This window comes from Rhynchophorus ferrugineus, unplaced genomic scaffold, assembly GCF_030347505.1.
Source record: "Rhynchophorus ferrugineus isolate W39M unplaced genomic scaffold, kcgeb_rfMv2 rfM7, whole genome shotgun sequence".
In the NCBI taxonomy this organism is placed as follows: domain Eukaryota; kingdom Metazoa; phylum Arthropoda; class Insecta; order Coleoptera; family Curculionidae; genus Rhynchophorus; species Rhynchophorus ferrugineus.
Window position 1 is genome coordinate 28,255,201 of NW_027472586.1, and position 1,153,433 is coordinate 29,408,633.

Sequence of the window (1,153,433 nt, forward strand, 5' to 3'; positions counted from 1 at the left end):
TCCCATTGGACGGAGACGTAAAAAAGACGTAATATTCGCGTTTAATTCTGCGTTTCCTTCCCTGCCAGATGTTCATTGTAGTTCGAAAAATAAATTGATTGATGCCACTTTTTTCCTACGCCGAAACTCGTTGATGTTTTCATTATCAAGATTTATGATAATTTATTAACAACCAATATCTACTGATTTATTGATAAACTAAAAACAGTTGTTTGTTAGAAGTTATGATATAAATTAAAAGATATATTTTCATTCTTGTTTCCTAAATATCTCTGAAAATTATTATTCCTATACATTATTATATATAATTAATTTTAGCCGGCTTGCTAATGCAGTAGTAAAGGCGATGGGACGGTACTCCTACTGTTTCGATAGCCGCGAGTTCGAATCCTGATTTGGGGCATTGTCGAAAATTTATGTTTGTGACTGTTTAAAATTTGTGAATCTTCTAGACAAAAGTGTAAAATCCGACAAGGAAAATGATCCCAGTCACGCCAGAAGAAAGCAGAAAAAAGATGAAAAGAAAAGAACTGGAATTGAAATAGAGGAAAATGTAACTGGCTAATTGGAAAAAATCACAATTGTCAGTACATAATAAATTGCTATTATATAAGCAAATACTGAAACCTATATGGATATACGGAGTTCAATTATGGGGCTGTTGTGCAAAGAGTAACATAAATAAAATACAAATTTTTCAGAACAAAGTCCTGAGAGGTATTGTGGGCGCACCCAAATACTATAGGACTGATGACCTACATCGAGACCTTCAGATACCCACAGTCAGTCAAGAAATCAAGAGAATTGCAAGGGGCCTGAGTAAAGACCCCATTGTCATGATAACATATTGAAATATTGCAGCTTTTGTATACCACCAGAACAGGACACAGTTTCAAAAGAATCAAACCATGTCATCTTGTGTAGTGTTGTGTAGTGAGATGCATATATATATATATATATATATATATATATATAATATGCATATAAAAAATACACCAGAGACTGAGATAAGGCAGAGAGGTCCTCCTAGTTATATACCTAGATTTAAGTTATCATAAAGACAAATTTTATGTTAGACGGAAACGACTAGTAACAATGTATTAATTAAATTTTAAAAAAATTTAAGATATGCAATATAATTGATACAGATCTGGCCCCCAACGACTATTTTCTCATTTCTCAAAAGCTGAATTGAATGCTGAATGGTCTCAAAAGAATGCTCGCTGGGGGGGATATTTTCGTCGAATGAAGAAGTGATCGCCAAAACTGAGACCTGTTTTGAATCAAAGGACAAATCGTTCTACAAAAATGGTATTGAAAAGTTGGAGGGTCGGTATAATCAGTGTGTCACACTTGAAGAGTGACTTCTTTGAACTTCTTTTTTTGAATGAAAAATACTTATTTGTAACCATATTGACAATCTTATACAAAACGTGTCATTGTACAACCTATTAGCCTTTAGAGGATATTATCGTCTAAAACCCTAGCCCTCTTAATGGATGTGTAAACACAATCATGTCCTATAAAAGTTACAAACTCATAAATATTTCAATAATATTCCCAATCAATAATATATCCGGGTCAAAGAGGATGAAATATGACATTTGTTGGACTAACAGCACATAACACATAAAAATATAAAATATCCGAAACGTGACCAATATACATTAATTTCTATATAGTGGCGAAATAAACCAAAATTTCTGTATAAATTTAAAAGCTATGGGTGTATTTTACGTAATTTATCGCATGAATTCGGTTTCAAAAATTGTCAATTACTAAAAATCACGTTTAATTTTTGTCAGTTAATAGCATCAAGAAGATTAAAATAAAAATATCTCACCACTAAGAATAAAGAAAACCCAACAGTTCGCAGTCTCAGACCAGAAATTTCCTCAACTTCTCCTTTCAATATCAGATATTCAACCATATTGATTAAAATACCGATACCAATAAAAAAAATGGCAGTAGAGGTACGGTTTTACCATCACGAGGGCAACTTATCACTCCTAAAATAATTACACCACTAATTGAAATCGTCATTCTCTGAAAGATACGAAATTCTGAATGTACAACCACCTAAATAGCTTCCAGCAACTTTAAAAGCTTACAAAATTCACTAAATTTCTTCTATTTAGAAAAAAGCGTTCATCGTTATTATTGCATAAAAGCTACTCAATCAGTTCCCTCTAACTATCATCTAATTAGTTTCCTGAGTTTGTTATAAAAAATCATCACTCCCGCAGAAACTCGAAAAACTTAACAGCACTTTTCTAGACAAAAGCCTGTAAGATTTGACAAGCTATGGCATCGCGGTTGTTTTCAAGGCATCAAAATTAGATATCCCTAGTCATATTAAAAAAATACCCGTCCAAGTTGTCAGATCAAAGCCAGCAATCCATTATGAAGGGTTAAGGTGTATTGAGAACACTACTTCCCGTCTTATGTAGATCAAGCCAACTACCAATTTCAATTAAAATTCCATATTTACATAGTTTGCTAGTATGCACAAACATTCTAGCAGAAATTAAATCCTATAGAAGTAACCTATCTCTTTTAAGATTTAAAAGTTATTTAATTCGAACTTTTGTCTAAGAAAAACAAGGCCACGACAGACGCCCAGTATGTGACGAACCGAGATGGGAGTTTGAAGGCAGAATTTGTAGTATGGTGGTAAATCAGAGGATCCTAGTAAAATAGTAGTAACCTAGTCTCAACCGATTCCTTATCATCGCGTCGATGGACGGCAAGGAAGTCTTACTTAACATTGTGCATTACTGTAGAGTTGATGGCCAATACTATAAACTTAATAAAAATCAAACAATTTTTAAACTCAAAAATCTCCTATAAGTGTATATAATGTTATAAACAAAAAAATGCAATATTTTTAAAAAATCTAATTAATAATCTGTATCAATTTTAACAGTTGGACAAATTTCGCTTTCATTTCTTCAACAACAAAATTGCGTTTTTCATGAGCTTGTGAATTAGTAAAGAAAGTAAATGGAAAGGTTTATTTAATGTTTTTGTTTTCCTGAATTTCTGGCATCAATAAAGTGATTACATACATGTCCACAATGGGTAAGTACTGCCCCAATGGATTCAGATTTTACTTATACATATTTAGCAATCAGAAAAAGTACCTTCAACATTAAAGAAAGTGATAAAGTGATTTTTTCTATATTGAAATTAGAACTAGAAAATTAGATAACTATCGAAACATATAAGTCGCCTATTAATAAGATAAAAGAATTAAAAAAACTCGCTAAGAAACAAGCCGGGAAAAGCTGTTGCGTCATTCGATGGGCAATATTTCTTTCTTCATGGTTCATATGTCATCGATATAATTAGATATAACGTTTTGATATGTAAAAAGGGGAGTTAGGTTAAAATTGAGTTTTAAGAAATGCATGTAAAGAAAGAAGCAGTATGTATAAAGTAAGAATATAAATCATTAATCATAATATGTAGAAGTAAAAATAGTGAATAAGCTCCATAAACAATTAAAATATAAAATTAAATAGTATGTTAACACGTTCGCTGCCAATTACGCTTCACCGCGTTATATATGCTGTTGTCTTTCTAAACATTGTATTTAGTTCGGCAGTAGGAATATGCACGTAAAGTTGTATCGGCATTATCTAAAGACTATAGGTGAGTCATTTTCGTGCTTCGTTTCGGTTTTTTTCTGATATATATCAGGACCCTCTCGTCCTAAATATGGAAAAATAGTTATGAAACCTGCCCTAAGATATGCTGAATTACTAGAAATTTTAGAGGACGATTTGTCGGACCATGTGAATGAGGATTTTGATTGTGGGATCGACGAGTTTGTGCTTAACGGAAGTTCCAGTGATCCTGATGAAAATACAAACTAGAAGGAGAAGACAAGATGTTGAAATAAACTCTAAACTTCTGCCTATAATAAATTATAACAAGTATATGAGTAGCGCCAATAGGCAAGACCTAATGTTTGCTTACCACCCGTGTAAAAGAAAAGTGATCAGAGCTCATAATGATTAATGCATATCAACTTCGCAATAAATATTCAAGTAATTGTATTCCAATTTGCGACTTTCGTCTATCATAAAAAGGTTACTAAAGAATCCATGCAAACCTACTTCCAGCGCGGTTATCATTACATGTTTTGAAATTACAAGAGGAGAAGAAAGCAGGAAAGGTAATGAGAAAACAATGTAACAATTATTATTTACAAAAAAAAAGAAAAGAAAAGACACTATTTTTGTAGGCACTGCATATCCTAGAAACGCTGGTTACTGTTTAGACTCCGCAAAAATTAGTCAAGAGGGGTCAGTCATAGGGTTTTTATTTATTTTTTTTGAGTTGTAGTGAAAATTTGAATTAGTTTGTGATCATTCGTTTATTTCTATTGAATAGATATTTTGCTTGTTTGTATCTCGTTATCTCGTTTTTTCTGCTCAATATTTTTTAAACTTATTTTAGTAGTTTTAGTAGTTAATTCCTTCCCATTATATATATATATATATATATATATATATATATATATATATATATATATATATATATATATATATATATATATATATATATATATATATATATATATATATATATATATATATATATATATAATTTTGTTTTGGCATATTAAATTATATCTTCTAATCAACAATGCATTTTCCTATTTTATCCATTTTAATTGGCCACACACTCATGCATTATGCGTCCATCGGCAATAAAAGATTTTACCTCAGTGCCGGCTCAGATCAGGCTCTGGCGCGTGACACAAAAAAAATAAATTTTGTATAATAATAAAAAAAAATTGTTAAAAAATATTAAAATCTATGCAGGACCCATGTTGAAAAACGTTATTAGGAATATTTTATTGTTGTAATAAGAAAAAAACATAGTTGGCTTCTAGTAGTATTTGAGTAGTCGGTATTTGATCCCAGATCGGCAGTGAACGTGTTAAAAGTAAATTGGTTCCTCGAGCTTGATGCAGTTGTTAATTTTCGTACAGTCAAATGTTTGGTGAATCGAAATCGCAGGTTAAAAGTCCCAACAGCTATAAGCTTAAGAGAATTATGGAAGAAAAGACCAAAGTATTAACAACTAACTGATCGCCTGCTATTGTAAGTCCGATGGAGATCATATTCTTAGAATCATTAATACAGGAAAAGAAAGTGACATTTACTGCTAAAGTAATAAGCCGAAAGAACCGTGCTGCCAGAGCCGCTTCTACAGGATAGTAAGTGTAGAAGAGAGTAATTAGAAATGAAATAATTCGTTTAAGATGCGATAATCAGTGCACAGTTAAGTAACAAATTCACAGACGCATATTATAATAGTTTGGACATAGCTGTCGAATGAAACGTGAACGAGTTCATCACAAACATACTTGTCAAGTCGACTTTTTAAGTGAATGATGCAGCGAACTTAAGAACACCTCCGAAAAAGACCTAGATCAGTATCAATGAAAACGATCTAGAATAAGAGACTAACATTAACAGAGGTCAGAATAGTTGAGGCTGATCGCCAACACTGGCGAGATTTGGTAAAAAATACCTTGGTAATAAATTTGATCTCTCGTGCGTTGAATGTGGCATAAAAAATTGTTTAAAAAACTATCAATAATAACCTCGTATTCGGTGACTAAAAATTAATCATTGACAATTAGAGACTTTGTTAACATCAATTTATCATTGGCTCCATTCTCCTTTTATTTGACGCCAAATATATTGAAGATTTTGAAGAGAAAGTTTTGCTCCTAATATTTCGTAAACAAATTAATTGATCCTACTTCATGCCAGTCTGGCATCGCGTTAAAAGTGTTTCCAGACGAAATAATTTTGTATATGTAATAAACAACATGTAACATCATTTTATGTCAAAATTTGTATATCACTACATAGTATAAAACAAAGTCGCCTTTTCTGTCCCTATATCCCTATGTGCGCTTAAATCTTTAAAACTACGCAACGGATTTTGATGCGGTTTTTTTCAATAGATAGAGTGATTCAAGAGGAAGGTTTATATGTATAATACATGCATAATATACTAAGGCAACATTGCTAATTTTAGAGGTTTCTAACGTGATGTCGTAAATTAACCTATTTTTTTAGGCTTATTTAGAAATTAGCAAAAACGCTGCCTAACCCTACGAGTTAGATCAAATTAATGTACTACAGTATTGTACACCATAAAAAGGTCTACAAAAAAGTCCGAGATGGAATATGTTTATCTTTTAGGGATAACCCACATTAACCATTTACATAACCATATACAGTGTGCAATTAATATAGATCAATATGGTTCCTTACAGCATCTAAATTAAACAAATATTTTCGGAGATATTACAAATTTAAAATTTGCGTTTAAAAATGTGTAATGTAATAAAAATTGTATGAATTTAGATATTCCAAAGATAGCAGGAAATCTTCATAGTAAGTATAGGGGAAGAGGAATTGTTTTACTCCAAATTTAATGCGTGCAGGCCAAGGGCAGTAATGAATGAACCAAAAATACTGGATCGATTTTAATCATGTTTTCATTGAGTGACATAGGCATATATATTTTATGCCCGTGCAAAGTCGGAGCGGGCCGCTATGTTTTTGTATACAACGTTCATATTTTTTCTGTAGTGTATTTAATTTAGTACCAGCATTGCACCCGTGCGAAGCCGGGGCGGGTCGCTAGTTTTTTTATATATCGCAGTGTGTTATATTGATATATTCATTATATTTCAAATTAACATTAACATAATAACTATGACGTTTACATCCTTACAAATTTAACATTTGTAAAGCTATCTAAAACATATTTTTTAATTTAAAACTTCGAATTCGGGACGTGAATAATATCCTTCGATGCTGTTCTGGACTTATTTCTTTCTCTCCCCCAATCCAATTTCGCCGACAGGTTTTTACTTGCCGGCAGATTTTTATTGTACCATTAAATTGGACGATCTTTTTAAAAGTGTAATATTTTTGTCGTAAAAATATCCCGCTGTTTATCCCGGAAAATTCGCCTTCAAGCGTCAAGTGTTTTCGCTGTTAAAAACTTTCGAGAGTTTTTATTTCAGAGGAAAATTTCAACGGGAATAGGGGGGAATAGTGAGTGATAGGCGACAACGCGGAATATGTTAAGAATATTTTAATATAGGGCACGTCATTTCGGCGTTTTCTTCGTTGTTTAAATTCTCCATTTAAGTCAGGTTTTGAGAAAAAACGTTGAAGCATCTGGAAATCTTGAACCTCTTAGTCAGGGACATTACTTCTGATAACAATATTTTGTTTATGACTTATTTTTTTTGTACAAAATTTGGCAGAATAGGTAGCAAAGCTTCAGACCATTAAACGAAAAGTCTATATGACTTATGTGAACTTTAAGAGTTTACGATGCCAACTAGTAAACCGCACATTTGGTACTAAAAAGCACGGCGATCAATTTGTAATGTTTTGGCAGCAATGTTATATCTTAAATTATAATGTTATTGATACAGAGATAAGGGAAAAGACTACATGGCTACATATAGTCTATTCAAAATAACTCTAAACTTACGTCATCAAGATATTTGATGTATTACCTGACGTAATTTTTTGATTCCTTTTAGAATCAGACAATATTTCCCTTCTCATTTTATTCTAGATAAATAGAGATACGATGCTCTCTATTACTTGCGAACATGTAACCGAATCTGCCTACGAAAAGTTGTCAAACATCTGCAAAATTTTGCAAAATATCGAATTATAACCTGCTGTTATAGGTTATAAACTATCAAACGGTGTTTTAACGCTTTGCTTGTTTTGATAAACTTCAAATCGCTGCTTATGTTTCTTATATTAGTCTGATTAAAGCCAGACAGAACATTGATGACGATGCTGAAACCAGACAGAGCAGATTACGTCTCTAAACAGTTACTTAGAACAACAACGAGATAGTGTAAAATGCTTCTTATTTTACGTCCAGAGAGGTAAGCATTATTACTGTAAAACATTAAGTGATTAAAATATCTCAAAATATGAAAAATATAACGTTGATCAATATCAATCAATATCAGCCTGACGTTAGCTCTATCAGAGATCAAAAATATGAAATGTATATAAACAGTGAATAGTTTTTTTCATATACACATAATTTAGTACAGTTAATGCACAGCTCTTGACAAATGATGGAATTGTGAACAAATGTTAGATAAAATAGAATGTAACAGTTAAGTTATTCACTGAAATGAAATGAAACTTTCTGAATACAGGATAATCATTCAACGTTGTCAATTGCCAAGACTATATAATATACGATAATTGTAGGAAATGGTACTGAAATGTGTGAAAGACTTATGTGTTCAGATATGGCAATTTCATTAGGGAGAATGCAGTGATTAAATCTGGTTTAATCAAGAAACATGTACACCAGTAGTAACTGAGCGAACTAAGGAGATTTACAGTGACCTTAATATGACTTTACAAAGAAACACTGCACCAAAGAAACAAGAACTAAATGTAAAAGGTAAATATACCCTCTGATTAAAGTAAAATATATTACTTGGATATACAAATGTTACTTAGATGGATTAGGCCTCTAGGGGATATATCACTACATAAAAAACGCGCCTACAACTCTACCTCATGGGTGATGTGGAAAACAGTTCCAATGTAAATATAATAAAACACAATCCTAACCTACAAACTACTGTAACTGAATAATCGTAGTTTTAATATGCATTAGACGTACTATAAGGTTAAAATAAATTATATTTGATAAAACTAACACTATTTTTGTTTAATTACTTTATTTAGATTATAATTTTGTTGTGTATTACAGCAAAAATGAATTAAATCTCACAGTCGATGCGGCAGTATTGCGATTTGACGCCGTCAATTTTGATAACGTGAGTTCACTATTTTATTGAACGGACTACAGAATACCAACAAGAATAATTGAATAACACAAGCTTACAAGTTCGAATGATCTTTTTGATTCGAACAGATGAGAAGGATTCTTAACGTTATTGATGCCCTGATCTCAAATCTTCTATGCGGGTAGTGATTCTAGTTTTCGGGCCAGCACTGCGTTATTATTACGGCAGCTGACGATGTTGCATCACACACGACATACTTTACAGCTGTGGTTGTGCCTTGGAACGTGTAAAAATGCAAGCAAAATGTTTCAAAGCCCAGTCAAAGTGTTTTTTTACATTGTTGGTGCCATATGATAGATAAATGTGAAAAATCATGACTAATACTTCCAAAGGTGCGTATTAGCAGTACTTTAGCTTTGCTATGCAACACTGACAAGTCATGAGTACCACAATTGTTTTGTAATGCATGAAGAACAAAGCTATACAAGTTGCCACTTGGAGAAAATGTGTACTTTTCATTTTTTTTGCCAGGGTTATAGAGATAACAGAAAAGTCATATAGATAATTGCTAGTTTTGTTGAATTAATGCCGTCGGTATATATGCAAAAAAATAGGCAATAGACATTATAAATATCCTGACATATCATCAGTGTCGAAGTCATTTCCACGTACGAACAGTGATCCATTACCAATTTGTCCAGGTACCAGAGCAACACATATATTTAGATATTCGGCTTCATTACCGGCAAAAATAAAAGACTATTTCTTATGGAAAAACGCATTTAATTTCGCATAGTGAACTGATTTATTTCGATTTGATTTTATCTAAACAAAGTTTGCAGAGTTCCTCCCATCGCGGTTGCAAGAATTGAAACATCATGACCCCCCAAATCAAATGATTTTATCAAAGAATAGAATGCCTTGGGTTTCTGCAATTGTACCAAATGTTTATTTGATGCAATGAATACACCATCTGATTGAAATGAATGGCGTTTGTTCATATATAGTTTCAAATTTGCGGGCGGTTCTACTTAACATTGGAAATTAAAAAAATCCATTTAAAAAATCAATTTTATAAATCAACTGTACTTGATTTTAAAACCTTAATTTATTTACATATTTGTTTTACTTATTATTGGCCTATAGGATAGGATGGAGTCTGAATTAACAGAATTTTGCAGTTTTTTGTGTCAGTGGGACAGCGTGTAGTTGGTCATCCCTATGTGAGAAAAGTGTGACCGAGTCGTACTCACTACGAGACAGGACGACAAAACGTGTTCTGTGTACTACATGTGAACCTACCGGATGTTTTATTGCCACTTCTTATTGTCTTCTTACTATTGCCTCACATTAAACTTTGTCGAAGCACTCAATAATGAAGGACCAGCCTTCCAGCACTTAACCAAGTTGTTTCCAAAACTAAAATACGCAAAATCAGAAAAGGAATATTTGTCGGACCTAATATTCGAATACTAATGGCTGTTTATAATATGTTTAGTCCCTGATAAAGCAGCAGTATCGACACAGTTTCACAATGTTGATCACAACCTCCTCGGTCCATCACAACCGCAAATCAACGGATTACAAACACGTAATCTACAATTTTCTGCAAAATTGGAGCTCGAATGTCTCTCAAAATTCATTGCCTGCATTCACATCGTAATTTTTTCCCAGAAAACTTGGCTGACACGAGAGACAAGCAAGCCGCTACACCAATATATAGCGAAAATCGAAAGGCGATACCAAGGATTTTGGGACAAAGACATGATGAACTATCACGATAGTGGACCCTAATACGTGAAGCAGATCCCAAGCTGTATAAAAAATTCAGCTCAACATCTGTTCATTTCTAATTTGTACTTTTTAATTCGTTAAATGCCCGTTAATGGTAAAAATAGTAAAATACTTAATATAATAAAATATTTCGAAAACTATAACCAATTTAAAAACTGTCTTCTGATTTCGATGTACTTTAAAAGCATCTTTTGGTTGTTCAGATCCAAAACTGTGTATACTTATGTAATTAAAGAATGCTACATGAAGAAATAAAAATGATAAAATATATACAAAATCATGAAATGTGAAAACTTCTAGGTACTCCCTAGAATAAATAGAAAAACACTCGAAAAAACGAAAAGAGAGAAAATATGTATTCAAATTACAATTGATACAAAAGTAACAGATAGAGATATAATAAGAAGAAGCAGGCGGCTGGCTGTTATTAAAGAAAAAAGAAGAAAAGTGATATCGAACTTAGTCACCAGCAGGGCTTTGAGTACCTTCCACTATTGCAGATGCTCCTCTGGATGAAGATTCAAGTTAGATCGAAATAAAAAGCATATTTGTGGAAGGATGATGAAGAGGTTTTTAATATAAATGCTAAACATAAGATGTCAAAAAAACACATCATCTTAAATTTATTTCTCCATTGTGAAGTCCTGGAAAGTATAGTCGACAGTGAATAGATTAAAATAAGAAATATTTTCTTTATCTGGGGATAGAGTTAGAGTAGGATCCATTATAACTAACAATGAGAGGACATAATGACACTAAATGTGGAACCCTTTAATATATACTTCTTTCATACATAACGCACAGATTAGTCATAATAGTATATATTAAAATGAGACTTCAAAAATTATTATTCTAATATTATTATTAACATAAAGCTTTTAATATTACCAATTTTCTCAAATTTTAAATAATTAGCGTTGTTATTTTACACTATGTTGCATTAGATATATCTTGCGTGCAGAGCTAGGCAAAATATATGCTTTGCTGTAATTAAGATACAAATTACAAAATATTATCTTTCTTGTATTTAATATAACTATTTTAATTTTTATTTTAATATAAAATTCAGAATAAAAATTATAAAAAACAATCGGTATATAGCCAACCTATTAATCAGATAAAGAAGAAGTTCTTTTCATGAATACGAGATTACCAGATGTACCATCAGATAAACAGGCTCTCCTTGGGTAATGAATAAAAGCTGCAAAAAAATTCCTACAGGTTCAGGTTTTTTTTTTAAATTTATTTTGTAGCGACCGCTATAACCTACGTCAAAGTGAAACGTTGGCAACGCTGGTGGATTGGTACCATGCAGTTCCCGGCGGTAAAAGACTATCACGACGACGCCTCGCTCTCTTTTCTTTTTTTTACACCCTTGTAACAGTACCACTTCCACGGCGCTACAGTACTTCCTTTACGACGACATGTATCATTTAAGATAGAAATAAACAAGTATTTATTCAACCAGTGTTTTCAGTTCTGGAACGAATTACTTCCACAAAATAGTAGTGAGTGATCGGACAAACAATCGCATCGACAGCCACACATTCCGACCGACCAAAAGAACATTCCTAAAATTTATTACAATTTTGCTATTCGTTGGCGACTAACCTACATTTTGTTTTCACAATTACTTAAATCTAGATGTATATCTAGTATAAGTAGATGTATATGTATATGTATATCTATATTAACACTACTTTTTCTATTAAAGGCACCTCACTACACTATACTGCACTGTACAAGATCTAAAGGTTTGATACTTTTGAATATGTGTTCTGTGGTGTTATTCAAGAGTTCTATTACTTCGACAATGACATGAGAATGAGGTCTGTCCTCACGTCCCCTTGCGATTTATTCATTTCCTGAGTCACAGTTGGTCTCTGAGGATCTCGATATAAGTAATCAGTCCTATAGTATCTGGGTGCACCTACAATATTTCTGAGGACTTGTATTGTATTTATATTACTTTCAGCGGAAAATCGCCGTAATTGAATTCAGTATGTCCATATAGGTTTTAACAATTACTTATATATGATTGTCGAAATTTGATACCTTAACTTATATATCGTTGGAATTCGTATATATCACCACTATTGAAAACAGGACTATGTAAAAAATACAAAAGTTACTCAGAAAATATAATGTTATGCAAAAAGTGTCCAGACAGGGGTACAACTATGAACAACCTGATTCCTGGTGTAAGAGTTAATGTGAATAATGTGTATACCATATGAAAGTCTATTTGATTAAGATTGGAGAGACAATATCGATTGTATAATTGATAATCCAATAAGTTTTCATTCTTTTCGCAATAAAAAACAGAATATTTTACCCTTTCGGGGTCAAATCCTTCCAAGTTGTGAAAAAAAATCTTTCTATTGTAGTCGTCTTTTATAGTATTTTTAAAGATTTTTGATATAGAAAAAAATAAACATAAGGTCTATCTTTTCCAGAAGGCTTTTCACTCTAAGCGTGTAGAGTTCAACAGCGAACTCAAAACAAAAAACCTAAACAACCAAGCTAGTCATTATAAAATTTTAAAAAACAGTTTCTGAAATCGCTCGGCGGTTTTACTTCAATGTGAGCTCAGTTAGCTATTATATTTTCTACCAGAGACCGCCATCCACGTATTTGAGATTCCTTGTGTAGGATAAGGTAACAGCAATTTTCTGTCGAAATGTTAAAAGATCCAATACGTATTTTCTTTAACACCAATGAGTTCGGTTTGTTTTTTATCCTGCTTCCAAGAATTGGCCAAAGCTAGATCAAGAGCATGTATTATCATGCGTAGTTTTCACTTTCTCAATCTTACCTGGGATAGTCACCCGCTCAGTAGAAATTATTATTTATCGACTCGACTCATGTTGCTGTAAACATGTATAAATGTGTATACTTACTTCACTAAGTGATTTACTGTACAACTTATAATCTAAATCTTATTCTAGCTTATTCTAAAGATTATTAAATCTCACTCTCTGTGTCTATTAATTAGTTCGTATGGCAGTTTGCGTTTGAGTCTACGCACTTCACTGTCATGGCGCACAGTTAACTGCTTGGTGAGTGCATTGGGATGCACTAATAGTGTTTCAGAGTACTTAACACTCCGAATCACACTCGTTATGGGTTCTATCGCGCTGAATCAGTTTGTTGGACAGGTAATATGGGGCACCGACGATAACTCGCAACACTTTATTCTGGAACCCCTGGATGATATCCATGTTAGATTTGCTAGTAGTACCCCACAGTTCAGTTCACAGTTATTATAGGTCCAAATAGGCCTAAGTATTGACTGATACGACAAAACCGTGCTATCACAATAGATACAATAGATAGCACTCATTGTTAATAGCCCGTGCGCTTCCTCAATGGTTACACTGGTGGCTTGTAAATATTCCTCGCTGAATATCTCTCTTTAACAATGTTTTATGTTTTCATGGATAATTATACATGTTGCTCCATGTACTTGGGTACATGCATCTGGGTGTTTTATGGGATACAGCTTGTATTTCGAAATCCGTAAATAATTTTTAGCAGTGAAATGTGTTTCGGATACCATCATGATATCAATATTTTGTTCATATAAGAACATTTTAAGATTGCTGGCATGTTGCTGGAATCCATTAGCATTTCAGACGGCTATTTTGTAGTTGCTGTAATCGCTATCAGTTATTATGCTAGCTTGGTAACAACGACGGTGAGTAAATTCATCATTGTACTCATTTGCTCCATAAGTTTACCCATCATTTCCTCTAATTTACTAATATTACTTACAGGTTCAATGATGATTGGCGTTGTCTGCGTGTTTAGATAGCTGTAAGTTTATTTTTTCTCTCTGTGCTGGTTAAAACTTTTGTTGCAACGCTTTATGGACTAGGCATCCTCTATAATTTTCAGGATGGTCAGCGTCACAGTTGACGCATTTTACTTTATCGTCATTTGCACGTGTAATCATTGGTCGCATCATCTCTTGCACATTTCACACATCTCTTCAACTTGCGACAAGTGTATGTTTTAGTATGCCCATACGCTTGGCATCTGGCGCATTGTGGGATGATTCTTTTTGTGTATCGTGGCTCACATTTAATAACATTATTGTCCAAATACTTAACCTCGTAAACATGTTTATTAATTCCTTTTGGCTTCAAATCTATATAAAACATTGACAGTGGCTCGTTTGTTGCATGATGTTTAATATTATGCATATTTACAACTTCGTGGCCTTGTTCAGCTAGGTCTGTTTTAATTGTGTTTGAATCTGTGGCGTGATATAGTCCTTTTATGATGAATTTAATTTTTTTTCAGACTTGTCCTATTCTATATTCTCTTGAAATGTTCAGGATCAAACATTTGAATCTTTATTGTTTCAGATCAGATTTTTATTGTGTAATTATTACATATCGTCTAGAGTAAATCATGCAGATATTTTACAACAGCTATTTTATATATTGTTATTGGGAGTGGTCTGGGAATTTCTTTTGGTTGGTTTTCTTTGCTATTCTGGTTTTCTTCTGTCTCTTTTGTCAGGGCACTGAAACTATTGTATGTTTGGATGGGTTCTTGAAACCAAATAGTCCCTGATTTTCGTTTGTTTTCAAACGACTTGTTTTTCGGGATTTCTCAAGCATTTTTTGTTTGTAACCAAGTTCCATTCGTGCATTTGAGAGGTCTCAGTTATTGGCAGTTCAGCGTTATTTCGAATAGCGGGTTATTAAATTGATAAATCGACAGAAGAGTATTATGGATTAGCCATTATGTATTGAAATTAACCATACAGATCACTTAATAGTTATTAAATGTTTGATTTAATTTTTTTTACGCGCGTCATGTTTTACTCGCCCGATTTACCGTTCCGAAAATAAGAAAGAATTTTTCGGTTCCCACCCCTGACCTTCATCGAATAATACTTCTATATCTATACTCAAACATCATGTTCAAGTATTTGCAATAGTTGTAGGAGTTTTTCTATGTCATCTTGAGCTAGAAGCAAAATATATATCTCGATAAAAAAGACCTAAAAATATTTTTGTCAACGTTGGACATAAGAAATATCGATGGTGTCTTGGAGGTTTTAGGTAAATTAAATATATTCAAAACGTTAGATTCATTAACTTACTTACCTTCTATCAATAATTCCGTCTATATCTGCCAATATTTTCACTATGTGTCACTCAAATTCAAGAGTGTGTTCCGTTTCGATCACAAACTACGAAACATGCATCACTATAATGTCGAGCGGAACTTTAGTAAAATAGTCAGAGATATCACTAATTCTATCAATGTACACAATAAGATGTAGCAACCGCTACAACCCTTTAGGCCACTACGTGTTCACCTACACCAAATTCAAAGGCTGGCAACGCTGGTGGATTGTTCGTTCTCTTTTCTTTCATCTACTACCCTGTAACAGTACCACTTCCATAGCGCTACCGTACTTCCTTTACCTAACCTAATATCCTGTCAATTCTCTCCTCGACCATATGTATCATTTAATATCGCAATAACAAGTTTTTTTTCAACTAGTGTTTTCAGTTTCCATGCGAATTCCTTCCACAAAATAATAGTGAGTGTTCGGATAAACAATCGCATCGACAGCCATACATTCCGACCGACCAGACGAACATTCCTACAAAGAGTCCATCTGTGTGGACATCTAGTTTTCATATTGAAAGTAAATTACAGAGATTAATTGAGCTGCATGAAAAATCGTTTCCTCTATAGCCCGAACTAAAATTGCAGATCTACAACTCAAAAATAAAACTCCCTATCGAATGTTTCTCGTTTTTTCCGAACATAAACTTTCCTTATCCCCTGGTGTCAATTGCTTTCAAAAGCCCAAAAAAATGTTTCTCGCTACTCATTTTGTATCGAGTCGAAACACCATTTTCCGACGGTAACTTTCTTTTTACCGAATGCAACTGTTACACAACATCGCGAAAAGCAATAAGGAAGTTTCCTCACGAATTTTCTGATCGAGATAACGGCGAGGCAAGCTGGCGTCCTTAACTAGGTGTATTGTTTATTTTGCGATGATATCCGAAACGCCCGACAACTAAAATTAAGCTTATTTGTGCGCGATGTTATAACTTTCTATCGAAATAAAAATGCCAACGTTAATATTCCTCGGTAGATCCAGAGGTAAAACAGCTTATTATCTTGTCTGTTTCGTTTAAATTTAAAGTTAACTTTACCCTATTGAATAGAGATGTAATTTCGCGTAGTTTCCCGTGCATCATAATGAAACGTGTAGTGTTTATTTTAAACCCCAGGGCGTAAAATAAAGATTATATCTAATGGAACAATAATAAACAATTGAACATCTTAAATAAATAAGAACAGAAGTCAAAATAAATAACATAGCAACTCCTTACTGAATAAATGGCCAAATAAAGCAAATTAGCGTGCGAGATCTTGATGTCGAGGTGGTCGGGTGATAGTTCTGTAAACGAAATAAAAAAGTACCTGCTCAACCAATTTTCAATGACAAAGGTGAAATTAAAAATATTCATGAAATTTAATGAAATTATCGGTGATTGTTACGATAGATACTTCTGATGTCAAGTAATATTGAAATATAACGGTAGTGACAGTTAATATTCTCTTAGTTAATAGTACGAGTAATTAATTATAAATATAAATATTAGTGTCGATAAATAAATGTATCGACAAATATTGGTAATGAATGTTATTAATATTCTTGGATTAATTATTGTAATTACTAATTACTATGATAGGCAATAACAATGATAGAAAAACTAGGACGGTTAATAATAATCTTAGTCCATAATAGTCAGTAAGATTGAGGGACAATTATTATAAAACAGACAATAACGGTAGCTGATAGCAATGATGCTAGGATAAAGTATGACCTGTGTACACGGTACGAAGGGAAAGTAGCGCACGACCTTACCTTAACACTAACAATATTGGACGTGCAATGAAATCAAGGGAAGCGGATACACGAGATCCTGCCATTAGTGCTAGTAGTATTCACTCGGGAAAAGCTAAAATCTTTAATACATGAATATGTAAATACGTAAGTAAATATATCAACAAATAGGCAACACTGTTGCTATTGTGCACTGACTTCTCCTAACACCTACTATGATGAACATGCAATGCGTACAAGGGAAAAATTCAGAAGCAGACACCCTAGATATGCTGTCACCAAGAGCGCCGGAACCACAATTCGTGGCGTTTATGTATGCTTCAGATTATCACTAAACAATAATTATAAAATATAGCCAACAAACAACATAACAAGTTAATTGAAAAGTCCCCGACCTGACACTATGACAGATGGCGCTACTAGAAATAAATCCATATGTTTTTAAATTAGCACTAGCTCTCAAAAGATGCATGTATAAATTTGACAGCTATTGGATCATTAGTTTGTGAATTATAAATAGCATTTTGAGTGAAGCAACTGAAGCATTTGAAGTATTGTTATTGTGAAAAAAATGTATAAAAAGGAATTTCGCGTGTTAATAAAATGTGGCTTTTCGAAAGGAAAGAATACAGTTGAAGCAAAGACTTGGCTTGATGCCTTTTCGGTATGCGAAAATTAGACGTGGTGAGATGAGCACCTAAGACGGTGAACACAGTGGACGCCCAAAAGAAGTTGTTACCAACGAACACATTTAAAATATTCACAAAATGATTTTGAGTGAACGTAATTTGAAATTGAATGAAATAGCAGACACTCTAAAGATCTATGATCAACTGAACTTGTACATCATATCATTCACGAATATTTGGGTATGAGAAAGCTCTATGCAAAGTGGATGCAGCGCGAACTCACTTTTGACCAAAAACAACGACGAGTTGATGATTCGGAGCAGTATTTGAAGATGATCATGTGTAATAAAACCGAGTCTATGCATCGATATATGACAATGGATGAGTCATGGCTCAATCATTTCACTCCGAAGTCCAATCGACAGTCATCCGACTATGTATATATATATATATATATATATGTATATATATATATATATATATATATATATATATATGTATATATATATGTATATATATATATATATATATATATATATGTATATATATATATATATATATGTATATGTATATATATATATATATATATATATATATATATATATATATGTATATATATATATATATATATATATATATATATATATATATATATATATCTTTAGTCGAGCTGATGGATCTCGGCGGTAGTTGCCACTTTTTTTCTTGTATTAGTGGCCGCAAGTACTTTACCAACTGGGTCCCGTTCACATTTATAGGCGATATATTAATTGTTAGGACTTTGAATTTTGCTTCATTAATTCTCAAGGCATATAAAATACTCTACGGAGCGAAATATATCTTAAGGAATGCCTAGAAGCCTCAATAAATGCATCGGGATTATGAAGCTATAATCACTGAACTTCCTATGGATCAATGCGTTTATAGCATTCCGTTAGATGCCACGTCTACTTTTTGAGTAACTGCATACACTACTATATTGAAAAGCATTGAAGAGACGACATATTCTTAGCTAACATTGGCTCGGACGTCAAATGAATTTAACAAGTCATTTCGCGCTGATACACAACTAATGGGACCATCGTCAAACGCCTGAAGCTAAAGCAGAGCGAAAGTCAGTAAAAACAACAATCGCAAGCTTACCACATCTAATACGTTTCTTCGTCAGCTAGTATAGTGCGGAAGTATTATCTACGTAACCTTAATTGGGTTCAACATCCATCACTTCTTCCTTGGCTTGTCTTCTCGCCAGCCTTTTGAAGCCTCATTTATATGATCTTCATAAACTCCTTTTCAACAATTGATATTATTTATGCTTGAGTGATTCTTATACTATATACTATCGTCTTCCTTGAGAATATGTATAACTATCGTTTTCTTCTGTGATGACTATACTCTCTCCACCAAATGTGTGTGAGAAGCCCTTTAAACAGCCTTGTCCCAACGGTCTTGATTATTTCTGTCGCAACTAGATCGACACAAGCGGGCTCATTTTTACTGTTAGCTCTTGATCAGGAAATAAAATTTCTCGGAATCTCAATTGCTGGCGGAGTTGCTAATCCGTGTGGTGGGTCATGGTTGTAAAATTGCACGATTGCATTGTTCCATCAGCTATTTGAATGTTGTCGTTTCGGTCACTTACCGTCCCTAGACATTCGTTTGATATCTATACATGTGTTTTATAACGAGCTGGTGAATATAATTTATTGGCACACTCAATAATTGAACAAGCTCTAATAGCAATAAACACTAAATTGATTGAAGGAATATAGTGTAATTGGCATACATAATGTTGATACAGCTGTTCGAAAGTGAGAGTTTTTCATGAACCAACAGCCATTATTGACCACCGTCTCTAAATTCAAATTTACATGTCGTACTTATCCCCAAATCATATTTATGTCATGGAAGAAACTTCCCAATGTTTATGCGTCTTTATAGTAAATATTTTCGAATTTGTTGATAGTTCTTGGGAAACATATTATTCTCTCAGGGTGGGATTGTATAGCCACCATGTTAGGATCCAGCGAGAGATAATGCTATGAAACCCTCGTGATCTGGAAGTCGAGTTTGCTGACTTAATAAATTAATAGTAAGTACAGTGAGTGATTTATTGTTTGAACTTTTTAAAGTTAATTAGTACTAATAATACAAATGAAAGGGCTTTAAAGACAGTTTCACTAAAGGGCTATCGAAGAAGTTCTCCAATATCAGTAGGAGAACAATTTGTTTAATATTCTTTGCCCATTGAGGCGGAACAATTACTAGAGAAGAAAAGTTATTATATTTAACTGTAGTAACAGAGATGCAGTAACAACAGGATAAATAAAACGGATTATATCCAAATTTTAAATTATTACGCCGACATTGCATCGCTACGCCTTTTTAAAGTTATATCCTTCAGTTAAGATAATTTAAAAGATTGCTTGAAGATATAAGCAATCAGTAAGAATGATTCCTCATCCAAATTAGAAATCCGGTAACAGAATTTTTGGAAGCATCCACGAAATTACTACACTTTAGCACAAAAAATCAAGAAACCTATTCATGACCGGATAAAAGTTAACAGTCTTAAAAATATAATTTCTGAATTACAACAATCCTAACTTCAGCTAATCTCCTTTTTTTTAGATCACTCTCTATAGTTTTGATCCATTGTGAGTGATCATTACGTCGTCAATCCGAGAGATCTATTTCAGTTTGGTCTATAAGGAACTCAATTGTTTTATTATTAATATGTATTAAAAACCCGTGAGCCTTGGAATTTTTAGTTTCATTGTTATATGTTTTGTGGTACACTTAATTTAATAATAATATTTATAAATTAAGTTAAGTGTAAGTTAAGTTAAGTACTTAATGAAGTCAAAATTATAGTAGTATTTATAATTCTAGGTAACAGATATTACTAGAAATGTATAATAAAATAAATAGTTGTCATAGTGCTTTATTGATGTGAGTGGTAACCTTTAGCGCACTCATTTTATCTTAGTGAAGATTAACGTATTATAAGCGTTTATATCTCCCTGTATAAGTCACAGTCTCTGAGGATGGTGATCAAGTTATCCAAATTGTCTATATCAAAGTTGTTTTTTAGATTTTACCCAATACCATATTTTGGTTTTAGTTGTATTTCCTGCATGATATCAGTATATGCTTAGCTGTGATTGCTAGGGATTTTGAACGAGAGTTTTGAAGATCATTTGTTTTGAGGATTGCAAACCCCCCCCCCCCTTCCATGATCATCAAGTATATTTTGCGTGAAAAAGTACGACTACGAAAGTACGAAAGTAAATAAATATTTATTATATCGATATTTTATAAGTTATATTAAAAAGCAGCTGAGAGAATAATGTCAACTTCCAGAAGATGACAAAATCGGTTTATTATCTTCTCAGTTGAATTATTCTGTTCAAATTGCGAAACGCTTCAAGTTCTCCGTAAATTTGTAGTTTGATTTGAATAAATTCTGCAAAAACTTATCAAGCACTTTTAGAAATTTATGGTGACGCTCTACCAATATGTCTGAGATAGCGGTGTTAGTTTTGACGGTTTAAAAATGGTGATTTCGGTATCAATGACAAAAAACTCCCTGGAGGACCAAAAAAAATTCCGAAGAAAGGGAACTTTAAGACTTATTGAACAAAAACCGAGCTCAAGCTATCAAAGACCGTTCAAGCAGTTCAGCAATGGACGAACCAACTCTTTTCAGGAGTTTACATACTAAGAGGAAGATCTATTGTAGGACGTATTCTAACCGGCGATAAAAAGGGAATATTCATCCCCATAAATTCTTGCTGTGCATATGATGGGATCAAAAAGGTGTAATTAGTAATGAGCTGCTGAAACCGAATTAAAAAGTTACTGCAGATATATACCCAAGGTCAATTGACAAAATTGAACGATATATTGCTACAAAATTTACCGGCAATAGCCGGCGGTATCCATGTATTTTGTATGTCTCTGGCAACAAGGTTGAAAAAGCTACGGAAAATAATGAAAAATTAAATGGACTAATGCCAGTTATTCTGAATAAAAAAGGCGGACCTACCATATCAAATTTTAAATAAATATTTTATTGAAAGAATTCCATCTTGGAAGAACAATGAATCTTTCGAGGCTATCCACGAATCAACCCATTTATTGGTATCTTGATAAGAAGTGAAATGATGTTCAGACAGATCACAACTCATATATCGGAACAACTAGTAATCAGTAGATCTGAATAAAACAGTACTTTCCATTTTAATATTTCCAATAATGTTTTCATTGGTTTTGCAACTTATGGTCTAGCGTTGTTATGCCGAAGAATATCTATATATGTACTCAGTCGATTTATTTGGAATTAATTCAGATATTTTCAAAGCACCGAATAACGTTTTTGTTCACACTTCGAGGAAATGACATATACTGAAAAGTGAAGCCTGTCAATGAGGCTTCTACATGAAGTTGGTTACAAATATACCCAAATTTAATTTATAGGCCTCTGCTTTTAAACATTAGAAGATTATGCTTCTTCGGCTAATTTTTCACCTTTCGTTTTTTATATACTCTAGAAGATACCGTAAAGTCCTGCTGGGCATACCGGACGATCCAAGTACTTTAAACGGTACTTTCCATTGTAATGTTTCCAAGTATGTTTTCATTGGTTTTGCAACTTATGGTCGAGCGTTGTTATGCTGAAGAATATCTATATCTGTACTCAGTCGATTTATTCGGAATTAATTCAAATATTTTCAAAACACCGAAAAACGTTTTTGTTCACACTTCGAGGAAATGACATATACTGAAAAGTGAAGCCTGTCAATGAGGCTTCTACATGAACTTGGTTACAAATATACCCAAAATTAATTTATAGGCCTGTAGTTTTAAACATTAGAACATTATGCTTCTTCGGCTTATTTTTCACCTTTCGTTTTTTATGTACTCTACAGGATACCGTAAAGTCCTGCTGGGCATACCGGACGATCCAGGAGATGACCGTCTGTTGCCAATTTCGTCCGCGTCACTAATTTATGCTTTAATTAAGTTAGCTGGCTGTGAACCATTACTTTCGTTTCGGTTAAGACGGTTTGTTTCGGCTTACGTAAGCCGGGCTGTTAAGGGTGATTGTTGACGAAGTGGAGGTGGTGTAATCCAGCTAATAAGCACGAGGTAAATGGATAAAACGATTTAACTAAACCTTTATTGTTCCAAAGATAATTGAAGTGTATTTAACTAGTCGGTAAATAGCACAAAACTAAAATTTTATTCAATTTGAATAAAAGATCACCACCATTTAAAGACATTATCTTAACTTTTACTGTTGAAATGCTTAGAGTTCTTAATTTTCTTTTTTTATGCTAAAACTGGTAATAGTTTAGTTTTTATCATTGGATAATAAGTCTACTTCAAACTGTTCAATTTAAACATATTTACTTACATAAAAAAATCTTAAATATTTAAATAAATAATCGATCCGTGATAATACGGTTAAGTTAGATCTATTCCATGAATATTGACCTATTTAAAATGTAGTAAGTGTGATTTGGAGAAAATGTAAAGACTCAAAACGCGTTTCCTACATAGAACATTCAATATATATAACAGTAACTGCAGAATGATCGTCCTCTCATTTGAACAATCGAACGTCAACATGTCTTCACTTCACTCATCATAATATTAAGTGAAAGACACAGTTTTCGTAGCCAGAGCCGTATCGGTCGCGTATTATAACGTACAGGTATGAGGAAATATAGAAACTAAAAAGTAGCTTTGGGAACTATCGACTGAAAACAGCCGAAACAGTGGCTAGTCGCAAAACAGTCGAAACAGTCGATAGTCAAAAAACTTGCTACTAAAAATAGTACTTACTATTTTCACTCAAATGCACGGTTCGACTGTTTTTTTCCAATTCGTGATGTCAGACGAAGATGTACGAATCCTTTCCTGTATAAATTGTAAGAGAGGAAAGGACGGAGATAATTGCTTGGGGCAGTTTAATTTTATATGTGGTTATATTTTCCAACGGCTGTATAAGCGAGACGGAGATATATAAATTCCTTCACGAACTAACTTTAAAAAATAAAAGAAAAAAAAAATTACTGAATACTATTAACTTACAATTAATAATTTCATTTTTAATGAAGAATTACTTTTTTATTTTAACATTCTGTGGATCTGTATGTATCTGTAGATCTATGGAATGGAATAATACCCCACAAATATGCTATTTTTAAATGATATACCATAGTAAATATATTCAATAGAAATTAAACAAAACCTAAAAAATAAAAATGTAAAATATCCATAAAAACTATATAAAAATTAAACATATACCTAATCATAGAAAAAAAATAATTACCATGATATAATTAAAAATGATCTGAATAAAATGAAAAGCTTCATTTATTATTGAACGAAAATGTTTTTTAACAAAAATCGAGAGAGCAATCCAAATATTACCCGTTTTTGTCATAAAAACAGTCAAAAGTATTTTACTATTTATCATTCAGAATTTTAATCGTTTTACCCTATTATATTAAAAATCTTGATAAATATTGTAACAAAACGCTGTAATATTAATATACAATATATTGTTATTTGCAAGCAAACTACCAAAAAAATCATAAAACTACTATATACTATATACTATATACTATACTACTATATGTAAGCATAAATTCGGTACATTTTTGTCAAGGTCGCGGCTAGGATGACAGAGCCAGAGCGTTAAAAATAAGTCGAATGAAACTAGTAGAACCAAAAATAGTAACTAAAAGTACGACTGAAACAGTCGATAGTAAATAGTAACAAAATCATTCGGGCCGAAAATAGCGACTGAAAACAGTCAGCGGTAAAAAGTAGTAAAATCAGTGGAAACAAAAATAGCGACTGAAAGTTAATGGTAAAAAGTAGTCAATTACTAAACACTCGATAGTCAATTTCAGTTGGTAGCTCTCAACACTACTAAAAAGGTATCTGGATAAATTAGTTTTAAAATATATTTATCAAATATATAGTATATTGTTAGAAATTAGAATTGAAATAGTATACTCGAGCGGGTTTAACACATATATTAAAAATCTTCTTTAAATAATTACAATATTAATGCAAACAATATATAAAAACAATATGTTTATTAGAAGAGAGATGTGAACAATACGAAGTAGTACCGACGCATATGTTCTCGACCTCTTTGGTAATCCACGCCAAGGATAGATAGGGTAGGTAGTTCATCCAAACTGACAATCATGGATCGCTAACAATATATATTATCGTTAAAAGAAACAAGGTAAAAGTTTCTAAGAAGCTCAAAAATTGTAGTGGTTACCGGTACAGTAATCCCCACGACAAATTGTTATTATACGAAGAAATTTTGATGTCAGTGTGGACCTACGGTATGCAACTATGGGGAAGTAAGAACAAGTCAAATATTAATATTTCAAATACCAAACTTATCAAAAGAGTTCATCGGAGACTCTTTTACCCTCTGGCATATTCGAATTGAGTGTGTGCCCAAAGACCTATGGTAACAAACGATAAAACGCCAAAAAGCCTTTGAATTAGTATAGTTAAGTTATGCGTGAAAAATGTGCAGTGCTTTAAGTTTATTTGGAGCGCACCCAGTGATATATCCATCAAATTCTTTTTAAATTTGGATCGGAAATCTTAGATCTAGACTAAAAACAATAAACAACAAACATGTAATATATGTGCCATGTGATTTCTTTAAAAATTAATTTCATCATACATTAGATGTGCTTAGTACAATCTTAATTTACAAATTAATTTATTAACACTATTCTGTTGTACTTACATTAATACACAAGCAAGGCGAGTATGGAATTAATACATTACCATTTATTTATAAAATCACTACATAGTATAAAACAAAGTCGCCTTTTCTGTCCCTATATCCCTATGTGCGCTTAAATCTTTAAAACTACGCAACGGATTTTGATGCGGTTTTTTTCAATAGATAGAGTGATTCAAGAGGAAGGTTTATATGTATAATACATGCATAATATACTAAGGCAACATTGCTAATTTTAGAGGTTTCTAACGTGATGTCGTAAATTAACCTATTTTTTAGGCTTATTTAGCAATTAGCAAAAACGCTGCCTAACCCTACGAGTTAGATCAAATTAATGTACTACAGTATTGTACACCATAAAAAGGTCTACAAAAAAGTCCGCGATGGTATATGTTTATCTTTTAGGGATAACCCACATTAACCATTTTTATTGTTTACTTTTTACGTGAGAAAATGGCTTATTTACGAAGCTATTTTAAGCAATACGGCATTAATCCTTATCGAATTAAGTACCTTAAATACAGTGTGCAATTAATATAGATCAATATGGTTCCTTACAGCATGTAAATTAAACAAATATTTTCGGAGATATTACAAATTTAAAATTTGCGTTTAAAAATGTGTAATGTAATAAAAATTGTATGAATTTAGATATTCCAAAGATAGCAGGAAATCTTCATAGTAAGTATAGGGGAAGAGGAATTGTTTTACTCCAAATTTAATGCGTGCAGGCCAAGGGCCAATGGATGAACCAAAAATACTGGATCGATTTTAATCATGTTTTCAATGAGTGACATAGGCATATATATTTTATGCCCGTGCTAAGTCGGAGCGGGCCGCTATGTTTTTATATACAACGTTCATATTTTTTCTGTAGTGTATTTAATTTAGTATCAGCATTGCACCCGTGCGAAGCCGGGGCGGGTCGCTAATTAATATATAAAACTAATCTTCTTAAGCTAAAGTTAAGAATACACTTAAATACCAAACTAAACAAGTTCGTATGGTTTGGTACGCTTCAATCTTCTAACTTCCTGCGTGTTGTCCAGTAGCTGTATTGCTTCCACGTTGCTGTTATTTGGCGCTCTTATTTCATGTTTTAATACGAAATCTTTGATCACTTCGTGAACCCATTTGATTCCCAGGTCATCATGTTGATTACGTAGCGATACGTACTGGTAATTCATCGTAGAACTTTGTTTTGGGTACGTTGGATTACTAGTTGGTTTGATGTTTTAGTGCAACCACCTATTTGCGCCCCATTGGTATGTGATTTTTAAACAAAAATATAGTCTATACGTTATTTAGTGCAATAAAAATTGTAAAAATATCCCAAGATGGTATATACCTTTAAGACCTGCAAAAAATAATCTTTTTTGGTGTATTCATAACTAAATAAAGAGAAAGACAATATATTAATAACTATTTACAATTGTTCACAATTAAAAAGTTGCAAGTAAAATTATTTCCAAAACTGTAGTAGTCTAGTGACTATCACTAGTTCCGATCAGTATGAGTCTAATCTGAGAAAAAATCGAAAACTTTATAAAAAATATTTTATTATAGATAGTCCTCTTTCTCAAATATCTCCTTTCCCTGCTCGAAGAAAAATAATTTTTTAGTTCTTATAGATCCGTTAATATAGCCTATCTATATATATATATATATATATATATATATATATATATATATATATAGCCTATCTATATATATAATATAACCTATCTATTAATATTAACCTAACTACCAGGGGTACCGGAAAGTCATTACCGTTTTTTTCGAAGAAATGTCTTAGACTCAAACATACAATATTAAGGTTTAACACATACGTTACTTTATTCTACTGACATTAAGCTTCAAACTTATGCCTGTTATATTTTGTGGAAGTAACATCATCATAAATTTATACCTCTTCGTAAATGTCAAATTTCGTGCCTGAAAACGTGCATTGCGGCACGCCTTACTTTTCTTATTTAATAAATAGAAGAAAGTCCCTGAAAGTTTTGAACATTCAAAAGTGGTAAATTCGATGTGACAAACAAAGAAAGGTCTGGTAGAGCGAAAAGAGTTATTGTATGAAGACCCAACCCAAACTCAAAAACAACTGGCAGAAGCATTAAATGTGGCCCAAAAAACGATTAGCGACCGATTCGAGGAATGTGGAATATCCAAAAGACGGGATGATGGGTACCACATCAATTGAATGACAAACAAATGAAAAATCCAAAAATCGTCTGGAGATTGCTGCCTGAAAGTTATGTGATGTAAAGTGGATTTACTTTGAAAACCCTATGTGAGAAAAGCATGGTTATCATCTGGTGAAGCCGGCCAATCGGCTTCAAGGCCAAATCATTTTGGTCGTAAGATAACGTTCTGTATTTGATGGGACCAGAGTGGCGTGGTGTATTACTAACTGTTGAAACCTGGTGAAACAGTTAATAGTGATCGCTACCGACAACAAACGATCAATTTAAGCTACGATAACGAGCAGTCTTATAAAGCAAAACGGGTCAAGGAAGCATTGAAAATATTTAGACTGAACATATTATCTCACCTACCGTACTCTACCGACCTTGCCCTGTCCGAATATTAACTTTTCGCGTCAATGGGACACGCACTTGCAGAGCTGCATTTGGCAGTTTCGAAGAATTTAGAAAATTGCTCGATGAATTTGATGGTTTTGCTGAATGGAGAAACAGGTTTTTGTGATGGCATACATAAATTGTCTCATGACCAATACTTTGAATAAATAAATGTTTCCATTTTCTTGAAAATCATTTAGCTTTTTTCCTAAAAAACGGTAATGACTTTCCGGTACACCTGGTATGTTAATTAAACGAGTGTCATCGACTGAACACTAACAGCACTAACAAGTGGCAATAACTAAAAAAACTAGCGACTTAAAATAGGAGTTACTATTTTCACTGGACCAGAGTGGCGTGGTGTATTACGAACTGTTGAAACCTGGTGAGATACTTAATAGTGATCACTACCGACAACAAACGATCAATTTGAGCTACGATAATGAGCAGTCTTATAAAGCAAAACCGGTCAAGGAAGCGTTGAAAGTACTTGGACGGAACATATTATCGCACCCACCGTACTCTATCGACCTTGCCCTGTCCGAGTATTAACTTTTCGCGCCAATGGGACACGCGCTTGTAAATTTAGAAAATTGCTTTATGAATTTGATGGTTTTGCTGAATGGACAAACAGGTTTTTGTGATGGCATACGTAAATTGTCAAATGATCAATACTTTGAATAAATAAACGTTTCCATTTTCTTGAAAATCATTTAGCTTTTTTCTTAAAAAATGGTAATGACTTTCCGGTACACCTGCTATGTTAATAAAACAAATCGATCGAGTCATCGACCGAACACTAACAGCACTAACCAGTGGCAATAACTCAATTTAAGTAACGTCAAAAATATGATTAAATTTAATTAGAAACATACAAAGTGTCTCTTAAGAAAATTTATATTTGTTTAGCTTTCTATGTAAATTCAACGGATCCCAGGGTTATGGGGTTTATCACTATATAAAATCCATAAATCAATAACAGGGGTTTTAGAAATGATATCGAATTGAATATATAGAATTTATATCGCAATATTCCTCAATTATTCAATATCAGTTAAGGCCATTAAGAATGTTAAAAAACGTGAAGAGTGTTAATCACTGTTTTTGTGACGATCCAAATAATTCAATTTGTAATTGGGCAAGCATAGATCATTGCATGGAATTTTAAACAAAATCTAAACTAAAACAACCGGCTAACGATACAATTTCGTAAATCTAACAATGGAGCCGTTTTCAACGATCATACTGACATGATCGTATGTGCTGCGATATTAGCATCAATTATTATCGGCCGTTGTTTTCTCCTATTTAGACAATTCATACAAGTTCACATGTAAATAATATAATTTCTAACAAATTCTCAAATTATGTACTCTAATAATTTGTAAATATTTTTTTCGATAGATTGATTCCATAGATAATAAATATAAACTTTCTTTGGAGATAGATGATATTTTCAATATACACTGACCTTCAGATTTTGTTACTATACTTATCCTCCAAATATCTGCAGTTTATTTTATGTGACTCAAATTTTTATTACAATATTACTATCGCTTGATGTTGTCGATTTATTACATATGTAAATGTACGACTCATGCCGATTAGTTAAATTATCGTAGAACCTAAACTTTATATATATATATATATATATATATATATATATATATATATATATATATATATATATTAATTACATATGCATAGTACAATCTTAATTTACAATTAATTTATTACTACTTTTGTGTTATACTAGCATTAATACAAAAGCACGGCCAGTGCGGCATTAATACATCAGTATGTTTTTCCCAAATTAAAATAAAAGTAATCTACTAAATCTACTTAAGCCAAAGTTTAAAATGCACTTATACACTAAGCAAATTCGTGTGGTTTAGTACGCCTCAATCTTTTGACTTCCTGCGTGATTTAGCAACCTTATTTAATGTATTAAGGCGAAATCTTGAATCACTTCATCTATCCATTTGATTTGGAGGTCATCGTGCAGCTCTTCGTTGGTTACGTAGCGATAAGCATTGGTAATTAATCGTAGAACTTTGTTTTGGGTGCGTTGAATTACCAGTTGGTTTAATGTCTTAGTGCAACACCATATTTACACCCCATAGGCCCGAATTGGCTTTATGATTGACTAATAAACTAATCTCGTTGATTTTAGGTCAAGTTGAGAGTATCTTTCGACTAACCAGTTCTAATCTGCTCTGCGTTTTGTATAACGTGATGTTTTTAATGTATATGTGTTATATAAAGCGGCCGTTACGGACCTGATTTTAGGGACTACCGGAATAGTCAAAGAATGAAATCGGTTTGACCTGTTTTCTATCAGGTAAATAATTATATCACTTTTTTCTTCTTCGTCTCTTCTTTCTCTAAATAATTAAGTTTTTAAAATATATTAATAGTTTTTGTGTTCTAGAGCCTTTCCCATTTTATAACTTATGTGTTTGCAATAAAATTTGTTGTCGTTTTTAATAAACATGACTAACCTAATACTTCCAAAATAAAAATAGCAACAATTTAGTTATTATCAGGAATTATTAGTAGGACACTATTACAACGGAGAACTTGCCAATATAAAGTCAATATAAATATTTTCCTCATCTAACTTTAAGTTATATACGAAGAAAAAGCTAGATCCTATATAATATCGTCGAATTGAGAGCAATGTTTTGGTCGAATCTCGTGTAAGTTGTTTGTAACAGTTTCGCGAAATACGGGGAATTACCTGATAGGAACGGCAGCTTGTCGCACAATTCTCCCGATTGGAAAATCGCCGGGAAAACTTCATTATTGCCTTTCTTTCTGTTGCTGGTTGCACTCATAAAAGAGAACTTTTGTTGGCGACAAATGAAGTTCCTTCCACCGATATATAAAGTAAGAGCCGGGAACTAATAAAATTGTCACGCTGGAAAATAAAAACCGCACGACTGGAAAGAAACATTGATTTTCCTTTCCTTTCAAACGTGCCAAACAACCAATCGACACTAACGATGGTATATATATATATATATATATATATATATATATATATATATATATATATATATACGTGAGTATGTATGTTAAGAAATACATAGAGTTTAAAAGAAATACTTTTAGTTTACTTAGATATAGAAACAAACACCAACATAGCGTTAAATATGTCGAAAAGATAAACGAGTAATAATCCTTTGCCAATATACCGCTTTTACTGTATCATTTTTATAACTTTATGGCGGTATCTCCGCCATATTGTCGGTCTGTATTAGTTTTGTGACCTCTACCTGACATCTGGCTTATTTGGGATATGGAAAAACCCTTATAATTGACCATAGGCCAGAAGAGAAGGTTTTTTTATTTAATTATTAACATTGTTACTAATCGTTTCCAACTCACTTAAAGTGTGTCTTTGTGATAATTTAAATCTAAGTATATAACTAGGAGTATCCATTGGCCCTATCTCAGTCTCTAATGAAATAATGTTTATACATGTCACTGCTATATTTTCATTAGTTCCGTGCTAGCTCTCGAAGAGAACGGTCGTGTCCGGTCCGCCGAACCTACCTGCGCTTCCGAGAATTACCCGAAACTTTCCCTAAGACGGTCGACCCGTTATCTCGTTTCACCAGTGCCTACGTAAAAAAAAAAAAAAAAAAAAAAAAAAAGCGTCTGTAAGCGCCGAAAAGGCGTTTTTACAGACAAGGCAATGGCGTCATGTACGTCAGAGCCGACGTCGCCTCCTGAACATAATCCCAGTGTTTCAAATTCAAATGGTCCATCTTCAGAAGACAGCCGAGAAGTGCTTATAACGGAATTGAGAAAACAGAACGAAGACCTGCGAAAGCAGATAGCTGACCTTAAAACGTTCGCAAAAGCCCAAACAGACGCCCTGAACAAACAGACGGAAAAGCTGGAAAAGAGCGAAAAGGCTTCCGAAGAGCTCAAGGAAGAAATAAAAACTCTCACAGCTACGATAACACAATTCATGAAGCATCAAAGAGATGCCATGGAAGTAAAGATTCCCGCTGCCATAGAAATTCAGTCCCAGACACCAGCTAAACCGACACAACACTTAGACCAAACTGAAGACTCAGAAGACGGTTTCACCTTGGTGGGAAAAAGGAAAAGAGGGCCCGTCACTCCACCTCAGGAAAGCCAGCTGCCGAAGGCCGGCAACAAGGGAAAACAGGCTCCCAAATCACAACCCAATCCGGTAGCCAAGCCAGCCACTAAATCTACCCAATCGAAAGCCAAGGCTAACGTACAGCCTTCGATTACAAAATTTGCCACCAGACCAGTGCAAAACAAGCCGACCACCAAGACGGCCCCACAGCCAGTACCGAAACAAGTTACCACAAGACCAACCCAAGACCAGCCTACGCAGGTAAGTAGCCAGGTCACTAAACAAGTCTTAACCTCCACAGCAAAAACAGTGCCAACCGTTTCGGCGACTGTTTCTCAAAGTCCCCCAAAGGAAAAAATTCCGCCTATAGTGCTCCGTGATAAGAAGAGGTTCATGGAGCTCATTAGAATTACTAAGGCACAATCAATAGACATTATAACCCGAAATAAAAAGGACGGCATTTTCTTATTCGTCGCCACAAGCGACAATTACCGTAAACTTACTACCCTGCTCGAGGAAAGGAATTACCCTTACCATTCCTTCTGTCATCCGGAGGAGAGAGCATTCCGGGTAATAATAAAAAACATCCCAGAATCACTCTGCATTGACGAAGTACGTGAACTTCTCTTTGATCAAGGCTTCCATCCCAAATTTGTGCAAAGATGGAAATTAAAATCCGGGATAGAACTACCAATTGTTCAGGTAGTTGTCCCTCGCGAAGAGCGACAGATCATATATATGACCAAACTCGGCGTCATCACAGTGAAGGTCGAGGTCCAGAGAGGAAACGGCCAGCCAGTGCAGTGCTTCAACTGCCAGCTTTTCGGGCACTCCAGCTCATATTGCCGAGCCCCCCCACGGTGCGTCAAATGTGCCGGGCATCACGACACTAGATCCTGTACCAAAATCCCAGAAGCACCTCCAAAGTGCAGCAACTGCGGTGAAACTCATACCGCAAACTTCAGCGGTTGCACCTGCCGTCCTGCTCCAAGAAAACCAAAAATTCCGACCGAAACCAGACCTCCACAAGGTTCTGCATGGAGTAACCAAGGTGGCAGAAAGCTAGCCCAAAAATTAGCCAGCGCTACCCAGCCTGCTCCAACTCAAACTCCTGCTCCAACCAATACACCGGACCTTAACTCCACAATGCAGGCGTTTACTGACCCGCAGGCTTTCCTACAAGTGATCGCCCTGGCTCACCAACTTGCTCGTCTTTTTCCAAATGTCGCCGCCTAAGCGGCAACACTTACCTGTCTCTATAACTTTCAGCAGCCTTTAACTCTTCGAAATGGCTGTTCCGAAATCTCTTATACTGATGACATGGAATGCAAATAGCTTACGCGGAAAGCAAGCGGAATTGGAGGACGTCATAACATTCTATGACGTCGACATCGTGCTCATCCAGGAAACTTTCCTGAAACCTTCGCATCGTCTCTCTATCGAACACTTTTTTGTCTACAGAAACGACAGAACTCCGGGTCGAGGAAGTGCAACCGCCATTCTCGTCAGAAAAGGAGTCAAACACGAGCTCATTCCAACGTTATCAGTAAACAACTTCGAAACAACCTCCATTAAAATCGATATCCAAGAACGTCCCTTCGTGATTACATCCCTGTACAGGAAATCTTCTGCATTCAACTATGCCGAATACCGATCACTCGTCGAAGGAAAATTTCCGAAAATAATAGGTGGCGACTTCAACGCCCACCACCCCACCTGGGGGTGTTCCAGAGCGAATCCCGCAGGTAACGCCATCGTAGCTCTAAGTGCAGATCTGGGCTACGGTCTTGCCTTGCCAGATGAACCCACCCATCACCCTAGTACAGTCTCTCAAGGCGCAGCAAGAATCCTTGATTTCTTTATTCTTCAAGACGTAAATCGCGATTCCGAAGTTCGAGTCCTTGACGAACTAGACTCTGATCATCGTCCGATCCTTCTCAAACTCGGAAACTGCGCCACCACTCAAGTCCCACTAACAAGATTCAGGAAAAAAACCGACTGGAAAAACTACCAATCTCTTCTCCTGAAATCCGATCCAATTCCGAAAATTAACACACCAGAACACCTCGAGGAAGCCGTACTCAAGCTAACTCGCGATATTCAGTCTGCTCACGAATCTTCCACAGTCAAAATTTCATCACAACCCCAGCCGTGGAAAAACAATCTTCCCGCTTCTCTTAAACGTGAAATTCGCATCAAAAACGGTTTATGCAGATTAGCTCGATTCACCCTTGATGCTGCAGACAAAAGGGAGGCGAACAGAGCATGCAAGAGGGTAAGGGCGGCCGTCTCGACTTGGCGAGCAATGAAATGGAACTCATTTCTCGCGGACCAAAGGCTGGATGGCCCCCCTTCCTTCTGGCGTGTCTCCAAATGCCTCGTGGGGAAGACGCACAATGTCATCCCTCCCCTGAAGTCAGCGGTTACAGGAAATTTTGCAGTCACTGACCAAGAAAAAGTCGAGCTCCTTGCAGAGACCTACGAAGCTCAAATGAAATGCCTCCCACCCGCACAGAACACTAAAACTAAAGACATTGACACTGTCATCAACGAATCCAACTCCGTCAAAAGACCAGTAACCCCCGCCTTTCTTCTCAACCATTTTGTATCTCCAAAGTCTCTACAGACTATGATCGGCAAACTTCAAACCAAAAAATCTCCAGGTTTCGATGGAATATCGATTACCCAGTTAAAAAAGCTCCCGCATAAGCAACTCGCAGAACTGGCAAACATTATTAACTCCATCATGAGACTGCAACACTTCCCGGCGTCTTGGAAACACGCACATATAGCGGTTATACCCAAGAAAGGAGCAAAATCATCTCCATCTGATTACAGGCCTATCAGCCTTCTCAGCGCCATTTCGAAGCTTGCCGAGAGGGCAATACTCTACGCTCTCAACTCTTTCACAAAGGAAAACAACATCATTCCAGATGAACAATTCGGCTTTCGCGCTCACCACTCATCCGTCCATCAAGCTTCCCGTCTGGCTGCACACATCCATCATGCTCTTGACCAACGTAAAAAGCTTGGAGCAGTTCTTCTGGACCTAACCAAAGCCTTCGACAAGGTCTGGCACGACGGATTGTTCGCAAAGTGCGTGCGGTTAGGCCTCCCAGAAGACCTAACCGCTCTCATCAAGTCCTATCTCTCGGACAGATCTTTCCAGGTCAAGATCAGGGCGTCACTTTCCAGTCGTAAACAAATCGATGCTGGCGTACCTCAAGGTTCCCCGCTGGCCCCAGCCTTATTTAATCTCTTTATTTCAGATATGCCGAGAAAAGAGCATATTGACGTCGCCTTTTACGCTGACGACACTGCTTTCTTCACGGCCGCCAGGTTCGAAGTTACAATTCATGAGCGTTTACAGAAGCAGCTCGATCATGCGGTCAAGTGGTTCAAATTCTGGAGGTTGCAAATCAACCCCCTGAAAACCCAGGCCATCATTTTCCACAAGAAGCGTTACGCACTGCGCGTCTCGCAACTCAAGATCGACACCGCAATAATTCCATGGCTGGATAACGTCACGTACCTAGGTCTTCACTTCGACCGGCGGTTCGGTTGGCATTCCCAAATCCAGAAAGCAATCCAAAAAGGTTCGGGGATAGCAAACCTGCTATCTCCTCTGATCTGCCCTTCTAGCAGGCTTCCCATCTCCATCAAATGCTTATTTTACAAGATGTTAATTCGGTCCGTACTCCTCTACGGATCTAATGTCTACTTCAAGTTTGTTACACCCAACCAGGTCAAACGGCTTCAAGTTTTCCAAAATAAGCTCCTCAGGAGAATATTAAACGCTCCATGGTTTATCAGAAATAATCAAATCCATAGGGAAACTGACACTCCAGAAATCAAGCACTTCATATCTCAATCATTCCACAAACAACAACTCAGCTCAAGTTCTTCTGAAAACGCGCTTGTTCGCGAGCTGGTTGACATGCTGGGAGCTTAGCACCGCGTCACCGCTAAGCTCTCCCCCTTTTCCAGGCTGAAACGACCTCATCCGTCGCTACAGTCATAACTTTTGCCCCCATACAACAGTACCCAGTTGTGTGTTAACTCAGGTTCGCGAATCAATAGAATCGCCGGGCTCTCGTGCCCAATAACGGCTGCCCGATCAGCGGGTGCCATATCCCCAAATTTAATGCAGTAGCAGTAGTGATCCACAGGGGTCAACTGTGAGGCGGTTTCGGTTTAGTGTATTGGTAAGCCCAGAGGCAGTCCCACATAACCCGGTCCAACTTGTCACTCCAGGGCAAGTCTCCGCGACCAGGTATGCGTCATGCATTCCACCGCCTGGTTTTTAGGCCAGAACAAAAAAAAAAAAAAAAAAAAAAAATATATTTTCATTACATGCATATACAACCTCACTACACAACATTACAGAAGATCAGATGGTTTTATTCTTTTGAGTCTGTTTCCTGTTTTGGTGGTATCCAAAAGCAATACTTCAATATTCTCATGAGAATGGAGCCTTTCCTCATGCCCCCTTGCAATTCTCTTGATTTTTTGACTGACATGTGTATCTGAGAGTGTAGATAGAAAGTCCTGTAGTATTTAGGTGCGCCCACAACACTTCTCAGGATTTCGTTCAGAAAAATTTGTATTTTCTTTATGTTACTCTTTGCAGAACATACCCATAATTGAACTCCATACGTTCATATAGGTTTCAGAATTTCTTTATATAATAGCAATTTATTATGTACTTATAATTGTGATTTTCTTCCAACTAGCCACTATATTTTCCTATATTTCAATTCCAGTTATTTTCTTTTCTTCTTTATATGTTCCTTCCAGCGAAGTTTTATATCAAGATTCATTCCGAGATATTTAGAGATGAATAGATCTAACTATCGTTAATTTTTATTCTGTCCTTGTGTCCAATAATTTATATTGTCACTTGCCTGTTGTAATTTTCGTTTAGCTTCTTCACTATTGTTTCCGACAGCTGTAATCACAGTATCAGCAAATGTAGCCATCGTAATATTATTCATTTGTGGTATATCGCAAGTGTAAAGTAGATAAAGGATTGGCATCAGTACATTTTTCTTGTGGTACACCAGCTTTAACTTCTTTTATTTTAGAGTATACTTCTCCTTGTTTAACTATAAACATTCTGGCTGTAATGGACGATTTTAGTAGTTCGGTGTGTTGTTTTGGTAACATTTTCTGTAGTTTATGAACAAGGCCTTGTGCTACATCTAAGAATATAGATGAGCATTCTTTTTTACTTTCGTAGGCTTTTTCAATAACATCTGTTGTTCTGTGGACCTGGTCAATTTTTGAATACTTGTTAGTAAACCCAAACTGGTGTGTTGGTATTAGGTTTTTCGCTCTATGATCGGTTTTATATTCTTTTCAATGAAAATTTTTCAAAAACCATAAATATTGCTGGCAAATGTAGCCATCGTAATATTATTCATTTGTGGTATATCGCAAGTGTAGAGTAGATAAAGGATTGGCATCAGTACATTTTCTTGTGGTACACCTGCTTTAACTTCTTTTATTTTAGAGTATACTTCTTCTTGTTTAACTGTAAACATTCTGGCTGTAATGTACGATTTTAGTAGTTCGGTGTGTTGTTTTGGTAACATTTTCCATAGTTAATGAACATGGCCTTGTGCTACATGTAAGAATATAAATGAGCATTCTTTTTAACCTTCGTAGGCTTTTTCAATAACATCTGTTCTTCTGTGGACCTGGTCAATTTTTGAATACTTGTTAGTAAACCCAAACAGTGTGTTGGTATTAGGTTTTTCGCTCTATGATGGGTTTTATATTCTTTTCAACAAAAGTTTTTCAAAAACCATAAATATTGCTGGCAGCAGTGACATAAGTCTATTGGATTTTATTTCGTTTGGTGACTTTAAAGGTTTTGGGATCATTATAATTTCCGCCAAATCTTCCAAATAGCTGGAACATACTTTAATTAGATTTATGTTTCAGTTAGAAGAGAAGGTGATTGGCAAATGCAGTACACATTGGGTGTAGGCGTGACATACATGCCACCTTAAATAGTTCGAGCCGAGGTGTTCTAATCCTCTTTCAGTCCTTCATCCTTTCAATTACGTTCGTTAAACTCACAATTCGCGATAATTCGTGAGGTCGGAGTCGAGAAGTCTAGATAGAAAGAAAGTCTAACTGAAATCGTTATAATGTATCTCCAAATTTATTTTGGTTATTTTCGGGTTTAATTTTTTCTTAGATTTGAATCTTATTTTCCTCATTTCCGATTAACTTTTATTTTGTTTCATAAATTTGAAGAAATCAGCAGATGGGGCATATGACTTGTTCTTATAAATTGTTGGTAATGGTGACTTAAATTAAAGAAGTTATTAAAGATGTTTTCAAAAACTTAAGGACAGCTTAAGAAGAATTTGACTTAAAAGGCGAAGTCATCATGAGCGATTACTATAAATTAAAATAGATAAATTTGCATCAAGATCTAAATACAAGCAGTGACTATAAAAGTAAACATACGGTAACGTGATTTTGCAGCATCTTGCATAGCCCTGAAAATCTAGATGTTTAAATAAAATCCTATCCCATTCTGTATTCGACAGAACATGCTCCTTCCCACTGTACCGTGCTTTCGTCAATGACTTGACCCGACATTTCGCTTCATTTTTTTATGAAAAAATCAATAATTGAGGAAATGTTAGGGCTGCTTGAAAAAAAAAGGAAACATTTATTCAATTCCGATTGTATATGACTATGTCACTATTAATAGAAATAAGAGTGGTTGGTAGTTACCAAAAAATTTAATAATAATTTGAGAAATGATTGCATATGAAACAGAGAATACAATTTTATATACCTTACCATATATGTTAAACGGATGCTATATTTATCATGTTTTTATGTTACCCAGAAAGGGGAGATAAATACAAGAGCAATTAAATGTTTCTCCTCCAAATTGCTTTACCAAACCACATAAATCCATGTGAAAATATGACACATCAGAAACTAAATGCGTAGGGTCTGACGTTTTTTCCTTTTCAATCTGATCACGCAATCCTAAACAAGTTGTTTTACTGTGTACATATATATTTATTTAAAAAAAAACTCGACGTTCATCAATTTTCCACAGTCTCTCTATTTATTATTTAAGTAATTTATTTAAAAGCCATTTTTATTTTTATCTATAAATTTTAAGGAAATGAAACATTGATTATTTTTTATATATATTTTAAAGTCTCCTTTTTACCAACGAAGGTTTATCTGGACTGGATCTATTATTTGACGTGGGCTCCGAACCACGGTATTCGACATTAAGCCTATCGACTGGCGACTGACCAACTTAGAAATCATCCCAGAAGACATCCAGTCTTACCCAGCCTAGTTACTGGCGTTACTGGGATCATTATCTTTTTCGGATTTTACAAACTTGTCTAGGATAATCACAAATATTAAAAAATTACAAATATAAATTTACGACCATGCTCCCCAGCAGTTTTCAACCCGCGACTACCGCAACAACTGTCCTATCCCCTTTACCACTGGGCCAACCTAGCCCGCGAAAAAAAGTAGTGTTAGATGTATAAATAAGTATTTTGAGGCATACAAATAGTATGAACATATGGAATTATTCCAAGAAATGGCCTAAAATACATAAAAATATTATTATTTATCCATTTTGTATTATTTGCAAAGTAGGCCTTCCAAAATAATATACCAAACCTAAATTGAACCTTCCGGGCTATATGCATTATCACTGTATTATTGCGGGAAAGAAAACAAGGTTGTAAATTAAATACAATTTATTTTCTCTCTTCCTTGAGTAAATTAATACCCAAAGACCAGTTGTTAAATTGATAATAAGGAATACATATATATACATATACCTACTATTAACGAAAGGTGTAGATTGGCTAATATAGACAGTAATTCTATGCTTCAATACTACTTCAGTTAATACAATGATTTCTTTAATGTTTCTTCAATTGAAGCTCATTCAGTTCTTTCTTCTTCAATTCAATTCAATACTTTCTCTCAACAATACTTTATTCTTCACATTTTTAATAACATTCTTTTCCTCGGTGTTCATGCAAATTACTGTCAGACTGTCTTCTCGTTGTGGATGCACAGTGTTTTATCGCTGAAGATCCCCCCTCGGGTTCTTGGTGGTGGTGGACAAGGCTGGTCCAAGAAACCCTTTTGTGTACTAAATAATTTCAACTGTTCTTCGGGTTTGAGATTTTTCTGCCTCAATATATTGTTATCATTACTAAACTTATTATTTGCACGTTCTACAGTAAGTTGCTGCGACAAAGTTTTCCTTTCTGTATCAAATAATTTCAACTGTTCTTCCAGTTTGAGATAATTCTGTCTTAATACCCTATTATCATTACTAAGCTGGATATTATTTTCGCGTCCTGCAGTAAGTTGTTGGGTCAAAGTTTTCCTCTCTGTATTAAATGATTTCCAGTCTTCTAGACTTGTTCTATTTGCTTTTTGTGCTATCTGATTGGCTCTCTGGCTCCATCTTCTACTTTCTCCATCTTCTCCTTCTGCAACTTATCTGTTTTATTCATTAAATTACGATTTCTTTCCCGTAGCTGAAAGACTTCTGATTCAAGTTTTTCCGATCGAATTCTCAACGTAGTTATTTCAACCATTTCATTATCGTGCTCTTGTCTTAATGTATTACTGCGAATCTTCATTTGAGAATTTATTCCTTTTAATTGTTCATTTGCGGAACTACTGGATCTAATAAATTTTTCAGCACTGCAAAGGCAATTGCAGTAGAGGACTTCGATTTCTACGCATTCAGTTATATGCGCGTCAAGATCATCAGTCAACACATCTATTTCATACTGGATTAATTCAGTTTCTGCTATTTGCTGTTTAAGTGTATCATATCGCTGTTTTAGAAGCTCGATTCCATGACTTTGATTGAAATTATCAACGTATTCCTTAAATTTTGTAAAACGTGTTTTCATCTCCCGTTGTATTTTTACTAAATTGCATAACAACATTTCGTTAGTCATTTTGAAGCGATTTTATGACGCAAAATAAAATATACAAACAAATATAAAGTTAAAAGATATCGTGCGATAATAGATAATCGGAGCAAGACTTAATTTTGTGAAACTAGCTGCTGAAGTCGGACCACTTGCTCGGTCCCGTCTTTCTTGATGGATAGCAACCTCCGCGGTCGCTGGACTGCCAGTGGTCACTAGGATAGTCGTCAACACTTGACACAAAATCCCCGTAATTCCCAGGTTAAAACGCAGTAGAATTCCATGTCAGTTATCAATAAAAATTATAGGCAATACAGCTATGATTTATAAAATCCTTCCACCATTAACGTACGCAAGTAAATGTAAATAAAAATGGACCAGCTATATCCATGACTGATCCGGCTCGAAGGACCATATGTTGAGATGCGGGAGAGAAAACAAGGTTGTAAATTAAATAAAATTTATTTTCTCTCTTCCTTGAGTAAATTAAAACCTAAAGACGAGTTGTTTAATTGATAATAAAGCATATATATATATATATATATATATATATATATATATATATATATATATATATATATATATATATATATATATATTCAAACAAACACGAATACTGATGTATATTTCATAGTCGCGGAATCAACGTTTTTATAAAACACTCAAAGGGAAAGTTACAAAGCCTCCAAAGAAATATCTTTCAGATAATATTTTTCAGACACATTATATGAGCATTTAAATATTGTATAACTGATGGAAAAAAACATATTCCTAAGTTATAATAAATATTATTACATAATATTGTTTCAGATTCTGTGAAATGTAACATTAATTTTTCTTCAATAAATTTCTAAATATAAATTAAAGAAGACACAAAAGTATGTTTATATAATTAAATTAACGTATGCAAAATGTTTTCATTATATTATACAACTCGATTATACTATACGTACCCGGAATGCGTTGCAATGAAGCGTACATAAAAAGTGTTTGCTTTTATATGTTTTATAATTGGGCATCACACTTTGTTTCTTCTTCATTACTTATTATTCATAATTTATCACTCACTTATAATTACGCAATCAAATGTAACAAATTTATTGAACTAGATTTATAAGACAACATTTTTGCTTGAGAATTAAATATTGAATTTTTATTATTTATTTTTATTACTTAATTTCCTATATAATTCCGAATTTACAACTTCTTGTTACTTGGGATTTGAAGACTGAAGTTTTTTTGTTGAATTGATTATTATTTTGAGAAGACTTCTTTAAATTCGCTTGCTTTGTTATTAATTCTTTCAGTTATTTACTGAATATTGAAACGATAACAAAACGGAAAGTGAATTTGTTAAACATTATTTAACAAAGTTATTTAATTTCGGCTATTCCCGTATTGTTGGAATTATTAAAGAGTTATGGCAAGTGTACCTTCATATATCAGATAATAGCATGTTAAACATTCATCAGCGTCACTACCACTTATATAAACTCTGACTCGTATGTTAAATTTTATATGCTTTTTCTATTATACGTTACGTTATAGTAGAGGCTATGATTGGACAAAAGAACAAAAATAGTGTTTTGTTCAATATTGTATTGTCTTAGATATATACTCTATATATGATATATATATATATATATATATATATATATATATATATATACATTTAAAATTTATTAATTAATAATTATATTTGGAGGATAACATTGTTTTGTTTTTGAAGCATCTAAGAAATATATTCTATATGAATATGTTATAGTAAGAAAATAGGCATTAAAATTTTAATTTTCTATATATTTAAGTTTTCATTAAGTTCTGTTGCTTTAAGGAATTAAACAATCTTTATGTACACATATGTTTTAAAAGAATAGCGCAGATATAGGAAAGTAAAACAAACAATACATAAAGAAATCTATTCTAGGAAAGCTCCTGGTTTCGACCTAATAACTGGAAGAATCTTTAAGAGCTGCCAGGGAAGTGCATCAAATTAATAACATTCATATTTAATGCCATCCTAAGACTTAATTACTTCCTAGCACTTGGAAAGTGGCTCAAATCATTATGATTCTTAAAGACTTCTCCCCTTAACGTCCTATAAGCCTGTTACCTGTGATTTCTAAACTATTCGAAAAAATATACATTAAGAGTCTCAAAATAATCGCTGAGAAGATAATTATTATTCCAGACCATCAATTTGGCTTCCGTAATAAACACGAAATAATAGAACCAATACATTGATTAGTTAATCAAATTAACAAAAACTTAAACGATAAAAAATATTGCTCCGCTGCATTTCTCGATATTTCTCAGGCCTTCGACAAGGTGTGACAGTCCAGTGAATGTTAAATTGAAAAAGATTTTACCCTATACGAACTGAAATCCTACCTCACAGATAGACATTTTATTGTCAAATAGGGTGACGAATACACTGACCTATGTGTTACACCCAATATATTCGGGTGTTCCGTAGGGCAGTGTTCTTGGTCCATTGTTATATCTATTGTATACAGCTAACCTGCCGACTTCAAGAAACACTACTGTTGCAACATATGCTGACGATATAGCGGTTTTATCATCACAAAAGTATCCAATATCAACACTAAAAAACCTCGAACTTCATTTTAACAAAGTCGAATTGTGGTTGAAAACGCAAACGCGGTGTATCAAAGCAAATGAGACAAAATCTACCTATGTCACATTCACCTTTTTGTAGAAGAACATGTCCATCAGTAAAAAATTAATAATCATGAACTTCCACAAGCAGACAACTTAAACTAAACCAAATGTACTGGTTGATAGGGCGTAAATCTAAATTATTATAATATAACAAGGTTTTGCTGTATAAGTCAATACTTAGGCCCATTTGAACCTATGATATTGAACTGTGGGGTACTACTAGCAAATATAACATAGATATCCTCCAGAGGTTCCAGAATAAAGTGTTGCGAGTCATCGTCGATGCCCCATATTACGTGTCCAATAAACTGATTCAGCGCGATATCCCCATAGAACCCATAACGAGTGTGGTTCGGAGTCTTAGTGCGAAGTACTTTGAAAGAGTATTAGTGTATCCCAATGCACTGACCAAACAGTTAAATGTTCGCGATGACAGTGAAGTGCGTTGGCTTAAACGCAAACTGCCATACTAACTGATTAATAGATACATAGGGTGAGATTTAATAATCTCTAGAATAAGCTAGAATAGTTTTTAGAATAAACTAGGATATACTTTAAAATAAGTTGGAATAGTATCTAGAATAAGATTTAGATTATAAGTTGTACAGTAGATCACTTACTGAAGTGATCTATTACATGTCAGGATAGTTATATTATATAACTGAAATCATATAATAATACTTATTGCCCACGGCAGATTGTTGACGTTCTAGGAGATTAAAAAAGGAATATCCTGTACATATTTATTTATTTGTTCCTTTACCGTTATCTTTATGCTATTCTATTTAATAAAAAAAAAAAGATAGAGGGAAGCTATTACATAATTTAAATAACAACATCCATCCAAACTCTTAACTATTAGTTTCGTTTTGGTTAAGACGGTTTGTTTCTTCTATATATATATATATATATATATATATATATATATATATATATATATATATATATATATATATATATATATATATATATATATATATATGCATTTAAAAGTTATTAATTAATACGCCATGGGAAAAGGATTATGATTCAAATCGCGTGTACTTACTATTAACGAAAAGTGTAGATAGGCTAATGTAGACAGGAATTCTATGCTTTCGACAATACTTCAATTAATGCTCATTTAATTCTTTCTTTTTCATTCAATCCAATACTGTCTTCTCCAAACAATTCAATACTTTCTCTCAGCAGTACTTTATTCTTCTCATTTTTAATAACACTCTTTTCCTCGACGTTCTTGCAAATTACTGTCAGACTGTCTTCTCGTTGTGGATACACGGTGTTTTATCGCTGGAGCTCCTCACTCGGGTTCTTGGTGGTGGTGGACAAGGCTGGTCCAAGAAACCCTTTTCTGTACCCCGATTTACTGAGAATATCTGGGTGGTAAACACTCTTCCGGCTAGGAACTTCTCACGCTGATAAACCATGTGCGTTTCTTTTACTCTTAAGGAATTCCCAAAAATTCCACGATTTCGGGTCTTCTTGATATTTATGATTAGGCACCATAAAGAGTCCTGTACCAGGTCTAACATCCAACACGTCTCGTCTAGCCTCGGTACTTAAACCCTCGTTATCCTAAACACTCGACAACGAGCCGATGGGAATCATTCTTGTTGAACACGTCTGTTCTTGGTAATTTTTTGCCTGTCTATATTTACCAGATATTCAATATACTGCGAACGTTATGTTTTTTATCAGGTCATAATTGTTTTCCATGTCATATATATTAAAACTTCAGTTAAAAGGTCTAATAAATTAGACCCTCTAACAATAGAACCGAAAGAATTCTACAATTAGCGTAACTTACATTTTACAGGGCTGTCCCAACCATTCATAATAAATTTGAGTCGCAACAAGCTATATCTCTAAAAATAATGTTAATTTTAAAAAATATCTTAAGACGTATTCTTAAAAAGTTAAGCTATGAAAATATGAATATATGGAACGACTTTTTCAAATCTCTAATCTAAAATACCCCCATACCATATATTCCTTGTTCATGTTTTTATAAATTACAAAAATTGTAAAACAAACTTGAAATGAACTGATATCATCGAGCCTTGTAAAAAACTAAATTTCCTTCAGCGGATTTTTCAAATTACCAATTCCCAGTACTTTTTTGATAAAATGTAAATATCTTCACGGTCTTTCAATGAATTTATCTGTAGATGTTACTCGAAAATTAAGATTATTATCGATTATAACAAGTGATAATCGGAATGTCTGATGAATACATAATGCCTCTCCATAAATTTCAATTAACTTTTTACGGCTTTACGCTAAACAGTCACACCGAAAGACTCGAAACAGGGAAAAATATTAATATCCTTAGAATAATTAATTAGTAGTCAAGAATAGAATTTATAATTGGGCAGCATAACTGGCATCAAACAAACCTAGCGCTAAATATTGGTGTATTCGTTTATCTACTGTTTTAATTTAGCCCCATTATCTTCGAGGCAATAAAGGTTTAGTCAAATGATTTTATCCGTTCACCTCCTGCTTATTAGCAGGATTACGTCGCCCCCATCCCGTCAACAATCGGGCTTAACGTCTCAGTTTACGTAAGCCGAAACAAACCGTCTTAACCAAAACGAAACTAATAGTTAAGAGTTTAGATGGATGTAGTTATTTAAATTATGTATTAGCTTCCCTCTATCTTTTTTTATTAAATAGAATAGGATAAAATAGATAACGATAAATGAACAAATAAATAAATATCTACAGGATATTTCTTTTTTAATCTCCTAGAACGTCAGCAATCTGCCGTGGGCAATAAGTATTATTATATGATTTCAGTTATATAATATAACTATCCTGACATGTAATAGATCACTTCAGTAAGTGATCTACTGTACAACTTATAATCTAAATCTTATTCTAGATACTATTCCAACTTATTTTAAAGTATATCCTTATTTATTCTAAAAACTATTCTAGCTTATTCTAGAGATTATTAAATCTCACCCTATATATCTATTAATCAGTTCATATGGCAGTTTGCGTTTGAGCCTACGCACTTCACTGTCATCGCGCACATTTAACTGTTTGGTCAGTGCATTGGGATGCACTAATACTCTTTCAAAGTACTTCGCACTAACACTCCGAATCACACTCGTTATGGGTTCTATGGAGATATCGCGCTGAATCAGTTTATTTAGTTTATTGGACACGTAATATGAGGCATCGACGATGACTCTCAACACTTTATTCTGGAACCTCTGGAGGATATCTATGTTATATTTGGGGTACCACAGTTCAATATCATAGGTCCAAATGGGCCTAAGTATTGACCTATGCAGCAAAACCTTGTTATATAATAATAATTTAGATTTCGCCCTATCAACCAGTACATTTGGTTTAGTTTAAGTTGTCTGCTTGCGGAAGTTTATTATTATTCATTTTTTACTGAGGGACATGTTCTTCTACAAAAGATGAATGTCACATGGGTAGATTTTGTCTCATTTGCTTTGATACGCCACGTTTTCAACCACAATTCGACTTTGTTAAAATGAAGTTCGAGGTTTTTTAGTGTTGATATTGGATCCTTTTGTGATGATAAAACCGCTATATCGACAGCATATGTTGCAACAGTAGTATTTCATGAAGTCGGCAGGTTAGCTGTATACAATAGATATAACAATGGACCAAGAACACTGCCCTGCGGAACACCCGAATATATTGAGAGTAACACATAGGTCAGTGTATTTGTCACCCTATTTGACAATAAAATGTCTATCTGTGAGGTAGGATTTCAGCAGTTGAAAGTTTGTATGGGGTAAAATCTTTTTCAATTTAACATTCACTGGACTGCCACACCTTGTCGAAGGCCTGAGAAATATCGAGAAATGCAGCGGAGCAATATTTTTATCGTTTAAGTTTTTGTTAATTTGATTAACTAATCGATATATTTGTTCTATTGTTTCGTGTTTATTACGGAAGCCAAATTGATGGTCTGGAATAATAATTATCTCCTCAGCGATTATTTTGAGGCTCTTGTTGTATAGTTTATGGAATAGTTTATAAATCACAGGTAACAGGCTTATAAGGGGAGGAAGTCTTTAAGAATCATAATGATTTGAGCCACTTTCCAAGTGCTAGGAAGTAACTAAGTCTTAGGATGGCATTAAATATAAATGTTAATAATTTGATGCACCTTCCTGGCAGCTCTTAAAGATTATTAAAGTTATTAGGTCAAAACCAGGAGCTTTCCTAGAATTGACTTCTTTATGTATTGTTTGTTTTACTTTCCTATATCTGCGCTATTCTTTTAAAACCTATATGTACATAAAGATTGTTTAATTCCTTAAAGCAACAGAATTAATGAAAACTTAAATATATAGAAAAATAAAAACTTTAATGCCTATTGTCTTACTATAATATATTCATATAGAATATATTTCTTAGATGCTACAGAAACAAAATTATATTGTCCTCCAAATATAATATAAAACAATTTTTATGTATGAAAAGCACGTTGTCATTGTGAGGCGTAATCTTAAATTATCTGTATGTGTGTGTCGATTGCCTATAGCTAACCATTGTCATGTCGAGGATCTAAAACGTCTTAAAAAGGAATATAGGCCGGTTTTGTAACCACATTGGTCAAGACGACAAAATGGTGCGATGCTGTCGAAAATTATGGAATAGAAAAACTTAATCAGTTCATGACTCACTTTGATTCTCAACATCCAAATATCAAATTCACCATGGATACCGAGAATAATACCAATATACCTTTTTATTATATTTTATCGTCATTTTACCAACTAGTATTTATCTTAACTAGATGTATTGCTTAAAGTAGGGTCAGAACTGCGGTCCTCGGGATTCAACCTACGGACTGACCAGTGACCAATTTAGAGACTATCCTAGAAGATATGTAGGCAAGTTATTAGGATGTCTGGGATGCTTATTCCTTGTGATATTTTACACGTTGGGTAGAGACATTTGCAGTCATATTCACAAACATAAAGCACAACCAGGCTATGCAACAATCGTCGCCTTAACCTCCTAATGTTACCTTACACCAACAAAACATGTTATTGCTCATAATACACCATATAATAACTATTTTAAAAGCTATATTTTTACCGGAACTATGTTAACAGAAAAACTAACTAATTAAGTAACTAACTAGTCCTCTCTTCGTCTGCCACGAACTATCGTTGGAGCACTTTTATTTGTTTTGTAGGAATGTTTGTCGGGTCGGTCAGTCGGTGGAAATGTGTGGCTGCCGCTGCGATTATTTGTCAGAACCCTCACTACTATTTTTGGAAGGAATTTGCACGAGAACTGAAAACACTGGTTGAAGAAATACTGTTTATTTCAATATTAAATGATACATGTGGTCGACGGAAGAATTGAAAGGTTATTAGGATAGGTAGAGGAAGTACGGTAGCGCTGTGGAAGTGGTACTATTACAATGGGACGGAGAAAAGAAAAGAGAGCGAGACGTCGTCGTGGCCTAAAGGGTCGTGGCGGTCGCCACAGTTTATTGTTGCTAATTCACTCTGCGCCCTGGTTGCTCATAGCCGACGATTTCAGAAAATTCAGAAACACATTAATTTACACTACTTAGTTTATTTGCACTAATTGCAATTTAAGTAAACTAATTCGTTCTTTAATACGGGTCCTTCTATATAGACTTTTCGGCCCTGATTTCAAGAATTAGGACGAATTGCAAGTTTAACTAATTGAAGTGAAAGAGTGAAAGAGGATTAGAATACCTCGGTTCAAACTATTTAAGATTACATGTACGTCACACCTATTCCGAAAATATACTGCATTTGCCAATCACCTTCTCTTCTAGCAACTGATCAATTATAAAGGATTTCCCATAATACAAATAAGCCAGAGGCCACCGGTAGCAGTCACAAAACATGATCAAATGCTGATCGACAATATGTCTGAGAAACCAAAATAGCGCCATAAATATATAGAAATGCAGATTTTATAAAAGTGGTATTTTGGATAATGACTATTAGAATTTTACTAATGAAAACTTACGAAAACTAATTTAAGTAAGCAAATATTATAGTGAATTAGAAGAGGGAGTATACTAATAAGACAAAAGTACAGAAGATAAGACGTTGCATGTTTTTTAAAATGGAGAAAAGTATACAAAAGGTAACTTCGCAATATTATTACAACAAATGAAAGAACGCTGTATAGTGATTTTATAGGTGTGGTTCTGGAAATATTGATGCAAAATATCAGTCACATTATGGTCATTTAATAATTGAAAAAATTAATGAAGTATTTAAAACGTGTCATAAATATAAAGTCATCCACTAAACAGAAAAGTTCCAAAGTGAATAGGAAGTAAGGTAATTAGAGCTTATATTATAAAAATGACCGACCACACACTTCTTTGTTGACCAGTCTAAAATTACGAAAACTTTAACTTTTGTCTGGAAATTCTTAATACGTGACATATTTTGACTACACAAGTAAGTGTACACGTAAGTTCAATATAAACGGTTTTGGACGCGACCAACCAAAAGCTGTTTATATATAAATTAGGTGATGAAAACAAAACAGCTATCCATTTTTTAAAATTGGTTCCAGTTTTCGAAATATTCAATAAATTCATTATTTTACTATTTTTGACCTTTAACGGTCATTTATTTAATTAAAAAGTATAAATCAGAAATGAACTGACGCTGAGCTGGATTTTTTATATTGCTTGGGATCTGTCTCACGCGCTAGTATTCACGACTAATCGCACATCATGCCTTCCTCTCAAAGTCTTTGTTATCGTCTTTCGATTATATTTGCTAAATATTGATCTAGTCGCTCTCCTTGCTTATCGCGCGTATCGCTCAAGCCTTGTGAGCAAAAACTTAGTGTGAATGTGAATGCGTAAAATATATTTTTAGAGACATACGAGCTCCAATCTTGTGGCTATTTTGTATCAAATATAAAAGTGAGTTTTTTTTGTTTGTTGTTCGAGATTTTTTTTCCTTAAAACACAGATAAAGACATGTACAAGTAGGGAAATCATAAATCGTTCCGAACATCCAAGGTACTTACAATTCCATCTGCCAGTTCGATATTTTAGACCTTTTAAATTTTGGCTCGTTTATGTTTTTTTTTTGGTTTGACGATCATGTAAAAGAACTAGGCAAGATTGCCGCTTCTTTTTAATTGTGTGATTTTTCGCCATTACCATGAGTTTTACAATTATGAATTACCATGAATGGCGACATTGTTGATCTTTCTTCGGCGGTTGTATTTGCTTCATAAGTGTATGAAACTTCATATGGAACATAGAACTTCATAAGAGTTTATTTTATAAAGACGCGACGGCCAGGGCTACTACGTTCGTCATATTCAGTTTATTTTACAGTGTTTTGTGCCACCCAAGCTGAGTCTCATCAAATGGTGTGTTTGTTCACAGAGTATCCCAGTTTTTTCTTTTTAAATTATCATTTATTATTTATTAAATCTCCTTTTATTATATCCTATTTAGTATTTTATATTTATTAGTGCTCGTCTATCATATTCTATTTATTTTTATATTTTATTATATTATTATTTATTATATTATATTTATAATTCTCTATTCGCTATCTTATTATTTATTTATATAATTTTTTTTCGTTTATTTATTTATTTATTTATTTATCCATTTACAGTTATCTATTTTATCTTCCTCTATTTTATTATTCCTCGAATCATCGTATGTTTCCTATAATTCTTAAAGTATCGCAAATCAAAGATGATAGTTTATGGTGGCAACTGTAAATATAAATTATAATAATTTCATAAACTAGAAACTAACGCCGAATTGACCAGAGCTACTGACGTGTAATTACGATCTATGGATAACTTGAAGCTTATATATGTATGCCACCGAAAGTGGTTTCTGCTGGCTCTTGGTGGCAGCGTATCTAGCGTGTAGCCTTTAACTTTCTCCCCTGTACGCATTACAAGAGCATCATAGCTGAAGCTGGAGAAGTGACTGCATTAACGACAGTAATATTCATTTATTTATTTATTTCAGAATTTAGTTTAATCGAGGCCTACTACCCTTTACCTCATTGTAACAAGTCAATTGAAAAATCCCCGGCCTACCATAGTAAAACACATTTTTGAGGCAAAATTAGTTTTTTTATTCAACATAATTCCAGGGTGATACACTGATTATAGCTACCGTCCAAATTTTCGATCCCATTTTTGTGATACGATTTGTCCTTTGCTTCAAAATTTTTCAATTTCGGATATCACCCCTTCATTCGATGAAATAGTTTCCCAGCGGACATACTTTTGAGATCTGGGGACAGAAAATAGTCGCTAAGAGCCAGATCTGGAAAATACGGTGGACAAGGAAGCAATTCGAAGCCCAATACATGGATTTTTGCCATCGTTTTCACTGATTTGTGACAAGGTTTATTGTCTTGGTGAGGCAGCATTTTTTTCTCCAAATGCGGCCGTTTTTCGGCGATTTCGTCCTTCAAACGGTCCAATAACGCTATGTAATAGTCGCTATTGATGGTCCTTCTTTTTTCAAGGTAGTCAATGAAAATGATTCCATGCGCATCCCAAAATACAGACGCCATAAACTTGCCAGCCGATTGTTGCGTTTTTCCACGCTTTGGAGCGGGTTCATCGTGTGCAGTCCACTTGGATGACTGTCGATTGGACTTCGGCGTGAAATGATGCAGCCATGTTTCATCCATTGTCACATATCGACGCAAAAACTAGGGTTTATTACGCTTGATCATCTTCAAACACTGCTCCGAATCATCAACTCGTCGTTGTTTTTGGTCAAAAGTGAACTCACGCGGCACCCACTTTGCACAGAGCTTTCTCATTCCAAAATATTCGTGAATGATATGATTTTGTGGATTTTTAAAATGTTTTCATTGGTAACAACCTCTTTTGGGCGTCCACTACATTCACCGTCTTCGGTGCGCATTTCACCATGTCTAAACTTACCATACCATTTCTTGATGGTTGATTTTCCTGGGGCAGTATACGCAAACTCGGCATCAAGCTTTTTTCGGCATAAAGCATCAAAGTTTTTGCTTCAACTGTATTTTTCCTTAAAAAAAGTAATATTTTATCAACACGCGAAATTCCTTTTTATCCATTTTTTCACAATTACAAAAGTTGCTTCACACAAAATGCTATAATTCACGAACTAATAATCCGGCAGTTGTCAAAATTATACACGGATCTATTGAGGGTTAGGGCTAACTAAAAAGATATGGATTTAATTCTAGTAGCGCCATCTATATGTCAAGCCAGGAACTTTTCAATTTCAATTCATACTTTATCCTGGTATAGTTTATAATTGCTATCAGTGACAGTTATTGTCTATTTTATAATGATCGTCCGTCAATGTTTTTGACTATTATGGACTAAGATTATTATTAGCCATCCTGGTTATTCCATCATTGTTATTGCCTATTATTGATATCGTGTTTTATTGAGATTATTAATACCATCCGTTACCAATATTTGTCAAAATAATTATTTATCTATACTATAATTGTTGATAATATTATAGCTGCTATTATTGCAACTCAGTACCGATATATTTCCAAATTAACTGACAATAGATGTGTCTATCTAAGTATTATTTAAATTATATTTTAATTTCACCCTTGTCATCAAGATCTCGCACGCAAGTGTTTTTATATCATTTATTTTGATCTCTGATTTTATTTATTTAAAATTTTAGATTATTTTATATAGTTTTATTAAATATAATTTTTTAAGGCCTGTGTTTAAAATTAATCTTTCACAAATTGTCGAATCCGGTGATTTTTGGTTACCAAGAAAGTTGTGAACAACACTTTGACATGCTACTCCATAACTCTGTCTGCTTTGTCTATGCTGCTGCTTCATCAAGCGTTCAATATATGGTAAACTTTGCGTCAGGTCTTAGTTTCCGAAGATCAAGTCCGACAAATATTTCTTCCCTTATTTTTTCATATGACAGATTTGTAAACAACCTATGAGAAATGACACAATATTGTTGATAATAATGTAGCATATTCTGTTTATATTAACTCCAATTTACCTAGCAGACTAATCACAAATCATTCCCTATAATTAATCTATTATAATAAGTTATTGCTAAAAAAACATTTTCATATTTATACCCTTCCAAGGCTATAGAGATGACAACATAGTAGCGTTAGATATAAATATTAACGATCCTGCTTCAAGCTACAACATTGACACCTTTCTCAGGATCGATTAGCATAAAAAGGGAAATTTTCATCCCCAGTTCAATTTATTTAAGCCGATTATAACTGACACAGTTACCAGCGCGTGCTAAACCTCTCGCCTCCCCCTCTCATACCGTTTTTGCTCCACATCTTATATCACCTCTAGACCGCAACATCGTTAACCACCCAGATGACATATTCTCCTCCAGTGCGATCTGCTGCATATATTTCATGCTAACACTGCGAAAACTGATTCTTATTAGTGTGCTGATATAGAACTTCGTGTCGAGAATGGCGGGAAATGATGTGGGTAAAGCCAAAGAATTGCCATTTTTCATCTGAGATTTTCCTGTAGTTACAGTAAATTGATTAATTTCTCAAACATGAAGCAAATTGTCCTTTCTTCTCGCGTGTTTTTTATATTGAATACTAAGAGATAATTATACGAATTTTAAATGAAATAAATGTATATAACATGTAAGCGCTTTTATTATTTTGTCTGTACTTTCTCTCTTAGTAAGAGTGCCGCCTATTAATACCTTTGACTTTATCTGAAGCTTGTTTCGAATAATATAAAAATATACAGCATTAAGTATAAATATACGGCTTATTGAAAGTATAAAAGTGGTTGTTTTTTTTCTCTATTCTCTTTTAATAGTAGAAAATTTTAATATGCATAGGGTGCATGAAGAAGTTTTGAAGAACTACAACTAAGTATTTTTTATAACATCTTTATTAGATACGCTTAGTACAATCTTAATTTACAATTAATTTATTACTACATTTCCTATGTACTTGGATTAATTAACAAGCAAGACGAGTGCGTGAGAGAAATACATCAGTATGTATTCCTCAATTGTAAAATTATAATTATTTATTAATTATTAACTTATAGCTATAGTTTACACTAAATGTTCGCACAAGTTCGTATGGTTTTGTTCGTTTCAATCTCCTGACATCCTGCGTGCTGTCCAGCAATTATATTGCTTCCACGTCAGTATGATTTAGTTAGTAATCTTCTCTCCTGTTTCAAGGCGAAATCCTGCACAACTTCGCAAATCCATTTGATTTCCAGATCATCGTGCAGTTCTTCATTGGCTATATAGCGATAGGCATTGGTAATCAATCGAAGAACCTTGTTTTGACAGCGCTGTATGACTAACTGATTTGAATTTTTAGTGCAACCCCATATTTGCACCCCATGGGTCCAAATTAACTTTATAATTGTATTATAGATCAACCTCTTTGATTTTATATCAAGTTGAGAGTATCTTCCGTTAACCGTTGTTTTATTTTGGTTCTAATGTGTTTTGCTTTTTGTCTAACGTGATGCTTCCAATTTAATCTACCGTCAAGATGGATTCCAAGATATTTTGCTGATTCTGCTTGAGGAATCGTGCATCCATTGAGTGATAGAATTAAGTTTTTATTATTTCGCCTTAATGCAAAATTAACGTGGACAGATTTGGAGCTATTAAGTTGAATTCTCCAATCTTTTGTCCATTTGTAGATTTTGTTAACTGCCACTTGCACTTTTTCTATTGCCCTAGGCGGAGATATATCTTTTGCCATAATAATTGTGTCGTCAGCAAAGGTTCCAAGAAGTGTTTCTTTTGTTGTTGGAATGTCAGCAGTGTAGAGCAAATACAGGAGAGGTTCTAAGACGCTACCTTGTGGAACTCCAGCCGAGATACTTTTAAATGTAGAGAACGCCATTTCGTGCGATACTCTAAATTTTCTTCTGAATAAATATGACTCCAGCAATTGACAATAGTTACGCGGTAACAATTTGCTCATCTTACAGATTAATCCCAAATGCCAAACCCGATCAAAAGCTTGTGAGACATCCAGGAATATTGGAGGGCAGTATTTCTTTTCTTCAAACGCTCTTTCAATAGCCGCAGTTACTCTGTGCACTTGATCGATTGTTGAATGGTGATTTCGAAAACCAAACTGGAAATCTGGTATTGTTACCAAATGTATAACACGTTTAAATATCAGTTTCTCAAATAGCTTTGATATTGCAGGTAGTAGCGAAATAGGCCTATAAGATTCGACTTGTTCTGTAGGTTTGTCAGACTACAACTAAGTAGCTAATTTTTCCTTCTTTTGTTCTGAAAGTCTAGATCTAAAATCAGATCTAAGCTTAATTCGACTATTGGCTAATGCACCATGGGGTGTTAATAATGTCGTGAAGAACTTTGTTTTGGTTACGTTAAAGTTTAGATCATCTAAGGGTAGGCCCACACACTGGCACATTGTGGAGTTTTAATTTTGTTGTTGTCCAGGGAACCCACAAATTTTTTGATTCTCAAGGATTTCAGTGACGCAAACAATATTATATCAGAAATTGCCATTAATTTTTATATAATTATTCAAAATCATTATATTTTCCACCAGTATTGTTGATACTTACCTGATATTTCAGATCAATAACAATATGCCTCACGATTAATTTTGGAAAACCTTTCTGGAATGTATTAACCCCTTCCTAAACATATATTATCTCTGCAAGAGGTAATGACTTTCAGGATAAATAAACTTTTTCTATTATATGACTAAAAATTCTCAAAAATACTTTCGCCGGTATCATTTCACATCAGTTCTAAGTAAATAAACTGTAATCGTCCTTAGCCAGTTCATCAAGTTCATTTATTTGCCTATCCATTAAGGGTTCTAAACTATATAAGTGGTGTATAATCCCTTATTTTAATAATACATCAATAAGAACGTGTAAGAAATGGTTATCGTGACCAAATATTAACCAGTCCTATGCAAGACAAAGCAAATTAGGTGATTTGATAACGTACGATAAAATTCAACAACTATAGTTCTAAGCTGTATAAAAGCTTATTTATGTTAAGATTATTTCAATGTTTTCGAGTTTTTACTTTATTTTACATATTCTAAATTTATGAATGAATTCGTTTTATTTAATTTACCTTTTTACCAAAGCAACATTTCTGCATAAAACCTAATCTAATTAAAATACTTAACATTTTATTAACATTGGCTGTGATTTAGGAAACTTCCAATATTATTTAGTTAATTTAAACTACAAAGCTACTCATATATATTATTTATTTAATTTAACTACAAAGCTACTCATATATGTGCCTGTAGATAATAGGCGACAGTAAAAAACCTATACATAAAGTGTTGGCTGGCTAGAACTGCACATGCACATTTGTTCTAATCCAACCTAACAGTTTTCACAACTAGGCATCCTTTTCTATATACGCCTTGTTGTTTACCAGAATTATAGTTAGTAGTCATTTTTAGGTTAATTTTGTATTTACATTTTGTTGAGGTAATATAATTATTTCATAGGCAAAATTAATGGCAGATAATGCGAAAATAGGTGTATAAGATATGAATTATTAGTAAATGATTATCATTTCATAACACTAATTTTGTAGATTGATATGGAACAAAGGGTATATCTTGATGTTAAATAATATGGAAATTATTTGAAGATTATAGTAAAGATAAGAATGAAATATGGTCATGTTTGTATACACTTTCTGTTTATTTGTTATTATTCTTATATCTTTCTGATTTTACAGATATTTCAAAAGATAAAAAAGTTAAATGTTTACAGGAAGTGCCATGAATTCTCAGAATAGTGAAATATAAGGTGTACTTAATAGAAAACATAGAAAAGGATGCGTAGTTGTGAAAACTGTCAGGCTAGATTAGAACAAATGCGCAAGTGTTGTTCTAGCCAGTCAACACATTTTGTAAAAGGTCAATTGAAAAGTCCCCACCCCGAAACATAGATGGCGCAAATATAACTAACTCCATATGTTTTTCAGTTAGCCCTAACTCTCAAAAGATGCGTGTATAGATTTGACAGCTGTCAGATCATTATTTTGTGAATTATAGCATTTTGAGTGAAGCAAATTTTGTTATTGGAAAAAATGGTTAAAAAGAATACTGCTTTTTGAAGGGCACTGCCTCAGAAAAATAAACCATCAAGGATTGGTATTCTATGTTTAGAAATGGTGAAATGAGCACCGAAGACGATAAACACAGTGGACACCCAAAAGAAGTTGTTACGGAAGAAAACATTAAAAAAATCCACAAAATGACTTTAAATGACAGTAAATTGAAATTGAATAACGTAGCAGACACTGTAAATATATCAACGGAACGGAATATTTGGGTATTTGAAAGCTCTGTTCAAAGTGGGCAAGCTCGTTTTTGCGTCGATATGTGACAATGGATGAAACATAGCCCCATCATTTCACCAATTCAAGTCCAATCGATAGTCATCCGAGTGGACTGCACACGATGAACTCGCTCCAAAGCGTGGAAAAACGCAACAGTCGGCTGGCAAGGTTTTGGCGTCTGTATATTGGGATGAGCATGGAATAATTTTTATTAACTACCTTGAAGAAGGAAGGACCATCATCAGCAACTATTACATAGCGTTATTGGACCGTTTGAAAGACGAAATCGCCGAAAAACGGCCGCATTTGAAGAAAAAGGAAGTGCTACTTCACCAAAACTTTACACCCTCTTACAGGTCAGTGAAAACGATGGCAAAAATCTATGAATTGGGCTTCGAATTGCTTCCTCATCCACCGTATTCTCCAGATCTAACTCCCAGCGACTATTTCCTGTTCTCAGATCACAAAAGAATTCTCGCTGGGAAGAAATGTTTGTCAAATGAAGAGGTGATCACCGAAACTGAGGCATATTTTTATGAAAGGGACAAATCGTACTACAAAAATGATATCGAAAAGTTGGAGGGTCGCTATAATCAGTGAACCACCCTTGAAGGGAATTATGTTGAATAAAAAAAACTAATTTTACCAAAAATATTTGTTTTACTATGGTAGGCCGGAGACAATATTCATCCAATATAAAGTCTAAAGTTAATATACATAAAAGTACATTAAAAAGTAGATTTTACTGCTTCCAAACCTTTGAATTACTCTTTTTTTAAGATTAGTAACATAACTACATTGAGTTTTAATACTTCTAAAATCTTTGTTAATATTTCTAACCAAAATACTTTTTTTTCCAACATTTACAAATTAGAGTAGTTGCCTTGGTAAATAATTCTGTTATGGCTTTTGGTAACTTGAAAATTAATCAAATAATATTTAGAATGCATGAAAAACTTGGTAGACACAAGCAAAAACCATCATAAGCGCAAATAATCGCAGAGTTCGTACAAGAAATATCGTTTGAATCAGTTTACTTAGAACTGCCCTTTTATTATTTTTTTTTATTAATTTACATTAATCCTATTTCATTAGGTAAATATGATGTTTTAAAATATATTCATAGATATTAATTCACACACATTTTAAATTATATTATTATTATTTGACTGACCCGGTAAACGTTGTTTTGCCATGTAAATAATTTTTAAGGAATTTCTAGTGTAGAAAAAAAAGTAACTTATTGGAGGTGTGTAAGGATGTGGTGTGTGAGTGAACAAGGTATAGAGCGCTGTGAAAGATGAGGGGATAAAAAATTAATAAAACACCAAACATAATTTTTTTTAATTTATTATAATTTATTTTTAGTAATAATTAATTATATCATTAATTCATTACATAATATTAATCTCTCAATGCTACAGCATGAACAATATCTTTTGTTAGCTCGTTTTTTAGCTAATACAAACAAACTTGATGTTTTACCCACTCGAGAGCATGCAACGTCCGTGTAAAAAACATGGTGAGCTCAAATGTAAGCCACAAAGAGACATTGTTTGGCCGTGGGACTTATTAATAGTCATTGTAGATGCCAATCTAATCGGAAATTGAATACCCTTAAATTGAATTGGCACATCTGTGGGTATAATAAGTATTCGTGGTATAATATATTTTCACCTCGAAACTTGCCATTTAAAATGGTGGCTTCCATAACGTTTATCATTAATTCTTTAATAACTAATCGCGTACCGGTGCACAACCGTGGCGTGTTCAAATAACGAAGCAAAATAATTAGAGATCCAACCTTCATTTGTAAGTTATGCGGTGCCATGCCTGGCAAATCCAGTGAGTTCTAAAAATCTGTTGGAAAACTTGCAGCTTCGGTGGCATCGCAAACTGTCAAATCAATAGATTTATGTGATACCACGCCCCCTAGCAATATCTGTTGTATCTTCAGATTCTAAATGCCAACGTCCACATCTTTTGCCGCTAAAATTGCTCTTTCTGCAAGCCACTCGAGATATTAATGTAATTCGTATGTACATCGGGAAATATTTGTTCAATGAGTGCATCTTGCGTTACAATGATTGTACATAAATGAAATAATTAACTGATTGTGTTATTAATAAATAAAGAATAAAATTACTTGAGAATATATTTGATATTAGAGTTACATGATATAACAAAAATATTTAACTACTACGCTTGACGCATAAACACTAATAATAGCCGAAAACTGTAGAATGAGTGAGAGAAAGCTTATTATTTGAGAGAAATAAGAGACCATCTTTGTTGTCATCTCTACTCCGTTCTGTTTATTGGGTGAGAAGTGATACTTGTTGACACATGGAGGGGATAACTTACAAAGTGATAATAATTGATGTTATAGAGCTAGATAAATAACGATAAAATTATTAAAATGACTATTAAAACGCAGGGGTTGGTGATAAAAAAGTTAAAATTTAGGGTTGTATGTATTTTTTAACTCCACATAATAAAAAAAATATTTAAAAAAATGAGGTTATCACTTAGGACTTTGAAAAGTAGATGGTAGCCGATTCTCAGACCAACTGAATATGCATAAATAATTTCATAAGAATCGGTCAAGCCGTTTCGGAGAAGTATGGGAACGAACATTGTGTCATGAAAATTTTATACATAAGATTTTGTTATATATTTCATGAGTTATCCTTTAAAATGTTATACATTCAATTCAGCATAAATAGGAACACAATATCTGCATACCATAACAGTCCTCTTACTCTCCTTATAACCAATATCTGATTGAATATTTAAATACTACATTGTCAATCAAGACGGGGCTTGTGGACGTAAAAAATCCAGAATTTTTGGAATTAGTGTCCTTTTTTACATCCCCTTATACATCAAATTCCTATATTATATCATCCCCCAATAAATCGGGGATTATGTAGATTACTCTGGGATAATTTCGTTACCTTTTATTAAGAATTTTGTAATCGATATTAAAAATACTCAGCTACATTATAAAAAAATACAGGATGGTATGGAAAAAAAATTTACTGAAAAATATAAAAAACGTAGCTGTAATTTTAGTGACATAAGTCTTTAACATAGATGTTGTTGATGTCTGTCATCTGTTACGGCTATTGTAGATTGGTTGCTAGTTACCACATCGTTTGTATAAAACTTTCGTAAGTTATTCAAACCTCCTTCTGAACATCCTCTTGTTTTTTTTATAGCTAATTTTGTAGCTAATAATATAATTTTGTTTTATAGCTAATATGTAGCCAGATTTGTTGAGAGTAAAAGTCGAAGAATGTAAAATTCAGAGAATCAGAAAAGAAGAAATTAGAGAGTATTTTGCTAAGTAAGATAGTAAGATGGTTTAGTTTAGACACCCTAATGGTTTAGTAACAAGGAAAATACAATTCATTATTATATAAGAGTGTAGGTAAATAAATTATTGTTTTGTGAATATAATGATGTATTGACTGAGATGTTAATATGTTAATCGAAAGCTCGAGGTAGTCAATTTATTAATGTGGTTTGTGGATCAAGAATAGTAGCGATAATGTTATTACTGCTACTTTGATAACTGATTGATTACTGCTTTCATATATGGTGGTGACTTTTCGTTTCATTTTAACTATATTGGCTATGTTTGATCTAAAGTATTTTGGCCTTTTAGAATAGTAGCAAAAACTGGTAATAATTAGATATTTATTTTAAACATAATATATTTCAGTAATGATTTAAATTTTATAGCTAATATGTAGCTAGAACTTGTTGAGAGTAAAAGTCGAAGAATGTAAAATTCAGGGAATCAGAAAAGAAGAAATTAGACAGTATTTTGCTAAGATATGAGAACAACGTACAGTGATATTTTGAAATAATTAAATTTGCTAACAATAGTAGACTTGGTTGAAGTAAACAAAATATAAAACCACTATAACGACACCCTAATGATCTAGTAACAAGGAAAATACAATTATATAAGAGCGTAGGTAAATAAATTATTGTTTTGTGTATATAATGATGTATTGACTGAGATGTTAATATGTTAATCGAAAGCTCGAGGTAGTCAATTTATTAATGTGGTTTGTGGATCAAGCATAGTAGCGATAATATTATTACTGCTACTCTGATAACTGATTAATTACTGCTTTCATATATAATGGTGACTTTTTCGTTTCATTTTAACCATAGTGGCTGTATTTGATCTAAACGATTTTGGCCTCTTTTATGTTAATGTTTATTTATATGGTTATTGGAGTTCTTGTTTAATTGTTCAAATATGTAACTTTATTTAAATATGGTGTTTTTATAAAAATAGATTAATTATATTTTTATTATTTCGTTTTATTCAATACTTTCTTAAATACAAAGGCGTAATTTCTAAAATTTTACCATTTTTATTTACCTCCTGAACCTACATACCTGCTTAATATATTGGACATTAAATCCAATAATCACGTTAAAAAGTAAATAAATAAAGCTGTATATACGCGTGCGCCAAACTCGGATTATTCTCTGTATTCAAATAAAATGGAACCAATATGGGCATGCGCCAAATTCGGAGATGTTGGGGAATAATGTATCCCCATTCTATATGTCAATGTTTTGTGGTTTAAGCTTTCCGTTTAGTTTTTGTGTATTAATTTCAAGTATATGGTGAATCGTTTTTTAAATAAAGAGAATTATTAAAAAAATAACAGGACGGAATTTAATTAGTTTTCTTTTCAGGGAGATGCATTAAGTTTTGGGGATGCACGTGCACCTGTGCACTTATTGAGGAACCGTCGCTGCTCGGTAGGTGTAGTCGTTAAGTCCAATCCAGATAAAGTTTTAAACAGTTTAAGAGGCCCTAAAATCTAACAAAAGGTCAGTTTTAAAACCAATGTAACCGAGAAATTTACTTATAGTATTACTTATCCGTAAATTATTCAACCATAAATTTAAATTGATTTATTTGATGAAAACATTATTTAACTTTAGGTTCTATCTCCCTTCTAGTAGAGGATAAAAATATATTTCGATAATCAAATGCTAAATATTTAAAACCGAAAATCACTAAAAATTTAACAATTCGCAAAGCAAATAAATTCAAATTCATCATGAACGGTCAACAAAAAATAAATAGGCACTCTCCCTCCGTCCCACATCAATCCTCTGCATATTTTCGCTATTTTTTGCTGTGCTTTTGGAATAAAATATTTTGTTTCCCCCCAGTAAATTAAATAATTCCCTTTCCTCCGAAAGCAAACGTTTTTATCAAGCATTCCGCGAATATTTTAACATATTTATATGTGCGTGGGTAAATAAAATATTTTCTTGGGCAATATCTCCCTCATAAATTAGTCCGGATATTTTTTAGTGCCCATATATAATATTTACTATAAATTTAGATATCTTTATTTCTGAATTACAGTGTAAAAAGTTGCAAAGCAATAGCATATTATCTCAAATAATATATAAAAACTTCACCTAATATTTTAACTCTAATGTAATCTAAAAAATAATTTTATATATTTTATTATATATAAAATATAATACAAACTTGGTTTATATCAACCAATGATTACAAGATAACCGATTATTTAGACAAAATTGCAGTTGAATATAGCGTACTTTCGTACTATATGTTAATTACAATGAACGTTTACAGAAGCAGCTCGATCATGCGGTCAAGTGGTTAAAATTCTGGAGGTTGCAAATCAACCCTCTGAAAACCCAGGCCATCAATTTCCATAAGAAGCGTTACGAACTGCGCGTGTCGCAACTTAAGATCGACACCGCAATAATTCCATGGCTGGATAACGTCACGTACCTAGGTCTTCACTTCGACCGGCGGTTCGGTTGGCATTCCCAAATTCAGAAAGCAATCCAAAAAGGTTCGGGGATAGCAAACCTGCTATCTTCTCTGATCTGCCCTTCTAGCAGACTTCCCATCTCCATCAAATGTTTATTTTACAAGATATTGCATTCATTGCAGTGCATTCGGTCCGTACTCCTCTACGGATCTAATGTCTACTTCAAGTTTGTTACACCCAACGAGGTCAAACGGCTTCAAGTTTTCCAAAATAAGCTCCTCAGGAGAATGTTAAACTCTCCATGATTTGTCAGAAATAATCAAATTCATAGGGAAACTGACACTCCAGAAATCAAGCACTTCATATCTCAATCATTCCACAAACAACAACTCAGCTCAAGTTCTTCTGAAAATGCGCTTGTTCGCGAGCTGGTCGACATGCTGGGAGCTTAGCACCCCGTCACCGCCAAGCTCCCCCCCTTTTCCAAGCTGAAACGGCCTCATCCGTCGTTACAGTCATAACTTTTGTCCCCATACAACAGTATCCAGTTGTGTGTTAACTCAGGTTCGCGAATCAATAGAATCGCCGGGCCCTCGTGCCCAATAACGGCTGCCCGATCAGCGGGTGCCATATCCCCTAATTTAATGCAGTAGCAGTAGCGATCCACAGGGGTCAACTGTGAGGCGGTTTCGGTTTAGTGTATTGGTAAGCCCAGACGCAGTCCCAGATAACCCGGTCCAACTTGTCACTCCAGGGCAAGTCTCCGCGACCAGGTATGCGTCATGTGTTCCACCGGCTGGTTTTTAGGCCAGAACAAAAAAAAAACTATATGTTAATTTGATTAAAATAGAGATCTGTGATATAATTAATCTTAATATAAATAATTATTTTCTGTGTTTTGTAGAGTACGTCCAATATACCTCTTGTAAATACAATAAACCTTTTGATAATATTATTCTTGGCATTAATTATTGCCGGTTAGATAGCCGCAATAATTAAAGCAACAAGACGGTCCTCCTACTAATCCAGCACATGCTCTGTTGATGATGATGGGTATACTTTATGTTTGTGATTGTAATTGTGAGTGTCTTATTGTGTCTGTCTTCTGGAATGGTCTCTAAGTTGGTCATTGACCGGTCGGTAGGTTTAATGCCGAAGACTATGGTTCGGAGCCCACGTTAAGCCCCCTGCCAGATAAAACTAGTTCAGCCTCGTTGATAAAAAATGCTTTATTTAAACAGAACAAAATTGAAAATTTGAAAATTTTAAATCAAAACATAACAATTAATGTCTCAATATTTTAAACTATAAATATAGTATTCATTATATTTCATAAACATTGGATTCTAGGCATTCTAGGGCGTTTTTTATTCAAATCACCAATAATACATAATAAAACAATTTATATATATTTAATGCACAACATGAATGATATACAACACAAAACTGAACTTAGTTATACTTAAATTCCTGAACTATCGATATTCTACTACAAAGCTCTAAATGAACGGACTAAATGATCAAATATAAATTGACCATTGTATTGTTTATATTAATAGCTGGATATCTGTATGTATGTATAAAGTAAAGTCTAAAAAATTATTACGCATCCAATATTATACAATAGTCGTGGGAAGTTGAATGAATCTTCAGTAAATATTTATAAATGTGTTTTCGACAACTGGATCTTTCCTTTACTTAAAATAACAGGTCAATTGAAAAGTCCTTGGCTTGACACATAAATGGCGCTACTAGAATTTAATCATACTAACCCTCAAAAGATGCGTGCATAAATTTGACAGCTATCGAATCATTAGTTTGTGAAGTATAACATTCTGAGTAAAGCAACTTTTGTTATTGTGAAAAAAATGGATAAATTGAAATTTCGCTTGTTGATAAAATATTGCATTTTGAAGGGAAAAAATACAGTTGAAGTAAAAACTTGGCTTGATGCCGATTTTCCGGACACTGCCCCAAGAAAATCCAAGCTTAATAAACCCGAATTTTTGCGACGATATGTGACAATGAATGAAACATGGCTCCATCATTTTACTCCGGAATCCAATCGACAGAAATCCGAGTGGACTGTATACGATGTACCCGCTCCAAAGCGTGGGAAAACGTAACAGTCCGCTGGCAAGGTTATGGCGTCTGTATTTTGGGATGCGCATGAAATAACTTTCATTGTCTACCTTGAAAAAGGAAGGACCATCAACAGCGACTATTGCATAACGTTATAAGGACGAAATCGCCGAGAAACTGCCGCATGTGAAGAAAAAGAAAGTGCTGCTTCACAAAGATAAAGCACCGTGTAATAAGTCAGTGAAAACGATGGAAAAAATTGATGAATTGGGCTTTGAATTACTTCCTCATCCATCGTATTCTCCAGATCTGTTGGCCCCGAGCGACTATTTCCTGTTCTCAGATCTCAAAAGAATGCTCGCTGGGAAGAAAACTTCGTCGAACGAAGAGGTTATCGGCGAAACTGAGGCCTATTTTGAAGCAAAGAACAAATCGCTCTACAAAAATGGTATCGAAAATTTGGAGGGTCACATCAGTGTATCACTCTTGAAGGGAAATGTTGAAGGCTTATGTTGAAAAAAAATTAATTTTACCACTTTTCATTTGACCTGTTACAGGTATTCATCAAATTTTAACTCGATAATGATCTCAAGATACAGTGACCAAATCCTCTAATTACAAGTGATATGAACCACATTTATTAGATGTATTTTAGCAGCGATATCTATTGGTGAGCAAATATCAATGTAGATATAGATTCTCTACTTAAAATAACTGCCTGCCAATTAGCATTGTTGAGCTATTCAGTTTATGCAGACGCTAATTGTTAAACTGTTAAGCCGCTTGGTACATTTGTATTGGCATAATGCAGGTAGGATATGTTAAAACCTATAGTATATTTTTCTATATCCTTTATAGTTCATCCGTGATTATATATTGTTGAGATTTTAGGTTATTAATTGATAATCTTTAACAAACATCTTTATTGATTTAATACACCTATATAAACTTTAGAAGAGCCTATAAATACAAAATGAATAATATATAACAACAACGTGGTTTTTCTCTTAACTGGTAAAGAAAAATATTTCACTCTCACCGCAATCCCAATTCACCACACAAAGCCCACACAACGAGAGCTATGAAATGGTTTGGTCATGATGTCGGCCACCTGGTGCTGTGTCAAGACATGTTGAATTCCGAGTCTTCTGCAAGCTTCTCTCGGATGAAAAAGTGTTTGTTTGATATATGTTTAGTTCTGCGATAAAATTCAGGATTTTGTGCCAACTTTATTGCTGCCGTATTATCGATTCTTAAGATTGGAGTATCCTTGCGATCCTGCGGAACAATCGAGCTCAGCTTCAGCAGTTGACGTTGCCACCGCAGCTTGTCTTTGACTTAACCATGAAATTGTCCTTCCAGAATACGTTATGACAACACCGGATGTCGGTCGACCTGTTTATTAGCGACCTTCGAAACCTGAATCTCTATAGCACTCCAGGCTAGCACTTTGCGGACTCGATCTGTACGTAATTCCGTAGTTAGTTGTCTCTGCTACGAACGTTTTCAGTCGTATTCCATCTTCAGCGGTAGAATTTTCGAGATGTCTAAACAAGACACTCACACTATAGGCCAGATCTGATCTAGTCCCAAATATTAAACACATAAATGCTCCGACTCTGTACGAAAACTTCTGCTTTGCATTGTCTTATTTCTCTGATTGTGAAGTTTCTCCAAACTTCAATATTGGAGTAGATATTGATTTTCACTCTGAAAAGTCGAAGCATTTCCCAAATCCAAATTCTAAACCGTTCATCACCATCATATCCTATCATATCCTACGTGCCCTTTTACGGCTTTTCTATCGATTTTTCTTCACTTTTGAGTAGGGATATCTTTTAACTATAATATGTTGAACCAATGTTTGGTTCGCGCTTCTTTCCATTCCACAATTTGTGAGCATTAGCACTATGATTTTCCCATTCTGTTCAGAATATACACCGCAGTGTTAACTAACTTAGCCCATAATCCTGCTGGATAGGTCACTTTTGTATTTGGACTTTTGAAGGTCCTGGCTATTTCGACTACAGTTCTATTGTCTCGCTCACAAGTTCCATTCTGCTCGGGAATGCAGGGCGCCGTCAACCTTGGTATAACTCCATTTTTGCCTAATATAGATCTAATTTCTCCATTGTCAAACTCCTCGCCATTATCACTCAGCATATCTTTTACTGAATATCCCAATGTCTTTGTATGTTTTAGAAAGTCGTTCAGTGCTTCAATTAGCTCTGACTTTTGCGCAATAAAATACCCATTCCTAAATTTTGTATAACTATCCTTAAACAAAACAAAGTAAAGTGTCTTTCAGAATGATTCATCAAAAGGTCCACGCATATCTGTGATATTAGTTCACCTAGAGTTTTTGACATCTCTCTTGTACCAAATGGTAAACGATGTGCCTTTTCATATGTTTCTGCATAATTTATTTTGACATCAATACAAAAATCCTTCTTGAGTTTTGATTTCATGTGACGTTAATCTTGATGGCCCCACTCTCATGATAGAACTCTAACAGATCAGATTTCTACCGAGTACCATTTACTGCATCATAAGTTACATAATCTTTATAGAACAGGACATGATCATGAGCAGCTAGAACAGAAAACAAAGTTTTGGAAATATTCGGTACATTCCAGACATCCTTCAATGTTTTTTCAGATCTGCCTTCAACTGTTGATGAGAACGGAATTGTTCCTTTTCCATAGGCGTTTTAAAAAAATTTCCGCCACTTTTAATACAATATGATTGCCTGAATGCTTAGTAGCTGACAAAATAATCTAATCTATTTGTCACATGTTTCATAGCCCCATTGTCAATCCAACATTTGTTTGCATCTACTTCTGCAGAAAAAATCTCACTGCATGTCGCCACTAGTACTGTATTTCCCTCCACTGTCTTGTCCTTTTCCTTCTTCAGTGTTGCATCGATAGATGGTCGTCCATCAGCAAACCACTTTTGACTTTGTCTAATCCAATGACCCGCTTGTTTGCAATAATTATAAGTACTTTTGCCGTTAAACTTATTTCTAATTGTTTTATTCTGATTTAGCTTTTCTATACAAATTTGATACTTCACCATCTTGTCATCACCGTCTGCCGCCAATGCGCCCGATTTCACCAACTTTCCGTCGATTGCACCTAAAGCTCCCTCGTGGTAATCAACCAAATCTCGAATTTTACGCTTCCACATCGGCCAGTCCAACTTCACTGTTTAGCGCTTTAATGTGCTTAATTAAATCCAATTCACTATTTAATCCCAAAACTAATAACCTCAAAGAAAAAATATGTATTTTCTTTTTGGCCACGAAACTCTCGCTCTGTTTTCTTTTCTCTACCCCGTTGTAACAGTACCACTTCCACAGTGCGACCGTACTTCCTTTACCTAACCTAATATCCTGTCCATTCTCCCGTCAACCACATGTATCCAAATCCAAATGAACAAGTATTCGTTCAACCAGTGTTTTCAGTCCCCGTGCGAATACCTTCCCCAAAATGGTAGTGATAAACAACCGCATCGAGAGCCACACTCACGACCGACCGACAAGACGAACATTCCTACAAAATATAGCTAAGTTGCGCCACCTATTCAAGTCCGTGAGAACTGCTTTACACTAGTAACCTATTTCTATAAAAATAGCATTACTATAAATTAATTTTCATAAAAATTAAATTAATCCAGGTAATTTAAGCTTTAAACCAATAATGTCGAATTCCATTTTCTCTTCGTAGACATATACAAAGTTGCTAAATAATCTACTTAATTATTTCAATCCCAGAATTTTTGTTTATCGTTTGATTTACTGGTTGCGTAACGTAGACAACTTCAATGATGGCTAATACATATCTTTTATGGGTTACGGTAATAACGATACAACAAAAACAATGAACACGTTTCTATTAACAATTTATTTTGATAAAAATAGGTAAAAATATACCAACCAAGTTCAATCGGATTTAATAAACAATCTTCTCAATTATTTCAATCCTAGGATTTTTGTTTATCGTTTGAATTACTGGTTGCATAATGTTGATAACTACAATGGTGGCTAATACATATCTTTTATTGGTTACGATATTAAGGATAGAACAAAAACAATAAACACATTTTTATTAACAACTTATTGTGATAAAAATAGGTAAAAAATATACTAATCAAATTCAATCGCATTTAATAAACAATCTTCTTCATTATTTCAACCCTAGAATTTTTGCTTATCGCATAATTTACTGGTTGCATATTATAAGTAAATACAATGGTGGTTAATGCATTTCTTTTATGGGTTATGAATTTAACGACAAAACAAAAACAATAAACACATTTTTATTAACAATTTATTTTGACAAAAATAGGTAAAAATATATTAACCAAGTTCAATCGGATTTAGAAAATTTTAACAATATCTTTAAAAAACAAGACTCGAACCTAGCGACTATTTACATGAATCGTGGTAAACCTACTTCATGAATAATCTTGCGCGCAACGCAACGTTGTCCAACGCAGTCAGTAATCCAGTAAACGGTAAAATCCCAGTTACCGTTTACTCGCATCGACACAGAAGGAAACAGGAAAATTACAAACCGATCATGGGATCCATGAATGAGTATAAAACAATGCGATATAAAAATTAATTACTGTACTTCGTAAATAATATTTGTTTGAATTAAAATCGATCGAGAACGAACATACATAAAAAATGACAATTAAAAAGATAGAAGGGGGGAAGAGGATAATAAATAGTAAAACAAAACCGTGGTTTCTCGGTCACTATTCACTTCAGTTTACTTTCATGGAGAAATCGAGAATTACCTTCATATACAGAACCGATGTGAGACAACACGTCCTGATTGAAATGGAATGATTTTAACTTGATAACAATTAAAACGAACAAGAATTAACTAAGATTAGAAAATATTTTAAGCACATATTAAGTTAGTACTTTTTTGTACTTGACCCTCGGCTCTTTTTCTTGTTAGCTCGAACCGTAAGGGGTCGCGGGGGGTACTATGACACACTACCAACTAAGTGAATTATTTTAAACTAGGAAACGAATGAGAAATCCCTTCGTTTCTTTATTCTCTTCCTTTAGAAAAATATTAAGTTAATGCTATATCAATATTGCCTAAAGAAACAAAATTGAGCAAGATGCCACATCGCCAAATCCCATAACCTGAGGTTCTTTTCTTTACTAAACCTACACCCATTAAGGATTCCATAATAGTTTACAGCGAATCTCTTTTGCTTTATATAGAAGACTAGATTTCACTTTTAGGTTTTTGCTGGTGTGGGAGGGGGAAGGACGAGGACGATAACGTTAGGGGAATAGACAAACTATATATAATCAAAATGACACAGCACCGAGAGGTATTAAAATATTTGTCTTTTCCCCGTTTTCTTGTGTTTCCCTCCATATAATATCACGTATGGCTTGGTTGCTGTTACCGTCGATAGCATTGGTCGTCGACGACGTCGATTTCCGACCAATGGCTGGCATCACAGGCACTAATATGGATTCCCTAGCTATGTCCTAAGATCTAATATCGTGAAAGTCCCTTTAAAGTCATTGGTGTTTCAGCCTATTGTGAAGCTCGGATGCACTGGCGATTCCATTGACGTAGTAGTCGCTGGCGTTTTTCACTACACCGTTGGAGTAGCCGTTGCTCGTGCCGTTCTGGGTCGCCTTGCTGCCGGAACTCTTTGCCCTGGAGATCTCGCGCCTTTTGTAGGTCTTCCTGTAGAAATCCCGGAAGAGGAAGAAGAAGAGGACGGCGTGCGAACCGATCCACAAGGCGAACACCTTCGGGTAGTTGCATTCGGTGAAGAACAATTGAAAAGCGTGTACCATAATTGCTACGAATTGCACCTGGAACGAACACCATACATTGATGCTTCCATCTGATCTGCGATTACATTAACTTACCATTTGGAAAGCAGTAAGATATTTCTTCCACCACAGGTATTTCTGCACCTGTGGTCCTAAGGCAGTGAGGAAATAGTAGAAGTACATCACGACGTGAACAAACGAGTTCAGTAGACCGAAGAAGGTACTGTGGCCACCTGGAATGAACAAAATTAATTAAATTATGATTATGATTAACGAGTTATTTTTGGAGACAATTCCAGCGATAGACCCAAATAAAAAATAAAAGAACAGGTTTATGTATAAGAGTTGATCTATATTGAAATAGAATGAAACAGGCTATGTATGATATATTAAAGAAATTTGACAGACCCATCTATGATATTATGTATCACATAAAACATCCTTCGAATGTCTGCAGCGGCTTCTGACGGTAGCACTGACCTTATTTTGTTATTAATTTTCAACGATTCTGGCGTATAAATCCAATTGAATTTGAGAACTGTTTGAGTTATGTTGACTAGAAGGACATTGATTAATTGTGGCTTGATATAGACTTGCGACTTCAGAAAATCTACAAGTCAATCACAAGTAAATGTACATCACCATCGTCAGTACGTAACCGGAGCTCGAGGAACTCGAGTACTTTACCCAATTTCGCCAATCTTGACATGCGATCGCAACTATTCGGGCCTCAAAAAATGTTAATTTCCTGTTATTCAGATTGTCCAACAGGTGTTCCAAAGATCTTTTCCAAAGGTCAATTTCATCACCGAAGTCTTTAATGAATTTGTTTCATTCAAAAGACCATTTCCAATAATTCGACCTAAACCATGGTAATCTGTATCTGTGGATTTGTTCATTAACTATAGACTAATTTTTGCACCGAATAAAGTCTTAAATATTACACTTGGCACAAGTATCACATCACAATATTCCAAGCAAGCAACACGTCAGACCCTAATAGTAACCAAGTCATGCAAAAGGAGGATTGGCAAAAAAAGGTCCAGCAGATCATCTCAATCGGCTTATACTTTAGACTGTTTGACATGAAGATCGGTCTACCTAAAATCGCTCCTATAGAATGTCAATTGTGGAGTTAACTGTGTGGCATGGTATATCCATGTTCATGTCGTTCAATTTGAGTCGGATTGAATCGAATATCGTTGTTCTGAAGTGCCTCCTGCCAAATTACTGACAGATAACTTCGCTGACACAAAATAAGCACCAAACAGTACCTTTTCTGGATGCATTACCATTTGATGAACCGCGTGTAGGACGCGTCCATATATAAAAATTATGCTTCTTGGCTTAGCTTGTTCCTAATATGCCTTCCTGCTAATTCATCAGTCCAGGCAAATATTTTCTCTCTCATTCAGTGATACTCAACACTTTCATTTTTAGAAAATTAAGTGATTCAATCGAAGTTCATTAAATGCTATCTATATGTTAAAAGATGAAAATTTACCTTGTAAAGTTAATCCTTCTATCATAATTAATTTTAATTATTAAACATTTACGTCCCATGTTAAAATTTGTCAGGTTAATTAGATGAACCGACGCTTTCTTTCGTATCTTCATAAGCGCTGCTCAGGCAGGCCGCGGTTCATATGTCGGAACAAGTAGTAATCAGAAGAAGCAAGGTCTGGAGAGTACGGCGGGTGGGGTAGCACTTCCAATTTTAATGAATGAATGTTTTCAAATATATTTTCACCGGTTTCGTACTATGTGGTTGAGCGTTGTTGTGCTGAAGATAATATTGTTGTGTTTTCGCTCGTATTCCGTCAGTTTCTTTCGTAGTTTTCGGTCAAACACTTCAATTATAGTCAATAGCGATCCCCATTTATTTCTGTTTAATTATATTTTAATAGCTCATAGTATGTCACGCCAAACTGATCCCACCAGACTACAGATCATTAACTTGGAGCCATGGGTATGCGGTTTACCGTTAATGTTGATGGCCACATCTCATCACCAGTAACAACACGATGCAAATGCGATGCTTTCCGATGTTGCCGTTGAAGTAGCATTTCACATATGGCCAAATGCCTTTTGATATCTCTTGGCTTCAACTCATACGGCATAAAATAGCCAAGCTTTTGGATCATGTTCTTCAAGTGATTGGAAATAGTTTCTTCTGTTACTCCAAACAATTCTGCGTATGCATATTCATTTTGTGTTTTATCACCATCATAGAAGTGCCTTCAAATCCTCATCTTCAAATGCTTTTGACGATCCAGAACGCTCTTTGACTTCGATGTCGAAATCACAACTTTTAAAATCTCGAAACCAGTATTCATATGTTGAAATCGATGTAGTATGGTTGCCATAAACTTCACATAGCATTCGATGACCTTCAGTCGGCTTTTTCTTATATTGAATTAAAAAATAAAACTTTTCGCAAATGCGATTTACTCGGTATAAATTCATACATTTTCAACGCACTGAAAAAAAACTTTTTTTCACACTTCGACGTATTGACACGCACTGTAAAGTGAAACCTGTCAGTGACGCTTGAGGAAAGCTGTCAGTGACATGAAGTTGATTACAAATGTACCCAGTACGATTTAACATAAAGTAACACCATCTGTTGTAAAATTAATTTATAGGACTAATATTTTGGAAAGTATCATATATTCTCTGCCTTGCTAGGAACATTTTATTGAAAGGTAAACTCTTCTTTAACTATTTATGATAATCTGTGTGTTTCTAAATCGGCTATTAGGACAGCATTGTTCGGAGACATAATATTCTCTCAGGATCTGTAAAACCCGTCACGCAATGACGCAAACAGTTCGCAGGTGGTTTTACTACAATAAACTTCGCTAGTTCGCTTCCTTTGCAAATATATTAAATTTTAACTTCAATTTTAGTTATTTCATCAAATATACTTGTTTTATAAGAGACTGCGAATGTTTATTTATGAAGAAGTATAGGAACAAAAACTAGAACTTAAAGATTCATAAATTCTTTAAGTTAGGGACCAGTCTGTGAATATTTGGTATAAAGTTGTCTTACCGAGCGGCAATGTCTTACAATAATTTTCGCCTCAAGCCCATTTAAATGTAGAATACCTTGCAGAATTCTCAATATAATCTTTCAAGTTAGATAGAGAAGTTTCAACAAGATGACTGTTTTCATTTTCACCAAGTAAAAGTGCCCTAGTTATATTTCAGTACGTCATAATATTGCATTTAAAGTACTTAATCTCTGAAGTGTAAACACCTTCAATATTAATTATTGTTGTTAATTATTACAGAAAAACAATATTTATATCCATCTCAGCACACGTCAAAACTTATTATAGGTATAATAAACAGACATCCATTCAATTACTTGAAATTAAAGGGTTTTTTACATACTTATAATTATCCGATTTATATCAAATTCATTTCAGACCACTTTTCTTCGATATCTTGTTGCCATTTTGAAGCTAATTCAATTATTCATCATAGAAGTCCTTGTATCTCTCTTGTCTCGTGTCTTTTGTAGCAAATGTTTTCACCAGCAAGATAGATCTCCTTGGACCGAAACAAAAGTAATCACTTGCTGGCATATCCGAACTGTAAAGCCTATGCATACGAACCTGCCAATCAGTCTCTGGTAGCTTCTTGCATGTCGTTATTGATGTGTGACCTGGTGTTGTTTTAATTAATCATAATTTCTGTCATAATAGCGCAAGTTGGCCATTTTTGTGCGATTGATTCCTTCAGGTTTGAGTTAAGAATGTTGCCCGTAGTGGAGCAGCTCATAACAGTCCTTGCCAAGCTCACCAAATCTTTTCTTTTTTGGTTCTTTTTGACATTAAATCCTGGATTAGCCATCACCTGCATCATCTCATCGCATTAAGTGATCCACTTTTTACCGTCAGTTTTACCATCCTGTTCAGGAATGGGTCGATTTAGTTGCAGTTTATAACGATTCACAGATGGAAATTTAGTCATGTGGCGCCCATACCTTTTCAAAATGGTTCTAAATAAGTTTTTTTTTGCAATTTTTAGTTTCTAGGTTTATATAATAGTTGGACTATGTTCATGACTTTATCCATATTTTCGATAATTGGCCTTCCAGTACGTAGTGTATATTTGACTTAGAAATTATCAGAACAATGTCAACTAAACCGAAGTTGATTGGCTATTACAGTATTAGGACCATAAATACTATTCAATTTTAAGCCGCCTAGCTTGTATTGTACTTTGATAGAAGAATAATTTTTAAGCATATTTTCTATATTTTGGTATCCATATTTAACTTGAGCTTAAACACAACTAAATCAATCATCTAATCACAAAACTAACAATTGAGTCCTTTTAGTACGAAATCTCATCACATCTTTCTAATTCCCTCTAATATGAAGTTTTTACAGCAGCTTTCAAGGTTTTAGAGCACGAAATACAATAATAAATTGTATCTGAAAGCTATCTATGGCAAAACCATGGATTTATTTTTACTAGACCTAATGTAAAATATTGGCGTAATATATCAGCGTGTTATATATATATATATATATATATATATATATATATATATATATATATATATATATATATATATATATATATATAAATATTCTGATATTTTTAATCTAGTAAACTAGAGATGCATTATTTTATTCTTTAGTGACTAACCATTGACGATTAATTGTTTTTATTGTTCGTATTCCACATTTAACTCACAAAAAATTAGGTTAATTTAGTTAAAATGATGTCACACGTGATTATTCTTCTCTATATAGTATATCTTACTTTGAAATAGCAATAATGTAAAATGTTTATTTTAATTTTTTATGAACTTATTTAATTCCTACTGATAACTGATAACTGTTGAGCATATGAGAGAAACTGTGTATGCTTTTACCTGGGCAGTATTTAACTCCAAACCAAACAGACATGGGCATAATACCATGATGGATAACGTGCAAAGTATTGATGTGATCGAATTTCTTCCTTAACACGAAAAATATCTAAAAAAATTGAACATTGATGATCGGTACAATCGAACTTGTTTATTCCAACCTTACCGTATCGAAAAAGTCCGTAAATTTCGAGAAAAAGTACCACCATGACGCATGCACCATCTAAAAGTATCAAAATTATGTTTACAGTACATTAAAATAGTGTTGATTTGAACTTACCCGTATTGTACTTGGTTTATTGGAATAGTCTACTGGTTGACATCTCAAACTGTATTCACCGGTAAACCATCCACCCATGCCAATCTGCAACCCAGACAATAACACCATAAAAAGACGTAAATTCATTAAAACTAACAATGTAACATATTTCACTGGATATCTAGGTCATGAAATTACCCAACATAACCAACTAAATAAATCTAAACGATATTACTGTTTATCCATTCACTATTCAGATAAACTGCATTTACAAAAACAGACATATCATTCACAATAAATCTCATTAATTTTCAGAAAATTTCAAAAGATATAGACAGAGATACAGAGATACAATAAAAATTAAATTACTGGAAGTGGAAGTAAAAAAAAACAGTTAATTTATGGTTTATAATATAAATTTTTTTTTGTTTTCAGCATAATTTTTCTCAACGTCAATACGCTTATTCCTTCAACCCTTCATCCTTGTAACATAGTAACTTTATGGAATGTTTAAATCATATATGTAAAATAATCCTATATAACAGCTATTACCTCTTCGATTAATGAAAATACTTTTTTCCAAAAGAACTTTTCAAGAGCCAGAAATGTAGCGAATAAGCTGGCTATGATTAAACAATTCGTACTTTAATTTTTACGCTTAACGTTTCTAGCGACACATTTTTATGAATGATTTTATGTTCTGCATCAAAATGGTCCAAATGATTATAATCAAAACCCAAGTTTATTATTTGACCAGTGGTGGTCCAATAACGCTGTTCGAGAGCTTATTAAAGGTGATCGCCGGTTAAGGATTGAAAAAATCTCATCATAATTGTGTATCAGCTATGGAAGTGTTCAATCCATCAGCACTAATCAACTTGGCTATAAAAAACATACCGCAGTTTTAAAAGGAATAAATCGGAAAAAATGAGCTGGGAAACCCTCAAGCACCCTTCTTGATTGAAGGGTGAGCCCTGACTTGTCACCTTGTGATTATTTTTTGTTTGAGCCCTTGAATGCTTTTTCAACATTTCATAACGATGAGGAAGTAGAGGATTATGTGAGCAATTGGCTGACAACTCGCCCTCAAACTTTTTATGAAGAAGGAATATTCAAGCTTCCAAATCGATGGCAAAAGTGTGTAGAGCACTGAAGTGACTAAATTGAAAAATGTTAAATATTTAGCTTGCGTATACCAGTGATCAATAAAGTTATTTTACGAAATTACCGATTTTATTTTATTTCCCCTCGTATTTCACAAATGTGAATAAATCAGACTCATCTTTCTCACTAATTTGTTTGCCATCTTGCATTCGAAGCTGTTGTGCCATACTTTATCGTGATATTATATTATATATGAAGGTTTAGGCCAAGTCTAAAAATACAGCTTAACAAATTTCCTTTTTCAAAAGTTTCCTCAATTAAATCCTTAATAGCATATACCTAATTATCAAATGTTAATTTCTACATCCAAATTGGTAAGCAGAGACGAGTTGTTTTTATTTAATAATTAGCTTGAGGCCTTTTAAGAATAACTTCTCTAAAAATCTAGATATGATAGGTATCAATGATATCCGTTGATATGGTATTTTATCGCTGATATTGAGACTTGTCTGGTTTAGGGATCACAATAATCAATCTTCCACTGCATAGAGACATATTTAAATCGCAGTGTCTTGTTGAATAAATGTGCAAGTTTTATTATTCCTTTATTTGTAGATTCTTAAATATTTCACTGATATTAAACATTTGATATTGAGATTTATTTGAATATCGACAATTTAATGACAAATTCCTTTGGAGCTATTGGATTTATATCTTTATTTCTATTTGGATTAGGTAAAGAATTACGTCCACCAGTAGGGTTGTATGATATTTGCTGCGTATTTAGCAGTTAATAACGCTTTCTCTCAATCTCCATTTTCTTTATGAATTGGCAAGTTTTGATATTTTGGTCGATTTTGTTTTGTGTAAAGCAGAACTGGCGTGAAACCTATATGCCGGCTTCGACGCGAGCTAGTGACTAGAAATTAGATACAAAGTCAGTATTTCTTGGAATACAAAAGGTTTATTATGTGAGATTAACTCAAAGTAAAAAATCATGAATATTAAATATGGACACAAATATAAATCAACAAACATAACCATAACGAAGTAGAGACTGTATAAGTGGTAATGATTATTTGGTCAGCCACATATATTTCAGCATAGGCTAGACTTTATGAAGATAATCGATTTCTCGAAGAAATCTGAGGAGTTTGTCTATATTTTCTGCTATTAAGGAATTTCTAAGGTTTCACAGCCGAGTCGTCCAGAATGGTTGAATTTCTGTTTTTGGAAACATTCGAGGGCATGTAATGAATGATAAAGCTTTGAGTATCGTAAAGAGTTCAGTGGTAAATATTGAATCCCGTTCAGGGAGATTGAAACGGAATGCCAGACAAATGATATTTATTGTTTATGTATGGACAACTGGTAAGACAATAAAATCAGATTGGAATTGACATTTTTTGGACTATTTGATACAAGGATTTGTGAAAACACAAAATTCGACATATAATGGAAAAAAATATTTCGTTTATCGCTAAAACAGTTCTTTCAACATCTAGCTCATTAACCAGGTTTAGTTATATTTGTCTTATAGGTGTTATACCATAACATATTCTTTCATGTCAGACAATTTTCATCACAGGAATGGATAATAGATACCGTACAGGCTCATTTACAGACTTTCCAGGAAATTGCTTATTCAAAAATCTACAGCGACGGCATATTTGGAATAAATATATTGTAGTTAAAGGAAATTATACTGTACTACACAATGTTAACTCATTTTCATAACTATAAATTCAATTTTTCATTTATGTTTCAGGAAATCTCCATTTCATGCTAATAGCAGAGTTATAAATAACGAATTACCAGATATCCGGATAAATAATGATTTCTTAAAGAATAGAACTGAAGCAATTTAATGTCATGTTTCTGATACTTAATAATACTTTATTTACTGTAGTATCCTTCACATTGACTAAAAATAAAATAGATGTCGGTGTTTATGCCAACTGTTCCATCTATAATGAAAACCGAGGACGTGTTTAGATAAACTTTTTTAATAGCTCTGATAGACATCTCAGTACGATACGTAACACTTCAGTACAAGCACCTAACAATATATTTTAAATTAATTTTTAATTAAAGTGTTATTTATTTATCATTAATGTATGTGTGTTAACTCACCGAATAAAATATCCATGCGCTAAATATTACTTGGAATAAATTGTACGAAACTAGTGTGTTCTTTAAATGGAACGGTTTTCTATTCTCCATAAATTTGGGACCTAGGAACTGAAACAAGGAATTTAGATTTTAATTATACATATATGGTCTAATTGGGGTTTCCTTTATTAATTGATTAAACTCACGAAGTTATTTACCTTTACTACGAACACGTATGACAGGCATATCGTTAAAGTGTGGAGGGGATTGGATACTAAAAGCCAATCAGCTGTTCTAGGATCTGAAAAAAAAAGTTAAATAAATACATTTTCTGACTGAAAATAATGAATTATGGAAAACGTTTTTTATATATAGGAGAAAATAAAGTATATAAATATATTATATTATACATAATATATAATACAACTTATTAGAATATTTTTTCAATTAATAGAAATACAATTGTACATACTATTATAAAAAAATTGAAACTTGATTATTGGAAATAATGAACGCTTTGACACATTGTTTAATGCTGCGAAAACTGGTAAAAATGCAGTGAGGGGAGATGGTCCACTCTCATTACCAATATGATATAAATATGTGTTAGCTGTATAACTTAATAGTAAAATAGTTATTACTATTTTCAGTCAAATGCAGGGTTCGACAATTTTTTTGTCAATTCGTGATGTCAGACGAAGATGCACGATCCTTTCCTGTATAAATTATGAGAGAGGAAAGGACAGAGATAATTGCTTGGGGAAGCTAATTTTATAAGTGGTTATATTATCCAACGGTAATGTAAGCAAGACGGAGATGTACAAAATCCTTCACGAACTAACTTTAAAAAAGAGAAAAAGAAAGCAGAATTACTTTTATATTTCTATGTTCTGTGGATCTGTAAAAAGGAATGAACTTTTTCTATGGATTGGAAAATAAACCACAAATGTTTTATTGTATTTTAATGTGTTAATTGCTAATTCTAGATAATATAAAACCTAAAATCTAAAGATGTACAATAACCATAAATTCTATATAAAAATTAAACAAATATCTAATCATAAGAAACTAATTTGTGACATAATTAAAAATGATCTGAATGAAATGATATAAATGCTTTATTTATTATTGAATGGAAATACTTTTTAACAAAAATCGAGAGAGTAATCGAGATATTACTTATTATTGCCATAAAAACAGTGAAAATATTATACTATTTATCATTCCCAATTTTAATCTTTTTGTCCTATTACATTAACAATCTTGAAAAATATCGTACCAAAATGCTATAATGTTAATATACAATATATTGTATATCAATTATTATTGTTTACAAGCAAACTACCAAAGAAACATAAAATTACATATATTATATATGAATCTATGTAAGCATAAATTGGATACATTTTTGTCAAGGTCGCGGCTAGGACGACAGAGCCAAAACGTTAAAAACAGTCGAATAAAACAAGTAGAACTAAATATAGTAACTAAAAGTACGACCGAAACAGTCACTGGTATGAAGTAGTAAAATCAGTCGAACCAAAAATAGCGACTGAAACAGTCGATAGTAAAAAGTAGTTAATTAGTAAACAGTCAATAGTCAATTTCAGTCGATAGTTCCCTACACTACTAAAAACGTATATTGCTGAATTTTAATATAAATATAAAACTAAATTTTAAGTTGAATTATAAAATATAAAATAATTGAGCACAAAAACAACCGTAGCAATACATTAAGAACTTACTTTATATTCCAAAAACCGTAACATTTGTACGTAATAGCTGATTTCTTTTATCCAATTTATATATTTTCACAGAAACATGTTTGATTTTGAAATAATACTTATCTAATATCTAATAATAATATCTTATATGTTTATTTTTTATAAAATTCACGTACAAGTAATAATAGTATTTGAATAATTCCAGTAATTTGCATGGGACTTACCATCATTTGATCACTCGTTTTATACTAAATGAATATTTAATTACAGCTGATAAGAATATTCAAAGAAGAGTAGGTTCTATAACAAAATAGGAATCTTCCGACTAAAATTAAGATAAAACCTTAAGGAACAAGTGTTCTGTGTATAAATGCGAATGAGTAAATATTCTCTCTAATAATTACTTGCTACTGAAGGTGAGTTTCCCCAATTCTACAGTATCTTCCTGATATCTTCGTCCCTGTTTAGCCTAAATTACCTCTCTGGTATTTTTCTTTCCCCTTCTTGCTTTCCAGGGCCTCTAACGGTCCTCTCTTTCATCTTATTATAACCTTCATAGGCTGTAAGTGTTTCAACGTTTCCTTTTTCTTCTCTCTCCGTATAATTTGTTACTCTTCTGATTTACTCGTCTAGATAACTGATTTACACTTCCAATTCTGGCATTAATTTTCATCTCCTGACCTTCACTAATTTCAATTTCTATTCTCAGAATAAATAAATAAATTCGAGTTCTTAATAAACTGCTTTTATTAATTAATTTAATTGCTCTTTCAATTTAGATTTTCCACTATTTAATTTTTTATATATTTTGATATCATATATGCAATCGTGTTTTTACGTTATAACATTTCTTTATTATCTATACAAAAATTAGGAAGAAATTTGGACTTAAAATCTACCTATCTTACTCGTGCTTGAGTTCCGAAATTGATATCTTGTTGTTTGTAATTACTTCATGCGTATTTCTTTCATGTATTTCTTCTATTCTTATTATTCTGTTTGTTTTAACATAACCAATAATATTGTTCTATTTACTTTGACAACTGCCTTTTCCAAATCTATATATATTATGAAACAGGTCAATTAGAAAGGCCCCGGCCTGACACATAGATGGCGCTACTAGAATTAAATCCATACGTTTTTTAGTTAGCCCTAACCCTCAAATGATGCGTACATAAATTTGACAGCTGTCGGATCATTAGTTTGTGAATTATAGCATTTTGAGTGAAGCAACTTTTGTTATTGTGAAAAAAATGGATAAAAAGGAATTTCTCGTGTTGATAAAATATTTATTTTTGAAGTGAAAAAATACAGTTGAAGCAACAACTTGGCTTGATACCAACCATCAAGGATTGGTATGCTAACTTTAGACCTGGTGAAATCAGCACCGAAGACGGTGGACGCAGTGGACGCCCAAAAGAGGCTGATACCGACGAAAACAATAAAAAAAATGCACAGAATGACTTTGAATAACCGTAAATTGAAATTGAATTAAATAGCAGACGCTCTAGAGATATTAAATGAACGTGTCCATCATATCATTCACGAATATTTGGGTATGAGAAATGCCGCGCGAGCTCATTTTTAACCAAAAACAAAAACGACAAGTTGATGATTCTGACCAGTATTTGAAGATTGTCAAGCGTAATAAACCCAAGTTTTTGGGCAGATATGTGATAATGGATGTAACATGGCTCCATCATTTCACTCCGAAGTCCAATCGACAGTCATCCGAGTGGACTGCACAGGATAAACCCGCTCCAAAGTGTGGGAAAACGCAATAGTCAGCTGGCAAGGTTATGGTGTATATTGGGATGCGCATGGAATAATTTTCATCAACTACCTTGAAAAAGGAAGGATCATCAACGGCGACTATTACCTTTAAGGCGCTAGGCCGTTTTAAGGACGAAATCGCAGAAAAACGGTCGCATTTGAAGAAAAAGAAAGTGTTGCTTCACCAAGACCAAGACTTCAGTGAAAACGATGGTAAAAATCCATGAATTGGGCTTCGAATTGCTTCCTCATCCACCGTATTCTCCATATCTGACCCCCAGCAACTATTCGCTGTTCGCAGATCTAAAAAGAATACTTGCTGGGAAGAAAATTTCGTGAAGGGGCAAATACTACTACAAAAATGCTATCAAAAAGTTGGAGGGTTGCTATAATCAGTGTATCGCCCTTGAAGGGAATTATGTTGAATTAAAAAAAAATTTTCCCAAAAAATGTGTTTTGCTATGTTAAGCCGGGGACTTTTCAATTGATCTGTTACTCATATATTTGTTTTTTCGCGGTTGTTGTTTCTATTATTTCACTCTTTTTTTACGATTCTGTTAGTGTATTGTCTGTTTCTGATTTTAGACGGTTTATTTATCAAAAAACTATAAAGTTCTTTAATACCCTAGAAATCTTACTATTTATACTTATTCGCTGATTTGTACTATTATTGTATATTATCTTTCTACATTTTTATAAAATTCATGAAAAAGTCACATATTTTGGATATATTATTTGAACTTCAAAACAGTATTGGAATTTGATACACAACCAACCTTGAGGACACGCCAACATTTAATGACATACTAAATTAATATTTAATTAACTCTGATAAGAATTTTTAAAGAAAAAACTGTTTTATAAGAAAATAATGTCCTTACTTAAATTAAGGTCACAATCTTATTAGTTGGTCTATGTTTGGTGATTACTTAACATTCCCTTGTTGTAGGTTAATTATAGAGAAATTGATGAGAAATGATTTATGATGATAATTATGAGAAAATGATTTCTAGTAATGATTTTAAATTATGATATGAAACAAAGCAGCAGAAATGAACTTGAAAATGCATCCATATAGTAAATTTGCATATATTATTAATTATTTTTGATTTTTATATTAATTTGTTACTTGTTTTAAATATATTACATATCAATATTATTTGAATAAAAGCAGTAATGAATACTGATCAGCCTTTCAAAACAGGTTTTATATTAAGTAATATTTATTAAATATCTGATAAGTATTTTAAAAAAATAAATGTTCTGCTACTGAAACTAAAGTCACACCTTTATCAGACTGTTTATGTTTGATTACTGTTTAACATTAACGCAAATTAATGAATTAGAGAAACTACACGCCAAAAATAATTAGTTATTATAAACTTTTTAAAATTATATTTTAGGTATTGGAAAATAACTCCTAAAATAATGCTTGCTGTATCTTATATACATATTGTTGTTGACTTATGTAGATAGAATAATATTTTATACAGTAGAAATAGTTATCAGAAAATCAAGAACTTTATACAACTTTATGTTCAAAACCATTTCTGTTATATTAAATCGTTATATAATTTAACTAATTAATCTTAACGAATTTTTTTAATTTTAGTTACCAATTTTAATATTCAACACTATAATATCATATATTATGGGTATATTATATACAACAATTAGTATTCAAATTATACTAAATGACTGCTTAATTGTTTTTGACAAGAATTTTTAAAGAAAAAAATATTTTATAAGAAAATAATGTTCTTACTAAATTTAAGGTCACAATCTTATCAGGTGGTCTATGTTTGATGATTACTTAACATTCCCTTGTTGTAGGTAATTGAATTATAGAGAAATTACAGAATTATATATTATTGATTTAGTTAAATTAGGTTTCTAGTAATGATTTTAAATTATGATATGAAACAGGCCAAAAATAATTATTTATTATAAACTTTTTAAAATTATATTTTAGGTAACGGAAAATAACTCCTAAAATAATGCTTGCTGTATCTTATATACATATTTTTGGTGACTTATGTAGATAGAATAATATTTTATACAGTAGAAATAGTTATCAGAAAATCAAAAACTTTATACACCTTTATGTTCAAAAACATTTCTGTTATATTAAATCGTTATATAATTTAACTAATTAATCTTAACGATTTTTTTTTATTTTAGTTACCAATTTTAATATTCAACACTATAATATCATATATTATGGGTATATTATATACAGCAATTAGTATTCAAATTATACTAAATGACTGCTTAATTGTTTTTGACAAGAATTTTTAAAGAAAAAAATATTTTATAATAAAATAATGTTCTTACTAAATTTAAGGTCACAATCTCATCAGGTGGTCTATGTTTGATGATTACTTAACATTCCCTTGTTGTAGGTAATTGAATTATAGAGAAATTACAGAATTATATATTATTGATTTAGTTAAATTAGGTTTCTAGTAATGATTTTAAATTATGATATGAAACAGGCCAAAAATAATTATTTATTATAAACTTTTTAAAATTATATTTTAGGTAACGGAAAATAACTCCTAAAACAATGCTTGCTGTATCTTATATACATATTTTTGGTGACTTATGTAGATAGAATAATATATTATACAGTAGAAATAGTTATCGGAAAATCGAGAACTTTATACACCTTTATGTTCAAAAACATTTCTGTTATATTAAATCGTTATACAATTTAACTAATTAATCTTAACGATTTTTTTTAATTTTATTTACCAATTTTAATATTCAACATTATAATGTCATATATTATGGGTATATTATATACAGCAATTAGTATTCAAATTATACTAAATGAATGCTTAATTGTTTTTGATAAGAATTTTTAAGGAAAAAATATTTTATAAGAAAATAGTGGTCTTACTTAATTTAAGGTCATAATCTTATCAGTTGGTCTATGTTTGATGATTACTTAACATTCCTTTGTTGTAGGTAATTGATTTATAGAGAAATTACAGAATTATGTATTATTGATTTAGTAAAATTAGGTTTCTAGTAATGATTTTAAATTATGATACAAAACAAGCCAAAAATAATTATTTATTATAAATTTTTAAAATTATATTTTAGGTAACGGAAAATAAATCCTAAAATAATGCTTGCTGTATCTTATATACATATTTTTGGTGACTTATGTAGATAGAATAATATATTATAAGAAAATCAAGAACTCTATACACCTTTTTGTTCAAAAACATTTCTGTTATATTAAATCGTTATATAATTTAACTAATTAATCTTAAGGAAATTTGTTTTATTTTAATTATCAATTTTAAAATTCAACATTATAAAGTCACATATTATGGGTATATTATATACAGCAATTAGTATTCAAATTATACTAAATGAATGTTTAATTGTTTCTGATAAGAATTTTTACAGAAAAAAAAATATTACAACATAGTTACGTCACGACGTTATCTCCCTCTGTATGTTTGGTGACCGCTTTACTTACTAATGAGGTAGATCATTATCTCTTTTCAACTACTTTTCGCAGATTTTCAATACTGTTATCAAAACTAAACGGAAATATATAATATATACGGATTATATATATATATATATATATATATATATATATATATATATATATATATATATATATATATATATATATATATGTAAGCACAATTAATGATAAATTATTGCTGTAAATCTGAACTATATTCATCAATAAATTAGTGGTATCCTTTAATTATTTCTTTTCCGCTAGTTAATATTATACTTCCCATTGGTCAAAGATCTGAATTATTCCTATATGGTGTTTGGATTTATAAATAAAGAAGTTTTGTACTTGTCTCGATAGAAAATGTATATTTACTAAACTGGCTAATACAGATACCTTACGTATTAAGCTATTTAGGAATTTATTTCCCAAATTTAAGATTGTCCAAATTGAACATTATAATCTTTATGCAAATGGAAAGCTTTCTGATGCTTTTATTTCAGAGTCGGTGTGCTGTAGTATCCTCTCAATCCCACTTATGTGTACCTATTAAGATAGAAATCTACCTCATCGAAAAACATGATGGTAAACCTTGAAAAGAACTCAGTTGACTTGTTTGTGAAATTAAGTTGCTGACTAGTATCCTGCGACATTAATTCTTCATTAATTAATTTTTTTAGTGGTGCGGCTTTAGATTATTGTGCAAAATGCAATGTAAGGATAATCTATCCTTCTTTCTCAGATGTGTGAATATTTTTTTATTCAATGGAATCCTTGAAGCATAATGCTTGGCCTGTAATTGATGCTGAACACTTCCCTCTCAACATAACTGTGTTCGTATCACTTCTTAACTATCATTGATGAAAGATCATGTTGCATGCCTCATCAATAGTGGCAAAAATTATGTTCTAAAATTGTTTTATTCCTTCCTATCATATCCAAATGTACGTTTGTACCATTATTAGCAAATACGACACCAATTGTGCATACAGCTTATTGTCTTTAAATTAAAAAAATATAGTTTGATTCTAGAATTTTCTTTGTTTACTTATAAAGAATGAGATATGAAGCTAGCGTCGTAATTAACGTTTACTGTTGATGATAGATACTCCAGAAACTTATACTGTAACATAGTGAATAATTATTTCGATGATAATAACTCCCAAAATATGGGATTATTATCTTATGGTTGTATATTTGCAGAAAATCTTTAACAATATAAATGTAATAGTTTTGTTTATTTATTCCAAGATAAAATATTGTGTTGGCTGATAATTTTTAGCAATTTTTAAGAATATATATTTAGATTTATGACCAATAGAAAATATATACATGTTGAAATCAACATATAAACTAGGATAAAATACACTTTATATAAGATCAAATCACAAGAAGGCAATTAAGAAACATTCGAATCAGTTCCGACAAACTCCCACAAAACTATTTATAAAATTATTATTGAACATTTAACAACAGTAGAGAAGATAATTATCATTATTTCCCAAATTTCGATATAAAGAATTGATTGCGTTCGTAACTGTAGCAGTACTTGAAGTAAAAAGAAATAAAGCCGATTTGATTATAGGTAATAGGACGGTCCTCCTACTGTTACGATAGCCGCGGGTTCGAATTGTTGTGATAGTTCTAGGCAAGAGTGTAAAATCCTACAAGAAAAATGATCCCAGTCACGCCAGTAATGAGGCTGTGTAAGACCCCATGATGTGTTTTGATCAGCGATTCCTATTGGTGAAAATGTGAAATATTAATGGAAACAACCTGACCTAAATGTTAGTCCCATTTTCTGGAAATTTCTCTAAATAAAATAGTAGTTTTCGAATTAGTAGCAATATATTTAAGTAATACTTATGGAGTATTCAAAATTATATTTTTGACAATGAATATTTTATTATTTGATTTAAAAAATTTATCGAAACCCATAAATCACTTTTAGACACCTATGGTGATGCTGCTCTGTCATATTCCCATAGTTAGTTTTATTTTCAGCTATTCAAATGTAATGATGACCAAAAGCTCGAAGACAATGACTTATTGTAAGAAAGACCAGCGCAAAATCTCATAGTAAAGAACCAAAAACAGGGAAAATTACTATCACACGAGTTAGCTAAAATACTACTTCGAACCATTTCAACATCGCGGCTTGCCAGGCAAGAAGAAGCTTTCCGTGACTTATTTAGATCGGTGGTGGAAAGTTAATTTACTATCAAGTCATTGGTTAGGCGAGGAGAACCGCCTATATCGACACCGAAGCAGCATATTCGTGCTAATTATATTCGTGCTAATTAAGTATTGCTATGCATATGGAGGCATGAGCAAAGTGTCATGTATTACGGCCCACTAAAACTGAATGAATCTGTTACTTGGTATATCTACCGACGTCAATTGGATAAATTGAATAACACATATTTGCAAGAACAGCACGCGTCAGGAGTTGTGAATGATAAACTGTTGCAGCTCGAATGAGAAGTTCTACGGCGCCTAGCGTACTCACCAGAAATAAAGCCTTTCGATTGCTCCTATTCCAATCGATGCAACATAGCTTGAAAGACACACTGTTTTGAACTGCTGAAGAAGTACGTAGAAATATTGATGATTGGATAGCTACTAAACGAACATTGTTCTATCGACTAGATATATTCATGATGACAGAAAAGAAGTAACGGTGATGGGAAACATTATATTAATATATATCATACCAATTTTATTTTGAAAGTGATAAAATGCTCAAAATTTGTCTAATAGTCTAATAGCCAAAATTGTTCTACAATTTATTTATGCAAATTGAGATATTCCGCATTAGCCGTTGAATGTTGATGGACCAAACCAAATTTTTACGAATAAATATAAGAAAATTATCAAAAATCATAAAGTGTGTATATATGTGTATCACTATATGAACATTCGAAAATTGTTTGCAAAGTTCCAAAATTTTGTATTTTACACTATATGTGAAAGGTAAATAAAATAATTTAAAGCTTGTTCAACTATCAGCATGGCGCTAAATATTCAAATGCTTTAAACTGCAAGGTAACAAAAAAAGACTAAACAACACTGCCCCCAATTGATCTAAATCAAGCGAGCAGGAGAATTGCAACAACATAAAGCAAACAACGAAGTTCAGCACAGTAGAGATTTTTAATGAACAACGAGATTTTTGTTATCTCTTTTTCAAAGTAATAAATGCAAATAAAGTTGTTAAGAAATATTGGTACTAAACATTGATATCTAAAATTTAGCGTACAAGAATCTCATAACAAGTTTCATTCGAGAATCAAACGAAGTGATTATAAAAGTTCAGGGATGACGAGATTGTTTGCACACGACATCGGCTTACAAACTGGTTTTGAAATCTATGAACTTTTTACTTTGGACTATTGAAAAAGAACAAAACTCTTATTTGCAATTACCCAAGAACGAGAAGGTAATAACAGACTTAATGACAAACCAGTTTCGATTACGGAGAAGAGACATTTTTTTATAATCATAAAAACATGTTTACTTACCAGCATTAACGTTGAACAGTCCACTAGAATAACTATAATCCGTAGTTGCATTCACGCGTGTCATCGTAATAACCTGAAAAGGAATAAAAGAGTGTTATTTAAGAGCATCACATTATCTTCATCAAAAGTTTTAATAGTATTTACTTCAAGAAATAACAAAAACCAATAATATATTTTGTTAATTGACTCGAAAGGTATATTAATGTTAATACTAAGATTGCTGAAGGATTTATGTAAGATACAAATAAGTTTTGAGGTTATATAGTTACCTCATCAAACTATTACGCCTACAACGATAATATTGTACTCAATGCTTGACTCAAATGCATCAGATTCAACTTATAACTTATACTGTCTTGATGATTTAATTGATTTAAACTTTGAATGTTACGTCTTCATACACCTTCGACCTTCAACTAAGTTACAACTTCAACGCCTTATTGAATTTATGGCAGCATTACCATGTGTAAAAAGATGCTTCGAAAAATATGTAAATTTATTAAATTCGGAAGCAGGCAAAAATTACTCGCAATGGAAAGAGGTTTAAAAGACCAATTAATAGAGTACCGCCTATTAAAAATGATCAATATGAATGGGTTCGACGTAACGATGAAAAAGCTGAATTATTCGCAGAACACTTAGCTAACGTATTCCGACCGAATGATATAGAATCTAATATATATATATATATATATATATATATATATATATATATATATATATATATATATATATATATATATATATATATATATATGGGGATGTACCGCTAAATCTCAAAATTTCTCCACTGGAAGTTGCCACAGAAATTGAAAATAAAGTGAATACTAAAAACACTTCTTTAATTTATGATACTTCACCTGAGTTATTAAAAAAGCTTCCACGAAATGCAATAATCAAGATAACATATATATTCAATGCCTGTTTCAGATTGAAGCATATTCCGGAATGTCTTAAGAATGCTCGAATAATAATGCTTTAAATACCTTAAAAACCGACAGAACAAGTTGTGTCTTACCGGTCCATTTCCTTGCTAAATGCGATATCAAAATTGATTGAGAAACTACAGTTAAAACGTATGAAACTAATTATAGAAATACCAGATTTCCAATTTTTACCGGGTATGGCATTTGGGATTAATCTACAAAATGAGCAAATTGTTACCGTGGAATTACTGCCAACTGCTGGAATCATATATTTTCGAAAGAAACAACAACGAAAGAAACATTTTCATTATACTTGGAACATTTTCCGACGACACAGTTATCATGGCAAAAGCTGTATATCTCTCTAAGGCTGTAACAAAAGTACAAGTAGCGGTCAACAAGATGTACAAATGGACTAGACACTAGAAAATACAGCTAGATAACTCCAAATCTGTCCATGTTAATGTTGCGTTTTGGAGAAATGGCAAAAACTTCAAATAACAAATCAAATAGATACACGAAGTTCTCGAAATAGATTACGCCTTAAAATATGATATAAAGTTGTTAAATTACAGGCATTTGGAAACAATACAGTTACTAGACAACACACAAGAAATCTAAAGATTGAAACGAACCAAATCACACGAATTTTGGTGTATACTATTTGGTGAATAAGTGTATACCTAACTTTAGCTTAAGACGATTAGTTTTATTTTAATTTGGGAAATACATACTGATGTATTAATCCCGTACTCGCCTTGCTTTTGTATTAATGCAAATACAACAGACCAGTAGTAATTAACCAATTTATAAATTAAGATTGTACTAAGCATATCTAATGTAAAATATAATTAATATAAAAATTAAAAAATGTTTCCAAAAATAATATGTATGTCTTATATGCAGAGGTCTCCCAATTATAGATAAACTCCCAAAATATCCACGCACATCTTCGGCCCATAACACAAATAGAAAAAGAACAAAGATGAGATGAGATGAGATGAGACACAAAGTCATTAATTTTTCATGTGACCATTGAAATGTGTCCTATCGTACGATAAGACGCCTAATTTTGTTGAACGATCTTATTTATACTGTTATTATATTCAAGCTGAATCTATGTTACTGACATTTATCTAAAATATGGTCAATATATATTTTTAAAGATTTAATATATGTATATATATATATATATATATATATATATATATATATATACATAGTATATACGTAGTATATACTATGCATGTATATAAAAGTTTTTTCGTTTGGCTCTATAGTGTATTAGTTAACCAGTAACTTAAGTTGAAAGGATGGTATATCATTGAAAACTTATTATACAATTCAATTATTATAATTAAATTTATAATAATTAACTATATTGTTTATAATTTACTAAACATTTTGAACAAATATCATAATATTTTATAATAATATTAATAAACGAAATAACAGAAAAATGTCAAATTCGTAAAGCTGGAGTAGTTATAGGGTTATAAAAAAAACAGAAATGTCAATAAAAGCTTCTGTAAATTATATAATTGTAACAACTGATAATATAGAATACTCACAAAAAGAGTAGATGGATTGAAATATGTAATGATAAAGAATAATATCAAAACGAATCGTGTGGTAATGGTAGAGGCAGATTTAATATATATCCTATTTAAGAGCTTAAAAATAAGATAAAAAAATATATTTAAGTATTTGGGTATAAGAATTGAAAGTAATGGAAGACAGAAGATGAAAATGAACGCAAGAATTGGAAAATCATCAACTTATACTTCGCGATAAATAACAAAGTCATAAATAAAAAGAAAAATCAAGCAAAACTAAAATGGAAGTATACAAAGTAACTTACAGACTAGGTATTGTCAAATAAAATACAAGCAATTCTAATACCCTAGAAGAGCAAGAGGATCATCTAAATTGGATCAGTGGAAAAATACGTAGAAAAGAGACAACCCAAAATAGCATCAAAGAATATGGGAAGCAAAGACTTATATAACAAAATTCAGAATGAATGGGATGAATTTGTCACAGAAATACATCAGAAGGGAGGAAAAACTCCGGCCAAATCAAAAAGACTAAGCAGAGACAGAAAAATAGATACGGAATTTATACATTTCGAAAAAGATTTTAGATAATAAACATTGAACCTCTATAATGTTCTTAAGCAACAGTGTAAAAACTTTTTCAAAGGAAATCACGCCAGTAACCAGGCTGGGTAACACCGTATATCTTCTGCAATAACCTCTAAGTTGGTCACTAGATAGACAAAAAGCTCAGAACCATGGTTCGGAACCAACATAGGTTCAGTCCAAACAAACCATAAAAACAATAAATATAAGATATATTAATTAAAAGATATATAAACATTTTATATCAAAAAATACAGCTTTCAAACGCATTTGTAATAATACATGATTACCATGATAATAATGAGAAAGCGAAGAAAGTGATTATTATATAAATCTTGTTAAATAAATGAAAAACAATACCGAGAATATAAAGTCCGTAAAAAAAGAATATATAAGATAAGCAAAGTAAAAATAAAAATAAGGGTCAGATAAACAAAGCCGAAAAAAAACATGTGAAAAAAACATATCGTCCAAATAAATAATTCAATAAGCTTATACAGACGTACTCTTAATTGAAAACAGTAAAGTAACAATGATTACTAATCATAATTTATGTAAATATAATACTTAGGAATATTAACAAGCTCCTAAAACATAAACATAACAAACTAGACATTATGTATGGATTAAATTAATTTTTTAATTTTATGTACAATATTTCATTGCCCTGCAATTCTCTTAACATTACTGTAGATGGTTATATATAATGACGTCGTGTTTAATCAATTTTTCTTAGTATATAACAATTCTTTGTCTAGTGCCTTGATAAAACAAAAGTGTGAAATCTTATTTAGAACAATGTTTACTTAATCTATTCTAGATTATATCTAATGTATTCTCGAAACGTAAAACTCACATCATGATATATTATTTACATATTAGTTACGTAATTTCGTTTTTTACTTTTGCTAAATTAATTTCTAAAAAATATGTAACAAGCTGGCAACGTTTCTTAATATTATTCGATTGCAAAAATTAATTAGAAAGAGGAATAAAACAAGAGCAAATACAACCTGATTTTTTTTCGGGCTACCAATTTAACAAAATCCAAGCCCACTATCACATTAATATAATTCGAAGGCATTATTAGCGCGTGAATTTCATAAAATGATGTGAACTATAATAGCAAATAAAATAGGAACTAATATGTATATTACAAGAATATAAATAAGGTTTCATTTAATATTATTGTAGATAATTAAATACACAATCAGACCAAAAATATTATACTTGAATATACTAGAGGATACATTATTATTCTTGTATGGTTTATTTTTTGAAAGTTTTTAATATATTTCATTATGTAATATAGTTGATTATAAGTTATTTTTTATATAAGACCCGAAAAACATATAGTTTATACATAATATTAAAAAAAATTGTTGATAGTGAAAGTCCTGATATATATAAATATAGGAATATTTGACAATGACCTATATATTCCACTATTTTTTTAAAATTCAGCCTAGCTTTCTTGCAATTATTTAAGGAAATGTGAAGGTTATATATTTCGGCTTTTGGCCGCTGCATGTGCTTGCTTCTCCTTGTCATTTTAAACTTATTTAATTTAATTGTTGAAAGTATTATTTCATAAACGTAATATTCTGTAGAATTCTATAGAAATTCTCATAGAACTACCAGATTCTGTGTTAATTATGTGTTAAATACACACATTGTGCATGACTTTTTGTAAAGTTATAAAGTAAGACTAATAATTTGAACAATATTTTTATTAATATAAAAATATTTTCATTTTAACATTATTATTTACTCTTAAATTATTATTATAATAGTCAGGACATCAAAATTTTTAAGTTTGTCTTGGTGGACATTGAATTTTTTTTTACATGTACTCCACAATATTTTCATCTTTCTATCTCGTGATCTGGCACAAAAGCTGCATCTTCGATTTGCATGATGTTGAATCTCTCTAGCATGATTTTCTTGAATCGTGAAATTGTTGCTCGCAAGAAATAAATCTATTGCAGTTGTTACAATTTTGTGAAAATTTTTGTTATTCTGTTACCTGCTTAGAATGTATGGGAATGCAAGTTCTTGTGCCAAGTTTTGTAAAAAACTTCTTCGTCTACTTCGGTCATTACATTTCCAATTCGGATCAATTTTATTTCAAATAATATAGGCATTGAGTGCAACCATATCAATAATTTCCATAAAAATCCTAAATGGCCATATTCTAGTTGAAGGAACACATAAATATTCTCTGTGTCTTACGATGAGACATAAAACAGGTCAATTGAAAAGTCCCTGGCCTGACACATAGATGGCGCTAATAGAATTAAATCGATATGTTTGTTGGTTAGCTCTAACACTCAAAAGATGAGTGTATAAATTTTAGATGATCGTTAGTTTGTGAATTATAGCGTTTTGAGTGAAGCAACATTTGTTATTGTGAAAAAAATGGATAAAAAGGAATTTCGCGTGTTGAAACTTGACTTGATGCCGAGTTTATGGAGATTACCCCATAGGATTGGTATGCTAAGTTTAGACATGCCGAAATGAGCACCGAAGATGGTGAACTCTGTGGACGCCCAAAACAGGTTGTTACCGACGAAAACAGTCAAAAAAATCCATAAAATGATATTGAATGACCGTAAATTGAAACTGAATGAAATAGCAGACACTTTAAGATATCAACTGAACGTGTACATCATATCATTCACGAATATTTGGGTATGAGAAAGCTCTGTGCAAAAGGGGAGCCGCGCGAGGTCACTTTTGACCAAAAACACCGACGAGTTGATGATTCGGAGCAGTGTTTGAAGATGATCAAGCGTAATAAACCCGAGTTTTTGCATCGATCTGCGATAATGGATGAAACATGGCTCCATCATTTTACTTCGAAGTCCAATCAACAGTCATCCGAGTAGACTGAATATAATGAACCCGCTCCAAAGCATGGCAAAACGCTTGGGCTGAAAAAAACAGTGGGCTGACAAGGTAATGGCAAACAGCGACTATTACATAGTGTTATTGGATCGTTTGAAGGACGAAATAGCTGAAAATGGCCGCATTTGAAGAAAAAGAAAGTGCTGCTTCACTAAGACAATGCACCGTGTCAAAAATCTATAAATTGGGTTTCGAATTGCTTCCTCATCCACCGTATTCTCCAGATCTGGCCTCCAGCGACTGTTTCCTGTACTCAGATATGAAAATAATGCTCGCTGGGAAGATATTTTCGTTGAATGAAGAGGTCATGGCCGAAAGTGAGGCCTATTTTGAAGCAAGGAACAAATTGTACTGCAGAAATGGTATCGAAAATTTGGAGCGTCGCTATAATCAGTTTATCATCCTTGAAGGGAATTATGTTGAATAAAAAATACTTATTTTACCAAAAAAAATGTGTTTTACTATGGTAGGCTGGGGACTTTTCAATTGACCTGTTATTGTGTGCGTAGGATTTCCATACGCCGCAGGCCGTGCGGGAAAACGAAGGTACCTCACGTAGTTAAATTCAGTTTTTCGTCGCAAATTTCAACTAAATTCCATTATTTGTTTAAAAATGGGCTTAGTTATATATTTTCCAGGATTATCTGGAGGGAAAAAAAATATTTCCAAGGTTATTAAAAAGAAACCGTATCTGTGGTACCAAAAACACCTCGCTCGGCCACGGAAAGGTTAATGGTTTGACGTCATAGCCAAATTACAACACCAAATCATACTATCATAGTACACTAAATTAATTTTTTTTAAGAAATGGTTTTGTAGCGATTTATCACTCAGTCACTGACCATCGTTCAGTTCAAACTTATCACTATTGACTGCCCAAGCATCTCTCAGACAAGCTCTCCCATGAGCCACTGCCTTTTATCTATTTGTAAAATTTTATATAACATCAATAAATATATGATATAATAAATTATTACACTTTAGGTAACTATCATTATATATATATATATATATATATATATATATATATATATATATATATATGAAAAAAGTTTTGACTTCAATTTGTAGAAAATGGCGGTTAAAGGTGATAAAATGCTGTGTGAAGCTTATAACAACCATGCTCTATCGATTTAAACATGTGAATACATATTTGTACGTCTTAAAAGGGGCGATTCTCATACCAAAGAAAAAGAGCGATCTGGACTATTCCACATATATTTTAAATTTGATTTTATTGGCTCTAAGTTAAACTTGTTGTTTCACATGGCATAATTGCTCATTACTTTTCTCCATCAGGAAGTGTTGCTATTACAACAATCGTTTAGTGTAGTCACGGGGATTTCTCCCCAGAGTTATTTGCGATTGATGCCCTCTATCAGGAAAAAGCCAGGCAAATCAAATTATAACTAACAGGTAGCAAGATAAGCTCGTAAGTTATCGAGTTAATCGTAAATTCAATAAATATATGGCGAATAAAATATTAAGAGTTATGTGATACAGCCCTTACGTTTTGTATTTTTTTCCATGAATAGCTCCTTATTATTTGGAATAGTCAGTTGTTAGGTGGTATCAAAAAAATTGACATAATTTTCTGCTGATAATTTTTGACGATATCCATTATTTTAATCATTTCGAAACCGTGTAAATCCACTCCATGCTACATCTATCTCAACAAATTAATCAGAAAATCTGTGCAGAGCAATGGATGCACGAAATCTTCCCATACAGATTGCAATGATATAATTCACAAGAGATTTTTCCATGATAATTTCGTTTTGAATTATTATAGTACATTGATACGTTTTTCATTGTCAGTTACAGTGCACCACAAATATTCTTTTGTGGCTGGTTAAGAAATAAATTGCGATAATGAACCCATGGTAGCATGTTTCTTTCTTTTTGGTTCTTTTAAATCTATTCGAAAGTTTAGCAATTTTCATAATTTTTAGCTAGTTCGAAAAACGTTTTTAGACCTATTTTATCTAATAATGCTCCCATCTCATTTAGTTGGTTAGTTCATTACTTATGAGTTACATCTTTTTTGCCTGAACAAGGCCCCATTTATTAATGAAATAAACTAGAATATTATGAAATATGCATAATAGTCGTCAACCTACACAAAAACCTTCATGAAATGATAATCTTCGGTAGCTGAAAATCTTTCAAATAATTTAAAACAAGTGGGAAATGTAATAAACAATTTTGAGTGTTTATAAATAATATATAAACGACTGAGAATAACCGTAATATGTCACTTACAATATAAAAATATAATAATAGCAAATTTATATCAAATAAATAATAGTAATAATTAATTTACTAATAAATTAACAAGAAATAAAATATAGCGATGCTTCCAATAGATTCGTGGAAATGAAATGCACATTTCTACCATTTTAATAAAGAATCAATTCCCTGTAGCGATAATAGCCTTCTTCAGCATCCTTACCTTGCCCTTACCATACCAAGCACAACGTATATATGATATATATATGATACTCGGTAAGTAGTAGCTGGAAGAAGCAATGCCTGGTGAGCGATGAAAGATGCGAACCGAACATTTTCATGTAGAAAATCGCGCATCATCATCTTCATCGAATTGTTACTTTTTCAACGACCATTTGTATTCAATGCCTGACTCAAACGAATTCATTTTAATTTATGGCGACCTCCCATGACGATTTAGTTCCGTTTGAATTTAAAATTCCGCGCCTTCGTGTAGTTTCCACCAGTTTTTAACTCTGAAGACAAATTTATAATTCTCAAGTTCTTGGAAACATACCCCAATATTTGTTACACATGCTAGTTTAAGCATTATATTATATTAAATCCGAATTAAAATATAAAAAAATGAGATACTGATACAACATCCCTAATAATTCAAGGTTGTGTTGTTGATAGATGGCGACGTGACGTTTTAACTGAGAAAATTGGGCATTACTTAGCTGCTGGATTCTTCCGCCTACCTTAAAAGATATATTGAATATATAAAACCATAAACTTTATCTGTATTATATCCAAAACTTACTTAAACACTCGTCACCATAAACATCACATTATTTTCGATTGGTCTACTGAATTTTCCTTTTTTGGAAGTAAAAAAGCAAACTGTAACGATAATAACATCCTGGAATATCCATTTTCAATGCGCAATAACTTTTAGCTAAGTACAAGAACGATACTTTGAATGATAATACTGAATTGATATTACTAGAGATACGAGATTTCAAAGCCATTTATTAGAAAAAAAACCGACGTTACTTTTCCATCAAATCGTTACTAACCAAAACAAATTCAAAAAGATGTATTTAAATCCGCAATATTACACAATTCGTACACCTCACACACACATGGATGGAAAATATAAATGAATTTCATGCGAGCGTAACATGACTCAATCAAATTTCACCTACACAAGGTTACTTCATTTTAAGGTTACATCACTAATCGCCATGGAACGTTGCTACACTGACAATGAGATATGGATATAAAGATTTGAAAAAAAATACGCGCCAGAACCTACCAATTTAGATATAAAGAAAATTATTTAATGAATGAGTATTTTCGTCAAGGCAATTCGTTTTGATCTTACTATATGCAAGGTCGTCGATGTTTACCAGAGAATCTGATAGTTTCTGTGAGAGTGTCAGCAATATACTCATAGCCATGCTCGACGTCGTTGAATTTGTCGTCAAATGGTTTTTTTTTAATAGATAACTGTTCGTACATTTGTTAGATTACGTGACGTTACTCAATTGGCCTCATAAATAACTTTCAGCTTATAAAATCGATATTGTTTTTCTCTGGAATTATTTAAAAAATTGTTACAATTATTTTCCTAATAACTTTCCTAAATAATTTGTTTATATTTATTTCCTTTATTTTATATAATTTATTTCCTAAATAGTTTGCTTGTTCATGCATATACTATGACTGGCTAGTTTTGCCTACAGAAAAGCATTAAAATATTGTGACAATTTCATAAATTTAAAAATATAGGGACTTAGTTAAATACAAGAATTAAAAACATAATTTCGACATTGTAGACATTGTAGATCTGCTGTTATTTCTTATCGTAAGTCATAAGATTGAACCAAATGATTTTCAAAAACATTGAATGAAAAAATTTATGAAATATATGACCAGATCGATTAAATTATGATTTAAAATTCATTCCCGCCAAATACTCAACACCGTTTTGGACGTTTTACGAAGCTTCCTTGGACTGGAAACTCCGTAGAATAAATGCTTCGATGATAATTCATGTGTAACATAATTATCGAACTTCTTTTGTTATACAGTCTCAGATTTAATGATATACATACAGTATGTTTATGTATATACAATTATCGATGTACTTTTCTCCCTTTTCGAAGATAACAAGCGAATTTTACCCCTTTTGCAAAACCGAATAGTTTTTATTGAGAAATATTTTATGAATATTGGAGCATGAATTTTATCTTTCAAACCCGCTTAATATAGCTTCATTGCAAAAGTTTCACGAGAAATATGTGATTTTAAGTCCCATCTATTAGGAAAATGAGAATTGAGGTGATTTTAAGACTGCCCCACATTTTGAACAAGGAAAGATAGAAATACAATTTATGGGAAAATTAATGGTATAACTTATATTAAACTGATGAGCCAATAATTAGCAACATACGGAACCCAAATTACCAGTCAGAATTCGAAATTAAGTTAAACTAAACTAAACTTTTTTGTCTATATTAAAAAATTGGCGAGCACCATCCCTTGATTTGAATATTATTGAAAATTGGCAAAGTAAGCTAGCACGTGCTGTCAATAATAAACAATTTACCATTGTTCAACAACAAAAATGTTATCTTGCTATATATGAATGGAACATATTGGATTAAAACTTTGTTAAAAACCGATATGAAACGCTACCAAAAATACTGATGGAAGTTGTGAAAAATAGAGAACGATGTAACCATTGTTGAAACAAAAATGACAAATATTGATCAATTATTTTCTATACTGAAGAAATCAATTGAAATGTCCCCGGCCTACCATAGTAAAACATATTTTTTTGGCAAAGTTAGTTTTTTTTATTCAACAAAATTCCCTTCAAGGGTGATACACTGATTATACCGACCCTCCAACTTTTCGAGACCGTTTTTGTAGTACAATTTCCGCTTTGCTTCAAAATAAACCTCAGTTTTTGCGATTACCTTTTCATTCGACGAAAATTTCTTCCCAGCGAGCATTATATTGAGATCTGCGAACAGGAAATAGTCTCTGGCGGCTTGATCTGGAGAATACGGTGGATGGATGGATTTTTGCCATCGTTTTGTTTGCGCTGACTTGCGACACGGTGTATTTTCTTGGTGAAGCAGCACTTTCTTTTTCTTCAAATGCGGCCGTTATTCGGCAATTTCGTCCTTCAAACGGTCCATTAACGCTATGTAATAGTCGCTGTGGATGTTCCTTCTTTTTTTAAGGTAGTCAATGAAAATTATTCCATGCGCATCCTAAAATAGAGACGCCATAACCTTGCCAACCCACTGTTGCGTTTTCCCACGCTTTGGAGCGGGTTCATCGTGTACAGCCTACTCGGATGACTGTCGATTGGACTTCGGAGTGAAATGATGGAGCCATTTTTCATCCATTGTCACGTATCGATGCAAAACTCGGGTTTATTACGCTTGATCATCTTCAAACACTGCTCCGAATCATCAACTCGTCGTTGTTTTCGGTCCACCCACTTAACACAGAGCTTTCTCATACCGAAATATTCGTGAATATTATGAAGTGCACATTCCGTTGATATGTTTAGAGTGTCTGCTATTTTATTCAATTTCAATTTACAGTCATTCAACATCATTTGGTGGATTATCCTAATGATTTCGTCGGTAACAATCTCTTTTGGGCTTCCACTGCGTTCACCGTCTTCGGTACTCATTTCATCTCATTTTCATTTTCTTTTTACTCATTTTTCTTCATACTCATTTTGGCTTCAATTGTATTTCTTCCCTTCAAAAAGCAACATTTTATCAAGACGCGATTCCTTTTTATCCATTTTTTTTAAAATAACAAGTTGTTTCACTCAAAATGCTATAATTCACAAACTAATAATACGACAGGTGTCAAATTTATACACGCATATTTCGAAGGTTAGGGCTAACTAGAAAACATATGGATTTAATTCTAGTAGCGCCATATATGTGTCAGGCCGGGGACTTTTCAATTGACCTGTTAATTGTATATAGTTCTGTCTTTGTAATGTTTACACGAAACGTCGAATATAAAAATTAAAGATTCATTCTTATTAAGAATTGTACTGAAAAATCTAGTGTATGCTAAAGTTTTTTCGGATTGTAGTCACACTGAAATAAGCTGGAAAAAGAAAGCTAGAAGAGAATATATTATCAAAATAAAATGACAGAAAAACATTTAAGAAATCGAGCATAAAGAAATATCATTAAATAGCTGACAATGACATAGAGTAATATAACTATTCGAAAAAAAAGATCGACGTGAAAGTTTTAATTAAAAAAAACAGTAAACGGTAAAAATGAGCGTAAATTATAAATGCTTGATTCTTAACGGTTGGACTCAATGATTATAACAGATATTAAACAAGGAACAGTTGCATCAAATAACCATTTAGACTAGTTTAGGCGGTTACGGCTGTGGAAATCGATTCGTTTAAAACCATCGTTAAAAGAATTCAGCCTGGTCAATTGGTTACGTCGAGAACATTTCGATTCGCTATCGATTTGAAGGTCGACGAATATTTGTGCAATCCAGATACAGTACCATATTACACAGCGGTTGTAGATTGTGACACCAACGAAACGAACGCCGAATATTAATTGGAAACATGTGCATCTTCTAACGCGTAAATGCGTACGTATTTACGACCAGATCCACCGATTTTTTATTAATATTTATATGTGGGCTCGAATGCAATTAAAATGAATCACAATATAGATCATGAAAACTCAGAAAATATACCACACTACCGAGAAAATGGATTATTAGGTCTGCATTAGAAAATTTCTTATAAAACTGAATAAAAATAACATAATTTTTATTGTTACTTACATATATTAATGTTACTTTTAGTAATACAATAAAAATATTATTCCTATTGACAAAAATATTATATATATTATATATATATATATATATATATATATATATATATATATATATATATATATATATATATATATATCTTTAATACTGAAATATAAAAAAATAAATTAATTCAATATTATAACACACAAAAAAATATGGAAAAAATATTTAATAAGCTTTAGAAAAGGCTTAGTTAAACTTAGTTATTAAAATATAATATAGTACAATGAAAATTACTTATTATATTTGCACCAGACGATTAAAAAAACTGAATAAACCTAATTTTAAATGAAAAAGTTATTATATTTAATAAGCTAAGCTATATATATATATATATATATATATATATATATATATATATATATATATATATATATATATATATATATATATATATAAGTCTCCTTTTACCAACTAGGGGTTTAATACAGAAGTTTAATAATAATACATAGGTAATATTAAAAATTATTTATATTAATGCTGTTGAAGTAAAACCCAAGAAAGGAAGAAAGAAAAATTGAGTAAACCTCTTATAGGATTCAGTTAATATTGATTATTAACATATATCACAACTATGGAAATTGAAAATCTGCATTGCAATAATAAAAAAACCGAATAAAAATAAGCTAATTATAAAAGATACTAATTTTAATTAAAATATTTTTCTAATTTTAAAATTAGAAAAAATCACTATAACTAGTGTTGGGAAGTATCGACTGAAATCGTCTACCGACTGTTTAATAATTGACTACTTTTTAGTATTGACTGTTTCAATCGCTATTTTTGGTTCGACTGATTTTACTGCATTTTACCAGTCACTGTTTCAGTCGACTGTTTTCAGTCGCTATTTTCGGTCCGACCGATTTTTTTACTAATTACTATCGACTGTTCCAGTCGATACTTTTATATACTATTTTTAGTTATACTAGTTTCATTCGACTGATTTATTACGTTCTGGCTCTGTTGTCCTAGCCGCGACCTTGACAAAAATATGCCGAACTTAGGCTTATATATATTTATATGTAATATATATAGTTTTACAATTTTTTTAGTAGTTTGCTTGTAAATAACAATATATTGTAAATTACTACAGCAGCATTTTGGAACGATATTTTTCAGGATTGTTAATGTAATAATGTAAAAAGATTAAAATTATGAATGATAAGTAGTAAAATAATTTTGACTATTTTTACGGGAATAATAGGTAATATTTCAGATAATTCTAGATTTTTGTTAAAAAATATTTCCGTTCAATGATAAATAAAGCATTTACTTTATTTAAAAAAGCTTTAGTGGTTATTGTGCGATCATTTTTAGTTATATCATGAATGAATTAGATTTTTTCTATGATTAGATATATGTTTAATTTTTATTTAGTATTTATGGTTTTTGTACATCTTCAGTTAGGTTTTGTTTAAGTTCGATTGTATTGCCTATATTTATTATAATATATAATATCAAAATAGCAATTAACATATTAAAATACTATAAAACATTTGTGGGGTATTATTCCATTCCTTAGAAAAATGCCATTACTTATTACGGATCCACAGAACATTCAAATATAAAAGTAATCCTGCTTCGTTTAAAATGAAATTGTTAATTGCATGTAAATAGTATTCAGCTATTACTTTTTTTTCCTTTTCTTTTTTAAAGTTTATACGTGAAGGAATATAAACATCTGTCTCGTTTATACAACCGTTGGAAAATATACACATATAATATTAACTTCTCTGAGAAATTATCTCCGTCCTGTCCTCTCTCACAATTTATACATAAAAGGATTTGTACATGTTCGTCTGACATCACGAATTGAAAAAAAAAACGGGCAAACCGTGCACTTGACTAAAATAAGCTAGTGTATAAGTAATATTATAAGTGGTAATAATGAAAATAGTAATTACTATTTTCATTCGCTAATATTGGACTATCGACAGTTTCGGCTCTTTTGCAACTATCAACTGTTTCGACTGTTTTCGGTCGATAGTTCCCAATGCTACTAAAAACCTAATTGATATTTGCTACAAGTTGTTAAAACATCGAGCCATTTATGAGACCTGTTTATATAATCCATTAGTAAGCAATCTAACTTAATTATTTAGGCTTTATCATTACACCTGCATCCTCAAGGATACCAGCTGGGATCTACAATTCCCAATACTTCGAACATAAAGTTGGTTATAGAACATAGGATTTGATAATGATAAACTAAGCAACGTCATATATAGCCAAAATGCGTACCTATGTTCCATACTTACAATTTATACTTGTGTTTTGATTATATTTATTTGTACTTAGCATTACATTTGTTTGTATTTCAATGGACATCTAACTTATTATCTACATATTATTTTCATATTATTAAATTTGCCGTATGTATAATAATAATCAATAAATATTTCTAATACCAAAATACAAATGTATTCAATACGTTTGGAGTATCTATATATAATATCAAATGATTACATAAGCTATTAATATTATTTGCTTTACTAGTAAATATTGTATAATGTAATAAATATATGTCTTTTCAAACCAAAATAATTACTATTGTGAGCTTTTAAAAAAAATATTTATTAAAATATGAATCAAAACAAATACAGAGATAAAATAATTCTATAAACGTTTACCTAAAACTAGTGGCTGATTATTAATATTATCATTAATATTATCAATAATATTGGTATATTGTCTGCATCCAAATAAATCTTTCGTTATTTCGCAAAAATAGAACAACAATAAATACCGACAGTGATACAATTTTTGGTTTTCGAATGAGAAACTAATAATATGAATAAGCAGCTCCTGAGTTTTTGGAATCTTTACATCTTTTTTAATCAAATATAGGTTTGCGATTATCTATATTCAATGACATCACTCCAGGTGTTAAAGAACAACAGTAATGTAAAAATAAATTTCAGCGTTTGACAAAAAATGATCCTCCTGCTTCGTCATATCGCATCCATCATATTCGCGAGATTTAAAGGAAGGAAGCAAATATTCGGAGGCGAGAATCTATATTTTTCCACCATTTTGCTTTTAGTGGTGCAAGATTTCGAATATTCTTCACCATTGCTAATGATTTGTATCGACTGTGCTGTTATCGACTGTTATTATCATAGGAATTATCTCGCTCCCATTCATCAGCTATTTCCTTATTATAGATCTGTTGAATGGGAGACCTTTCTCTATTATCAATTTATTATAAACTACTCTAATAAGTATTTATATTAATTAATATGCAATAATCAACAGTGTACAATTATTCTTAAATCCATCCATCATTCTGACAAACATAAATCGCTCATCATCTGAGGCTGCTTAAAAACCGTCTTGTTTTTTCTATGTCTCTGCGTCCGGGTTTTTTTTTTGGATATTTTCCATATTATCTCACTCTTCCTTATTTAAATGTATCCAAACTATTCTTTATTTATACGATAATGAAAAGCAAAATGTTAATTTTATTGAAGATTTGAAAGGATTGTACTTAGTAAACATTCAGTTTGAGACAAATAGAAGAGAGGTTCTATTCTATGAAACTGACGGCATAATTATCGATGTCGATCCTGGCTTCGAAAATGCTTATAACGACTAATTCACAGCAATGCATCGCATATGTTAATACGAACTATCATATTTTTTTATCCAATTAATGATGATACATCAAGCTTATTTGTAGTAATTCATGATATATGAATACATCCGGCTTCCTTTTATAGCAACTTTGTATGCAAAGACTTCTATGGATAATGACTAGCTTCAAGATATTGATGATATACATATTTTGCAACTATGGGAGTGTACAAAGAAACCCTATACCAATATGATCCGAATTAATCAAAGTTAAGTGAAAACGTCGAAGTACTATACTGCTCGACAACAGTGGTACTACCCAGAGGTTAACGAGGTAAAACTTGTGGATTACCCCGGTGGATTGATGGGTATAGATCAAACTCTAATTATGTTTGTGCTTGACATCTTAGATCTAGACTTTAAGAAAAATATTAAGAAAATATGATTCTTTCATATATTTTAAATTACCAGAACAAAACTGAGCAAACTATGAATTCAAGTGCCTTTAGGGTACATGGCACCATTTCTTTACAAGGTTCTGCAGCGTTTTTATCATTGCCGCAATAATATTCAATAATATCTAAGGCAAATAACTTTCCAACTATTTCCGACAACGAACTTCTTCCCCGAGCCAATAATGAAATAGACAGAAAACCATTGAACAATACCATCCTTGATATGTCGCAATTTGTTACTTAGATTTAAAGACTAAACCTGCTAGTACTAATTAAAAACCTAAAATTACATTTTTACATTCAATAATAGCCAATTTCCATTCATCAGCATTGACATCTATCTGAAAGCCGTCGTGCCATAACTAGTTCAATTGTTTAAATGATTTGTCAGCAATTTACATTAAAAAACGGATTCTATTTTATAACGAAATCAAATTACTTTTAACGTGTGTATGTGTTGTGTTTGTTAATGTGCTTACAAGTAGTACAATTTTGTTGTTTTGCGTCAGATATGGTTTGGGTTTAAACCGTGCTAACAAATTACTGCACAGAATTACCAATAGTGAACTGGTCATGTCTAAATAAAACGAATAATGTGAATATTAAGAAAAATTAGGCTCATAAATAATCATTCTCGAATAAATATTTTTAGAATTTTCTCATTCTTTATGTATATAGATGATATTGCCCGATATTGAACGCAATATTAACTGACATAAATATTATTATTAATATACTTTTATTATAATTAACTTCAATATGAAAAAAAAATTAAAAATAAAAAACCAAATAAAAATGTATTACGTGTATAATATCCCAGTATAGATCATATTTAAAAGGATTATTTAAAGAAGCAAAAACGCTACATCGCAGCTCAAGATTAACGCTAACTAATCCAAGTTCGTACAGAAAATAAAATTTCTCTAATAATCCGACAGTGTTACGTAAAAGATACAGGAACAACTTGCAAAAAATCTAGTTTAAATACTCCATAGTAACATTTAATTCAACAAATTGTAACAGACTTTCCAATATAAATACGATCGGCTTGCTAATAATTAAAAAAGAACAAGTGAAAGTCATAATAGAATGAACCCTGGTCTAAAATAAACCCGTAAAAGTATTTCCGTTGCACTGAGAGTTTCGTCTACAGTTAGTCTAGAATATCTAGGCTAGAATTATTATACTTTTAAATACAAAATATAACATACTTACAAAACATCATAAATTGGAGAATAAATAAGAATATCTGATATTAAATTAGAAAAATTTACTATGTATATTTCGGCGAATTAACCCGTTTTAAAAAAAATATAAAATAATAATAATTGAATGATTTTCATTCATTGATTTTTTTATCATAAAAAATTACTTCAAAAGGTTCATTCGCTAAAAGGTCAAAATAATAAGTTATTCGATAGTATTAATTCTACATATAAAATGTAGTTATTGGATCACTTCGATGGAATCATCACAAATTCATCAACAAAATAACTCAATGTTTATATTGAATTGTTTTTATGTAAATGTTTCGTGAGAAAATCATATCATTTTCTTTAAATTATTTCGATTACACGAAACGATTACAGATCTTCGTTCCCTTTTTAATTGATAAAAAATACTACTAAAGGATCATTCAAAGAGCAACGTTTGTATATTAAGCAGAAATCAAAAGATGTATTAAATAATTTGATTTTGCAACAGCGCAATTCTTGGACATACAGTAGTAACCACGAAAAAAAAAACTAAAACCATTAATGATGTCACTTCAGTCAAATATAATAACCAGAGGAGTACTTATCGAATGACATGAAATAAAAAAGGTGCCCGAAATATGCTAAAAAAAATAATAACTAGAAATGGATAACCCTTTGAACCATAATAATAAAAGTCACAATATTTATTAATAAACTCTTGGTTATCAAAATATATCCCGCAAAATTAATTCACAGTCTTTATAAACATAAGAACATCATGTTATCTATGAAAAACAAGGTGATAACATATTGTACAACACAAAAGATTTATAAAATTTGCAGAAAATTTTTCTTCATAAAATAATAGATTTTTCTTTAATATTAATAAGTTATTTGGGCGTACACAGACGTTAATAATGAAAGTTGATAGTCAAGAATGAGTGTTGATGTTGTTGACATTCTATATTTGTGTTGTTTGATTTGACAAAATCTGCTGTCAAAATCTACGAAACTCTTTTAGAAACTTAGAATGATGCTGATTGCAATTTTATGATTTGGTTTTAGAGATTGAAAAGCGATGATTTAAGCTTGTAATTAAAGACACCATCGAGAGGCCCAAAAAGGTTTGGGGATAATGAATTACAGGTCTTATAGGACAACTAGCAGCTGAAATAACCGTTATAACCAAAAAATCGATTGTTACCGTTTTGTAATGCAAATTGTTGATAGGGCATCATCAACATCATTTTCTTAATATAGCTAAGTATAAATCAATACATCTCAAACCCAAACTCCCGACTAAAACAGTACATTTCCAACAATTTTCCAACAAAAAACAATGACGAGCTGATGATTCGGAGCAGTGTTTGAAGATGATCAAGGGGAATAAACCAGAGCTTTAGCGTCGATGTGTGACAACGGATGAAACATGGCTCCATCATTTCACTCCGAATTCCAATTGACAGTCATCCGAATGGAATGCACACGATGAAGCCGCTCCAAAGCGTGGAAAAACGCAACAGTCTGCTGGCAAGTTTATGGCGTCTGAATTTTGGGATGTTCATGGAATAATTTTCATTGACTACCTTGGAAAAGGAAGGACCATCAACAGCGCCTATTACATAACGTTTGAAGGACGAAATCGCTGAAAAACAGCCGCATTTGAAGAAAAATAAAGTGCTTCTTCACCAATAAAATGAACCGTGTCACAAGTCAGTGAAAACGATGGCAAACATCCATGAATTGGGCTTCGAATTGCTTCCTCATCCACCATATTCTCTAGATCTGGCCCCCAGCAACTATTTTCTGTTCCCAAATCTGAAAAGTATTCTCGCTGGGCAGAAATTTCCATCGAATGAAGAGGTGATCGCCGAGAGGACAGATAGTACTACAAAAATGGCATCGAAAAGTTGGAGGGTCTCTATAATCAGTATATCACCCTTGAAGGGAATTATGTTGAATAAAAAAAACCAATTTTGCTAAAAAAATATGTTTTGCTATGGTAGGCCGGGGACTTTCAATTGATCTGTTAGAGCAATTTGAATTTTTAATACAGCCGTTCATCTAAAAAGGCGCCTTGTCACTCTTAATAACATTTTTAGATAAAGTGGATAAAAAAGTCTACGAGAGACTTGCCAAAAGAGTAGTCTTCAAATGACAAAAAACGAAGAGGCTACAATGATAGTTGAAATGCTCTTGTATACAGCAAGAAATTAACTGCCTTAATTTCTCCTACGCATTTTCAAGGGTCCTTGAAACACGAAAGAAGATTACTAAATCATAATAACGTGGAAGCAATACAACTACTGGACAGCGCGCAGGATGTCAGGAGATTGAAGCGAACCAAGCCATACGGACTTATATAAAATGTATACCTTTAGTGTAAACTATAGCTATAAGTTATTATAATTTAATAATTGAGGAATACATATTGATGTATTTTCTCGTGCGCGTCTTGCTTATGAATTAATCGAAGTACAAATGAAATGTAGTAATAAATGAATTTATAATTAATATTGTACTAAGGGTATCTAATAAAGATGTTATAAAAAAAATTTAGAGGGCAAATGTGATGTCCCCGTTTTGCATTTCTTTGACTACTGATTTTATAAAGAAAAAAATTTAAGGGACTACCACATCTATAGTAAAACCGACACAAAGCGCCTTTGCAATAATGAACACTCATTTTTATAATAATTTACGACTGAATGAGGTTAAACAAACTCTACCAAAACGAACGACCCATGCCAATCGAAAAAAAATGTGTTCAAATCCGTCATCGAATGTTTATGTTAGATGATTATCAATCATCAATAACATAAACTAAAAGAATGAAATTTTGAACTAGAAATCTATAAATACTATAAGATATTCTTATAGTCGTAATTTAAAAAATGTTATCACCGCTATTGCATATTCAAAAGGTTCGCTTTTAATACAAACGCGTAGGGACCACCTAAGAATAATAATTTCGATTAGGCAACGTCGGACGAACCTCGGCAAAACGTCTTTTGTAAAAATGGTTTCTGCCACCGTCCAACCAACCAACTTTCATAATGCGTTAAATATGTTGTAATATGCAAATCCGTCGACAATTAGTAACAGGTGTAATTGGTATGGCTAGCTGGTTAGACAGAAACCTTGACTATGTTTGAAACGTTGTGATACGCAACCTTGACACGTATAATGTTAGAAACAATATCGATATCAGGATATGGGGCTTTCTTCTCGGTTTCGACATTCGGAATTGATTGTTGATCATCACTAGTAAATGTTACACTTAATATGATTCATCATTCTCAGGCTGTCTCATCTTAATTCATTTCTGAAAAACGATCTTTGCATAATTCGTTGCCTTCAAATCGGATTCAATGACCCAGTTTCTCTCTTTTTCTTTTAATAAAACGTTTGAGAACTTACTTGAGTTAATTTTAAGAAATTTAAATTATATGGCTTAATTTAAGGTTCTCTAATTATATTTCTTTCAAAGCCTCAATTATCACTTGCCATTTATCTTAAAATTTATTGACGAGATCAAAAACTATCAAGAATTTTTGAATTTTAATAAAATATTAATTATTGCTTGAGAACCGTAAGTTAATTTTAAGAAATTTAAATCGTATGACATAATTTAATGTTCTCTAATTATATTTCTTTCAAAGCCTCAACGAGATCAAAATCAAGACATATTTATATACATTATTTAAAGAAGACAGAACACTATTCCTTAATCACCCTAATAGCATATCAAAAGTAAGCCCAGAACAACAAAATTAAACCAAGGCAAGTTAAAACTCGAATAGTGTTTGAGTATTGTATCTCGTTAATATTTATGTGAAGGTAATCAGTGACTATCTTCTCGCGAGACATTAATTGTTCGAAATGTTTTAACCAAAAATCGTCAACTTATATATAATCCGTATGGAGGACCTAAAGTGAAGGCGCATATTTGGAATCCATTAAAAAAATTAAACTATAATTATTGGCTATTTCGAATACTCGAAAATTCTTTTTCATAAAACTATGCAAAGGGGATTATATTGAAGGGTACATTAGTTTCGTGGAAATCTAAATAACTCCTACCAAATCTTTTTGTTTAACTTCTCCTATAGGTAATGATATTGTGAAGTAAACATACATACTGTGATTTCTCTATGATTACAATTGATACATTTGAACTAAAATTTAGAAGAAAAATCATGACAGTCACAAACCCTTGATTTTGGAACCACATGGTTCACATTTCTATAATTTATATTCATGTTTATTAGTATTGTACACAAAATTTATACAAAAGAATAATATTCAAATTTAATTTTTTTTAGATTAAGAAGTTGTAGAATAACAATAACATTATATTGGTTAAACAGTTTAAAAATAATAATAATAAATAACAAATATTACTAATTAATATACATTATGACCACTGTAGTTTCTGAATCAAAAATCAAACATATATTCTATGAATAAAGGCAATCTATAAAATGGATAGGGTTAAAAAAAATATAAATCTCCTAAAACACTATATCTCGCAGCTAGACATAAATACATCCTATTTTTACGAACAATAAATGTTGTATCACGCTATATAAAATTCCCCTCCCAAAGAAACCATCTATATCCGGCAGCTAATTACAGTTGTAGTAAAATTCAGATTGCTATAGTTTGCCTTTGATAAACTTCCGATTTGCATTGCTTTTAGTTAAATTTTCATGGCGTCTATATAGAATGGTCTCAAAAGTTTTGGTATTCAATTTCCAGTAATACAGATGAACAACTGGGCTAATGCAATCTGCTTTGGTGGCCATACACCCTGAACTGCAAGCTTCTGCCCAATTCCAAAATTACTTTGCAACAATTTCAGACCGCTTTTGGTGGCTTTACACTATGAACTGTGATGTTTGTGCCAGGAATCACCAAGTAGGGCTCATGGATATTTATTCAATTTAACGTAAAGTCTCTTTTTCTCTTGATAAGCAAGCTGATTGGGAACAGATAGTTGCAAGTTCAAACGGAGATCAAAACCTTTTAATTTACCCAAAATCATACTAACTGCGCTATTTCCGAAAACTATAGACTTTTAATTTACTTGAAAACTATTTAATTTTAACAGAAATTAATGTCGCCTTGCCGAATTAACGAAATTAATTAAAACAAACGATACTGCCGACCCATTTCTATTATAACATAAACTAAAACCTTAATTCCAAACACTTTACTTATCACATTCTCACCACCAGGCATCATATAACACATCTTCTAATAAATTTAATTACAACAATATGTTCCTAATGAAAATGTTAAATTTTTGCCGTATTAAATATTCCGTACACGGTAATGATGATGACTCAAGCGCGAGCACGTTACTTTTTCGATTTAGTAAAGACGAAACATTTTTATAAAATAGATACACATACGTTCATCATGCATACAAACCAGATCTGGTCATTGTTCTTTACGAGCTCGTAACTATATAGCACTCATCTATTTGTTTTAATGATTCGTAAATCTGACTAAGAATGAATAGCAAATAGTTATGGGGATAACCAATTTTTTGTTAGGTTTCCTCAAGTTGTTTATGATAATATGTTTCAAGGATATTTATAGGAATGTATTGGAATTTATCATTAGTTCCTACTAATAAGCATATAGTAGTAATGTCTTTACATTATTAAACATTTAATATTGATATAAGCTTGTCTGTTATTCTTAATCTGTACAATCCTCATCCCTCAGAAACAGAAACGCATAACACCAGATATTGTAAAATTATTTGTCGAATGGGAATAAAGGTTTTGTGTGTGTTGTATCTATTTTTTATGTATATTTAATGACGATTGTGCCGCTTAAAATATGATTTTAATGGATGTTCTTGACTTCCTCATTCTTGCTTGATAGTATAATGTATCTGATAATTTATATGGCAATTAGGCTAAATATGTTCACTACTAAACAGCTTCACACAGATCTGCGGCTATTTTTAAAAATGTATAATTTTGTATAAAACAATGTACATTTTGTATGTATGTATATATAATTAGAGAATATATATATATATATATATATATATATATATATATATATATATATATATATATATATTCTCGAAACAATCATCAGGCAAGAAATACCAGGTATTCTGATAAGATTTCACTTAAATGTTACTGAAAATTATACGTATATACTGTTTGCACGTAAATGAATAAAGAAATTTATTAGATTTATGATATAAAGCTAACTTTCTAAAATAAACTAATTATTAAGCGTACTTTTAGGTAGGTACTATATTTACTGAAAAATATAGGCAAATAATTATATCTGTAATATGCTAAAACACCTATTTCAATAGAGAACAATAATATGATATACAATAAAATGCCACTTAATTTTTAAATTGCATTTTGGTTAGGAGAATACTGTCGTAATACATTCAGATTTCATGACTGTGTTTTTTCTGCCTTGTTATCAAGCAAAACAAACTTTGTGCTAGCAACCCAAGCGTATTGCCAATATATGACCGATATATCAAGTCAAGGACAAATTGCTTAATTAGTTCTAGCGTTAGAATTTTATATCTGTATTGGTACAAATGAAGTATTTATATAACTGTAATCTTTCACTAACAAGGGAATAACAACACATTCAGATATAATTTTAAACTGTATTAATAGGAATTTTTCTCCATGTCATTGCATTATAAAAACTGAAGCAAAACAAGATCTAAAACCCAAAAGTGCATGTTTGATATTTGTCCAGAAAATGCCGGTCATGGTCTACCTCGAAATCGGTAAAATAATAATCTTGATCCCATAAAATGCAAAAAAAGGAAGACAATATTTTATCAAAATAATGTGTCGGTTAATACGGCTTAATAAACTATAACCAGAGAATTATAGCAGCTATTGTTAAATATCCAGCTTATTCGACATATAAAGTTCCTTCTATATCGAAGCTCGACGCACAATTAAAAAAAATAGTTTCAGTGGAAAATCATTTTCACTATTAGAAAAGTTTTACCTTCCGAAAAATCTACTATAATTTCGTCTTCTTTCTTTCTACTATAATGGTGGATTATTAACGTAAAGCTGTTCAAATATTGGGTGTTTACTTCTTATTGGGCTTTTCATATTGGTTACAACCACGCCCAACTATTAAATTCGACAGTTTTGATATTTCTGTACATAAAATAACAGATTCCCATTCAATTTTAATTATATATTCAGTATAAAGAGTCGCTAATCAAGGAACGTTCAAAATTATATTTTGACATTAGTATATGTATAGTTTGATTTGAAGAAATGTGCTACCAAATCCCATTAAACAATTTTAGAATCTTATGATGATGCTACTCCATCATATAGCGGATAGCATTGTCGGTTTTGGTTACAATGACTTATAAGTGGTTGTTACAAAAAACGACCTAGATAACCAAATCGAATGAAACTTTTTTGTTTTAAAATAATGAATTTCAAAATGTATTAAACTAAACTAAGTTCAAACCGTCAAAAAACTTCCAGACACCTTAGGGCCTTAGGATGAATCAACTATTTCCAGAGATGTAAGATGCAATAGGAAAAAGCCAAATGGAAGGAAAATTGATAAAATTGTCAAATCTCATGGGATGGCTGAAAATGGCATTTCAACCGTTTCAACAACGCGATTTCATGGCTTGACAGGCTAAAAAGGAAAGTTTCCTGTGGCGCGTTATGAATGGCGATGTAGAGACAATCTACTACAATAACATCAAGGGCAAAACTGTCATAGTTTAGTTCAGACCATAGATTAGGACCTATGATTATTCATGACTATAAAATATGCATATCGTGGAAAGTGTAAAAAAGCGAAAAGAAAACCAGAATACATAAAAGCCCTAATAAGTTATATATAGTTATTTTTAGGACTCCAAATTCGCTTATTTAACAACATAAAAGTTTCACAATTATAGAAATTTATAACATCATCTTAAAATTTTTCCTTTGTATAAAACTTGTTAAGAAATAATTACAATATAAACACTATTAATTAAATTTGTATCTGACTGAAATAAAATTTTAATGATGCGACTATACGACTCATAAAAACAGTTGGAAATGGCACCGTGTATATGTGGTATAATTGCTATCGTAACTGTATCAGTTGGTAGGTAAACATAACGATTTTGTTCCAATTAATCAGTACTAAAAATAACTAATATCTTTACCAAATTCCCGATGAACTTCAATTAAAATTGCGGTAATATAAACTTAATAAGATGATAGAATAAAACAATTTTCATATTTAATTATTTACTAATTGTGACCGCTGGGGCATAATATAATTAAGAAACAATAAAAAATAAACGTATATATATATATATATATATATATATATATATAATTCAGTAAAAAAGTTTATTTTTAACGCTTAATAACTTTGTTCAAAAAGCTTATAGACTTTTAGTTATGTTTATAGCATTTAAGTAAGTAAGAAAATTTAATTAAACCTATTTAATATAGTATAGACTCTTGACACTAAACTAAAATGTATAACATTAATCATGATATAAATATTTGGGTCAAAATTAACTCATTATTTTCAATTGAAAATCTCTCTAGATAGAAGTTAAATTAATTTAAAATATTAACTTAACAATATTATTATAACAACTAAATTAATGTTATAAGATAAATGAATTAAAATTAGTATGTATTTTTTTCGCATACCATATTTTATCAGACATTAGAACAGAAGCATTAACTATGTCTAGTTAAATACTCGAGAGTACACAATTTCAAGATTACGATTTCTGGCAATACAACCTTTAAGACAGTAACTAGTAGAACATCAACAATCAGTTTTTTTTCAAGTTTGTTTCACTATTACGGGTAAGATTTGAATATACCGTTATGATTTGGAATGTAGGTATAAATAATCTATATGGATTATTACTTCGAACTTTTGGGAAAATGTTAAAAATCCATATTTACACAGAAAACATCAATTTTATGCTCATTAATAATAAATGAAGTACAAATTGTTTCAATCAGCTTATTCCTCAGATTTAGCTTCCTTGGGCTTTTGAATTTTTTTTTCGTGTAAGACTATTTTCATTAAGAGATTAAGTTAAGAATAGAATTATAATAATTAAATTAATACTAAGGATACATGAAATGGTATGTACACTTTTCGTAACAATTCAAACACATAGCATATTTTAACAGACATTGAAACAACAGACGCATTAACTATGTCTGGTTGTTTAATAAGTACACAAATTTCAAGATTACGATCGTTAACAATACAACTTTTAAAACAATAGCTAGTAGAACATACACTAAAGTCCCAAATGTTTCAATATTAAGCTCGTTCCCCGGATTTACTTCCCTTGGGACTATAAATTGTTGTCCATAATTAGAGTGATATTGCTACTATTGATAGTGATGTTGTGCTATTGCTATTACAGTGATTACTGTTTGCTGGATGTGTAATCTCGATTTCGTAACAGAACTAAATTAACTAGCTTCTTTAGTTAACGTGGCTAACGGATAAGATTTAGTATCAATAGGTGATCTAATATTCAGAATAAAAAAGGGGCGGCAGGAAGATACAGGCCGAAATCAGAATAAAACCAAACGCAAAAAAAGGGTTGACTGCAGGTAGATAACTATTAGTGTAAGAAGAGTAGCAAGAAAGTCAAATAAAATTGTTTTTCCTACGTATCGTCTCATCTCCGACATCAGAAACAGCACTGGCTACAAATTGAGATGAACATAAATCTAATCGTGTTTTCACAGAGTTTCTTTATTTTCTAGATACAAATACAATTGCGGAAAATAGATGAATATCATCTTCAAGGAGTAGAAACTGTAGCAAGAGAACTATATTGGACGAATTGGTCTGTTAAGCACAGTCATATGACTTAAGTGACAAAATATCTCATATTAATTAATTTAACAATAATTTAATAATTAATAATAAGTTTGGAATAACTGTGTTATTTTTATAAATAATATTAATTATTTATATATTAATTAAAATTTACGTATTTGAAAACAATTTTAGATATTATATGTGCTTCTATAGAAAACACACATACTGACTACTCCAGTAATGAATTTATTTAATGAATATATGTCTAAATTAATTTAAATATTTTTTGCAATGTGTATGTTTCATTAAATTTATTTCAGATATAATTACGCTTGTGTCACATTTATCATAACATTAATTAATTACTGAATATTCTCTAATGAATGTTATATCATCTTTGAAATGTTAAATGTGTATAGTCCGAAGTACTATAAATGATTAAAAAAGATAATGAGAGAATAATATTTTAATTTACCTGAGTGAAATCGATCAATCAAATATCCGAGTATCACCAAATTATCAATTAAGAAAAAAACAGCAACAGCAAACAACCAGCAGGGAACGAAATCGACACAGTTGAGCTCGGTACCCGCACACTAGAACCAAAAAAAGAGTACTGCCGTCGATAGGACTTCCTTCTTCCGTACGCGTTTTGCGTTTTAACAGATGCTAAGTGATACCATAGGCGCGTCGGGCCGCACTGATAAACTTTTAAGTCTGACGGTCCGCTTTCAGGGTACCACCTCCCACTATTTATACATTTTTAACATTGTAGGTACAATTCTCGAAAAATTTTACACTTTGCTCGGTGGCGTTTAACTTGTTCGAAACACTCTGACTAAAAATTGATTTTTTACCTCTGGTAGTGTCATTATTGCAAGCGGGTTGTTGATTCGTTTGGACACTTTGTCTTGCTGATTGATGTAAACTAATTTCGCTGAATATTCATTCGACCTTTATTGTTGTTTTGTCGACCTGTGATATTTTTTATTTTCCCAAAATAATTATCGGTATGTAATTAATAAAATTTTAGTTATCGATACTGACATCCCTCAGTCAGTTATTATATTAATTAAGAATTTTTATACAATTAATAACAACACAAAATTTTTCGTTAATTTTATATATAATACTTACGCTTTATAGCATTTCAAACGACATTTTAACTGAATGGATTGGACGTTGCGTAGCAATTTAAACATTGCCTATAAGAGGTCAATTGAAAAGTCGGCCACCTGACACATAAATGGCGTTACTAGAATTAAATTCATATGTTTTTCAGTTAGCTCTAACCCTCAAAAGATGCGTGTATAAATTTGACAGCTGTCGAATCATCAGTTTGTGAATTATAGCATTTTAAGTGAAACAATTTTTGTTATTGTGAAAAAATGGATAAAAAGGAATTCCGCGTGTTGATAAAATATTTCTTTTCGAAGGTAAAAAATACAGTTTGAAGCAAAAAGTTGGCTTGATGCCGAGTTTCCGAAAACTGCCCCAGGAAAATCAACCATCCAGGAGTGGTATGCTAAGTTTAGGAATGGTGAAAGGAGCACCGAAGATGGTGAACGCAGTAGACACCAAAAAGAGGTTGTTATCGACAAAAACATTCAAAAAATCCACAAAATGATTTTGAATGACCGTAAATTGAAACTGAATGAAATAGCAGACACGCTAAAGATACCCAATGAATGTGTACATCAAATTATTCAGGAATATTTGGGTATGAGAAAGATCTGTACGAGTTCACTTTTGACCAAAAACAACGACGAGTTGATGATTCGGAGCAGTGTTTGAAGATGATTAAGCGTAATAAACTCGAGTTTTTGCGTCGATATGTCACAATGGATGAAGCATAGCTTCATCATTTCACTCCGAAGTCCAATCGATAGTCATCCGAGTGGACTGCCCACGACGAACCCGCTCCAAAGCATGGGAAAATGCAACAGTCGGCTGGCAAGGTTATGGCGTTTGTATTTTAGGATGCGTATGGAAAAATTTTCATTAACTGTCTTGAAAAGGGAAGGAACATCAAGAGTGACTACTACATAGCGTTATTGCACCGTTTGAAGGATTAAATCGCCGAAAAAGGCCGCATTTGAATAAAAATAAAATGGTGCTTCACCAAGACAATGCATAGTGTCACAAGTCACTGAAAACGATAACAAAAATCAATCCATCCACCGTATTCACCAGGTCTGGCCCCCAGCGACTATTTCCTGTTCTCACATCTCAAAGAAATGATCGCTGGGAAGAAATTCTCGTCGAATGAAGAGGTGATCGCTGGAACTAAGGCTTATTTTGAGACAAAGGACAAATCGTACTACAAAAATGGTATTGAAAAATCGGAGGGTCGCTGTAATCAGTGTATCACCCTTGAAGAGAATTATGTTGAATAAAAAGAGAAACTAATTTTGCCAAAAAAATGTGTTTTTCAATGGTAGTTCGGGAAATTTTCAGTTGACCTTTTATGTTTCTTGAACTAGGCGGAATTTATGAAGCTTCCTGGTTTAATATGTGAACGGAATCTTTTTCTTCTATATATTAATCGGCTTAGCGAAAATGTTGCTTCCCTTTTCAAGGAAAACACCTGGAGGTTTGATATTTGGCACGGTTAAAGTTTATATGGAGGAAGAATTTTACGCCTAAAATATTTGCATAATATGTGCTACGTGATATAAATAAATTTTAATAAAACTAAGTACGCTGAAATCAAGCAAGCAGGATAAGCTGTTAGATCATTTTCACCCTATTATGAGAGAAAAATTATTAACTTAATAAATTCTACTCAACCACAGAGCAATCACAAGTAAAAATGAATATCGCTCAAAAAAACAATAGCCCTTAAAAAAAATTGCGTGAAACTTCCTAAACTTTTTAAAACTTGAAAAACTGTTATTATCACCATTACATAATAAGGCTAAACTTAATGAAACAATTTATAAAGTTTTGTCTAAAGGTGGCGTCTGTTATATATTTTGTATTTTAGTTTAAAAAGCATATGACATACATATGGTGTCTAATTGTTAATTACAATTATCTAGTAATTTTTATTTCATATTGTTCTTAAAGCCAGGAACTAATATTTAAAAGCTAAACTTAATCAACATTTGATTAATGTACTCCCATTGGTGCGCTTCATACAAGTCTAAAACATAACATAGTTTCCTAGAAACAATGAAGATAATGCGGAAATGTTCTCTAAATACTTTTAAAAAATATATAATCCGTACCCCTCTGAAATAACCGCAGCAGAAGAAAATGACATAGTTGACTTTCTTAACATTCCATTTCAAATGGATAAAACAACCAATAATGAAAGAATCAATACTAAAAAGGCTCCTGGCTTTGATTTAGTTACTGGAAGAATCTTAAACGAGCTCTCAGAAAAGTGCATCAAGTTATTAACGTTTATATTTGATGCCCTCCTCTTACCGTCCTATAAGCCTGTTACCTGTGAACTCTGAACTATTCCAAAAATTATACAGTAAGAGACCCAAACTAATCGCAGAGGAGATAATTATTAATCCAGACCATCAATTTGGCTTCCGTAATAAGCAAGGAACAATACAACAAATGCATAGAATGGTCAACCAAATTAACAAAAACTTAAACGATAAAAAATATTGATCGTTGTATTTCTCGAGATTTCACAGGCCTTCGACAAAGTGTGGCACATTGAACAGCATATTAAATTGAAAAACCTTTTGCCCCATACACACTTTCAACTGATGAAATCATACCTCACAGACAGACATTCTATTGTCAAACAGAGTGAGGAATACACTGATCTACATACAATATCTTATTGTGTATAGCTGACTTGCCGATCTCAAGAAACACTACTGTTGCAACATGTGCTAACGATACAGCGCTCTTATTATCACGTCACAGCAGGATCTAATATAAGCCACAAGAAACCTCCAACTTCATCTAAACAAATTAGAATTGTGGTTGAAAACATGGCGTATCAAAGCAAATGAGACAAAATCTCTCCATGTGGTATAGTTTAGTGGACTGCCATTGGGGCCTTTTTATTTATTGCTAATTCACCTTGTGCCCTGGTTGCTCCCAACTGACAATTTCAAGAAGATTTTCTTGCTAATTACTGAAACACTTTACTTTACACTACTTAATTTATTTGCACTAAATGCAATTTGAGTGAACCAAGGCGAACATTCTTATGGATCTTTCGATTTAAACTTTTCGGACCTGACCTTACGAATCATCGCGAACTGTGAATTTAAAGGACTTAGTTAAAAGACTGAAGAAGTGAAACAGAATTAGAACCCCTCGGTTTGAACTATTTAAGGTGGCATATATGTCACGCCTACCCTCCATAATATACTGCATTTACCATCACTTTCTTTTCTGCTCAATTATAAAGATTTTTTCATATCCCAAATAAGCCAGAGGCTAGGAAGCGGTCACAAAACCTGATTAAATACAGACCGATATTATGCCATAAAGCTATAAAAATGCTGATATTTTAAAAGCAGTATTTTGGGAAATGACTTTTAGAATTTTAGAAACATAATTAACGATTTTACTCATTTATGTTTAGAAAATATTTAAAAATAATCCCCCTAATTATCTCGTTTCTGTTTGAAGTAGCTGACTATAGAGGCAATCTGTTTTTAACTGACTATTTATTGGCTTCGATATTTTCCGTTACTGTAATCACAAACATTAAGTAGCAATTTGAAATTTATTAAAATATACAAACCCCAAAACGTTGTATAACGTCTGATAATAATTATTAACAGTTAGAATAATTTTACAGATATTTAACACAGAGACTAATTCTATAGGCTGATTCACCTGCATGTTCGGACGAATCAGACAGCATTATATCTCTTTTCAACTAGAACACAATGAGTAGTAAAAATACTGTCCCAATTTAAAATGAATTAAGATATTGTTATAGGTAGCGTTGAGAACTATCGACTGAAAACTGTCGAAACAGTCGATAGTCGTAAAACATTTGAAACAGTCGATAGTCAAAAAACTAGTGGGAAAATGAAATGATATAAATGCTTTATTTATTATTGAACGGAAATATTTTTTAACAAAAGCCGAGAGAGTAATGGAAATATTACCTATTATTGCCATAAAAACAGTCAAGATATTTTACTGTCATCATCATTCCCAATTTTAATCTTTTTACCCTATTACATTAACAATCTTCAAAAATATCATACCAAAATGCTATAATCTTAAAATACTATATATTGTTATATACAAGCAAACTACCAAAAATTTTATAAAACTGCATATATTATAAAAACCTATGTAAGCATAAATTGGAAAAAACGCGAAGATGCGCTTGAAGAGAATTACATAGAACTTTTGTCGGTATAGAAAACAATTGTACCAACAAGCTTATCTTAATAGATCAATTAAAAAGTCTCCGGCCTGACATATAGATGGCGCTACTAAAATTAAATCCATATGTTTTTAGTTAGCCATAACATCAAAAGATTCGAGTATAAATTTGAGAGCTGTCGGATCATTAGTTTGTGGCTTATAGCATTTTGAATAAAGCAACTTTTGTTATTGTGAAAAAAACGTATGAAAAGGAATTTCGTGTGTTGAAAAAATATTGCTTTTTGAAGGGAAAAAATAATGTTGAAGCAAAAACCTGCCTTGATGCCGAGTGTTCGGCCACTGCCCCAGGAAAATCAACCATCAAGGATTGGTATGTTAAGTTTAGAGGTGGTGAAATGAGCACTGAAGACAGTGAACGCAGTGGACGCCCAAAAGAGGTTGTTATCGACGAAGCCATATAAAAAATCCACAAAATGATTTTGAACGACCGTAAATTGAAATTAAACGAAATAGCAGACACTCTAAAGATATCAACTGAACATCTACATCATATCATTCACAAATATTTGGGTGTGAGAAAGCTCTATGTAAAGTGGGTGCCGCGCGAGCTCACTTTTGACCAAAAACAACGACGCCGACAACGACTAGCTGATGATTCGGAGCAGTGTTTGAAGATGATCAAGTGTAATAAACCCGAGATTTCACTCCGAAGTCCAATCGACAGTCATCCGAGAGGAATGCACGCAATGAACCCGCTACAAAGCGTGGGAAAACGCAACAGTCGGCTGGGAAGGTTATGGCGTTTGTATTTTGGGATGCGCATTGAATAATTTTCATTAACTACCTTAAGAAAGGAAGGATCATCAACAGCGACTATTATATACCGTTATTGGACCGTTTGAAGAACGAAACCGCCGAAAAACGGTCGCATTTGCAGGGAAAGGAAGTACTGCTTTACCAAGATTTCACAGTATCAAAGATCCATGAATTGGGCTTCGAATTGCTTCCTCATGCACCGTATTCTCCAGTTCTGGACCCATTGGCTATTTTCTGTTCTCAGATCTCACAAGAATGCTCGCTAGGAAGGAATTTTCGTCGAATAAATAGGTGATCGCCGAAACTGAAGCCTATTTTGAAGCAAAAAGCAAATCGTACTACAAAAATGGTATCGAAATGTTGGAGGGCCGCTATAATCAGTGTCACCCTTGAAGGGAATTATGTTGAATAAAAAACTAATTTTGCCATAAAATATGTTTTTCTATGGTAGGCTGGGGACTTTTCAACTGATGTGTTAGCTAAGATTTTTCTGTTTAAGGATAATTTTAAAGCTATGTGTACATAATTCTCAATAATATGAGTATATTCTACTTTAATTTTGCTATTCGACATATCGATTTTGCATTCCTTGCATTATTTTAATTCAGAGTCATTACGGCCATGAGCTAAGTCTCATCCATAATTATGATATGACGACCAACTTTTTTAGAAATGCGCTTTTGTTCCATTGTTATCGAACACGACACTCATTGTATACAAAACTTCTCAAAACCCAAAATATAAAATATTTCTCAGTCATATTCCTAATCTACTAGTCATATTGTTGCAACAATTTCCCTATTTTTTATGCAATTTGACTTTTTATAACAATTTTTTTTCTACTCAGGTGAAAATTCATAAAATATATCTGTCAATACCATTGAGTGACTTAATAGTATATTTTCCAATAACTTTATCCATCAACTCCCCTAAAAGAAAATATATTTTCAGAATATAAGTATAAATTTATTTTGTTTACCAGCAGCATAGCCCACTAATTAAAAAATGATAATGATTGGGCTAGAAGCGATAAAGAGAAGGCTGTAGATTTTCTTAAACCACTTAAAAAACACTCATTGTATATAAAACTTCTAAAAACCCAAAATATAAAATATTTCTCAGTCCTATTCCTAATAAGATTTTCTCGATCAATCTAAGATCTACTAGTCATGTTGTTGCAACAATTTCCCTATTTTTTATGCAATTTGACTTTTTATAACAATTCTTTCTTTCTGCTCAGGTGAAAATTCATAAAATATATCTGTCAATAGCATTGAGTGTCTTAATAGTATATTTTCCAATAACTTTATCCATCAATTCCCCTAAAAAATATATATATTTTCAGAATATAAGTATACATTTATTTTGTTTATCAGCAATATAGCCCACTAATTAAAAAATGATAATGATTGGGCTAGAAGCGATAGAAGGCTGACATTTTCTTAAACCACTTAAAAATGTACTTAAGCTTTTCCTGCCTGACCTATAACAGCAATAAAACACCAGCTTCCTATAGTCACTACCTGACCTGTCACATGGAAAATGACTATCAGAGACCTTAGTATTTGAAAATAACCAAACGTAATAATGATTTTCAATCTAGAGAAAATACCGAAGATAGCATCTCCTAACTGCCAATAAGTTTACTACCAATAATCTCGAAAGTTTTTGAGAATTATACATAAAAGGACTCAATAAAATACCAGAAAAAAGGAAACATTATTCCAGAACATTAATTTGGGTTTCGCAATAAGCACAGGATTATAGAATAAGTACATAGACTTGTAAACAAAATAAATATGTCCTTAAATGCTAAAAAAAATTATTCGGCTGCATTCCTGGATGTATATAATGCTTTTGGTTTTGTTCGTTTTCTTTTTGGCACACTTCCGCATTTTCAATTACTAAAATATTATCTCACAGATAAACATTTCACTATAAAGTAAGACGATAAACTCACTGAATTATTGCAAATATATTTAGGACTTTCGCAAGGAAGGCCCGATACTGTATCTCCTATATACAGCCGATCTATCGACCCCAAAAACCACTACTGTAGCAAAATATGTAGGCGACACAGCCGTCTAAATATATCATGAAGACCCAGTAACAGTACCAAAGGGCCTCCAAACGCACCTTATAAAATCTACCCATGTAACATTCACTCTGCGTAGAAGAGCACGCCTATCAGCGAATATCATGCATGTATGTATCTAGAGCGAAGTCTGACCTGAAAAAAGTACATACTTGCTAAACGAAGACATCTTGGACTTCAACTAATCAAATATCTTATCGGGCATAAATCCAAGTTATCCTTAGATAACAAGGTATTGCTATACCAAACTAAACTTAATTAAAAAATTATCTTCTTCATATCATGTATATAATATGTATTATAATCATAACAAATCTGTATAGCCCACTGGTCAGATCGTTGAACTACTAAGAGTAAAAATTTAAAAGAAAATGTTTTACAAAACACAAATACAATTATGAAAACCTAATGGAGGTGATGGTTGTGTGTACACTGGTCTATTTATGGACCTAAATCCGTTGAATAAGTATTAATAAAAACAGTTGTATGATTTGCAGCAAGCAGAGTCACTGTTTGTAGAATAATTTACATTAGCTCATTTAACAACAAAAAATTAAATTGAATAGGAAATATTGATAATTTAATAACAAAAATGAAATATTACCTCCGAAAAAGTATCAGGCTATAAATATAAGCTGTGAGAAACATAATAATGCAATTATTAGAGATCGAAAATCCATTCAAATTAAAATATTTGGAAAAACCAAATATCACGATAATAATTTTCAAGAATTGTGTAGCGATAATGTTTCAACATCACCGCTATTAAAAATATATCCTTTAACAAAGTCATAGTAAGAATATTTATTAAAAATAACAATGAATTTGATAAATTGATTATATATTTGGTAATATTTTGCTCTAAAACTTTTTTATTGGGAATTGCCTTAGCTTTATCTTAATTATTTTATTCCACTCACAATAACATAGTACCTAAAACAAATCGTTACCATGTCTACTTATGAAAAATATATTCAAATTATCTACTAAACCATGGCTCATGTAGAAAAAAGTTATATTACAGATATTAATTTTTAAATAAAATAAACTAAACACTTATTTTGTCACACTTTGGTGATGTAAATGAATAAATTTTACCAACCAGATTTATGTTCAGTATGAAAATGAATCGACATGTTATTAACACCTAATATTGGTCTTAAACAAACAAATTCTTAAATACTAACATGTAAGAAAGACATTAAACGATTCGTAAATAGCAACATGCGTCACTGTAAGGAATATATTGGCTAAAGGTCGATTCGACCTGCCCGGAAGATATCTGTAGGATTTATGGAAAACAACATTAAAATATCATCATTGCCATCTAAAATTTAATATGCAATTTCGGTTAAGTTTAAACAATATATACCAGGTGTGCTAGTAGTTACTTTCCGGTTTTTGTAACAGTTTACACTAGCAACAAGTAGTGCAATGTTATGATTTGTAACACATAGTCTATTCAAAATAGTAGTGAAACAGTCTGTAAAATTCTTGAAAATAAGACTACAAATCGGCAAACGTTGTTTCAACGCTTTGTTTTAATAAATTTCAATTCTCCACGGTTTTTATTCAAAATATTTTTAGCGTGTTGCAGCTACACTGAATATTAGTACGAAAAATAGAAAACAATATAACCTTAAATTCACCAAAAAGAAACCGTCTTTATGGGTGATACATCAAGATCAGCTTAAGAGATGTATTAGAGATCAAGTATACTAAACGTACAAAAACAGTAAGTAGTTCTCCAGTCGAAACACTGTTGGGTAATATGTGATTTAAATGGTGTAAAGATGACCCATGAAGAGGTTTAATAGAACTTCTAGAAATTGTTTTTGATATAATACAATTTTTAAAAACATATAACAAAATCAAGGATGAGTTATTATTTCAATTTTTATATTACGATGAGACATGTATATTTCAGAATGGTGCATTAGGTCACTCATGGCTGTTTTGTGCTTGAGAACGTGCCTTTGCGGCGCGTATAACTTTTCTTCTTTCATCAAAGGAAATATGCACAATTTTCTGATTTACAGTGATTTACGATTAACGTGCTCCAACCATAAGAATATGCGAAACGTGGTTTCGACAACTGAAATATAGTGATTTCAAAGTTCAAGACACAGAACATACTGGTAAGCTGAAAACTTTTGAAGATGTGGATTTGCAGGAGTTTGATTGGACAAAGATTCACAAAAACTCTAAAATAATTGAGAGAAAAGTTGAACGTGAGACGAGTCGTAATTGGTGAATGATTATAAGCAAATTGGGAAGGAAAAAAGAATTATCTTAAAAATGGGGAAATGGGTGGCGCATGAACTGAATGATAGGCAATTAGAATAACTTCTGCTTCAAAAGTTTGAAAGGAATTCGTTTTTGCATCCAATATCAACGGGTGGTGAAAAATTGTTTTATTTTGAAAATTCCAAGTGAAAAAATTAAATAATCATCTTGAATTGCACGGTCAAATCGCTCTATGTCTGATGGAACCAGATTGGTGTCCTATCTTATAAATTGATGAAACCTAGATAAACAATTGATACCGATCGCTAAAGGCAACAAATGATCAATCTGAACCGTGAGTTACTTGAAAAATTTCCACATGCGCCATGATACAGCAAAACAAGTCGAAGAAATGTTGAAATCATTTGTATGGGAAGCTTTATTGCACCCGCTCTAATCTCCAGACTTGCTCCATCCGATATCTTCACATCGATTCGAAGAAGTTAAAAATGGTGTTATGATTGGTTTATCTCAAAGGAGTAACTGGTCTTTTGGAATGGCATCCATAAATTGCCTTTAAATTGAGTAGAATACATTTTAAAAATCCATTGTAAATAGCGTGTTTTATGTGTGCCTTCCGATATTTTTGTGTTCTAAACATGTCATCAAATGGGGCTTTGGGACTTTAATTGTAAGAAAAATGGGTCGATTGAGGTTTGAACCATATGGACGACACTTCCATATGGTAGCATCAATGACACTAATCTCTTATAGATATACATATACATATATTTATAAAAAACTAAAGAAATATTTCAAAAGCGACAAATCAGCTGGTGCACAAGCATATTACTATATATTATTCGCCATTTTCAATACATCCAAGGACGTACGGACAGATATATCCGCATTCTATTGCAATTGTCCCCAATGCACTTAAGAGAACATCGTCATCTTCATCATTGGTACAAAAAACATTTCAGGCCATATGAACATTTAAATCAGCTTCTCGTATTGTCACATGCTTCAAGACACCATATATGCTTTCAGGATCCTTTGACAGGACAGATAAAGTTAGAAACCTTCGGTAGTGTTGTTTGGTGGCAGATACATGACAACAAATGACACGTTATGGCTCATATCTATCTCTATCTCTATCTCGATCTAACAGTAACAACGCTTTTATTGGAACGTTATGTATCCTATTAGAAAACATTTTCCAATAAATTAAATACATCTCTATTTTAAAATCATAAATAGAACATTTGCGATTACAAAATTAATGTCATACCTGAGACACCAAACGTTTCTGAAACCACTTCAGTAACATACTGCTTGTCATCCAGGCGGTTTTTGAATAGTCATAATCAAGAGGGATGTTAACATTTTTCAAAGAGCGAAAATTTTTTAATTTGTCTATTATCATTGGCTTTATTTGTGTGGACTATTTTTCATCAATTATTTCTTGAGTGATTGTATTAATTTTGGTTGTGCTTACAGATAGAAATCTGATAGCATAACTTGTTTGAAATCGTTGTAGCCAGCCATTACTAGCTACGCAATTTTGAGTTTCTATTTGGTGTTTCGCCTCTAACTGGGATATATACTCATAAAGTGAAATTTCTATTTAAGGCAGCTCTACATTTTTTAAAGTTTGTCTATTTCTCAAGCTTCAAAATGTTTGGTAGGTTTAAAATGTGTTTATTAACTTATTATTTAAAATTGTTTTAACGCTTGTGCGACTTCCATTAATCCATTTAGGGTCCATTTAATCCTATGGCACAGATTATGTGTTTACATTAATGAAATAGATCTAGTATTGGCTGTTTACGTTATCGAGCGTCTGTTATATTAAAAAATAATTTCAAAATAATCTTGTATAATACAGCACTCGTTAACATGTAGATAAAGAGATTAAAATTTATGTTGGAACATTAAAATGAGATATTATACACCGCCCGCCAAAATATTCTGATAGTTATCCTTCAGGTTATGGTCTATTGCAGCTAATGGCAGACACTCTGGCAGATCAACAGTTTAATTCTTTTAAAGATACCCAAAAATTGGATCTATTCTTGGATAGCATCCAAAGAAGACACCTTTTACCATCACGGAATCCTCATGTTACCCGAAATATGGACTAATTTTCTGGATAATATATTTCAGCATAAAAAGTTTTTTGTATAATTAAATTTTTTGTATAATAAATTTAAATTTTTCTATAAATAACGAACAAGTTACAACAAAATCTTCAAAAGTTTTCCGCACACTCTATATAAACAGACATTTAAAATTTTAATTATAAATATATTTGGCTTATTTACAAGGTCAACTAAATTTACAATGTTTTGATAATTTTCATTAGGCTTTATGTCTAAATAAATGCTAGGCATTATAAATTAACCTATAATTTATTATAGAAAAAGATATAAATTATAACTCCGCGGTATTTATAGTTTCCAAAAAAGACGTCATTGAATGTCACATGTTAAATAAATTAATATATGTTGATTAGTATTTAAAATATTCTCTGTTTATGTATTGCGTAACATCGGATGTCTCAAAATTTACGGAAAATTTTAATTAAGTTGGAATCTACATAGCATAATGTTATAACTGAATAACACCTAAATACTACATAGGACAAATTCAGTGGCACAGAGGGTTCCGACAAAATGAATCATAATGTCCAATATCCGAATGTACTGAAATAATCATAACTAGAAGATATTTCTCACACATCAATACCTTTGAAGTCGTTGCTTTAACCTGTTGTAGGTAGTGTCCTACCATCATACAGTTTTTTCAGACTTAACATAATTCCCTTCAAGGGTGATACACTGATTATAGCGACGCTCCAACTTTTCGTTACTATTTTTGCAGTACGATTTGTCCCTTCCTTCAAAAAAAGGGCTCAGTTTTGGCGATCACCTCTTCATTCGACGAACATTTTTCCCCAGCGAGAATTCTTTTGAGATCTGAGAAAAGGAAATAGTCGCTGGGGGCCAGATCTAGAGAATATGGTGGACAATGGTGGAATATGGTATAATTCATGGATTTTTGCCATCAACTCGGTTTTATTACGCTTGATCATCTTCAAACACTGCTCCGAATCATCAACTCGTCACACTCAACACTTTGCGCAGCGCTTTCTCATATCCAAATATTCGTGAATGATATAATGTACACGTTCAGTTAATATCTTTAGAATGTCTGCTATTTTATTCAATTTCAATTTACGATCATTCAAAATCATTTTGTGGATTTTTAAAATATTTTTGTGGGTAACAACCTCTTTTGGTCGTCCACTGCGTTCACCGTCTTCGGTGCTTATTTAACCACGTCTAAACTTAACATATCAATCCTTGATGGTTGATTTTTCTGGGGCAGTTTTCTAAAACTCAGCATTCAGCCAAGTTTTTGTTTCAACTGTAATATTGCCCTTCAAAAAGAAATATTTTATCAACACGCGAAATTCCTTTTTATCCATTTTTTCACAATAACAAATGTGGCTTCACTCAAAATACTATAATTAACAAACTAATGGTCCGACAGCTGTCAAATTTATACACGCATCTTGAGGGTTAAGGCTGGGACTTTTTATTTGACCTGTTATAGGAAGCAGCCGCTATAGTTAACATGTTGAATCACTTCAAATAAAGGAAAACTTGAAATTGAAGTAAAGTATCATTTAGAACATCTTCTGGCTTTAATTATTTTACGCAAACTATTTACTTAAAATTTAACGTATCTGATGACGAAACATGTTCTGTTAATTTTTTTTCTTTAAACTTGCGACTTCAGATTTTATTCAAACCTAGATTTATTCCGTAATAAATCAGTATATTTTTATTGACTAATCACCGTAACCTACTGTTTTAAACTTCTAAAACGTCCAGAGTCGGTTGGGCTCACATGGATTTTTCCATTAATGTGGATTATGGCCAGAAATTGTGAAATTTAGGCCACATCGCGTGACTTTATTGGCACATTCGCACTCTTATCAAATCGTTTCCTGGCCATTTTCCATACCATCACCTAAATGGTAATTGTAAATATCGAAATGATAAGACCCAATGGTACTTCCGCTTCAAAATCACCAGAATAAATCGATACGTAGTGGATCCGTTTGGTTTTCGACTATCATACAAAAGTTGTCTACACCTCAAATGCATAGTCCACTATAAATAAGGCCATAAATTTATTAAGAAGTGATGCAAAATTCATGCGCAACTTTTGAGACACTCTTTATAAAAAATTTAAAGAACACGTAATTATATTTTAAGCTTTCTGTTTACTAGAATATGGTTTATGTTGTTTTTGTTATTAAATTTATTGTAAAAAGAAACCATTATTTGTTAATTACACTCTTAATAATATATAATAAAACAAATATAAATAACAAACCTTTTAAGTTAATGCAATTTTTTTAGAAGCAATCAAATAATTATACTCTTAGGACAATTCAAAGTATTATATGTTTTTTTGTGAATGTCTAAAGTCTAAGATAAATTGCTTGAATAAGCGGTAAAATAATGCTAACGTATTAATATTTTTAGTGCATATTCGTAAAAAATAATATCTCTGCAATTATCTAGTCCCATTAAAAATATTTTGGGACAGAAAATATTAGGACGCTTACAAGCAACATGTGGAGACCTCCTTTTATTGGGGTATAGAAATTAATACGGAATCAAACAAATCAAAAAGAAGTTTAATCAAGAGAAATTAAACTTACTCATTGCGAGAAAAATCAGACAGAATGAAAATTATTAGGGTAGTAAAGTAAATAGAATAAATATTATACATGGATTGAGCTAAGTTTTTGGGCGAAATGGGATTATTGAGTTGTTAAGGCGAGAAAACAAGGTTTTAAAATAAATAAAATTTATTTTCTCTCTTCTTCGCGTAAATTAATACATAAAAACGAGTTTGCTTATTTAAATGAATAATATTAAATTATATACATTTAAAGATGTTAAATCAATGCGTTATGAGGAAAAGAATTATTATTATTTTTTATTTTATGGTCCATCAGCCTCCTGGGCTTTTTAGGGCCGAGTCCAAATTCAATTACAATTAATAAGAATCATAATAAATATCAGTATATACAAACGATTATATTTAATAACAGACCGCAAGATATATAAACATATAGAGTATAAATAAAATATATAAATAAACAAAGGTATAATTATGTAAGTAGACAATGCAATTAACATGATTACATAGAATGACTTATGGACAAACTTAACATAATTTCGATAAAGCTTGACAGGCTATAGTATATCCGCAACTGCAAGGTAGTTGATTAATTGATTCAGATTTCAGTTGGACCAAATACTCCATGGGGTCCGCCACTCCAAGTCGCTGTCTGACATAGATGCCTGATAGATATATGGCGCTACTAGAATTAAATCTATATGTTGTGTAGTTGGCCCTAACTCTCAAAAAAAGCGTGTAAGAATTTGATAGATATCGGATCATTAGTTTGTGAATTATAGCATTTTGAGTAAAGCAACTTTTGTTATTGTAAAAAATTGATAAAAAGGAATTTCGCGTATTGAAAAATATCGCTTTTTGAAGAGAAAAAAAAAGTTTAAGCAAAAAGTTGGCTTGATGACGAGTTTCTGGACACTACCCCAGGAAAATTAACCATCAATGATTGGTATGCTAAGTTTAGACGTGGTGAAATAGAGCACCAAAGACGGTGAACGCAGTGGACGCCCGAAAGAGGTTGTTACCGACGAAATCATTAAAAAAATCCACAAAATGATTTTGAATGACCTAAAATTCAAATCGAATAAAATAGCAGACACTCTATACATATCAACTGAACGTGTACATCATATCATTCACGAATATTTGGGTATGAGAAAACTCTGTGCAAAGTGGGCGCCGCGTGAGTTCACTTTTGACCCACGACGAGTTGATGATTCGGAGCAGTGTTTGAAGATGATCAATCATAATCAGTCCGAGTTGTGTGTTGGGGCGATATCTGACAATGGATGAAACATGACTCCATCATTTCACTCCGAAGTGTAATCGACAGTCATTCGAGTGGACTGCAGACGATGAAACCGCTCCAAAGCGCGGGAAAACGCAACAGTCGACTGGCTATTTTGGGATGCACAGGGAATAATTTTCATTGACTATCTTTAAAAAGGAAGGACCATCAACAGCGACTATTACATAGCGTTATTGGACCGTTCGAACGACAAAATCGTCGAAAAACGACCGCATTTGAAGAAAAAGAAAGTGCTGCTTCACCAAGACAATGCACCGTGTCAAAAATCCATGAATTGGGCTTCGAATTGCTTCCTCATCCACTGTATTCTTCAGATCTGGCCCCCAGCGACTATTTGCTGTTCTCAGATCTCAAAAGAATGCTCGCAGGAAAAAATGTTGGCGAATGAAGAGGTGATCGTAAAACTGAGGCCTATTTTGAAGCAAAGGACAAATCGTACCACAAAAATATTATCGAAAAGTTGGAGGGTCGCTATAATCAGTGTATCACCCTTGAAGGGAATCATGTTGAATAAAAAAGCTAGTTTTGCCAAAAAAATATGTTTTACTTAGACCAGGGTCTTTTCAATTGACCTGTTACTCGCGACATTCAATTAGTAAATGTTTTACACTCAATAAAGCTTCAGACACTCGTTACACATAGTAGGTCTTCCACTTTTTAGTAAATATTCATGCGTAAGCCTTCTTAGTCGAGAGAAAATGCTCAATTTTTGCCTTCTTATATCTCGAATATTGTGATTTTGATAAAAGTCTTTCTTGTTATATCAGTCTTCGTTATATCAGTCTTCCAAAAAAGAAAACTCAATCAATCTGAATCCTCTTCCTTTCCAGCGAGGTAGTCGGCTCTCTCATTACCCGCGATACCACTATGAGAGGGAAAGATATTTGAGCCGCTTCTTGTTGTGGTAGTGTGGAGTTCACTGGTGATCTCTACCAAAGGGTGACTCATCCGCGCTGATCTGAGACTCTCCAGGGAGCTCTGGGAGTCCGTGACAATTACTACAGGTCTACATCTGGCTTATTTTGAATGGACAATAAGGCTTTGTATATTGCTAGTAGTTCAGCACTGTAAACGCTAGTCTGGGAGGGAAGATGGAAATGCCTCTCCGCGATTTCGGATGTAAATGTTCTTCCTACATAATTTGCTCGCTTAGATCCATCCGTATAGACAGCCAAATGATTAGGATAGCTTTCATTACAGATCTGACGGAAAAGATGATGCGGTCCAAAAAAGCTTACCGCATCTTTATATGTAGAGCATGCGTGGACAAGTCTACATATGTGCGCAACGCCACGGTGGTATTTCTGTAGTCCTCTTATATTCGATGGGGATAGCAAATAACAGACGGCCATAGATTTTTATGAAAATTTTGAAATGATCCCTTATGTCGTGTTCTACTGAGAGCGTAACAATCAGCGACAGGAAAAAAGAGCTAAACTGATTCAGTTGTTGCTTGAACCTTAAAGAGCCCGGATAATTTAATAATAAGAGCTCTCGCCGGGAACTGAAAGGAGGGATCTCTGTTTCACAGTGTAGACTGTCGATAGAGCTGAGGGGGCCGCTGAAATGTTACACTGAGTCCCCTATTCAAGTTTGTACCGCATTAAGGTCTTATATGTATTTAATAAAGATATTCGATGGGCGCTCCAATGAAAGTTGGCGAGTGTCTTAATCAGACTAATATCTGCCAAGCATCTATATCTAAAGTGATTAATATGAGGCCAATTGACACGAGAGTCAAACACTACCCCCAGAAACTTGTGTTCAGATTTGTGTATGACGTGTTTGCTCTCCATATCCAGAGTTGTTATACGGAGCCAGTTTCTTAGTCTACAGAAGTGGACACTGCTAGATTTATCTGGGGAGGACCTGAGTCCGTTCGATTTTGCTCAAGTTCAAAAGGCATCAATTATAAACTAGATGAAAATTACTTATTAAATCGCAGACCTAGTTTTGGATAATTCTGATTCATCTGACCCAACTGATTATTAAACACAAGATATGAATTCTACAATTCTTGCTTCATTCTGATTCTGATATTTCTTTGGTCAATTCCTCAAATTTCTAATCATCTAGCAAAATCTCTTGTCAATTATTTTACCAAATCTGATTTTCGATTCGTTCAGGAAATCGGGCTGGGAAAGACTCCTTCAGCTAGGAGGTTCTCACGCTGATAGAACGGTTCGTGCGGTTCGGGCTCTTGAGGAATTCTCGAAAAATGCACGATCTCGCACCTTCTTGATGTTTATGGTTATTGCCACCATAATGAGTTCTCAACCAGGTCTAACTTCTAACACGCTTCGTCTGGCCTCGATAGTTGAACCGCTATTATTCGAAGGTTTCGACAACAAGCGGATGGGATATCATTTTTAGTGGACAGGTATTTTCTGTATATTCGGTGCCTTTCTTGGTCGGTCTAGTTGCCTAGTACCAGACCTTCAATTTAATGCGACAATTTATGTTGTCTCAAGTCATAATTATTTTCCCATGTAATAAATATTTTAAAAAACCATGAAATATAAAGAATGCAAAAGAAAAAATATTACAATTTTCGTAAAATTAAATCTAAACAATTTACTTAAATATAAATAACTATAAATGCGTCGAACAGGGATGTCTGAGCTTCGCTGGGAAGTGTCGATACAAAAGTGATGATAACGCTGACAATATTAGAAAACACTGCTTAGAAGAAAATAGAATTCGATCCATAAGTGAAGTAGGAGAAAATTAATAAGTAGTTTATTGAACCGGCGCTGGGTTGTGAAGCCTGAGCAAATTAGGCATCTAAGCTGAAAACATGAAAAAACAGTTAAATAACAGCTTTTATTTTTAGACCAGACCACATAATTGATTGCTCTTTGACTGCTATAGCTCGGGATTATGATTGAATAAGTTTGCGGGTGACAGAAACAAGTGGAGGGAATGTTATAGAGATACAATGAGAAACCTCACAGAGAGCATGTTCGTGAAGATTTTCATTTTCCAATGAAATACTTGTCTCTTGGTGGATTTTTACTTTTCCCATGAAGCAGGAGCCCTAAATAGCGCAGGCACATTCTCAGACTTAAAGACCTGAAGTTGGTCAAGCTGTCTATCGGAGATATACCTGTCCAAACTTGGGCCCACTATACTAAAGAGTAGGTTTCAGGGGAATTAGAAATTTGCTATTTCTGGGGAGTAATTGAAATAGCTTACTATATACCATTGATTTTGAGACGAAACTGAAATTCGACACGGCCAAAATTTCATTCGTTCACACTGCACATGCGTACCCTCGAAATTCTTTTAAATCCGTTAGAGCGCGAACAATTGACAGAACCTGATTGAAACAGCCATGTGATTGGAATAATCGTATATCTCTTTTGTATCTGATAGTTTTGATTAGTAATATAAAAACTAAGATATGTGGATAACTATGAATCTAATAATTTTATACAGTTTTTCTTTGTGAATTATCCTATCAAAGTAATATACTAGTAGATAATATAAAAGGAAATGTATTATTTGAAAAATGTCCGAAGGCTATTAGGAAATCTGTACAAAAATATATGTTAGAATTAAATATCTCTAATAGTTAGGATCGAAAAAGAAATGGGTAGAAAGCCATAACAAAGGTAATATTTAACAATTTTTATACTTAAGTATGTTTATTTTTCTAATGTAATTGTAGATGTCGAAAATAGATTAATATATAGCAAGTAGTTAAATAGCAATAGCTAAATTCTCTTCGATATTTTTAAATGAAAAACCAGTAAAGATATGCTGAAAGAAAGGGAAACAGAAAAGTATCTTGTATAAAAAATAGCAAGTTATTGTAAATTTTTGAAATTACCTCTTTTATTATTAAAAAAATTTGTAAAACTAAAATTAGTAATTATTTTCGTATTATTCTTATATCGTAAATATTACTAATACTTTATTAAAATTAAATATATTCAAAACTACTTATTAAAGAGAAACAAAAAGCAATTTGATTTTAATTTGAAAAAATCAATCTCACTTTTATTTGAATATTCAACATGAAGACTAGATTTATTCTTAATGTAAAGGTAATGTGATGTTTACTAAAAACTTAATGAACATATCTCTATTGTTTATACTCCCCGTTTATCCTATAAGACTGAAAGAAAAGACTATCAAAAAACTGACTCTACAATTAAAAAAAGAACTACAACACTAAATCACTAGTGCAACATTTAACTCTTATAGAAAACAGTTAACTCTTAAACAGATATTTTAAAAGTAATCTTGAAGCAATATATTTTGAACGGTAATTTCGAAATAAGTATGGACATAGTAATCGTGCGCAGTGTAAACTAATAACAGTAAGTGATACCATATAACTATTTCGATCACGTGACTAAATATTCCAATCATATGACTGTTCTGGCAATCGTTGGGCTCCTACGGATTTAAACAAATTTCGAAAGTGCGCATGTGCAGCGTAGAGCAATGAGATTTTGGCCGTGTCGAATCTTAGTGTCGTCTTTGATTTTGAATTTTGTAGGTAGCGTGCTAAATTTGGGTTAACCAGAGAAACCTGCCGAAAAATAAAGATATCGAAATACATGACTTTCTGGTGCCCAGTGCGGGTTTAACTTAAATAACCAGAACTTGTATCACTTAACGCTAAAAGCAATGAAAATATTTTCTATTGAATATCACAATCATTTGTAAAAAGCAAGAATATCTCAAGAACTAAAAATAAACAGAACCGCGAAAGAAGTATTTCTAGGGAAATACAGGAAAGCAAGATTAAATCAAGGACGGAACGGCACAAGTATTCAAAAAATTAAATAGGAGGCAAAAGAAAACTAGTTTTACTTTAAAAACTAACATGGACAAAACAGGTAGCTTTTATATAAGTAAACCAAACTGGCTTTACAGATTATTGTTAGTATTAATATAAAACGTATAAAGAGGTAATGTCAATTCAAAAGCAATCACTATCATAAAGTTGTAATGAATAATCAGATAAAAGATAATTAGATAAGTAAAGTAAGAACAAAAAAATATAAGAGACAAGAAATAGACTTAAAGATAAGTAAGAACATGGTAAGAAAGGGATGGAATTAAGGATATTTAACCGAGTATTCAGAGAAAGACTTTCAAGAATGAAAATACACCAAGCATATTTTATAATTTAGAGGACGCTAAGATAATGAGCAAAAAGATTTAATTTCAAAAACAACAAAGTATTATTTATTACTTAAGGGACTCTATTAGATCAAGAACATGTTAGGTACATGTCTCAATTTTATATTAAAAGATATACCGAAAGAGAAACCGAAGTGTACAGTGGACTCCATCATTCATAGAGAGAGGACAACTCAGTTATTGCAACTATTTACAGATAGTGTCTAGCAACACAAAGTAGAAATAATATTTTATATTTTTCACGATATAATTATATATTATTTTATATCGCAGACATAATGAAAAAACATATAATTATATAATGGGTTAGAAGAAAAACAATTTGGATTTTTTCATGTTTTTCGTGTTGTTAAAGTAAATTTATTTATGCGACTTTTGTTAATTCTCACTAATAATATATGTGATCTTTTCATTGATGACCTTACCACTTTACTGAAAACCACATCAAACATCATTCCATTAATGGTGATCCGTGGTAGTAAGGTTTTTAGGTAAGACAAGTTATTTTCACAGACTGGAATAAGTGGTGATCAGACAAGGATCAAGATTCGTAGTATAGGATAGATTTTACAGAGTCGGAAAACGTGTGGTCAAGCGTTCTTCCGATGAAGAACAAAGCCTTCCTATTAATCAAACTTGGCTGCTTTATTATCTGCTTCAATCGAAATGACTGTATTAGCTCTCTCTTGGTGTCAGTGAGAACTTGTGAAGGTTATACGAACTTTTTAACCGACTTCGACTGTTGGGGGGAGGTGGGGGGTTAATCGAGGGAAACGATGAAATTGTAAAGATTACAAATTCCAAACAATAGAAAACTAGTAATATATGTGTGTATATAGTAGAATATAAAATACGTGTAGTAGATAAGATAAATAAGGTTTTTTAAAAATTTTATTTAGTTATTACAACGATTATTATGTACATATTTTATCTTAATAATTTTTTTGTATTAAAAATTTAAATAGTTTGGTTATTTTTTAATATTTAGTTAGTTCCTTATTTTTTTCTTGAAGTCCGTTATAAAATGTTTCACTGTTAATTTACATGGATCTCAAGCCTGATGAGTCTATGCTGCGTTTTTCTTTTTTCTGAAATAAAATAGCAAAATATGACGAAGGTGACCTTCTAAATCACCGTTTACAAAGCACAGTAAGTTTTATTGAGTGGACGGAAGATTCCTACATTTATATATAGAATGTTCGAGGTTGTTATCTTTCGCTAAAATACGTTGAAATATTATTGAACAAACATTTCTTGATGAATAAACTGATTTAATCTCCGAACTTCAACACAATAAATTAGAAAAAATATGTTTACCGTGATTCAGATGATCATTAATTATTAATACCTCAAGGATTTTAATTAACATTTTTAAATTTTACCTAGACACCTAGATCTAGGGATATAATAGACCAACACATAGTACAAAAACAACATTGATTGAAGAATGGCCTACAAAAGTATCAATTAAACGGTATTCTAGGAACAATGAAAGCAATTTATGACATTTTACGTAGCTGTGAAAAAGCATAATATTGAAATAACGTAAGAACTAAAGTCACTGAACTAGTTGAAACGCCAGGTGCGAAGGTCAGCCTATAATAATTAAAAATAGAAATAATATTACATGTTTTTAACATTCATTTATGGTAGCAGATATTACTATTTCCACAATTTAAAGGCAGTGAGCCAGTTGTCGTTAATTCTTACTAGTATCGCGTAAGTATTGAAGGCGCATATTCCTATATATAAATCTGGTGAGTAAGGAAGGTGTTACATAATTGTGATTATGTGTTCAGCTAAATACTGAATAAGTATGTTTCCTTTCTAGAAACTTAACTATTTTACTGTGCATTTTACAAATGGTCTCCACCACCCGAGATATCTATCGTTGGTTGACTAACTATACAGTAATCCCTCGTTATACGCGGTCTAACCAACCGCGGTTTCGCTCCCTTGTTTTATATTATAACGCTTCAGGTGATTTTATGGTGAAGCCAGTGCTTGTTTACAATTAATTAAATATACGGCCTCTGAAAAATAAAAATAAGGACTGTCTGTCTGTGTTTTGGATAGCAAATTCTAATGCTTGGGTTACGATTACGCTGGTTACAGACTGGTTTACTAATTGTATTGTGTCTAGTGTTAAACAGAATTTGGCCTCAAAGTCACTTAATGATAATGCGCCCGGATATCCGGGGACCGTAAATTTAATCGACCCCAATATGAAAATATAATTTTTATCTCCCAATACAACTTTGCTTCTGCAACTATTAGATCAACATATAAAAGCAGCACTTAAACAATATTGCCTAAGGCTCACTGGAAGCAGATCCTTCGTTGACTATTACCGAAAGTTGGAAACCATTTAATATTGCTCATTGCATAACCATTATCAAAGATGCAGTGAGTGACCTGACACCATCAACTATAAATGCATGCTGGAAAACCTATGAGTGATTAAGTGGTTATCGATATTCCCAGGCAAAGAAGCCGAAGTCACTAACATTTTACAAGTTATGCATCAAACATATGATAACAACAGATGTTAAACAAGTTTTAGCCGCTAATAACCATTAACTCACAGAAGAGAAACTCGTTAAAATTTTGAAAAGCAATACAAATAATGAATAAAATGATGATGGTGATAATTCTTTTTAGTCAAGATAAATAAGATTTTGTCACCTTCTTATCAACTGCTTATGATTTTAGACCTGGATCCATCACTGGAACGAAGTATGAAGCTTGATAATGGTCTAAAGTGTACACTAGAACCGTATAAACAAGTGCAGAAAGACATTAATAAAATAATGAAACAGCCAACAATCCTTTCAATTTAAAAAACTTAACTCTGTTTAACAAAACATACAATAACAATATTTGTATTTTCTAAGTAGATATAATTTTGTGACTTGCGTACAATAGGTGTTTTTTGTTATTTTATTTCTTTATCAGCAACTGAAATATAAGTGAAGATAAATTTTATATTTACGTACATATGTTCATAGATATTTCTTCTTTAATGAATAGACGAATAAAATGAACTATAAATCTAACAAAATTACATGTTTTTCTCCTTTTAATCCGTACATTTATGAATATCTCGTCAATTATCTAATCGGAACCTAACCCCGGCGTATAACGAGCGATTAATGTAATACGTTCTTTTAATTTTAAATCTGCTAAACTTTCGTGAATGAGTGACATAATATTAGACCAATTCCAATAACCGCTCAACAATACAACACGATTAGAAGGTATACACGGTAAAGAATAAGGCAACTAGTACACTTAACAGCTTAAAGAGCTTAAATAACTTGTTGGAAAATCTGTACAAAAAAAAAATGCAAAAAAATTAATAAAAATATCTCTCGTGAAAAAAGGCTGAGACAACTAAAAAAGAGGATACGATGATAATGTTTTGGGATTGAAGCAAACAGTCAGGATGTGCTTTATATCGTCAGGGAAAGTTATTGACGGAACAAACTAACAAGTAAAATAATCCTTCCTATGATCCCTGGGTAGCTCCTTTTTCTGGGGAGATTGACGACATAAACATTTTAAATAAGCGCAAAGGGGAATGAACTCGAACGTGTAATTAGTGAGAAATCAATTCCTCCTAACGTCTACTTGTTTAATGGAGTCTGATATTCAAAATACTGATGACAAAAATTTTATTATAAAATCTTCTATGTATCAGATCAATTAAAAAGTCCCCGACCTGACACATTGTTAGATGGCACTACTGGATATATGGCACTCTGGATAAAATATTGCTTTTTGAAGGAAAAAATACAGTTAATGCAAAAACTTGGCTTGATGCCGAGTTTCCGGACACTTCAGAGGCAAGTCAACCATCAGGGAATGCTAAAGGGTATGCTAAGTTTAGACATGGTGAAATGAGCACCAAAGACGGTGAACGCCGTGGAGGCCCAAAAGAGGTTGTTACCGACGAAAACATTCATAATTTCAAAACAATAATCCACTTTTTAAAAATAATTATTAATAATTAATTATTTAATTATGTTAATTATGTGAAGTATGCGATTAACTTTGACTATATTTGATATCATATCGTTCGAAAGATTTTGTTTGCTGCTACTGGAAAAATATCGTCTATAAAACTAATCTACGGTCAATTATTAAAACAAATATTAAAATGTTTCAGTTGTTCATTATAGGTACAACAATTGACAATTATCGTTTTTTTATGAGCCCAAATTCCGGAATTTGCAAGTGTATTATAATTAATTGTTATGACAAACTATTTATCACTGTTAACATGTTATATGGTTGTACATCATAATATTAACGGGTCAACTAGATACAAAATATAAGTTGAACGGAACGATATAATAAATAAACTTTCTTCAGAGCAATTGACGACTATTAATCGAATAATAGACAAAACAATAAATTCAGCAACAGGAATAATAATTTATAAATGGATTGTTGCATCATAGTAATTATTTCATGGGTAAAAATAAATGATATAAATACAGTTCAATTTCAATTTCTATCAATGAAATATTGTTATTTTAAGTTTTCTCGAAATTAGATAACATACGTGTGATTCGGCGAGTATATTAGTAATAAATAAACTGCAGTCAGGTGACAATTACGACCTTTATCATTGAATTTAAAATAACACATATTTTTGAACTGACGAAACAGGAATATGCAGGTACAAAAAGTTTTTACCAATCGAGAAAATACCAATTATTAAGACAAACTTGTCTATTTCAAGACGCCATATTAAAAAGACTGGACGTTTGTCAAAAACATAACATTGAAATACTACCAATATTGCTTCAACAAACAAGCAGTTAAAGAAGAACATGTTAAGTATTTTCATATTTTTCAAAACTATCTTATTCATATACATTTTAAGCACTCATCAATGATATATAGTCAGTTCAAAATAACATTGAAATCACGTCATCAGTATGTCTAATGTATTGCCTATCGCAATTTGTAAATTCATTTTAAGATTAGACGGTATTTTTCTTTCTCATTGCATTCTAGTCAAACAGAGATTCATTGCTGTTAGATACGTTTGAATACAAAGGAATCAGCCTACAAAAATTGTATGCAAAATTCTACAAAGCATTAGCGATAATAATCAGAGGTTCTAAGCCGTCAAATGTTGTTTTGGTACTAGTTTTCATAAATTTCCAATTCTTACATTAAAAATTCTGATTAAAAATACCCAAGCTATTGAATAGTCCGAGTCAGAAACAGACTACGTCTCTAATCAGTTACTTCGAGCACGAATGAGATTATGGAGAACACCTATTGCCATTTTAGTGGCATTAGAGTGTTAAGTATTGATACTGTTGACTATTAAGTTACTGTTGTTGCACATTGTTTTTATTGGAAATATTGTTAGCATGTTTCAGCTGCACTGTGACTAAAATATCGCAAAAAGTTAAAAACAACATAATCTTGGATTTACCGAAAAAAAACTCTTCTCATACGAAGCTGATGACGAATCAAGATCAGCTAGATTTTAGCGCCGTCAGGAAATAAATTTCTTAATGGTATATAAACAGTGAGCAATTTTTTCAATAATAACATAATTTAATACAATTATTTCAGAAGATACTGTTAGTCTGGAAAGTATCCATAGAAAACTTAGAAATGTGGAGCTTTTCGAGTGATGCAGAACCTCTCTTCATACACTGTTGGGAAATATAGGATTTAAATGGTGCGAAAACAACACACAAAGAGATCTAATGGAATTTCCAGACATTGCTTTTGAAAGTATACAATTTTGAAAAGCATATAATAAAATCAAAGAAAAGTTATTATTTTAATTTGTGTATTTAGATGAGACATTGATATATCAAAACAAATTCGGTCACTCATGTTGAGATGATAATAAAAATAGTGCAAAATACAACAGTAGTTAATGGAAAAAGTAATCGTTAGAATAACATTGCATTTTAAATAATAATTCATTGCAGAAATATTGCTCTTCATGCTGGAAATACAAACGATTTTATTCCTCGCACAAAGTTGGTGTTTTCCTCCAAGTACAAGGGCGGCTACCCTGCAGAAATGAACCATAATATATTTGTGCTCTAGTTTGAAAATCAGCTGATAACGAACTTGGAGATACCAGCAGTCATGGTTATGGATACTGTATATTGGTGGAAAAGATTTCAACAAGTGCATCGACAAAAGCTATAATTAAGTAATAGCTTGCAATACATAAACTAAGTTTTCAAGAAACCATGTTAAAGAGTGAACTATTTCAAATTATTATTCAATAAGTATAAACGAAAGGTTTAATTAAAATTGAATATTTAGATATAGGCCTGAGAAAAAAAATGATTACAAATTACAAAATTACAAATTAATTATATTACCATTTAATGAGTAAATCAGATACTTAAAGGAATATTAACTATTTATTTTGTGGCAAATATAATAGTAGTAGAATGTTAGTAACAGAAAAAACTAAGTAGAAATACAGTGATATCAAAATGACTTGACATGGAACCACTGCAATAAGGAAAACAAGAACTATACATAAAAAGGTAAATATGCTCTCGGATGAAAGTAAAATATATGACTTGGATATGTAATTAGAAATTGGTGGATAAGGTCTCTAGGGGATACCACTAGATGAAAAACACGGCTAGAACTCTACCTCATATCTCATAGGTAGTGTGGAAAAGAATTCAATGTAAATATAATAAAACACAACTCTAACCTACAAACTATTTTGGCTGTTTAATTAACTGTAGTTCAAATCCTTGGACAGTGTACATTAAATGTTAATTTTTTTATATTAGAATTTTGTTATAGTCCAAAATGCCAAAACTTAAACTCATAGTTGATGCGGCAACATTGCGACATTTTAACGTCATATCTTTACATGATGTAACTTCACTGTTTTATTAAATGGGCTATATATGACATTTTGATCGATAATATTTTGCCAATTTTCATAATAAATAATTATATTTCCATCACCGTAGGTTATCTTTGTTCGAAACTTAATTCACAAAAAACTTTTTCAATAACCTTGTGATAGCAACGCCTTTGTTATTGATTAATTCCTACCCTTTCTTTAATCTTTTATCTGCAATAGTGAGTAAAATGAATGGTTTGGCCATGTTTGACAAGCTTCATGCTGTAAAATTCTTTTCCAATTCTCACCAAATACTCAGTATTACTTTTATTGATGACAATTCAAACTTTGCAACAGTTCTTGAAGATTCTATCAACTTCTACATGATCAAATTCTCATTACACGTAAACATTAGTTTGGAAAATAGCTCGATTTAATTACATTTCAGCAACGATTTACAAATGGAAACTGGGTCTATTAAATTTTTTATTGTTATACGTGGAGCCTAGTTTAAAAATATCGAGTTTCTTCTGGTATCCAGTTGTATTTAAATACTTCAAAACTATATTATATTTCGTAGATGCACCATATTTAATTATTAATATTTAATTACATAGCAATATTGTCAAATGAAATATTTATATGTTATATGTTTATGTCACAACGAAAACGACTAAAATCTGCTGACATTAGTATTCACTATCGCACTAATAACCATAAACACCACATATTTTTCAATTAACAGCCCATTTCTGTAATAACAAAAATTTTGACAAAAAGCTCAATTTCAAATTCCCATTTTTAAATCACTATAAGTTTTCTCCAAGTAAACAAATATATTTTTATATCCATTATGTTCTATGGACTACGGTATAATATAGCTTCAGTGAATTAGTACTAGAGATTGCTTACCAGGCATAGCTCCTTCCATTTACCATTTTTTTCGAATACAAACATGACTAATCTGAATAAACTTCAAAAGATAAAACAATCTTCGAACTTGGTAACCATATTCTGCTGAGAGAAAGATATTTAGTAAATTTGATGTACATGTTCAGTTTCCGTTCTTTCACAAAAAATGCTCAAGTTTTGGCTTAAAAAACGACACCAGCTCTTAGTAATTGATGTTTATAATTATTTTTCCTAATTTTTACATCATGTACAATATAATTTTAAGGCATACAACTGATGACATATTCAAAGTTATGCACAACAGGTTGAATTGGTTTTACCACTACTATCACCGCAGTCAATGACTAGTTATTTTAAAAATATATATAACTTTCTCTTTGCACTTCGATGGTAATAGTTTTAGTTAATGCAATATTATTATTATTAGAACTAATAGAAAAGCACTAGTTTTAACAATATATGAATTGACAGTTTTGAAAAAAATAGCAAGCACAATATATACCCTCTTTAGTAATCATATATATAGTAGTAAGTAGAGAGATTTTTACGACTTTATTAAAGCATTCAAGTCATTAAAATCAAAATAAATAATTATTAAAGCATTATCAGGTTGCTGTCAAGTGCGATTTTTATTGTTGTTTTCGATAACATAATTTTTCATATCGCGGTTATTCATTTGCGCGAAAAGTTTTTATAGATTTATATATTTAATCGCCTTCAATAAACTTTAGGTGTTCAATGATTTATACAAAGTTTGAATTAAATTAAAATCGGTTTTGTTATATTTCAGAGACTACTTTTTACCAAATAGGGTTTATCTGGACTGGATCTACTACTTAACGAGGACTGCGAATCACGGTCCTCTGTATTATGCCTACGGACTGGCGAGTGGTTAAGTTGGTGATAATCGCAGAAGGCATCCGGTCTTATCCAGCCTGGTTACTGGCCTGACTAAGATCATTTTCATTGTCGGGTTTTACATTCTTGCCTTTTGAAGAATTGCAGTTATAAACAATCACAATCATAACTTTACGACCATGTCCCAGCAGGATTTTTTTTAAAGTGCGTATATCTAGATTGGACCGTATAGACCCTACGTAGAGACCATCCCAGAAGACATTCGATCTTACCCAGCCTGATTACTGGCGTGACTGGAATTGTTGTTCCTTGATCCTTTTCCATTGTTGCCCAAAGACATTAACAATTACAATCACAAATTTAAAGTACATCCATGACCCAGAAGGATTCCAACCCGCGACTATCGCAAGAGTAGGAAGATCGTCCTGTTGACTTGACCACTGCGTCACAATTACTGATTTCCACGAAAAATTTTAGTCGATTTTTGTCTTTTTCTTCATCCACTTTCAATAAAATTAGGGTGACCAAAAATTCTCTAATCTCTAAGTATTTCAAAAGGGATGCTTGAGACAAATTTTACATATTTCTCCCCAAAACCGAGTTAGAAATGTAGTTATTTGTTTAAGATGTGAGAATTAGTATACAGTTGAGCAACAAATTCAATGGTTTGGAAATATCCGTCAGCATGTTCCCCTGATAGGTGAACCAATTCCTCACAGATTTATGTCGCGAAATAGAGAGCATATTCGAGAAAATGGCATAGATCAAGATCATAGAAGGCAATGTGAAAGAAAGACTTACGTTGTCCGATTGGTTATTCCTCGCTATTCGAAACCCTACAATACCAACAGGATTGTATTAGTTAAGAAGTAGGCACTCCTTCCGGCTATCAATTGATGATGTTGAAACTGCATATCCTCCATATTAATATCTTTCTTAAGAAGAAATAACTTGATTTTCATACCTCGATATGGAGAACCACATTACCCAACTTCATTTTCGTGGAAGTAATCATTTTAAAGGATTACCTAAGACACAAGGTGAAAATGAACTTCATTGCTTAGGAAGAATTTGTTAAAAATATTAACATTTATTTGTTGCTGCTCATAATCCCTACAGTGGACACTACTCGCTGTGCATGGTCATTAGGCTCCAGTCCTTCCGTAAATTGTCCTTGAACTTATTGTTAAGAAAAGTTAAATCTTTAGTAACTATACTCTGTAAAGAACCTCTTGTGACTTGCTTGTCCACGATTCATGTTCCTACACCTTCGCTAGTACTATCCTATTATACTATAATATGCTATTAGTGCTATATATTTGAACCAGCTTGATACAGAACAGCAATTTCGTTTGAAATCACTGCTTCATCCAGTCCTTCTCAATTGTACAATTACAGTCTCTTCATAGTTGACAAAGTTAGTATTTCTACCATATTTTATGTTAAAATTACGAACTTCTAACGGACATCTAATTTGTAATAAGAGTAATCTTTTTAATTTTCAATAAATTTTACTCTAATACAAATAAATTTATCAAATGAAACACGTTCGTCTACTTCGTCATAAACACTTTCACTTTCTGACACATCAGATTATGCACGGAATTTTAGCGCCTTTATGAGAATATTTTACGATCTGTATATTTATATTTGGGGCATTCGTGTTACACGTCTATCAACCCGAAGAAATTACCTGAATATTTCATTGGATCGGGGCTGAACTGCGAGAATGGAGAGCATTAATATTGGATGATCAAGTGGTATAATAAAAGTCGGCCTAACCTGTATGTGTGCATAAGTTATAATATACTAGCGTGTTTATGTTGTTTCATTTGATTATTTTTGAACACAAAATAGTTTACATGCATAAACATGTATGTAATAGAGGCGTGAATAAGTTATGAAGGTTTTTGTAGTAGATGGAATCACTTTTGATTACCTGGCTGGCCATTAAATTCTTATTTTGCGTAATTTTGCTGAAAGTTAAAAAAAACCATGACAGATCACAAAAGCTCATTCCCAGCCATAAAATACTAACTTTCCAACTTTGAAGACAATATCATCAAGGCTCGAAGAGAGTATCCACCACTCAAACAATAAGCTACAATTGGTGCCGCAAGACTTAGAATATTATTTATCAAATCTCGTCACGGTGGGTAATTGTTCTGACCTCAAAACGTTAATCTTCTATTTTCCACATAACTTTTCTGTGATTTTGATCCATGCTATTTTCGGAGCTGCTTGCTGTATCATTCGCCACAGAAGCTAGTAAGGAATTCGTTCACTTTTCATTCGATAAACATGTCATTGAAGCTTTGTTCAAGGAAATTGCTACAACGTTTTATCCATAGTTAGCAACGACCATCTTTCAAGAACTATACGAAATCGGCTTTAAAAATTTCATCCAGAAATAAACCTAATTTTCGGCATTTCCATCAAGACTGAAATACTGCTTGAATTGCATTGATTCAAACAAGTGGTTATCAGAAGGAGCAATGGAACTACACCAAATGGTATAGAACATCCCCTAAAACCACTTGAAAAATTTTGAAAGATCATTTTCTTTATGGAACATTATTTTTTAGGTCACATCATGTCTTTTGGCATATTGAAAGCATAAAAAATATTATTGGTAAAATCCTAATAATGGTTTCATTAGGTTAGAGTAAATCACAGTTTATGGCTGTTGGTTGATTCCAACAGATGGATGATAGTGCTTATTTCATTGAACATTTAATTTAGCCATTAACGTTGATGCGTTTCATAATCAGCCTGCGTTTCTGTAATCACAATTCAATTTAAAAATCTTCTAATTATACCTTTGAATCAATAGTGCACCCATGAAACAACAGCTATAACTTGCAGATATATTGAAAGGAGAGCGTCTATTAACTCGCAAGATCTCAACTCAACTTTCTGCAGTTTAGTCGTATCTATTATTAACTTGTCTTGTGTACCAAAATATACCTTATTTTTCATTTCAATCACAGTTTATGGCTGTTAGTTGATTCCAGCAGATGGATAGATAGTGCTTATTTCATTGAACATTTAATTTAGCCATTAACGTTGATGCGTTTCATAATCAGTCTGTGTTTCTGTAATCATAATTCAATTTAAAAATCTTCTAATTGTACCTTTGAGTCAATAGTGCACCCATGAAACAACAGCTATAACTTGCAGATATATTGAAAGGAGAGCGTCTATTAACTCGCAAGATCTCAACTCAACATTCTGCAGTTTATTTGTATCTATTATTAACTTGTCTTGTGTACCAAAATATACCTTATTTTTCATTTCAATCACAATTTATGGCTGTTAGTTGATTCCAGCAGATGGATAGATAGTGCTTATTTCATTGAACATTTAATTTAGCTATTAACGTTGATGCGTTTCATAATCAGTCTGTGTTTCTGTAATCATAATTCAATTTAAAAATCTTCTAATTGTACCTTTGAGTCAATAGTGCACCCATGAAACAACAGCTATAACTTGCAGATATATTGAAAGGAGAGCGTCTATTAACTCGCAAGATCTCAACTCAACTTTCTGCAGTTTATTTGTATCTATTATTAACTTGTCTTGTGTACCAAAATATACCTTATTTTTCAATTCAATCACAGTTTATGGCTGTTAGTTGATTCCAGCAGATGGATAGATAGTGCTTATTTCATTGAACATTTAATTTAGCCATTAACGTTGATGCGTTTCATAATCAGTCTGCGTTTCTGTAATCATAATTCAATTTAAAAATCTTCTGATTATACCTTTGAATCAATAGTTCACACATGAAACAACAGCTATAACTTTCAGATATATTGAAAGGAGAACGTCTGTTAACTCCCAAGATTTCAACTCAACTTTCTGCAGTTTAGTTGTATCTATTATTAACTTGTCTTGTGTACCAAAATATAACTTATTTTTCATTTCAAAAATTATAATAAATTAAATGATTGTAATATAGAATTACTGAATATTCAATTCATTTTAAGTCAAATATTACAATATTAATATATTAATTAATAACAAAACATTAAAATTAATAACATATAAATATATTTAATATGTAAAAAAAACTGTCTAATGTGTGTAATGATGGAAATATTTACTTTGCTTAAGCTATTTTATTATAAGAATAAGAAGAAACGATTTTATGGATCCACCGAGGCTCCAACAACATTACCTATCAGTTCACACTTGATTACAAAAGAAAGTTTACAATGAAATTACCTCGATCACTATTTAAAAATAAACAACTAAACCTTTTCCACGAAATATTCCAGAAAGTGTATAGATACAGGTGTATTTATTATGCATGATGGAGGATGGGTTCATTAGGATGTCCCTTTGTCTTATGCCTACAAGACAATCTTCCGTACATACGAGGGTAAAAATGGTTTCAAAATGTTCTACTTTTATGAAGATATTCTTCGATAGGTTTAAGTATATTAAAGGAACCTTTTTAGTTATTGTCAAACGGGTTATGAAGGTCATCAAAACAATAAAATGCAATAATGCTACTTATTCGATTCTCGATCAACGTATCTAATATAAAGACTTCGTCGGTGACCAAGGAATAGACAATTAATCAAGAAAACATTAGCTAATATATTTTATTTTTGGGATCTGAGTTTCGATTTGAAGGCCACGTGCTTAATACTATTTGAAGATTACGTGAATTGCAATTTGGAAAACTAATGATATCCAGTAAAAAATAGATATTTATCTAATGTTCAAAACACACTTGTAGGTAGGGTTGTTTTGAAACACAGCGCGTAAAATAAATATTATATTTAATAAAAACAACACACAAAATAGATAAAGCAAATAAGTATGCCAATTCTTGATGTCGAGATGGTCGGGTGATAATTTTGCAAACATAATAAAATGTGTCTGAGTAACCTATGTTCATGGCAAGGGTGAAATTAAAATATACTTCTAATGTCGGGTAATTGAAATAAAATCATACTGAAATACTGTCAGCTATAATATTAGTATCGATAAATAAATGTATCGACAAATACTGGTACTGAGTGGAATTGGTAAATCTCAATAAAATACGATAACAATGGTAGGCAATAAAAATGAATGAATGAATAAACAGAATGGTTAATAAAATTCTTAGTCCATATTAGTCAATAACATTGACGGACAATTATTATAAAATAGACAATAACGATAACTGATAGCAATGATAAACTAAACTACAATGAAGTATGATATGTGTACACGGTAGGAAGGGAAAATAACGCACGATGTACCAGCTTATGTCCTAACACTAACAATAATGGCGTGTAATGAGATAAAGGGAAGTAACGCGCAAGATACTACCACTAAGGTCAGTAGGCCTCGCTAGAATTAAGCTAAACCTTTAAATAAATAAATAAATGAACAATACCGTTGCTAATGGACTGACTTCTCAAGCTCCAGCTTTGATGAACGTGCGATGCATACAAGGGAGTAAACAAAAGGCCACCCGCTAGATACGCTGCCACCAAGAGCCAGCAGAAACCAATTTCGGTGGCGTTTATGTTGCTTCATGTTTTCCATAGATCATAACCAAACATTAGTCACTCTGACCACTTTCGCGTTAGTTTCTGGCTTATAAAAGAGTTACAATTGATATTTACAGTTGCAAACATAAAATTATTATCTTTCATTTGGCATAATTTAAGACGCATAGGGAACATACGACGATTCGAAGAAATAACAAAATAGAGTAGAATAAAATAGATTGCAATAAATGGATAAATAAATAAATAATTACAGGACAATGAATAGAGAATAACGAATAGAAAATAATAAATGAAGAATAATTATTGGAAAATAGCAAACAGAATATAATAAATTAACACTAATAAATATATAATAATAAATACAAAATAATAAATGGAGATTAATTAATATATAATAAATGAGAATTAGATAGAGAAAACTGGAATATTCTGTGAATAAACTCATTTGATGTACAAAACACTTTAAAATATACTGAATAAGAAAAACGTAGTGACTCTGACCTTCGCGCCTTCAGAAATTAACTGTTATGAAGTTCTATCGGCCTTAGGACGTGATCACCTCTGGCAAATACAACCCCCGAATAAAGATTTAAAATGTTGTCATTCGAGGTAATTATATATGTTGCTAAGTATTTGCAAAGGCAACAAATCATATAATTAAAAAAAAGTGCCAATCCCGCCTACCGGTACACGTCTATATGTTTTAGGAAGAAAGTCAAGAAAATATAAGCAAATAAAACTTGCTTTTGCACACTGGAGACTGAGATAGGTGGATGGGTTCTCCTAGATATATACCTAGATTTAAGTTATTTTAGAGGCAAATTGAAGGTTAGTCGGCAACGACTAGTAACGATGTAATAAAAAAATAAATAAATAAAGCTACTATAACAATTTGTAGCTAATTCCAGTTGTCATGATCGTTTATAGCCGGTTCAAGTGAATTATTTCATTGCCTACAAATAAACTACATTCAAACTAAAACCTATTTTGTAAGAAAATACGTGGTATTGGCGCCTTGACTGGAATATCGTATAGTTCCGTAGAGTCTCTCGAAGAGTATGTAGTTGACGTAGTTGATAGCCGAATGTTGTATCACCGTTGTAACACATTGTATATTATAAACATAGTGACCTTTATAATATTTTGTTGAACATTTGTATTTTATTTACCAAGAACTAAAAATATTTCTTACAATTCTATTCATATATCCATATATGGTACATTCCAGCTATTGTAATATAAAAAGCTTTAAAAAATGCATGGTGTCAAGACCTTATGATCAGGTGATTTTCGACAATGCCATACGCAAACGTTATTGCATAATATAAACCTGATTTTAAGTTTGGCAAACAAGTGATAAACCGTTATCCCATCATGTTATATTGTGATAATTTTATCAGTGGAACTGTCGGCGCGAAATTAAAGATATTAAAGAAAATATAAACATTCGTCCCTATCTAATGATAACAATAGTAAACATCACAAATTTTCGTTGATATTAGGCACCTGAAATATTTATAATGTCTGTTCAATCGACTTATTTTATCGATTTGTTTTTCTACAGACAAAGAGATCGATCTATTATTATCTATATAAGGGTATTAATATTTCAAATAAATTACCACATCTATATATCAATAAGATAGATAAAATAATACGTTTTAATTATTCATAAACATAATTTGATGATGAAGCACTAACAAGAGCTTTTATAATTTCATCTAAAACCACATCATACATAATCTGATAATACAGGCACAACATGTGACTTGGTACCTAGGAAGATCAAATCACTTTCAATACTATTGTGGTAATACTTTCAATCCCGTGGATTTTCATAATCATTAAATTATAATAGAATATATATTATACTGGCTTAATATAAATTATTATTAAAAACATACATCAGTGTACATACACAGAAGTACAGTGATTATTGTATATAATTTGTCTTATCTCCCACGTGGGAACTAACAACTCTACAACAAATGAATTAGAATTCTATGAAGCTACTTTATAATTGTTAATTTTATATTCTTTATAACATTCATTTTAACTCTTAATTGATTGGTTAGTGCTTTGTTAGGAAATCCATTTACTAAAGAAACCTGAAATGAATTAAAAATTAACAGCATTAAAATTAATAGAAAAATCTTATCAACCCTTAAAATTACCTCTAGTGCAATGATTGACTTTGTGAGTTCTTAAGCAACATCTATTTTTCTCAACTGTTCTGTGTTCACCAGATATCAAATTAAATCAAAAGCTGTTTGCAGAAATCTAAATCCCTTATAACAAAGAGAACTCTCGAATTTTGTTAATATATGTTAGGATGAAATGTTCGCATATATCTGCTTTTTCTTCCATAGCTGTATATACCTTTCGATAAATCGGACACATTAATTTGTTATTTCTACAAAGTCTACATGATCATACATTCTTAATCGTATTTTATCCCAACTTACCATAACTCTTTAATAGTGCCAAATATACAGGAACGAAGAAAGTTTATTCCCGATTATCAATTTGGTTCCCATAACAAGCATGGTATGATGGAACAAATACAGAGTGTTTGATCTTCTACCAGATACATGCTAGAAATCTCTATTTTTAATTTATTAGCATTTTAATATTTGTGTACGATGGCTGTAGTGTTTACAAATATGCCAATTATCTCAAGTGGGATAAGTTGCACATAGGTTTTATTACTTGTTTAAAATAATAATAATTCGTTTTGTAGAAATGTTGTAAGAGGATAACTTTAACATCTGATTTATCTCCACACTTACCCACCGTTTTAATATTTGTTTATACAATAATAATGTATTAAGAATTTCTTTGCAGTCGAGCTTGGGTTGTTGTCTAATAATTTTGTTGAAACCTAGCACAAAGTTTTCCGTAAGATCTTTTATTAATCTCTATATGTATGTTGTAAGGAAATATACATATGTAGATTCCATGGCATTTACCTCACCAATTCCTGTTATTCTTGTTAATTTATTTGTAGTTATGTGAATGTTACTACATGTGACTAGTTAGGTAGTATCATCACCGAATGTCCCTTTTAATACTCCTTCACATTTAGGGATATTACTGTCGGAAATGACAGCCAGATATAAAAGACTGACTTGCCTAAGTAATTAATTTGCTAAATTGTATTCGACGTTCATAATTTATCAAAGGTTTGGCCCATCATTTAAAAGTGTCTAAATCATTTAGAAATATATCTGAGAATTTGTTATTTTAAAATTGTCTTCCGGTTTTATTCAGAGTACTATATACTTGACTAAGTGTAATTCTAATTCTTTGTTTAATTCTACATCCATTTTTTAATTTTTTAATTATTACATTGTTACTAGTCGTTTCCGACTAACCTACAATTTGTCTTTATGATAACTTAAATCAAGGTATATAACTAGGAGGGCCCATCGTCCCTATCTCAGTCTCTGGTGAAATAATGTTTATACATGACACTGTTGTATTTTTTCTTAAAAGCACCTCACTACACAACACTACGCAAGATCAGATGTTTTGATTCTTTTGAGTCTATGTCCTGCTCTGGTGGTATCCAAGACTTGCAATACATTAATATTCTCATGAGTATGGAGTCTTTCCTCATGCCCCCTTGCAATTCTCTTGATTTCTTGACTTACTGTGGGTACCTGAAAGTCTCGGTGTAGGTAGTCGGTCCTATAGAATTTGGCTGCGCCCACAATACTTCTCAGAACTTTGTTCTGAAACAAACCTGTTTTGTTTACGTTACTCTTTGCAGAACGTCCCCATAAATGAACGCTGTATGTTAATATAGGCTTCAATATTTGCTTGTATAATAGGAATTTATTATATTTATAAATTACAATTATCAGTAAATGATAATTGTAATTTTCTTCCAATTAGCCAATACATTTTCCTATATTTCAATTCCAGTTCTTCTCTTTATATGTTCCTTCCAGCGAAGTTTTGCATCAAGATTCATTCCGAGATATTTAGCGTTGTTGCTATATGGAATGATATTATTATTTAATATTATTGGTGCTTGTACTGTCTGATTGTAGGTGAACTGCACAAGTACAGATTTACTTTCATTAATTTTTATTTTCCAAGCGTTTGTCTAATTATTTATATTGTCAGTTGCCTGTTGTAATTTTCGTGTGACTTCTTCACTATTGTCTCCGACAGCTATAATCGCAGTATCATCAGCAAATATAGCCATCGTATTTTTCTCCATTTGTGGTATATCACAAGCGTAGAATAGATAAAGCATTGACCCCAGTACACTTCCTTGTGCTATATCTGCATTAGCTTCTTTTGTTAAAGAATAAGCTTCTTCTTGTGTAACTCTAAACGTTCTGACTGTATTATACGAATTTAGTAGTTCGGTGTGTTGTTTTGGTAACATTTTCTGTAGTTTATGAACAAGGCCTCCATGCCAAATTTTATCGAAGGCTTGTGCTATATATAAGAATATAGCTGAGCATACTTTTTACATTCGTAGGCATTTTTAATAACATCAGTTATTCTGCGGACCTGGTCAATTGTTGAATGGTTGTTAATAAACACAAACTGGTGTTTTGGTATTAGGTTTTTTCTCTCTATGATCTAAATCCAAATTGATGAGCGTGGAGGAGTCTTTTCTTCAATAAATTGTTTGGTTTTGCATTTTAAATATAGCTTTTTAAACTGTTTAGATTTGGTAAGATTTTATTTCGTTTTCTTTCGTAATTTTTCACTCCATAGCTACATCTGTACAAGATAAAACTGCATATAAAACAAGGCTAGAAAAAATTAATTATCCGCAACATATGATTTACAATGTCGTTAAATGATAACAATGGACGCGATAACTCAATATTATGGCTTAAAGATATTACATATAAAAGTATACAAATATAGTATATATACTATGTGAATATATAAAAGTATATATATTAATCGACTTAGCGGAAAATTTTCCTCTCTTTTTGAGAAAAACGGGGGCGTGAAATTTGGCACTCTTAAAACTTATGTTAAGGAATATTTTTAGGCCTAAAATTTGTATGTAAATTGCGTTACAAATAAATAAATTCCAATAAATCGGAATACGCCCAAATCAAGCAATCAGCAGTAAACGAAGTTTTAAGAATTCTAGGCCGTGTTATTTAAGATTATGTATTATTTTCGGTTATTCCCGTATTGTTGGAACTATCAAATAGTTATGGTAAGTTTTGAATCGAAGGAAGAAGTAGCTTTTGAAGTTTAAAAAAGCATTAGTAATAGTATGATCACATAAAATTATATTTTACATTTTTTGTAAAGACATCAAATTAATGTACCTTCTTTGTCGAAGGCATATGCAGCTGTGAAAGAATAATCGGGAGCGAAAGTTTCATCCCAACATGGATTAACAAAATTCGGGTATAAAAAGAATCATCGAATAGAATTTTTTTCTGTAAATTTTGGTGGTATTATCTTTTGATTCATTTCAGGTTTCTTTATTAAATGCATTTATTAATAAAGCACTAACCGAATATTGCAGGTAATAAATATGTTAATTTGTGCATTAATGAATGTTGCAAAGAATATTGGCAATTATAAAACAGTTTCAAAGAATTTGAATTCCTCATTTTTTGGTAAGTTATTAGTTTCTACGACATAAGAAAAAGTAGAAAGTAGTAGATAAACGTTGACAGGCCATTTAGTGTTGAGCTAACTGCAAAGGTGAGTTCGAAAAGTAAAATAAATAAACAAAGCAAGATACAATTTTATTTTTAAAATTAGTTAAAAAATTATACTTTTGAAACAGCCTGATGTATTTATTTCTCTTAGAATATGTTTTTAGGATAAAAGATAAAATATAAAAACTAAATACATAAATAAAGTACTGAATATATGCAGCGTTAAAATGAAAATATCTACATCTTGCGCATAAAGGGAATACAGAACAAACAGGAGAAATTATTAATAGTAAATTTGTAAAATGTTAAAAGCATTAATACATATTAAGGTATTAAACGATTAATATAATAAGATCAATCAAGTATCAATTATATTAATTATTTACTTATTAAGTTTTGAAAGAATCAGTAACCAATTTAATGATTGTAAATAAATTCATTTAATATACATTTCTTAATAAACCTAATTTTGTTCGTTATTTTTTTAATATTATATTTAATATTAATATTGTATAAATATGTTTTATAAAATCAAATATCAACTTCAAAATTGTTTAATTCATTTATTTTATGTTTTAATGTACAAACATGCATTTCTTCATGGATTATTCTATATTAATATTTATAACATAAAAGTGACATTTATTATTTTAATTAATGTTATATATCAAATATATTTCTGATTTTATATTGAAAATACTGTAAAAACAAATTTTAGTAATAAACACACAATTTTTAAATAATTTCCTTTACTCTGTTATGAGAGAAATATTATTAATTTAATAAATTACGGCCGAATTTCGACCACAGAGCGATCACTTATCATCACGTATATATAAGCTTTCATTAAATCCTTTATTTTTATCAAAATTGCTTGTTTAAAAAGTAATAAAAAATTATTACAATTTTAAATACATTTAACACAACCCACATTTATATTGATAGTTATATTCGAGATGAGATGAAAAGCTGAGTTACGAAGAGGAAATGAAGCGAGAAGGAAATAAATTCCTGCTAAACAAGACGAAAGTTTTAGTCGAGTTAAAAAGTTTCACGCTTTATGTTAACAAGACATAAAACCCAAATAACAATCCTTGTTGGCTAATTTCTTGTGGTGAGAAATTCTTATCATCTTACCTTTTTTTATCAAAATAACTTCTTATACGAATTGGGAAACTTACAGGCAATACAGCTCAAGGAAGTGAGCAAGGAAAAGATGTATTCCTTTGTTTTACCATAAAACATCAACATATGAGGGATGGACGATTCCTCCAACTGTTGAATCAATGGATCTAACGCGTTTAGTAGCATATTAAACCAATTTTTTCTGTGGCAACTTATTAACTTATCAACTTTGTGGCCTCTTTTCCCTTTTGTTCCAAACATTTCCATCTCTTGATTATATTCTGGAACATCTAATATATGGAGAGTATATAACCAGTTTATTTTTATTTATATAGATAGCCTCCGAATAATGATAATGTGTTGGAGATACTTTGAACCACAATATTAATCAATCAATATTTTCGCGTCTACATCATTATCTCTATTGCTTCCCCGATATATTTATTTGAGGGATCAAAGTATATGTCTTTCAAGACAAGCTAATTAATTGGCAATAGATCCTTAGTGTATATAATTGGTTTAAATAGCTTGGAGTAAAACGCTTCACGCTTTATGTTAACAAGACATAAAACCCAAATAATAATCCTTGCTGGCAGTTTTCTTGTGATGATATATTCTTATTATCTTGCCCTTTTTTATCAAAATAACTTCTTATACGAAGTTGGAGACCTGCAGGCAATAAAATTCAAGGAAATTGGCAAAGAAAAGAAGTATTCCTTTGTTTTACCCTAAAACATCTACAGAGGAGGGATGGACGATTCTTTCAACTGTTGAATCAATTGATCTAACGCGTTTAGTAGCATATTAAACCAATTTTTTTCGGCGGCAACTTATTAACTTATCAACTTTGTGGCCTCATTTCCCCTTTGTTCCAAACATTTCCATCTCTTGATTATATTCTGGGACATCTAATATATGGAGAGCATATAACCAGTTTATTTTTGTGTACATAGATAGCCTGCGTATAATGATAATGCATCGGAAAGACTTTAAACCACAATATTAATCAATCAATATTTTCGTGTTTACCATTCTCTCTATTGCTTCCACGATATATTTACTTGAGGATCAAAGGATATGTCTTTCAAGACGAGCTAATTAATTGGCAACAGATTCTTAGTGTATATAATTGGTTTAAATAGTTTGGAGTAAAACGCTTCACGCTTTATGTTAACAAGACATAAAACCCAAATAATAATCCTTGCTGGCAGTTTTCTTGTGATGATATATTCTTATTATCTTGCCCTTTTTTATCAAAATAACTTCTTATACGAAGTTGAAGACTTGTAGGCAATAAAATTCGAGGAAGTGAGCAAAGAAAAGAAGTATTCCTTTGTTTTACCCTAAAACATCTACGTAGGAGGGACGGACGATCCTTTCAACTGTTGAATCAATTAATCTAACGCGTTTAGTAGCATATTAAACCAATTTTTTCTACGGCAACTTATTAACTTATCGACTTTCTGGTCGCTTTTACCCTTTTGTTCCAAACATTTATATGTCTTGATTATATTCTGGAACATCTAATATATGGATAGTATATAACCAATTTATTTTGTTTACATAGATAGCCTCCGAATGATGATAATGCATTGGGGAGACTTTGAACCACAACATTAATCAATCAATATTTTCGCGTCTACATCATTATCTCTATTGCTTCCCCGATATATTTATTTGAGGGATCAAAGTATATGTCTTTCAAGACAAGCTAATTAATTGGCAATAGATCCTTAGTGTATATAATTGGTTTAAATAGCTTGGAGTAAAACGCTTCACGCTTTATGTTAACAAGACATAAAACCCAAATAATAATCCTTGCTGGCAGTTTTCTTGTGGTGATCACCTTTATTATCAAAATAACTTCTTACATGAAGTTGGAGACTTGCAGGCAATAAAATTCAAGGAATTGAGCAAAGAAAAGAAGTATTCCTTTGTTTTACCCTGAAACAACTAAAGAGGAGGCAAGGACGATTCTTTCAACTGTTGAATCAATTGATCTAACGCGTTTAGTAGCATATTAAACCAATTTTTTTCTGCAGCAACTTATTAACTTATCAACTTTGTGGCCTCTTTTCCGATTTGTTCCAAACATTTCTATCTCTTGTTTATATTCTGGAACATCTATGGAGAGTATATAACCAGTTTATTTTTATTTACATAGATAGCCTCCGAATATGCATTGGGGAGACTTTGAACCACAATATAATCAATCAATAGGTATTTTCGCGTCTACATCATTATCTCTATTGTTTCTGCGATATATTTACTTGAGGGATCAAAGTGTATGTCTGCCAGTTACGACGAGCTAGTTAATTGGATCCTGAGTGTATATAATTGGTTTAAATATGTATAAAATATTTAAATTAAATATATATAAATATATATATAGTCGTATTGTTAGCATTATTTTTTAATATTTGTTATAAACAAAAATCAATATTGAATTTTGAATGGATAATGGATTTTGTGTATGAATGTAATTTTATTAACGATCTGCTACACTAAGGATGGAAATTTCGTTAATTGGATGGTAATTTTCCGATGGTCTAATAGACTTATTACCAGTTAATGTAGGAATAACAAAATTTAAACGTTCATGTCTTTAACATAAACATTCCATAACACGTTAATAGTTTCTTAATTTTCAAATATTCAAATAGGAATGAAGATAAATTTCATAAATAAAACAATGAGTAATAAAAACCATATTATTGAATTATATTAAAAAACCGTTATAGGTTAATAAAATTTTTAATAAAGAAAAATTTGTCTTCTCGAAATGATAGTTGAAATAAAATAAGTATACTAAATCATTTTCAACAAATATATTTAGTTATATATCGTTTGAGTTAATTTAGTTTTTTTTTTTTGGAATATATCAGAAAAGGCCGAGATATAGTTTTTTGCTGGAATTCGACTGTAATGCCAATATTCTAAACATTACTGTTGCTTTTTTTTCAAGCAGCATGACCAACTGGGTACCTGAGACTTTTACTGATGTCGTTTCGGATATGAGAAATTAAATTTTGCGGGCGACAAATACACTGAGATACGACTGGGATTGGAGTTTATCTACCGCGAATGATGAGTGCGTAGGGCTTTAATCATTTTTTTTTCAGCTCAAGATTACTGATGCAGCGCAGCTTTAACTATGACGCAAACTTTGCACTGGCCATTTCCAAAGCTATTTATCCAGTATTATATGTGGAGAATCGAGAAGATTGGGAAAGACATATGTTTGGCCATCATGTAAACACTTACTTATATAGTGAAAAAGATGGTAAACTCAAATGGCGAAAAACTTATTAAGGCCTTCCCGCTGATCTACGTTGATTTAATACAAAATAAAAAAAGCAACACCATATATGACGTAAAATATATAACATATTGTACAATAATAGTAGAACTCCCGAAGAAAAATAATAGTAAAGTATGCTAGTAAACATCACACAAATCAATGCCGAAAGCAACGCAATAGCGCAGCAACGGTGCATTATGCAACGGAAAATGACAGTTAAAAAGGGTGTGCAATGCACTAGAAAAAAGTAAAAGAACTTCAGCCAAATAAAATGACAGCTGTACAGCTATTAAGACAACTCGACAAAGCTCAAAACTCTGAGAAACCATCTGCCATTTAAAACAGAAAACTAAAAGAACCAACAATCCCGACAGCAACAAATAATCAAGCTTAGACTTATAAAGCAGAAACAAATCAGTTTAAACGTAAGAATCAAAACTATAGACGATCTTGAGCTGCAAATCCGAACTAAAAATTGAACAAATTCGGTCTGATTTAAAAGAAGCTAACCTAACATCAACCGAGAAATCACAATATGAGGTAAATTGTCAACCTGAAATTAGGGAATTGATAAAAGAAAGACGAAAAGCTAAAAGAGAATGATACAGAATCAGAAATGCTGTAGACAACAACAATATTTAATAGAATCAGACAAATCAAAATATTAAAGAATATAAACAGAATTGCTCCGAAAAATATGTAAATGAAATATGAAGTGAAATATGTAAGCCCGACAGCAGACACAGATTACTCGCTATGGAAAGCAATTCGAAGATCTAAAAGAACAATTGTTGGTATACCGTCTATTAAAAATGATCAAAATGAAAGGGTTCGACACAAGGATGAAAAAGCTGAATTATTCGCAGAATATTTAGCTAATATCTTCCAAGAGAATGACACAGAATCTACAACAGATATAAATCATGTTTATCAGCCCGATATAGTTGTAAATCTGATTTTTCACCCACTTTGCACAGAGCTTTCTCATACCCAAATATTCGTGAATGATATAATGTACACGTTCAGTTGATATCTTTAGAGTGTCTGCTATTTCATTCAGTTTCAATTTATGGTCATTCAAAATCATTTTGTGGATTTTTTTAATGTTTTCGTCCGTCTCTATTGGGCGTCCACTGTGTTCACCGTCCTCGGTGTCCATTTCACCATGTTTAAACCTAGCATACCAATCCTTGATGGTTGATTTTTCTGCATTATTTTATCAACACGCCAAATTCCTTTTTATCCATTTTTTTTTCACAATAACAAAAGTTGCTTCACTCTAAATGCTACAACTAGTGATCCGATAGCTGTCAAATTTATACACGCATCTTTTGAGGGTTAGACTAACTGAAAAACATATGGATTTAATTTTAGTAACGCCATCTCTGTGTCAGGCCGGGGACTTCTCAATTGACTCTGTTATTTATGGGCGAAAGATTCTACAAAATCATATTTAACAAACATTCTTATTCCGATATTGTCACCAAATGATCTTTTAAAATAATTAATTGCACTGTAATTGTAATTGTACCTGGGCAAAAGCAAAATAAGAAAATAACAATTAGGTCTTGCGATCTGGTGGATGAAATGAATTAATAGGATTGCAAAGGGTAAAAATTCATATTGCATGGCAACATATTATATGGTTAGTGTCCAATTAGGAACATATAAAAATATATAAAAAAGAATAAGATTATATATATATATATATATATATATATATATATATATATATATATATATATTTGGACCTACTCTTTAACGTGTGCTCCGAACTACGGTATTAAGTTTACCGACTGGCCAGTGACCAACTTAGAGAGCATCCAAGAAGATTTCGGGTCTTACCTAGCCTGGTTACTGTCATGACTATGATGGTTATTCCATGTCGGAGTTACCACTGTTGCCTATAAAGATATTTACAATTACAATCACAGACATAGAGTACATCCATGCCCCAGCAGGATTCCAACCTGTGACTATCGCAACATTAGGAGGATCGTCCTGTCGCTTCGACCACTGCGCCAACCAAACCGACAAGAGGAGGTTTTACAAACCAAATTGTAGCATGTAACGGCAAACTATTTTTTAATTCATAGTTTTTTACTTTTTAATATTTAAGGCAATAACAATGTACAATTAGAAAATAAACTATTAGTTTTCAGATTAGATATTGTTTTTAGATATATCTTGAAAATATTTTATACAAATGTTAACTAGTATTTAAATAAAATATTTTATTAAAATTGTATTTCTTAATTTTCAAAAAACTGTATTGAACACAAGAAACGTAAGATATTGTGTAAATAACTACACTATTTGCAATGTTACAATATATCCGAATGAGATAAAATAAACTTTTAGCGATTTTTCATGAAAACAAGCCAATGTTATTGCATGGAAACAAAAGATCGATTTTCTAAAATAACACGCACAGAAAATCGTTTGATAACTTAAGGAATATTTTAGGAAAATCACTCGATACGTGATATGTTTCTTAACATATCCGTGATTTTTTTGACCTTCAAAGGATCCTCGGATAATTTAACAATTTGAAATAATTTATGATGGCATGTAACATTTCACAATATATCTATGTTTGAAAAATAATATTCGTTCTATTTTACTTAAATACGTTCTTAACATTATATTTTATTGCGTAATTTTTACACATTCGCTATCGTCATTAGGATATTTTAAGGACCAAGGACCTTTCAAGTGGCTATAATTCTTGTTTAATACATCAGTGTAGTATATCATCACCAAATATAGACTTATATTATACTGCGTAATATTCTATTATAATATTTTTGAAATAATGGATTTTAAGTTATATAATATGAATATAAATATAGCAATTATGTGTTAACTTTACCTCGGTGTGTTGCTATTTATTGCCACCTGCCATTTTCTGGCAACTGTTAAGGTTTGCGAGAAAAAATTGTATGTTGTTTAAAGCAATATAATTTTCGACTCATCATCAACTTCTCTATGAGATTGAAATTAAAACTTGTTAAAACCAAATCAAGTAATAGTTTAAAAAAATGTACGCGGTTGTTCATATCTAAAATTTTATTTATTTTTTGTTCTGGCCTAAAAACCAGGCGGTGAAATGCATGACGCATACCTGGTCGCGGAGACTTGCCATGGAGTGATAAGTTGGACCGGGTTACGTGGGACTGCCTCTGGGCTTACCAATACACTAAACCGAAACCGCCTCAGAGTTGACCGCTGTGGATCGCTACTGCTACTGCATTAAATTAGGGAATATGGCACCCGCTGATCCGGCCGCCGTTATTGGGCACGAAGGCCCGGCGATTCTATTGATTCGCGAACCTGAATTAACACACAACTGGATACTGCTGTATGGGGGCAAAAGTTATGACTGTAGCGATGGATAAGGTCCTTTTAGCCTGGAAAAAGGGGGGAGCTTGGCGGTGAGGCAGTGCTAAGCTCCCAGCCTGTCGACCAGCTCGAGAACAAGAGCGTTTTCAGAAGAACTTGAGCTGAGTTGTTGTTTGTGGAATGATTGAGATATGAAGTGCTTGATTTCTGGAGTTTCAGTTTCCCTATGAATTTGATTATTTCTGACAAACCATGGAGCGTTTAATATTCTCCTGAGGAGCTTATTTTGGAAAACTTTAAGCCGTTTAACCCGGTTGGGTGTAAAAAACTTGAAGTAGACATTAGATTCGTAGAGGAGTACGGACCGAATTAACATCTTGTAAAATAAGCATTTGATGGATATGAGAAGTCTGCTAGAAGGGCAGATCAGAGAAGATAGCAGGTCTATCTCCTAACCTTTTTGGATTTGGGAATGCCAACCGAACCGCCGGTCGAAGTGAAGACCTAGGTATGTGACGTTATACAGCCATGGAATTATTGCGGTGTCGATCTTAATTTGCGAGACGCGCAGTGCGTAACGCTTCTTATGGAAAATGATGGCCTGGGTTTTCAGGGGGTTGATTTGCGACCTCCAGAATTTGAACCACTTGACCGCATGATCGAGCTGCTTCTGTAAACGTTCATGAATTGTAACTTCGAACCTGGTGGCCGTGAAGAAAGCAGTGTCGTCAGCATAAAACGCGACGTCAATGTGCTCTTTTCTTGGCAGATCTGAAATAAAGAGGTTAAATAAGGCTGGGGCCTCATATCTAAATTAAATCTTTATAAAATTCTAAAAATTCAGATTATATCCAAAAAGCATACTAATTCATATGTTTCCAGTTCCAAGAACATTTATATGAACAAACCTCCGGCACTGCTATGGGTTCCCCTGCATCCCCTATCATAATTAACCTCTTCATGGAACATATTCAAATTTCATTTTAAAAATACGACACTTTCCAGCACTTAGACACACCACACTAAAACTCTTCTACCAAGTTTAAATATGTGAACGACACCTTTATCATTTAGAATTATGGAAGATGATTATTCATTCTTCATAAATCAAATGCGAACTTACAACAAAAGAAGATAAACAGAAGTAGATAAACTCCATAGACTGATAGAACATCATCGATTACTGAGGTATAGCTACACCGTTCAATCAGCTTTTGCTGAATATTGGATTGATACTGATAAAACACACATCTCAATTATATCTAGGTTTCAGCTACTCCAATGCCATTTTGATGGAAAATATAAAGAGGGTTTTGGGATTTATAAGAACTAAAATAACCTGAGCAAAGAATAGGGTTATAACCCTTCAGGTGTTTGTACTATTATTCAACGAACCATACAGAACAATCTATGAGAGAGCCTAGCCCAAGAGATAGAGAGAAGATGAGTTGAATGTGATTTTTTTTATTTGGTGCAAACACTTGTGCTGTTTGGGTGGCTCCTAACCGACCTATAATCTCTTGCTGCATTTCAGTTGGGTCTTCATCTTGCAAAACTCATAAAACTTCGCTAAAATTAGATTTAAGGCACAAAGTGTTTCAACATTCTTCACATCTGAAAACATGTAAATTGATAATGACATTACAAAACTTTCCAAGTCATCCACTAATTCTTTCTAAACGGCGCTTCACCTGCCATGTTCATATAATCATATTACGCTACTCACAGATGCATTTGCGGTTTCATTTTCAGTAATTTATAAAAATAAAGTTTCTACAAATCCTACTTCTTTGTAATTCGATTTAGTATTGTCAACACCACAAAATTCGAGATATTTTTCTAAGTTAAATATTATTAATTAGTTAGTTATTAATTATTATTAGCCGAAATTTTAAAATTAGTTCTTGTCGAAGCCCCCAAACAATTCGAAGCTGCAATCTGTTGCAAAGCCCATATTGATGCCCGATGTAATGGTTGGTGTGATTGCTAAGGATGTTATGTTATCATGAACTATTGGAACGATCAGAAATAGTCAATAGGAAACATGAAGTCTTTCTTTCCGACAACCCTAGAACACATACATCTTTACGGACTCCTCTACCTCTTGTTTCCACCCGTATATTGCTTCAAAAGAAGCTTGTTAAATTAATTTCATTTATTCAAACAAATATCCCAGTATAATTTATGATAACTGTGTTTATACCAGAAAAGCGGTCGATGAAGTCAAAATGGCATATATAAAGGGTCAATTGAAAAGTTCCCGGCTACAACAGTAAAATACATTTTTTGACAAAATCAGTTTTTTTTTATTCAACAGAATTCCCTTCAAGGGTGATATACTGATTATAGGGACCCTCCAACTTTTGGATACCATTTTTGTAATACGATTTGTCCTTTGCTTCAAAATTGGCCTCAGTTTCAGCGATCACCTATAAATTCGACGAAAATTTCTTCCCAGCGAGCATTCTTTTGGGATCTGAGAACAGGAAATAGTCGCTGGGGGGCAGATCTGGAGAATACAGTGGATAAGGAAGTAATCCGAGGCCTAATTCCTGGATCTTTTCCATCGTTTTCACTGACTTGTGACATGGTACATTGTCTTGCTCAACCAGCACTTTCTTTTCCTTCAAATGCGGCGTTTTTTCGGCGATTACGCTTAATCATCTTCAAACACTGCTCCGAAGCACCAACTCGTCGTTGTTTTTGATCAAAAGCGAGTTTGCGTGGCACCCACTTTACACAGAGCTTTCTCATACCCAAATATTCGTGAATGATATGATGTACACGTTCAGTTGATATATTTAGAGTGTCTGCTATTTCACTCAATTTCAACTTACAGTTATTCAATATTATTTTGTGGATTTTTAAATGTTTTCGTCGGTAACAACCTCTTTTGGACATCTACTGCGTTCACCGCCTTCGGTGCTCATTTCACCACGTCTAAACTTAGCATACCAATCCTTGATGGTTAATTTTCCTGGGACAGTGTCGAGAAACTCTTCATCAAGCAAAGTTTTTGCTTCAACTGTATTTTTTCCCTTCAAGAAGCAATAGTTTATCAATACCATCAATATCATCGAAATTCCTTTTTATCCATTTTCACAATAACAAAAGTTGTTTCATTCAAAATGCTATAATTCACAAACTAATGATCCATCAGCTGTCAAATTAATACTCACATGTTTTGAGGGTTAAGGCTAACAAATAAACATATGGATTTAGTTCTAGTAGCGCAATCTATCTGTTAGGTCGGGGACTTTTCAAATGACCTGTTATCATTATAGCAAAAATTTAAAATATAGAAAATTATTCGCCCAAACAATTATTTGTTAAAAATAAAAATTAATGATAGGTTATGATATAAAAGCATTTATTTTCAATAAAAAGGTGATTTTTTTTGGAAAGACGTAAATTCCGGTCTCGATTATATTTTATTAAATTATTGTGTAAAATTATAAATATTCTAATATTACTTTTATATACTATTATAAAATATATACTATTTTGCGAATATTTTGTTTTTCGAAAAAACTGTCCGATTTTAGGCGACCAAAGTGTTCAATATCATAAATTTTTACATGACCTCATTTAAATTAAACGTATCATTGATAGTTAATTTCCTTGTCGAATAATCCCCATAATCCTTGTTAAGCTACACTGGCCTTCAATAATATTTTCTCGGTCAAAACAACAAATATTTAATAAACAGGCATTTTTAATGAATAATCATTACAACTTTTGTTTTTCTTTTATTTTATGCGATAACCAAAATTCTTTTATTGAAATCACTGTCAGCTGTATATTAATATTTTGAATCACATGAAATTTTAACTTTACTTTTGCACTTTAATGTTAACCATAACATATATAGTGCCATCTATGTGTCACTCCAACAACTATTGATAAAAACATAGCCTTGAAGGTGGCTGCTGATAACTCAGTAACAGCTGGCACTGCCACTGGTACTGCTGTACGTATCACTGTTTTAATAATAATAAATTAGTATGGAATTGATTCGTGATATGAATAATTGTTATACTCTAGCTTAACCGCTTGAATTTGTGATAAAGATGTCAGATTAGGAAATAGTTGTGATTGTTAATAGGCGTCTGTGTAATATTTGTTATTACCAGTCAGGCTGGGTAAGACTGGATGTCTTCTAGTGTGGCTTAAGGTAGTAAATCCAGTTATTAAAGAATCCGGATTTATTTTTCGATAAAATGTTTTGTATGAATATGGGGAGTTAATAGAATAATTAAAAATAGTGAACTATTGTTACAAGTGTGTCACCTTTAATTAGAAGAGTGCTACACAGAGAGAGGTTGTTGGACTTGGAGATAATACATATCCAAAATCAGATATACAGATAAAATCAATACCAGAATTTTCTAGGAAATATCCAGCAAAATGAATACCGTAGTAGAAGCCTCGACAAGTTTTTAGGTTTCAGTGCGAAAATAGTCTGGGATAGTTTAAAACATGTTTTTTGGTCAGTATTTTGGGATGTAAAGGAGATTTTTCTTGATGGATTATCTCAAACAAACTTAAATTTTTAATACAATATTCTAGACCATTTGTATGAAAATGCCCGTGAGAAAAAAAAACAAAAACAGAAGAAATGAATAGATTATCGTCTAGGCAAGGGATCATTCATGAAGTAACCATCGTAAAAACTGCAATTAGGTCTCGAAAAATCGTAATTGCAATCTGAAAATTGAATTGGTTGAAAAACCTGGCGAAATATTGCACATACAAGACATTAAAAATTCATAAGCTTTTAAGTGATGTCATTTAACAAGTCCGCAGCCTCCTACTCTGTTTACCACTAAATTCTATTTAAACATTTAAATATACGAATATAACAGAAAACATATATATAAATTAAATATTATTCAAAAGTTATTAGTTGAACATAATAAAATAAATTAAGGCCAAAGTACACCATAATACAATTAACATTTAATAACCATCCAAAGGTTATATAATAGCATATAATAAGGTTATATAATGGCGAGTCAATCTGTAATTATATTTAATAGAAACATCTAGTTTCCAATTCAAAACAAGTGGTTGTTTATTACATAATGTAAATAATGTTAAATTTATCAATTTCGGCTAAGAATTATTTGAGAAGTTTTACAGCTTTTGTTTTTGCTAAAGAATAAGGAAAAATAATTATTAACGGTAAAGAATAAATAACAAAACTAAGTCTTTTTAAGAGAGGCATAGATATCGACAACATATCCAGAGAGAGTTTCGCTATATTAAGAAACCAGACAGGGCCAACATAGGTATAAAGAAAACATCTTGACATTATAGCAATATCATATCAGAGAAGGATTTTTCTACTTTAATAAAGATAACATTTTGTAACATACCCCGAAACATTAGTAATAAAGTTTCTGGTGTGATATTGAAAATCAGCATTCACTAAGTGAGTCAATAAATTATTGAAATGTCAATAAATAAATGAAAATGAAAGGAAAATATTAATCCAATTCTCTATTTTATCTAAATTGCATCGAATTGAAGAAATAAAGCGGTTTTTGAGTCAGAATGCAGTGACAGGACGACAGTGTTATCAGCGAGAGTCACAGTCATTGCGTCTTTATTAGTTCCTCAGAATAAATCAGGTACAAGATCGGTTCTAGTACACTCGAACGTATTTCATGCAAAGCAGAATATTTATCATTACACTTCTTATAACTATCACGAAGCTTCTTCCATTGAGGTACGACGAGAATATGCGATAATATGTATATGGAAGCGTTTTTTTTTTAGTTTTTATGCCACTTCATCATCTTGGATGCTGTTAGAACTTGATTTATATCGAAACAGTAAAAAAAAGCAGTGGAGCAGTACTGTCAATTGTCCGGATATCTACTAATGACGTCTAGAGTGATGTACTGCAATTTCCAGTGGCAATAATGGAACAATTATTTTCAATAAGTATTGTCACTATGTCTGCTGTTCTTGTGGAGATATACTTATACACAATCAAATTTGGACGTCTACACAACACAATGGTTAAAACGAAACTGAGCTAAACGTCATATAACCAACGCCCTATATTATTCAATGATCAGATCGGAATACAAATTGATGCATGGGATTTATTTTGTTTAAGTGCCCTCTCATTCTCTTTAGAAGGATTTCTTCCATTAGTTTAAAAATTACTGTTAGGAGGCTTATGAGTCCATTAAAGATCCTTTCTTGTGATGGATTGCCTATATTTTTTGATTGTCCTGAAAAATGTTCGAGCTCATAGCAGCCATTGAAGCTTTAGACTAGGCTCATGAATGAACCTTGAATGGTAGATGACAGCTGTTAAGGATAGCGCAAGAAATCAGAAGATTGAACTGAACTAAACAATACGAACTTGTATAGCGTAAAAACATAATGGCTAATCCACAACATCTTTCTGTCGATTCATCAATTGAATCACACGCTATTCGAAATTACAATACACTGCCAATAACTGAAATCCCTCAAATTCACGAATGGAAAACGGTTACAAACAAAAAACGCTTAAGCAGTCCCGAAGAACAATTAGTCCTGACAAGTGCCCTGGCGGAAGGGACAGAAGAAAACCAGAACAAAAAAGAAAAGAAACTAAAACAATTCCCAGACCACCCGCAATAACAGTATATAAATTAGGTGTTATTAAACATCTGTATGACTTCCTCAAGAAAATATCTGAAACAATAAAGATTCTAATGTTTGACCCTGAAAATTTCAAAATTTTAATAAAACAGTTGGACAATAGAAACACGCAATATCATACTTTTCGACCAATATCCGAAGAAACAGTTAAATTGATCATAAAAGAACTACACCACGCAACGGATACAAATACAATTAAAACAGCCCTAGCTGAACAAGGCCACGAAGTTGTAAATATACATAACACAAAACGTCGTGCAACAAAGGAGCCACTGTCAATATTTTATATTGATTTGAAATCAAAAGAAAATAATAAACATGTTTACGAGATTAAGTATTTGGACCACAGTGTCATTAAATGTGAACCACCAAACACAAAATGAATCATCCCACAATGCGCCAGATGCCAAGCAGATGGGCATACCAAAACATACTGTCGCAAGTTGTATAGATGCGTGAAATGCGTCGGAGAGCATGCGATCAATAATTGCACACGCAAAACATGTGGCGACAAAGTAAAACGTGTCGACATTGAGAGAAAAAAGAAACTTACAGCCACCAAAACAGCCCATACCATCTAACTCGCCTAAAGCACCAATACATCCTCACATATCAACCGCACACACAGTAACCAACAGTCAGACCCAACCTAACACGCAGACAATGCCAATTACCACTGAACCTATAAGTACTATTAGTAAATTAGAGGAAATGATGGGAAAACTTATGAAACAAATGAGTACAATGATGAATTTACTCACCGTCGTCGTTACCAAGCTAGCCTAATGACTGATAGCAACTACAGCAAGTACAAAATAGCCTTCTGAAATGCTAATGGACTCAAGATGCCAGGGAGCTTAAATGTTTTTATATGAACAAAATATTGATATCATGATGGATTCCGAAATACAAGCTGTACCACACAAAACACCCAGATGATAAAGCACATGGAGGAACATAATTATTCGTGAAAACATAAGACACCGTGAAAGAGAAAAATTCAGCGAGGAATATTTACAAGCCACCAGTGTAACTCTTGAAGAATTGCATGGGCCATTAACAATTAGTGCTATATATTGTCCACCTAAACACAACAACAAGGCAGAACAATACCACGGTTTCTTTAACGCGCTGGGTAATAGATTCATTGCCGGAGGAGACTACAATGCAAAACATGTTATATGGCGTTCAAGACTAATAACACCAAAAGGCAGAGAATTGGTCAAAACAATGAAGGCACTTAATTTACAACATATTTGTACTGGTGAGCCAACATATTGGCGTTCAGGTAGAAAAAAAATTCGCTATACCATAGACTTTTATGTTACAAAAAATATTGATACCAAAACATGCAAAGCTGAATCATGCTTCGATCTATCATCTGATCAATCACCAGTTATTATAACAGTGAACTCAAATGTTCACAACAAAACAAAATCACCTTCTTTGCATAACACTAAAACCAACTGGCAATTATTTAGAGAAAACTTACACAGTTTATTTATCACTAAATTTACCTCTCAAAACAGAAAGTGATATAGAAATAGCAGCATAAAATATAAGAAAATATATACAAGAGGCCGCATGGTACGCAACACCTAATAGAGCGACATATCAAAAGTTTAATTATACTTATATTTCGTCTACAAGTAAACAAAAAGTAGCTGAAAAGAGAAAGCTGCGAGAAATCTGGCAACAAATTAGAACAGAAGAAAACAAGAGAAAATTCAATAAGGCCACAAAAGAGCTGAAAGAGCTAATAAATAATGAACAAAATCAAGGAATTCAAAACTATTTAGAAAACTTATCGCCAACTGATGCAACGGAATATCCTCTGTGGAAAGTAACAAAAAAGATTAACAAACCTCAACAGCATAATCCACCTATTAAAAGGGACAACAATACCTGGGCTAGAAATGATAAAGATAAAGCGGAAGTTTTCTCTAAACATTTAGAGACCGTATTTAATCCGTACCTTTCTGAAATACCCGCAACAGAAGAAAATAACATAATTGACTTTCTTAACACTCCGTTTCAAATGGATTTGCCATATAAGAAATTTACTGTTAGGGAAGTAAAACAAACAATACTTAAAGAAATCTATGATAAAAAGCTCCTGGTTTTGACCTAATTACTGGAAGAATTTTAAAAGAGCTCTCAGGAAAGTGGATCATATTAATAAGATTCATATTTAATGCCATGCTAAAACTGAACTACTTTCCTAGCACTTGGAAAGTGGTTCAAATCATTATGACTCTTAAACCTGGTAAAAAATCAGAAGACGTCTTCTCTTATCGTCTCCTCATTAGCCTGTTACCTGTCATCTCAAAACTTTTCGAAAAAGTATACATTAAGAGATTAAAATTAATGGCAGAGGAGAGAAATATTATTCCAGACCATCAGTTTGGCTTCCATAATAAACATGGAACAACAGAACAAATGCATAGAGTAGTCAAGCGAAATTAACAAAAACCTAAATGATAAAAAATATTGCTCCGCTGCATTTCTCGATATTTCTCAGACCTTCGACAAGATGTGGCACACTGGAGTGCAGGTTAAACTGAAAAAGCTTTTGCCCCATACGCACTTTCAATTGCTGAAATCGCACCTCTCAGACAGACATTTTGTTGTCAAACAGGGTGACGAATTCACTGACCTACAGCCCATATATTCGGGAGTTGCGCAGGGCAGTGTTTTCGGCCCATTATTATATCTTATTTATACAGCTGACCTACCGACCTCACGAAACACTACTGTCGCAACATATGCTGACGATACAGCAGTTTTATCATCACACGAGGATCCATTATCAGCCACAAAATACCTCCAATTTCGTCATCGTCGATGCCCCATATTACGTGTCCAATACACTGATTCAACGCGATATCCACGTATAACTTATTACGAGTGTGATTCGAAGTGTTAGTGCGAAGTGCTCTGAAAGACTGTTGGTGCATCCTAATACACTCGCCAAACAGTTAAATGTGAGCGATGACAGTGAGGAGTGCGTAGGCTCAAATGCAAACTACATACGAACTGGTTAATAGACACATGGAGTGAAATTTAATAATTTCTAGAATAATTTAGAATAGTCATTAGAATAAGTTAGGATAGACTTTAAAATAAGTTAGAATAGTATCTAGAATAAGATTTAGATGTACTAATGATGATTTAGAAGTTGTACCGCAGATCACTTACTGAAGTGTTCTTCTACATGTTAGGATGGTTATATTATATAACGAAAATCAAACAATAAGACTTATAGCCCACGGGTAGATTGTTGACGTTCCAAGAGATTAATAAAAAAAAGTTGTCTAATATATTAATTTGCATGATGATTTGAATTGATGTATTTACAAAAGAACAAAAGCAATAAGTTAATGTTTAAATTAAGGTTCTACTAAACATATCTAATGTATGATATAAATAAAAAAGGTGCTACATAGCAGCGGTAGTTCTGTCTCATTTAACTAGGAAGAAAGAACTATAAATAATTTAAAAATTACGATGAAAAATTGTCAGTTGGAAGGAGATACTGATATCACGTTGAAGTTTTATTTTAGATTAAGTTTTATTCATAAAGATAGTTGACTTTTAAATTACGAAAGGAAAATGCTTTCTTGTGAACTGTAACTACTTTAACGTAATCAGATTAAACATTCTGAGAACGAGAAATCAATGTTTCGATTCCCACTATGATGACAAAAATATATGATAGAGAAAACGCAGTTGTTTTTATAAAACAACTACGATTACATTTATTTTAGTGCAACAAAAATGCAAAATCGCTATATTAGGTCAAACCATTATTTGGCAATTTGTTCCCAAGACTCGTTAAGGCGAACAGCTTAAAAAAGAATCCACATTATGTTGAGAGGGACTTTGGCATCAAGCAATAGCATTTACTTAGTTAAAGTTCAAATTTTCTATGCATATATTGCCTATATTTAATAATTAGGATACAAGTAAGAATTCAAATATTCAGAAAAATTCGTATTTTATCCTTATTACGCCGTTATATGCAAAAATATTTTTTTAGTTTCACATGGTTAATACGCATGTGAGTATGTACTGCTTAAGCGTGATTATGGATATGAAATTAATTATATATAAGTAAAATATCACCAGAACATGCAAAGTCTGTACAATGTCTTAGTAGTAGCGGACCCAACATCACAAATACCACATATGATTGATGATCTGCGCAAAGAGCAGAATGCTTAAAAAACAAGTGACACTATCTTCATTTTTAGAAATTTCTATAGGCTGTTACCTTTCAAAAGTGCTATATTATGGTCTCATTGAGCAAATATTGCTAAATATATGCGAAATTTTCTTATATACGCTATCAGATTTTATTAAATTTTGTATTTACGTTATGAACTTTCGATGATTTTATGTTTAACATCATTATATAAAATAACCATACAGATTGATGATATATATCACGTTGCTATCGCCCTATATTGTATACCACACTTATTGACGTGACTATAGTTGAATGAATATTATTGCTATTGCCATTTAAAAACGAATTTAATAAACAACGATTTACTAATGCGTTTTAACATTAACCCACAAAAGTATTAGTGTAATGTAAATATGGCGCTATACTATAGTCTCATTGAGCAAATATTGCTAAATATATGCGAAATTTTCTTATATACGCTATCAGATTTTATTAAATTTTGTATTTACGTTATGAACTTTCGATGATTTTATGTTTAACATTATTATATAAAATAACCATACAGATTGATGATATATATCACGTTGCTATCGCCCTATATTGTATACCATACTTATTGACGTGACTATAGTTGAATGAATATTATTGCTATTGCCATTTAAAAACGAATTTAATAAGCAACGATTTACTAATGCGTTTTAACATTAACCCACAAAAGTATTAGTGTAATGTAAATAAGGAACTGTCTAGCCGATGTGAAAGATGGCGTATATACACGTATGATGTTCAAGGATATATTAAAACACACTAGGACAAAATCCACTATTTTTCATTTATTACCAAGCTGATCAAAATCTTTCCGATGATTATAATATGTTAATTTGCTGTTTATTTTGTTTTTTTTTTTAGTTATTTAATTTTTTGGTTTTATAACATTATTTTATTATTATATTTATATTCATTAAATGATAATTGATAAATTTCATTTAATTTATTCACGTTCAAATTCTACCAAATATATTTTGTAGCGCTGGGAAGTATCGACTGAAAACGATCGAAACAGTGGATAGTGAAGAAACTAGCGTGATGTCAGACGAATATGTACGAACCCTTTCCTGTATAAATTGTGAGAGAGGAAAGGACGGAGATAATTGCTTGGAGCAGTTAATTTTATTTGTGCTTATATTTTCCAACGGTAGTATAAGCGAGACGGAGATGTAAATATTCCTTTACGTACTAACTTTAAAAAAGGAAAGGAAAAAAATAATTACTGAATATTATTAACATGCAATTAATAATTTCATTTTAAAGGAAGCAAAATTCCTTATACACTTGAATGTTCTGTGGATCTGTAAAAAGGAATAGATTTTTCTATGGAATGGAGTAATATTCCACATATATTTTATCGTATTTTAATACGTTAATTGCTATTTTTAATTAATATACTATAATAAATATAGACAATACAATATAACTTAAACAAAACCTAACTGAAGATGTATAATAATCATAAATGCTAAATAAAAATTAAACGTATAGTTAATCATAGAAAAAAACTAATCCATGACATAATTAAAAATGATCGCCCAATAACTACTAGAGCTTTCTAAAATAAAGTAAATATTGAACGGAAATATTTTTTTACAAAAATCTAGAGAGTAATCCAAATATTACCTATAAATATTATAGCCATAAATACAGTCAAAATATATACTATTTATCATTAATAGTTTTATTATTTTTAACCTATTACATTAAAAATCTAGACTAGTACCGTTCCAAAATGCTGCTATATTAATATACAATATATTTTTATTTACAAGCAAACCACCAAAAAAATCGTAAAACTATATATATTACACATAAATCTATGTAAGAATAAATTGGGTACATTTTTGTCAAGGTCGCGGCTAGCACAAGAGAGCCAGAACGTTAAAAATCGAATGAAACTAGTAGAATCTAAAATAGTAATTAAAAATGCACGACTGAAACAGTCTATAATAAATAGTACCAAAATCAATCGGACCGAAAATAGCGACTGAAAACAGTCGACTGAATCAGTCACTGATAAAAAGTAGTAAAATCTGTCGCACCAAAAATAGCGATTCAAACAGTCGATAGTCGTTTTCAGTCGATAGTTCCAAACGCTAATATTTTGTATATAACTTAAGAAGAATATAAGATAATATTTCATACAGAAGATTGCTTAATAAAGTGATTTTCTACATGTCATGTATATATAATATAAACATAAGAAATAGTTATTGCCAATAGGGAAGATTTTAGAATCACAAAGAGTAAAAAAAATATATGAATTTATCCATACCAATTTCAGATAAGGCTTCGGAGTTGCGCCTCTATTTTGAAGAGAGAATAGAGAATGTCTTGAGCTTCCACCAAATATATTTCGACTATAAGACGATCTTCAGAACCATATACTCTCTGCGATGATATCTAGTATTCATTTTGGACGTATTTTCAATAAATCAGTGGCTTGTACTACCGCTGTTGAATGAACCAACCACTTATTAACAGAATTGGCTAAGATATCTATTGTTTCGTAATGAAGGTTATTTAATGACTTCAGGATGCTTAATCGGAACAACTGATTGTAATACTAAAGTAACAGATTAAACCTAAATTTTGATTATGTCCTTAAAATGTCGCAAAATATTTAATTCTACTATTGGTAAATATTTTTACTATATAGTTATATATTTATATATTTATTATACCTCAAATATACAGCAAACCACCGGTTCTCACCAAAGGTTCAATTGTACAATTTCTTTCGCAGATTAGTATTGGCTTCCGTTATAAAGGTTTTCGCAATCTCGGTCCTTCCATGAATATTAACTTTATGGAGCTTAACCCATACTGTTTTGTCTATATAATAAATCAATGCTCACTCAATGATGTGTCAACCTATCGAATTCCAAGAAGCAGTCCCATATGTTCGATGAATATTCTTCCAACATAGCTGTCCTTAAGAATTTAAAAGCATTTGCTCCACTTAAGACATTATTATCGTGCGCTTCTAATAACCAAAATATAAAGTGTTTTATCTGAAGATTCCTTTATATTAAGGAAGTAAATTTTCCAACAATGGCGCTTATTCAGTTCCAAATGCAAAGACGTTTGATAAAAAATAAATAAAATAGATTGGCTTTTGCTGATGATAAAATACTGACTTGTACACCTGTATTATAAATATCATAGCTACGCCAGATATTGAAAATCTCTAAAGAATAATTCACTGTTTTCTATTTTATAATAAAACGGATAATCAATTCATCCCGGAAATTATCTGTCCTTCATCAAAGCTTGCTTTGAAAATAGATCTTCAAAAATGTAATAAAAACAACTAAAAGCTAAATATACTATTAAAAACATCTCGAGCTAAGAATATTATTAGTCGAAAACAATAATATTAAAAACTTATCCAATTATACTTTCTGGGATGTTTTTATATATTTAATAAGGATGAGAAAGAACAATTTATTTCAAACAATATTTACATAATTATATTGTGCTATCAGTTTGATACTAAAATACAGCACACATATGTCTGAAGATAGTAGAGTATTATTTTACTATTAATTTTCGATATATATATATATATATATATATATATATATATATATATATATATATACCAATATAGTATTTAACCCCACATATATCCAAGTTATTTATAAATATATCATAGAAAGACATTAAGCACTATATGTAAATTTAAATGGGCTATTTTATATGTAATCACAAACCGTATTTTTGTTGGCATCTATTCAAAATAATCACAATTTGCCATTAACTTGTACATCTAATAGATAGATAAATATTATATACACGTAGATAATCGATTAGTCTCTGAAACAAATAAAGATATGTTTACCCTGTGATAATATTTTTTATTTTGATTTTATTATTCGAGATATAAAACCAATGCTGTATGAGAAAACTTGTTATTATGATGAAAAACACACACATAAACAAGAGTAACATTTAAAAATATTAGTTGTTGGTGGTTTGGCAGGGATTTGTAATGAAAAACGCTGGTCCATTGATTGGTCCGATATTTCGAAATCGCTTGCATAAATCCATATCTCATCTTTAATAATGAGCTTGATGTTACTTCAGTAGTTAAGAATAATGATATAATTGACATTAACCCTCTGCTATTTGTTGAAAAATTAATTATTTTGGGTTTCATGAATTTTTTGTTTCTTTCGAAACATGGGGACTGGCAGTTGTCTTTTAAATTAGTTAGAACTAATTTATCTGGTAATTTATAAGTGTCGATGCGATGCCAAATGCTTTTTTTATTTGGAGTGGTTTTCATCGATAGATATTGATCAGAACCTGGACTTTCATAGTCAGTCCTCCACTAGTTCTCTCACTTCTTTAAACCGTTTACACACAACAAAAACACTTGTTCTGGATGCAAAATCATCACCAAATGACTAAATAACATTTCAGTCATGTTCAAAAATCTGTAGGTACTTTTGTTCTTTTTGTCGAGTCCAAATTTCATTAACTATTGAAGTTTGAGCGAATTTATATGACACAGATAAAATTAATGTGAAGTTCTTAACGATCTAACGAAAAAATAAATAATAATTCGGTTTGGAAGTACCCATGCGATTTAATAAGCCCATTTGGTATTATTGCTACAGTGGTAGAACCAATAACTTCCAACTTGATAACATCCAATTAGTGATTTTGTTGCGACAAGTTCTTATTATCGAAAAATGTTTAACCATTTAAAATTCAAAAAAACAGACAAAAAATATTTCATCAACGTCGATACAACCGTTTAGGAGGAGTTCAATAATATACGCACGGACAGAAGAATTGTATATATAGAATATTCAAAGTTTATTCATATATACCTCATCGAAATTTGTGACGTCAAAACGTGGCAAGACTGTCGCATCAACTGTGAGTTTCAGTTCAGTTTGGCGTTGGCATACAACAAAATTCTAATCTAATTAAAACAATTGAACAAAAATGTTCTCAAATATAATTTATTTTAACACTAGAGTACGTCTAAAAGCTACAGTTAATTATACAGCCACAATAATATATGGGTGAGTGTTATAACATCTTAGCACTATTGCTTTCAAGAATTTTGCATACGTTTGACAACCAGACGCCTTTAACAGACTCATTCGTTTACAGGTTCGAACTAATCAGACAGCATTGTTGGAGGCAATACATTAAACATCTTTATGACGTATGTACAAGAAAACTTTGAAGAGACTATATGCTATGTAATGCCTCCTTACGGCCTTGACTATTGCGGCCATCTGGCTTAGAGCTATGTTACCTAAATAGTGAACGAATGTGACGAGTTGGTCTGTGTTCTAAGAGACAAGAATCCTCAGTTTCGCTTAGTTTCGCCATTCAACAAATCGTCTCTTCTTTCTGTAAAACGAGACAGTTTTTCAAGTTAAATAATAGTTTTTTTTGTTAGCACCCTTTCATGTATTTTAACTGGCGCAGTGAATGAGATTTCGGGAGATCGGAGATAGGAATGTTCTCTCTTGAATTCAGTCAATTAACCGGCATATACATCACATTTCCAATTGCAAGGCCACCAAAGGCGAATGGCACTAGCTCAGTTTCTTTGCCGTTTACTATTGGAATATGGAGTCACTAAAATTTTGAAAACCGCATCGTAGAAGGATAGCAGGGAACTTTGGATAAAACAGTGCCATTTGGAATATCTTCAAAGGCAAACTGGTGGACAAAGGTACAACCGATGCTCAAATACAACATTTATAACAACTATACGCTGTCCAGGCAGAATAACGACCACCTACATTCCTGTGGCCGTTTTTTTAGGAGGGAAGTATTATGTAGTGCCTGGTTATGGCCTTGGCTATCACGGTTTAAAATTATTTAAATGGTGAACGAATGAGACGGATTTTTTTGTTTTCTAATATATAAAAACACTCTTCCTGTAAAATAAAACAGAGTTTTAAGTAAAATAACAGTTTTTTTTGTTTAATGCCCTTTCACACATTTTAATTTATATGGAGATATATTAGCTCTACTCTTAGAAATGGTATATTTTACATTTCCAACATATGCGAAATTTGTTCATCAACATTGAAAAACAAATAACATAGCTATTAATAGATTATATTATTACCACACTGTCAATTTCATAGTATTTCTGTTACAAGTTGACCAGAAGATACTGTTTTGGATTGTTATAAATACTAAAATTTGTTACGTTAATATACATCATCAATGCGTAAATTCCGTCTATAATCTTTATAATATTTGTGGCCAAATAACGTTTTACTTATAGCAAAATAGTTTATACTCTCCTATGAAAACTAGTGGTATTATTTTGATATGAAAATGAGCTGAAGAGTCTCATACTTGTTAACACTATCACATGCACAGCAAGGCTTCGGTTTCTATGTGGATGGCTCTCCTAAATTTACCCATACCTTTTTCCCCCTATTGTTAGCTGTCAGTAATATTAACTCTAAGTATTATCACTGATGATTACCCTGTGGTCGAAATTCGACCACAATTTATTAAGTTAATAATATTTCTCTCATGACAAAGTAAAGGAAATAATTCAAAAATGATATGTTACCAAAACTTGTTTTCACAGTATTTTCAATATAATATCAGAAATCTATTGTAAATATATGTTCACATTTCAAGAACTAACATTCACTAAACTTTCTTAAATGGCATTTAATTAAATCCAATTTTCATTAAGTGTCAATAATCAACAAAGTATTGGTAAGTTTTAATTACTACACTACTTAACATTATAACAATATAACATAAGTCGTAATATTTCCAGAACTGTAAGTCCAAAGCCTCAAATATATGTATACACGGACTTTTTTAAATTTATGTTACAAACATAATTATGCAATAATAAATGAAGTAATATATATTTGTATATGAAAATGGAATATATGAATAAAACAATTTTAAAATTGATATTTGACTCTACCATATAAAACTATAATAATATATTATGTAACAATTAATGAACATAAATAGGTAAATTATTTTTTCCAATATCTTATAACATTAATCGTTAAAAATTTAATAATTTAAATTGTTTACAAGTTTACTGATAATAATTCATAATTTCTTCTCTTGGTCCTATGTGTTTCTCCATGAAAATCATGTAGTTAGTTTCATTTTAGCCGCTGCACATTTTCATTAAATTTTTTTATGTATTCATATAGTATTCGGCTTTTATCCATATTTTTCATCTAAAATATATATTGCAAAAATAATAAATATACTAGGTTGATTAAAATTTTAAATTAAATTAAATTAATTTTTAATTAAAATGCCATCGTTTTTTGCTTATTTATTCCATTCATCGATCTCAGACTTCCAGATAGAACATCGTTCATTTGTCAATTATAGCTTTCATTTATCCACTGCTTTTTTACTTTGTTTAATATCCCAAGTGGGAACTAACTATTCACCAATAAATGAGGAATTAAAATTCTATGAAGATTTTTTCATAACTGCTAATATTATTTGTATTTAAAATGTAAATAATAAAGGTTTCATTTTATTATTATTTATTATTGCAACTATTAACTGCAATATTGGGTTAGTGATTTGTTAAGAAAAACATTTACTCAAGAAACATGAAGTGAATCAGAACCAAATATCACTCAAATTATTAGAAAAAAGCGTAATAACCTTTAGAATTACTTCTAGATATTATTGCATATACCATGCCTCCAAAACCCTATTAATTATTATTAGTCCTTAAGCAAGAACAATTTTTTTACCTGTTCTCTGCTCACCAGACATTAAATTTAATCAAAAGCTGATACCAAATTTCTAAATATATTGTAATTAAAGAGCATCTTTTTCTTTCACAGCTGTAAATGCATTCCGATAAAGCGGACATTAATTTGTTCTCTCCAGAAAATATGTAACGTAATCATGTAATAATGTAATAATTTTACGTGATCATAACAGGTGAATTGAAAAGTCCCCAGCCCACCACAGTAAAACAAACTTTTCCAACTTTTCGATACCATTTTTGTAGTACGATTTGTCCTTTGCTTCAAAATAAGCCTCAGTTTCGGCGATCATCTCCTTATTCAACAACATTTTCTTCCCAGCGAGCATTCTTTTGAGATCTGAGGACAGAAAATAGTCGCTGACGCCAGATATGGGGAATACGATGGATGTGAAAGCAATTCGAAGCCCAATTCATAAATTTTGTCATCGTTTTCACTGACTTTTGAAGCAGCACTTTCACTTTCTCCGAATTATCAACTCGTCGTCGGTCAAAGTGAGCTCACGCGGCACCCACCTTGCACAGAGATTTCTCATACCCAAATATTCGTGAATGATATGATTTACAAGTTCAGTTGATATCTTTAGAGTGTCTGCTACTTCATTCAATTTCAATTTACGGTCATTCAAAATCATTTTGTGGATATTTTAATGTTTTCTTCGGTAACAACCTCTTTTGGGCGTCCACTGCTCTCACCGTCTTCGGTGCTCATTACAGCTCGTCTAAACTTAGCATACCAATCCTTGATGGTTGATTTACCTGGGGTAGTGTCTGGAAACTCGGCATCAAGCCAAGCCATTTTTTTTTCACAATAAGAAAAATTGCTTCAATCGAAATGCTATAATTCACAAAATAATGATCCAACAGCTGTCAAATTTATACACGCCTCTTTGAGGGTTAGGGCTAAAAAACTAAAAAAACATATGGATTTAATTCTAGTAGCGCCACCTATGTGTCAGGCTGGGGAATTTTCAATTGATCTGTTACTCTTCTTAATCGTTTTTATCCAAACTTGCCCTAAACTGATTGTTGCTGCAATACGGAAATAACCCAAAATAACACAAAATCTTAAATAACACTCTTTAAAATTAAATAACTTTAAAATATAATATTATTTTAATAGACTCAGTTTCTGTTTTATTATCTTTTTAAATGTAAAATGTGGGGATTTCCCTTTCGATTCAAAATTGGTTGCCGGCATTTTGCGGTACTACGTACTGCGATTTTAATTTTAAAAATTACGCGTCCGTAATTTATTTAGGTACATCATAAGCGACGAATAATCTACCGTATAAGAGTTGAAGCTAACAGCGCGTCGGTCAGAGCCTAAAATATATCTTTAACATATATATTTGGTGCCACCGATCTGACGGCTATTCTTGGTTGCTTGATTTGGACGTTTTTCGTCTTATTGGACGACGCCTAAAAATTCTTTCTCGATATATACTTTAACCGTGCGAAATTTCACGCCTCCAGGTGCTAGGTGATATTTCGTTGATACCTGACATTAGAACTATCTGTCGTGATAATCACAGATCCTGGGTATATTTCATATGTATGTTTATTTTCACCCTCGTCACTGAATATTGGTTGCCCAGATACTTTTTCATTTCGTTTTCAGTACTGTCACCCGACCACATCGCGCACGGTTAGAATTTCCGTTATTTATTTTACCATTTATTGTGCAACTAGCCGTTATATCATTTATTTTCATCTCTGATTTTATTTATTTAAGACGTTAAATAAATTCGGTCTGCTGCAAAAGAAGTTACCCCAACATCAAGAGAGATATCAGAATTTGAGATAAATTACCCCCTTGAAATCAGAGAATTGGCAAAAGAATGACGGAAAGTTAGAAGAGTATGGCACAGAACCATAAATGCTGTAGACAAAATAATATTTAATAATATTAGTAACCAGACAAATCAAAATATTAAAGAATATAAACAGAGATGATTCGAGAAATATGTAAGTAAATTAAGCCCAGAAGCAGACATAGATTACTCGCTATTAAAAGCAAATCGGAGATATAAAAGACCAATTATTAGAGTACCGCCTATTAGAAATTATCAAAATGAATGGGTTTGATGCAACTGTGAATAAGCTGAATTATTCGCAGCACATTTGGCTAACGTATTTCAACCAAATGATATAGAATCTACAAGATATATAATTCCTGTTTATCAGTCCGGTGTAGCTGCAAATCTGATTTCTCCAATGAAAGTTGCCACAGAAATTGACAATAACCTAAAAATCCTCCTACAAAGGGTCCTGGTATTGATGCTATTTCACCGGGGTTATTAAAAGATCTGCCACGAAAAGCAATAATCATGTTGTTATATATATTCAACACCTGTTTGACACTGAACCATGTTCCGGAATATCTTAAGGTTACTCGAATAATTATGCTTAAAAAACATGGTTGGATCTTACAGGCCTATTTCGCTGCAACGTGCGATATCAAAATTATTTGAGAAACTGCTGTTAAAACGCATTAAATCTGCCGACTTCTGGAATCATATCTTTTCGAAAGAAAATTCGAAAGAGTCTCTTCTGAAGAGGCATTCTCAACACTTAAACCTATTTCGGCTGGAGTTCTACAAGGTAGTGTCTTGGGACCATTTCTATATTTGCTCTCTACTGCTGATATCCCAACAACAAAAGAAACGGTACTTGAAATATTTTCCGATGACACAGTTATAATGGCAAAGGATGTATCTCTGTCTAAGGCTATAGAAAAAGTAGAAGTAACTGTCAACAAGATCTACAAATGGTCTAGATACTGGAAAATACAGCTTAATAGCTTCAAATCTGTCACAAGAACTTAATTGTATCACTTGACTGAATAACACTTTCAAAGAGATTTGTTTATCAGTCAATCTTAAAGTCTATTTGGAGCCATGGAGTGCAAATATAGGTTGCACTAAACATCAAACGAACTAGTAATCTAACGCACCCAAAACAAAGTTCTGCGATTAATTACCAATGCTTATCGCTACGTAACCAATGAACAACCGAACCATGATCTCGGAATAAAATGGATACACGAAGTGATCCAAGATTTCACCCTAAAACATGAAACAAGGTTATTAAATTACAGCAACGTGGAAGCAATACAGCTACTAGAAAATACGCAAGAAATCAGAATATTGAAGCGAACTAAACCACACGAATTAGTTTAGTGTATATGTTAAGTGTATTTTTTAATTTTTTAAGTTCAGCTTAAGTATATAAATTAGTTTTCTTTTAATTTGGGAAATACATACTGACGTATTAGTCCCGTACTCGCCTTGCTTGTATATTAATGCAAGTAAAACAGAACAGTAGTCATAAATTTATTTGTGAATTAAGATTATACTAAACATCGAATGTAAGATGTAATTAATAAAAAAAAAGAAGTTAAATTGTTTTATTAAATATTTTTACTTTGCGCTCTTTCTTTTTCTGCCTGAACCTAATTATCCACAATATTGATTCATATATCTGTATTTACTGACCTTGTTAGTGGCCAAATTCAAACGATCGAGGTAAACAACCTTTTTCTCAACCTACCGAATCCGATTTACGCGCCCAGGTCGGGACGAGAAAGGCTTTTCGGACACTTCTCGCCATCAAGGTCCACCTTGATCGTCGGATTTCAGCGACCCGATCGGAATAAAATTAATTCATCGGAAGTTTACGAAAAAATCATACGACACCGAATATTGAGCGAATATCAAGCATTTCAAGGAGATTCTCGTCAGATTCCCGGTAATTTATATGTTTTATCGAAGGCCGAATACTTAATGAGGAAATACGAATCGTACGAAGCACGAAGGCTTGATGGGAACAGAGATGTTTTGTTAAAATATGGAAATACTCGTGGAAGTACTAAAAACGCCCACTAAAAATAGTTTTATCGTGTTAATTCATCGTTTATAATAAAAATAAGCGTTCGGTTCACAATAAATTTACCATTAGTAAATAAATATTAGTGGGCACTACGAAGGTTATCCGAATTTATTGTTTAAAGCTGTCTGAACACCTTGTGACATCTGTGACCTTGTTGAAAAAAAAAAGCAGGAAGGAATGATACCATGATATTGGTCATTGCCATCTAGTATGATATATTACATCAAAACTAAAACAATAATAATTTATGAAGATTTAATGATTAATGATGGATAATTAATCAATGAAAACTAACACTATTAATTGACAAATTAATTAAGTATTTAGTGAGCAAAAAAGCTACAAATATTGTTCAATAAAAGCAATATTAATCATGTTTTATAATTTTTTCTAATCTTTTTGTAAATCTGACGACACGGTGTCGACAGAACCGTGATTGAAGATTTTTAATTTCGTCTTACATTAGATATGCTTAGTATAGGGTGGGGCAAGTCAAAAAGTGTTTCCCGCTACCAATTTGATTGCGCGCCATCTTGGTTATGTGACGTTTAGCTCAGTTTAGCTTTAACCATAGTGTTGTGTAAACGTCCAAATTTTATTGTGAATAAATGTACTCGACAAGAACGAGCAGAAATAGTGACAATATTTATTGAAAATAATCGTTCCTTTATTGCTACTCAGCGGAAATTGAAATTGCGTAGTGGAATAAACCGAACAGTCGGTTTTGGCGAATACAGAATTCTCAATTAATTAATGAAACAACATTGCATCCACTAAAAATGGTGTATGGTGTGGTATTCATGCTAGAAACATCATGGGTCCCTTTTTTTTAATGATCAAGTTGTTGCAGTTACTGTTACTGCTGAGAGGTACCAAAACATGATTCGAAATTTTCTTGTGCCTGAAATGGAAGAGCAAGGACTAGAAGACATGTTCTTTTCAGCAAGATGGCACCACAGCACACACAGCTCGTTCAATAATTCAATTATTAATTGACGATTTTTCACGAAGATTAATTTCGCGAAGTGGCGGATTTAACAGCACCAGACTTTTTCTTATGGGGTATTTTAAAATCAAAAGCATATGTGAATAAGCCCCAAACGATTCAACATCTTAAAGAGAATATTCGTCACGAAAGTGAAGAAGTTGCCTTAAAAAGAGCCGAAAGTTGCATAGAGAATGGCGGTCACCGGCTTAATTTGCAATGTAATTTTTCAATCATAAGGAAAAAAAATTCAAAGACCAAATAAACTTTTTATGGAAACCAAACTTACTGATCTTTTCTTTGAGCAAAGTTATAGGCAATCAAAATGGCAGCGGGACTTTTACCCCACGTTATACAATCTTAATGTATAAAATTAATGTACTACTATTGTTCTATTATACTTGCATCAATACACGTATCCATGTTAAATTTTCCCCATGTTAAAATTAAATTAGACTACTTAAGCTAGAGTAAAGATTAAACTCTTATATACTATACGAGTTCCTGCCTGTTGTCCAATTGTCCAAATGTTGGATTTAGTTTAGTGTTGTTCTTCGTTGGTTAGCAATCAGCTATTAGTAATTAACTTTAACTAACATCGTTATATTACTAATTTGTTTGATTTCTTAGTGCAACTCCATATTTGAACCCCATAAGTCCAAATAAGCTTTATAATAGATTAATAAATCAATCTCTTTGATTTTAGACCAAATAGTTATTATTTTCCCTCAAACCAGTACATTATTTTGATTTTAGTCATTTCACTGATTCTGCTTGAAGAATCGGACAACCTCAAAATTTTCATGTACAGTTTTGAAGCTATTAAGCTATATTTTCCAACCTCTAGTCCATTTGTTGATCTTGTTGACTACCACTTCTACTTATTCTACTGCCTTAAGCAAAAATATATGTTTTGCCATAATGGTGGTGTCGTTGGCAAATATTTCAAGAACTGTTTCTTTTGCTATTGGGATATCAGCAGTGCATAAAAGATACAAGAATGATCATGAGACACTGCCCTGGGGAACTCCAGTCGAAATAGGTTTAAGTGTTGAGAATACTCCTTCATGTGGAACTTTATATTTTGTAAAGAAAAGATATATTTCCAACTTGCTCGTCTTATAGATTTGTCCCAAATGCCAAAACCGGTCAAAAGCTTGTAAGAGGTGTAGGCATACTACAGAGTAGTAGCTGTTTTATTCAAACGCCTTTTCAACAACCTCTATTACTCTATGCAGTTAGTCGATTGTTGAGCACAATGTAGAAAACCAAACTGGAAATCTGTTATTTTTGTAACTGATTTAACACGCTTTAGTAGCAATTTTATAAAACACTTTGCATATAGCAATAATTTAACACATTCGCTGCCAATATCGCTCTAATGCATAATGTGAAGCTTTCATTGGACGCCAATTACGCTCCAGGACGTTACATGTGCGACAATCTTTCTAAGTTTTGTATTTATTTCCGCATTAGCAGTGCCCATATACTTGTCTCGGCATTATCTGAAGACCATAGGTAAATCATTTGCGTACTTGGTTTCAGTTTTTCCTTTTTAATTCATACGTATTACAGAATTGCATATGGCGGGAAAAATTTCGATATGTCAGGGACGTGTCGTCCTAAAAGTGGGAAAATATATATGAAACGTGCCCTAATTTTTCAATAAATGTTCAGGCAGTCGTATCCCCATTTACGATTTTCGTTTGTCTATCATAAGAACGTAACTAAAGGGTCCGTTCAAGACCGGTTGTCAGTGAACATGTTTTAAAAATACGAGAGGAGAAGAAAGCAGAAAAGGTAATGAGGAACAAGCAATGGAAACATTGTTATTTACAAAAAAAAAACATGAGTGACCGCTTGATCTTGATGATTTATCTGAATATGGTTTTTATTTTTTTTTTGTGAGTTTTAGTGGAAATTTGTATTAACTTATGGTTGTTCAGTTATTTCTATTGACGCAATCTACTTGAATATATATTTTCTTTGTTTGTAGTAACATTTATTAGTTATTTTTTCTAGTTTTTCTGCTGAATATTTTTTTTATTATATGCTCTGGGGAACTCCAGTCAAAATAGGTTTAATTATATATATATATATATATATATATATATATATATAATTTTGTCATGGCATATGAAATTATATCTTTTAATCAACAACGTATTTTCATATTCTGTCCATTTTAATTCCCCGCGCGTTCGCGCCAGTCAGTGCCGATCACGCTCCGGTGTGTGTCACAAAGAAATAAATAACAAAAATCATAGTTGGCCTGTAGGGTAAGTATTTGATCCCAGATCAGCAGCGAACGTGTTAAGCTAATAATAATAATAATAAAATCACTAATAATAAGTGATAACAAAAAGCTCTGCTGAGTAACTGTAAAAGAAATACGGTTCTTCATTCCAATTATTCATATGGTTTTGGTGAATCTCAGCAATAATAATTTGGTGCACTCTTTATTAATGTTACCAAATCATATATAGTTATACATTCTAGTAATTGTAGATATACCATTTCATGAACAGAGAAGAAGAGGGTACAGAAAACACTTATTTTTTTACTATTACATTTTTTTGTTACATTTATTTTATACTCCAGAACATTATTTATCAGTAACATAAAATGTATCGCCATAATCTTGCAAAAGCGTTCGATTTAAACAAATAGTAATGAATCAGTCCCTATCTAGCCTGCGTAAACAAAATAAAAGACTAATAATGTCGGGCTAAATGTCACTCATACCAAATATAGGTCAAATCTCTGTAGACGACACCTGATAAAAATTAATTCATATGTCGTTGTTGTTAAATACATATGGTAATAAATTATATTTTCGGGCTAGTATGTTACTAAGTGTGCGTTTAATTATACCATTAGATAATAAATTATATTCCAATATTAACCTAAATTAATGAAACTATTGTAAGGTGCAATGTTGTTGGATTGTATAACACTATCAACTAGATGTTTGACTAATTATTTGGACCCAAAACATACAAGTTATATAATTGTACTAATTGCATGTATATTATCTAAATGGGTGTTAAACGTTTAAACAGTACATTTCTTCAGTTATTTATATCATTTCTTGCTTTATTCAAATATATTTTTCTCTTTTATTTTAGTGTATTTTTACTATTCCTCTATATATTATAATAACAAACTCTATATATATATTAAAGCTCCTTCATTCCAATATTATTAGTGAAATATTACTCTGCAATATAATTTTTTTGATTTGCCCAAAATGTGTCTTATTTTAACATTATTTGTCAATAGTTTGACTTGTATTAATAATTTTATTCATATAATTTTCCGAATTTCTGAATTACACTTTAGAGATATGATTGTTTCCCTTAATAATGCTTTCAATAATTGCTGTAAGTTTTCACTTTTCATTCTTATATTAATTCTAAACTTGTGCATTGTGAAATATTTATAATAAAAAGCCTTTTTTGGCAAATAATTAATGAAGTTAGTCTTATGTTAGTTATTATGACGTATTTTATTAGGTACTATAATCGCTATTTTAAATGTGATATTTTGATTTCTGATTTTTAGAATAGTTTAATAAATTAATTATCAAAAGGTATTTTATATGAGACTTGGACCTATCTATCAACAAAAATTTTAATAAAGAGTCTACAAACCCAATATTTCCAATTATGAATTAGCTAAAAAGATATTACTTAGCTTTTGAGATGCAAAATGAATTTTGTTAATGTATTGTTTCCCTTACATCTCCAAGCATTGTCGTCCAAGAACATCCATTATTTTAGTTAAAAGTAGCTCCCTCTTTCTTTTCTCGATCTATATGGTGGTCAGAAGGGGCCACATTCGGCAATATTCCTAATTCTACATTCAAATTTGGGTTTATATATTTCAAGAAATTATATTTGAAGCCATAAAGTCACATTTTTGTTATCGAATGACAGAATATATTGAACCTACCTAAATATTGAATCCACTATATTAATAAGAAAGATAAATCATTAGACCTTTTAGGTTTAGCTACCACTTTTTCTATTGAATTCCCAGAGAATTATTTACTACATCTATATTATAGATAAAAACATTAATATAACTATTTTATAACACATCTTGATACTATGAAAGTATTCAGTGAATTTATTCATTAGATAATGTCGATTATTACTTGTCTCAATCAGTAGCCAATATTTTTATGAAAATTGAAACCCATAATATTGAAAAAGAAATCAAGAATTTTTTTGTCAATCTCTTAAAATAATTTTACTGTTGAATTATAAAATATCTTATTATCTGTTATTTTTGGGAACCTATATATTTTTCTACATAACACTTAATATTATTTTATAAATGATGCGCTATTTGTAAATTACTGCTAATGAATCGGAAAAAATCAAAATAAATGAAGGACATAAACCCACTACAGCCCATGTAAACGATGTAAGGTCCAAGGTAACTAAATACAAGTTACCTGTAGGTTTACGGTCCATACCGAAAGTTGAGTTAAATCAAAAAGTAATAATATTGGCGGAGCTAAAAATTTGTCTTTGGAAATAGCTCTAAAGAAGTCATTAACGATTAATGAATGGAGAAGAAGAAAATAATAATAACAATATATGTGTAGCGACCTTGAGGCATGTCGAATTTTACATCGTGGAATAACGGTCTACAAAATACCCAGAAATATAATCCCAGATGTTGAACAGGGGCGGGGTGCCAGCAGCGCCAACTAGAACCCGACAACGAATAGCTGGCGGCAAGCCCGAGAGGCTTATCTGGGATGTTATTGGAGGGTATTTCGATTCATTCAGTGATCAACCCTCGTTTGGTTTAGACGTGCCACCATCGACTGCCCAAGCCTCGTCACCAGGTAACACCGCTGCCATCCGTTTTATTATTTGTATTTTTCACATTTTTTTTATATAGCCAATAAATAACTCCATTCACCGAGCCACATAATTTATCCTAAATATGTGACAACGTGCGACGTATATCAACAACATCTTTACATCTTTAAATGGTGTTGACACTTATTTGCCTTGAAATAAAACATTGTTAATCTGGAATAGTTTAATTATATTTCAAACCCATCTAATGGATGTCCGACTGATTCCTCAAGCACCATCAGCTGAATATCTCGGCGTCCATTTTGATGGCAAGTTAAATTGGAAACAATATATTAGGAAACATGTAGCTCTATACCCAATGAAGGGCTGCACGATAACCTCTGAAATAATGTTATTAGATCACAGCAACCTGGAGTTATACTACTAATAAAGAAGACGAAGGAAATCATAAGATTGAAACGAACCAAACTACGTGAACTTGTTTAGTGTATAAATGTATTCTTAACCTTAGCTTAAGTAGATTAGTTTTATTTTAATTTGGGAAATACATACTGATGAATTAATCCCGCACTCGTTTTGCTTGTGTATTGATACAAGCATAAAAACTGTACTAACATATTAATTTGTAAATTAACATTGTTCTAAGGATATCTAATCTGAGATGTAATTAATTTTAAAAAATATTTCAGATCCCCTATATTAATCATCCGATGTTTGATTCGAGTACACGGTACATTGCTATTATTTTCGGTCTTTCTATTGGTAAAATTTAAACATAGCTTTGACTGGAAAATTAGAAAAAGTGTTACTTTCAAATTTAGCTTAAATAATTTTTTAGTCTAATATTCGAAATACTTACTGATGTATTTATCGCATACTCATCTTGCTAACAAAACTGTAGTAATAAATTAATTTGTAGATTACGATTATACTGAGCATATCTAATGTGAAATGTAATTAATTAAAAATATATTTCAGATCTCCTGTAATAATTATCTGATGTTTGATTCGAGTATACGGTACATAACTATTATTTTCTGTTTCTCTGCTGTTGCAAATTTTAAAGAATGCTTTGGATGAAAAATTGAAAAAAGTGTTGCTCTCAATTTTAGCTTAAATAAGTTTATTTTATTTTAATTTGGGATATAATTACTGATGTATTTATGCCGCACTCGTTTTACTTGTGTACTGATGCAGGTACAAAAACTGTAGTAGTAAAGTAAAGTAAAACGTAATTAATTTTAAAAAAAAATTTAGATCTCCTGGAATAATTATAAGATATTTGTTTGATGTATATGGTAGTATACTGAGTCTAACTAACATTTTCAATGTTTGTTATTATTGACTTGTTATATTTTAATCGCTGCCAATAATAACCAAGTGTACAAAGTTGTCGGAAAACTGACATAAAAATCATGACACAGTCTTATTGTAAGTAAAAAAATAAGTTTTTTGTTAATTTGACGTATTTCTTCCTTGCACTAATAATATTCTCCATAATATTTCTGGATCATCTCCTTAAAATGATTAATGATCTATAATTTTAAGCGTTGTACTCCCTGATTGATGCTTTTAAATATCAAATAAAAACAATCGAAAAAGCAAATCGGAAAGGTCTTAATAGTCAGGTGATTCAGAGCTGACAAATAAATGGGAACAAAACGCGACCACGCGCCGTAAATATCGCTAATTTCGTCCGTAAAAACCGATATTGTTATGACATAATATCCTGCGCGGTGCGTGCGTCACTAGTATTGTCATAGGTCTCAGCCACTGATTCGTCTGCACCGAACACCGTATTTATAGCGACAAGAAAATATAGGTTAGGAGGGTATACGACCTTGCTACTTACATAACACCGGCAACGCTGTCCACTATTGCGGTCCGCACCAAATCGTCAACCCGCTGCGAAACAAAAGACGGCGGTCGAACGGACGACCGAGCCGCGAAGTGAGGAGGAACCGCGCGGGGGGAGACCGTTCAGCGGATAGACCCTCCGCGAACGCCTGGCGGAGGTGTCGGGGGGCAGGAGGGATAGGGGGAGGAGGTAGGACGGCGCGGAGCGGAAAAAATCGGGAAACGCAAAAGAAAACGAGAACGCAACGAGCAGAGGGAAAACGAAGCGAGCGGCTGGATGGGACTGGGCTTGATTAAACAGGCAACTCGTCGCGACTGGAGACGAAAATAAATGGGTCACGTGACTGGCAGACCGGCGTGATCGCGCGACAATGTATTGAGCGGTCGGGGGAGGCGAGGGGGACCGGCGATTGCTACTGTACCGCATCAGCTGATCGGGACGATCGAAACTCACTTTTGTAAGAAAATACAGATCGGCATTGTTAACGAACTACGTAGAGGGCACACTGACTCATTCAAGCAAATCGAGGTGGTATCGGGCGGGCGATGGGAATGCTGAGATGTACACTTTTTGGATACAAAGGCCATTGCCTTGATTGGAGATCATATAGTTTAACATCCTTGATGGTTGATTTTCCTGAGGCAGTGTCTGAAGACTCAGTTTTTACTTCAACTGTATTTTTTTCCTTCAAAAAGCAATATTTATCAATACGCGAAATTTCTTTTTATCCATTTTTTCACAATAACAAAATTTGCTTCACTCAAAATAGTATAATTCACAAACTAATACTCTGACAGCTGTCAAATGTATACACGCATCTTTTGAGGGTTAGGACTAACTAGAAACATATGGATTTAATTCTAGTAGCGCCATCTATGTGTCAGGCCGGGGACTTTTTAATTGACCTGTTATAATTGAACCGTTGTGGAACTTTAGAAGCAGAAAGTAGGCAGTAGATTTCCATTTCCAACATCATTGAATGAAGAATGGGACAACATTCTGTTGGATTGATTGTTGGAAACTATTCACACCGTACGAATATATTCCGTAAACAGTTTCTACTGTTTAAGCAACCAGTAGCTCTATCTATGTGTCAGACCGGAGACTTTTCAGGGAAAAACCTCAAATTTAAAAGGCATGTATAAAGTTTTGACATATTTTTTATCTAAAACAATCAGATATTTGTTTGCTGAGCTGTTGTGACGAAAAGTCGGAAGTCATTCACTGTAAAAGCCATTCTGTTTGCTTTTTACGCACTAACCATATGATATGAATAGTCATAGAATAATAGCAGGCAACTGCTTCTATAGTGTAGTGGGTAGAGCGCCCAGCTCACACGCGGTTTACATAATAATCGTTGTAATAACTAAATAAAAATTAACAAAAACCTTATTTCATCTATCTACTACACGTATTTTATATTATATTATATACACACAATTTGGCTTAATGCGTGCCTAAATATATAACATATAACTAACATTACAAAAATAATAATATAAATTTGTGACACAGAGAGAAAATTAAATTAGGAACAAAACAGTTCTAATTTTTTGCTCGGGAACGACTTCAAAATCAGTCGGTAGTAGTTAAAATAATATTGTAAATAGATAAATAGGTTTAGGTAGATATTAAGCTAAATTGTGTGTATATATTAGAATATAAAATACGTGTAGTAGGTAGGCGAAATAAGGTTTTTGTTCATATCTTTAAATACTTTTTTAGGGTAAATGATATGGCTCGGTGAATGGAGGTAAAACGAAATGAAACAGTGGTGTTTACATTATGTGACCATTATTTATTGAAGTAATATAAAAATATGGAAAATACAAAATAGATAAAACGGATGGCAGCGGTATTACTTGGAGACGAGGCTTGGGCAGTCGATGGTGGCACGTCTAAACCAAACGATGGTCGGGTACTGAATGATTGAAAATACCCTTCAATAACATCCCTGATAAACGTTATCGGGTTCTAGTTGGCGCTGCTGGTACCCCGCCCGTGTTCAACATCTGGGATTATATTTCTGGGTATTTTGTAGACCGTTATTCCACTATGTAAAATTCGACATGCCTCAAGGTTGCTACACTTTAAAGTCTCCTTTTACCAACTATGGGTTTATCTGAACTGGACCTACAGTTTAACGTGGGCTCCGAACCACCAGCATTAAGCCTACCGACTGGCGAGTGACCAACTTTAGAAATCATCCCAGAAGACATCCGGTCTTACCCAGTCTGGTTACTGGCGAAAATATTTGGTAGCGTGTTGCAGCTGCACTGAATATAATTATGAGCACAGTCACTGAAATATCTTAAAATATAATATCGGATTCGCCGAAAAGAATCCTCATACGAAGCGGGTGATGAATCAAGATCAACTTGATGTTAGCTCTATCATAGATCAAACATATTAAATGTATAAAAACAGTGCGTAGTTTTTTCAATTTCAAGTTTTTTCAAACCATACCAAACCTAAGTTAATACAATGATTTCAGAGAAAACAGTCATTCTAAGAAAACTTAGAGATATGTGGCTCTTTAAGGGACAGTGTATGAAGAGATATAATATCCCTTAATACACTGTTAGGTAATTAATATTAAACCCACGAAGAGGTATAATGCAACTTCCAGACATTGCTTTAAAATAAATACAATTTTTAATAGCATATAATGAAATCAAAGAAGACTTATTAATTTCAATTTGCATATTTGGCTAAGACATGGATATTTCAGAATGGGACCAATACACCCAAGTTAAGACAACAAAAGATTATGGAAAAATATAAACGTTGAAATAACAATAGATTAGGTTCTTCTTCAAACACCTTCTATTTTGATGAACTCGATCAAACACATCGAAGAAGAAATTGACAAATCATGAAATTGCGAACAAATGTTTGATAGATTAGAAATTAACATCTTAGTTATTCAGTTGACTGAAACTTTCTGATTATGAACGAATGCTGACAATTTTCAAGGGTAATAAGAGTAGAACCAACTAGAGGTGAGTATATTTTAGTATGGTGAGTATACTTTTTGTAGAGTGTGAAAGATTTATCTGCTCAGATATGTGTCTACTTGTTCAGAGTATATATGAGCTTTTGCTTAAAATGTGTGAAGAGAGAAATAATAGTAACTGTTTTACAGATATAACAAATGCTTTAGGGAGAATGTAATAATTAAATGTAGTTTTATCAAAAAAAGGTAGTAAAAGTGATATGAAAATGACTTTACAATGAAATACAATACCGAAGGAAACAAAAACTAAGCGTAATCTAATGAAAGAAAAATATATTGCTTGAATATGCAATGCATTAAAGAGGTGGCTTAGGCCTCGAGGAGATACCACTACGTAAAATATATGAGCCTAAAACTCTACCTCATAGGTCGTGCGGAAAAGAGTTAAATGTAAATACAATAAAACACAACCCTAACCTACAAACTATAATAACCGCATAATTAATTCAAGTTTTAAGTCCTTTGATATTATATACATTAGATGTACTATAATATTAAAATAAATTATATTTGATAACAGTATTTATGTTTAATTATTTACTAAAACTAAAACTCAATATCAGAGTTGATACGGCAACATTACGACATTTTGATGTGATCAATTCAGATGACGTGAGTTCACCGTTTTATTAAACGGACTACTTATCGAAACTTTATTCAAAGTATTGCTCATCGATGACACCTAATATTTCTCATATTTCAGACAATTTACGGAATCCATCTCTAAAGAACGATGTATATTTTGAGGCTATCCATGAATAGACCCATGTTTTTAGTAACTTCATAAAAAGTAAAAAGCTGCTCAAACAGGTCACGACTCACATGTTAAAACAAAGTAGTAATCAGATAGAGCAAGGTCTGGATTATACGGCGTATGGGTAGGACATCCTATTTTAATGTTTACAAGCAATTTTTCACCAGTTTTGCAATATGTGATCATGCTAAAGAATAATCCTGTTTTGTCTTTGCTCCTATTCAGGCTGTTTTTCGCACAGTGCTCGATTCAATCGCATTAATTGTAGTCGATAACGATATTCGTTGATAGTTTCATTAATTTTCAGCAGCTCATGGTGTATCATACCAAGGTGATCTCATCTAATATAGAACAATAGCTTGGAGCCTTGGATATTTGGCTTCGTCTTTGATTTTAATGCATCACCATGTAGTTCCTAAGCACCTTTCAATGTCTCTTGGATTCAATTCATACAACACAATATATCCAAGCTTTTGAGTCATTTCCATTTTCTTTAAGCTAATGAAAATATTTGTCAAAGTTTCTTGTATTACCTACAACAATTCTCCATGTTGTTCTTGTATTTTACGCGGATCATTATCGAATACTGCCTTCAAATTGTTTTGGCTGTCCAGAACGCTCCTTGCCTTTGGTGCCCACATCACCACTTTGGAAACGCTAAAATCAAGATCCACGTATTTAAATCGATGGAGAATGGTTGTCATAAGCTTCACATAGTATTCAATGACTTTCAGCAGTCATTTTCTTCAAGTTGATGTATTGACTTTTGTGTAGACAACACAAAAATATTTTGTTCACACTTCGACGTAACGATACATACTGAAAAGTAAAGTCTGTCAGTGAAGCTTCAACATGAAGTTGGTTACACAATAACACCATCTGTTGGAAATTTGTTTAAATTAATTTACAGGCCATTACAAGGTATAGACCTAATAATATAAACACATAACATATACACCATATCTATTTATTAATAAGTTATTGAGTCACAATATGAGGTTTAAAAGAGATGTAATTCTACGCGAAATAGTTTACAACAGAATTAAGTCAATCATGTTGGAAATAAAAACCTACTCTTCAATATATGCTCAAAATTTCCCACAACGGTTCAATTATGTTGAGTTCTGGAGATTGTGCTGGCCGTGGAAAATATTTGATGATATTTTGATGGTCTTCAAGCTGAGCTTTTTGTCTGTGTGTATGAACATATTTTTACCTTGGAATATGGCAGTGCGTGCAAGCAATATGCTACTCATAGTAAAAACTTCATTATTTGAGGATATTGATATTCATTTGAATGAGAGGAGGAGCTGAATATTTCCTTCCAAATTATGCTTGATTATAGGAAACAAGCAGTTGAGTTCGTGGGCTTCTTTTGGGGTTCTTCATATATTAACCCAGCCGATTGTACGAAATATTGTAAACGCAATTCCCAGTTATCAAGTATCTATGTTTTATGACAATTGCAGCAATTCCTTTGCAGCTTAGCATTGGCTTCCGGTATAAAGAGTTTTGCAATCGCAACCTATCCATAAATATTAGCTTTGTGGAGTCCCTGCCTTACTATTTTGTCGAAATAGAATGTTTGTCAGTATCTGTCAATTAACTTTAAATTTTGCCATTGTTCCTGTTCGATGATAATATTTTGCAGTATTTTGTGTATCATGTGATTATCGAAGATACTGTCGCTTATTAAATGTTAGAAAATTCGGCTGTTTTGCGTCACTGACATTCCCGCTGCCCGAGTAGCAGCAATTTGCTCTTTTCCGAAGTCACGCATTTCCAGCGATCGCTTGTTTTAACCCTCGCAGAACAAAGCCTATAATATGCTCAAATGTAACCTACAAGACTTGCAACACAGTATATATGTAAACTGCATAATACATACGCGTCGCATTATTTACGCAGAAGCAATGTTGCCAACATACAATAAGATATACTGTTATAAAAATAGGGCGGCTCTAGAGCTGCATATCTCTCTAGTCATGATTATTCAATGATGATATACTATAGCGCGTTTGAAAGGAAAGAGATTCTAGTACCAAAAATGTTTAACAATTTACAAGACTGTAATTGTGTTCTACCCTAATTAGTAATGAAACTTGTTTCAAGTTGTGAATCGCTGCTGCATCGAACCAAACTCGAAAACACCGTGGTCGAAGTTCGAAGAAGGTGTCCGTGAAATCGTTAGTTCGACTCTACGCCACCACCAACTAGTGCGTTTCAAGCAGGGGAACCTTGCCTATCCATCTACCATTAGTTCAAGTCACCGCAAAATTATCTTAATAGAGTAAATTAGATTCCAAATAAGCTTACAAAAATCACTTCGTTCATTTATTTACCCAGAAATCTCAGTAATCAAGTATTATAATTTACACAATTACAAAAATTATTGTTTTTGCAGAAAATCCAACATGATATCGTAACATTATCAATGTACTGTAGTTTAATACTCTTCTACAAACTAACAAGTATAAAGCTAATTTGTATTTACATGTAAAATGCCAGTTGGTTCGTCTAACTTACCCAATGAATAACTAGAAGTTCCTTAAATTGTTGTCAGCAATGCTGTACTAAATATTTTCTTATATTTGCCCTGAAGTCTGTTTTGTCCCCAGAACTAATTCGAAAGCAAAATGCGCGTTGATCTTCTAGGGTATGTATATGGCTATGTAACATTTTAATTCGCCATATTGAAAGGTTCCTTGGATTTCTGCATCAATTTTAAACTTCATTCTCTGCAGCTTCAATACTAATTTTCTGAAAATACACCAAATATAATTTTCCCGTTGTTACTATGACGTTATATCTACATCAATATATTCCATCAATTCAAAGTTTCTATTTATCCGATCCACGTAGTCAATAACAGGTCAAATGCAAAGTCCCCGGCCTGACACATATAAAAAACGCTACTAAAATTAAATATACTAGAAAGGAATTTCGTGCGTTATAAAATATTCCTTTTTGAAAGGAAAATACACAGTTGCAGCAAAAACTTGTCTTGATGCCTAGTTTCCGGACACTTCCCCAGGAAAATCAACCATCAAGGATTGGTATGCTAAATTTAGACGTGCTGAAATGAGCACCGAAGACTCTGAATGCAGTGGACGCCCAAAAGAGATTGTTACCAACGAAAACATTTAAAAATCCACAAAATTATTTTGAATTACCGTAAATTGAAATTCAATGAAATAGCACACACTCTAAAGACATCAACTGAACCTGGACATAATATCATTCACGATTATTTGAGTATGAGAGAGCTCTGTGCAAAGTGGGTGCCGCGCGAGCTGTCTTTTAACCAAAAACAACGACGAGTTGATGATTTGGAGCAGTGTTTGAAGATGATCAAGCGTAGTAAACCCGATTTTTTGCATCGATATGTAACAATAGATGAAACATGGCTCCATCATTTTACTTCGAAGTCCAATCGACAGTCATCCGAGTGGACTGCACACGATGAACCCGCTCCAAAGCTTGGGAAAACGCAACGGTCGACTAGCAAGGTTATGTTAGCTATGTCTCTATTTTGGGATGCGCATTGAATAATTTTCATTAACTACCTTGAAACACGAAGGGCCATCAACAACGACTATTATATAGCGTTATTGAATCGTTTGAAGGACGAAATCGCCGAAAAAGGCTGCATTTGAAGAGAAAGAAAGTGTTGCTTCACCAAGACAATACACCGTATTACAAGTCAGTGTAAACGATGGCAAAAATCCATGAATTGGGCTTCTAATTACTTCCTCATCTACTGTATTCTCCAGATCTGTCATCCAGCGACTATTTCTTGTTCTCAGATCTCAAAAGAATGCTCGCTGGGAAGAAATTAAAGTTAAAGAGGTGATCGACGAAACTTAGGCCTATTTTGAAGCAAAGAACAATTCGTACCAGAAAATGGTATCGAAAAGTTGGAGGGTCGCTATAATCAGTGCATCACCCTTGAAGGGAATTATGTTGAATAAAAAAATAATTTTGCTAAAATTGTAGAGACATAAATAAATATAATAAATACAAATCTAATAGGCATTGTATTCGCTAAGGTCTAGGCCTTACCATAATCGTCAATTATTCAAAAACACCACCTATGACTAATCACCATATCACCTGGACTTGAACATCAGCTGGTCTTCTTTGACTTCTTTTAAAACTTCTAGACAGTAAAAATCAATAAAGTATTCTTAAATTATTTATAATTCGGGTCAAATAATTGTGTTACATTTAATCACAACTATGAGTTTATTCATAACATCATCGATTTGTAAGAGATACTGTTATTTATTGTTCTATAAAATATAAGCAAACAGCAAAATACTAAAATGGTTGCTACTTTGACATTTTACAAGAAATTACAATGGTGCTATTGGTCTATATACTATATATTAATCTATTCGTCTATAAACTATGTCAACAAGACACTCTATGGTTAACGTTCCCAGTCAAAATATCAGCTTTTGAACGCAAAGAATATGAGTAGCAATACGGTTACCTAATAATAAACCATAATATTTTGTAAAAGTTTAATAATCCGGCTAAGTTACGACAGTTGAAGCTAAATATTTAGCAGTAAATGAAACTTATTACAAGAAAAAATCTTATGAAACTGTATTCTTTTTCTATTTTTCTATTCTGCTTTGTACTTTTTGGGCCTATCCTAAATATTTTATTAAGAGCAGGTCATAAATAAGCGCAATCTTCTATAGCTAGGGTGTTACTTAAACTTCTTATTTAAACATTTTATACCACTTCTTCCTAACTAGCGATTTCCAGCACTCAACCTATGCGAATTTTACATATTCCATATGAATACTGTTAAGATTTACGATAACTAATGTCAGTTGTAAATACCTGACTATTTGACTGTGTTTATAGTTTCATAAGTGATGAGAGTTGATGCTGCAATGTTCTGACAATGATTCTTAATAAAAAAAAAGCGAAACGACATTAATTTATATTGTCTTAATAACAAACGAGTTTAATAAAACAAATTAAATCGCAGTTAGCTACAAGCGGTTAAAGATCAACTGGTTCTATACCGATCCCATTATACAAATTTATTAGTATATTTTTAATAAAAGAATTATTGCAGCCACTTCTTTTAATGTCGTAGTCAAATAGTGTATCTAAAGTACCACCGAACATTGAACTATATTGTTAAAATAATTCATATATTTTAACATTTTTCTTTCATTATTTTATTTGCATTAAAATGATATAATATATAAAAGCTAAATTAAACTAAAAGCCAAAGTTTAATGCGGCAACATTACGACGTTTTGACATCTTAAATTGAGATGACTTGAGTTCACTGTTACTTTCGATAGACAGATAAAATACTAATAAATTGTACACTCTATAGTATTTGTTATATAAGAAGAATCAATCTATTAGAGGCATACTATTAGAGCAATCAAATACCATAAAGCAATATACAGTGACAGATCCAGAAAGATATACACCAAAAAGCTTGGTTAGGACTATATCTATGTTTTTGGGTGAAAAACTTTCATTCAATTAAGCCGAAATCCTAAATCCGCCATTGGCAATAGATGATATGTAAATTATACCATTTAACAATAAAAAGTAGAAAAAATAAAAATAAAATATTAATATATACATAACAACTTCTTAACAAAACAAGAATATAAAAAGAACATGATTTTTGAATAATATGTCACTAAATTTATCAATATATGCAACTGCGTCTATAACAGAAATTAGTAGGTGGTTTATTACGTGGCTTTTATTACGAAATAAAATGTAAATTTCCGGAAACTAAATTAAAATATAGATTCATCACGATAAAAATGACTTTATTTCTAATAATTTACCTTAGTTTCAACATACTTATTTCAACAATCCTCGAATTTCATACATTGTTTTACCACTAATCAGCTCAGAAGTTTACAGTAATTGAACATACACATTTAATAAAAAGTATCTATTTAAAATATAAAGTATAAATAACGACAAAATAAGGTTCACTAAAACGACACACTATGGTAAACATAAAGTATAGATCAAACCAGACCATAAAATAGGTTTAACTTAGGTGTGTGATTTAATGACAACTCATAATCACAAATGAATTGTGGTTATTAATAAAGGTTCTTGGCATGTTTATTATTTGCTTTCCACGTAACCTATACCAACGAAACAGATTTGTTTCTTCAATATAAACAGTATATTAAATTGTTCTAAACTACACAGACAAATGTACTTATAGGAAAAAACCTTAGAGAAAGTTGAGTTAAAATTAACTTATTGTTTCTGACTGCGACACGCAAAATACTTTCTGTATTATATTTCTTATTTCTACATACTTTTGTTCAAATTATGCTTCATCGATCCTCAGCATTAATCGTACCAACTGGCGAGCCACCAACTTGGAGATCATCCCAGAAGACATTCAGTCTTTCCCAGCGTGGTTACTGGCATGACTGGGATCATTTTCCTTATAGGACAAAGCATTCTTGTCTAAAGACAATCACAAACATTAATTTACGACCATGCCCCAGCAGCATTCAGCCGTTCAGCATTGCCATTCTGTCGCCTTTATCACTGCGACAACCAAGAAGATTCAGTGTTCTTATTATAACTTTAGGGTAAATGATGTGGCTCGGTGAATGGAGGTAAAACGAAATGAAACAGTGGTGTTTACATTATGTGACCGTTATTTATTGGCTATATATAAAAAAAATGTGAAAAATACAATTAGATAAAACGGATGGCAGCGGTCTTACCTGGAGACGAGGCTTAGGCAGTCGATGGTGGCACGTCTAAACCAAACGATGGCTGAGCACTGAATGACCCGAAATACCCTTCAATAATATCCCAGATAAATGTCTCGGGGTTGCCGCCAGCTATTCGCTATCGGGTTCTAGTTGGCGCTGCTGGCACCCCGCCCGTGTTCAACATCTGGGATTATATTTCTGGGTATTTTGTAGACCGTTATTCCAAGACGTAAAATTTGACATGCCTCAAGGTCGCTACATAATCATTATCTATTACTATATCGCCAATTTATTTAGGTTTTAAATTGATTTTACGATATACTGGTATTATACGGAGAATCTGATACCACATTTTTATAACTATTGCAATGAGTTTTTGTTATATTTCAACTTCTTCCTTTTAGGATTTATCTGAAGTGGACTTGCTGCCTAAAGCAGGGCCCGAACCTCGGTTCTCGATATTAATTCTACCGACTGGCCAGAGATCAAATTAGACAGCATCCGGTCTTACCCAGCCTGGTTAATGACGTGATGTGACTGGAATACTTGTTCATTGTAGGATTTTATCCTGTTGCCTTTTTCCTTTTTCTTCAACTTTTTTTCACTAATGTTTAGCGAGTACTCTATCACTACGATCTGCCTTTACACACCAAAATAGCTCAAATCCTCTTGAGTCATTTTCTCCAATCTGCACTGTCAAAAAGCCGGAATGTCTCAAAATTAATATAGTGTACGTGTCTTTTAATTACTCTACTCAAATTTTTTAATAGCCCGGTAAATAATGTTCATGTATGTTTTCCAAATATCTTGTTTCGAAAGACATATATCACCCCACAACATAAAACCGTATAATTTGAAAAAATATAAAGTGGTTTTAAAAAGTTAAATTACATTATATAAATTATCTTAATTACACAGGGCTGCAATAAAACTCTCCTTCAAAAATGTTTTAATTAACGGCAACTGTATCATCTCTCTCTTTCTCTCTACCCCATACAAATGTTGTTTTTATTATATTTTCTAAATTTATAATTCTTAGAGTTTTGTTTATACTCTTAATATTTTTAAATAGCGTTCGTGTAAAACTCATGCAAACAAAAAAAAAACATAAAATAACTTTTCATTCTAGTTCGTCTTCAAACACTAAGTGGTGGAGACAAGAATTAAAAACATGAATAGTTTAATAATAAATTTAGTTTAAGTCATAAAATACCAAAGATCACAAACTTGGCGATTTAACTAAAAGACGTCAACATGAACATGATTCTCGTCTAGAAACTCAATTAAGTTACTTCTTCATCTTCATGTATATATCATGTATGTATTACCCTACCCGTACAATCAATATAAATAAGCAAAATAGCAAATATTGTGTCCCAACTAATCCAAGAAATATATGAAAGATTGTTATATAGTTCGATGGTAACTGATAAAAAGGTTCTTTACGCTTTTAAAACTTCAGTAAGAGATTAAAAGATAAGAAAAGCCTGTTAGAATGGATGAAAAGTTTCTTATATATTAAATATAATTGGGAAAAATTAGAACAATATATTTTTTTATTAATTACATCTTATATTAGATTTGCTTAGTATAATCTTAATTTATAAATTAATTTATTACTACTGTTGTGTTGTGCTTGCATTAATACACAAGCAAGGAGAGTAATGGATTAATACATCAGTATGTATTTCCCAAATTAAAATAAAACTAATCTCAAGCTAAAGTTAAAAATATACTTATACACTAAACAATTTCGTGTGATTTGGTTCGCTTCAATCTTCTGATTACCTGCCTGTTGTATAGTAGCTAGATTTAGCAACCTTATTTGATGTTTTAAGGCGAAATCTTGGATCACTTCGTATATTAATTTGATTTCGAAGTCATCGTGCAGTTCTTTGTTGGTTAGGTAGCGATAAGCATTGGGACTTAATCGTAGAACTTTGTTTTGGGTACGTTGGATTACTAGTTGGTTTAATGATTTATTGCGACCCCATATTTCATCCCATCGGTCCAAATTGGCTTCATATTGACTGATAAACCAATCTCTTTGATATTAGGTCAAGTTGAGAGTATCTTCCGACTTACCAGTATAGTTGCTTGAGTTTCTGTATTCGTGTCTCTGTATTGTTGTTGCGTTTTTTGTATCTTGGTGCACAGTATATAGCTCCTATGTTTATTTCAGCGCCGTTATTTTCAACGCCAACTATCGCAGCTTGTATTTTTCCTTTTTTATCTCATCTTGTTGGAAATGCTGCAGATTTTGTCTCGCCTCGAGCACGTTCACTGTGGTGTACGGTCCAGTATGCATCATAACCATGATATGAGAGCTATATCTATGTTATTTGTTCAAAGAAATTGTTCTAGTTCCCGCACTCGCAGATTTAGTCCGTTTGCCTTCCATGTTATAATACTTAAGAGCGAATTATTCCTTTTTGTTTTTCTTTAACTTGTTTTTGCCCTGTTTGCTAACTGACTAAAATTGTGTCGTATTGCAAAGTCCCCGGCCTACTATAGTAAAACACATTTTTTTGGCATTTTTTTTATTCAATATAATTCCCTTCAAGGCTACACTTCAAATACACTGATTATAACAACCCTCCAAATTTTCGATGCCATTGTTGTAGTACGATTTGTCCTTTGGTTCAAAATAGTCTTCAGTTTCGGCGTCACCCCTTCATTCAACGAAAATTTCTTCCCAGCGAGCATTCTTTTGAGATCTGAGAACAGGAAATAGTCGCTGGAGACCATATTTGGAGAATACGGTGAATGAGGAAGCAATTCGAGGCCCAATTCATGGATTTTTGCCATAGTTTTCATTGACTTGGGTGACACGGGGCATTGTTTTGGTGAAGCAATACTTTCTTTTTCTTCAAATGCGGCTGCTTTAGGCGATTAAGTCCTTCAAACGTTCCAATAATGCTATGTAATAGTCGTTGTTGATAGTCCTTCCTTCGTCAAAGTAGTCAATGAAAATTATTCCATGCGCATCCCAAAATATAGACGCCATAACCTTGCCAGCCGACTGTTGCATTTTCCCATGCCTTGGAGCGGGTTCATCGTGTGCAGTCCACTCGGATGACTGTCAGTTGGACTTCGGAGTGAAATGATGGAGCCACGTTTCATCCATTGTCACATATCGACGCAAAAACTCGGTACTTTAGTACGCTTGATCAACTTCAAACACTGCTGCGAATCATCAGCTCGTCGTTGTTTTTGGTCAAAAGTGAGCTCGCGCGTCACCCACTTTGCACACTGCTTTCTCATACCCAAATATTCGTGAATGATATGATCTAAACGTTCAGTTGAAATCCTTAGAGTGTCTACTATTTCATTCAGTTTCAATTTATGGTCATTCAAAATCATTTTGTGGATTTTTTAAATGTTTTCCGCGGTAACAACTTCTTTTGTGCGTCCACTGCCTTCGCCGTCTTCAGTGCTCGTTTCACCACGTCTAAACTTAGCATACCAATTCTTGATGGTTGATTTTCCTGGGGAAGTATCCGGAAACTCGGCATCAAGCCAAGTTTTTGCTTCAACTGTATTTTTCCCTTCAAAAAACAATATTTGATCAACACGCTGAATTAAGTGAACCAGACATCGATAATAAATGTCAACGAGAGTAAGTCAGTGCATATTGAATTCACATACAACCAAACTCTTCATATACCAATAAATATAAGTAATACTATTATCCCTTACAGTAGCAATGCTAAATCCTTGAGATTAATCTTGAGGCAAAATTTCGTTGGAAGGAGTATATAATAAAGAAAAGAAAAGAACTCGAATTAAATGACAAACAAACTATTGGTTATTTGGAAGAAAATCTAAATTGTCCCTACATAGTAACTTGCTGCTATAAAATCATGCAGCCTAACTGTGAAATTCAGTTATGGGGAAGTTCTACGAGAAGTAATATCAACACAATATTTCAACAAGTATTTCAGATTAAATTCCTAGGAAGTATCTTGGATGTACCCAGATACTATAGAAAAAATTACCGACACCGAAACCTTCCGATTCAAACAGTCGTAGAGGAAATTTAGTCATAGGTTAATTAAATCGAAACAAGATATGAGAAAAGGCTCCACCCCCATTTTAACACAGAAGTGCAAGTCTTGGATAATATCTAGGACAGAGGTTCATCAAAACCAAACCCGGTGATTTTGTATAGTCATACAGTGAAGTACACTATGTGATTAAAACATTGAAAAGTGCTACTAACTTTTATTTTATTAGAGACTAATAAAGGGCCATAGGTCTTCCTAGATAAGAATCTAGTTTTAAGTTAGTGTAGAGGCAAAGTGTAAGTTAGGCGGCAACGACTAATAAGTATGCTATTAGTACTATTAGTGATCGCCCTGTGATCGAAATTCGACCATAATGTATTAAATTAATCGATAGAGTAAAAGGACTAATTTAAAAATGATATGTCACTAAAACTTGTTTTCACAGAAATTTGAATATAAAATAAATATCTGAATATTAAAATATATTAAATTATATGCAAACTCTCCCAATACCCAAAACTCACTAACAATTGCATTTAATTAAATCTAATTTCCTTTAACTTTCAATAATCAACAAAGTATTAATAAGTGTAACAATTGTTGGAGACATATTTATTTTAGAGTATCACACGAAAGCGTTCTCAACATTTAAAAATATCTCGGCTGGAGTTCCACAAGGTAGGACCTCTCCTGTATCTGCACTACACTGCTGACATTCCAACAACAAAAGAAACACTTCTTGGAACCTTTGCTGACGACACAATTATTATGGCAAAAGATATGTTTCTGCCTAGGGCAATAGAAAAAGTGCAAGTGGCAGTCAACAAAATCTACAAATAGACGAAAGATTGGAAAATTCAACTTAATAGCTCCAAATCTGTCCACGTTAATTTTGCATTGAGGCTAAATAATAGAAACTTAATTATATCACTCAATGGATGCCCGATTCCTCAAGGAGAATCAAGCAGAATACCTTGGAATCCATCTTGACGGTATATTAAATTGGACGCATCACGTTACACAAGAAGCAAAACACATTACAATCAAAATAAAACAACTGTACTGGTTAGTCGGAAGATACTCTCAACTTGATCTAAAATCTAGGTTAAGGTTGATTTATAATACAATTATAAAGCCAATTTGGACCTATGGAGTGAAAATATGGGGTTGCAATAAATATTTAAATCAACTAGTCATCCAACGCTGTCAAAACAAGGTTCTTCGATTGATTACCAATACCTATCGCTATGTAACCATCGAAGAACTGCACGATGACCTGGAAATCAAATGGATTTGCGAAGTTATCCAAGATTTCGCCTTGAAACATGAAAGAAGATTACTAAATCATACTAACGTGGAAGCAATACAACTACTGGACAACGCACAGGATCTCCCAATACCCAACACTCACTAACAATTGCATTTAATTAAATCTAATTTCCTTTAACTTTCAATAATCAACAAAGTATTAATAAGTGTAACTGAACGCCACTAAACGTTATAGCAAAGTATCATATATTAAATTATTTTCAGAACTGTAGCAACTCCAGAGCATCAAATGTACATGATGCATGCTCTTTCTTTTCTTTTGTGTTACGTAAGTATAGAATAATAAATGAAGTAGTACATGTCTGTATTTTAAAACAAACAATATATCAATAAAACAATTTTGAGAGTTAGGTCTGATTTTAGCATCTATATTAAAAGAATAATAAGTATATTAATCACGAAATTAACTATTGATTTTCCAAAATTAAGGTCTATTAAGTAAATAAGCAAAATAATTGATACAAGGTTCATTGATACATATTTCTCTCTTAAAATATATATTAACAAAAACAATAAATATGCCCAGCCGATTGTAAGAAGAATTTTTTACATAAATTTCGTTCTTCTAACTTCTAACTCCGTTTTAATATCGTTTCAAATGTTCACTTAAGAATTTCCAGCCGGCGTTTTACCAAAACGGAAACAACGAGCCGGTTTGGTGGCGCAGTGGTAAAGGCAACAAGAGGTCAAGTCCTGCTATTGTTGCGATAGTCGCGAGTTCGAATCCTGCTGCTGCATGGTCGCAAATTTATGTTTGTGATTATTTAATATTTGTGATTGTAGGTGCAGTACAGATAAACCCATAGTTGGTAAAAGGAAAGTTTAATATATATATATATATATATATATATATATATATATATATATATATATATATATATATATATATATATATATATATATATATATATATATATATATATATATATATATATATATATATATATATATATATATATATAAGAAAAAACGAATAATTTTTGTTGGAAAATATTTGTTCTAATATATTTTTTAAAAATTTATGTATGTAGTCGTGTTATTTATAGCAACTTTAATAATTCCCTTAATTTTATCGAACACTATCCTATATAGCCCCAGCGAGATTTGCTAATAGGACGTTATTGTCGGCGAGCTAAACTCTTAGCTTGCAAGCCTACCCACTAGGTTTGTTTTGACGACTATTCCTGTTGATTAATATAGAAAATAATAAAAAATGTTTAAGTTCGTTCGTATTAAAAACGATACGTTCTAGAATCAACGAAATAGAGGCCATTTTTATCCCCAAGCGCCTTCGAACTCCTTAATGTACTACGCACTATTGGAAACAATAGTATAATTAGGCATAATTAGTAAAGATGAAAACTACAGCAAATGGGAAACAGTAGAGTCATGTTTATTTAAACGTTAACATAGTTACATGACCATTCGCTATTTAAATTTGTTTTTAGTTTGATTGTTGTTTGCTTGAAATTGACCGACAATGTAATACATAAAATACGCCGTAATTATAGTACAAAAATTTTTCGAATTTTGCGTCTTATTTTTCCAAGTCACTTATTATTCATTAATGATATTAACCTTATAAAACCGTAGATGTATTTTGAAGATGCTAATAAAAATTTAAATTTAAATTTTTAGTGCAATTTCAACAAAAAATAACCTGAAATATGTTTAATTTACTAAAAGTTAGAGTGGATTATATTGGAGGTGTGGGTTGAAATAAATTTATAAATTCGCTAAAATAAGGAAAATTGTTTTGTGTATCAGGTTGTTCAATATAAGAGCGTTTGAGGAAAAGAAATGCTGCCCTGCAATATTCCCGGATGTCTCACAAGCTTTTGATCGTGTTTGGCATTTGGGATTAATCTGTAAGGTGAGCAAATTGTTACCGCGTAACTATTGTCAATTGTTGGAGTCAGATTTATTCGGAAGAAAATTTAGAGTATCATACGAAATGGCGTTCTCGACATTTAAAAATATCTCGGCTGGAGTTTCACAAGTTAGCGTCTTAGGACCTCTCCTGTATTTGCTCTACACTGCTGACCTTCCACCAACAAAAGAAGCACTTCATGGAACCTTTGCTGATGACACAACTATTATGGCAAAAGATATATCTCTGCCTTGAGCACTAGAAAAAGTGGCAGTCAACAAAATCTACAAATGGACGAAAGATTGGAAAATTCAACTTAATAGCTCCAAATCTGTCCACGCAATTTTGCATTGAGGCAAAATAATAAAAACTTAATTATATCACTCAATGGATACCCGATTCCTCAAGCAGAATCAGCTAAATACCTTGGAATCCATCTCGACGGTAGATTAAATTGGAAGCATCACGTTAGACAAGAAGCAAAACACATTAGAATCAAAATAAAACAACTATACTGGTTAGTCGGAAGATACTCTCAACTTGGTCTAAAATCTAGGTTAAGATTGATTTATAATACAATTATAAAGCCAATTTGGACCTATGGGGTGGAAATACGGGGGTTGCACCAAATATTTATCGAAGTTATCCAAGATTTCGCCTTGAAACATGAAAGAAGATTACTAAATCATACTAACATGGAAGCAATACAACTACTGGACAATGCACAGGATATCAGAAGATTGAAGCGAACCAAACCATACGAACTTATATAAAGTGTATACATTTAGTGTAAACTATAGCTATAAGTTAATGATAATAATTTTATAATAATAATTAATAATTTTATAATTGAGGAATACATACTGATGTATTTTCTCTCACTCGTCTTGCTTGTTAATTAATTCAAGTACATAGGAAAAGTAGTAATAAATTAATTATAAATTAAGATTGTACTAAGCGTATCTAATAAAGATGTTATAAAAAAAGGTTGTTCAATATATTGGCCGAGCAACATTTATTCGTCAATGATATAACTATAAATTGTGTACCATTTTAACCAAAATATAACCTTTTTACCAAAACTAGATATAATCAGAATATTATTTAGAGGTGTCAACTAGTTCTTTATTTACAAGCCATTAAATCTTGGTATAATGCATATTTATACATATTTTTCTATTAATTAATGCTAATTTTATTTAAATATAAATGTTTTCAAAGCGAATCATTCAGATACACTAATCAATGAATCAAGTAGATTCTAAGATTTTCTAAACCGTCTCTTGGAGTCCCCTCAAGGCACACCAAGAGTCCTCGATTTCTTTATTCTTCAATATGTAAATCGCCCTTCCGATGTTCGAGTCCTTGGCGAACTAGACTCTGATGATCGTCCGGTCTTTCTGAAACTCGAAAAGTCCCACTCACAAGATTCAGGAAAAAGACCGACTGGAAGAACTACCAATCTCTTGTCCTGAAATCCGATCCAATACCGAAAATGAACATTCCCGAACCTTTCGAGAAAGTCGTGCTCAGGCTAACTCGTGACATTCAGTCTGCTCACGAATCTGCCAGAGTCGAAAATTCATCACAATCCCAACCGCGGAGAAACAACTTTCTCACTTCACTTAAACGTGAAATTCCCATCCAGGTGAATTGAGCTAATCTGCATAGATCATTCATTCATAGATTTTCAGATAAAAGGGAGGCGACCATGCGGGAGTAAGGGAGGCCATCTCGACATGGCGAGCGATGAAATGGAACTCATTTCTCGCGGACCAAAGACTCGATGGCCTTCTTTCTTTCAGGCGTGTCTCCAAATGCCTCGTGGGGAAGACGCACAATGTCAACAACCCCCTGAAGTCAGCGGTTACAAGAAATTTCGCAGCCAGTGACCAAGAAAAAGTCGAACTCCTTGCAGAGAACTACGAGGCCCATGATGAAATGCCTCCGTCCCGCAGAGAACACTGAACCTAAAGATAACGACACTGTCATCAACGAATCCAACTCCATCAAAAGATCGGTCATCCTATCTTTTCTTCTTAACCATTTAGTTTTTCCAAAGTCTCTACAGACTATGATCGGCAAACTTCAATATAAAATATCTTCAGGTTTCGACGGAATATCGATATAAAAACTCCCGCATAGCGGCTCGCGGAACTGGCAAACATCATTAACTCCATCATGAGACTGTAGTACTTCCCGGCGTTTTGGAAACATACATATATAGCGGTTATTCTCAAGAAAGAAGCAAAATCATCTCCATCTGACTACAGGCCCATCAGCCTTCTCAGTGCCATTTCGATGCTTGCCGAGAGGTCAATACTCTATGCTCTCAACTCTTTCACAAAGGAAAACAACATCATTCCTGATGAACAATTCAGCTCTCGTGCTCACGACTCATTCGTCCATCAGGCTACCCATCTGGTCGCACACAACCATCACGCTCTTGACCAACGTAAAAAGCTTAGAGCAGTCCTTCTGGACCTAACCACAACCTTCGACAAGGTCTGGCACGACAGTTTGATTGCAAAGTGAGTGTGGTTAGGCCTATCAGAACACCTAACCGCTCTAATCAAGTCCTACCTATCGGACAGATATTTCCAGGTCAAGATCAGGAAAACACTTCTGGATGCTGGCACTCGAGGTTACAATTCAAGAACGTTTACAGTAGCAGCTCGATCATGCTGTCAAGTGGTTCAAATTCTGGAGGCTGTAAATCAAGCCCCTGAGAACCCAGGCCATAATTTTCCATAAGAAGCGTTACGCACTGCGCGTCTCGCAACTTAAGATCGATACCGCAACAATTCCATGGTTGGATAACGTCACGTTTCTAGATCTCCACTTCGACCAACGGTTCGGTTGGCATTCCCAAATCCAGAAAGCAATCCAGAAAGGCTCGGTATAGCAAACCTGCTATCTCCTCCGATCTGCCCTTCTGGGAGACAAAATGTTAAAATGTTAATCCCGTCCGTGCTCCTCTACGGATCTAAGGTCTACTTCAAGTTTGTTACACCCAACCACATGAAACGGCTTCAAGATTTCCAACATAAGCTCCAATAGTAGAGAACCAACGGAAAGAATCTAGTAGGAGAAAACCTAATAACACTGGGTTGGAGAAAAATTACTTTTGTTTTGAAGAGAACCAGCTTTTTAATACTAAGAGAGTTTGGAAGAAATGGAAACAAGTAGTATTCTGACGGTGGAGACGCATCATTAGTCCTCTCTGCATCTATGTCAATATTTACCGAGTCTCTAAAGATGTGTGCGGTCTAGTATTGCCGTGATGGAGGGAAATGCTTTTCCTATTTATCATTTCTGTCCGTTTTTTAATAACCATATTGAATTATATTGATCCCTTGACCATAGAAAGTCTAATCAATGGTTTGCTGAGTTCAAGCAGTACACTAATTCCTTTCGAATCCCATCAAGCATTTAGCATTGCATTGATTGGTGTCGATGCGGGCTTTACAACCGTCTGTAAAGCTTCTTTGGGCATCAAACAGGATTTTTATTGTCGAAAGTGATGCATTTTTTAACTCCCGTATTCATTCGTTTCACAAATAGTCCAAGTTTTTCTAGATGACCTAAGCTCTTACATATAAGATCAAAGGCTCAGAGTGTAACTTTAACATCGATATTTCTGGAATGAAAACAAGTAAACCATTTCTGACATTAGTTTTCACGAGATGACGGTGTTTATTTTCCTGCACTGGATATTTTAATTTTCAAAAGAAAAAATGCAAAACATGCCGAAAATGACCTAGAATCTCCATGTTCAAAGCGCAACCGCTTTTCACTGAATAAAGGAATAGTACTACCTTTACGTCCCTAATATTTTATGTATAGTTACCTCGTATGCACGTCAAAGCATGGATCATTAAATATGTATCTTCTTCTATATATTAATCGGCTTAGAGAAAATTTAGAATAACAAGAACCGTCTGTCCTCTTTGTTTGCAATATATTTAGATTTTCGAAATCAGCTTTTGATTTAATTGGATATCAGGTTAAGAGTTATAGTAATTAATATGTTTCTGGAGAGACAGTATATCATGGTACCAAAGGTATTTCTAATGGTTACTAAATTAACATTTTTCTATAAATTTTAGTGGTATTAACTTCTGATTCATTTCTGGTTTCATTAATAAATGTATTTCTCAACAAAGCACTAACCTAATATTGCCGTTAATACTCGTAAATACGTTAATTTGTGCATCAAGTGTTAAAATGAATTTTGCAAAGAATATTAACAATTATGAAATAGCTTCATAGAATTTTAATTGCTGATTTGTTGGTCGTATGTTAGTTCGCATGTGGGATATAAAACAACGTAGGAAGCCGAGGAAAGACGAAAGCCATAGAAGGCAAATTAAAGATGACCTATCTGGAAGGACGAGATCGAAAATATTTTGTGTTGTATACAAGTTTTAGTGACATGATTTTATTCTATTATGACAGAAAATTCAAATGATTAACTTAATATATTGTGGGAGAATTTCGACCACAGCGCTATCACTAGTTAGTAAATATATGCGATTTTATAGTCAGCTATTAGGGAAAATCTAAATTTACGTTTCCTCCATTCTTATGTTTATACTATAACCATAACTAGGTTTCGTGCACCATAACCTTGAATAGGCTAAGGTGTAATGTGAAATTTTCGATATCTAAGATTTAATGTATATAAATTTGCTAAGAAAATGTAACATGAGTCATTAAGATTCAAGAAGAATTTTATTCTTAGTTTATTAACAAACTATTCTTGGGTTATCCTTGAAAACTTCTGGATCAATTAGATGCAATAATTCGTGAAAGGAGATCCGGTTTATAGGGAAAAATCCATAAAAATAAAATCTCTACTCACACAGCTCAACCATCGCTAAAATCATTGATATAAATATTGACTTGCTACGAGGGGGGATCAAAAATAAACGGTAAATTTGTAAATTTAATTTATTGATCAATGGTAAACACAAACAAAACATTTAACATTTTTCAATGTAGACACCTCCGTGCTCTACACACTATTGCCACCGATTTGAAAATTTGAATATTACTTTTTCATAAAACGTTTGAGGGCGAGTTGTCCGCCAATTGCGCTATTTCAAATCTTTTGCCCCCAAGTGATTCTTTCATGGGCGGAAACAAAAAATAATCACAAGGTGACAAGTCGGGATTATAAGGAGAGTGGTCGAGGGTTTCCCAGCGCATTTCTTCCACTTTATTCCTTATCAATTATAATTACGGTGTGTCGCCTGGCCTTTTCATGAAGGATGATGACGTCTCGAATGGGCGTAACCTGTCGTTTGCCATTCGATACGCCATTTTTGTCGACAGTTGTGTCGACAGAAAGCTCTTGTCATTTCTGAGACTTGTTGGTGGACGTGGATCATAACTTTCATTTTCGACACGTTCTTGTCCATTCCTGAATTCTCTGACCCAAGTATACACTCGATTCTGAGACAGACCCAAACTGTGCCTTCAAATGAGTGAAAATTCTCAGATTTCTGTAGATCGGAATTACGCACTAAACTAAATAGTAAAATTACCGTTTATATTTGATTTCCCCTCGTACATCTTCGAGCTTATCGGTCATCTTATTTGTGGCTCTTCTACTACTGCAAAAACTATTGGAAAACAATTTTGATCAAACGAAGAGGCGCAATGGGTGCCCTAGAGTATTAGTTTACAGTTATACTGAAAATGATTTCAGTGATGGGATTGAAGTTGAGGAAAATGATACTGATAATTAAAACCACTTTTACAATTGCACATGAACTGATCATAAATTAATTCTAAATGGGTTTCTCTTTAGGTATTAACAGTTTTTTTCAAATTTCTCATAGGAAAATAGTCGCAGCCACCAAAGAAAGGGTGAATAAAATACGATAAAAAGGCTAGGATATTTAAAGAAATTACTTCATGGCATTTCTAATTGTTTAACGTTTTCCAGGAAATCTAGTAATAACAATATTAATAAAGTAGATTGAAACTTCTAAAAGTCGCACTATAGGAGTCTCAAATTCCCTATATAGCTCTACAACCATAACCCACCACAGATTTAACAAAAGAAACTTAATTTCTGATGAGGATCCAATAATGAACCAATTACCAGCAGTCACAAAAGCACTAAAGATAAGATTTTCGTTCTCAATTTTTCGGAAAGAGCTGTATTGTCGTTTGTATTAATATCCCTTCTGTTTTTGATAGTGTATGCTATATAAACTGATCCTGACTTTCCATACTTGAACGGTATCCTAAAAATGATTAAACTCGTTCAGGCATCTTCAGTTCAGGCATAGTAATCAATGCGAAAAGTATTTAAGGAGAGATAGGTTCAACTATACTGCTACAAATTTCCTGGTCGATCTGATGTTATCTGATGACAACACTACTCATCGATATAGAAGTTGAGGTAATACAAAGCCAAACGGTTTAGGAATGAATGAATATATGAAGAAATATATTGACACTATCAGTTGTCATGATGTACAATCTAGCAGCATCAATAAAAATCAATTCTAACAGCATGTTGAAGCAAGTGCAGAAGTTGAAGTACTTGGGGTCTGTAATATATGAAATTAGCATCTACAGCTAAATCAATAAGCGGAATAAAAAGATAATTTTTGTTGCAACTGAATTCGAGATTACCATTGTCTTGAAATTGTCACAGATGTAATTTAAGATTCCAACCTGCCACAAAAGCGATTTAGATTTAAGAATATTTTAAACACAACAATAGGTTCATGCACAATTACGTACATATACGTATGCGATACAATGTGTTTATATTCATAAATTCAGGTCGCCCAAAAGAGGTCATCATGGTAAAAATCGTAGATAAAATCCATAGAATGATATTGGACTGCTATATTCATATTCAACTGATTTGATACAGAGTTGAAGCAAAAAACGACCGCATTTGGCGAAGAAAAAAGTCTCCTAGAACGCCAACAATCTGCCCGTGGGCAATAAGTATTATTATATGATTTCAAATATATAATATAACCATCCTGACATGTAGAAGATCATTTCAGTAAGTTATTTACTGTACAACTTATAATCTAAATCTTATTCTAGATACTATACTAACTTATTTTAAGGTCTATCCTAACTTATAGTCCTACACTAATAGTCTTTCGAAGTACCTCGCACTAATACTCCGAATCACTTGGGTTCTATGGGGATATCGCGCTGAATCAGTTTGGACACGTAATATGGTGCATCGACGATGACTCGCAACACTTATTACAACATTTATGACACACGCGCAAGTATTGTCTTATACGGTAAAACCTTGTAAATGATAATTTAGATTTACGCCCTATCAGCCAGTACCTTTAGTTTAGTTTAATCCCAAGCTGTTTGTGTTTTGTCACTATATGTTTTTTTTATGTCAAACATCGATCGAAATGCATTTCTAGATATTTAACGTCGTCTGCTTGCAGAAGTTCATGATTATTCAAGTTTACTGAGAAAATTGGTACTTAATTTTAAAGAAGTAGTGTATTTTGATACTTACTTTTAAATATTTTAAAAGTTTTAAAATATTAAAGTTACTGCTATTTTTGTAATATTTGAAGAATCTCGATATTTTTTGGGCCGAAATATCAGTATTTTCCTGGTTGTTGCAAGAACTATCAATATTTCTTTTTTTCGGTATATCCATATATCTATATTTTTTCAACTATTATAATTTGATTTTAATCATGTTATTTATTACTTTGTACTTGTGAATGAAATATACGGAATAGAAGAGGTTACGATCATTTAACTTAACATAAAATTTAACATAAAAATACCTCCTCCATACTTTCCGTTCATCTTATTATCTATTGAAGTATTTCCTAAGGAATTTTTATAAACGGCAACATTTTGTCTTTACAGAATAGCGATCCTGCTCGAGAGAAGCTCCGAATCACCGAATTTAGAAATCGTCCCAGAAGACATCTGACCTTACCTAACCTGATACTACGATAGCTTTTCCCTGTCCTATTTTAAAATTTTTCCTAAAACAATTACAAACAATTTTACAACTATAGCAAACATAAAATTACATCCATTCTTAGTCGGGACTCAAACCACGGCTACCATAGCACGAAGAGAGTCGCCCAGTCGCCTTCACCACAGCTGTTGCCAAGTCGTTATCAATTGTCTTTAAAAATTTAGCCAATAAAAGGAAATATCTATGTATGGTCTTACTAAAATTACATATAACCTAGAAACAGACAGAAATCGATAGAAGACGTGCACTTAGCAAGGTACTAAAGGTTAACCACTATAAATAAATGTTCTAATTTAATTAATGAAAAAAGCTGATCTGTTAATGGAGAATTACTACTATTATTTCCTGCTACTCATTCAATTAATTATCCTTAATGAATTTGGTTAATTTTTCCTTGCATCAAATATATATTCATTGACTATTCAATGACAACTGGACATTAAAGCCATTTCACGACAATGGTAGTCAATTACCGCAATCTTCTGTTATTTATTTCGATTTTTTATTCAAGACTAAATTGGTTCGACCACCGACTACCTTGTTATCTAACAATTAAATATTTGCGTCAGTTTTAACTATACAATAAAAACTTGTTATTATTTTTGTTCTCCATTATAGCTGATTATTGCAGCCAAATAAAATAAACGCTTAATAAAAATAAACGTTTGACCATTGAACAAAATTACTGTCGATTTTTAATAAAACAAATTAAGTAAAAAAAGTAAATAAGATAATGACTTGGAAAAAAATCTAGAATTTGTTGTTTTTATGTGTTTTTTAAATCGAATTCTCTCATCTAAATTACACGCACTAATTAATTATATATTTACCATATTAATCGATGAAGGTTTGACACGTGGCAAATCTTGTGGTATACGGTGGATATATCGAAGCTTCCCTAACATTTTCTCTCAATTTTTGCCACTAAAGTCACTAAAAATGTGTGTGGCCCATAGATTAATAGAGAGGAAAAGATATCTGGAGAAAAGTTTTGCTACGTCGAATATCTAGATGGGGTTATTATATAGACTATTTGTAGCGACTACTACGGCCGTTTAGACTACCACAGATATATCCACGTTAGATTCAAAGGTTGGTAATGCTAGAGGATCGGTACCATGCGGTTTCCGGTTATAAAAGACCAGCATGACGACGCCCCTCTCTAAACTTGGCAAAAAAGCGATATTACATGCTCTGAACAGCTTCACTGGCGCGTATCACATAATTCCCAAAGAACAATTTGGTTGCCGCGCTAAAAATTCATGTCTTCATCAAGCTGCTCGAGTCACGGCCACCATCCATTATTCACTAAGAAAAGGTCGCAAAACTAGAGCCATCTTTCTACATGTATCTAGAGCTTTCGACCAAATGTGATCGGACAACGGACTAATATTCAAGGCAAAAGAATTAGGTCTACCGGATGATCTAATTTCCCTAATCAACTCATACTTGGAGGATAGATCCTCTCAAGTAAAGATCGGCAGCTCTGTCAGCTCTGTCTGATCAGTCTGCTCAAAAATCGCAAATCGCTGCAAGAGTCCCACAAGGTGCTCCATTAGTCCCAGCCCTATTCAACTTGTACATGGCTGATTTTCCATTTTGTAAGAAATCCAATACAAAATTGTATTCAGACAACACAGCTTTCTTCACCACCGGTTACAGTCCCGGCGCCATCCATGACAGACCTCAGCCCCAACTCAACCAAGCGATTGCGTGGTACAAATTCTGGCTACTGTAAATAAAGGCAAGCAAATTTCAAGCTATTCTGTTCCATCGTCGGAAGGAGTATATCCCTTGGCTCCAGAAAGTATCATACGTCGGTCTCCAATTCGACCGCAGGTTTCAATGGTCAGCCCAAATTCAACACGCTATTTGCAAAGGGTATGGCGTGTACAGCATCCTATTACCACTCCTCTACAGAAAAAGCAAACCAATGTGCCTCTACGAAGCACAGGTGTGATACAGGTACAGGTACATCTCCGAGAGATAACTCCAAGCACTACTCCAAGTGTTCCAATATAAAAAAAAGTCCGCGCGTTGCTCAATGATCCATAGTTTGTGAGGAACTCGAACACCCATCTAGAATCAGGTATCCCGTTCGTGAAAATCTTCACGAACGTGCTCAGTGTGAGGTTCTTCCTTGGCGCCTGATAACACGAAAATCAGTTTATCAATACACTACCCATCCACCAATATAGGTACTTAAACAAAATATAGCAATACCAGTCGTATCCTAGGATCTCTGTCGCCCGGATTATCTTGGATCTAAAAAGAAACGCCTTTCTTTCACTTTTCACCCTTTCCTTTTTACATTATTATTTCCTTGACATTTCCGCACATCCCTGATCTAAACAAATTTCCTGTCCATTCTCCCGTAGATCACATGTATTCTATCAGTGTTTTCTGTTCCAGAGCAAATTTCTTTCACAAAATAAGTAGTGAATGTTCGGACAAACAAACACATTCTAGCGTAACAAACACATTCAATCCTACATAATCAAGTAATTGATTGAACAGTTTAAATCTCCATTACAGGCACCTGTAAGGAAATCATCTTGCGGTAAAGACATTTGATTGGTTTTTGATAATGTTTGACATAGAGCTGCGACCTGTGACCAAACGTCACGTTTCAATCACCAATAAAATTTAAATTAAAAAACAATTTAATTTCTGAAAAACATTTATTAAATAATGTTTAAATGGATTATAAAAACACACATTTAACATTCTTAGCATTTATAGTCAATGCTATATTACGAATTAATTACTTTTCTAGCATCTGGAAAATAGCTGAAATAATAATGATTCTCAAATTAGGGAAATCACCAGAAGATGTCAGCTCCAACAAGCCTATAAGTTTATTACCGAAAATCTCGAAAATTTTTGAGAAATTGTACATAAAGAAGCTAAATTATATAATAAAAAAAAGAAAAATAATTCCAGAACACCAATTTGGGTTTGGCAATAAACATGGAACAATAGAATAAGTGTATGGACTTGTAAATAAAATAAAAAATAAAATATAAAATAAATAAAATAAATATGGACTTAAACGTCAAAAGATATTGTTTTGCTACACTTCTAGAAATATCTCAGGTTTTTGATAAAGTATGGCATAAGGGATTGCAGGTTAAATTAAAGAAACTTCTTCCTTATCTGGATCATCATTTTAATATAAAACAAGGTGATGAACAAACCGAGTCACATGCAATATATTCAGGAGTTTCGCAAAGTAGTGTTCTGGATCCAATACTATATCTTCTGTACACAGCCAATCTATAATATACCAAAGCCAAAAAAATAATCACTGTGGCGACATACGTAAACGACAAGGCAGTGAGGATTAAAGTCTCATGAAGATTCAGCCATCAATCAACTCAAATTCAAATTCAAATGTGGCTGAAAACATAGCGTTCCGTAGAAAAACATTTCCACCAGTTTATATCAATAATTATCAACTTAAGCAAACAGGGGATGCTAAATATCTTGGTATGCACCTAGATCGACGCCTAACTTGGAAGACACATATTCGGTAAACGGAAACAACTTGGACTTAAACTTTACCAAATATATTAGCTTATCGGGCGCAAATCCAAGTTATCATTAGATAACAAGGTATTATCGTATAAATATATACCCAATCTAATATATCCATCATACAACGGTTATAAAATAAAGTACTGCGTGCCATTGTCAATGCTCCGTATTATGTTTCAAATGAAGTGATAAAACGCGATATTCCTCTAGAACCAATAACGAGTGTAATTCAACGTGTTTGTGGAAGTACTTCGAAAGAGTGTCAGTGCATCCCAATGTACTCCCGAATCAGCTAAATATGCAATGTGGCAGTGAAGTGCGTAGACTAAAACGTCTAACATCATCCGATCTGATTATTGGACATATATGAATTGGAATAAGCTTATATATATAACAAAACAAATACAATACACACATACAATAACAAATACTTCTTGCCCTCAAGGCAGATTGTAGAACTAATAAGAGTAATAGAGGAAAACAAAGAAAAACAAGAAAAAAATATATATATCAACATTTTTCCTGTTCTAACATATATTTCTTTAGTGTCATCAGTTTAATTAAACCTGTCAGAGTTCTGTCTTTTTGTTTTTTTTTATACTGAAAGCACACTTTAAGTATTACCGTGATAAAATTCTATTTTATTCTATTAGCTCAAATACCTACTAACTGTTTAATAAAACAATATTGTTGGAGTCTGGGGCATGCCTCTATAAAATAAGTCTCAACTTTTTAAGTTTCACCAAACAACCTGAAATATATACTATGATAGAGTGTAAAATTTTCTTTGTTTGCATAGGAACATCTGGAACTGAAGGTATAGAGTCAAGTTTTTCTCAACTCCTGATAATACATCCCCCCTTAGTAAATAATGTAAATTATCTCAATCGCCCCTGTAAAGAGCATGAATGCTCTTTACAATTGTCTAAATGCAAATGAGCTTATTGAGGGATGTATATTTCGAAATTCATGAGCTCCAATAGATCCAAAAAATATTCCAGACAATCTGCCTTAGGTAGCCTTAAGCCAATATATTTAATCGGGTACTCAGTCAAAATATTTTTCTTTAAAGAAATGAACCACCTTAAGGCAGTTATTAAATTTTGTATTGAAGGCGATCTGTTTTTAGTTAAATTATTAAATGTTGCACTATTCAAGTACTGAATCCCTCTGCTCCAAAATTCCTCGTGTATTGAACTTACAGTCCCTTAAAGGATTTTCTTTCAGGAGATATTATTTTAGTGAAGTTCTAATTATCAAATAGTTGATTCTAGAATATTCCAGAATCAACTATTTGATACATATAAGAATACATATAAGACTTAATTACATTCCTAGCACTTGAAAAGTGGCTCAAATTTGATTCTTAAACCTGGGAAAAAATCATAAGACGTATCGATCTTATCGTCCTTTAAGCCTGTTACCTGTGATCCCTAAACTATTCGAAAAATTATACATTAGAGACGTAAAATAATCGCAGAGGACAGAAATATTATTCCAAACCATCAATTTGGCTTCTGTAATAAATACGAAAAAACAGAACAAATACATAATTAGTCAACCAAATTAGCAAAAACTTGAACGATAAAAAATATTGCTCCGCTGCATTTCTCGATATTTCTTAGGCCTTCGACAATGTGTGGTACACTGGACTGCATGTTAAATTAAAAAAGCTTCTGTCCGATACGCACTTTCAATTGCTGCAAATCGTACCTCACAGACAGACATTTTATTGTCAAACAGGGTGACGAATACACTGACCTACACCCAATATATTCGGGTGTTCCGCAGGGCTGTGTTCTTGGCCCATTGTTATATCTTATCTATACAGCTGACCTACCGACGTCAAGAAACACTACTGTTGCTACATATGCTGAAGATGTACATATGAAGCAGTTTTATCATCACACTAGGATCCAATATCAGCCACAAGAAAATACCAACTTCATCTTAACAAAGTCGAATTGTGGTTGAAAACGTGGCGTATCAAATCAAATGAGACAAAATCTACCAATGTGACACTCACGCTTTGTAGAAGAACATGTCCCTCAGTAAAATTGTATAATCATGAACTTCCACAAGCAGACAACGTAAAATATCTGGGAGTGCATTTAGATCGATGTTTGACATGGAAAAAACTTGTACTTGTACTTGGAATGTATTGGCTGATAAGGCGTAAATCTAAATTATCATTAGATAATAAGGTTTATAAGGTTATAAGCCATAATAAGGTTTTTTTTATATAAGCTACTACTAGGGTATTGAACTGTGGGGTGCTATTACCAAATCTAACATAGATATCCTCCAAGGGTTCCAGAATAAAGTGTTGCGAATCATCGTCGATGCCCCATATTACGTGTCCAACAAACTGATTCAGCGTGATATCCCCATAGATATCTCCCAAGTTAGAATAGTATCTATTATTATATAACTGAAATCATATAATAATACTTATTGCCAAAGGGCAGATTGTTGACGTTCTAGGAGATTAAAAATGCTGTGTCAATTCTCTTCTGTTTTACTCATATTATAAAACTTAAATGCAACAAAACCGTCCTGTAAGCTTTGTACAAACCGTATCCTGACAATAACGAACAAAACAAAAAAAATATTATACAGTTTGGTGCAGTGGTTCTGAAATTATGCGTGTACATACATTTCGGCTATTCACTTTTACTTATATAGATTTAAAAATGTATTTAATATATTTAAAACATGTATTAACGAACAACAACGCCTTTCCAACACATTCTTTAATAATTAAATAATAAATTAATTAATAAGCACATTCATCTAACTAAACTAATTTTGGAAAGAATTAACTTAAATATCGTTTACACTAATATAATTATTTCAATATAAAACTAAATTAGCATAATGTATTTATAAATATTTTAATATAATAATATAAATTAGTTCTATAAAAATGTATATTAGTAACATTATTAATATATCTATTTTGAATGAAGCTATATTAATGAATAAATTAATATTCGCTCACACAGTCGCGCCACAGTAGGACCGTACCGAAATAACATATTTCGTACGAATCTATAAATATTCTAACACATCCATACATTTAGCTCATCGATACTTAATGCATTCCACGTTATAATTATATAACAACAACTGTCCCCACAATTGCAAAATCAGATAATACAAACAAACGTGTCGTAAGAAATATCAGCGAATAGTTTTACATATAGCATTGTCCTATAAACCTAGTAATTGGAAATGTGTAACATTTTTTTTAAATACTACTGCCGTCTGTCTGTTCGTGAGGTTCATTTTATTTCTAAAAGAAATGTTGCTCCGCTAATAAGTAACCTGGTGCTAAACTGACAGCATAATCTTTAAAGGTATAGTCTGAAGGCTTAACTAATCACAAATTAACTATAACCCAATATATATTATCCATATTCTTATAAAATTAATGGTGAGTACCATAGAGTAATATATAGAGTGTTAACTTAATACAAATAATAGAGTAAACGTTTTGGTGTAGTCCCAGCAGGAATGCGCTGAGAACGTCATTTCGCTGAATTTCATTGGTTAGTTTAAATTACTATTACAGGTACCTATAACGAAGATATTTTATAAAGGAGCGATTTCATTGGTCGACGATATCATATGCATCACGTGACTAACATCTGACGTCACATTCTACTGACGATTACCATTTATTAATATAAAATTCTGTATAAATACAAATATTATATAATATTAAAAAACTAAAACATAAGAATATATATATATATATATATATATATATATATATATATATATATATATATATATATATATTTATATAATCTATATAAATAAAAAATAATTAAATGTAGATATTAAAATGGCTGCAATCTAATTGAAATCATATCTCATGGGAAACATAATCAAAATTGTCTATAGCTCTTTCCTTTTTTAATAAATTTTTAGTGCTATCAATTCAAATAAGATGTATTAATGTTTCTATCTTTTTGTCCCTTATACCGAAAGCAAAGCAGCACAGCTGAAAGTCCATGTCTGTTAATATTTTACCTACTTTTTCAACACAAAAATGCATAGAGGCAAGTAATTTTTACAATTTTATTGCAAAAATTATGATGGCATATTATGGCATAATTAAAAGAGTTAGATCGTATAATATAAGTCAGAATTTAAACATTAAACAGAAAATTAAAACATATGATATATTTCAAAATTACTGCTGTACTCTTATTATGGTAAAATTGAGGTGTTAAAAGGACAGCTTAAGCATTTATTAACAATATAACAAAACAAGCATGATAATCTTTTGTTTATAAAATCAAGCTCCCCTTGTAGGTTTGCAAATTTTAATTTTGTAATGTTGTAATGTATTTTATTAACATCCTTGTAGAAAAAGTTGTCTCAGTTAAAGAGCCTTAAGTCAAAATTTTAATTATAAGTATCTTGACCAATATACATCTGTTTTAAGTAAATGAACCCCTTCAAAATTAACTTTTAAATAGATGGCACTTTTAAAACAACTTTTTAAAGGGTAACAAACACTTTTAATGTAGTATAATTACATTTACCTTCAAAGTAATGTTACCATTGCCTCATTTGGACACATTTTGGATTTAGAGTGTGGGTAATGTTCACAATTTCTTCTGTTGTATTACAGTAAATAATAATATATATCATCACAAATGCTTTATATAAATAATTGTATGCGTACCAGTTAAAAGCAATGCTAAGTCACAGAAATCCTTAATCTTGCTAACTTGGGGTATTTCTTCCAAGGAAAACTATGCCTGGTTTTTATTTAAGCGCATACAATGTATACACAACACTTTTGAGAATGAAAATACATTAAAGTAGAATAATAATGGTTATATTTAAGACACAAGAATACTCATCATATATAAAGTAATATCAGACACACAAAAATGAAGTCGTAAACAAACTGAAACAAACAATCGCGTTATAGAAATAAGCCAATCAATTGCCTTCGTAGATTCAAATGAACCAATGAAAAAAATAGTGGTTTCAGAGACTAGAGACAGAAAACTAATTAATAAGCTCATTTATCTAACTAAACTAATTTTGGAAAGAATTAACATAAACATCGTTTACACTAATATAATTATTTCAGTATAAAACTAAATTAGCATAATGTATTTATAAGTATTGAATGGACCACTTTGGACGCCATTGAAGGGACCACGCCAAACATTTCCTCGATTTCGCCCATTTAAGTTAAACCTCTATATTTATTCTATGGTGCGTACAGATATGAAGCGAACGTTCGAGATCTGCAGACTATGCGCGAAGATTTGGCATGGATTCGGCAGACGACAGTAAAAGATCTCCCCATCCATGCCTATACAAGTTTCTATTGGCTAGGACTGCACATGCGCACTTGTTCTAATCTAACCTGACGGTTTTCACAACTCGCGTCCTTTTCTACCACGCATTTCGTAATACAGTCTTAGTTGTGGTTAGATGTCATTTTTGGCATGTATGGCGAGGTCTTTTACTGTCGTCTGGATTCGGCGAATATCTGTTCGCGGTGATCGAAGTCAGCGCATTGTGAGTATTATTTAAAATGTACACCCTGTGCGTTCGGGTAAAATCGGAATTTGCAATCGGGAATAATCACCGGACGATCGCCATTTTTGACGCTGCCTGCGAGTGGGATAGATGGCTGAGAGCATATTTTTAAAAATGGAACTCCAAAAGTAAGTATCCCTTGATTTTTTATTGATTTTATTTAAAACATTTTGAATAAATTTAGCAAAATAAATATTACATTTATAGAGAGTATTTAGTGCGTCAATTCTGCAAGAAAACATTCCTGGGTATAATCCATTATTTCAACTAACGTTATGAAGATACATCTATAGTACATCAGCCACCAGCTAGAGGTAGTCAATCATTAATGGACTTTGTCCTTCAAGAATAATGGCAAAAATTGCAGTCACTGGTAGAAATTAGAACTACATGTTGGTCGTTATATGTTTTAGTAATAAAATCTATTTTAGGTGAAGCGCCCTTTGAATATACTCACACTTAGGGGCATACATATGAGATTTGTTACAAAAAATGGACAAAAGCCGAAGGGAATAAACTCAAAGATCAATTGACTGTAGGTGTAACTGTTGATAGGATTTTGCAGAATGCTGGAGTGGTAGAGAATAGTACTCTAAGGATAAATGTGCTGACAAGAGTTGACAAATCGTTTCAAAACACATCTAATAATGATCACAGAAAAAAAATGAAACAGCAGACCACTTTTATTATCACAAGTCTAACCTCAACGATCTACCTCTCTTGGATGCTGCATCGTAAACGCCGGCCATATGGTAAAAAAATTATACCCGAACGCACAAGGTCTGCAGACTAACGATTGCTCTCGTGGTGCGTTCGGTTTCTCCCGTAAAGTTTCGGTCTCAAAAATCATTTGACGGTTTTCATCATTAGGTTCTGAGGCACGTATTCTTTTATTTATAACCATACTTTTCACAATGGCATGCCAAAATAAAATGTCGTGTGAAACATTTTTCGACGGTACGAGTAGTATTCTTTTCCTAAATAGCAATGTTTATAGCTAAAACAATATGTACCCTCTAAGCGTTTCAAAAGAGTATGAAATTATTGCATGGCCAGTAACATAATAAACAAAGTTATGATAAGGAAGAAAATACGAATAATATTGGAAATCAACATGTTTGAAGATTATGGTAAGAATATGTCATAAAACTATTATGTTTATACGACTTCAGTATTCTATTTATAGATTCCTGAAGAAATATCAAACATATACAATTCTGTAACTATTACAAAATAATCCAAAATCACTATATAAGAGATATATTCAGTCCCAAGAGAAATTAATGTATATGTGGTAATTTCTCTATGAGCTACGAGAATATTACCTTTATTTGGTACCACAAAATGTATAAATGGAGGCTTCGGCAATTAATCCGTGAATGATAGAGACAGGTATTTTGTATTTAAATTATTTCAGACACAACGGCTAAGTAGTATGAAAAAATAAAAGCTGACCAGTACAAAATGATTTGGTTGGAAGAGCCACAGTCCTTATAAGAGGATATTATACTAATATATTGTCAAATTATAAAGTAAAAAAGAATCTTGCCAACAAGCACATCTGAGAGATAACTTGGAAAAAATTAAGTAACACCTTGAAACTGCAGTGATAGATCTGCTGCCTAAAGAATAATACAGGAAAGTGACTCTTTTCTAAAATTACCTTGAAAATTATGGTAGTATTTTTGAAGAGAAGCTAATAACCGACTGTTGTGTATAAGGCAATTAATGGGCGGTTATTTTAACACGTTGATGTATTTGTTACATTTTAAAATGTTTGCATTGTTCTATGAATTAGATAAAATTAGTAGTCATATGACATTATTGTACTTTTCACCGTTTTTTCAATTGCTATTTCCAATATTTACAAAATTTTTCAATACACTCCGAACAATATTATATCGAAAAATATTGTTCCAACAACCTTTGGCAATCTCAATATTTTTATGTTGTTAATAATTATTTTATATGAGATTATTATTGAACATCTTTTCTCTCACCAATTGTGAAATACTTTTTCCATATTATTTGACAAGTTTTGTACTATGGAGAGTATCTATAAATGTAAATCCTTTCAACGAAAAATGAGAAAAACTGATATTCCTCATGGCTTCATATTCTTACATACATTCTTCTTTCATAGCTTCACCTGACACTGTATTCAATACGATAATTTATATTGTCTCAAGTCATAATCATTTTTCCATGTCACAAATATAACAAAAATTAAATTATACAACAGAAAAACATTATAATTTTCGTAAACAGAAAATTACACAGTTTTCTTAAATAAAAATAAATATTATTACGTCCCAACAATCATTAAAAACAGCAAGCACACTCGAGTTATATAGGTGAATATTCGCCTAAAAAATATAAAACAATCCAATACCTCTATATAACACTATGGATACCGCATGGGAAATCCTACTGAACAAATAAACCAGGCAGCTAAGGCGGAACTGGGAAAAAGAACAATTGGATCCAATACGCGTTACAAAAACAAAAATGCTTGGTTCAAACCAGAGATTCTTAGCCCAAGAAAAGAAAAAAGCTCACCTAATGTTCAAAGCTCCTAAGATCCCATAGAACTGCATTAACAACATGGGAACCAGAAAAAGAGTAACTAACAGTATAAGAAAAATGAAAGAGAACATCGGGAAAGCCTTAGCAGGGAAATGGAGGATGTGATGTACGGTACACAGAAACGCATCTGTAAAATACACAGAGCTGCAAAACGAGTAAATGAAACGATACAAATAAACTCTACTCGGAAAGGATGCCCAACAAATACAGAGCTGCCGAAACCGCGTTTGAGTAGGGAAGTAGCCATATAAATTGCGGATATAGAAAGAATGACGGCGGAGGAGATAATGACTAAAATAAAACAAATTAAGCAAGACTGGACAACATCCCCAACGAATTGCTGAACTGTGGACAAGATAAGCTAGACGAACAACTTGCGGCTTTATATAACCAGATACTGAACGAAACAATAATACCAAAGACATGGAAAAGCAGCAACAACATCCCATTGTTGGAACATGGAAAAACCTCAGACTCAGCAAACTACCGAAGGATACCCTTGTTGTACACCTCCATGAAACTAAATACAGAATAATAGCAATTTGGAAAAACCCGATCAACATTTGACGCAGTGTTTATGGTCAGGCAAGTTATGAAGAGGCAATAGAATACAACAGACCAGCAAAATGTCTTCTAGGCTTAACAAAAGCGTTCGACAGAGCTCGCTTAACAGACGTTGCAAAATAAATAACGTGGAAAGAAATACTCCCAAATATAATAGAAACCTTTAAAGAATTAAACACTGGGAATACTACCATAATCAAGACGAGAAGAATTATAATAGACATAATACAAGTAAGTACTGGTGAAAGACATGGCGATAGCCTTAGTCCACTATTTTTTAACATCATAATGTACATGATATTAGAGCAAGTACGTAAAGAACACATATAGAATGGGAAGACACCATCTCCAAATCACATTAATGCTGATAATGCAACATTATTCGCAGAGACAGAAGATGGATTACAGTAATTACTACAGCCTTTTAAGAAAGATCCTATAAGAGAGTTCTAAAACAAAATGCATGGTAATATCCAGAGAACCACGCAGACTGAAATGAGAACTAAACAACAAATTAATAGAACAAGTATCTCAATACAGTTACCTGAAAACAGCAAGATCACCTTATTGAGATCTTAAGAACAACATGGGAAGCTAAATTAATAAGTCAGCTAGAATAGGGAATGCCTTATCAACAATTTGGACAAATACATGTCAACGGCCAAGCCAATGGCTTACCGAAGTATTTCAATTCAAATCATTTCTGTCAAAACGACCGTTCCAGGTGAAGATCAAAGATATTCTCTTCAGCTGGAAAATCATCGACGCCGAAATTCCACAAGGTTCTCCCTAGCACCCGCATTATTTAATATTTTCCTTTCAGATATCCCTAAGACATCACAAATTGAGACACTGCTTACTTCGCTTTTTCAAGAGTAGCACCGCATATCCAACGCAGTCTCCACAAACAACTCGATGAGACGGTCCAGTGGTTTTCATTTCTGGAAATCGACATTTCTGTAGGTTGCAAGTCAACCCACAGAAAATCCTGGCCATATTCTTCCACAAAAAGCATTTTACACTGAGCATTTCGCGTCTTAAAATGGAGAACGCCCAAATTCCATAGTCAGAAAAAGCCTTCAATCGGAAGTTTAGGTGTAATTCCCAGATTCAAAAGTTCCTCCAGAAAGATCAAGGTATTGTCAATCTGCTGTTCTCATTCATCAAGCAGACCAGGCTTCCTCTGTCAATAAAATCCCTCCTGTACAAGATGCTGGTTCGATCATTCGTTCTATACAGCTCAACAATGTTTATCTTAAATACGTCCCACCTAGTCAGGAGGAACGTCTTCGTCAAGTTTTTCAGAACAAAATTCTTAGGAGAATAATCAATGCTCCCTGGTTCCATGAGAATAATCAAACTAATAGAAAAATGATGTCCCCCAAGTTCATCGAGAGAGTCTAATCGAAAGTTCCTCCACTCTTTGTCCTTTAGATAATAGATATTTAGGGTAAATTACATGGCTCGGTGAATGGAGGTAAGACGAAATAAAACGGTGGTGTTTACATATTAAGCAAATACAAGTAAATGGAAGGTATCGGCAATGGGTTTACCTGTTGATGAGGCTTGGGCAGTCGATGGTGGCACGTCTAAACCAAACGATGGTCGGTTACTGAATGATCGAAGTACCCTTCAATAACCTCCCAGATAGACGTCTCGGGGTTGCGAGCTATTCGTTATCGTGTTCTAGTTGGTCCTGTTGGCACCCCGCCCGTGTTCAGCATCTGGAATTATATTTCTGGGTATTTTGTAGACCGTTATTCCACTATGTAAAATTCGACATGCCTTAAGGTCGCTACAGATATATTAGCGAGTGGCCTTATTCTATCGCAGCCGACACTACCCCGTCGTGCTCTTATTCCGAATCATCTCGACCATTCCCGTCGAGCGATTAACTCAGGTACCGAGTGCTGCATCGTATGATAACGACGCCATGTCCTTGGCTTTCGTGCCTCTTAACGGTGTTACCGGTCACGGGCATCCTCCTTACTAACACTAAGAATTAGTTCCGCTAGTTCGTGGGTCTGGAGAATTGAACTTAAACTACTAGCAACCCCTATCTCCATTCCATTACAGAGATATATTGATCGAACCTTTCTCCATATTTATCACTATTTACTAGAAGGTACTTTAATAGCCATTCATTGCATATGATTATTTAATTTAAATTTCAATTACCAATTCCAAATAATGCGGCACGTGACACCAGAATATCTCTTCTGAAACAAATTTATTAAAAGATAATTTCAGAAAAATATCAAATAGCATCCAAACTTTAAAAAATAACATAATGATAAAGAATATATTGTTAAAAAAGAAGAATAAAAGAAAATACTCGAGTGGGTTGAACACGTATATTAATATTATTCTTTAAATAATTATATTAAAGCAAATGTGAACAATATATTAAGACAATAAGGGCGATACAATAAACACGTAAATATTAAAAGAGATATGTTTATTAGAAGAGAAATGTGAACTGTACGAAATGGTACCGAGGAATTTGTCCTTGACATTCCAAACGCGTCCTTTTGTATTGACGCCAAGGGCGGAAAAGGTAGGCCAAACTGACAGGACCTATCATGGATCGATAACAATATCAATAAAGTCATTTTTTAAATACATATAAAGAAACATTTGTGAAAATATAAATATAATATATAAGACTTGTGAATGAAGATTTGTTTTATTTTTAATCTAGATTATTAAGAATTTTTAACTTGATTTGAAATTCATTTCTTAAGCAGAACCAAACTCTTCCAAAGAAAATGATGTCTCGTTTCTTGGAATCCTCTACACCAGGATATACAACACTTCTTAGATCCAAGATGATTGTAATCAAGTAATATTGATTGTAATTTCAAACAGATGACAAAAATTCAAATAAACCAATCAAATGTCTTCACAGGCCTTGTCATAAAAATTCCAACAAACTAATAAAGCGATACGATAATTCGAATATAGTTAGTGGATATATAAAGTTAAACTTCGGTTTACTCTGTGATGCCTGAGAAATTGTGTAGAAATTCTATGTCCAACTGAATGTAGTTATCATCTCGTTTGTTACCTAAAAGGTATAACATTGAAAGCTTCCCAGACTTTCTTTTCTTTCCCCTTCAAAGATAAATCGCACACAGGACCTTTTATAAGATGATCATGGTTAATCGAAAACCCTAAAACAAATTGCAAGAATACATATAAATACAATATAGTTAGTACTAAATAATTGTAAAATACTTTCAATTAAGAAGTTTGAAAGTGAAAATCTATCTGTTCTTCTTGACTCTCATTTGTAGCGTTTTATTCTCAAAATTGTGCACCGTATGATGAAATTGATGTAATTGAAAGAATAGAAATTCTTTTTCAAAAGTTTCGTATCGAATTATATAACTAAATAATCCAGTCAACGTTAAGGTTAACTCATAGTAGTACCATTAAATCATAAATATACAAAAAAAATTAATAATATACACGCAATGAATTTGTTACCAATAAATCACAAAAGACGAACAAGAAAATATAAATATTAATTGATTTTTTCATAAAAATATTAATATTTATTAAGAACACAATAGATATACGTTGACTTATATTTATATTAATAACAACATATTTTTCACCGTTTTACGTCATTGTGTGCATTTTTTTCCAGTTTTGACCTTATTTCAACTTAATAACTGCCTTAAAATTCCATCCTAATGCGAAAAAAGCCACATAAATTTACCTGCTAATGTGTTTTTTCTTTTGCTGTTTAACAAAAACACTACCTGATGAATTTTATAGCAGTATGACGCAGAACCAGTCGATTTTTTTTTCATATTTATGACGATTAATTAACTATTACAGTTCTATTGATACCAGCAAAAAGAGATGCAAATATACTGCGTCCCAAACTATATGCAATATTCAAAAACAATAAAAACAGTTATTTTTCCTTTATTTTTTTTTTAATTAAATATCGTATTACTAGGTTTAGTACATCCAATAAATCTAGTCTCCTCGGCTTTGCAGCTAGACACGCAGTCCCCCATCGCTTTATTTTGCATAAATTTGGTTGAATTTCATTGATACTAAACACAGTACTCTACGGACAATCCATCAATACAGGTGGTTATGGATCAATTCTAACGCCCTATCTCATGGAATAATTGATATTTGTTATGTGCCATCATCTTCTTGAAACCAACTATTATCCACACAAATATCATCCAGTTTTAGAAGGAAAAACTTCGTTACCATGTTACAATCTCGAATATCTATAGAAGTAACTGCTTGGCCAGCTTGATTTTCAAACAAGTAATGTCGAATATTACATAAAACTAAAAATCTACATCAAACAAACTAAGGAACTCAAATTTCAACGATTAACAAAACCATCAAGATGAAAATGAGCTTCACCATTCAACCATTCCATAATCCATTTATGAAATTCCCTTACTGTTATCATTAGGCTATAGTTCTGCCAGTTGAAATTTGCTCCTGTAGCTTTACTGATATGACTTTTCTCCTATATTACTGGTCCTAAATAGTTGAACTAATGCAATTCCTCTAACTAGCCCGCTGCGACTATTTCCCGTTTTCAAACCCGAAGAGATGGCTGGATTGCAAGAGATTTGTCCAATGAAGAGCCTATTTGTATTCTTAACTATTGCTATGCCATAATAATTGCATGCTTTCCATATTCAATATGATCCTCCCTAAAATGATTGAGTGCAAACATAGCATTTACTCAACGGCTATTCGATCCAAATTATGTCTGCTATTCTCGCCTTGTTTCTTGGCACGATTTCATTTATTTTATTTTCATAATATAATTCCCCAGTAGATTTTACGGTCTTCACTATCGCACTTTTTCAAATTATGTCAATATTGTGACTATATTTTGTACAAAATGTCCGAATTGTGTCCGCAAAACTTATTTCCAAACTACAACTTCTGTCCTGTTTCCTTTTTGCTCTCATTATACTAACTTTAACAACTGGGCCACCGCGTATCTCGATTTATGTTTTCAGAAATTTCCACGAACTTAATGAACTCATCGAAAGACCTCCTTTCAAAAGCTTTTTTTCAGCCTTGACTGACCACTGACTGATCATTAAACATTTTTTTAATGTATTATTACTAGTCATTACCGACTAACATATTGTTTTTTAACTAACATTCATTACATTTTATATTTTATATAACATAAATTTTTTTCTAACATTTATATTTTCTTCCAAATAACCGATACTTTTTTCTGTAAGTTAATTCCTGTTATTTTCTTAGCTTATTTATATGCCACCTTCCAACGAAGCTTTGCATCAAGATTTATCCCAAGGCACTTAGCATTGTTACTTTATGGGATACTAATATTATTTATATTTATTGGTATATGAACAGTATGGTTGCAGGCGAATTCAATATGCACTGATTTACTCTTATTGACTTTTATTCGGCATGTCTGGGTCTAATTATTTATATTATTACGTTAATGTTGCAGATTTCTGGTTGCTTTTTCGCTAGTATCTTCATAGCATTGCAAAAGTATCGTAGGTCATCAACACCTGTAGCCATACTAACATTTTCTATTTGTAGCAGGTCAATTGAAAAGTCCCCGGCCTGCCATAGTAAAACACTTTTTCTTGGCAAAATTAGTTTTTTTTATTCAACATAATTCCCTTCAAGGGTGATACACTGATTATAGCGACCCTCCAAATTTTTGATGCCATTTTTGTAGTACGATTTGTTCTTTGCTTCAAAATAGGCCTCAGCTTCGGCGATCAACTCTTCATTCTTCAAGAAAATTTCTTCCCAGCGAGCATTCTTTTGAGATCTGAGAACAGGAAATAGTTGCTGGGGGCCAGATCTGGAGAATACGGTGGATGGATGAATTTTTGCCATCGTTTTCACAGACTTGTGACACGGTGCACATTATCTTGGTGAAGCAGTACTTTCTTTTTCTACAAATGCGGCCTTTTTTCGGTGATTTCGTCCTTTAAACGGTCCAATAATGCTATGTAATAGTCGCCGTTGATGGTCCTTCCTTTTCAAGGTAGTCAATGAAAATTATTCCATGCGCATCCCAAAATACAGAAGTCATAATCTTTCCAGCCGACTGTTGCGTTTTCCCACGCTTTGGACCGGGTTCATCGTGTGCAATCATCCATTGTCACATATCGACGGAAAAACTCGGGTTTATTATGCTTGATCATCTTCAAACACGGCTCCGAATCATCAACTCATCGTTGTTTTTGGTCAAAAGTGAGCTTGGGCGGCACCCATTTTGCACAGAGCTTTCTCATACCCAAATATTCGTGAATAATATCATGTATACGTTCAGTTGATATCTTTAGAATGTCTGCTATATCATTCAATTTCAATTTACGGTCATTCAAAACCATTTTGTGGATTTTTTAAATATTTTCTTCGGTAACAACCTCTTTTGGTGCGTCCACTGCGATCACAGGCTTTAGTGCTCATTTCACCACGTCTAAACTTAGCATACCAATCCTTGATGGGTGATTTTCCTAGGGCAGTGTCCGGAAACTCGACATCAAGCCAAGTTTTTGTGTCGAGTGGATTTTTTCCCTTCAAAAAGCAAAATTTTATCAACACGCGAATTTCCTTTTTATCCTTTTTTTTACAATAACAAAAGTTGTTTCACTCAAAATACTATAATTCACAAGCTAATGATCCCACAGCTGCCAAATTTATACACGCATCTTTTGAGGGTTAGGGCTAACAAGAAAACATATGGATTTAATTCTAGTAGCGTCATCTATGTGCCAGGCCGGGGACTTCTCAATTGACCTGTTATTATGTCATATGTATGAGTAAGTAAAGAATCTTTCTTCATCACATTTTGAACATCACATTTTGTCTCTGAACATCCTAATCATGAACTAGATGAGTTTTATAATTGCTTTTCGTAGTAGATTTTTCAGCACCTGTCAGGTTATTAAGTCATAGCCTGGTGCTTCCTTTGGATTGATGGTACTTTTTATAACTTTAGAGATTTATTTTGACAATATTTTGAACATAATTTAAGAAATATATTCGACATATAATATTAATTTAAGTATCATGTAATAGCTTTTTGTTAGGAAATACATTTACAAATGACACCTGAAATGAATTATAACTTAATACCACTAAAATTTACAGGAACATCCTAATAATATTTAGAATGACTCCTAGTGCAATGATAGTATCTCTTCAGAACCTTATGAATTACTATCAGTTCTTAAGCAGGAACTAATTTTCTCTGTTCTCCAGACATCAAATTGTATCAAAAACTGATTTCGAAATTCTAAATATCTCATAAACAAGAAGGACAGACTATTCTTGTTATTCTCGAATGCATGATTAGGATGAAATTTTCGCATATGTCGGGTTTTCCTTTCACAACTGTATATGTTATATTTTCTTATAAAGGCAATACATTAATATGTTATCCCTACAAGAAATGTAAATTGTAACTTTATATAGTCAACTTTTTAACAACACGGGAATTACCGAAAGTAAAACGAAATCTTAATCTTATAATAACGTTTTAACTCACTCACTTTTTCTACTAAATACAAAATGTTGTCTAGTATTTTTTTTTCGATATTTCCGTTTTCAACATTTAATAATGACTATTTTCCAAGGTCGTGCCATGTCCTTGTCAGTTGAATTTACTTTGGGGAATCATTCCCTTCCTAATATCCTGATTTAAATTCATTTTAAATTCATCATAGATCATAAAGAAGAAAGATGAGATAAATTTTACAATAAAACTTCAATTAATTAATCCCTTAAAATCTACCTGATAAACAACATGTTTAATATATCTAAATCATTAAGATTGCTATTTAATGGCCTGACTACGAACGTGTACTAGCCAGACGTTTAAATTAAAACAAAAATATTTTCTATCGTGACGAGCGGTATCACATATTAGGAAATCGAATATCTGCTATTATGTCGAAATTAAATAACAATGTTATTTAAATTTAATTTGCGTAGTTTTTCATTTGATTTCTTAATTGACGTTTTACATATTTTTTATTCTATTTCTTAATCTTGATAAATTCATTGCAAAGCACTACTGCGCTGTTATCTTTTTATTGTTCTTATTAGTTCCTTCATCTTTAATATCGACAAAAGTATTTTATTTTTTTTATGCAAATTATAATGAAAAAAATCCAGAGAAAAAACAATTGGAGTGGAAAAATCTCGAGCTGCAAGAATTTTATACATTCTTGGCTATTTTGATAACTTCTGGCGGTAATAACTCCAATACTGACAATGCAAGAGAAATGTGGCAGCCGTATTCATATTCACTGTATCGTCCAGCAATGAGTATCAATCGCTTCTGGAATATTATTCGTTTTATTCGATTTGATGATGCCAATACTCGAGCTCAGCGCTTGGAGAATGATAAAGCTGCTCCAATACGAGACATTTGGACAATGTTGAATAGTAATTTAGCAAAACATTATAAGCCAACAGAATACCTGACAATTAACAACTTTATCCATACCGAGGTCGAACTAGATTCACTCAGTATATTCCGTCAAAGCCAGCTAAATATGGAAGGAAAGTATGGTGGATAAGTGATGCTAAAAATTCGTATGCACTTACTGGACAGCTTTACACTGGAAAATCGAAAGATGGTCGTGAGAAAAACGTTGGTGGAAGAGTTGTCAAAACTTGGTGGCACTGTATAGAGGATCCGGTAGAAACATTACAATGCATAATTTCTTCACTACTATTCCACTGGCAGAATTTTTACTATCTTGGAACTTGACAATTATTGGCATCTTGAAGAAAAATAAAGCATACATTCCACCAGCAGTGGCTGTATTAAAAACGCGAGAAGAATTATCCACTGTGTTTGGCTTTCTTGAAAAAGTTACCCTATGTGGTTATGTGTCAAAAAAAAAAACAAGATAGTAATTATACTATCATCAATGCATCATGAAGCTAAAATTAGTGATAGTGCAAAGAAAAAACCCGAAATTATTGAATTTTATAACTGGTGTAAAGCTGGAGTAGGCACGATGGATAAAATGCATGGTAGATATACTACAAAAAGATCAACTCAAAAGTGGCCTCATGAATTTTTTTACAATATTCTCAATATTGCCTGCCTTGCATCATATATTCTGTATTATGAGAATAATAAAATGATAGTTAAAAAATCGTATGAACGACGATTATTTTATCGGCAATTGGGCGGAGAGCTATGTACTCCATTCGTTGAAAGTCGTTCGAATAATGCACAAATTACGATGCATTTCTCAACGAAAGTAGCGATTGAATCTCTTCTTCGTCGAGCTATCAATCCGAATTCGCATCAGCGAACATCATCTGTATCATTGACACCTCAGACGCAGCTCGATTCAACTGAGAGGAAAAAGATTACTGGTGTATTCTACGAATGTCTCCAAAGTGAATTTAAAAAACGTCGCAAAACTAGAAAAATATGTTCGGTATGTGAGAACCCTATTTGTGACGAACAGTGTATTACAACCACGACATGTGAAGGATGTATGAAATAATTTAATGTACTTCAATTTTTATATGGCACTGTATCATAATAAATAAAATAATGTAAATAAATAAATAATAAAAGAATGAATGAAGAATGAAGTGTGTATAAACCCGTCGTTCATATACATTAAGTACCTGGATATTTAACGAAATTGACGAAAAATGGGTGTCAAATTACTTCAATTTTGGGGATCCAGACGGTCATAAATTTTTTTTAAGAAGTTAATACATTTTACCTGCGGAATGAAATGGATACCCGGGTGCCCGGTCATTTACCGCATGGTTAATTACGCCTGTAGTGAAAATGTCGACAAATTTAAACGGCGAAAAGCTTCTTAAGACCTTTCCGCTGTTTTATTTCGATTTAATACAAATCGAGGAGAACAGAACCATTTATGTAACAAAATATCTAGTAGACTACCCCGCTGAAAATAAGAGCATTCTACAATGCACAATCTGCCAAAAACTTGGGCATAATAAAAATTTCTGCCGTAGCGAACCTACATGTGTGAAGTGTGCTGGTAAACATCACACAAATCAATGCAGAAAGCAACAAAATAGAGCAGCAAAATGTGTATTATACAATGAAAAAGGACACACTCCCAGTTATAAAGGATGCGTAGCATACTAAAGAAATTCAGACAAATAAAATTACAGCAGAACAACGATTAAGACAACTCGACATTAGCTAAAAATATAAAAGATAACAAAAAATATTAATATAAATATAAATGAATAACAAATTGAAATAAAAACGCACGAAACTGTAACCAGGGAGTTAACCATCGTTAACATAATGAAATTTCTTATTTTCGGACACAATTTCAGCCAGTTAGCAAACAGGGTAGAAAAATTGGAAAATCCCAAAACAAGGCAAAAAATTCGTTCTAAATAATTACAACCAGGAACGCAAATGGGCTAAATAAACGAGTCCAAGAACTAGAACCATTTCTGAGAACAAATCACATATATATAGCTCTCATATCGGTGACTAATTTTTCTAAACAAATACATTAAAATACGGGGTTATGATGCATAATGGATACGCACTCCTGCGAATGTGCTCGAAGCGGAACAGCTCTAATTATAAAACAGAATGTACAGAATTTCCACCAAAACGAGATAAAAATTGAAGAAATACAATTGACGATAGTTATCGAAAAGAATAGCGCTGAAATAAATGTAGGAGCTATTGACAACAACCTTAGTTCTAAAAAATTTCCTAAAATTAATGATATGATACAATTTTTGAGCTGCCAGAAAAGCAATCATTAAGTTGACATCTATATTCAATGCCTGTTTGAGACTGAAGCATTTTCTGGGATGTCTTAGGATAGATAAAACTGATAAAGCGACAGAACAAGTCGAATCTTAAAGACCTATTTCCCTGTTACGTGCGTTATCAAAATTAATTGAGCAATTGCTCTTAAATCGTATTTAACAATTTAAAGAGATACCAGATTTCGAGTTTGGATTTCAAAATCACCAGTCGACAATAGATCAAGTGCACAGAGTAACAGCGGTTATTGAAAAGGCATTCGAAGAAACGAAATATTGCACTACAATATACCCGGACATCACACAAGCTTTTGACCGGCTGGGAATTTATCTACAAGCGTTTGGGATTAATCTACAAAATGAGCAAATTGTTACCGCGGAATTACTGTCGACTACTGGAATCATATCTTTTCGACACAAAATTTAGAGTTTGACATGAAGGGGCAATCCGAACACTTAAACGTATTTTGGCTGGAGTTCTACAAGGTAGTCTCTTGAGAGCACTCCTGTAATATACTGCTGATATCGCAACAACAAAAGAAACAGTCTTTGGAACATTGGCCAACGAGACAGTTATCATGAAAAGAGATGTATCTCTGTCTAAAACTGTAGAAAAATTACTCTCAACATGACCTAAAATCAAAGACATTGATTTATCAGCCAATCATAAAGTCAATTTGAATCTATGGGATGCAAATATGGGGTTTCTCTAAAATATCAAACGAACTAGTATCCAACGCAACCTAAACAAAGTTCTACGATTAATTATCAATGTTTATCGCTACGTAACCAACAAAGAGCTGCACGATGACTTCGAAATCAAATTTATACACGAAGCGATCCAAGATTACAGATGAAATAAGATACATGTAATAAGGTTACTAAATCAGAGAAATGCGGAAATAATATAACTACTAAGTAACATGCAGAAAATCAGAAGATTGAAGCGAACCAAACCACATGAACTTGTTTATTGTTTAAGTGTATTCTTAACTTTAGCTTAACCAGTTTAGTTGCATTTTAATTTGGGAAAAAAGACAATCACTTGATGTCTTGTACGAAAACTCAATCCAAACTCTCAAAAAATTTTCAGCAGTTTATTAATAAACTATTTTCAGAAATTCACATGCGAAAAGACATACCCAAAATGAGGGAAAATTGCTACCATACCAATTTCAATATCGCGGTTTCATTGCTCGCCAGACGAAAAGCGCTTTCTGTAGCGTATTGTGACTAGCGATGAAGTCATGGATTAATCCAAGAGAGCCATATCAACACCAAAACGGAATATTCATGGCCATAAAGTTCATCACCAGCAATGTGAACGATCCGCTAAAACTTAATACAACCGTTACTGCAGATATTTACGAATATTAACTGAAGAAATCGTACGATGATAAATAGCGAGTGTCAGGTGCAAGGTCATCTTGCTGCAGCTCGAATGGGAAGTTCTCAGCGTACTCACCAGACATAGCGCTTTCTGATTATCACTTGTTCAGATCGATGCAGCATGGCTTGGCTCGCAGGATTTTCAAATGTTGAGCAAGTGCGAAAATGGGTCGATGATTATGTCGATATCAAACCAAAATATTTCTTTAGACAAGGTATTGCTATGTTGACAGAAAGATGGGAAAAGGTTGTAGAAAATGATAGAAAACATGTTGATTAAGACATATTGTAGCATTTTTTCAGAATGAATAGCTTTTTAACGTAAAAAAAAATGTAATAAGAATTTTGCACATTACATAATTTCATTAAATAATGTTACTTCTAATTTATTTATTATTCGTATGTCTTAATCATAACTAAATTATGTAACACGTCATTTGAAAAGTCCCCGGCGTGGCACATAGATGGGCTGCTAGCTACTACCGACAGCTGTCGGATCATTAGTTTGTGACATACCATTTTGAGTGAAGCAACTTTTGTTATTGTGAAAAAAAATGGATAAAAATGAATTTCGTGTGTTGATAAAATATTCCTTTTTGAAGGGAAAACATACAGTTGAAGCAAAAACTTGGCTTGATGCCGAAATTCCAGACACTGCCCCAGGAAAATCACCCTTCAAGGATTGGTATGCTAAGTTTAGACATGGTGAAATGAGCACCAAAAACGGTGAATGTAGTGGACACCCAAAAGGAGTTGTTACCGACGAAAACATTTTAAAAATCTACAAAATGATTTTGAATGACCGTAAATTGAAATTGAATGAAATAGCAAACACTCTAAAGATATCAACTGAACGTGTACATCATATGATTCACGAATATTGAGGTATGAGAAAGCTCTGTGCAAAGTGAGTGCTGCGCGAGCTCACTTTATAAACAACGACGAGTTGATGATTCGGAGCAGTGTTTGAAGATGATCAAGCGTAATAAACCCGAGTTTTTCCGTCGATATGTGACAATGGATGAAACGTGACTCCATCATTTCGCTCCAAAGTCCAATTGACAGTCATCTGAGTGGACTGCACACGATGAACCCGCTCCAGAGCGTGGTAAAACGCAACAGTCGGCTGGCAAGATTATGGCGTCTGTATTTTGGGACGCACATGGTATAATTTTCATTGACTACCTAGAAAAAGGAAGGGCCATCAACGGCGACTAATACATAGCGTTATTGGACGGTTTAAAGGACGAAATTGCCGAAAAAACAATGTGCACCGTGTCACAAATCAGATCTCCAGATCTGGCCCCCAGCTACTATTTCCTGCTCTCAGATCTCAAAAGAATGCTCGCTAGGAAGAAATGTTCGTCGAATGAAGAGGTGATCGCCGAAACTGAGGCCTATTTTGAAGCAAAGGAACGATTTGTCTACAACTACAAGAATAATATCGAAAAGTTGGAGGGTCGCTATCATCAGTATATCACCCTTGAAAGGAATTATCTTGAATAAAAAAGCTAATTTTGCCAAAAAATTGCCAATCGCGCTTTCAAATCGCGAACTCACCTCTTACGTAATTGTATGATTTTTTATCAATTTTAATATAATTGTAATATATTAACTTTTGAATTAAAACAATATCTTATGAATTATCATCGACTAACTACGTTTTATGTAAAAGACATTTCTACTAATTATAAAGTTGATTCATTTAAATCACGGTAGAACAAAAGGTTGAAGTTGAACGTTCAGCATACATTATTATGTACATACGAGCATGGACAATGATATTTTTCACAATCACAAATTTACAATGCCACAATAGGGAATACATTTGAGCCCCGGTAATCAAACAGCTTGACATTCATTAAACACGCTTTTAATTAGCATAAACTTTTAACGAACCATATTGTTTAAGTTCGTTTTGTCTGACAGGAAAGATGACTATTGTTAATACATGTATGGATTAAAGTAAAACTAAATCGCACTTACCTTGAATAAATAAAATGGTATGACGATATTTGGCATTCAAGGACTGGTTTCAAATGGTGCTAGAAATAAATGCACTCTCAACACCATAAGAAAACAGTGCTCAAACTCAAGAAAAGTATGCGAACTGCTGAAAAAAAAAACAACAAAAATACACTGGTCAAGAAACCGTACTGCTAATGAATGAAAGGTGTGTCGTTGATAAAATGATTTAAGTACACTTCTTCTGTCACAGTTGGTTCTTAAACACAAAATAGATATTCCCTTACAACCGGCTGCAGAAAATTTAAAACCCGTGAGGTAGATTTTGATATAAAAACAAAGGAGAACTTTGTCTGTGTACACGGAGAGAAATTCTTGGGCTCGTTACAAGCTGTTAAAAAATATCGGATCAAAAATACTCATCTAATTAGCAGCAAATACTTTTTACCGTAAAGCTGGCGTAACTATATATACCAAATTAGTATCTTACGTTCGGCTATCGCAACACTAGGAGGACCTTCCTATCGCCTTTACCACTGCGCCACCAAGCCGGCATTTTATTATTGTATTACTTTTTAATTTCATTATTAATTACAATTCTGGAAACATCAACGTACATGTTGGTACTAGCTAGACGTATTGCATGTGTAAGTGATATATCTGTCAATGAAGTCCTATATTTCGAGTTTATAAACTTCGTTATTGAATATACACTTTCACAAACATAGGTACTACCCATCAATGACCCCATTTTTAGGCCAAAATTCGTCAGTTTCGGGAAACGTTCAACAAGGACCTTAAAAAATTCATTTCCTGATTCTGTTTTGCCCTTATAAAAGGGGTTTAATTTCATATCATACAGTTCTAGTCGATAATCAATCTTGAATAAGTGAAGAGTACTATATGACTCTCAATTTTTTTAAAATCTGCGAACTGCTGCTCAAATTCCACGATTATTTCATGTATGTATTTCGGGGGGGTCTACCAAATTACATAATTAAAAATGTTCTATCTCTAAATAACATTCTTTACAACTTGGAAAAAAAAAGTTAATTTTGTTCTTGAGACATATTGAACAATGTCAGTTTGCTTTTAAATCTATTCACATGACCGTACAAGTTGGCCATATTATGTATTTTGCCTTGCAACTATTTAAATTCAATTCATTCAAATGTTGCATCATATCAGTGAAATATACAAGATCAGCCAGGAACTGAGGATCATATAGTTTATTTTATAGTTCGGAACTGTCAGATACTATTCCATTTTTTAGAAATAAAGATATTTCTTTTCTTAAAACGAAAAAGCGCTGCAAGCACTGTCCAGCACTTAGCCATCTGATTTCTGAATGTAATAATAAATCTCCATAGGTTGCATCAATTTCAATTAAAAAGTCTCTAAATTGTCTACGTGTCTGTGACCTGTTTCCACCTATTATCAAATTGGTTACCCTAACAACAACTTTCATAGGATTCATTTGACGCAAATATTTTCCACATAAGGACATGAACGGGCAATGAATGTCATTTTGGTTTAAAAGTCGCTCCAATCCTGTCACTGCCCCTGTCATAGCTTTTACCCCATCAGTCACAATATAAGAACGTTTACGAAATCCTCCGTCCTCCATAACAGTTTTGCTAACTGCTTCAAATATATCACTGCCTTTAGTGATATATTTGTTGTTCCTTTGTTGTTATAATGGCACTAAATCCAACTTTTCCTCCGTTATGTAAATAAAATAAATATAAAAATTATTAATTGACTAATATCGGCCTGGTTGGTACTTTCTTTCAAACATATTGAATAGTACTCGCAATCTACAAAGCGATTACATATACTTTTCGAAATATAATTACCCATGTCATCTATTCGTCGCGCCACCGATGAGATAATACTACTATTCAAACTTTTTCGCCAATTTCGGCGGCATGAAGCGTTTAGCCATTGCAATTGGGCATCTTTTTATTAAAATTCCATCACTAAGCGGTTTTTTACATCTGGGTAATTGTAATGAGACTTCATATGAGGCAGCCAACTTTGTTCATTCTCTGTACTTACTTTAGAAAACATACTTATTTGCTGTATTAGTTTCTTTGTTCTTGCTTCACCAAAATGTTTTTATACTTTTCTTCATGTAAAGAAATATAGTGTCATTTAATAATATATTCTTTACTTACAGACAAAACTTGTTGGAGGTAAAATAGTCTAATTCCCATTTTGAATGCATGATTTTCTTCACTTAACTTCCGCTTCTTTGAAGACGTGATGATTTTTGCTTAAAATTGCTATTTATTTAAACACAAAGCAGCCAACGTATGAGCAAGCTTAAAATAAAGAAAAAGTCTTCAGTAACTTGAGAGTAACAAACACATTTGACTAAAACTAAAACTATTGATGACTAAAACGTTTGAATTTCGTCGCGAACATTAATTAGTGATAAAAATCTTGTTTAGAAGAGAAAATAATATGCTCATTAAATCATTTGGGGTTACAAAAAAATATAGTATTTTCTCTACAAAAATTTTGTTATTTAAATAAAGAAAATTAAAAAAAATGGCGGGCCACGGGTCGCATTTGAGTAGCGGACCATGGTTTGAAGAGCTCTGATCTAGTTAACATATTGCTGATGCCTAAACAAAACATTTGATATCAGCCTCGGAGATGCCAAAGTGCAAGTTCGTAAATCTTATTTTAACCTTGTTGTTATTATCATGACCATATCATCATTTTCTACTTATTTCTACTTATTTATTTAACACTAGACGCGACAATAATGAACAAAATCAAAGAAGCCTAAACAGAGTTGCTTCGAATATGTAAGTGAATTAAGCCCAGAAGCTGACCAAGATTAATCTCTTTATGGAAAGCAACTCGGAGATCTAATAGACCAATTATTAGAGTACCGCCTATTAAAAATGATCAAAATGAATGGGTTCGACGCAACGATGGAAAAGCTGAATTATTTGCACAACATTTAGTTAGTATGTTCCCACCGAATGATATAGAAAATACAATATATATAAATTCTGTTCATCAGCCCGATGTAACTGAAAATCTGATTTCTCCAAATTGAGAATAACATCATTCCTAAAACGGTTCCTGGTATTGATGATATTTAACCTGGGTTTTTAAAAGAGCTGCCACGAAAGGCAATAATCATGTCATCATATATATTCAATGCCTGTTTGACACTGAACCATGTTCCGGAATGTCTTAAGGTTGCTCGAATAATTATGCTTAAAAAATTAACAAACCTGCAGAACAAGTTGAATCTTAGAGCAATCTCACCTGCAATATCAAAATTATTTAAGAAACTGCTGTTAAAACATATTAAACCATTTATAGAAATATCAAATTTCCGGTTTAGATTCGAAATCACTATTCGACAATCGACTAAGTGCGCAGAGTAACAGCGGTTGTTCAAAAGACATTCGAAGAAAAGAAATACTGCCCTGAAATATTCCTGAACGTCTCACAAGCTTTTGACCGGCTATGGCATTTGAGATTAATATACAAAAATGAGCATATTGCCACCGCGGAATTACTGTCGACTGCTGGAATAATATATTTTCGAAAGAAAATGTAGAGTCTCGCATGAAGGGGAATTCTCACACTTGAACCTATTTCTGCTGGAGCTGTACAGGGTTAGTGTCTTGGACCACTCCTAATCAGCTATAGACTGCCGATATGACTACAACAAAAGAAACAGTACTTGGAACATTTAACGATGACAAATTTATCATGGCAAAAAATATACCTGTATCTGAGGCTGTAGAAAAAGTACAAGTAGCGATCGCCAAAACTATAAATGGACTAGGGACTGGAAAATACAGCTTAATAGATCCAAATTTGTCCAGGTAAATTTTGCGTTGCGGCGACGGATGCGCGATTCCTCAAGCAAAATCAGCCAAATACCTCGGAATATAACGAGATGGTAGGTTAAAATGAAACAACGTGTTAGACAAAAAGTAGAGCAGATTAAACTCAAAGTCAAACAACTGTAGTGGTTAGTCGGAAGATACTCTCAACTTGACCTAAAATCAAAGACATTGGTTTATCGGTCAATCATAAAGCCAATTTTGACCTATGGGGTGCAAATATGAGGTTGCACTAAGACATCAAACAACTAGTAACCCAACTTACCCAAAACAAAATTTTACGATTAATTACCAATGCTTATCGCTACGTAACCAACGAACAGCTGCACCATGATCTCGGAATAAAATGGATACACAAAGTGATTCAAGATTTCGCCCTAAAACATGAAATAAGGTTGCTATATCGCAGCAACGTGGAAGCAATACAGCTCTGGACAACACGCAGAATATCAGAAGATTGATGCGAATCAAGCGACATGAACTTGTTTAGTTTTATTTTAATTTGGGAAATACAAACTGATGTATTAATCCCGCACTCGCGTTGCCTGTCTATTAGTGCAAGTATAACAGAACAAGAGTAATAAATTAATTAATTAATAAAAAAAACTTTAAAAACAAAACGTATATCAACCTCCAGAATATAAAACGCATCATGCAGTATACAGCGTCGTTCTGACTGCAAATTATCTTTTATAAAATTTTGAATGATGTCTATAAATGCTAATAGAACATTACTTTTCAGAAAATTGTTTAACAAAGTGTGCGATAACTTTCCTGAAGATTTTTTGAGCTATATTTCATAGATCCAGATCCAGATTTTGTATAGAATGATAACCTTTGGAGAAGCATTATTAGTTAGAGAATACTTGAATGAAGAATCAATTATATAATATTCTAATAAACATTTTTACTAAAATATTCCTCAATAAATCTGTTAATAAGGCAGCTATCAACGATCTACTCCGACATAATTAGCTTTATTATTTGTATCTTTATTTAGATTATTGTATTTTATTATTATTAATAAAATTAATAAAAATATTGTACTGTGACATTATCTTATGCTAATTCAAACAATCCTAAATTAAATATTAGCCCTAATTTTGTTAACACTTTGTTTATCTTTGAATGGCGATTACTAAATATTTAAATATCATAAAAATTTTAAATCTATAATAGTTTAGTATTTACGCGATAGCACCTTATTTCTAATTTAAGGATATAAAATACACTTTTTACTTTCATTGAAAAAAATTATTAATCAAATTTTAACGTAGGTTTAAAATAACTTCAAATGTAACAGGTCAATTGAAAAGTCCCCAGCCTGACACATAGATGGCGCTACTAACATTAAATCCACATGTTTTTAGTTAGCCCTAACCCTCAAAAGACACGTGTATAAATTTGACAGCTGTCGGATCATTAGTTTGTGAATTATATCATCTTGAGTGAAGCAACTTGTTATTGTGAGAAAAATGGATAAAAAGGAATTTCGCGTGTAGATAAAATATTGCTTTTAAAGGAAAAAAAAAGTTTAAGCAAAAACTTGGCTTGATGCGAAGTTTCCGGACACTGCCCCAGGAAAATCAACCATCAAGGATTGGTATGCTAAGTTTAGACGTGATGAAATGAGCACCGAAGACGGTGAACGCAATGGACGCCTAAAAGCGGTTGTTACCGACGAAAATATTTAAAAAAATCTACAAAATAATTTTGAATTACCATAAATTGAAATTGAATGAAATAGCAGACACTCTAATGACATCAACTGAACGTGTACATCATATCATTCACGAATATTTGTGTATGAGTAAGCTCTGTGCAAAGCGGGTGCCGCGAGCTCACTTTTGACCAAAAACAACGACGAGTTGATGATTCGGAGCAGTGTTTGAAGATGATCAAGCGTAATAAATCCTGGCTCCATTATTTCACTCCGAAGTCCAATCGACAGTCATCCGAGTGGACTGCACACGATGAACCCGCTCCAAAGTCGGCTGACAAGATTATGGCGTTTGCATTTTGGGATGCACATGGAATAATTTTTATTGACTACCTTGAAGGTTCGAAGGACGAAATCGCCGAAAAACGGCCTCATTTGAAGAAAAAAAGTGCTCAAAGTGCTGCTTCACCAGGACAATGCACCATTTCACAAGTCAGTGAAAACGATGGCAAAAATCCATGAATTGGGCTTCGAATTGCTTCCTCATCCACCGTAGTCTCCAGATCTGGCCCCGAGCGACTATTTCCTGTTCTCAGACCTCAAAAGAATGCTCGCTGGGAAGAAATTTTCGTCGAATGAAGAGGTGATCGCCGAAACTGAGGCCTATTTTGAAGCAAAGGACAAATCGTACTACAAAAATTGTATCGGAAATTCAGGTCGCTATAATCAGTGTATCACCCTTGAAGGGAATTATGTTGAATAAAATAACAATTTTGACAAAAAAGGTGTTTTACTATGGTAGGCCGGGGACTTTTCAATTGATCTGTTATATTAGGCATAATAAAACCCTCGAGAAATTTCTCTCGGTGTATGTATAGCGTTCTCCACTTCATATTTCCTTCCTATCGTGTCTTTTTATTTATTGTTCGATATCAGATTACGACTAGTATCAAATTTGCGGTTATATATATTTTTCCTATGTTTTCAATTGGTACAACTTTTATTATAAATGCTAGCCTTAATCTCTATAGTTATTTGCATGGTATATATATTAACTTTATATATTTATGTATATGTATATATGTATGTATATGGTAGTAGTATAAAATTTTTCTTGAAATTAAATACCTCTAGTGAAACCTGATAATACTTGAAAATATTGGAGGAAATACTTAAGGCATGAACCCGTACAAATTAGAGCAACGCTCTCATTACATGGAGGCACATTGTTCATACACTTCTTCCTCCGAATTCTTATTTTTGTCATTGTACATCGGGTAGCGACAGAAAAATTTAAAGAACGTTTTCAACTATCTTTAAAAAATGGTAAAAATCATTTCTTTTGAATTGAGCATTTTGACGCTGTGATGCTTTTCCATTCTTTATTATTGTTACCATTATTGTTATGAGTGTATGATTTTTATACTACCACTTATTGCAATTGGAAAAAAAATTAGTCTCAAGTTTGATTTTATAAAATAAAAATGCAACAAACTCCCTTATATAACAATGACTCTCTTTATATATCAAAAGTCTCAGATATAATTACACATTATTAATAATTAATCATAAGCGTAAGTATCATAAAGTAAAATCGAATAAGTCCACTTTCATTAAACTATAAATTCCAGTAAATTTATCAAAACTTAAAAAGCCACAATTAATTTTCACTATATTTCTAATATTTGTTATTTTATTCCTGTTAATACATACAATTTATAATAATTAATATTTATTATTTATTATATTAATATTGTTAATACATAAAAGACTACATTCAAATATTGCAAACTCTATTCCAATAAAGCACAAACAATAAAGAATTAATGCATATAAAAGACGATTTCATATATTCAAATTTAACATTAAATTATTTTTAAGGAACGTTTAGTACATTCCAACAACGAATTTAACAATTAAAATAAATACACTTTAAAAGGTAGTGAGATAATTCTAGAAAAGGAATAGCGCCAAATCTCATAACCTATCAAAAGCACGCTCTCCCTCACTCATACATAACAACACAAAATTAAACACTCCTATAAATAATAAACTATTATAAAATACAAAAAAATAGAAGGTGAAAAAAAATATCACTTATTTTTAAAGCATCATTCTTCAATTAAATTTAACTAAAAATACGAGAAAACAATAAAAAATATTACGTACCACATTTCTGTTTCTTCGGTAAAATTTTCGGTTTTACTCGGAACTAAATCGATCAAAAAGGACCCGAAGAGATGGTGCACATTTTACAGCGGCTGAATACTTTTTTGGTGCGAGCGTTTTAATGGCCTGACTCACGGTTATGAACTGACAAAAGAAGGGCCTTGCATAAGGGCTATAGGGGGATCCGATCACCCTATGCACAAGAAGCAACCCCGCCAAACGACTAGTGAAAAGGACCAGAATATTTACCAGCTTCTGATTGAACAGAAAAAAAAACGCCAAATAGAAAGCCTCATAATGTCTTCTTTCCCATGGGCACATTTTAGTACTAGTAGAAGACGTTGCAATTATTTTTATTAATAGCTACATTTTTTTATGATTTTGTTCATCAACACTCATCAAGGCAATAGCAAAACATATATATTGAATTCACAAATAATATATAATAAACAGTCTAAATATTTATAACTACATCAAAATGTATTAAAAAATACATAGTACCGTAGAGTTGCATTTCTGTTCAGATATAACATCAACACAATAATTATAATATGTTGAACAAAGTGGCTAGTTTTAATATATAGTTATATAGTTATTATAGCTAGTTTTAATATAAAAAGAAAAATTAATTTTATTTATTTTGGACAATCTGACACGTGTACCTTTTAAAACACAAAAATAAATTACAAAAATATTTTCAGGTCAATATGGCGAAGATAAATGTAATCAAAATCAAATTCTTATATTTCTATTCAGGTATAAGTATTAACACAATTACAATTTAGGATAATAGATACCTAATATAACCAAAACACCGTAAATACTTAATTTTTCAAATTCTAAAAATTTTGTGTTAAAATTATGACCATCTAGCTTTAAAATTTTAAAAATGTTCAATAAAATTTATTTTGGAAAAAATGTTACATGTATATTTTAAAGCGATATACTAAATATAATAATAATAAAAAGAATTACTGAAAGAATTTAAATAAATATATCAATATATAATTGAATATGGTGAATAATGAAATAATAACTACAAAAGTATAAAAATATTAATTTTAAATTTTTTCTATCACAATATGGTGAAGGTGCCATTATAGATAAAGGTGAAGGTATTTCTCCTGTAAGTGAAATAAAAATATAGTTAGGTAAATTACACTTTAATATTAATTGAAGCGAGATATTCGGTGATGTAAACAGTTTAATAATATATATCATAGCAGACAGATATATTTAAATTAATTTTATTGGCGGTACTATTACAATTGACCAAAAAATTAAAACCATTACATACAAAATCTACAATGCCTTGAAATAATATATGTATTAGTTTTATCTTAAACATACTAAATCAACAACTTTATTGAATTTGTATTTTTGATCTCTATTAAGGATAAAATGGTGGAGGTGCCTTTTATAAGAAAATATTTAGGTGTCATAAAATTTATATAACTTTAGCGTATTTAAAACTTTATAAGAATAGTGTTGTAATAATAGTATTTAGAATAACTTAAAAAGAGAAGGAAAAAAGTAAGATAAAATGTTTTATTTTAAAAACTACTATTTTATATCACATATTTAAATATGTTTAAAAATTACAATATTGGAAGGCAAAATTGTACTACTACTTTTGGTATGGGGAAAAACATAATAAAATAATAATCTTAAAACATAATATTAATTTTTAGTTAGTACTCTATATAGTGCAGGTACTAAATGCACTTCACTGATATATCAAATGAATTTAGAAATTTTTTTATAACATCTTTATTAGATACGCTTAGTACGATCTTAATTATTATTATTATTATTAAAAAGAAAAATTAATTTTATTTATTTTGGACAATCTGACACGTGTATCTTTTAAAACATAAATTACAAAAATATTTTCAGGTCAATGTGGCGAAGATAAATGTAATCAAAATCAAATTCTTATATTTCTATTCAGGTATAAGTATTAACACAATTACAATTTAGGATAATAGATACCTAATATAAACAAAACACCGTAAATACTTAATTTTTCAAATTCTAAAAATTTTGTGTTAAAATTATAACCATCTAGCTTTAAAATTTTTAAAAATCTTCAATAAAATTTATTTTGGAAAAAATGTGCAGGTACTAAATGCACCTCACTGATATATCAAATGAATTTAGAAATTTTTTTATAACATCTTTATTAGATACGCTTAGTACGATCTTAATTATTATTATTATTACAATTAATTTATTACTACTTTTCCTATGTGCTTGGATTAATTAACAAGCAAGACGAGTACGAGAAAATACATCAGTATGTATTCCTCAATTATAAAATTATAATTATTTATTAATTATTAACTTATAGCTATAGTTTACACTAATAATACACATTAATTTTCACATAAGTTCGTATGGTTTTGTTCGTTTCAATCTCCTGACATCCTGTGCGCTGTCCAGCAGTTGTATTGCTTCCACGTTAGAATGATTTAGTAATCTTCTTTCGTGTTTCAAGGCGAAATCCTGCACAACTTTGCAAATCAATTGGATTTCCAGGTCATCGTGCAGTTCTTCATTGATTACATAGCGATAGGCATTGGTAATCAATCAAAGAATCACATCAGAAGTTTTGACAGCGCCGTATGACTAACTGATTAGAATTTTTAGTGCAACCCCATATTTGCACCCCATAGGTCCAAATTGGCTTTATAATTGTATTATAGATCAACCTCTTTGATTTTAGATCAAGTTGAGAGTATCTTCCGACTAACCAGTATAGTTGTTTTATTTTGTTACTAATGTGTTTTGCTTTTCGTCTAACGTGATGCTTCCAATTTAATCTACCGTTAAGATGGATTCCAAGGTATTTTGCTGATTCTTCTTGAGGAATATAATTAAGTTTTTATTATTTCACCTAAATACAAAATTAACGTGGACAGATTTGGAGCTATTAAGTTCAATTTTCCAATCTTTTGTCCACTTGTAGATTTTGTTGACTGCCACTTGCACTTTTTCTATTGCCCTAGGCAGAGATATACCTTTTGCCATAATAACTGTGTCATCAGCAAAGGTTCCAAAAAATGTTTCTTTTGTTGTTGGAATGTCAGCAGTGTAGAGCAGATACAAGAGAGGTCCTAAGACGCTACCTTGTGGAACTCCAGCCGAGATATTTTTAAATGTCGAGAACGCCATTTCGTGCGATACTCTAAATTTTCTTCCGAATAAATATGACTCAAGCAATTGACAATAGTACACGGTAACAATTTGCTCATCTTACAGATTAATCCCAAATGCCAAACCCGATCAAAAGCTTGTGAGACATCCAGGAATATTGCAGGGCAGTATTTCTTTTCTTCAAACGCTCTTTCCATAGCCGCAGTTACTCTGTGCACTTGATCGATAGTTGAATGGCGATTTCGAAAACCAAACTGGAAATCTGGTATTGTTACCAAATGTTTAACACGTTTATATATCAGCTTCTCAAATAGCATTGATATTGCAGGTAGTAGCGAAATAGGTCTGTAAGATTCGACTTGTTCTGCAGGTTTGTCAGGTTTTTTGAGCATAATTATTTGTGCAACTTTAAAGCATTCCGGGACATGATTCAGCATTAAACAGGCATTAAATATATATGTCAACATGATGATTGCTTTTCGTGGCCGTTCTTTCAATAATCCAAGTGAAATGTCATCTATACCAGGTGCCTTTTTAGGATTGAGGTTATCAATTTCAGTGGCAACTTCCAGTGGAGAAATTAGATTTAGGTCTACATCGGGTTGATAAATTTAGAAAATGACTTCAATATAGTGAGTAAAATGCGTCAATATACCCTGGAATAATCGTGAAAGGTTATCAATAATTCTATTAAAATTTCTTTAGTTTAATTATAATATGGCGAAGGAAATTATTGTTTCTCTATTATTATAATTCCATTCAAATCCTTTAATGTCGACGATAACACAAACAAATATAAACAATATAAAATATAGAAATGAAACAAAAATCAATTGTCTACTAGTCTTATTTAATTCTCCACATTGATTAATATTAATGACAAAAGAATCAGTATATTTACACTTAACTGAGTGAAATATTTCAACAACATATAATGTTGCATAATTCTTAACAATTATTCAATATTATAAATACTACTTCTAATATAAATATGTACAAAAATATTTACAAACCAATCTCTTAACATTATAGAGACAAAACCTATATAATATATTCTCTAGTAGTTATTCAATTAGGTACTTTTAATTACCAATCTATATGATTCTGGTTGAATAAAGAGCTCTTAACTCCACCAACAAAAAAAAAGCTTTTACAACTTATCAATAATATTCCCTACAAGAAATTTTACATAATCTTAAATCACACTTAATAGGTCAATGCTAGATATTTTCTTGAATTTCTACAATCTAATTTTTTGCTGATAGTAAATTGCTCTCACTTTCCCTGCCTTTCAATTCCTCCTTCTGGTTCAGTTTCTTCCATGTATCACCAAGAGCTTTGGCAAAATGATCATCCACACTCAAACCAGCCTCATCCATAAATTCAACCACATTTGATGTGGTCTGAAATAAAATTAATACTACTGATCAGTTTTTCGCCTTACAAGAGCTATTGGTTTGACCTACCTTTGGTGGTGGTTTAGCTGGGGGTTCCTCTTCTTTGGCAGTGTTACTATTTTGAAAGAGTGTATGATAATCTTTACCTAGAGACCTTCTGAAATGTTCTTCTATGTCTGGTTCACACATAGATATTCCTGTAATTAGATTTAAATATTAAATAATGGAACAATATCAGTGAATTTTCCACATTACCATAAGGTAGTTCATCTCGGACATTAGGTAGTGGTGGGGCACCATTATATATAACGATAGTTTTGTAAGGTGATCTATAACCTGGGTTGCTCATAGTCTGATCATAGGATGGTGGTAACCCCCTCTGTCTCACGCTCATGTCCAATGGAGTATCTCCATGACCCGAATCAACATCTTTCTTTGTCTGAGCACCTATATAACAGAACACCAAATAACTTCAACATAAGTGAATATACATTAATAATACCAGCCCTACCATTGAGATGCACCAAATGACTAGTCCCATTGGATATACTGGCTTCAGGACTGGACGGTTCGACTCCAAGAACCTCCGGGATTTTCGGATCCGATTTCCTAGAATATTCGGGTAATCGCCTGCGATCTCGTTTCCATTTCGTTGTTTGTTTGTTCTGTTTATTTGGTTCCTCTGAAAATAAAATTTATTATGAGGATTGCAATAATATTTGTAAAATGTTACATATATACAATTTATTAGGGGACGTTATTTAAATTCACTGTTGAAATTAGAAAAAATCAAAACAAGTTATAACGAGGCTAATTACTCCAAGACTAATTAATAGAAAAGGAAAGAGCAAAAAGACAAAAAAAATAAAAATCCTGTTGTAAATCCTTTTCTAGTACTATCAGTAGACATGGTAAGGAGGCTTATCTCCTACTATTTGGAATATCAAAAATATACCGAGTAATGTAACTTATGTTACCGGATGTTATTGAATGTTATGATATTATTTGTGATACCTCTTATTTTTAGATATTACAACACATTTCAATAAATGATTGTACTTATATGTTTAAACAATACAGCAACAACTATTTTTTGTATTGAAGCATGTTGCTATAGTATTATATAGTATATTATATTACAAAGCATTTTCGCTGCTTTATATATATATATATATATATATATATATATATATATATATATATATATATATATATATATATATATATATATATATATAGTGCTCATTATTGTCGCAAAAAATATTGATAATAATACTGAGATATTACTTTTCATCGGTACTGATTAATGGGTACTTTTTTACGCAGCAAGCTGAAACAATAAAAAATGTTGTTACATCATAGCACTACCTTTATCTAACCAAGGCTGCCAGAACGCGGTCCTCTGCTTCAGATGATAATCACTGAAGAATTCTCGATTACGAATCATCAGCGACAATTCCAACAGTTCTTTCACGAAATAGGGCACTTCCATCTCGGACGGGCGTAAAAAGAAATCCACGGGAAACACACTAACGCCGATTCGCCAATCAAGTCTCACTGAAAATCCGTTCGATCACTGGATCTCGCTACGGAAGGGTAAGGCGGCTTACTGAGGTAACTCGGTTGTAAATGCCCGTGAATAGTAAAACGACGGAGTTCATTCATAAGATCGGAAACAGGTAGAGAGCGCGACCAGGTATATTTAATTAGTTTTTTTCGTGCGCTTTCTGCGTCGACGACGCTATGACGATCGGCTATAAGGACTCTATTCGTTCGTGACGATGTTTTTGACCGGTTCCGCGGCGATGTCTTTTTTTCGTTCTGTCTCTCTTTGTTTTTTTTCAGATTACGCCACGGTGATTCCTCATGGTCCCGATCAAACCTCGCTATAAGTTGGTTGAAAAAGACCACTCGATATATACAAGGGACGTCAAAATAGAAATGGATGTATGAATAAGTTCTTGCTGTTTCGGAAAACAGCTGGCTGCCTTAGTAATAAATGTTGTTGACAGTGAGACATCTATTTTTTTACTTAACAGATTAGACATAGAATAATATATACAGTCAATAATGCTTTTCTTTTATCTTAAAAAAAAGTCTTGCTGCATTAAATATGTTCTGTTATTTTATGAAGAAAAAAGACCTAGAAAGTAATAACTATATACTGTACAAAGGTATTCTTGAGAAAATTGATGGAGTACATGCTCTATCTATAACTATTTGCTTGATTGGTTTTGACACCTCAAACATATAATATAACAATTACTATAATAATATTTTTTTACTCTTTGTGATTCCACAATCTGCCCTATTGGCAATAAGTATTTCTTATATAGACATATTATATATACATGGCATGTAGAAAATCACTTCATTAAGCGATCTCCTGTATAAAATATTATTTTAATTAATTAGTCTTATTCTAAAGCTTATTCTAAAGTCTATATATGTCCAGTAATCAGATCAGGTGGTGTTAAACGTTTTAATCTACACGCTTCACTATCACGTCGCATATTTAGCTAGTTAGCGAGTATGCTGGGATTCACTGACACTCTTTCGAAGTACTTCACACAAACACGTTGAATTACACTCGTTATAGGTTCAAGAGGAATATCGCGTTGTATCCCTTTGAAATATAGTACGGCGCATCAACAATGGCACGCACCACTTGATTTTGGACCCTTTGAATGATGGATATGTTAGATTTGCTAGCGGTGCCCCATAGTTGGATTCCATATGACCAAATAGGCTTGAGTATAGACTCATAGAGCAATACCTTGTTATCTAATGTTGTTTTCGTTCAGAGAGTATGTGCTTCTTCCAGGTTAGGTGTCGATCAAAGTGCATACCAAGATATTTAACATGCTCTGCTTGGGGAGTTGACGATGATTGATATTCACTGGTGGACATGTTCTTCTACGCAGGATAAACGTTACATGGGTGGAATTTGGTTTCATTGGCTTTAATGCGCCATGTCTTCAACCATAATTGTATTTGCTCCAGGTGGGTTTGTAGTAAAATTAAGCTAAGTAGTAAAAGGTGATTTTGCATAACTGAATTCAGCGTCAGACAAAGAACAACTTTTATGGCGTTAATTATTACAAGTGTTAATTTTGAAATATTTATCTGGAATTATTTTACTCAAAGATGATCATTTCCTGCTGATATACTGATTGATAAAGAGGTTGTCATACAACTTTATATATATATATATATATATATATATATATATATATATATATATATATATATATATATATATATAATTATGATACTAACGGTTGGATATATATTGAATTTTGTGTGTTTATATGGATTCTATAATGGTTTAGGTCCGTAATCGGACCCGATAGGTGGCGGTACGATAATGTTCCAGGATAATTGTTTAACTTTTAAATATTTTTAGATTATAAGAACATATTCACTACAACAAAATCACTAATTGGATGTTATTGTGATCATCTTATAGTATTTGTTTTATTGTCGAAATAAATTGTTCCATTCAAATAAAAAACCAATGTTCGGACAGGCCAACATATGTGTACTAAAAGTAGTTCCATATAAACAAAACATGTCAATATAGTGATACAATAGTGAGTGGATAACTTAATCAGATCTTAGTTGTAATTGTGCCACCTGGTATGTCCTGAGCAGTTTTTTATTTGCGTCTTTGATTAGATATGCTTAGTATAATCTTAATATATACAATTAATTTATTACGATTATTCCGTCGTACCTCCATCAATATAAAAGCAGAATGAGTATGTATTTCTAAAATTAAAATTAAATTAGACTACTTAAGCTAAAGTTAAGATTAAATACTTATACACTATATAAGTACATGTAATTTTGGTTCGCTTCAATTTTCTGTGTGTTGTCCGGTAGCTATACCGTTTCCATGTTGCTGTGACTTAGTAACTTTATTTCATGTTTTGAGATGAAATCAATAAAGTAAATCCATTTGATTTCGAGGTCATGGTGTAGTTCTTCATTGATTATGTAGAGATAAGCATTGGTAATCAATCAAAGAACTTTGATTTGGCACCGTTGGATACCTAGTTGGTTTGATGTTTCAATGCAATCCCATACGTCCAAAGGGACATGTTACATAGCGCAATAAATACAGCAGTATAGATTCAATCGAGTAGAAATCAGTCGAGTGTCTAGTGACCTGATATGATGAGTAATGTGTACATTTCATAATTGGCATAATCGGTAAGATTTCGGGAAGATCTTAAGGCTGTTCTCTTCTTAATTCATTCAACAAACTGGCACCAACTTGCATATCAAGAAAATAAATATATTAGCAAGAAAAGAATACAGGTTGACATTGAATTGGCAATCGTTCTGTAGTTGAGTGGAGTTTTGGGCAAAAGTATCGCACTATTAGTGGTAAAAACGAAAACCGTTAAAACATATTATCTGGAAAATTGGTTTTATTAATTAAACAATATCATCAATGAGGTTATCTTTAAATCTTATATCTTTATCTTTGTGTATTTTGTATAATTTTACTGATACCCAATCGTAATGTTTTAAGAAAAACAATATTCCAGTGGTTGTAATATTTATTTCTGAATACGGTTGTGGTTTAATTTTCAGCACAATGAAATAATTTCAACTCAATTATAGTTAAATTATACCATCAGTATTTTTCTCATGCTAAAATTGCCAATATTAGTGAGCACGGCATAAAAAAAAGTGATAGCGACCAAAATCGAACAAAAAAGCTTGAAATAACAATGCTAATGTGAATGTTTACACAATTTCCTAACGTCTTTTGTACAATGCACGTTACAGAGCGTGATATTAGCGATCGGTCCCGGTATTTCATTCAGTTGCCTCAATCAGACCACAACTGACGTAACGAGTCAAGAATGTAGACGGTGGATTGTTATAAGAAACAAAACTGATTCGGAAGATACGGGGTCGAAAAATTCCTTTCGCGAGTAAACGGGTCTCCTCTCATGCCTTCTAAACAATCGCACAGTTGAATAACGAACGCGGTATAATGTAAATCAAAGATGAGAGTTAACAAAATGAGAAACATATTAGAAAAAATGTTAGAAAAAAATAAGAGTATTGATATTGTTATATATTCAACTTTATGCGTAAAATTACAAAATTAAATTAAATTTACAAATTAAATTCTGGCTCTAGTCTCTAACAAGGTGAAAACTTATGAAAATGTAGTTTAATATTCAATAAAATAAAACTATTATATAACAAAATGGCAAAACTTAGACTTACTAAACATAGATTAATCAAGAAGAGGCACTAAAGCAGTTCTGTCTCACAACGGCCATTTTTCGCCACACCTCTAAAAAACCTATATGAACTTGGAATTGGTTATTCGCAAATTAAAATATGAAGACTATAGTTGGCAGCTGTGCAACGATCTTAAAATTGTGTGCATGTTGCTAGGGTAATAAGTTGTGTATATCATAGACCGAGCAAATCACTATATCAAAAGGTGTTGGCCGTCCAGCGAACATAAAGTTGACCCTCCAAAAACATTAGTACCTCCACAAATTTATTTTACCACCGCTGCACTTTGGATTGCTTCAAGCATAGTTTCAAAGTTTTCAGGCCTTTCAGAAGGTATTTTCGTCGAACCAGAAAAGCATTTCAAGCTTTAAGTTGACTGAATTAGTCTAAAAGTACATTTTGTTTCATTTACACCTTGACAACAGAAATTGTTCAGAAATTTTTGGAGATGTGAGTGAAGAGCAAGGTAAACAATTTTACCAAGACGCTAAAGAGATAGAGAAGAGATACGAAGTAAAAGATACAAAGAAAAGTCCTACTGGGAAAAAGAAAAGCTGGTGTGCTTGTGATCGTATATCAGATAAAATTTTGTAAATAAAATAATATTTGTCAAGTCCATTCTCTTTTATTTTAATGTAATAACTGGTTTAACATAGTTACCCAAATTGTAAAGAAACGTGTCGTTGAATGACAAAAAGGAAGTCGAATTTATGGGATCAGAAAACATAAAGATTATGACGCAAAACCTAAACAGCTCTTAGATTTTGTCTTGCAGATTTGCGTAATCCTCCTTAAATTATATGATGCATCGGTCTAAACAAGTTGTAATTAGAAGGCGCTAATGCCTGGTTAGTACGCTGGAGCGGGGTATAATTCCCAGCCGCTCTTATTGGTCTTTCAACAACACATTCACTTTGTTCATATTCAATTGACGTCAACAGACACCTGCAGTTAGAGCTTCATTTGATTCTAGTGGCCCACACCATGCCTTAATGATCCCAGCATATGCACAGCAAGATTTTATGACAATGAGTATTCCGCTTCGGGGCAAAACAAGTAAGTAAAATAATCATCAGGAAAGTAATAATCGTTTTCGAATAAATTAAACCCTACACGTCAACATACTTGCTACTAAAAACCGACCATTTGTAGGCCAATTACATATCGATTACACATGACATCAGTAGTATTTAACATTGTTGGCATTGAGGTAGTTTGATCATGAAACTTACGACTAAATATATAATTCTACTTAAACAAAACTGCGATCTGTGTATAAATCGTTAAAACCATTTTTTAAATTTACAACAATCCTTAAAAGGTGCTAATTAATGTTCTGTAAGATCTGATGAACATTTCCATTAGAAAGTAATTTTATTCTAACAACTGATTTATAATAAATTAATTATAATCTATTAAGTTAGCTACAACGATTATTAAAATAGGCTGTTCATTCACTAAGTTGGATGAACGAGTACTTTAACCTTTTCGGTAAACTGGCTTTCTTTTAAGAATTTTCTTATTATCTTATTTAAGAATTATACTCCGAAGTATTTTAATCGTAAAATTAGCGGAAGAAAGTTAAATAATAAATAAGTAACTTTTTGAACTAAAATAATGAGTTTTGAACGATTTGAAGATATGGTTATCTCTCGCATAAGCAACGTGATTTGGCCAGCAGGATCATGAAGCTAAACTTCTTGTTGGGTTTTTGAAGTGTGTGTACACCAGTAAACTGCAATTGATCGAATTAGACATAACCCAGGTTACCGCTCAAAAACAATTTGATTGATGCGACAGTCCGTGAAAATTGGACCATCCAGATCTCATGGGAGTCACCGTGAGAAGCCCCAGCAGGTATGTTATTTGAACGATATTATATTCTGTACATAATAGTATACACAGCTTATTTCTTGATTTAATTAGATTATTTCCTATCTTGATGATTTTCGATGACTAATAGTCAATAATAGTTGAGTTCCTTGATACAGAGTCTCTGTAATAGTTATCGGTCCATCCACTATTCAATCAATACGCGTAGTCCTTTCTATCTTTTATTTTGAATCAAAAAAACGAAAAAAGTGTTTTGTGCTACGTTTATAATGAACTGATACAGAGATAGATATTTATCTAAAACCCATAAAGAGTATATTTGTTAGAACATTACGAATATTAGTTGGTGAGTACAAAGTCGAATTGTCGTTGAAAACGTGTGGCATTGATCCTTTGTAGAAGAACATGTCCCTTAGTAAAAATGAATAATCATGAACTTCCGCGAGCAGACAACGTTAAATATCTGGGAATGCATTTCGATTGACGTTTGACATGGAAAAAACATATAGTTACAAAACGCAAACAGCTTGGGCTTAAACTAAACCAAATGTATTGGCTGATAGGGCGTAAATCTAAATTATCATTAGATAATAAGATTTTGCTGTATAAGTCAATACTTAAGCCCATTTAGACCTATGGTATTGAACTGTGGGGTACTACTAGCAAATCTAACATAGATATCCTCCAGAGGTTCCAGAATAAATTGTTGCGAGTCATCGTCGATGTCCCATATTACTTGTCCAAACTGATTCAGCGTGATATGCCCATAGAACTCATAATCACGAGTGTGATTCGGAGTGTTAATGCGAAGTACTCTGAAAGACTATTAGTGCATCCCAATGCACTCGCCAAACAGTTAAATGTGCGCGATGACAGTGAAGTGCGTAGACTCAAACGCATACTGCCATACGAACTGATTAATAGACACATAGAGTGAGATTTAATAATATTTAATATTTAGGATAGACTTTAAAGTAAGTTAGAAATGTATCTATAATAAAATTTAGATTATAAGTTGTACAGTAGATCACTTACTGAAGTGATACTACATGTCAGGATGGTTATATTATATATAATTGAAATCATATAACAATACTTATTGCCCACGAGCAGATTGTTGACCTTCTAAGAGATTAATTAAAAAAAGTTGGTGTGTGAATTGGAACGAAATCCATAATTCATAAGACCGTTTTACAATTGGCGCATATGAAAAAACAGAGCCTAAAATGTAAAATTTGGATAAACTATATCTCGGAAACTATAACAGACAATTCAATTTGGCAAATGAGTACGTAATCAGCATGCCGAATATTATTTATTTTATAAATTTTATCAAGAAATATTTTGCACAGAGGATCAGTTTCATAGCACATCATCATAAAATTAATTTGATAAAAGACAGAATAGTGCTGGGCGTAACACATAGATGGCGCTAGATTTATTGTATTCACCACTATTTCAGTTAGTACTAACCCTCTAAAGAAAGCTGTTAATATTCCATGATATTCTACTCATAAGGTTATGAGTTCCTGTGCTAAGAGTGACAGACACTACTTTTCTTATTTTCAAAATAATGAGCCAAAAAAAATCATCGTGTTTTAATATTACACTGTTTCTTGGTGGCGAAAAATACCGTTCAAGCGAAGCAATGGCTTGAAGAAAACAATAAAACATTGTTTTGCTGACTTCAAACGTGGTCGTAGAGACATTGATGATGCAGAACGCAGTGGACATCCAAATGAGGTGTTAACACCAGAAAACATTTAAAAAACCACAAAATAGCTTTGAATGATCGATATTAATCGATAATAATATATCGATAAAAAGTGAAGTTGCGTGAGTTAGCTAATATCGTAAAGGTATCAAAAGAATGTGTTGGTTTTATATTTCATGAGCATTTTACTATGAGAAAGATCCATTTAAAGCGGGTGCCGATTGATTGCGTTTGCTCATCGATTGGCCATGTTAAAACCTAACAAACCGAAATTTTTGCGTCTATATGTGACAAAGGATCAAACATGGATCCATCACTTTACTCCGGCATCTGAGTGGACAGTTGGTTCTACAAAAGTGGTATTATTGAGCGCCGCTGGAATGATTGTGTGTCTCTTGATGGAGACTACGACGTTGATGAATAAAGCCAATTTTGAACAAAGAAACACGTTTTCTTTTTTACTCCCAGGACTTCTCAGTCCATGTGTTAGCTCAGCACAAAATCAAGTTCACAGGGAAGCTTGAGTGATAAAAATCCTCGGAACAATCCCGATAGTCTATTATCAATTATCACGTGCCCACCCTATATTCTCCTATACAAATATAAAGCAATATTATGATTTTCAGAACAAAAATAAGCTACAATAAAAAGAAAATACTGAACAGTTTACATCATGGTTTCTTGTTAAGCTACTTCAACGAATAAATGTGATCTCATTATCCAAGGAAACCTACAGTTCTCAAAACAAAAGCAATTAAATTTATTATTTAATTATTTATTACAGCTGAGTAGTACAATTTCTTTTTTTGTAATAACAGTTTTATGTTATTCAATTTTCCAGAATAAATTTTAAAGTGAAATCGAGTCGCTTCCTAAAAAAACAGTTTATCAACAAAACAACAAAATTTAGGCCAGATATTTGCACTTTTTCTCAGAGACAGAACGATGGGAGAATGTTGGGAATGCGATCGTTATTGGTCGTAAAATTTAACTATAATTTCTTTTTAACAACCTATTTGGAAAGATGCATGTTAGATATGAAGTATGTTCGGAATTTTAAGTAGTCTCCGCGAGTGTTTACAGTCTGCGTGAAAAAAAAGGTATGCACCAATGATACACAGCGGTGCAAAAATCGCTTTTATATAAACATGAAATTAAGGGGGTTTTGAGAGTTAAAAAAAAACATTTTTTGCATATTTTCATAGTTTAGACAATTAAGATTATGTCCTTAGAAAGATTTTTCAATTTTAAAGTTATTTTGATTTTGATTCAGTTTTAAATTTTAGATTTGATCGTTATATTTGCTATAGGCGAGTGTGAATATTTGGCTGTGGGTTTCATAAATTCGATCATGCAAGAAAAATTTAATTCATAAAAATACTAGGTTTCTAGTTGCATTTTTAGACAAATTGAATAAATAGTAACAATAAGTTCAGGAAGTATTTTTGAGGTATTTCTTTAAAACTGTAAGATTGCTTTCAATATGTCAAGTCTAATAAAACATAAACCATTACCTCTTTTAGACGAATTTCAAGAGCAACAAGAGCTAGAAATGCAGTATTTTATGAGGGATGATGACCCAAAAATATATTAATGTCTGGGTAAACATTATTATGATCAAAAATGATGTTGTAAGTTGGAAGAAGAAGCTTACAAGATGCAAATGAAACTGAATTTTTAATATATGTATACAAAAACATACTTTTATTATTGTAAGAGGAATGAATAAATAAAGAATAAATACTGGAACTAACACAAACCTAGATAGTGAATAATAATTTCATGAAAATATATTAACTAAAGAGGCACACTAGGGTGACAGTTGAAAATCTATTATATTTGTTGGATGACTTGCTGACAATTACGAAGATATGAGGACTATTAGCCAGATAAATTTGAAAAAGCCTCAAAATAAAACATACAATGTAGACTTTAAAATAATCCAAAATAATTGAACAGAGTCAAAAAAATTGACAGAGGCTAAAAATAAATTAAATGCGACTATATGAGGATGAATCCAATTGGATACTTAAAAGGATTTTGTATATTAGTCAGAAACTATCATCAATAATCCATTAATTTGAACTTTTCTTCCATAACATACATATATATATATATATATATATATATATATATATATATATATATATATATATATATATATATATATATATACCGGGATATGGAAAATTGAAATTGTTAATTATTTAACTAGTTAATGAAGGTTTTTCTATCCATTTTGAAACTTATGAACGTGATGGGCATCGCCATTGGTCCTGATGCTTGAATTTTAAACTGGAATAGTGACCGTTTGGTGCCTGTAATCAGCTCGATAAGATTAAAATTATTAATTCTGAATATAGAATGAACACCATAGAACATAATTTTGCTTTGCGGCGAATTTCTCAAGCAGAATCAGCTAAATACCTCGAAATATATCTCGATGGTAGGAAACATCATGTTAGACAAAAAGCAGAGCAGATTAGACTCAAGTCAAGCAACTGTACTAGTTATTCGGAAGATACTCTCAACTTGACCTAAAATCAAAGAGATTGGTTTATCAGTCAATCATAAAACCTATTTGGACCTATGGGATGTAAATATAGGATTGCACTAAAACATCAAACCAACTAGTAATCCAACGCACCCAAAACAAAGTTCTACGATTGGTATGCTTATTTTGCCAATGCTTATCGCTACGTAACTAACGAAGAGCTGCACGATGACCTCGGAATCAAATGGATACATGAAATGATAGAAGATTTCGCCTTAAAACATGAAATAACGTTGTTAATCACAGCAACGTGGAAGCAACTCTGGACAACACGCAGAATATCAGAAGATTGAAGCGAACCAAACCACATGAACTTGTTTAGTTTATTAGTGTAAGATTGTACTAAGCATATCTAATTTAAGATGTAAATAACAAAAGAAAACTTGTTCGGTTATTAAATCATAGCCCATGATTTCTTTGGGTTGAGTAGGTTTTGAAATAGTTCTTCAAATACTTAGTAAACTATTCAAATACTATCTAAACATAGTTGAATGTTGCAGTTTTGAAAGATATTCTGAAAATCAAAACTAACATCATTCCTATATATAATATTTTGATATTTATTTATTTTATATTTTCATCGACAAATATAAAGCGACTGTCTTGATGTTAGATATAATTAAGTAGATAACGAAAAATGTTAAAAATGAATAATAAGAAGTGTTGATTTTACGTAAGAACCATGAAGACTCTTACTATTTGTAAGAAAAAATAAGAAATGATCAAAGCACCCCTTTATTCAAAACCTCCTTGCGATATAATTAAAGAACCCTTAAGCTGCGAATCTAAACACTTGATGATTGAAACAATGTGTCACTGGCCAGATTACGGCTAATGAATATCTCGACTTCACTTTTCGGACTAGTGATTATGATGCCTGGCCCGCACAATCGCCAAATCTCAATAACAGGTCAACTGAAATGTCCCCGGCCTACCATACTAAAACACTTTTTTTGCCGAAATTAGTCTTTTTTATTCAACATAATTCTCTTCAAGCGTGATACACTGATTTTAGCCACCCTCCAACTTTTCAATACCATTTTTGTAGTATAATTTGTCCTTTGCTTCAAAACAAGCCTCAGTTTCGGCGATCATCACTTCATTCGATGAAAATGTCTCCCCAGCAAGCATTCTTTTGAGATCTAAGAACAGGAGATCGCTGGGGGGCAGATCTGGGGAACACGGTGAATGAGGAAACAATTCGAAGCCCAATTAATGGATTTTTGCCATCGTTTTTACTGACTTATGACAGGGTGCATTGTCCTGGTGAAGCAGCACTTTCTTTTTCTTCAAATGCGATTTTCGACTATTTCGTCCTTCAGACGGTCCAACAACGCCATGTAATAGTCGCTGTTGATGGTCCTTCCTTTTTCAAGGTAGTCAATGAAAATTATTCATGCGCATCCCAAAATACAGACGCCATAACTTTGCCAGCCGACTGTTGCGTTTTCCTACGCTTTGGAGCGGATTCATCGTGTGCAGTCTAGTCGGATGACTCGGTTGGGCTTCGGAGTGAAATGGTGGAGCGACATAATCCATTGTCACATATCGACGCAAAAACTCGGATTTATTAAGCTTGATCATCTTCAAACACTGCTACGAATCATCAGCTCGTCGTTGTTTTTGGTCAAAAGTGAGCTCGCGCGGCACTCACTTTACACAGAGCTTTCTCATACCCAAAGATTCGTGAATGATATGGTACAAGTTCAATTGATATCTTTAGAGTGCTACGAATTTCCTTCCATTTCAATTTATGGTCATTCAAAATCATTTTATGGAATTTTTTAATGTTTTCGTCGGTAACAACCTCTTTTGGGCGTCCACTGCGTTCACCGTCTTCGGTGCTCATTTCACCACGTTTAAACTTAGCATACCAATCCTTGGTGGTTGATTTTCCTGGGGCAGTGTCCGGAAACTCGGTCTCAAGCCAAATTTTTGCTGCAACTGTATTATTTCCCTTCAAAAAACAATATTTTATTAACACGCGAGATTCCTTTTTATCCATTTTTTTCACAATAACAAAATTTGCTTCACTCAAAATGCTATAATTCACAAACTAATGGTCCGACAGCTTGCAAATTTATACACGAATCTTTTGAGGGTTAGGGCTAACTGAAAACATATGGATTTAATTCTAGTAGCGTCATCTATGCGTCAGGCCGGGGACTTTTTTAATTGACCTATTATAATTGAACCGTTGTGGAAGTTTAGGAGCAGAAAGTGGGCAGTAGATTTCCATTTCCAACATCATTGAATGAAGAATGGGACAACATTCTGTTGGATTGATTGTTGGAAACTATTCACACCGTACGAATATATTCCGTAAAGAATTTCTACTGTTTAAGCAACCTGCGGGTCAACACCTAATATTAATAAATACATATTGTGTACGTGTATATGTAACATAGTGTTCATATAATTTCGCTATGTCGTATGTCTAAAGAACAATGAACAAGACACTTTAGAGAGAACATATGACGTAGTGATATCAAAAAATTTTCTTCAGTTTTATGTTGATTAGGCTATAAGAAGTCAGATGTTAATATTATAAAAACAAAGCTTGCCTTTTATAATTCAGGACGTGACTTTATCGTATTACTATATTTATTGTATTGTAAAATGTTGAATATATAGAAATTTCCCTAATGTCTAATAATTACTCTTAGTAAGAAAAATTAGACATATTCCAAGCACCCCTCGCCCCTCCCTCCAAACCCCCTTGCCATATGATTAAAGAACCTTTAAGCAAATTCTCAACGCCGTCTGTTTTTATTCGATGACCAAATAATCGCTCAATTTCGAATGTCCTTTATGTAACACTGCAGTAAGATAATTTAATAAAAGCGGGACTGTACGATATATAATGGAATACCGTGAAAGAGACGGCGTGAAGACGGTATTCGGCGGCATTTTTACGAGGGTCGAATGGTATGCGGTTGGACAAGTAGTGTATGGCCGCCCAGTTCTCGGTTTCTAATAAAAAAAACTCAGAATTCCTCGGAATCGAGAAGAGATCATGATACAGCCGCGGCGGTGCAGTCTGCCGGTGGAGAGAGGGCGGTGTAATTAATGTTGTAGAACCGTGAAGGACGGACATCGTAGGAAATTCGTGGCTTCATTGATGACAACAGCAAATAGAGTTACTTATATTATGCACGCTCGTATCAATTACAAGTCATTTTTATTAATTATATCGTACATTAGACATGCTTAACACAATCTTAATATATAAATTAATTTATCACTACAGTTCTGTTGTACTTGAGTAACACTCTTTCGATAAAAACAGTACGGTGGGAGTTCCACAAAGCTAACATTCATGGAAGTGCCGCGACTACGATATTTGGAAACTAACATTAAGCTGCGAAAGAAGTGGTAACAACGATCATGAAATCTGAATACTTGATGATCGAAAGAATGTGGTATGGTCCGATGAATAATTAGTTACATTGGTTCCTACAAACGGTTATACATGGAAAACTCTAAAAGAAGTCTACGATGCGGACTGCCAACTTCCTATTTCAAACATGGGCGACAACGTATAGTATTCAGCTGGTCCTCTTATTCATCTCACTGGCCAGATTACTACTAATGAATACATCGACCTCCTCAATGTCAAATGTGTTTTAGAGCAGAAAGAGGGGAGTAGATTTCAATCTCCAACTTCAATGGAGCAATCAATGCGAATGTTTTGATCGAAGAATGGGACAATTTCTATTGGAAACTATTCACACTGTACGAATCTATTCCGTGAAGAATCTGTTTCAGTTGTTTAAGGCAAATGGTGGCTTAACAACTTATATTGTGTATGTGTATATGTAACGTAGTGTTCATTTTATTTTGCACCTGTGTGCCTAAAGAACAACGACCAAAACACTTTGGAAAAAACACATGACGTAACAGAGCAATGGAACACATTTTTTTGGCAAAATTAGTTTTTTTATTCAATATAATTCTCATCAAGGGTACACAGTGATTATAGCGACCCTCCAACTTTTCGATACCATTTTTGTAATACGATTTCTCATTTGCTTCAAAATAGGCCTCAGTTTCGGCGATTACTTCTTCATTCGATGAAAATTTCTTACCAGTGAGCTTTCTTTTGAGGTCTAAAACAGGAAATAGTCGATGGGGCCAGATCTGGAGAATACGATGGATGGGGAAGCAATTCGAAGGAAAACCAATTCATGGATTTTTGCAATTGTTTTAACTGACTTGTGACACGGTGCATTGCCTTAATGAAGCAGCACTTTCTTTTCCTTCAAAATGCGGCCGTCTTTTCGGCGATTTCGTACTTCAAACAGTCCAATAACGCTATGTAATAGTCGCTGTTGATGGCCCTTCCTTTTCTCAGGTAGTCAATGAAAATTATTCCATGCGAAGCCATCAAAATCAAATCAAACATCAAGGATTGGTATGCTAAGTTTAGACATGGTCAAATGAGCACCGAAGACGGTGAACGCAGTGGTTCGAAAAGTTGGAGGGCCGCTATAATTAGTGTATCACTCTTGAAGGGAATTATGTTGTAACAAAAAGAATAAAAAAAAACTAATTTTACTAATTTATTTAATATTTAATTAAAAAATGTGTTTTACTATGGTAGGTCGGGGACTTTTGAATTGACCTGTTATGTAACTTGCCTTGCTAATAAATAGCATCTTGTCTGCTTGAAATAGAAGATTTAACTATTTCAAAACAATCTTTAGAGAAACTTACTTACTTTTTTAAATACACAAATATATGTATACTTACTTCTTAATGTTTCTTAGGTCTACCTAATGTAGACAGAATAAATACTGCTGATTCCAGCCCTATATTTATTGCCAAATAACCCTTCTATATTCGTAAAACTAAATGGTAAACACATGTTATGTATTTCAATTCAATCATGTATATCGGTTATAACACAAAATATAACATGACCTGATTCCCATTTGAGTGTTTCCATAGAAAGTCATTTCATAGAGTAGAACTGCACTAAGTGAATTCAATATCTAACACAAAAGTAATTATCAGATTATTCTTATAATGTGTATGTGTATATGTAACGTAGTGCTCATTTTATTTTGCCCCTGTGTGCCTAAAGAACAACGACAAAAACACTTTGGAAAAAACACATGACGTAACAGGTCAATTGAAAAGTCCCCGGCCTACCATAGTAAAGCACATTTTTTTGGCAAAATTAGTTTTTTTATTCAATATAATTCCCTTCAAGGGAGATTATAGCGACCCTCCAACTTTTCGATACCATTTTTGTAGTGCGATTTGTCCCTTGCTTCAAAATAGGCCTCAGTTTCGGCGATCACCTCTTCATTCGAAATTCAACGAAAATTTCTTCGCAGCGAGCATTGTTTTGAAATCTGAGAACAGGAAATAGTCAGATCTGGAGAATACGGTAGATGAACAAGCAATTCGAAGCCCAGTTCATGTATTTTCCCATCGTTTTCACTGTCTTGTGACACGGTGCATTGTGTTGGTGAAGCACCAATTTTTTTCTTCAAATGCAGCGATTTCGTCCTTCAAACGGTGCAATAACGCTATGGATGGTTGAAGAGTTAAAAGTCGCTGTTGATGGTCCTTCCTTTTTCAAGGTAGTCAATGAAAATTCCCAAATACGGGCGCCATAACCATGCCTGCCGACTGTTGCGTTTTTCCAAGCTTTGAAGCGGGTTCATTGTGTGCAGTCCACTCAAATCAGAGAAGTCCATTAGACTTCGGAGTGAAACGATCGAAACATGCTTCATCCCCTGTCATATATCGACGCAAAAACTCGGGTTTATTACTCTTGATCATCTTCAAACACTGCTCCGAATCATCAACTCGTCGTTGTTTTTGGTCAAAAGTGAGCTCGCGCGGCACCCACTTTGTTTAGAGCATTCTCATACCCAAATATTCGTGAATGATATGATGTACACGTTCAGTTGATATCTTTAGTGTCTGCTATTTCATTCAATTTCAATTTACGGTCATTTAGAATCATTTTGTGAATTTTTTTAATGCTTTTATTGGTAACAACCTCTTTTGGGCGTACACTGCGTTCACAGTCTTCGGTTCACAACATCTAATCTTAGCATACCAATCCTTGATGATTGATTTTCCTGAGGCAGTGTCCAGAAACTCGGCATCAAGGCAAGTATTTGCTTCAACTGGATTTTTTCGCTTCAAAAAGCAACATTTTATGAACACGCGAAGTTCCTTTTTATCCACTTTTTTTCACAATAACGAAAGTTGCTTCACTCAAAATGCTATAATTCACAAACTAATGATCCGACAGCTGTCAAATTTATACACACATCTTTTGAGGGTTAGGGCTAACTAAAAAACATGGATTTAATTCTAGTAGCGCCATCTATGTGTCAGGCCGGAGATTTTTCAATTGACCTCTTAATGATAACAAAAACTATTATTCAATTTTACGTTGGTGATCCTATAAGTGTTAAAATTGTTAAAATAAAGCTTGCCTTTTATGTTTCAGGACGCGACCTTATCATATTATTTTATGTTTATTATATTTATTGTATTGTAAAGTATTCTCCATGAGAAATAGTATGTTCTTGAATCTGTGATTAACCAGATTAAATATCCCTAATGTCTAAAAAGAGGCCTCAATTTTAAATAATCTTACATTAAAAGTTCAGGCATAATATATACGAAAAATCAACCAACATACGATAAATCCTGACTGAAATTATGATTAGACGAACAACCAAGATAATTTGTGTCAATAAACGACAAGTATGGCAAATATGGTGCTTCAACTAAAATTATTTAAAATAACTGAAAATATTTAAGACTTAATCTTACTTTGAACGAAGATATTTTTTTAATTTTCTGTAAACGAACACAGATATTAGTTTTTTATAGGTTCTATATAAGGTCTTTATGGCAACAGTGGAAAATCCGACAAAGAATAACCATCCCAGCCACGCCAGTAACCGGGCTGGGTAAGACCGGATATCTTCTGGGATGATTTCTAACTTTGTCACTGGCCAGTCCTTTTCTTCGTGATTTATATATATATGTATATGTCACCAAATTAAACTAACATATTAATTTTGTATTGTTTGGGTTCAGTACCGACTTCAAAGTAACCAGTTGGTAGTAGCTGAAATACTATTGTAAATAGATAAATAGGTTTAGGTACATATTAAGCTAAATTGTGTGTATATAGTAGAATATAAAATACGTGTTAAATAAGGTTAAATAAGGTTTTTATTTATTTTTATTTAGTTATTACAACAATTATTATGTACATATTTTGTTTTAAAACGTTTTTTTTTTTGTGTTAAAATTCTAGGTTTGATTATTTTTTAACTTTTAATGAGTTCCTTATTTATTTTTTGATGTCGGCTCAATTTTTTTGTTAAAAATATTTTATTTTTCTCCTTTTAGTGTTAGATAAGTATTACAATGGGTAGGCCAAGTAAAGATGTAGCCCGTATGAGGAAAAATAGAAATAAAGAAACAATAATTGAAAATAAGGAACGCTTCAAGCCCCGGGGTCCGCTACCTAGCCTAAGAGATTTAAGAAATCTCTATCCGAACTACAAAAAGCTGTCGTCCCCGCCGGGAACCGAACCCGCGACCTCCGCGTATGAGCTGAACGCTCTAAATGTAGAAGCAGTTGCTTAAAAATGGCTTTTGCATTGAACGACTTCACATCAGCCGTCACGTCAGTTCCGCAGTAACATTAGACACAAATATTTGATTATTTTGGATAAAAAATATTGTACTATAGTGTATTGTTGTATAGTGCATTGTGAAAACCTTGTACCTGCCTTTGATTTGAGGGTTTTCCTTGATTTCGCCCCCTTCCCCTCAACAGATCTTGACTTGGTTCCAATCGAACCACCTCGGTTTACTCTTTCGAATAAAAAAAGAATTTTTGAAAAGAACATACATGTAAAAAAATATACCGTCGAATATAGAACCTCCTCATTTTTTGAAGTCTGTTAAAAAAGCAACTTTCACAGACATTTCAAATATATATTCGCTCAGGAAAATAACACTACTCTATATTACACTTTTATCAAAAATGTTTATATATTTTAATAATTCTATATGTTATATCTATCATCATTTGTAAAAATATAAATAAAATGATTATTGAATAAATGCAAACATAATTTAAATCAAGAACAAATTTATACAGTAGTTAACACGTTAAAATTTCAAGTATTCCTGATAGCATGAAACGTTCACATATTTATCGTGAATCTTTTATCATCGCCTATATATTCTAGGCTGCCGCATGTCTAACCGATACAAACAATTCCTGCGATACGTAGGTCATCGTTTGGTCAAATAGCAGAGGCTTGACGAGATCACGAGCATTTTTGTCGTATTTCCAATGCGAAAAAATTCCACGCTCCTCTGCCCGATGCCAATGGAATTCGGTTGGTGCGAGACAAACAAAAGATTCCAGTGAAAATTGGACATTTGATACATGCGAATCGAGCCGCATATAAATAACTGGATATAGTCCTGGATACGTTCACAGGTCTCAATATCTTTTTTGCGACAGGTTTTATATTTACAATTATGTTAGTTCGATAGAAAATAACTTGGATATACTAAAAAATGAAACTTTGGCTATTGTCCCTTTGTCTGTTGAAAATAATTTTGCAAGAAATAATTTTTTGAGGTGATAGGTCAGAAAATGCTAGATCTGGTGAATAAGCTGAACGTTGAAACAATTCCTGCTTTAGTTCACTTATTTTAGTGATGATTTCTTGAGCAGATGCGTTATACGTACAGCAAATCGTTCATTTTCTTCCATAACGCGGATTTTAGACGGTATTTCGCGAACTTAGTGAATAATCTGATAATTACTTTTGTGTTAGATATTGAATTCACTTAGTGCAGTTCTACTCTATGAAATGACTTTCTATGGAAACACTCAAATGGGAATCAGGTCATGTTATATTTTGTGTTATAACCGATATACATGATTGAATTGAAATACATAACATGTGTTTACCATTTAGTTTTACGGATATAGAAGGGTTCTTTGGCAATAAATATAGGGCTGGAATCAGCAGTATTTATTCTGTCTACATTAGGTGGACCTGAGAAACAATAAGAAGTAAGTATACATATATTTGTGTATTTAAAAAAAGTAAGTAAGTTTCTCTAAAGATTATTTTGAAATAGTTAAATCTTCTAATTCAAGCAGACAAGACGCTATTTATTAGCAAGGCAAGTTACATAACAGGTCAATTCAAAAGCCCCGACCTACCATAGTAAAACACATTTTTTAATTAAATATTAAATAAATTAGTAAAATTAGTTTTTTGTTCTTTTTGTTACAACATAATTCCCTTCAAGAGTGATACACTGATTATAGCGACCCTCCAACTTTTCGAACCACTGCGTTCACCGTCTTCGGCGCTCATTTGACCACGTCTGAACTTAGCATACCAATCCTTGATGTTTGATTTGATTTTGATGGCATGCGCATGGAATAATTTTCATTGACTACCTGAAAAAAGGAAGACAAATCGGCGAAAAAACGGCCGCATTTTGAAGAAAAAGAAAGTGCTGCTTCACCAAGACAATACACCGTGTCACAAGTCAGTTAAAACGATTGCAAAAAATCCATGAATTGGTTTTCCTTCGAATTGCTTCCCCATCCGTAGTATCAGTATATCACCCTTGAAGGGAATTATATTGAATAAAAAAACTAATTTTGCCAAAAAAATGTGTTTTACTATGGTAAGCCGGGGACTTTTCAATTGACCTGTTAGTTAGTTTAATGTTTTAGTGCAACCCTATATTTGAACCCCATAAGTCCAAACAAACTAATAAATCAATCTCTTTCAATTTAAGTCAAGTTGAGAGTATCTTCCGACTAACCAGTTGAATTCTTTGATTTTGGGTCTGATCTACTTAGAAAATGGAGGACAATCTTCACTATATAAATATGTTATTGCTTCAGAGATTTACTTTTTCCAGATAATATTTGGTGTAGCATAAAAGTTATCACGTAAAAAAATCATATCGCCAATGAAAATAGGTGTTTTTACATAAACTAATGCAGTTAGTCTGGCCTAGTTTTTTTATATACTATGAAAGAAAGTGCAGATTTTATCCGAAACTGATGACGATGCATTATATATGATTTCATTTTAGCTATGGATATCATATTCTGGGTGGGTCCAAGTGAATCTGTTCGACGTACGTTCTCGACAAAAAACGGTGTCATAGGGTTTTACATTGTAGCGACCGATCAGAACAACTCCATAAGCCACTGCGTGAGCTACCACAAATGTGTAGAATACGATAAATGGAAGGGAATGTAGGAACTGGCGCATGCGCACACTAAAATTTGACTCGAATCTAATCAGTAAAACATATAATATTAGTGACTAATGGCCGCCTGAATGACAGACAGAATGATCTAATGACTACTACTATGGAGGGGGAGGAGTGAAAGAAACAAGGAAAAAATAACATATCTTTTATAAAAGAGCATAGGTAAATAAATTATTGTTATGTAAAAACAATGATGCATTGGAGACTTCTTTCAGGTGAAAAGTACGATGGTCTGCAAGATGAAGATTTTGCTTTGAGATAGATTAATGACATATACAAATATGGTTTCTAAAATATTTGTAAATAATATTAGATAGTACCAAGACTTTATTTAAGGACTACCTATTAAAGACTTTCTCTAAAAATCTTTCAATACGATAACTTTATTTAAATATGATGCAAGGACTTGATTTTCAATATTTTCAATATTTCCATATAAATATTTCTCTGTATAAATATGGTGCATTCACTGCATTTTTTTCCAGATTTTCAATTTAAATTTTTATCTTCAAATGTTTCCCAATTTTTATTTACTCGGTAACACCTTCAATTATTAAAATATGCATTTTAATTAGTATTTAATTTAAAATATTTCTGATAAAAAATTAATGATAATTTTCTTATACTAGTTCATTTTACTACCTTTGTCAGTGTTTATGAGTTCCCAGTACTTCCTTTATTATTGTAACATATGTTTGTATATATACTGTATATGTTTGTATACGTATTTATATATATATATATATATATATATATATATATATATATATATATATATATATATATATATATATATATATATATATTTGTTTGACTAGGTAGCGGACCCCGGGGCCTGAAAGGCTCGTTATTTTCAATCATTGTTTCTTTATTCCTATTTTTCCTCATACGGGTTGCACCTTTACTCGGCCTACCCATTGTAATATGAAAGATAATAACTGCTTAATTTATTGAGTAAATATCTAGCACCAAAAAGAGAAAAATGAAATATTTTTAACAAAAAAATTAAACCGATTTCGAAAAAATAAATAAGAAATTCGCTAAAAATTAAAAAATAATCAATAATAATTTTTTTTTAAGATTTTTAACATACAAAAAAACATCTTAAGATAAAATATGTACATATTACATTATTTTTATTTAGTTATTACAACAGTTAGTAATAACTAAATAAAAATAAACAAAAACCTTATTTACCCTATCAACTACACGTATTTTATATTCTACTACATACACACAATTTAGCTTAATACTTACCTAAACCTATTTATCTATTTACAATATTATTTTAACTACTACCAACTGAAGTCGGTGCCGAGAGTCGGAAAAATAATAATATAATTTTGTGACATGTAAAAAATTAAATTACCAACAAAACATATCTAAATTAATATTTGGGTTTGAATTGGTTGTGTATATATTTTGGTTGTGTGTATATAGTAGAATATAAAATACGTATAGTAGATAGGTTAAATTACATTAAAATGTTTTTTGTGTTAAAAATCTAAGTTTGATTATTTTTTAATTTTAGCGTTCCTTATTTATTTTTTGAAGTATCTTCAATTTTTTTGTTAAAAATATTTTATCAATCAAATCAATGATGCAATTGCGACAAATATAATTATATTCAATTATTGAGAAATAAATTTTACTTCTCAAATATGGTATCGCTATACGTCGAAACATTATAATTTCCGTACAATTAAGGGCAACGGAATGCGAGTGTTTCAAAATAAATGTATGCAAATAAAATGAATAAATACGCTAACATTTATAATCGAAATCCAATCGGTAGGCTTTACAGGATGATTAGTGTTACAAACCATAGCCGCGATCGTCTGAAATTTAAAAATTAAATGTGTAGGCTAAGAGACCGCATTGTTTTTAAATATATCTTGTGCAAACATTTCGAGATTATCGCTGCAGGAAATAAATATGTGCGATGATAAAATTGTTTCATATTTGTTCGATGATACGCTATGCTGTTGTTTGTTGTTTTTCACTCAACAGGGATGTAGTAATATGATTAAAATAACGAGTCGGGAGAATGTGAAGTATTTGATAAAGCAGACATGAGGACGATGCTATTTTTACCTCACGTAAAGCGAGTTTTATATGTTTATATTTTCTCAATACTTTTTTTTCTTAAAATACAAAGACATGTACCATTAGATGAAATATAGTACTTAGAATACCATCTGGTAGTTCGATATTTTAGACCTTTTAATTTTGGGTCGTTGATGTTTTTTTAAAAAGGTTTGAACGATACTGTAAAGGAACCAAACCGGATTGCCGCTATTTTTTAACGAATTTGTCACTTTTGCGAATACTTAGCAACAGAAATTAGTGCCATGAATGGCAACATTATTGATGTTTCCTCGAGGGCTGTATTTACCTATATGATATCTTAAGAGGTTCAAGAGGTGAAGCTTCTAAGAGTGAACTTCTGAAAAAGCGATGCTCAGAGTCACTATCTTTTTCTTATTCAGTTTATTTTATTATGTTTTGTGCCGCCCAAGTTGAGTTTCATTATTTCAGTATTCCAGTTTTCTCTGTTCCCATTTATTTTTTATATTTATTATTTTCCATTTATTATTCTTCATGTATTATTCCCTATTTGTTATTCTCTATTACTCATCCTCTACTTATTTATTTATTTATCCATTTATCGTTATCTATTTTATTATTTCCTCGTATATTCCCCATAATTCTTAAATCACAGTAAATCAAAGATATTCGTTTTATGGCTGCAACACTAAATATAAATTATAACTATTTTATAAAACAGAAACTAACGCCAAAGTGGCCAAAGATACTGATGAGTGGTTATGATCTATGGATAACCTGAAGCATACATGAACGCCACAGAAAGTGGTTTCTGCTGGTTCTTGGTGGTAGAGTATCTAGTACTTGGTCTTTGGATTTTTCCCTTGTACGCATTGCACGTTCGTGATAGCTGGAGCTGGAGAAGTGAATGCACAATAGCAAAAACATTGCTTATTTATTTATTTGAGTTTTTAGATTAATCCTAACTAGGCCTACTAACCTTAGAAACATGATCTCGTGCGTCTACTTCGCTTGCTCTCATAACACCTCCATTATTGTTAGTTTTAGAGTATAATCTGGTACGTCGTGAGTTATATTCCCTTCGTACCGTGTACATATGTTATATTTGCTATCAGTTCCCATTATTGCCTGTTTTATAATGATTGTTGTTAACCATTCTGGTTATTCCATCACTGCTATTGATTACCATTGTCGTCGTCTTTTATTAAAATTATAGTATCCATCATCAGTACTTGTCGGTACATTTATTTATCGATACTTTTATTCATCAATACTATGATCCACCAGCATAATTAATTATCCGTACTTTTAGATGTCAGCACATTAACTGTCAATATTTATTTCAGTATTACCTGACATGAAGTATATATCGTAATAATCACCGATCACTGTTATTGTCTCATGTATATTTTTAATTTCACCCTTGTCATTGAAAATTGGTTGCCGGTACGTTTTTACAATGTTTTCAGAACAGAACGCATGCTTATGTAATTTATTTATTTTGCTATTCATTGTGTAAGTAGTTGTTATATCATTTATTTTGATCTCTGATTTTAGTTATTTAAGATGCCAAATTGTTTTATATTCTTTTATTAAATATAATCTTTATTTTACGCCCTGGGTTTCAAAAAAAAACACTACACTTATTACTGCAGAACCAAGGGCCCCGAAAAAAACGACTCATTGTTTATTAAATATTGGGAAGAGTTCTTTTTTCTTCCGGGGATTAAGATAAGACAAAAGTTCTTCTATGGCAAGAAAAAAAAACAGATTACAGGAAAACAAACAAGATGTATAGTTTATCAAAAATAGCAGTGAACTGACGTCATCAAGATGTATAATGTATTGCCTATTGCAATTTGTAAATTCGTTTTAATATCAGACTATATTTTCCTTCTCATTTTATTCTAGTTAAAAAGAGACGCAATGCTGTCTGATGCGTCCCAACACGCAACCGAATCCTATAAAATTCGTCTACTAATGTTGTTTTGGCGCTTTGCTTGTTTTAATAAATTTAACATCGCTGCTTAATATTTGTGTAATAAATAGTAAGAAACATATTATGTTCTTAATCAAACAACTTCGAACAGGAACGACGTAACGAGGGACATTTCTTACCATTAAAATACGTTAGAGAGGTACTTACTTCTATATTAATCAATCAATCAATAATTATTGATACTATTAAATGGTTTTTATTGGAAATATTTGTATTGTGTTGCAGCTGCACCGAATATTACTACTAAAATCGCTCAAACAAAGTAATTTTTTCAATATAATCATAATTTAATATGATTATTTCAAAGATAACTTTTAGTCTAGAAAGTATTCATAGAAAACTTAGGGACATGCAGCTTTTTGAGGGATGTAAATCATCCTTTCATACACTGTTAGGAAACATAGGATTTAAATAGTGTAAAGAGATCTAATGGAACTTCCAAACATTGCTTTTAAAATAATACAGTTTTTAAAAGCATTTAGGGTAAATGATGTGACCCGGTGAATAGAGGTAAAACGAAATGAAACAGTGGTGTTTACATTATATGACCGTTATTTATTGGCTATAAGAAATGTGAAAAATACAATTAGATAAAACGGATGGCAGCGGTGTTACCTGGAAACGAGGCTTGGGCAGTCGATGGTGGCACGTCTGAACCAAACGATGATTGAGCACTGAATGAATCGAAATACCTTTCAATAACATCCCAGATAAACGTCTCGGGGTTGCCGCCAGCTATTCGTTGTCGGGTTCTAGTTCGCGCTGCTGGCACCCCGCCCGTGTTCAACATCTGGGATTATATTTCTGGGTTTTTGTAGACCGTTATTCTACGATGTAAAATTCGACATGCCTCAAGGTCGCTACAAGCATATAATAAAATTAAGGAAGATTTCTTATTTCAATTTGGGTATAGACATAGATATTTCAAAATGGAATATTAGGTCACGTTTGGCAAGACGTTAATAAAAAGAGTAACATTTGATTTGTTAATCATAATATTTTTTAAAATAATTTATTGAAGATATATTGTTCTTCGTGCTAGAAATAGGAATGGTTTTATTCCTGGTGCAGAATTAGTGTTTCCCTCCAAGTTCAAGAGATACTACTATGGAGAAATGAACCAAAAGTTTTTGCTCTGGTTTCAAAATCAGCTGTTAACGAACTAGGAGGGGCCATGAGTTATGGTTAAGGACAAATCACCGTATCATAGCACACTGATGGAAAAGGTCCCAACTAGTGGATCGGCAAAGGCTGATTAAGGAATCACTTAATCTTCGCGTAAAATAAATTAAATTTTGAAGACACCATGTTAAAGAGGGTTATTTCAAATTATTATTCGGTTAATATAAATAAAATGTTATATATAAATAAATTTTAGAAATACGCCAGAAAAACGATATACAGAAGGATAGATGGCTGAACAATATGGCCACATAGTGTAGCGTCTTCCTCCTTATCACTCCAAATTCAATCAAATCAAAATGATATGGGATCTGGTGAAGAGTTACTACAATACACATGCAAGTCGAGAAAGAGATACAAGCAAGAACTGTTTGTGGTTCAGAAAGTGACGGAATGAAACTTTCTGGATGTGGGATTATGATTCAATTCTGACAATTACCAAGACAGTGTGATGAGAGTGGAAACAGCTAAAAGAGAGTATATAACAAGAGGTCAATTGAAAGGTCCCTGGCCTACCATAGTAAAACACATTTTTTTGGTAATTTTTGTTATTCCACATAATTCCCTCCAAGGGTGATATACTGTTTGTCGATTGTCGATGTACGATTTGTCCTTTGCTTCAAAATAGGCCTCAGTTTCGGCGATCACCTCTTCATTCGACGAAAATTTCTTCCCAGCGAGCATTCTTTTGAGATCTGTGAACAGGAAATAGTCGCTGGGGCCAGATCTGGAGGATATGGTGGACAAGGAAACAATTCGAAGCCCAATTCATGTTATTTTGCCATCGTTTTCATTGACTTGTGACACGGTGCATTGTCTTGGTGAAGCAGCACTTTCTTACTCTTCAAATGCGGCTGTTTTCGGCGATTTCGTCCTTTAAACGGTCCAATAACGCTATGTAATGGTCTCTGTTGATGGTTCTTCCTTTCTCAAGGTAACCAAAGAAAATTATTCCATGTGCATCCCAAAATATAGACGCCATAACCTTGCCAGCTGACTGTTGAGTTTTCCCACGCTTTGCAACGGGTTCATCGTGTGCAGCCGATTCGGATGACTGTCGATTGGACTTTGGAGTGAAATGATGGAGCCATGTTTCATCCATAATCACATATTGACAAAAAAACTCGGGTTTATTACGCTTGATCATCTTCAAACACTGCTCCGAATCATTAACTCGTCGTTGTTTTTGGTCAAAAGTGAGCTCGCGCAAAGAGCTTTCTCATACCCAAATATTCAAAAAGCAATATTTTATCAACACGCGAAATTTTTATCCATTTTTTTACACAATAACAAAAGTTGATTTACTCATAATGCTATAATTCACAAATTAATGATCCGACAGCTGTCAAATTTATACACGCCTCTTTTGAGAGTTAGGGCTAACTAAAAAATATATGGATTTAATTCTAGTAGCGCCATCTATGCGTTAGACCGGGACTTTTCAATTAATCTGTTAATTAATATAGGACAATTATAGAAAATCGTATTATAGAGTGTGAAAGATTTATGTGCATATGTATTTGTGTAGCTGTTCAGAATATACATGAGCATTTAGTTAAAATGGTTCAGGAGAGAACGAATATAAACTGCTTTGCAGATATGGCGTATGCATTATTGGAATGACTCGACAAGAAAACAGCAACGAAAGAAACAAGCATTAAATATAAAAAGGTAAGTATGCTCTCTAATAAAAGTAAAATACATTACTTGGAAATACAATTGTTAATTAGGCAGATTAGGCCTTCAGGGGATACCATAGATGGTTTGAAAAAATTTAATGTAAATATTATAAAACAACCCTCACCTACAAACGTTTGTGACTGTATAATTAAATGTAGTTTAGGTCACTCGATAATATATGCATTAGATATACTTTAACGTTAAAATCAATTATATGTTATAGCATTTTTGTTTAATTATTTTATTTACATTAGAATGTTGTTACATATCAAAGCCAAAATGAACCGGCAATATTGCTAGGTTTTGACGTCATGAATTGAGACGATATGATTTCAATGTTTTAATGGATAGAATATACAATTGCTGCATTTACATTACAGAGCTTCCAACCGAACAACAGGAATAGCTCCACAGTGTTCGATGATTCTCATTTTGGCGAACAACATTTTGTCAGAAAAAAAAAACAATACAGAAAACGATCGAGCTACAAAACGAGGACGAGGTTCCGCCGTCGCCTCTTTCCGGTGCTATGCGCCTTGACAATGCCGAATCCGAGGAAAATCCGGTTCGATGATTATTTTTCGTCGGGCGACATTGACACCGAAGCGAAGAACAACCCCGGCCGCCATCGAGCTACGGAACAGGGACGGTTCGGTGGTTTTTCGCGTTACGCTCGGCGGACCGCGGGCGGCTGCCTCAATGGTTCCGAACGCAGACATCATTTTTCAATCGGTTCAACGAACCCAAGGTTAAATAAATAAATTAAATATCGATAAGATAACAGGGGAATGTCAATGCTGACGCTGAAAAAATATTGATCGTTGCGGATTTGGGTGTTTCCTATGGTGATAAGCCGCACTTGACAACTATTATATCAAGCTTGGGAAGAAGCTATCAACAAAATTCCATTGGTTTTTTCATATTGCTTCTTATATAATCCGTTGTAAATGAGAGTTTATAATTTGTTTATAATATCTTAATCTTTTTTCCCTAAAACACAGACAAAGACATGTACCAATCAGGGAAATCACAAATCGTTCCGAATATCTATCGTACTTACAATTCCAACTGATATTTTACACCTTTAAATTTTTGGATCGTTCAAGTGTTTTTTAAACAGTTTTAGACTGAAAACAGTCGATAGTCACAAAACAGTCCAAATAATGGATAGTCAAAAAACTAGCGAATGAAAATAGTAATGACTATTTTCAGTCAAATGTATGGTTCGACTGTTTTTTTCAATTCGTGATATCAGAAGAAGATGTAAAAACCTTTTCATGTATAAATTGTGGGACAGGAAAAGACGGAGATAGTTGCTTGGAGCACTTAATTTTATATGTGTTTATATTTCCAACGTTAGTATAAGCGAGACAGATGAACGTATTCCTTCACGTACTAACTTTAGAAAAAAAAGGAAAATAATAATTACTGAATACTATTAACATACAATTTATAATTTCATTTTAAACGAAGTAGAATCACTTTTATATTTGAATGTTCTGTGGATTTATATAAAGGAATGAAATAATGCCCCACAAATGTTTTATTGTATTTTAATATGTTAATTGTTATTTTTGAATAATATACTATAATAAATACAGACAATACAATAGAACTTACACAAAATCTAAAAACTAAAGATGTACAAAACCATAAATAGTACATAAAAATTACATCTAATCATAGAAAAAAAAACTAGTCCATGACATAATTAAAAATGATCGCACAATAACTACTAGAGCTTATTTAAATAAAGTAAATACTTTATTTATTATTGACGGAAATATTTTTAACAGAAATCGAGAGAGTGCTTGAAATATTATTGTCAAAAAAAACAGTCAAAAATGTTTTACTATTTATCATTCACAATTTTAATCTTTTTACCCTATTACATTAACAATATTGAAAAATATCGTTCCACAATGCGGTTATATTAATATCCAATATATTGTCAAAAATGTTAAATGCGACAACATTGTACCGTTTTGACGTCATAAATTAAGATGACGTGAGTTCACTGCTACTTTGGATTGACTATATCTCCGAAAATAATTTAAATTTTGGTAAACTCTCTTAATGGCATATTCTTAATGAACAGCTTAGCTTTGAAAATAGGAAAATCACTGATTTTACCCCCTTAATAATTCACATACAGCTTATTCCATTTTATTTTAAAATCGCCTTAGTGACAAATCCCGTATATGCGTCGTTATCGTAAACCGTAAGCACACAGTTCTGAGAAGACATATTTGGCAAACAGACCTTACTCAAGGTTCCGATAAAAACAAACGCGAATCGGGAAAGGGGACCAGAATTTTACATTTAAAACAAAACAATAAAACATATAACCGTGGCCGTCTGTGACGGTCTCTAGATATTCGATGTGTTCAGACCGGTGCAGGCCTTTCTTATTAGCCATAATCGCATAATTTAAACTGAAATAAGAGTTCACGGTTGGCTTGCACCATGCATTAATGAAAACCGCGCTCCGTCCAAGGTTCGCGAATCACGCCGATTAATTTCGTAGACCTTCCCGCTCGCTGGGTCCATCGCCATCGACTTTATTGTTGTTAATTGGGAGAATTCTCGACCCGATTGAGCAGCGTTGTCTCGCTAATCAAATCTCTCCGATATTTATACGCCATTCTGTGTCGTTGCTGACCTGAATGGGAGATATTTTAATGAAAACGGCACTAACCTGCTAACGAGGCCTGTTGGTTTTCCTGCACCATCGTGGCTGCCCTGGATAATACGTCCAGGGGCGATTCTTCTGCGGTATCCATGCCGGATCCACAGTATTTCTCCACCGTTGAATGAGAGGTAATCATTTAAAGGCAGTTCTGTAAATAAAACAAAAAAATATTCATATAGCATTACAAACATAGAGCAAGAGTTGCAATAGATTAAAAAATTTACTAGATTTATAGCGCTACTCAGGAATACCAACATTTCTAGAAGCTCATTAAACAATATAAAAAATGTATTGGTTAATTGGAAGAAAATCTCAATTATCCGTATATAATAAGTTGTATAATCATATTATAAAACCGAATTGGACCTATGGAATCCAATTGTGGAGATGGGGATAGCAAACCTGCAATCTCCTCTGATGTGTCTTTCTAGCAGACTTTCCATCTCCATCAAATGCTTATTTTACAAGATGTTAATTCGGTAAGTACTCCTCTACAGATCTAATGTCTACTTCAAGTTTGTTACACCCAACTAGGTGAAACTGCTTCAAGTTTTCCAAAATAAGCTCCTCAGGAGAATTTTAAACGCTCCATGGTTTGTCAGAAGTAATCAAATTCATAGGGAAACTGACACTCCAGAAATCAAACTCTTCATATTTTAATCATTCCACAAACAACAACTCAGACAAGTTTTTCTGAAAACGCGCTTGTTCGCGAGCTGGTCGACATGGTGGCAATTTAGCACCGCGTCACCACTAACCTCCGCCTTTTCCAGGCTGAAACGACTTCATCCGTCGCTGCAGTCATAACTATTGCCCCCATACGCAGTATCCAGTCGTGTATTAACTCAAGTTCGCGAATCAATAGAATCGCCGGGCCCTCGTGCCCAATAACGGCTGCCCGATCAGCGGGTGCCATATCGCCAAATTTAATGCAGTAGCAGTAGCGATCCACGGGGGTCAACTGTGAGGCGGTTTCGGTTTAGTGTTTTAGTAAGCCCAGAGGCTGTCCCACTGATCCGGTCCAACATGTCACTCCAGAATAACACACAGCGTTATTGGACCGTTTGAAGGACGAAATCGGCGAAAAACGGCCGCACTCGAAGAAAAATAAAGTGTTGCTTCACCAAGACAATTCACCCTGTCACAAGTCAGTGAAAACGATGGTGAAAATCCATGAATTGGGCTTCGAATTGAATTCGAGTCCACCGTATTCTCCAGATCTGAAAAATGGTATCTAAAAGTTGGAGGGTCGCTATAATCAGGGTATCACCCTTGAAGGGTATTTTGTTGAATAAAAAAAACCTAATTTTGCCAAAAAAATGTGTTTTACTATGGTAGGCCGGGGACTTTTCAATTGACCTGTTATTGCTCCCACATTGCTGTGATTCAGTAACCTTAAGGTTAACTTTATTTTCGCAGTTTTAGATTATTAGTCGGCTTGTTATTTTAGTGCAACCTCTTTATAATTGACTGAACCAATCGTCTTAGGTCAAGTTGGAAGTACCTTCCGACTAACCAGTACAGTTCTTTGATTTTGCTAAGGTACCGGGCATCCCGCAAGTAACTTAATTAAGTTTATGCCATTTCGCCGCAACTCTAAATAGACATGGACAAGTTTCGAGCTATTAAGCAGTATTTACCAATTCCTAGCTCCATTTGTAGATCTTATTGACTCATATTCCTACTTTGACTATAAGTAGAGATATGTCTTTTGCTATAATGACTGTGTCAATGTTCCAAGTGCTGACTGTTTTGTTGTTGGGATATCAGCAGTGTAGAGCAAATACAGGAGTGATCCCTTGAATTTAAATCATAATGTAATTGTTTACCTTAATTAATTAATCGGGTAATTGAATGACGAGAGACTGAGTACTGCCTTTTTCGTGACGAGAATAAAGTTTTGTTTCATTATTTGAGTTCAACCGCATCCACACTAAATCATCATATAGCACCAAAAGACAATTTACACACCCCACAAATTTGTACACTGTTGATCACTTGGAACACAGAATAACGTTAAAAAAACTAAAATAAATTTACTATTGAATATCTTCTGAGCTTTATGTGATAATGTGTGACCGTCAACGTTTATTTCAAATAATCAATGATGAAAATAAAAAACGCGGTACGCCACTGGTTTTATCCGTAACGGAATGCGAGGTTATCAGTCACCGCGGTCCCTCTTTGGTACTATTTTTTTATCGGTAGATTACATGCTCGGGCTGTTGTTACAGTTCATTTTTTCAATTTGTTTTGACCAATAATAGAAAAATAAAATAGAATAATACTGCGGGAAAATTGTAGAATAAAAGCGAACAAAAAAATGGAAACAGGAAAGCAGTCACATAATAGTGAGAAACAAAAGATAACAACAAAAGCAAAATATGCAAAATCCTACAAAAAAAAACAGGTAAGAGGGGCATGATACTTTAGATATTTCTTGCTCTTTTTTACCAACTAAAGTTTATCTGAACTAGACCTAACTTAACGTAGGCTCCGAACCACGGTTCTCGGCATTAAATCCACCGACTGGCGAGTAGCCAACTTAGAGATCATGCCGGAAAATATCCGGTCTTACCCAGCCTGGGTACTGGCGTAACTCGAATTTCTGTTAAATTATAAACAGTAACAAACATAAATGTCCAACCAAGGGCCAATAGGATTTTAAAATCCACATGTTTGGCTTATACCAGGTGCTGTAAATGGTCTGGTGAGAACAATGAGAAAATGCTGTCTTCAGTTTTATTACAGTAGAAATCCAGATGAATGATAATATATCATTGCGACTATCTCAACATTATGAGGACCGTACTGTCACCTTGACCAAGATAGACCAAGCCCTTGATGTGAGAGAAAAGGGGGAAAGAATAACAAGAAAAGTAAATTTTGCAAAGCCGGACAAAAAAACATACAGAACACACTTTGTTTTGGAAAGGGAGCAAAAATCAATAGAATTAGAAAAAATCAAAATCATCATGAACTGTGGAGTGTTGACACTGAAATATGAAAGATGTTTTATTTAGTCTTATTGCTGTAACACGAACTAGCAATATAAAATAATGTACCATAATATAGCTAAAGTCGAGGGAGTTATGACTGAAAATCACTGTTTAAATTTGAGAGATAGATGATCTTTCTGTGTCTCACGAACGAATTCATACCATTTTAAGCTATTATTTGAACATAAATCGCCCCACCGCTCAACTAGTGCCAAAAATTCAATGAATACCATCGAAAAACCACCGATATATCTCCCGCCGGCTTCTTGTCACTCCAAAAGTTATATTTTCCTCGAAAGTTATATCTTCTTCAAGTCAATTTATCAAAATATGTTTGAAAAAAGGTTTCAGAATGATGTAACGAAAAAATGGGAGGGGAAAATACTTAAAACCCCATCAGCAGCTTACATAGTTTGGAGTTTGTGAATAATCCAAAAGAAGCATAACTCAGTCTTCAACTGAAACTAACATCGCCCAAAAGTTAAATAAATGGCGAATGAAAATTCATAGATTCTAGGATCGATATATTTTAAAAACAAATAAACTCTATTCGAAACTAATAACTAGTAAGTATTTATTTTATTTTGGTAACACTGAAGCTACATCAACTGTTTTCAAATAATTTTTTTTTCAAATTAATATTGTTATAAAAATGTTAAAGGGCTAATTGCTGCAATATTTTTGTCACAAATTATTGTCTTGTCATCAAACTTATAATGTGTGTATCTTATTGAGAAAATAATAATTTTTGTATTTAAAAAAAAATGGACATATTATCACGTACCGCTATTATGATCCAATTGATTTTCTAAAATTATCCAGGTAGTATGCACAAAGTGGGTGCACAATAGCTCATTTATTTTACTTGATGTAGATGTTTCCACATTTTGCCTTTTTTCAAGATAATGACTTGTTTTCTTGTTATTGTCACCCGAAGTGCAACGTATAAACAATAACCATTCATTTAAACAACCATTAGGCGATGACATTTTTTTCCTATATCGTAAGCGTAAATACATTACCAAGTGGACCAGAAGATCATTATAGTTTTTTTTTCGGAAAAAACTACCCAATTTTCACGAAAACGGAAAATGTGTTTATTCAAAATATTGGCCATTTAATTTCAGACATCTTGTCCATCTTTCAGGCAATTTATAGATGCCATTCCAAAAAAAAATTGATTGTCCTTTGAGCAAAATCATCCATCAAGCCATTTTCTAAGTTCTTCGAAATTGGCGAAGTGCTGCTCGGCAAGCGCGTGTACCATAGTTGCGAAAAGTCGATAGTCGGATGGGGCAAGGTCTGGAGGGTACGGCGGGTGCCGGTTTTGCTTTATGGGACGGCGCGTTATTGTGCTGCAAAATCATTTTGCCGTGTCTTCGGAACCATTCTGGGCGTTCTTCTATCGATGCTTGGTTCAAATTGATCATTTGTTGTCAATAGCGATCCCTATTAACTGTTTCGCCAAGATTCAGCAGGTCGTAATACACCACGCCACTCTGGTCCTACCAAACACATCACACAATTTGGCCTTGGAGTCGATTGGCCGGCTTCGCCAAGTGATAATAATACCTTTCAAGCAGAATTTCATAGACGATTTTCGATTTTCCATTTGCCTGTCACCCAATTGATGTGGCACCCATCTTCCCATCTTTTGAATTTTCCCCATTGCTCGTAACCGGTCGCTAATCGTTTCTTTTGCAGTATTCCATTCCTTTTTATAAATCCACAGAACATTCAAATATTAAAGTAATTCTACTTCGTTTAAAATGAAATTATAAATTGAATGTTAATAGTATTCAGTAATTATTTTTTCCTTTTCTTTTTTAAAGTTAGTACGTGAACGTTTCCTTTCTCATAATTTATACAGGAAAGGGTTCGTACATCTTCGTTTGACATCACTAATTGAAAAAGTAATTACAATTTTCAGTCGCTAGTTTTTTGGCTATCGACTGTTTCGCGACTATCGACTGTTTTTATCGATAGTTCCCAACGCTACTACAAATCTATTCTACGAAGAACTGCAGCTGTGAAAAGCAAATAGTGGCTCAACACCTCATCAAATATCTTCCCTGGCCACAATCTCCAGAACTCAATATCAACAGCTGACCAATTATGAGGAGTTTTGGCGCAGAGAGTGAGAAATGGAGTAGATTTCAATCTCCAACGAAGTAATTGGCTGCGGGTGTTTTGGTACAAGATTCTGTACAAGTACAACATTCTGTCGAATTTTTATAAATTATAATTACTTCAAAACTTTTGTGTTATTTAGTCACTTAAACGTATATTTATTTAATTAGTACTCTGATATATATTATAAAGTATTCTTAGTGGACAAAACAAAACAGAATAAACATGAATAAAATAAATATGCAACAATATAACAAGTAGAATATATAACAGGGCGGACAAATATAAAAATAAAATAATATAAAATTAACATAAAATTTTTTTGATTGACTTTTTGGATTTAATTTAACTCTCTCGATGTTTGTTCATAAACGCTCGTACTACTTGATTTATACCTGTTACATCACTACATAGTATAAAACAAAGTCGCCTTTTCTGTCCCTATATCCCTATGTGCGCTTAAATCTTTAAAACTACGCAACGGATTTTGATGCGGTTTTTTTCAATAGATAGAGTGATTCAAGAGGAAGGTTTATATGTATAATACATGCATAATATACTAAGGCAACATTGCTAATTTTAGAGGTTTCTAACGTGATGTCGTAAATTAACTTATTTTTTTAGGCTTATTTAGCAATTAGCAAAAACGCTGCTTAACCCTACGAGTTAGATAAAAAGGTCTACAAAAAAGTCCGCGATAGTATATGTTTATCTTTTAGGGATAACCCACATTAACCATTTTTATTGTTTACTTTTTACGTGAGAAAATGGCTTATTTACGAAGCTATTTTAAGCAATACGGCATTAATCCTTATCGAATTAAGTACCTTAAATACAGTGTGCAATTAATATAGATCAATATGGTTCCTTACAGCATGTAAATTAAACAAATATTTTCGGAGATATTACAAATTTAAAATTTGCGTTTAAAAATGTGTAATGTAATAAAAATTGTATGAATTTAGATATTCCAAAGATAGCAGGAAATCTTCATAGTAAGTATAGGGGAAGAGGAATTGTTTTACTCCAAATTTAATGCGTGCAGGCCAAGGGCAGTAATGAATGAACCAAAAATACTGGATCGATTTTAATCATGTTTTCATTGAGTGACATAGGCATATATATTTTATGCCCGTGCAAAGTCGGAGCGGGCCGCTATGTTTTTATATACAACGTTCATATTTTTTCTGTAGTGTATTTAATTTAGTATCAGCATTGCACCCGTGCGAAGCCGGGGCGGGTCGCTAGTTTAAAATATTCTGTTATACCTACAACATATATCCCCTCGGAATAAGTTTTTTTCAAAATTCGGCCAAATTATTAACAATCGAAGAAATCTCACCACGGGAGAAAAGCTGAACATGTATATTATATTTTTGAATAGCGATATAATAAATAAAGAAATTATTTTATTTAAAAAAGCTCTAGTAGTTATTGTGCCATCATTTTGAATTAAGTCATGGATTAGTTTTTTTTAAGTTAGTCCGTGTAGGAATATATACATCTCTGTCTCGCTTATGCTACCGTTGGAAAATATAATTACATTTAAAACTAACTGCCCCAAGCAATTATCTTCCTGCTCTTCTCTCTCACAATTTATATAGAAAATTATTCGTACATATTCGTTTGACAACACGAATGAAAAAAAAAACAGTAAAACCGTGCATTTGACTGAAAATAGTAATTACTATATTCGGTCAAAAGTTTTTTACTATCGACTGTTTCGACTGTTTTGCGACTATCAACTGTTTCGACCGTTTTCAGTCGATAGTTCCCTACGCAAATAAAAACTATCCTTTATAGTCATAATATAACGGGATATAGATCCATATAATATGGAGCGGTAGGAATATTTCTGTCACCTAGAGTGGTTTATCTTGTCTGCTCTCTCATTACCCTCTATGCCCACATCACTAGGATCACAAACAATTGATATTTTTCTCTTCCGTCCAATAAGAATGTGATAGATATTATAGATGCGAATAATAATAGGGTGTCTAAAAGATGCATCTTCACTTGCCAGAATAGAGCTCAGGGAATCAGTACAAATCGACCAATCGCCGGACCCAACCTCCAGTACAATATCTGTAGACCCTTCCATATAGTTGATAATTCTACCGATAATTTGGACGGATGTTTATGAAGCTTATAAGCTGAATTCAGTAAAATCATATTAGTTAAAATATATACATTTCTATGGCGATCAGTATAGTCCGAAATACCAATCGAGCGCATTGATTCTATTGTTGCTGTGGTGGTGTCTATCGTTTGGTCTAGACAAGGTACACTTCATAATAAATTTCACAAGATAAAAAATGTGCCGCTAACGAGTTTTATAGCGACTTGCCAAAAATTCGCCGCGAAATATTTTGTCGAGGTGTTCATCGCTTGTCCATTCGCTTTTCTTGTCACGAATTTCCACTTACATACACGGCCACACACGCGCACGGGCAGAGACACACGTAAAAGTCGAAATTTTTGGCATTACTCCCTTATTATCCGTTGTTGTGTCGGCCATGATCGGGAAGCACCAGTCGCTGCCAAAAAATGCTCGATGGAATTTTTCCTGGATGAAGTTTGTTTGTCTAGTTGGAGAATTTTCTCATGCACGAAAAACATATATAACGCATAGCATATGATAGTGTGCTTAAAATGAAATCATGCTGATTTTTCGTATATTCAAATATTTTCTGTCAAGGTCGTTGAGCCATATCTGCTGTTTTTTACTCGTACGTGCACTGATACAAAATCAAACAAGTCTGTTTTCATCCGATAATACGTGCACTGAGGGGCAAAGCGGAATGAAATACAATATTTAAAAAAAAATTGAACCGACCTCAAAAAATAAATAAAGAAACTCACTAAAAAGTAAAAAATAATCAAACTTATATTTTTAACATCTAAATAACGTTTTAAAATAAAATACGTACATAATAATCGTTGTAATAACTAAATAAAAATAAACAAAAACTTTATTTAACCTATATACTGCACGTATTTTATATTCTTTTATATACAAACGATTTAGCTTAATACCTACCTAAGCCTATTTAACTATTTGCAATATTATTTTAACTACTACCAACTGACCAATTTGAAGTCGATGTCGAGCAACAAATTAGATTTGTTTTGTTCGTAATTTAATTTTGTGTATATGTCACAAAATTATATAATTTTTCTGTACATCCTAGAGGCAATTGCCTGCAACATTTCTACGGCTTCCCATATGATATGGTTAGTGTTTAAAAAGCAAACTGAACGGCTTTTACACTGAACGACTTTACTAAGCAAACCCTTACTAAAAACTCATCAAAAACCCCTTACAGGTATAGCCGCCCGGTCCCTGCTTTCATCATCAGCTTTCCTAAATAACTTATAAATATACAATTAGTTGTCCGTACCTCCCCATAATATTTAAAGGAATATCCTCTAATTCCTAACCGTTGAGGAGTTGTGTCTTCCGTCACATTAGCTCAGCAATAACATTATACACAAGTATCTGATTATTTTAGATTAAAAAAAATGAAAACATTGCACGTTCCTTTGAAATTTGAGGGTTCGATTTCCCCGGATTCCATCATCAGATCCTGACTTGGTTCCAGTGGGACTACCTCGGAACTGCACTCTTTCGAATAATTATTTTGAAAATCGGTCTACAATTGCAGTAACAGTTCAATTGAAAAGTCCCCGGCCTACCATAGTAAAACACATTTTTTTGGCAAAATCAGTTTTATTTGATCAACATAATTCCGTTCAAGGGTGATACACTGATTATAGCGACCCTCCAACTTTTTTATACCATTTTTGTAGTACGATTTGTCCTTTGCTTCAAAATAGGCCTCAGTTTCGGCGATCACCTCTTTATTCGACGAAAATTTCTTCCCAGCGAGCATTCTTTTGAGATCTGAGAACAGGAAATAGTCTATGGGGGGGGGCGAGATCTGGGGAATACGGTGGATGAGAAAGCAATTCGAAGCCGAATTCATGGATTTTTGCCATCGTTTTCACTGACTTGTGACAGGGTGTATTGTCTTGGTGAAGTAGCACTTTCTTTTTCTTCAAATGTGGTCGTTTTTCGGCGATTTCGTCCTTCGAACGGTCCAATAACGGTATGTAATAGTCGCTGTTGATGGTCCTTCCTTTTTCAAGGTAGTCAATGAAAATTATTCCATGAGCATCCCAAAATACAGACGCCATTACCTTGCCACCCGAATATTGCGTTTTCCCACGCTTTGGAGCGGGTTCATCGTGTGCAGGCCACTTGGATGACTGTCGATTGGACTTCGGAGTGAAATGATGAAGCCATATTTCATCCATTGTCACAAATCAACGCAAAAACTCGGGTTTATTACGCTTGATCATCTTCAAACACTGCTCCGAATCATCAACTCGTCGTTGGTTTTGGTCAAAAGTGAGTTCGCGCGGCACTCACTTTGCACAGAGCTTTTTCATACCCAAATATTCGTGCATGATATGATCTACACATTCAGTTGATATCTTTAGAGCGTCTGCTATTTCATCATTTCATCATAATCACCATTTCATTGTGGATTTTTTAAATGTTTTCGTCGGTAACAACCTCTTTTGAATGTCCACTGCGTTCACCGTCTTGGGTGCTCATTTCACCACGTCTAAACTTAGCATACCAATCCTTGATGGTTGATTTTCCTGGGGCAGTGTCCGGAAACTCCTCATCAAGCCAAGTTTTTGCTTCAACTGTATTTTTGCCTTCAAAAAGCAATATTTTATCAACACGCGAAATTCCTTTTTATCCATTTTTTTCACAATAACAAAAGTTGCTTCACTCAAAATGCTATAATTCACAAACTAATGATCCGACAACTGTCAAAACACGCATGTTTTGATGGTTAGGGCTAACTAAAAAACATGGATTTAATTCTAGTAGTGCCATCTATGTGCCAGGACAGTGACTATTCAATTGACCTGTTACGTCAGGGCGACGCGTCCAATGTTAACTTATGACTTATACATGCAATAATGGTTTGTTCTACTGCATCGGAATTAATTTTTTATTAAAATTACAAATTAATATTGTGTTTTGTTAATAAAATATAATAATACTGAGTCTGTGAATTTTTAAAATTCTAGCTTTATTATGCGCAATTTCGTTGAAGACAGTAACTAACTAACAATCAGAAAAATATTGCGTTTATCTGATGAAATCGTATTAAAATATTTATAAAAATGTTTTTTTTTAATTTTCATATTTAGGTCGAGATTGATAATTTATGTGAAAAATATTATTAGAAAGTACACCATCACGCCATGATAAGTTGAACACCGATCAGATTTTATTATTATAATTTTTCAAAGAAATATCTTATTGATTTATTGCCACAACGACCAAAAAAAGGTCTTTGGTTTGGAAAATATACCTTTTTGTTGAAAAAATATCGTTTTCGGTCCCTTTTCTACCTTTGAAAAATTATTAATATATTTTTATCGATTTGGTGGATATAGGATGAAGCTTAGGATGCAAATGTCGTTTTGTTCCCTGGGAATTTCCACAATTTCAGGCTTTTTTTTATCGTTTTATTTCTTTATCTGCGTTTGTATAGGTTTACACAACACTTTAGAATTCTTGAAAATTACGAAATTTTGATGCGTTCACGTCCAATGTTCATTGGTTACTAACTGTATACTGACGCTGTCTTTTTGGTATTAATTTAAATATTACAATACAAAAAAGAAAACCTTTATTTTTTGCAGAAATAGCATATTCTTGTAGACATTGTCTGTCTTTCTATCAATACACGGACACCACAACAATTTTATTGCATTGAAAAATTACCTTTTCGTACCCATTCACTATTCAAAATCACCAATTGTGTTTGGTAGAGTTTACCTGTGGTGATTTCCTTCAACTTAGGTCGCTTAGCACCAAGCTTACCCTATCGAAAACAGAGTATGAGGATCAAAGAACTTCTTCGTGCATGACCAGAAACGATTTTCTACGCTTAAGATCATAATGGCGATGAATTCTCAATCACTAATGCACAAAATATGAAAACAGGCTTACTAAAAGAATTTTAATATGAACATAAATACATATTTTTAATCGACATGATTTTTAATAGACACATCTTATTGTGTCTATTTACAGCAACGATTCTTTTTGCCTCGGTATAAAGAATCTTGAAATATAACGTTTCATTAACAGTTTATTTTGTTTATATTGTCTGGCTTTTTGTATAATATCCTTTATATAATTTCTGTCAACAAGATTATCAGTAGTTCAATATGCCAGGCATAGACGGTACTAGTTTTATTGTATTCACCGCTTTTTCAGTTAGTACTAACCTTCAAAAGAAAGCTGTTAAAATTTCATAATATTCTATAAGTTTGTGGGTTATTGTGCTAAAAATTATATTACTTTTGTTATTTTCAAAACAATGTATAAAAAAAAAGTTCGTGTGTTAATTTTATACGGCTTCTTGATGGAAAAAATACCGTTCAAGCGAAGCAACGGCCTGAAAAGTGTTATAAGGACTCCAACGTTGGTTTGCTGACTTCAAACGTAATCGTAGAGACACCGATGATGCAGAACGCAGTGGACGTCTAGATGAGGTGGTAACACCAGAAAACATTCAAAAAATCCACAAAATCGTTTTGAATGATCGAAAAGTGAAGTTGCGTGAGTTAGCTAACATCGTAAAGATATCAAAATAACGTATTGGTTTTATATTGCATGAGCATTTGACTATGAGACTCGGTTCAAAGTGGGTGCCGCGTTTGCTCACTATTAACAAAAAACAAGAACGTGTTGATGATTCTGAGCAGTGTTTGGCCATGTTTAAATGTAACAAATTGAAATTTTTGCGTCGATATGTGACAATGGATCGTTCTGCAAAAGTGGTAGTGAAATGTTAGAGCAGCGCTGGAATCATTGTGTGGCTCTCGATGGAGATTACGTTGATAAATAAAGCCAATTTTGAAGACAAAAAAACGCAAGTTTGAATGGATTATTGAACATCAACAAATGAATGCCGGGTTTTCGAACACTACCTTCACAGTTATAGTTTCATTAACGCTCGAAATTGTCACACTTAGGAGTGAGAAAACTCACACTCTCACAAAAAACCAAGTACATCGACAATGTGTCACTATTATTATCAAGTTTTGGAGTAGAGGTATCAAATGAAAATGAGACTAGTTATTGGTGCTCGATATAACCAAGATATTTCAGTATAAATTATCAGATAGCAGTGCTGGTCGAATATTCTCTTATTTAGGTGATTAGAGTCAGTCTCCTATAGTATTAGTTCACCTGATTTAACATCGCTTGATTTATTTCTATAGAATATTTGAAGTAGAAGTTCTACAACAACAAACCTGATCAGGCATTCAACAGTTTTACAAACGGAATTCAATTACATTTATGCAAAGTCGTAATTGAAACAACTGAGCGCGTATGTGCCAGCACAACCGTTGAGACTAATTACCGAATAATGTATATATATATATATATATATATATATATATATATATATATATATATATATATATATATATATTACTAGGGTAAGTATTGCGTGTACAGTTGCAGATATAAATAAACACACACTTGAATCACAGCATCCTTTAATATCTTTTCTAAATCTGATTGATGCAAATTACAAAGCCTATGTCATCCCACCTCATTGTAAACATTACATTGTAAAGATTACTGTATGAAACAGACCAAGTCCCAGAAAAACCTACAATTAAAAACCACATGTTAAATCACCAGAACAACAAAATGTTGATTTTCCAATATATAATAATAGTGTACTAACGTAGTATAAATACAATAACAGTATGTGATTTAATATCGTTACCTTTCCGTCAAAACTCTGTATTCAACTGGTGGGTAATTAATACTTGGTTTTTGTGAAGCACTAGCTTTAAACTGCCAGACTTCTGATGGGTTTTGTCTGTTGTTCTCGAAACAGTGGTTACAGGCGTAGAAGTTTGTTAACCATCTGTCGAACATGTGTGTATATATCTCAAAGCAACTTGAGCACTATTGTTTTGATGCCTGTCTGTTTTTACCAACGACAGATACCGTTTCAAAAAACAAAATAAGAGTCTGCACTACAACGGTTTAATAGTAAACAAGCAAATATAAATTGTGTCAAAAAGCATTCAGAATATATCAACTAGTTCATTAAACATGAAAAATCCTGTTCCGCTGATTTCTTATTTAAAAATAAATTCGTTTCAATTTTACCAACAGATTGTTACAACACTGTTTATTCGTTTTAATATTTATATTTCCTAAATTTATTATCATTTATAATAATTACAAAATTGTATAGTTTCCTTAGTAAGCTTTTGCAGATATTAAATGAAAATATTTGATTGTTGTGAGTGGATACATAGTAAGGATATCATTTTGTCCGATTATTAAAACCGAATTTAAGAAGGCCATTTCAGTAAATAAATTAAACCTTTTAAAAACGAGAAAAAAAACGGGGAGTTTAGTTTGAAGGGCATGAAAATATTACCATTTTTTGATCACAGTAATATACAAATATATATAATAATCTTAAAATAAACGTAAAATTATTAAATTATTTACTTCTTAATTTTTACTGTTTTTAATAAATAATTGATATCGAAATTTAATTGAATGACCCCAGAATTTTTAGAGATGATATTAGGAAAAAATGTATGGAATTTCTCGCTGTACCATCGTACATTACACACTCTCGCACACGCATATATACTTTCATGCAATCTCGTGATTGAAATTAGGGTAAAGCTGACTGACCCGGATAATAAAAATATTTGGAATTCCTTCCGAATAATTGACAACACGTAAAAAATTGTAGGTCACTACAAATTGCACAACCCGAAAACACTAACGAAACACAAAACAATGCTGGTCCGAACCCGACTTTCTTTTTATTCTTTCTCTTTCTAGCGTGTTTTACCGATTTTAACGCCGGAATTCCACCGTTCGCGTCTGCTAAGGGTGGATATTGACGAAACGCACGGCCCCGGCCAGGCGAAAAGTCGTAAAATTTCAGTCGATAGTGTAAGGGTCTCTGCCACCCCCTTAAAAATCAATACAAACAAATATCACGTGCCTTAACTTACCCCTTTTATACAAACAGTTATGCTTTCTTTGTAACGAAAGTCACTAATTGATGAAAAACGGGTTAATTTTCTTCGTTAAAGTCTAATTGTACTTTTTTCAGCACCTACCGCACTAAACAGTAAACTTGTGAAAAGAATTTGACATTTTAGTCGAACCTGCGAGTTTGGAATGTTAAGAATGCCAAATATTTACACTGTCCCCCTAGTGTAAAACTTCCGAACTGACCGAGGATAGTTAAACGATAAAAATGCCTAGTCGTTTCGAAGTCCACTGACAATAATTCCGGATGTTTCATTCACAGCACAACTTAAACACAACAAACGTTCATATTTCCTTCTGTATCTTCCTATTATCATTGTCAAAATATTTACGTAAGGACAAATTCCGATAGATAATCATTGGATCGTGTAATTCTGACTTCGCTCCTATTGGTCGGTCGGTTCGTATCGCATGGTTGCTTTAAACATGAGAAAGAAGTATTGATGTTTGCTTGTGTCCGGCCTCAAATATTTTCCGGTTATACTACTATAGGATGAGAAGAATTCGATATCAAACTTTACTACAATCGCTTATTGTACATGCGCTCTTGCACACATTTTTTTAACGTTAAGCGGCAATATACGAATTAAAGGCCAGAATTATTTTTGCACTAATATTGCACTTTTATTAATGATATTGATTAGATTCACAAAATGTATATCACATGACGGTAGCAAACAGAATATAATAAAGAGACACCAGGAGTTTTATTCAAATAATCTTAAAATCGGCATTAAATATTTACATCCTTTTAAACTAAGTAACTTCAGTGTATATCTGGTTATCTGTATAAAATAATAATGATAAATTTCATATCATTAAGACGGTCTTAATGAAATTATAATATGTCCTCCTTTAAATTATAAAATTAAATAATACTAAATGTTTGAAATTATGATCTTTATATGTTTATATTTTAATTTACTGTTATTGACTGCCACAGTGTATATTTAGTTGCCTGCATTGTGGCTTAATGTATTGACTTTTTCTGTTGTCATTACATCTTGACGTTTATTTTATGCATGGAAATTGACATCAGTATTTCATTGTTATTGTTATGTAGTTTTCAAGAAGTCTTTATTGGGGAAGTGCTATGGCCGAAAAATTGAAATACGTTCAGGCTGTTTCGTCTGTAAATCCCAGTTTTTGGAACAAACTAACTGAATTGAAGCTAAATATTGATAAACTTGACGAAACACCCCGTTCTATTTGGGCCTTTTTTACTGTTTTACAAAGCGATGTAGTGCCACAACCCCTATTGGAATTAGACAGCACTTCTTTCAATTCGTAAATAACACTATCACTTTTAATTGTCATTGTTTTAAAATGTGTTTTTGCAGACAATTTAATGCACAAAACATGTATATTCCTTTCAAAGGGAAAGTAATCAATAAAAATACAGTTGAGGATTTTAAAGAATGCAATAAAATGGATTTAATTAACTCGGAAGGTAGATGTTTGTATGATAATATTATATCAGGCGCTGCAATTAAAGACCCAGCTTTGTTAAACAGCTTTTTGCTTTTATCCTTTGCGGTAAGTTTACCTATTGTTTTCTGTTGTATACTGTAAGCATGTCAATGTTGCCATGTTGAATTGAAATAATGTGAATCATTTATAAATACACATAATTTAAAGTTGCTTTTAATGTAGTTTGAATGCATTTATTATAATCAATTTTTCTAACTGGTAACATAGTATGAATACATTTAATACTAGTTTCCTTATATATTAATTGTGATTTAATAATTCCCAATAGTTTGATTAACATGTTATAATGTTTTCATAAGGATCTCAAGAAGTACCACTACTATTATTGGTTTTGCTTTCCTGTCCCGACTGGTATAACTTTAGAAAAAAATACTTGCACCCTTTTATCTGATGAATTCCCTGAAGATATGGTAAATATACATTTTGTATCTGCAATTAAAATTTAATTAATCATTAATAAAAATATAAATAATATTTTAGATAAAACAGTTTTACACAGATTTTCAATCATTGGACACTATAAATAAGTCATATTTTCTTGTGGAGAAAGTTAAAAAGGGCCTGTCATTACATACTCTGTCATCAAAATTAGATCAGCTTAATCCGGATAACATCCGGGATTTTTATTTTGCCTTTTTTAATATATCTAATGATGGAGCTCAGGTGGGATCTCAATTAAGGAATTATGTTGCTTTAGTACTTCAATATTGGTAAGGGATATTAAACAGAAAATCAATAAGCTTTTTCTAAACACACACACACACACACACATATATATATATATATATATATATATATATATATATTAACATATGTTTGAATTAAATACATATTGCTAATTGGTTTCAATTTTAGCTCCTTTTTAAAAGGAAAGCAAGCAAAATTCATTGCAATTAAATGCACGAGGATAGATTCAGGAATCAGTGTCGGCAATTCTGTCATTTATGACCTACAGCTTCCTGATCTTTCAATTAATAGTTTAGATTCGTGGGTGGGATGGGAGAAAAATGACCGTGACAAAATGGGTCCAAGAGTGGCAAATCTCAAGAATACTCTAGACCCTAAAGTGTATAAAATAGACAAATTGAAAGACTATCATGTTATTTATCCAACTTTAATTTTATAGGATAGCGGAAAAATCGGTGTATCTTAATTTAAAACTAATGAAGTGGCGCATTGTACCCGATATAAATCTAGATAAAATCGAGAACGCAAGATGTCTGTTAATCGGCGCGGGTACGTTAGGATGTGCTGTTGCACGTTGCCTTCTTGTATGTTTTTCTTGGTTATTTATTCTGTAAATTAATAGCTCCTCTAATATATAATATTTCAGGGTTGGGGGGTACGAAATATTACTTTGGCGGATAATGGGCATGTTTCACCGTCGAATCCTGTTAGGCAAAGTTTATTTAGTTACGAGGACGCCATAGCTATGAAGCCAAAAAGCGAGGCAGCGGCGGAGGCTTTGAAAAAAATATTTCCTGGAGTGGTAAGTGTACAACTGTCTGGCTCAAATACTTCAAATCATTTTTCCCGCCTCGCTATCAGTCAACTGCAACTGGAAGGGGGAACTCTTCAAGGCATAAAACCACTGCTTAGCGATTTCCGAGCAACGTGTATTTTTGAAGGCTCACAATTTTTTTTTTAATTAAACTACATCTTAGATATGCTTAGTACAATCTTGAATACAAATTGATTTATTACTATTGTTCTGTTGTACTTGCATTAATACACAAGCAAGGCAAGTACGGGATTAAAACATCCGTATGTATTTCCCAAATTAAAATAAAACTAATCTACTTAAGCTAAAGTTAAGAATACACTTGTATACTAAACAACTGTATGATTTGGCCCGCTTCAATCTTCTGATTTTCTGCGTGTTGTCCGCTGGCTGTATTGCTTCCACGTTGCTGTGATTTAGCAACCTTATTTCTTGTTTTAAGGTGAAATCTTGGATCACTTCGTGTATCCATTTGATTCTGAGGTCATCGTGCAGTTCTTCGTTGGTTACCTAGTGATACGCATTGGTCGTTAATGGTAGAACTTTTTTGGGTGCGTTGGATTACTAGTTGGTTTGATGTTTTAGTGCAACCCCATATTTGTACCCCATAGGTGCAAATTCGCTTTATGATTGACTGACAAACCAATCTCTTTGATTATAAGTCAAGTTGAGAGCATCTTCTGACTAACCAGTACAATTGCTTGACTTTGAGACTAATCTGCTTTGCTTTTTGTCTAACATGATGTTTCCAATTCAACCTACCATCAAAATATATTCTGAGGTATTTAGCTGATTCTGTTTGAGGAATCGGGCATCCGTCAAGTGATATAATTAGGTTTCTGTCATTTTGCCGCAACGCAAGATTAACATGGACAATTTTTGATGATCTTGGAATCTTGTTGATCGCTACTTGTATTTTTTCTACAACCTTAGACAGAGTTACATCTTTTGCCATTATAACTGTGTCGTAAGCAAAAGTTCTGTTTCATTTGTTCTATAGATCAGATATAGGAGTGGTCCCAAGACACTACCCCGTGGAACTCCAGCCGAAATAGTAAACATATGTGTTGAGAATGCCCCTTCGTGCGAGACTCTAAATTTTCTTTCGAAAAGGTATGATTCCAGCAGCTGACGGTAATTCCGAGGTAGCAATTTGCTCATTTTGTAGATCAATTCCAAATACCATGACCGGTCAAAAGCCAGTGAGATTTAGCCAGTCGAGATATATTGCAAGGCAGAATTTCTTTTCTTCGAATGCCTTTTCAACAACCGCGGTCACTCTGTACACTTGGTCGATTGTCGAGTGGTGATTTCGAAATAAAAACTGGATATCTGTTATTTCTATAAATGATTTAATCGGTTTTAACAGCAGTTTCATTATTTGATAGCGCAGGTAAGAGCGAAATAGGCCTGCAAGATTCAGCTTGTTCTATCGGTTGGTCAGTTTTTTATGCATAATCATTCGAACAACCTTAAGATATTCCGGAACGTGCTTCAGTCTCAAACAGGAATTGAATATATATGTCAACATGATTATTGATTTTCGTGGCTGTTCAGGCTCTTTTAATAACCCAGGTGAAATATCATCAATTCCAAGAGCCTTTTTGGAATTGAGGTTGTCTATTTCTGTGCCAACTTCCAATGGGGAAATAAGATTTACAGCTACGTCGGGCGGATAAACAAGATTTATATCTATTGTAGATTCTATATAATTTGTTTGGAATACTTTGGCTAAATGTTCCGCGAATAATTCAGGTTTCTCGTCATTACGTCCAACCCATTCATTTTGATCACTTTTAATAGGCGGTAATAATTGTTTTTTTTTAAATCTCCGAGTTGCTTTGTGGATCAATTCCAAATACCATAACCGGTCAAAAGCTTGTGAGATGTCGAGATATATTACAAGGCAGTATTTATTTTCTTCGAATGCCTTTTCAACAACCGCTGTCACTCTGTACACTTGGTCGATTGTCGAGTGGTGATTTCGAAATAAAAACTGGATATCTGTTATTTCTATAAATGATTTAATCGGTTTTAACAGCAGGTTCTCAAATAATTTTGATAGCGCAGGTAAGAGCGAAATAGGCCTGGAAGATTCAACTTGTTCTGTCGGTTGGTCAGTTTTTTACGCATAATTATTCGAACAACCTTAAGATATTCCGGAACGTGCTTCAGTCTCAAACAGGAATTGAATATATATGTCAACATGATTATTGATTTTCGTGGCAGTTCAGGCTCTTTTAATAACCCAGGTGAAATATCATCAATTCCAAGAGCCTTTTTGGAATTGAGGTTGTTGTCTATTTCTGTGCCAACTTCCAATGGAGAAATAGGATTTACAGCTACGTCGGGCGGATAAACAAGATTTATATCTATTGTAGATTCTATATAATTTGTTTGGAATACTTTGGCTAAATGTTCCGCGAATAATTCAGGTTTCTCATCATTACGTCCAACCCATTCATTTTGATCACTTTTAATAGGCGGTAATAATTGTTTTTTTTTTTAAATCTCCGAGTTGCTTTGTGGATCAATTCCAAATACCATAACCGGTCAAAAGCTTGTGAGATGTCGAGATATATTACAAGGCAGTATTTCTTTTCTTCGAATGCCTTTTCAACAACCGCTGTCACTCTGTACACTTGGTCGATTGTCGAGTGGTGATTTCGAAATAAAAACTGGATATCTGTTATTTCTATAAATGATTTAATCGGTTTTAACAGCAGTTTCATTATTTGATAGCGCAGGTAAGAGCGAAATAGGCCTGCAAGATTCAGCTTGTTCTATCGGTTGGTCAGTTTTTTATGCATAATCATTCGAACAACCTTAAGATATTCCGGAACGTGCTTCAGTCTCAAATAGGAATTGAATATATATGTCAACATGATTATTGATTTTCGTGGCAGTTCAGGCTCTTTTAATAACCCAGGTGAAATATCATCAATTCCAAGAGCCTTTTTGGAATTGAGGTTATCTATTTCTGTGCCAACTTCCAATGGAGAAATAAGATTTACAGCTACGTCGGGCGGATAAACAAGATTTATATCTATTGTAGATTCTATATAATTTGTTTGGAATACTTTAGCTAAATGTTCTGCGAATAATTCAGCTTTTTCATCATTACGTCCAACCCATTCATTTTGATCACTTTTAATAGGGGGTAATAATTGTTTTTTTTAATCTCCGAGTTGCTTTGTGGATGAATTCCAAATACCATAACCGGTCAAAAGCTTGTGAGATGTCGAGATATATTACAAGGCAGTATTTCTTTTCTTCGAATGCCTTTTCAACAACCGCTGTCACTCTGTACACTTGGTCGATTGTCGAGTGGTGATTTCGAAATTAAAACTGGATATCTGTTATTTCTATAAATGATTTAATCGGTTTTAACAGCAGTTTCTCAAATAATTTTGATAGCGCAGGTAAGAGCGAATTAGGCCTGCAAGATCCAACTTGTTCTGTCGGTTGGTCAGTTTTTTACGCATAATTATTCGAACAACCTTAAGATATTCCGGAACGTGCTTCAGTCTCAAATAGGAATTGAATATATATGTCAACATGATTATTGATTTTCGTGGCAGTTCAGGCTCTTTTAATAACCCAGGTGAAATATCATCAATTCCAAGAGCCTTTTTGGAATTGAGGTTATCTATTTCTGTGCCAACTTCCAATGGAGAAATAAGATTTACAGCTACGTCGGGCGGATAAACAAGATTTATATCTATTGTAGATTCTATATAATTTGTTTGGAATACTTTAGCTAAATGTTCTGCGAATAATTCAGCTTTCTCATCATTACGTCCAACCCATTCATTTTGATCACTTTTAATAGGCGGTAATAATTGTTTTTTTTAATCTCCGAGTTGCTTTGTGGATGAATTCCAAATACCATAACCGGTCAAAAGCTTGTGAGATGTCGAGATATATTACAAGGCAGTATTTCTTTTCTTCGAATGCCTTTTCAACAACCGCTGTCACTCTGTACACTTGGTCGATTGTCGAGTGGTGATTTCGAAATTAAAACTGGATATCTGTTATTTCTATAAATGATTTAATCGGTTTTAACAGCAGTTTCATTATTTGATAGCGCAGGTAAGAGCGAAATAGGCCTGCAAGATTCAGCTTGTTCTATCGGTTGGTCAGTTTTTTATGCATAATCATTCGAACAACCTTAAGATATTCCGGAACGTGCTTCAGTCTCAAATAGGAATTGAATATATATGTCAACATGATTATTGATTTTCGTGGCAGTTCAGGCTCTTTTAATAACCCAGGTGAAATATCATCAATTCCAAGAGCCTTTTTGGAATTGAGGTTATCTATTTCTGTGCCAACTTCCAATGGAGAAATAAGATTTACAGCTACGTCGGGCGGATAAACAAGATTTATATCTATTGTAGATTCTATATAATTTGTTTGGAATACTTTAGCTAAATGTTCTGCGAATAATTCAGCTTTTTCATCATTACGTCCAACCCATTCATTTTGATCACTTTTAATAGGGGGTAATAATTGTTTTTTTTAATCTCCGAGTTGCTTTGTGGATGAATTCCAAATACCATAACCGGTCAAAAGCTTGTGAGATGTCGAGATATATTACAAGGCAGTATTTCTTTTCTTCGAATGCCTTTTCAACAACCGCTGTCACTCTGTACACTTGGTCGATTGTCGAGTGGTGATTTCGAAATTAAAACTGGATATCTGTTATTTCTATAAATGATTTAATCGGTTTTAACAGCAGTTTCTCAAATAATTTTGATAGCGCAGGTAAGAGCGAATTAGGCCTGCAAGATCCAACTTGTTCTGTCGGTTGGTCAGTTTTTTACGCATAATTATTCGAACAACCTTAAGATATTCCGGAACGTGCTTCAGTCTCAAATAGGAATTGAATATATATGTCAACATGATTATTGATTTTCGTGGCAGTTCAGGCTCTTTTAATAACCCAGGTGAAATATCATCAATTCCAAGAGCCTTTTTGGAATTGAGGTTATCTATTTCTGTGCCAACTTCCAATGGAGAAATAAGATTTACAGCTACGTCGGGCGGATAAACAAGATTTATATCTATTGTAGATTCTATATAATTTGTTTGGAATACTTTAGCTAAATGTTCTGCGAATAATTCAGCTTTCTCATCATTACGTCCAACCCATTCATTTTGATCACTTTTAATAGGCGGTAATAATTGTTTTTTTTAATCTCCGAGTTGCTTTGTGGATGAATTCCAAATACCATAACCGGTCAAAAGCTTGTGAGATGTCGAGATATATTACAAGGCAGTATTTCTTTTCTTCGAATGCCTTTTCAACAACCGCTGTCACTCTGTACACTTGGTCGATTGTCGAGTGGTGATTTCGAAATTAAAACTGGATATCTGTTATTTCTATAAATGATTTAATCGGTTTTAATAGCAGTTTCTCAAATAATTTTGATAGCGCAGGTAAGAGCGAATTAGGCCTGCAAGATCCAACCTGTTCTGTCGGTTGGTCAGTTTTTTACGCATAATTATTCGAACAACCCTAAGATATTCCGGAACGTGCTTCAGTCTCAAATAGGAATTGAATAATATGTCAACATGATTATTGATTTTCGTGGCTGTTTAGGCTCTTTTAATAACCCAGGTGAAATATCATCAATTCCAAGAGCCTTTTTGGAATTGAGGTTGTTGTCTATTTCTGTGCCAACTTCCAATGGAGAAATAAGATTTACAGCTACGTCGGGCGGATAAACAAGATTTATATCTCTTGTAGATTCTATATAATTTGTTTGGAATACTTTAGCTAAATGTTCTGCGAATAATTCAGCTTTCTCATCATTACGTCCAACCCATTCATTTTGATCACTTTTAATAGGCGGTAATAATTGTTTTTTTTAATCTCCGAGTTGCTTTGTGGATGAATTCCAAATACCATAACCGGTCAAAAGCTTGTGAGATGTCGAGATATATTACAAGGCAGTATTTATTTTCTTCGAATGCCTTTTCAACAACCGCTGTCACTCTGTACACCTGGTCGATTGTCGAGTGGTGATTTCGAAATTAAAACTGGATATCTGTTATTTCTATAAATGATTTAATCGGTTTTAACAGCAGTTTCTCAAATAATTTTGATAGCGCAGGTAAGAGCGAATTAGGCCTGCAAGATTCAACTTGTTCTGTCGGTTGGTCAGTTTTTTACGCATAATTATTCGAACAACCTTAAGATATTCCGGAACGTGCTTCAGTCTCAAACAGGAATTGAATATATATGTCAACATGACTATTGATTTTCGTGGCAGTTCAGGATCTTTTAATAACCCAGGTGAAATATCATCAATTCCAAGAGCCTTTTTGGAATTGAGGTTGTTGTCTATTTCTGTGCCAACTTCCAATGGAGAAATAAGATTTACAGCTACGTCGGGCGGATAAACAAGATTTATATCTCTTGTAGATTCTATATAATTTGTTTGGAATACTTTAGCTAAATGTTCTGCGAATAATTCAGCTTTCTCATCATTACGTCCAACCCATTCATTTTGATCACTTTTAATAGGCGGTAATAATTGTTTTTTTTTGTAATCTCCGATTTGCTTTGTGGATCAATTCCAAATACCATAACCGGTCAAAAGCTTGTGAGATGTCGATATATATTACAAGGCAGTATTTATTTTCTTGGAATGCCTTTTCAACAACCGCTGTCACTCTGTACACTTGGTCGATTGTCGAGTGGTGATTTCGAAATAAAAACTGGATATCTGTTATTTCTATAAATGATTTAATCGGTTTTAATAGCAGTTTCTCAAATAATTTTGATAGCGCAGGTAAGAGCGAATTAGGCCTGCAAGATCCAACCTGTTCTGTCGGTTGGTCAGTTTTTTACGCATAATTATTCGAACAACCCTAAGATATTCCGGAACGTGCTTCAGTCTCAAATAGGAATTGAATAATATGTCAACATGATTATTGATTTTCGTGGCTGTTTAGGCTCTTTTAATAACCCAGGTGAAACATCATCAATTCCAAGAACCTTTTTGGAATTGAGGTTGTTGTCTATTTCTGTGCCAACTTCCAATGGAGAAATAAGATTTACAGCTATGTCGGGCGGATAAACAAGATTTATATCTATTGTCGATTCTATATAATTTGTTTGGAATACTTTAGCTAAATGTTCTGCGAATAATTCAGCTTTCTCATCATTACGTCCAACCCATTCATTTTGGTCACTTTTAATAGGCGGTACTATAATAATTGGTTTTTTAAATCTCCGAGTTGCTCTCCATAGTGAGTAATCTTTGTCTGCCGGTTCTGTGTGTATTTTATCAATACAAAAAAAGCAGCGTTTAGTGGAGTAGCGGATCAATCTAAAATATTGCCTTAAAATAAAAAATACCGACGTTGAGACCCTGGATTTTATCCTGGACTCTAGATCTGAAGTGATTGTAAAGAAAAACAAAAGCTTCGAGCCGTTATCTAAAAGCGATTCCATCCTTCCAGGGCTGGCAAAAATACTACCAATATTTTTTTTGAGTTCTTAAGTGTTTATACACTTACCAACAATAAATTGCCTGAAAAAGAAGTTATTCTCTAAATTTTTGAGACAGACCTGATATGGTTTATTATCTACATCTACTATAAATTATATAATTTCAGAATGCTAACGGTGTTTATCTGAATGTTCCCATGCCAGGCCACACTATAGGTGAAAGTGTATTACAACAAACAGTTGACAGTGTTCAAATTTTAACAGACCTTGTTCAAAGTAATGATATTATTTTTCTTTTAATGGACTCGAGAGAAAGCCGTTGGTTACCAACCCTGTTGGGTACTTACTATAAGAAGGTTTGCGAGTAAATTTATTGATTATAGATTCATTAATATTTATTATCAAACCGTTTCAGATTGTTATTAATTCTGCTTTAGGTTTTGATAGTTACCTAGTAATGCGACATGGATGCATTAGTGAAGTTGCAACTAGCCCTGATCCTGTAATTAATGTTGATGGTTACAAAATAATTAGGGGCGAAAATTTAGGTTGCTATTTTTGCAATGACATTACAGCACCAGGAGATGTAAATAATTAACTGTTGTTTTGTTCATATCATTAAATAAAATTGAAACATTTAATATTGCAGTCAATGAAAAATCGCACCTTAGATCAACAGTGCACAGTAACCAGACCTGGAGTAGCACAAATAGCAGGGGCCTTGGCAGTAGAACTAGCAGTGTCCATTTTACAGCACGATAAAGGGTTCATTTTTATAAGGATACATTTTCTGGTCAACATAAAATGATATATTTTTAGATTGGCAGCACCAGCTTTTTTCAAGGTTTCTCCCACAGCTCAAGACCTCGACCCGGAAGATGAATCACAGTGCATTCTTGGGTTAATACCACACTCGATCAGAGGCTTTCTATGTTCCTTTAATCAAATCTTGCCAGCCACTATGAAATATGACAAGTGCGTGGCCTGTTCAGATGCCATCTTGAATGAATACAAAGAAAATGGAATTGATTTTCTTCTTAAAGTTTTTAATAGTTCAAAACACTTAGAAGACGTCACTAAATTAACTGATATGTTTAAGGATATTAATTTAGATGAGGTTGGTATTATAAATTTAATTACTCCACGTAATTACTAGTTTGTTCAGCAAGTTCGCGAAAATGATTAATCGCATTCATAGATTTATATTTAAACAGGAATTCTGTAGAAAAAAAATAAGTGTTGCTGTAGCAATTTTTTAATTCTGCGGGTAAACAGCAGTATTAGTTTCGTCTAATTTTACATATAACACATGGACTGTAAAGTCCCGGCTGTAACTAAGAAAAAGCGTTTTTTTTTGTTTACAATTGGCTTTATTCCTTAACATAATCTCCATAAAGAGCCACAGAGTCATTCCAGCGCCGCTCTAATATTTCCTTACCCCTAGTCCTATCACCAGTTGCTGTCTACTCAGATGATGATCGTTTTAATTTTGGAGTTCATCCATTGTCACATATCGACACAAATATTCCTTTTTGTTACGTTTAAACATGGCCAAACACTACTCAGAATCATCAACACGTTTTTGTTTTTGTTCAACAGTAAGCAAACGCTGCACCCACTCTGAACAGAGCTTTCTCATAATCAAATGTTCATGCAATATAAAACCAACACATTCTTTTGGTATCTTTACGATGTTAGCTAACTCACGCAACTTCACTTTTCGATCATTCAAAACGATTTTATAAATTTTTTTGTTTTCTGGTGTTACCACCTCATTTGGACATTCACTGCGTTCTGTATAATCAGTGCCTTTACAACCACGTTTGGAGTCACCAAACCAAGTTTTATTGTTGTTTCTGATAGAGCGTAGTATTTTTCCCATCAAGAAACAGTGTAAAATTAAAACACAAATTGTTTTTGATCCATTGTTTTGAAAATAACAAAAGTAGTGCCACTTTTAGCACAATAACTCAAACTTATGAGTAGAATATTGTGAAATTTTAACAGCTCTCTTTTGAGGGTTAATACTAACTAAAAAAGCGGTGAAGCAATAAAACTAGGGCTATCTATGTGTTAGGCCCGGAACTTTTCAACTCCATGTGTTATATTACTGACTCTGTAAAGAAGGATAAACAAATTACTTTTAACTTCCAAAATATCTCGGAGACAATTAATTACTTCCACGGGGTACATTGCAAGCACGATTCGTCATTCGATTTTTAATATGGTCGTACGTGTACACGTGCTAGTAAAGTCATTCATTTATCGATACTCAAAGGCGTAAACACTTTTCGAAGGTCATTGAAGTACTGGCATTAACTGAAGATACCTTATTTAACTGGAGCTTTTAGAGATATGTGTTAAATTGTAGAATACAGAATGCTTTCGGGTATTCTACTCAAACGCTGTAGATTCGAAGTAAACAGGAATACAATTTGCTGCTGTTTTAATTTCGTTGTGACATGATTGGGTCTACAGATATAATACTAACAAGCTGTCTTCTGGGTTATACATTTTTTTCTTAAAAATTTCAGTTTTCTGATTTATTTACGATTATTTTGCAAAAGCGCGATATATGACCTGGGGCACTGCCCAAAATAGGATGTATACTTAATTTGAGTATAACTTTACCAAATTGAGCTTATTCCAATTATGATCCCATTTTCGCAATGATCAGTGGTTCTCTGGAATTTCTACTAAATACTCCTTTACGGCAGCTAGAGACAAAGAGATTCGTCTGATGAAAATAGTTTTCCGAGAAAGAATTGTCTGAGATGTGAAAAAAGTGGATTAACTGATTTTAACGATAGTTTCACCTGCAATCTATAGCTTTTAATCAGTTTTAAAGTTACTAATCTACTAATAACTAAGGGTAATCTATTAAAATAGCGTTAACAACCCAATCAATAATATCAAACAAAAATAACTTACAACAATTTCTTGTATTTTATAGGTTTTGGAATTTAGCGACGAAGATTTTGATTGAGAAGAGATACTCGGATTTTAATGTATACTCTGATATGTGTGTAATGTGATTATCAAGTATCATGCACAATTTTGATGTCATATACCAAAGCTTTAAGTACAACACCAGATATTATCGTGTATTATTACTGTCCAGCTGAATAAACAGTACAAATTAATGATTCCTTGTTATTTTTAATATATTTTCCGAGATGCCTCGAATAATGTTCATCATTTTATTAATAGCAGATAAAGGGGTACTAGGTGTTTAGGGAGTACAATAAATACACGCGTTAGTCCAAGGATTCATATTTATTTTTACATTAAGTGATCAACAAAACGTGCCCTGGTGTTTAACTACTTATTTCAAAACGTAAAAGTGCAGAGGGACTTTCTTGTATTATAGCAACATGACACAAAAGGAGGGAACTTTCTTTAGGTTGAGAGGATAATGATGGATGCCCACCTAAAACCGTAAACAGTTCTAGGGGGTGGGGTGGGGCTAGAGCATACGTATATACGTCCAGTACGTATAGCTTTTAGGTCTAATATTAGTACATTATTTTTTAAATCTATAGTGTAAAGTAGATATTTGGTCGAATGTATCTATCATAAATAACAACAATTCTATTCTTATCAATTTTATGCACATACTAAAAGTATACATTGATAAAAACAATACTCGGTGCTATTCAATAAAGTAGGATTTCAACGACAACGGTTCATTAACATTGATTAAACGATATAACAATAATTCCAAAAGTATTGATATATAGAGAATGGTCAATTTTCTCTGATCCATATAACGAGATCGAAAACATTGTTCTAGAAAAATTCTTAAAATCTAGAAGAATGGTTTCTGGTTTGATATAATCATTTTTGTAAAAACAAGCGATTGTTTCTAAACATTATTTTATATATAAGTCTTCTTGAAATCAATTCCATGGATTTTGCCTCTATACAGAAATAGAACATGTATGAAATAATGTGGAATGTTACGTATCAAATCAACTATTCCTATTTGATATAAAATGCTGCATATGCTTAAAAATGCAATTAGAACTCATTACATTAAATAAAATATCAAAATACTAACATTGTCTAAGTTGAAACTGAACATTTTCTTACAGTGTTGGGGGAAGATACACTAGAAGGCATTAGATTAAGGTTTCAACAATCATATTACACATTTAGTTATAAGATAAGATAATCCTGCTGTCTACAGGTTGTATTTTTTAAACTTTTCCTATAAAACCAAAGTATATTTTCATAAGACTGATTTTGTTGATTGATATTTGGTAAATTTATTTTAAACTATATGTTTACTTATATATATTTTTAACTACACCACAAAAATGTATAGGCATCAATATTGAGCTTTTGAATAAAGAAACCTTGATTATCTTAACAATTAAGTTATTGTTTGATCAAAGCTATCGGTATTGTGGATGTGTGGTAGTATGATTATGATTGTTCTATCATTTCTATGGTGCCTCTTTCTCTTCGGGGTAACTCTTAATCTAACATATATAAAAATAGGTTCTTGGGAAAAATATATCATTTCCTAACAAAAAGCGGTCTACTATTCGACGAAATATACAAATTCTTCCTGTGAAAACTGAATTTTTCCACGCTCTCGCTAATCGTGTAAATTGAGGAAATCCTCAAGCTGTTCTTGTTCGTCAGGACCTGAATTTGAGGCCCGACTTGATGGTTACAGTTATATGGCGATCCCTGTAATAAGAGTGGTCGTTTCTGCGAGTCCGACTTGAAGGATTTATTAAATAAGCTGGTGACGTGTTTCGGGGTCGATAGTCGTATTGACAGGGGACGTTTCGTGGATGAAAAGGGCGCCTTTCCATGTAAAAAGGCCAGCTCATTCCTGCGTCGGTCCAAAACGTTTTGATAGACATTGGTATCCTTCCTACCTTTCGCAAAATTGTTGTAGTAGAACCGTAATATTCCACCAGAGTTGAGATTCTTGTTGTTGTTCTGCTGGGTGAAATTATTATTGTTGGTATTGAACAATTGAATTTGGGGCTGTGGTGGTGGATAGTAGATCTTTTTCAGGGTAGGCGGCGGTTTCGGTGCGGGAACCGTCACTGGATTGACTGGAGGTTTGGTTGAACAATTGCAGGCGGGGTTTGCTTGACATGCTGTTTCAGAATGTTGTCACACTTCCTGCAAACAATCACTGTAGTGCGATTTTAACCAATCTTTAACTTTTTACCTGTAAAAATTTTAGAGGACAAACGCCTTGGCGGTTATCTCCTGATCTGATCATAACCATTCCATCGATGTCCTCGCCGATTTGAATGACGATCTGGTCTCTGAGCAGCATGAGACCATTATCCCCGTCGGATACTTGCAAATTATGCGTCACCTGAATAAGGAACGGAGAAAATGTTAATAGATTTTAGGATCTTTTCCTTCAAGTAAAAGAAAAAAAAACGAAACGCTTATTCTATTGTCTACAGGCTAATGCCGCTATACCGTCTGGCAGGAGAAATTTAATTTCAAGTCTTCGGGGAATAAATCGATCCATAAGAGCAGAATAAACTGACTTTAAATTGATTTACTTTATAATCGGTTTTGCCATGATTTGCATTGGATTCTTGTTAGGTGAAGTGGATAGGGGCAAAATGTGGAATAATTGATCATTTAAGATACTAAATATATTATGATAGCATATTGGGTAATGATATAAATTATGTAAGGCATATCAGCTAATTTAAAATTTTGATTTGGCCCCGACATCATGGAGATTTGGGTTAATGGTAGTTGTTTAAAAAAAAAATATGAAGAAAATTAATAGCATATGTATCACCATGCAATTCAACACAAATAATATGTTCTTTTCCAACAAATACATTCTTGAATATTTATTCATTTTACAAAAATGGATCGATATAGACTTGCAAGGAAACATATAATACATCATCCAGTCTTACAAAGCGTTTAGAAAATATGGTTTATTACTTTTTATACGTTCGTTTGATATTGTTTATTAAAAAGTCTCTATAAAATCTTTAGTTTTAATAAAATAATCTTTAGGTTTAGTCTCGGTTTTACTTTTAAGTAAGTGTTTGGTTTTAGCTGACTTTCTTTCACTATTTATTGTATTTAAGGTGGGGCAAAAGTTCCGCTACCATTTTGATTGCTCGCCATCCTGGTTATGTGACGTTTAGCTCAGTTTAGCTTTAACCATTGTGTTGTGTAGACGTCCAAACTTTATTACGAATAAATATACGCCACAAGAACGAGCAGAAATAGTGACAGTATTTGTTTAAAGTAATCGTTCATTTGTCAATTGTAGCGGGACCCTTGCCCCACATTATATTACATTTGTTTGTATGTGGTATACATATACATATATAGTAATGTCTATATTGGGCCTGGAGAAAGATGTTTTTCTGATAGATGGTGTATATTGAAAACTATTTTACGGTCCCATAACAGGGCAATTGGAAAGTCCGTAGTAAAACATATTTTTTGGAAAAATTAGTTTTTTATTCGACATAATTCCCTTCAAAGGTTACACTGATTATAGCGACCCCCCAATTTTTCGATACCATTTTTGTAGTACGATTCGTCCTTTGCTTCAAAATAGGACTCCGTTTCGGCGATCACCTCTTTATTCGACGAAAATTTCTTCCCAGCGAGCATAGCGACCCCCCAATTTTTCGATACCATTTTTGTAGTACGATTTGTCCTTTGCTTCAAAATAGGACTCAGTTTCGGCGATCACCTCTTTATTCGACGAAAATTTCTTCCCAGTGAGCATTCTTTTGAGATCTGAGAACAGGCAGTAGTCACTGGGGGCCAGATCTGGAGAACACGGTGGATGAGGAAGCAATTCGAAACCCAATTCATGGATTTTTGTCATCATTTTTACTGACTTGTGCAATTTCTTTTTCTTCGAATGCGGCCGTTTTTCGGCGATTTCGTTCATCAAACGGTCCAATAACGCTATGCAATTGTCGCTGTTGATGGTCCTTCCTTTTTCAAGGTAGTCAATGAAAATTATTCCATGCGCGTCCCAAAATACAGACGCCGACTGTTGCGTTTTCCCACGCTTTGGAGCGGGTTCATCGTGTGCAGACCACTCGGATGACTGTCGATTGGACTTCGGAGTAAAATGATGGGGCCATGGTTCATCCATTGTCACATATCGACGTAAAAACTCGGGTTTATTACGCTTGATCATCTTCAAACACTGATCCGAATCATCAACTCGTCATTGCTTTTGATCAAAAGTGAGCTCGCGCGGCACCCACTTTGCACAGAGCTTTCTCATACCCAAATATTCGTGAATGATATGATGTACACGTTCAGTTGATATTTTTAGAGTGTCTGCTATTTCATTCAATTTCAATTTACGTTCATTCAAAATCATTTTGTGGATTTTTAAAATGTTTTTGTGGGTAACACCATCTTTTGGGCGTCCACTGCGTTCATCGTCTTCGGTGCTCATTTCACCACGTTTAAACTTAGCATACCAATCCTTGATGGTTGACTTTCCTGGGGCGGTATCCGGAAACTAGGCATCAAGCCAAGTTTTTGCTTCAATTGTATTTTTTCCCTTCAAAAAACAATATTTTATTAACACGCGAAATTCCTTTTAATCCATTTTTTTCACAATAACAAAAGTTGCTTCACTCAAAATACTATAATTTACAAGCTAATGATCTGACAGCTCTCAAATTTATATACACATCTTTTGAGGGTTAAGGCTAACTAAAAAACATATGGATTTAATTCTAGTAGCGCCATCTATGTGTCAGGCCGGAGACTTTTCAATTGACCTGTTAGATGAGGATTTAAAACAAATGACTTCTATGACTCTCTTTCTCTTTCCGTTATATTTTCTTTTGTTTCTCTTGTTTTTCTGATATATTATGTCCCTGACCCATATTACCATGTGTATTATTTTTGATAATAATGTTGGCTATTTATATATTTATCATTATCAATAAACAAGTGCTATAAATCAGTGTTTCTGTTCCTTATATAGTAAGGTTCAACAAAAGCAATAATGAGAAGTGTTGGTCATTCACAGAATTCTACACTTGCTGTAAACTCTCTAGGAAACACAGACCATAGTGTGAAATTGATCGATGTACGGTCATGTGAATGTATTTAGAAACAAACTGAAATTGTTCAAAACGTCTCTAGAACAAAATAATTTTTCTTTTTTCCAAGTTGTAAAGAATATTATTTGGAGATTGTGAATTATGTAATTTTTTTGACCACTAAAAATATATGGACGAAATAATCGTGGAATTTGAGCAGTGATTCGCAGAATTTAAACATTTTGAGAGTCATATAGCACTCTTCACTCATCCATTAACGATCGTAGTTGAAAGTGTGAAGATTGATTAAACGACTCTACGAAAAAAAATTCGTTCTTTGTCCTATAGTTTATTTTATGATTTTCCGCTTAGTTATGAACAAAAACGAAAAGAAAAGAAAATACCTTTTTTTTGGTACAAAGTTTACTTTTGTAATAGTCATAGTAATAATAATCACGTTTGAATTTTTTATAAATTTTAATTATTTTTAATACATTTAAAAATACCGCGCGATCAGAGTGGGGTTTAAACGTTCACACAGCACTGATAGATGGCACTAGAGTGATAAAGAACGATCAGGTGTTTGGTATATCTCTAGAACACCTTAAAATGTCGTCGCGAAAGTGTAAATATGATGCTGATGCATTTTGTTATATATGTGGACAATTTATTAAAGTTCGCGACGTAAAATACGAATTAAATACATCTCACGTTCTCCACGTGTAACTTAATTAATATGTAACAATATTAAATAACAATATTAAACAATATTAAATTGTAACAATATTAAACGTGTAACAATATTAAACTTGTAAAAGATGTTTGGAAGGTAATCAGCAAATTTTAATTAAATGGTGAATTAAATATAATAGACATATTACATTCTAATTCTATATTTTAGATTAACCTCAGAAACGTTTGAATACTTGAGGAAAATTTGCCGAAATTATCAGAAGCAGATTAAGGCTGGGGTTCTTGTTGGTCCGCAAATCGGACAGATTTTCGTCGATAAAAAATTTCCAACGTTGCTGAATCGTACTCAAGAAGCGAGTTGGAACAGTTTCAAAGCAGTTGTTTCTGGATTTTTTGGGAAATAAGAAAGCGGAAAACTACAAAAAGCTAGTTGAAAATATGTTAAAAAAATGTAAGGCCATGGGCTGCAAGATGTCATTTAAAAGAGCGAGGAGAATGCTTTCACCAGGACATTATGAGCCTCGAACAACGTTACCAAGGCCAATACAATGAAAACATGATGGGGGAATATATTTGGGGTTTATTAAGAGATAGTACCTATGAACATAAAAGAAAAAGTAAAATCGTGCACTTTTAAATTATTTTCTACTTTTTTGTAAGCTATTTTGATAGTAAAACTTAATAAAAACAATTAAAATGTTCATTTAAATGGTTTAATTTTCAATTAAAAATTAACACCATAGATTTTAAAAAATATCGTTCAAGCGGTTTCCTGAATAAAGAAAGTAAACTTTTTCATGGCATATTTTTTTTTTCGTCTAATTACGGCTTAAGGATTGGAACTTAATGCTTTAAAGCCAAAGCAAAATTTTGTGTTGACCCGTGTTATCAACTAGACCTGTGTGATCTGCAAGCAGACCCGTTTTATAAGGACCGAACCCAATCAGAAATTGAATTTTCTGAGCTCCTTGTTGAACGTTTTCGGAAACTGACGAATTTTGGCCTAAAATGGGTTCAATAGTGAGCAGTACCTATCTTTGTGAAGGTGCATATTCAATAATGAAGTTTATAAAATCGAGATATAGGTCTTCATTGACAGACACATCGTTTAAGCACCATAGAGTATATAGTCAATTCAAAATAGTAGTGACACGTGTGTCAATATATGTCTGTCTAAAGTTGTAAATTCGTTTTACAGTCAGACAGTATTATCCTTGCGATTTTATTCTATTGAAAAAGAGATAGAATGCTGTTAGAGAATTTCGAACATATAACGGAATGAGCCTGTAAAAGTTGTCCGTTGCCAAACTTCTGAAAATTCTTCAAAATTTTATAGTTACGGGTTATAAACTGGCAAACGTTGTTTTAATAAATTTGAAATCCCCGCGGTTTTTATTGGAAATATGTTTTGCGCCTTGCAGCTGTACTTCATATTAAGTACGGATATGATCACTAAAATATCTCAAAAAATAGAAAACAATATAACTTTAAATTCGCCTAAAAGAAACCGTGTTTATGCGAAACTGGTGACGAATCAAGATCAATCTTGGTGTTTCAGAGATCAAATATACGAAACGTATAAAACAGTAAGTAGTTTTTTCAATCGAAAGATGATTTAATACCATTATTTCAGAGAAAATTGTTAGTCTGGAAAATATCCATAAACATCGAAAAGATATACAGCTATTTGAGAGATGTAGAACATCCGTTCATACATTGTTGGATAATATAGGACTTAGGATTTAAGTGGTGTAAAGATATTAAACACACCAAGGGGTTTAATGGAACTTCCAGAGATTGCTTTTTAAAGAATACAGTCGCAATTAAGAAATGACTTAAAGTACACAAAATAAGTTTCGAGGAAATCATGTTAAAGAATTTTTTCTGCTGGCTCTGAGACCACATTTTTTATTGGTTCATTTGAATTTCCTTACAAAAGCATTTGATTGGCTAATTCCTATATTTCAATTGTTTGTTTCTATAGTTTGTTTGGGACGCCATTTTTGTGTGTCTGACATTGAGTACGATCAGCATATTTAACTATAATCACTACTGTTATGTATATGTATAATGTACCTTCATTCTCAAAAGTGTTGTGTATCCAGTATATGTGCGGAAATAAAAAAATACCAGATGTCGTTTTCCTAGGAAAAACCAACCCAAGTTAGCTATATTTATATAGAGTGTGTATGTCTGATTCAGCATTGCTTTTACCTGGTAAGTGTACAATTATTTATATACAGCATTTGTTTCATATATATTATTATTCATAGGAATACAACAGAAGAAATCATGTAAATATTACCCACCCTTTAAAACCAAAATGTGTTCAAATTGGGCGGTGGCAAAATTACATTGAAGGTAAATGGGTTCATAATACGTGAAAAGTTTTTGTTATCTTTTAAAAAGTTGCTTGTAAAGTGCCATCAATTAAAAACTTAATTATTTTGAAGGGGTTAATTTACTTGAAATAAATCTATATTGGTTAAGATACTTATAATTAACATTTTGGCTTAAGGCCCTTTAATCGAGATAACCTTTTCAACCAAGATGTTAAAAAAATACATCAATACAAAATAAAATTATACAATTTGTAGGACAAGATGAGCTTGATTTTATAGACAAGAGGTTGTTTTATTATATTGTTAATAGATTCTTAAGCTGTTTCTGTAACTCCTCGATTTTACTATAAGAGCACAGTAGTAATTTTGATATATATCATCCATTTTAATTTTTGTCGTCGTTCTTTAAAATATCACTTTTTGGTATTCTCTATTCTGACGTATAACATACAATTTAACGGTTGTAATGATCCGTTCCACAATTTTCACAATAACATTGCAAAAATATAAACAAGCAAGTAAAATATAAACAAACACATACTTTTAGATGTGCTGCTCTGCTTTCAGAATGAGGGAACAAAAAGATAGAAAATTTAATACATATTATCTAAATTGATTGCACTAAAGAAATATGAAAAAGGGAAAAAGCGCTATAGACAATTTATGTATTTAATTAGATTGCAGCCTTTCTGATATTCACATTAAATTATTTTTTATTTATATATTTATATTTCATTATACACTTATATTTTAGCTTTATGATATTTTACAATATTTGTATTTATATAGAAGTCGTTGACCAATGAAATGCTTTCCTAGTAAAATATCTTCTTTACAGGTGTCTGTAATAGTAATTTAAACTAACCAATGAAACTTTGCGATATGACGTTAGCAGCGCCTTTCTGCTGAGACCACGCAAAACAATTCTGAAATTATTTGTATTAAGTTAACACTCTATATATTACTCTATAAAAAACACAGACATATACTTTTAGATGTGCTGCTCTGCTTTCAGAATGAGGGAACAAAAAGATAGAAAATTTAATACATATTATTTAAATTGATAGCACTAAAGAAATATGAAAAAGGGAAAAAGCGCTATAGACAATTTTGATTATATTTGCCAGGAGATATCTTATGTATTTAATTAGATTGCAGCCTTTCTGATATTCACATTTAATTATTTTTTATTTATATATTTATATTTCATTATATACTTATATTTTAGCTTTATGATATTTTACAATATTTGTATTTATATAGAAGTCGTCGACCAATGAAATGCTTTCCTATCAAAATATCTTCTTTACAGGTGTCTGTAATAGTAATTTAAACTAACCAATGAAACTTAGCGAAATGACGTTCGCAGCGCCTTCCTGCTGAGACCACGCAAAACAATTCTGGAATTATTTGTATTAAGTTAATACTCTATATATTATTCTATGTTAAGCCTGCACTGCGTCTAACTACTATCAACATTGACGTTGATGTTGACAGAATTGTAAAAGATAAATTAATGAAAAAATAGTTCGATAATAAAATAATGATATTACATCTGCATTTTGTTTTTACAAATATTTTGCGGCCCCCTAATGAATTTTGTAATTTTTATTGACCCTAGATCCTATCTTACTATATTATTTGTGTAACTTACTTGCAACGGCTTTTCTCCAGAAGACAACTTAGAGACGTATTTAGATGGGAAAAATCCCACTTTTCCGAAACATTTTCCTTTCCACCAGTCGGGATCCGATGTGTCAATAACAGTTACTTTATAGCCAGCCTTCAGATCCAGTTCATCCTGATGCCTGGCTTTGAAATTGTAGAGAACGACGTACAAATTGGTCGGCAATAAACGATGAGACTTCTGCAACACACATACACAGATTTTATGGTTTTGTAACTTGTTAGTTCCGCTGAATATTTATATTTTACGACGTAGTGCGTTTTTTTTTAATCAGCGAGTTTGCTATGATTTAGGAAATTAATGGAAGGTAATTTGGGTTTCAATATAATTGTTTCATTAAACCAGCGACACAAGGGTTAGTCTACAATTATGTTTTCATTACCTTAGAATTTCAAGAATCTGACCTATTGTATTACTGATAGTATATCTCTAGACTAATCAGTAATATATGTGCCGTTTTGATCGATTATCTTTTACCATATTCCTGTTAAAACCATAACTCTATCACTGTAGAACAACTAAAATTTCTGGGTGAATAACTGAATCAAGTGATTTTTATCTAACCACAAACACCGAGATCATAATAATTTTTATCAACCAGTAACTAGGAATTTATGCGTCTAGCTTTATTGTAATGGAAGATAACGCCCACTATGTTTAATTGTTTCTACTAATTCTGGTTTAATCGGCAGCTTTGCCTGTATTAGTTGGCGTTGAAGATAATTATATTAATATATTGGTCAGGCCCGAACAGCTCATACTGAATAATTCTTTCGAGTCCCATGAAATACTTAGCATTAGTTTTCTTGGTGTCGTAGGCTTGGTAATCGTTTGAGAAGCTTCTGCGGGTTTTTTTTAGCACGTACGACAGGTGTTACACTTTTAATAGCCCATAGTCATTTGTTTGAAACATGATTTGATTTTGTTTAGAGGCAATAGTTCAAAGTAATGATTCACAAATAAAATTTTATGTAAAGTTTAAAAATTATCGTGAAATGAAAACACACAAAGGAATTCTGCTTCAATGAATCCTATCTAAAATTAATCAGAATATAGTGGTTATTTGTTATTAATTAAATGTATTGTTAAATTGTTAATATATAAATACATTTTGCCAGCGGTATAGACATATGGTGTGAAACTATGAGATTGCACAAATAAATCCTATATCAATATGAGATAAACTTATCAAAATAAATGTGTTCGGAGCATCGTTAACGCTCCATTCCTAAGAAATGAGAACACAGACAAAGATCTGAAGGTCAATGGTCAACGAGCAAATTAAGCGGTTTGTGAAAAGACATCAAGAGAAACGAACATAAAAATTTCGAGGTATTTGGGTAGCTAACAACAGTGGACTTACCGGGAGGTTGAAGAGACAACGACCATCTTAATTAGTATACTACTATTGATTTATCTATCAATACTGTCGTACGTGTTACACTTTTAATCGCCCACAATCATTTGTTTCAAACATGATTTGATTTTGTTTACATGCAATATTTCAAAGCAATAATTCACAAATAAAGTTGTATGTAAAGTTTAAAAGTTATCGTGAGATGAAACAGGTCTAACTTGATGTGTTAGCGAGCAAGGAAACGAGTAAACCAGTTCTGACACTGGCATTCACTTAAGAGCTCCCAAAGGAACACTGCTTCAATGAATCCTATCTAAAATTAATCACAATATAGTGGTTATTTGTTATTAATTAAATGTATTGTTATATTGTTAATATATAAATACATTTTGCTAGCGGTATAGACATACAGTGTGAAACTATGAGATTTCACAAATATATCAATCCTTTATCAATTTCAGATAAACTTATCAAAATAAATTTGTTCGAAGCATCCTTAACGCTCCATTCCTAAAAATGATAACAGAGACAAAGATCTGAAGGTGCCAACGGTCAACGAGCAAATTAAACGGTTTGTGAAAAAAACATCAAGAGGAACGAACATAAAAATTTCGAAGTATTCGAGTAGCTAACAACAGTGGACTTACCAGGAGGTTGAAGAGACAACGACCATCTGAATTAGTATACTACTATTGACCTACCTATCAATAATTTCATAAACAAAACTCTAGTGTATTTAAAGTTTATTGGTATATGCGTCATCGAAATTTGTGACGTCAAGATGTCGCAATGTCGCCGCATCAACCCTGAGTTTTAGTTTAGTTTGGCCAACAAAATCCTAATCTAAATAAAATAATTGAACCAAAATGTTATCAAATATAATTTATTTTAACATTATACTATATCTAAAAACTACAGTTAATTATACAGCTACAATAATTTATAGGTAAGAGTTAAAACCTCTTAACACTATTGCGTATATACGCCTGACAAACAGATGGCGGCCAGTTGTCAGACGTACGCAAAATTATTCAAAATATTAGTTATTATTACTACAGATTAAAAACCGAACATTGTTTTAGCGCTTTGATTATTTTGATAAATTTTATGATAATAATACCATTTCGTTTGAAAATGCCGAAAACAATAGATGTCAGGGTCACAAATTGATTGCGACTTTAATAGGTTATTTGGAAAAGGAGCGAGATAATGGAGGCCCCCTTTTGCCTATAATTTCCATTCGAGGGGTAATTATTGATGATATTAAATAATGTAAGTCCCTACAATTTTACTGAAAATGTTTTTAGCGGGTTGCTGCCGCGCTAAATATTAACTTGTAGGTACTGTGAGTAAAACCGCTTACAAAATAAATAATAATACGTTGGATCAACCCAAGATAACCCGTCTACTTACTAAGTGGGTGACGAATCTTGACGATTTTGATTTGGCTCTATTCGAGACCAAATATACGAAATGTATAAGAACAGTAAGTACACAAACTATTTTATCGATATAAACGTAATTTAATAAAATTATTTTAGAGAAAATTGTCTGTCTGTAAAGCATACATAAAAGAGTTAGGGACATGCAGCTTTTTGAGGGATGTAAGACATCCTTTCGTACACTGTTACAGTGCATAGGGTTAAGATAACCCTCGGAGAGGTTTAATGAAACTCCCAGACATTGCCTTAAAAAAATCAGTTTTTAAAGGCATAAAATAAGACCAAAAAGGATAAACTATTTGAATTTGTGTATCTTGATGAAACTTGAATATTTCAAAATAGTTTATTGTAGCACTCTTGGCAAGACAGTAACCAAAAAACTGTAAAGACCAGAAAAATTGATTGAAAAAAGGTAAAAGTTACAATAGCATTTGATTAGGTTTTCTTGGTCATTATATTTATTAATAATTAATTGCAGATGTATTGCTGGTCGAGAAGGATATTCCATCAAAAACTGTTTGGATATGTGGAAGGAAGCATTGTCAACCATAACACCTTTGGTTTGGATGACAATCAAAGCCTCTATGAGACATACAGAGGAAGTAATTGATAAATGGTGGAATTGTGAACATGTTTCAGACAGATTAGAAATTAACAGTTTAGTGATTGAATTGGACAGGAGGCGGAAAGTGAAAGTGACTGAAGAAAACTTTCATGATGTGTGATAATGCTGTGCAATGCTGGAAATTCCTATGACAGAGTAATGAGAGTGGAAACAACTAAAGGTATGCATATAATGAATTGAATATAACTGTAGAAAATGGTATTGTAGGGCTTGAGAGTTTTGTGCGCACAGATATGATTGTAACTGTTTAAAATTAAACATGAGTATTAGGTTAGAACGTATGAGCAGAGAATGAATACTAACTTTAAAATATTTTATAAAGAAAAGAATGGTGTACACTGATAGTAGTAGAAGAAATAAAATACAGTGATGCCAAGTAAATACACCATCGAAATAAACAAGAACTCAAGAACCAAACGTAAAAAGGTAAATATATTCCCGAAAGAAAGTAAAATACGTTCCTCAGATTTACAATTGTTAATTAAGTGGATCAGGCCTCCAGGGGGATATCACTACATAAAAAAAACTCTCCTAGAAACTCATGGGTAGTGTGGAAAAGAGTTCTATGTAAACAAAACATATCTAACCTACAAACTATTATACCTGTGTTCTTAATTGTAGTTTTAAGTCCTTCGATAATATATGTATTAAATGTACTATAATGTTAAAATATATTACATTTGATAATATTTTTGTTCAATTATTTTATTTAGATTAGAATTTTCTTTTATGTCAAAGCCAAACTGTGCACCCCCAAAGTGATGAACCACGCGCTGCCTCTGACCCCAATAGTTATAGTTTGACCGTCGAATTTTCCGAACTTGTATGATTTGTTCTCTTTCGTTACTCTTTACCTTTCCTACTGGACTTGGACATGGAGATGTACTGGCAGAAGATGGGCTTTTGTCATTTTCATCCGGCAATTCTACTGATGACATTCGTATGTTTTTCGCCGACAACAATCGCCTGTTATGCACTGGACTGGATGGGGCTGTAACATTATTTCGTATTATTAGTACACCAATTAGTTCGAGACACCGTTATAATGAACGACGGAATATGTTTTGACGCGTTAAACAAAAGTGTCGTGCAGCAGATAGAGAGACAGAGACAGAAACAAATATTAACGAGCTTCCAGCAGGCGCGGCATAGCGTAAAACCTAATGATCACGCTGATATCATCCTGCTGCAAACTCGAACAAATTTTTTTTTATTAAACAAGAAAAACCGAAAGATGCATACTTGACTGGGCTTTCAGATCTTTTCGTACTTGGGGATTGGGTAGTGACCGTGGAGGTATCGTTGATGCAACTGTGAAACATGCAGTTAATATTACACGTGGTCGAAAAAACGACTTTGATGGCTGAATAAAACGTTAGTTTAACAAATGTGAAATAAACAAAAAGGACAGGCGGTTCGTGCAGAAACATTTACTGACATTGGCAAATAGAAGAGAGGCTGCAAAAGGTTCCCATTAATTTTTTTTTGGTTTTATTTATTATAAATGCACTATAGATCATTTTATATACACATAACACATCGGCTAAAAAGCCCCGGGCTTTATACTTTCTGAGTTATTGTACTAATAATGACACTACTCTTGTTATTTTCAAAAGAATAGATCGAAAAAATGGCGTATTTTAATTTTACACTGCTTCTTGATGGAAAAAACCGTTCAAGGGAAGCAATGTTTTGAAAAGTGTTATAAGGACTCTGCTCTATCAGAAACAACCATAAATCGTTGGTTTGCTGGCTTCAAACGTGCAGAACACAGTGGACGTCCAAATTAGGTGGTAACATAAAAAAATCCACAAAATCATTTTGAATGATCGAAAAGTGAAGTTGCGTAAGTAAGATATCAAAAGAATGTGCTGGTGTTATATTGCAAGAACATTTAACTATGAGATTGCTCTGTTAAAAGTGAGTGCCGCGTCTGCTCATTGTTGGCTAATAACAAAAACGTGTTGATCATTCTGAGCAGTATTTGGCCATGTTTCAAGGTAACAAACCAGCATTTTTGAATTGATATGTAACAATGGTTGAAAGGTGGATTCATCACTTCACTCTAGAATCAAAACGATCATCTGAGTGAACAGCAAGTGGGGACGCCTATTTTCAGGCAAAAGATAAATCGTTCTACAAAAGTGATATTGAAATGTTAGAGCGACGCTGGAATTATTGTGTGGCTCATGATGGAGGTTACGTTGATGAGTAAAGTCAATTTTTAAGAAGAAAAACGCGTTTTATTTCTTATGCCCGGCACTTTTCAGCCCATGTGTTACAACTTAAACTTATTCTACACAGCTTATTCCAATACCAGGTGTTTTTTCGTCATTGTTTGTTTCATGAGTCATTGTTTTCTGATTCACTGTTAATCTCTTGCTCCGATGTATCATTCATATGTAAAGCATGGAAACTTTGTCAATCTTTTTGTTGGTCAAGAGCCATGCAGATAATCTACACATAACATTAGTTAATTTTTTGTAAAATTTTATTAAGATATGAAATTTCCGTTATGTAGAATGTATGTTGCAACAGCAACGAAACATAGGTATTTTCATTACGTAATAATACACATTTTAAAGTTTTTTTTGGATATGTTATCGGAATCAGCATACCAAATAACACTGGAACTTGTTAAAATAATTAAATAGATTTTTTTCAAAATTGATCTTGTCTCATATTTTGAAAAATTATAAAAAATGGCTATTATCAACTAACAACTAGACTAGAATTTTATTTCTTCTGATGTTTTAGATCATATCTGGTGTCAAATGAAAGTCTATAGTTGTCAAGCTTCTGACGGGTATCCCGTTTTGTAGGATTGCAACTTTAGGTCTACGTACACAATGTGGTATAATGATTTTTTCTACAGCCTAAATAATCAGCTGGAATCTTTGATGCTGTTACAATTATAGGATTATGTTGATTTGTGAGTGTCGAAGGTCCTGCAATTAAAGAACATTGAAAGGAATTCTAGGGTTGTCTTTATGGGGAAGCTTCCTTCGTCAAGTGGATACATTTTTGATAAATGATAAAATGAACACATGGCGCTGATTAAAAAATGTGTAGATAGCGCTCTAAGAAAGCCTACAACATGCAGGATACCTGTTTTAGGATGTGATTGAGAATTCCTGATATATACAGAATAGCTTTAATCGGAATGGAAACCTACTTTTTGCAGAGGAAGAGATGCTTTTAACAGATGATAGATGCTATTACCTTTGGCCTATTCTAATTGAACAGATCAATATAAAAAAACACAGGACGTATTTAAAACACTTTTAGATAGTGTCGGGTCGTCACGAATATATGATAACACATTCTACGTTTTATACCTTCTATAGACAACCCGGGTTTAGATTTATTCTGTATTTTATCGGTCTGTTTAAACCGTGTTTAAAGTGTGAGGTCGAGAAAATTTCAAATATTGTAGAATTTTCAATGGGATACATTCTCCAAATTACCGTTTTCTGATATTTGGTACACATAGAACACTTTGCTACTGAGAAACGCTCTATAGCCTCCGAATTTCCAAGAGCCAGGCTTGTTTTGTTGACACAGTAAACCAAACTTTCTTTCGAGAAACCTTGTATAAACATTGTAATTCTAGTTAGGTGAGTTAGTTCGGTATCTCCATCAGGATTTTGCGTTTGCGTCAATTACGGAAACTAAAATGTTTCGTACCTATTTCTTGCTTCAATCAGATCACTTAAATTAAATTATTGGGGTTAAACTAACAAGTCAACTGAAAAGCCCCCGGCCTACCATAGTAAAACACATTTTTTTGGCAAAATTAGTTTTTTATTCAATAAAATTCCCTTCAGGGGAGATTATAGCGACCCTCTAACTTTTCGATACCATTTTTGTAGTACGATTTGTCTTTTGATTCAAAATAGGCCTCAGTTTCGGCGATCACCTGTTTATTCAATGAAAATTTCTTCCCATCGAGCATTCTTTTGAGATCTGAGAACTGAAAATATTCGCTGGTGGGCAGATCTGGAGAATACGTTGGATGAAGAAGCAATTCGAAGCCCAGTTCATGGATTTTTGCCATCGTTTTCACTGACTTGTGACACGGTGTTTGACGGTGAATTGTCTTGGTGAAGCAGCACTTTATTTTTTCTACAAATGTGGCGGTTTTTGGGTGATTTTGTCCTTCAAACGGTCCAATAATGCTATGTAATAGTCGCTATTGATGATTCCTTTTTTAAGGTAGTCAATGAAAATTATTCCATGCGCATGCCAAAATACAAACGCCATAACATTGTCAGCCGATTATTGCATTTTCCCACGCTTTGGGGCGGGTTCATCGTGTGCAGTCCACTCGGATGGTTGTCGATGAGCCATGTTTCATCTGTTGTCACATATCGTCGCAAACACTCGGGTTTATTACGCTTGATCATCTTCAAACACTGCTCCGAATTATCAACTCGTCGTTGTTTTTGGTCAAAAGTGAGCTCGCGTGGCACTTTGCACAGAGCATTCTCCTACCCAAATGTTCGTGAATAATATAATGTACACGTTCAATTGATATCTTTAAAGTGTCTGCTATTTGATTTGGTTTCAATTTACGGCCATACAAACTCATTTTGTGGATTTTTTAAAATGTTTTCGTCGGTAACAACCTCTTTTGGGCGTTCACTGCGTTCACCGTCTTCGGTACTCATTTCATCACGTCTAAACTTAACATACCACTCCTTCATGGTTGATTTTCTTGGGGCAGTGTCCGAAAACTCGGCATCAAGCCAAGTTTCTGCTTCAACTGTATTTTTCCCTGCAAAAAGCAATATTTTGTCAACACGCGAAATTCTTTTTATCCATTTTTTTCACAATAACAAAAGTTGCTTCACTCAATATGCTATAATTCACAAACTAATGATCCGACAGCTGTCAAATTTATACACGCATCTTTTGGGGGTTAGGGTTAAGTAAAAAACATATGGATTTAATTCTAGTATGTGTCAGGCCGGGGACTTTTCAATTGACCAGTTATGTAATTGATTACACATTTTGAAACAGTTTTGATGAACGCATTTGATTATGAGATATGCGTTTCTTCTTAATTTACCTTTTTGATACACATAACAGGACATATTTGGAACAAGCTGTGTAGTTTCAGTTCAAATGATCTATATCTTTACATTAAACTATGGGTAGATGGTATTACGCCAGACAAGACATATAAAAACAGGTACAAGCAGTAATCCATCATACACTGAATCTTGGATGACGAGCTGTGATTGGAATGGGGATCGCTAGCTGCATTGGCACCGTGTCTCTGTCTTCTTTGTACGTGTTCGGTACTTTCGGGCGAGTCTAGCGACAAACTCTTCATCCGCAGGTTAAGCTTTTGCCTTCTGGGCGAGTGTGGAGCTATATTGTCGAAACAAAATTACAATATCATCTAAATTAATTCAACATCGAGTGAGGGTAACCCGATATTATCGACGGGAAAGGAAACTAATTTTCAGATCTTGCTGGAAATCCTTCCGTCAAAATATAGAGTTACCGTTGGTAAAAATGTAAATGAAATAAAAGACAGACGGGTCAACACAAACGCTCATGCAAAATTAGCATTCTGTGAAAGCTAAAAATAATGTTCCTATTGATCTAATTGTTTCGGGGGGGTTTCTCTAGATAATGTGTGGTTTATGATAATCTGAGTCTCAAGTATCGATCATAAAAGGAAACTGTTTTGTTAGGGATGCAGAAAAAATTTCGAAATATCGATATATGCATATAGTTTGGTACCTATTTTTAGGCTAATATTTCACGATTTTTATTTTTTCTTAAAAATATCGATATATTTTTTTGTATTATATTGATACTTTTTATACTTACTGCAATAAAAATATCGAAATATCGATTTTTCCTCCGATATATCGATATATTTGAAAATATCGATATTTTTGTAAATATCGATATAACGAAATATCGATATTTTTTCCATGGCCAGCCCCCCTATGTTGTGCTAATAATTATAATAATCAATAATTAGAGATATTTTAAATAATAACGCTAATTTAGTATTATTTAGATGGAAAATTTTTGCAATTTTTACTAACTTTATGTCTTTAAAAAGAGTTTTCAACTACTGGTAGGTAACACTTCTTAAGTCTTTTTCTCATACATCCATTATATACTTTGCCTGTCTCATTTTCTGTGTATCTTTCTCTGTTGTAATAGTTTCTAACCCATATTCGCAACTGCATCCCTTCATCCTTTTTGATATAATTACAACCTGTATTTGCGCCTCTGGAACTATTCGCTCTCTATGCCATGTTCACATTAGCAAAATATCGACCTACTCACAGGAAACAGACATAACTTGATGACTGTTCTATTTTATGTCTATGAAAATAGTTCCAAACCAGGAATGGTTAATGAAAAAGTTTCCTATTTTTCGTGCCATTTGGCAATTGGATCTCATCTTACTTCAGAGATTTAGCTTGGGTCAGAAGCATCTTGTATCGACAAAATCAGAAGGAGAGGTGCATATTCATAACCATATCTTAGCGAGTCTTCATTAGGTCTTTATACTTTTACTTTTATATTTGGCATTTTTACTGAATGTGCTACCATATGAGAAGTCTTCATATTCTAGACATGGTTTCCATTCCACTATTCTTACATGCAAACTTTACAGATTATTTTATGTTGATTGGTATCCTGTACCATTGCAAGATATTTCTGTATCATTCGAAGGTCATAGCTTCAACAACTCGGTTGTAAATCTTCAAGTTTTAATTTTCTCTGAAATGCTATTTTCTTGATGAACGATTTTCTTTCTATTCTGTGATTTGCTAGATATGTTTCTATGGCTCATTACATCACACACGAATATCATCGATGATCTACAAGTAGTTATTCTCGTTTAGATAACTAGTTGCAAATCACATGCAGCAGATAAGTTGGGATACTGTTTTTTGTTAGCTCATTTGAAAGAGTTGTTCACGTTTCTTCATTATTTTCAATAACGGATAATCTTTTGAAACCCTAAGTTTTGCGTAATTCAACACTCTTTGTATTTTTTTGAATGTGATGTGCTGTAACTGATCTGCGCTATCTACTGTTTAACATGGGTTCTGAACCACGGTCCTCGGCATCATCATCCGACCGACCGGCAAGTGATCAACTTAGAGATGATCCCAGAAGACATCCGGTCTTACTCAACCTGGTTACTGACTTGATTGGGATCATTTTCCTTGCCAGATTTTGCATTGTTCCTTTTTGTAGAATCACAAATATAAGTTTACAACTATGCCCAAGCAGAATTCGAACCCGCGACAATCGCAATAGTAAGAGGACCATCCTGTCGCTTGGACCATTTCATATTTTATTCTTCTTATTTTTATTTCTTCATGTTAATTGTGGAATGCTTATTGTTACATATTGTTAGTGATGCCATTCTCCAACTCAGTTGTATTCTCTTTTTCATAGATTGCGGTATCGAGGCGAATCAAACCATACGAACTTATATAAAGTGTATACCTTTCTTGTAAACTATAGCTTAGGTTATTATAATTTTATAATTGAGGAATACATATTGATGCATCTTCTCGCACTCGTCTTGCTTGTCAATTAATCCAAGTACAAATGAAATGTAGTAATAAATTAATTTATAATTAAGATTGTACTAAGCATATCTAATAAGGATTTTATCCTCCTCTCTTTATAAGTTGTAGCATCATTTTAAAACAATTACTACAGCTTGTATCTTTTCTTTCGTATTTTAGATATAACCCAATTTTAGGTACATCATGTAAATATTTATGATAATTTTAAATATTTGGATATTTACCATTTTTCATATATGGTTTTCTGTAGTTTTTTCTTTGATACTTACCACTTACCACGTTTTGCATTTAATAAATATAACGATTAACAAGTAACAATAGCCTAAGAACTAAGAATACTGTCAATTTACTTAGATTGCAAAGATCGCGGTTTAAGCCATACAAAATCTAACCGAACCAACTTTTGTTTGGTCTAAAATGAGCATTGTTTTAAAATATAATTGTGCAAAACTATTAAGGCCTTATCTCTATACCACTCCGTGTTCCCTTAATCCAGTTTCGTATAGACGCTCCCACTTCTGATTTCTGTTTATCTAGAATAGCACCGAGTTTTAAAGTAATCTCGCCGTCACCGCGCTGCTGCTCAAACTTCGGTCCATTAGGACGAACCATTGTCTCAAATTTAATTGGTAAAAGTTAGCTATATGTTACTGTTCGCTGCTATTAATTCGGACTCGAACTCAGATTCATATACAACACATATTTTCTTTATCTAAACCGAGTAAAAACGATTTTTTAGTAATGGTGTATATATTTTTTAAATCGTCTTTGACATATTCACAGAATCTAAAAAGGTACAGACCAACGCTCTGGCTTCCGAATACGGGGCAAAATATCCCTGAACGTGAAGACGGTATCTTCAGGCTACTTCCTAAACGAAACAACATTGAAAGAGAATTGGAATAGTCAGTCAGTCATTCGCTAACAAAACGCTACTCGTTTGTTTCCAAACAACAGAAGCGGAAGCCGCGATAAACTGCATACTGGATGATCACCGATTTCAAATGATTTGACATCATAAATGGTATATGGTGGTCATAACAAATCGTGAAATGGTGTCATCCTGTATTGTAAAATGGCGGACGAAGTAATATGTGCTCTATTCTAATTCTTTCTCTAGCTACACAGCAATCTTCTTATCAAGCAAATCAAGCAGAGGTAAAGCAATTAAGAAAAATGAAACAATAAAAAACTTAATGGGGAAGGCGTAAGTGATTTTCTCGATCTGGGGTTTTTATGATTATTACCTGTATATTGAACCACTGGAAATCTCTATATATAAGTTCTTAAGTTATATAAAACAAATAAATTATATATATTAATATCCTAAATTCATTGTTATTTTTAATCAATGCTGTTTAGCATATTTTAAATATAGTAGACTTGATTCCTGGTGGACTAACGTCGCAATTGCAAAGAAAACTGATGATGAGATGATATCACATGATATGTATGAATTTTAGGTTGGAAAAAATGATAATACCTACGACGATGATCAATTAGTATTCACTGCAAACCATTATAAAGTCACCCCAACACGCCAACTTACAAGAGACACGCCACGTTTCTGTTTCCAACACTCGTATGGGACAGAACAAGAGAAATATTTTTTTAAGGATATTTATTTATCACAGTCAGATAATATTAACAATCAAAAAAAATTTTCCTAAAATTTTCCTCACGCTTATAGTCCGATAAGACATGACTTTCGACAAAATAATTTCCTACTTTTCTCTAAAGGATAAACAAAACGTGCGAATTGAACTAGATTTGGTTTTAGAAAAATAAAATAACAGAGAAAATGTCCTATTTCTTGTTGGTCTTATTGAGAGATCTCTTGGAACTGGTTAGGGTGGATTTTGATCTGGTGGGAGTAAGAGGGGCCGATTTTGAGGGTGTGTCAATGTTTTGATTCTCCTCGTCCAATTGTGGTCCCAAACATAAAGGTTGGCCGAACGGGCGGTTTCCGGAACCATCTTGTGAATTCCTCTCTGAAAATGTCACGACAGCGTCATGTAAATGTCTCACAAACTAAAGCCAATTTAAAGTTCGAACAGTCTCAAGTAAGGTTTGTATAAGATTGAATAGTATTCAGTGATTGCGCACGAACTCAAATGTGTCATCTCTCTGAATAAAACTAAGAAATACAGTTGCGATAATATCTATTTCACATTGTTTTCTATAATAAATTAGAAATGTTTGAGGAAAAAGTCTGTAAAATTTTATTATCTTGCATTGGGTTATTTGTTCATGAAATATCTATATTAGTGAACGCTAAAACCTTTTTGTATTAATAATTATAAAAATAATATTAAATAAAGAAATATTACCAAGAACGAGTATGTTAACTGTAAAATAAGGAAAACGCTTTAATTCATGTTCATACTTTAATATAAAGCATAAATAACATTTATAACAATATATGCATTAATTTATATTCTGAAGGTATGGTATGGATTATTATTTATTATTATTTATCATTTTTTCGTAAGAGGAATATATATATATATATATATATATATATATATATATATATATATATATATGCTGTTTATATGCTCTATGCTCTTAACGATTTTATGAAGGCAAACAATATCATTCCAGATGAGCCAAACACTTAGCCATTCGTCAGGCCTATCGGCTGGCTGCGAAAATTAACTGTGATTTTAACCGACCTGTAAGGCTTCGCGGTCCTCTTGGATCTAACCATAGCCTTTGACAAGGTTTGCCACGGAATCTTAGTGGCGAAATGCATTGGGTTTGGCCATTGGTCTACCCAATGACCTAATCAATCATTTCTATCAAGACGATCGTTCCATAAGGTCCCGCTGACACCCGCTTTATTTAATCTTTTCCTTATAGATATCCCTAGGAGACTACAAGTTGAGGCAGCTTTTTAGGCAGACGATACTACTTATTTTGCTTCCTCAAAAGTAGCACCGCATATCCACTGCAGACTCCAGAAATAACTCGATCAGACGGTCCAATGGTTACATCTCTGGAGGTTGCAAGTAAACCCACAGAAAATCCAGGTCATCTTCTTCTGCAAGAACCGTTTTCACATCGAGTATTTCGAGTTTTTAAATCTAGAATGCCCAAATTCCGTGGTCAGAAGAAGAATCTCGGTCTTCTCTTCGATCGGAAGTTTAGGTGGAATTCCCAGATTCAAAGGTTTCTCCAGGAAGTATTGTCAATCTAATGTGCCCGCTCATCAACTAGACCAGGAGTCTTCCTCTATCAATAAAATCTCCCCTTTACGAGATGCTGGTTCGATCAGTCGTTTTATATGTCTCCAGTGTCTATCTTAAGTAAGTCTCATCTAGTCAGGTGGAACGCCTTCAAATTGTTCAGAACTAAATTCTCAGGACAATTGTCAGTACCCCTGGTTCGTTAGGAATAACCAAATTCATAGAGAACCAGATGCCTCTCAAGTTCACGATTTTATATCCGAGTTCTACTCGAGATATTCCTCTACTCTTCGTCTCTGGGATAATAGATATATTACCGAGCTGGCCGATATTTCATGCCAATAACTCATCCGGCTCTTCGCGGACTTGTTCTATCGTAGCTGACTATCTCGTCTTGCTCTTTTACTCTTTTATTCCCAATTGTCTCGACCTTCGCCCTCGAGCGATTAACTCACATACTGCGAGCTACATTGTGTGATAACGATGCAGTGTCCTTGCCTGGCCCTCGTGTCTTTTAGCGATGTTACCGGTTACGGGTTAGAAGTATCAGTTAGTGTTATGGGATCAGCTGTTAAGGTGGGGTTTAGTGGGTAGCCCAGAGTCACAGTCTTCACATAACCATCCCAACTCGCTTACTCCTGCGGGTTTCCGCCACCATGTATTTATAACAAGATTTCCCTAACCAGTTTCAGGCAAAAAAATGACTGAACAACATCATCATACGTTTTTATCATTAAGGGATGAGCTTCGGCGGCGGATCAAACCAAACAATGAAGGCAATGAATATCTAAGATAAGATTTTGGCCGTTTTATGGTTCGAGCTTATACACTGAATAAATAAATAATTCGAAATGGCAGTCTTATTTTGTATAGAGACATTACAAAATTAACAAATTTAATAGTTGTTTACATTGATACTTTGCATTTTCACCATTAAACATCGCTGATCAAACTAGTACTTCACATACAGTTTTTTCACCATCCATTACTGAATAGAGAATCTTTTGTTTTTATAACTGAGGATAGAATCACGATTTCTGGAGAAGAAACAAAAAATGTTTAAGAAAATGTCTTCGACAACTGAACAACCTAAACTAATTCAATTTTTGTACTGAGTACAATAAATATATAAAGTGCGTTAAATCAAATCAACAGAGTTCCTATCAGGTGACTACAGAAAACTAAAGTAAAATAGCCTCGAATATAGCTAATAATAAATACGTAAAATATCTTAAGCCCCTATTTTTTACAAGAAAAAATATATTGGTAATCATACATATATTACATTACATATCCAGCATTATTTTCCTGAGAAAATTAAAAAAAAATTTGCTAGTGTTGGGAACTATCGACTGAAATCGACTATCGACTGTTTGTAATTGACTAGTTTTTACTATTGACTGTTTCAGTCGCTATTTTCGGTTCGACTGATTTTGTTACTATCTATTATGGACTGCCTCCGTCGTGTACTTTTAGTTAAAATTTTTGGTTCTACTAGTTTCATTCGACTGCTTTTTAACGTCTTGGCTCTGTCGTCCTAGACGCGACCTTGACAAAAACGTACCCAATTTATGCTTATATAAATTTATATGTAATATATATAGTTTTATGGGTTTGGTAGGATATTAATATAACAGCATTTTGGAACGATATTTTTCAAGAATGTTAATGTAATAGTGTAAAAAGATTAAAATTGTGAATGATAAATAGTAAAATACTTTTGACTTTTTTTATGACAATAATAGGTAATATTTCGATTACTTTCTCGATAAAAAAGATATTTCTATTATTATTTATTATTGTGGGATCATTTTCAATAATGTCATGAATTAAAAAAAAATTCTATGATTAGGTGTATGTATAATTTTTGTTAGTTTTTAGGTTAAGTTCTCTTGTATTGTCTATATTTATTATAGCATATTATTTGAAAACTAGCAATTAACATATTAAAATACGATAAAACATTTGTGCGGCTATTATGCCATTCGATAGATCCACAAAACATTCAAATATAAAAGTAATTCTACTTCGTTTGAAGTGAAATTACTAACCGCATATTAATATTTTGAGTAATTACTTTTTTCCGTTTCTTTTTTAAAGTTAGTACGTGAAGGAATATGTATATCTCCGTCTCGCTTATGCTACCATTGGAAAATATAAGCACATAAAAAATTAAGTGCTCCAAGCAATTATCTCCGTCCTTTCCTCTCTCATAATTTATACAGGAAAGGGTTCGTACATCTTCGTCTGACATAACGAATTAAAATAAAGTCGAACCGTGCATTTGACTGAAGATAATTATTACTATTTTCAGTCGCTTGTTTTTTGACTATCGACTGTTTCGACTGTTTTGCGACTATCGACTCTTTCGACTGTTTTTAGTCGATAGTTGAACACATTTCTACCTTTCATGAAATATCAGTGTATAGTGGTAAGTTGAAGCAAAGTCGTCCAATATCTGGGATTTCATGACTTTATGGAGGGCATCACACTTTTAACACGTACTATAAAAAAATCATAAATTTTTTATAGGTTATTCAAGTTTTCTGCACTCAGGTCTTCCCCATACTTTCAAGGTAGAAAAAGGTCCCTTGAGAACAGTTTGGAAATGAAACTGAGGTACTTCTAACAGGAAAAGAGCTATAGAGGAAACGGCTGCAATAAAAAATTGATAAAAGGAACTAAAAGTTCACTGTATAAATTATCGTCAAGTTTCGCCAAACCCTTATGTATGAATAACGCTGTCCCCTCTCGTTCTCTCCCTCACATCGGATTTTCACCACAATATTGTAAATTCTGGGGAGCAGTGTACGAGCGATTCTGAACAGAATCTGTTTGGAAAGTTAAATGAAACGAGAGGTGAAATCGTTATGGGGTCGTGTAAAATCCAATTAACATTTTAATTCTTGTAAAGTGGGGCTCTTACGGTTTCCGCTTCTTAAACGGGTCACATTTATTGGATCAAGTAATAGAGTCAATTAAAATTCTTAAAATTTTAACGCGGTAAATTATGTACGTTGTTTTTCTGTTAAATTTCTATAGATTTTCGTTGTATAATCAAATAGTTATTTTTCCTAATCTGACTATGATCATACATGAAAAAAAGGTCTCTTTGGAAGCGAAAAGCATGACGAAAATAATCCGATATACAATCAGATATTCTGTGGATTGCCACTTTTCGAACGCGCTATAGTATGGCTTCATTGAAAAAGTATTACTAGAGATAATGTCACTTAATAATTTTATTATGTATAACCAAAATTACTTTTTCCCTAAATTAATTTTAATTTTTGGAATAAGAATACACAGGATGGAAAGCTTAAAATAAATGGAAGAAGTAAAACATAAATAAGTTTTGATATAATGAAATCTGAAATAGATATAGTAAAAATAATTAAAAACTAATACTAAATAATAGAAATGCATAAAATTGAGATTCATTTAGAACTCATTAGAAATACATTGATAAAATAAAGAAAATACATTTTTTTACACGATTAAATTCTTACATATAGGGAAGAACAAAAAAGAATAAGAGTAAAAATATATTGGAACGAAATAAAATGAAAACATCATTGGTTATGGTTAAAGCAATTTTTAAAATAAAAAACAATATTAAACAAGAAGTACCAAAAATAATTGTATCTAAAAGAAAACTTTAGAACATTATTAATAATTAAATTTTGATAATATAAGATATACGAATAAATTCAGATTCATTTACAAATTTTGCATGAAAACTATAATTTATAGAGACACTTACCATTACTATTATGATCAGTTATTTGAATATAAATGGACAACTTTCAATATTTCAATTTTAATATTTTAATAGCTAAAGAAAAATATTTAAATAGAATAATGGGTCAATTGAGTCGCCGGCCTACCATAGTAAAACACATTTTTTTGGCAAAATAATTTTTTTTATTCAACAGAATTCCCTTCTACGGTGATACACTGATTATAGCGACCCTCCAACTCCTCGATACCATTTTTGTAATACGATTTGTCCTTTGCTTCAAAATAGGCCTAAGTTTCGGCGATCACCTCTTCATTCGACGAAAATTTCTTCCCAGCGAACATTCTTTTGAGATTTGAGAACAGGAAATAGTCTCTGGGTGAGAGACCTGGAGAATACGGTGAATGAGGAAGCCTAATTCATGGAATTTTGCGATCGTTTTCATTGACTTGTGATACGGTGCATTGTCTTCGTGAAGCAGCACTTTCTTTTTCTTCAAATCCGGCCATTTTTTCGGCGACTCCGTCCTTCAAAGGTTTCAATAAGGCTATGTAATAGTCGCTGTTGATGGTCCTTCTTTTTTTAAGGTAGTCAATGAAAATTATTCCATTCGCATCCCAAAATACAGACGCCATAACCTTGCCAGCCGACTGTTGCGTTTTCCTATGCTTCGGAGCTGGTTCATCGTGTGCAGTCCACTCGGATGACTGTCGATTGAACTTCGGAGTGAAATGATGATGCCATGTTTCATTCATTGTCACATATCGATGTAAAAATTCGGATTTATTACGCTTGATCATCTTCAAACACTGCTCCCAATTATCAACTCATCATTGTTTTTGATCAAAAGTGAGCTCGCGCGGCACCCACTTTGCACAGAGCTTTCTCCTATCCAAATATTCGTGAATGATATGATGTACACGTTCAGTAGATATCTTTAGAGTGTCTGCTGTTTCATTCAATTTCAACCCTTCCTTGATGGTGGATTTTCCTGGGGCAGTGTCCGGAAACTCGGCATCAAGCCAAGTTTTCGGTTCAATTGTATTTTTTCCGGTCAAAAAACAATATTTTATCAACACGCGAAATTCCTTTTTATCAATTTTTTTCACAATAACAAAAGTTGCTTCACTTAAAATGCTATAATGCACAAACTAGCAATTCGACAACTGTCAAATTTATACACGCATCTTTTGAGGGTTAGGGCTAACTAAAAAACATATGGATTTAATTCTAGTAGCGCCATCTATGTGTCAGGCCGGTGAGACTTCAATTGACCTGTTAGAACACCAAAACATCCAATGTTCTTCAGAATTTAAAAAATTGACACTAATGTTGAATGAATTAAAACAGAGATTTATTGGGTTAAGAGTAAAATATTTTCTTTCTTAAAAATTAACCTTGGTTGTAACATGTAATGGGTTCTTCTGAAATAAACATAATATAATTTAGAACAAGCAAAATAATTCATACACATATATTGAGTGTCCCAAAATGTATGCAAATAAAATACTCAGGGGTTATGTATGCATGGAACAACATAGTAATTGAGCGAATGGCCTTCACGGTTTTGCTGACAGTTGCAGGATTTTTTATCGAGATTTTCATACAGCATTGAATATCCTTTTCCAATAACCATCCGCAGATTTGTTGGATTACTTCTTGGATTTCAAAAGAAATCAAGTAGTGTTAAATCATGTGATCTAGGGGACCAATTTTCAATCAACGAAAGAAAATAATCTTATGACTGCAAAAAGTTTTGGATTTTTTAATTATTTTCTTTGATAGTTGACGAAGTTAACGCAATATTCGAATCATGTTTCCTACGAAAGATGCGAATTCAAGCCGTCAGCGTTCATTCATTAGTTTAGATGACTCTTTAATAATGATAACGTGTTGTTCTTCCATATAATGTTCCGTTTTTGTCAATCAGCTGCTGACTTTACCTCTTATTAATAGCTTATAGTGCTAATCGGGGCAAATTAAAATTTTGCATAAATTTTGGACACCCAAAAATGATATTCCTGTATAAAAGCTATCTATCTTTTATACCCGTCTGATTATTTCCTGATATGGTTTTACTCAAGCTTCCATCTTCCTGCCAGAGTTACCTGTTAAATATCTAACTAATGACAAACAAATTGGCTTTACAAAGAAAAATATACAAAATACAAATATTTACACAATAGCTCTGCTATTTGGGTAAAAGAAGATACTGGTAGAGGAAAAAGAAGTTTGATTGCCTATATGTATTGTTATTTAAGCGTGTATCTATTTTGGAATTGGAAGTAATGTAGGCATCAAACAAAAATATGAGAAAAGAATTGCAATGATGAGCGATGTGGAACATATATATCTAGAAAATTGGGAATATATATATATATATATATATATATATATATATATATATATATATATATATATATATATCAGATAATAAAGGTCAAATTAATTTTTAATGGATTATTTAATGGGTAAGTTGGGGGCGTTATTATTGTTAATTAATGAATTATATTAATTACAATATACACATGCTATTTATTTCGTAGGTTAGATTATGTACAGTTTTAATCTTCCTCTCGGTATCACCAGTACCCAACTAGTGTTAATTGTGTAAATAGTAAACTACTGTCACAAAAAAATGCAAAAAATGGAACTTGAGTAAATCAAACCATAACCTACGCCAAGCAGAACTCAGCTTAAATAATTAATTGTTTTAGCCATCAATATAGCTACAGGGCATACAACAAAAGAAAGTTATTGTTAGGCGTCATGTATTGTATAGTTTCCTTGGTATCTTAGAATTATTTCATGCTTATTTAAATAATCTAAATGCATATATTTGTCATATTAAGAAACAAATCTAATCATATAATTTACGAGTTAGATTTAACAATTAAAAACGTGTCCAAAAATTGTGTCAATGATTGTTTACGAAACCGAATGATGGTAGTAAAAACCTCAAATAAATTAAACGAATTTTGGTATTTTTGGTACATTTTGGTATTAAAACCATTATTCCGTCATTGTAGCATTTTTAAAATTTTTAAGCGCACAACTGGGTCATTAAGTTTCCTTTTTTGTTTACTTGAAGCCAGTGCGAAGAGTTATGCAGAGTCTGAATGAAACAATAATCGAAATCAGTTGATACAATAGAATAATTTTAGGGTACCAATATTTCTCAATTTGTCTGAAATTCTAAATATATGTGCATAGTGAAGGAAGATTAATTCTTATAATCGCCTGCTTGCCTGCTGATAGAGTACTAAGATGGATTAATGGCTTATCTAGGTTCGAGTATCACCTTCCTTTTCGTGAAAATTATTTTGCATTAATTTGTGAATCTTCTTCGGAATTTAACCACGATCTTTTTTCTATATTATTACAGTACATGATTCATTTTTCATTACTCCAAATTCGTTTCAAAATTGGTTCGATTTCATTTAGCTTCGGTAGGGATTCACAAATGGAAACTCTATCCATTCAATTTAGTACTATTAATTCACGTGAACGCTACTTATTGAGCTTCTTTTGGTATCCAGTTTTATGCAAATGGCTTAAAATCCTTTTGTGGTGTGTGTTTAGTTCTGTTGCGATGTCAGTCTGCCTCGATGTTTTCAAGAGTTTTATCGATTTAAAAAAAAAATCAAAATATGATGAAAATAATATGTTGTGATGTTTTATGGAATAAATTTTTGTTAAGGATTAGGTTTTATACATAGAATAAGTATTACTATAAATATGCCACTTAGTCATCTATAAGGGAAAACCGAAATTACTTTTTTTCAAAATTATGTGTTGAAATGAGGAATATAAATATTAATTAATTAGGTAAGTTACTAATAAATTCCATAAATTATTATATTTATTTGCAATAGATAATAAATTGTTTTTTAGTTAAAATTACGCGGATTTATTTTTACGATATAAATGTATCACTAAACTTATATAGATATATCACCGTATACAGTTTCTTATCTTTGAGAAGAAACATGGCATAAGATACAATAACCAGCGTAATTATGTCATAGATGCTTATGAGTGGCAGAATTATATTTTATGTATAAGATATGATATGTATAGATTATGTATAAGATATAATTTCATTTAATTAATAATAAATTTCATTTTTCAATTTTAACTCGGATGCTTAGAGTTAAACAAGAATAAGCTTACTTAACAATGAAGCAAGGCAATTTTTTGTGTCTTGCCCTTTACATACTCTATACACACTATAAACATATACTATAAACATACTATAAACAGAAAATGTTACTATAGCTGCATTTGCTGATGATATGGTGTTACTATTGGAGGTAATAGTAAAGAAGCAACCATAAAATTTCAACACGCTAGTAATAATATAAATGAATGAATCCAGATAAAACGGATTTAGAATAAAAGTCAACGAGAGTAAACCGGTGCATATTGAATTTACCTACAACTAAACTCTTCATATACCAAATTTGAATAATACTGTTGTGCCACATAGTAACAATCTTAAGTACCTTGGGATGAAACTTAACGCAAAACTTCGCTGGAATTGCATTAAAAAGAAATTTTAGATAACTAACTAACTAAATAAATAATAAGTTGTTGCCGTACAAGCAGGTACTAAAGCCCGTATGTACTTATTAACTGCAGTTATGGGGATTTTCTGCGAGAAGTAATATCAACATAACACTATTATTTCAGAATAAAGCACTGAAAAGTATTGTGGATGCACCACAGATGCTATAGGAACAATTATTTACACCAATACACCAACTTTCATAGAGGAAATTAAGAGATTCGCAACAAGACATGAAGAAAGACTCTACTCTCATGTAAACACCAAAAGTGCTGTAGCTCTTGGACCATACTGAACTAGGACGCAGACTCAGGTTAGGAGAACTAAGCTGTGTGATCTGGTGTAGTTGTGTAGTGAAGTGTACTAAGTGGTAAAAATACTGAAAAGTGCTACTAACTTTTATTTTATTTGAAAGTAACGGCCATTGGACCTTCCTAGATAAGTACCTAGTTTGAAGCCACTCTAGAGATAAGTTGTAAGTTAGTCAGCAACGACTAGTATTAATATATTGATAAACTGGAAAAACAAAAGTTTCTGAAATAATAATTATTGAACCTTTAAGTTATTATTATATATAACAGGCTAAGTAAATAAAATCTATAGCAAAAGAACTATTTTAAGAGAGATATATAGAGATTAATAACTCACTATAATAACGGTGATAAATTTCGCATTAAAGTGGCTTGACGTGGTGGTCTTCTAACAACTGGTTTAGCGAAACATGAGATATTTCATGAAATACATGTTAGATTTTCAGACATTCAAGATATTTAATGATGAGATATCAACAAACCTTTCACAGATATGAAGAAGCTGCTATGGCAAACTTGTTTTATTTTCAACCTTAAGAAGATTTCAACTTGTTAAGGAGTATATGAAAAGTAGATATATCGATTTGGTTGACGCCAAAATTATATAGATAAACGTGGAGACATTTTACCAATGGATATTTTAGTTTTCACTCTACTTTCGACTGTATGCACTGGCCATTACATTTGGAACATGTTTCACTAAAAATGATTAAACTTCTTCAGGCTTGGTTCTTGCGGTTAGCTGTGTGCAGGTGCGAAATAATGTGTTAAATTCATTCGAGGCTCGAGCTAGTGTTGTCTATTGTTTTTCAACCACGCATTCACCTACACCAAGTTCAAAGGTTGTCGTCTCGCTTTCTTTCTTTTATCTACCCCCTTGTAACAGTACCACTTCCATAGCGCTACCGTACTTCCTTTACCTTAACCTAATATCCTGTCCATGACCCTGTCGACCGCATACGTCATCCATATATTATTTAATATGGCAATAAACAAGTTTTTATTCAACCAGTGCTTTCGGTTCCCGTGAGAATTCCTTCCACAAAATAGTAGTGAGTGTTCGAACAATTAATCGCATCGCCCGCTGCTATAAATCTCAACGTTACCCAAACAAATGCTGAAGTTCAAATGCAAATTTGTAGCTGAGGTAATAAGTAGAATCGGCCAAGCTGCAGGAACCTTTGCTTTTCTAAGATGTTGCGTTTGGGTGAAATATTACAATTAGTACTAAAATCTGTCTTTTTAGAACGTTTATCTTGCCAATCTTTCGCTTTGGACACTGTTACAGTCTGACATCTGTAAGCTTGAGGTTTTTCAAATGTGATGCTTAGGGCAAATCCTACAAGTTTATCTTCGAGATCATATTAGAAATGGAGTTATACTTTTAAGATGCAACAATCAGTACAGAATCGAAGAATAAATTCAGAAGCGCAGATTACAATAATTAGGACATATCTATCGAATGAGAGGTGGACGAATTCCTCATAATCTTACGCGGCGAAATCGACCTTTTGAGTGGGAGACTTAGAGAACAGACAGACAGACATCCTAAAATCTGATAGGAAATAGAAATTTGAAAATGAACTCTAGAATTGAGAAATAAAAAAATACGTATTTTAAAAATCTACTAATTTTCGATCACAATATACGCGTAAAAATAAAACAAAAAATCTCCTAATATTTTTGTTGATGTTTATATTAACAATTTTGAGTTATAATGGGAATTCTGTCGCTTTACGGTATGGCCTGCTGAAGTCATTGTTAATTATAATGCCCCGAAAGCTCAAAGAGAAAATGGAAACAGGTGGTGAATGGCAGATTGTATATCAAGCCGCGATAATAACAGTACACTGATGAAGCTATTAATCGGTCATTTTCAGAGCAGAGGTGCAGAATTCATGACACCCACGCGAAATGTAATTATGCTGGTATTAACTCTTAAGCCGGTTAAATGGAAATTTAATTTTGATGCATTATCATTTTTGGCGAATCTCTATTTAAATTTGACCGATATACGTTGCCTGATATATAAACCGGGTGGTTTCTAGACCTGACGCTAGGATAGTAAAGGGATATTTTAGTCTAGAAATTTGGAAAAATCGTTTTTTGCATATTTTTAAAACTTAAACCCTTAAGAGAATTTTTCAAGGCATAAAATATTTTCCATGATATAACCATTTTAGTGAGGTGACATCTAAAAACGAAACCTTAAAAGCGATTTTCTCGAAACTACTTTTTGGAGACGTCAGCCTTCTCTATACATTCTTTTATCGTACAAATGGTATTTTTGATATCTTCAAAAAGTTCGGAAATGTCAAAAAATTAGAAAAACATCTCTCGTTTATTCAAACAGCGGTAATTTGAGGGAAATTTTTTGTATCACATTTACTTTCTTTTATATGTTTAAACACGAATACATTACGAATTAAAAACTTTAAACATTAATAAATATCTAAAAAATTATAATTAATTATTGTTGATTTTTTTAATTTCACTTGAAAATATACTTAAAATGTATGCTTACTCACTATTAAAAAGTCAATTACTGCTAAAAATAGTTGGTCTATTACTGTAGTGTCACTATAAAATACTTCTCTTATATACAATGTGATACATTACTACATAACGAAAACCAAGGGACTAAAACTCTTCAGTATGTTGCGTGTTCTAAGGAAACCCTTAACAATAAGGCAACAATTTATTAACAGTTACAATGTTTAGAATTTAAAAGTAAATAAATAAGATCAACGGCACAATTTACATAACTAATATCAAAACAAAACAAATATTCATATAAACAAACAAATAAAATGAAGCTCACAATTCGATCTATTAGGAAGGAATGTGTAAATTGGCACTGACCAATCAGCAGTATTTTTAATCTTATTTGTGCATCTCTCTTTTTTAAAGAGATAGTAGGTAGAGATAGTAGTTTGTTAATTATTTATAATCGCATCTTCGCCGAGGTTATCAGCCAATTCGTTCCCAGGTATGCTGCCGCTGGGGATCCAGAGGAATTATACGATAAGTATTCCTTTTCATGAAAAATGGGTTAAAATGTTTTAAGGGACGGCATCCAGGCGATATAAGGTCATCCATCGTCAGACAATCCAAAATTGGCTCAAGAATTAAAGGTTCAGGGGGCCTTTTAGATGTAAATCAGAAATTGAATGTTGGGCAAATATTTTTTTATCTTTGTGGAAATGTGTTTTAAGTCCAGCTAATGGAGTGCAACGAATCCAACGTACAAATATCAGAATTTCTTTCATTTGACTAAAGTAATCATATTTATTACTATATTGGAATATGTTGGCACAAAGAATTATCGGTTATTACGTTTTTAAGCGAACGGGGATATTCAGAACAATGGATTCAGAGCATTATGTAGATGAAAGACAACTATTTGATGATATATCGATTTGGCTGACGCCAAAATTATGTAGATAAATGTGGAGGCATATTACCAATGGATATTTTAGTTTTTACTCTACTTTCGATTCTATATACTGGCCCTCACATTGAGAAAGTTTGGAAGGTGAACATGTTCCACTAATAATGATTAAACTTCTTCAGGCATTGTTCCTGCGGTTAGCTGTGTGCAGGTGCGAAATAATGTGTTAAATTCATTCGAGGCTCGAGCCAGTGTTGTCTATTGTTTTTCAAAACACTAGTGTCTACGTGTAGCGATCGCTACGACACTTTAGACCACCACGCATTCATCTATACCAAGTTCAAAGGTTGGGAACGCCGATGGATTGGTACCATGTGGTTCCCGGCTAAAAAAGACCACCACGACGACGTCTCGCTTTCTTTTCTTGTATCTACCCCCTGGTAACAATACCACTTCCACAGCGCTACCGTACTTCCTTCACCTTAAACTAATATCCTGTCCATTATCCTGTCGATCACAAGTATCATCCACATATCATTTAATATTGGCACTGTGTTTATTTAAACACATTGGAAATGTGTTGTAAGTGCGACTGATGGAGTGCAACGAATCCAACGTACAAACATCAGAATTTCTTTCATTTGACTAAAGTAATCATATTTATTACTATATTGGAATATGTTGGCACAAAGAATTATCGCTTATTACGTTTTTAAGCGAACGGGTATATTCAGAACAATGAATTCAGAGCATTATGTAGAGGAAAGGCAACTATTTGATGATGAAGGCAAAACTTTTTGGGCAATAATCAAATCAAAATATATAAATCACCAAGACAGGTGACAAATTGGTTCCAGCCAATTTTGATTTAATCCGTATCCGGACCACTTATTCTTTTTAATTAATCAATGAAATAAACATTTTCTTTGAGATACCTTGTGTTTTTTAACACTATTATTATAACATTCAATTTAATTCAACCACTGGCGATGCAACACTATTAAGAATAGATTTTTTTGTTAATATACAATTATGGCTAAATTTAAGTGTCCTTTTGTGTTAATAGCATCGCTACCTTATATTTTTTTCCGCTCTTTATTGGATTAAATTGTACATAAATTGGGAGCATTAAGACATTTAAAAGAGATATTCAAGCTGTTTTGTAGAAAAGAAGATTCGATAAATAACTTTTATAGCTTATTTTCCGGGACATTTCTAAACGCTCCGAAGCTACTGATATTTCTGCCGGTATAAATTATTTATATTTTTTCTTAGGTCAAGGAAAAGTAATTTTGTGTTTTTCTAATAATGGATTTAAAGTTGCATATCTGTAGTAATTTATTCATTGAAGCCATACTATAGAGCGTGTGAAAGGTAATAGTTTATAGAAATTCCAAGTGAAAAGAGTGATATTGGTTTACTCAGTCAAAAGTGATTGTGCTTTTAAAATGGAGATTCTGCAAGGTCGTTTTTGTCGAATTTAGTTTTAACTTTTGAGAAGGGAAAAATGTAATCTAAGCTCATCGACAAATACGTGAAGTTTATGGCTTAAATGAATGCTAGTGTCACAATTGGTTTGCTAGTTTTCACTCTGGAAATTTTGATATTAAAGATTAAGCTCGCCTTGGACGGCTAATCATTTGAAAATGATCATGAGATTGCTACGGAACTAACATCGATAATAAATTACTTTTGAACTGTTTACACAATATAGCTATTGGAAATATAGCTATTGGGTTTCCATTTTTGAGTGGCCGCTGAAACGAAACACATGGCAGTAATGTGCGAATCATATCAATGTTGAAGTCTCGAGAAATTGGACAGCAAGGAAGCTGATGCTAAGTGTTCGGTAGGATTGGAAATAAATTTTCAATATGAGCTGATCGAAATTTTCCAATGCAATAATTCGAGTCTCCACTATCAAGTAATTCTATTGATTCAGATGATTAAACAATGACAGAATCGATTAATAGAAAAGGCGTTGTGTTACATAATAAAAGGGCCAAACCACATAGATATTTAGGAGTGGCCGAAAATGACGCAGAGAAATTTAGATGAATGCATCCCTATAGCTTTGACTTTGATAGGCATTATTACCATTTTCTTCCAAACTCTGTGAAGTCTCTTAATGATGTAAAGTTAGCTTCATAGGAGGCTCATAAAAAGCACCTAGTCAGCAGTTTTGTGCCCAGAAATCTCAAACGAAGTAGTGCTAAGTAGTTTCGCCTAGTTTATTTCAGAGAAAAGGTAATGTAAATAAATTTTGTTTTTAAAATGTTATTTAGGGCGACAAGGTGGTATGTATAACCTCTTAATAGGACTAGCATCCTGTGTACTAGAAAGAATATAGCCCTATTGTCGGTTTGGCGTCAAATAATAATGTGCGTTATGTGGATATTTTGGGTGTATTTTATTACTTAAATAAAAGGGGCATTAAAAATACCCTGTAGTAAGAGTAAGAAAGAGTATATTTTATCTTGTAATTTGTAGTGTATGTAAACTATTTGGAATAATGGTTTGATCTCAAATCTCAAAACATTAGTGAAGACTTTTTACCAATACCTATATAGTAGTATAATATATTAAGTAGTATATAATAGAAATTGAATATATTAAAATTCAACATCGAGGAGACAGGTGTTTAAAATACTATTTCCGATTAACATTAGCTTATTATATAATATTAATTATATTAAACATAATAAGACAATAAACAAAATTTTAAGATATCAGGATTTGTGATAAATGTATTGCAAATATTATTAAATGATCTAGAGAGACGAATTTTACATTATATTTTATACTTAGTTATACTTCTAATTTTATATTATTCATTGGTTATTACGAATTTATGATTTCGATTTATAAAGTGTCTGTATAATAATCGTGAAAAATCGTGTGCAAACTTTGTACTAATAAAGCCGTGAATGCTTGTTAAATTTTGATGCGTCAAGTAAAAATAATATCAATAACTTCAATTAAAAAAAATCTACCAGAAAGGTGGCAAAAGATCGTCGATTAAGAGTAGTGAATTTTTATAATATTAAAAATACAAAAAGGTTTTTAAATTAATTTTTTGCATGTTCACTAAAATAATAGGTTAGAGCGTTAGAATATCATTTCTGAACGTGGATAATTTAATGAAGTTGTCGAAACTTCAGAACATTATTCAAATTCAAGAATAAATCAAATAAAACAACAATAAGCACAATACAACTGGATCTTAGCAAATATTCCTTCACTTCATCATTATTTCATTCTCTATGGCGTTTTTTTTTCGAGTCAATACATCTTAAAATGCGATTGATGGAATGTTTCTAGGATACTATTTCCCCATTTTGTGCCGGAGTCAGTATACCATTTCAAGAAAATAAATCGTAAATCTGTTTTAGACCCAATAACTCGAGATCGAAAATTGGCAATCAAATAATATCGAATAAAGGAGGATTTCTCGAGGCTTTAAAATTGATAGCAATATCAAATAGTATCAATTTCATTGTCCGATATTTTCTAGTTGGTTTTCCGGCTATATAATCAACTTTCTTCAGAATATTAATAAATGAATTGGTTTGTAACAAAAAAGCTGTTTGAGTATTTTCAACTGAGTTTTATTTATTTTAGTATGCTAAAAACGAAAATAATATGGCAAAAAATCAGAATTTCACGATTTTATGTGGAGGAAATGCAGTTAAAATCTACTACGATACAGTACAATGGTGTCTTTTCATAAATTCATCTAAAAGAATCCTTAAAGCAGTTCTGCTTCACAAAGCTCATTTTTTGCTTCCATTCCTATAGATCAGGGGTTGCGAACGTTTATACTATTTTTCTAAATAAATGTTTTTTGAACAATAATACTAAATACTCACAACGTCACAACGATTTATTCATCGTATTAAAGATTGCTTACAGACGTTATAAAACGTTATAAAAAAGACGTTAAATGCGTACCTAATTGAAATCAGAAGTAATAGTCAGAATGAAATATTAGTGTGACTTCTGTTGTTGCAGATTATATGACAAATAACTTACTTATACGTTGTTATTTTTAGCAGAATGCATGTTGAACTGTAGTCATCTGTCAAACGAGTTCTAAGCGACTATTTAATACTATTTATCTATGAAAGTAATGACTCGCAGCTATAAGTAGATGAAAATATGTTTAAAATAGCATGAACCAGCTTCTTCAAAATTTGCTTTTGTACGTGATGCCAACTCTTTCGTTATTGTACTGGAAATCAATCAACAGACTTCCAAATACTTCAATTTCCAACTAATCGAATTGGGATAAGTTCAGTTTCAAATGATGTCACATCAGAGTATATAATAAACTTGAGTATTTCCGATAATTTTTTGAATTGAGAAACTCTCGCTGAAAGTTCCTAGATTGAAGAATCAATTACAGAAATACATTTTTCAGTAATTTCTTTGCCTGTCTTCTCATATATCTCTAGAATGTTTTTTTTTAATTTGGAAACTACTTAGTAGTTTCTTGTAACAACATTGTTTCTCAAGACATGCAGTTTAGCCTCAAAAGCGCGAATGAGATCTACCATGATAATAATTGTTTTATTTGTACCTTGAAGCTTCACATTCAATTCATCGATTGGCATATGTCTGCAAAAAATCATCAATGTTGAAAGCCACATAACATCCAAAAACAATGGGTATTGCTTAATTTTTTGATTAAATTTTTTACCTAACAGGTCAATTGAAAAGTTCCCGGCCTGACACATAGATAGCGTTACTGGAATTAAATCCATATGTTTTATAGTTAGTCCAAACCCTGAAAAGGTGCGTTGTGACGTTGAAAAGAAATTTGACAGCTGTCGGATCATTAGTTTCTGAATTATAGCATTTTCAGTGAAGCAACTTTTCTTATTGTGAAGAAAATTGATAAAAAGGTGTGCTGATAAAATATTGCTTTTTAAAGGGGATAAATACAGTTGAAGCAAAAACTTGGCTTGATGCCGAGTTTCCGGACACTGTCTCAGGAAAATCAACCATCAAGGATTGGTATTCTAAGGTTAGACATGGTGAAATGAGCACCGAAGACGGTGAACGCAGTGGACGCCCAAAGTATTTAAAAAATCCACAAATGATTTTGAATGACCATAAATTGAAATTGAATTAAAAGCAGACTCTCTAAAGATATCAATTGAACGAGTACATCATATCATTCACGAATATTTGGGTATGAGAAAGCTCTGTGTATAGTGGGCGCCGCGCGAGCTCACTTTTGACAAAAATAACGACGAGTTGATGATTCGGAGCAGTGTTTGAAGATAATCAAGCGTATTAAATCCGAGATTTTGCGTCGATATGTGACAGTGGATGAAACATGGCTCCATCATTTCACAGCCCAATCAAGCCCAGTCAAGTCAAGTTAAGTCCAATCGATAGTCATCCTAGTGGACTACACACGATGAACTCGCTCCAAAGCGTGGGAAGACGCAACAGTCGGCTGGTAAGGTTATGGCGTCTGTATTTTGGGATGCATATGGAATAATTTTCATTGTCTACCTTGAAAAAGTAAGGACCATCAACAGCGACTATTACATAGCGTTATAGGACCGTTTGAAGGATGAACTCGTCGAAAAACGGCCGTATTTGGAGAAAAAGAAAGTGCTGCTTCACCAAGACAATGCACCGTGTCACAGACAGTTTTTGTCGAATGAAGAGGTGAGCGCTGAAACTGGGGCTTATTTTGAAGCAAGGGACAAATCGTACTACAGAAATGGTATCGAAAAGTTGGAGGGTCGCTAGAATCAGTGTATTACCCTTGAAGGGAATTATTAATGCCAAATAATTTTGCCAAAATATGTGTTTTACTATGGTGGGCCGGGGACTTTTCAATTGACCTGTTAATAGTTTGTAGTGGCGTGCCCAAAATAAATTCATTACGGTCATGACGGATCCATAAAATGGTGGATTGCTCTCAAGGAGGCGATACAACATTTGTGGGCAATTATCCAGACCATAACTATAAAGAAATCGCTAAAAGAAGGCTAAAAGTATTTCAAGTTTTAGATTGCGTTGTGTGTCTAAAAGTACATTTCCTTCATCGCACCTAGATTAATTAGTACAGAAAATTTGGGAGCACGTGAATGAAGAGCAAGGTGAATCGACTTCACTAAGACCTTCCAAAGATGGAAAAAAGATGCCAAGAAAAATGGACCGTTTTGTTATAGTAGGCTTGTAAATGAAATAATATATTTCAAGTATCTTCTCTTTTATTATATTTAATGTAACATTGTTATCCAAATTTTCAAAAAATATATCGTTCTACGACAAGAAGGAAGTAATTTTTAGATTCAACACACCCAAAAATATATTACAAACAGTTTACGTCACAAAACCTAAACAGCTCTTAGAAATTTCTGTTTGGAGATCCGTGTTATTGGTTTAAAAAGATGGAGTGATAATTATATATAAAACAATAAACAGTTCGAAAAATTTGAATGAAATTTCTTGATTTTTTGATTTAAAATTTCTAACTTATTTTACTGTTTTGTTAATTTCTGACACAATTTTTCATATACTTTTTTTAACACAGCTATAACATATTGTGAATACAGCATCTTGAAATTCATGTGTTGTTACTCTTTAAGATTTTTTCTTATTTTTCAGTTCAGATTTATAGCATGTAATTTCTGATATATTCGTTCGAAGAGTAGAAATCTCTTCCTTTCAGTACAACTACAACATATTGTTGATACAGATTCAGGAGATAGAAACATGTCTTATATTATGTAGTCACTAAATAATGGCAAAGTACAAAGTTAAATGGATTTAAAGTCGTTCAAATAAAATATTACATTTCGAGTATTTTTTTATTGTTAATAGTTAATTTTAAATTTGGATAAGTACAAAGGAAATAAATATTAATATTCCACGTCTAATATTTTTTATTCTTTTGAAAAACGAACAATTAACATTCATTTACATTTTCTCCGTTTAGATTAAATATGCACCCCTCTTCATCCATCTTTGTCGAGCTTGTTTTTAACCGGAGATGGGACAATGCAAATTTAACAATAATTATTCGCCGTTCAGTTTTTATATGTACTTAATAAAATCGAATTTTAACCGAATGGATGTGGTCCAGTTACGTACTCTGAATCAATTATATACCAAAATTGTACATATATATCCAGGAAGATTAACTTTGCTAGATTGCTTCCAAGTGGGTACGATTAAAGTTTCATGGCTTGGAGGGGTTAGTCGCAAGCGTCAAAGAAGTTTAAGTTGTGGTTGTGTTGGGGAAGTTGGAAGTTTGATGATGCAATATAGAACTCGAGATAATCCGACTTGGAAGTGAGGGTGCTCGAAGAGGAAACCTCAAAGTTAATGAGGAGACACGTTTTTAATTAATTATTACTACTGTTAGGAAATGATTATGATTTTTCAACATCTCTTTGTATATAAATGTAATCATTATTGTACAATAATGATTTGATATTAATTTCTGTGATTTTATAACAATTTTAAACAAACTAAGGAAGGCTAGTGAAGTATTTTGGATACATTTTTACGATTTCAACCAATTCGCGGTGGTGTAGATACATTTCTCGTACTCTATCAGTTTATAGAGAAAAGTACAAGAGGTGAAAAGCGTGCGATTATTGTTTTTGTTGTTATTAATTTAGATTTTGTTTGTATACATTGGCCCTCTCCAAAATCATGCCGTGTAAACCTTTTGATTGTTCGCTGGTGATAGAGGTTTATTAATTGATAGATATACTAACATTTCGTACATTCTTTGTGATATAGTTTACACTGCATGTTATTGGTTTGAGAATAAAGGAAGACTTTATTGTCCGCTGTGGCACCTACGGTCGCAGTAATAATCTCTAGGAATTTACGCTGAGGGAAAATGTTTTAATCAAGACAAAATCTGGTTATTCCAAAATGTTTATTGCGCCTGGTATAGCTGTAAGAGCACTGTTGCAGCCTGTCATCTATGTGTTTGAAGAATTTGAAAATCTAAGGTAAATTCTGTGAATTGCTTACAGTGTTTCGGAATCTGCATCCATTACCAATAACATAACAAAAATATTAACATGGAGTTGCTTATCATTGAGAAACTAATATTTAAACGTATTAAAATGTTTGTAATAATACCAGATTTCCAGTTTGGTTATCGAAATCACAACTCAACAATCGATCAAGTGTACAGAGTAACTGCAGCTATTGAAAAAGCGAGGAAAAGAAATACTGCCCTGCAATATCCCTGGATGTCTCACAAGCATTTGGTCGGGTTTGGCATTTGGGATTAATCTGTAAGATGAGCAAATTATTACCGCATAACTATTGTCAATTGCTGGAGTAATATCTTTTAGGAAGAACATTTAGAGTCTCGCGCGAAATGGTGTTTTATTTAAAACTATTTTGGCTGGAGTTCCATAAGGTAGCGTCTTAGGATCTCTCTTGTATCAGTTCTACACTACTGACATCCCAACAACAAAAGAAACACTTCTTGGAACCTTTGCTGACGACACAATTATTATGGCAAACGACATATCTCTGCCTAGAGCAGTAGAAAAAGTACAAGTGGCAGTCAACAAATCTACAAACGGACGAAAGATTGGAAAATTTAACTTAATATCTCCAAATCTGTTCATGTTAATTTTGCATTACGGAAATAATAAAAACTTAATTATGTTACTCAATAGATGCCCGGTTCCTCAAGCAGAATCAGCTAAGTATCTTGGCATCCATCTTGACGGAAGATCAAATTGGAAACCATCATGTTAGATAAAAAGCAAAACACATTAGAACCAAAATAAAACAACTATCTATACTGGTTAGTTGGAAAATAATCTCAACTTGATCTAAAATCAAAGAGATTGATTTATTAGAAAATGATAAAGCCTATTTGGACCTATGGGGTGCAAATATGGGATTGCACTAAAAATTCAAATCAACTAGTCATCTAACGCTGTCAAAACAAAATTCTTGGATTAATTATCAATGGCTATCGCTACGTAACCAACGAAGAACTGCACGATAACCTGAAAATCAAATGGATTTGCGATGTTATTCAAGATTTCGCTTTAAAACACGAAAGAAGATAGCAAATCATACTAACGTGGAAGCAATACAACTACCAGACGGATAGGATATCAGAGGATTGAAGCGAACCAAACCATACGAACTTATAATATAAAGTGTATACCTTTAGTGTAAACTAACATATAGCTTAAGCTATTATAATTTTATAATTGACGAATATATATCGATGTATTTATCTCGCAAGACGAGTGCTTGTGAATTAATCCAATTACAAATGAAATGTAGTGACACATTAATTTATAATTGAGATTGTACTAAGCATATCTAATAAAGATGTTATGAAAAAAAAATCTTATTTTTTTTTTACGTTCTTGCAATTGTAAAGTTTCAACATGCAAAAATAATAAAATCTATTAATATAAAATGCTGTACTTAAATTTTTATTAAACTTTTGACGTAACTGTGTTGAAACAACTTCATAGATTTTTCTTATTTTATTATTTCTAAAATACTTCGGTAGAGGCGACAGAACGACAAAGAAATCGGCAAAGTGTCACCTCCACAAGACATTTTGCATTCTGCAGCAACTGTTTCCTCTATTCGAATTACATTTCCCTTTATTTGATTGTCATTGTGCTATCGAATATAATCAAACTTTCTTGAATTTCCGTACTTCATTCACATTGAAATAGTATTATGGACGAATAGAACTGTTTAGGGTTTACGGTGTTATGGTTACGCTACATTAACCGTATCAACGAAATAATGAAGAAGTTATGGAGTAGTTTGTTTTGTTAAAAATAAGCACATCTACATAAAAAGCTGTGTATTAAAGCAGCGACACTTAAACCTTAGAAATATTTCGAACAATTCTTCAGATTTAGTGGTATTAAGTGTTTTAAAAACTTTCTACTAACCCCCGACAACAAAATCATTCAATAGAACCACATAATTATTCAGGGTATATATATATATATATATATATATATATATATATATATATATATATATATATATATATATATTAAAATAGAAAAATTATTGCGGTTTAGAGTACTGGGAATTTAAAATTAGTAATTTTTAATATTTAAAGTTTTAATAGGTTTTAACATTTTTAAAGTTAGATTGATTTGTGATTTTAAAAAAAATATTCCTTGATTAAGTGATTTCTTTATATATTGGTTTAGAATAATTATTATCATGATCAATCATTATCATTAAGTAATCGAAGTGATATTGTAAAATATAACGAATTATTACCGATTTATATTCTTTCTAACGTTTAACTGAAACCGCAATACTTTTCCTATCATTAGAATAATGAACAATTCGATTTTTTATAATATTTAAAGGAAAACAGACAAAGAGAGTGATGAAGATCACCATTATACGGAGGACCTTGTCTGGACTGAATGGTTTTGTGTTGTGAGGCGCGAACAGAAGAATTGCAGGAAAAATATCAGGTCGTCCGTTACAACAACGACACTCAATGACGTGCTTTTGCGTACTTTCTGGCAGGGAGATGGAACGATGACCAGGACTGCCATGTCGCGATCTTGATCCAAAACCAGTCAGGCTTTTCATGCCTGCGAACAGACGTCTGCGCATCGAGGTGGCATCCTGCGAGGGCGTGGTCGTCTGTGACGTGTGCCCACTGACACCTTGGTATCTAGAACGCCGGCTGTCTGCACATCAAGTGGTAGAAAGTTACAGTCTTTCGTATCGTTGCACAATGGCTAAATAATGATCATTTACTGATGTGGTACAAAGAAAATGCCGATGCATATAAAACATATATAGTACATACAATATTATTTCTGAATAAAGAGTAATATGGTCATTAATAACATTAATATAGTTTGAAAATTTTAGATCTTTTTTATTTAGGCTTTTAATACTTATAAAACCAAGTGTTTTGATTATTTATTAATATACGGAGAAATAGGAAGAAATATTGTGTGTAAAATATAGCATGTGGTTGTATTTCAAGTTATTTTGAATGAAATATTCATTCCGCTTCCTTTCGAAGATGAGCTTTGACAAAATTCGCTATATGTTATAATATCACTTCGATTAGATTATTCAGGTCCGTTAAATACAATACTATATTATAATGATTGTTTAAAACTTATAACCCTTATTTCATTCTAATTTTGTTCTGATAATTAATATTTGTTGTAAATATTGAGGTTTCGTGTATTCATCATGAAATAATTCGCAATGCAGGGTCATATCGTTTGAGATTTTACGAAGAAAAGACAACTATATTCTATTATTGACAATTGAAGGATCGCCTGCTATTATAAATCTCAACGAGATTTACTACAAAGAAAATATACTACATATCAATAGAGAAATACTACAATCAAGACTTATTACCCACATGTAACAGTTTGAGCATCGTTATACATCTATACGCTTGAAGTATTTCAAATTCGAAAATTAAAGTAAATTCTAAATATTTCGGTGTTGTATTTTGTTAAATTGGGGTGGAAATATTGTTAAATATATGAGAAAAATAACCCAACGTTCCGATTAAGAACACACATTAAAATACAGCTCAACGAACCATATAAGAATGGATTTGGCGTTATTAGTATTAAATATAAAAATTAATTAAACAAATTAAGCACTGCCATTTGGTTCTATAAATTAGTAACAGGTCAATTGAAAAGTACCCAGTCTACCACTGTAAAACACATTTTTTTTGCAAAATTAGTTTTTTTTTATTCAACTTAATTCCCTTCAAGGGTGATAACGACTGATTATAGCGACCATCCAATTTTTCGATACCATTTTTGTAATAGGATTTCTCCTTTGCTTCAAAATAAGCCTCAGTTTCGGCGATCGCCTCTTCCTTCGACGGAAATTTCTTCCCACCGAGTATTCTTTTGAGATCTGAGAACAGGAAATAGTTGCTGGAGCCAGATCTAGAGAATAGGGTAGATGAGGAAGCAATTCGAAGCCCAATTCATGGATTTTTGCCATCGTTTTCACCGACTTGCTACACGGTGCATTGTGTTGGTCAATCAGCACTTTCCAATAACGCTATGTAATAGTTGCTGTTGATGGTCCTTCCTATCGCAAGGTAGTCAATGAAAATTATTCCATGCGCATCACAAAATATAGACGACATATCCTTGCCAGCCGACTGTTGCGTTTTCCCACGCTTTGGAGCGGTTTCATCATGTGCAATCCAGTCGGATGACTGTCGATTGGACTTGGGAGTGAAATGATGGAGCCACGTTTCATCCATTGTCACATATCGACGTAAAAACTCGGGTTTATTACGCTTGATCATTTTGAAACACTGCTCCGAATCATCAACTCGTCGTTGTTTTTGGTCAAAAGTGAGCTCATGCGGTATCCACTTTGCACAGAGCTTTCTCATACCCAAATAATAGTAATTGGTATAATGTACACATTCAGTTGATATCTTTAGAATGTATGCTATTACATTCAATTTCAATTTAGGGTCATTCAAAATTATTTTGTGGATTTTGCCTCCTGAACAACCTCTTTTGGGCGTCCACTGCGTTCAGCGTCTTCGGTGCTCATTTCACCATGTCTAAGCTTAACATACCAATCCTTGATGGTTGATTTTCCTGGGGTGGTGTCCGGAAACTCGGCATTAATCCAAAAACTTGTTCACCCGTCAAGCCAAAAACAGCTTCAACTGTATTTTTTCCCTTCAAAAAGCAATATTTTATCAATACCCGAAATTCCCTTTTATCCATTTTTATTACAATAACAAAAGTGGCTTCACTCAAAATGCTATAATTCACAAACTATTGATCCTGCTGTCAAATTTATATACGCATCTTTTGAGTGTTAGGGCTAACTAAAAAACATATGGGGACGTTTGAATTGACCTGTTATGTTTTCATTGAAGTATAAATGTGTTATGTGTGCTTTAACCATAATAATTTTTATATGAACAAGAAGCTCAATAAAGGTTTAAGGGCTAGAAGACGAAGCTAGCTATTGGACGAAAACAATGACGTCAAACTCAATAGCCGCTAAGTGAGACTTTGTAATTTTTAGAGATTTTAAATTGTCACAAGAATCTCAAACCAAATATTCATGGTAATAAGCTCATTCATGGTCAGCTCGTGTTGATTCACAATGAACGACTACAGCTTAACGAAAGAATCACCAGGAAACGTAACCGACAACAGCTGTGAGTCGAGTATTGAAGCCTTTAAACGCCCACAATATGGTAAAGGCATGATGAAGTGAGACAAGGAAATTTTATTTCCTCTCCCATATCAAAATTGCCCTTCTGACTAATAATTGTTCAGGTTTACGATTCGTGACTTGCTTGAGTCGATGAAAAATCGTGGTTACTAACAGAAAATACTTTGAATGAAATATATTTGTAGTAGAATAGAAAACTATATTACGGATTTTCGCCAAATGACAAAATAGAGTCGTGATAGGAGGCATATCGAAAAAATGATCATTAGTTTTCTACTTTTTTTTTTGTTCTGGCCTAAAATCAGGCGGTGGAATGCATGACGCATACCTGGTCGCGGAGATTTGCCTTGGGGTGACGAGTTAGACCGGGTTATGTGGGACTGCCTCTGGGCTTACCAAAATACTAAACCGAAATTGCCTCACAGTTCACCCCTGTGGATCGCTACTGTTACTGCATTCAATTTGGGAATATGGCACCCGCTGATCGGGCAGCCGTTATTGGCCACGAGAACCCGGCGATTCTATTGATTCGCGAACCTGAGTTAACACACAACTGAATACTGTTGTATGGGGGCAAAAGTTGTGACTGTAACGACGGATGAGGTCGTTTCAGCCTGGAAAAGGGGGGGAGTTTAGCGGTGACGCGGTACTAAGCTTCCAGCATGTCGACCAGCTCGCGAACAATCGTGGTTTCAGAAGAACTTGAGCTGAGTTGTTGTTTGTTGTTGAATGATTAAGATATGAAGTGTTTGAATTTTGGAGTGTCAGTTTCCCTATGAATTTGATTATTTCGGACAAACCATGGAGCGTTTAATATTTTTCTGAGGAGCTTATTTTGGAAATCTTAAAGCCTTTTGACCTGGTTGGACGTAACAAACTTGAAGTAGACATTAGATCCGTAGAGGAGTACGGACCGAATTAACATCTTGTAAAATAAGCATTTGATGGAGATGGGAAGTCTGCTAGAAGGGCAGATCAGAGAAGATAGCAGGTTTGCCATCCCCGAATCTTTCTGGACTGCTTTCTGGAGTTGGGAATGACAGCCAAACCGCCGGTCGGAAGTTTTCTACTATTTTGAGGGATCAACCATGATCAGGAGCTACAAAATTTGCAGAAAATAGGCAGATCTTTATCTATAATGAACGGCTTTAACAAGAAAATTCGGGTTTGAGTGAAGAGCAAAGTATTTTTGTTGGACTAGTTAACTGCGCGGATTGGAAACAGTGGCTGATGAAGGAATGAGGAACGGTTCGCGCGGCTGGCCTTAAAATGGTTACAAGCGACAGGTTGTAAGCATCAAGATGATGACTACATTAATGAAAATAAAGGCAACACCGATAAAAAATTACTCCTCTTGGGAACGCCCAAGAAGGAATACATCATTGAGGATATTCCTGTCGAAGTTGTCCAGTCGATATGATAAATACATGATTAATAAAATAAAAGATCCATAAAATATGAGAGATTCTTCAATTTTAAAATCGTGGTGGAAACAAAATCAATCACTACAAGTATCTAATAAATTCGCTGCATGACATGCATATCTGTTAGAAAATAGTTAACTGATACTTATAAACAGCAGATCAGTTACCTATGAGTTTTGTCAAAAATGTAGAAAATCTTAAAATTCAATAAAGAATATTGTTTATTTTTATGTCTATAAAATTCTGTTTTATGTTAACTATTATAATACTGATATAATTGAAAAATACATATTAACAGGAGGATATTTAACAAGTTCAGAGCACGATGCCGTGAAAAACTTAAACGCTAACTTAATATATTATCAGTTCTGAAAATCATTATTACATAAGAAACTCGAATAGAATGAGTAGTAATTGGGTATTAATTAAAATATACCACAACTTCCTAACTTTCATTAATTTCTCCTAAATATATTAATAAATAACCGAAATATTAATAACAAAGGCGAGTGCTGTTGTGCCTTTTAATATCCTAATTTTGTTTTGTGAGCTTGGAGCTCAATATGGAAAAATGTGCAGAATTCAAAATTCTCCATAAACTCCACAGTTTATAAGCAACTATTTCCTATATACATTTTCGTTGCACCACAGAGCTGCTCTTGTTATAATTTGTAAAGGCGCTGAACCTTCGTTCGATAAAGGATTATACCAAAAGTTATCTCTAGTATCTCCAAAAGCCGATTATATGTATATAAAATAATATTTTTTAATTATTATATGGTACACGGAACACTGATCGCAGATTAAAGCTAATTCTTAATTATTTCCTGAACCAAATTGTATTAGTTTACAGTATTAGTTATAACAAACAACATATGTATATGATCGACATGTGTAAAAACATAAAAATGGTAGCTAAAGCAGATATTTATATACGTACTTACCCTTTATATTAATTTAATTAATAAAATCGTATAAAAATTATTAAATTATTTGATTTGTACCGAATGAAACAAGCTCAAGTGAACTAATATTAAATAATTTCTGATGATAACATAAAAAAAATCACCGTGGTTTACAAATGTGGACGAAAAGTTTTTTTACCTTTAAAATTTTTATAGAAGAATGCTCAAGATATCTTTTACCCCAGATGAAAAATATTTTAAAATAAAATATAAGGGATCCGATTGGAGGTTGGGAATCAGGAACGGGATTTTATTTATACGGGATGTAAGACGAAAGTAAAGGGACTCAAAAACCATGCATCACTTCAACTGAATGTGGTATTACTATCTTAGAGAAAAGGCAACAGGAATTCATGAATTTTAATATGAATTTCTTGGTCATGTGTAACATTGAACTAACAAGATTTTGTTAAAAAATTAAAGTTTGGCTGTCAGAAACCGTCTGTCAAATGGATTATTACTCATTGTAAGTCATTGATTTCATAATATATCAACAATAATATGTTGTAAAATATATAAAATTATATGTTGACAAGCTAAACTGTACACTGTATTTACCAGACATTCATATTTTAACTTTTACATGTCCCGATCGTTTTTCTATAGGGTGTACAACAGCCATTCTAAGTTAAGAGGTACTTTTGACGTACACGAAAGAAAATCACATTTTTACATTTTTTCGAAATAAAGTTATTATCTCTTGATCCTCACCTTATTTATGGTCACTTAATTTTATTACTTAATGTACATAATTTATTCACAATAGTACCTTAAACATGAAAACCGTATCTCTCCTGGTCTGCCTTCTATCATATTGTGTTAGTGTATCAGTAATTTTAAATACATGGAAATCTAATCAAATTATTCATCTTAACAAAGTAGGATAGAAATCTCATTGTAGTCTAACAAATAAAGTTACATAATATTTCTTTTTTATAAAGAATATTTACATCCACATTTGTCTAACATATTTTAAGTATCGTCCTTTGGCTTTTTGAATTCCTTTAAAAGAGGCGTTTATTTACGTTATTCTGGGAAGTCATGACCTTGAACTAAATTCTTTATCTTTAAATGCAGCAAGCATAGCGTGAGTTAACTGCGCAGCCATTTCACTAACGTCATTCTCATATACTGCCTATATATATATATATATATATATATATATATATATATATATATATGTATATATATATATATATATATATATATATATATATATATTCGATATGTTTTTATGTTTTATGAAAATATTAATAATTATTATATCGAAAGTGGCAAGCTACATATAAAGAAAAACTAAATAATAGGGACAATAATAAAGTCTGTTAAAAGCACACTGAAGATGCACCCGTGTACCCACCCCTTCAGTGTGCATTGCATTGGATTTTAGTGCCAGCATTGGATTTTAGATTTGGAAGGTAATTTTGTCAAATTATTGGGTCATGAATTCAATATAGTACGTCAATATAAGGCCTTGAAAACAAAAAAAAAAATCGTTACTGAGAACAATACAATTATACACGTTAACTTTGGCAAAAATTATCATAAGTTTGCTGAAAAAGTGCAATCCTTTCATTTCGGGGGGCTTCCAGACAACAATTAAGTCTGCACACAGTGGTAGTCTACACCAAAGAAGTTGGACACATCCATGTTTCAACACGATGGTTCGATTACCTAATGCCGTAATAAAATTATGTTTAAAGTATTGGCAATAATGTTAGAAGAGTTTTACCCTATTGTGATTAATTTTACGTTGAATTTATATGAGATGGGCCACGGAAAGGGGTGCTCCAGCTTCAAATGGAGTGGATGAAACTTGTAAAAGGATAGACTAGTTGCAAGTGGCACCTATATTTAGTCTTTGGATGACATATCCCAGGTACTTCAGAAGTGATGTCTGAAAATCATAATTTTGACCATTGACGATGCTGTTATTAAATTCATACAAAGAAGCAAAACTGTAACCAACATAAAATACATTTTCAGGCACGCTATGTTAATGGAAGTGTATTTCTCCCCAATCGTTTGGTAATGAAAAGTTCAAGCTTTTTCTTGCACTATTCAATGTAAAGTTTAACAGTATTATTAACCTGATGATTAATAATTATATAATGAATAAATGAAGTTGCTCCCTTTTCCGTCAAAAATAACGTAAAAATCCCTCCCATGCTCATAAAGTATCCTACACTGTACATCTAATATTTCCCCTGTGTTGAGTATTTCTTATAAAACAAACTAAAATTTATAAATTGACTGGCTACAGATATGAGTTGTTTCAATAAAAATGTTATACAATTATATATTTATATGTTATACAAGATTAAAATTCTAATATTTATGTCGTGCCGGTTTTCTTAACAATAGCGAGTACCTCTTAATTTAGACTGACCTATAAGTAAATTTTGAGTTAATTTTCTTGTAATTTTGATGCTTTGTACAGAAAAATTGTAACAGTAAAGTGTAATATCCCCAATTTTCAGGTAACATTCTGCTTCCAAAAGTTAATTGGAAAAACTGACCGGAAGAAGTCGTAGTCTGTAGGGGTAATATTTGGTGAGTACAGGGTAGAACTTTCTATTTAAGAATCTCCAGGATGATACTGTTACTTCTATAATGATAGTTTGTAGTCTATGTGACCCAAACCTATAAAATTCCAATGATAATTTCGTTTAATTTAAACTTTATATATTTTCGTCTCTTTTACTTTCGACGACAGATTCATAATTCTTAAGCTTTTGAAATCGTTCGGAGTAACTTGTTTCATTTAAGTTAGTATTACCAAGTGCTTCCAAAGACACTTGATGTGTCTCATCTGCAGACTTCTTCAAATTAAACAGGTCTGACACAAATGACGATTACTCGACCCAAACACGAAAACATTTTTTGCCGACTCTAACTACTTGAGCTCATTGAAAAATCTAAAATAACTTGTTACACATGACCAACCTTTTTGCCTGCTACTTTTGCTTATGTTGAAACCTACGCGAGCTGTTAAGAGTACTACTGTTTAGGCGAGGTTGCGTATGGTTCCCTTCTGATGCAAGTGGACAAACCTGAGCTGGTGGAACAAGGTGATGGATTGACTACTGCCAAGTTGGATGTACCGGCGTTTCTCGTCGGCTGCGGGGTCAGAACGGTGCGAACGCCTTTATTGATGCTCTGACCTGAACCACTGGCCGAGCCGGCGACTGAACCACTGCCGGTACGCTCAACGGTGATGCCAGGAGCCTCCACGTTCAATCGTGGTTTGGATATTTCCGTGGCTTGTTTTAGGACTTGATAGATCTGATCCACTTCGGTCGTTTGGGATTCTTATGGTGAATATTTATTAGAGGATCGGTAAGAATGTGTTATTGGAAATTGTTTCCGCGTTTGATGCTCTGTTTTGGTTAAATTGAGAGTTGGTGAGTTATATACGAGGGGGAATTAAATATAAACGGTAATTTTACTATTTAGCTTAGCACGTAAATCCGATCTAGAGGATTCGACGCTCGAGTGTTCTTTGGTTAATGAGGAGGGAAGAAACTGATGTGGGTAGCAGCTGTGCTCGGTTCTGTCCGCAGTACAGCCAGAACTAAGCGCGAGGTACCTTCGGTTTTCACAGTTTGAGGATATTACACTGTCTCAGAATCGAGTGAATACGTGAGCCAGAGAATTCAGGGATGGGCGAGAACCTGTCGAAAATGAAAGTCATGATCGACGTCTACGAACAAGTCTCACAAATGACAACATCCCTGCCATTAGAGAGCTTATTGACTGGTTAAGGATAGAATAAATCTTATCAGAATTGGATATCAGACATGGAAGTGTTCAATCCATCATCAGTAATCAACAAGCCAGGCCCGTGATCAGTGAAACACATCTGAATCGATTTAGACAAGGGAAGGTTTTGTTTGAGACGTGGGTTCATTATTTCACCCTTGAATCAAAAATGGCTAATAAGAAGTGGCGAAGAAAGAATGAAAACTTCCCAGTTAAAGCCAAAATCCGTCCCTCAGTCGGTGTTTGCAACTGTTTCCTTGACTCAAAGAGAGTTTTACTCATTAGTTTTCTTTACAGTCAACGAACAGTGAATGCGGCTTACTATTCTCACTTGTTACAGTCGACAAAAATCGCCTATCGAAGCAAATGACGGAGTATGCCCATTCAGGACCTCATCACCCTTCATGATAACAGCAGGTCACACACCGTAGTTTTGACAAGAAATAAATTAGAATAATAGCGCTGCGAAACCATCGAGCACCCTTCTTATAGCCCTGACTTGTGACCTTGTGATTATATTTGTTTGCACCCTTGAAAGAATCACTTGGATGCCAAACATTTGAAAGTGGAAAGCAAGAAGTAGAGATGAAGACATCTTTTATGAAGAGAGAATTTTCAAGCTTCCAAATCGGTGGCAAAGGTATATAGAACACAGTGTTGACTACATTGAAAAATGCTAAATGTTTAGTTTGTGTATACCATTGATCATGAAATAATATTCTTTAACGAAATTACAGTTTATATTTGATTCCCCCACGTATTAACGTCACAATTGAGTATCAACTCATTTAAATATCTTTCTCAATCATTGAATAATTTAAACAAAGAAATCTTTGACAAAATCTTATATTAGTTCGATTTCTATACAGTGAAAGGATATTTTTTTCGAACAGACATATATACATATTAATTACGTACGTAGGTGTTATGAGAGTAACACTATTCAAATTATAATAATGGATCAATTAATAAAAATAAGTAAACTTATATAAAAATCACTATGGTTAGCAGAAGCAGTATGACGTAAAATGAATAAATATTGTTGGTTTATTTAAACTGAAAAGATCGGCCATAACGAAACCAACAATATTGCAGTTAATATCTCAACATTGACATAGTAAATGAATACCCAAAGTTGTACTTTATAAGAATTCGTCAATATCTAATACGATTTCTTATGTAGAGTCTAGAAAAAAATTGAAATAACAGCACAGAGAAACTTATTAATAAAAAGCAAATATCTAGAGAAAATTAAGTTTCTTTTACCGGAATATTATTTTTCCAACTGTCCTGATACATTTTTGTTAATTAAATAATAAATAGATGTTATATCAAGGCAGATTCTATTTCTAGGATGAAAATAATAAATATAATGAGATTAATTTATTGTCCTTCATGTATTTTATATTCCATCTTTTCTTTTTATCTTTGAGGGGATATATTTTGATTTGTACTTTCAGTTAACTTGAATTTTGTTACTTATAGATAACATAAAAAGGACATGTTAATTGTAGGATTTTATGGTCAGATAGTTAGCAATAATCACAAACATACGTTTACATGTTCGCAGATTTGTGATTATTGAACGAAATCAGTTGCAGTTTACAAAGATTCTCATTAAAGTTACTAAAGTTTTAAGGTGAGCTATTGCTGCAGGCGCTGTATTGATTTGGATATCATTAGCATTCCCCTTTTGCCAGTATAGGTTTTCATCATTTGGTAGAAAATCCACAACAAACCTGCTTTCAAAACTAATTTTCAACTGACTGAAGAAGCTTTAAAATCTGCATCCAATAATATACTTTTCAAAATGCAACTTTCTCATAACCTCGGATTCAAGTTTTTGGGAATGAGGAAGTATTGAGTGGGATTTTGGTTTACAGTTGTAATGTTTCTTTGCAAATATTGATGTTATATCTCCACGACAATAATCATAGCTTCACTGTTTTATCAATCAGTTGTTTTTAATTTATTTATTAAGACACCTCAATAGACCGATTTTATGTACTGTATAATTCATATGGCCCACACAATGTGATATTGGTAGTATACTTAACAGTTTGTATTGATCTAACACTTAAATATCTTCTATATTTTCCATTTTGTTCTACCTAATAAGACGCACCATAGCATACAATTTTCAGAGCAATGAATATTTCATAAACTGTTATATATTGCCAAGTTTGAGACATATCTGATCCCGTTATAATAAAAATATTTATTTATTAGCTTATATCTTTATGATATCATTATCTTTTATGTCTTGATTTCAATCATGGAACACTTGCAGCTGTAAATATTTTGTCTTGTGATAGTACATTAGAATGTTGCTTATTTTGATACGTTAAATAATTTCTCGAGATACTTGCTTTTTTTAAGTTTATAATAATGGCACAGGACAAGAACTGCACTATCACATATGCATGTCTTTTAAACTGGAAAGAAAGTCCTATATAAAAGATACTCGAGAGTTGATGATATTCTGAGAATCCTGTGAGCGCAGAATAATAACTACTCTGTTCAAAATCATATTTCCCGTTCCTGGGAAATCATATCTTGACATTGAAACTAAATGTCATCTTGAAGAATGCCTAATGAATGGGTAAAAATAATCCGTGACTGATTGAACTCATCACTTCCCAAAAATAGACAACTATTTGTGTTAAAAATATATAAGAAGGTATGTCTTTTTTTTAGACCCAATCAGGAAAATACTATACAACACATATCAATCTTGTAGAAGACTCATGACTTTGGGACTAAGAATAAGCCTTAATATAAGAAGTTTTAATAGCAGTTTTCGTTCGAAACCTGCTAAGGGTCAAAATATATAATAAAATATATTCTAACGGGGTACAATCTGTATCAAATTGAAGATTCTGCTGATTTTATGGATAAGATATGGATTATCCGAATCAATCCAGGAAACACTTACTACTTTGGATATAATCTCCTCTTTTACCAAAGTTTCCATTAATGAGACCTGATGAATAATGAAAAAATCGGAAAATATACCTAGCACTTTGTAGAACATACTTTTCCTTTTCATAACATACTGTCTTTTCTCCTTATATTTCTAGTTTCAAGAAAAGTATAAATAAATATTCGGTTCCGCTATGGATTCTTCCATATATCTTATCATAAACAATATCTTCATGGAACAATTTGAAAACAATGAACTAGTCAAGCACGCCACTAGCCACTTAGATATATGGACAAAACATTCAAACATCTAACTCACCATAAAGACCAAAAATAATTTCTAGATTCATTTCTAAGACGTTTTAGTAGACGCTAAGATATCATCTTTATATGAAACGCATACGTTCACAGACAGAAAGCTATTTCAATAATTCATCCTTAAATCCTTGATTTTGACAGTCTGAACATATGAACTAATCACCTCAGACGCGTCCTTTCTTACATATAGCTTGAGGGACGTACCTAAAAATATCACTCAAATGAATGAAATGATTCAAATCCAAATTAATATCCTATTAAAACAAGAGAAACATAAAAATGTTTTCAATTTCTCCAATAAACAAAATACCGGATTGGCAGGACATTAAAACTTAGTAAAAATAACGAGAGTGTAGAAAACAGGAAAAACTGGTAGAAAATTAGAAATTGGGCAATGTTTGAGATGTATGTGATATGGTGTAGTCAATTTTACCTGAATACTATTCATATCTCAGTTCATTGTCATTGCATATTTAGTTCTGTGCCCTTGGGATGTTATAAATGATACTACGATGAAATAATAAATTAATAATTATAATAAGACAGAGACCAAATGATAGAATATTGTATGAGTTGTACTTATATCTTTGGGTATACATTTCAACAAGGTAACAGCGATGATCATTGAAATACCTAAATAAGTAGCATCATTTGATAATTGATTCTGACTGCTATTTGGCTTAATGGTTATTCGCCTATTCATGGTTGGCATAAAACCGTCGGCCATATCTGGTCAGTGGAAAACATAGAGAGTTATTACACAGACATATACTTACAATAAAATTATATGATTAAATAATAATTTATATTGTAATAATATTTGAACCAATCTGCTCTTAATAATTTTAGCGAACCTGAACAAATACAAGTTAAGATCTAATGAACAAATACTTACTATCATCGTCGCCAGACATTTCTGGTACTCTAGTTTCAATTTCAGAGGTCGATTTCTGCCTGCGTAACAATTTGGCCTTCGTCTGGCATTTCTGGGCCTCTTTCTGACAGTCCAGGTGTACATTCATCTTGCATATTCGACATTTCAGGCCTTGACGTGTATGTCCTGAAAATTTAATTAGTTAAATTCCTATAATTGCTGCTGTAACTATAAAATTTATAATTATGATTACAATATTTTTAGAGATCTATGAATAAAAATTTAGTTTCTTTATGTTTTCGTCCAAAAAATGTTGACTTATTTGACATAGTTGCCTTGCCATAGTATCAATTATTCTTATAAATTATAATTAGAATTCCAATTTAGTTTTTATATATAATTTGGAAATATCAATTTCAAAATACAAAATGAGTAAAACCCAATTTCCTATTCTAAACCATTAAGAAAGTAATTATTTAAAATTGTTTGAGAGATTAAAAGGAATTCAATATATTAAAAATTAAATGATATCTGAATAATAACTATATAACAGGTCAATTGAAAATACCCAGACCCCATACATCGATGCGGCTACTAGAATTAAATCTATATGTATTTTGGTTAGCTCTAACCCTCAAAAGATGCATGTATAAATTTGACAGCTGTCTTATCATTAGTTTGTGAATTATAGCATTTTGAGGGAAGCAACTCTTGTTATTGTAAATAAAGGAATTTCGCGTGTTTTCGATAAAATATTGATTTTTGAAAGGAAAAAATACTGTTGAAGCAAAAACTTGGCTTGATGCCGAGTTTCCGGACACTGCCCCATAAAAAGCAACCATCAAGGATTGGTATGTTATGTTTAGATGTGGTTAAATGAGCATCGAAGACGGTGAGCGCAGCGGACGCCCAAAAGAGGTTGTTACCGATGAAAACATTAAAAAAATCAGCAAAATGATTTTGAATGACCGTAAATTGAAATTGAATGAAATAGCAGACACTCTAAAGATTTGAACTGAATGTGTACATCATATCATTCACGAATATTTGGGCAAGAGAAAGCTCTGTGCAAAGTGGGTGCTGCGCGAGATCATTTTTGACCAAAAACAACGACGAGTTGATGATTCGGAGCAGTGTTAGAAGATGACCAAGCGTAATAAACCCGAGATTTTGCATCGATGTATGAGAATAGATGAAATATAGCTCCCTCATTTCACTCCGAAGTCCAATCGACAGTCATCCGAGTGGACTGCACACGATGAATCCGCTCCAAAGCGTGGGAAAACAGTCGGCTGGCAAGGTTATGGTGTCTGTATTTTGAGATTGGCATGGAATAATTGTCACTGACTACCTTAAGAAAGGAAGGACCATCAACAGCGACTATTAACTAGCGCTATTGGGCCATTTGAAGGACGAAATCGCCGAAAAACGGCCGCATTTGAAGAAAAAGAAAGTACTGCTTCACCAAGAAAATGCAGCGTGTCAAGTCACTGAAAACGATGGCAAAAATCCATGAATTGGGCTTCAAATTGCTTCCTCATCTACCGTATTCTCCAGATCTGGCTACCAGCGACTATTTCCTGTTCTCAGACCTCATCGCTATAATCAGTGTATTACCCTTGAAGGGAATTATGTTTAATAAAAAAAACTAATTTTGCCAAAAGAATGTGTATTATTGTGATAGACCGAGGACTTTTCAATTGACTTGTTATGTGAGATAGTTTTTTCCTTGCTATTTACATTAGTTACTATTCACATATTTGAATTATATTAATAAAATGTGATGCTGAATATATTTATTAAAATATTTTGTTACACGTATTTTGATCAGCGGTAGCTGTTGGTGAAAATAGGAAGCATAATGATACGCAATTGTTGAAAAATCTAACCTAATTGTTAAATTGGATGTTTTTTTCATTTCTATACATTAAATAATAGTAGTTTCATAGTTCCACAGTAGTTTATTTAATATTATTGAGTTATTCCGTGTATACAGACACTTATCATGGAACGCTCAAAATTTTATTTTCGTCATTTATTACTTTTACTGTTATTAAGGAATTATCTCAAGCCCACCAAACAATTTCAAAAATTAATGGTGATGCTGGTCTATCATATCGCAATTGTTGGTTTTGCTTTCAACGATTTAAAATGCGGCGATTTGACGTCAATGACAAAAACGATCTGGAGAACTCAACTGAGATAATGGAATGCAAGACTTGACAACTTAGAACTGGGACGAAGATACAGCTCAAACTCTCAAAGAACTTTCAGAGAACTTAGGCTAGATGATGGATTAAGTGTCCAAAAAAGAGTTTTCTGTGGCGTACTATGAATGAGGATGAAGAGTGTAAAAAAGTGTACCTTTAAAGTAAAAATATGATCAGAATACATGGAAGCACCTAATAGTAAATTATAAAGCATGTGCTGTCGAGTATGCATAAACTTCCCGCAGGTTACACTACTTATTATAAATATACCACTCTGAATTTTGTCCCTATCTGTGTCGATATATCTAATGTGGAAGCTACCAAAGTCGAAAAGTAATATAGAACATAATATTAGAACATTTTTGGTACATCTTTAGAACGAGACATATGTAAACCATGTTTTCATGAATACAGATCCTGCATCGTTTTGGTCCTGTTTTAATGTCTACCTTAATCTCTGACCTCTGAGCCCCTCTCTGTTCACTAAAATTCTTACTGAAGAATTATATGCGGTTATGAGAAATGTCAAGCACATTCAAATCGTCTATGCGAGCTAACATAGTGTCTTGGAACCACTTTTACATCTCATCTACATTGCCGATATCCCAAATAACCCCTTATCTCGGATTAGAGATGGACATGAGACTGAAAAAAACAGCCTTAACAGTTTCAAATCTGCCTTTGTGCGTTGCGGCAATATTTTTGTTATTTTCCAATATCCTCAAGAGTAATTAATTTGCTTATTAAATAATGCGAAATATCGTGTAAAGCCTATGATAATTCGGCCAATAAATCATCCTTGTAAATTTATGAGCTCTATTTCATCCATCTATCGTTCATTTTGATACAGTTACAATGAGATTAAAATCTGGGGTTGTGATAGCGATGTTAATACAGATATTTTCTGTATGCTGTATGATTGGAATCAAAGTTGTTTCTCAGTCCTAGAGGTCCCAACGAGCCTTTCGTTATAATATTAACTGTTATACAAGACCAAGTGTTTTTTTTATTGTTTTATTTGTGTGTTATATGTGGATCTATATTAGTTTTGTGATAAATCTAAGCTAAAGCAGGATTAAGGTTAGATGGCTATTAAAAATGTTAAAACTTATATAGAGTGAGAGAAGGACAGAATATATGTAATTATTGAATTGTATGGCAGATGAAATATATTTTATATTGTTTCTGTTGTTGTGAAGATGGAAAAGCAGCAACGTAATCCTGAATTATTTTGAATTGGTAATTTATGTTCGCTAAAATTAATGAAACTTTTATAAATCGACGTTATGTTCATTGTAGAGACACCGTTTCCGGCTCAAACATGGCGGCCTAGCTTGAACAATAAAAAACAACAACAACAAATGGACGTTGTTCTAAGCGGATTATTTTAATGAAACTGTATCAGAAACGGAACGGAATTGTTCGGTTTACGAGCCTTTTTAATAGCCGTCCATTATTTAGTTTTATTTTGAAACACAACGAGACGATTACGCAAAAACAGCAATTTTTCCATTTTCTTTGTGCTGAATATGCTTGGCATCCTATGACCATAAAATATTAAATAAATAAGATAAGCTATATCGGAATATCGTGTATGTTAGATTATGAAGTTCATGATTTGTTAAAGGACCATATTTAATACAAATATTTTCGTCTTAATTTAAATTGTTCCGCTTAAATTTTAAAGGAAAAAATGGATTTATAATAACAATATTTAATTTTTTTATTTTAATTATACATTAAATTTGATGTTATAGACCAACTATTCAACCAACGATAATCTGTAGTTGTGTTCTTAGACTTCTCACGTTGCTTCTCGTGCTTTATTCGCGCTCTATTTTCAGTTTAAACATAGGTTTCCAGGTTTTAGTCCCCTTTAGTCTATGTTAGTTTTATTCGCCATTGTTTGGCCCAATTTATAATTTATGGACTTTGCTACCTGCGCTTTCTTTAGAGTTGCTATTTGGTTTTTATACAGTGCTAATAGTATTACGAATGTGGCTATCTTAATTCCTTACAGTTTGATAGATAAAATAGGGCATAGGTCCTAGGATGGTACTTTGGGAAACTCTTGCAAATATTTGCCTCAGATTTGAGAATATTTTTCATTTGGCTAGATTCTGAAGAATCTGTTGGAGGCAGAGAATATTGTAGAGTGTCAGGAATATATATATATATATATATATATTTAGTTGCTTACCAGACGTTGATATATATATATATATATACATATATATATATATATATATATATATATATATATATATATATATATAATTATTTATATATATAATTATATTTTATGTTAAAATTTTTATATATATATAAAAAAATTTAGGATATTTAGATTTTGTGTAATAATATTAATAATTCTATAGTAATAATAATTAAATTGTTGTGTTATTCTTGGTGGTTATACAAAATATGGAAGAACAAGTATAAGTGCAGAATGTAAGATTTTATTTTTTTAAAGTTTAAGTATAAAATCCAAGCAGCATTATTTTTATTTATAGTGGTAATAACTGCCAAATTTATAATACATCATTTTCAATGACGTCGAATATTTATCAATATATGCCAAAATTTAATGATAACAAGAATAGATCAGAAAATTAATATTGTTGTGTTGGAAGTAGTCAAGTCATTTATGAGGATTGTCCATTAAGAATAGTAGCAAAAATTGTAGTAACAGGTAATAATTAGACATTTATTTTAAACATAATATATTTTGGTAATGAGCTATAGCTATAGCTAGAATTTGTTGAAAGTAAAAGGCGAAGGATTTGATATTCAGAGAAGAAGAAATTAGATAGCATTTTGCTTAGATGTAAGAACAGTGTACAGTGATACTTTGAAATAATTAAATTTGCTAATAAAAGTAGACCTGGATCAAATGATCTAATGACAAGGAAAATACAATGCATTATCATTTAAGGGTATAAGTAAATAATTTATTGTTTTGTATAAATAATGATGTGTTGACTGAGATTTCTTTAAGTTTAAAAGTACGACAATCTATTCATTTTAGGCCAGTAAATGCAGAATATGTCAATCGAGAGCTCTAGGAAGAGAATTCATTATTGGGGTTTGTGGATCAATAATAGTAGCGATCATAGTTGATCTTATTTGAAGATTTTTAGGAGAATATCACTGCTTTCATATATAGTAGTGGCTCTTTCATTTGTCCGCATGCGTCAAACTCGAATTATTCTCTATTTTAAAATGCAGAGTGCACTGATTGGATATTGAAAGCGCATGCGCCAAATCCGAAGATAAATGTGAAGTAATGTATCCTATATATCTCCGGCGATTGTATCGAATCTCGGTGCCTCCCTGGGATTCAGATTTAGTATATTTTTGCTTTTTTATTTGTGTTATGATAATTAATTATGCCGTAATTCGCCGGTCCTTATCCAGGTGTTCGGCTCTGCTTTTTATTCATTTTATCTGGCTTTTGGTCGATCGTTATAGACTTCTCGCTTACTCTCCAGGATGATCGGACTCTTTATATGCTCACAGCTCTTGCAAATAGTAGTTCATTGATTCTTCCTTCAGTTTTTGGATTTTTGAAATCTTATTTATAGGATCCCTGGTTTGTTCCAACTTTTTCTGGTTTTTCTTTTTCTTTGACAAGTTTAATTAGTTTGACTAGTTTAAACCTTTAGTCACGTGTGTTTTTTTCACTCTTTCACTTTAGTATTTTTCATACTGCTTTTTGGATAAACCTCGTGAAAAACCTTTGAAAATAGTTTTTAATTAGACATTCATAGTAAAATGAAAACAGTTTTCCACGACTTTGAGGGAACTGAATCTGGGGAATAAATTGTGTATTCAAATAATTATTACATTCATTACAAGACTTTAGCAATGTGTTGTAAGACCGTGCGTGGATTTAACATTATATTAATGAATTTCTTTCATTATATGTGAAGGTTTTTTCTTCTCAAATAAACGTTTCCTTGGCGGTTTTCTAAACACGAATGTCGGAGACGAGGGACTAGTTTACACTACACATAAGTCTCAAACTGTCATTTAGGATAGCGGCATCAACAGTGACGAAAGAACGCACATATATTTTAAAATTATTTTTAAAGTCACACTACAATCTATTTTTAATACAAAGATTGTTGAGCCTTTGCTAAATTTTGCCAATTAGATGGCGAAATTTTGGATATGATCTTATGAAAGTTGAAATGTCTTATGTTACTTATGTTGCTTCAACTGTTAGAATATAGTTAGAAACAATTCTGCTCAGGTAATTTTGGAAATAGGCTATAATATCGATAGATATATTGAAGTAATTTCTTTTAAAATTTACAGCAACGATCATATTTATCGGTAAGGTTTTTTATTTTTTACCTAAATGCTTAGAAAAAATAACTAATTTTGAGTTGCTTATAAAGTAAATAGCTTTAGCGACAAGAGAGAAATATGTTTAATACGTTCATATATAAAATATGTTCATTATCAACCCATAGCCGGTCCACGAGGAGAGTGTATAATTCTCAACTAAAGATGGTGTCGTAGGGCTTTGAATTTTTTTTTATCAAATATTGCCATCCTTGGAGATGCAACCGTTCTGGCCTCGGACAATGTTAGTATCTTATTCTTCAAATCGCTTTCTATGAACTTGATCCATTATTTCGAAGGTCTATTCGCGGTATTTCTCACCTAAATATTCGGTTTTGCCACTAAAGTGTGATAAACTCGTTTCCCTTTCATTTGACAGTCATGTTCAAACCATTTGCCCAAGTAAATTACATAAAATGCAATTAGTAACAATGCAACAAGTAACAATTTGAAATAATTAACATTACTTAACTTATTTTATGTACTTTAAGCCATTCCTTAATTGCAGCCTGCATTGTTGATGCCCTTGTTGGTATTTTCCCCAGGAGTGTACTATATATATGGTAGATATGGTATTGTACATAAAAATAACTGATGGTTCCTCTGAAGTTTTTTAAAAACTGATTTTGAAACTACTGCAAAAACAAGTTATGGCTCATTTCCCCATGGTAGTCACCCTTGGACTTAGAGGAAAACACCAATACTGTAACAGGAATAAAAGCATTCCTGTTTACAGCATGAAGAACTATATGTCTGCAATGCATTATTTATAAATGTTATGACTAACAAAACCTAATCGATAGTTATTCCAACTTTTTTTCCATCAACTTTTGTTGTCTTTACACTATATTTATTATCATCTTGCCATGAGCGATCCAATGTACCAATCTGAAATATTTATGTCTCATTTAAATATATAAATTGATATAATAATTCTTCCTTGCTTGTTTTATATGTTTTTAAAAATTATATTCTTTTAAAAGTACTCTGGAAGTTCCATTAAACCCCTTCGAGGGTTTTCTTTACACCACTTAAATCCCAAATATATTAAACAACAGTGTATGAAGGGATATTCTACATTCCCTAAATAGCTATATATGTTTTGGCTTTTATGGATACTTCCAGACTAACAAGTTTCTCTGAAATAATTGTATTAAATTATGTTTCGATTGAAAAAACTACATACTCTTTTTACAATTCGTATATTTGATATCTGATAAAGTAACATCAAGTTGATCTTGATTCGTCACCTGTTTCGCATAAACATGGTTCCTTTTTGGTGAGTTTAAGATGATATTGTTTTTATTTTTTGAGATATTTTAGTGACCGTGCCCGTAATTATATTCAGTGCAGCTGCAATGGGCAAAAAATATTAAAAAAAAAACTCCGGGGCGATTTGCAATTCATTAAAACAAAGCGTTAAAACCACCTTTGTCGGTTTATAACCCGTAGTTATAATATTTTGAAGAATTTTGCAGACGTTTGACAAAAAGACAACTTTTGCAGGCTCTTTCGGTTACATGATCGAACTTCTCTAACAGCATTCTATCTCTTTTTAAATAGAATAAAACATGAAGGATAATATTGTCTGACTGCAAAACGAATTTACAACTTTACACAGACACATATTGACACACGTGTCACTACTGTTTTGAATTGGCTATATATTTTCTGTCGCCGATCTGACGGTTATTCCTGGTTACTTGATTTAGGCGTTCTTTTTTTCTGGGATTTTCGGATGTCATAAACCTATACTAATTATTCACTGAAATTTTGATTATTACCAGGATTCTCAAGAAACCGCGATAGACATATAAGTGATGTTATATTTTGAATATGATGACATCACATATAATTTCGATTATATATCACACACAGCTTGTAGAATTCCATTTCCACATCGACTAGACCTTATTGAAAGGGTCTATAGAACAATAAATTATCAAATTGTAGAAAAATTTATTCAAGTTCCTAATGTTTACAAATAATATAAAGATATAACCAAAAATGGAAATATAACAAATAGGTACTCTGGTCCAATAAAAATAAAGAATTGAGATAAAGTAACCCAAATTAAGATATAAACCTTTATAATATATTATTTAGAAATACTAAATCTAGAATACGAAATGTATTTAATAATTTCTGATTTGATATAAAATCGAATTCATACCCTTTCAGCTATCAGTTTATAGGTCGAGACGTAGAGAAGAAATACTCGATAACCTTTAAAGGGCTTTACCCTTTGTAAGCATTTATTCGCTTATTTTTTTTATCTCAGATCAAGGGAGTGAAGTGAACTCAAACAATATTCAATCTGCAATCGCGTATATATCTTGCTATTGAATCCGATTTCGCTATCTCCTTATATACATAGTGATCTTCATGCCGTTCAGGTCAGGCTATTCGATATGTTAGACGGAATTCGACATTTATTTGCCTACTTTATTAAAGCAACGCAGAATAAAATACTTTTCTTTTCCCTTTTTCCGTAATGGAGTTGTTTCGAAAAAACATAAGAGACATTTTTGGTTTGAATTTATGGTGAATGCTTGTTTTATATGTTAGATAAATTAATTGTTGTTAATTTTTTAATATTGGATGTATTCATTTTCTATATATATTAATCGGCTTAGTGAAAATTTTGCCTATCTTTTTGAAGAGAATGGGGGAACCAAGAGGTACTTTTAAAGCTTATATGGAGGAAGAAATTTTACGCCTACATTTTTTGTGTAATAACAAGTCAATTGAAAAGACCCCGGCCTACCAGAGTAAAACCCATTTTTTTGGCAAAATTAGTTTTTTTTATTCAACATCATTCCCTACAAGGTTGATACACTGATTATAGTGACTCTCCAACTTTTCCACACCATTTTTGTAGTACGATTTGCCCTTTGTTTCAAAATAGGCATCAGTTTCAGCGACCAACTCTTCATTTGACGAAAATTTCTTCCCATCGAGAGTTCTTTTGAGATCTGAGAACAGGAAATAGTCACTGGGGGACTGCGAGAATATAGCAGATTGCAGATCTGGAGAATACGGTGGATGAGGAAGCAATTCGAAGCCCAATTCATGGGTTTTTGCTATCGTTTTCACTGACTTATGACACGGTGCATTGTCTTGGTGAAGCAACAATTTCTTTTTCTTTAGATGCGGTCGTTTTTCGGCGATTTCGTCCTTCAAACGGTCCAGTAGCGCTATGTAATAGTCGTCGTTGATGGTTCTTCCTTTTTAAAGGTAATAAATAAGTAATAAATTATTTTAATATAAATAAATAATAATTGAACAAAACTGTTATCAAATAAAATTTATTTTAACATTATAGTATATCTAAAAACAACACTTAATTATACATCAAGTAAGCCTTTTATCACTTTTGCTTTCAAGAATATTGCATAGGTTTGACAGCTGGATGCCGTCCGGTTGTCAGATGTATGTTAAATTATTGAAAATATTAGTTCTAATTACTACAGGTTATAAACCGGCAAACATTACTTTAGCCCTATATTCCTATTTTGATAAATTTTCAGTCAATTTATAATATACCATATCATTTTGTTTGAAAATGCCGAAAACAATAGATATTCAGGGTCACCAATTGATAGCGGCTTTAATACGTTATTTCAAAAAGGGAAGAGATAATGGAGGCCCCCTTTTGCCCGTTGATGATATTGAATATTATAAGTTGCTGCAATTTTATTGAAAATGTTTTAGCGTGTTGCTGCCGCGCTGAATATTAGTGTAGTTACTGTGAATAACATCGCTTACAAAATGGGCAATACATTAGATTCATCAAAGAAAAATTGACCTTCTTGATATTGACTCTATTCGAGATCACATGTACAAAATGTATAACAGTGAGTACATAAACTATTTTATCGATATAAACATAATTTTATTAAATTATTTTAGAGAAAATTGTTAGTTTGGAAAGTATACATAAAAGAGTTAGGGACATTCGGCTTTTTGAGGGATATAAGACATCCCTTCATACACTCTTACAGGGCACAGGATTTAAATGGTGTAAAGATAACCTTCGGAGAGGTCTAATGGAACTTCCAGACATGGCTTGCAGAGAAACACTTCGCGCCAATTTTGAAGAAATTCGAAAATGGTTCGATGAATGGTTTTGCTCGATGGACAAACAGTTATTTTGGGATGGCATCCAAAAATAGTCTAAAAGTTGGGCAAGACGTATAGTACCAAATATCCAATATTTTGAATAAATACATTTTTGCATTTTGTTGAAAATTATGTCGTTTTTTTCGAGTAAACCGGTAATGACTGTCCGGCACACCTGGTATGTCATTGAATCTAAAGATTTTTGATAATTAAAAAAATTGTAATATACCCAATTTTCTCAACGAAACCTTGAATTTACAAGAAAAATCGCTCAATATTAATTCATGGTCTTATATATTGAATATACGTAGAACACAAACTAGTGGTTTTAGATATATTTTCCAATATACATTTCTCACTGAATTTAAAGGCTTATACTGTCAGAATTACGTTTTCTCTGATTTTAAGGTATGTGGGTGAAGCTTTTATTGGATTTAGTCTCTATAAGCAGGCAGTTGTTTGCACCTCCGTTGAGGATCAGTTGGAAAGTGTGTTCAAACAATTTCAGCCTGTCTGTTCGATGCCTATATTGAAATCGATTTTATTACAATTCTCGCACCACGCACACATATTATTATATGTAACGCTTTTCAGCTATATGTAGTAATATTTTTTATCACATTGTTAATAAAGATTTTGGGATAAAGTTATTTAGATCAGCTTATTTAGTTCTGTAGAAAAAAATGTGTCAAAATTACTAAAACATATTTTTTCGATTTATCTTTATGCTGTACTTAGAAATGCACAGAATCACCGCCATACTAATCTGAACAATAATATCTTCTGTAAGAAAACAACCAAAAACATCGGTTGTTCACTTCGACGACAACTTAACTAAAATCATTAATCTTGAACTAAAAATGAAACAATTAATAATTTAAATGACTGGTTCAGATGAAAGATCAAACATATTATTTTACATTAATTATCTTTCATACATGTATAGAGATATGAGAAGAGCCGGATGCTACAGGAATAATTTGTATGTTAAGACGATTCGAATTATAATTCACTTATTTTAGCGATAGTTAAGCTCCGTGAGTGTCTATGCAGTAGGCGTCTATCTTTTATTTAAAAGTCATACGGCACACATATCACAACTAGTTGTTAACTACAACTACCTAGTAAATTTTACTGCAAATTGTTCTTAAAGTCTAGATCAAATATTTCAGACCTAAACCTAATGAAAACTTGATGGATGTACTAACACTGATGCACTCCACATAATTTTAAATTACGGAATAATTTTTACACATAATACGTAACTATATCTATAACAACTGTAACACTATCTATCAAAGTAGCAGTGAACTCACGCCATCAAGATGTTTAATGTATCGCCTATCGCAAACTGTAAATTCATTTTAAAATCAGACAATATTTTTCTTCTCATATGATTCTAGTTAAAAACGGATACAATGCTGTTTGATACGTTCGAACATGTATCAGAATCAGGGTTCACAAGGCGCTCGGTTGTCAAATGTCTGCAAAATTTTTAAAACCTTCGTGATAATAAGAGGTTACAAGTCGCTGCTTAATATATGTGATGACTCTGGTTGAAAATGCCTAGGACAAATAAATAAGTCAGTCAGAAACTGATTATGTCTCTAACCAATAACTTCGAACAGTAACGACGTAATGGGGTCCCGTTCTTACCACTAAAATGTGTTAGAGAGGTAAGTATTGCAGTATAGTAAGATTCTGCAATAATTACCTCTCGAACTTATCTGTTATCTGGTGGTTTTTATTGGAAACATATTTATTGAGTTGCAGCAGCACTGAATATTATTATGGACACTATAACTAAAATCTCCAAAAAATAACAATGTAATTTTGGATTCACCAAAAAGATAATGTCTACATACCTTATTGTAAGTTCTGTTCTAGATTAAATTTATGAAATATATAAAAACAGTTAGTAGTTTTTTTAATATAAACATAATTTAATGCAATTATTTCATAGAAAACTGTTAGTATGGAAATTATCTATATATACCTTAGGAATATACAGCTCCTTGTGGGATTTAAATACTATAAAGATAACTCAGGAAGAGGTCCAATGCAACTTCCAGACATTTCTTTTAGAAGAATATAATTATTAAAAGCATACAATAAAATTAAGACAGACTTGTAATTTCAATTTGTCTGTAAACATAAGTATTTCAAAATGGAACATTGGAAACAGATAAAAGTTCCAATAACATTTAACTAGATTTTTTAACAACTCATTGTAGATACATTGTTATTCATGCTAGAAATAGGAATCCAAAAAAAGATCCCAACAAGTGATCGGCAAAGGCTGTAATTAAGAAATAGCTTGCAAAATATAAATTAAATGTTGAAGATAACATATTGAGTGAAGTATATCAAATTGTTACTTGGTAAATATAAATGAAATGTTATGAACCATATGGCCACAGAGGGTAACGTCTTCCTCCCGATAAATGCATATTCTATCAAATCGAAAGAATAATATACTACAATAGGTTTGCAGGTCGAAAAAAATATATAAGCAACAACTGTTTGAATATGTGGAATGGATTGTCTACAATAACACCCTTCGGATTGGATGAAATCCATCAGACACACATAAGATGAAATTTACAAATGGTGGAATTGTGAAATAGTGTTAGATTGAGAACTAAAAACTTAGTTATTGATTTGAATAATGGCTCCGAATATGACAGCGAGTGGATGTACGATTATGAGTCATTGCTGACAATACCAGACAGGGTGATGAGAGTGGAAACAACTAAAGATGAATAAATATTTAGTATAAGATAACTGTAGAGAATAATATTGTAGAGTGTAAAATATTTATGTGCATAGGTATGTGTGTAATTGTTCAAAATTTGAGCATTGGGTTAAAATGTACGAGGAGAGAACGAATACTAACTATTTTGGAAATGTAGCCTAATGCATTTTTAGGGAAAAATGTACACAGGTGGTAGCAACAGAAGAAACTAAGAAGAAATACAGTAATATCAGAATTGACAAAAAAGCACAACAACGAAGCTATCAAGAACTAAATATAAAAAGGTAAATATATTCTCTAATGAAAATAAAATACGCTACTTTACTTAAAATACCTAAAATATGTACATTTATTAATTAGGTAGATTAAGCCACCAGGGGATACCACAGGTAGTTTAAAAAAGAGTTTAATGTAAATATAATATAATAATTTTAAACTCTTGTGGGTGTGTATGTAATTAACCATAATTTAAGCCCTTCAATAATATGTGCATTAGATGTACTATAATGTTGATATAAATTATATTTCATAACATTTTTGTTCCATTACCTTATTTATATTATTATGTCTTATTATGGCTAAAATAAACTAAAATGCGTAAAATAACAAAGTTAAATGCGGCAACATTGCGTCACTTTGACGTACGTCATTAATTGTCATTAATTATGGTTTTTTGTCTCTTCAACCTTCAAGTCCATGTTTTATGTGTTATTTGATTTGATTTTCTTGATTTTCCCATAATCTTTTTGTTTTTTAATGAACTGTTTCATTTAATCTTTGATCATTGGTATTCTTAGATTTTTGCGAATAGCTCCATTAATAATATATTATGGGTCGTTAACAATGTTGCAAAGGACTTTATTTTGGTAACATTGCTTCATATTGATATTGGATGTCTTGGAGCAACCCCATATTTACACACCGTAGGTTTACACTGGCTTCAAAATTTGTTTATATAACAACAATTTATTGTGGAGTTTTTCTTCTTCAAAAGATTTAAATAAACATCTCTGTAAACAGAAACTCAAATTAACAGAGGTATTAGCTTTATTTGAAATAGAAGAAGCAGAGGAAGATGTAGAAGCTTGCAATATCTTGCTGATCCCACTCTATGTACAGAAAAACTTTTTGGCTATGAATATTTCGCATCGTTATCGACGTAGACAACTGTCCTGTAATCCATGAATTTTTCTTGAGATTCATTGAATTGAATTCATTCTTGAAATTAATTTTTCATCATTAATAGCAGTACTCTACAGAAAACTATTCTTTTTGCCTTGTAAGCTATGACATCCTCATATTAAATCAGTTTGAAGTGGCATTTTCAGTTAATACGTGTAGTAGCCATTTTCCCTCTTTTGGTTTTTTTCATCACATCTAGATATCTGAAAATTAGTGAATGTCAAAAATGCCTGTATACGCTGAATAACTCAATAATACTAAATGGAGGGCTCTTATTTTATGTGGAGAAATGTTAATACCATCTAACTTGTTATGTTGTTTAAGAGTTCTTCGCATTGCTACTTCCCATTTTCACCAATAGATATCGTAGGTTATAATATATGCAACGAATACATTATATTAGATTATTATAAATTAATTACACTTATATAAGGCTATTAAATATATCCTGTAAATGTCTTTTCTTACCTCTTAAAACTTGCGAACAAACGTCACATGGCGTGATCTTCTTGTACGTGTATTCTTGAAAATTATGTGCATCAGGGTCACCCTTCAGCAGCTCTCTGGTAGCTGCGGCTCCATTTTTCCTGTACAATTAAAAATGTATCAGCAAAATAGTTTCAAACATAACTGATATATTTCATGCAAAATAATTCATCTCAAAATATGTCTATGTTATTCTTGGAACTACTTAATTCTTTAAAACAATTCTCGTTTCTTAAAAGGGTCAAATAGCAACTCCAAAATTAACATAGCATAGAACTGTAGCAATATTTGCTTTGTGTCTTTTAAACGATAACAATGGAGGTGTTTTTAACTGTCTAACTCATGTTTACCTTACAAGTAAATATCGCACATCATTGTTTTCTTTAAAAGCACAAACGTCAGAAGGGAATTTAAAAAGCCATATATCTCTGAGCGTTTATAAATAATAATAATTTATTTAGATTCGTATACGTACTCTTCAGTTGCTCTGTAGTTTCTACTGAAAAATTTGAATATGTGAAGCTTAACCTGAATTGATGATATGGGAAATGAATTTTTGCCCCTAGAACATGCAGGTTGTTGTCGTTGTTACAATAACAATTAGCACTATTGATGTAAAACAAAATAAAATGATACAAATTTAGTCCACTTTAGATAAGCCTTAATATTCTAACTCAATTATTTATTTAATATTTATAATAATTTGTAATATTTTAATGTTTTTTGGATAGAGCCATCAAACTAAGCATCTAACTAGCGATGAAAATTGTGGTTTCTTATTGAAACCTTTCTTTACCAAACCAAATACATATCTGGATCTATTATATTTAAAAAATCAGAGAACTAAAGACTCGATTTACGCAATAAAGTCTCGCAATAAACGATTTTTATCAAACAAAAAGGTGGATTCTCTGAAGATGGTCGTTTTGCAGAGCTTTGGAAGAACCACAACAGTGATGGGGAAACGAGAGTGAGAGTGAGAGTCGTCGGAATCATTTTTAGTTTGAACAAGTAATTTTTACAGTTACAAATCCATTTTTCTTTATTTCAATTACCGGAAACCTATTCAATAATCTAGCATTAAAAAAGAGTTAGAACTTATTCAAGATACTAATATTTTTTATATATGATCATAGGTTTTTATCTCTCCCAGTATAACCATTTTCTGCTATAGTAAACTGACCAGTTTTTGTTTACGTTCGTGTTTCGACAAAAACAATTAGAGCTAATTATAACTGTATATAACAAAGGAAGATAGATGGGAGTTATTTGTCCTGTGATATCTGGGATAGTTGGAAATTCCGTTTATTTTAAACAGCAAGCAATTAGAATTAGTTAATTTATTTCTTAGGTGTTTTTACTATTAAACATTTTGTTGAAATGTATTTAGGTTTGTCACAAAACTGTTTTTTTCAGAGTTTACTAATTAAGAAAGTTTAAGATATTTAGTGGTTTTCGTTCCAAAACTATATGAAAATGTATTAATTAAATAATAAAAAATGTGGAAGAAGCATCAATATTTAAGGTAACTATTTTACTAAACTGTTAAATAAATAATTATTTCCGTAAAATACAGTAAGTGATAAACTAGAACAAATGGTTTTTGAAAAGGGTAATTTTTGGTGAGTACAATGGTCGAGGTAGGACCTTTCATTTAAGTATCTTCGTGTAGGATTAAGGATATAAAAGTTGTCAAGCTGCAAAATAACTTGATTTAGTTGGGTTTGAACGTACAGCTCCGCATCTTCACACATTTTCGATCTTCCATTACTTTTTATAAATTTGATGCCAATTTTACTGACCCTAAGCTTGTGAAACTACACCTGACAACTTATTATACTTAAGTTCGCATTATTACTTTTAGAAGCAATCAATGTGTCTCATCTGCAGATCTCATTAAATTAAAGAAGTATGAAAGAGGTATTTGGTGAGATTATAATGTTCATGTAACCACGGTGACAGTAGTATTCCTTTTTGGATGTTTTAAAGCTTTATCTTACATAATAAAATACAAATATATCGTGTCCAACGTAAAAACTTAAATAATGATAAAATAAAGAACGATTAGATGATGCAGATTAAGAATGATGATTCAGTTCATTACGTGTACATTTGTGGTATTATATTAGGTCAGGTGAAAAGTGATTTCGAATCTCAATACCGTCTACTCTAATCATTGATATATAGTCTATTCAAAATAACAGCAAACTAACGTCATCAAGACTTCGAATGTATTACCTATCTCGAATTGTAAATTCATTTTAAAATCAAACAATATTTTCCTTTTAATTTGATTCTAGTTAAAGAGAGATAAAGAGAGTTACCTGACACGTTTGGACATTTAACCGGATCAGTTTACAGCAAAATTCTTCAAAAGATTAGTGCTAATAATTAGAGAATATAAACCGCAAACGTTGTTTTGGCGTGTTGCTTGTTTTCTTAATTTCAATTTTCTGTTTATTATTACTTAATAGAAATCACATTTGATTTTTTTTTTATTATTTTATTTAAATTATAAGTTACTTATATATTTAATTAATATTAGATTCAATGTTGATGCGGAAACATTGCTACGTTTTGACGTCGTAAATACAGATGACGTAAGTTCTCGGTTTTGTTGAACGGACTATGGTATGTGTTGTTTTTATCGATCTTTTTTGTCAAATCATAATTCCGTTATTGTACAACATTCGAGAACTATGGAGGAAAAATTAACTTAGTGTCTTTAGGGTTATTTAAATAATTTAAACTAATTTAATGAACTTAGAATAATCTTACTATTAATATCAATTATTTAAAAAATCTTTACCGATATGTGCCGTTTCTCGTGAAACTTCTACAGTTAATTTCATTTGGATCGTCATTCTTCGTGTTTTAGTGAAGATAGTAACTTTTACATAAACAATTTTGTTTAAAGTCTTAGATTTTAGACTCGGAGCTGTAAACATACGTTTCTTTGATGCCTGATTAAGCTATAAACAACGATTATATTTATGTATGTCGTCTGTTCTTCCCTATGTTCTCTTATTCTTTTCTATACCAACCTTGATTACTAAAAACTTAAAAACTGCTTTTTCTCACAAAATTGTAATATTTGCATCCACCAGTGTAGAATAAATAATATTATAAAAATGTCGGATGGTTGGTTAACCGATAAGTCGTCAACATCATTATTAATCCCTAATAGGCACCCTAGGAGATTTTATATTTCTCAACCAATATGCTATTGTGGATGTCCCAGGATTTCACCTATCGAATATTTTTGACAGGCGATTATTTACGATTGATATGACTATGATTTTCATCCATGTCCTTTTTTGAGCTGTTTAGTGCATCTTCCATCCAAAAGGTTCCGTCGAGTTTGCAAATGCGGACTGCAAAAGTGTTCGAGTCTCGGAGCCATAAATAAGGATTGGCAAAAAAAGTTTTTGAAAAATCCAGATTTTAGTCTTAACTTTAATATTTCGAGATATGCTGTCTTAGAGAATCGAAAGCATTTGCAATTCAGTTTATTAGTTTAACCATATATAACAACTGCTCTTCTTGTATTTCTGATCCGAAATCAGTTGGTAATACATAGTTAGTTAGTAGTTTTCTTAATTAAGTATTAAACCATATGGCCATACAATGTTATATATAAGAAATTAATTAAAGGTAATTCATCAAAATATTGAAATATATACAATATATAATTTTTTAATTTTTCATCCAGTACAGGAATTTTTGTATCCCCCTTATTTGCCAAATGTAGCTGGCTCTGATTTTTCGTTGTTCTCATATATCAAAAATTTATATGTAGAAAATGCTTGTTTATTCAACGAAAAACAAATATAAATATAAAAGAAACAAACGAGCGAATGAACGATTAAAAGAAATATTGTGTCCAAAGAATTAATTACATCTGTTTCTCTAGGGTTTTTTGACGTATAGGATTTAACGTCTCACGTCATGTCATAGTACTCCACTGGCTATGGACTCCACAGTGATTTCCATTTGTTTTGAATAGTGTTACGAATGAGATATCTGAAAATAGACGTCGGGATGATTTTTGCTGTATGCAATACAAGATGGACAGCAAGTTGCTGTGAATTAAAATAGTATATTGGAATTTGAACGAAAGCTTGAAGTTCAGGGTGAACGGTCACCGAAAACGGACTGTACTACCTCAGATTCTTAGTTTTCCTAAACTTGGAAAACAATTCCATAGAGAGACGCCATGGACATTTTGGTAGAAACAGTGTCATTTCGAAGATCTTCAAGTGCAAGCTAGCGCGCGAACGTACGGGGGATACTCAAACATAATTTTATATTAGCTGTCCAGACGGAACAACGACTACGTCTATCCCTATGGTATTTTCTTTAGGAAGAAGGTGTTACATTATATGGCTAGTACTGCAATGACATCGGACTGTACTGAGATCTGAGGTATTTCCGTATGTTTTGAATGGTGTTACGAGTGATATATATATATATAAAATTGGATATCGGGATCATTTCTACCTGTTTTTATCCTCACTATCGCTTTGTGTTGCCGTTCAACTAGGTGCTTATTTTTTCCGTTAAATATAATAGGGTTTTTAAATAATTTAATGGTTTATGTTTTTTAAACCCTTTCCCATTTTACAACCTTAGTTAATTATTATTATTACTGAGAATGTTTGTGATATTAATTTTAAGTGTCTATATAGGAAACAGTGGAAAATTCGACAAGGAATAACCATCTCAGTCACGCCAGTAACCAGGTTAGGTAAGACCGGATATCTTCTGGGATGGTCTCAAGTTGGTCGTTGGCTAGTCGGTAGGCTTAATGCCGGGGACCGTGCTTCGGAGTCCACGTTAAACAGTAGGTCCAGTCGAGATAAACCCTCGTTGGTAAAATGGAGACTTTAAAATATATAAATAAAATGTTTTTATCATAAAAATGTAAGTTTTCACGCAACATTTTAGACAATTCACTCTTCGACGTTTTTCTTCGTTCCGAAGCACATTCCAAATTAACTGACAAAATTATTATTATTATTAAGAAATGTTTTTGTAATTCATATTAAAATTCTACGTAAAAGATAATACTCAATAATTTGCAATTATGCATGTAAATTAAATTTGCCATACGTACAAAACACGTGATATTGTACTAATTAAATGTAGCGCTTTGTGTGTTTAACGATACCCCGAATGGATATGACATTTTCATGCCTCTGAGCTGTTGCTTTTAAATTTATTCCAGCTTAATATTGTTTCGTTGTCGACACAGAAAAAAAAACTTAATTATTTTTCGTCTGATATTTAGCTCCGAGGCCGAAACTGTTTAAAATTAAATTAATCATACGGCGAATAAGACACGAAGCAAGCAACCGAATGGAAAAAAAACAAAAAAGAACCGTAAAGGGAAAAGTTTTAACCGATTTTGAAAGCTATTTTTCGGTGTTTGGGTAATATTTTTTGTGTTGGGATTTATTTAAGTTCCTTTGAGGGTGTTTTTCTGGGTCGTTTCCTTGGCATCGGGCGAAAATGAAGTTGTAGTTCTGTCCAAGACGGAACAGTTTTATTTTTTAACCGACTTCGAAAAAGGATGAGGTTCTATGTTAGGCTGTATACATTTGTTTTAAAGTATGTTCGCCGATTGACCACAATTGACGGAGAAATTGCGGGCCGATTTCAAAATACGCAAGGTGAATTTCCGAGGTGGTCCCATTGGAACCAAGTCACGATCTGTTGGGGTAAAGGGGGGGGGGGTAGAGGTAATGAGGACAACTCTCATATATCAAAGGCTCGTACGTAAATTTTCACATATTTTTTATCTAAAATAATCAGATATTTGTGTATAATGTGATTGTTAAGCTGATGTGATGGAAAATCGGAAGTCGTTCAGTGCAAAAGCCATTCAGTTTGCTTTTTAAGCACTAAACATAGCATATAAGATCTCGAATAATTATTATATGCGACTGCTTCTATAGTGTAATGGTTAAAGCGTTTAGAGTTTATTTTCAGTCAATGTTTCTTTATTCTTATTTATTTTCTATTTTTCCTTATACCCGCTACACCTTTACTTGGCCTACTCATTGTAATTTTAAATAAAATTAAAACTGTGTAATTTATTGAGTAGATCTCTAACACTAAAAAAAGAGAAATAAAATATTTTTAACAAAAAAATTGAACCGACTTCAAAAAATAAACATGGAACTCACTAAATATAAAAAAAAATCAAACTTAGATTTTTAACACAAAAAAAAACATTTTAAAATAAAACATGTACATAAGAATTTTTATAATAACTAAATAAAAATAAATAAGAACCTTATTTAACCTATCTACTACACGTATTTTATATTCTACTATATATTCTACTATTTATCTATTTGCAATATTATTTTAACTACTACTAACTGATTACTTTGAAGTCAGATTTCATACATAAGCAATTTGCTGTACCTTGATAGACGAAAATATGGTTCAAATGGTTAATTTGGTGTAAAACATATTGAAAATTTTCTAGATACCTTTTCGCTTAATTGCATTTAAAAAAATTAAACACTTTTATATAATATATTAAAAGAGTACAGCATAGGACAATATATCTATTAATCGAGTATATTAAATTATAAGTTAACAAATCTTTATTTACAAAAATATATACAATTTTTGTTTATTTTATAAGAAAATCAATGAAAAATCCATAAATATTATCTATGAAAAATGGTTTCTGAAATTATTGGTCTAATATGATACATTACGAGACAGCGATCCAGAAAGGTTCAGATATAGCGAACCTGCTATCTTCTTTGATCTGCCCTTTTAGCAGACTTCCCGTCTCCATCAAATTCTTGTTTTACAAGATGTTAATCCGGTCCGTACTCCTCTACGATCCAATGTCTACTGCAAGTTTGTTATAACCAACCAGGTGAAACGGTTTCAAGTTTTCCAAAATAAGCTCCTCAGGAGAATCTTAAATGCTCCATGGTTTTTCAGAAATAATCAAATTTACAGGGAAACCGACACTCCAGAAATCAAGCAATTTATATCGCAATCCTTCCACAAACAACAACTCAGTTCAAGTGCTTCTGAAAACGTGCTTGTTCGCGAACTGGTGAACATGCTGGGAGCTTAGCACCGCGTCACCGCTAAACTCCCCTTTTTCCACGCTGAAACGACCTCATCCGTCACTGCAGTCATAACTTTTGCCCTACGTGACGGCATCCATTTGTTTGCTAATTGAAGTTCGCGAATATACAGTTGGTTTTACTGGGTTGGCGAGTGCCATATCCCCATATTTAATGCAGTAGCAGTACTGACCTACAGGGGTCAACTATGAGGCGGTATCGGTTTAGTGAATTGGTAAGCCCAGAGGCAGTCCCACATAACCCGGTCCAACTCGTCACTCCAGGGCAAGTCTCCGCGACCAGGTATGCGTCATGCATTCCATCGCCTGGTTTTAGGCCAGAACAAAAAAAAATAGATCCCTGAATAGGTGAGTAACTTGAGTAAATTTGAGAAAATTAGTTGATGAAACATTGGAACTGATAGGGAGATATAAGTGAGAACTTTAGGATAATATATTCTTCTTTGTACGTCCCGTGTGGACATAGAGATAACAGAGACGATATTGTGAGTCCGGAAGGAAAAGAAGGGCGAATAAATTATAATTATGAAATTTTATTGAATTATAACATTGTTAGCTACCACACCCAGGCAGCATACGGATTCTCTGTTGCGCGTTGAATAGGAGATACTTATTTGTACACTAAATAACAATGATTATTAAAGTTCCGTTGCTTAGAGACTGACATTTCAAACTAATACACCACACAAAAACTTTATTACCTCCATCAAACTTTCATCAACCCAAATTAACAAAATTAAAGCAAACAATGTTCGGGCTAAACCTGTCTAATGAAAAATTGTTCTCGTCATTCGCTTGTTTGTGTAAATTCATATACCCAGAATATCCTGGAGTACACATAATTGAAATTTTAATTAGTTTATTTGCTAAGGCCGAAAAAAATATTACGCCTGCGACCAGCTGAGTGTGCATAAAAGTTGTCACTCGCATGTAGCATACCAGTAATTACATTTCTTTGATCTGTTTGCTGTCAAAGGCAGCAAATTAAGTTATATAGCTTTATCTTGTTTTATTTTATTGCTACTATTTCATTGATATGAGAAAGATATCTGTTTATTTGCAAGAGAAACCTGCTAAATTAAGCAACCCCGGAAAATGGAAGCTGAAGAAGCTAAAAATGTTCAATTAACATACGTTATTAAATAAAAATACTTTTTAATGAGGTTTTCGTAAATTCTAATTATATATGCAGAGAATTTTCGAAATATACGTAATTCATGGAACGTACAAACAAGCCTAAGGTGTAGTTCTAATTCTGAACTTATCTTCAGCAGAATTGGTTAGGCGATCCAAGAATCGACCAAATCTTAGGCATAAGTCATCGATCTATACAAGTAATTGTAATCAGAAGGAGTAATGCCTGTTGAATATGGTGGATGTAAATATGTAAATTGTAAGGTGTGCCTGAAGGATTTCAAAGAAACTTCTTATTTTACTTCTATGACCACTATTCAATACTTGACGGAAATGTATTAGTTATTATTAGTATTCAGTCGCGATAATTTTATTTCAACTGAATTAAGTTTCAATTTATTATCTTTTACCCCACTCAATATTCGCTTTGAGTAAAAAAATGTGGTATAAAACTGTTATTTTAAATAATAATAAATTTAAATAATAATTATGTCTTTATGATACGTGATAATACTACAATATGAGGTTAAATCATACAATTATACATTACCTAACTGTTGGACTTTTATTCTCATGAACGGTACATCTTGCAAAAAATATATTTATGATTTTAATTTGTATCATTAATACATATTTGGCATTTTCAAAATACAATTTTGTAATTAGAGCTAGAGTAACATTTTTATAGTGAATTTATATTGGATGGATATTAAAAAAGAGCTGAAAATACTAACAGAGCGTTTTAAGTATAATCCTATTATAAATTGCATTTTTTTAAAAATATATTTTAAAGTTTTCTTTTTACCAACTAGGGGTTTATCTGGACTGGACCTATAGTTTAGCGTGGGCTCTGAACCACGGTCCTCAGCATTAAGCCTACCGACTGGCGAGTGACCAACTTTAGAAATCATCCCAGAAGATATCTGGACTTACCCAGCCTGGTTACTGGCGTGACTGGGATCATTTTTCTTGTCGGATTTTACACTCTTGCCTAGGATATTCACAAATTTTAAACAATCACAAACATACATTTACGACCATGCCCCAGCAGGATTCCAAACCGTAACTATCGCAAGAGTAGGAGGACCGTCCTATCGCCTTTACCATTGCGCCACCAAGCCGGTCAAAATTGTATTTTAGGTTATACTGTAATTCGAGGCCTATATTCGGAATTTGTTTTGAATTTACTCGTATTAATTTTGTTGTAATTATATTACCACATTATATTAAAATCATGATGTTTTAAAAAATTGAATTAATCCATTAAAATTACCCTGTTGTTTAGATAAGCTCCTAGTTATGTTATTATAAAATATAACGAAGGATTTAATGTACAAAGAACTTGTTTTTGGTTGCCCGTTATATTTTATTCTATAAATATATTTTAATACCTTAATAGAAACTGGATATAGAAACAGTATTCTTTTCAAAATTATTCATATTTCTATTTATAATATACGAAATAAAATAATATTACTTTATATTTTATAAACCCCTTTACGTTATTATATTTATATTTGGTAAAACAAGAGTCTTGATATATTCTGTTAAAGCTAATGATGTGTTCTAAGATAATGAGAAAAGTTTATCGTTGTTTTTACTCACATTGAGATCATATTTTTTTAACTTAAGGGCTTATACCACATTGATTGTTTTTGTATTTAACGGCTATAGCTCAAGTCGGATTTTTTTGTTCTTTATGAATTCGCTATACTTTTTATATACCACGTGATACTTCTTGTAACTAGCTATATTTTAGTGTATTTTTAGTAGTTTAGGTAGTTATTCAATTGAAGCTTGAATACTGTCGTTAAGAGCATGGAGAGCGATATCAGTCAACAAAAGTTTTTTGATATTACAACTATTATCGCTATAATATTACGATGACTGGCAATGATTATTTGATGTTATTAACACAAAATTATGTTATTATACAATGCAAGTTGATGGATATTAAGTGGGAGCTAGAGAGATTTTCTGTTTCAGTAATTAGGAGATCATTTTAAGGTTGATAGATAATTATGACTACAACAAGTAAATAAAGGTTTATTTTTTGTTCTAAATTTTAGGAAACGTTAATATTTCAAAGTGCCGAGGTAGTATAACCCCTTAATTTATCTATTGAATCTATAAAAATTTCGTGTCATGTTGTTTGTTCGCTATTAACTCCTAAACTACTGACGCTATTTTAATCCAATGTTGTACACTGTGCAGTTTAATCCAACTTGAGAGAGAGGATTTATATCTCAATTTACATAAGATTCTAAGGGATGACGGTGTAAGGTAATTTTTCAGGGCGATTGAATAAGTATCCAATAGATGGTACTATGCTAAAAGTCCAAACGTTTGATTTATGTTAAAATGTATTTCATGTCACACGCGTGTTTTCAAAATTTACTTACGACACTAGCAGACTCGGCCACACATTGCTGTGGCTGAGGTATACGTTATATTATATATCACAGTAAACTATTCAATAAAGTGAAATTACTATTGGTTTTTAATTTTTTGGTGCTTCATTGTTGCATTTATAAAACAGTCAGACATTCATAACTAAGCAAACGCAATATGTAACTTGAAAAATAGCGGAAGGGCTACAGTGTTGCAACAAAGTTCAATAATAATTTGTGATGAGTGCACAATGGCTCACGAAGATTCACTCGAAGCATTGTCCAGAACTACTTTTCGGTGATGCTGTTTTACTACTGTCTAGCGATTTCCGACAAACCTAGCCGTTCAATCCTGGCTTTACTTTCGTCGAGATCAAGACATGTTTAAAACAATCATTCTTATGTCGAAGTATTGAAATACTGCGATTGACCATAAATAAGTGCGTACAATTGCAAAAGGATCCATCAGTCAAATAATTACTTGTACCATAACGGACTCAGTAATCGGGCTCTTTTGCCAGCCAAAAATGATGATGTTGATAAAATTAACTTCCACGTACGACAGTTATGCAACGGTACAGGTTTAGTCATGAAAAAAAAAAGAAATATTCTTGAAGCAACCGTTTTGACAGGAAACTTTAAAGAAGTGGTCCTGTTGATAGGTATTCCAATAATACCGTAAGAATATATGATCTCCTTCAGAAGGTTACAGTTTCCCATTCGTTTAGCTTTCGCTATGTTTATAAATATATCTCAAGGCCAAACAATGTCCATTTGCGGTTTATATTTGATACATCCATGTTTTCCTATGGGCAACTATATGTTTCACGCTCACTTGTGGGAAAAACCATCGAATCTATTTGTGTTAGATAGAGACAGGTTAGTATATTAATAATGTTATTGTTAAAAATATAGAACTATCTATCGTACCTACATCATTTATAAAATTAAAAGTTACATGTTATCAACTATCAACTATGTATTTACTCATTTATCATAAACTTGAATATAAGATTCACAAAATCTAAAATTCAACATCCTTTGTTGATTTGTACTTAATATCAACTGTACGAACGTTTTTATCAATCATTTTGAAATTTCGAACTCAAGTTCAAATATCAATCACGACCAATTATAATACTGGCTATAATGTTTTCGTCTTTATTCGTAAATAATAATTTCACTGTACTGAATAGTTCACATAGTGAACTATGTGAATCACATAGTGTGTTACTTAGTATAAGTTTGTAGAAATATGTATTTCTTAAATACAACAAGCGACAGTTTAACTCTTGAGTTTTAGCAAAAGAAAGAAATCAAGAAGACATTGATGAAAAATGCTAGTGAGTAAACATAAAAACAAAAAGCGTGAATTAGTCTAATGAAAATGGATAATTAATTACCTCATGGACATAATTGTCGAGACGGCATGGTACATTTGGTTTTTTGGTCTGGGTTGGATGAAAACAATATTGAACAACATCAATAAGAAAATTAGAACAAAATACTACACATTGAGATAACTCTCAAATTGGTTAGATACTTTTTGTACAAGGTGTTTCAAAAGAAAATTTATATTTTTTTCCTTTACAGAGTGTAGGCAGTTAATGAAGTAGCGGAAGAGTATATCAATATTTAGTCTGGTTACTAGAAATACAATCACAATGGAGCGTTTCCCGATAGCAATCACGCAATTTGTGTGTGAGACTATTCGACAAACGACTATTCAAAATTTTCGCAATATAAATAATATTCCAAGTAATCCTCTAATTCGAAATTTATATAGTAAGGTAGAAAAGGTAGAAAGTGTTGATCAGTCTGCTCGTGACTATCCTAATCCTTAAATTGGGAATCTCATAAGTGTTTTAAATGTGTATACACCATCATTTTACATAAAACCTTAACGTGACGTCACACGTGCAAAAGACGCTTGACTTCGTAGACCACGTAATTGAGTGAATTTCAATGTTCACTAACATTCTGTTTTCATACGAAACATTCATTCTCATTGTAATGGGTAACAGGTCAATTGTATTGAAAACAATAAAAAAACACAAAAAAAACAAAATACAAATCGGTAACAGTACTGAAAAGTGTTCGGTCTGAAACATAGATGGCGCTACTAGAATTAAATCCATATGTTTTTTTTTAGTTAGCCCTAATCATCAAAAGATACGTGTATAAATTTGACAGCTGCCGGGTCATTAGTTTGTGAATCATAGCACCAACCATCAATGATTGGTATACTAAGTTTAGACGCAGTGAAATGAGCACCGAAGACAGTGAATGCAGTGTACGCCCAAATGAGGTTGTTACCGACGAAGACATTAAAAAAATCAACAAAATGAATTTGAATGACCGTAAATTGAAATTAAATAAAATGACAGACACTCTAAAGACATCAACTAAACGTGTATATCATATCATTAACGAATATTTGGGTATGAGAAAGCTCTGTGTAAACTGGATGCCGCGCGAGCTCACTTTTGACCAAAAATAACGACGAGTTGATGATTCGGAACAGTGTGTGAAGATAATCAAGCGTAATAAACCAGAGTGTTTGCGTCAATATATGACAAAGGATGAAACATGGCCCCGTCATTTCACTCCGAAGTCCAATCGGCAGTCATCCGAGTGGCACACGATGAACCCACTCCAAAGCGTGAGAAAACGCAACAGTCGGTTGACAAGTTTATGACGTCTATTTTATGGGATGTGCATGGAATGGTTTTCGTTGACTGCCTTAAAAAAGGAAGGAACATCAACAGCGACTATTACATAGCGTTATTGGACCGTTGAAAGACGAAATCGCCGAAAAACGGCCGCATTTTAAGAAAAAGAAAGTGCTGCTTCACCAAGACAGTGCACCGTGTCACAAGTCAGTGAAAACGGTGGAAAAATCCATAAATTGAGCTTCGAATTACTTCCTCATTCACCGTATTCTCCAGATCTGGCCACCAGCGACTAATTTTGCCAAAAAAAATTGTGTTTTACTCTAGTAGGCCGGGGACTTTTCAGTTGACATGTTATTTTCTTTATTTGTCTAAATATTTTAATATCCTATATTTGAAATTGACTTTTCAGTATCAAATAAGACTTATCTCCTATCTGCTTTATATCACTGATATAATGAAGGAAATTACATAGCCACATTCGCAGATGATACAGAAGTATTAGCCGTGGATAAGAACAAAGAAGAATCTATAAGGCAATTTCATGCAGATAGTAATAAAATATTAGCCTGGGTCAAATAACGACGAATAAAATCAAATGAGCTCAAGTATCTTTCTCTTAAATTGACTAACAGAAAATAGCAACTGTACTGGTCTGGAAAATCGAAAAATTTCCAGAACAAGCTATTCGTTAACGCAATAAACGCACATCGGTAAACAAGGGAATACTGACAGCCAAGGAAGAAATCAAGAAGATCGCTAGGAAACATGAAGTCTGGCTACATCTCCATGAAATTCAGAGGTTCTGTAGTTACCAGATGAATAATACATTATTTATGTATGATGTGATGTATTTATGCTATTTTTAAGATGTAAGTTTCCAAACTGTGTGCTCCAAACATCGGTAAACAAGGGAATACTGACAGCCAAGGAAGAAATCAACAAGATCGCTAGGAAACATGAAGTCTGGCTACATCTCCATGAAATTCAGAGGTTCTGTAGTTACCAGATGAATAATACATTATTTATGTATGATGTGATGTATTTATGCTATGTTTAAGATGTAAGTTTCCAAACTGTGTGCTATAATAATTAATACAGATATAAATTTTCTTTCTTAAAACGTTTAAACATAAACTTACTTTTGAGACACCTTATAATTGAATGTAAAAGTTGGATAATTATAATTAATATGGATTATTTTAACCATTTTTATACCAGTTGTTAAACGCAACTTTTACATACAACAAATCGAACATTATCTTACAATTACTTTTTAATAAACAAGAGAATCATAACTATAACCAAAATGCCATTTTTTAACTACTTAAAAAACATAGCCAGTCTATTTCCTTTTAATTCTAATTAGATACATTCGTCAGATCTTAGATTACTTATTCTAAGGGGTGGCGCGTAACGACTTTAATTAATTACAATATTAAGAAACTTTTCAACTGACAAGGCTAACGATGGACGTTTCCAGACTCTTTATGTGATATTTTCCGACTTTTGCCTCTGTTTCCGTTAGATTGCATCAAATAAAATTTAGCTGGGCAAAATGTCGAAAATTTTCGACAAGGATCTAACCCTTCAAGGGCGATTTTAATTAAGTAAATTGGACCCTCGCTGAGATTTTGCGCTCACTTACCGAACATTTTACTGATTATAAGGGACGGAACTTGTCGAAGGATAATTTCAGACTTGTTGCTTTAGTCCTGTCAGGTGTTTCGAACCATATGTTTCTGATGTAAAGCAAGCAATGTGTAGAAGTATCTCTGTCGGTCCTTCAAGCTATGCCGTCCCAAAACCATTAGGATTGAACTTAGCGAACTTTATAAGGTTATTGCTTTAAGAACATTTTTTTGAAACATCGTTTTTGGAAACGTATGGGTTTCGACATTAAGACTCAAACTTTAGTTCTCTAGGTGTTCTGTTGAAGGCCTAACCAAAAATGCTCCATAATAATTATAATAAGTTCAGCGAGATTACGTTTTTAAAAAATATAAGTTACATTTGTGTTTTTCGGGGCATTGCATTTTGATCAGCGATATTTATTTGTGAAAATGCGAAGTATCAATATAAAAAACTATTAAACAATATAATCCAACTATTAGATTTGACAGTTTTGATATTTTGATGATTAAAATAATGCTCAAAATTGTATTTTTATAATCATTACTTTTGTTATTTCAAGAAATCCGCTATCAAAAACTAAAAAATAATTTTAGAAACTTATGGTGATGCTGTTTTGTCGATTTGGGTTTCACTGATTGGTGATTTTAACGTGAATGACACAGAATGGTCTGGAGGATCCAAAAAGCTCGAAAATAATTAATTCTAGTGATTCGACTACGATTTATTAAATTAATCATATTTATATCATAATAGAGAAATAATAAAGAAATAGTCATAAAAGAATAATTTAAAGATGATGAACTTTGAATGATTTAAACTCTTTAAACAATCTTTTCAACGTAAGATCAAAAAGACATTTGATATATAAGATATTAACAATAAACTTTGCCGGCTTGGTTGGCGCAGTGGTAAAGGCGACAGGACGGTCCTCCTAGTCTTGCGTTTCTAACGGGTTTGAATCCTGCTGGGGCATGGTAGTAAATTTATGTTAGTGATTGTTTAATATTTGTGATTGTCCTTAGGCAAGAGTGTAAAACCCGACAAGGAAAATGATCCCAGTCACGCCAGTAACCAGGCTGGGTAAGACCGGATGTCCTCTGGGATGATTTCTAAGTTGGTCATTCCCAGTCAGTAGGCTTAATGCTGAGGACGGTGGTTCGGAGCCCATGTTAAACAGTAGGTCCAGTCCAGATAGACCCTTGTTGGTAAAAAGGAGATTATATAAAAATATATGCAAATTATCTTAAGAACTAACAGTCATTTATGTTTTTTTAGATCACATTTAATTAATTTAATTGATTTAATATATGTAATAAAACACTAGCCAACACAATTAGGTAATTTATTTATTACATTTTATTTTCTTTGCAAACTTAGGCCTATAAAGTAAATAATAATAATGATTGATGCGAGGTATAAAGAGTAAAGTGTCATATAGTTACATATCTTATTGCATTAATTATTTTTAAATATTTTAAAGTCTCCTTTTTAACAACGAGATTTTATCTGGATTAGACCTACTGTTTAACGTGATCTCCGAATCACGGTCCTCGACATTAAGCCTACTGACTGGCCAGTGAATAACTTAGAGACCATCGCAGAAGACATCCGGATTTACCCAGCCTGGTTACTGGCGTGACTAGGATAGTTATTCCTTGTTAGATTTTCCACTGTTGACTATAAGGACATTTACAATTACAATTACAAACATAAAGTACATCCAAGCCCCAGCAGGATTCGATCCCGCGACAATTGCAAAAGTAGGAGGACCGTCCTGTTGCCTGTACCACTGCGCCAACCAAGCCAACTATATTACCAAAATCTTAAACAACACTGCATTAATTGTTAAATTTTATACCTTAATATTTATCAATGCTTTAAAATAACTTATTTTATATGTTCTATGTATTCCAGCTATATGCGTTATGTATTTAGTAGCAGTTGTGATGAATGAAGTATTTTGAGAGGGATCCAAAAGGAGGGAAAATGGCTGCCACACGAATTAACTGAAAATCCTATTTGGAACTGTTCCGATATCGCGGTTTCATTACTTGCCAAGCAAATAGAAAGAATAGCGTATTATAGCCAGAGATAGTCCACTACGACAATCCCAATCACCAGGAGTCATGGGTTACTCCATGAGAACCATCCACATTGATTCCGAAGGAATATTTATGGCCATAATGTCTTACTATGCATATGATGGGATTAAGAAAATATAGTGTATTACAGACTCTAAAAACTGAAAGAATATGTTAATAAAAATGCCTAGTAACGGTAATTGAACAAACTAAATGACGTATTGTTGCAAAAATACCGTCAATTTTGCGTAAGAGTTACTACGCCTTCCAAAAAATTGTGAAGAGTGCACTGTTGAAGCTGAATGGGAAGTTCTGTCGCACTCAGTGTTCTCACCAGACATTGCAGCTTCACATTACAACCTTTATAGATCGATAGAGCATGGCTTGACTGGCAAAGCGTTTCTAAAAGTTGAAGAAGTACAAAAATTGACGCATAATTGAGTAAAGTTATGTTATATTGAGTGGAATAATTTTGAACAATGATTTTTTCAATAAGGGCGTTTAATCTTATTTATTCTTCAATCACTAATACGAAATCACCAAGGTAAGTTACATGATCTAAATATTTAGTGACGAAGCGTATTTAAAAGGATACTAAGAAGTACTTAGAAAACTTATATTTAACTTAGTACATATAGATATATTTTATCTTAGAAAAAACATTTTTCTGGTGGACGTGTGGACTGTGTGGACGTTTTTTATATTCCACAATGGGGAAAAGTATTGGAAAATTGAGTTCTGGTAGTCCAATTTCTGAAAAAATCAAATAAACTTCGTCGAAATGTCCAGCAATTATGATGAGCCCCTTATGAGGTCACAACTCCGTAGAGAAATCACGCCAGATTAATATAAAGTAAATAACTTGAACTACTTGTAATAAGAAAAATCTCCTACAGACATTTTTGAAATCCATCGTACAGTTCAGACATAATATGGTACCCTCAGGATTGGTTGCGATATCTGAGAATTATGATTGATAGCTTTTGATTCTTTTTATTTAACCAGAAATCATCGAATTTATCCACCGATCATGACTTTATCCGAATTATGATAAAACATTGTCCATAATAATGGAGTATTGTTGGATTAAATTTATTCTGAATCTATGATAATACTATTTAAAAACGCCAACGAAACTTTTTGCAGCCCCAGATATATGATTAAGAGAGGAAATGGGTCAGTGATAGAAAATTAATAATATGGAGTATCAAATGAATTCAGTACTAACCGAAAATAATAGTAGCGCATCAGTAGCCTTTTCATATTGTTGCTTATGAATTGTTGTGTATGATATAAAGGTATATTGTTTTCAAATCCATTGTGGCAATATAAAAAAGCTTTTTATTCGGTTGGGGAACAAAATATATATTTTTGTATTAAATAACCATTTCATAACAAAAAATATCATCAGAGCTTTTTTTCCTTGCTTTATTCATCCGAAATTATAATGTTCGAATAAAATAATTATTTTCTCTCCTTGACTTGTGGTTTTTTTAATTGTTGTATAAAAAAATAAAAATAAAATCGTTTTTCTAGAAGAAACTTTTAAAATATAGCATAAAATTGTCAGAAAACGTGGAAAATGTAATTGTAATTTTATTTAGCACCTTCAGCGTACGAATTAGCCCATTTTATTCCATAGGGAGTAATAAAAAATTTAAAACTTGTTTTGGACATGACAAGAAAGAAAAAGAAACCTAATTCTCCCTCTGCTATATTTTATTCAAGTGGTTATAAAGAACCTGAGGGTTTGGTACAACAGGAATTAAATATAAATCAAGTAATTTTTATTATTAAAGCCTATATATAGGTATCTGTATCTGTTTTTGATAATATACAGATAAGAGAAATGATGAATAGTTTAATACAAATAACATTTTAAGCAGGAGTTTTATTTTGCAATAAAGTTTTTTTTCCAAAAAAATGCATTTCTAAAATGCATTTTATTCAAAGGAATGACCATCATTGGCTACAACTTTTTCCAATATTTCGGCAGCATCCTCGTTCAAATATCTTTTTGTTTTATGAGTTACAATTTTTAGATTCTTCCAACGAACAATGTTTGGCGAATACAGAAGGAGCGCTAGGAAGAGGTCAAAAGCCCCAAAAAAAATTATATTATCATATCCATTGGCATATTGAGATTGTAATAATTTTGAATCTTGTTGAATGTATGAAAACTTATTTATATATATTACACTACATAGCCCACTTGGTAGATCAATTGCAGAAAATACTTCAAAATAATGAAACAAAGGTTAATAGTTAATATTTCGTTTGTGATATAAAGTATTATTGTTTAGTATTCAATCAGATGAAATTACCAGGGCAAGTTCCATGATTCAAATGTTTAGTGACGAGTTGAATATATGGTACTTTGAAAATTTTAAGCAACTTAGAAGAACCAAATTAAGATATATTGGATTTAATAAAAGCTTTTTTCTGGTAGATAGTGTCAAGTGCATATAATTCAAGGAACATAGATCGCAGCAACACAGCTAGAGGACCATCCACACTACAGTGTTACTCTGAGCGTGACTGTTGCTTGTGTTTACTGAAAAATGAAATAAAATTCTTGAAAAAGTCCAGCCATATAAGCATATCCGTAGTGTGATTAATATGGAGCTAGACATTGTCCACAAAAATGGTTTAAATTATTTGAACGAAGGTCGATGTTTAATCACTAATGAGTTCATCGCAAAAAATATAAGAGATCAAATCAACGTCAATCTAAACGGCGATCAAAAATTGATTTTATAAGATTATTAAAAGAATGAAGGACGATGAATAAGGGGCGGTGAGGCTTTACAAGCGTTTACGAAGGCAGAATTTACGGTGAAAATGCACTAGAAGGAAAGCGTCCATAAGTCCATAAGTTCTTTAACTCGAAATACAACAACCAACTCGAAACTAACAACAAGCTTATTGTTTTCAATTCCATTGTTGCAATATAAAGATGCTTTTTATTCGGTTTCTGAAGAAAAAGTATATTCCTGTATTAAAAAATCATTTTATTACAAGAAATATTATCGAAGCTCGTTTTCCCTTGCTTTGTTCATCCGAAATTATAATATTCGAATAAAATATTTTTTTCCCCTTGACTTATGGTCTTTTTAAAATTGTTATATAAAAATGAAAAGAAATTCGTTTTTTTTAGAAGAAACTTTTAAAATATAGCATAAAATTGTCAGACAATGTAGAAAATGTAATTGTAATTTTATTTAGCACTTCAGCGTACGAATTAGCCCTTTTTATTCCATCGGGAGTCATAAAAAATGTAAAACCTCTTTCGGACATGCCGAAAAAGAAAAGGAAACCTAATTCCCCGTCTGTTATATTTTATTCAAGTGGTTGTAGTGAACCTGAGGGCTCGGTTCAACAGGAATTAAATATAAATCAAGTAATTTCTGTTATTAAAACTCATAGATATGTATCTGTATCTGTTATTAACATTATACAGATAAGAGAACTTAGAATAGATAAATAATTTAATACAAATGAAGCCTCTGAACCTTGATGAATTGTGGTCGCGAATGTTTTAAAAATTACATGTGAAAACTTCTTTATGTAGCTTACACTACATAGTCCCACTTGGTAAAGAAATTGCAGGAAATATTTTAATATAATGAAGCAAAGTTAAATAGTTTAGCATTTGTGATAAAAAGTAGTTAGAGCTTGAATAAAATATAGTCTAAAATTACACAGGTCTGCAACAAAAAAACTAAAAATGAAAATAGAATGGAGAAAATTGTAGGGCTTCATGAAAAGAGGTTCTCCAAGAAATATAGAAACTTACATATAGAGTTCTTTAACTATCGCGGTGCATAAAGTTCCTGCGCACTTCCTAAAGACGGATGTAGCTTCAAATATATAGTTGTAAAGTTTCCACGACCCTGAGACAAAAATGTAGAGAAAGGTGTTTACAGCTTAGCGACTCACTATTCACTACGACCTTAACGGTTCTTCAAAAAGGATGGTGGATTGCTTTTAAGAGGTCCTAGAAGGGCTTAAATCGTCAAAAGAATGCTAGGAGTATTTGAAGCTTTAGGGTGCTTAATTTTTCTAAAATTATATTTTCCTCATTCCCACTTCGACTACTTTCCGAAAAAATTAAGAGAGGTTAGCGAAGATCAAGCTGAATGATTTAATTTTAGCAAAGTATTAAATATATAGAAAAAAGATAACTAAGAAAATATAGCATCTCAGTGACATCAGACTACTGTTGGACGCTTCAGAGAGTCTATTCTCTCTTGTGTTTTCCATATTGTCAATAAACGTATCATCCTAAAGCAAAAGAAGTTATTTTCATATTCAGTATATTACAAAAAATAAAAATGATGTCAAAAATCTCAAGCAGCTTTTAGGCATTTTATTATATTATGCTGTGTATCTTAATAAAAGAAAGAAACCAGCAAATTTCAGTATTCGGAAAATTTCGGATTTTAAAATCACTTTCTTTTCAATTTATTTAGCCTCAATGAAAAAATTAGAAACTAAGTATCTATTCTCACATTTCATACCATTAAAAGCATCCTCTGTTTTATTTACCCTGAGGTATTTGGTCAGTCAGTATTTCAGGTAAAAACGGTTTTTTTTTCTCGAAAACCCATAAATCACTTAGACTACGACAGGTTAACGTTGGCGTATAACCATACATCGAATGAAGTGTTTCATAGATTTGGAGCACGGAAAAAAATTGAGATTAATAGCTTTCCTTGTCAAAATTGTTAGGAAGGTTCGCTGAATTCTGTTGGTCGATATGGAAAGGCTTTCAATATAATTCTCTACCGGTTTTACTGATCGCGGAATCTCTTTTCTGCTTTTATTGTGATAGATATTCGAAAATTCCAAAGTTTTAAAAAGTTACGTGCTAAATTATAGTTAATTGTGTTACAAAATGGTATATAAATATATATATATATATATATATATATATATACATATATATACATATATATTTATGTTGTGTATCTTAATGAAAGAAAGAAACCAGCAAATTTCAGCATTCGGAAAATTTCGGATTTTAAAATCACTTTCTTTTCAATTTATTTAGCCTCAATGAAAAAATTAGAAACTAAGTATCTATTCTCACATTTCATACCATTAAAAGCATCCTCTGTTTTATTTACCCTGAGGTATTTGGTCAGTCAGTATTTCAGGTAAAAACGGTTTTTTTTCTCGAAAACCCATAAATCACTTAGACTACGACAGGTTAACGTTGGCGTATAACCATACATCGAATGAAGTGTTTCATAGATTTGGAGCACGGAAAAAAATTGAGATTAATAGCTTTCCTTGTCAAAATTGTTAGGAAGGTTCGCTGAATTCTGTTGGTCGATATGGAAAGGCTTTCAATATAATTCTCTACCGGTTTTACTGATCGCGGAATCTCTTTTCTGCTTTTATTGTGATAGATATTCGAAAATTCCAAAGTTTTAAAAAGTTACGTGCTAAATTATAGTTAATTGTGTTACAAAATGGTATATAAATATATATATATATATATATATATATATATATTTATGTTGTGTATCTTAATGAAAGAAAGAAACCAGCAAATTTCAGCATTCGGAAAATTTCGGATTTTAAAATCACTTTCTTTTCAATTTATTTAGACTCAATGAAAAAATTAGAAACTAAGTGTATATTCTCACATTTCATACCATTAAAAGCATCCTCTGTTTTATTTACCCTGAGGTATTTGGTCAGTCAGTATTTCAGGTAAAAACGGTTTTTTTTTCTCGAAAACCCATAAATCACTTAGACTACGACAGGTTAACGTTGGCGTATAACCATACATCGAATGAAGTGTTTCATAGATTTGGAGCACGGAAAAAAATTGAGATTAATAGCTTTCCTTGTAGAAATTGTTAGAAAGGTTCGCTGAATTCTGTTGGTCGATATGGAAAGGCTTTCAATATAATTCTCTACCGGTTTTACTGATCGCGGAATCTCTTTTCTGCTTTTATTGTGATCCATATTCGAAAATTCAAAAGCTTTAAAAAGTTACGTGCTAAATTATACTTAACTGTGTTACAAAATGGTATATAAATATATATACATATATATATATATATATATATATATATATATATATATATATATATATATATATATATATATATATATATATATATTTATGTTGTGTATCTTAATGAAAGAAAGAAACCAGCAAATTTCAGCATTCGGAAAATTTCGGATTTTAAAATCACTTTCTTTTCAATTTATTTAGCCTCAATGAAAAAATTAGAAACTAAGTATCTATTCTCACATTTCATACCATTAAAAGCATCCTCTGTTTTATTTACCCTGAGTTATTTGGTCGGTCAGTATTTCAGGTAAAAACGGTTTTTTTTCTCGAAAACCCATAAATCACTTAGACTACGACAGGTTAACGTTGGCGTATAACCATACATCGAATGAAGTGTTTCATAGATTTGGAGCACGGAAAAAAATTGAGATTAATAGCTTTCCTTGTAGAAATTGTTAGAAAGGTTCGCTGAATTCTGTTGGTCGATATGGAAAGGCTTTCAATATAATTCTCTACCGGTTTTACTGATCGCGGAATCTCTTTTCTGCTTTTATTGTGATAGATATTCGAAAATTCAAAAGTTTTAAAAAGTTACGTGCTAAATTATACTTAATTGTGTTACAAAATGGTATATAAATATATATATATATATATATATATATATATACATATATATATATATATATTTATGTTGTGTATCTTAATGAAAGAAAGAAACCAGCAAATTTCAGCATTCGGAAAATTTCGGATTTTAAAATCACTTTCTTTTCAATTTGTTTAGACTCAATGAAAAAATTAGAAACTATGTGTATATTCTCACATTTCATACCATTAAAAGCATCCTCTGTTTTATTTACCCTGAGTTATTTGGTCGGTCAGTATTTCAGGTAAAAACGTTTTTTTTTTCTCGAAAACCCATAAATCACTTAGACTACGACAGGTTAACGTTGGCGTATAACCATACATCGAATGAAGTGTTTCATAGATTTGGAGCACGGAAAAAAATTGAGATTAATAGCTTTCCTTGTAAAATTGTTAGAAAGGTTCGCTGAATTCTGTTGGTCGATATGGAAGGGCTTTCAATATAATTCTCTACCGGTTTTACTGATCGCGGAATCTCTTTTCTGCTTTTATTGTGATCCATATTCGAAAATTCAAAAGCTTTAAAAAGTTACGTTCTAAATTATAGTTAATTGTGTTACAAAATGGTATATATATATATATATATATATATATATATATATATATATATATATATATATATATATATATATATATATATATATATATATATATATATATATATGTATTTCGCCAGTCACAATATACTGCAAAAGCTCTTCCTTGTTTTTCTGACAAGCAACACTGCGTTGTTGAATTTATTGCCAATTACATTTTCGCTCGATTAATCGATTCGTTAATTCAGCAACTGAACCGAATGTTTCAGAAGGCTCTTTAAGAGCGTGGACTAGGTTTCAATCCAACGTCTTGCAAGTCATTGTCTTTGAACTTTATTGGGTTCTGCAGGTCGTTTTTTGTTACATCAAAATCAATAATCTTATGTATACGCCAAACATTGTTCGTTGGAACAAGCTAAAAATTAGAACTCAAAAAACTAAAAAAAAAAATGAATCAGGATGCCGCCGAAATATTGGAAGTAGTTGTAGCTAATGATGGTAATTCTTTTTAATAAAATGCATGAAACATAAATCTCCTCAAAATGTTTCTTTAAAAATGTCATTTGTATAAAATTATTCATCTAAAATTTCTATTATCTGTATAATATCAATAACAGATACAGATGACATATCTATGGGCTTTAATAACTGGAATTACTTGATTTATATTTAATTCCTGCTGAAACCAGCTCTCAGGTTCACTACAACCATTTGAATAATATAACAGACGGGGAATTAGGTTTCCTTTTCTTTCTTGGCATGTCCAAAAGAGGTGACTCCCGGTGGAATAAAAAGGACTAATTCGTACGCTGAAAGTGCTAAATAAAATTACAATTACATTTTCCATGTCGTCTGACAATTTTATGCTATACTTTCAAACATTCTACTAACAAACGAATTTCTTTTTATTTTTTTATATAATAATTATAAAATAATTATTTTATCCGAACATTATAATTTCGGATGAACAAAGCAAGGGAAAACGAGCTTTGATGATATTTTTTGTCATAAAATGGTTTTTTAATACAGAAATATATTTTTTGTTCACAAACCGGATAAAAACCATCTTTTTATTGGAACAATGGAATTGGAAACAATAAGCTTGTTAATTTATTGAAACAACAAATATTTTTCAGTTGGTTGTTTGATGTCGAGTTAACGAAGTTATGAAATAATATTATTTTATTCTTGAGTTTAATTAATTTCTGTATTTTTTATTATTATATAGTGTGTTTCTCATAAAATAAATATTTTAATATGAAATATGGCAACGGAAATGTGCCAATTAAAAAGGTAAAAGAGATTTCTCAAGAGTGGAGGATTTTAATTAGTGATGCCCCCGGAAGGGTCAGCTCTTGCGAAACTTTTACGAGCGAGGCTGCTTAATTTGAAAGTTTTATGGAGGATGAAAATTTTAGTGAGGCGCTACTATTCTTTTCAGTTAGTACTCCATTCATTTGATACTGCATTTTAATAATTAACTAGCGCTGACCTATTTTCTCCCTCATTCATATATTTGGGGCTGTGAGAAAGTTCGTGGCGTTTTTAAGTCAAGTTCTTGTAGTTTTAGAATACATGTATTCAGTCCAACGATACTCCATCACTATGAACAATGTTTTCTCATAATTCGGATAAAGTCATCATGACATCGGTGAATAACCTCGATGGCTTCTAGTTTAAAAAAATATGAATAAAAGGCTTTCACACATATTTTTCAGCTATAGGAACCAGTCATATTATATCTGAACTATACGATGGATTTTAAAAATGCCTGTAAAACAATTTTCTTATTACAGTCAGTTCAGGTCAATTACCTTATGAACTTATGGAGGCTCTTATTATAGCGAATGTTCACCGTAAACTCCACCATCGCAAACGCTTGTAAAGCCTCACCATCCCTTAATCATCATCCTAAATGCTTTCGATAATCTTACGTAATCCATTTTCGATCGTACTTTAGAATGATGTTGATTTGATCTATCCTGTTTTTAGCGATCAACTCATGAGAGATTATATATCGAGCTTCGTTCAAATAATTTGAAACCATTTGTGTGGACAATGGCTAGCTTATTTATTGTGACCGATATTCTATTGCACTACAAGAGCTTTAAAAAGTTACGTGCTAAATTATAGTAAATTGTGTAACAATCCTGTTACAATAAAATGGTATATATATATATATATATATATATATATATATATATATATATATATATATATATATATATATATATAATATATAAGTTGGGTTAGTTACACCATTTAAAACTCAAAAACGTCTGGATCGATTTTGAAGATTTCTGGTTTGTTGGATACCTTTCTGCTCCGAATATAGCGGAATAACTATTAAAATGAGGAAAAAATCGAATGCAATTGTTAGCTTACGTCACGAATGCTTATAGATTATTTGTAATAAGTAATGTTCACTGATTGGCAATTTGCATATAATACACATATAGAATAGAAACTTAACAGAAAATAACGGAAAAATGACATATTCAAATATAGAGAGGTAATGAAATACATAGAAAATGGCTCTTTATGCAATACTTTGAAAATTTTCCTGCTTGTACATTTGTACCCTTTTAACAGTCAGCCCTTTTCAATATCCAACTTATTCAGATAAAGCTTCTTTTAAACTTTCCTTTTAATATTTCTTTGTGAAAATATTTTCTCACCAAACGAACAGGTAATATTTCTTTGCATTTGAACTTATTTAATAAAATAGAACATCGTATGTAATAAGTTGTCTGATTAATTGTTAATAGATTAATATATATAAATTTAGTTTGGACAGTTATTCGTTATTAGTTTTTGCTAACACTTAACCAAGCTTCCCGAGTATTTTACAAATACAAGCAATTTATGCATATAGTAGTTTTTCTTGTAACAGGTCTGTTGAAAAGTTCCCGGCCTGAGAGATAGATAGCACTACTAGTATTAAATACATATATTTTTTAGTTAGCCCTAACCCTCAAAAGATGCGTGTATAAATTTAACAGCTTTTGGATCATTAGTTTGTGAATTATAACATTTTGAGTGAAGCAACTTTTATTGTGAAGAAAATTGGATAAAAGGGAATTTCGCGTGTTTACGCTGAACGTGTACATCATATCATTTATGAATAGTTGTGCACGAAAGCTCTGTGCAAAATGAGTGCCGCGCGGGCTTACTTTTGACCAAAAACAACTGCGAGTTGATGATTCGGAGCAGTGTTTGAAGATGATAGCGTAATAAACCCGCGTTTGTGCATCGATATGTGACAAAGGATGAAACATGGCTCCATCATTTCACTCTGAAGTCCAACCGACAGTTATCCGAGTGGACTGCACACGATGAACTCGCTCTAAAGTGTGTGAAAAGGCAACAGTCGGCTGGCAAGTTTATGACGTCTATATTTTGGGATGCGTGTGGAGTAATTTTCATTGACTACTTTGAAAAAGAAGCACTATCAACAGCGACTTTTATATAGCGTTACTGGGCCGTTTGCAGGAAGAAATCGCCGAAAAACGGCCGCATTTGAAGAAAAAGAAAGTGCTGCTTCACCAAGACATTGCATCGTGTCAAAAATCTATGAATTGGGCTTAGAATTGCTTCCTCATCCACCATATTCTCCAAATCTAGCCCACAGTGACTATTTCATGTTCTCAGATCTCAAAGGAAAGCTTGCTGGGAAGAAATTTTCGTCGAATGAAGAACGGTCGACGAACCTGAGGCCTATTTTGAAGCAAAGGACAAATCAAAGCAAAGCAAAGGTACTACAAAAATTGTATTGAAAAGTTGGGAGTCGCTATAATCAGTGTATGACCCTTGAAGGGAATTATGATTAATAAAAAAAACTTATTTTGCCAAAAATGTGTTTTACTATTGTAGATCGGGGATTTTTCAACTGACCTGTTACGTAGTCATATCTATAATTATAAATTATTATGTGTTGAAATAATTATATATATTGAAAATAAACACGTAAAGGTTATTATACAAAATAAAGCTAATCAAAAATGCTAGTTCTCGTTTAAGTTAAATAAACAGGTATAAAGCGTTGTTTCATGAAAATATATCGACGATAGAGAAATATTGCGATAAAATCTTCAATATTTTATACGTTCATTTAAATGACGTATTGAAAATACTTCCTAATATTATTTAAGTAAATATGTTCATTTAACAGCTCATAATAGGCAATATATTTCCTTTTAATGTTTCAGCCGTAATTGTAGAATATGCGTGAATCGAAAGATAATCTTAATATAGTATGCATTCAAATTTAAAAAAATATATTATAATAGTCGTGGGTTTGAATCCCAATTTCACCATGGCATGTAACGAAATATCTTGTGTTTGTAATTTTCATTGTGTATAGGGTAGAATAACTACTCAACCGCGCCAGAAAGCAAAATCTGTAGATCAGATAACTCTAGTTGGTAAGAATGAGATGACTGAATAGCTTGACCAGGAAAGCTACGAAGAAATTAATAATGCAGTAGCTATAATTTCTGTACAAGTTAGATATGATATGCATCCAAAGGGAAATGCTCTCGTAATATAAAAACCATTGTGGGTTTACCCAAATGAAATTGGTTGATAGATCGCAAATTTCTTGTCATCGTACTTTATGTTAGAAACACGTGGATTGCTTTAGAGAGTTTATTTTTTCTGCATAATGTCTTTTATACCTTTTATATCAACATCACTGGTGGTTCCAAGAAATTTTATGAATAGTTTTCAAGATATTGAGTCGTTTTTAATTATCTAACTGCCCTTAATAAAAAAATAAACAATAATTGCCCGTAAAAAGCTAAAGGAAAAAAATACGTAAAGAGTCCAGATAAGATCCATCTGTTGATCTTGTTGTTAAGGAACGTCAGCTAAACCCTGCAACTGCAGCAGAATGTCAAGATGCAAAATAACGAGCAGCTACAATAAATATTCTAGATCAGATTATTGAAATGAGGTTAAAACTCGATCAATTCACAACGCCATCTGCGATTCGCCAAAAATTAAAAGAGAAACGTTTATCAGATAATAATTTAGAAATATTTGGTATTTATCTGCGTCCCAATTTAAATTGTAATTACTGTATATCGTTAAATGAATATATTTATTATATTCATTAATATAATAATATAATAATCTGACATAAATAATAGAATAATAATATATTAAAATAATATAAAATTATTAACAACGTTAATAATACGTAAAAATAGACTGGCTATATCAACTCCAAAATCAATACAATGAAAAATATGATCTCGAGTCCAATTTATCCCCCTTCTGTTTTATGAAATCAATCGATATTAAATAAAAATAAGGTAGCTAGGGATAATTTAGATTCGACTTTACTCAAATTGAATTGAAATCAAGTTCAGACCAGGAAATGTTGGAAAAAATTTAAGAATTTTACGACGATATTGGTTTGGGTGGAATGAAGTCACTTGGTTACTTACTTTGTCTCTTCGGGCGGCGGTGTTTTCAGGCTTTTGAAAGCTTTCAACCATTTATTCTTCATGCTGGCGGTCGACGATGCTGACATTTTACGTTCGCGACCGGCACTCGACTCGCTTTCCAATTTATGGGTAAAAAGTTCCTTCTGGAAATTAAAAATAGTGCTATATTAAAAGTTCTTGTTTAACAAGGAGTTTCATAAGGAATTGTACACTTCATCTTTCTTTATATAAAAATGAAATTTATATATATATATATATATATATATATATATATTTATATTTATATTTATATATTTACCTTTATATATTTATATCTATATATTTATATGGGTATAAATAGTTATTTTTGCATAAAAATGAGAGAAATATCTGTAGATATATTAGGGACTAAACCATTTAGTTAACTATTAATCTTATATTTACTAATATATTTAGTAATACTGGAAATAATTTTTTGATACGTAGCATCAACAATCTATTATTTTTTTGCACATATATTTTTAAATTTATATGTAATGATGCATGACCTATTTTTCTCATATTTAAAAAAACAAATTTTATCTAAATGACATATTCTATACATTTCAAAGGTAATGTGTAAAGGTGGCAATAATAGTTACAGTCAGATATTTGATTTTTAAATGATTCCTTTTTGTTAATATGTGACTAAGTGGGCTAATATTGTCTTACTTACAAAAAACTACATAATAATTTATTGTTTTATGTAATAAGGTATAAAAAAATACTTCGTACTATAAAAATAAGTAAAAGGTAAACATGTACTTTTGTATTATGTATATATCTTGCTGATAGATAGCTGAGTAAAAATATCTATATATAAATATAAATATATATATATATATATATATATATATATATATATATATATATATATATATATATATATTGTTATTGGACAGAAGCTTATAATGCAGTGTAAACAGTCATCAAAGTTAGATTGCAGTAGCTCCGTTTCTCAGGCGCAGACTATTGGAATATGCAGTCATCAAATCTGAGGAAACCAATCCTAATAGGGTATATCATTGATATTTGGGTAGAAGCAAGCTGGTAAACAAAGATAGAAGCGACACTCTCAAATTATTATACAACTATAAGGTGTTCAGAGGAGACAATGACCACGCACAGGCATGACTATTATTGTTCGAAGACGAGGAGGTGATATGTGAGACGTTTAGTCATGGTTTATGTTCGAATAGATTTGAATCACCAATGTCTTTCGTATCGCCGTCCAACAAGTCGTCTTTTCTTTCCTTATACAAATATTACAGTATTTTAAAGTAAAAATGTTATTGACTTAAACCCTTTCACATTTCATAGCTCATGTATATCTATACGTCGCCTTAAATTCTCACATATGTAGTGATTTATTATTATATTACTTATTTAATATAGCCGAATTGTTAACAGTCCACAAAATATTTTCTATATACAGGTAGCGTGATTTTTTACGCAAAAAAATTATTGTTTTTTAACACTGAAGATTCCAAAACGTCTCATATTTCATCTCGCTACATATCACTGTAGAACTATTATTTCCATTTGTAAATAAAATATAATGACGCAAGACAATAACGGGAGAAATATCCCTATAAATTGTGCCTGAATCATGGATGATCATATATTTGGTAGAATTGAAGAAGAATTTTTAATCATGAATGACTCGAAGTTTCTAAAAACATTAACCCGATACTCTTCCTCTAATAATTAATATGATTGAATCTGAATAAAGCTATTGAAAAAACGGAAAATATAGGAAATATCGTCTCCCATCACGAAAACTCTAAATGAAACGCTAGAAGTTTGGGAAGTTTTGTTACAACTCTTCCATATCCAGGATTTATACATTTAAAGTTTTATTTAAATACCTTAATATTAAATGAAAGCAACCATTAATAAATCATTATAACATTAAGCCTACTAATACGTTTTCACAAATTTTCTTTACATTCATTCCATAGAACATAACAAAACAAATTTTATCGAAATGACATTTTATATACATTTCAAAGATAATGCAAAGGTGGCAATATGTTTAACAGACAGATATTTTATTTTTAAATGATTCCTTATTGTTAATGTATGACTAAGTTGGCTATTATTATCTTAATTACAAAAATGTACATTATAGTTTATTGTATTTTATGCAAAAAGGTAAAGTAAATTAATTATAAATCGTACTATAAAAATAAGTAAAAGTTAAACATGTACTATTGAATAATAGATATAATACGTTGATATCTAACGGAGTAGAACATGTCAATATATATATATATATATATATATATATATATATATATAAATTTTAATCATATACTCCTGAATTATGAATATAACATTTTGTGTAAAAGTGAGTTAAACTATCTATAAACATATGATTAGACGTTTTTTTTTAAGATCAATCAATTTATCCATGCTTCTTTTAACAATGTCTATGAAATATGTAACAAAAACTTTTAACTATTTGCACGAACATGTAAACAAGATCGAACATATAAACAAAAGTGTACCATATAATACTAAATTATGAAGTAAACTAATCTAATAAATAAATCCTACAATAAAATGTAAATAAATTGCAATCATGTCCTCCAGAATTATGAATATAATATGCTTTATATATAGCTGAATAAAACTACCTATAAGATATGGATAGGCGTCTCTTTTATATATAATGCAATGGTGTCTTTTATGATAAGTTAATCCTTCCATGCTTATTTTAATGCCTGTATATTAATAATATATTTGTGTTGTGCTCTTACCAGGTGAGCTTTGATCGATGTCCAACCCATTTTCGGATAGAATCGATACTAAAACTAACGCCCGACTGATGAATTTTCCGGATAATTAGGCACGACAGAAAAATAAAGCAGAAATACCGGCGTGGGGGGACCCGTATACTCAAGGTCGTTCCGGATTTGTTATTGTCGCCGACCGGTATTCCTCAACAACGACTAATTTCAACGTTAATCTATCACGTTTTCTATCACAAGACAATTATCACAGCACCATTGGGCGAGTGGGATGCGGTGGGGGCCCCGATAAAAGAGCGCCGAATTTACTCCCCGACTTTTCTTGACTGCGAACGACGTCAATCCGAATCAGGTTAACCTAGAACGGCCGACGACGGTTTATCGACACGGCCTCGCCGCGTCCGATTGGTGCGCGGATCCTCGAGGGCCGACGAGACCACACGACCGTTGCCGAACGGGCTGAACATACGCCAAAGGCGGCAAACTCGATTGTTCGCGTTGCAGTACGGTTAAGTGGGTGTTTTACGGTGGGGGTGGAATCACATGATCACACAGGAGTGGGGATATTTAAATTTTGTTTCTGCTATAACGTTAATTATGACGGTCAATTTTAATATGCCGTTTTGTTGACTTAACCTTAGACTAATTAAGAAGGGTTCTCTATATTGATTACTTGGCGCTCAAATAATTTTGAATTTACATTCTTTTTTTTAATGTGCGACGCCCTAATTTTCTATTCATAAATAGACGGGTAGATAAAATGCATTGATGTAGGGACTAAAAGAAAAATTAATACATAAAAAGGAGTTCACGAATAAATTGACATATTATGAAAATATACTTCAATTTGATTTTAAAATAGCCTGACCACTTACATGCGTATGCCTACAAGAACGTATAACTGTTTATACAAATATGTGAGCAAAAGCGTACATATAAACATAAGTATATCATATAATATTAAATTATGAATTTAACTCATCTAGAAAATAAACCGTACAATAAAAAATAAATAAATTTTTAATCATGTACTCTTGAATTATGAATATAACATGTTGTATATAAAGCTGAGTATATGTATATACATATCTTTTATATATAATGCAATCTTTTATAAGTCTATCTGTTCATTGTTGTTTTAAAATTTATGAAATATGCAATAAAAATTATAACTATTATTATGTATTTGTAATTTTAAGATGGATTATCATTATAAGATGGATTAAGGCCGTACAAATCTATACCTACAAAAACGTATAACTATTTGTACAAATATGTAAGCAAAATCGTACATATAAACAAAAGGATATCATATAACACTAAATTATGAATTCTGAAACATAAATTATGAACTCATCTAGAAAATAAATCGTACATTAAAAATAAATAAATTGTAGTCATGTACTCTTGAATTATGAATATGACATTTTGTATATAAGGCTGAGTAAAACGGTCAATGATTATCCGTTTATACATCTCTTTTATATATAATGCAAACGGGGTCATTTGTGATAAATTAATCTGTGTTTTAATGAAAATGCAACAAAAAATTACAACTATTTGTAAATATATGTAATTTCCTGTTGATTATATAGATGGATAGATATAATTTATTGACTTATTATTATTGAAAATTGCTACCTAAAAATGAGTCTGTCTATTCATGAATAAACACAGTGTGATAATATTGTTCAATTTGATTACAAAGTAGAATGATGCCTTCAAAATTGGAGAGAAGCTTTATGGATTTTAAAGTTCTCTAGAACGATTTGTTAATTTAAGTACGAAGGAATAATAGAGACAAATTACAGGGAAAGGTGTATAAGGATTTTGACTTCTATAATTTAATTTATATTTTTTATATTATATTATTTCACGAAGCGTAGTTATTGAATGAAATAACCATCTCGTAAATTATACAATGTTTCGAGGGTAGCGTATATGTCCGTTAATGGGCTAATATTCTTAGAATACAGAAGATTATATCGAGCTGAGTTTATCAGCCACTTGGCGATGTAGTTGTTAACGTCGTCTTGAACCATTCACAATGTAGATTTTGCTTTGTTTATTTCGTACAATTTGCTATAAGGCCTTATTCTATATCGTCTTTTATTTTTAATTTTTTATGACTTATTATCGTGTTCATTAAAAGGATATATTTGTTTTTCTATTTATCTTTAAGCCTAATTAAGAACACGTCCATGGTTAGGTACTATATTTTAAATATTTATCTAGTAGTAAATTGCAAGAGTCTGGAGATTCTATGGTCTACGAATCTGAAAAACTCGGTTAAGTATATGCCCTTCGGGGAATTTTTTAAAATTTAAATTATTTTCGAATATATAGCTGTTTTAGTGACGCGGAATCTAAATCCTCTGGATACTACCTTTTTCAAATTTTTAAGTTCTACTGATACGGATTTTGTTCATTTGTTTTGTTTTGTTCTAGCTGTTTACTTTAAATTTGGTGTGAGCCTTCTCCGTACATTCTTCTATCGTAGTAATGAAAATAAAAAAAAATTCTTCTCCAAATTACAGCTGTTCGTAAAAATATATTTTAAAATTGTAAAATTTCATATGTATTATTTTTTCAAAGTTAATTTTATTGAAAGCCAAACTTTTATATTTAACTGATTTAAAATATAATAGCTTATCAAGATGTGGGATACATAGATCGTAATTTTAAACTTTTTTGACACTCTGTGTTTCAACCTGTCTAAAAGAAGTCGAGTACGATTTTAACAAAATTTTTTAATGCACTTTGTTCTTGGAACAAATTAAATTTCGCCTTCAAAGAGTGGATATTCAGTGTTTTTTGAGATGTTTGATATATTTCTCAATTGCTTTCAAACTTGCAGAATAATAAATTGGGTGTTCCTTTATAACCATTCGGATCCCCTGGCTGCAAACAATCATTCTTCGTCAATATAACGAACATACAGCTTCTTGCAGGTCATCCAGAAAGTCAACACAATGATGGGATTGAAAAATTCAAAGACTGAAGAACAAGGTCACTCTTATTCTCGTTTTTGTTCTGCGAACTTTATCAAACCCTCATAATTGATTTGCATAGTTAAAATATTTGAACAGATAATAGATAAATGGATTGTCTCAGATGGAAAGACTACTATGTTTTGCTAAAGTTTTAATTCGTTCTTGATCATTATAGTTGACGATTTGGATTATGTTGATGGAGTTATGTTTAATAATAACATTGTGTATTACCGAGTAAATATAAACATCATCAGAAAAATATTGCTATTGAGACAAAACTATCTGAATATTATTTCTGTCTAACACCATGTATAAGGGAAGAACAAATTAATATAAATAACTGACATACATAATATTTATTTATTAACAAGTTGCTTGATCATATAAAGTTATATTTTAAATTTTTGCTAGGGAAGAAAAAGACATGTGCGAAAATTTTAACCTAGTATAGAGTAAATAATTTGAGAATAACCAGAGTCGTCTGTCCTTGCAAGGTATTTAGATTTCTGCAAGCAGCTTCAGATTTTAATTTAATGCATGATGAACACAGAATATCTAAGAAAATTTGTTCTTCCTTAAGAGATGTTAGTAACTGATATGGTTCTCGGCGACAGGTATATCATTGTAGTAGAGGTAATTGCAAAAGTTATTAATATTTTTCTCTAAATTTTATTGGTATTAAATTCTAATTCACTTCTAGTTTTACTTGTAAATGAATTTCTTAAGACAGCAATAACAAACCCAATAATGCACTTAATAAATACATTAATTTGTCCATGAATATGAGTGAGTTAAAGTCAAATTTAAAAAAATTATCAACAATTATAAAATAGCTCCATAGAATTGTATGTGGGAGAAAAGGCAAAATAGATAGAAACGATCATTATAGAAGACAAGTGAGCTAGGTGCAAGGGGCAGAGACAAATTTTCTGACAGAAAAAATAATAATAATATTTGATAGCTACTGTTTTAACGGCCGAAGAATGGAACAAATAACTAATGCTCAATGCTACTTTATTGAAAAAATTGAAGTAAAAACATTATTTTATTATCAAATAAGCCTGATAGGTTTATCGTTTTTCAAAGTATATTTTAGGTGAAAAATATGGACCAAAATTCATAAAGATTATATGACTACATAATTTCCATAGATGGAACAGATAAGATATATAGAAAAAATATGAATTACTCAGAGTAATTAAGAAAATATTTTAAACCGTTAATACATTTTAACGTGTCTAGCGATTAATATAATAAAATATGTAACCATATAATATTTTATTCTTTGAACGTTTTATCAATATTTAAATTATTTGCCTTTTTGGATTTAGGTTTTGAAAAGTTAGTAGTTTTAGTAGTCAATTTGAATATGCCCTTTTGTTGACTTAACCTTAGACTAATTAAGAAGGATTCTCTATATTGATTACTTGGCGCTCAAATAATTTTAAATTTACATTATTTTTTTTTAACGTGCGACGCTCTAATTTTCTATTCATAGATAGACGGGTAGATAAAATGCATTGATGTAGGGACTAAAAAAAAAATTAATACATGAAAAGGAGTTCACGAATAAATTGACATATTATGAAAATATACTTCAATTTGATTTTAAAATAGCCTGAGCACTTACATGCGTATGCCTACAAGAACGTATAACTGTTTATACAAATATGTGAGCAAGAGCATACATATAAACATAAGTGTTTCATATAATACAAAATTATGAAATGAACTCATCTAGAAAATAAACCGTACAATAAAAAATAAATACATTTTTAATCATGTACTCTTGAATTATGAATATAGCATGTTGTATATAAGGCTGAGTAAAACCGTCAATGAATATATGTATATAAATCTCTTTTATATATAATGCAATCGGTGTCTTTTATGATAAGTCTATCTGTTCATTTTTGTTTTAAAATCTATGAAATATGTAATAAAAATTACAACTATTATTATATATCTGTAATTTCATTTCATATCAAAATTCATAAAGATTATATAACTAGATAATTTCCATAGATGGAACAGATAAGATACATAGAAAAACATATGAATTACTCAGAGTAATTAAGAAAATATTTTAAACCGTTAATACATTTTAACGTGTCTAGCGATTAATATAATAAAATATGTAACCACATAATATTTTATTCTTTGAACCTTTTATCAATAATTAAATTATTTGCTTTTTTGGATTTAGGTTTTGAGAAGTTAGTAGTTTATTTAATTTTTGTAGATACATTACTTTAATCTACATTTCTAAATTGCAAAAAATAATGTGCCTAATTGGGTTTGTTATTGTTCTAATATAAATGCTAAAAATTAAAGAATAATTGCTTCATTCATATATTCCCTAAAAATAATTATATATACTTATATACGATAATCTGATTCACAGAATTTTAGGAAATATATTAATTAATACAATGAAATATGTAGCTATTTTGTATATGCCATTACTTATTTAACCTTTTTTTAATTGTTCATCATTCTATCATTTAATCACAATCACAATCGATCATTTATTTGTTATAAAAATAAATTAAATGGATATTTTTTCATTACTCAGAGTAATTAGGAAAATATTTCAAAACGTTAATACATTTTAACGTATCTAGCGATTAATATAATAAAATATGTAGCCATATAATATTATATTTTTTGAACCTTTTATCTATATTTAAATTATTTGCTTTTTTGGATTTAGGTTTTGAAAAGTTAGTAGTTTATTTAATTTTTGTAGATACATTACTTTAATATACATTTCTAAATTGAAAAAAATAATGTGCCTAATTGGGTTTGTTATTGCTCTAATATAAATGCTAAAAATTAAAGAATAATTGTTTCATTCATATATTCTCTAAAAATAATTATATATACTTATATACGATAATCTGATTCAAAGAATTTTAGGAAATATATTAATTAATACAATGTAAAAAAATATGTAGCTATTTTGTATATGCCATTACTTATTTAACCTTTTTTCAATTGTTCATCAATCAATTATTTAATCACATTCACAATCGATCATTTAATAGTTATAAAAATAAAATAAATGGATATTTTTCCATTATTTCAATATATTTTAATACACAGACATATATAACTTTAATTATTATATATCATATATTTGCAATCTTATAATGAAAACATTGTGAAAACAAGTTTTAGTAACATAGAGATAAAATTAAACATTTTTAAATTATTCTCGTTATTCTATTAAGACAGAAATATGATTAAATTAATACACTGCGTTTCGAATTTCAACCACTGGACGATAACTTGTTATAATAACTATTAACTGACATGTAATTAAGAATAGCTATTACAAGTGGGGTTATATGTAACATCCCTCATTTCTGTTTACTTTATTTTCAGTCAAGCCACGTTCGTGGCTTACTAAGACAACCGCTATTTTATCGGTAAATCCGAACGGAATCCCGACAGGTACAGTAGCAATAAAAGCCCTAATCGATTTTTATCCGCCGTGGATTTCTTTCAAATTCCACTTTAGCCCTCTGCCACTGCTGCCGCTTTGCTCTTAATCAGCTTTTTAGTCGTCGTCTTTGACGGAGGATCTGGTACATCGACATTTCTGGTAATCTATTTTATTAATTCCCAAGTAACCGGCATATAGTCGTCTTAAATTTAATGTTGTACATGAGATGGTTTCACATTTAGATGGCTTCATTTATTATCTTTGTTAGCGTATTTGATGTTAAAACTATTGTTATTTACTTGTTCAATGCTGCTTTATCGTTTACTATTTACAATTAGCAGGGTTGTGAATATTAATTTTCGCTGTTATAAGTTTTATAGCGGGGATTTATATACTTTTCAAATATTAATCTACTTGTAATTTATATATCTTGTTTTAATTAATGCCTGTCATTTTAATAACATCAGACTTTAGAATGGTCTCTACTACTAATCCAATACAAGTTTATCTATGTATAAAATCGATATTCTAGTAATGCAAATTACTATAAATAACAGGTCAATTGAAAAGTCCCCGGCCTGGTACATAGATGGCGCTCCTAGAAATAAAGACGCGCGTATAAATTTGACAGCTGTCGGATCATTAGTTTGTAAATTATGGCATTTGGACTGAAGCAACTTTTGTTATTGTGAAGAAATGGATAAAAAGGCATTTCGCGTGTTGATAAAATATTGCTTTTTGAAGGGAAAAAACGACGCGAAAAAAGGACGTGAAGAACCTGAGAACCGAAGACGGCGAACGCAGTGGACGCCCAAAAGAATTTGTTACCGACGAAAACATTAAAAAATCCACAAAATGATTTTGAATGACCGTAAATTGAAATTGAATCAAATAGCAGACACTCTAAAGATATCAACTGAACGTGTACATCATATCATTCACGAATATTTGGGTATGAGAAAGCACTGTGCTAGTGGGTGCTGCGCGAGCTCACTTTTGACCAAAAACAACGACGGGTTGATGATTCGGAGCAGTGTTTGAAGATGATCAAACGTAATGAACCCAGGTTTATGCGTCGATATTTGATAATGGATGAAATATGGCTCCATCACTCTACTTCGAAGTCCAATCGATAGTCATCCGACTGGACTGTATACGGTGAAGCCGCTCCAAAGCGTGGGAAATCACACAGCATGGCTCTCAAGTTTATGACGTCTGTATTTTGGGATGCGCATGAAATAATTTTAATAGACTTCCTTGAAAAAGTAAGGACAATCAACAGCGACTATTACAGCGTTTAAAGCACGAAATCGCCGAAAAACGGCCGCATTTGAAGAAAAAGGAAGTGCTGCTTCACCAAGACAATGCACCGTGTCACAAGTCAGTGAAAACAATGGCAAAAATCCATGAATTGGGCTTCGAATTTGCTTCCTCATCCACTGTATTCTCCAGATCTTGCCCCCAGCGGTTAATTTCTGTTCTCAGATCTCAAAAAAATAGTCGCTGGGAAGAGATTTTCGTCGAATGAAGAGGTGATCGCCAAAACTGAGGCCTATATTGAAGCAAAGGACAAATTGTTCTACAAAAATTGTATCGAAAAGTTGGAAGGTCGCTATAATCAGTGTATTACCCTTGGAGAAAATTATGTTGAATAAAAAAAAACAAATTTTGCCAAAAATATGTCTGACTATGGTAGGTCGGGGACTTTTCAAGTGACCTGTTAATGGCTATTACACCTATTGCGCTATTTGCTTTTAAAATAGGTGCAATTCATTGCGATGATTCAACGAAATGATGTTCCATTTCTGAATCAAAAAATCTCCAAATTGCTTCAGTGGTGTTGGAGATGGAAATATTTCTCAATATCCTCAGAGATTTGGCAATTATGCTGCTCAGATAATATACTCGATGATATTCTGATGCTTCTCAAACCAAGACTGAACCTTTTTGGCGGTGGGTATGGGGTCGCTATCATCTTGACATATGGGTAATGGTTAGAAGCAATGTGCTAGTCATAGCAAGAGCTTCATTATTGAGGACGTCCAGATATTCATTTGAAGTAAGCGAGATAGTCAAATCATAATGGACAGCCTGCTTAACTGTAAAAAGCGTTTGTAGAAAACATTGTAAACGATGATTAAACAATCATGAAGTGTTCAGGTCTTACCGTTGCACTGCTTCTTTCGCAGCTGGCTTTGTGGAGCTCGCAACGTATTGTTTTTGTCGAAACAATGTTACGCAAATGAGTGTTGAGTTCTGTTATTATTTTTGTCTTGGTATTTTTATGTTGTCTAGTTATAATCGATTTTTATCTGAAAATAACATCTGACGGGACATATCATCTAATGACATCATAACATATCATCTAATGCACTGTAATATAACCTACAAGACTTGACGTGTAAATTGAGTAATTTAGAGGCATTGTATTATTTACACGGAACCAGTGTTGGCAACATGCAAAGAAGATATACTATGTTGCATGGAGTTCATATTATTTTGTCTATTCCCTGTAAATCTACCCAAACGCGTAAAAAGTGCTATCGGAACAATTCAAACTTCATTGACGAACAGTTGTGGAAAAGGAAAAGCAATAGCTAGTAGCAGCTGTACAACCATTACACGAGAATGCTTAGTCACAAGTAAGTTTGTTGCGTATTCAGTATACTCTCCAAATTTGAATGAATGTTTATATCCGTCACTTTGTTGAAATAGTTCTAAAAACAGGAAAATAGACAAGTGGTATAGTGGATAATGAGTAAGGTGGAAAGGAAGCCAGAGAAGAAGCGAAAATGGATAGTGCAAATATTCTCCAAAAAGATTATTATTAAGGAGCTATAGACCTATAATGCGATTTCTGCCAGGGTTTACGTTTAACGTTTAAACAAAATTATAAATAAATACAAAATATATGATGCAACATAGCGTACTGAAAATGAGTTTTAAAATATTATTAGTATTACTGATTATTAGATTATAACAGAAAAATATAGAATCTTACATAAAATATACATATAAAAAAGGAGATTGCATTTTTTACCTAGGTTTATTTAATGAATCTCCTAAAGAATGAAGGAATGAATTTAGTGAATCTATATAATGAACATAATTAATGAATAAATGAAGAAATTGTTTTATTATCACTCTTTAATATATAATAACAATGTAATGTATTAATATAATTACTAAATTGTTTGAATTAAATTATTGACAATAAAAATATGTAAATTATGGACAACAAATTAATTAATTTAATATAGAAGACGAGAATAGTAAATAACATAAGCCCACATAAAGTGGATAGTAACATCAAATTCGGTGGGGATTAACAGAACTTATTTAGGAATGATTATCTAAGGTAATATCGATACCAAAAAAGTCTGGAGTAAGCAGGGTAATTTTCATAATTAACGATTTTCAGATTAAAATGGTTTTATTCTTCAACGTAATCTATTTTGACTCATTGGCTGTGAAGTGCTTCCCAGAAGTAAATTTGTTGGATGTTTGAGAACAGATTTGTATCAAATTCAGCAGTTTTCTGCAAACATATCCTTGTAAACAGGTGCGTTGTCCGGATGCAAGGTGAATTATGATTTCTCGAAAATAATTAGTTCAAGTGTTATTTACAATGAATAGTTAAAATTTATATATTCAAAGTAATGGTCATTTGATTCCACACATTTTGCCTAACTCTCAGGCAATTTATGGATACCATTCCAAAAGAAGAATTTCTCCCTTGAGTCAAACTATTCATCGAGTAATTTTTTTTCTTCTTACAAACTAGCGAAGTACTGCTCTCCAAACGCGTGCCCTATGGCTAAAAGATAGTAGACGGTTGTAGCTAGGTTTGGAGAGTACGGTGGGTGTGATAAAACTTTACATCCAAGTAATTTTAGTACTTCTTTGATTCGTTTTGTTGTATGAGACGGCACGTTGTCATGCTGGAAAATCACCTTACCATGCCCTTGATCGTATTGTGGAGGTTTTTCGATCCATGCACAGCTTAAATTGATTATTTGCTGTCGGTAACGATCACTATTATTTGATTCTTTGATTTAAACTGTTCATAATATATGATAGCGACTTGGCCCCACCAGACACAGAGCATGGTTTGTGACCAAAGCAATTTGGCTTTGCAGTCGATAGGCAGGCTTCGCTGAATGTTATCCATGATTTTTTCTTTTGGGATTTTCCAAATAAATCGTTATTTTTCATCACTATTCGATGCAATAATAAGTTCCTTTCATACCTTGTGACAGTATTTCACTGACGAATTCCTCGATATTATCATTGTCTGTCATTTCTTTCATGTGGCACCCATCTATCGGATCTTTCCATTGCTTGTAAACGCTCACAATGTACGACTCGGCTCACATTCAACTTTTATGGCAATTGTTTTTGTGTTTGCGTTGGGCCTTCATCTGATATCTCTCTCAATTTCGCATCTTTAAAGGTTTTCGGCTTACAGGTACGTTATTTTTCTTGAACGTTGAAACTGTCACGTTTGAAGTCTCCACCAGCAATATTGACCACCAGCGGCTTTTTTGTTTTGAAGAAACAAGAATAATACGTGCCGCAAAAGCACATTTTCAGGCACAAAACTAGACATTTAAAAAGATGTATTCATCTGTGATGCAGTTATCTTCGCGGAACGTATCTTATAGTATATTATTTATTTTAATGTTAATTGAATAAAATTACCCAAGTTAATCATATTAATCATAATCATAATATTATTTTTATCATATATTGAACGTATTCCTTCTAAAATACATGAACATTTTTATACACAGTTATCTCTAGAATTGGATTTACCAAAATAAAATATTTTCCTTGCACTATATTCTGGGAAGCGTCTCACCGTTTGGGACTTATTGCATAAAATCAGCATTTTAGGAAGAAGTCTGTTTTCGAATATGCATACTATAAAGATTTGATAAGATAAATACGGGAATAAATAAAGAACCATAGGCGTACTTAGAAGTGGTGTACTGTTTTCGAGATTATATTTTATAGTCCAAGATCCTGCGAACGCAATATTTACGTTACTTTTTCAAAACCGAAATTTTATTATGAAAGTATTATATAACGCCATAGCCAGTAAATTGAACTTAATTTACAACCTTGTTTTCTCCCCCGCATCTCAACATATGGTACTTCGAGCTGGATCTGTCATGGATATAGCTGGTCGATTTTTATATACATTTACTTCCGTACGTTAATGGTGGTAATGGTGGAAGGATTTTATAAATCATAGCTGTATTGCCTATGATTATTATTGATAACTGACATGGAATTCTACTGCGTTTTAACCTGGGAACTACGGGGATTTCTTGTCAAGTGTTGACGACTATCCTAGTGACCACTGGCACTCCAGCGACCGCGGAGTTTGCTATCCATCAAGAAAGACGGGACCGAGCAAGTGGTCCGACTTCAGCAGCTAGTTTCACAATCACAATTATCGCATGACACCTTTTAACTTTATATTTGTTTGTATATTTTATTTTGCGTCATAAAATCGCTTCAAAATGACTAACAAAATGTTGTTGGCCAATTTAGTAAAAATACAAGGGGAGATGAAAACACGTTTTACAAAGTTTAAGGAATACGTTGATAATTTCGATCAGTCATGGAATCGAGCTTCTAAAACAGCGATATGATATACTTAAACAGCAAATAGTCGAAACTGAATTAATCCAGTATGAAATAGATGTGTTGATTGATGATCTTGACGCGCGTATAACTGAATGCGTAGAAATCGAAGTCCTCTACTGCAATTGCCTTTGCAGTGCTGAAAAAGTTATTAGATCCAGTAGCTTTTCCGCGAACGAACAATTAAAAGGAATAAATTCTCGAATGAAGATTGACAGTAATACATTAAGACAAGAGCACGATAATGAAATGGTTGAAATAACTATGTTGAGAATTCGATCGGAAAAACTTGAATCAGAAGTCTTTCAGCTACGGGAAAGAAATCGTAATTTAATGAATAAAAAAGATAAATTGCAGAAGAAGAAGATGGAGAAAGTAGAGGATGGAGCCAGAGAGCCAATCAGATGGCACAAAAAGCAAATAGAACTAGTCTAGAACATTTAATATAGGGAGGAAAATTTTGACCCAACAACTTACTGCAGAACGCGAAAATAATATTAAGTTTAGTAACGATAATAATATATTGAGGCAGAATAATCTCAAACACGAAGAACAGTTGAAATTAATTAGTACAGAAAAAGGTTTCTTGGACCAGCCTTGTCCACCACCACCAAGAACCCGATGGGGGACCTTCAGCGATAAAACACTGTGCATCCACAACGAGAAGACAGTCTGACAGTAATTTGCATGAACACCAAGGAAAAGAATGTTAATAAAAATGTGAAGAATAAAGTATTGTTGAGAGAAAGTATTGGATTGAATTGGAGAAGAAAGAATTGAATGAGCTTTAATTGAAGAAACATTAAAGAAATCATTGTATTAACTGAAGTAGTATTGAAAGCATAGGATTACTGTCTATTATATATGATTGGCTAATCTACACCTTTCGTTAATAGTAAGTACATGTATATATATGTATTCCTTATTATCAATTAAACAACTCGTCTTTAGGTATTAATTTACCCAAGGAAGAGAGAAAATAAATTGTATTTAATTAACAACCATGTTTTCTCTCCCGCATCTCAACAATTAAGGCAATTATATTAGGTGTATTTATTTTGATAATAATATTGGTAATAATGCAAAGTATTATAGTAAACTGTTATAAAACTAACCTAACTGTTAAATTGATGGTTTTGAGATTTTTGAACAATCATAACAGTTTTTTATTTAGTATTAATGAGTTATTCAGACTATATAGCTGTATATATTCAGGGTATATAGGCTCATGGTATGCTTAAAATTGAATTTTCGATATTCATTACTTGTTGCAAGAGCTTCCAAAAACTTATAATGATGCAGCTCCATTCCATCCTAATTGCTATAGGTTCCAACGATTCAATCAATTCAGAGAGAATATCAATAGAGAAAAAACAAGTTGTGATATTAGGTTGACCAAAATTAAGATGTTTTTTCTTTCATATCATTTAGGGGTTTGATTTATTAGACCTTTTAACTGTTTTTGTAATATTTGTGACATGGAAAAGAATTATGACTTGAGAAAATATAAAATATCGCATTGTACGTATGATCGATAGTACGTCACTAATAAAGTAGTATATCGTGCCATAACGAGTACAATAAAAGTGTTAGTGTTAAGTACTATAAAAGAGTATAACTATAACACTCCATTCTAATGGTCTTCCTGGATCGGCTAAATGTGATTGATAACAGTGTACTTCATATATTAAAAAGCTACTTTTTACTACTGTCCGATCTGATTAATAGACCTTAGAATAATATGTTTTTCACAGTGATTATTTACTGATAATAAATACTTATTGCCCATTGGGTAGATTGTTGGACTATTAAGGGTAAAAAATAACTTTACAGTATTGACAAATCCAACATTGCTTTTATGGTATGGTTAGTTTCAATTTTTTTTTCGCATATCCTCAAAAATTCACCCAAATTTGCAGTTTACCATTTATTGAAAAAATATCATGTAATATATTTTTAAAATATTTTTGTAAATATTTCTATATGAGAAATACAGATAATATAGAATTATATTAATGGCAAAAGGTAAGAAAGAAGGTCTATACGTTACAAATATAAAAATAATCCTTACCTGAGCATTTATAGCACTCAAATGTATCTGAGCCACCTTCAAGTCGAACCGTTTCATGGAGATATCCTCCTGCAGCTCGTTGGCCTTATTGTAGAGGGACGCATCCACCGATCGCTGCTGGATCCTGAGTAGCGTGTCTAGCGATTCCTGGATCTGTCTTATCTGCCCTTTCAGATCGTCGGATTCCTTTTTGAGAGCATCGTGAGAGGGTTTAATCTGGACGGCAGACAGCTGGTCTATTACCAGCTCGTCTTTCAAGGGTGGAGGGATGTTATCCTGCGAAGATAAGACAGTTAATAGGGTCGGGTTAGGGTTGGGTAAGGGTGAGCCGGTTACGGATAATACTGGTCAATAAAATTAAAATATAATTAGATTGATTGCTAGGAGAAGCCGTCTATATTACTGGCGAAATATAGGGTAAAATAGATAATTTTATTTAGGGAGACCTCTACGGCAAATTAAAATAATTAAATTCCAAGAGAGTTATTTTTAAAATTAATATTATTGGCAGTTATTTTAATTTTTTATAAAAATGCGTTGCAAAAATAATGTTGTATCTTAACGTTATCAAATATTTTACTATGAAAATATAAACAATTAAAAACTAATTCTACCTAAAATAAAGTCCTCCCAATGTATGTCAGCATATGTAATGATCTAGCATATCATAAGCATAAATATAGATCAAGTATTTAGTGGAGAGGTCATCATCTTATTGTCTGGTATCTTAACTACATATAGGAAGAAGGACAAGTATTCTCTAAATACATTTTTGCATACGCTTAAACCAATTTTCAAAGCATTTATTCCATTACGAATGAGATATCTTCAAAACATGATTTCTGAACGCGCCAATAGCTTCTTCGGGGGATGAAAATCGTTGAATACGCAGTTTATTCTTCACGGATGGGCACAAAAAGAAGTGATTGGGTGCCAAATCAAGGCTGTACGGCCAATCAATTCGATGTTTTGAGTGCTCAAGCAGTTTTTTGTTTGAGCCAATGTGTGAAGGATCGCATTGTCATGATGAAGAACAATCCGGCAGCTATTGTTTGTTTTCCTTATTACACTGAAGAATTCTGGCAAAAAAATGATTGTGTATTTACAATAAGAATTTACTGTTCTACGATAATCTAGAGGCCCTGTTGCAATATGACCAGTTTTCCCGAAGAAACAGGCCACCGTTTTCTTTGAAGTGCTTCGGGCGCGAACAACTTTTGTGGAATTTGGTTCATCTTCCATATTGCTGCTTACTTTCGGGCTCATACGAATATATCCTTGATTCGTCACGTGTCACGATTTTATAAACGTTTTTCGAAGCACCACGATTGAATTTCTATAACATTTCTTTGCACCAATCGACACGAGCCTTTTTTTGAGCGATTGTCAAATTTTGTGGGATCCAACGCGAACTTAACTTTCTCACAGCTAAGTGTTCATGTAAAATCGCATATATGCTGATAGAACTAATGCTTAGGGATGCCTCAATCTCATAATAGGTGACATGACGATCTTGCCTAATCATTTCGCACACGGCATCGATGTTTTCTGACACAATAGTCGATTTTGGACGAACCGAAACTCGCCAGATAGCGAACAACAACTACGATTGAATTCGCTAAACCAGAGATACACAGCGGTTTTTGGTAGAGCCTCATCGCCAAAAGTCAAATTAAGTTGATTGATGCCTTCTTGTTGTGATAATCCACGTCAAAAATCGTAAAAAATCATCATTCATTCATTTGTTTGCCGAGACGAAACTTTTAACTAAATATAAAATAAACAAATAGCGTCAAAAATGTCAAACTTTATGATGGAACCGTCAGATGGACTCACATGACTACAGTCTTGCCAATTCCGGAAATATAAATAGTGATCCTCGTATTTATTACTCCATAATATATAAACCATAAGATATAAACACCAAAAATTTCTTACATTATTAAAAGATAACCCTACTTGGCACAAAGTCGCTCTTATTATTTCAACATTTGTATTTTGGGTAATGTTATGAATAAATTACTTTCATATTTAGGAAGAGACTGAAATCAAATTTCGACAAAATAAGAAAAAAAAGTAGCATCTCCAGCATTTTTGAGAAACTATGCACCAAATGGCTTAATACAATAACTGAAAATATTAATTCTATTCTAGAATATCAGTTTAATTTACGTGTCATCGCAACTTATGGAGTGTACCGCTAGTTATTATAAAATCATAATCGTATACTCACAGTGTTGATATGTCCATTGGCTACATCACCATCTACACCGTCAGGCGGCGGAGGCGGTTGAGGTGGTACAAATATTCTTTTGATAATCAGTCCTCGACCTTGGGCGGTCGGCAGCGATCGAGCTAGATGCGTGAGGTCACTGGAGCCCAATACTGATCGGCATTGATTTGATAGTGTTTCATAGCGTTTGGTTTGTTCTACGGCCTGAAAAAAAGATTATTATATTAGTCTATGTCTATATGATTTTATTATTTTTAGGTAGTACTAATCATCAAAACATACTTATGAAACTTATATATTCCAGCTAGTATTTTACAAGTAGAAGCTGTTTTAATAATTTAAGTTATCAAGTCAATAACAGGTGGGACAAAAGTCCTGCTACCATTTTGATTGTCATCTTGGTTATGTGACGTTTAGCTCTTTTTCGCTTTAACCGTTGTGTTGTGTAGACGTCCAAATTGTATTCTATTAAACACTATTTTTACAAGAACGTCCCGAAATAGTAATAATATTTATTGAAATGAATCGTTCCATTATTGTCACTCAACCGAAATTGCGTCAAAAATATCCTAATCCAGTGTAGTCCAGTGCCTCATAAAACAACAATGTGTCGTTTACATGCCAATTTTCGATGGTACGGTACGACAGCAGACAGGACTCGCTCTGGAAGACAACAGACACCTCATAACGCTGAAAATGTCAATCTGGTGCGCGATGTTGTTGCAGAGTCTCTAGAAATGTCAATTCGGAGACGTGGTTCTCAGTTACATATTTCTATAGGCAATGTAAGGCGAATTTTGAAAACGTTTCCGCACAAAATTCAATTAGTCCAAAAATTGCTACCGAGAGATCCTGATTAACGAGAGGAGCACATTAATGCAATCCTAAGGCTGTCTGGTGAAATGGAAGATTTTTCATATAAATTGATAATGTGCGATGAAGTTTTGGGGAATACAGAATCCTCAAATTATTCATGAAACATAATTGCATTCACTAAAAAGCAACTGTATGGTGTAGTATTCATGCTGGAAATATCATTTGTCTGCTATAAATATTATTACTGCCGAATGGTTAAGACATGATTCGAAATTTGCTTGTTTTTGAAATGGAAGATCAATAAATAGAGGACATGTGGTTTCAGCAAGATGGGGCCACAACACACAAAGCTCGTTCAACAATTAAATTATTGAATGACGTTTTTCCACAAAGACTTATTTTGCGAAGTGGCGATTTAGCATGGCCAGCCAGATCTTCGGATTTAACAGCACCAGACTTTTTCTTATGGGGTTTTTTTGAAATCAAAAGTTTATGTGAATCAGTCCCATACGATACAACATCTTAGGGACGATACACGTCACGAAATTGAAGAAGTTAGATTCTGAGATATAGCAGGATGTCATGAAAAATAATTTAAAAAAAGCTGAAAGTTGTATAGCGAATCATTTAGCCGATCTAATTTTTCAGAACGAAAAAAGGACGTAAACACTAGATAAACATTTTGTGAAAACCAAACATGGTTATCTTTTTTTCGAGCAAAGTCATGGGCAATAAAAATAATAGCGGGATTATTGCCGGCCATTTGTTATTAAATTAGTTCATTTTAAAATGTCGGAGGAACTTGAATATCGATGTAAACTGTTTGTAAAATAAGCAACCTAAGTTTAGTCCTACAGCAGATTCTACAAAGTCCTACCAAAGCGGTACCGATTAGGAAATAAGCTGAATATTTCAAGTTTGCTTATTTGTTAAAACATAATTACTTAATATCTTAGCTATTAAAAAATTAGATAATAAATCAATTAAGTATCCAAGGTACAACTGAGATTGAAATAATAAAATGAAACTGAACTTTAGAATGCTCGATTACAGCACAAATTTGTTTAAAATCTACATGGAAGTGCTATTTGAAAAATCCTAGAACGACTATTGTTTGTTTGGATCTACAATGCATGAGCTAGCTGAAGAAATGCTACCAAATCATGAATATTTTTTTTATAATGACCGATACTAGCGACTGACCAGCGAGACAACTTAAAAACCATCTCAGACAACATACCGTCTTACCCAACATGGTTACTGGCATAACTAGAATGATTCTGTGTCGGATTTTACACTGCTGTCTAGAAACATTTACGATTACGATCACATACGTTGAGATACGAAATCGCGACTATCGCAGTAGTAGGTCGTTCTGTCGCCTTAACCGCTGTGGCTACCATCTATTAAGTTACCTTCTATATATTAATCGGCTTAGCTAAAATTTGCCTCTCTTTCTCTTGTGGCGTATATTTATCCATAATAAAATTTGGATGTCTACATACAACACTACACAATGGCTAAAGTGAAACTGAACTAAACGTCACATATCCAAGATGGCGCGCAATCAAAATGATAGCGAGACTTTTGCCCCACCTGTTAATAGCACAGAACTTCACGTAGTTAATTTTCATGAGGTTAGCAGATAGCATTTTCAAAAGATGTTCTCTTTCTGGTTTGAATTTGTAAGGAAGGGATGTTTCTGACTGAATATAATTCAAAGAGATGAATTCTAAACATACCAGTAAAATTGTTGTACAATCAGAATTTCTTCGACGGATTATAAAAAAACTAGTGATGTCAAGTAGGCTTTTAATAGAACGTACTGCTCTAGCACATGGCTTTTACAGAGACTGATTAATTTAGATTATTTCTATATAGAAGAGAATGCAACTATAGTCAATTCAAAACACTAGTGACACGTGTGTCAATATGTGTCTGTCGAAAGTTGTAAATTCGTTTTAAAGTCAGAAAATATTATCATTCTCATTTTATTCTATTTAAAAAGAGATAAAATACTTTTAGAGAAGTTCGATCATGTAACCGAAAGAGCCTACAATAGTTGTCCGTTTATTAAAACGTTTGCTAAATTCTTCAAAACATTATAATAACATGTTATAAACCGGCAAACATTGTTTTAGCTGCACTGAATATTTGTACGCATACGGTCACTAAAATATCTCAAAATAAATAAAAATAATGTAACCTTAAATTCACCAAAAAGAAACTGTGTTTATACGAAACAGGTGACGAATCAAGATCAGTTTGTTGTTAGCTGAATCAGAGATCAAATATACGAATTGTAAAAAACAGTAGTTTTATCAATCGAAACATACTTTATGACAATTAATTCAGAGAAAATTGTTAGTTTGGAAAGTATCCACAAAAAGCCAAAACAACATATACAGCTATTTGAGGGATATAGAACATCCCTTCATACACTGCTGGGTAATATAGGTTTTAAGTGGTGTAAAGATAACCCACGAGGCAGTTTAATGAAACTTCCAGAGATTGTTTTTAAAAGAATACAATTTTTAAAAACATATAACAAATTCAAGGAAGAATTATATCAATTTATATATTTAAATGAGACATAAATATTTCAAAATTGTACATTGGGTCGCTCATGGCAAGATGATAATAATATATGTGGCGTAAAGACAACAACAACAAAAGTTGATGGAAAAAGGTAAACGTTAGAATAACAATCGATTAGGTTTTGTTAGTCACAAAATTTATCAATAATTCATTCCAGACATATAGTTCTTCATGCTGGAAACAGGAATGCTTTTATTACTGGAGCAGAATTAGTGTTTTCTTCTAAATCCAAGTGTGACTACGATGGAGAAATGAACCATAAATTGTTTTTGCAGTAATTTGAAAACCAGCTTTTATAGAACTTGGAGGAACCATCAGTTATTGTAATGTACAATGCACCATATCTACCATATATATAGTACAATGGTGAGGAAAATTCCAACAAGTGCATCAACAAAGGCTGCAAGGAATGGCCTAAACTAGATAAAATATGTTTCGAGGAAATCATGTTAAAGAATAAACTATTTCAAATTGTTACTCGGTAAATATGTATTGAATATTTAATTAAATTTTATGTAATTTACTTTTTTAGAAATAAGCCTGATAAAAGATACATGGTAGATCAGATTACTGAACGTTATGGCCACAGAGTATTATGTCTACCTCCCTATCACTGCGTATTTAATCCAAGTGAGTTGATATGGGGCATTGCAAAGATTCATTACAATACACATTTAGGTCGAGGATGATTTTCAAACCAGAACTGTCTGGATTTATGGAAAGAGGCATCGTCGAAAATAACACCTTCGGTTTGTATGAGCTCGACAAGACACATTGAAGAAGAAATTGACAAATGGTAGAATCTTGAGCAAGTTTTTAATAGATTGGAAATAAACAACTTAGTTTTATACTGGATTGCTTTTTCTGAAAGTGACAATGACTGAATAATACTTAATGAATGTTGGTCTATGATTCAATGCTGACCACCTACCTATACTAGTGTAGAAATAAGTTCAATGTATATATGATCAAACAACTCTAACCTATAAATTATTGTGGCTGTATAATTAATTGTGGTTTTAAGTTCTTCGATAATATATAACTCACTGTTGCTGCGGCAGCATTGCGACGTTTTGATAGGTCTCCCGTGTCAGTACTGTTTTGAATAGACTATAGATGCTTAAACTTGCAGATATCTGTACTTTATCATTCAAATTGAAACCATGAACACTGTTATCGTAAATTATACAGTGAGTTTATAAAATAACCAAGAATGACGGCCAATTAGCCGCTTCGAAGACTTTCAATTATTAGAATAATTACTATGCGTTAAGCCCATTTAATTAAAGAAAAATCCGTCAGCGTTCGGAAAGTTTGGCAAGTAAGCCAGAAAGGGAGGGAATTCGGACCAGTTGTTAACCAGAGAATGCGTAAAAATTACGAGCCGAGAAAAAGTTACGAGAAGCAGTAATTAAGGGATTTGAGGACCCTAAAAAAGAAGAAGTTGAGTAATTTATCATATCATTGTTGCTATGTCGGCAATTTAATTTGTAACAAGACGAGGGCGTCCTCAAGACAAACACTGTTGTGATTTCGCTTGTTAGCTCCAATTTTTTGTTTTTTATTTTTGTGTATTATTTGTCTAATTATCTTCCTCGCTTTCTCGATATATTTTTATGTACGTATATACGTATAATTGATTGAAATAGAAATTAGTTATTTTACTTTAAAGCAATTTTTTCGTATAAATTCCAAGTGCTAATCAAAGATTAAAAATTTCGAAATACCTTATTTTAATTTGATACAAACATTACTGCAACAATATTTTAAATGAAAATGTGGGCATTGGGGTTTATTATTTTTACAGCCGCGCTATTAACAACAATCAACAAAATTACCAGTTTCTTGTAGTTTGTCCCTTTTTTGGAAAAAATCAACACACGTATCTTCACTACATAGTATAAAACAAAGTCGCCTTTTCTGTCCTTATATCCCTATGTGCGCTTAAATCTTTAAAACTACGCAACGGATTTTGATGCGGTTTTTTTCAATAGATAGAGTGATTCAAGAGGACGGTTTATATGTATAATACATGCATAATATACTAAGGCAACATTGCTAATTTTAGAGGTTTCTAACGTGATGTCGTAAATTAACCTATTTTTTAGGCTTATTTAGCAATTAGCAAAAACGCAGCCTAACCCTACGAGTTAGATCAAATTAATGTACTACAGTATTGTACACCATAAAAAGGTCTACAAAAAAGTCCGCGATGGTATATGTTTATCTTTTAGGGATAACCCACATTAACCATTTTTATTGTTTACTTTTTACGTGAGAAAATGGCTTATTTACGAAGCTATTTTAAGCAATACGGCATTAATCCTTATCGAATTAAGTACCTTAAATACAGTGTGTAATTAATATAGATCAATATGGTTCCTTACAGCATGTAAATTAAACAAATATTTTCGGAGATATTACAAATTTAAAATTTGCGTTTAAAAATGTGTAATGTAATAAAAATTGTATGAATTTAGATATTCCAAAGATAGCAGGAAATCTTCATAGTAAGTATAGGGGAAGAGGAATTGTTTTACTCCAAATTTAATGCGTGCAGGCCAAGGGCAGTAATGAATGAACCAAAAATACTGGATCGATCTTAATCATGTTTTCATTGAGTGACATAGGCATATATATTTTATGCCCGTGCAAAGTCGGAGCGGGCCGCTATGTTTTTATATACAACGTTCATATTTTTTCTGTAGTGTATTTAATTTAGTATCAGCATTGCACCCGTGCGAAGCCGGGGCGGGTCGCTAGTTTGACAATAAAGCTTACTACACTATGAATTATTGATTTTATAGAATCGGGTGTTTTAGCAAAATGTTTTCCTAACGAACTTATTCTAATCTTCTAAACGTGGGTTTATAATTTCAAAAACTATTAGTTTAAGGTTCAATAAACTTTTTGAGGTTCATGAAATAGTTACAACAGTCCATAAATGTTTAGTGTGAGAACGGATATTCTATGTTTTAAATTACAGGAAAGACCAATGTTTCATGTAAAAGTGTACATTATACACGAAAACGAGTTACTGTTGGAAATAAAGGCACGAAAGAAAGGCGAAGGGGCTTCAGAACCACATACTCTGCAGACTATTATGTATAATGATGGTAGTGTGATGGTTCGAGGATATCATGATTTGGCCATATGATTAAAATTTATAGAAGACTGGAAGAACTGGACTATACGAAAATAACTCAGGAAAAATAAATTCTTTTTGGTATAAATCTAATGGGGGCGAAGTTCTGTTATTCAACAAGAAAATGGTCTTAAACATTCGCTAAAATTATGTCAAGGATTTCTAGAGTAAAAACAAAACGAAGGCAATTTGCAAATAATAATAGCATCAGATCTCTCTACAATCGAACTAGTATAGGATAATATTGACAGAAAATTATAAATAAATAGGTAAAAAATGCCCATCGAGCTTAGCAGTGCCGTGAGAGTACTTGTAAACTGATTGGAAAACTGTTAGGCTTCGAGTACTTAAACAAGTTGGTAAAAATAGTTGATTTTATTTCGTTACAGCACCGAATTGGCTTGCTTTGTTAAATATTTCTTTGCCCATCGAGCTTAGCAGTGCCGTGAGAGTACTTGCAAACCGATTGGAAAAATACTAGACCTCGAATACTTAAACAAGTTGGTAAAAATAGTTGATTTTATTTCGTTATAGCACCGAATTGGCTTGCTTTGTTAAATATTTCGTTGCTAATTCGTCTAAAACTCAAGTATCGAACTTTTTTAGTTACAGACTCATGTAAATGGTTTTGAACTATTGTGAGAATATTTGGAAACCAACCAGAAAAATACTAGACCTCGAATATTTAAACAAGTTGGTAAAAATAATTGATTTTATTTCGTTATAGCACCGAATTGGCTTGCTTTGTTAAATATTTCGTTGCTAATTCGTCTAAAACTCAAGTATCGAACTTTTTTAGTTACAGACTCATGTAAATGGTTTTGAACTATTGTGAGAATATTTGCAAACCGATCGGAAAAATACTAGACCTCGAATACTTAAACAAGTTGGTAAAAATAATTGGTTTTATTTCGTTACAGCACCGAATTGGCTTGCTTTGTTAAATATTTCGTTGCTAATTCGTCTAAAACTCAAGTATCGAACTTTTTAAATTACAGTCTCATGTAATTGACTTTGAACTATTCGATGGACGATGGTTAGTACTAGAGAGATATCGTGATATGAAATATATCGGTCAACCTCAAGAATTTCTTTCACTTTTTCAACCATTGGCTGGCTAAGGCCAAACTCATTTTTTTATGAAAAATGTTTTATAACAATTTTCGGAAGTAAAAAAAATCGATATGTGATCTGGAATCTTCATTTTTACTTTTTTGTTACTTTATTTTGTTACTTTTTAAACACCTATATTGCTATATGATTTCATTTAATATGTATTATTATAGATAGTTGTATATTAGTATAGATATACTTTACTAGGAAACAAATATTTCAAGACAATCATTCCGTTTTAATATATTACTACATTATTTATAGTAACTCATGATTATTTGTAAGTCTAGGACCTAGATTATCAAATTAATAGCTCATAATTTTATTTAAGGCGTTAAAATATTGTCAGAATAGTAGTTTGCAACAAACCCCGTTAAATCCGTATAGTTATTTTTACTGGTTTCGTTCTTGGAAACCTTAGGAAATATACTATAAGAAGGAATACGTTCCCCTATGAACTTCGCCAAACATTCTGTAGATGCACTTCCACCTGGGGGACATTATATAATATAAATGGGCGTCGTTCTATAATCAGTAATTATGATTTGTTGATCGTTTCATCACCGACAGTATCCACGGTAATGAAAGCATACAAAAAATATGGCAAAACCTTATCGGTGAAGAGAAATGGTGGACATGTGGAACGAACGTTAAATAAAATTATGGTCAGACAACAAAAAAATACTGCGGTAAAAGAGACAGCAAAACTCAGCAGTCACTGAAGTAATGTTATTTCAGTAAAAGCAGTACGAAAAGATCTTCATAAAGCTAATATTCATGGAAGAAGTGCGATTGTTAAACCCTTTATAACAGAAGCTAACGTTAGGCTGCGAAAGAAATGATGCAATTATCATAAAACCTGGACAGTGGATGATTGGAAGAATGTGATCCGTGGTGGTGTGACGTTTAGCTCAGAGTTATGCTTTAACCATTGTCGAAAAAGGAGCAGAAAGTGACAACATTTATTGAAAATAATAGTTCCATTATTGCCACTCAGCGGAAATTACGTCAATGGTAGCGGGAATTTTACCCCACCTTATGTATGGGAGGTCAGGACTGCCTGTTTCCTACTGTCAAACTTGGAGAAGTTTACGAATTAAAATTTCGACATACTCCATAATGAAGTTCTTACTTTTACTAGAATGGTTCTGCCAAAGATTTCCATATCCTAAGACGATATGCACCCTGGTCTTCCTGGTCACAATTTTCAGACCTCAACATAAATGACTCGTTATGAAGAGTTTTACGCCAGAGAATGAGAAGTTCCATGTTGTCAACAATTGCATTGCATTGCATTGAAGGAAACAAGAACTAAGCGTAAAAGGTAAATAAGCTCTCTAATGAAAGTAAAATATATTACTCAGATATACCATTGTTAATTAGGTGGATTAGACCTTCGGTGGATACCACTACAAAAAAAGCGCCTACCTCATCCTATTATGGAAGAAAGTCCAATATAAATATAAAAAAACAACTCTAACTTATAAGCTATTGTGGATGTATAATTAATTGTAGTTTTAAGTTCTTCGATAATATATGCATTAGATGTGCTATAATGTTCAAATAAATTATAATACAATAACATTTTTGTTTCATTATTTTATTTATATTAGAATTTTGTTGTATGTCAAAGTCAGAATGTCCTAAAACTCAAAGTTTTTGGGGCAACATTGGGACGTTTTGACAGGTCACGTGGGTGCGCTGCTGTTATGAATTGACTATATATGTTAAGTGTTCGTATTATTTGTCCATCTCCTGTACATAAGGCTGAAGTTTAATAAACTGAAATAATCTATTTTTGAAAATATCTATTTGTTAAAAAAAATTAAACATAGATTTGACGAAAAAAAAATTGATTTGTAATATATTCTCTATCCATCCGTATCAAAATACTGTAATAGGGACAGCGTTTTCCAATTTAGGCACTATGTTTACTAAGCTCATTTCGTTGAAAGTACCCTGCATACGGTAAAACAGTAAAACTTTATGCTCTATCGGAACGAGACCTGTATTTTTGTATTTAGGTGAAATCCAGCAAATGTTTTCTCATGACAACGAATGGGAAACTATTAATCCGCTGGCTTTTTTCAGGGCTCGTTTCAAAATCTAAATTTTTATCTGGGAATATTATTCAAGTTGAGCTGAAACGTATTTTTAGTTTATTATTTAAATTGCTTCGTTCTCGCTGTTTATTTGGGATACGTGTGTAATATAAAACGAAATAAGGGAGGTCGCAACGTCGTTCAACAAATTCTCATTATTTCTAACAGTTATATATAATATTATTGCAATACTATAGGGGTTTTCAATAAAGGTGGTTCGATGTTGAAGTAGATCGATATAAGCGTGTCAGATATTAACGAAACTTAATTTTTTTAGTTTAAGTATATCGTAAATGTCTTCTACAAATTTTCACAGTGGCGCGGATTAATATTTATAATTTTAAATAATTATTTTCAATACATTTGGCCGAACTTGAGCGGTAGCCTAGATAATAAGAACTTTAAGGGTATCCGTCGATTACAGCTTGTTGGCAGACTTGAGGCTTCAGAAGAAGAATCGCTGGAAAAATCTGGCGGAATCAAATCAGGCGGTTTTAAGGACCAATTCCTCGACTTCTTCATACAAGTTGTCCGTTGTGTCCTCGCGTCCACTCTATGGCATAAAGTACCATCCTTCTGGAATTATATGTCACTCAGTTCATTTCATTCAACTTGGACCAAAAATATATGTTTTGGTTCTGTAGCTTTAGTCATTAGCAAATATGTTTTTTTCTAAATTATAAATATGTTATATTAGGTATGATATTGGTAATATTTTGAGATTTTTATTGGTATTATAAAATTATTTTCTTGTTACTGTCGAAATTAACATTAAATACGAAGTCAACAAAAGATTTACCTGTGGATTTTTTGTTGGTGCTGACTTTTAAAATGACTTGAGAGTGTTTTCTGTTTATGTTTTCAAGGGTATTTTTAAAACGACAAATATCTATTATATTTTTGAAACAAGTTATGTAAGATAAAATAAAATTCTTTTTAAAAATGGCTTGTTTTTGTTTATATTACCAATTCCACCTGGCCACGTAATTTTACACAGGTTAAATTAAATTAAAGTTAATTCTGGTTAAAGGAAGAAACGAAAAAATGTAATAGTATACAAGACATTTGTACGTAAGCAATTCGTATACTATATTCTGTAATTATATACTTAGTTGTTTAATAATATTGTGGATTGTGGAGTATAATAGAAGAATAGAACTAAAAATTCGATTTTAACATTTCATCTTTCATAACAGCAAAACCAAAATTTAATTTTGTTCTGTTAATTAATTCTTTGCATTAATGCTCACGTGAGAGTGTATTTTTGAAAATGGGAAAAACAAAACTTAGTGTAGTGGTTAAATTTTTTGTGAAAAGTATTTGGAAACTATGCGAATTCGTACTGAATGATTTAATATGTTAGGTGAGCCCCATCTTTTGAAAATAGTAGTTTGTAATTAGGCTGGCTAGTTAAACTATACCGCAGGCTCGTTACTATATTGACTAGAACGCGTTATTTTTCATCACACATCAACGATTGCAGTGTTATAACAGAAATTAAGACATAAATAAAAATACTACAACTCGTTGTGTGTGAAAGATTATAAATCCCGTAAAGGTTTGAATGAAACGAAAATATGTTTCAGGATGTTGAGATCTATGTACAGTTCTGTGTATTTACTGGAATATATCTTAGTTAGTTAAGTTACTTAAAATGAATTCATGTTATTACAACACTATTTATTAATTTATAATTTAAATCTCTTCAACTCTATTGCATTATTTTATAACTGATCCTATAAATATACACACTATATATACACTGACAGTGTGCTTAAATAAAATATGTTTTAATGAAATAGTAAGAATCTGATTATCAAGCAAATGTAAACTCTAAATAAAACGAACATAACAAGATATAAGGTGATAAGTTGCACTGCATAAGATGTAATATTTATAATATTTATAAGCAAGTGTTTCAATATTTCAAAGCCAGATCTTAATTGGTGCCTTCCAAGGTGTCTTCCTTGATTTTAGTCTAATTTTTGCCACCCTATTTACTTTCTTTGATATCAGTAAACAGTTTCTGTGTTGTACTATTTTAATTATATTTATAATTTTCTACCTGTGATGGTGCTATGTTCTAGAAGAAATGGTCATTACAGCAAAATTGACAAAATAAAAATAATCGTCTGTTCTTGCTAATTAGGCTATGTGTGTTATAATAATGTAAATGTAAATAAAATAATCATGTAAATGTAAAGCGTATATTTGATTCCATTATATCTAATTTATTTATAGTTTCATTTTGTCTAAGTCTCTGTATTAAAGGTCGTTATGCTATGCTATTTTTCGTCAAAGTATACAACCAAGTCCAGGACAATCAGCAGCAGCCAGAGAATTATGATAATAAGCATATTTTGCATAAAAGCGACAAGATCTGTATATGAAAATTATAATCTAATTTTAATAATATTTTACACATACATTTGAAAATATTGGCCGTCATAAAAGGTGGTCTGTAGGAGCTCAGTTGATCAAAGATACAGCCTAATCTCTGCTTTCTAGAATTTGAAAATATGAAATTGAAGAAACACCCTTTAGCCATTATTTACGGAAGTTCATAGTCGCGATTCCGGCCAACAAAATCGAACTGAAGTTGATAAATAGCTATAGTGGTGAACTTTTGCAATTTGAAAACTTCGAGTTTGAAAATGTTTAAGTTGCGGAAACATCTCTTAACCAAGTCTATCGGAATTTAAGTAGAAGTTCATGGCCTGCCACTACTAAACGCAGACCTTAGTTGATCTTCCAGATTCTGAGGATCTATACACATTATTATTCTTCTTAGGTTCTTTAATTTGTAGGGCTCGTCACATGATTTGTATGAACATGATTCCCTAAAGAATTAACTTCCCTCAAAATGTGCACAGCTTGAGGGATATAAATAAAATGTAACTAACTGGCACATACTATCGGAACAACATCGGAACTAACAAAAATACAACTTGAACTTTGTACTTAAACCACAATAGGAAGATCCACATTCCAACGTTCCATCTTCAAAGCCTAACGCTAAAGGGATGCGCCAAAGGTAATTTGTATCTGCGAAGTATTCCGTTATCCTGAGTACGTATGTAGGAGAAACTGAGAGGATGATAAGTACAGGAATAAAGGAACATCAACGATTAACCGTACGACGGAGTCAGTTAATATTAGCTGAACTGGATGGATACTAACCGTAACATTCACTTTCAATGAAGTGGAGGTTCTAGCCACTTTACAAGTCTATTTTGTTAGAAATCGAGTTTAGAAATTAACAAAAAAAAATAACAATGGAAACAAAAGCTATATTGTCATTATCTGGTAGTCCAGTTTGTTGATGAATCAACAGACCAAGGAATGCAGCATTTTGTCGGTTGATCACACAGCTCTGTCGCGTACTTGCTTAACCCATTTCTTCCCAGTGTTGCAACACGATGTTTAACTTCACAAAATGCGGTCAAAATGAACTTATTATACACAAGTCATCATGCGTGTGTTAAAAGGCATTCACAAGCTCCTTTTCTGTGTGTTTATATTTCACAATTAGTGTAACATTTCGTGGAAAAAAATAAATCACAGAAAACATGCTTCTTTCGATATTTTTTAATAATTTATTTCAAGTAACAAAACATACATAATTCAACTTTTATGTGCACACTCATGAATGTTGTATATGTGGAATACACACGTATATTTTTTTTCTTGAACATATTGGACACTGCAGCCAATAATTTATACATCCAATGCGCTGACGCAACGTTGGGAGTGGCCTAGCTCAGTTTCGTTAAGTGACAAGTCGTGACTTGTGCTTTCAAATATAAGAAATCGAGCTGTATGTTTGTTGCTAATGAAGTGTACTGTAGTCTAAAGGCTTTGGAAGAAGTATATCGGGGTTGTGTCACGTTTGATGGATCGGACCTCCGTTGAAAATAAATGGTGGAGCTACACAGAAGGCTAATGAAAACTTGGGTTTAGGTGAAAGGGTTGTAACAGACTTGATGAAAATTGTTCATGATCCTGAAAATCATACCCTATTTTTTGATAACTTCTTCACGAGCCACTACCTTCTTACTTTGTTGTCTGAAATGAAATTCTTTGGAGCTGGTACAGTGAGAGAAAGCCGAGTGGCTTTCTATCCACTTCATACAACAAAATCATTAGCGAAAAAATCAAAGGGGAACTTTGATTATAAATTTGATTCTAACAACAAAGTATTCACTATTAGGTAGCATCACAATTATGTTGTAACGGTCGTTAGCAACTTTGATACCTTTGAATCAATACTGAATGTAAAGAAATACAATCGGAAGGAAAAGAAGCACAATATAGTCCCTCAACCAAATGTTATCCACCAGTAGAACGAATCAGGTCATGGGAGTTATAGATTTGCATGACAATGCCATTGCAAACTATGGAATCAGAATTAGAGGCAAAAAATGGTGGTGGCCATTATCGATTTTAGATCCCAGATTGCATAAAATCTATTCATAACCGAAGAAGAATCTGAACTGGAGAGAAACCACCAACCTCAGAGAAAAAACAGCAACCTTGGCGGCCCCAGCAGAAACAGATTGCCAAGAACACTTAGGGGGAATATAATTGATCACATTATAATCTGCAATGAAGAAAATGCAATATGTAGTATGTTTGCAAAAGGAATACATTTTCTGTAGTTTATTCAAAATAACAGTGAACTCACACCATCAAGATGTTTAATGTATAGCTTGCTGCAATTTCTAATTTCGTTTCAAAATCAACAACATATTCCTCCTTGTTTAATTCTACTTAAAAAGCGATAAAATAATATAAATAACATAATTATGACTATAGGTTATAAAAAGTTCTTTTAACGCTTTGTTTGTTTTGATAAATTTCAAATCCCTGCTTATTATTACTCTGACTGAAAATGCCGAAGCCAGACAAAACAGATTGTGTCTTTAACCAGTTACTTTGAACAGAAACGGGATAATGAAGGAAAAAATCTTGTCAGTAAAATTCGTTAGAGAGGTAAGCTGCGAGGTTTTTACTGTTAAATTTTAAGATAATAAGATTTTAAGATTTAAGATAATAATTAAATAGAACTTTGGATTCACCGAAAAGAAATCGTCCTCATACGCAGCGGGTGATGAATCAAGATCAGCTTGATCGGGAATGAAATATATAAAATGTAGAAAAACAGTGAGTAGTTTCTTCAATATAAACATAATTTAATACTGTTATTTCGTAAGAAATTGTTAGTTTAAAAAGTATCGGTAGAAAGTCTTTTCATACACTGTTGGGTAATATAGGACTTAAATGATGTAAAGATAATACGAAAAAATCTAATGGAACTTCCAGGCACTGCTTTTAAAATAATACGATTTTTAAAAGCATATAATAAAATTAATGAAGACTTATTACTACAATTTGTGTATTTAGATGAGACATGGATATTTCAGAATGGTACCAATATACCCAATCATCACTCATGGCAAGATCATAATAAAAATAGTGTCAATACAACAAAAGTTCATGGAAAAAGGTAAAAGTTGTAACAATTGAAAATAACAGCTTAGTTATTCACTTGAATGTGAACGATTTATGTGAATAGGTAGGTGTAGTTTTTCAGAACATTATCAGAGAATTTGGTTAAAATGTGTGAGGAGATAAATAATACTAGCTGCTTTACAATACAAATATATACAGGTAGAAACAGAACAAACTAAGGAGAAATACAATGATATGAATATTATTTTATAAGGAAAAATTGTACCGAAGAAAACAAGAATTAAGCGTAAAAGGTATTTTAGGGTAAAATGATGTGGCTCGGTGAATGGAGGTAAATCGAAATGAAACAGTGGTGTTTACATGATGTGACCGTTATTTATTGACAATATAAAAAATGAGAAAAATACAAAGATAAAAAGGATGGCAGCGGAGTTACCTGTTGACGAGGCTTGGGCAGTCGATGGTGGCACGTCTTAACCAAACGAGGGTTGAGTACTGAATGACCGAAATACCCTTCAATAATATCCCAGATAAACGTCTCGGGGTTGCCGCCAGCTATTCGGTGTCGGGTTCCAATTGGCACCCCGCCCGTGTTCAACATCTGGGATTATATTTCTGGGTATTTTGTAGACCGTTATTCCACGATGTAAAATTCGACATGCCTCAATTCGCTACAATACTCCCCTGCCAGAATTTTACATAAAATTACTTCAACAAAAATACAAAAATGTTTGCAAAAAATATCAAATACAAAAAAAAACATATACCAAAAAAAAAAATGCTGTGTAAACTGGGCTTTGAAAAAATATAATAGTTCGAAACGGTTGTGATCTGGTACGGCTGTTGATATCTTCCGGTCCTACAGATACCGTTGCATCATCGTCGCTTTGGCACTTGAATGTGGTCCATCGACGACGTTGAAAACAAGCTATTCTTCAGACAGGGCTCCCGTAATCGACGCTGTGGGAGGATCGACTGTTCGACGACGTGGTAGCTTATTTTCTTCGACGACGAGACGTTAGCAATTCTGGTACTTCGGCGAAGATATGACGAGTCTACGGTGACTGCAATCGGTACCTAGCTTCTGGAGCTGCTCTGTGACTAATCCGTAGTCACATACGTTAGGTTAATTCATAAAAAACAAATAACGACGGTATCCGACCGAAGCTGCCCAAAGCCTTTTAAATCAAAATATCTGCCATTATGACGGAGACGGCGAGCGAAGGAAGACATTATGATTTAAACATAGCGCCGAAAGAAATGTTTAGCCGAGACGCTGATGATTAAGCAGTGACGTAAAAATATTCCAAAAGATTGTGAAATAAAATTTTGACAAAAAAAAATTTAAAAAAATGAATTGGAAATAATGAAATTAATCGGAATAAAATGAAAATGAATCTAGAAGGTAAAATTGAAAAGGAATCGAATTAAAAATATTTAAAATTTTGAAACAAAAAAAAATATAACGGCCACGTAAAATACATACCAAACACCATGTTCCACGTACCCTCCATTCACGAGTCCAAACCCAATTTTCCGAAAGATCACGTCGGGCTCACCACTTTAGGGTATAATGATGTGGCTCAGTGAATGGAGGTAAAACGAAATAAAACAGTGGTGTTTACATGATGTGACCGTTATTTATTGACAATATAAAAAATGAGAAAAATACAAAGATAAAAAGGATGGCAGCGGAGTTACCTGTTGACGAGGCTTGGGCAGTCGATGGTGGCACGTCTTAACCGAACGAGGGTTGAGTACTGAATGACCGAAATACCCTTCAATAATATCCCAGATAAACGTCTCGGGGTTGCCGCCAGCTATTCGGTGTCGGGTTCCAATTGGCACCCCGCCCGTGTTCAACATCTGGGATTATATTTCTGGGTATTTTGTAGACCGTTATTCCACGATGTAAAATTCGACATGCCTCAATTCGCTACAGTATATATGCTCTTTAATAAAAGTAGAATGCGTTACTTGGATACATAATTGTTAATTAGTTGGATTAAGGGGATATCACTACATAAAAAAACGCGCCTAGAGCTCTAGCTCGTAGGGATATGGAAGAGAGCTCAATGTAAATATAATAAAACACAACCCTAACCTACAAACTATAATAACTGTATAATTAATTGTACTTTTAAATCCTCTAGTTGATGCTGCAATATTGCGACGTTTTGATGCCATCCGTTCATCTGACGTGAGTTAACTTTTTAATTAATTGGACTATAACTATCTAATTAATGAAGTAATGATATTATAGTAAAATAATTTAGTGGAATACTTACTCTAGTTGAGATTATTTCGGAACCCTGTATAATAGCGTCAGTAACAGTCGAGCATAAATCTGTATATATTTCTTCTAATTCCTGAAACAAAAAAAATATTATGCAGGCGTATAATCTCAAGATATCCGACAGGAAAAAAGCAGTATCAGAAACATATTTCCTGAATAATATAAGAAAACTTTATGACGCTTTCGCCGGATATAGAGCGTGAGGGGGAAACGGTTTTATTATCGCGAAACAACACGGAAGTGGACGACAAAACAATATCAGTCTCACGTATATTGAAAAAAATCGCATATATCATTCCGATAGACGTGCCATCTCTCGAAGGGAAATTCCTTGGACATAATAACGGGAAAGGTAGATGGGAGATGGGAAATATCATGTGTCAAATTCTGAAGCACTCACCTTGGTTTGTGACTGGCTTTCAAATAGCTTTAATTCCATTTATTTTATTTATTATACCGGAAATATTTTTTTAATTTGATTTATCAACTATAAAGAATTTTATCATTCAATTTTGTTACTGTCTAAAATTAATCTAAATTCACGTTCTACGAGGGTTGTTATTTATATTTATAACCTAATATATTTTTAACTAATATTCTTAGCGGTTCAACAATCTACCGTGGGCCGTGGGTAACAAATATTTTTTAATGTATCTAATATATACATAACCCGTTAATTGATTTCCTGAATAAAATATGTCATTCAAACATTTATATGTGTCCATAAATCAGATCGGATGGGGTTAATTATTTTAGTTTACGAACTTATCACTGTCATCACTACATAGTATAAAACAAAGTCGCCTTTTCTGTCCCTATATCCCTATGTGCGCTTAAATCTTTACTACGCAACGGATTTTGATGCGGTTTTTTTCAATAGATAGAGTGATTCAAGAGGAAGGTTTATATGTATAATACATGCATAATATACTAAGGCAACATTGCTAATTTTAGAGGTTTCTAAAGTGATGTCGTAAATTAACCTATTTTTTAGACTTATTTAGCAATTAGCAAAAACGCTGCCTAACCCTACGAGTTAGATCAAATTAATGTACTACAGTATTGTACACCATAAAAAGGTCTACGATGGCATATGTTTATCTTTTAGGGATAACCCACATTAACCATTTATATTGTTTACTTTTTACGTGAGAAAATGACTTATTTACGAAGCTATTTTAAGCAATACGGCATTAATCCTTATCGAATTAAGTACCTTAAATACAGTGTGCAATTAATATAGATCAATATGGTTCCTTACAGCATGTAAATTAAACAAATATTTTCGGAGATATTACAAATTTAAAATTTGCGTTTAAAAATGTGTAATGTAATAAAAATTGTATGAATTTAGATATTCCAAAGATAGCAGGAAATCTTCATAGTAAGTATAGGGGAAGAGGAATTGTTTTACTCCAAATTTAATGCGTGCAGGCCAAGGGCAGTAATGAATGAACCAAAAATACTGGATCGATTTTAATCATATTTTCATTGAGTGACATAGGCATATATATTTTATGCCCGTGCAAAGTCGGAGCGGGCCGCTATGTTTTTATATACAACGTTCAAATTTTTTCTGTAGTATATTTAATTTAGTATCAGCATTGCACCCGTGCGAAGCCGGGGCGGGTCGCTAGTGTTGTATATTTAGTTGATTAGCAAGCATGATGGACTGCATTAACACTCTTTCAAGGTACTTAACACAAACACTCTATATTACACTTCTTACGGGCAAATTGCCATTTATCACTCCATGAGACATATTATGGACCATTAACAATGGCAGGCAATCATTTATTTTAGAACCGTTAAATGATGATTATATTAAACTTGCTAGTGTACTCGTTTCAGCTGTACATATACTAAAACTGGAGCGACACAGAGAAGATTAGCACGGCCCTTGCGCAAGCACAACATGCAAAATCGTGAAGCGTTCCTCATTTTTAAGTGGGAAATAGCCATTTACTATTTGTGATTGCTTCTGATTGGAAGAGTTCACTTACTTCTATCAATTTCTGTTGCCCTCGACACCCTTTGAGCTTATCTATCTTAGAAAAACACAGAATAGCTTGCGGTATAGTTGCTCCTATATTCTATAAAATAGGAGGTAGATTGATGATTTTTGAATCTGTGTGAATATTACTGCTGTCAACTTATGACTTTTAAAGTGTTCACTCCATATTATTCTCATTCATATAATAAATTAACTATACGCTTTCTTGTTTTGTTCATTATATTGTTTGTTCTGTAATATTAAAATGTATATAATGCATAGCTCTAGAGGCTGATGGGCCTATAATAAATAAATCTAATCTAATCTCATGTCGGCACCATTGGTAATGAATGAGTGGATATTCTCGCACATTGGCGAGAAGACTCTTTGATTGTAAATTTTCCTTTTTCGCTCATAGAATTTTTACACTTATGTATACTTTGTTGTAACTGCTTGCACAAGATCCTGTTTATGTCTGGAGATTTTCATACTTGTATTTGCGGAAAGATTATACATATACACATTACTAGATCTACAGACATAAACAAGATTATTGATTAGCACCTATACGACACTATGTACAGACCCTAAAAATCCTAATTAGTAAAATAAATAAATAAAATAAACTTGCTAATAGTACCTCATATTGGGATTTCATATTGTTTCGTGTAGTATAGCAAGATTTTGTAATCTAATCACAACTTGGATTTGCACTCGATGAGCATATAGTTTACATTTGATATAATTTATGTCCAAGTTGTTTTCATGTCGCAAAAATATGTTCATTGGTGGGCACGTCATTCTTCGCAGGTTATACGTTACATGGGAAAATTTTGTTTTATTAGCCTTTATTCTTTCAGCAGCAGTTCTATTGTATTTAGGTGTATTTGAGGTTTGTTTTTACCGAAACTAGATCTTGATTTGATGCTAATTCTACCGTAACATCTGCATATGTTTCCACAGTAGTGGTTTTTATGACTCTTACATCAACCGTATATAGGAGGTAGATCAGATCTAGATGAACTTCTGGCTATATTGAATATAATACAGTGCGTTCATCGTCTTGCTTTTAGTAATGTATTTAATCTGCAAGCCTGTAGGTCAAACTTTATCAAAGACGTGATATATTTCCAAGAATGCAACCGAACAGAATATTTTAGCAATAAAGTCTACATTTATTTTGTTTACCAGTATCTGCACTTGTTCTATATATTCTTGCTTATTATGAAACCCAAATTGATATTCTGGAATAATATAAGTCTCTTTATGTATATTTTCATAAGTTTATTTTTTCTCGATTTGACAATCATATGTGTTTTACCTACTTTCCAATTGCTAGGAAAATAATTCATTCGTAGACCTAATAAATGAAAAAGCAAAAATGGATTACATAATATTCTGCGTGAAAGTCAATTCAGTTATTACAATTATTGAGGTAACTCCAAATCTCCAACGCTTTTTGTTTGTTTGTTAGATTAAACGCCAACCAAAGCCAAAACTTATTTTTGACTACTACATGATCATATGATATCTTATTGATGCTTATTAAACGAATGGTCAAGACGATCTTGCTTTATAAGATGTTTTTTGGCACAACAACCTATTTTGGGCGACCATGCTTGCCGAACGAATTATTTCTTCTGGAGCAAGAATAGGCAGCTTTTACATTATTGTATCAACTTTATACTGTGGTGATGACGCCTGTTGAAAGTTATGAAAAATATTCCCGAGTTCATTTCTGAGATGATTTTTTCAAGTTGCTGTAAAGAACACAAATTACGCTCAAACTAAAAAAAAATTATTCTTATTGACTGTGTTTTGTACACATGGGACGCATATCACAATCAATTATTAACTACGACTGTCTAATAACTTTTCCTTTATATTGTTTTTAAAGTCGAGAACTACCACATTTAATTAGAGTTTGATGGACGAATTTCCAAAAAGTTTTGGTAAGTTTGTAGTAGTTTATCGTGAAGTGTTAATTCGAATCATCGCCTAAGTGACCACCAGAATTTCCTGAGCCTCATACAAAGTTCTGCTCGGTAGTTTTTGACATACTTTTTCCACTTGTTTGTGAAATCTGCATGTGTAGACTTCGTAGTTACTTGTAGTGGGTAATTCAGTGTCATTAATAAATGTGGTCATATGGTTACTCTTTTACAATTAGAATTACAACTAGTTTAGAGTAAATACAACATTGCTCCAAGGACATTACTTCGTGATACACTCGTAGAGGTGCCGAAATGCCCATTAGGATTTGAGAATATTGGTCACCTGGCTAGGTAATTCGTTTGTTAAATAGTATTAGAGGCCCTCATGCCATACTTGATCAAAAGCTTGACCCATGACCAATTTATTTTGTCATAAATTTTCGCAGTTACATCCGCAATATAATGTAGCCGATCAATTGTCGAGTGCTAGGTGCGTTAAGAACAATTTGTCGAATAATTTAGATATGATTGGTAACAATAATATTGGATCATATGTTGTTTCATCGTTGGGCGATTTACCTGGTTTAAGAATCATAATAATTTCAGCAATATTCCATTGCGTAGGCATATATTACAACCGAATTCTATCATTCAATAGATGTATTATTATAGACTTTGTTAGTAGTTGTTTAAGTAAGGTAAGGTAGGATCCACTTATTGGATTATACCATACAGCTTTTTTGATATTGAAGTTTTCCTGAAGTTTGTTGCCAATTTCCTTTAGAATTATTGTTTTCTCTACCTTTATTTCTAGTTGGATTGGGTCAAATATCATATTCATCAGCAGGGTGAGGTTAGAAAGTATTTAACAAATAATTCCGCTTTTTGATTGTCTTTTTTTGTGCTTTCTACATTAATTTAAAGGTTTGCTAAGAAAATTTTCGTCAGATTGTGTTTGACGACATTTTTTAATATAAAAGTTTTATTAGAAGGAAATGAGATTAATTTAAAGTATTTCTAGTTAAAATAAATTTTATATATATATATATATATATATATATATATATATATATATATATATATATATATCTTTCATGATGATTTAGTCCAGATTGAATATTGATTTGATGATTGAACTGTCGAAGACAAATAATATTTTTTAATAATCACTGAATTAATCTTATATTGGTGTTTGTGTAAATCTCGTGTGAAACACGTATTCAGAATATTATGACGTAAGTGTGCTGTATGCGTAGTTTACAGTAACTGGGAAAAATAATCTCCGCTACTTTTACAACTTTCGACGTGGATTAACTGTTGTTACACATTGCATCGATGAACTTAATTCGACTTTTGGCGACGTGCCACTATTTTTCGATGGTCTACCGACTTCGGTCATAGCCGTGGCTTGCCTAAAAGTGAGTTTTCTGAAGGTCGTACAGAATCGATTGTTGCTCCGGTAAATAGTAATCTTGGAGGTGAACTGATATTAGAAAAGCCTGATCTGAATTTAGCGTGTTTTAAAGGTAATAAATTATAGAATATTATGTCATTCTATAATGCAGGCCAGATCCGCAAATTGGGCAAAATTTATATGTGATTTTAAGTTAACAATAAATTAAGTAAACGCCAGTTTGAGAATTGCTTGTTTTCGTTATGTAAATTTCGATGTTAAAGAATACCCGAGCCAGCAAATCATAATTTTATCTTATGCCATTGTCACGGATCTAAATATCGACCATAAAACAGTTCCATTTGGTTTCCAACTGACCGTTACAATGTGTGAAAATCAGTGCTGAAAAGAAACGAAATCGAGTAATTTTTTGAACCAATTACTTCCAGGGATTTATCTTCAGATTCAAAATTGCCGGCCGGAATTTTACGGCACAACGTTGTTATATTTTGAATTTAATAACTACGCGTCCGCAGTTTATTTAGGTACAACAGAAAATAATCTAAGCCGAATAATCTACAACATAAGACATTGAGCTGGCAGCGCGTCGGTCAATGCATAAAATATTTGTTTATAAATTTTGTGCCAAAGATCTAACTTCCATCGTCACCAACTCTCACCAGTTATTCCTAGTTGCTTTATTTGGGTTATTTCCTTTAACTGTAATTTATTTATTCGTAGAGCATATACATACAAATTTGAGCAAAATTCTTACTCTATATAAGCTTTAACCGTAGCAAATTTCACGCCTCCAGGTACCTCCGTTTTCTTCAAGAAGGGAAGCAAGTTTTTCGTTAAGCCGATTAATATATAGAACATAACGAAGTCAACGAAGATGTAGTATGTTTAAAGCATTTTATTGCATAGTTAGACCTATTATTTATCGTTAACAAATAAATAAATCAAATAGGGCCTATAGATTGTCCAAAATTATAGGAGGGTCACTATTTATATTTTGGGAATTAGCAACACTGGTGTACATCTGACGGTTCCATTGTAAAGTTTGACATTTTTGACGATATACGTATTTGGAACATTTTGTCGCCCGGACGCTATTTGTTTATTTTATATTTTGTTGAAAGTTTCGCCTCGGTAAAAAATGGAACTGTATCGTGAACATTTTGGTGCGATGATTTTTTACGATTTTCGACATGGATTATCCCAACAAGAGTGCATAAATCAACTTAATTTAACTTTTGGCGATGAAGCTCCATTAAAAACCACCGTGTATCGCTGCTGCTGTGTAATCGCATATGCTGTGCGGAAGTTACGTTCGCGTTGGATCCCACACAATTTAACAAACGCTCAAAAAAGGATCGGTTCGATTGGTGTAAAGAAACACTTAAGAAAAAAAAAACATTCGGTGCTTCAAAATACGGTTATGAAATCGTGACAGGTGACGAATCATGGATATATTCGTATGAGCCTGAAAGTAAGCAGCAGTTGAATGCATGCAAAAGTTATTCTGGTACGAAGAAAGTCTGTGAATGGCCTGTTTCTTCGGAAAATTCGTCATATTGTAGCAGTGCCTCTAGAGTATCGTAGAACATTAAATTCTGATTGGTACACAACCATTTGTTTGCCAGAAATCTTCGGTGAAATTACAAACAAGAGGCGCCGAATTGTTCTTCATCATGAAAATGCAAGTACTCAAACAATATTGACTATTTGAGTACTCAAAACATCGAATTGATGGGTCGTCCACCGAACAGCCTTGATTTGGCTACCAATGACTTCTTTTTATTCCCATCCGTGAAGAATAATCTGCGTGGTCAACGATTTTCATCGCCCGAAGAAGCAATGGAACCGTTCATAAATCATGTTTCGACGATACTTCATTCTGAATGGAATAAATGCTTTGAAAATTGGTTTAAGGGTATGCAAAAGTGTATCGATCATCGTGGTGAATACTTTGAAAAACAATAAAAATATATTCGCAGCTTAACTATTTGTTTTTTTTCCTATTCCCGAAATATAAATAGTGGCGCTCGTATTCGTATACAATAAAAACATACAACATACCTTTGTTCCGTTTAATGCTGAATAATTTTGTGTAGAATTATACGATTTTATTCAATAAGTTGGCGGAACAGTATATAGCGTTTATTGGTCAATAAGAGAATTAAAATTTTGACACTAATTTTGTGCTTTATCTTTCTTAACAAAATAATCCAAATTATATTTCAATTTGTCAATTTATTCCTTATTTGCAGGCGTTGTGTTTAAAATTGACAAGTTAAAGCTAAAAACACTTAAATTTTTCAAGACCGTGGAAATGGTAAATGTTACTTTACTTATTCAAAAACAGTGATTAATAAGTAGACATATTCATGTAAAAATCATTTAACGAACTTTGAATACACAGAGATAGGTTCAAGTGATGGACGTCAACACCATTATTCTCTTAATGGTGTATTGATTGTCGTATATTAATCGAACAACTATATTTTAAATACGTTTTCTTTCAATATTTTTATAATTCATTACATTTCAATCTAACCAGTAATATTTAACTGGCTGGAAGAAATTCTCTTAAGTAATACTATTAAGAAAAAACTTATTAATCAACTAATAAGCATTTGTGTAACTTATTAATACTAGGTAGAGTTTGTAATGACCCTATCTACTAGAAATATGGATATCACGATTGTGGAGCAAAACAAACTCAATCAAGTAAACTAGGATTAAGGGCAACTATGTCCTCAAATACCAAATTGTGTACATAGTAACTCTCTATCTATTAAACAATATTTATCCGAGAGATTATGTCTGAAATCTCTATTATATGTATTGCCCATTAATAATATTTTACCAACGATTCTGCTTTAATAAATGTTTTTAGTAAAGTATGCATCTTAGTCTAATATTATAACACATATAAAATGTTTCAAATTTATGAAGGCCTTGAATTGATTAAAGAACATAGTTACTTCTTGATTGTATTTTCTATACTGAATGATTCAATGTATTGGGAAAAATGAATGTTCAGAAATTGAAGAAGTCTTCATACCAGGAGAGTTTGATAAGTCAGTGACTTTTGTTTTCGGCAAAAAAGCGTTTTCGGCAAAAAATTCTCACAGTAATCTTCAGATAAAACTAATTATTTAAGTAACTTATGTTTTCCAAAATAGAAGGATTTTTCAAGATCCTTCCCAAATAGGTCATTGTTTCAACTCTAGTCTCTTCATTCCGACTAAATTTTTCACCACCCAGCTACTTCTTCGGGATCGTAAATAGGAAATAGTCGTATTATGGATATAAATCTGGAGAATATGTTGGATGGGGTAGTAATGTATTGTATTGACGGAACAACTACACATTTTCCTTCGCCAAATGCGTTGTTGTTCAGTAAATCTGCAACAAAGGCTCTGTTATTTTAAAGATAACCAACATAAATGCCACCGCATGCATCTGAAACAATTTGTAGCCAATCGACAGGCATAAATTTAGTGCACGTTCGCCAGGAGGAATCCACCGTTTTGATTATTCTTTGGCATCTGGGGTTTGAACTCGTTAGGTTTGCGGCTAAAGTCGCCAAGCACTCCTTTGAAGAGGTCACACGATTTATTCAAATACTAAAGTAAAATATAACGTACTCGCTTAGTTAAAATGACTACAGTCCCAGCCATCTCGCGTACTTTCATTATCTGATTATTCAATATCGTTTTATCGATTTTGTCGACGATTTCTGGCATTACTACCTGTTTGGTTACCACCTTGTGCTGGTAAGAACGAAGTTCACCAGTTACTTCCATTCACCAGAAGTAAACTACTTCTTAATCTTAATTGAAATTGATTCTTGATTCACATTATCGAATTTCTTTTAAGAATTTTTCATACGTCGGTAGCTGTCTTGTTGTCAGATGTGCGCTAAATTATTCTAAATAGTAGTCATAATTACTACAGGTTATAAACCAGCAAACATTATTTTAGCCTTTTATTTTGTTTGAAAATGCTGAAAACAATAGATATTTAGGGTCACAAATTGATTGCGGTTTTAATAGGTTATTTCGAAAGAAACGAAATAATGGAGGCTCCCTTTTGCAGGTAAATTCCGTTAGAGAGATAATTATTGATGATATTAGATAGTATAAGTCCCTACAATTTTATTTCAAATGTTTTTAGCGGGTTGCTGCCGCTCTAAATATTAGTGTAGGTACTGTGAATAACATCGCTTACAAAATGAAGAATAATACGCTAGATTTACCCAAGAAAATCCGTCTATATACAAAGAGGATGACGAATTCTGATCATCTTGATATTGGCCCTACTCGACACCAAATATACGAAATGTATAAGAACACTAAGTACACAAACTATTTTATCCATATAAACATAATTTAATAAAATTATTTTAGAGAAAATATTAGCTGCCTGAAAAGTATACATAAAAGAATTAGGAACACGCAGCTTTTTGACAACAAAAATTGATGGAAACAGGTAAAAGTTACAATAGCATTCGATTAGATTTTGTTGATCATTATATTTACTAACAATTAATTCCATCAAAAACTGTTTGGATATGTGGAAGGAAGCATTGTCAGCCATAACACCTATTGTTTGGATGGACTCGATTAGACATACAGAGGAAGTAATTGATATATGGTGGAATTGTGAACAGGTTTCAGACAGATTAGAAATTAACAGTTTAGTGATCGAATTGGACAATGAGTGGGAAAGTGAAAGTGACTGAAGGAAACTTTTAGGGTATGTGATAATGCAGTGCAATTCTATAAATTCCTGAGTTGATTCATAATTCCACATGATTAATTGAATATTACTGTAGAAAATGTTGTAGGGCGTGAAAGATTTGTGTGCACAGATATGAAAGTAATTGTTCAAAATTAAACATGAGCATTAGGTTACAACGTATGAAGAGAGAATGAATACTGACTGTTTTGTAGATATGTTAAATGCATTAGACAGAACTCAGTGATTAATTTTATGAAGAATGGTATACACAGATACTAGCAAAAGATATAAAAAATACAGTGATACCAAGATGACTTCACAAGTAAACACACCGTTGAAGGAAACAAGAACTAAACGAAAAAAGTAAATATGCTCTCGAAAGAAAGTGAAATACGTTTCTCAGATATACAATTGTTAATTAGGCATCCAGCGGGATACCACTACATAAAAAAACGCGCCTAGAAACACTACCTCATGGAAGGTGTGAAAAAGACTTGAATGTAAACAAAACAAATCTAAACTACAAACAATTATGCCCGTGTTCTTAATTGTAGTTTTAAGTCCTTTGATAATATATGCATTAGATTTACTTTAATCTTAAAATAAATTATATTTGATAACATTTTTGTTCAATTATTTTATTTAGATTAGAATTTTTTTGTAAGTCAAAGCCAAACTGAATTAATACTCAGAGTTAATTCGGCAACATTGCAATATTTCGACGTCACAAATATCCATGATGCATTACTAGAAAAACTTTGATAGACTATACAAATTAATAATATAAAACAATCGGCTTCTTAGGAGGCTTTCATGTTATTTTATGAAACTCTACTCTAATGTAAGCTATGACTAATAACCGAGTCGAACTATTATCAAGCGATGTTGCCGCATTTATCGGAGCCCTCCTTGTATCATGTATCATACATCAATAAGAACCATGTCTTCTTAATGTAAACTGAAGAAGCTGTAAATTTAGAGAAATTTTTTTAATATGTTAATATTTGGGGCAAAATTTCGAAACACACTTCACATTCGTTTATTTAGTTGTCTATTATCTAAGTCAGGAATAAAGGAAACAATGTGTGATTTCAACACCAAAAAAGACAAAATCCATTTGCAACTATGTAATATAATGTCTAGCCTAATATTGTAAATAAAAATACTCGCAGTATTTTTGTGTGCGTATGTGGTTTTTCAACGCCGTAATTTTTTAAATCGCAAACAAATCGAAATCGTGATTTTGATATAGAAAATCTCGTCTAAAAATCCAAACCAGATATCGTCTGCTGGCTGAAACACATATTATTATAGCGAAGTGCGTATAATGGACTGGGGAACACAAGCCCATTCCCGCAGGATCCGTATTGTGTTAATGGCATTTGATGTATTGGAGATCGACGGCATTATCGAAAAATGTTCACGCCAAAGGCCAACGAGTAAAAACCGGGGGAAATTTTATACGATTTCGACGACGATTTAACAGGATTATTCAATAGAGATACCATCAAGTACCTTTAAAATCCTTAAATCATTAAAGGTCTATATTATACGGGGTTTGGATAATATAATATAATTTTTTTTATTATTTAATTAATACATTGTTACTAGTCGTTTCCGTCTAACCCACAATTTGTCTTTATGCTAACTTAAATCTAGGTATATAACTAGGAGGAGCCATCGGCCCTAACTTAGTCTCTGGTGAAATAATGTTTATACATGTCACTGCTGTATTTTTTTAATATATGCACCTCACTACACAACACTAAACCAGATCAGATGGTTTGATTCTTTTGAGTCTGTGTCCTGTTCTGGTGGTATCCAAAAGTTGCAATATTTCAATATTCGTATGAGAATGGAGTCTTTCCTCATGCCCCCTTGCAATTCTCTTGATTTCTTGACTGACTGTGGGTATCTGAAGGTCTCGATGTTGGTAATCAATCCTATAGTATTTGGGTGCATCCACAATACCTCTCAGGACGTTGTTCTGAAAAATTTGTATTTTGTATATGTTACTCTTTGCAGAACATCCCCATAATTGAACTCCATATGTCCATATATGTTTCAATATTTTCTTATAAAATAGCAATTTATTATGTGCTGATAATTGGGTCCATATACATTTTCCTATATTTCACTTCAAGTTCTTTTCTTTTCTTCTTTATATGTTCTTTCCAGCGAAGTTTTACATCGAGATTCATTGCAAGATATTTATCGTTGTTGGTATATGGAATGATAGTGTTATTTGATGTTATTGGTGCTTGTACGGTCTGTTTATGGGTGAACTGCACATGTGCAGATTTACTTTCATTAATTCTTATTTTCCAAGCTTGTGTTCAATTATCTATATTGTCACTTGCCTGTTGTAATTTTCGTGAGGCTTCTTCACTATTGTCTCCGACAGCTATAATCGCAGTATCATCAGCAAATGTAGTCATCGTGATATTTTCCATTAGTGGTATATCACAAGTGTAAAGTAGATAAATCATTGGTCCCAGTACACTTCCTTGTGATACATCTGCTTTAGCTTCTTTTATTGTGGAGTAAGCTTCTTCTAGTTTGACTTTAAACATTCTGGCTGTAATGTATGATTTTAATAGTTCGGTGTGTTATTTTGGTAGCATTTAGTAGCAAACCTAATCGAAGGTTTGTGCTATGATCGGTTTTATTCTTTTCAACAGGAGTTTTTCAAAAACCTTTGATATTACTGGCAGCAATGATATAGGTCTATAGGGTTTTATTTCGTTTGGTGTCTTCTCAGGTTTTGGGATCATTATAATTTCCGCAATCTTCCAAATGTCCGGGACATGCTTTAACCTAAATGATGTATTGGTGTAGTGGTATCAAGTTGGTGAATTTTATAATTCCCTTTCTTGGTAGTTTTTGCAGTAATTCTCCTGCTATTAATTCGTAGCCTGGTGATTTCCTGAAGTTAATATCGGTTTACTCATTTTGGTTAATTCTTTCGGCGTGACTAATTCAATCATTGAATTTTCAGTTTCTATATGCGGCAAATTATGTTATATAATATAATGACAAGTAAAAAGTAATTAAAATTATATTCTTAACACAAAAAACATCGTTTTAAAATAAAATACATACATTATAATCGTTGTAATAACTAGATAAAAATAAACAAAAGCTTATTTGACATTCTACTATATACATAGAATTTAGCTTAATACTCATATAAACCTAATTATTTATTTACAACTAGCGACCCGCCCCGGCTTCGCACGGGTGCAATGCTGATACTAAATTAAATACACTACAGAAAAAATATGAACGTTGTATATAAAAACATAGCGGCCCGCTCCGACTTTGCACGGGCATAAAATATATATGCCTATGTCACTCAATGAAAACATGATTAAAATCGATCCAGTATTTTTGGTTCATTCATTACTGCCCTTGGCCTGCACGCATTAAATTTGGAGTAAAACAATTCCTCTTCCCCTATACTTACTATGAAGATTTCCTGCTATCTTTGGAATATCTAAATTCATACAATTTTTATTACATTACACATTTTTAAACGCAAATTTTAAATTTGTAATATCTCCGAAAATATTTGTTTAATTTACATGCTGTAAGGAACCATATTGATCTATATTAATTGCACACTGTATTTAAGGTACTTAATTCGATAAGGATTAATGCCGTATTGTTTAAAATAGCTTCGTAAATAAGCCATTTTCTCACGTAAAAAGTAAACAATAAAAATGGTTAATGTGGGTTATCCCTAAAAGAAAAACATATACCATCGCGGACTTTTTTGTAGACCTTTTTATGGTGTACAATACTGTAGTAAATTAATTTGATCTAACTCGTAGGGTTAGGCAGCGTTTTTGCTAATTGCTAAATAAGCCTAAAAAAATAGGTTAATTTACGACATCACGATAGAAACCTCTAAAATTAGCAATGTTGCCTTAGTATATTATGCATGTATTATACATATAAACCTTCCTCTTGAATCACTCTATCTATTGAAAAAAACCGCATCAAAATCCGTTGCGTAGTTTTAAAGATTTAAGCGCACATAGGGATATAGGGACAGAAAAGGCGACTTTGTTTTATACTATGTAGTGATATTATTTTAATTACTCCCAACTGATCAGTTTATAGTCAGTATGTGTAAAAAATTAGATTTGTTTTTTGTTTCTTATTTATTTTTAGTCCTTAATATGAAACCTTAAACAAATTAGCTATATTCACATATACACTGACATATAACATACAAGGCTTGACATGTAAATTGAGCAAAAGAAACGCATTGCATAATTTTTAACAATATCAAGATAAGACAGATTATATACATAGTATTAATATTGTTTTGCTTATCCCCTGTATATCGAGTATAAAAAGTAATTTGATCGAAATTGTATAGGTATTGTATTTTTACTGTCATAGATGACTTTATTTGTACTTCAGTTTTGCTATGAGTATATTTTTGTATCTAGACTGTTTGGGAGACGCTATATGACCATTTTGTAATTGAATAATTAAAAATATAATAAAGCAGAATGGTGATCGGAATATAAAATATAATTTTTTTCTTGCATTACGTCGCAAATTAAAAATACATAGAACGATTTCAATATATGCATTATTACACCAAGCCAGTTTATTAACTAAAACTGGTTTGGTGGCGCAGTGGTAAAGGCGATGGGACGGTCACCCTACTGTTGCGATAGCCGAGGGTTCGAATCCTGCTGCGGCATGGTGGTAAATTTATGTTTCTGATTGTTTAAAATTTGTGAATGTGCTAGGCAAGAGTGTAAAATACGACAAGAAAAATAATCCCAGTCACGCCAGTAACCAGGCTGGGTAAGACTGGATGTCTTCTGGGATGATTTCTAAAGTTGGTCACTCGCCAGTCGGTAGGCTTAATGCCGAGGACCGTGGTTCGAAGCCCACGTTAAACTTTAGGCCCGGTCCAGATTAACCCATAGTTGGTAAAAGGAGGCTTAAATCAACAAATAAAAGTAAAAATATAGATTAAAAACAGAAAAAGATCAGACCTTTGGAACTACGTGGAAACTACAAGTAACTAATAAATGGGATAGAGAGTGAAATATATAGTCTAATAGCTTGAAATCTAACCATGTTAATTTTTTTCTTGTTGTGAAAATACAGATACCTACTTAGGGTTGATCAATTCCTGAAGCGGTTTCAGCGATATATCTCAGCATGTATGAAGATGGCATAAAAACACTCGAAAACAGCCAGTCAACAATAACTCCTATTTGGACTTGGTCCTAGAAGTTTTCGTGAATTCGTCGTAAGACATGAAAGAAGTTTACTAAATAACAGCAACCTGGTTGCAACAAACCTATAGGACAACACGTAGGAAAGGAGAATGAAGGTAATTAAACTATACGAACTTATTTAAATTAAATAAGTTTCAATCGAATGAAGTGCGCTTCGAATTGTTTGGTCACTCGCTGTATAGTCCGGATATGGCTCCGACTACAGGGTTCAAAGGAAGAAGCGATAGTTAAAGTAAACGTTTATTTTGAGAGCAAAAACAACTTTGCTCTACGGAAAATATATAAAAAATATACATATTACCCATAGTTACAACTAAAAATATTGATTTATAGCGATATAATATCATAATATCCGGTTTCGAATATTATTTAATCCCCAACTATATATACACGACGCTATTACTTCTTAATCTCTCGCTGCTTCTGAATCTAATTCTTAATCCTTATAGCTATACGTTTGGTATACATACAATTTCCATTTAACTCCAACAAATCCTGCTATACATCAAATTTCCAATTCCTACGTTTCATAATATGCTTGACGGTAGGAGGCCTAAATACGGAAAATGTCGACATCGAAGTTAATGCCGCAATATAAAAGAAAATCGAAAAGGCTTTTGCTAAAATTACAAGCCCGCAAGAGATACATCATCCTTATAACATCAACTTGAGTAGATGTAATCTTCTCGCTGTCAGATGCCTATAAAAGTAGACACACATATCTGGATATCGTTTTCTAAATTCCAGAGATGTTTAAAATATTATTTTTAATGACATATTCATAAAAAAAAACAATTAGAGCAGATATTTGTAAAAGTTTTTAAGCTAACTTAAACCAAATCACATATCACATTACCGAAATGTTTATATTAACCTTTTCTTTCACGTTAATTTTTTTCGCAGAAATAACTTTTACACCGGCTACATTACGCGGAATTGCCGTAAAATAGTTTTTCAACAATAGTCATAATTCCTAATAGGCTAGTTACGTATTTTACCAACTATCGACTGTTTAGTAATTGACTACTTTTTACTATAGACTGTTTCAGTCGCTATTTTCGGTCCGCTTGATTTTGTTACTATTTACTATCGACTGTTTCAGTCATGTACTTTTAGTTACTATTTTTCGTTCTACTAGTTTCATTCGACCAATTTTTAACATTCTGGCTGTCGTCCTAGCCTCGACCTTGACAAAAATATACCGAACTTGGGTTTATATAGATTTATATGTAATATCTATGGTTTTATGATTTTTTTGGTAGTTTGCTTGTAAATAAAAATATATTGTATATTAATATAGCAGCATTTTGGAGCGATATTTTTCAAGACTGTTAATGCAATAGGGTAAAAATACTAAAATTGTGAATGAACAGAACTCTCTTGATTTTTGTTAAAAATATTTCCGTTCAGTAATAAATAAAGTATTTACTTTATTTAAAAAAGCTTTAGTAGTTATTGTGCGATCATTTTTAGTTTTGTCATGTATTAGTTTTTTTTATATGATTAGGTATATGTTTAATAATTATTTAGCTTTTATGGTTATTGTACATCTTTAGTTTTTAGGTTTTGTTCAAATTCTATTGTATTGTCTATATTTATTATAGTATATTACTTAATAATAGCAATTAAAATATTAAAATACGATAAAACATTTCTGGGGTATTATTCCATTCCATAGAAAAATTCCATTCCTTTTTACAGATCCACAGAACATTCAGATATAAAAGTAATTCGACTTCGTTTAAATTGAAATTATTAATTGCATGTTAATAGTAAGTATTTTTTTTACTTTTCTTTTTTAAAGTTAGTACGTGAAGGAATATGTATATTTCTAGTTATATATAGTCTAGTATAAAGTTTATATATATATATATATATATATATATATATATATATATATATATATATATATATATATATATATATATATATATATATATATATATATATATATATATAATATAAAATTGTGAATGATAAATGGTAAAATAGATTTGACTCTTTTTATGGCAATAGTGGGTAATATTGGATTTGCATTTTATCATTTCATTCAGACCATTTTTAATTATGTCTTGGATGAGTTTTTTTTCTATGATTAGGTATATTTTCAATTTTTATATAGTATTTATGGCTATCGTACATTTTCAGTTTTTAGATTTTTGCTTAAGTTCTACTGTGTATATTTGTTATAGTATTATTTAAAAATAGCAATTAACACATTAAAATACAATAAAACATTTGTGGGGTTTTATTCCATTCCATAGAAAAATTCAATTCCTTTTTACAGATCTAGAAAATATTTTCTTTTCTTTTTTAAAGTTAGTTCGCGAAGGAATTTATACATCTCCGTCTTGCTTATACTACCGTTGGAAAATATAACCTCATATAAAATAAACTGCCCCAAGCAATTATCTCCGTCCCTTCCTCTCTCACAATTTATACAGGAAAGGGTTAGTACATCTTCGCCTGGCATAACTAATTGAGAAAAACTATCGAATCGTGCATTTGACTGAAAATAGTAGTTACTATTTTCAGTCGCTAGTTTTTTGACTATCCACTCTTTCGACTGATGGTGATGGTATATGATACCTGTATTCTTTCTAAAATCTAAACCTTGGTTAAACACCTTTTAGTATATCAGTTACTACATCTCCAAACATCTCAACTCAACTCAACTCAACATCTCAAACAACAAACTCTACATCTCATTTAATGTGTACTGAATTTTAGTAATAAGAGGTGGTAACACAGTTTTAGTAATAATAGCTCAGTTTCGCTTTAACCATTCTGTTGAGTAGATGTCCATATTTTACTATGGACAAATATACGCCACTGGAACCATAATTTATCATTTACATGCTAATTTTTGACACTATGGTATGGCAGCCGACGGGCCAGGTTCTGGAAAGAAACGGTCTCGTAAAGCTGAAAATGTGGCTCTGGTGCGCGATAGTGATGCAGAGTCTCCAGAAACATCAATTCGGAGACGTGGTTCCCAGTTACACATTTTTGCACGCAGTTTATTACGATTATTGAACAATTATTTGAAAATGTTCCCGTACAAAATTAAATTTATTCAAAAATTGTTACCGAGGTGACAGTAAGTTTTGGGGAACACAGAATCCTCAATTAATATATCCTCCTCAGGATTCATGAAACATCATTGCATCTACTAAAAACCACTGTATAGTGTGGTGTTCATGCTGGAAACATTATTGGTGTCAATTTTTTTTGGAAATGACCAAGGTTTGGAAGATTCTTGTCCTGAAAATGGAAGAGCAAGCACTAGGGGACATGTGGTTTCAGTAAGATGGAGCCACATCATACACAGCTGGTTCAACAATTCAATTATTGAATGACGTTTTTCCACGAAAAATAATTTCAAGAAGTGCGATTTAGCATAGCCATCCAAATCTTCGGATATAATAGCACCAGACTTCTTAAACTATTCAACATCTTAAAGACAATATTTGTCACGAAATTGAAGAAATTCAGCCTTAGATGTTGCAGGACGTCATGAAAAATGCATTAAAAAGAGCCGAAAGTTGCAGAGCGAATCTCTATCATCATTTAACCGATCTAATTATTCAAACATAACGAAGAAAAATTGTAAAGACCAAATAAACTTTCTATCTTCTATGAAAACTCAACTTACTTGTCTTTTCTTTGAGCTATAAGTTATAGGCATTCAAAATGTAGCGGGACCTTTACCCCACGTTGTAACTTCACTGAACCAGATAAAATAGTTGAGCTCTCTTTAATCTTCTGACTAAGCCATCATTATCTAGGAGCAGCATAACCTCATCAATGATATGCTGGAATAGCCTCTGTTCATATCTTTGGGCATTGTTCTTGATAACGTTATCGACAGTTCCTACCTTCAGGATCTTATACAAATTATTTCGAATGTACCAACAATACCTCGCAGTACTTTCTTTTTGAATCCCTGCATAATATTTCTATTACTTTGATTGGTACAATCCCAGGGCTGAGGACCATAAGTACATAAGTTGATTTCAAGATTTGTAGATAAAGTAAAATGTTATTATACACTGTCAGAGCTGAAAATCTACCCAATAACCAGTACATGTTTTATATTTCAGCTCGAATTCTTCATATGTTTTTGGGGCTTCCACCTGAGTTTTAATCAAAGGCCATACTAAGATACTTAGCTGTATATTTGTAGGGACTACTTGTTGATTTATGCTGGCTTTTTGTTGATAATTTTGTTGGTGATATCAACATGCACTGATTTATTTTGATACGCAATTTTTCTGTCCAAGATTGTATTTCAGCAATAACTGTTTGTAACTTTTCGGATGATTCAGTGTTGGTATGTCCAATAGTTAAGAGTGCAGTGTGATCTGCATAGGAATAACATTTTCACTGAATGTAAACAAGTCTCGACTGTACATCAGATAGAGGACAGGTCCCAATACACTTACCTATGGCACACCAGCTTGTATTTGTTCGAATGCGCATCTTGTTTAACTCTAAAATATCGGTGAGTATAGTACTAGATGATAAATTTTTTGAATACTGGTCATGGAGCAGCATTTTAATCTTATGTTTTAAACCTTTATGCCAAACTGAAACCAGCTCGGGAATATACTGCTTCTCACCCAGGCAGTTTTTGAACATGAGTCCTATCCGGTATATTAAAGTTTATAAAGAGCGCGATTTTGTGCTTCTATGTTTATAAGCTTTAAATTGTGTGAACCGTGAACCAGAATAGATTTTTTCAATAATACAGCATGTGTTTTTTTTCTGGTAAATTGATACAGCTTATGCTTTTTTCTCGTAAAATTTTCTAATAAAAACTACTTTTAACGGCATTATAAATTTGTTCCATTCTCAAGTCCACTTCCTTTATTGTTTTCATTAATTTTTGGATGGTTGTATTAACTCTCGTTGTGATGATAATTTCTCATCTGATATACATAAACAGCAGTCAAATTCTATATCTTGTTTTAAATAGTTCTAGCCAGTCATCACTAGTGACGAAATTTTCAGTCCCAATTTATCATTTAACAGTTTAGCCCGTTTTTAAGTATTTCGCCGCTAATTGGGATATACATTTCCCAATGTATTCAAAACGGTTTATAAATGGAATTGACCATTTGGGACCACTTTGCATTTTTTAAAGTTTTTCTGTTTCCCGGGTCGTCAAATATTTTATAAGTTCTTTGCAAAATCGATGTCTAATAATTTCGCTATGGTATTTAATTTAATTTTATGTTTAACGTCAATTATCATCAAACAAGGACAAGGTGACAATACTCACAGTAAGCAGGCGAGCTCAAATTTCGATCAAAGCGATCGTGCGAGAAACGACAGTGACCCAATCTTAGTCGATTCAGATCTACGGCATTGTGACGAAAGGAAGGAACGTGAAGAGAATAGAAAATTTCGCTTTAATTCTAAAGAGCTTGTTGCTTGCCTCCTGGACCCTGAGCCTGAGTCTCCTGAGCGCTTACATAGCCTTCGGTTTTTGTTGAATTTCTCTGGATACTTCTGGCAAACCAATACTATTCAGATCTGTTTGTCATGTGTTGCTCTAAGAAACAGGCAACCAATTACTTCAGTGTACTTATATCGTGAACAATATTTCATTGCTAGTTGTTGGTTTTGGATCGTCTTAGAAATCCGATACAGTCCATTTCAGTTTTATATCGATACATGATTCTTTACTTGCATAAATATTACTTATAGCTTTTGATGCACCTTTAACTTTTTTTTTGATTTCCTTGAGTCAATCGACACGTGTCTTTTTGACCAATTGTGAGATTATAACATATCTTATTGGTGCTTGTCATATTTGTGTCCAAAGTATTTTACATGAAGATCTTTCTTTATAAGAATAACAAACGATTTAGAACAACCTTCATGGAATTTATCCTGGCTTGCTCTCAACTACTTTACAGTATTCTAGAATGGCGCTTTATCACTGTGTAAAGAATTTCGTTCATCCATACACTATTGTCTTGATAACAGACGTCTAGGTTTACAGAAAATAACCAAATTAAATTTTCAATAGTTAATTTAGAAACGTTCTCAAGAAAAAAGTACATTTACATTTTAATTATTTCAATTTTCGCAGCTTTTTAAGTTCTAATTCGGTTTCTGTAGGTGTCAGCCCCAGTTCTAATTGGATTAGAATATACGGCTTTTATTTTTATTACTTTTAGGATTTTCTGAAAACAATTCCACTGTTCTACTTAACTATTCCACAAAAATCTCCAATTTAACATATACACTTATTAATAAAACTATATTAATGCAACTGATCACTGAATAATTCAGTATAGGAATATATGAAACTGAATAAATGCTTCAGGAGATATATTTAAAAAATAATTGTAAACTATGGATATATTAGCTCTGATAAGTAAATATTATACCATCCAAATACTAAATGTCTATACAAGCTGTATATAGATAGACATATTTATTTATTTTTTTTAGATTTTAAAAGTAGTAGACTACATTGTTTACAGTTTCAGGAATATATGAGACAATGAGATAATGTTTTTCATATTGAAATTAAATTCCTACAAAACGAAAGTTTAAATGACAATTTGAAAATCCAAATAAAAGGTATTTAATAATTATCCAATTTATCGGTTTAATACCTAAAAATATATAATTCTAGTAATGATAGTTCAATTTTTGTTTAATATTATTGTATCGACATTTGTTGTATTTCAATATGTACTGTATTTTCATGAAATATTTTATTATTGCTTTGGATATTATAGGTTTTACTTTTCATATTTTTATGACATCTTTATTAGATGCGCTTAATGCAATCTTAATTTACAATTAATTTATTACTACATTTCCTATATACTTGGACTAATTAACAAGCAAGGCGAGTGCGAGAAAAAAAACATCAAAATGTATTCCTCAAGTATAAAATTATAATTATTTATTAATTATTAACTTATAGCTATAGTTTACACTAATAATACACACTAAATGTTCACACAAGTTCGTACGGTTTTGTTCGTTTCAATCTCCTGACATCCTATGCGCTATCCAGCAGTTGTATTGTTTCCACATTAGTAGGATTTAGTAATCTTCTTTCGTGTTTCAAGCCGATATCCTGCACAACTTCGCAAATCCATTTGATTTCCAGGTCATCGTGCAGTTTCTCATTGGTTACATAACGATAGGCATTGGTAATCAATCGAAGAACCTTGTTTTGACAGCGCTGTATGAGTAACTGATTTGAATTTTTAGTGCAACCCCATATTTGCACCCCATAGGTCCAAATTGACTTTATAGTTGTATTATAGATCAACCTCTTTGATTTTCGATCAAGTTGAGAGTATCTTCGGACTAACCAGTATAGTTTTATTATTTTGGTTCTAATGTGTTTTACTTTTTGTCTAACGTGATGCTTCCAATTTAATATACCGTCAAGATGGATTCCAAGGTATTTTGCTGATTCTGCTTGAGGAATCGGGCATCCATTGAGTGATATAATAAAGTTTTTTTATTTTGCCTTAATGCAAAATTAACGTGGACAGATTTGGAGCTATTAATTTGAATTTCATCTCAAGGCATAAACATTACGGACAATATTTCTTAACAATTAAATTAAATTAAATACAATCTATTAATTATTTGATAAATTGATATAACACCCATAATATACTCATTTGTGTTCCTCCTTTATTATAAGATCTTTGCCATTATGATAGTCTAAGACCACTAGATTAAGAGTATTCATTCCTTAAGTTTAGTTTAAATTAGGTGATACTGTTTTCTTATCAAATTCTAAATTGGACTCATATACATTTCTAAAAAGACCTTTCAAATATTTTGAATTAATCTTAAAAAATAACTTCTATAATTGGTTTGTTTAATCAGTTACAGTGCAACAAACTACATTCATCTAACTTGGCTTGTGTAATTTTACTATTAATTGTTATCTAAATAACATGTTGCAGTTTATATTATTCCTTACGAACATTAGTTGTAAATTATTAACGTTAGAGTGTTAGAATTATTTACATACAAATTCAACAGTTTAAATCAATTTGAAAACTATTTTCCTGCAAATAATATTGGACTATCAAACATATTTTTTTCTTATAACAAGAAGTCACATATTACCAGAAATCTTTACATTCCGAATATATTAGGAATTTTGTATTCCTTCTTTGAAATTTTTTTGCTCAATTATATCTGAAATTTAAAGCTGTCAGATACAAGAACCTTATTTCTAAGGCCAACACCATCGTTTATGTTAAATATGCTCATTCTTGTATTATTGCAGAGGAAAATATGGCAAGTTATCTTGATTGCTCCTTCTTATCATATTCTTAACATATTTACAATTTTTTTAAATATTTTCAACAGTTTTAAAAGTCAATAATTATATTAGTTTCAGGTGCTTGTATTCTGACCATTTGTTTGACTTTAAGAGACAATGTATTAAATTTGAATTTGAAAAAAAAATCCCTTATTTCTGGTAGTATGGAAACATCGTGTCTAGACGATCTTTCGATATATGGTGAGTACTCTGGGTACTGCATTACTTCCTATCAGATCTGAAATAGTATATACTTCACAACTATTGCAAGGTGTAGTGGAGCATTGTCATACAAGAGGGTGACATTGCGTCCGTTTCTCGATATTGCTGGTCTATATTGCAGCATTATGTCATTCAGTTTGTTAAATTGACATTGGTAGAAATCTGCAGTAACAGTTTCATTCAGTTTAACTGCTTGTAATGGCGATGGTTGTTCCACTTTCTCCTGAATTAACCCATGTTTTTATTTTGTATCGTTTTATTATCGTAGTTAATCCGTTTCTTATATCTGCTTTCATTATGCTATATAAAACTTTTGTCTTGTAAGCAATGGAATCATGGAACGGAAACCGTTAGCCGTTTCTGTCAATTCACGTGGTAGAAGTCACTTGACGTCCTTTTGTCGAAGGAATTCCAACTTTTCCTAAATTTTTTCAATTTCGAACTATATTTCTGTAAATTAAAAAAGAAACGCCGAAAATACAATAACATTCAAATCAGTAATATCAAATAGATTTTATCTAATATCAAAACCATTTAATTTGATAGTTAGGTTAAGTTATTTAGCGGTTCTTTAAGTTTATACTTCGCATTTTCACTAATAAATGTCACTGATCAAAATACAATGAACTTAATAGTATTTACGTCAATTAATTAAACTTGAAAATAATAGCTTTATAAAATTGTGGAGTTAAGAATTAATGATTATATAGCACAGATGTTATCTTTGCACATAAAGAATGAGCTTTAGGGCTTATTTAGCTTAACCCGCATGGCCTTCGGTCGTAACGTGGAACACGGAAAGGATGTTAATGAACTTTTACGCTAATGTTCAAATAAAGTTCAACCGTTCCATGAGTGAGTTTTGTTTACAAACAATTTAAAGCCTTTCCCTTTTCAATCGACGTCCAAATCCTGTTTAATATGGACAGCGATGGTTTGCTTGTGAAAAGGGTAAGTCGAGGACGTCAGTTGCTAGCAATATATACAATGTGTAAAATATCTATGTGTATCTACCAAAATATATTATCCATATGTGATACGTGTGAAATAATTAACTTCAAGCTGCAGTTTGAAAAGTAGAGCGGAGCTATATCAGGTGAATATGGTGGTTACGCAATCTTTCCTAAATTTTTGAATAGAAATTAGTTCACAAAAACATGTGTAGGGTCAATGGCTGTTTATCAAATTCCTTAATAATCCTATTCAAATTCCACAAATTGTGGAGAGAAATGTGCGGATTCTCCATAAATTCCCCCCAAAATTGCCTTGAGAAATGAAACAAGCCTCAGGCGTTTAAATAATATTTATTTTTTTATCTTTTCTTCATATGAAATACAGTGTAATGTTACGCAAATTCTTAATATCTTCCCTTGCTTTTATTAGAGACACTGCAGCACACTATTTGTATTCAGTCGATTGGGAATCACTGTTTTAAATCTTCATGAACAGTATATTTTTTCACTCAACCGAGGAGTTCGAAACCAGCAGTATCAGTTATAGATATCACAATTTTTATGTTTGGTTGGAAAAAAATTATAACAGCAGCACTCATCATCCATGTTCTATTCATGAAGTCCAAGACCATGTTGATCGAAATCCGGCATAAGATGAGCTCGCTATTAGTGCTGTTACAGATTTGTGAAACACTGAAAATCATTTTAGCACTGGCGCCAGTGATTTATAGTTATTGAGCTTCCGATTGGTTTTCAGCGTATATAAAAGAAAATGAAAGACCATTTAAATCAAATTTCTTGACAATGTTTGTCGTCAATGTAATATAACATTCTTGGCATATTCTAAAAATATCTGCAATAGCACCACTAGGTATATTTTCATATTTTACCACATTTTTTATAGATTGTCTAGCTTTTAGTGAAACGTATATTTCGTTTAAACCTAGAAAATATGTTGAATTGATGAAGTCAGTGTTTAAAATATTATCGTAGAACCAGAGGTTGTTAATTTTTACCGTTGTTAAATACAATGGTACTGCAAATGGAGTACGGAGTATTGAAATATGGAGTGTCTTTTGGTACCCATAGGTAACCTAAAAACTGCCTTGAAATATTTATGTTGTTATTTGGAGTTGATTACTGTTGGTATTGTTGATTTTATGCTTACGACCATCAGCACCAGTTCTAATTGGATTAGAATTTACGGCTTTTATTTTTATTACCTTTTGAATTTTTTGAAAACAATTCCACTGTTCTACTTAACTATTCCACAAATATCTCCAACTTAACATATACACTTATTAATAAAACTATATTAATGCAACTGATCACTGAATAATTCAGTATAAGAATATATGAAACTGAATAAATGCTTCAGGAGATAAATTTAAAAAATAATTCTAAACTATGGATATATTAGCTCTGATAAGTAAATATTATACCATCCAAATACTAAATGTCTATACAAGCTGTATATAGATAGACATATTTAACAATTTTAAAAGAAGTAGACGACATTGTTTACAGCTTCAGGAATAAATGAGACAATGAGATGATGTTTTTTATATTGAAATTAAATTCCTACAAAACGAAAGTTTAAATGACAATTTGAAAATCCAAATAAAAGGTATTTAATAATTATCCAATTTATCGGTTTAATACCTAAAAATATATAATTCTAGTAATGATAGTTCAATTTTTGTTTATTATTATTGTATCGACATTTGTTGTATTTCAATATGTACTGTATTTTCATGAAATATTTTATTATTGTTTTGGATATTATAGGTTTTACTTTTCATATTTCTTCTTAAATTTGTTCTTGTGGTTCATTAAATTGTTTTCTTATAACATCTTTATTAGATGCGCTTAATGCAATCTTAATTTACAATTAATTTATTACTACTTTTCCTATGTACTTGGAATAATTAACAAGCAAGGCGAGTGCGAGAAAATACATCAAAATGTATTCCTCAAGTATAAAATTATAATTATTTATTAATTATTAACTTATAGCTAATGTTCACACAACTAAATGTTCACACAAGTTCGTATGGTTTTGTTCGTTTCAATCTCCTGACATCCTGTGCGCTGTCCAGCAGTTGTATTGCTTCCACGTTAGTATGATTTAGTAATCTTCTTTCGTGTTTCAAGGCGAAATCCTGCACAACTTCGCAAATCCATTTGATTTCCAGGTCATCGTGCAGTTCTTCATTGGTTATATAGTGTTAGGCATTGGTAATCAATCGAAGAACCTTGTTTTGACAGCGCTGTATGACTAACTGATTTGAATTTTTAGTGCAACCCCATATTTGCACCCCATAGGTCCAAATTGGCTTTATAATTGTATTATAGATCAACCTCTTTGATTTTCGATCAAGTTGAGAGTATCTTCCGACTAACCAGTATAGTTGTTTTATTTTGGTTCTAATGTGTTATGCTTTTTGTCTAACGTGATGCTTCCAATTTAATATACCGTCAAGATGGATTCCAAGGTATTTTGCTGATTCTGCTTGAGGAATCGGGCATCCATTGAGTGATATAATTAAGTCTTTTTATTTCGCCTTAATGCAAAATTAACGTGGATAGATTTGGAGCTATTAATTTGAATTTTCCAATGTTTTGTCCATTTGTAGATTTTGTTGACTGTCACTTGCACTTTTTCATTACATTTAAGTTACGGATTGTACCTAACAACTCAAGACATAAACATTACAGACAATATTTCCTAACAATAAAATTATATTAAATACAATCTATTAATTATGTGATAAATTGACACAACATCCATAATATACTCATTTGTGTTCCCCCTTTATTATAAGATCTTTGCCATTAAGATAGTCTAAGACGACTAGATTAAGAGTATTCATTCCTTAAGTTTAGTTTAAATTAGGTGATACTGTTTTCTTATCAAATTCTAAATTGGACTCATATACATTTCTAAAAAGACCTTTCAAATATTTTGAATTAATCTTAAAAAATAACTTCTATAATTGGTTTGTTAAATCAGTTACAGTGCAATAAACTACATTCATCTAACTTGTCTTGTGTAATTTTACTATTAATTGTTATCTAAATAACATGTTGCAGTTTATATTATTCCTTACGAACATTAATTGTAAATTATTAACCTTAGAGTGTTAGAATTATTCACATACAAATTCTACAGTTTAAATCAATTTGAAACCTATTTTCCTGCAAGTAATATTGGACTATCAAACATATATTTTTCTAATAACAAGAAGTCACATATTACCAGAAATCTTTACATTCCGAATATATTACTAATTTTGTATTCCTTCTTTGAAGTTTTTTTGCTCAATTATATCTGAAATTTAAAGCTGTCACATACAAGAACCTTTTTTCTAAGGCCGAAATCATCGTTTATGTTAAATATACTCATTCTTGTATTATTGCAGAGGAAAATATGGCAAGTTATCTTGATTGCTCCTTCTTATCATATTTTTAACATATTTACAATTTTTTAAAATATTTTCAACAGTTTTAAAAGTCAATAATTATATTAGTTTCAGGTGCTTGTATTCTGAGCATCTGTTTGACTGAAGAGGGTTTAAATTTGAATTTGAAAAAAAAATCCCTTATTTCTGGTGGTATGAAAACATCGTGTCGAGACGATGTTTCGATATCTGGTGAGTACTCTGGGTGCTGCATTACTTCCTATCAGATCTGAAATAGTATATCCTTCACAACTATTGCAAGGTGTAGTGGAGCATTGTCATACAAGAGGGTGACATTGCGTCCGTTTCTCGATATTGCTGGTCTATTTTGCAGCATTATGTCATTCAGTTTGTTAAATTGACATTGGTAGAAATCTGCAGTAACAGTTTCATTCAGTTTAACAGCTTGTAATAAACTACACCTTACTGATTCCACAATTAGTTTAGTACGAATTTATGGCGATGGTTGTTCCACTTTCTCCTGAATTAACCCATGTTTTTATTTTGTATCGTTTTATTATCTTAGTTAATCCGTTTCTTCTTTTTGTCTTATAAGCAATGGTATCATGGAACGGAAACCGTTAGCCGTTTCTGTCAATTCACGTGGTAGAAGTCACTTGACGTCCTTTTGTCGAAGGAATTCCAACTTTTTCCTAAATTTTTTCAATTTCGAACTATATTTCTGTAAATTAAAAAAGTAACGCCGAGAATACAATAACATTCAAATCAGTAATATCAAATAGATTTTATCTAATATCAAAACCATGTAATTTGATAGTTAGGTTAAGTTATTTAGCGGTTCTTTAGTTTATACTTCGCATTTTCACTAATAAATGTCACTGATCAAAATACAATGAACTTAATAGTATTTACGTCAATTAATTAAACTTGAAAATAATAGCTTTATAAAATTGTGGAGTTAAGAATTAATGATTATATAGCACAGATGTTATCTTTGCACATAAAGAATGAGCTTTAGGGCTTATTTAGCTTAACCCGCATGGCCTTCGGTCGTAACGTGGAACACGGAAAGGATGTTAATGAACTTTTACGCTAATGTTCAAATAAAGTTCAACCGTTCCATGAGTGAGTTTTGTTTACAAACAATTTAAAGCCTTTCCCTTTTCAATCGACGTCCAAATCCTGTTTAATATGGACAGCGATGGTTTGCTTGTGAAAAGGGTAAGTCGAGGACGTCAGTTTCTAGCAATATTTACAATGCGTAAAATATCTATGTGTATCTACCAAAATATATTATCCATATGTGATACGTGTGAAATAATTAACTTCAAGCTGCAGTTTGAAAAGTAGAGCGGAGCTATATCAGGTGAATATGGTGGTTACGCAATCTTTCTTAAATTTTTGTATAGAAATTAGTTCACGAAAATATGTGCAAGGTCAATGGCTGTTTATCAAATTCCCTAATAATCCAATTCAAATTCCACAAATTGTGGAGAGAAATGTGCGGATTCTCCATAAATTCCCCCCAAAATTGTCTTGAGAAATGAAACAAGCCTCAGGCGTTTAAATAATATTTATTTTTTTATCTTTTCTTCATATGAAATACAGTGTAATGTTACGCAAATTCTTAATATCTTCCCTTGCTATTATTAGAGACACTGCAGCACATTATTTGTATTTAGTTGATTGAGAATCACTGTTTTAAATCATTATGAATAGTATATTTTTTCACTCAACCGAGGAGTTCGAAACCAGCAGTATCAGTTATAGATATCACAATTTTTATGTTTGGTTGGAAAAAAAATTATCACAGCAGCATTCATCATCCATGTTATGTTCATGAAGTCCAAGCCCACGTGAATCGAAATCCGGCATAAGATGAACTCGCTATTAGTGCTGTTGCAGATTTGTGAAGCACTGAAAATCATTTTAGCACTGGCGCCAGTGATTTATAGTTATTGAGCTTCCGATTGGTTTTCAGCGTATATAAAAGAAAATGAAAGACCATTTAAATCAAATTTCTTGACAATGTTTGTCGTCAATGTAATATAACATTCTTGGCATATTCTAAAAATATCTGCAATAGCACCACTAGGTATATTTTCATATTTTACCACATTTTTTATAGATTGTCTAGCTTTTAGTGAAACGTATATTTCGTTTAAACCTAGAAAATATGTTGAATTGATGAAGTCAGTGTTTAAAATATTATCGTATATATATATATATATATATATATATATATATATATATATATATATATATATATACATATTCTTTATTATATATAATAAATGAGTTCACTTATTTCTGAGAAATATAAATTCCTGCATATATTAATTTGTAAAATGTTTCAAATTGGACACAAAAGAAAAAACTCAGATATATTAAAGGTTATATTATACCATTGTAGCGAACGCCACATCATTTTAGGCCACCACGCATTGACTTACATCTCTCCAGGCTATAAAAGACCACCACGACGATGTCTCGCTCTCCTTTCTTTTCTCTATCCCCTTGTAACAGTACCACTTCCACAACGCTACCGTATTTCTTTTACCTAACCTAATATCTTGTCTTATTATTGTCTTATCTTGTTATTCAACCAGTGTTTTCAGTTCCCATGAGAATTACCTCCACAAAATAGTAGTATGTGACCAGACGAACATTCCCACAATTGGGGACCTCGACGTGATCGAAGTCCCTAACAGATAATCCAGCCGAAAAGAAGCCATTCTACAGGTGAACACGTGTATGGAAGGATAGCATGAAAAACGGAACCCATCAACATACATGGTCGACGTTATCTCACGAAACTAACGCGATGGACGAAGACCACAGAAGCCCATCATGCACGACATCAACGCATGAACATCCTTGCCCCACGAAACCGGACACTTAAAGCACCACACTTATAGGTATCGTCAAGCTAATCGGAATGCCCCAAGACGAACCACGTCCTGCTACACCTTCGATGGCAGCTGATCCCGTAAAACTTCTGAAGTTGGGATCACCATCTCATAAGCAGTTCTTGGGCGATTGATTGCGTGATAGCGGATGCACTCAGGAACTTGCATCACATGGAGGCACGTTCCACGGCAGCTCCACTAGGAGGGAACTGATGTAGCGTTCGCTACAACCCTTTAGGCCTCCACACATTAACCTACATCAAAGTCAAAGGATGGCAATGCTGGTGGATTGGTACTATGCGGTTTCCGGATATAAAAGATCACCACGACGACGTCTCGCTCTCTTTTCTTTTCTCTACCCCCTTGTTACAGTACCACTTCCACAGCGCTACCGTACTTCCTTTATCTAACCTAATATCCTGTCCATTATCGTGTCAACCAAATGTATTATTCAATAACGAAATAAACAAGTTTTTATTCAACCAGTGGTTTCACTTTCCTTGACAATTCCTTCCAGAAAATAGTAGTGAGTGTTCGAACAAACAATCGCTTAGACAGCTACACATTCCGATCGACCAGACGAAAATTCCCACATCATAATACATATCAGAAATCTAATAGATTCAACACTTTTTAGAATTTAAATATTAACTTTTAAAGTTACCTCATAATAAAATTCCGGACGGTCCCAAGCCGGACAGCGAAAGAATTAAAAAACTGGCGAACCAGGGAAAATAGGCAAGTTACCCATGAACAAGAACATTATAGCCAAAAATATAACCGGAGTCAATACTAGGAAATCAGAGTATCAGAAATTAACTTTTTCAAAATCCAATTTTGTTACAGATTCTCCACGATCGTATTAGAAATGATGCCAGTCGCTTAAGATGCGACTATTGGTGAACAGTTGAGGAAAAATCTATACAGATACGCAGATTACAATGGTTTGGATATGTCTGCGAAATTCACTTGGACTTGGATCTCCAAAGAAGACATGGATCAAGATCATATAAGAAAACCGAAGAACAGGAAGTTAACATTGTTCGAGGTCAGATCGCTAACTTAGTGAAGAAATTCGAGGTTCTACGGCACCGACATGTATTAGTTAAGAACTAGACACTCTCCCCGCTATGTTTTGATGATGATGGTGGCCTCAATGTAAACAAGTATTCGCTTAGTGAACATAGTGGACAATCTACAAGCTCATATTTTTCACCGAGCTAAGATTGAAATCATCGGAAAGTACTCAGCAAATCAGAGTTTAAGTTTGCCCGAACCTTAGGGTATACCACCGGAAGGAATATGAGGGAGAACCTTCACCAAAATAACCATCACTGATATAACCATCAAATCAACACCAAGTAGAAGGTAGTTTTTGGACATAAAACCAGTTTCCGGTTATCAAACAAGTCTTCAGTCAAATAAATAATCTTTATATCATCAAACCGTAGTCCGAAAATACCGCGGTAAAAATAACATATAATAATCTCGCATCCACAGAGGAATCTTCATATTATCAAGAAATTTTTTATAGAGCAATATTTTAATGTGTTTCAGGATAATAGGACTAAAAAAAGCCTGCAGGATAACTAATAATTTTACCATTTTGGTATGATCTTCCATAGCCGTTAACGTTTTATTACAAAGAGACAACAAAGTCATGATTAAATGTACGATGAAAATATTAATCAAATCAACTTTAAATGGCTTGCAAACTAAGAATTAACTGATGGACCTAAATTAAATGTTAGTCATATAGAAATTATAGCTGATATTTCTCTTTAATTATAACATAATAATAATAATTTAATATGTAGCATTGAAAGGCTTCATTTGGATTCTGATTAGTTGAACATACATCTAATTATTGACATACAAATGATTCGAATACGCCTGTTAATAATATTTTAACTGTAATAATTTCATTTAATTCATAAATATGGAATACGTTTTGACTCAGTAATCGAGTTTTATAGTCCGCATATGTTATGTGTTACGCTTATTAAGCACAGTAATGGTATGTATAAAATTGTGGCTATATCATATCGACTATGAAACTTCCAGGTCTATATATATACACCTCGAATAAATGTAATCTCGAATATAATAATTCTCATCGGAAATTAATCCAAATTTGATGATATAATCTTGGAATAACTATAAAACATTTATTAATATAAACTATTTAATAGGAAATAAAACTTTATAATAAGGAAGAGGTCTGTACATTTGTAGACTTCAAAAACGTCTATGACACTGTGGACCGTGAATCTATTTTCTAAATTAAGGAAGAACGGGGACGGGAATAGAAAGTCAATGCATTTATCAGACAAACGCTGACTGGTACAAAATCCATGGTGAAGTTTAAGGGAGTAATATAAGTTCAAAATTACAATGTGTGCAGTTTATTTATACAATTTTAATTATTACAAGGTAATTTTATACAATACAGAGCTGCATCATCAAATATATATAATTGAAACCTATTTTTGTTTTGATTTAAATAATACTATTGATAATATTTGAGGTTGGGCTTCATTTGTTTTATTAATTGTGTATATTAGTGCAGTCTCCAATAATATTGTCCAACTACGTAAAATTAATATTTTGGTAGCCCTGTCAAATACATTTGCACATATATCTTGTCAAAAATCACAAATTACAAATTATTGTCATATCATTTTTAATAGGTTTGCTAGCGAAACAATTTTGAATTGTTTTAGTTGAATTATTCCCAAGTGGCCATTGTGCTATTATTGGCTATTCCTTAGAGTTATTACTTACATTTATTAATATTCTTGCCAAGTGTTATACTCATAGTATTTTTACTTAATATTCTTCATTATTCGACCACATTTCATGGTTATTCCACATTCCACATTTATATCATTTTTAATAGGTTTGCTAGCGAAACAATTTTGAATTGATTTAGTTGAATTATTCCCAAGTAGCCATTGTGTTATTATTGGCTATTCCTTAGAGTTATTACTTACATTTATTAATATTCTTCATTATTCTACCACGTTTCATGGTTAGTGTGTCTGGAACACTCACTTACTTAAATTCTATAAAAGGCCTAGTATTCTTTTAGAATTATTATTTCAGTTACGGTCACACAATACAGTCATTATCGACGAATCGATTGTGGGAAAATTTAGGTTATTTGCCTTGATAAATCCCAGTTCACTATTTTCATTTAGCTTTTCTTTCCGTTGGTTGCACAAAACCATTTTTAAACTGTAAAATATAAGATAAATAATCCAAATAAAATCAAAGCGCGCTGAAGAGTGTAAATGTTGGAATACGGAAATGATGGTTAGACACGGTAAGTGATGTCAATGTTTCTGATAGGTGTGTGAATTAAAATGGCGAGTTTTAAAATGTTTTGTATTTATTTCTAGTAAAATTTCAGTATATATAATTAGTGTATTATTAATAGGAATTATTATTTGTGTTATTCTTTGTTACAGTCATCTAGCAAATTATAGGACAAAATTATTAAAATAATGCATAAATGAGACATGTACTCATACAAACTGTCCAGCTCGACCAAAACAACTACGTCACGATCAGATTTGGAGCGTGTTTGCGCATATTAAAAATTTCACTATTTCAAACAACAATTTTTCATTCAAGTCGATTTATTTTACAGAAATAACTTTTATTCCGGGTAAAGTAAATACGTAGAATTGTCAAAAAGTAGTTTGTCAAAAATTGTCGTCTAGCTTATTATTGTTCAAAAGAACACTGTGCCGGCTTGGTGGCGCAGTGGTAAAAGCGCGGGCGATAGTCGCGGGTTCGAATCCTGCTGGGGCATTGTTTAAAATTTGTGAATGTCCTAGGCAAGAGTGTAAAATCCGAGCCAGTCGGTAGGCTTAATGCTAAGGACCGTGGTTCGGAGCCCGCGTTAAGCTATAGGCCTAGTCCAGATAAACCCCAGATAAAAAAATTAAAATAGTTGGTAAAAGGAGACTTTAATCTACATATAAAAGAACCCAGTTGAACTAATTTACGATCTTATTATATTAGCAGATAATTCTATAAGTGTATGAATATTGAAGTGTAAAACGTTTATATAATGATTTCAACTTTCCAATTTTATAAACGACCCCATTTATCCCTTTTATATAAAAAAATCGTTCATAATTTAAAACCTATCCTAGGATATTGCATTATACAAAACGGATACACCGAAAAGGTACCGGGTTCAAATCGCATTTAACCGAAATTACTTTCGGACCGATTTTTTCCCTTCCCCCGTATAAGAAAGATCTGCAGGAGGACGACTTAATTTTCGATAACAAATCGAGTTTCGACGATCCAACGGTTCTGAATAAGTTCGGTCGACAATACGGGACAGGAGAAAATCTGCTTTTTTATGCAGGATGGACGCCGGTAGGCGGTAACGAAACGAGCCCTCGCCCATTGACTTCCAGGCTTGAAACATCCCCTGGGAGATAATTCGCGAAAATTATTCATGCCGAAAATTCCGATTATAATTTCAAAGAAGGTGGTGGTGTTGCTAGATGTTGGCCTGCATCGTGGTCTAGTTGGTAAGAGGCGATTTACATAAGCTGAATAAAGCCAACAAGGAAGAAGTTTTTTTGTCTCTTGAAATAGAGTTTAGGAGTCTTATTAAAATGACAAGTTTACCATCATTTCTTTGGTAGTAGCTTTAAAGATGTTTAATAAAAATATAATTATTTTTTATTATTTATTAAAGCAATCTTGCAAATTAACATTAACTAGCTATTTTTTATCCTAAGCTATGGTTTTAAAATACAAAGTACTCATTCTACGATAGACATTTTGGGCTTGACGTCTATTTCACTATATTTAACAGGTCAATTGAAAAGTCACCGGCCTACCATAATAAAACACATTTTTTTGGCAAAATTAGTATCTTTTATTCAACATAATTCCCTTCAAGGGTGATACACTGATCATAGCGATCCTCCAGTTTTCGATCGATACCATTTTTGTAGTACGATTTGTCCTTTGCTTCAAAATAGGCCTCAGTTTCGGCGATCACCTCTTCATTCCATGAAAATTTCTTCCCAGCGATTATTCTTTTGAGATCTGAGAACAGGAAATAGACGCTGGGTCCAGATGTGGAGAATACGGTGAATGAAGAAGCAATTCGAAGCCCAATTCATGGATTTTTGCCATTGTTTCCACTGACTTGTGACACGGTGCCTTCTCTTGGTGAAGCAGCACTTTCTTTTTCTTAAAATGTCGCCGTTTTTCGGAGATTTCGTCCTTCAAACGGTCCAATAACGCTATGTAATAGTCTCTGTTGATGGTCTTTCCTTTTTCAAGGTACTCAATGAAAATTATTCCATGTGCATCCCAAAGTACAGACGCCATAAACTTGCCAGCCGACTGTTGCGTTTTCCCACGCTTTGGAGCGGGTTCATCACTCGGATGACTGTCGATTGGACTTCGGAGTGAAATGATGGAGCCATGTTTCATCCATTGTCACATATCGATGCAAAAACTCGGGTATATTGCGCTTGATCATCTTCAAATACTGCCCTGAATGATTAACTCGTCGTTGCTTTTGGTCAAAAGTGAGCTCGCGCGACACACACTTTACACAGAGTTTTCTCGTACCCAAATTTTCGTCAATGATATGATCTACCCGTTCAGTTGATATCTTTAGAGTGTCTGCTATTTAATTTAGTTTCAATTTACGGTCATTCAAAATCATTTTGTGGATGTTTTGAATGTTTTCATCGGTAACAACCTCTTTTGGGAGTTCACTGTGTTCCCGGTCTTCGGTATTCATTTCACAACGTCTAAACTTAGCATACCAATCCTTGATGGTTGGTTTTCCTGGAGCAGTGTCCGGAAGATCGGCATCAAGCCAAGTATTTGCTTCAACTGTATTTTTTCCCTTCAAGAAGTAATATTTTATCAACACACGAAATTCCTTTTTATTCATTTTCTTCGCAATAACAAACGTTGCTTCACTCAAAATGCCATAGTTCACAAACTAATGATCCGACAGCTGTCAAATTTATACACGCATCTTTTGAGAATTAGGGACTAATTATGAATAAATAGAGAGAACTAGACTAACTAAAAATCATATGGATTTAATTCTAGTAGCGCCATCTATGTGTCAGGCCGGTGGCTTTTCAATTGACCTGTTAATATGCACTGAATTTTACTTAAAACTTTATTAAATTATGCCAAATCCTTTTACTCCCTTTTCTCTTCTGACTAAGCCGTTTTTAATTTAATTTATCTTTTTCATGACATAGCGGGGCATTTTAGGTAGCCCAGATACGGTTTCCTTTAAGAAATTTATTTCCAAATGTTTTTTTGATTTTTTCCCCTTCCAGATAATTCTAGAAAGTATATTAAAGTAAGCCAATTTTTAAACAAATCATTGAATTTAGTTGGAATTTGTGACGAAAAATTGAATTTAATTAGGTGGGGCAGCCTAAGCAGAATTCCTATGCGGACATTGCATGTCTCATCGTGAGACATAGAAAATATTCATGTGTTCGTTCAACTAGAAGATAGCCATTTAGGATTTTTAGGGAAATTATTGATGTGGCTGCACTGATTGCTTATATCATTTATATTTAAAAAAATCCCAATTGGAAATGTAATGACCGAACTACACGACGAATTTTTTTACAAAATTTGGCACAAAAACTTGCCCTCCCAAATGTTCTAAACAGGAAACAAAACAGCGATAATTTTCACTAAACTGTCACAGCTGCAATATATATATTTCCTGCGAACAGTAATATGGCGATTCAAGGAAATCCTGCTAAAGATATTCAACATTATACAAATCGTAGTTGCAGCTTTTGTGCCAGACCAAGGGATAGAAAGACTGAAATATCGTGCAATACATGCAAAAAATCCATTTTCAATGTACACACTTTTTTAATACTTACTTTAATTACTTTACTTAATAATTACTTTTTTTGTAATTCAGCCTGAGTTCTTCAAATTTTTTAACATGTGCCTTCCACTTGAGTTTAACATCAAGAGCCATGCTGACCAATATATCTGTATTTCCAGACGGGACTACTTGTTGATTTATATATACCGGCTGGTACTTAATTCTTTTGTTGGTTAAATCATTATGCACTGATTTATATTTATTTATTTTACTGATTTTTTTTATTCATTTAGCCATTTTTCTAGCACTGTATTTCGGCAATAGCTCTTTGGAACTTTCTGTTCATCGAGTGTTTTCATCTTCAATGGCTAGCATTGCAGTGTCATCTGTAAATGATTTAAAAACATTTTGAGTAAAGCATTTATTATGTTGATGATTTTAATTGGTACTTTTCTTGGATGTTTCCTTAATATTTTCCCGGTAATAAGATCCAAACCAGAAGCCTTTTTTGTACAAATGCCATTGTTTGTTTCTTTCTTAATCTCGGTCAAAACGAAATATGGAATTTTCATCCTTTCCTGTACAATACTTATGTCCAATGTTCTAATCTTGTAGGTTTTTCCTGATTATTCCTCTCCCAGCTCCCATCCTCATTTTTTTGTCAGAGGCATTTGAATGATAGGTCCTTTTAAATTTCTGGCACGGTGAATACTCAGCATTATTAGCCATTAGCAGCATTGGCAAGTGTATGCAGAAACTCATTCGTGTCATTTTTTAATAATTAATTTCTTGTCTTAGTTGGGATGTAATATTATTCAGCATAGTTTTATCTTGCTAAGCCCTGAAACGATGAAATTCCTTTCACGCTCATCGTTTTTCTAATAATAATTCTTAGGATTCTTTAAGAGTAGATAGCACCTGATTTAAGGTAGTATTGAAGTATTTCTTTTAGACAAGAAATAGACATTCTAATTTATGATTCATTCTGAATCACTAAGAAAAGTTATCTAAATATAGGTTGAGATAATTAAGTTAAAAGTAGATCATTATGAAGATTTTATGCATGAAACATTATTTCAGAGAAAGCTGTTAGTATCGAAAATACATATAGAATACTTAGGGATATTCAAAGAATGATATCACTTGTGTATAGACATAGATATTTCAAAATGGAACATTATGCCACTTTTGGCAAGGCTCTAATAAAAAGAGTGTAAAGGAAATAAAAGTTGATGGAAAAAGGTAAAAGCTAGAATAATATTTGATTAGATTTTGTAAATCATAATATTATTTAATAATTAATTGCAGACATTTTGTTCTTCATACTCATAGCAAAACGATTCCAACAAGTGGTTGGCAAAGGTTGTAATTAAGGATTGTCTTGCAAAATACAAATTAAGTTTTGAATAAAACATGTTATAGAATAAAATATTTGAAATTGTCATTTGTTAATATAAATAAAACGTTTAATTGCGTTTTATATAATTTACTTTTAAAGAAATAGGCCTGAAAAAAGTTATACAGTAGATATGACCACAGAGTGAACGTCTTCCTCTCTATCATTGCATATTTAATGAAATCTAATTGTTATGGGATGTGGCAAAGAATTACTACAGTATATATTCAGGCCAAGAATGATACACAGGCAAGAACTGTGTGGATTTATGGAAAGCAACACAATATCTACAACACATTTCTGTTTGGATGAACTCCATCGGATACATAGAAGAAAACATTGACAAATTATTGAGTTGTGAACTAGGTTGGAAATTAAGAGCTTAGTTATTGACTCGAATAGTGGCTCAGAATGTGTAAACGAGTGAACGAAACTTTATGGATCTGGAATTATGATTCAGTGCTGACAATACTAAGACAGTGTGATGAGAGTGGAAAAAACTAAAAGTGAGTATATAATTAATAGAAGATAACTGTAGAAAATCGTATTGAGTGTTATATATTTATGTGCATAGATATGTGCGTAATTGTTCAGAATATATATGAGCATTTGGTTAAATTATTAAACGAGGAGAAAATGAATACTAACTGTTTTGCAGGTTTGGCAAATGCATTAAGGTAATGCAGTGAGTAAATCTAATTTTATCAAGTAAAATGTACATAGGTAGTAATAGAAGAAACTAAGGAGAAATATGGTGATATCAAAATGATTTTACAAGAAAACACAGCAATGAAGGAAGGATGAACTAAACATAAAAAGGTAAATAATTTCTCTAATGATAATAAAATACATTACTGGGATATACAATTATTAAATGGGTGGATTTAGTCTCCAGGAGATGCCAAAGAACTCTAACCTATAAACTGTTATGGCTGTTTAATTAACTGTAGTTTAAGTCGTTCGATAATATGTGCATTAGATGTACTGTAATGTTAAAGTAAATTATATTTTATAAAATGTTTGTTTCATTATTTGATTTATATTAGAATGTTGTTAAATATCGAAGCTCAAACAAACTAAAATGCGTAAAATGTCAACGTTAAATGGGGCAAAATTGTACCGTTTTGACGTCATAAATTGAAATAACGTAAGTTCACTGCTACTTTGGAGAGGCTATAGATAGTGTACTGATTAATTACTGGTTGAAATATTTTTATGAATATAACGGCACTAAATAAGTGCCGAAATTGCTGACAACAAAATAAAAACATATTCGATTACATACCATCAAGAATGATACAGGACCTATTCAAAGTTCGACGAAGAAATTATTGGAAAGTTTTTTGGTTCAAGTTTTCTTCCTATCTGATAAAACAATGTAACATTATTTATGTAACTAATTAACGAAGTACGGATTCTTTTAGCTTATATATATATCTAATCTAAAGTTTAAAATTATCTTTTTGAGTCAATTTGGATTCCATGTGATTGCTGTCTTGAGAATGAATGTTAATTTCCATATCTTATAAAGTAATGTTTATGTATATTCAAAGGGGGGTATTCAAAGGCAAAGAATAATGCCTGCCGAATATGGTCATTGGTATATAACCCTAATAAACGTAACTTCTTATGTATTTTACATCATCTAGTTTACTAGCATTAAATACTTGCTAGCTGCATCTAAACCATATCTTCTGGGAGTTCGAAATGAACACTTATTGGATAATATTTTTCTAGGTTAAGCATCCACATTCGCAGTTGTGGAGCTTTTGCATTGACTGTAACATCCGTATTTATAATAAACAACTAAATCTAACAATCAGGTTATGATAAGAAGTTGTGGGTAGTAATTTTTTTAATTTACCTTATCCATTACCATTTATTCCCATCTAAATTAAGAAATTATATTGAAAATTAAGCTGAATATGTCTTGTATTACTGCATTTCTCTTCAAAAGAATTTTTAAACCAATCATTCAAACATAATCTTATTTTAAGATATTTTTTACAAATATAATGCAAAAATCAATAATATGTTTACAAGAATAATAGGATCAATATAAGAAAATCATAAAAAATATGAATGTTATTCCATTAAAGTGATTTCAAAATATGCTGGGAATTTATTGAATATAATCCTGTCAAGTTAAATTTCTTGCTCATATTTCCCTCTGAAATTTACTTATTTACATATTTTTTTAAAATTGAAAAATAAACCGAAACATTTTCCGATTTGGGGAACATATTTGTTCTCGAGTTAAGAGATGAGATGGATTTTTTCGTGGTATGAAATGTTTCTTTTCGATAGAATTAATGATCCGAAAGTGGTCGTCGAACTCTGTTATAAAATAAAAAGTCTAAATAACGTTTTTTAAATCGTTACTATTTTTATAATAGTTTAATGGCGTTTATGTGAGGATTATTTGTTACAAACATTCTTGTATTATAATAAATATGACGTTATATTAGTTTTTGAGATAAATAAAACAAGAAAGTTGTAGACCTAGAATTGTTTAAGGAGGGTGAATAAGTATTCCGCATAGGATTTACAAGTACGTTTTGTGGATATTTTGTAATATTGTAGCTTTATTCAGATAAATTCGTACATGTACGTTATTCAAAATATTGCCCAACAGTTAGTTACAAATTTTCTCCAACTTTCAGGCGACATACAAATTCTTTGTTGATATTGTTGTCCTTTTTTGGTGCGATCCAAACATCGGCTTTATCGAAAAGGCGCTGGCACGAAAGGATAAATATTTCAATGAAAATTTTCGACGATTTTACAAGAGGTGGTCCAAGATTTTGATAATATATAACGACATTTTAGATGGAGTGCTTGAACCAAATATATCAATTTCAATTTATAGCCGGCACATGATGATTTAGTTCAGTTTAATCTTTCAAATCCTACGCCTAGTTGTGTCTTTCTTCTCACTTTATGCATATAATATTTTCTGCATCCGATCACAAATTTGCCGATTTAGACTTTTAAAATTATTACCAACAAACTATCTACAAAATTCGCTACCTACAAAAGCTATTAACTCGGATAAAATATTGACATGCTTAATGCATTCTTAATATGAAAATTAATTTAATATTATTGTTTTGTTGTATTGTATCAATTACAGGCTACACAAAATCAGTATGTATTTCTCAAAATAAAGTTAAACTGGACCTCTTAAGCTAAAATTAGGAGTAATACTTATACGCTACCCCAATTCTTGAGGTTTGGTTCCTTTCACTCTTCTGATCCCTTGTGCGTTGGCCACTAGATGCGTTGCTTCCAAGTAACATTCTGTCGTACTTGAAACGAAATCTTGATGACTTTGTAGAACATTGTCTTGACAGCATTGTATTGTTAGTCGACTTGATAATTTGATATTTTAGTGCAACCACATATTTCCACCCCATAAGTCCAAGGCTTTATAATATAAATATATTTTTACTAAATTAATCCCTTTGATAATGCGTCAAGTTGGAAATATCGTCCGAATAACCAGTACAGTTCTTTGATTTTCTGTCTGATTCTCTCTGTTTTCTGTCTTATTTCGTCAAAGTCAAATTTCTAATTCAACCTACCATATCTCAAGTCATATAATTAGGTTTTTATTATTTCGCCGTAAGCAAAATTGACAACGATAGAGCCATTAAAATGTATTTCCAATTCTTTAGACCGTATGTGAATCTTGTCGACTGCCACTTTTACATTTTCTATAATCCTGGCCTTTTGCCATTATCGCTATGTCGTCCGGGTACTGTTTATTTTGTTGTGGGAATATCAGAAGAAGTTTAAAACAGCTACTTTATTCTTAATAAATAATGTTTATTCTTACGATATATCATTTTAGTTCAGTCAGTTTTAAATTAATTAATTGGTATCCTTTATTATTGAATGCAAGTGATTTATTTTTACATTCAGTATTAAAAACATATCAATGCAGAGGGTCGTAAAGACATATATTGTATGTCATCTGACAAAGTCTTTACAAAATTGTATAAACGACACCATAATTAACATATACTTCGTTTCGAACGGGTAATATTTAGTATTAACGAAATCGGATACAATCGATGAAGTAATTAGTATTATGAAAAATAAATATATAGAGTAATGTTTTTTAGATCATATCCATAACAGTACAATAACATTTAGCTCTAAAGGTAGATAAGTTCAAACGGGCATAGGCACTAAACCTAAGTTGTAAAAGTGTAAAATAAGAAAGTGCTAGCTGACCATTAAAACTATATTGTTTGAACCTACGAAACCTCATATTGTTATTCATCTACCACTATACAAAAACGATATATCTACAATTAACATTAATATATTATTCAATATTTTCTACTATACTTAGGCACTGTAATTATTGAGATGTTCTCATCAACATCTCAAGGGATATACTATACTTTTTGGAACAATAAATTATGGAATTTGCTGATTGATTAAAATGTTGGTGTGACTAGAAATTTACCTGTAATAAAGACGGCAATGTTTCTTTTCCAAATTCCTCCATCATACCGTTGGTTGCATGGAGCTGCTGAACGTAGGCATTGTGGCCGTTGAAGTAGGCGCTCAGGCTTTCCGTAGTAGGATTGGACAAGTAGGACAAGTATGCATTCTTGTATTCTTGTCGGGTCTACAAAATTAAAAGTGATTGGCAAGTTAATGGGAGAAATACACAATAAATTATATAATTCGATAATGCATTCTGCAATTTTTGTGAAACAATTTTATAGATGGTTTATTAATTATAGCTATAGAAGATTTTTGTTACTTTAGTCAGATGAATTGTCGTTAGACAGTTTCGGCCTTTTGGATCAATCCATAAATCTAACCATTGGTGCCTGCATATATTCTGAAAAATTTTTCACAGTTGCAGAGTGACAGTTAAGAGCAAAAGTAGTACTATACATATTAATCAAAATATTTTCCAGGATTTTCTTCTCATCGTTCTGGCTGTATCCATGCAATTTCATTCGACCATTTTCGCAGTTTTCCAGTATTTTGAAACCATGTACTAACCAAGTCATACTGCATTAATCTGAATAAATTGTAATCAAAACACATTATATCTGGTGAGTGAACTGGGTGCGGTAGAACTTGCAACAGTACATTATTCTTAGCTATTAACGAAGTTGACTTAGCATTTGTTACTTGCTATCACCTGTACTTTTGCAGTATGCAGTAATAGGTAGTTTAAATTGTCCAAATGATGTCGGTAGACATCTGAAGCAGTTTGATTTGGTGCTAGCAGCTACATATCAGCTTGCTCATTTCACCATATGCACAGCAAGACATAACTTCTGGCAATTTTAATTATCGTAATAAATTGTCAGTTACAATATATCACAGAAATGAAATTGAAAATTTTAAACTGTTTAAAATGATTTATCAATTTGTGTGATGTCATTTTTTTCCTTACAAATTCTGTCCATGAAATTCTAAGCCATCATAAATTTCTTTGAGGGTTTAACCTGGGTTTTCGTCCAATAAGTTGCTGCCTTTGAACATTAGTCATTAGCATCAATATAACCTCTTTTGGATATGGCATCAATAGCATCTGCATATACTGAATAACTAAGGTACGGCTGTTTGTTATATATCGTTGACCAAAATACATGCTAGCACCTAATAACAGGTGGGTCAAAAGTTCTGCTACCATTTTGATAGCACGCCATCTTGGTTATGTGACGTTTAGCTCAGTTTCGATTTAACCATTGTATTATGTGGACGTCCAAATTTTATTTTATAACGCTAAATATTATATAACGATAAATATGCGCTACAAGAATGAGTAGAAATGTTAACAGTATTTATTGAAAATAATCGTTCCATTATTGCCACTCAGCGGAAAATGCGTCCAAAATATTCTAATCGTCCAGTGCCTCATAACGCCACAATTTATTGTTTACATCCGAATTTTCGACAGTATAGTACGACAGCAGACAGGCCTCGTTCTGGAAGACAACGGACGTCTTGTAACGCTGAAAATGTGGCTCTGGTGCGCGATAGTGTTGCAGAGTCTCCAGAAACATTAATTAGGAGACGTTGTTCCCAGCTACACATTTCTGCACGAAGTTTAAGGCAAATTTTGAAAACAGTAATGCAATCCTAAGGCTGTCTGGTGAAATTAAATGAAGACTTTTCGTCTAAATTGATAAAGAGCGATCAGCCCATTTTATTCTAAGTATCCATGTCAATAAACAGAACAGTCAGTTTTGGGAAACACAGAATCCTCAATTAATTCACCACTTCTACGTTCAATTATTCCACTTAAAACAACTGCATGGTGTGTTATTCATGCTGGAAACATCATGGGTCTCTATTTTTTTGAAAATCACCTAGATGTTGAAGTTACTGTTACTGCTGAACGGTACCAAGACATGATTCAAAATTTTCTTGTACCTGAAATGAAAGAGCAAGGGCTAGACGATATGTGATTTCAGCAAGATGGAATCACAGCACACAGAGCTCGTTCAACAATTTAATAATTGAATGACGTTTTTCCACGAAGATTAGTTTCCCCATGTGGCGAAGTTTTATAGCGAATCACGGTCACCATTTAGCCGATATAATTTTCAATAACAACGAAAAAAAAATGCAAAGGCCACATAAACTTTTTATGAAAACCAAACTTACTTATGTTTTCTTTGAGCAAAGTTATAAGCAATGGTATTATCAAAAAATGGTAGCGACGCTTTTGTTCTATGTTGTATTTCTTAATTTTCTTAATTCTATTTATTTCTTTTTTCTTCTTTTTTGTTCAATATTTTTGTAATTATTCTAAATAATTTTGTTACTGTCTTCTCTGACCAAGAATATTAATAGTTTAAAATGATGTAAAAATAGTTAATTTTAGGCATATTTGTATTATTCATTAATAGTATATGGTCAGGTATTATTTATTGTTATAGATGATTATATTATAATTATATGTTGAAAATTAAACTCTAAAATATAACAGTTTATACAATAATAGTTTCTTTAGAAAACAAATAAGACAGTCAATTATAATAACATACAAAAAAAGTTCTTCTATATCAAAGGTATACTATATCTAATCCTTAACAGTATTACTTCAAATAAATTACCTTGGCCAGTTTCTCCTCGGTCTTGGCAATTATAGTCTCATAGCTCTCCCTGTGCGTAAACACCTTTCTGGATTGGATTTTCCGATAGAAGGATCTGTCTAACATCGGTCTCGACACTTGGCGTATTAAAATTGATGCTATGTCTCCCATTGCCTGAAAATGGAAAGGGACACTTTAGCGGTTAAAGGTTTTCGCTGTACAGCCAGACGCTTTTCCAAAAGAAAAGTAGTGGCAAGATTTTTTTTGCAAAATAATTTTTAAATATTCCGAGAAATACGAGAATATTTTTCAGCTATTCCTGTAATTTATTCAAAAATATTTCGGTCGTTTGTTTTGAAAGAAACATGAAGAGGAAATAACCGAAGTGTAAAGAAAATTTGATTTAGGTCGAGATGGTGGTTTCATTTTTCAATATATATCACATTAAAATATCGTGGTTTCTTTTCTGAATTTGTATTTTGAACGGAATTTTTGTAAGGTGCATTTTGTATTATCATTTTATATATTCTCCATAGGGATTTTTCAGATAGAAAATGTTTTTAAAACTAATATTGTACACACTGTGTAGCTATAAGCTTTTGCTTTTACAAAACACAGTTCACAATAATTTTACTCTAATTAAATAATATTAAACTCCATTTCCTGATGACGAGAACAATGAACGAATTGCAAATGGTAATAAAACTGTTAAAGTAAAACTACTGGATTTAATCCAAAACTGATGGCAGAAATGTTCAAGATTGTTGATGAAACATTTTTTCAACTGCTTCACGTTTAGCTCATACAAATTTGATGATCGGAAGAAGTATCGTTAGCATTGAAAAATGCAACAATAATCCCTATATCGAAAAAAAAAGATTGTAAACATTGTAAAATGTAAAATCATCGAGGGATAAGTTCTATCAATTGCCGGGTAAGAATTTAAAAAATTCATACAAATGAGACTTCAAAGACCTCACGAAGGGATAATACGAGAATAACATTTACACCGAATTGCGATGTTTTAGGTAACATTGTAGCACTCCGCCAGATTATGGAGGAACTTATTAGATGAAAAAAGTGTGTCGTTTTTATTGTTTTTTGTTCTGATGAAGCTGAATATTTCCTCTTAAAAAGTATTAAACTTCTTCAGGGTTCTTACGATGGTTAGCTGTGTGCGAGTGTGAAATAATTTTTCAAAATTATTTGAATCATTGAGAGAAAAATCCTAATACCAGCACACCAGTTTGGGTTTATTAACAAGCATTCAACAATTGACCAGGTCCACAGAACAACAGATGTTAATGAAAAATCCCACGAAAGCAAAAATATATGCTCAGCTATATTCCTAGATGTAGCACAAGCCTTCGCTAAGGTTTGGTATGAAGGCCTTGTTCATAAACTACAGAAAATGTTTCCAAAACAATACACCGAAATACTAAAATCGTACATTACAGGCAGAATGTTTAAAGTTAAACAAGAAGAAGCTTTCTCTACAATAAAAGAAGCTAAAGCAGGTGTACCACAAGGAAGTGTATCTTGATGCAAAATTTCGCTAGAAGAAATATATAAAGCAGAAATGAAAAGAACTGGTATTGTAATATGGGAAAATGTAATGGCTATTTGAAAGAAAATCACAATTATTAGTATATAATAAATTGCTATTACATAAGCAAATACTGAAACCTATATTTACATAGAGAATTCAATTATAGGGATGTTCTGCAATTAGTAACATAAATAAAATACAAATTTTTCGGAACAAAGTCCTGAGAAGTATTGTGGGCGCACCCAAGTACTACAGGACTGACTACCTTCATCGAGATCTTCAGATACCCACATTGGTCAAGAAATCAAGAGAATTACAAAAGGGCATGAAGAAAGATTCCATTCTCATACGAATGTTGAAATATTGTAACTTTTGGATACCACCAGAGCAGGACACAGACTCAAAAGAATCAAACCATCTGATCTTGTGTAGTGTTGTCTAGTGAGGTGCATATAATAAAAATACAGTAGTGACATGAATAAACATTATTTCACCCGAGACTGAGATAGGGCCGATGGGTCCCCATAGTTATATACCTAGATTTAACTTATCACAAAGATAAATTGTAGGTTAGTCGGAAACCACTAGTACTAATATAATAATTAAATAATAATAATAAAAAAATCATTTGAGATTATCCGAAATTACTTTTTACCGAATCAGTGTCCATCAAAGTGATGCCTCCTCTTCACTGTACTTCAATATAGTGGTGAATACAACTATATGAAATGTTTTTAAAAACATGCATGCCGCTCATTATTCTGTTACTATCTCGAAATCGAGCTGATGTTCTCTCATCGCCTGCTATTATAAATTTCAACTGAATTCAGTAAGGGCAAGTGGAGGAGTTCAAGTACTTAATATCAGTAATTCAGGAGATAAAAGTGACATCTAGTTCTGAAATTGTACGAGATTTTTCTTCTTTAAAATGGTACGTATGGAAAAGTGCTTTTCTCAAGCGCCAATCTTGCCAATACTTCTGTAGGTCTTTGAGATTTTACAGTCTGATTTGATCAGCTTGAGGTTTCTCAAATGCAATTCTTAAAGAACATTTTTCATATTTCTTGGCGAGATCGAGTTTGAAGTGGAATAATTCATTTATGTTGCGATAATCGGTACTGTTGACAATTCAGCTGAAAAACTTTTATATGAAACTTTTGAACGAAGTCCGTACAGACTTTTATTGAAAAATAAAACTTTTAAGTGGAAGACGTAGCGAGAGATTCAAAAAATACATCGATCGAAATCGTAAAAAGCCATGTGAAACTATCTCTGCATGTCCCTGTTGAAAAGTAGACACCCCTAAGCACCAATTATGGATTGATAATTATTTATTATAATTGATAATTGATAATAGGGGTTAATTACTTTTGCAAATTTCAAGGCCGTAACCATAAGAGTCATTCGTTTTGAAATTTCGTTCAATAATAAAGGTGCGTTTTAATCTCATATAATGCTTAATTTTTACTAAATCATAAAAATGTCAGCTATGGAATCTTTTATTATAGAAGTTTATAGTCTTGGGTTTATTATGTTTTTGGGATATTCTATATACGTGCAAAATGTTTGATTTTAATACTTGTCTTAATTTTTTTTGAGCTTATAGTATTAATAATTGACGTGTATTTTTCTTGTTTCGTTTTCGTGGCCATTCACCTTTCATTCCTAGGTTGAAACTAACTTTGACGACGGTTTTATCATTTGCGACTTACACGTGGCCAAACTCTGGAATTAGTTTTGCGGAAACTCGGAAAAAGTAGCTATCGAGGACGGCAGTATGCTATGTTTCCCACGTGGAGCAGCAGTGCGGGTGATCTGGTATCATTAGAAATAATTGCTATTTTATGGCCACAAAATCTTATTTCTGTAAATAATAATAAATTATATTGGTGGTTTGTATATTTTAATATAATAATCGCTTTTGTGATGAAAACGGAAGCACCCAGGGGCTTGAATTTTCGGACGGTTAAAGCTTATGCGGAGGAAGAATTCAAGGCACAAAGTAAATTCAAATAAAGTGCAATACGCCTAAATCAAGCAACAAGGAATAGCCGTTAGATTGGTGATAAAAGGTCAATTGAAAAGTCCACGTCCTACCATAGTAAAATAACTTTTTTGCCAAAACTATTTTCTTATTCAATATAATTCCCTTAAAGGATGATACACTGATTATACAGAACCTCCTACTTTTCGATAACAATTTGTAGTACCATTTGTCCTTTGTTTCAAAATAGGCCTCAGTTTCGGTAATCTCTTCATTCGACGAAAATTTCTTCCCAGCGAGAATTCTTTTGAGATATGATAACAGGAAATTGTCGCTGGGGGCCAGATTTGGAGAATATGGTGAATGAGGAAGCAATTCGAAGCCCAATTCATGGATTTTTGCCATCGTTTTCACTGACTTGTGACACGGTGCATTGTCTTCGTGAAGCAGCACATACTTTTTCTTAAAAGGCGGCCGTCTTTCGGCGATTTCGTCCTTCAAACTGTGCAACAACGCTATGTAATAGTCGCTGTTGATGGTCCTTCATTTTTGAAGGTAGTCAAAGAAAACTATTCCATGTGTGTCACAAAATACAGATGCCATAATCTTGCCAGCCAACTGTTGCGTTTTCCCACGATTTGGAGGGGGTTCATCGTATGCAGTCCACTCGGATGACTGTCGATTAGACTTCGGAGTGAAATGATGGAGCCATATTTCATCCATTGTCACATATAGACGCAAAATCTCGGGTTTGTTATGTTTGATCATCTTCAAACACTGCTCCGAATCATCAACTCGTCGTTGTTTTTGGTCAAAAGTGAGCTCGCGCTGCACCTACTTTGCACAGAGCTTTCTCATACCCAAATATTCGTGAATGATATGATGTACACGTTCAGTTGATATCTTTAGAGTGTCTGCTGTTTCACTCAATTTCAATTTACGGTCATTCAAAATCATTTTGTGGATGTTTTCGTCGGTAACAACCTCTTTTTGGCGTCCACTGCATTCACTGCGTTCACAGCGTCCCACTGCGTCTACTGCGTTCTTCGGTGCTCAATTTACCACATCTAAACTTAGCGTACCAATCCTTGATGGTTTATTTTCCTGGAGCGATGTCCGGAAACTCGGCATCAGGCCAAGTTTTTACTTCAACTGTATTTATTCTCTTCAAAAAGAGCCTGGGCTTACCATTACACTAAACCGAAACCGCCTCACAGTTGACCCCTGAGGATCGCTACTGCTACTGCATTAAATTTGGGGATATGGCATCTGCTAATCCGTATGGGGCAAAAATTATGACTGCAGTGACGGATAATGTCGTTTCAGCCTGAAAACAGGGAGGTTAGCGATGACGCGGTGCTAAGCTCCCAGCATGTCGACCAGCTTGCGAACAAGCGCGTTTTCGGAAGAACTTGAGCTGAGTTGTTCTTTGTGGAATGATTGAGATATGAAGTGCTTGATATGTGTAGTGTCAGTTGCACTATGAATTTCATTATTTCTGACAATCCATGAAGCGTTTAAGATTCTCCTGAGGAGCCTATTTTGGAAAACTTGAAGCCCTTTCACCTGGTTGTGTGTAACAAACTTTAAGTAGACATTAGATCCGTATAGGAGTACGGGCCGAATTAACATTTTGTAAAATAGGCATTTGATGGAGAAGAGAAGATAATGAGAGAATGAGAGAATGGGAGAATGAGAGAATGAGAGAATGAGAGAATGAGAGAATGAGGGAATGGGAGAATGAGAGAATGAGAGAATGAGAGAATGAGAGAATGAGGGAATGGGAGAATGATAGAATGAGAAAATGAGAGAATGAGAGAATGAAATAATAAGAGAATCTGCATCAAATGAGTTGAAATTAATGTTTAAATTTCTCGTTTTTGGTCAATTTTATTCTTTTTGTGGGACACAAGCCAAAGTCACTCAGAAAGCAGTAGATTTAACGAAAGCCATAATAGATACATTAAAGATGAGCTATCTGCTAATGAGCTTAAAATGATAGATTGACATAAATAAATTCACCTACAGGAAAAATATAGTAGCTACGCTTTAAAAGATTGAATAGTGGATTAAATAAGTAGAGAATGAGGCAATATTATTTAAAAATGTAAGTACAGAAATTATTCAATTATTTATTTCAGAAAAAGCTTTTAGCCTATACGCACTTTCAACTACTGAAATCATACCTCACAGACAGACATTTTATTGTAAAACAGTGTTACTTATGCACTAATCTACATCTAATATATTCAGATGTTCCGCAGGGCAGTGTTCTTGGTCCATTATTATATCTATTGTATACAGCTGACCTACGGACCTCAAGAAACACTACTGTTGCAGCATATGCTGACGATACAGCGGTTTTATCATCACACGAGGATTCATCTTAACCAAGTCGTCCTCTACCCATGTGATATTCACCCTTTGTAGAAGAGCTTGTCACTCAGTGGAAATGATAAACTCCCGCAAGTAGACAACGTTAAAACGCAACAACGTTACGTTAAGCGACAAAACGCAAACAGCTTGGGCTTATACTAAACAAAATGAATTGGCTCATAGGGCATAATATCTAATAATTGGCTGATAGATCTATCCTTAGATCTATCCTTACTCTCCGTAGGTAACAAGGTTTTGCTGTATATGTTAATACTTAGACCGACTTTGACCTAAGGTATTTATCTGTGAGGTAATAATAGCAAATCTAGCATAGCTATTCTTCAGAGGTTCCAGAATAAAGTATTGCAAGTCATCGTCGATACCCTATATTACGTTTAAAACAAACTAATTCAGCACTACATCCCCTTAGAACCCATGACGAGTGTGATTCGAAGTGTGCGAAGTGTAAAGTGCTCTGAAAGACTGTTGATGCATGCCAATGTACTCGCCAAACAGTTAAATGTGCGCGACGACAGTGAAGTGCGTGAAGAAGTGAACGCAAACTACCATACGAACTGATTAATAGACACATAGAGTGAGATTCAATAATCTCTAGAATAAGCTAGGATAGTGTTTAGAATAAGTTAGGATAATATCTAGAGTAAGATTTCGATTATAAGTTTGTACAAGAGATAACTTACTGAAGCGATCTTCTACATGTCAGTATATTTATATTGCATAACGTAAATCATAATAAAATACTTATTGCCCACGGGCAGATTGTTGAGGTTCTAAGAGATTAATAAAAAAAGAGCCGCGTATTCGACCGAAATCGTAATTACTATTTTCGTTCTAGTGCTCTTTTACTAACGACCGGTTTGGTTTGGTGGAATGTTTTCGTTCGATAATTCCCAAGACTAATTTCTTATTTCGATACGTAAATACAAAAAAAAATCTCCTATCCAAAAATAAAAAAATCTCTGACGCGATTTGTTTTACGGGCCATTATAAGGACACGGGTACGGAACGATATCGCTAACGCAGATCGTGCAAGCTGATAAACGAAAGTATCTATTACCTGCGAATCGATCTCCACTTCCTGAAGCATCGCCTCCCAGGTATGAAATAATGAGCTGGGGCAGGCGGGCCTGAAAAGAAAAATATCAGTTAGATAAGGAAAGTTATAAAGTTTCGGGATGGGGAGACGGAGTCGTCGTGTGGCGCGTTGGAATTTTTCCGAGACGAAATATGTGCGCCTCAACTATATTTCCTGGGCTTTTATTCGATTATTGTTCGAAACTTTAGAATTTATCGCGACTTTCTCGGAACGGGCTGACTTTTATAGAGCCTGAGGGAATTTATTAAATGGCCACGATAATTCGACTTGATTCAATTGAATGACTTAAATTTAAATATCTTTGTTTGTTGAGTTGTTGGAGAGAAAAAAATGCTGAACAAAGACGAGTTGTTTATTTAAAGTAATATTAGTATATTACTTTAAATATAATTATTAAATATAAATTTAAATTTAAATATAAATATTAGTAATATTAGTAATTTAATAGTATTAAAAGTATATATATATATATATATATATATATATATATATATATATATATATATATATATATATATATATATATATCTTATCTTAAATCGGTACGTTATGGTGCGAAAAGAATTATGAATTAGATGGAGCTGACTTATTAAATCGTTTGACTAGTTTTGGATAATACTGAATCGTCAGACCCAACTGTTTGAATTCTACTGTTTTTGCTTCATTCTGATTCTGTATTTCTTTTATATTATTATTTATTTTTATTTTATATATTTATTTCTCTATATTTTACTGCTTCGGGTCTTTTGGTTCAATTATTCACTAATTATTTCTTGTATACTTTACATTTTCCTGAAAATTCTCTTATCAATTCTAATTCTCGTTGTTGATGCACCGTGTTTAATCGTTCAAGCGCCTCCCTCGGGTTCTTAGATTTTAATCTCCAACATCATTGCAGCAATATGCAGATATTTTATTGCAACAATGGGATGATATTCTGTTAGAAACTATTCAAACACTCTACGAATCTATTTCGTGAAGAATGTCAGTTGCTTTAGAAGCAAAAGGTGACTGAACATAGGTAGTAAATAAATATTGTGTTCATGTCAAGTATACGTATTACTTTATCCATCCTCTGTATATTTACGTATTTAAATTTAAACATATTATTTATTATTGAAAATACAATTTAATTAATATAGATAAAATAATCAAACAAAAATAAGCAGATATAAGTATAATAATATTTAATATTAGAGTATTTACATCTAATACATATATTAGTTAAGGACGTAAATTAGACATAACTACCAATCGGCAATAATTTTGTAGTGTACTATACCGTTATTATATTTACATTAAACTTGAATTCTCCCCTAATGTACTTGCAATATTACCTGTAACAAGTTGGCGCCCCTTTCCTCCTCGTTCATTCTAATCACATGAATATGCTTATACAACATATTTTTTATTGTATATTATGGTCAATTACATTATTTTACGTATTTGATTAAAATCTATATTTGTATGTCTTATTTTAAGACTCAATTCCAAATTTATCAGTAATGTCTCAATTAATATTAATTAATAATAGGTTAATTTTTAGTCGTTTAAACTCTGTTATCATCTAATAATCATCCTGTCTTAGTAATTATCAGCAAATCGCCTAGAAACAGTCAGCCCGCATCTTTATCCATTGCAATAATAATAAAAAAAGTATATAGTTATATAAATATATACTTATGTAAATGTAAAATAAATCTAAGATCCTCATAACATTTGCCCAGGCACTAAAATAAAAATATTTCGGGTCATCGTAGCGTTTAAAGTACTGAATTTCGAGCTCTTTTTAAATTTGTATAAAGGAGATAATTCTTCACCAAACCTCGCCCCTATTGACGATCGACCGCAATCGTTCAAAATGTCGATTTCGCCATAGAAGTTTGATAGCAATTCCGTTCAATTTCCATTCCTCAGACCGCAACTCTGCAGTTATATTCTGATTTTAGTTTGTAACAGTTTTAAGGTCTCGGGCGACGTAAAAGGATTAGCTAAATAAGCTTTCGAAAGTGGCGGAGTATATAGAGATTAAAAGTCAACGAGAGTATATATAGAATTCAGCTGCAACCAAACTGTCTATTTACAAATAAATATGGATTATAGTATCATCCTATACAGCAACAATGCTGGGTACCTTATGATGAAGCTTGAAGCAAAATTTAGTAGGAAAGAACATATTAAAAAGAAAATAACTGGCATATATAATTTATGCTAGAAACTTGGGGCATTGAAACCAATGCTATAGATTTTAAAAATATCTAAAAATGCTTCTGCGAACTTGTCGATTATTATTTATTTTATCTTTAAATAATATTAATATTAAATTCGTATTCTTTTTATTTATTTCATAGGCGCCGGCTACATATACTTCTCAATTGAATACATAAACATCATAGCGATCAAACCTTCTAAAATACCAAAAGACACCTTAACCATACTTCAACCATAGAGACGACAGTAAAAGCCGAAAAGCCTGCGCATTCATTCGAAGCCACCTTGACAAATTTCCCAGCTACGCGTTTTTGTTTACAGACCAGAGTTTATGTTAGGAGGTATTTTTTAGACTAGTTTTATGTTAACAAAAGTTTATTGCATGAGTTTGTGCATGAGCATCCAACAAAATAATTTTCGGCTTTTACTGCCGTCTACCTTTTTTTTTTGTTCTGGCCTAAAAACCAGGCGGTGGAATGCATGACGCATACCTGGTCGCGGAGACTTGCCCTGGAGTGACAAGTTGGACCGGGTTATGTAATACACTAAACCGAAACCGCCTCACAGTTGACTCATGTGAATCGCTACATATATATATATATATATATATATATATATATATATATATATATATATATATATATATATATATATATATGTATATATATATATATATATATAACAATATTGTATATAAATATAACTATGTTGCATTTGTAAATTAGATCACCTAATTTCTTTAATTGACTCTTTCAAACAAAATACGGCTTATTGCTGTGAATCAAATCATGGTGTATTTAGCTCGAGGTTGCGTGTCCTGCGTCAATTATAGGAAAACGTTTAAACGGCAAATGGATGTCATATCAATTAAACGAAGAAAATTAAAAGAAAAACAGTTGTGAATGATTTGATTAGTACGTTTGGAATTAATTCATTTATTAACCGAATTGTTAGGTCGACCGGAACCTGAGTTTCGTGGAACTAATATTTATTCTTGTTTTTATTTGTTTGTTTGTGCAAGAGAACATAAAACAGGAGCTTGTACTCGTAAAGTTCGCGATGAAAAAGTGAAATATGCTAACTGTAACGGAGATCATCCAGCGAACTACAAGGGTTGCACAGTTCACAAGTAACTACAACAGAAAATATATCCTGCCTTAAAGGAAAAAAGGCAACAACAGCAACAAAACCAATCCACACCTATGAGTCTACCCACCAGACCAAGTCAACCAGACATAACTTATGCCCAAATGGTTGAAAATGGTTCAGCACAAAATCGGGAGACGACATCTCAACCTTCTTAGAAAGAAATTAGAAAATATGATGGGCAAACTAATGTATCAAATGACTACGATGCTTGGTCTACTTACAACCGTCGTCAGCAAACTTGCCTAATGCCTGAAACCATTAGCTACAAAATCGCCGTCTGGAATGCCAATGGGCTCCAACAACACGCCAGGGAACTAAAAATGTTCGTAACCGAACAAAATATTGACGTTATGATGGTTTCCGAAACACACTTTACGGACAAACATTATTTGAAAATTCCCAAATATAAACTTTATCATACAAATCACCCTGATGATAAAGCACATGGAGGTACAGTCATAATAATTCGAGATAATATAAAGCATTTCGAAAAAGAAAAATTCCGCAAAGACTACCTGCAAGCCACCAGTATAACCATAGAGGAAGCCCATGGATCATTAACAATTTCTGAGATTTATTGCCCACCCAAACATAACAACAAGGCAGAACAATTTCAAGAATTCTTCAGTACGCTAGGTAATAGATTTATAGCAGGAGGAGATTATAATGCAAAACATTTAATGTGGGGTTCAAGAATAATAACCCCAAAAGCTAGAGAACTGCTAAAAGCCATAAGGACAGATAACTTACAACATATCTCTACTGGTGAACCAACATATTGGCTTTCAGACAGAAGTCAAAAACCAGATACAACATACCGAACGATGAACATACCAAATTAAATCCCATATATTCAGAAGTTCCGCAAGGTAGTGTACTGGGTCCAGTACTGTATCTTCTGTATACTTATTGCCAATAGGGCAGATTGTGGACTCACGAAGAGTAAAAAAAACTATTTGTTTGTTCTTAACATTTGTTTAATCTTAACTCTTTAGAAAATATGCGATTTAGTTCTAAACGAAAACAAGAAGAAATGAAAAGAACACATTTTAATAGCGATTTTAGTAATTGTTATTTTGATAGTAACTTAAATTAAATGTGTAAACTGCTATATTGGTATATCAAGTATAATTAATTTAAGAAATTTAATTTGATATTTTATAGAGACGGTGTATTATATATAGAAAAAATAAAATATGACAATAAAAATACTACATATACATGTTATATGTCTACCCAACGTCGATCCAATTTAAAATTCCACACAAACGCCACGATATTAAAGAAAATGACTGGGCACGATCTCATTCCTAAAAAACCAACTCCATTAAATAACCTGACCTATTTCAGTTCATACACCTGTTATAATATATATACCTGTTCCTTTACGGTTGATATTCTCAGAAGGTTTCTATCAGAAACGTCACGCGATTATCAAATTACTAAATAAATGATATATATGGAAATTTCTGATGAAATGGAACAGGAAACGTCATGTGTTGGCTGTTTTGTTCAGATAAAGCTCTGCATGTGGAACGAAAAGAATTAAGTGTATAGATCTTCGAACATATCATATTTGTCGTTATTTTTCAGTCCCTAATACTATTTGTATATATAATATATAAATTGATGATAATATTGGATGGGGTGGTTTATTTTTAAAATGGTTTGCTTGGTAGTACCTCAATCGATAAATAAAAGAACTAGTAATCCGTAATTAATTAAAAAAAATGCTCGGTATGAATTAATTTTTATTATTATTTTCGATTAATTACACATGATGTTTCATACTTCAAAAACAGAATTTTCCTGAAATACTAGCTATTTATAAGGTTTCATTTAGATTTTTACAGACACACACACTTATGATATAGTTTGTTAATCAATTTAAAGCTTTCTGATATACTATATTTTTTGTTTTGTTTTGTGGTGCGTAAATAAGCAAAGATGACGGTTTTCCGATGCGCGAACACGCGAAGTATAATTGTCCATGCGCGAAACAGGGAAACTCTTAGTTGATTCTGCTCCTTTGTATTTTCCCTTTATGATTGTTGCCTCAATGACGTTATTGATCTCCCTTTTCACAGCAAGTCTTGTTCCATTGCACAGTCGAGGTTGATTAATGTTACGCAGCATGATGACAACTGATCCTACTTTTAACTCCAAATTGTGAGGAGGTAATCAAGACAATTCTAGTGAATTTAAAAACTCCGTGAGATAGTTGACTGCGTCGTATTCGTTCATAACGGTGTCGACTGATTTGAGGGAAACCAACTGACCGGAAAGAAAATTTTGAATGGTCACCTTGAGATCCTGGGCATCTTTATTTTTCGCCGCCGATATTGCTCGTTCACCCAGCCAATTATAGTTATTACACTATTGCGCTTTATCTGGAAAACATGCTGAATAAGCTCTTCTTTTTAGTTTGTGATGTGACAGAAATTTGTGGGTAATGTGCTGAATCTGGTCGAGGTGTTCACTGCGACTTTATTATTTCCAATATCTAACAACTGCTTCGCAAGCATGCAGTTTCAGCAATTTTTTCATTCGATCGGCTCGAATGACAATATTATGGCTGTCAGATGGCATCCGATCCTATGCTATTTTGAACATATTTTTCTAAATTGTTGTTCTGATGCAGAAACATTTGTAATTCTTGGACAATGGCTCTCTACACTGTTGGATTATGAGCACAACGCTAATCAACTTCCGCATCTGAATTGCCCATAAAATATATTTCTAAAAATTGATGATCAGCATCTGGTAGTGGTAACAGCACCCTCAGTGACAAATTTGTCCAATAATTATTTCTGATATATATTTTAATATAAACTTGAATATTATAAAATAAAATTTGACTCTTTTAATACTTTATTGTTCAACAATAAGTAACAAATAAAGTGAAGATACATAGTAAATAAGGTAAAATGTTATGGTATACCTTGAAAGTGGGAATGAAATTGTCCTGTATAATATGTGTAGCGCCAAATAATTTTATCTAGAAACAGCTGTTATATTTCTGAATGTTGGCCAAGAAGTGCTTAGAATCATTTCCAATCTCTGAAACTAAAGAGCGAGAAGGATCTAGTGGTGGGATCAATTGTGGCAATTTCACTTTGCCTCCAATACAGTCTAATCCAGTAGATTCACCACTGTATTTTAACACCTTGCAATATTTACAAATTATTGTCATTTCCCCAATTGTTACCGATTTGTCGGCACAATAATCCATTGCCGCATCATAGTAGAATGCAGCTCGTTCCAGGATCACAGGAGCACTGTGTCTGTAGAATCGCTCAATTTCATTATGTCGTGCTCGCTGTTGTTGTGCTTGATGTGCACGAACTCGTCTTCTTTGCATTCTAAGTCTATCTACTTCATTGCCACTTTCTAAAGAACGCAATTCTGACATAGCAATACGACTATTTTCTTTATCTGTCTCTTTCTGGTCATCAGTGCGGTTAGCACATGAGGTCGCTCTTCGCACATTTGATTGACTGTGACGACCTGAGTCAGGCTGTCTTCTCCTCGGCATCGTAAATTGTAATTAATCAAAGTGAGAAAAGTTCTCTCGCACTTAGCAGTAAAGTTAATTGTAATTAATTAAAATGAGAATAGTTCTCACGTACTTAGCAGTAAAGTGTCACTATAACAAAAAATCAACAACAAAAGCACATAATTTTAAATGTCACTATCACAAAGGATCACCGAAGTTAAGAATGTTCTCGCGCACGTAGCGGTAATCGTCACTCAAAAAGATAGAAGAATGCACTCTTTGTTTGAGGTATCCATCGACATAGAAGATGGATCGACATATTAGTTGGTTGTTAAATGTGAAATATTATGGTTGCGTTCAGAAATTTTATGTGTGACAAAACTTAAGATTTATCAATCTATATAAAAATAATATGATATATAGTTAACAACTGTAGTTAGCTAAAATTAAGTTTATTTTTTACCTACTGAGAATAAAGATATAAATTCTAAATAGTTATTCATTTTAAACTAATTTTTCTATTTGATTTCTGAACGACGGGGGATACATCAAAGACGGTGAACGCAGTGGATGCCCAAAAGTGGTTCTTCCCGAAGAAAACATTTTAAAAAACCACAAAATGATCTCGAATGACCGTAAATTGAAACTGAATAAAAGAGCAGACACTTTAAAGATATTAACTGAACGTGTACATCATATCATTCACGAACATTTGGGTATGAGAAAGCTCTGTGCAAGGTGGGTGCCGCGCTAACTCACTTTTGACCAAAAACAACGACGTGTTGATGATTCGGAGTAGTGTTTGAAGATGATCAAGCGTAATAAACCCGAGTTTTTGCATCGATATGTGACAATCGATGAGACATGGCTCCATCATTTCACTTCGAAGTCCAATCGACAGTTATCCGAGTGGACTGCACACGATGAACCCGCTCCAAACTGTGGGAAAACGCAACGGTTGGCTGGCAAGTTTATGGCGTCTGTATTTTGGGATGCGCATGGAATAATTTTCATTGACTACATTAAAAAAGGCAGGACCATGATAGCGTTATTGGACCGTTTGAAGGACAAAATCGCCAAAAAACGGCCGCATTTTAAAAAGAAGAAAGTGCTGCTTCACCAAAACACTGCACCGTGCCAAAAATCCTTTGAATTGCTTCCTCATTCGGTGTATTCTCCAGATCTGGCCGCCAGCGACTATTTCCCGTTCTCAGATCTCAACATCGTTGCTCATGCTCGCTGGGAAGATAATTTCGCCGAATGAAGAGGTTATCGACGAAACTGTGGCCTATTTTGAAGCAAAGGAGAAATTGTACTACAAGAATGGTAAAGAAAAGTTGGATGGTCGCTATAATCAGTGTATCACCCTTGAACTGAATTATTAAAAAAAAAAATTGTCAAGAAAAAAATTGTTTTACTATGGCCTAAAATACCCGGCCCAACTTTTCATTTGACCGATTATAATCATAAATAAATAATCAAGTATCAGTTTTTTAGTTGATCATTGTCTTAATACCGAGTATCGATATTCGAGGTTCATTTTAAGCAGTAAGTCCAGTTCAGTTAAAACCTAATTGCTGAAAAACTAAAATTTAAAAAAAGACATAATTTTACATAATGGGAGATTTTTAAAGACCAATTGTGGACTAACTATGGAATGAAAAGAACAAACTACTAAAAGCAGCATTAAGAATCAGGATAGATTATCATCCGTAAATATCTGAAAACCATGACTTATTTGAAAGAGGAGAAATTGATGGAAAGATGTTTAGTAATAAAGTTATTTTTAATATAGGCCTATAAATTAGTTTTCTTTAATTTGAAGCCTTATTGTAAAAAATCGACAATACAATCTATTCAAAATATTGTCCATGGATAGCTACTAATTTTTTCCATGTTTTATGCAATTTTCGAATTCCACCTCAAAAGAAAGACACTTTTTTCGAGCGTGGATACAAATCCATGTTTGTAGTCTATTATCTTCATAAGAAGTGAAGCCCTGCTCAGACAAATCACGACTAGACATTTAAAAAAAATGTTAATCATACTTCGACCAAATAAAACATCAAAAATGATTGGTCCTGATGCGATTTAATACACAGTAAGGTCATCTGTAAATCCTTTAAAATTAATTTATAGGCCTGATCGTCTTTTTATATTATTCAGTATTAAACGCAATTTTTTATTAAATTGTTCCAGTTTAGTTTAACTTCTAGTAATTCTATATTTTTAAATCTATTGTGGGATTCTTAATTAACAGTCTTTTGTCGACAAACGAATCGACCTATTTTTGATACCTTCATAAGAAGTGAAGTCTTGCTCAGAGAGATCAAGACTCATATGTTGGTACAAGTAGTATTCAGAAGTACCAAGGTCTGGAGAATAGTGCGGGTGGAGAATCACATTATATTTTAACATTTTTAAGTACGTTCTCATCGGTTCTGTAACATGTGGCCGAGCGTTGTCGTGTTGAAGAATGACATTGTTATTTGCTCGTATTCCGCCCGCTTTTTTGTGCAGTGCTAGACTCAGACGCATCAATTGTAGTCGATGATCTGTACCATTGAGGGTTTCATCAAGTGATGCCTTCAAATCCTCGTCTTTATTTTTTTTTCCTGTCCGGAAAGCTCTTTGTCTTTGGCGTCAAAATCACCACCCTTAAAAGTTCGAAACCAGTATTGACATGTTGAAATCGACAGATCATCGTTCTCGTAAGCTTCACAGAGTATTCGTTGACTATCGCCCGCTTTTTTTTTTAATTAGGATTAGTTAAAAAGTTGAAACTGCCCGCAAGTGCGTTTTACTCAATTATTACTTTACTTTTAATTAATTACTTTTAAATTCAGATACTATTAACACATTGAAAAAAAATTGTAATCATACCTCGAAAATGAATAACAAAAGGGAAGGCTGTGAGTGAGACATCAACATGAAATTAGTTACCAATGGACCTGATGCGATTTAATACACAATTTTTTTCTATTCTATTCTATTTTTTTAATTAATTTTTTAAAAATTGTCCCAGTATAGTCTAATTTCTAGTCATTCTATTGTCTCTAAATCCCTTGTGGGATTTTTTATTAACGGAGTGAATTTTTGTGGCGAAACGGAACTTGCCGGACAACGTTTTAAAAAGAACTAATAAATTATGGAGAGGTTATCAGCATTATCTTACATTATTCAGCACGTGTGTAGTCATGGAATATTCTAGGTTAATTTTTTACGATGCGCCGTAAAGGAAATGTTTCTCATAAGGTTTTTAAATGACCCTTCCGAGCATATATACACTAAAATTATTCAGATATTATAGAACAACTACAGCAAGTAAATGTTTGAAGTTTCATTAATTTCGACAGTAACTGTTTTTTATTGAATAATTATGTTTTTGGTAACAACATTTGATAGCGATACGCATAGTGCTATCAAGATCACGAAAATTTGACATATAATTAGGGAAGAGTGAGAATACGGATGCAGTTCTAGAAGATCTAGGATAATTAGAAATAAGGCATTCGCGGAATGATGGATGAGCTGAATTTTCATCAAAACATCATTAACATTTTTTTGCTGTGCTGCATCGAGTAATTATATTGACGAAGGGATTTAATAATAAAGGATTCTTACATTTTATTATCTTTTGTCGCAGTTTTGTAGATTGTTCAAATATCTTTCGAGCGTTTTGCATTGGGAGCTTTGTTAAGAAACTAGTAACTTTGATCCATATGTCAGAATGTAGATTCCGCATTAAGACAATTCTTCGTCTTTTATAGACTTAAACTAGTTTTAAGTTTCGATGACTAGTCTCGAAAACTAATATTACCTTTCTTTGCGCAATTCGTTGTTCCTCTTCCGAAAATTTGATACCAGCATTTGAAGTTCTTCTGCATGTTGCTCGTACATCTGTCCCAATTGTTGGGTGAAGTCAGAAACTGTAATAGAAAATATTTATTAATATTAAATTAAATACATTAAGAAACATATAGTTAATATATTCATATCTTGTCCTCATTAAGACATTGTAACATAAGATTCATTGTAGCATTTTATGCTTTTTGATTACGTAATTTGATTAAATTAGAATAAGAACATTCTTTGGAATATTTATATTAAATAGTGATTGTCCTGAGTTTGAAATTCGACTACAATTTATTAAGTTAATAATGCTTTTCTGATAATGGAGTAAAGGGAATAACTTAAAAATCATATTAATAAAACATGTTTTCCCAGGGTTTTCAATATAAAATCAGAAGTTAAATAAAAATAACATTAATTAAAATAATAAATGTCTGTTTATTAAAATATATTAACATATATGCCAACAATCCTAAGAACTAGCGATGGCAACTACCGACTGAAAACAGTCGAGACAGTCGATAATCAAAAAACTAGCGCACTAAATGCACAGTTCGACTGTTTTGTTCAATTCGTGATGCCAGACGAAGATGTACGAACCCTTTCCTGTATAAAATGCGAGAGAGGAAAGGACGGAGATAATTGCTTGGACCAGTTAATTTCATATGTGGTTATATTTTCCAACTGTACAATGAGCGAGACGAAGATGTACATATTCCTTCACGTACTAACTTTAAAACAGAAAAGGAAAAAAATACTGAATACTATTAACATGCAACTAGTAACTTAATTTTAAACGAAGTAGAATTACTTTTATATTTGAACGTTCTGTGGATCTGTAAAAAGGAATTGAATGCTTTATCCTATTTTAATATGTTAATTATTATTTTCAAATAATATACTATAATATATATAGATAATAAAATAGAACTTAAAATAGAACAAAGCCTAATAAGTAAATATGTACAATAACCATAAATACTAAATAAAAATTAAATATATACCTAATCATAGAAAAAAAATTCATGTCATCATTAAAAATGATCGTACAATATCTACTAAAGCTTTTATAAATAAAGTGAATGCTTTAGTTATTGTTGAATAGAAATATTTTTTACAAAAACAGAGAGAGTAATCGAAATATTAACTATTACTGCCATAAAAACAGTAAAAATTATTTTAATTATTTATCATTTACAATTTTAATGTTTTTACCCTATTACTTTAACAATCTTGTAAAATATCGTTCCAAAATACTGCTGTACCAATATACAATATATTGTCATTTACAAGCAAACTACCATTTTGGTCCTCATTTCTGTTACTGACATCAAAATCACCATTTTTAAAACGTTGGAACTCAAATTGACAATTGGGATATAACTGAGCAGCATCACTGAAGTTTTTACATGTGTTTGATGGGCATGGATTTGGAGGCAGGATTTTTTAATTTAAGCAATGCATACAACGAATTGAATATCGAAAATATAGTACTAAGCACCTCAAGATCTGTATACTCTGAATAACTAGAAACTGTTATTCTATATAAAGAAATACGAAAACCATTGAATTTAGTAGTTGTGTTAGGTTTTAACAGTTTTCTACATTATATTAGGTCACTTAATAAATTGTTATCCACATCATTATCCCAATATAAACCCAAATGCCGTAACCATTATCTTTATGTTATCGTTACATGTTGATTTCAAACAAAGTATTCTATGATTTTATTGTTTTAAGCGCTTTAATTAATTGGAACTCAACTAGTTCTTTTAATTTGATATTATTTCAATAAGTCGTATTCTGGAAAATTTTAAAACAGACCTCCTGTGTGTGTGTGAGAATGTGCATTAATATTAATATATATGTATATATATATATATATATATATGTATATATATATATATATATATATATATTAATATATATATATATTATATATTTATTTAGACCCACGGTTCTAACATCAAATATTTCCACACAAAAGAAAATTACACGTTAAATTGAATGGCTCCGAGCTTGTTTGGAGCAAATATGGGCTGATAATAACACTTGACCGTACAAATTAACGAAAAGAAAGAGCAAGTGGGAAAATAAGAGAATAAGAACCTGCGGCGTCGAAAGTGAAACTTTTATTTGGCAACTGTCTGTAGAAATGGGAATAAAAACACCGAAGGCCAATATACACACACGACTGTATAAGTTTTACCTTCGTATATTTCTCATTATCTTCCGCTTATGTGGGAAAGCAATTGTTTATTGTATAGAAGCTGGATATGAAGACAAAACGAAATACGGAATATTATGAGCATCTTGTGTTTTAGATAAATTAGGAATAGACAGATATTTCAGGAAATCTAAAAAAATCAATCAATTTTCATATTTTTAAATGTTAACCCTTTAAGAATATGTCCTTAAGAGGATTTCTCAAAATATAAATTGTCTTCAGAGATGTCTACATAGATCCTCATATGCCTGGGGACGTGTTTCTTCGTGAAATATTTCATAATCTAAATATATATTTTGTAATGAAATAACCGGCATCATCGATATACGTTAAAATGATCTTTCATATTTAGTGTTCACTTGAAGCCAGCTTTTGGCAATAAAATCTCAACCTTCAATCAAACCGTGCAATAATTTTAGTGTATTAACTTTTAATAAAGGCTTAATGATGGAGTCTCAAGATGAAGCTTATGTCCAGTTTTGGATAAATGGTTTTATACTAGTATCAGTAGCTTTAACATGAACATGAACTCTTATTAGGTATTAGCCAAATGTCAGTATTACTTAACAAATGTTATTTACTATTAGGTATTATAAATTTATTACACATATATATTTTTGGATATATCATTTGAAACTAGTCTCCACAAATTGTAAAAGAAAATGAGAAGGTAATACAAGAAGCAGACAAGGAAAAAACAGCCATGGTCTTTAGATATTGTCCAAATTCTGCCAATAGTTGAAAAAGTATACTATAAATTATTGTCAGCTTATTATTTCCGGTTAATAATATTATTTTGATTATCATTTGTTATACAAGTGAGTTAAGAAAATGTCTGGGTTTGTTTGGCTTACTGTATGAACGCAACGAATACAAGGGTCTCGAGGTAGTGAACTTTCTGCAATACTGCGGATACCGCCACTTACATGATGCTGCAATCACTTCCAACATTCAAACCTTTACCAAACAGTTTGAAGAAACAGGTACAGATACAGGAAAAAGCAAAATAGGAACCACCAAGTTTATCAAGAATGGTAGAAAATGTGAAGTGTATAAATTAATTTTTTCGTGACAATCCGAGCTCTTCAATTCCGAAGTTTAAAGATGTTCTACATGTGAATTTGTTATCATTACATCAAGTTTTGTGCAAATAACTAAAGCTGTACGTTTAAAAATGCAGGTAGTGTAGGAATCAAGGCCCGAGAAAGTTGACTAGGTGCTTGGCTCCATAAATGAAGTAATTGATTGCCGTTCAATGTTTGCCAACATTTTGTTTTCAGATACATCTCATTTTCATCTTAATGAATACGTATATAATGGAACTGCCGCTAGTGCCGTCCAGCGAATCGGAAATGTAAGCAATTTGGGGTGCTATTCGAGGTGAGGAATTATCGATCCTTTTTAGATAGACATCTTACTTTTATTATTCCATTAAATATAATCTCAAAGAATAAATAGTTTTGATTAGATGAATATAAACTAATTGCGAAAAGAGTCCAAATTACTGTATCTATTACAATTAATATCAAATATAATAATTTTAAAATATCGATATTTCCATAAAATGTATAAACCATAAAGCCAACTATATGCTATATTAATATATATTACAGTCTATTATCCTAATAGTTTGAAACCGTTAAAGCTGATCAATAGTAAAAGGGAAACGTACGTATAAATGTGGCTTTTTCACTAATGAAAATTTTAGGAAACCATTAGTCGTATTCCAGAGAGATCCACTCAATATAAACAAAAAATAACAGAGTAAAGGCCGATCAGAATAATAATAACGCTGAAAAACGATATTATATTTTCCTTTCGGAGAATTAATCATCAATTGGAATATATTTTAAAGACCTATTGATATATGATTAATATCAATCGCGGTTTAAATTTGATTTGTATTAGCAAAAGTTAATTTTAACTTTTTAACATAAATATTTTTTAAATTATTTGAAATGAAATGGATAATTAAAAAAACCTCTCACTAAATCATCATATATATGATATTTTTTAGTTTGATAAAGATAGGTTCGGAAAAAGAAGTATTTCGTTTTTTTATGTTGAAAACTAATTTATTCACATATAGTTCAAATACTAGCAATGATATATATGCGAGTTTGATTGATGAAATTTTGCTATTTTTCGGGTAAAACCATAACTGATTTACTATTAACGTAGGGCTTCCAGGATTTCTACGCGAGAAACTGAACCAAGTGTTTTTGACAAGAGTTTTTATATGGAACAAACTCCGGTTTATATAGTGGATGTATCAAAACTTCCAACCTATTGTCTCGCAAAATATCTTTACGGTCTTGCGAGGTTGTCATGGAATGTAATAGGGGTATGAGGGTATGAGCACCAACTTCAAAATGATCAGTTGGTTGTAGTTAAAATAATATAGTAAATAGATAAATAGTTTTAGGTAGGTATTAAGCTAAATTGAGTGTATATAGTAGAATATAAAATGCGTGTAGTAGATAGGTTAAATAGGGTTTTTGTTAATTTTTATTTAGTTATTACAATGATTACTATGTACATATTTTATTTCAAAATGTTTTTTTTGTGTTAAAAATCTATGTTTGATTATTTTTTAATTTTTATTTTATTTATTTTTTGTAGTCGGTTCAATTTATTCGTTAAAATATTTAATTTTTCTCTTTTTAGTGTTAGATATTCACTCAATAAAGTACGAAGTTATTTCAATTAATGACGACAAATAGGGACAAAGTAACAATGATTGAAAATAAGGAGCTTTTCAGGTCCCGGGGTTCTCAACCAACTTAGGTGATTTGACAAATGTTCTAACTAGACTAGAACAACAAAAAATTATTTTCCGCGCCGGGAATCGAACCCGCGACCTCCGTTTGGGAGCTAAACGCTTTTCATTATACCATAGAAGCAGCTGTATACAATATTTCCACGAGTTCTTATATTTTATAGTTAGTGCTTAAAAAGCAAACTGAATTGCTTTTACACTGAACGACTTCCGATTTTCCGTCACATCAGCTGAGTAATAACATTATACACAAATACCTGATTATTTTAGATAAAAAAATATGTGCAAACTTTTTACATGCCTTTGAAATTTAATGTTTTCCCCCATTTCCACCCTTCCCCCCATCTGATCCTGACTTGGTTCCATGTGACGTTCTTTCGAATAAAAAATAATTGTGAGAATCGGTCCATCATTGACGGAAAAAACATATATTCAGCCGAACATAGAACTTCATCCTTTTTCGAAATCGGTTAAAAATGATTTACTATGATAGGCCAAAATGAAGAATCTCGATTACCGTCGAAGAACTATCACCATTGCAACCAAAAGGAAATAACTTTAGTCATGCTGTATTTGATGGCGCCAAAAAACGATAAAGAGCTAAACCATCGCTATCAGCGCCTGTGAGTAAATGATACGTCGAGACTCAAATGGAACGTTCATCCACACACAACATACTTAGTGCCATGCCAAAACAATACTGATATGTATAAATATTATAAAAATATATAAAAATATTTTAATTAAATATAATTTGTACAATTATGTGTTATGCTGATACAGATCGAGTCGACGAAGGACAACGAATGAGATTCGACGTTGGATACTGAACATTAGTTGGCCTTCGATGAAACGTACATATTGAATTTGCTGTTAGGAACAAACGTTCGTTGGGCGTGAATCCGTATTTTTCAACGGCGGCGGCTTTTGATGTTACCGACAGTTGAATCGGATTGAAAGCGAATGCCAACAAATCTTCGTTGACCGTCGCTAAGCCATTCAAACAGAACTAAAAATTTCACAACAAACCGATTCGTTGCCTTTCGTTGGCCCGATCTGTACGCAGCATCACTACATAGTATAAAACAAAGTCGCCTTTTCTGTCCCTATATCCCTATGTGCGCTTAAATTCTTAAAACTACGCAACGGATTTTGATGCGGCTTTTTTCAATAGATAGAGTGATTCAAGAGGAAGGTTTATATGTATAATACATGCATAATATACTAAGGCAACATTGCTAATTTTAGAGGTTTCTAACGTGATGTCGTAAATTAACCTATTTTTTTACCTACTTATAAATTTACCTACGAGTTAGATCAAATTAATGTACTACAGTATTGTACACCATAAAAAGGTCTACAAAAAAGTCCGCGATGGTATATGTTTATCTTTTAGGGATAACCCACATTAACCATTTTTATTGTTTACTTTTTACGTGAGAAAATGGCTTATTTACGAAGCTATTTTAAGCAATACGGCATTAATCCTTATCGAATTAAGTACCAATACAGTGTGCAATTAATATAGATCAATATGGTTCCTTACAGCATGTAAATTAAACAAATATTTTCGGAGATATTACAAATTTAAAATTTGCGTTTAAAAATGTGTAATGTAATAAAAAGTGTATGAATTTAGATATTCCAAAGATAGCAGGAAATCTTCATAGTAAATATAGGGGAAGAGGAATTGTTTTACTCCAAATTTAATGCGTGCAGGCCAAGGGCAGTAATGAATGAACCAAAAATACTGGATCAATTTTAATCATGTTTTCATTGAGTGACATAGGCATATATATTTTATGCCCGTGCAAAGTCGGAGCGGGCCGCTATGTTTTTATATACAACGTCCATATTTTTTCTGTAGTGTATTTAATTTAGTATCAGCATTGCACCCGTGCAAAGCCGGGGCGGGTCGGTAGTTAGTCAATATATGTTACAAAGCATAAATGACAACAATGGCGCCAAAAAACTTCAATCTAGTATATTTTATAACATATTACGTAACTATTAACAGCTTAACTACTAGAATTGTATATGTTATTCGAAGAGCAGACTTGAATTGAATTTTAAGATTGAAGTGGATATTTAAGATTGAATAGTGGTTATGAATAATGACGTTGACAAATGGAATTTTTCCTGCTAGTGCCATCAAGTGAAGTTATATTGAAACAAAAGTAAAAGAAATATTAACCGGCTTGGTACCTGCAGTGCTGAAAACGGTAGGATGGGCTTCTTCAATTTCATATAGCATGGAGATACTTTATATTTGTGATTGTATAGTCTATTCAAAGTAACAGTGAGCTAACATCATCAAAATTTGTAATATATTGCGTTCCACTAGAAACCTTTCCTGGGCTACGGGTGTTGAATAAAAATCGGCTTGATGCTAGCTCGATCATCAGACATCAGATATATGAAATATATCAAAACAGTGACTAGGTTTTTCAATATAATCATAATTTAATACGATTATTTCAAAGGAAACTGTTAGTTTTAAAAGTATCCTTAGAAAGCTTACAGATATGCATCTATCTGAGAGATGTAGAACCTCCCTTCATACACTCTTGGGTAATATAGGATTTTAACAATTTGAGTGCTCATGGCACGGATCCGTGCCGCCGAAGTCCAAGGGTGACTATCATGGAACCATAATATGTTTTACTGTGGTTTAAAAATCAGCTCATAAAGAACTTGGAAGAATCATTAGTTATTATTATGGGAAATGCCATAGTAAACTGATGAAGAAAACCCATTTGGTATCTTTGGTTGGCCCGGTCTGTATGCAGCATTAGTAAATATATGTTTCAAAGCATACATAATAATAATAAATATTGGATCTAGTAAATGTTATAACATATTACGTGACTGTTAATGGCTTGACAACTAGAATTGTTTATTCGAAGAGCAGACTTGTATTGAATTGGATTGGCAATGAGTGAGACGTCTAAACATAGGCTATTTCGTTGATGTTAGAATAGATTTAAATCGCTAGTGTCGTTTCGTATCGTCGTTCAAATATGTTAATTATTTTAAACCCTTTTACATTTCGTAACTTATATACGTAGATGGCTAAACTTAAGATATTTTTTAAACAAATATAATTTTGATCAAAGTAGTAACACTGAATTCTCATTAAGATTGATACCATAACTTCCGTAATTAACTATATTTATTTGTAGTCATTCAATATGATTCGACTTTTAACTTAGATGGACTGAACTCAGGCGGAGAGCAGTTTCATTAAACTTTGTTTAAAACGGGTTCCGTTTGATTGTATTCAGAGCGACAACAAACTAATTTGTCACAAATTTTAAATCCAGAACAAATGTTTTTTTATCGATTGTTTTAATCAACAGTTCATGTTTCAATCCTACACATTACAAGTTTTTCAGGACATTAAATACAACCTTTAATACCGAATCACAGAATGTACAAAGTCTATTCGACGAACCTAATTGAACATCTCTGTTGAACTGTGTGACTTACGAATTCCATCTGAAGAACATCTATTGAGTATCTATGGCTATTGGCTATTCAAGAATAGACCCATTTTTTTGGTAACTTCATTGGTCTTGAATAATAAGTATAAAAGTATCATCATAGGATTAAAGTTAACTGTTAGTTTGGAAAGTATCAATAGAAAGCTTAGAGATCATCTCTGTGAGGGCTGTAGAACACCTGTGAGGGATGTAGGATATTTCAGATTGAATAGTGGTAATGATTGAGACGTCTAAACATAGGCAATTTCGTTTATGTTCGAATATATTTAAATCGTCAGTGTCATTTTGTATGGTCGTTCAAATAAATTAATTGTTTTAAACCCTCTTAAATTTCATAACTTATACACATAGGTAACTAAACGTTAAATATTATTAAAAACAAATATTATTCTGATCAAAGTAGTACGACTAAATTTTAAAATGCTTAGGAATTTCAAAATCTGAATTCTCATTAATATTGATTCCATAGCCTCCGTAATTAACGGTATTTATTTGTAGCCATTCAACATGATTCGACTTTTAACTTAGATGAATATGAAAAACTCAACCAGAGAGTAGCTGTATCAAACTTTGTTTAAAATTGCTTTCGTGTGATTGGATTCAGAACGATAATAAACTAATTTGACGCCAATGTTATATCCAGTACAAATGTTTCTGTATCGATTGTTTCAATTAACAATTCATATTTCAATTCTACATATTACAAGTTTGTCAGGACTTAAATACAATCTTTAATACCGAATAACTGAAGGTATAAAGTCTATTCGACAAATCTAATGGAACATCTCTTTTGAAAAATTGTTTTCTATTTTTTATCACCATATATATTTAATATACAGTCGCATAAATTAGCATCAGTCAGCTTCAATTTTTTTCAAATTTGAATCCTTATTGTGAAAAATCGGTATAATATATTATTGTTCAAAATTGTCCATCGATGACCACTATTTTGTTTCATCATTCAGGTAACTTGCCGATTCCAGCTCAAGAACAATGTACCTTTTGAGGCTATACAATAATCCACCCATTTTTGTTATCTTCATAGTAACTTAAGCGCTGCTCAGAAAATTCACGACAAATATGAGCAAGGTCTGGAGAATACGGCGGGTGTGATAGCACTTTTAGTGCAAGAATATTTCTTTTTTTAATTAAGAATAACATTGTTGCATCATTGCCCATTTCCTGGCATTTTCCACGTAGTGCTCGAATCAAACGCATCAACTGTAGTCGATAGCTATCCCCATTGACGGTTTCGTTCAGTAATTCGTTCAAACCCTCGTCTTTATATATTTTTGGATATGCAGAGTTCGCTTTTCCTTGGGTGTCAAATTGATCACTTTTAAAGCATGGAAAAGAAAAGACACATGACATCACTGAAAAGTGAAGCCAGTGTCAGTTACACAAATGTACCCGATGCTATATTATAGGAATGTTCGTCTGTCAGGCTTATACCTGAATAACTTTCAACACTTAATTTAAATTCTAAATATACGTACAACATTTGGTCTGGTAGATTAATAAAAAAAAAATCGCCACTTACAAATGAATCACAACGACCAACTGTGTGCTTAGTATCAACAAGTAGAAATTTTGAGCTTTTGCCAAAAAAGTTAGATTTATTGTCTCGCCGAAAACTGTGCTTTAGGCATAGCTGGGTCAACCAAATGCTGTTGGAGTTTTCGGATCGTGGGCAACGCATTATACGGGTAGAGGAATTTGTCATTTATTAATTGAAATTTTATCACACTGTCTCTGTAATGGTTCCAAAGCAAGATTTATATCAGTTGTTGCTTTATTTTTATGTTTTAGAAGTCGTTCGGTATTAAGTAAGTTGATATTATCGAATTTATTCTATTATATTATCAGGATAAAAAATAAAGAAGGTTTATCATTACTTAAAGGTTTTTAATTTTTTTATTTTGGGAAAAAGGTCTGCTGGATAATATTTTTAAATATTTACCAATAATTACGATGACAACTTTGATGGGGTATTAATTTTTCAACAACAGAAAATCCGAGGATTTATTTAAAAAATTTGAAGCCGTGTCTGCCAAATTGTCTACCAACTATTCACTTAATTTTTGCTTGAATTAATGATTGGCTAATAATAAGGACAATCTCTGGTGAATATGGCAGGTAGAGTGAGGTTTTCTATTTAAATATTTCTATATGTAAATAAATATTGGTATATAAATTAGTTTTAATGATCATTTTTTATTTGTGGCTTTATTGTGTTACATCTCGAAATAAATATGTATCTTTTGGGGTTATCCAAGAATCGATCCATTTCTTGGTATCTCCATAAGAGGTGAAGATCTTAGTAGACAGGTCACGACTTATATGTCTGAGCAAACACTAGTCAGTAGGAGAAAGGTCTAAATAATAAAGCGGTGGATGGGGTATCACCTCCTATTTTAATGTTTTTAAGATTTTTACTACATTTTACGATAACTTCTGTTTATATATCATTCTGTCTTTAAATGGTTTTCATGCTCCTTAGAGTTTATACGCTTACTTCTAGAAGAGAAGAAGTAGATTCGTATAATATATTTACTATTTCGGTACGAGTCTATTTGCATAAAATGACACAACAACAGTGGTTTGTAGGAATGTTGAAATAATATTTTTTTGAAAAGCTCTTGCCAAAAGTTTGCTGAGGTTTAAAAATCAGCTCGCAAAGAACTTGATGGAAACATTAGTTATTCTATGGGCAATGCCATAGTAAACTGAAGAAGAAGAAGATCTCAACAAGTGCACCGACAAAGTTTGCAATTAAGGAACGGTTTGTCGTATATAAGATAAGTTTTGAAGCATGATTTATTTGATAGTTTTCATATAGCTAACTATTTCAAACTGTTACTCTGTAAATATATATATATATATATATATATATATATATATATATATATATATATATAATGAAATAATTAATTGCATTTTTTGTAATTTATTTTTTTAGCAATAAGCCTGAAAAAAGATACATGGCAGATCATATTGCTGAATGATGTAGCCACATAATATTACGTCTTCCTCCCTGTCACTGCATACTCAATCCACTCGAACAGATCTGAGTGTAAAAGTGTCAAATAATTATTACATTAGACACTCAAGTTGAGAAGGATATACAAGCTAGAATTATCTGGATATGTGGAAAGAGGTATTGTCTACAACGCTTTCGGTTTGCACTAACTCGATTGACAGGGAGATTGAACGACACATAACAGTGATTGAATCACCTAGACAGGGTGATAAGAGTGGAAACAACTAAAGGTGATTATATAATTAATATACTTTAACTGTAGGAAATTCTTTTATAGAATGTGAAAGATATGTATGTATTGTTCAGAATATACATGAGCATTTGGTTAAAATGTATGAGGAGAGAAAGTATATTAAAAGTTTTGTATATATGGCAAATGCATTAGGGAGAATAGAGTGATTAAATCTAGTTTTTGTAAGAAATATGTATATAGGTAGTAACAGAACAAAAAGGAGAAATACCGTGTTAACAAAATGACTTGATAAAGGGGCACTGCACCGAAGGAAACAAGAGCTAAACGTAAAAGGCAAATATGCTCTCTAATAAATGCTCTCTATATATATATATATATATATATATATATATATATATATATATATACACATACACTATATATATACTATACACATACACTATATATACACCATATATACATATATATATATATATATATATATATATATATATTTATATATATATGTGTATTTATATATTTATATATGGTAATTAGGTAGATATGGATAGCTCCAGAGGATACCAGTTCAGAAAAAATGATCCTACAACTCTACCGCATAGTTTGTGTGGAAAATAGTTGAACATAAATATAATAAAATACAACCCTAACCTATAAAATGTTCGATAATAGATTTACTATATATATTATAATGTTAAAATAAATTATATTTGATAACATTATTTTTATTTCATTATATTATTTAGATTATAATTTTGTTATGTCAGAGCCAAAATGAACTAAAATTCAAATTTCACAATTTTATCAACAATGTCATCAATTTTGTCATAAAATGAGATAGAACGAAGTAGAGTAGAAATGTCACTAAGTAGCAATATAAAACCCAATAAGGAATAGTCATCCCCGTCATGCCGGTCACCAGGCTATGTTTCCAGATTGAATGTCCTCTGGAATGGTCTCTAAGTTGGTCACTAGACAGTCGGTAGACTGAATGCGGATAATCGTGATTCAGAGCCCACGTTAAGTATTAATCTTAACTGATAAAAAAAGAAGTCTTTAAAATGTAAAAAAAAATATGTATATTGAAATTATTCATATATTTAATTTGAAATCGAACAATTGCCAAGCCGTGCAAAATATACAGTATAATACAATATTCTGATCGGGATGATCTCTAAGTTGGTCACTAGCCAGTCGGTAGAGTGAATGCCGATGATCGTGATTCAGCGACCGAATTAAGTAGTAATATTACCTGGTTTATAAATCGAACAATTGCCAAGCCGTGTAAAATATACAGTGTAATACGATATTATTAAATTAATGAGGTATCGTAAATTCTGTCTCGCGCTTCGAGAGGTTCATTTCGAATGGACATTCACGAATTTAATCAGCGCTAACTTTGATTTAGTGCACTTGTCCTGATTGAATGATGAGAAACAACGGCTACTATGCATATAAACAAGAGCAGCAACTTTCCGTCGACCCAGCAGTTAATTTGCGGCCGTACGTAAAATTTCATTGAAATCCGGTATATATTCGTGAGAGATTTAGCAGCCACTCAAAATATCATTACTAAAAACTTTTAATTATTTTGTAATCTTGGTATACAATAGCTTAGCTGCAATTATTGAGAGTAGGAAAGTCTAATTAACTATGGAGAACTAACGGTTATTTATTAAATTTTATATTACAGCATTTATTCATTGTTATCTATATATGTTTCATTAGTTTATATTAGCTGTATCAGACAGGTCAATTGAAAAATCCCCTGCTTACCATAGTAAAACACTTTTTTTTGAAAAAATTAGTTTTTTTCTATTCAACATAATTCCCTTCAAGGGTGATACACTGATTATAGCGACCCTCCAACTTTTCGATACCATTTTTGTAGTACGATTTGTCCTTTGCTTCAAAATAGGCCTCAGTTTCGACGATCACCTATTCATTCGACGAAAATTTCTTCCCAGTAGGTATTCTTTTGAGATCTGAGGACAGTAGTAGTCGATGGAGAATATCTGGAGAATACGGTGGATGATGAAGCAATTCGAAGCCCAATTAATGGATTTTTGCCATCGTTTTCACTGACTTGTGACACGGTGCACTGTCTTTGTGAAACAGCATTTTCTTCCTCTTCAAATGCGGCCGTTTTTCCGCGATTTCGTCCTTCAAATCGTCCAAGAAGGCTATGTAATAGTCGCTGTTGCTGGTGCTTCCTTTTCCAAGGTAGTCAATTGGCACCCACTTTACACAGAGCTTTCTCATACCCAAATATTCGTGAATGATATGATGTACACGTTCAGCTAATATCTTTAGAGTGTTTGCTATTTCATTCAATTTCAATTTACAGTAATTCAAAATCATTTTGTGGATCTTTTAAATGTTTTCGTCGGTAACAACCTGTTTTGGGCGTCCACTGCGTTCACCGTATTCGGTGCCCAATTCACCACATCTAAACTTAGCATACCAAACCTAGATGATTGATTTTCCGAGGACAGTTTCCGGATATCAAGCCAAGTTTTTGCTTCAACTGTATTTTTTCGCGTACCAAAAGGCAATATTTTATCGAAATTCCTTTGTAACCATTTATTTTACAATTGCAAAAATTGTTTCACTCAAAATGCTATAATTCACAAACTAATGATCCGACAACTGTCAAAATTATACACGCATCTTTTGAGGGTTAGGGCTAACTAAAAAACATATGTATTTAATTCCAGTAGCGCCATCTATGTGTCAGGCCGGGGACTTTTCAACTGACCTGTTATAAGTTTCAAAACTGTCATAATGGAGCGAAAAACTGAAGGAATTCTCACGAGAGAATTATCAAATGATGATTTGTATAAACTATATAAATTATGATTTATATGACTATGAATATTATTAGCGCCGTACTGCCATCGTAGCAACCATAGTTTACTGACGGTATAGAAAGTTTGAAAGAGGTTGAAACTCACTTGCATCCAAAAAAGGAGCTTATGTTTTAAAGCAATGCCAAAATTTGCTAACAATCTTAAGTTCTTACGAATGATAGCTACAATTTTCTGGAAATTGTCTTCTTCTACATATTAATTGGCTTAACAAAATTTTGCCTCCCTTTTTGAAGAAAAGGGGGCACTTGATTGAGTGAAATTTGACACGGTTAAAGCTCATATGGAGGAAGAATTTTTAGGCCTAAAATTGTTGTGCAATATGCGGTACAAGTAAGTAAATTTCAATTATACGAAATACGTCCAAATCAAGAAACCAGCAACAGCCGTCAGATTAGTGACGCATAATATATAAACAAATATTTTAGGCTCTATTTTCATTGGACCTGGCCGATGCGATGCCAGCTCTTAACGGTATATTATTCGGTGCTGTATATAAATCAATCACGGGCGTGTAATTTTTAAAATCAAATCTGGTAGAGCTTTACCGCAAAATGTCGGCAGAGCAATTATTTGAAGACAAATCTCTAAATTTTATATATGAAAAGATAACAAGAGGAAAGTGAGAATCTAAAACCATTATTAACCGAAGTTATTTAATTTTAAACAGAATTGTTTAAGACTTTGTGACACTTTCGGTCATTTCTGCATTGTTGCAACTATTGTTAAAGGGTTATGACAAGTTTGGGTAAGAAACGATTAAGAATAGTATAATTGAGTTACATTTTACATGCTGGGCAAGAGCATATATCTTCTGGAATCATTTGCTTGCTCCGTAACGTGGTTAGGAGTCCACATTAAGTAGTAGGTCCACTCTAGTTGGTAAAGAGGAGATTTTAAAATACAACAAAAAGAAATAAAGATGTAAAGTAAACTTTTGTAGTACAAGCAGAAATAGACTCATACTAAAGCATATTTTTAAATCGAATAATAATAAATGCGTAATTTATATACTATCTAATTAACATATAGTCACGGTCTTCCTGTAGAAATTCCTTGTGTACTGGCTATCCTATAAGTTGGGTCATTAGGATACATTTAACATACTAATACTGACAGGTCTGTAACCTTTATATTCGGTTTCTTGCTACTGTGCGATCCAAGATAATGAACGTTGTTATGGCGCGAGAACTTAAACATATATTGTTGATCTGTATCAATTTCTGTGTTTATATTTCAATAATAATGCATATATACACATTTACTATTTTAATATCCATCTTTATCAATTAAACGTTTATATGTATATTATATATCTATAGCATCCTGTAAATATTCCTTCTGTACTGGCCTGTACATCCTTGAGGTTGGACGGTTAGGAGCTTAACTAATTTTAACATCCTATATAACTCGCATAGATTTTTAGACCGGATGTTGCATTTAAATATCTATATTAATATGTCTGTGTTACATATCTATCAGATCCCCATATTAGATGTTCGGTTCCTTTTGCACTGACCGTCCTTTGTGCTTGGCCATTGGGAAGTATATAACACCTATATATACAACACCGATATATTTATAACCCTGATGGTGGGTTCCTTGTCGCTGTAGGATCCCAGATAATGAACTTATGATGAGGCTGCTTGAACACATATACTATTGACATGATCCTAAATCAGCTGAACTCGGATTTGGTAAGACAAAACAAACAGTGGGAAGTTTGACAGGAGACCTCCTACGTCTGTAGAGGATGTGGCTCGATCTTACAGAAACTTTCGAAGTTGGAGTAATGAAGAATGTCCTATATATCAAGGTTGTCTTCATTCTTAGGTGGTACTGGTACAAATCATGTATCATATTTTATTCTATCTATACACTATTAGTATTTTAACTTTAACTCCACAATTATGTTAACTATCGGTTAGTCTACTATTAGTTTTCGTTATCATTATCGTTTTTACATGGTTTGTATTCCGACGCACACCCTGTCTGAGTTGATATTGTACAGAAATTATGGAAAATAACGGATTTGGATATAAAAATAACAGTATTTTGTTAACATAATTTTTTTCAACTACAATATATTTATACTAACAATCTTCCTATTTATAGATCCCATTACTAATATCAAATGGAGCTAAATCTCATGAATAAGCCATTATTTGAAGCAGTTCGTGCTTTAACTTTCTGGCTTTAGCAATGATTCTTTGAAATGTGCGTATTTTTATGTTATAACGACAGATTTATTTTGATAATTATTTTACCCAATTATTATAAAATTATCGGCATTAGTAATATGTGTTTAATATTTTACTTTTAAATTCCATTTGAAGACTAAAAAAATTAATGACTAGCCATTTGATCCAATTTATTTTTCACTTTTTAACTCTTTGTGCTGACTGAAGATCAAGTTGGTAGGGCTATAGCGATAGAACAAAGCACAGTGCTTGTGTAACTTGATTGTACTTGATTTTATTGTGAATTTTCACATTTTTTTATAAATAATTTAATCAGTGTTGTAAACAAAACATTAAAAAAGTAATAATACAATGGCGTTAAATTTTTAGTTGTATTGTTACTGAAGATATTGGTGATTAGATCCTAAAATTTTAGTATCTATATATTTAATCTCGTGGTATGTAGCCCACTTGAATACTTAATTTGTAGTTAAAAAATGGCATTTTATTACCCAAAACAGTATTTCAGAAAATAAAATTAGAACAGAAGTGAAAAGTTACGTCCGGATTATAAAATTTCGGGTAAAAGTTCAGTAACTGTCCGAAAAGTTCTGGAATTCGTTTGGTTCCACCCAAAACTCTTCTGCATTTTGAGCAAACAATAGTATTTAATATTTTATGGTTAATCATTCCGGGCCTCAATTTTTGTGGGATCCCGCTTTAATTGAAACAGAAGTGTATCTGAAGTCGTTTATTTTGTCCTTTTAGTGGTCCTGACGGACGTAATTAAATTATTCGGGATAAATTTACCGGTTCGGTGGAAACACAAAAAAAATGACTTCATTTAACACTAATTAATATTTGTTTTTTTATGAAGACGAAAAAAAGTTATTAAATTTATGTAATACGACTCTCTTACCCGTTATAATACAGGGTGTACAAGTTAGTTCCTAGTTTTTCTTTAATTAAAGAATCCAATTTTTAGCTCCTTCATAAAATTTGACTATGAGTCTTCGATCAGAACGACTGGTGAGAAGGAGTAATGTATGCTAAATAAAGAAGATAGGGAGGATCTTATGGAACATATGACCGAGCATTTTCTTTTAACATATTTCCGGCCTTTGAGCTTCAATCTTTATAGACATTAGTATCTCCGAGCTGATACCGCCAGATGCATAGGTTTACTTCATTTTCTGGGCTTTGGGTTGCAGTTTATCGGCTTTCCAATGCAAAAAAATTCCAATTCGTGGATTTTTTGTCGGAATAAAGACGTTATAAGCCTAATTCTCCACAGTCTTCTATACTGCTACTTAGCCAGTTGTGAAGTGCATAAGAGTTGCAAGAAATAAAAAATATTTATATTAAATTTTAAAAAATTAAATCGTGTTTACATGTTCGAATGATAAAATCGAACTATTTGCCTTCATTTATATTTTCTGAATGCATCTGAAGCGATACTTTTACTTCTTTTAAATTTTGATTGAAAACATATCTTGAATATATGGACCATTTTGACTGCATCTGAATATCATTACCATTTGAGCATCGACTGATTTTAGGGGACTTTAGTAGGATCTCGCTTTAATTGAAACAAAAGTGTATCTGAAGTCGCTTATTTTGTCCTTTTCGTGGTCCTGAAGGACGTAATTAAATTATTGGGGATAGATATACCAGTTCGGATCTAATATTATCAAGACATAAAATCGACTGATTCTAGAGGACTTTCATGAAATTCATCTATTTAATAGTAAATTTTGAGAATGCTTCATTACATTCATTAAATTCGGCAATATTTATCGAGGCACCATACACTTCAAAATTAATAAAAATTAAATTATCGTAAAATAATTATTATTTAGTTGATATGGTTAATTATAAAAAAGCAGTTTGAGTATTATCAAACAAGAATGTTAAATTTTTCGGTATAATAGTCAGTTTTTAGATGCATTAACAGTTTAGTATGATTTAGTTTAGAAGATGATAATGCGCCCGCCAAAAAGATTCACTTTTGGTTTGAGGAGCATATCAAGCATCTTCTCTGCTTGGCACAATCGCTAGGCCTCAACATAATTGAACCGTTATGGTGAGTTTTACAGCAGGAAGTAAGAAGTATGTTTCCGTGTCGAACATGATTGAAGCAGTTGGTGGACATTTTGTTAATTCCAACTATAATGCGTATCATCTTAGTGATTGTACCTTTAAAATGTTACTTAGATTTATCGTTAAAGAAATATTTTATTTAACGTTCAACGAGGAGATAGCTGATGCAACACATTGTCAAATTAATAATATAAAAATATTAATGTTACTTTTTTAACTGATTATATATATAACTTTTCAAATAAAGTATTTTGAGAAAATCGGTTTTGCTCCAAGGTACAAATTTTCTCCATTAAGCGCATTAGAAAGTAAAATATAATTATGAAAAAAGGGAAGGAAAATACGAAGAGGAGTAGTTCATCGTGCCTGTAATTAATCGAAGCTGTTAAAGGACTTGCGATAAATTAGGTTCTTGTTAATTTGTGATAAATATCGGTGATTTTTTGACTTCATTCCGTTCGGTAACCAGCTCATTAATTACTGTGCCAAAAGGGTGAGAAATAATGAATTCCCAGTTTCCAATAAAGACTGTATACATAGTCAGGGTGGAATTATATGTCGTACATTCGGATATTTCGTACTGTCTACCCTCTCGGGGGCACCAGCGACTACGAAATACCCTCATATATTGGCTGTTAAACCCTTTGATATGTTCGAAGGTTTCTGTTAGGTCAGGGTGTCAAATGAAGTAGTAATAAAAGGCTGTTACACCGATATCGATTCCATTACAGTGTTTCTACGGTAAAACGATTATTTCCATGAATATATTATTACGCAAAAATGTTTATATTGTTTTTTAGTAATAACAAAGAACGAAAATACATTTTTCAAACTGTTAATACCATACGTTTTTACAGCAATCTTTAACAGTAAATCTAATAATTAACATAATGTTCCCGCCATGTTTTGTATGCTAATTTTTTATGTACCGCCAAAATGAATAATGACTGGCTTGTTATTTATCGATCAATTCGTTCGAAATTATGTTGAAGCAATTTAGAAATTAACTGTAACGACATGGGTTGGGACAATTTAGCTTAATATAATGCCTTTTATTTCTATTAACCGAAATTTTTATATATAACATCAAACAACAATGCAATTCTAGGTTAAATAAAGGTAACGTATTTTTTTATTATTTTAATAAAAGGTCAAAGTAATATTTCACATTATACTAAGTCACAAGAAAAAGGACTAAATTAACATTCGAATACACAATATAGATATAAAGAGAAGAAGTATAAATGAGTTAATCATAACTTTTTCTCACTATGCTTATGGTAAATCCAAACCGGGTGGTATAAAAGCAAGAGCAATTAGCACACATATTTTCTTAGCTCCTATGTTTTGATCTGAATAATGGTCCTACACAATGGACATGTTATGTATATGTTTTTCTATCTATATTTATAATTTTAAAGAACATAATTTAAAGAAAATTAATAGTGATGTTTTCTAGAATGCGAGGGTTTAAATAGCCTGAATTATTTTCCAAAGGATTCTGATCGAGCAAAGATATGGTTTTTGAATATAAACAAAGCTACACGAAAGTTTATTCTCTATATTCTCTCTATATTCCAAACCAGATGATTGACAGCTGTCGGATCATTAAATTGTGAATTATAGCATTTTGAGTGAAGCAACTTTTGTTATTTTGAAAAATATATAAAAACGAATTTCGCTTGTTGTAATAAACCCGAATTTTTACGTCGATTGTGACAATGGATGAAATATGGCTCCATTATTTCACTCCGAAGTCCAATCAAGAGCCATCCAAGTGGACTGCATACGATGAACCCGCTCCAAAGAGTGGGAAAACGCAACAGTCGGCTGGCAAGTTTATGGCGTCTGTATTTTGAGATGCGCGTGGAATAATTTTCATTGAGTACCTTGAAAAAGGAAAGACCATCAACAGCGACTATTACATATTACGAATCACTGACGATTCGGGACGGGACGGAATTAATACACCACTTATGGCCTTGGAACAAAAGAGAAATTTTATTTTCATCCCTGGCGATACAAGTCACAGCGCCCTCTACTAACTTTTCTTCCTCCTTTCTATAGTGGCTCTTGTATCGAGACAAGTCAAATATTATATAGCGTTATTGGACCGTTTGAAGGACGAAATCGCCGAAAAACGGCCGCATTTGAAGAAAAAAAACTCCTGTTTTACCAGGACAATGTACCGTGTCACAAGTCAGTGAAACCAATCGCAAAAATCCATGAATTGGGTTTCAAATTGCTTCCTCATCCACCTGTCCCCCAGCGACTATTTCCTGTTCTCAGATCTCAAAATAATGCTCGCTGGGAAGACATTTTGCTCGAATGAAGAGGTGATCGCCGAAACTGAGGCCTATTTGGAAGTAAACTACAAATAGTACTGCAAAAATGGTATCGAAAAGTTGGAGAGTCGCTACAAACAATGTGTCACCGTTGAAGTGAGTTATGTTGAATAAAAAAAACTGGTTTTACCAAAAAAAATTGTGTTTTACTATGGTAGGCCGGGGACTTTTCAACTGTAGTGTTAAGTTATAGTATTCCCTGTTCAGCGCATGCATCTATTTGCTAGGACAAGTGTGAGTTATTTTTTCTAGATTTTATCAAGAATTTTGCATATTTCATTTGAATATTTCAATGTTTTCTTAAGAACTGATTATATTCTGGTTTATTTAAATCATACAGTCAAAAATCGAAAGTATTTCTGGATATAAATCTACTAGAATACATCGTTATTCAACAACTAATCCAGATATGATGTTAAAGGCAAATAATAGAAACATTTCTGTTAATTTGCAATGAACTGCATGTTTAATTAATACAGTGCTAACTACTGTAAATTTGAATGAGATCCTCCGAAATAATAATGACCAATCAGATCAATTAATACAGAAAGCAGCTTATTCATAATCAACGATTTTGTAACTTCCATGTAACCGCTGAAGCACTGCAACTCCGGAAGTGCACTAATTGGTACAAACCAATAAACACCAATGGATCGTCCGATACGTACTTAGGTTTAGGTCACTGTAGACAAACTTAATGGACAACGACTAGTAATAATATGTAAATAACTGTTTAAAAAACATTTATTTTATAGATACAATTATGAAATATAATCTTTCTGACAAATTAGAAATCCATAGTTATATATTTTCATCGGGAGAATAATAAATTTAGTGAAGAGGTAAGAATTACAGTATGTTGGGTTATATATCGATCGCGCTATCCCATCTATATATAGGGCGCTAAGCTAATTGAAACACTGTAACTCTCAATTATTCATGTATTCATTCTGAAGTCAAATGGTGAACCGCATGCGCCGAAAAATATACTCTAATAAATTGAACGCCGCGATAATAATTTTTCCACAACTCTTAGGTTGTATTATTACATGTATTATTTTATTAAACTGATGTCAACTGAAGCTGCAAAAGTTAATTTACACGTTCTAAGGCAGAAAATACATAAAAGTAACATCGGGTATCATTTCGAGATTTTGAGATCAATTCTTCCTTAGTTTCGAATTTAATTCTTTTTACAGTTTATTGGAGACTAGCGACCCGCCCCGGCTTCGCACGGGTGCAATGCTGATACTAAATTAAATACACTACAGAAAAAATATTAACGTTGTATATAAAAACATAGCGGCCCGCTTCGACTTTGCACGGGCATAAAATATATATGCCTATGTCACTCAATGAAAACATGATTAAAATCGATCCAGTATTTTGGGTTCATTCATTACTGCCCTTGGCCTGCACGCATTAAATTTGGAGTAAAACAATTCCTCTTCCCCTATACTTACTATGAAGATTTCCTGCTATCTTTGGAATATCTAAATTCATACAATTTTTATTACATTACAGATTTTTAAACGCAAATTTTAAATTTGTAATATCTCCGAAAATATTTGTTTAATTTACATGCTGTAAGGAACCATATTGATCTATATTAATTGCACACTGTATTTAAGGTACTTAATTCGATAAGGATTAATGCCGTATTGCTTAAAATAGCTTCGTAAATAAGCCATTTTCTCACGTAAAAAGTAAACAATAAAAATGGTTAATGTGGGTTATCCCTAAAAGATAAACATATACCATCGCGGACTTTTTTGTAGACCTTTTTATGGTGTACAATACTGTAGTACATTAATTTGATCTAACTCGTAGGGTTAGGCAGCGTTTTTGCTAATTGCTAAATAAGCCTAAAAAAATAGGTTAATTTACGACATCACGTTAGAAACCTCTAAAATTAGCAATGTTGCCTTAGTATATTATGCATGTATTATACATATAAACCTTCCTCTTGAATCACTCTATCTATTGAAAAAAACCGCATCAAAATCCGTTGCGTAGTTTTAAAGATTTAAGCGCACATAGGGATATAGGGACAGAAAAGGCGACTTTGTTTTATACTATGTAGTGATGAAGCAATTTTTTCAATGTTTGAAAATTGTTCGTAAAGCTGTGAATTTGTTCTGTTGAACTTCAAATAATCTAACGTCTACAGTAATAAATCGGAATCTAATAGAAGAATATGTACAGTTATATACTACTATATAAAAAAAAGTTTGCTATATATAGTTTTTATAATGATGTTGATGTCAGTAATATAAAATATTTAGAGATCCTGACTTATATGAGTTGAAAAAAATCATTTTCAATATAGGGAAATTGTACACAAACTACAATTATATTTTCAAATTATTTTATAGTTAATTTTTTTGTTGAATATCCCTTGCCTAATTGTTGCCTAGAGACACTGCAGTCTAAGGACATTTATAATTACAACCGCATACATAATGACAGCAGGATTCTAACCCGTAAGTATCGCAGCAGTAGCTGGACTGTCTTGCCGCCTTAACTGCTGGGGCTACCAAGCCGGCCTTAGTTAATTTAACTTGTCATATTTATGTCTTCTTTTTTATTCTTTTAGCGCTTTATTTCTGTAAAAACTATATGGTGGGGTAAAAGCCACGCTACCAGTTTAATTTAACAGTAAGGTGGGGTAAAAGTCCCGCTATCATTTTGATTGCGCGCCATTTTTGTTAAGTGACGTTTAGCTCAGTTTTGCTTTAACCAATACGTTGTGTAGACGTCCAAATTTATTGTGGATAAACGTGTATACGAGCAGAAATAGTGACAATATTTACTAAAAATAATCGTTCTGTTATTGCCACTCAGCAGAAATTTTACCAATGGTAGCGGTACTTTTGTCCCACCCTATATTTATACATATAACAGGACATTTGAAAAGTCCCCGACCTGACACATAGATGACGCTACTAGAACGAAATCTGTATGTTTTTTTAGTTAGCCCTAACTCTGAAAAGATGCGTGTATAAATTTGACGGATGTCGGATCGTTAGTTTGTGAATTATAGCATTTTGTGTGAAGCAACTTTTGTTATTGTGAAAAAATGGATAAAAAGGAATTTCGCGTGTTGATAAAATATTGCTTCTTTAAGGGAAAAAATACAGTTGAAGCAAAACACTGCCCCAGTAACATCAACCATCAAGGATTGGTATGCTAAGATTAGACGTGGTGAAATGAGCACCGAAAACGATGAATGCAGTGGACGCCCGAAAGAGGTTGTTATCGACGAAAGTGCTAAAAAAATCCACAAAATGATTTTGAATGACCGTAAATTTAAAGTGAATGAAATAGCAGATACTCTAAAGATATCAACTGAACGTCTACATCATATCATTCACGGATATGAGAGAGCTCTGTGCAAAGTTGGTGCCGCACGATCTTTCACTTTTGACCAAAAACAATGACGAGTTGATGATTCGGAGCAGTGTTTGAAGATGATCAAGCATCATAAACCCTAGTTTTTGCGTGAAAATGTGACAATGGGTGAAACGTGACTGCATCATTTCACTCCGAAGTCCAATCAACAGTCATCCGAGTGGACTGCACACGATGAACCCGCTCTAAAGCATGGGAAAACGCAAGAGTCGGCTCTTAAGGTTATGGAATCTATATTTTGGGATGCGCATAGAGTAATTTTCATTGACTACCTAGAAAATGGAAGAACCATCAACAGGGACTATTACATAGCGTTATAGGACCGTTTGAAAGACGATTTCGCCGAAAACGGCCGCATTTGAAGAAAAAGGAAGTTCTGTTTCACTAAGACAATGCAGCGTGTCACAAGTCAGGGGAAACGATGGCAAAAATCCATGAATTGGGCTTCGAATTGCTTCCTCATCTACCCTATATTTCAGATCTGGCCCCCAGCGACTAGTTCCTGTTCTGATATCTCAAAAGAATGCTCGTTGGAAATAAATTTTCGTCGAATGAAGAGGTGATCGCCGAAACTGAGGCCTATTGTTAAGCAGATGACATAAGAAATTTGTTTATAGATCATTACATTTTTATCTGAATCATATGCATAAAAAGCAGTCTTGATATACAGAATCTGTAAAAAATTTAAAAATATTAAATAACACCGGAATATTATGTTATTATTGTACATTTGTTTTATATAAAATTACTAAAATAAGTCCCGGACACTGTCAATTATATCATGGTGCCTTTTCGCTAAAATTAATTTCAGTTTTATTTTTTTGGATTCCGAACATAAATGAAAGAAAAAATACACAATTAATAAATGAACTGTTTTTAAAAATACCTTGAAAAGATCTCCTTTTAATTCATCCAGCGCGCAGTCATTTGACGCCACATTCCTTTTGTTTATCTCCCACTTTTTATCTAAGGAATACCGAAACGGAAAGTATTTTCAGGCAGGGGGACAGACAAAAAATAAAATGACCTTTGTTTAAATGTTCTGTTTTCCTTTTTTGATATAACAAAGACTTCTACCTTTAAGGTAAATTTTACTTGATTATCTTTTTGAGCATATAGTATTTTTTATAAAACAGAAGGAGAGAAATTGTCTTTGAGTTGTTGATTTACAAATGACAACGAAAATATATACCTAATCATATGAAAACAACCAAACTATTAAATAGTTTTTCACTCAATCCCTCAAGGGAAATTAGAAAAGACTGTAAGAGTATGTAAGGGTCCTTTCCCATGTATCCAGGCCTAACATATGCAGCCTATAGATAGAGCTACTCATAAGGTTAATAACAAATGGCCAATGTTTACAGTTGTTACAGTTTACATGATAATATTAATCAGTAATCATTCTAATATGGCATTCTTAGCTACCAAAAGAGACAGTTCTTCAGTTTTCTCAGATATTCTGAAGTTTCCGGGGTAAGTTGTTCAAATAAGAATAGACAAAAGGGAAAAAGTAAATAAATAATATAATAATTAGTAAATAATCTAAGTAAATATTTTCGTATTTGACTTCCAAACAATCACGAGAAAACCATGTCCATATATGAGATACCAGGACTGATGAAAAGGCAGCAACTACTATGGGCTTAATGAACTCTAATAAAATCCTGATATTTTTACAAACTATTTTGACACTTCAGACATTTCTGACTTGATACTGTGTAATGCTGATTCATCTCAGAGAACAGTAGAAAATCAAGTTCCAGTATGAGTATTTGGTATTTCAGTATCTATAAAAAAATGATAAACAGAGAGGTTAGGCTAATATAACTCCACCACAAAATGTTATTAGTTGAAAATAAGTCGAAACATTAGGACAGGTTGTTCAGGCCGATTATTAATTCAATTAAATGAAAATACGTATCTGTTAAACTGAAATTATCTTCAGTTTACAGTATCCTATTTTTTTTCGGAAATTCCCGTCAGACAAAATTTTGTTGGACCTGACAAACCCACTTCACTCAAAGGTTAAAAAGGCATTCAGTGAAAAAATGGTGCAAAATATATTAATAAAAACAGTTTCTATCATTTTCGACAATTTTTGTCCATTATTTCTAGCAATAAAGGATGGTGTTGGTTTGTCCAAACATCAATATATCATCTTACTTGGCATTACCTCTATCGATACTTTCATCATTTCAGCGTTTTCATAAATTGATATCGCTGATTAAAATATACGCAAGCAGCTAATAAAATCTAAGTGCGGTTAAATGATATAAAGATTGAGAAATTTTGATGTAGATCGATTGGCTTACTTAAAACGATGGGTCTAGTATTGAAATACTTCGATATTTATAGTTATATTATAGTTATATTTATAGTTAGTATTTATACCTTCCTTGTCTGTGACTATTGTTACAATTATTATTAAATACATATAATTAAATAAAGGAACGAATATTTATCATATATACTTATTATATTTGGTGCTCTCAAGTCATTACTGTTTTAAAGATAATCTAATTATAATTCTTATGTCGTAATTTTAATGCTACAGCATTTTGAACTCATTGGTTTTGTGACCACTTGTACAGCTTTATTCTGTGTTACAAAGCAATTTCTGTACCCAGAGCTTGTCAGTGTTTACTGCATCAAAATCAAATACCACGTGTAAAAGCGAGTTTTTATTTTAGCGATATTTCTTTCCTTAAACACAAAGACATATACCTTTCAAGGAAACCATAAAGAGTTATCTATGGTACTTAAAATTCACACTGGTTGTTGGATATTTTTAACCTTTTAATTATGTGTCGTTTATGTTTTTTTTCAACAAGATTTGAGCGATAATGTAAAGGAAGTAGGCGTTTCTTTTTACTTATAGAATTTGTTTGCATTATGAATTTTCTTCGGAGTTGTATTTGCTAGATGTGATATCTTACACATCCAAAGCACGTTAGAACGTCATGGGGAAGCCTGAGGTTCATCAAACTGTGATTTGTTCATAGATTATTCCAGTTTTCTCTTTTTAATTTCCATTTATTATTCATTAAATACCCATTTATTATTTTCTATTGACTACTTTATATTTATTAGTCTTCATCTATTATATTCAATTTTTTATATTCCATTTATTATTCTAAATTTATTATTCTCTATTTATTATTTTTTATTTCTTATTCACTATTCCTTATCCATTTATATTATCCTCCATTTCATTATTTTTTCGAATAGTTCCCCATAATTTGTAAATTATTGTAAATCAAAGATAATGGTTGCAAGTGTAAATATAAATGATAACTAATTTATAAACCAGAAACTAACGCCAAAGTGGCTAAAGTTACTCATATATAGTTATGATCTATGGGTAATTTGAAGCATATATAAAGGCCACCAAAAGTAGTTTCTACTGGGTTTTGGTGGCAACGTATCTAGCGTGTGGCCTTTGACTTTCTCCCATGTACGCATAACACGTTCATCATGGATGGAGCTGGAGAAGTGGATGCACAATATCAACAGAATATTGCTTATTTATTTATTTGAGCTTATAGTTTAATCCTAGCGAGGCCTACTAACCTTAGTGGCAGGATCTCGCGCGTTGGATCTCTTGATCACTTTGTACGCCCGTTATTGTTAGTGTTAAGACATAAGCTGAGACGTCATGCGATTATATATTATTTCTTGGTTATATATTATAATTATATATTAGTATCAATCTGAGGCATACATAAACGCTACAAAAAGGTGGCTTTTTCCCTTGCACGCACTGCACGTTCATCATAGTCGTAGTTAGGAAAAGTGAGTGCACAATTCGAACAAATTAACTTATTTATTTATTTATCTACTTATTTATATATTGAAGATTTTAGCTTAACCTTAGCGAGCACCATTAACCCTAATGGCAGGATCTCGTGCATTTGCTTCCCTTGATCTCGTTCACGTCCATTATTGTCTGTTATATAATGATTGTCCATCAATGTTATTGACTACTATGGACTAAGATTGTTGTTAACCATCCTGGTTATTCCATCATTGCTATTGCCTACCATTGTCATCGTCTTTGATTGAGATTATCAACACCAACCATTATCAGTATTTGTCAGTACATTCATTTATCGATACATTTATTTATCAGGATCCGCCCGTATAATTAATTACCCGTACATTTAGCGGCCAGTATTTTAACTGTCAGTGACGTTATATTTCAATATTATCTGATATTAGAAGTATCTATGATAATAATAACCAATTCATGTTATATTTCAAATATGTTTTTAATTTCGCCCTTGCCATTGAAAAGTGGTAGCTCAGGCAGGTTTTTATTGTGTATCACCCGACCACCTCGACATCAAGATCTCGCATGCTTATATCTTTTATTTATTGTGCCATTTATTGGACAAGAAATTGTATATAACCATACTGTTGAGAATTGTAAAAAATATTTGTGATGTTGGTTTAATAACTCATTCGATTGTTTGAAACGATATATCTTGAATTGATATATACTCATAATGTTCAACCTTAATATCGATAAAATGTTTCAAAATCAGTATTCATCACCTAAATCAAGAGTTACTAGCGATCGTCAGACGCGAATCAATTTGACTGATGCGACAGTTTCGCTCGTTCACTTTAGCCGACTATCAGCTAATAAAAACAAATATTACCGTACAACAAAACCGCATTTTCCTAATAGCGAAATATCAGGTCGTGGTACGGGAGCGACGGAAATGAAATATCAAAAGCAACATCTCCAGAATCCATTAGTTAAACAATCGTCAAGACTTTGAAGCACCCCAGACCCCGTCTCGTCATTCCCTTATTTTGCCTATCCTGAAATTATCCGAGACTTTTTAACTTGTTTCTCTCGATTTTCCAGGTAGGTTGGACTTTTTCGTTCCAATTAGACGTTATACAAATCAGTAATATTTAGTTATATACGAGTAAAAAATAATATATATTTGAGTATCTTTATATATTTAACAATTGATCGCCCTGTGGCAACAATATATTAAATTATTCATGTTTCTCTCGTAATAAAGTAAAGGGAATAATTTAGAAATAATAATATAATATAATATTTTGATGATATTTTCTATAAAAGATCAGAGATGTATATGATACATACAATTGATTAAAATAATAAATGTCTATTAAAATATTAAAAATGTGGAGATATATGCGAACTATATATATCAAGAACTAGCACTCACTAACATCCTTTAAATTGCATTTAATTAAATTTAATTTCCGTTAACTTTAAATAATCAAAAAGGTATTAATAAGTATGAATTGAACACCACTGAACATTATAAGAACATGTTATAAAGAAGATTATTTTCAGAACTGTAACAGCTTTAGGGCAATAAATATAAGTATACATACTATTTTTTTACTTTTATGTTATAAACATAAATGTAGAATAATATATGAAGTAATATATCTTTGTATATTAAAACAGAGAATATTATAATAAAACAATTTTGCATTTAGTGTTTGATTTTGGCACGTATATTAAAACAATAACGAACCCAATTAGGTAAATTATTGTTTACAATTTGGAAATGTAAAGGAATCCCTTTACAATCATCAAATTAACAATTTTTTTAAATATAGGTCTTTAAAGTCAGTAATCAAAATAAACGATAGAAGATTCAAAGAATAAAATGCCATATAGTTACATATATTATTGCCTTAATCCTTAAACACCTTAATATTCATTCAATGCTTTAAGATGTTTCCAAATGTACTGTTAATAATTCATAATTTCTTCTATTTATCACATGTGTTCCATTTATGCAAACTATTTAGTTAGTTTACTTCTTACTCATACATATTTTCATTATTTCATTTCTATATTCATATAGTCCTTATCCATGTTTGTCACCTAAATTATATATTACAGAAACAATAAATACACCAAGTTGATTAAGAAATTATTGATTACTAGCGACCCGCCCCGGCTTCGCACGGGTGCAATGCTGATACTAAATTAAATACACTACAGAAAAAATATGAACGTTGTATATAAAAACATAGCGGCCCGCTCCGACTTTGCACGGGCATAAAATATATATGCCTATGTCACTCAATGAAAACATGATTAAAATCGATCCAGTATTTTTGGTTCATTCATTACTGCCCTTGGCCTGCACGCATTAAATTTGGAGTAAAACAATTCCTCTTCCCCTATACTTATTATGAAGATTTCCTGCTATCTTTGGAATATCTAAATTCATACAATTTTTAGTACATTACACATTTTTAAACGCAAATTTTAAATTTGTAATATCTCCGAAAATATTTGTTTAATTTACATGCTGAAAGGAACCATATTGATCTATATTAATTGCACACTGTATTTAAGGTACTTAATTCGATAAGGATTAATGCCGTATTGCTTAAAATAGCTTCGTAAATAAGCCATTTTCTCACGTAAAATAAACAATAAAAATGGTTAATGTGGGTTATCCCTAAAAGATAAACATATACCATCGCGGACTTTTTTGTAGACCTTTTTATGGTTTACAATACTGTAGTACATTAATTTGATCTAACTCGTAGGGTTAGGCAGCGTTTTTGCTAATTGCTAAATAAGCCTAAAAAAATAGGTTAATTTACGACATCACGTTAGAAACCTCTAAAATTAGCAATATTGCCTTAGTATATTATGCATATATTATACATATAAACATTCCTCTTGAATCACTCTATCTATTGAAAAAAACCGCATTAAAATCCGTTGCGTAGTTTTAAAGATTTAAGCGCACATAGGGATATAGGGACAGAAAAGGCGACTTTGTTTTATACTATGTAGTGATTTATTTCACTCTTCGATCTTCCCCTTGCAGATAGCTCATCTTTGATTTATCTGCTATGGCTTTCATTTATCTACTGCTTTCTACTTTGTCTTAGGTCCAAAACGGGAACTAACAACTAACGAGTAAATGATATGAAACTTGGAATTAACCAGAAGTTAATACCACTAAAATACATAGATAAATCATAATAACCTTTAGAATTATCACTAGGATAACGATATAATATGTCTCCAGAACTATATCAATTAATAACATTACGGTCCTTAAGCAAGAACAATTTTAAAATTCTTGTTATTCTCGAATTTTGTTAACTTAGTTGGGATGAAATTTTCATATAAGTCGAGTTTTTCTTCCACAGCTGTATATTCCTTTCGATAAAGTGGACACATTAATATGTTTTCTCTGCAAAAACTTTAAAATATAACTTTATGGGACCATACTATCCTTAAAAGTTTTTTTTATCTAAACTTGCCATAAGTCTTTAATAATACCAACAATACGGGAATCGTCGTAGTAACACAAAATCTTAAATAACACTGCTTAAAATTACAGAACTTGGTGTAATAATGTTTTAGCCAATCACTTTCCGTTTTAGCATCGTCGCATATGTAAAATTTAGGGATTTGTCTTCCGATTCCCAATTGCCTGCCTGCATTTTACGGCACAACGTTACGTGATATTGATTTTATACTCGCGCCACCACAGTTGTGTTATTTAGCGGCTTCAAAAACTCACTTACTTTTAGCGAGGACTATCCATTATTTTACTTTATAAACTTAAAAAAAAACCTTCATAGCCCCAACGAGATTCTATCCTAAGACTTGCGTTTGTTTATATATTTTGTGTCACCGATTGGACAGCTGTTCCTGGTTGCTTGATTTGGGCATATTTCGATATATTTTCGAGGCCTACTTTTCGCGAAGTCGATTAATGTATAGATTCTTCTATCGTTGTATATGTTACGAACTCTCGTTAAACACTTGGACTGATTTTGATGAAATTTTTTGTGTGAGTTTTATGTGAATACGAGAATGGTTTAGATTAACAACCGGATCCGGCAGATGACGCTACGATAGAATTCCAGGATACTTTGTAACAGATGTCATGCCTTAACAGGGATACATGTCATGGATACTCATTTTGAAACATTTTATCGATATTAAGATTGAACATTATGAATATATATCAATTCACTGTATATCGTTTTATACATTCGAGTGAGTTATTAAACTAACATCACAAATATTTTTTCATATAAAAAACATAATCGATCTACATAAAAAATATCTCAATAATTATAGTATTTAACCATATTGTTGAGTGCTAGGGAGGGAAAACAATATAGTAAATAAAAACAGAATTTATTTTCTCCCCTCTTTGTGTAAATTAATGCGCAAAGACGAGTTTATTTATTTAAACAAATAATGTAACAAGTATTTAAAGTAAAAGAAGTGAAATTAAAAATATATTAAATTGTTTAGTACTTTGTACACTGTTTTATGGTGCTGTGATTGTGCTTCGAAGTGTGCGAAAATGTTCCGTATGTAGGGTTATTTATAAACCCTGGTAAGATTATATTTAATAAAACAATATCAAATAATCTTACACCTTGAACGCAGAGATCATAATATGTTAAATAATATAACAATTTCTTATACAATAAATGGCACAATAAATGAAAGATATAAGCGTGCGAGATCTTGATGTCGAGGTGGTCGGGTGATACACAATAAAAACGTACCTGAGCTACCACTTTTCAATGACAAGGGCGAAATTAAAAACATATTTGAAATATAACAGGTATTGGTAATTATTATCATAGATAATAATGTACGCTAAATGTACGGCTAATTAATTATACGGGCGGATAGGAAGTAGTAGCACCAAGTCGATTAATATATAGATTCTTCTATCGGTGTATATGTTACGAACTCTCGCTAAACTGATTTTGATGAAGTTTTTGTGTGAGTTTCACCTGAATACGAGAATGGTTTAGATTAACAACCAGATCCGGCAGATGACGCTTTGATAGAATTCGAGGATACTTTGTAATTTTTTTATTAATTTTTCCAATATAAGGACATATCACAGGAAAGTAAATAACATAACTATAGGATGATGTCGATTGATATATTATAGTAGTTGTTTTATAACAAATTATTGTTAAGGCAGGATTATGGATCTGTTATATATATTTTTGGTTTTTTTGGCAAATTAAAACAAAAAGATGTGTCATAAAAGGAGCTATATAAATCATCGTAATTTCTTCGTTTTGTAATTTTCAAAACATTTTTGGTTATTGAGAAAATAACCTCAATAATAACGTGAAATAAATAAGGCAAGATTGCTGCTTCGTCTTTTCAGTGGCATCTGCCTCCTTTGAAGGTAACCAACAGTAAATACATTTACATTCAACATCTTTCCTGACAGCATTCTTGATCTTTTTTGTCGGCCATTATTGCCAGGTATAATATCTTGGCATGTATAAGGAACGTTGTTCTCTATAATTTAATTCTCTTTAGGAAGATACAATGTACCAACTCTCAATAAAGTTCAAATTGTTAGAGCTGGCGTCCCATTTAAACGACGAGCTGTATTGTCAACGTAGGGATAATACGGTGCAGGTGATCGGTGTTCTTACGATGTTTTGTAGAGTCCAATGATGTATTGAAAGGAGAATATGTATGTTATTTAAATATTAAACAAAAATACAGTAGCAGGTGCAAAATATATTTTATTTTCTTTTAATTTTTTTTGTACAAGTGATTTTTGGTGTATCTTTTTAATCTGTGTATATCTTCGTATAATATCTATGTATATTAATTATCTTTATATGTTTCAGGCGCTAATTAACCAGAAATTTAGCGCGATGAACTACGCATACCGATTGATGACCTACGCCAATGAAGATAATAATAATCTCCGAAGTCGCCAGCTATTTCATCAATACATTGTTAATATGTAGGAAAAAAAATGAAAGTGAACGATTACGATATACTAAGTTAAATCAAGAAAGTTTTCATTCTAGGGGCTACATAAATTTGCTTGATGTCATCAACAGCATCGTATTAGTAACGAACTTTATCATATACTGGTTCGAAATCAGGATATTAGTACCACCTTGAAACTAGGAAATCGATAAAAGAAAGACGAAAATCTAGAAGGGTATGGTACACAAGCAGAAATTCTGTAGACAAAACAATATCTAATAGAATGAATAATAAGACAAACCAAAAGATTAAAGAATGTGAACAGAATTGCTTTAAAAATTATGTAAGTTAATTAAAAAAACTGACTTATTCACACATTTATTAACGTATTCCAACCGAATGATATAGAAACTACAATAGATATAAATCCTGTTTATCTACCCGATATAGCTGTAAATCTGATTTCTTCAATCGAAATTATTACAGAAATTCATAATAAACTCAATCATATAAAGGCTCCTGGAATTGATGATATTTCACCTGGGTTATGAAAAGAGCTGCCTCGAAAAGCAACTATAACATGTTGACCTAAATATTCAATTCCTGTTTGAGACTGAGCATGTTCCGGAATATCTTAAGATTGTTCGAATAATTGTGCGTAAAAAAACTGACAAACCGACAGAACCAGTTGGATCTTGCATAGTTCGGTCTTACCTGCGCTATCAAAATTATTTCAGAAACTGCTGTTAAATACCAGATATCCAGTTTTTATTTCAAAAGCACCACTCGACAACCGACCAAGTGTACAGCGGTTGTTGAAAAGGCATTCGAAAAAATAAATACTGCCCTGCGATATTCCAGGAAGTCTCACAAGCATGTTGACGGTGTAAGGCATTTGGCATAAACATACAAAATGAACAAATTGCTATCGCTGAATTACTGTCTATTGTTGGAATCACTTGGAAAGAAAATTTAGAGCGTTAAACGTATTTCTGCTTGTGGGGGTTAAGGGTAGTGTCTTGGGATCAATCCTATATTTGCTCTATACTGATGATATAGCAACAACAAAAGATGCTGTTTCTTGGAACATTTTCCGACTACACAGTTATAATGGCAAAAGATGTATCTCTATCTAAGGCTGTAGAAAAAGTACAAGTAGCAAAAAATATACCGGTTCGCGTCATATGCAAGAATATATTCAAGACGACATGATTTTTGTGGGTGCATATGGTGGACCGGATATTTTTATCACATTTAGGTGCAATCCAAACTGGGTAAAAATCAACATTGTGTTGTTGCCAGGTCAAACATCAATGTATCGCCATGATACCATTACATGTGGGTTGAAACAAAAATTAAAATCGTTGATAAACTTGTTGATGACTCGGTATGAAAAATGACGTTTGAGCAGAACAACGTCTCTCGGGTCTGCTGGTTTCATATCTATTATTTAAATTTCACAATTATCAGTGAAAATTTTTATTCTGTTTTCAGAATTTTAGCCCAACCACCCCATGAAGATCTTTATTTATGTTGTTTTTGGATTTGCAAGTAGCTGTTATATAATTTATTTTGATCTCTGCCCTTTTTTATTTAACTGGTCGCCTACACTATGACATTTGGCACCATTTGAATTAATTTTTTGGCATTATTTGAAGTAAAATATCTATGTCAGCATTCCCATGAACATATGCACATTAAAAATCGGAACTATCTATGTACGAATCGATCTTTAGCACGGTTTAGCAGTAAAGCTTTTAGATGGAGGTCGGCCAGAAACTGGTAGTTGTCTTTACAGTAATTAGTTTAAGCAGTTCTTTTAGTAAATCACAATTTTTGTTGTAGATAAATTTACCACGTGCCCACTACAATTCTCTAGTACTTTTTTACATTCCATTTGGCAATTTGAAGTAGAAATCTAAATGGATTAAGTGGTTATTAGGAAAAGATTAAAAGTGTTAACAATAAAGGACAGATTTCAACTTAACGTTTTGTATAAAATTAATATAATACTAACGAAAACTTCGCACAAATTTTGCAAGGGTATCTTAAAATCTATAGAAACAATGAAGAATGCACAGAGAAAGTGGTGATGCCAGATCATAATTATTTTACGATATATAATTTATTTTTTAAACTTTTATTTTTTAATTAATGATTTAACCACTTTAGTCAACCGTGATGGCACAATGTATAGTTATATGGTCATATGTATTACAACTAGATTTATTTTAATAAACTTACTCCAGTTAAAGCCTAAACTGTCAAATTCAAACTGAGTTATTCCAATTTGACTTAACTACATTAATTTGAAGGGTTTTTGTATTTTTCTTTTGTCTTTGTGCGCGTTATCACTCTTCGACCTTTGTAGGTATCCTTTATTTTATATACTAGCTTATATTTGTGGCCATATCCTACTATATTGAGAAATATAGGTGATTGAATGTCTTTTTAAATCATTTATTGGATTACATCTTTAACAGCTTAAAACTTTATTGAATCGACGCATATTGCGCTTGCAGTGTAACGTTGAATTGGTGTGCAAGTTCTATTACATCCTTTCTCCGTCTAAGTATTTGACCACCATTAGATTTTGACGCTGAAAATTTGCAATTTCACTAAAGGAAAGCACAAAATATAGGAATACTTAAAAGTCTTATGTATCCCATTAAGCTATTGTAAGTTTTCTCTAAAAAATAATTATTCGGCTGGCCGACAACTACTAAATTTTACCGATATGGAACATACTCGATATATTATTGTGTTTATGCAGATGAAGATATCGTATTAATATGGAAGATAAATTAAGAGAATATCCGTGGTTTGTCGAAGTAAACACCCAATATAAAAGATATAGAGATCGATTTATAAGATCAACAGATAAGCTTTAAAGAACCAAATATATTCCTAATTCTTCTTTCTTCTGTGAGGTTAAGATCAATAGGTACAATCCATTTTCGCAGAAAATTATGAGAGCTGAACATTCGGAGTAGGAATTATGTTTAACCCGTTATCATCATCACCAGAAAGTTGTTATATCTAGTCGCTATGCACGGCTAATTTGATAAATTTGGTGCATCGGTTTCCCCTTTCAAAAGGTCATGACTAAACCGTACAAGTACGTAATACAAGATTTTGTTAGTGTTAAGTTAATAATAGAACTGTTAATATAGAACCAAATATATCCTTAATTCTTCCTTTTTCTGCGAGGTTAAGATGAATAGGTACAATCCATTTTCGCAGAAAATTATGAAAGCTGATTATTCGGAGTAGGATTATGTTTAACCCGTTATCATCAACACCAGAAAGTTGTTATATCTAGTCGCTATGCCACGGCTAATTTGATAAATTTGGTGCATCGGTTTCCCTTTTCAAAAGGTCATGACTAAACCGTACAAGTACGTAATACAAGATTTTGTTAGTGTTAAGTTAATAATAGAACTGTTAATATAGAACCAAATATATTCTTAATTCTTCCTTCTTCTGCGAGGTTAAGATGAATAGGTACAATCCATTTTCGCAGAAAATTATGAAAGCTGAACATTCGGAGTAGGATTATGTTTAACTCGTTATCATCATCACCAGAAAGTTATTATATCTAGTCGCTATGCCACGGCTAATTTGATAAATTTGGTGCATCGGTTTTCCCTTTCAAAAGGTTATGACTAAACCGTACAAGTACGTAATACAAGATTTTGTTAGCGTTAAGTTAATAATAGAACTGTTAATATAGAACCAAATATATTCTTAATTCTTCCTTCTTCTGCGAGGTTAAGATGAATAGGTAGAATCCATTTTCGTAGAAAATTATGAAAGCTGAACATTCGGAGTAGGATTATGTTTAACCCGCTATCATCATCACCAAAAAGTTGTTATATCTAGTCGCTATGCACGGCTAATTTGATAAATTTGGTGCATCGGTTTCCCCTTTCAAAAGGTCATGACTAAACCGTACAAGTACGTAATACAAGATTTTGTAGTGTTAAGTTAATAATAGAACTGTTAATATAGAACCAAATATATCCTTAATTCTTCCTTTTTCTGCGAGGTTAAGATGAATAGGTACAATCCATTTTCGCAGAAAATTATGAAAGCTGATTATTCGGAGTAGGATTATGTTTAACCCGTTATCATCAACACCAGAAAGTTGTTATATCTAGTCGCTATGCCACGGCTAATTTGATAAATTTGGTGCATCGGTTTCCCTTTTCAAAAGGTCATGACTAAACCGTACAAGTACGTAATACAAGATTTTGTTAGTGTTAAGTTAATAATAGAACTGTTAATATAGAACCAAATATATTCCTAATTCTTCTTTCTTCTGTGAGGTTAAGATCAATAGGTACAATCCATTTTCGCAGAAAATTATGAGAGCTGAACATTCGGAGTAGGATTATGTTTAACCCGTTATCATCATCACCAGAAAGTTGTTATATCTAGTCGCTATGCACGGCTAATTTGATAAATTTGGTGCATCGGTTTCCCCTTTCAAAAGGTTATGACTAAACCGTACAAGTACGTAATACAAGATTTTGTTAGCGTTAAGTTAATAATAGAACTGTTAATATAGAACCAAATATATTCTTAATTCTTCCTTCTTCTGCGAGGTTAAGATGAATAGGTAGAATCCATTTTCGTAGAAAATTATGAAAGCTGAACATTCGGAGTAGGATTATGTTTAACCCGCTATCATCATCACCAAAAAGTTGTTATATCTAGTCGCTATGCCAAGGCTAATTTGATAAATTTGGTGCATCGGTTTCCCCTTTCAAAAGGTCATGACTAAACCGTACAAGTACGTAATACAAGATTTTGTTAGTGTTAAGTTAATAATAGAACTGTACAAGTTTTGAACTTACGCCAAGCAACTAGAGAATTTAATTCTATAATAATAGTTATACATTAAAATTAAAAGTTTGTTTCAATTAAATTAAAACATTTTTTGGATTTTCCACAGGATGGGAAAATGAGTGTGATTTATTTGATAACACGCCTCTAACTTAAACAGTGGATCAGAATCTAACTAAATAAATAAATTTGCCTGTGTTATTATGATGTCTAAGAAACATAATTCCGTTTTATTTTATGAATATCTATCATAACATAACTAGAATAATTTTATTCATATATTCTAAGGAACACATGATACCACATATGGTAAAAAGCTGGTAAAAATATCATATAATAATAACCTAAGATTTTGTCGTGAAGGAAAAGCTTCCCACGTTGGAGCATAAAATGAACGAACTGGACTCCATGTTGGGTAGGAGATTACCACTTTAGATTATCACTGACGAATCACCTTGTTTTACACGAATTCTAGTTCTTGTGTTATTGTATGGCACAGTGCCAGCACATATTGTAAAATTTGTATAGAATCAATTGCACCTGAAGCTACTTGGTGAATCCAAAATATCAGGAGTATTAAATCCAAACTGCAAATAAATTCCATAGATTAGAACCTAAACACCTAAAGGAATCTAATATTGAAAGAATAGAAAAGGAAATATCTGAAAATGTCTCGTTTTCGTGAAAAAATTGGTTGATTTTTGTATGCCAACAGCATTTCTCTCACTTAAGAATTTTATGTTATTTTTTTATCAAGTTACTAGGAGTTGCAATCGAGGGAGAATATATTTTCTTCTTTTTTTAATACCCGTCTCGTTATTTATTTTTGTTTTATATATTATTAATATTGAGTAAAAATAGCTTTTAAATGTCTAGTAAAAAATTGATAAAATGTAAAAAAAATGGAATATACTGTTTGATTTTTTTCATACCTCTAGCTAGAATATACCCTTAAATAAATTTGTTTTCAGATTATAGCCAGTTGAATTTTACTAAAAAAAGCCATAATTTTTTTGTTCTCTTAGGCAGTTTGGGAGACATACTCTCTTTCTAGTACATCGGAGGGGGAATAATACAGGACTAAAATCCCCCGACAATAAATATCCTGACTCCGGTATACCTATCTGTTCAAAAGCTTTGATTAATTTAGTAGGTTTCCTGCAGAAAAGACGAGCGTTATTAGCTCCGTTGACTCATATATCGATCAGAAAATTCGGAAGCAAAATCTAGTAAAAGTAATAAAGTTTTCAAAAAAGTAAGTTCGTTAAAAATTATACATTTGAATGTATTGGGGTAGCGGAGCGGTTAAACTATTAACGCGCTTAAAGAAAATACCACCCTTGCTAATTTCAAATTCTCTAAAACTCTGGCTTTGTTCATTATATAATAAATTATTCTATGCATACTCTAATATTAAAATACTAATATTAAGTAATATTTCAGTACAATTCATTTCATTATAATTAAATATGTGTTTGTTCTAATTGTCTACGATTTATTACAAACAATCTTATACAAATAAGAAGGGAATATAATATTAGGCACTATTGTAAATATTTTTGATATAATAACATAGTTTCAACGTTTTGAAAATTGGAGTATTTTTATTAAACAAATAAGTTATTATAACTGTAGTTGATTTCGTTAAATAGAAAGTTATTTCGACTAAAACAGGTAGTTATGCAAATTATTAGGTGTTTGCGTATATCAGCGTTGTCTTTTGATGAAAAAGCGAAGTACCTCAAGAACAACCGAATTTCACTAGATGCAATTATAGTTTCCCATTCAACATTATTGTGTTATTCAGTGTATAGGGAGGTTAATCATGGAATGCTCAAAATTATATTTTTTGCATTCATTAGCTTTTTAGCAAATAGAACTGATTCCAGATGTTCATATGCGATGGAAAATGGAAAAATGCTTAACACCGATATTGACTAAAGTGTTTCCATTTTGAAGTGCTTCAACATCGTGGTTTTATTGCTTGCTAGGTAAAAAGAGAACTTTTCTGTGGGGCACTGTAACTGTCTATGTAAACTGGATCTACTAGGATAATCTCAAGTTCTGAAAATCCTGGCTTAATCCAATAGAGAGAACAATCTGTTATTGCAGATACCTTTCATTATAATTAAATATGTGTTTATTCTAATTGTCTACGATTTATTACAAACAATCTTATACAAATAAGAAGGGAATATAATACAGGCACTATTGTAAATATTTTTGATATAATAACTTAGTTTGAAGGTTTTGAAAATTAGAGTATTTTTATTAATAAAATAAGTTATTAGAACAGTAATTGATTTCGTCAAATAGAAAGCTAACTTTAACTATTCTTAAAACGTGATATTTTCGAAATTGGAATGTGTAAATTACTGCTAATTCTCAAAACTAAGAATGCCTTGGGGCAATATATATAAGTAAACGCATATATATATATATATATATATATATATATATATATTAAGTTCAACTAAAACAGATAGTTATGCAAATTATTAAGTGTTTGCGTATATCAGCGTTGCCTTTTGGTGAAAATGAGAAGTACCTCAAAAACAACCTAATTTCACTAGATGCAATTATAGTTTCCCATTGAACATTATTGTGTTATTCAGTGTATAGGGAGGTTAATCATGGAATGCTCGAAATTATATTTTCTACATTCATTAGCTTTTTAACAAATAGAGCTGATTCGAGATTTCATATGCGATGAAAAACGGAAAAATGGTTAATACCGAAATTGACTAAAGTGTTTAAGAGAAGAGAAAAAAAGAAAAGAGAAAAAAAAAGAGAAGTGTTTTCTGTGGGGCATTGTAACTGTCTATGAAAAGTGGACTACTACGATAATCTGAAGTGCTAAAAATCCTGGCTTAATCCAATAGAGAGAACAATCTGTTATTGCAGATACCTGTCGACGTTAACTGAACAAATTTGCTTACGAATTATTGCAAAAAAAGCAGCTCTGGCGAGTAACAGAGGCCAAAATCATCTGAATGAATTATTCGCAGAACATTTAGCTTATGTATTCCAACCCAATTAAATAGAATCTATAATAGATATAAATATTATATAATAGTCCGATGTAGCTGTAACTCTGCTTTCTCCAACGGAAGTGGCCACAAGTTCAATCCTAAAAGGGCTCCTGAAATTGATGATATTTCACCCAGGGTTATTAAAAAGGCTACCACGAAAAAGAGTCATCATGTTGACACATATATTCATTACCTGTTTAAGACTGAAGCATGTTCCGAAATGTTTTAAGTATGCTCAAATAATTAGGCTTAAAAATTCTGACACCTGACTAGAAAAATTTGGATCTTACCGGCCCATTGCGCGCCTACCTGCGATATCACAATTATTTGAGAAACTGCAGCTAAAACGTATTAGGCCATCTATAGAAATACCAGGGTTATAGCTTGGATTTCGAAATAACCACGCGATAACCGACCAAGTGCACAGAGCAATAGCGGTTGTTGAAAGGGCATTTGAAGAAAATAAATACCGTCTGTAGTATTCCTGAACGTCTCACAAGCTTTTGGTAACGAGGCATAGCATTAACCTACAAATTGAACCGCTGCTGAATTACTGTCGACTGTTGGAATCATATCTTATCGGAAGAAAATTTAGTCTCGCATGAAGGGACATTCTCAACATTTAGAACGATTTCGGCTGGAGTTCTACAGTGTTAGTATCTTGGAACTACCCCCATATATGCTCTATACTGCTAATATCCCATCAACAAAAGGAACAGTAATTGGAACATTTGCCGACGACAGAGTTTCCATGGAAAAATATGTATATCTCTCTAAGGCTGTAGAAAAACTACAAGTAGCTGTTAACAAGATCTACAAATATAGTAGAGACTGGAAAATACAGCTTAATAGCTCCAAATCTGTCTATGCTAATTTTTAGTAGCGACGAAATGACAAAAACCTAATTATATCACTTTACTGCTGCCCGATTCTTCAAGCAGAGTCAGGTTTGTCAAAATATACTCTCAGCTAGATCTAAAGTCAAAGATATTGGTTTGTTAACCAATTATAAACCCAATTTGGACCCATGAGGTGTAAATTTAGGGTTTTACTGAAACATCAAACCAACTAATAATCCAAAGCAATAAAGTTCTACGATTAACTACCAATGCTAATTATCGCTATATAACCAGCGAAGTGCTGCATAATGATCTGAGAATTAAATGGATATAAATGATCCAATATTTCGCCTTAAGACATGATGCGAGAGTGGTAAATCACAGCAACGTGGAAGCAATACAGGTACTAGATAACAAGCAGGAAATCAGAAGATTGAAGCGAACCAAACCACATGAGCTTGTTTACCTTATAAGTATTCTTAACATTAGCTTAAGTAGATTAGTTTTATTTTAATTTGGGAAATACATACTGATGTATTAATCCCGTATGCGCCTTTTTTGTGTATTAACGCAAGTACAACGGAACAGTAATAATAAATGAAATTGTAAATTAAAATTGTACTAAGAATATCTAATGTAAGATGTAATTAATAAGAATTAAAAAAAATGTATATTGCCCAATTTTATTGTACTGTATTGTATTTCTCAATAAATGCTTCTTTAGACAGAAAATAAATATCAGAGTGTAAGAACCTAATAATAATAAATGCTAATTAAATATGTGTTTGTTTTAACTATTTTCCTATTAAATTATTAATATTTTTCATAAAATTCCTTGAAAAGATGAGAATGGAAAATAAAAAACTCTCCAATCTATTTATACATGTTTTAAAATTATAATATTTTTATAAACAAATATATATTATGCATAATCAAAAGTTTTTAGTAACGCACATAGGTAGATATAGTTAATACAAAAGTCAACTTTGTTAGTTGGAATGTCAATTTAGATAAAAGATAAATAAATTTATAGTAAAGAAAAATTAGTGAAATATTTGCAAATCTAATGTAAATTTCTAAAAATATCTAAAACTAATAATACCTTTGATCAGGTATGCCTGGATAAATAATACAAAAACAAATAGGTTTATTAATTAATGAGTATTAATATATTAAACACATATTTATCTTGAGGTAGAAATAAATTGATTGATATAATAAAAGGCTATTATTTGTTTTAGATGATATAATATTTGGGAAGTTGATCTGGCAACAATGATCTGGCTGTTAACCCGTAAAATGCCTTGGTCCATAGAAAGAGTGGCTCTTAACTGCCAAGATTTTTGGTCTCTAGATTTATCTTTATTAGAATGAATAGCAGTAAAAAATACAACAATTCAGTAGGCTACTATTGGCATCTACATCAAGACAATACACAGTATTTTAAACTGTCCTTGATTTAATTTGTTTATTTTTATTTTTTATATTTAATAGTACCATCCTTTTTACATGTTGTTTATACTTCAACATTATTTCAGCTAGATATGTGATCCTTAATTTAGGCATACACCGAATTTTCCATTAGCTCACTTTATAGCTTCACAGTGGCAAATATTTTGAAATATTGTTTAAAAAATACTCGAAATATTCTTGTTACATTGCTAACATTTTATCGCAAAAAATACATCAATTTCAATCAATCTTGCATACATTTTTAGACACCGTTTACATTGTAAATAACGAATATTCTTTGTGAACATAAACGGAGTTATATCTATAGAAAATATTCACATTTATGATATATAGGCAATACACCAAGGTAGTAAAATTTAATTTGTTAAAAGTTTCCCCCAAATATTGTAGTAAATTTGAATTTATTGCGTTAGTTCAGTTAACTATGAAGCTTGGAGGCAACAAGAAAGTTATAAATTGAAATATATTTTTTCATTTTGTAACCAAAAATATTTGACCCGAAATATTAGATAAAATTAATTTGTGAATTAGCGATCCTTTGGTTGCCATTGATGGTAAAAGTTTAGATCTGAAATGTTTATATAATTGTATTAAGCATTTCCGCACACTTGGGTCTCTTTCACAATAGACAATTTTAGTAAAACTTTGTAGACAGCTTTAATACAGTTAGTGTTCTGGAAAGGTGTTGTTTTTTTTCTAAAACATATGATCGCATAAGAAAAGTAGTACAAAACTTGAACGACTTTGGTACTTTAACTTTGAAAACTTTTTTAATCTGACAGACTTTATATTCTAATGCTCTATTAATAACGTCTCTAATAGCATAAAGACTTTAATTGATTTATATATTAGGAAAAAATTTTAAATATATTATTGTACATTCGGTTAATAGTCACAAAGACTGGGGAATTTAAAATTTCAGAAAATATTAGTTTAAAAACGGTTGTAATGTGTCAATATATGTCTGCATAAAGTTGCAAATTCATTTTACAATGAGACAATATTATCCCTGTCATTTTATTTTACTTAAAAAGTGATAGAATGCTGTTAGAGAAGTTCGTACCATTAACGGAATGAGACTGCAAAAGTTGCCCATTTGCAAAACTTCTGAAAATTCTTCAAAATATTATAATTTCGAGTTATAAACCAGAAAACGTTGTTTCAACCGTTTGTTTTAGTAAATTTTAAAATCCGCTGTTTTTATTGAAAATATTTTTTTGCGCCTTGCAGCTGCGCTTTATATTAGTACGGACACGATCACAAAAATATCTCAAAAAATATAAAAACGATATAACCTCAAATTCGCCAAAAAGAAACCGTGTTTATGTGAAACAGGTCACGAATCAAGATCAATCTTGGTGTTTCTGAGATCAAATACACGAATTGTATAAAACAGTAAGTAGTTTTTTCAATCAAAACCTAATTTAACACAATTATTTCAGAGAAAACGGTTAGACTGGAAAGTATCCACAAATATCAAAAAGAGCTATTTGAGAGATGTAGAACATCCGTTCATACATTGTTGGATAATCTAGAATTTAAGTGGACAAAAGATAAGCCACGAAGGGGTTCATTGGAAATTCCAGAGATTGTTTTTAAAAGAATACAATTTTTAAAAACATATAACAAAATCAAGGAAGAATTATATAAATTTATATATTTAAAAGAGCCATAAATATTTCAAAATGGTACATTGGGTTGCTCATGGTAAGATGATAATAAGTATATTATAAAGACAACAAAGGTTCATGGAAAAAGGTAAATGTTGGAATAACTATCGATTAGGATCTTTTAGTAATAATATTTATTCATTGCAAACATATAGTTATTCATGCTGGAAACAGGAATGGTTTTATTCCTGGTGCAGAATTAGTGTTTCTTGAAGTCCAAACGTAACTACCATGAAGAAATGAACCATAACTTGTCTTTACAGTAGTTTGAAAATCAGCTTTTAAAGAACTTGGAGAAACCACGGATATATATATATATATATATATATATATATATATATATATATATATATATATATATATATATATATATATCGTACACTGGTGGAGAAAATCCTAACAAAGGTTGTTAATTAAGGAAATACTTAAAGTACATAAAATAAATTTCGAGGAAATCATGTTAAAGAATGAACTATTTCAAATTATTACTGGGTAAATATAAATCAAATATTTATTATGTAATTTACTTTTTTAGAATTAGGCCTGAGAAAAGATATATAGTAGAGTAGATTACTGAATGTTATGGCCACAGAGTATTATGTCTCCCTCCCTATCGCTGCATTTTTAATCCAAATGAGTTGATATCGGGTATTGCAAATAATTATTACAATAAATATTCAGGTCGAGGAGGATATTCAAACCAAAACTGTCTGGATTGAGACCAAAGGTAGAATCTTGAGCAAGTTTTTAATAGATTGTAAATAAACAGCTTGGTTATTAACTGAATTAGTGTTTCTGAAAGTGACAGTGATTGAATAAAACTTTATGAATGTTGGTTTATGATTCAAAGCTGACGATTACCAAGATGGATGATGAAAGAGGAAACCACTAAAGGTCAGTATACAATTAATATACTTTAATTGTAGGGAATTTTATTATAGAGTGTGGAAGCTTTATGAGCATGTGTGTTATTGTTCAGAGTATACATGAACGTTTGGTTAACATATTTGAGTAGAGAAATAAAACTAACTGTTTGCAGATATAGAAAAGGCATTAAGGAGGATGCAGTGATTAAATGTAGTTTTATCTAGAAAGATGTATACAGATAGTAACAGGACAAACTAAAGTGAAATGTAGTAATATCATAATGACTCTACCAGGATACATTGCATCGAAGGAAACAAGAACTAAGCTTAAAATATAAATATGTTCTCTAATGAAAGTAAAATACATTACTCAGATATACAATTGTTAATTAAGTGGATTAAATAATAAAACAACTCTAATCTATAAATTATTGTGGCTGTAAAATTAATTGTAGTTTTAATTTCTTCGATAATAAATGCATTTGATATACTATAATGTTAAAATAAATTATATTTAATAGAATATTTGTTCAATTATTTTATTTATATTAAAATTTTGTTATATGTCAGAGCCTAAATATACTAAAACTCAGAGTAACTGCGGTAACATTGCGACGTTTCCCTTGTCACTGCTATTTTGAATTGACTATAATTAATGTGGCGTGATATAATCAAAATGATAGGTAAACGTTAAAACTTTACTTTCCACAATAGGCTTATTCCGTAAAGATTATATATATATATATATATATATATATATATATATATATATATATATATGTATATATATATATATATATATATATATATATATATATATATATATATATATATATGAGTATCATAAGCTAATGCGCAGTAGTATTGGAACATAATATATTGGATATTAGGATAGATAGCTATATGTTTCCATATGGACTATCATCATGATAATCGAAGAATAGTGACGAGGCGATATACAAATTCCTTAAAAATTATTTTTAAAAATCATATAAAATTGGCGAGAACGTATTTTCGAATTTTCGTGCTCCTAACAGATTCTTTAAAGTCACGCAACTCTAATATTATTTGTATGGTGAAGCCGTATAAGACGGGTTTGAAACGTAGTACCTTGTAGAACGTTTTGGATATAAAGGAAGTGTCATACGTTTACACATTCAAAAGTTACTGCGCTTAAAAAATGGAGATTCTGTTCAATTCTGGCCAGTTTCGTTATATTTTGCTCTTTAATTTTCTAACAGTAAAATGTACATCGCAACAAATATAAAAATTTTTATGGTGTTTATGGCGGTGACTGCTTAAATGAATTAAGTATCAAGGTAGACCGACATGTTTAATTTTGCTACATCCACATGAATTGGCTGAGAAACATTTAATGGACTGAGTTTTCATTTGTGAATTGCTGCTGATATGAAAAGAATTTCTTTTAGCAAATGGTTATGGACCATGAAAAGTTGATGACGTATGTCAATAATGTGAGAAAAACGTCGTAGTTGAAGTCTGTAGAAGCTTCGTAAATAGTTGTAAAGCCTGCACTTATACGACGAATATGTTGCTAAGTATGTGACCTTGGCAAGGCATTGGAATATAATTGCTCATCCTGAGATGCTTAAGCTTGAGCAAATCATTAATTTTGATTAATTTTTTATCACGACAACGCCAAATCATAAACCCCTTTAGTGACTGATTAAAACTTAAGAGGGATTAGCAGACCACAGATTTCTATTTAATTCGATCTCTGCAAAGCTTTCTTAACAATGAAATTCACCTGATGTCAAAAGAACATCTTTAATCAAGTTAAATTACTTTAATCTGTTCTCGCATAGAATTTTCGCAAGAAATTGGTTTTGAAAAATATAAAATTAAACCTGAAATTACGTTTTATCCAACCCAAGCATTTTATTTATTAGCAAGAATATCTAGTAATATTCTTTTACTTAACATCAAAACTCTGCCAAGTACATTTAGACGAGCACAAAAGCGGAAAATAATAAAAACAAAAAGACTCTAAAGACGTGTTGGGCTAATGGTAAAAAAATGGCGGATGCGAGAGCGAAAAGGACGGAAATGTCTTCGGAATCCATTAGCTAAACAACCGGCATGACTTTGTAGCGCGTCTCCTACCACTCCTCTTTATCTTATCCTACTTTATCCCGATTAATGCTGATACAGAAATTCTCGATATCTTGAACATTTACTTTGTTTTTCGCGTCATTTTTTTCTTGATCTCAATAACAAAAAATATTCAAACGAATTCGAATTGATAATTGATGAAATGTTCTAGTAATAACCTCCCTAATAGCGTAAAAGTAAATCAAGATTTTAATTTATTTATGTATTAAATTAATGCTGATACAGATATTCTCGATATCTTGAACATTCACTTTGGTTTTCCCGTAATTTTTTTTGATCTAATCTAAAAATGTATTTTAGCTAAAAGGCTAATGTTTTTAATAAAATCTAAATAGTCAGTAATTGTTGAGGATATGCATGTTTTCTAAAACTTTTGTTTATTTAACCGACAGACTCTGATGAGCCCTGATTATATAAAAATACTTATATTGATTTATTCTTATAGAATCAAGGATGTATATCATTCATTAGCTCAGATCCTGGGTCTCTTTCACAACGGAAAATTTTAGTAAAACTTTGTAGCCAACTACAAGACAGTTGGTGTTCTAGAAAAGTGCTGTTTTTTCTCGAAAACATATAATAGACTAAGAAAACTAAGAGTATACAACCTTGACTAGAATGACTGTAGTACTTTAGTTCTGAAAACTATTTTATTCTGGCAAATATTATATTGTGATGTTCTATTAATAACCTCCCTAATAGCGTAAAAGTAAATCAAGATTTTAATTTATTTATATATTAGATTAATGCTGATACAGATATTCTCGATATTTTGAACATTCACTTTGGTTTTCCCGTAATTTTTTTTGATCTCAATAACTAAAAATATTTAAACGAATTCGAATTGATAATTGATGAAATGTTTGATATTTTAAATAATATAAAAATATATTTCAGCGAAAATGATAATATTTCTAATAAAATCTAAATAGTCGGTAATTGTTGAGGATATGTATGTTTACAAAAATTACTTTTGTTTATTTAACCGGCGTTCTCTGATGAGTGCTGATTATATAAAAATACTTATATTGATTTATTCTTATAGAATCAAGGATGTATATCATTTATTAGCTCAGATAGTGGGTCTCTTTAACAACAGACAATTTTAGTAAAACTGTAAACAACTACAAGACAGTTAGTGTTCTAGAAAAGTGCGGTTTTTTCTAGAAAAAATATAATCGCATAAGAAAACTAAGAGTACAAAACCTTGACTCGAATGACTGTAGTACTTTAGCTCTGACAACTATTTTGTTCTGGACTAATTTATATTGTGATGCTCTATTAATAACCTCCCTAATAGCGTAAAAGTTAATCAAGATTTTAATTTATTGGTGTATTAGATTAATACTGATACAGATATTCTCGATATCTTGAACATTCACTTTGGTTTTCCCGTAATTTTTTTTGATCTCAATAACTAAAAATATTTAAACGAATTCAAATTGATAATTGATGAAATGTTTGATATTTTAAATAATATAAAAATATATTTCAGCGAAAATGATAATTTTTCTAATAAAATCTAAATAGTCGGTAATTGTTGAGGATATGTATGTTTACAAAAATTACTTTTGTTTATTTAACCGGCGTTCTCTGATGAGTGCTGATTATATAAAAATACTTATATTGTATTATTCTTATAGAATCAAGGATGTATATCATTTATTAGCTCAGATAGTGGGTCTCTTTAACAACAGACAATTTTAGTAAAACTGTAAACAACTACAAGACAGTTAGTGTTCTAGAAAAGTGCGGTTTTTTCTAGAAAAAATATAATCGCATAAGAAAACTAAGAGTACAAAACCTTGACTCGAATGACTGTAGTACTTTAGCTCTGACAACTATTTTGTTCTGGACTAATTTATATTGTGATGCTCTATTAATAACCTCCCTAATAGCGTAAAAGTTAATCAAGATTTTAATTTATTGGTGTATTAGATTAATACTGATACAGATATTCTCGATATCTTGAACATTCATTTTGGTTTTCCCGTAATTTTTTTTGATCTCAATAACAAAAAATATTTAAACGAATTCGAATTGATAATTGATGAAATGTTTGATATTTTAAATAATATAAAAATATATTTCAGCGAAAATGATAATATTTCTAATAAAATCTAAATAGTCAGTAATTGTTGAGGATATGTATGTTTACGAAAATTACTTTTGTTTATTTAACCGGCGTTCTCTGATGAGTGCTGATCATATAAAAATACTTATATTGATTTATTCTTATAGAATCAAGGATGTATATAATTAATTAGCTCAGATCCTGGGTCTCTTTCACAACAGACAATTTTAGTAAAACTTTGTAGACAACTACAAGACAGTTAGTGTTCTAGAAAAGTGCTGTTTTTTCTCGAAAAAATATAATCGCATAAGAAAACTAAGAGTACAAAACCTTGACTCGAATGACTTTAGCAATTTAGCTCTGAAAACTATTTTATTCTGGAAGATTTTATATTGATTGATTATATAAAAATATTTATATTGATTTATTCTTACAGAATCAGAGATGTATATCATTAATTAGTTCAGATCCCATTAAATATTTTATGTTAAATTTACGGATGATTAAAAATTCTCTACTTTTGGGGTAGATCGGTATCTCATTGGTGAACGATTTTCTATCTAAGATACAAGTGAGTTTGCTGAAAGAAGCACAGGAAGTTGGTTATCATTTAGTCCGCCAACTCCAGGCCAAATTATTTTCCAAATAGGTATTTTTATCGCATGTTGTAATGCCATGTGTACACTTGTAGCGTGTGGCGTATATTTAACAGGTCAATTGAAAAGTCCCCGGCCTGACACATAGATGAAGCTACTAGAATTAAATCCATATGTTTTTAGTAATCCCTAACCCTCAAAAGATGCTTGTATAAATTTGGCAACTGTCGGATCATTTGTTTGTGTTAAGTTTAGATGTGGTGAAATGAGCACAGAAGACGGTGAACGCAGTTGACGCCCAAAAGAGGTTGTTAACGATAAAAACATAAAAAAAATCAACAAAATGATTTTCAGTGACCGTAAATTGAAATTCAATGAAATAGCAGAAACTCTAAAGATATCAACTGAACGTGTACATCATATCATTTATGAATATTTGGGTACGGGAAAGCTCTGTGCAAAGTGGGTGCCGCGCGAGTTAGAGCTGATAATTCCAAGCAGTGTTCAAGCGTAATAAACCCGAGTGTTTGCATCAATAGGTGACAACGAATGTAACACGGCTCCGTCATTTCACTCCGAAGTCCAATCAACAGTCATCCGAGTGGACTTCAAACGATGAACTCTCTCCAAAGCGTGGAAAACGCATCAGTCGGATGCCAAGTTTATGGCGTCTGTATTTTGGGATGCGCATGGAATAATTTTCATTGACAACCTTGAAAAAGGAAGGAATATCAACAGCGACTATTACATAGTGTTATTGGGCCGTTTGAAGGACAAAATCGCCGAAAAACGGATGCATTTGCAGGAAAAAGAAAGTGCTGATTCACCAATACTATGCACCGTGTCAAAAATCCATGAATTGGGCTTCGAGAATTGCTTCTTCATCCACCATATTCTCCAGATCTAGCCCCCAGCGACTATTCCCTGTTCTCAGATCTCAAAAGAATATCTCGCTGGGACAACAATTTCGTCGAATGAAGAAGTGATCGCCGAAACAGAGGCCTATTTTGAAGCAAAGGACAAATCGTACTACAAAAATGGCATCAAAAAGTTTGAGGGTCGCTATAATCAGTGTTTCACCCTTGAAGGAAATTATGTTGATTAAGAAAAACTAATTTTGCCAAAAAAATGTGTCTTACTATGGTAGGTCGTGGACTTTTCAATTGAATTGTTACAATGATTTCGGCAATGTTTTTCAGGGAGGGTATACATTTTTGTAGGAATTAGTATATATATAGTATATATATAGTATATATATATATATATATATATATATATATATATATATATATATATATATATATATTTGTAGACAATAAGCGTTCAATATAATTATATTTTCATTTCGTTTTTTTGAGTTAAACTAGTTATATGTTATATAGGAGCATTGCAAAGCAAAAGAAGAAGCCATTGTGTTAACCAAAAATGTTAAAAAATGATGAAATTTAAATTTCTCATATATATGTTGCAGTCGGACTGGATGTTTTCGCCATCTGCAGAAATTTACAATAATCCTCTAATTCTTTCAACATTTAAGTCATAATTTGGTATACAATAAACAGTAAATATTACTATATAATATAAAATAACAATTCTTAGTATTCATGGAGGAGCTGCAATTGTGAAACCCTTTATAACGAAAGCCAACCCTAATTTGTGAAAGGTGAAGTGCAACGATCACAAAACCAGTAAACTTGATGACTCCAAGTATGTGGTATGTGGAATGTGGTCCAATCAAGTATTGTTCAAATAACTTTCTCCAAAGGGCCGGGTATTTTATGGAAAACCACAAAAGAAGCCTATGATTTGGACTGCTTATTTCCACGTAATCTAGTTCATGAATGGAGAGGATCATATTACGATTTGAATTGGGCCGCCATATTGTGGTATTCAGCGGCTCTTCTTATTTACATCACTGATCGTATTGCTCCGAGTTAACATCTCGACATCCTCAATGATCAATTATTTCATATTGCTGTAAGTATACTTAATAATATAATAGCCAAAAATTTCAGTCTAAGATTGAATAACAGCAGAATATCATCAAACACGTTATGGGGGGTAGACAACATTTCGTTAGAAACTATTCATACATTTTTCCGCAAACATTCTCAGCTGTTTTAAAAGTAAATGCTAGTTCAACATCTTATCCATAAATAAATATTTTGAATATACCAAATATCCATATTATGTTGTCTTTCCGCTGCAGAAATTGATTTGAGCCTACATAATATAAACGCTAATTAAAGAGAACACTTGAAATGAAAAACTGTTGATTAATCGGAAGAAAATCTCAATTATCTGCAGGTTTTAAGTTCCTAAACCAAATTTTGCTCAATTTTCATCATAAACATTTGCAGATTAAGATGAATTTTGATACTTTACTTATCAATAGACAATACGACTATTATTTCAATTTAATTACTTTAATCTGTTCCATATTATGTTGAGGCAAATATTAATTCCCATAAGATATTTTAGAAGGCATCAAAATCAATCTCGATCGCAACGATGTCCCCATAAATTCTCGATGGATTATTGAAAGCCACATTAAAAAGCGATTTTTATCAAGTTTGATCGATGATCCAAACTGGATATTGTGCATTGCCCCGTTGTAATCATATAACGTTTAAAAATATGGTAAATAATCACCAGACTTATTTAATTTATAAATTAATCGGCTTAGCGAAAATTTTGCCTTCCTTTTTGAAGAAAACGGGGTCACTTGGTGGCGTGAAATTTGGCACGATTAAAGCCTCAGTCTAAGAAGAATTTTAAGACCTAATATTGTTATGTAATATGTAGTACAAATAAATATATTCCAACAAATTAGAAAACCCATAAATCAAGCAACCAAGAATAGATGTCAGATCAGTGATATAAAATATGCAAAATACCTAGCGAGTAGCCGTGTGGACTAAAATTTTGACCAACCGACAATAACGTGCTAGGGTCGATCCCCGTTGGGGTTAAAGGTTTTCTGATAGTTTATAAAATTAAATAAAGGATACTGTCTATTAATCCTTAAAAACTCATTTTATTAGTTAAGGGTTTACCTGAACTGGACCTACAGCGGGCTACGAGCCATGGTCCTCGGCATTAAGCCTACCGACTGGCGAGTGACCAACTTAGAAATCATCACAGAAGACATCCGGTCTTACCCAGCCTGGCGTGACGGGGATCATTTTCCTTGTCGGATTTTACACTCTTGCCTAGGACAATCACAAACTTATTTCCGTATATGGATGGATGGAGTCATTAAAGGGTAATGGCAAGTTTGGATAAAAAACGATTAAGAATAGAATGGTCACGTAAAATTATATTTTACATATATAGCTGTGAAAATAAAACGCGACATATGTAAAAATTTCATCCCAACATACGTTAACAAAATTCGAGAACAAGAATCGTCTGTTTTCTTTACTTACAAGATATTTAGATTTTCGAAATCAGCTTTAGGTTTGATTTGGTATCTGGTAAAGAAAAAGAAAATTTGTTCTTGCTTAAGGACCGGTATTAATTGATATGGTTCTGGAGACATAGTATATCATTGAACTAGAGGTAATTCTAAAGGTTGTTAAGATTTCCCTGTAAATTTTTCGTGGTATTGACTTGTGATTCAATTCAGTAACCGAATATTGCAGGTAACGAAGATGTTAATTTGTGCATCAATGAATCATAGAATATTGACAGTTGTAAAATGGTTTCATAGAATTTTAATTCCTCATATGTTGGTGAGTTGAAATGAATGCTTTAGAAGACAAACTTAGTATGAGTTACCTGCAAGAGTGAGATCGAAGAGTGAAATAAATAAGCAAAGAATAATGCAATTTTATTTAAATATTTGAATAAAATATGTGTAAAAGTATTGAAATAAAATCAATTTCAAAATTATTTAATTCATGTATTGTTTGTTTTAATATACAAATATGTATTACTTCATTTATTATTCCATACTTATGTTTATAACATAAAAGTAAAGAAATATTGTGTATACTTATATTTTATGCTCTGAAGTTATTACAGTTCTAAAAATAATCTTACTTATGATACTGTGTTATAATGTTGAATGGCGTAGTAATTTGCACTTATTAGTACTTGGTTGATTAATGAAAGTTAATGGAAATTAGATGAAATTAAATTTAATTTAAAAAATGGTAGTGAGTGTTAGTTTTTAAGACAGTTTGCATATATTTTAATGGTTTAATTTTATAGGTTTTACAATTTTTAGCATTGTGGTCGAATTTCAACCATAGGGTGATCATTAGTACATATTTAATGACCAAATAAAATGCGAATATATCTCGCAATGCGAGGTACTAACGCACGGAATCGATATGTTTTCAAAGAGTCAAGTTGAACCTCAAGACCATATATAATTTTCATGTTTAAATACCTTACATTTAGGTAATGGCATCGTCACACTGGTAGCGTCTAAATGGACCCCCTAACTAAGCCGTTTAGCCGCGATATATCAACTTTATGACCCTGACATGTCAGGATAATAAAATTTATACACCGTGGAGTGTAAGGCTTTTAAACGATGAAATTGCTAAAAAGGTATCTTGCAGACAACTATATAGAAATAGGTTTAAAGAGCCTATAAAATTGTTATTAGATAAACACGTTATACAGCTAAATAGTTTTAATATAATATTTAATACATGTTTTCTAAATATAGTTACCAAAATTGTCTATACTTTATAATAAGTAGGATTAATTTTTTTTAATGTATTTGTTAAGACTAGTATATAACTAACAATTTATTTTAATCTGCCTTAACCTACTAACAATCAACTACAACTAAACTATTTTCCACTGAATCACTTAGTCTTCAACCATTTGCAAGATCAGTAGGTTTATTCACACAACTAAACACCTTATTTTGGAAGCTCTGAATCACTTGAACACTTGTTTAGCCCCACAGCTGAATTCCATAGCTCCATACTGCTCTCATTAACTGCTGATATAAAATAAGCTTGTTGTAAGTTGATAGCTCGGAGTTTCGACCAAGCAACTAATACATTTTCCTGAACTTTATATGCTCCTTCCATCTGAGCTTGGCAACCAGGGTCATGCCAAGGTATTTTGCAGTGGTGGCATATGGAATTTGTTTGCCGTTAATAAAGACACGTGTTCGCATGATTCTTATTTGTTAGTTCAATGTGTGTAGATTTTGCTTCATTTAATTTGATTCGCCATTTTATTCTAGATTGCAACTTTATCAAGAGAATATTTAAGCTTCCAATTAGTGCTAATAATGCTGTATCATCAGCAAAGGTAGCAGTTATGCGATATAATGTTGTGGGGAGATCACTGAAATAAAGGAGATAAAATACTGGTCCCAACACACTTCCTTGAGCCCTTATCGGTTTGAGATCAAATTATGTTCCTTTTTGTTTAACATGGAAGTATCGAATAACTATTACCAGGTAGAAATGCTTAGTGATAAGTTACTTTATTTTATATAGAAGCCTGTGTGATATGGATCAACACAGCAGAGACGACACATCGTTATTTTCTAGAGATTTATGAATTAGCTCTGTAATTCAATGAACATGGTTAATTTTTGAGCGAGCATAATGCCCTGGAACCAAACTGGTGAGTTGGTATCAGTTATCTCTGATCTAAAATAGGTTTGAGGCATTTCATAATAAATTTCTCTAAAAGTTTATCCATAAAGTGTATAATCCACTCTACACTTTACATTTCTTTCTATGTCTCCATACGCAATTACTCTAGAATCAATTGTCATTGAAAGGTTATCTATTTTTTTTTGTATGTGAAATAGGGATGCCGAAAAATATCAGTATACAGAAGTTATATTGTGTACTAAACTAAAATATTTTAAAGGAAAGAACAGGCGACTTGCTGAACGGCAATACAAAGCGTCTGTTAGAAAATAGGCCAAACCGTCTGAATCGTTTACCATTCAGGTATTTTTCAAACACATGGCTAAATAGAGGCGCATGCGCGCTATCCTGCATAGAATGAGCCATAGAAAAGAATTAACCATATTGCCTCCCTTTTCTAATGACGGTACATTATTTTTGAGTCCATGGGAATAGTCGATCAAGTCAAAACAACAAAAAAATCTAGGATAATAAGATTTTGTGTTACATTAATAATTCCACAGTAATAATAATTAAATTGTTGTATTATACTTGGTGGTTTAATACGGAAGGACGGGAGTAAGTGCAGAATGTAAGGTTATATTTTTAAAAGGTATAAAATCCAAACAGCATCAATTTTATTTATGGTGGAAATGTTAGCTGCCAAAGTTATAACACATCATTTTCAATGACATCTAAGAGGTATCGACATATGCCAAAATTTAATGATAACAAGAAGAGAGCAACATTATTCTTGTTGTGTTGGAAGTAGTCAAGTCATTAATGAGGCTTGTCCATCGAGAATAATAGCAAAAATTGTAGTAACTGGTAAAAATTAAACATTTATAATAAATTAAACCTAATATAATTTGGTAATGATTTATATCTTAATTATAGGTAATATGTAGGTAGAATTTGTTGAGAGTGAAAGTCGAAGAATGTGGAATTCAGAGAAGAAGAAATTAGAGAACATTTTGCTAAGATGTAAGAACAGTGTACAGTGATACTATGAAATAATTAAATTTGCTAACGAAAGTAGACCTGGATCAAATAATTTATAAAATATAAAAATATTAACGACATCCTAATGATCTAATGACAAGGAAAATGCAATGCATTATTATGTAATAGAATAAGTACATAAATTATTGTTTTGTAAAAATAATGCTGTATTGACTGAGATTTCTTTCAGCTTAGAAGTACGATCATCTATTCATATTAGGCTAGTAAATGTACAATATGCTAAACGAGAACTCTAGGTAGTCAATTCAATAATGGGGTTTGTAGATCAAGAATAGTAGCGATCATAGTTGATTATCTTTGGAGATATTTAGGAGAATTTCACTGCTTTCATATATAGTGGTGGCTCTGTCATTTGGTTTTAACTATATTGGCTGGGTTTGATCTAAACGATTTTGTCTTTTTTATGGTAATGTTTATTTATATGGTTCTTGGAGATCTTGTTAATTGTTTGTATATGTAAATTAATTTAAATATGTAGTTTTTATAAAAACAGGCATACAGAAATATTTTCTTTATTTTATTTAATTCAGTCAAATTTAAATAAAATGTTTTATTTGAAAATTTTACCATTTTTATTTACCTCCCGTATATATATATATTCGTATTTTTTTAAATTTAAATATATATATTTAAAATTTAAATATATATATATATATATATATATATATATATATATATATATAGACATTAAATCTATTAATTATTATAAAACAATTTAAAGAAATAAAGCCGTATGTAGGAATGCGCCAAACTCGGACTATTCTCTGTTTTAAAATTAAATGGATATCAATATGCGCATGCGCCAAGTCCGGAGATGACTGAGGAATAACTTATCCTGCCAAACAGTCAGGCATGTCTTATATAACACCTCTCTCCTAACGGCCACAGGAATGTACGTAGTCGTTATTCCGTCTAGAGAGCTTTTAGTTATTACACAACTTGTTTTTGATCATCAACTTTACCTTCGTTCTCTAATTTGCCCTTGAATATCTTCGAAAAGGGCATTGTTTCTATCCAAATTTCCGTTTTCCAAGTTTTAGTGGTTCCAGATTTCAACAATTTACGGCTAAGAAACTGAGCTACTGCAATTCGCCTTTGGTGGCCGTTCACCCTAATACATTATACAACGCGACCCTGAGGGTAAAATCAGACCAACCCGTCTCACTCGTTTAGCATTCAGGCAGATTTAAAAACAAATGGCGGGATAGTAAGAGCCGTATTACACAACATAGATCTATCTATATATTTTTGAAGAAATCGATAGCTTTTTGACCGATAAAATGAAATATTTAAGTAATACCGATTTTTTTGGCCCGATATGTCAATATTTTTATTTTTTCTTAAAAATATGGATATATTTTTTGTAAATATCGATATTATTTCTGGTTGTTGCAACAAAATCAATTTTTTATGTATATTTTTTATTATATATTTATTAAATTTTTTCTATATATTTATAAATATATATATATATATATATATATATATATATATATATATATATATATAAGAATAATGTTTTCAAATATATTTAATATTCTTATTATAAGAGTAATGCAGTCTTATTGTAGCTGCGATAGTCAGAGATTGTCGTAATTAATGCTTGTAGTTGTCCATAGGCAAGTGTAGCATCTGACAAGGTATAAGTCCGCTGGTCATGATCGATTGTCTTCTGGGATGAACTCTTGATGCTTGTTTAGTTGGTAAATTGGCCGCTCGTCAGTCACTACGCTTGAAGCCGAAGAACCCTATAAACCGTATTTGGTAAGTAGAAGACTAAAATATAACATAAACAAGTGAAAAACAATGTCGATACCAGATCTCTAAGTTAAATAATGTTACATTTTTTCTATAGTTAGTTGGAAGTAAATGAAAGTTATAATTGAACGTCAAACAATGGAAAAGTTTGCTTGTTATTCAAGGCAAAATAAACATATTTAATAAAAATTGAGTTATACAAGTAATATCAAAACACTTAATATATTATAAATCGTTACGTACTTTTACTTAGTTTTCTAGTGGAAACTTTTTGATTGTAATTGTATTTCAGCGATGATTTATAATTTAATAATTTTATACAGAATTTATAGAGATTAAGTTATTGAAAAATATAAAGGCGTATTCCCTAATATGGTATATTAGGATGTAAATGTAAAAAATCCAATGAATAATATCCTTTACACAGACATACCTATTGATTTTAGCGAAGCTATTTTTACTGCCTAATAGGATTAAAAGATTAAGTATTTTAAAAATCGATTTATGTAAGGAAACTATATACATCGACTACGACAGTCTGGTTTTAAATCTAGATAATCTGAGAGGGCGATAGAACCGTCCAACGTAATGATTATAGACAGGTTAAACGAGGGTAAAGTGAAAAGTTCTAGGATTTATACAGATATGGCATCCTAATCAGCAAAAATGTATGTTTCTTAACCGGGAGTAATTGTCATGCCTATGATAAGTCTCGATTTGTTCTCTCAAATAGTTAGCTTATAGGCCCTTTGCAGCAGACTCTCCTCAAAATCTTCGTTTGGGATAGGTCAATTAGTATATAATAGGCCATTTAGTACTTCTGGCTCCCCGCCATCATGACTTTCATTTTGCCTTTATTCAATTTATTCTCATAATCTCACATTTCGTCTGTTTGAGAATTATCTCCGTGTACTGGTCTAGTAGTGACGTCATTAATACGTTATCATAAAAAGCTCATACCGATATTTCTAATTTTTTCATATATTTAGACCCTATTTATCTATTTTCTATTATATTCTTAGACTTTACTCTTCAATATAATAAACAGGATTGAACTTGCAGTAACTACTTGGACTTTTAAAGGTTTTTGATTTCATGCAATGACGGCATTGGTATTTATTCTGTATATTTCTTCAATTATTACAGTTTTATTACATTCACCTCTTTGTTGTATTATAAACCGCAGTCAAATACCTTTTCCAAATCAGTTAACATTAGTTATTTCTGGTTTTTTGGTGTTCAACTTTTTCCACTATTTGTCTTACTGTACATATAGCCTTGTATGCTTCTTTCCTTTCGTAATTTGCTCTGCGATTCTATTAGAGTCTTATCTATTGCTGATTTAGGACGATTTTCTATAATTTGCTAGTATATCTTCATGGCTATGTACAACACAGTAATCCCTCTATAATTATTACAGTACTAGTTTTCCTCTTTTATATGCATGGGAACAATAAGTATTATAGGCTATAATAGGATTAAAAAATTAAGTATCTTAAAAATATATGTAAAAAATTATGTAAATAAACTACATACATCGACTATGGTAGTCTGGTTTTAAATCTAATTAATCTGAGAGGGCGATAGAACCCTCCAATATAATAATTTTAGACAGGTTAGACGAGGGTAAAGTGAATAGTTCTCGGATTTATGAGATGGCTCTCCCGCCATCATGACTTTCATTTTGCCTTTATTCAATTTATTCTCATAATCTCACATTTCGTCTGTTTGAGAATTTATCTAGGTATTCTGGTCTATTAGTGACGTCATTAATACGTTATCTGAAAAAGCTCATACCGATATTTCTAACTTTTTCATATTTTTAGACCCTATTTATCTATTTTCTATATTCTTAGACTTCACCCTTCAATATTATAAACAGGATTGAACTTGAAGTAACTACTTGGACTTTTAAAGGTGTTTGATTTCATGCAATGATGGCATTGGTATTTATTCTGTGTATTTCTTCAATTATTACAGTTTTATTACATTCACCTCTTTGTTGTATTATAACCCGTAGTCAAATACCTTTTCCAAATCAGTTAACATTAGTTATTTCTGGTTTTTTGGTGTTCAACTTTTTCCACTATTTGTCTTACTGTACATATGGTCTTGTATACTTCTTTCCTTTCGTAATTTGCTCTGCGATTCTATTAGAGTCTTATCTATTGCTGATTTAGGACGATTTTCTATAATTTGCTAGTATACCTTCATGGCTAGATACAGCACAGTAATCCCTCTATAATTATTACAGTCCAGATTTTACTCCTTTATATGCATGGGAACAATAAGTGTTATAGGCTATAATAGGATTAAAAAATTAAGTATCTTAAAAATATATGTAAAAAATTATGTAAATAAACTACATACATCGACTACGGTAGTCTGGTTTTAAATCTAAGTAATCTGAGAGGGCGATAGAACCCTCCAATATAATAATTTTAAACAGGTTAGACGAGGGTAAAGGGAATAGTTCTCGGATTTATATAAATATGGCATTCCAATCAGCAATAATGTATGTTTCCTATCTGGGTGCACCTGTCATTCGTGTGGTAAGTTTCAATTTGTTCTCCCAAATAGTTAATTGACTCTCGTCTAAATATTCGTTTGGGATAGGTCATTGGCTAAATAAATTCATCTGAAGTTGATAAAAGTTTTTGGACACTCTGCTTCTTACATGTCAACCGTTAATACGTGAACAGATTAATCTAAAAAGTGTACGATATCGTGCTGAACAAGGCAACTCAATGAATGACGACAGAAGCCGATGGGTCAGCGCCAGAGAACAGTAAGTCAGTAAGTCGATGCGTCCATAGGAAATATCATGGTTATTGTTGCTTGGTATGCGAACTAGATTATGTTAATTGTTCAGGCAGCACAATTACATAGGGAATATTACTCCAATCTTCTTAACTCGTTGGATGCTAAAATTCGAGGAAATAAATAAGAAATCCTCCCTCCGGTGCACAATGCATTTATACACAAAAATTGTGGTGGCAAAACTACAGGATTTTTGGTACTATTTACTCAGCCATCTCTCCTATAGGAAGTGAGATTATGTAGAATAATAAAATATGCCGCAGCTTTTCATTATCAGGCTGAAAACTTCTTACCTCGCCCTCGTATACGACCTACAATGAAGTTTTATTCAGAGAGACCGATACAATGTATTTTTAATATAGCGATGTAGGTGTATAGATGTAGAAGTTCCATTCATTCTGTCTCGGTTCAATCTTCTTGCTTTGGTCGAATTTTTCCTTTTCTGCTGATGTTTTCTCACGAACTGAGTGGCCTTTCTGTGTACTCTTCCACTAATTCAATTTTGAGGTATCTTCTTATTTCTATAGCCTCATCTTGTCCACCTTTACGTTTCATTTTTGCTGCTTCTATTTTACTTTTCCTAATAATACCCTCTGATAATAATCTCGCAACCGAATTTTAAAGATACGTTTTTTTTGCTTTATATTTCGTATTATTTAATGAATTTTCTATTTATAATTTATGCCTCACTACAAATTAATGATTTTTCTAATTCTGGAATTCATCCGAAAAAGTTCATACGGACATTTTCAATTATTCCATATTTCTAGACCCTATTTACCTATTTTTATTTATATTCTTATACATCATCCTTCAACATTATAATCAGGGTTAAACTTGAACTTTTTAGATCTTGAAGGTGTTTGCTTTCACGCAATGATGGGCATTTATTCTGTATATTCATCAATTGTTACACCTTTGTTGTAATATACCCTATAGTCAAATGGCTTTTATAAATCAATTAACATTAGGTGTATCTGTTTTTTGCGGTTCAAATGTCTTACTGAATATATGGTCTTGTATGCATCTTTCCTCGGTATCCCGCGTCATGTGTATTGCTTTTAAATATTATTTATTGATCTTATTATTTTAAGAGCTACATTTGAAAATCATTTTTTGTATTGTTACAATACCTTAATGTTACAATCGTGCAGACTGAAGTAGACATGAAAAAACAACTGTTGTTAGAGAGATGCCGCAGATTGGTATGAAGTTCCACGTTCGTACACACTACAAGATCGCATCAAAGGTATCAAAGAAACTCATCAGATCAAGCTCAAGCCAAAATTAGGACGTTTTCAACAGACATCTAGGCCTGAGTTTGAAAGACAACTTTGTGAGCATGTTACAAATCTAGATAACTGTTTCGTGCCTTTAACAAAAAAAGAATTTTTGAGTTTTGCCTTTGATTTAGCAGGAAAAATTAAAATTAATCTAATAAAAACATTTTTTCTGGGGTTTCAAGAAAAAAAATCTAGGTGTGGTGCTAAGGACACTTGAGGCAACAAACTAAATGCGTAGTACAATTGTGATGTGTGTGTCGCTAAATGGCCACTAAATACGTACGTGGACGGAGCTAACTGTCTCCTTAAAAATATATCAAAATTTAATTACAATTTGAACTGGTTTCATGGGTAACACTTCAATATTTTTGTTCAAGATACCATTATTTTATAATGAATAAATATAATGTCGATTATTTCTTTGTAGTTTTAATTCTGTTTATTTTAATAAATATAGTCATTTATCAAATTTGGTTAACCCCATATTTCCCATATGTTAATTTCCGCGGATTCTTTTCTTGAAGTTTTCATTGCATCTCCCAATTATTTTTTCATTTTCAGTTAGTATGTCTCAATTTCTGTCTATTTTGTGTCTGTAATTACATGCTTGTTCTCTTCTGCAATTTCAAGGTTTCAACCAAATCGTTAGTACTTGTAGGTTATGCTGTTATCAAATATTGCTATCTGACAATTTAAATTTGCCAATTTTTGGTGCTGGCTGAACCTGAAATAACTATTTGTGCATCTAATACTGATAATGAGAGTTTTAGTGAATAATTCGATTGTTTTTTTTATATTAATTTTATTGAATAATTAATTTATTCTCGTATATTTTTTCCCATTAGCATGTCCAAATTTCATCGAAAGAACAGTAACTGTCTAATCCATTCCAAATCATATTGAACTATTTATTTATTTCTTTTTAAACATATCGAGTAGTTATAGCGGTGGCGATAAATTGGTTTCGTAATATGAATGATGTAAATGATCGGGTTTCTAGTAATACTATAAAAAAATCAATCCCGCTCGACTTATGGCTTGTTCAGCCGGGAATAACAGTTTTATGAGATCGTAAAGTTATCAGTACAAACAACGGTGCCAAATGAAGTTTTTAACGCATTTTTTTCGAAGCGTTTATTATGGATTAAGAACGTATATAGTTACAATGTCGTAAAGATATGAAATATGAACAATATTTTGTATTAAAACTATATCATGGTATAGCAATATTCAAATTAAAATCACTTAAAGTACAGGGTGCCCTAAGGTTTACATAAATTTGGATTTGGACTACCAAATGGTATTTATTTTTAACCATTATTCAGTAATGAAAATGCCTTCATCCTTTGTATAATTATACAATTTTGCTAGCGCGTATTTTACAGCATTTTATTTTCTCAGATTTTCCGCACTCTAACATACAAGTGTTAATTTATAGTCTACTCAAAATAACGGGGAACTCACGTCATCAATATGTTTAATGTATTGTCTGCCGCAAAATGGAAATATTAAATCCTTGCGGATTTTACTAAAAATATTTTTACGTTTTGCAGCTGCACTCTTTGTTAATATGGACACGGTCACTGAAATATCAAAAAATTAAAAATATAATCTTGGATTCACCAAAAAGAGACCGTCCTTATATGAAGAGCGTGACGAATGAAGAGAAGCTTGATATTAGCTCTACCAGAGAGCAAATGTATGAATTGTATAAAAATGAAAAACGGTCGGTAGTGTTTTCAATATTTTAGTTTTATTTCAATATAAAAATAATTTAATACAATTACTTCTAATATGAATCCATAAATAGTGCAAAGATAACCCACGAAGGGGCCTAACGGAGCGTCCAGACGTTGCTTTTAAAATATCACAATTTTTAAAAGTATATAATAAAATCTAGGAATACTTATTATTTCAATATGTGTATTTCGGAATGGGACCAATATGGTAAGGACACAACAAAAGTTGATTTAAAAAAGTAAACTTAACAATAACAATAGAATAGGCTTTATTAGTTATAACATTTAATAGTTCATTACAGATATATTAATATTCAGGATACAGGAATGGTTGATAGCCCCTTCGGTTTGGATGAACTTGATCAGACAAACTGAAGAAAAAATTGAAACATGATGGAGTCATGAACAAATGTTAGATAAATCGGAAATTATCTGCTTAGTTATTCACTTTTGTTTCTTGATGATATTTCTTGATCTAGTTGATATAAATTGGGTTCTTGAGTTGCTAATTCCTCCAGCGTTCTATTGAAAGTCTTCTTCCCTTTACAGACAACGCGGAAAATGTTTTTTTTTAAATGAGAATATTTGTCAAGACTTTTGGAGGACTATACTTGAGTTTTAGCATTTCCGTGGTCAACTTTCTTTTGTTTCAAATTTTCTTCATGTTATTGAGTACGACTAATTAAAATGTCTAGCAAATATGTCTATATCTTCCACTATTATGACGGCAGTCCTAAAAAATGTTTGAAACAAAAGTGGAGGAGAATTTTATTTCCTATATTATTCAAAAATAAATGCAAATAACAATGAGCCCTAGGAAGCGAAATATTTGAAAATAAAACGATTTTTGTGACCTATAACCTTTGACATCTTAGGACGCGAACACGAGATATTACGATGCTTTTGCGATAACTTTTGAAATGTCAAAATAAAGGTTCGCAACGACAAACAACTTTCCTAGGTGAAATCCCTAATATGACCAGACTAGAGGATCTTGCGATTTTCGTCGAGATCTTCATTTCACTAATAGTAATGGTACATCTTTCTTTACATTTTAGTTTTAATCAGTTTTCTCGCCATCGTATTATATAGATTTTGAACATCATCTTTGTCTACCTTTTTCCAATTATCTTGGGTAGCACTTTTTAGCTATTCAAGGTTGTCAGTATTTTCAACAAAAGAATGTTTCACCTGGAGGGTCGGAAGTAAGAGCTGATTCTGACATTAATGTCGAAGCAATTTTTGTGTTGGGCTGAGAGGTTTTGTTGCGTTTACATTGCATCTTCCTCCAGCGGTACTTCCAATTCCGATATTGGTACTCCTAAAACATTTGTGACAGTAGCACAGCGCTTCCACTTGACTTCCGCGCCTTAGAACTATTTTGTGCGGTTTATGATTTAGTTTTATAGGTTTATTTTATAACAATACTAGCGACCCGCACCGGCTTCGCACGGGTGCAATGCTGATACTAAATTAAATACACTACAGAAAAAATATGAACGTTGTATATAAAAACATAGCGGCCCGCTCCGACTTTGCACGGGCATAAAATATATATGCCTATGTCACTCAATGAAAACATGATTAAAATCGATCCAGTATTTTTGGTTCATTCATTACTGCCCTTGACCTGCACGCATTAAATTTGCAGTAAAACAATTCCTCTTCCCCTATATTTAATATGAAGATTTCCTGCTATCTTTGGAATATCTAAATTCATACAATTTTTATTACATTACACATTTTTAAACGCAAATTTTAAATTTGTAATATCTCCGAAAATATTTGTTTAATTTACATGCTGTAAGGAACCATATTGATCTATATTAATTGCACACTGTATTTAAGGTACTTAATTCCATAAGGATTAATGCCGTATTGCTTAAAATAGCTTCGTAAATAAGCCATTTTCTCATGTAAAAAGTAAACAATAAAAATGGTTAATGTGGGTTATCCCTAAAAGATAAACGTATACCATCGCGGACTTTTTTGTAGACCTTTTTATGGTGTACAATACTGTAGTACATTCATTTGATCTAACTCGTAGGGTTAGGCAGCGTTTTTGCTAATTGCTAAATAAGCCTAAAAAAATAGGTTAATTTACGACATCACGTTAGAAACCTCTAAAATTAGCAATGTTGCCTTAGTATATTATGCATGTATTATACATACGAACCTTCCTCTTGAATCACTCTATCTATTGAAAAAAACCGCATCAAAATCCGTTGCGTAGTTTTAAAGATTTAAGCGCACATAGGGATATAGGGACAGAAAAGGCGACTTTGTTTTATACTATGTAGTGAAGTAAACAACTGATGATGAAGAATAAAGACGAAATTATTCCTCAAAATTAAATCACACAGTTTATACTAATAAATATACAAAAAAATACATGGAATTAATGAATAGTCTTTTGTGTAAAATGTTGACTGTGTTCGTTACGATATTTCCATGGATTTTTTATCGTTTATTTGTTTTAATAATTTAAAGACAACATCATCGAAAACCGAAAAATGCTCGACTGGGTTTTCAAATGGCGCGCAGCTGTAATTGCTTTTTAGTTTGTTAGTGTAATTTAATAACTCTTTTCGACTCTATATGCGGTACGTTATAGCGTTGCTGATGTTATGGGAATATTTACATCTGCCCGACTTACAATTAAATATTAGTTTAATGTATGCTCTATGCTACAGTAATAATAAACCGACCAATTCCTTTGAATATGATTAAAGTTCGCTGTTGTATTCGCTCACTGAAATTAGAGGGAGTAGTTAGAGTCCCAATGATAATAAATTAATAAAATAAATAAATTCTTCCCTATTATCTCCTCTATTATTTTTTGATAGTATATTCTAATCTACGAACAAACCTTTCTCATGAGTTTGAGTGATTCTTATTTCCACGAAAGTATTTAGTTATTTGAGGAAAAGGGGATTTATCGAACAAATGCATTGTTTAAATCTTCGTACCTCATCAAATAATGGAAGGTTCGACAACATTCAATACCCCATAATATCGTGTATTAAGATCTATAAGCTGAAAAAGTTCTATAAAAAGTTCCGACTATAAGGATTCATCTTTATTCAATAGTTCAAGGAGGTGTTCGTAAAAGCAGTGTTGTCGGTTCACTGTATTTTAAAGTATACTAGACTGGCTCTACTATGGAACTAGAAGCCTTTCATTATGTTTGAATAATTATTATCATTTCTTCTAGAATTTTATAATGACACAGAGAGCTTGTCAATTGTGTATTCGCACTTCTCCAGGTAACAGAATATTACTGGGCCTGAAAATATTATCTGGAAGCTGAGCGATTACCATTTAAAGCTCTCTAAGAATCCTATAATATGATTCGATTTAGTGTTTATGAAAATACTTTTCTTAGCTCAATATTAGATAAACTTATGTGGAAAACGGAGAAATAATCAATCACAGGGAAATAGAGATTTAACTTTAGATAAAATTTTGGAGAAATGTCTTACGAAATCCAACATCTAGATATCGCTACTTTTAACTTATTACTTGTTTTAATCGCTATATAAAGAGCCGTGACGCTAAAGTGAATTCTAGATCTAGGATGGGTTGTGTACCCGGATGCACAGATAATAAATAAATACAGAATCGTTTTCTTACGAAGAAGTATTTGCCTGTCTTTAAGAAATTCTTGATAATGTTAAAAATCCCAAACTGAATGGATTAAAATATCAAATATTTATTTTTTAATTTTGGAAATCAATCCCCGTCGAAAGAATCTATGCAAACGGCGATATGCTTTTATTCCTGGATCAATTATTTGATAGTTGCAACTCCATTAAAATAATAGTTGCTGAATGCAAACCCTTTAAGAGAGTTCAATGCGCTAGGAATTTTGGTGCAAAGCGATCCATCGATTGAAAATTTAATAACTGCTTTGAGGGGTTCATTTCTTTAAAGAAAAAAAATTGTGTAATTATCCCAATAAATATATTGGCTTAAGGCTACGTAACCAAGATAGTTTGGAATTTTTTTTGATCTATTCATCTCATTCACCTTTAGGAAATTATGAAGAGGATAAACATGAGGGCCCGTTAGTTAACTTACATTCCATACTAACGAGGGATGTATTACCAGGAATCGAAAACTGACTCTATATTGCAATTTGACTCTACACCTCCAGTTATAGAGGTTTCTATACGAACAAATGAGGCAAGGCAATATCTCATGCCTCAGAAAATTATTTTATTATACTGTCAGTAGGTTTTTGAACTATCTCTTTTGTTTTATCCTGCGATATTGCCACGGTAATAATATAACATATTTTTGTGAAATATCTTTTAAAAATGTAAAATTTAAAACCTTGTAAATTGTACACTATTTAATGATATTCCAGAATATTAAAAATAATAAGGTGGGCCTTATTGATAAAACAGGTAAACAGTATTTTAACAGGGAGAAACAACTATTTATTAATTTTTACAGACTATATTGATTTCATTCATTGAATTCTATTTAATAAATTTATTTTGGAAATTAAATGGTTTTTACTTAAATTTTTCTGGTCAACTAAACGTGACATCAGGACTCTTACGTGCAAAATTTTATCATAGAGCTTCTTAAAGGTGTTAGGTTAAAATCAAATTAGTTGAATGGTCGATTATAACCACATTTGGATGTTGGGCAAAGCAAAACTTTCTCCAGAGACCCCTTATTAAGTTTTCTCTCTTACTCTATATCAGCAAAGTAGAGAAGATATAAGTGGTGACCGCACTTGAAGCCAGGCTAAGCTTCCCTAAAATGTCAGAGGCTACTAAATCGAGAGTATACTATTTGAGACTGAAACAGATCAAACCTCTGGAACCTCTTGAGAGTGTGCGAAGAAAAAGGGTGTAAACCTAGAACTTGGAAATATAGCTCATAGCTAGATGAACTACAGTGAATGTGAAACCATAAAAACAATAAATTAATGGTTGGTCTATCAGGCCAGCATTAATATAGAAAAACTATATAAAATGTTAAAAATATCCAATATGGACAATAATTTCCGTTACACATAACCTTTCTCTATGTTTATATGATATTGTAATACTACCAAAAATATGAAGAAAAGTTATAGCCACGTTTAGCAGCAGAAAGTAGAAAAGTGTATCATAAATTATAATTATAGATTAAACCTATAAAAATTGATAAATAATTGATCAACAAAGAGTTTAGTCTTTTATCTATCCATTTCAGTTTAGTTCCGGTGAATAACTTTTGTTATTCAATACATTGAATAAGCGTCCAAACAATGCGTTCGGTTTAATTGCGGATAAACCTCCTGGTGCGAATACGGACATCCGCAATTACCCCTGACTCGATTAATTGTCAAACATTAATTACACTTTCGTCTACATATTTTCAAATGAATTTTGCAAGAATTACAAGATAAAATGCTAAATCTCTAATAAGGTAAAAAAAGGTTGAACTACTATTTAACTTTAATTGAAAATAGCTCATCATTTTAAAATCGTATCGATCCCTCTTTGGATCGTTTCTGATTTTGCAACTAGTATATACTAGATACAGTAATCATATATAACTGTACTCTGACAGAAGCTAGAAGTTTTATTAAAGTATTCGACGGCGGTTAACTTAGAAGGAACACTTGATTTTTTTAATTGGTAGTTAATGGTCATCAATTTGAACCAATCAAGCTGTAATTAAAATTGACAGCAGTGCTGTTAGATTTTACGATTCTTGAAGTAAAATCATAGCAATTCAATTGAAGCAAAATTAATAAAATAATTTGTAATAATTATTTAAATAGAGCGGAGCGCAGTTCATGACATTCCTCCATATTATGAAAGATAGTAATGGCAAAGTGGTAACCAGAACCCATTTTTGTTGTGCGTCTAAACCAATATTCGTTTGTGCTAGACGCTCGTCAGAGCTAAATGTCTATAAATCTGAAAAATTAAGTTTTGTGACAAACACTTTATCCATATTTTCATATCACCTCCTCATATATCATATATAGTCCTTCGAATAAAAAAACCCATGCACGTCATAAATGACGTCGAATGTACTGCCTAATTCAGTTCGTCACTCAGTGAAAACAAACATTTTTTAAACACGTAACTAATTTTTCCTTCTCACTTTACTAATTAGTATTACTCTATTGAAAAGGAGACAGAATGCTATCTGAAGCTTCGGAACATGTAAAGGTTAATATTCTATAAAATTCGATTTGTTTTGGTACTGATCCATACTGTTGACATATCTCTGTAAAACTATTCAAAACATTAATGACAGGTGTGCCTGAACATAAAGACCGGCACAATAGAAAAGTAGGGACGAATAAAAAATACCTTGATATTAGCTCTAGTCGAGGTCCAATTTATCAAATGTATAAAAACTGCGAGTAGGTTTTTCGATATAAATATAATTAAACACAATTATTTCAAAGAAAACTGTTAATCTGATAATGATCCACAGAAAACTTAGGAATATGTAGCTCTTATAGGGATATAAGTCATTCCTTCGTACATTGTTAGGAAAAATGATTTAAATAGTGTCAAGGTAACACATGAAGATATGTAATGGAACTTTATAATATAGTTTTTAAAACAATATCATTTTTAAATGAATATATTAAAATTACAACAAAAGCTGACGGATAAAGGATAATATTAGAATAACGCTTTATTAGGCTTTATTGCTTATGATATTTTTAATAGTTCGTTGAAGATAAATTACTGTTCAAGTGGAAACAGACATGGCTTTATTCTTGGAGGTGAGTTAGTGTTTTATCACCCGATAAATATACATTAAATGATTCTTCGGTTTGGATAAACTCCATAAGACCGATAGAAGAAGAAATTGACAAATGATGGAATCATAAACAGGAGCTCGATTGATTAGAAATTAAAAATTTGGTAATTTATTTGAACGATATTTCTAGTGACAGTGACTGAATGAAACTTTTGTTATGGGCTTATGGCCCAATGCTGATAATTAATATAATTAATATAAACTAACTGTAGGAAATCATTGTAGAGTGTGAAATCTCTATAATTTATCAAAAGTAGCAGCGAACACTGAACTATACCATTAAAATAAACTATATTTTATATCTTTTATATCTTTATATAATCTACGAACAAACATTTCTCTTGAGTTTGAGTGATTCTTATTTCCTCGAAAGTATATAGTTATTTGAGGAAAAGGGGATTTATCGAACAAATGCATTGTTTAAATATTCTCACCCCATCAAATAATGGAAGGTTCGACAACATTCAATACCCCATAATATCGTGTATTAAGATCTGTAAACTGAAAAAGTTCTATAAAAAATTCCGACTATAAGGACTCATCTTTACTCAATGATTAACGGAGTTGTTCGTAAAAGCAGTGTTGTCGGTTCACTGTAATTGAAAGTATACTAGACTGGCTCTACTATGGAACTAGAAGCCTTTCATTATGTTTGAATAATTATTATCATTTCTTCTAGAATTTTATAATGACACAGATAGCTTGTAAATTGTGTATTCGCACTTCTCCAGGTAACAGAATATTACCAGGTAATTACCATTAAAAGCTCTCTAAGAATCCTATAATATGATTCGATTTAATGTTTATGAAAATACTTTTCTTAGCTCAATATTAGATAAACTTATGTAAAAAACAGAGAAACAATCATAGGGAAATAGAGATTTAACTTTAGATAAAATTTTGGAGAAATGTCCTACGAAATCCAACATATAGAGATCGCTACTTTTAACTTATTACATGTTTTAATCGCTATACTAAGAGCTGCGACGCTAAAGTGAATTCTCGATCTAGGATGGGTTGTGTACCCGGATGCACAGATAATAAATAAATACAGAATCGTTTTCTTACGAAGTAGTATTTGCCTGTCTTTAAGAAAAGCTTGATAATGTAAAAACTCCCAAACTGAATGGATTAAGTATCAAAAAAAAGATCGCCACAGCGTGTCTCGTCGGAGTAAGTTTATTCATATTAATAATCGTATATATCAAATATTTATTGAGACAGAATGCTATCTGAAGCTTCGGAACATGTAAAGGTTAATATCCTATAAAATTCGATTTGTTTTGGTACTGACCCATACTGTTGACATATCTCTGTAAAACTATTCAAAACATTAATGACAGGTGTGCCTGAACATAAAGACCGGCACAATAGAAAAGTAGGGACGAATAAAAAATACCTTGATATTAGCTCTAGTCGAGGTCCAATTTATGAAATGCATAAAAACTGCGAGTAGGTTTTTCGATATAAAAATAATTGAACACAATTATTTCAAAGAAAACTGTTAATCTGATAGTATCCGCAGAAAACTCAGGCAGTGCAGCTCTTATAGGGATATAAGTCATTCCTTCCTACATTGTTAGGAAAAATTATTTAAATAGTGTAAAGGTAACACATGAAGATATGTAATGGAACTTTATGATATAATTTTTATAACAATGTAATTTTTAAAAGAATTTATTAAAATTACAACAAAAGTTGATAGATAAAGGACAATTTTAGAATAACGCTTTATTATCCTTTATTACTTATGATATTTTTAATAGTTCGTTGAAGATAAATTATTGTTCAAGTGGAAACAGACATGGCTTTATTCTTGAAGGTGAGTTAGTGTTTTATCACCCGATAAATATACATTAAATGATCCTTCGGTTTGGATAAACTCCATAAGACCGATAGAAGAAGAAATTGACAAATGATGGAATCATAAACAAGAGATCGATGGATTAGAAATTAACAATTTGATAATTAATTTGAAAAATATTTCTGGTGACAGTGACTGAATGAAACTTTTTGTTATGGGCTTATGGCCCAATGCTGATATAATTAATATAAACTAACTGTAGGAAATCATATTGTAGAGTGTAAAATATCTATAATTTATCAAAAGTAGCAGCCAACACTGAACTATACCATTAAAATAAACTATCTTTTATATCTTTTATATCTTTATCTAATCTACGAACAAACATTTCTCTTGAGTTTGAGTGATTCTTATTTCCTCGAAAGTATATAGTTATTTGAGGAAAAGAGGATTTATCGAACGAATGCATTGTTTAAATATTCTCACGCCATCAAATAATGGAAGGTTCGACAACATTCTATACCCCATAATATCGTGTATTAAGATCTGTAAACTGAAAAAGTTCTATAAAAAATTCCGACTATAAGGACTCATCTTTACTCAATGATTAACGGAGTTGTTCGTAAAAGCAGTGTTGTCGGTTCACTGTAATTGAAAGTATACTAGACTGGCTCTACTATGGAACTAGAAGCCTTTCATTATGTTTGAATAATTATTATCATTTCTTCTAGAATTTTATAATGACACAGAGAGCTTGTAAATTGTGTATTCGCACTTCTCCAGGTAACAGAATATTACTGGGTCTGAAAATATTATCTGGAAGCTGAGCGATTACCATTAAAAGCTCTCTAAGAATCCTATAATATGATTCGATTTAATGTTTATGAAAATAATTTTCTTAGCTCAATATTAGATAAACTTATGTAAAAACAGAGAAACAATCACAGGGAAATAGAGATTTAACTTTAGATAAAATTTTGGAGATATGTCTTACGAAATCCAAGATAGAGTTTGTTTTAATCGCTATATAAAGAGCCGCGACGCTAAAGTGAATTCTAGATCTAGGATGGGTTGTGTACCCGGATGCACAGATAATAAATAAATACAGAATCGTTTTCTTACGAAGTAGTATTTGCCTGTCTTTAAGAAATTCTTGATAATGTTAAAAATCCCAAACTGAATGGATTAAGTATCAAAAAAAAGATTGCCACAGCGTGTCTCGTCGGAGTAAGTTTATTCATATTAATAATCGTATAAAATATCAAATATTTATTGAGACAGAATGCTATATGAAGCTTCAGAACATGTAAAGGTTAATATCCTATAAAATTCGATTTGTTTTGGTACTGACCCATACTGTTGACATATCTCTGTAAAACTATTCAAAACATTAATGATAGGTGTGCCTGAACATAAAGACCGGCACAATAGAAAAGTAGGGAGGAATAAAAAACACCTTGATATTAGCTCTATTCGAGCTTCAATTTATGAAATGCATAAAAACTGCGAGTAGGTTTTTCGATATAAATATAATTAAACACAATTATTTCAAAGAAAACTGTTAATCTGATAATGATCCACAGAAAACTTAGGAATATGTAGCTCTTATAGGGATATAAGTCATTCCTTCGTACATTGTTAGGAAAAATGATTTAAATAGTGTCAAGGTAACACATGAAGATATGTAATGGAACTTTATAATATAGTTTTTAAAACAATATCATTTTTAAAAGAATATATTAAAATTACAACAAAAGCTGACGGATAAAGGATAATTTTAGAATAACGCTTTATTAGGCTTTATTACTTATGATATTTTTAATAGTTCGTTGAAGATAAATTATTGCTCATGGTGGAAATAGACATGGCTTTATTCTTGGAGGTGAGTTAGTGTTTTATCACCCGATAAATATACATTAAATGATCCTTCGGTTTGGATAAACTCCATAAGACCGATAGAAGAAGAAATTGACAAATGATGGAATCATAAACAAGAGATCGATGGATTAGAAATTAACAATTTGGTAATTGATTTGAAAAATATTTCTGGTGACAGACATGAATGAAACTTTTTGTTATGGGCTTATGGCCCAATGCTGATAATTAATATAATTAATATAAACTAACTGTAGGAAATCATATTGTAGAGTGTGAAATATTTATAATTTATGAAAAGTAGCAGCGAACACTGAACTATACCATTAAAATAAACTATATTTTATAGCATTTTTGTTTCGTTATTTTATTTACATTAAAATGTATTAACAGGTCAATTGAAAAGTCCCCGGCTTGACACATATATGGTGCTACTAGAGTTAAATCCATATGTTTTTTAGTTAGCCCTCAAGAGATTTGTGTATAAATTTGACAGCTGTTGGATCATTAGTTTGTGAATTATAGTATTTTTAGTGAAGCAACTTCGCGTGTTGATAAAATATTTTCGGATACTGCCTCAGGAAAATCAACCATCAAGGATTGGTATGCTAAGTTTAGTTGTGGTGAAATGACCACCAAAGACTGTGAACGCAGTTGACGCCCAAAACAGGTTGTTACCGATGAAAACATTAAAACAATCCACAAGATGATTTTGAATGACCATAAATTGAAAATGAATGAAGTAAAAGACACTCTAAAGATATCAAGTGAACGCGTACATCATATCATTCACGAATATTTGGGTATGAAAAAGCTCTGTGCAAAGTGGGTGCCGCGCTAGCTCACTTTTTCCAAAAGCAACGACGAGTTGATGATTCTGAGCAGTGTTTGAAGATAATCAAGCGTAATAAACTAGAGTGTTTGCATCGATATATGACAATGGGTGAAACATGGCTCCATCATTTCACTCCAAACTCCAATCGACAGATACAGACCAGGTGGACTACACACGATGAACCCGCTCCAAAGCGTTGGAAAAGGCGACAGTTGGCTAGCAAATTTATGCCGTCTGTATTTTGGGATACGCATGGAATAATTTTCATTGACAACCTTGAAAAAGGAAGGACCATCAACAGCGACATTACATAGCGTTATTGGATCGTTTGAATTGCGAAATCGTCGAAAAACGGTCGCATTTGTAAAAAAGGAAAGTGCTGCTTCGCCAAGATAATGCACTGTCACAAGTCAGTGAAAGTGGTGGCAAAAATCCATAAATTGGACTTCGAATTGCTTCCTTATCCACCGTATTCTCCAGCTCTGAACTCCAGCGACTATTTCCTGTTCTCAGATCTCAAAAAAATGTTCTCTGGGAAGAAATTTTTGTCGAATGAAGAGGCGGTCGCCGAAACTGAGGACTATTTTGAAGCAAAGGACAAATCGTACCACAAAAATGGTATCGAAAAGTTGGAGGTTTGTTATAATTAGTGTATCACCCTCGAAGGGAATTATGTTGAATAAAAAAACTGATTTTGCCAAAAGATATTTTACTATAGTTGGCCGGGGTCTTTTCAATTGAGCTGTTATGTTTATATAAATGATAGTTAAAATGAATTTAACTAATTAAATAATTAAATGCGGTAACATTTCAACATGTTTTAACGTCTTAAATTGAGATGATTTGAGTTCACTGCTGCTTTGGAAATATACACGAGCATTAGGTTAGAATTTACAAGTTAACATATGACAAGTCGGTCAAAAAGAAATAAAATATTTTAATATTTTCTCCAGCAGACTGGAAAAAGTTCGCCTCACTCGTAACCGTTGAAGAGTTTTGTTTTCCATTACATCAGCTCGGCATTAACATTATACACTAATATCTGATTATTTTAGATAAAAATAAGTGAAGACTTTGTACGTGCCTTTGGAATTTGAGGGTTTCCCTCGATTTCCCCGCTTTCCACCATCGGATCCTGACTTGGTTCCAACGGGATTACCTCGGAAGTGCACTCTTTCGAATAAAAAAAGAATTTTGAAAATCCGTCTACAATTGACGAAAAAATCGGTGAATATACATAAAAAATATACAGTCGAACAAAGAACCTCCTCCTTTTTTGAAGTCGGTTAAAAATAGAAAAATAATTACTGTGCGTTTATTGTTAAACAAGGTATCATGATCTACCTACGGAAGAGAACTGAACTCATGACAACTGTACGGATGAATGTTCTTCCAGCGGCTCGATTTCTGACTTCTGTAAATTTTGTGGACCGCCATCCCTAAATACCCGATGCCGTCCGTAATTAACCCAATGCCGGTCTGTATTTACCTCTTGAGCTATGGGTAATTACGGACAGGCAAGGATTTGTATTTCACTAAAAATTAATACTTATTGATTGATCCGATATAATAATTAATGTTGATTTTGTAAATAAATACCTAACGTAGTATAAATTAGTAAAATGAGATTAATTGTACAAAATAGTATATATTTTTTAGGTTATTTAGTGCTGGTATTTCATCTGTCTTTGTTGGCTGGATATCCGATTTTCTATAAAAGTAGCTAGACTCCAGTAGATCCTGCTAATAACTAAAGCTAAAAAAATAGTGAATTTATTCGAGATTTTAAGGTATTGTCTAAACAATCAAATTACACTCTTTTTAATAACGTTTGTTCATTACTGACAGTTTAAAGATACGTAAATACAACATATATCAGGAGGTTTAATGTTAAAATATTTGCTTACAGCTACTTCATAAATAATGTTTTGTCTAAACGCTAATTCATACGCGAACACGAACGATATTTACCAGATAGCTTTTTTTTCGATAAAAATCGTATTATTTAATTATCTACGGATATAATTTATTTCGAGTAAATCTTGGCAAGTCGTTGCCGTTATGTTGCCAATAGCAGTCTGAATAGGGTGTAACATAATTATTTATTTTAAGAAAATATAGATGGTTTTCTAATAAGTTTTTTAGATCGATATATGCAAATATATATATTGAACATTGAAGAAAAACTATATTATAATTAACAATTTAACAGTTATTTATTTCGCTAATTTTATTACTGGTTTTGTTCTGTTATAACTTGAACTAGTCTTCTCAGTCTCCACCAGGATCCAGGCAAAGAATTCTTGAAGAATTGAAAGAATCTTCAGGGATTTAACACGATGTATTCACCAAATCAAGATAAATATTTGTTCCAATTACACATAGATCAACAGCGTTATTGCATCAATGTGGTTGATTATCGTCAGTAACATAGTATATTAAATCGAATATCGATAAATCACGCGTATAGGAAACACCTGAGAAGGTTCATAATATTAACGTTTACAAGGAAGGGAATAGGACTGGCGTAATTAAAAAATATTAAGAAGTAAAGGTTCACTCAAAAATCTTTCTTGGTATTGCTAATCCTACAACTATACGAGATGTTTCAATATATGTCATTTCCCAATAAGTATATATAAATATCGAAGTCAATACATTTTCGAAAGATACTTCAGATAAAGCAAGATGAAGCTTATACTGAGCTAAGATATAAGAACAGGACTGCCACAGTATAATGCCTTAATGCATATTTTGTTTCAGAAATATTTCAACAACATACACTTTACTTAAGCAACTGGTAATAATTGTAGGGAAGCATAACAGAGTTATATATTAAATATCGGTCTAAAAATTCTAGTCTAGTAACAACGTATAACAAAATATTGGTCCAATTTAAAACAAATTGTTGATATATAGTTAGAATCTTAAAGCTATTTGAATCTGAGGCATTATCAAGCATCATCATGAACATCTAGACCATCCAGTTTGTTGTTAACACCATTCTTACTCTAGATTTTGAAATAGTTCAGAGACATTGTTAGTACAAATGAAATAAACGTATCTGAAGTGCTAGAATTCATATTAAAGTTTACAAATATATTAGAACTTAAGGAATACTGATTAATTACAGTAATTTAAAAGCCAAAATAATAAATTGGGTAGGATTAGAATTAGTCGTTAATTAGGGATTATGACACTGTACTGCCTGTACTGCTATTTGCAGCGTATTTCTAAAATTTTTATTCTTTGTCTTTACGTAAAATATAGATTCTTATATTGTCAATAGATCTTCATCTCTAACAATGATCTCTATTACTAATCAGGTTATTATATTTAAGAAATTTAACCAAGCATTGATGATTATCATGACTAGTATACAGCCAGTATTGGAGCCAAAGTTGACAGGATAGTGTATCCATATTTCACATTGTTCATTTTTCTTTATTCGTGTACTTATCATCGTCCCAGTTTCTCATACGTATACATTTCTACGCTCAAAGGGAAACTGAACACATTGACACTGAAGCTGTATACATTTTAAAGAAGGATGGTGATTATGTCTTAAGTGATTGAATGATATATCTTAAGTATATCTATTTGTCTGTGTGGATTTGCTGTAAAAATTATATCCTAGCTGATTACTTTAACTAAAACATATACAGCACAGTACTACATGGTGAAGTGGATGTTGAGAATTCAGTTAAGCCAGAAACTGAGTAAGTTTCTCCATTCCATTATGCCAAAATGTATTAAAAAAAAATTCTACTAATATGTTATATACATATTTTTTGTAACTCAACTCATCAAGATGAGTATATATTGTTTTTAAGGTTACCCCAAAATAATTTTCCTAGATTAAATCCAATCTCATTGGGGGAAAATATCTCATCTCCTCGTCTAAGTAACTCCATAAAAGTATTACTTAATATCCGTATATTATCATTTGTAATATGCACTGTGATCCATACTTCATACCAAGTGTTATTCTGATGAACTTGTGATTATCGAAAATTCTGCAATGATTGTCTTCATATAATAATAGCCAAATATGACCATATCTTGCGATTCCAGACCAATAACTTCTAGAACCACACATAAGCACAACATGAATGAATTTCAGAACCTCACTACATCACTTATTTCTTCAAATTAATTTATTTCTTTAAACACTTTTTACTCTTTCGTAAATTAAATGGAAATACTGATACCCTCATATATATTAAATAATTAATTACAATTACATCGATTGCCGGCTAGTGGACGAACAAATTATTGGTAATGAATCTAGTGAGCCCACACATGCAGAACGCCATTCGTTTTAATTAAGTACTTTCTGAACTACTAACGTAATTGAAAAATATTTTAGCAATTTGTGGGGATAAATTATGACCGATGCCAACAAAAGTGTAAAATATTATCGATACGATGACTATTAGATGTTAGATTTATATATTAGAAAATAATCTGTCGTAATTTTCTGTTTATTATTTACGTCAGACCTGGAATTTATTTTAGAATATTTTTTTAGTTAAAATAATCATTGTTTATAAGAGAGAAGTGGGGAGTATATACTACGGTTGATTCATTCTATTTTTTATTAAATAATAAATAGTGATATTAGTAAAATTAAAATAAGAACAAATAATTGTCGAACGAGTAATATTGTTCAGTCCTACATTTCCATATCTCTACTGAGATCATTATTTTTGAAATACCAGGAAGCGTTAACAGTATTTTGTTCTAAAACTGGCGAAATAATACCGAATATGCTTTTCTTGGCATAATCTGTACACTAATTGTATTTAATTATTTGTATATATAGAAGCATTTTGTTATATGTTAAGAGTGTAGAATTTCTTAACCTAATTTAGCATTAAGTTTTTTCTTCCGGTGTAACTTTGTGTTCAATTTTATTTTCAAATATTTTGCTGTGTTAACATATGACACTCGGATGTTATCTATTCTAACAGGTATATGTTGGTTTCTTCTTTAGTTTTAGTCTGCACTGTCTGGATTAGTCTCACTAAATTAGATTCGCCATCATGTGGTGTTTACCTACAGCCATTATGGTAGTATCATCAGCAAAAGTAGCTATTGTACTATGGTACAACCATAGAGAAATAGAGATTTAACTTTATAGGAAATTTTGGGGGAAATGTTTCGCGATGTCTAACATGTAGATGTCGTTACTTTTAATATATTACTTGTTTTAATCGCTATGCTAAGAGCAGCGACGGGATCTGATTGGTTCCCTTCGTTCTACGGTTTATTTATTTATTTTTACGCCATTTTCAATGTGCCATATATAGAGAGCAGTGTAGTCAGTTTTTACAACGTTTATAGATTTACTTATTTTATTAGCATATACAAGGTAGTTGAATGCATTCTCGTTCTAGGAAGTGTTGTGTGCCCGGATGCATAGGACACAAAAGTACCCGGTGATCTTTAAGAAATGGACAGAAAACAGTAAAAATTCGAAGCTGGTTGGGTTAAACATGAAACAGATTAATGATGGTTACCTCGTGTGTCATAGACATTTTTATGGTAGATTTAAACTTTCCTTTAAGTAATTATGAACGATTTAGTGATGGTGAAAATAATACCACGAGCCGAGAATATTTACAAGTGGATGTTGATCAAAGTCAAAATGATATAGAAGCAGTGTCACAATCCTGGTCATAATTGTTACCATTAATTTCTAAACTATCTTACTATATTTGTAGTGCTTAATTCCATTGAATCGGGCCTGGAACCACAACCAGGGTGTTCGAAGCAAGTGCCATCGACATTTGAACAAGTTTGTGTTCATTCAGCCACTACCCGCTTTTCTGCTCATTCTTATGCTTAATTACTTGACTCTATAACTTTAGCTCCATATATTTTCCTAAAAGTCCAAATAAAGTATTACATTGTATCGCAGTGTACATCTCAGGTTATTTAGTAAAACTTTTGATAAATGAAATTAACTGTTATTTTTGTTTACATACAATTATAAATCAGTAGACCCACAAATTGAGACTGATTTTATAGAGGTAAAATAATATCTCGTGCCCCAGACTGCAACAGAATTGTTTTATTTTACTATCAGTAGGACTTTGAGCTATCTCTTTTATTTAATTCAACGATTTTGCCACGTCGTTAATATAACAAAATTTTTGTCAAATGTTTAAAGAAAAGGAAATTTAAAACCATACTTTACCATAAAAGTAATAAGAAGCTGCGCTATATATTTTTGAGTAAAACAGGTGAACAGAATATTAAGAGGGAAAGACTCAAAGTTTGCTTTCAGTATAAGAAAACAAAAAGACAGAACTCTATGATGATAGATCCTATTAAATTGATGGCTCTAAGCAAATGTGAAAAAGGAAAAAGACGATACAGATAATTTTGGTTTGCAATGCACCAACGTTTTTTATTCATGGTTTTATATGTATGTATATAATATTTAATATTAGATATATTTATTTCTAGATTATATGTACGTTTTATAGATAAATTGAGACTATAAATTTATATTTATTTATTGCTATAGATTATATTTATATTTATTTATTTTTACATCTATATTTTATTTATGTTTAAGAAATGTATTTCAGAAAAAAAATGGTTTTAATATAAATTTCATTGGTCAATTAAATATGACGTCGAGCCTGTCACGTACCAAATACTACTAATGAACTAATCAGATATCTTCACAGTAAAAACATTTCTTACAGGTGTCTATAATGGAGATTTAAATTACCCAATCAAATTACTTCAATGGCAAATAATGGTGTCCTCTGGATGTTGGGCAAAGCAAAATTTTGCGCAAGAATCCCTTATTGAGTTGCATCTTTATTACTGTATGGTTACAACTTGGGAATATCACAGGTATACATCAGGTAAAAAAGAGGTGCGACACATATCTTTGACTAACTCCCGGTTATATCTTCTTCAATTCTAAGTTGCCAATGTTTAACCTCGAATACTCTACTCGAAATAAAAGATATACACATTTCTCGAAAACTTTCTAAATATCTTATTTAATTTATAATCCTCTTTACGCCTACTGTTAATTCAATCCACATCTCTTAAATGGCAAAACAAACTCTTTTTTCCTCATAGCCCCTTTTAATTATATCCTTATAAAAACTACTACTACAAAAAAATCAGTACAATTTTACTAAGAGAATACCAAACACTTTTCATTGGACCAATAAATATTTACTGAATAGTAATGAATTGATGTCAATACAGACGTGTAGACTGTGTATAATGTAAAGACATGTGTATAATTTTCTTTATCAATATTAATTTCCCTATCTATTCATACCTTGTGACCCAATTATGGAATAACTTTCAGCTCTTGCAGGGAAATCTTTGATTTCTTAAATAAAATTGAGCTTGTTTCAGATTAGACAAATAAAAGCTAAAGTATCAGATTTAGTCAAAAATATAATTTACTCTGATATGAACGTATCTAAAGCTTTGCAATTTTTAAATTAACCAAGTAATTAGGTAATTTAATTAAAGTAAACCTTATATATTTAGTGATGATTATACACTTTTTATTTAATTAAAAATAGCTGGCTCGTTTAGTTCTAGAGTTCTAGCTTCTGTTATGTTAATGCTAAACTATAATTTTTGTTAATTAAACGCCAACTAAACGTAAATGACAAACTATACGAATATTATTAGCGAAGTCTGTCTAAACCCATGAAATCATCCCAAAGGAAGTCGAAAATCAAATTGTGTTTATTTTCGTTTATGCATCGTTTTCATTAAATTATTCATTTCGAGTGGCGGAAATTCTGGACCAGTTATTCTGGACGCTCTATTTTGTCGCCTTGTAATGGCTGGTCGTCACCTTTCAGCCTTATTTACTTGATTTAGCTTTGGACCTCATGGAGTTCCGACTAATCTTTGAACTCCATTCAAATCAAATTAACAAAACATATATCGAATTCATGTAATTGTTTATAAGACCGGAAAAACGTAGGTCTAAATACATTTTGTCCAAGAGGAATTACTTTGAAAAGGAAGAAATATATTTTTAAAATAATCTGGTTCAAATAAGGGAATTAATCAAAAACTTTTAAAGAAGTTATCGAAAAAAGAAAACTTCGAAGAACAAAAAACTGAATATTCACCCGCGGACCTATCTACATCAGGCCTACAAAAACAGAGAACAAATAAGAACGCACTGAAATACAAAAGCCTGTATTTTATTTTTATTTTTATTGTTATATCCGTGTTTTTGCGTTTGATTCTATGAACTTAAGCTCATAACGCTAACAACAAAAAACCCTCGCCTTTATTAACTGCTCATAACCATTCAAGTCCTGAACGTTATTATTATTGTACAGTTAAAATCAAAAGAGTCTTTTTAAGTGATCTTTTAGAGGAAAAAGTTACTTTGTTCGACGATTATTGCACAGTAAATGAACATTTGTAATTTTAGGAAATCACTTTAGATTTTTAATTTTATTTTTTAGTTCGCAGAATTCGGCGTCTATGAAATCGTTATTTTTAATATTCAATGGGATTATGTATATTTAATGTTCTGGCTTGCATTGTAATACATATACGTTTGTGACGAAGTTAGGACCTAAGTCAGTGCAATTTTCTTGTGTGAATGTATAACTGTTTTTGTTGCATTGCTTGTATATTGATTCAGAAGTAATAAACAATTAGATACGTTGCATTAAATATTGAGATGCCACGGTTTTTCATTGATATATATACATTTAAATTAAATTATTTTGATTGTTGTGTTAGAAGAAAGGGTATCTGAAGTAACCAAATTGTGTACACAAAACACTTAGAATCGGGCAATGATAATCACTTTTGCACTAGCTATATGGGTTATCGCTGCCGGAATATAAGTAGTGTTCCAAGTATCAATTATTTTTAATTATTACTTGCGAATTGGATGTTCATTTAAGCCTAGTAACGTAAGAAATAGATTTTCAAGGTCCCTATATATACAGTTTTTCATCAGAATCTTAATTATTCGTATATCAGACATATTCTGGAGCAGTATAATTTACTTTCTTTGATTGTTTTTTCCAAATATTTGGTTGTCACAATATTTCATATATTTTTCTTTATATTCATTGTTAAATGTTTTCAGAAAATGCAACACTTATATTGATTCCACAAATATACAAACTGTATTATTTATATTATGGTGCAGGTTTATAATTTCCTAAAAGCTTTCGTGTAAAATTTATTTATTGATTGAATACTGCTGGCATATCTTTCGTTTTTTAGCTAAAATTGATCATCTTGAAGATCGATCAAATATTATTTACCTATATAGAAGCATATTTCAATCGGCTCTTATTAGATAATTATAGACTGATTGGTTCATGTCCATAATTTTTTATCCTGTATTAACGTATCATTCGGAAGATTACAGCGTTTAAAAGAGCTTCCCATGACTTCAAGCTATATATATATATATATATATATATATATATATATATTGCATTGAATGAAGAAGATTGAATTATGTTATTATTAAATTTAATTAATTTGTTAGACAACCAAAACGTTTCCATCTTTTTACCTTTGCTAAATCATGCTAAAATTATTTGTTTATCCTGTATATTTTTGTCTAGTTTTCCTGTCAATAAGTGATTAAAATTATGGGTTTATTTAGATGTGATAATGCGGATGCAAAGTATCCAAAGCCTGAATCTTCTACCGAACTTAATGTTTGAAAATCCTTTAATAATGTTGTGAGCAGAATTTGAAAATTTTCTCGATGATATTATTTGTAGTATTGTTTCCGATATACTATCAACAACTGCATAATTATATAGGGAAATAACATCCTTAAAATGGGTATCTGACGATTCACCCTATCAGAAGAATTTATTCGAGAACAACTCTCACATCTTACTGATATTTAAGACAATAATAGTAATTGTGTGATGGTTAGTTTATGTGTGATGTTATGGGGTGCAAATATGGGGTTGCATTAAAAATTCAAATCAATTAGTCATACAGCGCTCTCAAAACAAGATTCTTCGATTGATTACCAATACCTATCGCTATGTAACCAATGAAGAACTGCATGATGACCTGATAACCAAATGGATTTGCGAAGTTGTCCAGGATTTCGCCTTGAAACACGAAAGAAGATTAGTAAATCATACTAACGTGGAAGCAATACAACTGCTGGACAGCGCGCAGTATGTCAGGAGATTGAAACGAACAAAACCATACGAACTTATATAAAGTGTATATATTTACTGTAAACTATAGCTATAAGTTAATAACTAATAAATAATTATAATTTTATAATTGAGGAATACATACTGATGTATTTTCTCGCATTCGTCTTGCTTGTTAATTAATCCAAGTACATAGGAAAAGTAGTAATAAATTAATTGCAAATTAAGATTGTACTAAGCGTATCTAAAAAAGATGTTATAAAAAAATATAATTGATAAATTAATCTATTTCTCCGTATGTTATTATCCCTATCTGGTTACAATATCTTTCTCAATACCTTTCGTTCGAAGAAATTGAACAAGTTTTTCATTGACATTCACTTAATTGGGTTATAAAATAAAATTGCTTTATTGGCTATGTTTATTCTTCCGCAAATTTTTCCCTCTTCCGTACCCGCTGAGTTTTGTTTTACTCCCAGGTATATAACGTAATCCATCGACTTATTATAGTCTTCTACTATGCTTCGTGCGCCTTCAATAACTCTTTTTTGTATTAAAGTCTTTGTTTTTCTCGGGTTAATCTGAAGTCCGATGTTGTTGGCATGTAGTTTTAGTTTTGAATATACTTGGCTTGCCGCTTCTGCTCTTCCGCTCATAATGTTGATGTTATCGACGTAGGAAATAGCGGTAAGGTCTTGATGTTTAGCAAATATTACTTCCCGATGTCTTCGTGCCTTATTGTGTATTCTAGAGCTAAATTCAATAGAGTGGGGGCCAGTCCATCTTCTTGCTTTAAGCCCTTCGGTATATTGAAAGCATCAGTTAGTTGATTTTCCATTCATTCCACCGTTACCGTGTCTTCCATTGTAGCTTTTATCATTCTGATTTGTTTATGCGCTGTCCTTAATTTAATTAATATCTGATATAGTTTATTTTTCTCAATTGATTCATAAGCCTGTTCAAAATCGATAAGTATGTTATATGCATCAATGTTATGTTTCCAGGCTTTTCGTGGTATTATTTTTACTGTATATAGCCCATCATGGACCGTCATACCTGAAACCCAATTGATATTCACCAATTATATTTTCTTTAAGAAGTTGTGCGAGTTGGCACATTAAGTTGGCGATGGTTAATAATGTTTGCGAGAACTTTGTACACAGTGCATAGAAAAGATACCTCACGATAATTATCACGTTTTAGGTTATCTCCTTTTTTATAAACATGACAAATAATAATTTTTCTCCAGTACTAGGGGACTGCCTCTTCCTTTTGTATTTTTGTTGTCAACTTATGAATCGAATCAATTATAGTTCATCTGATTCATCAGTTCATATGATTTTTAAATTCGCACCAACGGTTAGATTTATGTATGCCTCTTAAAAAACCTACATGGTATCCCTACGCGTAGCATGGGGGAGGTTTCCGTTATAGTTTGGGCGACAATATCGTTGTGTTCAATTGGTCCTTTCATTCACACCATTGACCGAATTATTGCGAGTGAACATCTCCATTACTTTAACGATGAAGTTCTTACTTCTACTGGCATATTGCTACCAAAGAGTGTTATATTCCAAGATTACAATGCGCCCATACATACAGCCAAATATGTTCGGTTCTTCAACCTTCATTGTGATTTTTGAGCAAATTATGAGGAGTAGATTTTCATCTCTAGCATCATTGAAGCAATTGCTGGATATTTTCGTACAACAGTGAGAGAAAATCGCTTTGCGAATTATTCAAACACGAATAATACAGACGCTACGAATCTACTTCGCGAAAAAATGCATCTCTTTTAAAAGCAAATTCAATAATAAAATTATATTTATAGAATAATTTGTATATGCCAGGTGTTCATATTATTTTGTATATCCTCTGTATAATATTGATTAGTAAATAATTATTCAAGAGTAAAGAATTATATGACATAGACGCATAGTTAATGCCCAATGATAGAGTTGTATGAATATATTTATAAATAAATGCGATATACTTTATTTAAAAGACTCTGTATTTTAAATCCCTGAACGTAAATTCAGAGACCAGGATATTGCTTAGTTAACTGAATTTTTTCTATGTTCAGTTTGATGCTAACAAATCCGTTAATGAGATGAGAGGTTTATCGTTCACGGACCGAGCCTATGGAAAAAAATCCAATTCCATAAATAAATAATCCTGATCCGGCCCACTTTATTTCCAATTTATCGAGAACGCGAGCCAGAAAATTTTAATTAAAAGGATTATTTCCATCTACTCGCCATCTTCTCTGTGCCAAATTCGGTCGCAGAACGGACCATGAGGCACAGCAGACGAGCGAGCGCCAGCTTGAGATTCTTCATATTAATTTTTACACCCTTTCGTGAACGAGACTTATTGCGGCATTGAATTTGAAATTTTAATTAGCACAAATATTTCTCAGTTTGCGTTCCAACATTGAGGGTAAATCAACAAGGTGTTGATTGGAATATTAAGGAGCAAACAATCCTGCATTAACGTTCATCAATTGGTTGTCTTGTTTTGGTGTAAATCAGTCACAAAGAAATAATCAACTTTTTTTTATCAACCATAGTTATAGTGTTTTTAACAAACTTTAATTTATAGTTCTAAAAATTAATTCCTTTTACCACGACCTCAGTTTCCTTCATTTGGGGACGAAGAACCGTGTTCACGTCTCCTGTTTTCATTCAAGATGATAGTGGAAAACCCAGGGCACAGAGTGATAAAATTACGTACAAAATCATTTTAGTCCTTTTTAAATTAAGTATTTGTTCTGCAAAACAACTTGTCATTTTTTTATAGAGTAAGGAAAATAATCTAAAATAATACGTTAGATTACTTAAACTTGTTCAAAAAATATTTTCAATATGAGATCAGAAATATGTTATATAAAGTAAATATATGTCAAATACCTCAAGAACTTACAATCTCTAATATTCTTAAATTTCATTTAGTTAAATTTACTTTTCATTAAGTTTCAATAATCAACAAGTATTGATACGTTTAAATTACTATACAACTGAAATTTATAGCAAAAGTATCATAAGTAAGAATATTTTCTTTCTTTACTTTTATATTATAAATATAAATTTGGAATAATAAATAAAGTAATTAATGTTTGTGTTTTAAAATAGGAAATATATGAATAAAATGATTGTGAAATTGATATTTGCTTGTATATTAAAATAATAAAGAACCCAATTAGGTAACTTATTTTTTACAATATAGAAACTTATATTAAAAGAATGTATTTATATTAATTAAATGAACTATTAACCTTTTAACACTTCTGTAAGTGTTAAAGTCTATAAAGTAAATAATCAAAATAATTGACGCATAGATTCAAAAAATAAGATATCAAATTGTTGTATATCTTATTGCATTAATTGTTAAGCACCCTAATATTTATCAATGATTTAAAATGTTTTCAGAATTATTGCTAACAATTCATATTTTTTTCCGTTTGTCCTATGTTTTCTATCCATACATACAAATTATTATGTTTCATTTTAACTGCTTTATATTTTCATTAAAGCATTTATGTATTTCATAAAATATTTATCCCTATTTCTCACCTAAAATACGTATTGAATTACAATAAATATACCTTTTTTTTATAACATCTTTATTAGATACGCTTAGTACAATCTTAATTATTATTATTATTACAATTAATTTATTACTACTTTTCCTATGTGCTAGGATTAATTAGCAAGCAAGACGAGTGCGAGAAAATACATCAGTATGTATTCCTCAATTATAAAATTACAATTATTTATTAATTATTAACTTATAGCTATAGTTTACACTAATAATACACACTAAATGTTCCCACAAGTTCGTATGGTTTTGTTCGTTTCAATCTCCTGACATCCTGTGCAGCAGTTGTATTGCTTCCACGTTAGAATGATTTAGTAATCTTTTTTCGTGTTTCAAGGCGAAATCCTGCACAACTTCGCAAATTCTTCATTGGTTACATAGCGATAGGCATTGGTACTCAATCGAAGAATCTTGTTTTGACAGCGCTGTATGACTAACTGATTTGAAATTTTAGTGCAACCCCATATTTGCACCCCATAGGTCCAAATTGGCTTTATAATTGTATTATAGATCAACCTCTTTATTATAGATCTTAGATCAAGTTGAGAGTATCTTCCGACTAACCAGTATAGTTGTTTTATTTTGGTTCTAATGTGTTTTGCTTTTTGTCTAACGTGATGCTTCCAATTTAATCTACCGTCAAGATGGATTCCAAGGTATTTTGCTGATTCTGCTTGAGGAATCGGGCATCCATTGAATGATATAATTAAGTTTTTATTATTTCGCCTTAATGCAAAATTGACGTGGACAGATTTAGAGCTATTAAGTTGAATTTTCCAATCTTTTGTCCATTTGTAGATTTTGTTGACTGCCACTTGGACTTTTTCTATTGCCCTAGGCAGAGATATATATTTTGCCATAATAACTGTGTCATCAGCAAAGGTTTCAAGAAGTGTTTCTTTTGTTGTTGGAATGTCAGCAGTGTAGAGCAGATACAGGAGAGGTCCTAAGACGCTACCTTGTGGAACTCCAGCCGAGATATTTTTAAATGTCGAGAACGCCATTTCGCGCGATACTCTAAATTTTCTTCCGAATAAATATGACTCCAGCAATTGACAATAGTTACGCGGTAACAATTTGCTCATCTTACAGATTAATCCCAAATGCCAAACCCGATCAAAAGCTTGTGAGACATCCAGGAATATTGCAGGGCAGTATTTCTTTTCTTCAAACGCTCTTTCAATAGCCGCAGTTACTCTGTACACTTGATCGATAGTTGAATGGTGATTTCGAAAACCAAACTGGAAATCTGGTATTGTTACCAAATGTTTAACACGTTTATATATCAGCTTCTCAAATAGCTTTGATATTGCAGGTAGTAGCGAAATAGGCCTGTAAGATTCGACTTGTTCTGCAGGTTTGTCAGTCATCATAAATATACCGTGCTTAATAATTTTGTTAGCTATATTTTTAATTTAAATTGCATCGTTCTTTGCTAGTGTATTTCACTATTCTGTACTTAAAATTCTAGCTGTCTCCCAGGAAGCTCATCTTTAATTTGCCTTCTATGGTTTTCGTTAGTCTACTGCTTTCTATCTTATTTTGTATCACAAGTGAGTACTAATAACTCACCAACAATTGAGTTATTAAAATTCTATGAAATCATATATAATTATTCTTTGCAACATTAATTCTAACTTTTGATGCACAAATTAATGTTTGTATTTCCTGCAATATTTGGTTCGTGCTTTATGTTAGGAAATTAATTTACTAATGTATCTTGAAATGGACTAGAATATCTATATATTAATCGCTAAGCCGATTAATATATAGATTATAGCTTTATATTTTGGTTGTTATGATAATGTAAATATTAAAATTCGGAATTTTTAGACGAATGGAAAGTGTTCTATTGAACACCATATAAACTTCTTCTTCTTCATATAATTGACTTCTATTAAAAATGTTTTGATCTGATTAAATATGGTTCATGACCTGCATTTGTTATAATCATCGAATTCGTAATATTGATACATAAAAAACTTCAAGTGGCAGTCCACTGCTAAACTAGAGTAGATTCAAGATCCACAAATGGACTAGACACTAGAAAATGTAAATTAATTCCTTGAAGTCTGCTGCAAATTTTCGTTACTTTGGGTGTTGCCTAACTGCTTAGGCAAAATCATCGATATATGTCAGTATCCATCTCAAAGATAGATTAAATAGGAAAAATCATGTCGCAAAAAAGTAAGAAAATGAGTCTCAATATTAAATAACCATAATGTGTTTAGTCCCAACTTGAAATCAAATGGATCCACGAAGATACAAGGTGTCGCCGTCAAATTCTAGTTGTCAGCGTAAACAAAGTTGCTAAATCATATACAACTATTGAACACCGCTCGAGAAATCAGCAGATTGAAGCGAACAAATCCTAACGAACATATAATGTCTTAATATGATGTCATATTAAAATTAATATCAATAAATAATCAATTTTAATTCCAAGCCATGACGCTATAAAGGCAGTGACGCCTGTCGAATGACGCAATTAGCCCTTATCCGTAGATTGTAAAGATTAGAACATGATCATGATATTCTTCATAATTTCGTTGATGCTTCTTCTATCAATGCGAAATTTTAAACTACCAGTGCGCCTGGCTCTATTTGCTTAATTCAGCTACAATATTTAGGGGGTCGGACATACTGTACACTAATAGGTCAATTGAAAATTCCCCGGCCTACCATAGTAAAACACATTTTTTTGGTAAAATTAGTTCTTTTTTGTTCAAGATAATTCCATTCAAGGGTGATACACTGATTATAGCGATACTCCACTCGATACCATTTTTCTAGTACGATTTGTCCTTTGCTTCAAAATAGGCCTCAGTTTCGGCGATCAGTTCTTCACTCGATGAAAATTTCTTCACGGCGAGCATTCTTTTGAGATGTGAGAACAGAAAATAATCACTGGGTGGTACATCTGGAGAACAACGGTTGATAAGGAAGCAATTCGAAGCCCAATTCATGGATATTTGCCATCGTTTTTACTGACTTGTGACACGGTGCATTGCCTTGGTGAAGCAGCACTTTCTTTTCCTTCAAATGCGGCCGTTTTTCGGCGATTTCGTCCTTCAAACGGCCCTATAACGCTACTTAATAGTCGGTGTTGATGGTTATTCTTTTGCTAAGGTAGTCAATGGAAATTATTCCATGCGCATTCCCAAATACAGACGCCATAACCTTGCCAGCCGACTGTTGCGTTTTCCGACGCTTTGGAGCGGGTTCGTCCTGTGCAGTCCACTCGGATGACTGTCGATTGGACTTGGGAGTGAAATGATGGAGCCATCTTTCATCCATTATCACATATCAGGATTTATTACACTTGATCATCTTCAAACACTGCTCCGATTGATCAACTCGTCGTTGTTTTTGGTCAAAAGTGAGCACGCGGCACCCACTTTGCGCAGAACTTTCTCATACCCAAATATTCGTGAATGAAATGATGTAGGCGTTCAGCTGATATCTTTAGAGTGTCCGCTATTTCATTCAAATTCAATTTACGGTCATTCAAAATAATATTTTGGATTTTTTAAATGTTTTCGTCGGTAACAACCTCTTTTGGGCGTCCACAGAGGTCACCGTCTTCGGTGCTCATTTCATCACGTCTGAACTTAGCATACCAATCCTTGATGGTTGATTTTCCTCGGGAGGTGTCCGGAAACTCGGCATCAAGTCAAGTTTTTGCTTCAATAACAAAGGTTGTTTCACTCAAAATTCACAAACTAAAGATCCAACAGCTGTTAAATTTATACACGCATCTTTTGAAGGTTAGTCATCTATGGGTCAGGGAGGGGACTTTTCAACTGAACTGTTATGTTATATATTTGAAGTTATATAAGTTTTTTTTTAATATAAGTTATATATCTAATATCAATGTAACAAATAAATTTAGAAAAATCAACACAAACGTTATGTTTAAAAATTCCACTCAAGAATACACCGAGATTATTTTAGTATATTCGAAGATCCCAATACTGACCGTCTGGAGAGAACAACGTACCATACCGTTCGAAGGTTGCATCATTAAAAACCCAAACACGATCCGCTCCAGAAAGATAAATTGAGACTTATGAAGAGAAGCATCAAAAACCCGGAAGCTGCGCCAAAATTCCGAACCATACGTCTTCATTATGGAAAATTTAAGACAGTTAAGATCAGGGCTAAGAAACACTACCGGGCGAGGCTACGTTGTTTTGATTTTATTTTTAAAGGAAATAACGTATATTTCTGTTTTACGGCGTGGGAGAGAGAGAGAGAGAGGCAACATCTGTTTTATTTTTTGGCGAGGAAACCATGTTTATGAGAAACAATACTGTTGGATTTAATGTTATCTGCAATAAAGAGGATTTTTTTGCTGAGAGGCGAATGAAAACAAACTTCCAGCAGGATACTATAAAAATGAAACTGCATTCAGTTTGGTAAACGGGCATATTTTATAGGATAATTTAATTTTAAATGACATCTAAATACACAAATGAGTAAAAATAGTTGTTGTTATAGTGGTATAGACGGGATATTTATAACCAGGGTTTCATTCAGCCTGCGAATTGGCGATAAAGTTTGTATAAGTTACAGGAATATTGTGATATTTATCCAGAATTGAGTAATTAACGAACTAGATTAGTACAACAATAAATATATAATTGTGATGGCTAAAAACAGCAAATTTTTATAGAAATTATTAGTCATGTTAATTCTAAAAATATAACCATATAACTATTTGAGAACTCTTTTATAGAAGCTTTATTAGCTTTATGGAAGCAATTTTTATGTCTCTCAAAATAATGGATGAAAAATTAGATAATTTAAATGAACCCAAAAACTATTATTTTACTTTAAGGAAAGAAGAGGTAACTTGTTGTGCTATACAAAATGACACTGAGAGTTTTTATCTATTAGAAAACAGATCAAACACATCCCACTCGTTACGCCACTCAGTCTTAAAGCACATGACTCTTGCACTTGGCCGCGATTCATGGATTTCGTAGCCAACGCCATAAGAGTTACCTGATGTAACACCTCCATTCTTAAGAAACTACCACATGGATGAAAGTGATCCTCATCCAGTCTGGACAGCTTAGAGTTCTAATAAAATAATGTTTGAGTATTACCTGTACCCTCGTCCGTCAATTTGACATTATTTATCTTTTAATGACTCTCTTTCTAACCAAATTTCCTGTACGGAATGGTTGGTTTTTAGAGACTTCAAATTTTAATAGTGTAGGGATGGGAAAACTGAACTAAGCATTGCGTTCATGCTACATTTGGTTGCCGTAAACCTTGAATTACAACCTTCTGTCCGAATTATAGTGGTATAGAGGGGATATTTATAATCAGGGTTTCATGCAGTCTGCGTATTGGCGATAAAGTTTGTATAAGCTACAAGAATATTGTGATAAGTATCCAAAATTGAGTATTTAACGAACTAGATTAGTACAACAATAAATATATAATTGTGATGGCAAATAACAGCAAATTTTTATAGAAATTGTTAGTCATGTTAATTCTAAAAATATAACCATATAACTATTTGAGAACTCTTTTATAGAAGCTTTATTAGCTTTATGGAAGCAATTTTTATGTCTCTCAAAATAATGGATGAAGAATTAGATAATTTAAATGAACCCATAAACTATTATTTTACTTTAAGGAAAGAAGAGGTAACTTGTTGTGCTATACAAAACGACACTGAGAGTTTTTATCTATTAGAAAACAAATCAAATACATCCCACGCGTTACGCCACTCAGTCCTAAAGCACATGGCTCTTGCACTTGGCCGGGATTCATGGATTTCGTAGCCAACGCCATAAAAGTTACCTGATGTAACATCTTCATTCTAAAGAAACTACCACATGGATGAAAGTGATCCTCATCCAGTCTGGACAGCTTAGAATTTTAATAAAATTATGTTTGAGTATTACCTGTACCCTCTTCCGCGAATTTGACATTATTTATCTTTTAATGACTCTCTTTCTAACCAAATTTCCTGTACGGAATGGTTGGTTTTTAGAGACTTCAAATTTTAATAGTGTAGGGATGGGAAAACTGAACTAAGCATTGCGTTCATGCTACATTTGGTTGCCGTAAACCTTGAATTACAACCTTCTGTCCGAATTATAGTGGTATAGAGGGGATATCAGGGTTTCATGCAGTCTGCGTATTGGCGATAAAGTTTGTATAAGCTACAAGAATATTGTGATAAGTATCCAAAATTGAGTATTTAACGAACTAGATTAGTACAACAATAAATATATAATTGTGATGGCAAATAACAGCAAATTTTTATAGAAATTGTTAGTCATGTTAATTCTAAAAATATAACCATATAACTATTTGAGAACTCTTCTATAGAAGCTTTATTAGCTTTATGGAAGCAATTTTTATGTCTCTCAAAATAATGGATGAAGAATTAGATAATTTAAATGAAACCATAAACTATTATTTTACTTTAAGGAAAGAAGAGGTAACTTGTTGTGCTATACAAAACAACACTGAGAGTTTTTATCTATTAGAAAACTGATCAAACACATCCCACTCGTTACGCCACTCAGTCTTAAAGCACATGACTCTTGCACTTGGCCGCGATTCATGGATTTCGTAGCCAACGCCATAAGAGTTGCCTGATGTAACACCTCCATTCTTAAGAAACTACCACATGGATAAAAGTGATCCTCATCCCGTCTGGACAGCTTAGAGTTTTAATAAAATTATGTTTGAGTATTACCTGTACCCTCGTCCGCCAATTTGACATTGTTGATCTTTTAATGACTCTCCTTCTAACCAAATTTCCTGTACGGAATGGTTGGTTTTTAGAGACTTCAAATTTTCTTAGCGTAGGGATGGGAAAACTGAACTACTGCATTCCGTTCATGCTACATTTGGTTGGCGTACAACTTGAATTTCAACCTTCTGTCTAAATTCCAGTAGACTATGTTAATTCGCAGCAATTTGAGTCCGCCTTAGGAGGATTTACACCTTGAACTCTGATGCTTGTGCTAGGAGTCTAAAGACAAGGATTTTTTTTAAAGCAAAAATAAGTCTAATCTTTCTTACTTGAAACATGTTATGGTTAGTGGCGTTTGAGCACCTTTTCTGACCATATACCTTCAGCCGTAATACTTTTGATCAAGCTCCCTTTAACTATACCAAGGAATGCCTCGAATAACTGCGGAACTGTATTCTTCTCTTGATTATGAATTTAACGCTGGTTAATGCAGGGATTCAAAAGAGAACAGTTTTATGATCTCCCGAAATCCTACCGACTGCGCCAGTTTTGAAATGTAAAGGGGATTAAAACTCAAAAAAATTACTTTTACTTCGAACTACTATTTTATGTACTTTTATGTCTTATATACGGGAAAAGTCAAAACTTTCAACGCAGTATCTCATGCTAGAAGAAACGTCAGTCTTGATGGAGTTAACCCTTATATGGCGAAGTAGTTTAAAAAGTTATAGTTAAATATAATATGTAATATATAATATATAATATAATATGTTTTACAGATTCATCAATTTAACTAAAATAAGCAAATAGGCAACCGCCCAACTTATTGAGTAAGCTTTCAACCCATGCATAATTTAGCAGTACGTTCGTACAACCAGGTAGTGCTGCCAACCTTTTATATAGTAGATTCACTATGTCTGTTAGCCGCACTCTCATTGAACATTTAGACAATTTAATTTTATATAAAAAATGACTCGTGTCATGATTTTATAACTAACGATTAAATTATTCCGGAATGTTGAATAAACGATGTTACTCTTTATTGTTATACTATTTGTTCTAAGTAAACTCAGATTCAGAAAATATTATAAGTACTACTATAAAGTCTCAGGAAGTTCAAATACTTAACTTTTTAATGACTACTAATTAATATACCCATTTGGTTGGAAAATATATTGAGCTGTAAATAAAAAAAAACTACACATTCAAAAATTTCCTCCTGATATAATTTAATAAAATTGGAAAATAAGTAGAACCATTTTCCAAGATCTCTTTGGACATCTCTCTGAACATTAAGATTTCAAATAAGATAATTGTAAGAAAAAAAGTTATTTACTGGATAAACATAATGGTTAATATTCACTAATATTTTCATGATCAACGAGATTTGATAAATAGTTTCAATATTCAGTAATAAATTCCTTTATATAAAGCTATTTAATGTACTCGATGTTGGTAAAAATAACACTGAAAAGTCTGCTTATATTCGAGATACACTGAGTTAAGAAAATAATTAGTGTTTGTGGTCGCCAGCTGATTGTATGCGAGTGGAGTCGAATTGGCAAAGCATACGTGTCTTTCTACTTAAGGTAATAACAGGTTAATTGAAAAGTCCCCGGCCTGACACATAGATGGCGCTATTAGAATTTAATCCATCTGTTTTTTAGTTCATTTGTGAATCATAGCATTTTAAGTGAAGCAACTTTTGTTATTATAAACAAAATGAATAAAAAAGAATCTTACGGGTTGATAAAATATTGCTTTATGAAGGGACAAAATACAGTTGAAGGAAAAACTTGGCTTGATATCGGGTTTCCGGATACTGCCCCAGGAAAATCAACCATCAAGGATTTGTATGCTATGTATAGATGTGGTGAAATCGGCACCGAAGACGGTGAACGCAGTGGACGCCCAAAAGTGGTTGATACCCACGAAAACATTAAAAAAATCCACAAAATGATTTTGAAGGACCATAAGCTGAAATTCTATGAAATGGCAGACACTCTAAAGATATTAACTGAACGTGTACATCATATCATTCACGAATATTTGGATATGAGAAAGCCATGTGGAAAGTGGGTGCCGCGCGAGCTCACTTTTGACCAAAAGCAATGACGAATTGATGATTGGAGCAGTGTTTGAAGGTCATCAAATGTAATATACCCGAGTTTTTGCATCGATATGTGGCAATGAATGAAACATTGCTCTATCGTTTCACTCCGAATTCCAATCGACAGTCATCCGAGTAAACTGTACACGATGAGCCCGCTCCAAACCGTGGGAAAACGCAACAATCGGCTGGCAAGGTTATGGCATCTGTATTTTGGGTTGCGCATGAAATAATTTTTATTGACTGCCTTGTAAAAGGAAGGGCTATCAACAGCGACTATTATATAGCGTTTTTGGACCGTTTGAAGGACGAAATCGCCAAAAACGACCGCATTTGAACAAAAAGAAAGTACTGCTTCACCAAGACAATGAACCGTGTCACAAGTCAGTGAAAACGATGGCAAAAATCCATGAATTGGACTTCGAATTACGAAGAACTGGGAAGATATTTTGGTCGAATGAAGAGGTGGTCGCAGAGAGGTCGAATCGCCGAAACTGAGGCCTATTTTTAAGCAAAGGACAAATCGTACTACAAAAATGGTATCGAAAAGTTGGAGGGTCGCTGTAACCAGTGTACCGCCCTTGAAGAGAATTATGTTGAATAAAAAAAACTAATTTTGTCAAAAGATGTGTTTTACTCTGATAGACCGGGGACTTTTCCATTGACATGTTATGTATGACAAAATATGCTTTAACCATTCTTGTGGGAAACTTTTTTTAATAATATGTTCTTAGTGTTATTATTTATTTAATTAATGCGTAGTCAAAGTTTGTTTGTATTAGTTGCAGAAGTTTATTAATATAATTTCTGCTCAATATACAAGGTGTCCCAAAGGAACTGCATAAGAGTTTAATTAATCATAACACGAAATAATTTTACCGTAAAAAATTAATTTTTGTTTAATATGATTCACCATATGTTTATGTACCAGTGTTTGGGGTTTCGACACTACGCTAACACATTTTGTCGTGTCAACGCTGCCGTTTTGAAGCTGTTTCACCAAGGAACACACCAATGTGAAATTGTTCGTTTGCTCAATATTACACAGTCGATTGTTTTTCGCGCCATCGATCGTTTCCAAGAGCTTAGCCATGATGGTCGGCGCACAGGAAGTGGAAGAAAGTGCACCGCCAACTCTTCTGCTAATGCTACTAAGTCGCCCGTGCTATGAGCAAGTTGTCGATTCGTCGAATAGCCAAGAAGGAGCTCAACCTCAAGACATATAAGCTTCAAAAAGGTCAGCTCCTCACAAATGAGAACAAGCGGTATACGGCTCGAAAGATGTCGCCAACTCAAGTGTCGGTCGGCTCCACGGCGATGGGAACGCATTCTCTTCATGGACGAAAAGCTATTCACCGTTGAGCAAGCTCACAACTATCAAAATAATAGGAGCTGGCCCGCTGAAGCCCCTGGCACCTCGGCCATCGTCGAACACCGCGAAAATCCGCGGTCCGTCATGACCTGGGCTAAAATTTGCATCTGAAGCGAGACCAACTTCGTTTTTGTGGATCAAAGGGTCAAAATAAACCAAGAAGTGTATCGTCGTGACATTCTTGAGTGCACCATACTTCCGTGAGCCCAGCAGCGTGGTCGCTGAAGCAATCCCTGCATCGGGAATGGGACCGATTGTTGCCAGACGACCTGCGGCCCAATACCGAGAATTTCAAATCACGTTTAAAGCTGTGTATGACCGCGGGAGGAGGCCACTTCGAAATCGGCTGACTATATTATTGCTAAAGGTCCATGTTATTGATATTCATTGTTGCTTCACTAAATTTATCTCAATCAACTAATGTATAATTTACGATGTTTCAAGCAACATTTTCTAAACCCTGTATAATCGTTAGATGACCCATTAAATATCAATGTTTATTTGTTCTATTATATGAGACATATTCCTTTAAATAATTGTTATTCTATGTGGTCTTTTACCAGATACAACATCTCCGACATCCCATATTAAGATTAAGTGCGCGATCTTATAAAACCTACTGGATTTAACAGATAATTCGAGATCCTAACAGGTAATTTCAATTGACTTTAGTTTCACCTAATGCTTTTTGCCCATGAATAATTGAAAACAGTAATTAGTCAGAGTGAGTGCTTTTAATTATTTAAAAGGTAAAGTTTTGGTGAAGGTTCTTTGATTATTTGCGTTAAGTGATTTATTTGTCAGAAAAATTTATTTCTGATACTAAAAACCTTTAAAAAACAACTATTTCGAAATTATTCTCAGAATTTGAAGTTATCCAGGAGTATACAGGAGTACCGCAAAGTACCTTTTTTTCGGAAAAATACTCCATAATTTTCACGAAAATGTCACATTGCCCACCTTTCAGACAATTTATTTATGCCATCCAAGAAAAAACTGTGTGTCCTTGAGCAAGACCATTCACCGTGTACCCCAGTTGATATTTGAACGGAGCAAAATCTGGGGAGTACGGCGGGTGCGATAATATGTCCCATCCAAGTACTTTCAACGCTTCCTTGATCGGTTTCGTTTTAGGAGACGGCAGGTTGTAGTGCTGTAAAATCACTTTACCATGTGTTCGAGCCCATTTTGGACGTTTTTCGATCAATGGATAGTTCAAATTAATCACTTGTTGTCGGTAGCGACCACTATTAGCTGTTTCACCAGGCTTCAACAATTAGTAATACACTACGCCGGTTGCTGAAGCATCATAATCATCGATATTTAACATTTTTACACACAAATTTGGAATAGTTTAATTCGTCTAAATAGTAATTGTAACCAACAAATTCAAACAAAAGAGAATAAAAATTAAAGAAATGCTGGATTTTCATATCTACATTATCTTTATTCATTAATAACACTATAACATAAATTCGAAGTTATTACAAAAACTAAAAGATCAAGACTAGGTACAAAGTATACATGATTAAAAATTAAGATACCGAAGGAAACTCCCGCCCAATGTGATGAAGATTGACTGACATAATGATGATATGATGACTTGGCATAGCGTTTACTATACGGACACTGAATGAAATATCAAATGAAGTTATATAATTTAATACTAGCTGAACTAGCATAAATATTTTATCTAGAAAAGTGTCTGTCCTGAAATTTTCTACTCTATAAAAAATTGATCTAAGTTCATAGATTACAAAAATATACAGCGGTAATTGTTCTAAATAACTTCATAATTAGTGATATTTCATGGATATTCTGATTTATAATAAAATTTGTTAATTCAATAAATTTGATAAAAAACATTAAAAGAGAAAATATAGAGAGATACAAATGTTGCTACTGCCTTCCATACATTCCCAGAGGAGATAGCAGCTATTGTAGGAATTAAAATTAAAATTGATAATAAAAAGCCCTTTTAGGAAAATTGTATTAGCAAATTTGCCGGAACGACAAACACCATATCTCGTACCAATCGAAAATTCAGAAACATCTGCCTCAAATTTTAAAAAGAGCGTTGCTCATTTGATTACGATAATAAACCACGAGAGTGTAAAGATTTCGGACAGCAACAGGACGGTGGCTTTCCAGAAATCACGCCTAACCAATAGCCTATGGGATGCCTATACTTTGTAGAAGGGACAATGAAACAAGACCAATTCATCCGAGTACGAGATATCCGGTTACTACTGCAGATCAATGAATAGTTCGATAGTGGCGATGACAATTACATGCATCACTAATTATTAAAATTGATTCTATTAATTTTTAATAATATTAAAATTACTAAATAACTTCATAATTAGTGATATTTCATGAATATTCTGATTTATAATAAAATTTGTTAATTCGATAAATTTGATAAAAAACATTAATCAAAAAATAATGTTGAATGATGGAAACATGTTATATCTCTTAGAAGTAGTATCTCTATAAATGAGTCTCTCTATGAATGAAGTATCAATATACTCGTATGTATTAGTAGTATGTCACTTCAAGTGAAATATCACATTTGGTCTTAGGTAGTACCACTCTCTAACGGAAACTGAAGTCAATGAAAATCAGGTATGATTGGCGCAGGATATGTAAAATAGTTATTTATATATTGTGATATTGCAAGAAAAAATATGAACCTATTATGAACAGTATTGCTTGTATGGATTATATTTTTAAAGATGTTGTAGTGACCGCTATGACCATTTAGACCCCCACGTAATCACTCACATCAAGTTCAAAGATTGGAATCTCTGGTGGATTGTTACCATGCGGTTACCGGCTATAAAAAACCACCACGACGATGTCTCGCTCTCTTTTATCTTTTCTCCACCCTTTTGTAACAGTACCACTTCCATAGCGCTTCCAAACTTTCTCTGCCTAACCTAATATCCTGTGCATCCTCCAGTCGACCACATGTAGTAATTAAACTCGAAATAAACAAGTTTTTATTCAGCCGGTGTTTTCTGTTGCCGTGCGAATTCCTTCCACAAAAATAGTAGTGAGTGTTCCGATAAACGACCGCGTCGACAGCCACCCATTCCGACCGACAAGACCAACATTCCTACAATATTTTACTTAGTTCTTATGGTTTTTAAAGAACTGGATGAACTGAAGGGATTTTAGCATTTACTCGTACCAACATTTTAAATCCAGTGGTATTGACTTTGCATTTCGGATTCATCCCTTGAAGATATGAAATTACCAGCTTGGCTATTTTCATCCAATGGGATATTTTTAAAAACTTTAAGTTGTATCTTAAAAAACTTATGTATCCTAACAACTTTACTGTTTAAGTTTTATACTGAACGTAATGTAAATTAAAGTAAGAACACATGCTTTTCATAGATTACACGGTGACAAAAATTATCTTTACGAAAAACGAAATACGCGTAGAAAAATATATGTTTATCAGAATCACAAATATTTAAAAATTTAACTAAAAGGTTAGGAAATATCTCAGTCCAGGAAAATCCAACATATCGCCGCCGAAACTATACTTGAACTTAAAAAAAGTTCTCCTATTTATTTGGTGAGGTATAAAAGAGGTGATTTACACTTATGGCTTTTGGAAACTAGCAAAAAACTTACTGGCGAACAATACAGCAAACCACATGAATAAAGAATAAATTCATGAAGAAAAATTGATACAGAAATGTAGCTTAATCTGAAAAAGCTTTTTATCCATGTGGTTCCACCAGTAGCATTCAAGTGTGTTGTTCAGGTATCTTTTAATTTTGGGAAAGACACCTATGTGTGGGAGTGTTTTATATAGGAATGGCACAGGATATGTATAATAGTTATTTATATAGTATACATATATAATATGATAATAATGCAAGAAAATACAAAGAAAGACAAGAAAATTTTATGAAAAGTATCACTTTTCTCAATTTTCTCAAAGAAATTCTCAATTTTTTTGAGGTGCTTGTGATTTTTAAAGAACTGGATGAACTGAATGAAACATAAAAATGTTTCTTATAAAACAATATATACAATATACCAAATCAAATCAAATCAAATATTTTAAGTGATATTAATCTTGCACTTTGTATTGATTCAAAAATATGAAATTACAAGCTCTGTTATTTTCATCCAATGAGGTATTTTTAAGAACTTTAAGTTGTATCCCACTAAACGTAATCTAAATTAAAGGAAGAACACGTGGTCAAAACCATTTAAAAAAACTAAAATCCCGACCATCCAAAATATCGGCACAGAAACAGTACTTAAACTTAAAAAAAGTTCTCGGAAGCTAGAATCACATGAATAAAGAATATGATCAGAAAGAGCCATTTACTTCGTAATTAAATGGCCAAGATATAATACCGACTATGCTAGACATCATGTGATTTAGACCAACTCTCTGGTACTTGGATGGGAGGTTATTTTTATGTATTTATTTATTTATTTATAATTTTAGCCACTTCAACAACATTGTGGTTATAATAATAACTGATAAAATGTGTTGTAAAAAGTACTGCAATACATTAGTACATGTAGAGATATACGAATAGTGAGTTTGTCTCCAAGACTTAAAGAATATTGCTATAATCTTCCCAACCGCCATTACATTTAATTGAGATTAAGGAAGGACATTTGTTGAGGACCTGGCTTATAGAAGTTAGAGACTATGCACAAAACTCGCAATGGGATTGACTATCTATTTTCATTAGATTACCTTGAACCGACAATAGCAAAGTAGAATGGCCTGAATTTTGAGTGACGGTGTGGACAGAAGATTGATAAAGAAATGTAGCTTAATCTGAAAGAATTTTTTGTCCATGTGGTTCCACAAGTAGCATTCAAGGGTGTTAAGGTATCTTCTAATGGTGGGAAAGACCCATGTGTGGGAGTATTTTATATACGAAGAACTGACTGGAAGCTCTCTGTTTAGCTAGAGCGTTAGCATGTTGTTACCAGATATATTCATATTCGAACGAATTCACGTTATGGCTCAGGAAAGGCCTTGAAGCTTAAGAAAGAGAGAGCATGAGGAATGGTTAAATATTGAGAGACGAGGATGTAGGATATTTAAATTCGAGGAAACACTGCGTTGAACATTGCAAGATTTAATCAGTGCTTATGCTTAGATACACTTACGTGTTGGCCTTATGTTCTACTTAGTACGAGAAGCCTTAGTGCCAAAACGCTGGACATACATTGTTGACTATGTGCATAAATTCATTTGTGATGATGTTATTGGATTGAAGGCATGGAATATTTCTTTTGAGGTCGTATCTATCTGTTACAGGAAAATGGCGCAGTCATTTAAAAAAAATGGACAATTACACATTACATTATTTGTGTGAAATAAATGAATTAAATATCAAATCATTATACAAGATAATAAATCATGTATTTAATAAATTAGAATACTATAGAGGCTTAACATTAGATAAAAGAATTATGTTTAAAGCAGGACGTAAACATTTACTACTGTAATCTCATGCAATACATAATAATATCAATTAGTGTATAACGACAAAAGAAGAAAACCGGCTGTAATATACTGTAGGTGGCTAAATTATTATGAACAATACTCGTATTTATGTAATTTATAGTTTATTATATGTGTTTATTATAGTGTTCCGTATAATATACTTTTTTTTTAATTTTCAACTTTCCAGGAAAGATAAGGCTTTGGATACGTCTCCAAGAAAATATAGAGAGATACAAACGTTGCTACTGCCTTCCATACATTCCCAGAGGAGATAGCAGCTATTGTAGGAATTAAAATTAAAATTGATAATAAAAAGCCCTTTTAGGCAAATTGTATTAGCAAATCTGCCAGAACGACAAACACCATGTCTCGTACCAATCGAAAATTCAGAAACATCTGCCTCAAAAATTGTAAAAAGAGCGTTGCTCATTTGATTACGATAATAAACCACGAGAGTTTAAAGATTTCGGACAGGACTATGGGGAGGCGGTTGATTGAAGAGCAACAGGATGGTGGCTTTCCAGAAATCACGCCTAACCAATAGCCTATGGGATGCCTATACTTTGTAGAAGGGACAATGAAACAAGACCAATTCATCCGAATACGATAAATCCGGCTACTACTGCAGATCAATGAATAGTTCGATGGTGGCGATGACAACTACATGCATAATAACATTAAAATTACTAAAACGAAGATAATGAAACTGTTTTATATAATAAATTACAGATACAAATAAAAAACAGAGAACAGTCTCCCACTAATCATTTGTTACATAAATCCAATTAAACTAGAAAATGAAACAATCTCAATATTGTCTCTAATAATTTGGGCACACACTGTAAGTATACTATAATTTTGTCCAGACCAATATCGATACAAACCTGTTGCCCCGCTGTATATTCTCAGTTCAGGATTAATCTACTCATTATTGAAATAGCACTATCGGTTCGGAATATAATTGTGATGTTATCAGTAACGTTATTAACGATCGGAATGATGAAAATCGAGTTTAATATTTACGTAACATCTTTTGCGATAATCAAGGATTTATTAAAAAAGGCTTTCGATGTCGCGAATACTGGATAAACAACGATAACGAGTATAAGTGCAAACAAACAACTAGTTGGAGGATTAGTTGTGTAAACCTGAAAAGTGTTTCTCTCTCTCGGGTTTGTTTTTCCGAACTTGCATCTACCGATGTTACCTTAATCGATGCCATAGTTGGTTCACGTGTTGCGTGAAGAGGTGTTTTGATTACCCAAACGGAGATAAGGTTTTATATATTAGGTCATCACTACCACATTTGGCTTTGAGTAGTTATATCATTAGTATTTGTATTTTTGTAGAAAATATTTTTCAGAATATCGATTTATATTGAAAACTTTTTCGTACATTTTGATAATACATTTTCGATGGTTAATTTTTTTAGATTTTGATCAGCAATTATGGGTATAACTCTAACTGCTAAAGGCGCAAATATACCAACAATATGAAAATAAATATAAAATATTTATATAATAAATATAATATAATATAATATATATATATATATTATTTATTAAGTAATTAATTCAATAAAACTCTCTATAAATCACTACATAGTATAAAACAAAGTCGCCTTTTCTGTCCCTATATCCCTATGTGCGCTTAAATCTTTAAAACTACGCAACGGATTTTGATGCGGTTTTTTTCAATAGATAGAGTGATTCAAGAGGAAGGTTTATATGTATAATACATGCATAATATACTAAGACAACATTGCTAATTTTAGAGGTTTCTAACGTGATGTCGTAAATTAACCTATTTTTTTAGGCTTATTTAGCAATTAGCAAAAACGCTGCCTAACCCTACGAGTTAGATCAAATTAATGTACTACAGTATTGTACACCATAAAAAGGTCTACAAAAAAGTCCGCGATGGTATATGTTTATCTTTTAGGGATAACCCACATTAACCATTTTTATTGTTTACTTTTTACGTGAGAAAATGGCTTATTTACGAAGCTATTTTAAGCAATACGGCATTAATCCTTATCGAATTAAGTACCTTAAATACAGTGTGCAATTAATATAGATCAATATGGTTCCTTAAAGCATGTAAATTAAACAAATATTTTCGGAGATATTACAAATTTAAAATTTGCGTTTAAAAATGTGTAATGTAATAAAAATTGTATGAATTTAGATATTCCAAAGATAGCAGGAAATCTTCATAGTAAGTATAGGGGAAGAGGAATTGTTTTACTCCAAATTTAATGCGTGCAGGCCAAGGGCAGTAATGAATGAACCAAAAATACTGGATCGATTTTAATCATGTTTTCATTGAGTGACATAGGCATATATATTTTATGCCCGTGCAAAGTCGGAGCGGGCCGCTATGTTTTTATATACAACGTTCATATTTTTTCTGTAGTGTATTTAATTTAGTATCAGCATTGCACCCGTGCGAAGCCGGGGCGGGTCGCTAGTCTGTCTATAAAATAGAAAAATAGAGAAATTCATTTATACATAATGTAGAAGAATATAATAAAGTCTTATTTTAAATGACTCAATACTTACTCAAGATTTGAATTTGCCGTTATTTACGCCGTACAAAATAGCTTGACAGCTATAGGAGAAACTATATTGGTTCTATTATTGATGGGTTCGCTAGTCATTAAAATTGAAGATGGTGAAGTATAAAGAACCCGCATGTGATTAGTTTTAGTGTTCAAAATTACCACTCCAAATATTTTAACGCACCAGTACTGCTTTATTCGATACAAATTTGTACTTGAATAGTTGGTAAAAAGGAGACTCTAAAGTATATGTTTGGGTTTCTATACTCACACATGCATTTTGAAATAAGTATATATCAATTTACTTTATTTAAATAAGGACGAAATACTTAAAAGTGCCAATAAAATATTCTAAGTTCTATTGATTTTAGTCACGTCAAACTCTTGGATTTTTTAGTGACTGGACCTACGCTTCCGAACGCTCCGAACAACGGTCCTCGGCTTAAGCCTACCGACTGGCGAGTGAACTATTTTAGAAATCATCCCAGCAGCCATCCGGTCTTACTCAACCTGGTTACTGACATTACTGGGATCATTTTCCTTGTTGGGTTTTACACTCTTGCCTAGACGAATCACAAATATTAAACAATCACAAACATAATTGACAGACTATGCCCCAGCAGGATTCGAACCCGTGACTATCGCAACAGTAGGAAGAGCAGCCCTTAAAGTTTGATAACCTTTAAACCTTACGATATTATATCTTTTGCATAACATTAACATTTAACATAATTTGATTAAAATAAGATTTAGCACCACCCAATCTATTCATAGTGTTTTTCTTTTCAACACTGTGGTATCGACTATGAAAGATGTTGTTAGACTTTCGGGTATGTGCTATACAGAGACTTAACATTTGAGATAATATTCATATAGTCAGTGATTTTAGTTTAAATATAATGTCGATGTATGAAAAACTATTTGAAATAATTATAATTATATTGAAACCCTATTATAAATTTATATTGTAATAGAAATTTTTCTAAATAATATCAGAGAATGTTAATTTATTATATAACACCTATAAGACGTACTTTCCCTCAAGATATATAACGCATTAGCTTCACATAAAAACACATAAAAAAGTGGGAACTGCTTACACATTTTTTATCTAAAAAGAACATATTGACCAGATTTAACTTCGTGTGATTCTTCTCGGACCTCAAAATATTCTTTAATGGAAAATAATAATTTACTATGTACTATGGAAAAAAGTATTATTAAAATTAAGTTTCTTGTATAACTTGATTTTATTATAATTATTTAATTTTCATATTTAGCTTTTGTTCGCTAAGTGGGTCTTCCAAGCTGTAATAGGCAAGACTAAAGTTAATACTTTAGTCTAGAGCTTTTACATGTATTTAAAAGTTAATTTAACAGTAATGGACACAACGAAACTCATTTTCTACAGGTTAAGATAGTTAGGAACTAAACTGAAAGAGCAATTTATATTTATATTTTGCAATGTTTTTGTGTTATTTAATTAATATAATTACGGTCTTAATTACCACGTACAATTAATTCATTAAATATTTCTTCACTTTTATAAAGATATAAGCTTGTAATATATAATTTTATTTCGTTTTTAATGCCTTTAAACTCGTACCTCTACTTATTTTAAATTTTAATGCCACTTATAGAAGTTTTAATAGGGATTTTGGGACGGCTAACAGAAGGAAATGCTTTCTAATAAGTTCGGAGTAGTTAATAATAAAGCATTGTTTTAAAAGTTCCATTTTGCTCCTTTGTATCGTCACCTGACTCGTTGATATCAACTCTGTTTGGTCGAGTTGTTAATTATAAAGGTATAATCTTGAAAAACATGGACTATTTCTGTAGTTTTGTGATTAAAAGAAACTTGAATATATGCTAATAAAATATTGAGTAGTAGTAGTGGTAAAAGTTCAATTTTGCTCTTTTGTATCGTCAACTGACTCGTTGATATCAACTCTGTTTGGTCGAGTTGTTAATTATAAAGGTATAATTTTGAAAAACATGGACTATTTCTGTAGTTTTGTGATTAAAAGAAACTTGAATATATGCTAATAAAATATTGAGTAGTAGTAGTGGTAAAAGTTCAATTTTGCTCTTTTGTATCGTCAACTGACTCGTTGATATCAACTCTGTTTGGTCGAGTTGTTAATTATAAAGGTATAATCTTGAAAAACATGGACTATTTCTGTAGTTTTGTGATTAAAAGAAACTTGAATATATGCTAATAAAATATTGAGTAGTAGTAGTGGTAAAAGTTCAATTTTGCTCTTTTGTATCGTCAACTGACTCGTTGATATCAACTCTGTTTGGTCGAGTTGTTAATTATAAAGGTATAATCTTGAAAAACATGGACTATTTCTGTAGTTTTGTGATTAAAAGAAACTTGAATATATGCTAATAAAATATTGAGTAGTAGTAGTGGTAAAAGTTCAATTTTGCTCTTTTGTATCGTCAACTGACTCGTTGATATCAACTCTGTTTGGTCGAGTTGTTAATTATAAAGTTATAATCTTGAAAAACATGGACTATTTCTGTAGTTTTGTGACTAAAAGAAACTTGAATATATGCTAGTAAAATATTGAGTGGTGGTACAGTTAAATCCGAACGTTTGCGTGACAAAATAAATAAACACATGTTATCCATCGCTGGCTGTTACTATTGAACCCAAAGAAGTAACATTCAACTTCTATTAAATATAATAGATAAACCTGTACCCAAAGCAAATTGCTTCTAATTTTTTGTCTTGGTGTTTTGTTTTCACTAAAATCACGCAAATCCTGAAACTATTCTCTATATTATTTATCAGTTAATATATTGTTACTATAAATACACAAATAGCAGGTAGTTAGTAATAAAATGGGGTCTGAATCCCGCCAGGACATGGATGTAGTTTATGTTTGTAATTACAACTTAAAATTTCCCTAGGCAACAGTGTAAAATTTGTCAAAGAACAACCATCCCAGTCACTCCACGAACTAGGCTGGGTAAGTCCAGATGTCTTCTGGAAGGGTATCTGAGGTGGTTAAACAGTAGGTCCGACTCAAGTAAAAAATTCACAATTATTAACGTAAAACCTTTCTCATGTAAAAAGCTTCTAAGCTGTATGTAAGTTCTTTGAGACACAACATTTTTTTAGATGAAGATATCAAATCAAGTAGCCATTGTATATTTTATTTTTAGACAAATACTTAAATTTCGTTTATTTTAAGAAATGGGCTGCCAAATTTTAATAACATGGAATATTCTGAATAAAACATAACGCCATTTGTTTACGTCTTGCAAAATCTCGTGTTTTAATTTTACACTGCTTCTTGATAGAAAAAAATTAGCATTCAAGCGAAGCAATGGCTTAAAAAGTATTATAAGGACTCCGCTCCATCAGAAGCAATAATAAAATGTTGACTTGCAAACTTCAACCGTGGCCCTAGAGACACCGATGATAATGCGGAACATAGTGGACGTCCAAATGAGGTGGTAACACCATAAAACATTTTAAAAAATCCACAAAATCGTTTTGAATGATCGAATAGTGAAGTTGCGTGACTTAGCTAACATCGAAAATATATCAAAAGGACGTGTTGAGGATTCTGAGCAGTGTTTGGCCATGTTCAAACGTAACTTCACTTAGCTCAATCAAAACGATTGTCATCGCAGTGGACAGCAAGTGGGGACAGACCTATTTTTGAAGCAAAAGATAAATCGTTCTTCAAAAGTGGTATTTAAATGTTAGATCTACGCTGGAATTATTGTGTGGCTCTTTATGGAGGTTACGTTGATGAGAAAAGCCAATTTTGAACAAAATAAATGCATTTTGTTTCGAGGAACGAGTGAAAATCTCCGATGGTTTAACGTCTCCGTTGGTTTAAATCTTTATGATGATGCGTTATGCAACAGACAAAGGGACCTCGCGTTCAGTCATGGCTGTAATTAAAATTTAGTTATTAAAAATCATCGTGGTCCAGATATTCCACTAACCAGACTTCCAACTATTCGTATATTCGTCGGCGCAATCTACTGGCCGCTAGTCGAAATCCTAATAGTCGATGTTGCCTAATTTGCAGCTAGGCTATTTGCTTTATAGATGTATTTTATTTTAAAAGAATAATATATTTAACTAGACTTTCTGACATTAACTTTCATATTTGGTTTTGAAAAAAAAATAGATTAGATATGTTTTTTTAGTATTTAGTAAAATATATAATCTTGCCCTTAGAATTGGCAACACTGCATGGCATTGCAAGCCAAGCGTTTCTCAAAAGAAATGGCGATATGCCCTATTGGTTTGATTAAACATTGGGCATTTATTTGTTTAACTACTAATGCGTCTGATATAGCATTTTTAAAGTTATATTGTGATGATCCTTTTTATTTAAAAAGAAGGCCTTTTAGTTTAAAATTTCAGCGTTATAACAGGATTACAAATATGAAGAGTCAAAAGTAGTTTTAGTTTCAATTGTTACAAATAGGATGAATTACTTAAATGACTTAAATTTTGCAGTGGAAGTAAATTAATATGTCAAGTTTGTAATATGACATACTTGGTAGTAAGAGAAAGACAGATTCCACCATGAGCTTGCTGCACAACTAATGCCGATAACAAGAAAGATCATCTGCCTTCTCTGTGTCTCCAATTTAATGATTTTAGTATCCATACATACTGAATTTCGGCAGCATCTTTGTCGGATCCATAACATAGATGTTAAACAATCTAATCTATATTTTAAGAAATTGTAAGGCTACGAAAGTTGGAAGCCACAGGACGATAAAGAAAAAAAATATTGCTTAAAGAATTCCAAAGAAAACAAGAAGTCAAGAAGCTTATGTACCACTGTATAAGGAGTTATCATCAAGGTAGTATTTTACATAAAACTATCGATGTGATTATTATCTTACGAATGAATTTTAGGTGGTGTCCGATAAGTCAAGAAGGGTTACAGGCAAAAAATTAATTTAAGACTGTGTATATAAGTTTTTTTTATTAAAAAACTTAATATTGAAGCAAATACAAGTGCCCAATAAGAATCCCAGAATAATATTCGGCAATTGAATTTTGACATGGTAATGGGGAATTATATATTTAAGTAATTTCAATTAATCGTCCAAGTTATAGGCTTTGCAGAAGTGCAGGAAAATATTGCAACCATTAATCCTGAAAAGATAGCTGTTTAGAAAAGTGTTGCTACAGCTGTATCATTTGTTGATAAGGAAAAGTAATCTGCCAAAATATCAAAGAAGAGAAGCAGACCTAAGCAGAAATAAAAGAAAATATTTGAGCGGTATATATATATATATATATATATATATATATATATATATATATATATATATATATATATATATATATATATATATATATACATATATACCAAAATAAAACACAAAATATTAACATAATTGAATTTTTGGGTACTTGAGTCCTTGATTTCATTAATTATGGTGGTGTTTTTTTTGCAACTTTTTTTTGGAAATTTTCTATTGCAACTTTTATTGTATTGTAATTAATTGGTAATTAGTGTGAGAAGTGTAAAGGCTGTGTCTACAAGAAACTTGCTAATTTTATTTGTATATTATGAATTTTATTTATATATAATATATTTAAAGTTTTGTATATTCAAATATGTGGTAATTTAGTAAATAGTTTATGGCATAGTTAAGGTTCATTGTTTTATATCCTCTAATTTATAATTTAAAATTAATATTAAATTTTAAAATATATAAATGAATATAATAAAACATTTAGTATGATGCTGTATTTTCCTTTTTACCTCCTCTAAATGCTTCGTAAATTAATTTAAGTCATTTTTACTACATATACATATGTATGGTATATATAGCTTAATATAAAACTTATGAACATTACTCTTTATGTTAATAACTAATACAGAGCATATTTTATGCTTCGAAGACTTACACTATGCCGATATCAGAAATTTGCATCATAACATCCCAAGCAATACTGAGAATATTCAAATATTTCTAACACTGGGGACGTGGGCGCAAGCGAAGTCTAGTCAATCTACCGGACCACGATGATTTTTGATATATAATACTGCGCATAGCTGCTACCCACGCCGGTATCCCCCCTCATAAACCAGTTATAAGAACACTTGAGTATCCAATCCTCTAGATCGGAAAATTACGTTTATATTTAATTCCCCCTCGTATCTTTTTATAAATTTAATAAATGATAAATTTTACTTGAATATTGTCACAGTAATTTATTACTGCTAATAAATACTTACATTACATATTGATCGGCTTTGGTTAAGTTTTAATTTAAAGTGATTATTTCGGATTTGATGCGCTTATGAATGTTTAAACTAAGATTCAAATACAACACAATTAAAAGTTATCAGCGGACTTATTATAATTATCAATCGACTTAGAGAGTAGCTGAAACTACCAAACTCACCTGTTTTGACGAGTTTGAACGAGACGGCATTATGCGACTTGAGATGTTCGTTGTAAGATGGATGGATCAGATCTTTGAGCGCACCCTCGCTCATATTCGGCAAGATTCAGTACCGATCTCTTCGCAGCACAAGTCCTTTCGGTTTGTTCACCTCTAGTCTTCTATCTGAAATTGAAAATTATATTGAATTACCATTCGTAACGTTAACAAATTTAAAGGGAAACTTATTAGTAATTTGCAAATACTGTTAATAAGTTTGACAATTAATATTAATTATTATTTTATAATTAGTTTTTTATTTTTTTATATATGTGTTAATTTTCTGAAGTTTAAACAATATACAATTTCCATTTTCGAAGCTTTAATATTTTGAATTACTTCTGGAGATTATAAAGTATCGCTTGCTGCAGATGATAAACATACTACTGCGGAAAAGAGAAAGAATGAGAGATGGTAAGGAAATAAGCAAAAGAAAATCGTCATTTAATGAATACTTTTAAGCTGGACATTCAAAGATTAATAGTCTGCACAAACAACCGTGAATTAAAATATTTTAATTGGGATAACGCACAACTACATTTTTCTCACCACCTGTATTCAAAATGTCTGATTCCTCTTCCCAGTTCAATATATATATATATGGTTTGACTAAATTCATATAACGTTTTCAAAGGGAATTTATTCATATAAATTTCAAATACTAATTAACGAGAGATTGCCAACGTTCTGGGCAGTAAGGCAAGTGCGAACCAAATCGATAGCAACTTTATAACCCTTGCTGAAGCTTCTCCAGGCGTCGACCATGATTGTATAGCATGATTATTATTTTCGTATGTGATTTTCATCACTCATAATTATTCGTTCGTTTCTAAAACGCCAGATTTTGTTTCCTTTAAGTAGCGATTTTAAAATTGAAAATGGATTCATTCAAATTTTCACTGTTGTTATGACATTAGCTTTCACTCGTTACCATAAACAACATCACATTAAACAAGTCAATGAACTGTATTGGTTAGTTGAAAAAATAGTCCAACTTAAATTTAAAGAGATTGGTCAATCAGCCTATTATAAAGCCTATTTGGCCTTGGTTTGTCAAAACAAAGATTTTCGATTAATTACCAATGTATATTTTCAGATAACCGACGAATAATTACATGATGCTCTCGAAATGTATTTATGATTTAAAAATCATCTCAAAATATGAAATAAGGTTACTAAGTCACAAGAATTTAGAAATAATATAGCTATTGAGCAAACCACAGAAAATTAGAAAATAGATAGAAAGAGTTAACTAAATCGCATGAAATTGTACGGTGTTTAAACTTAACTTTAGTTAAAGTACTCTAATTTTATTTTAATTTGGGTAATACTTGCGGATGTCTTTATCCTACACTCTTTCTATTGGTATATTGATGCAAGTACAACAGAACAATAGTATCTGATATAATATGTAATTGAACAAATTACCATACACACTAGGTATTGTTTCTTAAAAAATAAATCCCTATTTCCTTTACTGGCGCCGTAACTTGAGACTGAACTTACCCATTTAATGTATATTTTTCTTAAGGTTTTTGAATACTCGATACAAGGTTCTAACCGATATAAAGATTTAAGAACAGTTAGTGTTTAAATTTCGCAGTTAACAGTGACAGTTTCACAAATGTCGTTTAAAAGCATCACAGTATCGGTCGGTACCTATCAAGCAAAAAACCGATCTGAACGTTAATCCAGTTTTGAGCTAGTTAAGTGGGTTTTTTTTGTTGGTTTATAGGTTGAGTTATTGCAAAAAACCGTTGCTATTGGACCAACGGACGTTGTGTGTCCACATTGCAAGGCCTTTAATTTTAAAATTATAAAGGGCCTATGGGGTACCAGAAGAAAATCAAAGAAGTTCAGCCAAATAAAATGAGAGTTGTACAACGATTAAGACAACTCGACAAAGATCAAAACTCTGCTAGGCCATATGCAATTAAAATACAAAAAGCACTAAAATACGTGGTTATGATGCATATTGGACAGTACATCCTAGCGAGCCGTGCTCAAGGCAGAGCAGCTATAATTATAAAACAAAATATATAGCAATTCCAACAAGATGAGATCGAATAAGAAAAAATACAAGCTACGATAGTTAGCATTGAAAAGAACGGTGCTGAAATAAATATAGGAGCTCTAGTCTAAGGTCTAAGGTTTATTATTGTAGGGGACTTTACTGTAAAAGATACAGCCTGGGGTTCACTAATAATAACACCTTGAAAATGTTTATAATAAATGCTTATCTTTACGTAACCAACGAAGAGTCGCACGATGACCTCGAAATCAAATGGATAGACGAAGTGATCCAAGATTTCACCTTAAAACATGGACCATGTCACCTAAATCACAGCAACTTGCAAGCAATACAGTTATTGGGCAACATGCAGGAAATCAGAAGATTAGCGAATCAAACCACATGAATTAAACAAGTGTATAAGTGTATTCTTAACATTAGCTTGAGTAGTTTAGTTTTATTTTATTTGGGAAATACATACTGATGGATTAGTAATACATTAATTTGCAACTTAAGATTGTATTAAGCATATCTAATGTAAGGTGTAACTAATAAAAAAAATTATATTAAGTTTAAAAATGAAACCCCTATATTGTGGAGCGCCAAATGAGATTTGGGCCATTGGTACAACCAATAGAGCTACTATATTCATTGTTAATTCATATAATAACATATAATATATATGTTATATATATAATATATAACCTTATTATATATAACATATAACGATATTCATATAATTCTTTGTTAAAACTGCTCTCTTACCAGACCCATTAATTTATTTTAAACACTTATTGAAATTGCAGCGGTGAAATGTCTACGTTTGTTTATATCTCCAAAGACTTTTTGTGTACCATTATACGTTGGTTAATTTGCTTTGCTGCACCATTTTGGCTATCGTTAAAACTCCTAAAGTTCCTGCAAGTCCAATCTAGTGAATTGATACCAAAATCGTTAATGATAAAAATATTCCAGCTAAACCAGGAGCCGTTCTCGAACATCTAAGAACCGTTATCGTCATCACCATCTCCACCAGTTCGATAATTTACTACTTTCATGAGCATAGTAGGTATATTTTTGTCGCTGATTTAAATGAAGTCTTTGAACGGTTTCTCTCAATGCCTCAGAATCCTATTAGATTCCGCGTTCCAACTCTTGATTAAATGAGTTGTACATTGAGCGTTGTCATTCCTAATTGTATTATTCCTTTATTGGTAAGCATCAAGCACACGCTTCTTGATTTAAAATATAGAAAATAATCAATATTATATATTTGTGCGTCAGAAGACAAAATTAACAAGGTTGTGTATAAAAACTATTACCATCAACATTATGTTTTTGAATTTTTTTAAAATTATTATTTCCAGTTCGAAGTAACTATTTACAGTTAAGAAAAGACATCATCATCATTTCATAAGAGAAAAGTAACAAGAATTAACAGAATTAAATTAGAATTCAATCGAGTTACAAAAAGACATTCTATAATTATCATATATTATAATTTATTATTTTGTTAAAATACGTTGAATAATGTTAAAATTCTCAAATCATTTACCGGTAATAAAACTTTTATATTTTATTGTTGTTTCGTTCATATCTATTTTGATGTGTGTTACGAGCGAACAAACAGGCATTATCTATATTACTTTTGACAAAATTGGTGTCATTCTCGCTTGATTATTCTTTGACATGTAACGTATTCTACGTAGATATCGAAAAACATTTTTCCCCCGTCAGACGGCAACGAAAAGTAGAACGAAATCCATATCGCCGTTACCATTGTTTCTGTTAATATTTGATTTATAATTCAAATTCTATTTCTGGATACACCCGGTCGAAATACTAAATTATGAAACGTTGGATTCGGCATTGTATTGGTAGGTAATTTGGAAAAAAAATGTGACTGGCAAATGGAAACGCATTATAATCGTATGTTTCATTATGGAACAATCAGTTTAGGCTTGAAAATGGTCATTCGTTAATCGGGTTAATAAATCAAACCTAAAATTGCAGTGGAGCGAAAATGTTCTAATAATAAAGCAAAAATTAGTACCAGGTTCCCATAATACGTTATCGGAAAAACATTTAAAATTTTGTTTTTTTTTACATTTTCCAACAATCGACTTGATATATCTACTACTATCGATATATATATATATATATATATATATATATATATATATATATATATATATATATATATATATATATATATATATATATATATATATATAAATGAACAGTTGTTCGTTAGTCCAGCTAAAACTCGAGAACGGTTGGACCGATTTGGATATATTCGGTCTTGAATTACTTGTGGAAGCCCAGGGAAGGTTTCAAAGGTGAATAGATATGAAAATGCTCGAAATTAAATAAAAACAACAATTTTGTTGTTTTTTTTTTTCGAATCCGACAATCTACGTGCCCGAGAAATTTCTTAACTTCGGTGATCCTTTGCAATAGTGACATTTCAGATTATGTGCTCTTTTTTGTTGTTTTTTTGTGATAGTGACAATTTTCTGCTAAGTGCGCGAGAACTTTTCTCACTGCCGAGGAGAAGACGACCTGACTTAGGTCGTCGTAGTCAATCAAATGTGCTAAGAAGTACCTCACGTGATAACCGCACTGATGACCAGAGAGAGACAGATCAAGAAAATAGTCGTATTGCTATATCAGAATTGCGTTCTTTAGAGAGTGACAATGAAGTAGATAGGCTTTAGAATCCAACGAGTTCGTGCACATACAGTGTCGCAGACACAGTGCTCCTGTGGTATTGGAACGAGCTGCATTTCACTATGATATGGCAATCGATTATTAATTAATATTATAATATTAATATTAATCGATATTTAATGTTGTGCTGGAGGCAAGGTAGAATGACCACAATTGGTTCTACCACCAGATCCTTTACGCTCTTTAATTTCTGGGATTGGAAATAATTCTAAGCTCTTCTTGGCCAACATTCAGAAATATAACAGCTGTTTCCAAATGACATCATTTGGCGCTACACATATTATACAGGACAATTTCATGCCCACTTTCCCACAGTAGACCCAAAATTGCATGCAGTAGTTACCAAACACATGATACATGGACCTTGTGGAGCTTTCAACTACAATTCACCCTGTATGGTTGACGGCAAGTGTTCCAAACGATACCCAAAAGACTTGATCGCTGAAACCATAACGGGAAATGATGGATACCTATTGTATCGTAGACGATCAGTTGCGAACAATGGGTGATCGGTAGTTGTGAAGGTAAAAGGACAAAATGTTGATGTGACAATCGTTGGATCGTGCCATACTCGCTAATATTATCCAAAGCTTTTGAGACTCACATCAATGTGGAATATTGTAACTCTATGAAGTCGACATATGTAAATATGTTAACCAAGGTAGCGATATGGCCGTCTTCGCTATAGCCAATGCAAATGACGAAATATCACAGTACCAGATGGGTCGCTATGTAAGTAGCAACGAAGCAATTTGGCGTATCTTTTCATTTGCGATCCATGAACGACAGCCTACAGTAGTCCATTTGGCAGTCCATTTAGAAAATGGTCAGGAAGGAAAATGTCGAGGATTCGCGGTCAACCTCGACTGTGCAATGGAACAAGACTGGCTGTGAAAATGATGATGAAGGCAACAATCATAAGGGGAAAATAAAAAGGATGTCTTGATCCCGCGTATACAGATAATTCGAACGGATTTATCATTCGAGTTTAAGCGTTCACAATTTCCAGTATGTCTGGTTAAGTAAATATCAAGATCAGTCGTTGGAAGTTTGCGGAATCAACTTGGAGTTTCTCTGTTTCGTTGTTTATTAACGCACCACCAAGCAAAACAAAAAATATAGTTTATCAGAAAGCTTTAAATTGATTAACAAACTGTATCATAACTGTGTGTTTCTGTAAATATTTAATTGAAACCTTACAAATAGCCAGTATTTCAGGAAAACTCTGTTTTTTTAAGTATGAAACATAATGTGTAATTGATCGAAAATAGTAATAAAATTTCATTCATACCGAGCATTTTTTTTATTAATTACAGATTATTAGGTCTTTTATTTATCGATTGAAGCAGTACGAAGTCTGCCGGTCTGCCTACAAAATGAGAGAAGATAAGAAACCCTTCTTGATAAACAAAATCTTGTTATAACCTTCCAACAGGCAACAATCAAGTTGTACCCGACTCTCTATCTTATAACCTATAAATGGGAAAAGTTGTTTGTAATATAACATATTTCGGATTAGTTTGCTATTTGTAATAGCATATATGGCGAAATTATCTTTCAATTAATTTTTCTGTGTGCTCTTATATATGCGTTGAGGATCCAGGTGATGCAGTTTTATCCGGAGATAGCCAGACTATATCAAGAACTACCCACTATTTAGTCAATAGTCTGAAAGAAGTTTGGAGAGTTGAGGCATATAAGCTAGGTTTTAGAATAATTTTGGAGGCTTTCATTTAAGCTTCTTTATTACAAATATATAAACAGAGAGAATACTAGATGTTGGTGGAAGTGTGGAGAGCTTATTAAGAAACCGTAATGAACTGCGGAACTTATTCCAATACATTATAATTGATTTTGAAATAGAAATTAAAGGAATAATTTCTCAAAACCTGCTTCTCATATTCTATTTGCAAGCCTTCAGAATAAATATGATGCCACAAGACTAAATTTAAAGGTTCCCAGAACCATTATCAATGCTCATTTGTTAAATGTTTCGTAGGCTACTGAGAGATGCTCAATTATATAGAGATCAGCCACTATGCGGTATAGACTTGATTATAAATTAAGCGGTTTTTAATACCAAGTTATATTAATTCCTAACTTCGTTCTTAGTTGGAACTCAATAATAATAAAACCCCTATCTATAGTGGTGTTCCTTTCTAGAATGATAGTGGTCCTTTCTGAAGTCAAGTGTCTTGGCAGATCTATATAGTGGTATAATATAATTACCTAATGTGAAGCAGTTTTTCATTCCACAGAATATTGGAAGTAGAATTCATATTTGGCGATGAGCAAAATATATAATACAGAAATAGGCTCTATTTCGAAGGTTACAAAATAATTATTGTTAAATGAATAAAAATCAAGTCTTTTATTTAAGAATTCTTGCAAGATTATTTTAAACAAGTGATAATAACTGTTTTCAACTGTAATAAATGAATAAACAAGTAAATATATAATAATTGTTTTATTTATAAATATTGTTTAGTAAACAAAATAGTATACCCTTGATATAACGTTTATATTCTATTTAAAGGACTTTGCCTAAGGCCTTAATAATAAACTAGTAGAGAAAATTGAGCTCTACTTCAAACTAGAAGTAAAATAACAGGTTTTAACTATTTTTACCTGAGCTATGATTACGTTACATATTTTAATTAACTTTAGCCTTTTAAGACTAAACACTAGGCTGCAAATGGATTTTGATACAAAATAACAGGTCTTGATAAAAGGAACATTTCTTATATCTCTATTTCTTATTTTAACATAAATTGTAGCGGCCTACATATATAATGTTGTTTTGTGTTCTATTTTTTAAAGAACATTTTACGTTGGGATATAAACTTATAATAAAATACAGATATATTACTACTAGCGTGGAGAACTATCGAGTGAAAATAGTAGAAACAGTCAATAGTCAAACAACTAGCGACTAAAAATAGTAATTATAATTTTCAGCCAAATGTAGGGTTCCACTTTATTTTTCGTGATGTCAGACGAAGATGTACGAACTCTTTCCTGTATAAATTGTGAGAGAGGAAAGGACGGAGATAATTGCTTGAGGCAGTTGATTTTACATGTTCTTATGTTTTCCAACGGTAGTATAAGCGAGACGGTACATATTTCTTCACGTACCAACAAAAGAAAAGAAAAGGAAAGAAATATTTACTGAATACTATTAACATGCAATTAATAATTTCATTTTAAACGAAGTAGAATTAGTTTTATATTTAAATGTTCTGTGGATCTGTAAAAAGGAATGGAATAATACCCCACAAATGTTTTATCGTATTTTAACATGTTAATTGCTATTTTTAAATAACATACTATAATAAATAGACAATACAATAAACATAATTAAAAATGATCACACAATAACTACCAGAGCTTTTTTAAGTAAAGTACATTCTTTATTTGTTATTGAATGGAAATATTTTTTAACAAAAATCGAGAGAGTAATCGAAATATTACCTATTATTGCCATAAAAACAGTCAAAAGTATTCTACTATTTATCATTCACAATTTTAATCTTTTGCTATTACATTAACAATCTTGAAAAATATCTTTCCAATATGCTGCTATATTAATATACAATATATTGTTATTTGTAAGTAAACTACCAAAAAATCGTATTTTTTTTCATTTTTGTCAAAGTCGCAGCTAAGACGATAGAGCCAGAACGTTAAAAATCAGTCGAATGAAACGAAAAAAGTAGAACCAAAAATACTAACTAAAAGTACACGACTGAAACAATCGATAGTACATAGTAACAAAATCAGTCGGACCGAAAATAGCGACTGGAAACAGTTGACTTAAATAGAGACTGGTAAGAACAAGTTTAATCAGTCGAACCAAAAACAGCGACTGAAACAGTCGATATTAAAAAGTAGTCAATTACTAAACAGTCGATAGTCCTGTTCAGTCGATAAATCCCAACGCTAATTACCACAATGGTAGCTATTTATTATTAAAAATATAAGTCTATGTTTGAATAATGAAACAAACTTGAAACAAATGAAATTTTAGAAACACTCAGTAATTTTTAGTATAAATTGCTTATTTTGTGGTCTTAAACCAAACATTAAATGTGATCCTTCTAATGGCCAGCTATAATTTTAAAGTAATCTCCACAGACATCACCTATGTATCCACAATATACAGACTTTTGCATTCTAGTTTAATTGAACGAATAATTATGTCTTCACGCTCAGTTGATAGAGCAGGACTAACTATGTTCCTGTTATATCCTGTTCCTGTCCGCCACTGAGTAAGAAGTTCACAAACTGCAAATAACAACACGAAACGCTAACTTAAACTTTTAAATAAGTCTTTTGGGAGTTGTAGGAATGTTCGTCTAGTCGGTCGGTCGAAATGTGTGGCTGTCGATGCGATTGTTTGTCTGAACACTCACTACTATTTTTGGAAGGAATTTGCACGAGAACTAAAAACACTGGTTCAAGAAATACTTGTTTATTTCGAATTAAACTGATACATGTGGTCGACGGGATGATATATAAGGAAATGGACGGGATATTAGGTTAAGGTGAAGGAAGTAAGGTAACGTTGAGGAAGTGGTACTGTTACAAGGGGATAAAGAAAAGAAAAAAGAGCGAGACGTCGTCGTGGTGGTCTTTTATATCCTGGAAACGCATGGTACCAATCCAGCGGCGTTGCCAACCTTTGAACTTGGTGTAGGTGCATGTTGACATATTGGACTTAAAGAAGATATTTTATATGATTTGATATTTATAGGCTCAGGTCTGATCTACTACTTTTGTACTTTCGCTACTTCTATTATACAAATATAATTCTAACCAATATAGTTAGCAGAAAAAAACGAAATGTCAATATTATGAGCTAAGTTTTATGGATATTTCTGGACGAACAGACAGACAACAAAGCTTAATGTCTACCTAAAACTGATTAGATTGAAGTCGGTAGGAGCACAAAATTAAATTTGTTCTGTACGTAATTCTATTTTGTGTATATGACACCAAATTATATTAATATTTTTGTATTGTTTGCCATAAATTGCGTATATATATATATATATATATATATATATATATATATATATATATGTGCTACTATTTATTTTTGTTCTAGACAAGAATGTAAAATCCGAGAAGGAAAATGATCCCAGTCCCGCCAGTAACCAGGCTGGGTAAGACCGGATGTCTTCTGGGATGATTTTCTGGGAAGTTGGTCACTCCGCCAGTCAGTAGGTTTAATGATGATTACGTGGTTCGGAGCGCACGTTAACTTTTAGACCTAGTTCAGATAAACCCATAGATGGTAAAAGGAGACTTTAAAATATTAAAAAAAACATGGAAGGGTTCACACACATATTATAAATTATTTTATTGTCCATAAGAATTTCCTATAAAGATATACATAAATAGGCACCTATTACCTTAACGATTCAAATCAATTTGATGGATTAAACGCGTAAAACATGTCTGAATGAATTGGGTCCATCCAGTTCCACGGGGCTGTATTTAATTCGGGCCCGATCTAAAATCGTAGATCGTCGAAAATATTCCACCGATTCCCCCAGGATACCGCTTGAACGTTATCGCTCCCAAACATCGTTCCCGATATATTTACGTAATTTATCTTTAATTAAATTGTGTCAAGAGTCGGGAGATGAAAAGAAACGGCGTTTCGGTCAAGCATTTGCCAGCGTTATTTTCGGAGGTATCACATCATAATAGCTACGCCCACCGGGTGTAATTTTTCTTAACCTAGGTTAAGTGGCTTAAAATAATCAGCCAGTTTCAGTTGGTAACATAACCTTATAGAAGTTCGATTCGGATATTATATATTAACACACAGTATTCTTAGCCAGTTAATTCTATTAAACCTATTCAAAGTTTTTTAGTAATGCGTCATGGATGTTTGTGACGTCGAAACATTTTCTATATATAGTTTTAGTTCAGTTTGGCTTTGATATACAACACAATTTTAATATAATAAAATAATTGAATAAAAATGTTATCAAATTTTTTTTTTGATATATTTTAAAGTCTACTTTTACCAACTATGAGTTTATTTAGACTGGGCCTAAAGTTTAACGTGGGCTTCGAACCACGGTCCTCAGCATTAAGCCTACCGACTGGCGAGTGACCAACTTTAGAAATCATCTCAGAAGACATCCGGTCTTACCCAACCTGGTTACGGGGATCATTTTCCTTGTCGGATTTTACACTATTGCCTAGAACATTCACAAAATTTAAACAATCATAAACATAAATTCACGACCATGCCCCAGAAGGATTCGAACCCGCGGCTATCGCAACAGTAGTAGGACCGTCCCATCGCCTTTACCACTGCTCCACCAAGCCGGTTCACACACAAATAATTTATTTATTTTAACACATAAATATAATTTATTTTAACATTATAGTATATCTGAAAACTACAGTTAATTATACAGCCACAATAATTTATAGGTAAGGGTTAAAACCTCTTAACACTATTGCATTTTTAGGGTAAATTGATATGGCTCGGTGAATGGAGGTAAAACGAAATGAAACAGTGGTGTTTACATTATGTGACCGTTATTTATTTGGCAATATAAGAAATGTAGAAAATACAAAATAGATGGATGGCAGCGGCGTTACCTGGAGATGAGGCTTGGGCAGTCGATGTTGGCACGTCTAAACCAAACGATGGTCGGTTACTGAATGATTGGAAATACCCTTCAATAACATCCCAGATAAACGTCTCGGGGTTGCCAGCTATTCGTTATCGGGTTCTAGTTGGCGCTGCTGGCACCCCGCCCGTGTTCAACATCGGGGATTATATTTCTGGGTATTTTGTAGACCGTTATTCCATTATGTAAAATTCGACATGCCCCAAGGTCGCTAAACATTAAAAAATTTTACATACATCTGACAAAGGATCGGCGGCAGGTTGTCAGACGTACGCAAAATTATTCAAAATATTAGTTATCATTACTACAGATTAAAAACCGACAAACGTTATTTTAGTGCTTTCATTATTTTGATAAATTTTAGATGGCTCCGTAATATATGATATTATTTCGTTTGAAAATGCCGAAAACAATTGATAGTCAAGATCACAAATTGATTGCGGCTTTAATAAAATATTTCGAAAGGGAATGAGATAATGGAGGCCCCCTTTTGCCAATAATGTTTGTTAGAGCGGCAATTATTAATGATATTAAATAATATATGTCCCTATAATTTTATTGAAAATGTTTCTTAACCGATTGATGCCGCGTTAAATATTAGTGTGAGTACTGTAAATAACATCGCTTACAAAATGAAGAAAAAAATAAAATATACGAAATGTATAAGAACAGTAAGTACACAAACTACTTTATCGATATAAACATGATTTAATAAAATTATTTCAGAGAAAATTATCTGTCTGGAAAGTATACATAAAAGAGTTAGTGACATGCCACTTTTTGAGGGATGTAAGACATCCTTTCATACACTTATAGGGAATGGGGTTTAATTAGTGTAAAGATAACCCTCAGAGAGGTTTAATGGAACTTCCAGACATTGCCAAACATAATTCAATTTTTAAAGGCATAAAATAAGGCCAAAGAAGATAAACAATTTGAATTTTTGTATTTTGATGAAACTTAAATATGACAAAATGGTTCATTGTAGTACTCTTGGCAAGACAGTAATAAAAAAAGTGTATAGGCAACAAAATTTTATGGAAAAAGATATAAGATACAATAGCATTCGATTAGGTTTTGTTGGTCATCATATTTATTAATAATTAATTGCAGATATATTGCTAGTCGAGAAGGACATTCCATCAAAAAATGTTTGGATATATAGAAGGAAGCATTGTCAATCATAACACTTTCGGTTTGGATGAACTCGATAAGACATACAGAGGAAGTAATTGATAATTGGTGGAATCGTGAACATGTTTTAAATTAGAAAGTAAAAGTGACTGAAAGAAACTTTCAGGATATGTGATAATGCTATGCAATGCTGGAAATTTCTGAAACAGAGTGATGGCTAACTGTTTTGTAGATATGGTAAATGCATTAGACATAATTCAGTGATTAATTTTATGAAGAATGGTGTACACAGATAGTAGCAGAAGAAATAAAATATACAGTGATACCAAGGTAACTTGACAAGTAAACAGACCATCGAAGGAAACAAGAACTAAACGTAAAAGGGTAAATATGCTCTCGAATGAAAGTGAAATACGTATCTCAGATATACAATTGTTAATTAGGTAGATTAGGCCTCCAGGGGGATACCACTACATAAAAAAATGCGCCTAGAAACTCTACCTCATGGGTGGTGTGGAAAAGAGTTCAATATAAACAAAATAAATCTAACCTACAAACTATTATACCTGTGTTCTTAATTGTAGTTTTAAGTCCTTCGATAATATATGTATTAGATGTACTATAATGTTAAAATAAATTATATTTCATAACATTTTTGTTCAATTATTCTTTTAAGTTTAGAATTTTGTTGTATGTCAAAGCCAGAGTGAATTAAAACTCAGAGTTGATGCGGCAACATTGCAATGTTTCGACGCCACAAATATCCATGACGCATTACTAAAAAGAACTTTGAATAGACTATACTATGTATGTCTCTAACGTATTGTATATACAGGGGATGCGCAAAAGATTATGAATACCTGACATATACACAATATATTTTTATTAAAAAAGTTGAGCGAATATTTTCTTTTAAAACAGCTGTAATCATGGAAGTGGATTCGTCGAGTGTGTGAATAGTTTCCAAGAGAATGTTGTCCCATTATTGTACCAAAACATACGTCAATCTATATGGGCGCACATCATCTTGGAATATGGCAGTGTTTGGCAGCAATATACCTCTCCTCTCCTTGAATGAAGATGTCGAGATATTAATCTATATCTTCACCTATGTTGAAGAAGACAAGAGCACCGATATGCTTGAAATTTGGCATGGTGAAAGCTTACTCAGGGGAAGAAATATTTTTGTGTAATATGTGCTACAAATAAATATAATCCAATTAAACTAAATACATCCAAATAAAACAACAGGGAATAGCCATCAGATCCTAGGATCGAATGTAGATGGAGCTAAAGATTTTTAAACAAGTTTATAAAATAAAATAAAGGATGGTGTTCGTTAAAATTAAGTGAGTGTTCAGACGCTAAATAACATAGCTATAAATAAATAAATTAAATATATATATGCCAATAAAGTTGCGACGTATCTGTCGTGATACACTACATTCAAACGTATTCATTAAGTAGTAACTAATCAGGAATAATAAAAATTGGCTGAAATTTCCAGAAAGTCTAGAAATAATGTTTTATAAACGTTCTTTAATGGATGTAATTATTAAGAAAAAGGCAGAATAAACCTTCTTCTAAAATGTTTGTTCCAATGGGGACGCTAGAATTTGACCATGTAAAGTTTAATGTTGATATGTTCAAAAATTCCAATCACAACATAGAGGGAACTTAGAACATGTAACCGACTCTAAAGTTCATCCAGATATAATTTTTTATTACTCTTCGTGATTTCACAATCTGTCCTATTGGCAATTAGTATTTCTTATGTCTATATTATATATACACGGCATGTAGAAAATCACTTCATTAAGCAATCTTTTGTATAAAATATTTTAATTAATTAGTCTTATTCTAAAGCTTCTTCTAAAGTTTATATATGTCCAGCAATCAGATCAGGTGGTGTTAAAACGTTTTAGTCTACGCACTTCACTATCACGTCGCATATTTAGCTGATTGGTGAGTATATTGGGATGCAGTGACATTATTTCGAAATACTTCACACAAACACGTTGAATTACACTCGTTATAGGTTCTAGAGGAATATCGTGTTGTTTCACTTTATTTGAGCATCAACTATGTCACGCAACACCTTATTTTGGAACCGTTGAATGATGGATATATTAGATTTGCTAGCGGTACCCCATAGTTGGATTCCATATGACCAAATGGGCTTGAGTATAGACTCATACAGTACTAACTTGTTATTTAATGATAACTTGGATTTGCGCCCGAAGACCCAAAATATTTGAGATAATTTAAGTCCAAGTTGTTTCCGTTTAGAGGGTATGTGTTTCTACCAGGTTAGGCGTCGATCTAAGTGCATACCAAGATATTTAACATGCTTTGCTTGGGGGATTTGACGATGATTGATATTCACTGGCGGACATATTCTTCTACGTAGTGTAAACCTTACATGCCTGGATTTTATTTCATTGGCTTTAATGCGCCATGTCTTCAACCATAATTGTATTTGCTCCAGGTGGATTTGTAGGTTTATTGATGCTGTGACTGGATCTTCATGGGATGCTAAGTCAGCATACGTTGCCACAGTAGTTATTTTTGTGGTGGGCAGATCGGCCGTATACAGAAGATACAGTACTGGACCCAGTACAATACCTTGCGGAACTCCTGAATATATGAGATTTAATTCGGTATGTTCATCGCCTTGATTTACAATAAAATTTCTCAGGAGGATCAGTGAGATACGATTTTAGTAACTGATAATCCGGATGAGGGAGAAGTTTCTTTAATTTAATACATATAATATATATATATATATATATATATATATATATATATATATATATATAATATATATAATATATAATACATACTTTGTCAAAAGCCTGAGATATGTCTAAAAAAGCAGTCGAACAATATCTTTTGGCATTTAGGTCTGTGTTTATTTTGTTTACAAGTCTATGTACTTGTTCTATAGTCCCATGCTTATTGCGCTGATGATTAAAGCCAAACTGATGTTCTGGATTAATATTTCTTTTTTCTATTATATAGTTTAGTTTCTTTATGTATAATTTCTCGAAAACTTTCGAGATTATCGGTAATAAACTTATAGGTCTTAAAACTTTGATGGTTTATTTATGTTTGTTATTATTATTTGTTATTATTATATTATTAGTTATGTTTGTTTATTAATGTTTATTTTATTTTAGGGTTTATCTTTGATGGTAATTTTTGAAGAAATTTTTACTATTATTGGTGAATGATCAGAAGACAGGTCGAAACATGATTCTGCATAAAACTCTTTTGTATCACAATTTTTTGTAAAACAGAAATCTATAGTATCTGGTTTTTTATATCTGTCCGAAAGCCAATATGTTGGTTCACCAGTCGATATATATTGTAAGTTATCCGTCTTTATTGTTTTTAGCGGTTCTCTACCTTTTGAGGTTATTATTCTTGAACCCCACATCAAATGTTTTGCATTGTAATCTCCTCCGGCTATAAATCTATTACCTAGCGTACTGAAGAATTCATGAAAGTGTTCTGCCTTGTTATTATGTTTGGGTGGGCAATAAATCGCAGAAATTGTTAATGGTCCATGGGCTTCCTCTATGGTTATACTGTTGGCTTGCAGGCAATCTTTGCGGAATGTTTCTTTTTCGAAATGCTTTATATCATCTCGAATTATAAATATTATTTTTTTTGGATAAAATTTGATAAAGTTTATATTTGGGAATTTTACAATTATGTTTGTCCGTAAAATGTGTTTCGGAAACCATCATAACGTCAATATTTTGTTCAGTTACGAATATTTTTAGTTCCCTCGCGTGTTGTTGGAGCCCATTGGCATTTCATGCATCGTACTCATTTAATCCATTAGTTTGGCCATTTGCTGCTAGTTTCAGTAGGTTGTGATGTGGTTTCTTTATCCAGATATAAAAAAATAATTCTCACCAAGTGAGTTATTCATCTCTCATCTCATCATTCTCATCATAAGTATTCATCATCATAGTAAGTTATGAACTTATTTAATAACTTATTATTTTACATAATATCCTCCCTTTCCTATAGAACTGAATGTTCTTGATAATTATATTAATTTATTAAAGTTACTAAAGTAAAATATGATAACGATAGACTAGTTTTTATTTGAACAAGTCTGCGACAAAATAACAATTATATTTGGTGTTTAAACTTGAAAAATAATATTAGATTTTACCACCAATTACTTCTGTAATAACAATTATGTCAGATCGTTAACACCAAATAGACGTTTATTTTTGAAATTCAAAGCTCAAGTTGGAGCTGACACCCAAGGATAAAATAAAAGCAGTAGGGATTTATTTTAGATAAATCTCGGGCTGCGGATCTCAAGTTGTCAGATGAGGTCACCACAATCAGAGAGATTGAAAAATGGCCAATATATAAAGCTATATCCAAGTGACAGAAATAATTTAAATATATATTATTTTTATTGTTTAGAAGTAGAATTATATCATTTATTTATAGATAATTGTTGAAATTTAATTTAAAAAAAAACGGTAAACAGTTTCCCAATAATACCTCAATTATCAATATCTTTAGTTTCAAAACCAATATTTATATATTTAATTATTAGGTTGATTGTTAAATTTCTGCTAGTTCTCAATGATTTCTAAATATGTATATGTACGAAAACGTTTACATAAACAGAGAGGCTAGCTATCTAGAGAGAATAACCCAAAGGTCTAAATTATTAGCACATTAAATTCTACTTTTAACAGACTATATATGTAAAAAGTTATTGAGAAACAGATGAAATATATGTAAGATGGAACTGACTAAGCCCGATGGCCCGAATAAAACAAAATAAAATAAAATAGGCGATTATTGAGAGCTATGTTGACCTTGAAACTCCTGGGTAATATGAATCTCTGGAAATTTTCGGGCGTTCATTTTTTATTGAACCTTCTCAATCATAGTTGGTCGAGTCTTTTGTTCCTTGTAAGTCATAACGAATCTGTTTGTAGATAGAAGTGTGCGGTCTAACCGTTTATACCTAAGCACTAATAAATAAGACCAAGGAAAAATCACAACGACGAGAGAAGAAATGCACTTATTTAACTTGCACATTTTTAACTGTATCCTGTAACATCTTCTACATATATGTTGTTTTCTGGAACATTATGATTACTAAACTAACATGTGTCGGGTTTATTTGGTGATCTAGATGTAGGTCCAAAGTTAGGTTTGTGAGTAGTTAGTTTAAGAAAAAACCGGATCGAAAACCAATTTAAATATCTGATTATTGGCTTCTAACTGAGTTGGTTGAAATTTCGATTGAGTATATCGTGAATTAGAGATATAGAGGGGTTTTAGGCGAAGAAGATGATACGGAGTTAGAAAATGTGAACTTTGACCACGTATCTGATGCTGAATTGCCTTGTTTTGACTCGTACAGTGATGATGACATACCGCTTTCAGAACTGCCTACAAAGAAACCCTTCATAAAATGGCTAAAAGACCCAAAATGAAAAATATTCGTAGCAGAGATGAAAATATTATTAAACATTTGCCAGAAGTGAAAACGGTAGCTACAACAAGAGGTTGCCTCTAGCGTATTTAGCTTATTTATTTTGGATGATATGATTGGCGACATTATGAATTGCACTAACAAGAAAATACGCTTACAAATTACCAGTAATAATCAACAAATAGAGACAACAAAGGAAGAGCACACTTTTAACAATTTTTGGAATACTCCTTATGTCAGGCTTGGTGTGTTCTGGTCGTGAAAATACAATAGATTTACTGATGGAACTGAAATTAGCATGTTTTGATAGATAATGAGTAGAAATAGATTTTTTTCTTGTTGAACATTTTGAGATTCGATAATGCAAGTATACAAATCGAGAGAGTAAAGACTGATGGTTTTGCTTCAGAAAAAAACATTTTTTAATTATTTATAAAATCTGTCAAGATGCTTATATTCCATAGAGAGAACCTTACAATCGATGAAGAAGTTCTTCAAAACCGGCAAATTATGGTATTAAAATACATGCTTTGATGGATATCAAGCCCTTTCACACGCTAAATATGGAAATATATTGTGTGAAACAGATCGAAAATAGTCCTTTCGCTGTAAGCAACAAGTCTTATGGACTTGTGGATCGATTAGTACGATGTGAATCGCAATCATCTCGGAATGTTACCATAGAAAACTTGTTTACAAATTACGAAACTACAGAAATTGTATTAATGAATCACAAGCTTATGGTAGTGGGTATTTTATGCGCTAAAAAACTTTTATTCCGTCAGGTTTCGTGACAAGTCGTGAGCCAAATATATCAATGTTTTGATTTCAAAAAAATGTAAGTATATTATTTTACATCCCAAAGCCACGTAAAGTGATATATCTGATGTCCTCATTACATCATGTTAAAGAAGTTGATTCTGTAGTCGGAAATAAACAAAAATCAGTTGTTATAAAATTTTATAATCAGACCAAAAGAGGTGGTGATATACTTGATAAGTTAAGCAGAAATTACTGTATCGCTAATAATATTTTTATGTATGTATGATTATACGCATATCATTAATATTAAGATAGAGAAAGACTAAACAAATTTCAGAGCAGATTTATCAGAGATTTATCTTTAATAAAATACCATTTTTATACAAGAAGACTAAATTAAAAGCTTCCAAAGGACTTGTGCAAGAGTATCAGCAATATAATTTGAAGTTTATTCTGAAAGTGTAAAGGAACCTCCTGCAAAAAGGTTAAACATGATGCAGAAATGTTCAAAATGCTCTAGAAATAATCACAGAAAAGCTAAATTGACATGTACAAAATTTTACATGATAGGAATGGAGAATGCACATTTTTATTGTCAAGACTGTAGTAATTAGAAATCCAGTGATCTCAATTAGAATTAGTGATTTCTATATTTAATTACAGTTTAATTCATATTTTGCGTTTTGTTGGTTCCTAAATAAAATCGATTGTGATAATTTTATAAGTAATTTAATTAATAATAATTTGAGGACCATTTAAACTAACAATAATATTTAATTACTTTTGATTTTTATTTAAACGTAATGGTTACAATGTAGAAATAATATTCAATACGTAATATTAACCAACGAATTTGTACATGGAAATTTTATGACATTTTACAGTCTGGGGTAGACGGAAGGTTAATAATAAACTAATATGGAACATTATATTGGATGTAGGAAAAATTCCGTGAGGTTTTCCCAGATAGAGAAAGTCAACTACAAATAGCAAATAATTATAAGGATTGGTTACGTTTAAAATTTACGCCCAGTTTCCGGACACTGCCCCAGGAAAATCAACCGTCAAGGATTGTTATGCTAAGTTTAGACGTGGTAAAATGAGCACCGAAGACGGTGAACGCAGTGGATGCCCAAAAGAAGTTTTTACCGACGAAAACATTAAAAAAATCCACAAAATGATTTTGAAATTGAATGAAATAACAGACGCTGTAAAGATATCAACTGAACGTGTACATCATATCATTCACGAATATTTGGGTGTTAGAATTATCATGCTATGAGAAAACCAATTTAGTTTTATTAAAATAGTCTCATCAAAAACGAGTAAAATATATCTCTTAGTATCGAATTCGTTAATCCATTTCGGACCTTCTATTTTAAATTAAATCCAAATACCTGAAATTTAAATAATGTTCACACTTCAAAAGTATGATACTCGTTTAAAAAACTAATAAGAACAAAAAAAACGTATTTTTTTTTGTTCCTACGATAGCGCGTAAATACGGTAACGGCACAACCTCAGGTGAAGGTTCTATTATGAGCCGCGCTATTTTTATCAAGCACATGTACTAACTCAATCGTATCCTTGGCATTACTCACTCCAACTGTATTCAAAACGTGATTCTACAAAAGTTTTTGGAAGGATTTTTTATCGGCCACAGTATTATTTTAATTTTATTGTCGCTTATTGGGTCACACATGTAACGATTTGGCGGCTAAATATAATTGAATGATTTTTATTTGGAAAAAAATATATTCAGATCGTTTTAATCTGTTCGAATTTCGGACTTTCTGATAAAATTTGAACATCAAAAATTTCTCTTTTCGACTTCAGTCTTCGGTGTTTATCATTTCAAAGGCCTTTAAATGTAAATAATCACTTTGAGAATGGTAACGAATTATTGCCACATTGAAATTGATCAGTTAGAATATTTTTGTTAAAATGGTAGAATTTCTTGAAAACATAATGAACCATACCAATAAAACCAAAATAAAAAGCAAATGAAAGTTACGGTGTTAGTGTAGAATAGGATACCCCTTGAATTATCTATTATGGTGTACTTTCTTTATTTGTACAAATTTATTCACATATACAGCAGACACTCCTGTATGTAAACTAATTCAAACCAAGCACAAACTAACTATTTCAACGAACGTAATTTATTATTTAAATACTAAAGGTTTCATTAAAAAACAATTATTATATATACATATATGTATAACATACCAAACAAATATTTTAACAGCGATAATTATTTTTTAGTTGGAATAAAAATTAATCCGCAGTTTAGTGTGCTGTGAATTTATGAAATTTACATTTATATTAACGCAATGTTTTATTACTAAGTATCTATCTTATTTAAAACCTTTTAGTTTAAATGTTATACCTTATTTCGAAACATATATTTATAAAACAATTTAAATTAAAAATATTGTGTGGATTAATTTAAATTGACAAAAAAATTGGATATAATCGGTACAAATGGTGAGAATTATGCAAAGAGATTTCTGAACTTTAAATATGAAGAATGTTTAGTCTTCGATAAGAAATATAATCTAATATTTCTGAACGTATCTTTTTAAAGGCTTTTAAGCGTAAATAATCACTTTGGAAATGGTCAAAAATCTTTTAAAAAATCGACGTTGAGTTTTAACAAAATTCTTTCATGTTAAAATGGTAGAATTCCCTGAAAACCTAATGAACCAAATCAATAAGACCAAAATAAAAACTAACTAAAAGTTACTGTATATAATTTATTTTCTCTTCCTATGCAAATTTACCCACGTGTACAGCAAACACTTGTTTATGAGAACTAATCCAAACCATGTGCAAACCAACTTCAATGAAATGATTCAACGAGTGATGAGATTAAATATCGTATATCGTATAAGTGATTTAAAATATAAATACTAAACGTTTTATTTAAAAAAAAACAATTATTATATATACAATTTTGCGTTTATGTTAAGGCATTGTTTTCATTTTCGAGTGTTCACCTCATTTAAACCTTATACCTTAAACCTTATACTTTATTTTGAAATATGTATTTATAAAACAATTTAAATTAAATGTATTGTATAGAATAATTTAAATTAATGCTACTAAATTGATAAAATTATATGAATATATCTTGGTACAAATTGTGAGAATTATGCAAAGAGATTTCTTGTGAAATATCAATTGTCCGGAATTTGATACTCGATTGATACCAGTATATTGATTGCAAATTCTGACGTATGAAGAATCTGATGCAAGATTGACTCTCAATGAATTCCGCCTGAATGGAAATACTGTGTTGAAACAATTTCTTGATAATGAGAATCGACGGCTTTGATGTAGATACATTGCTGATATATTCTTCCATATTCAGTTGAAACGAAGACTCAGGCGAATTACTTGTATCATCGTATTATTTTCTTGAGTTTCCTTCTTCAGGTGATTCAGATGGTTGGATAAAATACCTTCATCTCCGCCTAACTATGGCTTTCATTAGAAGTATACGTGCCCTTGTCTCAGAATATTGGGATATTCGGGCGCAACGTATTCTACTCTCCATCGTTTTATAAGTTATAATCTCTTAGATAATAAAGTTTAATAGGGTTAAAACTACGACATTTAATTACTATTTCACCAGGAATCGGGACAAATGTTTAATTTTTATGCCTACTTATGTTACTTTTGATCAAACAGTTTTCCAATACTCATAATAAAAACTTCTAAACTGTTATAATAACAGGTAAATTGAAAAGTCCCCAGTCTGGCACTAGATGACGCTACTAGAATTAAATAAATTAAATCCATATGTTTTTTTAGTTAGCCCCAACCCTCAATAAATTCGACAGCTGTAGGATCATTAGTTTGTGAATTATAGTATATTGAGTGAAGCAACTTTCGCGTGTTGATAAAATATTGCTTTTTGAAGGGAAAAAATACAGTTGAAGCAAAAACTTCGCTTCATGCCGAGTTTTCGGACGCTGTCCCAGAAAAATGAACCATCAAGGATTAGTATGCTAAGTTTAGACGTGAAATGAGCACCGAAGACGGTGAAAGCAATGGAGGCCCAATAGAGGTTGTTACAGACGAAAACATTACGAAAATTCGCAAAATGATTTTGAATGACCGTAAATTGAAATTGAATAAAATAGCAGGCACTCGAAAGATGTCAACTGAATGTGTACATCATATAATTGACGAATATTTGGGTATGAGAAAGCACTGTGCAAAGTGGGTGCCGCGCGAGATCACTTTTGACCAAAAACAACAACGAGTTGATGATTCGGAGCAGTTTTTGAAGATGACCAAGCGTAACAAAACCCGAGTTTTTGCATCGATATGTGACAATGGATGAAACATGGCTCCATCATTTCACCCCGAAGTCCAATGGACAGTCATCCGAGTGGACTGCACATGCTGAAAACGCTCCAAAGCGTGGAAAAACGCAACAGTGATCTGGCAAGTTTATTGCGTCTATATATTGGGATGCGCATGGAATAATTGTCATTGAGTACCTTGAAAAAGGAAAGACCATCAAAAACGACTATTACATAGCATTATTGAATCCTTGAAAGGACGAAATCGCCGAAGAACGGCTGCACTTGAAGAAAAAGAAGGTGCTGCTTTAGCAAGACAATGCACCGTGTCAGAAGTCAGTGAGAACGATGGCAAAAATCCATGAATTTGGCTGCGAATTACTTCCTCATCCACCGTATTCTCCAGATCTGGTCCCCAGCGATTATTTCCTGTTCTCAGATCTGAAAAGTATTCTCGCTGGGAAGAAATTTTCGTCGAATTTCGCCGAAACTGAGGCCTCTTTCGAAGCAAAGGACAAATTATACTACAAAAATTGTATCGAAAAGTTGAAGGGTCGCTATAATCAGTGTATCACCGTTTCAGGGAATTATGTTGAATACGAAAAACTAGTTTTGCAAAAAAAACTATGTTTTACTATGTTAGGCCGGGGACTTTTCAATTGACCTGTTACGTTACTGTTAATTACCTATACCGTTCTCAGTAATATACTACTAATCGGTGCCAACTTCCAATCATAAAAAAACTCCTTTTGTTGGGTATTGGAGATTAAAGTTTCTAACACCTTATCAGTAAACACCTTGGTCAGAAAAGTTATCATTCGAAACATATCTTCTTCTTTCAATAGATGTATTGTATAAAAATCATCACTTTTCTTGTGTTTTTTTTATATGTTGCAATGCTGATAGCTGACATAAGAGCACTCGATGACTATCAGCAGTAGTTTCCTTTCTGGTAAAGAATATTAATTACGATCATGAATTACGTTCAATCGGCTAATCATTCGTTAGTCCTGAGAAAATGTATTACGCGCACGCACTCATCTCTTACTTTTATCAGAAGATGTAAGCCAAAGAAATATAAATGAGTCTGATGTAACATGTTCTGTTATAGGATTGTGGATCTGTAAACAATACAATCTTCAAGTATAAGATGAACTTAAAATAAAGCCTATTTTCAAATACTATAAAAAATATGCCCAACGCTTTCAGGGCAGAATGTATAAGCTCTCAGTTAATTCAGTCTAATCAGTCAGTCTATAAAGTTAAATAAATGTAGGAAATTTCTCGAATAACAAAATATGTATTGGGTTTTAAAAACTCCTCAAAAACTTTTATATAATTTTTAATAATAAATAAAGTTTCATTTATATATTGTTCATATATCAAAATAAAAAGCTTCCATATATGGGCCTAATTATAATAACTAAGAAATATTTTGCCGAATATGGGTAATAGGAATTTTTATTTTTTTTTAAATATATATTTTACAGTCTCCTTTTACCAACTATGGGTTTATCTGGACTGGACCTAAAGTTTAATGTGGGCTCCGAACCACGGTCCTCAGCATTAAGCCTACCCACTGGCGAGTGACCAACTTTAGAAATCATCCCAGAAAACATCCGGTCTTACCCAGCCTGGTTACTGGCCTGACTGGGATCATTTTCCTTGTCGGATTTACACCTCAATTTACAGATTTCGTATAAAAAACAATATTCCCCTTTTGAGGTCATCCAAGAATAGATTAATTTACTTCTATGGTGTTCGTCACCGACAAGAATAAGTGAGACTAACACGAGTCAATTTACCTTCATTGCAACTTTCTTCCAATTATAGAAGTAAAATAAAAGGGCCCAAAACTAATGGTCATTCATATTAAAACTGGAATAGCAGAATAAAAACTATGATGCAGAAATAAAAACGCTAATACTTGAGGGTTATAACAATATAATCCTCAAGTTTAATCATGTTGATTCTTAGTATTATGTTTTCACAGACTTACAAATCTTAACAAATTTTATATAGTCGTTACGATTGTATTACAAAGCATTTTTGAATAGAAAAATTAATATGAATGAAAAGTTACTTTTCGCTATTTGGTGTTAATATTATATTAATTATTTTAGACATTCATAATATTGTGATTGATTAAAAAATAATCTATAAACCAGAAATATAGTGATAGTTTTATATTTTCACATTGTTATTTCGAGGACGCATATTTTAGATACTTAATTAAAACAAGGGGGACTTTCATTTTCGTCTAAAATTAAAAAAGCTATTCTGTGGAAACACCAGCAAGGCCGACCAAAAATTAAAAAATGCGCTCTATTTTTAAATGTGTTGTTATATAAAGCACAAATTAAGCGATACAAAATATTTAGCATTTAGTTTCAAAAAAATTTACCAACTATCTGCGAACCAATTTGTTATATATATATATATATATATATATATATATATATATATATATATATATATATATATATATATATATATATATATATAATTGTTTTATTTCTAAAGAAACTACGAGCGTTAGTTAACATTTAAAGACATTAAGTTTTGATTGTTGTATGATAAAATCATTAATACTGAACATTTTCAATGAATTTGTCAACATTCTAAAGGAAATTTATTACCATTCACTAGAGGTTATTTGAAGAGTTAATATAAGATTCGAAATTAATGAAGTTCACCCACCTGTACTATAGTGTTCAGTAAGTTGGTAACACGGATATATTTTTTTGTCCATAGGACAACAGGTAATACTCTTGATAATTATTATATATACAACGTGTAGAAAATAACTTCAGTAAGTGATATCCTATGTAACATATAACTTATTCTAAAACTTACTAAGTATGAGTACTAGAGGAATATCGCGCTGAATTAGTTCATTAGGTTTGTTTCTTTTAAGTTAGACGTTGACTTAGATGAGTAACCAGATATTTGCATCCTCCTCAGAAGGAGTGTTAGAATATACCGGTGGGCATGTTCTTCAACATAAAGGATTTTTGTGATTGGCAGATCAGAAGAATATAATAAATTTGTTGAAAGTAAAATTCAGTGTGTCGTTTTATATCCTCGTTTTGTCTTATAGTAGAGTGTCTGTCTCTAAGGTCGCATGTATTAATCAGAAGGTAATTTTCAGATTAACACAAGCGCATTTATTTGAACTAATAAAGTCTGAAAGAACAAGCGCTCCTCTAGAACACTCCGCATAGCCTTTGCTTTGTAAATGATGTTGAAAATGTTAGTCTGTATTTTTATGTATCGAGGTGGAGAAATTCAACCCCAGGAAATTAAGCTATATTCAAAAACATGTTACGATAGTAAAGGAAGTGCTAAAACTTTGTTAAGTGGTGGGATCTCGTTTAAAGTCTAGTAAAGATAGTAATATGAAAAGTTGTCATTAATTTTTTATGAAATATTTTAAATTAAATACTAATATAATATTTAACAGTAGAATTATATGCACATTTTAATAATTGCAAGTATTGTAATTGTATTTACCAGGAAAATAAAATTTGGGAAACATTTCTAAATAACAAGACATTCTATTTTATTAAAAAAAAATATTTAAATTTTTTAAAATTTAAAAGAACATTTAATTGCAGAAACCTGAAAAATAAGCGGGGTGAAAAACACCATATTTATATATAGCGAATACTTTGAAATATATAAGTCTATACACCATATTTACATAAGGACTTGTTATTATTTAATACTATTTACAATCGTTTATCTCAAAATAGAATCTTCATCTTACAGACCATTGCATTTTTCACATGACAGAAGTCACCTGTCAATAGATCATTATTCTCACAAAACAAAAAATTATTTACCTATGCTCTTGTATAAAAATATTTTCTTTCTCGTTGTTTGTATCACTCTACTTTCAGAGTAGTAGTCTACGGTCTACGGTTATGGTTATTATGTAATGTGTTCTGTCTGTTCGATTCAGATCAACACTTATTTCTAAGTTTGCAAAGTATCGTCCTGCACTATTCTTGCATATTTCAAAATCCTATCTAATTTCTTCCCTTTTTCTAATTTCGTTTTATTCAGCTTTAGCTAAATATCTGCAGCATGAATTCGCTTATGAAAGAAAAATTAAATTGTTATTAAAATAAATCCAGATTAAAGAAATATATTATTTTTATCAATCACTGCGATTTTTGCTACTATTTTTCATGGGAAACCCCCATTAATTAATTGAACTACTGAACTGACCAGCTGGATGTTAGGTTGACGTGTTGTATATTTGCTAGCCTAAAAGGAATATATTACTTGTAGTACAATTTTATATAATTTTTTTGATACCTTTTGCAATGTTTTTATTTAAATTGAAAAAATATTTTTTTTCTTTGCTTCCTGTTATCATTTTGAAATCTCCAGTTTTTTTGGGGCTGAAATTTTAGCACATGTTGACTGCTATATGATCTCATTGAAAATGTTCTGTTACCATAGTTTACATTCTGGAATAATATTTTTATTTTCAATTGTTTGGGTTTACTCTTGATGTACAGTTTTTCAAAAACTTTTGAGGCTACAAATCATGACCTTATAGGTATTCTGGTTTTTCCCTCATTGGGTTAATAATTTTAGACATTTTCCAAATACTAGGAAAGTAATTCATATGTAATCTATCTGTACTGATGTGAATGGTTTAAATATATTATTTTAAATAATCACAGAAATTTTCGGATTTTTATTTAATAATCTTAACCCAATTATTTTCATTAGTATTAACTGATGGGTTTGCTATTGCCCCTTTTGGGCTTTCTTTTTGCATTCTATAATGAGGATAACCTGTTGTTTCAGTGGGCGTTTCTCTTTTGATAAAAATCGTTTTTTACGCATTCACTAGTATATTTTTAAAGGTTTAAGAAAATACTTCAAAGCAATACTTTGTTTCTTACAAAGAAGCCTAAAAACTTGGGCATTAAAAATCAGGAAAAATATCTAGTATATTGAAAAATATAAACAGGGAACCCATATAAATAATCTCTGAACCAATCTTCAATGTTTGAAAGAAAATTTTCCAAAATGTATTTATACATCCCACAAATTAGGTCTATAAATTAATTTTAATGGATTTGAAATACATGGTGTTATTGTGTATTAAATCGTATCGAGTACATTTTTAAACTAATTAATATTGAATCTTGACGGCTTCACGCTTCAAAATGTATAATCTTATCGAAATGTAGACTAATAACATTTTCAGTGAGTTTGAAATGTCTGAAATTGTACCGAGTAAATGAAATTCGCGGAAAGTTTTACACTTTTACTTCAATTTTAAGAAAAATACGATTGAAGTTCATCAAATTCTGAGTGAATCTTATGCTAACCATGCTCCATCGATTTCGACATGTGAACTAGTTTCAATGTTTTGGAAGTGCTGATTTTAACGTCGAATACATAGGACGTTCTGGACAGCCAACAAAAGACGAGGATTTGAAAGTATTACGCTATGAAGCCATCAATGAGGGTTGCTGTCGACTACAATTTATATATTTTAGTCGAGCACAGTGCGAAAAACGGCCGAAATACGAGCAAAGGCACAACAATATTATTCTTCAGTATGACCCGCCGTATTTTCCAAAGTTTACCCCTTCTGATTACTACTTGTCTGAACAGCACTTCAGTTGTTATGAAAATACCAATTAATGGGTCATTTCGTCGATAGGCTCAAAGATACGTTTGTAGGAATGTTCGTCTGGTCGGTCGGAATGTGTGGCCGTCGGTGCAATTGTTTGTCCGAACACTCACCACTACCCTGCGGAAAGAACCTGCACGAGAACTAAAAACACCAGCTGAAGAAACACTTGCCCATCTCGATCCAAACTGACACAAGTGGTCGATGGGAGAATGGACAGGGCAGAGGAAGCACGGTAGCGTTGTGGAAGTGGTACTGTTACAAGGGGGTAGGGAAGAAAAAAATAGCGAGACGTCGTCGTGGTGGTCTTTTATAGCCGGGAACCGCATGGTACCAATCCACCGGTGTTGCCAACCTTTGAATTTGCTATAGGTGAATGCATGGTGGCCTAAAGGGTCGTAGCGGCCGCCACACCGTTCTTTTGACTTTCAATAAAATACATTGTACCGATTTCTCACAATAAATCTTCTAATAAAAAAAAATTCTTTAAAATATAATTTATAGTAATAATTATACAAACTTGTTTGGAAAATAAAACTCAATCCTCAACGATATATTTGAAACTAGTTGTCAAAGTTTTCATTAAAAAAAATAACCATTAAACTTTACCGTTATAAAAAAGACACTGACCGCAAAGTTTTGGTAATATTCGCCGACAACCATTTAAAAGAGAAACAACGAAACACATAACATGTTTCAAATGATTTATGAAACTTCTCTACCAACTTACACAAAGACTAAACGTAACATATGGTACGGTGTCTTGTGAACTTTGTAGTTTAGCAGTTAATTCTCCAAAGAACAATAAAATTCCTAGTTTTACTGTATTTTATTGGCTTTTGAACCGAAAGGAATTGTGTTTGTTTTTGCGATATTAAAAAATATACGGTTGCGTTAAGCCGAAAAATATTTCTTGTTCTCACGAAATGTGTGCAAGAAGTATGGAAGTGTTCATACGTGATCGAACTTCTTTATAAAAAGAGCCTGGTGAGGGTAAGAAAAATATGTTTTCGTTTATGCTTTAACGATTCTTAGTTTAGGAAACACACCTGTGGTAGAATGTATAGCATGGAAAAAAAGGAAAGCCCATCGATCAGAAATGTATAAGTTCGTATGTCGATAGCGTTTTGAAATATGTATTATTTATTTATTTTTTTAAATTTATTTATTTAAACCCGTCAGCCTCTTGGGCTATTTAGGGTGAATTACAATACATTATATGAACATTAACAGCTTAAAATACTACATAGTAGAATATATGCAATAACATTTTTCAATTAAAAAATAATAAATGTATGTTACAAGTGTTGAAGTAGGTCTATGGTCTTTAGATAGTGAATGGGATTCGGTTGCTCAGGTTGGACCAATTGTTCCAGTGTTGTCGGCATCTCAAGTTGTCTCCTCAAATCATCATATATTCGGCAGTCCTGTAGGATGTGTCTGACGCTAAGTTGAATCTGGCACCAATCACATAAGGGCGGGCTCTGTCCCTTCAACAAATATTCATGTGTCAGTTTACAGTGTCCCATTTGCAGACGTGCAAGGACGCCTGACTTGCGTCTACTCTTGTTATTTTGGTCTATAGATTGATTAAAGATCCTCTTGACTTTGTTTTTTATGAGAAGATCCCATTCCAATTGGGTCAATTGCATATTTAGGTCCTTCATATAGACCTTGGCCTCTTTTTTGCTAAACAGTTCGTTTAACTTGATCGACTCCTCTTCCCTACTTGCCAGATGGTCGGCTCTTTCATTTCCAGATATTCCTTTATAGAAGGGGACCCAGAGATATATTATTCTTACACCCCTAAATTGTAAACTGTAACCAGAGAGTGGACCGTCCTTGCCGATCTTAAACGCTCTAGTGAACTCATGGAATCCGATACTACTGGTATGGATTCGTTAATCTGTGATTCTTCCAAGGCAGATAGGGCCATATATATAGCCAGCAGCTCCGCGGTGAAAATGCTAGTCAATGATGGAAGCCAAAAGTGTCTCTCGAGTAGACTAGACGTATAAGCAGCACCCACAAAGTTCTCATGTTTTGAACCATCCGTGTTGATGATAAAATTATTTGAATAGTTCTCTTCGATTAACTGTCTAAAGAAGCTTTATGTTGTAGAAGAACTATATGTTTCCTTATTCAGAACCTTCATAGAGAGGTCTATGTGAATTCTTGAGAACTGCCATGGTGGTATATTAGTGATTCTACATTTTGCATATGGGATCACAATAATTAATCGTTTACATATCCTCTGGAAGATTAATAAGGGGCTTAAGTGCCTCTTCCTTATATTGGTCCAGTTTGTCTTAGGTAGGAAAAAGATATTGAACTGGTCCAACTCTGGACGGAATTTGAAGGAGCTTGCATAGTTTAGTAGCAGGAGCTCTCGTCGTGACTCCAGTGATGAAATCCCTGCCTCACACTGCAAACTTTCAACCGGATTAGTGCGGAATACTCCTAATATGATTCTTATGTTGTTTATGTATGGAATCAAATTTCTTCGAGTATGAAGGTGGCGCGGTAATATAACACTGGCTTCCATAGTCCAATTTGCTGCTTATCAGCGCCTGATATATATTGTTCAATGATGTTCTCTGTGCTCCCCAATTGATGTTGGAAACGGTCTTCAGTAGACCTAAGTCTGTCAAACTTTTATTCTTGAGATAATTTATGTGTGAGATCCAGTTGAGCTTGTGGTCGAACAGCAAACCAAGGAATTTATGTTCTGGTTTGTTTATCAGGTTCATTCCCTCCATCACTAATGTTGCTATTCACGAACAGTTTCTCCGTCTACAAAAGTGAATACTCACGGTCTTCTCTGCTGAGGACTTCAACCAATTCCGTCCGGCCCACGCAGGCAGTTCATCAAGGCAATTCAGTAATAGGAATTTGTCTGTACTTATGGTTAGTATGTTTGTGGTAGATAACCACATCATCTGCATAGATTCGGGCGTTGGTAGAAGTGGGAATAACTTTGTTAATGGAGTTCATAGCAATAATGAATAGTAATGGGCTAACACAGGAGCCCTGAGGTACATCCTCGGTTTGGTGATATGTTGTAGATATTACTGCATTAACCGAAATATGTATTAATGTTTCTGTTGTACAGGAATTTTATTTAAAAAAAGCTTTGATCTTAAGCTTGAAAGTGACTGACGTTTCGCTATCGTTATAGAGCATCTTCAGGACGAGAAGTCTGACACTGAGACTGCCCTAATGAGGTTATACTATTTAAACAAGTATCTGCTTCACGGCGGATAATTTTTGAGATGGCCGATGTATGTTATGATGGGCACTGATGATGACTGAATGGTACAATGAGTTAAATGGTTTTGCTTGGTTTTCTAATAAATAAAAATCTTCGGTGTCGTTCCGTATCGTTGTTCAGCAAGTCGCCTCTTCTGTTCTTAACAGGATATAGTATTTTGAAGTAAATTAATAATTTCTGTGTTTTAAATAACTGCTCATTTTATAAATGGCTTAGTCGGTAGGATTCCTAGGAGATCATAAAGCTGCCCAATTTTGAAGCCATTCAACTAACCAGGTTGTATCAACAAATATTCAACTAACCAATAGTATCGCAGCTGAAGTTGTAATAACACAAAATGTGGATTGAATATGCTCAATGACCCTTAACTAACTGTTATATACGAGAGTCACTATTTATATTTCGGTAATAGGAAAATAAAACCAATAGCTAAGCTCCGAATATACTTTTATTGTTTTTTAAAGTACACGCCACGATGATCGATACAGTTTTGCGTACCCTTAAACCAATTTTCAAAGCACTTATTCCATTCCGAATGAGGTATCTTCAAAACATGATGTTTGGACGCCTCAACAGCTTCTTCGGGCGATGACAATCGTTGACCACGCAATTTATTCTTCACCGATGGGAACAAAAAGAAGCCATTGGTTACCAAATCAGGGCTGTACGGCGGATGACCAATCATTTCCATGTTTTGAGTGCTCAAATAGTCTCTTGTTTGAGCCGTTGTTTGAGAGCCCGCATTGTCATGATGAAGAACATTCTGGCGTCTCTTGTTTGTTTTCCTTATTTCACCGAATACTTCTGGCAAACAAATGGTTGTGTACCAATCAGAATTTATACTTCCATTATCTATCTAGAGATATCTTATCCTCTACAGGCACTGTTGGAATATGATAAGTTTTTCCGAAGAGACAGGCCACCATTTTCTTTGAAGTGCTTCATGTGCGAACAACTTTTGTTGGATTTAGTTCATCTTGGAAAACCCATACAGTCGACTGCTGTTTACTCTCAGATGTACACGAATATATCCATGAGTCGTCACCTGTAACGATTTTATAAACGTCTTTTGAAGCACCTCGATTGAATTTCTTAAGCATTTCTTTGTACCAATCGATATGAGCCTTTTTTTGAGCGATTGTCAAATTGTGTCGGATCCAACGCGAACATAACTTTCGCACAGCTAAGTGTTCCTGTAAAACAACATATATGCTAGTGGAACTAATGCTTAGGGATGCCTCAATCCCACAATACGTTATATGATGATCTTGCTTAATCATGTTACACACAATATCGGTGTTTTCTGACACAACAACCGATTTTGGACAACCTTCACGAAACTCATCGGACAGCGAACTACGGCCACGATTGAATTCACTAAATCAGCGATAGACGGTGGTTTTTGATGGAGCTTCATTGCCAAAAGTCAAATTAAGTTGATTGATGCACTCTTGTTGTGATAATCCACGTCGAATATCGTAAAAAATCATCGCACGAAAATGTTCACGATTCAGTTCCATATTTGCCGAGACCAAACTTTCGACTAAATTTAAAATGAACAAATAGTGTCCGTGCGACAAAATGTTCTGAGTACGTATATCGTCAAAAATATCAAACTTTACGATGAAATCGTCAGATGGACTCACATGACAACAGTGTTGCCACTTCCCGAAATATAAATAGTGACCCTCGTATTAGATACATTACAATACATCCTAGCCCGTTGATTCCCAGTGAAAGCATCCCAATTCAATGTGTACGGTATAAGGCCACCGGAGGCTGATTGAGGTTGCTGTAAACTAACATAGTCTACTTGAATTTGGACCGAAGCTTGCAGATCGGGGTTTACAGCCACCAAAGCAGATTGAAGTAGTTCAATTGCTCATCCTTAGGTTATTGGAGTTTGGAGTTACCAAAACTTGGGAAACCATGTCTTAAAGGGATGCTGTGGAGAGTTCATCATTTAGGACATCAACAAACCAAAACTGGATTACGAATCTGAAGACAATACCCAAATAATATAATTTAACAACTATAATTTATTCAAACGGGTCAACGACATCCCTGTGGTCGTTTCTTTAGGAGGGAAGTAATGCAGGTGTGGTGTAATGGGTGTTGGAAGTTGTTACGGCCGTAGCTATAGACTGCATTGTGTTCGAGGAACCGCGGCTCTGCTATGTATTTTGAGACTGAATGGTGAGATGGGCTAGGTCTGTTTTCAAACAGATAAATATCCTCAGTGTCGTTTTGCATCGCCGTTCAAGTAGCTCCATCTTTTTCTAAAATAGTTAGATGGATTGTCATTTCGTCAAAATAAGACATCTAAAAAAGGAATCTCGAAAATATTTTCGCTCTCCATTGTGAATTCACACATATTTTCCCACTTATTTTATACTAGTTAAAAAGAGACACAATGCTGTCTGATACGTCCGAACAGGTACACGAATCAGTCTGTCAAAGTCCTCCGGTTGTCAAACGTCTGCAAAATTTTTCAAAATATCAATTATAATAACTAGAGGTTATAAACCGACAAACGTTGTTTTCGTGCTTTCTTGTTTTGATAAATAAAAATTGCTGCTTATTATTACTGTGACTGAAATTGCCGAAGCCAGACAGAATCAGTTACTTCGAACAGTAACGAATTAATGGATGCCACTTCTTGCATGTAAAATTCATTACAGAGATAAGCATTTTTACTGTTAAATATTAAGCTGCTGCGATTTTTATTGAAAATATTTTTAGCGTGTTGCAGCTACACTAAATATAAGTATGAGCACAGTCAGTGAAATCTCTCAAAAAATGAAAAAATATAATATTGTATTAACCGAAAGGAAACCATCCTTATACGAAGCGGGTGATGAAAATTAAATATATGAATTGTCCTTTCGTACACTGTTGAGTAATATATTATTTAAATGGTGTAAAGATAACCCACAGAAAGGCTTAATGGAATTTCCAGGCATTTTTAAATGCATATTGTAAAATAAAGGAAGATTTAGTATTTCAATTTGTGTAATTAGATGAAAACTTGGATATTTCAAAAAGGGACCTTACCCATAGGTCACTTGTGGCAAGATGATAATAAAAAGTTGTAGGATAAACAAAAGTTGATGGAAAAAGGTAAATGTTGGAATAACAATTCATTAGGTTTTATTAGTGGTAACATTTATTAATAATTCATTGCAGATATATTGTTCTTTGTGCTAGGAACAGGAATGGTTAATATCACCCTCGGTTTGAATGTATATGATTAGACATATTTAAGAGGAAATTGACAATTGATGGAATTGTGAACAAATGTTACATAGATTCGAAATTAAAGCTTAGTTATTCACTTGAATGAACCTTTCTGAATATGGGATTATGATTCAATACTGACAGTTTACAAGACAGGGTGATGTGAGTGGAAACAACTAAGGGTGAGTATATAAATATTATACGATAACTGTAGGAAACCTTATTGTAGAGTTTGAAAAATTTAAGTGCATAGATATATGTATAATTGATCAAAATATACATAAGCATTTGTTTAACATGTGTGAAGAGAGAAATAATACTAACTCTTTTACAAATACATTAGTGAAAGAGCAATGATTAAATATAGTTTTATAAAGAAAGGTTTATAAAGGTAGTAACAGAACAAACTGAGAAGAAATACACTGATATCACATAATATTACAATAAAATACTGTACCGAAGAAAACAAGAACTAAGTGTAAAATGTAAATATGCTCTTAAGAGAAAATAAATTATATTATTTGGGTATAAAATTGTTAATTAGGTTTATTAGGTGTCCTCCAACTCATAGGTAGTATTACAAAGAGTTCAATAAATATAATAAAACACAAACTATTAAAACGGTATGATTAATTCTAGTTTCAGGTCCTTCAATACTATTTGCGTTAGATGTACTATAATTTTAAAATAAATTATATTTTATGACAGTATTTTTGTTTAATTATTTTATTTAGATTAAACTTTTGTTGTATATCAAAGTCAAAATGAAGTAAAACTCAGGGTTGATGCGACAACATCACGTCAAGTTTTGGCGTCATCAATTCAAATGACGTGAGTTCACTGTTTTATTGAACGGACTCTATGTTATATTTAACATATCTCTCATTATTTTCTTAATCGAACCGATACATAAAATATATTAAAAACACCCACATTTGTATGAAATAAATATCGATATTGCTATTATAATTTTGTTAAAATTCAAATTAGTTGGTTAATATAAAAACACTAATATGTTAGAAATTATTATTCAACGAAAAACTCTTTATAGTTAATTGTTAGTTGAAATCGCACTCAGTTGAAGTCACCTGCAATTGGTCTGTAGTAACTGCTCTCACCAGCCCTGTTTCTTTCATCCAAATATGTCTGATTCGTACCGGTGTCAAGATCGCGGTTCTGTTGCAGCGTATTCGGAGTACGACTACGTCCTAGATTCTTCGGCGACGGCGTTTTCCGAAAGAAACTCAATACCGGCGATTTCTCCTTTTTAATAGGCGATTTTTCCGATTCACTGAATCCCCGTCCTTCCGGCCTGAGCTCGGAGGATTTCTCGACACGACTCAACGCAACGAAGTCCGAAAACGACAATTTCCGCTCGAGGACACTTTTCCCTTTCGGTTTCTTGTCCCTCTTCCTGTCGGGACGTAGGGGCTGGCTGGACGACACGTCCGGACTTTTGCTTCGTCTCAGAGTGATCCGAAACGAGCTGGATCTCTTCTTCGGAAGAGCCTCCGGACTTGGCTCGACCAAATTTTTCTCTCTACTGGTGGATAACGGATAGAAGGTGTCGGTTGTCAAGTTTGTAGGAGTGGATACCTTCCGATATCCAGGATCCTTCCTGGTCTCTCTTTGAATTTGACTGGAACTTCTTTTAATGGCTCCCAGATCGTTACAGATACTAACGGGGGAAGGTGTAAGTTTTCCTTTTTCTACCTTGTCCTTCGACTTGGACGAAGACGAGCTGTGTTTACTGGATCTTTTACTTGTTTGATCCTCCTGAGATTTACTATTTTTTGACGACGACGATGAACGTTTACTTGAGAACTTATCCTGATTATAGTAACCTTGCACGGATGGTGTTTTTTCCTTTTCCTTCAAATTCGGGGGTTTATTCTTCGGATCACTAGGTGGAGGAACGCCCGAACACCCTTCTTCCGGTGACGAAATGTAACAGAATTTTCTGAAAGCCTCGGAAGGCGGTGTGGCCGCTCTTGCTTGTTCTATATGACCCACGGACTTTCTGACGCGAGTGTTTGATGATGAATTTTCCGAATTTCTCGAACTGTTCCGTTTCAACAGACTGAAATTGAATTTCAGCGATTTCTTCTTCGATTTTTTCTCGGATTCTGGCGGCGGATTCGGTACGCCTTGACTGGTCGATGGGTGGTTCTGCACGGAATAGGGATCGATTCTTGACGGTCCCGCTAGAGGTTGGTTAAAGGGGGGCGCGACGCAGGACTGTTTCCGTTTGTTCTTCTTGGAAATGGCTTGGCCGGTAACGAGGGCGTTACAGTAGTCGTATGATAACGAGTTGGCTCTGATCGGTGTTGGCGTGGTTTCCGGATTGGAGTTGGGGGGTACTACTATTAGGCGACCATACGACAGATATACTACCTCATCTGCCGGAAATATGACATACATGCTCTAGTGGGATGCCACATCGCGATGTTGGGCACGACAGTGTCTTCGACATTAATAGTTTCGAGCATACGTACTAACTACAGGACTAGAAATTGTCTCGTTTATAATCCGCTCATTGAACTGCACTGCACGGTACAAACAAATTATTTAAAACTACAACACACACGCACTGATTCTACCTTTCTTCTGGCGTTACCTACAAAGAGAATATACATTTTAGTATAAGATAATATTTGACATATACAGAAGATAACATAATGGGTTAAGGCAGGTATATTGATTAAGTAATTAAGAGTTATATTGACTTTTTAAAAGATTAACCCGCCAAGGCGAGTTTTATATGCATGCATTTTTCTATATGCATTTATTTATACTGTATTTTTCCCTTTTAGGAAATAAAAAGCAAAATATGACAAAAATAACCCAAAGTCTCCATTTTCAAATAGTAATCACTTTTATCTAGGTACAAGAATGACGCTATTCTTATATCTGTAGGCTGTTACCTTCTTAGGGTATGGCATTCAGCATGACTTTACTGAATAAGTATTACTAGATATGTGCGACCTGTAAAACAATTCTTACTAAATAGCGAGACTACTTTTTCTTCAGCCTAATATCTTTCACATTTTCTTTTTTATTATTACTTATTATTCTTATTTTTTAACTATGTTATTTTGAAATTTTAACGATTTTATGACCATTTCCTTCTTATAAAATCATTTATACTGAACTAAATATATATATTGATGTCAATATAGTAAATATAGATTTGCTGAACTTTAGTTTCCAAATTTAAAAACTAATATAATCACCTTCATATGCTCTATATTTAATATTTTTATTTCGTTATACGTTATATATATATATATATATATATATATATATATATATATGTACAAACAAATTATTTAAAACTACAACACACGCACTGATTCTACCTTTCTTCTGGCGTTACCTACAAAGAGGACATACATTTTAGTATAAGATAATATTTGACGTATGTAGAAGATAACATAATGGGTTAAGGAAAGTATATTGATTAAGTAATTAAGAGTTATATTGACTTTTTCAAAGATTAACCCGCCAAGGCGAGTTTTATATGCATGCATTTTTCTATATGTATTTATTTATACTGCATTTTTCCCTTTTAGGAAATAAAAAGCAAAATATGACAAAAATAACCCAAATTCTCCATTTTCAAATAGCAATCACTTTTATCTAGGTACAAGAATGACGCTATTCTTATATCTGTAGGCTGTTACCTCCTTAGGGTATGGCATTCAGCATGACTTTACTGAATAAGTATTACTAGATATATGCGACCTGTAAAACAATTCTTACTAAATAGCGAGACTACTTTTTCTGCAGCCTAATATCTTTCACATTTTCTTTTTTATTATTATTTATTATCCTTATTTTTTACCTATGTTATTTTGAAATTTTAACGATTTTATGACCATTTCCTTCTTATAAAATCATTTATACTGAACTAAATATATATATTGATGTCAATATAGTAAATATAGATTTGCTGAACTTTAGTTTCCAAATTTAAAAACTAATATAATCACCTTCATATGCTCTATATTTAATATTTTTATTTCGTTATACGTTATATATATATATATATATATATATATATATATATATATATATATATATATATATATATATGTACAAACAAATTATTTAAAACTACAACACACGCACTGATTCTACCTTTCTTCTGGCGTTACCTACAAAGAGGACATACATTTTAGTATAAGATAATATTTGACGTATGTAGAAGATAACATAATGGGTTAAGGAAAGTATATTGATTAAGTAATTAAGAGTTATATTGACTTTTTCAAAGATTAACCCGCCAAGGCGAGTTTTATATGCATGCATTTTTCTATATGTATTTATTTATACTGCATTTTTCCCTTTTAGGAAATAAAAAGCAAAATATGACAAAAATAACCCAAATTCTCCATTTTCAAATAGCAATCACTTTTATCTAGGTACAAGAATGACGCTATTCTTATATCTGTAGGCTGTTACCTCCTTAGGGTATGGCATTCAGCATGACTTTACTGAATAAGTATTACTAGATATATGCGACCTGTAAAACAATTCTTACTAAATAGCGAGACTACTTTTTCTTCAGCCTAATATCTTTCACATTTTCATTTTTATTATTATTTATTATTCTTATTTTTCACCTACGTTATTATGAAATGTTAACGATTTTATGACCATTTCCTTCTTATAAAATCGTTTATACTGAACTAAATATATCTTTTGATGTCAATATAGCAAATATAGATTTGCTGAACTTTAGTTTCCAAATTTAGAAACTAATATAATCACTTTCATATGCCCTATATTTAATATATTTATTTCGCTATATATATTATATAATATATATATATATATATATATATATATATATATATATATATATATATATATATGTTATATCCATTTACTACACGACAGCTGTTTTGTAAGATTTGAGACCATGTTATTATTTGATCCAATGATATTTTGAACATTTTTATAAAATCGTAGTCCTAAGGAATTTCTGCATCCGAATTACACATAAATAGTAAATGATCTCCATCTGGTGCTAATAACGCTGCTTCTATCAATTGATAAATTTGCCCTTATAACTACAATATATTATATTATCTTGCAAAAAGCGTTACTCTAGAGGACGAACAACTATTACATTTTTGAAAGCTGGCCAAGAAGTGTGTAGAATCATTTCCCATCTCAGAAACTAATGAGCCTAATGGATCTGGTGGTAGAGCCAATTTTGGCAATTTCCTGGGTCACAGAAGCGCTGTAACTACAAAATCGCTCGATTTCGTTATGTCGCTCTTTTAATAACACAAGTAAAGAAATTTGTCGTATACTAAATTTATGAGTAAATAATAACAAATTCAACACAAGCTCAAAGTATGCTTTGCCATATATAGTCACAATATTTTTCAACTTTATACCTGGCAAATATTTTTAGCAATTAGAATACAATTCGGTATTAAGTGTGTTATTTTCCAGAATGTGAAGGTTCTAATAAATTTAATTATTTTCCAAAGGGTTCTGCTCTAGCGCAGAAAGGCTTTTTATTGGCAAAGAATGATAAACTTCAGGAAACCTCTTAAAGTATCCTACATCGAGCTACCGAATAGGAAGGTTTATTCTTTGCATTTCAGACAGACCAGATGATTATAGACCAAATGTGGAATATTTATTTGTAAACCAATTTAACATGTAATTCCTAACAGTAACTTTAACAATAAGACTTTCATTAAAATCTACATCAATAATTGAATTGAAATATATAATAAATAGATTATTTCCCCTAACCTATTAAAAAGGAAAATATGGCTACAAGTTGGATATTTGAGTTAGCAGTTTCTCAGTCCACATTAGAATCTTTTTTAGAACTAAATCAAGTATGAAAACTGAAACAGATTATTCCTCAGATGCTTTTGAAATAGACTAATCTGTGTTTTCAATTTCTTGCTGATAAACACCAGACCAAAGAGACTAAAAAGTAAGTGTATATGTGGTAATATTACAAACAAGAATTGCTGTTATGTTATATTATCTTATATTATTTAAATGTTATTTAACTATACTAGGAACTTATTAATTTGCTTATGCACGAAGGTATCTCTAGACTTTTTAATTTATTGGCAAAATAATCTACAAAAGCAAATTTAACGAAAATTCTCATTCAGATATTATCAGCAAAATGAGATCTTTTTTAAAATGACCAATTATCCAGAATATACTGACCAAAGGCAATATAATAAGAAAAATAATAATTAAGTGTTGCTTGTTCTGATGGCTCAAAAAAGGATTGCTAAGGCCACAAATGAAAAAAAATTGCATGCCTACATAGTGTCCAATTAAGTACCAATAAAAATATATAAAGAAGAAAAGAAGCTTAACTTTGTTACAAATTTATAGATAGGAGATCGCATTCTAAATATGTCTATTCTATGGTTATATTATATTTGATATATATGTCCTTATTTTTCACTTGATTTTCATGTTATCGAATGGATAAAAAATTACATTTGTATAAAATACAAATTGTTGCAGGGTATTAAACGGTCAGGGCCGAAAAATTTTCATCAAAATTTAATGCTTTATAAATTCTAAGTATGGCTTGATAATAGACCTATAGTGTTATTAATTAATTAAAAAAATTTAGTCACAAAATAAATTTCCAAACGCATTCATAGATCTTTGACAATCAACAACAATGTGCTCAGCAATCCTTCGTGACCGTGAAATTATAGATTATAGTAACAGTGAAACTGTCAGGGAAAACAAAATTGTGGTTTTTATTATTTTCCGGGCAACTATTCCATATTAATTTTCTCACACAATAAACCTTCCCCGAAGAAGATTTTTATTTCCATAAATAGAAAGTAAGTATTATCAATTTTAATTTTTTCTATTTTTATAGTTTTCTGCGAAACATTCTTATTAAGATTGTAAGTGCTCGCGATACTAGTGATGCCATTAAAATATTAACCCCTTTACTGACTGCCACGAATATCGCAGACATGATTGCTTGGTGGTTCTTTATTGAATTATGATTGATGCTTGGAACCATAAGCTTATATGACCGATATTTCATGTAAAAGACGATAATTAATATAATAAGATAATATAAAAGTCTAATGGTATCAAGTGAACTAAATATACCGATTGTGTGAAAAATCAGTGAACTACAAAGGTTCAAGCAGGTGCACTGACTCTCGTGAGCAAACTGAGCTCAGTTAGTACCCAGTAAGTGGTCTATTTTGATCGAGATCTTTTATATATCATGATGCATATAGGAGTATTACCTTTAATTATTTGTCTAGCACTGAGGTAAGAGCTTTGAAAATGCTTGTACTAATAATTCGGCATTTCATAAAACATAAAGTCGGTGTGAAGGTAACTACCAATTTCTATTGTTACTCTTCATGTGTTGTCGATTGTGCTGACAGTACCAAACTCAGTCGTGATATTAACAAGGCTGAATCTATATTTTCCTAATTTTTTTTTTTAAATTTCCTAAATATTAATACAACATAGGGGTAGGGAGCATCAGGTGGTTAAGGTCCCTGCATTCGGATTCACTAATTGGTTATTGAATATTAATATTGCATTAATTTAATTATATTTGTGCAATTTCTTAAAAAGTCTAAAATTCAGGCTTATTTTTAAAACACAGTTTGATTTAATTAACATTTTTAAGAAAGTCCTTGTACTGCAAATCCAGGCGTCACATTTTAGGCCAGGTGCTATTCCTTAACATGATTTTTTAATATATTATTACCTAAATACCGTATTAGTAGCGTAATGTAGCATCTCCGTCCAGAAGAAAAAGGATATGTGGTCTTTATTCTGTCTGAGTAGCTTTTAGTTCTGATAAAATTCTTTGTTAATATCGATTGTACGATTGTAGAGTTTTACAAAAAAAACCATGGTATAGAGAGTATAGGATCATTTCCGGGGTTTTGGTGTACTGACTACATCAATTTGCCTTTGGTGGCCATACATAATGAACTAAAACCTTAAAATTTTAACAGACTAAGTTGGTTCACAGCAAATTCAATCGGCTTTTAATAGTTTTGCACTGTGAACTGAGATGCTTGTATCAGTAATCTACTAACTGAAAATTTGACTTAAATTCCTTCCATTTTATGGCTAGAGTACTTCAATCTTAGGTGATCTTTGATCTTTACTTTCTAGTCTAAACCGTGACGATCAAACTCCACTAAATTATCTCAAAGAATGCCTCGAATAACTGCGGAATGTTTACCAATATTCTTTTTTGATAGTTTATTTCATTTTCTGATAACTAAGCTTATTTCAAGGTCAAAAATTCGAAAGAGATCACCCTTATAATCTCCCTTGAATCACCTTGCCTATGCCAGTATATATGTAATTATAAAACACATCCCATAGCGAAGTTTAAAACTATTTTGTTTTATCGGAAAGGCGTGACAACTTGTTGAACCAATGGTAGAAATAATACATCCGAACCAATAAAAACTTATTATAATATAGGGTTTCGTTTAACCCTTATATTGTAAAAACATCACTCGTAACATCCTCAGCCACTATCCAAATTCCTTAAAATATCCAGTGGCTTTGCCTATTTACTTTTACATTATTTTAAATAAAGTGCTTCAAAATTGAGTCAATTAATGTATCGCTTCAAACGCAGAATCCAATATTCTGTCTAATAGAAGGAATAAAATGAAGCTAACTATGGAAAATTATTAAAAAACTGAGTGCTTATTTACAAATCCGATATTCACAAAAACAACCAACACGGGATATTCAAAACAATTATAATAGCGATATCAGCATATCCATGAAATCGTATTCATAATTTCTAAGTAACACGATCACAAAACGAAAATGTATTCTGTTGTGCATATCCCGATTTTATAACAGAAATTTCTATCGAAAACACGATATTTTTCTTATGGTCACGTTCACTGACGTTTTACGCCAGCAGGCTGCCGATTCTACAATTTATTTTAAACATTCGCGTCTCTCTGATTTCCCCATTTTAACGAACAGCGAGATTTTCAGTTTCCCCAGCGTTTCTATGTTTTTACAAAATAATCGTCTGGCGCTTTTTACAGCTGACAAGGTCACGAGGCTCTCGACGCATTCACATTAACGGACAATCAAGCAGCTTTCCGTAAAAATCCATATGCACACACGCATTATTCATATGGTAGTGGGTGAAAATAGAACTAGAACACGAACTCTATCAACAAATTAATGGTGAAGAATGTTTCCGACCAACAAGTCAATTAACATAGTAAACTTTCCTCTCACGCAACTTCTAGACCAGCTAAACAAAATGGAAAGAAAAAGGTCGCGAGTACAAATGCTATAGTTTGTTTCATCATTGTTTTATTCGCAAAAAAATATTACTATACTAAGCTATTCATGTAAAGATGTTTATAAAAGTATATTGAAGCTATGCAAACCGTATACTTTCTCAATATAATTTTAAATTTATAATATTCGAAACATTTACATGTTTCATGTCTATAAAAATATATTTCTTTGAATATAACCCAATATTTATTCAATTTAAACATATTCATTGATTTTAGATTCTCTTAAGGCAGTATTTTTGTCAAGAATTTTTAAAAAATCTATATAAAGCCGGCTTGTTGCAGCGGCCAATCTAGCCTCCTACCGTTGCAATAGTCAAGGTTTCAAATCCTGTTGGGGCATGGTTGTAAATTTATGTTATTGATATTGTTTATAACTGTGATTGTTGATAAGACGAGAGTGTAAAATCCGACCAGGAATATCATTTCCGTCACGCCAGTAACCAGATTGGGTAAGACCGGATGTCTTCTGGGTTGAATCTATAAGTTGGTAACTCGTCAGTTGGTAGGCTTAATGCCGAGGGCCGTGGTTAAAGCATTAGGTCACGATCCAGATAAACGTTACTTGAGGAGGCTCTTAAATATAACAAGGAAAATTTAAAAAGTCAAACAAATTTTTTTCTTAACAAAAGTACGGCTGTTCATTTAATCAAAAAATTTATTTACCATTATTTTGACGTTTTTTGGATTTTTTTTCAATTGTAAAAATTCAAATAAGGCAGCGTCTTTAAAACGATTTTTCCACATTTATATACCAGAACGCCCCCATAACAGGGCATAATGGATATATTTCGCACAAACACATTCAAGCATGTTGGGTCGATGAATATTTTTAATAAATCTTTTAATTTAGCTTCCAATAAGTACATTCGGGGTTGTTATAATTGTCTACCATGATGTATGCCCTTAAAGTGTGTATTATATTAAGTATTTGCATGTATCTTGTTCGGCGATAACTTTTGGTGAAAATGCCAAATATTAAGTCGTGCAAAAGACGATCTGGATGACCAAAAACATTCTAGGATAATGAATTGCAAAAATTACTAGACGAATTCATATCTTGAGTTTTCAAAATATTGAACCAGCTTTTTTCAGACAATTATATGTGATGGAAGAGATCCAAAAGAATGGAAAATGCCTGCCACATGAATCAATTGAAAATACCATTTCGAAGGGTTTTAAAGAAGAAAAAAAAGATAACATGTTGTGATTACCACTTGTTCAGATCAATAGAAGACAACTTGCCTGTCACAGGGTTTCGAAACACTAAGAAAATGCAATAATTGATCAGTGATTGAAATGCAATCAAACCGACATTGTTCCTTCGACACAGCTTATATTTTTATGATATTTTGATAAGTATTACATCACTTTATTACTTTTTTACGGTCCTCTGTTATTATATACAAATATCGGTCAAAAATTATTGGATAATATATAATATCATCTCGTCTTCTTGTTCAAATATGCTATGGATTCATTACCACTTGTTCGTACAAATGATATAGGGCTTGTTGAGGCAGATATTTAGTTCTTATGAGTCATGTTTCTGTGCGAGAATTGTTGGAAGTTTTGAAAGAGCTAGAAATTAAATAGAGTTAAATTTGATGAAGAAGTTCAAAAAGTTGGACGTTGGAAGAACACTTTCTCGACAGATTTCTGCATACTATGTCGCTTCAGAGACAGATTCACGACATTACTTATCCTTTTATTTAGCATTAGTCTTAGTTTGAGATTATTGTTCTTAATTCAACTCTTGTCCACACACATCGTTGTTTTAATCAATTAACTTTAAATGTTACTTGTTGCTAACTATTAAAAAGCCACTGCCTTCAACTTATTGAACAACCTGTTGCTATTATATTCCTGACCTTAGCAGTACTACGAGAGCATATGCCATTGATGATTTTATAGGAAAATGTATTGAGAGAAATTCAGAAAAGGCGAAGAAGCATTATTTCCACACAGTAAAAGCAAATTACGTGGCTAACGACATTTGACATCCGAAGGCTCAATCGGTGCTACAAAAATTGGTTCCAATGCATGGAAATTCGTATTGAATTTCACGGAAAGTATCTTGAAATCCAACAATTTCAATTTGGATTATTAATATTTGTTATGTCGATATTAAGCCAGAACTGTATATAACCCTCGTAGTATATTTTCATAATAGATGATGATGATGATCAGTCGTCCGAGCATAATTGATAGGTTTTCAAAACTTAAAAGCATAACAATAAGACGCATTTTGTAAAATTAGTATTATAGTATTAAAAAGAAAGATAAATATACAAATATAATCGAAATACTCCATTACGACTGTAAAAATGTCTGTTATTATCCAGACAATGATGAGATCACAATCGAAATAATTTAACGAAACGAAATTTTATATCCGACGCAAGGCAACAGTGTGTTTATATTATGCCACAATTAACTAATAGCCACCATGACGATGGAGAATCGTTTAGACCGAAAATATGGTAGGTCCTGCGTGAAAAACGACATTAGTCATTTCGCGTTATGCGTGGTCAATAGTTACGTCGGTAGTTTGTCCGTGGGATATTCTACACATATTTTAATAATAAAAATAAATTTACGAGTCAGTTTTAAGGAGCGAGGAAAACGATTTCTGGCGGAATGAACACCGACAGCCGCCTGGCTCAAATAATGAGGACTACTATTGGTTTTAACAGTGATCAAGACCAATTGACCGTATTCCGGGTAATATAAAAATCAGGTTATGTAAACAGAATTTGACACAGTAAATCCCGGAAAAAGTTCATGGCGTTTATCCCAGTAGATTTAATTTCAAATAAATCATACAACAAGGAAATATAGAAAATGGCACCAAAAGGCATCGTGCCGGCTTGGTGGCGCAGTGGTAAAGGCGATAGGATGGTCCTCCTACTGTTGCGATAGCCGCGGGTTCAAATCCTGCTGGCTCATGGTCGTAAATTTATGTTTGTGATTGTTTAAAATTTGTGATTGTTCTAGACAAGAGTGTTAAATCCGACAAGGAAACTGATCCCAGTCAAGCCAGTAACCAGGCTGGATAAGACCGAATGTCTTCTTTGATGATTTCTAAGGTTGGTCACTCGACAGTACGTAGTCTTAATGTTGAGGACCGTGGTTCGGAGCACACGTTATACTTTAGTTCCAGTCCAGATAAACTCATAGTTGATGAAAGGAGACTTTAAAATATATAAAAAGGCTTCGTTATATATAAAGATCAAAATTTGTGGAATATTTGAAAAGTTGTTTGCGTTTTAACAGAAGAGTTTCCTTCTGGTAGCTTTGCCGCAAAATATGGACCTAATACTCATAACATAACCCTGTTTTTGGTCATGACTAATAAATTCTCAGACCTATAAAGTAATTTTGAAGGATTTACAACTGATGGCGATTGGTGATGATGGTGGATTTACACTTTTTAGTATGTATCATTTCGTAGAACTGTAAGTATAAAATATTTTCGTGTTGCGTCTTTATATTTAAAGATGGTCTTATTTGTGGTTTATACTTCAATGGGCAATATTTTTTGTCTATGGTTTGAAAATAGTTCAAATGCCCTCGACATAATTAGATATAGCGTTTGACTTGTATATAAACAGGTTAGGTTAAGAACATTAAGAAAAGTAGTAAATAAACAAAGTAGCGTGTGAAAATATAATATAAATCGTCTAGCATAATGTGAAATAATTAAAAAGAGTGAATAAAGTCCATAAACAGTTAAAAACATAATTAACTAAAGCGAAATAGCGCATTAAAAGCAAATAGGTGCTTTGTGTTTGATAACACCTGTTAACTTCCTTATACCTTTAAATTTGGTGAACGGAAATCGCGGTTTAAAAGTTCCAACATTTAGTGCGTTTAAAATATCTGAATTTGTACTGAGTAAATCGCATTTGCGGGAAGTTTCACTTTGCTTCTTCATTTTTCAGAAGAAAAAGGCGACTGAAGGTCAACGAAGCTTTTGACGACCATACTTCATCGATTTCAACATGATAATACTAGATTCGATGATTGAAAAGTGGTCATTTTAAGACCAAAGATAAAAGGCAGTGCACCCAAAACAATTTGAAGAGGACGATTTTGTAGGCATTACCCATGAACCATTATTGTGGACATTTATCAATTACAGTTGATGCGTTTCGGCTGAGCACTGCGCAAAAAAAAACGCCGGAATACGAGCAAAGGCACGACCTTGTTATTCTTCAGTATGACAACGCTCGGCTACATGTTGCAAATCCGGTGAAAACATTAAAATGGGTAGTGCCACCCCACTCACCTCTGATAACCACTTGTTCCGACATATAAATCGTGACCTGTCTGACCAGCGCCTCACTTGAAGATACCAAAAAGCGGTAGATTGGTGGATACTATCAGAAGATATATAGCTCTTTCGAGATGGAATCTAAATTGCCTATGGTATGAAAAACAATAGCGGCTATAGATGGACAATACTATGAATAAAATAACATAATTCTTTAAAATTAATTTATAGGCCAAATAATATTTGCCATGCGCTGTTGAAGCGCAAAGAAATCGAGAAATCATTTGAAACATGCCATCAGCCCTGATGAAAATGGACCATGTACGACAGTCCACAGGATTTTCAACGCAATTCAGGGAAACTAGAAATACTACACAAGATAGTTGAAAGAAAATTCACCCAATTTAACAATACGATTTAATAAAAACGAAAAAATTATTTAAAATATGTGACAATTTGTCTAATATTATGATTCTGATTTAATTGCTTTTTATTTAAGTAGCTTCAAAAGAATATAGATTATTCTCGATGAAGTTACGCTCGATAGTACCTATCTCAAAACATCCACCACATGAACGCGTAACATCAGATAAAAATACATGGTGAACAAGTCAGTTATCAGCTATAACAAAATCGCCAAAAGCACGACATCTAGCTCTCCAGAAAAAGCGGTGAAATCCTTTCCAGCCCTGCATTACAACTGATAGATTTTCGGGTACTGCTCAACTAATTACAAATTCACATCATTTTGCATAAAATTGCACTGGTATTATCAGCATCAACCACACAAGATACTAGAGACCACACAAAAGATAGAAAAGTTCCTCCCAAATGCTGCAGTAAATCATACATAGCCATGCTCATTGGGTTACAAAAGCAGGTCAATCAAGAGGAACCAAAAAATCAATAATAAGCTCTTAGAAGTACCAGCGACAGGACTCGCTACACTGTCGCACTCACCAAGTATCTAGTTCTAAACCAAGCCCCATCCATGGTTGATTTAGTCCTTAAACAATTGAAATACATACTTAAAATCTCTTTAGAAGCACTAAAATCCTAAAACTTCAGAAATTAGTAGTTAAAAGACCGTGAAAGATCGTAGGAGACGGCGTTTCAGAAATAAATGGTCATCGAAGCAGCCTATCACCCAAAATTATAAGTTAGTTGATTACTATAGCTGAATAACATATATATATATATATATATATATATATATATATATATATATATATATATATATATATATAAAATATAGAGTGAATACAGTTGGGCTACAAGGAGCATTATTGCTCAAATTAGGGAGCACTTGTATGTATCAAAATGGCGCATTAAATGGTCCAATTGACTGATTACAATTATACCTTTTTATTTTTAATGATATAAGACATATACATGTAAAATATTAGAATATAATTATATAAATAATTTAATTCAAGTCATGATATGTTGATGAGATTATTAGCAAATTTTATTTTCTATCATTCTTACAATTTTAGGAATTAGGAAAGTTCAAAGATAGTATTAGATATTATAATGAATATCAGATTATTTAATTCAAATATAGTATAAAGCTACAACGAATTATATTATCTAAAAACTAAAAGATACTTCGAAATAAATTGGAGAAACTTGGAAAAACAAACTAAATATATGGTAGATTTTTTTTGTATTTAAATCTCAGTAAATATGTACCCCTGTTCTTTTGACTTTTGTTCTGTTCTCTGTTCCAGAACTTTTTTCATTTGCCACTATACACTACCCCGTCGGTGAAGTAAAATAACTTTCAGAAATACTTCCAGCTTGCAAGGTACGCATGATACTCAATCCAAAATAAAATAATTTAAATATAACGAAAAGATAAACAGATCTGTAACATATAAAATTTTAATTTAAAAATTCCAACGATTCTCGAAAAACTCTTTCCTTTTCAATGGTTGTAGTGGTATGCAGTATTTTTAAAATATGTAAGTATTTGAAATAAATGATGAGTGATTTTTCATACAGTAATCTCTTTGTTGCTGCAAATATAAGTCTTAATAATCATCTCCTCTTCAGAGCTAATAAGAAGACAATAAAACGAAATTATAATTTATAACTGTATATTATCGACCATTTTATGAGACAACGGGTTAAAATACTATGATGATAAAGAATATTATCAAGCCGATGCGTTTGTTACGCTTGATATTGCTAAACTACTTTTGATCACAAGAGGTTGTGCTAGTATAACACCAGTTTTTCGTTCAACTTTTTGCGCAAATTGATAAGTTGCAATCGATGGCGATTATCCATCGTGGCTTCGTTCGGCCAGGACTTTATATTTATATAAAAATGTATTTCACATGTGTTTTCATTGACACTAGATAACTTTAAACATTAGTATTTTCGTAAATTGAGTACCTATCTTATATCATGATATATTAATTTAAAATTTCTCGCAAAAGTGGCATATACAGATATCAGGATTTAATGGTGCTAAACAATAATATGCAATATAAATGCAAGCTCTATAAAAAAGTTATACAAAGATATAAATCGAGATGTGCCTTAGCCAGCAAAAGGGTTAAAGCAACGTTCTTCAGTTTCTAGTAAAAATATTTTATTATTAATTGACTGATATATTTGTGAATGAATCTTATATTTATTTATAGCCATTTCTATAAAACTATTAACATATATATTTAATGCTATGCTACGAATTAATTACTTCCCTAGTACCTGGAAAGTAGCTAAAATATTAATGATACTTAAACCAGGAAAAATACCAGAAGATGCGACCTCCTACCGACCTATAAGTTTATTACCAATAATCTCGAAAGTTTTCGAGAAATTATACATAAAAAAACTAAACTATATAATAGAAAAAAAAAATTATTCCAGAATATCAGTTTGGCTTTCGCAATAAGCATGGGACTATGGAACAAGTGCATAGACTTGTAAACCAAATAAACTCTGACCTAAATGCCAAAAGATATTGTTCGGCTGCTTTCCTAGACATATCTCAGGCTTTTGACAAAGTATGGCATACGGGCTTGCAGGTTAAACTAAAGAATCTTCTCCTTCATCCGGACTATCAGCTACTAAAATCGTATCTCACTGACAGACATTTTATTGTAAATCAAGGCGATGAACATACCGAATTAAATCCCATATATTCAGGAGTTCCGCAAGGTAGTGTACTGGGTCCAGTACTGTATCTTCTGTATACGGCTGATCTGCCCACCACAAAAATAACTACTGTGGCAACATATGCAGACGATACAGCAATCTTAGCATCCCATGAAGATCCAGTCACAGCATCAATAAACCTACAAACCCACCTGGAGCAAATACAATTATGGTTGAAGACAAGGCGCATTAAAGCCAATGAATCAAAATCCACGCATATAACGTTTACCCTGCGTAGAAGAACATGTCCACCAGTAAATATCAATCATCGTCAACTCCCCCAAGCAGAGCATGTTAAATATCTTGATATGCATTTAGATCGACGCCTAACCTGGAAGAAGCACATACTCTCTAAACGGAAACAACTAGGACTAAAATTATATCAAATGTATTGGCTCATTGGGCGCAAATCCAAGTTATCGTTAGATAACAAGGTATTGCTGTATGAGTCTATACTCAAGCCCATTTGGACATATGGAATTCAACTATGGGGTACCGCTAGCAAATCTAATATATCCATCATTCAACGGTTCCAAAATAAGGTGTTGCATGCCATTGTTGATGCTCCGTACTATATTTCAAATAAAGTGATACAACGCGATATTCCTCTAGAACCTATAACGAGTGTAATCCAACGTGTTTGTGTGAAGTACTTCGAAAGAGTGTCAGTGCATCCCAATGTACTCGCTAATCAGCTAAATATGCGACGTGATAGTGAAGTGCGTAGACTAAAACGTTTAACACCACCTGATCTGATTACTAGGCATACGTAGAGTTTAGAATAAGCATTAGAATAAGACTAATTAATTAAGATAATATTTTATACAGAAGATTGCTTAATGAAGTGATTTTCTACATGCCATGTATATATAATATAAACAGAAGAAATACTTATTGCCAATAGGGCAGATTGTGGACTCACGAAGAGTAATAAAAAAAAATTTATAGCCATTTGCGTATGGGTTGGAATAAGCGTTAAATAGAATATATCAAAATTTACGCACAATTTTAATCAAACAGGAAACATTGAGAGAGTTGTGCATAAAATAGACCACATATGAAATTTTCGTGCAAATTTTCTAGGAACTTCGTTGATACATCGTTAAGTATTCCCCTTTAATGTATGAGTTGTCATGACGATTTTGATGTGGAATTTTTCTTCAAATAACCCTCTAAAAAGGCAAGTTACTTGAATTTTATAGAGTTTTTAATACATACTAATGATAGGAACGATTGAATATACAGCCTGGAATTGTTTTGTTCAAGGTGAACATCGTGTATATCTGGTTAACATATTATAATAACCTGGTTAACATATTGTCATATCGGGAACCAGTAATCTTCACTGCTTAACCAGCTTCGTTTACAAAGAAACCAATAATCCTCATCAGTCAAAAACATGTAATGGATGCGTTTTTTTTCGACTATAATATGTAGCATATCTGAACTCCGAATGTGAGACTTTCGAGAATTAGTTAATCCATTAAGGCAAAAATGAGCTACATCGCTTAGAATGATTTTCCTTGACATATAAGTATCTATTTGTTGATGTTCAAGCATTTGTTCAACGAACTGTTTCACCTATGCATAGTCGTTAGATCTCAGTTCTTGTACCAGTAGAATTTTATCAGCAATAAGTCGTGGATCATTACTCTTACTTCACAACTTTTATCAATAACGCCATTGTCCTTATTATTGATATTTGGCCGTCAAAATTTCATTATTTATTAAATATTATTCCACAAAGTAAGTAAAAGCGTACCCATGTCTTGTATAATGCTCAATTTCAACTAAGCTGGCAGCTGTCAAATATTATGTACAAATAGAGGCCAACTCAAATGTTCGTAAATTTTGAGACACCATCTGATATATTGAACATTGATGTCGTAAACAATACAAACACAATTTACTTTTTTAAGATCTCTCTCGATTTAGTCGCGGATATTTTTCCGCTTTGTCCTGTGCTTCGAATTCGCCTACATAGATCTAATTAATCTGATGCTTTAAAACGGGCTTTCTGTCGACATCAAGGGCGCCGCGCGCGAACTTTTAAATTGGCGAGTAAATTTTTTCGACCTCTCAATCCTATAAACCGCTTACACCTCCGGATTTTAATTGAACATCCACTTCGGCAGCTTGTTAGAAATATTCCGAACACGCCGAAGCGGACGATAAGAAGTTGAGGTTAAGGTAACGAAAGTTTTCTGGCTGTGGGCGCCGCTCTCATTATTTCCTACCGCATCGATTTTTGCGGATCCCGTTTTTATTTGTTCTTCTTACATTTCGAATTCGGTTAATTTTAAAATATTACTATAATTTATCATGTCTAGAAAGATGTACGGCCATTTTTATCATATCGATATCACTGATTTTGATGCCAATTGCAACATATTTGAATGGAGGTATCTGAAATTGTTGCTTGTAAAGCATCTCGTGTTAAACAGGGACTAAGGTTTAGAAGATAAAGAAAAGACACATTGATTTATGATACTAACTAGATAATAATAATACTGAATTAGTCACAGAATGTGACGAATAAAATTATCTTACACGGAAGAATATGGAGACTAGTCCCAATAAAATGTATATGGAGAAAACAGACGCCGTTAGAAATAAGTAATAATTGCGGATCACTGCTAGCATAAGTATAAGGCTACTACAGAGGTCAAGGAGAGGGGAAAAAACAACTATTTAAGGAGCCACTAATCGGTTAATTGTAAGAACATCCAAATGGTGTGTACTTTGAACAATTTAAAAAGTAAATGTCATTAAATAAGAACAGTCTTACTATAATAAAGACGAGATTCTTTCACATATTACATATCACTCGAAAGAAATCACCAGATTATGACTCAATAACAGGACAAATGCTACAAATACTGCCAAAAAAGGCAACTATAAAACTCACCGCCTTGATCAATGCATTATTTATGTTTGTTAACAAACATTCAACAATTAACCAGGTGCGTAGAATAAGAAATGCAATTGAAGAAAAATGCTTCAGCGATAAAACACGGTCCATCGACAACGAGGGAAAGAGTAGAAATGAGAAGAAGTAAGTATTCTTGAGAATTGAGAAGAAGAAAGTATTGAACTGATTGTCAAAAGAATTCAAATAAGCACTGATTGAAGAAAACACTGAAAAAAGCATTGTCTAAAATATTACATATAGAAGACAGCATTGAAATCATATTGTTAGAAAAATTGAAGAAGGTATGACTAGAAGAATTTAAGAAAAAATCTTCTTTATTATTAACGAAGCAACTCGTCTTTGAAGAAGAGAAAAAATAAATTGTATTTAATTTACAATCTTCTTTTCTCTCGTACATTTCAACATTCCACAAATTGAAAATATCATGTTGGCTACATGTTCACTGATGACACTGTGATTTTTGCTAGATAACAAGATAAGATAATAATGAAGAATTATAACAGGCACTTGACAATATAATTATATATATAATATAATTGGATCCAAACCTGCAAAATAAAAATTAACGAAAGTAAATCTCCGGTATGTGCAGTTCACGTATAATCAGGCCGCACATGCACAAATAACAATAAATCACAATCTCATTCCATATAGCAACAACGCTAAGTCTCTCGGAGTGAATCTTGATGCAAAACTTTGCTGGAAGGTACACGTAACAAAGAACGCGAAATAAACGGATTTAAAATATAGGAAAACGTATTGGTTAGTTGGAAGAAAATCACAATTATAAGTACATGAATAAATTCTATACAGGAAAGTGCTGAAATCTATATAGACACACGGAATTCAATTATGAAGATATTCTATATTTAAGTTATAGGAAAGATAAATTGTATGTTAAGTAACAAAGTAATAAATATATATTACATATCATAAAAATTAGTAAGAATTAACCCATAAAGCCAATGAAATATTCAATATCTTTCGTTGGGCAGTGTAGTCAAATAGGTATTAATGTAACAAATCAATCAATATCGATTATATACGTACGAAAATATTTTAAAATTGCAATGTATAGAGCAGACCTTTGACCTGCCGTTTTTCAAAATACATTCCGATATTTTGACAGGTCCCTTTTTACAAGACCAACCGATACAGCCATTCTATTCTTAGCAGTTTCACATACTAATTTAAACGCGGAGACCCAAACACATTAAAAATAGATTTTCTATTAGGTAAGCATGTCATAAATCCCACAAACTTATTTTACAAGTTCAATTGAATGCGGCTAGGAAATGGCAAGTGCCAAAATATATATAAAATAGATCGTCTACAATAAAATATTGTATATATAGATGTATGTTACTTTAGAGAAAAAAGAGTGCAATTAAAATATATTCAAATATTCATATTAAAACTGATATTTTCAAATATTAAATATTGAAAATTTTAAATTAATTCTCTCTTTGTAATACATTCCAATTTCCAATATGTCTTTATTATGAAACTTTTATTGGAATCATTAATCTGCAGTTATTGTAAATAATTATTTATTGCTAAAATTTATGAATTTAGAAATAAGCGGCGAAGTTACTAGTAGGGAATTTCTGCCCAGACAATTTTAAAAAGTATATATAACCAGACATATTATTATTATACTAATTGTTATATTATTTATGTATGTTAATAATCACAAATCTAGTTCTTTAATGCACTGATTTATTTATAATTTTTTTTTGAACAATGTAAGCAGTTGCTTGAAGAGCAGATTTTTTAAATGTATTTCTTACTTTGTTACTAGTCGTTACAGACTAACCAATAATGTGTCTTTACCTTAACTTAAATCTTTATGTAATAATGTTTATGTATCGACACTGCTATTTTTCTATTAAATGCACCTCATTGCACGACACTAAACTCGATAAAATGTGCCTGTGTCCTGTTTTGGTGTTATCCAAGTGTTGTAAGTGTAGGTAATCAGTACTGTAGTATATGGGTGTACCTGCAATACATTTCAGAACTTTGTTCTGGAAATTTTGTATTATATTTATATTACACCCAAAATTTATATTACAACTATCGACTGAAAACAGTTCAAATAGTCGCAAAATAGTCGAAGCAGTCGATAGTTAAAAAAGCAGCTACTGAAAATAGTAATTAGTACTTTCAGTCAAATGTACGGTTCGACTGCTTTTTCAATTCGTGATGTCTGACGAAGATGTACGAATCCTTTCCTGTACAATTTGTGAGAGAGGAAAGGACGGAGATAATTGCTTGGAGCAGTTAATTTTATATATGATTATATTTTTCAAGTGTAGTATAAGCGAGACGGAGATGTACATATTCCTTCATGTACTAACTTCAAAAAAGAAAAGGAAAAAAATTACTGAATACTATTAACATGCAATTAATCATTTCATTTTAAAGCAAGTAATTCTTGTATTCTTCTGTGGATCTGTAAAAAAGAATGAAATTTTTCTATGGAATGGAATAATTTGTGGGGTACAAATGTTTTATCGTATCTTAATATGCTAATTGCTATTATTAAATAATATACTATAATAAATATAAACAATAGATTGTAAATAAAACTAAGATGTACAATAACCAAAAATACTAAATAAAAATTAAACATATACCTAATTATAGAAAAAAAACTAATCCATGACAATTAAAAATGATCGCACAATAACTACTAGAGCTTTTTTAAATAAAATAAATGTTTTATTTATTATTGACGCAAATATTTTTTTAACAAAAATCGAGAGAGTAATCGAAATATTACTTATTATTGTCATAAAAACAGTTAAAATATTTTGCTATTTGTCATTCACAATTATAATCTTTTTACCCTATTACACTCTTGAAACAATCTTGAAAAAATATCGTTTCAAAATGCTGCTATATCAATATACAATATATTGTTAGTTACAAGCAAACTACCAAAAAAATTATAAAACAATATATATTGCATACAAATCTATGTAAGCATAAATTGGGTACATTTTTATCAAAGTAGCGGCTAGCAAGACAGCCAGAACGTTAAAAATCAGTCGAATGAAACAAGTAGAACGACAAATAGTAACTAAAAGTACGACTGAAAGAGTCGATAATAAGTAGTAAAAAAATTAGTCGGACTAAAAACAGCGATGGAAAATAGTCGACTGAAACAGTCACTAGAGAAAGTAGTAAAATCACCAAATATAGCGACGGAAACAGTCGATAGTAAAAAGTAGTCAATTACTAAACAGTCAATAGTCAATATCAGTCGAAAGTTACCAACGCTAGTTTCAACACATGCTTGTATAACAGTTATTTTCTATGTAATCACAATTGTGATTTTCTTACAATTAACCAATTTATTTTGCTATATTTTAACTCCAGTTCTTTCCTTTTATTTTTTACATATTCCTTCCAGCGACGTTTTGTATCAAGATTCATTTCGAGATATTTAGCGTTGTTGATATATGGAATAATATTATTATTTGTTAATTATTGGCTCTTGTGTGGTCTGATTATGCGTCAACTGAATACGTACGGATTTCTTTGTATAATTTTTTTTTCTTAGATTTGGGTTTAATTATTCCTCTTGTCACTTGCCCGTTGTAATTTTCGGGTGGCTTCTTCACTATTGTCTCAAGAATCGCAGTGTCATCAGCAAATGTAGCCATATTTTCGTGTATTCGGTATTTCGTGATGCATTTCATGTTTTGGTAACATTTTCTATCGCTTATGAACAATGCCGTAGTGTCATAACTTATGGAAAACTTGGGCTACTAATAAATCCCAACTAGTTCCTAAAGCTAAATTAGTGTTTTCCTCCAAATCCAAGGTCGATAACCATTAAGAAATGAACCGTAACATGTTTTTGTTATGGTTAGAAAATCGATTTTTAAAAAACCTGGAGGAACCATTAGTTATTACTATGGACAATGCACTATATCATAGCACACTGGTGGAAAAAATCCCTACAATAGCATCAACAAAGGCTATATTGAAGCAATGACTTTCAAATCATGAATTGAGTTTTGAAGAGACTATGCTCAAAACTGAACTATTTCAAATTGTCTCTAGGTACAAAAATTTGAAATTTTTCATTGCGTTTTTTGCAATTTACTTTTTTTTAGAAATAAGACTGAAAAAGTTATACAGTAGATCTGAAGAATATGGTCACATAGTATTACGACTTCCCCCCTATCACTGTATATTCAATCCAATGGAGTTGATATGAGTGGTAGCAAAGGGTAGCAATTAAAATAGAAATGTTTGTCGAGAAGAATATTCTATCATGAACTGTTTGGATATGTGGAAGGAAGCATTGTCAACCATAACACTTTCGGTTTGGATGAACTCGATAAGATATACAGAGGAAGTAATTGATAAATGGTGGAATCGTGAACGTGTTTTAGACAGATTAGAAATTAACAGTTTAGTGATTAAATTAAACACTGAGTCGGAAAGTGAAAGTGACTAATGGAAACTTTCAGGATATGTGATAATGCTGTGCAATGCTAGAAATTCCTAAGACAGAGTGATGAGAGTGGAAGCAACTAAAGTTATGCACATGATTAATAGAATATAATTGTAGAAAATGGTATTGTATGGAGTGAAAGATTTGTGTGCACAGACATGATTGTAATTGTTTAGTGTTATATGTGAGCATCCATTCCCTATCAGAACAATTAGCGATAACAACAATCTGAATTGGTCTTTGTAAATAGCATGGTATTCTCCAGGAGACAAAAGGATCTTACAGAATTATGGAATTCTCAACATTAAGAGAGAAAAGACCCAAGTCCCGCCCTCAATCGAGGACCCAGCGATGGAGTTGGATCAATAAAAACACCGACATAGATTTCGACGGTCTTTCCTACTCTGGGCTCCCTCGGGTAGCCATGCCGTCAACTGTAAATTGTCAATCATATACTCAAATATACCTTAAACAATCCTGTTAGTTTATGTCATTTTACCAAGTACCCATTCTCAATTCTCACTTATACATGAGCATTGGGTTAGAATGTATGAGGAGAGAATGAATACTAACTGTTTTTTATATATGGTAAATGCATTAGCGAGAATTCAGTGATTAATTTTATCAAGAATGGTGTACACAGGTAGTAGTAGAAGAAATTAAAATACAGTGATACCGAGATGACTCGACAAGTAAACATACCATCGAAAGAAACATTAAATAAACATAAAAAGGTATATATGTTCTCGAATGAAAGTAAAATACATTTCTTTGATATATAATCGTTAATTAGGAGGATTAGGCCTTCAGAGGGACGCCAATATATAAAAAATATGCGCTTAGAAACTTTACCCCATGGGAGGTGTGGAAAAGTGTTCAATGTAAATAAAACAACTCTAACATACAAACTATTATACGAGTCCATTGAGTCCATATATAAGTCCATGGATAATATATGTATTATTAGATGTACTATAATCACTACATAGTATAAAACAAAGTCGCCTTTTCTGTCCCTATATCCCTATGTGCGCTTAAATCCTTAAAACTACGCAACGGATTTTGATGCGGCTTTTTTCAATAGATAGAATGATTCAAGAGGAAGGTTTATATGTATAATACATGCATAATATACTAAGGCAACATTGCTAATTTTAGAGGTTTCTAACGTGATGTCGTAAATTAACCTATTTTTTTAGGCTTATTTAGCAATTAGCAAAAACGCTGCCTAACCCTACGAGTTAGATCAAATTAATGTACTACAGTATTGTACACCATAAAAAGGTCTACAAAAAAGTCCGTGATGGTATATGTTTATCTTTTAGGGATAACCCACATTAACCATTTTTATTGTTTACTTTTTACGTGAGAAAATGGCTTATTTACGATGCTATTTTAAGCAATACGGCATTAATCATTATCGAATTAAGTACCTTAAATACAGTGTGCAATTAATATAGATCAATATGGTTCATTACAGCATGTAAATTAAACAAATATTTTCGGAAATATTACAAATTTAAAATTTGCGTTTAAAAATGTGTAATGTAATAAAAATTGTATGAATTTAGATTTTCCAAAGATAGCAGGAAATCTTCATAGTAAGTATATGGGAAGAGGAATTGTTTTACTCCAAATTTAATGCGTGCAGGCCAAGGGCAGTAATGAATGAACCAAAAATACTGGATCGATTTTAATCATGTTTTCATTGAGTGATATAGGCATATATATTTTATGCCCGTGCAAAGTCGGAGCGGGCCGCTATGTTTTTATATACAACGTTCATATTTTTTCTGTAGTGTATTTAATTTAGTATCAGCATTGCACCCGTGCGAAGCCGGGGCGGGTCGCTAGTGTTAAAATAAATTATATTTCATAACAGTAATTTTGTTTAACTATTTCATGTTAATTAGAATTTTGTTGTATGTTAAAGTCAAACTCAACTATAACTCAGATTTTGTGCGGCAACATTGCAACGTTTTTACGTTGCAATTTTTGCAATTGCAATATTTCGATAACGCATATATAAATAAACTTTGAATAGACTTTGTGTTATGTCACGACTGATGTTGCTTTATTAGTTGTTTCGTGATTCTGAATGGAATCTGTTATTGTAAGAAAGAAAATAATAACAAATAGTTACTGTTGAGTTCGTACAATTATACTTGAGATAATATATGTAAAAACAAAGGCAACAGAACATTAGCTAAACGTACATTGAGGTGACAGAAGATAGCTTAAAGAACGAAAATAATAAGTCAATGTATTTTCAACAAAATATGACACATTATCCAAAATCTTGACTTGGCTGTTGACAAAAAGTTTTGTATTTGCGGTTCAAGACCAGTCACCGTCAACAAATGCGATGAAAGCCAAAATTCGAAGCATTAGTGACGATAGTAACCTGTCGATTACACAATTTTTTTAAACCTGCAAACTGAATAGAAAAAATGTTTAATATGTTAAATTGTCTAATTTAAAACTATCGTTAGTTTGGATATCAGTCAACATTATAACGTTCAAGAGTTAGCGAATTTGTATCAGTGCCATTTTTTTGTCCTCTAGGTCATCCTTGAACCGACTAAACCCCATTTGATGGATACCGTTATTTTACCATACCATACTTTTTAAATGTATGTAAAAACGCGAAAGAGATATGCAGCGGCCTTGAGGCATGTCGAATTTTACATCGTGGAATAACGGTCACATAATGTAAACACCACTGTTTCATTTCGTTTTACCTCCATTCACCGAGCCACATCATTTACCCTAAAGTGGTGACCCCGACGTGATCTTTCGCAATATTGGGTTTGGACTCGTGAATGGAGGGTACGTGCAACATCGTGTTATTTACGTGGGCGTTATATATTTTGTTTCAAAATTTTCGGTATTTTTAATTCGATTCGTTTTCGATTTTACTTTCAATATTCCTTTTCATTTTATTCCTATTCCTTTTCAAATTATTTCTATATTACATTCATTCAAACATTTGTTCCTCATTAAATTTTATTCTAGTGCTGGTACAATGAAGCTTCAATTTCATTTCATTATTTCCAATTCATTCTTTTTTAAATTTTTTGCCAAAATTTACTTGCACAATCTTTTGAACTCATAGATATTTTTGCATCACTGTTTAATCACCAGCGTCTCGGCTAAACATTTCTTTCGGCGTTATGTTTAAATCATAATGTCTTCCTTCGCTCGCCGTCTGCGTCATAATGGCAGACATTTTGCTTTGGGCAGCTTCGGTCGGATATCGTCGTTATTTGTTTTTTCTCATTTACCGTAACGTATGTGACTACGGATTAGTCACAGAGCAGCTCCAGAAGCCAGGTACCGATTGCTCTCACCGTAGACTCGTCATGTCTTCGCCGAAGTACCAGAATTGCCAACGTCTCGTCGTCGAAGAAAATAAGCTACCACGTCGTCGAACAATCGATCCTCCCACAGCGTCGATTCCGGGAGCCCTGTCCGAAAAATAGCTTGTTCTTAACGTCGTCGATGGACCACATTCAAGTGCCAAAGCGACGATGAAGCAACGGTATCTGTAGGACTGGAAGATATCAACAGCCGTACCAGATCGCAACCGTACCAACCACAACCGTTTCGATTTATCATATTTTTCAAAGCCCTTTACATACAGCACATGTTGTTGAGTATATATATTTTTTTGTATTTGATATTTTTTCGTACATTTTTGTATTTTTGTTGCTTGGAGTAATTGTATGTAAAATTCTGGCCGGGGAGTATTGCAGCGACCTTGAGGCATGTCGCCTTTTACATCGTGGAATAACGGTCTACAAAGTACCCAGAAATATAATCCCAGATGTTGAACACGGGCGGGGTGCCAGCAGCGCCAACTAGAACCAGATAACGAATAGCTGGCGGCAACCCCGAGGCGTTTATCTGGGATGTGGTTGAAGGGTATTTCGATTCATTCAGTACTCGACTATCGTTTGGTTTAGACGTGCCACCATCGACTGCCCAAGCCTCGTCAACAGGTAACTCCGCTGCCATCCATTTTTTTCATTTCTATTTTTCACATTTTTTTATACAGCCAATAAATAACGGTCACATAGTGTAAACACCACTATTTCATTTCGTTTTACCTCCATTCACCGAGACACATCATTTACCCTAAAGATACATTAATTGCTTTTAGGACATGAATATTGTTGAAGTGTGTAGGAGAGAATAGCATTAAAAATATAAATATATTTTCCGTCTCTTTGGCATAAATTAACCTTCAAACACTTACTGAGTCTAAAAATATTTCTTAAAAAATCATTTTAAATTTGAGTAATAAATATTTTAAAAATTACTAATACTAGTTTAAGTTTGTATAAGGTTTATAATAAGATTGAGATAAAATTGAATTTTTTTGATAAAAAAAACACCTATAACATTATGAAGATTCACACTACCTATGGTTTTCTTCACCCTGGACAACTTGACCAAGAAATCACTGAACTTGACTGATATATATTGTACTATTTTGTTGTGATTGATTTGGTATTCAAGTATTAACTTTTTAACACCATTAAATACAGTAGTTAAATATGTTCCAGCCATTAGTATATCTGTACATAGATTTTACTCATATCACCATCTTGAAATAATGCATGAGTATTAATAGTTAATAGTTAATTTATAATAAATGGCATAGAGTATTAACAGTTATAAAATAGTTTCATAAAATTTTAATTGCTCAATTGTTGGTCAGGTCTTATTTCCCACGTGGGATATACGACAAAAGTGAAAGCAATAGATAAATGAAAGCCATAGAAGACAGACTAAAGATAAGCTATCTACAAGGGCGAGATCGAAGAGTGAACTAAATAAAAAAAGAACAATGCAATTCCTTATTTAAAAATTTTGGTCAAGAAATTATTATTTTAATCAGCCTGGTGTATGTATTGTTTTTGTAATATATATTTTTGGGTGATAAATATGGATTAAAGTTAAAAACTATATGAATATTTAAATGAAGTAATAAAAAATGCAGGGCTTAAAATGAAAGTAACTACATAATTTGATAACAGATAGAACACACAGGACAAAGAGAAGAAATTATGAATTATTTTAAAGGATTGATAAATATTAAGGCGCTTAATGATTGATACAATAACGTATTTTACTACATGATATTTCATTCTTTGAACCATATATAAATTATTTTGATTACTTATGAAATAGACCCAAGTTTTGGAATATCAATAATTAATTTAATGATTTAATGATGTAAAAACATTATTTTAATGTGCATTTCCAAGTTTTAAAAAATATCTAATTGTGCTTGTTATTGTTTTAATATACATGTTAAAGTCAAATATTAGTTTCAAAATGGTTTCCTTCATATATGCTCTGTTTTCATATACCAACATGTATTACTTCATTTATTATTCTATACTTATGTTTGCGACATAAAGGGGTAAAGAAATATCATGTATACTTATAAGGAGCTAAAGCAGGTGCACCACAAAAAGTGTACCGGGCCAATGCTTTATCTACTCTACACTTGTGATATACCACAAATGAAGAATATTAAGATCTCTACATTTGCTGATGGTACTGCGATTATAGCTATCGGAGACAATAGTGAAGAAGCTTCACGAAAATAACAGGCAATTGACAATATAAATAATTAGACACAAGCTTGGAAAATAAAAATTAACGAAAATAAATCTGTGCATGTGCAGTTCAAATACAATCAGACCGTACAAGCACCAATAATATTAAATAATACTATCATTTCATATAGCAACAACGCTAAATATCTCGGAGTGAACTTGATGCAAAACTTAGCTATAAGGAACATATAAAGAAGAAAAGAAAAGAACTGAAATTGAAATATAGGAAAATGTACTGGCTAATTGGAAGAAAATCACAATTATCAGTACATTAAAAATTGGTATTATATAGGCAAATACTGAAACATATGTGGACATACGGAGTTCAACTATGCGGATGTTCTGCAAAGAGTAATATAAACAAAATTTTTCAGAACAAAGTCCTGAGAGGTATTGTGGGTGTACCCAAATACTATAGGATTGATTAGCTACATCGAGACCTTCAGACCCTCACAGTAAGTCAAGAAATCGAGAGAATTGCAAGGGCGCATGAGGAAAGACTCCATTCTCATGAGAATATTCAAGTATTGCAGCTTTTGGGTACCACCAGAACAGGACACAGACTATCTGATATTACAAAAGAATCTAACCATCTGATCTTGTGTGTAGTGTTGTGTAGTATAATCATTATTTCATCAGAGACTGAGAGAGAGCCGATGGGCCCTCCTAGTTATATGCCTATACTTGGTGCTCTGAAGCTATTACTGTTTTGAAATTAATCTCACCTATGATACTTCGTTATAATATTCAGTTGCGTAGTAATTTGAATTTATTAAAAATATTTTAATTATTAAAGGATAATGGAAATTAGATTTAGTTATAATCAATTTAAAAAACGATAGTGAGAGTTAGTTCTTGACATAGTTTGCATATAATTTAATATGTTTTAATATACTAATGTTTATTATTTTAATTAATATTATGTATCAAATAGATTTCGAATCTCATATTGAAAATACTATGAGAACAAGTTATACTAAAATATCATATTGAAATTAGTCCTTTTATTCCATTATAAGACGAACCTGATTAATTTAATACATTGTGGTCGAATTTCGACTACAGCGCGATGACTAGTGTCAATTATTATTCACAGAGAGAAAATCCAGTTGCATCACCATGCAGGAACTGATGGAAAGCAGAACGATGTCGTGTTTCGTAAAAGTTTGCTTATTATTAAAAGTATCTTCCGCAACTGAATTATCAAATATTTATATAGCGCGGCATAATAATTGGATTTTCGCCTTCATGGTAACTTGCGTCGGTTTATCGTCGAATGCATCTAGAATAATATTTAATCGACTGAAAAGTGAAAACACTCCGAGCGCTGATTGACATGAAACAGAATATTCACTAATGCGTTCGAGCGTTTAACGGGTATCGTTCTTTAGTTTTGACTAATGTTCGGGCGTTGAATGGATTTCATTTATCATTTTTAGTTTACGTTATTTTCTAAAAAAAAATTAAATTACGTATGAATTATAATGGGTTGGGAAAAATCGGATCTTTTCGTGTTTTTTTTTAAAGGCGAATTTACTCATATACATTTCAAACACCAATAACTTATATATGTGCCATTTTAATCGATGATCTTTGCATACTTTCTAGTAAAACTAGATTTTTCATACACTATTAACAGCTTCTATTATTCTACTATATGTAAATTTGTCTTCATTAAAAATTTGACCGAAAACGCATCCTGTTTATCGTGTATACATTATTCGGTTGCTCTTATTAGTATTATTACACTAGTTTTGGTTTGGTTTAGTAACACCTGTTCTTTCTATTGCTATCAATGATTTATCACAATTTTTTAAATATAAAGCTTGTTTCAAAATTTATGAAGAAAATTTCAACATATTTTCATATGCTTTGCTATTATTGATTCTCCTTTTGCAAATCTATATTAACATTTACCTATTTTCATTCTTTACTGTATATAAAGACTTCTTTGTGTCTTAAGTTTTACAATTAGAGCGTTTTTTTTTGCAAATTTAAAACTGTACAGTTAACACTTATTTTTTCAGAAAAAGCATGTTGGTTAAACTGAATAACATCATGAACTAGTTTATGAAAATTAGTCATAGATTCGCATCCATTAACTTCAAACAAATCTGGATTCCATAAGTTGTAAAGAACTGATGATGCATTGATCAAAGTAAAAGGCCAGCGGTTGGAGGTACTCCTATTACTCTGGAATCCCGCATTGCTACTACAGCTGAAGAAAATGTTTAATTTAGTAGACCACATAACAATTGTAGTGTTGACTAAAACGTAGGATTCATACTAAAACAGTATAAAGATGTAGCTTTATTATGCTGCGACATCAAGTGAATAGTAGAGGGAGAATGGTTGATATCCTGAGCAATTGTTTGAATTGAGGCCCCCTAATTGTTCATAAAATCTTATATAAATAATTAAATATTTTAACAGTGCTACATAAACATTATTGTTTCCTTTCAAGTACGCGTATCTCCAAGTGCGACCTTAACAAACAAAGATACAACTTACTCTGCACAAAATTAATTTTCTAGGCACCCATGGTGAAAAACCGGTTAACAAGCAGGTCGACAACAAAATAAGATGTAAATCAAATTGGCTTTTATGTCAATAAACCCGTTTACTCGCTGTTTAAAGTTGTCCATAATGTCACCGAAAGTTTATACAAACAAAGTCCATTGTACGACTTCATTATATAAAACAGACCTCGACCCGTATGCAAAACAACTGGGTTTTAACGTAACTCCAACGAGGCGATACCGCAAAAGCTAAGATAACGGCTTTAGACGTAAACAAATCATTGTTGGGTCGTTTTTACCGGAGGAAAGTAGTAAAAAAATGTTTTCATTTGCGTAGAGAACTGTGAAATAATTTCATCGAAAGTTGTCTTTATTTTATACAGAACTTTGGCCTGAAATAAAAACCACAATGTTTCCTGTGTAAAAAGTTTCAAGATTACTTTTTTCGTGGGGTTTCATCAATTGGTAGTTGTTTTTTGTCTATAGGTGAATTGGAAATGGAAAATAAACTTCATGGATGCGGCGGGAGTACGTACGAAAATAGTAAAAGAAAAGATACAAATTAGTTGTTTCTAAACTACGTTGAAAAGTTGTTTGGTTTCATTAAATGTTCTCGTGAAAATATTTACAGAGGTCAACTTTAAAGAAACACAATAAAATTATTTCTCTCTCTTAACTGTTGTAGATGCAGTATGAGATGAGAATAAATAATGGAAACAAATGTTTGTTTTTTATTGTCTTCAATGTTTCATGACTATGGTAGCTCTTCGGTCGTTTTCGTTCGATCTGGTTTCCTAATTCTAACAACTAAACTTATGTCCTCGGTCAAAGTGCAAGTGGTTCTCTTAGGATTACCGCTACGTGATCTCCATTTTTAACCGATATCAAAAAAGGAAGAGGTTCTATGTTCGGCTGTATATTTTTTCTAATGTGTGTTCGTCGATTTCTCCGTTAATTATGGACCGATTTTCAAAATTATTTTTTTATTCGAAAGAGTACCCTTCCGAGGTGCTCTCATTCGAACCAAGTTGAGATCCGAAGGGGTGAAGGGGGAAATAGAGGGAAAATCTGAAATATCAAAGGCACGCACAATGTTTCCACATATTTTTTATCTAAAATAATCAGATATTTGGGTATAATGTTATTACTGAACTGGTATGACGAAAAATCGGAAGTAGTTCAGTGTAGAAGCAATTCAGTTTCAGCAACTGTTTCTATGGTGTAATAGTTAGATGGTATATAGTATTAAGCTCACAGGCGGAGGTCGATTCGATTCCCAATAGAGCAGCAACTTTCTTTTTTGTAGATTGTTGGAACTTTTGTTAAATCACCTAGACTAAGTAGCAGGCCCCAGTACCAGAAACATTCCTTATTTTCAATCATTGTTGTTTTATTCCTATTTTTCCCCATATGGGCTGTACTTTTACTTAGATTGTCTACTGTAATACTTAACAAAATAGCTGAATACGTTAATAAGTTAATGTCTAACGCTAAAAAGAGAAAAATAACATATTTTACAAAAAAAGTTACACCGACTTTAAAATATAACTAAGGAACTCACTAAAATGTAAAAAATAGTCAAACTTAGACTATTAACACAAAAAAAAACGTTTTAAATAAAATACATACCTAATATTTATTGTAATAACTAAATAAAAACCAGTTTACTCGGTGACGAGCTCTTAAACAATGTAAAAATAATGGTACAATTTCATATCACAAACACAAAATTAAAAAGGAATAAAACAAGCTTAATTTAATATAACTTAATAACTTTAATTTTATTAAGTAATAATTTTTAATATTCAAAGGATTTGAAGAGAATTATATCTGACAAATATGAATATATATGTTTAGCTCTATATATTTTCGTATATTCTTATTATAACTTAGGTGTTTTAAAATATATGAAATGTTGAAATATCAAATTATAAAGTGATTATATTATCTGTTTTTCTTTAAATAAACGTTGATCAGCCACAAAAAACCTCCAACTTCATCTTAACAAAGTTAAATTGTGGTTGAAAATGTGGCGTATCAAAGCAAATGAGACAAAATCTACCCATGTAACATTCGCCCTTTGCAGAAGAACTTGTCTCTCATTAAAATTGAATAACCATGAACTTCCGCAAGCAGGCAGCGTTAAATATCTGGGAGTAAATTTTGATCGACGCCTGACTTGGAAAAAACATATAGTGGCAAAACACAAACAGCTTGGGCTTAAACTAAACCAAATATATTGGCTGATAGGTCGTAAATCTAAATTATCATTAGATAACAAGGTTTTGCTGTATAAGTCAATACTTAAGCCCATTTGGACCTATGGTATTTAATTATGGGGTACTACTAGCAAATCTAACATAGATATCCTTCACAGGTTCCAGAATAAAGTGTTGCGAGTCATCGTCGATGCCCCATATTACGTGTCCAACAAACTGATTCAATGGGATATCCACATAGAACCCATAACGGGTGCGATTCGAAATGCTAGTGCGAAGTACTGTAAAGACTATTAGTGCATCCCAATGTACTCGCCAAACAGTTAAATATGCGCGGTGATAGTGAAATGCGTAGGCTCAAACGCAAACTACCATACGAACTGGTTAATAGATACTTAGAGTGAAATTTAATAATTTCTAGAATAAGTTAGAATAGTCATTAGAATAAGTTAGAATAATATCCTGAATAAGATTTAGATTATAAGTTGTACAACAGATCACTTACTGAAGTGATCTTCTATATGTTAGGATGGTTATATTATATAACGGAAATCAAACAATAATACTTATTGCCCACGGGCAGATTGTTGATGTTCCAGGAGATTAATAAAAAAATAAACGTAAGTTAAATTCTTAAATTCTTAAACGTATTCTAAAGATTATTCTAACTTATTCTACAGATTATTAAATCTCATTCTATGTGTCTATTAATCAGTTGGTATGGCAGTTAGTGTTTGAGGCTATGCACTACACTGTCATCGCGCACATTTACTCTTTGGCAAGTGCATTGGGAATAGTCTTTCAGAGCACTTCACACTAACACTTCGAATTACACTCGTTATGGGTTCTCTGGGGATATCGTCTCAAACTTTCGGGAGGATATCTATGATAGATTTGCCAATAATACCGCACAGTGCAATACCATAGGTCCAAATGAGCCTATGTATTGACTTATACAGCAAAACCTTGTTATCTAATGATAAATTAGATTTTAGCCCTATCAGCCAATACATTTGGTTTAGTTTAAGCGCAAGTTGTTTGCGTTTTGTCACCATATGCTTTTCCATGTCAAACGTCGATCAATATGCATTTCCACATATTTAACGTTGTCTGATTGAGATGACATGTTCTTCTACAAAGGGTGTATGTCACATCGGTAGATTTTGTCTTATTTGCTTTGATACCTCACGTTTTCAACCACAATTCGACTTTGTTAAGATGAACTCGGAGATTTCTTGTGGCTGATACTGGATCCTCATGTGATGATATAACCACTCTATCGTCAGCATATGTTGCAACCATAGTGTTTGTGAGGTCGGTAGGTCAGCTGTATAAAATAGATAAAACAATGGGCCAAGAACACCGCCCTACGGATCACCCGAATACATTGGATGTAGGTCAGTGCATTCGTCACCCTGTTCGACACTAAAATGTCTGTCTGTGAGGTATGATTTTATATTACCGTCTATCATTTATACCAGTGAAGTTATTTCAATAACTTAGGGCTTTTCTAAGAACAAGCTAAATAGCTACCAACCATTCGCATTAAAGGGGCAAGTTTAAAACTTGGAAGATGGATTTAAAATGTGTTAACTATACACAATATAGGTCAACGTATGAGCACGTGTCTTACACTACTTATCTGCCAACAAAAATTGGATTTTTGTGGAAATTTGGGATAGGTAGTGAAAATCGTATTTTCTATGTCACAACGTCGAAATAGGTCATCTGTGTAGAGAAGCATTCCTTGAATATTTGATAGATAACGATGATAGGTAACTTTATTACGAACTCTTAGAAATTAGTTACTGAATCTAGTGATTAAATCTAGTTCTCTCAAGAAAGATGAATACAGGTCCTATATAACAGAACAAAGTAAGGAGAAATACAGTGCTATCTAAATTACTTTACGCGGAAGCACTATAGGTAATGATTACTGCATCAAGATACCTAACATTATGACATTTCATGTTTGAACTTTGTATCAATTGTATTGATTATTAGACCTAAGTTTTGGAAAATCAATAGTTAATTTAATAATTATAAATACGTTCCCTTAATATACACCCTAAAGTCAAATATCAATTTCAAAATTGTGTTATTTATATATTCTCTGTTTCAATATAAAATCTGATTTTATTTCCTTAATTATTCCATACTTATGTTTATAACATAAGAGTAAAGAAACATTATGTAACATATTTGAGGTGCCGAGCCCAATCAATACAAAAATAATAATGTAATTTTGTGTCATATACACAAAATTAAATTAGGAACGAAACAAATCTACAAATCTAAATTTGTTCCTCGTACCTCGTACTTCAAACTTATCAGTTGGTAGTAGTTAAAATAATATTGTAAATAGATAAATAAGTTCAGGTAGGTATTAAGCTAAATTGTAGATAGATTAAATAGGGTTTTTGTTTATTTTTATTTAGTTATTACAACGACTATTATGTACACATTTTATTTTAAAATGTTTTTTTTTTGTATTAAAAATCTAAGTTTTAGTATTTTCTTCTCTTTAATGAGTTCCTTATTTATTTTTTATCAAATATTTTATTTGGAGTTTCTAATATTTTATCGAACAGAAGAGATAAAATTCATATCTTATATGACTTTCAAGACATTGAATATTAATGAGCGAAACACGAGAAAGAAAAGAACAATATCACGACAACGCACTCCGTAGAAATTCTCTAAAAGATTAAAATGAAAATTGGCCTACTTACATTTTCATGTTGGCTAAGATATATTTCCTCAATTGTATAGCTTGTCTCAAGTTTTCCCGTCCGACGAGTTTCCTTCAGACGCTGAAAAATTGATGAAGCGAAATAGAGTACGGACATTCCGAGCGTATTCGAGGCTAGTATCTGAATTTTCGCCTGTGCACTTCTTGTCCTAGTTTTATTCTTTTTCGGTTTCGTAGCAAGACTACTTTTAAATACCGTAACTTTGAATGTCAGTGTCGTATGTGTATAGATTTATATAGTTGGGTGAATATAATATATAATCTATTCAAAATAATAGTTAACTCGCGTCATCAAGATGTTTAAAATATTGCCTGTCGTAATTCGTAAATTCGATTTAGAATCAGACGATATTTTCCTTCTCATTTTATTCCAGTTAAAAAGATACACAATACTGTCCGATAAGTTCGAATATGTAACTAGCCTGCAAAAGTCGTCCGGTTGTCAAACGTCTACAAAATTCTTCAAAATATTAAACTACATGTTATAAACCAACAAGTGTTGTTTTAACGCTTTGCTAGTTTTGATAAATTTCAAATTGCTATTTTTACTACTCTGAATGCGTCTCTAGTCATTTAGTTCGAACAGGTACGAGATAATGGACCCTTGAAAAGCTCTTGCCAGTAAAATTCGTTAGAGAGGTAAGTCATTTTTACTGTTAAATATTAATTTGCTGCCGTTTCTATAGAAAATATTTTTACCGTGCTGCTGCTCTAGTGAATATTAGTATGGAAATGAAGGATCTCAAATAATTAAAAATATAATCTTCGATTCACGGAAAATAAATCATCCTCATAAGAAGAGGATCGACGATGACGAATCAAGATCAACTTGATGTTATAATAATATCAAGGCAGATTTATTATTTCAATTTCTGCTTTCATATGAGATATGGATATTTCAGAATGGGACCAATATACCAAAAGGCCACTCATGGCAAGATGATAATTGAAATAGGGTTAAGACAACAACACTAGATCGAAAAAGGTAAATGTCGGAATGAATGAATTAATTTTGTTTTATCAGTAATTTTTAAAAAAATAAATCATAGCAGATATTTTGTTTTCTTAAGCTGGAAACAGGAATGGTTAATAACACTCTCGGCTTGGATGAACTCAATCACACATATTAAAGCAGAAACTGACACATCATGGAATCACGAACAAATTGACAGCTTAGTTATTCACTTGAATGAATCTTTCTGACTATGATATAATTAAAGGTGTGTATATAGTATAATATACTATAACTGTGGGACATCTTATTGTAGAGTGTGAAAGATTTATGTTAACTGATATGTATGTAATTGTTCAGAGTATACATGAGCATTTGGTTAAAATATGTGATAAGAGAAAGAATACGTTTTACAGGTATGGCATATATTAGGGAGAATGCAGTAATTAAATCTAGTTTTCTCAAGAAAGATATTTTTTTTTTTTCAGTGGTATTACTATAGTTGTTCCCCATCAAATTGATTCAGTTAACCAAAATCAAATATTTTATAAAAAAAATTTATATAGTTTAAGGTTGAGTTCAAGCCGTTGCTCAGAGCAGTTCTTAACGTACAACATGAGGCAAAAGTCCCGTTACCAATTGACACAATTTCCGCAAAGTAGCAATGGTGGAACGATATTTTCAATAAATATTGTCACTATTTCTGCTCGTTCTTGTGGTGTATATTTATCCATAATAAAACTGGACGTCTACACAACACAATGGTTAAAGCGAAACAGAGCTAAACGTCACATAACCGAAGTCGGCGCGCAATCAAAATGGTACCGGGACTTTTGCCCCACCTTAATGTCAAATCAAAACGGTAGCGGGACTTTTTCCCCACTTTATAGTTTACTGGAGTTCAAACTGTTCAAAGTCCCTTAGTTATTACCTTTTGAAATTTCCGAGTACAGTTCAGAGGGTATGGTTCCCAAAACTAGATTGAATCAGAACGATCAACTTCTTGAACAGTTTTAAACTCCAAAATTTAAGAAACAATTTCATACAGGTTATATGATGAAAGTTTGGGTTAAAAAGTGCGTTTCAGGAGATCAGCAGGAGCAAATCGGCAGACAAAGTTACAATCTATAATAACAAAGAGTATTATTACAACTGAAGGCTGTCCAAACGGGACAACGACCACTTACAATCCCTAGGGCGTTTTCTCAAGAGGGAGACGTTATATAATGCCACTAATAGGGTACTGGATATATGGAGAAATCCATTTAGTCTGGTTTAAAAGATGACTAGTGATGTCTAAACATTATTATTATTAATATTAATATAGATTGGATAATATTAAATAGGATTGATTTCTAGTTTGTAATTTTGTCTATTTTTTTGTCCTCACATCTTAAATTTCGCCATTTACTGGAATATTGCCTATCAGAAACAGAATCGTCGGCCTTTATCTTACTTATTAACTAGTAATCATCTTACAAACTACCCCAGAAGAATTGGTCTTAACCGGCCCTATTACCTGGCGTGAACAATCAAAATTACAACGAATTAGAAAGAGTTATTAATATCCGTATCCGGACGAGATTCGAAACCACAATACTAGGAGGACCCTCCAGTCGCCTTGACCATTCCGGTTACCACACCGGCTTCGGATTATCAGTGCATATATAACTAATCGATATTTTAGATTAAAACTTTGACCTACTTGTACGTCTTATCCAGATTTCGCTCAATAAAATTACTAGTTTGAGATTGATTTCTAGGGACATTATTAAGAAGCACGGCTACGTCAAAGGGACAATTAAACTATTAACTACATTATTTTGGTATTCCAGTACTTAATGCATTTCTTGTATGTAGATTTTAAAAGACATTATTGATAACATGATAACGATGATAATGAAGTGTAGAGAGTAAAACACAATACACTGAAACATGAAAGTGTACTTGTCTGTTCTTTATGGAAATTAATACGCAATGACCTAATTATATCTTAAATTTCTCCATTTACCGGACATATTGCCAATCAGAAACAGAATCGTCGGCATTTATCTTACTTATTAACTAGTAATCATCCTACAAACTACCCCAGAAGAATTGGTCTTAACCGGCCCTATTACCTGGCGTGAACAATCAAAATTACAACGAATTAGGAAGAGTTATTAACATCCGTGTCCGGACGAGATTCGAAACCACAATACTAGGAGGACCCTCCAGTCGCCTTGACCATTCCGGTTACCACACCGGCTTCGGATTATCAGTGCATATATAACTAATCGATATTTTAGATTAAAACTGTGACCTACTTGTACATCTTATCCAGATTTCGCTCAATAACCTTACTAGCTTGAGATTGATTTCCAGGGACATTATTAAGAAACATGGCTACGTTAAAGGGACAATTAAACTATAAACTACATTATTTTGGCATTCCAGTACTTTTAATGCATTTTTTGTATGTAGATTTTAAAAGACATTATTGATAACATCATAAAGATGGTAATGAAGTATAGAGAGTAACACATGAAAAGTGTAACATGAAACATGAAAGTGTAGTTCTCTGTTCTTTACGGAAATTAATACGCAATGGCCTAATTAGTTTTAAACATCTATTCTGAATACATATTACATGAAATTTCAATACAAAATAACTTAAATTAATTATACTAAATTACTAATGTTGGATGAAGATATAAATAAGAGGAGAAATGATGGAGATAACGATGTGTTTACGTTTGAAGGAGGAAATCGCCAAAAATCGGCCGCATTTGAAGAAAAAGAAGGTCCTGCTTCACCAAGACAATGCACCGTGTCGCAAGTCAGTGAAAACGATGGCAAAAATCCATACATCCACCGTATTCTCCAGATTTGACCCCCAGCGACCATTTCCTGTTCTCAGATCTCAAAAGAATGCTCGCTGGGAAGAAATTTTCGTCGAATGGCGAGGTGATAACATCGTAAAGATGATAATGATGTGTAGATAGTAAAACACAATACTCTGAAACATGAAAGTGTAGTTCTCTGTTCATTACGGAAATTAATGCGCAATGACCTAATTAGTTTTAAACATCTATTTAGAATACATATTACATGAAATTTCAATATAAAGTAACTTTAATTAATTATACTAAATTGCTAATGTTGGATAAAGATACAAATAAGAGGAGAAATGGGGGAGATGACGATGTGTTTAGACGTGATGCCAGGTGAGAATTTAGCTCTTGAAAATCTCAATCTCCAGGTAGAATTTAGACAGATTTAAGAACTGAAAGTCATCTACAGCAACGAGAGATTCATTCATTCATTGCATTGTTTCTGATTCCAATTTGAACGGAGGTCCCACATTGTTACAAGTGGTTCGCTGTACGCTTCCTTGTGGTTATAAGCTTTGATGACGAGAATATTTATACTAGTGTTGGGAACTATCGACTGAAAACGACTATCGACTGTTTGGTAATTGACTACTTTTTACTATCGAATGTTTCACTCGCTATTTTCGGTCCGACTGATTTTGTTACTATTTACTATCGACTATTTCAGTTGTGTACTTTTAGTTACTATTTTTGGTTCAACTAGTTATATTCGACTGATTTTTGACGTTATGGCTCCTAGCCGAAACCTGGATAATATATGCTTACATAGATTTATATGTAATATATATATAGTTTTATGATTTTTTTGGCAGTTTGCTTGTAAATAACAATATATTGCATAATAATATAGCACCATTTTGGAACGATATTTTTCAATATTGTTAATGTTATAGGGTAAAAAGATAGAAATTGTGAATTATAATAGTAAAATACATTTGACTCTTTTTATGCCAATAATGGGAAAAATTTCGATTACTCCCTCGATTTTTTTAAAAATATTTCCGTTCAATAATAAATAAAGCATTTGCTTTATTTTAAAATGCTCTAGTAGTTATTGTGCGATCATTTTTAATTATGTCATGGATTAGTTTTTTTCTATAAATAATTATATGTTTAATTTATATTTGGTATTTATAGTTATAGTACATCCTTAGTTTTTAGGTTTTGTTTAAGTTCTAGTGTATTACCTATATTTATTATAGTATATTATTTAAAAATAGCAACCAACATATTAAAATACGACAAAATATTTGTGGGGTATTCCATTCCATAGAAAAATTCCATTCCTTTTTACAGACCCACAGAACATTCAAATTTCAAAGTAATTCTACCCCCTTTAAAATGAAATTATAAATTAAATGTTAAATGGTATTCAGTAATTATATTATTTTGTTCCTTTTCTTTTTTAATGTTAGTACGTGAAGGAATATGTATATCTTCATCTCGCTCATACTACTGTAGGAAAATATAAGCACATATAAAATTAAATGCTCCAAGTAATTATTTCCACCCTTTCCCCTCTCATAATTTGTACTCTGCGTTTGGTGCGATTATTTCATGTATATATCCACGGTTACACGGTTATCCATGGTGACATAAAGGGTTCGATATTTTAAACACCTGTTTCTGCAGCCTGATTTATTAATACATCTAGAGAAGAAAAGGCCTATCCAATGATGATTTTTTGACTCGATAAAGAATAAAAATTCTAAATTCCGAAACATTCACGTGTCCAGACTTTTCAAGGTCAATGCAATTCTTGATATCTGTTTATTTATTATTTATTAATCAGGTTACATTTTTTATGCACTTCTATTGTATTCAGTGTCTGCTTGATAAGAGCGAAAGCCTGTTTATTCTTTTCATCGTACATGCATTTCATCTTGTCCCACATTGGTTAATAGACTAGACTTCTAAACGCACAAAAAAGATACATAATCAGAACGAATTAAATGCTAAAGAAAAATAAATAAAATTGGGAATGTAACAGGAAAATTGAAAAGTCCCCTGCCTGACACATAGATGGCGCTACTAGAATTATATCCATATGTTTTTTAGATAACCCTAACCCTTAAAAGGTGCGTGTATAGATTTGACAGCTGTTGGATCTTTAGTTTATGAATTATAGCATTTTGAGTTACTTTTGTTATTGTGAAAAAAATGGAAATTCGCGTGTTGATAAAATGTTGCTTTTTGAGGTGAAAAAAATACAGTTGAAGCAAAAACTTGCCTTGATGCCGACCGAGACATTGCTCCAGGAAAATCACCCATCAAGGATTGGTATGCTACGTTTTGACGTGGTGAAATAAGCATCGAAGACGGTGAACGCAATGGACGCCCAAAAGAGTTTGTAACCGAGGAAAACATTTAAAAAATCCACAAAATGATTTTGATTGACCGTAAATTGAAATTGAATGAAACAGCAGACACTCTCAAAATATCAACTGAACGTGTACATCATATCATTCACAAATATTTGGGCACGAAAAAGCTCTGTGCAAAGTGGGTGACGCGTGAGCTCACTTTTGAACAAAAACAACGACTAGTTGATGATTCGGAGCAGTGTTTGAAGATGATAAAGTGTAATAAACCCACTTTTTTACTTCCATATGTGACAATCGATGAAACATGGCTCCATCATTTCACTCCGAAGTCCAATCGGCAGTCATCCGTGTGGACTGCACACTATGAACCCGCTCCGAAGCGTTGAGGAAAACGAAACAGTCGGCTGGCAAGGTTATGGCGTCTATATTTTGGGATGCGTATGAAATAATTTTCATTGGCTACCTTGAAAAAAGAAGGACCATCAACAGCGACTATTACATAGCATTATTGGGCCGTTTGAAGGACAAAATCGCCGAAAATCGGCCGCATTTGAAGAAAAAGAAGGTCCTGCTTCACCAAGACAATGCACCGTGTAACAAGTCAGTGAAAACGATGGCAAAAATCCATACATCCACCGTATTCTCCAGATCTGGCCCCCAGCGACTATTTCCTGTTCTCAGATCTCAAAAGAATGCTCGCTGGGAAGAAATTTTCGTCGAATGGAGAGGTGATCGCCGAAACTGGGGCCTATTTTAAGGCAAAGGACAAATCGTACTTCGTAAGATGGTATCGAAAAGTTGGAGGGTCGCTATAATCAGTGTATCACCCTTGAAGGCAATTATGTTGATTAAAAGATCTAATTTTTCCAAAAAAATGTGTTTTACTATGGTAGGTTGGGGACTTTTCGCAATTGGCCTGTTAACTTAAAAATTGTTGCGTCGCCGCAGATAGTTAGGACAAAATTTACTTGTAGACGAGAGCAAACTAGAAATAAAGCAATCGACTTCAAAGTTTTCTAACAAAATTTCAGGGACACTCTAAAGAATACTGTATAGTATACAATATGTAGAGAATAATTCAATAATTACTGGAAAAATAAGTATTGATCAAAATAAAATTTAAGTATTTAGTTTTGTTAACGTCGTGTTTACTTCCAATTATAAACTCATAATGGCAAAATACCAATATGTCGGTTTGTTTTTTTATTGTTTTTAAGCGTCTATATATATATATATATATATATATATATATATATATATATATACATATATATGTATATATATATATATATATATATATATATATATATATATGTATATATATATGTATATATATATATATACATATATATATATATATATATATATATATATATATATATATATATATATATATATATATATTAGCAACTTGCTGGCAAAACATGTTGTACCCATTTAATTAAACTCTAGAGTAACAAAATAAACAGTATTATAAATATAAGGTAAATATTTATCAGAACTCAGTTCATTTTCAGTGGGTAAAATATCTTCTGTGTATGTTCTTTGTCCGTAAATTGGTAGGTCGCATTTTTTTATCACAAAATTGAATAATTTTAATTTCATTTTATATATTTGACGAGCGACAGTATCTACGGTAAAAAGGGTATACAAAAAATAAGGTAAGACATCATCGACAGAGACCGACGAATATTTTACCGTAAACTACCGGGTTTATATATGAAGAACATCAAGAAAAGCTTATGGCCTAGATTGCCTGCTTCCTACAATTAAGAATGGGGAAAGTTGCACTATGATTTAGGCATCAATAGCGTGGAATTCAGCTGGTTTTCTCATTCACATCACTAGCTAGATTGCTGGGAATTAATATTTCGATATCGTCAAAGATAAAGTTCTTGTTACGTCTAGCTTATTGCTGCCAAACACTGCCATACTCCAAGATGATAATGTGCACATATACAGAGTTAAAATGGTTCAATCTTGGTTTTAGGATCATCGAAATATCATCAAACGTCTTTCCTGGCCAATACATTTGAAGTTCCTCGGCGCAATCGAATCATTATGGGGGTGTTAGAGCAGAGAGCTAATCTATTCTGACAAAACTTTAGCAGTTGTTTTAAAAGAAAATGGTGACGTCTTATTAATAAATATATATATTGTATATATGTTCGGTATTCATATTATTTTGTCTACCCTCTGTATATATAAAGACCACCAGACCTACTGGAATAAATGATCGATGTTTGTCCAAAAACCAAACGATGTTAATCTAATGCATCATATATCTAATGGGGTGGGATATCGCAATTTGGGGGGCTGCTTTATTATGGAATTATTTAGTAAAATATTTACAGCCCAAGCGCTTTAATTGACGTTCATGTCATTCGATCATTTTAATTCATTTTAATCACTAATTCTCAGCATTTTCGTCTAACTAGGATATTAGTTATTAACCATATCTAAATAACCATATTTAAATACACTCCATAATAAATAAAAATAATTTAGATATCGGTACATAAACTCTTCTCTCGATTTCGCCTACATCTTAATTATAGAAACTCAACAGCACTCTATAACATTCAGCAGAAACTTTATTTTAAATTATACCGGAAAAAAATTAATATTTTGTTGGACAGCAATTAATTACTTTCGAAATCGATATATCTTTATGCCACAAGGAAAGGACGCATCACAAGCACTACGTTCTGATGATAGAATTTTGATATGCATAACACGCAAGTTATTTATTGTCTCCTACTGGAAATGTCACAATCCTCATTCATTTATACAAGAATAAGACATTTTATTGATATAAATAACTACATTGTATTTGTAAAATAACAAAAACTGTTACAATACAGATATATTATTGTATATCTGTTTAATGACTTCGAGGAAGTACGAACAAAACCAAAAAATGTTGACTGGAAAAGAGGGAATCTGAAAAAGGGAATGGAAAAATCCGGTATCTTCGGAAGAATCTGGATGATAGATTTATTTGAATAAAATGAAATACTAAAAATAATTTCTATATGCCTTTCTATATTATATTTGAATTTTTCTATATTTAAATTCACATAAATATTTGAATAATTAACAAGATCTCCAAAAACCATATGAATAAACATTACCATAAAAAAGACAAAATCGTTTGGATCAAACCCAGTCAATATAGTTAAAACCAAATGAAAAAGACACCACTATATATGAAGCAGTGAAATTCTCCAAAATATATCCAAATATGATCAACTATGATCGATACTATACTTGATCCACAAATCCCATTAATGAATAGACTGCCTCCAGATTTCCATTAACGCATTCTACATTTACTAGCCTAAAATTAATGGATTATCGTACTTTTATTCATCTTAATCTACATCATCTCAGTCAATACATGATTATTTTTACAAAACAATAATTTATGTACTTATACTATTACATAATAATTCATTGTATTTTCCTTGTCATTAGATCATTGGGGTGTCGTTGAAACTTTTATATTTTGTTTATTTGATCCAGGTTTACTTTTGTTAGCAAATTTAATTATCTTATAGTGTTACTGTACACTGTTCTTGCATCCTAGCAAAATGCTGTCTAGTTTTTTCTTCTCTGAATTTCACATTCTTTGACTTTCACTCTCAACAAATTCTAGCTCCATCTTATCGATAAAATAAAATTTAAATCATTACTACTATTCTTGATGGACAAGTCGCACTAATTACTTCACTACTTCGAACACAACAAGAATCATTTTCTTCTCGGCCCTTGTTATCATTAAATTTTAACATATGTTGATACCTATTCGATGTCGTTGAAAATGATGTGTTATATATTTGGTAACTAACATTCCCACTATAAATCAAATTGATGCTGTTTGGATTGTACAACTTTTAAAAATATAACCTTACATTCTGCACTTAGACTCGTTCTTCCATATTTTAAAACCAATGTATGTTAAACCGCTAAGTATAACACAGCAATTTAATTGTTAATACTATAGAACTATTAATGTAACACAAAATCTAATTGTCCTGGATTTTTTTATTGTGTTGACTTGATCGACGCGAACAGAATATACCGCCATTAGAGAAGAAGGACAATACATAGAGTATTATATAGAGTGTTAACTTAATACAAATAATTTCAGAATTGTTTTGCGTGGTCTCAGCAGAAAGGCGCTGAGAACGTCATTTCGCTGAATTTCATTGGGTAGTTTAAATTACCATTACAGGCACCTGTAATGAAAATATTTTATAACGGGACCATTTCATTGGCCGACGATTTCATACGTATCACATGACTAACCCCTGACGTCACATTCTACTGACCAATTAAATTAAAAAAAAAACCAAAATATAAATAAATTTTTCAAAACCATTTATTAATATAAAATTCTGTTAATATATATATATATTCTATTAATATATCTAGTGGGAAACATAATCAAAATTATTTATAGCTCTTTCCCTTTTTTATATATTTTTAGTGTTATTGTTATAAATTCAAATAAGATGTATTATAGTTTCTATTTGATTGTTCCCTCATACTGAAAGCAAAGCAACACAGCTGGAAGTCTGTGTCTGTTAATATTTTACCTACTTGTTCAACACAAAAATGTATTGAGGAAAGTTATTATTATTTTTACAATGTTACTGTGAAAATTATGGAATGGATAATTAAAACAGTTAAAGTGTATGATATATGTCAGAATGGAAAAAAACATACCAAAAAGTAATACTTTAAGGAACAGCAACAAAAAATTAAAATATATTACATATTTCAACATCTTAAGCATCTATTAACAATATAATAAAGCAAGCATGATAATCTCTTGTTTACAAAATCAAGCTCACCTTGTTGGTTTGCGAATTGTAATATACTATTTTGTATTAATGTATTTTGTTAGCATCCTTGTTGAAAAAGTTATCTCGGTTAAGGAGGGCTTAAGGCAAAATATTAATTATAACTATCTTGACCAATATACATTTGTTTCAAGTAAATGAACCCCCTCAAAATAATTAAGATTTTATTTGATTGCACTTTACAAACAATTTTTAAAGGGTAACAAAAACTTTTCATGTAATATAATTACATTTACCCTTAATGTAATTTTACCATTGGATTTGGACCTCATTTGAACACATTTTGGATTTAGAGTATGTTCATAATTTCTTCGGTTATATTGCTGTAAATAATAATATATATGAGCACAAATGCTTTATATAAATAATTGTATACCTACCAGGTAAAAGCAATGCTAAGTCACACAAATCCTTAATCTTGCTAACTTGGGGTGTTTCTTCCAAAGAAAACTACGTTTGGTTTTTATTTCCGCACATACACTGGATACACAACATTTTTGAAAATGAAGATACATTAACATCGAATAATAGTGATTATATTTAGGACACAAGAATGCTGATTCTATTTTATATCAGACAAAATTGTCGTCGTAAACCATGCAAAATGTCCACGCAAAACATTTCCTCGATTTCGCCAGTTTAAGTTAAACCTCTAAATTTACTCTATGGGACAACATGGTTTATACTTTTCTATGGTTCATTCTATGCAGAATAATGCGTATGTCCCAAAATCGGAGATGACTGAGGAGTACGTATCCTGATAATTCATGATAATCTCAAGAGCAATCTTTCTTTCGGAGTGAGTCATGCATACAGCAACGTAATATAACGATCAAGAAATAATAGCACGATCTTGTTGTAACAGACATAAACAACATTCGGCTATGAAGAAAAATGTTATTTTCGGATTTTTATAAGACAGACGAATAAATATCTGTTTGACTCGAATTTCAAGATTCGCAGAATTGTAAATGTTTCTTTCTTTTATCAAAATATTTTTAGATATACATTCAGACTGGTTTGATTAAGTAACTCTTATATTACGCAGATGACTGATCAAAAGTAGATTTGAGAACGTTCGGATTTGTGAAAATATAAATAACCAGTTAGAAAAATTAAGAAGAAAAATGTGTTATGATATGAACGTTTATTATGTTCATGTATTAGGTATTAAGTAGCGTAAGTAATTTTCAGTAATATTTTCACTAAAAATAACTAGCGTTTATAATTAAACGATATCACATCCGGTGTATTATATGATGAAAAAAGAAAATAGTAATTTTCGTATTGTTTTTTTGTTGTTTATACAGATGTAAAAGCGAGTTTTACCTGTTTATATTTTCTCAATATTTTTTCACTAAAACACAAAGATATCCGCCATTCAAGGAAATCATAAATCGTTCCGAAAACCTATAGTACTTAAAATTCCATTTGGTATTGCGATATTTTAGAACTTCTAAAGGTTTAAACGAGAATGTAGAGGAACTAGGCGGGATTGCCGTTTCTTTTTAATTGTATTATTTGTAGCCTTTGCGAATACTTAGCAACAAACATAATTACCATGAATGGTAACATTGTTGATCCTTCTTCGGAGGTTGTATTTGCCAGGTGTTATCACGTCCTAGGGACGACAAAACTTCATGAAGAGTTTATTTCTAAAGAAGGGATAGTCAGAGTCACAACGTTCTTCGTATTCAGTTAATTTTATTGTGTTTCTGCCGCTCAAGCTGAGTTTTATCAAATGGTGAGTTTGTTCACTGAACATTCCGGTTTTCTATTATTAACTCCTATTTTCCTTTTATTTTCCTCTCCATTTATTATTAATATATATATATATATATATATATATATATATATATATATTAGTCTTCATTTGTTATATTAAATTTATTATTTGCCATTTATAATTATTTATTTATTATTCCCTATTTATTATTTTCTATTGGTTATTCGTGATTCATTATCTATTTACCCATTTACCGTTATCTGTTTTATTCTACTCTATTTTATTCGAATCGTCGTATATTCCCCATAATTCTGAAATTATGGTAAATCCAAGATAATAGTTTTATGGAAACTACACTTTTTTGCAAGCATAAATATAATATATACGGATAAATTGCTCTGCTTGCATTGCACATTCATCAAAGCTAGAATAGTAGGTATTATTTTTATATTTATTTGAGAAGTTAGCTTAATCCTAGCGAGGCCCACTCACCTTAGAGGCAGGATCTGGCGCGTTACTTCCCTTGATCTGCACACATGTTTTACGTTATCTTAGCATCGTTTATCTATCAGTTCCCATTATGGTTTTATATTATTTTGTAATGATTGTCCGTCAATGTTATTGACTACAATGGACTAAGATTATTAATAACCATCCTGGTTATTCCATCATTGTAGGCAATAACCATTGTCATTGTCTTTATTTCTTTTATTAATACCATCCATTACCAGTATTTGTTGGTACATTTATTGATTTGTTATTAACAAACAGAGCATTATTAATAATAAACTAGCACGTGGACTGTAATTGTAACAAATAATAAATGAACAAATCGAAACTACATATTCCTTTTAAATATAAAATATTTTTAACAACAAAACTGAACCGACATACAAAAATAAATAAGGAACTCACTAAAAATTAAAAAATAAACAAGCTTAGAATAGTGACACGGAAAAACATTTTAAAATATAATATGTACATAAAATCGTTGTAATAACTAAATAAAAATATTCAAAAAACTTTATTTCACCTATCTACTACACGTATTTCATATTATACTATATACACACAATTTAGACTAATACCTACTTAAACCTAATTACCTATTTACAATATTATTTTAACTACTATATTATTTCATTTGCCATCAACTTCAAATTGATCTGTTGGTAGCAGTTGAAATAATATTGTAAATATATAAATAGGTTTAGTTAGATATTAAGCTAAATTGTGTGTATATAGTAGAATATAAAATACATTTAGTAGATAGGTTAAATAAGGTTTCTATTTATTTTTATTTATGTAGTATTTTATGTATTTATATATATATTTTATGTATTTATGTATTTTATGATTATTATGTACATATTTTATTATAAAATGTTCCGATTCGAAGCTGAATGCTTTAACAATTAGATCATAGAACCAATGCCCTATAATGTTTCTATGCTGTCGTATATGCTATAATTAGTGCTTAAATAGCAAACTGAATGGCTTTTGCACTGAACGACATCCGATGTCCCGTCATATCAGCTTAGTAATAACATTATACACAAATATCCGATTTTTTAGATAAAAAATATGTGAAAACTTTGTACATGCCTTTGAAATATTAGCGTTTCGCTCGATTTTCCCCCCTTACCCCGTCAGATTCTTACTTGGGTTCAATTTGGATTCAATGGGACTAACTATATACAGAACAGACTAGTAGCAGCTGAGGTAAGGTTTCCTAACAATTTGTAGCCAATAGTTATGAAGCAAGAAATTATTTTGGTGTCTTTCGACGAATTTTGCCCGTTATTTGAAACCATTTCCTTTTCTAACTCCATTAACATCAGACATGACTTTCTCGCCATTTGTGTGATGTACTTTCTCTTTATTAAAACCGTCCAGCCAATGACCGGGCACCCGGGTATCCATTTCAATCTGCAGGTTAAATACATTAACTTCTTTAAAAAAAAATTATGGTCGTCTGGATCCCCAAAATTGAAGTAATTTGACACCCATTTTCCGTCAAATTTTTTAACAATCGATTAATTAATAAAAGTTATTAGCTATCAAACTTAATTCCGCGCCCGTTCAATATCCAGGTACCCAGGAACCCACTAAGATTAATGTATATGAACGACGGGTTTATACACACTTGAAGGACTGCTTATTAAAGTATTTATTTAATTTGACTTTTAAATTGATAATAACAATAACAATTTTTTTTATTTAAACTATAATTTAGCAATAATTCTTATTATAAACAATAACAAAAATAGTAAGTAAGAAATTCATAACTCTATTTTATTTTATTTTATTAATATCGTTTTCCATTCTTTTACTATTTATTTATTTACATTATTTTATTTATTATGATAGAGTGCGATATAAAAATTGAAGTACATTAAATTATTTCGTACATCCTTCACATGTCGTGGTTGTAATACAGTGTTCGTCACATATAGGGTTCTCACATACCGAACGTATTTTTCTAGTTTTGCGACGTTTCTTAAATTCACATTGGAGACATTCATAGCATCCACCAGTAATCTTTTTACTCTCAGTTGAATCGAACTGCGTCTGAGGTGTCAAAGATACAGATGATGTTCGCTGAAGCGCATTCGGATTGATAGCTCGACCAAGAAGAGATTCAATCGCCACTTTCGTCGAGAATTGCCTCATAATTTGTGCATTATTTGAACGACTTTCAACGATTGGAGTACATAGCTCTCTGCCAAATTGCCGATAAAATAATCGTCGTTCATACGATTTTTTTACAATCATTTTATTATACTAATAATACAGAATATATGATACAAGGCATGCAGTATCGAGAATATTGTAAAAAAATGCTAGAGGCCACCTTTGAGTTGATCTTTTTGTAGTATACCTACCAAGCATTTTATTCATTGTGTCTACTCCAGCTTTACACCAGTTATAAAACTCAATAATTTCGGCTTTTTTCTTTGCACTATCACTAATTTTAGCTTCATGATGCATTGATGATAGCATAATTACTACCTTGTTTTTTTTTTGGCACATAACTACATAGGGTAACTTTTTCATGAAAGCCAAACACAGTGGATAATTCTTCTCGCGCTTTTGATACAGCCATTGCTGGTGGAATGTATGCTTTATTTTTCTTCAAGGTGCCAACAATTGCCAAAGTTCCAAGATAGTAAAAATTTTGCTAGTGAAAGAGTAGTGAAGAAATTATTCATTGTAATGTTTTCACCGGATCCTCTATACGGTGCCACCAAGTCTTTGACAACTCTTTCACCATCGTTTTTCTCACGACCATCTTTCGATTTTCCAGTCTAAAGCTGTCCAGTAAGTGGATACGAATGTTCAGCATCACATATCCACCATACTTTAATTCCATATTTAGCTGGCTTTGACGGAATATACTGAGTGAATCTAGTTCGACCTCGGTATGGATAAAGTTGTCAATTGTCAGGTATTCTGTTGGCTTATAATGTTTTACTAAATTACTATTCAACATTGTCCAAATGTCTCATATGGGAGCAGCTTTATCATTCTCCAAGCGCTGAGCTCGAGTATTGGCATCATCAAATCGAATAAAACGAATAATATTCCAGAAGCAATTGATACTCATACATTCCCTTGCGTTGTCAGTATTGGAGTTATTAGCGCTGTTATTAGTCTGTTCACTACGCTTGTAGAATTTCAACTGAACACGTTTCTTTCTTTTCGTAGGACATGAGAAGGGGAAAGGTACATCTCAGGTACCTAAATATCGATTGGCTTGGCATTCCGCTATTGTTTCGCTATGTTTTTTTCACTATATTTAGCCACGTGGGTACCCGGGTACCCGGTAATTGAACGAATGGTGAAAGTTTGGTCAGTGACCGGACGGTTAAAAGGCATTTATGTTTTATGTCATAACTATATAAACCAAATTTTTATAATTTGCGGAGATATAAAAAATAACTATTTTTAATTAAACAAGTATATATAGTGTTTCCTTAAAACTCTAATAACTATAAAGTATCAATTTTTATTTGACAACCAAGCGATAAATAAACAACGTGTTCCTTTAATCTTGTTTCAATAGCCGCTCAACCTTCTTCCAGAAGAGATAAACAAATCGGATATTTATGTCCGTCCGATTTTATAAACAATATTATTGTCGAACGCTTCGGAGTAGATAGATAGAGATGGCTGATATCGTTATGATGCTTTATAATACCACGGATCCCGGCATTTGCCAAGATCGATCTCATAAATAGTTGACTTATAGTTCACTAGACAACAGTTGGGTTTCGAAGCTACAGCCGCTGTGTACGCTTTCGATTTTACGTTCGGATCGGACAGCTGTTTTTTTATTTTTATATTTTTCGGGTCAGTTTCTATTAATTTTCTTAAATTGATTTATGTGAAAATATTATGTGGATATTATATACATGTATACCAGCGGACTCGACAAACGCTCTCCTGCCCGAACACTGGCTTTTCGTTTGGATAGAATAATTTATTTCCATAATAAAACGAATACTATGAGATCATCACAATTACAAATTCACAATAACACATCGAGTTAGTGAGTCACAGAAATATTTTTTTGTGACGACAGTATGAAAAAGGTTTGGTGAATATTCTTAAATTTTGTTGTTATTTTTTTTATATTATATATTTTTTAACCCTTGAGTAAACGGGTATTTTAAGATCCCACAAAAGGACGGGTTGCTAAAAGGTTACTAAAACTGCGTGTAAATAAAAAACAATCCTAAATCAAAAACAAAAATTATTCAGAAGAAAAAATACAAATATATATTTTTGGTAATTTTGCACTAATCCCTTCGTATGTAAGTCATGAAATTTGGCTACATATCTTCGTTATGCTACATAAAAATATATTTTATGAAGAAACCGCACTTGTATCTCGTTTTGCGATCTTTACAGTACGCGCATCTTCTTTGTTTTTTCTACCATTTTTGTGTCACTGAGTATCCCTACAAGTTGGCAAATTTTCCGCGGTAGATACTGGGATTGCACCTAGGCTCCATGTAGTCCATGACTAGCTCCCTTCTCAGATTACTAACGAAAATTCTTCTGGAATCTCTCACATGGACATCGGATTTAGATTTGCTCTTGTATATAACGAATGCGTTTATTCCAGCGATATTTAGTAGCCCATATAAGACAACCATGGGCCATCTACAAGTATTTCGGTCCACATTATATTATACAAAAAGCTGATCGACTGTATCAATACCAGATTCCGGATCGACTATTTCTCTTTGAAATGTAAGAAACATTGGTCCCGGTCATTTTATAAAGAATTTTTTTGGTATCTATAATTTGTTTTTTCTCACGGTTCCAACTACTGTCAGCTGGAGATCTTTGCAGATCTTCCAGCAGAAAATTGGATTGAAATGACTTAAATCGTTTGTCTGGCTATGGATAATAACGATTCCATCATCGGATACAAGTGACGATCATATACACGACATATAAGAATTATATAGTTCTTGATTCTTGACTTCCAATCTTGATACCTTTTCTTTTTCCTTTATTTGACGTTTCTGTTCTCACTCTCGATACTTGACTGTTCTGACTTATTCCGTAATTCTGCTATGTTTGTTCTTTTGCTAATTCTGTACTCTCGACATCTTCGGTTGCTGGTTTTGGTTCTGTAATTTTTTCTAATTCTGTTGAAATTCTGTTTTCGCTACATTCTCTTTATTACTTTGTTCTTCAATTTTGTCTAATCCTGTTCTGATGGCAGATTCTGATTTTCGTTCTAGATGCATCGTATTTTATCCCTGAAGCTCTTCCCTCGGATTCTTGGTGGTGGTTGAGAATATTGGTTCAAGAAACTTTTTATGTACCCGATTGGTTTAGAATTTCGTGGAGGTAAATACTCTTCCAGCTAGGAACTTCTCACGCCGGTGCAACACGTACGATACTTGTTAGTATATTGTACCATGTTAGTATATCATCCATTCGTAAACATCGCATAAAAAAAGGTGCCATTGTAGTAGAAAATATCTCTATACTCGTTGCTGTAGATGACTAAAATCATAAATTGATGTTCTTCCTCCATGATATACATCGGTTCGGTTGGGCGAGCTTCAGATTTATCTTTATATATGTCACATATGCTATCGATGTATATATTCCTACCCTCGACCAGTTCGTTCATGATTTTATCATGAAAAAATCTGCCAACACACAGAGTCCCACATCCATGATGCTTTCTGCGCAGGAAATAAGCATGGTAATCTGAGAATTAAGTTTTTTTGTATTCTTCAGACATTTCTTACGGGCCAATGATTGTTCCATTTAGTGCCATCTTTTGCAGCCAAACGCAAGTGGCCACGGTTCCCAAAACTAGGTACGATTGATGTTTCTTCGAGTACATTATTCTCAATTTTATATTCTCTTTCAGTTTCATGGTCGCTTCTTTCATTTTGTTATGGGTCGGCACGGAATCCCCCGACTCTAAGAAATCTTCTTCACCTGAGCTTACTCCTTCATACATACTTATTTCAAGGTCTATTTCATATAGATCCATTGTTTTGTCAAGTTTAAGAAAGCCTCAAATTAACTGCTACCAAATATAAACTACACGAAAGGACGGGTTCGGTCTACTTCCGCAATATCTGGCAGGATTATAAATTATAAAATTGTGAAAGAATTTAAAACACAAGAACTATTAATTAACTTCAAATACTATTTTATTTTAAAGAAAGAACAAATGACTTGTTAAAATACCATACAAAGCGCCACTGAACACTTTAATCAAACCGAAACACTATCTCGAGGCCTATTTTAGACTCACTCCTTTTACCATTTAGTCTTAAATTCATGGCTGCGATTCCTCGAGTATATAGCCAGGACCATAATAGATGCGTAATATAACACGTCATTCTTAAATAAACGACCACAGGCCTGTCATAGTCATCATCTGATCAGCGTAGAGTTGTAAAATTGTATTTGAGTATCGTCTGGACATTCGTCCGCTAGTTTGCCTTTAATAATCTTGGAACTGACACTGTTTCTAACCAATATTCCAATAATCTATGGATGAAAAACTGAACTACTAGAATCTGTTTTAGGTGACCGTTCACATTGAACTGCAAGCTTCTGTCCAAATCCCCAATAGACAGACAGTCGACAGTAACCATAGTTACCATGTACATGTGTAACAGTAGACCATGTTAGTTCACAGTAACTCCGCCATTGATGGCCTTACAGCCTGAGCATGACACCTCGGAAACTCACGGACTAAGGGTGTTTTAAAAAGCTTGAATGTTTCTTACTTGTAATAATTTATGGTTAGGGATCTTTAACTTTACCTATTGTAATCTTACAGCTTCAGCTGCCTTCACTATACTTTTACCCGTACTCCACTTAAGTACACCAAGGAATGATTCGAGTAACGGCCGAACGATTGCCTCTTCTTGATAATTAAAGTGATTTTGGTTAATAAAATTAATTTAAAAGAGAACAGTCTTGTGCCAGTAATGAAATGTAAAAAGATTGTTTTAAGGAATGAAAGAGGCGACTTGTTGATATGCCATACAAAGTGACATTGAGGGTTTTTATTCAACTTTATCACTATCTCGACGTCTAATTTTAGACGTCTTACTTATTTCAGCAATTTTCTATCGCTTACCAGGTTTAACAGTTTAATCTACATCACTTTTACTTGGGCTTCTATATTTCAATTTAATTAACACTATCTAAATAATGTTTGTATAATAATTTTAATGTTTATGTCCTCTTCATAAGTCTTACTAATTAGTGTCTACTTGTTGAATATCTTGCATTTTGATATGATCATCCAGAATGCTGTAAATCTTCACCAGGATCAACGAGTGCTACAGTCAGCTTAATAGTTAGTCTTATATGTGTTATTTACTGAAACGTGATTCATGCTGGCACAGATCCATGATTGTACGCCACTAGCTTGATGTAGGAAATAGTTGTTTATATACTATAGAAAAAGTATGAATTACATACTAACTGCTTACAGAATTTTTTGTATTTTCCTAATTAGATGAACAATATCCTCATTTGAATTTTCAAAATATTCTTTTCAGAAAATTTCCCCTATGTAGTTTTAATGACTTTGTTCAACTCTAACTTTCTCGAGAGTTGAAATATGTTGCTACCGATGGGCATCGTGAGGGAAGTGAAGAGATGGTAATCTAAAAACGCCAGGCGTACTATGATCTCCTTGGCTAAGGGGAATCGTTTTCTTATGTTGAGTTCCTTAAACTGGCTTATATATATATATATATATATATATATATATATATATATATATATATATATATATATATATATATATATTAAGAGCTATTTTGTCTCACAGGTCTAATAATAGTAGCCAATATTTGAACAGCGAGCACATTCATTTTTAAAATGATACCTGGAATCGGACCATACTATTGTATAGCCACATATGACACATTTGTGAAATATGATTTCGATTAGTTTTTGCTCCAATGTCAAATATCTAGCAATAATTATTCAATAGAAATGATCGTAAGAATAACAAGGTAGTATTATAATAGTAAAATTATTCAATCAAGCTATACTATAGCCGATTAAATAAACAGTAGGCCATTGAATAATCCAGATATAATTATTGCGTCATTACTTTAGTTAGTCAAAAGTGTCTGCACTTTAAAAATTAAGACTTCAGAAGAGCTTCTTCGTTATACTTTACTTTTTTACTTTCTCAAAAAGAAAAATGCAACGCAGTATTTAATGTTTATAGTAATGAGTGTTAAGAATAGATACCAAAAGGAGCTCTATACATCGGTTGAAAATGAAGTTTTTGCTGCGAGTGGAAAGGATTTTATATGTATTTATATGTTTAAAGGTTTTGATTGGCTATCATTATCATTTGATTCAGTATATGTAGAATACCCTTAATGTTGTAGGTTCAGTTTTCGATCAGAATTTGAATCAGTGTTAGAAATTTATATGAACAAATTCACTGTAAAAACATAATAAAAACATCATTCTTTCCAGACCTGTTACTTTTAAAATATATTCTTCTAAAAATGTATTGTCGAAATCCGTAACTACATCGGTCTTTATAGAAAATTATTTCGTCAAATACATCGATCAAATAGGGCATGATTGCTTTAACAAAATCGATTTAAATGCAAATAATGAATAAATTTATTGGAAAAATGGTTACTGCCTTACCTAATAATTCAAAATCAAAATTAGATGAGCTATAAAATTACCAAACTTGATTAAAAAATATAATTTTGAAAATAAATAGGCTATTATTTTTAGTTAGTTGCTGTTGTAAATCAATCAAAGACCAAATTATTGCTCAAGATTTGATGAACTTTGATGTTTTGAAGAACATATTTTACCTATTAATATATGTATATATATATATGTATATATATATATATATATATATATATATATATATATATATATATATATATATATATATATATATATATATATATATATATATTAAATGGACAGTAGGCCATAGAATAATCCACATATAAATATTGGGTCATTACTTGAGTTAGTCAAAGGTGTTTGCCCTTTAAATATTAAATCATCAGAAGAGCTTCTTCGTCTTACTTTGCTTTTTTACATATTATATTCTATATTAAGCGGGGATGAAATGAAAATACTGTCAGTAGGTCTTTGAGATATCTCTTTTATTTTATTCAGCGATTTTACCACGTCGATATTATAACAAAATTTTTGTCAAATGTTTGAAAAAAAGTAAATTTAAAACCCCTCAATTGTACATTCCATAATGATCTTTCAGTAAAACTAAAACTAAAGAAAAATATGATTTTTGAGTAAAACAGTTGAACATAATTTTAATAGAGGAAGACTCAAAGTTTGCTTTCAGTATAAGAAAACAGAAAGACAGAACTCTGGTAGATCTTATCAAATTGATGGCACTAAAGAAAGATGAAAAAGAAAAATGACGGAAGAGATAATTTTGATTTGCAATGTACCAAAGCTTTTGTTTATGGTTTTATATATATGTATATATATATATATATATATATATATATATATATATATTTATATATATATATAATATTTTTATTTTATGTATTTATTTATTTCTATATTATATTTATATTTTATAGATAAATTTACATTATATATTTATATTTATTTATTTTTACATATCTTTTTATTTATATTTTATTTAATAAATTTATTTCAGAAAAAAAAATGTTTTTATTTAAATTTCATTGGTCAATTAAACATGACGTCAAGGCTAACACGTGCCAAACATTATTAATGAACCAATCAAATGTCTTCACAGTAACATTATGGCGCCCTCTGGATGTTGGGCAAAGTAAAACTTTGCGTCAGAGTCCCCTATTGAGTTACATCTCTATTATTCTATGGAGGTAATCGTAGAAGTCATCCGGTATTACTCAATCAGTTTTCATTTCATTTTCCTTGTCCGATTTGGCACTCTTCTAAAGGACAATCACAAATGTTAAACATTCGCAAACACAAATTTACGATCATGCTCCAGCAGGATTCCAACCCGCGACTATTACAACAGTTTGGTCCTTTCGCCTTTACCACTGCTTCAATCAAGCCGGCATGTTTTACCTTGTTGAAGTGGTATAAAAACAATAATATTTCATGTCCAAAAAATAAACGGATATAATAAATTCCTGTATTCACTCATATAATTATGTAATTACAGATACAACGTACTTAGCATTAGACGACGATGGGGTACTTAAATGGGGTAAAGTCAGTTCAAAGCTGTGTTATGTTATCATCAGGTTCATTACTATGCTTTATATCAAAACAATTTTTATTAAATATTATATTGTGATAAAATCTAACAGAAATATTTTCTATTACTTATGGACTCATCAAATTTCAAAGCAATAGAACACCATTTATTAGAAATTGTATTTCTGTATTTATTATATATATATATATATATATATATATATATATAATAAATATAATAAATTATTAAACAGTATATAATAAATTATGTAATTAATCTCAATGATTAGAAATTAGTTTTTATACAGAATATAATTAAAAATTAAATGCTTCCCCGCACTATCAAAGAACCCAGATTAATGAATAATTATATTATCTAATAATTCTACATATTATATATTTCATGATATTAAAATAACAGTTTTTAATTATATTATTAATTATGCTATAATAACTACCCTAACATTTCCAATAAATCTACTAATTAGGGTTAACATCATTTAGGATAATTGGATATTGGTAAATAAATCAAAGATTAAAAGCCGGGAATATATATTTCAACTAAAATATTATTCAGTTAAAATTCCTTCATTGTATTAAATTTAATATAATAGGATATAGCAGTTCTAAAATATGTAAAAGAATCACTTTATATTTATTGACCAATAAAAACCGATTGGGTGTTTCAAAATATATGCAATATTTAAATATGTTAGAGCACTCTATGATGGTTTAGGGTACAGGTGCGGTTAGATAAAGACAATATCTTTGATGATTTATTTCCGTACAAATAGATTATAATTATATGCAGGAGAAATATTAATTTTTTGACGAGCAGATATTAAACCATAAACCAAATATTAAACACTAAACAAGATCACACTATATGAATATAAAAAAAAAGAAATGCACGTGGCAGGGTTACCTTCAGATGTTACGAACAGTGGCACGTCTGATCACTCTCAGAGTCGGGAACGGAAAGAAGATCGAGGCGTCGCGTCATCCCCTAGCTTCACCACCCGAGGTTGCCACGTCGTACCCTCTGTCAGTACCACTTGTTGCCACCTCACCGTGGGTGCTAACTTCAGGTATGTGCAACGCCTCGAGTAGACCTGTGGGCTGCTGATAATTGCGGGAAAATTCGAAACATCTGACGGTCGCTACAATGGTACAGCGCGTTTTGAATTGATTTCATTTAATTTTATCAAGTAGTGATGTCAAACCCACCGACTATTGAAGAGCAAACCCTTTAAGATTGATATTGAAACAATGGTCGGGGGAGTAAGTCCAGAAAAAAATGGAAACGATTAATTATCCTGAAAAGACAAGATAGTTGAGTTAATCAACTACTAGCATTGTACATAACAATAACTGATGAATGAAACCAAGTTCTTTAAAAGTTTCTTTTCAAACTACTGCAAAAACAAGTTATGGATCATTTCTCCTTGGTCACCTTTGGACTTAAAGGAAAATACTAATTCTACATCAGGAATAAAACCATTTCTGTTTCCAGTATGAAGAACTATATGTCTGCAATCAATGATTAATAAATAGTATGTCTAACAAAACCTAATCGATAGTTATTCCAACCTTTAGCTTTTTCCATCAACTTTTGTTGTCTTTACACTATATTTATTATCATCTCGCCATGAGCGACCTAATGTACCTTACTGAAATATTCATGTCTCATCTAAATATACAAATTGATATGATAATTCCGCCTTGATTTTGTTACATATACATTTTAAAAATAAATTGTATTCTTTTAAAAGCCATATTTGGAAGCTCCATTAAGGCCCTTCGTGGGTTATCTTTACACCACTTAAATCCTATATTACATCCCACAAATACGCTGTATATCTTTTGACTTTTTATGGGTACTTTCAACACTAACAATTTTCTCTGAAATAATTGTAATAAATTATGTTTTGATTGAAAAACTACTCACTGTTTGTATACGTATATTGATCGTATATTTGATCTCTGACACAGCTAACATCCAAGCTGATCTTGATTCGTCGCCCGTATCGCATAAAGACGGTTTCTTTTTAGTGAATTTAAGGTTATATTGTTTTTTATTTTTTGAGATATTTTAGAGAGCGGGACCGTACTAATATTCAGGCCAGGTGAAGGCGCAAAATTTTTTTTCAATAAAAACCGTGGCGATTTGAAATTTATTAAACTGCTGCTGCTATTAAGCTGCACTGAATATTAGTATGGGCACGGTAATTGATATATCTTAAAAAATAAAAAATATAATCTTGGATTCACCGAAATGAAACCCTCCTCATCCGGAGCGGGTGATAAATCAAGATCAGCTTGATGTTAGCTCGATCAGAGATCAGATATATGAATCGTATAAAGACAGTGAGTAGGTTTTTCAATATAAACATAATTTAATACAATTATTTTAGAGGACTGTTAACTGTTAGTCTGAAAAGTAAGAAGAGAATCATTTCATACACTGTTGGATAATATAGGATTTAAATGGTGTAAAGATAACTCATGAAGAGGTCTAATGGAACTTCTAGATATTGTTTTCAAAAGAATACAATTTTTAAAAGCGTGTAATAAAATTAAGGAAGGCTTATAATTTCAATTAGTCTATTTAGATGGGACATGGATATTTCAGAATGATTATTTCAATATTAAGACAACAAAAGAATAAGATGCGTGTATAAATTTGACAGCTGTCGGATGATTAGTTTGTGAATTATAGCATTTTGGAGTGAAGAAACTTTTGTTAGTGTGAAAAAAATGATAAAATGGATTTTTTAGACAGTTTTTCGGACACTTCCCCAGGGAAATCAATCATCAGGGATTGATATGCTGAGTTTAGCCGTGGTGAAATGAGCATCGAAGACGGTGAACTCAGTGGACGCTCAAAACAGGTTGTTACCGACGAAAACAATAAAAATCCACAAAATGATTTTGACCGTAAATTGGAATTGAACGAAATTGCAGATACTCTAAAGATATCAACTAATCGTGTACATCATATCATTCACGAATGTATAGGGTATGAGAAAGCTATGTGCAAGGTAGGTGCCACGCGAGCTCACTTTTGCCAAAAACAACGACGAGTTGATGATTCGGAGCAGTGTTTGAAGATAATCAAGTAATAAACCGAATTTTTGCCTCCATATGTGACAATAGGTGAAACATGTCTCCATTATTTCACTCCGAAGTCTACATCTACAGTCAGTCTCCGAAGACAGCCATTCGAGTGGATTGCACACGATGAACCCGCTCCAAAGCCTGAGAAAACGCTACAGTCGGCTGGCAAGATTATGGCGCCTGTATTTTGGAATGCGCATGGAATAATATTCATTGACTACCTTGAAAAAGGAACGACCATCAACAGCCAGTATTCTATAATGTTATACCTATACTAGTACTGCCATTTGAAGGGCGAAATCGCCGAAAAACGGCCTCATTTAAAGAAAGAGAAAGTTCTGCTTTACTAAGACAGCGCATCGTGTCACAAGTCAATGAAAATGGTATCGAAAAGTTGGAGGGTCGCTATAATCAATGTATCATCCTCGAAGGTAATTATGTTGAATAAAAAAAAATAATTTTGCCAAATAAATGTGTTTTACTATGTTAGGAAGAGGACTCTTCAATTAATCTGTTTCTTGATTATTTTTACGATGTTACTTGCAGTTAAACTCTATACAAATAAGTCCACAACCATTCATGTACTGAAGAAAATTCAATTCTAAATCAATGAAATTCCAATACTTATATTAAATAGTCATGGAAATCAGCCCGATATAGCTAGAGGAGACCATTTGCCCGATCAACTATTCCATTCCACTCTATACTTTATGATTCAACTAAAAAGTTACAATTAAAAACTGTGTTTATTATTTAAAATGTTGACCCTATATGTATAATTAATTAACATATTGGAAAAAATAGAAGAAAATTATTTCGATTTTATGGAAACTAGTTGTTAACAAACTTCTTAGCACGAAAAAGAACGACATTATTAGTGAGTAAGAAAGAAAGAAAGATGTGGCAACATCATAAATAGTGAGGCAATATATTTAAATATATTAAGTCTTAGCGAAAAATTGACTTTATATTACATACTTTGTATGCGAACACTTGTTCTATTTTGTTGATGCTGTTTTGTTAGCGGTTCTGTCATCAAATTAAAAGGCGGCCAAGGCTCGCGTATCTAAGACGTAATTAATGAGGAAATAAATGATCGCTGTATTTTTATTTTGAGCATCAATTACCAGTACACGCGTCGGAAGCAACTCAAACGTTATATTGATTTTTCCTGTTATAGTTTGCTCTCGATAATTTTAAATTCTAACGTAGTTATTCAACCAAACAAAATTCTATTTTGTTAATCCCTTGTTTTCAATGTTTTATGAACCATATAAGGAGTAAGGATACATGAAAATCGGCATGAAATAAAATAATTCCACATATAACACATGGGCTGAAATAAATAAAACGCGTTTTTTGTTCAAAATTGACTTTATTCATCAACGCAATCTCCATCAAGAGCCACACAATCATTACAGCTCCGCTTTAACATTTCAATACCACTTTTATAGAAAATTTATCTTTTGCCTCAAAATAGGCATCAGTTTCAGCGATATCCTCTGCATTCGAGCGAAATTTCTTACCGATGAGCATTTTTTTGTGATCTGCGAAGAGCCAGTAGGCAGTGGGAGCCAAATCTGGCGACAACATTGGATGTAGGATCAATTCAAAGTTCATTTTATGTAGTTTTACCATTGTTTTGATTGACTTGTGACACGGTGCTTTGTCTTGATGAAACAATTTTTATATTTGCAATATGCCATCGTTTCTTTGCAATATCGACCTTCAAGCATTCCAGTAACGCTACATAATATTCACTGTTGATAGTATTTCCCTTCTCAAGATAGTCGATTAATATTACGCTCCGCACATACCAAAATATCCAGGCCATAACCGTTCCAGCCGGTTGTTGTGGTTTCAGGCGGTTAGGACGAGGTTCACCAGTTGCTGTACCTCAGATGGCGATCGTTTCGATTTCAGAGTGACGTGATGGATCCATGTTTCATCCGTTGTCACACATTGACGCAAAATTTCCGGTTTGTTATGTTTAAACATGGTGAAACCCTGCTCAGAATGATGAACACTGACACTCATTTGGACGTCCACTGCGTTCTGCAACATCGGTTTCTCTACGACTACGTTTGAAGTCAACAAACTAACGTTTTATTGTTGTTTCTGATGGAGCGGAGTCCTTTTAACACTTTTCAAGCTATTGCTTCGCTGGAGCGGTATTTTGCACATCAAAATTTTAATAACCTTCTTTAGAAGGTCAGTACTAACTGAAAAAGCAGTGAATGCACTATAGCTAGCTCCATCTATGTATTAGGACAGGGAATTTTCAGTCAATTTGTTAATTAAAACTCTTTTCTTTATAAATCTGCTATTATATAAATACTAAATCAGTTTATAATGGTTATTTTTTTTTTACAAAATTGCCTAACATCTAAGTGTTAGAGTTTCAGTGACAGAAAACCTGTAAATATGATCTTTCTATAGATAATTTAATTTACTTTGTTTGTATAACTATATCATAGTATAACATATTAAATATAATGAACTATATAATTAAACTTCCGATAGCAAAACAAATTCATAATAACAGTACAGAAAGAACATTAAATTAATAATGTGGTATAACAGAAACGATAAATTAAATATTACTTACTGCTTGAAAAAACATTCATTTATTCCTATATTATTCTAATCATCATAGAATGCAGGAAAAACATCGAAGACATCAAATGACATAAAGTGATATAGCGACTAAAATGGGCACAAAAGTATTATTTAGCTATTAAATTTCATCTAGCAAATATAAGAAAAAATAAATTTCGCATATTTTGCTCGATTTCATGCATTTTTGTTTAAATAAACCCGGACTGGCAGACGCGAAACCGGAATTTTCATCCAATGCGTTGTGTAAATTTATATAAACTGTGGGATACACAACACCAGCCGTACGTGGAAAGCCCCTAAAAGTGATAAAATTTTATTTGTTAATATTCTGTACAGTTAGGAAAGGAATATCAACAAATATTAATTACAAAACCAACTGCTACGATATAAATTAATAATAAACGGTGATACTATAATCACTACATAGTATAAAACAAAGTCGCCTTTTCTGTCCCTATATCCCTATGTGCGCTTAAATCTTTAAAACTACGCAACGGATTTTGATGCGGTTTTTTTCAATAGATAGAGTGATTCAAGAGGAAGGTTTATATGTATAATACATGCATAATATACTAAGGCAACATTGCTAATTTTAGAGGTTTCTAACGTGATGTCGTAAATTAACCTATTTTTTTAGGCTTATTTAGCAATTAGCAAAAACGCTGCCTAACCCTACGAGTTAGATCAAATTAATGTACTACAGTATTGTACACCATAAAAAGGTCTACAAAAAAGTCTGCGATGGTATATGTTTATCTTTTAGGGATAACCCACATTAACCATTTTTATTGTTTACTTTTTACGTGAGAAAATGGCTTATTTACGAATCTATTTTAAGCAATACGGCATTAATCCTTATCGAATTAAGTACCTTAAATACAGTGTACAATTAATATAGATCAATATGGTTCCTTACAGCATGTAAATTAAACAAATATTTTTGGAGATATTACAAATTTAAATTTTGCGTTTAAAAATATGTAATATAATAAAAATTGTATGAATTTAGATACTCCAAAGATAGCAGGAAATCTTCATGGTAAGTATAGGGGAAGAGGAATTGTTTTACTCCAAATTTAATGCGTGCAGGCCAAGGGCAGTAATGAATGAACCAAAAATAGTGACATAGGCATATATATTTTATGCCCGTGCAAAGTCGGAGCGGGCCGCTATGTTTTTATATACAACGTTCATATTTTTTCTGTAGTGTATTTAATTTAGTATCAGCATTGCACCCGTGCGAAGCCGGGGCGGGTCGCTAGTAATATTAATAATATGCGTAGCTTATAAGTAGTTTTAAGTTTAATAAGTTTGTAGAGTACCACCTATTTGTCATGAGAAATATTTATGAATAAATTACAGTGATCCATCGTTATACGCGGGCTCGCAAGACAGGAAAAACCGATTAAACACTTGTTTACAAATCATTAAATCCACGGCCCTTGAAAAATAAATTAACGACTCTCTGCCTGTGTTTTCAGGAAGAATTCCGATGGCTTGGGTTATGATGACGTTATTTATAGTCTGATTTACTAATTGCTTTGTACCTAGTGTTAAACACTATTTGTCCTCAAAGTCAGTACCATTTAAGGCACTTGTGCGTATTGACAATGCTCCCGGAAGTTTAGAGCTATTCTTCTGAATAACGAAATATATTGGTACTTAAACTACATAATCGTATTTCTTCATATAAAACAGCAAAACTCATTATACAAAGTAACGAATCTCCGAAGGTTTCTGACATCGAATTTATTCTATGTTCGAAAGTTCAGTAATTTGTTTCAACGTAATTAATTTTTTATTAATTGAAATAGTTTCCAGAACCATTTCGTTTCACTTTCTAATTTAACTTCTTTCTATTTAGAACATTCTGTTCTCCTATTTAGAATATTGTCTTTCAAATATACATTGGGAATTCTACTAATTTCAACATAATACATTGAATTTATGAAACGAAAAAAAAGTCATTCTATTAATTGAATATTTAAGAGCATGTTTAAATTATCACAAGGTCGGGCAAAACGTGAAATTGGATGAAATCTCGGAATTACTAATAAATAAATGCTGAGGGTATCCTCGGCAAATAGAAATGTTTTGGGTTTTCGTGTGAATGTAAGGTTTTCGGGGCTTGCGTTGTTAGTTATTATTCCCAAGACAAATACAATGCGTATTAGGTGTTAAATTATAATCATTTTTACCATTTCTTATTTATAAATCTAGTTTATATGTTCTAAGTGGCAAAATAGTGGCCATGTATAATGTATAAACTTTATTGTTGTATAAAGTATAATATGTTTTGTATATTTATAAATAAATAAAATAAAAAATATCGATTGTTGATATTGTCGGATACCATTAATCGTTTACTTACTGCCAATATTTATTATTACATGTATGGCATGTATAATGTATAAACTTAATTTTTGTACAATGTATATATAATATGCTTTGTATATTTATAAATAAATAGAATAAAAAATATCTATTGTTGATATTGTCGGATACCATTAATCGTTTACTTACTGCCAATATTTATTATTACATGTATGGCATGTATAATGTATAAACTTAATTTTTGTACAATGTATAATATGCTTTGTATATTTATAAATAAATAGAATAAAAAATATCTATTGTTGATATTGTCGGATACCATTAATCGTTTACTTACTGCCAATATTTATTATTACATGTATGGCATGTATAATGTATAAACTTAATTTTTGTACAATGTATAATATGCTTTGTATATTTATAAATAAATAGAATAAAAAATATATATTGTTGATATTGTCGGATACCATAAATCGTTTACTTACTGCCAATATTTATTATTACATGTATGGCATGTATAATGTATAAACTTAATTTTTGTACAATGTATAATATGCTTTGTATATTTATAAATAAATAGAATAAAAAATATCTATTGTTGATATTGTCGGATACCATAAATCGTTTACTTACTGCCAATATTTATTATTACATGTATGGCATGTATAATGTATAAACTTAATTTTTGTACAATGTATAATATGCTTTGTATATTTATAAATAAATAGAATAAAAAATATCTATTGTTGATATTGTCGGATACCATTAATCGTTTACTTACTGCCAATATTTATTATTACATGTATGGCATGTATAATGTATAAACTTAATTTTTGTACAATGTATAATATGCTTTGTATATTTATAAATAAATAGAATAAAAAATATCTATTGTTGATATTGTCGGATACCATAAATCGTTTACTTACTGCCAATAATTATTATTACATGTATGGCATGTATAATGTATAAACTTAATTTTTGTACAATGTATAATATGCTTTGTATATTTATAAATAAATAGAATAAAAAATATCTATTGTTGATATTGTCGGATACCATTAATCGTTTATTTACTGCTAATAATTATTATTACAATTTATACACATAATCTCTCCATCGACAATCTAGAGTTCGGTTGTAGCACCTTACACAAAGTCTCACGCAGTATCACACTAGTTCCCAGAGTGTTGAAGATTCTGTCGGTGAAGGGCCTCTAGATTTTCATGGAGGTGTTGCCTGGATTCGTGTTTTCCAGGAAAAATTTTAGTTTATTCCTTGGTTATAGGAATTTTCAGGTCACCATGCAAATTATCATTGCGTACCATCTAGAGCGCGTCCATTACGTTACGCAATAACATGTTGTGGAATAATTGAATTTTGTTTACATTGCTATCCCGTGTACAGCCCCACAACTCTATACCATATGGCTAAATTGGTTTGAACACCTAACTATAAATCAGTATCTTATTGTTAATTAACATTTTGGATTTTCTTTCAAGCAACCAATATAGCTCTTTATATTTTAATTTGAGTTCAGCTAATTCCTTTTGACATGTTTCTTTCATATTAATTTGACATCTAGCAACCTCTGCCTAAATATTAACACTATCTATATATGGTGCTATGGAGATATCAAGACTGGTGGGTTGTTTAATTTCTTGTTGATAAAATCAATAGGATCATATTTTAGCTCATTTAATATTATTCTCTATTATTTGGTCCAATCTATTACTTTATCGCTAGCTATCTGTAGTCTCTCTCTCTCTCTCTTTTTATTATCCACAAATGCAGCTATCGTAATGCCCTCAAGTTTAGGTATTGCACTAGTATAAAGCAAATAGCGAATAGGTCCAAATACGTAGAGAATCAGAATCAGAAGTCAGAATATTCTTCTTTTTGTTTAATTATGTTTAATTAAAATTTATTAAATAAATGCTTTTTACCTTTCCTTTCTAATTTATTTTATAATAATAAGTTGACCGTACCCATGTGAGTATAAGTTAATTCGATATATAACATATGGAGTGAAAAGTCCGGGCCATAATAAAGAAAACGCGTTTTTTTTTGTTCAAAATTGACTTTATTCATCAACGTAATCTCCATCAAGAGCTACACAATCATTCCAGCAACTCTCTAACATTTCAATATCACTTTTGTTGAAAGATTTATCTTTTACCTCAAAATAGGCCTTACTTTCAGCGATAACCTCTGCATTCGAGCGAAATTTCTTACCGGTGAGCATTTTTTTGAGGTCTGGGAATAGCCAGTGATCGCTGGGAGCTAAATCTTGCGAATACTATGGATGCAGGAACAGTCAGAAGTTCACTTCATATAGTTTTACCATTTTTTTGAGTGACGGTGCGTTTTCATGATGAAACATTGTTTTTTTGCAATATGTCGTCGTTTTTGGCAATTTCGAACTTCAAGCGTTCCAATAACACTACATAATATTCACTGTTGATAGTATTTCCCTTCTCAAAATAGTCGATTAATATTACGCCACGCACATATTAAAACACCGAGGACATAACCGTTCCAGCCGATTGTTGTGCTTTCATGCGCTTGGGACGAGGTTCACCAGTTGCTGTACCTCAGATGACGATCGTTTCGATGTCGGAGCAAAGTGGTGGATCCTTGTTTCATCTACTGTTACATACCGACGCAAAAATTCTGGTTTGTTACGTTTAAACATGGCGAAACACTGCTCAGAATGATGAACACGGACCCTCATTTGGATGTCCACTGCGCTCTGCATCATTGGTGTCTTTATGACCACGTTTGAAGTCAGCAAACCAAAGTTTTGTTGTTGTTTGTGATGGAGCGGAGTCCTTGTAATACTTTTCAAGCTATTGCTTCGATTGAGCGGTATTTTTTCCATCAAGAGGTAGTGTAAAATTAAAACACGAAAGTAATAAAAGTAGTGACATTCTTAGCACAATAACTTACAAAGTTATGAGTAGAATATCATGAAATTTTAACAACTTTCTTGTGAAGATTAGTACTAACTGAAAAAGCAGTGAATGCAATTAAGGTAGCTCTATCTAAATGTTAGGGCCGGGACTTTTCATCAATGTGTTAATTAATCCACTTTCCTCTATAAAGCTGCTATTACATAAATACTAAATCAGTTTATAATGGTGATTTTTTTTACAAAATTGCCTAAGATCTAAGTGTTAGAGTTTCAGTGATACAAAACCTGAAAATGTGATCTTCCTATAGATAATTTAATTTACTTTGTTTGTATAATTATATCATAGTATAACATATCAAATATAATGAACTATATAATTAAACATCCGATAGCAAAACAAATTCATAATAACAGTACAGAAAGAACGTTAAACTAATAACTTGGTATAACAGAAACGATAAATTAAATAGTACTGCTTGCAAAAACATTCATTTATTCCAATATTTTTTAATCGCCAAGGAATGCACGAAAAACATCGACAACATCCAATAACATAAAGTGATATAGCGACTAAACCGAGCACAAAAGTATTATTTAACTAATAAATTTTGTCTAACAAACACAAGAAGAAATAAATTTCGTATATTTTGCTCGATTTCATGCAGTTTTGTTTAAATAAACCCGGATTGGCAGACGAGAAACCAGAATTTTCATCCAATGCGTTGTGTTTATTAACGTTCTATACAGATTGGAACTGAATATCAACAAATATTATTTACAAAACCAACTGCTACGATATAAATTATTAATAAACGGTGATACTATAATAATAATATGGCTTATAAGTAGTTAAAAAATAAGGACTGTCTGCCTGTGTTTACGGTCCTAATACTTGGGTTATGATGACGTTACTTACAGACTGATTTACTAATTGTTTTATGTCTAGTGTTAAGCAGTAGTTGACTTCAAAGTCACTACTATTTAAGGTACTGCTATCTGCCTGTTGACAATGCTCCCGGACATCCGGGGACCCCAAATTCAATGTCAAAATACAATTTTCACCTCTCAACACTCGTTATATTCTGCAACCATTATATCACGGTATAATAGCAGCATTTCAACTGTTACCGAAGGTTTGAGACAGTTAATATTGCTCATTGCATAACCAATATTAAAGATGGAGTAAGTGACTAAGACAATCAAATATGCATGCTGAAAAAACCTATGGCTAGAAGTTGTTACCGATATCTCAGCATTGTCGGACAAAGAAGCCGAAGTCACTAACATTTTACAAGTTATGCATCAAATATATGGAGAAGGCTTTGAAGACCTACAAAGACTTTTTAGAGAAATTCTAGCCGCTAATGACAATGAACTAACGGAAATGGGATAAATAAGATTTTGTTATCCGCTTATCATTTTCAGCATTTGCTTTTGAACCTGGATCCTTCACTGGAATGAAGTATTAAGTTTCATAATGGGCTAGATAGTTTACTACAACCGTATAAACATGCGCGACAATCCTTTCATAAAAAAAAACTTTGTTGTGTTAAATTTTTATTTTCCAAGTACTATAGTGACTTGCGTACTAGAGGTCCTTTTCGTAATTTTATTTTTTTATCAGCATTTTAGTTGTGATATGGGAAAATAAATTTTATATTTACGTATATATGTACATAGATCAATTCAGATTTCTTCAATAACGATTTTTCAACTATAAATCTGAAAAAATCTGCTAAAACTCCTTTTTATTCGTACATGTAGGGATCCCTCGCCAACCGTGGTTTCACCAACAGCTGGTATCTTATCGGAACGTAACCCCCGCAGATAAAGAGGGTTTACTGTAAATTAAAATCAAAAAAATTGCAACAGTAAATAATGAAGCAAAAACAGACTCGAGAGGAATTTTTAACACTATTAAAATAATTTTGTTTTTCATCACTACAGCTGAAACTTGGTTATACCATCATAATATTGAGTCAATACGTGAGGTTAAGGTATCGCTTGAACTTGGCTTTTTGAATCTCATCCTGAATTGTTTCCAAACCGGTGAAATAATAAGCCTAAGTAATTATTGTAACCGTTCGCACCGTAAATAACGCTAAAAAGTGATTCGCGCTTCTGAAGTGCTCTGGATGGACATTACATATTTTAATATTGTTTCGTCCTAAACTTCGATATTCATGAACTGAAGAGGTTTCTGTGTCCTCAACTTCCAGGAAGGTCCACTGTTTCGAGTCCAACAGTTTTGTACGGTACTTAATTTCACTTAGTTTTTTCACCAAACCGTTTTAATTCTTCGCTGACTGTTGGTTCCCTTAGATCTTCGTGGATGCTCTCATTTCTAACATACCATGGTGCGTTAACAATGCTGTTCCTATTGATATTGGATTTGTTTTTATAATTCCATAGTTGCACACCGAAGGTCCACACTGGCTTCAAAAGGTGTTTATATAATAACAATTTTTTTGTGGAGGGAGGATTCGGATATTCTTCCAGGTAACTACCACAATTTTCATTTTTGAGAATCATACAAAGTTCTGCTCGTTTCTTTTTAACATTCTCATCTCTCTTGAGCTTAGAATCCATTACCATATTACGAAATTACTCTACAAGTAATTATCACTGACATGGAATCTACTTATTTTATTTGGAATTCATATGTGTGAACTTTGTGGCATTTAATTTTATTCGCCATTTCTTAGTCTACTCCGTAATGTTATTGATAGTTGTTTGTACTCTATTTACTCTTGTCTCAATAGGTAATTTGTTTACCAACTTGTACTCGAGACCCATATGTCATATATTATTAAATACCTTCAACTAGTGTAGTTAAGTTATTTGTAACTGTGCCGTTTTAAACTTTTGTCAAGTGTACCGTTGGGAATAGATACACGGAACGCTTATTAAGTTTGGGTCCGAAATCTTGTATTTGGAGTTTAAGAACAATAAAAATATATTTTTGGAGAAATAACAGATAGTTGTGGTTAATAATTAGTTGTAGTATGTGCCACGTCCTTTTTAAATTAAAATAAATTGAAATCAGCTGTAACTATAAATGTAACTGTGACTATAAATTGGACCAGTGGAATAACATTAGTGAAATTTATTCACTAATTTAAATTATTCTCGAATATGAAAAACAATTGAAAAGTCCCTGGCCTACCATAGTAAAACAAATTTTTTGGTAAAACTAGTTTTTTTTATTCAACATAATTCCCTTCAAGGGTGATACACTGATTATAGCGACCCTCGAACTTCTCGTTACCGTTTTTGTAGTACGATTTGTCCTTTGCTTCAAAATAGGCCTTAGTTTTGGCGATCACCTCTTCATTCCACGAATATTTTCTCGTAGTGAGCATTCTTTTGAGATCTGAGAACAGGAAATAGTCGGTGGGGGCCAGATCTAGAGAATAGGGTGCATGAGGAAGCAATTCGAAGCCCAATTCATGGATTTTTGTCGTCGTTTTCATTGACTTGTGACACGGTGCATTGTCTTGGTGAAGTAGCACTTTCTCTTAAAATTCTGCCGTTTTTCGGTTTCCAATAATGCTATGTAATAGTCGCTATTGGATTATTAATGTATTCTTAATTGTAATTTCTTTCGATAATATATGTATTAGATGTACTATAATGTTAAGATAAATTATGTTTGATAACATTTTTGTTCAATTATTTTATTTAGATTAGGATTTTGTTGTATGCCAATGCCAAACTAAATTAAAAATCAGAGTTGATGCGGCAACATTGTACTGTTTCAACGTCACCAGATATCGTTTCCCAGTTCGTTTAGACCCAGCAGAACAGACTCAGCAGAACTATACTCGTTAACCATCGGATTTTTAACTATAGAGTTCAGATAAATGCTGATGTGAAACACTTGGCCTTGTATAGTCAGTAGGTGACCTTCCGCCTCCGTATACACCTTTACTAATACATTATCCTTGCCAGTCTTTGTCGGATAGATTATCTTCCCCTCCGGGCCTCTATAATTTCTTCTTGATTTTATTATCTCATTTGTGAAATATTGTGAGGCTCTCTACTTAGCATATTGTCCGGATTACCATTGATGTTTCGATTTATTTCAACAAATTATTTGTTAAATTCTATTACTAATTATCCCGTGCTAGAATGGTTAGGGAGATATGCCTATACAAGTATGAACATACCAAAATAGAGAAAGCTTTTGTAGGAGCCCCACCAGAGCTTAAAAGTAAACTAAAATAAATATTGATAAAAGATAAAGATATTAAATACAAAACAGGTTAAAATTAGCATCAATATACTAAATTTGCAAAAGTGATATGAGAGCAAGTAAAGTGACAACGACCTTATTAGAAACGGATTGAGATAGCAAGACTGTCTCAAAAAATAATAAATAAATAAATCATTTTGGGCCTATAATGGTAGGATGAAGCTGTTAACGCAATTTTTAATAGAGAGGAGAAGTTTAACATAGAAACTGTAATTGTATGCGGGATGATTTAATGATACAGTTGATCTTGCACCAAAGTTTCTAATATTCTCCATGGATACTTGAATGAGATGAGCTCTAGGCAGAAGTTATTTGAAATTTATGGAACAGAACAGAGTTGTATAAATCAGCCCGGGGTAAGTTAATTCTTAAGTAGAGTGGAATATTACAAATAGAATAGTTCTGAAATACATATCAGGAAATGAGATGGTCAAGTCCAGATATAACTTCTATTTTATCTATTGAAGTATTATTTAAGTATTTGAAAAATAATTATCACAATTAATATATTGTAAAGATTTTATTAGTTGCGAGTAATATTGGGTTTCAATATGGGGCAAAGGTCCCGCTATCATTTTTATTGCCCATAGCTTTGCTCAAAAAATATAAGTAAGTTTGCTTTTCACAAAAATTTATTTGGTCATCATTTTTTTTTCATTATAATTGAAAAAATATATCGGCTAAATGCTGGCCGCGAATCCCTACGCAATATTCTGTTGTTTTTAAGACATTTTTTCGTGACATCCTGCAACATCTGGAGCTGAATTTCTTCAATTTCGTGACAAATATTGTCTTTAAGATGATGAATTCTTTGAGGCTTATTCACATAAAGTTTTGATTTTATAAAACCCCCTAAGAAAAACGCTGGTGCTGTTAAATCCAGAGATATGACTGTCCATGGTAAATCACCACTTCGCGAAATTAGTCTTCGTGGAAAAACGTCATTCAATAATTGAAATGTTGAACGAGCTGTCTCTGCTGCGGCCAAATCTTGCTGAAACCACATGTCCTCTAGTCCTTGCTCTTCCATTTCAAGCACAAGAAAATTTCAAATCATGTCTTGGTACCGTTGAGCAGTAACAATTTGGTTATTTTAAAACAAATAGGGACCAATGATATTTCCAGCATGAATACCACACCATAGAGTTGTTTTTAGTGGATGCGATGATGTTTCATGAATTAACTGAGGATTCTGTGTTCCCCAAAACCGACTATTCTTTTTATTGACGTGACCACTCAGAAGAAAATGGGCTTCATCGTCCATTATCAATTTAGACGAAAACCTTCAATTTCACCAGACAGCCTTAGGATTGCATTACTGTACTAAACTCGTTTACCAGGATCTCTCGGAAGCAATTTTTGGACTAATGAATTTTGTATGGGTACACGTACTTAGCACAAATCAGTTTTCAAAATTCGTCTTAAAGTACGTGCAGATATATGTAACTGGGAATCACGTCTTCGAACTGATGCTTCTGGAGACTGCCAAACAGCTCTCGTGCCGTACTGTCGAAAATTCGTATATAATTGATGAGTTGTGGTTTTGTGAGCCACTGGACGATTAGGGTATTTTGGATGCAATTTCCGCCGAGTGGTAATAATGGATTTCATTTTCAATCAACATTTTCATTATTTCTGTTCATTCTTGTGGCTTATACTTATTCATAATAAAATTTGGACGCCTACACAATACACTGGTTAAAGCGAAACTGAGCTAAACGTCACATTACCAAGATGGCGCAATCAAAATGGTAGCGGGACTTTTACCCAACCTGTTATTACTGATATTTTCGGGAACGATACGTCGTTGAATTTGTTCAACTGATGCAGCAGAGGTCTATCTGCAGTAACAGTTTACTTCTATTTTAGTAGCTCGTGATGCACTGCATCTTGCCGATCCCACCATATGAACAGCAATACTTTATGAGGATGAACATTCTCTTGGCCTAACCCACATAATTTTACACCACTTTCATTGCCAATAACAATACGCAACAGAAAACTATTCTTTTTTGTCTGGTAGGCAATTCGTGTGCTAGCCATTTTCTTTTCTTTTGAATCTTTCCCAGTGCATGTATATATCTGAATATCGTTGATTTATTAACTGTTAAGTTGTCTGTATAATTTACAACCAAAGCTGTTAATTGGTATATAGTATGACATTAAAGTCATAAAATTCTAAAAGTGTTTGATGGGCTTCGGCAGCAGATGTCTACAAATCAAACAACAAAAATATTTAATATTAAAAATTCAATTTCGAGAATACACAAAATAAATTGAGTAACTCAATGGTAGTAATAGAAAAACTATTATTTTATATAGAAAATTGTCCAAATCATGGAATTTAATAGTAAAGTTAGTGTTTTTAAGATCGTTTACATTGATACTTTGCATATTCACCCTTAGATATCGCTGATTAAAATAGATGCTAGATAGATATATCGTCTGTTTTTGCGCTCAGTGTCGCTAAATAAAATAATTTTTTAAGTAAAATAATAGCATATATATATATATATATATATATAGATATATATATATATATATATATATATATATATATATATATATATATATATATATATATATATGTAATGTGTAATTAACTGGTCAACAACCTAACCTCACTATATTATCCGATGATGTTGACATTTATCTACATAAAATAACAGTTTTCCATAGTTATTGAGTGTGTAAACATGTCATAGAACTTTCAAAATGGCGTTTTTAACATTTTATTTAAAGAAATATATTATCAGGATACATGTAAGAACCTAATAGTATAAACTACTATACCTTATTAAATATTATACATATCCAAAATAATAAATAAAGCAAATATACAAAATATTGAACAAATATCGTAAAAAGTAAAGGTAAAATTATGTTAAAATATTATATATACTTTTTATTTCACCAGAGCTGAGAATTAATTTTAAAGGACTTCAGATATACCTGAAATGATGGTGAAAATAATGTAGTGATATTGGAATCAAACTCAAGTATATTTCTCTATCGATAACATCAAATTATACAATACATTACTCCGGATTTCAAAAATAGGGAGAGAAATGAAAGTCTATATCATATATGAAAACATTTTCTTTTGAAAGAGATATCCCTCAGGATTATTTATAATAAACTGACTAGAAGTTCAATACATTGGTTAAAATATTATATTATCCTCAACCTGAAGTATATATATATATATATATATATATATATATATATATATATATATATATATATATATATATATTTATGGCTCTGGTGAAAGATAGTTTGGCAGTCTCCAGAAGCATCAGTTCGAAGACGTGATTCCCAGTTACATATATCTGCACGTACTTTAAGACGAATTTTGAAAACTGATTTGTGCTAAGTACGTGTACCCATACAAAATTCATTAGTCCAAAAATTGCTTCCGAGAGATCCTGGTAAACGAGTTTAGTACAGTAATGCAATCCTAAGGCTGTCTGGTGAAATTGAAGATTTTTCATCTAAATTGATAATGAGCGATGAAGCCAATTTTCTTCTCAGCTGTCACGTCATTAAACAGAATAGTCAGTTTTGGGGAATACACAATCTCAGTTAATTCATGAAACATCATCGCATCCACTAAAAACTATTCTATGGAGTGGTATTCATGCTGGAAATATCATTGGTCCCTATTTGTTTTAAAATAACCAAATTGTTACTGCTTAACAATAGCAAGACATGATTCGAAATTTTCTTGTGCCTGAAATGGAAGGGCAAGGACTAGAGGACATGTGGTTTCAGCAAGATGGGACCACAGCACAGACAGCTCGTTCAACAATTTAATTATTGAATGACGTTTTTTCATGAAGACTAATTTCGCGAAGTGGTGATTTAGTCTAGCCAATCATATCTCCGGATTTAACAGCACCAGCCTTTTTGTTATGGGGTTTTTTAAAATCAAAACTTTATTCATCATCTTAAAGACTATATTGGTCACGAAATTGAAGGAATTCAGCCCCAGATGTTGCAGGATATCATGAAAAAATGCCTTAAAAACAGACGAAATTTAGTAGGGATTCTCGGTCACCATTTAGCGATATAATTTTTCAATCATAATGAATAAAATATGTAATTACCAAATAAACTTTTTGTGAAAAGCAAACTTACTATTTATATTACTACAAACTTATTAAATACTTAAATAATCCTTCAACAGAAAAAATAGAAGGTATATCTGCACTTGACCATCTGATTTCGTGATCTGTATTTCAGAACTTCTTTCAGCCGATAGTTCCCAACGCTAGAATTTACCATATTATTCCCTTATTATTCCATTACATACCAAACTAATTATCAAGAATTATATTTACTGGTTTTCTTGAAAATTTACATTATTAATATATATATATATATATATATATATATATATATATATATATATATATATATATATATATATATATATATATATATATATATATATACTCAATTTTTATCAAGATTCAACCAATAATTTATTGTGTATATTAGTTAAAAATAATATATATGTAAATTTAAATGGAATATAAATGTTTCCCTCTTTTTCTCTATTAAAATAAGTTCATATTTACATTTCTCTTTATAAAGCGAATTTATTTGTACCTCGACAAAGTAAAACAATTGACACTCGAATTGATTTGGTGGTGTTAAAATATTATTTCGTCAGCTAATAAATCAAAATAACACATTTTTGCTTTTACAATTTATTAATGCATCGCGGTTACGGTTTTTACGACCAGAAAAATATAATCTTTCATAAAATCGTAAACAATAAAATTGAAATGAGCGCAATACAGGCTACAGTACATTTTAATATATTTCTCCAGTTTTGGCAGCTCGTATAATCGTTCGCTATATTAAGTCCCACTTAATAATATTTTACTACTACTTAGTAGAATAAAATACAAATTAATGTTGTCGATTTTAAGGCTAAACCGTTTTAGATCGATATTTACGTCTATATTTCTAATACGAACATGTTTTTTCTATTAACGTTTCATTTATTTCTTATATTTTCAAGTATTTCTATTTAGTTATGAAACGTGTAAGTTTTAAAAAGAAAAAATCTTAATTTTATTTTAACGCAAATAAGTGATGTCGTATTGCATCGACTGTCATCGAAAAAATAGAAATTCGACTGTATAGACGAACTTGGGGAAATGTTTTACTCGGTTCAATCAGAGGTTGTATTTAAGTTGTTATAAACAAAAGTATTTGATTGGTGCGCTTGAATTGTGCGAACGCGATAATGTTTAAGTTTATTGTTAGATTTTTTACATTTTATTTATTAAAGGCCCATCAGGCTCGAGGGCTATTTAAGACTTATGCTCTATATATATTTTAATATTACAGAACAAACAATATAAAGAACAAAACAAAAAAAAGTATAGTTGATTTAACATAAGTATGAGAATAATATGGAGTGAAAAGTTTAAAAGTTATAAGTTAACAGCAGTAGTATTCATAATTTATTATACACTTTGGATTACTCCGATGGCGGCCAAATAGTTCATCAATTTTTCAAGGTTCTCCAATTGTACAAGTTTTTTCATGGATCTCTTCAGGCCAGAGAGTCATCTTTGGAGGACGTGCCCTTGGCATTCAACCAGAATATGTTTGATGCACAGCGGGGATCTACATCTATCACAGATGAGCGGACATTCTCCTTTGAGTAGAAACTCATGAGCCAGCCAGCCGGCAGTGGCCTATTCTGAACACATTTAAGAGCCTTGTATATGGCCAGCAATTCGGCAATAAAATCACTCGTCAAAGAGGGCAATTTGTAATGTTCATCCTTCAATATTGATGGATCCGTCAGTGTAAATTTGATAATGGTTAAGGTATTTTTTGAAGAGCAATTGTTTGAAAAGGGAGCGTGCACTAAAAGAGTTCAGAGCATCCTAAGAAGTCTCATTGAGAGATCAATGGCAGTAGGTGCGTTCTGCCAGGGATGTATTTTATTCATGAATCTACAGATAGTAGGTATCTCCAATGACAAGCGATTACAGATTTTCTGGAATCAATAACCATACCCTTTGTAAGTTTGCCCTTTTATTTTGTTACTGCGGTTGATGGGGAAAATTTGCCCATATTGAGATATCCCGGGATTGAGTTTTAAACAACCTGCGTACCTTGCAAAAGTTCTCGTCGAGAGTCCTGAGGAGGATCTAAGTTGGTTGTTGTTCAAGTGGTCTTCATTTTAGGGTTTGGAGCGTTGTTGGACCCCATAAAACAGTAGAAACTCACACACGTTTTATGGGTTACATTAATTGTTGCTAAATTATAAATCGACATAAAATTTGATTATAATGCATATTTATAGTGAAAAAAGTTGAGTACCTAAAGCTGATAGAGAAAGGACACAGATCGTTTAGAGTAAATAATAGTCTATTATTTGGATTAAATATAGTACAAATTTATAATCGTCTTCGTGCGTGCATTACAGGCCTTTTGTGTGATATGAGGAATTCAGAACTGTCTTTCCTTCACGGACAGGTTCTAGAGAAAATGCCTATCCAACATTGTTTTTACAAGGGACATACAGAATTATCTATCTATTTTATGCTAGTTACATGTATATATTGATTTTTTACAGACAGTCAACTTGCCTCTAATTATAATATAGATAATGTTTAAAAGGTAATAGTTAATTAGAATCGATTTCGATAAATAGAAAATATTTGTTAGAGCGCCATCAATTACAAAGTTAATTGCTTCTTTAAGCTGATTTATTTTTTAAAAGATCTCTACTGTGTGTCTAAGTGTCGAAGGCATTATAGAAGAATATTTTGATTATATTCTTAGGATTACTGATTTCTTAAGCTTTTCTTTTCATCAATACTTATTCATTCTATACTTCTTATTCTATATTTCCTTATTTTAAGTATATCTGTATGTATACTTTTATCTGTTTATATAACCTATAAAATTACCAATAAAATAGGTGGCATTGGTTTATAACAATTTATTTATAACAGTTTTCAAATTGAGATGTGGCTCTAGCTGAGAGTTTTTCAGATGGCTCTAGTAGCATATTTAGTAATAGAAGTGAAACTGTTTCTGACGCGCGACGAAAATTGGCGGATTAACCCTAGTACTTAAAATGCATTGACAATGTTTTTTCACTTTGCGGATGACGACATATACATGTGACGAACAGTCTATTTTGGCGTCTTATTCGAAGGTAAGGCGGTGAAGTGAGGGACGTGTTAATATGCGATGTTGTACTTGCAGTTGATCAACTTTCTGTGTGCTTGTTGACGTGCTCTTTGACTTATTTAATTAGCTCGAAGACGAACTTGGTCGCTTAGATTTAGATTATCGGTCAAATGTACTACTATAGTCCTATTTAACCGATTGTTCTATTTCTGCATTATGTGTATGTCGACGAATAATTCCCGTTCGGGCTCACAGACACCGTATTTTGTTTTAATAACTACATAACTAATAAATATAAGTATCACTAAGTTAACTTTAAACTAAGTTAAACAGGCATGTAGACGAAATTTCACTAACATAACAGAACACATTGGAAATACACTAGTGTTATGGGAATTAATTTCAGTTTAGCTTGATCTGTCGAAGACAAGCACGTTTCACTTGTAAGGTTATAAATAATATATCGGTATAATATTATAATATTTAATTATATTCTGCAGAACGGGAATTTTGACGGCGATTACCATGAAAATGTCTCTCTGGCCGTCCTGGTTATCCTGAAACCTTATCGCAGCCATCTACCGGGTCCAATTGTGAATCTAGACCATCGAAAATCGACCAAAGTATAAACGAATCAACCAAAATACAAACAAAAATTCCATCAAAATCGGTCTAACCGTTTAATAGAAGAATTATATATATTTATAATTATATAATTCTAATATAAGATATTAATTTCCTTATTTATTATTAATTAGCAATGCAATTATTTCTATATATTATCTACTTTATAAAATCGATTGTATTTATTTTTAGTTTTTTACCGGCTTGGGTGTATCTGTCCTCTATATTAAATCTAACGACTGGCAAATGACCAACTTACCGAGACAACTGGTTAGTGGTGTGACTAGGAAAGTTTTCCTTGCCGTATTTTTCACTCTGCTCTAAAACTAACTTAAAAACCGACACTCAACTAACCTATTATTGAATCATTGTTTGTTGTTCGATATCTGACAACATAAAATAAACTGTAATAATCGAAAATAAATATAAATGTATTGATTTAAGATAATAAATATTATAAATTATATATACAGTATAAAAAATACGTTGTTGCATAATATAGTGAAGGTAATTAAAAAAATTAAATAAAAAATACGACCCTCTTCTCAAAAGATATATATTAGACACTTTTGGGAGTGTTTTCATTAATTAATTTAATATTAATGGCATTCATGATAGTATACCATCTATCGATTATATATTTTTAGAGCTAAATTTTCTATAATTTACTATTATAAGTTCTTTGTAAATATGTATTAATATCTTTAAATTATAAAAAAATAACAAACAAAAATATATTACTCAGACTAAAAATATAAAATTAAAGGTCAGAAATATTGGTATAATATATTATATTATAAAGTATTAAGCAGTAACTTAAATTACCTTACAAGTTAACAGTAGATTCCTAATTATTTGCAGTTTTATTAAAAAATCCACGAATACTTCATCTAGTGGTTTTCATAGATCTGTTAAGTATAAGTGGATCATTCAAGCACCACCAATCCTTTTCTTTTTCCATAAAAACATTTCGATGTTGTCGCATCGGAGTTGTGCGTTAGACAATGCATAATAAATTAGTTGATATGTCTATGGGCTTTGATACGGTATGTTAGTGTATCAAGCCTGTTAAGTATATGTATAAGTAATAAGTTTATGGAAGTTGAACGGAAATTTCTACAGTTCTTTTTAAAACTTTTTTCGAATAGCTTACAAGATACGCCTGCTGTTGAGCTGAGAAAGCTGCTTTTGACTTTTACGTGTTTCTTTGAAAAAACCTATCTGAACAGACGAATTATCTTGATAGAAAGTGATTTCTTGACAACTGAAATGAAAAACCTTCTAAGAAATACATACATATTGAAATCATGTTCGAAATACAAGCTTTAATTGCAAGTGTTGTCAAAGTAGGGATAAGGCTTTGAACATATTGAATCAAAAGATATTTAAAATTAGCTTGAACCGCAATATAAATATTTGGTCAAAAACCATCTACATTATATTAAAGAAGAACCTTTGGATTCTTAAAAAGTGATATTTAACCAAAACAATCAATGAAGATGACAAATGAACTTTTTAAGCTGAAAGTTGTTAATTGTCAAAATGCGCAAATTAACTTTGAAATTTTAGAGTTAGTTTTAAAACTATGATAAAAGGACATTAGAGAATTAGAAACCTTCAACCTGCGGCACACAATCCTCTATCCGAAAAAGTAGCCATCCTGAATTATTTAATTTACATTTACATCAAATGAGATTTAATATTGAAAGTTCACATATTACTGCATAGAAAGCACTTTCACTTTTTCAGGTGAGAACAGACAGCATTGATAAGATGGAAACACATATCCAAACCCTGCTTCCCATAAAAATAACTTAATCACGTTATAAAGAAATTTGTTGTTATGGCTTTATTTTTGTAGCATTCTGGATAAATATTATATGTTGAAAATCAAATGAGATTTAATATTCAAAGTTCACATATTACTGCGTGGAAAGTCCTTTCGGTTTTTAAAAGTAAATAATGATAAATTTCAGGAAACATTTTATGATCTCGTACATGAAGTCTTGGAACAGAAAAGTGTATTATTTGTATTTCAGACTGATCAAGTTATTATGAACCCGAATGTGCTATATTCCTGCTTATCCAAGATGCAATTTACAAGATTTCTAATTGCAATTTTAACAGTAAGTCTTTTATTAAAATCTATATCGTTAATTAATTTGATATTCAAAATATGTGTATATTCACAGATCATTTGCTTTAATTTATCGGAAAAGGAATTATAGCTACAAGTTAAATATTGGAGTTGCTCGGCCCACATTGGAATATTTAAAAAGAATAGGAAATAAATCCATCATATATTTTTCAAGGGAAGTAAATTGAGACGAATCTGAGCCTTCAACTTCATGCTGATATGAACCAGACAGTATAACATTAAAAAAAAACTAATTACCACCAAGAAGAATTTAAGATTAAGAATTAACTATTTAATATAAGCAAGGGTTCCAGCAACCTATTTTAATCCGTTTCTGTGGGAAGCTACAACTAGACTTTTTAATTTATTGCCAATAATTTACACAAACAAATATAACGAATATTATTAATCAGATATTGTCAGAAAAGAACAATCTTTTTTAAAATGATTAATAGTGGACAATATATTGAGCAAAGGCAATGTAATAAGAAAAATTATAATTAGTTGTTGCCTGTTCTGGGTGGATGAAAAAAATAAATAGGATTGCAAAGGGCAAAATGGAAAATTTTGCATGGCTACATATAATATAGACAAGTGCAATTAAGTAATTATAAAAATATATAGATAGAAATGGAGGTTTTGTAATGAAAATTTTAACATGTGTTTAGAATATTGAGTAAATAAATATTTTTAATTATATTTGGACAAATAGTATTTTAATTTAGTTCTGCACTTTATAAAATTCAAGGCAATATTAAAGTACAATCAAAAAATAAGTTATTAGTTGTCACATTAGATACTGTTTTTTGAAAATGTTTTATACAAATGTTAACTAGTATTTATATAAAATATTTTATTTTTTGATATCCCCCTGTAGAAAATAAACCCGCCTTGTTCGCCCTCTGGTGGCTCGGACGCACAAGACTTGGTTACAATATGTTACAAGGGAGATCACAAAGTACGTTAAACTGAAGTTGATGGAACTGGCGCATGCGCACAATCGGCTATATTACGCCCTCTTTTACGCTTTCTATAGTGTATAATCGGCCATTTTAAAATTAACCGTTGGTCGATATTTAGATTTTGTGATGCGTTAACAAGTTTGTAACAATAATAATTAAATTGTACTGTTATTCTTAGCATTGGTTTTAAAATATGGAAGAACAAAGGTAAGTACGGAATGTAAGGTTAAGTTTTATAAAGTTGAAATATCGAAAGAGCATCAATTTTGTTTATAGTGAGAATATAAACCACCAAACTTGTAACAAAAGATTATCAAGGGCGTCAAAAAAAAGTCAACATATGGCAACATTTTACCTCCATATAGCTGCAGTTTTCAAACCGATAACAAGAAGCAAAGAAGAAAATTGTTCTTTTCCTTTAAATAAAAACTTTGCAGAAGGTACGAGAGGAATAATATACAATTGTACTAGAAGTAATATTAAAGGTAATTATAACTTTTATACACTTTTTGTTGTAATTAAACATCTACTCGTTTTAGGTCAGTGAATATACAACACATCAATCAAAAGATAATCAGCTCGGTCGTCGATTCATTACTGGGGTTCGCTCTTTAAAAATAATAGCAAAAATTGCGGTAACTGGTAAAAAAAGACATTTACTTAAATCGTGATATATTTTAGTAACAATTTAATTTTTCTTTTATAGGTGAAGTTGCTAGTAGTTCTTGCGGCAAAGCTGATGAAAGTTAAAATATAACAATAGAGGAAATTAGATAGGATTTTGCATAATGCAAGAATAGGGAAGAACGATACTTTGAAAAGATCAAATTCGCTAATAAGGGTTTACCTGAATCGAATAAACGAAACATGTAACATTAATCATAATGACCCCCTAAAGATCTAATGATTACTACTCTGAAGGTGGAAGGTAAAGGAGTGAAACAAACAAAGAAAAAAAAACAGATATTTTTATGAAAGGGTATCGATAAATAAATTATTGCTTTGTAAAATATAATGATGTATTGACTGGTGACATCTTTCAGGTGAAAAATACGATTGTCTGCAAAATGAAGATTTTCCTTTGAGATAGACAAATGACATATACAAATATGTTTTCTGGACATTTTGTAAATAATATTTGATAATATAAAGTTTTCATTTAAATATGGTTTATGGACTTTGTCTAAAAATGTTTCAATATGATGTCTTAATGTACATATGGTGCTTGGAGTTGTTATAATTTCATATATCAATATAATTCCTATATAAATATAGTGTTTTTTACTCCATTTTTTAAAGATTTGCAATAAAATTTGCTAATAGAACATGACTTATTATTTTCAAATGTTTCCCAATTGTTATTTACTCGGTAAACAAAATTACACTCAACTAAACACTCAATTATTAAAATGTGCATTTTAGTTTAAAATATTTCATAAAAAATTAATGATAATTTTCACATTACTCTCTTTACTAGACTACTAAACTAGTACTAATAATGGTCATTGCTATTCAATTTCACAGAGCTTAATTTCTCTGTCGCAGAACAATATAAGGCGAAAAATATATTAGAGTAAAATTTTCAGCCCCAGTTACAAGACAAAATCTAAGTGCTTGCGTAGATCTTGCCAGGAGAGCGCTTGTTCACTCAGACTATTATTTCAATTAAATGAAAATGCGTATGTACTAAACTGAAATTACCTTCAGTTTACGGTATCCTTGTGATCTCATTTTAAGTCTATTCTATGGTTGAAGTAAAATTTTCATTTCTTTCCTTGAGCGATTTCTCCGTCAAATATGGACCAATTTTAAAAATTGTTTTTTTATTCGAAAGAGTGCACTTCCAAGGTGGTCCCATTGGGACCAAAACAGGATCTGGTTGGGGAAAAGGGGGAAATTGAGGGAAACGCTCAAATTTCAAAGGCACGTACAAAGTTTTCACATATTTTTATCTAAAATAATCAGATATTTATTTATAATATTTTTTCTGAGCTCATGTGACGAAATATCAGAAGTAAGTTAGTGTAAAAACCATTCAGTTTGCTTTTTAAACGCAAACCCTACAATGTGAAGCGCTGTAGAAACATATTAGGCAGCTCTCTGAATGGTGTGATTATTAGAACGTTATGTTAACACACAGGGGTCGCATCTTCGATTCTTAAGGGGGGTAGCAACTTTTTTTTGTTTAGTTTTTTTCTAGTTTAGTTGGAAAATTTGTCGGATCACCTAGACTAGGTAGCGGACTTTATTGCTACTCTTCCTTATACAGGCTGCACTTTTAATTAGTTTAAATAGGGAAAAATAAAATATTTTTAACAAAAAATTAAGGAAATAAATAAGGAACCCACTAAAAATTAAAAAATAATCAAACTTAGATTTTAAACAAAAAAAAAACATTTGAAAATAAAATATGTACATTACAATCGTTGTAATAACTAAATAAAAATAACTAAAAAACTTATTTAACCTATCTACTAGACGTATTATATATTCTATTATATACATACAATTTAGCTTAATACCTACCTAAACCTATTTATCTATTTACAATATTATTTTAACTACCGCCAACTGGTCAGTTTGAAATCGGTACCATGTCGCAGTAACTAATTCCTTGTGTTTAAATCAGATGTTATCATTTAACAATGGAAGGTTATCATACCTCCCAATACAAGCATTACCAAGTGTAACAACACGTGTGTGCCTATAAAAATAACAATTTAGCACTTAATAAATATGTGAGAGAATTTGTTTAACGAATTCAAAACTGTGTTTATTTTGATTACTCTGAATTAAAAAGAGTGAAACACCAACTGTTTGAAACGACCTGGCTTATGCTCCATCGATTTATTTTTCGTTTTTAACACGTAATCTATTTCCTTTAACTAATTGGATTTGAACGATTTGAGGCAACGGGAATTTATTATGTCTATTATTGAAAAGTAACTTACTATCGGTTATTCCGGTGATAAATCGCGGATTTCTGGGGAATAATTTTTTAATTTTATTTTTTTTCTAGCTTGTGGATGTTTTTTTTAGAGTACAAAGTGCGATCCAGGTTTTCGATGGTCTGCGTCTGGATGTAACATCGAAAATTTGTAGTGTTTATAATTTGTAATACACGAGTGGTAAAAAAAGTCGAGACATTTTTATTTTCGGCTTTCGATCCATGTTTTATGTAATATTTTTCTCTTGTTTAGCTAGTTTCAGCTGGTATAATCTCGTTTGAGCTTAAGACTGGGTTTCTGCCAACAATACGACCTTCAAGAATTGACGATTTTGTACTATTAACGATTAGCAACACATATTTTATTTTTTTCCTTTATCGAGTGTAGATCAGAGTAAATGTTAATGGTTTGAGAAGTTCTTACCAATAGTGAATTAAATGTAATAATCCAAGAGTGTGTAAATATATCAGAAGAAACTTAATCTAACCCTGTTGGATCGTCTTGAAGAACAAAGAATTTCTATCACCGCTGAATCAGTTTGGTGCCCAAAAAGAGAAAAGTCTTCGTTAAGGATGAATGATACTTTGAATTTAATTCACATATACCCACTTATCAAGAGAAAAACCCTGACCTCTTAGATTTCTTCAAGAAACATAACATCTAAGTATATAAAAATGGAAGAAAATTTTGAGCTAAGTTCCGATCATACGCCAGTGATTCTGACGTTGAGCGAAAATATAATAAGAAAAGAAAGAGATCCAACGCTAACAAACAAGAGAACAGACTGGTAAGGATTTGCTGAGGAATTGAACAAAAAAATTCATCTAAATGTACTCCTCAAGGCAATTGAACAATTAAATTTTGAAGGCGAAAAATTCGTAATAGATATTCAATAAGCTTTTTGGAATACTCCAGAAATTAAGAGTACAATTAAGGGAATTAATTATCCGAAAGAAGTGAAGAAAATGGTAGCTGAAAAACGAATTCTACGAGAAAAAAAATGGCAACAAAAAAGAACACCTGAAATTTAAAAATAGTTTAAACAATATAATCCAAACACTGAAAAGGGAAATACTGGAAATTAAATACAAAACCATAAATGACTATCTGGGAAATTTAACACATGATAAAGAAACTGATTATTCATTCTGGAAAGCACAAAATATCTAAATCGCTCATGTCTACAAAGTCCACCTATAAGAGACCCATGTGGAAATTGGGCACGTGGTAATTTCCAAAAAGCAGAAGCATTTGTTGAATATCTAAAAAAAAATTCAAACCAAACGAAACTAATATTGAATATAATTTTCCGGGCATTGAAGCTGTAAATTCGATGATTGAATTAGTCACGCTGAGAGAGCTAACCAAAGTTATTAAAACTGACATTAACCCCAGGAAATCACCAGGCTACGATTTAATAACAGGAAAATTACTACAAAATCTACCAACCTATTTAGATTAAAACATGTCCCAGGCATTTGGAAGATAGCCAAAATTATAATGATCCCAAAACCTGGGAAGTCACCGAACGAAATAAAAGCCTATAGACCAATATCATTGCTGCCAGTAATATCTAAGGTTTTTGAAAAATTTCTGATGAAAATTCAAATCCAGTCGTAATCCCAACACACCAATTTGGGTTTATTAACAAGCATTCAACAATTGACCAAGTCCCCAGAATAACAGATGTTATTGAAAAAGCTTACGAAAGTAATAATGTTTGCTAAGCTATATTCCCACATGTAGCACAAGCCTTCGATAACGTTTGGTAGAAAGGTCTTGTTTTAAACTACAGAAAATGTTACCTAAACAACACACCAAACTATTAAAATCGTACATTACAACCAGAATGTTTAAAGTTAAACAAGAAGAAGCAGGTGTACCACAAGAAAGTGTACTAGGACCAATACTTTATCTATTCTATACTTGTATTATACCAGAAATGGAGAATATTACCATGGCTATATTTGCTGATGATACTATGATGATAGCTGTCGGAGACAATAGTGAAGAGGCCTAACGAAAATTACAACAGTCAAGTGACAATATAAATAAATGGACACAAACTTAGAAAACAAAAATTAATGAAAGTAAATCTGTGCATGTACAGTTCACCTACAAACAGACCGTACAAGCACCAATAACATTAAATAATACTATCATTCCATATAGCAATAACACTAAATATCTCGGAATGAATTTTGATGCAAAACTCCGCTGGAAAGAACATATAAAGAAGAAAAGAAAAAAACTGGAATTGAAATATAGGAAAATATACTGGCTGATCGGAAGAAAATCATAATTATCAGTACATAATAAATAGCTTTTATATATGCAAATACTGAAACCTATATAGACATAGGGAGTTCAATTATGGAGATCTGCAAAGAGTAACATAAATAAAATACAAATTTTTCAGAACAAAGTCCTGAGAGGTTTTGTGGGCGCACCCAAATACTATAGGACTGATTACCTACATCGAGACCTGCAGATACCCACAGTCAGTCAAGAAATCAAGAGAATTGCAAGGGGGCATGAGGAAAGACTCCATTCTCCTGAGAATATTGAAGAATTGCAGCTTTTGGATACCACTAGAACAGGACACAGACTCAAAAGAATCAAACCATATGATCTTGTGTAGTGTTGTGTAGTGAGGTGCATATAATAAAAATACAACAGTGACATATATAAACATTATTTCATCAGAGACTGAGAGAGGGCCGATGGGTCCTCCTAGTTATATACCTAGATTTAAGTTCATAAGATCATTTAAGATCATAAAGAAAAATTGTAGGTTAGTCGGAAACGACTAGTAACAATGCATTAAATAATAAAAAAATATATACCCGATACACTTCACAATGCAGAACCATATAGCTAGGGAATTATTAAAAAAAGTCTTATGATATAATATATCTCAACGTGATCCAGTTCCAAGTTCCGGTGTTCAGTCACTTGAGATCGGTAATACAGGAGAATTCTAGTGGTATCTACCAATGAAGTAATAAACCGAATCTGCCAAGCTCCAGAATCTATTACTTCTTCAAGGTACTGCGTGTGGAAGGGGGAATATTTTAATCAAAACAAAAACTGTTGTCTTCCACCATAAATCCCCATCTTTCGAATGCTTATCTTGCCATTTAATGTGTATGTCTCCAACATTTGGACACTGTTACAATCTAATATCTGTAAGCTTGATGTTTTCTAAAAATACATGATGACAATCAATCAATCAGACAATCAATGCACTCTAGAAGAACAAATTTAGAGACGCTTTCTAAAATAGTTTGGACATGATTTTCAAATGAAAGGTGAATTAATTCCTACCTAATTTCTATGGCAAAATCGACATTTTAGGCGGAAGAAACAGCGAACGAAGTCAGAATTAGACATTTGTCAAGATAAACTAACATTTTCCGAGGCCAGAACAGCTGTGGTCAACGGCCAACAGTGGCCGGATTTAGTGGCCCTGCGTCACCAACAGCAGCATATTGATGGAGAACTAAACACTCTCACCGAATGCCGACTACGAATTATGATCAAGATGATGGTGATGATATTTTTATATAAAATTTTTGTAGATTGGTTTAGATGGTTAAAAAACGATGATTTTAGTTTAATAATCAAGCAAATAATAGATCAATGTTCATTCAAGTTATTCATTTAATTACTTATTATTAATTCATTTACTACTATATATTATCTATTTTATAAAATCAATTGTGTTTATTTTTAGTTTTTTACCAGCTTGGGTTTATCAGTCCTCTATATAAAACCTAACGACTCATGGTGTATGTACAGAAGTGTAACTAGGAAAGTTGTTCGTTGCCGAATTTTACACTCTGCTCTAAAAGTAACTTAAATACCGACAATTTGTGAAGTCAAATTAAACTGTTATCGATCCATTATTTGTTGTTTGATATATAACAACGTAAAATAAACTGTAACAATCGAAAATAAATTGGAGTGTGTTGATTTAAGGTAAATAAATATCATATATTAATTTACTGTGTAAACAATAATAGGTAGTTGCATAAATTATTGAAGAAAATAAAAAAAACTGCGCCTCGGTTTTTAAAATATATATTATACAAATTGTGGGAGGGTTTTCCTTAATTAATTTAATATTAATGGAATCGTTCACCATGATGGTATGCCATCTATTAATTAAATATGCTTAGATCTAATTTCTCTATAATTTACTGTAATGAATTCTTTGTAAAAGTGTATTAATTCATTTAAATTTAAAAAAAACAAATAAAATCATATTACTCAGACTAAAAGCAGAAGAAAATATTAGAAATATAGGGTATTATATATTATATTATAAAGTATTGAGCAGTGACTTAAATTACCTTACAAGTTTGCAACAGATTCCTAACTATTTGCAGTTTTATTATCCTGCGGCAACGACAGCAGCATATAGGTGGATACTCTCTCCTTAATGCGGACTACGGATAATGATGATGATGATGGTGACGATATTTTTATATAAAAATTTTGTGGATTGATTTCAAATACTGATTTTAGTTTAAAATATGAAAAATATCCAGTCAAGCTACAGTAAAACGGAATGTGTCGAATTGCTGTTATTATTAGATGGAGTATCTTCAAACAATCAATATTGAGAGAGAATTATTATACTATCGTACTTAAAGAATTTCAGACGCTTTTTTAGCTACAACTAGCGCTCATTTTTGTCACAATCCCCCCTTCTCTTTTCTTAATTCATTTTTATGACACATAAAATATATGTTTTTACTATTAAACTTTACTATTAAAGCAATTCATATTAAGTAAACTGCAATTTTTAGCATAGAAGATTTTTTAATTCGATAAAGCCTAGCAACATTTAATAAACTGCTCAGAAATTATGATGAACCAGTTACTTCGTAGTTCTAATCGAGATATAGTACCCACAAACGATTCAATGATTTCCAAAATCGAGAAGCTGGTGCTCTAAAAATGTCCATATGAATCTTGGCGATTTCAGTTAAGAGTTTGAAGAGTTTTAAGCTAGTTAATTATATTAGAAATGACATTGTAAAACAATATTTATAGTGCAGTTCATAGTAACAAATGGTACAGTACAACTACGGTAGCAATTATAACATGCTTAAAACAAAATAAATAATCAGATACATCATATATAATATATAACCAGGTATCAGTACAGATTATTATTAAGCCATGATTTTGTGCTTTTAAGATTACTAATGTGATAATATATAGGCCTGCAAAAAAAAAATTGAGACAAGAGTTGTTCTTAACAGTTTTAGTAACTAAAGATTGAAATACTATTAGTATTATTTTAACGATTTGTTTATAGTTAAGATCTTGATGGTCGTGACATCTGGTTTGACGAAGACACCTCCCTTCACCTTTGCTTCTGATAACTTTAGAAGCAAACTCCATCTTTGAAAAGGAGTTTTGCAAAATGAAAAAAAAAATTATTTGTAGCGGTGGTGAAAGTCTAAAAATGTGAAAATCAGAAAATCAGAGAAGAAGAAATTACATAAAATTTTGCTAAGATGTAAAATCAGTGTAGAGTGATACCATGAAATAATTAAATTTGCTAACAAAAGTAGACCTATCAATGACATCCTAATGATCTAGTGACAAGGAAAAGACAATGCATTTTTAATACAAGCGCATAGGTAAATAAATTATTGAGACTTTTTTTAGACCGAGATATTTTTCGACTTAAAAGTACTACAATCCATTCCTTTTAGGCTAGTAAACTATTTACCTGCTTATATACATACTATATATATATATATATATATATATATATATATATATATATATATATATATATATTCGACAAAAAAATTAAGTAAATAAAGCTGTATGTACGCATGCGCCAAACTCGGAGATGTTTGAGAGTAATGTATCCTTTCAAACAACTCTTTGTTGCAGACTTGTCTAACGGATATGCTAAAATTTATGCATTATTTTCTTCCAGTTTTCTCAATAATATGTGTAGACGATGAATAGCAACTAAGAGAGGACTGTAATAAAAATAGTAAAACTTTCGAAATAAAATTAAAACAGATTTATTTTTCAAAATTTACTTCTTTTCCCTTATAGTCAAAATCAGCTTTTTTTCGACCCAAAAAAGTTTTTTTCCATTCAGTTTTTATATTCTCTGTCGAGGGAAAAATAATGTTTTTGTAACCAAGTTAAACATATTGGGAATAAGTTTCTAACAAAAAATGTTTAACATATATTGTACGTATTTGTTAAAACTTTACCAAGCATTAGCAGAGATAGGTATAAATATTCTAAATAGTAAATTAACACCTGTAATAAAAATGCAATTAGTTTGTTTCTCATTTAAAATTCATTTTGTTAGCGACTATATATATCCCAAGAAAATGTGTTTTTCCAGAAGATTACCTTATGTTTCAATGGTTTTGTATTGTTTTTGTTCGATACATAATCAACCGGGGAACAAATGCCATTCGGGGCTGTTCCAAGTTTGAATAGGGTGCTGTCGGAGTCAATAATTCTTTAATTACCTTGAAATAATAAACGGGTTATCGGAAAACGTCGGTTAATTAACTTCTAGTTACCTCGAAGAAGCAACGTTTTGAATGTACGGTTGTTATATATAGGCTATTGTTAATGTTTTACGATACCTTCCATTATAATGTTCCATTTTTAAATTGGACGGGTTGAGCCACAGAGATGGTAATTGGTTCAATTATATGATAACAGTGAGAGTATTACTATTAAATTGATACCATGTTTTGGTATAAGGTAAATTATAAGCCATTATTTTAAAAATATGTTTTTTATATTTCGTGATTCACGATCAATGCTGTGTTTAAATGCAAATTTTCTACAGAATATGAAGAGGAGGATATGAACAGAGGATATGAACACCTGTCACGTACACAGTATTTATTTATTAATAAAGTATTGAGCTATCATTTACTTTTATACAGCAATTCTTCGCGAAATAGATTCGTAGAGGAATCTTGTCCCATTATTGTATCAAAATATCCGCAAATTGTTTCAATTATGTTGGATATGGAAATTTACTCCTCACTCTGTGCTCTAAAACTCCCCATAATTGTTCAATTATATTGAGGTCTGCCCACTGTTTTGGATAGAATATGTTTTAGGATATTCTAAAGCTCGTGATACCAAGACTGAACCTTTTTGTTCGTGTGTATGAAGCATTATCATCTTCAGTTATGGCACTATTTGGCAGCATATACTATTCATGGTAAGCACTTCATCATAGAGGATGTGGATATAGACATTCTCAAGAGTCCGGACAGCGAGCGAGTTTCTTTGGGGTTCTATATATATAAACTGTTAACCAAGTACAAACGGTTTGTCCTCTTTCGAAGTACCGTAGTATTTAACCATCGCAGAACAAAGCGTATAATACACTGAAATATGACATACAAAAGTTGGCATGTAAGTCAAACAATACTTACGAGATGCAATATTTATATGAAAGCAGTATTGCAAACATGCAACAATATGTACTGTCGTATATGGTATTTATATTATTTTGTTTATCACCTGTAAATATATTTAGAGGTTTAATGAAGGCATTCCAAGCAGATGAAATTGTTTAACTACGGTGAATTTAGCCAGAATTAATGTGTTTCTTTAAATTATAGAACTAAAATTAAAATTGCATCTTCAGCCCAGAATCGAACAAAAGGAAAGAAAAAACATGTGAAACAAAACCACGAATGCTTAAACGGTATATTATTAACAGACATATGGATCAATATATTATAATTTAAGCTAAGTACTAGAACATTTAATAACTATAGATAGGGTTCAAAATACAATACTGGGATTATTGAGCAAAGAGTTAACACAAAATGGTCATAGCAAAAAATATGGAATATTCTTAGAGTTTTTTAAATATAAACAAGCATATTCACTATCTTGCTAGCTTGTTCATTACTACAGAATATACTTTGATCTACCTCCACAATTTATAATCAAACAGGAGGCAAAATAAATTGACCAAGAAAATGTTACTATACCTTTAATGTGCGCGCAGATATTCCTGAGAAATGGCTCAGTTTACAAAATAAATAATAATATTGTATTTTACACAGCTAAAATAGGTAACATATGAGTATTGTTTAAACATTCAGCTTCTTCTCCAGATATATATTCCCTCTTATTACGGTTTAAAGAATTCTTTCATTGAAAATATTTTTTGGGGTAAAACCTTTTTTTTAATTTCTGTTTCATTTTGATCAGTAACAGTAAAACAGAACAAAAGTGGTCTAGAATACGCCAACAAGTACACTTTACGCACAATAACTCCCGATGAAATATAACTAAGTAGGTTATAGGGATTGGAAGCATCGGTCAATCTAATTATTACTAGTTCGGTCGACAGAGCCGACATATATTTACGCACACTTTCAATCTAATGAAAAAAAATCGAAGTACTCATATTTTTTTATCTCGAAAAATCTTTAACACACAATGAAAATATACATTAATTTTACTTTTAAATAATAATTATTCAATAAAAAAGTAGGGTTTTATTGCATTAAATCTGATATGATCTATTATTTTATTAACAATTTTCTATAATTTTATTAAAAAACGAATAAAATATAAATTGGCAATATTTAATTTCCCTTTATTAATTTTGATATAGAAAATTAATTTCATTAGTCATACATTCACACAGAGTTCCTGTTTTATATTAATATAATAATAAGTACATTAAATATCAAGTTAATAACAGAGATGAAACAAAAGGTGATAAAAACATTTGACTGAACGGATCCAGTTGGTTATAAGTATGATAAAAACGTTCCATGTCAGATATTAGACCAAATTATTTAAGAAGAATTCGAAGTAAAGACGCTTTAGTAGCTAACGAAAACAAAGCTTACGAAGCTTTTAAGCATTAGAACACTTGGCCGTACAACAGAAGTAGTGATTAAATTATCTGTAATATCTGTAGATAATTTAACTCCGGTTTTTGAACTCCTTAAGGTCCTCCCCTAAAATTGCTTAGAATGATCGAAATAGCGTTGTTTGTAAAGTTGTATTGAAGCATCCATGCTGTGTGAGAATGCCTATTATCGTGAACGAAAACCTTGTGGTATCGGTTCATAATAATTCTCAATGAAGAACATTAGGATATTTATATTTTAGGATTGTTTGACAGCTTGTAGATTGATTATACTATCTATAACAATTATTATTTATTTTTGTACTATTAATAAATAATTTTATATAAATCTCCATATAAAAGTGTTATTATAAATGGAGAAAAGGGCCTATGACTGTCATAAATATATGTAATGATAAGTCACCCCAGTCACGAAGGTAATCATATGAGGTAAAGTCACGATGTCTTCTGAGCTGATCTCAAACGTCGGTTTATCAATAAATGTTAGAGGTTTGTAACGGTTAAGAGGTAAATTTAAAAAAAGATAAAGTGTTTCGACAGATTATCTTCAAAGTGATAAAACAATAAGTTCATATTATTATTAAATCCTTTCCAAACAACTAAATACAAAAATTCGTCTGAAAAATCTTAGGTAATAGAAGAAATATTCAATAAAATCATAGAAATGAAAACAAAATTTATAATAAAACCAATTTTAGTTTTATAGATGATTATTAATTAAATAAAATTAAGATAAAATATAATGTCTATTAGAAAAATATTATATTTATTTTGTAAAGAAGGAAGAAGTTAAAAACCAAGAGTATAAAATCCGTCAAGGAAAATGATCCTAGTTACGCCAGTAATCAGGCTGGGTAAAACCGGATGTCTTCTGCGGTGATGTTTCTAAAGTTGGTCACTCGCCAGTCGGTAGGCTTAATGCCGAGGACCGTGGTTTGGAGCTCACGTTAAACTGTTGGTCCAGTCCAGATAAAATCTATCTATTTTATATTAAATCTATATAAAAGAAATAGAAATAGTTAAAATAAAAAAATAAACACAACCTAACAAAGTGTTAGAGTTACTTTTTTGCAATGAAAAATGGTATTTTAAATCATCAGCTTCAAACTGATAAAATAATAAGCTTATATTATTACTGCACTCTTTCCCAGATACTGAATATTCAAATTCATGAGAAAAAACCTAGTGTACAGAAAAAATATATTAGATTTTTAATAATTATATGAATAAAGAAATTATGTAAGGTTATAGCACGTTAAATATAAAATTAAGATAAAACGTAATGACTATTTCTAAAATATTTTATCAATTATTTTCGTTATTTATTTATTTTTAATTATATTTTAAGGTCCGTGTTTTTCCAACAAAGGTTTATCTGGACTGGACCTACTGTTTACCGTTGGCTCCGAACCACGGTCCTCGGTATTAAACCTGCCGATTAGTGAGTAATAAACTTAGAGACCATTCAAGAAGACATCCGGTCTTAGCCTGGTTACTGGCGTGGCGTGAGATGATTATTCCTTGTCGGATTTTTCACTGTTGTCTATAAAGACTACAGTTACAATCACAAACACAAAGTACATCCATGCTCCAGCAGGATCCGAATGCGCGACTATCTCAACTCTAGGATGACCGTACTTCGCCTTGGCCACTGCGCCAACCAATTGTATTTGTTTATTGAGAGGTGAATAAAATTTAAATTTTCAGTGATTTTTATGTAAAAAATCAACTTCATAATAGTTATTAGCACCAAACTAATAAAATAATAAAGTCAAATTATAATTGTACACTTTTGAAGGAATTGTGTGCAAAAATTCTTAAAAAATACCTATTTTATAGAGGAAAACTCCAAAACTTATTCGCCAGATTTATTTCCTACTGACTTCTGGATCCTATAACAATGCTTTGAAATTTTTTAATAACTTTTATAAGACTGTGTATGACTTTAGAGTGATAAGAGTATAATTATTTACTACCATATACAATCTATTTTAGTGTAATTATAGATTACAATTAAGTATGAAGAAATAAACGCAAGTCAATAAACTATGTTTGTATTGTTTAATTTTTGTTATAATAAATACGAATAATGTAGCACGAACAGTAATGGCTAAATAAATTTACCACCTTGTTTGTCGAATAGAGTAATTTATGCACTCAAATTCTATTTTTTTCTATAGTCTCTGACCATGAAACAGAAAAAAGTCCACCTTGTGGCCTATATTTAGTTAAAAATTGGCAATATCTACGATATTATATAAATATAATTAGCGCAAATAATTTCGTCCCTTACCTTTGCCGCTGATAAAAAAGACGTCGGATTCTGGTACTTCTGTTACGCAATGTTTTCTATTTTAGCGACACGCTTGGTATTTTCTCAAGTAACAAAAACGTGGAGTGTTGGACGATAACGTCGCGGCATCAACTCGGGACTTTCGTCGCGGATATTCCCAGTTTTTTTATAATTCAATCCAACAAATAAGTCATCGTACTGACCGTGGTTGTTACAAATGATAACTTAATTTATTCGTTTTTATTGGGAATGTGGTGTTACCTACCTAAGGCATGTTGACGGCACCAAATTTAAACTAAATGGAAACTCGCGTTGGCGTCTACGACGTCGCCAGCGTCGCGATGCTATATTTCGGTTCGAGGCCCGCGCTATACTGAGCGTCCCGACTCTGTTACCTGTTTACCGCGACGGTACGCGCAAGCCTAACAACTTTTTTCCGTCTTTGTTTTTAATTTTTTTTATTGCCACCCATTTCGTCGTCTATTGGCGACCGTCGGTCTTGATTTATTTATATTTTATCAGTTGTAAATGTGTGTTTTTATCTAGTATCGGGGCGATCGATTTAATTCCCGAAGAATATTGAGCTGTAAATAAAAATAAACTGTTTAAAGTGGTTTTCTTTCCGCCTATATTGTAAACTGGTTATGTCTATTTTCAAATTAAATGAAACTATATATTCTTAACAAGAAACATATTTTATTTGTTGTACATATTTTTCTCAATATTGACACACGTGACCTGTCAAAATGTCGCAATGTTGCCGCAACAACTATGAGTTTTAGTACATATTGGCTCTGACATATAACAAAATTATAATCTAAATTGTAATCAATTGTATATCTGAGTAATGTATTTTTCTTTCATTATAGAGCATATTTATGTAAACTTAGTTCTTATTTCCTTCGATGCAATGTTTCCTTGTAAGGTCATTATGATATTACTGTATGTTATTTCTCCCTAGTTTGTCCTGCTATCTGTAAACATCTTTCTTGATAAAAATACATTAAAATTACTGCATTCTCCTTAATGAATTTGCCATATCTGCGAAACAGTTTGTATTATATCTCTCCTCATACATTTTAACAAAATATTCATATATATTCTGAACAATAAAAAATATGCTCATAAAGCTTTTGCAATCAATAATTCAATTTTATGCAATTAAGGTATATTAACTGTATACTGACCTTTAGGTGTTTCTTCTTTCATCACCCTGTCTTGGTAATTGTCAGAATTGAATCATAAACCAACCTTTATTAAGATTTATTCAATCACAGTCACTTTCAGAAATACTAGTCAAGTTAATAAGTCAAGTTTCTTCTTCAATTTGTCTGATCGAGCTCACACAAACTGAAGGTGTTATTTTTGACAATGCCTCTTTCCATAAATCCGGACAGTTCTGGTTTGAATATCCTCCTCGACCTCAATATCTATTGTAATAATTCTTTGTAATACCCCATATCAACCCAATTGGAATAAAAATGCCGTGATAGGGAGGAAGATGTAATACCCTATGGCCATAACATTCAGTAATCAGATCTACTATGTATCTTTTCCCAGGCTTGTTTCTAAAAAAGTAAATTATATAAAACGCAATTAAATATTTTATCTATATTTACCTAGAACAATTTGAAATAGTTTATTCTTTAACATGGTTTCGTCGAAACTTATGTATCTACTTTAAGTCATTCCTTAATTACAGCCTTTGTTGATGAATTTGTTGGGATTTTCTCCACCAATGCACTATATATATGGTAGATATGGCGCATTGTACATAACAGTAACTGATAGTTCTTCCAAGTTCTTTAAAAGCTGATTCTCAAACTCCTGCAAAGACAAGTTATAGTTCATTTCACCATGGTAGTCACCCTTGAACTTAGAGGAAAACACCTATTCTGTACCAGGAGTAAAACCATTGCTATTTCCAGCATGAAGAACTATATGTTTGCAATGAATTATTAATAAATGTCATGACTAACCTAATCGATAGTTATTCCAATGGTTACATTTTTCATCAACCTTTGTTGTCTTTACACTATATTTATTATCATCTTGCCATGAGCGACCCAATGTACCATTCTGAAATATTCATGTCTCATTTAAATATATAAATTGATATAATAATTTTTCCTTGATTTTGTTATATGTTTTTAAAAATTGTATTCTTTTAAAAGCAATCTCTGGAAGTTCCATTAAACGTCTTCGCGGGTTATATTTACACCACTTAAATCCTGTATTACCTAACAATGTACGAACGGATGTTCTACATCCCTCAAATAGCTGTATATATTTTGGCTTTTTATGGATATTCCAGACTAACAATTTTCTCTGACATAACTGTATTAAATTATGTTTCGATTGGAAAAACTACTTACTGTTTTTATACATTTCGTGTAATTGATCTCTGATATAGCTAACATTAAGCTGATCTTGATTCGTCACCTGTTTCGTATAAACACGGTTTCTTTTTGGTGAATATATAATTTAATATTCAGTGCAGCTGCAACGCTTAAAAAATATTTTCGATACAAACCGGGGCGATTCCAAATTTATTTAGACAAAGCGTTAAAACAACGTTTGCCGCTTTATAACCCATTATTATAATATTTTGAAGAATTTTGCAGACGTTTGACAAACGGACAACTTTTGCAAGCTCTTTCGGTTACATGTTCGCACTTCTCTAAGAGCATTCTATCTCTTTTTAGATAGAATAATATGAGAAGGAAAATATTGTTTGATTTTAGAACGAATTTACAACTTTTGACAGACACATATTGGTCTCATGTTTCATTACTATTTTGAATTGTCTATTTATTTGCCAATAATATAGTTTAAAATAGGCATGATTGTTAAATTTTATATTTCGTAACCAATCAATGAAGAGTCTAAAGAACCCATAAAACCATGAGAAAGCATTTTAGATTCATTCTAATTGAGAGTGAATTAGTTTACATTCAAATCTTATTTAATTTTTTTAATAAACTTATTTAATAACCTATTTTGTATGTAACGAGTCGCTATTTTTTTAGACATAGTTTAATAAATTAGGTTTAAAGTTTTTTTTTAAGCTTTATTGTGAAAAATCGGTACAAAGTATTTTATTCAAAATATTGTCCATCAATAGCCGCTAGTTTTCCGATCTTTTAGTCAATTTAGGGATTCCATGTTGAAAGAACGACGTACCTTTTGAAATTATTCACGAATGGACCCATTTTTGGTATTTTTATAAGAGATGAAACGCTGCTCCATAGTAATCAGAAGGAGCAAAGTCTGGAAAATACGGTGAGTGGGCAGCACATCTCATTTTAATATTTCGAAGTATATTTTCACCAGTTTTGCAACATGTGTTCGAGCGTTGTTATGCTGAAGAATTACATTGTTGTGTATTTATTGCTCGTATTCCGTCTGCTTTCGCCTAAACGCATCAGTTGTAGTCTTTAGCGATCCCCATTGATGGTTTCGTCGAGTAATGCCTTCATTCAATCCTTGTCTCCATTTATTTTAGCTGTCAAGAACGCTCTTGTTGTCCTCGGTGTTTAAAAGACCACTTTTAAAATTCGAAACCAGTTTTCACATGTTGAAATAGATGGAGCATGATTGACATAAGCTTCACACAGGATTCGATGACCTTTCTCTTCCGCAATTTTCTTCAAAATGGAGTAAAAAGGTAAAACTTTCCGCAAATGCGTTTTAGTCGTTACAAATACTGACATTTTCATCACGCTGAATATTTGTTCGTACCTCGACGAAATAAAACATATTGAAAAGTGAAGTTTCTGAGTGAGGCAGTGAGCGACCCGGTGCGATTATCACGTAGTAACACCATCTATTGCCGGCTTGGTTGGCAATAGATGGTGTTATTGATTGTTTAAAATATGTGATTGTCAAGGGTGAAAAGTCGGACATGTAAATTAATCCCAGTCACGCCAGTAACCAAGCTGGGTAAGACCGGGTGTCTTCTGGGATGATTTCTAAGTTGGTCACTCAGCAGTCGGTAGGCCTAATGACGAAGACCGTGGTTCGGAGCCCATGTTAAACTGTAAGTCCAGTCCAGATAAACCCTCGTTCGAAACAAGGAGACTTAAGAAAACACCATCTGTTGTAAAACCTTTAAAAACCTTTTTTAATTTATAGGCCTCATTTTGTTACCTCTCTTACATCCTAATTTTAGTTTTTTTTCAGTTTTTCCTGTTTTCTTTTGCATTTATTCAATTTGTCGTTATCATTCTTCACTCCTTTGCTCCCTTGATTTGTTCGTTTTCATATTGTTTGGTTTAATGTTAAATTGTGCATTATTGGTGCTCTGTTGGTCCTTTGTTCTATTAGGTGTTCTATTTTGTATTGTTTGAATATTGAACTGCTATTCCTTTTTTATATTTATTAGATATTTCCATGCGTTCTAATAATATTTTCACTTTAAAATGGCATGATTTAAATGTTGTTTAATATATGCGATCCTTCTGACACGGCCATCCAATCTTCGTTATATGCTGCATCGATCTGAACAGAAAGTGTTATGTCTTTACGTCTATAATTCGCTTTTGCTGTTTTTTTTTATACCAATGCGTCGTTCAATTTGTTCAATTAATTTTGGTAGACATTTGTAGTGTCCTTCTTTTTGCATGACAAACAATGAAACTAGAATGTAATGAAACAGATAGAATTGGCTTTTTCAGACTCGATTCTTTCAGAATTCATTTGGTAGCATTTCCATGACATACAAGTGTAGCGACCTTGAGCATGTCGAATTTTACATCGTGGAATAACGGTCTACAAAATACCCAGAAATATAATCCCAGATGTTGAACACGGGCGGGGTGCCAACTGGAACCCGACAACGAATAGCTGGCGGCAACCCCGAGACGTTTATCTGGGATATTATTGAAGGGTATTTCGGTCATTCAGTGCTCAACCCTCGTTTCGTCTTGCCTCGTCTTCAGGTAACTCCGCTGCCATCCGTTTTATTATTTGGTATTTTCACATTTTTTTTATATTGCCAATAAATAACGGTCACATTATGTAAACACCACTGTTTTATTTCATTTTACCTCCATTCACCGAGCCACATCATTTTTACCCTAAACAAGCATCTGAGAACAGTTTATTCATTAACTGCTAAGCCGCCTAAAAGTTCATTTTCCAGTAAAAGTTGGAAAGCTCCACCAATACTAAACAATTGAATTCAAAACCGACAATTGGAATATGACGGAACAGCATTACTGTACACATACGTGTTTGAGTGGTTTATTATATTATGTGGAGAAATGCGAAAACCATTAGTTTATTTAACAGTTAATTACATTTCTATTTTGCTTTTTCATGAAGAGATATCGCCAATAAAATTACATGAGGCACCTAATATTTTCTTTTTTCTTCCACTTTTTATGGGTTTCCGCTATCCCATATATTTACTACATATTAGATTTCGTTAACTTCTTATGTTGGATACAATTTTCTGTTCTCTTTCTCTCTATAATTTTAAATTTAATTTTTATTTTTTTAAACTTTTATTCATTAATTGTTTTATTGCATTTAATTTTTAAATTAGTGTTACAACGGCTAATTTATCACAACAGTTTTTCTTTCTTTGTGCCATGTCTGCTTAGTTCTTCAATATGCTTATTGCAGTTTTCTTATTCATTTTGCAGGTTCTTCTTCTTCTCGTGTTCCAAATATTATCATGTCCTTTCTATTTTTTCTTCATATAGTTGTTGTATTCTTTCTTCTTGACTTTGTGTTATTTGTGTCATCTTTTCTATTTCGTTATTCTATTATCTCAGTATTGTCTCTCTTCTGTCATGACATCCGTCCCAATTTTTCATTTTATTCTGTGAGCTGTCTTCTTTAATATTAGCGAACCTATCATACATTTTAACATCACTCAATAAATCATAATATCTTATTATTTCCAAAAATTATGACTTTCTTTTTTGAATATTGTTTCATTGTTTATAATTTTTAATATAATAGGAACTTATAATCTCGACATTGATTTATTTTTTTCCATTCCTTTTGCATTTTAACGTACCAATGTTTTTCATATTACTTTAGATCCTTATTTTGATTCAAAACCATGGAGGTAAATCTCTTTGGAATCTCATCGAAAATGGCAAAATCATGCACAAAATTAATGTAATATTTATTTTATAAGTATTACTCCATTATTAACAAATCATCAAAATATTACTTATAATATCTTTAAATCTTATCCAATAAACGAAAAAGAAAGCGACGGACCTGATAAACTTGTCGACCAAAAGGCTTATCGAATAATCTGTTTAATAATTAATAACGTAAAGTTGGGAGAAAATAATTTCGGTTTCTTATGAGGAGGCTTTAATATTTTTAATCATACTTACTATACCATGATGTGTTTGAAAGGTAACTATATGATATAGAAAGATTTAAATATATAGGGGTAGCTAAATTCGCCCAGCTAAAGGTTGCGGGGCTTTGAAAATGGAGATTCCAAAAATCATATTCCATTCATATTTTGCTTTTTATCTCGGAAAAGGAAAAATGCAACGCAGGCTCATTGAAAATGCTAAAGTATTTATGGTGACGAGCATGTCAGTAAATGCCAGTTTTCGTTCTGAAATTTCGATATTAAATATGGAACCTCGGCTTGGTCGGCCAAACGCAGAAAAGATTGATAAAAACATAGAAGTAGGACTGTATATTTTCCCGCCATGTCGTGTTACAAAAATAAATATCAACCATAAAACAGCTTTGAACCATTCATATAAGACTGGATACCAAAATAAGCACGAACTTTGGTACCTCATGAACTAACAATGAAAAACTTGAATGGATCGAATTTTTTAAACAAAGTCAAGCCTTTTATGAAGTAAATAATCACGGAAGATGAAAAATGGATCTCGTAAGATAATAATCTGCGATTTGCTAATAATGTAAGATTAGATCATGGTCAAAACATGGAGAATCTTCTGAGTTCAGTTTGTACAATAATCTCAGGATTTCAAAGTGATTGAATTATAATTTTACCAAAAAAATAACAGAAAGTCAATCAAAATTGATTAGTCTTAGTGTTTTGAAGGACCTAAATCAGTCAATATTGCCAATTTATTGCATGTTAACATCTGAAAAGAGTTGATTTATCAGCTGACAAGCTCTTTCAGAAATTTTTTTGCATTAAAAGTTCGAAAGATTTGAAAGTTCCAAAGCTTTCAAATCACTGAAACCCATTTAGACAATTGGAATATAACGGAGCAGCAACAACATAATATTCTAGTTCTAAAGTGTTTGGTAACGAATGTTGAAAAAGAAATTCTGAGCATTCCATAATTGTACCTGTATGTACTGAATAACTCAATAAATCTAAATGAAAAGCTGTTATTTTGTGTAGAAAATAGTTAAATCTAGTTGTTTAACAGTTGTTTACACTGATATTTCGCATTTTCGCCAACAGATATCACCGATCAAAATACATATTTTTTCTCCTTCATTTCTACATTTTCTCTCTCTCTCTCACACAAATATCCTGAACACCTTGTCATTTTCTCGGACGGTTCCGAGATCGATGACTATGGAGCAGTATTTACATCGGCGATTTCGGAAGGACACTTCAGGCTCTCCTTTTCATCGAGTGTATTGGCGACTGAACTGTTTGCCATGTATAGGTCTATGACCTCAGTACAATATATACAAGACAAACGAGTAGTTATCGCCTCCGATTCAATGAGCTCCTTAAAATGCCTCCAACCATATCTACCTCTACACCCCTTAGGAGTGCTTATCCGTGAACTAACCTCTAAATTGGAAAGGAGCGGCAAAACTATCTTCTTTATGTTGCTCCCTTCCCATTGTGGGATTATTGAAAATGAAAGAGCGGATTACTTACCCAAGAAGAAGGAAGGATCACTTGAAAACTTCCTCTTCTGGAGTAGAGATATGAAGCACCACTCTACTAGAATCTTTAGACATCTAGAGCAACTAAGATGGGTTCCAACAGAAAATAACAGGCTTTGGGAGGTGAAAAGAAAGTATTATATAGGGAACCGTAATAATATAATAATAATTGTAATAACATTATATACTTTAAGTGATACTGTAAATGTGTTCTATATGGTATATTTGTAAACAGACCCTAAATAGCCCTGGAGGCTGATGGGTCTATAACACACAAATAAATAAATAAATAAAATCTCTCTCTCTCTCTCTCTCTTTCTCTCTCTCTCTATCTCTCTCTCTCTCTCTCTCTCTCTCTCTCTCTCTCTCTCTCTCTCTCTCTATATCTATCTCTCTCTATCTCTCTATCTCTCTCTCTCTCTCTCTCTCTCTCTCTCTCTCTATCTCTCTCTCTTAGTCATAATTAGAAATTACTAAATCATAAAATGTTCTCTATATTACACAGTAAAGTATTTACAAGCATTAATTGTTCTTCAAAACGTAACAACAACAAAAACCCCACATTGAATTGATATAAAATAGGATTGGAATGAAAATTGTAATAATTTTAAATGCAAAATTATTGAGATAATCCAGATGACACAGAATAAAGAATCATAGTTGAAAGAAAATAGCAAAATAATGTTTCAGCATAAAACAATACCATTTTAGTTATTACTGATGCTATTGCTTGTTGTTGAAGAATATTTAAAAGGGTAGAAATGATTCTTGGTTTCCTATCAACTGTATTCACCTAATAGTTTCAGTTTAATTCTTACTTTCAGGTTGATGTAGAATTCGGAGAATTTCGAAATCTAATGCTTAGAAATTAAGCCAACTAACTGAAACAAGATCATATAAAGAACAAGCTTTTGTAAAGAAATAATCATGGGTTATCTAAAAATTGTATTCAAAAATATGGAGAATTTGAACCAATTTATATATCATTGTATTATTTTAGCGTAACATTTTACAATAGATTCATATATACCATATATTACACGTAATCTGTATGTCTATATATATATAATCTGTAAGTCTATATATGTCTATAAATTTATATTGTATAAGATAAATCGTATTTTGTGCAGAAAGTGTCACGAGAGTAATTGTAGTTCAGAAAAGTCATGTTTGATCTCTCCTCAGTTAGTGTGGAAAGTGGTTTACACGGTTGAAATATGATGCTTTTGATTTGCAAAACTACCAGAATAACTGACAAAGTTTACTGATAAACAATTGCTTGATGAAAATTAAACTCAAAAACTACAAAAATTATCTGTAAGCTACGTACATATATATATATATATAGTCTATTCAAAACAGCAGTGCAACACGTGATCAATATGTGTTTTTTCCGAAACTTGTAAATTTGTTTTACAATCAGACAATATTATCCTTCTTACTTTATTCCATTTAAAAAGAGATAGAATGCTGTTAGAGAAGTTCGAACATGTAACCGAAAGAGCCTGCAAAAGTTGTCCGTTTGTCAAACCTCTGGCAAATTCTTCAAAATATTATAATTACCGGTTATAAACAGGCAAACATTGTTTTAACGTTTTGTTTTAATAAAGTGCAAATCGCAGTGGTTTTTATTGATAATATTTTTTACGCGTTGCAGCTGCACTAAATATTAGTACGGTCACAGTCACTAAAATATCTCAAAAAATTAAAAACAATATAGACTTATAAATTCACCAAAAAAAAAACGTGTTTATGCGAAACAGGTGACGAATCAAAATCAGCTTGACGTTAGCTGTATCTGAGATCAAATATACGAAATGTATAAAAACAGTAAGTAATTTTTTCAGAAACATAATTTAATACAATTATTTTAGAGAAAATTGTTACTCTGGACAGTATCCATAAAAAGCCAAAACATATACAGCTATGTGAGAGATGTAGAACATCCGTACAGACATTGTTAGGTAATATAGCATTTAAGTTGTGTAAAGATAACCTACGAAGAGGTTTAATGGAACTTCCAGAGATTGTTTTTAAAAGAATACAATTTTTATTATATCACTTTATACATTTAAATGAGACAAATATTTTAGAATGGTCCATTGTGTCGCTCATGGCAAGATGATAATAAATATAGTCTAAAGACAACAAACGTTGATGGAAAAAAGTAAACGTTGGAATAACTATCGATTAGAATTTGTTAGTCTTAAAATTTATTAATAATTCATTGCAGACATATAGTTCTTCATGCTGGAAATAGGAATGGTTTTATTCCAGGTGCAGAATTAGTTTTTTCCTATAAATCCAAGGCTGAGAAGGATATTCAAATCAGAACGGTCAAAACAGGTAACTCCTTCGGTTTGTATGAGCTTGATCAGACACATTGAAGGAGAAATTGGAATATAATAGAATTTTGAGCAAGTTTTTGATAGATTGGAAGTAAACAGCTTAGTTGTTAACTTGATTCGTGTTTCTGAAAATGAGAGCTAATGAATAAAACATAGTGAATGTTGGATTATGAATTAATGCTGACAATTACCAAGACAGAGTGATGAAAGAAATATGCTGTAATTGTAGGAAATTGTATTATAGGGCGAGAAAGATTTATGAGCATTTGTGTTATTGTTCAGAATATACATGAACGTTTGGTTAATATGTATGAGGAGAGAAATAAACTGTTATGCAGATATGGCAAAAGCATTAAGGAGAATGCAGTGACTAAATTTAGTTTTGTCAAGAAAAATGTATACAGGTAGTAACAAACTAAAGAGGAATATAGTAATATCATAATTACAAGGAAACATTGCATCGAAAGAAACAAGAAGTAAGCTTAAAAAATATATATGCTGTCTAATGAAAATAAATCACATTCGGGGGATACCGCAACATAAAAGAAACGCGCCTAGAACTATACCCCATACTAATATGGAAAAAAGTTCAATGTATATATAATAAAATAAGTCTAACCTATAATTTATTGTGGCTGTATAATTAAGTGCAGTTTTAAGTTCTTGGAAAATATATGTATTAGATGTACTATAATGTTAATATAAATTATATTTGATAACAGAATTTTTGTTTAGTTATTTTATTTAGATCAGAATTTTGTTGTACATCAAAGCCAAATTGAACTAAAACTCAGAGTTGATGTTCAATTCAGATGACGTGAGTTCACTGTTTTGTTGAAAGGGCGATATATGAATAGGTTTGTAACTAACCATCCAAAATTCGTGACGAGCTATATAATATACTATATGAACACATTATGTATTGACAATATCAGACTTTCAACTCTGAGAACTCTTGAGAACTTGCAAGATGTTTATATGGTCTATTTCCTTAACTGAGTGCGTAATGACACCATTATTATTATCTATAGCATATTTTTCTATATAATCTTTTCAAATAAACAGTCTTCTCATATATCCAAGCCGATCATATTTCGCCAAAAATTTCTGTCTTCCCGTCACGTATCGATTTAATACCCAGTAGTGATGTTCTGCGAGGTATACGGCTTACGTTGACGCTTATCGTAGGGCGTCAAATTTAAAGCGCCATTTCAATGACATTATTCCTTAAATTCCGATGATGCGTCGCGTAATATGTGTTTAACAGCACTCTCCCGGCTATATAACCAACGGTAGAGATCTTAAGACCGACGTATCGCGAGGCATATTAATAAATTGATATCGACTAAAACGTATCCTGAAAAAAACATCCGCTTAAGTGATAAGATGTTTCAGATGTACCATAGCATGTTAAAGCTTCATTATTTTATTGTAATCATTGTTATGTGTCATATTACTGAATCATAAGCTACATATATTCTTTGTGTTGATAGACGGCGGTAAAAGGACGTTGGTGTGCGTGCGTTTTGGCCAAAATTGCTCATGCGTGTTTATTCTGGTATAATAGACTGCGAACATTAAAAATCATCGTGGTCCAGGGCTAGCGTCAAGTCGAAATGCCTAAAGTCGATGTTGCCAAATTTACCGTTAGACTATTTGCTTTGTGAATGTAGTTTATTTTATAAAAATTATTTATTTATAACATTAATCATCAATGAGACCCTAATGAAGGTGAAGGAGTGAAACAAACAAGGAAAAACGAATACGTTTTCATAAAAGAGTATAGGTAAATAAATTATTGTTTTGTAAAAATAATGATGTATTGACTGGTGACTTCTTTCAGGTGAAAAGTACGATGGTTTGGAAGATGAAGATTTTTCTTTGAGGTAGATGAATGACATATACAAATATGGTTTCTGAACTTTTTGTAAATCATATTAAATAGTATCAAGTCTTTATGTAAATATGATTTATGGACTTTCTCAAAAAATATTTCAATATGATGTCATTATGTAAATATGGTGCATGGTCTTGATGTAAACATATTTCAATATAATCTCTATATAAGTGTGGCGTTTTTTAAAAGATTTACAATAATAGTCTAGTAGAATAGGCCCGTATATCTTCGAATGTTTCCCAATTTTTATTTACTCGGTAAACAAAATTAGAACACTTTCAGTTATTAAAATGTGCATTTTAATTAGTATTTAATTTAAAATGTCTTTTAGAAAATTTATGATAATTTTCATATTATTATCTTAATACTTTACTATTGTAATATATGTTTGTTTAATGCTTTTGAATTTCATGGGGTTAAATTTCTTCGTCGTGAATGATATAAAAAGAACAAATAGATTAAAATTTTAACAACAGTTACAAAACAAAGTATATGCGCTTGCGTAGAGCTTGCCAAGAGAGCGCTTGTACACTTTGTTCAGTTTACAGTATTATGAAAAAGAAAGGACGCGTTTGGAATATCGAGGACACAATCATCGTTTACGTGTTTACTGTATCGCCATTATTATTTATTTTCTTAATATATTGTTGACATTTGCTTAGTTGGAATTATTGCAATTATTTGAAGAAGAGTTTTAACATACGCGTATGTTAAGGCCGCCCGAGTATTATTTTATTCTTCATTTCTAACAGTATAATATATTTAAAGACAAAATGCATATACTCATCAAAGGGTTTCGACGACCTTATCGGTTGAGGCACTGGATGCATCTCAAAGAGATGGAAATTCAGTTTTGATGTGCGGTAATGGACCATATATTAAGACGTGAATATAAATAAGGTCTCAAATAGCTTCGTTCCCCAACGAAAAACTACTTCGTAACTTTGTTGTTATGCCGGGAACATTTTTATATTATGCAAAAGGGAGACGGCTACATCTGGACCGTGCAGCCCAGAAGATTATTGCCAATTCTGCATCGCTCGGCAAAAGTTTCAAGTCAACGACCGTTTTATGGCCTTCGGTGGATTCTCGCAGGTCACATTTTACAAATAACACTCATAATGCCTTATGTTGAGTACAGACTTGAACGAAGCGAACGTTCGGGGTCTGCGCGAAGATTCGGCATGGAATCGGCCAAAATCTCTCCGTTCGCGGTGATCCAAATCAATTCGTGGCGCGTTCGGTCCTTCTCGGAAAGTTTCGGTCTTCAAAAATCATTTGACGGTTTTCATCGTATAGTTTGGTTCGGCATGCCAAAATAAAATGTCTTGTGATTAATTTTTCGACGGTACGTGTAATGTTTTTTTTCTAACAAGCAATGCTTATTGCTAAAATAACAATAACCCTTCGCAAACTTGTGTCAAACATATTATTCGACAAATTTTGTACTATGGAGACTATCAATAAATGAAATTCTCTTCAATGAAAAATAAGAAAAAACAACTGATATTTTTAGGACACCCCTTTTTACTACCATTTGCAAGATAGGAATTAAAGTTAAATATTATTTCAGATATCATAGCAAGGTTCCTGCAAGTACACTATAAATATTTTAATTCTTTGTGTTCTTTTGATGAGGTTTTATATAATTATATGTATTATTATTGATCAGTAATAGACTTAAACACATATTTATCATTCAAAAACAGGGTTATTTTCTCAAAACGAAAACATATGTCATTCATAATCCCGACAATTTCTCCCACGGTCGCTCAAATTTTTGGCCGGATCCCCAGCTCCAAGAACTACGTTCTGTTCGTCGCCGAACGCTGAAAGTCATATGGGGAACATTAGATCTAAGCAAAGTGCATGCGCACTATGACTTTGAAACCTCTTCGGTCCGAATCAGGTCTGTACCCACCATTAACCTTCTTTTTTGACAGTTTTTTCACAGTTATCTATTTATTAATGGGTTTAGCGAAAACTTTGCCTCCCTTTTTGAAGAAAACGGAGTTACCTGGATTCGTGAATTGGCACGGTTAAAGCTAATATCAAGGAAGGTTTTTAGGCTTAATATTTTTGTGTAATATGCGCTACAAATAAACATATTCCAATAAAATGGAAAATGCCCAAATGAAGCAACCTCGAATACATCTTCATACTTCAAGACGTAAAGTATCCTCTGTATTATTTTTTAAATTTAATGGTAATATTGATAAGTTTTATATTAACCTATATACACCATATAGGTATACATATAGTAAAAATGACCTTTAAAAACAGTAAGATGACATTAATTTACAAACCATTTTATAAGAGGTAAAAAGAAAAATATTATTAAATATATATACAGCATAATATTGAATTTTTAATTATATTATATATATAATATTAGTTTTTATTAGTAGTTCATAAAATAGACAGCGTTTTTAAACCTTAAGCTAAATATAAATGAATCTTGTCTGCTTAATGTCAATTAAACATAACAGGTCAATGAAAAGTCGCCGGCCTACCATAGTAAAACACATTTTTTTGGTAAAATTAGTTTTTTGTATTCAACATAATTCCCTTCAAGGGTGATACATTGATTAAGCGACTCTCCAACTTTTCGGTACCATTTTTATAGTACGATTTGTCCTTTGCTTCAAAATAGGCCTCAGTTTCGGCGATCACCTCTTCATTTGACGAAAATTTCTTCCCAGCGAGCATTCTTTTAAGATCTGAGAACAGGAAATAGTCGCTGGTTGCCAGATCTGGAGAATACGGTGGATGAGGAAACAATTTTCACTGACTTGTAATACGGTGCATTGTCTTGGTGAAGCAGCACTTTCTTTTTCTTCAAATACGGCCGTTTTTCGGCGATGTCGTGCTTCAACCGATCCAATAACGCTATGTAATAGTTGCTGTTGATAGTTCTTCCTTTTTCAAGGTAGTCAATGAAAATGATTCCATGTGGATCCCAAAATACAGACGCCATATTCTTACCAGCAGTCTGTTGCGTTTTCCCACGCTTTCGAGCGGGTTCATCATGTGTAGTCTGCTAGGATGACTGTCGATTGGATTTCGGAGTGAAATGATGGATCCATGTTTCAGCCATTATCACATATCGATGCAAAAACTCGGGTTTATTATGTTTGATCATCTTTAAACACTGCTCTGAATCATCAACTCGTCTTTGTTTTTGGCCAAAAACGAGTTCGCGCGGCACCCACTTTGCACAGAACTTTCTCAAACCCAAATATTCGCGAATGATACATTATACATGTTATGCAATGGAGAATTGTTGCAAAAAGGCCAGCAATACCGGGTAATATACGCAAAGTGATTCTCTTGCAAGAGGATGTAGGATACAGTGTTGGAGTTAGAATGGGAAGTTTTACTGCTCCTAGTCCAGTTACCAAATATAACATCTTCTGATTTCCATTTGCTCAAACTTGCATCGAGCAAGTTGGGTTGACACCCGGTTTAGAAACGCTAAAAATGTACGAAAATCAATGATTAGATCAATACCAAACAACACAGTTTTTTTGACAAGGTATAGCCATGTTCTATTGCTATCTCTAGATAGACAGGAAAAAGTGGGAAAAGGAAAATGAATGAAAATATTTTGATTAATACATATTGTATCAATTTGTCTGAATAAATGCCCTATAAAGTGAAAAAATGATAAGAATAGGTGCGAAAATTCGTATTGAAAATTGATATCAGTTCCGTATAATAAGTTTTCTAATTGTAATTTAAAATAATGGCGATATACCATTGATACGTTCATAGTGTTTTTGTTATTAGCTCATTATATACACAGCGTTCTTCAACCATAATCTTTCTCTGACTTCCTTAAATCCTGATGAAGCTCAATCCAGTGAATGTTGAATGATACGAGTTGATTTTGGTCAAGAATATTACGAAGAACCAATGCTGCATAAAAGATTATATTATTATTGTTGGAGTTATTTCTTTTGCTTGTGCGAGGTCATTTATAATCTCGACTCAACATCAATAAAGAATGTTCAAGTCTAGACACAATTAATTCAATAAAAATATACAGCTCCGTAAATAGACTCAAACAAAAACGAATTTTTTCCCATACTAGTCACGTTAAGGACCTCTCTTTACGTATTGGCACTAAATATGTTTTTTCGACGCAATTAAATTGCGGGAACGGTAATCTTGTCAAGCGTGCCATCGCCCCGAAGATTGCCTAATTCGATTTTCTTGCTTGGCCTTGCTCACTATACCGTAAATCTTTGAAGTCCCGCAAGTTTACTCGAAAGTAGTAATTCGGTAAAGGATCTCTATGTCGAATTTGATTTAACAGGAAAAAAGGATCAGCACCATCTGGCGACAGCTTTCTCAATCAATGCACGGAGGTTCATGCTGGAGATAACATGAATGGTATTTTACTTTATCGAATTTATGCGATTCGAAACATTATCCTATAGATGTCGCTATATATGTGATTGAACAAGAATAATGCAAATCTACCCGATATTAATTTTTATAATTTCATTAATTATGCAATAATATTAATAATTCTTAACAAGTTTACAATATTATCAGGTACTTACAAATATTCTAATAATTTTGTATTTGATTTGAAATGTATTTGAAATTAGGTATTTATTGAGAAAAACTGATACAATATACATATTTTCTGCAGCTTTCTACAACTTTTTTCTGGCAACATGGCGTGTAGCCGAACATTGTCACGCAAGATTATGCGTCTGCTCCTCAACATATGCAACAATATGTCGTTCAATTTGTTGAATTGACGTCCATAGGTATCTGTAGTTACAGTTTCATTGGTTCGCAAGCAAAGAAAGCAAATACTGAACCACCTGAAAATTCTTTGACCTTCAATTGAGATATGAGAAATGTCAAAACTATTGAATTTAACAGTTAGGTTAGGTGGTTTTCACCCATAGATCTCGATGATCACCATGCAAGCACCTACTAAATAATATTTTTAATATAGTTCTAGATATCTGAGTAGTTTTTAACATATTGCAGTTTTTAGTATTTCTTATTTCCTAAACGTTCCGAAGAATCCATTGTTATATATTTTAATAATTTTTATTCTATTAACATATATATTTTTTAAATATTTTGTATACCTTACGCTTATTCTTTGTGTTCTTTATATACTGTAGTTCTAATTGTTTCTAATAAACATTGTTCTTAATTGACTGAATAATTATTGAATTTAATCTAAATAATTTATTATTTTGATAAAAATATTTCTCCTGAAAACTTAGTTCGATTATTTTAAATAAATCATTACAGGAGCTTATGTCCAGATATATATTTGATATAATATCTCTAATATATTCCTCATTCATGATATATTGACCCAGATTCAGACTCAAAAATTAATAAATAAACCAAGCCAAAAATCGTACTATAATAAGATCAGTTAATATTTTATCACCATAAGTTACTAAGTAATGCCAAATTTAGTGATGACCTTGACCCTATAACTACTATAACATCTATTTGAGATCCCATACATTGTACTTAATGAAGTTAACTAGATAAATAAAGCTGAGATCACGAACCAAATCAGTTTAGAAATAAAGAATGGTTTCCTCGTTTATATTTCGTATATATTACGTAAAATATATTAATCGGTAAGTTCGTGGGGGAAAACTGAAAAAAAAATATTTTAAATTTCCCGCCAAATACTGCGCCCATCCACGGCACGCTTTTCGTCTATCGATTTTCCGGAGAACCGCTATTCTTTACTCGCTTTTCTCCAGCTGATCGATTTCCACCAGGCCTGGGAGAGTTCCCAGACAGTGTTCCCTGAAATTTTATTAAAAACTGACACATATTGTTGGTGTTTGCTATATTGGTCGTCTGAAGAGCTCCCAGATTGGGCATAATCAACCGGAAATTCGTTGAATTCTTGTTATTTCTTAGCAACAAGGTAATATTTAGATTATTTAATTTATAAACAATAGTTGGTGGTTATTTTATATATATTCTAATTATATTATACGCTATTTATTAACATGCAACCACTTTTTTATTATGAATTGTGGTTCTTAAATATAATATCGTTTCTTATTAATGCATTATATCACGAATATCACAGATCAGATAAAAGTAATATCTGTGTTCTATGTGGATAAACATGAACAGTTGGAAAATAAGTAAATATTTCGAATCTATAACATTATCATTCGCTATATTTACTCATTGATTTTTGTTTCGCGACATTGACATTTTCGTGGCAATCACACGTTCAACCGTTTCCACAACAGTTTAACTCATTTACTTTTGAAATCTTGTAATTATATACTAGGGATTATGAAACGTAATCTCTTTGTATGGATTACTTTAAACCTTTATATTATTCATGAGATGTATGATCGATTTAAGAAAAAGACGGATCTATTTAGGGTTAAAGGCTGTAGAATTTATGGCACAAAGACGTCTTGACGAAAACCTTAAAGATGTTGAAGAAGTGTATCTTAAAATATTACGCAATTTAACTTAGTTAAAATTAGTTTAAATTAATACATATTAAATCAGTTTAGAAAAAGATTATATTCTTATGAACATATTATACAAGAGATATTTATTACAGATATTACAGAAGACGTATTAAAATAAGGCAAGATTCAATTTAACATTAGCAAGAATTTTATAGTATAATACTTAATACAAGGCAAATATGTTTAAAATATTTGCTAAATCAATTTTATATAACTAAGAATATACTTTCAAGGAATTGTGATATATTTAAAATAACGTGTTACACACTACTTACTTAGACTTTACAATATTTTGTTGCAATTTTACGTAATGTAGCATAGTGTACTAATATTTTATCAAACAATATATAATTACAACAATTTAAATTAATTTAAAGTATGCTACACTATATTTTAAAATATATTAATTATTTTTTATATCCTGAAGTAACTTGCATTAATTTTCATTTATTCTATTCATATTTAATCTAGTTCAGAATAATATCGAACTATTATATATTTATATAAAATATATATTTTATATACAAAACTATTTTACAACAATTTAATACAACTCAACACATTTACTAATGTTATAGAGATAATTCATGTAAATAGTTGTTAATTTAAATACTCTATACCACTGTCTAATACAATAATTTACCAGTATTCAGAAAAAATATTAATATAATATTACATATTTAATAATATATAAAATTAATTAAGAACTAGCTTTTAAATAATTTCAAACTATTGTGTATAATTAACTAGTAGTAATCTATTTGCAATCAGAATTATTTAATATGTTCATTATTTTATAAGAAAATGGTTTATTATATAAAAGTATACAACAATTAATAACAAGACGTAAAAATTAACTTTTTGGGAATCAAATGTGTTCAATTAAATTATACGAATCTATTATGTGTTTTCATTTATACGTCTTTTATAAAAATAAATAGTGAAAAATGATTGTCGTTGGTAGCCAAAAAGAGATAGTGAACATTTTATCGGTACAAATTACCATTCGACTGGCATCGTTGGCAGATATTCCGCTATCGCCAATGTGACACAGTTTTAATTTAACTTTTTGTCGGTAAGCTTTACATAATATTTCACAATTCTGGTTGCCATACTGAAATAATTATTGAAGAATAACCAAAACTCAGGAATATCATGTCCAAACATGGTAAATATAGAACAGGCAATTATTTTCATGGTGTATTGTCGAATTCCAATTATATTAAAAGTTTTCAGTCGTCAGAAAATTGACACGTAGTATTTTTTCTGGTTTCAGAGGATCCTCCTGGGGAGTTACGAAAACAGAGGTCTAGATTCTTGTCTTGGGTTGAAATACCATTAGGCTTCATTGCTGAACATACAGTGAGTAGTTTTAAATTATTCTAAAAGCTCTTAACGATAGTATACACAATAACACTAATTATATCAATAACACGTATACTTTACTGTTAGTTTGTTTAATTTTTGTGTAGCAACATTTTATTGTTAATAAATGTATTTGAACAAAATACATTCAAACGCTTAGATAAAACATCCCCAAGGCACCGTTTTTATTCGGCACAATTCTTGCTAGTACATTCATCGATAAAAGGAGTTGAGACTGTCGTGGCTGTCACAGGAATATCGACTTCAGCATCCTCACAATGTAGCGTCCATAACCATCAAAAGACTTCTCGCTCTTAAGTCTATTTATTAGTTTGGTATTATAAAGGCGTTAGCTTGACGCCTAGCTGTTTGCTTTCTCTTCTACAGATCTCAATAACGAATATTGGTGTTTAAGTATCAAGGAACATTAGCGGTGCTCCTCAATACGTATGAATGTTATTATATCACTAATTATGGAAGGGATGAATGATTCGTTCATTACCTTTGCTGATATAACCTCAGAGTTCAATGATATAAGTTGAAACAGGAAAAAAGTTTAGGAATTTGTTTATGTATAAACAGCTTGTATCTTAAAAGATTGGAATATATGTACGTAACAAGAGGCAGGGATATTTTATTATTACCATTTCATTATTGAACATGCAGTGAATAGTTTTCAATTATTCTTAATACATTTCACATTATTATGCACAAAAAAATTAACTAGATCAATAATCCGCGTATAAATAAAAATATCTATTAGATATAACAATTAAATTTTAATTTAATATCTAATTTAGATTTTATTGGATTTGCTTTTTGGATAGCAACATTCTATTTTGGTTATTTATCGTTGAGGCAAAACATTTTCAAAGATTTCGATGAAATATCCCCAAGGCACTATTTTAATTCGGTACAATTATCATTTTTTTTAATAATATATCTCGAACTAATCAGCAATATTCGATAAAACATTAAAATTATCCACGGTCTTAAGTACATTTATTAGTTTAGTGTTAGGAAAGTATTTAGTTTGGCAATGAAGGTTATCTCTTTTTAAGAATCAGGAACATGATGCTTTATGCTGGAAGTACTGAAACATTTCTGCATTATATTTGCTTGTTTGTAGAGTTGAATGTGATAAGTTCAAAGGGGTCTAGAAATTTATTTATATAAAGTGTCCCAAAAAAACTGCATTAAATATTTTCAGTAATAATTTCATTGAATTAGGTTAATATAGCAATGAATATCAATAACGTACGTTTAGCAATAATATACTCAGCCGGTTTCAAAGTGACTTCTCACCGTAGCGATACACAGGTTTCAAGGTGTCCTGAAATTTTCGGCAATAGGCTGCAGGTCTTCTGCCAACAATGCCTGTTCGATGCAGCAACTGCTTCAGCGATTCCAACGTTTTCTAGCTTGTAGCACAGGCCAAAAAGTTGGCTACATGCTGTAGTCCATTGAGTTGCGATCCGGCGAGTAAAGAGGCCATTTTACTGATGTGATGTCTGACATGACAAGTCCGAAAAATGGGCTCGGCATCAATCTTGAGCCGGTTTTACCTTATGGACCGAGATGAAATCCTGTTGGAACTTCCAATTGGCCAATCCGAACTGCTGCTGACTCCATGGAAGTACGACAGCCTCAAGAATGTCGCAACGATACACTTCTTGATTGATTTTCATCCTACGATCCACAAAAAACTAAAGGGGTTTTGCTGCTGTCGTAAATTCCACTCCAAACCATAACGGACCGCGGATTTTAGCAGTATTAGACGATGAATAACATACCGGGAGCCACAATAGACCAGCTCTTGTCATTTTGATGGTTATGCACTTGCTCAACGGTGAACACCTTCTCGTCCGTGAAGAGGGTGCGCTCCCATCGCTGATCAGCGGCCCGACGCTTGAGTTGGCGACTTTTTTCGAGCCATACCCGTTTGTAAGGAACTGTATCTGCGAGGGGCTGAACCTGTAGCCTTGAGGTCGATCTCCTTTTTAGCTATACCATGAACCAACGACTTGCTCATCAGTCTCAAGGGCGACTTTTCTCATGGAGATTCTCGAATTGCGTTGTACTCGCTTCTTGATGATCTTGCGGTTAGCAGAAAAGTCGGCGGTGCGCTTTTTTCCACTTCCTGGATGCCAACTGTCGTCGACAAGCTCTTTGAAAGGTGTTATCAATGGTGTGACAAACAGTCGACTGCGAAACACTGAATTAACGAACAATTTCATATTGGTGTTTTCCCTAGCGAAATAGCTCCGAAAGAGAACTACGTTTGCTTGACATCCTAAAAAAATAACTACAAAATGAGTTAGCATATAATAGAAAGTTTACACAGTGGTACATGAACACACGGAGTCCAACTCTCTCAATTCGGTTTCATCATATTGTATCCACAAAAACATTTTCAAAATATATGAGTCCTTTATCTTACTAAAATTACTTTTGCATGTTTTTGAACAATATATTTAAAATAAGTGAAATAAATATATATATATATATATATATATATATATATATATATATATATATATATATATATATATATATATAGCTTTTAAATTCAGCTTAACATTGTACTTTAATATAATTGCTTATCTAACTTATATATTATGACCTTGATTTCCATGAGCGAAAATAGAGGCTATTCGTAATTCAAATGATACTCAACATTAAAGTGGAAATTGGTATCAGATATCAAAAGTTTTTATCCGAATTATATATTTCAAAAGCATTATTTTAAATCTCCTTGATTGTTTAGTTATTATTTAAATGTTATTGTCTTTTTAGTCTACTAATTTTATATGTTATATAGGTATTTTCGCAGTCTAAATCTGTTGTTTCTTTCAGATGGTTGCACCTGACGGATCCAAATGGCCGAAGGATGCCGCAGATCAAAATTTCGATTACATGTTCAAGCTACTGATCATCGGCAACAGTTCTGTAGGAAAAACCTCGTTCCTGTTCCGATACGCCGACGATAGTTTTACATCAGCGTTCGTCAGTACGGTCGGGATCGATTTTAAGGTTAAAACGGTATTTAGGCACGAAAAACGAGTGAAATTACAAATTTGGGTAAGACGTTATTGTTTGTTTGTTCCATTATCTTTTATTTTATTTTTTAACCAATATAATATTTTTTTTAATATTTCTGTTTACTGTATAATTAATTTTCTAACTCGATGACAGTTTGATACACTACTGTGAGATTTTAAGCAAGATGCGTCATTTAGTTTGTGTATAATAGACATTGACAGGCAGAGAACTTCTCGAACTTTAACAGAAGTGGAAAAAAATGGGGACTCTGCACCATGTATTTCAGTGGTTAGGACGTGGTCTACTGAGTTTCGTTGTGATCATACGAAAACTCAGGGTACCCAAAATAAGTGGTCACGTCAGTAGTCATCATAGAATGATATTGGACGATTGAAGAATGAAAATACGGAAGATGGTTGAGGCTGTAATTATCTCGAGCTGTAACAGAGTGGGTAAACCACATTTGATATAAATATATGTATATGAAATAACTACCAATATGATGGGTGTCGCGATTGTTCACATTCAACAATAAACGCAACCAGAGACCAAGAAACAATCAAAACATCAGATTTCTCTTGGAGAATCTGCCAAAAAAGGTCAAGTTTGTCTGTCTGTCGGCCAACAAGTCGCCGTTTCTTGGCAATCACGCGGTGTCATTCATTTCGATTATCCTGAAAAGGGTAAAGCAATCGACGATGAATATTATAAAGAGATCTTCATAGAGTAATAGAGAGGGAACCCAATGGGGACTTGTGAAGAACATTTTTGCTACGTTCAATATCTAGATAGGCTTATAGTCGCCCATTCAAGTAACTTAGTTGGTCAGTTTATGTCTCCACTATAGGCACCTCTAAGAAAAACATATTGCTGTAAAGATATTTTGATAAAGTTTATCATGCAGGTGTGGCATGTGTCAGCCATGACGTCACGTTTCATTCACTAAAATTATATACAATAAAAAATCTTGGTGCATGGCAAGTACAATTCAAAAGTTTCTGTTCAATATTTTTCATATTTGTTTAGTGACATCAATTTAATAGGATCCATTAAAGTTTTGTCTACTTGATTTCTTATACTGGACGCAAACTTTGAGTCTTTCTCTGTTAAAATTTTATGTACTTGTTTGATGGAAAAGTATACGGTGCCTTATTTCATCTAATATTTTATCTGGAGGGTTATTATGTACCGTACTATTAAAAGGTTTTGAATTTACATTAATTTTTAACTTATCTAACAAAAACGTGTTATATTATCAACGTGATAATATCACTTGAGATAGCTCAAAAATCTATTAACAGTATAATAAAATAAATTTGATGCATGAGATATTGGTTTGCCTCTATAAAATCAGTCTCAATTTGTCAGATTACTAAGATTGTCATTACTATTGAATAAATGTAAAATAGAACGCATAATTTGAACAAAAAGTCTTACCAAAAAACTTAAAAATATACTATGGTAACGTAAAATGTTGTTTGTTCATATAGTAATATCTGAGTCAAGTTTCTCAACTCCTGGTAGTACATTCTCCGTTAATAAGGAAGTAAGTTATTTAAAGTGCCCTCATGTTCATCTTTTTCACAATTTCCTAAAGGTGAATGAGATGAAAAAAATTAACTTATGATGAGTGATTTAAATGATTTCTCACACATAATAGTCGAAAAATATATTCCTGAATCCGTGAGCTCTAATAGATCCAAACAAATCCAAACTATCTTGGTTAAGTAGCCCTAAGTCAACCATTTATTGGGACTTACTCAAAATATTTTTAGTTAAAAACGAAGACCCTCAAAGTAATTATTAAATTTTTAATTCATGCCACAAATTTGTTACTAGTTTCGCAATAGAGGTTAGTTTACAATATTTACGGTTAATCCTCTGTAAAAAGGTTTGTATTCAGGGGATATTCTTTTAGTAGAGTTGTAACTATCAAATAGTTTATACAAGAATAAAATAATGTATTCTATTGCCAGATATCCTATCTTTCAGAAGGGGATTAATTTCTGAAATTAAAAACTTACGCCAACATACAACAACAAAACGCGCGATATCATAAATGTCTCTCATTTTTAAAAGACAGCCGAATAATTCTTCAACGGAAAACTATGCTGCATTTATTTACTATCTCTGCATCCGGGTACACAACACACTAGATTGAGGATGCATTAGTCTTATATTGTACTGCCGTCTAATGTTATACTAATGAACTAATAACTAGTAATTTAGTCACTAAACCGAACAAAGAACTAAGCGGACTCTTCCGAACATAGATCACATTAGAAAAGGCGTAGAAAACAAATAAACAACAAAGGCATCTTCGAAATGAAAAGAACTAATCAAACACCTTCACAGTAGTTGCAATAGCTGTTAAAATAAGTTCCAAGTAGTGACATATAAATATTGGACGTTGTAAAACATTTCTCCAAAATTGCATGTCAAGTGAAATCTTTATTTTCTGTGGAGCGTTTGGGCAGATTTAATAATTATTTGAACAAAAACGACCGCATTTGGCGTAAAGAAAAGTTTTGTTCCATCAAGACAATGTACGGGTGTATAAATGTGTAGACACTATAGCAATAATCCATAAATTGGTCTATGAACTTCTACTGCATCGATCATATTCTCTAAATTTAGCCCTTTGCAATTATTTTCTGTGTACGAATTTGAGAAAATGGCTGAGTGGTACGAAATTTAGGTCGAATGAAGAGATCGTCACTGACACAAACGACTACATTAATGGTCTTGGAAAAACCTATTATTTGGAAAGAATAAAAATTTTAAAAACTCTGAGCTATATGTACTAGATTAAGAGGAGATCATGTTGAATAACAAATAGCTTCTTGCAGCCAAAAATGTGTTTTATTAAAAAAATCGCTGACTTATCAAACTGATCTCGTAGCATCATAAAAACTAATAGATACGGCGGACTTCCGAGGTTTCAGTTCTTGTAAATTCCAAACTATACTATAAAACTACCCACTATTACATTATATCTTTCTGGTAGCATTTGAGATTTATGGCGGATGTAATACTCCTAAAGTTCTTTTAAGGCTTTGTAACGATAGGTTAAATTTCTTTAAAAGTTCTGATTTAAACGAGTGATAAGTATGGAAGAGACAATGAATACTGTGGGTAGGAAATGGCTTTCTATTTTTCGTAGCTTTCATATAGGTTTATACAAAGTTTCTTTGCAGTAGCATTCATATTCCAAAATCTGTATAATAATAATTTTACAATTTTTCGGCTCAGACGATTCAAATGCCAACAACAGGGATTTTAAGTGACAGATTCATCCTGCTTAAGTTTAATTCACGAATAAGTTTACAAAAGAATATATGCACGGTTTTATCTGTATCTATGAAGCATGTTCGTGTTAAATTCCAAAGAGTGTAAGAATTAGTAGCACAGAAGAAAAAATTGATTTGACCTTTTCACATATATATATATATGACATTACATATATATATATATATATATATATATATATATATATATATATATATATATATATATATATATATCTGGTACAGTTTCTTGCCTATTAATGCAAGTATAACAGAACAATGGCAACAAATTTGTAAATTAAGATTGTACTAGGCATATCTAATGTAATGTATAATTAATTTTTAAAAAATTGCAGATTGTTTACTTATGTATAGTAAGAGATATGTAAGGCGCGATATCAAAGATACGTATATGTTTAACTTACATAAAATATATTATAAAAATATACAAATTAATTCGTGTTAATTAATTAATGAATATGTAATACATACATAACTACCTTACTTAGTTTACAAAGTTTCTCAAGAGTAACTTTATATTTAGTTGATCGATAAAAAAAGCGTATATCGATAAAATTTTTATTATTTCTTAAAATGCAAAATTTGTGAAATTATTTCTTAATAAAATATTGAAAAAAAATTAACCGACTTCAAAGAATAAATAAGGAATTCACTAAAAAATAAAAAATAATCAAACTTAGATGTTTAACAAAAAAAAGTTTTAAAATAAAATATGTACAAAATAATCGTTGTAATGTATAAATAAATATAAACAATAAGCTTATTTAACTACACATCTACTACACGTATTTTATATTCTATTCTATACATACAATTTAGCTTAATACCTACATAAACCTATTTATCTTTTTACAATATTACTCTAACTTCTACCGACTGATCACTTTGAAGTCGGTCTCGAACCTAAACTGTTATATTAATTTATATTTGTTTCGTTGGTAACTTAATTTTGTGTATACGTTACAAAATTATATTATTATTTTTGTATTGTTTAGGTCCGGCTCCGAGTATAGTGTTAAAGATTAAGTTTGATTATTTTTTAGTTTTTAGTGGGTTCCTTATTTATTTTTTCTAGTCGGTCCAATTTTCTTGTTAAAAATATTTTATTTTCTCTTATTAGTGTTATATATTTAGTCATAATAAATTACGCAATTACTTTATTAAACGTTACAATCAGTAGGCCAAGTAAAAATGCAGTCCGTATGAGGAAAAATAGGAATAAAGACACAATGATTGAAAATAAGGAACGCTTCAGGCCCCGGGGTCTGCTACCTAACCTAGGTGATTTGACAAATGTTATAACCAAAGTAGAACAACAACAAAAGTCATTGCCTCCGCCGGCAATCGAACCCGCGACCTCCGCGTGGGAGCCGAACGCTTTAATCACTATATTATAGAAGCAGCTCCCTGCAATATTTCTATGACTTGTCATATGTTATGGTGAGTGCTTAAAAAGCAAACTGATCGGTTATTGCTCTGAAAGACTTCCTGTCTTCCATCTCATCAATTCAGCAATAGCATTATACACAAATACCTGATTATTTTAGATAAAAAATTATGTGAAAACTTCCTACATGCCTTTGAAATTTGATGGTTTCCCTCACCATCAAATGCTGACCTGGTTCCAATGGGACCACTTCGGAAATGCACCCTTTCGAATGAAAAAATATCGCTCCGCAATTGACGGAGAAATCAGCGAACATACATTAAAAAAATATACACAGTCGAACATAGAACCTGTTCCTTTATTGAAATCGGTTAAAAATAATATTATCCGAACGTAACATATCATTCATTCATAAATTCAGTTTCAAAACGTGAGGGCCGGTAATTTCTCGCACCGAGATCGCAACCAATACGGTCACTTTAGGCGCATAAAGGGGTTTCTGATGCCTGAATTTCGGACTCGTTGCACTCCAGTAACGCCATTTCTGCCTATTTACGTGCCCATTAAGATGAAAATGAGCTTATCCAATAACAAAATACAGGTAAACGTTGAAGTTAATAGTACAGACCCAATACTTTATGGGTTGTAGTTGTTTTATTATATTTACATTAAACACTTTGCTACACCACCTATGAAGTGGAGTTCTAGGTGCGTTTATTTATGTAGAGGTATCCCTGGGGGCCTAATCCACCTATTTAACATCATATATCCAAGTAATGCATTTTACTTTGATTAGAAAGCATATTTACCTTTTCATTTTTAGTTCGTATTTACTTCGTTCCTGTATTTCCTTGTCAAGATATTCAGTACCTGTATCTTCAACTTTTTTCCTATCGACTTTTGTTGTCTTTGCGCTATCTTTTGTCGTCTTGTCATGGGTGGTCCAGTGTCTCATTTTGGAATATCCAAGTTTCATCTAGGAATACAAAAGTACATAAGGAATCTTCCTTAATATGATTGTATAATTTTAAAAATTGGATTATTCCAAGCTAACTCAGTCCTCTTGTTACGTTAACTTTACACTATTAAATCCTATATCTTCTAGCTGTGTACGTAGAGATTACTGACATCTTTCAAAGAGCTGCATATCCATAAGTATTTTATGAATATTTAACCCTGAAATAATTGTATTGAATTGTGTTTATATAGAAAAAAACTATAAGCTATTATACTTACTGTTTTGAGATATTTCGTAAATTTGATCTCGTGTAGAACTAACATAAAGATTCGTCACCCGTTTTGAATGTGCACGCTTTCTTTTGGGCGAATCCAGCGTTAAATAGTCTTTTATTTTATGAGAATCAGCCACAGCGTTTATATTAATATTAAGTGTAACTTCAACATGGTTAAACATATTTCCAATAAAACTGCATCAACTTCAATAACATAAATATTTGCCTCTCTAACTCATTTTACCGGCATGTGGGGCTCCCCATTATCACGTTCCTGTTCAAAATAGCTGATTATAGACGCAACTATGATTACAATTGATGATTATAGAATAATTTTGCGAACATATGACAACAGTGTCGACCAGTACCAACACAAATCGAATTTTATAAACCTATTCTATTACATGTTCTAGAGTGATGCCAATTAGTAAAATGAGAAGGGAAAATGTTGCTCTGAGTTTAAAACGAATTTTACGTTTTTACAAACTGAATTTGGCAATACATTTGACGGCATTGATGACGTGTATTGACTGCTTTATTGGAAGCATTATATCCGCAAACCCAGATAGAGAAAAGTAAAAATGCACCTTGCACTGTCCTAATTATACTAAGCTAAATAAAGATAACACTTACATATACTTTAATAAGTTTATTTTTGTTTGTACTCATGACTACAATAAATTACTAATTATATCAACATCATTTCACCATATCGTATCTTAAATCAAAACATTTAATAAATTTTCATTAAAAACTACTTAAAATAAGCAAAATGATTTCTCAATTTTTATTAGTACTAAAAATAGTTGTTACTTTGACATCACGCGTATGAATATTAGATTATTTACATTTCAACAAAAGTGGCAAATATTTTGTATTTCTAGCAAATCTTATTGGTATAACAAAATATTAGCTTTATTACCTGGATATGTGAACAAATTGAGGCCATTCTAACCGACCCGGCATAAATGGCTTGAAATCGAAGATATCACCAATATAATATAGTTTTGATTGTGTTCAAGCTATAAAAGCTTACAGTAAGCGTGAGTTGATGTTGGAAACCTGTAGCAGGCATGTTTGGCAGCATTTGTTTCACCAATTTTTTATTATTTACCAACATGCCGAATCACCGTGACAAATTTGAGCAACAACTCCAAGCAATAAAATTTATTTTCACAATTAATGTTCGTTAGAACACCAATTTTGGCCGAAAAGCGATATGGAGCGGTGCCAATCCATTCTCCAGATGGCTATATATTCACAAAACGTACAACAGGTTACTGTATATATTTTATGGTTTGCCATTGATTATTTCAACAAATGGATGTATTAGTGCCTGGTTTGAATTGTGACAATTGAAGTGTTTATAGCAGAAGGTTTTCGTTTATATGGAAATAAGATTTTATCACCACTACCGTTTTTGTAGTTCATTCAACAAGTAGCTACTTATTTTTCTGTTAAAATAAAGTTTCTTCAAACAAATATGAAATTCTTTTAAATTATTTATACTTGTTGAAATTGGAAATCTTATTAAGAAAAGAAGGCAGATTGACGTGAAATTGCCAATCGTTCCATGGTTCAAAGCCTTCCTTAATATACGTACACCAAATACGGGCTAGGCGATACGGAGGTAGCTTGAAATATGATATTCTGTGGAGAAATAAAATTTGGGAATAATGAAGCTTCGGAAGCTACTCCAGAGCCTGAATACCTTGGAAATTTAAGTTGAACATTGTAACATCTAAACATCACCAATATCAAATTGGCGATAGAAGGAAACGTCATTAACCAAAAATTATTTATAACAATTGTAAGCTATTCAGATGAGACAACCCTGTAATGTAAGCCTCGGCCGTATCTTTAAGAAGAAGATGTTACCTTAATTTAAGTGTATTATTATTTTACATTTTGTCTAGTTCAGATTCTTAAATTATAGGTTTGCTTATATTAGATCAGAGCATAATTTGCAAAAGAAAAAGGCAGAGTGCATCTGTATCGTCAGTACAAGAAGTTGTCACTTATTTACATCTGTCTGTTGTGCCTCAATTATATGTATCATTACTTACAGTTCTTTACAACACGATGTCTTGTGAAGTTAAACCTGCTTTCTAGCATCATTAGAATTACGAAACAAATAAACCATCTCAAATATGTGTTATACAAAATATTTAATATTATTGATGTTATTGGGATGTTCTACTTTGAGTTTTTTTAATGCTTAAGTAAGTAATTTACTTCAAACAAAAGAAAATGCTTTAGGTAATGTAACTGTATCTGATGCAAAATATCGTGTGTATAAACAACATATTATTTGGGCGTAGTCGGAGCCATACGATTTTTTAAAGAACATAAATCAGTAAAATAAATTGTCAGTGGTGATTTCAAAAGTTATAAAACTGAAAATTCGGAAGCAAAAAGAAACGCAGTGAGAGGCAGAAAGTCGATGAAGATGTAGAAATAAAAATTCTAATTAAATTAAATCATGAAAAATCGCTAGAAACTTAAATTGATACGTTTGGGTCGAGCATTAGATAGTCATTATAAAAGTAAACATGATATGAATTTACAATTTAGAATTGCTTAAATTGAAACATCATTACACCTTCCGGATGTCACTTGTTTCGGACGATGATTCATGGTCTCAAACATTTTAAAATGAAAAATAACCCTATTTCTGAATTGTCTCAAAATATGTGTGATATTTGGTAAATAGAGATATAATTTAATTTCTTTGAATAAAATCTGAATCTACAGTATCTTCAAATGATACCTTCACCTCAGGATCGCTTGAGTCATACTCTGTTCTTTTTTCCATCCGATCAAGCTTCCCAGGCTGTCTTAATCCAATGTATTCATTGGATCTACCAACTAAGTCCTCCCTTTTCTATATACTTAGCACTCTTCTAATATATTCCATTTAAGCTGCTTGAATTTTGCTTTAATTTTTTTTATAGTACCCATATCTCACAAACGAAGGTTAGAGTTGATGTTTGTTCAATTTTAATAAATGTATATACGATAGCCATGAATTTTCTACCTAAATTTTGTACTTGGATGCATAATTTAATATCTAGAAGTTCGAAAATACTTTCGAACTGGGCATTGCAGTGGGAATAGTGAGACATGAGACAATTTTTATCAATTACTGATTTACAATTAAAATATTGTTTTATGAATTTATTTTGTCCCAAGTTGCATCAGCTGTTTCTTCTTAACTAACAAGTTCATATGTCTTATATTTTTTTGTGTTTCCTTTAAATTAGACTCATTTGCTTAACTTTTTATTAAATTTCATGCCTTCAGATTTATTAATTTTAATTCTTTTTAGGATACAGCTGGCCAGGAAAGGTACCGAACTATAACAACAGCTTATTATAGGGGTGCCATGGGTTTCATTTTAATGTATGACATCACCAACGAAGAGTCATTCAACAGCGTTCAAGACTGGTACGCTAAATATCCAATAAAACAAAACCATATTATTTTTCTTGTTTTTAGGGTGACGCAAATTAAAACTTACTCGTGGGATAATGCCCAAGTCATTTTAGTAGGCAACAAATGCGACATGGAAGATGAAAGGGTGATTAGTTTCGAAAGGGGTAAACAATTAGCCGAACAGTTAGGGGTTGAGTTCTTTGAAACAAGCGCCAAGGAAAATATTAATGTTAGGGTAAGTTTTCTGGCAAATTAGGAAAAGAAACAATTATGATTGCAGGACGTCCGTATAGAGATAATCAATCAATGAAGCATTATGTTTACTATATATAAATATTATTTTTATAATTTTATTGGTATATATATATATATATACTATATACTATAGTACTGCGGATGTTTTCGTCAATTTTTTCCACTGAATATATTTTTTTATTATTTAGTTATTACATTGTTACCAGTCGTTTCCGATTAACTTACAATTTGTCTTCATGATAACTTAAATCTAGGTATATATCTAGGAGGACCCACCGGCCCTATCTCAGTCTCTGGTGAACTAATGTTTATACAAGTCACTGCTGTATTTTTTATTATATCCCCCTCACTACACAATACTACACAAGATCAGATGGTTTGATTCTTTTGAGCCTGTGTCCTGTTCCGGTGGTATCCAGAAGCTGCAATACTTCAATATTCTTATGCGAATCGAGTTTTTTCTCATGCCTTTGGCAATTCTCTTGATTTCTTGACTTACTGTGGGTATCTGAAGGCCTCGATATAGGTAATCAGTCCTATAAGTATTGTAAGTATTTTATTGTAAGGACATTGTTCTGAAAAACTTCCATATGTCCATATAGGTTTCAGTATTTGCTGATATAATAGCAATTTATTATATACTAATAATTGTGATTTTCTTCCAATTAACAAGTTCATTTTCCTATATTTCAATTCCAGTTCCTTTCTTTTCTTCGTCTGATTGTAGGTGAACTGCACATGCACAGGTTGACATTCGTTAATTTATATTATTATAAAACTTCAAATCGTTTATTAATGTGGCAATTTTTGAAAATACGTACTTATATACAGGTGGTCCAGAACCTACGCAAGTTTAAAACCAAGTACAAAGATTTTTTTTATTATAACTTTTTTTATTGAATCATAAGTTATAAGTACCTTTGGATGGGATTGTATGGAATAGCATATCAGCATAAATATATTTTTGTTAATATATTAGTACATCTTTTTCAATAATTTTAAATTTTTGCATAAATCTGGTTGAACTTCGTTAATTCAACAATCAGAAGGTATTCATTGTTCGACTACCTTTAATCTCATTGTTTGACCAACCTCATTTCCATACCAAAAGTCTACAGAATATTCTAGATATAAAGGTAGTGTCATTCTGTTACTCAGTTATTGCTTTTTTGAAGAATTCATGAAGATTCCGCATATTTTCTTCACTTTGATTTTATTTTTAAAAAAGCAAAGGCGAAAATTTTATGGTGATGAGATGAACTTCGTATTAGCCAATTTTTGAAAAGTTAATGAAACTCTTAAATGTATCAAGGTAGACTGAAATAATTCATTTTGTGACATCGCTGCGCGACACTGGAATTTAACTCAGAAGAAAATCAAACAGACCGAGTTTCCATTAGTGAATCTCAATAAAACGAAACGTTGGCAATAATTGATGACGAGAAAGATTGTGGTAAAACCCCCATTGATTCCAAGTAAGGTGATGCTAAGTGGTGGGATTGGAAAGAAATCGGTCATCAGTTGCTTGAACCTGGCCAAACCATCATTCCGACTCTATACTTTGAACAGCTAATGCGATTGAAATTAACATTGGTGATTGTCGTCTTTCATCACGACAACGCTAGTCTACACACAAATTTAGTTATTCAGTAAAGAATGAGAGAGATATCGTCGTGTCCTATCATTTTTTTTTGATCTCTGGTAAATGAATGGTTAAATGTATATCGGTTATTTATATGAATTCGTTTTGCAAGGCATGAAAATTACATTTTCCATAACCAATATTTAGATTACGTAGATTTTCACAAGAGTACCCTACAAAACCCATTGAATCAAGGTACATATTTATTTGAATTTAACAAACAAATTTTAGGCAGACTTATCGGTATATAAATTCATTTTAAAGGATTTAAAACAGATGGTGTTACTGTGACTTAAATGGTATCGGGTACACTTCTAACAAATTTCATGTTGAAGCCTCACTGACAGAAAATCATCGAATGCCGTGTGAAGTTTATGGCAACTAAGTTTCATGAACCGTAACATGTAAATAGTAGTTTAGAACTTTTAAATGTGGCGACTTTGACACCGTAAGGATATAGCGTTCTTTATAGTTCGAAAACATTGAAGGCGAAAGTTTCAAGGCATTATTCGATAAAACAATCAATGGGGGTAGCTATCGACTACAATTGATGCGTCTGGCTCGAGTACTGCGCGAAAAATGGCCGGAATACGAGCGAAGAGACCACAATGTTATTCTCCAGCATAACAACGCTAGACCATATATTGCGAAACAGGTCAAAACTTATTTGGAAATGTTAAAATGAGAAGTGCTATCCCACCCTCCGCATTCTCCAGACCTCGATCCTTCTGACCTACTACTTATTACGACATATTATCCGTGACCTGTCTGAGCAGCGTTTCACTTATTATGAAGATCCTAAAAATCGATCGATTCGTGGATACCGTCAAAACATACATCGTTCTTTCGAGATGGAATCCGCAAATCGCCTGAAACATGGGAAACAGTAACAGACAATGAGGGACAACAACCATTAAAACAGACATTTTCTAATTAATTCACTACCATAGTATAGTATTACTTAATTATAATTACTATGTTACATCATTACTCTTTTTTAGGCCGTTTTTGAACGTTTGGTCGACATTATTTGCGACAAAATGTCCGACAGTTTGGACACCGATCCTACGCTGATGTCAGGTAGCGGAAAGGGACAGCGTCTGACGGATGCACCCCAAGGGCCTCAAGCAGGGAACTGTAACTGTTAATAATTTCAACAATAGAATGGATCGATCGCTTTCCCAGTTCTCCCATTCTACTTTTTGCCCTCAAAGACCGATATAAACCTCCCGCTTTTTGACGAAGTGGGAAAGCGCACGACGCCCCATTAATTATTATAAATAATTATTACACGACTACCAATCTCCAAACTTTGGATATTCATGTTCAGGACTATTTATCTTAGACCAGACCTTAATACAAAAATCATTTCGAAAATATTCCTTTTTGCGTTTATTTTTCACGATGTGGTCCATTCTTTAGGATTTGCCCTCATTCACAAGTTTAAATGAAGAGAAAATAATGATTAAATATCTACCAGCAGTACCGTTTAACACAATATTAGCAATGATAGTTAAGGAAATAATACAATTCAAATATGTTTGAAGGCTGATACACCTTATGAACTTATTAATAGCTTCTTGTGTTTTTTATAATGTTTTATACTTTCCCGTTTTTACATTGTTTTGTCAGCAAAAATTACCTCCAAATTCAAAACAGCTCGTATGAAGGCTTCAATAAAATCAATAATGGTTAAAACCCATTGCTGATGATTTGACGCCAATTCAAATGTTTCCATTTAATGTTTTTTGTATTCATTTTCGTTGATTTCAAAATATTTTAACATAGCTATAGATGATAAGGGTTAATGAGAAACGAGAGGAAACAAATTGCTAATATTTCTATCAGCCATATCTACAACAACAATATATATGATAATATCTTTGTTATTGAGTTTGTTTTGATCCAAGACCCAATGAAAATGATATTTCATACGTAATGTCGATACTTGTGATTGAAGAGCTCTCCACTGGGCACACTTTTTTGAGACTGACCTAACAACCTTAATTCAAATCTTTTCGCTCATATTTTAGCATACTTGATATCTCTAAAATACAAAATCTACTAAATGCTTAACGATAATCCAACGAAATATTGTTGGTTATAAGTTTGAGAACTTTCAACGTACAAGTTTCAATGTTTATACTGTTCAATCTTGCAGAATTGCCATAAGTAAACTTTGATAAAAGTATCGTAAATATACCAAAAAATTTTAAATATATACATATATACATATATATATTTCCTTCTTGATGTAACTCGAGTATCTCGTCTGTTTGCTTCTGATTTTTGAAGCAAATGAGGCGGGGCGGTTCTTAAAAGACCTTATACAAAAATAAATACAAAATCATGTCAATATTAGAAGAATGAACGAATCGTTCATCTAGCAAGAATGCCTGTATATTATCTAAAACGAACTAAACGCTATGAAAATGTTAGAGTTTTGTAATTAAAATGCAATTTCTAGTCGTTTAAATGGTCTTCGTTGACAGTATCAGTTCACTTTTGCCGCTTCACTAGACTAAATGTGACATATAACGGTAGTACGTTACGTATATTGTTGTTAAATATTTAAATAATGATATTTTACTATAATTATGTTGATGATTTTTTCAATTGTTAGATTTTACACATAGTTGGGTTTCAATGAAACAGTTCGAGAACGCTTTAGTGAGGTACCTCTCCTGTCTGGTTGCAATCATCATCGATTTTCCATACTTGTAATCTGTATTTATTTAGTAGCGACGTTAGGGTGTGCTATACAGGGTGTCTCGTAATGAAAAACAGTAGAAAACGCACGAGTATATGTATTGTTTCTGATATATCCCTCCTAATGTACCAAAAGAAGAAAATGTAATACTGATTAGAAACTAGAGACAATAAAAACTAAAAATTTAAAATATTAGGCGCTAGTTTCTCGACTAATATAATCAAACTTTTGTATGCGTTCTCGTTTTTTTCTCTAAACATATCTGGGGGCCTATCAGGCATAAAATGATTAGTTGTTTTGTATAGTTGGGAATGCTTATTGTTATTGTTAGTTAGAACTGTACTTGAGTTAGAACGATTGCCTGTATATAAACATTTCCATTATATTTTTTTGATAGCTTATACAGAAACCTTTATTTTTGTTATGGGTGGTTTTGTTCTTATTTGCAAAAATGTTTATGTATATAAAGGATAATGTTGAATCACTATGAAATATATCTTGATTATTCTGTGCCTCACTTAAAGATAATGGATAACGGTCTGTTGAAAACAGCGAACTAACAGTAAACCTCCGATCGCACACCAATCAATGTAAGTCGTCAGAACAAAACTCTGGAAATATCAGTATCTACAATAAACAAACTACTTGTTGGTAAATGGATTGTATATTTATAATTTTGTGATTAGTGTAAAATAAATTAGTGTACATGCCTATCGTTTAATGTTTTATTTCTCCGTTTTTATGTGTAGCGTAGGTAGAAACTGAAAGGATTATACTACGTACTGGAGTATATGAACTATATGATTAATAGTGACACAAAACTGATTATTAATCTTATTAATACTAACTAAACCTTTGTGAGAGCTAATAATAGAACCATTTCATTATTTTGCGAATTTCTAGTTACACACAGTTTTTGTAACTTTGAATGAAGTGCAATACATTTTATTTAAAGGGTTGCCCATTGACCGGTATACAAGATACAATAAGAAGAGTAACATTATATGGTATATATGTGGCGACTGAGGTAGAGCTCTCCGCTTAAACATTTACATGTATATCTTTATGAATTCTACAATATCTCACCGAATTTTCTCAAGTTGCGAAATCACTTTATCGCATTTTACATCCAAACTAAGAGAAATTTGTTAAAATGCTTGACTTGAATATAGGGCAATTCACAAGATGGGGATACATTACTTAACAAATATCTCCGGATTTGGCGCATGCGCACTATCCTGCATAGAATAAACCACAAGAAAATAATATACTGTATTGTGTTCCTTTCCTAATTGTGGCATATTCTTTTTGAGTTGATCAAGTGAAAAAGTAAATCTAGAATATTTAGATTTTGTGTTACACTAATAATTCTATAAATAACTTTCCATATAACTAAATTTAAGTTGTAAAATCCGAACTGCATCAATTTTATTTATAGTGAAAATTGTAGCTGCCAAAGCTCTATACACATAATTAAAAAGTTATAAACATATATTACATAATTTTCAACGAGCTGGAATAGGTATCAACATATGCCAATATTTAATGATAACAAGAGCAGAGAAAAAAATGATTCTTGTGGTCTTGGAGGTAGTCAATTCATTAATGATGTCCATCAAGAATAGTAGCAAAAATTGTAGTAACTGGTAATAATTAGACATTTATTTTAAACATGATATATTTTAGTAATGATTTAATTTTTATTTTATAGGTGAAATGTAGCTAGAATATGTTGAGAGTGAAAGTCGAAAAATGTGAAATTCAGAGAAACAGCCAAGAATAAATTAGACAGGATTTTGCTAGAATGTAAGAACTGTGATACAAAAAACTGAACAAGTGGGGAATGATCTATGAAATAATTAAATTTGCTAACAAAACTAGACCTGTGTCAAATAAATAAAATTTAAAACCATCAACGACGCCCTAATGATCTAATGACAAACAAGGAAAAGAGAACGCATTTTTATATAAAAGTATAGGTAATTAAATTATTGTTTTGTAAAAATAATGAAGTATTGACTGGGTATTTCCTTCAGTTTTAAAATACGATCATCTATCGCTTTAGGCTAGTAAATGTACAATATGTTAACCGAAAGCTTGAGGTAGTCAATTCATTAATGGCGATAGTGGATCAATAATAGCAGCGAAAATTGCAGTAGGGATCATAGTTGATCATATTTTGAGATTTTTACGACAATTTTACTGTTTTCATATATGGTGGTTCATTTTCGTTTGGTTTTAACTATATTGGCTGGATTTGATCTAAACGATTTTGGACTTGTTTAAGGTAATGTTTATGTATATGGTTCCTCCAGTTCATCTTAGTTTCTCAAATATGTAAATAAATTTAAATGTAGTATCTTTCTTAAAATAGAAAGACTGGACATATAGTAATTAGATTTTTGCTATTTCGTTTAATTCAATTTTTTTTGAATCAAATATTATTTCGAAAATTTTGCAATGTTTTTTTTTCCTCCTTGTATATAGTGTCAACATTAAATCAAATAATTACAAATGTGCGTATATTTATTTAAAAAATACTTTATTTGTAAAAAACGAGTAAATAAATGAAGTTGTATATCCATGCGCCAAGCTTGAATTATTCTCTGTTATAGTAAATGAAAAATAAATGGAACTCAATATGCGCCAAATCTGGAGATATCTGTTAAATAATGTACCCTCAAAAGATACATTAGCTACATGTTTACGTTCACCTAACAAATGGTGTCTTTTGGTTGTTCATCGTATGCTTACTTGTATTTCGTGATACAAGTTAGTATTTTTAGAGTACATATATACTATTCCAGTACTTCTCTGTATAAATTTTAGTCATTTATTTGTTCATAAAATTTAAATAAAAACTAAGCTTAATTTTATTGAAGCAAATTTATCAAAATAGAATTTTAAATTTTCAATTAACTTTCCGCCAGTTTGCCTTCGAAGATGTTCGAAATGGGACTGTTTCTACCCAATTTTCAATGGTATTTGGTAACCCCAGATTCCAGTAATCAACGGCTGAGCAAGTAAGCTATTACAATCCGCTTTTGGTGGCCGTTCGCCCTGAACTGCAAGTAGACCATACTAGTTGATAACAATTTCAGTTCACCTTAGGTGGACTTACACTCAGAACTTTGACGATTATACCGGGTATTTAGGACTAGGTGTATTTTTAAGCATGCGTGTATCTTAACTGAAATAGTTTATGGTTAAGAGTTTTGGAACACCTTAAACCTATCTGTCATTACCATACAGCTTCAGATGTGATACTTTGGACTGAACTCCACTTAACTACTCCAAGGAATGCTTCGATTAACTTCTGAACGATCTCCAACCCAACACCAACCTATCTTCTTTTATTAATAACAATTTTTATTCCAGTTAAAATAATAAATTCAAAAGAGAATAGACTTAGGATCACCCTTGAATCCTACCGATAGCGCTAGTTATAAAATGAGAAACCGTTTAGAACACAAAAATTATTAATTTACTTTAAAAATTGTTTTATTCAAGGAAAGAAGACACGATTTGAAAATAAACCAAACCAGTCTCTCTCGTTGACGATATATTGACGTCACGTCATTGTTGACGTGACGTTCCATAATGTTCCATTCGCAAATAATTCTACAAAAATACGTTCGAATTAATTCAATTCTCAGTAACGCTAAGGGTGCTTTAAAGAGAGTGATCCTAGGTGAAAACAAATGGATAATGAGGGGTATGAACCGGGCTGGCTCCAGGAAAGAAAATTTTTCCGGCAAAGGGTAGACAAAATATTATGAACATTGCGTTCCTGTATATAATTCGACGCTTATGTATGGCCCAGATTACATTTCAAATTTTATAGGTTATGTTACAGAGTATTCTTCTTTATGATCTACGACGATTAACGCAAGTGATCGGCGAGTGATTGTTTAACATTTCACTAGCGCCAATATTCAAGGTAATGACGGTACACATGGTAACATATGGTAAGCATTGTGACAGTGAAAAAGTTAACTTTAAAGACCAACGAACATTAAAAACGATTGTGGCCACACAACATAAAATTACCGCGCCAAAAGTGACAGCAGAACTTCACTTGAGTTCATTGTTTCGACAAAAATGTACAGCTAGAGCTCATATTCGTGGATGCGCTCAGATTGCGAAACTCTTATAAAGCATGTCCCGTTATGATTAAACGTCAATATCGTAGTATTCAGCTGGTCCTCACATTCACACCATTGAACGGATTACTGTGAATGGATACCTAGACTAACTTAATAATGAAGGTCCTATTACGCCTAACATATTGCTGTCCAAAATTGCTCATACAATTCGATCAAAAAGGTTGAGTTTTGGTTTGAGGAACATCAATATATCATGAAACATATTTCCTAGACAGCACAATTGCCAAACCTCATACTGTAGATATATATATATATATATATATATATATATATATATATATATATATATATATATATATATCTACTACGCCACAGACTCAAACACAATCAAAATAACTCCAGCTGAACAAGGCCAAGAGGTTTTAAATATATACACTATTAAACATCAAGCAACTAGAGATATATATGATATCTATATGATATGTATATTGATACCCGACGAAAATTATAAAAATATTTATGAGATTAAATATCTGGACCTCAATTTCATTAAATGTGAAACACCATACATAAAAAGAATCATCCCACAATGCGCCAAATGCCAAGTATATGGGCATACCAAAACAAAGAGTCGCAAGTTATATCGGTGTGCAAAATGCGCAAGAGAGCAGGCGACGAAAGATTGCACGCGCAAAACACGTAACGGTAAACAAAGATGCGTCAACTGTAACGGTGACAATCCGGCAAATTATAGGGATGAACTTACTGAATCGATCTTATACATGTTAGTTTAGTTATATTGTATAACGGAAATCATAAAACAACACTTATTGCCCACAGGAAAATTGTTGAAGTTCCAAGAGATTAATTGAAAAATTATTAATTTGTCTAGCCCCTGTATATTACCTCTAATATCATAAAAAACAAGCTCAGATTATTGAAGTATTGAAGATCAGAAAATCAACATTGAAAAATAAAGTAAATTTTACAATTATTAATCTTTTCTTCTAATTTCAAACATTCTAGTAGATGTCTTGCAAGTGCTGATTTCCTTACCGTTACCAACGACCAAATCAATCAATTGAAAAAGTTTGAAGGCGAGAAATTCTAAGCACAACCTGAAAAAAACCAATCATATGTTATCGGTATTGATACATTCACTATATAAGCAGAAACCTGAAAACAGTTATTTCGTCATGTCAGTCGCCGTGTTCACGATTACTCCTCCTTAATATCAGGTGTTCTAATCAATGCCACGTAGTGGAATAGTATGTTCTTTCAGAAAAAGCGGTATTTAGAGTTTTTATTAGATAAAATCAAATTTAAATAGTTTATTAATGGTAATTATAGTACAATGAATTTTTTAACTATTTTAAATTCGAATTGTCGTTTTCAGTTGCATGGGAAAAATTCTAAATAATCTCCGTTTTCAATCTCTGTCAAACCGTCTTTCGGGCATAATTGGGACAATGATCTGGAAAATACGAATTAAACCATAATATCCTCATTTGAAATATAATAATCCGTAGAATATTTTAGATATCAAGTTATTATTCTTTGAAAATAAAGATTCTAAATGTGCATTTTTCTAAAAATGTTGTTTTTTGATGGGTATTTACAATAATGAGTACTTAAGTGAACGTCAATATAAATATAGAATTAGTGTCCTAGTTTTCGTTGTAAAATTGCCTTTATTTATATTTCTGTAATAATAAGTAAAGTAAGGTAAGTAAACCCATCCATATCGACACATAATCGGAAGCCACAAAGTTTTACTGCGAATATGGGAAGATCAGCAAGGGAGAGTGAAGTATGAGTTGCTAAATTCAAATGATATTGTTAATTCAGATGGCTACAGACGTCAATTGAACAAGTTTAACGATATTGTTGCAACAAAGACTCAAAATCATCCTCTTGTATGACAATACTAGGTCACACGTTTGAAGAGTTCTAACATTGTTGTATTTTGGATATAAGGTTCCATTGTACTCACCAAACATAGCGCGTTCTAATTGTTACGTATTCAGTTCGATAAAGCATAGCTTGAATGGCCCACAATTTCGAAATTATATAGAATTTCCAAAATGGATGGATGACTGGATTACTGTCAAAGCAACATTGCCTTTTCCAAAGGATATCGCCATGTTGCCAGAAAGATAGAAAAAGTTATATAAAATGATGGAAAATAAGTTGATTAATATACATTGTACCAATTTTTCTCAATAAATTTCTTTGTAAATCGAAAAAAATGGTCAGTACACAGGTAAACATTTAATACAAGGATTACAAACTTCATAATGAGCGAGATGGAATGCCACTGGATAAAACAGAGGGTCTCGCATAGCTTGCGCTTTTATATTTTATGAGGAAACTGTCAGTTTTGATTTACACCAGTTTATAATTAAATGCTTTTATTCATTTCACCAAAAGAAATTAGTTCAGTTTCCCAGAAAATATTAAGTGATATTGTGTAATTGTAATTTTAATTTGGAAGTAAACAAAATTATAGAAAAAAAGAAGAAACGACAATTTAAAACCAAAGCAGATAAAGATTTCTTTACATACAAATTATCTATGTTGCTATTTATTCTGGAGATTTCCACTTTTTCGACATTGATGAACTGCTTGCATTCCAATATGCAAAATATGCTCGGTTTTTCATACCAACCAATCTTCACAGCTTTGATAGAATCCATCTCCGGATTTCCTGCATAAAATACCAGACTATTATCATTACCTCGTTTGAAATCTCTGAAACAGTACGATTTAACTGGGTAATCTATTATAGAATACAAGTTTTACCTGGCTATTGAACTGGATGATGTGGTCACCATATGATTGACATCAATGAGTATAAACTTAAAGTAGCCACTGTATATTGGCTTACTACCTTTGATGTGAAGGGTGATTTTATACTGGAATAGGCAGTAAGGTCTTTTGCTCGCTGTTTGTAAAAAATACGAACCATTATAGTTGCTTTTGTATGTAATCAAACCAAAGGTTCTGCAACTGTCTTCTTTGCAAGAAGTGCATATACCCTAAAACAATATCTCTCAAGAGTCTAACTACTTTCACTATTACAGTATTCACAGTTGATCAATAAGTCAAACGTGAGAATGAAACTTGAGTTTTATTATTTCCCTTAACTTCAATACACTTATTCCAAAAATCGTTTAATTTAGGGGTACCACCAATGTTTAACCTCATTACCACTGTATGAAATGAACATCGCTTAACAAAAGAATATTCGAGTTGTTAAGGTGTGAGGGTAGCCAAAGGTCAGAGGGAGCTAAATCCGATAAATAACATTTTTATTTTGTGTGAATCTGGCCATTTTGCTGAAAATTCGTATCTAGTCACTCCAAAGGTTTTTTAATAATAAAATTAGTTTATTTATTTAATCAGTTTAATAGTAATATAGGAACAATATTTTTTTGCAACCTAAAAAACTCATACTTCCTAGGATCTCAATATTTGTTCCAAAAAACTTGTGCTTTTTATTTTTAAAATAGAACTCAGGGTGTCATGTTTTTGCATTGTTCAAAATGTTCATAATAAACTTAAAACACTAAGCAATGATATACCGATATTAATATGGCATTTTGCCTTTTGTCAGACTTGCATCAAAACTTACTAAACAATCTCAAATATGTGTGTGGCCTAGCATTTTGTTTTTAATAACCTGTTTTAATCAAAGCGGCTGTTGTGTGTAACATTTTTGTATATTTGCCCGTATTCTGGCCTTCGCGAAATTCTGCGCTCATTCTGCATTGATGGTTTAATTATGGTTTAGCAGCTCATAGTATACTACACCAAGCTGATCCCACCAAGTACAGATCATTTTCTTGGAGTCATGGATATTCGGATTTTGCGTTGATATTGATGCATTATCAGATGGTCCCCATGTTTTTTTTTTATTTCGGATTATCGTAATAGATGTAAATTATAATGTCAGATGACGCCCTTATGCAATATTAAAATGTCAACTACAAACCGCAAACATACAAAGATGTAAATAGCTAAATATTGTAAATGCAAAATGTTCGATATTAGTTTTAAACATTAATTTCAAGAATTCAAGTTTATTGTTATTGTTAATAGTCAAGTGCTGACCATAATATTGTACTTTGGTTTATAAATAAATAAATATTTTTTTTCTTCGGATCGAACCAATAATTTAATTTGCACTTTTTATCACTAGTGACAATAGTATGCAAAAACCTTTCCGGCTTTTCTATTGAAGCAGTATTGCACAAATGACCAAACGCCTTTGTCACTTGACTTAATTCAAGTGGCACAACATATCCGAGCCTTTGCGTGATTGTAAATGATTTTTTGTGTTACTTCCGACAATTCTGCATATTTGTGTTGCGTTTTATATGGCTCACAATCCAGTGATATCTTCAAATCCTTGTCTGAAATTTATTTTGGTTATACAGAAGGGTCCTGGACTTAGGCATCAAAACCACCACCTCTAAAACGCCGAGAGCAGTATTCTTATAAGAACCACGCATCGTTATATAACCTTCAGTCACTTTTTTATTGAAGAAATTGAAGAAAAAAAGTAAAAATTCGATGAAGAAAGGTTCGATTTATTCGGTACAAATTCTCCAGTTCAATCTTTGATGAAATGGGGCATACTGACAAATGAAGCCTATCAGTGGGGCTTCAACTTGCAGTTGTTTACAAATGTACCTGATGCGATTTAACACACGGTAACTCTAGCTCTTGTAAAACCTTTCAAATTAATTTATGGACTGATAAGCACCAAGAGGATCTGAGTAAAATAATCATTCCTTCTATCTAATAGCTTTTTCTATCTCAACATTATATATTTCAATAAGAAATAAATAGGTGTACTATTTAGAATGGCCCCTTGACATAACAGGTTAATATAAAAGTCTCCGGCCCACACATAGATGGCGCTACTACAATTAAATCCATATGTTTCTTAGTTAGCCTTAACGCTCAAAAGATGTATGTATAAATTTGGCAGCTGTCGGATTATTAGTTTCTGAATTATAGCATATTGAGTGAAGAAACATTGTTTTTTGAAAGGAAAAAATACAGTTGAAGCAAAAACTTGGTTTGATGCCGAGTTTCCGGACATTGCCCCAGGAAAATCAACCATCAGGGATTGGTATGCTAAGTTTAGATGTGGTGAAAAGAACACCGAAGACGTTGAACGCAGTGAACGCCCAAAAGAGGTTGTTAAAGATGAAAATATTAAAAGAATCCACAAAATGATTTTGAATGCAGAGCAGACACTATAAACATTTCAACTGAACGTGTACATTATATACCCCACGAATATTTGGGTATGGGAAAGCTCTATGCAAAGTGGGTGCCGCGCGAGCTCACTTTTGATCAAAAACAACGACGAGTTAATGATTCGGAGCAGTTTTTGAAGATGATCGAGCATAATCTTTTGCATCGATATATGACAATGGATAAAACATGACTCCATCATTTCACTCCGAAGTCCAATCGACAGTCATCCGAGTGTATTGCACACGATGAAACTGCTCGAAAGCGTGGGAAAACGCAACAGTCGGCTGGCAACAGTTTACGGCGTCTGTATTTTAGGCTGCGCATGGAATAATTCTCATTGACTACCTTGAAAAAGGAAGGATTATCAACAGCGACTATTATATAGCGTTATTGGACCGTTTGAAGGACGAAAACGCCGAAAAACGGCCGCATATGAAGAAAAAGAAAGTGCTGCTTTACCAAGAAAATGCACCGTGTCGCAAGTCAGTGAAAACGATGGCAAAAGTCAATGAATTGGGCTTCGAATGGCTTCCTCATCCACCGTATTCTCCAGAACTGAACCCCTGCGACTTTTTCCTGTTCTCAGATCTCAAAAAAATGCTCGTTGGGAAGAAATTTTCATCGAATGAATAGGTGATCGCCGAAATTGAGACCTATTTTGAAGCAAAGGACAAATTGTACTAGAAAAATGGTATCGAAAAGTTGGAGGGTCGCTATAATCAGTGTATGATACTTGAAGGGAATTATGTTGAATAAAAAAACTAATTTTGTCAAAAAAATGTGTTTTGCTATGGTAGGCCGGGGACTTTTCAACTGACCTGTTACAATTATTACGATAACCCGATAACATATCTGTGTACTTATAATTAACTGAAATTTCATAATAAATGCTGCTGTCTGCCTCCAAAAAGAACAAATATACAAGACAAAATAATTTGTAATATACCTGAACAAAATCTGCAAAATTTTTACATCTGATGCCTAAAAAGCTACAAGATTCCTTTTCCAATGATTCTATAAAGTACTTATAGGACCTCTTGTGACTGCATCCTGGTAATATTTCCCCATTCGTTAAGCTATTTCTACTAACAGATAACAAGTCTGTCAACGATTGATCCACGGGACATCCGGGCTGTATATCAGCATCATTAATAAAAAAATCAGTATGCCCAAAATTTTGTCTAGATCCCTGATGAATTTCTATATACAGAAAAAATATAACGCAATAAATGTTTTAACTCGCATTATAAAACTGATAAAACTAACTGAAAAATGCATCAGTGTGCAGGACTTCGACATAAGTTGCGTCTGTCGGATCCAGTCTGACACTAGGTGGCATTCCTTCAAATCTGGGACCGCTAGGATCCAAACCTCGAATTTAGTAATAAAATTTATAAAATTAATCGAAAAAAAAAGACATCATGTAAATAGATTTTGTTACTTGCTTCTATATATATAACACCTTAATTGAAAAGTCCCCGCCCTACCATAGTAAAACACATTTTTTGCCAAAATTAATTTTTTTTATTCAACATAATTCCCTTCAAGAGTGATGCAGTAATTATAGAGACCATCCAACTTTTCGATACCATTTTTATAGTATGATTTGCCCTTTGCTTCAAAATAGGGCTTAGATTCGTCGATCATCTCTTCATTAGACGAAAATTTCTTCCCAGCGAGCATTCTTTAGATCTGAGAACAGGAAATAGTCGCTGGAGGCCAGGTCTGGAGAATCCGGTGGATAAGGAAGCAATTCGAAGCCCAATTCATGGATCTTTGACACGGTACATTGTCTTGGTGAAGCAGTACCTCCCTTTTCTTCAAATGTGGCCGTTCTTCGACGATTTCGTCCTTCAAACGGTCCAATAATGCTCTGTCGTAGTCGCTGTTGATGGTCCTTCCTTTTTCGAGGTAGTCAATGAAAATTATTCCATGCGCATTCCAAAATACGGACACCATAAACTTGCCAGCCGACTGTTGCATTTTCCCACGCTTTGGAGCGGGTTCATCGTGTGCAGTCCACTCGAATGACTGTCGATTGGACTTCGGAGTAAAATAATGGAGCCATGTTTCATCCAGTGTCACATATAGATGCAAAAACTCGGGTTTATTATGCGTGAGCATCTTCAAACACTGCTCCGAATCATCAACTCGTGATTAAACTTCTGAAGTGAGCTCGCGCGGCACCCTCTTTGCACAGATCTTTCTCATACCCAAATATTTCTGAATGATTGATGTACACGTTCACTTAATATCTTTAGAGTGTCTGCTATTTCATTCAGTTTCAATTTACGGTAATTCCAAAATCATTTTGTGGATTTTTTAAATGTTTTCGTCGGTAACAAATTTTTTTGACATCCACTGCGTTCGCCATCTTCGGTGCTCATTTCGCCGCCTCTAAACTTAGCATACCAATCCTTGATGGTTAATTTTCCTGGGACAGTATCCGAAAACTTGGCAACAAGCCAAGTTTTTGCTTCAACTGTATTTTTCCCTTCAATGAGCAATATTTTATCAACACGCGAAATTCCTTTTTATCTATTTTTTTTTTCACAATAACAAATGTTGTTTCACTCAAAATGCTATAATTCACACACTAATAATCCGACAGCTGTCAAATTTACACACACATCTTTTGAGGGTTAGGGTCAACTAAAAAATATATAGATTTAGTTTTAGTAGCGCCATCTATGTGTCAGGCCGGGGACTTTTCAACTGAGCTGATAAATTATCAAGTTTCCTGTGAAACGTTACCTGTGATTTTTTTAATTCCTGGTAGTAGTTCACCTACATATCCAGCTATATGAGCCCCAATACCATGTCCCACAATATGCAACTTATTAAGTTTAAACTCATGGTTTTTCTGAAAATGATTTATAAACTAACTGATCGGTTACTTAATCAGTTTCATCACCTTCAGCACCCGGATCATGTTAATTACTTCCAGTGATACAACTCGACTATTTGCTATGGCTTGATCGTAAGGAGCTTGAGCAGCATGACGCCAATCCACCGACAGAATATTACAGTTCGGAATGACTTGAAACAGGACTTTCGACAAATGCTGAAACATTTTTGGTTATTATATAATTGTAGAACGTATTTTTGGGTTGTACCTTTATCCAACCTGAGAAACCGTTACTTGTGAAATCATGTATCAACAAAAAAATTCCCTCATTTTGCTTGTATCCGCTAGTTTTAATTGACTTCTCATTTGGTGTAAGCACATTGTAATAAACGCTACTCTAGGAAACATTATGAAAAGACGTCATTAAAAAAAAAGAATTTAGATATTGTGAATATAAAAATTTGCACATTATTTCAAAAGTCAGAAAATAGTCCCAAAACTGATAGCAAAAACAATCGTGTGAGACTAAAAACTTTCTAAATTGTAAGACTTCAAGTATTTAATAGGTAGTTACCAATTAAATCCCAGAATCCTATTTCCAGTGTAAGTTACCAATCAAGTAAGTTTCAAGTGCACCAAGTACGATAACGTAAATAAATATTAGGCTTATTAATTAATTTTAAAGGATATTCAACTGATACTGTTACTGTGTAATAATTGAAGGCTCACTAATGAGTAAGATTTTTTAATCAGTGCGTCCGAATTTGTATGGAGTAAATCGCATTTGCGGGAAGTGTTACTTTTTATGTCAGTTTGAAGATAAGGGTGGCTGAAGGTTACCTTATGCTGTGAGCGTATCAATGAGCGTTCTGGCAACCAAAAAAAAATTGAAAACCAGGATTTGAAGGCATTATAATTCATGCGTTTGAGCCGAGCGTTGTGCGAGGAACGGCCGGAATACGAGCAATGATATAATTATATTACTCTTTAGCAACGCTCGACCACAAGTTGCAAAACCGTTAAAAACATATCTGGAAACATTAAAATGGGAAGGGTTTGCCCACTCACCATATTCTCCAGACATTGTTCCTTCTGATTACTACTTGTTTCTAATTGCTACCGTAACCTGTCTGAGCAGCGCTTCACTTTTATAAAGATTCCAAAAATATGCGTCGATGGCTCGTCGATAGCCTCAAGAGATACCTTGGTCTTTCGAGATGGATCCGCTAAATAGTCTCGATGGACAACACTTTGAAATTTCGATTTTGACAATAAAGCTTCAGATAAAAAAATCATTTAAAACGAATTCATCGGACTAACAGATGGGGAAATGCGAAGAAATAATTTGTTTAAATACAAGGCCTTTATTCGATAAAATAAAAGGTTTATTGGTCCGACAGGTAAGACATGGCAATGTGTTTCGAAGAGAGATATAGAAATAATATGGTACATAGAAAAATAATAATATATAGAAATACAATACTTCTGCTTTTAAATCATTCAGAACTAAAATATGAAGCCTTTGGAAAAAAGCCATTTACAAAATTAGAAAACATAACGTCACAGATTTATGTACTATTATATTATATAGGCTTTTAATCCTCTGAGTAAAACTGGGAGGACAGGTAATTATATTATAGGAAAATGTTCAATATAATGTAATACTAAAAAATTCAGATATATATTTCTATATATTAACTTGCTACAGGAGAAAGAGAAGGAACATTCAATTTTTGCATCCCAATATAGATATTTGTCGAAAAACGGAAATATAATCAAGATTAAAAACCGGATTTTTCAAGCTATTATTTTAACAATTCTTCTCTATAGCTGTAAGATTCGGAATCTAATATAGCTTTTATTATACTGCAGATTGCAATACTTTATACATATTCGTCAAATACCGAGAAACTTCTGAATCTTGAGAAACACGACAGAACTAGCATGAAAAGAAAGGAACAATTGAAAGTTATATATATCAGAGCCAGAACTGTTGCGACCAATCATCAGTGACAGCAAATCGTGGTAAAGCTTATTTGACATCTTGCGTCACCAATAAGAAAATAAAAACTGTCTCACATCCTCCACTAAAGCAATTGATGATAATAGAGGATTTCAGGTTTTCTTAAGGTCCTTACAGACAAGCGAAAAGTGAAAAATCCTCGCCTTGACAGTGGAAGATTATTAGTAAAAGGATCATTGCATTGTACACAATTGGGCTAGCATTTCCCCAGTACCAATATTTCTTCTTATAAGTAATAATTTCAAAGGCTGTGGAAATATACATCTACGCCACTTATCAACTTTTTATTGGATAACAACCGCTTTCCAGAAAGATATTTTTTCAAGCTCGGGACCTATGAAAGTGTGGTGGTACTTGTGGTATCCCACCTCTAGCATATTTTTGTGTATAAGTGCGTTATCCTGGTGATATTTCTGTAATTATCAACCAGATCCCTTTTACATTCTGAATTACACCCTCTGCTTCGACTATTGTTTCGTGTGTTACACTTACATTAAACATTATTAAACGACATCTAGTCTTTTTATATTTTTCTATAAGCCATATCACAAGCGTTTACTTCGAATAAATAACTAAAATTTGGTTGGTTTTTGTAGCTTGTATACCTACAGGTTTGCTATAATTTTTTCGAATTAGTAGAAACTCAGTTCTCAGCAACTCAGGATCCGCTGGCATCAAATTTGTGGGTCTGTATTTTTCATTGTACCATTCGGAATCAATTTTAATGCAACCCAACTCCCCAAAACACTTTGTCGTTATACCTAGTGTAATATACTTTATATATAGAGTTTAATTGTTTTCTTAGGTTTTACTAGATTATGTTACCTCTATTATCCGCCGTCTTTTCGGTTGTCGAGGATGTGATTGCAATAAAATCATCATCACTATCGCTTGTTATTAGATTTATAAGCGATATTATTATAATAAAGAGTTGTTTCGATATTTTAAATGTCATAATATGTCAAATATCTGACGAAATAGTATAATAGTAAATAAATAGTATATTTTCCTCTAATCTAAAGATGATAAATGGACGTTATTAATATAAACGATGACGCTCACTATTATATTCATGTAGCCAGTGTACTTTTATTTACTTGATAAAAACAAACAGATATAAAATACATATATATAATAAACACAAACCCACTTTACTTGAATTTAGCATGGGAACAGAAACACTGCTTCCTTATTATTTCTTTTTTATAATAACTTTCACATGATTGACGGGATAAAGTTTATAATCACCATGTGCTAGATTTGATACACTTTATTGATCTGAAACCAAGCAGGAAGTCAACTTTTGACATATACAGGAAAATAACAAGCCAAAATTCTAAATTTTTTGCTTCCTATTACAGTCATATTCAAAAAAAACTTACCCATTGATATGCCGAGATATAATATACGACCAACGTATTCGAAAAAGCTCATTTATTTCACTCTGCATCTATTTTCCGGCTGTGCATGCTGTATTTGTTTCTGGTTCTGACAGAAAATGAGGATAGCTGTCGCTTGAATCCATTCCTTTATTTTGGCATACATTCTTTCGTTGTTCAATTATGCATAATACTATCTCTTGACCAGCTAATTAGCCCTACCTTTTCTTATTTATCAAAGTCTGGTTAAAAAGTAAGAATGGAAACAATATGATTATTATTTTAGATAGATTGTTTAATAGGAAAATAACAAAAACTGTTTGCTATGAATCTTAAGACCTTGACTTTATGGAACTTGGTCTATCTACTTACTACCATCTAGTGTTTAGCCAAGATATTTCGGGCTGTATGTTCATATATTATATACTGCTGATGTCTTATAACCATTGTTTTATACTCTCGTCTTGTCCTATCTACACTTTTAGAAATATACGTCTTTTGCATCTGTGTCGCTTTTTGCTTTAGCTGTCACTGTTGTGCTTGTGAGCAATTGATATATTTTCTGGCAAACCTTAAATATTATTTTGATGCAATTTTTCTACCATTAACATCTGTTGATACTTGAAGAAACAAAAAATGGAATGACGTGACTAGCTTGAAGTTATCTGGCGGTGTGAGTTTATATGCAGTAAACCTGTTATTTCAGCAGTTATATTATAGTTTTATTGAACTAAAATATCCACAAAAGTATTAGAATTCTCGAAATTATTCTGTCTCCGTGGTTGGAAAAGTCATGATGTCTTGTTTCCAAATTGTTTCATGAAGACCTTAATTGCTTCAAGAAAGATAGCGGAATCTATATAGTCACTGAATGTTTGCTCCTAATATTTGTCTTGGGATTTAAGAGAAAATGTGACTTGGTGTTTCAAACAAACAAAAACAAAAAGTCTAATCAAATTTACTTGAATTACTAGGTAAGCAGAGGTCTTACTTTGAAAATTATAGCAATTATTAGTACTTGGTGAAGTTTATTTAGGGATTCTCTCGCACTGACTACCATTCAATTTCGATTTGGAAATTTGTCCATCTTATTCACACCCTAGTATAAGAGTGAACTAAAAAAATATTATTCCTATATTATAGGGGTTATGTGTACTGTAATTATAATTTGGAAAGTTAATCCATTACTCTCAAAGAGGCAAGTAAAATGCCTATCTTATACAGGGAATCTCTCTATCAGAATCTCTAGTGTTACAAAATTGTTTTTATTTTTGCATTTCCGAGAAATATGGCTCTCTGAAATCCTACTAAAAATTAAGTCATTCGTTTAAGATATAATATTTAACTTGATTTAACACTTGATCTGAATTGTTGACGCAATGTTGCCGCATTAACTCTGAGTTTTAGTATATTTTGACTATGACCTATAAAAAAATTCTAATATAAATAAAATAATTGAACAAGAATGTTATCGAATTTAATTTATTATAACATTATGGTATATCTAATGCATATGTTATCGGCAGAAATTACCAATACAATTAATCATACAGCCACAATAATTTATAGGTTAGAGTTGTTTTATTATATTTACACTACACTTTATTCCATACTAGTATAGGTAGAGTTCTAGGCGGGTTTTTCTGTGTAGTGGTATCCCCCGAAGGCCTAATCCACCTAATTAACTATTGTATATCTAAGTAATGAAGTTTACTTTCACTAGAGAGCATATTTACCTTGTACGCTTAGTTCTTGTTTCTTTCAATGGAATATTTCCTTTAAAAGTCAATTTGGTATTACTGTATTTCTCCTTGTTTGTTCTAGTTCATTCTGTTATTACCTGAAAACATCTTCCTGGATAAAACTGGATATAATCACTGTATTTTCTTTAATGCTTTTGCTATATCTGCGAAGCAGTTAGTACTATTACACTCCTCATACATTTTAACCAAACATTCCTATATATCTTGAACATTAACACACATGCACATAAAGCTCTCACACTCTATAACATAATCTTCTACAGCTAAATCATATTAATTATATACTGACCTTTGTTGTTTCCTCTTTCACCACCCTGTCTTGGTAATTTCCAGAATTCAATCTTAAACCAATATTCATAAAGAGTTATTCAATCACTGTCACTTTCTGAATCACTACTCAACTAAGTAACAAAGCTGTTTATTTGCAATCTATCAAAAATTTACTCACTATTCCACCTTCTGTCAAATTCATCTTCAATATGTCTGATAAAATTCATTCAAACCGAAGGTCTAATTGTCGACAATGCTTCTTTCCATAAATCCAGACAGTTCTGGTTTGAATATCCTTCTCGACCTGAATGTCTATTGTAATAATTCTTTGTAATACCCCATATGAACCCAGTTGGATTAAATATGCAGTGGTGGGGAGGAAGGGTGCATAATACTCTGTGGCCATAATGTACAGCAATCGGATCTACCATGTATCTTCTCATGCTTATTTCTAAAAAAGTAAATTACATAAAACACAATTAAATATTTCATTTATATTTACCAAGCAACAATTTTTAATTGTTCATTCTTTAACGTGGTTTCTTCAAAATTTATTTCATGTAATTTAAGTTAATTCATAATTGCAGCCTTTGTTCATGCATTTGTTGGGATCTTCTCCACTAGTGTAATATGATATGTTGCATTGTCCATAATAATAACATAACAATATATTATAACAAGTCAATTCAAAAGTCCCCGGCACACCACAGTAAAACACATGTTTTTGGCAAAATTAGTTTTTTTATTCAACATAATTCCCTTCAAAGGTGATACACTAATTATAGCGACGCACCAACTTATCTATACCATTTTTGTAGTACGATTTGGCATTTGCTTGAAAATAAATCTGAGTTTCGGCAATCATTTGTTCATTGGACGAAAAATTTTACCAGAGAGCATTTTTTGAGATCTAAGAACAGGATATAGTCGCTGGCCAGATTTGGAGAATACGGTGGATGAGGAAGCAACTCGAAGTCCAATTCATGATTTTTTGCCATCGTTTTCATTAACTCGTGACACAGTACATTGTCTTAGTGAAACAGCACTTTCTTTTTCTTCAAATGCGGCCCTTTTTCGGCGATCTCGTCCTTCAAACGGTCTAATAACGATATGTAATAGTCGCTGGTGATGGTCCTTCCTTTTTCAAGGTAGTCAATGAAAATTATTCCATGCACATCCCAAAATACAGACGCCATAACCTTGCGTTTTTGACTGTTACGTTTACCAACGCTTTGGAGCGGGTTCATCGTGTGCAGTCCACTCACATGACTGTCGGTTGGACTTCGGAGGGAAATGATCGAACCACGTTTCATCCATTGTCACATATCGACGGAAAAACTCGAGTTTATTATGCTCAATTTTGGTTTTAGTACGCTTGTCATTGTTTTTGGTGAAGAGTGAGCTCACGCGGCACCCACTTTGCACCGAGCTTTCTCATACCCAAGTATTCGTGAATGATATGATGTACACGTTCAATTGATATCTTCAGAGTATTTCATTCAATTTCAATTTACGATCATTCAAAATCATTTTGTGGATTTTTTAAAAGTTTTCGTCGGTAATAACCTCTTTAGGGCTTTCACTGCGTTCACCGTCTTCAGTGCTCATTTCACCACATCTAGACTTAGCATACCAATCCTTGATGGTTGATTTTTTTGAGTCAATGTCCAAAACCGTAAAATTCCTTTTTATCCATTTTATTCACAATAACAAAAGTGGCTTCGCTCAAAATTCTATAGTTCACAAACTAATAATTCGATGGCTGTCAAATTTTTTCACGCATCTTTTGAGGGTTAGGGCTAACTAAAAAACATATGGATTTAATTCTAGTAGGGCCATCTATGTGTCAGGCCGGCGACTTTTCAATTGATCTGTTAACATATCAGTGAATTATTAATAAGTGCTGTGACTAACAAAACAATTGATAGTTAATCCAATGGTTATGTTTTTCCATTAACTTGTTGTATTTACACTATATTTATTATCATCTTGCCATGAGTGACCATTTTGAAATCCAGGTTTCATCTAAATATACAACTTGATATAATAATTTTTCCTTGATTTTGTTATATATTTTTGAAATTTCTTTTAAAATCAATGTCTGTAGGTTCTATTGAACCTCTTCGTGGGTTATGTTTACATCACTTAAATCCTTTATTACCCAATAGTGTATGAAGGGATGTCTACATAGCATCATAATAGATGCATATCTTTCAGCTTTTTATAGATACTTTCAAGACTAACAATTTTCTCTGAAATAATTGTATTAAATTCAGTTTCGATTGAAAAAACTACTTGCTGATTTTATACGTTTCATATATTTGAATTCTGATATAACTTACATGAAGCTGATCTTGATTTGTCACCCGTTTCGCATAAAGACGGCATGTTTTTGGTGAATTTATATAGTTTTTTATTTTTTGAGATATTTTAGTGACCGTGCCCGTGCCCGTGCTGATATTCACTGCAGATGCAACACGCTAAAAATATGTTTACCTCTCTAACACATTGTACTGGCAAGAGGAAGTCCCCATTGCCTCATTCCTGTCCGAAATAACTGATTAGAAACGCAATAATTATTGTAAATAATTGTCATTGTAACTATGACTGTGTAGCGGATTCGGCATTTTAAACTAAAGTTATTTTTGGCCGGCCGTTTGAAATTAAAAAAAAAACAAAGCGTTAAAACAACGCTTGCCGGTTTATAACCCGTAATTATAATATTTGGAAAAATTCTGCAGACGTTTGACAAACGGACGACTTCCGCTGGGTCATTTGGTTACATGTTGGAACTTGTCAAACCGCATTCTATCTCTTTTAAAATACAATAAAATGAGAAGGAAAATATTGTCTGACTTTGAAACGAATTTACAACTTTCGACAGCCACATATTGATGGCGTGCGTCACTATTGTTTCGAACAGACTATAGTTTAGATATATAACAAATTCCTCATAGACTTCTGTTGCAAAATCGATCTTTTGGGTGGGAAATGCTTCAAAAAATAAGCAGATCAAGATCATAGAAAGCGATCTGAAAATTAGACTAACATTTCCAAGGTCAGAACAGTTAAGGCCCACCAACTTCAATCGCCATTTGTTGAGTTTAGTTGAGTTGTTGATTACTTGAGATGTATACACTCTCTCCGAGTAGCAGCTATTATAATGATTTATGATACTGTAATTTGGGTATTATGAAAAATAAAACGGCTATCTCTTCTAAGGTTCATATATTTTCTCAACAATAAATCGATCTGTTTTTCTTCCTTTTTAATTAGCTAATAATTTACAAATTTCGAGTGTTTTTTAAAATTATATACATATTATTTTATATACACGTGATTTGTTTGAGATATTTTCATCTTCCCATTACTCAGGTTGAGCCTATTATATAATTTTGTGTTTAAAATCTGTTTTTTAAAATTGAGATACTCTATTTCACGTTAAAATTGGGTCGTCGAAAATATCTTCAACAATATCAGCTCCAATTTGACATCACATGTTTTTATACGGGATGTTCCCTAAAATAACTAACGTCATTATAAAGTAAGAAAGGTTATTTGTCTTGGGTACAATGAGGAACCGGCAAAGTTTATTCAACATTTATATTATTGCAATATATAGGTGTGTTCAACATAGAAAGATTACATTATATTTTGAAAGAAAGTCTGATCTGACGATATTACATTTTAACATGAATGGTTATATTGAATCGGGAATTTATAGGAACATTTCGATAGAAACCCGAATAAGAATATTAAACATTAATATGTTGGTAGTGAAATTGTATGGAGTTTATTTAAGGAAACATTTGGATTAATTGAACTAAACACTTAATCATAATATTTGGAAGAATTTTGCAGACGTTTGACAAACGGACGACTTCCGCTGGGTCATTTGGTTACATGTTGGAACTTGTCAAACAGCATTCTATCTCTTTTAAAATACAATAAAATGAGAAGGAAAATATTGTCTGACTTTGAAACGAATTTACAACTTTCGACAGCCACATATTGATGGCGTGCGTCACTACTGTTTCGAACAGACTATAATTTAGATATATAACAAATTCCTCATAGACTTCTGTTGCAAAATCGATCTTTTGGGTGGGAAATGCTTCAAAAAATAAGCAGATCAAGATCATAGAAAGCGATCTGAAAATTAGACTAACATTTCCAAGGTCAGAACAGTTAAGGCCCATCAACTTCAATCGCCGTTTGTTGAGTTTAGTCGAGTGTGTTGACTACTTGAGAAGTATACACTCTCTCCGAGTAGCAGCTATTATAATGATTTATGATACTGTAATTTGGGTATTATGAAAAATAAAACGGCTATCTCTTCTAAGGTTCATATATTTTCTCAACAATAAATCGATCTGTTTTTCTTCCTTTTTAATTAGCTAATAATTTACAAATTTCGAGTGTTTTTTAAAATTATATACATATTATTTTATATACACGTGATTTGTTTGAGATATTTTCATCTTCCCATTACTCAGGTTGAGCCTATTATATAATTTTGTGTTTAAAATCTGTTTTTTAAAATTGAGATACTCTATTTCACGTTAAAATTGGGTCGTCCAAAATATCTCCAACAATATCAGCTCCAATTTGACATCACATGTTTTTATACGGGATGTTCCCTAAAATAACTAACGTCATTATAAAGTAAGAAAGGTGATCTGTCTTGGGTACAATGAGGAACCGGCAAAGTTTATTCAACATTTATATTATTGCAACATATAGGTGTGTTCAACATAGAAAGATTACATTATATTTTGAAAGAAAGTCTGATCTGACGATATTACATTTTAACATGAATGGTTATATTGAATCGGGAATTTATAGGAACATTTCGATAGAAACCCGAATAAGAATATTAAACATTAATATGTTGGTAGTGAAATTGTATGGAGTTTATTTAAGGAAACATTTGGATTAATTGAACTAAACACTTAATCATAATATTTGGAAGAATTTTGCAGACGTTTGACAAACGGACGACTTCCGCTGGGTCATTTGGTTACCTGTTGGAACTTGTCAAACAGCATTCTATCTCTTTTAAAATACAATAAAATGAGAAGGAAAATATTGTCTGACTTTGAAACGAATTTACAACTTTCGACAGCCACATATTGATGACGTGCGTCACTACTGTTTCGAACAGACTATAATTTAGATATATAACGAATTCCTCATAGACTTCTGTTGCAAAATCGAGCTCTTGGGCGGAAAATGCTTCGAAAAATAAGTATATCAAGATTATAGAAAGCTATCGGAAAATTAGGAGACTAACATTTACAAGGTCAGAACAGTTAAGGCCCACCAACTTCAATCGCCGTTTGTTGAGTTTAGTCGAGTGTGTTGATTACTTGAGAAGTATACACTCTCTTCGAGTAGCAGCTATTATAATGAGTTATGATACTGTGCAGCGGCTTCGGCATTTTAAACTAAAGTTATAATAAGCGGCGATTTGTAATTTATAAAAACAAAGCGTTAAAACAACGCTTGCCGGTTTATAACCCGTAATCATAATGTTTGGAAGAATTTTACAGACGTTTGACAAACGGACGACTTCCGCTGGGTCATTTGGTTACATGTTGGAACTTGTCAAACAGCATTCTATCTCTTTTAAAATACAATAAAATGAGAAGGAAAATATTGTCTGACTTCAATCGCCGTTTGTTGAGTTTAGTCGAGTGTGTTGATTACTTGAGAAGTATACACTCTCTCCGAGTAGCAGCTATTATAATGAGTTATGATACTGTAGTTTGGGTATTATGAAAAATAAAACGGCTATCTCTTCTAAGGTTCATATATTTTCTCAACAATAAATCGATCTGTTTTTCTTCCTTTTTAATTAGCTAATAATTTACAAATTTCGAGTGTTTTTTAAAATTATATACATATTCTTTTATAAACACGTGATTTGTTTGAGATATTTTCATCTTCCCATTACTCAGGTTGAGCCTATTATATAATTTTGTGTTTAAAATCTGTTTTTTAAAATTGAGATACTCTATTTCACGTTAAAATTGGGTCGTCCAAAATATCTCCAACAATATCAGCTCCAATTTGACATCACATATTTTTATACGGGATGTTCCCTAAAATAACTAACGTCATTATAAAGTAAGAAAGGTGATCTGTCTTGGATACAATGAGGAACCGGCAAAGTTTATTCAACATTTATATTATTGCAACATATAGGTGTGTTCAACATAGAAAGATTACATTATATTTTGAAAGAAAATCTGACGATATTACATTTTAACATGAATGGTTATATTGAATCGGGAATTTATAGGAACATTTCGATAGAAACTCGAATAAGAATATTAAACATTAATATGTTGGTAGTGAAATTGTATGGAGTTTATTTAAGGAGTCATTTGGATTAATTGAACTAAACACTTAATCATAATATTTGGAAGAATTTTGCAGACGTTTGACAAAGGGACGACTTCCGCTGGGTCATTTGGTTACATGTTGGAACTTGTCAAACAGCATTCTATCTCTTTTAAAATACAATAAAATGAGAAGGAAAATATTGTCTGACTTTGAAACGAATTTACAACTTTCGACAGCCACATATTGATGACGTGCGTCACTACTGTTTCGAACAGACTATAGCTTAGATATATAACGAATTCCTCATAGACTTCTGTTGCAAAATCGAGCTCTTGGGCGGAAAATGCTTCGAAAAATAAGTATATCAAGATTATAGAAAGCTATCGGAAAATTAGGAGACTAACATTTACAAGGTCAGAACAGTTAAGGCCCACCAACTTCAATCGCCATTTGTTGAGTTTAGTCGAGTGTGTTGATTACTTGAGAAGTATACACTCTCTTCGAGTAGCAGCTATTATAATGAGTTATGATACTGTGCAGCGGCTTCGGCATTTTAAACTAAAGTTATAATAAGCGGCGATTTGTAATTTATAAAAACAAAGCGTTAAAACAACGCTTGCCGGTTTATAACCCGTAATCATAATGTTTGGAAGAATTTTACAGACGTTTGACAAACGGACGACTTCTGCTGGGTCATTTGGTTACATGTTGGAACTTGTCAAACAGCATTCTATCTCTTTTAAAATACAATAAAATGAGAAGGAAAATATTGTCTGACTTTGAAACGAATTTACAACTTTCGACAGCCACATATTGATGACGTGCGTCACTACTGTTTCGAACAGACTATAGCTTAGATATATAACGAATTCCTCATAGACTTCTGTTGCAAAATCGAGCTCTTGGGCGGAAAATGCTTCGAAAAATAAGTATATCAAGATTATAGAAAGCTATCGGAAAATTAGGAGACTAACATTTACAAGGTCAGAACAGTTAAGGCCCACCAACTTCAATCGCCATTTGTTGAGTTTAGTCGAGTGTGTTGATTACTTGAGAAGTATACACTCTCTTCGAGTAGCAGCTATTATAATGAGTTATGATACTGTGCAGCGGCTTCGGCATTTTAAACTAAAGTTATAATAAGCGGCGATTTGTAATTTATAAAAACAAAGCGTTAAAACAACGCTTGCCGGTTTATAACCCGTAATCATAATGTTTGGAAGAATTTTACAGACGTTTGACAAACGGACGACTTCTGCTGGGTCATTTGGTTACATGTTGGAACTTGTCAAACAGCATTCTATCTCTTTTAAAATACAATAAAATGAGAAGGAAAATATTGTCTGACTTTGAAACGAATTTACAACTTTCGACAGCCACATATTGATGACGTGCGTCACTACTGTTTCGAACAGACTATAGTTTAGATATATAACGAATTCCTCATAGACTTCTGTTGCAAAATCGATCTTTTGGGTGGAAAATGCTTCGAAAAATAAGTAGATCAAGATCATAGAAAGTGATCGGAAAATTAGGAGACTACATTTCCAAGGTCAGAACAGTTAAGGCCCATCAACTTCAATCGCCGTTTGTTGAGTTTAGTCGAGTGTGTTGATTACTTGAGAAGTGTACACTCTCTCCGAGTAGCAGCCATTATAATGAGTTATGATACTGTAGTTTGGGTATTATAAAAAATAAAACGGTTATCTCTTCTAAGGTTCATATATTTTCTCAACAATAAATCGATCTGTTTTTCTTCCTTTTTAACTAGCTAATAATTTACAAATTTCGAGTGTTTTTTAAATTATATACATATTCTTTTATATACACGTGATTTGTTTGAGATATTTTCATCTTCCCATTACTCAGGTTGAGCCTATTATATAATTTTGTGTTTAAAATCTGTTTTTTAAAATTGAGATACTCTATTTCACGTTAAAATTGGGTCGTCCAAAATATCTCCAACAATATCAGCTCCAATTTGACATCACATATTTTTATACGGGATGTTCCCTAAAATAACTAACGTCATTATAAAGTAAGAAAGGTGATCTGTCTTGGGTACAATGAGGAACCGGCAAAGTTTATTCAACATTTATATTATTGCAACATATAGGTGTGTTCAACATAGAAAGATTACATTATATTTTGAAAGAAAGTCTGACGATATTACATTTTAACATGAATGGTTATATTGAATCGGGAATTTATAGGAACATTTCGATAGAAACTCGAATAAGAATATTAAATATTAATATGTTGGTAGTGAAATTTTATGGAGTTTATTTAAGGAGTCATTTGGATTAATTGAACTAAACACTTAATCATAATATTTGGAAGAATTTTGCAGACGTTTGACAAAGGGACGACTTCCGCTGGGTCATTTGGTTACATGTTGGAACTTGTCAAACAGCATTCTATCTCTTTTAAAATACAATAAAATGAGAAGGAAAATATTGTCTGACTTTGAAACGAATTTACAACTTTCGACAGCCACATATTGATGACGTGCGTCACTACTGTTTCGAACAGATTATAGCTTAGATATATAACGAATTCCTCATAGACTTCTGTTGCAAAATCGAGCTCTTGGGCGGAAAATGCTTCGAAAAATAAGTATATCAAGATTATAGAAAGCTATCGGAAAATTAGGAGACTAACATTTACAAGGTCAGAACAGTTAAGGCCCACCAACTTCAATCGCCATTTATTGAGTTTAGTCGAGTGTGTTGATTACTTGAGAAGTATACACTCTCTTCGAGTAGCAGCTATTATAATGAGTTATGATACTGTGCAGCGGCTTCGGCATTTTAAACTAAAGTTATAATAAGCGGCGATTTGTAATTTATAAAAACAAAGCGTTAAAACAACGCTTGCCGGTTTATAACCCGTAATCATAATGTTTGGAAGAATTTTACAGACGTTTGACAAACGGACGACTTCCGCTGGGTCATTTGGTTACATGTTGGAACTTGTCAAACAGCATTCTATCTCTTTTAAAATACAATAAAATGAGAAGGAAAATATTGTCTGACTTCAATCGCCGTTTGTTGAGTTTAGTCGAGTGTGTTGATTACTTGAGAAGTATACACTCTCTCCGAGTAGCAGCTATTATAATGAGTTATGATACTGTAGTTTGGGTATTATGAAAAATAAAACGGCTATCTCTTCTAAGGTTCATATATTTTCTCAACAATAAATCGATCTGTTTTTCTTCCTTTTTAATTAGCTAATAATTTACAAATTTCGAGTGTTTTTTTAAAATTATATACATATTCTTTTATATACACGTGATTTGTTTGAGATATTTTCATCTTCCCATTACTCAGGTTGAGCCTATTATATAATTTTGTGTTTAAAATCTGTTTTTTAAAATTGAGATACTCTATTTCACGTTAAAATTGGGTCGTCCAAAATATCTCCAACAATATCAGCTCCAATTTGACATCACATGTTTTTATACGGGATGTTCCCTAAAATAACTAACGTCATTATAAAGTAAGAAAGGTGATCTGTCTTGGGTACAATGAGGAACCGGCAAAGTTTATTCAACATTTATATTATTGCAATATATAGGTGTGTTCAGCATAGAAATATTACATTATATTTTGAAAGAAAGTCTGACGATATTACGTTTTAACATGAATGGTTAGATTGAATCGGGAATTTATAGGAAGATTTCGATGGAAAGTGGAATAAGAACATTAAACATTAATATGTTGCTAGTGAAATTGTATGGAGTTTACTTAAAGAATCATTTGGATTAATTTAACTAAACACTTAGGGGGTTTGTTATATGTACGTTTCCTTTTTGTGTTAAATATATATTTGGGAAAACTTTTTTGTGCATTTTATAAGTCCTATAAAGAACTCCAAGAATACTTTTAAAACTAATAATTTTATAAAATTTTGTTCCAATATTATGATAATTATAATTTAAATATTAATTAACCTTTGGTAAAGTTTTTTCAACTTTCGTATTATTGAAACATATACTTTTATCCAACATAGAAATATTACACTATTTTATAAAGAAATTTTATAAAGAAGATGGCGATATTACATTTTAACATGGGTGGTTAGATTGAATCGGGGATTTATAGTAACATTTCGATGGAAACTGTAATAAGTACGTTAAACATCAATATGTTGATTGTGAAATTACATGGAGCTTTTTTTGAAGAAATGTTTGGATTAATTTAACGAAACACTTAAGGGTTTTATAATATGTACGTTTCCATATTTGTGTTAAATATATATTTGGGAAAACGGTTTTGTGCATTTTAATGTGAAGTCCTATAAAGAACTCAAAAAATATATTAAAAACTAATAATTTAATAGAATTTTGCTAAAATATTATGATAATTATAAATTATATATTACCAACCCTTTGGCAAAGTTGATTCAAGATACATATTCTTTTATCTAACATAGAATTATTTTATAATATATAAAATACACTATTTTATAAACAGAGGCTGGCGATATTACATTTTAACATGGATGGTTAGATTGAATGGGGGATTTATATTAACATTTCGATGGAAACTGGAATAAGTACAATAAACATCAATATGTTGGTTGTGAAATTACATGGAGCTTATTTAAAGACACATTTGTATTAATTTAACGAAACACATGTTTAATTACAGAAGTAATATCAGATCACTTGTTGGAATTTAAATTTGACCAAGTCGTAGTTAAGCTATCTCTATATGTTTATCGTTATATCAAACTAAGATCAAGCAACCTACCAAGTTAATATGAGCGTGGTGGAAATAAACTCGAATATCTAAAAGTCAAAATTGCACATAACAAAGGTTATAGCGTGCACATTTTTAAATATGATTTTGCGGCTGCTTAAAAGGTACTGTTAAACTATATAAAATGTAAAAAGTTATAATAATTTACCAATTAGCTAAAAGTCATCTTACAACTTATATTCTTCAAAAATAAATAAAATTTAAAATAAAATCAAAATTAAACCATATCTGTCATTTTCAGTTATGAAAATTAGGCTTCTCTTAAAACACCAAATACAGTGTTATAGCTTCTCTTAAATAAAAATTAGCTGATCCCAAATATTTAACACAAAACTCCTTCCTTCCAAGAAACAGACGTTATATAAAATATTATTTGTGCATTTTCGTTGCATAATCAATAAGATGATCCGCACTACCACTTAAAATCAGACCGTAAACCCTTATATCCATTAAATCTTAATCTACTAGTGTATCTCAATAAACTTTAAAATATCAACAAGAGGGTAAAATTGGACTCTAAAATCTACGGATAGACGGAAATAAGCATCCTATAGAATTGACTCACATTTTAGAAAATTTTAAATGAATTTGGTACGTACAGGTACCGCCCGAAATGAACTAAATGCAACGGTAATGGTTGGATTTAGCTGATCAGGGTGATACGGTGAAGTTTGAAGGCTAGGACAACATTGGAAATTGACGAAAAATAACGTAATGCACCTCACGGTTTAATCGTTTTTTTGGACCCATCATAGCCACACACTTCAAATAATAAAAACAAGAAAGTTGTCTAGTAGCTCTCGTTTCCTTATTCTGGTTATTAATATTGGGGACAGGTTAAAACCACAGATATCTTCAGAGGATTGACGAACAATAACAATGAGCATACAATTCCAAAAGACAGAAAACAATTGAATTGTTGTTTTCATCAGATAATCCTTGTTCATTTTATTGAGACCTTAGTAGCTTCAGTTTTTACCTGTCCGTTTCACAAAAATTTAAAATATAAATGACATGTCTAATCTCGAAACCGTTAGTAGTACAATTACTTTTGCTAATACCTAGTTTATATTTCTATATTCAATTAGTTAATAGTGTTAAAACTCTTTTTGTTTAATAAATATTATTTCTTTATCATTAATAATGCATAAGATTTTTTTCTCTGTCGTCTATTATTCCTATCTTCGATTCTATAGTTTTGTTTTCTTTTTAAATATGTGGCAGTATATATCATAGAATCATTCTTTTGTAGCACCTTATCCATATCCCTACACATTCCTAAGATATCAATGCTTTTATTTTATTAGTTAGGTTATTTCTTATCACTCTACATCTAAGGCCTTTTAAGATAGGTACCAGTTCGCTGATGAATTAAATCTACGGTTAAAATCTACGGTTTGACTCCCAAAAAACGTGTTAAACAAATGACGAGACTTCGTCGACAACATTCGGAACCCCTCGACTCTGCGATGCGACTGCCGACGGGCTCAGGTGGGATCCAGGGACTCTTCTTTGTCCCGAATCGCTTTTAACAGGTGACTTCTCAATTCCGACTCGGAACTTCGCCAGAGCTTCACCAAATCATCTTTGGACAGACGGTCAAGCGGAGACTTGCCTGCAATAGTAAATGAGGGGTTAATCGGTCACCTTTATTTCAAACGGTTAGTAGTAATATTTTAGTCTAGAAATTTTGATTTTATAGAGAGTCCATTTTTGTTTAAAAACATGTCCTTAAAACAGTTTTTTAAAATTTAAATTATTTTCGGAATACAGCTGTTTTAGTGACGCTGAATTTAAAAACGAAACTTTAAACGTGTTTCCTCTATAACCATAACAAATATTGGATTTATACTATTTTAAAAAAATTCGAAAATGTCACATAAATGGAAACAAAATTTATTTTTACCAACAACCGTAATTTGGCGAGAAAAATATTGACTTTTATAACACGTCAAGTAAAAAGTCCCCGGCCTACCATAATAAAACACATTTTTTTGGCAAATTTTTTTTTATTCAACATAATTCCCTTCAAGGGTGATATACAGATTATAGCAGCCCTCCAACTTTTCGATACCATTTCATTCGACGAAAATTTCTTCCCAGCGAACATTCTTTTGAGATCTGAGAACCGGAAATAATCGCTTGGGGGCAGATCTGGAGAATACGTTGGATGAGGAAGCAACTCGAAGCCCAATTCCTGTATTTTTGCTATCGTTTTCACTGACTTGTGACACGGTGTATTGCCTTGGTGAAGCAGCACTTCCTTTTTCTTCAAATGCGGACGTTTTTTCAGCGATTTCGTCCTTCAAATGGTCCAATAACGCTATGTAATATTCACTTTTGATGGTTCTTCTTTCTTCAAGGTAGTCAATGAAAATTATTCCATGCGCATCCCAAAATACAGACGCCATAAACTTGCCAGCCGACTGTTGCCTTTTCCCACGCTTTGGAGCGGGTTCATCGTGTACGGTTCACTCGGATGACTGTCGATTGGACTTCGGAGTCTAATGACGGAGTCATGTGTCATCCATTGTCACATATCCATGCAAAAACTCTGGTTTATTACACTTGACCATGTTCAAACACTGCTCCGAATCATCAACTCGTCCTCGTTGTTTTTGGTCAAAAATTAGCTCGCGCGGCAACCACTTTGCACAGAGCTTTCTCATACCCAAATATTCGTGACTGATATGACGTACACATTCAGTTGATATCTTTAGAGTGTACTATTTCATTCAATTTCAATTTATGGTCATTTAAAATCATTTTGTGGATTTTTTAAATGTTTTTGTCGGTAACAACCTCTTTTGGGCGTCCACTCCGTTCACCGTCTTCGGTGCTCATTTCACCACATCTAGACTTAGTATACCAATTCTTGATGGTTGATTTTCCTGAGGGCGTGTCCGGAAACTCAGCATGAAGCCAAGTTTCTTCTGCAACTGTATTTTTTCTCCTCAAAAAGCAATATTTTATCAACACGCGAAATTCCTTTTTATCCATTTTTTTTCACAAAAACAAAAAGTTGCTTCACTCAAAATGTTATAATTCACAAACTAATGATCCGATAGCTGTCAAATTTATATACAGCGTCTTTTGAGGGTGAGGGCTAACTAAAAATCATATGGATTTAATTCTAGTAGCGCCATCTATGTGTCAGGCCGGGGACTTTAGTGGGTTTTCAAATTAATAGGAAGGTTGCAATCGCGTCAACGAGACCGCCAGCTTCATCATCCTGTAACATTTTGGATTTTTAATTATTAATTTTTTTTACTAATTATACTAATCAATTTGATTTCCTTTAGGGATAGTAAATGATGTTATTTTTGTTTAGTGTATATATTTTTTTTAGTTCACTATTAAATATCTAGTAAAAAATGGATAGTGGATAATCTCATCCAATGGATAAACATAATACTTAAAATTAATGCCACTAGATTAGCATACTCTCTTAAAGTTATGATATAACATTCCTTTTAATAGGAGTAGCGGGATTTATTGTGACAATTTTTATATCAGTCATCTATATGCATTTTATTTTCACATATGGGGGCGTAATTAATGGGTTTAAAATATTGTTTTAGATGCTGCGTCACTAAAACATCTACATCTACGAAAATAATTTAAATTTTGAAGAACAAATCACAAGAGACATATTTTTATAACGGGTTAAACTTCGAAAATTTGAAAAATAGATTTTTCTAATTTCTAGACTAGAATGATTCTAGTAAAAAAATAAGCCTGATAAGAGTAGCAATTTTTAAATTAAATTAGTAAACGTTTCCTGTTGAAAATTAAAATGAAACAATATTTTTTTGTACTAATGGAGTTTCTTGTAAACGATTTTTTTTAAATAATCATAACTAGTTCCCATGTTATTTATCATGCTGATCCCATTAATAAATGAAAAAAAAACACAAGGTCACAATAATAAAATATCACCCACCATTTTCTCACATAATTTAAAATTTTAATATAAAAATTTACTTTACAATATTTATCGTTAAGTAATGGAAGTATGTATACTTCATTGCCTGCTGCTCAATTAATAGATATAAGGAATTTTATAGAAAATTGCAAAAATGCAGCTCGAGATTGGATATTGTGTGGAAAATTAAAAATTAACTCCATACTGTTTACCCAACAAGAGGTTTTTACACATCTTGCATGTTTTTACCTTATGTAGAAATGATAGGAAGATATACAATCAACATTAGTTCTAAAAACAAGGACCAGTAAGAGAAACTTTCACCTCATCCACCACCAGACTTCGACTGTTACTACACAAGAAATTGGGTCTAATGAACTATATTTTAAACTAATATTTCTCTAAAGATGGCGATTGTCTTTAATCGTATGCTTATTTGTTTTGATAGTTTCGAAAATGTCCTTATTTACCAGAAGGTAAATCGACCAATGGGATTTTGGAGGCTAGAATATCATTTAAGCAAATTTTTGGGTCATACGAAAGAACCTATCTATTACATTATAATAGTTAATATGATACTCAACAAAGTCAAGGATATTGATTGTCTGGTGAGCCATAAAATCCAGTCATTACGAAACCATCTTGACTTTATTCTCGAATACTCTACCAGTGTGTGTAAAGACCAAGAGAAATTGACAACTAACAATTAAAAACAGCAAAATGTAACATATCGGGGAAAAATCCATGAAAGAAGTTTTACGGAGAAAAAAAAAAGGAATAAAAAAACATTCGCCGGCTTGGTAGCGCAGTGGTAAAAGCGACAGGACGGTCCACCTACTGTTGCGATAGTCGCGGGCTCGAATTCTGCTGGGGCATCTTCGTAAATTTATGTTTGTGATTGTTTAATATTTGTGATTGTCCTTGGCAAGAATGCAAAATCCGAAACGGAAAATGATCCCAGTCGCGCCAGTAACCAGGCTGGGTAAGACCGGATGTCCTCTGCGATTGGTTTGGTCACTCGCCAGTCGGTAGGCTTGATGCCGAGGATCCAGGTTAAACTGTAGGTCCAGTCCAGATAAAGCCTTAGTTGGCAAAAGGAGACTTTAAAACATATATATATATATATATATATATATATATATATATATATATATATATATATATATAAATTAACTTTTCCATATATTTAAGATATATTAATAATTCCGTATTCTGAGAGAATTTTGGGTGATAAAAATAATTGACACCAAATAGGGATTCAGCACCCAAAAATACATAGGATTTAAGTAAATTGGTTTATAAAGTTTTTGGAAAACATTTTTTGTTTGTGTATACTTACTAGGTTATTCAATCAGTTTCAATCATCTGTTCGTTAACAACTGAACTAAGATTTCGACAATATTTTGATATTTTAACCTTTTATATTAAGTTGACTTGTTGGTATGATTTCGAAAAAAGTAACTCACTTCAATATTTATAAGAAAAAGGCTTAAAGACCTAATGTGTCAGTAGAATACTGATACCATCTCTTGACAAATGTTTTAATTTGCCTCCAATTACCAGCAGAACAACAGAACTTCTTGCTATTAATGAGCGACACAACAACGGCAGAATAATTCTAGAAAAGATCTGAATTGTGCTAATCGATATCCTTTCTGTGGCTTCCCTCCCACACAGGGATCTGGGACAACGAAAAGGAGGACTTTCTTGTCAGATAGCGACTTAGCTCCAATAGATTCTCTTACACGTCTATATAGCTAACGTTAAAAAAAATCATCAGCTAATTTGAGTTCCGCTTGCCGAAAACAAATGATAGTAATTTAAAACCTATATAATTCACGCATTCCCCGTCAAAAACTAACTGCTAGTACCCTTGTATTACATTCTAATATTAAATTTAATTTACTATTGCAAATCATATAACCAAAATAATTTAAAAGACCCTAAAGTTCTTATGGGGCTCATGAGTTAAACCCATATTAATTTATAAGACAAAATATTCAAATGAGATTTTTTAACAACATTTGTATTTTCTTAAGAAACATTCGTGCATCGTCTACCACCATTATTTTGAATTTTCGAGATGAGAAATCGTACTCAAAATTATTAAAGCCTTTTCTTGGAGACACACAGTGTATTTTATTCATCAAATATTTCTAGAGTGACACAATAATAACTTCAGATTAATATTGTAACCTTTTAGGCCGATAGAATGCAATATTTCATGAAGAGAAGACCGAGTTTACAGAACATAAAAATAATTTTCATCCAGATTATTCGCCAGATATAGCGCTCTCTGTTTTTTCCCCTTCTTACATCTCAAATAATTCTCTCAAAGGAAATTATTTTCATGATACGTACCAGCTTAATCTGCCAATAGACTATAAAATACACTATAATGAAGTCATATTGAATTTGAGAGAAATGACACTCAAAGATTATTTTGTTTTATCGTTCCCTTATTTACTTCCGTCTCGTTAACTTATTGAATACCCTAGTGTAGTGTACACATGATCTACAGAAAGATACTTTATTAGACACTAATTATAGTCAAATATGTTTAGTTTAATAAACAAATTAATTAATTTAATATAATACAGTCTTACATTAATTCTTATATGTTAATTGATATCAACTAACTGAAGCTAAATATATTGAAATATCTATTAGGTTTTGTCATGCACTGAATTGATCTATAGCAATTTATTGGTATTAAAGCAAACTAATATCGGGTGTTCCAAATAATTGTTCCACTAGTTATTTAGTTACCAAATTAATTATTCGCTTTTAGACTGTATAACTTAATACTATTTGACTTAATTTTTTGGACTGGCCAACCAACAATTTATTGAACCCACTTTGAAAAAGGAGGAGGTTCTATGTTCGACTGTATATATATATATATATATATATATATATATATATATATATATATATATATATATATATATATATATATATATATATCGATTCCTCCATCATATATGGACCGATTTTCAAAATTATTTTTATTCGAAAAAGTGCACTTTCAAGGTGGTCCCATTGAAACCAGGTCAGGATCTGTTGGGGCGAACGGGCGGGGGATCAAGGGAAACCATTTCAAAGGCACGCACAATGTTTTCAAATAACTTTTATCTAAAATAATCAGATATTTTTGTATAATGTTAATGCTGAGCTGATGAGACAGAAAAGTCATAGAGTGCAAAATCCATTGTTTGCTTTTTAGGCACTAATCATATCATATAACAAGCCGTTGAAATATCGTAGGCAACTGCTTCTACGGGGAAACGATTGGAGCGTTCAGCTCACACGAAGATTTGTTGTTCCAGTCTGGTTAGAACATTTCTCAAATCTCTTAGGCTACGTGCGTGCGAACCCCGTCGCCGCGTTTCTTATTTTTAATTATTGTTTCCTTATTCCTATTTTTCCCATACGGGCTGCATATTTGCTTGGCGAACCCATCGTAATACTTAATAAAATAACTGCTTAATTTATTGATTAAATATATAACAATTAGAGAAAAATAAAATATTTTTAAATTTTATTTTATTATTTATTTTAAATTATTTTAAAAAATTGGATTGAATTAAAAAAATAAAAAAGGAACTCAGTAATAGTTAAAACACAAAAGTTGAAGAGTTGATAGTTAAAATAATATTGTAAATACGTAAATAGGTTTACGTAGGTATTAAGCTAAATTGTGTGTATATAGTAGAATATAATACGTGTAGTAGATAGCTTAAATAAGTTTTTTGTTTATATTTAGTTATTACAACGATTATTATGTAAACTACAGTATAGAATCGTAAAAAGAATTCCATCTTGTAGGACCAGATATACCGGAAAGTCATTAACGGTTCAAGAAAATGAAAATATTTATTTATTCATACTATTGGATATTTCATTCTATACATTTTGCCCATCTTTTAAGCAATTTTTGAATGCCATTCCAGAAAAATTGTATTTCCTTTGAGTAAACCCAGTCCTTGATTGAAAACCATTTTCTAATTTCTTCGAAATTGGCGAAAGGTTGCTCTGCAAACGCGCCCCCCCATTGACGTGAAGAGTTCATAGTCGAGCGGAGCAAAGTCTGGAGAGTGTGAAGGGTACGATAATATATCCCATCCTAGTGCTTTCAAAGCCTCCTTAACCGGTTTTGGTTTATGACATGGCGCATTATTGAGATGTATAATCCCTTCAAAGTAGTCTTCGAGCCCATACTAGAAGTTTATCGATCAATGAATGGTTTAAATTGACCATTGGTTGTCGGTAGCGATCACTATAAACCGTTTCAACAGTTCGTAATACACGTCTTGCGCCGAAAACGATTTGACCTTGGAGTCGATCGGCCGGTTTCGCCAGGTGAAAAAATAATGGTTTTTTGCGCGTAGGGTTTTCAAAACAAATCCACTTTTCACCGCCCGTCGCTATCCAATGCTGAATTGACTTCCGATTAAACGTTGAAAGCAGCATTTCACAGAAGATTTTTCGATTTTCCATTTGCCTGTCATTCAATTAATGTGACACCAACCTTCCCATCTTTCGGATTTTCTACATTGCCCGCTATCAGTCGCTAATCGTTTCTTGAGTCACACTTAACGCTTCTGTCAATTAGGTTTGACTTGGGTTTTCTTCCAATAACTCTAGCAGTTTCGCATCTTTTGTTTTGAACGTCGAAATCACCACTTTTTTAGCCCACATTTTTAATTCGGCTTTCAGCGGATTTTTTTTTCGATTGAATAAGAAAAGCAATTACTCTAAAGTAATATATGAAACTTAACATATTCAAAGAGGTATAAATCTATGGCGATGTTGCTTTCGCAAAATCAAACTCTAAAGCTTAAGGCATAGATAAATAGAGATTTAAGTTTATAAGAATATTTGGGAAAATGTTTCAAAGTTTGAAAGTCGGTTAATTTTTTTTTGTTTTAAATATTTTTTCCTTATGGAAATACTATTAATATTAATTAAATTAATAACAATTCCTAACGCAAAAAGTCATAGGTTAGGCCAGGAGAGCCCTTCACATCAACAACGATCGGAATATTTATAGCTATAAAATCTTGTTGTGTATATGCTGATTAGTAAGGTGTAGTGTTTTGCGAGCTACTAAAACCAAATGAAACTATCATTATATTCTTCAAAACTTATTCAGACACGTTTTTAGAAAATGGTAATACAAAGTATGTATTACAAACATATATTTACCCAACGTACTTTTCTTTTTTACAATAATTACAATAATAGAAATAATAAAGATAACTATAATATATATTGAAGTAGTTTCTGGTCCATATTACACTTTATATACATTTTGGAACACCCGTTATATACGAATGTACAGAGTGGAATTATTTTTTTAATATTATTGTAATATTTTATAGGTTTTAAACTTTTAGTAATCTGCTGTAGATTATTATATATCTTCTTTATTATTAAGTTGTTATCACAAAATATTAAGGTATATAATGGGAACTTAAATGGGCGAACCCGTAGCCAAGTTCTGTCTGCATGTTTGAGTGACTAGAGGGCCGAAGGTATAAAAGCAAGAGTAACTGATAGATTTTCTATCAATTGTAGAAATGTTGAAATCAATCTATAAATGTTGTAAGGAATCTTAGGTTATATTTCTTTTGTTTCTAGTTTGGTGTATAACTTTAAGGAAAATTGCTAGTCCAGACATCATTTCTATGGCATTTAAGATAAAATGTATTTGTTTAAACACAAAAAGGGAACGATAAGATATGAAGGTTCAAATAGAATGAATTCTTTTCCAAATGATTTTAGTACAGCGTGAAACGATTTCTGAAGGTAAGCAACCTAAGGGAATCTCTTGTGGTCCTATGTACGGAGACAAAGGCTTGTTCCTTGCACTTCAACTCAGATAATTATGGACCCAATTGTGGAAGAACATTGCTTAACAAAGATACAATTCCTACTGCTAATTTAAATAGTAAGTATTTTGTTAAAATCTACATCGATAATTTAAATTAATATTAATATTCACGCTCTATGTGTGTACCACTTTATAAATATGTTTATTCACAAATCCTTTGCTTTTACCTATTGGAAAAAAGGCTACAAGTTCAACACCGGATCAGCAGTTATACAGCCCTCATTAGAATCTTAAAATCGAATGGGAACTAAAATAATAAAGTACAAATATTATTAAAAATAATTGAAATTCAGGGGTTTTCAAACTGAAAATTATAACATGTGTTTCTCCGCAGATTTCTTCGAAAGGGACGATCTGCGCTTTCAACTGTTAAACGCCAAGATTACTAAGAACTAAGTGTATATGTTTCATTCAAGTGTTCACTAATATTCAAATAAAGTGTTTTATTAAACTTTTTTTAACTTTTCCCTATAAATATTCTTGCCCTGCCCACCCTCTGGTGACTCAGACTCACGAAGCTTGCTTACAACTTTGTAGATTGCACTGAGATTGCATTTTACGTCTCTTTATTTTATTTTATGGTTGCTACTGAAATCGTTGTTCATATCCATTCGGAGATAGCTGAAATAATTGGAACAAAGCAATTATATTTGAAGTTTTCGAAATTCTAATTCCACCCTGCATTTTTATGGAATAGAGCTAATACCAAGTAAAATAACAATACAATAAAATTTTATATATTTTATGAATTACTATTTGTTAGTATTTGCTCTAGTAAAATATTTGCAAGAAAATACAGAAACTAAATTAAGGATGTGAAGCTAGCGTGCTTATATCTAAATAAATAAATTCTATCAATAAAGTCGGTGGATCTAATACAAAAATTAACATATCTTCATCTAGTAGGAGTGAATAATCAGTGGCAATATTGAAGATAAATAGGGAACATAACAAGATAAAATTCAGGCATATCAGTGTTCTTTGTTTGATGTTTATGATATTGTTGTTGATTGCGTTCTTAAATATTAACACTGTTTAAGTATATAATGGGCCAATATTTAAACATTCTTAATCGGGAAAAGTGTGTAGATAAAAATCTGAGGAAAAAGGGGCTTATAGTTCAAGGTCAACTATTTTTACCATTATGTTGGCTCATTTTCTTCTTCTTTGACTGTGGCTGAAAAATTGCAAATAATCCCTTTAGCTGTCTACCAAACATGAAGCAAAATAAAATGTAAAACTTAAGTCATCATCAGGCATCGAGACAGAGCTAAAAAACGTTAACTTACCGTCGGAGTTTCTGGGAGAGCAATTTGGTGGTGGGGGGGCCGGTGGGAGTTCGTCCTCGTGCAGGTGTCTGGACCTAGATCGAGATCGCGACCGGTCCTTCGTGGAAGACGTTGAGGTTTCGCTGTCCAACGATCGGGATTGTTCTTGGAGTTTCGTACGTTTCGAAGGGTGTGAGGCTTGAGGACTTTGATTTGGTTCGCCAAGGCTCTGATGCCTTCAATAGCAATAAAATGATATTTTTAGATTAAATAATTGAGTATAAAATATACCTTGTTTTAACCCTCGATGTCTTTACTAATGGAGGGTTCTTCTTCGGTGGGGGCTTGTCAACGCTATCGGCATCCTCCACCTGTATCCTAATTTGAGGATTTGTATTCAGAAGAGGTTTATTTCCTTCGTTATTCGCCTTCTTTACTTTGGTCTGTAACTGTGCCTAGAGGATTGAATAATTTGTCAAACAGTCTATTCAAAATAACAGTAAAGTCGCGTCATCAAGATGTTTAATGTATTGCCGCCTGCCAAAATTTGTAAATTCGTTTTAGAATCAGACAATATTTTCATTCTCATTTAATGTTATGTAACCGAACCAGTCTGCAAAATTCTTTTACACATTAGTGATAAGAGGTTATATACCGGCAAACGTTATTTGCTAGTTTTGATCATTTTCAAATCGCTACTTATTATTACTGTGAGTGAAAATGCCGAAACCAGGCAGAACAGATTTTATCCCTATCACCACATTTCATCAGTCACCTCGAACAAGAACGAGATAATGGAGGCCACCGTTGCCAATAAATTTCATTAGAGAGATAAGCATTTTTACTGATAAATATTAATTTATCTTAGCTGCGGTTTTATTGAAAATATTTTTGCTTTTTGCGCTTACACTGGGTATTAGTATAAGCACGGTCACTGAAAATATGAAAAATGTATTCTTAAATTCACCAAAAAGAACCCGTCCTCATATGAAGCGGGTGACGAATCAAGATCAGCTTGACGTTAGTTCTATCAGAGATCAAATATGTGAATCATATCTAATAGGCGCTACTCTAACAATTTGGTCCTTTAAATCTCCGAGTTGCTTTTCACAGTGATTAATCTTTGTCCGCTTCAGGGCTTAATTCACATACATGTTTTTCGAAGCAACTCTGTTTATATGCTTTTATCTTTTGATTTGTCTGATTATTAATTATATTAAATAACTTTTTGTCTGCAGTATTTCTCACTCTGGTACTCTTTTAGCTTTTCGTCTTTCTTTTATTAATTCGCTAATTTCAAGGGTGCAATTTAGTCATATTCTAATTTCTCTCTTGGTGTCGTGGTATCTTCTTTTGCAGCGTACCGAATTTGTTCAATTATATTTCGGTTTTGCTGCTCAAGATCGTCTACACTTTTGAGTCTTACGTTTAAATTGATTTGTTTCTGCAAGTCTAAACGTGTCCCAGTTAATAAATTTGTTAATTAGTTTAATAAACTGGCAGAACAATCTTACAGGCGTATTTATAGATTTATAGTTTGGATTTCGAAATCACCTCTCCACTTACGTCTCACAAGCTTTTGACCAGGTATGGCATTTAGGATTTATATAAAAAATGAGTAATATCTTATCGAAAGAAAATTTAGAGTCTCGATAAAGGGAAATTCTCAACACTTAAGCCTATTTTGGCTGGAGTTCAAAAGGCAATGTCTTGAGGCCACTCCTATATCTGCTCTATACTGCTGATATCCCAACAATAAAAGAAACTGTATTTGGAATATTTGCCGACGACAAAGACATCATGGAAAAAGATATATCTCTGTCTAAGGCAGTAGAAAAGCTACATGTAGCGATCAACAATATCTAAAAATGGACTAAAGACTGAAAAGTACAGCTTATTAGCTCCAAATCTGTCCATGTTATTTTTACATTGCGGCGAAAGAAGGAAAACGTAAGATCACTTGACGGAGGCCCGGTTTAAAATCAGCCAAATACTTCGGAATATATCTGGATGGTTCTTATCGAAGGTTAAACTGGAGAAATTATGTTACCTAAAAAGCAGAGCAGATTAGATTGAAACTCCAACAAGAGTAGTGGTTACTCGGAAGATATCCTCGGCTTAACCAAACATCAAAGATATTGTATATTAAGAGTATGTATTTTGTATATTTTGTTAAGGCAAAATTTGTACAATATAAAAGTTTATAAGAAAGTTTTATAAATCCTTACAAATAAAATATCCCGCTGTAAAGTGTGCTGAAACTTTGCGAAAAAGAAAGCGCAAAAAATCACCTGCAATTGATTAATGGTTTCCTTGTTCCTCTTGGCGATCTCGTCGTCTGACAGGTTGTTTTTTTGATCCAGCTTATCGATGCTGGTGAAACTTTTCGCGCCGCTAACGTGCTGGCTTTTGTCGATCTGGGGTAAAGTGTCCTCGCTCTTTCCGAGGGTGAGGCTGTACTGCGGCTGAAGGCGCGTTTTGTCGAAAGAACCCTGATACTTGGGCAGAGTGGCCAGTTTTCGGCCGATGCTCTCGGAATCGGATAATTTCCGAATTGGTTCCGTCGATCTCGTGGAACCACAATCGGAAATGTTCTCGATTGACAGAATGGGACTTTTGCCTTAAAACACACAAGAAAATGTTAATATCTTTGTATATAGTATTATAATGTATTAAGCAAAAAAATAGAAGCACTAGGTACAACTGTGAATTAATGGATTTTTCACTAGACATAACATGTCAATTGAACAGTCCCTGGCCTGTCATATAGAAGGAGTTACTAGAATTAAATTCATAAGTTTTTTAGTTAGCCCTAACAATAAAAAAATGCGTGTATAAATTGTCGGATCATTAATTTGTTAATTATAGCATTTTGAGGGAAGCAGCTTTTGTTAATGTGAAAAAAACGGTTAAAAAGGAATTTCGCGGGTTCATAAAATATTGCTTTTTGAAGGGTCAAAATACAGTTGAAGCGACAATTTGGCCAACTTGATGCCGAGTTTCCGGACAATGCCCCAGGAAAATAAACCATCACGTGGAACAACCACGGAAGTTTAGAAGTGATGAAATGAGCACCGAAGACGGTGAACGCAGTGGACGCCCAAAAGAGGTTCTTACTGACGAAAACATAAAAAAATCCACAAAATGATTTTGAATGACTGCAAATTGAAATTTAATGAAATCGCATATCTTTCACGAATATTTGGGTATGAGAAAGCTCTGTGTAAAATGGGTGCCGCGCGAGCTCACTTTTGACCAAAAACAACAACGAGTTGATGATTCGGAGCAGTGCTTGAAGATGATCAAGTGTAATAAACCCGAGTTTTTGCGTCGATATGCGACAATGGATAGAACATGGCTCCATCATTTCACTCCGAACTCCAACCGACAGTCATCCGAGTAGATTGCATGCGACGAACCCGCTCCAAAGCGTGCAACAACGCAACAGTCGGCTGCAAGGTTATAGTGTCCGCATTTTGGGATGCACATGAAATAATTTTCACTGACTACCTTGAAAAAGGAAGGACCATCAACGGCGACAATATCACAGTGTTATTCGGCCGCTTCAAGGACAAAATCACCGAAAACCCGCCGTATTTAAGTGAAAAGAAAGTACTGCTTCACCAAGACAATGCACCGTGTTACAAGTCAGTGGAAATGGTGGTAAGAATCCATGAATTAAGCTTCGAATTGCTTCCTCATCGAGCGTATTCTCCAGATTTGGCCCCAGTGACTATTTTTTTGATCTCAGATCTCAAAAGAATGCTCGCTGGGAAGAAATTTTCGTCGAATGAAGAGGTGATCGCCGAAAGTGAGGTCTATTTTGAAGCAAAGGACAAGTCGTACTACAAAAACTGTATCGAAAAGTTGGAGAGTCGCTATTATCAGTGTATCACCCTTGAAGGAAATTATGTTGATCTATATATCTAGCTGAAAGTTAATGAATTATATCAATTACTAGATATTGGGATTGATGTATTTATTGATAAAGGAAAAAACAAAAAATTGTTAGCTTAAGATCAAATTTAAGAAATTATTATATATGTCTTGCGACATCATTTTGAAATATATTTGAAGCAAGGTCATCATCCATCATTTCTTTTTCGTTTTAAATATAATCCGTGAATGGATCCATCTTTTTTTAAACGTTAACAAGTACCAAAGACTGCAATGAGATATTAGAAATAATTGAAAATATATTAAAATTAGCGGTGGATTAGGACTTCTCATTTGAGTGTTCGGCATATTATTATCGAGACATATGGAAAAGAAATATCGAGCTCCAAATAATTAAATCATACCTTTCGCAGACTTAAAGTCATAGTTCTTCCAATGAAAATTTAAATCAAATACCTAAATCGTATTTGCAAATGATGATAATGTTTTATTGAGCTGCTGATCCTACATTTATAATTATTGTATATTTTCCATCACCAATGATAATTAAGCAAGAGAGAAGCTCTTTGGTGGATAATGCAGGAGCAAATCAAATTTCTTTAGATCCTTCAATTGTTTCGTGGTATCCTTTCTTTCCTTCAATTCCTTCCTTGGTCTTGATTTTCAAGGTTTCAAAGTTCCAATTTCTAAGAATTTGCATAATGTTGATACACTAACGTCATTAATAACGTAATTAAATCCTAAAGTGATATTTTAAAATTTATGTTGATGCAGTATGAAAGTCAACAAGTAAATGAAAACAATCATATTAAAAAGATAATTGTAATAAATTGATTTGGTTTGCGAATTGAATTGATTTTTTCAATTAACAATTCATACAATAAAATAAAGAATCAGTGATGTGACAGGAATGTTTGAAACAGAACGCACTTTTCTTTGGCGATTTATAACGTTTCACAACCCTTGACGAGAAAGCCTGATCGGTCAAGAAGTATAATATTGCAACAGACCTGTCGTCTTCGCATACGATGATTTTCTATTTTATTATAAAATCTCTACCCATAAAGATAGAAAGAGGTATTTCTCTAGAAATTCTGTTTGTACTAGAATATCTCCAGAACTGAACAATAACAATAAATAATATTGAACTAATCAAAAGAAAACATACTTCCACTATATATTAACCATAGAATTTGACATTCGTGAAATATCTTCACTTTGCTTCATTCACACATTACTGCATCCCATCTTTTATTAAAATTAATTGCAGTTACCTATTCTCCGAAAATATTTGATATACAACAATTAATTACAATAAAATCGGAAATATTTTCACATCCTTCGAAATTAGTTCCTGGTCTCTATATTAAGAGAACTCGTGCACATTAACTTTATAACAAGTAATTAATTGGAATAATACATTATTAATCTAAAAATCTAAACCTGAATATAAAATGAATTCATCAAGAATCCATTTTTTGTTATCTGTATATAAAAAAAATTTAGAAAGTTGATATTTTTTCACTTTCTCGTTAGGAACATCTTTAAATATGAACGAAATAAGTAGATAATACTATAAAGGAGTCTAGAAATAAATAAAATAATACAAGAGGTTCACGTAATAAGAGGATTTATATTTTTAATTACATACTCGTTAGTCTAATTAGTGACTATAATTAAAAGCGTTTTCGTAGTAAAAAATTAAGAAGATTTCTCGAATAAAAATATACACGAGGGTAGGTTGAGAAGTAATGTATACATAAAATGTTGTTTAACAGATTCGCCAAGCATCATCTATTCGCCAATAATATAATTGATTCCTTAATTTTATGTTATTTTAGTAATTCATCTCTTATAATTATGTGTGTCAATTCATTCTTTATTTACAGGTCATTCCAAGTTAACAAAGAAGAATTGAGCATATTGCAATGACTAAATTCTTTGGCAAAAAAGTTGAAAGGCTATAAAATCATAGATATCGAAATTATAAGTAAATGAGGTGAGTATACTTTTTAAAAACAATGGTAGGTAGGTGAGATTGTTCTTTTGAAAGTTGCTGTAGAAGCATTGATTACAAATGATATGGATAACGTCAATATCACAGGTTGTAGGAAGTTTTGAAAGATCCTTGATTTACCTAGAGAGATTTAGCAATGAAGTGAACAATATATAAAGTGATGTTTTGCCTTCTAAAAATCTGTCATTCATTTTAAATATTTTGGCCGGTGTTTTTTCATTGTAACTGTGACTTTCATTGTAACTGTGAGAAATTTCGAAGCGATATTTCGGTTCCAAAATTAGTTTCTAGATATTAATCAAGAAATGTTTGCAAAAGTAGTTGAAACAAAATATTTTGCTCGGGTTCTATCTTCAAACTGATAAAACTGCAAACTGATTTTTGAAAATCATGGCTTTGCACCCCAGAACCTTTCCCATGAAAAACCATTTCATTAAACCAGGGTCTTGCAGCTCTTACAAAAAAACATCTACAATGATGGTATCTATAAATTGGAGCATCATTTATACAAATGCATTTCAACGAATGTATGATAAAGTCTCATTTAGGACAACAATAAATCCGTTGATACATTTTAGTTTAGAGAACTTATTCGACATCGTGATAAATATAGAGCACGAACAAAAACTAGTAGGACAACAATGTAATTAAAAATAGAATGATTTTTTTCAGTATCTCACCAGTGACCGTTAAAATTAACTGAAGTTTTTTCTTTCCATCAATGGAAAATTTTTGTGGCACTTTCTGTTTCTATAAAATCGTCCAGAAGCTTAGACTATTATAGTTTGTACCAATTATCGCTATAGACATGACATTATCATCTGAGTAACAACAATAAATTGTCAAGACATAACACTTTGTTACTTCTATATCCATCTATCTGAACACGAATCAAATTTTCGTTAAAAATGTAATTTACATCATAGCAAATTGTTATCAATTTAATTAATATCAATATAAGCATTAAGAAGTGTCGCTACACGCCATTCACAACATACTTCATCAATGTAATACTAATAAATAATGTGTCTAAAATGGTTGATATACTACTAATATATTGAAATTTTCTTTGGTGTTCAACTAGCATATGTGTTTTACTTTTCAAATATCCTGTTTATAAAACCAGTATTGTTCTATTAATAGTGTTAAATAGATAATATTAGAAAAACATATGATAGAAAAGATATGTTGAATAAATATATATGGTATGGCAATTTTTTAAATATATTTTAGTGTCTCTTTTTACCAACGATGTTTTATGTGGGTTTGATCTAAAGTGGGTTTAATTTGGAGTGGGAGTTTAAAGTGGTCTCCGAACCACGGTCCTCGGCATTAAGCCTACCGACTGGCCAGTGACCAACTTAGATACCATCTCAGAAAACATCCGGTCTTAACCAGCCTGGTTACTGGGGTTATTCTACTGGACTGGGTTGTTGCCTATAAAGATATTTAGAATTGCAATACTCCAGCAGTATTCGAACCTGCGACTATCGCCACGGTAGGAGCACCGTTCAATTGCATTAACATCTGTGCCACCAAGCCGACAAATATAGTAATTTCAGTGTTATCTAATATGTAGCTGCAAAGTCATATATAATAATTCATGTAATAATTTATATAATGGAACCTTGGAACCTTAATTCACTATGAGGCGTATAAAAATAATAGTCCTTTGAACATTCTAAGTGTAAGTTTAGAGCCCAAATAAGGTTATTCCGCTTGGACAATGGCGATCTTACGAGATTTTTTATTTTCTTATTTTATCATTGAAAACTGAGAAATTCAGTGTCTCAGGCGATGTCATTTTTGTTACGATTCCAGATTCGACGTTAAAGATGGACCTCGCTCTTACTGTGCGCTTGTTGATTTCATGGAATGATTGGTGGATTTTCATCTTAAATTTTAAAAAATAGGAAGGTAGACAGACATATTTCATGCCACAATATTACATCAAGCAATATTACAATAGACATCAAATCATTTATCTAACACTATAAGACGAAAGAACCTCGATATATGGGTCCCTCTTGAACAAACAGTGCAAAACTTATCAACAGGAAAATACCAAAAGGTCATCGACAAAAATTTTACATATATCATTAGTTAATCAATTATATTGACGAATTTATTTTGCGAAATTTGAAAAAAAACGAAATAGTTTTCTTTCCATTACAATAGGTATTTGATATATTGATATCAATCATAATAGTACTTCAATAATACTTTAATAATACTCCATGTCACATCATAGAAGATTCATAAAAAATTATTCTACCTGACAATTTGCTTCCCGTACTTATTATGTCCAAATAACTGGATCTGCGACTATTAATATCCGGAGGGGAACTGCTCAAAAACGTTGATGCGTCCTTGCTCAGTCTTCTACCAATGGTGGCGCTTCTCTCCGTGACCAAGGTCTGTGAGTTGAACACGCTATCCGTGCTAAACCTGAGTATACATCATCAGTTCTCTTTAAGAGCATTTTAAATAACAACTAAATTGAAATTTCAGGGACAAAAGTCGGTACCTTCTGACGTTCAGGGCGGTGGAACTCTTCGCCTTCTTGCTCCTCGGACTGAAGAGCTGCTTGTTGAAGAGGCTGGTGGGAGATTTGATTTTACCTTCGTTGTCGTTACGAGGGCTTGACCGTAGAAACGTTCTAAAATGTAAAACTGAGTGTTAATTGTGTAATCTTAATTCAAAACAAAAATTGTTATAAAAACACCGAGTTTTGAATATTTTGGACTTACTGGATGACACATTTTGAGTCAATTTTAGTATTAATGATAATATTTCCTTTCTTCCACATGTATATTTTGGCAGTCGATACAACTTTCTTCTCTGGATTTAATGATATTGATTGACAATAGCTGGTTATCTATTTGTTCCCAACACTTTTGTCGTTCCCGTTTCTTTACGAGCCAGTGAAAACGAAAAGTCATTGATAGCGGATTAAAGTAAAAATGAAAGTTGGTAAAGTACTAGAAAGTGTTTATATTTGAACTAGGAGTAATCGTAGTGCTACGTTCATTTTATTATACGAAAGAGATGACGAGAGACTAAAATTCACAATCTACAGAAAAAAAAGCGGAAGGAAGTGGAAATAATAAAGCTGTCGTATCAAAATATTAAAACTCATATTAATAATGAAATAAAATATAATAGAATACTTTTTATCAGAAGCATATTGCCTTAATATTTATTTATTTTCTATATTTGGATATAAAACAATTTTGGAATCGTTTAAATTGTTACTTCAACTAAATAATTTATATCAATCAATCAATTAATAAATTACTTAATGTAACAGAGAAATAGAGATTAAACTTTATAGGACATTTTGAGTAAATGTTTCGCGACGTCCAACATCTAGATGTCGCTACTTTTAATTTATTACTTGTTTAAATCGCTATGCTAAGAGACGCGACGGGATCTGATTGGTTCATTTCGTTTCAATGGTGCCTTTATTGTTTACTTGTTTCCTGCGTCATCTTCAGTAAGTCTAACGTAAGGAACACAGTATTTTGATTTTTATAACATTTAGGGATTAAATTACTACTTCATTGGCATACATATGTAAGTCTGTAGTATAATAACGAAAGTGAAGGAAGTCTTATGTACCTGAATGCACAGATAATAAGGAAGTGCCGAATTGTTTTCCTTCGAAGAAGTATTTCACAGTCTTTAAACAGTGATTGATAATGTTATAAATCCCAAAGTAATGCGGTTAAGTATCAAAGAAATTTATTATCATTACAGCGTGTTTTGTTTTAATTTTGAATCTTATAAATTAATCTCCTTCCGAAAGAACTTATGCAAACTCTAACCTATGCTTCACTAAAATAATAGCTACTGAATACAAACCCTTTAAGTGTGGATTAACTGAAGTTCAATACACTAGGAATATTGGTGCAAAGCGATTCAGGACTTAAATAAAGCTTACATTTTATTGCCCAAGTAAAAACAAATTTGTTAAATTGCCATCAATTAAAAATGTTATAAGTACCTTGAGAGGGTTCATTTGATTAAAGAAAAAAAATTGTGTAATTATCCGAATAAATATATTGGCTTAAGGCTACTTAACCAAGACAGATTGGATTTTTTTAACCTATTGGAGCTCATCGATTCAGGAATATACGTCCTTCGGCTAGTATGTTTGAAAAATCATTTAAAGGGCCCATCATAAGTTTTTTTTTTCATCTTATTTGCCTTTTGGAAATTTCAGCGAAGAGGATGAACATGAGGGCCTTTTAGATAACTTATAGTCGATATTAACGGGGGATGTATTACTAGGAGTTGAGAAAATGCAACTGGACTCTACAGCTTCAATTTCAAAACTTCCTATGCGAACAAACAGGGCAAGGCAATATCTCATGTCAAGGAAAACTCTTTTATTATGCTGTCAGTACGTCTTTGAGCTATATCTGTTTTCTTATCCCGCTATATTGCCACGTCGATAAAATAACATACTTTTTGTCAAATATCTTTAAAAAACCATTTAATTGTCCACTACATAATAATCTACTAACACAGATAGAATACTAAAAATAATAAGGCGCGCAATATATTTCTGGATAAAACAGGTAAACAAAATTTTAACTGGGAAAGACTCAAAGTTTGCTTTCAGTATAAGAAAACAAATAGATCTATTAAATTGGTCCCACTAAACAAATATGAAAAACCGGCAAGACAGATAATTTTTTCAAAAATATATTTTAACGCCTCCTTTTACCAACTATGGGTTTATCTGGGCCTAAAGTTTAACGTGGGCTCCGAACCACGGTCCTCAGCATTAAGCCTACCGACTGGCGAGCGACCAACTTTAGAAATCATTCCAGAAGACGTCCGGTCTTACCCAGCCCGGTTACTGGCGTGACTTGGATCATTTTCCTTGTCGGATTTTACACTCTCGTCTAGAACATTCACAAATTTTAAACAATCACAAACATAAATTTACGACCATGCTCCAGCAGGATTCGAACCCGCGGCTATCGCAACAGTAGGAGGATCGTCCCATCGCCTTTACCACTGCGCCAACAAGCTGGCTACGAGATAATTTTGTTTTGTTCCAAAGTTCTTTGTTTACGAACTTTATATCAGAGGTTAAATTGTTTTTTATTTAAATTATATTGGTCAATTAAATGGGACGTCAGGACTGTCACCTGCCAAGCGTTATCAAAGCACCAATCAAATGCCTTAACAGCAAAATATTTTTCTTATAGTTGCCTATAATGGAGATTTACATCGACCAATCATATTACTTGAACTACAGCTCCAACTGGACCTTTGACAAAGCAAAACTTTTCTCCAGAGACCTCTATTAAGTTTTATCTCTATTACTCTGTGATTAATGTTCATCTTTAATAATTAAAGAAACTAATTGATGAGTCTCTATTTAGGTTACTTTACCTTTTGATTATACTGGGGCTCAATTTGATCTTCTTCTCATCTACGCTGAAACTATATTCGGAGTCAACTTCCGTGACGGACTCCAAATGCGATTGATTCTCTTCCTGCTGCTGCCTACGGATATTACTAATTTAATCGGTAAAATCATCAGTTAAGTTATGGGTCAGGGCGTCTGAAAAACGCCTGCTATTTGTTAGTAGTGTCTAGTGTTGTTGAGGCTAAAAATTTGCGTTCGGTGTTCGGTTCGGGTTTAAAGTTTAACTGTTTTAGGTTGGGTTAGTGTACTTTTTCAGACACCCTGTTCATGTAACCTCACCTACGAATCTCCTGGATCATCTCGAAGAATTGCGCTTTGCTTTTCCTCCTTCGACGTTGTTCGTGTTCCTTCTGGAACAAGGATAATCAAAAGTAACTCGAACAAGGTTAATATAAAATTAACATATACTGATTCAAAAATAGTAAGACTGCTTGGATGTTATAAAGTTATGCCAACCTTTACTTCAGTCTTTGAAATAGTTATTGAATTAGTTATATTTATTATATATTATTAGAAATTGACAATCTTTTGGCAAAGGTTTTACAAAGCTGCCACGATAAACTTTTCATAATAGTCAATTATTTTTAGTTGATTTTAGTGATATAGTTCCATAGACAAAAGTTTGGCGCTTATAGGATCTTGAACTATTAGAATGACCCTTAAAACTTTTCGTGATTTTATTTTAATCTTCTCATTCAAAGTATTGTTCCCGCTGAAAGCATTTTTTAGTTATTCCAATAAACCTTATCCAGGTAAATAGATCCACACTGGATTAGATAGATCGAAGTGCCCAAGCACCACCATTTCTTTGGGCAACATACAAATTTTTGCTCTTCTGATGTCATCAACTCGGTCCACTCTTTTCTATATCGTACTAATATTGCTTATTATAAATGGATGAAACATAAAATGAATCCACTAAATTTTTCACCAATGAAAAGCATTTTTCAGTAAAGGCATTTCTTGCACGAACACACAAAATGTTCTTAATGATTATATGGAGGTTGGTATAGTTGAAACTATTAGCTTATAAGTTTAAAATATAGTTACAACAAGCGAAAACTCATAGCAATCCCATACCTTGATTGCTGCTAAGAATTTCCTTCACAAAACCTATTGCAGAAATGTTTTGTGTCTAGTTAATGCAGAAAACAGAAAGGATGATGATTCAGGGTGCGAAGGAACTTCCCATTCGAACTTCAACAGTTTATTCTGCACAACTCTTGTAACGTCTGATCGAGAATTATCATGCGAGAGGAGGACTTTGCGTCTGTTATTCGCTATTACTGCTCTTTCATTCAGTTTGTTTACATAACGCCCGTATACATCTCCAGCCACCGTTTCATTCAGTTTTACTGTCACGAAACTTGGCCGCAATGTGAAAAGCCGTATAGGGAATAAATTATTCTAATACAAATTCATACATAATTCAAAGGCTTCGGTTCCAAATTTGTTAAATATGTAACATGGTTTACAATTAAAAATGCATTTTGTCTTTATATTTCATTTGAATCAAAATTACATAGATAACGAGAACATACATTTGTACATAAAAAAATAACAGAGTCAGTAATCTATAAACAAAAATGAAACAACTTCATGTTACATAAAATATGTGTATGTATACATACATGTTTTTTAATGCTTTTAATCTGAAGACAATCAAGAAATGGTAACCTGCAGATCACTGTCGTCATCATGTTTCGTTGGTAAGGATGGGCCTGGCTTAAAAAAATTGTCCAACGTTATTTTTCTTGCCTTCTTGTCTATTTCGTCCTACAGTGATTTATAAAAGCTAATGGTTGAGTTAATTCCTCGAGAATCTTTAGCGCTACGTTGGATATCAGGATCGTTTTCATAGACGATGTTTAACACTTGTTGGTTTATAAATCAACTCTTTCAATAATTCCTTTTAAAATGTTGGGATATTACTAAGATGCGGCCTCGTCGGCGCTAGCTGCCCACCTTTTATTTTCAAATTATGCAAATTAAATATATTTTTAAGTTTTTAAATACATCCTCGTTTTACTTGGAATGTAACATATTCAGCAGATTCATCGGTATCTCTATTCTTCAAATTTTCGAAAATACTTAAAGCTATTTCCTGGATAGTCATTTGACTCCGGCATTCTTTGTTTTTTATTGTCTTCAATCCATATAATCAATGTTTTTTGCATAATCCAGTTTCCTTACCGTATTAATCTCGAGATATTTAACGGTGCAGCAGATTGAAAATATGTTTTAATGTCTTCTTTTTTATCGCGAATAATTTGAATGGTAGATTTCGAAAGTTCCATTGCCTTACAAATTTCAACAATATTCTCTCCACCTTCTATACGACGTAATACTTCTAGTTTAATTCCTAGCGTGACTAATTTTCGGCATCTTTTTTGTCAGTTTCCGAAGTCGATAATCATTTCGGTGGCATTTTGTCTAAAAAAATAATGGAATTATATATTTTTTTATTAATCCCTTAGAATGTCAACAATCTGCCGTGGGAAATAAGTATTATTGTAAGATTTCCGTTATATAATATAACAATCCTAACATGTAGAACATCACTTCAGTAGGTGATCTACTGTACAACTTATAATCTAAATCTTATTCTAGATACTATTCTAACTTATTTTAAAGTCTATCCTAACTTATTCTAATGACCATTCTAACTTATTCTAGAAATTATTAAATTTCAGTGTATGTGTCTATTAATCAGTTCGTATGGTAGTTTGCGTTTGAGCGCACTTTTAACTGTTTGGTGAGTGCATTGGGATGCATAGTCTTTCTGAATACTTCGCACAAGCACTTCAAATCACACTCGTTATGGGTTCTAAGGGGATATCGCATTGAAACAGTTTGTTGGACACGTAATATGGGGCATCAACGATGACTTGCAACACCTTATTCTGGAACCTCTCGAGGATATCTATGATAGATTTGCTAGTAGTACTCCAGAGTTCAATACGATAGGTCCAGATGAGAGCCAGATACAGCAAAACCTTGTTATCTAATGATAATTTAGATTTACGCCCTATAAGCCAATATATTTGGTTTAGTTTAAGCCCCCACTGTTTGCGTTTGTTTAAATATTTAACGTTGTCTGCTTACGGAAATTCATGATTATTACATTACTGAGGGACGTATTCTACAAAGGGTAAAGGTCATGTGAGTACATTTTGTCTCATTTGCTTTGATACGCCACTTTTCAACCACAATTCGACTTTGTTAAGGTGAAGTTGGAGGTTTTTGTGGCTGATAATGGATCCTCGTGTAATGATAAAACCGCTGTATCGTCAGCATATGTTGCAATAGCAGTAGTTCTTGAGGTTGGTAGGTCAGCTGCATACATAAGATATAACAATAGGCTGAGAACACTGCCCTGCGAAACACCCGAATATATAGGCTGTAGGTATACAGTGATTCGCCACTCTGTTTGACAATAAAATGTCCGTCTGTGAGGTACGATTTCAGCAATTGAAATTGCCTATGGGCCAAAAGCAGTGCGCCAAACCTTGTCGAAGGCACAGGAAATATCGAGAAATGCAGCGGAGCAATATTTTTAATCGTTAGTGTTTTTGTTATTTTGATTGACTAATCTATGTATTTGTTATGTTGTTCCCTGTATAGAAGCCAAATTGATGGTCTGGAATAATATTTCTCTCCTCTGTGATTAATTTTAGCCCCTTAGTGTATAGTTTTTCGAAAAGATTTTAGATAACAGGCTAATAGGACGATAAGATCATAATGATTTGAGCCGGTTTCTAAGTTCTAGTAAAATAATTAAGTCTTAGCATGGCATTAAATATCAATGTTATTAATTTGATGCACTTTCCTGACAGCTCTTTCAAGAATATGTCAGCAATTAAGTCAAAACCGAGAGCTTTTTATCATTGATTTCTTTAAGTAGTGTTTGTTTTACTTCTTTAATAGTAAATATCTTATGTGGCAGATCCATTTGCAACGGAGTGTTATGAAAGTTAACTATGTTATTTTCTTCTGTTGCGGATATTTCAGATGGATACGGATTAAATACGGTTTTTAAATGTTTAGAGAAAGCATCCACTTTACCTTTATCATTCCTAGTCCAGGTATTATTATCAACTTTAATGGGTGTATTATGTTGTTGAGGTTTTTAGTCTTTTTTGTTACTTTCTAGAGAGAACATCCAGTTGCATCAGTTGGCGTTAAGTTTTCTAAATAGTCTTGTATTCCTTGATTTTATTCCTTATTTATTAGCTCGTTCAACACTTTTGTGGCCTTGTTGAATTTTCACTTGTTTTCTTCTATTCTATTTTCTTGAAAGGCTTTTCATAGTTTTCTCTTTTCAGCAATTTTCTGATTAACTGTAGATGAAATATAACTATAAATAAACTTTTGGTATGTCGCTCTATTGGTGTTTGTGTTATACAAAGAAGGTGGTTTTGTATTGTTGAGAATCTTTGAGTTTACTGTTATAATAAATGGTGAGTAATCGGATGATAGATCGAAACACGATTCAGCTTTTCACGTTTTGGTATCAATATTTTTTGTAGCACAAAAGTCTATGGTATCGGGAATTTTGTTTCTATCTGACAACCAATATGTTGGGTTACCAATGGATCTATGCTGATATAAATATGCGCCTTCATTGGTTTGCTGAATTCTCTGACTTTTGGTGTTATTTGTCTAGAACCCCACATAACATGTTTTGCAATGTAAAATTATAAAATAAGTTCAATAAAAAAATACGTATTAAAATTTTTCAATTTGTACACACATACATATGTACTTACATAACAAAAATGTCCCTAATTGTTTCCAGTTTCTCCAATTAATGTATAGTAATCAGTAATGTATATAAATCAGCCGCTTTTTAAATACCCACTGAATAACACTTGTAAACAAGATAAAATAGAAAAGAGTGTGTATCAAGTGTTTGGCTTGTATTAGCAACATGTAGATATATCGACATCAAAAAAAGTTTTGCCTGGCATTCTGAAAGTTAGAATTGGTATTTTCAGTCAATTGGTTTCGTATTCATTTTGCATCATTTTGAATCTTTTCATCACATATAAACGACCGAAAATAGTTAAATTAACAACTGATAAGCTATCTCAAAAGTTTTTTGAGAGTTCGGGCTACGATTTTATTTAATAAACCTTGCAATTCACTCTCCTTTGATATTTTTGGTCGTCTATGTCCTTATTTGGCATCGATATCAAAATCGCCACATTAAAGTATTTCGAAGAAGAACAACCAGTTGGGATATGACGGAGAAGTATCACCATTTAGTTCTAAAGGATCTATTGGGTTTTGGCAGGAAACATACTCAAATCTAATGACAAAAATAATAAATTTGAAGGGTTTACTATTGAGCACGATTAGCATCTATCTATACTGAATAACTTAATAAAACTAAATAAAAAAACTGTGATTTTTTATAGGCATATTTCAAAGCCATCGTATGTAGCAGTTGTTTTTATTAATACATCGCATTTTCACACGTAAATAAACATACAATTTAAAATTAATCATTAGGGTTTAGAAACTATTAGTCCTAAACCCAACTAATACCATCCAGCCTCTAACGCCTAAAAAAATCAGCTCAATATCTAGGAACATTAACAAAAAGCGGGCGAAAGTCACGCCGAGCTGTCACGCCGTAGCTGCGACACAAAAATCCAAAAGCAGGAATGCCCAAATTAATTATACCCAGAGAATTTGACCTCACAACGCAAACTTTTCAAACGAGATACAAAACTAAATTAGGGCCACCCTGATACATTTTCCTTTCAAGCCGAAATTAATTTGTCTCAGTCTAGAGCAGAAAGATTAAAGAAAAAATTAATGATCCACTTTTTGGGCTCTTGCCTTAATCCGATACCATTTACGATAGTATACTAAGGAGAAAGTTGGAGACCCTCGTGATATAGAAGCTGATTCACCATTTCTGAGCTTGTTTTATATACATGACGCCATGAGAAAAATTATCAAAAACTTATTTACTTTTATCTGGGGAAAATTGTTCTTTTGTTATGTTCGGCTCCATTTGGTAACTGGTCAAATGAAAAGTCTCCTGCCTAACATAGTAAAACTCATTTTTTGGCAAAATTAGTTTATTTCATTCAACATAATTCCTTTCAAGGGGTACGGTTTGTTCTTTGCTTCAAAATAGGCCTCAGTTTCGGGGATCACCTCTTCATTCGACGAAAACGTCTTCCCAGAGAGCATTATTTTAAGATCTGAGAACAGGAAATAGTCGTTGGGGACCAGATCTGGAGAATACGGTGGATGAGGAAGCAATGCGAAGCCCAATTCATGGATTTTTGCCATTGTTTCCACTGACTTGTGACACGGTGCATTGTCTTGGTGAAGCAGCACTTTCTTTTTCTTCAAATGGGGCCGTTTTTCGACAATTTCTTTCTAATAATGCTATGTAATAGTAGTTGTTGATGGTCCTTGCTCCTTTCGGGGTAGTCAATGAAAATTATTCTATCCGCATCCCGAAATACAGACGCCATAATCTTGCCAACCAACTGTTGCGTTTTCCCACGCTCTGGAGCCGGTTCATCGTGTACAGTCCACTCGCGTGACTGTCGATTAGACTTCGGAGTAAAATGATGGAGCCATGTTTTATCCACTGTCACATATCGACGCAGAACGCTTTTTATTTTATTACGCTTGATCATCTTCAAACACTGTTCCGAATCATCAACTCGTCGTTGTTTTTGGTCAAAAGTGAGCTCGCGCGGCACCAACTTTGCACAGAGCTTTCTCATACCCAAATATTCAAGAATGAAACGATGTACACGTTCGATTAATATCTATAGAGTGTTTGCTATTTCATTCAATTTCAATTTAAGGTAATTCAAAATGATTTTGTGTATTTTTTAAATGTTTTCGTCGGTAACAAACTATTTTGTGTGTCCATTGCATTCACCGTTTTCGGTGCTCATTTCACCACGTCTAAACTTAACAAACCAATCCTTGGTAGCTGATTTTCATGGAGCAGTTTTCAAGCCAAGTTTTTGCTTTAACTGTATTTTTTTCCTTCAAAAAGCAATATTTTATCAACACCCTAAATTTTATCCATTTTTTTCCAGTAACAAAAGTTGCTTCACTCAAAATGCTATAATTCACAAACTAATAATCCGACAGCTGTCAAATTTATATCGTTAAAAAAATATATGGATTTAATTCAAGTAGCGCGATCACAGCTGTAAGCAATAAATATGATTTGAATGGAATAGAAGAAAAATTATCAAAAACTTATATACTTTTATCTGGGGAAGATTGTTCTTGTGATATGTTTGGCTCCATTTTGTATCTATTTTGAGTAACTTCATTTTAGAATAAATATCTATTGTTAATTTATAAGCGTACTAAATGTCCTGCATAATTTATCCAGAATTATTACATATAATATGGGATAATGGAGCATCGGTTAGGTATTTGCATATATTATCATGATTTTTTCATTTTACAAATGTTTTCATCGAATATTTTCCCGTCCTTTTAGAAATATAGAGATATCGTGTCGAAATAAGACACGATACATCTTTCTGAGATTGGTTACCAGACAGCACTGTGTTTCGTTCATGTGCTAGGTACGGAACTATCCGTTTGAGCTGCTATAATGAATCCTTCACAACTTTTGCGATTACTTTTCGTGATATAATTAATTTGAACCAACTACTCGCTATTACTGATAATTATTGCAACAATGCGCCGTTCAATTTATTCAATTGAAGATGGTAGATATCTTCACTGACAGCTTAATTCGGTTGAAGCAGTTAGTTATACACTACACTTTACTGATGAATATTCGATTTGCTGTTAATGTTGTTTTCCTAAACTATTCCATGACCGCTTGCGTTTGGGATTGTCGTAACACGTTCATTTTTCATAGCTGCTGACAATACGCTACAAATAACTCTTTATTATGTGGAAATTGGTGTGCCTATTGTCCCTCTTTTTGGATCTTTCCATTGCATATACATATTTGGAAATATCTTATTTATCAATTGCTAAACTCTCCGAGAATTCCTTGATATTTTGAGCGGCATTTTCGTTCAACGCCTTTTTTGTCAGAGCGATCAAAATCGTCATTTCCAAATAATTGAAACCAAAACCAACTATTGGAATATGATGGAACAGTATCAACCACAAGTTTTAGAGTATTTGACAGGTTTAGACAGCAGATTTTTTGAAAGTCGACAACCGGTCGCAATTGTGGCTATTTTGAACATTTCATGATCATCGCCTGTATACATTAAATATCTCAATAAGACTAAATGAGAAACTGTTACTTTAGATGAATATGAAAATTATCGATTTAAATAATGGAATTGGGTTGTTGTAATAGTTTCTTACATTGATACTTAGCATATTCCCAAATAGATATCGTTGATCAAAATATATGCTAGCCATATTAAATGTATGACTAGAACCTGATCCATTTGTTTTCTGAATTTCTGAACCTACTGATATAAAAGAAAGCTGCATTCCACTGTTGTTTCCATCCGTTAAACATCCCTCAAACGTACAAGAGCATAGGAGGTTTTTGGTCCTCCCAGATCACCAACAGGATCCAAGGACAAGAGCTTTATGAATAAAGGATGATGGTCTAATTAGAATGAGTCTTCATAAGTCTTTAGTCAAAAGAAATGAGTAAAAATACCTAACCAAGCTTCGAACAAGAAGTATCTCGTCAAGAACAGATTATCAACAGCAACAGGAACTTAGCATGTATCACTTGTAACAGTTATATAGGGCACAGTTTGTAGTACTTGTATATATATTAGTTAATACAATTAGCAGGTCAATGGAAAAGTCCCCGGCCTAACATATAGATGGCCCTACTTGAATTAAATCCATACTTTTTTTAGTTAGCCCTAACCCTCAAAAGATGCGTGCTTAAATTTGACAGCTGTTGAATTATTAGTTTGTGAATTATAGCATTTTGAGTGAAGCAACTTTTGTTAATCTGAAAAAATGGATAAAAAGGAATTTCACGTGTTGATAAAATATAGCATTTTGAAGGGAAAAAATACACTTGAAGCAAAAATATGGCTTGATGCCGAGTTTTCTAGTGTTCGAAAACTCAGTCCCCAGGAAAATCAACCACAGAGGATTGGTATGCTAATCTTAGACATGGTGAAATGAGCACCGAAGACAGTGAACGCAGTGGACGCCCGAAAGAGGTTGTTACGGATGAAATCATTTAAAAAATCCACAAAATGATTTTGAATGACCGTAAATTGAAATTGAATGGAATAGCAGACACTCTAAAGATATCAATTGAACGTGTACACCATATCATTCACGAATATTTGGGTATGAGAAAGCTCTGTGCAAAGTGGATACCGCGCGAGCTCATTTTTGACCAAAAACAACGACGAGTTGATGATTCGGCTCAGTATTTGAAGATGATCAAGCGTAATAAACTCGAGTTTTTGTATCGATATGTGACAATGGATGAAACATGGCTCCATCATTTCACTTTGAAGTCCAATCGACCGAGTGGACTGCACAGGATGAACCCGCTCCAAAGCTTGGGAAAAAGTAACAGTCGTCTGGCAAGGTTATGGCGTCTGTATTTTGGGATTCTCATTGAATAATTTTCATTGACTACCTTGAAAAAGGACCATCAACAGTGACTATTACATAGCGTTCTTGGACCGTTTGAAGGACGAAATAGCCGGAAAACAGTGCATTTGAAGAAAAAGAAAGTGCTGCTTCACCAAGACAATGCACCGTGCCACAAGTAAGCGATCAAAACGATGGCAAGATTGTATGAATTGGGCTTCGAGTTACTTTCTTATCCACCGTATTCTCAAGATTTGGCCCCCAGCGACTATTTCCTGTTCTCAGATCTCAAAAGAATGCTCTCTGGAAAGAAATTTTCGTTAAATGAAAATATGATCGCCGAAACTGAGGCCTATTTTGAAGCAAAGAACAAATCATACTACAAAAATGATATCGAAAAGTTGGAGGGACGCTCTAATCAGTGTATCACCCTTGAAGGGAATTATGTTGAATAAGAAAAAATAATTTTTCAAAAAAAGTGTGTTTCACTATGGTAGTCCGAGAACTTTTCAATTGACCTGTTCAGTGTAAATTAAGTTATTACCGAGTTACAATTATTTTGATAGATGAAGTTTAGTCAAATATATATAGTTTTATCTTTGCCATTTTTTCTTCAACTATAGGTAAGGATAAAAACGCACAGAAGCTATTTTCTTTTTAGAAATACATATAAAAAGTTAACCGTGTGCTTTTTATCAGTTCCCATCTTAAATTCTACTCTAAAAAGTTCTTTAGTTCATGTAGACTACTCTACTTACTTCCCTATATCATAAAACGCGCAGTATTTTACTTCAGGGTCTATATAGACTACTTAAAATACATTGATTTTAGATGATGTGCCGAAAGATATATTTTAGCTGAATTTACAAGATCATCATTTACAAAAAAAACAACAAACTGAAATTCCTTGAATAAACTAAAATAACAGGTTGAAAGTTACGTACCCTTTTAATGCTCTTCTGAAACAAACTAGTTATCTGTCCTTGTCGAATTGTATGGACCAATTCACGAGCAGCATGATGGGGTGACACCAATTCCACACAGTTGATGAAACGATACAATTTCTGAAAATTATAAACATTTGCAACTACTATCATACACGTAAGGAGAATAGAGCTATGGACAGGTTTCTAGTAGGTAGAATAATATTAGGTCATTCATTCGACAACAATAGAACTTTTAACTATTACCTGCATCTTTCATAAAAACAAATTTGAAAGATATAGAAAACTCTGAACAATTAATCAATTTTCTTCAGTTCTGTTTGAGAAAAAGATCTGGGAAGGATTCTTTTCGAACCTTGTAACCTGTTATATTATATTAAATTAACAAACATATAATGGTAGAAAGAAAATATTTATTACTTCTTAGTTTTCGCTCATTCATTCAATATTAATTAAAATGAAACGAAAATTTTATTTGAAATTCTTAGAAACTTACCTGGCTAAAGAACATTATATTCCTGCTTCTCCACATACTTTCCTTTGGTTTATCTCTTAATACCGGAAGAACATATCTATAACCATATAAATAAAATTTGATGTAATTTAATAAAAGAATTGTGGTAGAGAACACAAGGTTCATTTTTACAATAACAGAAAGCGCATTTGAATCTTTATAAAACTTTTTTGAAGTATAACTTATTATCTGTGTTTTTTTACTTATAAAAACAGTTATAGTATATAACACTTCTCACTTACTTGAAAAATAAATGCTCTACAAGCAACGTAACTAAGCCAATAAAAATACCCATTCCCAATAAGATGAAGACACCAGTGACAGCAGCAACTCCAAGAGGGCGAGGCTGGGCTATCTCCTGAGCCAATTTGAAACAAGGGAGGCCACCATACCATTTTTCCTGCAGAATATCCATATAACCATTTGAGGAATATTTAGCTATCACAGCTGATATACTGTCCTGAATTAGAAAAAAAAACTATTATAACTCAGTAACATTCCATTTCGTAAAATGAATTTTTTAAATTAATCTCCTAGAACGTCAACAATCTGCCCATGGGCAATAAGTATTATTGTTTTATTTCTGTTATATAATATAACCATCCTAACATATGGAAGATCACTTCAGTACGTGATCTGCTCTACAGTTTACAATCTAAATCTTATTTTAGACATTATTCTAATTTATTTTAAAGTCTGTAATAACTTATTCTAAAAACTATTCTAGCTTATTCTAGAGACTATTAAATCTCACTCAATATGTCTATTAATCAGTTCGTATGGCAGTTTGCGTTTGGGCCTATGCTTCACTGCCATCGCGCATTAACTTTTCGGCGAGTGCATTGAAATGCAGTAATAGTCTTTCAGAGTAGTTCGCAAGAACACTCCGAAACACATTCGTTATAGGTTCTATGGAAATATCGCGCTGAATAAGTTTGTTGTACACGTAATATGGGTCATCGACGATGACTCACAACATTCCACTTATTATGGTACCTCTGGATGATATCTATGTTAGATTTGCTAGTAGAACCCCACAGTTCAATATCATAGGCATAAATGGGCCTAAGTATTGATTAATACAGCAAAACCTTGTTAACTAATGCTAATTTAGATTTACGCCCTATCAGCCAGTACATTTGGTTTAGTTTAAGCTCAAGCTGTTTACATTTTGTAACTATATATTATTTTCATTTCAAACGTCGATTGAAATGCGTTCCCAGATATTTATAGTTGTCTGCTTGCTGAAGTTCATAATTATTAAATTTTACTGAGGGACATGTTCTTATACAAAAGTTGAATGTCACGTTGGTAGATTTTGTCTCATTTGCTTAGATACGCCACGTTTTCAACCACAATTCGACTTTGTTAAGATGAAGTTGGAGGTTTCTTGTGGCTGATATTGTATCCTCGTGTGGTGACAAAATCGCTGTATCGTCAGAATATGTTGCAACAGTAGTGTTTCTTGAGGTCGGTAGGTCAGCTGTATATAATAGATATAACAATGGGCCAAGAACACTGCACTGCGGAACACCCGAATATATTAGGTGTAGGTCAGTGTATTCGTCACCCTGTTTGACAATGAAATGTCTGTCTGTGAGGTATGATTTCAGCAGTTGAAAGTGCGTATGGGGCAAAAGTTTTTTCCATTTAATATGCAGTCCAGTGTACCACACCTGAAATATCGAGAAATGCAGCGGAGCAATTTTTTTATCGTTTAAGTTTTTGTTAATATGGTTAACTAATCTATGCATGTGTTCTATTGTCCCGTGTTTATTACGGAAGCTAAATTGATGGTCTAGAATAATAATTCTCTCCTCTGTGATTATTTTGAGTATCTTAATGTATAATTTTTCGAATAGTTTAGAGATCACATGTAACAGCTTATAGGGTGATAAGCGGAGAAGTCTTCTGATTATATTTCAGGTTTAAGAATCATAATGATTTGAGCCGCTTTCCAAGTGCTAGGAAAGTAATTAAGTCTTAGCATGGCACTAAATAGGAATGTTATTAATTTGATGCACTTTCTTGTCAGCTCTTTTAAGATTCTTCCAGTTATTAGGTTAAAACCAGCAGCTTTTTTAGAATTGTTTTCTTTATATATTGTTTGTTTTACTTCCTTGACAGTAACGTTCTCATGAGGCAGATCCATTTGAAACGGAGTCTTAAGAAAGTAAACTATGTTATTTTCTTCTGTTGCGAATATTTCAGACGGGTACAGAATACGGATTTTGTTCTTTATTTATTAGCTCTTTCAGCTCTTTCGTGGCCTTGTTGAATTTTCTCTTGTTTTCTCTGTTCTGATTTTTTGCCATGTTCTTCGCAGTTTTCTCTTTTCGGCAATTTTTTGTTTAATTATAGATGAAATATAATTAAATTTTGATATGTCACGTATTATATTATTAGGTGCTGCGTACCATGCGACCTCTTGTATAGATTTTGTTATAAATTTTGCTGCTATTTATGTGTCTCTTTCTGTTTTGAGAGATAAATTTAGGGGTACTAAACTGTCTGATTTCTCTCTAAATAATGTCCAGTTAGTTTTGGTGTTATGCAAAGGAGGTGGTTTTGTTTTGTTGAGAATATTTGAGTTCAGTGTTATAATAACTGGTGAGTGATTAGATGATAGATCGAAGCATGATTCAGCTTTGCACGTTTTGGTGTCAATATTTTTTGTAACACAAAATTCTGTGGTATCGGGAATTTTATTTCTATCTGACGGCCAATATGTTGCCTCATCAGTAGAGATATGCTGTAAGTTATGGTTATGTGCCTTCATTGCTTTGACCAATTAATCTAGAACCCTATATTACATGTTTTGCATTGTAGTCTCCTCCGGCATTGAATCTATTACCCAGCGTGTTAAAGAAACCGTGGTACTGTTCTGCCTTGCTGTTGTGTTTAGGTGGACAATAGATAGCACTCATTATTATGCGCGTGCACTTTTCAATGGTTACACTGGTGACTTGTAAATATTCCTCGCTTAATTTCTTTCTTTCACAATGTTTTATGTTTTCACGGATAATTACAAATGTTCCTTCATGTGCTTTAACATCTGGGTGTTTTATGCGATACAGATTGTATTTCGGCATCCGTAAATAATTTCTCGTAAAACGATAAGTACACGTTAAATATTATTGATTTTAAAATAGTTGTAACAATTGTTCAAATCACGTAATGTCAGCCAATGCGTTTGCAGCCTAAAAATAGCATATTTATTTAATATGATTTTATTCACCAACACTAACTGTATAAAGCCTAATATTAAAGAAAAACTGTACAATCGGGAGTTGAATGTTCTCATTCGAGATCCTGATTTGTTACAGTATCAGGCAAAACTAGGGTCAAGGTCAGAGCAATGAAGTCTTCTGCAGAATGACAGCAGTGTCTCTATGTACAGACAACGACCATGAGACCTGCATCGAGATTTACAATCTTTCTTTTATTATGATATCAATAATTTGATGAAAAGTTTGAATTTGGGGCATGATCCAACCAAAAGTAAGTTATTGATAAATTCAACCATTTTACTTCTATTTCTTCTGAAGTTGCCTGCGCAGCAAAATCAAGTCATCTTACCGATAGTGAGATAAATGTTATTTTCGAAACACTGGTGGATTCAAAGGTTGTTATTTCTAGATCGTTAAATATTAAGCTGGGTTTAATAAAGGAAGGGCAAAGCCATGTAACAAACGGATTAGGCTTTTACATAATTAAGAGAAGCAGTTTTTGAATAAAGCGATGCGAAACACAAGGAAGACATATTTATTGTAATCGACTGGTTAATAAAAGGAGTCCTAGCAGACCGTCAAAGAAGTTGAATATGAACGTTTAAGAGAAAAAAAGGGATAATAACTGAAATCATAACTACAGTTGGTAACAGAATGTCTAAAAATACTATTAACCTAGGTGCAGCGTGTTTCTAAAATCCATTTTTAAAACTTCCTTAGCGGTCCTCAATAGTGTTTTGCAATCTAGTTGCTTGACTGTCAGTGACGAGACTGGATATGGATAGATATAAGGGACCGGAAATATAAGGGTCGTTTGAATAAAGCAATGCTTGGGGTTTACTACTAGCTTTAAACTTCAGAAAACATTAAAAGACCTCATTAATCAGTAGGTTTTCTTGAACTATTTAGAATGGAAATATTTCAAAGAAAGAAATATCGCAATTTTTCAAATAAAAGAATTTCAGTCCCAAAAAATATGAATTTTAAAACTTAAACAATTTAACAGAAAATATAGATATATTAAAAGTTGGTTTACTAAAACTATCCTTTCTTTATAAATGTATAAACAAATAGTTGCATTTACATACAATTTTGAAATGTAACGGTTGAAGGCTATCAAGGGTTAAAATTGGTGCTATCTCTATGTATTGCCAATTATAAATTAAGCATTACCCTTTACAATAGTTTTCTCATTCAAACATTTTATCACTTTAGAATTAAGAACGGTTTAGGAATGTTTAAGGCCATAGCTAAAAAATTCCATCCTACTAACAGGTTCCCGTTATTCGTTAATAAGCTTCTAAAAATTCAGTAAAGGACGTCTCTCGCATCCACCCTGGAGTCAAAAACAGTTACCGACAAGAAAAAAATTAAACTTATCAATAGAGAAAAAAAACACTTAATGGCAGAACAGAATTTTATTAAAAAAGTTTTTCCTAAAACTTTTTAATTGAATCATAATTAATTATACAGTTCCTTAATTGCATTGGTATTGTTTAATTAGGTATAAATTAACTCTATAAGGTTCGATTTAATTCTCATCTTAACTCAAAAAAATTTACTTTTGCTTATATTTAGTTCAAATATTGTAGAAATTATTATAATTTTCAAAGTTTTTGCCCTTTACAGCTGAGAGTGTTTCCACAAATACATTAATTAGTATACACATTTACCTAGTTTAGTATAACCGGTCAATTTATATGTCCCCGGCCTGACACATAGATGGCGCTACTAGAATTAAATTCATATGTGTTTTAGTTAGCCCTAACTCTTAAACGATGCGTGTATAAATTTGATAGTTGGCGGATCATTAGTTTGTGAATTATAGCATTTGAGTCAAGCAACTTTAGTTTTTGTGTATAAAATTGATAAAAAGGAATTTCGCGTGTTGATAAAATATTGCTCTTTGAAGGGAAAAATACAGTTGAAACAAAAACTTGGCTTGATGCCGAGTTTATGGACACTGTCCCAGGAAAATCAACCATCAAGGATTGGTATGCTAAGTTTAGACGTGGTGATGTGAGAAGACGGTGAACGCGTGGACATCCTAAAGAGGTTGTTACCCAGGAAAACATTTAAAAAATTCACAAAATAATTTTGACTGACCGTAAATTGAAAGCGAATGAAATAGGACACTCTAAAGATATCAACTGAAAGTGTACATCATATCATTTACGTATATTTCGGTATGAGAAAGCTCTGTCCAAAGTGAGTGCCGCGCGAGCTCACTTTTGACCAAAAACAACGATGAGTTGATGATTCGGAGCAGTGTTTGAAGATGATCAAGCGTAATAAACCCGAGTTTTTGCGTTGATATGTGACAATAGATGAAACATGGCTCTATCATTTCACTCCAAAGTCCAATCAACAGTCATCCGAGTGGACTGCATACGATAAACCCGTACCAAAGCGTGGAAAAACGTAACAATCGGCTGGCAAGGTTATGGCGTCTGTTTTTTGGGATGCGCATGGAATGATTTTCATTGACTACCTTGAAAAATGAAGGACCATCTACAGCGACTATTACATAGCGTTATTGAACCAGTTGAAGGACGAAATCGCCGAAAAAGGGCCGCGTTTGAAGAAAAAGAAAGTGCTGCTTCATCAAGACAATGCACCGTGGTATAAATCAGTGTAAACGATGGCAAAAATCCATGAATTGGCCTTCGAATTTATTCCCCATCCACCGTATTCTCCAGATCTAGCCCCCAGCGGGCTATGTTGAATAAAAAAACAAATTTTTCCAAAAATATATATTTTACTATGGTAGGCCTAGGACTCCTCAATTGACCTGTTAATATAGCGACATATTTATTAATAAATAATATACGGAAACCGCATGTTGTACTTGTATTTATGTAGACAATCACAATTTTTTAATATATTCGACGTTTTAAAATAATTTAATTTTGAAATGTGAAGAGTTTCAAATAACAAAAATTATTTTATTTTATAGAGTGTAACGACTGTTGAACGGCGAGCACAAGTACTATTTCTACTTAAATTTACAAATATACCCTGCATAGAATGATTTCTCAAGTTATGACTTCAAATTTCATTAATATATAGCTAAGAAACTGAGCAATCCGATTTTCGTCACCGTACACCCTGAACTGCAAGCTTCTGTCCAAAATGTAGTAGACTGTATTAGTTCACACCAACTCCAATCTGCCTTTGGTGGTCTCAAAATATGAACTTTGATGCTTATACCGGGAATCTACGAGAATAATTTGTAGTTTGTGGCTATTTGAGTATCTTCAATCTACCTTTTGTGACCTTACAATACTTGAAATAACTGTGAATCAACCTGTCTTTTTTTCTTGGTAATTATTTGATTCCAGTTAGTAGAATGAACTCAAAAGAGAACAGCTTTATGATCTCCCCGAAATACTACCTGTAGTTAGAAAATGTGAAAGTTTTAAGATAACAAAAGCTTTTGTTTAACCTCAAAAACCCTATTGCAGCGACCGTTAGACCACCACGTATTCACCTACAGAAATGTAAAGCTTGGCAACGCTGGTGGATTGGTACCATGCGGTTCCCGGCTATAAAAGGCCACCACGACGACGTCTCGCTCTCTTTTATTTTCTCTACCCCCTTGTAACAGTACCACTTCCACAGCGGTACCGTACTTCCTTAACTTAATATCCTATCGATCCCTCGGTCGACGACATGTACCATTCAACATCGCAATAAACAAGTTTTTATTCAACCAATATTTTCAGTTTCCGTGCGAATTCCTCCCACAAAATGGTAGTGACTGTTCTGATAAACAATCGCATCGATAGCCAGGTACTCCACATGTGCGTGGAAGGATAGCACAAGGAACCAATCAACATCACATGGTTGACGTAATCGCACGAAATTATGGACGAAGACCAAAGGAGTCCATCATGCATGACATCAACGCATACATACCCTTGCACTACGAAACGGACCACATAATGCACCGCACTTATAGGTGCACATCCTCGAACAAATCGGAACGCTACAAGACGACGTCCTACCGACACCATCGATGACAGCTGATCCCGTAAAACTCCTGACTAAGGTTGGGATCCCCAACTCATAATCAGTCACTAGGCGATTGATTGCGTGATTGCGGGTGCACTCCGGAACCTGAACCACATGGAAGTACGTTCCACAGAAGCTCCACTCGGAGGGGAGCATTCACCTACATCAAAGTCAAAGGATTGCGACGCTTGTGGATTGGTCCCATGCGGTTCCCGGCTATAATAGGCCACCACGGAGACGTCTTTTTTCTCTTTTTCTCTACCCCTTGTAACAATACTAGTTCCATAGCGCTTCCGTATTTCCTTTACCTAACCCAATATCCTCTCCATTCTCCCGTCGACCGCATGTATCATTTATCATCAAAATAAACAAGTTTTTATTCATCCAGTGTTATCAGTTCCCGTGCGAATTCATTCCACAAAATAGTAGTGAGTGTTCGGACAAACAATCGCATCGACAGCCGCACATTTCGACTGAAAAGACGAACATTCCTACACTATTAATTTGTGTAAAAAAGCGGGCACTGTTGAACGGCCAGAAGAATCTACACTAGGGGTTGATGAATCTATTCTAAAATAAACCAAACTCCTATGCCTAGACATCTCATTCATCATGACCATTTAGCCTTGATATAAAAACGCTCAACACAAATTCCTCTAAACTACCTTTTCCCTTGTATATAATTCTACTGTAAATTAAAATCATTATATTGAAATAGAAGATAAAGAGCAAGAACAATCTAATCACCGCAAGAGATAACCACTGATTGTAAATATTGTTTTCTTTTCTTAAATATGACTTTCTTCCCCAAATTGGCCAGACCTTGCCTTTTCTCGTTAATAGTAGTTTAAAGACGATGCTTGATATGACATGACAATATTTAATAATTTTTTTGGGTCGATAACTCATAAGATAAAACTAGAAAGACCATCCATGGACTTTACTTTCTCTCTTACTTCTCTTCTCTTATACCAGGTTGTTAAATAAATTCGGGAAACACCATCTATTTATCAAGAGTAGAGTTCCGTCTCCAATTAGAACATAAGATTAATATTAATCGATATTAAGATATATAGATAAGATTAATTTCGGTCTGTCAATTCGTTCTTTGTTAGAGAGCGTTCCAATTTGGCTCATTCCCTAATTTTTTAATAAAGTTAAAATTTAATAATATAAATATCCTCGCAACATCCGCAATGTCCTCCATATCCAGTCACAATTGTGTAGAACAAAATTAATACTATCAAAATAAAAAAGAACATATATAAAGTTTATTAAAAAAGTTTCCATGCAAACTTTTTAATTAAATTAAACTTACTGACCCAGTTTCTCGCCAATAACGACATCATTTAATTGGGATAGAATTATCTGTACATTATTCACTTTATATTATAGTAAATATTTACGTTGTAATTAATAAAAATGTATTTGAAATTATCTCACTAACCAAAGTTTATTTTTTTAATAAACATCATGTATTAGCATTAACTTCTGAAATATTACTTTGTATTATAGTTAACGGATCTATATAACTTTATTATGAACATCTGTACTGTTGTTGCACTACTGAAACTTTAACCGAATTTCCATTATATTACGTTGCCCCACCTTATTTAAGTTAAATATGCATATTATGTGCGCAACAGTCCCTATTTTGCTTAATAAGCTTGTAAAAATTCAGCAGGCTCTGCCTGTTAAGCTCAGTCTCAATCCTGAAAAAATTCTGGCCAGAAGGGTATTAAATTTACTAAGAAGTCGATGGTATTAAGAGTTTAAATTTATTTTAAAACAATATTCAACTTATTATTTTCGAGAAATTCAATATTATTGGGCGTAGAGCTTGAAATGTATAGATTATAAGCAAATTTAATAACAAAAATGTTAATTATTAATACAAGATACAATAACTGAAGACAAAAAATAATGGGGAGACGGACAAACACTTTCATGAATTACTTTCTTCCACAGGAAGTAACATACGAAATCATATACCAATTAAATAGTGTAGTGAGGAAACCGAAGAACGGATAAGCAACAGGTCAACATAAGATTTTACCGGAAATGTTGAAAAATATGGGATATTAAATTATTAGAAAACATTTACAAAAAAGTATTGTAAGCAACTTGGTATATTGACGAAGGCCATGTGGTTTGTCTACTGGGTATTGTCCAATTAGTTTCTAGAAACATGGATTTATACCGAGTCATTTAGATATCGGAACAAGAGAGGGCAGTTAAGTATTTTAAGAATAACTCCTCTCTGGACCATTCCATTCATTTTTGGTACAACAACCGTTACATTAATAAAGTAACTTACTATCATTCTAAATATATCAGTTGTTATTGTTACCGGATATTTGATATTTTTCGGAATTTATCGCCTACAGTATGAAAAGTGGAACAAATCCCGCAGCATTGGATTTGATTGAATACAAAATAAATACTGAAAAGAAAACAAATCCTAATCAGACATAACAGGTCAATTAAAAAGTCTCCGGCCTACCATAAAAAAACACATTTTTTGGCAAAATTATTTTTTTTATTCAACATAATTCCCTTCAAGGGTGATACACTGATTATAGTGACCCTCCAACATTTCGACACTATTTTTTTAGTACGATTTGTCCTTTAGAACGAAAATAGAACAATTTCGGAGATCACCTCTTCATTCGACGAAAATTTCTTCCCAGCGAACATTCTTTTGAGATCTGAGAACAGGAAATAATCGGTGGGGGCCAGATATCGAGAATACGGTGGATGGATGGATTTTTGGCATGGTTTTCACTGACCTGTGACACGGTGCATTGTCTTGGTGAAGCAGCACTTTCTTTTTCTTCAAATACGGCCGTTTTTGGGCGATTTCGTCCTTCAAATGGTACAATAACGCTATATAATAGTCGCTGTTGATGGTATTTCCATTTTCAAGGTAGTCAATGAAACTCATTTCATGCGCATCCCAAATTACCGACACCATAAACTTCTCAGCCTACTGTTGTGTGTTCCCACACTTTGGATAGGTTTCATCGTGTATAGTTCACTCGGATGACTATCGATTGGACTTCAGAGTGTAATGATGGAGCCATTTTTAATCCACAGTCACATATTGACGCAAAAACTCGGGTTTATTACGCTTGATCATCTCCAAACACTGCCTCCCAATCATCGAACTCCCGCGGCATCCACTTTGCACAGCGCTTTCTCATACCCAAATATTTGTAGATGATATGATACTCACGTTCAGTTGATATCTTTAGAGTGTCTGATATTTGATTCAATTTCAATTAACGGTCATTCAAAATCATTTTGTGAATTTCTAAAATGGTTTTGTCGGTAACAAATTCTTTTGGCCGTCCACTGCGTTCACCGTCTTCAGTTCTGATTTCACCACCTCTAAACTTATCATACCAAACCTTGATGATTCATTTTCCTAGGGCAGTGTCCGGAAACCCGGCATCAAGCCAACTCTATTTTTCTCCTTTCAAAAAGCAATATTTTATCAACACGCGTAATTCCTTTTTATCCATTTCTTTCGCAATAACAAAAGTTGCTTCACTCAAAATGCTATAATTCACAAACTAATGCGGCAGCTGCCAAATTTATACACGCACATTTGGAGGGTTAGGGCTAACTCAATAATTCCGTCATTGCAACCAATACAATTCCAAACACCTTAAAAATCCGAGCAAAACCAAGACGACGTGGAAGGTTAAGCCCAATTCTGTTTATAATATTACTGAATAAAAAATAAAATAAAGTAATAACAATAAAATAGAAATATCGCGGGGAGATTTTGCAGATGATGTAATTATGATAAACAGAAGACCAGACACACATCGGAAAAATCTCCAATAAATGGAATATGACACTAAGAGCATACGGAATGGTAATGAATAAAAACAAAACGGAAGTCATGTTGATGGGAGAGCCAGAAGATATAAATATTCAAATTCAGAATATAGGAGTAGAACAAGTAAATGGATTTAAGTTTGAGTATGGAAATCGAAAGAAATATATATAGCAGAAGATGGAAATGAATGCCAGAATTGGAAAAAGCAAATGAATTAATATGCAAAACTAAAATGAAAGTTCACAAAACAATTTATAGACCAACCTTAACAGTCGGTTGCGAGACTTGGATATTGTCCAGGTGCGTTAAAACTAAGATACAAGCAGCAAAATTGAAATACCTAAGAAGAGACAGAAGTGACAAAAATGGGCCGGATGAAATGTAAAGAAATAAAAAAACTCGATGTTAAATCAGTGGAAGAGCATATAGGAAGAAGAGAACTCAGTTGGTGGGGACACATAGAGAAGAGAAGAATAGAAAAGCAAAACTATTATGAATGTATCAGAAAAATATTTCAGAAAAGGGGAAGCAAGGAAACTTAGCAGATACAGAAAAAAAGAAGCAAATTACACATAGATCAAGAAAGTATATAGTCCATTCAAAACAGTAGTGACGCTCGTTAATCACGATGTGCCTGTCGAAAATTGTAAATTCATTTTACAATCAGACAATATCTTCCTTCTCATTTTATTCTATTTAAAACGAGATAGAATGTTGTTTCGAACGTTCGAACATGTAACTGTATGAGCCTGCAAAAGTTTTCCGTTTATCAAACGTCTGCAAAATTCTTCAAAATATTATAATTACAGGGTATAAACCAGCAAACGTTGTTTTAACGCTTTGTTTTAATACATTTTTATTTAAAACAATATAACCTTAAATTCACCATAAAGAAACCGTCTTTATGAGAAACACGTTACGAATGAAGATCAACTTGATGTTAGATGTATCAGGGATCAAAATATAGGAAATGTATAAAAACAGTAAGTAGTGTTTTTATTCGAAACATAATTTAAAACCATTATTTCAGAGAAAATTGTTAGTCTGGACAGTATACATAAAAATCAAAAGGACATTAAGCTATTTGAGGGATATAGAACATCCCTTCATACACTGTTCCGTCAAACTCACGAAGGGGTATAATGGAACTTTCCAATATTGCTTTTAAAAGAATACAATTTTTGAAAACATAATCAAGAAATAATTATTATATCAATTTGTATATTTAGATGAGACACGAATATTTCAGAATGGCACATTGGGTCACTCATGGCAAGATAATAATAAAGATAATATAAAAACAACAAAAGTTTATAGAAAAATGTAAACATTGGAATAAGCTATAAATTATAAAATAATAAAATAACTATCGATTAGGTTTTTTAATAATAACATTTATTAATAATTCATTGCAAACATATAGTTCTTCATGCTGGAAATAGGAATGGTTTAACTCCTAGTGCAGAATTAATGATTACCATACCATAACGTGTTTTTGCAGTGGTTTCAAAATCAGCTATTATAGAACTTGGAGGAACTATTAGTTTTTGTTATAAACAATGAACCATATCATAGTACACCGGTGGAGAAGATGCCAACAAGTGCATCAACAAAGGCTAAAAGTACGAAAATAAGTTTTGATGAAATCATGTCAAAGAATGAAATATTTTAAATTGTTACTCGGTAAATATAAATGAAATACTTACTTTTTGCATTTACTTTTTTAGAAATAAGCTTGAGAAAATATACATGGTACATCAGATTGCTGAACGTTATGGCCATACAGTATTACGTCTTCCTCCCTATAACTGCATATTTAATCAAACTGAGTTGATATGGGGTATTGTAGAGAATTACTACAATAGACAGTCAGGTTCAGGAGGATATTCACACCAGAACTGTCTGGATTTATGGAAAGGAGACTGAACTGATTGAGAACGACTTTATAAGGAAACATTGCATCGAAAGAAATAAGAACTAAGCATAAAAGGTAAATATGCTCTCTAATGAGAGAAAAATACATTAATCAGAATACAATTGTTAATTACGTGGATTGGGCCTTCGGGGGATACCACTACATAAAAAGCGCGCCTAGAACTCTATCTATACTAGTGTGGAAAAAGTTTAATGTAAATATAATGAAACAACTCTATCCTATAAATTATTGCGGCTGTATAATTAATTATAGTTTTAATATCTTCGATAATCTATGCATTAGATGTACTACAATGTAAAAATAAATTATAATACATAACATTTATGTCAAAATGTATTATAACTCGGAGTTGCTGCGGCAACATTGCAATGTTTTGACAGATCACGTGGGTTCACTGCTGTTTTGAATTGACTATAGTTCCTTAAACATAACACACCAAAGTGTGATATAAAAGGTGCAAGGGCGAATAGGAACCTTGAATCGTCAAGAGGTTGACGTTCCGTAATCAGTCCCTCTCTCACAAGATTCACAGGATTATATGAGCTTCTTGTTCTGGACTAGGCGTCTGGTCGTAAAAGAGTCACTTTTGTCGCCCATAGTTTTCCACAAAAATAGTAATCGAAATATTTTAATTAATATCATTATATATAAATATTCGGGTTCTGTATATTTGTGGAAAAACTCAGACAATACTACATGAAATTTTTGCGCAGGCCAATTAAGTTTAATAGAAGAACGTTCGCATATTTTCTTTTAATTCAAAGTTTTAGTGGAAATGGAATGGGGTTTGTGCGGGCTTTACGGCCGTTTGTGAAGCTTCGAATGGTTTCGGCCACGCTTTTTTTTGGCATATTATTGTCGTTCGATCCGGTTTTTATTTCCCGTCATTATTCGTTTGTAAAATGGCTCTATTTCGTCTCGTTTCAGCAGTGATTCGATAATAAAAACTCGTCTCGTTAAATGTTACACTGTTAATTCATATGTTCTTCATTCAAATATTTCCTAACTATTTTATTGTTGATGTTTAGTTCCGCGCGAATAGCCTTGATTAAAACATTGTCCATAACTCTCCATTAACTAGTCATTGGTTCCGTATGATTTGTCTTTATTGACACATTTTCCATAATTCTCCGTTAAACATAATCTCATTTTCAGCTCACAATAACACAATTTGTAATTTCCAATCTTTTCTTGATCTTTTAATAATTTTTATAACCTTTTCTTAACTTAGTACCTAAACTGTGGAGCCGTTTTTACAGATGGTTCTTATTCTCGTAGATTAGTTGGAGCTAGAGCCTGTCCTGTTTACTGTTGTCCCAGCAAAGATATTTGCAGTACAGTTTATCATCTTAAATTCTCTACAAATAGCCACTCAAAAATTTGGCTTATATGCTCTAATTCTTGACACTCCCTGCAGACTATCAATAATGCCTGTTCTTAACAACCAGTGCTTCAAATTCTTAACCTATATAATCTAGTTTATACATATTTCAAGTTCGTGTAGATCACCGTTTACAACGGCATAGCTTAGCCAATGTTGCTGTTATTAATAGCGAACAATAGATGAATTACGAACAGCAATAAACTCGTTAAACTGCAGTAATACCGCAGTAAACCAACAGACAGCAGAAATGACCAAAGATATGATTAAAATTTTCAAAAAGATATGGAAATATTAACGTCGCGGCTTCATAGTTTGTTTATGTAAATTTTTGTGATCTAAGAGGGTACCGTCAGTATGAGAAAATATCAATTGTCAGAAAGTTATTAAGACCACCAAGACTTCACGACGAAACAAGCTGAAAAAGAGCAGGCACCGACCACTGACAGATGGTCTTACCCTGTCGGGCGAATAATTTATTTATAATTCCTAACACTAATGATTAAAAAATCAAAATATTCAAAACTGACGGATCACCCGCTATTATAGACTAACCGGATCATAAATTGTGGACCCTAGATACCGCCTTTACATGCTTCTGTTATCTGGAACCAATTTTTTAATTGATTTTAATTATCTAAAAGTGGTTGCATTGTCGTCACTGACACAGAATACCTGGGATACACAAACAGATTGTTAACAGTGAGTTATTTATTATTCACTATGAAATATAATTCGTCATAATCTTAGCTCAAAATTACCATAAAAAACTTGTGAGAATTATGTAATTATAAAAACAAGAAATGAAAAATATTTGAATAGCTTGTAAGAGGTATATTCTAAAACAAGAATCTGATTTTTAGCAGTATTTTCTAACTGACAATGAAAAGTCGTCAGGGTGAAGAATCACGAGAGAGCGAGACATCGTCATCAAAACAGATTCACAATTATCAGATAATACTACAAATTAAATAAAATCAACAAGAAATGGAGTATAATGTGGTTTTAACCAGTGTAAAAACCAATGAAACAATTATTACTGAAGTTTTGAAATGTTGATTTGATTGACAAACTGTTGCAAAAAAAGATACTATAACATAATTAACATATATATATGTTTCTGGATACAGATGTTGGGGCATCCTTCAAATTCATGTTGCAAAGCGATGTGAATTGTATATTATATAGATATGGCAGAGTAACATTAATAATGGAAAAACTAAAGTATTGACAACTGACGGGTAGCCTGCCATTGTAGACTAACGGGAACTAGTTAATATAAGTTCCGCAGTTTAAATCAGTAATAAAATGAAAATTGAAGCTGATTTAATAAGCTAAATCGACCAAGCTCCAGAAGATTTCACTTGTACAGGATAGTGCATGTACATGATGAGAAATGTTGCAATCAAAATCCGGCATTTTAGAACTTTTATTTTCTCAATCCTTCGACGTTGTTTCGACAGTTCGACTCTTCTATTGATCTGTAAGCTTCAGATCATTCTTAGGCGACGCTTAAGACAAACTCTACATATTTCTCTTCAAGATCTTCTTAGAGATGAAGTCATATGAGTAGGATGTGCCAATTAGGGATAGAAACAGATCATCGATCAATGGAGATTTGGTGGAGATTACTTAGAATATTGCAGCATCAATAGCAGAGTATTCCTTGATACTGTACCCAAGCACCAGCGATGGATTTATAATGAATATTTAGACAAAAATTAAGAATATAAAACGATTAGAAATAGGCGCTTTCTTCTTTCGTTTTGTTTTCGCTTTATCCAGACTATAATTTCGGCCGCACCAACGTGTGTGTAGTTCATATGGCAACAGGTCAAACTGAAACTGCTGATAAATATTTAAAATTTTATTAGACATATTGCACCACAACACTCAAAACTCAAAGTCACACAGAGAGTAACTTTGTAAGACACTGCTTTCCATTTAAATTCATTCCTCAGCGACCCGGCACCAGGCCATCAAAAATACCGGCTCGCAACAACAGTTGAGTGATAGTGAGTTAGTACAGGCAAGTACATGTTCTAATATCGATTCCAACAAACGGGCGCACGAAGAATAGGTAAATGATAATTTTAAAAAAGAGGTCATGGATCCGACAATACATTGAAAATTACATTCTCGGCTTTATGTAGGGCACAGATAACAATGTCGAACTATCAAACGATTCAATGAAACCTTCAATGTTGCAGCGACATTTGGAACTAAAACATCCTGACTACAGAGAAATGCCAAAAGAGTCCTTGGCAAATACGAAGAGAGAGTTAAATAATAGAGAAAGAAATATGGAGTTGTCCTGCTTCTTATGAAATTTCACTCGTACTGGGCTTTATTCAAGGGTTAAAGTTGTAACGCAGGAATACATATGGATGCACTGTTCATAGAGAGTCATTGGTAGTCAAGTAAAAGCCTTTATCGTTGGTAGCAACGAAGCAAGAGTATATCAAGTCAATAAAGTTTATAAAATCTCGTCCACTGAACTCAAGATAATTCTTTGTTTTGTGGTATCTTCTTTTACACTCTGAGGCGCGATGGCTCTCAAGAGGCAATGTCTTAAAAAGGCTTATTGAATTCAAAGAAGAAATAAAAGTTTATTTATAACAATATCACCCAACAGCCAGAGATGTAATATTTGAATTCAAGAACATATTTTATGATGTTAACATGTTGGTAAAACTGGCTTACATAGTTGATATTTTTGAATTTTTAAATAATCTAAACATGCTGTTGCAAAGTAATAATATAGAAATATTTAAAGTGCAAGGCAAGGCGGAATCGGAAAGCATTTAGTAATTTAAGTGCAATACAAAAAGCACAACACGATTGCATTTCCACATCTAAACTCAAATTAAAGAAGATTTTTTGGGACTCTATTGAGAATATTTTCCTCCAATCCTCAGCAACAAAGCTTGGATAAGAAACTCAATTACATTCAACTTAGATTCCGAACTTAATTTGCCAGATTCAGAAGTAATTAAACTTCCACCCAATTTGCACTCAAAGATATATTTGACACAAAACCATTGGCGATATATATATATATATATATATATATATATATATATATATATATATACATACATATATTATAAATAAAACATTTTTACTATTAATAAATGTATATTATTTTACTTAATCGAACCAGCTTAGGTTTAAACGTATTAAGTGGGTCAAGAAGGGGCAGTGTGAAAATTACCGGGCCATGACAGAACAATGTTTGCGAAACACTTACGTAAGGTGTTCGGGAACATAGTGGGGAATATAGCGATTAATATTAAATATTTTGATATATTGTTTTGGAAAATGGTATCTTGCATTTTTATTGCTGGGAAAAAAACATATTTCGATACAGCAATTATATTGTTTTTCCTGATGACATATATTTAGTTTTGTTGTACTACCAGAAACGACCTGGTCAAATAAGGTTAAACATTTTTATTTAAAGAAAATCGATTTAGACTAATATATTTCTCAGTACCTCATACTCTGTTGTGTTATAGTAACTTTTTTTACAACAATTTGCCATTAAAATCAACATTTCAAATCTTCAGTAATATTTAGGTTCATTGCTTTTCAAAACCTCATCATACTCCAATTCTTGTTGATTTTATTTCATACAAAGCATTATCTGGTTATTATGAATCCGTTTTGATGACGATGTCTCGCTCTCTCATGATTCTTCAGCCTGAAGACTTTTCATTGTCGGTTATAAAATACTGCTAAAAATAAGATTTTTCTTTTAGAATATACACCTTACTTTATCAAGGTAATTTTGGATTAGGATTGTGATGAATTGTATTTCATAATAAATTACTTTAATTAATATTTATTAATAAAAACTACTTTTGACTAATTAAAATCTATTAAATAATTAGTTCCAGGTAACAGGAACATGTAAATATGGTATCTAGGCTTCCACAATTATTTAATGATCCTCTTAAGCGGTTTTCTTTTAAGAAAATTTAAGAAGTAATGAATGAAAATTGAAAATAAAATAATAATAAAACACCCTTACGGACATTAATAGTGCTAAAGAAAATATAACATACATAACAGACAAATATTAAAATCATATCATCATGAGATCAATATTAGAAACCAACATTTGACAATGATAATATGTTGTTATGCCACTTCCAATATACATACCTTCAATGGAAATCCTTTGGTCATTCCAATAGCATAAGCATCTTCGTTGATGGTGTCGCCTATCTTTTGAAGTTTACAGCCATGATCTGTTGCTCTATAATAATCCAACACAGGAGTATCCGCTATTAAAATATCTAGAGATCCATTCCTGTCCAAACATATTAAGGATACATTAATAAAAACAACTCCAATTAATCAATTTTAAAATTCTATTGACCTTAATCGAATGACTCCATCCTCGATGTTTTCTAACGAATATTTCTTCATGTGCTGCCATAACATTTGATTAGCTTTTTGGACATAGTATTCAGCAGCTGATGATTTCGGTGCTCCCACCTTCTGGCTCAACAGCTGCATGAAATAGGAATAAACAAATTCTCTTATAGTATTTATTTTTACTAATTCGCACAAGAATAATTGCTAAAAAAATTGGTCTTCAAAATTTTTCTTGACATAAAATGGTAACGGTTTATATATTTTTCCAAATTTATTTCATCCCCTTCGAAGATTCAAAATATTTATACTAGGAAATTTGAAACTTGGAAATTGTGGTTCAATTTTTTTAGAATTGCCTTTTCACCGAAAGATCTTCCTTGATTCAGTTTGGGTTTTATCAATGAGCTCAAAACCATTTAGCCTAGCAACATTTTTGAGGGAGAATTTCAGGTAAGCTGATCTTTCGACATATCATCTCTTTCACGCTGTTTCATCTGGCTGGCCGCAGGGATTGCGTTTGCCAGTACGCATCGTATCTGTATAGGTAAAAAAATTAATTAATTAAAATTGGTTATTTTTTAATAGCTTTTGATAGGCTTAACATCGATATATATGGATATTTTTGGCCAATATATTTTTTTGATCGATATGTCGATATATTTGTTAGCCGTTATTTTTTCAAAAAAATTAAATATATTTCTTTAACATTATAAAAAAACCATATAATTATTTTAATTGGTATTTTTCTTTGATCATATGTCTATAATATATACTTAATTGATACTTAAATAATATCATAAAAATTACAGCTCTACTGAAATATTTTGAATTTTTTTTTACATATAAAAAGTATCGTCTTGCATATTATAAATAATCATAAAAGAATCTGACCACTAATTTAATACTTTTGTTAAGTCTATCAAATGTCATTAGAAAAAAGTTATCCAGTCTTAATTAATTTAAAAATTGAGTATTTTTACCTGTCCAGATACGACGCGCACTGGTAAACACAACCCTTGCCCTCAGCCAGAGGGTGCTGGCCGAACGAGTGAAAGAGATTTCTAGTTTCGTCTACTTTGCTAGCTCCCGTACTAATTATTCTAGAAGCGAGAGCTTTTAGTTTAGATAGTTCTTTAACCAATAGTCTTATGAAGCTAAATCATGCGAACAGTGTAATGATGTATCACATTCCTGGTAATTATTCCTGATCACAGAGATATAAGCGATATATGCGATCACAGAGATACATTTTTTGAAAACGATATAATAAACTATACATGTACAACCTGTCTAAAAATGTCTAAAGCATGAATTAAATAACGGTTTCTCTGTTTCAGTCCTGAAGCATACCAGTAAGACAGACCTTCGAATAGGTATAGCTTTAATAATAGATAATATTAGGTTAAATAATCAATTAATATACCTTAAACAGTGATAATATAGTATTCTATCCAGAAAATATGAAGTCTCTTAAAATGAAACATAAACACAATCCCTCTTCTATAAAATGCATTTGTATCAAAAATATTTTGTTCCGTATGTGAAAACAGTTATTAAACTCGAATTGGCATTTGAGAATGTCTTTAATTTTATATCGATAATCTCAAAATTATATCGTCGAAAATGCTGATGGTTCTAAAAAAGGCAAATATGATGATTGATGAATAAATAGATATAGCAAGCTTTGTTTTTCTTTGCTGTATACTTTCTTTTATCTGAACTCGCCCCACACAGTTTCGTTTCTTGGTAGGTAGTTCGTAAATTATGATTCCTCAATTTAGTATACTACTGACAATGTTCTTAAAATCAGAAATCTTTATAACATATGTATTAACTAGACGCACTAAAATATAACATGCTTTGTTAGCAAATGAGAGGAGAATAACAATTCTTTTAAAATCTATTCGATTGAAATGATGTAAATTAAATTTTCTATTGATTTGCTTGACGATTCTCATCGGTACATGTTGTTAACTAAATGACATTGACCTCCTCTTGTTGCCTAATATTTTTAAGCAATTTATATCAGCGTACACTTGCTCTATGTAGATAATTCATAGTGAATTGAGCTCAACTTTGATATTTGTTTCACACATCTTAAAATTCATATATATCTCTATTGTATTTAAACAAATGAAAATAAATCTGGTTACCTACAAGCGAAAAAAATCAATATCAAAATGCCTAGATGATCCACTACTTACGAGTACTACATGTAAAAGCATTCAATTATAATTTTCAGTCTAAAAAACAAATAAAGTGGCGCTATTTATGCGAATGATTTGTTAATTAAGGTTTTTTCGGAACGTTTATTTCATTTGAACAAGTTACTAGATTTGTTAATTGATAAATTGTACATAACAACATCTATAATCCATCACGTTACAGCTTTATTTTTCAAACTGAATGAAATCGACGACTTTTAGTTGTTTTTATCCCATCGAGATTATCGACTCAATGATTGCGGATTATTGCCATTTATTTCCGAGCTCCGTATTTACTGATGTAATTGTTGCAAAAGCGTCGATTTTATTCGATAATAAAAACGTGGGAAAATGTTCTATCCACGGAAAGGAACGAAGGTTGATATTTTGAAGCAAATTTAATAAATTTGTGGACGTTTTCACTATGGTTGGTACTAACTTTATGAAGCTTTAATATTTAGTTTTTCATCACCGTTACAGTTTTAAATCAATGAAAAAATTTCTGGTTTACAATGTGCTGTCTTTAAGTCGCTCCATTTACTCTTATGTTATTAAGATCTAAAGTTTATTTGATTTTATTATGGTACCACGTATTCGTTTTTTATGTCCTAATTTTACAGTGTTTCAAAAAGTATACTAGATTTGAATTTGTCTCCATCAATGGTAATTTGAAAGAACAATCTGATATCTTGACACTTACGAGATATAGACATGATAGATAGAGTGGAGAGCTAAAATGAGTCAATTATAGCCACGTTCTCGCTATCCACCTAAATCACTAGAGGGTCGGAGATACAGAAGCAGGAACTGGAAAATGTATTTTTTATTCCTATGCTATGATACAAATTATGTAAGACATCTTAAACTAAATGCAAAAACAAAACAAAGGTGTTATTTTTCAGGATATGAAGGTTCAAACAGAGTGAATTCTTTTCCAAAGGGTTCCACTCTAGCCCAGAAATAGTTATTGAAGTTATACTTGGAATGATATACTTAAGGGAACCTCTTATGAGTTCCTACACCAAGCTTCTGGGCAGGAGGGTTTGTTCTTTAGACCAAATGTGGAAGAGCGTTGCCTAATCAAAATTTTAGTAAAGATTTAATTCCTAATTTTAATTTAAGTAGTATCTCTTAAAATACATAAAATGTTCATAATATCAATATTTACTGATCCTTCATGTTCAGAGATCAGAAAGAAAAATATGGAAACCAGCTCGGTGTTAGAATCAGCAGTTATTTAGTCTACATTAAAATCTCGAATAATATTTTGAAGTAAGTACGAATATAATATTTTATTCGAAGAAAGTAATTTGAGAAATTTGAAAACCGAAAATTATAACTTATAGTCTATCCAAAAAAAAGTTACTAACTAAAATCAGTAAACAGAAACGAAATAATAGAGGCCCACTTTTGCCAGTAAAATCCGTTAAAGAGGTAAGGATATTTACTGTTAAATATTAATTTGCTGCGATTTGTACTGAAAATATTTTTAGCGTGTTGCAGCTGCACTGAATATTAGTATGAACACTGAAATATCTCCAAAAATGAAAAATATAATCAAGATCAGAGATCATGAGTAGAGTTTCAATACAAACATAATTTACTACAATTATTTCAAAGGAAAATGTTAGTCTAAAAAGCATCGAAGAGGTTTAATGGCACTTCCGGATATTCTTTTAAAGGAATACAATTTTTAAAAGCATAAAATAAAATGAAAGAAAACTTATTATTTCAATTTAGGTATTTAGATGAGACATGAATATTTCAGAATGGGACCAATACACCCAATGGTCACTCATGGCAAGATGATAATAAAAATAGTGTTATGACAACAAAAGTTGATGGAAAAAGGGAGACGTTGGAATAACAATTGATAAAGTTTTATTAGCCATTACATTTATTAATAATTCGTTACAGATATATTATACCTCATGTTCGAAACAGGAATGGTTAATAACACCTTCGGTTTGGATGAACTAAATCTGACACATTGAAGAAGAAATTGAAAAATGATGAAATTCTGAACTTTGAAAATAATTGTGAAAAATTAAACTTTCTGAATATGATATGATTTATTGCTGCGAATTTCGAAGGCTGGGTGATGAGCGTGAAAACAAGTAAAGGTGAGTATATAATTAATATATGATAATGGTAGGGAATCTTATTGAAGAGTACAAAAGATTTATATGCACAGATATCTGTGTAATTATTAAGAATATACATGATCATTTGGTTTAAAATGTTTCAGGAGAGAAATAATTGTCACTATTTTGCTGATAAAATGCATTAAGAAGATTGCAGTGATTATACCTAGCTTTATCAAGAAATGAGGTATTAACAAAACAAGCGAAGGAGAAATTCAGTGATATCAAAATGTCTTTATAAGGAAACAGTTTACTGAAGGGCACAAGAATTAAACGTAAAAGGTATGTTAAAATATGCGTCCAAAAGATAGTAAAATATATAACTTCGATATACAACTGTTAATTAGGTGGATTAGACTTCCAGGGGATACAACTACAAATGCGCCTAGAACTCTACTCATAGAAGACAAACACAGTCCTAACCTACAAACTATTGTAACTGTGTACTTATTGTAGTTAGAAGTCCTTCGAAAATATTTCCATTAGAATAACTATAATTGTGAAATAAATTATATTTGATAACAGTATTATTATTTAGTTATTTTATTTAGATAAGAATTTATCTTAATTAATCGAGTGATGACTAAATGTCTGTTTATATTATTTATTATATTTTACCAAAATTATCTATGATATAGAGTATAACTAAAATTCTCAGTCATATTTTATGTAAGCAAATGGCAGTATTTTTAAATAAAATTAATTGTCTTGAGTATCTTCAGCAAGAAATTATAATAAGAAAGTTAATAGCTAAGTTTTGTTTGTATTAATATATTTTGGTTATTATATAAATAGATTATACAAATTTGTTACAGCTGTCCCGCTAGAAATATCCCCGCTTGTTACGCTATCTGGTGATGATGCTTTATATATGAGGTATCTCATTCCACGTATTTCATGATTTTGGACAACCATTAAGACCAGCAGTATTCTGCCATAATATGACTATCATGCCCTGATTCCCGATACCCTTCCTGTCCATTGCAATAATTTATAAGATGCTTAGAACATATATACAGGTGACTGTGGGGAAATCCTAACTTTATGCTAATAAACACTTAATAATAAGTCTTATTCTGATGAACTCAATAAAATTGTCAATTAATGAAATATAAAATACGTCAAAATCATATAAATGAGACACAATTCAATATTCATAAAATAATATATTCGGAAGGTGTAATATCCAGTAAATGCCGAATAGCCAAGATGTCATTAAATGAGAATTTCCATATACTTTGTTACTAAATACAATTTACAATACATAGTAAAAGAAACATAAAATATATTACAGATCAATTGAAAAGTCACCGGCCTGATACATAGGTGGCGCTAATAGAACTAAATCCATATGTTTTTTAGGTAGCCTTAACCCTCAAAAGTTGCGTGTATAAATTTGACAGAATTAATTTGTGATATATAGCATTTTGAGTGAAGCAACTTTTGTTATTGTAAAAAAATGGGTAAAAAAGAATTTTGCTTGTTGATAAAATATTGCTTTTTGAAGGAAAAAATACAGTTGAGGCAAAAAGTTCAACTAATCAACCATCAAGGATTGGTATGCTAAGTTTAGACGTGTAAAATGAGCACCAAAAGCGCAGTGGACGCCCAAAAGAGGTTCTAACGGACGAAAACATTTAAAAAATCTACAAAATGATTTCGAATGACTGTAAATTGAAACTGAATGAAATAGCAGACACTCTAAAGATATCAACTGAATGTGTACATCATTATCATTCACGAATATTTGGGTATGAGAAAGCTCTGTGCAAAGTGGCTGCTGCGCGAGCTCACTTTCTTCAGAAAAAACTACAACGAGTTGATGATTCGGAGCAATGTTTGAAGATGATCAAACGTAATAAACCCGAGTTTTTGCGTCGATATGTGACAATGGATGAAACATGGCTCCATCATTTCACTCCGAAGTCCAAACGACAGTCATCCGAGTGGACTGCAAACGATGAACCCGTTCTAAAGCGTGGGAACACGCAACGGTCGGCTGGCAAGGGTATGGCGTTTCTATTTTGGGATGTGCATGGTATAATTTTCATTGACTACCTTGAAAAAGGGAGGATTATCAACAGCGACTATTACCTAGCGTTATTAGACAATTTGAAAAGCGAAATCGCGGAAAATCGGCCGCATTTGAAGAAAAATAAACTGTTGCTTCACCAAGACAATGCACCGTGTCACCAATCAGTGAAAACCATGGTAAATATCTACGAATTGGGCTTCGAATTGTTTCCCGATCCGCCGTGTTCTCCAGATCAGGCCCCCAAAGACTATTTCCTGTTCCCCGATCACAAAAGGATGCTCACTGGCAAAAAATTTTCGTGGAATGAAGAGGTGATCGCGGAAGCTGAGGCCTATTTTGAAGCAAAGTTCAAAATGCACTACACAAATGGTATCAAAAGTTGGAGGGTCGCTATAATCAGTGTATCACCCTTGAAGGGATTTATGTTGAATAAAACAAAAATGCCAAAAAATATGTTTTACTATGGTAACCCGGGGACTTTTCAATTGACCTTTTATGAGATCATTTTAAACTTTGATTTAAAAATGTTATTCCTATATATGTTATGATAACTTACGCTTCTGTCGTGATAGTTGCTGACCGTGTTGTGGAAAAACAACCCTGCTATCAAGGCTGCTATATTGGCTGTGTAGCTGGCGACGAAGATGACAGAGAAACCGCCCCATACGTTAATCAAAAATTTGTTAGGCCAACTTTTCGGTGCTTTGAATGCGACCAGGTGGCCGCATAACAATCCCCACATGACCCACAATGCGGAGCTCATGCTAAAATTCTTCGATCGTTGCCTCCCCCAAGGATTCAAGCCGAATGGTGATAGCCATTCATAAATTGCCACAGCAATAGCTGTGATGTTTAAACCTGAAATAAACAGAAACTTGAAATAGTACGATATATATATACAATAATAGAGTATATACGATATTTAGAATATTATCCAATTGCTCAACAAGCCAAAGGCTTAAAATATAATATAAATTATAACACCTCCTAATCGCCCTCTCAAGCTAACATAGTAATTTTCATCTTCAAACGACAGGTTTCAATATTTCACTATAATGTGGCATTTAGCTTAAAAATATCAATGGTTCTAGCAAAACAACTATTTTATTTTTAAAACAATAGAATGTGGAACAAATTGAAAAAAATACGAATCAAGTTGCTTTGCCAGCCAGAGTATAATCCAGATCTCGCTCCTACGGACTACAAAGAACAGGTTTGGCATAAATAACGATGTTATTGCTGTAGTAAAACTTTAAAATCAGAGCCAAAGTTTTCTATGAAAAGATAAGAAAACTAAACAAAGAATGGACCGGATGTATGACTCTTAAACGAGAGTTGTCTAAAAGTTGTTTTATTAGTTAGGCCCGGAGCATGTTGACTGATATATTCATTTGTTGGTATATGATCGAGGTTAAAATTTTGTATTGTTTCATAATTTTATTGATCATCATAATTTATCTAAACAGACATTGCTACCAATACTTTTTACGTATGGATTACATCTGTGAAATAAGAATTTGAAAGACTATTAAAATATACTTCAACAATTGCTATTACTAATACATCCAAAGAGAATGGATGCATGAATTGTTTATAATTACCCAGTTGAAAAGCTGGCTGGATGGCTGACACTTCGAGAATTATTGTGAGTGAAAAGTTGCTTACACTTGAGAATGAAGAAATGTGCCTTATATTTTGCGATATTATTGCAACTATGCAAAGAGTGCCAGTAGGCTTTTTAAAAATAAGTGATATATAGTGTACTATATATTCTAATCAAAATATGCTTCGTGGAGATGGTTCACTCGGCTTTGTTGTGTTTAATAGCGAAAGATTAGTTACATTTTAGTTGTTCAGTCACTGAAAGAGCTGATGAAATTCTTGATAAAGTTATCCACATAAGCACAGCGCCAATAAGAGTATAAAACAGCAGCACTTTAACAACTACATCATCAAAGGTCGTGAACAAGAGATAATGAGCCGTCAAGCATATTTGCAGCAGCAAATATTGAGTCAAACAACAGCATCTTCTGACTACAAATTAGTCCTAGCTCTGAGGCAGAACTCCATTCAATTATGCTGTTTTCAAAAGAAGCATATAAAATCGTTAGCATATCAGTTAAATCATAGGGAATCTTCACCAGTGGCATCAAGGCTCGACTTAACAAGTGGCAAAATATTACCCATATTAAGGGGGAGTTTTATAGTAGTGGAATTTTAATTAAAAAAACAGAAATTATTTCTTCGACTAATATAAATATTTGAAAGGCTATTCGGGCAGTATATTGGTACTACCGTAACTATAATTAAAGTTCAGAATTGAAATGTGCGTTTTCGTTATTTGATATGAAATATTCAAAGAAAGACCATCGTCAAAATAACTGAATAATAATTGAGTAAAATATCATTAAAGTAATGGTTTCATTATTTATTATTATAGTCTCGCGTGACTGTACTTAGTTATGCAGGAAATATGATCCAGTAAAAGTTTCAATAAAATTAAATGAGAAAAAATATGATGAGTAGCAGTTAATACGTTTTTGTATATTGGTATTTATAATGTGCGTGCGTGTATTTTGTATCAGCGATATTAATTGGTAAAAATTCAAAGTATCAATATAAACAACTGTTAACTCAACCCTAATGTTAAATTTGATGGTTCTGACATTCCTCTACATAAAATAACAGTTTTGTATTATTGAGTTAATTAATGGATACGGACGCTAATAATGGAACGTCCAAAATTATATATTCGACTGTATCACTTTAGTCATTTCTTTAAAAAAAACACTTTTATAAATTTATTATAATGCTGCTCCCTCCTATCTCAGTTGTCGGTTTTGATTTGAACGATTTAAAAGTGGTGACAATAACATGAAGGACGACAAACGAACTGGATGATCAAAAATGTTCGAAGACAATGAACTGCCAGCGTAAAAATTAATGGTTTAGCCCAGGAGACCCAACCACGTCGCCACCGAAGCGAAATATTTATGGTCATAAGGTCTTGCTATGTGTATGATGGAACCACCAAGGTGTAGAGTATTATAAGCTACTAAAACCGACTAAAAATGTAACTTTAGATGTCTACCGACATCAATTGAAAAAATGGAATGATACTTACAAAAAATACCAACGATAACGAGTAAGAGTTGCAGCACGAATGGGAATCACTTCACGTAACGCCTTCTGAATACCTCTTCTTCAGACACAGGTCTAACATAGGACTCCGAAATGTCGAACTGCACGCGATACTGTCATATTGCCAGATAGATCGTAAAACTTTGTAGAAACTTATGAAAAATATTTTGATTAATATATAGTGTACCAAATTTTTTCAATGAATGCGTATTGTAGTGAAAAAATTATCAGAATATATGGAAGTACCTAATACATCATTTTTTGGTATTTAAATATTTTATTGTGTATTTAAATATAAAATTAACTTAATTTTAAATATATAATTAAATTGATTATAATAATTAGCATTAAAGACAAGTTTAATTTGATTTAATTCCCATTCTCATCCCGAATTTAGAAGATAATCTGAAGATAACTTTAAGTATACCTATATATTAATTACGTTGGTCGCGTGAATACGATAGAAAACGGAAAACGGTGTCTAACAGGCACCTGGGCGGTCTGAGTAGCAAGGATCATTATCACTCTTTCATTTTCCAACATAACCACATTCCTATAAGATACGAGCAACTATTATGAAGCAGCCAGAGATATGTAACAGCATAACAGTTTAAAATTTTCTATTCTAAACTAATATTTCGATCAAATTTGTTAAAACCCCTGTATATTAACTACTAACGTACCTAATATGTAGATTTGCGCTAACTATACGTCTCCCAGACAGCTATTTGATTTTAAAAAAATGTACATGAAAAGTTTAATTCTTGTATTTTTTTTGTCCAATTATGCTCGATATATAACATATATGGCAAAGTGAATATGATATTCAGAAGTGAAATAGAGATACATGTTTTAATTTTGATTAAAATTTTGTATACAAGTACCAGATACTCAGCATTTTGATATTTATCGATCAAACTATCGAAATAAAATAGAAACACTAACATTTTTAATGGGTTTGTTATCATTCTAAATTGAATAATAGTGGAAGCGAAAACGAAATATAACCAAAAATTTGACCAAAATCACAAAACTAAAAAAAAAACAGGGACTGAATTATAACGTTGAAGACAACACTAACATAACGGCCTTATTAAATTTTGCCCCATATCAAACTAGAGTTGTGTCTCATACATTGTGGATCATTCACCTCCTATTGGGTAAAATTGGGATAGAATTTCTATGTTATATTCCCTGATTGTGCCAATACAGGTAGGTTAGTCCTCGTAATTAACCTACTGCTAACACACTCACTATACGTCTGCGAGATGGTAGTCGATTTTTCACTCGAGATATTCCGTAAACTAAACGACCTACACCGCTCAACTTCTGGCTAACTAAATAAGTTCTATACGTGATAAATTACACGAAAGGACAAGCACCAATATTATAAGGTAGCGGTAATGTGAGAAATTGAAAATGCAATGCCGTCTCTGAGACGGAGACGTATGATTAGTAGTTAAGGGTTAAACTAAACATTATTAGTTCATTATTTCTAATATATTACTGAATTATTAACTGAATATGTTGCGAACTAACTATATTTATCTACATTTAAGAAAATTGTCCAATTTTGAGTTGTTTTTGTACAATATAGGGGTTTAAATTATTAGATCATAGTTTTCCTAATAGTTGTGACATTGGAAAAGATTATGATTTGGGACAAGATATAATATCGTGTTGTATCGAATGTTTGATGAGGTCAGGTCACTGTAGAAAAGGTACCACAGAACATGGAAGGCACATGGCTAATAAAAAGCATGTCGTATCGGCTCGTTGTTCGAATGCTTGTTATAATGAGGGTTCATGTACTAGAGGTAAACAACGGGTATAAGTTAGACCTGGTGGACAATCCCTTATTGTGGCCATGACCAAAAAACTCGAAAAGGCCCGAGATCATGGTATACCCAAGCAATTCTTAAGATTCAGTAACCACGTGCTTAACCGTCCATCCACGGGAGAAGGCCTAAGTGGAAGAATTTTCCCCGCCGAGATACAGAAAAGGATTGCTTGAACCAACAACAAAATATTATGGATCAGCTACAAAATACGATGCATCCACAGTGAACAATAAGATTTAGCCATAACAGATAATAAGAACAAGATTTGTCCAGAATAGAGAGTGGGAAGCAGAGTTAGCAAGAACAGAGAGTGAGAAGCAGAGTTAATAAGAATGAGGAACAATGGAAGTCAAGAATTAAGAACAGTCAAGTGTCGAAATTGAGAAACAGAATAATAATGAATTAAGATCCGAACAGTAGAATTCTTATATGTCGTGTGTATAGTTATCAGTTGGGTCCAATGAAGAAATCTATATTAGGCAAACTAGACATACGATTTACTTAGTTATTTTAATTAATTTCATTATATTTTCACCGTTATGTATTGATTTTATATTATTTCTATTTTACTTCTTTCACTTTATATAGTTTTTTCATTATTCATTTAAATAAACAAACTGGTCTTTGTGGATGAATTTACGAAAAGAGGAGAGAAAATAAATTGTACTTTATTTACAACATTGTTTTCTCTCCTTTAGAAATCAACAGAATAATACCGAGTTAATTTAGAAAAAGATTTTTCAAATTGTGCTGATTATTTTTTCGAATTTGACCATTGTTACCTATTGCTCTTTTCCCAGTTTCGATAAAATGTCAAAGGACAACATATTCTTCTTAAACTATTTGGTTGATCGAGGTATTCTATGTTAACTGTTTCAAAATAAGGACTTCCAAAATATTAAAATCATTATTTATATAATTTTATGTCCTTTTTACCAACTGGAGTTAATCTGGCTGGACCTAACGTGTAACCTGGGCTCCGAACAACAGTCCTGGCTGGTGACCAACTGGGAGATCATCCCAGAAGATATCAGGTCTTACCCAGCCTGGTTGCTGGAATGACTGGGATCATTTTCCTTGTCAGATTTTGCACTATTGCCTAAAGACAATTACAAAAGTGGAACGAACACAAACATAAATTCACGACCATGCCCCAGCAGAATGCGAACCTGCGAATATCGTAACAGTAGGAGGACCATCCTGTCGCCTTTACAACTGCCTATCCAAGCCGATCATATAATTTTATTGCTGAGAATGTTCGCGAATGAGAATATTTCCAGCAGCAAACGATGACCCTTCGTTAAAATAAACAAGAATGATAAAACATTTAATTCGTTTCGTTCAACTTTGAATAATTGTTTTAATATTTTAACAAAAATTGAAAGGAATTTTAAATATACTTTAGAGAGTGCTAAATATTAAAAAAACTAAGACCGAAAGCTTAATTGAGGCTAACTTGAAATCTGGCGAAATTATATTTTAAGAAGAGAGAATAAAAATGTGTTAAAGAGATTTTTTCTATGAAATAATGCCGGATTACCATTACTTACTTATCAAGATGGCGACCCATAATTCCAAACTGAATGGCAATAAAAAAGCCATTAACGGAATATCGGATCTCTGTTGCGGGGCCGCGATGAAAGAGACGCCGCTGAAGAAATAGGGGGCGCTGTAATCGATCACTTCCGATCTGGCGCTGGAGACGCTCAAGGCCGCGAATGACATGTGAGCCGCTCCACTGACCAGATCGCCGACGATCCCGTTCCATTTCGCATCCGAACCCAGTCGTTCTTCTTTCAGTGTGGGGCCCTTACCCCTCTCGTCCTTTACCCTGCAACGATAAGTTCGAAATAAGGCCAATCAATAACTTCCTAGTTTTAATATATATTTTGGACTATATGCAATTCTGTTTTAAAAAATAATTTAGCTATTTTCATCAAACTGAAGTATATTGTTATACCCTTAGCAACATTACAACATAATAATACTGAATTATTAGAAGAATATAAAACAATATAGTATAAAGCATTCTTGCTGAAGATATGATGGCAACTATAATAGTAAAAACTATTATTTAAGTATATTCCGTAAATTTTTAAGATCAGCTTGAAATGTATTAATCTCAGGTTTCGCAAGTGAAGGTACAAGATACTGTATTGCATTAGAGTTAGTAAATTAGTAAACAATACTGAAAATAAAAAATAACATATAAAAAAATAGTAAAACTCATTAAATACCAGGTGTATCGTAAAGTCATTAGCGGTTTTTCGAAAAAATACCTTCTTTCTGACAATTTATGGATGCAATCCAAAAGAAAAAACGTTTGTGCCTTGAGCAAAACATTAACAAACAGGTTGCGATTACATGTTCCGTCCAAGTACTTTTGACGCATCATTGACCGGTTATCCTTTATGAGACGGCGAGTTATCGTGCTGCAAAATCACTTTACCGGGTTACAGAAAAGGGTTTCTTGAACCAACTGCATAATCATATGAATCAGCTACAAAACATGATGCATCCACAGTGAATAACAAGATTTAGCCAGAACAGATAATAAGAACAAGATTTGCCCAGAATAGAGAGTGGGAAGTAGAGTTAGCAAGAACACAGAGTGAGAAGCAGAGTTAATAAGAATCAGAAACAATGGAAGTCAAGAATTAAGAACAGTCAAGTGTCGAAATTGAGAAACAGAATAATAATGGATTAAGATCCGAACAGTAGAATTCTTATATGTCGTGTGTATAGTCATCAGTTGGGTCCAATAAAGAAATATATACTAGAAAAAGTAGACATACGATTTACTTAGTTATTTTGATTCATTTCATTATATTTTCACCATTATGTATTGATTTTATATTATTTATATTTTACTTCTTTCACTTTATATAGTTTTTTCATTACTCATTTAAATAAACAAACTTGTCTTTGTGGATGAATTTACGAAAAAAGGAGAGAAAATAAATTGTACTTTATTTACAACATTGTTTTCTCTCCTTTAGAAATCAACAGAATAATACCGAGTTAATTTAGAAAAAGATTTTTCAATTTTTGCTGATTATTGACTTTCCGGTAATGACTTTCCGGTACACCTGGTACAGGTTAATCCATTTTTTTTTAATTTATTTATTACGTTGTTACTAGTCGTTGCCGAATAACCTATAATTTGTCTTTGTCATAACTTAAAACTAGATATATTTCTAAGAGGATCCATTGACCGTATCTTGGTCTCTAATGTAATAATGTTTATGTATTAACACTGCTGTTTTTCTATTAAATGCACTTCACTACAAAATATCAAATGGTTTGATTCTTTTGAGTCTGTGTCCTATTCTGGCGTTATCCAAGTATTACTTTGATATTAGCGTGAAAATGTTCTCATGTTGTTCTCATGTCTTATAATTCTCTTTATTTCCAGACTGACAGTTGGTCTCTGGTCTCGATATTAGTAATCATTCCTGTAGTATCTAGGTGTTTCTACAATATTTATCAGGACTTTATTCTGGAAAATTTGTTTTATATTAGGTTTTACGGAACATCCACATAATGAAATTCCGTATGTTCTTACCAAGTCCCCATAAGTTTCAACTCTTGCTTGTATAATAGGAATTTGTTGTATACTGATTCTTCCAATTAACCAATACATTTTCCTATATTTTAAAATCCAATAAAATGTTGTACAAAATTCACAGAGACTGATAGAGAGAAATGCAAATCAGAGCTGTCAAGCGCTTTATCCGCAAATTTTTAATTCTATAGTTATTACAGGAAATAGAATAGATTAAGACAAGCCACACAAGCCCTCTCTCAAGCAACATGAACGGGTTCTCACGAATATACCCAATTTTATTAGGGCCTTCTGTCAATCAATAGAGACGTTATTCTTTTTCCTAGTAATCAATGAAAGACAAGTGTTCACTCGTTGATCTAGGTTGGTGTAATACAACATAGTTATAAGGCACTCATCTTTCACTCATTTCATTATTTCTGTTATGAGGAGCCCTTATCTGACAGAAGATACAATATTATAGTTTTGAAAGTGTTTAAAGCGCAAATAGCCAAAAAGTCGCATATGAATAACCGCGACTGGAACTACTTGCAGATTTCAATATATCAGAAGGAGCTTCACATTGAAAATACAAATAAATCACAGGTATTAGATTACCTAAACGATACAGATATTTAAAAAAATAGAAAAATAAAATACCTGACGTGCCACTAAAGTATGCCAGATGCTGTTCACAAAATCTAGCCCTGGATGTCCGACTAATATATATGGATGGAAGAAGATGGAAACAAAGCAAAACTAATCGACCTTGAGAATTAAATAGAGATGTTAAAAATTAAACCTAGAAAGACAAGCCTTCATCTGAGATGATGATCTTCAACTGAGATGGTGTGGTCGCCAATTTGGTAGTTGCCACATTGAAACGTGAATATTGAAATTGTACCAAACACTCAGTAGATGGAGCGGCAGGACTAAATCTAGCAAACACAACATTCAAAAAGGTTATACGAAAAGCATTTGGAATGATGGAGGGAGTTCTTCATACAGCTCTAAGATCTTAATCATACATAGGGATCAGTAACTCCACCAGAAACTGACAACGAATGCATTGGGAATTGTAAAAAAATCATTAAAGTGTGGTAGGATCGCTGCAATCCACCAAGTCACGGCATAAATTATCAAGGCCGGTGGGAAAACATAGTTTCAATACATTCACGTGCTGCTCACACAAATTTGGTGATGAGAAACTATACCCTCAGCATGAGTAAACGATAATTCTTCCTATATCGAAAAAGGCGACAGTAAATAGAGTAAGAACAGTTGAGGTATAGGTATCTTATCAGTCTTGGGGAATAGGTTTATGGAGATTATACAAATTAGACATCAGATAGCTCGCGAGAAGTCTAGCGGGATTTAGACTCAATCGATATTGCGTAGATGAGATCTTCGCGCTACTCCATTTGATGGAAGAACCTATTTCCTGCATTCGATTGTATAGATTGACCCCAGTTTTGACAATTTTATAACATGAACATGTTCCCCCAAAGTTATCAAACCTCTTCAGACGTGTGATTTTTCTATTAGTTGTGTGAGTGCGAAATGATTTGACAAATCGCTTTAAGATCCGATCCGAAGTTCATCAAGCAAATCTTCTCTCTACTGCTTTTTAATTAAAATAGCAGTAGATGACATTATGCGAAAGGTTCATGCCAAAGTATGCCGTTCAATATGATGCTAAAAACGACTTAACCAATCTAATGTTTGCTGTTGATAGAGCTATATTCGTTGATACAGATGTTGAAGGTTCTAGCAATCTTCATGATATAGTTCGCATTACAGAACCATATACCGTGGGAATTAACAGGTCAGTTGAAAAGGGAACCGGGGGACCTACCATAGTAAAACACATTTTTTTTTGTCAAAATTAGTTTTTTTTATTCAACATAATTCCCTTCAACGGTAATACTCCAACTTTTCGATACCATTGTTGTAGTACGATTTATCATTTGTTTCAAAATAGGCCTCAGTTTCGGCGATCACCTCTTCATTCGACGAAAATTTCTTCCCAGCGAGCATTCTTTTGAGATCTGAGAACAGGAAGTAACCAGAACCAGATATGGAGAATACGGTAGATGAAGAACCAATTCATGGATTGTGGAAATCGTTTTCACTGACTTGTAACACGGTGTATTGTCTTGGTGAAGAGACACTTTCTTTTTCTTCAAATGCGGTTGTTTTCGGCGATTTCGTCCTGCAAACGATCCAATAACGCTAGGCAAGTCGCTGTTGATGGTCCTTCTTTTTTCAAGGTAGCCAATGAAAATTATGCCATGCGCATCCAAAATACAGACGCCACAACCTTGCCAACCGACTGTTGCGTTTTCCCATGCTTTTGAGCGGGTTCATCGTGTGCAGTCTAGGCGGATGACTGTCGATTGGGCTTGGGAGTTAAATGATGGAGTCATGTTTCGTCCATTGTCGCATATCGATGCAAAAATTCGGGTTTATTACGCTTGATCATCTTCAAACACTGCTCCGAATCATAAACTCGTCGTTACTTTTGGAAAAAAGTGAGCTCGCGCGGCACCCACTGTGAACAGAGCTTTTTCAAATATTGGTGAATGATGTGATGTACACGTTCAGTTAATATCCTTAGAGTGTCTGTCATTTCATTCAATTTCAATTTATGGCCATTCAAATCATTTTGTGGATTTTTTAAATGTTTTCTTCGGTAACAACCTCTTTTGGGCGTCCCATGCGTTCACCGTTCAGGTCTAAACATAGTATACCGATCCTTGATAGTTAATTTTCCTGAGGCAGTGTCCGGAAACTCGGCATCACGCCAAGCTTTTGTTTCAACTGCATTTTACCCTTCAAAAAGCAATATGCTCTCTTATCAACCCAAGAAGGCAAAAAGGAAAGCCTTTTATTGACTTAACAAATAATATAGATAACATTTTACTTTAATTAATAAAATCGTAATCATAATTTAGTTAACAATGATTTGAAGCAATATGTTTATATGAAATATTTTAATAAGGTACTTTAAAACATCTGCAGGGTTTTTCATTCAGATTATATTTTCAAGAGTCCCCATATCAAAGTATATACGAATTTAATAAATATTTTCTGTTTATGAAAATGTTGCTATACTCTATCATTATTTGGTACAAAATACTATTTAAATTATATTTTGTTTTGCTCATATTTATTGGTACTTTCTAAAAACAAAAAAAAACCATTTCCTTTATAGACCGAAGTTGAAAAGGTAAATCTGATATTCGCTCCGTATCTACTTACCTGTAACTTAAAAATGTTTTGCCGACGTCCCTTTTGATTCGATCTTCCTTCGTCATCGGTATTCTGGAGCCGAATAGGCCGTCTGCGACGATGTACAACCTGCAAATAAGGTGTGGGGTAAACTTCTTTCGGTGCGTGACAGTTTGCGGTTATAGGAAATTTTTTGGGCGTCCGTAAAGTCGGCCGATGTTTTGCGAAACCTTTCAAATTCGTTTCGATTTCTTTTCGGGGCTTCCGCTGTTTTTGTGCTTTCTTTCCCGAAATTTCAAACGATAATCGAATTTATATATATATATATATATATATATATATATATATATATATATATATATATATATATATATATATATATATATATATATTTGTAAAACATGGTTAGCTCCGTTTTTCTTTAAATCTATGTACAACCAATATTCCGTCCGATTTCGAATCTTACCTTGTAATCAATAATTTTTAGTAATTCGGAGTATATACGGTTTAAAACGCGTAATGGCAAACATTTTGTCGGAGCTCACTTTGTTAAGAGTTTAACATTTATATACAAATTTAGGTTCGAAAGTTGAGCTTAAGGGGGCCAACCAAAAACATATAAACACCATACAAGATGAGCTCCGAACAGATCAGTTCGGCTCGGGTATTACTCATAGATTACATTTGAGTATTAGTTTCATAAAAGAATATGAATATATATATATATATATATATATATATATATATATATATATATATATATATATATTTGTAAAACATGGTTAGCTCCGTTTTTTTTAATCTATGTACAACCAATATTCCATCCGATTTCGAATCTCACCTTGTAATCCCTGATTTTTAGTAATTCGGAGTATATACGGTTTAAAACGCGTAATGGCAAACATTTTGTCGGAGCTCACTTTGTTAAGAGTTTAACATTTATATACAAATTTCGGTTCGAGAGTTGAGCGTAAGTGGGCCAACCAAAAACATATAATCACCATACAAGATGAGCTCCGATATATGCGGCAACATCGCCCGAGAACAGTTCGGCTCGGGTATTACGCATAGAGAATATGAATATATATATATATATATATATATATATATATATATATATATATTTGTAAAACATGGTTAGCTCCGTTTTTTTTAAATCTATGTACAACCAATATTCCATCCGATTTCGAATCTCACCTTGTAATCCCTGATTTTTAGTAATTCGGAGTAAATACGGTTTAAAACGCGTAATGGCAAACATTTTTCCGGAGCTCACCTTGTTAAGAGTTTAACATTTATATACAAATTTCGGTTCGAGAGTTGAGCGTAAGTGGGCCAACCAAAAACATATAATCACCATACAAGATGAGCTCCGATATATGCGGCAACATCGCCCGAGAACAGTTCGGCTCGGGTATTACGCATAGATTACATTTGAGTATTAGTTTCATAAAAGAATATGAATATATATATATATATATATATATATATATATATATATATATATATATATTTGTAAAACATGGTTAGCTCCGTTTTTTTTTTAATCTATGTACAACCAATATTCCATCCGATTTCGAATCTCACCTTGTAATCCCTAATTTTTGGCGTAATGGCAAACATTTTTCCGGAGCTCACTTTGTTAAGAGTTTAACATTTATATACAAATTTAGGTTCGAAAGTTGAGCTTAAGGGGGCCAACCAAAAACATATAAACACCATACAAGATGAGCTCCGATATATGCGGCAACATCGCCCGAAAACAGTTCGGCTCGGTTATTGCGCATAGATTACATTTGAGTATTAGTTTCATAAAAGAATATGAATATATATATATATATATATATATATATATATATATATATATATATATATATATATATTTGTAAAACATGGTTAGCTCCGTTTTTTTTTAATCTATGTACAACCAATATTCCATCCGATTTCGAATCTCACCTTGTAATCCCTAATTTTTAGTAATTCGGAGTAAATACGGTTTAAAAGTCGTAATGGCAAACATTTTTCCGGAGCTCACTTTGTTAAGAGTTTAACATTTATATACAAATTTAGGTTCGAAAGTTGAGCTTAAGGGGGCCAACCAAAAACATATAAACACCATACAAGATGAGCTCCGATATATGCGGCAACATCGCCCGAGAACAGTTCGGCTCGGGTATTACGCATAGAGAATATGAATATATATATATATATATATATATATATATATATATATATATATATATATATATATATATTTGTAAAACATGGTTAGCTCCGTTTTTTTTTAATCTATGTACAACCAATATTCCATCCGATTTCGAATCTCACCTTGTAATCCCTAATTTTTAGTAATTCGGAGTAAATACGGTTTAAAACGCGTAATGGCAAACATTTTTCCGGAGCTCACTTTGTTAAGAGTTTAACATTTATATACAAATTTCGGTTCGAGAGTTGAGCGTAAGTGGGCCAACCAAAAACATATAATCACCATACAAGATGAGCTCCGATATATGCGGCAACATCGCCCGAGAACAGTTCGGCTCGGGTATTACGCATAGAGAATATGAATATATATATATATATATATATATATATATATATATATATATATATTTATAAAACATGGTTAGCTCCGTTTTTTTTAATCTATGTACAACCAATATTCCATCATATATATATATATATATATATATATATATATATATATATATATATATATATATATATATATATATATATATTTGTAAAACATGGTTAGCTCCGTTTTTTTTAATCTATGTACAACCAATATTCCATCCGATTTCGAATCTCACCTTGTAATCCCTAATTTTTAGTAATTCGGAGTAAATACGGTTTAAAAGTCGTAATGGCAAACATTTTTCCGGAGCTCACTTTGTTAAGAGTTTAACATTTATATACAAATTTCGGTTCGAGAGTTGAGCGTAAGTGGGCCAACCAAAAACATATAATCACCATACAAGATGAGCTCCGATATATGCGGCAACATCGCCCGAGAACAGTTCGGCTCGGGTATTACGCATAGATTACATTTGAGTATTAGTTTCATAAAAGAATATGAATATATATATATATATATATATATATATATATATATATATATATATATATATATATATATATTTGTAAAACATGGTTAGCTCCGTTTTTTTTTAATCTATGTACAACCAATATTCCATCCGATTTCGAATCTCACCTTGTAATCCCTAATTTTTAGTAATTCGGAGTATATACGGTTTAAAATGCGTAATGGCAAACATTTTGCCGGAGCTCACTTTGTTAAGAGTTTAACATTTATATACAAATTTAGGTTCGAAAGTTGAGCTTAAGGGGGCCAACCAAAAACATATAAACACCATACAAGATGAGCTCCGATATATGCGGCAACATCGCCCGAAAACAGTTCGGCTCGGGTATTACGCATAGATTACGTTTGAGTATTAGTTTCATAAAAGAATATGAATATATATATATATATATATATATATATATATATATATATATATATATATATATATTTGTAAAACATGGTTAGCTCCGTTTTTTTTTAATCTATGTACAACCAATATTCCATCCGATTTCGAATCTCACCTTGTAATCCCTGATTTTTAGTAATTCGGAGTATATACGGTTTAAAATGCGTAATGGCAAACATTTTTCCGGAGCTCACTTTGTTAAGAGTTTAACATTTATATACAAATTTAGGTTCGAAAGTTGAGCTTAAGGGGGCCAACCAAAAACATATAAACACCATACAAGATGAGCTCCGATATATGCGGCAACATCGCCCGAAAACAGTTCGGCTCGGGTATTACGCATAGATTACATTTGAGTATTAGTTTCATAAAAGAATATGAATATATATATATATATATATATATATATTTGTAAAACATGGTTAGCTCCGTTTTTTTTTAATCTATGTACAACCAATATTCCATCCGATTTCGAATCTCACCTTGTAATCCCTAATTTTTAGTAATTCGGAGTATATACGGTTTAAAATGCGTAATGGCAAACATTTTGTCGGAGCTCACTTTGTTAAGAGTTTAACATTTATATACAAATTTAGGTTCGAAAGTTGAGCTTAAGGGGGCCAACCAAAAACATATAAACACCATACAAGATGAGCTCCGATATATGCGGCAACATCGCCCGAGAACAGTTCGGCTCGGGTATTACGCATAGAGAATATGAATATATATATATATATATATATATATATATATATATATATTTGTAAAACATGGTTAGCTCCGTTTTTTTTTAATCTATGTACAACCAATATTCCATCCGATTTCGAATCTCACCTTGTAATCCCTAATTTTTAGTAATTCGGAGTATATACGGTTTAAAATGCGTAATGGCAAACATTTTGTCGGAGCTCACTTTGTTAAGAGTTTAACATTTATATACAAATTTAGGTTCGAAAGTTGAGCTTAAGGGGGCCAACCAAAAACATATAAACACCATACAAGATGAGCTCCGATATATGCGGCAACATCGCCCGAAAACAGTTCGGCTCGGGTATTACTCATAGATTACATTTGAGTATTAGTTTCATAAAAGAATATGAATATATATATATATATATATATATATATATATATATATATATATATATATATATATATATATATATATATATATATTTGTAAAACATGGTTAGCTCCGTTTTTTTTTAATCTATGTACAACCAATATTCCATCCGATTTCGAATCTCACCTTGTAATCCCTAATTTTTAGTAATTCGGAGTAAATACGGTTTAAAACGCGTAATGGCAAACATTTTTCCGGAGCTCACTTTGTTAAGAGTTTAACATTTATATACAAATTTCGGTTCGAGAGTTGAGCGTAAGTGGGCCAACCAAAAACATATAATCACCATACAAGATGAGCTCCGATATATGCGGCAACATCGCCCGAGAACAGTTCGGCTCGGGTATTACGCATAGAGAATATGAATATATATATATATATATATATATATATATATATATATATATATATATATATATATTTGTAAAACATGGTTAGCTCCGTTTTTTTTTAATCTATGTACAACCAATATTCCATCCGATTTCGAATCTCACCTTGTAATCCCTAATTTTTAGTAATTCGGAGTAAATACGGTTTAAAACGCGTAATGGCAAACATTTTTCCGGAGCTCACTTTGTTAAGAGTTTAACATTTATATGCAAATTTAGGTTCGAGAGTTGAGCGTAAGTGGGCCAACCAAAAACATATAAACACCATACAAGATGAGCTCCGATATATGCGGCAACATCGCCCGAGAACAGTTCGGCTCGGGTATTACGCATAGAGAATATGAATATATATATATATATATATATATATATATATATATATATATATATATATATATATATTTGTAAAACATGGTTAGCTCCGTTTTTTTTTAATCTATGTACAACCAATATTCCATCCGATTTCGAATCTCACCTTGTAATCCCTAATTTTTAGTAATTCGGAGTAAATACGGTTTAAAACGCGTAATGGCAAACATTTTTCCGGAGCTCACTTTGTTAAGAGTTTAACATTTATATGCAAATTTCGGTTCGAGAGTTGAGCGTAAGTGGGCCAACCAAAAACATATAATCACCATACAAGATGAGCTCCGATATATGCGGCAACATCGCCCGAGAACAGTTCGGCTCGGGTATTACGCATAGAGAATATGAATATATATATATATATATATATATATATATATATATATATATATATATATATATATATATATATATATATATATATATATTTGTAAAACATGGTTAGCTCCGTTTTTTTTTAATCTATGTACAACCAATATTCCATCCGATTTCGAATCTCACCTTGTAATCCCTAATTTTTAGTAATTCGGATTAAATACGGTTTAAAAGTCGTAATGGCAAACATTTTTCCGGGGCTCACTTTGTTAAGAGTTTAACATTTATATACAAATTTCGGTTCGAGAGTTGAGCGTAAGTGGGCCAACCAAAAACATATAATCGCCATACAAGATGAGCTCCGATATATGCGGCAACATCGCCCGAGAACAGTTCGGCTCGGGTATTACGCATAGAGAATATGAATATATATATATATATATATATATATATATATTTGTAAAACATGGTTAGCTCCGTTTTTTTTTAATCTATGTACAACCAATATTCCATCCGATTTCGAATCTCACCTTGTAATCCCTAATTTTTAGTAATTCGGAGTAAATACGGTTTAAAACGCGTAATGGCAAACATTTTTCCGGAGCTCACTTTGTTAAGAGTTTAACATTTATATGCAAATTTAGGTTCGAGAGTTGAGCGTAAGTGGGCCAACCAAAAACATATAAACACCATACAAGATGAGCTCCGATATATGCGGCAACATCGCCCGAGAACAGTTCGGCTCGGGTATTACGCATAGAGAATATGAATATATATATATATATATATATATATATATATATATATTTGTAAAACATGGTTAGCTCCGTTTTTTTTTAATCTATGTACAACCAATATTCCATCCGATTTCGAATCTCACCTTGTAATCCCTAATTTTTAGTAATTCGGAGTAAATACGGTTTAAAACGCGTAATGGCAAACATTTTTCCGGAGCTCACTTTGTTAAGAGTTTAACATTTATATACAAATTTCGGTTCGAGAGTTGAGCGTAAGTGGGCCAACCAAAAACATATAATCACCATACAAGATGAGCTCCGATATATGCGGCAACATCGCCCGAGAACAGTTCGGCTCGGGTATTACGCAAAGATTACATTTGAGTATTAGTTTCATAAAAGAATATAAATATATATATATATATATATATATATATATATATATATATATTTGTAAAACATGGTTAGCTCCGTTTTTTTTTAATCTATGTACAACCAATATTCCATCCGATTTCGAATCTCACCTTGTAATCCCTAATTTTTAGTAATTCGGAGTAAATACGGTTTAAAACGCGGAATGGCAAACATTTTTCCGGAGCTCACTTTGTTAAGAGTTTAACATTTATATACAAATTTCGGTTCGAGAGTTGAGCGTAAGTGGGCCAACCAAAAACATATAATCGCCATACAAGATGAGCTCCGATATATGCGGCAACATCGCCCGAGAACAGTTCGGCTCGGGTATTACGCATAGAGAATATGAATATATATATATATATATATATATATATATATATATATATATATATATATATATATATATATTTGTAAAACATGGTTAGCTCCGTTTTTTTTTAATCTATGTACAATCAATATTCCATCCGATTTCGAATCTCACCTTGTAATCCCTAATTTTTAGTAATTCGGAGTAAATACGGTTTAAAACGCGTAATGGCAAACATTTTTCCGGAGCTCACTTTGTTAAGAGTTTAACATTTATATACAAATTTCGGTTCGAGAGTTGAGCGTAAGTGGGCCAACCAAAAACATATAAACACCATACAAGATGAGCTCCGATATATGCGGCAACATCGCCCGAGAACAGTTCGGCTCGGGTATTACGCATAGAGAATATGAATATATATATATATATATATATATATATATATATATTTGTAAAACATGGTTAGCTCCGTTTTTTTTTAATCTATGTACAACCAATATTCCATCCGATTTCGAATCTCACCTTGTAATCCCTAATTTTTAGTAATTCGGAGTAAATACGGTTTAAAACGCGTAATGGCAAACATTTTTCCGGAGCTCACTTTGTTAAGAGTTTAACATTTATATACAAATTTCGGTTCGAGAGTTGAGCGTAAGTGGGCCAACCAAAAACATATAATCACCATACAAGATGAGCTCCGATATATGCGGCAACATCGCCCGAGAACAGTTCGGCTCGGGTATTACGCATAGATTACATTTGAGTATTAGTTTCATAAAAGAATATGAATATATATATATATATATATATATATATATATATATACATTTGTAAAACATGGTTAGCTCCGTTTTTTTTTAACCTATGTACAACCAATATTCCATCCGATTTCGAATCTCACCTTGTAATCCCTAATTTTTAGTAATTCGGAGTAAATACGGTTTAAAACGCGTAATGGCAAACATTTTTCCGGAGCTCACTTTGTTAAGAGTTTAACATTTATATACAAATTTCGGTTCGAGAGTTGAGCGTAAGTGGGCCAACCAAAAACATATAATCACCATACAAGATGAGCTCCGATATATGCGGCAACATCGCCCGAGAACAGTTCGGCTCGGGTATTACGCATAGATTACGTTTGAGTATTAGTTTCATAAAAGAATATGAATATATATATATATATATATATATATATATATATATATATTTGTAAAACATGGTTAGCTCCGTTTTTTTTTAACCTATGTACAACCAATATTCCATCCGATTTCGAATCTCACCTTGTAATCCCTAATTTTTAGTAATTCGGAGTAAATACGGTTTAAAACGCGTAATGGCAAACATTTTTCCGGAGCTCACTTTGTTAAGAGTTTAACATTTATATACAAATTTCGGTTCGAGAGTTGAGCGTAAGTGGGCCAACCAAAAACATATAATCACCATACAAGATGAGCTCCGATATATGCGGCAACATCGCCCGAGAACAGTTCGGCTCGGGTATTACGCATAGATTACATTTGAGTATTAGTTTCATAAAAGAATATGAATATATATATATATATATATATATATATATATATATATATATATATATATGTTTGTAAAACATGGTTAGCTCCGTTTTTTTTTAATCTATGTACAACCAATATTCCATCCGATTTCGAATCTCACCTTGTAATCCCTGATTTTTAGTAATTCGGAGTATATACGGTTTAAAACGCGTAATGGCAAACATTTTGTCGGAGCTCACTTTGTTAAGAGTTTAACATTTATATACAAATTTAGGTTCGAGAGTTGAGCTTAAGGGGGCCAACCAAAAACATATAAACACCATACAAGATGAGCTCCGATATATGCGGCAACATCGCCCGAGAACAGTTCGGCTCGGGTATTACTCATGGATTACATTTGAGTATTAGTTTTATAAAAGAATATGAAAGTCTCATAAAGAGCCAATTGTTTTGTATTATTAATTTGTATCATTCCGTACAGAAAAGAATATTGATAAAAACCATTATCTATTAATAGTGATCATTGAATTTAAGTCTTATATAAAATAGAATTAATTAACATTGTTGGCATCCAGGTTGCCAGCTTATAATAACAATTTCCATACTTGCAATTTTTGAATATAAAAGACTATATAATATAGTAAATACAAGCTGAAAATAAAACGGAAAGCAAAAACCAAAACGAATAACCTAGTATGTAAACCAATAAGTATAAAACTGTTACATACAAATAGTAAATTAATTTTAGAGCATAATTGTTTGCGAAGATAAAATTAAAGTTGCATATAAAATAAGTCTTTAATTTTATAGTATTTAGTAATTTAATTTAGTATTTAATTTTATCATAATTAATAATTAAGAATGTATTCATTCTTAACTGTATAACTGATTAAATTATTTTAATACAAATATGTTAAGGTATTTATTTATAATATTTAGTAATTGTTACAATATATTAATGAATTATGATTTCTAGAGTTCAAAAATATATTAAAATCATTTCGTTATTTGTTATATCGTAATTATTGGTTATAACACTTAACCTTTCGCTGTTATTTATTTTTATGTATCTAAATTGGTGTCTCTCTAAATTGTTGACTGTCCCAATTCAAACTATTTGTTGGCAATATAAACCACCCTCAATATAAGCCGTAAAATTAATATTTTATTTTTGTTTTATAATTAATTACTTTGTTAGTGATTAATTTTTGATTTACCAGAAATTATAAGTCAAAACTCTTGAATAATTATATTTTGTTTCTCTTGACGGCTTGCCGACCTATCTCAATAACCGAAATGTGTAGCGAGTCCTAGTTTAGTTCTAATCTGTCAGCGCTTCTAATAATTTTTAAGTTCACATCATTATAGGCCTGAAGTAAAATGTTCGTAGCTAGGAATGTAAACAAAATTCGACTCCGGTCCTTTATATGTGTCGATGACCATTTTTAAAATTCAGTTACAACTACGCAATATTTTAACAAAATCAGCCAAGAGCACCAGAAATTATAGTAAAGTTTTTGGATATTTCTTAATTATATCTAACGTTAAAAAAGTTAGCAACTTCTAATTTGTTGATTAATTTTAAATAGCGATATAGAGTCCTTTAACTCTAGATTGAAATTCAGTTAGATATCTTGCTTACATTATATACCATAAGTAATCTTTGTTTCCTTCTACTACATATATTTATAACTAATTAACAACCAACGACTAATTTACATTACTGTAAAGCAATCGACTGTAATGTTTTTTAAATCTGCATAATTATATACAAATTATAATTCATTATTGCCGTAATCTATTAGGCTTATGTAATACAAAAATTATGTTATTTGTATTATCGACTAACAGTATTATTCCTCTGTAACATTCCTCTTGGCAACTAATTCTTTCAACGCATTTTATTCAATTTTTTAAGACAGTACAGTAAGTTACATTAAGTAAGTTTTCAGGCAGTTTTTAATTAAGTGCCTATAATGCATATTTATTAAGTTATTTTTCCTATATTTTTTTCCTTACTTTTTTCTAAATGGTGAAAATTAAAATGTCATATAATTTGTTTTTAATTATAACCGAAATTTGAGCTATACACATGTAATGTAAAACCTCTCAATTGTTTAAAAAAATTTATAAAAATATCAGTAGTAACTGTTTACAATCATATAACTGAATTAAATTAATAATTCAGAATGGGATTATTATAAAATAAGCTTCTACAATATGATTTCTTCGAACCAAGTATGCCTATGAAACTAAGAATATGGCCAATTTTTAACAATAACAATAATACAATTTTTAATAATAAAATATTAAGCACAGTCAACATTATATATAAAATAAATGTTGTTAAAATATTAAGTTGATAAAAAATTTCGGTAACAAAAATAAAAATATTAATAAAGCATATCATTTACGTCACAATTTAGTCATTGCCCATTTGAAGCATGAACATATCCATGCCTAAACCCGGCAACAGTGCCGGATTTCCATTTTTCGATAGAGTGTCAGAAAAATTTAATATATACACGTTGGACCCCACCTTGTATTGCAAATTTATTAAAATTCATGTATATCAATTCTTGAAAATAACTTATCCCTCGATTTTCCCCTTAAAATTTGTTCTCTTTTTATTGCTAAAAATCTATATATTATATTATCAAGACAAAACCTATAAAATTTTTAAATAATCTTTTTGTGATGTGTTTTCATTTTCATTTCCATGAACTTGGGCAGCTGCTATTAATAATCCGAATATAATATAGGGTAAATGTGGGATAAATTAGGAGGATAGATGCCAAAGTAGTCATGTAGTGAGTTGTATGGACACAACGTCGGCAGGAGTCTAGGAAAGGAAATTGAGGTGAAGCAGATGGGTTCGGAAGGCGCAAACAGATTATTAGATTATTTTGTTTGTTTTAGATTGAACGCATGGTGGCCATAGTTGCCCACTCCTAATGGGCGTTCAATTTATTTTTCTATACTACTATTATTTACAGAATTCTTTGCCTAAATGACTTCAATTGACTTAACCAAGCCACTTGACTACTGAATTTTGAAGTAGTATTCCCTGCATTCTTCCGCGATAGATTATAGAAGAACCTATATTGTCCTCCGCTTCTCATTACACGAGCTAAGCTTCAGAAACAATGGGATCGGCATACAAGCATCAACATTTTTGAAATTTTTTTTATGGACTATCATAATTTACAAATTAATTTACCCACCTTTTCAATTTCAATTGGCTTGACCAAGCCAATAATAGTATCAGCATAAAAGCATCAAAAGTAACAAATATATAGAGTATTTTACGGTGATTGTAATTAACATTATCTTTTTGAAGTCTGAATATATACTTAAATTAATTTCATATCCCTATTTCAGCGTAATACTCTAGAATTACGCTTTGGATATATTCTAAAAAAAGTCAATTTCAACATTGTAGGATTCCACAAATCTATATTCCATTGCTTACATCTAATTATGAGAAATGGGAAAAATGGTCTACATAATATATTATGTTATGTCTCGAAGATCCACTAATAGCATCCAAAACCTCCAAACATACCTTAAGAAAGTATAATTGTGGCCAATAAAACAAAATATATCCATGAAACTTTCAGGCGTTTAACATAGATGCGTTAGTTGGCGATCGTGCCCACCAGTGAATATTAATAGTTGGCAAGTCCAGCGGGCGGAGGATTCTAATTATCTAGAATGCATGACTGGACCGATATCTAACTTGAAACATGCACACATTTACTAAACGAAAGGAATTTGGAATTAAGCTAAATCAAATATATTTGATTGTCGGACAGAAGTCGAATTTACTCTTAAGTAACAACACATATATCTGTATAACATATATCTGTAGAAATCAATAGTTAGGTCCATTTAGTCCTATAAAATATAGCTATGGAGTACTACACATTATTTAACAGTTTGAAAACAAAGTACTATGTACTATGTCTAATGAAGTAATAAAGCGCCTTCTATATGTGTTAAATATTTCACATTGGAGTACATACGCTAACACGATGATTATCATCCAGTCTGAATAATTGACAGATACAGATTTTACAATAAGATTATTAGATTAAGAACTTTATTTAGAATAAGAACAAAATGGAAAAAAAAAGAGTTCTGTATATAACAATTAAAATAAGAAAAGTTTTTGTTGATTTTTGAACCAATTAGGATAATAAAGAAATCTTTATCTCACATATTATAGTTATTATAGACTTACCTAAAGTCAAACTCTAGTTCTTGAGCTATATTCTCTAATAAATCCATCGATAGACCATAGCAGCAGTTAGTTCTGTACTTGTATTTTTGGAATGGAAGGAACTTCTCGTCATCGCCCGTATAGTCGTGGTCATACCTGTTGTAGTCTCCATATTCTAACGTCCCCATATTCCCCTCCCCCTCCTCCTCTTCCTCCTCTTCCAGTCGTTGCATTTCGTTGAAGACCAACGTTAAATTATCTTTATCTGAAGTCAACACTCGATGACAGGGAAGACCTGCAGATTATTTTCGAGAGAACAGAGTCAACAGAACAGAACAAAAAGGGACGAATTGATGATGGTGTTACCTCTGAGACACTGTCCGTCTTCGTCTAGTTCGCTCGCCATAACGAAAGGGGGTGCTAGAGCGGTCACTACCCTAAATACTGTCCGGGCTCTGATGGACACGGCCGCAACAGAGAGATCACCACCAGGCCAGATTATGGTATCCAGACGGACGTTGTGCCCAGATACCATCCCTACCCGTTTCCATCTTAAGGTACTGGAAGGGTTTGAATGTTGATCTGAAAAATATAACATATGAACAATTACAATATATATTACAATATGAACATTTTGTTACTATATACTAATATGTTACATTATTACCAAAATATTATATAAATAATTCAGGTAATATTTTCATAATTTTTGACATATATAATGAGATATATTTGACGGTTTGTTAAGACATTTCTGTAAACACCCTAAGGAAATATTCAGACAGTATTGCAAAAGCAGATCTGATGTTAAATATAGTCATCTCATAACATCAAATTTACTAGTCAAAAACGAGAAATATCTTAAATGTTTCTTTAGAGATACTGCAAGGATTCCTCAGAAATAACAGTTCAATTGAAAAGTCCCCGGCCTACAATAGTTAGCCATATTTTTTTGTCAAAATTAGTTTTTTGTTCAAAATAATTCCATTCAAGGGTGATACACTCATTATGCGACCCTCCAACTTTTCGATACCATTTTTGTAGTACGATCTGTCCTTTGCTTCAAATTTGGCCTCAGTTTCGGCGATCACCTCTTCATTCGACGAAAAAATTTTCCCAGCGAGTATTCTTTTGAGATATGAGAACAGGAAATAGTAGCTGGAAGCCAGATCTGGTATATACGGTGGCTGAGAATACAATTCGATGCCCAATTAATCGATTTTTGCCAAAGTTTCCACTGACTTGACGTGACACAGTGCAATGTTTTGGTGAAGCAGCAGTTTTTCTACAAATGCGGCCGTTTTTCGGCGATTTCGTAGTTCAAACGGTCCAATAACACTATGTAATAGTCGCTGTTGATGGTTTATCCATTCTCAAGGTTGCCATGCATGCATCCCAAAAAACATACGCCATACCTTTACCAGTCGACTGTTACGTTTTCCCACGCTTTGGAACGGGTTCATCGTATGCAGTCCACTCGGATGAGTGTCGACTGGACTTCGTGGTGAAATGATGGAGCGCTGTTTCATCCATTGTCACATATCGAAGAAAAAACTCGGGTTTATTACGCTTGATCATCTTGAAACACTGCTCCGAATCATCAACTCGTCGTTGTTTTTGGTCAAAAGTGAGTTCTCGCGGCACCCACTTTGCACAGAGGTTTCTCATACCCAAATATTCGTGGATGACATGGTGTACACGTTCAGTTGATATCACTAGAGCGTCTGCTATTTTATTCAATTTCAATTTACGGTCATTCAAAATCATCTTGTGGATTTTTGAAATGTTTTCGTCGGTGACAAACTCTTTTGGGCATTCAGCGACTTCGGTGCTCATTTCAGGACGTCTAAACTGAGCATACAAATCCTTGGTGGTTGATTTTTCAAGGGCAGTATACAAAAACTGGGCATCTAGTCAATTTTTTGCTTCAACTGTATTTTTTCCCTTCAACAAGCAGTACTTTATCAGCACGCGAAATTCCTTTTTATCTATTTTTTTCGCAATAACAAAAGTTGCTTCACTCAAAATGCCATAATTCACAAACTAATTATCCGACAGCTGTCAAATTTATATAAGAATCTTTTGAGGGTTAGAGCTAATTAAAAAACATATGGATTTAACTATAGTAGCGCCATCGATGTGTCAGGCCGGCGATTTTTCCATTGACCTATTATATTGCAGATCCTTGTGTCATCATCCATGCTTTCAAACACTTATCTTTTATATTAAATCAGAAAATTAACACGGAAACTCCGGTATTTTTCTATATGTGTACACTCGGTTTTATCATCTGATGCAAATATTTTCAATTTAGTTGATAATTCCAGTTAATACATTTTAATGCAATTATGCTATTAAAAAATAACCATATCAAACCCATTTACTCTGTAACAACTTCAGGAAAGAGCAATATACATATAAAATAAACACCGATATTCAAAAGAAAGAACCAACTTAATCTGCAATATCTCAACAATTCATCGTAAATGAAGCTCATAGTCCGCCCCTAATAAATTACCAGGTCCAAGTTCAAGACACTGGGTCTGGAATGACTTTCGGCTTTGCCAATAAACTAATTGGCAACTATTTCACTCCGAATTTGACAAGATAATGTTGCCACGCCTGTTTTATGGCGACGCGAATAGGATGATAGCAGTTAGTCTGTTTACGTTGGGGGATAGTAAGGGGTGACGCTAATTAACCTCCTCAAATAATCCGGCCGAACAAAGAAGGGCCTAATGACGATAAGAAGCATTTCAAGAGAACCATTTCCAAATAAAACAGTGTGAAATTAATTGGAAATAAACGAAATTAGTTAAAATAACGAGATGAATAATATTGCTTATTTAAATTTTTTTGTTTAACTTAACTTCGCAGTATAATTAAGGGGTATCATAAGCAACAGTCAAAACATGATGTGCAATTTAGCCATAGCTACGTTGCTTCTGAATAATATTTACAATTTGTTTATATTTTGATTTCAGCGTACATGAGATTCTTGATACGTCTTGGTCTCCAAGTGGTTCTTATTTACGGCATGGAGGTTATTTAAAAGAATAGATTAAAGTACCACCCAGCAATGCCATTTTCTAAACATGTAATTTTGTTTCCGTCTAACGGAACTAAATGTATATTCCTTTTAGAATAAGATATGAAGTTACATAACCTGATATAGAATCGGTAACTTGCCCAGATTCCCTCATACTGAAGACCGCCTACCACCGCAACATTAAATGAAAGCCATACAAGAGAGACCTCTTACCCCTTACTAGAAATATTTGATTGTCAATTAAAATGGACTATATTTAATACGTCATACTGAAATTAATTATTTTTGTGATGTAATGAAGTTGGATCCAGATATCAACAATGAAATTTACTTCTTAGTCTCAGTATATTAAAATCATCTATAATATATAAGAAACAAAACTTCAGAAAAATACTGAGAAACTAAGTTAATTTTGGTTTACTTTTAATAAACATTTTTTCCAAAGGCAATATATGTTTCAATTTTTTCTACACATTTATTTAGGATAACATCGGCAACTACTACTTCTGAACAAAAGAAAAATATTTTTTGCGATAAGTGGTCAAAACCATCAGTAAACCAGGGATGAGTAAGAGGAGATTTTTGTGGAATTATATGTCTTTGCATCATTTTGATGGAGTAATATTTTGAACTGAGCAAACCAGTAGTGTTTGGAAATTATATATGTAGCGTATTCAACATTCAAGCAATTCAAGCTCATTATTCCAGTTAGCCATAAGTTTTAATATATTTATATGACCGTTTCTTCATGTTAGTTAATCATCAGTCCACTATAATCTAAACTAAGATATATTTTGGAAGGAATGAAAAATTACGCCAAAAATGAATCCAAAAGTTAGAAAAATGCTGGAATTAGAATATTACTCTTTAAGAAACATATTCGAATAAATTAAGTGGAATTGTCTGTCTTAATTGGACTAGAGACTCGTTGAATCATATGTTATAATTAAATCACATTGTCTAATACTAGTGTTAACGAAGAGAGGTTATATTAAATTATGTTAATATAAAAACAATATAATGAAAAATAATATAAGGTAATCAAACCTTGTCATCTTTGACTGCTTGATATGACTATGCTTTGAGACAAAATAACTTATAAATATTGATTTTAAATTTCAGAAATAACAATTTTAAGATTTCATTAGGTAATAAAAAATTCAACAATATACTCCAAGTATTTCTTTATAAAACCCTTTAATTATCAGTAGAAAAAAACATAAACTTCAAAAAGCAGATTATATTGTTAGGTGTACAAATAAATCATTCACATTCACCAAAAGAAAAGGTTATTAATTAAATTATTTTATTTTCTTTTATTAGAGTTTTGAGTCACGTAAAGGTCATTTGAGGAGAATTTCTAATTCTGTACTGTAATTCGAAAAAAAATCTGCAGATGAGACACATCCCTAATCTTACATCTCTCCCCTATTCTATTTCTATTGTCCTCTCTATTTTATGTATTTACATTTTCTGTTCTCTACAAAGTTTCTTTCTGGACAGATTTTCCTCTGATGTGGTGCATTTTCTTATTCTCTGTTCTCATTACATTAATATTCCATCGTCTGTGCTATTTTTCATCTTTTTATGTCCTAACGAAACCACCCATTTACAACTTATTCACAACTCCTAAGTTTCTAGGAAAAGAGTCAAAATACTTGAATGATTAAGATTTAAGTTTGCTCATAAACAAACAAGAAAGTTCTATTTATTTATCTCATTAGTTATGCTTTTATATGTTTTCACTTGGGATTTTTCACATTACCCAAAGACTTGGTCACAATCCATGACATCCAAACCTAATTTTCATTTGTGTTCATCATTGCTTTGATGTCATGAAAGTTGTCGAAATATTACGTTGAACATGTATGAAGAAACATTAAGCTCAAATTCATTCTTTCGATTTAATTTTAAACATATTTAAAATTATTTAACACAAATATTTAAAAGAATCACCAAGATCAAGACCAAGTAATTGTTAGTTAAACAAATTGTTTCAGTAAGCCTAACATTATGTATTATAGTGGAATAAGAATCTGTTTGGATCCTACTAAATTATCCACACCAATGAGAAAAATATTAATATTGAACTTGTAGGCCTACTAATCCACTTACATATAAAACACAGAAACTTTGTAGATTTTTTAAATCTCACCAGAAGTATGGAGGAAACTTTTAAATTTCTACACAGCATACAATATTAAGTTTCCTTTATGTGAACGAACAGAGTATTTTCATTATGTAATAATAAATATTTTATATTTGATTTGAATTTTTGGACATTAGAATATTAAAATGTGATACTTGTATACTCTTCGGAATCAGTACGATAAATAACACAGGAATTCGTTAAAATAATTCAAATAGTTTTGTTATCCCTGGCCTTTGCTATCATTTTTTCTAGTCGATAACATGTTCTGACCTAACAGTATTTCACTTTTTAGGAATAATCCAAATTGGATCTATTCATGAATAGCTTCATATCTATGAAAACCTACTTGTATACCCTGCAGTACTAAAACACTGAAAAGAAAAATAAGTACTCACCTGCTGTATAGGTTTTATTGTTAAAACTAGGTTCAGGAACTAAATTAAGTATTTCGAAATTTGCAACTAATGATTTGTCCACTTTATCAACGCCAATTTCTTGTGAGATTTTTTTCCCTGATAATGCTTCTGTACAGGCTAATTTCAAATATCTGCAACAAAAAAGACAGAAAAAACATCATATATACAGGTTATATAAACGGATGGGTCCCTAAAGATTGGTAAGTTTTATTTATGATATATCGTAAAGACCTCTACGGTCTCTAAAGAGTCATAATTTATGGTGTAGCAGCAATGTTGCCATAAGTGTACCGTAGATATACACGTGAGAAACAATGAAATAATTTCATAGGCAATATGGAACTATTTTCATGAATTTTATATGTATATTTGCCGCAGAAATTTAAATAATGGGTTTGGTGAGTATCAAAAACACCCACCCATAATATTCAACTTTTTTTGGCTTTATTTGAATGTCGTCTAGTTAACTGGACATATACATAACTTTTAGTTGTTAAGAAAGTATTTATACTTATATTTATTACAATTTACACTAGATGTGTTTAGTACAATATTAATTTCAACATTAATTTATTATTATGGTTAAATCTAATATATCCATCATTCAACGGTTCCAAAATAAGGTGTTGCGTGCCATTGTTGATGCTCGGTACTATATTTCAAATAAAGTGATACAACGCGATATTCCTCTAGAACCTATAACGAGTGTAATCCAACGTGTTTGTGTGAAGTACTTCGAAAGAGTGTCAGTGCATCCCAATGTACTCGCTAATCAGCTAAATATGCGACGTGATAGTGAAGTGCGTAGACTAAAACTTTTAACACCACCTGATCTGATTACTGGACATATGTAGAGTTTAGAATAAGCATTAGAATAAGACTAATTAATTAAGATAATATTTTATACAGAAGATTGCTTAATGAAGTGATTTTCTACATGCCATGTATATATAATATAGACATAAGAAATACTTATTGCCAATAGGGCAGATTGTGGACTCACGAAGAGTAATAAAAAAAAAAATTATTATGGTTCTGTTGTACTTGTATCAATACTAAAGTAAGATGAGTGTTTGATAAACATATCATTATGTATGTCCTAAACTAAAATTAAATTAAACTCAGCTAATATAGATTTCCTGAGTCTTATTCGGCAGCTGCGTTGCTTCCGTTGCTGTAATTTAGTAACTTTATTTTATGCTTTAACTCAAACTCTTGGATAACTTCGTAAATCCATTTGATTTCAACTTCATCGTGCTGTTTTTCGTTGCCTAGCTAGCAATAATCATTTGTATTTATTCGAAGAACTTTAACAGCATTGGATTACTAATACACATCTAGATATATATTTATATATTTATCATACATTTTATTCGCTATAAAATAATATAGAGTGCCTCAAGATTTGCGTAAAGTTTGAACTTAAATTAGTAAAATTGAACACAAAATGCATTTGACAGTTGACAGTTTTGGATATGTAAAAATGGACCGTCATGCAAGATAACGACCTGTTTTATTAGTTGAACAATATTTAGAAAATAATAAAATTTAGCTCGTATATTTTATAAGAAATATGGTTTAAGTTTTAAGAAACTAAGCTATCAAGAACAAGAACTGAGCTCCTAGTTATTCTGTTATTGTTATTTTGTTATATTATGTAAATGTTATTAACCGTGCCAAGAATCTATTTTAATTAATAGTAAATGGTGACTATATCTTTTTATTAAGTACAAAAATTATGTACAACACCTAATCTGCAAGTGTGTTTAAAAATAATTATCTGGACTATTAGGAGACTCTTATAGGAAAATCCAATGAAATCTCAAAGGTCAATTTTATATATATTTTCATATTGAATGTTGTATAATTAAACAATTCTTCATTAATGGTGAATGAAGAGTATATAATTTACACACATTATATTTGATGTTTTAGGCAATAAAAATTTTAATTTATCGCAACTCATAATAGTGAAGAATTTTTTATATTCGTTGAACATAACTATTTCGACATCGCGTGAGTCCAATTCGATATGTAAATTCAAACGCAAAACTTAATTCTAAATTATACAACAGATCTAAAAATACAGTAACTATAGATTAGAAATATTAATTGAATTTGAAGAATGTTCAGTAAGTGATACGAAATACTAATTATATATAATTACTGATAAGGGTTTTTTAACAAAGTATCAGTATTCAAAGGATAAATTTAGGTTCATTATTGAGGGCTAGTCAAAAGATGCGTGTATAAATTTGGCAGCTCTCGGATCACTAGTTTGTGAATTATAGCATTCTCAGTGAAGCAACTTTTGTTATTGTGAAAAAATGGATAGAACGAATTTCGCGTGTTGATAAAATATTGCTTTTTGAAGGGAGAAAATACAATTGAAGCAAAATCTTGGCTTGATGCCGAGTTTCCGGTCACTACTCCAGGAACATCAACCATCAAGTATTGGTATACTAAGTTTAGACGTGGTGAAATGAGAACCGAAGACGGTGAACGCAGTGGATGCCCAAAAGAGGTTGTTATCAACGAAATCATTAAAAAATCCACAAAATAATCCACATCAACAGCGACTATGACATAGCGTTATTGGGTCGTTTGAAGGACGAAATCGAGAAAAAACGGCCGCATTTGAAGAAAAAGAAAGTGCTGCTTCACCAAGACAATGCACCGTGTCACAAGTCAGTGAAATCGATGGTAAAAATCCATGAATGGGGCTTCGAATTGCTTCCTCGTCCATCCTATTTTCCAGATCTGATCGCCAGCGACTATTTACTGTTCTTAGATCTCAAGAGAATGCTCGCTAGGAATAAATTTTTGTCGAATGAAGAGGTGATCACCGAAACTGATGCCTATTTTGAAGCAAAGGACAAATCGTACTACAAAAACGGTATCGAAAAGTTGGAGGGTCGCTATAATCAGTGTATCATCCTTAAAGGGAACTATGTTGATAAAAAAAACTAATTTTGCCACAAAATGTGTTTTACTATGGTAGGCTGGGGACTTTTCAATTGACCTGTCAATATTGAAAATTGATAGAGCAGAAGTATTTACAATAGTAGGTTTTATGAAACAATTTTTTGTTAATGTATGTTTGGCCTTTTTATTTGTATTTCTTCATGAAGAACTTGATAGAAAAATTATCTAAGATATCTGGAATATATTTGGCAAAATATATCTGGCGTCTGAAAATTACTTAAAAACGAAAATGAAAAAAATTTTACGAAATTGATAACTAACAAAAATCACTAATCAAAATGAAAAGATTTTAATTTAATAATCAATTTAAATGCAAATTGAACCTGTAGATTTATTGCTGAAATACGAAAATTATTACACCAAATCAGCATATTATTTAATTAAAAAGTAAGATGGATTACCGGAGAAAGGCACAGAATCGTGTGAGTCGAGAAATGTTTGTAAAACGGCAAGAAATTATAAATCGAGAGGGAGAGCTATGGAAAGGACTAATTTAAAATCCAACCGTATATTATTCACGATTATTCTTTTCAAGTAAACAGCGAGCCATCCATTATTACTACACCCTTCAACCACTAACCGATTCATTAAATCAACACCATCAATTAATCAAGGCCTGGATATCAAAAAGGACGTTGTGTTTTATGCATTACGGTGCGCATTTCATCACGGTCTATTGGGCCCGGCAAGCGAAATTGAAAGATTCCTGTCTTTGGAAAGGTTGGCTAATTATTTTCGTTCTCGGTAAAGGGGGAGATAAAAAGATTCCCGAAAATTTGTTGGTTCGTGTCTGTTTAGGATGTCATAGAATTAAATTAGTAATATTGTTAAATATTTTTATAAAAATATTATATTTGTTTACTAAAATACCGTTATTACAATATCTGCCTTTTTATAGCTTTATGACGGTGTTTTGGGCCCCTCTCACAGAATTATTGCCGCTGCTTGGCCTCTAGTTTATTTAGAAAAAGAAAAAACCCTTATAAGTGGATTATTGTTTCCTAGAAAAGGTATTCGTCAGATACAGTACTGTTTCAGAGTAGGTGTGATATACACACCACCTTAAATAAGGCGAACTAAGATGATAGCAAGAAGGTTTCTTTGAAGAGGAGAAACTTTCCCTCAGAGCATCTTTTAAAGAGCATAGTCTATCCTGGAGACCTTCAACCCTCAATAAAACGCCTACATTCGAAAAAATATCCAGGTCCAGATTGTGTCACACTAAACCATCTGTAAACCTCACCAGCAAACAACTTTCAGAGCTTGCCAACATCATTAGCTCCTTCCTGAGGTTAGAGAATTTTCCAAAAAATTAGAAACATGCCTTGGTGTTATACCTAAAAAGAAAGTCAAGTCAAATCCATCTGACTATAGGCCCATCAGCCTGAAAAAAGCGATTGAGTATTAGACGTGTAGGAATGTTCGTCGGGTCGGTCAGTCGGTCGAAATGTGTGACTGCCGCTGCGATTATTTGTCAGAACACTCACTACTATTTTTGGAAGGAATTTGCACGAGAACTGAAAAACATTGGTTTAATAATCACTTGTTTATTTAGATATTGAGTGATACATTTGATCGACGGGAGAATTGACAGGATATTAGGTTAGGTAGAGGAAGTACGGTAGCGCTGTGTGGTACTATTACAGGGGGATGGAGAAAAGAGAAGAGAGCGAGACGTCGTCGTGATGGTCTTTTATACCCTGGAACCGCATGGTACCAATTCACCGGCGTTGGCAACCTTTGTACTTTTTGATGTATTCGTGGTGGCCTAAAGGGTCGTGGCGATCGCCACAGACGCTTTAAATAGTTTCGCTGACGCGCACCGTATAATTCTGAAGGAACAATTTCTTTTTTGTGTCAAACATTCAAGCCTCCATCAAGCTGCTCGCGTCGCAGCAACCATCCAGCATTTATAAAAGGTCGCAACGCTGGAATCATCTTTCTATATGCTTCCAAAGCCTTCAATCAAGTATGAACCAACGAGGTCTACCGAATAACCTAGTATCCCTGATTCACTCATACTTGGATGATAAATCATTTCAAGTAAAGAACGGCAACGCTGTCTCTTCTCGAAAATAAACCTCCGCAGCTCCAGACCTGCTCAACCTTTACACGGATCATCTCCAACTTGACAAACATTCACACACACAACATATTATGCAGATGACACAATTTTCCTCATCACCGGTTATAGTCCCGACGCTATCCGCGACAGACTCCAAGTCCAACTCGATCAGGCAATTGCTTGGTAAAAATTCTGGCGGATGCAAATTAATCTTTAGCAAAATTAATCTGAGCAAAAGTCAGGCCATTCTGTTTCACCATAAGAAGGAGTTCCGTGCAAATGGCCTCCTAATCGAAAAATTCCCTATGCCTTCGCTCGAGAAGTTATCATACCTCGGTCACCAGTTCGACCGTAGTTTCCTCAAATCAGCTCAAATACAGTAAGCTATTTGCAAACACAGTAGCTTATAGAGCCTACACTCTGCGGAATATGCAACTCCCAGTACCAAAGTTCAAAAGATGCGTCTATAAATTTGACAGCTGTCGAATCATTAGTTTGTGAAAAAAATGTGTAAAAAGGAATTTCGCGCGTTGATAAAATATTGCTTTTTGAAGGGAAAAAATAGAGCTGAAGCAAAAACTTGGCTTGATGCCGAGTTTTCGGACACTGATCCAGGAAAATTATCCTTCAAGGATTGGTATGCTTACTTCAGACGTCGTGAAATGAGCACCGAAAAAGGTGAACGCAGTGGACGCCCAAAAGGGGTTGTTACCGACAAAAACATTTAAAAAATCCACAAAATGATTTTGCATAACCGTAAATTGTAATTGAATGATTAGCAGACACTTTAAAGATATCAACTGAACGTGTACATCATATCATTCACAAATATTTGGGTATGAGAAAGCTCTGTGCAAAGTTGGTGCCACGCGAGCTCACTTTCCACCAAAAACAACAACCAGTTGATGATTCGGAGTAGTGTTTGAAGATTATCAAGCGTAATAAACCCGAGTTTTTGCATCGACATGCGACAATGGATAAAACATGGCTCCATCATTTCACTCCGAAGACCAATCGACAGTCATCCGAGTAGACTGCACATGATGAACCCGCTCCAAAGTGTGGGAAAACGCAACAGTCGGCTGACAAGGTTATGGCGTCTGTATTTTGGGATGCGCATGGAATAATTTTCATCGAATACCTTGAAAAAGGAAGGACCATCAACAGCGACTATTATATACCGTTATTTGGCCATTTCAAGGACGAAATAGCCAAAAAAAACAGCCGCATTTGAAGAAAAAGGAAGTGCTGCTGCACCAAGACAATACACAGTGTCACAAGTCAGTGAAAATGATGGCAATAATCCATGAATTGGTCTTCGAATTGCTTCCTCATCCACCGTATTCTCCAGATCTAGCCCCCAGCGACTATATTCTGTTCTCAGATGCCTAAAGAATGTTCGCTGGAAAGAAATTTTCATCGAATGAAGAGGTGACCGCCGAAATTGGGACGTACTTTGAAGCGTTTTTCGAAAAGTTGCAGGGTTGCTCTAATCAGTGTATCATAATACCCTTGAAGGGTATTATGTTGGAAAAAAAACTAATTTTGCCAAAAAGATGTGCTTTACTATGGTAGGCCAGAGACTTTTCAATTGACTCGTTAGATGCTTCCATACCACGAATGTTGCTATTTTTCTTTCTCAAATATTGAATATAAAAATTGAATTTATTGGTTCTTCAAATATCCTCCGTCAACATCAGAGCATTTTACATGCATTGAAATCAATTTTTGCAACCCTTTATATACTCCAATTAAGATTATGTTGAAATTGAAACTGATTAATAGAAAATTATATATTGTTTGAACTGACATGTGAACGCTTGCATTATAGTAATGAAGAATGATTTGTAGTTTCTTCGAATTTTTCCGAAAACATCTGACAAACAATTGGTAAAATAGCAATCAGAATTGGCCGTCTTAATTTGCTTTAACGTGACTACGGGACTTGAAATGCTGAAGAAACAAACGACCAATTTATGTGTTTGTTCCACGAATAATGCTTGCTGGGTTTGATTCATCTTGAAAGGGTCATGCAGTTGATTTCCTTTTTATTTTGAACTCATAGACATATATCTACAATTTATTACGGGTGTAGATGTTATATAACGTTTTAATGTACCATTATTATATATTTAACAATCGACACGAGCTATTTTATAGTATTTGTCGGATACGGGATCAAACATCAACAAATATTTTTACGACATTGTGGTGTTACAAAATCTTATTTCTGTAATTCTAATGCCTATACGTTTGAATTATAATAAACAATACAAATTTCGCTCGAATTACGAAATATACTGAAGAATGTTATGGTTAATAACGCCAAGTTTCCAATGGAAACGTCAGATGGAGCCTGAAAACATCTGAGTGTAAAGTTTAATAAAAAATAACCATCTAAGTCATTTTATTAAAGCCAGATAAAATCTCTCATAACTTATATATTGGTGAATTGATTATCGGCAAACTTGGTAAAAAATTAGCTGCTCATGTCTAGTGTTGGTCTATAAAATAACCTCAATAATTTGTCTTATGACATCGAGTATATTTGGATGTTCCCAAGAGTTTGTCTCAAATATAAAACATTAATATTTCAAGAACAAAAAATCGACAAAACCAAATATTTTCTAGAAATATATAAATGTATTGATCGGTTGTTTAAAGTTACAACTTTAACCGTCTAATACTTTTGCAATACTTCTTTTGAGCAATAAAAGCATATTGACAAAATTTCAGTATATAAATCATTAAACACTATACCAATAAAACTAACACTTTTTGGCATAGAAAATAAGTACAAGACCTGAAACTTAATATTAAATAAGCGGTAAAACTTTGTACAATATTCTTGGAAAGTTTTAGGACAAATATCCGGTTCCTTGAATACTTGTTTGTATATAGAAAGGTTCTTTTAAGTTATGAAAACTAACAATAATTGAATAATCCATGACAATATTTTGCGATTTTGTGTAACAAAAGATTATTTAAAATAAAACAAGACGTCTATTTTACAATAGCTCCAAAACATGTATTGACTTTCCTGATACAGTGATATTTGGACAACCCAAAAAAGCTCTTCAACAATGGAGAGTAGGATTAGAGATAATAGGCTTCGTAAATTTCATACTAGCATGGTCAGAATATTAATTTCGTCAATTATAAAGAAAGTAATTTAAAATTTTAAAGTCCATGAATAAACTAATTATTTTAAAGCCACAAACTTCTTTACGTATTTCAGCGTATCTTAATGATACTTCAGGACATGAACTATCTGCATTGTTTCCCACGAAGGAGAGTTTGTTAAATTGCTTACTGAACATCACAAATGGATGATATTTTTCGCAAATTTATCATAGGACTCAACAAAAGTTGCAAAGGCTTGATTAGGAACCTTTAGTGTAACTTCTGACTATTGCTTCTTCCGATATCTACTAAATTATCTCATAGAACTTAAGCTATTCTCAAAAGAAATATGTAAAGTATACTTCATTACGTTTTTCAACTAGAAACCACGCCTAAAATTCTCAAAGATTGTTGGTAATTTTTAATTAAAACGTCCGCAAACTTTTTACATACATTTTCAATAACGAGTTTTCTCAAAATAAATCACTAACGAACCACAGTCATGGAAAATCTAAATTTACTACCACTATATACTTCTAATTTATTGCATCAATGGACAATACAACGCAAATACGCTGTGTACAGAAGAAAAACGTTTTTCCTCTGCTAATGCCACGCTTACTGATGGCGTCAACAAAGACATCAAACGACCCAGTGTCAACAAACATCCGTCGTTGTGGCGCAAAGCTTTAAAATGCCTTTTTGTCAGTCTTGGTCCGAATAAAAGGGTATTTCATACGACCTGGCAGTCATTTGAAGCGCCTATTACAATTACAAGCGATACGTCTTTAGTCGCCGTGACAATACGTTGTATTTTCAATATAAAAAAGAACGATTTTAAACTAATTGAGGTTTTTGCAAGGAAAGCAATTAAAATTTGAAATATAATTATAGCTTTGAACGTTATGCCACAGCAAATATAATGAAGAGAATCAATATAGTGTAGCATTTCTAAAGTAGTTTTTAAATCCAATATCGGGTTTAAACGAAAAGTACTATCAACAGAACTGTCCGGTAAAACTTTGTACAATATTCTTGGAAAGTTTTAGGACAAATATCCGGTTCCTTGAATACTTGTTTGTATATTTCTGTTATCCAAGAAAGGTTCTATTAAGTTATGAAAAGAAACAATAATTGAATAATCGAAGAGGATTTTTTGCGATTTTGTGTAACAAAAGATTATTTAAAATTAACAAGATGTCTATTTTACAATAGCTCCAAAACATGTATTGACTTTCCTGATACAGTGCTATTTGGACAACTCAAAAAAGCTCTTCAACAATGGAGAGTTTAGGATTAGAGATAATCGGCTTTGTAAATTTCATACTAGATATGGTCAGAATATCAATTTCGTCAATTGTAAACAAAGTAATTTAAAATTTTAGAGTCACTGAATAAACTGTTTATTTTAAAGCCACAAACTTCTTTACGTATTTCAGCGTATCTTAATGATACTCCAGAACATGAACTATCTGCATTTTGTCCCACGCAGGAGAGTTTGTTAAATTGCTTACTGAACATCACAAATGGATGATATTTTTCGCAAATTTATCATAGGACTCAACAAAAGTTGCAAAGGCTTGATTAGGAACCTTTAGTGTAACTTCTGACTATTGCTTCTTCCGATATCTACTAAATTATCTCATAGAACTTAAGCTATTCTCAAAAGAAATATGTAAAGTATACTTCATTACGTTTTTCAACTAGAAACCACGCCTAAAATTCTCAAAGATTGTTGATAATTTTTAATTAAACGTCCGCAAACTTTTTACATACTTTTTCAATAACGAGTTTTCTCAAAATAAATCACTAACGAACCACAGTCATGGAAAATCTAAATTTACTACCATTATATTCTTCAAATTTATTGCATCAATGGACAATACAACGCAAATACGTGTACAGAAGAAAAACGTTTTTCCTCTGCTAATGCCACGCTTACTGATGGCGTCAACAAAGACATCAAACGACCCAGTGTCAACAAACATCCGTCGTTGTGGCGCAAAGCTTTAAAATGCCTTTTTGTCAGTCTTGGTCCGAATAAAAGGGTATTTCATACGACCTGGCCGTCATTTGAAGCGCCTATTACAATTACAAGCGATACGTCTTTAGTCGCTGTGACATAATACGTTGTATTTTCAATATAAAAAAGAACGATTTTAAACTAATTGAGTTTTTGCAAGGAAAACAATTAAAATTTGAAATATAATTATAGCTATGAACGTTATGCCACAGCAAATACTGTTCAAGTTTAGTTCAATTTAGTAAGAAGGACCAATCTATAATGAAGAGAATCAATATAGTGTAGCATTTCTAGAGTAGTTTTTAAATCCAATATCGGGTTTAAACTAAAAGTACTATCAACCGAACTGTCCGGTATCATTCGGAATAAGTGTTCAGGAATAGTGTCTAGTGCTCAGAAATGCTTCCAGTTTTGCAAAATTAGGGCAAGCGTTATTGTGACCATTTTAAGCAACGATTAGAATTTTATGTAGTTCCGTTTCGAGTTTTTTAATTATATTACCCTATACATTTTTTCATAAATATTTTTAATATAATATTCAACATATTTGACAGGTTGACGGACAGTGCATCTTAAACACAACAGAACATCGACAAAAAACAATTTTGAATCATTTACGTAAGAGTGAATTTACTTCTACTTGAATCAACAGTGAGAAATACAGATATCCTCAGAAGAAACCTACGATTCGGACTTTGAAGGACAGTCAAGCATGGAGAAGGCCCCGTTATGACTTGGGCGGCAACATCCTAGTATTCAACTGGTCCTCTCATTTACATCAATTCCATTACTGCGAATGAATATCTAGACACCCCATGTAGTTCTTACTATGATTAACATATTGTACTGTTTGGTGACAAATTCCAGGATGATAATGCACTATACACACGGTCAAAAATATCCTGTCTTGGTTGGAGCGGCATTAAAATATCATAGAGGAGCTTCCCTGGTCAGCACAATCGCAACACCTTAACATAAATGAACGGTTATGAGGAGTATTGGAGCAGAAATTGAGATATATATTTTCATCTACATCATTTAAGAAATTGGCGGATGTTTTGGTAAAATGGGACAACATTTTGTTGGAAACTATTCAGACATTGTACTAATTTAATCTGCGAAGAAATGTAACAGGTCAATTGAAAAGTCCCTGGCCTACCATAATAAAATAATTTTTTTTGCCAAAATTAGTTTTTTTTATTCAACATAATCCTCTTCAAGGGCGATACACTGATTATAGCGGCCCTAAAACTTTTCGATACTATTTTTGTAGTACGATTTGTCTCATTTTGTCAACATTTCTTCCCAGCGATCTCAAAAGATCGGAGAACGGGAAATAATCGCTGGGGGCAGATCTGGAGAATTCGGTGGATGAGGAAGCAATTCGAAGCCTAATACATGGATTTTTCCCATCGTTTTCACTGACTTGTGACACGCTGCATTGTCTTGGTGAAGCAGCACTTTCTTTTTCTTCAAATGCAGCCGTTTTTCGGCGATTTCGTCTTTCAAACGTTTCAATAATGCTATGTGATAGTCGCTGTTGATGATCCTTCCTTTTTGAAGGTAGTCAATGAAAATTATTCCGCGCGCATCCCAAAATACGGACGCCATGACCTTGCCAGCCGACTATTGCGTTTTCCCACGCTTTGAAGCGGGTTCATCGTGTACAGTCCACTCGAATGACTGTCGATTGCACTTCGGAGTGAAATGACGGAGCTATTTTTCATCCATTGTCACATGTCGATGCAAAAACTCGGGATTATTATGCTTGATCATCTTCAAACACGGCGCTGAATCATCAACTCGTTGTTTTCGTTCAAAAGTGAGATCGCGCGGCACCCTCTTTGAATAGAGCTTTCTAACGCCCAAATATTCGTTAATGATACGACGTACACGTTCAGTGGATATCTTTAGAGTGTTTGCTATTCCATTCAATTTTCATTTACGGTGATTCAAAATCATTTTGTGAATTTTTTTAATGTTTTCGTCGGTAACAACCTCTTTTGGGCGTCCACTGCGTTCACCGTCTTCGGTGCTCATTTCACCAGGCCTAAACTTAGCATAACAATACTTGATGGTTGATTTTCCTGGGGCAGTATCCGGAAACTCGTCATCAAGCCAAGTTTTTGCTTCAAATGTATTTTTTCCTTTCAAAAAAAATACTTTATCAACACTTGAAATTCCATTCAAATTTTATCCATTTTTTTTTACAATAACAGAAGTTGGTTCAGTCAAAATTCTATAATTCACAAACTAATGATCTGACAGCTGTCAAATTTATACACGCTTCTTTTGAGGGTTAGGGCTAACATCAACATCAACATCAACTCGGCTGTGCATATGATCTTTTTTTTGTTATATTTATTATATTATTCATTACGCCTCCCAACCCCTCCTCTGTCATGTTTCCCGAACACTTTTATCAATATTACTATTTCCTTCATCATACCAAACTTGCTTGTCCACGCATTAAACATACTTTAGTAGGTTAGAAATGTAATGTGTTATTTATTCCATTGCGCAACTATAGCTAACCAAGCTCTAAGAAAAAATGAATTTACTATTTATATTTTTCTTAGAACAAGGATATTATAACAGAGTTGATTATACGTTTTAAATAAATAATACGAAAACAACGAGAAAACTAATTTGTTCCAATTAGATTACATTAATCCTACTGTAGTCCCTTGGGTAAACATAAAAAGCCAGAGAGATTTCCTTGCATTGTTGAAAAGATGCTAAACAATCGTTTTCCGGAACCCGTGAAAGCTTAAACAAATGATACAATCCAGTAAATCCCCACAAATAAAAGAACATAGGGCGCTGGCGAGAGGAAGTTCCCACTATAATTTAAATTTAAATTTCGTCTAGTATAAGGCTATTTCATGTTTCACAGGTTTCGTATTTAGGCTTAAAGTTGCACAACGTTCCCAGTATAAATAAAAACATTATTTTTCAGAATTATATCTTTGAATAATTTTAATTTATTAAAACATTAGCTTTTCATACTCTTTTTTTGAATTGTTTGTTTTGGCAATTTGAATTGATTACTTCGAATTATTAGGTTGTTATTATTCGTGTTCCGATACAATCCAACTCGACACTCTTTCCAAAAGCATTAAGATCTCCAAAGTTGTAAAAGAGTGCCTTTTAATATCCTAAGGATTCCTAATGTCACCAAACATTTTTTAAACTATTTGCGATCTGGTTTGTTTGTTGCCGAAACAATTGGCCAACTAATTAGGTGTTTGCACATATTTTTATCAGCGATCAACATCAATGTAAACTGTTAAACAACACAACCTAACAATAAAATTCGACGGTTTTGACACTTATCTACATTTTTTTTACATTTATCTAGTCATTCGTGTTATTATTGAGTGTATAAAGTATATACAGATGCTAATCATGGAACGCTCAAAATTCTATTTACCGTATTAATTATTTGGTTATTTGATATAATAATATCTGCTGCTGAAGTCCTCAAGCATTTTTAGAACCTTATAGCGATGCCGCTCCTTTATATCCCAATAGTTAGTTTTGGTTTAATCATTCAAAAGTGTTGATTTTGATGTCAAGAAGAAAAAACGGCCTGGAAAAAAATATTAAAGACAATAAATTGTAAAAATCATAATACATTATAATATAAATACACAGTTCAAACTCTCACAACATTTTCAGGAAACTTATTACAGATTATGGATAGATAGATATTTTTTCCGTTCAAAAAGCAATATATTATCAACACGTGAAGTTCCTTTTTATCCATTTTTTTCACAATAACAAAAGTTCCTTCACTCAAAATGCTATAATTCACAAACTAATGATCCGACAGCTGTCAAATTTATACATGCATCTTTTGAGGGTTAGGGCTAACTAAAAAACATATGGATTTAATTCTAGTAGCGCCATTTATGTGCCAGGGGACTTTTCAACTGACTTGTTATTGTTGTATGCTAAACGAACAATACCGGCCACACGTAGCAAGAGTATAGATGGATACAATGTTGCAACTCGGATGGGAAGTTCTGCCGTACCCAGCTTACTCACCAGATATAGAGAACCTTTTGATTACCACTTGTTCAGCTCGAAGTAACATATAGAAAAGGTTTAGAAAATTATTATATACAATTTTTATCAATAAAGGCCTTTAATAGGGTTAATATATCATTTATTTCGCATTTGATTCAAATACATCGAGATAGATGGAAAACAGCTATGGATGCCGGCTTAGCAAATATTAATAGACAAAATAAAGCCTTCACAGCCATATTCAAATCACGATAGTATATTTTTTTAGTGTTTTAAATTATTTATTTATATGGAAATTTTAGATTAAATGTTTTAAACAAATTTATTTCTATTACAGTTTATATGAACCAGAAACAACTGGTAAATACAGACATTTACTCATAATATGTCTTTATTCTAACGCAAACGTTTGGTAAATCTTTAGAAAAGGGCTGGAATTAGCTTTCGTTTTCCTCTGCAAGCCTATTTCAAACAGATTATTTAAAGCCCAATAACAAACTGGTTTTACCTAAACCATTACGAACTACAGAATGTGCCTGGGGGCTATACGAACGCCCATACATTTTATGGAGGGCCGTTATACAGTAATTTAACTTTAATTTGTTTCGGCTATAGCTGCAGCGGGCAAATTCAATGTCTGATTAAGATAGGAGATATCTATCTATTTATCTATCCCACTTTCTAATTAGGTTTTTCCATAAATTTGCTGAATGTGAATGAATAACAACATGTTTCAGCATAATTTAGCCTTAACTTGAACACGCTTACTCGAGCAATTTTTTAAAACTTAATCGGTCACTAACTAATCGATCACCAACCTATGGCATCCAAATATGGGGTTACACCAAAACATCAAACCAACTAATCATCCAACGATGCCGAAAACAGTGTTTGTCTTAATCAATAATACATATCGTGTCTTAAAGCATGAAATACGATTACTGAATCACAGCAACGTTGAAGCAATACAGCTACTGGAAAACATGCAGGAAATCAGAAGATAGAATCAAGCCAAACCAAACGAACTTTAATTATGTAAAAGTATTGCTCTTGAGCTTAAGGAATTTAATTTTAATTCAATTTGGTAAATATGTTACAGACTGATATATTTATCGCGTAGTGTTTTTGCTTGTGTTTTGATGCAAGCGCAACAAAACAGTAATAATAAATTAGTTTGTAAGTTAAGATTGTACTAAGCATATCTAATGCAAAATGAAATTAAAACAAATAATGAGTTGCCTGATTTAAGCAATGATTATGCTGATTGTGTCTTTGAACTTTTCAAATTTAAAATTAACTAGACAGATGGAGACCCATAATATTAAAAGAAATAGGCAGCACATAAAAGTGCTTTAAAATATCGTCTGCCATATCACCGCTTGCGTCCTTTTGTTCCACTTCTCGTTACAGTGAACAATGAACTCAGTACAGCTTGAGCATATATAAATAAAATAATTGCTTTATTTATAAAAAGTGATCATCAAAATCACCATGTTATTGTCAAATAAAAATTTTTTAGCGCTGTAATTTTGGACAAATTTACTAATACCACCCATAGAAATAGAGCAGTTCGTATTAGTTCTTAATCGATACCTCATATTGTACTTTTTATTCAGAACTTAAGTCATAACCGAATCATGCCTTTGCAGGAATTCATGTACTCATAAAATAATATGAAGATAAGTCACTCAGTGATATTTATTTTGCTGCTAATGCCATAAAACACAGTTTCCGTTATAGGATTTTACTAATAAGAAAAATCCAGATTTCTATAACTTCTTTCGACGCTATTATCTGGAAAAGGTTACGAACTGGGCTACAATACGGCATCAATCTGAAAACCAACATCAAATCGACAGAGCAACTAAAAGAAACTAAAAGGTTCCTGAAGTTTATATTAAGGGCAGCATACAGTGGCATCAAATAGGTTCCAAATATGGTTAAAGGCGAAAATCGTACAGAAAACTATATGTCAAAGAGTAGAGAATAGCTATAAGTAAATATTACTCAATTTGGAGAAAAAACAAAAGAGATTAAGATCTTTATAACATTTGCTTCTCATAAAAGAAATGACACTGAACAAAACGCAGAAGTGATTGCTGAAAATCTAGCTAAGATGTTTGGATGTATTCTCATCATTTTTTGTTTTAGAAAATTATTTATTGAGAAAAATTGGCGAATTATATATAATCAATATATACTCAACAACTTTCAATCTTTCTGGAAACATTGTTGTTGCGACGCAATTAATATTATTTACATCAAGAAAATTGCTTAGTTTTATATTTAGGGAAAATATGATATCTTTCGTGTTTGTATAATTTAGAAGTCAAATTTATTGAACTATTTAACTGTTTTTTATAATATTTGTGACATGGGAAAAGAATTATGACTTAAGACAACATAAAATATCGCATTTTATCGAATGTCTGGTGAAATTAGGCCAACCAAGAAAGGCACCGAGTAAACAGAAAACACGTGTCAACCGAAAAGGATATTCCATCGGTTCGTTGTCGAATATTTCGTATAATGGCAGTTCATGTACCGAGGTTAGACGAAACGTATCAGAGAAAGGCCTGATAGAGCCACTGTTCTGTAGGCGAGCGAAGTTCCTAGCTGCAAGAGTCCTGTCCGTCCCGAAATTCTGAACAGATCGGAACATAGAAAAGGCTTTCTTGAACCAGCCTTCTCAATCACCACCAAGAACCCGAGAGAGGAGCTTTGGCGATAAAACACGGTGCATCGACAACGAGAATCAGATTTTGCAAGATGATTAGAAAGAAGTTACTAAAGATTTGAAGAATTTACTAAAGAATTAACTGCGGAATTTACAAAACAATTACAAGAGAATTGAATAAACAATAAAGAACCAAAGAAAAAGTATCGAGAATGAATCAAGAATCAAGAACAGTAGAATTCTTATCGCGTGTTTAATAATGAGTTGAATCCGATGAATGAGTGTTATCCAAAACCAGACATACGATTTAGTTAGTAATTTCCATCTGATTCCTAATTATTTTCACCATTAGGCATTTCGATTTAACATCTTTAAATGTATATATTTTTATATTAATAGTTAATATTAAATTACGCAAAGAAGAGAGAAAATAAATTGTATTAAATTTACTATCTTGCTTTCTCTCTGTAGCAACCTCAATAATTGCGATTCCGTGTCAAAAATACAATTCCATTTGGTGTCGACGTCCGACTCCATTGTCGTAGTTGCATATCCAATCACAATACGCCACAAAACACTTTTTTTCTGAAAAGCAACTAAACTGCGATATTGGAACGTTTTGAAATGGCATTTTTAGTACATGCATGTGGTAACCATTTTGATATTTCTTTAAATAATTGAGATACATAAAATAATAGAGATATGTCAGATTAGCATCACCAACTGGTGCTCATGAGCTTCGGCAACAGATGTTTTAAATGTAATTAATGCCAAAAATGTATTTAATGTATATATATTATTTATATATTTTAAAAGTTCCCTGATCAGGACGTCGGTATATGCCTATAACTCAAAAATATTAGATGTAAAACTAATATGTTGTATAGAGAAATGTCAAGATCATCGAATATAACAGTTTTGTCTGGTTAAAAATTAATACAAGCACCTAATACAAGAATCAGACATATATTTTTAGACATATTTTTGTGGGCACGACCCTTTAGGTCACCACGCATTCATCTACAAGAATTTCAAAGGTTGGCAACGCCGGTGGATTGGTACCATGCAGTTCCAGGCTATAAAAGACCACCACGACAACGTCTCGCTCTCTTTTCTTTTCTCCACCCACATGTAACAGTACCACTTTCACAGCGCTACCGTACTTCCTTTACCTAACCTAATATCCTGTCAATTATCCCGTCAAACACATGTATCAATTGTAAGTCCAAAAAACAAGTATTTCTTCAGCCAGTGTTTTTAGTTCTCGTGCAAATTCCTTCCAAGAATAGTAGTGAGTGTTCGGACAAACAATCGCCGCGGCAGCCAGACATTTCGACCGACCGACCCGACGAACATTCCTACATTTTCATCAAAATTAATCAAAATCATAATAAAACTGACTCCGTATGATGCCTCAAGCAAGAATGAATATGTAGAAGCTGAAGCAACGCCACATAACTAAGCTCAAACCTTATTTTGTAAGCTTATATCAAAAGCGGTAAAATGAAAGCGAGTGACATTTGCTTTAAATATTATCAAAACAAACCGAACTTATTGTTCGTGGTGTGAAAAAATAGGGCGTCGGGACCGGATAAGGAAGAAAAATCGCATCGACTTAAGTGGATGAGAAGAAATATTGTTGATACAAGGGGTGTAATAAAATAAAGCCGGCGAAAAAGGAGGCAGGAGGGAAAGGGTCGCTAATAAAGTAACAGCGATAAAATAAACGGCACGGTCACAGAAGTAAAAAAAGAGTTATCCTCTCTTTGCGCCTAAACAGTATTTGAAGAATACTAATACTTTAATAAGAAATAATGCTTTAGCAAGGAGTTGAGCATCTTTTTCTAATACTTGGGCTAATTTTTAAGATTTTTTAAAATAAGGGTAGACATTAATACGGAATGAAAGAAGTCATTTGTGACGTTTTAACGAAATATTTATCAGTGAATATATCTCGCTGAATTTGGGCGATAGCCTGGGTAATAATGATCTTAAGGGCGGCTTATTAACACAGAATTACGAATTCAAGAAAACATCGTTGTCAACAAAGAACTCAATACAGGTCAGTTCATCAGTCAGTCATCCTGTGCAAGCTTCATGTCGGCCATGTTTATATCCCTCAATATAGACTAATAGAAATCTGACTGGGCTAATAATATATCTGGACGTCTCACAAACTTTTAATCAGGTATGGTATTTGGGACTAATCTACAAGGTGAGCAAATTGCTACCGCAGAACTATCAACTATGTCAATTACTGGAGTCGTATATTTTCGAAAACAAATGTTTGATCTTGCATGAAGGGGAATTCTCAATTAATAGAGATTGGAACAAACAGCTTAATAGTTCCAAACTTGTCTATGTTATTTCCGCGTTGCGGCGAAATGACAAAAACTTAATTATATCACTGACAGATGGTGGCCTCAATGGTAGGCTTCATTGTAAATTACATGTAAGGCAAAAAACTGAGCAGTTCAAATATAATATCAAGCAACAATATTGGTTAGCTTAATCTAAAATCAAAAAGTTTAGTTAATCAGTCAATCATAAAGGAGTTTTGGACCTATGAGGTGTAAATATGGGGTTGCACTAAAGTATCTACAAACTACACAAGTTCTACAATTAATTATCAATACTTATCGCTACGTAGCCAACGAATAGCTGCGCGATGACCTCGAAATCAACTAGATTTACGAAGTTATCCATGATTCTGGATAAAACTTTAAATAAGGTTACCAGATCAGAGCAAGGTGGAAACGATAGAGCTACTGGAAAACAGGCAGCTTAAGCGGTTTAGTTTTATTTTAATGTGAGATATACGAATAACATAATGCAAGTAAAACATAACAGTAATACTTACATACTTATTGTAAAATGTAATTCATTAAAAAAAAACTCGACTAGACCAAAATCTGCTCCAAAAATAATTAAACAAAATTAATTTTGTATTGCTATCCGATAAATCTTTTGAATATAGGCGTCGTTCCATATATGATAGAAACGTATATTAACACCGACATTTATTCAAACAAGGACCTGGCTAAATATGTTTGGCCCAAAACAGATATCCTAAAGAAAACTAATTTTAATTCCTGATTTAATTTACATATTCTCAATAGTGTGACTTGTCATATTTATTTGTCATTAGTAATTCAATAATAAGCAATAAAATCAACAGACGCCGCCAAAACATCATAGCCGACAACAACCGCTTTAGAAAAAGCGTAAACTTTTTTTAACTATACATACCAATTTAGACATGACAACAATTCTACTAAACTATTTATAGCAAATACATGATTATATTTCATTTTCACTGGTTAAATCATCCCTGGATATATCAACCACATCGAGCACGAGCACGAGCATACCCAAGACTTCATTGTATGCATATAATACAGATATGTGTCCAACAAAGCTTTCCTAGTGTCATTGTTAGTCAATTATGTCATATCTAGTTTTCGCATTCGGAATGACGGCTTCTCAATCATTATATTACAGTAGGTACCGCAGAACTTCGAATTACCTTTAACAAATCTCCCTACTATTGACGATCAGCCGCAACCATTCTTAGTTCAGATTATATTAGCCTCCTTATATTCTTAATACATGTATTTTTTCAGGTTGCTTCTTACGTTTTCTATCCAGAAATTCGATTTCACCGCGGAAGTATGTTCGTATGGCCTATTTAAATAATTTTCGCGTAATAATCTACCACTACAAATGAACTAGACACTGAAAAAAACAGCTTAATGGCTCCAAATTTGTCTATGTTATTTTTGCGTTGCGGCGAAATGACAAAAACTTAATTATATCACTGACAGGTGGTGGCCTCAATGGTAGGATTAAAGAAAAAAAATAAGGAATAAAAGACTCCACTAGAGCAAAATCTGCACCAAAAATAATTAAACAAAATTAATTTTGTATTGTTATCTGATAAATCTTTTGTATATAGGCGTCGTTCCATATATGATAGAAACGTATATTAACACCGACATTTATTCAAACAAGGACCTGGCTAAATATGTTTGGCCCAAAACAGATATCCTAAAGAAAACTAATTTTAATAATAAAGTTGACTAGTTATAAAATTTGCATCAACATATTCTCAATAGTGTGACTTGTCATATTTATTTGTCATTAGTAATTCAATAATAAGCAACAAAATCAACAGACGCCGCCAAAACATCATAGAACTTTTCTTAACTATACATACCAATTTATACATGACAACAATTCTACTAAACTATTTATAGCAAATACATGATTATATTTCATTTTCACTGGTTAAATCATCCCTGGATATATCAACCACATCGAGCACGAGCACGAGATAATACAGATATGTGTCCAACAAAGCTTTCCTAATGTCATTGTTAGTCAATGACTAGTCATTTATGTTATATCTAGTTTTCGCATTCAGAATGCCGGCTTCTCAATCATTATATTACAGTAGGTAACGCAGGACCTCGAATTACATTTAACAAATCTCCCTACTATTGATGATCAACCGCAACCATTTGTGGTTCAGAATATATTATACTCCTTATATTCTTAATACATGTATTTTTTCTGGTTGCTTCTTACGTTTTCTATCCAGAAATTCGATTTCACCACGGAAGTATGTTCGTATGGCCTATTTAAATAATTTTCGCGTAATAATCTACCACTATGTTGAAAAGCAGATGAGAGAAGATATAATACACATCCACACACTGGTTTTGCACTCACACACAGATAAAGAAACCACTAAAACATGACCGAAGGAGTATAATAATTGTTAAAATTTAATAATTACTAAAACTTTATCTATGCCACAGCAATTAGGTAAAAATTCACCTTATTGGTGAATTTTTTGAGGCCACATTTATTATATATATATGAATTTCTTTCCAACAATTGATAAGAAGTTAATCCTGAAATCAATGAATCAAATACGTGAGTTTATATAGTTCTTGTTCTGGCCCAGCCATGTTCATCAACTATTTGCTCCGACTATTTAGATTTGTTGACTAAAAAGAATCCATATAATTAAATAGACTTTATTTTGTTATTTTCTTATTTTCTATTTCAGAATCGCCTTTGGCAATATATTATAAATCAAAATATTTATATATATATATATATATATATATATATATATATATATATATATAATTTGATGTTTTGAATAAATAAATGTTAACTTATATGAGTTTATTAACTTCCTAAACAGACCAGATTTTTGTGATGTATAGTCTTTTATGCCACAAGGATTTACTGTTTAATAGGAATAAAGAAAAATTAATTAGTTATGGCTTTTTTCTCACACAAGTATGAAGGTTAGTACCTAAAATGAAATTATGTCAAACATGTAAAATTATTGAGAATTTGTTAAATTGAATCTTAAGATACCATTGCTACACTCAATAATTAACAATCAGTACAAAAAGCACTACTTAGTTATTTACAGAACTATAAATTGGACGACATTTTGATATATCGTATTTCATAAAACCCAATAAAAAATGTCAGGATTATAGAGAATAAAAGGATCTTGTACATATTACATGTTGTATTTTTGGTTCTAGTTTATTGTACCACTGCTGAATACATTGTACAATCTGTTCCTGAATAAAACGTATACAAAACAATATGAACTTTATCAATTTACAAATAGTATAATTGCAATATTGGCAAAGAATTAGTTGACAACAGCGGATAGATTTTTATACAGTATATATAATAAAACATAAAATGTTAAATTTAATTTGTTTGATTCAAAATTTTGTGTCATATAATAATAAACTCTGAAACACCCATGGTTTGATTTGCTATATACGTAGAACGAATTTTATTATGTGGACGTAAATAAAATATATACATTATTATAAAATAATTTAAGAAAATATATACACGGGAAAAACAAACATCATACAAAAAACTTACAAACAACAATTAATCGAATAAAGCAAAAGTAAACAGGTAAACATCTATTGAAGAAATAGTCGGCCGACAGTTCTCAAATAGGTTAAAAAAAGTACCTAAGCAACCAATTTTCGAGAATAAGAGTGAGATATAAAGAACTATAAATCAACCGTGTAATTATTAAAGGAATTATCGGGCAGGTTGATTAACAACGGTGATGATACTGATAATTAAGGCCAATTGACTGCTAATTGAATTTGTACGTCGGTTTAGGAGTTTTCAATGGCGATAGTGATAACAATGCCTAAATGTAGCATTAGAGAATAATGATGAAAGACAATAGCGGTACCTAATAGCAATGATAAACTGTGCTTGGATGAAGTATGACATGTGCACACAGTACGAAGGGATAACACGCGACGTACCAGCTTATCTCCTAACACTAACAATAATGACATGCAGTGAGTTTAAGGGATAACGCGCGAGTTCTACTGTCACTAGGGTTAATAGGCCTCGCTAGGATTAAGCTGTATTTTTAAAATAAATAAACAAATTAACAAATGAACAGCGCTGTTACTAGTGCATTCACTTCTTCAGCTCCAGCTATGATGGACATGCAATGCGTACAAGGGAGAAAGCTGAAAGCCACACGCTAGATACGCGGCCATCAAGAGCCATTAGAAATTACTTTCGGTGGCGTTTATGTAAGTTTATAATTATCCATAGATCATAACTAGACATTAGAAACTTTGGCCACTGTGGCATTAGCCTCTGGTTTATAAGATAGCTACAATTTAAATTTACAGTTGCAACCATAAAACTATTATATTTGATTTACAGTGATTATGAGTTATAATAATTAAATAAATAAATAGCCGAGAATGTTCAGAATAAATTGATAACTGAATATAATTAAAATATAAACGAAAACTTGAATACTCTGTGAAACATTCACCTTTTTGAAGAACTCGGGTTGTACAGCGTCAAACAGTGTATAATCGGCACGATTGAAAAGCGTAGTTACTCTGACGGTCGCGGCTGCATAAATGAACTTTCATCGAGCTCGAAAAGCCCTTGTGTATGATAAGTTATTACATTTGGCAACAGCAGTTCGAGGAGGGGGCTAAACATGTTGCCAACTATGGAAATTGTTTTTGGTGTCTGCAAGAGTGGCAGATCCCAAGCGTGCAGAGGTGACAACCTCGCTCCTTTAGTTTCTTTACCGATATCTTAATTTTCACAGCAACATAAACGCACCAATAAACTATCAAATTACCCTTAAAATATGATCGATGTTTTACCGTTAACATAAACTTACGGTCTTCTAACCGGTTCTTCTAACGGTCGATTCTGGGATTTTCAACTCGTCGAACCACAAGTGTTTCTTTTTTGTTCGTTTTTTTATATAGGAATTTAAAAAATTATATTAAAACAGAATTCGCGTTTACATATACTATTACTGAATCCTATGAAACTTATTGATATAATCTTTAACTAAGTTAGCGATATAATGTTTAGTATCTATTGTCTTATATCTTATTATGAATTAATGATATATAGTTATATAAAGAACAGATATCCAATATGTTCACGTGATATTTTTTAAAACTCGTTCAGTAAATATTAAAGAAAATTGAGAGGCTCATCTATATAATAATTCACTAGACATATTTGATCATATACAACGGGTGATCACAAAAATAGAAGGTTTTAGAAACTAAGACTTTACTCCATATAAATTTCTTCCACTAAGTTCAATTATCATTGAGAGTATGCGTCAATTGAATATAAATAATATAATGGGCATCTCGACTGTGGAATATCAAGTAACAAGTATCGATATATCGCTCAAAAGTATCGATATTTTTTTGGCATCACTATCATATAATTTCACATAATTGCAAGTGTTTTTAAAATACTTTATAACAAAGAGATTTTTATTTACTCATTTCGTAAACTTGGAAAAATAAATAAATCGTTTGCTTTTTTTGTACCAATTCGACAATCATTTGCTACTATATTCTGACAGCATTGTAAAAATAATCGAATATCTAGTTAATTGTAAAAATAAATTTAATAGGAAATTCAAATAGATAAATAACAGTTCGTACACCGAACAGCGCATTTTGTTATAGCGTTGATTTATCGTTGGATATGTCTGAAAATCGAAGAGGATATCCGGTCAAAATATTTATAGTTCAGATCCGCAAAATTGAGTATAAATAATGACCACGGATGATGTCGCATATAAATGTTCGTCAATTTTGTTGTTTCTACACGTTTTATTTTTATTTAAACCGACATTAGTTTGAATACGATAATGACGTATAAAAATGAATTATAAATACTAAATAATTGTTGTATAGGATCCTGGAGAAATCTTGTTTTAGTGTGTTGTGAACTTATGAGATCAGATAACCATACAAGTGAAAGTTGCACGACTCAGGATCATATCAAAATAATAAAACTACACTGTGAAAATTAGTTATCGTTAGGATCCCAATGATGACAAAATTAATTTAAAAGAAATTTATTTATTTAATTAGTTCACGTTGATTGAGAATATGAATATTATTAATTCCGTTTAAAATGCCAAAGACGTTACACAGTCAGAGTCAAAAACTGATTGCGTCTGTAATACGTTACTTTGAGCAGAAACGAGACAATGGAGGTCCCCTCTTGCCAGTACAATGTGTTAGAGAGGTTAGCATTTAAATATTAATTGCTCAGTTTTAATGAAAATATTTTTAACGTGTTGCAGCTGCATTAAATATTAGTACGGGAATTAGTCTCTATATATCGCAAAAAATTAAAAACATAATAACCCTCAATTCGCCAAAAAGAAACCGTCTTTATGCGAAGTGGGTTACAAGTCCAATATCTGCTTAATGTTAGCCGAATCAGAGATCAAATATACGAAATGTATAAAAACAGTAAGTAGTTCTTTGAATGGAAACCTAATTTAATACAATTATTTCAGAAGAAGTTGTTAGCCTGGAAAGTATCCATAAGAAGCTGAAAGATATGCAGCTATTTGAGGGATGTAGAACATCTCTTCACACACTGTTGCGTAATGTAGGATTTAAGTGGTGTAAAGACAACCCACGACGCGGTTTAATGGACATTCCAGAGATTGTTTATAAAAGAATACAACTTTTAAAAATGTATGTCAAAATCAAGGAAGAATTATTATATGATTTTGTTTATATAGATGAAACATGGATTTTTCAGAATGGCACATTGGGTCGCTCATGACAAGATGATAATGCAGTGTAAAAACAATGAAAGTTGATGGAAAATTATAAACGTTGGAATAACTATCGATTAGGTTTTGTTAGTCATAATATTTATTAATAATTCATTGCAGACATATAGTTCTTCATGCTGGAAACAGGAATGGTTTTATTCCTGGTGCAGAATTAGTGTCTTCTTCTAAGTCCAAAGGTGACTACCATGGAGAAATGAACCATCAGGTGCTATTAAATTGGTTTGAAAATCCGCTTTTAAAGAACTTGGAGGAACCAGCAGTTATTGTTATGGACAATGCACCATATAATAGTAAACTGGTGGAGAAGATCCCAACAAATGCTGCAATTAACGAATGGCTGAAAATGCATAATATAAGTTTTGAAGAAACCATGTTAAAGAATGAACTATTTCAAATTGTTAATCGGTAAATATAAATGAAATATTTGATTGTATTTTATGTAATTAACTATATTAGAAATTAGCCTGAGAAAAGGTATATGGTGGATCATATTGCTGAACTTTATGGCCACAGAGTATTATGTCTTCCACCTTATCACTGCATATTTAACCCAAGATATGGAGCACTGCAAAGAATTATTATAATAGACATTCAGGTCGAGAAGGATATTGAAACCAGAATTGTCTAGATTTATGGAAATAGTCACTGTTGAAAGTAACACCTTCGGTTTGGTTGAGCTCAATAAAACACATTGAAAATGAAATTAACAAATGGTGGAATCGTGAGCTAGTTATTAATAGATTGGAAATAAGTCGTTTAGTTATTCACTTGAGTAGTGATTCCGAAAGTGACAGTGATTGAATGAATTCAATGCTAGCAATTACCAAGACAGGGCGATGAGAGAGAAAACAATTAAAAGTCAGTATATAATTAATTTATTTTAACTATAGGAAATTGTGTTATAGAGTATGAGAGCTATATGAAAATGTGTGTCATTGTTCAAAATATACATTTGGTTATTAATGGTTATTATGGTTATGAATATTTGGCTAAAATGTATGAGGAGAGAAATAATACTAACTCTTTTGCAGAGATGGCCAATGTATTAAGGAGAATACAGTAATTAAAACTAGTTTTATCAAGAAAGATGTATAGAACAAACAGTAGTAACAGAACAACCTAAGGAGAAATACTGACTTTACAAGGAAATATTGCATCGAAGAAACAAGAACTAAACGTGAAAAGTAAATATGGTTTCTAATGAAAGTATACAGATTAAATCTTGTACAGAAAGTACAAGATTGGTGCAAAAGCGTACGCGCTACTGCTACATGCAATATATAGTGAAAATCGAAAGATCGCGATACCATGGATTATGGACAGAAGTCGTAGCGTTGAATCCCAAAGCATGAAACGAATCCTAGGCAGTATAAAAAACTCAGTTCAGCTTGTGTTCATTTCAGATTTATACTTTTTAATCCAATAAACCGCCGTTAATTGTCAAAAAATTATTAAATGAATGTATTGAATATTTCGATTGCTGGAACTAATTTTAAAGAACGTGCCGTTGGCTTGGATTCAGCCCCCCAATTTATCTTATAAACGGCTTTTGACTGATCTATATCTGATCCAAAACCCGATATACTTATATAATTTATCACTCATTGTAATATGTAGTTCTATATTTACTTTAATCACATACAAAAATTTACGGTTTGACAAAAATATACTTCTAATACCCGAATTTTATTATATATGTATACCACTGAAGGAAATTTCATATCTACGATACTTGCAACATACAAGGGGTTCCAAAAAAACTGCATGAGAGTTACACGTGAACCTAACACGAAACTATTGTATCATATCAAAGTAATTTTGTATTGTGTTGTTGTTTCATCGAATTCTCCTTGTGTTTATGTGCCATTGCTTTAACTTTCGACTCTAAACTAACTCATTTTGTCGTGTTTTCAGAATACCAATATGAAATTGTTCATTTGCTCCATGTTACGTAGTCGACTGTTTCTCGCACCATCGGTCATTTCAAAGAGCTTGGCCGTGAAGTTGGCTGATGCTGGCATCCAGGAAGTGAAAAAAAGTGTATCGCCCTCACTCCTGCTAGCCGCTAAATCATTAAGAAGCTAAGCGGCAAAATTAAAGAATCTCCATGAGAGTGGGACTAGAACATGCAAGTCGTCGTTTCAGCAGCCAGAAAGAGCTCAATCTCAAGACGTACAAGCTCCAAAAAGTTGCTCCTAAAAGATGTAAACAAGCGGGTACGACTCGAGAGATGTCGATGCGATGGGAGCGCATCCTCTTCACGGACGAGAAGCCGTTCACCGTTGAGCAAGCACACAACCACCAACATGACAGAAGCTGGTCTGCTGAGGCTCCCGGCATGTAGGTCTTCGTCGGACACCGCCAAAATCCGTAGTCCGTCATGGTCTAAGACGGAGTTTCCGCCAGCAGCAAAACCGCCTTTTGTGGATAGTTTTTGTGGATGAAGGTATCGAAATCCATTAAGAAGTTTATTGTCGCGACGTTCTCGAGGCCATTGTACTTCCATGGGCTCAACAGCACTTCAGCTATGCGAATTGGACTATGGAACAATTGGAAATACCGTGCCGATTTTCAGGACTTCATAATGTCTGCAGAATCGCCGGATCTGAACCCGATGGACTACAGCATGTAATCGATTTTTAAAGCCAGGGTCTGTGCTACACGCCACGAGAGTGTGAAGTCACTGAAGCAATCGCTGCATCGAGAATGAGACAGGACTTTGCCCATTGCCCAGAATATTAAGTCGCGTTTAAACCTGTGTATCACCGCGAGTGGAGACCAATTCGAAAGTGGTTAAGTATGTTATGTCCAAGTTATTGTTATTCATTGTTGTTTTGATAATTTTTTCTGATTATTATAGTCGAAACCCATTACTAATTCGTACACCAGATGATATGAAATGAATATTCAGTAAAATGGTAATCTAAAAATGTCAATTGTGTTTTCTTACCTTCCAAATTCCATAGAAAACGTTAAGTCCTTCTGCGTGTCATCCCAACAACTGTGCACATACTGATTGGACACGATACTCTGCACCACACGTTGAGGAGACTTGGCAATCACCGTCCTCAGCGTGACCATCAACAACCTAACCGCTCCCTTGACCAAATGCCGATCCACCTTAACCGGCAACGGCTTGAGACTAAGCAGACCAGCTGGCAAATCACCACTAAGACTATTGCGAGACTGGACCACCTTGGGTCGCGCCTTGCGCTCTTTTACTTTAGAACTTGTTACGCTTGCTGTATTACGGTTGAACAAAAGATAATGGTCGTTCCTTAACAAATAATTCACGTGTTGTTCGTCGATATCACTGTAGAAGAAAGCACTTCGTTTGTCGCGAACGGGCGATGGACGCGCACTCTGCTCGGCGATCTCGTCGTCGCTCGAGTTGCGGATATTGATGGAGGCGGACGTGTCGATCCAGATCCAGACGAAATGTCCGTCCATCATGTTAAGGCGTTTGGCGTCGTCCAGGATGCGAACCGCACTCGATCTGTCGCTGCACAACACCACCACACCCCTGGTCGATCGGGAAATATCAGCCAGTTTCCTGAAATAAAAAATAAACATATAAGTGACAATTTAAGTTTTGTGCAAAGAGATTTGCAGAGAGATAATTGAAAATACATTTATCTTAATGCAAAACGTGGGGTTACTAAGAATTTACCAGAAATAAAAACAACAACAAACTTAAATCAAAAGCGCTACGAAACATTGACGTCACACAAACGTCACGTCAACGTTTAAACTTTTTAACCAGCTTCGACTTTATTTGAATTACTTATCTTACAGTCCTTAGCCTATTTATTAAAGACAATATTGAGATTATTTAATTATCTAGTTTAATTGGATTTTTGTAATAAATAATTTGTTGGATGTCTCTTAAAATATTTGTAATATTTTATTTCTATCTGTGTTCTATTGGGATCATAGCGACTATAAAAAATATACAAAACCATTTTATAATCTTCGTTTTAGTAATTCTGATATCATTAAAAAATAATACAATCGATTTTAATATTTAGTGGTGCCACCTCTGCCACCTATGCCTTTGCTGCAATAAAAGGGGCTATGCGTCGTGGCATGCTCTCAATACTTTCGCATCTTCCTAGACTTTGGAGTTGAGATACCATTATCTGCAGTGTTTGAATTAACTGCTGCTTGGTGGTAATCACTTCTTTTGCAATCGCCCATTTAGTAAGTTCCCCTATGTTTTCTATGGGATTCATGTTTGGTGAATTTCCTGGCCATGGCAAAACAGTGATTGTTTCCGCTAAATATACAGTAACACTTTTAACAGGTTTTGTAACAAAAATGTAGTTGTCATCGTCAGGGAACCATTAATTGATCTGCGGTAGAAACCGGATTTCTTGTGCTCGTTTGTATTGGTCTTGTTTCATATAATATTCCTATAATTCCCCTTCTGTAATATAGGCATACCATACGCTGTCGGTTAGGCGTGTTTTTTTTGGAAATCCCCATCCCTTTATATTATCTTCAATCAACTGCATTTGTATTGTCCTCTCAGAAATCTTAACACCCTCGTCGTCTATTATCGTAGTCAAATGAGCAACGCTCTCTTTACGATTTTTCGACGCAGAAGTTTCTGAATTTTTGATCTATTCGAGGTTTGGTGATTCTTTTTCGGTCACATTTGCTAATACGATATGCCTCAAGAGACTTTTTATTATCAATTGTAATTTTAATTTGATTGACGCCAGACTTTGAAACGCCAGTAATACTTGCTGTCTCTCTCTGGTATACATAGAGATACTTCTCTCTCTGGCATATGTAGAGATATATATCTATACGTATATATCTCCTCATTGTCGTGGAGACGTGTCGAAAGCCTACTCATACTAAAAAGTTGAAAATTTTAGGTTTGAATATCTTATCGAACCATTAATAAAATATAAATTCATAGACAAAACATAGCAAAAGTATTACTATACGGAGCATTATTAACCTTTTGATTGTTTTAGACAAAAAAGCCAGTTAAAAGTAATGATATTACAATATCTAGACAATACAACAATAATACTGCAAATCCCGCGTTAAATCTTAGAAACGTCTCCTACTGAATGCCATGTCTCCTTTTACAAACCTTTCGCACAATTGGATCCACAACTATGTTAAAAAGCCTTGGAGATACCACATCTCCTTGGCTAATACCGACAGACACCGAAGATCTCTCAACTTCCCAAGATGCCCAAAGGGCCAGTTTTTACAGTCGACAGTAGAGCGAAAAATAATAAAAACTGACCCTAGTGCGAAAATCTTATCTACAAAACTTACACATATCTTTCCCACCGCATGAAAACGTCTAAAAACAGTTAAATCATCAACGGCTAAGCTATATCGGTTTTCGTCCAATAAGTCTTTCACTTCATTGACTCCAAACATGTTTGATCCTCCAGGTCGTTCTTTATCATTGATATTAAAACCAATATTTTAAGTAATTGAAATAAAAATCCATATTCGGATATAATAGTGTAGTACCACTATAAATTTATGAAATCGTTACAAATTTTAACATTTTATTATCTGTGGAAATATTTTATTTCAACGCACATAACAACAGCTTTCTACAGCGTAGAGTCGTTAGGTAAGGCTAAAATGATACAAGAACTGTAGCGTCTTGATCATTGATCACTGAAAATTGGCTTCATTAATTGTTGATGAAAGGGTCACCTTTGATATTCAAAGAACCTACATGTTATTATTCAAAATCTAATGCCACCATACGGTGTCAGTACAACACACTGGTCTTTATTAATTCATAAAAAATGCTATTCAAGAAGTGACCATGAAAACCGATTATGGCATGGTCTCAACAAGGCTGCCAAAAAATACACGGCCCAATGATCATAATTGGCCTCCTTCATTGGCTGTTAGATAAGCACCATTTCATTTAATTTTATGAGGTTCTTTGAAGTTAAACATCTATATCAAAAAGTTCCCAACCACCCGTACTTTGAAGAAAGAAACACACCATTGCATTTTGTCACATTTATACAAAACCATCATGAAAGGTCTTGATGAAAGAATGTGTATATATCATTAAAACCACAGATGCCATTTCTCACATATTTTCTATGTATGGCTTAGTTAATTAAAAAGTAATGAAAATCTTAAATAAAATGCTTTGAGCAATATTTGCAAAAAAAAATCATGAAAATATCTATAACGGATATTAGCATTGTGACGGTCGTAAATGTTTTTTCCCATCGTACAAAGATCATTTTTCATTCAGAACTCAGGGCAGAGGCAGCAATAACAATTGACAAAGTCGCATATAATACTTTTTTTCGATTTAAGCTTCCTAGTCCTCATCTTTTTTTCGGTTGACCGGGAGGTTCTTTATAGGTTGTAATCGAAATTGCAAGCTCTAAAATGTCAAAACCAATACACGCAAGTACTAATACAAGGAGTATATCTACCATATGTTTGCAAGAGCACTCCATGACTCACCTCGGAACTTTTCTTTCAATTAAATAGAAAAATTAGAACAATCTGCGATATTTCTGTATTTTCGGAGCTACGAAAAATATGTTTTGTATAGTCCATAAACGGAAAACAAATAATTTTTAAGTTATATCTAATAGTTCACGCTTTTATTTACCCATGTGAATTGAATTTATAAAATGCTAGAAAGCAGTGTTGTAGAAATATCCTCAATATAAGTAATTGAGCTGAAGAAATTAAGTTAGATAATTATTTATTATAATTTCATTAATTGAATGCTTAAGCGCGTATAAATATTTACGGTCAAAATCTCTCATCATGATTACTTATGATTTTATAGATGGTATACAAAATGATAATTTACGGACACATTTCCCTCATTTTGCATGAATATTTTATACAAATATAGCTGAATATCACTTAAACGCAGTTAAATTTCATTCTCCAATAAACAAATGGTTATAGGCTTGTGATTTTAAATAATCCTATAAAAAATATATTATATAGTGCTGCATCAAATAACAGGTCAATTACCATAGTAAAATATATTTTTTTGCCAAAATTAGTTTTTTTTTATTCAACATAATTCCTTTCAACCATGTTGACCAACTTTTCGATACAATTTGTGTAGTACGACTTGTCCTTTGCTTCCAAATAGGCCCCAGTTTCGACAATAGCCTCTTCATTTGACGAAATGACTGAATTTGAGCCGACTGTTGCCTTTTCCCACGCTTTGGAGCGGGTTCATCGTGTGCAATCCACTCGAATAACTGTCGATTGGACTTCGGTGTGAAATGATGGAGCCATATTCCATCCATTGTCACATATTGATGCAAAAACTCGGGTTTATTACCCTTGATCATCTTTAAACACTGCTCCGAATCATCAACTTGTAACTTTTTTATACCCAAATATTCGTGAATTATATGATGCACACGTTCAGTTGATATCTTTAGACTGTTGTCTGCTATTTCAATCAATTTAAATTTACGGTCATTTAAAATCATTTGGTGGATTTCTTTAATGTTTTCTTCGGAAACAGCCGCTTTTGGGCGTCCACTGCGTTCACCGTCTTCGGTGCTCATTTCACCACGTCTAAACTTAGCATACCAATCCTTGATGGTTGATTTTCCTGTGGCAGTGTCCGAAAACTCGGCATCAAGCCAAGTTTTTGCTTCAACTGTATTTTTTCACTTCAAAAAGCAATATTTTATCAAAACGCGAAAATCCTTTTTATGCATTTTTTTTCACAATAACAAAAGTTGTTTCACTCAAAATGCTATAATTCACAAACTGATGATCCGACGACTTTCTAGAGTTAGGGCTAACTGGCAAATGTATAGATATAATTCTAATAGCGCCATATATGTGTTCAATTGACCAGTTAGTTATTGAAAAGAGAGAATTCTTTTACAGGATGTGTTACATATTTCCGTCTTGTTAAAACTACATATCGTCAATGTCACTATCACCCATGAGAGCTTGCAATCAAGATGATCGGTTATCGTGCGTTTAACTTAAAATCTGCACCAGAGAGTGACACGTTATGTCATATGTGACAGACCAATAATATTTGGGCTTTCTGACGATTAATAAAAGTTTGAAAATGATAATGAAAATCATCGTTTATTATAATTTTCTTCATCAAGTCACCATCCATCTGTTAATATTCAAAAATGACTGAACTCAGTGATCTTTCTTGGTTGTTTGTGGTCATTAGGCTTCTGTTTTTCTGTCATTTTTAATTCATACGCATGAAGACGCAGGCTGAATGAGCTTCTCACAGATTGTAATTCTTGTTCACGAAACCTTATTTATGCTCCTGGATTAAAAATCTAGTAACGAAATTAGCAATTAATTATTAATTAATATATTGTCTATTAAAGTTAATGAGCTACATTATAGAGTAAGTTCACTATAAAAAAATATTGCGAAAGTTTCATTATTTTTCAGTGAATAGTTTCTGATTAGATAATACAAAAAATAATTAATTTTGGTCCATCCTAATTAATTACGAAGCTTATTAAAGTTTTATCGTTCGGATTTAATTACTCTCTCGTAACCATATTAATTTTATAACATCCATAATGAAATATTATCGAATATCCAGTTTTCACTATAATATAGTAGTTAAAGTAACAGACTTAAAATATTGTATTGTTAAAATTAGGTCTTTAGTATGGTTATGCACAATGCCTTTACATCAACGATTTTTTGAGTAGTTGAATTCAATATATGACAGCCTTGCAAGTTGTTTCGGAATCAGCTTTAATATAATAAATCGACATACTGTATAACCAATACATTGATTATAATGCCTCCTATATACACAATGAAGAAGACTCACGATTTTGATCTGATACTTCAGTCTATTCTCTCTCTACCTCGGCTGTCTTATCAATAGGAGACAAATGCCAAAAAGCCTTGAGAAGATTAAACAAGGAAAAAGTATTCCTTCACGAATTAAAATATTTAGTTAAAAAGTAATGAAAATCTTAAATAAAATGTTTTGGGTAATATGTGCAAAAAATTCATGAAATTAGCTATAAAGGATATTAGCATTGTGGCGGTCTTGATTGTTTTTTCCCATCGTACAAAGATCATCTTTCATTCAGAGCTCAGGGCGGAGGTAGCAATCACATTTGACCAAAGTCGCTTATAATACTTTTTTTCGATTTAAGCTCCCAATTCCTCATCCCTTTTTCGGTTGACCGGGAGGTTCTTTATAGGTTGTAATAGAAATTGCAAGCTCTAAAATGTCAAAATCAATACACGCAAGTATTAACACAAGGAGTATATCTACCATATGTTTGCAAGAGCACTCGATCGAAACTTACGGTGGAGATTTTTTTTAATTAAATAGGAAAATAAAAAACCACATTATATAGTAAGTTTACTGTAAAAAATATTGCGAAAGTTTCATTATTTTTAAGTGAATAGTTTCTGATTAGATAATACAAAAAATAATTAATTTTGGTCCATCCTAATTAATTACGAAGCTTATTAAAGTTTTATCGTTCGGATTTAATTACCATCTCGTAACCATATTAATATTATAACTTCCATAGTGAAATATTATCGAATATCCAGTTTCCACTATGATATAGTAGTTAAAGTAACAGACTTAAAGTATAGTATTGTTAAAATTAGGTCTTTTGTATGGTTTTGCACAATGCATTTACATCAACGATTTTTTGAGTAGTTGAATTCAATATATGACAGCCTTGCAAGTTGTTTCGGAATCAGCTTTAATATAATAAATCGGCATACTGTATAACCAATACATTGATTATAATGCCTCCTATATACACAATGAAGAAGACTCACAATTTTGATCTGATAATTCAGTCTCTTCTCTCTCTACCTCGGCTGTCTTATCAATAGGAGACAAATGCCGAAAAGCCTTGAGAAGAGTAAACAAGGAAAAAGTATTCCTTCACGAATTAAAATATTTAGTTAAAAAGTAATGAAAATCTTAAATAAAATGTTTTGGGTAATATGTGCAAAAAATTCATGAAATTAGCTATAAAGGATATAAGCATTGTGGAGGTCTTAAATGTTTTTCCCATCGTACAAAGATCATCTTTCATTCAGAGCTCAGGGCAGAGGTAGCAATCACAATAGACCAAAGTCGCTTATAATACTTTTTTTGGGTTAAGCTTCCACTTCCTCATCCCTTTTTCGGTTGACCGGGAGGTTCTTTATAGGTTGTAATAGAAATTGCAAGCTCTAAAATGTCAAAATCAATACACGCAAGTATTAACACAAGGAGTATATCTACCATATGTTTGCAAGAGCACTCCATGACTTACGGTGGAGATTTTTTTTAATTAAATAGGAAAATAAAAAACCACATTATATAGTAAGTTTACTGTAAAAAATATTGCAAAAGTTTCATTATTTTTAAGTGAATAGTTTCTGATTAGATAATACAAAAAATAATTAATTTTGGTCCATCCTAATTAATTACGAAGCTTATTAAAGTTTTATCGTTCGGATTTAATTACCATCTCGTAACCATATTAATATTATAACTTCCATAATGAAATATTATCGAATATACAGTTTTCACTATAATATAGTAGTCACAGTAATAAACTTAAAATATAGTATTGTTAAAATTAGGTCTTTAGTATCGTTATGCACAATGTATCTACATCAACGATTTTTCTAGTAGTTGAATTCAATATATGACAGCCTTGCAAGTTGTTTCGGAATCAGCTTTAATATAATAAATCGACATACTGTATAACCAATACATTGATTATAATGCCTCCTATATACACAATGAAGAAGATTCACGATTTTGATCTGATACTTCAATCTTTTCTCTCTCTACCTCGGCTGTCTTATCAATAGGAGACAAATGCCAAAAAGCCTTGAGAAGAGTAAACAAGGGCGAAAAAGTATTCCTTTTTACGAATTGAAATTCGAAAACCTTGAAATATTTTCTTTATTTGTGACATGCTTTGTCGAGGGCTTGGAATATATCTCAGTAAACTTTATCAATGACCTACCGTTCGATGTCAATATTTTTACATTAACGAAGTAGGTGAGTTTCAAAATTCTCCATCTTGATAGATTTTGTCCCGTCATAAAATAATATCCCGGTGGTATCTTTTAGTTGATGTCAGTTTTCATAACTTTGGTAATTGATAGATTGTTTAAAATGATCAGCCAATATTTCAGCTTTTTATTGGCTGTTACGTGCCCTGTTTCCACCTAGGCCTGTCATAACGGGATTTTATCTTTTATATGGCGTCATTGATCAGTACGTCACCGTGCATGATGAAAATTACAGAAATTTAAAAATCAATTTACAGTATATTGGTGCAAATTAAACGATGTAGACATAAACGACCAATGATTCCAGTAGAATTACACATGTTTCAAATACCATACAACATAATAGACATTTTGTATGAAATATTTGAGGTTATGGTTTACTTTCGATTTGGCCATGCCAAAATCACAGTTTATGTCAATATACTCCAGCAGACCGAAGTCGACATAACCCAATTCAAATTCATTCAGATCTTTATTGCAGAGTCATTGAAAATTGAATATCTTGGGTCCGTATGCCCATAATAATCAGCGGGAACATTTAAAGGTTGTACATAATGGCGTATACAATATTTTCAAATGAAAAATGATTTTATTAATATCTACATCACATCTTGCCTATCTATTGAAAAAACCCTATAAATGGGTTCTACAAACATAGATTCTTTAATGTCTTGACACCCGTCAATTTTAATAGTTTCATAGCTAGAATAATAGTTATTAAATGTCATATATCGTAAAAATATTATTTATAATTTGGTTTTTGACTTTCGCTATTTCGCTATACAAGTTTCTATTATTTTTGGTCATCTATTACCATAATGTTGAAATTTTTATCATAGTCCTCTTTTTTATTTACTATTTCCTTAGTTTTTTTTCAGATAATGATTATAATTGATTCCTTTAATTATTCTTCTAAATTAATCTGTTTGTTTTTTTCCTATGTTTTTTTGGGCTGGATTTTATTTATGTAATTGTATTTTTGATTAATAGTTTGTTTTCATTCAGGCTAGTGAATGAAATGACCTTAAATCGTTTTTATGCCATGTTCTTCTTTTAATATGTTCCTGACTGTAAGGAAATTATTACATCTAGAGTTTGGTTTGAATAAATCGGCCAAACTTAGTTGGTTTTTCTGTTAACATATAGCACAATTTTAGATTAGTAGCTATAGTCCGTTCAATCAAACAGAGAACTCACATTATCTCAAGTGATGATGTTAAGTCGACGCAATGTTGTCGCATCAACATACAAGTCTTGACCTGTTTGAGCAACGCTTCACTTTTTTTGAATATAATAAAAAAATGGCCCTAAGCATTAATAGTCTCATAAGGTACACCGTTCTTTAGAGATGGATTCCGTAAATTGACTAAAAGATGGGAAACAGTAGGTGCTATTGATGAGAAATACTTTGAACAAAGTATAGTCCGTTCAATAAAATAGTGAACTCGCGTCATCTGAATTGATGACCTCAAAACATGGCAATGTTGCCGAATACGCTCTGAGTTTTAGTTAATTTTGGCTTTGACATACATCAAAATTCTAATCTAAATAAAATAATGAAATAAAAATACTGTTATCAAATATGATTTATTTTAATATTATAGTATATCTAATGCATATATTATTGAAGGATTTAAAACTACAATTAAGTATACAGTTTAAATAGTTTATATATTAGGTTTGTGTTTTATTATATTTACATTGAACTATTTTCCACACCATCCATGAATTAAAGTTTTAGGTGTATTTTTAAATAATGGTGTCCCCTGGAGACCTAATCCATTTAATTAACAATTGTATATCCAAAAAATATATTTTACTTTAGTTACAGAGCATAATTAAACTAAATAACTAAAGCCTTTATGTTTAGTTCTTGTATCCTTCGGTACAGTCTTCCTCTGTAAAGTAGTTTTGATATTTGTATTTCTCCTTAGTTTGTTCTGCTACCACCTGTATATATCTTTCTTGATAAAACTAGATTTAATCACTGTATTATCCCTAATGCATGTGGCATATCTGCGAGACAGTTAGTATTATATCTCTCCTCACACATTTAAACCAAATGCTCATGTATATTCTGAACAATTACACACATATCTGTGTACATAAATCTTTCACACTCTACAATAAGATTTCCATATCGCATATTATTTGATAAAACTCCTCACACGCTCTTGCAAGTTTTCAGCATTGAACCAAAATCCCATATTCAAAAAGTTGCAATCAAGTTAATAACTTAGCTGTTAATTTATTATCTATCAAACATTTGTTTAGAATTCCATCATTTTCAGTTTCTTCTCAATGTATCTGTTACATAAAAACTGAAAGTGTTATTAACCATTTCCGTTTCCAGAACGAAGAAAAATATATTTGCAATGAATTATTAATAAATGTTATGACTAATAAAACCTAATCATTTGGTATTCCAAAATTTACTTCTTTCCATGAAGTTTTGTTGTCTTGACCCTACTTTTATTATCATCTTCTCATGAGTGACCATTGGGTATATTAGTCTCATTCTGAAATATCCCCTCTAAATACTAAATACACATCTCTCTTGACATTATTATGTCTGATAGTTTCAATATACCTCTTCGTGGGTTATCTTTACACAATTTAAATACTATATCACTCAACGGTGTCCCTCAAAAAACTTTATATCTCTAAGCTTTCTATGTATACTTTCCAGAGTAGTAGTTTCCTATGAAATGATTGTATTAAATTATGTTTTGATTGAAAAAAACTATTCAGTAATATTATGCGTTTCATATATTTGATCTTTGATAGAGCTAACATTATCTTGATTCGTTACACGCTTCGTATGAGGACGGTTTATTTTCGGTGAATCCAGGTTTATAATTTTCATGTTTTAACAGGTTTTAGTGACCGCGCCCATATTAATATTCATTGCGGCTGCAGTAGGCTAATAAATATTTTCAATAAAAACCACAGCAACTTAATATTTAACAGTAAAAATGGCAAGAGGCAAGAGGGGGTTTCTATTATCTCGTTCTTGTTCGAAGTAACTGAGTAGAGACGCAATATGATCTGGCTGGCTTCGGCATTTTCAATCAGAATAATAATAAGCAGCGATTTGAAATTTACCAGAACAAGCTAAGCATTAAAATAACGTTTGCCGGTTGATAACCTTAATTAATTACCATAATTAATATTTTGAAGAAATTTGGAGACGTTTGACAACCGTACCACTTTTTCAGGATAGTTCGATTACATGTTCGGACACGTTAAACAGCATTGTGTCTCTTTGTAACTAGAATAAAATGGGAAGGAAAGTATTACCTGATTCTAAAGCGAATTTATAAATTGCAGCAAGCAATACACTAAACACCTTGATGGCGTGAGTTTACTGTTATTTTGAATAGACTATATTTTATACAACTCAAACTCATTTTCAATAAGTTAAATAAGTAATATTCTAAAAATACCGTATATTCCAATATAATTCCAACACATAATAATTTTATTTTGTTGGGAATAAGCAGTAATAATACAGCAATAAATAATTCGATGGCATTTCAGCGTGAAGGTTGATGTTTTTCAATTTTATCGCAACGTCCGCATACTGAATCGCTTCCGTTTATTTTGCATGCTCGCTAGCAAACGCGACGTACATCAACACAATGGGATTAAAATGTATGAAATTTCGATGCAAAGCTTGCATAGCGCCAGCTTTAAATGGCAGAAGCGTACATCGAGATCCATGCGTCGATTTAATTTCCATTCTTCGATATTTATCAGTGTTTTTCGACGTTAAATTTTTAGACAACAACCTTCCACTCTAACGTGAAATTGAAATAATGAAGAGATGAACAGGAAAGACAATAAGGAATTATTATAAGTTATCAACATTATCAGTTGAATGTATATTTATATTTCTGTTGGTGTAATTATTTATTAATTTAATATTTTATTAACATTTATTCTACATATCATGACTATTTTCAAATTTTCTTCCGTAAGCGTTAACCTAAATATATTAAATTTTGCGACACACTGTATCTAATATTTCATTACTTAGAGAAAAATTGGCAATATTCTTAGTTCAATAAGCACGAGTTACCATTAATGAATTAACAGTTTTGAAAAATTTGCACAGTTATTTTATTTCGAGGGACTTATTATTAGGAGGATATGGTAGAGTCTTGTTTTATTAAAATCCCATACTGAATAATTAATTTTAATTCCGTTATATAATTGTTAACAGTTAGAAGAGATTAACAGGCTTTACATTATATATTTATAGTTTAAATATCCATTATAATTTTTAAAAATGGAAAAAAACCCAGTCAGGCCCATAGGCACCTACTTTTTGTCTTAACAAATATGATTGTCGACAACGTCGACTCGCCTTGTCATTGTTTTTTTGCTTGCGCCCACGAAAAAATCACTTGGAGTATTTGCAAAATTGTCTGACATCTCGCCCTCAAACTTTTTATGAAGAAGAAATATTTAAGCTTCCAAATCGGTGGCAAAAGCGTGTAGAGCACGGAGGTGACTAAACCAAAAAATGTAGTCTTTGCTTTGTGTACACTAGTGACCAATAAATATATTTAACAAAATTACCCTTTATATTTGTTTCCCTCTCGTATGTTTGATTATCACCTGTACCTTCGACCGCTAGTTTGCCTTTGAAAATCTTCAAAATGGCACTTTTCAACCCAAATTTTCGTGGTGCCCCTCTGTGGAATGGTTTTCCACCGTTCACCTTGAACCGCAATCTTCTGTCCAGGTTCCAGTAGACTAAGTTAATTCACATCAACTACTAGGGCTAATCTACTAGGTTTTAAAGTATGTTGTTCAACCGCGAAGATTCCTGATACAAAAGGAAGATTTCAGTTTGGATATTTTATGTTTTTCCTTTATGATAAACCATGGTGAATTAACCTGCGTACATTCGCAAACGTTGTTGGATAATTTGAACTGATTCAAACCAAATATAGTTTACATTATCGAAATGTTTATATAAAGGAGAATGATTTAATATATAAATAATGAACGTTTTATAAAAAGAAACTATTAATTCATATATTTATAATAAAATGAACAAATACTTATACAGCGATAATTAGAAAAAAATTATTTTAAATGTAAATATAAAAATATTTTCAATTTAAAAATTTAAAATTGCCTTAATTGGCCAATATACAAATTTTGTGTTTACATTAACGCAATGTGTTCATTAGTGAGTGTTATTTCTGATGCTTCCGCGGGTCTTACAAGTTGCACTACTACTCCGAACTTCTGTTAATGTTTGGGTCTTTTGTGGGAAGATTATTTAGTGATTTGCTCGAGTAAACCGATGTAAATCCTATACAAAGATAGGCATAACACTTCTGCCACATAAACCGCTTGCATGTATTCTGATCATTAAAAGACTTTTGTTTAGAAAAATGTATACAATATATATTAATCCAAATATACTTTTTGAAAATATTACGACACCGTGTTCACAAAAAGATATTGCCTTGTCAAACTTCCAATGGATTAATTTTCGCACATTTTCAGAATTTCGCCACCGTATGCCAAGACATATATTGATCTGAATAAGTGGTAATCAGAAGGCTCTGTATCTGGTGGTTACACTAGACATGATAGATCGTCCCATTCAAGCTGCAGCAGCATGTTCTTTACGTTATCTTGCAAAAGAAGGGCTTTGCGTCTGTAACACGCTGTGTGGTATTTCTTGCAAAAATATGTCGCCAAATTTGATCATCAGTTGAGGATCGATCCATATAATGCTGACTGCAGCATATGCAGAGCAAGATTTTATGGTCACGAATTTTTGGTGTCACTGTGGATAGCTCTCCTTGACTGACCTATGACTTTTTTGCTTGGTATTACGGTAGATTCACTTTTAATATAGTTAGTCACAATACACTGTAGAAAACCCTTCTCTTTTTGCATAACAAGAAATTAAACTGTGACGTTGAAATAGATCCAATCTCTTGTAAACGTTCAGTAATAATTTTCAACAGATCCATTAACTGTTAAGATTCCTGAGAGTTAGTTGAGAGTTTCAGGCCTTCATCCAATAGGTTTTTCAATAACATCAAATTTTTCGAACTTCCAGGTGGTTCTTTGTAATTGGCATCCAAACTATTACTCACTGAAACCATTGAAGTCAATACTGACAATTGAGATATAGCAGAGCAACATTATTTTAAGTTTCTAAAAGCATTCGATGCTCTTCGGCGGCAGATTTTTCAAATCATACAACACACATAATGAATGTCTATTTACACCGAGTAACTGAATAATACTAAATAGAAAAGTATTATTTTACGTCGGAAAATGTCAAACCCATCGATTTAGACCGTATATATAATTTTTTAGTTTTCCTTTTTTTCTCACGATATATGTCTATATTCAGCTCTGCTTTACCATTAATTCCGTCCACGAGCAAGACAGAACGAGAGATAAGTAGATGATATCTGTATAAAAGAGATTTTCTTTGTATTCCTTTTGGAGCTTTAACTTATCAGTGCGGCTTCTAGTAAGAAATGTTACGTAATTTGAAACGTTAAGAGTTGGGAATCCGCACGTATAGTAAAAAAAAACTAAATAAATGTACTCTATGTTGAATATTTGCCTTGTATAATAACAAAAAATTTATGTTTATAGACGAAAATCTCAAGATCCTTTATTAAAAACTATGTATATCGTAAAAAAATGGTTTGTTTTGCCTTCTTAATGTTATTAATAAATTTGATTTTATATAATTAAAATACTCAATGATATGTACAGATCTGATGTTTGTACAGCTTTGGAATGACTTTTAATAATAATAACATATATTCGATAGATAATTTGTATCGGCAGTTCAGGGCTTGTTGGCATTTATTTTCAGTCCAAGTAATTTAGGGGATAAATTCTGATATTTTTTATATAGATATATACATAGAGATATATATACATATTGAGGGGATAGAACAGCAAATATCTCAAATAATCGTTGGAGTTAACGTGAGATTGAAATAATGAAGAGATAAACAGAGAAGAAAATAAGGAATTATTATAAGTTATCATTATAATATAATTATACCATTATAATTTGAATATATATATATAAACAAATATGTATCATATCAATAATTACTTATTATTACTACTTATATTCTTACTTATGCTTTTATCACAAAAGTAAAGAAATATCTTGTACATTTATATTTGATGCTTTAAAGTTGTTATAGTTCTAAAAATAATCTACTTATATTATATTATTATATATATATTAAGATACTTTAGATAGTTTAGAAATATTTTAATATGTCTTAATACTTAATATACAGATTTATATTATTTTAATTAATTTTATGTATCAAATCCAACTCTGACCTTATATTTAAAATGTTGTAAAACTCTTTTAATATATATATATATATATATATATATATATATATATATATATATATATATATATATAATCTGCTTTTAATAACGTATAATTGAAACATATAAATCAAATTAGCTCTTAATATTGAAGGTAATATATTAAACCAATTATATAAAAAAGAAAACCGTGTGTTATATGTCAAAAATAATAGATAAATCAATACGATAGTTTGCATAATCATCGTAATCTATTGGGAAAATACTCTATCTGGCTTTTCCTTTCAGAAAAACGTTTCCCTTCGGCTGCGCTCCGGCTTCGGTTGAATTAATAAGGACTTAAATTATTCCGACGTTAAAGTTGGAGACTTTTCCTTGACCGAGATTTCGAGCACAATAAATCAGCCCTGATAGTTCTGGATCTTTCCGGGCGCATTAATTTCATTGGGCGGGATTTTACGACGGCGAGGCTTTAAGGATAATTAGCACCAGGGCCTGCCTATACGGGAATGGTGTAATTTTTACTATTATCTAATGGTTGGAAGCTTTATATCAATTTGATCCCCTGAAATAGGATCAATTTAATATTATTATGGGCGCCTGTTTTATTACAATTTATTGCCGTAAACCGAAAATGTTTGAAGATGCGAAACTGCAAGAGTTTGATGAAGACTCAACCCAAGCTCAAAAAAAAAACTTGTAATGGCAGGTACTAAGGTAAATGAAAAATCGAAAAATCGTCTGTGAAATCGTGCTTCAAAAGTATGATCGGAAGTCATTTCTGGATCGAGTAGTAACGGATGACGAAAAGTGGATTTATTTTGAAACCCTTAAGCGCAAAATATCATTGCTACCATGGCTGGTGAAGCCAGCCGATCGAGTCCAAAGTCACATCGTTTTGGTCGCAAGACTGTGCTCTGTGTTTGGTGGAACCAGAGTGGCGTGGTGTATTACTAACCTTTGAGACCTGGTTACAGTACTGACCGTTATCGGTACCATCCACAAAAGATTAATTTGAACCATGTAATAATCAAAAAACATCTAGAATGGGCCCGAAGACACGGTAAAATGTTTTAGAGCACGATAATGTGTCGTCTCCTAAAACAAAACCGGTTAAGGAGGCGTTGAAAGCACAGGACAGGACAAGGGCATATTATTGCATCTGCCGTAATCTCCAGACCTTGCCTCGTTGGACTACCAACTTTTCGTATCAATGGAACACGTGCTCATAGAGTAGCACTTCGTCAATTTCGGAGAAAATGGCTCGATGAATTATTTGGCCTAAAGATAGACAGTTTTTTTGGGATAGAATCCATAAATTATCTGAAAGATAGACAAGATGTATAGAATCAAATGGCCAATACGTTGAATAAATACATTTTTCCATTTCCTTGAAAATTATTAAGAAATAAGTAAAGACCTTCCGGTACACCCGATACCTTTTCTAAAACGTAGAATTAGTTTTAAGCTTGGGACAGATTTTCTTTCTAATTTTACTAATTATCATTATTCTAGTTAAAAAGATATAGAATGAAGTCTGATGCTTCCGAAGAAGTAACCAAATCGGTCTCTAAAATTCGATTTGTAATGGTAGTAATCGACAACTTTGTCATATGTCCGCAAATTTATTCAAAACTTGATAATAATCAGAGGTTATAAACCGGCAAACGTTCTTTAGGCGCTTGTTGTGTTAAATTTCTAACTGTTGTTTAAAATTTGTGATAATTCTAATCAAAATGCCAGAGCCATTAAATAGTTACTCAGAATCAGTTCCTGCGCCGCTTGGGGACCCCCTCCCTCTTGCCGGTAAGATGTTTAAGGAAGACAATTATTTAAACTATTAAATGCTATGTTGATGCAGTTGTATTGGAAACATGTTTAGCCTATTGCAGATGCACTTACTATAAGCATTGAGACCGGGTCAATAGAAAGATCGGCATAAAACAAAGCAGGTGACGAATCACTTTGATATAGATGTTAGGTTTACTCGAGGTTAAATTTATAAAGTGTATACAAGCAGTGAATAGTTTTTTATATAAACATTATTTAACACAATTATTTGTAAGTGAGAAGTATCCATAAAAAATTTAGCTATATGCAGCTCTTTGAGGAAAGTAAGTCATCCCTTCATACCCTGTTAGGTATCATAGGATTTAACTGCTGTAAAATATATCCCACGAAGAGGTTTAATGGAACTTTAAGTCACTGATTTTAAAATAATACCGTTTAAAAAGCTTATAATAAAATTAAGAAAGATTTATTAATTTAATTTATGTATCTAGTCGAGTAGAAATTGACAGATAGTGGAAATATTAACAATTGTTCAAGAGATTAGAAATGTACAAATTGGTAATTGACTTGAGCTGATAGTGATTCTGATAGTGAAAGTGACTGAATGAAATTTTTCTTTGCTTTGATTGGTCTGCCATTTCGCCTGATTACTTTGTGACGTCACATTTATTGACCAATAGTATTTAAATGAAAATCAGATATAATTTTTAAAACTAATTTAATAAAATAAAATCCTATACAAATACACATAAGCGTAAGTAATATAAATATATATAAACAAAAAGCAAAAAAAACAATTATGAACTTTATTATAGGCAAAATTAAAATATCTATTGTTCTTCTATAACGCCTTCCCATATTTGTTCAGTGCCATCAATTTTATGGGAGTTCTAACTTATCTTGATATATTGAAGGTAAACTTCAAATCCTTCCCTGTTGATATTGCATTAACTTCATTAAACCAAAAATACAATCACACCTCATAATAACTTTTAAAATTTGGTCTTGAAAATATTATGGATTGAACAGTTGAAACACTAAAAATTTATGTGTTTTTTAAATATATTTAGATTTTAGAGTATTTAATCTATGGAACTACTTAATATAGAATGTAGACAAATATTGCATATTGTCTCTTTTTCAGAAGTTTTGTTAAATAGCCTGAAATTAGACTAAAATATAATATTAAACTCTTGTTCTTCTCAGGGCAAAGTTCTCTGGAAATGAAAACATAGACTCACCTGGTGATTTAACAACCACAAGTGGTACTAGATCTCCCGTTAAAAAAGAATATAAGTTACCTAACATTCAACAACATAAACATTGAAGTGATGATATGCCCTTTTAAAGATTTCTCAAACATACTAGGTGAAGGATGCTGTTTCTACCTCCATGACCTCTAATAGATCCAACAAAATCCTTTAAGCAATCTTGGCTAAGATTTGTTAAACAAATGTAGTTATTTATAAATTTGGACAAAACAGATTTCTTTAATGTAATAAATCCCCTAAAAGTAGCAATTAAATTCTTAATTGATTGCACCGTAACAAAGATTTTCTTAACAAGGTAATCAAATTTAAATATACGAAAGCTCTACTATAAAATTATTGAACACCGATTGTTCTAAAAAGTTAAAGTATTACAAATATTTTAGGGATATTTTCTCGTAAGTCTTCTTTATGTAGATACATCACACTGATAGCATACGAACAACTTAGTAGATTAATTGAATTTTATTACTACTAACATCTTCATAAGTAGGTTTTGATTTTCTGTAAACAAACAATATATAAACAGACATGTAGTAGATCGATAATTTTATATGTACCCGATAAAAACAATATTGAATATGTATTTACACTAATACCTGTTCGTGAAGGAAGGGTAATTTTAAATGTTTCACACAAATGTCCGTGACAGACACCATGACGTTGATATATTTGCATTTTGGTTTATCCAGGTAACTTACTACTATTTACTTGATCAACCCATTTTTGGAAAGCAGCGAGATCATTCTTTGGGAAACGATGTCTAATTTCCGTAGTAGATTATTACCCCGATACACTACATCTTTTACTACACTGACGCATTGTCATCAATTTTTATATTATTGCTCCATAATAATTAATGTAAAACAGAAAATATGCACAACGTAAAACGAAGATTTCTTGATCTAAACAAAAACACAAAAACCAAAACCTTCAAACAACAAACTAAAAAATGGACGCCCATATAAAATGCTGACATTACACAATTTGATCGACCAATCACGTTCCATGTTAGTGGCGGCACCAGGAATTTAAACTAGCCAATCACAAATTGCGATCGTAGCGCTACCGTTGATTAAACTAAACAAAACATTTCCACAAGGTCGCCTATACCTTGAAATTTCTATTTTTTCTATGGGTACAATCAGGTTTTAGATACAGTGTACTCCTTGAGTATATAAAAATCATACTTCAAAGAGCTCGAGAGGAGAATCATAGAAAAACAGGCGATATTCAGGCCGAATATCTTTTGTTTAAATAAGATGTTCGCAGTCCGTTAGCTTATGAAGCAACTTAGAAATAGAAAGCGCGTGGCTGTGGCTTTTACTGATTTTCGCTCTGCTTTTGACTGATGGTCATCATTTTAAACAGCTTGGGAAAATGGAAATGGACTCCTAAAATTTATGAAATTTCATTAGACATCGTCCTTTTATTCGCTAATACATATTTTGAGGCCTTCAGCATACTTCATAATATAATTCGAATTTCAGAGCCATGTCGGTTATGTAAGTAATTTGAGGCATATGTTAAGTAAAAAGCCGACAAGACCAAGCTTCAGGTGCTTTTACGATTTTAAGGTAGTGCATCTGAATGGAGGGAAATATAAATAAAACGAGAATTAACATCTTTCCAATGCTTATGTTACCAATCTGGCGATATTCTTCCGAGACTTGGATACTGTTACAATCCGATATTTGTAAGCTTGAGGTCCTTCAAATACGATGCTTAATTAGTTCGCTTTTGATTTTTCTTGGAAATTCAGGGCTTTCTTTAATGCCTTTAATGTTCTTTATACTGTATTGTGAAACCATTTGATATAAGGTTTAAAGTGTCGACTTCAAATTCGGCAACAGATCTCTTCAAATGATAAGGCCAGAATAATGAGTGTCTGGATACACTGAATAACTTAACAAATAACAAATGGAAAATTATTTTTAAAAAATGTGTCTTATGTAGGGTAATATGGGTAATTATGTTAGTGTAAAGTACTCTGAAAGACTGTTCTGCATCCCAATGTACTCGCCAAACAATTAAGTGTACGCGATGACAGTGAAGTACGTAAGCTCAAACGCAACGAACAACACCATATGAACTGATTAATAGACACATAGAGTGAGATATAATAATCTCTAGAATAAGTTAGAATAGTTTCTAAAATAATATCTAGTTTATAACTTTGTACAGCAGATCGCCTACTGAAGCGTTCTTCTACATGTCAGTATAGCTGTATATTGTATAATGGATATCATAAACTAATACTTATTGTCACGGGCTGATTAATAAAGTTCTAAGAGAGTAACTAAATAAGGCATGAAAACAACTAAGCTAAAACGAATAGAGCGATTTCGGTATGTTATAATTTACATTATTATTGCGAAAAATAATAATAAGTTGCATATTGTAACAAAAATTGTCCATGCCTTTTTTCTGGAAAAGTTGTTCCTTCTTGTCGGAGAGAGGTTTTATCAGCAGTATTATTTGTACCGTCGATTCAACAAGTCGCCACTTTTCCTCTTTTCAAAATAAAACAGCTATAATTAAGTTATGTGAATTAAGAGTAAGAATTCTGCCGATATCTTGAACCCTTATCCCCATAAACACTTCCTTTATTATACGTTTTCCAACCTTTTGAAATATTTATTTTTCTTCTTTCTATTATTATAATATATAGATCTTTCAATTTCAAATTCAATAATTGTAATTATAAATACGCAATTTTTGCGATACGATTGCTATGTAATTGATGCGTGTGTTTCGCACTCAAATGGTTTTCAACGAACCATGAACAAACTCTTCCACCGAAATGCGTCCCACGTGCAAAATATTAAAGCTGATTTTATGACCTGAAAACTCGATAATTTTCCTTGAAACCAGGATGTTCCTGTTTAGCATCACAATTTACATAATTTACATATAACCAATGAAAATATATCCAACCCTTATAAAAAATCCCATGCAGAGTTTTCAATTTCAAAGACATTAAAAAATAAATGGGTGCCCCTTATACTACATAGTGAATTGGTCTATATGTAGGCCTGGGATTTGTTTTTTATTTTAAGGGAACTTATTCGTATAATTTGCAAACAATGATCAGATATATATGTGTCGAATAGATATGTGATTAATGGTACATCACCTTTAACCTCTTTTCAGGTAAAACCATATTTTCCATCACTGCAGAACGACTGAGATTTCCTGGCAAGAAACTGAATCAAGTGATTTTCACAAGCCTTTTTGATCTAATACACATCCGACTTTACACCATTAAGGAAATTGTTCAGAGATCGGAACAAATGATTGTCATACAAAGTCTCATTTAGAGGGCGGACTCATCCATTGGTCACAATTTTTGCGGATTCAATGAATATGTGTGATTTCTAGCGATTTCTGGTACTGCATTAAATTTGCGGATATGGCATCCGCTAATTGGGCAGCCATTATTAGGCACTAGAACCCGGCGAAATAACAGATAGTGAAACTAACTATAGATTCGCGAGCTTGAGTTAACATACGACTGGATACTGTCGTATGGGGGCAAAAGTTATGATTGCAGCGACGGATGAGGTTGTTTCAGCCTAGAAAAGGTGGAGGTTAGCGGTGACGCGGTGCTGAGCTGTCACCAACCGAGAATGTTGACCAGCTCGCGAACAAGCGCATTTTCACAAGAACTTTGCGAGTTGTTGAACTTGAGATGAGTTATTGTTTGAGGAATGATAAAGATATGAAGTATTTGATTTCTAGAGTGTCAGTTTCCCTATGAATTTGATTATTTCTGACAAACTATGAACCGTTTAAGATTCTCTTTACGAGCTCATTTTGTAAAACTTAAAGCTGTTTGACCTGGTTAGGTGTCACAAACTTGAAGTAGATATTAAATCCGTAGAGGAGTACGGACCGAGTTAAGATCTTGTAAAATAAGCACTTGATGGAGATGGGAAGTCTGATCGAAAGGCAGATCAGAGAAGATAGCAAGTTTGCTCCCCCCAAACGTTTCTGGAATGCTTTCTGGATTTGGGAATACCAGCAGAACCGTTGGTCGAAGCGGAGACCTATGTACGTGACATTATCCAACCATGGAATTGCTGTGGTGTCGATCTTAAGTTATCAGACACGCAGTGCGTAACGCTTATGGCAAAATGGTGGCCTGGGTTTTTAGGGGGTTGATTTGCAACCTCCAGAATTTGAACCACTTGACCGCATGATCGAGCTGCTTCTGTAAACGTTCTTGAATTGTAACCTTGAACCTGGAGGCCGTGAAGAAAGCAGTATCGTCAGCATAAAACTCGACATCAATAGGCTGTTTTCTCGGCAGTTCTAAAAAAAAAGGTTAAATAAAGCTGGGGCCAGCGGGAAACCTTGAGGTACGCCTGTATTCCAGTTCTTAAATTTAATGGTAATTCTAGGAATTGGTTAGAATTCAAAGGTACCTTTGTTTCTTTGATACATTCAAATTGTTCTATTGGGGATTTGGAGAAAATATATTTTTTAAAGGGTGCATTATGAGGTGAAGCTGAGGAACTTATTCATTCAGTAGATTTAATAGCTGCAAATTATAATGTCATTTGGGACATGTTATGTGATCGATGTGACGATCTAAATTTATTAATAAACGATCACTTAAACCTATTACAAAAACTACCAAATATGAATAAAGATTCTTATGATGACCTTGCAAATATGTTGGATGGGATAATCATTTATATTCCTCAAATAAATTGGCTGTTAGTACTGAAACATATGGTTATAGCATAATATCGTTAATGTATGATAAATTAGGCATTGTTACACAATATATATGGGTGGAGAAAAAACCTCGAAATCATATACCAAATTTCACTGAATTTAAGGAATTCTTAAAAATCTGGAATGAAGTGTTAGATGCTAAAAGAAGTGAAAGTACAGGTTTGGCCTCTTTTGTTGGAAAGTAATTTAATCAGAGATTTAGATATCACACAGTGATGTGATCATTTCGGTAAATTGAAATATCATAATTTGGTGACTATGGCGGTCATAAAATAATTGGATTTCAATGGCAGCCGTAAACAAGAAGTGTTTCCTTGTAATATATTAAAAAAATATATTAAAATTATTGTATGGCATCCATAAATTGCATGAACTATGGACAAGATGTATAGAGTCAAATGGCCAATATTTTGAATAAATAATTTTTTTGATTTTCGTGAAAAATTTGTATTTTTTTGCGAAAAGAAACGGTAATTATTTTCCTGGAATGGTATATTTATTTAAATTACACGGGAATTTATTTAAATATTATTAAGCATAATATTTAAATAATATTCCTTGTTAAGTGTTCCTATTTTTTTATCAAAGCAGTATATCTAACAGAAAATTATAAAAATAAATAAAACCACCGAGGACCTGAATAAGGGTCATTAATTTAATTTAGTTATAACTAATTAAACGCGTATCATATAAAGGGCTTACTCCTAGCTAAATTATTAATAAATCGTCCCAGGTTCATAGACCTAATCGACTGCCGGTTGATTAAACCCTTTGTCTGTCATCTCGGCCGGGTCACACTTATTAGATTTCATACTGTGTGTGTATGACCGACCATCAACCTGATTTAAATTCAACGAATGTATAGTAGAAATGGGCCAAAGAGAAACAGATACAGAAAAGAAAAATTGATTCACTTTATTTCCCAGGAGATGATGTTACTTTATTCCACAGAGAGACGTAATATATTACCGACGAATATATATTTTTGGCGAATTATTTACGTTGGCCGGAGTATCGAATAGAACGAAATCTCATTTTTGGGGAATGATAGAGGAACTGCTCCGGTTTCGGGAAGACGGTCTTTTCCATTTGAATTGTACATTTATTATATAAATATTGGATCTAGTCAAACATAAGCAAGAATGGATAATTTTTCAAATAATATTTCCTATATTAATATTAAAAACATGAGATCCAAAATGCGGATAGTCCCATAAACTTTAATGCAAATGTTTTTGCTATCCGACTTGGTTGGGGTCAAAAAGACAAGACAAATGATCCTACTTACATTACATTGGTCACTAACCAGTCGGTAGGCTTAATGCGGAAAATAAGCCCTACTTAGTAAAAAAAAGACTCTAAAATATAATAAAAAAAAAAGATTTTGGTAACTGCTTTCGAAGTCGATTGGGTAATTCGATGCTTTAACCGTTGGGGAACATTTATGTTGTCAACGGGATTAGCATTTCTTAGTTTCCGTGGTTACCACTGCAATTGCTGCACTTTCTTGACAGATATTACCAGATCTAAGATTCGACAGCTACCAACGTCGCTACAGATTCAGCAGCTTAGTTTTTAGGTTAGTGCTGTTAGTGCCACAGAAACACTCTTCATTATATCTCTCAAAAGTCCGTCACCGTCCGTAGTCGTTCTGGCCTCTGTTAGGGATAGTCTTCTATATTCCAGATCATTTTCTACGATTTTGGTTCATGTTTCTTCGGAGTTCTTCGCTGTATAGAAAAGGTCGAATTCTCAAGAAATGTATAAGAAATAGGTTAATTTTTTATTCCACAAGCATTAAACATCGCATGTCAGATGTCAGATTATAACTGTGTCCAAATTTCGGAGATAAGCAAGATAAGTGTTCGAAAGAAGGGGATTTACTAGTCTTTTTGAAGTCTTATTTGTTGAATCTTTATAAACACCTTGACGGAATTTGATAGGAGGAATTCGGAATTCTTATTTCTCTATGGACCTTACAGTGGATACTAACAATTATCACTTTCTTCATATTCTTTCCAGGGTACTCATTCCGGCCGCCAAATTTGTGTGAGCAGAAGGTGAGGCCATAGAAACCATATTTCTCCACTGGGCTAGATCATTTCATAGATTACTTCGGCAGCTTTACTACACTTTAATAATTTTATTGAGGTTCGTAATTCCTCTATTGTTAGCTTATGAGGAAATAAAGTTTCTGGAATATGAATTGTTGGCGTAGGTGCTAAACCCGGTGATGAGTCATGATTGTACAGCTGTATGAAGAACTCCCTCTGTCGTTTGAGATGCTCATCGTATAACGTCGTCGATCGTAGATTTACTTTTGATGTTCAATCTCCTGATAACAATGTCCGATATTCATGTTTCGATATAGCGACTTCTAGATCTACGGACACATCATTCCAATATGCTTCTCTTTCTAGTATTAGTTTTGGTCTAACATCTATATATAATTTTTGGTATATCTCGACTCTAATTAGTTTTGCTTGTTTTCCATGGCTGTATATTATATCGAGCTGGTGGACGTACTTTAGTGGCACACTTGTCATTTGTTTCAGATATTTGCTTTTCAGATATTTTCTAAATTTTGGTTAGACTATAGTTAAATTAAGTTTAATGTGAAAACAAAATATTCTTTTTTCCGTTGTCATTTTTCACATCTTCTCTGTATTTTCCAATAACTACCTTGTCTGTATGTACCACCCACTCCTTCTACTTCACTCTCCCAGAATGTATAATTTTCCATTAGCTTGATCATTTACTAGAACAGCACAACTATCCTTCTCTAAAACAGTCCAAAGCTTTCTATTTTAAATATTCGCAACGTCTTGGCCTGTAATTGTATTATTATATTTTTCATCTCATTTTTATTTTTCATACCTTTGACTTATTTTTTATTTCATTTCATTTTATTATTTAGGCTACTCATGCCCATCTATCACACCTGCTCATCTATTATAAATTTGTAATTAACCATTTGTAATCTTTACTGATTTGTCCTTTAATTTTTACCTCGTTTTATTTCCTATTTTTTTCTGTTCATTAGACAAGTCGTAACCATTTGTAATCTTTACTGATTTGTCTTTTATTTTTACCTCGTTTTATTTCCTATTTTTTCTTGTTCATTAGACAAGTCATAATATATCTCTTAATTCTAATTTTATTTTTATTTTTATAAGTCCTTTATCACTGATATTTTTTAATTTTATTTAGCCAGCTCATTTCTTTCCTTTTAATAACACTTCTGTGCTCAATTTACGTTTCAAGAAGATATTTATATCTTACTATGTATCGTACTCCCTTATTGTTCCTTCCATATTTCCTTTAACTCTTGCTACACTTATGAAGAGAGGTAATAAATATTCAAACAGAGAAAGCGGAAATAGAATTACCATTTCATTTTATTATTTAGGCTACTCTTTCCCATCTATCACACCTGCTCATCTATTATAAATTTGTAATTAACCATTTGTAATCTTTACTGATTTGTCCTTTAATTTTTACCTCGTTTTATTTCCTAATTTTTTCTGTTCATTAGACCAGTCGTAACCATTTGTAATCTTTGCTGATTTGTCCGTTCATTTTTACCTCGTTTTATTTCCTATTTTTTGTTCATTAGACAAGTCATAATATATCTCTTAATTCTAATTTTATTTTTAGTTTTATAAGTCCTTTATCACTGATAGTTTTTAATTTTATTTGGCCAGCTCATTTCTTCCCTTTTAATAACACTTCTGTGCTCAATTTACGTTTCAAGAAGATATTTGTATCTTACTATGTATCGTACTCCCTTATTGTTCCTTCCATATTTCCTTTAACTCTTGCTACACTTATGAAGAGAGGTAATAAATATTCAAACAGAGAAAGCAGAAATAGAATTACTTAATACTATAGTACGTAAATATAGTATGAAAGTGTAGAAATCGAGAAAAACGGAAGCTAAAAGATGGAAATATGTGCAAGCATTCAGACAAACATAAGTTTAGAGTTCCATATAAATACTATAATCATAAATAGAACGGAAATATCAAGCAAAACTAAAATAAATGTGTACAAAGCAATTTACGTGCTGATCCCAACATTATATTGTCAAATAGATAAAAGTAAAATACAAACAGCAGATATGAAATAACTTAGAAGAGTGGCAGATGTAACACAGGCGGATAGGATGAGAATAATAAATGGAAATAATCAAGGACATCAATAAAAGAATCAGAGGAATAAGAGGAATACGTAGAAAGGAAGCAAGCTAGTGGGAATGCTTATGGAGGACGCAAGACAGGTAAACAGGACATGGAATATGTGACCTGCACTGATATACCATCTATGTATAACAGGAATTATTATACAGTCAGTGCATATAAACTGGACGTCATCGATCATCGCCCTTTTAAAATAATTACAAAGTAAAATATCGAGTAAAATAATAAAAAAACTCCCTTAATACGTTTTGTAATCCACGCGGATTATAAACCACGTCCTATAACAGCAGCATTAAAGTGATCCGATCTAGTTATCCATCGAGAAAGAAAAAGAATAAATAACACGAAACAAACGCGACCTCGTAAATATGAATTAAAGAAAATAAAACTGGATTAAGTTGCTGTGGGACCGTGGCTCCGGGAAAGAGAAGCGCGTTTTATAGAAGCACACAAAAGAACAGTAATAAAACAACCGGCAAGATAAAAGTAAAACGTCGTAAAAACACTTCGCTTAATAAGTTTTAAGTTTGGACGAGACACAAAATGCTGTTTGAAAGTTTCCATATCATATTTGCATTGGTGTTGTAAACAGGGATGTTGCGGTGGTGTTTTCCGAACACCCTGCTATGTTTTCCGTGGTTTCTTATTTAATTTCGGAAGTTTAGGAATACGTGCTTGATAGAGCTTGTAAAACTATATAAATGTATGTATAATTGAGGGCTTATACTACACTATTTATTTTCAATATTGCGTTTCGACGCAAAATTATTTTTATTAATATATTACTAGCAGCCAACACCTGTTTCGCACGGCTGTATTAACGAAGAAAATGAAACTGGGGATTATTTCTTCCGGAGAGAAAAGAAATAGCATCCAAGTTTTGCAGGCTCTCGAGCACACATAATACGAGTACTCATGTAAAAAACAACACAATTCAAGATATGTTCCCCAAACTTACAATTGTGATTTATTTTATCGACAAGGCGGACAGGAAACCGAACATTTTCTCGTTCAAAAGAAAAGAAAGACAGTTGGAATTGGTGGTAATCTGTAAGCCTGTATCAGTATCCTAAAGAACACAGATATTGATGCAAGTGGAAAACAAATAACATAATTCCCTTCAAGGGTGATACACTGATTATAGCGACCCTCCAACTTTTCGATACCATTTTTGTAGTACGATTTGCACTTTGCTTCAAAATAGGCCTCAGTTTCGGCGATCACATTCAATGAAAATTTCTTCCCAGTGAGTTTTTTTTTGAGATCTGAGAACAGGAAATAGTCCCTGGGTGGCAGATCTGGAGAATACGGTGGATGAGGAAACAATTCGAAGCCCAATTCATGGATTTTTGCCATCATTTTCAGTGACATGTGACACGGTGCATTGTCTGGGTGAACCAGTACTTTCTTTCTCTTCAAATGCGGCCGTTTTTCGGCGATCTCGTACATCAAACGGTCCAACAACCCTATGTTATAGTCGCTGTTGATAGTTCTTCCTTTTTCAGTGTAGTCAATGAAAATTATTCCATGCGCATACCAAAATACAGACGCCATAACCTTGCCAGCCGACTGGTGCGTTTTCCCACGCTTTGGAGCGGGTTCATCATGTGCAGTCCACTCAGATGACTGTCGATTGGACTTCGGAGTAAAATGGTGGGGCCCTGTTTCATCCATTGTCACATATCGAGACAAAAACTCGGCTTTATTACACTTGCTCATTTTTAAACATTGCTCCAAATCATCAACTCGTCGTTGTTTTTGGTCAAAAGTGAGCTCGCGCGGCACCCACTTTGTACAGAGCTTTGCCATGCCCAAATTTACGTGTATAACATGATGCACAGTGTGTGCTGTTTCATTCAGTTTCACTTTGCGGTCATTCAAAATCATTTTGTGGATTTTTTAAATGTTTTATTCGGTAACAACCTCTTTTGGGCGTCCACTGCGTTCACCGTCTTCGGTGCTTATTTCACCAAGTCTAAACTTAACATATAAATCCTTGATGGTTGACTTTCCTGGAGTAGTGTCCGTTTTGAGGGCTAACTAAAAAAAATATATGCATTTCTTTCTAGTAGCGCCATCTATGTGACAGGCCGGAGAATTTTCAATTGACCTGTTACGAATGAATTGATAAAAAGCTTCGGTCATATTTATATTAAAGTGATATGTTTATTATTTAAAAAATCGTTATATCTAATCACCTAATATTATGTATAATATTTATTAATTTCATATAGCAAGGATTCATTAATATATCATACTAATTTATATAAAAAATACATAACTAAGTTGGTATTGGAAATATTAGCTATTATGTTAACAACACCATTATGAAAGAAACTTGCAGGCTTTAAACTGATAAAATTGTTTTATACATGCGAGTCAGTACGCTAAATTGTACGGAAAATATACTTTACCTAAATAAACTTTGGGCCCGTAGTGGATTGGGCAAAGCGACCAACGTTGGATGAAGAGGAACTGCCTGCAGAACCTGCCACAACTCCGGGCTTCGTAGAGCCGTGGCCGAAACCGGATCAGCCAAAATGGTGAAGGTGTGCCAATGAGCTTGAAGTAACAAACCACGCAGAGCCTGTACGAACTCCCGGGCCGTTGGTGCAAGATGGACTTCCAGAGGACTATTTTCCTGTAAAATAAAACGCAAAGTCAGATAAGCAAAGTTTTCATAAGCTTCAAGGCTTATTAATGGTAATTGCTATTATGAACAATATAAACTAAATAATGCCTTAAAATATTCCATATATCTGTAAAGACGGTAAATTAATCAGCACAACTCAGTTTACCTTTTGCAATATTCAGATCATGTAGCAACTCGAACTCATTGTATAACTTGTAAGTAAACCTTTTCGTTCTGCACAATGGTCAGTACATTTCTATGTTATTACTTATATAACTTATATACACGTTATTTCCTTCACTTTTTAAGTCCTCATCCTTATCGGCCAGAATGATGATTGCAATTTTTATAAAGATCAGCACTTTAAAAACAATACAAAAGGAAGTTTCTACTAAAGATTATCTGAGTTTGGGCAGCAAATTCTCTTGAAATATACAGAATTAAACAATTCTAATTGCAGAGTTTTCATGTAAGTTCAAATTTGAATTCAAATTTTCACTGAACACAATATTGCGCGGAAATTCAGATTCTGTCATTGATTCTTGCCCTGGTTTGATCTGGACTCTTGAATGGACATTCGATGTCATATCAAAAACTAATGAGTTTGAAAAATATGCTTCTACTATGCATTGCACATTCCAAATAAGTTCTTTTCATATAGTAACAACGAATCACTGATAATCCTCAATAAAGTAATGGTTAATAATTCCCGACTTGATATGAGGCTCAAGCGAGAACCTTGAGGGAGTGTAATGGGGTCGGATGCAGCTCTAAGTGATTTGTTTTAGGCCAAAGTCTAAAATTTTGCTAATTGTCATGCCCGTTAATGTACAAATATGATTCCATATTATTCCAACTGGTGAAGTGCGCTTTTCCTTTTAAAAATTTTCATATTTTTGAAAAGTGCAATAAAAACTGGTTTTGGATGTTCTGATATGACCAAAATGTGTTCACAAAACCCTCTGAAATTTACATTTCATTCATCTTTCATCGATGATTTCAATGATAATGAACTAAGATATGTCCTGTCTTTGTAAAATACTCATCATTATTAACATCGACCCGAACTTTATATGACCTAAAGGTGCAGACCTTCCTTGCATGTGTGCAACAGAAAACAGAAAGATAAAAAAAAATTATTTCTGAAACTCACTATACACCATGAGATATTAAATATATTTAAACTGAATGTTTAAGTTAACTCCCAGGGTTTTCATTCATATTTAAATTGAAAGCGGACAAGAAATAATTATCCCAGTCACGCCAATGAACAAACAGGGAAAGACTTAATGTCTTCTTTTGTCTAAATTACTTACCCGTCAATAGACTTAGTACCGTATATTACCGGTATTGTAATATTAAAACTAATTTAAATAGTATTTCCAAACCAGATCATAATTTATAAAAAAGAGAGTTTGAAATATTATATAATATCATAATAGGTGCTTGCATGTATATTAATCGGTGCAATTAACTATTAAGCAAACTAACCTAACTAAAAATTCGGTGGATCTCACTTTTATTTACATAGAATAATAATTTTCCAATTAGTATTGTGGATTTATCCAATCCATTTAAATGCTAATCACGGATTTTCTACAATATAAAAGCGGTAGATTTGATATCATTCACAAAGAACGTCCAGAAGACTTATTGAACGAACACAGCTCAAACTTTCATAGACCGTTTTTCAGTTAATGAACATGTTTTCAAAGTTTAACAAACTATGGAAAATGACCAAAATATTATTTAAAAAAAAAATTAACCGACTTCAATAAATGATTAAGGGACTCACTGAAAATTAAAAAATAAACAAACTTAGATTTTTAACCCAAAAAATAAATTTTAAAATAAAATATGCACATAATAAAATATCAGAATAGATATTTACTAAATAAATTACTCAGTTATTTTATTTAATTATTACAATAGGTAGGAGGAAAAATAGAAATAAAGAAACAATGATTTAATATAAGGAGCGCTTTAGGCTCCGAGATCCGCTACCTAGCCTAGGTGATTGGACAAATGTTCTAACTAAGCAACAACAAAAGGCAATTGTAGCAAGCGGGAATCGAACCTGCGACCTCCGTTTGGGAGCTAATCGCTTTAACCATTACACCGTAGAAGTAGTTTCCAACAATGTTTCTACGAGGTCTTATATACTTAGTGCTTAAAAAATAAACTGAATGGTTTTTGCACTGAACGACTTCCAATTTTCCTTCACATCAGCAACGCAATAATATTATACAGAAATATCTGATTATTTTAGATAAAAAATATGTGAAAACTTTCTACGTCCCTTTGAAATTAGAGGGTTTCCCTCGATTTCCCTCCCTTCCCCAAAATAAATTATTTCGGCGAATATACATTAAAAAATATATATACAGCCGAACATAGAACCACCTCCTTTTCGAAGTCGATTATAATAGAAGAAAAATAGCTACCATATGAATTAACATTGTGGTTTCAACATTGTGGCGTCGTTACTGACAAAAAAGGAGAGTTTTCTATGTTATATTATGGTTGGCGGTGAAACAGTTCTACATTAATTGTCCTCAAGTCTTGATATGATGGGGTCACCAAGATTGTAGTTGTTACGTGATGTAAAAGCAATAGCCAGCCAGTAAGATATGCAGTCATAATCTTACACGAGAGGAGAAGTATTGTAAAGGATACACTGGTGCCGCTCAAATACTCATAAGATATAGTTTCTTCTGATTACCACTTATTCAGATCCATACAACATGACACACTATTTCAAAATACTGAAAAAGTGCGAAAGTAGATCAGCGTTTGCATAGCGGTCAAACTAACATAATCTTTTCGACATGGTAATGAAAAATGTAGCAAAAATGATGAAAAATATGGTTAAATATTATTAGAGTTCATACAAGAATATAATGTAAAGAACTAATTCTCTGTCACTGTGTTATTAGAACTGATAATCTTTTAATAATCTTCTAGTGAAAACCCGTACAACATTTACAATTAAACTAATTGATAAAGGCAAATAGGGAAGGTCCGCAAAAAATATTAATTAACACTATTATCTTGAACGAGTTAGAACACCAATCAATTTATTAACAATGATCGGATTTATCAATACCCATTAAATATCCCTCCCGCTGTAAAAAAAAACTCTACTGCTATTTCCGTTTTACATTCCCGCGATCGTACATCAGTAGCTGTCAGTTTGAATTATTGTTTAGTTTGTTTTTTTCTCGTTTTTCCCTGTTTCGTACGTTCGCTTAACGGGACGCCCGACATTACGAGGTAAATCAGACAAAAGTCACGGGTCCCGTACCACATGACATAATGAAGACGAATTTTTTAAGAATAGTAATTTCTTCCTTTTTCATCAACATTAATAATCCTGTCAATATTGATGTTTTTCTGAGAATGGCAGGTAAGAAATAACCAAGAAAATTGTGAGTTTCTCATTTTAAGAAATATCGTTAAACGATTTGTGTATTACACTGTTTTAAGCTACTGAAAACTAATACTGAATAAATTATATAATACTGATTAATTTTTTTAATTAATCCCTTAGAACTTCAACAATCTTTCATACAATATAACTATACTGACATGTAGAAGATCGCTTCAGTAAGTGATCTGCTGTACAAACTTATAATCTAAAACATATTCTAGAGACTATTATATCTCGCTCAATTTGTCAATTTATATATTAGTATCAATCAGTTCATATAAAAGTTTGCGTTTGAGCCTAGGCACCTCACTGCCATCGTATATTTAACTATTTGGCGCGTGCATTAGGATTCACTAACAGTCTTTTACAATACTTTGCATTAACACTTTGGATCACCCTCGTTATAGGCTCTAATGGGATATCGCGCTGAATTAGTTTATTGAAGCCGTAATATTGGACATTGATGATGACTTCCAACATTTTATTCCGGAACATCTGAAGGAGAGCTATGTTAGATTTACTAGTAGTACCCTACAGTTCAATACCATAGGTCCAAATGGGCCTAAATATTGATTTATACAACAAAATCTTGTTATCTAAGGATAATTGACGCCCTATCAGCCAATATGTATGGTTTAGTTTAAGACCAAGCTCTTTCCGTTTTGTCATTATATGTTTTTTCCATATTAAATGTAGATTAAAATACTCTAACAGATATTTAACATCCCCTACTTGCTGGAGTTACTGTGGCAGCAAGTTCTTCTACAAAGGGTGAATGTCACATGGGTAGATTTTAGCTAATTGGCTTTGATACGTCATATTTTCAACAACAATTCGTCTTTGTTAAGATGAAGTGACATGTTTCTTGTAGCTGATATTGGATCGTCGTGTTGTGAGCATATGTTGCAACAGTAGTGTTTCTTGAGGTCGGTAGGTCAGCTGTATACCATAGATATAGCAATGGACCAAGGACACTGCCTTCCGGAATCCTGAATATAGTGGATCTAGATCAGTGTATTCCTCATCCTGTGTAAAATAAAATGCCTGTCTGTGAGATGCGATTTAAGTAGTTGAATGACCGTGTGGGCAAAAGCCTTTTCACTGCAGTCCAGTGTGCCACACCTTATCGAAAGCTTGAGATATATCGAGAAATGCAGCGAATAAATATTTTTTATCATTTAAGTTTTTGTTATTTTGGTTGACTAGTCTGTGTATTTGTTCTGTTGTTTCGTGTTTATTAAGGGAAGCCAAATTGATGGTCTGGAATAATATTTCTCTCTTCTGTGATTATTTTGAATCCCTTAATGTATAGCTTTTGAAAAACTTTAGAGATTACAGGTAACAGGATTAGAGGACGATAAGAGACTTCTGATTTTCTCCCTGGTTTAAGAATCATAATAATTTGAGCCACTTTCCAAGTTCCACAAAAATAATTAAATCTTAATATGGCATTAAATATAAGCATTATTAACTTGATGCACTCTTCTGAGAGCTCTGTTAAGATTCTTCCTGTAAAAGTTAAAGCCAGAAGCTTTTTGGTAAATAGATAAAAATGGAGAAAGTATGATTACAATTTTAATTATGTATTTTATTATATTAAGTTATAAAAAGCTAAGTAAAATGCTAGTTAGATGGATTAGACCATTTGTAGTGAGAGTTTACCAGTCTGAGCATAAATTAAATTAACTACGATGACTCTGTCGAACGGTGACTGCTTTAATACGATTACGATAGTTACAAGTGGTAAGCTGTACCCTCAGCAACGGCGGCAGTAAAGCCTCTCCTCTCCTTCGCCCTAGTCCTGTGAGGTATTACTGCACATTCCGTCTGAAATCAAGTATTCCATCGTTCCTAAAGGTCTTCGTAGGTAAACGAAAAATGCGAATCATCGTCGATGCACAATATTACGTGTCCAATAAACTGATTCAGCACGATATCCCCATAGAACCCATAGCGAGTGTGATTCAGAGTGTTAGTGCGAAGTACACTGAAAGATTATTAGTGCATCCCAATGCACTCGTCAATCAGTTAAATGTGCGTGGTGATAGTGCGGTGCCTAGGCTCAAACGCAAACTACCATAACTGATTAATAGACACATAAAGTGAGATTTAATAATCTCTAGAATAGTTTTTGTAATAAGTTAGGATAGACTTTAAAATAAGTTAGAATAGTATCTAGAATAAAATTGAGATTATAAGTTGTACAGTAGATCACTTACTGAAGTGAACTTCTACATGTCAGGATGGTTATATTACATAACTGAATCATCCCATATAATAATACTTATTCCTCACGGGCAGATTGTTGATGTTTTAGGAGATTAATTTAAAAAAAAGTAAACGTATCGGTAAATTTTTATTTTTACAGATATATCTCGATTTTGTCTCTGTTCTTGCGATCGTAATACAACTTCCTTCGTACTCGTCTTTTAGTTTTAACGACGAAACTTACCTAGAGTCCATTTATTATAAATACTCGTCACGGAAGTTCTTAAAATACCTATTGCTATACAAACGCATATTGAATTAATCTTCTATAGCTCTAAAACAAATGATTTGAACATATGTCTCTTTTGAAATCAGCTTTATACCATTAAATGTGTTTTGCAGAGACTGATTCAAGTGGTAGTTGAATTTAATTACCCATACCGATTGATAAGTAACCAACTTAGAGAACAATCATCCCTGAAGGCATCCGTTCTTATCCAGGCTGGTTACTGATTTATTGATATGATTGGTTTAGACTCTCCCCAATGCATTAGCATTTATAGAAACCATCAACACGGATCAAGAATTATTAACGACATTAATGTTATTCCTAAACAATAGTCCAATGAACCGTTATAATGTTTACATTTAAAAAAACGATTAAATAGATCAACAACCAAACGTACACAATAAACAATAATAAACAAAAAAGGCATCCTAAAATAAGGCTATGTACAGGTTAGCATTAAACTTTAAAATACAGAGCAATATATTTGAGGGAAAGAAACAATTTGGTCATGTTTTGAGGCAACAGCACAACCCTCAATGAATCAGGTAAGTCATGTATTTTTCTAACATTTAATAAATTTCTGAATTTCGCCAAAATAGGGGAGACTCGGACACTTTGGTTCATAATTGGGACACAGAGGTCTCGCTGTCCAATTCATGAGGACGGAATGGGTGAATTGGCAGTGACCAATCAGTAGCCTGTTAATTTTACTTGAAAACATCTATTCCCTAAAGAGGTATCAGGTGAAAAGAAGTACTTTTTCCATTAAAATGGCCCATGCCAAAGATTGATTTCCTTTTCCAGCAAGTCCCACTCAAGTTGCACTATGTTATCTACCCTATCACCTATAAATGTGTAAAGATCCTTCAGCCTGGTTACTGGTGTTACTGGTATGATTTTCTATGTCGGATATTATACTCTTGTTTCTTGACAATCAGAAACAAACTTACCCTGGAACCATAGGAGAAGAGAAATAATACCCAGCAAAGTGATGTTTTTGTTTTGATATTTAGACTTTCAAACAAATCATCCTATAAAAAATGGTTTTCTCTCCAAATAGTATGAGGAATGTTAAAACATAATTCAAGCTGTAGATGTTTAGTAACGCTGTATAATTTAAATTTGAATTAGACTCTATTGAACTAAACATTAACTGAATAACTTGTCACAATTAACAACAAACCGTTCAAAAAATAGAATTAGAACAGCGTTAATTACGTAGATTATGAAGATAATCAAATAACCATCTTATCTATGTTTAGTTATTATTAGAATGGCACTCAGTAAGTTTAAAGTGTTCCATTTTAGCTACTCTATGAGCTCGAACCTTGAACTGTAGCTATCGAAACTAGGTATAACATAGTTATTAGTCAAGGGCAGGCTATATAGTGCATACACTTCGTAGTATATCAAATTATGGCTGGAGAAACTAAATTTAAACTGCATCCAAACGTTTGACATTGAATAATGCATTAACAAAATGGATGTAACTTGATTATACACAGTCGTTTGTTCAAAGCTACATGTGTCTCCTTAGAACGTATATATATATATATATATATATATATATATATATATATATTGGTGGTATCAATTATTTAATATTTTAAGAATAATATCATGAATATTAACTATGATCCAGATTATTAAACTCGATAATTTTGACAATGGTATGTCACTCGTGATCTACTATTATTATGTTATTATACGAGTGTGGTTCAAATATGATCGAGACAAATACTCTGACAGGTTTATTTGCTATTGAAAAAATGTGCAAACATTTACAGTTTTTTTAGGTATTTCCCCTCACTAGTTACGCATTTTGTCCATCTTTCCGGCAGTTTTTTAATGTCGGTATCGAAGAATTCCTTGGGCAACTCGGACAGCCATGTGCGTACAAGCTCCTCTATCTCATCGTCGGTGTTGAAACTTTGACCTCCGACGGCTTCTTTCAGTAGTCTAAACATGTGGTAGTCACAGGGTAATAAATCCGGACTGTAGGGGGGGGTGTTCCAGTATCTCCCACCCTAATTCCTATATTCTACCGAGCGTGGGACGCGTGGTATGACGGCGCACGTTATCCCGGAGAAGAATCGCACTTCGTGCTGGAATGTTCCTCCGTTTCGAGCGATAAACGTGTTTCACGTGTGTTTTCAGAGGGTTAGAGTAGTATGTAGCTCTCCCTTTTCCAGGCTGAAACGACCTCATCCGTCGCTACAGTCATAACTTTTGCCCCCATACAACAGTACCCAGTTGTGTGTTAACTCAGGTTCGCGAATCAATAGAATCGCCGGGCCCTCGTACCCAATAACGGCTGACCGATCAGCGGGTGCCATATCCCCAAATTTAATGCAGTAGCAGTAGTGATCCACAGGGGTCAACTGTGAGGCGGTTTCGGTTTAGTGTATTGGTAAGCCCAGAGGCAGTCCCACATAACCCAGTCCAACTTGTCACTCCAAGGCAAGTCTCCGCGACCAGGTACGCGTCATGCATTCCACCGCCTGGTTTTTAGGCCAGAACAAAAAAAAACGTAGTATGTAGCTTTAGTGGTACGTTGGGTGGGCAGGAAATCGACGTACAGCACGCCTCGCCGGTCCCAGAACACCGTACATGGAACCTTACCCGAGGACCTGGCTGTCTTCGCTTTGACTGGTGCCCTTTCCTCCTTCATTCCCTCCACTCTTTAGACGAGATCTTGCTTTCGGAAGTATAATAGTGTACCCACATCTAGCCTGTAGTGAAGATTCGTGTTAAAGAACCGTCCCTTTCCGCCTTGTATCGCGTCAACCAGCGGCCACAAACTTTCAACCGCGTAAATTTTTGATCGAAGTTCAAAAGTTCAGAAACCCATCGCGCCGTTATTTTGCGATATTGAAGCTGTTCGTGGATGATAAACTCTACACTACTAATACTGATGCCGAGTTCAGCAGAAATGTCTCGAACATTCATCCTACGGTCCTCCAAAATGAGTTGTTCTACGTGGCGAATGTGGTCTGGTGTGATACTGGTTCGCGGTCGACGATAATGCGGCTCATTCTCGACGGTTTCGCGACCATCCTTGAATACTTTGGCCCATTTAAATACGTCAGCCTACTCAGGCACTCACTACCGAACTAACTTCGCAAACGCAGAAAAGTTTCCGTCTTTTTAACGCCTTCCCAAACTAAAAAAACGAATGACAATACGTTGCGCTATGGCGATCGGTACTTGACGTTCACTCATAGTCGTAGCACGCGCGACGAAAACTATGCCGCACTGTTCGTAAGGGACCCAGCTATCACATACTCAAGCCACGACCTTCAAAACATACATGCGCGCCATCTACAACGTTTATCTCCATCATTTGAACCACCCTCGTACCTAACAATTGTCATGCTTTTGTTTTTATTTTAATTTTTGAACCTACTAAAATGGACGGTTGAAACTTGTATTTATGACAATCTTAATTCTTCCCACAGAAGCTTACGGAGAAAGAGCGCTATTCTATTTTTTGGGTAGCTTTCAAAAGTGTCAACTTTCACAGACGCTTCGTCATTTACCCAAAATCTCTTTCGCTGGGACATTCTTTTTTGGTATGCTACTACAACAGCTAATAGCTAATAGGATTGATATCTAGACTATTATATAATAGACGGGTCAATTACATTTGCGTTGGGAAAAGATTACATTTGTTGCTGATTACTGTATTTCAATTAACAGTAATAATTGACTATTTATTTGTACTTATTGCTAACTTGATATTCATTTTGCCTCATTGTTGACAAACCAATCCAATCTTTACTTTTCAATTAAAAATACTAATGCCTTGTATTAGTAGAAACATTCATATATAGTAGAGGTCGATAATCATGGTTACCAGAACAAAAACTAAGAAACTAAGAAAGTCATAAAAATTGATGCGACTTATATGAAATGTTTTTGGGATTGATTTTATTCAGTTCAATATTTTTATTAAATAGTAGTTAATTTTAGACAAGTATTCATAAAGACTATCCAAAAATAATTGACCATTAATAAAAAGCAAAATAATAGAAGATATTTCCTAATAACGCCTGTAATTCTAGTCTATTCAAAATTATTCTCTACATATGTCATCTAAATTCTTATTCTTAGTTCAGTTTGACTTTGACATACAACAAAATTCTAATCTAAATGAAATAATTGAACAAAAATGTTATCAAATATAATTTATTTTAAAATTATCATATTTAGAACATCTAAAAACTACAGTTAACATACAACCACAATAGTTTATAGGTTAGATATAAAGCCTCTTATCACTATTGCTTTCAAGAATTTTGCATGCGTCTGACAAAAAGGATTCGGAAAACGTAAAATCCATTTTAAACTCGGAGTGTATTTTTCCTTCTCATTTTACTAATAAGCATTACTCCAGTTAGAAATAGATATAATAAAGTCTGATGCGTCCGAGCATGTAAGCAAATCGGTCTATGATATTCGATTTGTGCTGGTACTATCAACACTGTTGTCAAATGTGTGCAAGTTCATCCCTTCATACACTGTTAGGAAACACAGAATTTAGTTAGTGTAAATATAACCCATGAATACGGCCAATAAAATTTTAAAACATTCTCTATCGTAATATAAATTTAAGAAAGATTTATTCTTTCAATGTATTTAAATATGGATAACAAAAATGATGAAAAAAGGTAATGGTTACAGTAATGGTTTATTAGGTTTTGTTAGTCATAATATTATTTAATATTCATTGCAGATATATTACTGTTCATAGTTGAAACAGTTTGTGTTTTACATAGTATAATGTTTTTAGAAAAAACCGTGAAAAAAGATACACTGTAGAAAGCAGCAATATCTACAGTAACACATTCGCTTTGGATAAACTCAGACTGAAAGAAAAAGAAATTGACAGATTTTGCCATCCCTAACAAGTGTTCGTTAAATTATAAATAAATAATGTATTAATTAACTTGTGCAGTAACTCTGATAGTGAAAGAGATTGAATGAATTTCTTGTTGTTGTAGGCGTATGCACCACAACGGAGTGATAGGGGTAAAAACAAATAAAGATGAGTATATTATTAATATAGGATAACTGTAGAAAATAATATTGTACGGCGTGAAATATTTATGTGCATAGATATTTGTGTAATTGTTTAAAATATTCATGAGCATTATGTTAGAATTTATGAGAAGATAATTAACACTAACTGTTTTGCAGATATGGCAAATGCATTGGAGAGAATACAGTGATTAGTAGTACAGAAGAAACTCAGCAGAAGTTCAGATATATCAAAATAACTTAGTAAGGAAACACAGGAATAAAGGAAACAATAACTAAACGTAAAATCGTAAATATGCTCTCTAATGAAAGTAAAATACGTTACCTGAATATATGATTGTTAATTAGATTGTTTAAACCTCCATGGGATACCGTTAACTCAAAAACGTGCCTAGAACTTTACATCATGGTGTGGAAATCAAGTTCAATATATACATGTAAAAAAACTCTAAACTATAAACTATTGCGGTTGTTTAATTAATTGTAGTTTAAATTCTTAAGAATATATGCATTAGAAGTACTACAATGTTAAAATATATTATATTTGATAATGTTATGTTGGCTGTTTTATTGGAAGGACTATATGTTATGTCACGCAACCTCATCCGCCACTAGCTACGAAGGCTGTGTATTGGAAGGAAAGAGGCATTTGTGTTTCAGTTAAAATTGAATGATTTGATGTTTGACACATCTAGACATAGGGATTTGGTATATGTTAGAATTTATTTTAACCCATAGTATCATTTTTAGCGCTGTTTAACAAGCCGTCGCTTCTTTACTTAAACTAAAATAGTATTTAAGTAAATTAAAAGTTTTTGTTTTTTAAACCGTTAATTTGGGCGTATGGACGAATATATCAAGAAGAAGAAAAACATTTGCTTTAAAATATAATCATCATTTAACCATTTATAGATCCAGAATTTGTATATATTCCTCAGTTGTACATCAAACTAGATCGTAATTAACAGGCAAATTTTCGGTATTTAGGGAACCAGCACAAAGAACCAGTTAAAACTAATTTAACCGAAGATATTTAGGATATTATGAAGAAAATTGCTGTGGTATTGAAACAGCCATATGAAAACTATAGTTTAACAAAACCGAGACTAAATTTTGTCGCGATAGAAACTTACCTAGCATTCCTTTAAATTAGCAAAATCTTGATATATAACCTGTCTTATATTTCTTTTCTGAACCATTGTGATTCACCAGACTGTGTCAACGATGGAATAATTTGAAACATGCTTGCAGAGTATTCCGGAACAATAAAAACAAATGACTTATTGTTTTTTTTTAAAGTTATTAAGTTATATCAATTATCTTACTGTAACGCAATTTTTTTCCTTTTACAAAAAGTTCAGAAATTTGAAATGACATATTAAAATATTACATAATAAGTTTCTATTAATTTAGCAGAAAATGAGTTATATATTAAATGGATATCCATAGCGTAAATTATTGTTCGATACTGTAGCGTAATTTTTATCATCGTATTCAATCCAGAGCTAGCACAAATTATATAGATCGGGGCAAACGTCCCGCTACCAATTTGACACCAGTGACAATATTTATTGAAAATAATCATTATATTATTGCCACTCAGCAGAAATTGCGTCAATGGTAGCGGGACTTTTTTAAACAAAAATAAACTTTTTGCTTTTGATTTATGAAATGTGTTTTATTAGAATTTATTTTATTTTAATCGCAAAAAGACAAATAATTGGTTTATATTCATATAAAAAACACTATCACGCCTATATAAATATTAAACAGGTATAATATCCACGATACGCGATCATATTTTACGCTATAAAATATTATTGGCCTATAAGTTTATTTAATGGGTTTCAATTTGTCCCCACTGTAATGGTAAACAATTTATTTGAAATTTTATCGAAACTTTACGCTGGATTCGAACAGAAATCCTCAATATATTTAATATTTCTGAAAGATGACTATCGCTAAAAAAATGTGACTTGTGAATCGTCAAAAAAAGAACATATATTAAAACTTTTCGAGTAATTTATCAATAAATTCATTATTTTTACTGGATTATTGTCTTTCGATGGTAAATCGTTTTCGGCATTAGTTAATTCTGTCGTATTTTAACATAAATTGGCAACACTCAAAGGAACCTAAAAAATTAATGCCTTTTAACAATTTTCGTTTTTTTTTTACTCGAGACTTTGTTCGCCGTCATTTTTCTTTTCTGGGGACAGCGTTGACGTTAATCTATATGCTCCACAGATTGATATGCAGATGTGATTTTTCACGATGTTTTCTATACAAGCTGTCAGAAGATGTGTCCTGTGTGATACATGATACACTAAAGAAAGTTAATTTTAGCGAATATAAAAAATCACAATATATATATATATATATATTAAAAATATTTTTATACAAAACATTCGTATTTATCAACCTATGACATATTTTTAAAAAATAAAAAGGTTTAAAAAACAGAAACTTGTATTTCATTTTATAATACCTTTTTTCGCTATATTTTGGGGTCTCCTTTTTACCAATTAGGGTTTATCTGGACTGAACTTAGGCTCCAAACCACAGTCCTCGGCATTAACCCTACTGACCAGCGAGCGACTAACTTAGAGGGCATCGAATCCCAGAAGACATTCGGTCTTACTAAGCCTGGTTACTGGCCTGATTGGGTTAATTTTCCTTGTCGAATTTCACACTCTTGTCTTTTGGACAATCATAAATATACATTTAGGACCATTCTCTAGCAGGATTCGAACTCGCGATTATCGCAACAGTCAGTATCGTCCTGTCACAAAATCCACTGCGGAAAACCTAGCCGGCACTTTAAGATACTATTTTATTTTATGGCAAGTTTCAAGCAGTTTCTACTATCATATTGAGAGCCGTGTCTGTTTTTTATATCATCAATCAGTGTATACACCCGAAACAGAGCGAAAATCAATTAGAGCTAAAATAATCAATCAGTTTTAACAAAAACACAACATCTGGTTCCTTCGAATATACTTGCAGTAGACTATGTTAGTTTACAGCAACTACAGTCCTCTTTTTCCCCACCTTGCCCCAACTGCACTTAACTATAGCAAGTAATGAATATCTGCCGAATGCTTGTGATTCATAGAGTACGGCCACCAAAGGCGTAATAAGTACTTTAGTTGTTTAGGTGTAAGCTATTGGAATTTGGAGATTCCAACATTTGGGAAAGCGTTTCAAACCATTCTATAAAAACAGTGAAATTCAGAAGACTATCAAAAATAAACTCACTCGGTCGAAGGTACAGGCGATATTCCCAAATTATCTAACTACAACTATAAGCTGTATGTACATGCCTTTGGTCGTTCCTTCATAGCGCGGCGAATACGGCACTAGATAGTTTAAGAAATCACATTAGAATAGGATTAAACCGGCAGTACCGTTTATGTACTCTATTCAAGTCGCCACTTTTAAAATACTGTTAAAACCACTGTTAAAATAAAACAATTTTACAGTAGACTAAAAGATTTATGTTCATAAAACCTACAAATTTCATAACACATACATTGTTTACTAGATGGCTCGGTGATCTTCGTATCACTTACAAACCTCCCCACATGCTCACTACCAGGTGTTTCGTTAGGTTTAATGACGATATTATGACTGTCAGATAGCATACGATCCAACGCTAACAAATGGACCAAAAGCCCTGCTACTATTTTGAATGCGCTCGTCTTGGTTATGTGATGTTTTGCTCTGTTTCGCTTTAACTATTTTGTTGTGTAGACGTCCAAATTTTATTATGTATAAATATACGCCACAAGAACGAACAGAAATAGCGACAACATTTATTGAAAATAATCGTTCCACTATTGTCACTCAGCGAAAATTGCGTTGGTATGACAGCAGACAGGCCTCCTTCTGGAAGACAATGGAAGTCTCATTACGCTGAAAATGTGACTCTGGTGTGCGATAGTGTCACAGAGCCTCCAGAAACATAAATTCGGAGACGTGGTTTCCAGTTACACATTTATGCACACAGTTTAAGGCGAATTTTGACATATACTGTATACGCTAATACTTCATATAATGTATATAAATACATTACAACCAGAACGTTTAGAATCAAAGAAGAAGAAGCTTACTCTACAATAAAAGAAACTAAAGCAGGTGTACCACAAGGAAGTGTACTGGGACCAATGCTTTATCTACCCTACACTTGTGATATACCACAAATGGAAAATATTACGATGGCTACATCTGCTGATGATACTGCGATTTTAGCTGTCGGAGGCAATAGTGAAGAAAACTCACGAAAGTTGCAACAGGCAAGTGACAATGTAAATAATTGGACACAAACTTGGAAAATAAGAATTAATGAAAGTAAATCTGTGCATGTGCAGTTCACCTATAAACGGACCGTACAAGCACCACTAACATTAAATAACACTATCATTCCATATAGCAACAACGCTAAATATCTCGGAATGAATCTCGATGCAAAACTTCGCTGGAAGGAACATATAAAGAAGAAAAGCAAAGAACTGGAATTGAAATACAAGATAATGTACTGGCTAATTGAAAGAATATCACAATTATCAGTGATATTATATAAGCAAATGCTGAAACCTATATGGATATAGTTCAATTATGGGGATGTTCTGCAATGAGTGACATAAATAAAATACAAATTTTTCAGAGCAAAATCCTGAGAGGTATTGTGGGTGCACCCAAATACTATAGGACTGTCAGTCAAGAAATTAAGAGAATTGCAAGGGGCATGAGGAAGGACTCCATTCTCATACGAATATTGAAATATTGCAAATTTTGGATACCACCAGAACAGGACACAAACTCAAAAGAATCAAACCATCTGATCTTGTGTAGTGTTGTGTAGCGAGGTGCATATATTAAAAAATTCAACAGTGACATGTATAAACATCATTTCACCAGAGGCTGAGTTAGGGCCAATGGGTCCTCCTAGTTATATACCTAGATTTAAGTTATCATAAAGACAAATTGGAGGTTAGACGGAAACGACTAGTAACAACGTATTAATTAAATAAAAAAAACTTTTACAAAGTGTCCTTTACCATACACAATCACTACTAAAATTTGTACTAATTTTTTTGAGGAACTACATTTATTTCCAATTTAATTAGTCCGCAGAATGTAACGTCAGAGGTTAGTCACGTGATGCATATGAAATCCTCAACCAACAGAATGCTCTCCTAATAAAATATTTTCTTTAAAAGCCTGTAATTTCCTATGAAAAGCAGCGAAGACTACAAAACAATTCTTGAATTATACGTATTAAGTTAATAGTTTATAAACTACTCTATGATAGAGCCTAAAATATTTAATTGGGAAGTATTTCGTTTTATTGGAATTTACTTATTTTGGAATTCAACATTTTTAGTCACAAAATAAATTTCTAAACGGATCCATAAATATTTCACAACAATTTTTCACACAGGAAAAATCCTTCGTGACAGTGAAACTATTGATAACAGTGACAATAACGCTTCCTGTGGGAAAACAAAATAGATGGTTCTATTATTTTCCTCTAAATTATTTAAAATATTTAGGACTTCCACAAATATTCAAAAACTAAAATTAGCCAAATCGGTCCAGCTGTTTTCCAGTTTTTGCGATAACATATCTACTACCATAACGGTCTACCATAAAAAACACATTTTTTTGCCAAAATTCGTTTTTTTTATTCAACATAATTCCCTTCAAGTGTGATACACTGATTATAGCGACCCTCCAACTTGTCGATACCATTTTTGTAGTACGATTTGTCCTTTGCTTCAAAATAGGCCCCAGTTTCGGCGACCACCTCTTCATTCGACGAAAATTTCGTCCCAGCGAGCTTTCTTTTGAGATATGAGAACAGAAAATAATCGCTACGGGCCAGATCTGGAGAATACGGTGGATGATGATGCAATTGGAAGTCTAATTCATGGACTATTACGGTCGTCTTTACTGATTTGTGACACGGTGTATTGTCTTGATGAAGCAGTACTTTCTTTTTCTTCAAATGCGGCCGTTTTTCGGCGATATCGTCCTCCAAACGGTCCAATAACAATATATAATAATCGCTGTTGATTGTACTTCCTTTGTCAAGGTAGTTAATGAAAATTATTCCATACGCATTCTAATATACAGACGCCAAAACATTGCCAGCCGACTGTTGCGCTTTCCCACGCTTTGGAGCTTGTTCATCGAATGCTGTCCACTCTTCTGACTTCGGAGTGAATGGAAGCCATGTTTCATCCATTGTCACATATCGATGCAAAAACTCGGGTTTATTACGCTTGATCATCTTCAAACACTGCTCCGAATCATCAACTCGTTGTTGCTTTTGGTCAAATGTGATCTCACGCGGTACCCACTTTGTACAGAGCTTTCTTATACTCAAATATTCGTAGATGATATGATGTACACGTTTAGTTGATATCTTAGTGCCTGCTATTTTATTTAATTTCAATTTACGGTCATTCAAAATCATGTTTTCTTCACTGCGTTCATAGTCTTCGGTGCTCATTTCACCACGTCTAAACTTAGTATAACTATCCTTGATGGTTGATTTTCCTAGGTAAGTTTCCGGAAATTCGGCATCAAGCCAAGTTTTTCTTCAACTGTATTTTTTCCTTTCAAAAAGCAATAATTTATCAACACGCGAAATTCCTTTTTATCCCTTTTTTTGCAATAACAAAAGTTGCTTCACTCAAAATGCTATCATTACTCAACGATATGCTCACGCAAAATTCACAAACTAATAATCCGACAGCTGTCAAACAAAAAAACTAAAAAAAGGACTAACTAAAAAACGTATGGATTTAATTCTAGTAGCGCTATCTATGTGTCAGGCCGAATACTTTTCAATTGACCTGTTAATTCTTATATAGTGTAGTGTATCTAACAAGAAATTGGAGGGAATTAATTGAAACACAATATGTGATCATTTTGTCCGTGCATTCTTAAAAATCAATCATGGACCAGATGTTAACTCAACCAAGCAATTAATTACCTCGCATTAAAACAACAAAAATAAAGAGAAAGGGTCCGAACAGTAAAACTGGTGAGCTTACCAGACAGACTCATTTACTGAATTATGTCACTTGACACCATACTAATCAAGACAGCGCCGACCTCTTTCGAACCAAAAGGTCCATTTCTGCGAGAGCCAAAATAAAAATTCATGAAACACGCGGGCTCGTTATCGGAAAGAGGGTTCGATAAGGGATGAGCCGCGCAACGAAATAATTCCATTGTTATCCTTCTGAGGAAAGGTCGATCATCTCGTACGTCATTTTGTTTATTTTGTTTTTGGCGTGGCCGTCCACGCATCCACAAAAGACGGAGACAGAAGCGGGATAAATTGGCAGGCATTTACGAAGGTACAGGAATGTTTTATTTCGTCCTTGTCGGTGTTGGTTTCGGTAAAGTTTCGTTTCTGTTTTAGTACCTTATATTTCCAATTGCTTTAATAACATATATAAAGAATGTTCGAAATAACACGCGATTTATTAAAGTTCAATATAATTCCAGTTTTTTCAATTTTATTATGAATTTCTAATATATATATATATATATATATATATATATATATATATATATATATATATATATATATATATTAAGTTGTTATCTATAAATTTTTGTATTTATATTTCTATGTTAATTAATATTATAACCCCTACAAGAAGATATTATAATATTAGGTGTATGACTTCATCTGTAGACGTACTTTTGATGTTATATTTTACATAATAGATAGAGATATTCCTTAAAATCACAGAAGAGTAACGGCTAATTTATGGAAAGCGTAAAGCGACCACCAATGAATACTATTCAGAGCTTGTGCAAAGATTTTATATTCATTTGAAGCAAAAATGACTACCTTTGGTGAAGAATCAAGTTTTCTACAAGTGTGTATATTATATATTAATTAAACCACGAACTTCTACCCCATCTAGCATGGTGTACAAGTTTAAGCTCTGCGACTATATCCTGTTTCGAAGCCTCAGTGGCTGAGTGGTATGAGTTTTGAGTCGAATGAAGACCTCTAAAACAAAAGTCTATTTTGGGGGTCTTGAAAAAAATTATTTTTTATGAATTGTACAGTCCAGTTTGGCTAAGGAACCTTTCCAATACAACTTTATTTAAGAAGTAGTTAACAAGTCTATGGTAATTTTATAATATTATGTTACAATACAAAAATATTGTAATCCCAACAAAAACGATATTTTGAAGAAAATGTATACTATTAGTTGTATGATTTAATTTTTAGACTTTTTGTTTAAATTTAACTTTATATTTAAATGTCTAAAATGATAGTGATTAATTTAGATAGACTTCGCTTTTATTGGGTCGGATATTTTTAATAATTTTCATTTATTATTGGCATAAAATTTAGCTACTAAGCTGCGCCACATATTACATGTAATTCTATCAAAATGCTGGCTTTATCCAAATCCTGTTACTCAATCAATAACAGTGTGTAATCGGTATATTGATGTAAATTATAGGACAGATATATCAAGTGTTTGGTTAAAGCAAGAAAGGTTACTGTATTTTCATATTTCATAGATCGCTGATGTTATTTTCCTTTATCTATGTACTTATCAACATTCTAGTTTATCAAACCAAACGAGACCCTGTGCCTTGATCATGATCTTCTACCTTTTAGTACTGTTTATTACCTGTTGTCCTTCCAACAAGTCAGCTTTAAAAAGCGAGTACGACATCTTCCTGTATTGTTGAGATAATACTGCATTTCTTTAGTAACCTATCAATATACTCTACTGTTCCTTGATGAAAAGGAATTGTTAGGGAACCTTATTGATCTTATATTTTTTCATATCCCCTTTCGTCCCATTCTTAAGAGATCAACTGGAAGCTGAAACCCATACTAGATAGCCTTCACATATCCTACACCCTACACTAACACAAATCAGTAACAACATCTCAAGCATACAACTCTTATTGGGTATGAAAAAAAAGCATTAGTTAAAATCAATATAAAACAGACTAAGAGCCTAGAAATAAAATATACCATTCTAAATAAAATTTGTTAACTTGAAATATTCCTAAAATTCCAACGTATAGATATGGACCTTATCTCTGAAATGGATAATATAATACAATATTTCTCTAGAATAACAAGGTAGAAAACATGTTACTCATACATCTAGATAACAGGAGAAAGTAAATCACTGTGAAGAACTACATCTACCTAGCTAATCGTACCTATATAATAAAATCAATGAAATAAAAATTAAATAGGCCAAAAAACTAAAATTAAATAAACCACCAAAGAAGTCTAAAAATCTAACCCTATTCAACTAATTGGAAGAAACATGTATTGTACTAAACATTTCAAATGAGTTCTAAATTCATAAACTTCAATAGAACTTATAGATAATGATCTAGTCTAACAATAATATACAACTAAAAGCGACGCACTAAGACAAATAGTTCAGAAAATGATTTCCCATATATGAGTTTAATAGTTTAGTATATAAATTCCCATTTGATAGGTAAACCTATTTTCCTGATTTACCAGATTACTTTAGAAGAGACTCATGGAACTAGAAGAATAATTATAATAATGGCTAAATAAATTAATAGAATTTCCAATCATTCAGCCATGATTTTACGCTGAAGTAACAATATAATAAAAAGGACAAATAGAGCCATTCGTACGAACCAAAACTGCGGATTAGACCTGTTAATCCTCGGTTAGTTAGCTAATTTCTCGGATTGACCTAAAGTACAACATAAACATGAATATCAAGTCTGTTTTTACCACGGCCTGATGATGCCAGATAGAGTGCCAAATATTGTTTTAATGAACGCCGTTAAGCTTTAGAATAAGACAGATTATGTATTTCTTATTCATATATATATATATATATATATATATATATATATATATATATATATATATATATATATATATATATATATATATTAACCAAAGAAAGTTTTATATTATACATAAACAATATGGTGATATTTACCAATTTCTATTCATCACAAAACGAGGAGACCCTTTTATAACTTTGAGTGTTTTAACCCTATAAAAATTTGTACACGACTGTAATTTTAAGACCCATTTTGAAAGATCCACAATTTAAAATTGAAATATTAGACCGTTGTCTCCAAATTTTTCATAGAAACACAGATAATTTAGAAGATGATATAACGGATGTGTTTTCTAATCTAAAGAAGAAGATAATGAAAAACGGGCGATTCCCCTTTCACTGATCTCACCACTGAAGGGATGAAGAAAAAATTCAAAAGGAAGAAGAATATATTAAAACATTAACGTACGTATATAAATAAAGCTGATTTAACATTGAACGAAAAGTTGCAACTCAATGAAATTAATCTTAGCAAGATTATTAAACAATTAATTAATAATTTATGAAATTTCCACGCGAGTGCTTTAATATTTTTGGAATTAGATGATTTAAGAGGCAGTTAACAACTCCATGATAAAATAGTATGGAAATTTGTAAAATTAAGGAATAAAAACTCGATAGTATTTATTGAATTATTTTAATTATTTTTTTAAGTTAAATATCGGAATTATTCTTGCAATTTATTCTGCACTTATCAGTTATTCAGATCCATCGAATTATAAAGAAAATCCTCTCAAAAAATAAAATTCCACGACCTCATCCAATATATCTTGATCTACAATGAAACTGACTTACAGCTTTTTTATGGAAATGTTATTGCTTGAACGACTAAAACAGCTCAATTCCCTCTCAGTTGTTCCACGTCACAGTTGGATATAAATCCAGAAACTATTTCACAATCTAGACGAGCCAAAAATGTCTTTATTTTCAGTTTATATACTCCGTTATTCGTTTAGCATTTATAGTACTCTAACATATTGTGGATTCTATATATCAATTTGTAAATGGCGGTAAAAAATTAAACCTATAATTATTTTATTTATTATTTTGTAGTTTTGCAAAAAAATCTACCATTAGTTTATATTTTAATATTTTTAGTGCTTGTAGGGTAATCATGAAAGCTCTTCTGGAAAAGGATATTTTGGTATCAAAGCGTAGGTATTCATATACATTTGATACAATAATCAGTGATATTATCATTTTAATCGAAAACCGTTACCATAGAATTTTTTAAATATCTGGACAAAAACACTTACTACCTTTTGTAATATCCATTTTCAAAGCGAAAAATAACTTGTCTTGAGTCCGAAGATGCCACCTTTAAACTAGATTATTTTATGGACAATTCCCATCAAACGCACTAGGGCTTTGCCAATGTAGTTTATTCAAAATAATAATAAACTCAGGTCATCAAGATCTTTAATGTATTACCTGCCACATTTTATAAATTAGTTTTAAGATCGAACAATATATTCCCACTCATTTTCAAGTTCGAAATAAATCGACAATCATTGTTTCAAAATGCTGAAGCCATTAGACATTCAGAGTCAGAAACAGATTGCGTCTCTAAACAGTTACTTCCAACAAGAACGAGATATTGGAGACCCCCTTCTTGCTAGTAAAATGCGTTAAGGGCTAAGCATTGATGCTATTAAACAGTATGTTGCTGAGGTTTTTATTGATAATTTGTTTTAGTGTTCTGCAGCTACAATGGACAGTATCCATAGAAACTTAGAAATATGCAGCTTTTGAGTGATGTAGAACATCCCTTCATGCACTGTTGGATAAATATAGGATTTAACTGGTGTAAATATCACCCACAAAGAGGTTTAATGGAACTTCCTGACATTACTTTTAAAAGATATTATAAAATCAATAATGAGACATGAATATTTCGGAATGGGACATTGGGTCACTCATACTAAGCTTACCGGTAGAGAAGATCCCAACAAGTGCATCCACAAAGGAAGGCAATGGCTTGGAATACATAAATGAAATTTCGAAGAAACCATGCTAAAGTGTGAACTATTTCAAATTGCTGCTCGTTCAAGTGTTTAATGAGGTTTTATATAATTTACTCTTTTAGAAATAGGTCTGCAAAAAGGTACATGGTTGATCAGATGGCTGAACAGTATGGCCGCAGATGGGGTGTGCCAAAGAATTGTTACAATAGATATGGAAGTCGAGAAAGACAAACAAGCAAAAACTTCTGAATATGTAAAAAGAAGCATTGTCATCAATAACAACTTCGGTTTCGATGAACTCGATCAGACATACTGAAGAAGAAATTCACAACTTGATTGAAATTTAACAGCTTAGTTATTCACTTGAATAACGATTCTGAAAGCGACAGTAATCGAACGAAACTTCCTGGATGTGAGATTATGATTTAATGCTGACAATTACCAAGATATGATGACAAGGGCGAAAACAACTAAAGGTGAGTATATAATTAATATAGGATAACTGTAGAAAATCGTACTGTAGAGTGTGAAAGATTTATGTACATAGATATGTGTGTAATTGTTCAGAATATACACGAGCATTTGGTGAAAATCGGTCAGGAAAGAAAGAATAGTAGCTGTTTTACAGACATGGTAAATGCATTAAAGACAAAGCTGTGATTAAATCTAGTTTAATCAAGAAAGGTGAATACAGATAGTAACAGAACAAACTACGGATAATTACAGCGATATCAAAATTACTTTACAAGGAAGTACTGAACCGAAGGCAAGAAGAAATAAACGTAAAAGGAAACTATATGCTCTCTAATGAAATTAAAATACACTTTTTGGATATACAATTGTTAATTAGGTGGACTACACCTCCACGAAATACTATTAGGTAATAAAACGCGCCTAGGACTCAACCTCTAATAATATAATAAAACATAGCCTTAACCTACAAACTATTATGACTGTATAATTTATTGTAGATTAAGTTATTTAATAATATATGTATTAGATGTACTTTAATGTTAAAATAAATTATATTTGATAACATTTTTGTTTCATCATTTTCTTTAGATAAGAATATAGATAAGCTTTAGACAAGAATTTATATCTCAAAGCCAAAATGAACTAAAACTCAAAGTTAATGCGACAATATAGCGATATTATGATGTCATCTATTTAGATGACGTGAGCTCACTCTTTAATTGAACGGGCTATAGCTATAGCCTCATAGAATAAGTACAACTGGTGATGTGCATCTTCAAAGCAAAAGAAAAAATTAAACTAATTTTTGCTTAACCTTATATTATCTTCATACCTTACAAAATAAATATACAATATATCAATATAGGAATATTTTTCAATAAAATATTAAGCACGGAAAAAGCATAAAATAAAGAAAATATATCCTTAGATGTACTAGAAATAACAATATTTCTTGGATTTATTTCCAACTGTGAAGAGGAATAGCACGAGCGGAAATCGGTTGTTTTTCAATAGATGTATAAGTCGTTAGGGCAACAGCATTTCCATAAAATAGCAATTTATCCTTTTCACTGTAGATTAAGATATATTATAGGAAAGTCTGGAGAACTTCTCTGGAATTAAATTCTCTCTTCTATCTCATGCATGATTATTTAATTCAATTATTGATTGAAGCCAAAATATTACTGACTTCTAACAGTTCAATATAGAACTTTTTAAAATGGTATGGAATACATCTTGATAATATTAATAAGAACCAGAGGCTACGCTAAATACTTCAATGCTTAACAACTGTTACTAATAGATACGTTAGAATAGAACAAATACTTCTAGTATTCGGAAACATTATTTTAAATTTGTTGTATTAATGAAAGTAAATCTGTACATGTGCAGCTCACCTATAAACAGACCGTACAAGCACCCATAACATTAAATAATTCCATATAGCAACAACGCTAAATATCTCGGAATGAATCTTGAAAGAAAACTTTGCTGGAAGGACCATATAAAGAAGAATAGAAAAGAACTGGAATTGAAATATACGAAATTGCACTGGCTAATTGGAAGAAAATCACAATTATCAGTACAAAATAAATTACTATTATGTAAGCAAATACTGGAACATATATGGACTATATGGAGTTCAATTATGGAGATGTTCTGCAAAGAATAACATAAATAAAATACAAATTTATCATAATAAAGTCCTGAGAGGTATTGTGGTCGCACCCAAATACTACAGGACTGATTACCTACATTGAGACCTTCAGATACCCAGTCAGTCAAGAGATTAAGAGAATTGCAAGGGGGCATGAGGAAAGACTCCACTTTCATTAGAATATTGAAATATTGCAACTTTTGGATACCACCAGAACAGGACACAGTCTCAAAAGAATCTGATCTTGTGTAGTGTTGTGTAGTGGTGTGCATATAATAAAAAATAAAGCAGTGACATGTATAAACATTATTTCACCAGAGACTGAGATAGTGCCGATGTGTCCTCCTATTTATAGACCTAGATTTAAGTTATCATAAGATATCATAAAATTGTACGTTAGACGGAAACGACTAGTAACAATGTAATAATAAAATAATTTTTAAAAAAATTGTTGTGTGGTAATTGACTTATATAATAAGTATATATTTTATAATAAGTATATATTTGTAATTGTATTCTATTATTTTTTTCACTGTTAAATGGCATTTATTCAGAGAAATTGGTATTATGTATCATACAAAATGTACATAATTTTGTGGAAGATTTTCCCAGTACCACCAGTATGGTTAAAACTTGCAAAAAGAACGGTATTAGTTTGGCAATCCTAATCATCAATCCGTTTTTGTACTCTTCGGTATTTCGAAACCGTGTGCCAACCAAACCACATTGTATAGTTCTGAACAACGGCTAATAAGTAAGCGCTATATCTGGTGAGTACTTTCCTAGCGCCAGAATTTTCCATTCGAGCTGTAAATAACCCTCTACTCTTACGTATGTATGACTAAGCCTTGTCATGCAAGAGGAGTCTGCAACAATACATCATTCCAATTCAAAGATTTGCAGTGCATATGGTAGAGATTTGCAATAAAACTTTATTCGGTTTTAACAGCCCAAACTACACTACACTTTGTTGATCCCACTATATGCACAGAAAATCTTCATGATAGTGGGTATTCTGCTTCGATGTCGATATAAATGCCCATCTTGGACCAATCTACGACCAATTTTAATCGCCAATTACAATACGCTGTAGAAAACTCATGTGTTCTTTGTCTCGCAACTAATGGAACTAAATACCATTTTCCACCAATTCGCGTGGTAACTATTTTCCCTCTGTTTGATCATCGCATGTTTTTCGAATATTTTTGACCTTCCGGATCCTTTTTTGTTATTAATATTGTAGCGACCTGGAGGCATGTCAAATACATCGTGGAATAACGGTCTACAAAATACCCAGAAATATAATCCCAGCTGTTGAATCCCCGGGCGGGGTGCCAGCAACTCCAACTAGAACATGATAACGAATAGCTGGCAACCCCGAGACGTTTATCTGGGATGTTATTCAAGGGTACTTTCGATCATTCAATAACCGACCATCGTTTGGTTTAAACGTGCCACCATCGACTGCCCAAGCCTCGTCACCAGGTAACACCTCTGCCAGCCATTTTTTATCATTTGTATTTTCACATTTTTATATTACTTCAATAAATAACGGTCACATAATGTAAACACCACTGTTTCATTTCGTCTTACCTCCATTCACCGAGCCATATAATTCACCCTAAAACATCAAAATCACCAATTCTACATCGCCGAAACCAAAAACCAAATATTTATTTATTCATATCCGGAATGAGAATTTCAAAAACGGTGTGTTGATGCCATCACTAATAACAGTTTTACTCTGAATTTCATATCGTCGACCGTATTACTCAGACCTAATATCTGAAGTTTTTGTCAAATACTGATATGCTCCACTTTATAAACATTAATAGTGAAAATACTTTTCATATGCACATCCGTACGGTGTTGTTCTTACTTGAGAATCTACTAAAGATCTCACTATTATGGCATAGGTAATTCGGTTATCGTCTTCTACTATGTTCTTCACTGCAGCCAATATTTTCGAGGTTGACAGCAGTTGAAGGTTCTAAATAAATCTAAACTACAGCCTGCTCTAAATCATTCAGATCACCTATAAAACTTGATGAAATAATCCTGACGCACAGGCACAGTTTTGTTCTTTTATTTCTGATTAATCTTTTTTTTAACAACAGGTGCTCATTTAATTTTCAACCACACTATTTACTTAAACTTTATTTTACATAATTTTCTAACATGTGGTCTGTAATACTGTAATATATATAATAGTTCTAAAAATAAATAAAAATATTGAAAAATGTCTTCAACACTTTATTTAATACTTCAATCTTTATAAAATCAAAAGTCTGTTTCCTTCGGTACATTATTTAAATAATCACTAAGAAGTACACTGAAACCAAATTGTTTACAATTTTGCATTATTAATTTGATAAACTGCTGCTAAAATGCATTAAACCATCTACAGAGATACCAGATATCCAGTTTGTATTTGAAATCACCACCCGACAATCGCCCAACTGCACAAAGTAAAAGCTATTGACCAAAGATGGAATTTGCAATTAATCTATAAAATACGCAAATTGCTATCTCGGAATGACTGTCAACTGCTGGAATTATATCTTTTCGAATGAAAATGTAAAGTCTCTCATAAAGGGGCATTCTCAACAAGTAAACATACTTCGGTTGGAGTTTCACAGGGTAGTGTCTTCTACACTGATGTAATTATCTGTATCTGCACTCCTGTATCTGATTTTCATAGCTGATATCCCAACAATGAAAGAAACAGTATCTTTTCCCACGACATATCTATCATGGTAAAAGATATATCACTGCCTAAGACTGTAGAAAATGTACAACTAGCAGTCAACAAGATCTTCAAATGGACTAGAGACTGAAGCCATATCAATTGACGGATGCCCGATTCCTCAAGCAAAATCAGTTAGATAACTGGGCAGATATCTCAATGGTAGGTTAAATTTTAAATATCATGTTAGACAAAAATTAGAGAATATTAGACACAAAGTCAAACAACTAAACTGGATAGTCGGAAGAAATATGTCATTTGGCCTAAAATGAAAGAGATTATTTTATCAGTCAATCATAAAGCCAGTTTGAACCTATGGGGTGCAAATATAGGGTTGCACTTAAAGATCAAACCAGCTAGTAATACAAGTTCAACGATTAATTCCCAATGCTTATCGCTACGTAACCAACAAAGACAAATACAAAATGACCTCGAAATCGAATGCAAACAAAAAGGTTGCCAAACCACAGCAACGTAGAAGCAACACAGCTACTGGACCACACAGGAAATCAAAAGATTGAATCGAACCAAATCACACGAAACTTATTTATTAATTAAGATGAGAGTTAAATCATTATCAATAATTAAGTCATTAAATGTTAAATTAAATGTTGCAAAAAAATATTAACAACTATAAAATAGCTTCATAGAATTTTAATTCCTCATTTGTTGGTGAGTTGTTAGTTCCCATGTGAGATATAAGACAGAGTAGAAAAACGAAAGCCATAGAGGGAAAATTTAAAAAATTATTCTTTTAACCATTCTGGTGTATTTATTGTTTTTGTAGTTAAGTTTTTGCAGTTAAAATGAAACTAACTATATAATTTTCATACATGGAACATATAGAAATTCTGAATTATTAAAAATAATTTCGCAAACATTTTGAAGTATCGTTAAATATTAAGGTCTTTAGCCATTTTACATTTTGAAACTTCTATCAATTATTTTAATAATTTGCTTTATAGACCTAAGCTTTGAAAAATCAATAGTTCATTTAATGATTATAAATACATTCCTTTAATATACCTTTTTAAATTGTAAAAAATAAATTATCTAATTGTGTTCGTTATTGTTTTATCATACAATTTCAAAATTGTTTTATTCCCATATTCTCTCTACTCTCTTTTTTTATTATTTCATATTTATATTTATAACATAAAAGTAAACAAAGATCATTTATACATAAATTTGATGCCCTGAAGTTGTTACGGTTCTGTAAATAATCTTACTCATGATACTTTGCTAAAACAGTCAGTAGGGTAGTAATTTAAACTTATTAATAATTTGTCAATTATTAAAATTTAATAGAAAGTAGATTTAATTAAATTCTATTAAAAAAATGTTTGTGAGTACCAGTTCTTCACATAATTTGAATATATTTCAATATACAGACTAATATACAGATTATTTTTATTAATGTTATATATTATATGCATTTCTGATCTTATATCACTACATAGTATAAAACAAAGTCGCCTTTTCTGTCCCTATATGCCTATGTGCGCTTAAATCTTTAAAACTACGCAACGGATTTTGATGCGGTTTTTTTTTTTCAGTAGATAGAGTGATTTAAGAGGAAGGTTTATATGTATAATACATGCATAATATACTAAGGCAACATTGCTAATTTTACAGGTTTCTAACGTGATGTCGTAAATTAACCTATTTTTTAGGCTTATTTAGCAATTAGCAAAAACGCTGCCTAACCCTATGAGTTAGATCAAATTAATGTACTACAGTATTGTACACCATAAAAAGGTCTACAAAAAAGTCCGCGATGGTATATGTTTATCTTTTAGGGATAACCCACATTAACCATTTTTATTGTTTACTTTTTACGTGAGAAAATGGCTTATTTACGAAGCTATTTTAAGCAATACGGCATTAATCCTTATCGAATTAAGTACCTTAAATACAGTGTGCAATTAATATAGATCAATATGGTTCCCTACAGCTGTAAATTAAACAAATGTTTTCGGAGATATTACAAATTTAAAATTTGCGTTTAAAAATGTGTAATGTAATAAAAATTGTATGAATTTAGATATTCCAAAGATAGCAGGAAATCTTCATAGTAAGTATAGGGGAAGAGGAATTGTTTTATTCCAAATTTAATGCGTGCAGGCCAAGGGCAGTAATGAATGAACCAAAAATACTGGATCGATTTTAATCATGTTTTCATTGAGTGACATAGGCATATATATTTTATGCCCGTGCAAAGTCGGAGCGGGCCGCAATTGTTTTAATATACAACGTTCATATTTATTCTGTAGTGTATTTAATTTAGTATCAGCATTGCACCCGTGCGAAGCTGGTGCGGGTCGCTAGTTAAAAATATTTTGAAGTAGTTTTAGTAACATATAATTTATAAATATCATATTTCCCTATTATAAGTGAAATATGATTAACTTAATAAATTATGGTGGAATTTCGACCACATGATTATCACTAGATTAAGTAAAATTCCCATAATGCAACTTTCAAAACTTTTTACTACTACCTTACTATAGCACGATTCTCATATATATTTAGAATCATCATTGAAAACATTTGCATGCAATACATTTTCCTCCATTAATTTTACAATCGTTACAATCAAGCCCAATTCACTAAATGAAATCGTTAATCTACATATCGATCATGCATAAAAACATTGGGACCAAAGCGTTGCTTTCCGATATATCCATGGTTCATTAATTTAGACTATTTGTTTGTCTGCTTTACCCTCATAGACCTATCCTGTATTGATACATCGAAGTTTTGTTTCAACAACTTTTTTGTTTGTTTAGGAACACGTTTGTCTAGGAAAATATATTATTCATGGATTAATTTAATTTTATTAGCAAATAATTGAATTTCACTCTATAAATCTATTTTCGTCTTTGGCATATCGCAGAATATAAAATATAGAAACAACATTTCTACGGGCAATAATGAAAAATACTGTTAAATATAAAATATATATTTCGATATATCTACCCGTAGTTATCAAGGCGACAGAATTGTCGCCCTAATGCTGCAATAGTCTGGAGTTTCAATCCCACAACGACCTGGATGTACTGCACATTTTTCAAAATACTAGCCCTGGCTTCTCCCTTCACTTTCACCCTCACACAAACATTCTATAATATCCAAGGAATGGAAATACCTCCAAAGCAAAGGGCGAGGTATTCTGATTTTGCCACGTTTGTTTATCTATACTGACATGCATATTTTTAGAGATTATATACAGTAGAGTTTTTTGAGATATGCACAACGCTGAACTGATGTTCTTGAACTTTAATCAAAACACTTATATGATGATAATAACTTTCGAACGTCTTGATATTGGATCATCAATGGACCATCATCAATTCGTTCAATGTTACACAATTTTTTAATACATTTTTAAAAGTTAAATCAATATTTTAACCATATTTTGTAACAAATTTGTTTGTTATGGCCTTCAAAGTTTTATTATTTTTGAAATATTGTTCAACAGCAAAAAGGTAATATTATCTATTCCCCATTCTTATTAATACTAAGTTATGAGCTGTCAAAGTATTGTTTTTTGTATTCAACACTTTACCGCACACATGGTGGCAATTTAAAAGCTTGACTATACCTTGAACGGCCATATAACGATTGTATTAAAATTATATAGTTAGTTAGTTATATATTATTTTAACTGCAGCTTATTTTCATTAAGTCATTTATGTCTTTATCTTTTATCCATATTTCTTGTATAAAATATATATTACAAAAACAATAAATACACCAGACTGATTAAAGGAATATTTTTTTAAATTTTCCCTCTATGGCTTTCGTTTTTCTACTTTGCCTTATATCTCACATGGGAACTAACAACTCACCAACAAATGAGGAATTAAAATTCTATGAAGCTATTTTATAGTTGTTAATATTCTTTGCAACATTTAATTTAACATTTACTGACTTAATTATTGATAGTGATTTAACTCCCATATTAACTACTAAACAAGTTCGTGTGCTTTGGTTCGATTCAATCTCTTGATCTCCTGTGTGTTGTCCAGTAGCTGTATTGATACATCGAAATTTTGTTTCAACAGCTTTTTTGTTTGTTTAGGAACAAGTTTGTCTAGGAAAATATATTATTCATGGATTAATTTAATTTTATTGTCAAATAATTGAATTTCACTCTATAAATCTATTTTCTTCTTTGGCATATCGCAGAATATAAAATATAGAAACTACATTTCTACGGACAATATTGAAAAATACTGTTAAATATAAAATATATATTTCGATATATCTACCCGCAGTTATCAAGGCGACAGAATTGTCGCCCTAATGCTGGAGTTCTGGAGTTCTGGAGTCTGGAGTTCTAATCCCGCAACGACCTGCATGTCTGTGATTGTTCATAGACAATAGTTTAAAATCCGATAAAGAATAACTATTCCACTCACACTAGTAAGCTAGAAAGGCTGAGTAATATCAGATGTCTTCTGAGATGGTCCCTAAATGGGCCACCCGCCGGTTAGTAGACCGTACTATTCGATATGTGGCATAGAGCACATATCTAATAATAAGTTTTTGTAGATGATGAATCTCTTGGTAGACTTTGGACAGCACAGTCCACAATAGACAATGTGCACAACTATGTTGAATCATACTTATTCAATTTTCTAATAGAATTTTTATTTAACGACAGGTTTAAAACGCAATGCCCATAAAACATATCGACAGTGTTATTGAAAATTAGACTCCAAACAGTATCAAACCACGCAGCGCATTTAAAGAATGTTATATTTCATACACAATGTAACAAAATACATTTCTTCCATGAGAAACCAATAATGTAATTTACGTTGCACAAAAAAAAATTTAATTTTAGTCAAATTGAAACTAAATATAATAGCTTATTTTCAAAGTTTCAATATTAAAAAAATAATTTCATGTTTTAATAATTACATTTTATCCTTTTTACCAACAAAGATTTATCTGGACTGAACCTACTGCTTAACGTGGGCTACGAAAAATAGTCCTCGTCATTAGCTACTGGACATCCGATCTTACCCGGCGTGGTTGCTGGTGTTACGAGGATGATCTTCCTTTACGGATTTTCTACTCCTGCCTTATGTATATTCACAACTATAAATAATGATATACATCCGGAATATCACCACAGCAGGAGGACTCTCTTGTAGCCTTAAACAATGTGCTAACTAAGCCTTAATTTAAGCCTTTAACTTTAATTGTATAATTTTATAGAGTTACAAATTACGTTATGTAATAACTTTAGCATCGTAACATAATGAGCTTTATAATTTAAAACAGATGGTACGGCTGTTTAATAAAAAAGTTTAATAAAATATTAGTAAAATCACCATTATATCGTAAGTATCCCAATATCTCCTATATTTCTCTTCGACTTCTTAAGACCATTTTCACTCCAGTAATTTTTATCGCTTCTGAAATATAATTTTGTAGAAAACAACAAAGAAACACAAAAATATTCAAGTATTCTGATAAAATATTCGAAAAAATATTGTCGTTTTATGAAAAAAATCATGTTTCATAACTTATTCGACAGCGGCGTCACTTTGTCAAATATATATTATGCTTCATATTTCTATAAATAAATAGTTTCTATATAATAAGTAATAATAAAGAAACTTCTATAAATAGACTCTTTCGTTTTCGTCCATGTCCTTTTTTCTTTCCATGTATTTGTACACATTTCTTAGTTAAAACTTCTCATGTCCGAACATACTATAGATTACATTATGGAAATGCAGCAAACTAATAGAAAATGTCCGAATATAATATGCCATGGTGATAATAATGTTACGATTTGTCTGATACATTCGTTATATGGCCGTTCAAGATATAGTAGCAATTTAAAAGCTTAAATTGCCACCATGTGTGCGGTAAAGTGTTGAATACAAAAAAGAGTACTTTGACAGCTCATAATTTAGTATTAATAAGAATGGGGAATAGATAATATCACCTTCTCATTGTTGAATAATACTTCCAAAATAATAAAACTTTGACGGCCATAACAAACAAATTTGTTACAAAATATGGTTGAAATATTGATTTAATTTTTAAAAATGTATTAAAAAATTGTGTAACACTGGACGAATTGATGATGGCCCATTGATGATCCAATATCAAGACGTTCGAATGTTATTATCATCATATAAGGGCTTTGATTAAAGTTCAAGAACATCAGTTCAGCGTTGTGCATATCTCAAGAAACTCTACTGCATATAATCTCTAAAAATATGCATGTCAGTATAGATAAACAAACGTGGCAAAATCAGAATACTTTGCCCTTTGCTTTGGAGGTATTTCCATTCCTTGGATATTGTAGAATGTTTGTGTGAGGGTGAAAGTGAAGAGAGAAGCCAGGGCTAATGTTTTGAAAAACGTGGTTACACTTTTGATTGAAGTTAGATCCCACAATACAGCCTCTCAATAGGGCTCTTACTTTGCCCTTTGCTTTGAACATCTTGGATATTGTAGAATGTTTGTGTGAGGCCGAGAGTGAAGAGAGAAGCCAGGGTTAATGTTCTGATAGCGGCGTTGTGAATTGTATCCAGTTTGTCCATGAGCAATGCATTTGTGCGTAGTTAGCAACATAATTATAGGAACAAGGACACCTCCTAGAGTCCGGAATGTTCTAATGTCATCAAGGTATTTTAGTCGACGGGAATTGAATGTGATTCCAAGAAATGCATGTATAACTATTTTGTATTTCAACGTTTCAGATTCTACTTAAACTGAACCAATATTAGGCTCTCCCGGCCGCTTGTAGACTTTCGGACAGAAAATCTCACGCCGCTTTCATAACCTAGTAAGCCACTTTAACAACATTGAAAAATAGTTCGTTCGGTTTTTATTCCTAACTTTCTGTCTAAAATAGATGTTACTTATACGGGCGATATATACACTTTATAGTGCTACGCCATAGTGTCCTCACCAATACGAATGTTGAGGCCTCCAGCATTCTGCATGAAACATGAGATTTAATGAAGAAAAATCCAAATTATTGACAAGTGACGAATTTCCTGGTATTTGTAATTCTCTTTGTATAATTTTGAGAATTGGACACTATTACAGTTTGACATCTGAACACTTGAAGTTCTTCAAATACGATCCTTAAGTTAAATTCTATTAGTTTCCTGAGATTGTATTATAAATAAAATCGTTCGTTTAAGATGCATCAATCAATACTTGAGTGATTTGAATATGTCGAAAGAATTTCTCTCAAATTTCTGTAGAAAAATCTGTTCAAAAAAGAAAAATTTGTAGATCAAAATCACAGAGAGCGATCCGAAATAGTAATAGAGAGCAAATACTGTGGGAGGCCACAAAAGATGCGAATGTTCACCAACAGTTGTCCCAACGGCAGCGTTTCGATTGAAAGTACGCACTCTCCCTATAGAATGGCTACGGAATGATGATAACGAAGATAGCAATGATGAAATAATTCTAATATATGAAATATTTTCGAACCGTGTACTTTTTCTGCATGATCACATTTGAACCGATCCATAATTTAACATCAGTTGATTATTTTTATAGAAATATATGTCTACCTGAGATTGTATTAGAAATAAAATCGTTCGTTTAAGATGCGTCAATCAATACTTGGGTGATTTGAATATGTCTAAATAATTTCTCACAAAATTCTGTAGAAAAATCTGTTCAAAATACAAAAATTTGTGGATCAAAATCACAGAGAGCGACCCGAAATGGTAATAGAGAACTAACATTGTTGGAGGCCACAATAGTTGCGAATGTTCACCAACAGTTGTCCCAATAGCAGCGTTTCGATTGAGAATACGCACTCTCCCTATAGAATGGCTACGGAATGATGATAACGAAGATATCAATGATGAAATATTTATAATATATGAATATTTTCGCACCTTGCACTTTTTTTGCATGATCACAATAGAACCGATCCATAATTTAACATCACTTGATTTATTTTTATGGAAATATATGTCTACCTGAGATTGTATTATAAATAAAATCGTTCGTTTAAGATGCGTCAATAAATACTTGGGTGATTTGAATATGTCTAAAGAATTTCTCACAAAATTCTGTAGAAAAATATGTTCAAAATACAAAAATTTGTGGATCAAAATCACAGAGAGCGACCCGAAATGGTAATAGAGAACTAACATTGTTGGAGGCCACAATAGTTGCGAATGTTCACCAACAGTTGTCCCAACGGCAGCGTTTCGATTGAGAGTACGTACTCTCCCTATAGAATGGCTACGGAATGATGATAACGAAGATATCAATGATGAAATATTTATAATATATAAACATTTTCGCACCTTGCACTTTTTTTGCATGATCACAATTGAACCAATCCATAATTTAACATCAGTTGATTTATTTTTATAGAAATATATGTCTACCTGAGATTGTATCAGAAATAAAATCGTTCGTTTAAGATGCGTCAATCAATACTTGGGTGATTTGAATATGTCGAAAGAATTTCTCACAAATTTCTGTAGAAAAATCTGTTCAAAAAAGAAAAATTTGTGGATCAAAATCACAGAGAGCGATCCGAAATAGTAATAGAGAGCTAATACTGTAGAAGGCCACAAAAGTTGCGTATGTTCACCAACAGTTATCCCAACGGCAACGTTTCGATTGACAGTACGTACTCTCCCTGTAGAATGGCTACGAATTTTTCTTTCAAAATCACTTTTTTCCAGAAATAACTTTTATTCCGGTTGAAATACACACGTGGATTTATCAAAAAGTAGTTTATTAAGTATAGTCTATTGCACTGCAAAAAGTTCAGCCATATTTTTGTAAAATGATCCAGAAAAATTGTCACAAAAGGTGTGTATGTGGCGGCATTGCAATATGTGCTCTAGGCAATTTGCCCTTTATGATTAATAATAAAAACACCCTTCCATCTATTCTAAATCTGCAGTATATTTTAGGACACCCTTACATAAGGGCGCGTTTACCTTTTAAATAATAATCAAGGAAACCCCCAATGTCAATGCGAAAACCCTCCCGGCCCTCATTCGCTTCGTCCGGCTCCAATTAAGAATTGTAACTTAATCATCGTTTCCCGCGGCATTAAAGCCATCAGAAGAAAAGTGCCCTGACTTCAAGTAATCTACAATAAATTCTTATGTGCTGATACTCTGATAAAATTAACTTTTCAATTTCTCCGTCCTCCTCTTGACGGCTTCTTTCTAAAAGTATTTTAAGCCTTATTAAAAAGCGACGCCTTAAATAGTTTAAATGATGTTTCCTCCGCGCAATTTATGGAAATTAAATTTGCATCTTTAAATAAAGATTAATTTTAGGAAATTTAATCATATATCTTAGGTTATTTTGGTTCGGTTTAATTAGTGGGTGAAATATAATTAACGCTAACTTCTTTCTAATTCATTGTAGTTGTTTTACGAGGGTTTGGTTGGAGTTATTACTTTTTGATTGATTATTATTATCATTTTCTGATTGTGTCCACGATCAGTTATTTCGAACAGTAACGAGATAATGGAGCCCCTCTCATGTCACTACAATGTATTAGAGAATTCTAGTTGTTTTACGAGGGTTTGGTTGGAGTTACTATTTTTTGATCGATAATTATTATCATTTTCTGATTGCGTCCGCGAACTTTCATTTCGAACAGTAACTAGATAAGAGAGCCCCCCTCATGCCACTACAATGTTTTAGATAATTAAACATTTTTACTCTTAAATATTAATTGCTACGGTTTTGATTGATAATATTTTTAGCGGATTGCCGCAGCACTGAATATTAGTACGGGCACGGTCACTAAAATATCTCAAAAAAGGAAAAACAATACAACCTTAAATTCACCGAAAAGAAACCGTCTTAATGCGAAACGGGTGACGAGTTAAGATCAGCTTGATGTTAACTGAATCAGAGTTCATATACACAAAATGTAACGATAAGTAGTTTTTTCAATCTGAACATAATTTAATATATTTATAGAGATAGTTGTTTGTCTGAAAAGTATGGATAAAAAGCTGACATATATGCAGCTATTTGAGGGGTGTAGAACATCCCTTCATACACTCTTGGGTAATATAGGATTTAAGTGGTGTAAAGATAACCCACGAAAGGGTGTAATGGAACTTTTAGATATTGCTTTTAAAGAATACAGTTTTTTAAAAACATATAACAAAATCAAGAAAGAATTACTATATCAATTTGTATATATACTTATGGCAAAATAATAATAAATATAGTGTAAAGAGAATAAAAATTGATAGAAAAAAGTAATCGTTGGAATAAGTGTCGATTAGGTTTTGTTAGTCATAACATTTAATAAATTTATTGAGGACATATAGTTCTTCATGCTAGAAAATAGAATGATATTATTCTTGTTGCGGAATTAGTTAACTTAAGTTTTCAGAATTTGTAGTTCAGTTTCGTTTAAGTCCAAGGATGACTAACCTTGAGAAATGAACTTTTCCAGTTTCTGCAGTGGTATGAGAATCAGCTTTTGAAGATTTCGGAGGAACCATCAGTTGTTGTTACGGATATTGCAACATACCAACTGATGAATAAAATCCCAACAAGTGCATCAACAAAGGTTACAATTAAGGAATGGCATAAAGTATATAAAATAAGTTTTGAAGAATCCATTTTAAAGAATGAACTAATTCAAATTGTTACTTGGTAAATATAAATGAAATATTTAATTGCATTTTATGTAAAATACTTTTCTAGAAATAAGCCTGAGAAAACATGGATTGTAGATCAGATTGCTGAACGTTATAGCCACAGATTATTATACCTTCCTCCCCACCAATGCATATTTAATCCAACTGAGTTGATATGGGGTAATGCAAGGAATTATTACAACAGACATTCAGGTCGAGAAGTATCGATTAGGTTTTGTTAGTAATAACATTTAATAAATTTATTGAGGACATATAGTTCTTCATGCTAAAGAACAGAATGGTATTATTCCTGGTGCAGAATTAGTTCACTTAAGTTTTCAGAATTAGTAATTCAGTTTTCTTTAAGTGCAAGGATGACTAACCTGGAGAAATGAACCATAACTTGTTTCTGCAGTGGTATGAAAATCAGCTTTTAAAGATTTCGGAGGAACCATCAGTTATTGTTACGAACATTGCAATATACCGTAGTACACTGATGAAGAAGATCCCAACAAGTGCATCAACAAAGGTTACAATTAAGAAATGGCTTAAAATATATAACATAAGTTTTGAAGAATCCATATTAAAGAATGAACTGATTCAAATTGTTACTTGGTAAATATAAATGAAATATTTAATTGCATTTTATGTAATATACTTTTCTAGAAATAAGCCTGAGAAAAGATGCATTGCAGATCAGGTTGCTGAACTTTATAGCCACAGATTATTATACCTTCCTCCCCATCAATGCATATTTAATCCAACTGAGTTGATATGGGGTAATGCAAGGAATTATTACAACAGACATTCAGGTCGAGAAGTATCGATTAGGTTTTCTTAGTCATAACATTTAATAAATTTATTGGAGACATATAGTTCTTCATGCTAGAAACCAGAATGGTATTATTCCTGGTGCAGAATTAGTTAACTTAAGTTTTCAGAATTAGTAACTCAGTTTTGTTGAAGTCCAAAGATGACTACCCTGGAGAAATGAACCATAACTTGTTTCTGCAGTGGTATGAAAATCAGCTTTTAAAGATTTCGGAGGAACCATCAGTTATTGTTACGGACATTACAACATACCATAGTACATTGATGAAGAAGATCCCAACAAGTGCATCAACAAAGGTTACAATTAAGGAATGGCTTAAAGTATATAAAATAAGTTTTGAAGAATCCATATTAAAGAATGAACTAATTCAAATTGTTACTTGGTAAATATAAATGAAATATTTAATTGCATTTTATGTAAAATACTTTTCTAGAAATAAGCCTGAGAAAACATGGATTGTAGATCAGATTGCTGAACGTTATAGCCACAGATTATTATACCTTCCTCCCCACCTATGCATATTTAATCCAACTGAGTTGATATGGGGTAATGCAAAGAATTATTACAACAGACATTCAGGTCGAGAAGTATCGATTAGGTTTTGTTAGTAATAACATTTAATAAATTTATTGGAGACATATAGTTCTTCATGCTAGAAACCAGAATGGTATTATTCCTGGTGCAGAATTAGTTAACTTAAGTTTTCAGAATTAGTAACTCAGTTTTGTTGAAGTCCAAGGATGACTACCCTGGAGAAATGAACCATAACTTGTTTCTGCAGTGGTATGAAAATCAGCTTTTAAAGATTTCGGAGGAACCATCAGTTATTGTTACGAACATTGCAATATACCGTAGTACACTGATGAAGAAGATCCCAACAAGTGCATCAACAAAGATCACAATTAAGGAATGGCTTAAAGTAAATAAAATAAGTTTTGAAGAATCTATATTAAAGAATGATCTGATTCAAACTGTTACTTGATAAATATAAATGAAATATTTAATTGCATTTTATGTAATATACTTTTCTAGAAATAAGCCTGAGAAAAGATGCATTGTAGATCAGGTTACTGAACTTTATAGCCACAGATTATTATACCTTCCTCCCCATCAATGCATATTTAATCCAACTGAGTTGATATGGGTAATGCAAAGAATTATTACAGCAGACATTCAGGTTGAGAAGGATATTAAAGATATATACACACAAAGGAAGGATATATACAAACCAAAACGGTCTTTATTTATGGATAGAAGCATTGTCGATAATAACAACTTCGGTCTGGATGAACTCCATCAGACACATTGGAGAAGACATTGACGAATGGTGAAATCGTGACTTTTTAATAGATTGGAAATAAGCAGCTTAGTTATTAATTTGAGTAGTGATTCTGAAATATGTGATTGAAGCAGTAATTGAATAAAACTTAGTGAATGTTGGTTTATGATTCAATGCTGAAAATTACCAGGACATGGTGATGAAAGACGAAGCTACTAAATGTCAGTATATAATTAATATACTTCTCGTTCTTATTTAAACATGGATAATTAAGATTTCCTTCCAATTAACCAATTCATCATGAACAACTTTTGTGTCACTAAATGGTCTAGATGCTAGTACATCTATCATAATTTCTTCAAGTTATTTCGCCAGTCCTTGAATTTGCTTCTTTTACTTATACATTACTCGTTAATAAGTATTCTTTTATTCAATTTGATTAGTTTATTTTGATTCTTCATAATCAATTGTTGATATAATCTATAACATTGAGACAGATCTTATCTCCCAATTTTATGGTTTATTTATTAACGGCTAATATATATTTATTAAGTTATGAATGTTTCTCTCAAAACAGAGCAAAGGGAATAATATTTAAATCATATGCTACCAAAACTGGTTTTCAAAGTATTTTTGATATAAGATCAGATATATATTTCATATATACGATAATAACTAAAATAATAAATATCATTAAACACCTTAATTTATCAATGCTTTAAAATATTTACAAACTGGCTGTTAATAATTAATAATTTATTCTATTTCTGCTATGAATCTATAAAATTGATGTAGTTAGCTTATTATTTTAGCTGATGCATATTTTCAATATTTCACTTATGTATTCATATCCTTAACTATTATCCATATTTCTCATCTAAAATATATATCCCAAAATAATATACATTAAACTGATTAAAAGAATAATTTCTTTACCTAAATTTTTAAATACAATTGCATAGTTTTTTGATTATTTATCGACGTCAACCTTACAGATAGCTTATGTTTAATTTGACTTCGATGGCTTTCGTTTATCTACGGATTTGTACATTTTTCTAACAACTCACGAACACATGGGTAACTAAAATTCTATAAAATTATTTTATAATTATGAATATTCATAACTGTATATACCTTCGAATAATGCGGACACACTGATTTGTTCTCTGTACAAAAAATTTAAAATATATAATTAATTCGTATTTAATTAATCGTTTTTTTATCCATACTTAATAAGTCATAAATCTTTAATAGATCCAACAACACGAGAATAACCAAAAGTAACACAAAATTTTAAATAACATTATTAAAATTAAATAACTTCCTTTAATAATGATTTTACACTTTTGGATTTGTGTTCAAATTCCATTTCCAAGTGCCTCCATTTTCATCAAAAATGGAAGCAGAATATGCTGCGTTGCATAAGGGTCATATCCAACCATATACTTTATTTGATTCATTTATTCATAATTGTAATATTCTGACAGTTTATTGTCTCACTTTCAACTCTGATCTTGCTTCTTCTATTCCATATATTTTCCATATACATTCTAAGCATTACTAATATATTAATTGTTATTAGTGTACGCGTACTTATATTTTAACTAAATGTGTATTCATTTTCTCCCATTGAAAGTTGTACCCTACGTCCACTTAATTACATCGCTACTCATCGGTAACAATTTTCTGATTGTTTCTTCACCATTGTCTCTAATATCATCAAAATATTGCTAGCCGAAGTTTTCATGGTAAAGCAGCTATTATAATATTTTTAATTTGTGGTATACCACGTGTATAAACTAGGTAAATAATTGGCCCCAATACACTGTCTTTTGTACACCTGCTTTAGTTAATTTTATTATGGGTAACCTTCATTTTACTTGGCTATAAATATTATAGCTGAGATTAATGTGTTTAAGAATTTGGTATATTGTTTTAGTAAAATTTCCTGAAGTCTGTAGATGAGCCCTATATACCGTGCCTTGTTAATGTCTTAATCAACATCTAAGAATACAGCCAAATAAGTATATTTCTTCTTTATAAAAAGTAAGTGGTACTTTTCTTCATTATATTCTAGAAATTACTTTTTAGTAACTAAGGTTTATCTGGAATGCACCTACTGCTTCGGGCATATAATTATTGACCTCGACGTTAAATCTACCAACTGGAGAGTGATCCTCCTAAAAGGCATCCGGTCTTACCCTGTTTGGTTATTCTTCGTTGTCATACATTACATTCTTGTCTGTGGACAATAACAAATACAAACATTCACAAACATCTGTAGTAAATAATTATTTATGAAATATTACAGTCTTGCATCTATCCATTCCAGTTTAGTTCGTAAAATTCCGATAAAAATTGAAGAATAGCTATTTCAATAATTAATTAACTAAACTATTCCATAACTAGGGCACCCCCTTGTCATCCACGGACGTAATAAGTTTCTATCCGTAATGAATACAATTATACCAATAATATATTGATAGATGCTAGTCTTATAATGCATTTTTTGATGACTAAACTACATCACTGTCGCATCACTGTTGGAATTGCCTTATGTATTAGTATTTTTATATGGACTTTTTGTGATAAAATATATCAACTTTCATTATTATTAGCCTGAAGTAAACATCACAAATACTACCCAAATATTTAATATTTACCACTGCTATATATTAGGATATTCAGTAACGGTGTAAAAATAAAACGAAATCATTAAATATATCAGAAAATAAGATTTAATTCAAAAATTTAGTCACCAGAAACTCTCACCATTAAACACATTCAAAAGAGGCTATTATTGCTGTAATAAATTCATAAAAAGAACAAAACTATTAAAGAATAAAGCAGCAAATCTAACATATAGTTAAAATTTTAAATAATGAAAATATATGACTAACCGAAAAACTAAGAAAAATTTTCAAAAACAGAAATGCAAGTTCGAAATACTTTTAAATAATTTGTTGCATTCTATAAATACATTTTTCCTTAATTAATTAATTATTAAAAAAATAAGATAAAAAAATTAAACAGGAAATGACTGAGTGTACAAACAATAAACTTAAACACAAAATAATATTAATTAAATTTTAAACACCAAATATTTGTAAATATACTATAAAACAATACTATAAAAATTTCCATTTATTAAGACAATATAAAAGTAAATTGCTGTTGTTTTGAAAAGCTTTATGGCAGATTAAAATAAAATTGCCCCTTGTATAGATTTTTATTGCATTTATCTTTTATTAGTTACTTTGAGCGTAAATTTGGTATATTAAAATCAATTAGCTAAATATTTTTGAAATATTTTTATATACCCAAAGTAAAAGACACTCTCCTTAAATTTAAGTTAAAAATTAAAACTATTTTAAAGCAAAAAATATCTTTATTAAAATATAAAACTAGATCTTTTATATTTCATATAAATATATTTTTATAAATTAAATATAATCAAAAATTACCCCAAAAATAAAATAAAACAGAGTAGAAATTTAGAATAGAGTATGGAAATCCCAGAGGATTCCCAAATAACAATTATTATTTCGTTACATAGAAAGGTAGATAAAAAAGACTCTAACAATTATAGAAGGATTGTTCTGTTGTGTACAGCCATGAAAATATATTACATAGAATCAACTAAAATCAGTAGTAAATAAGTCGTCATATATTTAGTATAAGACAATTAGCGGAAATGTTTAACCTAAAAAAACACAAATATATCTCGCATTTATTGATTTAAAAAAGCCATTTGACTAAATAACACTCATGGATTATAAGAACAAAAAGGTGTAAGTAATAAAATTATAAGAATAAATCATGAAATATACAAGATAAATATCAATGTTGCCATTATAGATAACTATAAATTAAAATCCTTCAATACATAATTAGGACTAAGAGAAAGGAGGAAGCTTAAGCTCAACCCTTTTTATAATATTAATGGATATATATATATATATAATATATACATATATATATATATATATATATATATATATATATATATATATATATATATATATTATATATATATATATATATATATATTATATATATATATATATATATATATATATATATATATATAATATTATATGGAAAGGCTATGAAGATCATTATTACATGCCGAAACAAGCGAAGTAAGTAAATCGAATTTCGCAGCAAAACCGTTTCAATATTGAATATTATTGAATACTATTTAAACTTACTTTCGTCAGACTTTTCATACTTCCCAGCAATTCGGTTTTCAAGCCTCTGTGTTCTAATTTGAAATGAATAGTTTCTTGGTATCTTTTAGCATATTATTTCTGTACATATAAGCCTATAGATTTTAGTGATGAAGTAAAATATCCTCGATTGAATTTGTTTGCATTTCATAATGTTCAAACATCACACAGGAATCATTCGCTCATACACATTTTGATATCTTCATAAATCGAAATAAAAGCCTCTCGAATAAGTGTTTTGTTTAATATATCGGCATAGGAGGGCAAGCAGTTTTCTTATGAGTCAGTTTTCCTTATAGAGTTTCGAACTTGCGACTGTAATGTTTTTAATTTTCCTGTCTATATTGAAAAATCCCTTCCGTAGCTCTAATCTACCCCCTGACTACCCATATTCGACTGTTTTTGTTATAAATGATTAATAGAATATTTGTGCTTTACATGATTTATTAACAGCTCTATTTACAATGAAGGTGAGCATTAAGTAAGGATTTTCAAATTCGACCTCTTGAATTCCTCTTGAAGGAGAATGAATTACTCTAAGAGAGAGAATGAGTTTTCTGAGCTATTAGAATTATTAATATATTAAATATTATTATTTATTACACAATAGTCTATTAACAGGTGTCCTTAAGTGTGAGATATGAGGGTCGCAGAACCCTCAGAAAGTTCCAAACTGTTTTTTCAGGTTTTTTGTTTTCTCATGACAAACAATAAAAATATAAAATTTCTAAATTTTTGCTTTACGTTTATTGACATTTTATGAATTAAGTAAAATATTTTCAGATTAAAATTTTTGGAACCATTGGAGAGGCACCTATCGAAAAAAATATTCAAGGTTTCCATTATTCAGATTTATTGGCTTATATGTAATTAAAACACCAAAGTGTATTCTAACCTATAAAATGTATCATAAACATAATTTTCAAATGAAAATGAAATGGAAAAATGAACAACAAAATTAGAAATCTATGATAAATATAACTTACAAAAAAGGAACACTCAAAACAAATTAACAATAGAAACTGGTATAAAATGTGTTAGTCAGCTGATTTATTATTTAGGAAATACTGTCGTAAGACTTCGATTTTTCTTTGTTTTGTTTTCTTCGCCTCCCCTGTCCTGACAGTAAAATTTCCGAGCTTTTAAAGTTCGAACAACATTAGCATGTGGGTCGTCGCTACATTAACGTACCCTATCACAAAGAGAACGATAAGAGCAATGCCAAAGGTAAAATGTAACATAATATAATATTCACGCCCAATAGGAAATTATATTATGCTGATGCTTTATCTAAAATGAAATATACTAAAGTAAATAATTATTTTTATATGGTACAAGTATTTATTTTCATATTTAAGTTTAAGCTTAAGTTATTTATTTGTTAAAATAAAATTTAATTAACTAATTTAATTATTTAATTAACTGAACACCTTCCTTTCCAAGTTCCGAATTAAAATATATCAGTGAAACACGGATTTACTGAACAGCTCAATTTTCCGAGGTTTCCTATTTTGAAAATTGAATAACTAGCATTTTTTTGAGATACTTCGCATAAGGCTTGACATGCCAACACTCCTCGCAAACGTAGCTACAGAAGAGACAATAAACAACATATATAATAAATACAATATTTTGGAGGAGACAACAAAACTGACAAAACCTAGTCTCAGTAACAACTGCTTCATGGTCAACGACACAAATAAAAAATACCTGAAAATGACTTTTCTTGATATTCTCTCCCTTCTCTTCCCTTTTACTAAGCCTCCTTTGAAGCCGACATTTATAAGACAGCATTACGATAAGTTTGCAGAAACTGGAACAAATGGTAGTAATGGTGGAATGGATGCATCAATATTTCCAAGCTAATTTCATTCACATTTTCTCGAGTTACTAAAGATATATACTAGCTTAGTCGTGTTAAAATACAACCCTTTTTATTAGTTCTGACCTTGGTGATAGTAGAGAGTCTAATATTAAGCATCATCTTCCTTCGTGTCAATGCAAGTCACGCAAGCTTTGTGAAGCTTCTCTAGTTTTCCACATTATTATTGTAAATTATTCACTTTTTATCACCCGTAAACATTCCTTTATACAATGGCTCAATTTCATTTCACTTCATCAGCGATTCACAATTGGAAACTTACACCATCTAATTTTTCGTTGTTGAAAATTGAACCGACTTCAAAAAATAAATAAGGAACTCACTAAAAATTAAAAACTAATCAAATTATTATCGACTAAACAAATCAAAATTAATATAACTGTTTGTTTTCAAGCGCGCTGCAGTATGGTTTCATTGAATAAATATTACTGTAGACATGCGAATGTAAAAGCATCGACTAGGAAATACCTAATTTACTTTTTCCCCAATCTTATATATAATTGGATTTCATAGGGCGATAAAGATTTTATTTTTATTGTCCATAATTTGAATATAAATGTTTGACGGGTGTCTTTTTATAATACCTTTAAAATCGCCTGTGCGAATACCTACGACTGAAAATAAATATTACTCCCGTAGAATTCGATTCTAAATTAGCCAATAAAAATGGAAACGATTCCCGTAATTGTATCGATTTTATGGACGGCCATCTGCAACGGCTTCGAAATTTATTACTTCCGATTTTGATTTTGGAAATATTACATTGTTGTCCACCGAAAAATTGATTAGTTAAATAAACATAAAAACAACGCTAGTGGCAATTGATTCCATTTTCGTTTTTGTTTTGTTCTATTTCAAGACCAATATAACGATGAATTGGCGTTCTATTTTCAAGTTGTCTCTGCAGTAAGTTAACCTGTCTAATATAATCTGTATATTGTTTTGTAAGTTATTTTTGTCCGTCGTATCATTAAATGAAAGGCTTTTAAATTATTAGATTTCAGTATTTTCTAATGTAAATTTTATATTTTTTATTATATATATATATATATATATATATATATATATATATATATATATATATATATATAAAAGCTAATAAAAAGAAAAGAACTTTTATGGGGAAAACCGAGGGGTAAGTTATTTTCAAAAATTTATATACATGCATTTTTATATATTTGTAATACGAGGTGGGGTCCAACGTGTATATATAAAATATTTCTGACACTCCATCTGCATCGTTCTGCTTATACTTGAAAGGGACAATGACTCAATTACGACATAAATTATTTGTTTTAGATATACATCGGTTCTGGATTATCAGTTTTGAATTAACGCCTAATTAGCGTTCACTGAATAAAATGTTTTAATATTTATATTTTCGTTAGTTTGTTACTAATATAACATTTTATTCTATACATATTGTAATAATTTCAAATTCTCTTATCGTAATAGTTAACCTAAACAAATTAATTTTGCGGCAGACTGTGGTTGATGTTTTAATATTAAACATTTTGTTATTGTTAATGTTAAAAAACGGCAATATTCTTAGTTTCATAAGCATACTTGTATCGAAGAAATCATATTGTATATAGAATCTTATTTTATAATAATCCCATTTTGAATTATTAATTTAATTCTGCTACATGATTGTAAATAGTTACCACTGGCATTTTATAAAACTTTTTTAAAGGTTACAATTAAGAGGTTTTACGTTATATGTGTATAGTTCATATTTCTGTTATAATTAACAACAAATCATATGACATTAATTTTTACCATTTAGGAAAAAGTAATGAAATAAAACAGGAAAAAACATTGTAAATATGCATTATAGGCACATACTTTTTGTCTTAAAAGATTGATTGAAATACGTTGAAAGAATTAGTTGTCAAATGCATGCATTCTCTATTGAGTCCCTATAAGCAGAGTAATATATAATTAAGAAAAATCCAAAAAGGTTTGTTATATTTTCTCGTGCTGTTAGCTGATTTTGTTAAAATATTGTGTAGTTGTCGCCGAATTTTAAGAAGTAACAATATATAAATTAGTAAATAAATAAATTCATGTAACGTAAAATTTGTTAAAATATGGTCTTATTTACGTTTAAGGTCATCGACACATATAAAGAACTGCAATCGAAGTTTGTTCACACTTCTAGATTCGAAAATTTCACTTGAGGCCTAGAATGATCTGAACTAAAAAAAGTCCTGACAGATTAGAAGTAAACTAGGGCTCGCTACACATTTCGGTTGTTGAGATTGGTCGGCAAGCTGTCATGAGGAACAAAATATAATTATAGAATAGTTTTGAGGAAAAAATGAACAACTAACAATACTGTTATTCATTCTAAAACAAAATAAAATATATATTTTAGAGTGGCTTATATTTAGGGCTTTTTATTTTGCCAACCAATAGTTTAAATTGGTCTAGTCAACAATTTAGATTTACACAAATTACATATAAATAACATAAAAATACAAACAGCAAAAGCTTAACAACTATCATAAATAAGAACAGCATAACAAATAAAGATGTGATTTAATCATTTTTAAGTCATATCAATTATATTTAATTAATATATTATAACAATAACTAAATATTGTAGCAGAAATACCTTGACATATTTGGATTAAAATATTTTAAACAGCTAAATATTCTCTTCATAAACATTCTCATAAATATTCTCTTCATAATTCTTCTCTTCATAAACAAATATGCTCTAAATTTAATATATATATATAATATTAATATCTAAATATATATATATATATATATATATATATATATATATATATATATATATATATATATATATATATGTATATTTATATATATATATATATATATATATATATATATATATATTATATATATATATATATATTTATATATATATATATATATATATATATATATATATATTATATATATTTATATATATATATATATATATATATATATATATTATATATATTTATATATATATATATATATATATATATATATATATATATATATATATATATATATTATATATATATATATATATATATATATATATATATATATTATATATATATATATATATATATATATATATATATATATGTATAATATAACATTTGTTATATCTTTTTAATGCCTACTTTTTTGCCGCTTATATTAAACAACCGCAAACACTACATCTAATTACATCGAAGACATCGGAACTATCTTACCCATCGTAGAAAGAAGTATTGCCCATCGACGTGTTAATTACATATAATTAAATGCATCTTTACATATAAAGACGCAACACATAGAACTCCCTCCTTTTTGGAAGTCGGTTAAACACCAGTTGAAGTTTACAAAAAAGGATGCCCAATTTTATCATTGTGGAATAATTTTGTTATTTTGGGTACAATGGGCAAAACCTTATTCCAAATATGTGTGTGTAAACGGTTTACTGTTTTTCCACTTATATACCAGCCAACTCTTTTAATTAACTGTTTTTCAATCACTTTTGTCAATCAACATCTTTTAATTACATCTTACATTAGATAAGCTCAGTATAATCTTAATTTACAAACTGATTTATTACTATTGTTCTACTATGCTTATTCATACATAAGACGAATGCAGGATAAATACATCAGTATATATTTCACAATTTTCCCAAGTTAGACTACTTAAATTAAAATTAATAGTAACATTTATACACTATGCAAGTCCATATGTATCGATGTTCGACGTGGTTTAGTTACCTTATTACATGAATAAAGAGAAATCTTGGAAAATTTTGGTCCAATAACCATTTGTTTTCGAGGTTGTCGTGTAATTCGTCAATGATTACGTAGCGATAAGCACTGTTAATTAATCGAAGAACTTCGTTTTGGCAGCGTTAAATTACTATTAGGTTTGATTTTTTAGTACAATCTCATATTTGTAGCTCACAAGTCCAAAAACTGTTATAACATTCAACAACGATTAATGAATGAGAATATGCGCGAACGGTATGCTTTTCTTATTCCTAAATATACTATATATAATGAAAAACAAATCAATAATTGTTTTTTGCGATAAAACATTGGCCAATGTTAAATGTTAGTGATACAACATAAATATGTTAATAATATATAGTATTTTGTAAAATAATGTACCTAATTTTATAAAACAAAACTAGAATAATAAAAAATGTATAATAAACATAATTTACAAATGAAAATGAAAGTGAAAATGAAATATTATATTTTGTAAAAATACCGAACCCCATTTTGTATAAGAAAATATATTTTACATATATATAATAAATATATTTTACAAAAAAGAACACTCAAAATAAGTTAACTATAGAAACTGGTATAAAATGTGCTACTCAGCTGATCTATTATTTAGGAAATACTGTATAAGACTTCGATTTTTCTTTGTTTTGTTTTCTTCGCCTCCCATGTCCTGCCAAGAAACTTTCCGAGCTTTTAAAGTTCGAACAACATTAGCATGTGGGTCGTCGCTACATTAACGTACCCTATCACAAAGAGAACGATAAGAGCAATGCCAAGGGTAAATTTTAACATAATCTAATATTCACGTCCCATAGCAAAGGATATTATGCTGATGCTTTGTCTAAAATGAAATTTGCTAAAGTAAATAATTGTTTTTAAACTGTATATTTTTAGGTAATGTGTCATTGGCTTTGTAGTCTGTTTATTGTTTAATATAAAGGCTCTTTCAAATTGAGCTATTCAATTATTTTCATATAAATAGAAATATAAATAAGAAATAGTGATGAGATAGAAATATAAAAATCTTCTCACAGTTATTTACTATTAATTTGATCACTATTATAAAAATAGTATTTTTTATTCGTTTTCGATCAACAAAAAGATTATCAACAATCACAAAAATATTGTGATTATCTAAAGAAATAAGTATGGTAATTAGTTTATAAATATCTATTTATTTTCATAATAAAATTTCGAAATACTGCAATTCGCCTTATTAAATGAACACGAATTCTATCAGTCCCTAATAATCAGTCTTTTGTGATTTTGTGATTTCTAAATTTCATTTGTTTCACTTCCAAGTTTCATATTAAAATATATCAGTCGAATAAGGATTAATTATGACAAACAGTTCTATATTTCCGAGAGTTGCTTTTGCTTTGTAATGCTTTGTTAATGTTACGACAATTTCTGACCTCAAATGAGGATGTTATTTCAGCTAAATTTAAAAATAATATTAGGTCTTCAATACAAGTACATTAGTGATACAAAAGTGTGATTTAAAAGCACAGACTGATATTGAATATTGCTTTAATAGATGCTTACGTCTAGATTTATTTATATTAGATCATTCAGGTCATAAAATTGATGCTCTATGCTATGTTCAAACTTAACGAGATGTTCAAGGTTCATGCAAAAATATATTGAATTACATTTATGGCAAATAAATCAAGTGCAGCAGTTAAATCGTAACATTTCTATGACTATGTTTCTTCATGAGGAGGCTACATGCATGCTGTAGTATTGTAATATGTAGCATATCTGGTATGTATCTATTGAAACAGTTCACCATCACCTCAATTAACATAGCTCAGATAGCTTTATTCCTGAAACTGTTTGTCAGATGTATATGTATTGCTATTGCCGCAATGTGTATAATATTATATATATTTACAAACAATAAGCAACAACAAATATAGAAGTTCATAAACTCCACCATCGGCTACTGTCACAATTCTACACGAAAACGCCTCAAACTCTAAACGCCAAAAAGTACAATCACGGCAAATAGAGAAAGATGCTATACTTTGACTCCAGAAATCCAGATCTTACTCTATAATCGAACCGCAGATTCCAGTAGTTCTTTTTGTGTTCTGGCCTAAAACAAGGTGGAGCAATGCATGACGCATTGACTGGTGTGAGAAGTTCGACCGGCTAATGTGGTACTGCCTCTGGGCTTACCAATACGCAAAACAGAAACCGCCTCACCGTTGACCCCTATAGGTCGCTACTGATACTGCACTAAATTTGGGGATATGGCACCCGCTAACCGGGTACGAGGACCCGAAGATTCTATTGATTCGCGAACTTGAGTTAACACACGACTGCATACTGTAGTATGGGGGCAAAACTTATGACTGCAGTGACACATGAGATCGTTTCTTCCTGGAAAAGGGGGGAAGGTTAGCAGTGACGCAGTGCTAAGCTCCCAGCATGTGCAACAGCTCGCGAACAATGACGTTTTCAGATGAACTTGAGTTGAGTTGTTTGTGAAATGATTGAAATATGAAGTGCTTGATTTCTGGATTGTCAGTTAATTCTGACTAAATTCTAAAATGACTGATTAAACCAAACCAAACCAAACCATGGAGCTTTTAAGATTCTCCTTAGGGGCTTATTTTGAAAGACTTGAAGCCCTTTCATCTGGTTGGGTGTAACAAACTTGAAGTAGACATTAGATCCGTATAGGAGTACGGACCTAATTAACAGCTCAGATCAGAGAGTATAGCAGGTTTGCATCCCCGAACCTTTCTGGATTGCTTTCTGGATTTGGAAATGCCAACCGATCTGTCGGTAGAAGTGAAGACCTAGGTAGAAGTGGTCGACCTGACGTTATCCAGCCATAGAATAGTTGCGGTGTCGATCTTAAGTTGCGAGACGCGTAGTTCGTAACACTTCTTATGGGAAATTATGGCCTAGGTTTTCAGTGATTGATTTTCAACCTCCAGTATTTGAGCTACTTGACCGCATGATTGAGTCGTTTCTGTAGACGTTCTTGAATGGTAACTTCGAGCCTGGAGGGCGTGAAGAACGCGGTATCGTCAGCGTAGAACGCGACGTCAATGTGCTATTTTCTTGGCAGATCTGAAATAAAGAGGTTAAATAAGGCTGGGACCAGCGGGGAAAGTGTTTTCCTGATCTTGACCTGATAAGATATGTCCGATAGATAGGACTTGATGAGAGTGGTTAGGTCTTCTGTTAGGCTTTTTGCGATCAAACGGTCGTACCAGACCTTGTCGAAAGTTTCAGTTGGGTTCAGAAGGACTGCTCCAAGCTTTTTACGTTGGTCAAGAGCGTGATGGAGGTGTGAGGCCGGACGGGTGGCCTGATTGTTCGTCAATAATGATGTTGTTTTTCTTTGTGAAAGAGTTGCGGGCGTAGAGTATTGCCCTTTGGGCAAATTTGGAAATGGCACCGAAAGGGTGATGGGCCTGTTCAGATGGAGATGATTTTGTTTCTTTCATTGGAATAGCCGCTATATGTGCGTGTTTTCAAGATACCGGAAAACGTTGCGGCCTCGTGATGGGGCTAATTATGTTTGCCCACCTGGCGAGCTGCTTATGTGGGAGATTTTTTAATTGGGTAATAAGATATTCCGTCGAAACCCGAAGATTTTTTGCTTTGAAGTTTGCCGAAAAAGGCTCGGGTGACTGGTCTTTTGATGGAGTTGGATTCGTTGATGACAGTATCGTGGTCTATAGGCTTGGTGTTTACTGTGGGAGGGAGGTCAGTAACTACGAAATTTCCTGTAACCGCTGACTTCAGGGATGAGATGACATTGTGCGTCTTTCTAACGAGGCATCAGTAGACACACCAGAGAGATGGGGGACCGTTCAGTAGTTGGTCCACGAGAAAAGAGTTCCATTTCATCGCTCGCTAGGTCGAGACGACCTCCCTGACCCCCTTACATACTCAGTTCGCCTTGCTTTTGTCTGCAGCATCGAGGATAAAATGTAGCTAATCTGCATACACTACTTTTAATGCGAATTTCACGTTTAATAGAAGGGGAAAGGTTGTTTCTCCGTGGTTGGGGTGATTCCACTATTTAACCCAAATTCAACATCCGTCTATTTGTTCATTTCCGCTACTCTGCAGAAATAATAAATTATCCATTCCCTTGAAGGCTACTCTATAAAAGGTGATGGTTAAATCACTTTGTCTCCACGTAGTCGAAATCTCGTATATGGATATTTCGATATACATCTCCCCCAATGCCAGGTATTCCAATCTAAGAAGTGCACTACTGAAAGCTAATCTCGAGCATTCTGTTGGTGAAAAGCTTCAATAACATACTCAGTTTGAGGTTCACCCTTAGTTCCTTACATCACTCCAATCCGTTTAAATCCCTTCCTATTCATAACACGATAGGTAATTGGAACTGCGACAGTCCTAATCGTAATAAAGAGTCTCTGCTACCCACAAAACACGTTTAACTCAAACCATCATTAGCCAAAGACCAAAAACATTTGAAGACACAGCAAGCTAACGGCAATAATTGGCACACTCATTAATAATTATTGATTTTGACTCTAAATTATCTACTAAAACTCTCAACTTCCTCTTCCAAGCTCCCATCAATACTCCTACCGATATTATAGCATTTTCGAACAGCAGAGTGCAAACATTAGTTTAATCATCACACCATCAATATAACTTGCCTATCAAAAAAAACTTCACTAAAATTAATGATTTAAAATTCGACTTAGTTAAACATACAACTTATGCGCCAGACTTAGCTCAGCGTGACTTCTAACTCCTCTCATACTTGAACAAATTATTTTGTCTATCAAAATACAATCTTCATCTGTCGGGAAAGTGATGTAGAGAGATTTTTTTGGGTTTTTTGGAAAGATTTTTTCGGATTTGTTTTCCCTTTCTAATTCAGGGAAGTAATAGTCATTCTTATGTTTGATTAAACCGGCTTCGCGGTCTAAACGACACGGCACAGAGTATTTTACGAACGCTTTTTATAAAAGGATGGAGAGGATAACGTAACATGTGAAGGGATCCATATAAGAGTTAAGTTATCCAGCAGGAGATACAGCGAAGCGATAGGTTTATGCCAGAAACACTAAAGGGATTGTGCGAATCCGTTAAGACAAAACTATTATTGTAGGATTTAGATGATATATAAGACAGAGCTTTGTATGTTATTAAAATCTTATCAGAGAATATTGGGTATTGTTCCGAAAGTTTGAAATGGAGAGCTTGTTCGTTGGTATTAAAGACACTGCCGAGTCCTGTGCAAAATTTTGAGTATTCATTATAGAGATGCTGATGCTAAGTATAAAAGGATATATATTCGCAGAATTTAGATCTTATAAGGGAAAGATCACAGGATCTAGTGTCAACTATCTTTTGGTATCCAGTAGTTTTTTCATATTCTGCAGAAATTTCACCAGGAGAAACACCTGTCTACCTCTATAAATTTTCGTAAGGAACCAAGCAAACTAATAATGGCACTGCAGCTCACTCCTTGTCATAAACAGATGCTGTAATGTTTTCCTTTCTCAGAAGTAGAACAAAATACAAAATACTTATTACCTTCTGGCCTCCCTATTCTCAAATCACAGTAACTTTTGATATCTATAGTACAACTCCATCCAATAAGTATAACTAGAGATATGCGACTGTAAATTCATCCATTAGGAAACATCGAAATCTCATTTTTTCCCGTTCTTATTTAACAGCATAGAGCGTCAATAAATTATGATGTTGTCTGAAAACAAAAAAAAAACTGAAGTATTTAAGTTTTGCCAAAGCAAGAAAATTCAGTTAAAGTATGGGTTTGCTGTTAGGCCATGATATATCTTGTCGGATGAAACGTCACTAACAATCTAACAGGCCCTCTGTCTGGATTAACTGCTCTCTAGTGGCAACTAATCTAGGATTAGGGCTCTCCTGGATATTTATTGGCCGATAAAGTTGTCTTCGTACGTCTGATTCCTCCATATCTTTTTGTAGGTTCTAAATTTTACTTTTATTAAAAAATCATGATTTTTAAAACTATTTTTACCAAAAGAAATATTAATAATTCAACCATTATATGATACCTTTAAAGATACTCGGTAAGAAAATGGAAGAACATTAACAGTATATGGAACGAATACCTTTACCATGTTTGCTATTATACTTGTGTATGTTCTATTGATATATAAAGATTTGATATATATTTCTTGATATGTAACTTAGATAATATAAAATAAAAACTATCAATGCATAATCATAACAGACTATGGTTTAAAAAAAGATAAGTTAGTAATAAAACTATTAATGAAATAATTGGTCAAATTTTAATAAAGCATTAGTTAAATATCAATCAAAGTTAAATATCGTGCATTATAAGCACGATATTTAACATCGATAGCTTTTACTAAAGCAGGCTATACGCAAAAAATCTGACAGACTGAACTAGCATATGTTTAGTGCTGCTAAAATATAATAAAATCGAGTAGGATTGCTTTTGCTCATATATTCATTATGGTTTTTTTCAGTCTTATATATGACATAAAAAACATAAACATCAAACATGTTAACATTAACAATTTACTTTTACCTCCTCATCAACCACATTCGTTTTGTAAAACAAAATCGTTTTGTAATATAAAAATGTGAAAACACAAGTGATTTAATATCTGGGATTATATTTCTGGGTATATTGTAGACCGTTATTCAACGATGTAAAATTCGACATGCCTCAAGTTAGCTACAAAGATTATAATTTACAGTCAAGTACTAAAATCAGCATGGCTATGTGATGATTCAAATATTCCAGAACAAGGCATGACGTAACGTGAACGCACTTTTATATAAACGCCATAAAGACTCGAGGTGGGACCTAGGAATCCCTACAGTCAAAGAAGAATTCAGAAGGCTCGCTGGAAAACATGAAGTCAGGCTACTTTTTCGTGAAAACCCAGAGGCTTTCTAGCTAGTACACGGGCAATACATTGTTTACAGACAAAGTTGCATGAACTATAGTATATGTCAACTCATAATAATTAGTTTGAAACATACAAACCACTTTTTATTCCCCAAAATTTTTTTTTGTTATATGTCAGAGTCTATGTTTTACTGACCAGGATTTATACGGACTGGACGTACTACGTAATATGAAAATCGAATCACGATCCTCGGCATTAAGCCTTTCGAGTGGGGAATAACTAACGCAGAAATAATCACAGAAGACATCCGGTCTTACCCAGCCTGGTTACCGGCGTGAATTAGATCAATTCCCTTATCGAATTTTGCACTCTTATAATAAACAAACGCGAACATTTACCACCATGTCCAATAGAATTCGAATCCACGACTATTAGTAGGAAGACCATCCTGATTACTACGCCAACCAAGCATTCTCCATAATTGTAGCTTTACCCTCGAATTTAATTCTAACTTCTAATATAATATATAAAATAATACCTCAACAATATATTAAATATATCCATAAATTCGTTCGGCTTGAACTTTTAGGGGCTTGGCCTAGTTCACGTAATCCGCACTGTTTTATGTCATCCATTGAGGAAGAACTATAATTTTTACCAGTTTATCTAGTGTAAGAATAGCAAGGATAGTAAATCCTCTTTCGAAATCAACGTCGTCTCGCTGGAGTCATTTGTTCCCGAGGAAATTAAGCGGGAATCGACAGATCGTTAAAAGTAAAGCTCACTGTAGCTTGCCATCTATAACAATGAATAGTTTCATCGCATTAACCGTGTCGTAAATTTAACACAATAACGAAGAAATATTCGAAGCGCAAAATAATCGACATATATTTTTTTTTTTTATTTTTGTATTATTGTATTTAGACCTTTTAGCACAAGCAAGCACCGGAATCAATGTCGTGTTTTTTTGCCTACATTGTATTTTGTAAAACATTTAGTTATTTTTTTTCAATATATTGAAGTCTCCTTGTTGCCAACGAGGGTTTATCTGGACTGGACCTACAGTTTAATGTGAGCTCCGAGCCACGGTCCTCGGCATTAAGCCTACCAACTGGCCAGTGCCTAACCAACTTAGAGACCACCCCGAAGGACATCGGGTCTTACCCTGCCGGATTACTGGCATGACTGGGATGGTAATTCCTTGTCGGATTTTCCACTGTTGCCTAAAAACATTTATAATTACAACCACAAACATAAAATATATCCATGCCTCAGCATGATACGAACCTACGACTGTCGCGCAGTGGAAGGACCGTCCTTGTCCGCTGCGCTAATGAAGTCGGCACATTTAGTCTTTGAAACTTGTATTTTATAAGCAATAGTAGGAATGTTCGTCTGGTCGGTCGGAATGTGTGGCTGTCGATGAGATTGTTTGTTAGAATACTCACTACTATTTTGTGGAAGGAATTCACACAAGAACCGAAAACACTGGTTGAAGAAATACTCGTTTATTTCGATTTAAATTGATACAAGCGGTCGACTGAAGAATTGTCAGGATATTAGGTTAGGTAAACGAAGTACGGTAGTGCTACGGAAGTGGTACGGTCACAAGGTGGTAGAGAAGAGAAAAGAGAGCGAGACATCGTCGTGGTGGAACCTCTTTGGAACCGCATGGTACCAATCCACCAGTGTTGCCAACCTTTGAACTTGCTGTAGGTGAATGCGTGCTGGCCTAATGGGTCATAGGGGTAGCTACAATTTTGTTCTTAATATTTAGCTAATCCTTGATCAGCCTCCTTTTAAACTTCAAGCTTTACTAGACAAAAATTCAATACAAATAAAAAAAGTACGTGGAACACAACGAAGAGTCAGTGAAACATATTCTTCGATTCAAATGCGAAACACTAAAAAAGATAGATTCTAAATATGTTGTACGAATACTATCTGAGTCAAGGTGAATTGTTACAGCGGGTGAAACGAACCGAAAAAGCTCTAGAGAAAACCTGGACGCCACTGTAAAGCGAAATCAAAAAGGGTTATCCACATAGAGGTATCTCCCCTGTAAGAATCATTCTCCTATCTGGTGGGAAATTAAGGGTCATAAAATCTGACATTATCTGCTAAACGCTACAGTCAACAATTGAACAAACCAAGCGATTGAAATTAGATCAAAAACAATTGCAAGGAAAGTAAATAGAAAAGCCATCCTGCTATGTGAATATGTTTAATGTCATGTTGCTCGTATGACTAAGAAAACTATACTAATTTGGAATGGTATGATTTCCCGCATTATATTCTCACCGCGCTTCTTTTACCAATTATTGGATTATAAAGCAATTTAAAACCATGGACAATGTACGTACAGTCGTCAATATCTTAAAGAAAATAATAAAAAATATTCCCAAGTCTCAGTCATTTGCTGTCCATTTTCATATGAAATAAATTTACCGACGAATGTGTGCATATCATCGTAATATGAAATGGTTGTAATGACAAGAAAACATAATCTGTTTAAACAGAATTTTAAATCAACTTAATATAATGATTATATTGATATGTCTTTATCAACGGCAATCTGATATCGTCTTTGGATATATTAATACTCCAAGAATTTTACATTTCACAATAGAGATTCTTCATATTGAAGGAACCTGACAGATGAAAATATTAGAGCGATCGTGAATCCGAACAATATTCTGAATCAAAAGAGTTGACCGATAGAAAGGGTAAAACTAAATTTACTTTTCCTAGTGTATATCCAACTCCTCTTTATTCTAACTAATTTTTTTAAATAAAATTAGTACATGTCAATAAAAAAAAGCTGTCAAATATATTTTCAACTGACTTTTAAGTATTTTGGCATGATGAAAACGAAAATAATATGAAAAAAATTCCAGGACATCAGGATTTTTGTGTCAATGGAATGGCAGAGACCAAGCAAATCACTAGACCAAAAAGATATGGCCGCAGAGGTTGCTTAAAGTTGGTGAAAATAATGTCCTTCAAGCAATACAGCTACCTCCACATAAAGTTCTCTTACCATCGCTGCACATAAAGTTGAGATTGATGAAGCTATCTGCAAAATGATTTTCCAAAAATGGATATTGCCTGAAAGATGCAGTTTCAAAGTTTCCAGGCTTCTCAGAAGCAAAGGCGAAGGAAGGTGTTTTTGTCAGATCAAACATTAGTCGACTTATATATTCCCATAATTCCAGTGTGTTGCACAATTCACCATGACCAGGACTGATTCTCAAAAATACGAATAGATCCTATGTATTTCTAGTTCTTAAGAAGGTCATAGAGACAATTTCAGATAATCATAAATATTCTAACTAGAAACATACCGTCAAAAAAATGCTGAAAACACTTCAAGCTTACTTTTCGGAGATATGAGTGAAGAGTAAGGTGCACATTTTCACAAGGACGTTAAAGAAATAAAGAAAAAATACTAAGGAAAAGAGACCATTTCAATAATATCTGACTACCATTGGATAGATTCTTTCAAAAAGCGAAACTGTACAAAAACGAGCCCCAGTCTATTCTTTTAATGTAATAACTGGTTTATCATAGTTACCCAAATTGGCAAAACAGGTATCGTCCTATGTAAAAAAAGAAAATGGTTTTCGTATTCAACACACCCAAAATATAGTTTTAATAATATTAAGTTTACTTGTGAAGATCACATAATTCATCTTTTCGCCCAGAACTCTTAGGTCTTTGATGATAATATGACTACTAATATAATATAATATACAAATGATTTTGCCAGAAAAATTGTAAATATATATGACCAAATTCGTTTAAAAAAGCTCTATAGACTTGCCCATTCAAATCAAGACTAGAAAAAGGATAATTAATTCCGTAATTCATCAATACCCATTCTAATTTAAATGTAAAGGTGTTAAATAACAACCCTATTTTACAAAGAGGATCGAATAAATCGCGAAATTACATAAATCAGTTTATCAGTTTTACCTATTGAACACACAAAACCAAGTCTATAATTGCTTTTGTGTAAACAACAAATTGGTTATCGATCGCTTACAACTTCGCCAGTTTATAAAAATTAACTGCTGTTTAATAGTTGCTAGCAATCTCAATAGCAAAACAACAGAAATCGATCTCTAAAAAAACAATAACTAATGAAGGTTTTATACTCGTCATGTAAAATTCATAGAATTTTAACTTTTTTTTAATGAAAACGTATATTTTATTATTCTATTCAGGTCATTCCAACAACCGCAATCGTGGGATTTTAGAGCCTTAACGCTGAGTCTACAAAAACCGGTAGGTAGCCGATTGCTCGCCAGCAAGCAATCGAACACCACCGGATCGATGTTGAAAGGGAAATGGAGGACCCGACCAAGAGCTAATTAGAAAATATTACGTGAGTATTATATGAGAGTAGGTTTTACTTTTGCTCTCTCCTTAAGACGTTGCTGAATACGATTTTTATTGTCGGTACATTTACCGCAGTAGTTCACTAAACTATATCAATAAAAACGGCTCATCGAAAATATAAAGAGGGATTTTTCATTGAAGAGATTAACAATAGAACGACACAGTTGGTTCTATAAGTTAGTTGTTCTTATTTTACCTTCAGACTGATAAAATAATATTATTATTGTAACATTTTGAACCAATTTGGTGTAAAAACTCGTAAAAAACTGGGTTAACAGAAGGAATTATTATCCATCGGAATAACGTGTTTGTTCGCAAAACTCAAAATACTTTCGCTAAATTTAACTAATTAAAGAAGGAATTATTAGAACGTCCATTTTATTTGCTAAATTTCTAATCAACGCTGCATAAAAATCCTTCTTGGGACAGGATTTTAATAAATTGAAGAAGTAGTAACTGTGGTAAGAATGTGATGTCAGAAGAATCCCGTAAAACTGAGGATTGTTGAAATAAGTCTATTCAGGCTAAATTATCCTAAAACCAAAGCCATTTTTAAAACTATAAATCACTTTTTATTTCCTTTTCTGGAAATTTCTTTTTCGACTTTTAGGACGATTTAAAAAAAATATTATTCTCTTAGTGTTATACAAACTGCACAAGGAGCAAAAAGTATTTGAAAAGATTTATATTATACAATGGCATGTTCCTTTCAATCCCGGAGCACTCAGGTCTATGGTAAAAGAAGTATTAATATAATGTAATATAATAGAATATAGTAAAAAAATAATTTTACCGGAAAAATAGTAAATTTATATGACCAAATTCGTTATAATATATACTTTATACATTTTCTCTTTCAACTAAAAACTACAAAAAGAATAATTAATTCCATAATTCATCAATACCCATCGCAATTTAAATTTAAAAGTGTTAAATAACGACTCTATTTAACAAAGAGCAGCGAAAAAATCGCGAAATTATATAAATCAGTTTATCAGTTTTACCTATTAAAAACACAAAAAAGTCCATAATTGATTTTGTGCAGACAACAAATTGGTTATCGATCGCTTACAACTTCGCCAGTTCATAAAAATTAACTGCTGCTGCAGCTCCTAGCAATCGCAATAGCAAAATAACAATAATAGACCTCTAAAACAATAATCAATAAAGATTTTACACTCATCATGTATAATTCATAGAAGCTTGAGTTCCTTTTAATAAAGAGGTATATTTTATTATTCCATTCAGGTCATTCAAATGTCCGCAATCGTGGAATTTTAGAGTCTTAACGCTGAGTTTACAAAAACCGGTAAGTAGCCGATCGCTTGCTGGCGATCGAACACCACCGGATCGATGTTGAAGGGGAAATGGAGGACCCGACCAAGAGCTAATTAGAAAATATTACGTAACTATTATATGAGAGTAGGTTTTACTTTTGCTCTCGTCTTATGGCGTTGCTAAATACGATTTTTATTGTCGGTACATTCACCGCAGTAGTTCATTAAACTATGTCAATAAAAACGGCTCATCGAAAATATAAAGAGGGATTTTTCATTGAAGAGATTAACAATAGAACGACACAGTTGGTTCTATAAGTTAGTTGTTCTTATTTTACCTTCAGACTGATAAAGTAATATTATTATTGTAACATTTTGAACCAATTTGGTGTAAAAACTCGTAAAAAACTGGGTTAACAGAAGGAATTATTTTCCATCGGAATAACGTATTTGTTCGCAAAACTCAAAATACTTTCGCTAAAATCAACGAATTAAATAAGGAATTATTAGAACGTCCATTTTATTTGCTAAATTTCAAATCAACGCTGCAAAAAAATCTTTCTTGGAACAGGATTTTAATAAATTGCAGAAGTAGTAACTGTGGTAAGAATGTGATGGCAGAAGAATCCCGTAGAGTTGAGAATTGAGGAAATTATCCTAAAAACCAAAGCCATTTTTAAAACTATAAATCACTTTTTATTTCCTTTTCTGGAAATTTCTTTTTCGACTTTTAGGACGATTTAAAAAAAATATTATTCTCTTAGTGTTATACAAACTGCACAAGGAGCAAAAAGTATTTGAAAAGATTTATATTATACAATGGCATGTTCCTTTCAATCCCGGAGCACTCAGGTCTATGGTAAAAGAAGTATTAATATAATGTAATATAATAGAATATAGTAAAAAAATAATTTTATCGGAAAAATAGTAAATTTATATGACCAAATCACTACATAGTATAAAACAAAGTCGCCTTTTCTGTCCCTATATCCCTATGTGCGCTTAAATCTTTAAAACTACGCAACGGATTTTGATGCGGTTTTTTTCAATAGATAAAGTGATTCAAGAGGAAGGTTTACATGTATAATACATGCATAATATACTAAGGCAACATTGCTAATTTTAGAGGTTTCTAACGTGATGTCGTAAATTAACCTATTTTTTAGGCTTATTTAGCAATTAGCAAAAACGCTGCCTAACCCTACGAGTTAGATCAAATTAATGTACTACAGTATTGTACACCATAAAACGGTCTACAAAAAAGTCCGCGCTGGTATATGTTTATCTTTTAGGGATAACCCACATTAACCATTTTTATTGTTTACTTTTTACGTGAGAAAATGGCTTATATGCGAAGCCATTTTAAGCAATACGGCATTAATCCTTATCGAATTAAGTACCTTAAATACAGTGTGCAATTAATATAGATCAATATGGTTCCTTACAGCATGTAAATTAAACAAATATTTTCGGAGATATTACAAATTTAAAATTTGCGTTTAAAAATGTGTAATGTGATAAAAATTGTATGAATTTAGATATTCCAAAGATAGCAGGAAATCTTCATAGTAAGTATAGGGGAAGAGGAATTGTTTTACTCCAAATTTAATGCGTGCAGGCCAAGGGCAGTAATGAATGAACCAAAAATACTGGATCGATTTTAATCATGTTTTGATTGAGTGACATAGGCATATATATTTTATGCCCGTGCAAAGTCGGAGCGGGCCGCTATGTTTTTATATACAACGTTCATATTTTTTCTGTAGTGTATTTAATTTAGTATCAGCATTGCACCCGTGCGAAGCCGGGGCGGGTCGCTAGTTCGTTATAATATATACTCTATACATTTTCTCTATCAACTCAAAACTACGAAAAGGATAATTATTTCCATAATTCATCAATACCCATCGTAATTTAAATTTAAAAGTGTTAAATTACGACTCTAACAAAGAGCCAGTTCATAAAAATTAACTGCTGCTGTAGCTCTTAGCAATCTCAATAGCAAAATAACAAAAACAGACCTCTAAAAAACAAAAATCAATAAAGATTTTACACTCATCATGTATAATTCATAGAAGTTTGAGTTCCTTTTAATAAAGAGGTATATTTTATTATTCCATTCAGGTCATTCGAATGTCCGCAATCGTGGAATTTTAGAGTCTTAACGCTGAGTTTACAGAAACCGGTAAGTAGCCGATCGCTTGCTGGCGATCGAACACCACCGGATCGATGTTGAAGCGGAAATGGAGGACCCGATCAAGAGCTAATTAGAAAATATTACGTGACTATTATATGAGAGTAGGTTTTACTTTTGCTCTCGTCTTATGGCGTTGCTGAGTAAGGTTTTTATTATCGGTACATTCACCGTAGTAGTTCATTAAACTATATCAATAAAAAGGTCTCATCGTTAATATAAAGAGGGATTTTTCATTGAAGAGATTAACAATGGAAGGACACAGTAGGTTCAATAAGTTAGTTGTTCCTCTTGTTTGAAGGTAATACTTTCAAACTGATAAAGCAAAATTGTTATTGTAACCTTTTGAACCAATTAGGTGTAAAAACTGGGTTCACACAAGAAATTATTTTCCGTCAGAATCACGTATTTGTTCGTACAACTCAAATAACTTTCGCTAAAATCTACGAATTATAGAAGGAATTATTTCAAAATCCATTTTATTTGCTAAAATTTGCAACAGTGCACCAACACCTCATAAAAACCGTTCTTGAAAAACGATTTTCATATAATGAAGAAGTAGTAACGGCGGTAAAGATGTGATGGCATAATAATCCCCTAAAATGGAAGATTGTTGAAATAAGTGGCTGTATATTTTTAAAATTATAAATATTTTATTTATTTCGTTTTCGGCAAATTCCCTTTTCATTTCCACAAAATTTCTGAACACTTCTACAATTTTGATTGTCTAGTTTTACTATATTTACTTGTGTACTATAATTTTTTTAAAAATTGTATTCTCTTAGCATTCGATAATCTGTCCATTCAGCAATAACTACTTGATGGAATTTATTATACAATGACATATAGAAGTTCGCTTCAATAAGTAATCTCGTGTATCACTACATAGTATAAAACAAAGTCGCCTTTTCTGTCCCTATATCCCTATGTGCGCTTAAATCTTTAAAACTACGCAACGGATTTTGATGCGGTTTTTTTCAATAGATAGAGTGATTCAAGAGGAAGGTTTATATGTATAATACATGCATAATATACTAAGGCAACATTGCTAATTTTAGAGGTTTCTAACGTGATGTCGTAAATTAACCTATTTTTTTAGGCTTATTTAGCAATTAGCAAAAACGCTGCCTAACCCTACGAGTTAGATCAAATTAATGTACTACAGTATTGTACACCATAAAAAGGTCTACAAAAAAGTCCGCGATGGTATATGTTTATCTTTTAGGGATAACCCACATTAACCATTTTTATTGTTTACTTTTTACGTGAAAAAATGGCTTATTTACCAAGCTATTTTAAGCAATACGGCATTAATCCTTATCGAATTAAGTACCTTAAATACAGTGTGCGATTAATATAGATCAATATGGTTCCTTACAGCATATAAATTAAACAAATATTTTCGGAGATATTACAAATTTAAAATTTGCGTTTAAAAATGTGTAATGTAATAAAAATTGTATGAATTTAGATATTCCAAAGATAGCAGGAAATCTTCATAGTAAGTATAGGGGAAGAGGAATTGTTTTACTTTGTTTTACTCCAAATTTAATGCGTGCAGGCCAAGGGCAGTAATGAATGAACCAAAAATACTGGATCGATTTTAATCATGTTTTCATTGAGTGACATAGGCATATATATTTTATGCCCGTGCAAAGTCGGAGCGGGCCGCTATGTTTTTATATACAACGTTCATATTTTTTCTGTAGTGTATTTAATTTAGTATCAGCATTGCACCCGTGCGAAGCCGGGGCGGGTCGCTAGTAAACTTATAAAATAGTATTATACTTAATTTAGTTACTATTCTATGTTATTATAAAAACAATTTTATGGGTCTATTAATCAGTGGAATGGTAGTGAAAGTTTTACCTACACACTTCACTGACATCGCGCACATTTAATTGTTTGCCATGTGTATTTGGGTACACTAACACTCTTCCTCTCTGATAGTGTAACTTTGTAGCACACTGGTTATGGTTTCCAATAGGATATTGTTCTGAATTAGGTTGTTCCTGATTCAAAATAGAGCGTCAACGATAGCATGCAGCCTTTTATTTCGGAATCTCTGAAGTATTGCTGTGCTGGATTTGCTAGTAGTACCATACCTCCTTAAGAACTTAGGACTTAAGAACACGTTGTTATCTTAAGATTATTTATATGTGCGCCCTATAATTCAATATATCTGGATCAGTTTAAGTCTAAGTTGTTTGACATTACATCCGCGTGAGATGATAAAATTTATCGTATCGTCAGCATATATCCATATTTTCAAGAAAAAATAAATATAAAGAAATATTAGCCTAAAAAATAAATGTTTTATTTTAAATCTCTTAAATAGTTATATTTTTAATGAACATTTAAACTTAAGTACCGGTTTTAAAGTTTTTTTTTTAAATATTATATGTAATCTATTCTGAAAAAAATCGGCTAAAAAAATATCGATAGTCCAGTACACAGTACCTTTTCAAAAGCTGGCAATATATTAGGTATCCAGAAATGCTGCCTGACATATTACTATATATTTGTCGGTTTAGTTTTTATTTTTTCGGTTGATCAATTTGTGATCTTGCTGTATTGTTTCATTTACTGTGAATCAAGTATATATTGAAATTATCTCAACTTCGAGGTTATCATGCTACATCAACAAACACATTTCTAGTTTACACACACTTCTAGTTTACGGCTAAGTGCGATTTCTTAAATATAAAATAGGTTTCGTCTTCGGCATAATTTTGATAATTTTAGTGTGCCTATATTTTGCATTACAATTTCGACATTAATTATTATTGCGTTTGCCGGATGTCTTTCTCACTTTTTTCTGTTTTCGTCTGATAGGTATTTTGTCTCGCTTCCTTTCAGTTTGTTCAAAATTACTTTCTTTTAAAAAATAGGAATGAAAGAATATAAAAATCAGGGGAAGCTTTATCTAGCTAAGATGATGAATTCTGATGCTTCATTCACTAGTTTTAGCAGGTCGAATATGATGCTAAAAGGAAAATTGTGTATGCTTCTCTCCAAGATCGTATTAAAAATGCATTCATCTGTTTAAGATGCGACAATCAGAGCTCAGCCGAGGAAAAAATTCAGAGAGTCAGATTGCAACGTTTTCAGAACTAAATATAAACGCATTCATCTTAATGTGCCGAAATTGACTTTTTGGTCGAAGATATAGCAAACAGCTTCGAAATAACATGGATCCAAAAAGGGTCTGAAAAGTACGAAATCCTGCGGTACAAACAGCAGCGTATTGGTTGAGAAATACATACTCTTTCCGAGCGCCGGCTATGAATTGATGATGACGATAATGAAGATGAATTTTATCAGGTATATTCCGTGCAAATGTGTAATCTTATTACAAAATATTTTCTTCTTCTATATAATTAATATAATTTTTCAAAAATCTAGGCACCAAATTAAATATTAAAAATTAAAATAACCAAATTAAAACATAACTTCAATAGACGAGAAGTTTTGGTGCATAGCTATTCGGTAACTAAATAACAGGTCAATTAAAAAGTCCCCGGTCTGACACATAGATGGCGTTACTAGAATTAAATCTATATGTTTTTAGTTAGCCCTAACCTACAAAAGATGCGTGTATAAATTTGACAGCTGTCGAATCATTTGTGAATTATAGTATTTTGAGTGAAACAACTTTTGTTATTGTGAAAAAAAACGAATAAAATGAAATCACGCGTGTTGATAAAATATTCCTTTTTGAAGGGAAAAAATTCAGTTGAAGCAAAAACTTGGCTTAATGCAGAGTTTACGGACACTTCCCCAGAAAAATCAACCATCAAGTATTGGTATGCTAAGTTTAGACATGGTGAGATGAGCACCGGCCACGGCGAACGCAGTGGGCGCCCAAAAGAGGTTGTTACCACAGAAAAAAATTTAAAAATCCACCAAATAATTTTGAATGACCGTAAATGAAACTGAATGAAATTCACGTCTATTTGGGTGTGAGAACTGTGCAAAGTGGGTGTCGCGCAAGCTCACTTTTGACCAAAAACAAGGACTAGTTGATGATTCGAAGCAGTATTTAAAGATGATCAAACGTAATAAACCCGATATTTTGGGTCGATATGTGACAATGGATGAAACATGGCTCCATTATTTCACTACAAAGTCCAATAGACAATCATCCGAGTGGAAAGTCGGCTGGCTATGGCGTCTGTATTTTTGGATGCGCGTGGAACAATTTTCATTGACCACACTGAAAAAGGAAAGACTATCAGCAGCGACTATTACGTAGCGTTATTGGGCCGTTTGAAGGGCGAAATCACCGAAAAACGGCCGCATTTGAAGAAAAAAAAGAAGCGCTGCTTCACCGATACAATGCACCGTGTCACAAATCAGTGAAAACGATGGCCAAAATCCATGAGTTGTACTTCGAATTGCTTCCTCATCAACCGTTTTCTCCAGATCCGGCCGCCAGCGACTATTTCCTGTTCTCAGATCTCCGAAGAATGCTCGCTGAGAAGAGATTTTCGTCGAATGAAGAGGTGATCGACTATTTTAAAGTAAAGAAAATATTGTACTACGAAAATGGTATCGAAAAGTTGGAGGATCACTATAACCAGTGTATCTCCCTTGAAGGGAATTATGTTAAATAAAAAAAAAACTTATTTTGCCAAAAAAATGTGTTTTACTATGGCAGCCCGGGTACTTTTCAATTGACTTATTAGTGCAAAATTGTTTTGACCAAGTAAGAACAAATTATTTAAAGTACCACCATTTAAAAATTTAATAAATACCTTGAGGGGGTTCACTTGTTTAGAGAAAAATATTTTGTGTCATTTTCTGAATAAATATAACTACTAATTAAGACTACTTAACTAAGGTAGTTTGGAAAGTTTTCGGATCTCTTAGAACTTAAGGATACTGGAATACATCCTTCGGCTAGTATGTTGGCGAAATAATTTCAAGTGCTCATTATAAGTGAATTGAATTATGAGCGAAATTGTGAAGAGAGTCAACATGAGGGCACTTTAGATAATTTACATTCCTAAGAGGGGATTTATTGAGCTAAAAAATTTTAATTTAACTCTGCACCATCAATTCCAGATGTTACTATATGAACAAACAAAGTTTTACGTTGTACCGTAGTGCATATATCAGATTATGTAGAAAAACTTTAAAAAAAGAAATTTATTGTAAGTTTTGTTTACATTCAATTATGATTCAGAAGTTGACACTCATTTTATTATATTGTCAGCGGGTCTTTGAGTTATTTCTTTATTTTTTCGGGCGATATTGCCACGTCTGTAACATAACCTATTTTTGTCAAATCACTACATAGTATAAAACAAAGTCGCCTTTTCTGTCCCTATATCCCTATGTGCGCTTAAATCTTTAAAACTACGCAACGGATTTTGATGCGGTTTCTTTCAGTAGATAGAGTGATTCAAGAGGAAGGTTTATATGTATAATACATGCATAATATACTAAGGCAACATTGCTAATTTTAGAGGTTTCTAACGTGATGTCGTAAATTAACCTATTTTTTAGGCTTATTTAGCAATTAGCAAAAACGCTACCTAACCCTACGAGTTAGATCAAATTAATGTACTACAGTATTGTACACCATAAAAAGGTCTACAAAAAAGTCCCGGATGGTATATGTTTATCTTTTAGGGATAACCCACATTAACCATTTTTATTGTTTAGTTTGTACGTGAGAAAATGGCTTATTTACGAAGCTATTTTAAGCAATACGGCATTAATCCTTATCGAATTAAGTACCTTAAATACAGTGTGCAATTAATATAGATCAATATGGTTCCTTACAGCATGTAAATTAAACAAATATTTTCGGAGATATTACAAATTTAAAATTTGCGTTTAAAAATGTGTAATGTAATAAAAATTGTATGAATTTAGATATTCCAAAGATAGCAGGAAATCTTCATAGTAAGTATAGGGGAAGAGGAATTGTTTTACTCCAAATTTAATGCGTGCAGGCCAAGGGCAGTAATGAATGAACCAAAAGTACTGGATCGATTTTAATCATGTTTTCATTGAGTGACATAGGCATATATATTTTATGCCCGTGCAAAGTCGGAGCGGGCCGCTATGTTTTTATATACAACGTTCATATTTTTTCTGTAGTGTATTTAATTTAGTATCAGCATTGCACCCGTGCGAAGCCGGGGCGGGTCGCTAGTATATTTTAAAATAAGTAAATTTAAAACCTTGTAAAATTGTGTACTCCATAAATAAACTCTTCCGGATAAAATATACTGTGCCATATACTTTTGGATAAAACAGGTAAACAGAATTTTAACAGAGAACGATTTAGAGCTTGCTTTAGTGTACGAAAACAAAAAGACAGAACTTTAATAGACCCTATTAAATTGATGTCACTAAACAAATATAAAAAAGAGAAAAGACGGAAGAGATAAATTTGATTTGCCATGCATCAACAACAACAATATTTATATTTTGCCGACTTGGTGGCGCAGTGGTAAAGGCGATAGGACGGTCCTCCTACGGTTGCGATAGCCGCGGGTTCGAATTCTGGTGAGGCATGGTCGTAAATTTATGTTTGTCATTGTTTAAAATTTGTTATTGTCATAGGCAAGAGTGTAAAATTCGACAAGGAAAATGATCCCAGTCACGCGAGTAACAAGGCTGGGTAAGACCGAATGTCTTCTGGGATGATTTCTAAAGTTGGTCACTCGCCAATCGGTAAGCTTAATGCTGAGAACCGTGGTTCGGAGCCCAAGTTAAACTTTAGGCCCAGTCCAGATAAACCCATAGTTGGTAAAAGGAGACTTTAGAATATATTGAAAAAAAATTATATTCTATAGATATATTTTATGGATATATTATATTTATGTATTATAAATCTATTTACTTTTACAGCTTATATTTATTTTTAAATTTAATTGAATTTTATTTAATAAGTTTATCAAATTACTTGAATGGCCATTTATAACCCCATCGTGATATTGGCCGTAGCGAAACTTTTCTCCAGACACCCCTATTGACTTTGATCTGTATTACTCTATGGTTGCTAGAACACGATTTATTTCGCATTCTGGAAGAATAATGCTTCTTAAACATTATTACTGGGCATTGGACTTAATTAATACAGGCTCAACTTAATTATCTACCTCCGTATACATTTCCGGAAAAGTTTTATGCTCGCTGCTCAGCAACCTACGTCAGGAATTCGACAATTGGGATTCGGTTCCTCCTCGTTAATCCATGGCCGGCTTCAAAACTTTTCCTCCACTCTCGTCAACTTAATGCGAACGTGTATCAGCACGGGGGCAAAGTTATATCGTCCAGGCCAATTTATTCGAGGTTTTCGGCCAAACCCACGTTGCCGTATCGCCATACCGCGTGCCGGCCTACGTCACAAATTAACAGATATTTGCATAAAGATTTAATCTGTGTGCGATGGCGAATGTAATCCGGTGTCGGAGGTTAGCTAACAACTCCATTAATTTGACGACCGACGGTATTTAGTTGACATACAAAAGCCACGCTGTCAAACATTCACGATCTGCAGTCGATTCCTTTACTAAGCGATTGAACACATATATAATTAATCTAAGTGATAAATTATGGTGAATCAACATGTCAAACAATTTGTAATGTAAATTTGCTTCCTTCGCAATTTTAATCAATAGAATTTTCTTTTAACAACCTGTAGCCTTTTTCTCTTTCTTTGCAATCTATGGGTTATGAGATGAACCAATACAACGTCTATCTCTATGAGGTTTTCTTCAATGGGCTCACGTGGCTCTTCAATCTCTCCAATATCCCAAACCACGAAGAGTATTCTGGATGCTCTGAATAATGGAAATAAAGTGTGTGCATAAGAAAAGATCTCTTACAAGGTCTAGGGTTTAAATGGTGTTAAGATAACCCTCAGAGGGGTTTAGTGGAATTTCCAGACATTACCTTAAAAAGAATTCAATTTTTGAAAGCATAAGATAAGACTAAGGAAGATAAACTATTTGAATTTATGTATCTTGATGAAACTTGAATATTTCAAAATTGTTCATTGTAGCACTCTTGGCAAGACTAACAAAAATAGTGTAAAGACAACAAAAATTAATGGAAAAAAGGTAAACGTTACAATAGCATTCAATTAGGTTTTATTGGTCATTATATTTATTAATAATAATAATCGATTAATAATGTGGCGGTGGAAAATGCGATTTTACAGCATCACAACGCATATCATACAGCAAAACAAGCTAATGAAGTGTTGAAATCACTTGGATGAGAAGTTTTATCGCACTCGCCTTAATTTTCAGACCTGGCTCCATCCGACTGTCATCTTTTCGCATCGATATAATAAGTTAAAAAATTACTCGATAAATGGTTTACCTCAAAGTATTGACAACTGTGAATTCTTAAAACAATTCTGAAGCAATAAGCCGAATCGGTCATACCGTAGGAGCTTTAAGTTCTCTAAGATCGTGAGTGTGAGTGTGGACGTGTGTTATTACAAATAGTAATTATATAAGACTTAAATCCAGCTTATTAGAAAAGTAATTTTGCCAATCCTGTTGTATGGCTTCAATATTTGAACACCGTTAAGTCGCACCTGAAGATTTAGTACATCGTTCTAAAAATGAAATTATTTTATTAAGATGGCATAGTTGACGAACAAATACAGAGGTGAAGATTACAATAGTTTGGGCATGCTTTGTCGTCGAATGAAGGAAAATGGACTGTTCTGAGACTCCTGAGAGGCAACAAGGGACGAGGATAACGAATATCTCCAAAATAGATATAGGTCAAAATCATAGAAAGTGACGAATAATATAGGCGTTTAACAACATTCGAGGATAGAGCGGCTGTGGCCAATTTCCAACAATGGTAAGATTTGGTGGAGAATATACGGCCTATGGCAACGACCACACTTCATTGCTTAAACAGTAAGCTCCTCAGGCTTCAGCTTTGTAATGGATTGATAGTGATGTTGGAAAAATATCTAAATGATTCCTAAGCCGAATATTTTTATCTTTTTTAAGACTTCTTCCTTTCAGATCTCCCAATTTTATTTTTGCACTTGACTTGCGTTACAATAACAGGTGAATAGTGAAAAAGTAATATGTCATCAATAACAATATTTCGATGGAATAATAAACATACTTTCCGAGCGCCTGCTATGTAATTAATGATAATATGATTCAACCACAAATAAATTACTTTTAATTTTCTCAAGTCATTCCGAGGCAGGACTTAATAGCTATAAACTAAAGGGATCACAGTATAGGTTTCAAGGTATTTCATCATCTCTGCGATCATCGTCATGTGACTCAGACAGTCGTTCTTGGACTCTGACACTACCACAAGTTTTGACATGAGTAAAATAATACGGGCTCGCGTTTCATTTGAAGCCTGTTTATTCTAACTAGGGATTGATCTGAAAATGAAAAGTGCTCTGTCCTATTTATTTAATGTAATAGCTTCAATAAACATGACTATGTAGGTAGTGTTTTATATTTTCAGTACTCACAATATAAAGACAAAAATATTAACCGCGACCTTTTGTTGTTAACAACCTACCACAGAAACATAATGATTGTCTCCAAATCCATAAAACACTTGCAATTAGATTATTCTCCAGCTCAACAAGGCCCATTTTGTGATAGATGGTACAAAGTCAGTATTATAAAATTATAAAACCTTTGGTAAAATCACTAAAACGTCCACATTACTAGTCTGTACAAATTTGTGAGTGAAAATAAAGTGTGCGAAATCAAAAAAGGCCTACTACCAGGGACTGAAATTAATAAATATAAACAGAATTGACATATTAGCAGCAGATGTAATTATACGCTTAAGAATCAACCTTTATGACCAGTACTCACTTATGACCCTCTCGCATTCTTGAATAGATGTTTCCATAGTGCACAAGGCAGTGCAGTGACTTGTGCAAATAGGCAGCATTTCAATATTAGTAGAAACCTAGTATTTATGAATTTCTGGCTTATTAACAAAAATTCTATACCCTCTACAGATATACTAAATATATACCTTTATTTTGTTTTGTAATAGTCGCTATTGTACTGTTAGTTGATCTAGAATTTTAAATCATTTACTATTGTTACCTCAATTTTATATATGTACACTCATAATATGGTATGAATATGTTTATGTTTATATATTTACACACATTCTAACTTCTTTATTGTTTATTTTCTAACTTAGTTTGATGTAGTCTGTACCGATATACGACATATTGTTATATAACTTCTAACAAACCCTAATAAACATCCATAGCCATACAAATAAAAAAATACACTTACTAAAAAACTTATATATACCTTTGAATATATAAATCTTTAATATTGCAGATTTGTCCATTAAATAATGGAAGAGCTTGATCAAAAATGTCTGTCCTGCATGTAATAAATTAGTTATCGATTTTCGTTCCCTATCTATTCGAACGCTGACAGTTCATAAATATTAGTTGTTATTTTTTTTAATCCCAACCGATCGTACGAAAGAATAACATCGAAAGGGAATTGTGCAGAAAAAACAAATCCTTTTATGACATGCTTTTTATCCATAATGTATAATTCAATAAATCTATTCGGTTTTCAGGAGAGAATAAATATTTCACAATTCCGACTGGGCAGTTGGGAAAAGGCCGGCTTTTTCCTTCCCTGGGATTTGCCGGACTTTGAATTGAATGTGCAAAAAGCGATATATATATATATATATATATATATATATATATATATATATATATATATATATATCACAGGTCAATTGCAAAGTCCCCGTCCTGACACATAGATGGAGCTACTAGAATTAAATCCGTACCTTTTTAGTTAGTCCTAATCCTCAGGAGATGCTTGTATAAATTTGACAGATGCCGGATCATTAGTTTGTGAATTATAACATTTCCAGTGAAGCAACTTTTGTTATTGTGAAAAAAAATTGTATAAAAAGGAATTTCGCGCCTTGATAAAATATTGCTTTTTACAGGTAAAAATACAGTTGAAGCAAATATTTGGTTTGATGTCGAGTTTCCGAACACTGTTCCTGGAAGATCAACCATCAAGAATTTGTATGCTAAGTTTAAACGTGGTGAAATGATCACCGAAGACGGTGAACGCAGTGGACGCCCAAAAGAGGTTGTTATCGACGAAAATATTTAAAAAATTTACAAAATGATTTTGAATGACCGTTGGAATGAAATAGCAGACACTCTAAACATATCAACTGAACGTGTACATCATATCATTCACGATTATCTGGGTAGGAGAAAGCTCTGTGCAAAGCGGGTGCCGCGCGAGCTCACTTTTGACCAAAAACAACTAATTTATGATCCGGAGAAATGATTGAAGATGATCAAGCGTAATACTTCCGAGTTTTTGTGTCGTTATGCGACAGCACATGAAACACAGCTCCATCATTTCACTCCGTGTCCAAGTCCAATCGACAGTCATCCGAGTGGACTGCATACGATGAACCCGCTCCAAAGCGTGAGAAAACGTAACAGTCAGCTGACAAAGTTATGGCGTCTGAATTTTGGGATGCGCATGGAATAATTTTCATTAGCTTAAAAAAGGAAGGACCATCAACAGCCACTAATACATAGCGTTATTGGACCGTTTCAAGGACGAAATTGTCGAGAATCGGCCGCATTTGAAAAAAACGAAAGTGCTGCTTCACCAAGACAATACACCGTGTCACAAATCAGTGAAACCGTTGGCAAAAATCCATGATTTGATCCACCGTATTCTCCAAATCTAGCCCTCAGCAACTATTCCCTTTTCTTCGACGTCAAAAGAATGCTCGCTGGGAATTTTTTTTTTTTTGAACTGAGGCCTTAAGTAAAACTATTTCATGTATTCCAGTCTGAATACGAAAAATAAAATTCTGATCATAATAGAAAAAAAACAGGCATAAAAGCTACATAAAGCTCTAAATTTAGGTATTTCTGTTGATACTGTTTCGTAGATAAATATTAGTACGAGTAATTACCCTTTAAATGAAGCCAATTATGGGTGAGTGGTTTCAGTTTTCCAAAGAAAGACGGTGAACGCTATGAAAAATATGATTTAGTCTATTACTCATGAGAGGTGATTTTGATACGGTTTCGTCAAACAATAAGCTATTGATTACAACTGACGCTCTTGAAAATTGTTATGCGAACATGGGCGTGATAGTTTTTTACAATGTTACAATGTTTGGCTAATAAGAATTTTTAACCAATACACCATATTCACTAAAAGTTACCAAATATTTCTAATAATAATTAATATTTCTTCTAAATATTTTTGAAAGAAGAATTTAAATACGGCAAAAAGGAGTATAAAGAATGTTTTAAAATGCATTAATATACTTATACATAGTGTGTTTAATTATTATATTGTTGTTATGTTGAATATTATAAAGACCTTCATAAAAATAAAAATAAAAAAAGAAAATTAAATCAGATATTAACCAAGTATTTTCCAACATAGTCATGTAACAACCCTTTCTAATCGGCATAACTAAATAAAGGCATATCCGGAAGAAACTTTCGTAAAATTCAACACATAATCATCATCATTGTGTCAACACAAATCATCTAATTAAAAGTAACGAATCATAATTTCAATTTGTATTTACTTTTTAGATAGTTTTAGTTACATATAGTCTTTCCTAAAATTGTTCCTTTATCAACGGATAAGGTAAAAATGCGCGGCTGTAGATTTGTAGCGACCTTGAGGTCGTCGACGTCGAATTTAACGTCTTAGAATAGAGGCCCACAAAATACACAGAAAATATTATCCCAGACGTTAAACACGTGCAGTAGCAACGCCCAATGAACGAAAACAAAGATCTGGCAACCCCGAGACGTTTATGGGAAAAATACATAGAATCATTCAGTCTCAAACCATCGTTCGGTTCAGACGTGCCACCATTGCCCAAGATCTTCAGGTAAAACCAGTACCGCTCCCTCTTTTTTATTTGCATTTTCTTAATATTTTATAACGTCAATAAATAACAGATACATCAGGGAACAATCACCATATTATTTCGTCCTACCTCCATTCACTTAGCCATATACCACACAAGGATTAAAAATAAACTCATACATTATTAGTATATTTACTTTGTGCATATTTGAATATATCTTTGTGTATTTACGGTAAAATACTAGGAAGAAAGATCGTAAAAAACAAATTTTTATTTAACATAATGTGTCAAGCTATGATTCGCATTTACTATTTTATATTTAAAATTTCATACTAAATCGTATATTGAAATCACGAAATCGATAGTCAAATAACGAGCAGTAAAATATAAACTTACCAAGCTTCTAAAACCAGGATGCAGCTCACTTTGTCCTCTAGCCCAAAGTACCGGTATCCCAGCGTGCCTAGCGGTCAAACTAACGGTAAAAGCAGCAGGAGACGACCCCACCACCAGCACCGCTACCACGTACCTCCCATCAAACATATCACATACGTGTTCCAGCAACAAACTACTGAAGCTTCCATTTTCCGGCAGTTCGATCACCAACGGCTCCAAACTGACATTATAACTGAACCGCTTGAAACTTCCAGCCATATAGTTCTGCGTGATGTTGGTCAAGGTCTTGTTGAAAGCCCGACTAAACGTTTGTCCAGAAGACGGTACCGCTATGGCGAAATAAACTTTTCCCAGAATGGTTCTGTGCAGGTCACGATCTTCGATGGCGGTGGTGGTGACGGCCAATATCAAAACGATCTTCAACGACGTCTCCAGTTTTAACATCTTACCGGGTTAGAAAGGGATCGGGAATATCGGAGACAATAGAACGATCATAGTCAATAGGGAAGTGAGCGGTCACGTAACTGACCAGTTAATAAGGCAATTATAGTATCCAGATCGATGATGAGAATCAATCGTTTCGACATTTTAGCTGAGAGATGATTGAAGTTATTGCTTGACGGGTTCGGATCTGGTTTTAAGGCAACGTGAAAGACGGCTGCTTGAATTTTACTCGGTTGTGCTTGGACTTGTCCAGTTTGGAAACGATCATGTTCCAGGCGGCAAGTGTTGGTCCATCTTGGTCTGAAACAAGAATGAAATATAAATGTTGGTATGTATAGGGATGAAAATCCCCCAGGGGGCTGTGGTTACGAGGCGTTGACCAAGGTTGATGTGTCGTAGCCATAATACGAGCGTGACGACCCCGGAGCTACAGTTGTGTGGTGTTTTTGTGACGTCCCCTGCATGTTCTATATATTTTTCTATAAATTATGGAAGTACATAAAATAGGAAACAAAATTACGGTGCAGGAATTCGGAACCCCAGTACCAGTCGAGTAGAATGGTTGCACTAACTATGAACGGCAAGAATTTAATAAATAAACCGGAACACATATTCTTTGGACTAATATTCGACCACAAATTAAACTGGAACTCACATGGACTACATAAAGGGAAAACGTTTGGCAGACCTACGATTACTAAAGACCCTTTTTAATCACTATTAGGGTGCTCATAGGGTTTCTCTGAGCAACATATATAAAGCACTAATTAGAAGTATGATTGATTATAGAAGTCAATGCTACATAACTGCAGCCCTCTCTTATAATTATACTGGGAGCATTCCATAGTAGTCCGGTTGAGAGCCTTCAATGTAAGGCAGAAATACCATCGCTTGGTTCACGGCAAGAGCTCCTTCTCATGAACTATGCAAGCTCCCTCAAATTCCGTTCAGAGTTGAGCCAATTCACCTATTTCTTCTTCAACAGTTTAGGTAACAACACCGCAATTAAAATGCATACAAGTCCATCTTCAGTATATCATAGAATTTGCAGTCAACTTAAAAGAACAATCCCTGCTGCACCCAACATAACCACGGCACTAGCACCAGCATTCCACAATATCTATAGAATTGTCCATGAAAGTAATTAATAAAGAATATATTAGCCCGTCCATGGTAGTACAGCTTTTCACCCAAGCACTTAAGGAGGACTACCCAAATCACTTTACTATTTATACGCATGGTACTAACCGGGAAGATTTCGTGAGTACTGCATCTACATCAAATCTATTAGAGGAGCACTTTCACCTTCCTACTATTACCAGCATTTTCTCAGCGGAGCTATTGGCCATTTACAAGGCCCTATCTGCTCTGAATTGAATATTACAAATGGGTGGGCCAACTCTTTTTATATCAGATTCAATAAGCTGAATATAAAACTGGAGAGTAGGGAAGTAAGGATTAATTATTTATTGGTCTCCTCTTATAGGGGAAAATCCGAAAACGAAAGAGCTGACTATCTGATCAGCAGAAAAGAGAATTCAACTAAAATAAATGAGCTATTTAGCAGGGAAGGCGTCAAAACACACATAGGGGCTCTATATATAGGACTGAATTAACCAAATTGGGATCTCCTTATGGAAAACAACAAACTGTGGGAGATCAAAAGGGTCTTCCATCAATTTCCTAACATTAATAAGTTCAGCAGGTTCCAACTTAGCACCCAACTTTGCCCGATTGCGAATAGGCCATAACTGACTCATAAACACTTGTTAAGGGGAAGAGACCCTCCACTGTATGTTGGTGTGAGGTATAACAAAGCGTCAAACACATTCTTTTGGATTGTATAAAGCTAGAATTATTTAGACAGCAACTCAGGTTTCCTGGGTCATTGGAGCAACTACTCTAACCCAAACACTTAGACATGTTTTTCAACTTTTTGACGGGCACGGGATTGATACAGCTTTTATGACACCCTCAGTGGAATCGGCATCTATGCTCCTTTGCAACCTGTATGACTTACTATATTAATTTAAGTGTCTTTATTTTGTTACTTTGTACCATAGTTTATATATATTTATATAAACTTAATTACTATATGTTATTATATACTTTATTTAATTATCACATTGTAACCTAACCCTAAATAGTGCAAGAGGCTGAAGGGCTTTTAAAATTTAAATACATAAAAATAGATATAGGGATGAAAATACACTATAATATACACTATAAGTAGAAAGATTTAATAAAGTTTAACAAAATTCAGTTCTTGGGGGGGTGTCTAGTTCTCTCTTGGTGTCACAACTGTTCTGGTCTTGGACAAGGTTAGTACCATAATCTTCAAATTGCTTCCTCTGATTTTGCCTCATGTATTTTCTGGAGCTAATTACTGTACTCGTATCTCTCATAAGGTCGGTTTCTCCACAGAAGTCTTTCAGAAACTCGTTCACTTTTCATTCGATTAATATGTTTAAATCATTGAAATGTGTATCTTTGAATTTGTCTTAAACTAAAGGCTTCACTTCTAGCACTACATTGGAGAGAAACATATAGAATTTACCTTAGGTATTGCATTTGAATGATCTCAATCTTACAGATATCAGACTTTAACAGTTTCCAAGCCTCAGAGGTATATAGAACGATTGGCAAGAAAAGCGTTCGAGAGAGGCAGATTTTAGTATTGATTGTGATATTTCCTCTCCTCAACGTGCACTATTTTGAGAGAAGCTTATTGCTTCGACAGTACATGTCTCTATCTTCTCTTGTATTACTAATCCCAAATACTTGAAGTACAATAATTGTACGTTATTCCACTGGTCCACGTTACTTCTGTGGCCCGCACTTCCCTTGCAGTTTTTTATCAGAATAGTAATAGAAAATGTTTTAGTTATATTACATAATTATTTTTGGGAGATCTGCATCACTGCAGCGCTTATGCACCAGCCGCCACTGTTGTTCGACCCCTAGATTTCCCTGACGAAAAGCGCCGTTCGCTAACACCGACTGAAGACAAAAATCAGTTTACAAACTAATTGACTAACGAAACCCAACAGAATACTTTAACAAAACAAAATAGATGGTAAAAGAGAAATGAAATAAAAAGACCGAAAACAGGAAATTCTATATTCCGCCGGATACAAAGACGAACGGCCGAGAGCGACGCTTTTCTATTAAAATTAACTTCGACAAATCCATTAGATTCTTTTAAAATCGCCTTCCACCTATCGGCGCATATTTGCACCAATAAAATCCATCTTGAATGGAAATGCGAATTTGTTTTCATTAGCTTAGGGCTTAGCGAGGTCCCCGACGGCCCACGATTCGGTCCGTCTACGTCAAAAACAAAAATCTAGGTTATTGGATTTCCAGCCCGGATACCCCCCTCCCTGCGCAACCCGTCCTTCGCCGCGCCCGATCTTAAGTGGCATCGGTGAGACCGAAAAAGGCACGAAACTCGAAAAAAAAACCCGGCGGAGAAGCGGAGAAAAGTTTTTAAGAAGGCGTCGCTCGAACGACGGAAAATAAATGTTTTGCTGCGGGACAAACCGAGAGTTTGGCAAGTCGAAGATTGCCAACCGATATGAAAGGAATGTTTGCTTTAGTGGTGTTTGATTTCGTTCGGTAGTTACCAATTTCGTACCCATAGTTCTCCGCATTCTTTTATTGTTTGTAGTTTATTCGGAATAGATCGGAGGACGATAAAGGTTGGTGAGATAATTCCGAAAATAAATCTGACGAACTTAAAACTGATGTGGTATTGCACTCAAATTTTCTATATATTAATCGGCTTAGAGATAATGTTGTCTCCCTGTTTGAAGAGAACGGGTGCACTTAAAGGCGTGAAATTTGAGACGGTTAAAACTTATATGGAGGCTAAATGTTTAGGCCTAAAATTTTTGTGTAAGTATTATTCGATAAAACGAAATACCTCCAAAACTCCAATAAGCAACTAAGAATAGCCGTCAGACACAAAATAAATAAACAAATATTTAAGGGTCTATTTTCGTTGGAGCTGATCAATGCGCTAACGGCTTCAACTCTTATATGGTACATTATCCATTGTACCACAAAATGGTGGCAGAGCAATTTTAAATCAGAAGATAAATCCCTAAATGTTATAGTTGAAACGATATTAAAATTAGTGTTGGGACTATCGACTGAAATTGACTATCGACTGTTTAGTAATTGCCTACTTTTTACAATCAACTGTTTCAGTGGCTATTTCGGTTTCGACTGATTTTACTACTTTTTACCGCTGACTGTTTTCAGTCGCTATTTTCGGTCCGACTGATTTTGTTGCTATTTACTATCGACTTTTTCAATCGTACTTTTAGTTACTATTTTTGGTTCTACTAGTTTCATTCGACTTATTTTTAACGCTGTGGCTCTGTACTAGCCGCGACCTTGACAATAATGTAATATATATAGTTTCATGACTTTTTTGGTAGTTTGTTTGTAAATAACAATATATTTTTCAAGATTGTTAATGTAATATAGTAAAAAGATTAAAATTGTGAATGATGAATCGTCAAATACTTTTTTTATGACAATAATAGGTATAATAGGTTTTTTGTTAAAAAATATTTCCGTCCATTAATAAATAAAGCATTTACTTTATTTAAAAAGCTCTAAAAGTAGTGATTGTGCGATCATTTTTAATTATGTAATGAATTAGTTTTTTTTCTATGATAAGGTATATGTTTAATTTTTTTTATATATTTTAAAGTCTCCTTTTACCAACTATGAGTTTATCTGAACTGGGCCTAAAGTCCTCAGCATTAAGCCTACCGACTGGCGAGTGACCAACTTTAGAAATCAACCCAGAAGACATCCGGTCTTACCCAGCCTGGTTACTGGCGGACTTACTATCATTTCCCTTGTCGGATTTTACACTCTTGCGTAGAACATTCACAAATATTAAACAATTTCAAACATAAATTTACGACCAAGCCCCAGCAGGATTAGAACCCGCGGCTATCGCAACAGTAGGAGGACCGTCCAATCATCGTTACCACTACGTCACCAAACCGGCTGTTTAATTTTTATTTAGTATTTATGGTTATTGTACATCTTTAGTTTTTAGGTTTTGTTTAAGTTCTATTGTATTGTCTATATTTATTATAGTATATTATTTCAAACTAGCAATTAGCATATTAAATTAAGATAAAATCTTTGTGGGATATTATTAAATTCCATAAAAAAATTCCATTCCTTTTTACAGATCCACAGAACATTCAAAAATTAAGGTAATTCTATTTCGTTCAAAATGAAATTATTAATTGCATGTTAATAGTATTCAGCAATTAATTTATTCCTTTTATTTAAAGTTAGTAAGTACGTGAAGGAATATGTACGTTTCCGTCTTGTTTGTAGTAGTAATTACTATATATAAATAGTAGTTGCTATTTTCAGTCGCTAGTTTTTTGACTATCGACTGCTTCGACTGTTTTCAGTCGATAGTTCCCAACACTAATTAAAAGGTTATTAAACTTATATAATTTTCAACGGTGTTGTTTAAGATCTTGTATTACTTTTAGTTATTCCCGCATTGTGAAAACGATTAAAGAGTTATGGCAAGAGTTATCACTACATAGTATAAAACAAAGTCGCCTTTTCTGTCCCTATATCCCTATGTGCGCTTAAATCTTTAAAACTACGCAACGGATTTTGATGCGGTTTTTTTCAATAGATAGAGTGATTCAAGAGGAAGGTTTATATGTATAATACATGCATAATATACTAAGGCAACATTGCTAATTTTAGAGGTTTCTAACGTGATGTCGTAAATTAACCTATTTTTTTAGGCTTATTTAGCAATAGCAAAAACGCTGCCTAACCCTACGAGTTAGATCAAATTAATGTACTACAGTATTGTACACCATAAAAAGGTCTACAAAAAAGTCCGCGATGGTATATGTTTATCTTTTAGGGATAACCCACATTAACCATTTTTATTGTTTACTTTTTACGTGAGAAAATGGCTTATTTACGAAGCTATTTTAAGCAATACGGCATTAATCCTTATCGAATTAAGTACCTTAAATACAGTGTGCAATTAATATAGATCAATATGGTTCCTTACAGCATGTAAATTAAACAAATATTTTCGGAGATATTACAAATTTAAAATTTGCGTTTAAAAATGTGTAATGTAATAAAAATTGTATGAATTTAGATATTCCAAAGATAGCAGGAAATCTTCATAGTAAGTATAGGGGAAGAGGAATTGTTTTACTCCAAATTTAATGCGTGCAGGCCAAGGACAGTAATGAATGAACCAAAAATACTGGATCGATTTTAATCATGTTTTCATTGAGTGACATAGGCATATATATTTTATGCCCGTGCAAAGTCGGAGCTGGCCGCTAGTTGATAATAAACCATTAAGTACAGTCTGATCATGTAAAGTTACATTTGACAGTTTTTGGATAGGGAATAAATTAATGTTTCCGCTACATTTCTTTTTCCGCAGAAATGCTGCCTTGAGGTAAACCTGCTTTTGCTTCTTTCATTGTTGATAAAGATTTTTGTTGTCTAAACATTTTGGTTGAGATGTAGAAGTTTAAGAGTTCAACATATTGGATTCATTATGGGTGGAAAAAATTGTTTTGTTAAAACCGTTTTTTTTTTCTAATGGTTTTTTTAAAAAAGAATTAATTCATACAAAATGCAAGCACTAACCTATTATATATCTGCCGTTTCAATGGATGGCCTTTTTCCGATCTTCTGGTCAAGCCCTAGTTCCATCTTTGTAAAACTTATGAGTTCCATGAATTGTAGATTTCTCCAAGCCTTTTTTAACCCAACTTTAAGAACCAGACCATAAAGAAAGTTCAAGGCCAAAATAAATAGTAATGAATATAAACAAAGCCTAGGCTATATGGTGGATGGTTCATATCATCATCATTAATCCACAGCAGACGCCTTTTCAACTTCTAAATTAATACGCTGCTATTAGTACCTCAAAGCTTCGAATATTCTTCTCTAAATACCGCCACAATTAGCAATTAGCCGCCACCGTTCTGGCTTTAGACAAAGTTATTCGTCTATTTTTTAAATAATTTTCAACATTTTGACCCATCTCTTTTTCCGAACTATATGATTCGTCTTCCACTCAAAAAATCATATGACATTCACCCTTGGCAGAATAACATGTCCCTCAGTAAAATTGAATAATCATGAACTTCCGCAAGCAAACAACGTTAAGTACCTGGGAATGCACTTTGATCGACGTCTGACTTGGAAAAACAAATAGTGACAAAACGCAAATAGCTTGGGCTTAAACAAAATCAAATATATTGGCTGATTGGGCGTAAATCTAAATTATCATTAGATAACAAGGTTTTGCTCTATAAGTCAGTACTTAGGCCCATCTGGACCTATGGTATTAAACTGTGAGGTACTGCTAGAAAATCTAACATATATATTCTCCAGAGGTTCCAGAATAAAGTATTGCGAGTCATCGTCGATGCCCCATATTACATGTCCAATAAACTGATTCTACACGATATCCCCATAGAGCTAGTGCGAAGTACTGTGAAAGACTATTAGTGCATCCCAATGCACTCGCCAAACAGTTAAATGTGCGGGATGTCAGTGAATTGCGTAGGCTCAAACGCAAACTACCATACGAAATGATTAATAGACACATAGAGTAAAATTTAGTAATTTCTAGAATAAATTAGAATAGTCATTAAAATAAGTTAGGATAGACTTTAAAATAATTTAGAATAAAATTTAGAATTAGATATAGATTATAAGTTGTACAGCAGATCACTTACTGAAGTGATCTTCTACATGTTAGGATGGTTAAATTATATAACGGAAATCAACAATAATACTTATTGCCCACGGGCAGATTGTTGACGTTCTAAGAAATTAATTTAAAAAAAGGTCAATTTCGCAAAAGGAGATTGTGAGGAATTCTTTCACCTTCTGTATTATCTTCATAAACGCCTACCCTATAATTGTTAGAAGGGAACAAGAACACTTATCGCTTTCTTCTATACTAATCCCTTCTTATCACTAAATGTGTGACCAGCATCTGAAGCCGTAGAAACAATGTTTCGTCACCAGCCATGTGCCCTATCGTTCGAAACGCTCATCGTGTAACATTACGAAGGCTCTATCTGCTTTTTGAAGCTTGTCGTTGGTAATTTCACACTTACTGCTCAACCTCCTAAGCGTTTAGTACAACGTACGATATACATAATTCCTTGCAGCTATTTCCAAATCGGCAACTATAACTTTCCAGTAGACTTCTCTTTTTAGCTTTATTTATTATGACGATATGATGCTTCATATATTATAAAATATCATAATAATATTTTTCTTATGCTTACCACTTATCAAAGTTTATTTTAATAAAGTAATTTCATTAATTCATTAAAATCAGTGAACAAAATAACATTACAAAATGTACAGAACAAAATGTAATTAAAATGATGCTCATCATTTTTTTTTTATAAATTCTGCGTCCGAAAATCTCGATCTACCACAAAATGTTTAACAGTTGAATTCAAACTTTGAAATACAAGTACTTTTCTAGCAAATTTTTGATTATAGTGAATTCAATTGGCAATAAAAATCGAGGTCATATCGATATGTAAACATACGTGTAAACATTTTTGAATATTAGAAGGCTTTCTGCAAAATAGATATCGCAATTGTTCACATTTGACGGTAGCGTATACGTCCACGTGGCCAAACTATTTGGCGATGTCTCCAAACGCATTCGCCATGATGTTTGGTGTCGATACAAAACAGCTCGATTACAACAAAATTGATCATAGCACTCCAAATGCTAAGGAGCGGAGGCTTTCTAACGTCGATGTGCACCAAAAAATGTAGAGATACACAGCCTGTAGTGAACCTTAAATAGTAAGTTCAGATAATCCAAACTTCGTACAGAGGAAACTGGGAATTATTTCATAAAATAAATGTATAAATATAAAAACAAAAATAATATATTAATATAAGTGTAAAAACTTTTTCGTATTTATTTATTATTTTTATAATTTTTTTAGATAAATAAATAAATATTTCGTTTCGTATATTTCTTCAGTTTCAAAACACCTAACACAGAGTAATATTACAAATTACTCAAAATATGATATACGTACTGAACAGCTTAACCAACATAACCTCTTACCATATTTATTCTAAGACTTACAGATAAAAATCATTCACGTAGACCGTAATATGTTCGGCATCGTAATTATCTGCCTTTCAGTGCTACAACAAAAACACGAATATTGAACTATTTGTAGGTTACTTGGAAGTAAAAGCATCTTAAGGTCCTTATTTTCGAAAATTAATTTGCATAACATAGCTCGTTATATTAAACCACTCGAAAGTACAAAAGTACTCGATTTTAAAATTCAAATTGTGCGGTAATGTTTTGAAATAACTTCCTTCCATATTATTACGATAAAAGCTAATTATCTTTTAAAGTAAAATATACGGTATTAAACATTATACTAGAGCTATGATGTAATTTTCAAAGATTATATTTCAAATCAAATAATTCTATTAGATATATGATAGACTTCTAGTTAAAATACTTTCACGGTCTTGAGGAAAAACGATCAAACGGTGAAATCTTAGAATGATGCTTGATAAACAGTTTATTTGTTAGCTATAAGCAATTATATATATATATAATTAATTATATATAATATATATCATCACAGAAGATATCCGTTCTTGCCCACCGTGGTTACTGACATGACGGGGATGATTTTCCTTGTCGGATTTTGCACTCTTGCCTAAGGACCATCGCAAATGTGAAACAATCACAAACATTTACCCACAAATCATTTATAATTTCTAAGCAGAATTCGAACCGGCAACCATCGCAACAGTAGGTGGGCCGTAATGTCGTCTTTACCACTGCGCCAATCAAGCCAGCCTTATTCGGCACTATATTGTAAATGATTCAATATTAAAGAATTGTTGCTAAAGCACAATATTCAATTAGTAGTGTTTTAGTACCGACATTATTATTATTGAACATGTAGTTATAATAAATGTTTTAAAAGCGGTGGTTCTAGACAAACACAACATGAGTTTACAACGAACCTAAGAGTCGGTCCAACAGCAATTTCCAAATGCTTAAATCAAATTTAAAAAAATTAAACTTCAAGCCATTTGTGGATAAAACATTAAACAGATTCTAGGTCATCCTTTGAACGTATACTTTTAAACTAATTACCTTATAATGTAAAATATTTTTGGAGAAGAATTATGACTTCTTGAATATTGGATGAAAAGTTCCCCCTCAAGCTGTATATACATCAAACTTAGTCACATGCCATACTCATTTGATAGGATCAATATATGACATCATATTAAATAATCAGTTCAAAAAGCTAAACTATATGTTTAAATTCGAAAGCTCGAAAGTTTATTTTACGTCAGATTTCTATGTTTATTTTTATTGGACCCAGCCGACGCGCTGCTAGCTCCAACTCTTATACGGTCAACTACGGACACCTAATTTTTAAAATCAAAATCTCGCAGCGATGTACGGCAAAATACTTGAAAATGTTAAAAATCTTGTAATCCGGTGATTTGTGGTTACCGAAAAAGTTTTGAGCAAAGCTGCTTCATCAGGTGTTAAACATTTTATAAACTTTGGGTCAGCCATTAGTTTCCAAATATCAGCTCCAACAATAATTTCTCTACATGATTTTTTTGTTATATCCGTAACGTTAGCACAGAAAATACAAATTATAAATTTTCACCTAGTGATCCCTTACCCAGTCTTTACTACAAAAAAAAGTATTACAAATATTAAATTTTGAGTGCATTTATCATGACTTTTCCACATTTATCGGCTATATAACATCGATAAACATAACAGAAACACTTTAAATTGACTGTTAATACTGAATAAATATGTTCAAAATGATGTCCAATGTAACTTAACTTAAACGTAACAGCGTAGTTCTGCCAACACACTCGAACTCGAAACCTAGAAAAAATTTTGACGCACAGATTGAAGATATAAGTTTAATACATCAAATTAGCGTTAAGAACCACTCTCATCTACTCAGGTCCAAAAGTTGACAAGAACTTGCAAACTTGTGCATTAAAAAACATTTAAACTTTTAAATTCACCAACCAAATTGTTCAAAAATGAGCAGATTTTCCGAAAGAAAATTGAATATTGAATTTTGTATCACGATAACAAATTATATTATCAAGACCATAATTGCAAACGAATTTCTAAACAAGAACTCAACAAATACTGGAGAACAACCAGCGTATTCACCTGACATGCCTCTGGCCGACCTCCTTCTCTATCCAAAACTCAAGTTTCAACTTCAAGATCTTTTAAATCCACCGTACAAACAAAAGTTAATTCACAGCGAGAACTAAAATCGATTCCGAAAAATTTCGGGGGAAATGCGGGGGGAATGCTCTAATTTCAAAGGCACGTACAAAGTTTTCCATATTTTTTATCTAAAATAATCAAATATTTGTTTATAATATTATTGCTGAGCTGGTGTGACGAAAAATTGGAAGTAATTTAGTCCAAAAATCATTCAGTTTGTTTTTTAAGCACTAACCTTATGATATGACAAGTCTAAGAAACAAAGAAGGCAACTGTTTGTATGGTATAAGGATTTGATTGTTATGCCCACAGGCGGAAATCGCAGTTTAGATTCTCAATGGAGGCAGAAACTAAAATTTTTGTCTAGTTTGTTTGGAATTTGTCCCCGGGTCCTAAAGCGTTCCTTATTTTTAATCATACTTCCTTTATTGCGATTTTTCCTCATACCGGATGCACTTTTAATTTGGCTATCTATTGTAATACTTAATAATTTATTGTGTAAATATCTAACACTAAAAAGGGAAAAATACAATACCTTTAACAAAAAAATTGAACCGACTTAAAAAAATCAATAAAAAACTCACACAAAAATTAAAAAATAATCACACTTAGATTTTTAACACAAAAAAAATCATTTAAAATAAAATAAGTACATAATGATCGTTGTAATAACTATATAGAAATAAAGAAAAACTTATTTCACATATCTACTACACATATTTTATATTCAACTATATACACACAATTTATTTCAATACCTGCCTAAACCTAAACCTATTTATCAGTTTCAAGTCGGTGCCGAACCCAAACAATTCAAAAATAATAATAAAATTTTGTGACATACACAAAATTAAATAAAGAACTAAACAAATTTAATTTGTTGCTCGGCACCAACTGATCAGTTGGTAGTAGTTAAAATAACATTGTAAACAGATAAATAGGTTTAGGTAGGTATTAAGCTAAATTTTGTGTATATAGTAGAATATAAAATACGTGTAGTAGATAGGTTAAATAAGTTTTTGTTTATTTTTATTTAGTTATCACAACGATTACTTTGTATAGCCTATTCTAAGTTTTTTTAGTGATGGGTCGTGGATATTTGTGACGTCAAAATATTACAATGTTGCCGCATCAACTCTGAATTTTAATTCAGCTGACTTTGACATACCAAAAAAATTCTAATCTAAATAAAATAATTCAACAAAAATATATAAACAAAAAAAATATTTGATAACGTTTTGTTCAATTATTTTATTTTGATTAAAATTTTCTTGTATGTCAAAGCCAAACTGAACTAAAACTCAGAGTTGATGCGGCAACATTGTAATGTTTCGACGTCACAAATATCCACGACGCATTACTAAAAAAACTTCGAATAGACTATACATATTTTATTTTAAGAGGTTTTTTCTTGTGTTAAAAATCTAAGTTTGATTATTTTTTAAATTTTTAGTGAGTTCCTTATTTCTTTTTCAAATTCAAATTTTCAAAATTTTTTGTTAAAATTTGTTGATCGTTTTATTCGTGACATGTTTTTCGTTTTAACAATTTATTTTCCAGGTTTTCAATTATAACACGGACAAAATATATTTTTAAAAATATCAGATATCGATTCGGTTTTAATATGCATTAAAATTCATTTATTTGAAAAGCAAAATTGTGGTTATCTTTTTAATACAAGATATTCAACAAACAAACTATTCTTGGCAGCCCCAACAGTATTTATATATCATGTCTTTAGCTAAATTACAATTATAATAACAAAACTTTTCTACCACCCCAGACATTATCCCGAAAAGAAAAAGAGATCAGATTTGTCGTGAATAAAAAGAGCTGAATTTGTGTCATCTTATACGCACATTTTGCCGTTCCCTTTCTTCCTGCCATTACTGCAGCGGTAGCGGAAGAATAACTAATTTGAAACAGGATAAGCCGGAGACATTTCTGCACGTAAAGATTTTCATCGGTTTCCTTATCAGATTCTTTTTTTATTATGGAATTAGTCCGAAGGGTACAAAAAATTTAACATAGGGAAAAATATTGTGGAACCCGCGAAAATAAAAATTGTTTATTTTACAAATATATTTTATTAATCTCGGTCCTTGGTGATTTATCTTACTTCGTACCATGAAGGTATTAAACCTATTCAGCTAATCTTGTTCAGTTTTTGGTACATATAAAATTTAATGAAAATTCATTGATAAACTCAATCACTTCCCACCCAAGAACTCACCCAACTCAGCTGAATTATCTTGGACATACAGGCGTCCTTTTAACTAAACTTGTAACCGAAGACCGGTTGTAATACCGAGATTTCATTCTTAGACGTTTTGATTCAATGAAAGGACAGTGGTCAGCTAGTATATCAGGTTTACATTCATCAGAGGACCTTCATCACTTCGGAACCAAATACTTCAGTGAATATGCTTAATCATGTCAAACATGTTTCTTCAATGAGTATGCAGCTTGAGGGATAGCAGAATACTTTAAGAATACAATGTTCACCTACTACAAAGAGATAAATAGAAGGAAATAAGATGGAAAACTCAAAGCTTCTTTAATACTATGCCAGTCCAACATTTCAATTTTTGGTAATATTGAAGGGGCCATTTTACATCAAAGAAAATTATTTCAATATTATGAACAAACATTCGATACCGTTACGAATTCTTCCATATCCTGTCGTAGCCATCATCTGAATGGAATATTTTGAAAGTAAGGAAATAGCCAGCTTTCCCAATAAAAATCTTTACTTGGTTTCGACATGTGGTCGACGCCTTTGTCACTTGGTCTCATGAATGGAAAAACTCAATCACTTCCCAACTCACCATAGAGAGAAAAAACCTAATACCAACACAGTTTGGGTTTATTAACAAGCATTCAACAATTGTCTTGGTCCACAGAATAACAGATGTTATTGAAAAAGTTTACGAAAGTAAAAAGTATGTTCAGCTATATTCTTAGATGTAGCACAAACCTTCGATAAGGTTTAACATGAAAGCCTTGTTCATAAACTACAGAATGTGTTACCAAAACAACACACCGAACTACTAAAATCGTACATTATAACCAGAATGTTTAGAGTTAAACAAGAAGAAGCTTACTCTACAATTAAAGAAGCTAAAGCAGATGCACCTCAAGGAAGTGTACTGGTGCCAATGCTTTATCTGCTCTACACTTGTGATATATAACAAATGGAGAAAATTACGATGGCTACATTTGCTGACGATACTACGATTATAGCTGTCGCAGAAGCCACGCGAAAATTACAACAGGCAACAATATAAATAATTGGACACAAGCTTGGAAAATAAACATTAACAAAAGTAAATCTGTGCATATGCAGTTCACCTACAATCAGACCCTACAAGCACCAATAACATTAAATAATACTATAATACCATATAACAACAACGATAAATATCTCGGAATGATTCTTGATTGCAAAATTTCGCTGGAAGGAACATATAAAGAAGAAAAGAATTGGAATTGTAATATAGGAATATGTATTGGCTGATTGGAAGAAAATCACAATTATTAGTACATAATAAATTGATATTATTTACGCAAATATTGAAACCTATATGGACATAAGGAGTTCAATTATGGTGATGTTCTGCAAGTAGTAACATGAACAAAATTTAAAAAATTCAAAACAAAGTGCTGAGACGTATTGTCGGCCTACCCAAATACTACAGGACTGACTACCTACATCGAGACCCCCAGATACCCACAGTCAGTTAAGAAATCAAGAGAATTGCAACAGGACATGAGGAAAGACTCCATTCTCATGCCAATATTGAAATATTTCAACTTTTGGTTACCACCAGAACAGGACACAGACTCAAAAGAATCAAACCATCTGATCTTGTGTAGTGTTGTGTAGTGAGGTGCATATAATAAAAAATACAGCAGTGACATGTATAAACATTATTTTATCAGACTGAGATAGGGCCGATGGGTCCTCCTACTTATATACCTAGATTTTAGTTAGCTTAAAAACAAATTGTAGATTAGTCGGAAATGACTAGTAACAATATAATAATTAAATAATAATAAGAAAACATCCGAAATTAGAAAAACTCACCGGAATTCTCCTGAATATATAGACGCTCTTTTTACTATGGAGACCGAGAGCAATTCAATTAACACCCTCTATTCCAGAAGCCAATAGTTATTTATATTAAATTTACAATACTAAAATACAATATTAAAATACAATACTTAAAGTTACAATATTATTTCATATTAATTCCATTTTATCTCAGAACGCTTTAAACATGTCTATAAGTGTATGGTCTAGGAAGGGCCTTCTACTTAATATGGTATGATTTCTTGACATATGAGACCTTAAAGATTGTCATGTATGATATTGTGAAAATGTGGGCCATTGTTTGAGCCATTCAAAGCTTTATTCTATTTTAGGTGTCCTTTAGTATCCATATGAAAGTGAGTTACCACGCTGTCAGTCCATGTGGCATATATCTGTTATCTAGTGATAGTTAACAATGCCAATATATACTAACTGCAATCTGAATACATTTCTCAATCAATCAAACAGTTGGTACTGCTGAACTTCGAGCATCCTTCGTCAAGTCTGAGGAGCTTCAAAAATATGGCGTGCTCCATCCAAAAGGTTTATTTATCCACAGAAAACAGTGACGAATTGTGACTTAATAGACACTACAGATAATAGGCAAGATAATATGAAAACTATAGAATATACTACATAATATTGCACGCTAACAATACTATTTCCATGTAAATAATGCACTGCGTAATTTGTTCAGTTTAGATACAAAGTCTTGTAGTTTATATTTCAGTGTGTTATACGTTTTGTTCTTCGATGGTTAAAACAAGCGATCCGTGAAGCGTGTGTACTCTCATATGTTCTTTAAGGTCTCACGAGCGATACTGTCGCTTCATGTCTTACCACGGTAATGACAGCATACACCAAGTATGGTAAAACAACATCGGCGAAGAGAAATAGAAGGCCAAATTTAAAGTTAACTGAGACCGACGAATATTAAGAAGGGATTGTGGCCAGACAAAATAAAACCACCGCAGAAAATGTGACCGCAGAACTCAATACTCACTCGAGTAATACCTTTTCGACAAAAACAGTAAAAGGAGAGCCCGACAAAGCTAACATTCATGAAAAGGCTTATTCACATTACTCCTCGGATTACTGAGTCAATGATGAATTTCTTACTTTTAGTAGCATATTTCCGTCAAACACCGTCATCTTCCAAAATGATAATACTCCCATATAAACAGCGAAAAAGAACCACTCTTGGTTTGATCAAAATATCGTCAAAGGTCTTCCCTGGCTAGCACAATTGAACCTTTATGGTAAGTTTCAGAGCAGAGAATGAAAATTAGAATTCTGCCTCCAACATCATCGAAATAACTGGCGGATGCTTTGATACAATAATTGGAAAATATTCCATTAGATACTGTACAGACACTGTTGCTCAAGATTTGCATATGATCGCACTTTATTAATAAATAAACCCCAAAAGATCAACGAAAACATGGAGATAATGATTTTATGTTCATTGGTTAAAGGTCACTGAATTTATATGTTATATCTATGGTTCTCACTCATTTTCTTAGACGTTTAATATAATTTTTAACGTTTAAACCTTTAAATACATCTCAAAATGTTTTCCACAGTCGCCAGAATCCTCAAAATTTATTTGATATTCTTCATTTGTGCAATTAGTGTTTAATTAAATAATGCACGAAATTTCAGATATATTATGGCTTCTGAATTATATTAGATTTAATTTTACACTACTCACACTCTTGTTAACAAGGTTAAAAGGTTTTAAAATAATTAATCTGCAACGTTACACAAAGTACTATTTGCATCCATACCAATTGTTAACCCGAGATGACTATATTGCTTTAATTTTTAAATTGTCTTCTTCTGGTTAAAAGGTTCAGTATATAATAATAACGAGTGTTGGACTAAAGTAGAATAGAATTAAATAAAATTAAAACAAATTAAAGTGAACTTAAATTATAAAGAGCCTAAACATATTCTCTCAATCTTCCCATACAAGCTTTTTGTATGGCGATCTTTGTGTAAATGGTCTAAAACTTTTAATGTGTCCAACAACGACATTCGTTATCTTACTTAATTTTTTTTTCAAGAATTTCGTTAGATTTGCTGATTTCTAGCATGTATATTTGTTTCATCTAGATTTCCCTGCAAACTAATATGATGTCCCAAATCTCCGACTACATTTTATATGCTCTAATGAAACTGAAATTAATTTGGTTTCATTATAATTTGGAATTCATTCCTTAAAGTACAGTGTTTGCTACTTTAACTCAAATATTTCAAACAAATTAAACTATTTTCAAATTCAAACAAATTAATTCCAGCCAATATCCAACACTTGTTTGTTGTTATTTGAAATTAAGGGTTTCTTGGCTGATTGTTTAACATTCAGTTTTTACCCACATAAGTATCTAATTTTCTTATTTCCTTTTTATGTTAACGATAGATAATAACAGGTGTTTGCTAAATATTTTTTGATTATTTTACCAGTGAAAATTATTTAGTTATTTTTCCAGATATTCCGGGTTACTGTGCTACAACCAAGGAGTCTCAATGTTAAAATAACTATTTATGTACAAACATTTTTTTGTTATACTATATATGTTTATCTTATATCTTGTAATTACGTGACCCGTTCAATAATATTTTAGGGATTTTGAAATTTAGAGCGTATAAAAAATAATTTCTAAACATTCTTTCCTTGAAAACACCAAACCTTTTTACGGATAATTTGACAGAACCGCATTCCTACGCAAAATGCTACATTTACCCACATTTCTCCGAAAATGAACACAAAAGAAGAATTTTCATATCCACATATCCGTACCTCGTAATTCCCATTCATATCTTTCGTTGATATTGGGCGATAAAGCTGCTTAGAAAAACGTAACTGTACACCATTTGACCTCATCCGACTCCGTGATACAAGGAACGTTGCGAACGACAAGGAAATTTACATAAAATTGTAACACGTCCCCAGATAAATCTCCAGAAGATGGGATCGGTATCGTGGATAAAGATAATAGATTTATGTGTGTAAAATTTATGGCACTTGCCTCAACGAAAAGTCGAATAAAAGGAATATGTCGAGGAAACGGTTTCATTCAAGTATGAATTTGGTGGAAACGGATGTTTTATAAGTTTTATTACAGGTTCTAAATAAATATGTGTTTATTGAGATGTAGTTTAAGGATGAAATCTTCCTGTGTCCGGTAAATATCGAAAAAATACCGAAAATTTAAATGTTACCAGCGCCATTTCAATATTAATCTCACAAAAATATACTCAAATATACTGAAACAAGTACTAACTAATCTTAGCTCTAAAATATTCTACAAACATACTTAATACAATTAAATAATTTAAATGAAAATGCTGAATAATAAATTGGTGGGAAAATGTATAACTTCTAAATATAATGAAGGAATTCTTTGTCAGGTGGGCTTCAGATATAGACAAACATCTATTTTTTGTAATTCCAAGAATGCATGTGGTTCAGTTTGCTGGTGGTGAATCCCACTAGCATTCTAAATATCAATTCTAATAAATTTATTTGCCATTTCTGCTAGTTGAGGTCACTGCCCTATTGTTATTTTCTAATTATTGTCTTCCGGAGAATGAAATATTTTTGTCTCCATATGCTTAGCCTTGCTCCGTACTTTGCCCATAAAAAATGTTTTCATTAACTTGGATAAATATCTTGGTTGCTTCTTCTCACTCACTTTTTCTTGCGGTTTAACTTTATTTCCTTTCACTTGGAACGCTTTTGTGACTACATATCATCTGTAACTTGCTAGGTGTTGTTCGCTTCAGCTTTCAGCGTTCTTTAGTAGCCGAATAAAAGGAATATGTCGAGGAAACGGTTTCATTAAAGTATCAGTTTGGTGGAAACGGATGTTTTATAAGTTCTATTACAGGTTCTAAATAAATATGTGTTTTTTGAGATGTAGTTTAAGAATGGAATCTTCCTATATCCGGTAAATATAGAAAAAATACCAAAAATTTAAATGTTACCAGCACCATTTCAATATTAATCTCACAAAAATATACTGAAATATGCTGAAACAAGTACTAACTAATCTTAGCTATAAATTATTCTACAAACATACTTAATACGATGAAATGATTTAGATGAAAATGCTGAATAATAAATAAATGGGAAAATGTATAACCTCTAAATATAATGAAGGAATTCTTTTTCAGGTGGGTTTCAGATATAGACAAACATCTATTTTTGTAATTCCAAGAATGCATGTGGTTCAGTTTGCTGCTGGTGAATCCCACTAGCATTCTAAATATCAATTCTAATAAATGTATTTGCCATTTCTGCTAGTTGAGGTCACTGCCCTATTATTATTTTCTAATTATTGTAAATATAATAAAGAAGTATACAAACGAATAACCTACTGTCTTTTTTGTTATGGTTCCTTTTATATATATTCTTCCTTTTGTAATATTTCGACTTTATTTATCTGCTCTGAGGAGTTTTATAAACTATTATATTATTAATTAATACTATGTTATCAATTTATTCCAACCACATTTTATTAAATACACGTTATAATTACACTATGCTAAAAATTCATGATACTTCGTTTAAACATTTAGCTTTTTTCTTCTTTTGAAATATGTGTAAAATCAGAAAAATATAATTATAATAATAAATAGACAGAAAACGTAGACAAACATGACAATATTTCATTCTTACCTTTATTACAATCTTCAAATAAGATATGTTTCCATATTATTCAACATAAAAATATATCCTCTGTTCCTTAACAATTTACCGAATTAGTGTTACAAATTGATAATATTTTACTGATAATTCATACCTTCTACACTTATTTTCGCATTATCTGTCGCTAATTTTGTCTATGAAATAATTATTTAACCTCAACAAAATGTAAATACAAAATTAACCTAAAAATGACATCCAACGACGTGGTAGAAAATGACGCGTAGTTGTGAAAATGGTCAGGCTAGTTTAGAACAAGTGCGCATGTGTAGTCCTAGCCAACAGAAACTTGTATAGGCATGAATGGATAGGTTGTTTACTGTCGTCTGAGATGTGCATTTTTTTGGATAAAAAGGCCGACGACTTGATTGGAAATCATATAGTTTCTAAGAGTCTCTCGAAGAGTGTGTTGTTAACGTAATTGATAGCCGTATGTCCATTATAATGTTTTGTTGAACATTTGTATTTTATTTACCAAGAAATCAAAGTATTTCTTATACTACACCGATTAAAATGATGTAGTTGTGGCGACCGCCACAATCCATTAGGCCACCACTAATTCACCATCAACAACTACAAAGGTTGGCAACGCCGGTGGATTGGTACCATGCAGTTCCAGGGTATAAAAGACCATCACGACGACGTCTTGCTCTCTTTTTTCTTTTCACCGTTCCTTGTAACAGTACCACTTCCACAGCGCTACCGTACTTCCTCTACTTAACCTAATATCGTGTCAATTCTGTAAGTTAAAATAAACAACTTTGATTCAACCAGTGTTTTTAGTTCCCGTGCAAATTCCTTCCAAAAATAGTAGTGAGTGTTCTGATAAATGATCGCAGCGGCAGCTACACATTTCGACCGATTGACCGACCCGACGAACATACCTACAATTGGTGACCCCAACGTGATTAAAGTGCCTAACAAGTAAATCAACTCAACATAAGCCACTCGACAGGTGCTTGACACGTACATGGAAGGATAGCACGAGGAACGGAACTCATCAACATCACGTGGTCGACGACATCCCACGAGACTAGCCTGATGGACGAAAACCACAGAAGCCCATCATGTATACCAGCAACACATGAACACCCTGGCATCACGAAACGGGACACGTAACCCACTTATAGGTACCCTCAAACAAAGCTAAACGCCCCAAGACGAACGACGTCCTGCTACAACTCCGATGGCAGCTGATTCCGTAAAACTCCTCGCTCAGGTTGGGATCCCCATCTCATCAGCAGTCCCCGGGCGTTTGTTTGCGTGATTGCGAGTGCACTCCGGAACTTGCACCACATATAGGTACTGCACCACGGCAGTTCCACTAGGAGGGGAGTTATGTGTAGTATGACCGCCACAACCCATTAGGCCACCACTAATTCACCATCAACAACTACAAAGGTTGGCAACGCCGGTGGATTGGTACCATGCAGTTCCAGGGTATAAAAGACCATCACGACGACGTCTCGCTCTCTTTTTTCTTTTCACCGTTCCTTGTAACTGTACCACTTCCACAGCGCTACCGTACTTCCTCTACTTAACCTAATATCCTGTAAGTTAAAATAAACAACTTTGATTCAGTGTGTGTGTTCTGATAAATGATCGTAGCGGCAGCCACACATTTCGACCGATTGACCGACCCGACGAACATTCCTACATAGTCATTTAAGATGTGTGCTCTAAGCTCTACCTACCGATCGAAGCAATGAAAAGAAAATATTATTGTTATTAGAATAAGGCAAAATGGGCGTTAACCGTACGAAATATATTCTGCGAGAGCCAATCAAAAGCAGACCGATGCTTCCGACACCCGAATGGAGATAGAAACGAAACCGATACTAATAGGTTGTCCGTAACTGACGGTTATAAGTGATTCGATTTTCTAATTAATAATGAAAGCGATAGAGGACAGCTCGGTTTGCGCCGGATGGTGATTGATTTACATCGAATTCTTTTTTTTCTCTGACGATATTGATCGATTCCAACTAAAATTCGCTTAGCCGACGTTCGAAATCGTTTTTCTTAATGGACTTCAAATGGTTTTTTTTGCTATGAAGCCTAAAATTTCGTTAGATTTTAAATTACGAAGTGTAGCAGAATAATTTGTCTTTTTCGAATTTCAGTTAACGTCTTTGAAACTGTAATACTGTGATATCATTCAGCTTTAGAAATATCAGTAATAATTTTACAAAATTCAACCACAAGATATTAATGCTAATTTATTAATATTTCATTAATTTGGTCCAGATTTTAATAACCTTAATTAATACCCGAAATACGATATAATTTAACAGTTTTTAACAGTGCAGTGGATGAAATTTAGTCCAAGGATAGTGGAGTCTTTATTTTAACTGAAGAATACTATTAATTAAGGCTCCTTTGATAACTTTCCTGGCTATAATCCGTTAAAGTTTTTATGTTGGATCTAACTTCGAACGGTATTTGTTTCTTAGTTGATCTCTAGTGGGTTTGTTTACTATCAAACATATAATCTTTGTATAACAGAATAATAATACGTCGGCTTGGTTGGCGCAGCGGTAAAGGCGACACTACTATTGCGATAGTCGCGGGTTCGAATCCTGCTGAGACATGATCGTAACTTTATGCTTGTGATTGTTTCATATTTTCATTTCATTGTGATTGTCCTAGAGAAGCGGGCAAAATCCGACAAGGAATATGATCCCAGTCACGACAGTAACCAGGCTGGATGTCTTCTGGGATGATTTCTAAGTCGGTCACTCGCCAGTCGGTAGGCTTAATGCCGTGGACCATGGTTCGGAGCACAGGTTAACACACTGTAGGTCCAGTCCAGATAAACCCTCTTGGTAAAAAGAGACTTTTAAAATATAAAAAAAAGAATTATGATTTTTTTGTTAGATTTTAATCAGTTTTTTGTATTATTTTATAGATTAGTTCATATTTTTCTTTAAACAAAATAAAACTAAAAAATAAAAACACTTTATTGTGATTAACATCAGTAAATATAGATATAAAACAAAAATTAAATATATTTTAAAAATCATTATCACCAGTTATTGTAAATGGCTTATGATTAGAAAATCGTATGTTCCTAAAGTTCAGTAATGATAATCTGAATTATCTGAAAAAAATAATATAATTTATTGCTTATATTTATTATATCGCGCATACAGCTCGGTTTGCTGAGAATAAATGAGGCATTTATGTCAGACTAAGAAATTTGACCAATGAGGTGTCTAGATATAGAGTTACGTTTACAATAGAATAGAATTTAGAAATAAGCCTGAGAAAAGATACATAGTAGATCAGATTACTGAATGTTACGGCCACAGAGTATAACGTCTTCCTCCCTATCACTGCATTTTTAATCCAAATGAGTTGATACGGGGTATTGCAAATAATTATTACGATAGATATGCAGGTCGAGGAGGATATTCAAACCAGAACTGTCTGGATTTATGGAAAGAGGCATTGTTGAATATAGCATCTTCATCAATGGTAGAATCTTGAGCAAGTTTTTAATAGATTGGAAATAAACAGCTTGGTTATTAACTTGATTAGTATTTCAGAAAGTGACTGTGGTTGAATAAAACCTTATGAATGTTGGTTTATGGTTCAATGATGACGATTACCAAGACAGTGTGATGAAAGAGGAAACCACTAAAGGTCAGTATACACTTAATACACTTTAGTTGTAGGGAATTGTATTATAGAGTGAGAAAGCTTTATGAGCATGTGTATTGTTGTTCAGAATATACATGAACGTTTGGTTAACATGTATGAGGAGAAAAATAACACTAACTGTTTTGCAAATATGGTAAATGCATTAAGGAGAATGCAGTGATTAAATGTAGTTTTATCAAGAAAGATGTATACAGATAGTAACAGGACAAACTAAAGAGAAATATAGTAATATCGTAATAACTTTACAAGTATACATTGCATCGAAAGAAACAAGAACTAAGCGTAAAACATAAATATTCTCTCTAATAAAAGTAAAATACATTAATCAGATACACAATTGTTAATTATGAGGATTAGGCCTTCGAGGAATACCACTACATACAAAAACACGTCTAGAACCCTAACGATATTAGTGCGGAAAAAAGCTCAATGTATATATAATAAATCAACTCTAACCTATAAATTATTGCGGCTGTAAAATTAATTGTAGTTTTAAATTCTTCGTTAATATATGCCTTTGATGTACTGTAAGGTTAAAATAAATTATATTTAATAAAATATTTGTTCAATTATTTTATTTATATTAAAATATATATAACAGTCGGAGCGAAAATGTACTAAAACTCAGAGTTGATGCGCCAACATTGCGACGTTTTGACAGTTCTCCCGTGTCACTGCTATTTTGAATTGACTATATATCCTAGTCTATTGGAGTTTGAACATAAACTTGCAGTTCATGGCATATGACCACCAAAAGCCAATTACAGTAGCTCATCTATAAAATAGCTTGCAGATATGATTACCTGATTAGTATATTAAGCGCACCTAAACTACCCACGAAAACACGCTGCAGAAAATTGAATAGGTTTAATATATATTTGATTTGTTTAACTGATTTGTGAAACGTATGTTTAAAGTTTGAAATAATCTCAAATTATCTTAATAGTTTTAATTAAATTATCTATGTATGAAGGAAGATCGCTCGTTGCACCTATATACTTGAAAAAAAATAAGTTCACCTTCAAACATCAAAGCTAAAACGCTTTAAAAAAAGTCGTTTGTTACATCAATTTGCTCCTTTTCGACCGAGAGTCATAAATAATAAAATGCCGAGATTTTATCAGTAATCCTAATTAGGAAACTCGGAACTTTTTTAACCGAGAAACATTTCTGCTTCCTTCAGTATATTCCTCTAATTATAATGAAATTAAACTGCTAAACAGTTGCCAACTTGGGCGCAAAACTTTCGGATCTTCACGAGGGCTTATATAAGGTTTTAGACGTTTCGGAAATGTCAAAGTTTTAACAAAGGAATTCAGTTATTTATAGGATTAACGCCTCATCTCACAGGAACTGAATTGGCTCAGTAAAATGATACGGTATATATTAGCGTTGGGAACTATCGACTGAAATTAGTCGAAAAAGTCGATAGTCGAAAAACTAACGACTAAAAATAGTAATTACTATTTTCAGTCAAATCAATGGTTCAACTGTTTTTTTCCATTCGTGATATCAGACGAAGATGTACGAATTCCTTCTTATATAAATTGTGAGAGAGCAAAGGACGGAGATAGTTTCTTGGAACAGTTTATTTTTAACAATAATAAACTAATTTATTAATATATATAGATAATACAATAGAACTTAAACAACACTCAAAAAGTAAAGATGTACCATAACCATAAATACTAAATAAAAATTAAACATTTACCTAACCATATAAATAAACTAAAAATAATCGCACAATAACTACCAAGGCCTTTTCAAATAAAATAAATGTCCCATATATTATTGAACGGAAATATGGTTTAATCACTATTCAAAAATATAATCACGTTCAGCTTTTCTCCCGTGATGCCATTTCTTGGATCGTTAATAATTTGGCCAGATTTTGAAAATATTTGTTCCTTGTAAATGGGAATATATTTTGCGGGTACAGCAGAATATTTCAAATGTAATTGATATAATTCAAGTAATATCACTTTATGAGCTTGTCAAAAATCTATTAGGTTTTCTAAAAGTCCAGTTAGTGACATTTCTAAATACTGCTTAATTTGTAAAGTTGTTGTAGTACCTGGTGTAACTTATTTCACTCTAGCTAGTTTTTACCAAAATATATCTAGATGTAATGCATTCTTCGTCAGTAAGTTTCTCTTGAATTTCGAGTTGCAGAACAGTATTTGCATTTTTTGAAGTTAGAATGTTGTTATCTCTTTTGATGACGATGATTTCTTTTATCATCTCAGCATTATTGAGCTAAATGCATCATTCTACTCAAAAGGTATAAAATAATAGAAATAGATAATAAGAAAAATTCTTGTCGTACCTGCTGATAAAATAAATCTTAACCAAACAGTATCGCGACCATCATTATTTTCTTGTATTTTTTAATAGCCAACAAAATAAATTGCTGAATATTAAAGAAGAGTTTTCCTATCAGATAATGTATTTATTATAAATATTTAGTACAAATGTTAAATATAGTTCATCACCTCCTTATTGTTAATAAATAATTAAATTGTTAATAGCGTTATGTTAATATACGTATATAAATGTTAATAGCGACTGGAAGTAGTCGACTGAAACACTCACTAGTAAAAAGTAGTAAAATCAGTCGGACCAAAAATAGCGACTGAAACACTCGATATTAAAAATATATTAATTACTAACCAGTCGACAGTCAATTTTAGTAGATAATTTCCAACGCATTAACATAGTATATATCTAATTTACTAAAAACTATTATGGATAGCGCAACCGTGTCTGTTTTTTTCGTTAATGCCAATTTTATTGAACCCAGTCTGATTATCGAATGATGTCTATATTCAACTTACAACATAACTGCAGTTCTAGAACTTTAGTTAACTTTAATTTTTCAATTAGCATTACATCCTAGATGTAGTAAAATGAAACCCGTTAATTTTCTAATAGATGGTTTTAATAAATTATATCTCGCGCTATAAAAGTTCATTAAGTATACACTAGATAATTGAAAACCTGACATTTTGTGCCTCTTGTGTATGTTTAACGCAGATTTGCTTGAACTCGCGTCAAAGATGACAGCAAAGAGAAAAAAACGATATATTTTACATATGTAGAATACATCTAAGGAACATAGACGTATGGGAATCAAACCAATTAAACCAACAAGTCATGGATCAAATTTCCATCTGTGGATAACCTGCAGAAGCGCAACGTTATCGACCCATTTCTGAAATAAATGGTGATTGACGACGAAAATTAGATCATTTACGATAACGTCAAGCGAAAATGGCCATGACCATAGTGACCCAGTGCAAACGGTGACCAAGTCAAAATTGAAAGATTTTCTGTGTATTTGAAATTGACTGCGGATTGGTAAGGAATAATAAACTATGGGATGTTCGTATAAGGCCAAATCCTTAAGTCAAACCTACATTTGTTGGGCAATTGCACCTTCTCAAGGAAACAGTTTACCAAAAACAACCATATTTATTCCATAGATAACGAGTCACCATACATTCTGAGAGCTTGGTTCAAAGGGTCATATACATACATGGTTTTAGCCCGAAGTAATTGCCATCTGTTTCTACCCATGCTGAACTATTTGGCTGGTGAGAAATTTGCCTCAAAGACTATTAGTTTTCAAAATGGGGACAAGAATAAGAAGCTATGCCGTGCTAAATAGATAACGAGTCACCATACATTCTGAGAGCTTGGTTTAAAGGGTCATATACATCCGTGGTTTTAGCCCGAAGTAATTGCCAGCTGTTCCTACCCATGCTGAACTATTTGGCTGGTGAGAAATTTGCCTCAAAGACTATTAGTTTTCAAAATGGGGACAAGAATAAGAAGCTATGCTATGCTAAATAGACAACGAGTCACCATACATTCCGAGAGCTTGAGTTAAAGGGTCATATACATACATTGATTTAGCCCGAAGTAATTGCCATCTATTCCTACACATGCTGAACTATTTAGCTGGTGAGAAATTTGCCTCAAAGACTATTAGTTTTCAAAATGGGAACAAGAATAAGAAGCTATGCTGTGCTAAATAGATAACGAGTCACCATACATTCCGAGAGCTTGAGTTAAAGGGTCATATACATACATTGATTTAGCCCGAAGTAATTGTCATCTATTCCTACCCATGCTGAACTATTTAGCTGGTGAGAAATTTGCCTCAAAGACTATTAGTTTTCAAAATGGGGACAAGAATAAGAAGCTATGCCGTGCTAACCAGATAACGAGTCACCATACATTCCGAGAGCTTGATTTAAAGGGTCATATACATACATTGATTTAGCCAGAAGTAATTGCCATCTGTTCCTACACATGCTGAACTATTTAGCTGGTGAGAAATTTGCCTCAAAGACTATTAGTTTTCAAAATGGGAACAAGAATAAGAAGCTATGCTGTGCTAAATAGATAACGAGTCACCATACATTCCGAGAGCTTGATTTAAAGGGTCATATACATACATTGATTTAGCCCGAAGTAATTGCCATCTATTCCTACACATGCTGAACTATTTAGCTGGTGAGAAATTTGCCTCAAAGACTATTAGTTTTCAAAATGGGAACAAGAATAAGAAGCTATGCTGTGCTAAATAGATAACGAGTCACCATACATTCCGAGAGCTTGATTTAAAGGGTCATATACATACATTGATTTAGCCCGAAGTAATTGCCATCTATTCCTACACATGCTGAACTATTTAGCTGGTGAGAAATTTGCCTCAAAGACTATTAGTTTTCAAAATGGGAACAAGAATAAGAAGCTATGCTGTGCTAAATAGATAACGAGTCACCATACATTCCGAGAGCTTGATTTAAAGGGTCATATACATACATTGATTTAGCCCGAAGTAATTGCCATCTATTCCTACACATGCTGAACTATTTAGCTGGTGAGAAATTTGCCTCAAAGACTATTAGTTTTCAAAATGGGAACAAGAATAAGAAGCTATGCTGTGCTAAATAGATAACGAGTCACCATACATTCCGAGAGCTTGAGTTAAAGGGTCATATACATACATTGATTTAGCCCGAAGTAATTGTCATCTATTCCTACCCATGCTGAACTATTTGGCTGGTGAGAAATTTACCTCAAAGACTATTAGTTTTCAAAATGGGGACAAGAATAAGAAGCTATGCTGTGCTAAATAGATAACGAGTCACCATACATTCCGAGAGCTTGAGTTAAAGGGTCATATACATACATTGATTTAGCCCGAAGTAATTGTCATCTATTCCTACCCATGCTGAACTATTTGGCTGGTGAGAAATTTACCTCAAAGACTATTAGTTTTCAAAATGGGGACAAGAATAAGAAGCTATGCTGTGCTAAATAGATAACGAGTCACCATACATTCCGAGAGCTTGAGTTAAAGGGTCATATACATACATTGATTTAGCCCGAAGTAATTGTCATCTATTCCTACCCATGCTGAACTATTTAGCTGGTGAGAAATTTGCCTCAAAGACTATTAGTTTTCAAAATGGGGACAAGAATAAGAAGCTATGCCGTGCTAAATAGATAACGAGTCACCATACATTCCGAGAGCTTGATTTAAAGGGTCATATACATACATTGATTTAGCCCGAAGTAATTGCCATCTATTCCTACACATGCTGAACTATTTAGCTGGTGAGAAATTTGCCTCAAAGACTATTAGTTTTCAAAATGGGAACAAGAATAAGAAGCTATGCTGTGCTAAATAGATAACGAGTCACCATACATTCCGAGAGCTTGATTTAAAGGGTCATATACATACATTGATTTAGCCAGAAGTAATTGCCATCTGTTCCTACCCATGCTGAACTATTTGGCTGGTGAGAAATTTACCTCAAAGACTATTAGTTTTCAAAATGGGGACAAGAATAAGAAGCTATGCCGTGCTAAATAGATAACGAGTCACCATACATTCCGAGAGCTTGATTTAAAGGGTCATATACATACATGGTTTTAGCCCGAGGTAATTGCCATCTGTTCCTACCCATGCTGAACTATTTGGCTGGTGAGAAATTTGCCTCAAAGACTATTAGTTTTCAAAATGGGGACAAGAATAAGAAGCTATGCTATGCTAAATAGACAACGAGTCACCATACATTCCGAGAGCTTGAGTTAAAGGGTCATATACATACATTGATTTAGCCCGAAGTAATTGCCATCTATTCCTACACATGCTGAACTATTTAGCTGGTGAGAAATTTGCCTCAAAGACTATTAGTTTTCAAAATGGGAACAAGAATAAGAAGCTATGCTGTGCTAAATAGATAACGAGTCACCATACATTCCGAGAGCTTGAGTTAAAGGGTCATATACATACATTGATTTAGCCCGAAGTAATTGTCATCTATTCCTACCCATGCTGAACTATTTGGCTGGTGAGAAATTTGCCTCAAAGACTATTAGTTTTCAAAATGGGAACAAGAATAAGAAGCTATGCCGTGGTAAATAGATAACGAGTCACCATACATTCCGAGAGCTTGATTTAAAGGGTCATATACATACATGGTTTTAGCCCGAGGTAATTGCCATCTGTTCCTACCCATGCTGAACTATTTAGCTGGTGAGAAATTTGCCTCAAAGACTATTAGTTTTCAAAATGGGAACAAGAATAAGAAGCTATGCTGTGCTAAATAGATAACGAGTCACCATACATTCCGAGAGCTTGAGTTAAAGGGTCATATACATACATTGATTTAGCCCGAAGTAATTGCCATCTATTCCTACCCATGCTGAACTATTTGGCTGGTGAGAAATTTACCTCAAAGACTATTAGTTTTCAAAATGGGGACAAGAATAAGAAGCTATGCTGTGCTAAATAGATAACGAGTCACCATACATTCCGAGAGCTTGAGTTAAAGGGTCATATACATACATTGATTTAGCCCGAAGTAATTGTCATCTATTCCTACCCATGCTGAAGTATTTGGCTGGTGAGAAATTTACCTCAAAGACTATTAGTTTTCAAAATGGGGACAAGAATAAGAAGCTATGCTGTGCTAAATAGATAACGAGTCACCATACATTCCGAGAGCTTGAGTTAAAGGGTCATATACATACATTGATTTAGCCCGAAGTAATTGTCATCTATTCCTACACATGCTGAACTATTTAGCTGGTGAGAAATTTGCCTCAAAGACTATTAGTTTTCAAAATGGGAACAAGAATAAGAAGCTATGCTGTGCTAAATAGATAACGAGTCACCATACATTCCGAGAGCTTGATTTAAAGGGTCATATACATACATTGATTTAGCCCGAAGTAATTGCCATCTATTCCTACACATGCTGAACTATTTAGCTGGTGAGAAATTTGCCTCAAAGACTATTAGTTTTCAAAATGGGAACAAGAATAAGAAGCTATGCCGTGCTAAATAGATAACGAGTCACCATACATTCCGAGAGCTTGATTTAAAGGGTCATATACATACATTGATTTAGCCAGAAGTAATTGCCATCTGTTCCTACCCATGCTGAACTATTTGGCTGGTGAGAAATTTACCTCAAAGACTATTAGTTTTCAAAATGGGGACAAGAATAAGAAGCTATGCCGTGCTAAATAGATAACGAGTCACCATACATTCCGAGAGCTTGATTTAAAGGGTCATATACATCCATGGTTTTAGCCCGAGGTAATTGCCATCTGTTCCTACCCATGCTGAACTATTTGGCTGGTGAGAAATTTGCCTCAAAGACTATTAGTTTTCAAAATGGGGACAAGAATAAGAAGCTATGCTATGCTAAATAGACAACGAGTCACCATACATTCCGAGAGCTTGAGTTAAAGGGTCATATACATACATTGATTTAGCCCGAAGTAATTGCCATCTATTCCTACACATGCTGAACTATTTAGCTGGTGAGAAATTTGCCTCAAAGACTATTAGTTTTCAAAATGGGAACAAGAATAAGAAGCTATGCTGTGCTAAATAGATAACGAGTCACCATACATTCCGAGAGCTTGAGTTAAAGGGTCATATACATACATTGATTTAGCCCGAAGTAATTGTCATCTATTCCTACCCATGCTGAACTATTTGGCTGGTGAGAAATTTGCCTCAAAGACTATTAGTTTTCAAAATGGGGACAAGAATAAGAAGCTATGCCGTGCTAACCAGATAACGAGTCACCATACATTCCGAGAGCTTGATTTAAAGGGTCATATACATACATTGATTTAGCCAGAAGTAATTGCCATCTGTTCCTACACATGCTGAACTATTTAGCTGGTGAGAAATTTGCCTCAAAGACTATTAGTTTTCAAAATGGGAACAAGAATAAGAAGCTATGCTGTGCTAAATAGATAACGAGTCACCATACATTCCGAGAGCTTGATTTAAAGGGTCATATACATACATTGATTTAGCCCGAAGTAATTGCCATCTATTCCTACCCATGCTGAACTATTTGGCTGGTGAGAAATTTACCTCAAAGACTATTAGTTTTCAAAATGGGGACAAGAATAAGAAGCTATGCCGTGGTAAATAGATAACGAGTCACCATACATTCCGAGAGCTTGATTTAAAGGGTCATATACATACATTGATTTAGCCCGAAGTAATTGCCATCTATTCCTACACATGCTGAACTATTTAGCTGGTGAGAAATTTGCCTCAAAGACTATTAGTTTTCAAAATGGGAACAAGAATAAGAAGCTATGCTGTGCTAAATAGATAACGAGTCACCATACATTCCGAGAGCTTGATTTAAAGGGTCATATACATACATGGTTTTAGCCCGAAGTAATTGCCATCTATTCCTACCCATGCTGAACTATTTAGCTGGTGAGAAATTTGCCTCAAAGACTATTAGTTTTCAAAATGGGAACAAGAATAAGAAGCTATGCTGTGCTAAATAGATAACGAGTCACCATACATTCCGAGAGCTTGAGTTAAAGGGTCATATACATACATTGATTTAGCCAGAAGTAATTGCCATCTATTCCTACCCATGCTGAACTATTTGGCTGGTGAGAAATTTACCTCAAAGACTATTAGTTTTCAAAATGGGGACAAGAATAAGAAGCTATGCTGTGCTAAATAGATAACGAGTCACCATACATTCCGAGAGCTTGAGTTAAAGGGTCATATACATACATTGATTTAGCCAGAAGTAATTGTCATCTATTCCTACCCATGCTGAAGTATTTGGCTGGTGAGAAATTTACCTCAAAGACTATTAGTTTTCAAAATGGGGACAAGAATAAGAAGCTATGCCGTGCTAACCAGATAACGAGTCACCATACATTCCGAGAGCTTGATTTAAAGGGTCATATACATACATTGATTTAGCCCGAAGTAATTGTCATCTATTCCTACCCATGCTGAAGTATTTGGCTGGTGAGAAATTTGCCTCAAAGACTATTAGTTTTCAAAATGGGGACAAGAATAAGAAGCTATGCCGTGCTAAATAGATAACGAGTCACCATACATTCCGAGAGCTTGATTTAAAGGGTCATATACATACATGGTTTTAGCCCGAGGTAATTGCCATCTGTTCCTACCCATGCTGAACTATTTAGCTGGTGAGAAATTTGCCTCAAAGACTATTAGTTTTCAAAATGGGAACAAGAATAAGAAGCTATGCCGTGCTAAATAGATAACGAGTCACCATACATTCCGAGAGCTTGAGTTAAAGGGTCATATACATACATTGATTTAGCCAGAAGTAATTGCCATCTGTTCCTACCCATGGTGAACTATTTGGCTGGTGAGAAATTTACCTCAAAGACTATTAGTTTTCAAAATGGGGACAAGAATAAGAATCTATGCCATGCTAAAATTTTTCACTAATACTACTATTATAAATATAATTATCAGCTTGTTCAACTGGTCAAAGTAACGATAACGGTACAAATGTGTTGAAAATTTAGTATTTATTCCAGAACACCAATCTGGGTTTCGCAATAAGGATGGAACAACTGAACAAGTGCACAGACTTGTTAACAAAATAAATATGGACTTAAACGCCTAAATATATTGTTCATCTGCGTTCCTGGACATATCTCAGGCCATTAATAAAGTATGACATACGGGATTGCAAATTAAATTAAAGAAACTCCTCACAGATTGAAATTTTACGATAAAACAAGGCGATGAACATATTGAATTACATCCAATATATTCAGGAGTTCCGTAAGGTAGTATGCAGGGTCCAGTACTACAAACAAATCTAAATCGAATACAAATGTAGCTGAAAAGATAAGATGATATCAATAATTGCCTACTCAGACAATCTTAGTCTGCACCTAGATCGACTATTAACTTGGAAAAAGCACATACTCGCCAAACGGAAACAAGATAGACTTCTACCAAATGTTTATTCTACCAAAGTCTTATCGGACTTACATATAAGTTATCATTAGATAATAAGAGATTATTGCATAAATCTATAACAAACCGAGTTGGTCATATGGAATCCAGCTATGGGGAACCGCTAGCAAATCTAATATATCCATCATACAACGGTTCCAAAATAAAGTGTTGCGTGCCATTCTCGATGCTCCATACTATGTTTCAAATAAGCTGATAAAATGCGATATTCCTCTAGAACCTATAACGAGTGTAATTCAACATGTTTGTGTGAAGTACTTCGAAACGTGCATCCCAACGTGCTCGCTAATCAGCTAGATATGCGAAGTGACTTTTACCACCATCCGATCTGATTATAGGACATATACAGACTTTAGAATAAGCTTTAAAATAGGACTAAGTATTTAAAATAGTATTTTGTACAGGAGTATATATATATATATATATATATATATACTAATTTTATTTTTCTATGTCTAATATATCCCTCATACAACGGTTCTAAAATAAAGTGTTGCGTGCAATTGTCGATGCTCCATACTATGTTTCAAATGAGCTGATAAAATGCGATATTCCTCTAGAACCAATAACGAGTGAAATTCAACATTTTTGTGGGAATTACTTCGAAATAGTGTCCCAAGAGGGCATCCCAACGTGCTCGCTAATCAGCTAGATATGCGAAGTGACTTTTATCACCATCCGATCTGATTATAGGACATATATAGACTTTAGAATAAGCTTTAAAATAGGACTAAGTATTTAAAATAGTATTTTGTACAGGAGTATATATATATATATATACTAATTTTATTTTTCTATGTCTAATATATCCCTCATACAACGGTTCTAAAATAAAGTGTTGCGTGCAATTGTCGATGCTCCATACTATGTTTCAAATGAGCTGATAAAATGCGATATTCCTCTAGAACCAATAACGAGTGAAATTCAACATTTTTGTGGGAAGTACTTCGAAATAGTTTCAGGGCATCTCAACGTGCTCGCTAATCAGCTAGATATGCGAAGTGACTTTTACCACCATCCGATCTGATTATAGGACATATACAGACTTTAGAATAAGCTTTAAAATAGGACTAAGTATTTAAAATAGTATTTTGTACAGGAGTATATATATATATATATACTAATTTTATTTTTCTATGTCTAATATATCCCTCATACAACGGTTCTAAAATAAAGTGTTGCGTGCAATTGTCGATGCTCCATACTATGTTTCAAATGAGCTGATAAAATGCGATATTCCTCTAGAACCAATAACGAGTGAAATTCAACATTTTTGTGGGAAGTACTTCGAAATAGTTTCAGGGCATCTCAACGTGCTCGCTAATCAGCTAGATATGCGAAGTGACTTTTATCACCATCCGATCTGATTATAGGACATATATAGACTTTAGAATAAGCTTTAAAATAGGACTAAGTATTTAAAATAGTATTTTGTACAGGAGTATATATATATATATATACTAATTTTATTTTTCTATGTCTAATATATCCCTCATACAACGGTTCTAAAATAAAGTGTTGCGTGCAATTGTCGATGCTCCATACTATGTTTCAAATGAGCTGATAAAATGCGATATTCCTCTAGAACCAATAACGAGTGAAATTCAACATTTTTGTGGGAAGTACTTCGAAATAGTTTCAGGGCATCTCAACGTGCTCGCTAATCAGCTAGATATGCGAAGTGACTTTTACCACCATCCGATCTGATTATAGGACATATACAGACTTTAGAATAAGCTTTAAAATAGGACTAAGTATTTAAAATAGTATTTTGTACAGGAGTATATATATATATATATACTAATTTTATTTTTCTATGTCTAATATATCCCTCATACAACGGTTCTAAAATAAAGTGTTGCGTGCAATTGTCGATGCTCCATACTATGTTTCAAATGAGCTGATAAAATGCGATATTCCTCTAGAACCAATAACGAGTGAAATTCAACATTTTTGTGGGAAGTACTTCGAAATAGTTTCAGGGCATCTCAACGTGCTCGCTAATCAGCTAGATATGCGAAGTGACTTTTATCACCATCCGATCTGATTATAGGACATATATAGACTTTAGAATAAGCTTTAAAATAGGACTAAGTATTTAAAATAGTATTTTGTACAGGAGTATATATATATATATATACTAATTTTATTTTTCTATGTCTAATATATCCCTCATACAACGGTTCTAAAATAAAGTGTTGCGTGCAATTGTCGATGCTCCATACTATGTTTCAAATGAGCTGATAAAATGCGATATTCCTCTAGAACCAATAACGAGTGAAATTCAACATTTTTGTGGGAAGTACTTCGAAATAGTTTCAGGGCATCTCAACGTGCTCGCTAATCAGCTAGATATGCGAAGTGACTTTTACCACCATCCGATCTGATTATAGGACATATACAGACTTTAGAATAAGCTTTAAAATAGGACTAAGTATTTAAAATAGTATTTTGTACAGGAGTATATATATATATATATATATATATATACTAATTTTATTTTTCTATGTCTAATATATCCCTCATACAACGGTTCTAAAATAAAGTGTTGCGTGCAATTGTCGATGCTCCATACTATGTTTCAAATGAGCTGATAAAATGCGATATTCCTCTAGAACCAATAACGAGTGAAATTCAACATTTTTGTGGGAAGTACTTCGAAATAGTTTCAGGGCATCTCAACGTGCTCGCTAATCAGCTAGATATGCGAAGTGACTTTTATCACCATCCGATCTGATTATAGGACATATATAGACTTTAGAATAAGCTTTAAAATAGGACTAAGTATTTAAAATAGTATTTTGTACAGGAGTATATATATAAACATCACAAATCCTTATTTCCCTATGGGCAGATTGTGCAACTACTAATAAAATTAGTATGTCATCTTTCATATGAGCATAACCAAGCAGCAAACATAACAAACAAGCAAAGCAAACAAACATATAAGCATAACCATATGAGTAGCCAAGCTGTATGCCCAATAGGTACTACATATGCTAAGAACGAAATGAAGACACATTCGAATACGATTTTAGAAAGTAGATAAAACATTTTGTCGTCGCTTCATCGTCATGAATGAAACTATAATAGCCCATAATGATTCTCATAAAAACAAAGAATTGAAAAGCAGTACAAACACTATTCCTTGGACCGAAATCAGTGTTATTTTTCAGAAATTGACAAAGACGACAGTTCTTTGGGATAGAGAAAATAATAAATTTGTTCATGGATTACTCCCATACTGATCAAAAATAACTTGGATTGTTATTGTAATCTTTTGTATCAATTGGAAACATCAGTTATTTTTATAAACCATCGCTTTCAAGATCAATATGTTAATGTGCAAGTTATTTCAACAATCAAATTATTGCCAGATTTAGCTGACTGTAATTACTGGCTGTTTCCATGAACGATGATGTAATAACTGTCATCGAAAGATATTTTATAGCCTTTCCCCAAAACTCTAGAACTCACAAGATCACTGGAATAATTGTTTCAAGTTTAGATAGATTATACAAAGAAATACGGTCTTTTCTATAAATATCAATTTGTTTTTAATTTTCATTTCCGCACTTTTGTTTTCTAGGTAGCAGAACTTACTAACTCACTTAGTATAAGATATTTTAAAACATAAAAGTTTGTTTATTTTAAATTGATTAACTAAACAACTTAGCGATAACTTAACATAATAGATGATAAAAATAACCTAAATAAAATATATTTTTATGTTTTCTTCTAATACTAAAATATGTTTTTATAAAAACTATGTTATAAATATTGGGTCAGATATGGGTCCAGAATTAACCAGGCAATTTTAATAAAATCATATTTAATTTAAATATTGCTAACTAACTTTCAGTTTGTGAATACCACAACTTTTTTTGCTGAGTTTAATAGGTACATAAATTACGACATTAGGATAGGCATCTTCTGATATATTATTTTTATCACATCTTTATTAGTTACGCTTAGTACAATCTTAATTTACAATTAATTTATTACTACTTTTCCTATGTACTTGGATTAATTAACAAGCAAGACGAGTGCGAGAAAATACATCAGTATGTATTCCTCAATTATAAAATTATAAATATTTATTAATTATTAACTTATAGCTATAGTTTACACTAATAGTACACACTAAATGTTCACACAAGTTCGTACGGTTTTGTTCGATTCAATCTCCTGACATCCTGCGCGCTGTCCAGCAGTTATATTGCTTCCACGTTAGTATGATTTAGTAACCTTCTTTAGTGTTTTAAGGTGAAATTCTGCCCAACTTCGCAAATCCATTTGATGTCCAGGTCATCGTGCAGTTCTTCATTGGTTCCATAGCGATAGGCATTGGTAATCAATCGAAGAACCTTGTTTTGACAGCGCTGTATGACTAACTGATTTAAATTTTTAGTGCAACCCCATATTTGCACCCCATAGGTCTAAATTGGCTTTATAATTGTATTATAGATCAACTTTGATTTTAGATAAAGTTGAGAGTATCTTCCAACTAACCAGTATTGTTGTTTGATTTTGGTTCTAATGTGTTTTGCTTTTTGTCTAATGTGATGCTTCCAATTTAATCTACCGTCAAGATGGATTCCAAGGTATTTTGCTGATTCTGCTTGAGAAATCGGGCATCCATTGAGTGGTATAATTAAGTTTTTATTATTTCGCCTTAATGCAAAATAATTTAACGTGGACAGATTTGGAGCTATTAAGTTGAATTTTCCAATCTTTCGTCCATTTGTAGATTTTGTTGACTGCCACTTTCACTTTTTCTATTGCCCTAGGCCGAGATATGTCTTTTGCCATAATAACTGTGTCATCAGCAAAGGTTCCAAGAAGTGTTTTTTTGTCTCTGGAATGTCAGCAGTGTAATGTAGATACAGGAACTGATATATAACTATCTGATATCGGCAAATATTTTAGCAGGGTAAAAAAACACTTCTTTAAAAACCTTCTGAGTATTACTTGTTTGGATCCATATCAAACATAAATTGCCTTGGATTAAGATATTTTTAAAAACCCACGAAATCTACTCCACTAGAAACCTCCACTCAAAAGTTCTTCCTCATTAACATCATGGTTCTAGTCGAGAAAAAATGGAGCATATTCAGTTTAAACAAATTCATTATTTGATTTCGACTATATTGATTCAAATATAATTGAAATAAAACAAATTGGACTAGAAACGGATATAACCAATCGATCAAAACAAAAGAATATTAACAAATGAGATTTAAAATTATCTAATTACCTTTTACTCTATTTCGTAGTTACAACCGAATATTGCTTAACCGCATATATATATATATATATATATATATATATATATATATATATATATATAATATATATATATTAAAATTAAGGAATGTTACAAAATAAATGAAATAATTATTTGTATATTTTTCATTAATTTTGTCGAATTTTTAATAGTGAAACCGGAATGTGTTTGTAGAACGCATTTATGGGTAATTTTGCATTGGCATCTTTATAAATAAAGAAAATAATATAGTAATATAAGCGAATAAAAGTGTATAAATTAATAAGCGGAAAAGATAATAGTTTTGACGTATACTAAAAAATCATCGTATCGTAAAGTTTGTATATTTTAGTATTTCCAGAAGTTCAGGGAAGGTTTCTATGATGAGTAAACATGGAATAATTGCCAGTAAAATCATAAAAAATTACAATTTTGTGTTTCCATACAAAATGTCTACCAGCTTCATTTTTGTTGGTTTTCAAATATTTATGGAAATGTATTATGTTTCGAAAAATGTCGAATACCGATTAAACCACCGGTCACTATTACTACACCGCGATTAGAATATATAACGTATTAAGAGTTGAATCTTGTATTTGAGTATTGATCTACCACGACTTATATTTCATATAAATGTAGGTATTTCCTGATGGGTACTTCAATTCAAATATCACGCGAAAAATAATGACATATATGGCAAATATTGTATAACTATATGCTAACAGTATTTTCTTATCGTATTCTCATTACCGTCGAGTAAACATTTACTAATAATAGAGTTGACATATGAAATAACTGTTTATAGTACCTTTGTAGATATTTACATTTATTATTATTGTCATAAATTTAGTGTGGTAGAATTTTCTTTGAATATCTTACCTCACATGCTAATCAATTAAGAATACCAGCATTTCATGAATCAGCTCTATTATATTTTGTAGGTCTACTTCCTCGGCTTTTCCAAAATTAAGGGATATCACGAAATAAATGACATAATTATATGTTTGTTTTCCATTAATTTAATTTTATTTTTTATAGTGAAACCAGTATGTATTTATAGAAACTAAAAAAATGTTTGTTCCAAATTACTTCAATTTTTAAATAGATATACAGACAATTATCGGTAATTTTGCAATGACATCTGTATAAATAAAGTAATAAAATAGTAATATAAGCGAATAACAGATTATAAATTAATTAGATGCATACATAATAGCTTTAACGTATAATAAAACTCATCATATCGTAGAGTTTATATATTTTAATATTTCTAGAAGTTCAGGGATGGTTTATATGATGAGTAAATATGGAATAATTGTGAGTAAAATAATACAAATAATAATTTTGTTTACTCATACAAAATGTCACTGCCACTGTCATTAATAATTTCCCTGTCGCGGATTGACATTTTTGTTTGAATTGAAATTTGATTTCAAAATATTTAACGCATTAAATATTGAAGATAATTTCTCGGCACTGGCCATTATATCTCATATAAATGTCGGTATATACTGATAGGTACACTGATTTGAATATCAAGCGAAAAATAATGATATATATGTCAAATATGATATAACTATATGCTAACAGTAATTTCCTATCGTATTCTCATTGCCGTTGAGTAAACATTTAACAAAAATAGAGTTAAAATATGTAGTTACAGTTTATCGTACAATACGCTTTGCAGATGTAGTTTATATTTGTTATTATTGTCACAAATAAAGCATCCTAGAATTTTCTTTGCATATTTTACCTCATATGCTAATCAATTAGAAGTAACTTTTAAACGCTCCCTATGATCGTTTTACGTGGTTTATAAAATATACAAGCAGTTCATGAATCAGCTCTATTATATTTTGTAGTTCTATTTCCTCGGTCTTTCTAAAATTAAGGGATATTACGAAATAAATGACTTAATTATATGTTTGTTTTCCATTAATTTTATTTTATTTTTTATAGTGAAACCAGTATTTATTTGTAGGTATTCACAAAATGTTTTGTTCCGAATGACTTTAATCTTTAAATAAATATACAGGCAATTATCGGTAATTTTTCAACAGTATGTATATAAATAAAGTAAGGATATAATAATGCAAGCGAATAACAATTCATAAATTAATAGGCTGTACAGATAACAACACTGACATATACTGAAAATCATCGTATCGTAGAGTTTATAAATAAAGTATAAAAAGAGTTTTCTTTGCATATTTTACCTCATATGCTAATCAATTAGAAGTTACTTTAAAACCATCCCTATAATCGTTTTATGTGGTTTATAAATTATATAAGCAGTTCATGAATCAGCTCTATTATATTTTGTAGTTCTACTTCCTCGGTCTTTCTAATATTAAGGGATATTACGAAATAAATGACTTAATTATATGTTTGTTTTCCATTAATTTTATTTTATTTTTTATAGTGAAACCAGTATTTATTTCTAGGTATTCACAAAATGTTTTGTTCCGAATGACTTCAATCTTTAAATAAATATACAGGCAATTATCGGTAATTTTTCAACAGTATGTATATAAATAAAGTAAGGATATAATAATGCAAGCGAATAACAATTCATAAATTAATAGGCTGTACAGATAACAACACTGACATATACTGAAAATCATCGTATCGTAGAGTTTATAAATAAAGTATAAAAAGAGTTTTCTTTGCATATTTTACCTCATATGCTAATCAATTAGAAGTTACTTTTAAACGCTCCTTATGATCGTTTTACGTGGTTTATAAATTATACAAGCAGTTCATGAATCAGCTCTATTATATTTTGTAGTTCTACTTCCTCGGTCTTTCTAATATTAAGGGATATTACGAAATAAATGACTTAATTATATGTTTGTTTTCCATTTATTTTATTTTATTTTTTATAATGAAACCAGTATTTATTTGTAGGTATTCACAAAATGTTTTCTTCCGTATTACTTCAATCTTTAAATAAATATACAGGCAATTATCGGTAATTTTTCAACAGTATGTATATAAATAAAGTAAGGATATAATAATGCAAGCGAATAACAATTCATAAATTAATAGGCTGTACAGATAACAACACTGACATATACTGAAAATCATCGTATCATAGAGTTTATAAATAAAGTATAAAAAGAGTTTTCTTTGCATATTTTACCTCATATGCTAATCAATTAGAAGTTACTTTTAAACGCTCCCTATGATCGTTTTACGTGGTTTATAAAATATACAAGCAGTTCATGAATCAGCTCTATTATATTTTGTAGTTCTATTTCCTCGGTCTTTCTAAAATTAAGGGATATTACGAAATAAATGACTTAATTATATGTTTGTTTTCCATTTATTTTATTTTATTTTTTATAATGAAACCAGTATTTATTTGTAGGTATTCACAAAATGTTTTCTTCCGTATTACTTCAATCTTTAAATAAATATACAGGCAATTATCGGTAATTTTTCAACGGTATGTATATAAATAAAGTAAGAATATAATAATATAAGGGAATAACAGTTTATAAATTAATAAGCTGTAACAGCACTGACATATACTGAAAATCATCGTATCCTAGAGTTTATATATTTTTATATTTCTCCTATATATTACTCTGTTAGAACTTTCTTTACTTAGTTTACCTCACGTGGTTTATAAATTATACAAGCAGTTTATAAATTATATCACTTCTTCAATTTTTCTAAAATTATGGGATCATTCGAAATAAATAGCTTAAATATTTATTTATTTTTCATTAATTTTGTTTCTGTGCTATTACTAGTGAGTGGTTTAGTCTATATTTGTAGGAATTAACAAAATATTTTGTTTTGCATTAGTTCAATCTATAATTAAGTATACTTGCAATGACGTATGCGTAAAAAAAGTATGACTATGGTAATATAAGTAAATAACAGTATAAATTATTTAGCTATACAGATAACAGCTTCATATTGCATATAATGAACATGTATATAGTATCTTGTAAATTGTTTATATTTTTATAATTCTAATTAAAGCTTGATTGAATTTTTTCGCGATAATTGCCATTGCCAGTCGGTGTATCATGGAAAATTAAGAGCTGATGAGAAAAAAACTACATTAACCTCCTCTGTACACACATACACACCCCTCCCCTTTCTCCAAACGAATATACGCCCCATAGTAAACGTAATTATGTAACTCACACCAAGCCAAAACCGAAGAAAATTAGATATTAGCCGGAAGCCCCCCGGGGTGGTCGGGTTAGTTCCCGAAGGAATCCCGAACGTAGTTTCGGGCCGTTGGAGAACTTTATGCTGTCTTACCTCCATCGTAAACTTTTCCCAATAGTTTAGTAAATTCCAAATATCATATCGCAAACTTCACTGATAAAGTCATAAAATTGTCGACCAGTCGTTGCCGTTATGCTATCCGACGACCGAGACGCGTTATCTACAAACAGTCTTCTGTAGGAGTCACGACTCGAAGGCTCTACGAGGCCGTCGACGAAGAATCGAGCGGGAGGTGAGCGGAGTGGGGCAGGACGCGAGAAGGCGATATATTTCCGCGTGAAAATCCGTCGGACCGACGTGCAGTCCCTTTGGCGATTTCCCGCGGTATTGAGAGCGTTTGAGGCAGCGGCCGTGGTCCTCTGGAAGGCGCAGACTCCGCACCGGAATCGATGGGACCCATCCCATCTGTGCAAAGCGTAATTTTCGTTGTCTTCTCGTTGTTTTTATTATCGGGCGATAATTTGATTAGTTGGGAACGTCGAGCAGCAGCAAACACATACATATATTCATAATTGATCGCGTCTCCTTTCTTGTACTGTTCTCGGGGCGACACCTTAATCGCTCGAAAACGGTCGTAAGTTCTCCAGACGGTGGAGCAGCGAAAGAAACTTTCGTTCGGGATTTTAATTGGCGAATTCCAGACTCAGCATCAATATCTCGCTCTTATTTATATTGGAACTGTCTACGTTGTTCGTGTGCCATTTTCAATTTAGACCGATTTATTACTAACAAACTGTATCAAAAATTCGTCCAAACCAAAAGTACATCTATAGCGTGTTGACAAAAATCAACGGAATGGCTCTTCTAGTGAATATTATTGGCGAGTCCGTAGATTTTATGCTCATGACTTTGGATCGAACTCAATATTAAGGTCCAGACTAGATAAAATCACCACTTATAAAAATAATTAAATAAGATGAAATAAATCATTATCTAAAATTATTCATCAAAGTTTGAGCATCATTATCATTGATCATTTTATTATAATATTTTAGAGAAAGAGAAAAATCCTACACACCAGTTTGCTTTTATTAATACTCAATAAATGACCAGATGTATAGAATAACAGATATAATTGGCAAGGCCTATGGAGGTAAAGAGTTATATTCAGTTACATACTTACATGCAGCTCAATCCTTAGATAAGGTATAGCATGACGGCCTTTTTCATAAGCTACAATGTTAACGAAACAACACACTAAAAAAATAAAAGGGTATTTACTGTTTAATAGAAAGAAAATCACATTTATCGGTACATTATATATTACTATTATAAAACCATGTATTGAAAGATGTATTGAAACTGATATACGATTTTTCAAGTATGGGAATGTTCCGCGAAAAATTCGATATAAATATAAATTTTCCGAGAACACCCAGAAACCACAAAAACGATTACTTACACCGAGACCCTCAGATACAGACTGCAACTCAAGAAATCAAGACAATCAGAGGCAGTGACTACACCAGAAGACGAATTTTTGATACAGAACACCAGAACAGACGCAAAAGTGTCAAACCATTTGAGCTTGTAGAATGTAGTGTACTGATGTATACTGAATAGAAAAATGGTAGTTTAAATACATAAACATTATTACTCCATAGACTAAGATAAGGCCGATGGGACCTCCTAGAGTATACCAAGATTTAAGTTATTGTATAGACAAATTGTAGATGAATTATCAACGACCAGTAACAATGTAATATAGAAGTAATTTAAAAAAAAACAAGAATCTAGATATGAAATAAAAAAGCATCACCGCCAGAAGCACTACGTAGATATTAGTATAGTCTGTTCAAAACAGCAGAAGTCACGTCATCTCAATTAATCACGTCAAAACATAGCATGTTGCCCATCAACTCTGAGTGTTGATTCATTGATTGAGTTGTAGTTCATTTTGGCTTTGACATACAACAAAATTCTAATATAAATTAAATAATTAAACTGTTAAAAATACAAAATTAAATTATTAAATTAAGAATACTGTTATAAAATATAATTTATTTTAACATTACAGTACATCTAATGCATATATTATACAAGGACGTAAAACTACAATTATTCATACCGTTATATCAATCTATAGGTTAGGGTTGTGTTTTATTATATATAAATTTTCATCATCATTTTGTTCAGTACCACCTATGAGCTAGTGTGGCAGGAGCGTTTTTTATGTAGTGGTATCCTCTGAAGGTTTAATCGACCTAATTAACAATTATATATCCAAGTAATATGTTGCAGTTTCATTAAAGAGCATGTTTACTTTTTACGCTTAATTATTATTTCTTTCGGTACAGCGTTTCCTTATAAAATCATTTTGATATCACTGTACTTCTCCATAGTTTGTTCTGTTACTACCTGTATCCATCTTTCTTCATAAAACTAGTTTTAATTACTGCATTCTCCTTAATACATCCGCAAAACAGTTAGTATTCTTTCTCTCCTCACACATTTTATCCAAATTCTCATGTATATTCTAAACAATTACACACATATTTGTGCACATAAAACTTTCACACTCTACAATAAGATTTCCCACAGTTATTTATATATTAAGAATATTTCACATTTAGTTATTTTCACTCTCATCACTCCGTCTTGGCAATTTTCAACATTGTGTCATAATACCATATTCATAAAGTTTCATTCAAGTGAATAACTGAGCTGTTAATTTCCAATCTGTCTAACGTTTGTTCACAATTCCATTATTTGCAATTTCTTCTTGAATTAACTATACCTATTTGTAGCATGAAGAACAATATATCTACAGTTAATTATTAACTAAGGTTATGAATAATAAAATCTAATCAATTTTTGTTCCAACGTTTACATATTTCCATCAACTTTTGTTATCCTAACACTATTTTTATTATCATCGTGCCATAACTGACCATTGTGTATATTGGTCTATTTCTTAAATATTCGTGTCTCATCTAAATACACATATTGAAATAATCAATCTTCCTGGATTTTATTATATGCTTTTAAAATATAAAATATATAAGCAATTTGGAAGTTCAATTCGACCTCTTCGTAAATTATTTAACTCCATCATCCGCTCTACATCCCTCAAAGAGAAAAGAGAATTTACCAAAAAAAAAGGTTAAAATTGGGTTCCACATATCCTAATCCTGATCCTGAGTACAACCTTGCTGAATATATGAACTTGCACCTTTCCACGTTTACGTAATAATACAGTTCAAAACAAATTAGTATATCGACGTCAAAACAGGACATCTACTTAGAGAAAGTTTTCTTATGCATCTGATGGGGCTACGAAATGGAAATAACAGAGGTGCTTTATCTAAAAACGTATCAAAAAATGATCTCAGGACGCTATAGCCAACAACTGAACAAACCCATTGAATAACTAGATAACATAAAATTTCATTGACTAGGCAAGGAAACAGTCAAGCTACTCCATGGCATAACAACGTTCGATCCCACGCAACTCAGAAAATCATCTGACCAACCCGTCCCACTCGTTCACCAGTCAGGTATTTAAAAAACAGATGGCCGCATTACATAGCATATCCCTCCACAGAAAAAGGTCACAGGATGTACGGATGTAATTGGTCATTTTTCCGTCTGGACAACTTATAGTTATTATAAATTTACGTTTGAGAATCGCCAGTATCTTCGTTTGCCAATTTACCGTTGAAGATTTTCGAAATGACACTGTTTCTAACCAAATTTCCATGGTATCCCTCTACAAAATGGTCTTCCAAATTTTAGTGACACCAGATTCCAATAGTCTACGGCTAAGAAACTGTGCTACTGGTGGTCGATCAACCTGAACTGCAAGCTTCTGTCAAAACTCCAGTAAACTATGATAATTCCCGGCAACTACAGTCCGCCTTTGGTGTCCTTACAGCTTGAATTGTGATGCATGTATCGGGAATGAGTGACTTTCAAAGCTTGAATGTTTCTTACCTGAAATATTTTAATGCTAGGGGTCGATGCACCTTCAATCCACCTTTTGTGACCTTACAGCTTCAACTGGGATAGTTTTTTCCGAACTCCGATTAATTACACCAATAAACCTTTCGAATAATTTGAATAGTTTAGGGGTCATTGAGCGCCTCCAATACGCTTTTTGTGGATTTACAGCTTCAGCTGCGATGCTTTCGCCCGACCTTCACTTAACTACACCAGGAAACACTTCGAGTAACTGCTGAACGATTGCCAGTGCAATGTCAACCTGTCATCTTTTCTTGATATTTAATTTAACTCCGGTTAACTGAATGAATGGAACAGAACATAGCCTTATGACCTCCCCGGTTCCTACCGACTGCACTAGTCATATATTATGAAAGGGTTTTAAACAAAAACATTATTTTGTTTAAAAAACTTATTTATTCAAGGAAAGAAGAGGCAACTGGTTGAACGGCGATACAAAGTGATACTAAGACTAAAAACAGACCAACCCATCTCACTCGTTCACCAGTGAAGTACTTAACAGGTCAATTGAAAAGTCCCCGGCCTACCATAGTAAAATACATTTTTGGCAAAGAGCAATTCGAAGCCCAAGAGTGGATTCATCGTGTGCAGTCCTCTGGGATGACTGTCGATTGGACTTCGAAGTGAAATGATATAGCCATTTTTCCTCTATTGTCACATATCGATGTAAAAATTCGGGTTTATTACGCTTGACCACCTTCAAACACTGCTCCGAATCATAAACTCGTTGTTGTTTTTGGTCAAAAGTGAGCTCGCGCGGCAGCCACTTTGCGCAGGGGTTTCTCATTTCCAAATATTCGTGAATGATATGATGTACATGTTCAGTTGATATCTTCACAGTATCTGCTATTACATTCAATTTCAATTTACGGTCATTCAAAATCATTTTGTGGATTTTTTAAATGTTTTCTTCGGTAACAACGTCTTTTGGATATCCACTGCGTTCACCGTCTTCGGTGCACATTTCACCACGTCTAAAATTAGCATACCAATCCTTTATGGTTGATTTCTCTGGGGCAGTGTTCGGAAACTGGGCATCAAGCCAAGTTTTTGCTTTAACCGTATTTTTTTCCTTCAAAAAGCAATATTTTATCAACACGCGAAATTCCTTTTTATACATTTTTTTCGCAATAACAAAAGTTGCTTCACCCAAAATGCTACAATTCACAAACTAATGATCCGAGAGCTGTCAAATTTATAAACTCATCTTTTGAGGGTTAGGGCTGACTAAAAAACATATGGATTTAATTCTAGAAGCGCCATCTACGTGTCAAACCGAGGACTTTTATCAATTGAAAAACAACAGATTTGTTTGAAAAACAAATGACCGGATGATCTTGGCCGTATTACATAATAGGTATACACTGTTTCCTTTTTACAATATTTCTAATACTAAAATCTGTATGATCTGCTTTCAAACGAAATACATCTACTAAAACATGTATCATTAGTTGGTAAAAAGGTAAAAATATAACAAAAATGAACATGTATGAAAACTAAGTCATACACCCAATGAAAAGCCAGTATATAAATGAATATCATAATAAATCTATATCGAAAAAGTGGATTATGCAATAAAACTTAAAGGTAATTTGTCGAGATATCAGGAAATTCATTATTGTTCGACCTCGTAAGTGCCGTAATTCAATTTTACGAATTAGCTTTATTGAAATTCATCAAATCGCGACGATATTGAGGACTAGCACGCTACAACGCTCGTAAATCGTAATAAATCTTGTCAAAAATATTATCAGCTGCTTCCATATATTACAACATTCCGGAAATGAATTTATTACATCTACCGCGATCACAGAATTATAAGATGATCTATATTTGATGGGTTTTTTATGGTAAATGTCCCGTGCCGAGTTCGGTTTTATATAATTTTCAATGGAAAAATTAAAACGGCAAGCAATTAATATGAAATTAATAAATAGTTACAAGTGGAGATACAAGATTGCACAAATTGACGAAACAGAACGTGCATATTTAAAATGTAATTACACCGTCCTCGGTTGGGGAAAAAGGTATTTCGATGTATCCTTAAAAATGGTTTTAGCGTCTTAAAAAGTTTAATTTCTTCACTCCGTCAAAACTTACTGCTATTTACGACGGTCACTATTTATATTTCGAGAATTGGAAAAAAAACAAATAGTTAAGCTGCGAATATATTTTTATTGTTTTTCAAAGTACTCGTCACGATGATCGATACACTTTTAACCAATTTAAACCAATTTTTAGAGCATTTATTCCGTTCCAAATGAGCTATCTCAAAACATGATTTTTGAACGCTTCAATAGCTTTTTCGGGCGATCAAAATCGTTGTCCACCTAGTTTACTCTTCACAGATGGGAACGAAAAGAAGTCATTGGGTGCCAAATTGATGATCCATCAGTTCCGTGTTTAGAGTGCTCAAATAGTCTATTGTTTGAGCCAATGTGTGAAAGCTCGCATTGTCATGTTGAAGAACAATCCGGCGTCTCTTGTTTGTTTTTCTTATTTCACAGAAGACTTCTGGCAAAACAAATTGTTGTGTACCAATCAAAATTTGCTGTTCTACGATCCTCTGGAGGTACTGTTGCAATATGACCAGTTTTTCTGAAGAAACAAGCAACCATTTTCTTTAAAGTGCTTCATGCGCGAACAACTTTTGTTGGATTTGGTTCATCTTGGAACACTCATACAGTAGACTGCTGCTTACTTTCGGGCTCATACGAATATATTCATGATTCGTCACCTGTCACGATTTCATAAACGTCTTTCGAAACAATCGACACGAGCTTTCGCACAGCTAAGTGTGCATGTAAAATCACATATATGCTGGTGAAACTAATGTTTAGGGATGTCTCAATCTCGCAATAGGTGACATGATGATCCTGCTTATTCATTTCGTACACAGCATCGATGTTTTCTGCCACAACAACCGATTTTGGACGAGCTTCATGAGCCTCGTCGGACAGCGCACTACGACAACGATTGTATTCACTAAACCAGCGAAACACGGTAATTTTTGATGTAGCTTTATTGCTAAAAGTCAAACTAAGTTGATTGATGCACTCTTGTTGTGATAAACCAGGTCAAAAATCGTAGAAAATCATCGCACGAAAATGTTCACGATTCAGTTCCATTTTTTGCCGAGACGAAACTTTCAACTAAATATAAGATAAATAAATAGCGTACATGCGACAATATGTTCTGAACACGTATATCGTCAAAAATGTCAAACTTTACGATGGAACCGTCAGATGGACTCACATGACAACAATGTTGCCAATTCCCGAAATATAAATAGTGACTCTCGTAAAAGTGAACACAGTAAGACTTCGTTCAAATTTTTTTTTATTAAAGGTAACTTCGATGGAATTATTAAGCATACCAAAAGTAGAAAAACTGAAGAGCAGAGGAAGCTTGACTTCTATTATCCACTTGTATTATCCGTGATAAATTTAATGAATCGCTATTGAAACGACGCAAAATCGAGGTATATTTGAAAGGAATGATTACAGACAATGAAAAGTGAATCATGTAAGGTAAATTCGTACTGGAAATCCACCAAATGCCTAAAACGATCGTGTCTACACAGATGACATGTAAAAGACCTACGTGGAAATTGACACAATAAGAAATATTATAGAGAGAATAAATATAATACCCACATATCAGTTTGGGTTTGTTAACAAACATTCGACGATTGACCAGGTGCTTCTATGCATTTAACAGATGTAATTGAAAAGGCCTATGAAGGTAAAAAGTATGTTCAGCTATATTTTTAGATGTGGCAAAATCTTCGATAAGATATGACATGACGGACTTGCTCATAAGCTACAGAAAATGTCACTGAAACAATACACTGAGCTATTGATATCCTACATTACAGCCAGAACGTTTAGAGGCAAACACGAGAAAGCTTTCTCTTCAATAAAAAAAAACTAAAGCCAGTGTGCCACAAGGAATTGTATTGGGGCCAATTTTTTACCTACTCTACACATGTGATGTAACACAAATAGAAAATAACACGATGGCTACATTTTCTGGTGACACAGCAATTATTACTGTTGGCGAAGAAGCCACACGAAAATTACAACAAGGAAGTGACAATATAAATAATTGGATCCAGACTTGGAGAATAAGCATTAACGAAAGTAAATCTGCGCATGTGCAGTTCACGTAAAATAAGTCGGTAAAAGTACGAATAACAACTAATAATATTATCATTCCATATAGCAACAATGCTAAGTATTCGAAATTAACATTGACGCAAAACTTCGCTGGAAGTAACATGTAAGAAAGAAACGGAGAGAACTGGATTTAAAATGTGGGAAAATGTATCGGACGAAAATCACAATTATGAGTACATAAAAAATTGCTATTATACAAGCATGTATTGAAACATACATGAACATATCTCTGAATTCAATTATAGAGATGTTGCGCGAAATATTACTAAAATAAAAGATTTCCAGAACAAAGTCCTGAGAAGTATTGTAGGTGCAGCCAGATTCTACAGGACTTACAGCAGGACATTCAGGTACCGACTCTCGCCCAGGAAATCACGACAATCGAGAAAAGACATAAGGAGATACTCCATACTCAGTATCGAAGTAATACAACTCTTGGATAATATCAGAATAGGACACAAACTCAAGCAATCAAATAATTTGATCTTGTAGATAGATTAATAGAAAAACAGCAGTGTTAATACATGAATAATATTACACCAGGGACTAAAATAACATAGGATCGATGGGTCCTCCTAGATATATACCTAGATTTAAGTTATCGTAAAGATAAATTGTAGGTTAGACGGCAAAGTAATAAATATATTTGAAAAACCTTAAATCTGACCAAACTGACTTTCTGGAATCTCCCTTTTTATAACGCAATAAATTTTGACTAAGTAAACGAATGACTATCTTTATGTCTAAAAAGCTCTATGGACTGTTACGTTTCGATTTGTTTTTAAATTAATTACATCTTACATTTGACATGTTTGATACAATCTTAACATAAAATTCAAATTAACTTACTACCACTGCAAGCTTCTTTTATACTTGCGTCATTAATACATCAGTATGTATTTCCCAAAACCTTTTAAATGAACTACAGTAAAACTCGATTTTCGTTACCTTTGATATAACAATATTCATTTTGTATCACCCCACATCACATAAAAATTAAATTAATTTTACTAAATTAATATTAATATATCGCGACACAATACACAGAGAAAACATTTACGTAATAATTACTATTATGTAATACCACGAAAAGGATAAATCATCTCAATCTGGTCTTCTTAGTGTTGTTATTTATATTATGTTTAAATTAAACAACAACGAAACAATGAAACAATTCACTAAGGAAACACGACAAGCAAAAGGAACTCATATTTAACTTAGTAACAGTAACAATTTCCCGGGAAACTCCACAGGAACAACATTATCTTACGTCGGCAGTTTGAGGCATCGAAAGTTCCCTCGAATTTCGGTAGCGCCAAGTGAAATTTCAAGTAGTTACGGTAATTTCGTGTCTACTTTGAAGTGCAGGTCTGGTTATAGTTTCAAACCACCGATTGATCATGATATCAAATGGGACACGTGGCATTGCAATTTGCTGCGTCCTCCAATCTTATCGATTTCATCGATAATAGCGATGGTATCAATATGTTTCAAGTTCAAGTATATAGCATAATATTGTTCAAGTTCATAGAGTTTAGCATTGAAATTATTATAATTATTTATAATTAAGTATCTTCAAGAACATTATATTATTATATAGCGATCAAAAATAATGTGTTTTATTCATTAAGTATATATTATTATCATACATACTGAAAACTAAATTAACTCGTATAAAATTTATACAACCAAAATTATAAAAGTGTAATTAAATATCCCAACTATATATATATATATATATATATATATATATATATATATATATATATATATATATATATATATATATATATATATACTACCGTTGGAATATATAAACACATTAAAAATTAACTGCTCCAGGCAATTATCTCCGTCCTTTCCTCTCTTATAATTTATACACAAAAGGGTTCGTACATCTTCGTCTGATATCACGAATTGAAAAAAATAGTCGAACCGTACATTTATAGTAATTACTATTTTCAGTCACTAGTTTTTTGACTATTGACTGTTTCGACTTTTACGACTGTTTTGCGACTGTTTTGCGACTGTTTTCAGTCGATAGTTCCCAACGCTAATTTAGGTTTAAAATAGTTGCAATTCTTGAGGAATAGATTCGTAGAGTGAATAGTTTCCAACGAAAACTTGTATCATTCTTATACCAAAATATTTGCCAATTGCTTCAATGACAATCCGGCCAATGATGTGCGTGAGATCACCAACTGGATACCACTTAAGTCACATTAGCTGAGGTAGTTGTATGTTGTAAGACCAGAAACCTTTTTAATGCCCGTCGATCTCTATCAGTATACTTTGGGTTTTGCCCACTATTTCTCTTCTCCGATAATGTTGTACCATGTTTTGTAACTGCTGTCATTACCGCGGACAATGTCATCAAATATCTAATTTGAGAGATCACACATTTCAACGATCGCTTGGTTTAACCATCTGAGAACAGAGTACTATGTAGTATAATACACTGAAATATAACCTACAAGACTTGGCGGCATATAAACTGAGAAATACATATACGTCGCATAATTACCTCGGAAGCAATGTTGCTAACATGCAACAAGATGTATTATATTGCATGGTGTTCATATTATTTTATCCATCCCTTGAATATTAGGTGCTCCATGTTTTGAACGAACAGTTGCCCTTTAGAACAGTTTCAACATAGCTATTTGACTGCTAAACTTGAAAATAAGTATCTGTCAGTGGTGTATTGTAACTAGCGATGAAAGTGAATAAAACACATGGGCTGAAATGTCCCGGGCGTAACAAGGAAAATGCGTTTTTTGTTCAAAGTTGAATATTCATCAACGTAATCTGCATCTCAAGCCAAGAGCCACACAATCATTCCAACACCACTCTAACATTTCAATACCACCTTTGTAGAACGACATATATGTTGCCTCAAAATAGGCCTGTCACCACTCAGTTGTTGTCCACTCAGCTGACAATCATTTTGATTCCGGAGTGAAATGACGTATCCAAGTTTCATCCATTGTCACATATCGATGCAAAAAATCCTGTTTGTTACCTTTAAACATGGCCAAATACTGCTCAGAGCCATTAAGATGTTTTTGGTCAACAGTGAGCAAATGCGCGACCCATTTTGCACAGAGCTTTCTCATAGGCAAATGCTCATGCAATATAAGACCAATACATTATTTTAATATATTTACGATCACAGCTAACTCACGAAACTTCACTTTTAGATCATTCAAAACCATTTTGTGGATTTTTAAAATGTCTTCTGGTGTTACCACCCCATTTGGACGTCCACTACATTCTGCATCATCGGTGTTTCTACAGTCACGTCTGAAGTCAGAAAACCAACATTTTATTATTGTTTCTAATGGAGAGGAGTCCTAATAAACCTTTTCAAGCCATTGCTTCGCTTGAATGGTATTTTTCCCATCAAGAAGCAGTGTAAAACACAAATATTTTTTGATATATTTTAAAAACTACAAATGTAGTGTGACTCTTATGTTAACACAAAAACTCACAAACTTATGAGTAGAATATCATGAAATTTCAACAGGTTCTTTTGAAGATCAGTACTAACTGAAATTAAACTAGCGCCATCTTTGGTTACGCCCGGGAATTTTCATGAGTGAATGACAAATGACATTCCCAGACATATATATACACAAAAAATGTAATAACTACTAATGTAATATAAGCAAGTACGTAGTATTCGAATTTTATGAAGCAAGAAATTGTGTTCTAAAAATGAATCTGTTAAGATTAGCCATTATTTTTAGCATTACACGTTAAAATCGCCTGAAAAGAAATATTTTATTCTGTATTCTGTAAATTTGGAATCATTCGTAAATATAAGGTTTTTGACAGTACAGTTCGCAAGGTGCTAAGATGAAACTTGGGTAACAAGTATTCCTATACTGTAGATTCGGTGATATATAGATTAATGAGTTTAAAAGTCCATGGAGAAGAGTTAGTAGGGAGAATAGGATTTGAAGACCATTGACCACAGTGGACCCCATTGCTAGTGAGGAGACTGCTAAAAAAGATGAAGTTAAATATCTCTTAGGAATACTCAAGAAGTCCGAAATAAATTGAACAAACCGAAAATGAAAAACAAAACCAGCCAAAACCAATTCCCAAGCCACCTCGAGTAACTATAGAGTAGCAGTTATACAAATTATGCATGAATTGCTTAAGTGTATAAGAAATAATTATATAGTAAAAACAATTGGCTATGAAAGACAGTGGTAATCTCCACAGGACCTCTAAGCAACATCAATAAAATAGAAGAAATGACGGGCACACTCAAAACGGCTACAAGAACAATGGCGTGCATGCAGATTGGCCAGAACTATCCAAGCGCATTGCGGTTAGGAAGTAATTTTTAGATTATTTTTTTGATCACAAAAGTTTATTGAGGTAAACTAATTTATTATTTATTATTTAATAGAGAAAATTAGCAGCAGACAATCCGAAAATACTTGTGTAAGGTCTGTAAGGTATTAATAAAATGTTATAATTTTGTAACACTAATTTTGTATATTGCTATGGAACAACGCTATATTTATGTTAAATAATACGAAAGCAGAACTTGCCTTATTTAGAGATTATAGCAAATATAAGATCATGCATTTATAGGATAGTGTAAATATAAGATGTAGTTGATAGTAGTAGTAAATTGATAACATAAGATTTTAAGCTTTGTTATTTATTATTTATTTCAGTTCATATAACTCTCCAGAGCAGATAAATAGTGTAGCAAAATTGAATTAATATATCGTATAACAAATTCAATTGCATTAGATTCAATAAAATAAACAAAATAAGTAATTCATAAGAGTTATACATACAAACAATATAAATAAAATGTTGAAACGAAAACTACAATAAACATGGTTTATTTTATTATTTTTATTATTATATCTTATTTTATCCTGATATTTTACTTCAAATTTGCCAGAATGTTGCTACTTTCTTATGGGCTCTGATAGTTATTCTATCTTGATAGTTATTAGCATTTGGTCATTCAATATTCAAACTCCTTTTCTATAGTTTCAATTTATATAATGATTCTAATAGTTTTCCAACTTTTACCTTAGCATTCCTCTTAAGGGTAATTGTTTTTAGAAGACTCTTGAAATACTATCATATTTTCGTTGATTTCAGCGTTTTTTCGGAAGCAATGTGCCCTGCCAAAATAATATATTCATAAAGTGATTGTTAGTAGAGTAGTAGTAGCACATACATACATAATTTAAATATTTAACTTCATCAACTCAGCTGCATAAATTTGGTTTCGTCTGTTTCATTAATAATGTTTCGCTCTTCTTCTTACATTTGCGCTTTTAGTTCCAGATTTTTTTATTTTCCGTTTTCCTTGAATGTTCTTTATAACATGGCATGAACAAAAAGCCCTTGTGGCTTGGTCACATAACTTTTATTTAACTTTATTAAAATATTATATTATACTAATACCTTACACACTTATTTTCTTACTGTCTGCTGCTAATTTGCTCTATTAAATTATAAATAATTGTATTACCTCAACAAATCTTTGAAAACACAAAATTAACTTAAAAATTACTTCCTAACTACAACTATCGTAAACCACGCGTAGCTGTAAAATATGTCAAGCTATTTTAGAGGAAATCCGCATGAGCCGTTCTAGCCAATCCGTCAGCACGCCAATGTCCTTTGCTGCTTGTATAAACTCATGGAGAAAATAAATATAATATTAAATTTACTCTATATGTATAATACTATATATTTAAAATACAAAATAGCTAACAGGTCAGCGCGCTCAAAATGTTTCCATATGAAGAAAATATAGATATTACGATAAATTCCGAAACATATTTTAGTGGCAAGAACTATCTATAGATTCCTAAAGACAGGATGCATTACTCCTCAGTCATCTCCGGTTTTCGCGCATACGCACTATCCTACATAGAAAAAACCATAGAAAAGGAAAATAATATGGTTTATTCTTTTCATTCTTTTCGGGTCGATCGGTACAGTCGAAGTCCAAACAACAAAAAAATCTAGGATATTTAGATTTTGTGTTACACTAGTAATTCTATAGCCATAATAATTAAATTGTTGTGTTATACTTGGTGGTTTAATATACATTGGATTTAAAATATGGAAGAACGAGGCTAAGTGCAGAATGTAAGGTTATATTTTTAATAGTTATAAAATCCAAATAGCAACAATTATTTATAGTCCCCCAAGCAGAGCAAGTTAAATATCTTGGTACGCACTTAGATCGACGCCTGACCTGGAAGAAGCACATACTCTATAAAAGAAAACAACTTGGACTGAAATGATATCAAATGTATTGGCTCATCGGGCGCAAATCCAAGTTATCATTAGATAACAAGGTATTGCTGTATGAGTCTATATTCAAGTCCATTTAGGCATATGGAATCCAACTATGGAGTACCGCTAGCAAATTAAATATGTCCATCATTCAACCAAAATAAGGTGTTGCCTGCCATTGCTGATGCTCCGTACTATATTTCAAATAAAGTGATACAACACGATATTCCTCTAGAACATATAACGAGTGTAATCCAACGTGTTTGTTGTGAAGTACTTCGAAAGAGTGTCAGTGCATCCCAATGTACTCGCTAACCAGCTAAATATGCGACGTGATAGTGAAGTGCGTAGACTAAAACGTTTAACACCACCTGATCTGATTACTGGACATATATAAACTTTAGAATAAGCTTTGTAATAAGACTAATCAATTAAGATAATATTTTATACAGAAGATAGCTTAATGAAGTGATTTTCTGCATGCCATGTAAATATAATATAGACATAAGAAATACTTATTGCCTATAGGGCAGATTGTGGAATAACAGAGAGTAAAAAAAAATATTTATAGTGGGAATGTTAGCTGCCAAATTTATAACATTTTTAACTTTTAATCAACATATGCCAAAATTTATTGATAACAAGAACAGTGAAGAAAATGATTCTTGTTGTGTTGGAAGTAGTCAAGTCATTAATGAGGTTTGTCCATCAAGAGTAGTAGCAAAAATTGTAGTAACTGGTAATAATTACACTTTTATTTTAAACAAGATATATTTTAGTAATGATTTAAATTTTATTTCATAAGTAAGATCTAGCTAGAATTTGTTGAGAGTGGAGGTCGAAAAATGTAAAATTCAGAGAAGAGGAAAAGTGATACTATGAAATAATTAAATTTGCTAACAAAAATAAACCTGGATGAAATAACCAAATTATAAAACTATCAGCGACACCCTAATAATCTAATGACAAGGAAAATACAATGCATTATTATATAAAAGAATAAGTAAATATTGTTTTGTAAAAATAATGATGTATTGACTTAGATTTCTTTTAGCTTACTTAAAAGAACGGAAATCCATTCATTTTAGGCTAGTAAATGTACAATACGTTAAATAAAAGCTCGAGCTAATTCGCAATTTTTTAATGAAATTTGTGGATCAAGAATAGTAGCGATGATAGTTGATCATGTGTGGAGATTTTTAGGAGAATTTCACTGCTTTCATATATAGTGGTGGCTGTTTCATTTGATTTTAACTATATTGTCTTGGTTTGATCTAAACGATTTTGATCATTTTTATTGTAATGTTTATTTATATGGTTCTTCGAGATCTTGTTAATTTTATATGTAAATTAATTTAAATATGGTGTTTTATAATAATAGAAAGGCATATAGAAATTATATTTATTATTTCATTTTATTCATTAGTTTTTTAAATAAGATGTGTTATTTGAAAAAATGTTTAAAGTTTATTTCCTTTCTTATATATAGTTTTAACACTAAGTTAATTATTTATAAAATTTGTGTATATTTATTTATAAAAAAAATGATGTGTAATATGATTTTATAAAGTTAGTATATATCTATATATATATATATATATATATATATATATATATATATATATATATATATATATATAATAAAAAATGTAAGTAAGTAAAGCTAAATGTACGCTAATGTATGGATAACCAAGTATTACTGTTTTAATAGACACTTAAAACTATATGGTTATAGGGAATCCGATTATGGAGTACTGCTAGTACGAAACGTTCCCATCAATCAACGGTTCCAAAATAAAGTGTTGCGTGGCATTGTTGCATAGTTGCTGCCCGATACTATGTCTCTAATGAAGCTATAACGAGAATGTCCGCAAAATTTCTTTAGAACCTCTAAGGAGTGTAATTCAGAGTGTTTGCGTTAAGTGCTTCGAAAGAGTGTTGGCTTAGTAACTACTTTGTTGAAGCCGAAGCGCTTGCTAATCAACAAAATGTGCGACATGATAGTGAAGTGAGTAGACTAAAATGTTTAATGCTCTGCGGTCTGATTAATGGGCATATAAAGAATGCGTTCTCTGCAGAAGTAGGTACATGATGATTTGGAGGAAGAGGCGATATAAATTAACCTCAAAAGTTTCTCACCATATATGGACAAACAGACTGACCAATAAATTAATATACAGCGAATTTTTGACGATGTTGAAAAAAATGGGGCTAGACAGGGTAATGATGTACACCACCAAGCGTTAGAGGAAGAGGGAGAAATATGTTTATTGAGAAACTTCAGTGTTGCAGAAACCGTATTGAAATTGAGAAAAATAAAGACTTTCATAAATTCGTTTTTTAATTTCCGTTTCATTTCCACGAACTTATTGAAAAACTTGGTAAGACACGAATTGCTAAAAACGTATCTTGTATCGGTGATTACAGAATGGTAACTATAAAGCCAAAGAATTATTTTTTATTTTCTTTTTATTGGTAGATTGATGGAAAAGTTCAGATTAATTTCCGGAGGGTCAAATTATTGTTTTTTGGGCCAACCAATCTGCCGGTTTTGATTTTTTACTGCCAGAGTATAACCTCCTGACTGACAATAAAGATAGAATTACGGATCGGATGTAATTTTTACAGCGAGGTTATTCGCCACCAAACCTCCCTCTTTATGGGTTATCTTCCATTTATTGTATAGTGTGAGACATTGTTTATGAAATACATTGTTACAATTTAGTTTTAAACGGAACGGCCATTACGGTTTTATGTATCACCGTTTGGTTAAATACGGATTTTAAACGAATCTTTTTGAAACGTCAATATCGATTTATAGTTTTTAAAAATTGCTTTCGTATTTCTCAGGTAAAAATAACACACATTGCGAACTGTTGTTACTGAGCATACAAATCTAGAGTGGCCATTGGCAGCTTGTGAGATGGTGTTTATTATTTACACTACGACGAAATTGGCAACAGCAAAGGACTGAAGAGAATAAAAGAAAATTTAATAGGGCCATAAAAGAGCTGAGAGATCTAATCCAAATTGAACAAAACCAAGGCATTCAAGAATACCTAGAAAACTTGACATCAACTGAGGCTACAGACTATTCGTTGTGGAAAGCAACAAAAAAGCTTAGGAGATCCCAGCAGCATAACCCACCTATTAAAACAAGCGAAAATAATTGGGCGAGAAGCAATAAAGAGAAGGCCGACATTTTCTCAAAACACTTAAAAAATGTTTTTAAACCTTTCCAGTCTCAGCTACATAAAGATGGCGAAAATAAAATTACTAGCTTTCTAGATTCGCCATTTCAAATGGATTTACCGCACGAGAAATTAACGGTCAAAAAAGTTAAACATACAATAATGAGAGAGATTAATATTAAAAAAGCTCCTGGTTATGACTTAATTACTGGCAAAATTTTAAAAGAACTATCAGAAAAGGCTATGAAACTATTAACATATATATTTAATGCTATGCTACGAATTAATTACTTCCCTAGTATCTGGAAAGTAGCTAAAATATTAATGATACTTAAACCAGGAAAAATACCGGAAGATGTGACCTCCTACCGACCTATAAGTTTATTACCAATAATCTCGAAAGTTTTCGAGAAATTATACATAAAAAAACTAAACTATATAATAGAAAAAAGAAAAATTATTCCAGAACATCAGTTTGGCTTTCGCAATAAGCATGGGACTATAGAACAAGTGCATAGACTTGTAAACCAAATAAACGCTGACCTAAATGCCAAAAGATATTGTTCGGCTGCTTTCCTAGACATATCTCAGGCTTTTGACAAAGTATGGCATACGGGCTTGCAGGTTAAACTAAAGAAACTTCTCCCTCATCCGGACTATCAGCTACTAAAATCGTATCTCACTGACAGACATTTTATAGTAAATCAAGGCGATGAACATACCGAATTAAATCCCATATATTCAGGAGTTCCGCAAGGTAGTGTACTGGGTCCAGTACTGTATCTTCTGTATACGGCTGATCTGCCCACCACAAAAATAACTACTGTGGCAACATATGCAGACGATACAGCAATCTTAGCATCCCATGAAGATTCAGTCACAGCATCAATAAACTTACAAACCCACCTGGAGCAAATACAATTATGGTTGAAGACATGGCGCATTAAAGCCAATGAATCAAAATCCACGCATATAACGTTTACCCTGCGTAGAAGAACATGTCCACCAGTGCATATCAATCATCGTCAACTCCCCCAAGCAGAGCATGTTAAATATCTTGGTATGCATTTAGATCGACGCCTAACCTGGAAGAAGCACATACTCTCTAAACGGAAACAACTGGGACTAAAATTATATCAAATGTATTGGCTCATTGGGCGCAAATCCAAGTTATCATTAGATAACAAGGTATTGCTGTATGAGTCTATACTCAAGCCCATTTGGACATATGGAATTCAACTATGGGGTACCGCTAGCAAATCTAATATATCCATCATTCAGCGGTTCCAAAATAAGGTGTTGCGTGCTATTGTTGATGCTCCGTACTATATTTCAAATAAAGTGATACAACGCGATATTCCTCTAGAACCTATAACGAGTGTAATCCAACGTGTTTGTGTGAAGTACTTCGAAAGAGTGTCAGTGCATCCCAATGTACTCGCTAATCAGATAAATATGCAACGTGATAGTGAAGTGCGTAGACTAAAACGTTTAACACCACCTGATCTGATTACTGGACATATGTAGAGTTTAGAATAAGCATTAGAATAAGACTAATTAATTAAGATAATATTTTATACAGAAGATTGCTTAATGAAGTGATTTTCTACATGTCATGTATATATAATATAAACAGAAGAAATACTTATTGCCAATAGGGCAGATTGTGGACTCACGAAGAGTAATAAAAAAAAATTATTTACACTATGTTGGCATTTACACTATTGGCATAGCTACAGGAGATAGGCAAAATAATATGAAGACCATGCAATATAGTACAACTTGTTGTACGTTTATAATACTAATTCCGTGTAATAAACGCATCTGTATTGCTCAGTTTGTATACCAATCCGTACAGGTCATATTTCAGTGTATTAGGTGTACTGGAAAATCATAATGCATTTTTTCGAAAAGATCTATATAATTTTTAAGAAAATGGTAAAATAGATTTATTCAAAGTATTGGTCATGTCATTTTATACGTCTTGCCCATCTTTCATGCAATTTATGGATACTATTCCCAAAATATTGTTTGTAAGCAAAAACATTCATCGAGCCATTTTCTAACTTTTTCGAAATTGGCGAAGCTCTGCAAGCGCGTGTCCCATTGATGCGAAAATCGATAGTCGGATGGGGCAAGATCTAGAGAGTACTGTTGGTGCGATAATATGTCCCCTTCAAGTGCTTTAAAAGTTTCCTTGACCTGTTTAGATTTATGAGACAGTGCGTTATCGAACTGTAAAACCACTTTACCGTGACTTCAGACCCATTCTCGACGTTTTTCGATCAATGCTTGGTTCAAATTAATTATTTCTTATCGGTAGCGATCACTATTAACTAATTCATTAGATTTCAACAGTTATACATCACGTTACTCTGGTCCCATCAAACACAGTGCATTGCCTTGCGACCAAAATGATTTGGCCTTCGATTCGATTGGCCGACTTGGCCAGGTCTGCAAGCATTTTCCAGGCATTTTTGATAACCCGATTCACTACCCATCACTATTGGATGCACAAATTACTTCCGACTATACATTAGAATTTTTAATTTGCTTGTCATTCAACTGATATGGCATCCATCTTCCCATCTTTTGGATTTTCTCCATTACTCGTAATAGGTCGCTAATCGTTTCTTGAGCCACATTTAACGCTTCTACCAATTGTTTTTGAGTGTGGTTTGGGTCTGCATCGAATTACTCTTACTTTTGTACATCTTCAAACTTTTTAGGTCCACCAGAATATTCTTTTTCTTGCACATCAATACCATCACTTTTGAATTTAAGGTTAGAGCAAGCTTATGCAGGTTTGCAGAGCAGCAAACGATAACTTTCAGAGAATTTGTTCTTTGAATTAAATAGGAAGTATATGCCACAAATGCACGTTTTCAGGCATGACTCTGTACATTTCCATAGAGGTATTGCATTCGCAAAATATAAGATGTATAGCCATAGAATAGAGAAATATAGAGGTGAAAGTTATATGGACAAATCGGGGGGTATGTGTTCTTATAAGTATTTAACAATTATTTTAGATTATTAGTATAATAAAAAGAAAACCTTAAAAGGATCTCTTATGATCTCCTATGTAGGTCCAGGAAAGTTTTAATCATTTTAAAGATGAAGACTATAGACGAAAATGTGGAAAGCCATGGCTGAAACAAAATATAATTCCTACTTGTAATTTAAATAGTAAGTATTTTGCTATGATTTATTGCATTAAAATAATTGAGCAGTATTTATTGACAGATTCTTTACCTTTACTACAAAACAAGGAAAATATGCCCCCAATGGCTAATAAATTTTTGAGGATAGTGAGGTTGAGTCTTTAACCTCTGATAGATATATAGGAGATTCTTCTGCCCCAACATGACCCAGAAGTAAGTATATAATAAGAAACTTGAAAATTCTAACTTGAAATTACACTTGTTCCTTTACAGATTATTTACAGATAACTTAGCCTGTCCCATCAACTTCATTTCAGGTTGTATGAAAAAATAATGGCTTTATCCTTATTGAAATGCAGTAGCAGAGGATAAAAGCTATTATCGAAGACTCTGCTTGCCTTCTATAAGAACATTAATTCAAATACTGAATAAGGTTCATTTTTGCTACTGGAGTAGTAACTTGTAATTTTGCTCGTTAGTTCAAAAACTTGACTGTATAGACCGAACTGCAGTTGACATATTTAATGAAATGTACCTCATTTTAGTTGATCGGTTAGCGAGAGTGTCTGCGACGAAAACAGAAGAATTGTTTAAGCCTTCGCAAGCGACAGTATCTACCTCAAAACGTGGTAGAACATCATCGGCGAAGAGGAATATTGGGCGAACCCCAAAGTTAACTGACAAATAAACATAAAACTACCGCGGCAAAAGGTACAGTAAAACTCAACACTCACTTGTGTAATATTGCTTCACAGGGAGCTTCAAAAAGTTGGAAAACAATCATGGAAGGTCTGCGATTTCGAAACCCTTTATAATGAAAGCCAACGTTAAGTTGCTAAAGAAGTGATGTAACTTTCATTAAACCTGGACATTTGATGATTGGTGAATTGGAAGAATGCAGTATGGTCCGATGAATCATCGTTTACACTCTTTATATACACTCTTTACAACAACAAAACTGATAGGTTTTTGTCAAAAATCCCAAAAGAAGCCTAGGATCCGAACTGTCCTGCTTCTTACCGTCAAGCATGAGGGAGATTCGGTTGTGATTTGGGCGACAATATCGTGATATTCAGCTATTCCTCTAATTTATACCACTGACTGGAATGATAAAATACTTACTACAACTGGCATATTACTTCCATACACTACTATATCGCCACATGATAGTGTGCCCAGGCCAAAAAGAACCAGTTTTGGTTTGAGGAACGTTAGAATATCATCAAACATTTTCCCTGACCAGCACAATCGCCAGTGTTCAACATCATTGAAACATTCTCGAGGAGTTTTAGCTCAGACAGTGAGGAGTAGACCTCAGTGGGACACAGGTCCATCGGAAACATATTTGGTTTTAAAAGTAAATTGTGGCTCAATAGCTTATGAATAAATAAATATTGTGTATACATTATATATTCAAAGGTTCATATCATTTTATCTATCATCTGCGTTTGGAAAAAATAATACCCTATCAACATATATTATAATAGTTCCGTACAAACAATTTCTTAAGCCATATAGATATATGGTATCCAGATATGTAATTGTACTTGGACGTGGTATTTGGCTATATTTCAGAAATTTTAAAATATTGAGGAGTATTGTTAACGATATGACAGTAATCCTGACAGTAATGTAGATACCATTAACAGGACAATCATAAAATGTGGAAAAAGTTATAAACAGAAATTTCTTTATCATGTTAATATTGGGGTAATCCAGCTTCTCGTCAACGCGAATCTGACAAGATGATTGAAGGTGACCAAAACCATTCGAGTGAGTGTAATATGATGTTAACAGAATAGCAGTTTTGGTATACCCGTCAATATAAAGCTATAAATAAATTATTGAAATCTTTGGAGTTTCTTCTAGTTAAATTTTGTTGATTCTTTCATCTTAACGTAGCAATTTCACTTTGCAGTAATCATTGGACAAATGGTTATTCAGATTATAATTTTAATAATAACGTAATAACCTCGACGTGCTATTTGGCTATATTTCAGAAAATTTTAAAATATTGAGGAGTATTGTTAACGATATGACAGTAATCCTGATAGTAATGTAGATACCATTAACAGGACAATCAAAAAATTTGGAAAAAGTTATAAACAGAAATTTCTTTATCGTGTTAATATTGGGGTAATCCAGCTTCTCGTCAACGCGAATCTGACAAGATGATTGAAGGTGACCAAAACCATTCGAGTGAGTGAGTGTAATATGGTATTAATAAAATAGCAGTTTCGGTGTACCCGTCAATATGGCTATAAATAAATTATTGAAATCTTTGGAGTTTCTTCTATTTAAATTTTGTTGATTCTTTCATCTTAACATAGCAATTTCACTTTGCAGTAATCATTAGACAATTGATTATTCAGATTATAATTTTAGTAATAACGTAATAACTTCGAAATGCTATTTGGCTATATTTCAGAAATTTTAAAATATTGAGGTGTATTGTTAACGATATGACAGTAATCCTGACAGTAATGTAGGACAATAATTAACAGGACAATCATAAAATGTGGAAAAAGTTATAAACAGAAATTTTTTTATCGTGTTAATATTGGGGTAATCCAGCTTCTCGTCAACGCGAATCTGACAAGATGATTGAAGGTGACCAAAACCATTCGAGTGAGTGTAATATGATGTCAATAGAATAGCAATCTTGGTGTACCTGTCAATATAAAGCTATAAATAAATTATTGAAATCTTTGGAGTTTCTTCTAGTTAAATTTTGTTGATTCTTTCATCTTAACGTAGCAATTTCACTTTGCAGTAATCATTGGACAAATGATTATTCAGATTATAATTTTAGTAATAACGTAATAACTTCGAAATGCTATTTGGCTATATTTCAGAAATTTAAAAATACTGAGGTGTATTGTTAACGATATGACAGTAATCCTGACAGTAATGTAGATACCATTAACAGGACAATCATAAAATGTGGAAAAAGTTATAAACAGAAATTTCTTTATCGTGTTAATATTGGGGTAATCCAGCTTCTCGTCAACGCGAATCTGACAAGATGATTGAAGGTGACCAAAACCATTCGAGTGAGTGAGTGTAATATGGTATTAATAGAATAGCAGTTTCAGTGTACCCGTCAATATAGCTATAAATAAATTATTGAAATCTTTGGAGTTTCTTCTAGTTAAATTTTGTTGATTCTTTCATCTTAACGTAGCAATTTCACTTTGCAGTAATCATTGGACAAATGATTATTCAGATTATAATTTTAGTAATAACGTTGAGATATTGTTTGGCGACTGTATTGTCTTGGGCTTTTCCAAGTACAATAGTTATTAGGCCATAGTAGTTAATAGCGAGAGCTTCACTATAATGATAACCGGCTTCATCCAGTCAAAGTAAAACGATATATATATGGATACATATCCGTCAAGCATATTGGCACTATATTCCACCCAGCAGATTTTACGAGGAACATTCTACGTGAACAATTTTTGAGTATGATTCTGCGATTTGGCCCAATTACATTTACTGTATATTTCAATAAACTCCAAACAACCAATGTCCTTAATGACAACATAACTTAAACCAACAATCATATTCGGTAAGATTTATGGGGCAGAAACTTGTCTGAACTTTTGAGGACATTTTCTTGCAGTTTGCTTGAGCACGTTGCTAGCTTGTAAAAGTATGTGATAATACTGACGTAAGTGAGAGAAGTTTTCATGGATAGTTTCAATACGAGAGAATAGAACAAAAACACAAAACTGGAACTTTCTTACTTACCTGAACAAAAACATCACAATGAAACTCTAGGTATTGTTACACCATCAACGTCATCATCATAAATCCATAGTCGGCACTTTGGGGAGTGTATACAGTCGAAATCAGGGCGGAAAAAAATAGAAAGATCAATAGCCACTTTAAAGACACAGTCCTCCATTAGCTGACCAGCATGAAAATATTATTTACACATATTCAATTGAGTCTAAATCCGTCATACGTATTTCAACACGTTCTTGCACGCTTATTAAAGTCTCATTGGTACAATCCTCATAAACACCTTCCCGACAATTATTACATTGAGTAGATTCTTACAAAGAGTTCTTACACCGTTTACTGTCGTCCCTTTTCAGTATAGGTACAATTATCGGTTTCTTCTCTGATGGTTTTCCTATCGGCCATAATAATTTCAGTCATTTGGTCAACTTCACCGAAATTACCACACTTTAACGATTTTATTATCGTTCGCAGATCGTCCATTGTTAGCTCGTTATCACGAAATAAAGTCCGTAATATGTCAATTACTGGCGGAGTTACTAAACCCTGTGGTGATGTCATGATTATAAAGTTGTATGAAGAACTCTCTCCATCGTTCGAGACGCTCACCGTGTGACTTTTCGAAGATTCCATCTGCTTTCTGAATATTGTCGTTGTTAGATTTACTCCTGCCTCCCAAACTCCCAAGTGCTTGGTACAACGTCTGATTGTATTGTTTGAATTAAACGTTTAAAAAACCAACCTTTCTTTTTAGTAGAGACAAGTAATTTTGCCTGTAAAAAATGACAATCTCAAACAGATGTGAAATCAATGAAAATGGATACTGATCTAGTACTACTAGATTATTCTGTCTATTACTATTTATCTCATATAAAGTCATCAAATATTAGGTAAATAATGTATCGATTTATGTATATTATGTGGGACTGCCTCTGGGCTTACCAATAAGCTAAACCGAAACCTCCTCACAGTTTATCTGCTGGGTCGCTACTGTTACTGCATCAAATTTGTGGATGGCATTCGTTAACCGGGCAGCCGTTATTGGGCACAAGAACCAGGTGAAAAAGCAGATAGTGAAACTAACTATAGATTCGCGAACTTAAATTAACACACGACTGGGTGCTATCGTATGGTGGCAAAAGTTATGACTGCAGTGCCGGATGAGGTCGTTTCATCCTGGAAAAGGGGAGGTTAGAGATGACGCGGTGCTCCCAGAATGTCGACTGATTTCTGGAGTATCAGTTTCCCTATGAATTTCATTATTTCTGACAAACCATGGAGCGCTTAAGATTCTCCTAAGGAGCTTATTTTGGAAGACTTGAAGCCGTTTCTGCTGGTTGGGTGTAACAAATTTGAAGTAGACATTTGTACCGTAGAGAAGTACGGACCGAGTTACGCCAGCGTCGATTTGTTTTCGACTGGAAAGTATTTTCCTGATATTGATCTGGAAATATCCTGTCCGATAGGTACGATTTGATGAGAGCGGTTAGGTCTTCTGGGATGCCTAACCGTATGTATTTTGCGATCAAACCATCGTGCCAGATCTTGCCGAACACTTTAGTTAGGTCCAGCAGGACTGCTCCAAGCTATTTACATTGGTTAAAAGCGTGATGGATGTATGTAGCCAGAAGGGTGACCTGATGGACGGATGAATGGTGATCGGGAAAGCCGAATTGTTCGTCAGGAATGATGTTATTTTGTGAATGAGTTGAGAGCGTAGAGTATTGCCCTATGGGCAAGCTTCGAAATGGCGCTGAGAAGGCTAATGGGCCTGTAGTTTCTTTAAAACTAAAATTAAACTTTTGATAAAAATAGAGCCGAGCTAATTTTTACTCCCAGAAGAAAATAATGCATTTTCTGAAATTGGTCATCAAGTAATTACTTCAGAATAAATCGTTGTCTAAGAAAATTGGTACACATATCTTAACAATTCAATTTATGAGAAGTATTATGGATGCGCCCAAGTACTATAGAAACAATTACTTACACCGAGACCATCGGATTCCAACTATCATAGAGGAAATTAAGAGAAATTGTAATTTAGTCGGCAACAACCAGTTATAATACCTGTATTATTTTTTTTCTTTTAGTTTTACCAAAGCACGGAGCCTGAAATTATTTTACTGTACCCGCAAATACCTTGCTAATTATTACATTTTTGGATAATTGTGGCTTAACATAAAACATTTTAGCAGAACAGTTACAGCATCAAAATTATAACTTTCAGAATTTCGAGATTACATCAATTTCAAAGGTATTTTATTTAACAATTGAAGCAACATTTAAACAAAAATATTTTCAGTACCAAGAATTAAGTCGATTTTCTAACAAAAAATTTTTAATAGTCATGAAGAACACTCATAATAAATTTATTTAAAATATAAAATATATCAGGATTATTAACTAAATATAATCCATGATTAAAAGAATAATTTTTAATTTTTTTTAATATGTTAGCATTAAAAAACAAAAGGTAATATAAGGTAATATATCTTGGACATTACGTGCATTACAGAACGTTATTTTTACAACACACAATATTTTTGAATTGAACCCACTTTGTGCCTTCGCCATTTGGTGATCAAGTTCTAATCAAACGATTCAGTAAAACATCAAATTAGAACTGTACGTCATCAAAACAAGGTATCTACAATTGCTGTAGTAAATACTTATTTTGATATGACAAGGTAGCTTCCTGCACTGCGAACAAAATGTAACTATCAGCTTCAGAATCTTTGAATTTGAATTACTGAAAAACTTAAAAATCTATTGGAATATAACACCAAAGTAAATCAGAAATATAAATTACTTAGAACAAACGCTACTGTATAACATGCCAAACAAATTGTATTGTCTGGAGAATAATTCACGCAAGGAGCTTCCAAGAAGTTAATCAGCAGTAAAAATTGTAGAGGTACGAGATATTTATTTGGAGGTTCTTATGTTTTAAAAGCATTAATAAAGGATACAGAAAATCCTTCACCCCTATGGGTGAGATTTGAGTATACTATCATATTCTTCAATCAATACAAGCAGTTTTGAACCCAATAAATCAGCTTCAAGATGCGTTAGGATTCTAAAGTAGTCCAAAATCATGTTAGCGCCTTACATGTAGTCTTACCGTACACCAACTGAATATAAAAATTAATTTAAAAGAGAAAAAATATTTCCAGACTGAAACAAGAAAACTCAGCCACTCACATCCCTCAAAAATATCTTCCGAAGAGCCACTTAAATAATTATCTGCTGCATATATGAATTACAACTCAAGTTTTTCTTGGTGCAGAGAATCAAACTTCGCTGATCAAGTCACAAGTTACTATTCCTTACTGGGGGTGTTAACGATAAGAGTTCCACAGTATTTCTCTCTTTACGTGTATCCTTAACTGAACAAATCTAAAAGGAAATTTGCAATGTCGAATAATACATTTAAATCATAATAGAACAGTACTGCCAATATCAGATCTATATGAATTACGCAAAATTGCTGGAAACCTGTGAAGTTCTACAGTAACAGAATTAATCATTATTTGAAATTTATATCAAAAACATGAAAAATCTGAAATTACTTTTTTCCCAACTCATTATATTTCCACAATTTAAGGCTTCAAATACATATTTAAAAATATACTTCAATTTTATTTCATCATTGCTAATATAACTGTAAAATTTCAACAAATTCCTGGTATTGAAAAATATATTTCGAAGCAATTACATTTTTAAATTTGTTCTGAACGAAATAATATGAGTTCTACTTATATCCCAGCAATGTTGAGTAACGAAATTTCTTGCTATTCTAACTATTATTTTAGAAGTTCTTAGTTTCAGTGATACAAATTTTGTTATTTTCAAAATAATGGATAAAAAACGTCGTGTATTTATGAAATAAAGTCAACTTTTATTGGTTAGCATGCTAAATTTGAACATAATCGTACAAATACCAATGGTGCTCAACGCTAAAGTTTTGCGGTTTGAAGCTATTCAAAAGAATTTTCTACGTTGGTATGTAACAATGGATTAAACCAAGATCCACAATCACATATCCAATCATTCTCTCTATCAAAAAATTCTTGGCCAAACCGAAGACATTTTCTGTTACATACATGTTACATGCTACTTCTTTTTGAATCACTGTGATAACTCTTATAGACATTTATAGATTCTCCCTTGACAATTTGTTTTATAAATATAACTATTATATTTTTAAAATATAGAAAGAAAATTTCTGTATAGTCAATGTAAGTCATCAAAGTTTATGACGTTAAAACGTCGTAATGCTGCGAAATCAGATATACGTTTTGGTTTATTTTAACTCTGACATAACAAAATAGTAATATAAATAAAACAATGAAACAAAAATATAATGCATATTTTATCGAAGGACTTAAACTTAGTTAATTATTCAGAAACAAGAGGTTTGTCGGTTAGAGTTGTTTTAATATATTTACATTAAACTCTGTTCCACGCCATCTATGAAATAGAGTTCTAAAAATTGCTCAACAATTATATATCCAAAAGTAATGTATTTTACTTTCATTAGAGCACTTACTTACCTTTTTATAATTAATTGATTCCTGAGTTTCCTTCTCAAGTGATTTTGATATCACAATATTTCCTCTTGATTTCTTCTGTTACTACCTGTGTATATTTTCCTTCGTAAAATTAGATTTAGTGACAACATTATCTCTAATACATTTGTAATATTTGCAAATCTGTTAGTATTAAATTTCTCCTTATAAATTCTAAACTAATGCTCATGTATATTCTGAACAATTGCATACAAATCTTTCACACTTTACAATGTAATTTCTTACAGTTAACCTATATTAATTATATATTATATATTAATTGAGCTGAAAGCTCAGAACAAAAAAGTTTAATTCAATCGCTGCCACTTTCACTGTCAGAATCACTGTTCAAGTCAACCTGTTCAACACTTGTTTCTTCCACCATCTTTTTCCATTCGTTTTTTTCTGTCTGTCTGATGTTATTTCTTTCAGTTTTGTGTTAACAAAAAAGTAAATTACTTAAAACTCAATGGGTCACTCAATTGGTTACTATTACAGCATTTAATTCCTACTCTTCCTAAGAGTGTACGAAGGGATGAGTTACATCCTACCAAAAGCTGCATATCCCTAAGTTTTCTATGGATCTGAATATCTGAAATAGTTGTGTTAAATTATGTCTATACCGAAAAAACTACTTACTGCTCTTTTACATTTCATAATTTTGATTTCGAATAGAGCTAATATCTAGCTAATCTTGATTCGTCACCTGTTTTGTATGTGGACACTTTATTTTCAGTGAATACAACTTTTTTTTAAAAATTTAACTACAGTACTTAATATTAATATTAAGTACAGCTGCAATATGCTGAACTATTTCTAATAAAACTACAGCAACTTATTAATTAATAGTATCAATACTTATATTTCTAATACCATTCTAATCTATAATCCATCCATAAAAGATTCCCATTATGTCATACCTGTAAGTAACTGATTAGACTCTGGCTATTTAATGGCTTTATATTTTTAATACTAATCAAACAAGCGCCAAAACAACGTTTGCTGGTTAGTTATAACCTCTAATTATAATCATTCATATTTTGAATAACTTTGCAGGTATATGACAACATTGTCGACCAGTACCAATGCAAACCGAATTTTATAGACTGATTCTGTTACATTTCCCGACGCATAAGAAAGCATTCCGTCTTTTTTAACTTAAATAATCCGGTCCGAATTTAAATCAAGTTTATAGCAACTGAATTTGACAGTATATTCGACATCATATATGACGTGCATTGGTTGTTTTATTGGAAGAACAAAACATACCTTTTTCATGTTTCATATAAACGTAAAATATACGAAGTAAACTTCACGAGTCATGTTAACATTTCCTGGAATCATTAATATCCTCGGTGATGTAAGAGAATGCACCTAAATAGCTTTAAAAGCTTTAGGTCTGAGAATAACCTAGACGAATTGCCACGCCAAATCACTTGATGACAACAAAGACACAAACATAGGACTATTGTCCATTGGATACATTAAGACCGTATAGGCTGGTGATGACAATGATGCCGATGAAGGAGGCATCCGAAACCGCAATTTAAACGCAGCGATGCGGAATCTCCGCCGTCGACCTTTCCCTGCATATATTCGACTGTTTTCGGGATTATTTATGATCGTGGTCAACGCAGATGTTATTCCGGGAGGGTACGCTCGTGACAATACCAACCTCTCACGTGTTCGACATAGTTTATAATCATAATCTTGAATTAATGCGTATAAATCCCACAGTTGTTAGACATCAATTATATATATCGAGGTTCACTTACTTCTATCATCTGGTTTAATTTAAGAAATCTTGCTTACACGTATTCTCTTAAATTTATTTATTATATTGTTACTAGTCGTTACCAACTAACCTACAATTTGTCTCTACAATAAATTAAATATCCCTATCCCTAAATTAGTCCCTATCTTAGGCTCTGGCGTAATAATATTTATGTATTAACTCTGCTGTTCTACTATTAAAAACACTTTATTACACTCAAGATCAACTAGGTTAATACTTTTGAGTCTGTGTCCTATTCTGGTGCTATCCAAGATTTAGAATACCTCTAAATTAACATGAGAATGTTTCCTTGCAATTCTCTTGATTTCCTGAGTGACAGTCGTTATACGAAGGTCTCGATGTTAGTAAACAGTCCTGTAGTATCTGGGTAATTAAATTATGCACATGTAGACTTCAATACTTACTTATATAATAGCTGTTACATATATTTTCCTATATTTTAAGTGCAGTTCCTTTTTGTTTTACATGTTCCAGCGAAGTTTTGCTTCAAGATTCATTCCGTAATACTTAACGTTATTTCTGTATCGAATGATAGTATTATATATTGTTATTTGTGCTTGTGCAATATACGCATTCATGCTCAATGTGTTGATATCGAGGTTCAAATATTCTTCTGTAGTTCTATGTAACCAATAGTTATGAATATATATATATATATATATATATATATATATATATATATATATATATATTGCGCGCATAGCTTGAAAATGTCATTGTGCCAGTAGTTATGAATATATATATATATATATATATATATATATATATATATATATATATATATATATATTGCGCGCATAGCTTGAAAATGTCATTGTGCCAGATATAAGTGAGTGGAAATCAAGAACATTAAAAAAAAAACCTGGTACTCCATCGCAAACACCTACCGAGTCTAATTATGACTACAAACCATTCTCGAATCCACATAAACAAAGAATTTCATCAAAATCGGTCCAATATTATATAGGGACAACCGTTTTGAAAGAAGAAGTTCAATTACATACATACGAAGGAACGAATTATATGGTCCTGTCAATAAAATAGTTAATGCACATCATAGATAACGTCAAATATACTGCCAAATGCAGTTTGTACAAATGTAAAATTCGTTTCAAACTCGCGGATTATTTTTCTCATTTTACCCTAGTTAAAAAGAAACAGAATGTTGTCTGATGCATCGGAACATGTAACCGAATCGGTCAACAAAATTCCATTTGCGTTGACGCTAGTCGACACTGTTGTCAAATGTGTACAAAATACAAGATTCTTCAAAACATTAATGATATTAATTAATACAAACCGGTACACGTTACAAAAAAAAATTCTAAATTAAAGTGGCAACATTGCGCCCTGCTGATGTTATACATTTTATATATTATTAAAACATTATTCAAAATATATAAATATATATATATATATATATATATATATATATATATATTGGTCTATCCAAAGAAGTTTTGTACATACGTCATCAAGATGTTTAATGTATTGCTTGCCGTCATTTGTAAATTTGTTCTAGAATCAGCATATATTTTCCTTCTCATTTTATTCTGTTTAAAACAAGAGACAAGGTTGTCTGATAGGTTCGAACATGTAGTAGTAGTAGTAGTAGAATTAGCCAAGTTATCCGGTCGTCAAACGTATGCAAAATTCTTCAAGACAATAGTAATAAGAAGTTATAAACCGGTTAATGTTACTTTAATGCTTTGCTTGTTTTAAAAATGTCAAATCGCTGCTTACTATTACTCTTATTGAAAATTCCGAAGCCCTACAGAACAGATTGCGTCTCTAATCAGTTACTTTGAATAGGAACGAAATAATAGAGACCCTCCTTGCTATAAAATACATTAAAGAGGTAAATATTTTTACCGTTAAATATCAATTTGCTGCGATGGACACGGTCCCGGAAATATCTCAAAAAATTAAAAATATTCACCGAAAAGAAACTATTACTCTGAAAAGTATCCATAGAAAGCTTATACATAGGCTGCTCTTTGAGGGATCTAGAGAAACCTTTCATCTACTGTTTGGCAATATAAGGTTTAAATGGTGTAAAGATAACCTATGAAGGGGTCTAGTGGAACTTCCACAACTTCCTTTTTTAAAAGAATACAATTTTTAAAAACATATAATAAAGTCAAAGAAGATTCCTATTATGTCAATTTGTGTATTTAGATGAGACATGGATATTTCAGAATGGGACCAATATACCTAGTGGTCACTGATGGCAAGATGATAAGAAAAATAGGGTTAAGACAACAAAATTTAGTACAAAAAGGTAAATGTTAGAATAACAGGATTTAGAGTTTGATTAGGTTTTGTAAGTCATAACATTTATTAATAATGTATTGCAGATATATTGTTCTTCATGCTGTAAACAGGAATGGTAAATAACACCTTCGGTTTGATGAACTCGGTCAGACACATTGAAGAATAACTTGACAAATGATGGAATCGTGAATATATGTTAGATACATTTGAAATTAACAGCTTAGTTATTCACTTGAATGAAACTTTATGAATATGGGAGTATGATTCAATGCTAACAACTTGCAAGTCAAGTTGATGAGAATGGAAACAACTAAACATGAGTATATAATAAATATACAATAACTGTAGGAAATCTTATTTCAGAGTGTGATTTATGTTGACAGATATGTATATTATTGTTCAGAATATACATAAGCGTTTGGTTTAAAATGTGCGTGGAGATAAATAATACTATCTCTTTTGAAGATATGGCAAATGCATTAGGGAGAATGCAGTCATTAAATCTAGCTTTATCAAGAAAGATGTATAGAGGTAGTAACAGAACAAATTAAGGAGACAAATAGTGATATCAAATGTCTTTACAAGGAAACACAAAGTAAAATATATTACTTGGATATAAAATTGTTAATTAGATGGACTAGAGCTCCAAGGGATACCACTACATAAAAAACGCGCCTATAACTCTAACTCATAGGTGGTATGGAGAAAAGTTAGATGTAAATATAATAAAACACAACCCTAACCTACAAACGATGAACGATATGCATTATATATACTGTAGTGTTAAAATAAATTATATTTTATGACAGTATTTATGTTAAACTTTAATGTTTAAAGGTTTAATTATTTTATTTAAATTAGAATTTTGTTGTATGTTAAAGCCAAAATGAACATAAACTCGAACGATTTGATACGGCAACATTGCGACGTTTTGATGTCATTAATTCAAATGAGATGAGTTCATATTTTATTGAACGGGTTATATAAAAATAGGGGTCAGTTATAAATAAATAATAAAATCAGTTACAATGAATACAATCCACCATATTAGCTTCATTAGGATTGAGTTTGCATTTGTTCGTCTTAAACACTCAATCATTTTCAACACAACATTTTTCTAATTTTAAAAATAAAGCCGCCGCAGAGGTTGTTTGGTTAAAAGAAATGTTTTGTTTACACTTACAAAAAATATTATCAGACAAAGCTTTAATATCAATATACTTACAAAAAATGCTTGATAGAATATAGCAAGTGTAAATATTCCATTCGTTAGTTGATTTGTATATAAACCACTCGACATGTATACACTACGAAAACAAATTCCTAAATAAGCAAATATCATAGAGACAAAACTTCTTTATCAATCATTGTAATTGTTTTCCCTTTTATCTGTTCGCCGTCCGCGAAATCTCGTTATCATTCCGACGTAATCGATGTCCGTACTTATTTGCGCTTTTCCGCCACAGGAAAAGCAAATACCTCCGGGACAGTCTGAAAGACGTCTAAGGATTATTTTCGCTGCCGTCCCCTCGCTCTTTCGTGCTCTTTCAACGACGACCTCAGTGCTCCATTTTCCGTAAATAAATTTTACCACTTAAAATGACAAGGGTAAGCGATGGTTGAGTATGTGTGTGAAAGAGAGGTGAAATAAGAGGATTATTTTATAGATATTTTTGTTCTTTCGACGTGTGTTCGAACCTTTAAATCCAGTTGATCACTACTCGGGAATGGTATTCAACCGCAGTCGGTTTGGGTTTACTGTGGCCTGTAATTTATGTCAATGTCTGGGTGATATAACGGAAGATAAACAATTAGTTGCACTCGTCTAAGGTGACGAAAGTTACTGATAGCGAAATTTCAGTAATGTATATTATGGTGGGTACAGACCTGAGCATTCGGGGCGAATTTTGTGAGAAAACTGAAATTGCGTATGAGCAGAACTGAATTCGACGAACATTCGTGCTAACAGATCTTAAAATTAGTTCAAATTTCTAGTGGGCATACATTTTGTTCAGTTCCAGTGTTCGTGGCATGGCTTTCAGAGTTTGGCAACGAACAGAACGTTGTTCTTGGAGCCGCGGATCAGGCCAACAAATTTGAACGAACGTGGGGAAAAATTTGCGGAATTAACACATGAATTGAAAAGTCCCCGGCTTGACACATAAATGACGCTACTGGAATTAAATCCATATGTTTCTTAGTTAGCCCTAACCCTCAAAAGACGCGTATATAAATTTGACAGCTGTCGAATGATTAACTTGTGAATTATAGCATTTTGAGTGAGGTAACTTTTGTTATTGTGAAAAAAATAGATAAAAAGGAATTTCGCGTGTTGATAAAATATTCCTTCTTGATGGAAAAAAATACAGTTAAAGCAAAAACTTGGCTTGATGCCGAGTTTCCGGACACTGCCCCAGGAAAATCAACCATCAAGGATTGGTATGCTAAGTTTGGACGTAGTGAAATGAGCACCGAAGACGATGAACGCAGTGGACAAGCTAAAGAGGTTGTTACTGACGAAAACATTTAAAAAATCCACAAATTCGTTTTGAAAGACCGTAAATGGAAACCGAATGAAAGAGCAGACACTCTAAAGATATCAACTAAAAGTGTACATCATATCATTCACGAATATTTGGGTATTAGAGTTATCATGCTATGAGAAAACCACAACCGCCGCGCAAACGTGCCGCGCGAGCTCACTTTTGGCCAAAAACAACGACGAGTTGATGATTCGGAACAGCGTTTGAAGCTGATTAAGCGTAATAAACCCGAGTTTTTGCGTTGATATGTGGCAATGAATGTGATATGTGGCTCCATCATTTCACTCCAAAGTCCAATCGACATTTATCCGTGTGGACTGCACACGATGAACCCGTTACAAAGCGTGGAAAAACGCAACAGTCGGCTTTAAGGTTATAGCGTCTGTATTTTGGGATAAGCATGAAATAATTTTCATTGACTACCTTGAAAAAGGAACCAGCAACAGCGACTAATACATAGCAATTTTTGACCGTTTGAAGGACGAAATCGCCGAAAAACGGCAGCATTTGAAGAAGAAGAAAGTGCTGCATCACCAAGACAATGCACCGTGCCAAAAATCCATCTCCAGGTCTGGTCCCCAGCGACTATTTCCTGTTCTCAGATCTCAAAAAAATGCTCGCTGGGAAGAAATTCTCGTCGATTAAATAGGTTATCGACAAAACTGAGGCCAATTTTGAAGCAAAGGACAAATCGTATTACAAAAATGGTATCGAAAAGGAAGGGAATTGTGTTGAATAAAAAAACTAATTTTGCCAAAAAAAAAGTGCTTTACTATGGTAGGCCGGGGACTTTTTCATTAAACTGTTATGAATTACGTAGGTTTTGGCTCCACGAAAATAATCCTGCTTTTCTTTATATGCGAATGTTATCCCAACATTAATTAATATTAAAGAAATTCGAGAAAAATTAAAATCGTCTGTCCTCTTATTTACAAGGTATTTAGATTTTTAAAATCAGGTTTTGATTTGCTTTTACGTCTGGTACACACAACGAAAACTTAGAAAAACTGTTCTTGTTTAAGAACCGATAGTAATTGATATGGTTGTGGGGACAGAGTATATCATTTTACTAGAGGTAATTCTAAATATTTTAAATATTTTCCTGTAAATTTTAGTGGTATTGACTTCTGATTCATTTCAAGTTTCTTTAGTAAGTGCTTTTCTTAACAAAGAACTAACCGAATACTGCAGGTAATAAAATAATTAATTTGGCATCGAGAGTTAAAATAAATGTTGTAAACAATATTAGCAATTATAAAATAGCTTCATAGAATTTTAATTCCTTATTTGTCGGTGCGTTGTCAATTCTAAAGTAGGACATAAGACATAGTAGAAAGTAGTAAATAAACAAACGCCACAAAAGACAAATTAAACATGAGCTATCTGTAAGCGCGAGATCGAAGAGCGAAATATATAAGCAAAGAACGATGCAGTTTTTTTTAATCAGCCTGTTGTATTTATTGGTTTTAAATACATATTTGAGGTGGAAAATGAAGAAAAAGAGTTAAAATGAAACTATCTACATAATTTGCATATATGGAACACATAGGACAAATAGGAAAAATTATGAATGATTAGCAAACATTTTGTTGAAATTTTAAATAATTGACAAATATTAAGGTGTTTAACAATTATCCAATATAATATGTAACTATGCGACATTTTATTTTTTGAACGATGAAACGCTAATTGTTTTGGTGTAAAATTTTATTTTTGATCATTAAAAACGATTTTAAGAAATTTTTACTAGATAATCAATACTATTGCCAATATGGGTGCCATATGCTTTTTAAATAATAGAAAATTGTGCAAAATTCGTTAACGCCAGTAATTCAGATAAGAAAGATACTACTATCGAATTGTTATTGTCAC

General features: G+C 32.4%; 7 protein-coding genes, 2 long non-coding RNA genes and 1 other non-coding gene across 18 annotated transcripts; 3 read left to right on the plus strand and 7 right to left on the minus strand.

Annotated features, from left to right (window-relative positions):
- Nucleotides 1-70,837: 70,837 nt before the first annotated feature.
- Nucleotides 70,838-199,101, minus strand: LOC143199614 (very long chain fatty acid elongase AAEL008004). Of its 3 annotated transcripts, none has more exons than XM_076409539.1 (9): nucleotides 198,802-199,101; nucleotides 91,209-91,281; nucleotides 80,925-81,007; nucleotides 80,728-80,835; nucleotides 77,512-77,595; nucleotides 77,398-77,454; nucleotides 77,235-77,340; nucleotides 72,438-72,574; nucleotides 70,838-72,380 (listed from the first exon to the last, which is right to left on the minus strand). In XM_076409539.1, exons 2-9 carry the CDS (start codon nucleotides 91,270-91,272, stop codon nucleotides 72,078-72,080), a joined length of 942 nt encoding a protein of 313 aa, XP_076265654.1. In that variant the 5' UTR covers nucleotides 91,273-91,281; nucleotides 198,802-199,101; the 3' UTR covers nucleotides 70,838-72,077. The 3 variants fall into 3 exon arrangements, with proteins under 3 accessions (XP_076265654.1, XP_076265653.1, XP_076265655.1); XM_076409538.1 differs by lacking the exon at nucleotides 198,802-199,101 and adding an exon at nucleotides 119,838-120,119; XM_076409540.1 differs by lacking the exon at nucleotides 198,802-199,101 and adding an exon at nucleotides 119,838-120,064 and having other exon boundaries at nucleotides 80,925-81,037; nucleotides 91,175-91,281.
- Nucleotides 199,102-262,636: 63,535 nt separating this feature from the next.
- Nucleotides 262,637-308,876, minus strand: Tgi (Tondu-domain-containing Growth Inhibitor). Of its 3 annotated transcripts, none has more exons than XM_076409544.1 (6): nucleotides 308,735-308,876; nucleotides 294,510-294,651; nucleotides 263,712-263,882; nucleotides 263,456-263,647; nucleotides 263,270-263,397; nucleotides 262,637-263,206 (listed from the first exon to the last, which is right to left on the minus strand). In XM_076409544.1, exons 2-6 carry the CDS (start codon nucleotides 294,637-294,639, stop codon nucleotides 263,051-263,053), a joined length of 777 nt encoding a protein of 258 aa, XP_076265659.1. In that variant the 5' UTR covers nucleotides 294,640-294,651; nucleotides 308,735-308,876; the 3' UTR covers nucleotides 262,637-263,050. The 3 variants fall into 3 exon arrangements, with proteins under 3 accessions (XP_076265659.1, XP_076265660.1, XP_076265661.1); XM_076409545.1 differs by lacking the exon at nucleotides 308,735-308,876 and adding an exon at nucleotides 308,406-308,525; XM_076409546.1 differs by lacking the exons at nucleotides 294,510-294,651; nucleotides 308,735-308,876 and adding an exon at nucleotides 264,569-264,752.
- On the minus strand, nucleotides 307,233-307,742 carry LOC143199617 (uncharacterized). The gene is made up of 2 exons (XR_013006510.1): nucleotides 307,471-307,742; nucleotides 307,233-307,350 (listed from the first exon to the last, which is right to left on the minus strand). It is a non-coding gene; the product is annotated as an uncharacterized LOC143199617 (long non-coding RNA).
- An 891-nt stretch (nucleotides 308,877-309,767) lies between the features above and the next one.
- Nucleotides 309,768-322,371, plus strand: Atg7 (Autophagy-related 7). Of its 2 annotated transcripts, XM_076409541.1 has the most exons (12): nucleotides 309,768-310,061; nucleotides 310,115-310,310; nucleotides 310,565-310,675; nucleotides 310,746-310,975; nucleotides 311,121-311,333; nucleotides 311,392-311,536; nucleotides 311,599-311,754; nucleotides 319,396-319,584; nucleotides 319,644-319,814; nucleotides 319,878-319,993; nucleotides 320,048-320,345; nucleotides 322,182-322,371. In XM_076409541.1, the coding sequence occupies exons 1-12, from the start codon at nucleotides 309,868-309,870 to the stop codon at nucleotides 322,212-322,214; spliced, it is 2,052 nt and encodes a 683-aa protein (XP_076265656.1). In that variant the 5' UTR covers nucleotides 309,768-309,867; the 3' UTR covers nucleotides 322,215-322,371. The 2 variants fall into 2 exon arrangements, with proteins under 2 accessions (XP_076265656.1, XP_076265658.1); XM_076409543.1 differs by lacking the exon at nucleotides 311,121-311,333 and having other exon boundaries at nucleotides 309,771-310,061.
- Nucleotides 322,372-324,229: 1,858 nt separating this feature from the next.
- On the minus strand, nucleotides 324,230-780,071 carry Stacl (SH3 and cysteine-rich domain-containing protein). Its single transcript, XM_076410623.1, has 35 exons — nucleotides 779,913-780,071; nucleotides 679,682-681,210; nucleotides 674,988-675,156; nucleotides 674,899-674,909; nucleotides 674,544-674,855; nucleotides 674,235-674,500; nucleotides 673,943-674,180; nucleotides 673,388-673,850; nucleotides 672,199-672,340; nucleotides 648,467-648,517; nucleotides 646,371-646,477; nucleotides 643,675-643,721; nucleotides 643,448-643,461; nucleotides 643,297-643,393; nucleotides 527,374-527,482; nucleotides 516,659-516,728; nucleotides 509,693-509,845; nucleotides 507,073-507,237; nucleotides 463,162-463,242; nucleotides 445,628-445,831; nucleotides 443,395-443,670; nucleotides 426,460-426,602; nucleotides 408,816-408,863; nucleotides 396,751-396,869; nucleotides 381,685-381,849; nucleotides 381,423-381,518; nucleotides 376,841-377,098; nucleotides 368,710-368,886; nucleotides 343,793-343,861; nucleotides 340,628-340,786; nucleotides 336,653-336,721; nucleotides 336,265-336,401; nucleotides 331,954-332,166; nucleotides 324,423-324,575; nucleotides 324,230-324,373 (listed from the first exon to the last, which is right to left on the minus strand). The coding sequence occupies exons 2-35, from the start codon at nucleotides 681,012-681,014 to the stop codon at nucleotides 324,365-324,367; spliced, it is 6,123 nt and encodes a 2,040-aa protein (XP_076266738.1). The 5' UTR covers nucleotides 681,015-681,210; nucleotides 779,913-780,071; the 3' UTR covers nucleotides 324,230-324,364.
- On the plus strand, nucleotides 465,008-465,114 carry LOC143200384 (U6 spliceosomal RNA). The gene has a single exon (XR_013006713.1). It is a non-coding gene; the product is annotated as a U6 spliceosomal RNA (small nuclear RNA).
- A 17,474-nt stretch (nucleotides 780,072-797,545) lies between the features above and the next one.
- Nucleotides 797,546-817,347, plus strand: Rab3 (RAS oncogene family member Rab3). 3 transcript variants are annotated; one of them, XM_076410333.1, is made up of 6 exons: nucleotides 797,546-797,687; nucleotides 799,535-799,620; nucleotides 802,480-802,704; nucleotides 811,921-812,039; nucleotides 812,091-812,262; nucleotides 814,926-817,347. In XM_076410333.1, exons 3-6 carry the CDS (start codon nucleotides 802,480-802,482, stop codon nucleotides 815,070-815,072), a joined length of 663 nt encoding a protein of 220 aa, XP_076266448.1. In that variant the 5' UTR covers nucleotides 797,546-797,687; nucleotides 799,535-799,620; the 3' UTR covers nucleotides 815,073-817,347. The 3 variants fall into 3 exon arrangements, with proteins under 3 accessions (XP_076266448.1, XP_076266449.1, XP_076266447.1); XM_076410334.1 differs by lacking the exon at nucleotides 797,546-797,687 and adding an exon at nucleotides 799,285-799,333; XM_076410332.1 differs by lacking the exon at nucleotides 797,546-797,687 and adding an exon at nucleotides 799,287-799,426.
- A 4,778-nt stretch (nucleotides 817,348-822,125) lies between these two features.
- LOC143199723 (uncharacterized) lies at nucleotides 822,126-823,488 on the minus strand. Its single transcript, XR_013006530.1, has 2 exons — nucleotides 823,306-823,488; nucleotides 822,126-822,214 (listed from the first exon to the last, which is right to left on the minus strand). It is a non-coding gene; the product is annotated as an uncharacterized LOC143199723 (long non-coding RNA).
- Nucleotides 823,489-823,538: 50 nt separating this feature from the next.
- Nucleotides 823,539-831,837, minus strand: LOC143200227 (inactive pancreatic lipase-related protein 1-like). Its single transcript, XM_076410624.1, has 8 exons — nucleotides 831,708-831,837; nucleotides 831,492-831,643; nucleotides 829,128-829,256; nucleotides 828,926-829,075; nucleotides 828,766-828,874; nucleotides 827,278-827,382; nucleotides 826,958-827,211; nucleotides 823,539-823,778 (listed from the first exon to the last, which is right to left on the minus strand). The coding sequence occupies exons 1-8, from the start codon at nucleotides 831,835-831,837 to the stop codon at nucleotides 823,539-823,541; spliced, it is 1,269 nt and encodes a 422-aa protein (XP_076266739.1).
- Nucleotides 831,838-845,128: 13,291 nt separating this feature from the next.
- Nucleotides 845,129-1,116,059, minus strand: LOC143199482 (uncharacterized). 2 transcript variants are annotated; one of them, XM_076409316.1, is made up of 23 exons: nucleotides 1,115,887-1,116,059; nucleotides 1,071,773-1,072,516; nucleotides 993,185-993,411; nucleotides 963,336-963,938; nucleotides 934,285-934,436; nucleotides 929,055-929,270; nucleotides 928,710-928,983; nucleotides 915,838-915,936; nucleotides 910,583-910,863; nucleotides 904,607-904,908; nucleotides 897,669-897,802; nucleotides 897,452-897,599; nucleotides 879,119-879,336; nucleotides 878,859-878,934; nucleotides 878,363-878,482; nucleotides 868,134-868,204; nucleotides 867,818-867,931; nucleotides 864,936-865,067; nucleotides 864,684-864,856; nucleotides 858,786-859,114; nucleotides 856,786-856,949; nucleotides 856,516-856,730; nucleotides 845,129-847,020 (listed from the first exon to the last, which is right to left on the minus strand). In XM_076409316.1, exons 2-23 carry the CDS (start codon nucleotides 1,072,214-1,072,216, stop codon nucleotides 846,893-846,895), a joined length of 4,620 nt encoding a protein of 1,539 aa, XP_076265431.1. In that variant the 5' UTR covers nucleotides 1,072,217-1,072,516; nucleotides 1,115,887-1,116,059; the 3' UTR covers nucleotides 845,129-846,892. The 2 variants fall into 2 exon arrangements, with proteins under 2 accessions (XP_076265431.1, XP_076265430.1); XM_076409315.1 differs by having other exon boundaries at nucleotides 867,818-867,943.
- Between the last annotated feature and the right edge of the window lie 37,374 nt (nucleotides 1,116,060-1,153,433).

Coding starts and splice junctions, on each gene's coding strand:
- LOC143199614 (XM_076409539.1), bottom strand. CDS start 91,272: ATGACACGCGTGAATGCAACTACGGATTATAGTTATTCTAGTGGACTG. Junction 80,836..80,924: donor CATACGTGTTCGTAGTAAAG/GTAAATAACTTC, acceptor TCCTTGTTTCAG/TTCCTAGGTCCCAAATTTAT. Junction 77,596..80,727: donor GCGCATGGATATTTTATTCG/GTGAGTTAACAC, acceptor TCTGGGTTGCAG/ATTGGCATGGGTGGATGGTT.
- Tgi (XM_076409544.1), bottom strand. CDS start 294,639: ATGATTACCTCTCATTCAACGGTGGAGAAATACTGTGGATCCGGCATG. Junction 263,398..263,455: donor CCGAGATGAACTACCTTATG/GTAATGTGGAAA, acceptor ATCTAATTACAG/GAATATCTATGTGTGAACCA. Junction 263,207..263,269: donor CAGCTAAACCACCACCAAAG/GTAGGTCAAACC, acceptor ATTTTATTTCAG/ACCACATCAAATGTGGTTGA.
- Atg7 (XM_076409541.1), top strand. CDS start 309,868: ATGGCCGAAAAATTGAAATACGTTCAGGCTGTTTCGTCTGTAAATCCC. Junction 310,311..310,564: donor TTTTGCTTTTATCCTTTGCG/GTAAGTTTACCT, acceptor TGTTTTCATAAG/GATCTCAAGAAGTACCACTA. Junction 320,346..322,181: donor AGGATATTAATTTAGATGAG/GTTGGTATTATA, acceptor TGTATTTTATAG/GTTTTGGAATTTAGCGACGA.
- Stacl (XM_076410623.1), bottom strand. CDS start 681,014: ATGTATGTCATATTTCCGGCAGATGAGGTAGTATATCTGTCGTATGGT. Junction 643,722..646,370: donor TTATCGAACTGGTGGAGATG/GTGATGACGATA, acceptor TCTTTTCCGCAG/TAGTATGTTTATCATCTGCA. Junction 396,870..408,815: donor TCGACAATTATGTCCATGAG/GTAATTAATTAT, acceptor TTAATTGTACAG/GAAAAATGGAGCCGCAGCTA.
- Rab3 (XM_076410332.1), top strand. Junction 799,621..802,479: donor GCTTCATTGCTGAACATACA/GTGAGTAGTTTT, acceptor TGTTTCTTTCAG/ATGGTTGCACCTGACGGATC. Junction 812,263..814,925: donor AGGAAAATATTAATGTTAGG/GTAAGTTTTCTG, acceptor ACTCTTTTTTAG/GCCGTTTTTGAACGTTTGGT.
- LOC143200227 (XM_076410624.1), bottom strand. CDS start 831,837: ATGACATTTAAAATATCGAAACAACTCTTTATTATAATAATATCGCTT. Junction 829,076..829,127: donor GTTTCTCAGGTTGGATAAAG/GTACAACCCAAA, acceptor AAAATGTTTCAG/CATTTGTCGAAAGTCCTGTT. Junction 827,212..827,277: donor GCACACTGATGCATTTTTCA/GTTAGTTTTATC, acceptor TTCTGTATATAG/AAATTCATCAGGGATCTAGA.
- LOC143199482 (XM_076409315.1), bottom strand. CDS start 1,072,216: ATGTTAAAACTGGAGACGTCGTTGAAGATCGTTTTGATATTGGCCGTC. Junction 928,984..929,054: donor AGACGGACAGTGTCTCAGAG/GTAACACCATCA, acceptor AATAATCTGCAG/GTCTTCCCTGTCATCGAGTG. Junction 915,937..928,709: donor GAACTAGAGTTTGACTTTAG/GTAAGTCTATAA, acceptor CCTTATTTGCAG/GTTGTACATCGTCGCAGACG.